This window comes from Heterocephalus glaber, unplaced genomic scaffold, assembly GCF_053883595.1.
Source record: "Heterocephalus glaber isolate CG9 unplaced genomic scaffold, H.glaber_assembly_v1.0 deba00001097, whole genome shotgun sequence".
Lineage (NCBI taxonomy): Eukaryota > Metazoa > Chordata > Mammalia > Rodentia > Bathyergidae > Heterocephalus > Heterocephalus glaber.
Genome location: NW_028258191.1, coordinates 4,409,133 through 5,562,565, shown reverse-complemented (window position 1 = coordinate 5,562,565; position 1,153,433 = coordinate 4,409,133). Strand labels below are relative to the sequence as shown.

Sequence of the window (1,153,433 nt, the reverse complement as noted above, 5' to 3'; positions counted from 1 at the left end):
CCCAACTTGCAACTCTACTACAAAGCTACTGTGATAAAAACAGCATGGTACTGGCAAAGAAACAGACTTGAGGACCAGTGGAACAGATTAGAAGATGCAGAAAGAACACCAGACACACTCAGCCATCTCATCTTCAACAAAGGAGCCAAACACCCTCACTGGAAGAAAGATAGCCTCTTTAATAAATGGTGCTGGAAAAATTGGGCTTCAACTTGCCAAAGATTAAAACTAGAACTGTATCTCTCACCATGCACTAAACTAAAATCAAAATGGATTAAAGATCTAAATATTAAAATAGAAACTCTGAACCAGTTGGAACTGAGGTTAAGTAGAACCCTTGAAGACATCAGTGTAGGAAAAGATTTTATGAACAAAACCTCAGTTGCCCATGAACTAGCACAAACAATCAACAAATGGGATCTCTTCTTGTTAAAAGGCTTCTGCACAGCAAGAGAAACCACCAGCAGTGTGAAGAGACAACCCACAATGTGGGAAAAAATCTTCACCTGCTCTTCCTCAGACAAAGGTCTACTATCTCGAATCTATAAAGAACTTAAAAAGATCAGACCTCCCAAATTTAAAGACCCAATTGAAAAATGGGCGTCTGAAATGAACAGACATTTCTCACACAAAGAAGTAGAAATAGCAAATAAATACATGAAAAAAATGTTCAACTGCACTGGTCATTCAAGAGATGCAGATGAAAGCAACACTGAGATTCCACCTCACTCCAGAAAGAATGGCTGCTATCATGAAATCAACCAGTAACAAATGCTGGTGGGGCTGTGGGGAAAGAGGAACCCTGCTCCACTGCTGCTGGGAGTGTAGACTGGTGCAAGCACTGTGCAAATCAGTATGGAGATACCTCAAAGAACTAGGACTGGAAGTCCCATTTGACCCTGCTATTCCACTGCTGGGGTCTTCCCCAAAGAATTAAAAGAATCATACCACAGTGATATATGTGCACCCGTGTTCATAGCAGCACAGTTTGTAATAGCTAAAACTTGGAAACAGCCCAAATGCCCGTCAACTGGAGACTGGATAAAGAAAATGTGGTTTTTTTATAAAATGGAGTATTACTCAGCCATAAAAAATGAGAAATTAGAGATTGATAGCTAAGTGGATGCACATTGAGGCAATACTCTTAAATGAAATAAATAGGACACACATGTGTAAATACCAAGTAGTTTCTCTGGTGTGAGAAACAAAGTGTAAATAAGGACTAAATGTATAATAGGTCATGTGAAATAGGAAGAAAAGGGGCAAATGGGAAGGAAGTGGGAGAGCTAGAGGAAAGGATAGAAGGGAATGGGATTAATATGAGAAAATGGAAAAATAGGAACAAAATCTTTGTAAATAGAGAGGACTGGAGGGGTTGAAGTGAGGGCTGGGCAAGGGTGAAAAATAACAACCAAGAGAGACTATGTAAAGGTGCAAATTTCCAATGATGAATGTCATTATATTGTCTACCTAAAATGTACCAATGATTAGAATGAATAATTGATAATGTAAAATAGGAAGAAAAGGTCCAAAGGGTTAGGGGTAGTGGGAGGGGCAGGGGTAAGGAAAGAAGGGAAAGGAAAAAATGCTGAGAAATGGAAAAAATGGAAATAAAGTCTTTGTAAATAGGGAAGGGTGGAGGGGGTGAAGGAAGGGCTAGGAATGGGGAAAAAATAAGAACCAAGATGCATTATATAAAGGTATAATTCCCAATGAGAAATGTAGTTGTGTTGTATACCTACAATGTACCAATAAAAGAATTTAATACAAAAGAAAAAAGAAAAAAATTACTGTCACAAAAATGAACAAGAGAAATGTGAAGGTCATACGGAAATATTCCACAAAAAATCATAAATGATATTTCACATATAAAATTTGAAAAGAATTTCTACAACCTCTTGAAAAATGAACACAAATCAGAAGAATACTGTAAGTTAACCCTTTAGACAGAATTAAATATGCTGAAATAGATACTTATAGTTTTGAGAAGCTGTCATTAATTAGAAATTAAAAATAAAATAGAAAAGAAATAGATGAAAAACCCAGAAATTTGAAAAAAATTTTAACTCAGGAAAGAAATAGAAAATAAAGACAAAAAAATCATCTAAAATAAGACTAAGTTACAATAATAACAAATAGGCAATGTAATAAATTATAAGAATAAACTCAAAGGGAAATGTAATAAACAGCATTAAAAATAACTAAAAACTTAAGTTATGGCAATGATATAAAGAAAAAACAGAGAGAAAATAGTGAAATAGGAGGCAGGAAAAAAAAACCAAGTTCATATTTTCATAGTCTATGAAGAGGAAAAACTTTTGCAAAAGGAACTGAGTTAATATTTAAAATAATCTAAAAAAGAATTGGAAATAGGAAAAGATCTATTCTTCTCATGGAATGGGCTCATGAAATACCTGGGACAACTGAATAATGAACTCTGGGACATATGATAGAAAGTCGATTGTATTTCAAGGATAAAGTTTGCCAGGCTTCCAGAAAACACTTTATAAAAGTAAAATAGATTGACAGAAGACTTTTCAAAACCAATAAAGAAAAGAAGGCAAAAATGGAGCAGCACTTAAAAAAAAAAGTAATGAAAATATGAACTGAGACTTTTATCCCCAGCCAAGGATATGAAGCTATACCCTTCAGAAAGCAAGGCTGCAAACATATGAGAACACAAGGATTTCTCCACATATCAGCTCTTCTAGAGAATTAATTGAATAATTACTGACAAAACTGCAGCAAAAGTAATATCATAAATATTTTAAAACATAGATATTCAATTAGATCTAAAACCCAGGTGAAGATGAGGATTAGAGACTTATGTACCAAATTGTGACAATATGTAACATCAATGATGAAACTAAAGAATAAAACTAAAAATAAAAGGAAAAGGAAGTGAGGAAGAAGAATGCAGAGTATACAGAAGCAATGTGAGTGTATTAAAGGTCACTGTATAAAAGCTGAAAGTCAGGGAGTAAAGAGCTAAATAAGAGAAGAAACAACTAAGGGCATTCAATGGTATAGAAACATAAAGGAAGGTATACAATAAAATAAAAATACAATCTTATTAAATATACATTTCCAGAAAAAGAAACAGCCAACATAATAAAAAACACATAAAGTAACAAAGGTTCATTGAATCACATACGGAAGCCACATCAATAAGTGTAAATGAATTTAACTTATCTGCTAAAAGGAAAAATTAGCTGGGTATGGTCGTACATCCCTGTAATTCTAGCATTCTGAAAGACTGGGGCAGGAGGATTGAAAGTTCAATCCCAGCCTGGGCAATTTAGTGTCTTAGCAAGACCTTGTCTCAAAATAGAAAAACCTAAATAAACAAATGAATAAAAAGTGCTGATAATGGGCTGCATGGGATATAGCTCAGTGCAAAGGCTCTGGATTTAATCCCCAATACTGAAAAAAATAAGATTTTCATCCCCCCCAAAAATATGTGCTACATAAATGAGAAAAGCCTAAAATGAAGCAATCCAGAAGAGCTGAAAATAAAATTGATCATACTGATGATCACCCCGGACATTGTGGAAGTCTTAAAATGAATATAGTTGTGATAAATGAATCTAACTGTTGGCTTCATTTTCTCTTTTTAGAATATCATTGAGAATTTTTTGGAATGCTACTTTGGTGGTCATGAATTTCTTGAGGTGCTCTTTATCATGGAAATATCTTATTTCTCCATCAGTTTTGAAAGATGGTTTTGCAGGACAAGTCATCCTGGGTTGGAAATTGTTTTCTTTTAGGACTTGAATCACTTCATTCCATGCTTTCATGACCTTTAAAGGTTTGTGTTAAAAAATCTGCTCTAATTCTAATGGGTTTACCTTTATAAATGATTCATTGTTGTTCTCTAACTGATTTTAAGGCTCTGTTCCTGTGTTAGACTTACAGGATTTTGAGTATATGTCATGGTGAGGTTCTTTACTGGTCATGGATATTTGGGGTTGTATATAACTCATTCATCTTTATGTTAAATTTTTTTGCCTTATTTAGAAAGTGTTGTGGTATTATTTCAGTGAACAAGCTTTTATGGTATTTGTGTGTCTTCTGATTTTTTTCACTAATTCCAATTAATCTTAGGTTAGTCTTCTTTGTACCATCTAGGAGCTGTTATATCCATTTTCATTTTCCTTTGTTGTTTTTAAGATATCTATTAATTGGTCATAGACAACAGCCTTGACTTCTAGGTCTGACACTGTCCTCACACCGATCACTTCTGCTGCCTATACTTTAAACAGAATTTTTAATCTCTGGAATCACTCTTTGGAGCCTTTGTATGGACTTTAGTGCTTTTCTAGCTGGTTATTCCTGTTTAACATCAATTTGTTTAGCTCTACTAGATTTTTATTAGTGTCTTCTGTAGATTTACTGATTGTTTTGTTTACTTGGGCCATTATCTGTTTATTTATGTTTTCTGTGAGCTTGCCAAATGCCTATTGATCTGTTTTGTTATCTCCTCTGATATCATTTTGATTAATTTGGATGTGTGGTTTTTGGTTTGCTCCCCCTCAATGCACCATGGATCAGCTTGGGGGAGTTAGGAGTTCTATTGCCCTCTTCTCAAGTTTCTGTGTGTGTGTGTGTGTGTGTGTGTGTATGGGTTGAGCTTTGTGGAATTATTATAGTAGAAAGCTTTGTTACTGGTATGGAGACCTTTTCAATTCATATTTACTTTTCAGCGGTGTCCTCTAGGAATAGATAACTTTTGGCCTTTGCCTCTGTCTCAGGATCCAACCACCTTCATTTACTTGTGATGGGTGATTGTAGCATATTTGGTCCATTACACAGTTCTCTAAGAATGAGCTGAAGCATTGTTAATGACCCCAAGAAAATCCAGATATTGCCATCCCAAGAAAACCAGTTAATAAAAAAACTTTGTCACCTTGGCTGTAATAATAAAATCAACATTTAGTATAGTATCAAAGACAAACTGAAGCTGGGCATGAGTGTAATCCCAGCACTCAGAAAGCTGAGACAGGAGGATTGCCGCAAGTTCAAGGCCAGCCTGAGCTACATAGAGAGTTCAAGACCAGCCTTAACTACATAGTGAGATCCTGTCTCAAAACAAACAAACAATCAAACAAAACAAAAAGACAAGCTGAACATTGACAAACCCTAGAACCAATAATATACCACCCTTAATCATAAAAAAGAAATCTGTAAGTATGGTATGAGCATTAAGACAAACCATGACAAACCCACTATTGACCTATAGTAAATATCTATTAAATGGAATAGTTTCATCTTTACTAACAATAGAACAGTATTTAACAGTAATAGCATAAAGTTAGCCAGGTATGTTGAAATTCATAAAGCTTAATAGTTATACTAGTAAAAGTAGAAAGGATGAGCAGTTGGAGAATGAAAAAAGTAAAATTTGAAATGTCAATCCATGCAATATAAGAAGGGAGAGAGGAAAGAGAGAAAAGGAGACCTGTCAAGGAGTAAAAGGAAATCAATAGTGTTAGAAAACAGTCACAGCAAAGAATGAACAAGAAAAAGAAGAAAAGAAGACAGCAAAATACGAGAAATAAAAGAAAGATAAGAAGGAACCAAAAAGAAATTTGAAAGGGTATAAGAGCAAAAGAGAGAAAAGAAACTAAAAGTAAAAAATCAAAACATAGAGACAAACAAAGAAAAAAAACCCAAAACCCCAAACCTGCAAAAAAAAACAAAAAAACAAAAAAAAACAAACAAACAAAAAAAAACAACCCAATGAAGTAAAGAGAAAAAATAATAAAAGAAAAAAAAAATAGAAAGAAAAAAAAACTTGAATCAAAGAAAAAATTCCTCTGGTTTTGAGGGAGAGGCTTTTTTCCAGGAATCCTAGAATCCATCCAGCCATGATCCTTTCCACCCAGCTTTAGGGCCTGGGAGTCTTTGAGGTGGTCTCCGTGCATCAGAAGAATCCCCTCTGTCCATTCAGCCCAGACTATGGTTACCATCCAAGCCAAAGTATGTGTTTTCTCACTTTGGTAGATGGGAAACCCATTTAGCCCTCTCATCTCTGCTGGATGTAAGCTTCAGGTTGGAAATTCAAATGTGCCGTTGAACTTAATGTCAACACACGCATGCTCTGATTGTTCCCATTGGAGGGCCCAGCTGTGTCCTTCCCAGCCTGAGCTTACACTTCTCAGGAAAATCTATGTTTGTGGCACACCCTCTCCATGGTGGTCTCCTGGGGTTGTCCCTCACCCAGTCACTTTGGGATGTTAGCCCTGGAGTCCCTAAAGTTCCTGACCAGGTCTGTACTTTCTCCTTGGATCTGTCAGCTTTCTAGGCTTACCTCCTCTCCTTGGTGTTATCCTCATCCAAGATCAGGTCAGTTTATTAGTCTGTGTCTCTGCTGCCCCATGCCAAGGCAAAGCAAAATGCAGAGATGTCTTGGAGTTGGTGAATGATCGTGCTCCATGGCTGGTGTAAGCTACTTGGTTGTGTTGAGCATGCTGTGTGGTTGGTGCAGGACTGCTTGCTTCAGTTTTGCCTATTTGTTTCTAATCTCTATAATTCTTTATTTAAATATACTCATAACTATTGCCTTTCTCTGAACTTCAATGGAAATAATTAAATGTTTCACCATATTTTGTGATACACCGTCTTTTTATTTTATTTAGAGCCACCAGACTGTAGGTCAATTTAAAAGCAGTTTAAAATTTAGAAGTATTAAAAAATGACACATTTATGCCTTAACCTTAATATTTTAACTCAAACGTAAGTGTAAATTTGCTCCACTGCATTATTGAGTCACAATTTTTATTTGAATATAGCTTTTGTGATTGAAGTACAAATCCTTTCTTTAGCATAAACCACATCTATAAAACTGCTTATAATTTACTTTTTATGTGGGCCTAGTTTGAAATTATCTGAAACTTTTATAGTTTTATAAGCTACATTTTAATGGCTTACTCTTATTGGGTAATTCTAAAGAATTTATCTTAGTTGTCTCAGAAATAATTCTTTGTGGCATTTACATGTTATTGATTATTTTAGCATATGATTAAATGATATTATCATAATATAGTCTGATTGACTGATATAAGTATTTTGGAAAGTGTAGGACTTTGTAAGGATACATTTAACAATGGAGAAAAAATAGATGAGCCTATTCTAGACCAGCCTACTGTCTGTAAGCTTTCTTAAATCCATGTTCAATATTTTCTTTTATAGAAAGAAAGTTAATCAGTATTGTCTCTGGAAGGTGATCAAGTAGTTTTCAATTAAATGTGCTTTTCCTACATACGTGTATTTATTACCTCATGGAAGGTCACAGCATTCTGATTGAGTTTACTTTTTTAAAAAATTAGATAATCAGTGTATTCCTTATTTTAATTTTTGCAGTGATCATCTATTTTTTCTCCTAATGTGAATTATATCAGTGAGTTTGTTAATGTGCCATCTTTGCACTCTCTCTCTCTCTCTCTCTCTATATATATATATATATAATATATATATATATTATATATATATTTTGAGACAGGGTCTTGCTATGTAGCTTGGGCTGGCCTTGAACTCACTATGTAGTCCAGACTGGCCTCAAACTCATGGCAATCCTCCTGCCTCAGCCTCCAAAGTGCTGTGATTACAGGCAGCACCATCATATCTGTCATTGATACCTTATTTGAATTTTACTATTATAATATATTTATTAACATTATTTCAATGCACATGAAATCTTCTTGCCATCATTTTGGTTAAAATTTTTGCATTGAAATGAATATATAAATTTAATCTTCTTGGAAGAGACCCAACAAGGTTGAATAGAGGAGAAACTCAGAGAAGATCAACTAAAAACACAGGCAATTGGGAGAAGAGGAGGGCCATACACTCTGATACAAAGAATAGACAAACCCTTAGGCAACTTTATCAAAACAAGGAAAGAAAAGACCCAAATCTATGTAATGAATTAATAAAAAGGGTGAAATCACAGCAGATCCTGCAGAAATCCAGAAGATCATCAGTACCTATGTGGAGATCCTGTACACTGATAAGATAGAAAATTCAAAAGAAATGGATAAATTTCATAGATATATATGAATTACCAAAGCTGAAGCAAAAATATATAAAAATTCTAAATAATCCAATATCAGTCAAATTGAAGAAATGATAAAAGAAATTGAAGAAATAATAAAAAAACTACCAACAAAAGAAAGCCCAAGACCTGACAGATTCACTGCTCAATTCTACAAAAACTTTCCAAAAAGTCTAATGCCACTACTCTTCAAACTCTTCAGTGAAATTGAATGAGAAGAAATACTCCCAAGTCATTCCTGAAAGTAATCATTATTCTAATACCAAAACTAGAGAAGGACTTGACCAAAAACAGAACTACATGTCCATTTCCTTAATGAACACAAATGCAAAAATCCTTAATGAGATATTGGCTAATAGAATGCAGCAAATCAACAAAAAGATTGTACACCATGACCAAGTAGGATTCATCCCAGAAATGCAGAGGTTGTTCAACATATAAAAACCAACAAATGTAATGCCCTACATTAATAAGAACCAAGGACAAAAACCACGTGATCATCAAAATAGATTCAGAAAAAGCATTTGACAAAGTACAACATACATTCATGGTAAAAAATAACTCTAAAGAAAATTGGAATATATGGTATTTATCTCAACTTGATCAAAAGTACCTATGACAAACCAACAGCCAGCACCATACTAAATGATCAAAAACTGAAAGCTTTCACTCTAGAATTAGGAACAAGGGAAGGATGTCCACCAGCCCACTCCTGTTCAATATAGTTTTGTAAACATTAGCTAGCAATTAGACAAGAGAAAAAATAAAAAAATATGGTTAGGAAAGGAAGAAGTTCAATTATCATTATTTGCTGATGATGTAATACTTTACAAAGAAGACTCCAAAAACTCCACCAAAAGATTCCTGGAATTAATAACCAAATTTGGTACCATAGCAAGATGCAATGTTAACACTCAAAAATCTATAGCAGTCCTGTACACAAATAACAAACTCACTTAGAGAGAAATTAGGAAAACAATACCTTTCACAATAGCATCAAGAAAAATGAAATACTTAGGACTCAATCTAACAAAGGAAGTGAAAGACATTTACATGGAAAACTACAGTACTCTGAGAAAGGAGATCAAAGAAGATGTCAGAAAATGGAAAGACATTCCTTGTTCTTGTATAGACAGAACCAACATAATGAAAATGGCCATACTTCCAAAATTGTTGTACAGATTTAGTGCAGTCCCAATCAAAATACCGATAGCATACCACACAACTAGAGAAGACAATTCTAAAATTCATTTGGAACCAGAAGAGGCCTAGAATAGCAAAAGCAATTCTGGGCAAAAAGGGCAAGGCAGGGGACAACACAATCCCTGTTTTAAAAATTATACTACAAAGCTACAGTAATAAAAGCAGCATGATATTGGCCAAAAAACAGAGTTGGGGATCAGTGAAACAGAACAGAAGATGCAGACACAATTCCAAGTACACTCAGCTACCTTATCTTTGACACAGGGATCAAATAACTTCACTGGAAGGAAGATGGCCTCTAAAACAATGTTGAGATTCCATTTCACTCCAGAAAGAATAACTCACCAAGAAATCAGCCAATAACAAATGCTGACAAGGCACTGGGGGAAAAGGAATCCTTCTCCATCATTGGTGGGAATGTAAATTGGTACAACTGCAATGGAAATCAGTATAGATATTCCTCAAAAAACTTAAACTAGAGATTCCATTGGACCCAGTTATTCCTCTTCTAGGTATCTTTGGGAAGAGTTAAAAGCATGATATCACAGTGATAAATGCATACCTATGTTTATAGTAGCACAATTTACAATAGCTAAATCTTGGAAACAGCCCATATGGCCATCAACAGATGAATAAAGAAAAATGTGGTATTCATCTACAATGGAATACTATACTACTTGCTATAAAGATTGATAAACTTCATACATTTTTGGTACATAGATGCATCTAGAGACCATAAACTTAATTAAAATAATTCAGACACATACATTTAAATATTGCATTGTTTCTCTTGTGTGAGAAACTTAAAGGGTAAATAAAGAGCATAATGAAGGATTGATATTGAGAATTAGGAAGAATTTGTTCACCTGGGAAGGGGAACAAGGGAGGGGAGAGTGGGAAAGGAAAGAAGAGAAATAGGTTTTAAAAAATGAGAATGGAAAGAAAAAATAGAAAAGCTTTTGTAAATAGGGAGTGGAAGAAGAATTGAAGGGATGGGAAAGGAATAGAAAAAATAAAAGAATTAAGATATATTATGTACAGTTACAAATTTTCCATGAAGAATGTTATCATTATGTATGGCAAACATGTACTAATAAAAAATAAATAAAAATAAAATTAATCTTCTGTGAGCTGACTTAATCATATTTTGGCAATCATAGTAATCTCATGAGTACTTATATAAATTTAAATGGCAATATACTTTGAATTTAGTTGTAAGTGGAACTTTCAAGTAGAAGTTTCTTTCAATGAGAAGTAGTAACAAGAAACATTTGTATTAATCACCACCACGACATATTTTCACTCAACCTTATTAAGTTTGCTCCAACCTCCAGTGGGAAGCTTCTGTCGTTTTTTTCTTGACTAAATAGAGAAAGAATAACAAAATATTATATTGTATATCATCTGTAGAGTAAACGATAAGGCCAGAAATAGCATTTTCTTCTCCAACACAGACACATGGGTAAGTGCACACACACAGACACAGACACACACACACACACACACACACACACACACACATTTTGTCTTATTCTAAAATAGAAATTTAGTACAAATTAGAATGATGACTGAGTCTTTGTTTTCACTGTTTTTAGGTGAAAGATTTGCATTGACAGTAATGGAACTTTAGTGAGTTTATATAAGAAAATGGATGTTGACCTGAGAATGACAAACTTTTAGTTTTCAAAATTGTTTAACTTGACATAATTAAAAATTATTCACATGAGGCAGGGGCAAAGTTAAATGTTGGAGGAAGGCAAATGACAAAGTTCCTGAGTGTTATGGTTTGTGTCTAGATGTCCCCCAAAGCCTCATGCAGTCATCTCTGGGGCTTTCCAGAGGTGGCAGGATCTAGAGTGTATAATACTGGGCTTAGGGGTGCATAATTACTACATTAGTCCACTGATTGTTTTGGCATAGTTCTGGGTAGGATTAAAGGTGCTCTATCCTGGGTGTGAGTGCTACTCACTCAGGACAGGTAGCCTGGATACAAGCATAATGGGACAGAAAGAATCTGTTGCTTGTGGCTTGCTTCTTGTTGCCTTTTGCCTTCTGCTTGCTATGAACTGTTTCTTTTCTGCCAAGCTACCCTGCTTTGGAATCAGCTGATTATGGACTGAACTCTCTAAAAACTGTGAGCCAAAAACCCTTTTCTCCTTTAACTTTTGGTGTTGGGTATTTTGTCTTAGCAATGAGAAATATAACTAAGACACTGAGCTTTAGACTGGATGCATCTTGATCATATTCTTCCTCTAAAATGAATTTTTCATTGACTTTGTATACCCATGGATTCAAACTGAACTTTCTTTATGGTGATGATTAATAAACTTTTGGAGAATTAGTATGCATTTAGAATCTTTATTCACTAAACATCCTACTTGGGCAGGGGGAGATTGGAGACAAAAAGAGGATCTGTGGGCATACTGAGGTTATTAGCTATTGTTTCAGAGGTGAAAAATGCTTTTAATGGAAAGTGGATATAAGTCTACTTATTTCATTTTGTTTTGAAAATTATATATTCTATTATTGGCAGATAATTTTCTGCTTCTGGCATAAGTGCATAATATCCAATTTTTGAGTTTGGTAAACATAGAATACAATGATATCTTTAACAAATGCCCACATTAATGCCTATGTTTGTTTTAGAGTCAAGCCTCGTTATTGCCATGCAGAGTTCACTTGACATTTTTGTTAGGAGACATTAGCAAACATTTCACATGTTATAAATTATTTATAATGCTGTAGTCAGCAGCATCTTGAACTACTTGCTGATCTACCTAGTAATTCCTTTTCTGATCATACTCTGTATAATCAAGAAGAAAAACATAATTGTGGCCTTTAACAAGCATATACAGAACTGAGTTCACAAAAGAGGAATGATTTCCTAATACATGTGATAGATGGTCATGGAATCCAGAGAGATAATGTAACTTAATGGAATGAACAATTCAAATGTAGAAGAAACACAGCAAAATTACACTGTTGTGAAACTAATAGGAATAAATCTTACCAAAGATTAGCCTTTAGTTGTTAACAAAGCCATGAAAAGAAAACATTTGGCACCTTGTGGTTTTAACAGAAGAAAATTGTTGAGCAAGACTGGAAATATTAAATATTTTTTATTATTAATTATTTAAACATTTAAAAGGACATTGAATAATAAAGTACTCTTTCATTATTAACTTCTTTCTCTTTGGTTTATAGACATTTTCAAATTTGCCACAACTTTCTTAAGGAAATTGTTAAGCATTTTCTTTAGCTGGGATAACTTGGCTTTAATTGATTCATTTTCTGGTTTTCCCAATTTATAATTAATAGCCTGAAAACAAAAACCCATTTGTACTGCCCATCCATGAGTAGCCATGGCTATATAATGCACAATAGTAGATAAATACATCTTTACATTTCCATCTAGCAGTCCAGTAATAATGACTCAAGTCTGTTGTCTGGCATAACTCCAAGGTACTTATAAAGAGACCAAGATCTCTGAAAATGATAGGTCCTTTCCAACACTGTGCTGAAAACCTTGTCAATTGTAAAATAATTGTTAGCCATTGTGGAGTTCTGAGGCCATAGGGATTTACATGACTATAGTAGATCATTTTTTTTAGAACTGTGTAGGACCTAGCCAACAATTCTTGGCTGCATTTTGAACAGCATTAAGTTTCTTGGCAATGCCAAGGATCAAGTCTAGGGAAACTGACTTTGTCACTGTAATTATTTCCAAGCTTATTTTGTTCCCAAACAAAGCAACTAGAGGACAGGTCCATTGCAAATTTTTTAAGAGTGCTTCACATGCAAAGCCCCTGAGTGTCTCTTGCAGACACATACATTTGGACCAACTTAGATATGGTTTTCTTGGTATTTGCTAATTATCAGCATTGCTACACTTTTGGTTGAAATCTGGAATTTTTAGATTTAACCGTCATAAGAGAACTATAGCCTCAAATTCACATTCCATTGTAAGAGAGATGTCAACATGAGAGGTTGTCCAAGGAATGGCTGGCAACATCAAGGGTAAGAACTGCTACACATCAGCTCCAAACAGGTGTACATGGTTGAACTTTTATGTGTGTACAGGGATGATGAGGGAGAATTTCAGGCTTCACTGATCTTAACATGGTGACAGAAAGAGTGAATACTCAATGCACTTTTACAATATGTTGAACAACTTAATGAGCTTTAGAATGAAAAAGAGCTTGTAAATCACTGCAGGTGCATTGTGTAAGTTCCTGTATCTTATCAGATAAAACTATCTTGACCTTGAAACAAGTGGTAGGGAACCATATCATCTAGTTTTTTCCAGGGTGAACTATAAATTAACCACATGTACAGAGCACACTGTTCTTCACTCCATGCCAGAAAGAGATTTGAAAAAGGATGCAGACATCTGAAAATACACATTAGGTGAAAACCTGTCCTCAAATGGTATTTCAAGAAATTTTCTAGTTTTACACAAGAATAGATATGATTCAGGCAACATTTATGATTCTATATTACAGTAGTTTTGTTTGTAAATTTTGTTTTTAAAGACCAAGGAAGTGCTTAATGGAAACCATTAGGACCTGAGCTGGAAACAGTTTTAAACTTCATTTGAGCAATCTCTCTCCTTTTACAGATTAAACTGAGGTGCAGAGAAATGATGAGTTCCTTAGGCCATGGAGCTGGACTCAGCTGTGGTTAGAGAACGGGTCTCCTACCTCTTGATGATGTTTCACTAGATTGAGAAAAAAAATCAACAGGGTTAGAAGCAGCGTGAAAACAAAGAACCATGCATGTTCTTGTCCTTAATGCATCTTTACAGGTTCTTTCTCTTTCTGAAGGTCACGGCAGATGTCATCACTGTAGTTATTCAGGATTAGTTCCCTGTTGAGCCTTGGTTTCAGTAATTTGAAAAACAATATTTTCAGTGAACTGTCTACTTTTTCACATTGACCGTTTTATTTCTTTTTAGTACTTATTACAGGAGGTCATCTTTTAAAACTTACTTTTATTTTTTAACTTTGGTAGAAACAACTTTCATGATGTAGCAGACTTGAATTCCAAGGCTTATTATTTTATTTCAAAGGGGTTTGTTTAGAATAGAATTCACACTGTCTTATGCATCAAAAATACTTGATCTATTTCTAAAAGTCTTTTTGTATCTTTCTTTTAAAGTTACTTACACACATGGCCATGGTAATTGTATCTGGGTACATGTAAATTTTGAAGTATGCAATCTTAGTCAAACCACATATTTCTGATAAGCCATCAAATTTGTACTCTTTAGCAATATTGTAGTAATTTTCTTACTGATATTCAAATGCTTTAGAAATGCACTGCCCAATATAGCAGTCACTCTCTGTATATGACTATTTAAATTAAAATTAATTAAATTTAAATCAAATACTTAATAGCTACATATAGATAGCGGCTACTGTGTTGGATCTCATAGATATAGGACATCTCTATTACCACAGGAAATTCTAAAAACTACTGTACTCTAGAAGAATATTGCCTCCATTGCAAAATCCTTGCTTTCAAAATGACTGCTGTGCCTGAAGACTTATGTACGAATTAGTAAATGTATCAAATGTATGATTTTCTTCTTAAGTATTTCTTAGTAACAAATAAAATCAACATTTTGTACCATTTTGTTGACCTCATTACTTTCTAGGCTATTCCATCTCCAAAACTTTGCTCTTTTTGATTCAATTTTTATCTTTTAAAATTGAGATTGTATTATTTGATAGGACTGGGGTTAGAAAAAAATGATAAGGCTCTGGAAAAGTGCTTAGTAAATATTTGCCATGTATTAGGTACTTAATAACATGGAGGTCACCAATTTATTGTCCCCTTCTCTCATATTATAAACATTTAGTAATTGTTAATCAAAATGTTTATATTACAAAACCTTTCCTAAGAAACTCAGAAATTAAACAAAATAAGCAATGAAGGATTCACAATAACAGATCCTGCTTCTAATTTACATTTTAATACACTGATCATCCTCATAGAATTTTAATAATACCTTGAAAGTTTCAATTTTTACATTTTTATATTATTTGGTTTGTGACCTTATTTACAGCTTATATTTGAGAAAAAAAGTATGCGTGTATGTGTGTGTATGTGTGTGTGTGTAACAGAATAAGGAGAAGTTTAATGAAGATTGAGATGTTTAAAATCCATACAACCAAAACAATTCCATAATAATTGTGTAGGACTCTCTTTTTTTGGATTAAATTAGTTTATTGGTACATTGTAGGTATACAACACAATTACATTTCTCACTGGGAATTGTACCTTTACATAAGGCATCTTGGTTCTTATTTTTTCCCCATTCCTAGCCCTCCCTTCAACCCCTCCAACCTTCCCTATTTACAAAGACTTTATTTCCATTTTTTCCATTTCTCAGCATTTTTCCTTTCCCTTCTTTCCTTACCCCTGCCCCTCCCACTACCCCTACCCCTTTGGACCTTTTCTTCCCATTTTACATTATTGATTATTCATTCTAATCATTGGTACATTTTAGGTATACAATATAATGACATTCATCATTGGAAATTTGCAACTTTACATAGTCTGTCTTGGTTCTTATTTTTCACCCTTGCCCAGCCCTCTCTTCAACCCCTCCAGTCCTCCCTATTTACAAAGATTTTGTTCCTAGTTTTCCATTTTCTCATATTAATCCTATTCCCTTTTATCCTTTCCCCTAGCCCTCCCACTTCCTTCCCCTTTACCCCTTTTCTTCCTATTTCACATTACCTATTATACATTTAGTCCTTGTTTACACTTTCAGTTTCTCACGCCAGAGAAACTATTTGCTATTTACTCATGTGTGTCCTATTTATGTCACTTAAGAGTATCGCCTCAATGTGCATCCACTTAGCTATAGATGTCTCTAATTTCTCATTTTTTAATGGCTGAGTAGTACTCCATTTTATTTAAAAAAACACATTTTCTTTATCCAGTCTCCAGTTGATGGGCATTTGGGCTGTTTCCAAGTTTTAGCTATCATAAACTGTGCTGCTATGAACATGGACCAACATATATCACTGTGGTATGATTCTTTTAATTCTTTGGGGAAGATCCCCAGCAGTGGAATAGCGGGGTCAAATGGGACTTCCAGTCCTAGTTCTTTGAGGTATCTCCATACTGATTTCCACAGTGCTTGCACCAGTCTACACTCCCACCAGCAGTGGAGCAGGGTTCCTCTTTCCCCACAGCCCCACCAGCATTTGTTATTGGTTGATTTCATGATAGCAGCCATTCTTTCTGGAGTGAAGGGGAATCTCAGTGTTGCTTTCATCTGCATCTCTTGAATGACCAGTGGTGTGGAACATTTTTTCATGTATTTATTTGCTATTTCTACTTCTTTGTGTGAGAACTGTCTGTTCATTTCAGATGCCCATTTTTGGATTGGGTCTTTAAATTTGGGAGGTCTGATCTTTTTAAGTTCTTTATAGATTCGAGATAGTAGACCTATGTCTGAGGAAGAGCAGGTGAAGATTTTTCCCACATTGTACGTTCTCTCTTCACACTGCTAGTGGTTTCTCTTGCTGTGCAGAAGCCTTTTAATAAGAAGAGATCCCATTTGTTGAATGTTTGTGCCAGTTCATGGGCAACTGAGATTTTGTTCATAAAATCTTTTCCTACACCGATGTCTTCAAGGGTTCTACCTAACCTCAGTTCCAACTGGTTCAGAGTTTCTATTTTAATATTTAGATCTTTAATCCATTTTGATTTTAGTTTAGTGCATGGTGAGAGATACAGGTCTAGTTTTAATCTTTGGCAAGTTGAAGCCCAATTTTTCCAGCACCATTTATTAAAGAGGCTATCTTTCCTCCACTGAGGGTGTTTGGCTCCTTGAAGATGAGATGGCTGAGTGTGTCTGGCATTGTTTCTGCATCTTCTAATCCGTTCAACTGGTCTTCAAGTCTGTTTCTTTGCCAGTACCGTGCTGTTTTTATCACAGTAGCTTTGTAGTATAATTTCAAGTTGGGAATTGTGATACCCCCTACCATGGCTCTGTTGCCTAGAATTGCTTTTGCTATTCTGGGTCTCTTCTGGTTCCAAATGAATTTTTGGATTGTTTTCTCAAGGTCTATGAAGTATGCTGCTGGGATCTCAATTGGAATTGCGTTAAATCTATATAGCAGTTTGGGAAGTATGGCCATTTTCACTCTATTAATCCTTCCTACCCAGGAGCAGGGGATGTCTGTCCATTTTCTGATAGCATCTTCAATCTCTCTTTTCAGAGTGCCATAGTTTTCAGAGAAGGGGTCTTTGATTTCTTTCATTAGGATGATTCCTAGGTATTTCAGATTTTTGGATGCTATTGTGAAAGGAATTATTTGCCCTATTTCTCTCGCAGTGAGTCTGTCATTCATGTAGAGGAAAGCTATTGATTTTTGTGTGTTGACCTTGTAACCAGCTACATGACTGAATTTAGTTTTTAAGTCTAGAAGACTTTTGGTGGAGTTCTTGGGGTCTTCTATATAGAGTATCATGTCATCTGCAAATACTGACAATTTGACTTCTTCATTACCTATCTTTATTCCTTTTATTTCTTTCTCTTGTCTAATTGCCCTGGCTAATATTTCCAGAACTATATTGAACAAGAGTGGTGATAGTGGACACCCTTGTCTTGTTCCTGATTTTAGTGTGAAGGATTTCAGTTTTTGACCATTTAGTATGATATTGGCTGTTGGTTTTTCATAGATGGCTTCTATCAGTTTGATGTAGAGACCATCTATTCCAACTTTTTGTAGGGTTTTTATCATAAATGTGTGTTGGATTTTGTCAAATGCTTTTTCTGTGTCTATGGAGATAATCATATGGTTTTTGTCCTTGGCTCTATTGATATAGTGTATTACATTGATTGATTTGCCTATGTTGAACCATCCCTGCATCCCTGGGATGAATCCCACTTGATCAGGGTGTATGATCTTCTTGATGATCTTCTGCATTCTGTTTGCCAGTATCTTATTAAGGATTTTTGCATCTATGTTCATTAGTGAGATTGGCCTATAGTTCTGTTTTTCAGTTGGATCTTTCTCTCCTTTGGGGATCAAGGTGATGCTTGGTTCCAGGAATGAATTTGGGAGTATTGCTTCCCTTTCAATTTCATTGAAGTGTTTAAACAGTAGTGGCAGCAGTTCCTCTCTAAATGTTTTGTAGAATTCAGCAGTGAAGCCATCAGGGCCCAGGATTTTCTTATTTGATAAGTTTTTAATTACATTTTCAATTTCATTGCTTGATATTGGGTTGTTCAGAATTTTTAGGTCTTCTTCTTTCAACTTTGGTAATTCATATGTATCTGGGAATCTGTCCATTTCTTCTGTGTTGTCCATCTTATTGGCATATAGCTTCCGGAAGTAGGTATTGATTATCCTTTGAATTTCTGCTGGGCCTGTTGTAATTTCACCCTTTTCCTTCCTAATTGCATGGATTTGGGCCTTTTCTTTCCTTTTTCTGACAAGGTTGGCTAAAGGTTTGTCAATTTTCTTGATTCTTTCCAAGAATCAACTCTTAGCTTCTTTGATTTTTTGCATCGTTCTCTTAGTCTCCATTGCATTGATTACTCCTCTGATCTTTACAATTTTCTCCCTTGTATGAGCTTTGGGGTTGTCCTGCTCTTCTTTTTCTAGAAGCTTGAGGTTCAGCATCAGGTTGTTTATTTGGGCTCGTTCTGCTTTCCTAATATGCATATTCACTGCTATGAATTTCCCTCCTAAGACTGCTTTAATTGTGTCCCATAGATTGCAATATGTTGTATTGTCATTGTCATTTAATTGAAGGAACTGTCTGATTTCTTCTTTAATTTCCTCTGTGACCCATTGGTTATTCAGAAGTGTGTTGGTCAATTTCCACTTGTTTATGAAATTTGTTGGGTTTCTTTTGCTATGGATCTCCAATTTCATCGCACTATGGTCTGATAATATACAGGTTATAATTTCAATTCCTTTGTACTTACTTAAACATGTCCTATGTGTGAGTATGTGGTCTATTTTGGAGAATGACCCATGTGCAGCTGAGAAGAATGTGTATTCTGATTTTGTGGTGTGGAAGACTCTGTAAACATCTGTTAAGTTCATTTGTTCAAGAGTTCAATTGAGTTCTAGTATTTCATTACTTATTTTTAGTCTAGTTGATTTATCTATTTGTGACACTGGGGTGTTGAGATTCCCCATTACAATTGTATTAGTGCATATATGACTTTTCATGTACATTAGTATTTGTTTTCTATAGTTGGGTGCACTAGTGTTTGGTGCATAGATATTTATGATTGTCATCTCTCCCTCTTGGATTCTTCCCTTTACAAGGATGTAGTGTCCTTCTTTGTCTCTCTTAATCAGTGTTGGTTTGAAATCTACTTGATCTGCCAAGAGGATAGCTACTCCTGCTTTTTGGGGGGTTCCTGTTGCATGGAGTATTGTTTTCCACCCTTTAACTTTCGGTGTATGAGTTTCCTTTTGAATTAAGTGTGTTTCTTGTATGCAGCATATTGTTGGATTTTGCTTCTTGACCCATTCTGCCAGTCTGTTTCTTTTGATTGGTAAATTGAGACTGTTAACGTTGATGGTTATAACTGAAACATATTGGCTTGTCATTGCCATGACTTTTTCTTTTTGTTGGGTTCTCCCCCTTTACATTTAATTTCTTATCATGCCAGATGGGTTCATTCTGCTTTGCTTCCTGGGGTTGTGATCCTCAATGTCTGTTCCTAGGATATTGTGTAAAATTCTTTGGAGGCTGGTTCAGTATTCACGAAGTTCCTAATATGTTCTTTGTCATGAAAGTATCTTATTTCTCCATCCATTTCGAAAGATAGTTTTTCAGGGTACATCAATCTGGGTTGGAGGCTGTTTTCTTTTAGGGCTTGGAATATGTCACTCCAAGCTCTTCTTGCCTTGATGGTTTGTGTTGAGAAGTCTGCTGTGATTCCGATGGGCTTTCCTTTGTATGTGATTTGTTTCTTTTCTCTGACTGCTTGGAGAACTTTGTTCTTCTGTTGAGTTTGTGGAATCTTAACAATTATACACCTATTTGTAGATTTCTTTTTTTGATCAAGGCTATTTGGAGTCCTATGTGCCTCACTTATCTATATGTCAAGTTCTTTTGCCCTGCTTGGGAAGTTTTCTACCATTATTTCTGTGAAGAGATGTTTTATGTCATCTCCACTCTCTCCTGTTTCTTCATTGAGCCCAATCAGTCTTATGTTATTCTTCTTTGCATCATCTAGCAGCTTCTGGATTGATTTCTCATGTTCCCTTATAATTTTGAAGCAATTTTTCTTTTCCTGGTCCCTAATTGCAATCTTATCTTCTATATCTGAAATTCTGTCCTCACATTGGCTCATTCTGCTGTGTAGACTTTCAATGGAGTTTTTCATATCCTGGAAATCTATTTGCATCTGTTTTATGGATTCCATTTGTTTCTTATGTTGGGATTCCATCATGTTCCTCAGTTCCTCTCTAGATTTATTAATCATGTCTTGCACTAGGGGCACAATTTCTTCTGTTATCTGAGAAATTATTTCTGATTTCATTTTTTCCAGATCCCCTTTTGTTTCCAGTTCAGTGGGTCCCGGTGGTTGAGTATCAGAGTGATCCATCTCATTTCCCTTTGGGGCTGCTGTAGGTGATCTGGAAGTCTGGTTTTGAGACTTATTTACATGTTTTCTCATTTCAACTGGGGCGGGGGGCTGTTAGCGCCTACATGGATTACCTCTGCTGAGCTGCATGAGGTGGGACAGGGGCCAGGAGCAGCGGTAGGGATGGTGACCCAAAACCCCCTTCCTCTGGGCCAGGAACAGTGGGATGGTGGCTCAGAAGCCCCTCTCTCTGGGCCAGGAGCAGTGAGACAGAAGGTGGCCCAAAAGCCCTTTCCTCTGGGCTGGGAGCAGCAGGAGGGATGGTGACTGGGAAGTCCCTTCCTCTGGATCAGTAGCAGTGGGACAACGGCTCAGAAACCCCTATCTCTGGGCTGGAAACAGCGGGACTCAGTACCTCTGTCTGGTGGTCTGGTGTCCTCTGCATCTTTGTAGTGTGGAACCAAGTGGCTCCCTTGTGCAGCGGGGTGATTTAGAGTCTTCCGCATGACTCAGGACCTCGGTAGGGCATGCACAGACCTTCCTTTGTGCAGCATGCTGATTTGGCATATTCAGTGGGACTGGGGACCTCGGTAGGGGGTGGGCAAACCTGCCTATCTGCAGCAGGCTGATTCGGCGTGTTCTGTGTGACCAGTAATTTTTTTCTAATAGTCTCATTATTAATACTCTGTTCTTTGTCCCAGTATTACTCATTTAATATACTTTATTAAATTTGTTTTGTTTTGAAGAAAAGGTTATATGTCCTCTTATTTTATGGTTCTTGTTTTCTGTCAGGTCATTAAATTCTCCTGCACTCTGATTCTAGTTCTCCCTAACTTCCTGATTATGAAAGAGCACTTGTCTCTCCTTTTGCCTTTTTTTCTTCTTTCAGAAATTATAAATTTGAATCATACCCATTTGAATCAAATCTGTACATTTCTCCTTTTGTGTTGGATCTGGTGCTTTCAATTATGAGAACTATGAATTCCTTCCCTATAGCTCTGCCATGCCCTTCCATCATATCTTTTCTATGTTGGATCCAGCTGACCATGAACTGAACCTACTAAAACTGTGAGCCAAAATAAACCTTTCCTCCCTTAAGCTGGAGGTGTGGAGTACTGCATCTCACCATCAAAAACGTAACTAATACAGCTACCCAGTCTATGGTTATATCACCTCTAACAAACTAACAAGTAATACAGCATGACATGGTATAACATAGGCTAAAAAATAGAATGCAGCTCATGTAGCAGGGGTAAATAATTTTTAGTGAAAACATTATTTTCAAGTGTGAGGTATGTATATGGAGACATGTATGTGTATTTCTTAATATAAGCCATAATTGGAAAAATACTAATCTAAATAATCCACTGTTTAATCCTTCTTTGTTACCAGTGCCTTAATCCAGGCCACTTTCATTTTTTACCAAGATTACCTCAAAAGTCCCTTACACTATCTCTGTGGTTATTTCATCATATAACATATGTATATTGATGAATTACCATGTGTCAGACATGTTCAAGGTATCTCCAGAACCTTGAACACAAAGACATGGCCCCTGCTTCCATCCACTCATAATCTATTGGCCCCACTGCAATTCTTAGGCTTGCCTATCTTTTCTCCACAACTCTGAAAGTAATCCTTCTATTAGGGTTTATAGCTAGATTCTCCCCCAAAGCTGCATACACTCACAGGCAGGGCTTTTCAGAGGTGGCTTGATTTAAGGTGTGTGATACTGGGATTAAGTATGTTTGGTACTGGATTAGTTCATTAAATCAGTTTATCATAATTCTGGGTGTAGATAATGGGAAAGCACACTCCTGGGTTTGGGTGATACAACTTTGTAGCCTAGATGGGGTAAAAGGGAAAGGGAGGCTTCCTGTTTCTGCTTGCTGTCTCCTGACTGCCCTTTCATAACCTGTTTCTCCTCTGTCATGCCCCTCTGCCATGATGGCCTACCTTGGAGCCAGTTAACTATGGACTGAAACCTCTACAAGCTATAATCTACACTAAGCATTCCTCCTTCAACTTGTGGGTGTTGAGTATTTTGTACCAGCAACAAGAAAAGTAACTAAGACCCCTTCCAAAACATGTATTTCATCATTTTACTTTGCTTAACCAATGCTCATCAATAGCTTACCAGTAAATTCAAAGAAAAATTAAAATTCTCTCAGATTATGAGAAGGCTTCCATGTTGTGGTACCTGCCTATATCTCTATGCTCATCTTTCATGGTTCTTACCTATACCCTACACCCTAGGTATATGAAAGGTTGTATACTACACCTCCCCTCATATGACATGGTCTCTCACACATCTATGCTTCTGTACAAGCTTCAGCTTCTATCCTCTTCCTTTGCTCCTTTCATTGGACAACATCTAATTATAGTTCAAAACTCAACTCAGTTGAAATTTAACCATTAACAATCCCTAATTCCTTCTTATATCCTCATGTTCTTCAAAAAGCCATTACCAAATCCTACTTCCCTAGTCTAAATTAGAAGCCTGACCGTATCACACTACTTAATTACCTATATCTTTTATTAGTTTTGTGAGATTACTGAAAATAATCACTAATTTACTTTTCTAGCTTTTCTAGAGACTGATACCTTTCCTGGAAAATACCTGAATGGATGAATACAGGATGGATGGATGGAGATTCATCCAATTATATGGGAATCCTTGCAGCCATTAAAATAATTCAGCAAAATTATTGAGAAATGAGCATGATCTATAATGAAAAAATGCCTATACTAGTAGCATACTGGAAAAGTTTAAATTGAAATAATTGATATACAAAACTATTGGACTATATTATGACTTACTCTGCATTTTGTGAAATATTTTACTGAAAATTTCCTATTAATGAAAATTAAAATTGACTTAAAAATTCTAGTGAGTTCTGGGAGTGAATCATTTGGTTTTTTAAAAATTCCCAAACAATGTAGATGTAGGATTTTCTTGAGGACTTTTTGCCCAGTTGTCTGAATAGCCTGTCATTTCTTAAGTATAACAATCAATGAAGAATATAAATAATGGAGAATAAATTAGAAAAAATAACTTTCAACTTGGCAAAATATCACATGTACATCATATGCTGTAATGTGCTATTAACAATAAAATATAATTCACCTTTGCAAGGTTTTGATTAGACACCCAAAGGTTTCTATTTATCTATATATTGTTATCTAAAGACTATAACCTGAAGATCATTAAAATAGAAGAGTTCTAGTGCTAGTGTCATATTTTGCTTAGGTGGCAGTTGCTTCTGATAAATCAATGCCTTCCAGGTACCACACTTTTATACCAGTGCTCATCTTACATTGTTCAGGCAGTGCTACAGAAAAAGAAAGAGATGAAGAAAAGATAGAAAAGGAAAAAAAGGATGAAGAAATATAAATTGTAAATATTCTACCTCAGCTGCTTCTCTCTGAAGCCTGGGAAAATCTGTAGTTTTGCAACATTTATTCTTTTGAGAAAACCAAAATGCTCTTAGCCCTATTTTTAGAATGGAACCTGTGATGATAATTGTATATATGTAGGTCACTTATGCACTTACTACATGCAACATGCCTTGTTACAGGATTTGTACATGTGGTAATACAATCCATACTGTCTTTTATTATTTTTCACAATTCATTAATTTTATGGGTAGTTGCTACATATCATATTTCACTGTCACCTTCTCTCAGAACTTCAGGAAATATCTTAAATGTGGATCTTGAGACAGAGTTATGAAAAGAAAACTTACTATGCCTTTTAACATAGTCCTGTAGGTCAGTCTTCCAGGACAGAAAAATGGAGTTGGAGGACCAAATGAAAAAAATCTGGCCCAGCTTTCAAGTAACAAAGCATACAATAATACATGTAAAGATATTAGTGCAAAGACTGCAAGAGACTCAGAATCTATGGAAGACCTGAGCATATGAAAAAGTCACCCTACTGAAAAATACCAACACTATTCAATTCATCCATGGCACTTTCACTTTTCTATTGTGCCTCTCAGACTTTTATAAGCCTCCAATGTACAGTGAACATTGAGCCCAAATTCCCTCTAAATCCAACCTCTTATCACTGATTGTACTAAAAATCACATCACTTTATAATCTCTTAGCATCCCACTTCCCACAGAGAGGCCTTGAAAGTAGCTATTGTATATTGAATCTCTTATATCAAATCATTCCCAAAACAAAATAAAAAATGCCAAAGGAATCCAGTCTGGTTCCTCTATGGGAAAAACTTACCATAAGACTTTCGTTGACCATATCATATTATTCTTTGCTTTATTTTCTCAGTTTTCTTCTCTTTTTTAATCAATGACTTTGCATGCCAATAATTCTTCCACAGTAATCTCATTATATCAATCTCATGATTACAGTGCTAATTCATATACAGTACCTAAGTCATCAAAACACCTGGCCATAGTGTTATTAGCCTCTGTTTTGCTAATGAGGAAATCAAGATTTAGAGAAGTAAATTCAGAGGTCAAAATGTGTAGATCTCTCACATTTTGGGGACTCCTGGTATACTTACCATTGTTACTCTTTAATTATTTTTGTTATGAAAAATTATTTTTTCATAAAGAATATATAAAGTAAGAAAAATCATGTGATAAAGGGACTTAAAAATGTATGTAACTAAGTGAAAAGGGCCAATCTGAAAAAGCTTCATATTGTATGATTACAAAAGGCAAAACACTATACAGACAGTAAATGATCAGTGGTTGTCAGTAACTCTTCAGAGAGAAAAGGATGAATAGGTGGAGCACAGAGGATTTTCAGGGCAAGATAACTATTCTATATGATATAACAAAGGTGGATACATGTCATTGTATTTGTCAAAACTTATAGAAAATTAACACCTAGAGTAAACCCTAATGAATGCTACAGACCTTAGATGATAATGATGTGTCTCAGTCCATCAATCATAACAAATGTGCCACTGCAATGTGGGAGGCTGATAACAGGAGAGAATATGCCTGGAGGAGGGCAGTATATGGGAACTCTCTGTACTTTCTGCTCAGTTTTGCTCTGAGGCTAAAACTGCCTTTTAAAAAATCTAAATTTAAAATAAAAGAGAAAGAACAAAAAGACTGATTGATTGACTGATTAATTGACATGTCTCACGTGGCTGAAACATACACATACATACAAATGGATAGTAGTTCGATATTTACATTTAGTACATTAATGCTTTTATCTAATAAAATAATGTAGTGTTGATGTGATTATATAATTTTAGGAATTATAAAAGTATTCATAGTATACTGTAGATAGTATAGTCTAATAATAAAACAAAAGTCTTAAAGTTACATGACAGTCTGTAGCAATAAGCATTTTTTTTTATGTCTATAGGTTGCTAGGGCAGCTCTGCTTTTCTCCCCAGGATATGGATGGTTCTAAGCTACAGTTGGATCCAGGTCTGTGTCATGTACTTCTGGCTGGGATGTGTGTTTCTCAAGACAGTAGTGAGTGCACAGGGACATCTGCAGACATGCAAAATACTCTTCAAGCTTTGGGTTAGTCCTAACAACTTGGTTACTTCTGTTCACTTTCCATGAACCAAATCTGTCCCTGGGTTAAATCCAAAGCCAAGCATCTTTAGTGGAAAGAACTGAAGTGTTATTGTGGCAGGCAGGGACGCAGGAAGGAGTGAAGTATTGAGTCCATGTATTCAATGTGTCATAAATGTGTGCTGGTACTTTCAATCCAGTGTTTCTGTGATAGTGTGTAAAACTAATTTGGAGTCAAAGGCAACAACAAAGTCTAAATTGGAAGCAGATAGTAGTTGCTGTTAGTGCCTGCCCACATCCACACTGTATTCCTTTTTTTTTTTTTTTTTTGGTATAGGGGATCAAACTCAGGACCTCCACTTGTGAGGCAGTCAGCAGAAGTACTGAGCTAAATCCCCGGCCCAACACTATATTCCCTTTTGATTAAAGACTGGGGGGGCTTCCTTAAGAAAGAAGAATGAACAGACTGGACCAGACATAATGAAATGCTAACACAACTAGACTTAGTTCTCAAGAGATAGGACACTGAAAGGTGTTTATAAAGCTTCCTAGAGTTCTTCTCTAGGATCAAGTCCCATTGCCCACACTGAAAACCTGTTCATCAAAGCACACTACTGGCTTTCCTTTCTTTACCATTTTATTTCCTTTATTTTTAAGATTACCACACAAATAAGCTCAAATCTCTAAAGGAGTTTCCTAATAATGAGATAAAGATCCAGGCTCAGAAGTTTTAGTAGTTCTGGGTTTCCTCACAGTCACTGACAATAGTCATGGAAAATCACACCAAGCAACCCCTTGAAACTAATCCCATTCCCTGGATCAACTCTAAATGTAACTCAAGAGCTGAGATGTGTACTATGAATTATTGATAGAATTTAATTAAGTTGCCCAACTCTTCTGTTCACCCACAAGAGTTCTGTTCCTGCTCAAACCGAGATATTGCCAGGCAAATCACTATGGCTGGTCAGCCCATTTAGATAATAACGAATGAGAGTCATCATGTGATGGATATGCTCATTTTCTCCATTTTCATACCTGGTTACTGGTATTTCATAGAATCACAGATTCTTCCTGACAAAACACATCAATACAATCTTACAAAAAATGAAATAAAATGCACTAGATAGGCTTGTGAAATACCAAACACTCTAACTTTTGTCTGAGTATCTTCAGTGATAGGGAGTTTAAAGCCCATTCCATTACTTTTTTGTAATTTGAATTGGAATCCATCTTTTTATAGCCTAAATGAATTGGTCCTACTTACCCAGCATGACATTGAATAAATACAATTTCTAGTTGATGTGCAAGGTAAGACTGAGTCCTTCAAATATTTAAAAACAATGGTCCTCTCTCCCTCAGTATTCTCGTTCCAGTGAAACTCCTCCAGCGCTCCATAGTATGGTTTCTAGGGATTTTTTGGTTTGTTTCTTTCTTTCTTTCTTTGTATTCTGAACATCTTCCTCTAGATTTATGTCCATTTATCAATACCACACTAAGACCGAATATAATACTATGGACATAGTCAGATCTGTATAGAATTGAAGGAGACTAATACTTTGCATGTTCTGGATATGTTGTTTATGTTGATGAAACTAAAAACTGCATTAGACTTCTTGGCAACCCTGTCTCATTATAAGTTCATGTTGAACTTGAAGTCAATTAAAACTTCTAGAATTGTTTTTCCCACATAAACTATCATTAATCTAGGCTTCATATACTTGTGGAGTTGATTTTTTAAAACTATAATTGCCACACTTAAATTTCATCTGATTGTTCTTGGCACTTCCTCCAACTTGCTGGAAACTTTTGAGTCTTTATTTTTATTTGTCAAAATGTTATCTACACATTATGTGCATCTGTGTGTACATTTAATAGTCAAGTGTGTACATGAAAAGTAACCCTTTCTTAAAATTCTTTGAAGACACTGGTAACCTGGCCAAGAGCATAGCCATGGAGCTGATTTCCATTAAGGGAAATTTAAGATAATATTGATCTGCTAATCAACACACTTTAGGTGATTATTTAACAGGCTACAAATTTACTTAATCGTGCTATTATTCAGCTCAGTATTCAGATCTTCTCCATTAAAGTATAGCAAAGGGTTATGAAATTTTTTACATTTACAATTGCGGTAAATCTCAGGCATCCCAGGAAACAAATATTCCACTCACACTAGCAATAACTAAAGTCAGGTTAATTTGTCATAATTGATTTGAGTACAAGCTGGTTCACTTAGTATTTCCAAATTACCAAGAGATATTAATCTTCAGGACTTGCCAAGAAAAAAAATTAGAATTCTCAGGTATTTCTGAAACCACAAGTTATTCTTAAACTACATTAGCATCCCTTATACCCTTTACTTGTTATTATGGTTCATTTTATGTGTCAAGTTGACTAGACCAAGAGATGTCTAGATGGCTGCTTGAACATTATTTCTGAGTGTGTCTCTAAGGGTGTTTCCAGAATGGACTAGCATTGAATTTGCAGACTGAGTAACGATCACCCTCAACCATGTGGGCAGATTTCACCCAGTCCTTTGGGGCCCTGACTGGACTAAGGAGAGGCAAAGTTTCTCTCTTGGTTTGAGCTGGGACATCCATCTTCTGCTATCCTGGACATCAGCTTTCTGGTTCTCCAGCCTTTGGACTTAAACTACATTACACACAACCAGCTTTCCTGATCCTGTAGCTTGCAGATGGCGGATTGTGTGATTCTCCACAACTCTGTGAGCCATTTTCAATTGTATACTACATTTTTACAATTTTGCATTTACCATTTTGGAGTGCCTTCCTGCCCTTTTTTAATATTTAGTAGTAGATGTTTGCAGTATATAGTTTTTACATTCCTTGTGTGTAGTTAATTCATTTTTTCATCTCCTTTCTTTCTCCTCCCTCCCACTCCCTCTATTTCTTAATCCTCTTCCCATTTGAAAAAGATCTATCTCCCTACTTTCTATTATGTATCTTTTATTTTCCTCTTTATAATTTGCATTTCTCATATAAAAGAAACCATGTGACAATTAAGCTGTGTGTCTATTTCACTTAACATTGTAATCTCAAGGTACATACATTATCCTACAAATGACTCAAGTTTATCTTTCTTTATGGCAGAGTAGTATTTCATTATGTGTAAATACCACTTTTTCTTTATGCATCCCTTTGTTGATGGACATATGTGCTTCTTCCAAGATTTAGGTATTATGAATTGTACTTCTATATCTGAACCACCACATTGCCTCACACTATCCCCCCTTCTCTCTCTCTCTCTCTCTCTCTCTCTCTCTCTCTCTCTCACACACACACACACACACACACACACATACACACACACACACACACAAAACCTTTTTCATCTTGAAGCTCAAGAGTGATGAATGTGAAACCAAGTGTCAATGGTTGTTCTAGAAATAATATATTCAAAGTGCCTGACTGAGTAATTAGCTTGTTGTAAAAACTCAATTATCACTATTATTGTTATGTTTCATTTTGGCTTTGGTTCATTTTGAATCCTTAGCCATCACATTACACTTTGATTTTCTCTAAACCTTTTGAAGTATATTTTTGAAAATTCTGGAATCAGTTTTGACCACATCCACCTTTCCCTCACCAATAAAGAACCTCATCACATAACAGTCACCTCCTAATAGTGTTCTTTTATCAAGCAGTTCTTTCTTTTTGGTTAAAACAAGACCAGACCAGCATTAAGTTTCTTTTAATGTTTTCTTTACAAACAAATTTCATTGTCACCTGAGAAAATCATGTACCGGTACCCCTGTTTGTAAACAGAGACTTCTAATAATGTCTAGACAGAAAAAACTTTTTAAATCTGGCACATCTTTGCATCTGTATCTTGCCACTTTACCACTTTTGTAATCTGAATCATGAAAATCTCATTGGTATTCTCCATCTGGCTAGGCATGCTGTAATCCATTCCACAATAATATCACATCTATTGTTCTCTCTATATATATCCTCCAGAAATCTCTCCACCATTCATCATGACTCTACCTATTAAAAATGGATTATCTTCCTATGCCTTTACAATCCATGTTTGAATAAGACATGTACTTCCATCTGTCATATTACATTCCTAGATTTCTACCCATCAAGTCTCAGTGATACATGGGAGTTTATGCTTATCACTCAAAATTAAATTTGCAAATTTATTTTGTTTGTCATTGGCCCCTGAAACCATAATTTTCAGCCTTGATTCTCTTCCTCATTCTGTCAGTGTTCTTTCACCTATAGACATGTGCTGTATTCCACAATAGTGAGAACATTCAGCTCTTCATTATTCCAGGAATTTATTTCTCCTCCCTACAAGTTTCAGTTTAATAAATCTGAATAGATCATTATCTCTCTGATAAGTACAGTCTTTCCAATTCTTACAGTATACACTTCATCTTTTCTTAATTATGATCCCCCCCCCAATCCATTTTTCAAGAAAGTAATGTTTGGTATAGAATGAAAATCAATCAAAGTCATGAAAGTCATAATATACACTGACCAAAATGCTTAAAATAGCACTCTGATTTTATGCAACTTCCCTTTTTCTATTTGTAGACTTTTAAGGAAAAGGATATAGAAACAGCATTTATCTTTGGCTATATAATTAACCTCACAGAAGTTAAAAGTTATTAGTAACGAGTAGGTGTTTTGTGCCAAGTTTTTTCAATCATATCTTAGACACTTCCTCAGAAATTACCTCCCACTTAAGTATGTTAAAGCTCCCTATCAAGAAAATATGTTCCCTACAGTGTGTCCCTCCCCCTGGACTTTAGGACAGTGCTTCTTGTCTTTGCTGGTATATAGTAGATATTGTTTCAGAGATACTCAGTCCCCCTCCAGAAACTCTGGTTTCATACTGACAATGCAACAAATGATTTGGCTTCAGAGGTTCACACTACTGGAAACAGCTCCACACCCCAACAAGTTCATGATAATTTTAAATCTCAAAGCCCCACAGAAATCTTTTTCTGTTTCTTTCTTGAACCACCTTTCCCATTTGCACAAAATGTCTTCATCTCTTTAAGTACAACTTAACGTATACATACAAACTCCAAATCTTTACTTTCAACTTTGAAGACCATCCACATCTAAATTGTTTCAGGAAGAAAAATCTAGGCCAATTGCTCAGAGTGATTATTTCCTGCAGCAGTTACCTATTGCTGCCTAATTAACCCCACAACATGGTGGCATGATGTGACCATTTACTATTTCTAATGATTCTTTGGGTTGATGGGGAAATTCTTCTGCTGGTCTTACCTGGCTCATTCCTGGGGTTGCAGTTTGATGAAACTTAAAATGACTGGAAGCAGAGAAGTATACAGCATGAAGCAGTGGAAGGAAACTATTAAGGGTACAGGCAGTCAGGTTCATCATCTGTAGAATTGTAGAACAATAATTAAAATTACTAAGAGCCTACTATGGATTGTCATCATGTAAACAACTTTAAACAGTGTCAGGGGCAGACTATTCCTCCCTGGAAAAAAAGAAAATATATTGGTCTGATTTCTAAACAACTGTTAGAGTTCTTCAGTTTTAATAACATATACATAAGACTTGGATTAGCATATTTTTATGGCTTTTCCTTTAATAAACATTGTATTCTACATGGAAATCAATTTGAAGAACTCATACTCATTCTCCACACCAACCCCCACAGTATCAATTACACATGTTTAAAAAATAATTTCATAACATTTGGGAATATTTCAAGCTTTTTTTCTGTGCAGCTCCTATCACTAACGCTGTGTTACTACATATTCTTGTGTTTAAGCACAGTTGAAATTAACAGTGACAGAATGACAAGACAAAAGGTCTCTGCTTCTTCATCTTTACAATCATTGTGTTAAGATCATTTAGAGTTTTTATTATATGAAATTTCTTTAAAGCTGAAGTAAAGTCAAAGCTGTGAGGTATAGTATTTTTGGTGGATATAATTTTTAGTTCATATATAAAATGTTTTGCTCAATTTGACTATCTTTAAAACTGATATTTATTCATTTTTAACTTACCAATTATTTTAAAACTAAACTGTGTATCAAGAAAACTTTATGATTCATTATTTAAAATAATTCTGCCATAAGGTAGGGAAGGAGTTAAAATGATTGAATAGTTTGACTGTTCAATACTCGTGTACACCACTAGTTAAAAAACCAGAGATGAACTCATTCATATGCCTGGAGTTAGTGCTGTTAGCAGTGGTGGCTGGGCTCCTCTCCCCAAAGCTGCTCATTCTCCAGGAGGTTAGGCCAGCAGCCTCACGAAACCACCTCAAGCTGAAAGGTCTTTAAGACTTACAGAAAAACTGGCACAGTTTCCTTTCCCTGGATTGTATTGGTTGAAACTACTCATAAGACTGGCAAAAATGCATGAAGAGGGGAAATAAACACCACATCCGGATAGGAGGTGCTGCAAGTTTTAATAATACTAGTATAAAAGCTTCCCTCAGGAGATCCTTTGTAGTGAAAGTTTAAAACTTTCTATGTAAATTACTGGCAAAAAACTAATTGATTTCCTCTTAATAGGAACTATTAGGTTCCCAACATGGTAGGAGCTTCTGGAGATGCTGCTGATATAAATCATAAGTCTGGAGATTTCTTCAAAACCTTTGGGTAATTATTGCTAATTACTTTTAGACATTAGCAACTAATACAAATTGAACCCTGCTGTGTACCACAAGGCTTCAGCACCATACACTCCAGTGCCCTTACAAACCAAATATTTCAAAATCTCTTGTTTGAATCTTTGACCTCTTCTATCATTCTTTCCAGATCTAAATACTAACCAATCTGGGTAGAGCAATTAGGATCTATTTGTAAGATTTCTCATGGGAAAGGATTATTTTTAGGGCAATTTAGTTTGCCAGTAACAGTAAGTGACAGAACAAGAACCTAATTAATAAGAATTTGATTTCATTGTGGACCAAATCCAATCAAAGCTAGAAGGGACACTTCCTCTGACTTCTCATAACCCTTTATTTTGATTCACTGTATAGTGTATCAAAATGGCACAATGGCATCTCTCTTCTGGTGTATTCACCTTGCCTTGCATCTTTCACAGAGTATCTTGGTCAGCTCCATAACACGAGTCCTAATGTCTATGATGAATAAATGAATGAATAAAAACTTTCCCTCTTCATAACTATTCATTCAAAGAATTTAAAAATAGGCATAACCCTTAACCAAGTACATCAAAGTGATAGATATCATGATGAAAGATCAGCTAACCAAGGGAAACAATAATTACATTCGTGGACTTTGATTCTATATTTCTAGGCTCAGGGCTAATTTTTTTATCTGCTTAAATTTAAGATTCTCTGCCAAAGAAAGCCATTATTCCAAGTTGAGGTGTAAAGGGAAAAACACAAAATGCACACATTCATTTCCTGAAAGTTCTAATGGCGGCACCAGCACATACACTACTTCCCCCACCACCACCTCAGGACGCAGCAATGCTCATCTTTGTTCTCTTAGCCTTGTCGCCTTTTCATTTCCTTCAGCTGTGTATGTCTTCAAGTCTTTTGTCTGCTGCCCAGAGAATGAGTATTATCTTAAAGAATAAATGACCGCTTAAGGAAATGAAACCATATAATGAATCTTTTTACAAATCTGACTAATGGTTATTTGCAAGAGAAGTGAAAATACAGTAACATTTCTGGATTTTAAGAACACAATAAGAAAAATATATGCACAAAGATCCAAATGAGTATCAATCTGACCATAGCATAGTAGTTACATAGCTGTGCAGTTTTATTTACAATTTGCTTTATTGGATTGTTATAACCATCACCTGTTAATATTACTTAAATCAGTGATTCTTGTGATATAGCTAACATCAGAATCAGTTCTTGTGAAGGCCATTGTACTAAATAAATATATTAAAGTGATTTGAAAATTCATATTGATACAAATTAAGTCCACTTTAATAAATAGAATTAAACTGTGCCATTTGATCACTGAAATACCATAAATTATCACATCTGAAGTGGTTTTGCCTTGAGAGTAGGAGCAGTAAAGGTGCTAGTATCTCTGAAGGGATACTACCAAGGCCAGGGATATCCACAAGCAAGTACTTTCAGAAAAGGTACTAGGTAAGGCCCAAGGACAAAAGATGAAGATGAATGAGAAGAAAATAAGAAGTTGCTAGTACAATACTTTTACTCACATTAATGAGAAATACTCCAAAGAGATACCCTTTTCTAAAACACCAGGTTGGGGGAGGGGGGTAGAATGGCTGAGACAACCTGGAAAGTATGGCCCTCCCAATCCGTGCTCCTCAAATCCACATCTTCAGCCATTTATCACTTGCAGCTTCCAAATCAGACACATACATGGTTTCTCTCCAGTACTGTTTTATTCCCGCCTACTATCACAATACAGACAGATCCTTAACCAATATTCTTTGAATGGATAAATGAATAAATATAGTATGTGGTAGAAATAAAGAAAAAGTTGTACACCTAGAAGAGGAGAGTAAATTGGTCTTGCTCTTGAGTGGAGAAGGTGATCTTTCTGCTGAGGACATTTCTCATGCACATAGAGTTAGAAGAGGTGAGCCATGGCAGAGCTGCCATGAGAACCATACAGGCTGTGCACTCTGAGGTTCCAGAGGCTCCACTCAAATATATTGCAATGTGGAACACAGAGGAAGGGGCTTCCCGGCCACCAACCACCCCACAACTCCCAGCCCAGAAGAAAGGGCTTTTGGACCACCCTCTGTCCCACCACTCCTGGCCCAGAGGAAGGGGCTTCCGGGCCACTCTCCCACTGCTCCTGGTCCAGAGGAAAGGGCTTTTGGGCTGCCTTCTGTGACACCGCACCCGGCCCAGAGGAAGGGGCTTCCAGGCCTCCATCCATCCTGCCAATCCTGGCCCAGAGGTAGGGGCTTTTGAGCCACTGTCCCACTGCTCCTGGTCCAGAGGAAGGGGCTTCTGGGCCACCATCCCTACCGCCACTCCTGGCCCCTGTCCCACCTCTCCCAGCTCAGAGGAGGTGAGCCACATGGGCACCAACAGCCCCCCCAGTCAAAATGAGAAAACACATAAATAGGTCTCAAAACTAGACTTCCAGATCACCTACAGCAACTCCAAAGGGAAATGAGATGGAACACTCTGATACTCAACCACCTGGACCCACTGAACTGGCAACAAAAGGGGATCTGGAAAAAATGAAATCAGAAATAATTTCTCAGATAACAGGAGAAATTGTGCTCCTAGTGCAAGACACGATTAATAAATCCAGAGAGGAGTGGAGGAACATGATGGAATCCCAACATAAGAAACAAATGGAATCCATAAAACAGATGCAAATAGATTTCCAGAACATGAAAAACTCCACTGCAAGTCGAAAATGCAAAATAGGAAGAAAAGGTCCAAAGGGGTAGGGGTAGTGGGAGGGGCAGGGGAAAGGAAAGAAGGGAAAGAAAAAATGATGAGAAATGGAAAAAATGGAAATAAAGTCTTTGTAAATAGGGAAGGGTGGAGGGGGTGAAGGGAGAGCTAGGAATGGGGAAAAAATAAGAACCAAGATGCATCATGTAAAGGTACAATTCCCAATGAGAAACGTAATTGCGTTGTACACCTAAAATGTACCAATAAAAGAATTTAAGGAAAAAAATATATTGCAATGTAAATAGTGCCCCTAAAACTGTACAGAGCCCAACTGCCTAACTAGACCAGGGGATTCTGTAAAGCAGCCACAGACAGAAAGCAGGATGTTGAAGGTAAGTCTAGGCTGCAGAGAAATTCTACAGTATGGGGACTGAAAGATAGGACTTTGCAGTAAGACAAATTCTAACTTGTTCTTACTTGTGTGTAACTGATTTCATATCTCTCCACCACAGTTTATTCACCTGTTATAAGAGATAAATAAGACTTTTCTTACTCTCAGCAAAATGCCCAGAATACACTTTTCTCAGCTGGCTGGACCTCTTCTCTCCATGACCTTGACCTGCTTCCCATTTCAAGCAAGGATGGGAATGTTAACACTGGTTTATCTTTTCTGGACCTGGAACTGGCCCCTGCCCACTTAATTCAGCCCTTCCCAGCCCTCTCCTGCTGTGACACACTTGATAATTTAGGCCTCTTGCTCTTGTATCACAAAGAAGCATCTAGATCACACGGTGCTAGTAAAAATTTAACAACCGGTTCTCTAGAGGGGGGAAAAGCCTTCATTTGTAGTATTTGCCAATTTCTGTGGTATAAGTACTCCAATCATGCTAATTTCAGGCTAGCAAGATGGAGTCACTGAATGGAGTTGAAAAGAGAACTACAATCAGCAGGTGAGTCAAACTGATAGCAGCTTAGAGCTACAAGGTAATTAGGGGCATCCACTCCTCCCGGCCTTTACTGCTCTCTGTTCCCTGTCTCTTCTTCGTTTTTGTGATCATCTCCAAAAATTTCTCTTCCTTTATCTGTCTCTCTGTTCTTGAGACTTGTCACTGTCGATCAAAAAATCAACCAACTTTGCTAACCCCAGATGGTGTTCCTAAGTCTTAAAATTCTGATCTCTAATCAAATAATATCCACCATCAAGGGACCACCAAAATGTTGTCACTGACTGAGTTAAAAGTTGACTCTAGGGCTTCATATGAAACTTGTTAGAAATTAAAACCAAAGAATCATTAAATGTGTACCTAGGATGAGCCAATAATTACCATATCAATGTTTTCTGTTTTCCCAAAGGGATTACAAAATTTTCCATTAGCTGCTACTACTGAGAAAGCAGGAATGACAGAGAAAGGTGACATGTGATGGACTTAGCTCTGCTCAGATTTTCCTTGTAAAGCTTCATATGAGCATTCATTCTCTTTACAGTATAGATAGAGTAGAAATGCCCCTTGTGGATAGGATTCTTTCTAGCGCAAATACTGGGCCATATCCAATTCCAAAAGTTTGTCTTTCCTACCAAATCTAACCTCCCCTGGGGTTTATTTCCCAGAATCTTCCCTCCACATTCACCTAGTCCCAGCAGCAGCCACTCTTGTTAAAAAAGAAGCTTATAATACATAAGCGTATCAAGTTAAGGGAGTCTTTGCCAAAGTGTGGGAGGCAGGGGCCTCTGAGAGCCACATCACATAAGGCGCATTGTGGGATAGGTTCCAATTCAAGGTCTCCTTTCAACTGTTTCAGAATTAATAGTCAGGTATATTCAGGAGAGAACAGAGTGCTCATACCTGCAGACCAGTAATAATGCTCTTTCAGAAAGATTGTTGAGGTGCATTTATAAGTTTTCTGCCTAGTTTCAGAAATAGAGAAACATGCTTATTATGGAGCTCATCTTATTCTTAGGTATGAATTGTATAATTCAACTCTCTGGAGTCTAATGCAGAACAATTGCTTCATATTAGTGCAGCTTCATTATATGCTCTATGCTTTAAATGTTCACCTCTCTGTTTGAGTGCTCTCATTTCCTAATAAGAACACTTTGAAATGGAGGCATCATTGTGCAAACAGCCTTGAATTTAAACTTTTGGGTGGATAGTAAATCAAGATGTGGAGTCATCTCTTTTTGAAAAGTCACTAAAATCTAAGGGAGGCCATATAAAATGCTCCATTTCAAAATACCTTTGTTTTGTGTTACATATACGTCCCATTTCCTTACTCTGCTTCCATTATTGAATTTTTCATATTTAATTGAATTTGTCCTATAGACTTGCTGTCTGATTTTAGAAATGGTAAATAAGATGATTACTTTAAAGGTGCTTCCTGCTTTAAAAATGTATGCAACAAAATATAATTTACAGAACAAGTAGAGAGTAATTTTTTGCATTAGAAAATGAAGCAATATATATCTGTATCAAAACAACACACAGTACCCTATAAATATGTACAATTTGTGTATCAGCTAAAATATATTTAAATAAAAAATGTAAAAACTAGTTATAAAATTTCTACAGCAAACTATAAGAGAATTTTTAAAAAGAACCATTACATTACAAATGGCTTCATGATTGTTTTTAAGAAGAACTGTATTTTGGTACTCCAGTTCACATATTATCAATTCACATCAATTAAAGAGAATAAAAGAATAAAGGGGAGGAAAACTGACATATTAAAGATAAAAGGAAATACTTTTGGTTGGAGATAATAAATTCCCCTACCAGTTGACTCCATAATCAATAATGACTTAACAGACAGATGGTCACTTCTCTCTTCCCCAGAGCTTTTATCCATACTCACTGACACCCTCCCTAAGCCTTGTTCCTGACCCAGCAATAAAGTTTATCGAGGTCAGCTCTCCAACCAGTGAGTACTGGGCATGATGTTCTCACCTTAGAACAACATGCAAATGCCTAGAGTAAGGCATTGGCCTCCTGGCTGGGATCTGTACATTCTGTTCAGACTCAATTTCACCAACTCTAGCTACCAGCGAACATCCAAACTAGAAAGCACTAATGGGGCCTTGCTATGGCTTCCCCGTGCACCTGATTTCTGGATTCTTGTCTCCACATACCACTCAGCACTCTGGATCTTTTCAAGAATGAGAGCAGTAATAAAGGTGAACACAAACGGAAGTACCAAAGTTGTCCCCATAGGTAGATGCCTACCTTTGCTTGTCTGTGTTGTTTCCTTGCATTACTCACTTAGCAATACAACAGGCACTGAATGTAGAAAACCACCTAACAGACCACTTCGTGCACCAACTTTCTAGCTTTCATCACTCAGTAACCATTTAAAAATCCAAGGAGTTCACACTCAAAAGCTCACACTGGCTTTTGAAGGGACAAATTTCAACATTTTTCAAAGGAAAAATTTTAAGTAGATCTCTTAACACTAACCATCAAGATATTAGCCATATTAACCATAACAAAACACTTAAGCCATAACAAGTACTCCTTTGTCTACAGGACACAAAGAGTAGCATGAACCTCAATATACAAATGACAGAGGAGTTCTCTTCATTTTATAGAAAAAAAGACCCAGTAACAGAAGACTTTGTATCTTTTGCCCCAGATTTCTACTGACTTTTCCTGCCTTTCAGATTTTGGCCTAGTTATTGGGTAAATCATACCCTAGCAATGCAGCAGATAAAATAAAATCTTAGAATCACTTTTTCATCTTAGTTCTGGGAGGGAAAGTGATATAATCAAGGAAAATATCCAAACAGTTCTCTTGTATGTAGTGAGGCATGGGATCTGGTAGAAAGAATACTGGTCTAAGTGTCAAAGGGGCTAGTCTCTACCACTAGACCTGTGATTCCTATAAACTACTTAAACTGCCCAAGGGTCCATGCTTCCTCTGTGCACTGGGGGTAATAAATGCTCCTACCTCAGGGAGTTGCCAGGAGAAATCAAGAAAATGAGAGGGGAAGAGTTTTCTTGATGCAGAGTCATAGTAAGAGGAGCCACCAATGTATAACCCCTGCTTAATTTTCTCCGTAGAACTTATTTGACCCCACTAGAAGCTTTCTATTCCAGATTAACCTTGTTAAGTGTTAAACTACTTACCAAACCATCACTGTAGCCCCCTGAATAGGTTGCCTAAAGCATGAGGAGGAAAAGCAGACCTATCAGCTAAGCTGTAATGTCTCCAAAGAAATGATGACACACTACGACATGAGGTAAGCCTACCGCCATCCTAAAAATGGATCAGAGATGAGATAATAAATGCAAAAGAGCTCTGAGAGTATAAAGTCCTAAACCACTGTGTGTTGTTACTGTTAATGAGGTGGGGTTGGTTCAGGCAATAGCATCTCATGGCAGGACCCAAGGTCGCACACTCAGACCTCAGACATTGCATAGACGCTGCTGCCCTCACCATCCTTGTCTCCAGGAGGACTTCGAATGTTATTCATCCTGCTGCATCATTCTTGTTTCAAGGCTTTTGTTGGTTTCTAAATGAGGTTTGAATGAGCTTTTCTTTCATATTAATTTGGAAACACTGGAAAACAATACGCTCAGACCCTGATGTGTATCTTTTGTCTGTGAGATGTCTTTAAATCTTTTGGTTTTATTGAAGTAAACATTTGAAGACTAACCTTTAAATAAGGGATCAATTTCCTTACTATTCCTTATTTGTTGTTTAGAACAACAAAAGTGGAAGATACCTAACTTGTTCATCACAGTTATCGACCATGGTGCTAAAGCAGCTACAGTCACCATGTATGGGTGCTGCTGTCTTCTGTACTTTTAATTGAGACAATTTTTAAATATGCCTCGACAGTGCCCCTCTAAGCAAAAGATATTACCTCCTTAACTTCACTTACTTTTTCCCAGCAGTCTTATCCAGAAATAACAGAATTTTGAATATTTTTCTCTAATCTTTTCTTCATTTCCCCCTCAACTGCCAAACCAATACCCCTGAACCAACCGTTTAACTATCTACTCCAGTCTAAAGACTTAAGATTATAAAAATTCAAAACAAACTGCTTTGAGTGAATGAAGCTGTGAGAAAAATCTTGATTATTCAGTCCTAAGTTTGTCTTCATTTATGCTAAAAGAACAAAAACAGCTTACATATTTGTTTACTTATGAATTGACAACCAGCAATTCTTACAGATCTCTATAGTCAGCTGGTTAGCACTGAACAAAAGGCCTATCTCTAAAGCATCCTAGAATTTGAAAGGACCTTATAAATCATATCATCCATTATCAACAGTTTACAGATATGAAGGTGAGATCCCTCACCTGAGGCCATAGCGCTGGTTTATGGTCTAGTCTTCTGAATTACCACACCTTTCACTCTGAAGGTGCTCTTTTACTGCCCCCTCCCATGAAAGCCATATTTCTAACTCTGGGACAGGACATCCTTGTTCTTCAGGGGTTCCAAAGTCAAGAAAACAAGTGCAAACCATCAGAATTTTAAAAATAACTTATCCTATCCATCTATCCTTATTATCGGCCTTCAGAACATGTTGTCATAAAAATTTTAAGGTTTGTTAGAGAGATGATAACACAAGGTCACATGAATTAAAATATATATTTAATTATGAAAATTATTCATAATTAATATTAGGCAAATAGCAGAATGAAGTAAAGTACCAAGGATTTGGGGAAGGGATCATTACTCCCCACTGTTCAGTCACAGCATGGTAAATAGACTATTCGGAAACGAAAACTCTCATAAATATATATACGCCATCCTGAGTACCCCTCCATTTCAATAACACTAATTGCCCTTTTTTCCTTGATGCTCCTAGCCATATTTCTTGGAAAACAACAGCTGTGTTTATTTAAATAGCAGCACACTGATGACTTGATGATAAGTAATCTGATGGAATTCCAAGTGTGACGGTCCCAGAGACAACTTCTCTTGGCATACCAGAAAAGTACCCTTTGCATAGTACAAAGCTTTGGAAAGGAATCCCCACTTTGTTAGCACGTGGGACTGGGTGTTCTTTATTTCAATTGGTTGCGACACTGAATTTCTTCCGGCAAGTATCATATTTTCTGGTTCTTGCAGAATAATCTTCCCATGCATCATTGTCAAAAAGTAAATCTGCAACACGAACATTTTCACTCCAATAGCTTCTAAGCAAAAGGATTAAACAGTGCCTTGAATTACAATGAAAACAGCCACAAGATTCAGTTTACAATCATAGCAATAAATTCCACTGGTTGAGATTTTCTCTGAATCAATGGGCAGTGGAGGGGATAATAATAGCTTAAGAAGCCATTTACTGGAAAAACAAACAATGTAAATGAACAAACAAAAAAATGAAATATCCATGGAAATGTAATTAATTGAAGAAGAACGTTAATTTACAAGAGTACCTAAGGTTAAACTTCTGTAAGAAGTTAGTCATCTTCTTTGATGATGATTCTTAAGATACATTCGTATTTACTGTAAGCCTTATAAGGGGACTTATGAAATAAGTTCAAAGAAATCTAGCCAACATTTTAAAGGAATAAAGCAGTTGGTCCCTTTAGTAAGAATAATCTTTATAACTTGGAAAATTTTAAATTTTATTCCTGAGATAGTATTTATGGATAACTACTTTTCTGAAGAAGGAATTTAATCAATTTTAAAAGAAAGTTATCCTGATGATTAGACTAAACATAATATTAACAAATACATCTATAACAAAATGTTTTAGGTGATCTTTTATGAGCTTAAATACATTTGCTCTTTAAATGAAGTTACCCCTTTTTTTTTTTTTAAGATGGAGAATATGAAAGACAGGAACATTACTACTGACTGAGGTCACACAGCTAATATAGGGCAAGAGTCAAAATCCCAACACAGGCTTCTGGCCTTACAGTCCCAGTTTTTCTCTCAAACCAAGTATAACAGGCAGGAAAAAATTACACATTAAAGGTTAAAAGCAAAATGTTGCAGACATTAATAATCCCACCAGATTTAAGAGGAGGTATATAATATCTACACACAAAAAGACAGCGTACTAAAAGAGTAGAGTCAGGATCCACTAATCCAAGAAATGTTGAACATACACCTATATGTGATACATAAGAGACTCAAAATCAATTGAGGAAGCTGATCTCTGGCAAGAAATTTGGATATTTTTCAAAAACACTATTCTATGTGTTTCCTGGAGAGAGTAACAGTAAATAGGTTTCTAAAAGAGTCTGTTTACCTTGAGTGGGACTTTCAGAAGAGCTGTCTGTCTGCCAAAATGAGTTCCTAAATGGATTTATGGAAATTATTCTTCTAGATATGATATTTGTTTTTTACTTGATCTGGCTTTTTAATACAGTAAAATGTTACAGGACAACAATGGCGTAGTGAATTCTAAAAAGAGGCCAAACAACCTCATGAGGGCAATTCTGTCTTTGGAATAAAACAGGATGCGAACTCAGTTCAGCAGACAATGAAGTCACACCCTGTTTCTTCACTTGTTCTAGAATATGCTCAACACCACTAAACAAACTCCAAAACTGTCTGTGCACCATTTTCTCTTTTTCTGCAGATATTGTACCTTTACTATAGATTTAAAGTGGAAATTTCTAAAAGAATGGCAATCTCAGACTAAACTGGATTTTAGCTGGCACACATGACAGAGCCTTTCCTAAATTTTTATGAAAATCCCTAAGAAAGCAGAAAGAAATATGAAAAAATGACATCCTCTCTCTCTCTCTCTGCCCCCCTTCTTCCTTCTACACACATAAACTACACAAATTAGGCTATGTCTTCATATATATGAAGACATAGCCTAATTTGTGTAGTGTGTGTTTTGTATTTGTGTGTGTTTCTATATGTTTTTGTATATTATATACATGTTCATGAGTATGTATGTATTCTTTTGTGTGTGTGCATATGTATGCATTAGATTAGTATTGTAAAAAATACCTGAAATAAATCAACTTATAAAGAGGAAAGTTGTATATAGACTCATAGTTTTAGAAGTTTGGTCCATAGCTGATTGTCTCCAGTGTATCATGACATGGAGCATGTGGTAGGAATTCCAGTCACCTAGGAATTGAAGAGAAGAGAAAGAAAACAGTGTTGCACACTATTTCAAATGCACACCTCCAATGACCTAAAACCTCCCACCAGGCCACTTCTTAAAAAGTATTCACCACCTTCCAACAGCACCAAGCTGAAGGCCAACCCTTTAACAAATAGACCTCTGGGGGACATTCCAGGTTCAAACTATAGCAGTAAGTATAAAATGAGAATGATGATAGATATAGGGAAGAAATAGAATTATGCAGATTTCCAACGGACAAAACGGAATATGCAATTGAAGCAGTAAGTGAAACTATAACTAAAGAAAACATTTTTGACTTGAAAAAATTTTAAAAAACACACAAATAGTTCACTATGATCTGAGAAATTTTAAGTAAAAGATATCCATATGTAGAGAAATTCTTAAGAAATTTTTTTTTTAAATGAAAAATAATTTCTCATAAACGTAGAAAAATATACTAAGGAACAAAATTAAAGTTAGCCTCAGACTTCTACTTTGTATATTAAAAATTGCTGAAGGCAATAGAACAAGGTTTATTGAATTTTGAAAGCAAATTCAATATTCAGAGTAATCTATTTAAAATGCATAATTTATCATATCCTTATATTAAAACTTCTTAAAGATTTTCCCTGCCCTTAGAACAAAATACCAAATTCTGTTCACAATTGAGTCTCTACACTTTCCTTCACAGAATTCATATGTCCCACTTGACTTCGCTGTTACTGTTTAGGTTTGTTAGTATTATTCTAGCCCCTAGAATTTGCCATATGCTCATACCTCAGTTGTCATTCACAGAGAATATTCTTCCTTTTGCTCTATACTGTGACATAAATTTCAGGTTTCAGTCTCATGAATTCTTTATAAGTAAAAGCTTTTTCTTTCTTGCTTGCTTTCTTTGAGACAGGGTCTCACTACGTAGTTCATCCTGGCTGTGAACTCACTACGTAGCCCACGCTGGCCTTGGACTCGTGGCAATCCTCCTGCTTCAGCCTCCCAAGTGCTGGGGTTACAGCTGTGAGCCATCACATGGGCTAATAAAAGCTTTTTCTGACCCTCAAACTATGTTATTATGGTATCCCTAGTGAAATATGTCACTGTTGTTATTTCTCCATTTTATTTTCAGTTCTCTGATCCACTTTCTTTCTTGTTTTGTTTTGTTTTGTCTTTTGATACATCTTGCTGTGTACTCCAGACTGGCCCTGAACTCTGTGTTGCGCACACTGATCTCAAAACTCCTAATGGTCCTGACTCATCCTCTTGAGTGCTGCAATTACAGGTGTGTACTACTGTGCCCAGATTTCCCGTATTGGTTTTTACCTATAAGCTTGTAAGTTCCAAGAGGCCATAAGCTGTATCTGTCATTTTCACTCTTGTAATTCTTATACCAGGCACGTAGATGTTCTATAAATAATTGTTATAAGAATTAATAAATTAATGAAACAAAAAATATTCTTAAATCTTCAAAACCTTGGAAAATATATCACTCATATGTCTGTCTTTAAGTGTATGTATGTATGTGTTTTCTACTTATTCAAAATCTTAATCATATTAAGAACTAAAGATTAGGAACATGACTGATGGTGAACACTAAAATCAGTAAAATACATGTTTATCCATAAAAGTATTAAAACATATCATCTATGTTAAATTGAAATGAAAATAAATTTAAGGTTAGCAAAAAATTACTAGTAACAGCTACAATTATGGGCTTATGGATGATTTTCTTATATTGTGTTTATCAAGTAATCTACAAAAGATGTATTTCTCTAATCAAAGAATTACATATTTTCCTATTGAAGAGGAGATAGTGAAAAGGTGAAAAAGAACATATAAAAATATTTGGTTCATTCCCTTGTCAATGATAAATTTAAGGATATCTTTATTTGACCCAACTTAGAAGTCTTCTAGGAAATATTTTTCCTCCTAAAGAAAAAGAGAAAGAAGAACAAAAAGAATTTCCCTTTCCTCTCTGTCATTTTTAGATGTGGTTTTAGTGACAAAATTCTCCTATAACAAAACATCTGAAAATGGCTCATTTACCATATCGGCAGAAAAAGAAATTCTATTTGACTTTCATCCCTAAGGTTTATTTACTTTTTTAAAAATGACTTGGAGATTTAAAATCTTATTCTCATTTTACTCTGCTCTTACCTTAATTTTTACAAGATATTCTTTTGTATGACTCCTGCTGCTTTTTCTATATAAAATGATTTAACTTCTTTCCCGCTAATTTTAGTTTTTCAACCCCAATTCAAATATCAGCCTCATTGAGGCCTTTTTCTTACTAACATTTTGGGAAATAAATCCTTCTAGTTTTCTTTTTTTGTCAGCCAAATAATTTCATTAAAAAATTAATTCAAAACATTAAGGAAGAGGTAATTTAATATGCTATACAGACACAAGATATGATTACAAGCATATCGGGTTTCTGAGAAGACGGAATATTTCTCTCACTAAGAACAACTAAAAATCCTGGAAATTATATATAAAATAGTATTAGAAGAGTCTGAAAGTAAAAAAAAAAAAAAAAAGAAGGCAAACTGAATTAGACCCTCAGGTGTAAAAGAAGAACAGGGTAGTGAGTTCCTTCTGAGTTTTCCTTATGCCTCATACATCCCAGAATTGGAACTGAAGAAACTGAGAAATAATAACACCTAAATTTTCCCAAATTTTTCAAGAAATACAAGCTTATAGATTTAAAGCTGAGCAAAGCCCAAAGAACTTCACACTGAGATACATCATAATCAAACTTATGAAAACAAAGATAAAGAAAAAAAATCTTAGAAGTAGTGAAATAGAACCAAAAGTTTTCCTATACAAAATTAACAATTTGAATGATTGTGAATTCTTTACCAAAAACCATGAAGACCAAAAGGAAGTAGCACACATTTTAAGTTCTGAAAGAAAAGAACTATCAACCAAGAATACCACATCCAGAGTAAATATCCTTCAGAAGAAAAGCATAACTAAAGACATTCTCAGGTGAAGTACAACTAAGAGAATTTTCTCCATCAGACTTAGCCTAAAATAATGGCTAAAGGAAATTTTCTTCCTTGAGTTTTCTAAGTCATGTTTGATGAAGTGAAATTACAACACTGCCTGATATGGTTCAATTATATGTCAAAAAAATATATAAAACAATTACTATATCAGAGATGGAGGTCATATTTCTATACTTAATTTGAACCAGTAATATGATGAAATCAGTATACAGTGATAAATTATATAATGTAAAAAAATACTTGCAGCAATCACACAAAATAATTTCTATACATGGGCTGGAACTGTTGCTCAGTGATATAGCATATGCCTAGAATGGGTAAGGAAGGACCTGGGCTCAGTCCTAGAATAAAAAACAAAAGAACTTGAGAGAAGATCTAATACCAGTACTCCTCAAACTCTTTAATGAAATAGAAAGGGAAGGATTCCTCCCAAAATCATTCCTGAAAGCCAGGATTACCCTAATTGGAAAACCAGAAAATTCCAATCAACAAAGAGAACTATAGACCCACCTATTTAATGAACATAGCCACAAAAATCTTCAACAAGATATTGGCAAACAAAATTCAATAAATCATCAAAAAGGTCATGACCAAGTAGTATTTATCCCAACAATGCAGGGGTGATTCAATGTATGCAAATAAATAAATGTCATACATCACTTAAACAAAAGCAAGGACAAAAATCACTTGAACACTTTGATTGATGAATGAAAGCCTTTGACAAAATCCAACATCCATCCATGATAAAAACCCTGAAGGAAATAGGGAAATAGGTATAGAAGGACCTTATCTTGGGCCAGGAATCTAACTCAGTGAGCCACACCTGCCTCACAAGTGCAAGGTCCTGAGTTTCATCCTGGGTACAAAAAAAACAAAAACAGACCTTATCGCAATCTGATAGAAGCCATTTGTGACAAACCAATGGCTAACCTCATATTAAGTGGTGGAAAAGTGAAAATGCTCTAAAATCAGGAACAACACAAAGATGTCCATTATCACTATTCCTGCTCAGTACAGTTCTTGAAACACTAACCAGAGCAATCAGGAAAATTTCAAATTTCATTTAAAAGAATAAAAGAGAAGGCCAGGGATTTTTAGCTCAGTGGTTCCACCTCTTGCCTTGCAAGTGGAAGGTCCAGAGTTTGATCCCTGGTACCAAAATAAAATAAATAAAAAGAATAAAAGAGATTTGTATAAGAAAAGAAAAAGTCAAATTTATCATTATTTGCAGATGATATGATCCTCTACATAGAAGACCCCAAAAAATTCACCAAAATACTCCTGATATTAATAACCAAATTTGGTAGTGTACCAGGACACAAATTAATCACGCAAAAATCTTTTGATCTATTAATATGTTTTTAAATCTACATATATGGTAATTAACTTTATAAAGTCATAAGATAAATAAATGAATCTGATGCCGCCAAAACAATAGAGGGGTGGAGGGGGAAGGGGGGGAGGAAAAGAGAAGTGAGATGTATCATGTAAGTGTACCAATTCCCTATAATGAAACATTCATTATGGAATGCAAACATGTACTAATGAAAGTGAAAAAAAATAAAGAATAAAATGCCAAAAAAGCATAACCTACATTGAAAAATTGATTCCATAAAATAAAATAATGAAACTTTCAAAAAATTAATAGCATTCCTCTACATCAATTAAGAGCTCACTGAGAAAGAAATTAAGAAAATAATACCATTCACAACAGCATCAAGAAGAATAAAGTACTCAATAATTAATCTAACCAAGGAAATAAAAGGACTCTACAATGAAAACTACAATGCTGTACAAAAGGAGATTGAAAGAGACACAAGAAAATGGAAAGATGTTCCTTGTTCCTGGATAAACAGAACAGTCAATATGTCCATACTTTCAAATCAAAATACCAATAGCATTCCTCACAGAACCAGAGAAAACAATCCAAAATTCATGTGGAACAAAAAGAAACCCAGAATAGCAAAAGCAGTCTTGGCCAAAAAGAGCAAATCAGGAAGCATCACAATCTCAGACTTAAAGTTATACTACATAGCTACATTTACAAATACCACATGGCACTGGTTAAAAAAAATAGACATGTGATTAAATATAACAGAATAGAGGACGCAGAAACAACTCTAGGCACATTTAGCTACCTGAGCTTTGACAAAGGCTCTAAAAGCACTTGCTGGGAGAAAGATAGCCTCTCTAACAAATGGTGCTGGGAAAACTGTTTATCTACATGCAGAAGATTGAATCTAGACCCATACTTCTAACCACATACCAGACTAAAATCAAAGTGGATCAAAGATCTAAATGTTAAAACAGAAACATAATGATCTGCAGGAAGCACTAAAACAGGAAATTTTTGAAGTTATAGGCATGAACGGGAACTTTCCGAATAGAATCCCAATTGCACAAGAAATAATATCAAGACAACAATTCCAACAAATGGAATCATATAAAATTAAAAACTTCTGCACAGCAAAGGAAACAGCAGGATGGAAAAAATCTACAGAACTGGAAAAAATTTTACCAGCTGTTCCTTGGAAAGAGGACTAATATTTAGAATATATAAAGAACTCAAACAATAGATCCCCCCAAATTAAGAACCCAATCACAAAATGGGCAACAGAAATGAATATACTTCTTAGAAGAAGTACAAATGGCCAATAAATACATGAAAATATATTCAACATCTCTGGCCGTTAGAGAAATGCAAATTAAAACAACACTGAAATTCTACCTTACTGCAGAAACAATGCCTATCATCAAGAAATCAAATAATAACCAATGCTGATGAGGTTGCAAGGGAAAAGGAACCTTCTACATTGTTGGTAGGAATGTAAACTAGTACAACCATTTTGGAAATCAATGTAGAGATTCCTCAGAAAACTAAACCTAGAAATTCCATTCAATTCACCTATTCCACATCCAGGTAACTCCTCAAAAGAGTTAAAGATACCATATTATATTGATACACGCATACTCATGTTTATGGCAGCTCAATTCAGAATATCTAAATCTTGGAAGTAGACTATATGACCATCAACAGATGAATGATAAATAAAATATGGTATTTATACATAATAGGATACTATTCTACCATAGAGAAGGATAAAAAGTCTTTTGGAGGAAAATAAATGCACTTTGAGACCATAATACTAAGTGAAATAAATAAGACATAAAAGCTTAAATATTCCATGGTTTCTCATATATCAGAAACCAAAACATAAATAAAGAGCAAAATAAAAAATAGATAAAAGGAAATATGGAAATAGTTTGCAAACAGGAAGGGTACCAAGAGATGTAGGTAGGGGAGAAGAAAGAGACATGAAAGGGATTTTTAAAAATTAAGATGTGTTATATACATGTATGTACCAACTCCCTACAAGGAATGTGATCATTATGTACTACTAACATGTACTAATAAAAAATAATAATTGGAAAAATTAAGTGAATTAAACAAATTTTCAAAGTATAAACATATATAAATTGATTCTATACACTAGCAGTGGACACAAAAAATTTCACACTGAAATTAAAAATACAATTCCAGTTACAATGACCTTTCCTAAAATGAACTATTTGAATATGATTACAATAGAATGTATATAAAACACCTGCATTTTAAGCACAGAGTGCCAATGAAAAAAACCACTGTTCTAAAAAGTGGATAAATAAATGTTTATGATTAGAAAGACTTGTAATAAAGATACCATAGTCATTTTCCACAAAGTTACAAATGTATAATGTAATTCTTATTAAAATCCTGGCAAGACTTTTTGTAGATGTAGACAAGATTATTTAGAGAAACATGGTGAGGCAAAGAAACTGGGATAGTGAAAACAATTTTTAAAGAGAATAATAGAATAAGGAATGAGTTTACCTGATTTTAAGACTTTCTATGTGACAACAGTACTCAAGACTATGTGGTGTCAGTGGAGCAATCAACACTGAGATCAAGAGAACTGTATAGAGAAACCAGAAAGTGATCAATGCAAGTATGTTAAATTCAGTTCTCACAGAGGAGCAAAAGCCATTCAATAGAGGAAGAATAATCTTCAAGAAAAGTTGCTGGAGCAATTGGATGTCCTTATGCAAGAAAGAAAGAAAAAAGAGAAAGAAAGAGTGAAGGAAAAAAGAAAGGAAGAAAAGAAGAAAAATGTAGGAAGGAAGCAATGGAAAAGAAAAAGGAAAATATAAACTTGACCTAAACCTCACACTTTAAGTGCAAACTATCCCAAAATGACTCACAAACCTAAACCTAAAATGTAAATTGTAAAATTATAAAATTTGGAAAAAGTTATAGGAGAAAATTCTCTGGGATCTAGGTCTAGATAAGAGTTCTTTTTTTTTTTTTTTTTTTTTTTTTGGTACCGGGGATTGAGCTCAGGTCCTTGCGCTTGTGCAGCAGGCAGCAAAACCACTGAGCTAAATCCTCGGCCCTAGATAAGAGTTCTTACACTTGATGCCAATATAAGCCCATAAAAGAAAAAAAATTAATAAATTAGACTTTATAACAATTAAAAATTTTGCTGTGGGAAAGACTCTATCTAAAAGAATCAAAAGGTAATCTATGCACTGGGAAAAATGTTTGCAAACTATATATCTGAGAAAATACTAGTACCTGCAATATATAAAGAATTCTCTAAATTCAGTAATAAAAATAGTAAAACAATCAGTAAAATTTAAAACTAGGCACAAATAAATGAACAAACACTTCATCAAAGAAGGTATATCAATAATAAATAAGCATATGAAATGATGTCCAACATAATTAGTCATTAAGGGGCATGCATATAAAACACTGAGATATTACTGCATGCCTATCAGAATGGCTAACATAAAAAAGATGATAATACTTGATGTTGCCAAGAGTGATTTAAAAAACTGATTGTTCATACATTGCTGGTGGCTACTTAAATGGTATAGTCCCTCTGGAAGAGTTTGGTAGTATTTCTAGAAAATGAAGCATGTAATTATCATACAACCCAATAATTTCAGTCCTGTGCATTTATCCTATAGAACTAAAACCTTTTGCTCAAACAAAACCTCTACACAATTATTTGTACCAGTTTTTTGTAATAGTAAAAGAACTGGAAACAGCATAGTTGTCCTTCCAATGAGGATATTTAAATAAACCCTGGTACATCCATATTGTGGACTGCCACTAAGCAATATAATGGAATAAATTACCGATAAAACCAATAATCTGTAGGAATTACAGGAAATTTTCCTGATGAAAAAACCAACCACCAAAATGTATAAATTATATGATACCATTTATAAAACGTTCTTGAAATGGCAATACTATACAAATAGCAGATTAGTTTTGGTTGGGGTCAAACAGGAAGTGGGGCAGAGAGCAGGTTGGTGGTGCAGTCATAAGGGTACATCTTGAGGGTAGTGGAAATATTCTATATCGTGTTTATATCAATCCCCAAAAAAGGTTTTGTATTGCACTTAATATTGTTTTGCATAATATTAATATTAGGAAGTATGGGTGATGAGTGCATAGGATTCAATGCATACAAATGGACAATTAACTCAAAATAAAAGTTTTATTAAAATACATAACATAAAATTTTCTACAATAAAATCTCACTAACAATATCTGACAGAAAACATTGAATAGGAAAATTACAAACCAATTTCATTCATTAATATAGATTTTTTTTTAAACCCTAGGTAAAAATACTATAAAATCTAACTCAAAAGAATATTAACATAATTTTCCCAGCATAAGACATTTAGTGACTATAAAGAGTTTGATATTAGGACATTTTTTTAAGTAAGAACATAACATTAATATGCTAAAAATATAATCATTCCAAAAGCTTCGAAGTAGGCATACAATGAATTTTAACACCCATTGTTTTTTTAAAGTATGGCAAGTGCTGTTATTATTTATCAAATATTTATATGTCCCTTAATCTTTCCCAATCCCATAAATCTAAGTATGCCATGACTAATTCTCACCAACTGAACATAGAAATAGGAAATTAGGAGCAGTTGTGCTTTCTCCACATTTAACCTCATTTACATAGCTGAAATTTAAAAAATAAAAAACACAAAGGCAAGAGAAAAAGAGAAAGAAAATTGAAAATTGAGAACTGGTGGAGTTAGAATCTGGAAGCAGCTTTGGATCCTTGGGAAACTGTTTGAAAAGAAACACACAGGGCTGGGGATTTAACTCAGTGGTTCTGCCACCTGCCTCACAAGCACAAGGTCCTGAGTTCAATCCCTGGTACCAAGGGAAAAAAAAAAAGAAAGAAAGAAAAGAAACACATAGGCATGTGATTGATCATACATTTTGACATGAACAAGGACTAAACCTTTGCTGTTAAGCCACTGAAATTTTAGGATGCATTTGTTATTGCAGCATAGCTTTGTGTTATCCTGACTAGAATACCCTGACAACTACAATAAAACAATCCTTAATTACTACTGGTAAAGAATATCAATCCTGAATGAAAGACAGAATCACATTTATGCTTTAAAAACTGAAATCTCACAAAACTACAGCTCTTGTGATCTTTGGACAAATGATACGCTGCATACTTAATCTCCCTCTAAGAATTCACAGGACACATATTAATTGCATATTAAAAGCTCGGAAAAGCCCTTTAGATAAGAAATCTTTGTACTTTTCTTGAACTCAACATTACATAAACATATTTCACAAGAGCAATCTTTTTAATTCACCAGTATATCAGCATTCCATAGAATAAGTGGAAGAAAATAAGGCACTGGATATATTTCCATGAGATAAAGAAAATAGACCAAAATATTACCTGTTTTTGCTGCAGGTTTGTAGACAAAGACTTCTACCACTCTTCTATTTTATGGTGCAAAATAAGCAATAGGTAAATGTATATGTTTAGGTAGAGAAATATTCAAGTAATGTGTATGCAATAAACATAAAAACATTAGTCTATTCATATAGTATTGAATATGTAGAAAACTCATTTATTGCTGAATTAAGAAAATTATATATAAAGCTACACATATACCATGGGCCCAGATAATATATATACATAAACACATACAAAGAAGCACACCAAAATAGTAACTGCAGTTATCTCTGGAATCTGGAATTATAGGCAATTTTTACTTTATCCTTTATGCTTTTCATTATTTTAATAAAGAATAATAAACATTATTTTTTTAAAAAGGGACATAGAAATAGAACTGTTTCTTCCTTATAAGATTTCTACTTTGTCCTTCAGCCAGCACATTATTATTAATAATGCTTATTGAGCAGGAATAATCTCTTTTCAGCATGAAACATCTCGTATTCATGCAAAAATAATCTTCATACTTATTATTGTTAATAAGAAAATGTGCCCAGGTTGAACAATTTTTGTATAATACTTAATATGAGTATGTTAAGGAGAACTTGGCTTTGTAAAATTGAGCCAGACATCAAAATGTTAACAATCACCAATAAGCTATGGAAAGGAAGAGAGAAGCTGGAAACTGGTAGCAAGAAAAGTGGCCTGAAGATGGAGAGTCCTTAAGTGTCACAAGAAGCAGAACTCACTGTGCTTCAGTAGATTCCCAACATCACACCACCATTGCCAAGCACATGCACATTTACACTTCCTAATGCAAGTGCCTCATAAAGGCCTTTTCTGTTTTCTGTTCTGTGAGTTCTTTGAGTCTGCAGCTGCTCATTTTCTTCTCTCGGGATCTTCTCCATCTAAAATCTCTTTTCTAAAATATATATGTAAGGATATTTTCATTGTATAATTTCCAAGACAAATGTATGGTCAATTGTAGATTTGATAGAAGTTAACTCATTATTTCTTCATCTTCACTGTAGATAACTTTAGGGCAAAGCAAAGACCATTGTGTGGACATATGGGACAGATGTTGCTTCCTTAAAAGTGTATCATCCACACTGTCCAGATTATTGGTTCTTTTCTTTTGTTTTATTTTCTTCAATTCTGCCTTAATTTTATTTGAACTTTGCAATACTGATATGTAACATTATAAGTTGTGTTGGGATATATACTGCATCCAAGACCCTGTATAATAAACTTGCATCTCCTCATAGAATCATACAGCTTAATACAATAACTTATGACATTCCCATATTTATTTTCATATATATTCAGTTTTCAAAAAGTTATAAAATGATAGTTTCAAGGTACAACACTGTAGTCCAATTTAGTGATCTTTTCAGGTTGGCTTCTAAAAGAAAAAAATAGATCCATTAGAGCACATGCTTACATTGGAAACACTTTTTGTTTTCTGTAACAAATACATTAAAAATAGTCATCAATTAATTGGATCATAGTAAAATATAGAGAAGGAAATACAGTCTTGCAGACAAATCTGGATTCCAGTGTCATCTCTATTGAGTATTTTTAATGACCATGTTACATCATATCCCTCTCTAAGGCTCTCTTTACTGTTCTCCAATGAAAGTATAAAACTGCCTTTCTCATGGGATACAATGATAAATAAATGACATTAACTAAATGTGCTATATAACTTCACCATTGTTACAGATTTTTCCAAATATTTTGATTTTACTTGGATCTATTATCACTGAAAATTCCATTTCCATTGTGCTTAACAGAGACTCATGCAAGTCTTACCAGCAAAGAATAAGAAAAACTGACACCCTACCGAGGTCCCCAGTCACGTGGAACACACACCAAATCAGCCCGCTGCAGACAGGCAGGTCTGTGCACGCCCTATCAAGGTCCTGAGTTGCACGGAAGACAGCGAATCACCTCGCTGCACACAGGCAGGTCTGCCCATGCCCTAACTAGGTCCTGAGTCACACAGAACACGCCGAATCATCCCACTGCAGACAGGCAGGGCTGTGCACGCCCTACCGAGATCCTGAGTCAAGCGGAAGATGCCGAATCACCCCGCTGCAGACAGGCAGCCACCTGATTCCACACTACAAAGACACAGAGGACCCCAGACGACCAGACCAAGGTACTGAGTCCCACTGTTTCCAGCCCAGAGGTAGGGGCTTCTGAGCCATCGTCCCACTGCTCCTGGTCCAGAGGAAGGGGCTTCCCGGTCACAATCCCTCCCGCTGCTCCCAGCCCAGAGGAAAGGGCTTTTGGGCCACTTTCTGTCCAGCTGCTCCTGGCACAGAGGAAGGGGTTTCCCGGCCACCATCCATCCAGCTGCTTCCCGCCCACAGGAAAGGGTTTTTGGGTCACCATCCCTACCGCTGCTCCCGGCCCCTGTCCCACATCACCCAGCTCACAGGAAGAAATTCGTGCAGGCGCTAACAGTCCCCCGCCCCAGTCAAAATGAGAAAACATGTAAATAAGTCTCAAAACCAGACTTCCAGATCACCTACCCAAAAGGGAAATGAGATGGAACACTCTGATACTCAACCACCTGGATCCACTGAACTGGCAACAAAAGGGGATCTGGAAAAAATGAAATCAGAAATAATTTCTCAGATAACAAGAGAAATTGTGCCCTTAGTGCAAGACATGATTAATAAATCTAGAGAGGAACTCAGGAACATGATGAAATCCCAACATAAGAAACAAATGGAATCCATAAAACAGATGCAAATAGATTTCCAGGACATGAAAAACTCCACTGAATGTCTACACAGCAGAATGAGCCAATGTGAGGACAGAATTTCAGATATAGAAGATAAGATTGCAATTAGTGACCAGGAAAAGAAAAATTGCTTCAAAATTATAAGGGAACATGAGAAATCAATCCAGAAGCTGCTAGATGATGAAAAAAAGAATGACATAAGACTGACTGGAGTCAATGAAGAAACAGGAGAGAGTGGAGATGACATAAAAAATCTCTTCACAGAAATAATGGCAGAAAACTTCCCAAGCAGGGCAAAAGAAATTGACATACAGAAAAGTGAGGCATATAGGACTCCAAATAGCCTTGATTAAAAAAACTACACATAGGCATATAATTGTTAAGATTCCAGAAACACAACAGAAGAACAAAGTTATACAAGCAGTCAGAGAAAAGAAACAAATCATATACAAAGGGAAGCCCATCAGAATCACAGCAGACTTCTCAACACAAACCATCAAGGCAAGAAGAGCTTGGAGTGACATATGCCAAGCCCTAAAAGAAAACAGCCTCCAACCCAGATTGATGTACCCTGAAAAACTATCTTTCAAAATGAACGGAGAAATAAGATACTTTCATGACAAAGAGCACCTTAGGAACTTCGTGAATACCAAACCAGCACTCCAAAGAATTTTACACAATAGCCTAGGAGCAGACATTGAGGATCACAACCCCAGGAAGCAAAGCACAATGAACCCATCTGGCATGACAAGAAATTAAATGTAAAGGGGGAGAACCCAACAAAAAGAAAAAGTCATGGCAATGACAAGTCAATATGTTTCAGTTATAACCATCAATGTTAATGGTCTCAATTCACCAATCAAAAGAAATAGACTGGCAGAATGGGTCAAGAAGCAAAATCCAACAATATGCTGCATACAAGAAACACACTTAATTCAAAAGGAAACTCATACACCGAAAGTTAAAGGGTGGAAAACAATACTCCATGCAACAGGAACCCGAAAAAAAGCAGGAGTAGCTATCCTCTTGGCAGATCAAGTAGATTTCAAACCAACACTGATTAAGAGAGATGAAGAAGGACACTACATCCTTGTAAAGGGAAGAATCCAAGAGGAAGAGATGACAATCATAAATATCTATGCACCAAACACTAGTGCACCCAACGATAAAAAACAAATACTAAAGCACATGAAAAGTCATATATACACTAATACAATTGTAGTGGGAGACCTCAACAGCCCACTGTCACAAATAGATAGATCAACTAGACTAAAAATAAGTAATGAAATACTAGAACTCAATCGAATTCTTGAACAAATGAACTTAACAGATGTTTACAGAGTCTTCCACACCACAAAATCAGAATACACATTCTTCTCAGCTGCACATGGGTCATTCTCCAAAATAGACCACATACTCACACATAGAACATGTTTAAGTAAGTGCAAAGGAATTGAAGTTATCCCCTGTATATTATCAGACCATAGTGCGATGAAATTGGAGATCCATAGCAAAAAAAACTCAAAAAATTTCATCAACACGTGGAAAGTGAACAACACACTTCTGAATAACCAATGGGTCACAGAGGAAATTAAAGAAGAAATCAGACAGTTCCTTCAATTAAATGACAAAGACAATACAACATATCAGAATCTATGGGACACAATGAAAGCAGTCTTAGGAGGGAAATTCATAGCAGTGAATACGCATATTAGGAAAACAGAACGAGCCCAATTAAACAACCTGATGCTGAACCTCAAGCTTCTAGAAAAAGAAGAGCAGGGCAACCCAAAAGCTCATACAATGGAAGAAATTATAAAGATCAAAGGAGAATTCAACGAAATGGAGACTAAGAGAATGATACAAAAAATCAATGAAGCCAAGAGTTGGTTCTTGGAAAGAATCAAGAAAATTGACAAACCTTTAGCCAACCTTGTCAGAAAAAGGAAAGAAAAGGCCCAAATCCATGCAATTAGGAAGGAAAAGGGTGAAATTACAACAGGCCCAGCAGAAATTCAAAGGATAATCAATACCTACTTCCGGAAGCTATATGCCAATAAGATGGACAACAAAGAAGAAATGGACAGATTCCTAGATACATATGAATTACCAAAGTTGAAAGAAGAAGACCTAAAAATTCTGAACAACCTAATATCAAGCAATGAAATTGAAAATGTAATTAAAAACTTATCAAATAAGAAAATCCTGGGCCCTGATGGCTTCACTGCTGAATTCTACAAAACATTTAGAGAGGAACTGCTGCCACTACTGTTTAAACACTTCAATGAAATTGAAAGGGAAGCAATACTCCCAAATTCATTCCTGGAACCAAGCATCACCTTGATCCCCAAAGGAGAGAAAGACCCAACTGAAAAACAGAGCTATAGGCCAATCTCACTAATGAACATAGATGCAAAAATCCTTAATAAGATACTGGCAAACAGAATGCAGAAGATCATCAAGAAGATCATACACCCTGATCAAGTGGGATTCATCCCAGGGATGCAGGGATGGTTCAACATAGGCAAATCAATCAATGTAATACACTATATCAATAGAGCCAAGGACAAAAACCATATGATTATCTCCATAGACACAGAAAAAGCATTTGACAAAATCCAACACACATTTATGATAAAAACCCTACAAAAAGTTGGAATAGATGGTCTCTACATCAAACTGATAGAAGCCATCTATGAAAAACCAACAGCCAATATCATACTAAATGGTCAAAAACTGAAATCCTTCACACTAAAATCAGGAACAAGACAAGGGTGTCCACTATCACCACTCTTGTTCAATATAGTTCTGGAAATATTAGCCAGGGCAATTAGACAAGAGAAAGAAATAAAAGGAATAAAGATAGGTAATGAAGAAGTCAAATTGTCAGTATTTGCAGATGACATGATACTCTATATAGAAGACCCCAAGAACTCCACCAAAAGTCTTCTAGACTTAAAAACTAAATTCAGTCATGTAGCTGGTTACAAGGTCAACACACAAAAATCAATAGCTTTCCTCTACATGAATGACAGACTCACTGCGAGAGAAATAGGGCAAATAATTCCTTTCACAATAGCATCCAAAAATCTGAAATACCTAGGAATCATCCTAATGAAAGAAATCAAAGACCCCTTCTCTGAAAACTATGGCACTCTGAAAAGAGAGATTGAAGATGCTATCAGAAAATGGACAGACATCCCCTGCTCCTGGGTAGGAAGGATTAATAGAGTGAAAATGGCCATACTTCCCAAACTGCTATATAGATTTAACGCAATTCCAATTGAGATCCCAGCAGCATACTTCATAGACCTTGAGAAAACAATCCAAAAATTCATTTGGAACCAGAAGAGACCCAGAATAGCAAAAGCAATTCTAGGCAACAGAGCCATGGTAGGGGGTATCACAATTCCCAACTTGAAATTATACTACAAAGCTACTGTGATAAAAACAGCACGGTACCGGCAAAGAAACAGACTTGAAGACCAGTGGAACAGATTAGAAGATGCAGAAACAACACCAGACACACTCAGCCACCTCATCTTCAAGGAGCCAAACACCCTCAGTGGAGGAAAGATAGCCTCTTTAATAAATGGTGCTGGAAAAATTGGGCTTCAACTTGCCAAAGATTAAAACTAGACTTATATCTCTCACCATGCACTAAACTAAAATCAAAATGGATTAAAGATCTAAATATTAAAATAGAAACTCTGAACCAGTTGGAACTGAGGTTAAGTAGAACCCTTGAAGACATCAGTGTAGGAAAAGATTTTATGAACAAAACTTCAGTTGCCTGTGAACTAGCACAAACAATCAACAAATGGGATCTCTTCTTATTAAAAAAGCTTCTGCACAGCAAGAGAAGCCACCAGCAGTGTGAAGAGACAACCCACAATGTGGGAAAAAATCTTCACCTGCTCTTCCTCAGACAAAGGTCTACTATCTCGAATCTATAAAGAACTTAAAAAGATCAGACCTCCCAAATTTAAAGACCCAATCCAAAAATGGGCATCTGAAATGAACAGACACTTCTCAGACAAAGAAGTAGAAATAGCAAATAAATACATGAAAAAATGTTCAACATCACTGGTCATTCAAGAGATGCAGATGAAAGCAACACTGAGATTCCACTTCACACCAGAAAGAATGGCTGCTATCATGAAATCAACCAATAACAAATGCTGGTGGGGCTGTGGGGAAAGAGGAACCCTGCTCCACTGCTGGTGGGAGTGTAGACTGGTGCAAGCACTGTGCAAATCAGTATGGAGGTACCTCAAAGAACTAGGACTGAAAGTACCATTTGACCCTGCTATTCCACTGCTGGGGTCTTCCCCAAAGAATTAAAAGAATCATACCACAGTGATATATGTGCACCCATGTTCATAGCAGCACAGTTTGTAATAGCTAAAACTTGGAAACAGCCCAAATGCCCATCAACTGGAGACTGGATAAAGAAAATGTGGTTTTTTTATAAAATGGAGTACTACTCAGCCATAAAAAATGAGAAATTAGAGACATTTATAGCTAAGTGGATGCACATTCTGGCGATACTCTTAAATGAAATAAATAGGACACACATGTGTAAATACCAAGTAGTTTCTCTGGTGTGAGAAACTGAAAGTGTAAATAAGGACTAAATGTATAATAGGTCATGTGAAATAGGAAGAAAAGGGGCAAATGGGAAGGAAGTGGGAGGGCTAGAGGAAAGAATAGAAGGGAATGGGATTAATATGAGAAAATGGAAAAATAGGAACAAAATCTTTGTAAATAGAGAGGACTGGAGGGGTTGAAGTGAGGGCTGGGCAAGGGTGAAAAATAAGAACCAAGAGAGACTATGTAAAGGTGCAAATTTCCAATGATGAATGTCATTATATTGTATACCTAAAATGTACCAATGATTAGAATGAATAATCAATAATGTAAAATAGGAAGAAAAGGTCCAAAGGGGTAGGGGTAGTGGGAGGGGCAGGGGTAAGGAAAGAAGGGAAAGGGAAAAATGCTGAGAAATGGAAAAAATGGAAATAAAGTCTTTGTAAATAGGGAAGGGTGGAGGGGGTGAAGGGGGGGCTAGGAATGGGGAAAAAATAAGAACTAAGGTGCATTATGTAAAGGTACAGTTCCCAATGAGAAATGTAATTGTTGTTGTATACCTACAATGTACCAATAAAAGAATTTAATACAAAGAAAAAAGAATAAGAAAAACTTACCTCCATGGATAAGTTGTAAAAACCTTACTCGGCTTTAAATTTTAAATTGCCGATTGACCTTTCTAAATCCTAGACTGGAGGCAACCACTTTCCATTTTCTAAAGGTCATACCTGACATTGCAGCATGAGGTTGGTTAAGTATTTTCTTAATCCATTTCCAATGACTACCATAACAGAGCTAGTTGGAAGCACATACGATAGGCTGGAGATACATATCTCCAACATGTGCATGCCCACATATGTGTGTGTGTGTGTGTGTGGGTGTGTGTGTGTGTGTGTTTTGTGTGTATGAATGGATAAGTAGATTAAACATCATAGGATTTTTTTTTATTATTAACTATTAAAATATATTTTTCACAAATACACCCATGGGTTGATTGCCTCATGGATTATTGACAACAAATATATTAACATAACCATATATTTGTGACTATAAATGTTTGTATGTATGTGTATATATATATGATATTAATTAAATGTGCTATATAAGTGTTCATCATTGTTAAAGTTTACCCCAATTATTTGGATTCTACTTTAATCTCTTATCACTAAAACTACCATTTCCTCTGTTATTCTCTGTTAAAGCCATAAGTTTTTGTTTTGTTTTGTTTTGTTTTGGTACCAGGGATCAAACTCGGGTCCTTGTGCTTGCAAGGCAGGCAGCAGAACCACTGAGTTAAATCCCCAGACCACCATAAGTTGATAGTTATCTGGGAAATGAAGTGCCATTTTCCTCTATCAGGCTTTTATATTGCTGGTCTTAATTAATCATTATTTTGGCAAAATGGCAGCCCCGACTTTGATTTTAAGAAAGGTTATTGGGCCTGGAGGGAAAGATTGATTTCAACATGCTCAGAACAAAATTGGTAGATTTCATAGTTGTTGTGGATAAGGGAACAGAGACAGTCGAGTACCTATCACAATATCAGCACAGTATTGAGAAGAATCTATTTTGACCTTTGTTCACATTCCATCTGCTCTACTGACTAGGGTGAGTTCACAGATTCAAGATGAGTCAGGCTTCATTTCCATCCTTGAATACATTTGCAGCTTGGAATACTTCACAGTAACACACACACACACACACACACACACACACACACACACACACAGCAGTTCAGAAACCCAGAGTGAGTGAAGGATTTGCTGAAGACATTGCCATGAGCCAGGTAACATGATGAAGTTGCTATAGTGGGAACCACTGCACTGAAGGGACCTGTGTCCTGAGGGAACTCCAGCACCAACCATGCTATCATAGAATTGGCCCCTGGCCAAATTATGACATGTTCACTACAGAGGTAAAATCAATTCAATTTCCAGAGAAGCAACTAAAGAGTAATAAGGCACAACTCTATCCTCTTAGTGGAAGTATATACAAAAAGAAAAGAGTAGGGTTATTGTCCTAAAAATGAAGTGGGACTCTGAAAAGGGCACATCTAGCAGGAACAGAACTACATCTCCAGGTGATACCACAATGTGATAGAAAAATATGATAAAAGCTTAAATTTTAAAAATCATTACAGAAGAAGCTATATTGTCATTAATCTACCTTAAAACACTGTCTTTCACTGTGAAATCCTTGTCCTATCATTCTGGCCGCTTTCTGAAGCTTTTCTGGAAGTTCTCTTCCATAGGTGTCTTCAGTAGGGTTGTTTGTGGCTGCCTCAATGTCTTGGATCAATTCAAAACATTTACCCTTCACCATCATTTTAACTTTGAGGAAGAGCCAGAAGTCAGGTGGACCATATCTGGTGAATAAGGTAGATGAGGATATACTGTAATTTTTTTTGTTTACAAGCCTGCCTTTCCTTTGGATGGCACTTGCCAGGAGCATTTACTCTATTTTCAATCATACCTTCTAAAGACATTCACAAAAGAGGATTCCCAGAACTGCTTCAGAAAGTGGCAAGAACAATGGAATAGGTGTGTTCAAAGCAATAAGGAGTATTTTTAGGGGGATTAGTGGCAATGTGCCTTTTACTGTAATAAATTTTTAAATTTAAATACCCACCATTTTATTAGCTTTTATATTTACATGTAATATTGTCTGTAGTATCAAACAGTAGAAACTCTCTGTTCTCTTCTACCGACCCTTAGCCCACAAACCATCTAAAGCTGAATGAGAGGGATACCTTCACATCGTGTCCAGGACTTAATGCAATGCCTGGCACATACAAAATGCATTGTGAATGAATGAACATATCAATACAATTTCTGCCTTCAAAAAAATAATCAACCTTAAAAAAAATAATAACCAGAGGGGAGCGTAAGATATGCACAGATAGCAATAATGCAACCCAAAAGGATTAAACAAATTACAGGCTAGCATGTAGGAGACAAAATTATTTCTAGGTGGGGTTAGGAAGAATCAGAGGTTTTCTCTCACATACAGGCTTTCGGACATACACCTGAATTAGGCTGAAACAGATAAATTAGATTTTTAACTAAAAGAAATGTGGAGATCAGCCCAGGCTCGACACAAGAATCTGAATGCTTTGAAGTGCTCAGTGTGTTCCATGAACATCAAGTGATCCTGGGTGGCTGCCATCCGGGAGCTGTGCACTAGAGGAAGAAAATGAGGCTGAGAAAAAAGCGTGAGCCAGATTTTGAGGGGTCTTGACTGCAGTGAAAAGCGATGCTGTTTAAGGCAATCAAGAAATATTTGTTACAAACCTACTCTGTTGTCAGTGCAGGGGCTCTGGAGGTAGCACCCCTTTCCCCTGTCCCCATGTTTAGGAAATAATAGCAAAGGACAGGACACACAAATGAGCACACAAATACATGCCACTATGTGTTAAGGGTGTCATGGCAGCCACCTAAGGAACAGCACGATGAAGGAGTGAGGAGCCTATGGTGCAGAGAGAGGGATGATTTTCAAAAAGATTTTGCACCAAGACTTCTTTGTTGAAATATACAATGATGCTTTCTAAATTTTAGACAGATTAAACAAGGTAGGGTATACAATTGATTTGAAGGGAGAAAGCCCCTAAAAAGAGGTCATCATTTTCTGGGTAAAGTAAAGAAAAAGGCTAATCAGATCACCTGAGGGCTGAGAGGACACCTCAGTCCTATCTATCCCCTGTTCTAGTATTTACTACATCCCCAGAAATTTCCTAACATTAAACCACTTTAACATGTGTAGAAGAAAAGGCAACAAAAACCTCTAACCTGAGAATATATTACATTTCTTAAGTTAAAACTTGTAAGAAATCAGAAAAAATTATAATAAAGTTCTCAAGATGAGTGGACAGGAAGAGCAGTATGAACTAGTTGTTCATGTGAAATGAAATGTAATATGGTATTATGCGGACTAGTCTTGACAAGAACAGAGTCACATAACAGTACAGGCTTTTGTAATATCCATTACTGGTAGTTGGACAATCTCGATAGTTTAACAGTAACAACCAAATAATAAAGAAATTGTACCATGCTCTGCTCCCATCCTTCACAAATCCTCTTCAATATTTCAAGATGTTAGTTCTGACAAGTTCAAATCATAATCATGGTAATTAGTATTCGACACTTACAGGCTCTTCACCAACAGTACATGTTGTTCATTTGTCAACATATAGTTGTGGTATAGAAAATATTTATCATATGTAAAAACCACATTTTGAGTCGTTTAGGGAAATTTTGATAAGCTAAACATACCGAAGGATGCTTTCACCACTGATTATTTTTTCCTCTGAGCTATTTCTATTTTGTTAAGATATAATTGTATAAGATAAATTAATTAAAAAATTATTATGTTTATTGGGTTGAGTCCATTCCTTAGAATTCTCTTCTGACTTACAGAAATGGAGTCACAAATTGACTTGCTGGCTTTTTAAAAATTAAAAGTGAGTTATTGTAATTCCTACACAAATTACTACATGAATATATTGTGTCAATTTTCTTCTCACAACAAATAGTACATGAAAAAATATATACTATATATAATTGTTCTATATTGTTCTCTCTCTCTCTCTCTCTCTCTCTCTCTCTTTCTGTATACACCATATAAGGCCTATAATGTAATCAAACCTTGGTAAAGTCCAATGATATTTTTACCCAAATACATATTTTCTCATGGAAATTCAAAGCTAGTCCATCTTTTGCCTTTCTTACTTACATTAAGTGCTCTGACTTAAGATAACATAATAAGATTTCTTCTCTAAACCAACATGAACATACTTAGACCACTGAGGTCAGGTTCAAGTGTCAATGTCATCTGTATTACTTATCTAATTGAGAATAAACACAAGTGTGAGATATAGTAACAAGGACATCCACAGCTATAAGTTTAAAAAAATCAGTAATTTGTCATCATGTATTTAATGTTAAAATACTTAAAATTCTCCCTGACCTATAAATGGATCTGTGGATATGACCATTTTATGGTTCATATATTAGCACCTGTGAACCTCATTCAGTTTACCTCTCAAAGTCATCAGGCCAAAAAATTAGCTAGTACATGCCCGTCTCTTTGGGATATGCAGCCTAACTCCTAGGCTTTGGCCATCCTGGGTAAACATTTCTGACCCTACAGCCAGGTGCTCTCAAAAGGAGGTCTGCAAACACGTGCTCTTAAGCCACTTGGTGGCTTCCCCTCAGCCTTAACTGAAAACCATGTGGTGTGTACAGTCACAATCCTAGAGTGTTGGGACTGCAGGAAGCAATCCAATAGAGAACTGATAGAAATAAACAGTAAAAGTAAGTAAACAAGATAAATGTACTGAAAATGAGGATGTCAGAGCATATTCTTGGAAGATAATTCTCCGCAAAGCAGATTCCCAGGGCTTTCTTGCCCCAGAATTACGATACATTATTACAGACTATAGGAATGAGTATAAACAGTACTGTGGTTTAAAAAAATTAACAGAAACAGTCCAAGCCTGTGAGAAAATTCAACTGAATTGAAATGCACAGAAGGATTAGGTCAGAGGAAGATAAATGTATCTTTAAGCAATGTATGCCTGAGAAATTATGCATAATCATTAGCCTTCCCACAGCCACATTATGACTAAACAATCTTAGCATGAAGAAAATTACTAACAGGTTCATATCCATATTGGAAATAAATTGAATAGTTTTCTATGTTTCTTTACTTTCTTACATTTTATAGTCCTCTGTAGTTAAAAGAAGAAGAACTTTTGCAAACATTATTTCCTTCAATCTTTACAATACCTTGGTGGGGTGGACAAAAGATTTTTTTTAAAAAACACACAGATTCAGGGAAGTCAAGCCAAGTTGTAGATTTGCTTAAAAGGCAGCATCCTTGAGTCCACTCACCAGCTCAGAGTCCCAGACTGCTGGCAGAAGGACTGAGCAGAACAAGATACATTGTCGGGACAGAAGGCACAGGTGTAGGTAATTGCCTTCAAAAAAACACTCAAGAAATTTCTAAATTGCTTATGATTTAAAAAGACCTGTGTCTATTCCTTCTCCTTTTAATTAACAAAAATAAAATATAGGCATGGAACAGTAAGTCCAGCCTGGTGTGAAAGTTTAAACAGGAAAATGCAAGGAAATAAAGTACAATTCACCTTTTAGCCAATATGTAGTATGCAAAACATACTTATGAAGTACATGTTGTGAGAAGGCAGCCATAGGTACCTGTGAAGTAAATCTGAGAAAGCCCTTTGGCTTACAACTGTTTTCGTCAGGCAAGTTTTCCAAGGCCTTGCTCCTCTTTAGGAATATTTGAGTATTAAAATTCTTATTTAGTTAATATTTTACAAGTTATTGACCTTCAGTAGAGATCTACAGAGAAGCATTATTCCATAGCAGAGAAACACAAATTTTAACAGTGCTTGTATTTTGCACTGGATATCTCTATCTGGGTGACCTTATGAGTATCTATATTCCAAAATTTTAAAAGTAATCTCACTATCTTCCTCCTCCGTCTGTGACCTACTGTATCCCCTCTCGCAATAAATGGCCTAACCATACGCAATCTTCCCAGTTACAAACCTTGTTCCCTCATCAGGTTCATCCCCTCTTCATCTACATGTTACTTAGTTCCATTGATTTTACCTCCATGATACCCCATAAATAATTGCCTCTTCCTCTAGGCCTCTAATCCATGAGAGATAATAAGGTGTGGATTTCTTGCAAGGATTCTCTCCCAGGACCCCAAACTACAGTCCCAGCTCCTGAGTGATGCATGCAACACTCTTGCTTTGTGAACTAGTCCCTGCCTAGTTTTCCAGATACCTGCAACCATCCCAGCCACAATGAACTTCTCATCGCTCCACCCCACCCCAAATTCCTTGCAGTCTTATTTGTCCATACTTTTGTACTTTTTTTTCATTCTGCACAGAATGCACTTTCCCTAGCTCTATTTCCTTCTGTTTGAAAAACCAGCTTAAATACCACATCCTTTGTCAACACCCCCCGATTCTCAAGACTTAGCTCTTCTTTTCTGAATACCACTGCCTTATTATTGTTACTATTACTGCTATTATTGGAAGATTTTCTAGTTTAAATTTTTTCCAAATTTTCCTCCTTTGCTGGTTTGAAACTTATGCATCCTGTTTCTATTGCTTTATTATTTTTTCAATTATGTATACTTAACAATAAAGTCCAAAATTAATCAATATCTCAATCAGTTCCCAGAAAAAATATAAGGATTTTAACCCCATCTAAATTCAATTAAGCAAAAACAGGGGGAGCTACCCACTCAGGATCTCTCCTGCTCCTCAGGAGCTTTCCTATCAATAAATATCTTCATACAAAAAATAAAAATGAAAAATTCAATTACTCATTCCTGACCCACACAGCATCACTGTCCAGTATTTTCAAAACTAAAAGCCCTTTTCACCAGCAAATCAGTTATCATCATTACCAATATTTTATAAGGACTTTTTGATACATATTATTATGCTTTTTTGTGATCTCACCCTTTCAACTTCCATCTATTTTTAGAGCACCTTTAAATTCCATTAGTTAAACTCCACTGATGGTAAACTTTGTCTTTGTTTTAATGTAAATATATGTTTACTTTCCTTCATTGTTGAAGACAATTTTAACATAGTTTTGCAAAGGACACAATTGTATTGGTTTATACCTAGATTCCTCCCCCGCCCCCAAAGCCTTATGCACTCATAAATGGAGCTTTTGGTAGGTGATTGAATCATGGGGATGTGATATTCATCAGGGGATTAGTCCACTGATGAGTTTATAAGTGAACGGGATGTTGGGAGGGAAGCCTGGTTGCAGGAGGTGGGTCCCTGGAGGTGTGGCCTGGAAAGTTGTAGAGTATCTCCCTCCCTCCTCCCTTGATCTCTTGGAGAAATTCTCCTCAGTCAAGCCCTGTGCGATGCCCCTCAGCCAACTTAGACTGAAACCTCTACGAAGAGCTATGGAATCAAAATAAACCTGTCCTCCTTTAATTTTCAGGTGTTAGATATTGTGTCTCAGCAATGAGAAAGTAACTAAGACAACTGGATATTATTTTTTCAGTCCTTAGTAGACATTATAGTTCATGGGGTTTTCATTTTTGAAAATTTAACATAAGCCTACTTGCTGTGCCTTGACAAATCTGTCCTTTCTTTCTGATTATCTTAAAACTTTGTATTTGGTGTTTTACAGTCTCTCCACAATGTGTCTAGGTGTAGATGTGTTTATTTCTGTCTTCTCCTTTGTTTTTCCATTGTTTCCTGTGTTTTGTGAGTTACATCTTTTACCAATTCTAGAAATCTTCAACTATCATTATTTCAACTGCCTCATTTCCTATATTCTCTCATCTTCCCTCTGGAAGTCTAATTGGAATTATATTGAACCCATTCATCTATCCTCTACATTCCATTTTTTTTTCTCGTAACTTATCTCTCACTTATCTGAGACCTAGTTGAATCATAGCAAGAAGGCCTATTGAAGTAGGCAGTCTACCACATTGCCATGGTGGAAGTCCCTTCATTTCACTTTGTATATATATTTATGAATATATATTTCACTGTCTTATCATTTTAAACATTCATCTACTGCATGATGTAGTATGGACAGAGACATATTTGTTCACCTCTATCCTAAGCACTTAGCCATACATAGCAAATAATAAACATTTTTAAATAAAATATGGCAATTAATTACGTATATATATATGAATGACCTAATACCACCTTGAACATTATTATTGCCAAAAGTCTGTAATAACCTAACCCTATGTTTTTTGAATGAGCAAATAAACAAGAAACTAAAATTAAGTGACTCCTTTTAGCAATAATTATTATATTAAACTATTCCATATAACTTTAAGGAGCATAGATTGAGCCAGTTTCTAAATTATTAGCCCATATAGACAAAAAATAAAAATAAAAAATGACTTCTCATAGTGATAATGATGATAAAATTCTTTAGTCCACTTCATTTGTCCACTAATGATCTCATGTCTATTGATGAAGAACACCTGACATAAAGACTGTACTGGAGAAGGGTTATGGCTGTCTCCAATCCAGACTAGAAGGTTGCCTTCCCAAAGCTCCACAAGAGGCAACACTGTTGCTCTTCCTACCAAGCTGTTCAGACCACACATGAGCAAGAAGCCATTACTCTATCACAAAAAGTATGATGACAGTGAAAGAGAATTTAAAATTGCTTTCATTACATAAAAAATCTTCTATAAAATAAAAAGTTAATGTGTAAAAAATAGGTAGCTTTTTTAGGGATAAAATGCTAGCTGGAAATATCAGTATAATAAAGAAGTAGCTGAAAGTGATTTTTTTTAAATGAGAGGGATAAGTAACCCAAAGTTGAAGGTGAGTTTGCTTGACTATTGTTGCTGTTTTAGCAAGTCAAACACCTTTAGATATTACCTGGTTTAAGTCATCAGTGTCACTCTTATGGAACATGGATATCAGTGAGAAAGTTCAGAAGAGAACTACAAGAATACTTAAGACAAAATTAAAGAAATTTAAGCCAATGAAGAGATAAAATAATAGGAAGAGAATGACTAGTAATTTCAGATACATTAAAAAGTTAATATATCCTCATAAAAACTAAAAGTAGATTGATCATATGATCCAGCTATACTATCCTGGGTATACATTGGGGAAAAAATGAAACCAGTGCACAAAAGAGGAATCTGCATACATTTCCATATTTGTTGTGGATCTATTCACAACAGCTAAGTTATGAAATCAGCCTAGGTGCCTGTCAACAGATGAGTGGATAAAGAAAACATGGCATATATACACAGCAAAGTATTATTCAGCCATAAAGAAGAATGAAATCCTGTCACAGGAAAATGGAAGGAACATCATGTTCAGTGAAATAAGTCTGACACATAAAGGTAAGAGACAAATATTGCAAGTTTCTCTCATGACAAAAGCGAGAGCAGGAGAGTTGGTGAGAGCTAGCCCACGTGCATGGGCTAGAGAGACATCACTGGGAATGAGGATGGGGGAGGCCAGGGAGAAGGGAGGATAAGATGGTGGAAGGGAATACTGGTAGGACCAATACATGATATATTCACGTATGGAAATGTTACCATGAAACTCATTAACTCGTACAATAAATATATGTTAATAAAAAAGAAAGAAAAAGAAGTTCATATAAAGTACATTCAAATTCACCATTTCAATAATGTCCCAAAACCAGAGAATATTGTCAAAAATAAAAGCGGAAGAGATCTGGACTTAGAAAAAAGAATCACTTGGCTTCTTGAGTGATGACACTGTAGATGCAAGGATGTGCAATCTTCTGGTAAGGGTTAAAAACTATTTTTTAAAAGCTTGGGCATTAAGCTTTCTGTAGGAAGAAGACATCAGATCTGTCTCATGAACACTTCCAATCCTGTGAGCTAGTGGCACTGTCATCTATTCCTCATGTATATTTACGTAAGATCCTGAAAAGCACAACACATTTTGTGCTTATTTAGTATTCTCATTTCTCCTCCAAAGCAAAATATCACAAAAGAGTTCAACTTTCCTCATAGAAGATAATGTTTGATATCTTTAGCTATTTTTGTGACTATCATCTAGACCCTCCTCAATTTCTCTACAACTTCTAATAAATATGGAGCACCAAAACAATGCACAGCTCTCCAATAAGGACTCAGGCAATGCCAAGTCAAAATAAGAAGATTACTCCATGGCTTCTGCATGTCATGCATCTATTAATACATCCTAGGATCATGTTCGCACTTTTAATAACAGCATCAGGCTGCTGACTCACACTCAGGCATGTTTCTACTTCCTTCATACCTACATAATTATTCCCTTTCTTGTGTCAACTTGGTTTGTTTTTAATCTTTACTCTCATCCTGTTTAACTTGGCCACTTCTCTAAATTTTCAAGGGTCCATTGAATTGTTGACCTGTCTTTCATATATCAATAATACTACCAGAATGAAGGCTTTCAAATAAAGCGCAGGGCCAGGGTTTTAGCTCAGTGGTTCCGGAGCTTGCTTTGCAAGCGCAAGGTCCCAAATTCAATCCCCAGTACCAAAAAAAAAAAAAAAATCAAATAAAGCACAAAAGGGGGTGAGGTAACTCAGTAATTATTTTCAGTTGTATGACAGGCTCTCAATTAGATATTGCGAGTAAAACAGGCATGGTTCCTGCTTTCTTATAGATTTTACTCTATCAGAGACATAGATAAGTAAACAGAAAACTACAACCCTATATAGTAATTGATGTGATTTTTTAAAAGGCAGAAAGCAAGAGAACAAAGGCAGACTTTGAGCACAGAGAGAATTATGGATCTAAATGCTATATCTCCACATTGCAGTACCACTTGACCTAAAAAGGAGAGGCTAAATATCTGAAAATTTTCACAAATGCATAGGTTACACCTTTAATCCTTACAACAGTCTTGCAGGGTGAGTATTATTATTTCAACTTTATAGATGGGGAAAGCATTTAACAGTGAAGGCAAACTTATTTGGGGTCAAACACCTCTGGCTAATAAGTAACAGAACTGGTTTCAAATCTAGGCCTATATGATTCTAAAGTCCATACATTCGATTATGCTGCTTTTCAAATATTTGCCATGTTTCTGGTTTACTAACAGAAATGCTAAATGTGAAGAAGTCTAAAATTTTAGAAGTCCGAATTTCTACTGCTTCTTCCTTATGTGGCATTTGGTCAAGACATGACATCAAGCTGATTTGAGATAAGCTCATCCCAAACTACTCTCATAACTTCCTGACACTGAACTCAGGAAGCTGACTCCCTGATGACTTGCTAGTTATGTGTCCAGCCTTCAAATATGTAACAATCCATCTGTAGTTTCAAGAGCTAATATTCTTCCATCATTAAGGGAGGGTTGGAGGGGTTGAAGGGAGGGCATGGGAATGGGGAAAAATAAGAACCAAGATGGATTATGTAAAGGTGCAAATTTCCAATGATGAATGCCATTATATTGTATACCTTAAATGAACCAATATAATTAATTTAAAAAGTGCTCCATATTTTTTCAAGCTAGGATACTTTTTTTATTAGTGTATGTTTACAATGCATAATAGTGATTTTCTTTTGGAGAATTGGATGTTAGGGCATTTTTGTCTTTTGCAGAATTGTTCTATAATTAATAGTGCAAAACACTCAACAATTTAAGAAGTAGCTTAAGAATCTATTTAGATGGTTCAGTGATAGTAGTTTCCTGTCAAAAGCAGGTAGCTAATATTTGATATGTATTCAAATAGGAAAAAAACCCAAGAAACTAATGTAGTACATGTAAATTAATAGATCATATCTGAAATTTAGTGTTCAATTTATCTTACTATCATTCATACAAAAAACACAATGTTCAGGGTAATTCCTGTAATAAACCATGCTGGAAAGGTCTCAAAGTGAGAGTGCATCGAAAGCAATGGCTTGACGGTTCAATACCTGACAAGACATTCATTTTCCACCTGCTGACTTCCCTGATTTCTCTTGGCTCCAGTACTGATCCAGTTACTCTTGGGACAACTATATCTGGTCTCCAGCATTGATAGATCATACTCCAATAGACTCTTAGAAAGACTTACTTCTATTCCTCCAAAATCTACCAACATGGAATTTAAATTCATGCCACCACATTAGAAAAATATTATTTACTAAAGCTTAATTTTATGCATATCCTATAATGAAGCAACAGAACTTCCTGCATATGTTCACCTAAAGAGATACAAGGGGATGTTTAGAGTAGTGTTACTGTGATGTCCAAGAGTAAAAGCTATCTAAATGTCCAGCTACAATAGAATCAATAAATTGGGCTATATTCATAAAGTGGAATATTTGACAGCAATAGGAATGAATGACTACAACTATATGCAACAATGGGAATGGGTCTCACAAATTAGAGATGAATAAAAGAAGTCAGACACAAGAGAATGTATATTATATTTATGTGAAGAACAACAGAGGCAATTTTAATTTTTTTTGTTGTTTTGTTTTGGCAATTTTAATTTTTTGTATTGGAAGTTTGAGTAATTGGCACCCTTAAAGATGGGTGGAAACAGGAAGGGAGTATGAAAAGGGCTTCTAAAATGCTGGTAACTGTCTGCTTCTTAATCAAGATGTTGATTAATTGAGTGTATGCATTTTGTAAAAATTAATTGACTTGCTTGTCTAAATGTGTATTACACATCAATAAGAGTTCCGAAAGCCCCAAAAGACTTGAAATTTTAAATAGCTAATTTTGGGAGAGATTAAAATGGACTATATAAAATGTCACATGTGGGCGAGAAAAAGTTTTGAGCAAGGATCTACATTCCAATCAATATGGACTTAAATGTCTGTTCCAAAATTCACACTGGTTTCAGAACTCACGTGATTTTCATGCCTCCCCACACACACTGTCACTAGCCTTTTTTCTGACTGTGCCTCTTCAAGGTGTTCCCACTGTTCATAAATAATGTTCCACTGCTGTTAAGAAGCTGTCCTTACTCTTGAAGGACATGCCCTGGCCTATGGCCCCCAAAGCAAGGCCCTCTCCAACCAGCTGACAGATAGTCTGCCCCTGGCTCTGCATGCCCTGTGCTGATCACGAAGTCACCTCTCTCTCTGGGTTACTCTGGGGAATTGTCCCCACAATGGCCTCTTTCTCTATGACATCTTTAGCTAGCCTCACTCACATCCTTCTGAGGCAGTTAAACATGGAGAAGCTGAACTGTGCCACATATTGCTTGTAATTCACCTAAATGTCCACTTGACCTAGATAGCAGATAATGCTTCGTTTTTGTTTTCATCATTCTTGTCTGTGAATTGACTCACATACCCGGACCCTAAATGGCCAAATTATGGCTAATTAATATCACCAGGCCTTCCACATATTCTGCTCCCCTTTGTTAAATTTTCACTTAGAAGCCCTTCAGCAGGGTACTTATCAAAAATGATATGCAGACAATTTTGAATATATAACTGCCTAGATTTGCACACAGCAAGGAAATGGTTGAGCCCAGGCCATCTAGTTGCAAAGCTGTTTTAAAAATAATTTAAATACATCTTAAAAGAATCTAATTTAATTCTCACAAGGAAAAGAAAGGAATGGTGTGACATTTAGCAAGCCCCTACTGTGTCCAGAACATTGGGCTAGATACATGGTGTGATCAAAAACTATGGTGAATGTCTAATTTTTAAACATTTATTACAGTAAAAGATATATTGACATTAGGCCCTCTCAAATACTTCCCTTCACTTCAAACATTTATCCCATCATGCATGCTACTTTCTGGAGCAGTTCCAGAAGTCCTCTTTTATGTCTTTAGTTGCCGTGTCCTGGCTACCTCAATGTTCTTAACCCATTCAAAATGTTAACATTTCTTGGTCACTTGGACTTTGAGGAAAAGCCGGAAGTCACATGGTGGCAGATTCAGTGATCAAGGTAGATGGGAACATATGTACTGTAATGTTTTTACAAGCCTACCTTTCTGTTGGATGTCACTTGGCAGCAGCATTCATGCATTTTTTACCACACCTTGTAAAGACACAAAAGAGAACTTCCCTAACTGCTTCAGAAAGTGGCAAGAAGGCTGAGATAAGTCTGTTTGAAACAAGGGGGTGTATTTTGAGGTGGATTGATGGCAATGTGTCTTTTTTTATAATATATTTTCAAAAAATTTGATAGTTTTTATTTTTCACTATATTTTTCAATCAGACTGCATACTTTACACAGATCTTGGCTTGTCTCTACACAACCTTCTAGTATAGACATTATAATCTCTCTTTTCCAAATGAGAAAATAGAGTTTCAGAGTTTAAATATATGGCACCAAATCACACAACATATAAGATGCAGAACAAGATCTTAAACCACACATCAACAAATGTTTTCTGTGTAGAGTCAATAAATATTTTAGGCTTTTTGAGTCACATAAGGTCTCTCTCATATTTTCCTTTGTTCTTTGTTCTATGGTTCATTGGTTTGGTTTTACACCCTTTAAAAATGTAAAAATTGTTCTTAACTCCTTGGCTGTATTTGACCCAAACATGGATGTTTGCAGACAATTTGAGGACCTCTGTCTTAAAAGGCTAAAGGGAAAAAAAGTAATAGAGCACAGCCTAAGGCTTCGATCTAAATTTAAATACTAACTCTATCACTTAATAGGTAGTATTTAGGAGGAGATTACAAAACGTCAAGCAGCATTCTAGGTGTTTCACAAGTGTTTCCTTACTCGTGTCTTACAAGGACCTCTCTGAGGTAGCTCTTAATATTTGCCCCTTCTATAGAAAAGGCAACTGAGATCCAAAGTATTTACATAACTGGTCTCATTTTATACACAGTAAGTTAAGTGGTGGAACCCAGGCCACCAGCTACAAAGTCCATGAATATAACAACTATTTAATATTATTTAAATCAATTGTAAGCTACCTAATCAGGATAAATAACTGGATTTCCCTTGTCCATAAAAGGAAATGTTGTAGCTATTTTTCAATAACCCTTTTATCCTTCAAGGAAAGGACCCAGAAACCAAGACTGTTGTAACCAGGACTGAAGGATATAGACTCTAGAAGATACCACTCATGTGAAATTGTATGGGTTTATAAACATGCAATGCAGAACGAAGATAGGAGGATCATTTGTGGGAAAGAATAAACTAGATTTGAGGCCAGTTGGTCAAGGTCAAGGGGGTTCAAGGTGTGAATTGCAACTCTGGGTATGAATAGGCCAAGAATTTGTAGGCACTGAAACAAGTAGGTAGCTGGTTTTGGTATCTTCAGCTAACACATCTACATGCTAGGAAATTTGAGATCCCCTAGGTCTGCCCTGAATGAGAAGCAGGCCTGACTGAGTGCTGAGCTGTGGAGTCTTTGCATGAATAAGGGTAGCCTTTGTTCATCTCAAAGGTGGAGAGCATTTAGGTCCATACACTGGAATTTAACATCTCTGAAGCAGAGACCCAGGAAGATCCTGAACGACATGAGCCTGATATAAAATTCTTAAAATCTGAAATAACAAATATTCTACCAAGGTTCTTAGAATTGACCTATTATGAACCTATTATGTACCAGGGTAATAAAAAAGGCTTCTGTAAAACTAAAAAGGGAAATGTAGCCTTGTGTGGTGATGAGCTGCTGTGGCCATAAGCCACCCTCATCTTTTCCCTAACTGTCCCACAACCTGGGGCCCTTTGAGCAAGCTGTCCCTTTTCCCCGAATTGCCCTCTGCCACCCACTTCTTTGTCATCAGGATAAACTTAAACCTTACACATTTGATTTTATTTTCCCCTGTCACACATGTGTTACAAATTTTAGTTGTTCTTTTAGATTGCTTATTTATTGTATGTTTTAATCACTAGACTGTAAGTTTCATGAAAGCAGAGACCATAGCTCCTTAGTTCACCACAATATCTCCACAGTGTTGAGCACAGTACCCCTCTCAAAAAGTTGGCTTTGATAATTATCTTTTATGAATAAATTTCTATTGGCAAGGCATTAAATCACCTGAATATTATTTTCCCCACCAGACTGGACAAAAAAAATCTCACTGAAGTCAAAAAATATATACTACCAATTAACTTCCAGTCTTATGCAACGATACCAGGAAAATCATAAGACACGGGATAAATAGAGTATCATCGTGTTATTTATACCTAAATATGCCCACAAGTTCTCTAGGACAGAAAAGGGACTGTATAAATAACAAAAATATTTTACTCGTAAACAAATAGCAAGAATACTTCTGCCTTTCACAGAGTAAACATTATGCTTCCTTCTTTTGCTTCCTGATGAAAAACTTTACCAAAGCAATCAGTCCTATTTTTCCCTTTCTATTTTTTGACTTGAGTCAGCTATAATTTGCCAAGTCAACTACCTGGCATCCACAGTCCACTGTGTCTATCACCACTCAAATAGCAAGGGTATCTCTGGCATTCTAAATGTACATAAAGTGATCAATATAGAAAAAGAACAAATTAATTGAAAGTTATGTAATCTTATACCCTCAAAAGAACTTGATTAAATCTCCATTCTTTGTAGCTATTTCCAACCTAGGACAGTCCAGTTGTTTACAGTCTTCTCTGAATTGACCTCTGTTGACCCAAGGAGAGTTATAATTGCTTATCAAATGTAATTTTATGAAGGAGATAAAGACATTGTGAATGCATGTAAGCTACTTCTGAAATACAGACAGCCTTTCAAAATGGAATTTTAGTTAGGTTGCTACTCTTTCTTTAGAGTCTAATTGATTTTCTTGACATCTCTTTAGCCTGGCAAACTGCCTGCCTAAGTACTTTATCTGACCTTCAGGCTGTTTGCCAGGTATTGATCCAGTACCTACAATGGCTATGTCGTACCAGCTCTCCCAACTTTGATAAGAGCTAATGTACTAGTGCCAGGCAGACTGGAAGTCAATGGTCTCAAAATTTCTCTCATCTTCTCCTGTCTTCTCTCTTCCTTCCTTCTTATGTAGTAATTTAAGGTTCTTTCAAAATCAGATCTTGGCAGATCAGATGGATATTTGAGTCTAATTTATTATCTAGGAAATTTTTATACACATCGTAGAAGAGCTCACCAGGCAACAATAAATGAAAATGTTTAGAAATATTTTATTTCTTGTTCAATCTACAGTAACATTATTCTTACTGGATGGCCTTTTTAAAAGAAAAGTAAAACTAAATATGATTTATGTGAAAGGTGGAGATAAGGATGCTTGTGAAGGATTTGGAAAAAATATACTATGTACAGTGAAGAGCAACCAGGATAACAAAAGGTCTTGAAATTATATCCTATCAAATCATAATCAAATCATATCATAAATGAAATAGTAAAAGGAAATGAGATTGCTGTTGTTGTTGACCTGAAGAAAAGCATACTTGGAGTGAGAAAGAGTAGACATTTTTTACAGTAGTATTTGTAAATTCAATATCACTTTGCATTACTTTGTAGATAAATTTCATTTTTTGATTGTTTGCCTTCATAATAAATGTTAGGAAAGCTTTTCCATTGGACTATGCCCCTGGACAGGCTAGGGAAAAGTATCTCCAAGTAAGATAACCTAATTATTCAACCAATGATGGTATCCTTGAATGTGAAAAAAAAAAAAGATTGGAATCATTGAAATAAGAACTTCAGGAAACAGAATCTTTTAAATATATATTTTGTATATTGAGGACAGTATGAAAGAGATAAGAGATTGACTAACTGGCTAAGACAGAGCTGCTACAGAAGGATCTAGGGCTTTATACTGCTTCTGCATGGAGCAAAATTGATGTTAACCGATGCTTAGTTTCCATGTTCTCAGTCCTTCTGTAGTTCACAAGACAGAGAGAAAACCATGAAAAAGTTATTTTTAAGTTTCCCACCTAAAGAATATCATTCAAACTCAATTTTTTTAGATGAAGAAGTAAAAACAAGTAAGATGTGTTGGGTAAAATATCAACTCCCCACAGTGAATGTAACTATTATGTACTCTAAGTATGTACTAATAAAAACTTTAAACATAAAATTTTTAAATACATTTAAATGCATTCATCCACCTATGCCACTTCAAGCAACTTATGTGTCAAGGAGCTGGGAGGAGCCTGACCTGATGGTTGGCCCTGGGTGAGAAAGGATCAGAGGGCCCCCCCGGAACTGGCAATGCTAGGAAAATGCAGAGGATTCGTAGAGCTGAGTGGAGGTGGAAGAGGTATGGAAGGTTTCACAGGACTAATGCACATAAATTCAAGGACACTGTGCTGGGAAACAAGCCACCTGGGTTATTTTAATTTCCACCTATACGAACCAAAAGCCAGTGAAACTTTAGGGTAACAACTCTTTTTATTAATTAGATTCACCCAATAAAATTATACAGCAAATAAGCCTGAAGCATAAACTTTTTGCTGCTCCTAAAATCATGAGAGCTTTTTGAATCTTAAATACTGAAGAGCTGGGGCTTCAACCCATAGGAGAAACAGAGGGAGCACTTGATATTTACATGAAAACAGGGGTGCCCAGTGAAAAGATGTAGAAATGCCTCTTGATAGTTCCACACTCAGTGCTGGCTTGGGTTCCTGATACTGACACTTTTAGACAAGAAAACTTCGGGCAAATCCATGGCTTCTGGAGAGGAAATGTTGAGTAAAAGAGTCCTGAGAGAAAGGAGATGATTGCACCAGATTGTTCTGAAAATTATTGCTCAAATCAGTCCCGCACTTGTGATTACAATGGTGTTTGTGTCCAGGAGCTGCAGGCAAAAGGAGGCAAGGAGAGGAAATCAACTGAAATGTGGCATAAAAAAAATTATTTTAGACAAATACACCTAGGGGAATAAAATTTACAATGTGGTAAAAGATCTGAAAATGCACCTTTGCCAAGAGGGCCAGGATTGGTGACCAGGAGGACAGGAATGTGCGAGTGGCAGGGCATCAAATTCTGTCACCATCACCATGAGCCATGTGGGTTCTCTGGACAAGGTAAAGGTTTTTCAGTAAGAGGGGGTGGGACCAGGTCCAAGGTTCATAGGGTTAGATCTCTGACAAAATAGACAAGAAAGTTGATGGATTTCCCCTTCAAATAAATAAATAAAAAGACTGGCAAGTCACAATAAATAAAAGGAAAGTGGTCCAAGGTCCTGAGTCCGATCCCCAGTACCAAAAAAAAAAGGAAAGTGGTGATCAAACATAAACATTAAATAGTAAAAATGAGGAAAGAATTCAAAATGTTGTGAATACAAAGCTACCTCTCCACGCAAATACAAAAAAATCACTTCACCTGTTTGGATCTTAGTTTCCTTAACTGCGAAAGGAGAATTAAGGATGATATGATTGTTTGGGTCTTTCTTTTTTTCTTTCATAGTGCCAAAGACATATGCCCCATAGTATATATTTTTAAGGTTTTAAGTTTTGGCTTCTCTAAAATCTGACTTCAAGCTCACACTGGGGAGTCCTTATTAGAGAAGGACTGTTTTGCTCAGCTGACCTCTTTCCTCACATCCCAAAAATGTCTTCTTTTTATACTGCATGCTCATGTACAGAAGATATGTCTTTTTGTAAACTGAAAGAATAAGAATAGGAGAGAGAGAAAATATTCTGGAGTTCAGTAGCCCCGGCTCTGCTTCTGGCATGCCCATCTAAGCTCTAAGTTGTTACTCTCATCCATGAAAAGATGGGCCAAATTGGGTTATCCTTAAGTTTCATTCCAGCCCTGCCTGGTATCTCTCTAGTTCTCTGGCCTTCAAATAATTTTTTATCTATGAGATGTCCTCTATCAGGGAGAGATCAACCACAGAGTAGGAAAAAGATCAACTCTCCCACTTTCCAACTCTCCTCCTAATCCATCCACATCAACTGCAACTAACCTATCGCAGCTAGAAGATAAAAAGTGCATGATACAAAAGAAAATATTAACAAGATACTAAAAGTTGACTGTCTCCAAAGAGGTGGCTCAGTCCATTATGGACCAGTACTGAGGGAAATCAAGAGGAAGAGGCACTCCACCTAGCAGCACTTGAAATTTGAAAGAAGCCAGAGAGAAGAGTTACAATTGACCACACACACACACACACACACACACACACACACACACGCACACACACACACACAGAGCCAGTACTCAAAGAAGCTGACCCACACATTTCTGCACTCTCTTTAGTAATCTCTGGGTAGTGCTGACCTGGAGCCCATTGGAGACACGCTGGCACCTCCTCTCAACATGTCTCTACCTCTCCATGTTCTCTGTGCCATCCCTGCAGCCTGTAAGCCAATCCACACCCTGCATTCCTGCCAGGTGTCCTGCCAGGCAAAGCTGGTTTATTTGAGGTCATGCTGGCAACTGAGCCCAAGAGCCTGCTGCCTGTGCTGTTAACCTTGCCAAGTTGAGTTGCAACTATTTTTTTTCTTCAATCATTCCTAGAAATATCAATTCTGGAAAACTGTTTTCCCACATAAGGTTTTGGCAGCCAATCCTCAGCAGCTACTTCATTCTTTGCTCTGCTGCCATCTGAGAAAGTATACCAGAGAAACAGTGCACCTGCAGGCAGAATGAATACACAGAAGATGGAGGATTGGATATACTCTTCATCCTGACAGGCTTATGGAGGGCAGGTCTGTATGGACTTGCAGAATTTCAGTGCTGCCAGAGCCCTGAGATTTCCCTAGTCCAAATTGGTCCCTTCACATGCAAGAAAACTGGCCCAAAGGAAGCCTCTTCTACAGGTTATTGTTAAAAATCTTTGCAAATATTTGAATGAATGAATAAACAAACTAATGAAAATGAGAGAGACAGAGATTGATTGATTCAGAAATGGAAGGAGGTCATTAAGTACATTTGTGGAGCACAAAGTAAGGCAAGTGATCTCTGTCACTAAGTACCTCAATTCATTCAGGCTGCCCTAAGAGAATATCACAGAGTGGATGACTTGTAAATAACAGAAATTTATTTAATTCTCACCATTCTAGAGGCTGGAGAAGTACAGGATCAAAGCACCAGCAGAGTCTGTGTCTGGGAAGGGCCTGGTTCCTGTTTCATGGATGGTCATCTCTGATTGTGCCCTCTCAAGTGAAGGGAACAAGAGAGCTCTCTGGGGCCTCTCTGACACGTCTTGAATCCCATTCATGAAGCCTCCCACTTCATGACCTAATCAAGTCCCAAAGACCCACTTTCTAATACCATCACACTGGGAGTTAGGGTTCAGTGTAAATGAATTTGAGAAAAGCACAAACAGTTCGGTCCATAACCCTAAATAGACATTCCTTCATCCTCTACTCCTCTCAGGTCAAAATGTACTCACTGGCCATCCTTCCTTATTTTTGGTCCAGACAACATATTCTGAAAATAAGCTGTTCACAACTCTTCTATATTATTGACAATGAATCATAAAGGGAGAGCTAGAGAGAATCTTAGGAAGCATATGGTCATATCTTCATATTTTAGACATGAGAGACTAAGACTTGACAAAAAGTGAAACAGCTTTCCCAGAATATTGAATCACCATGGGATGGTCACAAAAAGAAAAGGCAATACAGACAGACCCTGATCTGCTTGTCCTTGAGCATTCTTTGTCCTACTGAACTAAGTTCAAAACATGTGCACACGCACACACACACCAGTGCATCTGCACCTACTGCAGGTATAAAGAGTTGCTAAATATACTACCTCAACAGCTGGGATTTTACAAGTTGACTTTTTACAAGGTGTTTGTGGTTTCTTAAAATGTGTTAGGTTCTTTTTTTTTTCTTCTTCTGAGATTTTTTTTTGACATAGAATTTAATCATAAAAAAGCTGACATGGTCAAGACAGCTCCTGTAGGATTACTCTATAAAGGCAAATCCAAGTTGTGAGTGGTGAATTCAAGCATGAGCTAATGTGATACCAGATCATCTCACTTTGAGAAACTCAAATGAGGTGATCAGAAGCCAAATAAGACTCTCAGTAGTCCTGCTGAAGATGACCCAGTGAGTATCTGTCTCTACACCTAATGAGAGGGAGTTTCCTTTGAAGTTGCTGAGAATTAAGAACTGAAGCCAGCCCCAACTTCAGTGAACTTGGGGAGCCGGTGGGCAGTAAGCAGCACCACTCTTCCTGCCATTCATTGAGCCTTGGCCTGTGACAAATCACTGTTAGGGTTGTGTCTAGACGTCCCCCCAAAGCTTCATCCAGTCATAGGTGGGGCTTTTTCAGAGGTGGCTGACTCTAGAGTATGTGACTGATTCATGGTGCAATGCTAGGATTGAGGGTGCTAAGATTAAGGGTGGTGGCTACTAAATCAGTCCACTGATTTGTTTGGCACCACCCTGATCCCAGTAGCCTGGTTACAATATAAGGGACAGAAAGAGGCTTGTTTTGTCCCTTGCTTGCTTTTGCTGTCTTCTGCCGTCTTCTGCCTGCCATGAACTGTTTCACCTCTGTGATGCCCCTCTGCCATGCCAACCTGCCTTGGCACCAGCCAATGATGGACTGAAACCTCTACAAGCTATAAGCCAAAATAAATCTTCTCCCCTTTAACTTTGGGTGTTGGGTATTTCTCAGCAATTAGAAAAGTAACTAAGACAGTCACTGAATGGTAATTTAGCTCAGGAAGTCCATGATGCACACCCTCACCACACGGGAGAAATGAGCTCAGCCAGGAAACAGGCATTCACTGAGAAAACTAAGAAGGAGGTTGGAGGTGATCAGTGGGCCTCACCTAGGAGTGCATTGCCTACAAAGCCACTCTCACCTTTCACCTTCAGTACCCCATCAGCAGCACAAACATGCACCACATAGGAATGTGCTAGGCTATGAGTTGAGCACTATGCTAGAGACCTCCCTCAAGGAGTTGACAATCTCTCTGATAAGAGAGACATGGCATGTACACAAAAAGCTAAATAATTATAACCTGGCATAACCAAATCACCAAGGAAGCTGGTGAAGCAATAAATAATTATGGAGTAAAGTGAAGGGCAGTGTGGTAAATTACAATGAATTATGGCGCCCTTCCCTCCTTTGACAGGATATAAATCCTTTTCCACACTTGATTCTTATGTGTCATTATTTAGGGCAGTTTTACAGCTCATTTTCATCATAATAAGGAAGGAAGAAGAAAGCCAACACATCTAGCACACAGAGTATATATCTGAGTTCCAAAACATGGGTTGAGCCTCCACAATGTGGTAGGTTCCGGGATAAAAAGACCAATGAAACACAGCACACAGTGGCAGAGCCAAGGCCCTCCCTAAAAGGTAAAATTCCCAGTTGACAAACAAATATGTAGGGCCAGGGTAAGAACCTTGGATTGCTCCCAGGACCATCAGGCAAGCCTAAGAGGAGTCAGATAGAAGCCAATTAGCAGAACAATGAGAAAAAACATGGTTACCCCCAAGAAGTAGAAGATAGCCTTGTAATAAGGTATTATAGAAATAGGAACCAGAGATCTAGGCAGACTAGACAACTCAGAAAAGAAGTCAAAGGCAGCATAAAGGGAAGTGGCAATGGGATGCTACACAAGAAGTGTGATCTGACGAACTCGGAAGCATTAAACAAGAACAAGGAAGATGCAAATCAAATGATACCAGAAAGAAGGAGGAGGAGGAGAAGGAGAAGAAGGAGGAGGAGAAGGAGGAGGAGGAGGAGAAGGAAGAGGAGGAGGGGGAGGAGGAGGAGGAGGAGGAAAAGGAGGAGATTATACTTTCTCAGGCCAGACCCACTACACTGTCAAACAAAGCTCCTGAAAAGTTTCCTTTTATCTACATTTGTTGCCCCATATAGGTGGGCACATCCCCTATATCCCAACAGGAAAATTGGGTGCAAGAATTGGACACTAAGCCATGAATGTGTCTTGAGAGTAAATATCTAACAGCCTGGGCCCTTCTGGGATCTCAAGGTAGACCTGATAACAGAGATCACCCTCAATGATCCTGGTAATGAAGGTCAGTTGTATCAGATGAGAGCATGTATAACCAGTAATGTCATCTCAAGAAGAAATCTTCGAAAAGAAATATGAGCAAAACATAAATCTCACATTGACATAGGAATTTATTTACAAAAAAGAAAATATCTACTTTCATAGATCTTGAAGAATGGTTTAGCAGTAACAGAGCAATGAACTGTAGAGCTGAAATACTATGCCTCGGAATTGTGATAGCTTAGGCCCAAGGCCCTCAATTAGTTCACATATTAATCCTTGCTCAACATGGATAGGTGATTCATTTTTTGAAACATAACTAAATATACCTCTGGGTTAAGTTCTCAAATGGTTATATTTTAAGTAGAAGGGTGAAAAGCAACAGAAATAACAAAGGAGTACCTAGGTGTGGACTGTTTTCATGTTTCCTCTGATCCTTAAGCCAGAACATGTTTTATGGGAAAGTGTGCTTTCTGGCTGTGCCGTGACAGAAAGCTTCCATGGCCACTTGGCCCATAGTTTGCATTGCCAGGCCCTGGTGGCAGCAAAGATGGGGGCAGGATGCAGCCTCCACAGCCAAGCAGCCTGAGTTCAAAACCTGGCTCACAACTAAGCAGTTGTGAGTATTGTGTCAGTTAATAATTATTACGTTAAGAACTACCTTTGCCTGCATTTTATAGCTGAGGAAACGGAGACGTAGTGAGTTTGGTAAGTCAGTCAAGATCAGAGTAAGTACTAGGGTCTGGACTTGGCTTACTATCTGTCTTGTGTCTCAACCTTTATGCCATATTACTTCTCTCTTATATTTATACTTTGGCCAACTTAGCTTCTTTGGGACTTGCTTTCTTTATCAATAATGTGATAACTATACTCTCTATTTTGCAAAATTGATTGGAAAATAAAATTAGGTAAAACATATAAAATATTTTATACAGTTGCTGGGCAATAGCAGGTAATCATTAAATACTAAGTATTCCTTAGTATTTGATAGGTTGCTATTCTTATAATCTCTAAGAATTCACTGACAAGCTGATTACTTCTTAGGCCACACATTACCATCAATAGGAGTAAAGATATTGGTATTAATTTTTCATTAATAGGAAAGTCACAATTCCACAATTCCCATTTAACATTTTTTAACCTATGTATTGTGAAAACAAAGTCAAATGTTTAAAAGATAACTAATCAAGACTTGGTAACAACAAAGTTTACATGGATAGCCTATGAATCTTGGCCTCAACCTTGTAATCTACATATCCAAAAATAGTGGCTTATATTGACCCTGAAATGTCACCTCTGTCATCAGAAAATGGTCCCACTGACATATGTGAGTTGGCTGTGAGCAAGGTTGTGGTTGTCAACTCTACAGTAGTTACCAGCCCCCCGTACTCTACCCCTCTTCCTTCTCCCTTGCTCACAGGAACAAGATTTTATTCAGGTGGTCCTCTGAATACTGAGAGGTAGTACTCTCCATAGCCTTAGGGTAAGGCTAATCATGACTGACTGAGCTAATCATGGCATTCCCCATTCCCTTTCCCCTTCCCAGTGATTAGTTCAACAAGGGACTTGTGACAGGAAGTTTGATAGGGAGTTTATGGGAGACCCAAGGAAAAGTCTTTCACTGTCAAAAGCTGACATTCAAGGAGGAAGTTCCCTGCCTTTGCATGTTACACTTGGAACTATAGTGGCTATATTGAGATCATAATAAGAACTATTATAAGATGATAAATCAATATCTCAATAATCATAAATGAAAAATCAGTAGGAGCAAAATAATGATTAGTACAATAGTTCTTAATGAGCCACTGAAAGTAATAATTAACCTTGAATTATACTCTAACAAGAATCTTTCTAGTCTTGTTAGTTAACTTCTTAATTTATTCACTGTTTAACCCATTTGGAGTTGAGTGTTCTATTAGCTAAGTCTCCATGTATCTTAACTGATACTCAATTCCAGGAATTTAGGTCTTGCATAAGCCTAGAGAGTCTAAGATAAACAGTTCAACGTGCTTGATGCTGATTCCTAAGAAAGGCCCCTGAATCAACAAAGTACTGTATAAAGTGGGAGAAGTGAGGACCTCAGAGAAATCTTCCAATCCTGTTCACCTTCTAGATACAGACTTCCCCTTCCCATATTCATTCACCTCACGTTGACTAGCTAACAGCCTACATCAGTTTTCTCATTTAAATTACCTATAACTAGCCCCAGAATGTTGCAGTGGATCCTGAGGTACAGTTTCAATGTTAGAAAACTTGCTCCAGAATGGACACAGCTCCTAAAAAATGATGCATTTGCTAAAATATGTCATTGCTCTTGTTATCAGCAAACAAAAGGTGTCAAGTCCTATGGGCCTTCCACAAGCTCTCCACAGGACTGGCAAGACCTAGAAAGCAATTCAGCCATTCTGGAGTAGGTAGGTATAAATGAGCTCCCTGTGAGTCATTAGGTGTATCTGTTAGCCCATGTTGATCATGAGCACAAGAAACTGTTACCTGAGTGTGCCCAGCCATGGAGAGAAAAGTAAAGGAGCTTCTTAGAGCTGCCAAATGAAAATCAGGGAAGAGACCGATAGTAACAGGCTCTATTTATCAGAGGTGGTTGGATGGTTGTTGTGAGTAGCTATTCTCTTTCACTGCTGACAGTCAGCAGAATTATGCCTGGGAACAAAATTCCCCAAAGTATAGTTTGTGAGAATAAAAACATAGTACAGAAGGACATAATAAAGATCTTCCCTGGAGTCTTTTTGTGTTTCTTTCTCATCAAATTATAAAAATAAATAGATATCTTCATTTTACATATATATTTCACCTAAACATACATAAATATATTTATGCACATGTAAACATATGTAAACATACATTTTATATAGAGAGAGAGAGGTACATGCATACATACCCTAATAGAGATGAATAGGTGGAAAAGATAGATCATATCAACAATTATAGCAACTATACTTAAATATAGTTCTGCATAGAGACAGACAAGTTACTCTCCAGTCCTATTAATCTTGCCATCCTACATCCTAAGGATACACTGCACCCACACTTCATCAATGATTATTATCATCATGAATTATTCTTGCACTGGCTGGTCAATTCCTTTCCTCACAGACTTGACCAAAGAATGCTGCCTGCAATTTCAGCTTTACTTCTTCCTTACCACTGCTTCTCATATCCTCTTTGTCTCCCTGGGTCTCCAATTTCATTCTTTCCTGCTCTCTTCTTAATCCATCATTCTTTGTGAGACTCTGCTGCCTGAGCACTGCACAATAGGGCTTGTCTCACCCTATTTACCATGCCCGTTAAATCTATTAGTCTCAGTGCACCATGGGCTTTTAAAAGTGCTCTTTTCATGGGCCCCCTTCTTACCTGTTCTAATGACACTGTTCCCTCTCCCACTGCCCTTTGAGCACTCATGTCATTAAGCTCCAATTTCACTTTGCTTCTGATAATGACAAGATGGCTACCCTCTCTAATTTTACTCTGGAGCCTAACAGAGAGACCTTCACAGCAGTGACCACAAGAGATACCTATTGATTGCTCCCTTTGCCTCATCTTTCCTCAAGGTCTCAAAGCTACTGTTAAGTGTGATTCTTCTTTCCACTGTGAGTGGCTCATTCCTCCTAGCAAGAACCAGGTCTTTTGTGCACAACCTAAGGTAGCTTATGCAGGCTGTTTCAATTGATCATCTCCACATACACAGGAAGGTAATGAGTGAGTGACTTCCAGTCCCTTCCCTCTGCTCCTCTCCTCCTACTAAACATTCTGCTCAAATGTTTAACTCCCAATGGTTCCATCAAATATTTACTTACTGAGTGTATTTTTAGCTGCCAGGCTCTGAAGTAGGTGTTAAGGAGACAAGATAAATGAGATATAGTCCCTTCTACTAGGAAATTCCCACCTGGGTACAGGAGAGGGGAGACAGACCTGCCAACCAATAATCGTGATAGAAACCTAAGTGCCTTAAGGAAGCCAGAACTAGTATCAACTTCTCTTTTGTTCCTGCACTAAAAGTAAGGGGAGTCTGTGCAGATCAGAGTCAAAATACTCTGCACCAAAATAGGGATGGAAAACCTGGCTCAAATCTTCCTTCAGCAATAAATTTGGGAAACCTTCAACAGAGGCTCAGGACTCTCGGATCTGAAGGTTATTAACAGTAGCACCACCTCCTAGGCACTGTCCTGAGGATGAAATAGAACATTAGGGAGGTTTTTGGCCCAGCACTGGATATAAATGTTCATTGAATGAGAACATATTTTTTCACATTTCCCACAAACTCTGATTTTGAGGCCCAGTATCTGTCCATGAAATTTTCCCCTAGTAACATCTAACCAGTAATATTTTTCCCCCTAGGAGGATATGTTTGTTTGAATAAATCTTTGAGCCAGACCAGCTTCCACTCCACCTGGGTCAAGGCAGCTGAATTAATTCAGCAATAGCACCTACCCCTGGAGACATGGTGCTCATCAGATTTGAGGCCCAGGGAATTAGAGTATCTTCTGGGAATTTATTCATGTCATAAAGTGTAGCTGGATTTATTACCATTGACAGTCTCTCTCAAGGGGAGCTCAGAACTTAAACAGCAAGAGTTCCAGGTCAGGAGAGAGTCATATTAATAGACTTTCTATGGAGGCCTCACATCAACTGCCTGAATAGCAAAGGCCTTGAACTCATCTGCTGCTGCATTTTATTGTGACAGAAGACCCCCACCTTCACCCATGGGAAGAAGCTGTGACAAAAATTCCTGCACATATTACCATCCTAATGATTGCACACTACCAACTGCAGGGCAGTGAAAAGTGATTATTGAGCCAGGTACAGACCACCTCAGCACTTTTAATTGTAGATCCCATAAGAAAAATTTAGCTTCTTTTGTTTTGCCTGTATTCAAGATAATCTTATCAGGAATGTCAGAAAAGAATAACACTCTAGTCAAAAGAATATTCAGTGCCCCTTCAGGCACTTCTCAGAATTCAGGGTGTTGGCACATATTTAAAAACCAAATACAGAAAAAAGTGCATAATTTAGAGAGGTCAGGTGCTAAATTAGCAGAAGCTGCACGAAAGAATGAGTCAGGAAAAATGTTTCCCTGGAATCCAACCTAGCCTTTAGCCCCAACTTTTCCAACTCTTGTCAATGTGCTGGAGTCTGGTGTTGATGTTAAAATCATCTGACAACTTGTAACTAAGCTATAAGCAGTTAGATATAAGCTGCAGGAGTCTATTTTTACACACTAGCAGCAATTCCCTCAGGAACCCCTAGCCTTCCTTTCAGTCAACTTTTCTGTCATCCTCTAGAACCATTCCCTCCTATGGTTGTTCCATTCTCTTGCTGTATGCCTTAGAAAGTTCCCTTGCAATTCCTAATTACCTCAAGCAGCGGCCTAATGCAGCTTCCAGGCTCAACCCTCTGTGAAGTATCCATTTTAGCACTCAGCACTATCACTAACTGGTATGAGAAGAAGGATTGCTTCCTTGCCTGTCAGAAAACAAAAGACCTGGTATTCAGTGGCTTCTCTGGAAACGAGGATGCTCTGCCAGTGTTCACAGGATTTTCCCTAGGGGGCTTTAGCTGATGAGCCATCAGGCCCACCAAAGAGAAATAGCTTTATTCTGCACTCTGCTCTCCTGGGAAGGTGTTACATCATTTGCTCAAGTACCATCCTCAACAGATATATATATACGTGTGTGTGTGTGAGTGTGTGTGTGTGTATCTCCTAGAGAAAACATTTTATAATCCAAAAGCAGTTATGACAAACACCACTAACACAAACCTAACTCAACACATTAACATGACATTAACTCTACAGAACACAAGTTTCCAGCTCCAGGCCATGGGTTATTTCAGGAAATATTCCAGTTATAAAAAGCACTCAAAAAAAGTTTTGTGGATTAATTGATTCCTTGACTTGTCTAAAATTAATCTATTGAATAGTATGAAATCCACATTTTGACTGAAGTAGGATAAAGTTTCACAGCAATGTCATCTGCCACCAGAGTACTCATCCTGCTTTTTACAGAAAGGAAGGTACTGTCACTGAGGTTCCTTTGTTTCCCACAAAGAATGGACAGAGAGAGAGAGAGAGAGGAGAGATTGATTGAGATTTGCCTAAATTGTTTGTGGAATTAAATTTGCTTTGAAAGTGTGGTCAGTAATTAATTGTTAGTATTTTGTTTCACCCACATTCTTCAACCATTCTTTCTTTTCTCTTCAGTTAATGGTTTTAAGAAAACAATCCAGTTTAGTAAAAGGTGTTGAAAGAGTGTGTTCTTTAATGAGAACAAGTATACAAAATGGGTTTTTCCAAATTGGGAGCATAAGATATTCCTGGATGCTACCATTTCTTTCTTAACATAACTCGGACTATCCAATATTGAATGCCTCCAAAATAAAGTTCACTTTTAGGGTAACTTCCACTTTGTGAAAATTTTCAAGAACATGAAGAGTTCCAAAGTAGCTTACTCTCCCTTACCTGTCCAGATATCATAGAATAGCATAACTTGCTTTAGAAAGGTTGTCCAACTCTTGATTTCCTGATACTCATCTTTTGCTTGAATTTCTTTAAGATGACCTGAATACCAAGGTCCCTAGGAGTCTGTTATATTAATGAGGTAGAAAAAGGATTTGAACTTGTTGCTGCAAGATCTAAATTCAAGGCCTGATTACCTCTATTTTAGGCAGGAAAGATGCTTCAATCATCCTCATTACAAAATTAAAGACCATATTAACTCTTATTTTCCCTTCAGCCCTTATCTATGATTTCTCACTACACTACCACAAACGCTTTGGCTAGGTAGAAAAGAGGAAAGAAAGGAGGGGAGAGTCCCTGAAGTTCCATACATGCTAGGCAATTTTCAGGATGTCAATTTTTCCATTGATTTTTAATCTGATTTTCACCGAGGAGATGCCATGATCCACAGGAAAATAATATTCTAAACACTGTTACTATATAGGAGGAGGTTAGTTACTTGAACTGAGTTGCCCAGATGTATTATAAAAGACCCTCAATCATAAGGAAACTGACCCTTCTTTCTATGAAAAGATGAAATTACTCACAAATACCTCTCAACTGTACACTTTGGATGTTCTTCCCAGAATGTTGATGGACTTGTGATATGGTCTTCTCCTACCATGATCGGTGATTGTGCACTTGAGAATTACCTGTCCAACAGTAGAGCAGACTGCTAAAGATCAAACAAGACTAAATGCCTGGAGCTGCAATATCTTCAGCTGAAGTCTCACTAGCAATGAACCCTCCCAAAAGGAGGACCATGCAGATTCATGGGAGAAAGACAAAAAGACTGAGATTGCGGGACCGAGAAAGACGGGGTGAGGGAGAGCAGATCATGTTATTGCTTAAAGAGTAAAGCAATACTTTATTTTAGGGTTATCTATTACATTCTGGTTTTTATTTTAGACTTTTTATTTTTCTATCCCATTTTTTTCACTCAGAGAAAATAGTAAATGGAATCTTGGTTTTTTTCATTTTTGTTTCTTGAATATTCCTACTGAATGTTTCTTAATATTGAAATTTTTCTATTAGGCCCAGGATGAGAGTTTTTACGAACTTCCCTGACCTTTGTTATTGGGCAGACATGCAGTTTGTTTTATCAATGGAATGTGAGCAAAAAGAATGTGTATTGTTTTGAGGCGGTATACATAAAGAGACAGGCAACTCTGCAAACTTCTCTCTTGCTACAAAAGTGACTGGTAAATCTCCAGACACTGGAGGTTCCAATTGCCTGGATCTTCATGGGGAAACCTTAGTGCAGACCCCACCACCTCCACCACAGTGAATGAGAAATAAAACTTTGTTGTTTTGAGCCACTAAGACTTGGAGAGTTTCTTATTGCAGCATAACCTAGCCTAATCTGACTGAAACATGCTGTTATTATTGGTTGTCCTTAGTTTGTCAGATACTGTTGTTTAGAGTTAAATTTTATAAAACTTCTAGCATTTAAATAAATAAATGAGTTTTCAAGGATGATGCTCACAAGGAAATTTTATGACTGCCCACTGGGTACAGTTTACTAGTTGTAGTTTCACTAAACAGTTTTTATATATTTACAGTGCATCCGTTCTGAGAGAAGATGTTGATTAGAAAAAAATAGAGAAATATTTTTGCCCACATCATGCATATTTTTCAAGGATTACTATTAGTAAGTAGTTTTATGTGTATATAACAGCTGTATGCTTGTCAGAAGTAGACACAAGCAAAATAAAATATTTTCATGACTACTTTATTATCTCCAATACCCTTTAGCTAAGCTGTCCATGATTTTTTTTAAAATTTAATTTTATTGGTACATTTTAGGTATACAATATAATGACATTCATCATTGGAAATTTGTACCTTTACATAGTCTCTCTTGGTTTGTAATTTTTCCCCCTTCCCCTACCCTCCCTTCAACCCCTCCATCCCTCCCTATTTACAAAGACTTTGTTTCCATTATTTCCTTTTCTCATATTAATTCCATTCCTTTCTTTCATTTCCCCCTCCCCTCCCACTTCCCCTTCCCCTTTGCCCCTTTTCTTTCTATTTCACATTATCTATTATAGCTTTTAGACCTTATCTACATCTTCAGTTTCTCACATTTAGAGAAACTATTCGGTATTTACACATGTGTGTCCTATTTATTTCACTTAAGAGTATGGCTTCAATGTGCATCCATTTAGGTATAAATATCTCTAATTTCTCATTTTTTATGGTGAGTAGTACTCCATTTTATACAAAAACCACATTTTCTTTATCCAGTCTCCAGTTGATGGGCATTTGGGCTGTTTCCAAGTTTTAGCTATTAAAAACTATGCTGCTATGAACATGGGTGCACATATATCACTGTAGTATGCTACTTTTAATTCTTTGGGGAAGATACACAGCAGGGGAATAGCTTGGTCAAATCAGACTTCTAGACCTAGTTCTTTGAGGTATCTCCATACTGATTTCCATGGTGGTTGCCCCAGTCTACACTCCCACCAGCAGTGGACCAGTGTTCTTTTTAACCCACAGCCCTGCCAGCATTTGTTGTTGGTTGATTTCTTGGTAGCAGCCATTCTTTCTGGGGTGAGGTAGAATCTCAGTGTTGTTTTCATTTGCATCTCTTTAATGACCAATGATGTTGAACATTTTTTCATGTATTTATTTGTTATTTCTACTTCTTTGTCTGAGAAATGTCTGTTCATTTCAGATGCCCATTTTTGGATTAGGTCTTTAAATGTGAGGGGTCTGATTTTTTTAAGTTCTGCATAGATTCTAGATAGTAGACCTTTGTCTGAGGAATAGCAGGTGAAAATATTTTCCCACCTTGTGGATTGTCTCTTCACTCTGTTGGTGTTTTCTCTCACTGTGCAGAAGCTTTTCAACAAGAAGAGATCCCATTTGTTGATTGTTTGTGCTAGTTCACAGACAACTGAGGTTTTGTTCATAAAATCTTTTCCTACACCAATGTCTTCAAGAGTTCTACCTGAACTTTGTTCCAGCCGGTTCAGGATTTTTGATCTAATATTTAGACCTTCAATCCATTTCAATTTTAGTTTAGTGCATGTTGAGGGATATAGGTCTAGTTTTAATCTTTGGCAGTTTTTCCAGCACCATTTATTAAAGAGGCTATCTTTCCTCCAGTGAGAGTGTTTGGCTCCTTTGTTGAGGATGAGGTGGCTAAGTGTCTCTGGAGTTGTTTCTGCATCATCGAATCTGTTCCACCGGTCCTCCTGTCTGTTTCTTTGCCAGTATCATGCTGTTTTTATCACAGTAGTTTTGTAGCATAGTTTCAAGTTGGGGATTGTGATACCCCCTGCCATGTCTCTGTTGCTTAGAATTGCTATTGCTATTCTAGGTCTCATCTTGTTCCAAATGAATTCTGGGACTGTTTCCTCAAGGTCCATGAACTTTGCTGCTGGGATTTCAATGGAGATTGCATTGAATCTATATAGCAGTTTTGGAAGTATGGCCATTTTCACGATGTTGATTCTTCTTCTCCAGGAGTAAGGGATGTCTTTCCATTTTCTGATATCCTCTTCAATCTCTCTTTTCAGAGTGCTAGGTATTCAGAGAAGAGGTCTTTGATTTCTTTTGTTAGGTTGATTCCTAGGTATTTCAGATTTTTGGATGCTATTGTGAAAGGAATTGTTTGCCCTATTTCTCTCTCAGTGATTCTGTTGTTTGTGTAGAGGAAAGCTATTGATTTTTGTGTGTTGAGCTTGTATCCAGCTACTTGACTGAATTTGGTTATTAAGTTTAGAAGACTTTTGGTGGAGTTCTTGAGGTCTTCTATATAGAGTATCATGTCATCTGCAAATAATGACATTTTGACTCCTTCATTTCCTATCATTATTTCCTTTATTTCTTTCTCTTGTCTAATCGCCGTGGCTACTGTTTCCAAAACTATATTGAACAGGAGTGGTGATAGTGGACATCAGTGTCTTGTTCCTGATTTTAGTGTGAAGGATCTCAGTTTTTGACCATTTAGTATGATATTGGCTGTTGGTTTTTCATAGATGGCTTTTATCAGATTGAGGTAGAGACTGCCTATTCTAAATTTTGTAGGGTTTTTATCATAAATGCCTGTTGGATTTTGTCAAGTGCTTTTTCGGAATCTATTGAGATGATCATATGGTTTTTGTTCTTGGCTCTATTGATACAGTGCATTATATTGATTGCTTTGCGTATGTTGAACCATCCCTGCATCCCTGGGATGACTCCCACTTAGTCTGGCTGTATGATCTTCTTGGTGATCTTCTGCATTCTATTTGCCAGTATCTTATTAAGAATTTTTGCATCTATGTTCATTAGTGAAAATGGCCTATAGTTCTCTTTTTGGTTGGGTCTTTCTCTGCTTTGGGGATCAAGGTGATGCTTGCTTCTAGGAATGAATTCAGGAGTATTGCTTCCCTTTCAATTTCATTGAAGAGTTTAAATAGTAGTGGCAGTAATTCCTCTCTAAATGTCTTGTAGATTTCAGCAGTGAAGCCATCAGTTCCCAGGCTTTTCTTTGTTGGCAAGTTTTTAATTATGTTTTAAATTTCACTGATTGATATTGGGTTGTTTAGAATTTTTAGGTCTTCTTTATTCAACTTTGGTAATTCATATGTATCTAGGACTCTGTCCATTTCTTCTGTGTTTTCCATCTTATTGGTGTATAGGTCCTTGAAGTAGGCATTGATGATCCTCTGGATTTCTGCTGGGTCTGTTGTAATTTCACCTTTTCATTCCTGATTGCATGGATTTGGGCCTTTTCTTCCTTTTTCCTGATAAGTTTGGCTAAGGGTTTGTCAATTTTGTTGATTCCTTCGAAGAACCAACTCTTGGCTTCATTGATTTTTTGTATTGTTCTCTTAGTCTCCATTGCGTTGATTTCTCCTGTGATCTTTATAACTTCCTCCCTTGTATGAGCTTTGGGTTTGTCCTGCTCTTCTTTTTTCTAGAAACTTGAGGTTTAGCATCAGGTTGTTTAATTGGGCTCGCTCTGTTTTCTAATATGACTATTCACTGCAATGAATTTCCCTCATAAGACTGTTTTCATTGTGTCCCATAGACTCTGATATGTTGCATTGTCATTGTCATTTAATTGAAGGAACTGTCTGATTTCTTCTTTAATTTCCTCTGTGAATCATTGGTTATTCAGAAGTGTGTTGTTCATTTTCCAAGTGATTATGAAATTCTTGTGGTTTCTTTTGCTATTGATCTCCAATTTCATCATACTATGGCCTGGTAATATACAAGGGATAACTTCAATTCCTTTGCACTTACCGAAATATGTTCTATGAGCAAGTATTTTGTCTATTTTGGAGAACTACCCATGTGTAGCTGAAAAGAATGTGTATTCTGATTTCATGGGGTGAAACACTCTGTAAACATCTGTTAAGTTCATTTGTTCAAGAGTTTGAGTTCTAGTATTTTGTTGCTTGTTTTTTGTCTAGTTGATCTATCCATTTGTGACAGTGGAGTAATAAGGTCCCCCACTACTATTGTACTAGTCCTTATATGATTTTTCACGTCCGTTAGTATTTATTTTATAAAGTTGGGTGCACTAGTGTTTGATGAATGCATATTTATGATTGCTATCACTTCCTCTTGGATTGTTCCCTTTACAAGAATGTAGTGTCCTTTTGTCTCTCTTAATCAGAGTTGGTTTGAAATCATTTGTTCTGAAAAGAGGATAGCTACTCCTGCTTTTTTGGGGTTCCTGTCACATGGAGTATTGTTTTCCACCCTTTAACTTTCAGTCTACGAGTTTCTTTTTGAATTAAGTGTGTTTCTTGTATGCAGCACATTGTTGGATCTTGCTTCTTGACCCATTCTGCCAGTCTATGTTTTGATTGGTGAATTGAGACCATTAATATTGATGGTCATGACTGGTACATATTGACTTATCATTGTCATGACTTTTTCTTCTTGTTGGATTCTCCCCCTATGCATTTAATTTCTTGTCATGCCAGATGTATTCATTCTGCTGGGCTTCATGAATTTGTGGTTCTCATTCCTAGGATATTGTCTAAAATTTTTTGGAGTGCTGGTTTGGTATTCATGAAGTTCCTAAGGTGCTCTTTATCATGAAAATATCTTATTTCTCCATCTATTTTGAAAGATAGTTTTTCAGGGTTCACCAATCTGGGTTGGAGGCTGTTTTCCTTTAGGGCTTGGAATACATCACTCCAAGCTCTTCTTGCCTTGAGGGTTTGCACTGAGAAGTCTGCTGTGATTCTGATGGGCTTTCCTTTGTATGTGATTTGTTTCTGTTCTCTCACTGCTTGTAGAATTTTGTTCTTCTGTTGGGTTTCTGGAATCTTAACAATTATATTCCTATGTTTAGATTTTTTTTGATCAAGGCTAGCTGGAGTCCTATGTGCCTCATTTATCTGTATGTCAAGTTCTTTTCCTCTCCATGGGAAGTTTTCTGCCATCACTTCTGTGAATAGCTTTTTTGTGTCAGCTGCACTCTCTCCTGTTTCTTCATTCACTCCAATCAGTCTTATGTTATTCTTCTTTGCATTGTCTAGCAGCTGCTGGATTGATTTCTCATGGTCTCTTATAATTTTAAAGAAATTTTTCTTTTCCTGGTCACTAATTGCAGTCTTTTCTTCTGTATCGGAAACTCTGTCCTCACATTGGCTCATTCTGATGTGTAGACTTTCAATGGAGTTTTTCATCTCCTAGAAATCTATTTGCATCTGTTTTATGGATTCCATTTGTTTCTTATGTTGGGATTCCATCATGTTCCTCAGCTCCTCTATTTTTTTATCTGTGTCCTCTCTAGATTTATTAATCATGTCTTGCACTATGGGTACAATCTTTGCTGTTATCTGAGTAATTATTTCTGATTTCATTTTTCCCAGATCCTCTTTTGTTGCCAGTTCAGGGAGTCCAGGTGATTGAGTATCAATGTTCACTTCCCTTTGGATTTGCTGTAGGTGATATGGAAGTCTTGTTTTGAGGCTTGTTAACATGTTTCCTCATTTCAAAGAGGGGTTGGGGGTGGAGGAGGTTAGGGTGCTGCTGGCATCCACTCAGCTTACCTCCTGTGTGCTGGGAGCGGTGCTATGGCAGCCCAGAAGCCTCCTCTTCTATATTGGGAGTTGTGGTACCTGTCAATGATTTTTAATATCAAGTAAAATTTAGCCAGTTCAAAGCAACTTTATAAACCTAATAATTCTGTGAAGTTGAATCTATAGAAATAAATAGGTTGATCTGAAAATGTTTTTAGATATGCATTTTTAGCTGAAGAAATTAATTAAATATAGTTAAAAGTAAATGATATCTAGGCCTTCCTGAACAGTTTCATCTAGTTGTTGGCAACTTCAGTGCAATAACAAGTCTCTAATTCAACCTCCACTCCATCCCCTATGCTCTGGAAACATCCTGGCAGAGTTTTAATATTTGTTGATTCTTAATCTGGCAAAAATCCTCTCCTAAATTGAAGTTCTTCCAAACAGAAGAAAAGTCAAGAACAGAAATGTTTTCATTCTTCAATCCAGATGAGTGGACAGCAGAGAATTTGGATTAGAAATATCCTGTTAGATTACTTCCAAAATACTTCTGTGAAAAGCAGATGAGCTGGACAAGCATAGATCTAAGCAAATGAGAGAGCACTGTGTTAATTTCCCCACTGTCTTTCCCAGCCTAACCATATGAGTAAGCATATGAACACCATACTTTGAACAGGCTTAGAAGTTATGACAGCCTATTATTGTCACACATTAATTCTAGCATAAAATAAACATTAAATCCAATATAAAATAGTAAAATAAAATCCACTTTCATCATTTCTTAACAAATCATTTTTCTTTATTTGTGAGTCAAATGACTCTTCTTTTTCATCATTTCTTTTCCCACTGTTGCTTTTATGTCTATACATCATTTGTCAAATGAGTTGCTCCACTCCATCATAATCACAACAATGCAAAATATCTTTAGTAAACAGGCATACATGGTAATCTTAGTTACATGGAAAAACATAAAATCAACATATAATAAACTCATTTAGTTTCAAAAATGAAAAAAATAATAAGCATAAGCCTCAAACCCAGAAAAACAAAATGGCTTAGCCTTCAACTATGCCAAACTTGTTTACTATTTCTCAGTCTTCTCCTGTAGAGAATTACATTTTAAATGTTTTTGATTCCCATCTTCTGTATCAAGTGTTTTGAAATTATGCAAATGCCCACTTAAAAATAGTTCCTTATTAAAGTCAGTTTGCAAATTTATAAGACAAATGTACTAAAGATGTAGCTAATAAATTAGTAAGATTTTTGGGAGGTGGTATACTTCTTTTCAACCTTAAATAATGAGGCCTCAATGTATTTTAAGACTGAAATATATTCTTAAAGTTCTTTTATTCACTTTCTGATTAACTTAAACAGAATAAAATATTTCTAATTTTTAAACCTTATGATGAAGCAATTTCCTTTTTTTTTAAGTATTGGCAAATGAACCCAAGATAAGCTACACCCCAGACCTTGCGTGTTTTGTTTTTGTTTTGTTTTGTTTTTTGGTTTGCTTTTTGATATCAGTTTTTATTTTGTTTGCTTGGGTTGGGGGTGAGGCAAGATCTCCATAAATTACTAAATTGCTCAAGGTCGGCTTGAATTTTTTTTTTTTTTTTGAGAGAATGTCTCCTATTATAGTTCAGGCAGGTCTTGAACTCACTAAGTAGCCCTGGCTGGCCTCAAACTCAAAGCAATCCTCCTGCCTCACCTTCCTGAGTGCTAAGATTACAGGTGTGTGTTACCATGTCCAGTCTGGGCTTGAACTCTTGAATCCTCCTGTCTCAGCCTCCCAGAACATTGGTATTACAAGCATGCGCCACCATGCCTGATGAGGTTTCTTTTATTATGAATTTCATAAGGTGAATTAATATTTTCCCATTGTATAAATACATATAGTAATTGTATTGATCTTTTCTATTAAAATGCTAAGCTTTTCCAGCATTTTAAGACAAAATATTCTATATCAATATAGGTGGTAGGGATATAGCAAAGATTCAGGACAGCTGTTCTCAACAGAAATAGGGGTTAATGTGTAAAAATCAAGCAGAAGATTTTTTTCAAACTATATACTTTCATTCACACTTGAGATTTTGGAATATGTATGATCTGAAAAGATTTTTCTGGTGATTTTAAGATTCTTTGCTTTAAGAGATTGGATACATATTCGAATATAAGAGCAATCCTTGTTTTGTCAACATTTAGCTATTGAATTGTTTTCTTCTTTCATCTAAAAATCGTGTGGAGCCAAAAAAAACCTCTCAAATTAATTTAGAGAATTGATCCCCTGACTTTTTGTTTAAGGCCTTAACTGCATGGCTAGTTCTGCTTCTTAATCCGTACACACAAATATGCCTCTTTGTCTTTCACCAAATTGGAAACATTTGCTTAGAGAACTGAGTCTGGTGGGTTGCCTATCTCCACCAAACACTTCTGCCTGTGTTTAGCTGGCTATGCTGTAGCCTGCCAGGATTAAACAGAGGCCACATCAGTCTAAAACAGGGAAAAGGAAACAGCTCTACTAAAAAAAGAGAAAGCATCAGGCTTTGCAAACTAGGCTAAAGCCCCAAACCACACGATTATCTTAATGGATATGACTGTGAAGGACTAATTAGAAGAGAGGATGTCATTTTATTTTCTAACCAGCCTTCTCTGATCTGAAGCCATGACACCCCCTCACTTGTTACCTAGCAACCCTTCTTTGTATATGTAAGGTTACTCTATTCTTGCATTGTTATTCAATTTATTTGCCATTTTAAAGTGTCCTAATTTGCTTTAGGACTATCTCACCCCAGTGTGTTGGCCTTAGGCTCTAAAATACCAGGGGGCAGTCTATAAAGTGGGTCCGAAGGTTCATCCTTGCGTGGTCCACTGCCATCTGCAGATGGATGCTAAACAAAGGCAGTGGATTTCATCTTGGCCTGGGTGATTATATCAGAGCCTGCCCCCTCTTTACCCCCAGCCAACTACCATCCACCCAACCCAGAAATTTCTGTCATTGCTTTTATCTTGATTGAAAGAATATATTCAGGACTGGTTTCTTTTAACTCAGTGGAAAAATGACTATCAATTTAAACATTAACTGGTGTCCAATCTAATCATGAAGCTAAAAACAGAATTTGCTTCTGCACACAGCAGAGTTTCCTAGAAAATCACTACCCAACTAAACTTGGAGATTTCACCTAAACCCTAGCAATATGTAAATAGGTAATCAGCCACATTTGGAAATGTGTTTTTTAATCAGGTAGTTTAGATGCATAATCACCTCCAAATCAAACTGCCATTAGAGGCCATTAACTCTTGAAGGAAGGAAACTCAGTTGGCAGCCAGAATTCTATCAGAGATAAAGAGTTGCTGCCTCTGCCTTTAATTCTTGTAGAACCCTGGGCTTGCACTTATCTTCCAGCTGCCTCTGGGTTTTTTTTCTCCTTAAGAATAGAATTGTGATTCTTTCCTAGTGCTAGATAAGAATTAGGAGGCTTAAAAAAACAATGAAAAGACACCACTAGAGTTCTTATTCTTAGAAAAGGACTATTGCCTCTTCACTCTTCCTATTTTCCTCCCAGTCGATGGGAATTGTTCCCAGAGCCACAAGTCCAAATATCTCCAGAAGATCAAATCCTACTACATTCTGATATACAATATCTAACATACAATCTGGCACACATACTGACAATACAATTTGCTCAAAGCAATTGCACAACAGTGTTCATTCTAAAATAACTCCCACTGCAAAAACCCACATCCCCATTCATTGCACTACTCAAATAATTCCAAAATCTTTCCTGTCATTCTTTTGGGGGTTTATACACAGAAGGAATTTGGAAGCATTTGTTGTCTACCTCCTACTGTGCTGGTCGGGAGGATAATGGCAACAGGTGGACTTAAGTCCTAGGATATGAGACAGTGAGATGGATGGCCTGCCAAATTTAGATAACTCAATTAAAACAGCCCCATTCACCCATACCAAGAAAAAAAAAAGCTGGGAGTTAGGGGAGGGAAAGAGGGAGGGTGAGCACAGGTGACAGCAACTGTGGATTTTCTTCTTTGGGATCATTAGCTATGTTTATATTTCTATAGCATAACTGTGTTACAAGCTAGCATGGTTATTTTTCCCTTTGTCTCATCACTCAGTGCAAAAGGGCAAAGGTGAATGCCTATAAATTTACACAGCTGCTGGGTGGGAGAAGGCATTTGGCAAATAATTCAGTAACATGGGCCTTTATTTAACTGAAATAATTGTTCTTTCAGAAATAGTCTCCCCTTAAACCAAGAGAGCACCCAGTCTCCTGCTAAATCTTCCCAGGTTAAAGCAGAGCACAATTTCTAGTTCTTGTGCCAGCCGGAGGTATGCAAAGATTTTTTTTCTCAGCAGGAAGTCACTCATAGACATCACATGAATATTTAAACAATGGGAAGCCAGCAAAAAGATTCTTTCACGCTGCAGGATGATAGTGACTTCTGAAATTATCACAATTATCATTCCATTATTGCAAAACAAATGACCTGATTTATTATGCTGTGCCTCTGCTCATCTCTGGATCTCTTCCTGATATATTACACAACCGGTTACTTAGGCATTCTACACAAACAGCATTTTTATCGACTACTTCATTAATATTTTGATTATTATAAATCTCAGGTACTCAATCCATATCCTAGGCTACATAAACTCTTCCTCAGCCTCTCTGCCTGAAAAAGATGATCTGATAATTTTACAGTTGGATATGAGGTAGTCTACAGAATTCTGGGTAATGAATTCATTGTATAAGTCTCCCTCCAGGGCAGATGCTCCTTATTTATAGTTCACATCACAAGAAGTCCACAAGTCCTAAACTAGTAGGAGAAGGAGTTTACATTCAAGAAATCTAGGTAGGAATGTTACTCCTAACAACGATTCCACAGATATAGTTTTCCCTTTTAGAAGAAAAGATGAGAAAGAAAAGTCATAGAAGAATTATAACAGTCATGACATCAGTAGAGTAGCAGAGACAATATTAAAAGGCAGGTCTTTATTTTACTCTTACCCTTTTTAAAATCCTTCACGTGCCCCTTGTACTCATAGGTGAGTGAACAAATTTGTTTACCCTCTTTTCAAAATCCAGCAAAGATTCATCACATCCTACCAGTGACATAGCAGGGCAAGGCAGGAATTCTGGGACAGAAAGTCAACAACGTACTTAGCCAGAGTCCATCCTGATAACATGCATGTTGTAATGAGACAACTAATAAGCCATGAGTCAAATTCCCACTTCTGTCACTGGAACATTGTCCCAGTCTAAAGTTCCTGAAAAGGATCATGTCTGTCATACACTAATGACTTTAAATGGGCCCAAGTGTCAGGTTGTGGGTTGAAAACAGAAAGTATTTTTGATGTGCTGTGAAATGACTTAGCAAATGATTTCAAGTTTTACCTGTGCAGCAATGACTTTCATCGACCCTTTCCTTGTCTGGGCCTAATCTTTGCTCAGGGGGCAGTTTTACATGTGCTCTGGGAGTGAATTTAAAATCAGTTACTCCAGGTAAGCTGCTAAGAAAACCTTTAGATCAGTAGCAGTGAATCTATGGCATGCATGCTGCAGTGGGTGGGCAGAGCCCTCTATTATTGGCACACAAGCCAAATCACCCCAGCATTGCCCCAGTGCACACGTGCAAACTTGTCCCTTTCAATAAAAGGCTGTTTGTGGGCTAGGAATTTAGCTCAGTGGTTCTGCCGCCACCTGCTTTGCAAGTATAAGGTTCCAAGTTTGATCCCCAGTACCAAAAAGAAAAAGATTGCTTATATCACTGAAAGTTCTATTATTGTGTTTTTCTTTTGAGACAAAATATGTTTAGGTATGCATTGTTTTTTCTAAACTAAAATTTCATATTCAGGTTTAACTGTAGTTTGCCACTTTGCAATAAATAAGTGGGCTTGGGGTTGCAGTTTGGGCACTCAGTCTCTACAAGTTTCATCAACACTGCTTTAGATGAATTCTCTTGGCTATGCTCCCCATTACTTTCATTATATTTTTCTTACCTAACTACCCTGGGATTGGGAGGAGAGCTGAGAGAGGGAAGAAGGAAGGGAGGGAAGAAGTATGGATTTATCAGGACTCTAAGAGCAAATGACCTCATGGGACCTTGTAACATTTCTATTATAATAAATAGTTCTTAACCATTACACAAAAATGAACAAGATACAGTCCCTGTCCTCAAAGAGATATGAATATTGAAAAATGTAGAAATAAAAAAGCTTCAAGGTAATTCATTTGAAGAATGTCATTGTACACAGTTAACACAAATTTCTAAATTGTTTATTGGATCTTCATTAGAATTATATCCAGCAGACAAGAAGAAAGTCGTAAGTAAGAGGTCATTTCATCTCTGGCTTGGGAAGAAAAATCTGCCCATCACTCAAAAACCATTTAAAGATCAGAAACATAATAACTCTTAGTCCTCTTCCAATTTTCTTTTTTTTTCTTTTTTTTTTTCCAGTACCAGGGATCAAACTCAAGACCTTGCACTAAATCCCTGGCACTCTCTTCCAACTTTATCCCCAGAAATAAACATAAAATAATAGACTCGGTGGCTCTGGGTTCAACCCCCCAGTACTTATTTTAAGGAGGGAGGGAAGTGATGGGAGGGTGGAAAGGAGAGGAGAAGAAACTGGAGAAAGGGGGAAGTTCGCTATTTGGTGTTTTCTTATCTCAGTAGATCCTGAGGGTTGGAGTAGGATTTTAAGGCCAGAGTTGACCTGGGATTCTTAGCTTCAATCAGGTATCAGAATTTCTGTGAGACTTTCTAATATTTCTTAAGCACTCACTATTCTCTAAAATTCCAATTCATCAGGAATGGAGTTGACCCAGATCTCTCACTCGCTCTTTTTTTTTCTTTAGTGATCTCTCTGGATGAATTAGTGAAGAATTAGTGAAGAATTAGTGAAGTAGACACACAAGTTAACAAACAATAATTAATCCATATGGTAACAACTTAATACTTATGTCAATACAAATACTGGCATTTCATGTTTGGTTGAGAGATTATCAGGCTTTAGATTTTTGGGGCCTGGGATTTAGTTCAGTGGTTCTGAAGCTTGCCTAGCAAGTGCAAGGACCAGAGTTCGATTCCCGGCAACAAAAAAAAGAAAAAAAAAGATAAATTTTCAGACATGTTGCAAACATGTTTATAGATTAGGTTTATTGGCATTTTCAGGCTGGAGTTTATGAGGCTGGAGAATGTGGTCCACAGAAATGGTGAGTCATCTCTTTTGTCTCTAAGTTATTGTGGTTTGATTCAAAATGACAGAAATACTTCTTTAGCATCATTACTGACTTGCAAGTGGGCCAAAAAGGATTCAGGATGCACAGGGAAACATATTCACATCTTAATTGAAAAGAAATCTTTTTAGAGTCAAAGAAAAAAGAAAATACAACTAACACTCTGAGAAGTATAATGGGAAAATGTTAAATGCTGTCTGCCAAATCCCACCTTGCCATTATTCCAGTTGTGGTGCCAAAGGCCAATTACAACTTGTTTTGTCATAAGAGATGTATACAATTTAGACAATAGAAAATTATAATAAAATACTGAAAGTTCACACATTCAAAAAACAGAGAGCAATATTTTAATCCATTTGCAATAAAACAGAATACTTTCCTCAAAAAGTCTCTCTTCCTTCCTCACTCCCTCCCTTGCTTATTAAATTCCTTAAAGTTGACTGGCAGGGAAAATGAATATAAAAGTTTTCATCTTGGTTAGAAAAGATCCCAGAAAGATATTTTATCAAATAATATTTCTGTATTGAAAAAGATTCTGGTGTGGTTTTTGTCTAGTCATGATCTTATGTACTTTTCCCAATGTAAAAGGAGTAGATGCACTTCTCTTAAGTATTATTCCTTTTAATGTCAATTTGAATGGAAAGAATCATAGCTAATTTATGATGTTTGCATAATAAGAAGATGTAGAGGATGGAAAGAACAAGCAGTTTTTTCCCTCTAGATCAGGCCAGCCCAGGTCTTAGTTCTATGTAGCATTAATTGTTTCCATGACATGGTCTTCAAGCCTGTGGTCTTCCATAGTTAAGGAAGTAATTTTTCTACAATATGAGAAGCAAATGGATTTTCCATCTTTCCTAATTTCCAACCAGAAAGAAACCAGGCTGAGAGGGATAGGGTTAAGTTCTCATGACAAAAATATTATCTACATCTTTAAGGGAAGGCAAAACACAAATGCTCTAAACAATTTTCAGATATCTCCACAATGAAAATTGCCTAAACATTCTGCCTAGTTTCTATTACTCTATCATCCTTTTCAATAGGTACCCCCATTGCCCTCTCCAACCTTGACTATTTGTATGACTCAATAGAATATATACACTCTAGACACATCATCTATTTTACAGAGCAGTGCTTTGGGTAGACAATTTGTTCAAGAATTTCACCTTGCAGATAGGTTAACTGGAAGAGAATAGGAGAACAAAAGAATATAAAACTGTCAAATAGAATCATATTAAATTGATGAGTTCCCAGAACAAAAGCTGATTGTGCCCCTCACTATTTCCCAATCATATTAAAGAATATTTGAAGGAAAAATATATAAAATCAAAGGAATCAGATTCCTCAAGTACATGACCACAAAATAATAAGGAATTGCACAGTTATGTCATAAATAGGAAAGAGAAGGGACATGATTTGCAAAAAATAACACTGTCTGACATTACCAATGTGGGAATATATCAATTATCTAGTTAATTTGACAACAAAGTACAAAATATCTAAGAAAAAGTAATCTTCTCAGCTTTTAACAAGCATAGAGGAGTATTTTCTAAGGCTGAGCCTGGAGCAAGCATTTCACCAGTATTTCATTCAATCAATGCTCAAAGAAACTCTATGAGCCATTTACTATTATCATCTCCATGTTACAAATTATAAAAATGAGGTTAAGAAAAGTTAAGAAACATGAAAAAAAACACTATAATTTGTAAACAACACAGCAAGAGTGCAAATCAAGGCCTTCTGGTACTAGAGTCCATGATATTAACCACCATGATCTTTACTCTCTCATCTATTGCCAATAAAATGCATGGCAGAGAAAGTTTGTCTATGACCTCTTCCAACAGCTCATTTTATTCTCCCCTTAAACCAAGCTAGGACATTTTCTTACCTTTTCTTGCCCCTATCAAAGCTTATGCATCCAGTATTTCATTTTCTCAGGGTTTTTTATGTCTACTGGCTCATAGAATAAATGTGTTCACACCAAGCAATCAACAAGTGAAAATGGGTTAACATGTTATCTCCTAAAGATGAAAGATATCAGGGTTGAATCTACAGAGACAGAGTGAGGATGTGTGTCTCCAGAGGTCTCCAGAAAAAACACACCAGTGGATGCTGGACACTACAAGAGCTGGAGCCGGTCCCAGAACCCAGAAGAAAGCTCCCCCGCTGCCATCCCAAGCTCCTAGGGCAGAGAAGGTGAGTCGCACAGGCTCCAGAACACACACACACCGCTCCACCATGGAAATGTGAAGACACATAAACAAGCCTCAAAAACAGACTTCTGGATCACCTACAGCAACCCCAAAGAGAAACGAGATGGAACAATCTGATACTCAACCACCTGGACTCTCTGAACTGGCCACAAAAGAGGACCTGGGAAAAATGAAATCAGAAATAATTACTCAGATAACAGCAAAGATTTTGCTCATGGTGCAAGACATGATAAATAAATCTAGAGATGACACAGATAAAAAAAATAGAGGATCTGAGGAACATGATGGAATCCCAACATAAGAAACAAATGGAATCCATAAAACAGATGCAAACAGATTTCCAAGAGATTAAAAACTCCATTGAAAGTCTACACAGCAGAATGAACCAATGTGAGGATAGAATTTCAGATATAGAAGAAAAGATTGCAATTAGTGACCAGGAAAAGAAAAATTTCTTTAAAATTGTAAAGGAAGATGAGAAATCAATCCAGCAGCTGCTAGACGATGCAAAGAAGAATAACATAAGACTGATTGGAGTCAATGAAGAAACAGGAGAGAGTGCAGCTGACATAAAAAAAAACCGTTCACAGAAGTGATGGCAGAAAACTTCCCAAGCAGGGGAAAAGAACTGGACGTACAGATAAGTGAGGCATACAGGACTCCAGCTAGCCTTGATCAAAAAAAGTCTACACATAGGCATATAATAGTTAGGATTCCAGAAATCCAACAGAAGAACAAAATTCTACAAGCAGTGAGAGAAAAGAAACAAATCACATACAAAGGAAAGCCCATCAGAATCACAGCAGACTTCTCAACACAACCCCTCAAGGCAAGAAGAGCTTGGAGTGATGCATTTCAAGCCCTAAAGGAAAACAGCCTCCAACCCAGATTGATGTACCCTGCAAAACTATCTTTCAAAATTGATGGAGAGATAAGATACTTTCATGATAAAGAGCACCTCAGGAACTTCGTGAATACCAAACCAGCACTCCAAAAAATTTTAGACAATATCCTAGGAAAAGACAATGAGGATCACAACCCCAGGAAACCCAGCAGAATGAATCCATTGGGCGTGACAAATTAAATGCAAAGGGGGAGAATCCAACAAAAAGAAAAAGTCATGACAAGGCTTTTAAAGCTTTCAACTTCATCTCCCTAATGAGTGTATAATTCAGTCTTGTTATTGTATTGATCAGTATTTTTCTGATTCTAGAGTTGCACACCTTTCCTTGTGCTATACTGGCTATTTATCATCTTCTTATGTCTACTTTTTAATTGGGTTGTCTATTGATGAGCTCTAAGAATTCTTTATATATTCTGGTCATAGATTATATGCATTGTAAATATGGTCTGTTTAAGGATTACTTTTCATTTTAATGACGTCATTTAAAGTTCTAAATTTTGATAGAATCTCATTTATCAATTTTTTTCTTTTATACATCATGTCTTTTGTATCCTAGGTAGTTCTTGCCTACCCTGAATTCATACACATTTTCCCTTATAATTTCTTCTTAAAGTTTTATACTTTTAGGCTTTCATACTTAGGTTCATAGATCCCTTCAAGTTATTTTTCATGTATGGAAATAAAGGGTTGAGATTAATTTTTTATATACAAATACCAGGTGTTCTAGTGCCATTTGCTGAAAACACTATCTCTTCCTCGCCTCTTGAATTGAGTTTATATTCTATAAAATGCTGATGTTAAATAATCTTTCAAAACTCAGTGGACCATATATATGTGGTTCTATTTCTAGATTCTCTGTTTTATTCAAATGATCTATATATCTTTCCTTACACCAACACTGCCTTGATTAATGTGGCTTTAGAAGAAGTCTTAAAATTAGGTACTAAACATCTTCCAACACTGTTTTTGTTTTTTTAACTTTTCTAGGTCCTTTGCACTCCTACATAACTTTTAAATTTCAATATCCAATTCTTCATTTATAGCAAGTATACGCAGACCTGAATTTTTATATATACCTTGTGTTTTCTAATCCTGCTAAATTCAAATGCAAGTTCTAGGGGCTCCTAGAGATTTCTTAGTATTTTCTCTGTAGATGATCATTTCATCTACATGTAAAGATTTTACTTCTGCCTTGCCAATCCTATCCTTATTGTGTCATTTTATTGTCAGACTATTTTGGTGGGGCCTAGGTTTCAAAGTTCAATGGACAGATAAAGAGTAAGCATATCTGCCCTTGTTCCCCACCTGAAGGAGAAAGCATTGTATCTTCTCCATTCTTATAATGTGTTCTCACTGGAAGTATGGAGTACATGTCTTTAATCTGTTGAGAAGGTTCTGTTCTACTTCTAGTCTCCTGATAGCTTTTACCATGAACAGCTGTGGAATTTAGTCCAATACTTTTTCTCCAGCTAGTGACAGGATCATATGGCTTTTTTCCTTTCCTCTGTTAAAATGATGACTTTTGGGGGTGGATCTTTCAATGCTGAACCAACACTGCCATCCCTATAACAAAACCACTTTCTACATCCTGCCAGATCTGACTTCTAATAGTTTGTTTTGTTAAACAAATTTCTATCTATGTTCATAATTTTTTCTTCTATTATCTTTATCCAATTTTAGGATTAGAACAATATTGAGTTCCTAAAATGAGGAGAGAAGTGTTCCTTCTTATTTTCTGCTTTAATTGTTTGATATAATTTATCAGTTAAAATGTCTATGAGCCTGCTGTTGTCATATAGGTAGGTTTTCAAGCTAGGACTATACTTTCTTTAATAGGTGCTATTCAAATTTTATATTTCTTCCAGAGTTAGTTTCATTAATTTGTCTTCCAAGGTACTTCTTAGAAGTTGTCAAATTTATTTCAAAACAGATTTTTGAAATATGCTTTCTATATCCTTTTAAATTCTGTAAAATCTGTGGTAATGTCTCCTAGATCTTGATATTGTAATTTTAAAAATGTATAATTGATATTGTGTAACAGGAAGTAAAGTTCTAAAGGAGCAGGGGAAGTGGGAGGGGTAGGGGAAAGGATAAAAGGGAAAAGGAAAAATATGAGAAAAGGAAAAAAATGGAAACAAAATCTTTGCAAATAGGGAAGGGTGGAAGGGGTGAAGGGAGGGCAGGAGAAGGGGAAAAAAACAAGAACCAAGAGACTCATGTAATGGTATAAGATCCCAATGATGAATGTAATTGTATTTTATACCTAAAATGTACCAATGAACTTAATGGGGAAAAAAAAAGATGAAGGATAACTTCTCAAATATAGGCTGCTAACACTCAAATCAAAGCAGTATTGTGGCATTTCTGTCCACTGATGTCCACAGAGAGTAGTTTTGTTGCAGGATCCTTGTCCACCACATGTGTATTCCCAGTCCCCCGCAGAGTGCCTGGGTTAAAACTCAATGATAATGTTAGCTTACTGGATTGTGAAAACAAAACAGAATTCTTCTGCAACTATCCACATAAGCTAATTTCATCTACAAAAGTCTTGGTGGGCCACCATAGCTCTTAGCTCCTTTGGCCTCAAACTTTCAAAAAGATCTCTAAACTGAGGCATGTTAGCTAAGAATGTCCTTTTTCTTCTCATAAAAGTAGGACACACATGTTACGCAGTTCACTTGCTATATACACCAATATTCCAGCCATTCACATGGAACAGAGAATGGACCCTGGGCCATGTGTGCCATGAAAAGCCAAGTTTGGGTGAGGTGATGACCCAGAGGAAGCTCTTGATCCTGTATCATTTTTTAAGTGTATCAAGCTGTAGGCTTAGGGCAACATGGAACCCTAACTCCCCAAGACAATCCACAAATTAAGAGAAAAATCATTTTGAAGGAGCAGTAGCATCCAAAATGGGGAAATGACTTTGTAGCTTCACAGATTTGCCTAGAGATATCTCTATAGAAAAATCTTTAATAAGGTAGATTGTATTTCCCAAGAAAGCACAACATGAGCTCTCACTCCGTAAGTTCTTCTCACATTGTAACCTTGTCACTTCCTTCATCAAAAGATATTCCCTCAGCTTAAATCTAAGCAGGCCTAAAACCATACTGGAAGTGATGCTGTGTGAATTCCATCTAAGTGACATAACTTCTGCATGGTTCTCCTGACACACACACGTAGAACCCACCCCAGAACTCAGCTGTGAAGAAGGCACATGGAGATGCCACACGTAGGTGTTCGGGCCCTAGGCCCCAACTGAGATCCTAACTGACAAAGGGTATCCTATGTGCAATGTAAATGAAGAGGCCTTTAAGATGGCTCTAGCCCTAGACACATTCTGACTCTGATCATGAGATCCCCTGAGAGTACCATCTAGATGAGCCCAGTTAATGCTTAGAACCTGAAAGATGATAAAATCTGTGTTGTTTAGGGATGACTTGTTTTACAGCACTAGCAACTGAAACACCCAGCCTGGAAACAGGTTCAGGGGTCACTTCCTGCAAACATGAAGATCAAAGTCTGAAGGAAAGTTGGACTTCTCAGTAAGGAGAGATAGCTAAAGCACTCCAGAAACTGGGTGAGATATGCTGAGCTACACAGTCAGAACAATTCTCTTTCCCATTTTATAAGTTCAGAAGCTCTAAAATCTCCCCTGAGAGCATGCTGAGCCTGCCCAGAGAGAAGCCACCTCACAGATGATTAGAATGTAAGTGGATAACGAGCCATTTGAATTATCTGCTCTAGTTCAAACACATGCTGTTGCCAATATGCTGTGGCAGCCAGCTAACATCTGAGCATCTTTAATTTAAATTGCATATACTTAACTTGAAATGGCATCTATACTCTGAAACTAAGAATTTACTGTACCATCATCAGATCATGGGAGAAATCATCTTTTCAGGAATTTCCTAAATTTGCCTTTTTACTGCACTCTAATGTGATAACAGCTTAATGCCTGATGGCTCCCAAGTCAAATGTTTCAGAGTATGAGATATAACTCCTATTCCAATCAGTTTGTTAATACACATGTTGTTTCCTGTCTACATATGTGAATGGAATGATTCTCAGCAGCTTGGGTCTCACTCCATTATCAACAACAAAATTGTATCTGTAACCTTAAACAATAGACACATTCATAAAATCAATATTTGACTTATCAAACTCTATCAGACAAACCATCCAAGGCAAAAATTCCAAAGGAAGTTGAAAGAAAACAAGCATGATAGAAATTTGAGATTATACTTAAAATAATAATAATGCCATTTTAATACCGCATTTGTGGAGTTCAAGTTCTAGGCGCAGGATAAAAACAAACGAAAAGAAAATATACCAAAAATCTGTATTAGACCTATCCAGACTGCATTAAGTTTTTAAAAAAGGACGGGAGGTAGTCATGTAAAATGACTTTCAGCCCTCATTCTACTTGTCTCTTGCCATTTTTAACATTGATGACCATCTAATACTCCCCTGTTCCCGTCCCAAAACTATTTTTTTCTTTGATTTTTTATTGCTTATACCCCCCGCCCCCAGTCTTGCTTCCTGGGAGGCAATTTCTAGAGCCTAGACCAACCTAATTCATATCCTCATTAGCCTTCATTGGCTGCAAGTCTTCAGGAGCTAAATTATCTAGCCTCAGTGTCTTTGTGGCTTTAAATATCCTTTGTTGCTTTCTTTCTCCATTACTAGCTCCTAAAAGGGGGTATAGATAAGGGTCTGTTTACAACTCCTGTCCACTCCATCTGACCTATCTCATCTCTTCTGTAGCATCAGTTACCCCAACATGTCAATGATTATCCAACACCTGACCTTTCTCTAGATTCTTATTTCTATCAAATTATTACCCTGTTCTTGTAAAGGAACAAGGCCATGACTACCTTGTGTGTCTAGTTCTTAAGTGTAATTTATAGATATCAGACATCCTAGAAATGGTCCACAAATTGATCCACCTCAGGGTTGTCAATACAGAGATTCTGGCCCAGAAGGCACTATGCAAATCCATTGCAGGGGAATGTAATCTGAATGCTGGCTGGCTTAGTTACCCATCCTGTTCCAGTCTCCTCCATTCTCTACCCAGCTTTCTGGCCTGGAAGATCTGCCTGGACATCAACAAGCTCCCATGTCCTCTGACTTCTGGTTGGTTTGGCTGATGGAGGCCTTTGATGGTATCTTGGAGAGAAGGCAGGGGCTGGAATTTATCCCCTTGGCGCTTCCCTGCAATATTGCCTTACTCTACTAACTTCATCCCTCAACTAAATATCATAGCATCTCTCACAGCAACCCTCTCCTCATTTGTGGAGTTCCACTAACTCGCCTCTACCCCTGAACTTAGTTCCTCCATTAAACCCTATTCAAATAATTCCAGTTTCAGCATTCATCAGTTTTCTGCTAGAACTCTGACTGAAACATTTGCCTCTTTAATAGAGTTGCCTTTCCTTTCAAAAAATCTGTAAAATTGACTAAAAAATTTAGAAGCTTAATAAAGCTATGATGCAAAAAAGGAAAGAAAATTATCCATAATCCCATCGTACTACTAGAATGTTGATATATTGCTTTGCAGTATTTCTGATGCATAGTTAGCATAGTTGTAATTAAAGTATTTATAAAGTTTCATCTTACTTTTTATATAATATTATAAAATAAGCATTTTCCATTTTGCTAATCTTTATAAACATCATCTTTAGAAGCCGCATAATATTCTATTAAGGGTATGTGCTATTTGCTTGATTTTTCTCATCTTATCGAACATTTGGCCTGCCCTTTCCAAATGACCTTCTCTGGCATACATTCACACATACCATTACACACATGTTGATTTCCTTTCAATTTCTCTACTAATTTTGCGACAGGGAAATTTTTAAAATTTACATATGTCTTATAAAACAAAATCTTCATTCCTATGATATACCAGGAATAACAACTAGGATAAATCTAATCTTTCTCATCTTATAATCATTTTAGCTTCCTGACCATGTTTTCCCCTTAAGTAATATCAGTGATTCTCTCTGACGGCTGTATGTAAAATTGCTAATAGAAGCCTACAAAAAATTTCTTAGGAATGAGGATTGTCCACATAGCTTTTTTTTAGTGCCCATCGAACCTGGAGGTAGGAGGAAAATATTTGAGGTCAAAACGAGGGGGAAAAAAGAAAAAGAAAGAATGCTTAGCTAGTAAAATAGGCTTGAGCATTTAAATAACATGAGTAGATAGTAGTACTTCAAACTCATCACTGCCAAGTTCTGCAGATTCTCTGAATCATCTCCAGCAACTTGAGAATCATTCCATTCATACAGCCTTTTGTACATTGTCTCATTTTCTTCTCACAGAAACCCTTTGGGTAATTACAGTGAGATTTCCCACTGAACATATGAAAAACAAATAGATGGAGAATGTCTTAGTCAGTTTCTCAATGCTGGGATAAAATACCCAACACCCAAAGTTAAAGGAGGAAAGATTTATTTTAGCTCACAGTTTGTAGAGATTTCAGTCCATAATTGGCTGGTTCCAAGGCAGAGTGGCACGGCACAGGAGCATGGTACAGGAATAGCCTGCTCACCTCATGGCAGACAGGAGGCAGGGGCAGTCAAGACAAGAGCTTGGAAAGAAGATAAACTTTTATGGGTCACACTCATGTTAACTGCCTCTTATGACCAGAGACCACTTTCTAATAGCAAGTCAGTTATACCTCCTCATTAATCCAGTCACCTTCCAAATGCCACACTTGAACACATAAGGCTTTCGGGGGACATCTAGTTGCAAACCATAAGAGAAATAAGATGATCCTCCCTTCATCTGATTTCTTTAGATACAATTTGGTTGCTGTTATGGTTTAGATAATGTCCCCCTAAAGCTCATTTGTTGATGGCTTTGTCTCCAGTGCAGCAGTGCTCAGAGGCAGGGCTTTGGGAAGTGATTGGATCATGAGGGCTCTGACATCATTAATGGGTTAATCAATCAATGGGTTCATGATTGAATGGACTATCAGGAGGTGGTAGAAAGTGTAGGTTAGGAGAAGTAGTTGATTGGGGATGGGCTTTAGAAGAATATACCTTGTCCCTGCATTCCCACCGGCCCTTCTCTGTGTCTGCCTCCTTCTTTCCCTCCACGAGGTAAGAAGCTTTGCTCCACCGCACCCTTCTGCCATGATGTTCTGTTTGTACCACAGTCCAGAAACAATAGAGCCAAGTGACCTGGACTGAAACCTCTGAAATCATTAGACAAAATAATTCCTTCCTACTTTAAATTTTGTTCTCAGTGATAGAGAGCTGACTAACACAGTTGCTATAAATGGGACTTAGGCAAAGTAGATGAGCATGAGCACCCTAAAGTCATACCATCGACCTGGCACAGAGGAAGGTCTTCAGAAAGCCTGGGATCTGGGATCTGAAGTTCCTGGCTAAATATCCCTGCCCCCCCCACCATGTATATATGTATAGACAGTCTGAAACTATACTTTCTAGTTCTATAGGTTTCCAAGACATCAATAAAGAAAAAAGATGTATGGTATATAGTCTCCTCAGCATACACCCTCAGCTTCTGAAAACAGAGGCCCAAAATGATCTGTGAAGCAGAAGCCTCTACCAATTATGCCTATATAAGTGTATGAATAACAGATCAATACTCACAAAACACTGACAAAATGCGACACTAGACAAAGGTTACTTGGTGCCTCCGCTTGTCAAACTACAGTGTGAGAACTAGAAGGGACTTAAAATCAGACTAAATTCAAACTCTTTAATTTCAATTTCTGCCTTCTCTATCTTCTTTGTTCATATGTCTTCTTATTCCTATATACTAATGTAATAAAAAATATCCTGCCAATTAATGAAGAGGATGATACATTATCTCTCTGTCAGAAACTTAACCAACAGCCATTCTCCCTTCCTGCTGATGCAGCATCCCAGTTTGGAAGATAAATCATGATTATTCTGGACCATTTTTTCTTTCCTTTTCTCAACTTCCCAGCCTTCCTTGTGCTTGACTAATTCAGACCCAGTGAGAATTGGGGCAGCCTTCCCTTAAGAGGAAAGCTCTTTGGCTGTCTCTCTTTGGTTTCCTGGCTCTGACATGATATAAGAACACAATGCTTGAAGCCATGACTATTATTTTGCAACCACTAGATGACTGTTACAAAGATATAAGGCCAATTTTGCGAGGATGATCATCCATAAAGGTGGGGAAAGTCTTTAAAGTATCTCTGATCAGGCAAACCAAGCTTCAAGTGACCAAACTTACAAATCTTTATAAACAATAAATATTATTTGCTTGAAACCATAATTAGGGAGGTTTTGTTTTTTTTAATTTGTATAGCTGAGTTCCTTCTAATATACCCGTTCAGGTAACACATGCAATTTGAAGTGGGTTTCAATGCCTCAGTCTGAAACATTGTCAAAAGCATTATTTGGGGTTGGGGATTTAGCTCAGTGGTTCTGCTGCCTGCCTCACAAGTGCAAGGTCCCAAGTTCGAACCCCGTACCCCCCCAGAAAAAAACATTACTTGTGAGTCCCTGTAGCAGAAGTAATAATTTTTGAGTAAAGATTTTGCCTAAATGGCTATCAGAGTTCCTTTCTCTCAGCACTGCCAAGGGCTTGTTTGCTTATTTGCAGCACTAGATGCAGAAGCCAGGGCTTCTTAGTTTTCTCTCTCTCTCTCTCTCTCTGTCTCTCTCTCCAGCTCCTCAAAGTCTTTTAAGACACAGAAGAGGAGACATGTCCCAATTAAACAATATTATCATCACAATAATTGATATCAAAACAGCAAAAACATGAAGCCTTCCTCTTTACTTTAACTTCTAAGGGATACATCCATCGTTTCCCAAAATAGGTCTTGTGTAAATAAATGGTGAATGGAACACACCCCACTGCCCACATAACCACCACCACTACCATAACCTCAAAAGATAAATACTTCATTCCTCAAAGGCCAAAATACCTCATTCTTGTTTTAGCAATATACCTCAATATTCTTAGCAACTCACTTTACTCTTTGTCAAGTCTTTAAGTGGCACTAGCTGGAAATCTTCTAAGGTATCCATACTAGATGTTTCCATGTATGAGGCTCATATTACCAAAGGTCAAACTTGTAAAAACACAGGGTTTCAAAATATTAAAAGCATTCATTCAAAATTTCTTCTAGCAGGCATTCAAAACATCTGACAATCTGAGTGGGACCTAAACCTTGGTTTTAGGACTATATATCCTATGTTCATTTTCTTATAACTCACTTGCCTGATTTCAGGGTTCCCTTATACTTCTTGTAGAATGTGACTTACTTTCTACCACTAATTATAGTGATACATGTAAATTTCTTACATTCTCTTTAAAAGACAAGATTTTTTTGAGGGTAAATACTATATCTTTTTAATTGGCTTAAAACCATCAATACTCAGACAAAAAGCCTTTTACTTTTTATTTAAATTGACTAAGTATCATTTCCTGTCTTACATCCTCATTTACATCTACTATAGAGAATCTGGCAAGACACCTGTGTGTAGTTTACTCACCAGAAATGGAGATACAAATTTCTAAATATTCACCATTCCTAAATCTGATATTGAGGTCAAATATCTCTCTGATTTAAAAGTTTAAATACAACTGTTCAAGGGCTCAAGTTTTACAACGCCTTTCCATAAAAAGTAGTTGAAGGTTGGTTTCAGATTTAGATTCCTTTGCTAATCTGCAATTTTGGAGTTACAATGAGCTGTGTGACCTTTGCACACGAAACCAGCTGTCTCCCTGCCTTACGCTCATCCCCGATGCCATCACTGTCGCTTTCTTTGTTTTCTTTTCCAGCAGAATCAAACTTCTTACCCTCCACTACTTTCCCTACTTTCTTGCCACCTCTGCAACATGCCATTCCTCCAATATGAACTCCCTGGCTCCTGACAAAGAGATAGAAAACACTCTCCTTATTCTTGTAAAGCTCCAACTATGCTGGTATTCAGTTGCCCTTGTGGTATTCATCCCTTTTAAACCCCTGGCTTAATTAAGCCCTTACCATTCCTCAACTCCTCATGACACATGCCTGTTTCTTCTCAGTTGCTTAAGGAAAAATAACAAATGTCTGTGTATCACTGCTCTATTGCGTATTCCTTCAGAAAAAGGTGGCATCTACATCTTCTGATTTCTTTTTCACTCCCTATATGACTCATAGAGACTATTCATTCAGCAGGTACCCATTTCTAATCTTTTAAACATGAAAAAAAACAGTTCAACATGCACTGTGAACTGTAGGGAATATATTTGCTTCCTCAAACCCGCACTTGGACATTTGTATGATGCAATGATCACTTAGGGTGTTAATGTATGGCTGTTTGTGTATGGCCAAGGACAAAGTATAGAGAGAAAACTGGACCTATCTGCACCCTGCTGTGTGTTCACTGGCTGAACAAGTCTCTGCAGTCAGTAAACAGTTTCTTCTAGACATGCCACAATGAAGCTGAAGAAAGCGGTGACTTAAGTTATCACTCTTAAAAAGAACTAGCTGATATGGATAGTTTATTACATTTCCAGACAACCCCTGAGAGGATAAAGAGAAATATGAGATGGCCTCTGACCTTAAGTCATTACAAAATATTAAAAGAGGGAATGAATGTTTAAGGGGACAAAAGTAAGGTGCTGCGCCCACTTGTAACTTCCACCTCTCCTGCCAACCTGCAGTCTCTGTGTGCAGTCGGTCTGTTGTCCTAGGAAGGTCCCCTCCTTCTCTGAAACTCTGTGGGAATCCTGCAGTACCCAATTTACTCCCTAAACAGACCTTCTGAACCTCAGTCTGAAAATGAATTCAAATTGATGGTGGGCAGATCTAACACTAGTCTCAAACCATGGATTTAGTGTTGGGTTCAGAAATGTTTTTACCAACATAAGCATCAGACTTTCCGGTTCCCACAGTGTATCTCATACTCCAGGCCTAAGTTTTTTTAGAGGGAGGAAAATGACTCTCAGATGGAATAAATGGAAAAGCAAAAAAAAAAAAAAAGACAGACTTTGCATCCCTTGGAACCTCAATGGATAAAAATAGGACTTGTGCCTGATGATATTGCTCTTTATAGCTTTATTATTTTATGTTTTCTCCAAGACACATAGACAGCACTTGACTTTTATACAGAAAATTGCTAACATCAGTTATCGATAAGTTGAAAATTCCCTTGCTTATCTGCCCTAATCCTTTTTTATTTTGAACACCACAAACAAAATTAAATGAAGTTATATATAAACAACAAAGAGAAACTTTCTAGCTACAACAGATGGGCCAAATCCATCTCAGTAGATAATATCTCATAAATGATTCATGGTCATTGCTTTAACCTAGAGCCTTTTGTATTTTGCACATCTAAGTGAATAACCATTAGTAAGTTTTATTCATTGCACTGTGTAAATGATCTTGGGTTTGTCATAATCCAAGGAGTACACTGGTATTTGAGGGAAAGGCCTGTTGTAATTATTTTTATGATGAACCTTTTATCTGCCTAAGAGCTGTAGGTTAATAAACAGAACTAGATTCAACCCCAAATTCGGTCTGAGCTTTTCTTTTCATATTAAAAAATGGAACATAATATGTCCTATTTAATGCCTTAACAAATTAAAGAAATTTAGTTTTTTTACATAACCCTAATAAATAATTTATGTTTGACAGGAGGGTTAATTGTAATGAATGCTTAAAATTCAACCCTAAGGAGATACCTATGTTTTCAAATGCAGCCCTCTGTGGCCTTAGAAATGCATCTCAAATGAACAATCCCATTTATATGATGTATGATCAAAACAAAGACAAGACTTCCAATGCAGTCTTGCCTTTACTCAACAATTGAATAAGGAGAAAATGGTTCTGAGTAATTCCAGGTCCAGTTTCAGCTATCCAAGGCAGAGCAGTGTATAACCTTTTCTTAAGCGTACTCCCCCACAACTGCATTGTGAAGTAAGGTGTAAAATTCCAAGTATGTTATAGTAACAGAGTCACAAAGGATAAAGGAAAGGAAGAGATTATCTGTATGAGAAGATGTACATGTTGGAACTGCTGTACCAACCACTCACTCTTAGCAGAATGGAGAGGTCAGTTAAGAGGACTTTGACTTTCCTTCTCCCTGTTTCTCCAGTCCTCCCCCGTGCCTAAGTTATAAAACATTCCTACAGACTGCTGACAATGACACTCACGTCCACAGTCTTTCTCTCCTGCATCCCATTCCTCCCATGCAGCTAGGCCAGGGCCTACTAATCATTAGTCAGTTAACACTGCAGAGTTTCTGGCTGCTGATCTTCAGGCATCGGACTTCAGAGATAACCTTCTTGCTTCTTGGATTTCCCTTTACCCATGAAAATTAGGGACATAGGGGAAGACATTAAGATCTCTCCAGAGATTTCACATAAGAAATTATTAGTGCCATGGCAGCCTGGAGGACACAGTCTGACATCACATCATTTGTGTTTTAAATTAAAGCTATGTTGAACATGGACTATAGTACAGAATATAACCTGATCATTGTAGTTTCCTCTTAGACCCAGGAGTATAAAAAAAAATGTAGAAATGTTAAAAGGTACATAAAAAATTGCAAGGCTAAATGAGAAATTACTGAGAAAGGCAAAACAAAAGTTATCAGAAAACTGAAAAAAGAAAAGAATCTGTGAATTACCCTGGAACAAGTGAATAAAGGCTTAAAAATGCAACACCAAACAAGAAAACACAACATTTTAGAATGGGTTGACTTTTGCCCCACTTCTGAACCATATTGGTAAATAAAATAAAAGTGCCTAATTGGCACAAGCTGGGCTTTGGCAGTACATCGCCCTATGAGTCATTTTAGGGTGTTTTTAACAAGCAGGGTCATTAATCCGAGATAGCACAAAGCAAATAAATAATTTAGTCAGCAGCCTCCTGCACATGTTTTGGGGCTTCTTTGCATAACCTTTGAAAGATATGACCCCTTGGCATAACTGGTTACTAATGAGGGTGAAGTCAGGTGGGAACTTGCTTCCCATTCTGAAAAGGAAAGTAAAACTGTGGGTCCTAAGTCCAAGGTGAAGAGGAAGAAAGTTGCCCACACTGTATTTGCAGCCCTTCTCCCTCCTCAATCCCTCATTCCCAGGTCTAACTGCAGAAATGAAAGCCTTGTTATTGGACCAAAAGGAAAGGTTTCTTTCTGCTGCTGTCTTGGATCACTGGTGAGGAAGAAGTGTGAGTGAACCCAGGCAATCACAATGTAAAGTTTATTGATAAAGGGCAGAACTTAGTGAGATGTCTCAGGCTCTGTTTGAAAACTCAACTAAAAAATAACAATTGTGAATGAGTTCACTTTTATCAATTGGCACTGTGGCATGGCAGTTGCATAATACTCTGATGTTAGACGGGTCTACATGCAAATCTAAGTTACAGTCCTTCATTAGAAACCGTGGGCCTCAGTTTTTACATTTGTAAAATGGATAAAAATAGCAGCATCTACCTATAGGATGGAAGATTAGACAAGAAAATTATTCTCCAGTAATTTTGTATTCAGTAAATCTTGATTATTACTGTTAATAGTATGTCTATAATACTACTACAAGAGCAGCAGACCATCATCCAAAATATCTTGGCTGTCAGGCACATTTTTCTAGAAAGTGGCACAAATGAATAATATCTCTATTTCTAGAGTCACCTTGATCAAAGCAAAGTTAAGTAAAACAAAGGCCAGTAGGGGTAATAATCAAGCAGAAAGACAAAGGATTTGATCACAGAGTTGATCAGAAATCAGATTTCTGTCTAAATCATGTATCTTGTTTAAACCTGCTTGATAAACAGAACTGCCTGTTGAATGTCTTCAACATTTCATTCCAGCAAGTATATCTTATATTAAAAACTGTATAATTGCTACAGCTTTGAAAGACTTTTTTTTAGAGAAACTTGGAAAAGATTCATGGGCTCTCTCTATACTATAGCTTACAACTGCATATGGATTTACAATTAATTCAAAATTTAAAGAAAAACTTTAAAGAAAACTACACAGCTTCCAAATGCTTGATCCAGATGATGGGGTCATAAAATGCTTGATCAATAGGATTTTGGAGACAAATCATGTGACCCAGCCCTTTCATTCATGAATTAAAAGCTGAGAATAGGAAAGGCTCAGATATTTAGCTGGTTAGTAGTTTCTAAACAGAAGCACAAAACAATGTGGTTTTTCCACCACCCATCAGTGGGTATTCTGTACCCTGCTATTCGCTCAGCCCCTTGACAGAGACTAAGAGACTATATGTGTCATTATCCTTAGGTCACATTAGGCATGAAAGGTTAAAAAGTAGGTTAAGTTTATGATGTTGTTTTCTACCTTGTTCTAGCATGAAGTGTGTAACAGTGTGCTAGGGCTGCCACAGAAAGTATCACAAACTCAATGACTTAAAACAGCGGAAGTGTATTTTCTCATAGTTTAGGAAGCTAGAAGTTCAAAACCAAAGTGCTGGCAGGGCCATGTTGATTCAAAACATTGGGAAACGCTTCCTTGTATCTTCCCAGTTTCTGTTTGCCTTGAAAGGTGCATAATTTTAGTGCCCCCACCTTCTCCCAGCATTATGCCTGTGAGCTCCCTTTTATTCTTCATTAGGATTGAATCCAGAGCCTCACACACGCTAGACAAGTACTTTACCTCTGAGCTACACCCTCAGCCACCCATCAGTTTTCACACCACATTCCCTCTGTGTTTACCAACTTCCCTTTTTTCATAAGCACACCAGTCATAGTGGATTAGGATTTACTTTAATGAACTCATTTTAAGTTACTGCCTCTGAAATGACCTTTTTTTTTCAAAGAAGGTCACTTGTTTTCTTGGCGTTGTTGAGACAGGGTCTCACTATGGACTTCAGGCTGGCCTTGAACTCACTATGTATCCCAGGTTGGCTTCAAACTCATGGTGATTCTCCTACATCAGCCTCCCAAGTGCTGGGATTACAGGCATGTACCACTTTGCCTGGCAATAAGGTTGCATTTTGAGGTCCTGGGAATTAGGACTTCAACATATCTTTTTGTAGGACACAATTCAAGCCATAATGTGTCACATAAAAAGTTCACAATAACAATTGGTTAGCTAGTAAATAATAACTACAGAAAAGAAGCCATTAACATTCAAAAATAAATCACAGGTACCAAGTCACAGAAAAAATGGAATAGATTATTGGATAGAAGTGTCAATAACAGAGTAGCATGGAAGCAGCTTAATGCAAAAGAGAGGCAAAGTGGCTGAGTGACAGGCAGGGACAGTCCATGCATGACAGGCCGGACAAAAGCTTAAACAGCTCTCTATGCCTGGCAAGAGCAAATAGTTGTTCCAAAGTTGCACACTGAATTAGGGACTAAAGCTAAGGCAGAAATAGTGCTGTGTCCATATGTCTTCAGGGCATAGTTGGCCACAGGTAGTGAACAGTTGTTTGCCGAATGATTTTGTTAGAACAATGTCTTTTTCCCCATTTACAATAAAATAATAAAGGTAAATGTAACTAGCATTCTGTGGTGGCAAGCACTGCAATAAACACTTTGTTATCTCATTTAATCCTCATTGAAAATGAGGAAAGTCAGGTATACCTCAGTTACTCCACCCAACAGTTGGAGGAAGAGGCCAAGCTGGGATTTGAACCCAGAGTCATAGGACTCCGAAACGGAGGATCTTGTCTATTACTGTGGATGTTAAGTGGGTAAGCTTTCACATTAGCTTTTGTTTGTGTTCCAATTCTACAGTTAATGGTTAGTTTTTTGAGTAAATCATTATCCTTTCATCACAGGGGGTAAAACCTATAAAAATGCTGATTGAATGAGATTCAAGAGCAATGTGTTTGTCAATAGTCATTAATCAATCTATAATCAATGTGTAAACTCTTTGCGAAACAATGAAGTTGTTAGAAAATATGTAAATAAGACAATTTCAGCTAGGGCAGATATTAGCCAATAGTTAGGTCATACAAAAGCACAACATTAGTCCTCAAAAGACCAGCAAGCCACCCTTCATTTAATTATTTTTGTAACATGCTTATCGTATATGTAATGAACTTCCGTAGAAATCAGCCCCCTGGGATCCTTAGGTAATTGGGAATTGTTCCTTTCTGCCTGATTCACAAAACAATCAGTCTCACTAATAGTAAATGGAAAATCTAGTTGGGAGTGTGATTGTAAGACAGCAGGTTACAAATAAACAATTAATAAAATTGCTTTGGATTCAAATATGTAATTTGTTTTTGATGCCATGGTAGTTTTGGAAGGGCATAGAATGACCATCCAGGTCCTTCTGGGCTTTAGGAATGGGTGAACCAACCTTCACCTTTTTGCCTATATGTCCACAAGGTTATACACATTTGTGAGACACAATACCCAACAGACTCAATTTAAAGAAGAAAAGCTTGATTTTGGCTTACAGTTTGTAGAGTTTTCAAGCCATAATCAGCTGTCTCTAATACAGGGCGGCATGACAGAGGGGCATGCCAGAAGAGAAGCAGTTCACGACATGGCAGCAGTGGGAAGCAAGGACGGAGAGACAGAGAGAGACTCTTCCAGGGCCCCCAGTGACCCTCCTCCTCCACACAGGCGTCACCTCCCAACACCATATTTAGCTGTAAATTTATCAGTGGACTAATCTACTGATGATAATCACATCCCCATGATCCAATCTCCTCCTAAAAGCTCCACTCAAAGCACATGCGGCTTCGGGGTGGGGGCAACTTTATCAAATACTTAATAGGATCTATTTCCCAAGAAAGGTTGAAAACTAAATGCCTCTTAATGCAAATGAGTAAACTAAGGATCAGAAATGGAAGAGACAACTACACAACATCATACAGTCCTTTGCGGGAAATTTAGGAAAAGGACCCATCGTGGTCTCCCAGCCCAGAGCTCCAACTTCCATGTCAAAAGTTTAATAAATGATGGACCTGACAACATGAGTATGGCCCACAAACAACTTTAGCCACCAATGTCTAGAGGAAGCAAACATCTCTCCACCGGTGACTCCACATTATAATCTGATAATTCACAAGATGTAAAAGTGCCACCTTGGGCCATATATTTTAAGGTAAATGTTTATAGTCTAACAAGAATTTATTTATTTATACTTTATAAGAAACCCACCTTTCATACGCTCTGGTGGTATTATACTCACATGGACTGTAAAAGTGCCTTCCCTTTCCTCCTTCCTTCACTCCCTCGATGCCTCCTCCCCTGCTGCCATGATTGGCCACATCCGCCAGTAGAAATAAACTGATCCCCTTTCCTACTAAGAACCCTGCTGCTATTCTGAATGCAATTTTCCACACCTAGCAGAGGATGCATTCTGTAAAGCACCAATAAATGTCTTCCATTGAGACGGGGCAGAGCACACCAAGGCTAATCTAGAGGATGTTGGAGACCTGGTAAAATAATGAACTTTATTTTTTCAAATGCAAATAGAAAGCTCTCATATTAAGGTCTTGACTCTCACCTTCATTCTTATATTATCCCTCTATTAGAGCTACATTGTTTTTTCAGCCTGGTTTATGCAACTATGGGATTAAAAACCACCAAAAATGTGATCTGTTAAGAATATTCCTAACACATGACCAGGGATTTTAATTCTCACTAAACCACAGGTGCACAACTTTTCTGCGCAGCCTACAGACCTTGTTTTGGTTTTCTTTAATGCAATTTATGGCACCCTCAAGATAGCAAAGGAAACAGAGAGATCCTGTCCCACCTCTTTGGTACCACACCTACCCTTACACCTCTTGTGGGTTAGAGGGACTGAAACAACCACAATCAGACAACAGCAAGACCAGAGACCATCAATCTCCCATGCTCCATAGGCATTTGCTCCAACTTGCACATCCTCATACAATTTCATGGGTTTTATAAATCTGCAGAGATGCTTTCACTTGATTATGTTAGACTGTTTGAGAGAGAAATCTGCACTGGCATCCAGGGGTGCCAAATACCTATGCCTGTCGCTTAGATGCTGAAAATTGACATGAGGATGCTCCCTGTGTTTGTATTTTAAGTGATAAGGAAATATAAGTGCTGTTTGCTGCCATGACAGTGAGGGAGCTTTGATGACATAAATGTCTCCAGAAAGATGAGTGAATTGGCCCTTTCAGAGAGCAAAGCTGCCAAGGAACTGAGGAGTGGGGGTGGTGTCAGCTTTAGGGAAACACAGTCTGGCCTATAAATTAGGCAAATCACTTTCTCTTGTAACTGTACTTTAGAAATTGATTTTTATATTAAAATAGACAGATAGATAGGGTGTTCAATTAACATGCCTCACCTTTATCTCCTTTAGTTCAAATTAACCCCCTGTTTAAAATCACTGGGCACCATGGAAAATGAAGTTAACAAATTATTTGAGGGTACCTCACACCTGAATAGAATCAAATCATTGACCTTTTTCTACTGCAAGGATCAAAATACTTTTTAAAAGCATTTTCCTTTTTTTATCTTGGGGAGATGAATTAATTTGTTAAAAAAAAAATGCTCTTTTCAAAATAAGAGAAAAATCTTTACACTTTTGGCCATCAAAATCTCATTCCTATTCACAAGACCAAAATCAAACTCAGGATCTTCTGTCCTCAAATCAACTGCCATACCTTCTTGGACAACTTAATTGGCACCCGATTAAGAAATCATTCATTCATTCACAAATGTGAATTGTGCACTTACAAAATACTCTACACCAGTAGAAAATAGGCAGGCAACACCTTCCTCCCTAAGCTTACATAAGAAATAGACAATAAACAATGATATGGACTATATAGTCATTGATAGAAAGATATGGAAAGCAGGGTAGCATCATTAACAGTGACAGATGCTGTCAGTTAATATACAACGACAAAGGAACTCCTCTCTGAAGAAGCGACTTTGGAGTAAAGGCCTGTGTGAGTGAAATACCAAAGCCTCAGGAACTTCTTGGGGAAAGCATTTTAGCCAAGGGGAACAAACAAGGCCAAATGCTCTTGGATAAGAACTTTCAAGGAGGCCAGTGGGGCTGAGCCATAGGGAGCTTGTGTGGTAAGAGGGCAGAGAGGCGACCAGGAGCTCTGTGGAGCTCCTGTGGCCCAAGATAAGGATAGATTTAATTCTAAGTATCCTTGGAAGCTATTGGAGAATTTGGAGCAGAAGAATGACATGATCTACTGTATATTTTAAAAGAATTTTCCAACAAGTAGGAATTTAGATCTCTTTAAACTGTGCCTTACTTTTATCTTGTCATCATTCCTTCACAAATTCAGTTGATACTTCTTCATATGACATTCCCCTTTTTTAATTTTATTGGTACATTGTAGGTATACAACACAATTACATTTCTCATTGGGAATTGTACCTTTACATGATGCGTCTTGGTTCTTATCTTTTTCCCATTCTTAGCCCTCTCTTCACCCCCTCCATCCTTCCCTATTTACAAAGACTTTATTTCAATTTTTTCCATTTCTCAGCATTTTTCCTTTTCCTTCTTTCCTTTCCCCTCCCCCTCCAACTACCCCTACCCCTTTGGACCTTTTCTTCCTATTTTGCGTTATCGATTATTCATTCTAATCATTGGTACATTTTAGGTATACAATATAATGACATACATCATTGGAAATTTGCACCTTTACATAATCTCTCTTGGTTCTTATTCTTCACCCTTGCCCAGCCCTTGCTTCAACCCCTCCAGTCCTCCCTATTTAAAAAGATTTTGTTCCAATTTTTCCATTTTCTCATATTAATTCCATTCCCTTCTTTCCTTTCGCCTACCCCTCCAACCTCCTTCCCCTTTGCCCCTTTATGTCCTATTTCATATTACCTATTATACATTTTAGTCCCCATTTACACTTTCAGTTTCTCACACCAGAGAAACTACTCGGTATTTACACATGTGTGTCCTATTTATTTCACTTAAGAGTATCGCCTCAATTTGCATCCATTTAGCTATAAATGTCTCCAATTTCTCATTTTTTATGGCTGAGTAGTACTCCATTTTATAAAAAAAAAAAACCACATTTTCTTTCTCCAGCCTCCAGTTGATGGGCATTTGGGCTGTTTCCAAGTTTTAGCTATTACAAATTGTGCTGCTATGAACATCGGTGCACATATATCACTGTGGTATGATTCTTTTACTTCTTTGGGGAAGATCCCCAGCAGTGGAATAGCGGGGTCAAATGGGACTTCCAATCCTAGAACTTTGAGGTATCTCTGTACTGATTTCCACAGTGGTTGCACCAGTCTACACTCCCAGCAGCAGTGGAGAAGGGTTCCTCTTTTCCCACAGCCCCGCCAGCATTTGTTTTTGGTTGATTTCATGATAGCAGCCATTCTTTCTAGAGTGAAGTGGAATCTCAGCATTGTTTTCATTTGCATCTCTCGAATGACCAGTGATGTTGAACATTTTTTCATGTATTTATTTGCTATTTCTACTTCCTTGTTTGAGAAATGTCTGTTCATTTCAGATGCCCATTTTTGGATTGGGTCTTTAAATTTGGGAGGTCTGATCTTTTTAAGTTCTTTATAGATTTGAGATAGTAGACCTTTGTCTGAGGAAAAGCAGGTGAAGATTTTTTCCCACATAGTGAGTTGTCTCTTCACACTGCTGGTGGTTTCTCTTGCTGTGCAGAAGCTTTTCAATAAGAAGAGATCCCACTTGTTGATTGTTTGTGCTAGTTCACGGGCAACTGAGGTTTTCTTCATAAAATCTTTTCCTACATCAATGTCTTCAAGGGTTCTACCTAACCTCTGTTCCAACTGGTTCAGAGTTTCTATTTTAATATTTAGATCTTTAATCCATTTTGATTTTAGTTTAGTGCATGGTGAGAGATACATGTCTAGTTTTAATCTTTGGCAAGTTGAAACCCAATTTTTCCACCACTATTTATTAAAGAGGCTATCTTTCCTCCAGTGAGGGTGTTTGGCTCCTTTATCGAAGATGAGATGGCTGAGTGTGTCTGGCATTGTTTCTGCATCTTCTAATCTGTTCCCCTGGTCCTCAGGTCTGTTTCTTTGCCAGTATCATGCTGTTTTTATCACAGTAGTTTGTAGTATAGTTGCAGTTGGGGATTATGATACCCCCTGCCATGTCTCTGTTACCTAGAATTGCTTTTGCTATTCTGAGTCTCTTCTTGTTCCAAATGATTTTGGGATTGTTTACTCAAGGTCCGCGAAGTATGCTGCTGGAATCTCAATTGGAATTGCATTGAATCTATATAGCAGTTTTGGAAGTATGGCCATTTTCACTATATTAATCCTTCCTACCAAGGAGCAGGGGATGTCTGTCCATTTTCTGATATCATCTTCAATCTCTCTTTTCAGAGGGGTATACTTTTCAGAGAAGAGGTCTTTGATTTCTTTCGTTAGGTTGATTCCTAGGTATTTCAGTTTTTTGGATGCTATTATGAAAGGAATTGTTTGCCCAATTTCTCTCTCAGTGAGTCTGTTGTTTGTGTAGAGGAAAGCTATTGATTTTTGTGTGTTGACCTTGTAACCAGCTACTTGACTGAATTTGGTTATTAATTCTAGAAGACTTTTGGTGGAGTTCTTGGGGTCTTCTATATAGAGTATCATGTCATCTGCAAATAATGACAATTTGACTTCTTCATTTCCTATTTTTACTCCTTTTATTTCTTTCTCTTGTCTAATAGCCGTGGCTAGTGTTTCCAAAATTATATTGAACAAGAGTGGTGATAGAGGACATCCTTGTCTTGTTCCTGATTTTAGTGTGAAGGATTTCAGTTTTTGACCATTTAGTATGATATTGGCTGTTGGTTTTTCATAGATGGCTTCTATCAGTTTGAGGTAGAGACCATCTATTCCAATTTGTTGTAGGGTTTTTATCATAAATGCATGTTGGATTTTGTCAAATGTTTTTTTCTACGTTGATGGAGATAATGATATGGTATTTGTCCTTGGCTCTATTGATATAGTGTATTACATTGATTGATTTGCCTATGTTGAACCATCCCTGCATCCCTGGGATGAATCCCACTTGATCAGGGTGTATAATCTTCTTGACGATCTTCTGCATTCTATTTTCCAGTATCTTATTAAGGATTTTTGCATCTATGTTCATTAGTGAGATTGGCCTATAGTTCTCCTTTTCGCTTGGGTGTTTCTCTGCTTTGGGGATCAAGGTGATGCTTGCTTCCAGGAATGAATTTGGGAGTATTGCTTCCCTTTCAATTTTATTGAAGAGTTGAAACAGTAGTGGCAGTAATTCCTCTCTAAATGTCTTGTAGGTTTCAGCAGTGAAGCCATCACGGCCTGGGCTTTTCTTTTGATGGCAAGTTTTTAATTATGTTTTCAATTTCATTGGTTGATATTGGGTTATTTAGAATTTTTAGGTCTTCTTTATTCAACTTTGGTAATTCATATGTAGCTAGGAATCTGTCCATTTCTTCTGTGTTTTCCATCTTATTGGTGTATCGGTCCTTGAAGTAGGTATTTATGATCCTCTGGATTTCTGCTGGGTCTGTTGTAATTTCTTCTTTTTCATTCGTAATTGCATGGTTTTGGGCCCTTTCTTCCCTTTTCCTGGTAAGTTTGGCTAAGGGTTCGTCAATTTTGTGATTCTTTCGAAGAACCAACTCATGGCTTCATTGATTTTTTTGTATTGTTCCCTCAGTCTCCATTGCATTGATTTCTCCTCTGATCTGTATAATTTCCTCCCTTGTATGAGCTTTGGGGTTGTCCTGCTCTTCTTTTTCTAGAAGCTTGAGGTTCAGCATCAGGTTGTTTAATTGGGCTCATTCTGTTTTCCTAATATGCATGTTCACTGCTATGAATTTCCCTTGTAAGACTGCTTTCATTGTGTCCCATAGATTGCGATATGTTGTATTGTCATTGTCATTTAATTGAAGGAACTGTCTGATTTCTTCTTTAATTTCCTCTGTGACCCACTGGTTATTCAGAAGTGTGCTGTTCACTTTCCATGTGTTTATGAAATTTTTCGAGTTTCTTTTGCTATGGATCCCCAATTTCATTGCACTATGGTCTGATAATATACAGGGGATAACTTCAATTCCTTTGCACTTACTTAAACATGTTCTATGTGTGAGTATGTGGTCTATTTTGGAGAATGACCCATGTGCAGCTGAGAAGAATGTGTATTCTGATTTTGTGGGGTGGAAGACTCTGTAAACATCTGTTAAGTTCATTTGTTCAAGAGTTCAATTGAGTTCTAGTATTTCATTCCTTATTTTTAGTCTAGTTGATCTATTTGTGACAGTGGGGTGTTGAGGTCCCCCACTACAATTGTATTAGTGCATATATGACTTTTCATGTATGTTAGTATTTGTTTTATATAGTTGGGCACACTAGTGTTTGGTGCATAGATATTTATGATTGTCATCTCTTCCTCTTGGATTCTTCCCTTTACAAGGATGTAGTGTCCTTCTTCATCTCTCTTAATCAGTGTTGGTTTGAAATCTACTTGATCTGCCAAGAGGATAGCTACTCCTGCTTTTTGGGGGGTTCCTGTTGCATGGAGTATTGTTTTCCACCCTTTAACTTTCGGTGTATGAGTTTCCTTTTGAATGAAGTGTGTTTCTTGTATGCAGCATATTGTTGGATTTTGCTTCTTGACCCATTCTGCCAGTCTATTTCTTTTGATTGGTGAATTGAGACCATTAACATTGATGGTTATAACTGAAACATATTGACTTGTCATTGCCATGACTTTTTCTTTTTGTTGGGTTCTCCTCCTTTACATTTAATTTCTTGTCATGCCAGATGGGTTCATTGTGCTTTGCTTCCTGGGGTTGTGATCCTCAATGTCTGTTCCTAGGATATTGTGTAAAATTCTTTGGAGTGCTGGTTTGGTATTCACGAAGTTCCTAAGGTGCTCTTTGTCATGAAAGTATCTTATTTCTCCATCAATTTTGCAAGATAGTTTTGCAGGGCATGTCAGTCTGGGTTGGAGGTTGTTTTCCTTTAGGGCTTGGAATATGTCACTCCAAGCTCTTCTTGCCTTGATGGTTTGTGTTGAGAAGTCTGCTGTGATTCTGATGGGCTTTGCTTTGTATGTGATTTGTTTCTTTTCTCTAACTGCTTGTAGAACTTTGTTCTTCTGTTGAGTTTCTGGAATCTTAACAATTATAGGCCTATGTGTAGATTTTTTTGATCAAGGCTATTTGGAGTCCTATATGCCTCACTTTTCTGTACGTCAAGCTCTTTTCCCCTGCTTGGGAAGTTTTCTGCCATTACTTCTGCAAAGAGTTTTTTTATGTCATCTGAACTCTCTCCTGTTTCTTCATTGACTCCAATCAGTCTTATGTTATTCTTCTTTTCATTGTCTAGCAGCTGCTGGATTGATTTCTCATGTTCCCTTATAATTTTGAAGCAATTTTTCTTTTCCTGGTCATTAATTGTAATCTTATCTTCTATATCTGAAATTCTGTCCTCACATTGGCTCATTCTGATGTGTAGACTTTCAATGGAGTTTTTCATGTCCTGGAAATCTATTTGCATCTCTTTTATGGATTCCATTTGTTTCTTATGTTGGGATTCCATCATGTTCCTGAGCTCCTCTCTAGATTTATTAATCATGTCTTGCACTAGGAGCACAATTTCTCCTGTTATCTGAGAAATTATTTCTGATTTCATTTTTTCCAGATCCCCTTTTTTTGCCAGTTCAGTGGGTCCAGATGGTTGAGTATCAGAGTGTTCCATCTCATTTCCCTTTGGGGTTGCAGTAGGTGATCTGGAAGTCTGATTTTGAGAGTTATTTACATGTTTTCTCATGTCGACTGGGGGGGCAGGGGGGGTACTGTTGGCACCCGTGAGGCTCACCTCCTCTGATCTGGGAGAGGTGGGCCAGGGCCCAAGAGCGACAGTAGGGATGGTGGCCCAAAAGCCCCTTCCTCCGGGCTGGGAGCAGCGGGATGGTTGGTGGCCCCGAAGCCCCTTCCTCTGGACCAGGAGCAGTTGGATGGTGGCTCAGAAGCCCCTACCTCTGGGCAGGAATTCTTTAAATGCTGAGAACTTGATTAACTGCAGTACAATGGTCTGGAGGCCCAGTGTCCTCTGCATCTGTGGAACCAGGTGGATGTACAGAGAAGAGGCCAAAGGAGCGGGGCGGGGGGGGGCCAGTGAATTGCTGCCGGGATGCGGGCTGATTCGGTGTTTTCAGCCCAACTGGCGACCTTGGGACCATGTCCGCAGACCTGCCTGTCTGCAGTGGGCTGATTACATGTTTTCAGTATGACTGGCGACCTCGGGACCCATCAGCAGACCTGCCTGTCTGCAGCAGGCTGATTTGGTGTTTTCAGTGTGACTGGCGACCTTGGGACCGCATCTGCAGACCTACCTGACCTTCTCCTTTTAATCAGCTCCATCCTAGAACTCAGCTGCATTCCCTTATAATATGTAGATCATCACAATGGGTTTCCAGCTGGTATCCCTTTCCTGAATTCCCTGTGGTCCAGTCAATCTAGTAGAAATTTTCACTTTCCAAAGAGACAAACCTGTGTGTGCTATTTTTTGTTTGTTTGTTTTTTTTGCTTTAGGAAAGGATGCCAGTAGCTCCCTACTGGCCATAGGACACAGCTAAAATTTCTCATCCTCTAGCTAAGAACTTTATATTATGGCCCCAACATTATCAACCATTAAAATTAAAAAATATAAAAGCATCTGACCTCTGATTCTGCCCCTTAAATATGCCTAACTTATTCTTGATTCACAGCCATGACCAAATCTGTAAACTCCCAGGGCCCCTAACACTACTGTAGCCAACTCAACAGCTTGTACACATGACATAAAGTCAATCTTCAAGATGGTTAGAATCATAGACCTTTTAAATAAAAGAAAAGTTAGTGACTTTTCAGTCCCAGTCCTTCCTTTTACAGGCAAGAAAATCAAGATCCAGGAAAGGGTTTTGCTTGAGGCTGTGTAGCTACTTATTGGCAAAAAGAAAAGAATTCAAACATAAGTCTTCTGGCTCTTTCCAAGACATCACGCTGAGTGGATCACATAATCAATTCCAATAATTTACCTATTACCATATTCTACCTATTAGTTCTAAGGTTTCCATGCCCTCTAACACCTTTTCTTAAACTATAACACTGTTATAGAGTGATTGGGTGACATCTACCAATTATGCAAAGAGTAATTGGAATTCTCAGTTACCAACAAGAGAAAGCAGATGTGGATTAATTCAGTTAAAGGAAGCCAATTAGAAAGGTATGAAAGGGCTCATAGAATTTGTGGGGAGCTTGAGAATGGATGCAAGCCTGGCTATGGGAGGCAGGCTCCATAGTCATGATGTCAGTACAGAGGGAATTTGAGCAGCACAACATGAATGGCCCTGACTGCTCTTTTTATCCAATGCCAGATGTTCAGAATTCAGATAACCACCAACCCACACAGTGGCAGGTTGGTCAAGTTTAGATAGCAGGAGATGGAGAGAGGGAAAATCTGGACTCTTCAGCTTCCATAGTAATAAGTAAGTACTGCAAATAACATTTCCACTGAGACCAACTCTTGAAGGGAGCTTAGTTATCCCAAAATAAATTATGTAAGGGTGAATGATAAGCAGTCAAACAAACCTCAAATGAAAGCTATACCAATCATCTCTACTGAGATCAGAGCAAATTGTCAATTCTGATTCCATTTCTGCTTAGACTGAGAGAACTGAGTAGAAAGGGGGTGTGGGAGAAGAGGGTATGAGATAAACAGGGACTTTTTTTGTCTAGGGAGGAGATCCACCACTTATTTGCAGTGAGTCAGGATTATTTCATCCCTGATGAGATGCCAAAGTATGGATAAATTTACTGTCAATTATCCCTGGTTTTTAGAGGGAAACTTCCTCTAGTTCCTGACTATCACCACAGGAGGGTTAGAATTAGAATCCTCTAGAGGTATATTTGAACATGAATGCTTATGGCCCTATGCTGATTTCTTATGTCCTCAGTGCTCTAAGCTCAATTATCACTAATAGTGATAATAAAAGATTATTTTGTCCTACCATGTACCTGCATTTTAATAGGTACTTTACCTAAAATATCTGTTGTTCCTTTTAAAAATCTTATAAATTCAGTTACTTGTCCACTTTTTAGTCAGAGGCAGAAAAGCTGAGGCTGAGTTTGTGAGCCAGAATATGAACTGAGATTTGACTCCAGAGCTTCTGTGCCTTCCATTATACCATTGGAAAAACCAGGGGATCTGGAGCCAGAATACTAGAATGCAAATCTCAGTTCTAGCAGTTACAGGTTTGTAGCTTGAGGCAAACCATTTTAATTTCTCTGTGCCTTGGTGATTACATCTGGAGTCTGAGGATAACCAATAATTATTATTTCTCCTCTTTCATAAGGAGAAAAACCTGAGAAAGGGTCTTGAAAACTGTAACTATAAACCTGTAAAATGCTATTCAAATGAATAATAGTAATTACCATTATTATGATAAATAGGACAATTGAAGACACACAGAATACAGGCTCAGGTACAGAAAATGATCTGGGCATACATGGAACCCTGGTGAGGCAGGGAAAGGGATCACAGAGTGTAACTTTGCTCTGACCTGTAATGTAACTCTATCTTTGCATGAGAAGGAAGAGCAAGACATATCTTGAAAGACTATACCAATAGGATCTGACATGTAGGATATAATTTTGTAGCTGCCTTGCTGTTACAGGGATGAATGAGACAAAATCATTGAATTTAAAGTCAATCCTGTTACGCTTGATAGATTGGCTGCCTGACAACATTTTGGAACTGCCAGAGGAAGCAAAGTTACAGTTATATAACCTTAAAACTGTCAGAAAAGTGGAAAGTAAAATTAAGTTTGTTCCTTTCTACAACTACAGGTGGAGGTAAATTGCAGTGCTAGACAAAGTGGAAGGCTCTAATATTATAAAGGAGTGTCTTTATGAGCACTGAAAATTTGTATACAGAGAATGATTTTTCTTCTGATTGGTAGGATTATACAAAAGTGATGTATTGCAGATCAGATCCAAAAGAGAAAAGTGAAAATATAACAATATAATAACCACTCAACAGAAGTACAAATGCAAGAAAAGATGCATTTATTTCAATTTAAAGGCACTTCTGTTTAAAGCAAATGTGAAAATAGGAGCACTTGAACTGATGTTTACATAGAAATACTCCCAATTTACACAACTCCATTCTCTCTTTTTCATTGGACTATATGAGTCATGATTGTGATATGAGCATTTATTTATAAATATAGCTCAATGTGCAATTAAATATACCCTCCTAACACCAAAAACAATGCCTGCAGCCATTTACCCCCTTCTCTCCAATTTCAAAGAAGTATCCCTTCTCCTTTCAAAGACCGAGGCTTACCCATGGACCCTGAATCCTATGCCTTCCACTCCAATCCCCAAACCTTATCTATAACCCTGTCTCCAGCATCATTAATCTTTAATCTCTTCATCATCATTCACATAAGATCAAGTAGGTCCAGCCTGGGAGTCTGGAGAAAATCTGGACTCCATCATTTTTCATCTATTATTCTTTCCCTTGAGAACCTTGTATAGAAAACAATCTCAAAAGTTATATATTTGGACTCAGCTTCTTTGCCTCACATGCCCTCTGCAATCCATTCCAGTCAGGTATCTGCCCACACTGGAAACATCCTCTTGATAAAACTTATATACGTTATTGGATTGAATGAGACTTTTATTCCTTTTAATCATTTTCAACCTCTCAGTGTATTCAATACATGTGATTCTTTCTTCTTTTTCTTGGCTTCCTTAATAGTAACACCTTCTTCCTGGTTTTTCTATCCTCTCTCTATATCATTCTCTCTCTCTCTCTCTCTCTCTCTCTCTCTAACTTAATCTTTTTTCCCAGCTTCTCCTTTCCCTGATGTTAAATATTGTACACACTCTTTTCTTCACATATTAGATTCTTTCCATAGGCAATTTCATTTACACCTATTGTTTTAAATTCCAAGCATATGAAGTTTATATTTCTAGTCTATCCTCTTCTTCCTAGCTTCAAATCTGCATAATCAACTAAAATATCCAATGTTTCTCCTTGGTTGTCCCACAGATCTCTTGCAAAAGTCCAAACTCAACTCTGATCTCTCCTACTTCATACTGACTATTATTTGAATGTACTCCATTTTAGCACCTAACTTATACATACTGTATTGTCCAGGCCAATACCCTCAGAATTAAATTTAACTTGAGAGATCCCATATCTAGACTGTGGACTTTATCTCTAGACTCTTATCTCGCTTTTCTCAAAAGTACTAACTGCCAAGTTTAGATTATTAGCATCCTTCTCCTGGCAGCTACAATGACTTCCTAACAGATTTTCCACTTTCATTTCTAATCTTTTCTATAGATGAAGGTGCTTTCCAATAGACCTCTAAACATGCCATTCCCCTTTTTGAACACCTTCCATGGTTAGATTGCACTTAGGATAAAATCTTCACACACCAAGAGAGCCTATATGCCCTGGGATTACTATCTCTTTGTTCTCACCTTAAGCCATTTTCACCTTTTCTCATGGTGAGCTTGTACTGTTCGTCCAAGACTTTCCCATCTGTGTTCCAAATCCTAATGATTTTCACCCGGCTTATTCCCACTCATTCTTTAAGATGCAAATAAAATTCATAACCCTGGGGAAGACTTTTTTGAGCCTGCCCAGAATCTAAAATAGAAACTGAATTAAATTTTTCCACCATACCTCTCATATATTTTCTTCAAAGCATCAACATTGTTCGTCATGATGCAGAAGGGCAAATATGCACCTAAGTCTCTCTTCACTCACTTCTTTGTTCCATATGGCAGAAGTTGTGCTGTGGTCACCCATGATCTTTGCTGCCAGGACAGGACACCAAAGGAGGTGTTCAGTTAGGACCTGTTGAAGAATCAATAAGGTAAGGATGGTTTCCCCTAGATTGCTCTCCTAAAATATATTTAACATGGTAAGTGGAATGTCTGAATCCTAGCTGCTTTTTAAAGGACTTATAAATATGCTGAATTCCTAGAAGAAAAATTATTGATTCCAAAATAATAAAATAAATTACAGAATTGAAATCTAAATGCTCAATTACACTTCTATAAAATACAATCATTGGCTATAGTTTCATTCAACTCTTACATAATTATGTGTGAACTATATTTAATTTAGTAAATGAGTAAATTTTAAAGAATTGATATGACATGGGATAGAGTTTCCAAAATTAAGAGTGCTTTGGGCTTACATCATTCTTTAAATGCCCCCAGAATCTCTGTGCCACCAAATATCTGAATAAAGAAAATAAAAAGAAAACTTTGACATTTTATTGATATCATATCAAAATGTTTCAGATTCAATGTTTCCTTTTTCTTTTAAATGTTTGAGAGGATATTGACAACACCTGATCCTAAAGTAATATATAATTAGAAATAATGATATTATGAGCATACAATCAGATAAGGTCCTTCACAAATTTATTCCACATATAAGTTATCAAAATAAATCTTTAGATGCAATTAGGAAAAATTATTTGAACTGCAAATCAAGCTTTAGAAAAACTAACACAAACATCATTTTTTATTTTTAAATTAATATCATTGTTTTGTAGGAAAAAATGCATTTTAAATTCTAAAGTTCTTTTCTAGCCTTTTACTTTAAAAATGTAATTTTTTAAATTTACTTAGCATGGCTTGAATATTAAATATTGGACAGTTGGACCAAAAAGGGCAACTATTTTATCACTAGAATCATTACCTACAAGTTATGTTACATGGACCTTGAAAACAATGTGAATAATTACATTGGAATGCATTACAGGTTAGTAAAAATAATAAATTAGTTAAACCAAATATATTATTTCATTTAACCTCTCTAATATTATTATCTTACCATTTTACAGATGAGAAAACCAAGACCCAGAAGGTAAGTGGCAGGATCCATATTTGAATCCAAGAAGTCTGATGCCGGAAGGCATGCTCTTATTCACTCTATTACCTGCTCCCTCAAACAAAATAGGTGAGCAGTAGTAAAAGTGTAAAAACTGTAAAAACTTCCCTAATGTAGTATTTGATTGGGACATTATTCAAAAAATGTGAGCTGCTCTTTGAGTCTTCTTTATGAGAGTGAAATCTAGAGCTTAAGGGAGCCCTGCTTCATTACCAACAGCAACACATTTTCCTCCATATCTACAACAGCTGTAGCGTGGGCTGAGTGCTACCCTGCTCTTTGGTTGTCACAGTGCCTAGATTATGCCAGAAGTTATAACTTGAAAATCCCAAAGAAAACCAACCTGATAAAGCCCTGCTTTCAGTGAGCTTGGAAAACAACATCATGTGAGTAAGATTACCATGAGCAGGCTAGACTGAGAAATGACATCTTAGTCATATTGTTAAATGAATATCATTGATAAAATCATTTTATCAATATATTGACTTACCTACTAAAACTACAACCTTCTATGACATGATCCAAAATTATACTGAATTACTACTAACATCTTTTATAGAATTTTTTAAAAACATTAAAAATAGAATCATCCTCTTATACAATATTCAACAAATATTTTTGTTCCCTTGGAACATACTATGTATAAAGAGAAGGAAACACAGATTTCATATGCATTTTATAAAAACCTTCCATAAACTTTGGAAGCATTTGTCACTTAAAATGTGTATTTCTGATGTAATATAAGCCTTGGTTTCTTTATCTTTAAAATTATTTATATAGAACATAATACACCTATGTATTTGGGGGGTTTGGGGGGATTTTTTGGTACTGGGAATTGAACTCGGGACCTTGCACTTGTGAGGCAGGCACCACCACCACTAAGCTAAATCCCCGGCCCCACCTACATATTTTTAATTTGAATTATTTTCTGGAGGCATAGCAAAAAGGTGCCCAAATGTTAATTCTTTAGAATCAAGCCCACCTCTAATCTCTGTCTATAATTATTAAACATGCACAAAAAGTGGGTACAGTACTTAGGGTAACATCATTCAGTTTTCTGAACTCCAGAATAATTTTTTAAAGATGACTTTTGCAGCTGTTAATAATCATATATACTAAAGTGATAGTTCACGATTTACTTACCGTCATCATTACTCTGTATTCAGCTATTTTACTGCCCCCACAGGATTATACAAAATTTCTCTGGTTCGCATCTCTACCACTCACCACCACGCTGAGCTGAGCTGGTCAGCCAGCTGGGCAAAAATGCAGATGGAATCTCTGTTTCCATGCTAGGTGTTCTTTGAGGCCTATATCCTGCTTACGGATCACTCTTTAGTCATAAGCCCAGAAAACAGCACTTGCTGCACTCACTGGAACTCTATTCTTGATTGACCTGTATTCAGCCTGCCAAACCCTGCCAACTAGTGTTCCAATGGAGGAGCACCTAACTACTCTATTCTCTGGGTTCCTTAAGCTCTATTCTCATAACGAATTAAGGTATCAAAAACCAATGTCTCTGGACTATACTAACCTACTTCCCGAACTGCAATTTAATGTAATGAGAATTTGCCATTTCAATATATTGGCTAGATCTTTTGCAAAAACATAGCTGAATGTATTGTCCACTATGTCTCTCAGAGACAATTCAAAGAACCACTCCTGGACTTTAGCATTGAGAAATTTATTCTTTTTTAAAACAAGGGGAACTATCTAACTTTCATATTTTACTTTTGTCTTGACAGCTGAAAATCAAAAATCTAAATTTACTATTCATTCCCCATGACTTGTTTACTGAGAGCCTCTGGTGTAATTATTCTCCCTCTTCTTCTCCAAATCAATTTGTTCATCATTTTCCTTCCCATCACACTAGTAAGATACAGTGCAGGATTTCAGTAACACTGATTCACTACAACTATAGGGCATTGATCCAGAGTGGATGAAAAAGGCCAAAAAGGGGCCTTTGTGTTGAATGGGGATGTCACCTGGAGAGAACAGCTGATTCTATTCAGTAACTGGTTTGCTACAAAAACAAGGACTTTTCTCTTACATCCTTACCCTAGGGTTCATTTCCCCTCATTCCTTTGTCCCCTTTCTAATTTCATTTCAGTTAAGAATTATTGATCTAAAGTAGGAATTGGAAAATATTCTATAGGGCCAAATAGTAAATATTTTAGACTTTGTAATCATAAGATCTCTCTATGAGCTACTCAACTCTGACACTGCAGCAGGAAAGTAATTGTAGATAATATGTAAACAGATGATTGTAGCCACATTCCAATGAAACTTTATTTACAACACAGAATCATTGTCATGGGTTTCTAAAACTTTATTTACAAAAACATGCTCTGGTCTGGATTGGAACATGTATATAGTTTGCTGACACCTGATTTAAATGGTACCTAAAATTGTTTTTATATTCTGATTTGTTTATATTCAATGTAATAAGTCACTTTAATTTTTTTATTGGAGAGGGAGAATAAATTAAAGACAAGGAATGAAACAAAATCTAGGTACTCTATGCAATAAAAAGTCAAGATATAATTCTCTGAAGACATGGTACTGAAAATTCTAAGAGAAAAAGATGCCCTTTACAAGTAAGTGCAGCGCACATGCTAAAAGAGAGCTGCAAGCAGGAGCCTTTCCAAGCCCAGGAGCCATAAGACATCCTGGTGGAAATGATGCTGGCAAAGGTAAGGGAGTGAGCTTTCCATAGGGGTAGGTGGTCCAAACAGAATTGAAGCAATTTAAGGTGTTCGGAGAAATTCCTTGGTCTGGATGCAATTTAGAGTAGCTACAGAAGAACTAAGATATCATAATGACAAAGTTCAATAGGGATGGAATGTTAAGAAGTTTGAAATGTTTAGTATTCGATCAAGAAGCATGGAGGAAAGAATTGTTTCTTTTTTTTTATTAGTACATGATTGCAGCATATGTTTATATTCCTTGTGTGGAGTTGGTACATGTACATAACACATATTAATTCCTTTTATCATCCCTTTTCCTTCCCCTCTCCACCCTCTGTCTCCATCCCTTAATCTCCTTCCCTTTTGAGAAAGATCTATCTCCAATTATAGGGCGGGGGATTTAGCTCAGAGACATAGTGCTGCCTGGCAGGCAAGAGGTCCTGAGTTCAATCCTCGGTACCAAAAAAAATAAATCCAATTATATCTTTTTCTTTTTGCCCATGGTACTGAGGATTGAACCCAGGGGAGCCCTACCACCGAACTTCATCCCCAACCCTTCTTATTCCTTTTAGTGTTTTGAGACAGAGTCTCACTAAGTTGCCCAGGCTGTCCTCAAACTTGTAATCCTCTTATCTCAGCCTCACAAATAGCTGGGATTACAGGTTGTGCCACCATATTCAGCAAGAATTGTATCTTAGTCTTTATTGAGAATCAAAAAAGTTAATCTGTCAAAAGCTTATAGGAAAGAATGAAAAGTGACCACAAAATCTGTAGAAGAACAATGTCAAGATAGTAGAGGCAGAGAGAGAGAGAGAGAGAGAGAGAGATGTGTATATCTCTCCAGGGGGGACATATGCAAATCACCTATAGGGCTTTTTTCAATCTGTACACTCAGATCCCAACAAATTTATTTTTGGTACAAGGAAAAGAACTCGGGACCTTGCACTTGCCCAACAATTTTGGTATGGCTCCCATTGAGGAATGTTTCCCACATCCCATTCACTACAGGTAATTGAAAATCATTGTCTTTACAAGCCATTATTCTAGTGTGCTATGTGCCTCGAGGGTGGGTAATAAAAGTTGAGAAACCCTGATAAGGATATTGCAAAAACTCAGGCAAGAAGTAAAAAGGATGTAAAATAATGTGATAAGAATGGGAATAAAAATGAAGATTGAAAAATCTGCCCACACTTGCCTTGACTCGCACATGGAAAGTCTCCTTTGAATAATCCGCTAGTTGGTGCAGCAGAGGCATACATGAGGGGGGAGGGGAGGGGTAAGTCCAATAATCATACAAGTGAAGTGTAAGCCAAACATTGAGCATGTGAGTCTGGTGCTTGAGGGATTTGAAATTAGTAGAGATGTGGCCTTTGTCCAAAGGGAAGTGATCATCATGGCCCATGTCAGGTCACTGACAGAACCTGTTCAGACAAAGTAAGTAGTTCAGGATCACTCATATCTTGGAGGTACAAGAAGAAAGAGAGCCAAGAAAGAGCAGTAGTGAAAGAAGGGGAGAAAATGCACTGTCCCCAAGGCCAAGAGTCAGGTTAAAATGGATCCCCGACAGGGATAAATTGATCAAAATAACACAGGCTGAGAAAACAGCCTCTGGACTGATCAAAGATGTCACTGTTCACCTCTGGGAGAAGAGCAGACGGGTTATAGCAGAACACGGACTGCAAGAGATGAAGGCGTGAACTGGGTGAGGAATTGCAAGTAGCAACTGTAAATCCTCTTGAGAAATTTGGGAGTGGTTTGTTCCTGGGATACTATAAATAACAGGAATGCAGGAAGCAGGAAGTCAGAAGATGAAAGGGACATCTTAGTAACAGGAGAGGAGTTTGCAAGGGACAGTATTTGGGATTAACTAGTCCCAAGGTTACAATAAACCCGTGGTGTGATGTGTGGGCCTCGAGATCTCTGCCACCCCAAAGACAGAGGCTGCTGCCTTTTGGCAGAAGGACAGCTGGTCAGTGATCAACGTCACTATCATGGAAAGTAGTTGGAGACCCCACCAGTGCAAGTTACAGAAGTGCAACTGCATACACAGCATCTTAAACATATGAGGCTTAGCTTGTGTTGGAGCTGAGAATGTTAGAGACAACACCGGCTTTGACAAGCATATAAAAATGATGCAGTTGAGAAAGCATTGAGGTAATTGTAATAATGAGTACATATTATGGGTAAATGGTGGAGACCATGTTATTGGGGTGGCTCCAACTCTTCAGGGAACTCACGGAGTGGCATAGCCACCAGCCACCCACCAATTAACCACAAAACCATAGACCAGCTCATTTTAGGAGCCGTGTCAGATTTCTGGGTGTCCCATCTGCTCTTCCTGAATTTATTTGGGCCAATTCAGCTTCCTATTAATATCCTGTCCTACAAGCTCAATATTTCCACTTTAAAAAGCCTAAAACAACAATAAAAAAATTTTTACAAGATGTCGTCAACCATCACCCCTTGACTTCATCCTACTTACACAAGGTCCCTGGGCCTTTGTGACTTTCCAAGCTCAGACCCCAATCCACCACAGCCATCACCCATGACAGGTCACATGAAAACAGGGGGAAGGGCATTTCTAAATTGTATTTCTTCTCAGGTGTCATTTGTTCAAAAGGCCCCTGGCCCTTGAAGTACCTGAGAAAGGGAGTGTTTAAGACCAGGAATTCAGTCCTTCTCCTGATCAGCGAATAGTCATCACTCTTTCAGGGTGAGATAAAGCAACAGCCATTATTTCTTATGAGACATAAGCAATTATCTTGTGTTGTGATGAGGGAACAAGCCAAAAGTGCTTTTCCAGACTTTGCCAGTGTCTACAAAGCTGAGCTGCACAGAATTTAACAGCCCAGGCAATCCTGGATGAAAGCCTGGCTTTTCAGAGTTCACTTTTCCTCAGCTGAAAAGACTTCTCCTAATTATTTTCTGGACCTAGCCTCCTGGGCAAGGAGTTTGCTGAATCTTTGACTCTTCCTACCTTACCAGTCCAGGCTGGGGGTGGGGGGTGGAGTCGAGCCCCTGGCAGCTGCAGTAGAGTCAGCTGCATGATGAGACAGACCAGACTGGGTCATGTGCTGGGAAATGCCAATCAGGCATGGAACACACAGCCCTTCTACCCTAAGAGGGGAACTTTGATCACTCCTCTGTTTCAAAACACCCTCTGGTACTACTAACCCTGCTCTCATCTCACCCAAACCATCCATTTCCAGACCACTGGAGACTTTCAACTGGTGCTCCTGATAACAGAGCTACAATCTCTTAGCCTCTCCATCCATCTCAGTGAGACTGTCTTCCTTCTGAACAAAAATAATACCAACTTCAACAAATGATGACGGTGTCCTTACTGGATGCTAGCCACATTCCCTCCATGGTTCTATTGGGAGGGCCAGTAGCCTTGTACATGGCCTGTCATGAGGCTCTTTATATCATTTGGCAGGAGTGAATAAAGCAAGTAATATAGTGACCACACAGCACTTGAAGACCACCCAGCAAGTAGCTCAGGAATAAGGCTCATACACAGATAGCGTCTGATAGGATCCGGGTATCTTTTCCCATCCCATGAAGTCACTGGAGAGGCTGGAAGATGTTTCCAACTGTAGAATCATTAGCAAATGATCGCCACACAGCTCTGTCTACTGGCTTCTTCTGATTTTTCCTGAACTGATCTTGGTACCAAAATAAAGCAGAAACTAAGGCCCAATCTACCACTCCAGTATCTCTCAAATCCATCATTTTATGGAAAAACTTTAAGCTTCTGCAGAGTAAAAAATAGCATAATTTCAGAAAAAAGAAAACAACAGATTGTCATCCATATTTGCTGAAAATATTTTCCCCAAAGAGTTAATATTTATATTACTTAAAAACTCATATAAAATGATAAGAAAAATGTCTAACTACTGCCACTTATCAGCAATTCAACTTTTAGTGTGAAATTTAATTTCTTCAAGACTCAGTCTTCTCATTCTACAAAATGTGCGTAGGAATACCATGCTGTCTGAGGTTCTCCTTGAATTAAACAAGATAGTGCATTTAGGGTGCCAGGAGCAGGTCTGAGCATAGTAGGCTCTCTTCTTTACCCCTCCAGTACTCTAATTCCAACATGAGAAAACCAGGACAAATAATTTTATATTAGAGGCAATACAGTTAGGAAACAAACATAGGGAACTATCCGACCATAGTCACTATCGAAGAAATGCAGATTAAAAGAAATGTTGCACCTATTGCAGGGGACAAATGAAAAATAATGGGACGGGCTCGCCATTGTCCATGAGGTTGTCTGAGGAGCCTGCATCCATCCATTCACTACTCGTGGCAGTGCAAACTGGGGTAAAACTCGTGGAGAGCCATTTCATAATACCTTTAAAGATGAGAGATGTTCATATATTTTAACCAGGAATTCCTATCTGAGACATTTCGCCAGGAAACAGCCTGAAACATGAGCAAAATTACAAGCACAGAGATTTTCATTGCTACAAGATTCATTCTAGCGAAAAGATCTACAACTTAGTGTACAATATCAGATTAATGAGTAATTTAATTACATAAGGTAAAAAGCAGACAACACAAAATCATGTCTGTAGTATGGTTATTTCATTATGTGTGCATGTAAACAAGGAAGAGATAAAATTGTGAACAAATTTTAAAGCACCGTTAGAATCTGAGGTAACAATTGAATTAGGGTAATGTTTGGTTTGCTTTGATTGCTTGTATTGTCACTGGAATGTTGTTGGTACAATAAGTAGTTGCTCTTTGAAAAACTAACATGACTCCTGCTTCTACACCTTCACTTTACCTTAGGCATCTTTACCCCTGGCTAGACAGGTGCTGACTTCCTCATGGGTCTCTTCTGTGTTTCTCTTCCTACCAATCTGGGCAACAATAAAACCCTCACTTGTGGGGCTTACTCATTTGTCCGAGCATTGTGCCTTTTAATAAATTTTTAAGGCACTTTAAAAATAAAAGGAAGCAGATCAAGAGATGGATAGTGCTGGGAGGGAGGTAAGGGAGAGGGAATAAAAAAGGAATTAAGATATCTTATGTGCATGTACTAATTTCCCACAAAGAATGCAAACATTATATACTACAAACATGGACTAATACATAAACTTTTTAAAAAATACATTCTGAGTACTTTAAATACACTTGGCCTATGATCCTCACAATCCCTCATGAGGGAGGTAGAATAATGATTCCCACTGTTCCAATAACCCCCTACCTGAAGTTGAGATGTTCCCGAAGTGGAATCTGTATTTATCCAAGTTCAGTTGGAATATAGAAGTCAGCTTATTAAAAATTTGTACATTTTACTTAGAAGTGACTAGAAAAGCTGTATCTTCTCATTTCTAATGAGGCAAAATAGAAGCCCACAGTTAGAAGGCCCACTTCAGGGAGCTAAAGGCAGGTTAGGTTTGGTAGATTATTCTTATTCAGCAACCTTTTAAAAACTGCATAATCTAAAAATTTTTTTCCCACATTGTAGGTTGTCTACTGAGCTACTGAGGTTTTGTTCATGAAGTCTTTTCCTATGCCAATGTCTTCAAGAGTTCTACCTCACTTATCTTCCAGCAAGTTTAGTGTTTCTGTCTTAATATTTAGATCTTTAATCCACTTCGATCTTAGTTTAGTGCATGGTGATAGATATGGGTCTAGTTTTAATCTTTGGCAGGTTGAAATCCAGTTTTTCCAACACCATTTATTAAATAGGCTATCTTTCCTCCAATGATGGTGGTTGGCTCCTTTGTCAAAGATGAGATGGCTGAGTGTGTCTGGAGTTGTTTCTGCATCTTCTAATCTATTCCACTGATCCTTGGGTCTGTTTCTTTGCCAATACCATGCTGCTTTTATCACAGTAGCTTTGTAGTATAATTTCAAGTTGGGAATTGTGATACCCCCTACCATGGCTCTGTTGCCTAGAATTGCTTTTGCTATTCTAGACCTCTTCTGGTTCCAAATGAATTTTTGGATTGTTTTCTCTAGTTCTGTGAAATATATTGTTGGAATTTCAATTGGCATTGCATTAAATCTATATAGCAGTTTTGGAAGTATGGCCATTTTCACTATATTGGTTCTTCCTACCAAGGAACAAGGGATGTCTTTCCATTTTCTTATATCCTCTTCAATCTCTTTTTTCAGAGTGCTGTAGTGTTCTGTGTAGAGGTCTTTTGCTTCCTTTGTTAGATTGATTCCTAGATATTTCATTTTTTTGGATACTATTGTAAAAGGAATTATTTCCCTATTTTCTCTCTCAGTGAGTCTGTTATTTGTGTATAAGATGGCTATTGTTTTTTGAATGCTGACCTTGTATCCAGCTATGCTACCTCAGACAAAGAGCTACTATCTAGAATATATAAAGAATTGAAAAAAATCAGACCCCTCAAATTCAAAAACCCAATTCAAAAATGGGCATCTGAAATGAACAGACATTTCTCAGACAAAGAAGTAAAAGCAGCAAACAAATATGTGAAAAAATGTTCAATATCACTGGTCATTCGAGAGATGCAGATGAAAACATTGAGATTCCACCTCACCCCAGAAAGAATGGCTGCTATCAAGAAATCAACCAATAACAAATGCTGGTGGGGGTGTGGGGAGAAAGGAACCCTTCTCCATTGTTGGTGGGAGTGTAGACTAGTGCAACCACTGTGGAAGTCAGTATGGAGATACCTCAAAGAACTAGGACTAGAGGTCCCATTTGACCCAGCTATTCCCCTGCTGGGTATCTTCCCCAAAGAATTAAAAGAATCATACCACAGTGATATATGTGCACCCATGTTCATAGCGGCACAGTTTGTAATAGCTAAAGCTTGCAAGCAGCCCAAGTGCCCATCAACTGGAGACTGGATAAAGAAATTCTGGTTTTTTTATAAAATGGAGTACTACACAGCCATAAAGAATGAGAAACTAGAGACATTTATAGCTAAATGGATGCATATTGAGAACATACTCTTAAGTGAAATAAATAGGACCCACATGTGTAAATACCAAGTAGTTTCTCTAGTGTGAGAAACTGAAAGGGTAAATAAGGATTAAAATGACTAAAATGAATAATTGATAATGTGAAATAGGAAGAAAAGGTCCAAAGTGGTAGGGGAAGTGGGAGGGGAAGGAGAAGGGAAAGAAGGGAAAGGAAAAATTATGAGAAAAGGAAAAAATGGAAACAAAGTCTTTGTAAATAGGGAGGGGTGGAGGGGGTGAAGACAGCACAGGAAATGGAGAAAAAGTAAGAACCAAGATGCATCAAGCACAGGTACAAGCACCCAATGAACAATGTAAATGTATTGTATACCTAAAATGTACCAATAAAAGAATTTAAGTAAAAAAAACCCTCCATAATCTGCGAGGTCCAATCAAAAGGCAAACAGCAGATAATTTTGAATGCACTACTGAGTCTAGAGTGGGTAGCTAATAAATGTTTACCAGTAGAATTAATGAATCCAAAAATCTGCTCAAACCCAAGCATGCTGTTGAAGTCGGTTTTCAAAGGCCCAGTTTCACTTCCTCACCTTTCACTGCTCGTCTCTTCCCAGTAACCCTACGACACCAGCTCAACTGTTGCTGATTCCTGTTTTCCACATTCCCTCTCCTCCACCCATAAGAATCCACTCTAAGAACATATTAAACATCCAAGTACTCAGGTGTGACTTTTCTAAAGTCGTTACTCATTGACCTCTAAAGTCCCAAGTCAAAGAAGAAAATCTCTAACCCTAAAACATTAGATTTCCAGGCATCAGCCACTGCAGCAAGAAAGAACTATAGAGGCAACTCGATGAATTCTAACTTGCTGGTCGAAAGACATGCCATAGTTCATTAACCCAAGACACAAGGTAGCCCTGCCTATGCTAGGTATATATTAAATCACTTTCTTCAAACCATAAGTAAGTTCAGTCCAGCTATACTTTGTTATTTTCAATATAAATTGTATGTGTTCTTTTTTTAAAAATCCTTGTGTATAGTTTCATTCTTAAATTTAAAAAAATCAATACACTAGGAAGCTTTTCTAATTTTTTAAGGTACTGATAAATAAAACTAATAAATACTGCCCTGATTGTATATTATCTATGTAGAATGAGTACATCTATGCAAAATGAAATGATGCAATGTGAAAAGGGCATTAAGAAATAAGAAGGGACATTTGCCAAAGTCCTCAAGTTTACCAAATTGATCAAACTTGACATCTGTCTGCCTTAATAGGCCTCATCTAAGGAATCCACCTCTTCTCTTCTTATCCATTGTTGTTTCCCTTGAACCTTATTAACAGCTTTATTAGTGTCAGACCAGATAAGAGGGGTTGCCCTTTCCACCTGTCCAAGAGGTTTTCTGGTATGTAGATTCAGGTGATGAAAAAGACCATCCATGTTTAGAATTGGCTCTCTGAAGAAAAATTTCTTTGAAGCCATCCTTGAACTTTAATTGGAAATTACTCATTTTATCTGACCAGAAGGATAGCCAACTAATGGAGCAAAATATATTTTCTGTTGAAAGAGTTTTACCTGGCTGGAAGGGGTTCACATTTGTTGCAGAGGATGGACTCGTCAGAGACTCCAGTTGTGTTTCAATTATCTTGAGACAAGTGTCTGCTTAACAGAATAGGCAGTAATTGACCACCGTGTTACACCAGCAGAACAATCCATACCAATGGATTGAGCCAGCTCTGCTCCTGGAGCGTCCATGCACAGAGCAGACATCCTAATTATCTACAGCCAGACGAAGCCACATAGATGGAGCCCTTTTCCTCTGGCTTCTCAGCTGTGAGAGAAAAGAAGCACACAGTGTGATCACACACATATTAGATCTGCAGGGTCAACACTCAAAGAGTACAGAGCCCCACGTTCAGCAGGGCGTTAGTCCAGTGTCCAGTAACCCCAAAGTCCATCCATCTGTCCTGGGCTCCTCCCTTAGCTTCCTCAAAACCTTGACCTTGGGTGAATCTCAGAATAATGAATGAGAGTCAACTTAAACACTGAAATAGAAAATCCTCTCATTTTCTTTTCTATCAAATACATTACCAAATAATCTCTCTCTCTTTCTCTTAGAATTAGGGACTCTGAACTACACGGAGATAATATAGAAGTCAAATTTACAGACAATCATGTGTTGATCTTGAAAGATAAAAAGAGAATTTATCTGCTCACATAAATGCCAAGTATACTCAGGTATTTCCATCCAATGAAATGGAAGGAAGCTAAATCTCACGATATATAATGTTCTTGATAACCAGGACAATCTAACATATAACCTGTTTTTCTTTGCTGGGGCACAAAGACTGGCTGTGTTCCTGTGTAGGGCCATGTGGCTGCCTGGACCTGTTTTCTCCCCCGCCCTCACTTCTCCCCTCACCTCCCTTGGCCTGGATTCTAGGCCTGCTGAGTGCCCCAAATCAAATGTACAGAGACAGGTCCAGAGCATAAGGGCCAAGCATTCATTCTCAAGCACTAGTGCTCTTCATTGCCTGGCTACTGCCTGCTCATCCTCCAAAATGCCCTTCCTCCAGGAAGTCCTCCCTGAACTCCTGTTTGAATTGAGCTTATTCTGTGCATTCCCCTCAGGCTCTATGTATAGCCACCATACCATGGTTTCGGTAGTAAATGAGATTTTTTTCTCCACCCACTAGATTATGTCTGCAAAATATTTTTAAGTACTTTTTTGAAAGCACTATAAGCACTTTGTTCCATACCTGACTCATACTAAAGACTCAGAAATTGTTAAATAAATAAATGAATCTTAGTTCTATTGTCTAGATAGCCCCCTCCCTTGAAGTACATACAGTTCAACCCAGGGATGCCTTACCACAGAACTGCATCCTTTGCCCTTTTCTGGGGGGGTACCAGGGATCGAACTCCGGTCCTTGTGCTTGCCCAGCAGGCTGCAAAACCACTGAGCTAAATCCCAGGCCCTTCTTTGCCCATTTTATTTTTTACTTTGAGGCAGGGTAGCCTTAGCTGCCCAAGTGGCTTTAAACTTGTGATCCTCCTGCCCCAGTCTCCTGCATATCTGGCTTTACAGACACGTGCCGCCATGCCTGGCTCCCTTCCTGTTTCATCCAGTTATTAAAATGCTTATTTCACAGACAAGCAGGTACTGAACATACTGAAAAATAACCACCACAACAAAAACAACATTAGAACAATGTAAGTATGAATAAAATTTTTAAATTGGATTGTGGTGATGGTTGCCACAGCTCTGTAAATTTACCAAACATTGTTGGATAGTGCTGGTGATTTTTATAGTATGTAAATTATACCTCATTATAGCTGTTAAAAACATGAGTAGAAAATAAACTGTTTACATTATAAAATGATCCACAGTTAGAGCATTTCAAAACTGGAACATAGTTTAGAAAGTAGTATGATTAGTGAGAGAAGTAAAGGAAATTCTTCACTCAGTGTTTTCTTAGTGATTTTTTTTTTTTTTTGACCTGGACAAGGCAATGTCTAAGATCTATGCAGTAAATGCATTTAACGAGAGTGTGAAAGTTCATGTATAAAACTGGCCTCTTTCCAAATCGGTAGAAGAGACTAGTAATTTCAGAGCTTAATTCATGGTTTGAAAAAACAACAAATTTATTTCATTCATCCTACCTTTATTGACTTAGTGAGTTGAGTTCAAATTAAGTAATTTAACTCTAAAAATTATGTTGAAAATTAAAAACAATAAATTTTTGCAGTGAAACTTTATTGATTTAATTTTTCTAGTTTGTTATTTCTCATCAAATTAAGGTGTTATCTGTTTTTAATCTGCTTTACTGTACTATAATTTGCCTTAATTTTTCTTTGGGGTTTGCCAGGACTTAACTGCAGGTTGCAAAAAAACTGATTTCTTCATAGTCTCTAGGATCTACATCACATAAAAGTAGCCCTGTTTTTCCTTTTAAATTCTTAACTATTTTATATTGACAAGGGGTCCATTTTAAATAGATCCTTTTTCATAAATAATAATAAATGCTTTCATCTGCCAGTGAAAATTAGTTTATGATATCTCTAGCTTTTCTGATAGGATTTATTATAAAGAAGGGAAATCCCACCCCAATAACTTAAGACTTCTTTTCTTTGTAGCAATTGCCTGAGGTATAAAATCAACATGCAAGTAATTCTTTTCATTACCAGCCTATTAAAGCATAGAATGAAAGTTAAAGACAATGAATTCCTGTTGAAAACATCAAAGTTAAATATCCTGCTTGACAGACATTTAATAAAATCAGATATGAAGAACAGGAAGGCTAAGTTGTTATAAACATCAGTTGGCGTGCCTTACAGTTCTTGGTGGTCTAAGATCACCGCTTTATATTTCAAAGAATCTGAATAAAGGCAGCTTCACAGTGGCTCTCAAGTCTTCATGTTTGAAAGAATCCTTTTACAGACCTAAAGTGGACCAATTTGATATTTACTACAGTGCCGTCATGGTCGTGCAAGAAATCAGTGATTTACATTTGTAACCATATTTCCAATGAAAATATCTTTTTTTATGAGATGGGGGAATGTGAGGGGTACAGAGCTCATTCACAGCTGTCCTGGTTGAGCAGTTGCCTTTTATGTGGCCATTGCTGGATTCAGCACTGTACTGGTATATCCATACTTGTTTTGAGGGGTGTTTTTGTTGTTGCTTTTGTTGTTCTGATTAAAAACATGCATCACATTCTTTTTAAATTATGTGACACTTTGTTGTGATTGTTATTTCTAGCAATTTAATAGTCTGTGAACAGAAAACCTTTGAAATGACTGTCCTCTGTCCTTTGGCATAAACCAATTATCAGGATTTAAACTTATCTGACAAAAACTATAGTGACAGATTTGAGAACAAAGTGGTTATTTAAAAATATTTAACCTTTCCTATTTTGTATAACTAAATGTTTTCAAGTATGTTACGCAATCACAAAAATAGGATCAACTTTTCTTACTTCCTTAATAAAAAATGTCTTCCACATTTACCTTTCCCCAGTAGCTTAAAAGCAGTTAAATGACCTACCTTGGACTGTTACAACAGCCATTTAAATATGAAAATTTCAGAACCAAGATGGAGTCCTAAAGACAGAATTTGTTTCTTAAAGAAATACGTGCTATTTTTTTCAGGTTTTCTTTAAGGGAAAGGAATTCAAAGCAGAAATACTTTTCTCCAACTGAAAATCCTATCTGAGCAGTACCCACACCAGGTTGAAGATGTGATATCCCAGATCTCCCTGCAGAAATTTGAGTGTCCTATTAGCTGTGGACGGTTATTATTCATTAGACCCCTATAGAAGAATTGTTAAAGCTCTACTTAGTACCAATAGAACACAAAGAAAATACAGTATGTGCTCAGCAGTTACCCCACCAGGCAAAACAAAACTTTGACACAGTAACAAAGTAGCCAAATTCCTTCTCAACCACATATTGCCTCAAATTTGACATCACTTTCCCAAGCCCTGAAAGAGTTGAAACACTAAATGATATATCTGGCTAATAGGATATAAAGTAAAATAATGAAAAGCACTTTTCTTTGGTTATTCTCAAACAGGCCATAAATATTTACATCCCATTATAAAACACCTTAACAGCTCGGTGAGATTGAATGCAATAGCACTTAATGCAATATAACTGAAAACACTTTACAACTCCAATGGACTTTATAACTACATCTCATAGAATTTAACACGCAGGAAAGTCTGTGAGCTTACTGGTTAATGTTCTTTGTTTTCAAAGCATGCAAAAGAAAGATTAGATTCACTATATGGATAGAATATATCAAAATAACATCTACATTTTGTATATAGTTTTATCCATAAGGCGACACAAGGCCTCAAAGGCCCTAGGCTTGTTTCCTGAGTGTTACTGGACCAATTATTCACACACTTTACAAAAAGGAAAAGGTGTGTGCTTAAAGGAAAGTACCTTATGTTTCATGAACTTAAAGTTTCAATAGTAATCTTTGTTCACCAAGAATTTTCCTGTTATTTTCTTACTTGATCACCAAAGCATCTCTCTGAGATAAGTAAAAGAGGAAAGGAGAAAGGTATGTAGGAAGGATGAAATGGATGTTTACTGAGCATCCAGGATTTATCAAGCACCAGAGGAAAGCATCATCTCTTCGTTGGTTGCATGCTCACAGCCCTATGGTTACGTGTTTAAAACTCTAGTTTACAGACAATATTCAGAAAGATAATCATGGTGGCCATAGGAAATAACAGCAGAGCAGAGATTAAATCCTCAAGTTGATTTCAAAAAGAAAATGTCCTTTCTTCTGTTCAGGTAGTTAACAGTATTGACACTTGAACAATTCTGAGATTATGGTCTTCTAAAATGTTGCTGCTATAATGTCTTTTTAAATGAAATATCAAAGCTTTCTGAACCACCCTTTAATGTTTGTCCTTCAAAGTATCCTTTTATTGCAGGATAAAACATTGGGAAGTCCATGTTATTAGTCTCTCACACTTCTTTTTAATTTCATAGGTCCATGAGACACAGAACTCTGAACCAGTGTCTTCTGATTCTTTCCACACAGGGATCTATCTCCAGCTAGTCAAAAATGATCATAGACTAGAGTCCTTCACATCACAGACAAATGGGATGGTGAAGAAAGTCAAAATCTTCTTTGGTTCAGGAGTAACATATATGGCTCACAAGTCAGTGATTAAGGGGAAACTTTCAACCCATTTACTAATATCCCTGTTACCTACTATGTACATGTAACAGGAGGACTTGAGGGTACTAGGTGAAGGAGTTTTCCAAATGCTCTTATTCACTTTTCATCTGCTAGCCCAACAGGTCTCAAGCTGTGCTTTTTAGACTCCAACTGCTAGATGAGGTTCTGTTGAGGAGGCTTATAAACCAGTAAAGTCACAATGGTAGCAGGCAAATATAGGGCGCTCTTCAACTATATTAGCATTATTTTTAGCTTCTTCATATATGGAGGATTCATTTATGATTTCTTTTAAGAAAGATCTTGGAACATATTATATACATCCATATACATATACGATGGATAAGTAGATGATGGATATTGAAACTATTGTCCTTAACCTAATACTTTGATTCCAGAGACACCACATACCAAAAAATCTACAAATCTAGTAATAAATGCTGAGAAATAATTTATAATGTTTTACTATTTAAAATATGCTGACAACTGTAAAATAATGAATTGAGTTTTTAAAAAATATTTGTGATTGTTTAGTTAACCATTCTACTTTAGAGAAAATAAATGATGATATACATCTCAGCACTCAGAACCTCTGCACAGGTATTACTTAGGTCTTTGATAGCCAAAAAGAATAAAGGAATGAATTAATACTTTAAGTAATAAGGTTAGTTTGAAAGACCAAATCCAGAGCTGGATGGCTTGGCTTCCTGACATTTGGCTGAGTCAGGAATTGCGGACCTGTGCTGCATTCACCATTACTGATATAAGCACTGATGCTAGAAATCCTACCTTTGAAAAAATAAGCAAGTATCTCACTTACCACTTAGTAAAATGGAATTAAAAATTAAGTTAATGAATTCTTATTAATAATGTCAAGAGTAACTCTATCACATGAAACAAATTTAATATAGCACAAGCCATATGTGAAGAATACTGTTAAAATGCAGAGTACAAAGGACATAAAGCCCTTCACATTCTACCCTGTCCCAAAGGCTCACTTCTCTAGCTTGGCACCCAGGGCCTCCCTTACTCTTTTCCTTTTATGTGTAAGATGTCAAATCTGATTGTGTTGCCTGGATATGGCTCCGGGTTGGAAGCAGAAAATAAATACCAAATCATTGCGCAGATTTTCCCTAAGGACCAGTGAGAAGGTGAGGGTCTCTGCTGCATCAATCTCTTCTTAATATGTTTAAGCAGAAATGTCCATAGATTACTTTTTAAGATCACCAATTAGTGTCAAACTCTTGGCTACTTCCTACTCCTATCATATGGCCCAATTATATCATTTGCATTTTACACTTTAAAATGCAGTCAGCACTGAAGGAGACACGCCTGGGAGCCACGGGATGAGGGAAGTGCAAGTTCTTCGCAAAACTCGTGTAATGAAAGCACTTTCTCCTTGTTTCTGCCCTATGCCATGTACCTCTAGTACCTGTTCCTGAGGAGGGAATTCCATAAAATTGTCTCATTTGGCTATTTCTCTAGTTTGGCTAGATACATATTCTGTACTCCTGGTCTGTTTCTCATCTTATAAATTGCACAGCTCCACATATTTGATGAATGTCTGTGGCTTTCATCCCCATTGTGCTGGCTTCACTAAAAACTGATTCCACCAGGAGCTGAGCTCTGACCCAGGCAAAATCATAGTGGGTTCAGGTTAGTTATGGCTGATTTTCTTCTAAACCAGCTCACAGTACACCTTGCCAGCATGAGAATTTAGTTTTTCCCAGAGACCACCTGTCTGTTTCTCTCGTTTACATGACTGTGACCCAATTTCTTGTGAAATAATAACCCTGACCCTAGCACACAAGTCACAGCCACCTACTTCCTGCTCTGGGTTTATTACATAACTTTTGTCTGTTTACTTGTTTTTGGTTTTTGGTTTTTGGTTTTTTGAGACGAGGTCTTACTTTCTAGTTCAGGGTGGCCCTGAACTCAAAGCGATCCTCCTGCCTCAGCCTCCCGAGTTCTGGGATTGTTACGGGGTGAGCCACCATTGTAGGCTATTACATAGATTTCTATACCAAACATTTTAGAATGCAGTGAAATGTCCCTCCTATTGTTTTGCCTAGAATAGGCACTTGTCTCTACAGTTAGTTATTTTGTACTTAGCACAAAGAGGAAAACTGGAAAAGTCACATTATTTATACAACCAGGGACACGGTTATAGAGGGGGCAACTAATTGCACCTTCATTGGGCAAATATCAAAAATGAAGGTCAGGGAATGAAGCGAACTGCCCAAACTGCATAAGCACCCAGGAGAAGAGCTGGGACCCATAACCCAGATTCCCCAACAGGCAATGCAGTTTCTCAGCGCCGTCGTGTACAGCCTCGCATTCACTTTACAGGAACTCTTTGTTTTTTAAAAAAAAATAGTCTTTTTAAATTAAAACAATTCAACAGAGTCAGAGAATGAAAGCCACAAACAAGTTTTTCGGGGATAATTTAACTCTGTAAAGGTCAAATGCCTTTGCCTCATATACTCTGATAGCATAACTTGATCCTATGAACTGCCTTCGAGAAATCAAAGAATATTCTATGTGCAGTTTAGGAAAACATGAGATCTCATTGGACCCTCACTTCAGCTCCAGGGTCAGGCTTCCAGGCCAGTCAGCATAAACCCAGTTCTTGGGTTTATAAACCGAGTTCTTGGGGCAAAGTTTAACACTTGCCACTTCTCAGTTTAAAGGTGTTGCTCTCAACTCAGGAACAGAAATAAAAATATTTCTCTCAGTGTAAATGGCTTAGGTTTTTCTCCTTCCCATCCCAGAGGCACTAAGATGAAGGAAACATGAACAAGAATAATACACAATGGGTATCTAAGACATCTGGCATTTTAGCCCCAGGCACGAGTAAGGTCACTACTAGCAAGATGATGACTATAAGTGTCTAGCCTTGACCCAAAAGAACATGACTCTTTCAACATTTGAGCCTTTTCATTATTCTCTTTGGGATGATAAGGTACCTTTTACTTGGCCTGGAGGACTTTTTATTATTTTAAAGGAACTGTAGGCAACCTATGATCAATACTGTAAGAACAACAGCAGCTAAGAAACAATAATTAACAAGGGAAGAATAAGATTTTGGATTTTAACAACAAAAAAAGTCAAGAAAGTTTTACTTATCCTAAAAAAGTACACAATTCTCAGGATTTCATGTTATTAGCCATTTCCCCCTTCCTGATAGTTCCCTTAATCAGTGGTGATAAATCCCCTCTCAAATCATTACACTGCTGGCATGACTAATTTCATAACTACTTTCAAATAACTCCAATGGACCATTAAACTGCTATGACTATGGCCTAGTTCTTAACTGATTGACAGCCAAAGAAAGGTCATTGGTCACAAACATACACACTAAAAGTCTGAGAAAATTACGACACACAGTGCCTCTTTTAGGGGCTTAGATTTACAATTTCTTTTTTATAATTCAAAGGGCATGAATGCATATAGCTTTTCAGTTGTCTTGTGTTTCTTGCCTGAAAGGATCCTTTAAGTACTCTTAAAATGGTTAGATGAGCAGCAGAAACAATTCTGTCCTTTCAACCCTGATCACGATCCTTCTAAGATCTTGATGAACAAAAGGCATCGGATAGATTTTAACTCTTAATTGCCCTCTAACTTGTAAAGTTCTTTCAGAGTACAAACGCATTGCCTGTGCTCCTCTGCATGGTTTTGCTCATTTACAGGAAAACCATATTTTGCACCGCATCCTCACATATTGATATGTTGAGGAAATAAACAGCAAACATCACTTCCCATCCATCTGCTAAACTTGTTAGAAAGATGAACACCCAGTGTTCAGATGTTTTTCACTCAGGTTTGAAATTCCATGTTCAGTATAATTTGCTTTTGCTTTTCAAGACAAAATTTAATCCAGGAAGAGAAAACTGGGCTTCTTAGTTGAAAACGAATGAAACCAATGAAGTAGAAAGGCCAGCCATGTTAGATACTGTCAAGGTACATCTACTATGGATTTCTTTTGTAACTCTAGGAACATACGCAATTCTGACAGAAGACAATTTTCTTCAATTTCTTATAAGTAAATGTAACAGCGATTGCTCACTTAGTGATAATGTAAATCAAAGTCCCAGAAGAAATGCTTAATCTATCATTTCTAACAAACTGTTTTCAAAAGATCTTTACACTCATCCATCAGTAGCAGAATTACATGAGCTCTTCCTGGGTTACAAATATTTTAAAAGCTTGAAGCAATGTAATAAAAGTCTATTGAATAAGCAAAAACCTGGCAGTCACACTGCTCAGTGGAAATTGAGCCAAATGCTCTTGTGCAAAAAGCAATGAGAATGAAAGTGGCATGCATCCCTAGAACCATCTCCTTGGGTATTTTTACTTCCTCTTCTGCTTAAAGCTCCTGCTCTTGCGGTGAAGTTTGTCCTTCTCTCTTGCTTTTGATATTCTCTTATATCATAAAGGCAGAACTGGCAATTTTGCAAATTACACATCAGTGGCAGAAAAATCAGCACTGAACCTGCTTTACTAGGTAACAATTGAAGATTTCTAAAAGTTACAACAAACACCAACCCTTTGCAACATAGTATTTTTATAATGTCAGTGCTGGTTTTCTTTATATGATTATAATATGAATGTATCATATATTTTTATTTGTTTAGTATTCTTGTGTTGGTTATTGTTGCTTGCTTTTGCAGTGTTGAGGATCAAACCCACGGCCTTGTGAATCAAGCAAGGACAGTATGAAGGAGGTATATCCCCAGCCTAAGATGAATGTATTATAAATCTTTTAGTTTTCATGTTGACATGATCAACTTTAATAGAGCAGGTACAACTTCACCTGCTGTTTTAAAAATTCAATGTATCAAACTTCATCAAGGGACAATAATTCCTGGAAGTAGCAAATGACTCTACAGGCGTAATAGTGAAACTCTAATAAAGAAGAGAAGATACAAAAATACAGAAATCTGAAACGGAAAGGATTTCTAAAGATGTCTTAAACTGTCTGGGGGAGTCTTGTTTGTTGGAGATTCTAAATCAGTTGGTCTGGGGTGGGCCCACAATTGCGTACTTCTAACCACCTTTTGGGTGACGCTAATGTTGCTACTTACTGGACCAGGGTTCAAGTTGCAAGTGTAGCCCATCCCTCAGGAACTGATTCACAATGTGAAACCAACAGTAACTGGTTATGATATAAATTTTATAGAATAAATCTAGTCTGCATTAGTTCATTGAGGAAATATAAAATATAAGAAAAGCAGGTAAGTTCTACACACAAAAAATGTCAACTACTATAAATCAACAGATGTTTAATCATGGACCTAACATGTATAAAACAATATTGTAAGAACAGTAAAGGATAAAAGTATACATAAAAAAGTAGACCAATCCTCACATCACTCAGGCCTTGTCCACAGATCATTGAGTTTAGCCTTTCCTCCCGATATGGCACATTAGGGATAGCTTCTTTTACCTTGTTACAGGCTTTCATGCCCTCCTCCTTAGTCAGAGATCTTGTTACCAATTAGCCCTCACTTTCCTGCGTTGTTCATCTGTTCTTTCAGCCATCTTCTCTTCTGGCTGTTTATTCTCCCTAAAGTAATTTTATCTACCCTATACCAACACAACATCAATTATCAGTGGTTCCTGGTTATAGATCTAAAGCCAAGGTGTGATGGTCCAGTCCTAAAATCCCAGCACTGGGGACATTGAGGCAGGAGGATCTGCATGAGTTCCAGGCCAGTGTGGACTACAGAACAAGGCTGTTTCTCAATACCTCCCCCCGAAAATAATCTTCTCTTCTAAGATAATCTCCATAGTTCCACATGTCTCTTGGACATCTCCTGGCATGAAGATGTAAATGAATGATTATCATGGCCACCCAAAGCTCTTATCTTTCCCCATTTTTTCAGAATCTGGCCTTTCTGTATCTCACAACTGCAGTTCAGTCTCATAACTAGCTTCTTTATCCATATCTACACCAGAATTTGCTTCCTAGCAAATAAGTGTTAGTTCTTCTCTTATAAATTTCAACACTTTGAAAACAAAATGTACAAAGTTAACTCCATGCAGCAGATAAGAACCCTGGCAAGCTAGCTCCAGTTTGTCACTTAAATCTTTTCCCACCATCCAGACCATATCCACATACCGTATAATGAAGCCCAGTTCCACAGTTTGCCAGTCACCAAGAACATCAGGGCCTCTTCTGACTCTACGCCTCTAACTCCCCCTTCCTGGAATATCCTTCCTTCTCTGCCTGGAATCTTTAACCCACCCAGCCCCATCTCTGTGTAGCCTTTTCTGCTGAAATTAGGAGCTCCCTCCTCTGAGATTTCTATAGCACTCACTTCACACCCCTCTTAAGTCACGTGCCAAATTGGAGAGTGCTATTAAACAGCTGTATTCTCCACTAACATGAAATCTCCCTGAGATCAGACACAATGTCTTGTTCTTCTTTCTGTTAACAGTGCAAGGCACAGTATCTGGGCTAAAGCAGATATTCAGTAAATATTTAGTGAATGACTGAACATAAAAAGGGTTACAGTTGTGCAAAGGTTTGAGGGTTTACTGTGCATAAACAAGTGTTAAAATGCATGCACTATGACCTTCAGATCAGACATTCAAAGACAGCTTCATGCAGGAAAGGGAAGTGTGAGCTGGTCTTCAGAAAGGTCGGAGGTGATATTAACTGGAAGGGAGCCATACAGGCGGTACAGAGGTGTAATGCTATGCTGTATATAAGAAGGTAACCCTACTAACTAAGGTGGATATTATAGTTTTAAACAGAAACAAGTGACAAAGTTGATTAAGGGCATAGGAGTGGTGATGAGGATAAGTATCAACCCAGAGGAAACTGGCTTAGCTGCAGTAGGATACAGGCTTGTGGGCAACATGTCACACTCTCTTGTGCCTTGACACCTTAGTGCCTCGACAGCTACAAATCACATTTCTCATGAAGGATTGTTGCTAACTTCTTAGTATCTCTCTTGACCAATACATATTCATTCTTTCTAGTTATACCTTTATACATACTTGCAATCATAAACTCTCTTGGTAGTCAACTTCACAATAGTAAAACTTACCTGAAGCTACTCTCAGTTTTCCTTTCTCTATAGGAATTATGACCAGACAGGGTTCAAAGAGGTCCACAAAGCAGAGGTAGGGAACTTTGACTTACACCACCCATGGCAGTTTGCAATTTTGCTGTCTTCCATCATGGAAAAAGAATTTTCAGAAAACATCAGTAAGAGGCAAAGAGGAATTTATTAGGCAGAACTTTTAAAGTACACACTAAAACAAATGGACTCAAAAGAAAGATGCACTATGGTCTGGAGCTGGGGATATCTGAGTGTTTGGGGAAGGGGAAATCTGTGGAATCTGTGAATCTATAGAAAGTTTGAATTTGGTTTACAGGAGTAACACAGGTAGAAAGAAAATGGCTCATTTAACAGGTGAAAAGATGGTCCATTTTATAGGAGAGAGGCAGGGGCCCAATTTATTATATTTTCTAAGGTCAGATTTCTGCACTTTTCCTTATCAACTAGCTAATTTCTGGACTCAAAGTATCTTTAAGGGATTTGTGGTATGCTTGGCCTGGAAAAAAAGAAGCCTAAACAAGCCTAGAATACAGACATAGATAACCTTGAATAGCTTCAAATGTATCCTAAAGCTGCTGTCTTCTTAAAAGTGAAATTTTAAAATTATGATTTGTCACCTTCTTAATCTATCTTTATTTTTTCTGTCTGACCTCAGAATCACCTTGCACACATCTCCCCATCCAGCCACTTCTCCTGTGCTTTCTCTCCAATTTTTCCTTCTGCCTCCTGGATGGTGGAAGGCCATTGAGCTTTGAGCAGTATTGAAGGATGCTGACTGTCTCCAAGGCTGCCCATCTACTGCCCAGGATGACTGAGCTGATGCTGAGGACCTGCAAGGAGAACAGAGCTCTGTGTGAGTAGCATTGCTCCCCCTTCACCTTAGCGCCTCGACAGCTACAATGCACTGATCCTACCCTGGACCATTCCACTAGTTCAGAATATGGAAGGCAGCTTCCTAGTTGCTTCTGATACCTGAGAATAAGAGAGAGAGAACAAGCAATTCTTAGTTATTGCATTCCTGATCATACATGTCTTGGATTCCTTGCAGCAGAAAATAAGCCCCACAGAAATATGGCATGTGAAAAGACAATTTTAGTGCATAAATAGCATTACAAGTCTACTCTTTTTTTTTTTTTTTAACTTTTTGAGGCTGGAACATTGCCATTTCACCAAAACCAAAGCAATTTTCCTTCAAATGAAGTAGAAAAGTGAATTTACCTTTGGGGTAAACTGTTCTTTGATTTGGGATAATTCCTTCAAATGGGCCCCTTCAGTGACACAAATGTAAAGCAACTCCCCACCCATTATTGTTCTTGGAGACAATGAAGTAAACTGAGTGCAGGTGTTTTCAGTTGAGAAAATAAGTGTTCTGGGAGTAAAGGCCAACAGCAAAACACAGCTTCTCAGGGACCAGGACTTGAGACACCTGGAAAACAACAACTTAATGAAAAGAAAAAAAATAGAATTCCAGGGCCCCAGAACAAGCCAACAGGCAAGCTATAAACCACAGAGAAACTGGAGAAATTGAAGACAATATAGAGAAAAGAATTAAGCAGTCTGGAATGTTAACCCCAGCTTTGGGGTAGAAGGACTTCTTTCTGCAAACACAAAGTAAGCCCAGAGAGAGCCAGCAGCTTCAGGGAAAAACAATGGACTAGGAGGACCAGCTATAAGAAAAGTCTATGGTTATAATAAGCTGCAAATAGAGTGTGGGGTTTTACTCTGAAGTTGACTCCTTCTAGAAGGCAGGCTAGCATTGGAGAAGAAATAAACTGTAGTATCTGCCATACTCGGGAGTAATATAATCAGAAGCCATTTGGGGAAGGGGTTTATTGTTTAAGACTGAGCTAATCCAAGAATCAGAAGACACAGAACAACTGCACTTCAGGGTCTTGGGGGTCATCCTAATGCATGACTGGATGGGAAGTAGCAGAGAGCTCAGTTTGTGAAGGACACAGTGGTCCAACCCTGTACTGTGAGAAACTAGTCAGTTTTGAAGGTTGGGTTTGAAAGTGCTGCTATTAAGTCCAGCAGACTACTTGAGAACCCACCATTGCCTACATCCAGCATAGAGCTCAGTGATATGTTTGCACTTCCCATCTGCCAATGTGATCAGGGATAAACCCTGGCTTAGACAGTTGCCATATTTTGTGATATATGGATAGAGGGGCCTTTGGAGCAAGGGCAGCACCTCACAAGTCTGCAGACCTTAAAATCAGTCAAAGATAGCAGTGGCTTGAGGCATACAGAAGGGCAAAAAAAAAAAACAAAGAGCTGCAGGAATAAACACAGACAACACAATATTGACTGACCGCTCCCAGGAGGAAAGGTGAGGCAGGACTCAGAATTTATACAACAAGAAGTGGACATGAAAACAAAATTGACCCTTGTCAGTATTCCTGACCCCAAATCTGTTGAATTCCAACATGATATTTTTCTTGTTTGTCTTTTTCTGTTACTTTACCTAATTCTATTAACCCTGTTAAACTTTTTAATTAGATTTATTTTTATTTCATTCTTACTCATCTTTCTTTTCTCTTTCAAATTTTACTTCTTTCAATTTCCTCTTCCCTCACTCCCTCCATTTTTATTATTACAATTAATCTTTATCATTAGCTATTTAGTTGACTACGCTGTTATTGCTGAATTCTTTTCTATTGTTAATACTGATGTAGTTGTTGCTTATGGTAGATATTTACTGTATGTCAGTATCTGATTTGTCTTTGTATTTAAATTATAGCAGATCACTTTTCCTTTTTTTTTTTTTTTTTTTTTTTTTGGTTTTTTGAAACAGGGTCTTGCTATATAGTTCAGGCTCCCCTTGAACTCGTGGCAATCCTCCTTCCTTAGCTTCCTCTTGCTAGGATTATAGGCAGGTGCTACCATGCCTGGCTTTTCTATTGTTATGGATGGTATGGTTGTAGCTATTATTGGTTCTTATGGTGTGTCAATAACCAGTTTGTCTTTGACTGTATTATTATTGCTAATTTCTTTTCTATTGGTAATGGTGGCATAATTGTTGCTTTTAATTGGTTTATGCTCTGTCAATATCTGGTTTGTCGTTGTGTTGTCAATGTTACTGCAGTTTGTTTTCTCCTCTTTGTGTAGTGCTGGAGATTAAGGCCCTAGAAAAAATTTGGACACTAATAAGACCCTCAAATATAACACTGAATTGGTTGAAGAGGCATAAACACCAAAACATAACCAAACTTGAGGACACATAACAGGGAGACAGAATCTAACTAAGGATATCTCCACAGTAATGACACAGATTCTCTACCCTAACTGACCTTCAACTCACAGCACAAAAACAATAAAATAGCAGAAATCGAGGTAGTAAGATGTCCCCCAAAATCTCTAACTCCCCAAAAGCTGATCTCATGAGTATTGATGTAGAGGAAGCTATAGACAAAGAACTAAAAAGCTAAATGTTCAAAGTGGAGAAATAAAACAAGAAACATATAAGTAAATGCATAAGATATTCAATGAGCTCAAAGAGGATTTAATTAGTTAAAGGAATTTACCAATAAAATGTATAATGAGCTTAAAGAAGAAACAAACTGAGTAAAACAAGATAACATATGAAAGAATAACCAGGTCAGAAAATAATTAGAAAGTATGAAAAGAAAAGAAGCAGAGATAAATGAGTGAAAAATTCAGTGGAAAGAATGGATAACAGACTTGACAAATGTGAGGATAGAGCTTCTGAAATAAAAGACAAGGTGGATGAGGTACATCATAAAAACATTGATTCCTTAAAAACAACAAGACACCATGCAAGCTGGATCGAACAGTTACTGGATGACTCAAAAAACAACCAACCTCAGAATTATAGTAATAAAGGAAAAATTAGAAGATGACTCAAAAGGTATAAAAAAATTTTTCATTTAGATCATAGCAGAAATCTTTCCAAATTTAGGGAAATAATTCAATATTTAATACAAGAGGTATATAGAACCCCCAAAAGCCACACAGAAAAGGGCTTCCATAACACATTATAATTGAAATTCCAGAAATTCAATAAAAGTACAGAATGTTAAAAGTTGTTAGATAAAAACAGCAAATAGCCTACACAAGCAGGCCCACCAGAATAACTGCATATTTTTCAGTACAAACGTTAAAGACCAGGAAAATTTGGAGAACAGTTTTTCAAACCCAAAAAGACAACAATCATCAAACAACTCAGACTTCTATATCCTGCAAAATTAGCTTTCAAAATTGACAGGGAAGAATTTCCATGACAAAGAAATCCTAAAGAAATACATAACCATTAAACGAGCATTTCAAAGCATACTTAAAGGAATCCTAGACAGAGATGAGGGGCTACCAGCACCCAAGAGCCCAAAGGAAAATAAACATGGAAGAATAGTCAAATAAAAGGAAAAAATAAAGGAATCAGCCCTGGGAAAATAATGCATTGATAGGAGTCAATAAAGACCTTATAATAATAATTCTCAATGTCAATGGCCTCAATTCCCTAATCAAAAGACACAGACTGGAGATATAGATATATAGATATATAGATATATAGATATATATAGATATATAGATATATAGATATATATAATGAAACCATATATTGCCTACTGGAAATACATCTCATCCAAAGGAAATGCATACACTGAAAGTAAAAGAATGGAAAATGATATTCCATCCAACTTGAATCCAAAAACAAGTGAAGGTAACTATCTTACTTTTACATACAGCAAATTTCAAGCCAAAACTGATCAGAAAATACAAAGATGGCCACTACATAATTGTAAAGGAAATAATTCAATAGGAAGAAATAACAATTGTAAAAATCTATGCACCAAATATCATTCTACTTAACTTCGCAAAACAAAAATTACTAGATTTAAAAGGACAAATAGGGCCAGGGATTTAGCGCAGTGGTCCCATCGCCTGCCTCACAAGCACAAGGTCCCTTGTTCAATCCCCAGCATCAAAAAATAAATAAAAATAAAATAAAATGAAAAATAAAAGGACAAATAGACACTAATATAATAATAGTGAGGAACCTCAATGCCTGACTCTCACAATTAGGTCAACCAGACAAAAAGAAAAATCAATAAAGAAATATGAAAGTTAAACCACACCATTGAACTAATGGACTTAACAGATTCTACAGAGTGTTTCATCTAATAACAACAAAACATACATTTTTCGTAACAACACACAGAACTTTTTCCAAAACTGACCATATCTTTGGCCACAAAGCATAATTAAATAAATACAAAAGAATTGAAATAGTTCCCTCCATACTATTGGGTCATAGCAGAATGAACCCTGAAAAATCAATAGCAAAAGAAGCCACAGAAACTGTGCAAACATATGGAGATTAAAAAATATGATATTGAATGATCAATGGATCACAGAAGAAATCAGAAAATAAAAAGGAAATGACTTAGTTGCTTTTCTTGTTGCTGAGATAAATTATCCAACACCCAAAGTTAAAGGTGAAAGGGTTTATTTAGCTCACAGTTTGTAGAGATTTCAGTCCATAATTGGCTGGCTTCAAGGCAGAGCAGAACATGGAAGATGGGCATGCCAGAGGAGAAAACAGTTCATGGCTCCCACATAGTAGTAAAAGCAACAAGGGAGCAAGGGAGGGGACTTCAACAGAGTCTTTCTGCCCCTTTTATTTTATGCAGACTACTTGGGATTGGTAGCACTCATGCCCTTAATCCTAGTGCCCTTGAGCCTAGCATTGCCCCATGAATCAGTTCCAGGAAAAGTCCCACCTGTGGCTGTATGAGGCTTTGGGGGGACCTCTAAACACAAGCCATAACAGGAAATAAAGAAGAAATAAGAAGTAAAAAAAGTTCCTAGAATCAAATGACAACACAAGCATAATTAAAGCATTTCTAAAAGGGAAGTTTATAGCTACGCTGGCACACATCGAAAGAATAGATTGATCCCAAGTAGATAATGTAATAATGCATCTCAAGGTTCTAGAAAAATAAGAACAATCCAAATCTGAAACTAATAGAAGGTAAGAAATTACAAAGATCAGAACAGAAATAAATGAAATTGAGACCAAAAATACAAGGGATCAATGAATCAAAGAGTTAGTTCTTTAAAAGAATGGGAGGGTGATCTGGGTCTGGAGGGAAACAGGAGGGAGGGGGAAGAAGTAAAAATGATCAAGATGCAATATGTGCATTACCAATTGACCCACAATGAATGTATTTACTATGTATCCTAAACATATACTAATAAAAATTCAAGAGAAAAGTAAGCATTCTGCTTGGTAATAGACACCAAGAGAAACCCATGGGCATAGCTTTAGCCAGAGTATTCATACTTCTTTCTTTCAGAGAAATGTTTTTTTACTGTTCTATATGACACAGAACCTGCTGCTTGTTCTTATGGAGAGATATATACACATGTGTGTATGCGTAAGCGTGTGATGTGAGCGTGCATGTGTTTAGCAGTCAGAGGAGATGGGGCATGTTTATCATTTAAAGGAGAAAGCTATGACAAGGGAAGAAAGGTCAGCCATGTGGGCCTGACCTTGACTTTATGCTTGATGAGAAATCATAAAGAAGAATAGGACGGGGCCAGGGATTTAGCTCAGTGGTTCCGTTGCCTGCCTCGCAAGCACAAGGACCTGAGTTCGATCCCTGGTACAAAAAAAAAAAAAGAAGAAGAATAGGACTGGAAAATTGCAGGGAAATTTGAACTGCGTCTTTGAATTCCTCCATGTAGAATTGATGACTGAAAACTTCAAAAATAACTATTCATTTTCGGATAGCTTATAGTAATCTTTCTGTAGTCATTTGAGGATCCAACCAGACTCCTTTGAGGGCAGAGGCTTGGGTTTCTGTCCAAGAGAGCATATATTTTCTATGTCAATTGTGCTGGGAAGGTTCCATTAGAGACTAGAAATGAAGCTCCAAAGAAGAGCCTTAGTCTGAAAGGAAGGAGATTCAGTGTTCTCCTTGAGTTGCTGCAGATGTGAAATCTAAGGCTAGAGAGCTTGAATCATTCCACGATTGTGGGTAGGTGAGGTTACTGGGGCCAGCACAGCATTAGGAGGTGATTCTAAGGATAACCCTGGGGGCGGTGGAGGGTGGGCTTTGAGGGCAATGCCTGTAGTCACAACTCTAAGCCAGTTTATACAATGTGTTTTCCTTCCATTGTTCCATGGCTTTAGCAGATTCTTCTGAAATATTCCATCTTAGTCTCAGCTGTGCTTATTTGAGGGATGATCCTACAAAGTACCCAAAGACTCTTATATACATGCTGAGAGAATAATTTGAGTAGTCTAACTTTCTTCATGTGTCGGTGGGGGTAAAAATCAGTATAATTTTCATATTAATATGAATGTGACCTAGTTTCGGCCATATAGGCCAACAAAGACTGAGCATAAAAGACAATTAGAGGCTGTATTATTATAATGTCTAATTATAAGATCAACGTATGCTTGTTGCCAAGAAATTAGAAAATGAAAGTATCCAAAAAAATAGTTAAAAACAACATACAACTCCAAAACCAAGAGATAAACATGGTTACTGCTAGGAAATTTTGTAATTTGCCTTCTTATCATTTATCCCTGGGCTGTAAAGAAATCCAGAGGTATTTTCTAAACAGATTCTTGATCCCTCTCTTAGTCAAGTAGGAGACTTTTTAATTCAAGGATGCATTCAAGCAAAGCTGCCTACTTTTCAAAGGAGGACACCAGCCAACACCACCGTGGCTCTAACCTTAAAAAGAACACTCGCGGGCCAGGGGTTTAGCTCAGTGGTTTCGCCTCCTGCTGCTCAAGTGCAAGGACCCAAGTTCGATCCTCGGTACCAAAAAAAAAAAAGAACACTCGCCATCTAATCCTAGCATAGAAAAATTGCATTTCAAGTGCTTGTGAAAAAAGATATCACCTTGGAATCACTGCCTCTCGATATTTTTCAAAAATTCCATGTATTGAAAAATTATTAACCAAGGATGTTTGGAAACAAGCACAGCCAATGATGCCTCTTTGTGCTTCAAGGTCTACTCTGACATGCCCATAGAACCACACACATAAACTACATCCTATTTTATCATTTGACATGGTGACATTAACATTTTCTTAGGTTATTAAATAATTTTTAAATATCTATAATGGTTGCATGATATCCACTTTGAGAATAACTCATAATTTGTTGGGATATTTATTATTACTCCAATTTATTATTATTATTATTATTATTATTATTATTACTTCTAAAATAACAGCACCTTTGTACACAAATCTTACAGCAAGGCAACTAGAAAATAGAAAAACAAATGCCAGAGAGGGCTTGCTTTAGTGAAGAATCTCCATCACCTGATGGCTATATAAGAAGTAAAATTCTTACCAAAAGGTAAGAGAGCAAGAGAGAGAAATTAGATGAATTAGCGCTTTTTCAAACTGTGCATCTGATAAGAATTCAGGACTTAAGATTATGAGACATTCAAACAACTCAATAGCAAAAAATAAACAAATCACCCAATTAAAACATGAACAAAAAACCTGCAAAGACAGTTCTCAGAAGAAAACATACAAATGTCCAACAGGTACATGTAAACAATGCTCGGTATCACTAATCATTAGGGAAATGCAAGTTAAAACCACAATGTGGAACCACTTCAAAACCTATCAGAATGGATTTTTATTAAAACAAAAGATAAAATATAACAAGGGCTTCCAAGGATGCAAAGAAAAGAGAATTCCTGAACATTGTCGGTGGGAATGTAAATTGGTATTGTGGAAAATGATACGGAGGTTCCTAAAAAACGTTAAAAACCCTACTATCATGTGATTCAGTAATACCACTTCTGAATATAGATCCAAGGTAAATGAAATCAATATATTGACGGGACATCGGCTGCCCTGTGTTCACTGCATCATTCACAAGGGTCCATATATGGACTCAACTTAAGTAACCTTCAATAGACAAATGAATAAAGAAAATATGGTATATGCACACAGTGGAATACTATTTAGCCATTAAAAATGGGGAAATTCCAGGAGGGGCTGGTGGCCCACATCTGGAATCCAAGCACTCTGGGAGGCTGAGGCCGGAGGATCCCAAGGCAATTTAGTGACTTAGAAAGTCCCTGTCTCAAAATAAAAATGAGCTGGGGGTATAGCTCCATGAGAAGACCCTGGGTTCCATCCTCAGTAGCAAAGCGGGGCGGGGGGGGGCTATCATTTGCATAAATATGGATGAATCTGGAGGATGTGTGCTAAATGAAAGAAGCTGACCACAAGTAGATAAGAACTGTATGATCTCACTTACAGGTAGAATTTAGAAGAGTTTAACTCAGAAGTAGAGAGTAGAATGATGATTCCTAGAAGGAGTGAGGAGGCAGGAATCAGAAGCTGTTTGTTGATCAAAGGGTACAGAGTTTCAGATAGACAAGAGGAATGGACACAGATTTTGGAGAAACACATTCAGTCCATAGCACTGAAGTATTAAAAATTATTATTTAAAAAGTGAAAAACATATACATGCACCAACGGCTCACAATTAATGTAATCATGATGTTCTGCAAACATGTACTAGTAAAAGTTTTAAAATTATAAAAAAGAAAAAAGTGAAAGAAGTTATTAAATTGCCAAATTTGTAATCATAAAGAATTTCATATTATTTTTAAAAAATCATTTTCCTCACAGCCCTCAAATACTGTGAAATAGAGTCAGCCCCTATAAGACTTAATGTGTTTTTTTTTTTAGTTCTTTTATTGGTACATTTTAGGTATACAATCCGTTTACGTTTATCATTGGGTGTTTGTACCTGTACATGATGTATCTTGGTTCTTATTTTTTTCCCCGTTACCTGTGCGCCCTTAACCCCCTCCACCCCCTCCACCCTTCCCTATTTACACAGATTTCATTTCCATTTTTTTTTTTTCTTTTCTCATAGTTTTTCCTTTACCTCTTTTCTTTTCCCCTTCCCCTCCCTTCACTCTTTCATCTTTGGACCTTTTTTCCTATTTCAAATTATTAATTATTCATTTTAATCATTTTAACCCTTGTTTACACTATCAGTTTCTCACACTAGAGAAACTATTCGGTATTTACACATGTGTGTCCTATTTATTTCACTGAAGAGTATGACCTCGATATGCATCCACTGAGCTACAAATGACTCTAGTTTTTCATTCTTTATGGCTGAGTAGTACTCCATTTTATTAAAAAAACAGAATTTCTTTATCCAGTTTCCAGTTGATGGGCACTTGGGCTGCTTGCAAGCTTTAGCTATTACAAACTGTGCCGCTATGAACATGGGTGCACATATATCACTGTGGTATGATTCTTTTAATTCTTTGGGGAAGATACCCAGCAGGGGAATAGCTGGGTCAAATGGGACCTCTAGTCCTAGTTCTTTGAGGTATCTCCATACTGACTTCCACAGTGGTTGCACCAGTCTACACTCCCACCAACAATGGAGAAGGGTTCCTTTCTCCCCACACCCCTGCCAGCATTTGTTATTGGTTGATTTCTTGATAGCAGCCATTCTTTCTGGGGTGAGGTGGAATCTCAGGGTTGTTTTCATCTGTATCTCTCGAATGACAAGTGATGTTGAACATTTTTTCATATATTTGTTTGCTGCTTTTACTTCTTTGTCTGAGAAATGTCTGTTCATTTTAGATGCCCATTTTTGAATTGGGTCTTTGAATTTGGGGGGTCTGATTTTTTTCAATTCTTTATATATTCTAGATAGTAGTCCTTTGTCTGAGGTACAACTGCTAAAAAATTTTTCTCATATTGTTGGTTGTCTGTTAGCTCTGCTGGTGGTTTCTTTTGCATTGCAGAAGCTTTTTAATAAGATGAGATCCCAGTTGTTGATTCTTTCTGCTAGTTCCTGTGCTGCTGAGGTTTTGTTCATGAAGTCTTTTCCTATGCCAATGTCTTCAAGAGTTCTACCTCACTTATCTTCCAGCAAGTTTAGTGTTTCTGTCTTAATATTTATATCTTTAATCCACTTCAATCTTAGTTTAGTGCATGGTGATAGGTATGGGTCTAGTTTTAATCTTTGGCAGGTTGAAATCCAGTTTTTCCAACACCATTTATTAAATAGGCTATCTTTCCTCCAACGATGGTGGTTGGCTCCTTTGTCAAAGATGAGGTGGCTGAGCATGTCTGGAGTTGTTTCTGCATCTTCTAATCTATTCCACTGATCCTCAGGTCTGTTCCTTTGCCAGTACCATGCTGATTTTATCACAGTAGCTTTGTAGTATAGTTTCAAGTTGGGGATTGTGATACCCCCAGCCATAAGACTTAATGTTTTTAAGGGTATAAATAGTAAATATGTAAGAAAGATCACCTAGCTTTATTTTGCATTAATCAACTTAAATTTCAGTGCCTTCCTTCTGAATGATGAGCAAAGCAGCTCCAGCATTCTGAGGCCCCTGGTACTGGGCTGAAATCCAGGGTTCTTCAGAGAACCAGCTAATTCTTTCCACATCTCCACTCCAGGGTCCCCAAGGAACTTGGGTCTGGGAGCAGCACACCAGGCCAGCACCCAGGCCTATGACCTCTCTCTCTGGCAACCACTATTTCCTATGAGACTGTGCTTTCACTCAGAATTCAGCCAAGGATCAAGATCCACGGCCTCTTCTCCCAAAGCCTGGAGATGTTCTCCCATTAACCCCAGTGGTTATGTTATTTTGTGGGTCTAAGATTTCTCCAGGTTTCCTCAAAAGCAGTTTGATCCTCTCCAGTGGTGTCCATTGGACACTGATAAGTATAGGCATGATTTCAAAAGCTTCACCACACCTCTGAAAATTAGGTCTTAGGCCCAGGTTACAGATGAGGAAACCAGCACAGACAGGTCAGATACTTTGCCTAACATCACCCAGTTAACAATCCAGCACCACAGTAGTCATTGCCTATCATTCTCAATCTTATGTTTCTATACCTTATAATAACTCTTATCCTTCTTAAAAGGCTAAAAATTGAGATACCATTCAAAGGCACACAATTCAATATTTCTCTGGCTATCCAAAAACAAAAATAATAATATTTAGGCTCATGAGCACTTACAGTTTAAGTGAGATGTCATCACACGAGTAGAGTGTAAATTTAGCCAGACTTGTCAAGAGAATAGGAACTTATCAAAGGGATCAAAATGAACTACTTTTTAAAAAAAAGTTATTCACCACATATCTACCTAATGGTTTCTGTGTGCAATAGTTTGTGATCATTACTTTTAGTGATAAAAAAAGAATACCATTCCTATCTTCCCAGAGCTTACCAGTTTGTGGAGGACAGAAAAGTATACAAATAGATCAAGAAAGTGAGCAAAAACCAGGGAAGAACGAAGCTGAGGCTCAGCTTCCCAAACCAGACTGCAGAAGCATGGTTTTCAAGGCAAGGGCTGGGGGTGCTGCCTTTCTCCTCCTCCCAGGAGACAGTGTGCTGGAAGCTCAGATGCTGCAGAATGTAAACCAGGATTGCTCAGAGTTACTGACTTGCCTAAAGCCATAAAAATTTTTTTGAGTTATTTTTCACTTCTTTTTCTGCCAAGATCAAATATCAGCATTGTTATATTCAGAAACATGCCACTATTGACACACTAAAGGCAAGCTGGACCAACCTGGTAAGGCATAAAGCAGTTGTCAGAGGCAGGAAGTCTCCCAGACTCCAGCCCCAAGCTACAGCAGAGTAAATTTGAGACATTCGACAGATTTCTAATGTGCTGAGGTGCCTGAACTAGCCTTCATATTTACTAGTAAAGAGTCAAAGAATGTTGTTCTGACAGAGCCAAAAGGAGATTTCAGGCAGATTTTGGATACTCAGATGAGCTTTTCAAGCTACAAACAAAAATTTTCAAAACCACTGCTCAGAATTTTAAAACTACTGAAAGATTTCCTTTCTGTTGCAGCTTCCTTGAGCTCCTTTAGGGTACACCAAACAGTATGTGGGGCTTTGTATAACTATAACAAATCATCATGCTCCATGTGTGTCCCCTACCATTTGAGAAATTCTTTACCAAAGAGAAAAATGTCAAGAGACTTCTGTTGCTTGGTTTTAGGTTTTGACTGACTCCTACCCCATCAGGGGCCAGGCTCTCCCTTTTCTTTGTCTTTGACTTTTCAGGAGACCCAGAGACTGAAATCCAATACTTTTGTCTGCATCTGCTGGTAAAAGCCTTTCTTCCCTGGCCATGCCACAGCTCCCTCGAGGCTCATTAACCACATTTACATTTGGCTCTTAAAATCCTAAATAGTCCACTTCACGCCTAGCAATGGCGTACTGATGAAAGAAGCACTCGGCAATGTCCTGCAGGAGGAGAGTGAGGAATCCTTTGACTCCAGATATCTCTCACAAGGGGTCTGCACATGCCTGAGTTGGACTTCCACAGAATCACAGGAGCACTGGCCTATTGTCAGAAAGATACATTATGCAAATACCGCCAGAGTGTACCATCAAATTCACCCAGTCATGTACAGAAAGTGTGGCAGTGGTAACAGTCTGAAATTTAGTGTAAATGCACAGAGATGCTGAGAGAGATGGGAAAAAACAAGGTAAGTATGAGAAGGGAGAATCTGCATTGGATTTTAATATTAATTTCCCCCTCTGAGTTGTAAGGATAAAAACGTGGAAATAAGGTTAACGGGACTAATAAAAATGTAAGAATGGTGTTTGATCTGAATGGAAATAATTGAATTATACCTGGATCGTGGAAGGCTAACAAGGAGAACAAAAGGTTCAACTCCCCCATAATATTCCTGTAGAGAGAGACACATGGGAAAGAAACAAGAGACACAGAGGTCAGGATTTTGTCTTTGACAGGCTCCCTGCCCACCTACAACCCACACTTTCTGCCTCAAATAAAGTAATCCTCTATTTACCATGGTTCAATTTATGACTTTTCAAGTTTACAATGCTATAAAAGCAATACACATTCAGCAGAAACTGTACATCAAGTTTTGAATTTTGATCATTCTCCATGTGAATGGTACAATCCTGTGGTACTCTTTTATGATGCTGGACAGAGGCAGCAAGCCACAACTTCCCATAAGCAACACCAACCATGAAGGGAAGCACCTCACTGTCCTGTGTTCCTAAGCCATGATGGAGGTTAAGTGTTAGTTATCTTTCCATCACTATAACAGATACTGAGGTAATCGACTTATACAAAGAAAAGCTTTACTTTGGCTCAAGGTTTCAGGGATTTCAGTCCATGGCTGATTGGCCCATTGTTTTGGACCTCCAGCAAAGCAGTACATCACGGCAGAATTGGGTGGGACAGCAACACATTCACCTCGTGCCCCGGAAGTGCAAAGAGAAGAAGAGGAAGCGGCTGAGGTCTCATCGTCACCTTCAAGGACACCACCCCGCAGCGCTCTGAAGACCTCCTGGGAGGCCTCACTGGCACCGTCTCCCAGCAACCCCAAGCTGGGACCGAGCCCTTAACACCTGGGCCTTTGGATGATGTTCCAGGTCCACCCTAGAGCAGTACATTCCAACTTACAACATTTTCAGTTGATATGGGTTTTTGAAGACCTGACCCCGTCTTAGGTCAAAGAACATCTGTGTTATTTCTCTGGGAGGACTCAGAACACAGTAGACAGTGTCTTTTCACTTCTTCTAGCCACTTCCAACCAAATACATTCCATTTCGCAATGGTTTCCGCAAGGCTATTTTAAAAAAACACTTATCCATATAAGGGAGTGAAGGTGGGAAATAATTCTTGTATTTTTCATTTTATTCTTTTATTTATTTGAAAAAATTGAAGTGATAAATGCATAAAATTAAGTTCAAAGGGGGTAGAAAACTGTGCAAGCGGTTGGTATGCCTGTTCATTTTCTTCATTATATTTCTCTTAATTTAAAGAAAACTGCCAATAAAAATATTATCATGTACAGAGGGAATTGTCTCCCATATCACCTTTATGTCCCTCTGTTATATGTGCAAGCTGATTTAAATCTGTATAACCAAGGGAACTCGCCATTATAAAGTAGATTTGTTCCTGAAGACAAAAGTCTAAGTCAACCTTATGCCAACTAAACCTTCTAAATTCATCAAGAGCATTTGCTATTTACAGAACCATTTCACAAAATACTGCTATAAAAGTGAGTAATGTAGCGTTATGTATACGAAGCTGCATTTGACGACACTTCAGAATACAGGTCCTGGGTGCTGCACAGAGACTTGCTTGTGAGAGTGAGTTCTGGAGCCAGACCTCCCTCACCAGGTTGTGTGAGGGTCAAATCATATAATCTATTTAGAACACTCATGAGCTGGCATATAATAAAAATATCAAGGTTAGTTCTGATTGTCACAATTACGACTACTGTTCTGATCACATTATCATTACTTCACAGCATTTTTGAAGGCTTCTAGACTCTTCTTTCCTTCCACCTACATGGCAGGCTGTTGGAGGGCAAGACGGGTCCCAGTCTGGGCTCCTCACCAGCTCCAGTGCTAGAGGGATCGTGGCAGTAGCATGTGACACAACTACATCGAATATGACTGGTAAAAATCTCCATTACTCATAGCTGCTGCATAACTAACAACTCTGGTACCTAGCAGTGTGTCTGGGATGGAATAGAGCCCAATAAAATTCGGCAAATCAGTGAATAAATCCTCATAAATGTGTGGCACTGACTAAAAGATAATATTATATATATATATGTAACACATATATATGGTTTAACCTTTACATGTGTATCTTTAATATATGTGGTATATTTATATAATTAAATTCTAATTTTAATTTTTCTTAACAAGGCTTGTAGGAAATGTAGGGCCATCAAAGTTTCAACTAAGTGAGGAAAGGCAAAGGCATAATTAGCAAGCCACAAACAGATAATGTTTTCAGGAGGTTTCTGCCTGGTGAAAAGAAAACAATTTGTCAGTCCCCACTAAACACACCTCATCTATCACCAGTCCTGCCTCTGCCCAGAGCTCTGTGCCCCAGGTCCCTCCTCAATTCTCCATGCCGAGCCAATGCACTTTGAATGTTTGTCACCAGAAAGGGAAGCTGGGCGTTTGAACCTGGCCTCCTCCTGACAGCTGTGACTGCCAGAGCATAAATTTGGCGAGATGTGCCTCCAAATCTAGCAGCTTCCTCATAGATTGTACATGAGGCTGCCAAGGCCACACTTTCTACATTGCTTGAAATGGCCAAGGCTAAGCCAGGCCCTTGAAGTTACTTTCATGAATGATTGTTTCGTGTATGTTGCATGTGTTCATAATTTGGGAAGATTCTTAGTTACAACTTTTCTTGAAGTGTATTCTTCATGTAACTCATTCTCCACTGAAAGTGATGCTACGATTTAGAATCTGGGGCTGGAGAGTGTAGGAAGCAGAACTCTAAAAAGAGGAGCCAGGCTCGGTCAGCCTGATCCACTGAGCACAGGGAGCCAAATAGTGCATTTGACCCCTCTCCAAACTAGTCTCCACTTTACAGACACACTGAAGCTCCTCGATGAGTAACCACAAAGAACGATCAGGACTTGACCTTAGCTCACACCCTCTCTTACTCTCCTCACTGCAGTTTCCCCAGAGCACTATTCAGACAAGCCAGAAATAGAGGAGAGAGCCTATGAGGATAATAGACCCGACTTCACTCATATTCACTGGGGTTCTGCCAAAATGAAAATAACTTCTATCTGTGTTACTAACAGTAGTAAGGTTTTACTGAGCAGCTACTTCGGGTAACAAACACCCAGTGCTAAGTGAGATGGTATAAAATATAGCCCCTATCTTTGAAGGCTCTCAGATCCAACCTCTAAGTTACGATTCAAAAACAAGGAGGTAATCACATCTAATGTTATTACAATGCAATGTCAGCCTCTTCTCGAAGACTAACCTTTGTTAAAGGTAACATTATGTCAGGTGGCCATAATTATAGCCCCATTTTACCGATAAGGAAATTGAGGCTAAGGGAATTTAAGTAGTTCGCCCCATACTGGAGCCTACGCTTTACCTGTGTGTGTTTCCCAGAGCTGCTGTAACAAAGTGTCACAACTGAAATGGGCTAAAATAGCAGAAGTTTATCCCCTCATGATTCTGGAGGCTAACCATTTGAAACTGAGGTGCTGTATGCATCCTTCAAAGGACTCTGAGGGCGAGTGTGTTCTATGCCTTTCTCCTCCTTTTCCGTGACAGCGGGCACTTTCTTGGGTTGTGCGTAGGTTGCTTCAACTTCTAACTCTGTCTTCATGTGGCATTCTCCTACTGTGTCTGCATCCAAGCTTTCCTCTTATTAGGACACTAATCAGTTTGGATTGAGGCTCACAGTGATCACTTGGTCAAACCTGCCAAGAATTTATTTTCAAAAGCCCACGTTCACAGGCATCATATTGGAGATTAGAATGTCAACATACCGTATTTATTCAACTTGTAATGTAACTATTGCACTATATGGCCTCCCATAACCCCAGTTTTCAAAAAATATCCACCAGAAACTGTCCTACAAAGATATTTTGCATATTTGCATATTTTTGTTTCTGTTCTAACAAACATGGGATCACATCCCACCATTAATACTGTACAATTGCAGATTTTTTAAAAAAATCACTAGAGAGACTCTCTGACCCAGGCCACTGGGAACCAAATCCTAATTCTGACAGTGATTATTTGAAAACAAGAATTTATAGAATCCAAAGCTTCATTTTGAGGCTATCTGACCTGCTGAGGCAGATTTAGCATGAAACTACTGTGAGACATTCTGGAAGCAAGTCATACACAAAATTCTGGAATATCTCAACAGAAAATGTCTTGATGGGTCCATCCAGCACATTGTATGGGTGATTAGCATGACTTGGAGTCACTGAGTTGTCTAGAGTCACATGGCTCATTATGGTAGCAGCAGGAGAACACAGTCTCCTGACTCATAGCCCAAATCTTTTTCCAGGATTCATGAGTCTGCTGTGTGCTGGACCAGATGGGCCAAGGTGTTCCTGGTACTTTGCACTCTGTTGGACTCACCAAGGGTCACACACATGCTCCAAGACAAGTGCTCCCACCCCACATGCTTTCTGCACTATCTCCTTTGGTGAAGCTGAGCTCCATCAGTCTGGGTAGCTGGGATGTTCCATGTGCCGGTGTTTTATGCTGTCCGAAGAGCCTACTTTCACTTGAGAATCCTCAGCGTAAATGACACCTCAACAGCACTTCCTTTCTTCATTCCTTTCAGTTTGACAATTCGGTTATGAAAACATTTGCCAAAGATATGTGTAAAGTAAAAGATTCTAAAGAGCAAATGTGCATAGGTTCACCTCAGAGAGTGGGCCTGTTTGGCTGAACAGAAGATGTCTCTCATTAAGCATCCCAGGCCAGTTTCCCAGGGCAGAGCAGCAGACAGGAAACACCCTCTCCATGATTGTCCATACAAAGTAGGGCTCGGCTTATGGCAATTTCAGCATCCTGCGTCCCCAATAATTCTCTTACCCAAGTGGCTTTTCCACCAAGAATTCGGGCTGTTTAAATAAATCAATAATGAAAAGCTCTAGTGTGAATCACAAAGGAACTCTATTTAATAGTTTTTCAATAGATTAATTGACATGACAATGTCTATCTACACAGTTGGCTCTCTCATGAAACAGTAAAATCACAATCCCATCTCACCTTATTTTCCAAATTCTGTCATGCTAGGGCAGGTATATTTATGCTCAGGTGGTAAGTGGGGCATGAGATTCCAGAGGGTCAGGCAAAAAGGGCAGCACAAGTCTTGATCTTCTGACAGCCAGTTCATTAATGTTTTTCCACTTTGCCTCTTGAAGAGTAAGCAATTTATTCCTGGGTGGACAGGATGTACCAGAGCATATGGCGTTCTTCCTTCAAAAATTCCCTCCCGGCCTTCTCCCGCAGAGTGGCTCCTGTTCAACTCCTCAGGCAGGCTGGATGTTCCCAGGCTCTCAGACTACTTTTCTAGTGCTTGTGATCGAGGTGAGGTTAGGGGAGGAGACCTGAGAGGAGCCCAAGAACTGATTAGGTAGCAGCAGTTAGAGAAACTGGGAGTAAAAGGAAGAGGAAGAACTGTGTCCAAAGCCAGTTCCTAGGGTGAAAAACCAAACTTGCATCCATCCAAGGGGCTGGCAGGTGATTAAGACCCAAGTTAAAACCAGAGATTGAGGAATAGGTCGGTGGGAAACCCTAAAAACAGAAATGAGCAGCAAGTGGTAACTAGGGAGTGGCACATAAAGCCAGTACCTCACCTCACTGGTGAGAAGCTGCACCTCTGAGTAAAACAGGTTGGGGAGACATTGGTTTGGGTCAAGGCAAGAGATTACAAGTATAGTAAGTGAGGGAACATTTTCACCATTGCATCCTGCTTTCTCTGCCACTTCAGTGAGGGATCACCTTTGTTCACCTTTAGGTTCCTGGCTCCTAAAACAAACAGTGCCTACCACAGAGTTGTGCTCCATAAGTGGGTATTGTACACTGTCCAACTTCCCAAATTCAAGCACACTTTCTGACAAGATGACCTTGAGATGTATTTAGAAGCCTCCATTGGACCCTTTCACCTGAATTCAGGCCTTTGCAACACTGAGCAGCTCTACCTGTAGAAAAATCTCTTATGCATGTGCAGTCCTGAAACATGCACATTTGAGATAGCTCTGGCTCTGGAGCCACCCAGGAAGCATTCTTTTCCTACTCTTTTTTCTGCATGTCAGTGCCACCTCAAGAATGCCTTTGCAGACTACTCTGAGGCTGACACTTTTCCTTCATATTTACACTTTACCCAGATCCAGCTTCCTCTCATGTTCCATCTCAGGGCCTTCTTGCCAAATAAACTTTTTCCAGTATCAGCACAAATGTTGTTTTCTCCCAAAAGTCTTCCCTGACTTCTTCACTACCATGAGTTGCCCTAGTTTGTCTGATATCACCCTGTATTTCTGTTTTGTGGTATGTCTCACAATGTCAACTTAAGTAATCAATTGTGCAATCATTTATTTAATGTCTGTATCCTCTCTTAGAATTAAGCTTCATGTCTGTCTTACTCAACTTTGTATACTCATCTAATGCCTGGCCTAATTTATTAGGTACTTAAAGTTTTTTATTGAATTGAAGTTTCTCAAATTTTTGCCAAGAGATCAACATCCAACTCGTAGTTTTAGAGTTTATGACTTCCCATAAATGATATTGTCCCTGAGGCTGTGTATCTAATGCTCAGCTTTTAGCAGGAGAGGTCCAGCAAATGCCCATGCATTGCCCTACATGGACTGTTTCAGTTATGGATCACCATTGGCATTGTTCACCTGACCTAGTAACATGAGATGCCTTTACTCTCAAGCCTCCAAATCACTTGTGGTTTCTCTCCTTTTATGTTTAGTAATGTCTTCCACTGTGCATTCATGATTCAATTATGTGGATGTCCATAAATAGCGGAAGCTCTGGGGCATGCCCATCCTTTCTATTTCATTGGTCTGCTTCCTCTGAACAAGACAGACTTTTGCATGCTGTCCTAAATAGTAGCCCACAAAGTCACAATGTCTTCTGTCACTGGATTTAGATCCTGGTGTTAGAGCTCCAAGTTGCTTTCTTTATTTATTTTTTTTCATACCCGGGATCGAACTCAGATCGAACTCAGCGCTTTCAAGACAGGTGGCATAATCACTGAGCTAAATCCCCGGCCGCATAAGTTGCTTTATTTATTACTTATAATCTGAGATCATAAATACAATCCTCAAACATTCCCCCTGTTATTTTTCCTCAGTAAATTACTACACACCTTTCTCATCACCGTTCTTTCTGTACCGTATTGACTGTGTTCCATAACACCTAGTTTAGAAGTATTCTCCTCCCCCTCAAAGTTCTGTTTAAAATCTTCTTAATTACATTGGTGAGTCTGCTTGCTTTTTTACCTCATTCTTTATTTTTCCATGTATCTTGGCATTGTACTTCCATGAGCCATATTTGAGCAAACTCAATATTTGACTATATCTCAAGCCAGATAATCCCTTTTCAAATTTCCTTTTTTCTTTCAAAATTAAAACAATCACCTTAGAAGGAAAATTGAAAATGCCATCTATGTCCATGAGTTCCTGGAATTCCCAATACGGATTTTCATAGATAATGGAAAACCTTTTGGGTGGAAAAGTGAAGGAAGGGTGCTGGTGAAGCGCACCGGCAGACTGACAGTGGGTCAGTTGTATCTCTCAGGTTCTGCCTCACATCCTACACACCTATGAAGGAAGAATGGTAATGAGCAAAACACTAAGCACTTATTGAAGATCTTCCATGTCCCAAACAGAGTGGTAAATACATTCATTCATTCATTGGATCAGTGTGAGTCATGGAACAGTGCAGTTCTCTATTGACCATCCCAGACTCTCCATGCAGCATGTCCCATATCTCTTTTGGATCAGTAATGGAACTGATAAAACCTGCCACGTATGATTAAACCTCCCTATTAGTCACTGACTCACAGAGTGCTCCTTCTTATAAAGGACATTCAGCTTTCGCCCCAAGCAATAAGTAAGTCCTTTCTCAGAACTGCATGAATGTAAAGTTAAAGCTCCTTCCTCTTTCTTCTCCATGTCAGATTCTTCTAATCACCAATATCCTGGCTGCATTTTAATTTCCTCCGATATCCTTTACTGTTTTTCTTTACGTCCTCATTAGATAAAACTTCCTTCTTGCACAGAAAGGTTTATTTAGCTTGCAAGAAGCCATATTGCTGAGCAGCTTTCTTCTACCTTTTTATTTTACATCTAAGCAAGAGATCAACCTCCACTGATAGCACAAGAATGCCCATCCCATAAATCTGCAGTGATGCAAAGAGTTCATGTAACTTCTCACACTCACAGATGAGGATACTGTGTGTGCTGAGGATATTATTCTTTCAGTTTACTCCTTTGGGATAAGCTATATAGACATTAATACACAGCTAGAAGACTAGAAGGAAGGAAAGAAAGAAAGAAGAAAGGAAGGAAGACAGGGAGGAAGGGAGGAAGGGAGGGAGAAAAACATTCAAGACATTTTTAAAATCACATTTCTTCTATTTCTACAAGAGAAATGTCTCATCTTGGTTCTTTCACACAACATCTCTCCTCAGATATATGTAGTCTTTCTCAAATCACTCTTCAGCTACTATTTAATTGTTAATTATTACTTACCTTACGGTTTGCCCTAATTAGACACAACTGGAGCCCTGTTTATTTTCTCCTCCATTCCCATCCTCAGTGGTTACTAGGGGAAGGGAGAAGAGGACTTTATGCACTTTTGAGAAGGGAATGGTATCAGGTGGCATGGGGACCCTTGATTCTATATTACCATGATCAGTCTTCATTGCCTTTCCCATTGCAAAGCAGATCTATATTCAATAGTCAATTCATCCAGCAAACATGTGTTATGAGCCTACTCCATGCTAGACTATACCTAGGTCTTGGATACAAGAATTAATATCACAGGTGACTAGGTCACCAGAAAATGGTCCATGAGTTTAAAGAATTTAGCTAAATAATAATACTTTAAGTATGCCCTTTTTAAAACTTTCAAGGGCCTATTATAGAGCCTAAAATATTACAGCTTCTCAATGTGTACTTGTTGAATGAATGAATGAGTGAAGGAATGAATGAAAGAATTGCTACTGTAAATGTTGAGGAATGGCTTCCTTCAACTTCTAGGGAAACATTGTATACTTATTACAGGGATAATGTAACCCTAGGAGGGCTAAATTTTTACACTAATATATTTCTAGATGTGTACTGTGTTTACAGGGCTTCATCTCGGTCAGGAAAACATCTTTTCAAAACCCATGGACATTTTTCCAGTTTCATGCTATCACAGACATAGTCAGGCCCTGATCTGCAGTCTCCTAACATCTGCTGGCATCATTTCCTGCTCTTCCTGCTCAATAACCTTATTAATCTGCTCTGTTTCCCACCAGCACCATCACACCAACCCCATAATGTTCAGAGTAGAGTCAAAGACTGAACAGAACTTATGGGGCTACTGTGAGAGAGCTGCTAGATAATTCTTGAGCCTTATTTTTGCCTTCCCTTAAAACCATATCATACTTCTTTTTTTTATTCATTAAGTTTATTGTTACAATTTAGGTATATAATATGATGACGTTCATCATTGGGAATTTGTACCTGTACATGATATATCTTGGTTCTTATTTTTTCCCCATTCCCCTGCCCTCCCTTCAACCCCTCCACCCTTCCTTATTTACAAAGACTTTATTTCCATTTTTCCTTTTCTCATATTTTTTCCAAGGTGAAAGGGAAAGTGAAATGGGAGGGGTAGCGGAAAGGGAAGAAGGGAAAGGAAAAACTATCATACCATACTTCTTACTAATTAGTAGTCCTCAGAGGCAAAAAACAAAAAAAAAGCTCTCACTTTTCTCTGTGTCTTTGCACACGCTGGCCTTTTTTGTTGGATAACATGCATTGGTCCTTGAGGATTCAACTCAAGCATCCTCCTGCTCTAGTAGCTTTTCTAGAAAAATCCAGACTGATTTGGATGCCTCTTCTAAGATTCTGCAAGCATCCTGCACACAGTGTACTGAAATTGGAAGCCTTTAAAAATATATTTCTCATCAATTACACCAGCTGCTTGAGAGTAAGAACTCTGCTTTATTCTTCACTAAACCTCTGATGTCCATCCCAGCACCTGGAACACAGTAAGTGGTATGTGTGCATGCTGCCTAATGTACATGTATGTATGTTCACACACACATTTAAAATAGAAAATGACAATGGAAAATAAACATAAAAGAAAACAAAAGCACCTGGGCCTGGAATCTTTGCTTCCCAGAGGTAGCTGGCAGGCAGGCAGGAAATTGCCAATGTTGACTGAGTTCTTGCTCTAAAAAACTGGAGAGACGCCAAAGGAACAGAATATTCTAGCACTTAGAGAGACACTGCATCCCAAGAAAGAAAAAAAAAATCAGTCATTTTAAAAAGGCATAAACCTTTGGAGTCACAGAGATGGAGAAGTATAAATTAACAGCATGCAAATTGTGTTATTATGATGATACTGAGTTTTTAGGAGCTATTTGGAAATACAACCTTTTGGCATTGTTTCCATGCTTGATGAACAAGGACCTGTAAAGAATATAAGCCACCATTGAAGTCCACCTGAGCTAACAATAAAAAATAAGCAGGGTTTGTTTTCAGAGCCTCAACACCCTTTCAGCTACATCCTTTCCCCTCACCCAGCTGGCTGGTTTAGGTTAACAGGTCATATGGAACGTCGGCCGTGGTCACTCCAAGGTCAACTCTGCCCCAGATGGTAGTCCACTGATAGAGCTTTTTGTGTCACTATCTCCCAATTCTGCTGACTCTCTCTGCCCCTAAAATTATGTGCGTGTCCAGGCTCTTGGGACCTACTATCAAAGAAAAGAGGGACATTTGCTGAGTATCTTTCCACATGGCACATATATTTGATTTATTCTCCAAATGCTTCCTGGTATGAGAGAATATGGCCATTTTAGGATGAAATTTAGATGCTGAAAGATGAGTGAGTGGTAGATTCAGTATTCCAACTTCAGACAGCCTGACTCTAAGGATCGAGCTCATTTCACTACACTATGCTATGGGCACTATTTGTGCTATTTTGCTTCATGTGTCTCTCTACACCTTGTGGATGCAGATGTGATTTAGTGGTACAGTGCTTGCTTACCATATATGAGGCCCTCAGTCCTCAGCAATGAAAAAACAGAAGCAGAAACAAAAACCACTACCTTCACTGGAACCTGTAATTCCTTACCTCAAAAAAGTGTCCACCAACACCACAGCAGGTACCATAGCAAAGCTGGCAGATGGGAGAATTCGAGCCATAAGTTTCTTGCAGCTCTCCTTCCAATTACATTAGTTTGGGTAAAATGGAATCCTTCCAGAATTGTCCTAGCAAACATTGTACTGAGTTTTTTGGCAATTGCTTATCACGTGTGATCAAAAGCAAAATTATATGGAAATTTACTGTGAGGTAAAATGAAAACATCTCATCTATCCGCAAAACTGCCTGTATAGTTGTAATTTCATCAGGAAGGGCAAACTTATAGAAAGATAATGGCACTATTTGTTCTCAAAAGCAGGTTTATAAGTGTGACTACATGAGTTAAGGTTAGTTTAAACACTGTAATCTCTTTTCATGCATTTTTAAAATTTTAATTTGTGTTTAAAATATTTAGATGGCTTCTTTGTGCCCATGAATAAATAATCCTATATATCCTTTTTTTGCCCACTTAGCAGAGAAAAACTGATCTATATTTTAATTTTTTGCCATAGCATCACTAAAATCACAGCTTTCCTGGGATCTCAGAAGAGGAAATGTGAGCTCTGCCCTCTGTACCCACTCCTCCCTTGCCCCAACTCCAGACCACAGAAGAAATAAGGAAGATCTTTCTGGAAGGAGAAGGGAGCTTGGTGTAGTGGAGTCTCTGGAAGGATCCAGAAGGATAATGTCATAGGGAAGAACTGCTTCAGGTCTCATTTCTGCTGTAGTCAGTTGCCACAGGGCAACTATCACAGGGCACCCAAAGGGGCATTATTACATCAGCTCCTTCCCTGAGGACTAGGGTCTATACTGCCATAGAAATCCTTCCAAGCTATGTCTGTAGGAACTGTGGGGAGGGCAAATGGGCTCTTTATGACTGAGTATGCAGAATGAACACAGAAGAGGAGTGAAATAAAGAATGGGGTTAACTTGAGGCCTGGGACTGGCATAGGAGTATTGAGAAAAGGAGTCAGAGTTTAGTGTTCAAGACAGATTCACTTTTGCACATAATTTTGTTAGTTACCAACATCAGCTATCCCGAACCCAGCTCCTCCCACTCCACCCACCATCTAAAAGAGAATTTCAAGATTAACAGCAATGATAAAAATTATTTCATACGTATGTTAAAGGAACTTTCCTTTTCTTTGAGAAATACAATAGCACAATAATAATAGCATGATAAATATTATGACAGTTTGTGCATTCTAAACTGTATGTTCAGGGATCCCGAACTTACACAGACACGTGCTTGATTGTTGGCTCTATGATGCTCATAATTTTCATTTTATAGATAGATTCTCTAGTCTAGCACTCAGGAAGTGACTTTTGCGAGGCTGTATTGCCAGCACTAGGGGAATGCCTCTCTGATCAGGGATCCCTTTGCAAGAAGTTTGTAGTTTTATGACAAAGCTTAACATTCAGCTAATCAAATCTCCACTCCATACTTTTTATCAAAATGAAACTACAGTATTAAAATAGGTAGGTAAGTCTAATGATTCTAAAGAACACTTTATTTAAGAAAACAATACATAATTAGGGTAGGACAGAAAGACTTATTTTTAACCCTAAAATAGCTTATTACTTTCCTCACTAATATATCATTTTGTTAAAAAGAAAGGATTAGAAATTTATTTTGAGATATAAATTGGTTTCAGTAAAAGCCTGTGACCAAAAATAAAAAGTTGGAGAAAGTCCTGAGAGAATGTTTTCCACAGAAGTAGAAATTATAATTAAAATCAACAGTGTGCTTGACAACATTTATCTTAGCTTAATACTAGCTGGTATTTAAATAAAATAAATGTTACTGAAGCACACTGGTTTTGATAAAATATATTTTTGTCTGTTATTTCTTTTAATATTCACAAAAGTCTCATATGACAAAATAGACAAACATTATCTTCCTCAATTTTACAAATAAAGAATTATGATGCTGGAGGAAAAACTTTGGAATGTCTAATATTGTTGAAATGAAAATGCCTGCATGATATTACACAGGCAGTGATTACAGGAGCTGGAGCAAGATTTCAGATCTTCTAATCCTCATTCCTTGCTCCTTCTGCTAGACCAGTCCAGCTGCTCATACCTCTAGGGCTCACCACCTTCAGGGACCCGGGGAAAATGAGAGTGAAATGAGACTTAGCAGTGTTAGGGTAATTTTTGAAAATGTGTACAGTAAAATTGTGCTTGATATGAGGCAGGGAGGGAAAAAAATTAAAAATGGGTGAGAGAAGCATGATCCAAAAAGAGATCTCCACAGGCCACACTATGGACTAAGTTGGAAACAAAATTCCTTTTGAAAAGGCTCACCCATCATCCTCAGATAGGTCTGATTCTCCAGTTACTGATCTATAGTCATTATTTCACATATGTTTTATTCAAAAAATATGTAGTAAGTTTATTCTGTGGCAGGTAGGCATTAGTGCCAAGTTTTAGAATTACTCTGGGTTATCAATTAGCTAATGCTGCATAACAGGCCACTCCAAACCTCAGTGACTTAAAACCAGAAGCATTCATTATTGATCACAAGGCTATAGGTCAACTGGTTGATTCTATTGATCTGAGCCAGGCTCACTCATATGTGTCTGTTCCCTTTGTTTCGTACCTAAGTCATATCTGGGAGTTGGCCAACTATTGGCTAGAGCAACAAGGTGACCAGATCTCATCGTTTTTGCCCCATAGCAACCAGTTACAGGGGACCAAAAGATAAAGCAGAATTATGCAATGATTCTTATGGTCTAGTCTAGAAGTTGCAGATTCTTACTTCCACTGTATTCTATTGACAAAAACAAGGAAAAGTCCAAGTCAGAAGTCTAAGAGAAGACAGAATAGAATCCCCATCTTGAGGGTGAAGCTGAAAAGTCACATTGAGGGGCATGAGCACAGGAAACCACGAACAACTGGGGCCACTTTGGCAATCAATTTTATACAAATGATGAGTCAGACAAGCTCCGGCTCTACCATGTTAGAACTCTAGAATTTTGTTGATATAACTTCTACTCATGAATTCTGGTTCACAGATAAAAATCTAATTGCATAATCACATAATGAGCTCTTCAAATTCTTGAAGTCAACTTTCCTATTTCATGTTAGTTGTCTGCTTAAGATAATTGATTGTGTCAAGTTCCTTCCAAACTTCACGATGCGGTAGATAAGGTAGGACTCTGTTATAGTGAGAGTGTTTATATCATATGGCTTCTGAAAGAAGCAAAGAATGAGAAATTATGTCCACGATATGTTGTAACTTGTTTCAGTTTGGAACTACACTCTCAAAGTAACACAGAACTGCCTAGCAGAATAGCTCTGGTGAATACATGTATGTGCATGGTTATGCATTTTAAAATGGAAACTTAATGTCAAATATGAAATGAAATTGAACAAATCAAAAAGCAGGCCAGTGGAAATTACCTTTAAAAGTTAACATGGTGATGAACTAAAATCAAGAAAAAGAGAATTTTAGAGGTACAAAAGCAGGCAAACTGAATTGACCTAAGTTATCTACTGTCCATGGGATTTATGAAAAATAGCTAACAGGTAAGAGATTTCAGGCCATCCACATGGAAGGTGGAACATAAGAATTTCAGCTGAATAAATAATAGTAGTAAAGAAATAGATTCAGTGTAGAAGAAAAAGAGTCAAATTTCTGTAAAGATTGTACCACCTGCCAAAAGGAATTGTCAGACATAATGGGGTGTGTCTTTATCAAAGAAAATTAACACCATCCTACCTTTAGCTACCTTTAAGTAATAGAGGGATAATACATTGTATTTCCTTTGAGCGTGGCCAGAAAATAATCACAAAAATTTCTACTAGAAAGTTCTAAGAGCTCCTTAAAATAAAACAAACAAGAACAAATAAAAAGATGTGCTCACATCGCAAGTATAAATGATAATATGCTTGTTTCTCCAATATCAGTAGCATTATTTGGAGGAGAATCCATCTCCAAGGCCAGATTAACTATCAGATTACTAAGGAAAATATTTGAAGGATTTCAAAGTGTCTGCGCTGCAAAAAGAAGTAGCCCATTATGGGGCCCTGGTTCACAGTAAACTTATACTGATGTTTTTCACTAAAAACACCACCTCCCAGTTCGAATACCCGTTTTACTCATCAACCTTAGCCCTGAATTACTAGGACAACTATTTCCAAAATCTAAATTCAACTCTAAAAGACACAGACATGCGACCACTGCCACTCCATCTCTGAAATCAATTCCAAAAATATTTTTTCAGCATATTTTGAATAATAAAACAATATTAGAACAAGTGGGTGGCCTCCTCTAGTAACTGCTTTGAAGGAAGTTTTGGATATAGGCTGGGCCACTTGTGATCTAACAGGCACTAGAAGACAAGCCAGCCTGCATTCTGATTGAAAATCTTAGGGTCTGGGTCAGAAACCAGTGCCTTAGGCCAAATCCACTCCTCAGCCTGTTTCGATCAATTGAGTTTGGAACACAGCCTTGCCCATTTGTTTATGTATTGTCTATGGCTGCTTTTGCCTACAGTGGCAGAGATAAGAGGTTGAGACAGAAACCTTGCAACCTGCAAAGCCCCAAATATGCATTATCTGGCACTTTACCAATAAAGTTCACCCATTCCTAATTTAGGCTATTACCACCGTGTGTACTAGCTAAAATCAACTCCTTTAGTTTATAGTCGTGGCTCTGTATTATGTGTGGACTGATTAGGGTTCTTATTTGTATTGCTTCAGTGTGTTTACTTTAAAACCTATTTCACTGAAAAACAAGGCAGAGACAGAAAATTACACAAATAAATGTGTAGTGGAATGAATTCTTGTAAGACAAAAACTCTTATACCACCAGGAAGATCAAGAAATAAATGTTGCCAGCTACTCCAGGTGCCCTCCTTGTCTTCTTAATCTCAATTAGAAAATCCTCCCTCTCCAAAGGCATAATCAGAATGTTAACTTGCATGGCGATCCTTTCGATTTCTTTAGGGTTATCCCCCAAGGGCTCCTTCCTATACACTAATTTTATCTTACTCATTTCTTTTTAAATGCATGTCTTTTTAACCACTTTAATCTGCAGTCCTCCCCTCTCCTATTCTTACCACTTTCTTTTCCTTACCATTTGTCTATTAAAGGCTCGAGGTCACTTGAGTATGAGAATTGCCAACAATCTAGATCTTTCTCACTGGATACTCAAGGTGTGGTTTGACATGTTCCTCTGTCATATTTGCTGAAAATTGGAAGCTGATCAAACTTTGTTGGGCATGTTGCTTTTTATGTAATTTTCATATGGAAAGGCTTCAGAAAACAAATGGGAGTCACATGCCATTTTCATAAACATGAAAAAGTCATGACAACTAAATAAAATGGTAAGACTGCAGAGCCTTATGATTACACCCCTTTTTTGTTTGATCTCAACAAATATCTTTTAGGGTAGATGGGGATCTATTAGGGTCCTGTTATACAAAGGAGGAAAGGGAGGCTCAAGATGGTAAAGGTCCACCCAATATCCTTCCCCCCAACAGTGAGAGGGGCAGGAGCAGTAGCTGGATCTTCCGCAATAAAATAAACATACAAAGTGTTTCTAGAGTTAGTAAGCTGATCAGTTTGGGGAAATGGATGAAAGCTTTAAAAAATGAATATTATGAACAAAAAGAGTTCTGGTTACAATGTCATTTTTGGACAAGAAGTGTACAGACCAGGCAGAAAAAGGTAAAAATGGAGGTAGAGTTGGCAGGGCCTTGAATTCTAGACGGAAGGAACATATTTGTGAAAGTCCTGAGGTAAGTAAAGGATTCTCAAAGACCTGGAGCACTGTTGTACAGAGGCTGAGAGCTGACTCTGAGCTAGGCTGACTGGCTTGGAATCCAGCTTCTGCCTCTCGCCAGTCTATGCGGCCTTGGGCAACTTATTTAAGGAGCACCACAGTTTCGCCAGCTGTAAAACAGGAATGAGAAGCAATGACAACTTACCCACCCCTCTGCTACATCAAAATTCCTTTGAGTGGGTGTCTTATAAACAACTATTGATTTCTCACAGTGCTGGAGGCTGGCAGTCCAAGAGCAAGGCAGATTCAGCATCTGGTGAGGGCCTCAATTCTGGCTTTTTGTTGGAGCCTTCTTATTGCATGCTTACATGGTGAAAAGGGCTAGTGAACTCTCTGAGGACACAAGGATATACATGTCAGTCATAAGCGACCTAACTTCCCAAACGCCCCACTTCATAATACCATCACATTGGTGATTAGATTAGAACGTGCAGATTTTGGAGGAACACAACCAGATTGTTGTTTCAAGATTATGATGATGTTTAAAGAAGTTAGTTGATATAAAACAGAACAGAGAGAATATACATTCAGCAGAAAATAAGAATTTACTGAAAGGGAGGGATGAAGAGAGGGAGAGAACAAAAGAAAGTGAAAATGCTGAGCAAACAGAGAAGTTGGCGATTACAGTATCATTTTTGGACTTCAGCCTAGAAGTAGTGGCAGACCTTGAAGGTGCTGCATGAGAGAATGACAGGGGTAAAAGGGTCAGAAAAATAAAAGTCCAAGATAGCAACGATACTAATATTTTAACCTGCTACACGCTTCTGAGGAAAAGAACTACCAGCAGTTAAACAAATGACCAGGTTAAAAACAAAAGCACCCACATAAGAATCATTTCTTTCTCCACAGATAATGAATCATCAGCTATGAATTCAACAAATTTTAAAAGATGATTTAGAGGCTAGATAAGCCTGATAATTGAACTGTGATATATCTGTCCTTGCAAAATAGTTATTTGTACCTGTATCCCAATCCTAGATTGGGTCATAATCCTACCTCAGGTTAAGGACTAAGTCTTACTCGCTTTGCAGCCCCTGCCCTGCTCCTTGCTGAGTAGGCACTCAGGACATTCTTGTTGCAGTGGGTTGAACAATTCTGTGACATTTGACCTCAGAACTGTCTCCATTCATGCTGCTTCAAAGCTATTTTGGAGAACAACCCAAATAACACCCAGCTGGGAAAATCAGCTACTTTGCAGGGATACAATCAGGGTAGAGGCAGACCTTCGTTATTAACTCATGAATGATTGTTGCAAATTACATGAATTTCCAACAGGAGCTGCTGCTTGGGGAGGTTCTAAGGCTGTAATATGCTGTCAGACTGCCTCACTGCTACATTATTGTCTGCCTGGGAGCCCTGAAAGAGTCAGTCTTCCAGTTGGTTGGGCCCTTCCATTTAGCATAACTACAAAATGAATACTTTCTTGATGAGTCTGATACTTTTGGTAAATTTCCCAAAGAGTTAGTTTTAGTAGCTACATTTGATCACATCTATGTGAAGGCCATTAGGAAGAGACATACCCTTGATAATCTGTTCTCTGTTGACCTAATGAGCCATCAGATGTCATGAACATGACCACATTCATCTTTCCCAGGGTCATATTCCACTTCTACCATCACTACTTGCTATATGACTGTGGCTGTGGACATCACCTTTTTCCATTTTAAGTTTATCATCTCTAAAACCCTGCTTATAGCAAGTCCCACTGCATAGGACTGTGGAAGATAAAAGGGTATACTCAACCACTTTGCCCAATGCCAAACATACAGATAAGAGTTCAATCAGTGCAAAATTGCAATTCCCTTCCTAGAATCATTGAAGCAGTGAATTCCAGTCCCAGTTTTACACTGTCCCAAATTCTGAAAACAAACTGTTAATTCACTTTAATTTTAAAAGTGCTGCACAGCACTTTTAAGAGGAGTGGGAGGGTGTCATAGTGTTTGCAATCCTAAAAAAGGTTAGGAATCATAGCCTAGGAGTGGATTATTTAGGTCTGGTACTGGTGTCCCAGCAAGACACTCCAGAAATTGTTCTGCTTCTCTTGGATCACAGAAAACTTCAACAAAACACACAGAAAGAGGACTCTTCTGAGATACACAACAAGAATTTTATAGGAGATGGAATTCCAGAAAAGGACATGAAAGCTCTGGCCAAACTTTGCTCAAAAAACCCCAGGTTAAGGACAATTCCTCAAAATAATCACCAAGCCCCTGATGCCTGGTTCTGATGGTTACCTCAAGTATCTGTGTGATTTTAGGCAAATCACTCAACTTCTCCATATTCCACTAATATTCACCTCGTGTAAAAGAGGAAGTAAACATGAAAAGTTGAAAGTACTAAACATCTACTATCAATGTGTTTACAATGTTATTGTAATAGTACAGTGTCAGGACATGTGATTCCACAGATTTGCTTCCATTCAAATCTTTCCACTCATTTCCTGGACAATTTCTTTAACAATTGTTTGACTCTATTTCCTCTTTCTGTAAAATGAAGATTGAAAAAACTCTACCCTATATCTCATCTCCTTCAGCCATCTATATAATAAATTCACAATACAGTGTACATTCTCAACAAAAGTGAAGTTCTTTCTCTTCATTTTGCTGCTAGTGTTCCAGTAAGGAGTTTCGGCTAATAAGAGTGATCATTCACTCTCCAAAAATTCTGTTCCAGGGAGCCCACAGACACCGTCCACAAAGATCTGGGTCCAGCTTCATGGAAAGGAATTTCCCAGAATTTGGCTCTTCTTCTACAAGCTCCTTACTTGGTTATGCTTTCCAACCCAGACATATTTCACACAAAAGTCTCAAGGGAATTGAGTGTTATCTCTGGCCTGGTCTGAGACACAAAGCCATCGGCAGAACCTAACTTCTAAGTCTGCCTCTGCGTTGCGTCACACCTAACCACAAACCCATCCAAGCTTAGATTCTCTACACCACTTTCTTTTCTCCTCGGACTTAAACTCATGGGCCTTCAATGACCTTTGAAAGCTTACAAAAGACAATCCATTCTCTCTTGTGTCGCCTCTGGGCTGTTTCCCTAATGAGGGAACAGAAGTATGGAGAAGGCAGTTTAGGAATAAAGTCAAATCATCCAACATAAATCATTCCTGCATTGTTCTGGAATGTATGGCACATGTTTTCCTGGGAGCAAATTTATCTTCTTAATTGGGTTTTATTTAGGCAACTATTGAAATTAATTTCCATTCCCTGAGCACATTCCATTTGATAGCGACGGCAGGCAGCCTGGGATTAAATTTTTGCTATGAATAATCCACAGAAGAAATCATTCATGTGGCTAATCAATAAAAACATATCATGGAAATAGAAGATACTTAAGATACTTCAGATGAGATCCAGTGTGTTCGAAGTGGTATGGCTGTAGCCTCAAGCTCTATCTCAGAAATAATACTCAATGTCCACTGAACAATCAACAATCAACAAAAACTTGCCTTCTTGCCTGCACATTTGGTCTTAATTCTCATCCTGGCGCCATTCCCAAACTTTCCATCCCCATCGGGCTAAAGTTACTCTACTCTATCTAAGATGCAATCGTTACACTGCTCTTTGCCACCTTTGCTCAGGCCAAGGCTCAAAGGCCTCAATGCTTATTGTCACACTTCCCAGCCAGAGAATGTTTATTTCCTGTAGTCCTTAGATTGAGCTCTATTTGGTGGGTTGACTCTGCCTGTGACCAAGAAAGCAGCTGAATCACAGGGTGGTGAGTGTTCTCAATCAACACAAGGCAACCAGATGCTTAGAAAAAGGCATTTATGAAATATAGTCAATAAATATTCACATCCAATTGTGGTCTCTTTCTTTAGAGAGAATACAAAGAAATCAGCAACATATGATTAGCTCTCCATCCATGGAAGGAATTTCTCAGAATTTCCATTTGTGACCCACGGTAAGAGTGGCACACGAAGCCCGGCGCTGCAGGTACATGCCTGAGCTATGAAGAAGATGCTACTGGGTCTCCTTTGCCCATTGTCCCAGTTGTATTCTTAGACACTGAATTTAGCAAACCTCCTCAGCCCTGGCAGTTTACAAAGGGCCAAATCTGTAATTGGTCAGTCATTTGAAATTCATTGATCAGAGCATCAGGGATGCTGTCTGACGAGAGAAAAGAAACAACTCTGACTATAGCAGCATTAATCAACAGTTCTTATCATAAACACATAGTACGTATAAGTAGACAGAGGGCCAACATGGTAATAAATTTAACAGAATAATTATCACCAAGGAATTTGACTCAATGTGACTTAAGTGATTTTATTTGGGGAGGAAAATTTGGGGGAAAAACATTAGGACAGCAATACAGGCAATGGTTAAGACAGAGGCTGTGGGGTTAGACTTGAATTCAAGCAGCAGGTGTATTATTTATCAGCTGTGTGACTTTGAGCAAGTAATTTGACTGCGAAGCCTCAGTTTCCTCTTACGTGCTCAGTGGAGTGTGGCACATAGTAAAACCCTGTTAAAAGTAAGTAATAGTAAAGTTGCGAATACCCAAATGTTAGGGAACAGTTTTGGTCTCAGTTTAAATTTGTAGGGGTACCAATTATTTCCAAAGTTCAAAGCAAGATACCTAATATCCTGAGTAGGATTTACGAAGCAGATGTTCTAAAACTGTATTAAGACCTTGGTTTTTTCACCCACTGTGGCTATAAAAAATTAGATATGACTGGGAACATTGAAGATTGGAGAGAAGTTTAGTTTTTGCCTTTGTTTTTTGAAATGTCTACCCTTGTGTCAGCTTCAGCACTAACAAAAGAGACCGTAGGACATCACCTGGTGAGCTTATTTTATGTATCCTCCATGTTGAGCAACAGAGTAAATGAAAACTGGGCCATACCTGAGAGATGCAAGGGGCAGGAATCAGAGTGGGCAAAAGCGGCCCGTGGAAGAAGATAAGAGACTGCTGGAAAGGAGTTGCACCCACAGAGAATCCCACCTGCGGGCCACGTAAAAGAGATGGCAGCAGAGCAGGGAGGCCTTCTGGACCCTCGCTGAGAGAGACAATTGGTCAGAATTCTCAGATGCCACTCCCATATGCCCTGTGTCCTCCCTTCCTCCTGCATAATCACCCAATAGGGCAAGGCCTGTGCGTATGATAGAACAACATCCCCTCACTAGGCTGCTAATCAGATGACTTTGAGTTGATCAAAGAGGAGATTTCCTGAGTAGGATTCACATAATTCATTGAGCCTTTACAAGAAAGTAAAGTATGTGAGAGGCGGTGTCCTGCTGTCCTAGAAGATGAAGCTTCCTGGGTTCTGGAGCTGCAAGCAAACACATTTTACCAACCACATGTACCTGGAAGAAGACCCCAAACCACAGACGATGCCCCACTTCTGGCCAACACCTGGATGGGAGCCAAGTGAGACACTAAGTAGACAACTCAGTAATGTCTGACCTATACAAACCGAAATAATGCATATACATCATTTCAAGCTAGTAAGTCTGTAGCAATTTTTTTCACCATAATAGAAAACCAACATGAGGACACCCTGGAGCAGTGATGGTGTACCTTTTAGAGCTTTCAATGGTAACCAACAGCTCCCTGCAGCACACATGCCATAGGTTTGCCACCACTGCCCTAAACAAACAAGGAAACCTCGGCAGAAGCATACTGGAGATAATTAGCAGATGGCCAGTACGAAGGCAGGTGAAACAGATAGCCAGCCAAAGAGTATCACGTTGGTGACAGGCTCGGCAGGTGATAGATCCTCAGCAATGGGGTGTGAAGGAAGAACACCAAAAACTCAGAAGGACTCCATGTGAGAATCAGCTTCAATCTTCTGGCTGACCTTCAGTGTTCTAGAACCAGCTCACAATGCACCAGCCATGTGAGACTTTTCCATTCTCCTACCTTCCTTTCATACTCATCCCCAACTTGAACCCACTGATGTGGGCGTAAGGGTCAGAAACCATGGTCAGGAGGCTGGAAGGAGAATAACAGAAATGAAATACTGTGAAATGCAGAAGAGGCCTGTCAGTTCCTCCCCTCTACCAGCTTTCTACTTACACAATTTCCTAGTTTTGATCATTATGCTAAACTGCACCCCACAAAAAAAACCCAAATCTACATTTTTCCTTCTAGTTAAAGTGACTAGAGAATATTTTATTATCTGAAATAAGAAGCCACATTCCAGACTTAGCCAACATTTTATCCAAGAGTAAGAGGAAAACTGACTGGGTTTATTAAAAGCATTATTAAGAAAATAACCAAACTAGTCTGTTCTTTGAACATAAGAATTGCTAGGATGTTATTGATGATTAATGCACACAAAAGTCTTTGTTTCCTTGTTTCTAGGTAAAAATCATAATGTTCAGAGAATGAAGTGAGAAAACCATACCCATGTTAGCTGGAGAAAGCATTGAAATTGACATAGTATAACAACAGGTTAACACTGATCAGGCCATGAGCAAAAATTCTGCTTTTAAGATAGTTTTGAGTTCTGGTTCAATAAGGATCTCAGATTTTGGTTTCTTCTTGAGAGAAGAGGACACAGGCTGGGGTCTTCAATATAGCTTTCAGATTGAAATCTATAATGATGACAACAGCTCTCCTAGGAGCCCTGCTTCCTCAATGAAGTGGAAAGGACTTTTGCTCACTGAGAACCAAACATTCTCCCAAGATAACTCATTTATTCAATGCACATACATTTGAGAACTGTCCTAGGCAAGATACAGAGTTTGCCTAAAAGTCATTGTGTTCACTGCTGACAAATTGCTTTTCAGTGGAGTAATTTTAACATAAATTCCCTTCCTGAAGGGAAGCATTCATGGTATGCACATACAGGCACCAAAGACACTCCCCCTTTTCAGGGTGTCCATGTTTCTTTAAAGTAGGAGAAACTGACCAAACTGAATTTTTACTCATACTCTTATGAAGGAAATAGCAGGAAAAATGTTGGGCCATAGAGAGCCTCAAAGAGCAAGCCAAGAGAATGAAGATGAGACTAGCAGGATAAAAGGAAGGGCTGTAAGTGGGACCAAAAAGGAAGCAAAGAGAAAAATGGACCCTAGCATCCATGTGATTTCTGTAGTTTCCTTCTGGTGAGAGCCAGGCCTGGAGAATGAAGCCTGAAGGGAAGAGCCACATCACCACTGTTTGTCCTCAGCATGAAAGAAGTGGCCACTTACACAGGCTCCTTCTTTGAGCAGTTTTATTTGTTCTGAACATGTCGCAGCTGACCACCGCATAGTCTAACCATGAATCATCTGAAGTTTCACTCAAGGTCTCTGATTCCCACCTACATTCCCTGCCTGTGACATCCTTTCATCTACTTGTCAAAAATGTACACTACATTTAAGACCTAACTCAAAACCCACCATTCCATAAAGTCCATAACCACTTCTCTTGGATGCAGTTTTCTAGTATATTACATTTAGGAGGAAAGGAGAAGAGAATTGACAGGCTGAGATCATGTACTTTTTACAAAGGATTGGATTGGAAGGCCTCTGTTCTGTTTGAGTTGTCTCTCCCTGTGTAAGAAACCACCCCAAAAATACAGTGGCTTGAAACAGCCATTTTATTATGCTCCTGAATTCTAAGCATCAGGGATTTGGAAAGGGCACAGTAGAGACAATTCTCTGTTCAACCTGTGTGGGGCCTTGTCTGAGGGTATTTTCATGGCTGAGAGTGACTCAAATAACAAAAAGCTAGAATATCTTAGTTTGGAAGATCTACTTTGCAAATGCTTTCTTCACTTATGTGTCTGTTGCCAACTTGGAATAACAAAATAACAGCTCTTCCAGGAATCAACCAGAGTGCCCATATGTGGCCACTCTAGCATGGTGATTCAAAGGTAGTCAGACTTCTAGAATACAACTCTGTCTGGCCATTTATGACCCATTCTTGGGGACATTATAGCACTGATCTGTTATTCTCTCTTGATCCAAGAAAACACATTCTAGGGGTGGGCAAATAGACCCCCTATCTCTCAATGAAAGGATGACACTGATTTTACATTTGTGTACAAAGCGCACCACAGATGCAATCACATATTTAATTCTCACAGTAATATTTATAGAATATTAATATTTCTTCATAGATGAGGAAAACCAAGGTTCATAGAAGTGAAGCAAGCAAATTAAGTCTCAATAGAGAAAAAAGTTGAAGGTTGTCTCATTTCATCCCACCAATCTTTCCATGTAGACTTGCTGCTAACCTTAAGCCATCATCACATTGACACTTTCATAATCCAAAACTCTTTAGTATCATAGATTATACCTCTTGTTTGCTTGCTACATATACATACATACATACTTAAATTAATAGTAGGGCTTGTCATTAATGTGAGCCAAATGACTGCTATCCCCTTCTGCTAAAAACATTGTATCCTTCTCTTACTTCTCTCCTTACACTGAATACATAAACAAAATACATTGGCACAAAAGCTATTCTCTCTCCAGGAAAAAAGAGACAGAGTATAGCAGAAAGTCAAGCACAGAAAACTAGACGCTCCTCCTAACCTTGAAGGAAAAAAGAGAAAATGATCATTCATTTATTCAGCAAATGTCTAGAGTATCTATGATGTGTCTAACATTGTTTTAAACGATGGAGGTATGTCAAGTCCATGCCCTTATGGATTCACATTCTAGGGACTTAGATGGACTAATCAGTAGATAAAAATATAATATAATGTCAGATAATGATAAGTGCTATGAAGAAAAATAATACAAAGCAAAGGTGCAGAAAGCAGCTCAGTACTGCTTCAGACAGGATGTCAGAGAAGGTAATTGGAGACGTGATAGAGGAAATGAGCTTAGAAAGTCAGTTGAGGGTCTGATGTGTAGGCCACAGTAAAGAGCTTGAACTTCATCCTGAGTATGATGAGTAGGATATAAGAGTTTCAAAGCAACACGGGGAGAAGTGTGACAAGATTTGATTTACATTTTCTAAAGTTAGTTTGTGATACTCTGAACATAATTTACTATAAAGGAGCATGGCAGATTAAAGACAGTCACAGATTTTTTTTGACACTCTTCATTGAGAAGTAAGGTTTATTTTTATTCTCCTGGAATCTGAGAATGCTCTGTGATTGTTTTGACCAAAAGAATATGGTAAAAATGATGCTTTGCCAAGTTTTCCTGGCCTATGTCTTAGACATTGACAGTTTCCACCTCTAGGGTCTGGGCACATTCATCCATGTAACCTGGCCACCATGCTGTGAAGAAGCCCAGGTGACCTCAAGAAAAGGTTCCTATCAGAGGAACTGAGGCTCTCACATGTCAGTCCTGTCTAAGCTCGTAGCCAAGAGCAAACACTGACGTGCCAGTCACATGAGTGGACTGTGTTGGATGTGGACCCTCCACCCTTAGCTAAGCTGTCCTAAGTGAGGATGCAAGGAGCAAAGGAAAGCAATCCTCCTCAACTCTCCTGGTCCCTGACCCACAGAACTGTAACAATGAGCTTTTGTGTACTTTTCCACAAAACAATCAATAAGCAGAACAAGGAGATGAAAGAAGAGGAACAATGAGGAGGATATTGTAGTAATCTAGAGATGACAGATCATGGGTTTGGGGTGCTGTCAGTGGGAGCTGAAAATTATTAAGATTTAGGATGTATTTTTACATAGAAAGAAATGATGACTACATATGGTTGCCTAAAATCTTGCAGAGAAAGAATGGTAATCTAAAATTAATGGCAAAACATTACGTTATTAAAAGTTTTACTGAATGTCAGGCATTGTTTTAAGAGTCATATATGTCTTTAAGCCTCATAACAACCTACAAGGTAAGTCCTCTTGATACCCATGGGTTACATATGAGGAAACTGAGGCACAGAGAAGTTAACTATCCTAAGGTTTTAATTTGAGGAGGGTTTGTCCTGTACACTTGAATAGAAGCTGTCTATCTCCAGAATTTCATGTCCATGTGTGCTATGATCTTGGTTATTCCAGTAATTAGTTATATGACCTTTGGAAAGTTATTTGACCTTCCAGGGACTCAGTTTTGTAATCTATAAACTGAAGAGATCAAAGAAGATGATCTTTAAGATCTCTGCAAACTGGAACATCCTCTGATTCTAAACGCAAGAATCCTTAGAATTTGGTATGTTTAATTCTAGAATTCAGACTGGATAACTTCAAGGGTAACCATGAGAAATCAAAGACAGAAAGTTTATTACAGACCCACAAGATACTCCAGGCCTGTGTAATATAAGAAAGATAAGGTACTTTGTAACCGACCCTCCAAGAAAAGATCACATACCCAGAGTTAGCTGTGGATTGTCTCCTTCTCCTCTCCTCAAATTCTGTATCCCAGTGTGATCAGCAAAAGTGTCCAGAAGTTCAACCTCCAGATTCACATAATCCTGACTACAAAACTTCAAATTCCCACTGGAGTCCCATTACAGAGCAAGCTCATCACAAAAGATACAAAGCTTTTGTGAGTTCTAACCATAAGTCTATGGCGCTTCTCATATCACCCAAGCATGTTACCAAAAAATCAGAGTAATAGTATACTGAGGTTGGTTTCCAGTTCCAAGTGTCTCCTCATTTATCTCAGGTTATTTCAAACTCCCAAGATACCATGAAGACAACTATGATTGCAACTATGAAAGTATTTTGATCTTCTTAAAGGAAAAGGAATATATATGCTGAAAGAGACTGAAGAATCACTTTTTCACCAGCATAATAGAATTTTTCCTGAAAAACAAAACCAATGAGTTAACTTTTTAAGTGTTTATCACACATGAGCTCTGTTTTTTTGTTTTTTTGTTTTTTGTTTTTTGTTTTTGTTTTTGTTCTTTTGGTACCGAGGATCAAACTCAGGACCTTGCACTTGTGAGGCAGGCGGCGGCACCACTGAGCTAAATCCCCAGCCCCATGAGCTTTGTATTTTGCATGAATTCTTTCCTTTGACATTTATCATGATATCACCTTCCATTTTTCAGATGAGGACACTGATATCTAGAAGCAAGAAAGTGGAGAACTGAGATACAAGTTCAGGCAGTAAAACTCTACAATATGGGCTCTCAACCACTACGACTTGTCTCCTGATCTCTCATGTATATACTGCGTGATAACGTCACATGAGAGTGAAGCTCTCTCGAGACCAAAGACCACAACATAGACCCCTCATAGCTTGAAAGGCAATTTTTCTGAAGCTACAAGGTGGTAGGTGTCCTTTGGGGACTTGTCCCATTCCGTATGTAGCACGAACATTTTACATGGAAAGATCCGAAAAGCTCTTGTACAACTGTCTCATTCATATACCAAGAGGAAAGCTTGTTTCTATCATTGGAAAAATTGTAAGACTTTGATGGAGCCACAGTTAGTAGCATCATTGTACTTTTAAAAATACCAAGCTAGGGAGCTCACTTTTTCTACTTCCAGCTTACATGGCTTTGGTTGGCTAAGATTTGAACTGACCCATTCATCTTGCCATGGTCTCTGCCATTGTCTTGTTATGTAAACTGCATCAGATCTCCATAGGAATCTGGCTGCATTTCTCTCTGCCTTTCTTTTTCCATATGGCTAAGTGGCCAAGTAATCAAGCCAATATCGACTGCAGACCTGCTTCATTTATTTTCTTGCTGCTCTCCCTATGCAGTGGGTTTTACTGGATTAGGCAAGACATGATGATGAAATGATTCTCCCACTATTCTGTCCTTTGTTCACTGAACTGCAGCATTCCTCTTCTTCCAGACAAGCCTAGCAATAATGGGGCCACAATTCAGTAGGTAGAATAGTGATGTGTTTAAAGTCAATTAGCTCTGCGTGGCTTTGTTTCATGACTCCCAGCCTCTGTCCTCCTGGAAAAGTCATGTACCCTCAACTTGAGCAGGGATGTTCTCTTGCTTTCCTTTAGTGTCCTTGTTTCTCTTTCTCATGGCTCTTGGAGTAAGCTGCCCCAGGATATCCAGACCTACATTTGCTCTTCTCAAACATGATCACAAATGTCTTTAACTTTTGCTTGTGTCTTTTTATGTGCGGTTTGTTCAAAGGGATTCACATACAGAGGCTTGAGGCTTATGGAAGAACAGACATTGTGGGCTTTTGTCTGAGCTATCTATGCCAAGGCAGCTTTTACTAGAGAGTCATACATTAGTGAAAGGGACATTCATGTAGCCAATAATAAAGTAAAATTTGATTTTTCATTTGTCAGTTTTGTTTATGCATAAAACTTCCTAGCAAACTTCCTATAGTATAGGTGGTTGGTACAAAACAAAAGTTATGCCTCCCTAGGTCCTCAGAGTTTGCTACATCTTAATATCACCAATATGTCACACCGAATCCCTAGCACATTATTTCAACTTTTATCAGAGAGCTCTACATTTATCTATCAAACATCAGCCCAGTTTAATTAAAAAATAGTACTTTTTTCTCATCTGCTATTTTTATTTATGCGTACCTCATAAAACTTATTTAAAAAGAATGCTTGAACCAACACAGTATCCAGGCATTCTTATTTTCTGCTGTAATGCTATCAAATCTTCACCTGATTCCTGATAATTATCTTTTCCCTTTTAGAGACAGAAACCAGAAAGAACATTCTCCTACTGCTCTTGAGGAGGAGTGGCAAAGTGAAGATCACATTGACCACTTCCACTCAAGGGCCATCAACCAAACTGAGAAGGGGGCAAGTTACAGTTAATATTTTAAGAAAGCTATTCACTTTATACATTTGTCCTTATGAGCAACATGTAAATTGGGTTTTAATAGAACTGTTTCTATGGAGGAAAAACCCAGAAGCCTATGAGGTCCAAATGAACTGACACGTTTTCAACAACATCACCAGAGACACAAGTGCCATGAAGCCTCCTGTTGAATCACCCAGCCAGCCCCTCAGCCCAATTACAGAATCTTCAAGATCATATAATTTACCTCATAGAGAAATATTGCTCACAAACATAGCAGAATCTGGTCATTAGCCTCTCTTCCCACAGCTGAACATTTCTGAACACCGAAATATCTTTCACTCTCATCTATCTCTTGCCCGTATCATCATTCTGCCAAGTCAACTAATAAGTCTAAGAACTCTGAAAAATCTTTATCTTCTCGAGTGTTTTGCATTAATCACCATACCATTATGATAGGTCAAGACAGTCATCACCTTGAACCACCACCAGTCTCTCTAGAACATTAACCATCCCAACTTGAATATTAGACATGGTTTCCAAGCCTTGTGCCTGATCATGGAGCTCTGGATGTGCTCCAGATTGTCAAAGCTATTGTTTAAATGGTACCACAAGGGAACACTATTTCAGACATGCTATGGCCACCACTGAGTGAAATAAGTCCTTCTCCTTTTTTAATATAAGTGCTAATAACTCTTTAGGGAAAGCCATAATTGTGTTACATTTTTAGCAGCTGTTGCTCCATTTTCAGCACCAGTGACCTCCCTATGTGCAGGTAGTCAATGACTTGACTTTAACAGAGAAAAGGTAAGAAGATGACCAGAATTCTGACTCCTTCCTTCACTGAGCCTAAACTTCTCCCTGATTCCAATAGCCAGCTTTTCAGTTCACAGGTGTAATGGCATTAACCTTTTCTGAGGTCCACATTGTAGCTGGTATGGGTGGGAGTCCAGCTTAAGTATTGGTGCAAGACCACTAAAGATACAGCGAGGGACATCTAGAAGCAAAGCAAGTGAGACATAGTGGGAGCTTTCAATAGCATTTTGTTGGCCATCATCCAACAAAGTACTTAAAACCTTGCCCAAGTTTATATAGATATTTGGTAGTAGAGATGGATAAATGTGTCTAGGTAGTGCTCTCATTTACTACTTTATATTCTAACTGGATAGGTGAGTATTTCTGAAATTATAATCTATAGCCCATACATCAGAACCTTAAAACAAGGATTCTTAGATGACATACAAGCTTTATTGAATTAAATACTCTGATGGGACCCTGAAATAATCTTTTTCACAAACTCCCCAAGTGATCCTCAAGTACATTATTTTATGCCATAATACCATCAAATCTTCATCCAAATACTGATAATTATCTTCTCAGTTTAGAGGTATAAACCAGAAAGAATGATATTTTAAGGTACACTAGTTAGACCATTCTCCATCTTGGAAAATAAGAGGATAAAGACCAGAGACTGCTTTAGAAAAGTAATAAATTCTATTAGATAGATAAATGGAAAATGACTTCTCACCTAGTCTTTAAGATTTGTTAGAATGTCAAAAAGAGAAAAGGAAAAGAGGAAAAAAAAGACAAAAACCTCACAAAATATCAGACAGTGATTAAGTAACAGTAATCACTATGGAAAATTTTTGATAAATACTGATTGGTCCCATGGAACTAAAAATAAGATCAAAAGATTCAAATAATTGCTAATCACTGTTCTACTAGTAAACAAGACTATTGAATACGCTATAAAGCCCTCAGCCTCGGATTCCTCTATGATTTCATGACCTGAAATTATTAAATAGAGTTCAAGAAGCAAGATAGTGCTCCATAAGTAAATATAAATCAATCATAAATGACTTTGTATTCCTTGATTAAGAGTTTAGACTTCACTTCCTTTAAGATAAAAAGTTGTGACAGTTAATAGTTTGTTAACTCTTTTGTTGTTGTTGTTGTTGTTGTTAAGAGAATGGAGTTGGACTTCATTTCCCAGCCTCCCTTTAGATAGGTGTAGTCATGTGACTGATGATTAACCAATGGGCTATAGATAGAAGTTTTGCAAATCTACTTTCAAGCTTAGGCCATAAAAACTTCTCATATCATAGTCCAGTTTCTTTTTTTCCCCATGCAAACATCTAGAAGTTAAAAACCATAGAAATTTAAATTGATAGAGTCAAAAGAGAGAAGGAGCCCAGGTACCTGGGTCTTCATGTTGAAAGCTTCCATTACATGTCATATTACACTAACACATAAGCAATAAATACATTTGTATCCTTTTAGGAAATTAAAATCTGGGACTTATTTGTTAGAATTCTGCATTACCCTAGCTGAAATGGCAGTGATATTACACTACCTGGAAAAAATTGAATACAAAAGGTAAACGAAAATATGGGTCATATACAAGGAATCTTCCATGTGTTACATTTTAAAAGCACAGTGATCAAGGACATTAATGAACAGATAGCTTTGAATGACTTCTATGAGTCATTTGATTCCACAACCCATTTATGTTTTTGTTTTTATTTTTTTTCCGGTACTAAAGATTGAGCTCAGGACCTTGCACTTGCCAGCCACTGAGCTACATCCCCAGCCCTATAACCCATTTATGGATAGGTGAACATCCATCAACTATTCAAATTGAGGGATTGTTTTCATATATTTAATGAACACTACCAACTTATATTACCTGTCATAGTAATCCGGAATTGTCCACTAGCTCAAGATATTTTTCTTTATGTATAAATACCATTTTGCTGCATTTTAAAAAAATACTTAAATTTTTAGAAAAGAAGTTCACAAAGATATTCTCTGAACAGCTGGTATGACAATCTGCTAGTTTCCCCCTAAATCCACTCTTCTCCTCTTCCAAACTATCATTGCTTTTTTTAGGACACCTGCTCAACCAGTTAGAACTATGTATCCAATCTCTCTTGCAGGTAGGCATGACTAGGTGGTAAGTTCTGTCCCATGGAATCTGAATGGATGTGTAACCACCTCCAGCCAGATACAACATGTGCTAATGTAATTGACGGGGCAATATTTTTCAGACTTGTTGGCAGGTGCACTCAGTCAACGTTAAATTTCTTTCTACCCCATTTAATCTCAGTTGTAATTTCAAAACACTATGTTTACTATGACACTGTTTTCTGAGTGTGAGAAAATGGAAGTTAAGGGCAAGGAACTGAATTTTCTGGCTTATTGTTCCATAGTTCAACATCTACATTTGGTGCTTACTTTCCAGGCCCACACAACCCCTTGAAAGAAAAGAGAAACTGTTTAACATATGTTTTAAGCTACAATCATTTACCCTTCTCTGTGTTAAATTTAAAAATAATATCCATCTTCAAAGTTTTATGAAATAAATCAGCATAATTTTCTAATTAGAAAAATACAGATGAGTACAGAGAGGAGGATAAAAATTCCATCCATAGTAACTGTGTCATCCTAGTCTTTCTCATTAATATGTATCTTTTGATCTGGGATTTTTTTTTTACAAAAGTAAGTTCATCATTAGTACATGGAGTTAGGTAAACTTGCTTTTTCTTAACCCTCTTATATAAAGAAATTAAAGGAAATTATATACATATGTATATTTACACACACACACACACACATACATAGTAATACTTCATTTCACAAACTTGATTTTTTTCCACAATTCTGGTCACAAACCGAGTTGCACAAGAACTGAATCAATTCAATGGTTTAGGTTCAATGTTGACCTTATGAGAAAATTTGATTCAGTTCTCATCCAGTTCATCCTGTGACCAGAATTGTGAAGAGAACTGAGTTCATGAACTGAGGCAGCACTATACACACACACACACACACACACACACACACACACACATATGTGGGGGGTATATATATAATATAGAGAGAGCTTTATTTAGAAATAATTCATACAACATAAAACTTAACTTTTTAAAGTGCACAATGTGGTGGTTTTAATATATTCAGAGTCTACAGTCATTTGATCCAGTTTACTTCACCTCCAAAGATACTCAATAACCATTACTAGTCACTCCCCATTCCCTCCTCTGCCAGTCCCTGGCAACTACTAGGATACTTTCTGTATTTCTGCACTTGAAGATTCCATGTATTTCATAAGAATCAAATAATATAATAGGTGGCCTTCTGTATCTATCTTCCTTTAGTTAACCTAATGATTTCAAATATTATTCTGGTTGTAACATGTATCAGTACTTTATTCCTTTTAAGGTTACATAATAGTTTATTGCATGATTATGTTTTTATCTATTAATCAGTTAGGTTGGTAATTTGTTTTTTACTTATCAAATTTTTATTTACATGACAGTGGTCTAACTTAAAATCATGTTAATACCTGCAGAATACTCCATTGAATGAGATGTACAACATAACTTAATCCAACCTGCTAACTGCAAATTATCTAAAAATAAAGACCCCTATAGACAAACCTGAGCAATTCTGTCTCATTTTAAGATAGAATTGGTCAGCCAGAATGGGAGCAACCCTTTCCCAAACTACATTCTGTGGACGAGAGGGGAGTAAGTATAAAAATAAAGTAGGAAAGGATAAGAAAGTGAGAGGGAGAGGCCACTTTCTTAAACTGTCTACCACCAAGGAAAGTATGTTTGGGAATAGGCCACTGAGAATGTCTGTTATCATTCAACTAAAATGATATGTCTGACCAAGGGCAGATGTAGGTCGTAGGCTGCCAGGACATGGTTTTCATCTCTTTCAGACCTGAAGTGGCCTGCGGCAGTACTCTCCTAGCCCTAAAAGGCTGAATATAAATCATGCTTGTTGGCAATTTTTGCTGATGTGCTGCCTGACACATGGCTAAAAGCTTTCTCAGAGCTGAGAATAAATTCCAAGACAGCAATGACAGCTATAACAATAATGCCACATGTTAAAGCATTTAAAAGCCCTCAACAGGAGTAGTCATTCAACACAACATCCTTTTAGATAGATCCCGCACATTGCAAGACAATGGGGAGGGGGTGTGTGCTGAAGAAGACGAGGAGGATAAAAATCGTTCTGCAAAGCACTACAGGGTCGAAGTTCCTAAGCAGTATTTAGATGAAGTGGCCGCTTTCGCACTTTCAAATGTCCTAGCCCAAAGAGGTCAAGCTCTTCTTAGGCATTTCAGTGGCGAGCAGATGTCCACTATGGAACAAGAAAATGAGAAAAAGGAGGATACAGCATCTCTTAAAAGAACGTAATAAACACAAATTATGCTGACTGCCTCCAATAGATTGCACGGCTTTCACTTGCAATCTGGCTTATCCCACATGGTTCGTATCTAGAAGACCCAGGTTTACTTTGGAATGGAGTGATGAATGGGAACTGGGTAGGAAGACATTGGGTCCTGCGGGTCAGCTTCTGTGGGGTGCCCACTCAGGGACATTTGCTTCAAGAGCATTTTTTAGGCTAAAGGATTTTGCTTAAGAAGCAAAGCCACAAAAGGGAGAGGGTTTGCCAGACTCCTTGAAGGAATAAAATCTATCCCCTTTCAGCAGTTCGCCTAAGCAAAAATTGGCCAGAGAAAAAAATTTTAACCAATAAAACTGAATGTGTGTGCATATGTGCGTACGTGTGTGTTTTCAGAAGGATTTGTTTTTGCGAAGGGAACATGCCTGGAGATTTACAAGAAGACTTGGCAACATAGAGCAAACTGATGGACCTTCTTGAATCGAAGGGAAAAAAAATTCCTTGGTGGTTGCTGGCTCACAGATACTCTGTGAAATGTCCTGGGATAGGGACCATCTGGACAAAGATATTCCCACCCCACCAAACAAACTGAGAGTTAGAAAACAGGAAAAACACTCCCCCCCACACACAGAAAACCAAGCCAAGAAGCCAAATGATTGAAAGGCAGCAACTCCAGTGCCAGGAGGAAGAAGCTGCAGCAGCACCTCTGAACACAGAGCAGCTCAGACTGATGAGGGGCGCTCCTCCCAATGTCCCAGAGAAGGAAAGAACATGGGCCCTGCTGACTGCTGGACCACAGAAGACTGGCCAAAGGAGAAGAAGAGGGGAAAATGAGAAATTTCCACTTTCATAACCATTTTCCCTGCTTTCTCCAAGTGTTCAGAAGCTGTCCAAAATGAAGCCTATTTCCTGGTTGGCTTTGAGTGATAGAGTAGCCATTTTTTTCCTGGGATTCTTATTATTTAAGACCTTGCGCTGTTGAAAGGGATGGAAGTTTCATCTGCTAAATTAGATGAAGCTTCAAGTTATCAAACACATAAATAAATAAACAAGACAATCACACAGACAAGAATTTTCACTGACTTAAGAGACTATCTGCAAATATAACTAATTCTTATTTTAGTTTACTATTTGTTAATGTAGTGCTTAAAATCTCCTATTGGACTGGATTTTCTAAGTTTATACATTAATTTGAAACAACTTTCATCATAGTCACTAGTGGTCCACAGGAATATGTAAATATGTGTTATTTTCATGACCTTTGTTTTCCAAATCTGGAAAGACCAGACTTTTCATTCTTTACGTAGAAAAGGTACCAATGATTTTATAGGGAGTGGAGCCTAAAAACATTTTCCCAATAGGGTGTGAAGGCATACCTTCCTCTTCATCTCAGCATAAAACACCCCAATTCCCATTAATCACTTCAGTCTCTATTTCTTTCCACTGTGTCATTTTGAACTCTGTAATTAGAGTGTCTTCCACCAGTCTTCTCCATTTCAGAATCCCAGTGATTCCAGGTTTCTTGTTTCCAGAACAGCTATCCACAACCTGTGGTCCACATTTTGCTAGTCCAGGGAGATTAGGCAAGTGGTCCCAAGTGCCCTCCCTAGATATAGGTGAAGCCAAAGGAAAGGTGACTGCTTCCTGTCAAACAAAATAACTACACAAAGATACACTGGGAATCACTACTCCCAACCCCAGGATAGTCTCCAGCTATTATAAGAGCTTTAAAAAATAAAATCAATCCATGTGGCCAGGCCAGAAACATTGTGGTCCCAGTGGCTAAGCACCACTTTCTAGTCAGGAGCCTTCGCTTCATCATCAAACCTCCATTGCTTTGTGATTTTTTTTTCTAAAATGGTTGTATTTGTGCATGTGTGTGTGTGTGTGTGTGTGTGTGTGTCTGTGTGTATCATCATCATTTTCCTAGAAATAAGAGATTAAAAGGAATAGATATTAGAATAAGAAAAAGAAAAAGTAGTAAAGAGAGATACATGATAATCTATCCTACCTTTCTTTTTTCTTTCTCCCTTTCTTCCTTTCTCCCTCCCTCCCTCCATCCTGCCTTCCTTCCTTCCATTTCTTCCTTTGTCCTTTTGGTCAATGGGAATTTTTCCATAGAAGAACATGGAAATAAACCCCTATCATACAAAAAAGTAAAAGTGGAGCCCCTCAAAGATGGAGCAAAAGACCCTCATTCTTGCTCCATCTCCCTTCGCAGGTATGCCTTTTTCTGCTAGCTAGAGAAATCATATCATTATCTCCAGGGAATCCATAAAAGATCTGGTAACTAACTACCATTGGCAGGAGGAGCAAAGGGAGACAGGAGACTCTGATTCTTGTTTGGAGATGGATTCAGCCCCTGTTTTGCCACATTCAGGACCAGAAGAGCCAGACCAGTCAGGTGCTCAGAAACTACAGTATCTCAAAGGAGCAAGCCGGCCTGGTGGCAGGTGGAGGGGGTCCAGGGAGTTGGCTTAGTTCCCATGCTTCTACAAGAATAGCTTTTCTTACAACTGGCTTCTTTCTCAGGACTCCACCAAGGTTGGAGAATTTGTTAAATCATTGGTATAAGTGATCTCTAAAGTACGTTTCAATCACAGAGTTCTATACTAAGGTTTTAACACAGTTGTAGTCCATGCAACTTTTCTTTGGAGAAAATATTTTCTGAGGGGTCATCAAACATAGCTAATTTATTTATTTGTCAGCTATTTAATAAACATTATTAGTATTTTTCAGTATCCCATCCTTTGTTAGGCAAGTCACACAGTTAGAATGCCTGGCTACTCTTCTTCCAAAACAGATGTATTACAGTTACAGTTCAGGAAAAAAAGGATAAATTAATTCAGTTTTATTCTTTATAAGTGATTTTTTATAGCCATGTACATAACACATAATCACATCAACCAACTTAGCTTTATGAATTTGACATAATTCAAATGTTTTAGCATCACTGTTGTTCCATTTTAGAAACATATCCTCTCCATAGTTTCCTAAATTATAGCAACCATCAGGGTTTTTTCATGATTTAAATCTAAAATGTCCCCAGAACAGTCATGTTCAGGGGTGGGGCCTGGTGGGAGGGGGTGGATAGTTGTAGGCACCCCTAAGAGGTAGTAACCTTGTTCCCGGCTCCTCCCTTATCTCTACTCCATTGCTGCCATAGAGTGAACAGCACCAGGCCCTTCCACCATGCTGCTTTTTCCTTGGACACAACAGACCATGGACTGAAGCCTTTGAAAACTTAGACAAAATAAACCTCTCCTCCTTTTAAGCTGCAACTGTCAGGAAAGCTAACTAATACAAAAGTTTTTTTGAATAATAATTACATACTGAAGAAATGATGAAACTATGGTAAATACTATAATGAAAAAATTAATTCCACAATAAATCAACTTCACGTTTATCCTACAGTTTTCTGTGCTAAGTATTAAACCCAACACCTCATACTTGCTAGGCGAGCACTGCAGCACTGAGCCTAGATACCACCCAGGCTCTTACCCCTATTTTAATTTTTACTTATTCCCATACAGTATATAGCCATCATCATGGTGTCCATATTAATTTTCAATCTACCTTTCAACTCTTTTTCAAATACAATAGTTTATGTTTTAACTTACTCTTCCCAGTTATAATTGGTAAAGATAGACTAATACTCCATTGTGTTGGAGCATCACAGTTGTTTGCCATTCCATGACTGCTAGTACATCAGTGACTAGCCAGGTGGCAAGAAAAGCTCAGAGCTGTAATGCCACAGGATGTGGCTCTGTCCATGGGGATCGGTCTCTGCTGATCTTACCTTACCACTGGTACATTATAGGCCCTCACTTGACTTTCACAGAGTTGGAAAATATGTATGGTGAGGAGAATGCAAGATTTTTACCATGCAAGAACTACTCCTTCAGCTTATCCTGAACCCTAAAATTGAGAAAATTGGAAGTATTAACCTCCAGAATCCAATCATTTGATTATTATTTGCTGGGGTTTCCTAGCTCTCAGCCATTGTCACATCCAAGTCATTCTTGGTTATCACTAGTTCCACTTTCCAGGAATATCTAAAGCTAGAAATTTTTAAGGGCCTAAAAAATATATACTCAACTAAAATAATACACTTCTTCTGCTTGGCATTCTGTGAGCATTTGGATATTTTGAGCAAAGCTTTGGCCGTCAGTTGTACATTTCAGAATGTCCAGGCCTTCACTTTTTTCTTCAACCAGATTTAAGTATTTAGATGCAGTAGTTGGTTATTTTGATTATGTTCCACACGTGTTCAGAGGGTTTTGTCAACAGGAACCTATAAATTTTATTTCTTAGAAATACTCCTTTTTGCTGACCTCTTACTATTATTCTTTGTCATGCTCATTCTAAAATATGCTAAATAATTCCAACCTTCCAAAGCCATTTACACCTTTCCAATGCTTGTAGCAGGTACATGAACTGCATAAATACTAACAAGGAAATCAGTCCCTGAAAAGTGCTAAATAATCACATTGTTGGAACTATAACAGCAATACAAAGCACTTTCATTTTCACAAGTACATTTTGAATGCAATAAAATAAAGAGTGTCAGTTAAACAGAGACATTTGCACCATGGGAGGTTGTAGAACTATTCAAAGGTAGCATTGATGGTGGTTAATAATATGAAAGGAGCTGTTGGGAACAGATTATTATTATTATTATTTTAAGTGGAAATATACTTATAGTGTTTAAATGGGATAGTACTGCAATCTTATTACAATGTCATCAAGTTTTTGATTTTCTAAAAAATACAAATTTGCATATGCTTAGAATATATCATTCAATGAAAACTGAAATGCCTGCATTTCACCTTTTTCCCCTTAAATTGTCCATGTGTAATACATCAAGTTTAGTATGATGCATCTGGAATAAATGACTAACTTAAAGATGAAGCTTGATTCTCAGCAACCACAATCATACAAAGAATAATGACCACCTTCTTCAGCTGTCACCAGAGCTCATGTGTCATTAGGAAATGGATTCCTAGCCTTTGTCTCCACCTATGAAACCTATTATTGGGACCCTGAAGAAGGGAACTCTATTTCAATCTTAAACACCAACCACCAGGAAGCATTTTGTGCCAAAAATAAGTTCACTCTAGACTTTATCCCACACTCTTTCTGGAAAAAGTTCCAAAACTGCACTTTGACACTCACTAATTTTTCCCCCCCATTAAGTTTATTGGTACATTTTAGGTATAAAATACATTTACATACCTCATTGGGATCTTGTACCATTACATGAGTATCTTGGTTCTTATTTTTTCCCCTTCTCCTGCCCTCCCTTCACCCCCTCCACCCTTCCCTATTTGCAAAGATTTTGTTTCCACTTTTTTCCTTTTCTCATATTTTTCCTTTTCCCTTTTTTCCTTTCCCCTACCCCTCCACTTTCCCTGCTCCTTTAGACCTTTACTTCCTATTACACAATATCAATTATACATTTTTAAAATTAAAATATCAAGACCTAGGAGACATTACCACAGATTTTACAGAATTTAAAAGGATATAGAAAGCATATTTCAAAAATCTGTTTTGAAATAAATTTGACAACTTCTAAGAAGTACCTTGGAAGACAAATTAATGAAACTAACTCTGGAGGAAATATAAAAATTTGAATAGCACCTATTAAAGAAAGTATATTCCTATCTTGAAAACCTACCTATATGACAACAACAGGCTCATATACATTTTAACTGATAAATTATATCAAACATTTAAAGCAGAAAAAAAAAGGAACACTTCTCCCTCATTTTAGGAGATCAACATTGTGCTAATCCTAAAACTAGATAAAGATAATAGAAGAAAAAATTATGAACATAGATAGAAATTTGTTGAACAAAACAAACTATTAGAAGTCAGATCTGGCAGTATGTAGAAAGTGGTTTTATTATAGGGATGGCAGTGTTGGTTCAGTATTGAAAGATTCACCCCCAAAATTCATCATTTTAACTGAGGAAAGGAAAAAGCCATATGATCCTGTCACTAGCTGGAGAAAAAGTATTGGACTAAATTCCACAGCTGTTCATGGTAAAAGCTATCAGGAGACTAGAAGTAGAACAGAACTTTCTCAACAGATTAAAGACATGTACTCCATACTGCCAGCAAAAATGCCTTATATGAATGGAGAAGATACAATGCTTTCTCCTTAAGGTGGGGAACAAGGGCAGATATGCTTACTCTTTATCTGTCCATTAAACTTTGAAACCTAGGCCCAAATCAAAATAGTCTGGCAATAAAATGACACAATTAGGATAGGATTGGCAAGGTAGAAACAAAATCTTTTTATGTAGATGAAATGATCATCTACAGAGGAAATACTAAGAAATCTCTAGGAGCCCCTAGAACTTGTATTTGAATTTAGCAGGATTAGAAAACACAAGGTATATATAAAAATTCAGGTCTATGTATACTTGCTATAAATGAAGAATTGGATATTGAAATTTAAAAGTTATGTAGGAGAACAAAGGACCTAGAAAAAGAAAAAGAAAAAGAAAAAAACAACTGTGTTGGAAGACATTCACTACCTAATTTTAAGACGTCTTCTAAAGCTACAGTAATCAAGGCAGTGCTGGTGTATGGAATCGTATAGATCATTGGAATCAAACAGAGAATCTAGAAATAGAACCACACATATATGGTCCACTGAGTTTTGAAAGATTATTTAACTTTAACATTTTATAGAATATAAACTCAATTCAAGAGCCAAGGAAAAGATAGTGTTTTCAGCAAATGACACTAGAACACCTGGTGTCCGCATATAAAAAAATTGACATCAACTCTTTATTTCCATACATAACAATAACTTGAAAGGATCTATGAACCTAAATATGAAAGCCTAAAAGTATAAAACTTTAAGAAGAAATTATAAGGGAAAATGTTTATGAATTTAGGGTATGCAAGAACTTCCTAGGATACAAAAACATGATGTATAAAAGAAAAAAATTGATAAATGAGATTCCATTAAAATTTAGAACTTTAAATGACATCATTGAAATGAAAAGTAGTCTTTAAACAGACCATATTTATAATGCATATAACCTATGACCAGAATATATAAAGAACTCTTACAGCTCATTAATAGAAAACCCAATTAAAAAGTAGACACAAGAAGATGATAAATAGCCAGTACAGCACAAGGAAAGGTGTACAACACTAGAATCAGAAAAATACTAATCAGTACAATAACAAGACTGAATTATACACTAATTAGGGAGATGAAGTTAAAAGTTTTAAAAGCCTTGTCATAACTTTTTCTTTTTGTTGGATTCTTCCCCTTTGCATTTAATTTGTCAAGCCCAATGGATTCATTCTGCAGGGCTTCCTGGGGTTGTGATCCTCATTGTCTTTTCCTAGAATATTGCCTAAAATTTTTTGGAATGCTGGTTTGGTATTCATGAAGTTCCTAAGGTGCTCTTTCTCATGAAAGCATCTTATTTCTCCATCAATTTTGAAAGATAATTTTGCAGGGTACATCAATCTGGGTTGGAGGCTGTTTTCCTTTAGGGTTTGAAATACATCACTCCAAGCTCTTTTTGTCTTGAGGGTTTGCGTTGAGAAGTCTGCTGTGATTCTGATGGGCTTTCCTTTGTATATGATTTGTTTCTTTTCTCTCACTGCTTGTAGAATTTTTTTCTTCTGTTGGGTTTCTGAAATCCTAACTATCATATGCCTATGTGTAGATTTTTTTTTTGATCAAGGCTCTTTGGAGTCCTATATGCTTCACTTATCTGTATGTTAAGTTCTTTCCCCCTTTTGGGAAGTTTTCTCCCATCACTTCTGTGAACAGTTTTTTATGTCATCTGCACTCTCTCCTGTTTCTTCATTGACTCCAATCAGTCTTATGTTATTCTTCTTTTCATTGTCTAGCATCTGCTGGGTTGATTTCTTGTGGTCCCTTACAATTTTAAAGAAATTTTTCTTTCCCTGGTCACTAGTTGCAATCTTATCTTCCATATCTGAAATTCTGTCCTCATTGGTTCATTGTGCTGCATAGACTTTCAATGGAGTTTTTAATCTCCTGGAAATCTGTTTGCATCTGTTTTATGGATTCCATTTGTTTCCTATGTTGGGATTCCATCATGTTCCTCAGATCCACTATTTTTTTATCTGTGTCCTCTCTAGAGTTATTAGTCATGTCTTGCACTATGGATACAATCTTTGCTGTTATCTGAGAAATTATTTCTGATTTCATTTTTTCCAGATCCTCTTTTGTTGCCAGTTCAGGGAGTCCAGGTGGTTGAGTATCAGATTCTTCCATCTTGTTTCCCTTTGGGGTTGCTGTAGGTGATCTGGAAGTCTGGATTTGAGGCTTGTTTATGTGTCTTCTCATTTCCACGGTGGGGGGGGGGGTGCTTCTGGTGCCCACCCGGCTCACCTTCTCTGCCCTAGGAGCACGGAATGGTGGCAGGGGAGCCTCCTCCTGGGTGCTGGGACTAATTTTTTGAAGAATGTTTTACGTTCAATGATCGTAGTAATAGAGATACTTGTGGTTAAAGCAGCACTTAACTTTGGAAATTTTCTTTTCCCTTTTCCCTGTTCTCCAACCACATTTCCTATACAAAGAAAATTTAAAGATACACTGGATCTCTTTGTCAGTAGACCCATGGTGATTAAGCCTCAAATAGTACTAAGTATCATGTTAATATATTATACTTTCTAAAGTCATTGTATCCTAGAAAGTAGGAAATATCTCTACCATTGTCTCTGCATCTCCATGCAGCCTTTATAATTCTATTATCTGTTGATGGTGCTGCTATTTTTAGGGCTCAAAACTCTAAAATATTGAAAGGACCTCCCACACCCTTCAAAATAGCCATAGTTCTAGACCTCATGCCTATGAGTCTACCTACTTGGCAGGCAATGACAGGCTGGAATCTCAAACTTTCCTTCATTTTGTTTGAAGCATTTCCACCCCAATTTGTAAAAAATTTTAGTTCTGCTAAACAAACATCTTACCAGACCCCAGGAAAACAATGGAACAAATTGGCCTAAAACAGATGTCAAATCAAATTATACCTCTATCACTCCCTTATTAGCTGTTTGATATGTTAGTTAACTTCTCTAACCCTTAGTATCCATTCGTATAAAATAGGGTAATAATTGTGTGTATAAAATTTCTATATTGTAAAAATTTAATAAAATTCTCGTGAAGTAGCTAGCTCAGGCCATAACACAAAATGAGCCAAAATATGTTGGTTGTTTTTTCATTATCTTTATTTTTATTTTGTGCTTTCTCATTTACCTCAATAATGATAACTTTCCAAGGACTAAATGATTATATTCTCTATCCATGATCCATCGGTTGATTCCTTATGCTGGTCTACTGCCTTATGATTTAATCTGAAATGACTTCTTGTTTGAACTTTTCACCTAGGTTATAAATGCACTTACAGAAGGGATCATATCTTACACTTTTCTGTTGGAAAGCACTGAGGAGGAAATCACCTACTGAATATTCTAGGTTCAGAGTGCTCCACACACTGTTGATCAGTCAGCAAGATTTGCTGAGTACTTGATCTCTACATATAAAAATTATCAAAATGTTTACCTGAGTGTAACAATCTCTTCCCCATTCTGTCCTTATTTTACAAAAGGCTTATGTTTAAAATACTGGAAGCACTCTTGGTGCAGATTTATACTGCCAGTAAATCTTTCTGTTTGAGTAAGTATAAACATCACCTTCATGTGACCAGGAAGTTCAAACTCTGTTAGAAAATGTTCATGTACAATAAAGCAAAGTAATAAAGATATCATAATTTCAGTGCAAGTCTGCTGGGATCCTAAGAATCCCAAAATCATATAATGTTATAATTTCAAAATACTTTCAATGAGCATCTGTAGGAATTAAGTTATAATGCCTTTTTCTTAAAGATTTGTAATATGACATGAACTCCCCATCAAAGTGTACTTTGTGTTAGCATCTGATTTAAAATGTTACAAAAATGACATTATTGACCAACATCTGTTTTATCAGCTGATGATTCTGTTGTAGATTATGATGAGGAAGTTATTTCAGCAGAAGTCAAAAGACCCTAATACCACCAGTATCCTTAGATTTCTTTCCTGTTCCTCCTATATCTGGTTCATTTCTGGGAAGGCAGAGTTTAGTCAGAGGAGACCACAGCATGTCACCTTGGCCCATTCACAGACTCCAGGCAGGAGCCCACTTAACTGCTCCAAAGAAATCATTTCCTATTTTTCAATCAGTATAGTTATTAATTGCCAAATGCAATTTCTAGAAATTCACAAAGGAAAGATTTTCTAATCTCAGTTCTTATTTTAATAAATTATATCTTTTCTTGATCCAAGAGTAAGTCAAATTGACAGACTTACAGACAAGGTGATAACCTGCCTACCTTCAAGGTATGTAGATATTATTTCAGGGTAAGGATTACCAGTAAACTATAATACTGTTCTTTGCAAAGGTAACTGCAATACACCATATATGATTAATAGAAAATTATTTTTGGTCAATTTAGCTGTCTGAAACAATCCACTGAGACTAAATTTGTTATCAAGTCTTCTGTCCACATCTCAAACATAGTAGGTCTCCTATCATGTGCTGAAAAGTAAAATAAGGAAAATTTCTTCTGCATGCATAATACTTCACAACAAACACAAACCAAACATTAACAGACATTAACAAACACAAACCAAACCTCACTGACTTTCATGATGATGCTATTATGCACATAGTTATATATAGAGAGAGAGAGAGAGAGAGAGAGAGAGTTTGAGCAAGAGAGCAGAATCCATGAATTTCTTGGGAGACATGAGGCAAAGGTGTAAACTTGTTTTTCCCAAAATTATTTTTAAAAGAAAAAAATGTTAAGGTCATGTGAGTTCACTACAGTTACTATTCCTAGAGAAAATAGATTCCTTCAAATCTTCAAATAAAGAGATCAATTGTTCACAACAGCTGTAATTTATAAAAGTTGAATGTATTGTAAGTTTCCAGCACAATGTGTGACACTCAGTACACATGCAATGATAACTATCATCTTCCCAGGTCATTCAAAAAGTGAGAATAGGAACAACAAAAATTTCATATTTTCACATCTTGCTCCCACTTTCTGTTTAAGAGAGCAGGGACCAGGTGCTGGAGAACAGGGATTACCTCTTTTAACTACCACTGAATTTCCAAGTCCTAGACAAGTACCTGGCACATAACAAGCACTCAGTAGGTAATTGTTGGTCAAGTTTTCCTTTTCCTCTGCTAATCAATCCTATCTGTACTTGTCCTTGCAATCCTAACCCTCCAATCTCATTGCATCTTAAACTCGAGAGATAGGAGTAGAGCAAGGAACAGAGAAAGCAAAATAGGTATAGGCTGGGTACCTGGATGAAGGAGGCCTCAAGACTTGGGACCATGCACTCAGGCTTGGATTGCATGGTCTTTTTTTAGCTCTGGCTAAATTGTCTGTAGAAGCATTAAAGATTAATGCACTAATGCACTATTAGGACTTGACTGTTCATTATGGTAAATGATGCTTTGCTTGAAATTTGTAAATAAAAAATAATTTCTTCAAACTTCACAGAGGTTTCCATCCAAATCAATAAGACCCTTAGAATCATTCAGAGTGGCAAGAGATTCAGATAGGAAAAACATTTTAAAATGCAAATCAATATAGGAATCCCATAAAAAGACTGAAGAACACTATCTGTTAAAATGAACAACGAGGTTCTTTATTTTCTGAGACAAATTGAACAAGGCATGGTGTATTGAATCACTCCAAAGGATCATCAATCTCCAGATTAGAAAAATATCACCTTTTATGATGTCATGATATTGGCAGGTTTATAAATCAGGTTTTGCTCAATTATTTCATAACATACAAGATTTGATTCTCTAGCCTTTATATAGACAGGTAAGCTTCTCCACAATAAAAAAAGTATACACAAACAGTATTGTTTACATGTGTAAATACAGTCATACACATACACATATTACAAATATCTACATTTGATGAATATATAAAGAAACCAGAAAACATTTTAAAAAGAGCAGAGTTTTATTTAGACTCCATCCAGTTAAGGTTTACTCATTGGTTCTCATTTTATTCCACTGGCTAATGCATTATATTCCCCCAAAATAATGCAACACAAATATTCTGTTGGCCCTGTGGGAATGATGTTAAATATATAATAAAATGGAATTGGGACTCTATTAAAACATAGATACAAACACACAATCCTAACAACATATGGGTTAAAGATTATTTTACTCATTGCTTGAATCAACAATTTAAAGTATTTAACAAAGTTCAAGGAGAAATGTAGAATTTCTACTCAAAAGAAGTTTATATTTTAATAGATGCTGGTTGGTGTTTAAAAGTTAGTTGAGTAGAGCACAGGGGAGGTGAGCCACTCCGAGGGCACAAGAGGAAGATTCCGGGCTGCCAGACCACCCTCAACAGCACACAGGAGGTGAGGTGCCCCACCCCGGGCCCTGATCAAAATGAGAAGATGTGTAAACAAATCTCAAAACCAGACTTCCAGATCACCTACAGCAACCCTAAAGGAAAATGAGATGGAGCACTCTGATACTCAACCACCTGGACTCCCTGCACTGGCAACAAAAGAGAATCTGGAAAAAATGAAATCAAAAATTATTTCTCAGATAACAGCAGAAACGGTGCCCAAAGTGCAAGACATGATTAATAAATCTAGAGAGGAGCTCAGGAACATGATGGAATCCCAACACAGGAAACAAATGGAATCCATAAAACAGATGCAAACAGATTTCCAGGAGATTAAAAACTCCATTGAAAGTCTACATAGCAGAATGAGAAAATGTGAGGACAGCATTTCAGATATAGAAGATAAGATTGTAATTAGGGACCAGGAAAAGAAAAATTTCTTTAAAATTGTAAAGGACCACAAGAAATCAATCCAGCAGCTGCTAGGTGATGCAAAGAAGAATAACATAAGACTGATTGGGCTCAATGAAGAAACAGGAGAGAGTGCAGATGACATAAAAAAATCTCTTCACAGAAATAATGGTAGAAAACTTCCCAAGCAGGGGAAAAGAGCTTGACATACAGAAAAGTGAGGCATATAGGACTCCAAATAGCCTTGATCAAAAACAATCTACACGTAAGCATATAATTGTTAAGATTCCAGAACACAACAGAAGAACAAAGTTCTGCAAGCAGACAGAAAAAAGAAACAAATTACACACAAAGGAAAGCCCATCAGAATCACAGCAGACTTCTCAACACAAACCATCAAGGCAAGAAGAGCTTGGAGTTACATATTCCAAGCACTAAAAGAAAACAGCCTCCAACCCAGATTGATGGACCCTGCAAAACTATCTTTCAAAATGGATGGAGAAATAAGATACTTTCATGACAAAGAGCACCTTAGGAACTTCATGAATACCAAGCCAGCACTCCAAAGAATTTTACACAATATCCTAGGAACAGACATTGAGGATCACAACCCCAGGAAGCAAAGCACAATGAACCCATCTGGCATGACAAGAAATTAAATGTAAAGGGGGAGAACCCAACAAAAAGAAAAAGTCAGGACAATGATAAGTCAATACGTATGAGTTATAACCATCAATGTTAATGGTCTCAATTCACCAATCAAAAGAAATAGACTGGCAGAATGGGTCAAGAAGCAAAATCCAACAATATGCTGCATACAAGAAACACACTTAATTCAAAAGGAAACTCATAGACTGAAAGTTAAAGGGTGGAAAACAATACTCCATGCAACAGGAACCGGAAAAAAACCAGGAGTAGCTATCCTCTTTGCAGATCAAGTAGATTTCAAACCAACACTGATTAAGAGAAATGAAGAAGGGTACTACATCTGTGTAAAAGGAAGAATCCAAGAGGAAGAGATGACAATCATAAATATCTAGGCACCAAACACTAGTGCACCCAACTATAGAAAACAAATACTAATGCACATGAAAAGTCATATATGCACTAATACAGTTGTAGTGGGGGACCTCAACACCCCACTGTCACAAATAGATAGATCAAGTAGACTAAAAATAAGTAATGAAATACTAGAACTCAATCGAACTCTTGAACAAATGAACTTAACAGATGTTTACAGAGTCTTCCACCCCACAAAATCAGAATACACATTCTTGTCAGCTGCACATGGGTCATTCTCCAAAATAGAGCACATACTCACACACAGAACATGTTTAAGTAAGTGCAAAGGAATTGAAGTTATCCCCTGTATATTATCAGACCATAGTGCGATGAAATTGGAGATCCATAGAAAGAAAAACAAAAAATTTCATAAACATGTGGAAATTGAACAACACATTTCTGAATAAACAGTGGGTCACAGAGGAAATTAAAGAAGAAATCAGACAGTTCCTTCAATTAAATGACAATGAAAATACAATATATCAGTATCTATGGGACACAATTAAAGCAGTCTTATGAGGGAAATTCATAGCAGTGAATACACATTCTAGGAAAACAGAATGAGCCCAATTAAACAACCTGATGCTGAACCTCAAGCTTCTAGAAAAAGAAGAGCAGGACAACCCCAAAGCTCATACAAGGGAGGAAATTATACAGATCAGAGGAGAAATCAATGTAATGGAGAATAAGAGAACGATACAAAAAATCAATGAAGCCAAGAGTTGGTTCTTCAAAAGAATCAACAAAATTGACAAACCTTTAGCCAACAGTGTCAGAAAAAGGAAAGAAAAGGCCCAAATCCATGCAATTAGGAATGAAAAGGGTGACATTACAACAGACCCAGGAGAAATCCAGAGGATCATCAATACCTATTTTCAGAACCTATAAGCCAAAAAGATGGAAAACACAGAAGAAATAGACAGAGTCCTAGATACATATGAATTACCAAAGTTGAATGAAGAAGACCTAAAATGACTGAACAACCCAATATCAACCAATGAAATTGAAAATGTATTTAAAAACTTATCAACTAAGAAAAGCCCGGGCCCTGATGGCTTCACTGCTGAATTCTATAAGACATTTAGAGAGGAACTGCTGCCACTACTGTTTAAACTCTTCAATGAAATTGAAAGGGAAGCAATACTCCCAAATTCATTCCTGGAAGCAAGCATCACCTTGATCCCCAAAGCAGAGAAAGACCCAACTGAAAAAGAGAACTATAGGCCAATCTCACTAATGAACATAGATGCAAAAATCCTTAATAAGATACTGGCAAACAGAATGCAGAAGATCATCAAGAAGATCATACACCCTGATCAAGTGGGATTCATCCCAGGGATGCAGGGATGGTTCAATATACAAAAATCAATCAATGTAATACACTATATCAATAGAGCCAAGGACAAAAACCATATGATTATCTCCATAGACACAGAAAAAGCATTTGACAAAATCCAACATGCATTTATGATAAAAACCCTACAAAAAATTGGAATAGATGGTCTCTACCTCAAACTGATAGAAGCCATCTATGAAAAACCAACAGCCAATATCATACTAAATGGTCAAAAACTGAAATCCTTCACACTAAAATCAGGAACAAGACAAGGATGTCCACTATCACCACTCTTGTTCAATATAGTTCTGGAAACATTAGCCATGGCAATTAGACAAGAGAAAGAAATAAAAGGAATAAAGATAGGTAATGAAGAAGTCAAATTGTCATTATTTGCAGGTGACATGATACTCTATATAGAAGACCCCAAGAACTCCACCAAAAGTCTTCTAGACTTAATCACCAAATTCAGTCAAGTAGCTGGTTACAAGGTCAACACACAAAAATCAATAGCTTTCCTCTACACCAATGACAGACTCACTGAGAGAGAAATAGGGCAAATAATTCCTTTCACAATTGCATCCAAAAAACTGAAATACCTAGGAATCATCCTAACAAAAGAAATCAAAGACCTCTTCTCTGAAAACTATGGCACTCTGAAAAGAGAGATTGAAGATGATATCAGAAAATGGACAGACATCCCCTGCTTCTGGGTAGGAAGGATTAATAGAGTGAAAATGGCCATACTTCCAAAATTGCTATATAGATTTAATGCAATTCCAATTGAGATCCCAGCAGCATACTTCATAGACCTTGAGAAAACAATCCAAAAATTCATTAGGAACAAGAAGAGACTCAGAATAGCAAAAGCAATTCTAGGTAACAGAGACATGGCAGGGGGTATCACAATCCCCAACTTGAAACTCTACTACAAAGCTACTGTGATAAAAACAGCATGGTACTGGCAAAGAAACAGACCTGAGGACCAGTGGAATAGATTAGAAGATGCAGAAACAACACCAGACACACTCAGCCATCTCATCTTCGACAAAGGAGCCAAACACCCTCACTGGAGGAAAAATAGCCTCTTTAATAAATGGTACTGGGGAAATTGGGTTTCAACTTGCCAAAGATTAAAACTAGACCTGTATCTCCTACCATATACTAAACTAAAATCAAAATGGATTAAAGATCCAAATATTAAAATAGCAACTCTGAACCAGTTGGAACAGAGGTTAGGTAGAACCCTTGAAGACATCGGTGTAGGAAAAGATTTTATGAACAAAACCTCAGTTGCCCATGAACTAGCACAAACAATCAATAAGTGGGATCTCTTCTTATTAAAAGGCTTCTGCACAGCAAGAGAAACCACTAGCAGTGTGAAGAGACAACCCACAATGTGGGAAAAAATCTTCACCTGCTCTTCCTCAGACAAAGGTTTACTATCGCGAATCTATAAAGAACTTAAAAAGATCAGACCTGCCAAATTTAAAGACCCAATCCAAAAATGGGCATCTGAAATGAACAGATATTTCTCACACAAAGAAGTAGAAATAGCAAATAAATACATGAAAAAATGTTCAACAGCACTGGTCATTCGAGAGATGCAAATGAAAACAATGCTGAGATTCCACTTCACTCCAGAAAGAATGGCTGCTGTCATGAAATCAACCAATAACAAATGCTGGTGGGGCTGTGGGGAAAGAGGAACCCTGTTCCACTGCTGGTGGGAGTGTAGACTGGTGCAAGCACTGTGGAAATCAGTATGGAGATACCTCAAAGAACTAGGACTAGAAGTCCCATTTGACCCTGCTATTCCACTGCTGGGGATCTTCCCCAAAGAATTAAAAGAATCATACCACAGTGATCTATGTATGCCCATGTTCATAACAGTACAGTTTGTAATAGCTAAAACTTGGAAACATCCCAAATGCCCATCAACTGGAGACTGGATAAAGAAAATGTGGTTTTTTAATAAAATGGAGTACTACTCAGCCATAAAAAATGAGAAATTAGAGACATTTATAGCTAAGTGGATGCACATTGAGACAATACTCTTAAGTGAAATAAATAGGACACACATGTGTAAATACCAAATAGTTTCTCTGATGTGAGAAACTGAAAGTGTAAATAAGGACTAAATGTATAATAGGTAATGTGCCATAGGAAGAAAAGGGGCAAAGGGGAAGGAAGTGGGAGGGCTAGGGGAAAGCATAGAAGGGAATGGGATTAATATGAGAAAATGGAAAAATAGGAACAAAATCTTTGTAAATAGGGAGGACTGGAGGGGTTGAAGGGAGGGCTGGGCAAGGGTGAAAATTAAGAACCAAGAGAGACTATGTAAAGGTGCAAATTTCCAATGATGAATGTCATTATATTGTATACCTAAAATGTATCAATGATTAGAATGAATAATCGATAATGTAAAATAGGAAGAAAAGATCCAAAGGGGTAGGGGTAGTGGGAGGGGCAGGGGAAAGGAAAGAAGGGAAAGGAAAAAATGATGAGAAATGGAAAAAATGGAAATAAAGTCTTTGTAAATAGGGAAGGGTGGAGGGTGTGAAGGGGGGGCTAGGGATGGGGAAAAAATAAGAACCAAGATGCATTATGTAAAGGTACAATTCCCAATGAGAAATGTAATTGTGTTGTATACCTACAATGTACCAATAAAAGAATTTAATACAAAAAAAAAAAAAACTGTTCACAGAAGTGATGGGAGAAAACTTCCCATGCAGGGAAAAAGACCTTGACATAGAGATAAGTGAGGTATATAGGACTTCAACTACCCTTGATCAAAAAAAGTCTACACATAGGCATATAATTGTTAAGATTCCAGAAACACAACAGAAGAACAAAGTTCTCCAAGCAGTCAGAAAAAAGAAACAAATCACATACAAAAGAAAGCCCATCAGAATCACAGCAGACTTTTCAACACAAACCATCAAGGCAAGAAGAGCTTGGAGTGATGTATTTCAAGGCATAAAAGAAAACAGCCTCCAACCCAGATTGATGTACCCTGCAAAATTATCTTTCAAAATTAATGGAGAAATAAGATACTTTCATGACAAAGAGCACCTTAGGAACTTCATGAATACCAAAGCAGCACTCCAAAAAATTTTAGACAATGTTCTAGGAAAAGACAACGTGGATCACAACCCCAAGAAGCCCAGCAGAATGAATCCATAGGGCAAGACAAGAAATTAAAAGCAAACAGGGAGAATCCAACAAACAGAAAAAGTCATGACAATGTTAAGTCAATATGTATGAGTTATAATCATCTATGTTAATGGTCTCTATTCACCAATCAAAAGAAATAGACTGGCAGAATGGGTCAGAAGTAAGAATCAACAATATGCTGCATACAGGAAACACACTTAATTCAAAAAGAAACTTAAAAAAGTTTAGGGTAGAAAAGAATACTCCATGTGACAAAAACCCAAAAAGAGGCAGGAATAGCTATCCTCTTTTCAGATCAAGTGGATTTCAAATCAAAACTGATTAAGAGAAACAAAGAAGGACACTACATCGTCATAAAGGGAACAATTGAAGAGGAAGAGATAATAATCATAAATATATATGCACCAAACACTAGTGCACCCAACTATATAAAACAAATACTAATGGACATGAAAAATCAAATAAGCTCTAATACTAGAGTAATGGGGAAGGTCAATACCCCACTGTCACAAATAGATAGATCAACTAGACAAAAAATAAAAAACAAAATACTAGAACTCAATCAAATTCTTAAAAAAATGAACTTAACAGATGTTTAGGGTGTTCCACCCCACAAAATCAGAACACACATTCTTTTCAGCTGCACATGGGTCATTCTCTAAAATAGATCACATACTCGCTCATAGAACATGTTTAAGTAAATGAAGGAATTTAATTTATCCCCTTTATATTATCAGACCATAGCACAATGAAATTGGAGATCAATCGCAAAAGAAACTGCAAAAATTTCATAAACACATGAAAACTGAACAACACACTTCTGAAAAACTAATGGGTCACAGAGGAAGTTAAAGAAGAAATCAGACAGTTCCTACAATTAAATGACAATGCCAATACAACTTCTCAGGATCTATGGGACACAATGAAAGCAATCTTACAAGAGAAATTCATAGCAGTGAATACTCACATTAAGAAAACAGAGCAAGCTCAATTATACAACCTGATGCAGAACCTCAAACTTCTAGAAAAAGAAGAGCATGACAAACCGAAAGCTTACACAAGAGAGGAATTTATAAAGATCAGGGCAGAAATCAACGCAATGGAAACTAAGAGAATAATACAAAAATTCAATGAAGCCAAGAGTTGGTTCTTCAAAAGAATCAACAAAATTGACAAACTCTTAGCCAACCTTATCAGAAAAAGGAAAGAAATGGCCCAAATCCATGCAAATTAGAAATGAAAAGGATGAAATTACAATGGACCCAGCAGAAATCCAGAGGATCATCAATACCTACTTTGAGAACCTATACACCAATAAGATGGAAAACACAGAAGAAATGGACAGATTCCTACATACATATGAATTACCAAAGTTGAATGAAGACCTAAAAATTCCAAATAACCCAATATCAATCAATGAAATTGAAAAGGTAATTAAAAACTTACCAACTAAGAAAAGCCCAGGTCCTGATGGCTTCACTGCCAAATTCTACAAGACATTTAGAGAGGAACTACTATCACTATTGTTTAAATTCTTCAATGAAATGGAAATGGAAGCTGTGCTCCCAACTTCATTCCTGGAAACAAGCATCACCTTGATCCCAAAGCCAGAGAAAGATCCAACTGAAAAAAGAGAACTACAGGCCAATCTCATTAATGAACATAGATGTAAAAATCCCTAATAAGATACAGGCAAATAGAATGCAGATCATACACCCAGACCAAGTGGGATTCATTCCAGGGATGCAGGGAGGGGTCAACATATACAAATCAATCAATGTAATACACTATATCAATAGAGCCAAGGACAAAAACCACATGATCATCTCAATAGATGCAGAAAAAGCATTTGACAAAATCCAACATGCATTTATGATAAAAACCCTACAAAAAATTGGAATAGATGGCTCCACCTCAATCTGATAAAAGCCATCTAAGAAAAACCAACAGCCAATATCATACTAAATGGTCAAAAACTGAAATCTTTCACACTAAAATCAGGAACAAGACAAGGATGTCCACTATCACCACTCCTGTTCAATACAGTTTTGGAAACATTAGCCATGGCAACTAGACAAGAGAAAGAAATAAAAGGAATAAAGATAGGAAACAAAGAAGTTAAATTGTCATTATTAGCAGATGACATGATACTCTATATAGAAGATCCCAAGAACTCCACCAAAAGACTTCTAGTCTTAACAATCAAATTCAGTAAAGTAGCTGGTTACAAGGTCAGCACACAAAAGTCAATAGCTTTTCTGTACACAAAAAACAGACTCACTGAGAGAGGAATGAGGCAATCAATTCCTTTCACAACAGCATCCAAAAAATTGAAATATCTAGGAATCAACATAACAAAAGAAATCAAAGACCTCTATTCTGAAAAGTATAGCACTGTGAAAAAAGAGATTGAAGAGGATATCAGAAAATGGAAAGACATCCCTTGCTCCTGGGTAGGAAGAATCAACATAGTGAAAATGGCCATACTTCAAAAACTGCTATATAGATTCAATGCAATCCCAGTTGAAATTCCATCAGCATACTTCACAGACCTGGAGAAAACAATCCAAAAATTCTTTTGGAACAAGGAGACCTAGAATAGCAAAAGCAATTTTAGGCAACAGAGACATGGCAGGGGGTATCACAACCCCCAACTTGAAACTATGCTACAAAACTACTGTGATAAAAACAGCAGGATATTGGCAAAGAAACAGACCCGAGGACCAGTGGAACAGATTAAAAGCTGCAGAAACGCTCCAGCCACACTCAGCCACTTCATCTTTGACAAAGGAGCCAAATACCCTCAGTGTAGGAAAGATAGCCTCTTTAATAAATGGTGCTGGAAAAACTGCCAAAGATTAAAACTAGACCTATATCTCTCACCACGCACTGAACTAAAATCAAAATGCATTAAAGATCTAAATATTAAAACAGAAACGCTGAACTGGCTGGAACAGACATTAGGTAGAACTCTTGAAGACATTGGTGTAGGAAAAGATTGTATGAACAAAATCTCCGTTGCCCGTGAACTAGCACAAACAATCAACAAGTGGGATCTCTTCTTAATAAAAAGCTTCTGCACAGCAAGAGAAACCACCCACAGTGTGAAGAGATGACCTACAATGTGGGAAAAAATTTTCACCAGCTGTCCCTCAGACAAAGGCCTACTATCTAGACTATATATAAAGAACTTAACAAAATCAGACCATCCAAATTTAAAAACCCAGTCCAAATATGGGCATCTGAAATGAACAGACATCTCTCAGACAAAGAAGTAGAAATAGCAAACAAACACATGAAAAAATCTTCCACATCACTGGTCATTTGAGAGATGCAAATGAAAACAATGCTGAGATTCTACCTCACACCAGACAGAATGGCTGCTATCATGAAATCAACCAGTAACAAATGCTGGCGGGGCTGTGGGGAAAGAGGAACCCTACTCCACTGCTGGTGGGAGTGTAGACTGGTGCAACCACTGTGGAAATCAGTATGGAGATTCCTCAAAGAACTAGGACTGGAAGTCCCATTTGACCCAGCTATTCCCATGCTGGGTATCTTCCCAAAAGAATTAAAAGAATCATACTACAGTGATATATGTGTACCTATGTTCATAGCAGCACAATTTGTAATAGCTAAAACTTGGAAGCAGCCCAAATGCCCATCAACTGGAGACCCGATAAATAAAATGTGGTTTTTAATAAACTGGAATATTACTCAGCCATAAAGAATGAGAAATTAGAGACATTTATAGCTAAATGAATGCACATTGTGGTGATACTCTTAAGTGAAATAAATAGGACACAACTGCAATTGCAGAATAATTTCTCTAGTGTGAGAAACTGAAAGTGTAAATAAGGACTAAAAGGTATAATAGATAATGTGAAATAGGAAGAAAAGGGGCAAAGTGGAAGGGGAAGTGGGAGGACTAGGGGAAAGGATAGAAGGGAATGGGATTAATATGAGAAAATGAAAAAATGGAAACAAAGTCTGTGTAGATAGGGAGGAGTGGAGGGGTTGAAGGGAGGGCTAGGGAATAGGGAAAAATAAGAACCAAGATGGATTATGTAAAAGTGCAAATTTCCAATGATGAATGTCATTATATGGTATACCTTAAATGTACCAATAAAATTAATTTTTAAAAATTGTTTTCATATTCTGTAATTTTACTTCTAAGTATCCATTTCATGTAAATAATCTGAGAATTCAGATTAAGACTTTTAAGCCACAATACTCATGATAGTGTTATTAATAATATTATAAATACCTAAATATCAAAAAGCGGGCAATATACATATACAGTACACACAGCCTATGGAACATTAATCATTATGTTGATTTTTGAAAAAATTAGTACCATATCATTTGTTAAAGTACATAAAATCACTATATACCATATGATTCAATCATGTGTGTATATGTATTCACAAAATATATATCTTTTAAGTTTGTTCATATATATTTGCTCATGTAGATCTACGTAGATACAGACACAAACACAGGTACAGATGAAACCATACAGAGATAAGATGCAACCAATAAGAGACTAAAATTGACTAGAACTTCATCAAAGTGTGTTTTTATTCTATCCTTAATTCTGAACTATGTTTCCTTCAATTAACCTATATTGTTTTTTATAATCAGAAAAATAAAATAAGTTGTTTTTTTGTACTGTTGTACTTTTCTTTTCTTTTTTTTTTTTTTTACCAGGGATCGAACTTGGAACCTTGCACTTATGAGGCAGGCCCCAGAACCACTGAACTAAATCCCCAGCCTGCACTTTTCATTTTTGATAGAAAGACACAGCTTGGACTTTGGGATCATATAGCTTTGTACTGGAGTTTCATTTTGCCGCTTATACTATCTCTGTGCACTTGGGCAGATTATTTTCTCTGTAATGAATCTTCCTCATTTGTAAAACATTTATAATATTACCTCAAAGAGTTTTAAAGATTAAATAAGAAAATAAAACATTTAGCATGGAACCTAACAATGATCTAGAGATTCAATAAATGGTAGCCTTTGTAATACTATTTCCAGTAACTTTACCTGGCCCCAATTCCTGTACCTATACCCAACTTCCAAATATGCACATCTAGTCTTCAGTGACTAGGTTTATCATCATGTGAAATTAGCACCTTCTGCCAGGCAATCTACTACTTCCAGGGTTAAAAGGGACAAAACCCTGGGATTAGAAGAGAAAACTATTTAGAATGAAGCAATTCATAAAATTAAGTCCCCCAGCTTCTCTTCCACCTCATTCTAGCCTCACAATTACTCCCTTCCATATCTGAAGAGTTTAAAATCGCTGTTCCTTATAAACCTCTTTCATTAAATTGCACAGTGACCTATACTTCCACATTTTATAATATTAATTTTGTGTCCCATGATTTGGCCTCCATTCTAAAAACATTGTCTCTTTCATCTTTATTTTTTGGAGCTTTGTTTACTCTTCACACAATTCTGAGCATATGTTGTGGTAAACAATATGTTCAACACAGACTCAGTTGCATTTTCCCCAAAGTAGCATAACCAATCAATAAATCAAAAAAAAGGAATGTGCATATACAGACAATTCAACAGCTGTAAATTAATACTCAGTCAAGAAGACTGAAGGAATACATATCATTTAACTTGGGGAAGGGAAAGACTATGGCCTATTTGTCTAAGGGGTTTTATAGAGAGAGCTATAGTTTACCCTAGCACTATATGAAAGACAAAAAGAGACAGAATCCAGCACAGGGGAGGGGTAACTTAAAATTTAGTAAGATATAGTAAAAAGCTCCTGGGCCAGGGATTTAGCTCAGTGGTTCCGGAACCTGCCTCGCAAGCGCAAGGTCCCGAGTCCAATCCCCAGTATCAAAAAAAAAAAAATCTCCCACTGATAAAAGAACAAAACAAAATTTTTCACTTGATAAGTCTCTTTAAATATTGATGTGTATTTATTTGGGAAATTTGTGGATTATTCTTAATTTAAAGCGGAATGAGGAAATGGGGAGGAAATCTGAATATAGATTTCCATCTAAGTTGGTGGCTAAAGATAAGATCCATCTATATTCTCAGATTACAATTATTTAAATATTCTACTTTAATCCTCTTTTGTGATGACTACATACAAAACATAACCTATGTAGAGATGTTTTCAGATTTCTGAGATGCTTCTATTTGAGGCCATATATATGGAACAAGGAGAGAAAACAGTGCTATTCTATGCAGTCTCACTTGCAAATCACTTATTGAGTCATTCAAATAAATATTCATTGAGAACTGCCTCTGTGGCATGCTCTACACTAGAGTTAGGGAAACAGGAGTGAAAAAGACCTCAAGTCCTTGCTTTCCCAAATGCATATTTTAAACAGACACTTTTAAAACTAGAAGGACAATATGTCACAATGTAGATTACGCCAAATAAAGTGATCAGAAATTTTCAGTATGCTTCATCCCCTGAAAGTAAATGGATGGATGGATGGATGGATGGGCAGAGGGATGGATGGATGGATGCATGCATGAATGCATACAGTAAATCTTAATTAATTATTTATTCTCAAATTCACCTGCTCACTAAAGTTTATTTGTAAGCCCCAGATCAATACATGTGGTGCTTTCACAGTTACACAGGGCCATCTACAGAATGGAGAAGAATCTGCATAACCCAATAGTTTCTCAACTGAGTTCAAACCAGGTGACAACCTACCTTCTTGTTCTAATTTTCATACGATAAATACACGCTCTTTTTTTGCAGCCTATCTAGTGAGTCAGTTTCACATTTTGGTGATTTTGTTGCTGACCTCACTGTTTAAAGCGGCCCCGAGTGTAGCATTAACTTGTTGTCTGGTGTTCCTAATGCAAGAAGGCTCTGATGTGCCTTATGGAGAAAACACATGTTAGATAAGCTTTATTCAGGCATGCATTATAGTGTTACTTGTCACGAGTTTAGTGTTAACGAATCAAATATATATATATATATTATATATATATTATTTTAAAACAACTCACATGAAAGAAGGTTATGTGTTGCTCAATTGATGAAAATGTTATGACCAGTGTGTTTTGAATGAAACTCTTTGAGTTTCTCTGTTAACATAGCAAGTAATTAACTATTCTGCTCAACACCCATTAGAGACCCAAACAGAAGAACACCATCAGGGTCACTGATGTGACCTGTCGGTCCCACCCTTTGGGGTCAGATTATAAGCGCTATAACGTCTATGACACAAACACAGTGTGAAACTGGAAGAGGTTTCAGTACTTACAGATACTGGAGGGTACACAGAATGCCTGAAGACCTCACATACAAAGCTGATGGAACACAAACAAGGAGAGAGACACAATGAGCAGGGACTCACAGGCCAATTTATTGGGCCCAGGTTGTTATCCAAACAGGTCTCTCTGGGGAAATTGTAATTGGTGGGTTGCAAGGAGGAATGAGTTCTGAGTATCACACTATGACTGAGAAAAGTGGTCATTTAATTTTTCCAACGAATTCCTGAAAGGTCCACTTAAAGAAAATAGTGGGAAAATGGGGAGCCCTCTCTGTTATGTGGGAGATTCCATTAAGACCTTGTCTCTGGCCACCAACTTCAGCCATGTGGATGAGATATAGAATTGGAAACTGTCAAACTATACCCTGCTTCTGAATATAAGAAAGATAAACATATTTAAATATAAAGGCTGAAGAAACAGGAAATCATAAGCACTCAGTGGCTAGGGTCTCACAGGAATCTAATTCTGTACTATATTTCTCCTGAGAGAAATGTTTCAGTATTCATTATTCTGTGTTCATTGCAACTTTATAGAATATAATTACCATTGATAATAAGAATTAATGATAGATGGATTTTAGAGATGTGGGTGAAGCCATATTCAGCAGCGTAATGATATATGCTTTTTATTTCTAAGTGAACAGTCTTGCTTTTGCATATAGACATCATTTCATCTTGACTTGTGAAGTGATCAGCTTCAGGTAGGAGGCAGAGCTTTCTGAAGCAGCATTCCCCCAAAATAAGCTGGGCCTTAGAGATTTCCATATATGCCAGCTGTTGGCTTCTCCTGCCAGCCCCATTGGAAAGAAATATTTTCCCAGGCTTGTATTTTATTTCAACACTCAATTATTTTCTTTATTCTCTCCCGCATGCTAGTACATGTCCAATACAGTGTTGAATTTTTTTCTCTTTAGCTGTAAACACAGTACCAATCCAACTCCCACATAAACAGTATCTGCTGCAAAATCATGTAGCACCCACATATTTGTTTAATGAAACAAGGCCCAAATGGAAAAGTTACAATCTCATTTAAAGTTGAGATGCTTGAGGACAATTCTGATACTGTTTAGAGGTGGATAATTGTGGGAAGCAGAAGAAATGAAAGTTAAATATTGGCAGTTGCTGCAAGAAAACTAAAAGGCTATTTTCAGATCTGTGAGCAACACCAATAAATGGTGTGATGTAAAAAGACTAGAGACTTCATGAGTATTTGATACGTAGGTACATATTCTGCTCAAGTTCGAGGAAACTTCTGACTTTCACAAGTACAATTGCTTACGAAAAGGAATAGGAAGTATTTATTATTGCAAAACATTCAGCAATGGCTTTGCACTTTTAAAATTTAAGTAGAGTCCTACTATTTTCAAAGACTAAGGACAGCTAGGTACTTAAAGAACACTCTAAGAAATTCTTGATAGCTGGATAATGCCATGAGGTAAAAACAAGGGAAGAAATAGATACTTAGGAAGCCTTCAAGCATTCCCAGAAGGATGGGTACCACATTTCCCAAATATTAAAGAGGCACTAAGAAGCCAACATTTTGTACAAAAATGGATAAACTTCAGGGACTAATCACAGGCATCTCCTTTCTGCTTTGTTTTGTTTTTCAAGGCTAAAAACTAGAAATTTACATAACTGAGCCTCAATGTTTATGTAGCTTAAAGAATGACTTATTGCAACATTTTGACTGGTGTTTATAAGAAATCTTCCAAGTTTCTTATTTTTACTGAAGGATCCAAAGCATCCAAAATTTATTTGAAAAGATCTGATGACTTCTTAGAAGATCTGATGACCAGATTTGGCTTTAATTAAAATTACATATTTTTATTGTTCTTACTTTGTCATCTGGTGTGTGGATATTTGACTGACATTGGTGTTTGTCTCCCAGAAAAGACCCACTAAATACCCTCTCAGGCCATTCTGAGTTTCTAGAAAGAACGTCATAGAAAAGTTAGTTATGGGAAGACCAGAGATTAAGTAGTCCAGGGGCAAGGCCGTAAAGCACAAATGATAGAGGGGAAATAGTTCAACAGAGATCACAGGTACTAAGAAATCAGTTTCAGGCACATTGTCATGGATATTTATGTAAAGTTAGTTGAACTGCATACTCTGAAGGGAACATTTTTGTCTGTTCCTTCAAAGACCTGCCCTCCACTCCATTCCTTCCATTCTATTTCACAGCCCTATTACTCATGCATATATTTTCTCAAAATTATTATCATACTTGGAAGTTTCCTCATAGTATGCAATTGCTCAACACATGAGCTGCCATTGCTTTACATGACTGGGTCCTTGAACAAGTTACTCTGTATCCTGTTCATTCTCCTCTTCCATAAGTGATCTGACAAACATTTTGTTCTTATGATGATGGTGGTGATGGTGATTAGATGACTGTTATTTAACCCCTTTTATGGTTAAAGAATCTCTCACCTTATGAATCTTGGTGCAAAATACAACCCGCCTCCCATTGTGAAAACCGGGAATACAGGTCATTCATCTTCCCAAGCTCCCTTGAAAATAGGGCATGGTTATCTGGTCAAATCCTGGCCCACTGGATTCATCCACTTGGGATTTTGCCTGATAGAAGCAGAGACGGTGAAGCACCATTCTACTGGTGGGTGGCATTCTGGGGCAAGAATGTCTGCTTTCTCTAGCAGCAGAGACAGAAGGAGCAAAGGAGACAACAGAGTTTGCAGCATCTATGATGCAAGGTGAGACATTTAGAATTTAGTGATATCAATTCTGAGGCATAATTTTGGCCGTGGAGAAAAATATTGTCTTAAGAGAAATACATTAAGATTAAAAGGAAAGATGGAAAACACAAAAAAATAGACATTTTCCTAGATACGTATGAATAACCAAAGTTGAACAAAGAAGACCTAAAAATTCTAAACAACCCAATATCAATCAATGAAATTGAAAAGGTAATTAAAAATTTACCAACTAAGAAAGGCCTGGTTCCTGATGGCTTCACTGTCAAATTCTACAAGACATTTAGAGAGGAACTACTGCCACTAATGTTTAAACTCTTCAATGAAATGGAAAGGGAAGCAATACTCCTGAATTCATTCCTGGAGGGAAGCATTACCTTGATCCCAAAAGAAGAGAAAGACCCAACCAAAAAAGAGAGCTATAGGCCAATCTCACTAATGAACATAGATGCAAAAATCCTTAATAAGATACTGGCAAGTAGAATGCAGAAGATCATCAAGATTACACACCCTGACCAAGTGGGATTCATCCCAGGGATGCAGGGATGGTTCAACATACACAAATCAATCAATGTAATACACTATATCAACAGAGCCAAGGGAAAAAATACCCATATGATCATCTCAATAGATTCAGAAAAAGCATTTGACAAAATCCAACATGGATTTATGATTAAAAAAAAAACCTACAAAAAATTAGAGGGAATAATAAATAATAAAAACCCTACAAAAATAGATGGACTCTACCTCAATTTGATAAAAGCCATCTATGAAAAATCAACAGCAAATATCATACTAAATGGTCAAAAACTGAAATGCTTCACACTAAAATCAGGGACAAGATAAGGATGTCCACTGTCACCACTCTTGTTCAATACAGTTTTAGAAACATTAGCCATGGCAATTAGACAAGAAAAAGAAATAAAAGAAATAGAGATAGGAAATGAAGAAGTCAAATTGTCATTATTTACATATCATAGGATACTGTATATAGAAGACCCCAAGAACTCCACCAAAAGTCTTCTAAACTTAATAACCAAATTCACTCAAGTAGCTGGATACAAGATGAACACACAAAAATCAATAGCTTTCCTCTACACGAACAACAGACTCACTGAGAGAGAAATAGGACAAACAATTCTTTCACAATAGCATCCAAAAATCTGAAATACCTAGGAATCAACTTAACAAAAGAAATCAAAGACCTCTTCTCTGAAAACTGTAGCACTCTGAAAAGAGAGATTGAAGATGATATCAGAAAATGGAAAGACATCCCTTGCTCCTGGGTAGGAAGAATCAACATAGTGAAGATGGCCATACTTCCAAAACTGCTATATAGATTCAATGCAAGCCCATTTGAAATTCCAGCAGCAGGGCCAGAGATTTAGCTCAGTGGTTCCGGTGCCTTCCTTGAAAGTGCAAGGTCCTCAGTTCTACCCTTGGTACCGAAAAAAAAAAAGAAAAAGAAAGAAATTCTAGCAGCATACTTGATGGACCTTGAGAAAAAAATCTAAAAATTCATTTGGAACAAGAAGAGACCCAGAAGAGCAAAAGCAATTCTAAGCAACAGAGACATGGCAGAGGGCATCACAACCCCAAACTTGAAACTATGCTACAAAACTACTGTGATAAAAACAGCAGGATATTGGCAAAGAAACAGACCCGAGGACCAGTGGAACAGATTAAAAGCTGCACAAACAACTCCAGCCACACTCAGCCACTTCATCTTTGACAAAGGAGCCAAATACCCTCAGTGTAGGAAAGATAGCCTCTTTAATAAATGGTGCTGGAAAAACTGCCAAAGATTAAAACTAGACCTATATCTCTCACCACGCACTGAACTAAAATCAAAATGCATTAAAGATCTAAATATTAAAACAGAAACGCTGAACTGGCTGGAACAGACACTAGGTAGAACTCTTGAAGACATTGGTGTAGGAAAAGATTTTATGAACAAAATCTCTGTTGGCCGTGAACTAGCACAAACAATCAACAAGTGGGATCTCTTCTTAATAAAAAGCTTCTGCACAGCAAGAGAAACCACCAACAGTGTGAAGAGATGACCTACAATGTGGGAAAAAATTTTCACCAGCTGTCCCTCAGACAAAGGCCTACTATCTAGACTATATATAAAGAACTTAACAAAATCAGACCATCCAAATTTAAAAACCCAGTCCAAATATGGGCATCTGAAATGAACAGACATCTCTCAGACAAAGAAGTAGAAATAGCAAACAAACACATGAAAAAATCTTCCACATCACTGGTCATTTGAGAGATGCAAATGAAAACAATGCTGAGATTCTACCTCACACCAGAAAGAATGGCTGCTATCATGAAATCAACCAGTAACAAATGCTGGCGCGGCTGTGGGGAAAGAGGAACCCTGCTCCACTGCTGGTGGGAGTGTAGACTGGTGCAACCACTGTGGAAGTCAGTGTGAAGATACCTCAATGAACTAGAACTAGAGGTCCCATTTGACCCAGCTATTCCCATGCTGGGTATCTTCCCAAAAGAATTAAAAGAATCATACCACAGTGATATATGTGTACCTATGCTCATAGCAGCACAATTTGTAATAGCCAAAACTTGGAAGCAACCCAGTTGCTCATCAACTGGAGACTAGATTAAGAAAATGTGGGCTTTTTTTTAATAAAATGGAGTACTACTCAACCATAAAAAATGAGAAATTAGAGACATTTATAGCTAAATGGATGCACATTGAGGTGATACTCTTAAGTGAAATAAATAGGACACACAAGTAGTTTCTCTAGTGTGAGAAACTGAAAGTGTAAATACCTCTTTGGTGTCTTTTGAGAGCATTTATTACTTGGGAGGCAGGTGTGGCACCACTGAGCTAAATCCCAAACCCTTAGAGCATTTACTAATTGGACTTGTGAGTTGCTTGCCTGCCTGGGACAGATTTGCTTTCTCATTTTCTGATTCCTAACATTTAGCACAGTGCCAGTAAGTTGATGGATATTCAACAAATAATTAAGTGTAAGTGTGAGGGTCAAAACCTAGTTTGGACAGGAACCAACAACAGCAATGACCAAAAAACCTGCAATAATAAAGGCACAGTTTGAGAGTTCCAGCAAATATATTTGGATCTACTAGTCCTATATAGGAAAAGCACACAAATGTGATTGTTACACAAAGCTTAGTAGTGAGGGAAACATATAAATTTTAACACCTAACTAGAAGAATTGAGTGAACAGATCTTGACAGTCCAATAAACATTTTTTTCCAACACAGCCTTTTCGTATCCGTTCTGAATTGTTTACAAAGTCTTCAATTAGTAGAGGCTAAAATATTGATTCTTGGAATGACAGGGAACTAAAGAGTATTGCTTTGCTTAGTAAAGGACCTCAAATCAAGCTCTGAGAGAATAAAATCAAATATTTATTTGATGAGATCACATCAAATTCTTGATTTAAAAAAAAAGTCAGATCTATATTCCTGAGGCCAAAAAGAAAAATGTTAAGACCTAAAGAACATCAGGCAGCAAGAATAAGTGAAACCAGGGCCGGGGATGTAGCTCAGTGGTTCCACCGCCTGCCTCGCAAGCACAAGGACCTGAGTTTGATTCCCGGTACCAAAAAAAAAAAATTGAACCCTAAGATAGGCTGACTTGTTTTTACTTTTCTACTGTGGTGAGTAAGTATGAACATTATTTTGGAGGTGCTCTAAGCATATTTTGTATGCAAAATCCAAAAATAAATAAGAAGTCAGGGCAGTTGGGGAAATAAGAAAGGAAAAACCTATTACAGTGACACATGCACACCCATGTTTATAGCAGCACAATTCATAATAGCTAAATCTTGGAAGAAGCCTATGTGTTAATCAACAGATAAAGAAAATATGGTATTTATACCCAGTGGCATACTACTCTGCCATAAAGAAAGATAAATGAGTTGTTTTTGGAAAACGGATGCACCTTGAGACCATAATGTTAAGTGAAATAAATCAGACACACAGGCTTAAGTATCATATGGTTTCTCTTATATGAGAAACTCAAATTATAAATAAAGAGCACAATAAAAAATAACAGGTAGAAGGGGGACAGATCTTTCTCAAATCTGAAGGGGATCAAGAGGTGCAGGAAGGGGAAAAAGGGGACCAAAGAAAAGCAATGCAGATGTGTTGTGTACATGCACCAACACCACACAAGGCACGTAAACATCGTGCAACATGTACTAATAAAAACTGAAAGTTGCTGAAAGGGGTCAGAAAAGAAAGAAAGAACCCAGAAATACACGGGTGAATGAGTGCAATCAGCGTCCGATACAGGGACTCTGCTTCTCAGTCCTGACTGCAGTCATGCTCGGTCCTCTTCAGTCTTCCGGTCCTTTGGCTTCCTCGGCTCCCTGACCTTCTCATGCGTCCACTTCCTTTCTTATCTAGATCAGGTCTAGTCTGCCATTAAAAATTGCTCCTTCACACATACCTGTGCATTTCTCTTTGCTCTCTGCTCTGTAAGTGCTGCCTTGCAAAACCCTACCTCACTGTGGCATTTTGGTTGGACTCAGTGAACACACTATCCCTGCCACCTTCTCCGGGAGGCTGTTCCCTGACATTCCCTCCTCATCCTCACGCTGTGCCTTATTTCTACTCGTATCCACACAGGCTAAGATATCTTCTATCTTTGAAGAAGCTCTCTTTTGAGCCACAACTCCCCAGGACCAGCCCTCTTTCTCCTCTTCACACCCAATCTGTCCCTCCTGGCTACACATCCTATATCCGTTTCCTCACTGCCATTGTCTATTCAGTCTACTGAAACTCTAAGTTATGCTTCTAATTACTAAACTACTCTTACTAAAGTCACTGATGACCAAGCTCTTAAGTCTTCATTTTGCTACGTTATCAAGGACATTCAACAAAGCTGACCACTTTCTTCTTACTGAAACATCCTCTTCTGTCCCTTTTATAACACCGTGCTCCCCTGAATATTTTCTTCTCATATTCTTCTACTCATACCCTTTTAGGCTAACAGGACCTCTTCTATGTGATACTTAAATTTTAAAGTATCTCAGAGATCAGGCTTAGAGCTTCTTCCTTCCTTACTGGTCTGTGGGCAGGCATTTATTAAATAAATGGGAGTCAAGATTTTTGTAAAGCTGAATTTGGTTGTCTTCACTTGATTTACAGAGGGTAAGAAATTGCTGATTTCCAAAAGAGGCAACAAAATGATGTGCCTTCGAGTCACAGAAGGACAACATTCAGAGTAAGGGACATAGCCAGGATACCAGGCAATAAAACTGCAGCTCAGTCAGTCATTTAGATGACTGGTATAGAAAGAAGAAGAGGTCAGAATGTGAGATCAGACCTGAAAAAAGTTACAACACAGTTGAAACTATCCAATTTAATCTGGATAAGAAAGGAAGTGCAAGCATGATAGACGTAGGGAGCAGAGGGAAGTCAAAGCATCTGAAGACTGAAGAGGACTACGACTGCAGTCAGCACTTAGAAAGAAGGATTCCCGCATTGAATGGCGGCTTCACTCATTTCTTCCATGTATTTCTAGGCTATCCAACTCCAGATGCAGTTGAAACTATCCAATTTAATCTCTGCATCTTGTGCTTCTCTTCATATCATTCATAAACTTAAAGGTGCTATTAAACTGCCAGACTTGGGACTTCAAGTATGCACATACTTCCGCAAGCACTCACATATATGTGCTTTGGTACATTCTGCAAAGAGGAATGAAGCTTACTGCCTCATATTACCGAGCTGCACCCTGGTTTTTTCTATCCAGAGGTATAAACAAGAACATTTTGCATTTGATTTGATGATTCATCTTGTCACAGACATAAAATAACAAGGCTGAAAGAGATGCTACATGGATGGAAAAAAGAAAGTCCAGAGTTGTGAATAATATTCCTGCAGACTGTCAAGTAAAATAAAGTAATAAACAAAGCTCATACCATTCCTGGTCCAGATCTAGTGATTAAAGTGTTACGTTCCAGAAATCCTACAATAGTCATTGGAATTACATGCCAGAAAAGAACTCTCCTGGCTGCTCATTCCTGCCTCCAAAAGAATAAAGATCAGATCCAAAAAATCCTATAAAGTTTGCTTCACTTTTATGTTTCCTTTCCATAAACTTTCTCATTCTTAAGCAAAAAACTATGCTAAAGTTTCTTTCTTTTGCTTAGCGAAGTTTGGCTTTCTACACGCAAAATTAAATTAAATTAATCAATATTTTCAATGTGAGATTTAATAATGAGGGATTAGTGAGGAAAACAGTTTCACACTGTTGTTTGTAAACTTTTCTGTATCCTGTGTGATTCGAGGCTCTAATGTGCATTAAATCATTTCTGGATGTTAATCATAGTCATAAATTGGAGAAATGACTTCTGCAAAATTGCATCATGCTGCAAGCTCTGCTCTTCCTCCCTGGCTAAATTGCTTCTGGGCACTCACATAATAATAACAACTGCTTAAACAAATAAACTAACAAACCATAGGAATACATAGGCCAGCCTTGCTTTCAGGTATTTGACTTGGTGGAGAGATAGTACAGAATGTAAAAGAAAAACTTATGGATCATTGGGTCAAATGGTAATTTCCCCTGCCAGTGTGGCCCCTCATTGACAATGTGACCTTGGGTAAGTAACACAGCCCTTCTAGACTGGGGTGGTCCAGCCACCAGCTCTGCTTCTCCATGTTTCCCAACCATTTTGGCTGCGAGTCATCTCTCCAGCCTTGAGAGTTGCATATGGTGAGGATCTCACTGTGTAAACTGACAGCAGAACCAGTCCAAGTTCTCCCCCATAGAAAGGGACTAGAGGGATCCCCCTGTGTCAGAAAAACAGAAAGAATTTGTATTGCAAATAGCAGTTTTTCCATAGGGGAAAAATGGCTCCAAGGTCCCTTTTGTAAGCAATAGCCCCCCGCTTTTGTTCATGCATCTTTGCAATACAGCAAACTCTATGATGCCTTCTCATAATCATGTTCTTAAAGGTATGAAATAAAACACATACATATATCAAGTAAATATATTACATTGAAATGCTAATATCAAAATATTTTTTTAATTAGTGATAGAGTAATATACTTTTCCTTTATGAATACATTAAATAACAAGATCTAGTTGTGGGCTGATAATTATCATATTTTCTTAGCAGAATTAAACACCAATAATATCTCATGATAGAGGAAACAATCATGACACAAAAATATCTGTGATTTCTGTTAATGACTGGCTAAAGCAGGAATACTGCAAGTACTACTATAATTAGTTGCCTACATTCACAATGAAAGACAATGTTAAATTTCCTTAGCGATTAGTACAAATAAAAGTATAATGTTTTTTGATAAAATTCTACAGGATTCCTGAATTGCAGTCAATAAACACAAGTGAAGAAGATTTTCTATGATGTTATGATAACCATCTGTCCTGCCTGCCATGGACTCTTGAGTGTACTCAATTTCATATTTCTTAATGCCATTCCCTTTGAACTGAAGGTTATCTAGGAGCTAGTAGAAATTTCTCTGCCATCACTTTCACTACATCAATAGCTAATATATCCTCATTAGGTCAATTAGCTCAGGAGCACTATTTTCCAGAGTGAGATCATTGTGCCAGAAAATACTGATTATTTTCAAGTACTATAGCAGGTCTTAGGAGCAAGTCTGTCTGTCTCTAAGTCTGTCTATCCAAGCCAGGTTTCAATGGAGAATGTAGTAGTGAAACACTGGTTAAATGAATTCAGGAATCTTCATTTATCACAGGGAAGAAAATAAAAGAAAGATCCACTAAACAGCAAGTAGGCACCAGCTGTTGCCTGCCTCCATTTTACTGAGATAGACAAAATCACAAAACTGTCAGAAATTCAATTTAGTTCATAAAATTGGCTTCGCTTTCAACTGTGTTTACTAATGTTCCTATCCCATTTTCTTATGCTTTTCCCCTGAGCTTCAGTAGGTAGTAAATGCGCTGTTGAATAAACATAACTCTAGTTATATTCTGCTTACCACTGGGTATAAGTTTTTACCTCTGAACTGAATTTTAAGTCATGTGTAAGGGAGAAGTTACACCTTACTTGCCAAAGCACCAAACACAGTGCTGGGCACATTAGAAGAATTTTTATAAGTACTCGTTCATTGACCAGAAGCAAATAAGAAATGTATTTAAAAGAGGAAACTAAATATATTCACCTCTTTGCTGACCACTCTTAGTTTTCATAGGTGTTCTGTTTCTAAAAATAATGAAAAAATACATCAGAGAGAATTGGTACTTTGAGATTGTATGGACAATAGCTGCTACGAATGGATAAAGTTCCCTTTGGGGAGGTTACACAAGTAAGAATGTTGTTAGAGTGGATGTGATGTGATGTGATGTGATGTGATGTGATGTGATGGTCCTTGGCAACAGCAGCATCAGCAAAGCCTATGACCATTTGGCCATTCATTCATTCATTAAACAAACATGTGTTGAGGGCTGGCTAGGTGACAGAAAAGAAAAAATTTGGTGTAGACCTTCAGGAAACCAAAGCCTGGGAAAATGACAATATTCCAATTAGTTTCCTTTACCATTGCTCAATTTAGGCCTTGAATCAGTGCAGTTTTTCCCTATCACTGGCTCTCATTTCCAATCACATACTATTTGTACAACATAACTTCCTTTACCAAATCATATTGCTAACAGGTGAACCTCAATAAAATAATAATGGCTTTATTTAATAATAAATAAAGGGATAATAGCCCAAATGTCCAATAAGGAAATGGCTCAAGAAAAAATACTATTTCCATAAAATAATGTAAAACTAATAGAAACTAAGTTTATGAAGGGTTTTTAATTATATGAGGCATTATGTGCTAATTGATAGACACATAGACTGAAAATAAATAATAAATACAGTGTGATCTAAACCATAAAACACACACAAAGAAATAACAATGGATAGAAACGGACTAAAATCTTAACCAGGATTATGACTATGAATGACTACAGAAATTTTTGAAAATCTAGAATTAATAATGAAAAATTATAATAACAGTGATAACCTTTATACATTTCCTTTTATTACAAAAAGGAATTTCAGAACTATAAATCTGATCATATAAATCATAATCTTGGCTAATAATCCTTCAGTGCTTTGCTATGACTTAGTAAACTGATGCCAGTTCTCCTAAACTAGACTAGCCTTCAACCGTGCCTTTTCCTTTACGGTATTTCTGCAGATGGTACCTCACATTCTGGGATGTCACCCTAAGCTCTCCAACCTCCAAACCTTTACTCAGGCTGTTGTTCCTTCCCAGAGCTAGATTAAGGAAAGGTCCAGATGGCAACTCCCCCAGCAATGCTCAAAAATATAATGAAATGAAGCAAACTGTGTTTACTAGGACTCCATTCAGAAACAGCACTGTAGGTGTTAGGGAGGAATAATTTAATAAAGCCACTTAGAAGTGGGAAGCATCGGGAGGGGTAAGTGTGAATAACCACAGATGGCCAGTAGTGAGACAGCCTTCCAAGGAGAGTAGGTTCAGGTAACCACAGAGCTTGCATCCTGCTAAATAGGTTATACAAGCCAGAGAACCAAAGCTGAATGATTCACTCCAGGCAATAAAGAAGAGGATTTTGCGGGGTTTATTAGCCCCACTAAACAAACATTGAGCAAATATTTAAACCCATCCACCTCATCTGAAGGACCACCAAACTATATACCTAGTCAGGGTGCTCACTCCTTGGTCCTGCAAGAATGGCTTCATTTTTAGGGGTCTTGGGTGTCTCTTGCTTCACTGCTTTTGCCTTCCCTCTCACATACAACCACCTGAACTCTTTGCTATTTGTTGATATAGAACTTCTCATTTCATTCCCTCTGAAGACATATTTGAAGATGAGCGTTTTCTCCTTCATTTGATGAGAAATTCTTGTGGACAAGTTTTATTTTTAACTGCACCTAGTCTATTACTCGATATATAGTAAATAAGTATATATTAAGTAAATTATTGAGTTAATTAGGGAACAAGTAAAGCGTCGCAATGGTAAACCAAGAAGACAGAGAATGAGACCAAACAAAGATACAAATACTTTATCTAAGGCAATTTGTTTGGGCCAGTTTGACAAGAGGCAGGGTAAGAAAGGGGCACAGACTTGCTGATGATCCCACGTTGGCCTGGCTGTAACAGAGAGAAATAAAACCCCAAAGTATCCAAGCCCCTCCTCAGAGAATATTTCAATGTCACTGTCTGCCAGCTGGCTATAAGTAGTCCTGTATCTTTCATGAGAAAATGTCATTGAAATGTGAATAATTTGAAGCTCTATTGGAATCCCCTAAGTAATTTCACCTAGACAAGCCACTCTTCAGCCGGATGTCACACTGAGTTCTATGGGTGGAGGTGGAAGTTGAACGAAGGCTCAGAACAGAAGAAGACTGCCTCACACATTCTAATAACAATAACCACCCCTGAACTATTTAGCCATCGCCTGCTATATTTCACACTCCTCATATTTCCCAACTCATTTGCAAGGGTCAAGTCTGTGCTGTGACTCACCCTCTGCTGCTAGCTCAATCCATTCTTCCAGAATTAACCGCTAGACTCAGCAGAAAATCACAAGTTCCAGAGTAAGCTGTCCCTCACATGGCTAAATTAGACCATCTTCTTTTGCAGTCCTCCAGGGGATGCGTTTTCCCTGAGGAGCCATTCCCAACCCAGCACCTTCCCAGCTCTTTACACAACCTTTCCACAGTGATTTTGAGCTCCCTCCAGTCATCACTGCCAAGGCCCAAGGGTGTCACTTTCTATGGTTGTTGGGTAGGAATTTCATGCATATGGACTCTGGCCAGCCATGTACACTGGGTCTTTTTAAAACAGATCTTCTCTTTAGAAGATCTCTGGTCCTCCAGAGATCTGCAAATACCTGAGGAAAAGACTGAAGTGCTTATGTGCACTATCATTTATTTTTTTATCTTGTGAGGTTCCCACTAAAAATTCTAATTTGTAAGCTATTCAAAACAGACAAAAGTAAAGAATGAATTCAAATATGATGCTTGTTATACATTACATGCTGCCTTTTAACTACAATTTATACATCTTTATTCTGTGAGTGTAATTGATCATTCTAACTTTCACAACACTGATGAAAAATATCCAAATAGTTCCTCTAAACAGTGGGTGGATGGAGGTCAGTATTCAGCTCTGCTGAAGTGAAGATTCTGTTAGACAAAAATGTTCCTTCATTAGTAAATACCAGACATCAATCTATAATGAACTTGATTATGTGTAGAGCTCTGAAGAAATGCCTGGTGCTCAAAAAACAAAAGCTGCTCAAAGCACACTTATTCCTTTGAGTAAAGGCACTGAGTTTCCTGATAATCCCAGATGGGAAGCTTTAATGTCCCAATGCCCTGGACACTGCTAGTAAAAAGAAACATGCTGCCTCCTGAGTCATTTAATCTCTTCTGATAATTCCACTTTTTTACTTTTCTTTAATATGTAATATAAAATAGACATCCACATATCTACCATTTAGAACTACAACTTTGACATTTTGTCTTTTCAATTTTATGAAAGAAATTAAATATCACAGATAAGGTTGAAGTCCTTCCTCACTGGTTAGACCATCTCCTTCCCCAAAGAAACTTAGTATGATTACCTCAAAGCTATTTCTTAAACTCCTGTATATTTAGTTTGAATAATATGGATTTACTGATATTTGACAGTTTTTTGAACTAAAGAATGAGATTTCATTTAGTTCAACCTAGCAAATACATATTTCCTGAGCTGGCTTTCAAATTTTCTGTAAATAATATTATGCCATATACGTATTACTCTGCAATTTTCTGTTTTTATCCAATGTTATGTTTTTGTAGTCCGCACATATTTAAAGAGCTGGTGCACTTACTTTAATAGTTAGGGTATGTAAGATCTCATTATATGAAAGTGCCACATTGTATTTATTCATTATCTAGAGCTTAGTTTGATTTCCTATTCAAAAAAAAAAAGGCTAACAATGGATATCCTTGCTCATTCATCCTTGAGCACACAAATAGGAGACTCAAGAGTATGTAATAAGAAGTAGAATTGCTGGGCTGCAGAATGCACTTTCAATTAAACAAGAGGTTGCCAATTTGCCCTTACCAATGATCATACTCAAACTTCAACCAACAATAAATGAGAGTTCTTATTTTCAACCACTCTCATCAATCTTGACACTATCAGATTTTTAAAGTTTTGCAATTTGAAGGGAAAAAAATGATTTTTAACTGTATTTTAATGTCATTTCTCTGATTACTAGTGGAATGTAATAGCTGAAGTTTTCACACAATACTTCCTTATCATAAACCAAAATCTGCAGCTTCTGCCCATTTATTGCTTATGTCTGCAATCTTTTGTCCTCAAGTACCTTTAATAATCTTTAAAAATTATTGAGTCACTCAAAAATCTTATATGCTTGTAAGTTTTATCCATTAGTATTTACTATATTAGACATTTTAACTGAGAATTAATTAAATATTTATTAATCTAAAATAAACTGATCATGATACCAATAACAATAACTGATAATACTTTCCAAACAGAATATTTAATAAGAAGATTGGTTTTATTTTTCATCTTTGCAATTTGCTTTAATGTCTGACCTCTCAGAAGACAGCTGTGTTCTCATTCCTGTTTCTGCACTCAATCAGTTGTGATATGTTGGCTGAAGTATGTGAAGACAATCCAGCCTCATGCAGAGTATGTCCTTGGAAAAGGAAATAGAATTTTAATAGCTTTTGTAATTAACTGAGGACCTTCTTTGCTACTACCCAAAACTCAACAAGTGGTAGTATCTTAAAGCTTAGCTACAATATGGAATCTAAAATCACATCACTGAACATTTTGTCTTTTGCTGCATTAAAATCTATTGGGCTATCTCATACTTTCCACTGATTTTTGACCCATGAATGATTTTGGAATAAATTACATTGGCCATTTAGAAATATTAATTTACTAAGTTGTCAGGTCTTCTAAATGTTGACATAGTTCACATAATATCAAAATTTGTAATATCACCACCAGTCTCATAAAAATGTAATGTCTTCAGGGGGAAAAAAAAGTTTTCAGAGATTTGGAAGTTATCAAGCTCATGGTGACATATACAAATTGTCCAAAATTCTAATCTATCTCAAAGCCTGGTAAGAAATATTCACTTTTTTGTTTGAGTAACATGTTCATTTTATTGTTAATTTTTAAGAAAAATTTTACCAAATAACTAAGTCTGCATAACCATAGTTGGTCAGTCATTATTTCATTTACAATGATATTCTCTGAAGAAAAAGAAAAAAAAAGCAGCTACATCAACTTGCAATTCAAACAGTTGCGTATTTGATTTTCCTCCTTGCATGCATATGGGATATGCAGCAGAATTACTTTATGCATTTATCTCAACTTGTCACATGGAATACTGCAGAGAGTTTTGAAATTTTATAAAAATAATGATTTCTTCAGCCTCATGAGGAGACTTTTTTTGGTGGGTTTTTTTTTTTTTTGGTGTGTGTGGAAGTGAAGAATCTTATAATTATATTTAATGTCTTTATATTTGACTTTCTTATTCAAATAACTTTGTGATTTCTGTCTCCTGATTGGACATGACCAATATAGATTATACAAAACAAAACTTAATTCTCCCATTTCAAAAATATAATCATCAAAACTGATTATCAGAGACTTTCCATCTGCAGAAAGAGCCCTAAACAATGAGACTTGAAATAGGTAAGGTTAGGAGCAGAAAATAGAAGAGAAAGAGAAAGGAGAAGTCCATGGCATGGAACTCAAAATGATGAGAATCTGAAAGAGGACTTAGAATGGAAACAGTGTCAGGAAATTCAGACTATTTGAGTTCTGATCCACCAAGAAGGGAATTAGTTGAGAAATCTGCTAGGGTGATCTGTTCAGTGTTCACTCTGTATATTAGTTTCCTGTTGTTGCTATAACACAGTATCACAAACTTAGTGTCTTAAAACAAATTTATGATCTTACAGTTCTAGAGGTCAGATGTTCAAACTAGGTTTCACAGAATCAAAATCGAGCTGTTTAAGGGTGTAGGGGAAAATTCATTTCCTTGACTGGTCTAGCTTCAGAGCCCACCTATTTTTCTTTGCTTGTGGTCCCTTCTTCCATCTTCCAAGGTCCTCATGTCACATCCCTTTTATCTCTTTTTCTGCCATCTCTTCTGCTTTTAAGGACCCTTGTGATACACTGGACACACCCAGAGAAAGCAGGAAAAGCTCCCTAATGTAAGGTCAGCTGATTGACAACCTTAATTCCATCTGTTACCTTCATGCCTCTTTGTGATGAACATCACAGATCCATGGAGTAGAATCTTTGAAGGACTTTTATATTGCCTACAACACCTTGGTACTGGTTGCTTTTCAGTCCCATGTTATCAGGCATAGAGAAAGAAATGCTGAAGGGAGAAAATTAATGATACCAAAAAGGAAATTTTTTTTTATTACTTACAAGCTTTTAGGACATTTTGTGATGCTTTGCTTTCATTTGAACACAGGGTCTAAGTTGCTTAGGCTGGCCTCAAATTTACACTCCTCTTGCCTCAGCCCCTTAAGTAGCTGAGATTAGAGGCATGTGTCACCACATCCAACTTTATGACTTGTTTTTCAAGTATATTCATACATATGATGTCAGTTTTTATCTTCAAAATGGTTATAATCTAACAGAAAAATGAAACAAACCAAATGTTTCTCCATAGACAAGAACAGTTAATAAGCAGAGAATATTGTATTTTCCTTTGTTTGTCTGAACCCAAAGTACAGTGGTCACAGATAGAGAAAATGTTTGTTTAATGGAGAGGGGGTAGAAAAATGATATAATTTTATTTTATATATTTTATATACACACATTCTGGAAAGCAAAGAAGAAGATGAAAGTTAGTCATTTGCTTTATAAAGAAAAATAAATTTGCAAAGGTATATTGATATGCATTTTTATACAGGCATATAACAACTCAACTTGGTTTGGGAGCAGAATGTGTGGTGTGGTTCTACAAATGACTCTGGCCTGTGTGTGCTTTGATTTTGTAACTTGTAATCTTTTGTCAATGAGGTGCTTTCTGTAACTTGTTTTAATTTAGAACACTGGTAACTAGAACTTTGGACACATTTTTGTATGATACATATGATGTATATAGAATTAGTACTTTATTTTTATTTTTAAGAGGTAAAGCATTATGTTAGGCGTAAATGTAGGGTGGGTTTCCAAATTTGCATATTTTACATTAAAAATGAAGTCAATATTTGGAAAAAAAAGAATGATAGTTAAAATGAAAGCTGCGAAAATAGAAAAAGGTTTAACTCTAAGCCTGCAGTTTATTATTTTAAAGGTCTCTTTCAAATAGCCAAATGAAAGAGTCTTTCTAAGTTTCTCTTCTAATTTCTTTTCTTTTTTTTCCTGGTACCAGGGATCGAACTCAGGACCTTGCATTTGCGAGGCAGGCATGGTGCCACTGGGCCAAATCCCTAGCCCTCTCCTAATTTCAACACAGGAAAAAAATGCATCCTTTTCTCTGATCAATACATACATGTCCATGTTTGTAGCAACACAATTTATAATAGCTAGATCTTGGAAACAGTGTATATGCCCATCAACAGATGAATAGATAAAGAAAATGTGGTATTTATACACAATGGAGTACTACTCTGCCATAAAGAAAGATAAACTTGAGACATTTGTAGGCAAGCAGATGGAATTTGAGACAGAAAAGAGAGAGAGACAGAGAGAGACAGAATAGATAAATAGGAAGTAGGGAGAAGTTAACTCTCCAAATTATTCTGTTAAAGATATTTTAAGATAAATGCTAATTTGTTTCATTTATATTACTAGTTTCTTTTGTTCATGGAAAAGAAAGTTTTGTCATTTTATGTGTTAGTTTTCTTCTTCGTAAAAGAGAATCTTTTCTATGACTTGTACTCTGAGTAACATTTTGGCCATTCTTTTAAGATCAGGATACACCATGTATTAACCATTGTTATTCTCTGATTACTTTGCTACAAATTTTTGTTTTACTTTTTCATAAAAGTAAGAAAAGTGTTTTTATATTTTCTCTATTAATATCTACTTGTATCACATTAAAAGAAAAAATGCAAAATGTCAGCAAAGTAAGTTGCAAAGCAGTATTTTTAAACTTCTGGGATAAATTTTATAATTATACCCCTGAGGTTTCAGCAACGGAAACCCTATCAGACCTTGAAATACAGTAGCCAAATTCAGGGATTCCCATCCTTTCTCTTTCATACTCTCTTCTACCTGCCCCATTCCTACTCTTATTTCCACCACCAAAAGGGGACTGAGCTATTTTTTTATCAGCTTTTGATTTCTGTACTCAAAGAAAAGCCTGCCTTATAGAAGAAAAAGTTATTACAATATTATTATAGATTTGCCAAAAGCTGCAGTGTGTTTTTGATTGACGTGTCTGCCCTAGAACATGTTGTTGTCTAACACCGCCTACTATGCATGACTCCAGACACTCCCGATTAGGGATTTGGAAAGGCAAAAACAGAAGCAATAACTGACAATTCTTTATGTCTGAGTCCCTTGCTAGCTGTGTAAGGGGCTCTGAAGAATAGCAAGGCTGGTGGGGAACATGGTGGACAGGAGTCTTGAGAGACAATACCTCTAAGTGTCTCCTCCCTCTTTGGAGAGTGCTCACTGTCATGGTCCTCTGGGCTCACGCTCTGGGTTTACATCCTGCTGAAGTCATTTGGAGGATTTTAAAGGAAGCGAATGCTTTTTGAAAACTCTTGTTACAGGCAAAAATGAACCACTCTTGCTGAGCAGGGAGAGGATGGATGCCCTCACAGACTATCACCCACTTGGCTCTAAAACCACACAGCTGTCTACAGCTTGGCTGAGTGCAGTCATGGAGGTGTGCCCAGGACTAGGTGGGCCCTCAGAGGTCTGTGATGTGCATTGGCCATCCTGAATACCTCAGACGGAACTGCAAAGCTGAATGGGCAAGATTTTCTAGTTGTCCAGTGATTTTAGAAATCTTCATATCTCATCTTACTTAGTCCAAGGTGCATTTGGAAAATATATCTCTTTTGATATAATCTTACTAGCTTTCAGCAACCTCTTCCCCCAGGTACCCTGGGTGTAGGATGTCCCCGTAGCATCCCAACTCTGTATTCTTCCCACCAGACTTCCTTCTTCAAAATGTATCTGCCTGTGTCCTAAACCCTCAAGGCCCACTTCCCAGCTAAAACACTGTTTCAACAGATGGTTTCTGGAAAAGAAAACAGTAAAGATGAAATGAAAAAATTTCAAGTCAGATAAAATGTATTTAAGGATAGCAGGTTTGGTATCCCTTACATCAGGTAGTTTATTAGTAGGGCAAGCTTACATGATTTTTGTCTTCTGTGTCTTTAATTTATTAAAGAATTTATGAGTCACTAGTAGGAGCAAGGCATAGCTGAAGATAATAAGATCCAGAGAGACATTGCCTTTCAAGTCTTTACAATATGGTAGGTAAGAAATGAAAATAACTAAACAGCACAAGGCACAGATACAGTAAATGGAGTGCTAAACAATTTCTAAAAAGTAAACACTATTTCCTCCTAAGAAACAGGGTATCTGCATATATGGAGGGTCAATTTCTGAAACAAAGTGCATACAGCCGTGATTATATTCCTGAAACTCCAACTAGTTTTAACTATTCTGTCTGTTTGGCATTAATAGCAAATGGAAGAATAAAAGTAATCTGGTGAATGAAGAAAAGCAATTACACAGCTGATGAAAATATCTAGAATGATTTTTTTTTCCTTCCTGGCTGTCACTGATTTCAAAAACAAAAGAAAATCTGTGACCTGAGAAAGAAAGCATAGAATTGAGTGCTTATTTAATTTTGAAGGACATCAAGAATGTTGCTAAATGCACAGCAGTCCTTTATACTTTATCATGGCAGTCAGAATAGGGAAGGGCATTGAACATTGTTTCCCCAGTTCTGCTTATCTGCATGTTGCTAGGATAAAATTTAAAATATTCATCAAAAGTGTATTTGGAAGTATTTACTGGCAGAGGAATAGCATCCCAGGCTTTGGGATATTTCATTGTCACCATTTCAGAAATCTCACCTGCCTACCAGATTGTTTTGTTTAAAGTGAAAAGAAAAAAAAAATAGTATCTATTTTAAGCATCGTGATCCTTAATTTCTTAATCTTCTGTTCTTGAGTTCTATAATAAATCTATTCAAACCAGTACATATGCATTAAGAAGCACCCAAAAGTCACCTTTTCTTTTCTTCCCAAAACATGAAAGTCTTTTTATTCTGCACTAAATGCTCTTTTAAACAAGTTCTCCAAACCAACTTTCTAATGTGTACATGATAGAATAGTAATACCCAGTATGTCTGGATACAATGACTAGGAAAATATCTGCTACAGTCACTTCATCCATTGTCATCTTGTGAAAAAAGTGCTCAGGTATCTGAATATTTGTGTCCCTCCAGAATGCATAGGTTGAAATCCTAATCCCTAAGAAAATGAAATCAGCACAGGTATCTTTCAGAGGTGACTGGAGCCTTCAGGAATTGCAGAGTCCCCAGAGAGACTCCCTGCCTCTTCCACCACGTGAGGACACAGTGGGACACCATCAGAAAGCAGGCCTTCACCAGATATCAAAGTTGCTGGCACCTTGATTTTGGACTTCCCAGTCTCCAGAAATGTGAGAGAAATTCTATTGTTTATAAGCTACCAATTTATGGTATTTTGTTATAACAATTGGAATGGGCTGAGACATAGTCACTGAGCACAGATGGAGCCAGCTCTGGGAAAAGAGACTAGGAATAGGGTATTCAGGAGCTTCTCTCTCCCACCTAAACACAGTTTCCACCAGATCCTCCTGAGGTACTTAATAGTAGCTACTAAGGATTCACTTGGAAATGCCTTCAGACTGACAAAGATTTCAAGGTATTCAATATTCCGGGAAGACATTCCTAATCTGCATGCTCTTTCATATGCCCAAATCCAGGATATGTTAGCGATGGCCTCCTGTGGACTATGAGATGAGGGGTTTGCCCAGAGGCACTAATCAGGATAGGAAAGCTAAGCCTCTGGATCTCTAAACTTCACAAAACATCCTCCCGGTAAAATTATATAGATAATAAACATCTTCACAATAAGAACCATACTTTGAATAAATTTCTCTCGGAAATTCAGAGGTAGTCTTTCAAAAACCTGGCTTCCCTCTGTAACTGTGTTGCTTGTGTTGACACAATGCATTCTCCTTCAAGTGTTCTGAGGGTCAAATCCTGCATACCATCCAAAAAAGCCCCCAAATGCCATTGATATTAATAGGTAATATGCACATTTACACAACTGGTGGTCCAAAAGAGCAGCAATTACCTGCTGAGGGAAATGCTAAACACCTCTGCTCCTGTGACTCGCAGCTCTCCTCGTAATCTTGCCCATCAAATACCTCTCCTCCTTTCAGGCTCAGCTCAGGCACCACACCTATCAACTCTTTCCTAACAGGTTGCCTTTCTGACCACTGATGACCATTTGGAGAGGTCAGCTGGGATTTAGAGCACTTCAGATCACATTGCCCTCTTCCCACTCCAGGACAATTCTGGGACGCCTCATACCAACTTTCTCCAGCACTGCCTACATATGTAGTTACCTCCACATTCTCATAATGATTTCTCCAATACCTGCGTCTCACAGCTCCTCACTGACAAACTCCACCCATTTTTCTGGGCCACTTTCAGTGGCCTTGCAGCAGCACCTTCCAAGTTCCAAACCCACCATCCTAATGACATCTGACACCAACCCTGTGTGTCTCTCAATCCCGCGGCCCATCCGCTCCATTGTTCTCCAGATCCACCCTTAAGGTTGCACTGTCATTCTCAGCAGCACTCTGGAATTCCTCAAAATGTTTATCTTTTCTGAATACAACTACTGATCCTGAGTAAAGTGACCACATTTCTCCATTCCTGTCCTGATTGCTAGTGTTGGCAACAAAACCAGCAGCCAGAGGGCTACTTGGTTCCTATACAAATGCACACCTGAAAGCCACCACAGATTCACTGGTTCACTGCTCTCTGGTTGCCTTCCTGTCCAGGACTAGAAGAAATGACCTAGAAGTGTTGTGCTACCTTTGAGGAAGAACCTCAAGTTTTACGGTGCTTTTTTGCCTTATCTCACCCTAGTTGGGCTTTCCTGAGGTCTACAGCTCTCACTTCCCGTCCTCCAAGAACCTCAGCAGGAGCTCTTTCTGCAGAAGCTGAAGGAGAGAGCAAGCTCAGCAGCATGAACAGTATACCTAGCTCCAATAGACTCCCTAAGTTGAGGGGCAGAATTGCACATTGCAAAAGCTCCAGAGAAAGAATTCTGAGGTTCAAATCCTTGGTCCACTTCTTATCTGCCATATGACATTGGGCAATTCATTTAATTTCCTCAGACCTCAATTTTGTCATCTGGAAAATAAGGAGACTAATTCATTGTGTTGCTGTGAGGAGGGAAGAAAGTAAATCCCTGAAAGCTGTGACAGTGCTGTTGAAAGAGCTCGATACATGGTAGCCATTTCTAATTAATGCAGAGGACAGCTCATTTTATTGCATCACCTTCAGAAAGCTGTATCCCCATCAGTGAGGATCTGCTTTGGCACCAGGCATTCTCCCCACCAGGATTCTCACTTGCACATTTAAATACCTTCCCATACAAGATGGTGTTCTTCACGTTCCTTCCTCCCAAAGGCCAGACACTCTCTGAGGTTTTACTATTTTATCTTTTAGGTTCCATCAGCTAAGTCTTATGTCCACTGCTGAATGGAAGGCAAGAGTTTACTTTAGACTCAACCTCCATTTGCCCAAAAGGCCATGGCCATCATAGATACTCAATAAATACAGGTACCGGCAGTCCAAAGTCGGAGTCTGTCTTTCCTTCCAGATATCAGGATCCATCAGGGTTTATTCCCAGGCCACAATACACAAGTGTTTATCTATTTGTAATCAGAGGCCATCCAATATTCTCTCACTTGCCTTCCCTCAAACTCTGGGGAGATTAATCTAGGAGGTCTGTGTCAGTAACGCACCTAGGGCCTGCTCCCAGAGATGACGATTCAGCAGGCTTGGAATGCAGCTCCCGTGTGTCTTATCAGGCTTCCTGGTGAGACTGATGAAGGTGAAGACAGAGGGATGGATCTTATCCCTGACTGGTCTTTCCAGGACTTAGCACAGTATCTGATACACATTTGTTGGTCTGATCCTGAAGCAACCAGTACTATCTGAGGAAAAACTAACATGGGATTGACTCATAGAGTGGGGTCATTAGAGATGAGATCAGAGATTCCTGTGGTCCTGTGTTTTACCTGCACTGTCCTTTCCCCTGCTCAGAATCTTCCTTAGCTCCACTTCGCACTTTGTTTACAACTCTCACTGGTTCTGGGAGCATCCAGCTCCCTTATAGCCCCTGTGGTTACACATAAGCACATGGTTCTGTGTCCCACCATCCATACAAGCTTCAAAAATGCACCAAAAATAAGCTCAGGTGACTAGAGACTACAAGCAATCTAGAGGAAGGAGAAGAAACATGGCAAAATTCCAAAATGAAATTGTGTTCAGCCCTCCTGTTTCTCTTTGGCTTTACAGGAACTGGTGGCTTCAGGGAAACTGAGGTTCTGGCTGCCGGCATCTGTAATGTTGTCTGATGGGGAGTAAGATGCTAAGATGATTAGATGGGCAGGAAGCAAGTCCAATGCAAATGTTGTAGGATGAAAAAATGCTTTAGGAGTTTCAAAATCTTTTACATGTCTGATCCTCATTGCATCCTCATTTCTGCCTACCCATTATCCCCACCTCCATCGAGAAAGCAAAGTGCAAGCAAGAGTGCAGCTTCCCAGTAATGCAGGGCTTGGGGTAGCTTGGTATGAGGCTCATTAGGATTGAATGAAACAGAGCTTCAAGAAACAGGGTAGGCGGTTCCCAGTCAAAGCTCCAGCAGTGTTTAAGTTTCACTGTCTCCTTTAAAAATGAATTAGTAGAAAACAATCGACTAAGGGACCCTTGCATGTTTGACACCAAAATAAACTTAAGATGCAAATCCTTTTACCCACTCCATCCTCAAAGTATAACATCATCAGAAGCTCATCTCTCTGTACTTCAGAATTCCTGAATCCATTCCATGAAAATAATTTTGATAGCCCCCATTTTATACATATTGAGGCATAGAAAGCTAATAAATGAAAGTACCTAGAAATGATAAATTATTATAAATTTGTACAATCATCTCAAGAATGATGGTGTTCTGTCTTCTTCATTATTAATGAATGAGACAATCTTATTTAAAGTAGATGATGGTAAGTAGCAAGAAGATAAATCTATCACATTTGCATTCAAGACCTTCCTATGAAGAGAAATTTCATCTTTTAAATATCTCATGTTGTTTATTCAATTACTTCATTGTATAGTATTCTTTCCCACCTGAATTTATACGGGGAGAAGAACTCAGATTGTTTTTTCTTTGTACTTGAAATGAAAGGTCATTCCTGCATTTTGCACTAAATAATCACTTTAACACATTTTCATTTATCACTCTAGGATTATAGTATCTGAAAACGGGAAACTGCTTTTCTCCTACAAAGGTAAGGGTGTGCTCCTCATACAGCTCAACTCCAAAAGTGTGAGAGAGCCCAGAACTCACACAGATAACAGCACCTCTGCCGTGCCAGTTTGGGCCAGCTCTTGTATTCACTGCTGTAGTTCTCGAGAAAGAGCACAAGGGCACTAGGTGGAAATCCCGTCATCATCTCAACCCTAAAAACAGTCTGGTTGGAATGTGAGGAACACAACCAACACCACATGCTCATGAGCTGATCTGCACACATGTCATAGTTTGCTTGGCCTCTATGACAAAATAGCTTAGACCAAGCGGCTTATAAACAATAACGATCTACTGCTTACAGTGCTGGAGGCTGGGCAGCCCAAGATCAAAATGCCAGCAGATACGGTGTCTGTAGCGACTCATTCTCTGCCGCACAAAAGTGCCTAACTGCTGCATCCTCACAAGGGTAAGGGGCAGAAAAGCTCCCTCCGGCCTCCCTTATAAAATCACTAGCCATGAAGGCAGAGCCAGAGCAACATTCAGACCACATGTCACTCCTGAAGCAAGTTCTAAATGAGGTGAAAGCATACTGCCTTGCAGTTAAATTGTACTTTCCAGTTTCAGAAATGCTTTGACATTATCTCTTTTTATCTTCACATTAATCCAATCATTAGCCCATTTCATAGATTAAGACATTGAACAAATGCAAAAGGTCATTTTACTGCCTTCTCAAAAAAGCACAAAACAATTCCTAGTATGAAGTGGGAGACTTTTTTAACAGTCCCACTTCAAACAATATTTATAACAAAGCGGGCTACACAGAGTACTGGATGCTGACTAATCTGGACCCTAGTTCTGGTTCTGCCACTTAAAAGGTGTGTGATCTTGGGTAAGATACCGAACACCTCTGAAATGCCGAGTTTTCACCTATAAAAACATAGCTACCACTTCAGGTAATTATGATCATTAAATAACAATTCAAGTAACAAGCCTGCTTTGATTTGTTACTAGTGAGCACTTAGAAAGGGTTGCTTTACAACAAAACCCCAACTATTCTTCCTAATTATTATCCCTCATAAACATACTCAAATGAAACAACAGACCAAGAAGTCCATCCACGTCCCGAACAAAAAAAAAATGTCACTTTATAATCTGCAATGCTGTTCCTATAGCTCTGGCTGTTTTTGCTTTCTATTGCAAAGGACTCACAGAACCAGATCTTCCTTGGACAAGATACAGAGTTTAGAAAATGACCCTCTTCCTGTGGCAATTTTCTTTATCTCTTTGACCTACACGGAGAAGCTTTCTTATTCCTCTTTGCCATTGATCAATGGCATTTTTCACAGGTACTTTACAAGTCTTTAATATGTGATCTCCTGAGGACCCTGACAGAATCCTGATCCTTGATTTAGCCATCCTCACGTTTCAGCAGCCTAACCTGGGAAACACATCATTCTTTGCCAGAGGAGCGGCTTCCTGTGCTTGGGCAGTCCATCCAAGTTCCTTGTTCCAGGCTTTGTTCCTCCCTTAAGATCCCTGCCCAGACACCAGGCAAATGGGATTCCTTCAGGGAGGGCTTGCATGGAATCCAATTCAAAGACATATAATTGGCAGATATTTTTCATCTTTCAAAGGCCTTTTCAATAGTCATGATGCTACTCTCAGACTTGCTTTGATTCTCCCAAAGCATTGCCTCACCTCCAAGACTGTTGCTAGGATATAGGGGAGATCACAACTCCTGAATACATAGGCGGAAGGAAAAGATTTTCCTCCTCCTTATAAATGTCATTGCAATTCATGCTCTGCTTTCTTCAAGACCCAGCTGAGAACAAAAGAATGGGATTACCAGGATGAAACTATTCAAAATAAAAGTCAGAAGCCACAAGGACTACTGCCTGACCTTGAGGATGGAGGTAGAGAAGACACTTTGGGAAACAAAGCTTTACTTGTTTTGGTAGTCAGGTGACTGCTATGTGGATCAGTCCCAGAACCAGAAAGGGAGATTGCACATGTGTGCACACACATACATGCACACAAATGTGCATCACAGACAGGGGAGGATATTAAAAATCAGAGACTGAAATGTCCTCATTCTAGGACGCTCTAGAATGTATAAAGCATTGGACAGCATGACAACATATTAGCATGTAAATACAGTGTCTAGGAAGGATAGTATATTAAAGGGTTATCCATGTGATATTTTTTTAAATTTAATTTTATCGGTACATTTTAGGTATACAATATAATGACATTCATCATTGGAAATTTGCACCTTTGCATAACCTCTCTTGGTTCTTATTGTTCACCCTTCCCCTGCCCTTCCTTCAGTCCCTCCATCCCTCCCTATTTACAAAGTCTTTATAAATAGGGAATTTTTAAAATATATTCACAGAGTCCTTGATACTACTCCCTTCAAAAGGTGGGCCCCTTGTCTTACGTGTGGCCTGTATTCAGTGATTCTTTAGTGGCTAAAAGAATGTGGCAGAATAATAGCAACTTTGTCATGAGATTAGGACACAACCTGATGTGTGACTTCCCTTTTACATTCTCCTTCATGTCACCGATTCCGGGGAAGGCACGCCATAACATCATAAAAGCACCCCAGTGCAGAGCCTAACAAGGAGAGAAACTGAGACCCCCCCCTGATAATAAGAGCCTGTGAGGAACTGAGGCCTTCAGACATTTTATAACCTGATTCTTCAGCTTTGTGGAGCCAATATGTTCTTGACTACAATCTCATGAAAGATCCCCAATTAGAATCATGTAACTAAACTCCTTCCAAATTCCTGACCCAGTTAAACTATGAGGTGACAAATATTTGTTATTTTAAGCCACTCAGTATTTGGCTTATTTGTTTTGCAGTCATGGACGTCTAATGCATTCACTTTCCTCCAGTAATATATTGGTTTATATTAGCTCCCAAAGAAATGAGGTCTAGGACTAATTTAAAGAGAGGATAATAATTAGATATTTTTATTTCCTTTTATCACTAATTGGTGTTGACAGAGAAGACAAACCAGGGTAGGATACAGTAAGAATTCTTGTGACACCAAGCCTGCAAGACCTAACAGGACAGAGAGGGGACCTTGGAACTCCACTCTTTTCCCAGTGTTACCTAGCACTCACCCCTTGGTCATCTCAGATCTGGGCCAGCTTTCTGCTTTCAAAGATGAGAGTAGCCTGCATGCAATGAGGCAAGGTAAGCGCACAAAAAGATGTACATCAAAAATCAGAAGCAGCAGAAAAACCAATCACAGCCAAGAAAGGCATGAACATCCCCAGTTTGACTGCCCTAAGACTAAAGGTCTGGAAGTTCAAAGAAACTCAAAATTTCACGCATCTCAGTATGTGGCATATACCATAGGGGTTAAACAATTAGTCAATGTGAACATGACTAGATTCTTACAGCAGCAGTTCCTAAACCTGGTTATACTTTGACTCTGGGGTAGCTCTGGGAAAATGCAAATTACTTGGTCCCATCCCAGAACCTATGGAACTAGAATCTCTGGAAATAAGGCCCATTACTATAGTTGAGAAATCATAAATTTCGGAGAGTCAAAAAGTCAAAGTCAGAAGGTGTTGGATCAATGGTTTTCATCACATGCGCACCTTGCTGTCCCCAGGTACACTATCCACAAAGAAGGAATAAAAACAATTCCCTGCTTCCTAACCAAGACGAAGAAACAATGAGTTGGGGTCACAGTGCCTTAAGCTCATCAGAAGAAAAGTGTCACATTAACACAGGGTTTGGTATTACTGTTACTCTGCTCAAGAAAATATTTGATTGCAGCCTCTTTCAGCTGTTGCAAAGCCTACTTCTCTCTGGAGGGGAACACTGAAGCTGTCAGAAGCCATGTGCGGTGTACAATATGCAGAGTGGGGCTGCTTCCAAAGGCACTCACTCTGGAGATGGCCCTCAGGAAAACTGTGTTGGAGGTGCAGAGGCCAGTGGACATTTGATAGAGGGTAGGAGGCTCACATTCACGACTTGCTGCAGCTTGGCCTTCATATCTATCATCCTGGGAAATGGACTAATATTCTGATAGCGTGTGCTCATAACCCAGAAGTTCATCCACAAATTATAGCCCTGAGAAGCCACTAACAGCAGCTAGTAGATGCTTCCAAAACAATTCCCAGTGCAAAACTACTCATGGCAGAAGCACACAGGAAGGAAATACACTAATAAGTTGATAACGGTTATTGCTAGAGAGTAGAATTTCACATAATTCAACATTTTTCTTTTTATGGTTTTATGTTTCCATTTTTTTACACTGGTCGTGTAATATACATAATCAGGAAAGACTGTGTTAGGGTTTTCTTAAATACAAGTAGGAGGAAGAGAACAAGAGGTGATAGTATCAGACTCCAGATCTAGCTGGACCTAGGCAAGCCTGCAAGGTGTAGGTGACGACCACAAAGGAGGGAATGTTTGGGAGCTGAAGACACAGCAGCAGATGCAGCTTAAGGTAAAGAGAAAACAAAATAGCCAGGTCTCTCTCCCTCCACTTTCCTACCAGCACCTTTCTTTGACCAACCCTGACTGTGTAGAGCAGGGCCCCCAAAAGGCAAGAAATCAATCTGAGATCAAACAATTGAACAGCATGTTCCAGATTTAGTTTCCATTTTCTCTCTCAATGTTTGGCACACTCTCCTACCCACCAAAAAGAGAATGAACTTTCAAAGCACTGTGAAAACCACGTGGTTAGATGGCATTTCTAAATGCTAGGCTCATCCTCCATGGAAAGGCCCTAAGACATCAGAATCAGAGGTGGGAGAATGGAGTACAATTCCCAACATTAACTGCCCATTGGGAAAGATTTCTACACAGGTTTAGATCTTTGGGCCTATTTATAAAATCTACCAGCTAATGTCCTTTGTGAATAAGGTTTCATCACTTATTTGCAAGAGGGAGAAAGTGGTTACACGAGCCCAGGTTTTCTCTGTTAGCCATTACTTTCTCAGTCCTCTTTGTTCTCTGTGTAACCAGGCAGAAGTCTGCAACACCACAACTCCATTACAAAGAAAATGACAATAATCCACTGGAAAGAAGCAGACAGTCAAATGCTCACCAAACCAACTAAGAATGTACAGTGCTATTGTGGTTACGCTAGCTCTGAAAGGGAAGCGTTACCCATTTCTCCAGCATGTGGTTGTGTGCCAACATGGACCTTCAAAAACAACATCCGCCTCTATCATGTTCTATCAAATCATCTGTAAATAGCTACATCCCATTTTTAATTCTCTTTAACACAACTCCTATTCACTTATTAGAATGTTTAAAACTGTAGCTTTTGCTAAAAGCCAAATAAAATAAAAATTTTCATTAAAATATTTAAAACCCAGAATAGCAGTAGTCACATCAAAACTAAATGCTAGCAGCCTCCAACAGCAAATCTCAAGTGGCCCTTCTACCATGCCACCCTGTCAAAAGAGACAGCTTCCATACTTTGTCCTGAAAGCTATTAGAATTGACCCCTTGGAGGCCAGGGTCATAAGCAGAACTAGCCCAAATCTTGAACTGTCAAAAGAAACTGCCTGTAGTTAGTTATCATCTAACTACAGTTAGAAGATAGAATGAATGAATGACTTCATGGAGCTGAACCTGCTCTGAATGTACTTTGCAAACTATAATCCCCTACTTATGAAGGTCTGGATAGGGTTAGAAGCTGTTGCTATTCCCTTCTGTGATGGAGGGTCGGCTTAGGACCAACGCATGTGTGCATCATTGTCTAACACATTTTTAAAAAAGAATTCAGTCTTCATTGTGCACTAGAAATAATTACATTTCCCAAACCAAACCCAACCGCCCCCCCAAAATGTTTGGATGCATAGAAAAGAACCCTGGAAATGAGGGCCGCCCTGGAAGCATCATCCTTGAGTTCTGAAAACAGGATTAGAGAGCCAGTGGGGCCTAAGAACAGTTTTTGTTTTTTTTTTCCAGATTCTGCCTGTAAGATCCTGCCCAAATGGGTCCTTCTCCAGAAAATTCTACAATTTTCTAAAGTCCTTTAGCAGGGGCAGAGTTTCACAACTGGCAATAAAAAACTCAAGTTGCAAATACACTTGGGAAAAGTAATAACACTAACTTGATTTTGCACAAGGTCTAATAGCTGTTTTTTTGAGAGTGGTTTTGCTATGAAGGGTGAAGACTGAATGATTATAAGGAAGAGACATAACACAAGGGAAAGGAGTCATCCTGTGTAGAGAGTAATCATTGTAACAGCAAAGGGGGATGTCTGAAATAAGTCATTTCAGGTTAGCCCAGGGAAGACTCTCTCTGGCTCAAGTTCATATTCCTCTTTACACAACAAACACATCATAGCCCCTGTCCAGGGGCCCACTCTGACTTCTCTTAGACCAGCAGTCAGTGCCCTGGACAGGGGACAGAAGCAGATTCCAGAGTCTGCTTCCATGAGCTCACAGCAGCACCAGCACCAGGATGAGTGTTCTACAACCAAGGAGAAAGCATCGGCAGCATGAAATGCACAGGGCTGCAGAGGGAAGAGGTCACATTCTAAGGAAAGGGGCAAAGAAATCCTTGTTCCTTTAGAAAATATGTTGGCTTTTTTGAGACCAGTTTTCCTGCTTAGTTTTCAGTGGTGGTGAATGCAATGCACTTATTAGTCATTTTGTAATAGACTCTGTATTTGCTCATAATAATCAAGTGTTATTTAATCCTCTCAGTAACCCTGTAACTGCATTTTAAAGATAGGAGAATGAGGCTTAGCAAAGTTATATGACTTATCCACGGTTACTAAGCTACGCCAGGTATCAGAACTTGAGGCCAGTTCTACCTCCTTTTTTGAAATCACAGAGACCCTGAAAGTAAACATTATCAGGGTGTGACATATCTGTACTTCAACATACTTAACAATAGCTTGTTGGCATCACATGATCCCCACACGAGCACATTCATCCAGTGTTTTACATTGCTCTGCCCCTCCACCATTAACCTCTCTTCCTTCACTTTTTACCCCTTCTTGAAATTTCTATGTACTACTCTCTTCCCTCTACCCTCTTCTCTTTCCTCTTACCTCTTCCTGATGATGCTTCTTCCCTTTCTTTACATAACTGGGAGGTTTCAAAGCACAGACAATTAAGCTAATAGACAAAACAACTTCAAAAGCCTTTCTCAGCCAGATGTCTTCATCTGAACCCCAAAACAAAGAAGGATTATTCCCCCCAATTCTTCTGAGAATGGCCCATAGCTCAGATTATTCTAAATGCATAAGTGAAAAGTGAATTCATCACTCATTGGGTGCTTAACTCCACCAAAGAACGCTGACTGAGAATACACTTAGAACATTTGTAAGAAATTAGAAGAAATAATGGGTTTTGTCATTCACAAATAATATAAATGGCATCTGATAGGGAATAATGAAAAGTCAAACTTGCATGAAACAAGTAGGCAACTCCAGCTGAAAGTATGAGGAAGTGGAAACAATAGTTACATTTAGGAGTAAACTCAAATAGTAAGGGAATTCAGTCATTTTCATCAACCAAATTTTAACATTCACACACTACCTGTTAGTTATTTTTTCTATAAATATTTCATTTTTTTCCTACTTACATGTATTTTAAAAGAAACTTTTTATCATTACCCAAAATCAGACAAGCAGTATCATTTATAGCAAAAACTAGACAATAAAGATATACTAATCCCCAACTAAGCCTATCGCCTTTATATAATCAGAAAAAAATTGAAAAAAATTGGGGAAAAATAACTTAGTTGTAAAATGTAGAGTCCCGGACCATTTAAAATCATCTTGATCATGACCAAAGCTATTCCTCTCACTGTGAGAAATTCTGTACTTAAAAAAAAAAAAAAAAAAAGCAACAAATACTAGTAATTTTCATTGCATGCACTTGGAATGGCAAAGTGTCTTTGAATGAAGAGTTAATATTTAATTTTGGAAGACCCACTCCACTACAATATGGCAGATACTCAAAGTCAATCCATTCTGCCTCTTTAGGGATACATAAAGCCTTGCTACATGTAACACATTTCAAGACCCTAGAACCCAGAAAAAGAAAGTGGTTGCCTAGACAAATATCTAGATCCACAATAAACAGTCAACTCTCAACCAAATGGTAAGAAAGGAGTTCCTGAGCAAAGGTAAAAACAGCCCATAGTAACAGATTTGAAAGCTAAACTTACACAAGCAATCAGTCTTTGATGACATGATCAATTGCATGATTCTTATTATTAACCCAAATTCTAAAATCCCATCACAGGGTTCATTTCTTGCTCTGGTTTGAAGACTTTTATTGTAAGAGATCCTCCATGAAATGATATCCTAATTGCTATGAAAATAATCAAGGTACCACTTAACACTGTCACAAGATATTTATTTTTAGCCCCTTACCCTTACCACACTGCAGAAATCTTAGTCCCTTTTATTACTCAAAGTTAATGCATACTAGATTAAAGAGAAACAAGAAAATGTCAATAAATAAAGCAAGATAAAATTTGTTCTCCCTACTCTCAATTATTCCTATAATAACTTGAAACATGAACATGGAGATCGTTATAGTTCAGCAATTGTCATGGTGACAAAGTAATGCTAGACAGCTGCATGTGATTTTTTTTTACTGTTTTCATTTGTTAAAATACTTTAAACATTGTTTGGATCCTTACATCAGCTCGCCAGAAATGGATTTAGGTTCACTTTATGTTACGATGTCTCTAAGGCCAAAGTGCTTGAGAGTTTTTGAAGGCTCCACGTTAACAAGGCACACATGTGTAAAGAAAGCAAACTAGCTTTACAGTGTGGAGGTGGGTAGCCCTGTATCTTACTTTCCACAGTGGTTGAAAAATTCCCAACTTGATTAACTTTCAGAGCTTATAAAATGCTTTGAGCTCCTTCAAGAAAGAGGCTATATAAATACAAAGTATTATTATTAGGTGGCACTGGAATTTATTAACAGTTTAGTTATTTTGCCAGTTTCTTTGAATATAATTTTCTACTCTGGCTTGAACAAATCCATCTATAGGGCTAAAACAAAATTTGGTCCAATGATCCAAAAAGCCACCCTCTCTCAGACAATAAAGGAAAGAAGGGTACTCTCATTACTCAAAAGTTAACTGGCTTTGGGTGCTCCTGCAGCCTCATGCCACAACTCCCTGTTGTTAGTCATGCTAAGTCACTCTCAGGGTCAGCCAAAGCATTTTATTCCATTTCTCTCAGGTGGCACCTTTGGTGAATTGCCTTAATTACCTTTCATGATGTCTTCTGCAAAAATAAATGCATCCAAAATTGTCTTAACTTGTTTTTCACTCACTAACTCAGCCAAGCTTTGATGCTTCCCTCCTTTTAATATATATTTCTGGGCATACAGATTTTCATAAGTTTAGTATCAAAATACACAATTTATTTGCTGATGAAGTAAGAAATATTTATTGATATCCAATAATAATTTAACACACACACACAATTCTATGGACAAAGCAATGTAGTTTTGTATTCAAAAGGCAGGAATATGGAATAAACATAGCCAAAGGATTTAGGAACCAACTGAAAAAAATCAGACTTATGATCCCTGAAAGGTGATTAATAGCATGGAACTGATAATTGTTTCTCACTGAATGACTTAAAGCAGACATTATATGAATTGCAAGTAAATCACCCAGCAGTCAGAAGAACAAGTAAAATTGAGGCATACATCACCAAAACACAGTTGGGACTAAACTGGTGGTCCAGGTTCATTAAAATCACCTGGAGGACTTTAAAATAATACCGATGCCCGGGTCCCACTCCAGACCAATTAACTTAGAGCCTCAGGAAGCAGAGTCTATCACAGTATTTTAAAAGCTCCCTAGGTAATTCTAGTATATAACCAGAATTGAAAACCACTAAGCAAGTCTTAGAAGGATTCAGCTGGACAAAAAAGCAGTAGGGGCAATCACAAAGGAGAGGAAAGGACCCCACTAGAGAACAGTGAGCCAGCCCAGGGTAGGTGGGCAGGGAATCTGAGACAGAAGAAGGGCTGGGTCCATGTATGCAGGGCCTTGAAGGCCAGACCACAGCTTAACGGCATTTCTTTCTCAACACTAACTATTCTGGGCCTAGTTTCTCCTCCAGATGTTAAGACTTTCAATATTTAAAATTCTCTAACTGAAAATATTTTATAACAACCATTACAGTTCTAGGAGCTTTACTCTTCTAAGCTAAATCCTTCACAGTTCAATCATTTCTCAGTAGAAACTGAAGCTTTCTCAAAATCTGAAGCCCAGAAAAACTCAGTCCCTAGGACCTGGTCTCCTCAGGCTGGAGGAGCCCTCTCTCAGCAATGGAGCTGGACACTCACCATGAAGGAGCCCAGGGGCCCGGGACCTGTGCGTTCAGGTCCCACCACTGCATACACACAGAGCTTTTCATCAACAAAGCGTCTCAATTTGGGTGGATGCTGTTTTGTCTTGCTTTGTTTCGGTTTGTTTTGTCTTAATAAACCACATAGCTATTCTATGTATGCATTTTTTAACTGCAGGACTTCATATTCACCCCTGTTCTATTTCAGCATATTTGTTTTGGCCCGCTTTACCAGCCTCCTTTCTTGAAAGTTAATTATGTTTCATTAACATGATCTGAATGTGTCTATTTCCAAGTGCCAAAGTGAAGTGTTCATTAGCCCTTCAGTGTGATGCACAAATTACTGCACCAAACAGTACGAAACCAATTTGGACCCTTGGCGACAATTTAACTCAATTCCAAGATACTTCTATGCCACTTCCCTGGTATTCCTCCCACCTAAACAATTTATATGAAGGAAAGGCAGCAAGGTATTGATGAGCTAAACAAAGAAGAAAGGCGGCATGAGCCAAGCATGTCTTATCTGACCGGCCTTGAGCTTGGCTCACTTAAACATCACATACACACCCTATGGACTGGTAGAAGTCTATCGCCATGCGGGCCCTCAGCCCTCTGCTCTCTGTCTCCTCGTCAACATAAACTGATTTATTTCATTCCAAGATCACAAGCTTTAACCTAATTGTTCATTATAAGCATCTTCAAAATTGAATGTAGAAGAATGTCATTTCTATTTGGAAGCAGGGTAGAGGGAAGCACTGCCCCCCATTAACATTCTTTTTCAACCTTCGTCCTCACGTGGAATTAGCTCTGGCCAGGACCCCCCTTCCTCCTCTGTAAATCAGAAAATACATTGACCTACTTTCCTCAGCATAGCTAATAAAAAGTTGTGCGAAGCACCGCCCAGATATAACATGCCCTATAAATGCTTTATGTTCTGTAAGTGGCATGGGACAGCCATGCATTTCAGAAGCTTGGAAGCCATATGCCTCCAAGTTGGCATCTTAATTACAACTAGGAGAATTCCATGTGTGTGCAAGTAAGACATTCCATTTCTACTTGGCAGGTTCATTCTTTTAAATAAATTAGATAATCCAATTTGGGTTCTTTTGCTTTTGTTAACTTTCTACTGTTCCCTCCTGAACAGGGAAGATGAAAGAAAATGCAGAGAGTAGGAGCCTATGGAATGTGTCAGAGTTCAGGCTGCTCTGTGTGTGCACATATGTTTGCATGGGAGTATATATTCTCCTGCACACATCTGGATGGAGTGGTAGACTGAGACACACTGGCTCACTTCTTTGAGCAGTGACAGCTATTGCTAGGAAGGAGGAAGGGAGCTCTGGATACTCAAACAATGAAGACAATAGGCCATTTCATGTTCTTTTAGGAAGAGTAAAGATGGTGGAACTGAGTCACATGGTACCAAACGCTTCATGTTCAGATTCTGCTGTTTCTAAAAGTGTTTGGCATAGTTAATTTTCCCCTACTGCTGATATTAATAATGATAGCACTTAGCATTTCTAAAACACTTTTCATCTTCAAAGCACTATATGAACATTACCTAATTAACTAACATTAACTAATTATAATTAAACTTGCCCTGGGCTTATAAATGAGGAGAATTTGAAGAAGGGAGGGGAGAAGGAGGAGAGAAAAAGAGATTTCTAGACAGACAAGTTCTCCAAGTTTTTGCAGATTGAATTTTGATTCAAATTATCGTAGATTTTTAAAAAGTCCTTGAGATAACCTAATAGGCCTCCCCTGTTTCCCAATGGTTAAATATTGATGAGAAAGGATGGTAAATGGTCTCCAGAAAAGAAAAATTACCATTTTTATACCAACTTGTATTAATAGAAGAATTTAAATGCCACTTAAAAGTGTTTCTCTGAAGCAACATGCTCTAAAATATTGAGCCAAGGAAATCTCTTTTCCTAGAGCAACTTCCTCACTTCACACACGCAGACAGGCACAGACACACGCATTTGCATGCGGAGACACACACACACACACACACACAGATTCACTGCTCAGTGGCGTCAGAATTCCGACTTCTAAGCTCTAAGTGCAGTGAGCTCAGTATTCTAACTCATGAGCCTATTTCAGACATTTTAATGTATCTATTGAATTTCCTTTTTATTAACCTTAGCAAAAACTTTCAGTAATATTATATCCCAAGATCAAATAAAACATCCTGTTTCCATAATTCCTAGACAGAAAAGCTATATAATCAAATGAGTCTATTTAGACGCTTACGTTCTGTACATTACACTTATCTAAATTTATACTTGAAGTAGCGGGTGGAGGGATAGGGTTTAAGGCCTCTTAACAGTTCCCTCTCGTTTTCATTCTCGAAATGTCTAGATGAAATATGTAGCTACGCTCGACTGGAAGCCATTGTTAAGACTTTGTTCTAGTCAGAACTTGCTGAAACTCTGTCCTAAAGTAAACTTCTTTAGTCACCTGCAAGTTCAGTGTTGTAGCAAAGAAGAAAAGGTTCCCCTTTACTCCTCTTCAAAGGTCAGGATTTAGTAGGGTGACTGTGGAAAAAATGGCATCATTTATCTTGGTGTTTTGCTTTTGTTTTATTTCACACTGCTTGCACTGGCAAATTCATTGTATTCCCATCAATAAAGCAGAGCTTTGTAATGTTATAGAAAAATCATTGCAACGTGCCTTTATCCCTATGGGTTTCCTTGCTTAAAGGCCTCTACACTTGAAAGGAATGGAATCTTTACTTCTCAGTGAGTCTCAGTGAGTCTCAGGGAGCAACTGATACAGCTCAGCTAACAGTGGTTACACTCAGAAGCTGGTTATTGATCATCTAAGATGATGATGTTGTATCATTTATCTCTGTTGAATTTGATCTTTTTATTGTGCCTCTCCAACCTCCATGTAATGAGAGCCTGCAGGCCTTATATCTACTGAAGTCACCTCTATCTTCTAACTAGCCACAGGCATCCCCATGAAGACATACCTCATCTGTCTCCTCTGAAGCCTGAATAGCAGAGGTAATAGAAGCCTGAGCATGAATGAAATCTGCAAGCATGACCAAAGCATCCAGTTAGAGCCCAGAGGCTCTCATCTAATAGTAAATAGTTTTAGTTTTTCAAATATAGTCTTTAGCCTTAGGCTTTGCAAAAGCACAGAGCCATATTTGAATTATTTGCTTTCTTAGGAGGACTGGTTTTTGGTTTGGGGTGTGTGTGTGAGTGTGTATATATGTTGTGGTACTGAAGATTAAACCCAGGGAGGCCCTTACGCTTCTTAGGAAAGTACTCTACCACTAAACCACATCCCCAATCCTTTTATTGATTTATTTTGAGACAGGATCTCACTAAATTCCCCATGCTGGCCTGGAACTTGCCATCCTCCTACCTCAGCCTCTGGAGTTACAAGGATGCGCCATTGTGCCAAGCTATTTTGGTGTTTCCTTAGCGGTAGGAGTACTTCAATGCTTGGAAAGTGTCCAATATCAAATGCAAACTGTGCATTATGTAGAATTCAACATGTCATGCTCTGAAAGAGATGATCCTTGGGCACCTTCCCCATCACAGGCTTTCTTCAGAAATATGAGACAAATAAAAGAAGCCACAAAATAAATCAAAAGAGGGCATAATTTTGAAGAAAGATATTTAAAATCCTCTCTCTATAAGGCTAATGGGATGTGCCAGTTTTTATTTGATGGCCTAAGGCAAAGTCACCTACCAACATAGAACATTCACAGAATCATGTTTTTATCTTTTAGCTCCTGCCAGGGAAGTTAGATGATTCTTTATGGCATCTTATGAAAACCAGGTATACAATGTATACAAATTTGCAAAAGCTTGTTCTACTACCTTAATCTTTTAGAGAGATTTACTCCCAATAAAATAAAAATCTAATTTCTGAACCCTGCCTATCTGTTGAGTCCAAAATCTCTATTAACTCTTGATAATTTGCTCTACATAATTCCACTTTCAAATGGCATAAAGTCTGCCCAGGCAACAGGCAGCTTTATATCCTGAGACCTTGCTCATTCATTGTTCTAAATGTAGAAAAAGGAAATATTTTACAAGCCACGTTTACTGAGCTTGACAACATGTACAAACCACAAAGATTTTGTGTGAAGGTAATACAAACCCAATACAAATATTTAGAGGTCAAAACTTGTTGGGAGCAATTCTACCTCATTTGGGGGGAAAATCATTTGCTTAGGCCTAGTTCTCCTGCCTACATGCCAGGATTTCGAGACAAAACTCTTTATGGCCTCCCATCACAGCTAAGACCTTAATGGTCAGGTGATGCTGTGACGCTCAAGGGCAGGATTACACCAGTTGAAGACGTCCGGGGAGGAACAAAATCTTCATATATTCAGTTCCTCATTGTTCTTGGAGTTCCCTGGCCCCCAGTCATTTGTAACACTTTGTTCATCCCAATGTACTAACTCTCTGCAAGTCGTTTGTTACATTGGTTTCTCTGGATGCACTGAATAAAAGGTGCGGTAAACTAGGGGTGGGGGTGGGGCGTTTTTGTCTTTGCCACCCAGAGCATCACTGACCAGGCCCAAAGCTCAGCTTCTCCTCAAATTCTCATTTTTCCTACGTTTTGTGTATAATAAGTCAATTCGCCTTCTGCTGTCCTGGCTCACAGGAAACTCACTTACTGCAGAAGTTCTAGTAACGTCCCCTTTCCCTGTTCCCTACAAAAACTTGCTGTGCCTAGGTTCAATGTAAAGTCTATTACAAAATATTTCTACACTATTTAATTTGTGTGCTCAACACTGTGTAATTCCTGCTGAAAACTCATGAGACTATGATATGCAGAATAGCCACCTTCATTTCTTTGATATGTTCTGCTTGAGAGAGAATGAGGACTTTAATTAGAATTTGAGTTTTGAAAAACTTTTTCTGCATAAAGGTAAAATAACTTCAAAAGATGAAACCATCATCTTCAAGATCAAGCCTGTTTGTTTGGGGATTTTGAAAAAAAAAAAGAAAAAGAAGAGTTCCACATATGAGGATTTAGAATTAAGGACCAATTTAGAAACTGAATTTTTAGATATACAGAATATCTGAATCACATACCCATGGGAGGGTACCAAGATTACACCCTCCCCTTAAAAGAGATCTCTCGCTGGGAGCCTCTGGCAACCTGAAGCTTGCTTCAAAGCGGGGAACAGAAGCCGAGGGAAGGAGTTATGAACTAAATAAGGGAAACTGAGGACTTGTATTATGTTTAGTAAATGAACTAAAGCAATCTCCATAATGACTGTTACATGTTCTGTTTCATTTACGAACTCCAGAAAAATCTGTTAAAAATAAATTATGTATGTTTAAACTGGAAGTGTTTCTGCCATAATGGTATAAGGTACTCAGGATGAAATTGAAATGATCATTCTAGAACTACAAAAAATCTCAGGAGCACAAATTATACTTTTATAGTATGCCTTGAATTGGTGACTTTGCAAATAAAATTTAAGTGTGTGTGTGTGTGTGTGTGTGTGTGCGTGTGTGTGTATTCAGTGTCTGGCAAGTGCTAATACATGAAACAATGGTATTAAATGAACAGTTTGCTATGTTTGAAGAAATCTGTTTTTACACTGAGTGCTTCAATTGACAAAAATCTAAAACTTTTATCTTTTTAAAGAAATTATATTGGTACAATTTATAAGATGGTCTCAAAATGATCAATAATAGAAACAAGAATTTTCTGGTCTTAAAAAGAAACATTGAAAGTTAAAAACAGAGGAAATACTCTTGTGAGGTTAATTTTCTTTTTTTCTCATTAAGTTTATTGGTACATTTTAGGTATACAACATGATGACATTCATCATTGGGAATTTGTACCTTGACATAATATATCTTGGTTCTTATTTTTTTCCCCATTCCCCTGCCCTCCCATCAATTCCTCCACCCCTCCCTATTTACAAAAACTTTTTTTTCGTTTCTTCCTTTTCTCATGTTTTTTCCTTTCCCTTCTTTCCTTTCCCCTACCCCTCCCACTTCCCCTTCCCCTTTGCACCTTTTCTTCCTATTTCACTCTATCTATTATACATTTTAATCCTTATTTACACTTTCAGTTTCTCACCCAGAGAAACTATTCGGTATTTACACATGTGTGTCCTATTTATTTCACTTAAGAGTATCGCCTCAATGTGCATCCATTTAGCTATAAATGTCTCTAGTTTCTCATTCTTTATGGTGAGTAGTTCTCCATTTTATACAAAAACTACATTTTCTTTATCCAGCCTCTAGTTGATGGGCAATTGGGCTGTTTTCAAGTTTTAGCTATTACAAACTGTGCTGCTATGTACCTGGGTGCACATATATCACTGTGGCATGATTCTTTTAATTCTTTGGGGAAGATCCCCAGCAGTGGAATAGTGGGGTCAAATGGGACTTCCAGTCCTAGTTCTTTGAGGTATCTCCGTACTGATTTCCACAGTGCTTGCACCAGTCTACACTCCCACCAGCAGTGGAGCAGGTTCCTCCTTCCCCAAAGCCCCACCAGCATTTGTTATTGGTTGATTTCTTGACAGCAGCCACTCTTTCCGTAGTGAGGTGGAATCCCAGTGTTCACAAAGGACCCAAACACCCTCACTGGGGGAAAGATAGCCTCTTTAATAAATGGTGCTGGAAAAATCGGGTTTCAACTTGCCGAGGATTAAAATTAGACCTATATCTTCACCATGCACTAAACCAAAATAAAAATGGATCAGAGATCTAAATATTAAAACAGAAACACTAATTTTCTTTTTTATATGTACTTAGACTTCAAAAACAGAGAGACAAATACAAACCAGTTCAAGTTCCTTCGCTAAAAGATCAAGGAGCAGTAAAACTAGAGGTACTACCAACTAAACCAAAACCAACCTTATAGGAAGAAAATATTCTGCCCAGATGGATTCTGCTTGCTGCTTCCCTGTGTTATTTGCTTCATTCACGTGTGGTTTGCAAGGGTACAGCCCAGGGGCTAAGAAGCCTCCAAATGGGTTGCTAGTGTTTCGGCAACTCTCTCACCCGACAAACCTGCCACCCCACCGAAAGAGTTCACTGGATGCGGGTACTCATCGATTCTTCCCACAACCTAACTTTTTTTAATTTAAACAAACATTCTTGATTTACCAATTTTTAGAGTAATGACACAAATTTAGCTTTCTCCTTCCATGGAAGACTTGCTTTTATGTTAGTTCATTCTTTTCTTTTTTCAGAAGTGTATCTTATAGTGCCAGCTGCTTTTCTCTGAAGAAATGCTTAGGGGTTTTTGTATTTTTTTGTGTGTGTTTGTCAGCTATACTGGGCTATCCAGCACCATCATCAATTCGATCTTTTTAAAATATGAGTTTATTTGAAAGATGCTGGTCTGTTGTCAGCGTTGATATTTACTTATTCACTCAGCTCCCCAGCCAAGTACAGACATCATAACACAGACACTTTAGGGATCTACACCATTGGCCCATAGTTCTCTATTTTCACAGAGGAAAACAAGAGTTCAGAATCACCATTCCGATTTGGACCTTTCCCTGAAACATCTTAAGAAGACTGTGTTTACAGCTTTACTCAATGCTATTCTATTGTTGCCAGCGGCAGTAATAATGATGAGATGATGAAGTTGCTGGTTTAGAGTCCAACATTACCTAGCCCCAGCCTTCCTAGTACTAGTGAAGCATTGGCCAAAAAGCTGCCACCTGTTTACCTCAGCACCCTTGTGAATAAAATGAGAAGGTTTGGCTGGTTATGAAGACAGCAGGCGACATCAGAGTGATACACTGAAGCAAGACAAATTACTAAATAGATTCTTGATGTTGTTTAAAACTCCTTTGAGGATTATTCTTTTCAGAGGTCACTACTGTTCTAAGCTACTTAGATATTACAGTGGGTTCTGTGTTAAGTGGTGCGCTATGATTAGATGCTGAGTGGTTTGCTTCTTGAACCATATTATTCAATGTATGCTAGATTCTCAAACTCAAATTTTGTGGTACTGAGAAACTTCAACTTCTGGTTTTCATTCAATAAACATTTCTTTGGGCTTTTAGTGTTTGAATTAAATATAGATGGTTTAATAATTAACTATTAATTTTAATTTTGTTGTGGTTTGAAGAGAGTGGTGAGTTATCATTCAGGATAAACTTCTATCACTTCTAGCTTCTTACCCTGGCCTATTTTTTGAATAACATTTATCCTCATCTGGAATAATTGTATACATTTATTTATTATTTGGTAGTTATCTGTTTCTTATAGTATGAAAGTTTCTCCTAGTATGAAGCTTTCATGAGGATAGGGTATTTGTTTATTTTATTTACCCTTATATGTCCAGTGTGTAGGATACCACATTTGGGGACATTTAATAAATATTTTTAATTGAATGATGTCATTGGAAAATTTAGTCTTTTTTTTTTTTTTTGGTACCGGGGATAGAACTTGGGACCTTGTGCTTGCGAGGCAGGTGCCAGAACCACTGAGCTAAATCCCTGGCCCCTCATTTGAAAATTTAAAAGAGTCTGTTTTATGGGATATCATATGATAATTAAAACAATAACATTAAGTATTCCATAATGTATATGTGAGTGAGAGTGAGTGTGAGTGTCTGTGTGTGTGTGTGCATGTGTGTGTGTGCGCCTGTGTGCGTGTGCGCCAGGAAAAGGTAAAAGCTCAGGAAAAGGTGAAAAAGTTAAAAGGAGGCAAAGAAGAAGATTTGGAAAAGTCAAGCCCTCTAGATACTTGGTACTCAAATGGCGCTGTCTAGGAACCAGCAACACTGGCATCATAAAATGGTCACATCAACATTGTCCAGAATATATAATCTTGATCCTACCCCAAATCTACTGAATCAGTCTTTTAACAAATGCCAGTTGATTCAAATGCACATTAAATTTAAGTAGCACTACCTCAGGACCACTCAGGATCTCTGCAGGAAACCCACACTCGGTTAAGACACCAAAATCTCCTCCCAGGGACAGACTGTGTGGACAGTGACTCCTGATGATTCCTTTTAGACCCCTCAGCTCTGGAATGACCATCAGAAGACTGTCGTGTCTAGTTCCAGATAGACTTTACTTCCTGCTTAGTGATGCTTGAAAATCTTTTAATAAGGAAGAGAATGCTTTCTTCCCCAATCTGAAATGAAAAGAATAAAGTAAAATACTCCAAAAAGGTAAAATATAGACAGAAGTTTAATCATACTAAGGTGAAATCCAACAACAAAAATAAAAGACTGGGATCAGATTTTGGCAAGTTTTGCTCAAGAAGAAGGATTGAGAGAGGAAGAGGTTATTTGATGCTTGTAAATTACTCACAAGGAAAACAGTATGACGGAAAAAGGGGAGTGTAGGAACCAAAAAATAAAATTTAAAGTCCTTTCAATTTTTACAGGGCAAACTCTTATCTACTTTGAATTGGAAGAAAATAATATATTCTTGTTCACATAAATTTATGAAGATTTTTTAAAATTCTGACTTATTACCAAAGTGCTTTGTTCACACAGTTTTAATAACCCCTGCATTTTTCACTAATACAAAATAATTATAGCCCAGTGAAATATATCTTAGAATCAGAAATCCTACCTGTAAGCAGCACATGCAACCAAAGGAAGACATGGCCCTGGGAGGCCATGGTTTATGAGGAGTACCATAGTGAGTTTGCCATTTAGGGAAATCAGGACAAGGAAAATAGCATTTTTACTGGGAACTCAACCTGCTACCAGCTGATAGTAATCTTAAGAGGTACTTTTCTATAAATCAATGTGGTTTCAAAAGCAAATGCTTTGAAACTCTTTTTTTGCCAGATCAAATCATACTGTCTCTCAGTTGGTGGAAGGCCCAGATGTGAGTTTCATAATACACATCAATTGCTATCTAATCCATCACTTGCAATGACTGAATGTGCTCAATGCCATTCCCAGAACCAGTGTCATGGAAACAAATAACAGCATCTAGGTAGGAATGAAATGAAAAAATACTCCAGCCACAGTCTGCAAAGCATGAGTTGAGCACATGTAAACACTCGCACAGTTTGGCCTTTTAATCTCAACCCATATCATCTCTTGAGCTATTTAAAGCCCAAGTTGTAAGCAGCAAAAGATGTTGCTATGGAAAAATGTCAACTTCTCTGATATTTCCTAAGACACTTTCTCTGGTAATAGCCAAAATTTGCCAGCCAGTGGTATGTCCACTAACACATTCCTTAAGCTCAGTGATAGACACATGGGTCTCTTATAGAGGAGCACTGACTTATTTATGCCCCTCACATGTCATAGGATGTTTTCAACAAAAAAGTAACACTGAAATTCTATACAATGTGAATAACCTCACATAAATATGAAATAGTACATTGGCCATTTGAACAACCAAGCTATGATCAACACTTAATTTCTAGTCCATTGCCACTGGTGAGGTGTATCAACCATGGCTCCATTTCTTACTTGAACTGGCTGACTAAAATATGGTCAGTTATTGTACTGAAAGCTTATCATGATATCATCATCATTGCTAAAATTTGTTTAGTGTTTACTATTGCCAAGGACTGCTATATGTATGTTACATGCATGAATTCATTCCTTCTTTATAAAATTCATTATAGTGTATGTGAGGCCAGAGTGGCTAAGGAACGTATGCAAAGTCATAAATTAACAGGGTGACAAAATATAGGTCCCATCCTTCCTTGCTGCATTTGCTACAGCTCCATATTTTGACGCACAAGAACATATCACCATCAGTCTGCTGGACCTGCTAGAGTGTTATCAAAAAAGAGCCAAATGAAGAAAAAAGATGAAGGAAGCACCCTAGGGAGATGTCCTTGCACCACTTTACCAATTTTAAAACAGCCTCCAAAGTTGGTATTGTATCTACCCAGGTCTGTGGTTTTAGAGATACAATGTATAACCTGAAGCCTGGGTTATAGGCTGATTGGCTGGGGCAGCACAATCATAGGGAACTTATTCCAACAAGAGCATCATTCCATTTCAGGTGTTAACTCTTCTTCTTTGCACACTCCTGGCATCAGAATCTTAACTGTGTCACAGAGAAGTTATGGATTTCATGGAGACTACAGGTGATTAAATATAACAATGGATTCCTCTCTATGAAATAAAAACCATAAGCATTTTTCTATACATTTAACTATGCAAAAGTGATATATAAATATCAAACATTCACATGACTTTGAACTACCTACACAACATGGCCAAAAGTACACTACAAATATTTTTCTTTCTCTTCAACTCCACTCATTAAACAATTGGTGATGACTCTCAGCCAGGAAGGGCAGAGAAAAAATATCTAAAGTTCCCATCTATGTCACTCCTTACACCATCCATCAGGTTCATTCCACTCCAAACAATCCTTGGCATGCTTTGTAAACTTCCTCATTCTAGGCCCAGGAAGTCTGTAATCTTTGATTTTGTCCTTACATAGACCATGGGTTAAGTATGGAGTTTTTATCAGTAGTATTTCTAAGAATGGCTGCTTTCTCTAATACTTTTTTCAGTGCTTCACCCCAGAAAAGACTCCTCTTTCCATGTGCCTGTTCCTCCAGTGTTGTTCTTATGTTCACGTCCCGGCTTCCCATGACTCCCACATGTGGCCACCCTGAGACTACTGAAGAAATATTAATTTGAGTTTGTTTTGCTCCTTGTGTTGAGAAAAATGTTCTTCAGATTGGAATCTAAACAGAGAATGACTGGTCCTCCTCCAACTCTGTTCGTGAGAAAATGCTCCTCCTATCCATCTTTATATTTTATTTCTGAAACAAATAAACATTCTAATTGAGTCTTCAGCACATGATCTACCTCAGCTGAAAGGAAAGAAAATTAACTACCAGGTCCACTTATGGTGCCTGGCACAGGACAAAATAAAGCTCAACTTAAGAAATTATTTGTGAGTAACACAAATGGCTCCCAATGAAGGAACCTGGCTTTAGTTAGTGCTATCAGTAGCTTTTGCTGTATTCTCAGTCTACAAACAATATTTAACATGTTGGGGTAATAAATTTTTACATGCTATTATATAAACAGTCAAACACATTTAAAAGTTCCACATAATTGATATCTTTAACCAAAGAGGAAGGAAATTCAGATGCCAAAATTTGGCCTAAAAAATGTTGTCAATTCCCTGGAAAAATAAGAGAGATTAACTTTTTAATTTTAGAACTGCCAAAGAGAAGCTCATTCCTCAGCTCTTCTGTTTATTTTGCAACCTAATCAATATTTTGCATTAGAAATAGCCTTAAAATAACTTTGATTCATTTGGTGATACAGCTAAGTCACTGAAAGATCATACAAATAATAATGCAATAGAAAAATGAAAACATTTTCAAACCCAAATCAGTTAGGATTTATTTGCAAGTAAAAGAAGCTCAATTCAAAATTGGTGAAGTTAAAAATGAGAGAAATATTGATGGCTCACAGAGGAGTAAAGTTCAAATCAATCTGAACTAGGGTGCAAATGGTATCATCTGGACTCAGTTTCTCTCCCTGTTCTTGCTCTGTAAAGCTCTGCTCTGGCTTCACAATCAGGTAATCCTCATCCTTACAGGAACCTTGTACATCAGGCTTACCTCAGCCTAGAGAGAGCAATCAAAAAAGAGATCATTTCTTCCCCATAATTCTAACAAATGTCTATGAACTGAGTGTCATTGTCCTAGACTAGGTTTCATGCCCATCCCTGAACCAAAAAGAACATAATAACCAGAGCCAAGGGTGGAGAGAGATGCTGCACATAATCTCCATATAAGCCTCACGCCTGAAAGTGCTGGGAAGAGGCAGTTCCCCAAAGCAAAATCAAAGTGTCATTGCCAGAAAAACAGAAATGGATGACAAACCATTTTTTTAATGCCCAATACAGCTTTCAAATGAATTAACTTCCCAACCTAGGCTTGTTAAATAATGACAGTCACAATTCCAATTCATGACTAATCAGCAAATGCAAGCATTCATACATAAATAAATTAGATTAGTATCCCTTCTACATTAACAAGAAAATATGTAGGCCACTCAAATGGAAATTAAAATCTGAATCCATTCAGGAACATTTGGTAACTTGTTTCTGAAGTCATGAGATTCCAAGTACATGATAATATACTCTCATGTCAAAGGGGTTGTATTCCTTTTCACTTCAATTTGCATCTTGTCCTGACATTACACCATATGGCGTGGGCCAAGTGCTCTTGTATGCAAAATAGGTTCAGAGTAAATGAGCTAAAAATGTCTTACATACATAATGGCTCTTGTTTCTACTTAGCTGTGAATACTAGATTGCTGCAAACACCAAAATAATACTGCTGCTAATGAAGAGATTTGTTCATAACTTACTACACTGTCAACTCTGATGTTTAACCATCATGGTTATTATTTATTGATATGCTGTGTATATACAAAGCAATGGCTGAGGCCAAAAGGCAGTTTCTTAATAGAGCTCAATTCTATTAAATTGTGAAGAATCTCTTAAAAATAACTTTTCCAAAAAATTGTGGGCCTTTTGCTCCAAATCCCTGTTGTTTGAAATAGCTTAGTTGTAAACACAGAAGCCTGAATTCGAAGTTAGATTACTGAGGTTCTAGAGTAGAACAAATTTACAAATGGTAATTTCCAGTGCTATAAGGATTGAAACAAAGAAGTACTTTCATATAATCAGTAGGAATGTCTTTAATTCAGTCTTTTGGAGAGGAATCTGACATGATATACAGAATTAAAATTTTAAAAGCACATATCATTGGACTCAGCAAATTTACTTCTGGGAATGAATCCTGTACAAGTTAAAGCACCGGTACACAGGGAATAGATAAGATGGATGTTTATTACCGTTGTATTTGTAAACACATGAAATAACTTACATGTCTACAAAGGGTAAAAAGGTTGAATAGATGACAATGCACCCTTACAGTACAAGTTATCATGTGACTATTAAACAAATGAGCTATACTTACATAGCAATTTGAAGAAATGTACATAACATAATATTAAGTAAGAAATTTTAGTATTGAGAAAAAAGCTGTAGAGAAACCAGAAAGGTAGGCAGATAGTCAAACAGATAAATACATATTCATAATCTGATCACATCTTTGAAAGAATAAAACAGAGGGACATAAATTCTGGCTTTATAGTTTAAATGATATTTGAACTTCAATTTCTTCCTTTGCAAAATAAAAGTAATCCTTTTGTGAAAGTCAAATGAAAAGATGATGAAAACTATTTGTGAGCTGCACATAGCAATCAAATATCATACAATAATAATATTATTATTATATTGTGTTCTCATGCAAGTTTGAAGTTTAGGCTCCACAAAATCCTATAAGGATAACAATACACTGCTAAGTTTTATTTAGATGCATCTATGCCAATATCAGCCATCTCTTCTGGTCTCCAATTGTGTGTGACCAGATTGACAACACAGAAAACAAATGGTAATATACAGTTAATACATGGCACCCTACCCATACCGTGCCTGGAAAACAACTGCACATGTCCCCCAAATGAGCCATAAAATCCATTTCATACTTTCAGGCATAAAAGGAGCATATTAATTATAGTGGCTAGTTAAATAACAGACTGCAGAAGACAATCGCCTTGAAGAAGAAGGTTAAATATTGGAAGAGTTCACTTTTTGAAATCAATGTATTCTCTCTTCATACAAACTTTATAGAGAGTTTTAATGATATAAGAGATTCACATTTATATCCTGTCTCGGGGTCCAGGTGACCTGTGTTCTAATCCCAGACTCTACTTCTTCCTAAAATATGTAACTTGGAAAATTACTAAACTGCTTTATATATCGGTTATTTCATTTGCAAAATGGGGGTAATAATAATATCTACCACTTAAGATTATAATAATTAAATGAGCTGAAACATTTAAAGGTGCTGCCCCCAGCACTGTGGAGGAGGCTTCCAGGCCACCATAGCACTGACCCCAGTGCCAAGGAGCAGAGGTGCCCCCAGCTATGAAGAGGGGAGCCTCGTGGGCACCAGAAGCACGCATCCCTCCCCACCCCCACTCCCGTTGAAATGAGAAAACACATAAACAAGCCTCAAATCCAAATTTCCAGATCATCTAAAGCAACCCCAAAGGGAAATGAGATGGAAGAATCTGATACTCAACCACCTGGACTCCCTGAACTGGCAACAAAAGAGGACTTGGAAAAAATGAAATGAGAAATAATTCCTCAGGTAACAGCAGAGATTGTGTCCATAGAACACGACATGATTAATAAATCTAGAAAGGACACAGATACAAAAGTAGAGGAGCTGAGGAATATGATGGAATCCCAACGTAGGAAACAAATGGAATCCATAAAACAGATGCAAACAGATTTCCAGGAGATTAAAAACTCCATTGAAAGTTTATTCAGCAAAATTAGCCAATGTGAGGTCAGCATTTCAGATATAGAAGATAAGATTGCAGTTAGTGACCAGGAAAAGAAAAATTGCTTCAAAATTATAGGGGAACATCAGAAATCAATCCAGCAGCTGCTAGATGATGCAAAGAAGAATAACATAAGATTGATTGGGCTCAATGAAGAAACAGGAGAAAGTGCAGATGACATAAAAAATCTCTTCACAGAAATAATGGCAGAAAACTTCCCAAGCAGGGGAAAAGAACTTGACATACAGATAAGTGAGGCATATAGGACTCCAAATAGCCTTGATCACAAAAATCCTCACATAGACATATAATTGTTAAGATTCCAGAAACCCAGCAGAAGGACGAAATTCTACAAACAGTTAGAGAAAAGAAACAAATCACATACAAAAGAAAGCTCATCTGAATCACAGTGGACTTCTCAACACAAACCCTCAAGGCAAGAAGAGCATGGAGTGACATATTTCAAGCCCTAAAGGAAAACAGCCTCCAACCCAGAATGATGTACCCTGAAAAACTATCTTTCAAAATTGATGGAGAAATAAGATGCTTGCATGATAAAGAGCACCTTAGAAACTTCATAAATAACAAACCAGCACTCCAAAAAGCTTTAGACAATATCCTAGGAAAAGACAACGAGGATCACAACTCCAGGAAGCCCAGCAGAATGAATCCATAGGGCAAGATAAGAAATTAAACGCAGGGCCGGGGATTTAGCTCAGTGGTTTCGTTGCCTGCTGCGCAAGCACCAGGACCCGAGTTCAATCCCCGGTACAGAAAAAAAAAAAAAAAGAAATTAAATGCAAAGGGGGAGAATCCAACAAAAATAAAGTCATGACAATGATAAGTCAATATGTATCAGTTATAACTACTAATGTTAACAGTCTCAATTCACCAATCAAAAAGAAATAGACTGGCAGAATGGGTCAAGAAGCAAGATCCAACAGCATGCTACATAAAAGAAACACACTTAATTCAAAAAGAAACTCATAGACTGAAAGTTAAAGGGTGGAAAACAATACTCCATGTGACAGGAACTCGAAAAAAGGCAGGAGTAGCTATCCTCTTTGCAGAGCATGTGGATTTCAAACCAACACTGATTAAGAGAGACAAAGAAGGACACTACATACTTGTAAAGGGAACATTCCAAGAGAAGGAGATGACAATCATAAATACATACACACCAAACACTAGTGCACCCAACTATATAACACAAATACTAACAGAAATGAAAAATCAAGTAAGCGTAATACAATAGTAGTGGGGGACGTCAATAACCCACTGTCACAAATACATAAATCAACTAGAAAAAAATAAACAACAAAATACTAGAACTCAATCAAACTCTTGAACAAATGAACTTAACAGCTGTTTACAGATTATTCCACCCCACAGAATCAGAATACACATTATTTTCAGATGCACATGGGTCATTCTCCAAAATAGATCACATACTCACTCATAAAACATATTTAAGTAAGTACAAAGGAATTGAAGTTATCCCTTGTATATTATCAGACCATAGTGTGATGAAATTGGAGATCAATAGGAAAAGAAACCACAAGAATTTCATAAACACATGGAAACTGAACAACACACTTCTGAATAACCAATGGGTCACAGAGGAAATTAAAGAAGAAATCAGACAGTTCCTACAATTAAATGGCAATGCCAATACAACATATCAGAATCTATGGGACACAATGAAAGCAGTCTTAGGAGGGAAATTCATAGCAGTGAATACTCACATTAAGAAAACAGAGCAAGCTCAATTATACAACCTGATGCTGAACCTCAAGCTTCTAGAAAAAGAAGAGCATGGCGAACTCAAGGGAGGAAATTATAAAGATCAGGGCAGAAATCAATGCAATGGAGACTAAGAGAACAATACAAAAAATCAGTGAAGCCAGGAGTTGGTTCTTCGAAAGAATCGACAAAATTGACAAACCCTTAGCCAACCTTATCAGAAAAAGGGAAGAAAAAGCCCAAATCCATGCAATTAGAAATGAAAAGGATAAAATTATAACAGACCCAGCAGAAATTCAGAGAATCATCAATACCTACTTTGAGAACCTATACACCAATAAGATGGAAAACACAGAAGAAATAGAGATTCCTAGATACACATGAATTACCAAAGTTGGGTGAAGAAGACCTAAAAATTCTGCACAACCCAATATCAATCAATGAAATTGAAAAGGTATTTAAAAACTTACCAATAAAGAAAAGCTTGGGTCCTGATGGCTTCACTGCTGAATTCTACAAGACATTTAGAGAGGAACTACTGCCATTACTGTTTAAACTCTTCAGTAAAATGGAAAGGGAGCAAGCATCACCTTGATGCCCAAAGCAGAGAAAGACTCAACTGAAAAAGAAAACTGTAGGCCAATCTCACTAATGAACATGGATGCAAAAATCCTTAATAAGATACTGGCAAATAGCATGCAGAAGATCATCAAGAAGATCATACACCCTGACCAAGTGGGATTCATCCCAGGGATGCAGGGATGGTTCAACATATGCAAATCAATAAATGTAATACACTATATCAATAAACCCAAGGACAAAAACCACATCATCATCTCAATAGATGCAGAAAAAGCATTTGAGAAAATCCAACATGCATTTATAATAAAAAAAAAACCTACAAAAAATTGGAGGGAATAATAAATAATAAAAACCCTACAAAAATAGATTGACTCTACCTCAATTTGATAAAACCCATGTATGAAAAATCAACAGCCAATATCATACTAAATGGTCAAAAACTGAAATCCTTCACACTGAAATCAGAAGCAAGACAAGGATGTCCACTATCACCACTCCTTTTCAATATAGTTTTGGAAACATTAGCCACAGCAATTAGACAAGAGAAAGGAATAAAAGGAAAAAAGATAGGAAACGTAGAAATCAAATTGTCATTATTTGCATATCATATGATACTGTATATAAAAGGCCCTAAGAACGCCACCAAAAGTCTTCTAGACTTAGTAACCAAATTCAGTAAAGTAGCAGGATACAAGGTCAACACACAAAAAATCAATAGCTTTCCTCTACAGAAACAACAGACTCACTCACTGAGAGAGAAATAGGGCAAATAATTCCCTTACAATCTTTACAAATAAGGATCAAAATATATAATAGACAATGTGAAATAGGAAGAAAAGGTACAAGGGGGAAAGGGAAGTGGGAGGGGTAAGGAAAAGGAAAGAAGGGAATGGAATTAATATGAGAAAAAGAAAAAATGGAAACAAAGTCTTTGTAAATAGGGAGAGATGGAGGGGTTGAATTGAGGGCAGGGGAAGGGGGAAAATTAAGAACCAAGAGAGATTATGTAAAGGTGCAGATTTCCAATGATGAATGTCATTATATTGTATACCTAAAATGCACCAATAAAATTCATTTTAAAATAACATTTAAAGGACATAAAGCAAACATATTTCCTGCTAGATGCTAAATAAATGTTAGTCATTATTATCTTTCCGTTTAACTTTAGTTATGTGTGTTAGTCACTTTTCTCTCATTACAAAGACACAAGCCCTGGCACCCTTTAAGAAGTAAAGGTTTATTTTCAGCTCACAGTTCATAGGGGTTTCAGTTTGAAGTCTGCTGACTCTGAGACAGGATGGCAAGGCAGACAGGAGGAGGGTTGCCGTCCCCACTGAGCACAGTGGGAAGGAAGCAGAGAGTCAAGGGAGGACCAAGGAAGGGAAATATACCCTTCCAGGTCACATCTTCAGTGACCCAACTCTTCTGACAAGGTCCCACCTCCTAAGAGCACCTGAACCACAGTGCCCCATAATCCAATCATCTCCCAAACACATGAGGCCTTGGGAGCCATTTTAGACCTGAATCTTAACAATGTGCTTTTCCATATTGACGAGATAGTCTTCATACTCATTACTTTATTGACACTTAGTAGTGTAAAAGTAGCATGCTCTATCAAATGAGTGTGCTTTGATTTATCTAGACATCATTCTAAATAATGGAAGAATGCTTACTTATCTATCAAAACCTTTCTTGTTATTTCACAATTGTGAATATCTTAATATCTTTAGATAGTGATTATTTCTGTTTTATTGATTATTCTTATAAGAAAGATCTTAGAGTTTAGAGGAAGAAAAGATATAGTAATCTTTAATTATTTTGATACATCTTGAAAGTAAGACTTCCGATGATAACATATCATCACTTATATCTTTTCTGAGCATTCCTCAGAACTATACATAATGCCTTTCACCTAGCAACTCAACACCTGCTGATGTTTGTTCTCAAGGGTAATTTATGAAATTACAAAATTATTGGAGTTTAAACTCTGTACAATATAGTTCCCTAAGTATAATTACTTCACGTTAGAGCTTTGTTGCTGATAACACAAATCTGAACTCCAAAAACACAAGAAAAATTCACTCAATGACATTTTTAGCACATAAAATTTCCCCTATGAATCACATGCTCACAAACCATGCACCCCTAAACATTTAGATCCTCTGACTCATTCTGAAACATTCTGACAACTTCTCTATTGAAATTCAAAAAATTTCCCAATACTGTAAGATCCTTCTTTCCTTTAATTAATTAGTTCCCTTGCCCATTGGTGATAATTTCTGTGTTTACAGGTTCTACACAGCTGGAATCCCCCACATTGGACTGTTTTCCCACTTTCCAATGGGCTTCTCTCTAACCTAACACTGGACTTTCACTGTTCTTTTTTGCCACTGTACACCCCTGCACATACGTGATATTTTATCTCTCAAAATCCTGATGCTTCATAAAATCCTCTTTCCATCTCTGTTAAGGTTCCCCAGAGATTAGGGGGTGGTTTAATGTAAGAAATTTGCTGATGTGATTATGAAGCCTGAGAAGTCCCAAGATCTGAGTTGCCAGTCAACAAACCGGAGAACCAGGAGAGCGAGGTTGTAAGTTGCAGTCCAAATGTGGCAGCCTTGAAACCCAAGAAGAACCGATGTTACAGTTTAAGTCTGAAGCCAAGAAAATATTGGCAAGACTAGTGTTCTAGCTCAAGCAGTCGGGTTTCAGAAGGCATTTCCAATTACTTGAGGGAAGGTTAGCTTTTTTGTCCTATTTAGGCCTTCAACTGACTAGTTGAAAGCCACCCACATTAGGAAAAGCAATATCCTTTACTCAGCCTACCAACTCGAATGCTAATCTCATCCAGAAATATCTTCAGATGTACCCAGAAATATTGTTTGACCAGATACCTAGCAATCTGTGGCCCAGTCAAGTTGAAATGCACAACTAATCAGCATGCCATCAACAGACCTATCCCTTCTATGCCCTCTCTACATTTTCTTTAAGAAATAGCACCTTGTCAGTAATATCTGTGGATTGATCCAGGCTTCCAAAGCACAGGTAGATCTCCCATTATATTCTCTTCTACCAATACGCCTGACATGTTCCATCATGTATAGTGCCACTTCACCCAGACCATTCCTATTGTGTAAGAGAAAACATGAATCCATAACATTTGCTCTCTGTGGTCCTTTTCTTTACAGCCAACTACAACAGCAGCCTCACCCTCCAAAGCACCAAACTCATTCCTCAGCTATTTTTCTGTTCTGTTGCTATAAATCACACTGGGCTGCTGGTCTGGCAAGCTTTCAAGTTCCTTTGCCACCAATTATTGAATTAATTAATTTTCCGGCAAGCTTGTTCTTTGTTCTATATAGCACATAAGTGGCACTGAGGGATAGAAAGTTTATCCTAAGAAAGCAAGACAAGTGTTAATTTAAGTCGTCATGAGAAGCACTTAAAATACCCACATCCTCCAAGCAAACCTTTACTGACTATTATCTACCTTCCAGGCATGACCAAGTGGGTGACTTCAGAGAACTGAAAATTTTACCTTGGTGACCTTGTGTGAACCCCAACTAAACGTGAAATTAAACTCATCCTTTGAAACCTGGGTGGAAATGCTAGCAATGTGGCCTGGATGATGTTTCTAGCTGGGAAAGTGGCAAGTCATTTACCCTTTCTGCCCTTGTTTCCTCATATGTGAAATGAGGAGCACTGACTCACTTCAAAGTCTGCATGTGTTTAAATAACAACACACATCAAAAATGCAAGCTGCAAAATATCTTTGCTCATTCCCCTAAGTTCAGTGAATCTACCTTTACTATTTATTATTTCATTATGCCGTTGATATAACCCAAATGTTTTCTTAAACTGTGCCCCAGTCTGGTCTGCAAATATATTTTTGTTTGCACATAGAGACACTTAACAGACCTGTGTAGATTTTAGGTTTTTTGTTTTTTTGTTTGGTTTTTTTTGATACCAGGGATGGAACTCGGGACCTTGCACTTGCAAAGTAGGTGGCAGAACCACTGAGCTAAATCCCTGGCCCTAGGTTTTCTATTTTAATGTTTTCTTTTCATTGCTGCAATGGCTGAGGTCCCGTGTTTTCTTCATCAAATACTCACTGAGATCCCTATTTACTACAGATAATTTTAGACATCCATGCCAAAAGATTTCATCTCCCTCTAGAATATATCTAGCCAAAGAAGCCTACATCAACCTCAGTTTTACTTTCCTTACTCCAAAGCACCTTCTGTGATTAGACAAAAGATGATGGAAACTTCACCCTAGAACATCAAATCCTGCCAGGCACAATTCCATCTGCCTTATTAGAGATTGCCAAAAGCTCTTCTCATTCTCCAATAAAATTAGTCAATCAAATATTATTTCAAGAAAAAGTTACTGGGGACTAAGAAAAGGGATAGTTCCCACCTTCCTCTTGGAAGACCTCTTGGACTATGGAAGTTGTACCTAACCAAAACGGAGGAAAACTGATGCATAAAAGTGGGACCTTCCGAATCTGTTTACTTCCCTTCTTTACACACACACACACACACACACACACAGCCTAAGTGATAAAGAAGAATGCCTTTAATGACAGAAAATCAGATGTCTCAGACCCTAAAAGGAGTAGGAAGCTTCACAGCTAGCTGGAGCCTGAAACCAAAAGAGAAAGGATGGAAAGCATTTGTGTTATGTGTGTGTGTCAGTCAGTGCTTACTAAAGAAACAGATTTAATGAAAGATGGACAAATATATAAGGGTTTACAAGCTAGACTTAAAATGGCCGCCCAGACAGTCAGGTGTGGAAAGGTGCAAAGGGGCTGAGTGCTGGAGTTGCAAGGATCCAGGCAAAAGCCTGGAGCTCACTGCAGTTTCCCAAGCGGTTCCTTATCAGGAGGCCAAAGGGTCTTTGATGGAAGCCTGAAGTGTCTGCACTGGAAGGCTGAAGAATCTATGCTAGAAGTCAGGAGATGATATTCAAGGTGAAGGCGAAGATTGGAGCTCCTCCAAAGAAACAGAAGCAAGCTTTCCTTCTTCATCTCCCTTCGATTCCACTCTGGTGACTAGTCTATTGATTGGTGCCACTCACACCCAGGCTGGGTCTTCTGTCTTCAATAAATCCCTTCAGCCACACCCAGAACGATGCTGGTCCAATTTAGCTGGGCATCTCTTACTCAAATTGACACGATCAGTTAACTATCACAATCTGCCTCTTATCAACTTGAGAACCAGGTATATTTGCTTAAACCATACTTGGTCTCCAGATACAAAGAACTTCATAATTACAACTACGCTTTATAACTATCCTGCATACAATCGAAAATATACTAATTCCCTTCCCAGAATAGAAGGCAAGCTTGCTTTGGGTGATGCTTACTCTTAACATTTCATAGCTTGAACATTCTAACATTGATTTAACAGTACTCAAGAACCAATATTGAGTCGATAAATATTATATTACATAGAAAGCATATCGGGAGAGAACTATTATAATTACAATCCTCCATTCTGTAACTGAGCATGGAGTTGTATCTGGTATTTAGAATTCCCTTCTTCTAGTTTCTACCCTGTATTTCCTTGGCCTTCAGCAAGTCTTGGTTCTTTTCCTGGTGGGGTGATCCATACCTTCATTCCAGAAGGTTCTGGGCCATTTGTCATTCTGCTTGGATTGGGTGGTTGTAGCTTCCTATTGACCTTAACAGCCATGGTGATGCTAGGTGACCTAAGGGATCTCCTGCACTCCAAGTATATTCTTCCTTTCCTCCAACATGAAGAAATAGACCAATTTCTCCTGGATAATCTGGGTCAATCACCCCAGCCAAAACCATAATTTCCTTTTTAACTTGTTTACTCAGAGGCCTGAGCAGACCAAAATGATCAAGGGGAAGTCTTAGTTTCCAGTTCAATGGAATCGTTGTTGTGCTTCCTGGTACAAGCCTTCCCTCCTCTGGAACTCAGACTTCTAGCCCAGCAGAGCATAAGGTTGCAGGAACAGGAAGCAAAAATTTGCTATGGGTCACTAGGGGTAATGGTCAGTGGTAGCATTCCCACTTCCACTCCTTGATTCCTGGATCTATGAATACCAGTTACAAGAGACACAGCACCACATAGAGGATGCTGATTCACAACACATACAGCCTTCTGAAGAACTTTGCCCCAGCCCTTCAAGCTGTGGCCACTTAGATGGAGCTGTAACTTCATCTTCAAAAGACCATTCCACCTTCTAGCAATCTAGCAGCTTCTGGATGATGAAGAACATGGTAAAATCAGTAAACTCCCTGATCATGAGCCCATTGCCTAACTTCTTTGGCCATAAAATGTGTTCCTTGGTCAGAGACAATGCTGTGTGGAATTCCATGGTGGTAATGAAGGCATTCTTTAAGTCCATGGATAGTGGTTTTGGCAGAAGCATTATGGGTAGGGAAGGCACATCCATATCCAAACTAAGTCTCTATGCCAGTAACAACAAACCACTGTGCTTTCCATGGTGGAAGCAGTAATCAGCCTGTGACCTGGTTGAATGGTGGGGAATGGTGCCACACTACAGACGCAGTGTTGGTCTCTGCTGCTGGCATATTGGCATTCAACAGTGCCTGTAGCCACATTAGACTTGGTGAGTGGGAATTCATGTTGCTGAGTCCATGCATAACCTTCTTCCCTGCCACCATGGTTGCTCAGTTCATGAGCCCACTGGGCAATAATGGGATGGCTGAAGAAAGAGGTTGACAGCTATCTACAGAATAGGTCATCCTATCCACTTGATCATTAAATTCCTCTTCTACTCAGTCACTTTTTGGTGATGATTTACATGGGATAGAAATATTTTTTTACATCCCTTGCCCATATAGAGAGGTCTACCCATATACTTCATCCCCAAATATCTTTGTCACCAATTTTCCAGTCATGTTCCTTCTAAGCTCCTGACCATCTAATCATATCACTGGCTACAGCATAATTCAGTATACAGTTGCACATCTGGCCATTTCTCCCTCCAGGAAAAATGTACTACCAGGTGCACTGCTCAAAGTTCTCCCCACTGTGAAGATTTCTCTTCACTGCTGTCCTTCAGAGATGTCCTAGAAAGGGGGTGCAATGTGCAGCTGTCCACTTGCAGGTGGTGCCTGCATAATGTGTAGAACCATCCTTAAACCAAGTCCTCATCTTCTCTTCTTCTGACAGCTGATCATATGGTATACCCCATGAGGGCACAGGTGCCTGCTGCAAAACAGAAGGCAATAGAGCAGAAGCAGGAGCCACGGGCATCTGGACAACTTCATATAACTTACTTGAGCACTCTGGACCTGCTCTGGCTCAATCACGTGTATACAATTTCCATTTAATGGTGAACTGTTATTGTGCACTCCCAACCTTATGTTTCGGTGGGTCAGATAATACCCAGTATATGATGGCCAACATGGTAGCCTGGTATCCCTTGGTCAAGTGATCAGTTTCTGCAAGAGCTCAGCAACATGTCAAGAGCTGTTTTTCAAAGGGAAAATAGTTGTCTGCAGCTTATTGCCGAGCCTTGGTCCAAAATCCTAAAGGTCTCCGTTGCAATTCACCTGCTGGGGACCTACCTGAAACTCCAAACAGCATCCTTGCATCCCACTGATAGTTCAAATGCCATTGGAGCTGCTGGATTATAAGGCCCCAGTGGCAGAGCAGCCTACACTGCAGCCTGAACTGTTATAGAGTCTTTTCTTGTTCTGGGCCCCACTCAAAACTAGTAGTTTTCTGAGTTACTCAGTAAATGGGGTGGAGTAAAACACCTAAGTTTGATGTGTTGCCTCCAAAATCCACATAGGCCTACTAGGCACTGTGCCTTTTTTTGGTTGTAGCGGTAGCCAGATGCAATAATTTATCTTTTACCTTAAAAGGGATATCTCTACATGCTCAAAACCATTTGGCTCCTAGAAATTTCACTGAGGTAGAAGGACCTTGAATTTTAGTTGGATTTATTTCTCATCCTCTGGCTCACAAATGCTTCACTAACAAATCCAAGTGATTTCTCCCTCTTGCTCACTTGGTCCAATCAGCATAATATCATCAATGGAATGGACCAATGTGATACCTGGTGGGAAAGAAAGGCGATCAAGATCCCTACGAACTACTAAGTTGTGACATGGGGCTAGAGAGTTAATATAATCCTGAGGTGGACCAGTGAAGGTGTATTGCTGGCCTTGTCAGCTGAAAGCAAATAGTTTCTGATGGGCCTTATGGATAGATATGGAGAAGAAGGCATTTGTTAAATCAATAGCTGCATACCAAGTACCAGGATATATGTTAATCTGTTCAAGCAAGGACAGTACATTTGGTACAGTGGCTGAAATCAGAGTCACTACTTGATTTAGTTTATGGTAATCTACCATCATTCTCCAAAATTCATCCATCTTCTACACAGGTCAAATGGGAGAAGTAAATGAAGATGTGGTGGAGACCACTACCCCCGCATCCTTCAAATCCTTGATAGTAGCACTGATCTCTGCAATCCCTCCAGGAATGTGATATTGGTTTTGGTTTACTATTTTACCAGACATAGGTAATTCTAACGGCTTCCATGGTAAAAATCAAATAGTTAAGAAGGAAAGCTTTTACAAATTTCTCTCCTTGAATTGGCACTGGGTTAGCTCGTTAGTACATGCCAAATGATCAGGCCCATCTCATCCGTCATCTCATGTTAGTCCCACTTTTCAATGTTCTCCAAAGATTCTAAGGACCACCAAATATTCCCACAACCATTTCTGACCCTTGTTTAGGTCCCTATGATTCAGTCTTTTTTCATGTTTCTCCTAAATAGCCATGGCAAGATTAAGCTTGAACATTATAGTTCTAGATAAATCAATCTGTCAATGAGCCTTTACTTAAAGGAACTATGATGTGCTCATCACCAGGTTAGGTACCATGAAAATGCTTTTTGAAAATGAAGTTCTTACTTCTAGAAATAAAATTTGCTTTCTAATTAGAGCTCATATCCTCACAAACAAAATAGCAATGAACAAATACATTAACAAAATGACATACAGGCATATGGAAATCATTCAATTTTTTTTTAAGATGTTACTAAATAAGCAGAATCCAGAGGTCTTAAAGGGACTCCCTCTAACCACAGCCCCAGGAAATGAGGTCAGAGTGGATGAGAGAAAGTGATTTCTCTGGCTGCCTTCACATTTTACTTCCCTTTTGCTCCTTAACTGTCTGGAATCAGGCTTCTATCTGTCATATGCTTGCTATCGGTTAGATCATTGTTCTCAAATTTAGTGTGCATCAGAATCACCTGGAAGGCTTATTAGAAAGATTTCTAGGGCCAACCGCCCACCCTGTGTGTCCCATTCAGGGGGTCTGAACGAAGGTGGTGAACGAAGAATGTACATTTCCAACTGGTTCCCATGTGCTGCTGGGCATAGAATTTCCTTTGAGAACCACCACTCTGTATACTTTGAGCAAGTGTGACTTGAGCAAGATTGCCATGCTACCCTAAGCAAGGCTCTTCCCTGACAGTGAGAATATACACCCGCTCCCTGCATCTGACAGTTACTTTTAGAAGACCTAAAACTTGTAAATGAAGCCAAACCTGATGAAAGCCCTTTGTAAACTAGGCGAATGTAGCATGACTGATCTATCTCACTCTTATTGCCTCTCTTGTGGCATGGACCTGAAGGACCAAACTCCTGAAACTGTTTTCTAACCTACTGCTCTTCCGTGTTTTACCAACTCATTCTTCCCCTCTTCCACACCCTGCTCTTCTCTGTCCATACTTTCCCTTCCCAGATTAATCTAGTATTACTGGCTCTGAAATCAGGCCTGTGAAAATCCCTTCCAATGTTCAAGTACCACATCTCTAACTTACCCTGTTCCATTCACAATTTCTCTAATTTTGTTCAAACCAACATTATCCTCCTAGGCACAAAATTATATAATCATGTTCTACCCTCAACCTTTCCTAAAACTTCTTCCCGGACATCAACATGTCTCCTCTTTTGTCACCTGAAACCTGCCACAATGCCTCCCTTCCTCTTCAGTCCCAATGCTGCCACCCTTGTTAGTCTCTGTCTTATAGGCCTCCTCCCAGGCTTTTCTGGTTCCAGAGTTTCCCTGCTAAAGTCCTCCTATGTCCTATGTTTCCTCCTTTGAAGCTACTTAAAATGTTTCATCAAATCCATTCCTGCTCTAAATTCTGATTCTAATGTCCTAATTAATGAATTCCCAAAGCTGACTCAGATGTTAATGTCTCTGCAATCTGCCCTCACCTTTGAACAGAGTCTGGATGGACATCAATTGGATCAGTGGTGGGATGGACTTTCACACTGAGCAAACTTCCCTTCCATTTCTCTGGTTTTATCAAGTGTTTCCAATCTTGAGTTCTATTTTCCTAATAACATGGCTTCAACCAATCCATTTTACTAATTTTTTGCACTAAAACACCATCTAAACTACTACATACATACTTTTACTAAGAATATTTGTAGTCCTTTCTGTCCTGGCAAATCTTAATCACCTATCAAGGTCAAAGCCAATGCCTCCTTTTCTACTGGTGTTCATAATTCCATTGCAATTAACTGCTTTATACTTACAGACTTCCCCTTCTTCCTCCTCCTCTTTTTCTCTCTCTCTCTCTCTTTCTTCCTGCTTCCTCCTCCTTTGTCTTCTCTCATTTCCCCCCCTTCTTCATTATCTCTTCTGAATTATCATTATCACTATAAACATGCTTTAGAAACTCTTGTCCTTAGAAAGCAAAGTTTCCTTTGAACCACATGAGCCACCCTCTTCCTACCATCTGCCAACCAGTCCCTTTTTTGGGTTGCATTTACAACACCTTTACCCATAGTTTCTCTAGTTTTGCACTTCACATTTATTTCTTCTTTAATGCTTCAAAATTTACCTTCTAGCTCCACTGCTTTGCTCTTTCCAGCTCACTGATAATCTCGGTGCCAAGGCAATGAAACATCCATCTTCGAATCTCATCCACCTCTTGAGAGTAGGCAACAAGCTTACCCATTCCCTCTTCTTAACTTTCTTTCTTCTTTTGGCTTCTAGCACTCCACACTCTTACTTTTTCATTCTTTTTTATGAAGAAATAAAACATTTTCATAACCAAATAAGAGAGTAACAACAGTTATTATACTGTGTATTGTTATTTTCAAAGTAGTTACTCAGTACAACGTAAACCAAAAAGATTCTTACAAAAAAGAAACAAACAAATAGTACCACAAACTTTCTTATCTCCTTGGTCATTCATTCTTGGCCCTCTACCACAACTCCTCTTCTATTCAGCCTCTAAATTTTGAAGGGATCAAAGGCTTCATCCTAGACTCCATCTTTCTCTCCTCTGTGCACACCCTACAGATTATATCATCTACACCTATGCAAATACTAGCCATTTGCTGATTACTCCTTCCTTTACCTCTAGGTTTAACATCTACTTGGAGCTCCAGTCTCAATATCATTGACATCTAATATCAACATTAAATTTATCTAAACAGAATTCTTAATTTGCCTCCCTTCCTCTAATTCTATTTCTCTCAATAAATGACACTGTTCGTTTAGATCAGGCCAAAAATTAAGACACATTAAATCCATTAGCAAAATATATCTCAAGTATATCAATTCTCTCCATCTCTCCTGTTTCCATCCTAGACCAGGACATGAAAATCTCCTTCCTAGAAGGGAGCAGTAGTCCCCTGAGTGTCTTTCCTGACTTGGCCTTCACCTATGGCAAACACAGCAATTTTTAAATATATATAAATAATATCACATCTATCCCTTCCTGACATATTGTAATGACTTCCTATTTTAATAAAATAAAATTTAAATTTCTCATGAAGCCCACATAAGCCTCTTAGCTCTCTGATCTCAATCGGTACCTCATTCATCTACTAATATACACCCTCCTTGTGCCACACTGGCCTCCTTTTACCCCTCATACAAGCCAATCTCTTTCCCAACCTCTGGAATTTTGTTAGTCCCTCTTTCAGGAATGTTCTGTAGATTTTGACTTTGTTGATTCTTAACCTTCAAATTTAGCTATAAATTATGCCTTCTCACAGAGGCTTTTTTGTTCAAACACTACCTATTAAAAAGTACTCTGCATATCAATACCTGGATAAAAATTATTATAAAGTCTTAAAAATTATGTTTTTATTCATTTACTGGCTTCTTCTCTGTAGCTCTAAAAGAATAAGAGATTTATCAGCAATTTTCAATGATTTCTTCCTAATACCTAAGAACAGTTTTTATAATCTACAATAAGTATTCTTTAAGAACTATATAAATAGAAGACCCACTCATGAATCAGTATGGACAACAGAAATACACAACTTCAAAATCTCAGTGAGTGAAAACTATAACAAGGTGTATCTTTTACACACTAGTAGGGCTGTTCTCACTGTGGTCCTTTGGGACCTTCAGTGACCAACAGACTTCCTCTCAGTATGTGTGTCTATGCGGATCACCCCACCAGTGGGAAGACAAGTTGTGGTTAATTGTATGGGACTCATAAGATTTCCAGAAAGAATTGATCCAAATCGATGTTGCTTGCTTTTGGCAAAATAAGTTATAGGGCAAGGCCTAACTGTAAAGAGAGTCAGAGCATAAGATTTCCCATGTATCCGAAGTAAGAAAGATAGAAATATCTGAGTGGCAACACTTTGGACTTCCACACTCATCTTCCACTAAAAGATTCCTTCCACCAAGAAGGAAGAATATGCATACTTTTCACTTCCATGTTCACATTCTACTTTCTTCCACCAAACCAACATAATATAACCTCTCTTCTAAGACTTATTTCTGTAATTCTTATGTAATGTACCTGTTTAATCATCTGTCTCCTCATCTACATGTCAATAAGGACCACAGGGACCAGATCTATTTTCTTTTTCATTGTACTATGAAAACCTAGCTCAGTGCTTTTCACATAACAGATTCTGAACAAAAAGAATCTCTTATATGTGTTTTTATCTGCCCAATGAGATAAACTAATCCACCATATGCAGTACATAAAGACAAGAATTGATATCTCACATATCTTTCAATTGACTCATCATGGAGATATTAACATGTTGGCAAGAACACAATAAGTAATTGTTGAACTGAGCCAATTAGTTGTATTGGAGCCACTTACCCAGGTGCAATATGAAAATATCCCTGTTAAAAAAGTACTTTCAGAGCTGGCACGATCTTCTGGACACAAACTCGTATCATACACATGACACCATCCCTAGTTTTCTGTAAAAGTTCACTGGCAAATTTCTTTGGGGGGAAACCAACAGCTGATTGCATAGGTCTTCTTAGTTCTGTTGGTGGTCAATCTGTGTCTGGAAGTGAAATTGCCCTTTCCATAGGGTTTCATCATAGAACTAACCACAAGGTTTGAGTGTTGGCTTTTGATAGTGTCTAGGCTCAGCTGCACATTTTAATGTGAAAATAACATGTTCCACTTCCTCTTGTTCCCTTTCCTTAAATTGCAAATCCTAAAGTCTACTGAGATTAAAATCAGTTCCTTTCTGAGCAGGGTCATCACATGTGATGACGTCTGTCCCTAAGTCTTTTGCCATGTGGGAGAAAACTAGAATTTTGTTCCCATTTTTACACCCTTTTGTTATCAAGTGATTTCTGTGTCTTTTGATGGGCTCGAAGTGTACATATCTGAATATCTTCCCTGCTGAAGTACTGCTGGACTCATATCTTTCCTCATCAGACAAATGAAGTCTCACTTGACTGAGTACTTCCTTAATCTTCCAAATCACACATAGGAAGCCAGTGTAGCATAGTCAGAAGAATTAGAGAGGCCTTTCTTCATTCCATAGCATGTCTTGGTCAAGTTACTTAACCTGAATTTCAGTTCCCTCATTAAAACAAAATGAGGAGAATAATAATACCTACTTCCTAGGATTAAATAACAGCATAGGAAATGTTTATCTCTATTCTTGGAACACAGAAGATAGTCAATAAATGTTTGTCTTTTTTAATAGCTACTTTATTAAACAAGGTGCCAATTTAAAGCCCTTTCAAATAAAATCACACAGTCATTTTGAGCTGATGAATATAAGCATCCACAATAGGGCTCAGTATAGAGCAAGCTCTATGCATGAACACTGACCATTTACCACTGCACTGGGACATGCTACTGCTCTGCAATCTGACTTTAGCACTTTTCCCATGTTTTCATCTCCTACACAAAACCTTTCTAAAATGTATCAGGCTCAAGCTGAGGTGGGGTGTAGTTAGGTGGTAGAGCACTTCTTTAGCTTGCGCAGGCCTTGGGTTTGATCCCCAACACACACACACACACACACACATCCAAATAAACATACCATTCTGTCTTACATTGTGACCAGCAGTTTGCATTGGATGACTCTTTTCTTTGGAGGGCAAATCAGCAATGTCCATGTAAATTTTCAATGTACAGATCCTCCAAGGCAGCAATTCTATTTCTAGTGAATTATTCTATAATATGCTCCACATATACAATGTGATGTATGTTACAAAACATTCACTGTGACATTGCTTGAAATGGCAAAATATGGAAAAATACTTAATGTCCATTAGTATGAGAGTAAACAAATGATTGTACATCTATATAAAGGAATGCTGTAATGAGGTAATAAATGCAGACATGAAACAATCTCCAGGACATGTCATTAGGCAAAAAGAACAAGATAGAGCTCAATGTCTATAATATGCTTCCATTTGGAATAAAAAATAATATGCATGTATATGCTTGTGTAAACATAGGGCATTGCTAGAAGGACATGCAAGGGCCTGGTAATGACAGTCACTTCTGGGAAGGTGAATCAGAGGAAAGGGTGTAGGGATGGTTATTTTTCACATAATAACATCGATAATACTGCTTGAATTTTGTAGTTTCTTTTCAAAATAAATATTAGCTGAGGATGGTGGCACATACTTATAGTTCCAGTTACTCAAGAGGCTGAGACAGGAGGGTCACTTAAGCCCAGGAGTCAGAGACCAGCCTGGGTGAGTCCCCATTTCAAAAAAAGAAAAAAAATATATACATCTAAGTGTGTGTGTGTGTGCGCACTATATGTTTTATTAGTATGATATATACATCAGATATCATAGTACATATACCCATAGTATATATACTATGTACCCATAGTGTATATATACTATGATATAATACATATCACATAGTGTGTATATATATATACTATGTATATGTATATTGATAGTATATATATAATATATATATTATTCTTAATCCTGTCACAAATCGGTGATTAAATCCAGGAAAAGGGAAATGGAAGTCTATAATGTTTTAATTTTTTTTACTAAAAAAAGGTATTCAGGGTCTGGGGCTTTAGCTCACTGGTTCCACCTCTTGCCTCAAAAGCTCAAGGTCCTGAATTCGATCCCTGGTACCAAAGAAAAGGTATTCATATTATTTGTAATTATTTTTAAAAACACTATAAGATGAAAATAACTGGAAGGAAAAATTAAAAAGGACTGGAAAGGTAAAACATAGCTAGGTAAACCCATATCATTTTCACACCAAATCATCTGGCCGTCAATCGACAAGCATTTGCATTTATTGAGTATTTATAAGTCCTTGGTGTCTTATTAGATGGCTGCAGCAAGAGGGAACAAAGTGAAGAGACGGAGGACCTGGGTCTCCTCCTAAAGAGTTCAGTCTGGTTAGCTGGATGGAACTGGCAGGCCCAATGGTGACCAGCATCCAGCAGTAGAGAAGTGTCATGAAGCTGGCGAAAAGAGTCTTTATAATGGACAGCTGTGCAGGGCCTCGAGGACAAAGATAAGGATGACTTTGAGAACAAATTATGTCTCCTCCTTTCTCCATTTCCTTGTCTTTAAAATGGAATGATCTTTCTTGGCTCTTCTCTTGCAAGGATGCTATAAGGATTAATGAGGTAAAGTTTGTGCTTATGTAGCGTCTTTCTGCTGAGAACTCAGAGTGCTTTGCAAAGTATGCTTATTAATATTCATAAGGCGGTTCATATACTTTCCACCTTTCACTTTGGAAGTTGTACATCTATACCTAAACATTCCAATTCCTCTCTCACTCTTCTTTAACATCACTTTCTTTGTACATAAAACAGCACAGATTCAAGCTTTAAATTTGTTGGTTTTATATAGCTCATGGTTAATAACATCACACAGCTTGCCTGCAGGAGGACCCACCTGTACTTTCTAAAATTTCCACAGTACCCATTGTATCCATATGCACAGTACACCTGAGCAAACGGTAAGACATTAAAAATGCAGCTAGGGGGAAAGATCTATAATTGAGACTGTTCTCTTAGAAAGGTAAATCTAAAGAGCAGAGAAGGGCCCTCTTTGAGTTTGAAAGTGTAGAAATGCAGGCTGAGTCCCAACTCCCTCCGCTGTCCCCAGTGATCAAACTGTTCTGTAAAATGGATAATTTGAGGCTATAGTGGAAGGCACAGAATGTGAAAAGGCGGGGAATGTGTAGGTGCAGAGATGGGAGCAAGGAAAATGGAGCCAGGAGGTTACAAGGGGCCATATAGAGTGGGATATGATTCCTTCCTGCATTTCTCCTTACAGTTATGAAAACTTCCACTAAGCATATCAAATGTTAATAGTTCATGGATTTTTTTATGAAAATAGAGCTGATTTAGCACCCAAAGAAATGAGAGTGATGAAATAGACAAGCTGAGGAGCCCAGGAAATTACAGACAGGATGGGAGAACTCTGGACTTTCTTTCTTGGGACTGACTGGTATCCAAATTAATGAGACCAAATCTCTCTTTGGGAGAAAAGGACTATGCCAATATTAAAATATAGATATATGATGTCTATTGGTGCCTATTATCTATGCATGTTTGCAAACATTAAAATTGTTGAGAAGCAAAATTTTGTTTGGAAAAGATGTGCCAGGTCAGTTCCTGTTTTTGGACAATGAAAGGCAAAGAAATGAATGGACATGGTCGCAGTACATGGACACAGCCAAGGTTGGAACTCAGATCTACTACCTTCAAGTGAGGTGCCACGCACCTCCAACACATATTTCTTCAGATTTGTTTCTGTCCCGTTTGGATGTTTGAGAACAGCACGGCTGAAGCCTTCCATTTGAGAGGGAGTAGGAGGGCTGCCTACTCATATCACGCTACCTGTTTGGCCGTAGGCCAGTATCACAAAACAAAGCTTCTTGCAACGACTGAGAAGAGCCCATTTGCATAATTTAAAGCTATGCTGGAGTGTTGAGCTTCATGTCTGAGCAGCATAAGTCTTGAGCTTTAAATAGCCCAACCCTAACATATATTTAAGAGCAATGTTCTAAAGACTGTTACATAAAGTGGAACAGCTAGTGACACCACAGCTAAGTGCAAGGTCCCCTTTCTTGAAATTTGACAGAAATCAACCTCAGCAGCTGGGAGGAAAACGTTTCTGTGATACGTAACCCAAAAGAGGTCATCCCTGTTTATAATTTGAAGAGCCCCATAGGACCCTATCAGCCCCAAATATCCTCCTACCTGGGTCAGCTGCTGACTCACCAAGCCTCTGATACAGCCACATGACATCACTCCTCTGAATTAGACAATAAAAGAGGAGTCATAATTCCTGGAGGGACACTCAGGAATTTTTAAATGTGCTATAAGTACAGAGAGCCTATTTTGTAAACAAAAGTGGGGGACGATATTTTTCTCCTTTTGATTTCCTCCCACTTAGCAAATAGGCCCAAATATGTTTTCATCACTCTCTTTCATTTTCTAGTAGTTGCTTCATACATTTACAAAGCATGAAAGAGCAAACTGTGCACCAGAATCATTTATGAAACTTTTATAAAATATGCACATCTGTGGCCCACCCCAAACTCTGGAAAGGGGTGGAGGCTTGAATAGGTATGTTTGAAAATGCTCCCAAAGCCATTCTGTTGCAAGCTCTTGTTTAACAACCACTGGAGGTAGGATAGGATGTAAGTCAAGGTCAGGATTTGGAAACAGGTATCCTGAAGACCTGGTGACTGGAGAAATATGGCAGCTGAAGTTAGGTCCCAACAACACAATGTAAATTCCTCATATGAAAGAAGCATGATTGCTGAAAGGTAATAATTCACGTGGAAAGAAACAAAATTCTAGACCATGCTGAAAACCAAGATCCAAAAAGGAAGTGTCTGAATCAAATAAAAAAACTTAATCACTACATATTGCCTCATGTGTCTGCATTTGTTTCTGCATTCACCTTAACGTTAGTACTTGCTAAATGCCAGGTACAAAGTTAAGTGCTGAGGATAGAATATTGAACAAAACCGGATAAATCCCTGCCTTCGTGGAGCTTATATTTTTTTAGGAAAAGCAAAGCATTAAGGAAGTAGTTACAATTAGATGTGATAGGAATTAGATACTATAAGAATACATAATAAGGAAAGTAACTGTTACTGTTTAGATCTAAAATGTCCCCCAAAGCCTTGCCCACTCATAGGAGGGGCTTTTGGAAGTTGACTGGATTATGGGGTTTATAGCTGACTTGCTATTAGGAAGTGAGGACTGGTAGGAAGAGGTGGGTCACTGGGGGCATGGCCTGGAGGAGTGTAATTTTTCCCAGCTCCTCCTTTAATGTTCCGTCTGCTTCCTGCCACCTTTTTGTGAGCAACTCTGTTCTGCCATGCCTCTCTGTCATGCCATCCTGCTTTGGAGTCAGGGGACTATTGGACTGAAGCCTCTACAAACCGTAAGGCAAAAACAAACCTTTTATCTCTTAATTTGTGGGTGGTGAGTGTGTCTCAGAGACAAAGAAAGTAACTAAGACAGTAACCTAGAATCTGATGGAAGCCTCAGATCAGAAGACATGATATATAGATATCAAAGAGCATTCTCTTCCAGAGAGACTATACCTGTGCCATCCCAAGCAGATGAATACTCCAGCTGGATTTCACCAGGTCCTAAGAAGTTCCTCCCTCCATCTACCTCCAGGTCAGAAGATCTGAGAGTGAAGAGATTATGAAAAGGGCCTAGGAAGCCATATAATAGAAGATAAGGATACTGGCATTGCAATGTTGGGGAACATTGTGAATTCTGTGCCATGACCCGGCCACAGAAAACCCGGAAGCATCAGGCCCTCTTTGCAAAACCCTTTTGTGTAGGAGGTTCTCATAAATCCTATTTCAATAGTGGCTGGAATGTTTAAGCCCAGTAAAATAATTGTATTTGATTTGGTAAAGCACCAAGGCTATGGTTATTACCTACTTGTATTAGAATAAAATTAATAAGCAACTCTACTCATTTTAGGGTTTCCATAACAAAGTACAAAAAAAAAAAACTGGTGGCTTAAAATAATAGAAATTTATTTTCTCACAGTTCTAGAGGCCAAAGAATCAAAGCAAAGTTGGTTGCTCTAGAAACTCTGAAGAAGAATGTGGCCACATTCCTTACATAATTTCTGGCAGTTGCCACCATCTTGAGCCTTGCTTGGACTGTAGATGGAGTTGCAATCTCTGTCTTTGTCTTCACATGGCATTCTTCTCTGTGTCTCTGTGTCCTCCCTTCTTCTTATAAGGACATCATACACTTAGGGGTCACACTAAGCCAGCGTATCACTAATTAGATCTATGAAGACCCAGTTTCCAAATAAGGGCACTTTTGAGATTCCAGGTGGACATGAATTTGGGGAGAGATGCTATTTAACCCACTACAGCAGCATATCACAAATTTTGATGTTACTGAACAGATGGCTAAAACCAGCTACATATGTAAGGTGTAAAGTTTTTCTAAGTACGTGTTGTTCCTTCTCATACTAGATAACAAGTAGTGAATTTCAAAGGGCCTACAGTGTTTACCTCCGGGACAAGGAAAACACCCCACCCCCAATCACCAAACCTGCTGCCTTTTCCCCACCTAGTTCTCTCTTAAAAATTTGAAAAAAAGTGCTGGGGATTTAGCTCAGTGGTTCCACACTGCCGGCCTCGAAAGCACAAGGTCCTGAGTTCCAACCCTGGTACCAAAAAAAAAAAAAATTTCTTCTCCTACCTGGATCTCAATCACAAAGCAATAAAGCCAGATGTAGTTACAGCCTGATAATTTCAAAAGTAATCAAATGAAATAGATTTTCATAGCTTTCTACTTCTTATATTATTTCACAACATCTTCCTTTTTTAGAGCAAAAGAATTTGAAAACTTGTGGAGGGGTCACAGGACCTCTCTGGCAAGAGGGTAAAAAATAGTGAGAATTTGCCTTAGAAATTGTGACTTTCCTATGGGAATGTCCTCAGATACAGACAGCAGTATTATCTGAAGCAATTCTGGTTTAAGATATTTAAATAACCTAATGTATCGCAGTCTGTTTTAAATGTAATACATTAAAACACACCTCAACACAGACCATAAATGAAACAAAGATGTCTTAGAGGAATACTTTAGCTGCACTTCTTGCAGCTAAATGTAAACTCCCCTTTAGTCTAAAAGCATTAAAATCATAATAATGAAATTTGCCATTAAGAGTCAGAAAGCACTTTTCTCTTTAAAAAGACAGATGCATTAAAACTTAATTATTATCTCCCTACCTGATTATCAGACAAGAATAAAGCACATTTAGGGAGGAAAATACACATATGTTCACCCAGCACAGGAATATTTTTAAAGATTCTTCATAGAGATGTTCCCCAACACCCACCCCAAGTGGAAAAAAAAATACCCTAATTGACTGTGTGTGTGTGTGTGTGCACGCGCTGAAACAGAAAAGCCAATGCACCAACTGCACAAGCAAACTGATACAAATCAGGTGCTTAGGAAATGGATTTGGTTTCCTAACACTGAGCCTATTTCCACTGTCTCTGAAGAGTGTCTGTGCCTGTGACTTGGTGAGACATCCCATCAGATGGTTCCTTGATCCACATTTTCTTCTTCAAGATAGGTAAGGAGAAACTTCTTTCTGGAGTGTGAAAGCTCACAGTAGTAGGAGCACAGCATAGCTCATCTCTAATTTATGACTGACTAACTGAAACTCCTCACTGTCAGCAAACTCTGGCGTGTTTACTGGTTTGACAGCATACACACATATGGCAGAAGCCAGATGGACCTTCTCCCCCAGCTTCGAGCTAAGGGTGCTTCATTAGAAAAGAGATGCAGCCAGGCTTCAAGATCTTTGAACAAGGCTTTCCAGTACAACAGGAAGGAAGGGGAAAAGTCAGCAATCTGGAAAGAAAAGACCCTTTCCTAGGCAAGAGATTAGGTCAGAAGAGAATTTACATCTGCCCAGTTGAAGCCCATCAAGTTTTAAAGAAAAAATAGCCTGTCCTCAGGCAGCTACTTGCAAAGAAGTCAGGTGGTATGAAATTTGTGTTTCATGTACCATACAGGGGTAAAGAGGACAATAAATCTACTTCGCAAAACTCCGATTCATAGGTAACGATGTCAAAATTGGGGTAAACTCTCAGAAAACTGCAGTGTCTTTTGCACTTATGAAGAGTGTAGCAAAAAACCTTCTTTTTACAATGAAATATTGCTCTTAAGTCATAAAATAAAGTGCAACCCTGTGGACCCAAACATTTCATTCTAAAATTTCAAGAGGATTAAATTTTTTTTTTCTTCAGTTTATCAAACATTATTGTGTCTCGGCTTTGATTTCTGTTTTCATGGCATGTGCTATCCTCTACACCTTTCCTGACCTCTTCAGCTTAGGTCCTTTTTATTTTGTTCTCTGGCCTCTAGGTTTGGGGATAAGTCTCCAGAGCAATGGGCTTATATTCCCATCAGAATTCTTATTATCCACACTTGAACCATCTAGAGCAGAGATCTCTGCAAGGTAATTTGAGATCTGCCATCTCCCTATACCCCAAAACGAGAGTTCCTTGAGTGGTAAAGGGACACAAGAAGAATTATGGGAAATTAGCAAAAGAAAAGAAAACGTCCGGCTCTGAACTGTCAAACTGAACCTCTGATTTAGATAGACCCATTAATTCCACATGCCTCAGAGCCTAATTCCAAACTGAGAAAGGTCAGATCTTTTGACAGGAAGATGGTTTAGGGGGACAGATCTTTCTTTGGGACCAAGTATGTAATTTTATAGGAACCCTAGAAGCCTCTCCACTGCCTTCTATGATTAAACTCTGAATGAATCAAAGCAGTGAGGAGGAACCATTGGACTTGTTGAGAACAATGTCTATAAACCCTTCAATTAGTTCAAATTGACTTGAAATTCTTCTCCCTCTCAGGCAAAAAAAAAAGAAATACATTGCTACAGAATGGGCAATCGAAGCAGCTAACAATTTTCTCAACACTCTACAGTGCAATGAAAAAAATCTATTTCTCAAGAACAGCCTTGTAATTGAATGTTGGAACATATAGAGCCACTACTAGCCTGTGCCATTCTAGGAAGAGTAATTAGATCTAATGCTTTTCCTAGGCACTACAGGATTCCAGGTTTCATGTAAAGCATTAACCTTCTGTTTAAATGTTGTTTCATAGCACTCAAGAGAAGCCCCTAGAGTGAGGCTGTGGGTGGAGTCTTTTCCACCTTGCTAATGGGAAACTTTAATGTCAGTTGAAATACAGTGGTCATGGTTGGTGAAATTCCATGGACCCAAAGCTCCATCAGTAGCCAAATAGAAGCTGAATGGACTCCTGCCAGGGTGATACTACAAGACGCTCAGGCACTGTAATTCACATTGGTGCAGAACTCCATCCACCTCAGAGTTCCTTACCCATCTACCCTTTGCATCCCAATGAACTGTGAAATAGGCAGGAAAGTAGGTAAGGATCCCTTTTCATAGATCAAGAAACTGCATACCACAGAGCTGCATGATATGCACCCAGCTAGTTAGTTAGTGGTAGAGACAAAATAAATCCTAAGCTTTCTATACCCAAGAATCCTGACAGTATCCCCTTACATAGGGCTTCTTTTGATAAGTGAATGCAACTGCTATTTAAAGATTGAATATTTTGTTCATCAAAGTAACCAATGAATTGGAAAATATAGAGTATGTTTGATTACTGTTCAGAGCATCTAAATATATTAAGAAACTCAGAGAAAGGGGTGGAAGAAATAAAGCCAGTGTAGCCAAGTTTACGGCTCAGCAAACATCTCCTGAATCTCCCCACAGTTTACACCTCAGACAGCCCCAGTCCATGAGAATGGAAGTGAAAAGAAAATGCAAATTCAGCTGCATGTTACATCCACAGTAAATGCAAAGACAAATTAAGAATTAAAGACAAATGCAAATTACTCTGCTCATAAAAGAAACCTATACAAAAGACAGGGAATGAAAAGACTCTGACAGTTATGGATGAATCTCTGAAGAGACGCAGGGACTGTATTTCCAAATCCAAGCCTTTAAAAAACTGGTTAGAAGAATGAGAACAGCTGCTGCAAAGAAGGGAGGGAAACTGCTGTGAACAGTAAACCAAGCTACAGAGCAAAACTGAGAATGATGTCCTTATTATCAAGGTGAGAGTGAAAAGCAACAAAGGGAGGAAGCCAGAGGAATTCTCTCACCAGAAACTACAGCAGACTTTAAAAACCAAGCCCCTGGCAAGCCTTGGGCTGGGGGATGGAAGTGGGAGAACAAAAGAAAGAGGCAAAGTGGAGACAGAGGAGAGGGCTGGAAGAGACAGATAACCCACTAATGTCAGAGCAGGAAAGAGCTGTAGAGGTGAGGATCCATTAATGAACTTAGGTGACTGACAGATGAGGTAGGTGGTGGAGACCCTGATTTTCTAGGAGAGGTAAGCACCATGGGAAACCATCTAAAGACATTCAAGTTCACTCTTTTTACAAAAGATGATGGACAGTAGCAGCACAATTTGTAATAGCCAAAACTTGGAAACAGCCCAATTGCCCATCAACTGGAGACTGGATAAAGAAAATGTGTTGCTTTTTTTTATAAAATGTAGTACTACTCAGCCATAAAAAATGAGAAATTAGAGACATTTATAGCTAAATGGATGCACAATGAGGCCGTACTCTTTAAGTGAAATAAATAGGACACCCATGTGTAAATACCAAATAGTTTCTCTAGTGTGAGAAACTGAAAGTGTAAATAAGGACTAAAACGTATAATAGATAATGTGAAATAGGAAGAAAAGGGGCAAAGGGGAAGGGGAAGCGGGAGGGGTAGGGGAAAGGAAAGAAGGGAATGGAATTAATGTGAGAAAATGAAAAAATGGAAACAAAGTCTTTGTAAATAGAGAGGGATGGAGGGGTTGAAGGGAGGGGAGGGGAAGGGGGAAAAAATAAGAACCAAGAGAGATTATGTAAAGGTGCAAATTTCCAATGATAAATGTCATTATGTTGTACACCTAAAATGTACCAATAAAATTCATTTAAGAAAAAAAGTATAACCACCCCCTCCCCCCACCAAAAAAAAAGATTATGGACATTAACATGAAATCTGTCTACACAATTTTGGTTCCTATCATTTTATAATTGAGTTCTTTGGTGCATCTTCAAATCTGTGAAACAGGGTAGGTGTATCTTAAATGTTAGTTGAAGGGATCAGTTATTAAGTGAGTCCCTCATTTTAAGGATAATAAATAGACTCCAAAAGATTAAATGACTGTCCTGACTACATTCGATTAGATAAAATGAAGTTATCACTAGAGATTAGACCCCAATCCTCAGTTCAGGACTCCTTCATCTGTTCTGTAGTGTCTTTATGTGAAGAAAAGAAAAAGCATCTCCACCAAAATGGAAGAGAGATTCACAACGGTTTCTAATCACCTGTTGAGCCTCCACACCACAGAATGCCATCCTGTTCTAAATTGAAGCATTCAGTCTTTGGCTTCTGAACCAAAGACCTACAGGAACCAAGAAGGCAACAATAATGTGAGCAAATTGGCCTCAGCCAAACAAAGACAAACTAGAAAGTAAATATATATCCTAAAGAAGAGGCAACTCTACCCACTCCTAGACAGTTGAGAACAAAGGGGAATGTGCACCAATCCCTTCTAGATCCTACCCATTTTCCTAGAGAGTTCAAAAGCTTTTATTTTTATTTGAAATATCTTCATTTTAAAATGTGGCAACAAATTCATTTTTAAACACAGTGAGAGCCAAATGAATTACCACTTCTGGGTCAAAGGTGGCTGCTAGTTAACAACCTCTGGGCTTAGTCATGGCAGCCATTTTAAGACAAGATGGAGTGTATTCATTCTAAAGTACTTTGACACTTGAGCTATTTAACAGCTTGTGAACAAAAAACAATCTATTTTTATTAAATGGTCAAATAAATTAAATCTGTATTATAGTTGAAATAAGTGCCTTCAATGAGGCCAAGCTGGAGGTTCATGTTCTCTTTATCCCTGGGTGGCATTAATGTATGTTTGCTTTTCTTATCTACCTGCAGTTAGGACAGCTGTCAAAATGAGGCTCCCTGGCTTCCTCCTTTCTAACATTTATAAAATCCTTTACCAGCTTTCACATAACGACTCATTCAGTCATGCTCAGGCCTTAAGAAGTTACACAAACAAAACAGTAGGACCTTAATTTGAGTCCAGTCTTTGTAAAAGTGTGATTTCACATGGTAAGATTAGATTGGAAAATCAAAGTTGTTTCATTTGTTCTGACCTAGACAGAAAGAATTCCAAAGCTTTCACCCTACAGATAGAAACTTGTCTTCTAGGCTGTTTATTCACTTAATTTGGGGGGAAGAATTTTTTCATCTCCTGAAGCTATTAGAAAGCCAGTTTCATGAATTATCCAAGAAATAGAATTCAAGTTGTTTATGAAGCAATCAGCCCCTGAGAAATGATGTCCATACAATGAGCTTAGCCCTCAGAAAAAAGAGGCTGTAATTTAAAACCAGGAGGAATAAGGTTCAGTTAGGGTGCCTGCCCCTTCCTCCTCACAAAATCCCAGGCTGTGGAAAATAAAAGTAGTGACTGTTATATAAATAGTGTGTGGCATTTGCAAAGGTTAAGAAGAGACTCTTTACTCCTTTTCTTCTTTTCCCAAGTATTATATTTGAGCAGTGAACCCCAAGGTTTCAGTGTTCAGGTACAAGCCTGCAGGTCAGATTACTAGTGATACAGAGGTAGATAATGAATTTCCACCCTGCTTGTCCCTTGGCGGAAAGCAAGGCCTCACTGAGTAAGATTGTGCACAAACATCACCCAAGCGAGGGGTAATGTGGCATTCTGCCAAGGGTTCCCATGCTACTGAATTTGCACAAAGCACACTCATCTTTGCCTTCACTTTCTACAAGGAAAACAGGCACAATTTAGAGAGACTGCTTTACAAAGCAAGCTCCGTTCCATACACTCATAGCTAGGCTCTGAGGGGTTTTCTTCTTTAATTCTCCTTTTCAAGTGGCTAAACAAAGGAGTAGGATGTTCCCACTACCAAATCTGTGAAAAACCTTCAGTTAACTACTCCAGGATATCTGAGTAGTTAAGGTATTAGGTTTTCAATCCATAAATACAGAAACAAACTTGGGGCTGGAAGACCATACCAGTGGGCCATCTGAATCCTGCCCTCCACGCCAAGCAGAATTTAAACCTGAAAGAAAACTTTGAATTTTGCAGAGAATAGTTTTGAAGTTTCTTCTCAAGTGAACACACCAGTGGCTCCTCAAGCTCTGGGGGAGGAAATTGGCCCTGATGTCTGATTTACTTACATTTGTTCTCTCTGTATTTCCTTGTAAAGGGGAAAATCTCCTTCTCATTGGTAATCTGAACACCAAACCTTCTGAACTGCATCCATATTCATGCAGCAGTGTGGCTGTGGAGTTCCAGTAGAGTGTTTCACTAAAGTGTAACAAATGTCAGTCTATAAATTGGTCACATGTCTCTGGTGTGAAGTGGTTTTGTGGGTTGTCTGGGACTTGGCACCTGGCTCCTTGATGGCAGCAGAGCCTGTTTCCAAGCCAGGTTTCTTCTGTGACTCACATTTACACAACTCATTCATCCCTTACTTACTCGACCCACACACAACACACACCCAGCTCAGGGTGGTTGATAGATAGTAGATAGTGAATAGCTGCATATTGATGGTTAATGATTGTTGACAACTTGGCATCATGGGAATCTGGCTTGTTTGGCTCAATTTACCAGTTCCTTTATCCATTCCCTTCACTTCCACTGGCTCTGTAGGGTACCACTCACTGAACTTGCCTTTAGATCCCAACCAGCCAGGTACTTTAGCACCGAACAAAAACCAAAGCTGCCGCACTTGCCCTGGTGGCCCACTTCAGATTCCTGAATGTTCTGATTGACACTGACTGCTGTCCTGACTGCCTATCCAAAGTCTTCTTCCAATTGTACTCCAACCTGGATCTTCTACCTTGCTCCCTAACCCCTGTAAAACTATCAAGAGATGAGCCAAAGCTGGTTGCAGTACCAGGGAAGATGGTGAGCAGGGCCCCTCAGAGCCGGACTGCAAGCCTGTAGAAGCTGAATTATGTAGGCAAGGGAATCTGCACTTGTCCTGGTAGAGGAGGCAATATATCAATAAGTCTCTTCATTTGGGCAATTTAGATCTGATCACTTAGAACATAGGCACCCAGACATAAAAGTCTGTTGGAAATACAGAACCTAGGGCCCCACCTTAAATCTACAGCATGTATAAGTTTGAGAACTTCTAAACTAGAGCATTGCTTCTTGATTCTGACTGTGTATTAAGATACTCTAGGGATTTGAAAAAAAAAATTGATGTCCAAGTAACACCCTAAACCAAGGATAGTAGAATCTCTGGGTGTGGGAACTACAGGAGTATTTTACAAAGGTTTGGGAGGTGCCACTAATGTGCAACCAGGGTGTGAGAACTTACTTCCTTAGATAGAATTTAATTTGCTTTATAAACATGAACATCTGACCTTAATTTGGCTAAATAAACTGCTTTAGGTGACGTAGCCCATTAGCAGCAGATGAAAGACTATATTCATACAGGTCCTGTCGTCAAAGGAGCACAGGCTTTAGAGCCAGGTTCAAATCCTGGGTCTGCCACTTTCTAGAAACATGGCTTTGAGCAAACTTTTTAACCTCTCTGAGCTACAGTTCCTTATGTGTAAAATAGATGGATAATAAAAGTCTCACTGGGATATTGAAGGAATTAAAGAAGATAATGTCTGTAAAGCCTCTATTATTACCCATCCTTTTCTCTTTTACATTATACTCCACTGTACTTTCCAATACCAATATTTGCAGAAGTCCAAGTTGAAATTATTTATTTATTCCTTTAAGCAGCATTTATTGAGCACCTGTGAGGTAGCAAACACTGTGAATTCAGAAAAAGGAAAGAGTTCTTGCCTTTAGGAGATAGTTCTTGAAGTCTGATTCTTGCCTCTTTTTAAGGAGGAGAGCTGGGCTGTCTTAGTTACTTTTGTCACTCCTGAGACAAAATACCCGACCCTCGAAGTTAAAGGAGGAAAAGTTTATTTAGCTCACAGTTTGTAGAAGTTTCAGTCCATAATCAGCTGGTTTCAAGGCAGGATGGCATGGCAGACAGGCATCGCAGAGGAGAAACAGTTCATGGCAGGCAAAAGTTAGCAAAGCAACCAACAGAGGATCACAGCTCTTTCTATCCTTTATATCTTATCTAGACTACTTAAGGCAGGTAGCACTCACACCCTTAATCCTGACACCTTTGATCCTAACCTTGCACCCATGAATCAATCCCAGCATCACACACTCTAGATCCATCCACCTTTGAAAAAACCCCACCTATAACTGCATGGGGCTAGTTGCAAGCCATAGCATGAGCTTAAACAAATTACTACATACCTTGGAAGAAGCAAAGGTAGGGGTTCTTGAAGACACAAAGGTGTACACAGAATAAAGTTTCCATTTGAAATTGCAAGGAAATCTACTCAAAAGATGTGACATCTGCACAGGACAAAGGATTCCAAGAGGGCAAAGAAGGACAAGAGCACTCCAGAAGGAAGAAACAGCACGTTCAAGTGCAAGGAAGTGTAAAATGCCATAGTGGGTTAATAGAACTGCAGCAATTCAATGTTGCTGTAGCATGAAGTGAAAAGAGAAATCATCAGGGACTGAGGTGGCAAGATGCAGCAGCCAAGTTATGAAGGGCTTTCTCTGCCATGCCAAGCATGGATTTGATTCCGCAGATGACAGGAGATAGGGAAGGGCTCTAAGAACTAGATTGTTCATGAGGTGTCTTGTACAGGGAGAGGAACCTACAGGATTTGCTTTGATGTCTTCTAAGAGAGCAAGTCAGGGAATGGACTGAACACAGGACCTCAACTTTATCATTTGGCTGTCACTAAGCAGTCAGTCCTACAAATAGGTAATACTCTAAGACCAATGGACTCTTGGACAACATGATTGATGTTGCATAAGGAAAGCAAGAAGGAAAAACAGAAAATCCAAAGATCTGGTGAACATATAATCATTGTTTATAAATTCCTTTCCTACCATGATCCTGGAAACTACCTGAGGATGTTCTCTTCAAAATAATTAAACTTAGAAATAAAGAGTGGGACCCTCTGGGAGTATGAAATCTTTCCTGCTGTTTTCCCCAGTGTACCTGGCTGTTAGTTCTTTAAGCCCTCCTCCCTCTCTTTTCCCTAAATCTGGCACAAACTGCTCTACTCTTGGTTAAAGTCCTGGACCACTTGGATTTACTGTATGTATTTAAGCTTTTAATTCAATAACTTCACAATTACAAAACAGTAATTTCCATGCTAATGATGGAAAAGTATATGTGCTTTATATTTCATACAATGTACTCAAAGAAAAAATTAAAATCACCCACAATTCTATTCTTACAGATAACTATTAAAAGCATTTTAGTGTGTATCTTACATTTTTGCCCTAAATATACATATATATAAATTGTTTATAGAATTATACTATGTGTTTATTTATAACCCGATTTTTACATATATTTATTAGGTAGTTCTAATGAGTCCCTTTTTAAGAATGAATAAGAAAGTAATATAAAGGAAGCAGCAGCAGCCATGTGCTCAGAGAAACCTAGAAAGCCACTCTTCAGAGAGACACAAAAAGCAAAGGAACAGAGGGAGGCAGAGACAAGATGCCACAAGATTGAAGAAAGCTGGAGAAAGCAACTCCCACTCTGTTATTTTCTAGTTAAAGTTCCAGTACTGTGAGCCCAGCTGTCTTCCTTCCCGTGGGTTCCATGTTAATGCCTTGTATCTTCCTAATAAACTTCTCCAGTTTTTCTTAAGATTGTTTGAATGGATTCTGTTTTTTACAGACAAATAATTTCTAACCAACACAAAATCCTGAAATAGACTAAAGAAGATTGGGCATAAGAAGACAGATGGATAATGGCTTGCTTAAGTAAACAAGTGATTTTTGTCTTGAAGGTAAAACTTCCCCAAACAGTCAGTTCTGTTCTTGCTGAAGTTTCTATGCCATGCTATTTCCCACCCTCAGATGTTAGATAAGAAATTTTATTTAATACACCATGACAACCTGTCAAGAAGAATGACTACAGTGCATTGTGTTGTCCAAGCATCTTGATTTCTTTTTCCCTGGAGTTGGATAATTGCCTTGCTTGCTCCTGTCATCACTGGGGAACAGGAAAAATGATAAACTAAATCAGTGTCCAAACTAGGGGTTGTTCAGTGGTTCTTACTGTCACAAATTCATATTAGCAGGGCTGAAGAACTCGAGTTTCAAGTCAAGAGAGTGATCGCCTTTTGGCATTGAGACCCTAGGAGCGTTCAAGGTCCTTTCCTAATACTCATTCAATAGTACAGCCAAAGGCGTTGTGGACTTCAGAAGGAATTCTGGTGAATTTATTCTCTTAGGTCACCCTGGATCTAGGCTTCCAGGTACCGTGTGCTTGCTTTTTTTTTTACTCCATTGACTTTTGTTACAGATCAATCCTTTGATCGAATACAGCAGTATGATCTCATAGTCTTCCCTAATCATTCTTGAAATCACTCCTTTATCATGCCTCTTTTTTTATAGCACTTAGCATAAACTGACAGTACTGAATTTATTTCTTGTCAGTCTATCCAATCAGGAAATGTCAGTTTTTTGAAGACAATGACTCTAGTTTTTTTCTACCACTGAATGCCCACAGTATAACACAGAGCTAAGTACATATTACAGTCTTAAGAAGTATTTGTTGAATGAATGAATCATAGACACAACATTCTAAGTCTTGGCAGGGATTATGTTCCCAACATAATGGGAGGCCCAAAGTCATTTCCTCTCTTTCAATGACAGTGCTAATTCCTAAGTATATTTGGGCAAGAAAGTCAAAGGTAACTGATGACCACTCTTTTTATTTCTTTTTGGACAAGTCCATTGGAACACTAGATTTCCTTTCTTCATTGGCTCAGCCGCCTTACAAATTAAAAATGTAAGAAGGTAGTAATTGGGCTGCATTTCCATAAAGCCAGAACCCCCAGTCCTGTTACACTTCTCAGCGAAGTGCCTCTTATTACCTCGAGGGAATATCATTAGAACTTCGGGGAAAGAATCATTTTAATCCATTTGAAGTTCTAAATGAACATAGATCACATATGACTGAATCAAGGAAACAACTGTGCAAGTATTAAAATGGCAAAAATGCTAGGAAGCCCTTCTTTAATGGACTTCGGGATTGAGATCCACAATTCTGAGTTGCAGTTAGTGTGATATATGTCTCCTATACATTTCCAAAGTGACTCACCTTTGAATTTCCTCTAATTTACACACTTCACCTACTCTCCTTCAAAATTACCAGGTCAAGAAATATCTCTCATTTGCCTCCGTTAATATGCTGCTTCACCCATTAAGCTTCAAATATTAAATTTCAACTTATTGGCTTCAGTGACACTCAGTGATCCCAAGGGTAGGATTGGGTAAAATATGTGTTTTTTCAAGGTGTCTTCATGCCTGGACTGCAGTTTCTAAATTTCTAATCTCTGAATGATTGCTTCCTCTCTACATGTCTTGTGGAAGAGCTATTGATCTGTAATCTCCCTAGTACATTTCCCCCTCTCATAAAATCCCAGAGATGGTCTAATTAAAGATAGGTTCTGGCTACAAATTACAGAAAAAGAGGCACTTGGGCATTCAAGTAGAATTCAGACTTTTGGCATTTACACCCTAAGCAATTGGAAAGAGGGTCTGAAATGTTCCTTAATTAGTCAGCCAGGTTGTGCTCCATTCCAAAGGTAATAACAGTAAATAAATAATAAACAAAAACAACTAAATAAATGCAAATTAGGCTGTTGTACTAAGCAGACAAAGCTATTGATCACAAGGCATGTAACCTGTGAATTATGAAAGGCAGCATGAAGTTGTCAGAAATTCATGCTCTGATGTAAAGATGACGTGGATTTCCAGTGGCCTACATTTAAATCCAGGCTCCTCCTCTACCAGCTATTATATGATAATTTATAGCTATTATATGATAATTTTCTCCATAAGCCTCAATTTCCTTGTCTATGTTATAAAATAGTATTATTTACCTCACAGATCTGTTGCCATGTCTGTAAGGTACCACAATGTGGGCTCATCAGATGATAGTTACCAGCCGTGTTTCAGATATTCTACATGACAAGCAAGAGGCTATAGAAGCATTGATACTTTTATCATTCAGGGAAATAGGAAAAAATTGAAACACTGGAAATACCTTAAATTGGCCATAAGAATGGGCTACTGTTAATTTGGACCAGAGATCAAAGAAGAAGTACAGATTTGGCCCAGAGAAAGTAGGTAGATTACCTGAGGACATACTTGATAAAGAGTAGGAGCTTCTTCCTCTGGGCCTTTCAATAAATGAATTACCCAAAGCTCTCCAACACCAAGCCTTGAAAACTGAAGAGAATCCACTGGTGGTGATTATTCCAAGTCGCTGGTTACCTTAATCAAGCTACAGGCTGAGGAGATTAGGGTGCCTGAAGCTCAAAGAGTGGGAGAGCAGAAAGTGAAGAGAGGAAGTGGAGTGTACTCTTTCGAGTAGCTTAATTGTGAAAGGAAAGTAATTCTCACCTTCCTCATTTTGAAGACTAGAAATTTTAATGCCAGAAATAGTGCAAATTGGAGCACTGAGCTATATAGGAAGTTGCATTTATTAAGATATTTTCCCCTCCTCTCTCTTCACAGCAGTTCCTAAGCTGTTGTGCTTTGAACGCCGTGAGTCCTGCTTGAGTCTTTCTCTGTCTGTCTGGCAACTTCAGAACATCATTGCCAAACACTGGCTTCTGCCTTGAACCTTCTCACAGTATGGTGAGCTAGACACATGGAGTCAGGTATTCTGGCTCTGTCACTCATGGGCTGTATGACCTTGGACAAAGTGCTAAAAGAAAAAAATCTCTTAGGGCCTCAGTTTCCACAAGTGTAAAATGGAAGAGAAAATAAGGCCTTGAGGTGTTAGCAGGATTGAATGAGTTAATAGTTAGAAAGCATGTAGACTAATGTTCAGCACATTGTACATGCTAAATAAATGTTGACTATTACTGTTGCTGTTAGAAGACTTGTACTAGGGCCGGGGATTTAGCTCAGTGGTTCCACCACCTGCCTTGCAAGTGCACGGTCCTGAGTTTGATCCCCTTTACCCAAAAAAAAAAAAAAAAAAAAAAAGACTTGTACTAACCTTCATTCCTAGTTACAAGAGTTCCTAGTTTATCTGAGTCCACTATAATAATCCTGGAAGCAACTCTTCTCTCTGCCAATCTGAGCTAACCTCTCTCTTGAGTATTTTCAGTCCTAGTAAAGCCTGTCTGCAACCCAGATCCTTTGCCTCAGCAGCAACCTATAATAATAATAACTGTAACAACTGCCTTTTATCATGCTTAGCCACAGGCCAGGCATTGTACTAAGAGTTTTACATGCATATAATCCTCACAAGCCACAAACCCATGTGATAGTCGTTACCAATAAGGAACCCAGCCCACAACACAGTCAAGATTTGAATCTAGGTTTATCTAATTGCACAGCCATACTCCAAAGCTCTGGATTGTACTTCCTACAGAGGGTATTTGGATATCTTGTCCCTACTGCAGCCTAGATTCTCTCATCATTTCTACTTTAAATTAGATATTTAGGTGTTTATGTGGTAGATTGCAAAAAAAAAAAAAAGCTACAAATTCTCCCACATGCACTTGAAGTTCATCAAGAAACGAAATTGATTTTTTTCACCCCTTCAATCTGGGCTAGGCTTGTGAATTTCTCTAGCTAATAAATAGATGCAGATACAACTTTGTGCTGAAAGCCTTATACATTTCCACTTTGGGGATCGCTACCACTGTCACCACATGAGCAAGTCCTAGAGCATAAGCAGCTACATAGTGAAAAAACTAAACACTCCTGGCAAAAATCAGCCCAGCTGATGTGTTACCTAATTTCAGGTATATGAATGAGCTCCAGACAGGGGTATCCAAGTGTGGTTCAGCTCATCAGAGCAGTCCAGCTGAACCTAGCCCAAATTAGCAGTCTGCAGAAGCACCATTTAAATCAATAGTTATTGTTCTAAGTCACTGTCTTCATTCAGGCTGCTAGCTTTTTTTTAACCCACAGACTGCATGATTAAGACAACAAACACATCCTTCTTCCAGCTCTGGAGGCTGGAAGTCCAAAATCAAGATGCATGCAAATCCATGGTCTCATGAAGGGCTCATTTCTGATTTTCAGATAGCTGCCTCCTTGCTGTGTCTACGGAGCAAAGGGAAAGCTAGTTTCTTTTCCTTATATAGAGCCTTAACCCCATCATAAGGGCTCTGCCATCATCACTTTAAACTGAATTACCTCCCAAAGGCCCACCTCCAAATACTATCATAGGGTCTTAACATGAATTTGGGAAAGATGTAAACACTCAGTCTATAGTAGTCATTCAATTTTGGAGTGTTTTCTTATGCAGTAAAAAGCTCACTGGTAGAATTTTCAAGTATTTTTTACACTTTGACCTAATTCATTTCCTCATCTTCTGTTGAACTTCATACTTACCATCCAACTCCAGTTGCTAATCTTTCTGATCCCTTTGCACTGATTGATCAGGCCTTAGACAAGAGATTTAGCATTGAACAAGATCCCACTAGCACTTTAGTAAAAGACTTCTTTGAAAAGATCCAAACTTTCTCTACACAAATTTCATTCCATAAGTTGCATTATAGTAAAGTACCCATGTAATTGCTATACATGAAGTAAAATAATAGAATTCAATCACTAATAACAGAGATCCAATAAGATTTCAATGCCCATAGATTCTCTTCCAGTTTACAGGTTAAAAAAAAAAAGACATACTTCAATCACACTAAGGCTAACATTGGGGCTCCACAAAGTTATCAAGGACCCAGATTCCTTATATAATTCCATTCTGACACATCTGACTTTATTAGTCCAAAATTACAATTGATTTTTCCAGCCATTACATCTAGATTTCAAGCAACAAGAAGAAGGACCAGCTCTTCTCCCCACCTCTGCCTTCTACACATTGGTGACTCTGCTCAACTCAACACTACTCTTCATTCCTTTCTGGTAAACACTTCAGTTACAGAGCCACAGATCACTGCAGAAGAAGCTAGAAAATGTATCCCTATTTGTGTTGCTAAGGGGGAAGGGTGAATGAGTATTAGAAGGTACTTAGCAAGATCTGCAACAGATAGTATTTCATTTATTAGTAGGCATCAAGTGGTTGGCAATACAGATCAACTTGGATTCTACATCTAAAAAGTCTGAGATTTAATATGGAGGCATTGTAAACATTTAACGATATCTCGAGAGGCATTGAAAATAGTATTTACTAGATGACTCATTTCATGGAGAGTACTAATAAGGTGCTTTTGCCGTCATTACAGATCTGAAGTATTGGTTCCAATTCCTGAGTGTTTAACCACTCTTAAATAAAACAGTTACTACCAACAATTTATAGCACAACCTTTACCTCTGACTTCCAAACATGTATATTAATAGCTCCTCTGAGATGTTTTAAAGGCAGTACAAATCCAGTATATTCAAAACTAAAGTCATTTCCCCAAAAAGCCAGTCTCTGATTTGCCTCAAACCAATGGACAATACCACCATTTACCCAGATACTCAAACCAGAATGCTAGATGCCATCTGCAAGTTTGGATCTGAAATGTCCTCTGGAGCCCCATGTGCTAAGTAAGGGCTTTCTTGCCCTCCTGCAGTAATACTGGAAGTGGTGCAATCTTTAGGAGGTGGGGCCTAGTACAAGAAAGTTAGGTCATCAGAAGCATGCCCTTGAAAGGGCTGTGGTGGTCCTGGCCTCTTCTGACACTTCTTTTGCTTCCTGGCCACTGTGGGGTAAACAGACCTCTTCTGCCCACACTCTCTCCATGGCCTATGCCACCACAGGCCAAAGCAACAAAACCACATGATCATGTACTGAAAGGTCTGAAGCCAGGAGCCCAAATGAAATTTTCTTCCTTTTAAGTTGATTATCTCAGATATTCTGTCACAGTTATAGGAAGCTGACTGATAGGCTATCCTTGACATTGCCATTTACTTAATACTAATTCCCACTCAGTCACTACATCCTGCCATTTTTTACTCCTTCATACCTGTTAAATCTATCCTTCTCTCTCCATCTCCAAAGCTATCATCCTAAATCACCCTAGCTTCATCTTTTGCCCGGACAGCTGTAATAGCTTCACACTGAGTCTCTCTAAATTCATTCTTGCCACATTTCCAACCCATTGTCTACATGGCAGCCAAAATGTTTACCTAATAACATAAATGCTCTCCAGTCATACGCTTGAGTGGTTTTCCATTATCTTTATCACAACCAATCAGAATCTTTACATAGCCTAAAATTCTATGCTTCTGCAGCATATCCTGTTTTCTGATCCTACTCACTTGCTAGGATCCTGTCATACACCCTTTAGTTCATCAAGTATACAAGTGTTCCTTTTCTGCTTCACTGCCTTTTTATACACTCTTTCTCTGCACAGAATGCTGTCCTTCCTTTCCTCACTTGGCTAATGTCACCCATGCTCAGAAGTCAGTTTGAATATCACTTGTAATTGAGTATTTAATTGTGTCGATTGGTTTCTCTGCTAGAAGGGATGATTCAAGATCCTGCCTCCAGTTCACGAGGACAGCATCATCTCTGTCTTGTTTGGAGCTATGTCCTCAGTTCCAAGCATAGTGTCCAGAATAGTGCTCCCAATAAATATTAGTTAAAGGAATGAGTGAGTGGATAAACTGAAGAAGGACTAAAGTAATATCCTGCAAACAGAAGGTTTCCTATCCCCAGGAGACAGCAGTAGACTTGACACAGTAATGAGAGAACACTCAACCAAGGAGGATAGTATGAAGACAATACTCAGAAAATAAGTGAATATGGAATATTTTTACTCAGTATAAGGTAAGAGATAGACAAACAGTAATTATGACTAGCAAAAAACTAAAAAGGGTTTTCATATTCATCCCACATATGACCAGCTAGGTTCCAAGTCCTTAGGCAGAATGGATGGATATATAATGGTCTTAAGTACAACCATAAGGGTCATTGCTATAGTAACTTAGCCTCATTAAAATACAAAGTTAATAGGGAGAGAGAATTTGGATCACTGAATATCTCAATCATCCAAAACAGTACCTAGTAGAGAGTCAATGCTCAGAAAATGTTTGTTGAATGAATCTCAACATGCATGAATACAAATGAGACAGCTGTATTAACAGGCACAAATTCAAAATAGGCTTAAGAGGCAGAGGACCAAGAAAATACTGTGCAGTCTTTGGTTCTTCTGAGCCAAGCACAAAAAGTGCAGAGCCCCTCACTTTAACAACACTTTTGACACTTTTCTTTTGCCCCTAGAGCTTTGCCAGCTTGCTTTTCTTTAAATGTAGATTTTCAAAAACTAGTTATTTTCTACCATTTGAACTTCTCTACAATCCACTGAGGTAAGGTGTTTTAAGTCCCATTTGGTCTATGAAAAGAAAAAAATAGGATCAAAAATAAGGCACTGACCCATGATAGCACTGCTTACAAGATGGCATGGGGGTGGGGTATTGAAGAAAGAACAAACCTTTTACTCACGCTCGACACAGAACACTTCTGTGACCAGGTGTGTGTAAGGTTTACCCCCACATGCCCAGCACTTCTCCAGCAGACACCAACTGGGTATCCCATAATTAAATTCCATTTTGACGCTATTTACCTGTAGATAGCATCAGACTCCACAGGTTAAGCCCTCATTCCCACAAGACTACATCCCCACTCCAGGTGCTAATCATAAGGAGTCAATTGCCAGTTATACTTCTGCCTGACTGGATAGAAATCAGTATTCTCACTAACCCCTCCTTAGGTTTGATTAATTTGCTAGGACGGCCCATGGAATTCAAAGAGACACACATGTTGACTGCCTTATAATAAAGCATATTAGCATAAAGTACATTATAAATGGTGTAGATGAATAGACAGATGAAGAGATAGCTAGGGCAGAGCATGGGGGACGGATGTAAAGACCCTTCTGTCATTCAGGAAATCCCAAAGGTTTCAGGAGCTCCGTGATAAGAACTGGGGCAAAGACCAAATCGGTTCTATGTTGTATCCCAGGGGCCTGACCTGGCATTTTGTTTCCAGGTGCTGCTCTTCTTCTACTACACTCACGTCTGGATAACAGCCACAGAGATAGGAAGAGCATATTCAAAATCAACAATTAAATCTGGGGATAAAGGAAACTACAAAAAGTGTAAAGAGATCATCTTTACAAACCTGCACATAACCTTTGTCTTGTCATAGTTTCAAAAGCGCATTTGTATTTCTTTGATAGCTTTTCCACTGTGGTTGACAAAACAATGCACGTGAGTCTTACCTGAAGTTTACTAATGTGGAAAGGATAAGATGCTAAAATGTCCTTCATTGCTTACATGAAATACGGTCACTTTGGGAAAAATATTTGCTTGTCTACAACATACTTTAATGCATTTCAAAGGCTCAGTCTTCTAGAGTTCAGCTTCCAGCTACCCCAAGATAACCAGCAGAGGCACAATTTTCTGGCCCTTCTAACTGAATTATCCCAACTGTCATCCTAATCTCTTCTCTCTTTACTCATGTTAGCTGTAGAGTCTCTGCAGTGTTTGCCCAGTCAGGATCAAGAGTTAAGTATGGCAAGCTTTCCTTCTCTGAATGGATTTATGGTTAAGGAACTCCACCAATTCTGTACAATTCCAGTAGACTAGTGGTGGGAGGACTGGGCCGCAGTAATCAGATTGAAAGTAGATGCTCCCCTAGGATCACTCTTCTGAACTGGAGATTGTTAGAAATGAAGATTTTGAATCAGTTGTCATTGGAGTGGGATTTAAATCCTTCACGTATAGCAAGCTTCCAAGGGGTCGCAATGTTGCAAGTTCCACAGGCCACACTTGGATCTGCAGGACCCAAGACTTGATGAACACAGCTTCTTACCCAGTTAGGTGCTCTCATTGTACCTGTACTCCGCAGCATATCACAGTGGTCCTTACATCTTCATGGGTCTGTTTGAGTAATATGCTTTCCACAAAAATTTAAAATGCTGAAATTGTGTCCCTCAAGTTCTAGTCAGGTAAATACAGGCCACAGTGAGTAGTTTAGCAGAAGGAATTTAATGTAGGAAACTAGTTCCAAAGGGATTGGAGAGATTGAGAGCAGAACAACTGAGAGTTGGACAGAAGCCAAAAGCTGCTATTATCCCAAGTAAGAAAGGACAAAACCCAGAAAGGACTGTTACTTCTCCCAAGGTCTGAGTTGCCTGGTGGGACCTAGGGTCATGGCAGAAGCTTCCTGACAGGAGATGGGACCCAGGACAGATGTCACTTCTGAAAGTGTGTGGTGGGGGACGCAGTGAGAAATACTATTGCTTCTCTTCTTGCTCTGCTATTTCCTTCTAGTTCCTCCTATTGGCTGACTCTAATAAGCCACTTGGCAAGAAAACCTGGAAACTGTTTGCAGGAGAGATCAAGAAAAATCTGCTTGAAAACAGCTTAACAGAAAAGTCATATCTACTTTACTTACACTAAAGCACACGACAGTAAACATTCATATTTAGTAGGTAAACTTCATATTTGTCAAAAGATTGAATGACCAAAGAAATAAGATCCGAATATCCTTATACACATACAAACATGACATAGACACATACTTTACACTATTAAAACCATCATAACAGACATGGGTGGCCACTGGCCTGTTGAAATGACCAACTTATGCATCATCCAAAGTAGCTATTGTGCCCAGACTCCAGCCATTTGGAATGAATAGTTATCACTGAGCAGTGAATGTGGCGAGCAGCTTCTGTAGTTGAACAACTTTCTGGTAAGTTTAGTCCAACCTTAAGAGAGAAGAAGTAATACTCTCAGGACAGTTTGGTTTTGCTATAGTGCTATCTACAGTCAGTGCAAGCTTGATAGTGGAACAAGCAATATGCTATTCAGCTGAAACTTAATTTCCCCTTAAAATTTGTCTCTTGTCAATATAGCATTCAGCCAGTCATTCCCTTATAGGACATGCTGGACTATTATTGCCTGCTGCCTGGCCCTAAGAATCAACACAGATTGAATAAATCACTAATAATAATAGCCATCTTTTCCTGAGAATTTCTTATGTGCCCAGCACCTTGTAAAGAGCTTCCAATACTTTATCTCATTTAGCCCTTACTACAACTCAGCAAGGTTGGTACTATTATTATTTCTAGTCTATGGAGAAATCAAGCTGAACTCAGAGACTCTTTTACTGCTCAACATAATGCAGAAAATAAGTAACAGAGCTGGATTTAACCCAAGTAATGTGACTCCAAAGCCACATTACGTTTCTGAGTCACCAAGGATGCTTCCAGACATAATGGAAGGATTCCCTCCTGTGGGCTTTGGTATGTGATTTCACTCCTCAGAGCAGAGAACTATGTCTCTACATGACTGGACAAAGTGAACTAATTTTTCTCATGTTTGCCTGAGAATGCCTTTCTCAGCCTAGCTTGTTGTCTTAGGAAAGGACTTCAACTATTCAGTAACTCTTGATAATCTCAGCAAGTCTTCCAAGAGATCTGAAGCAGAAACAAAGAGTATTCTTGGATTTCTAGTGGCATTATGAAGTATAGCTACACAAGAGAGTAAAGCCAGACCCTTAGAACAGCCCTCCCTTACCCCTTCAGTGAGGGAAAGTGACTATGACACAATACCATTAACTCTGACCCACCTGAGCAAAGTCCATGAAGCTCAGCAATTTTCTCTGGCAGTCTACTTAGCATCTGTCAGAGCCAAGCTTTCATAGGAAGGACAGGAATCCTAGAAAAACTGTCAAATTGGATTTATATTCCTGAAGTTGTACCAGGCACTTCCCCTATGTCAGCTGCTCTTTGAGGGGTATTTGTGCCACCAGGTAGGGTATCATAAAGCCAGTCATAGTCCTTGCACGGGAGGTGCTTTTCTTTGGTGTAGAAAACCCACAGCACATTCCACTGTGCCTCTTCACCTGGCCCCAGAGGCTGCCTATGGGGCCTTTATAAAAGTGAAGGGGGAGGAATAGTTATTTTCTTCCCCCTCACAGAAAAGTTTTAGGAAGGTCACCAATATTAGCTCAAGAAAATTCCCATTTTTCATGACTGTAATTGTAATATTAAAATCTTTGAAAATTCGAATCTGTATCTGACAATGATTAGTTGTGCACTGAGCACTAGTAAAAATGTAGAAAAGACGTGGTCCTGTCCTCAAGGACAGCCTATCTAGGTGAGGTGTCAGTTATGTATTTCCACCATGATGCTACATAACAAATAACCGCATGCAACACAGCCACTTAGTGTTTACATATCTCTGGTGTTAGCTGTGTTCACGCACATGTCTTAGGCTTGACTGGCTATAGGCTGGTCCTCTAGGGACTTGGTTAGTTTGACCATTGTAACTTGGCTCCTTTCACCTGTCTTTTACTCTCCTTCTGGGACCAGCGGGTTAGCCTGGGCATATCTTTCTTACGACAACAGCCCAGTGCAAAAGCACAGACAAAATGTGCAATTGCTTTTTCAATAGGATCTGCTATCATTTGTGGAGGAGGAAATTTCTGGGGATTGAACCCATGGCTTTGGCGTCATCCATGATAAGTAAGAGGTCTACCACTGAGCTGTATCCCCAGCCCAGGGTCTGCTAACATCAGAACCAAGGCAAATCACATGCCCAAATCCAGATTCAAGGGTGGAGACTAGATGCTACTTAGGTATGTGAGAAAAGAAACTTCAATGCCCATGGCAAATGGCAAGGATAAACAGATAAGAACTAGGTTTAGGAATAGAATTAAGCTATATGATGTGGCTAAGAGAAAAATATACAGGAAAAAATATATATATATGACCAAGCTCCTTAAGCATGGCCTTCCTGATAGGGCAGTTTGGACTGCAACTTGGGCTTTCCATTTCCTTTCCCACCAACATCGTCCTCTTCATTTCACAAAGTGGTAGAGGTGTTCTCTCACTTCCTAGTCAGGCCCACTTCTCTCCACCTAGAAGACCCTCTAATCCTGTATCTAACCTGAAGTTTCCCCAGTAAATACCTCATTTCTGAGCCTTCAACTTGGCCTTCAGCTCCTCTGGTAAGTCTTCCTAAACCCTAGAGCCTAAGTTAGGGATCCGTCTGCATTCCCTCCGACAGTCTCTTCCCGCTGCTCCTGGCACTTGTACGTCCATGTTGTCATTTGCTGTTGGTCTGTGTCATAGTTCCTCCAGTTTGCATGGTCCAAGAGTCTAGGGAATGTGACCCCAGGCTCCAGCACAGCCTCTTGCTCAGAGCACTAAAATGTGTAAATGTTTCTAAGACGAAACTGCTATTGCCTTGGCACAGACCGAGTTGGGGGGAAGAGACAGGGAACAGGCAGCCAACAGTACATTTAAGAAGAGAAAGGGTGGTTTCCTCCTGAAGCACTTAAATAGGAATTGTGCAGATGGGAGGCCTTAGAAGCTAAAAAGAACCTGTTGATGATGGGGATGGAAATATATACCACAGAAAGTCCTGAGGAGGAGCACGTATGGGAGATTAATTTCTAGCAGATACTCAGAACAGTGCTGTCCAACAGAAGTATGATGTGAGCCATAGACATGGGTCCACTTAATGAAATTGTATATTTTCTGGAAGCCATATTATAAAACATAACAATATAAACAGGTAACTTTATCTTCATGACACATTTTATTTACCCCAATTTATTCAAAATAATATCATTTCAACATTTAATCAATATAAAAATTAGTAATAAGATATCTTACATTCTTTTTATGCCATGTCTTTGAATTCTAATATGTATATTATAGTTAAAACACATCTTAATTTGAACTACCCATATTTCTAGGGCTCAGTAGCCATAGTGGCTAGTGACTACCATATTGAACGTTTCATCTCTAGGAGCAAAGAAATCATCTGGGACTAATCCAGGATGGTAATAGTGATGAAAACGATGGCAGTATTGAGAATTGTGAGAAAGGCAAAAGCGTGACATTCCACTGGCAGAATTAGTGTGTCGGCTTGTCTGAGAAAGAGCCTCAGCACTGGAAATGTATATTTACACATTTGGCCTTCAGTCTGCATTGGAAAGGAGAATCAGTTCACATACAAGCTGTGATTTTGTTCATATTTCTGCTCGCAAAGATAACTATTTGTTAGTGAAATCTACCACCTTTATCCAAGCCATGAAAATAATGAAAATACTTTCTGAGACTGATTTCCTGGAGTGTAATGCAAGATTTATGAAATTTAAGCATATTTGGTAGAATCCAAATTCATTTTTATGTAATGGGTCACAGTCAATTCAAGTCAACAACCATTGAGTAAGTTCCTCATAATGGGAAATTTCAACTACTAAGCAATTATCCCTGGGAGAAGAGTAAACAAAAGCATAATTTATTAATCTGCTGGTTGGTCTCCTGGTTATATAATTATCTAAGTGCTGACAGATTTATACTATGGTATACATGTATGATACAAAATATGTGGGTATATTTATTAGATTTTATGTTCAAAGATAGAAAAAGATTACTTAGTATCTTTCCTACTCTAATTTGTTCATTTCTATAGAAGAAAATATTGTGAAAGAATAAGAGACTTGCCTAAATGTACTCAATGAAAAATCAGGGAGAAACCTGGTTTCTTCTTCTTCCTGGGCAAGTGTTTCTTTTATGATTTGTTTATTTAACATAATGCACTGAGTTTTGTAGACTTTGCTCACTTGATTCTACCCATTTGACATGGAAGAACACAGACATTCACACATTAATTTATTGTTAAAAACATTTCTATGATTATTTGTATAATAAATGAATAAAACATGTGCCATTATTAAATAATTTCCTATTTATGGGACTATTTCGAGTGTATATTTCCACAAAATGGATTTCAAACAAAGACCTCAAAGCTTTTACCACTAAATTTGATCTGTCCCCAAACTGTATCTTCATATTAACAGATAACTCTCTTACTCTTCTATGCATCTTTAGCATAACTTTTTAAATGATCTGGATTGACTGTCTAGACTGTTTCAAGTTCCCTGGATAATTTCCTAACTCCCTCTTTACTCTGACAGTGTACATGTGAACTTGACTTAAATTAGAGAGCATTTTATTCTTCCTAAATACTTCATATACACTACATACAGCACTTCACACTGGAGATTTTTGCTTTAAATGTATAGGGAAAAAATTTCCTGTTGAGAAATATTAAATACCACTTATCTGAGATTGTCAGGTTACATGATTGCACATTTTCAGCCTTTGCTTTCTGAAACTGAATCCACTGCTATTGAAATTTAAAGAAATGTATACATTTTTAATAAAATCAATATACATTTTCTATAACAAGCACACAATCCATTTTGAATTGTGCAGTATGTTTTTTTGAAACTAATAAAATCACTTCAGGTCAAGAAACAAGTATTGGAGACATGTGTGTGTGTATGATTTCATGAGGAGCATTTGATAAATTTGAAAAATTTGATAAAATTAGGAACACCTTGGAACAGTTTGCAGATATTCAGAACATTCTCTCTCATTTTTTTTGCTTTTTTTAACATGATAATATGAACAATTAAGAATTCATGAATTATTTTAAAGAGCATTAATTTTCCCTAAAACTCCGCACACATGAAGTGAGGACCTGAAAGTTGAAACCCTTGGATTTCAACGGGAAGTCTCCAAACTTAACTCTAAGGACTTTCTTTTCTCTTACAGTGTGTCAACCTCTGAAAAATTACTTACACTGGTTATATACAGAGAGATAAAGGCTCTTGGATGTACTCTAATCATACTCTTTCTATTGCAGATCCACTGTAGAAATTAAATCACATAACCAGCTGCTAGCACCCCTTGAGGTAAACTGCCATGAATTTGTTAATCAATCTCTTGAAACTCTATAGAATTTGATTTTATCACAAAACTAATATTTGTTAAGCTGTCCATAAACGCAATGGGTTAGTCCTTTAAGCTCTGAGGCACTGAACATGGCTTTAGCTTTCTTAGATTTAGTGATCAAGTCTGTATTCACCCTTCTCAGACCTTCGTGACTTCAGAGACTCCAATCACACCCCCAGCAGCCTTCATCTTTTATATTATTTCATCCAAACTAAAGACATCTGAGGATTTGAAACATTTGGAAGCATTCCCTTTCATTTCCAGCCAAGACAAAAATAGAGGGCTCCATTGTGCTCTCAAGGAAAAAAAAAAATCAATGTATTTGGTACTTGGGACTGTCTCAAAAAATGGGATCTTGTAAAATATATCTTTCTCTGCAGAAGGCATATCAATGAGAGCCACTCAGACCTATAAGAGACCCAAATACAAACATCTACAACCACTGTCACTGTGAAAAGATCACTCTGACTGGCAGAAAACTTTCAGAAGTGAGGATACTGACTCATTTCCTTCTTGGTAGGTGTTGAGGGAAATAGGTTGCCGGGGCAGGAAAGGTTCATTGTCTCAAAATATTTCTTCCACAAAATATTTGTTCTTTATCTTCTTCTTTCATAAAGATGTGGTTGACTTCTTTGATTAAACAGATTGTATGGATTTTTTTTTTCAAATAAGAATTCTTTTTACCATAGATTATAAAATTCAACTGCCTAAAAGTTGACTTATCAGTATTCTAGATCTCACCATAAATTGCTTTTAATCACCTTGCTTTCCTCACTGATACTGAGAAGATGATCACTGAAACAACCATGGATTTTGAAAGTGGGAGAATAAAAAATAGAAACACTGGGCCCTGACAAGAAGGTCAGCTTTGAACTGACACACCAGCAAGCAGCACTGGATCAGCGACGTGTAATCTAAGGTCCATAGTGCTTGGGTAGGGGTTAGAAAATGAGAGAACACAAGAAGTGACAGAGGGATGTAGAGAAAGGGGGGAGGGACCAACACACCCAGACAACTGTAGGTATTTTCATAGGAATATTGATGAAAATTTTACATTTACTAACTCATTTAATTCTCACAACTGTCTTGCACATAACATATTATTATGCCAATTTACAGACATTAAAACGAGGGTTCAGGGAGTCTAATGAAGTTTCCAAAGACCACATCTCATCTATAAATGTTGAATATTATGTACCAAACTCTCTATGTAGTTTTTTCCATATACTCCTCACAATAATGCAGTGAAGTAGATATTGCCTCTGTTTTCAAGTTCAGAAAACAAAGGCTTGAAAAGCATACGGGTTTTTTGGGGGCGGGGGGGGGCTGGTACTGGGGATCAAACTCAGGACCTTGCACTTGTGAGGCAGGCCGCGGAACCACTAAGCTAAATCCCAGCCCAGTATAAGGTATTTTTCCAGGAATCCAAAGGTAGTAGGAGACAAAGCTGGAGTTAAATCCTCACAGTCAAGGCTCCAAACCATTTGTCCCTCTAGCGCAAAGAAAGGCTGCTCTGCATCTGGGCACAGCATATGGGCCCTTGAACATTAGAGTACTGGTTTTTGTGGGGCCTTGAGTCAGTGATTTTTGTTAGGAGGCTGCGTGTAACCCCCTCTCTTTTGCTTTGCTGATTAAGATTACCCAGCAAGTTTTTGCTCTTTTATTAGTTATGCCTGTTGGCTAACAAAAGGCTTTGTCGGAAAAACGCAGGCTTTCCTAAAACTGCTTGAATGTCTCTTGATCAAGCACAGAGCCAATAGGAACAAAGTTGCATCTGTGAAATGAGAAACTGGAGCCCTCATCGCTATAAATGCCACAATCCTATCACAATCTTCTGTCAGTGTATTATTCCGCAAGTCTTCTCCCAAATATTAAAATTTAGTGTATCCTCATCAGGTCTTGGCAGGAAGTAGGAAGTTGGAGCAGAGGGTGTACTGTTTAACCTCCACTGTTAACTCGGCCACATCCAAGGCAGTGCGGCTTGTGACACCACATCTGTTGTGTTCTTGGTTTGAACGTTCCATAACATTAACATTGAGGCATCCTTTTTGTTTGCTTAATTTCATTTGCAAAGTAGATCCCACCTATTATTAAAAGTAAAGCATGTATTCATTCAACATCTATTGAGAGCTAAATATATGCCAAAGACTAAAGGAACAGATATGAATGCTGACATATGAGTGGTGCCAACGCTGAAGCTTACTTTTGACATCCTAGGCCAGCCTCATCTGACCTCTGTTATTTTCCCTATCCAAAGCTTTGAGGGACCTGCCCACACATAATTAGGACAAAAGGTCAGGACAAGCTCATTTTCTCCACCAGTAGATCTCACTCATTCCCACAAAACCTAAGTCAGAGTTGTGAGCTATGCTTGACCTTCAAAACAGTTCTCAGGTCATTGGGCAAAATGTGTATTTTGAAAATGTTTATACTAGCTAACTGAAGCCTTTGCCAGTGCAACAGTAAGTTAAGAGCTTTTCTTTCTTCACTCACTTAAACTGTGGCCTCATCCACACCTCCATAAATCCCCAGGAAAGAATTTACTTTCCCTATCTTTCACCTACTACTTTCCAGACAGTTATCTTTAAAGATGACTCTCTGACAACCATTGGCTAGAGAAATTCTGTGCCTTGAAATATCTTTCACAGCTTCCCAATTTTTATCAAGATTTTGCTTGCCCTAAAATGTCTGTGATTTTTTTAACCAGATATATGTGTTTTTTTATTGTCCTTCTGATTCTGATCATTTTACCTTTCTAAAAAATGTTTTTAATTCTATCCAGCCAGAAAGTAGAAGATTGAAGAAAATCATCTTTTTACATCACTTTAACTCCAAGATTTCTTTATCCCCTAAGAATGTTTAGTTGAAATACTGGGGCCAACAAAGATGAACAACTATAAAAGTGAAAAAATATTAGTTAACTTTAACACAAAAAGGGAAATCCTCAGTATTCTAATGAGTTAAAACTAAGGTTGCATGGAATCTCTTTCCATAGTAGACTTTGAGGGCAAATTCATTCTCCCTTTGAGGCTAGAAGATTGGACTTGAGCTCCTTCCTCTCCAAGGACAATTTTGTGCATACCTGAATTCAGCGTTTCTCAAAATGAGCTCAGAGACCAGCACTTCAGAATTACTTATGGTATTCTTAAATATTAACAGTCCTGAGCCCCATCTCAGAATGTAAATTTTCAACAAGCCTCACAGGTGTATTTTTGCATCCTAAGACTTAGAAAACAACCGCTGGAGATCATTTTCTTAAGTGAAATAAGTCAACACCAAAAAGTCAAATTCCACATGTTCTTCCTCATTTGTGGAAAAGAAAAAGTCAATCTCAATGAAGAATGAAAAGGACTAATGGTCACTAGAGACCAGGAAAGGGTTGGAGAAAAGGAGAATGGAAAGAAGTTCAATAAAAGTCACCAAAACACAAAAAAGAGGAATTCTGGTTTTTTATAGCGCAGTAGGCTAACCATTGATTAAAACAATTGCATATATTTTGAAATAACTAGAAAATAAGAGCACAAAAGTTCCAACACATAAAAAACAAATGTTTGAAGAGATAAAAAATGCTTATTGTACTTATTTGATTATTATGCATTGTATACATATATCAAATTGTCATAATGTACCACCTAATGCTGTGCAAATATTATGTTCCAATAAAAGAAAACATTTTTAAAGGCCCCCCCAAATAGCATCATGGAGTCTTGCTAACCAGTTGCAAATTTTGTTACCTAGGTAAAAATTTTAGCTCCTCAAAATTGGCCCATGTGTTAATAGCAAATTATAATACCAAAGACCTCTGAAAAAGGAAAGTGATTTAATAAAATATCTCTTGATTTTTTTTTTTTTTAACCATGGATCAAACTCAGGACCTTGTACTTGCAAGGCAGGTGTGGCACCACTGAGCTAAATCCCCAGCCCCTTTTGATCTTTCAGTTTGCTGAAGCAGACTAATTTGATACATGAAAACTCATTACAAACATTTAAACTCTAAGAAGCCTCAGTGTTATATCTAGATGTCCCTCCAAAGCCTCATGTAGGTAAGGCTTTTGGGAGTTGATTGGATTTGTTGACCTAGCTATTGGGAAGTGGGGTCTGGTCAGAGCAAGGGCTGCTGTGGGCACGGCCTGGAAGGGTCTACCTCCCTTCTCTGCTTCTCTTTGATTCCTGCTCCCATACCATAAGTAATTCTCCTCTGCCATGCCCCTTTGCCATGCCACACTGCCTTGTGGTCACCTAACTATGGACCGATATCTCTACAAACTGTGAGCCAAAGTAAAACTTTCCTCCTTTAAATTGTGGGTGTCTGCTGTTGTGTCTCAGTGGCAGAAAAGTTGACAAGAAAGGTTGATGTTCCAGGAGGGTAAGCAGAAGGCTTAGAGAGTGGATCTCTCAGTGCCATTGTTCTTTCTAGCTCAAAAGGTGAATTTCTATCCATACAGATCGTTTCTAAAATACGTGACTTTAACAACTGCTCTTCTTTTGTTCCTTTTGTATTGGTATGTTTGTGATACCTAATAAGACATTCATCGTGGATAACTGGTACATGTACGTATCAAATCTTGATCCTTTTTACTTCCCCTTCCCCTCCTCTCCCTCCCATCTCCCCTTGACCCCAGATCCCCACTTCTTAAATTATTTTAGTAACTGATTAAAATTTATTTTACACACAATAATATGCAAGTACAAACTAGGCCACTCAATAGTATAATTCACATTCAAAAATATTTACCCAAGGTATCCTTTAGTAGCCAGTTTGAGTGGTAGATACAACTATATGAGAGGATTGGAGGATATTCATACATATTTAATAGCTGGAGCAATCCTCAGAGACATTTTTAACAAAGCTACTAAATATTCTATAAACAGGGTCCTCAGCTACTCTGCTCTAATATTCATATATTCATTCATTTAACCAATATTTGTTTAGTGCCAACCATGTGCTAGGTAATATGTCATTCCAATGAAGTTATATCTTTTATGGAAATTGGGTTCTAAGGTGAACACTTGAGGTGGAAGTCATATAGAGTCAAAATTACCCTTGGGGAAAAGCCCACCAGGAAAGCTGATGACCCTATGTTTCCCTAGTTCTTTTTTCAGTTGAGCAACAGATAAAGTTGTTAGCTTGCTTTTAGTAACCATCTTGTGTGAACATTGTTTCATTAAGCATTTGAATCACCCACAGTGCAAAAAGATTCCAAATGTGACAAGTGTGAGAAGCAGAGAACTGAGACCAATCCAAGAGATCTTGGGTTCACATCGCCCATCTTTTGTCTTTTCATTGGGGTGGTTCAGCATCTACTCTGTTTGAATTATTTTTCTCTCTCTTCTTTTCCCTCAAGTAAATCAAGTTGAGTACAAGTCATTCATTTTGATTCTTTATTTTGTCTTTTTGTTTGTTTCTGTATTTGTTTTTGTTTAAGAGAAAGGGTCTTGTTCTGCTGCTCAGGCTAGCCCTGAATTCTTGGGCTCAAGTATTCTTCCTGCCTCATCCTCCCTAGTAGCTGGGACACCGTACACAGTGCTACCATTCTTGGCTGGAATAGAAGTCATTGTCATTTAAATCTAAGTATTTTGGCATCTCTTGCCATTTGTCACAATCAGTCTTTATTTTCCATTATCCTGCTTAATCTACATACGTTTTTCTTAAACTGATTCATTTTCACCCACTGAAGAGAAAAATGCAAGAGACTTAATGACAAGAAAGAGCCTCAGTTGTTAGTTATTGTTATCTTAAATTGTTAATTATTGGTATCTTACATGAGCCATTCACTGTGTGCCCAGTGTTTTTCCATCTCCTCCTGTCCTTGAGCCTAGGTCTTTCTTATGGCAATTCCTGACTTCTGTAACAAGTGGTGCGTTCTGTGGCTTGATGACTGCTAGCCCCTTCCACAGTGCTGTCTAGCTATCAGGCCAACAGTAGACCCCAGGTTCCTTTGACTGTCACAGTTTCTCTTCATGGCCCCATTCTCCATGTAAGCCCAAAATCCTGGACCAACTCCAAATCCCATATTTGGATCAGCAATAAAGTTTGGTTATACTTCTTTCTATAGCTTATCCTATCAAATTGCCTAAGCTCTTAGGAGGGAGGGAGAAATTATGTATAAATTGTTTCCAGAAACCATTGCATTCATGGTCCATTTCTCAACCTTATGGAACAAAGGATACTATGTGGAACAGAATTATAGGGATTCTTGTTCATTAAAAGTAGGATTGACAGCAACAGCTTATTTCACAGGAACGTCTAACTGGAGGTCATTAAACCCGGTGACTTCTTGATTGGCTCTGAATTGGGAACCAAAAGATGAAAGACTCCACATTTCCTATCTCTAATCTTATGAGCCACAGAACCTAAACCTAGGGCTTTAATGTCAAGCATCATACTATATGGAGCAGCATAATAAAGCCCCAACCAGATCAAGCTCACCCAAGCTATAGTGTAACAGCATCAGGATTTATAATTTCCAGGCTAGTGACCATAGGCCATGAGGAGCTAATATTTTTCTAGCTTTGGGAAATCTGAAAACATCATGCCACCAAGAAAAATAGTAACAGGACAGCTGGCAAGCACTGAAACTTGGGACTCAGTAGCATTTTATTTGCTTTTATTCCCAGTTCTCATTATGTTTCCTGCCCCCTTCCTTTTCAATAAACTTATCTTAATGAGAGAATTTGAGGGGAAAAAGTTACTAGAAACATGTAAAGAAATATTCTTTAATACATAAGTGGTAATTAAAATGTGAGCATGTCCTGAAGGCAGAAAATGGATACCTCTGTTAGGAATTTCAAAGCTAATAAATACAGCAATATAAACAGGCCATTAAATTACATTGTAACCAACAAATGGATAGATGAATTATTGAGCCATATATAAACTTTGGAACCTGATTATAAAAAGGTCAAAGAACAAGCATACAAACAAACAGAAAATGGTCCAAACTAATTGAACAATTAATAGAATCCAGGAAGGTAAAAGGTTTAAAAATGGAAGAGCTGAAGTAATGAAGCATAGATCCTCATGCGAATAACCCCAAGAAGAAGAAAATAAAGATGGAAAGGTTCAAAGGTTTCCATTAAGTGTACATCTTGTGGTTTAGATGTTAGCACTGATGCCGGTTTCCCTCTGAAGGCAGAATATGCAGATAAAAGCACAGCTGTAGAAACAAACCAAGATTGCATTTTGAATACATTGAACTGTCGAGATACCTTCCTTTAAAATCTACCATGAACCATGATGGTGTTTCAGGGCCCAGACCTATACTTCTTCCTTGAACAACTTCTAAGATAGACTGAACATACGAAATGACAGTTTTCAGATATTGGATCACAGTGACTGACCTGGGTGAGTTCCACTTAGACTCCCCCCTCTACTGCCCGGAGAGTTGCCCAGTCGTACCAAGGGGAGCGAACCCAAGCAGAGCATGTGTCTCCCTGAGTCGAGGTGATAGAGTTGAGTGTTCAGGGAAGGAGGGCCACAATGGCTGGAATTCAGAGCACACAGGCCCAGAGAGGAGAGAGCCACACAGACAGTATCTACAGATCTCAGAAGGCCCCTCTGTGACCTCCTCTACACGCTGAGCAGCACACGCATGTGAGAACTTCTCAACATTGAGTGAAAACTGCTGAAAAGGAACAATCCACTGAGCTCTCCCAGGTCTGGACATCATTCATCTTCCCCTTGCTATCGTGGGAAACCCCGTCATGCACAGGGCCATCAGTCAGTGTGCCCATCAGGCTGTGGCCTCCACAGTGGGGAAAGTGACTCCAAAACTAGAAGTTTTTCGAGTTCCACCTAACAGCTTTAAAACAAGCCTACAGGACCACACTGTTTCCATGTAACTTAAAAGTATCTGGAACAAATCTCAAGTCTATTTAAAAGAAAACAAAAATATCCAGCATGCAACAAGACAAAATTCACAGTAACTGGTATTCAGAAGGAAAAAAGTAAGCACCAAAGTACAAAGAAGTATACTGATGAGAAAAATAATTAATTGAAATTGGACAGATGATAGGGCAAATGGACATAGACATTTAAAACATTTACTCTAACTATAATATATGCTATATGTTTAAAAAGCTAGAGCCAGGTGTCTCAGCCTTGGTACGACTGATATTTTGGCCCAGATAATTTTTTTGTTGTGGAAACTGTCTCATGTACTATAAGATGCTTGGTAGCATCCCTGACCTCTAAGCCACTAGATGCCAGTAGCATCTTCCCCATGTTTGTTGTGACAACCAAAATACCTCCACATATTTCCCAGTGTCTCTTGCAGGGCAAAATCACCTCTGGGTGAGAACCACTTAGGTAGAGAAAAGCATAAGAAAATCAAAGAGAGAAACAATGATAGTACAAAAAGTCTACAACTAATTTAAATTCTGTTGATGAAAAATATAATGTCTGAGGTAAAAAACACAAGGAGTGAAATAAACAGCAGTTTAGACACTGCAAAAGACAAAAATAGTGAATATATAGCAACAGATATCTGCAAGGCAAAACAGAAAATCTATCATGTAGTATAGTTATTTATTACAGTAGACTCTCAGGGAATCTAGTTAGGGAATACTGTGACAGAACTGTCCTGACAACCGAAGGTAATGAAGGAGGATGACAGAGTGGGTATCACAGTGGTTAGTGATGGTGATAAAGTAATATAGCAACTATTACTACTAATAGATCAGTAAAAGAACTAGCTCATACTGAATTTTGCCAAGTATTTTATAGGCATTTTTTATACAATAGTCACAACAATCTCGACAGGCAGATGTTCCCTTTTATGGATAAGGAAGCTGAATTCAGACATTTTTAATGACAAAATAAAGATCACAAGATCACGTAACTACTGATGGTAAATGAACTCAAATCCATTCAACCCTACAGGCTGTGCTCTCAACCACTGTTGAAACAACTGGTTGAAAAGAAAACATTTGAGACATATTTTGAAGAAGAGTCAGAGGAATTTTATAACTGACTTGAATGTGGAAGAAAGAAAAATACAATTCAGCAAATAGTAAGTGCACTAAGAAATAGCAGAAGGATCAAAACTATAAATAAAACTATATACATATACATCCCATATAACTTTAGAGTTGGAAGGAGTATGAAAGATAATGTCTTCCAGATACACATACATGCATGCAACCACATGCACATACACACATACTTTTAAACAGTAAAATAAACCCAGGTATAAAACATTTGCTTTCCTTCCTTACATTGATTGAGTGCTTTCAATGACTTTATTGGTTCTCCCACTGCTGTTCAGAGATGATGTCAAGACTAAAGCTCTAATTGTCATGCCCTTTCTATTCCAACACTCTGCTTCTCCTGAATAAATACGTAAACGTTCATACCCCATGCCTAGCACATGGCGGATTCTTAATAAATATTCGATGTTTCCATTGGCAACCAATTAAGCCATTCAAAATGCCTTCTGCATATAGACACAGCATTACCGTGTAGGCCAAACCCACGTTGACATTGGCTCAGCCTTTTCTTCACGGAATAACCTTATTTACTATCAAATGATATGGCCAAGTCACAGTGACTGGGAGACAGAACAGATGTTTTTAGGATTATGTCCCCTCATATAGTCCGTTCTTGAATCCTTGTCATGCTAAAGTGCCTAACACCCAAGCAGAATGGGAATAGAATAAACATTTTTTCCCCGTAAACAACATTCCCCCTGTTTGCAACCATTCAGGGGCAGATGCAGGCAGCCAGTCTGAATGTTCAATCAAATGAGCAGACAGAAGCCAGGTGGGCCACTTTCCTGAGGCTCCGAAATGTCCAGACTCCACGTCAGCCCCGCAACAAAAGGCTGGCCTCCCTGCTTGATCCCCACATTGTGCTCACACAATCAGCATGCCCTGTTAGAGATGGCTGTCTCTGCACAAGACCGCTGTCCTGAGCAACATGTGAATCCGTTTGCCTTTAAAGAGCCTCTCCATCGCCTTTGGCACCAGCATTTCCTAATGTTTATGTTTCTGAAAGGAGAGCATTGCTGATAGAGCGCTCGGTCACACAGAGGTGCCTTTCTGCTCTAGCGGTTCACAAGATCTTCAGTTTTATTTAATGGCTTAACTGCTTCATAATTGCTCATATTCAGCTGCTCCTAAGCCTGAATGATCTCAGCTTTTAATATGCCTTGTCTAATTTCTAGCCACATCAATCTGTACGAGTAGCTCATCACTGCTCCGAAATGCTAATGCTTGTGACGTATTTCAGTCGCCTCTGTAAGACCTTGTTCTTGTGCTCATAAATCTTGTGAACATCCCAGAACCTTTATTTTCTTGCCCAATGATGCAAAGGTATATATGTATATATAGCCTAATTTTCACCAAGGACAGAATTCTTTACAAATATGAAATAAAAAATCAGTAACCTCTTTTTTCATGAATGCTACATAACCCAATATGCAATTGTCTACAGCATTGCATAACTTCTCTTCTTTTCATGTTTATCTATATATTTTTCTTACATCTTCTTGTTTATAAACATCTCGAGATAAGCCAAGGAGATACAGAATATCTGGAAAGTAGGAGAAATAGCTACAGATTGAGTGCTCCAAGACTACTTTGAGAGATGGTATCTGTGAGAGTTAACTATTTTGTCAACTGGAGTAAGAAATACCCAGCTGATTGGCTTAGCATAGTTCTAGGTGTGACTGAATGATGGCTTTATTGAAAAGGGAAGACCCTCCCTGGTTGTGAGTGGCACCAATCACAAGAGGTTAGTAGCCTAAATGGAATAAAATGGGAAAGGAGAAGCCTCACTTCTGTTTTTTCAGAGGCGCTCCAGTCTTCATCACTGCCTTGGATGTCCTCTCCTGGCTTTCAGCGCAGACTTTCAGCTTCCTGATACGGACTCTCACTGGACTCTACAGAGAGCTCCAGGTCTTTGACTTTTGACTGGATCCTTGCAGATGGTCCTTTTGCACTCTTCCATACCTTCCTGACTCTGCAGGTGGCCACTGTAAATTTATTGTATAAAAAGATATTAAATATATTAAATCTGTTTCTCTAGCACTGACTGATACCATATCTGAGCTAAGTCCCGAAAATCAGGTAAGATTAGCTTCAGTGAAAATTGGCTTCATACTCTCACATTCTGTACTTGATATCAGGTAGAGATCCAAAAGGTCCTCTAAATTTGATGAAGCTCTATTTCTATACTTCTATGAGAAGTGTACACTGCTCTATTAGTCTGATATATTAGTCTGTCCAACTACACTGAGAGCATCTCCAGGTTAGAAACCATTTTTCAAATGTCACCCCATAGCCTTGTTATTGTTTACCACGTAGCACCTCCACTAAAATATAAGCTCCAAGAATACAAGGCTCTATTAGCCTGGTTCATACTTGTGTAACCAGCCCTGGAATAAAGCCCATAGTACACATTCAGTGTACCAAAAAAAGGAATGTTATCAATCTGATAACAGTGTGGACTTAAATTGATTGCCAAAAAGAATGTATGGCCCTTGAACCTAACAGGGAGCCTAATTTATATAGTTAATTGTTTTCTGTTTGTTTGTTTGTTTGTGGTTTTTATATGTTTATTTGGGAAGTTTTTGGCATGATTGCCTGTGTTGCCCAGAATAGCTTTAAATTTACAGTTCTCCTGTAGACTCTCCAGTAGCTAGGACTACAGGCATATGCCATCACACCTATTTTTATTTTTATTTTATCTAATTGTTTATTTTCAATGCTGAAGATTGAGCCCGCAGCCTTGCACATGATAAGCAAGTGCTCTACTACTGAGCTGCACCTTCAGCAATATCTGTTTATAAAATCAATAAAATGTTCTCACTATAAATGACCATTACAGTGGTCCTATATTCTTTAAGCTACAAGTGTTTGACATGGAAGATCTGGCCAGCACATCGTATCTGCTCCTCTTCCAATGTCACACATCCCAGAGGGCCAGGACCACAGAAAACAATCTAGCCTTAGGAACCTTCTCTCCAGAGCTGATGCTTGTCCAGGATACTCTCAGAGCACTACCGTGGGGTGTACGATGGGTGATCACCTGGCTCCCATTTCCCAGCTCTCCTCTTCTTTGTACCCTATGCTAATCAGAGAATACGCAGCCTTTCTCCTTCTTTTCCAGAGCCCTGTCACCCTAGTGGCATACGTTAATATTCAGTTTCTTTCAAGTCCTACTTGTAAATGTCCATTTTCTTTCAACTCAGTGTCATTACCTTCAAGGGCATATGTGGGACTATTTCCATTGTGTCTAACCAAATCATCGCTACCAAGCACTACATGATCATTTACAGATCATGATCTTCCCCCAAAACTGAAAAATAAGGCACTTGACATAATTCTCAACTATCTTGACCAGGCTTTCCACAAATATTCCAATAAAAGATTTGTTCTCTTACTCCTCAAGTACTTATTACCTTTAATAATACCTGTTATGACTGAGGCCCTTAGCAAAAAGAATGTTGGCTTTAAATTGTATGTTGTTAGTTATAATTTGCCTACTGGGAAAAATGTTCCTTAAGTAATAAATACATTTATTAATAGAAAACTTGGTAAGAATTTTAAAGTCTCCATTCTCCCACTACCTTTCTTCTCTTTCTCTAATTTTTGCTACTTTCCAGGCACTGCAGGTGCTCCCAGGAATGATTTTAGCAGCTGGACAGGTTCTTCTTATAAGGCCAAGCCTAGGAAAAACACATGGGCCAATCATATTGTCTCCTAGTCTTGCTTTCTGCAACAATTTTCCTTCATTTACCTCTCTCCCTTTTCATGAATGTCGTCTGCCATCATGATCTGACATTCATAGGGGTACTGCCAGCTTCATATGTCACCCACTCAGGAGTATTTATGTTTCAATGAGTAAGAAGAGGAGAGGATAATGTTTCAAATGGTAAAAGGAATTTCTAATAGTGGAATTTCAGGTAACAGTAAAAAAATCTAAAACTGTCTTTTCCATCTACCAATAAAAACCAAATATGTGAAGAACTTAGAAGGCATATATTTTGTCATTAATTTACCCAGTAAGTCATCAAATACTTATTGAGAACTTACTGTATGGCGGTCACTAAACTGGGTGCTGACAATGTATTATTATGTGACAGATCTAGTCTCTGACCTCACAGAATTTATAACACATAATTCTCTTGATCATGATTCACAGAAACAAGAAACAAAAACATTAAACACCGATTTAACATTTTGGCCAACATACTTCAAGCACTATTTATTGGTGGTCTCAAAACTTCCAGAAGTTGTTATACTAGCTAAAAAGAACTACCTAGATCTGATTTCTGTTATCTCTCATTTCTCTTTAACTTTTATGGAAGAAAAGATTATCTGCCAAAAGATTTCCAAATCTTTTCTCTGAAAAGATTCAGGATCAGTTTCAAATTTAAAAAATGAGAAGACCCCTTGAACACTTTCTATATAAAAATGATCCTCAAGGTCCTCAATGATCTATAGAAAAATGATCCTCAAAGAGGAAAGTTTCTAGCAAGATACTTCCCTTTCCTGGGAAGTATCACAGAAAAAAGTAGTAAGCAAGCTGAGCCAGAGCTGGGGAGTTCAGGCAATAGGAACAGTCTGGAGACGTCAGTCAGCATCAGTAAGCACTAGGACAACTGCACCACATTTTCACATCCAACCTCTTCTGATTGTTGGTACCCAGGCCTTACCGCTAATATTGTTCATGAAGGCTCTTTCCATTTTTGCTCAAATCATTAATACTTTTTTCTATTTTGTTCAGCCTTATCAATTTAAAAAGGAACAGTATGTCTTCATCCCATCCTGCAAGACATTGGAACAAAACACAAACTTGTCATTGAAACCTAAACTTTGTCTCAAAAGATGATGTAATTTATTAAAGAAGCCAGTGACAAATGGGAGGCTTCTTCCTACCTGCCAGGTGAAATTTTCAGTGACTACACAGGACCATTGTGGATGGCAAGGATGCTTGAAAGCGCACTGAACAAAAGCTGTAGTCATAGTAAAGCAAAAGGATGTCATTTTAGAACAAACAACATTTGCCAATTTGGAGACGGCTGACTTAAATTAGTAGACTGAATAAAAACTTAATTATTTCTGGAAACAACTTTCAGAGCTGCTCTAGCAGACTTTGAAGACCAGGAATTAGAGATACTTTTAGAAACTGTTTGATCTATTTATAGGGAGAAAAAGTTATATAGAGGAAAGGAAGTTCTAGGCTGGTTCTATATGAGCTAAGGCAAAGTCTTCTCCAGCAACTTTTTGCATGTGGAGCCATGTTGGAATTACTTTAAAATGATTAAGATTAATATCTGGAATATCCAAACAATATTATAGGTTTTTAGAAGCCCATATATCAGTAATTATTAGGACAACTTGGGGATAAGTTTGAACAAATGTACAAATCTTAATGGTAACTAAAAAAAATGTTAGCAAACAAAAACAAATCCATAAACAATAATGATCAAGGTTTTAAATTACTTCTTTGGTTTAAGCCAGAAAACTCTCCACCTAAATTTGACCTACAACTTTGATCTTCAAATATTTATGTTAAATATCATTCATTTTCCCAACTTAAGCTTTTATAATTAAAGTACCTAACATTTCTTGCTGCTCTCCTTGCTTCTTTCCTGTAAGGAAACAGACAGACCACACTCAGGGTATCAAGGAAGTTTCCCATGCCCCACCCCCACATCTCCATGTCTCCTTTCCACATGGTCACCTTTTCCTGCCATGCAGTTCAGCACTTGGGACACAATATGTTTGCACTGTCTTGATCACACACATCCTCAGGAATTTCAGTGCAAGTGAGTAATACAACAAGTAACTCATTTTTTTTAAAGGGTAAAGATACTGATTCACAGTCTTTGCTCCTGAATTCTTCCCATTGCCAAGATTAATCCAAAACTTTCTACTCTGTTCCCTTTATAGGCTAACTTCTGCCCGTAATGGAAGGTGCTATTCAAGTCCTACCTCACCCATACATATTCCCTAATGCGTTCAGACAATTTAAACACTTTCTCCTCTGAATTTATGACTCCTATAGTAAGGACAACACTGTAGAAGTTTGAGCCATCTCAGCTAGGGTAAATGTTCCGCAACCACAGGCTGTGCTGGATTGAAAAATGCCTTCCCCAAAATTCATATCCATCTGGAACCTCAGCATGACCTTATTTGGAAGTAGGGTTTTGCAGTTATATTTAGTGAAGATGAGCTCATACTGGATTAGGGTGGGCCCTATTCCAGTGATTCTTCATAAGAAGACAGACCCAGATACACAGAGGGAAGACACCCATGCAAAGACAGAGACAGAGTTATGCTGCCATAAACCAAGGATCATTAAGATTGTCAGCAGCCACAGAAGCTAGAAAAGGCAAGAAAATATTCTTTCCAGGAACCTATGCAAGGAGCATGGCTCTGCCTACACCTTGATTTCTGACTTCTCACATTCAGGAGTGTGAGAGGATTCTGTTGCTTGAAGCCATCTAGTTTGTGGTGGTTTGTTACAGCAGCTCCAGGAACGTATTAATTACATAATCAATGTTTCACATAGATTAAGCAGCCTTAATCTGAAACTCTGAAATCCAAAATGCTCCAAAATCCAAAAAAAATTTTGCACCAACATGACATCACAAGTGGGAAATCCCTTATGTTATGTGCCTTGGTCAAAACTCGCACTAAAAATATTTTATAATAGTTTCTCTGGTGTGAAAGTGTAAATGAGGATCATAGATAGAATAAAGATATAATAGACAATGTGAAGTAGGAAGAAAAGGTCCAAAGGGGAAGTGGAAGGGGAAGTGGGACAGGTAGGGGAAAGGAAAGAAGGGAAAGGAAAAAACTGTAAACAAAGTCTTTGTAAATAGGGAAGGTGGAGGGGGTGAAGGGAGGGCAGGGGAATGGGGAAAAAATAAGAACCGAGATACATCCTGTAAAGGTATGAATTCCCAATAATGAATGTCATCGTATTATATACCTAAAATGTACCAATAAGCTTAATGAATAAGGGGGAAGGGATTTAGCTTAGTGGTTCTGCTGCCTACCTTGCAGGCGCAAGGTCCCAAGTTCGATCCCCGGTACCAAAAAAAACCAAAACAAACAAATAAACTTAATAAATAAAAAAACTACCTTCAGGTTTGTGACTAAAGTGTATATGAAACATAAATAAATTTTTGTATCAAATTTGGTTCCATTCTTAAAGATATCTCACCATATAAATCAAATATTCTAAAATTTTTTTTAAATCTGAAGTCTAAAATACTTCTGGTCCCACTCATTCTTCATAAAAGCTACTCAGCCTGTACTTGTATTCTTTCAGATTTCAAAGTTTTGAGCCCATGGCTAGTAATCAATAGTCAATACTCGCTTACTAACAGGAAGACATTTTTGCAATGATTATGCAAGCAGGGAAGCTGGCCTGTGCGGCCATAAACAAGAGTGGCTCTTTAAGTAGAGACAAGTGGCCATTTTCAAGAAATCTGTAAAGCCCAGAGCCCTACTGCGGTGTTTTCCAGCATCACACATAATTCAAGTTCCAGAGATAGACGAGGGCAGTTTTTATATATGTTTTTATTTGAGGTAGTAATTACTGTATCAGATATATTTTCTATTAAAAGCATCTTCTTTCATCTACGTGTTATTTATTTACTCCTCTCTTGAATGGGACCTATAGGATTATAAGCAGAGGTCACAATTCTTTTTAAGAATCTTTTTTGCTCTGAGCCTTCACTATGTTAACTGGATTGAGGAGCATATCCAAGCAATGACATTCTAAGTTATACATTTTGGAAAACTGACCTAATTAATTACTCTTGTCTCTTGTGATGAGATGCTCTGGACTGGAAATAATAGAAAAAGTGATTCAGAATGGCCTAAACAAAAGGAAAAAATATTTTCTCATATAAGAGGAAGTTCTTCATCTGGGATCTCAAAGATAGTCAACCCAGCCAATTAGTGACCTCATCGGGCACCATGGGCTTTGTCTTTCCTCTTTGCTTTTCTCAGCATATATTGTGCCTGTTATCATGACTGCAACAGCACCAGATATCACAATCATATACAACAATTTCTACTGGAAAAATATTCCCTTTCTCCCCTCTGTCTCTCACAGTCAGGGTGGCAAACTTTCCTAAAAGTTTCCTATTCAATTCCCCTTATATCTCATTGACCAAAACTGTGTCATACTTCCATGCTTAACCCAACCAATGGGAAAGAAAAATAAGCTACCCTGATTAGATCTCTCATGATCTGATTTATTCTCTAGGACTGGGAAGGTAGCCCCTCATAATAAGACTCATGCTCCATGACAGTGGGGAGGAAAAGCTCAATGAAACTGTTAGTACCCCCTCAAAAACCATCCACGAGTTCTTCTATATCAACAGAAGAACAGAATAGCAATTTGTTCAGCCCTCATGTGTTTAAATCTTGATTATCTAAGCCGTTCCTAGAAACCCAATCACTTCTTTTCAAACACAAGTTGAGCATCCCTAATCCAAAAATTCAAAATCAGAAATGCTTCCAGGATATGAAACTTTTTGAGCACTGACACAACTACAAATGGAAAATTCTACATTATATATAAAAATACTGCAAAATTCCGAAAAAAATCTGAAATCCAAAACTCTTCAGGTTCCAGGCATTTTGGATAAGGGATACCAACCTGTACTGGCCTTTTTAGATTCATATGCTGTATTACGGATGGCTATAGAACAGTCCTGATCAATGAGGTACAAGTGAAAGTCCTCTGGGGCTTTCTAATATAGTCCCTACATCAGTCTGTCAATAGATAGATAGATAGATAGATAGATAGATAGATAGATAGATAGATAATTGATTGATAAATGATAGAATTATCATAGGGCACTTGCTTTATGTATCTCCACTCTCACCCTTTCTGCCAAGGAATATGGCCATGTTGCTAGGAACTGTGCCAACTACTTCATGGCCCTGAGGTAGGCAGGCCAAGAGTCAAATACCAATATACTGTGAATGACTAGGCAGCAGATAGAACAAGCCTTGTTCATTAATGTCATCACTGAGCTATAGATTCCACCCTGGATGTTCACCCTCTGAGAATTCTTTACATAACACTTATTCACATAGGGCACATTTGCAGAACTCAGAAAACTCCCAACTTCCAGAGTCAAGATACTATTGTAACTAAATAACTCCCTACTCCCATCTGATGAAGAAAAAAAAGAAACGTCGGTTTGAGAAACAGTATGTCAAAGAAAGCCAGAAAAGCACTCACAAAGCCAGCTTTCCCCCCAGAACTTGGCCCATCCTGCAGAGTTTGGAGGTGCATCGAGGAGACACTTAGAGGTACTTATGGGGAGGGTTATGCACAGGGCTTATCTGCTGTGAGGCAGGCAGGTGGAGTCTCGGGAGGATGAGGGACTGGGAGGAGAGGTAAGTGTTTTCCTGCAGGGATTCCTGTGACACTGTTTGAACCTGATTTTGTCTACACAGAACTGAAGTAGAAGAAAGTGTCCCACTTAATCTCAGGGCACTGGTTCTGTATGCTCCGCCTATCCCACCCCCAGGATGGTCCAGTTAGTAAACCACTTTCCTGGGTATCTCCTTTCACTTCTTCTCAAACCCCTCCCAATCTCCTACTCATTTCTGACAACAGTTTTGTAAAATGCAGGAAAAGCAATGAACTTTCAAAGTATGTTTAGAAAAAGGAAACCAAAAATATTAGTAATAAAATGGATGAGCAAGAGCAAGTGCAGGCCTGGTGTTGTACCACCAGCAAAGAGGAACTGAACAAATGCATGGAATCAGCTTGCTCACTTTCCTAAAACTATTACCATACCTTCATTTTAACCATTGTACAAGAATACATCTCCCTTCATCATGCACTTTCATCATGGATTATGGAAGTTTAAAACACTATTTCATTTATTTGTGCATTATACTAGCCCAAGAAATACACAAATGATTTATGACTTCTGAAATTTCTTGGGATTTTTTTGCTTTTGATAATTGAATCCAGATTGGGGTTTTAAAATATTTTTTTCATACATGTATTTCTGAAGTTTTAAAATCCAAGTTCAGGTCAAATGAAGCAAGAAGAAGAGGAGAAATCAGTATTGCAGAATAAGAAGAAAAAGAAACCAGACAAGAATGCCCACTATCACCCCTCCTGTTCAGTATAGTTCTGGAAACATTAGCCACAGCAATTAGAAAAGAGAAAGAAATAAAAGGAATAAAGATAGGAAAGGAAGAAGTTAAACTGACATTATTTGCTGATGATATGATATTTTACATAGAAGAACCAAAAAACTGCCAAAAGGCTTCTAGACTTAATTGACAGATTCAGTAGAGAAGCTGGATACAAGGTCAACACTCAGAAAACAATACCCTTCTTATACACAAATAACAGACTCACTGAGAGAGAAATAAGGGAAACAATTCCTTTTACAATAGCATCCAAAAAAATGAAATATCTAGGAATTGATCTAACAAAGGAAGCAAAAGACCTCTACACTGAAAACTACAGCACTCTGAAAAAAGAGATTGAAGAGGATACAAGAAAATGGAAAGACATCCCTGTTCCTGAGTAGGAAGAACCAATATAGTGAAAATGGCCATACTTTCAAAACTGCTATATAGATTTAATGCAATGCCAATTGAAATTCCAACAATATATTTCACAGAACTAGAGAAAACAATCCAAAAATTCATTTGGAACCAGAAGAGACCTAGAATAGCAAAAGCAATTCTAGGTAACAGAGAAGTGGCAAGGGGTATCACAATCCCCAACTTGAAACTGTACTACAAAGCTACTGTGATAAAAACAGCACGGTACTGGCAAAGAAACAGACCTGAAGATCAGTGGAATAGATTAGAAGATGCAGAAACAACTCCACCTCATCTTTGACAAAGGAGCCAAACACCTCACCTTTGACAAAGGAGCCAACCACCCTCATTGGAGGAAAGATAGCCTATTTAATAAATGGTGTTGGAAAAACTGGATTTCAACCTGCCAAAGATTAAAACTAGACCCATACCTATCACCATGCACTAAACTAAGATTGAAGTGGGTTAAAGATCTAAATATTAAAACAGAAACACTAAACTTGCTGGAAGATAAGTGAGGTAGAACTCTTGAAGATACTGGCATAGGAAAAGACTTTATGAACAAAACCTCAGTAGCACAGGAACTAGCACAAAGAATCAACAACTGGGATCTCATCTTATTGAAAAGCTTCTGCACTGCAAGAGAAACCACCAGCAGAGCTAACAGACAACCTACAATCTGGGAAAAAAAATTTTAGCAGCTGTACCTCAGACAAAGGACTACTACCTAGAATATATAAAGAACTGAAAAGAATCAGACCCCCCCAAATTTATAGACTCAATTCAAAAATGGGCATCTGAAATGAACAGACATTTCTCAGACAAAGAAGGAAAAGCAGCAAATAAACATATAAAAAAATGTTCAATATCACTGATCATTCAAGAGATGCAGATGAAAACAACACTGAGATTCCATCTCACCTCAGAAAGAATGACTGCTATCAAGAAATCAACCAATAACAAACGCTGATGGGGGTGTGGGGAGAAAGGAACCCTTCTCCATTGTTAGTGGGAGTGTAGACTGGTGCAACCACTGTGGAAATCAACATGGAGATACCTCAAAGAACTAGGACTAGAGGTCCCATTTGACCCAGCTATTCCCCTACTGGGTATCTTCCCCAAAGAGTTAAAAGAATTATACTACAGCGATATATGTGCACCCATGTTTATAGCAGCACAATGTGTAATAGCTAAAGTTTGGAAACAGCCCAAGTGCCCATCAACTGGAAACTGGATAAAGAAGATGTGGTTTTTTAATAAAATGGAGTACTACTCAGCCATAAAAAATGAGAAACTAGAGACATTTATAGCTAAATAGATGCATATTGAGGCCATACTCTCAAGTGAAATAAATAGAACACATATGTGTAAACACCGAATAGTTTCTGTAGTGTGAGAAACTGAAAGTGTAAATAAGGATTAAAGTGATTAAAATGAATAATTGATAATTTGAAATAGGGAGAAAAGGTCAAAAAGGGTAGGGGAAGTGGGAGGGGAAGAGGAAAGGAAAGAAGGGAAAGGAAAAATTATGAGAAAAGGAAAAAAATGGAAACAAAATCTTTGTAAATAGGGAAGGGAGCACAAGGAATGGGGAAAAAATAAGAACTAAGATACATCATGTATGGGTACAAGCACCCAATGATAAATGTAAATGCATTTTATACCTAAAATGTACCAATAAAAGAATTTAAGCAAAAAAAAAAAAGAAGAAGAAAAAGAAATAAAATTTTTAACTAGAGGTCATCAGAGAGGTTTCCTCATTCTGCAACCTTCCCTACTAAGCCAAGGAACAGAGAAATTAGTTTTATGCCAACACAAAAATCTGTATTTCTGAAATTTCTCACCAGTGCTTTTCTCAAGGGACTCATCATTTTAATTTCAACATAAATTTGTCAGACTGGAAGGTGGGAGAATTTTAATCATAAATTATTCACATAGAAACACATTAAGACCTTGCCACAAAAAATATATATGACTTGAAACACATAAAAATATTGCTTTTCATATTTTCTAGTTCTTTGATTTGTATCTTCAAAGATTTGTCTGAGTCTACCAGTTAGGCTTATAATAGATGCATGGACTGAAAAAGCTTTGAGAAATCTTCTAAAACATGATCATGTCATTCCTCATTGGACTTTCCAACCAGAACTGACAATTATTTGACAAAATACCACCCATATTTACCAATTCTCTGATAGTTTGTTCATTTAATCAGAAAAGGTCTCATGGGTCCAGATCAATCCCCCACCCCATACTCAACACGGAGCCCAAAAGGTGGGAAGAGAGATCTCAAGGATACTCTGAGGCTTCAAATACTTCCTGTCACTCTGCTTTCCCCTGACCCTGGTTCTCACCTGTCTCCATCTTTCATCCCATAGTGACGCCATTGATTTCCATCTCTGTAGTGCCTATAGACATAAACTCCAGTTTGTTCCGAACATCAGACTGTCGTCTGGACATGCTTTCAGAGCTCCCTTGGTCCTACTTTTCAGTTATGAGCTAATCCCGCTTACTTAACCTCCCCTATATTCTAGTCCTGCTGGCCCAGGTCAAATCCTTTGAACCTAGAGGAGGACTGAACATTGGCAAAAAAGAGCTCTGTCAGCTTTGCTGACCGGCAAGCAAAGGGAAACAAATGGAGAATGTGCTTGATTTGGCTTTGATATACTGTGTGTTTGAAAACCCTAATTTGAAAAAATTTTATATCCTTGGAAATATCACTGCTACAGGAGTTAGAAGATCTCTAAAAAGCAGGATAATCCTCATCAAGGTAGCTCGGTTTTCTAAAGTGTATGATCAAAATATTTGGATCACTCCATCCCTAAATTCCCTTCCAGATCTAAGATTCCAAGGTTCGTTGAAGTGAGAGTTTCAGAAAGAACAGGAACATAAATTTTATAATAATAAATATTTCTTCAACAACACAGGAAGACTGAAGAGCCCAGGCGGTAGCTCCAAGCCAGTGAAAGCTAGGATAGCTAAATTCTCTTCTATTCTCCCATCTCTCCTAAAAACCTAAGATGTGGTTCTAGGTAAGCTGACTAGCAACCCAAAGGAAATCAAAACATATATTTATAAGATTCTAAAACTCATCCATTTCCTCTGATCAGTGAATGTTAAAGCATGATAAGCAAGGTGGATTTGTAGTATTAGAATCTAATTAAAGTTTCAGAGACTTTGTTACTGTTATGTTTTGGATCTACATCGTCCCACAAAAATTTCATGTATTTAAACATTGATTGGATCATGAGGGTGTTATATTCATCAGTGGATTCATCTATTGATGAGTTCAGTAGCTAAATGTGCTTCTAGGAGGTGGGGCCTGGTTAGAGGTGGGTCACTGGCGGTGTGACCTGGAAGCATGTGTTCATGTCCCCAGCTCCAGTCTTCTCTCTCTCTGCTTCCTGGCTGCCACACATTAAGTACATTTTCCTCCACCATGCCCCTCAGCCATTCTCTTTCTGCCTTGGAGTCTGCCAACCATGGGCTGAAACTTCTGAAACTGTTAGCCGAAATAAACCTCTCCTTTAAATCGTGGGTGTAGGGTATATTGTCCTAGTGATGAGACCTAAATAAAGACAGTCACTTTCTTGTCACTGGGACAAAGTACTCAACACCTACAACTTAAAGAAGACGTTTATTTGGCTTACAGTTTCCTATGGATTCAGTCCAGAGTCAGTTGGCTCCAAGGCAGAAACAACATGGTGGAAGGGCCTGGCAGAGAATCACTGCTCACCCCATGGAATCAGGAAGCAGAGTGAGAAGGGAGGAACTGGGGACAAGAATACGCTCTTCCAGATCGTTCTCCTGGCTACCTGTCTTTTCCAATCAGGCCCCATGTCTGAATATGTAGGATTTGGGGGGACCTTTTAAATCTAAACCGTAATGCTTTGGTTCCAAGATATGTGATGATTAATTTTATTTGTCATCTTGTTTGGGCTGAGGATTACCCAGATAGTTAGTAAAACATTATTTCTGTGCCTGTGAGGATGTGTCTGGGAAGATTAGCATTTGAATTGGTAGACTGAAGAAAGGAAATTATCCTCACCAGTGTAAGCAAGCATCATCCAATCTATTCAAAACACAGAACAAAAAGTGGAGGAGTGGTAAATCTATTGATATTTTGTTTTTGTTTTTTGAGACAGGGTCTCACTATGCAGTTCGAGCTGACCCTGAACTCACTATGTAGCCCAGGCTGGCCTCGATCATTTTGTTTTTGCCAGGATATCCATCTTCTCCTGACCTTGTACATCAGGCTCCTGCTTCCCAATCTTTCAGGCTCAGGCTGAATTAGACCACGAGATATTCTGTTTCTCCAGCCTGCAGATGGCATTTCGTGGTACATCTTTGTTGACTTTCATGATCACATGACCCAATTCCCGTAATACATATTATGGCAATAAACAACTCCCTAGGTTAGATTCAGATACAGTTCAAATACAGCAGACTCCGCCCAAAAAAATGTATACACTCATCAGACAAAGAAAAGCTTGTATAAATATTTTGATACTGAATTTATTGAGACATCATGAGATTAATACATGCTACCTTTGGGCTCTACAGTTACAAGAGGTATTCAAAGTGGTGGCTATTATTTTCCAGACATTTATTAGTACGGCGAACTGCTGCTTGGGTAACCTTGGTCCCTGAGATGGCTGCACGTGCATTTTCAATTTCTTCCCTAAGGGCCGGCAGTGTAGTGGGTTTTCTACGATGTATGACATCCTCTAGGGTCTGCCATATGAGGTGCCATATACCACCCATTGAGAAACGTCATACTATTTTCCTTTCCCTGAAGCGTGTATACATTTTTTGGTGGAAAACATATACAAATGTCTGGATTTATCCTGCCAAAGTAAGCAGAACATCAAGACTCAGCCTTGACAAATCTGCCCTTCAATGCCCTGGTGTACCAGTCTTTTTCTGTTGCTATAACAAAATGCCTAAGCATGTATACTTTGTAAATAAAAAGAGTTTATTATCTCCCTGTTTTGAAGTCTGAGATCTGTGGTCCCATTAGTTCCGTCATTGGTGAAGTCTTCGTGATAGAGGGCATCACAATGGCTAGTGCATTTCACCATTTTTAGTGAAACAACAGGCCAAAGAGATTCAGGGTCCAAATTTGCTCTTTTTATAACTGACTTTCACAGGAACTAACTGAATCCCATGAGAAGTACGTTAATTCCTTCCAAAGGGAGCATCCTCAGTGATCTTATCATATCACACTAGGTCTTACATCTTAAAGATTCCATTACCTCTCAACAGTGGCACACTGAGAACCAAGCTCCCAGCAAATGAGCCCCTGAGAGTACATTCAAACCATATAGCACCTGGCTTACCCATTCAATTTCTGCTGCTCTTCAGACACATTTCCCAGAACCTTATTCTTACCCAACTATCAACTAGTCTCCCTAGAGACAGACAATGGCTTTTGTCTGATAGTAGTTTATAGTATTTCTTTTTGCAGGTGTATTTGCATATATTTGAACACTTCAGACTATCAGCTTTAGGATTAAGAAACTAATTAAGAGGGGAAGGACAAAGGTGAAAAATAGGAAAGTTTTTGGTGGAAAATTTCCAACTGTCTGGCCCCTTTGCCAAAACCCAAGGGAGAGTTGCAAACAGATATCAAGGAATTTGCACCAAAACTTGTCAGCTGCTGAGCTTTTAGACTTCTTTCAGACATAAGTGACAAAAACATAATTCAAATCACCTTGAGCATATCTGAGACTTTGCTGGCTTATAATCTTCAAGAAAGGGAAGAGCAATAAAACATAGAACGGTCAGGGAAACTGCTGAACCTCTGAATTTACAAAGATGGAGAATTCAAGCACACACTGAGCTTTCACGCTCCTCTTCTTTTTTGTCTCTCTGCCTATGAGCTTCACTCCCTCTCTCTGTCGCTTGGCATTCTTCCAATGAAAGGATACACGCCCTTGGATAGTTGCTAAGTTAAATCTACAAGACATCTTGAAGACTCAATCCCAAGAAAGGGGTTGCCCTTATTCACTGTCTGGCTTTCAGTCTGCCCAAGAACCAAGCTTAAATCAGCCCCTTGGACACAGCAATTAGGGCCCAGAGAGGGCTGCCAGGATTGGCTGTTTCCAGGGACACCTGTCAGATAATGCCTGGGAGTGAATACATGATAAGGAACTCTAGAGTTCATCCCTGTGTGCACTATGAGGCGAATGGCTGAGGGGAGGGTGTTCTTAGTTAAGGGATTCGGGTGCCAGGTATCTTGCACATCTGGGCTCAGCAGTGCTATTTAAGCCTCAATGTCTCACAGTGGCAGAATATGTTCATTCCTTCTACATGGAATATCCTGTGGTTTAACTCATTGGGAATGCTAAAGAACCTAGACTTCTTGAATAGAATGGTTGTAATTTAGGGGCAGCAGCAAAATAATATTGAGGTAAAGGAATTAGTAGATACTACATATTATATCAATATCCTGGGATCCACACCTACCAGATATTCTCTGGGAACTCCCAGAGTTACTGAAAAGTGGAGGAAAAGAGATTTTTGCTGGAGACTGGAGTTTCTACAATAGTAGTTGGGTGCTGTGGCCAGTAAAATAAGAAGTGTTGCTGTTGGTGTGGAATCCAAGGAGAGCTAAGAGTTGAGGCTCTGGAGCTAGACTGCCCAGGTTCAAATTCTTGCTCCACTACTTCAGAGCTAAGAGGCTCTGAACAACTGGACAAGTGAGTAATGCCCCAGTATTCTGTAAAATGGGAATAACAGCAATACTTACCACATAGAACTGTTTTGAGTACTAAGTGAATTAATATATATGTAAGAACATTTAAAATTGTATTTCCCAGACAAGTATAAATGGAGGCCTCATGAAAATGAGCATGTACCTAGACCCAAAGAAAGTAATTCCTGGTGGTGAAATTTCACATATCAGTAAGATATTTCAGGGCAAAGGGTTATGCCTAATACCCCTCACTCTATCCACCATGTAGACATCTACCCTCTTCAGTTGTGTATTCACTGTGCCAGACGGGAAAGGGCTATTTCCAACATATATTCTATTCTTAATACATCACATAAGAGTCAGGTCACAAGTAGCTTTACGATAGTTTAAAATTCTATGGCCCTGACCTTAAATCAAATTCCTTAGAAACGAAGTATGTAAATAGGGAAGGGTTTAGGGGTGAAGGGCTCACAGGAAATGGGGGAAAAATGAGAACCAAGATACATCATGTACACAAGCACCCAAAGATAAATGTAAATGTATTGTATACCTAAAATGTACCAATGAAAGAATTTAAGAAAAAAAATCAAATTCCTTATTTATGCTCCACCATCACTGATTCTAGACTGTAAAACATGAAACTTTAGCATCACTATGACTAACAGGGGAAGGGTGAGAGAGGAGAGAGAACTCCTGAGAGAACTGAGGAATGTCTTAAAAGGTCCATGGGAAGAGACAGGAAACAAATGGGAAGGGAGCACATCTGTACAGACAGGTCCAGACTGTGTCAGAGATGAATGGTAACACCCAGCACAAGATCAAGGCAAACAAATCCATCCCCGGCCACCTACCATGGCTCCAAAACAGAAGGAAAATGTAAGACAACCAGGTTAACCCAGGGCATCCAGGACCAAAAGGTGGCAACCTGCATGCAGCTGACCTGCGCGTTTCTACCTGAAGCCAGAGAAATGGCAACTATGTGCAAAATGGAAAAGTAGACTCCTTTAAACTGTTGTTTGAAGATAACCATTGGTTGGGAAGGCTGTGAGGGTTTTTTTCCTTTTTCCTTTCTCTGTCTCTCTTTAAAGGAAGTTGCTAAACTTGTTACTGGAAAGAGTCTGATTCCTTAGATTGTTCCATATGCCCAAATCTGACAGTTACACTGGCACACTTTGATTCCCCATTTCAGAAACGCATGTGGAGACGCAACTGAGTGACTTCCATGTCACATCCTGTTCTCTCAACCCAGGTTTGACATTTGCAGAGGACTTTTCCAAAGGAATAAACTGAGCACAGATAGAACTCAGTCTTTTTGCTTTAAGCCATCTCTTGCTTTAACATATTCTTCATCAAAAATGCACTAGAAAACACTGTCTAGTGCGTAGAGAAGGTGTAATTTTTCAGTTTCTCACTGAGATGCAGGTTGACAAATAGGTTAATTTTAACTTCACAGATTGCAAGGTGTGTGAATAGAAAAGCTATATCAAGAACAAAATAGAGCTGAGAAGAAAGAGCTGCTCTGAACCACCAAACTGTTTCATCCTTAAGGTCATAAAGGGCTTTGGGACTGCTACATTAACTACTGAAGCAGCATGAGGTTGCAGAGCCTCAACAGGAAATGTCCCTTTAATTCTCATCAGAATAAAGAAGCATGTGAAACATGAAAGGAAGAAAGGGATACCCAAATTGTTCATGGATAAGAATTATAGTTAACCTTTACTGAGTACTTACCGCGTGCCAGGCCGTTCGTTGGCTGAGAGTGTAACATGAATTATTTTATGTAATCCTTACAAAAATACTAGTAAAGGGACAGTTCAGTCTGTTTTATGCACAGGGATCAGGAAAACTAAGCAATTGTCTGAAACCACATAGCTTGTGGGTGGTAGATTTGTACCTAGGTCTCTAACTTCAGAACCCATATTTCAGTTCTCTACTTTGGCCTGTGCCATAAACACAGTGACAAGACTATCAACCCTCAGTTGCCTAAGGCCCTTTACACAATTTTTGGACACTCCTACTTCTTACCACTTTCCTTACAGTACACATTTATTTCATTCTTCTTCAGAACAGTAAGCATGCAGGGGCCAAGGGCAAGTAAAAGAAGAGAAACAAAGCAGTGTATTTGACCTACACTGATACCAAACCCAAGAAGGAAGTAAAACTAAAGAGTAGAGTGAGATTTAAGGATTATCTGCATGTTTCAGTTATCAAAGTATCCACTGTTCTTCATAAACCTACATAATCAAGTTGGCTCCAAAGCAGTTTTGTTTGCTTTGCCCTTTTACCCACCTAATTAGCCTAGACAAAGACTTTGCTTCTGATTTTAGATGAACAAAGTCATTCTCCATGAAACATAACTGGTTCTACAAGTAATATAACCGCAAGGTCCCACCCTTAGATTAAACATAATTTAGAGCCAGTAATGAACAAGATCATTAAGTCATTTTAAGGCCTCTTACTTCTGCTGACTTTTAAGCCAAGTTGTGTTTATTCATTTTCTAATGCCAGAAAAGTCCAAAGATGGATATTATGCTCACCTTAATAATGAGTGAATCTTAAAGGGTTTAGCTTATGAGTGACTTGGATTAATAGTTAAGCAATTCCCTCAGTTTTTACTCTAGTCTTAGAGTTAGAAAATGCACAAAAATGCAGTCAAACAAATGTTCTCAATAATAATATATTGAGTTAAATAAAGCTTTATTAAGCATTTTGCTAAAATCTGATTAATATACTTGGGATGTTAATTACTGCCCTGGGGAATTAAAACAGAATGCTCTTTCTGTTTAATTGGAAGCAAAGCAGACAAAGTTAGGGCAGCATAGTACTGAAGTTTTGTAACCTTGTACATTAAATAGCTCTCCTTGGATGAAGTCACAGTTACCTGAGTACCTTGGAAAAGAGAGCTCTCTTTTAAATCTTTTTGACATTCATCCCTTGAATGAAGTATGTCTATTCCTGTAGGTCACAATAGTCGTTGATTGATAAATGGACATGGCAGAAATTGTTGATTAAAACCCATATTTTTCACTTCTTGGGATCCCAGGTAGACTATATTTCCCATCTTCCCCTGCAATTAGATTGGCCTTGGAGTCAGTGGAATGTGAGCCAAGGTGATGCGTGCTACTCCCACATCTGGTTCATAAGCCCCTTTCATATATGACCCTCTATCCTCTTTTCTCTGTCAGCCATATGTCTCTGGAAGCCACATGAAGATGGCAAAGCTTCCATCCCTCTGAATCCCTAAATGACTTCATGAGAGGGAATCGCTCTGCTGGCCTGTTCTCTTGTCCACTTTTTGTTTGTTTGTTTTAGTTTTTGTTTTTTGGTACTGGGGATCGAACTCAGGTCCTTGTGCTTTTGAGGCAGGCTCTGGAACCACTGAGCTAAATCCCTGGCAGTTCTCTTGTCCTTACCATCTGTCATGTTAGTAATAAATAAATTTCGGTTACATTTTTACCATAATATATTTTGAGGTCTATTCTCATGGTAGTTGTCCAATCCTAACAGATGTATTTTTCAGCCAAAAATGAGCCTTAAACGTATCAAATTCCCTTCACCTTGATTGAAAGGAACACCTATCTGTTTAGAATGGCTCACAAGTGAATCTCTGATAAGTCATATAGTAATTATTTGAATAAGATTACACAAATTATGCATCACTTCTTACCTCAGTTGCAGGCATACAATGAGATTTTAGTTTTTGGAACAATGTGAAGACCAACTAAAAAATAATGTGCATACCATATGACATACATGTTGTTTTCTTCGATATTCCATATAATACTCTCTGAAGTATTCTTTAAAAAGTAATTTCAAAACTTTTAAAAAATTTTAATCTGCATAAACAACATGTGTAATATATCTGTTGAGGCATGCAAATTATTTTTCACATAGGAGAACGCCAACAACCTCCTTCCATCCTCATTACTGAAGAGCCAGCATCTTAAGGAAGTTATTCAGTTCCTTGGTTTCTGATTTCATCTATTGCTGGACTAGGAAATCAGAATAGGGGCCATGCCAAAGAGCAATCCTAGAAAGTGAAGAGCAAGATTAGGAGGAAGACAGAAAAAAAAAGTGTGAAGGGGAGGAATGAAGGTCCAAGCTAAGAAGCAAAGAGAAGAAAGCACTATGGTCAACAAACCAGGAAGATGGAGTTGTGAGCAGGAAAACAGGAGGGTGCTGGGTAGTTCCTTATGCGGTGATTAAGTGACTGAAGGGGGGGTGAGTCAGTGCAAAATCCCCTCTTAGGCTGCTTTCAGTAGCTCAGTAATGTAATCAATGTATTAGATTCTATTGACTTATAAATTATGAGTTCAGAATATCTTTCCTTTTAAGGCTTAAATCACAATGGTGCTCCCCACCAATCAAGATCTCAGCCTCCATGCCCAGCCTCTGTAATATGTCCCCCTCCTGCAAAGGAGCAATCTAAAGAATTGTCCACTAGTCATGAGCTAGTCTCTTCCATGAATGATGGCAATGCTTCTGCGGCAAGAGCCTCTTGGTTGCTCTTCTTAGCACATCTGTGTGCTACATGTCGCCAACTGGCTCACAAGAGGGAAGCTAGGGAAGTAAAATGAAAAGGCCAAATGAATAAGCTGGTATGGACTTCCACCTGTCCTCTCATTCAAGTTCTGCTCATGTTAAACAATGGCCAAACTGAGTAACTCTCGGATGGTAAATTCTCTCCACGCTTCAGTTCTTCCTGTTTCCTCTAATCTTGATTTCTTTGCAAACATGTCTTGAAAGCAAAAGAAATCTGATCTCAAAATGGATTCCTGTTCTGGTTTTTGAGGTCTGCCAATAATTTGTACCATCTAAGGGCATCAGAAGCAACTATTTTGACCATAACCAGATGGCTACACCTTCCCAAATTATCTGTGTCTTCAGTTTAACATTTTTTTCACTTGTTTTATGGAACTTTTGTGAGTCTATTGGTATCTTTTATTTCAGCAACAAAAATTCCCCTAGGAACATCTTTTCAGCCTCCTCCTCAGCTTTTTCCTAATAGTTTAAGTTGTGAGGTTCAACTATGAATTGAGTAATTTTCTAAAGCTGTGAAGAAATATCAGTAACTTCCTAGTAGGGCCTGCTAATTTACAGATGAATTAGTCTGATTCCAGAGTCTCCATATCTCAACATATACCCCCTCCCCGCTACCAAAAAATGAAAAACAAAATCAATTTTTAACCATATACTACATGACATATAGATGTAAATACACACATATCTATAAAGTTGTATTGCGTAAATTTTATATATGGCTATAGATGTAGATAGATGTAGCTATGTAGATAGAGAGATAAGTAGATAGGTAGACAAGCACACAGATACAGCTGTAGAACATTAGGGATGTAAGGTTATACTAAAACCTGAATTTCATCCAAAAGTGGGAATTTGGGAAGAAGATAATCAAGTCTTTGGACTTATTGCAATAAAACAAGTAATAACTAGGCCTGTTAATAAGAATTAGTGTGATTAGGAGAGGATTCAAATGGAAGCAATGGAAAAGCATAATTATTAGTAGTACTGTTGGACAGAAACTCATGTGATTATTCTCTCTCTCACTCTCCCCCTCTCTCCCTCTCCTGTCTCCCGCTCATCTCCCTCACTCTTTCTTTCCCCGCATACACCCCAACCATGCTCCTTTTTAGAATGACAAGTTTGATGCTTATCTTTTCCTCTCAAAGTAAATGGTGTAGCTGTGGATTTATACAGAAAAGAAGAAAGAGAAACTCAATTCAATGTGTTAGGAACAGTTTGAAATTGAGACATAGGAACAGGACTTACAAGAGTTAAAGACGAAAAGAAGGTGTGCCTGAGGAGCACAAGTGGTTTCTCAGAAATAGTGTGGGAGAAACTTGAGTAGTTGTAGGGAGGGGACCATTGATGGAGAAATTCTGAAGCCAGGCTGGCAAGAGTGGCCCAGATCCAGATGTTAATACGAAATCACAGGAAGTTCTTGAGTAGGAAAGTGACATGACAAAAATGCTGTTTAACAAGATTAATTGGGCACAAAATTCAGAATGTTTAGTTAGAGTTGAGAGAGACTGGGGGCAAGGATCACATACAGCTGTGTCTTGAAACAAGTGAGAGAACAAAGGAAGAAAACCTCTCTGTGAAAACAAAAATGAACACATGCACCGCTGATGAGATAAGGAGGATAATGGAACTAGGAGTCAAAGATTCCCTCACATTTGCACTTTTTATCATATGAAGAAGGCCCTCTTAAACATTTAACACATGGAAATCATGTAGTTCTGTTTTTTGGTTTGGGGGGGTGGTACCGGGGATCGAACTCAGGTCCTTGCGCTTGCGCAGCAGGCGGTGGAAACACTGAGCTAAATCCCGGGCCCAATCATGTAGTTATTTAATAATAAAATGAGAGCTAATGACCCATTTTTCATTTCAGTTTATTTGAAGTGGTCACATGAGTTTCCATCAGGAAAACGGGGTGTAAGTTTGGTTTGGAAAGTATTGCGTCTCTGCTCCACCCCACTGTCACCCTCCTATGGCCACCTCACCATTGCTTCTGTAAAAACTCAGTCTCGAACATGACAATTCAGTCCTTGGATAGCCTGGCCACACTACATGTTTTGTGAGCCTGGAACTCAATACATCCTCTCACACGTTGTTATGTTTTATACCTAGGCATCCCCCAAATGCCTCATGTGCTCAGAAGCAGGGCTTTTGGAACCTGCTTAAACCATTGGGGCTGCATGGCTAACTTGCTACGGGGAGACAGGCCTGGTTGGAGTGGGTCACTGGGGGCATGACCGGGAAGGGATCCTCCCTTCACTGCCTGCCTCCCAGCTGCCATGACATCTTATGACCTGACATGCTTGCTTATCCCTCCTAGCCCTTTTCCATTCCCTGCCTTCCCTATAGAAAAGAAACCAACCAGACTCCTAGGGCCAGCATCTGCACATGCTGCCCATTTACTAGACTGAAGAGAGGAGGAGGTGACTGTTAACCCCTCTGGGGTTTGGAGAAGCCATTAGTCTCTGAAGAAAAAAATTTTAACTTTTAAAATTGCATTTTGCCCCACCAGTTAGATTACTATTATTCCATTTTACAGATGGAAAAACTGAGGGTTAGTGAAAAGAAGTAGCATGTTTGGGAAAAGGCAATCCGATCTGAGATGGAATCCAGGAGGTCTGATTTCTGAGCTTATTTTGTGAGCACTCAGACATCAGAGGATTTGGAATCAGAAATTGGCTGATGTTTCTCCATGTTTGTTCTTAATTTATTCTTCTTAATGAAGAACTATTTATTCTGTGTTCCAGGGATAGCAAGGACTCAGTAAATGTTCACTGAAATGAGGTTAATTAATTGATAGGTATCTAACGTGAAAATTAAGAAAAATGGATCAAGAGTAAAGGAATCATGAAAGAGAAATATTAACTAATTTTCACCACTACAAAGGAGAAAGAAGGATGGCAACAGTACTTCTACTTAGAGCTGAAGATAAAATTACGTCTAGTCTGATCTCTCCCAAGTCTCACTTCCTTTCAATCAGATTGAAATGAGGCCCTTTTTGCAACATTTTCTCAGAACATTTCCAAGTATTACTTCTCATTATTCTTATATTATTCCATTTCCATTTTAAGCATACAGTGTAAAGGCTTGAAAACAATGAAACATGCAAATAAGGAAGCTGAAAGTGTTCTTTGAAAAGTTAAGTGATGAAAAGTAATGGCACTCAAGTTCTTTAAATGCAATACATTATCTGTTAAATCGACTTTTCTGTGCCTTTTCTACCTTCCCCTGCTTTTGTTACGTTCTGCTTTCAAGTTAAAAAATCTGCACTAGCATTTTTGTAGGGAAAAGTAACTTTTAGAGTTTGAATTATTTATTTTTAATTTTATAAATATAATATCTTTCTTGAAGAAAAAAGTTTAACTTGGGTACATAATTCTATGACAATTCTCTATCACTGCTATTATATAAGTAATAAAGATTCATATACTACTGGATATTCTTAAGATGTTGGGGCTATCATGAGGGTCAAAGCCTTTCATTCTTTTGAGGCCAGACCTAGTAACCTCCACTCCACTAAGGATGATTTTAACTAATTCAATCAACTCATGGTCATTGAGGTTTCATAGTGAAGAATGACATTCGGTAATTTCTATTTAAATAATGTTACTTTGCAATCATCTTTAATAATCTGAAAGCTCTGAGAAGGAAATGTACCATTTCTACTTTATTCACCTATCTTTTTATTTTTTAGATTGCGACCTTTTTATTTTTATTAGTACATGTTTGCAGTATGTAATGATTAGATTTACTGTGGGGAGTTGGTACATGTATATAACACATCTTAATTCTTTTTTCTTCACCTTCCACTCCATTCCTTTCATCTCTTGTTCACCAACACTTTTGCAAAAGATATCTCTCCCTGTTTCCTATTATCTGTCTTTTATTTTTCTCTATAACTTACTTATTTTTTTGATTTCTCACATAAAATCTTGCGTGTCTGCTTTATTTCACTTAAAATTATAGTTTAAAGGTGCATTCATTTTCCTACAAATGGCTCAAGTTTATCATTCTTTATGTCAGAGTAGTACTTCATTTGTGAATAAATAGCACATTTTTTACTCTCACTTGATTTTGTTTCTGCCAGCATGAAATTTATTTATTTTTAAATATGTTATTAACCTAGTTGCAAGACAGATCATTCCAGTTCTATCTGTATGACCTAGAGTTCAGTATGCCTTTTTGCCCTCACATTTTTGTTTTCCTGGTTACTTTGTTCAGCTTTCTCACTGTTTTGGGAGTCTGCTTTTGAGCTCAAAGTCTCATCTTTCCTTTTTCTCTTGATGGCCTTTCATCTCTGGGTATCCTCAGTGCATCACATTCTCAGGGCCTTGTTTCATCCAAGTCCACCTTTCTGCCACATTTGGCTGCCATTTTGGTTCATCCTGTGGGGTAGCCATATGGTTCTGCCATGTTTGTCAGCCTTTTTTTCTTTTTTTGGTCTTGTGGATAAGTCAGATGGTTCCACCATATTTGTTCACCTTTTTTTTTTTCAACTGACCTTATGGACTCCAGGAAATCTCACCCTTATAAATAAGAGCTAACCCTCTACTTTTAGGAAACATATGGACCTCTTTCTGGCTTCTCTTCTGAATCAGGTTAGATCCCCTCCTTGTTTCTTCTAACAGAAATTCAAGTGATTTCAAAACATGTGCCTGAAGGCCTGAGTGAAACAAAGGAATCTGCCAGTAAAGATCAGCTCAGGCAGCTGAAAGTCAAAATAGAGCTATCTTTGTACTTAAAACTTTTTCTCACAAATGTTAAAAAGAAGTTTCTGTCTTAAAGTAACTACCCAACTTTTTATTATTGGGAGAAATATAAGGGATACTGTTACTCAAGTGGCCAAGGGAGCTCACAGAAAGCTCAACTCTGATCTCTTAAGAGTTCAGAGTTACTGCTTTTAAGGGAGTTTACTCCCTTACTCTAAGGGAGTTTACAGAGTTTACTACTTCTAAGGGAGTCCCAGGGGAGCTCCATCCTGATCTCTTGTGCACAAGTGGCTAGTGGAGCCACCAAAGAGATCTACCCTGATGTAAAGGAGCTCCTCAGGAGGGCTCCACTCTAAGGACCTCCCTAATAGACTCTACCTTTTTCCCTAAGGAGTCAGTGGGCCACACTGTGGAGAGTCCTAAGGCAAGAGAGCCCCAGGGAACTCTACTCTTCTAGGAAAGCACCACTGCCACCCCAGCTTCAAGCAGAGACATCTGCTTAGTAGTACTTAAGTCTCACAAGAGACACTTTGTGCACTCAATGAGTCTCCTCTTTCTGCATGGGATGCCATTTTAAGGACCTCAGACCTAGTTTTCTCTCTTCATAGGCTCCAAGACACACCATGAGAAAAACCCTGCAGATCCTAGTGACCTTACCATAGGCTGTATCATTAAAAAATGGGAATAATTTGATGCTGAATGTAGCTAGTTAGAGCCCCAGGGGATCCATCTTTGTCTTTAACAATTTATCTTCTATTGAAATACTGTTTGGGTCTAGTGTGAACTAGGAAATGGCAAGAGACAGGTAAAGAATGGCAGTCTAAATTATGATAGTTTTTTTCAGTTAGATGGGAAATGTTCACTAGAATGTTCACAGGGCTAAGAAGAAAGCTTCTCCTGTGAACCTCTGGAAGACCTTAAGCTCCTCCTCAAAAACCAAGACACTAGTTCTCCTCTGAGTGCAGATAAGTAGATTCACTATAAATAGGCATTGGTACTCTATATAATATCCCCCTTTGCCATACTTTCTCCTCCATAGAAAACACGGAACTCTGACCTGCTCCTTCTCATATTTGGGCTCTAAAATTACTCCCCTCACAAGTTCACCAAGCTTTCTCTCATTTAACCGGTAACTCAACAGTCCTTCACAGATAGACACTAACTCCTTTCTTATTCTCTTCTTGGTTTCTTTTCAACCCAGATGGTGAGCCATAACACCCCAAGGTAGTTGAAGAGCATATAACTCCCAGTATGTAGGGCCTACAGCCTCTCTCAGCCAGAAGTAGCTATATGAGGACAGATGCCTCCATACCTTCAGCACTTCCATAAAGAATTATTGGGATTTATATCTCTCAGGACGAAATGAGGCAGGAGAATAGGGTGTGGCAAACTCGCTGAGCAAGTAGATGTGATCTGTCAATCACAGAGATCCAGGAAATTGTCAGAAAAAAACAGCTCCCACTCCCACCGCTCCTGGCCCAGAGGAAGAGGCTTCTGAGCTGCCACCCCACTGCTCCTGGCTTAGAGGAAGGGGTTCTGGGCCACTGTCCTGTCCCACTGATCCCGGCCCAGAGAAAGGGGCTTCTGAGCTGCGGTCCCACTGTTAATGGCCCAGAGGTAGGAGCTTCTGAGCTACCATCCCACTGCTCCTGGCGTAGAGGAAGGGGCTTTGGGGCCACTGTCCTATACCACTGATCCCAGACCAGAGAAAGGGGCTTCTGGGCCGCCAACTGTCCCTCCATTCCCAGCCCAGAGGTAGGGGTTTCTGAGCCTCTGTCCCACCTCTCCTAGTTCAGAGGAGGTGAAGGCACCCCACTGACCCCAGGTCAAAATGAGAAGACATGTAAATAAGTCTCAAAACCAGACTTCCAGATCACCTACAGCAACCCCAAAGAGAAATGAGATGGAACACTCTGATACTCAAAAACCTGGACCCACTGAACTGGCAACAAAAGAGGATCTGGAAAAAATGAAATCAGAAATAATTTCTCAGATAACAGGAGAAATTGTGCCCTTAGTGCAAGACATGATTAATAAATCTAGAGAGGAGCTGAGGAACATGATGGAATCCCAACATAGGAAACAAATGGAATCCATAAAACAGATGCAAATAGATTTCCAGGAGATCAAAAACTCAACTAAAAGTCTACACAGCAGAATGAGCCAATGTGAGGACAGAATTTCAGATATAAAAGATAAGATTGCAATTAGTGACTAGGAAAAGAAAAATTGCTTCAAAATGGTAAGGGAACACAAAAATTAATCCAGCAGCTGATAGATGATGCAAAGAAGAATAGCATAAGCCTGATTGGAGTCAATGCAGAAAGAGGAGCGAGTGCAGATGACATAAAAAAAAAATGTTCACAGAAGTAATGGCAGAAAACTTCCCAAGTGGGGGAAAGAGCTTGACATACAGATAAGTGAGGCATATAGGACTCCAAATAGCCTTGATCAAAAAAAATCTACAAATAGGCACATAATTGTTAAGATTCCAGAAACACAACAGAAGAACAAAGTTCTACAAGCAGTTAGAGAAAAGAAACAAATCACATACAAAGGAAAGCCCATCAGAATCACAGCAGACTTTTCATCACAAACTGTCAAGCCAAGAAGAGCTTGGAGTGACATATTCCAAGCCCTAAAAGAAAACAGCCTCCAACCCAGATTGATGTACCCTGCAAAACTATCTTTCAAAATTCATGGAGAAATAAGATACTTTCAAGACAAAAAGCACCTTAGGAACTTCATAAATACCAAACCAGCACTCCAAAAAATTTTAGACAATATCCTAGGAACAGACAATGAAGATCACAACCCCAGGAGGCAAAGCAGAATGAACCCATCTGACATGACACGAAATTAAATGCAAAAGGGGAGAACCCAACAAAAAGAAAAAGTCATGGCAATGACAAGTCCATGAGTTTCAGTTATAACCATCAATGCTAACGGTCTCAAGTCACAAATCAAAAGAAATAGACTGGCAGAATGGGTCAAGAAGCAAAATCCAACAATATGCTGTACACAAGAAACACATTTAATTCAAAATGAAACACATAGACTGAAAGTTAAAGGGTAGAAAACAACACTCCATGCGATGGGAACCCAATAAAAAGCAGGAGTAGCTATCCTCTTTGCAAATCAAGTAACTTTCAAACCAACACTGATTTAAAAAGACAAGGAAGAACACTACAGTTTTGTAAAGGGAACAATCCATGAGGAAGAAATGACAATCATAAATATCTATGCACCAAATACTAGTGCATCCAACTATATAAAACAAACACTAATGGACATGAAAAGTCATATATGCACTAATACAATTATAATTATATTGAGGGACCTCAAAACCCCACTGTCACAAATAGACAGATCAACTAGACAAAAAATAAGTAATCAAATACTAGAACTCAATCGAACTCTTGAACAAATGAACTTAAGAGATGTTTATACAGTGTTCCAACCCACAAAATCAGAATACACACTCTTCTCAGCTGCACATGAATCATTTTCGAAAATAGACCACATACTCATGCATAGAACATGTTTAAGTAAGTGCAAAGGAATTAAAGTTATCCCCTGTATATCATCAAACCATAGTGCGATGAAATTGGAGATCCATAGCAATAGAAACTGCAAAAATTTCATAAACACGTGGAAATTGAACAACACACTTCTAAATAACCAATGACTCACAGAAGAAATTAAAGAAGGAATCAGTCAGTTCCTTCAATTAAATGCCAATGACAATACAACATATCGGAATCTATGGGACACAATGAAAGCAGTCTTACAAGGGAAATTCATAGCAGTGAATATGCATATTAGGGAAACAGAACGAGCCGGATGAAACAACCTGATGCTGAACCTCAAGCTTCTAGAAAAGGAAGAGCAGGACAAACCCAAAGCTCATACAAGGGAGGAAATTATAAAGATCAGAGGAGAAATCAATGCAATGGAAACTAAGAGAATGATACAAAAAAATCAATGAAGCCAAGAGTTGGTTCTTGGAAAGAATCAAGAAAATTGACAAACCTTTAGCCAACCTTGTCAGAAAAAGGAAAGAAGAGGCCCAAATCCATGCAATTAGGAATGAAAAGGGTGAAATTACAACAGACCCAGCAGAAATCCAGAGGATCATCAATACCTACTTCCAGAACCTATGTGCCAATAACATGGAAAACACAGAAGAAATGGACAGATTCCTAGATACATATGAACTAACCAATTTGAATGAAGAAGACCTAAAAATTCTAAACAACCCAATATCAACCAATGAAATTGAAAACATAATTAAAAACTTATCAACTAAGAAAAGCCCAGGCCCTGATGGTTTCACTGCTGAATTCTACAAGACATTTAGAGAGGAACTGCTGCCACTACTGTTTAAACTCTTCAATGAAATTGAAAGGGAAGCAATACTCCTGAATTCATTCCTGGAAGCAAGCATCACCTTGATCCCCAAAGCAGAGAAAGACCCAACTGAAAAAGAAAACTATAAGTCCATCTCACGAATGAACATAGATGCAAAAATCCTTAATAAGATACTGGAAAATAGAATGCAGAAGATCATCAAGAAGATCATACACCCTGATCAAGTGGGATTCATCCCAGGGATGCAGAGATGGTTCAACATAGGCAAATCAATCAATGTAATACACTGTGTCAATAGAGCCAAGAACAAAAAACATACAATTATTGCCATAGACACAGAAAAAGCATTTGACAAAATCCAGCATGCATTTATGATCAAAACCCTACAGAAAATTGGAATAGATGGTCTCTACCTCAAACTGATAGAAGCCATCTATGAAAAACCAACAGCCAATATCATACTAAATGGTCAAAAACTGAAATCCTTCATACTAAAATCAGGAACAAGACAAGGATGTCCACTATCACCACTCTTGTTCAATATAGTTCTGGAAACATTAGCCATGGCAATTAGACAAGAGAAAGAAATAAAAGGAATAAAGATGGGAAATGAAGAAGTCAAATTGTCATTATTTGCAGATGACATGATACTCTATATAGAAGACCCCAAGAACTCCACCAAAAGTCTTCTAGACTTAATAACCAAATTCAGTCAAGTAGCTGGTTACAAGGTCAACACACAAAAATCAATAGCTTTCCTCTACACAAGTGACAGACTCACTGAGAGAGAAATAGGGCAAATAATTCCTTTCACAATAGCATCCAAAAAACTGAAATACCTAGGAATCAACCTAATGAAAGAAATCAAAGACCTCTTCTCTGAAAACTATAGCACTCTGAACAAAGAGAGATTGAAGATGATATCAGAAAATGGACAGACATCCCCTGCTCCTGGGTAGGAAGGATTAATAGAGTGAAAATGGCCATACTCCCAAAACCGCTATACAGATTCAATGCAATTCCAATTGAGATCCCAGAAGCATACTTCATGGACCTTGAGAAAACAATCCAAAAATTCATTTGGAACAAGAAGAGACCCAGAATAAAAAAGCAATTCTAGGTAACAGAGACATGGCAGGGGGTGTCACAATCCCCAACCTGCAACTCTACTACAAAGCTACTGTGATAAAAACAGCATGGTACTGGCAAAGAAACAGACCTGAGAACCAGTGGAACAGATTAGAAGATGCAAAAACAACGCCAGACACACTCAGTCATCTCATCTTTGATAAAGGAGCCAAACACCCTCACTGGAGGAAAGATAACCTCTTCAATAAATGGTGCTGGATAAATTGGCTTTCAACTTGCCAAAGATTAAAACTAGACGTGTATCTTTCACCATGCACTAAACTAAAATCAAAATGGACTAAAGATCTAAATATTAAAAGAGAAATGCTGAACAGGCTGGAACAGAGGTTAGGTAGAATTCTTGAAGACATTGGTGTAGGAAAAGATTTTATGAACAAAACCTCAGTTGCCCGTGAACTAGCACAATCAACAAGTGGGATCTCTTCTTCTTGAAAAGCTTCTGCACAGCAAGAGAAACCACCAGCAGTGTGAAGAGACAACCCACAATGAGGGGAAAAATCTTCACCTGCTCTTCCTCAGGCAAAGGTCTACTATCTCGAATCTATAAAGAACTTAAAAAGATCAGACCTCCCAAATTGAAAAACACAATTCAAAAATGGGCATCTGAAATGAACAGACATTTCTCACACAAAGAAGTAGAAATAGCAAATAAATACATGAAAAAATGTTCAACATCACTGGTCATTCGAGAGATGCAAATGAAAACAATGCTGAGATTCCACCTCACTCCAGAAAGAATGGCTGCTATCATGAAATCAACCAATAACAAATGCTGGTGGGGCTGTGGGGAAAGAGGAATCCTGCTCCACTGCTGGTGGGAGTGTAGACTGGAGCAACCACTGTGGAAATCAGTATGGAGATACCTCAAAGAACTAGGACTGGAAGTCCCATTTGACCCCGCTATTCCACTGCTGGGGATCTTCCCCAAAGAATTAAAAGAATCATACCACAGTGATATACGTGCACCCATGTTCATAGTAGCACAATTTGTAATAGCTAAAACTTGGAAACAGCCCAAATGCCATCAACTGGAAATGGATAAAGAAAATGTGTTTTTTTTTATAAAATGGAGTACTACTCAGCCATAAAAAATGAGAAAGTAGACACATTTATAGCTCAATGGATGCACATTGAGGTGATACTTTTAAGTGAAATAAATAGGACACACATGTGGAAATATCAAATCGTTTCTCTAATGTGAAAAACTGGAAGTGTAAAAAAGGACTAAAACATACAATAAATAATGTGAAATAGGAAGAAAAGGGGAAAGGGGATGGGGAAGTGGGAGGGGTATGGGAAAGGAAAGAAGGGAATGGAATTAATATGAGAAAATGGAAACAAAATCTCTGTAAATAGTGAGGGATGAAGGGGTTGAAGGGAGGGCTGGGCAAGGGTGAAAAATAAGAACCATGAGAGATTATGTAAAGGTGCAAATTTCCAATGATGAATGTCATTATATTGTATACCTAAAATGGACCAATGATTGAATGAATAATCAACAATGCAAGAAAGGTCTAAAGGGGTAGGGTTAGTGAGAGGTGCAGGGGAAAGGAAAGGAGGGAAAGGAAAAATGATGAGAAATGGAAAAAATGGAAACAAAGTCTTTGTAAATAGGGGACGAAGGGAGGGCTAGGAATGGGGAAAAAATAAGAACCAAGATATATCATTTAAAGGTACAAGTTCCCAATGAGTAATGTAAATGTATTGTATACCTATAATTTACCAATAAAAGAATTTAAGTAAAAAAAAAACAGTTCCTAAACCCCCGCACCTGGGACTAATCAGAGAATGCTATCTTCAATTCTTCTCCTGAGAACTCAAGCAAGTTTTTGATAGAGCAACCTAGATCTGACATCAGCCTGAGGAGTAGGGGATACAAGAGGCAATGGCTATTTTCCCCATGGCTACTGTACTATCTGTCACAGTAGTCTGCTGTCACACTGCAGAGTGTACTTCTTTTCCTAATTTTACCTGGCCCATATTTGCTCTGTGCAACATGTTTCTTTTTCTACCTTTAGTAAATGTGAAACCTTGCTTTAAAAAATTCCTTGCCTATGCCTATGTCTTCAAGAGTTTTACCTATTTTAACTTCCAACAGATTAAATGTCTCTATTTTAACATTTAGATCTTTGATCCATTTTTATTTAGGTTAGTACATGGTGAGAGATATGTATTTAGCTTTAATTTTCTGCATGTAAATTGCCAGTTTTCACCGTATCATTAAAGAAGGTATCTTTCCTCCAGTGTATATTTTGATCCCTTTGTCAAAGGTCAGATAGCTGAATGCCCTTGGGGTTGTTTCTGCAACTCCTATTCTGTTCCATTGATCCACAAGTCATTTTTGTACCAGTACCAAGCTATTTTTAATCAAGTTGTAGCTTTGTACTACAACTTGAAGTTTGGGATTATAATGCCTTCTGCTTTGCTCTCATTGCCCAGGATTGCTTTTGCTATTCTGGGTAACTTCTGGTTCTATATACATTTTAGGATTGTTTCTCTAGTTCTGTAAGGAATGCTGTTAGTATTTTGACTGGGATTGCATTATATCTGTATATCAGTTTTAAAAGTATGGCAATTCTAACAATATTTATTCTGCCTATGCCAGACTAGGGATATCTTTCTGATGTCCTCTTTGACCTCTTTTCTCAGAGTACTATTGTTTTTGTTGTAGAGCTCTTTCACTTCCTTGGTTAGGTTAATTCCTGCTATTGTTTCCTTAATTTCTTTTTCTGTGAGTTTATTATTGGTGCATAGGAACTCTAGTGATTCTTGAGTGTTGACACTGTATCTTCCTATTCTACTGAATTTGGTTGTAAATTCCAGGAGTCTTTTGTTGGAATTTTTTTAGGTCTTATATTTAAAAGAATATGCCATCTGCAAATAATGATAATTTGACTTCTTCCTTTCCTATATGTATTTTTTTTTATTTCTTTCTCTTGTCTTATTGCTATGGCTAATGTTTCAAGGACTATGTTGAATAGAAGTGGTAACAGTAAACATCCTTGTCTTGTTCCTGATTTAGAGAAAAAAATGAAAAGGTGTGATGTTGGTAATAGGTTTTTCATAAATGGCTCTTAACAAATTAACCCTATGTTCTTCAGGGTTTTTATCATGAATTGATTTTGGATTTTGTCAAAGATTTTCTTCTGTGTCTATTGAGATGATCATATGATTTTTGTCCTTGCTTCTGCTTATGTGATGTTTTTATTAATTTGTGTATGTTGAATCATCCCTGCAGCCATGATATGAAGCCAAATTGGTCATTATATGATCTTTGTTAATTTTATGGATTCTGTTTGCCAGTGTCTTGTTGAGGACTTTTTGCACCTGTTTTCATTACAGATTGGTCTGTAATTCTATTTTTTACTTCAGTCTTTGTCTGGTTTTGGAATCAGGGTAATGCCACCTTCTAGGAATGACTTGAGAGTATACCTTCTCTTTTAATTTCATTAAAGAGTTTGAGGAGTATCAGCATTAGATCTTCTTGAAGTTCTTGCAGAATTCACTGGTGAATCCATTGATTTCTTGACTTTACTGAGTTGGTAGGTTGTTTTTATTACTGCTTCAATTTCATTGCCTGCTACTGGATTATTCACAGTTCTTATATCTTTTTTCAGTTTTGATAATTCATATGTATCTAGAAATCTATGTTTCTTCTGGATTCTCCAATCTATCAGAGTACAAATTTTCAAAGTAGTTACTAATAATCTTCTGGATTTCAGCAATGTCTGTTATAATTTCACAGTTTTCATTTCTAATTGCGTTGATTTGGGTCTTTTCCTTCTTTTTTTATAAGATTGATAAAGGTTTGTCCATTTCATTTATTCTTTCAAAGGAAAGAAAATGAGTCCAAAAAATCATAAAAATTGCTCTGCATTTTTGGATGAGTGGTTTCTTTTCAGGGTCTACAGACTTAGAATCTAGCAAATATGGGGGTGGGCTCACTGCTATAGACCTATTTTGTTTCCACACTCATGTTTTTGTGTTTGAATGCTGAATCCTGCCCAACCTTTCCCACTGAGTGTAGCTGTTCAATGGTGTCTGCCCTATGACAGAAGTCACTCTGGCAACTTCTACTTTCTGTGTCCCTTGGTGCACACTAAGTAACAGTTTTCTCTCCCTCACTTTACAGCTTATGGGCTCTTTGTTCCAGAGGCCTCTCTGTCCATATACTTCAGGGTGTGGTAACCATCCACACAGAGCCATATCCTTGCTCACACTGGTAGATGGGGCAAGCAAATATACCTACCACTGGATTCTGTGTGTATAGACAGCCAGGGTAGGGGAGAGGAGCAAGCAGTCTGCTGGACTTAGTGCCAGCACTTTCAGACTCTGGAAACCATACAACCAGCCTGGCCTCACCACAGAGGACAAGACCCCTATGTCCTTTTCACTTTAGCTTAAGCTTTTCAGGAGGTCTATGTCTAGCCTGCACTTTCTCTTCTGCCATCTGTTGTGGCCATCTCCCACCCAGTCACTGTGGAAGGGTGACACCAGAAATTCTGGAGTATAGCTGTTCTGTAGCTCAGTCTTAAACAATTAATCCCTTTCCAGAATGGCTGGTAATTAAACCCTCTCAACTATGGCAGAAATACTGGATTTCTTCTCCAATTTAGCCTGCCTTGTTGATGGAGTCACCTGCAGAGTAAAATGCCACATTTTTTGGTGTGATTTCTTTTTCTTTTTCTTTTTTTTTCAGTTTATAATAGCCATGGATTTTTCTTGAGTCTAGTGCTGCCAACCCAGTTGCTGTTTCTTCCTGGAGCTGCTGACCCTCTCCAGGCTTACCTTGTGTCAGTGGGAACTGATCCTCACCTGGAAGCTGGAGTAAGTTTTCCCAACTGCTGTGTTCTTTTCTCAGCATTGTGCACCATTTCTCTCACCTGGTTTTTAAAGTGCCTAGGATATTCCACCACACAGATCAGTTGAGAGTGACAACAGTGATGACAAAAGCTACAAAAACATTCTGCAGGGGTGTTGGGAAAACATTGATTGGTAAAACATTGGGTATCTATTTTTAAGTAAATTCCAAAGATCTATGCAACCACCACATATGTTATGTCTCCAATCTCCCAACAGCCCTGAGTTCCCTTTCTCTGCTGAGCACTAGTCAGACTCTTTCTAGACTCTGGTTTGGTCTTTGTTGCCCCTCAGTGGCATCAGCCTCAGGCAACATGTATCCCGTTTAGGAAAAATTTCAGTTAGAAAATTTGCAAATACAGATCTTGGGTGAACTCAAAGTAGATCAAGCTTTTCTTCCACTCTGTCTTTAATATTTTACCATCTCACTCTGGTTGTTCCTGCCTCAGGCCTTTCTCAATGCCCTACAGGGTTCCTCTCCTCCTACTTCTACCTTCACAAGTCATGTTGTCTCCCAGGTTTACACAGACTTTTCTTCTTACGAGTATTTATTTATATTTTAAATACTGCAAAAAAGTATACACACACACACACACACACACCCCTACCCTAATGGAAATAGCTTTCTTATTTTTAATTATAAAATTAATACATCTTATTTCATAAATATAGAAAATTATGAAGAATAAAACACCCCACCCATCATCCTACCACCCAAATACTGAATATATCCTCCCAGATTATACATATACCAACTCCACAGAAGGAATATAAACATTATGTACTGCAAACATGTAATAATGAAATATAAATAAATAAACAAATAAAAAGAAAACAGTTCACTGTGATTAGAGAACAGAAAAAAAAGTGAATGAGACTATACCTTCATACTAGATTACAACCAGTTTTCCACTGTACTATTAATAGGGACAGCTAAAGCTCCTTTTTAAAAAATACCTGAAAAAATGCTGGCAAAAGGTGAACCTAATATTTTGTCTTTTTCTACCAGAGGAAATTTGCATGCTATCTTTGTACCTCATCACCACCAGCAACCTTTGGTCAGAAAGATGTGGACAAAATTCTATTCTCTTAGCAAATTAATTCACTTTACAGATCGAATTCAGAACAATTCCCCAAACAAGGAAGCGCCAAGTCCCCCACACATTGGGCTCACCAAGGGCAGATACTAGGTCCTGTTCTTCCTCTTTGTGCTTTATCATTGCTCAGAACACAGTGAGTATGGACTCACTGAGTGACCCTGGCAAGCTGATCATTCATGTGTTTCATTTCTAAGAAACTGCTTGCTCTTATTTTTTTATTATTATTCCCTCCCTTTCATTTTTGTTTTTGCTGGTTTGTTTGTTTGTTTGTTTCTTGTCAGAACATGCTGGAACTCGTGGTTTGGTCCTCATACCTTATGTGTTTTTATACTTCTATTTCTTATTATTACAGCTTTACATTCCAAAAGAGTTCTTCTATGTTACTTTCCAACTCTTGCACTAAATTATATTTATGTATACAATAATATATCTGTTATTTAAAGGCTTTTTTATGACCATTCTCATACACAATACTTTCTTAACTTTCCCTGAGAGGTGTTTTTAGAAGTTTTATTTTGTTTCCTAAAAAATCTTAGTTTCCTTTGGGTTTAGGATTTTTCTTTCTTTTTTTTTCTTTCTTTCTTTTCTTTTTTTTTCCCTCATTAAGTTTATTGGTATATTTCAGGTATAAATACAGTTACATTCATCATTGGGATCTTGTACCATTACATGAGTATCTTGGTTCTTATTTTTTTCCCCATTCCCCTGCCCTCCCTTCACCCCCTCCACCCTTCCCTATTTGCAAAGATTTTGTTTCCACTTTTTTCCTTTTCTCATATTTTTTCTTTTCCCTTTTTTCCTTTCCCCTACCCCTCCCACTTCCCTTGCTCCTTTAGACCTTTCTTCCTATTACACAATATCAATTATACATTTTATAAATTACAATATCAAGATCTAGGAGAAATTACCACAGATTTTACAGAATTTAAAGGGATATAGAAAGCATATTACAAAAATCTTTTTTGGGGTGAAGGGAGGGATAGGAATGGGGAAAAAATAAGAACCAAGATGCATCATGTAAAGGTACAATTCCCAATGAGAAATGTAATTGTGTTGTATACCTACAATGTACCAATAAAAGAATTTAATAAATAAATAAATAAAAATAAAATAAATAAATAAATATTAAAAAACTTTTTTGAAATAAATTTGACAACTTCTAAGAAGTACCTTGGAAGACAAATTAATGAAACTAACTCTGGAGGAAATATAAAATTTGAATAGCACCTATTAAAGAAAGTATATTCCTAGCTTGAAAACCTACCTATATGACAACAGCAGGCTCATAAACATTTTAACTGATAAATTATATCAAACAATTAAAGCAGAAAAAAGAAGGAACACTTCTCCCCTTATTTTAGGAACTCAACATTGTGCTAATCCTAAAACTGGATAAAGATAATAGAAGAAAATGTATGAACATAGATAGAAATTTGTTTAACAAAACAAACTATTAGAAGTCAGATCTGGCAGGATGTAGAAAGTGGTTTTGTTATAGGGATGGCAGTGTTGGTTCACCATTGGAAGATCCACCCCCAAAAGTCATCATTTTAACAGAGGAAAGGAAAAAGCCACATGATTCTGCCACTAGTTGGAGAAAAGGTATTGGACTAAATTCCACAGCTGTTCATGGTAAAAGCTATCAGGAGACTAGAAGTAGAACAGAACCTTCTCAACAGATTAAAGACATGTACTCCATACTTCCAGTGAGAACCACTTACATGAACGGAGAAGATACAATGCTTTCTCCATAAGATGGGGAACAAGGGCAGATATGCTTACTCTTTATCTGTCCATTAAACTTTGAAACCTAGTCCCCACCAAAATAGTCTGGCAATAAAATGACACAACTAGGATAGGATTGGCAAGATAGAAGCAAAATCTTTATATGTAGATGAAATGATCATCTACAGAGAAAATACTAAGAAATCTCTAGGAGCCCCTAGAATTTGTACTTGAATTTAGCAGGATTGAAAACACAAGGTATATATAAAAATTCAGGTCTGTGTATACTTACTATAAATGAAGAATTGGATATTGAAATTTAAAAGTTATGTAGGAGTACAAAGGACCTAGATAAACAAAAAACAAACAAACAAAAAATAGTGTTGGAAGACGTTTAGTACCTAATTTTAAGACTTCTTCTAAAGCTACAGTAATCAAGGCAGTGTTGGTGTAAGGAAAGACATATAGATCATTGGAATAAAACAGAGAATCTAGAAATAGAACCACACATATACGGTCCACCGAGTTTTGAAAGATTATTTAACATTAGCATTTTATAGAATATAAACTCAATTCAAGAGCCAAGGAAGAAATCAGCAAATGGCACTAGGACACTTGATATCTGTATATAAAAAATTAACCTCAACCCTTTATTTCCATACATGAAAATAACTTGAAGGGATCTATGAACCTAAATAAGAAAGTCTAAAAGTATAAAACTTTAAGAAGCAATTATAAGGGAAAATGTTTATGAATTCAGGGTAGGCAAGCACTACCTAGGATACAAAAAACATGATGTATAAAAGAAAAAAATTGATAAATGAGATTCCATCAAAATTTAGAACTTTAAATGACATCATTAAAATGAAAAGTAGTCCTTAAACAGACCATATTTACAATGCATATAACCTATGACCAGAATATATAAAGAACTCTTACAGCTCATTAATAGACAACCCAATTAAAAAGTAGACATAAGAAGATGATAAATAGCCAGTATAGCACAAGGAAAGGTGTGCAACTCTAGAATCAGAAAAATACTAATCAGTACAATAACAAGATTGAATTATACACTCATTAGGGAGATGAAGTTAAAAGTTTTAAAAGGCTTGTCATGACTTTTTTTTGTTGTTGGATTCCCCTCCTTTGCGTTTAATTTGTCACGCCCAATGGATTCATTCTGTTGGGTTTCCTGGGGTTGTGATCCTCATTGTCTTTTCCTAGGGTATTGTCTAAAATTTTTTGGAGTACTGGTTTGGTATTCATGAAGTTCCTGAGGTGCTCTTTATCATGAAAGTATCTTATTTCTCCATCAATTTTGAAAGATAATTTTGCAGGATACATCAATCTGGGTTGGAGGCTGTTTTCCTTTAGGGCTTGAAATACATCACTCCAAGCTCTTCTTGCCTTGAGGATTTGCATTGAGAAGTCTGCTGTGATTCTGATGGGCTTTCCTCTGTATGTGATTTGTTTCTTTTCTCTCACTGCTTGTAGAATTTTGTTCTTCTGTTGGATTTCTGGAATCCTAACTATTATATGCCTATGTGTAAATGTTTTTTGATCAAGGCTATTTGGAATCCTATATGCCTCACTTATCTGTATGTCCAGTTCTTTTCCCCTCCTTGGAAAGTTTTCTGCCATCACTTCTGTGAACAGATTTTTATGTCATCTGCACTCTCTCCTCTTTCTTCATTGACTCCAATCAATCTTATGTTATTCTTCTTTGCATCGTCTAGCAGCTGCTGGATTGATTTCTCATGTTCCCTCACAATTTTAAAGCAATTTTTCTTTTCCTGGTCACTAATTGCAATCTTATCTTCTATATGTGAAATTCAATCCTCACATTGGTTCATTCTGCTGTACAGACTTTTGATGGAGTTTTTAATCTCTTGGAAATCTGTTTGTATCTGTTTTATGGATTCCATTTGTTTCCTATGTTGGGATTCCATCATGTTCTTCAGCTCCTCTATTTTTTCATCTGTGTCTTCTCTAGATTTATTAATCATATCTTGCACCATGAGCACAATCTTTGCTGTTATCTGAGTAATTATTTCTGATTTCATTTTTTCCAGATCCTCTTTTGTTGACTGTTCAGAGAGTCCAGATGGTTGAGTATCAGATTGTTCCATCTCGTTTCCCTTTGGGGTTGCTGTAGGTGATCCAAAAGTCTGTTTTTGAGGCTTGTTTATGTGTCTTCTCATTTCCACCAGGGCGGGGGGGGGGCCTCAGCTTCTCTGCCCTAGGAGTGTGGGATGGCTGTGGGGGAGCTTCCTTCTGGGTGCTGGGACCACCCCACTTTCTCTGCCCTAGGAGCCTCTTCTTTCTTTCTTTTCTGTTTATCTTGATCTTTCTCATTCATGGTGTTTGTTTGCTTCCTGCTTCCTGGCTATACCACTCAAGAAAAGGGGATTTAGAGACTGCTGAGGGTTCTGTTGCTGCTGCATAAGCCAATGTGTTTCATGGAAGAACTCTTTCATGACCAGGAAACTGAATAAGGAACTACATGTCCATGAGTGAAGCATAAACTGCAGGCTTATTATTTTTTATTAGTACATATTTGTAGTAAATAATGTTTACATTCCTTGTAGGGAATTGGTACATGTACATAATACATCTTAATTCTTTTTTTAAAATCCCCTTTTCCCTTCTCTGCTTCTCCCCTCCATCCATCTCCTGATCCTTTCTTTTTTTTTTTTTTTTTTTTTTTTTGTACATGTTAACTGCAGACTTCTTATGCAGTGAGGATTGGAAACCAACTCTAGGGCTGAAGACCCTGTCCATGGCTTGGCTCCGAAGCACAGAAGGGCTTCCCTCCTAGGCACCAGCACCCACACCAGAAGCCTCAATTCTCCTCTAAGGGTTAGTCCAATTATTTAAGACTTGAAGTTGCAGGATATTTTTCTGGAAATAAATGACTCTAGATTTCTAATAATAGGAACCAGTTCATACTAGTTTAGAAAAAAAAAGAAAAGGTATATGCTTTTAGTATATGTACCCCATCTCTTGTCAATTCTAAAATCCAAAATGCTCTAAAAACCAAGTGTTTTTTCCTAAGTTCGGGGTGACTCTTTAGGTGACAAACATAAACTGAATGACTGCAGCTATTTATTTATCTTCTTAGGGTAAATAGCATAGTATAAATCATGTAAATAATAGGTCTTTATTTATCTACTTAGTGTAAATAGTCAAAACTTTCACCATAGAAATGTGAAAGGGTTTGATGATAAGACGATGCTCTAGGCCTTTCTGGGATTTTATGATGATATATGAAATACAGATTCCTTCAAAATATCTTTCTTTCAAATAGCTTTCTCAAAATAAAAACTGCTAGGGCTGGGGATTTAGCTCAGTGGCACTGCACCTGCCTTGCAAGCACAAGGTCTTGAGTTCAATCCCTGGTACCAAAAAAACAAAACAAAACAAAAAACTGCTGATCAAAAGGTAAACTGAAGATAAAAATAAAACTGATTCCGATTTTTAAATATTTGTGTTTGTAGCTTCGTTGTTGAAGGTTTTTGTTAGTTGGTTTGGTTTTTTTTATTTATACCTATGAAGTTTAAAAAAAAACTCAAGCCTGAAATTTAGTCAAGATAATCCATTTGTATACAAAGAGGAAAGTGATTAATGATCCATAAATTTATTTGTTTTATCACTTGGAATTTATTACATTGAGTTTTCTTGCCCCCTTCCAGTTTTCTTTTATTCTAGAACCACTTTATCTCCCCTCCCCTGATACCCAACCAGGTGAAATCCAGGCCTCATACATGTTAGGTGAGTGCTCTGTAACTCACCTACATCCCAGTACTCCTGGGCCAGCTTTTGAAAGATCTGAATCTATTCCTCTTAACATATGTGTAATGGTGAGTTAAAGATGACTTAAAATTTATAGTGAAATACCATGGTGAAAAAATGTGAAAATGAAACTTTCATTTAGACCTAGTTCCTCACCCCAAAAATATTCATATTAGCCACACATAATTCACTGTTACCTCATTTGGGCAGAATCATTTTTCTAGTGGTATATGGAGTCATAAGGTGGAACTCCAATTAGCTTCCCTTTTCGTATAGTCCAATGATATTAATAATAAATCCAAGCAACATAGTTTGATTAAAAAACTAGAAACTATTATCAGACATAAATCACTTAATAAAAAAGTAATTTATAATGCACACCTTAATTAATAATTTACTTTCTAGGATAAAATTATCAAAAGTAATTATAATTAGAACATACTACTTTTTTAAGGAATCAAGATAATACTCATAAGCTAGGATGATGTTGAGTAACAAATTCAACTACTGTTATCACTTCTATCTGTCAAAAATTATGATTAATTTTTAATGGTTTTTTCAATAGAAGATTCTTTTGCTCATATTCCACTAATCTGGTAATTGTGACTTTGCAAATGGTAAAAACCTCTAAGTATAGTCTAGTATAATTCTATCTAAAAGAGATTTCTATTAATTTAAAAGGATTTAGGAAACGACAACCAAGAGGTTAAGGTTTGAATGTGTTTAAAATTATTTTAAATTAGGCCACATTGAGATCCTGACCTAGTCCCAATTTCTGATTAAAAAAGAGATTTCAGTGAAGGAGATTATACAAACAGCCTCCTCCCAAGCAATAACCTTATAAGAATAGGAACTTTATACACATTTTTCTTTATCATATCTTCAGCTTCTTACAGTGTCTCACAAAAATTTCACACTTAAAAATTACACTTTGAGGGGCCAGAGATTTAGCTCAGTGGTTCTGCTGCCTGCCTCGCAAGCGCAAGGTACTAAGTTTGATCCCAAGTACCAAAAAAATTGCACTTTGAGAAAGTGAAAGAATAAACAATTATAGGAAAAATATATGAATATAAACAGTTGGGGAGAGTGCTTACCATCTTAAGGAATAGATCAAATTCTTCTCTCATGAGGACAGGAGAAAAACTAAAAACTATTATCAGTTTCTAATTTGGGGGCAAGTGCTGCTGGCTAACAGTCTTAGGGATACACCACCCCCATCAAAGCTTGTGTTAACTAAAAAGACCCTCCTCACTCAAGATCACACTCTTCCCCTGGAGAGCCTACGTCCATGGATAGATCTACGTGGGTGTAAAGACCCAGCCTCCTCTGTTCCATGTCTGAAAAGGTTATCCATGCTTCCAGACTCCTTACAAAGTTGTATGAGAACTCAGCTGAGATTGCTTTATGGTTCAATTCATCCCTCTGCCTAATCCCACTTCCTTCTAATCCCTTCAAAAGCATCAATCACAAGAGTACTCCCTGATAAATCTTCTATTTGCTAATCCAAAGTTTGCTTCCCAGGGAACCCAAACTGTGACCATTTATACACTTAAGTTGAGAAAACTTAAGATTTAAAAAATGAAATATTTTTAAAGCACAATTACCTGAATCTCTTCTTCTATTACCGAATTTAACAACTGAATTCAGTGAGTTATAATGAAAATCTGGAGAAGAATGATCTCAGTTGAGACAGTCAAGAATCACCATGGGAAGATCATCAGGCAGTGCCACACTGACGGAAGCCAGTCTTTTGAAGCAAGTGTGGACCTAATTTGCTTGATATCTGGTAGCAGTGGTGCCCAAAGGAGTACAACATGGTCATTAACATCATAGAATTAGGCATCAAACAGACCTGGATTAGAATTCTTTCTTCACAACTTTCTGGTTGAATAAACTTGGACAAGTTCCTTAATTTCTCTAGCTATAATAATAAATATAATAGTTCACAAAGTTATCGAAATGCTTAACAAGATAGCTGGCACACAGTAAGCACTCACTAGATAATGCACATACTTAATTTTTTAAAATATGTATTACTAAGAAAGCAGAAAGAATATTCCTTTCCAGTTAATCCCCCAACCTGGAAACTGAATGACTGCTATTGTTGCCAAGGGGAAAATAGTCCTCTGCACTTTGGTTTGCAGTGCTCAGAAATGAGAACACTAAGTGTTCACAAGGAAGTAGAGGAAGAAGTACAAGGAACGCCTCAAACCTGTTTACTTCTGAAAAGAGGAGCAGTGGATGGAATATTTCCCATTTGACATACTGTCAAATACAGTGCATGATCTTTGAAATATGGAATGAACTTTTATACCCACAGGCATAAGATATGGACAAACTTATTTTCAGGGAAGATCTTGTGATTAAAATTAAGCTTTTAAAATTTTTAAATTTTAAAAATTAACTATGGAAGAATTGTAACCTCCACCAAGACAGGATAAGGAGATTAGAAAAGTTCTAGCTCCCAAAAGTAAATATAAAGTTGGACAAAACAGTCAAAAGCAACCATCTCAGTTCTGGAATTTGATCAAAGACATACAACAAACTAAGAAGCATTTATTCATGAAATTTACCTGTCTTTGGATAAATACACCCCATTTCTGGCATTTTGCCCAGGGTTGCAACCTTTTCTCCTTTAATTTTCAGCTAGAATGGAGCAAGGTGTGGAAATAATAAGCTTTGATGCTGCCACCAAGGACACACATGATTTGGAGCATTATTAGTTAAAAAGGAGATCATAATGCCAGTGGTCTACTGTGGACAAGTAATGGGCTAGCAGACTAGACAAAGTTTTAACAACAAATTGTGGAACATGATATGTTCTTAGGGGAACCTGACTCTTCAGACATCCTGGGTTACTCCAATGCTATGTCTCTGCATAGCCACCCATACATGCCTGATTGACAAAAGCTGAATCTAGGTGCAGAAAGAGAAGACACAAGGAGCTCAACCTAAAGTAAGAGCTGATGCAGACTTGAAAATGACCTGAAGTTTGAATATATTCCCTGGCTGGCTCACAGATCCATCAGAAGAGAATTAAAACTGTACTAGATTCAAGGTGTTTGAGTACAGTCTCTGACCAAAAATTGACTGTAAATGCTGTAGACACAGAGATGACTCCCTAAGAAGCCAGGCTTCAAAAAAAAATAAGAAAAACAAATTAAGCATATATTGCAGAGGTGACATACATCAAAGGTTTAGTCCAGGAAAGTTATTAAACAAGCAAACAAACAAGCAAAGAAAATTCTTCAGGGCCGGGGATTCAGCTCAGTGGTTCCAGCACCTGCCTCGAAAGCGCAAGGTCCCAAGTTTGATCCCCAGTACCAAAAAAAATAAAATTCTTCAGGGGATAAAGTCAGAATCCAGCACCACTATAAGAGATTATCTAAATGTCCAATATTCAAAGAGAACCTACTAAGACATACAAAGAAATTACCACCCATACTGAGGCAAGAAAAATAGTTAATAAAAGCTGTCTCTGAGGGAACAAAGATGTTGAATTTAGCAGACAAGGCTTGAAAGCACTTATTATAAATATGTTTAAAGAACTAAAGTTAACTATGTTTAAAGAGTTAAAGGAAAATATTAAAACACTTCAACAAATATAGAATCTCAAGAGATATTATAAAAAACGAAGGAAAAATTGTGGAGTTGAAAAGTATAATAATTGAAATAATAATTCATCAGAGGGTTTCAACAGAATATATGATACTTTTTTTTTTTTGAGTACCAGGGATTGAACTCCAGACCTTGCGCTTGTGAGGCAGGCTCCAGAGCCACTGAGCTAAATCCCCGGCCCCCAGAATATATGATATAGCATAACAATATGGAAAGATATAGAAAGATAAATTGATAGAACTTAATCCAATCTGAAGAACTGAGAAAAAAATGAACAGAGACTTCTTGGGCAGAATCAAGCATATAACATGTAAAGGTATTTCAGAAGGAGAGAGACAAGGGAATGGAATTAATAGGAGAAAAGGAAAAAATGGAAACAAAGTCTTTATAAATAGGGACGGGTGGGGCCAGGGATTTAGCTCAGTGGTTTTGCCATCTGCTATGCAAAGGCAAGGACCCAAGTTCAATCCCCAGTACCAAAAAAAATGTGTCATAAATACAGAGGGGTGGAGGGGTTGAAGGGAGGCCAGGGGAATGGGGAAAAAATAAGAACCAAGATAGATTATGTAAAGGTACAAATTTCCAATGATGAATGTCATTATATTGTATACCTAAAATGTACCAATAAAATTAAAAAAGATAAAATTAGAAGAAATGATGGTCAAAAACTTCCCAAATTTGATGAAAAACATTAATCAGTAGATTCAGGAAGCTCAATGAACCCCAACTAGAATAAATACAAAAAGATCTACACTTAGCAATATCAAACTGTTGGATGACAGGCACAAATAGAAAATTTTGAAAGCATCAAGAGAGAAATGAAACATCTTGTACAGGTGAACAAAAATGCAGTTAACAGCTAACTTCTTATCCAAAAGAATGAAGCACAAAAGAAAGTGGAAAACAAAATAGGAAAATCTACTGAACTGTACACTCACAGTAGGTGAATTTTATGGTAGGTAAATTTTATGTCAATAAATCTGACAAAAACAACCTAAAAGTGGGAGACCACAGCACAGGCATAGTTAAAACCATTCCTGAAATAATTCTGCCATTCCCATTTGCTCTTTCTTACCTTTTGACCTTTCCTTACTATCCTTTTTTCTTTATCCTGCATCACCATCTTTTCCTTTTCCCAGGCCATGACTTCATTAGCAACTACAACCCATGGAGATTACTCAGGCCCAGAAATAATCCTTAAAGTTAAAGAAGATTTAGCCCTTTTTTGAGTTGTAGATATTCCAAGATAGGACTTGTCTGTGTTCAGATCTTTCCCTTTTCTTTCTTACCAAAGAATTTATATTCTCATTGAGCAGTCTAAATTCATAAATCATTTCAAAAAAGAAGCAAGTTGTATACTCAAAACTACAATTTCAAGATGCCTAGTATTCAAAGAGGGACAGCTTAAGAAACCTGCAGGAGAGGTGTCATATGCATCACCTGGCTTTAGCTCTACAATTTAGTACAGTGCAATTTTTATGCAAACCTAGGTGTCTCAGCATAATGGTCCTTCATTTATTGTATGCTCAATATTTTCTATGGGAAAAATAACTTCATTTTTTTCTGTGCATGGATTTGAAAAAGGTTTCTAGGAGATTCTTTGAAAATCACCATACTCTAAAGGCACCCTCTTTCTGTAAGATTAGTCAGATTCAAAGGAAATTGGGCTGCCTTTCAGATTAAAACTGAACATGACAGATAGAGGCTAGCATTAGGTGGGAAAAGTTACACAGTGTTCTTGGAGCCTGGTGCTGATACTGTACCGGATAAGTTGGTACACTTAGTCGGTGCAGTATGCTACAAGGACATTCAAATTAAGCTCCTTTTTATAATGCTGAAAGGACATAATGTGATTCAGGCTTCACAAAATAAACTTCTACCAAAAATGAAATATCAATTATTAGAATTCTACCCAAGCCAGAATCTTGATGTGATGGGAAATCTAAGGCAGCAAGTCCTAATCGCAAAGCCTTATTCATTCTGGCTCTGGTGCTAAGATGTTGAAGCAACTAAAACATGGCTTTAACATTCACTGGGCCTCAGTTTTCTCATCTATACAGTGAAGGCACTGGTCTCTCTGACTTTGAATCCCCCTTTAAGTTCAAATATAAATGAAGCTTGTACAATAGCTCAAAGCTTCATTTCTATTTTGTTAATTGTTAACTGATAAGTCATATTTTAAATGTTTTCCCAGGACCAGTTGTTACCCTCCCTGAACAATCTGGCAGATGATGATCCTACATCAGATCACTGAGGTTCCAAAGACACCAGGGAACAACTTGTTATAAAAATTTACCAAATTATTTATACTGTTAAGGACCTTCCAGAACTAAATCATAACTGGATATGAAAGAGCTTGAGATTGCCTTCATCCAGACTTTTTTTTCTTTCTTCTACTGTGGAATCGCGTCTGGGATTTCATCACAAAATATTCCGCCCACTTTTCATGGAATTGTTAAAGGGTTTAGTCAGATATGAAGCAAGATCAATCCCCCAGCCTTTTCTACCCAAGTTATCCCTTGCCTGTGTGCCTCATAAAATGTACCCCTTATGTTCCAACATTCTTTTAGGAGGAATTTTCCTGCCTCGGTAAGAGACTTAGGGAAATGAATCTTGCAAAAGTTCAGAGTTTAAGGATCTACTCTACGGTGTACTATTTCCCTTTCAACAGATAGTCAGTGTTGAACACAGAATCCAGATAAGTGATGAGGAGAAAATGAGAAAGAAAATAAATTCACAAATGGAGAATTTGATCGATCTGCTCCTTACAGTAAGGAAATGTATGGTCCTCTATGCTCCCTGAGTTAAAGCTCCTATTTATACATTTTTGTACAGGACTTCACTGCTGAGAGTTTTATGTTTCAAGCTAGCTATTCTCCTGAATCAGTTGGGGAAATTGTCTAATTTGCATGAGCTCTAGTTTAGTCCTGGGAGCCTGTCCAGTAGAACAGGAACAAGGAGATTTGCATTTGGGCTCACTGATTTCTCACAATTTAATCAGCAGGTGAAAGAGAATCATCTAGCAAAATGTTCATTATCTTTAGATCATTCTTAGCTATCAAAAGCCAGCCTTTTCCATTTGACAAAAAACAACATTTGCCTCCCATTACAGCTCCTTAGAGTAGCCATATTACAACAACATAATAAAAAGCCAATGCTTTCTTTTACCAAGTAGATAGCACCTTTCTCTTAAGTATCTCTCTAATGTCATTACTAATATTTTCTATGCAAATTTAACTCTTAATAAATCAACAAAAATAAATCCCTACCTATAGTTATTTACCTTCCTGTAGATTCAAGTTCATTTCACTGCCCTGTATATGTGTTCGCTGTATTGATTCTCTCCAAGAATCAGGAATAAGGGGTCAACTGAAGATGCATGACAAGTGGACATGATTTAGAGATGCTGTGCTGAAAGAAACTTTTCATGCTCACACACCCCTCTTTGCCTGACCAAAAAAAGCTTCTATCAATTCTGTGGTGGGAAGGATAGACTAACATCTGTGATTTTTAATGAAAGATGATCCCAAGCCATAAGAAGCAGCTAGCCCTCACCACAGCAGCTGGTCTCCGTCTCCAAAGAGAGTTATAGGGGAATCATTGCATGCATAGCATTGCTTTGCAAGAATCTTATTAGACACACTATGGTAACCAAAAACGTGAATGAGCACATTACAACTTTACAAAGTGAGATTTACTATTCTATTTTCAGTTCCGCATACTTTCTAGATTTCATGAGTAGAAAGTCATTGTTTCTCTAACTTTCCCAGAAGCAAATTAGTTTACATTATTAATCTAGAAATAAAAGTATGGAAGGAAAAAAATGAAATGGAGGTATGGAAATCAAAGCCAAGGATATTTCCCCATCATTGCTCTAAAGAAAGGGCAGAGTAGGACAGGCACTACACGGGAAAAACCCATAACATATGTGACAGGGTAAGGTCAGGAAGGAATCAGAAGAAAACGAAAATCTCATGAAGCAGAAAGGGCAAAGCACCATGTCTAATTAATTTAATGAATTAAGAGTAACTAAACCTTTCCCACAATGTTCCTTGAAACAAAGCCCAAAGAGTCACACCATTTTAGAAGATCAAGAGAACAAAACTCCATCAAAAGCAAGGGCAGACAAACTAAGTAACCCACAGGGCCTAGGAAAAAAAATCCATCCAATGTGAGAATATAGGCCAATGTTGTCAGATTTTCTCATTTGTTGAGATATGTGAGAAATCTTTTATTTTCAGGGCTGAAGATGGAATCTGGACTCATGTACACATTAGGCAAGTGCTTTGCCACTGAGCTTTACTCCCAGCCTGAGATGCTAAACGCCTTACATAAAAGCTCATCCTTGTCACTTTTAAAAAGACATGCACCTTAAAAAAAACACCTGTACATATAGACTTAAGCCATGAGCCACCAATTTGCACTCTGTCATTTCACCAAATGAGGACACTGAAACCCAAAGAGTTTACATTCAAAGTTGAATAGCTCTCTGTGGGCAAATCCAGGTGTCCTGATACCAGCTTTCTGTTCTATCCATGCCCTTATTAACTTGTTTAACCTTATAATGTCATCAATGTCAAGACTATTTTGTAAAGGAAAAATAAAACTACAGATGATAAGACCCTTCTATTCTCTCACATTAGCTATCCAGAAAAGAATCAAAGCCATTACAGTAGTCACGTGTTATCCTGTGGAAGAAAGATGCTTACAATTGCAACCACAGATGTTTTGATAGATACACAGGAGACTTCTCAGATTAGAATCTGACTCAAGGAGTGCAAACCATCTTCTTCTAGGATTGTGACACTTTCTCCAAATGATAAATGTGTTGACATAAGGCAATAAACACAACTGACCAGTGTTTTCTGAAAAGATTTTACTTCTGGGGCCGGGGATTTAGCTCAGTGGTGCCGTTGCCTGCCTCACAAATACAAGGTCCTGAGTTTGATCCCTGGTACCAAAAAAACAAAAAAGATTTTACTCCTTAATGCCTTGAAATAACAAATACTATTTAAAAACATTTAAAAATAACTTATACCACAGTATTTACTTGTTCTTTTTGAGAACTGCATACAAAAATAGACACTCATAAAGATTTGCATAAAACTGTTCTATGTTTTTAAATTATTTTATTTAAATAGGATCAATTCTCTAAGGTTAGAGTATAAAATCCACAAGGCTTCCACAAAAATAGATAATACAAACTAAGGAAGATACTTCATTCTTCCAGAGGAAACTGTAATGTTCTATGGAAAAATCTTATTGGGTGCAGTGACTTACATCTTGCAAGACTGTGGAATGCATTATGTATGCATAATAGATTTGCAATAAAGTTGAGGACTGCTATTTAACAAGTGTGCCTTAAAGGACTTTTTAGTCATGGGCCCTAAGATAAGAATTTAAATTACTACAAATATAAGAAACATCACAAATTTTTGTCTTCAAATCACAAATTTATGTTTTCCAATATATTTCTTTAAAAATAAGAGGTAGTACATATAATCCATAGATATTTAATATATATTTATAATAAAGTTGATAATCAGAGCACAGCTCAGCACATTCATTGACTGAAATTTTTTCATCTATTTCATTTAGAACTGTTAAAACCAACAAGTGAAGATAGTTTAGAGAAATTACAGAAGAGTTTACTTAATTTCTGATCAAATGTTATAATTCAGTTGCTCTAGTCACTGCCATTGCACAAACAAATTGAGCACTATGAAATAAATTATACTTACCACAGACCCTACAACTAAATGTCCTCTTACGTGATCAAAAGGAATTGAATTAGGATAGTACATTGTAAATAGCTGGTCATATAATCAGACATTAAGCTAGAAGGTCATTTTGTTAGGACACAGGCGCTTTAAAAAAGATCCAGGAAGATGGGAAACTGAACCAATCACTAAATACTACCATGATCTCATGCTTCATTTTGGGAAACAGTGTAGGGGCAATAAAGAGAATTTTTGGACTATTTTAGATACAAGTATGCAAGGATGGTGAGCTTGCTGTCTGCAAAGAAGCTAACTGCTCCCTTATAAATGTCAGAACCAACTTCAGAAGGATCTGGGCCAATATAACGTCATCTCAAAAAATAACAGCTATTATTATAGATCATGTGGCAAATGGTATTTTGAATCACACCATCCAACCAACTTAAGTTTCCGAAAGGTAAATCATGTCGTTCCATAACAATTCAGTGGCATTTCTCTAAGCAGACTCTTAAGTTCCAACATTCAAATAGATAGCAAATATATTGCTGGGAACACTATTTTTTAAAATATATTTCTCATTGTGGGAAATAATTTTGCTCTTCCAAACATGCGACACTTCTTTAAGGAAGATGAAAATTTCAACCTTATATTATAGCATTTTTTCTCTTTTGTGTATATTCTTTAAAGTCAATGGCCAAGATTTATTCATTTAATTCCCTTACATTCATCCATTCAATAAATTATTCATTCAGCTAATTCAAATTTTAAAAAACAAGAAATATGCTATTTGCTTTCTCTCTTTCATACATTTCTAACAATTAATTTTTTTTCTTTAAGTACATGTTCTCAATTCCATGGTCTCTCCCTTGACTTTCCTAGATTTAGTGTTCCAATCAAGGAAAAACAAAATACTGACTTCAAATACTGTTTATAACAGAGACATGGCCCTTAAATCCCCTCTCTATGTGTAATTACATACAAGAGTTCCCATCTTCTCATGGAGAACTTACAAGGGTTGCGATACCAACCCCTTATGTCATGAAACTTAATCCCTCACCGTCTGGCCAAATTTAAATTGGAACCCTTCCACTGTGCTTTTGCAATTCAGCAAGATGCAAGCAGGAGTTCTGAGACCATTTATCTCATTTTTCTCAGTTAATGGGGGTCCCTTCTCCCTTTTACCCTGAGAAATATCTTTTGGCACAATCCCTACGCCACTGCATCTTTTGGATTTTCAGTTTGAGCTGACAGTGTCAGATTCCAGCTGTGTTAGGGCAAAGGCTGTGGCCAATCTCGGAGAACCACACCTCTGTTGACTGCCCACTGTATCTATCTCCATACCAATTTTCTAAGCAGCATATGACGATGGAGAGCAATCAGGGCCAGAAGGTAGAAGACCTGGATTTTGCTCCTAGCTGTTACTACTTTTGGTCAAACAAAGTAACCCTTCAAATTTATTTCCTCATAAGTAAAATTAAGAGTTTGATAAAAGTAACTCCCAAAGTCTCAATCTCTTAGAGCTACAGTTTTTAATCTATTAAATGAGGCCCTTATACAGACTTAATTAGACATAGAAGTTTAATTCTTTTGTCATTATTATAGGTCAAGTGCAACAGAACAGTTCCTGCCACTTTGCAGGCACAAATAAATATTTGGTGAGTGAATCAGGGGGCATTTTCAACAGGAACAACATGGATGTGATTTCTCCTTAGTGGTTGACCACACTGGTGCTAACCAAGGGGATGATCCAATATTCTGCCCATCTACTAAGTAGTACCAGTCGTAACAGCTGCCCCACATTTTACATCTTGCCAACTTATCTCTGGTGCACTTTAACACATGTTAGTGTGGGAGGGGTCTCATGTTCTTGCTCCAAATCTTCTAATTCCCTAAGCAATCATGGTAGAATTGTTAGATTGCCTGAATCTCCCCATTTTCATCATGGTATACGCACTTTTTCAAGGATGCTACCAAATACTAAGAACAACTAGTAACTGAAGAACAAAGACACTTATTTTCACAATGCTGCCTGGCAAGATTTACCGGGACTGAGTTATCTCTAGTCACCCTCTTGGCCTGAGGCATATATGATGAAAAATCCTGCATTATGCAAATTCTCTAACAGGAGAAAACATATCAAATAATCGTATCAAATTTTGGTTTGGAATATGTATCTTCTCCTTACTCTGTTCACACTTCTTATTGAAGGCATTATTTCCCAAAGCATTTTCCCCATAACCTACTCCTCAGGGACTAGGGTCTTATTTCTCTGAGAGGAAAAATAGATTTGGGGAAAATATTGAATACACAATTAATGGTATCAGGTTACAAGTTCTGAAAAGTCCTATAGAAAAGAGACCAACTTGTTTTTCTAGCATTGCTCCAATATTTTGAGTAGGAAATATTTTATTTTTCTAATAACACTTATAAATATCTCTGAAATGAAGAAATACTGAGAAATGCTCACATGTTAATTCTAGTTGGAATCAAAGAAAGATACGCAACAAAATTTATTAAGAGATAGCAACCTTCAAATTTACCTATGAATAAAATGCATACTGGGGAGGCCTCTGCTAGATGCTGGCATTAAACTACAAAAGGCAGGGCCCCACTGAAAGGTCTGGACTTCACCTTTTACAGCCAAGCTTAGGAGTCAGGGAGGGGAATGAATCTGATAGGTTAAATTGCCATAAAAAAGAAGGGGAGGGTGCTTCTGACCAATGAGGGAAAACTTCCAGGAAATATGCAGACAGGAGACCATCTTATTCCTGCCAGATAACTCCTGACAGATTCATTTTAAGTATCACAGAAAGTTTTGTTTTGTTTTGTTTTAAAGCATATATTCATATTGGAAAACAAATACACATCTTAAATTTATCTGATTTGGCACATCTGTGGAAGCCCACAGGAAAAGTTTGAGTCAAAACCCAACGCAATTGTTGGAGATTGCATGCAAGACTAGAAAGTACTTGTATTAGAGAGCAATGTCCAAAGGAGACTGATTCTTTTATAGGCATGCTGCTGCCCCTAAGCAATACACACAGAGAGATGTGATGGGAGATGTGATGTTCACAGGTTTCTCAGCTGCTTAATACGACAATATTTGGTTGCTGGTTTCTGATTTGACAAGAACACAACAGAGTGTTCAGTGTCAGGCATCTGGGCACCTGCATCTTACTAACAATTCTCCCACTGACCCTCAGAACCGTGCTCTGTTCTTATCCAGAAAAAGTTTAATTCTTCTGTCAGGAAAAGAAGAGAGGTCAGAAATAGGAAAAAACCAGTCAAGATTCTTGCTTCTGTGGTAGTCTTCAACTACCCTATGGGAATTCCCCATGCAACTTGGGAATTCATTGTAGATGAAGAATGATCAGAGCCAGAGATTGAACCTAATTTTCAGTCAGAGCACTTTACAAAACAGTCTTGATCATGGTAACAGTGAGCAGAGAGAAAACAAGAAGACTTTTACCAACTCAAGAATGGTTTTGCAGAATTTGGTTATTCCTTGTAGCAATTCATTGTAACTAAAACCACAAAGACCAATCTATCAATACCAGAACATGAAAACATCTTTATTTTACAGAGCTTTTTGTTGCAATGTCTACTATAGAGTTCTAACTGTCTCTTCCCATCAAATAGCCATTAATAATACCAACTAATATTTATTGAGCTCTCCTTACATGCCGAGCAACATACAAAGCACTATAACTACAGTAGCCCAGTTATTCACTGCAAACCAAAGAGGAGAGTGATGTTATCCTCCTTATATGGATGAAAAATCAGGCTTGGAAAAGTTAAGTAACTTGCCCAAAGTTATACTGCTAAGAAGTAAGTAAGGGAAGCAGGGCCAATCTAGATGCTACTTAACCATGACCCCTGTTCTTATTTACCAGCATCCTAGGCAGTGTCAGTCTGGTGGGATAGACAGTTTCATTACTAGTCATACTATTCCAGGATACGCTTCTGGGCACAGACCAGCCAGATTACTGCATCTTTCCCTCCACAGAAGGATGCCAGAGCTGGCAGGATCTTCTTACTTTCCAACTTTCCTAAGGCAGAATAACATTCACCCTGTGGGTTAAGCATCTTCAGAATTTATACATCTCCAGGTGATCCAACTTTTGTATTTTCTTGAATTTATAAGCAGGACACAGCATCACAAGCAGGGTGCATTTAAGAAACACTAGTTCATCTATGGTGGATGCAGGTGTCATTGACTGGATTGGCACCTAGCTCTGCATTGGGTATCATCCTTAGTTTCATGATAGTCAGCCATGCTGCTCCCTCCTACAGAGTTCCCTCTTATCTGAACAATGCCCTTCAGCTTTCACATTGCTTTATCTCACTAAAGAGGGAGCACACTGCCCATAGACAGAGACCATGGATCTCACCCCCTAGAATAGGAAAAATAATATGATCCTCTCCTCAGTTACCTTTGGCCAAATAATAGTGACAATTTGCAAGAACGGATTATGAGTTTAATTCCAAACAGGTAAACTATCATTTAACCAATTCTGCTTAGTACAGCAGTTTCCAGATCTCTAAGGATTGGCCATATTAACAGTGCTTTGCTGATCTGATTTACACACACACACACACACACACACACACACACACCTATTAAAAGAAAACCCTTTAGAACAGATGTGTTGACAAGTCCCTGTCCACAAAGCAGTTAAGCTATTTAACGAAAATGTTGGTTCAGTATTTGTTCTATCTGTTGTAACTGTATGTGTTTGGGGGAGCCTCAGTGGGGGTGTGCTGGAAATGGTAGGGCAGGGAGAACAGGGAAAGAACCATTAGCAAAGCTAGGCGAGAAAAGAAAACAGCAACAAGATACACTGAGAAAGAACCAGGGAGGGAAAGAAAAAAATAACAGGGTAGGATAGTCAAAACCAAAGCTTCAAAAGGTAGTTGCCAGAAAGCAAGAAAAAAATGACATCATGATATTTGCCTTTCTAGGAAATGTTAATCCCAATGGTTCTTCTCCCCATGTAGCATTCTTAAATTCACATCTTTTCTTTCCCCAGTGTATGTGCCCTTTCTTTTGGAAAGAATCCACTAGGTTCTCAAGGCTAAAATCAGTGAGTCTTTGTTTCCTCTCTTTTTTTCATCCCATCATGGAGTCAATTATCAAATTGTGACAATGCTTCCATTGTATTGTTGCTCAAACCTGTCCCCTTCCTTCCATTACTGTCGTCATCTCTCCTGTGGGCTTCTCCAATCATCCCTTACTGCCTTTAGTCACATCTTCTTCCAACTCACTCCACCCAGAAGACCAGAGGGTCTTATCTAAAACCCTAAACATCACTCAGGTGAATCCACACAGGCTGCTCCTACGTTTCTGCTCCCTCTTTCTCACCCACAATGCCAACATGACGCTTAAATCACTCAAATGGCCCTACGTGGCACTCCAAATAAACTTCGAACGTTGAGAATGATAGACAAGACCTTTTGTGATTAGACTCTGCCTACCTTTCAGTTTCATCTTTTCTCCAGTCTCTCTTACCAGTTTTCAGATTGACTCAATCATCCTTGCCAACTCCTCCTTCCATCAACCCTTCAGTTCTTCAGTTCTGATGATGAGTGAAATCCTGAACAAAGCACTTTTAGATAATTTTAATTCAATTAGTCCAGTTGAGTAATTCTCCAGATATACATAATCACCCCTCAGTATCTACAGGGGTGTGATCCAGCACCCCTCTACAATACCAAAATCTGTGAATACTTGTGACTTATATAAAAATGGCATAATATTTGCATATAACCTATGGACATCCTGCCATATACTTTAAGTGATCTCTAGATGACTTATAATAGCTAATACAATATAGTGCCATATAACTAGTTATGCGGTGTTTTTTATGGAATGATGACATGAAACAAAAAGTCTGGACATGTTCAGTATTGATACAATTTTTTAAGAATATTTTGATCCTTAGTTGGTTGAATCTATGGATGCAGAAGCCACAAATACGGAGGGCCAACTGTATCTGTGTACACAAAGGAGAGGGGAGAGAGAGAGAGAGAGACAGAGAGAGAGAGACAGAGAGACAGAGAGACAGAGAGACTGTAGGACCAGGAGAGGGACCAAGCCAACTCTACCAACTGCCCCTCCCCTGAGGTTGCACATTTCTCTGCTTTTTGTCTAAGAGCCCTTGTCATTGTCACACTTCTTTAATTGCCAGAAGCTTTAATGTCTTTGGAGAAAGAATATTGTCTGGATATCCTAAACATCAGCCTGATGTTCCTTCCACATAACTATTGCTTCTTCAATGGAAAGAATCCATGCCCACACCAAAAGTTTGAATGTTGAGAAACTATTATTGTCTGCAAGGAGTACACACTAATAGAAGAAGAAAGGTATGGAGTGAAATTCCTACATCCTGCAAGACTAGATTTTTACTTTAACATAATTTGAACTTAACAAAACCAACTGAATAACCCATTTGGGTGGTTAAAATGGAATTTTTACCTACAAATAGGAATAGCAACTTTAAGAAACCAAAGTATTGTGTAGTGTTTGATTTATCTCACTGATGGAATCCTATCTGCAGTTTAATCACAATGTTTATTGATGTTTCCATAACTGTTTCTGTACTAAAACACAGTTTATTTTCTGGATCACAGAGCTCTAATTTCAACCACCCCAGAGAATACTCATCATTTTCATCCAATTCTTGACTTCATAGGAGGTCTTTCTTTCTCCTCAATGGGACAAATGAACCATTTTCCATCATTTAAGCTCACAGTAGCTGCTGTAGGGAAAGTTCTTTGGGCCAGAGAGAACAATTCATTAGGCATGCAACAATACTACATTAAGTACCAGGAGGAGAAATTAAAGACCTGGATAGAGACCCTGCCGTTGAGGAACATCCATTTTTAGATTCAAAGAGTCAGCAGCTCTTGTATTCTCCTCAACCTATAAGCCTCTTTTCACTGTTTGCTATTTCTTTCCCTTTTCCCTGCTTTCCTGATCTTTCTCTATTGGCCCTAGGCCTGACTTTAGCAGTCTCAAGTAATTGAAATCTCCCAAGGGAATACCAAATATTTCTCTTCCTCCTTCCCTCAATACTGCCTCTCTCAATCTCACTCCAGGGAAGGAGTCCCAGCAACCCCTGCTCACTAGTGAGGAGGCCTTCTGCAAATTATTTAACTTCTCTGCACACCAGCTTCTACTGATGAAAGGCATATCTGTACACTCTTATGTAAGTTCGGTGTATCAGATGAGATAATATAAAATATGTTCTCATCATAAGTGATACACAAATCTCATCATCATGGTGACATTTATGATATTTTTTAAAATAAAAAGGTATGAAATAAGCCTGTGATAGCACCTGGACTGAAACAGCTCATTTGCTCTTGATTTATAAATCTGTCCAAATGTGCAGTCCCAAAGTCATCTCTATTTTTAAGAATATATGTGCTTGTTGGGGGTAGGGGGAGTCCTGGGAGATTAAAGATGAAAGGAAAAATAAACTCTGCGATGAAGGATAGAGATTTCCACACAATGCCTTTGGGAAGAATTTCTACTTTGGCCATAGTGACTACAGTAATAATTAATGATGTTAATAATAAATAGGTAGTATTTATTAAGCAATTTATTATATATTAGGCACTCTTTTAAATGCTTTGCGTGTATTAACACTCTATCTTCTCCAAAACTCTATGAGCTAGAAATTGTTATTAGTTTCATTCTACAGAGAAAGGAACTGAGACACACAACTTTACTTAGCTCAGCAATCTGAGTGCAGGGCCCAAGCTCGCTCTTAACCACCCGGCCACACTGCCGCTCACAAGAGTGCTGTACTTAGGTACATGGGTTACGGTGCCAACCAGCCTAGGAGCTAAAACCACTGTAGCACTTACAATTACTCTCAGATTAATGAGATAATAAATATCCAACACATGGTAAGCACACAGTAGATGCTAGCTAGCTACACAATGGCTCAGTTTGCTTTTCAAACAACGAACTAGCTCTGCTGATTGTCCCAAAGTAAAACTATTTCTGAAGGCAATATATTTAAAATAAGAGGCCAAGTGGTAGCCCCCACAGATAGAAGCATAATGAACCAGCTGAACTGGGATCATTAAATTTGTTAGGCACACACACACGCACACACACATACACATACACACACAAACACATACCACCGCCTCAGGCTTTACAGTGGAAAGGGGCAGCAAGAAACCAACAGCATTCATTTTACCATTTAGTCAGTGCAGAGATGGCCCTCTGTGAATAGAATTAGTTGAATTTTTTGTCCCCACATCAATCCACACAGGGTAAAGCAGACACAGCCTAAGGTCTGTCTCTCCTAACAGATAAGATGAACCAGGTAGCAAGGCAATTGTAGATCATTTTAAGATAGTCCAATTAAATAATTTAAGCTAAAAATCCCTGTTTAGCTTTAATGAAGATTTTTAAAAATGAAATAATTTGGGTAATTGTCCCAGATTTCCATTTTACTTTGTTTATATCTTCAAAGCTTGAGCTTGCAATTGAGAAATTCATTTAATAAAAAGGAACAGGCTCTAGGCCATCAGCTCAGGTAGAAGGGAGAATCTTCTGCAGCCTATACTTTACCTGATCAGGATCATCCTTAGCAAGTCTTCTTTCATGAGTCCTCTGCCAGAACATCTCCCCTTAGTTCCTCCTGTGATAAAAAAGATATGATCCATTATTTCATCATAGGGTGTGAGTTATTCAGTATCTTATGCCTCTCTGGGGGTAATTGTAATTTAGAAAACAGCCACTATGGAAGGGAAAAGTTTAACAGAAAGCAATGAATCATTATTGGTGGCATTTCAAATATCCACAGTAGGACTATATCTTTGAGCAGACAAATTTCCCAATTTCCTCTCAAATTCACAAGCATCTATTTATACACTATCAATAAAAAAAACCTCAAAAATTTTTGGCATTTTAAGACTCAGTAATGATACATTGCAATATTATAAAAGACCAGGACAATATAACCTACATTAATGGAAAATTAAAAATGATAGTTCTCTCTTCTGTATACCAAAAAAGATGTAAAATTACAAAAGACATTAGATATTTTTTCTTTAATATGACATACAAGCTAAAGAAGATATTATTTTCAAATGTAATGACATATGCAGTAGTACCACCTTTCAAGGGAGATACATTCCAAGATCCCTGGTGGACCCTTGAAATCCAGAGCAGTACCAAATCTTATGTACACCATGACATTTCCTGTGTGTATATTCTATGATTAAATTTAATTTATACATTAAAAATAAAACTAGATCAACAACAATAATGAAATAAACAATTATAACAATATACTATAATAAAAGTTTTATGCAAGACAGTCTCTTTCTGACTTCAAATATGGAATTTTCCTTTCTTTTTCTTTTATGGACTGAACCTAGGGACTTCACATTAAGTTCATCCCCCACTCATTTTTAAATTTTTTATTTTGAGATTCCCTAAATTGCCCAAGCTAGGTTCCAACTTGTAATCCTACTCCTCAACCCTCCCAGAGTGCTTGGATTACAGGCCTTTATCATCATGTCCAGCTGGAATTTTCCTTTTAGTATTTTTGGACCACAATTGACTACAAGTAACTGAAACTGTAGAAAATGAAACCATGGTTAAGGAGAGATTACTGTCTGCTTTAGAAACACTGCAGGTAAGTTTATCATATTGAGCACCAAATGTAACTTTTTTAGATATAAAGACAGAAGTACATATGAGCACATTTGTCACACAGCAAATGCACTGACTCATTAAATAATATATGTTTTCAGAGGAAGTTAAAAGATCAGAACACATGTGGTATAGTTGTGTGTTTGCACAAACATAACATATATGTTTGTGTCCCCAACAGAAAACACCTCCAACTAAACTTTAGAGATAAGACACAATTTTCTAAATTTTTACCAATTTTTCTTAACAGCTATAAAATATCATGATGATCTTTATAAAAACTGTTTCTATGTGTCCACACGTCTTTATATAGTAACATTTTAAAACTAGCATTTGGAGTAATTTTATTCTATAAGGATTTGAACACTCTCATTAGAACTTCTGCATTTAATTTCAAAATTACATTGTGCCTGTATTGTTTGGCATAGCACACTACATGGCATTTTAATTCACCCTCTGTATATAAGAACAAATTTTTTAAGTAGTAGTAAAATACACAGAAAATTTACCATCTTTTTCTCTTTAAGTGTAATATGCAATATTGTTAAGTAGATTCACGTTGTTGTGCAACTGATCTTTAGAACTTTCCACCTGTCAAAACTGAAACTCTGACCTCATGGGAACTTACAATAAATTGAGAGAAATATAATTGCCTGAATATGTAATAGAATTCAGGAAATGACAAGGGCTATAAAGAAAAATAGAGCAAAATAAGGAAACAGATGGAGATCCTATAGGTAGGTTAGTATCATAGTCCCTTTCTTTTGCTATAATCAAATACTGCAGAATGAGTAGCATATTAGTCACTTTCCCGTTTGCTAGCACAAAAACACCTGGCAATTCAGAGGAGGAGAGGTTTGTACAACTTGTGGTTGTAAAGAGTTCAGTCCATGGTCAGTTGACTCCAAGAAACAGCATGGAAAAGGGCATGCCAGAAGAAAACTACTAACCCATAGCAGCCAGAAAACAGACAGAGAAGGGAGGGGTTAGAGAAAAAATATACCCTTCCAGGTCATGACTCCACTGAGCCCTCATTCTCTGAGCAGGTCTCACCTACTAACAGCACACTTGGCTCTGAACTCATCAATGGTTTTATCCACTGATGAGTATGGCACTCTCATAATATAATCATTTTCCAAAAGCTCCACCTCTGAATATGTGAGACTTTGGAGAAATATTTTAAATTTAAAACATATAGCAAGTAGTGTAGAAAAATAAAGCTTCCAGGGCTGGGGATTTAGCTCAGTGGTTCTACCCCCTGCCTCGCAAGCACAAGGTCCCCAGTTCGATCCCTGGTAAATAGACCCCTCATCTTGTCACTTCTTTGTCTCTGGGACAATACTCAAAACCCACAACTTAAAAGAGGAGTTTGTTTTGGCTCCAGGATTTTAGGAAATTCACTCCATAGTTGGCTGGCTCCAAGGAGATGGCAGAGGGGTGTGGCAGAAGGCATTTTGGAAGAGCCTGGGTAGAGGGCAGCTGTTGACATCATAGCATCAGTAGAGAGAGAAGAGAGGAGCCAGGGAGGGAGATACCTATTCAAGGTCACACCCCTAGTGACTCAGCTCTTCCTACCAGAGCTCAACCCCAACAGCACATTTAACACTCATCAGTGGATTATTGTGCCCTCGTGGTCCAATCATCTCCATAAAGCCCCACCTTTGAACACATGAACCTTTTAAGGGACACTCTGGCTCTAAACCATAAGACCCCTTCTGATATTTCTTAATACCAAATGAAAACATTAAGTCACAGTGCCTCCCTCGCCAACAAACATACAAATTTGACTTATAATGAGAAAATTAAGAGTTAGTATTTTTTTTGCCTGGTAAGAACAAAGTCCATATAAATGTGTGGATTAAACAAATCAGTTTTGATATTAGTTCCTTCCTAAATGTTAAGTTTTTGAGTTGAACAAAAATTATAACAGCTGATTTTACTTTGCTGAATAATTCTCATCTCATTGGAAGCTGGTAAAAGTGTGTGGATGGATGCCCTACAGGATAAGAAATGTAAAATTCCTTCTGCCTCTAACTCTTTGACCAAGATAATTAGGAATCTCCTAATTTAGCCCTGAACACTCAGTGAAGAATAACATATTCCCACTTGAAAGAGAAATTTTAAGATGTAATAAATATTCTTTTTAATCAAATTAATCTTTGTTTGCATAAGCAGACCCAGCTCTGGGGCAGGCTCAAGAGTTGAATTTGCACATAAATCATGTAATAAATCTCTATCTGCAAATGTAAATTTGCCAGTTGCAGAAACTTAGCATGCATCACAGGAATAAAGATTCTTCTGTTTTCCTTCTCACCTTCTAATTGTAATATCAATACTTGCAAAGCCATCAAATTAATGGAAAAATAGATTTATCAAAAAAATTTCTTTTTATTGGTTGTATTGATCTGCTTGCTTGCTATAACAAAATATCACAGATTAGTTGGTTTAAACAGAGATGTGTTTTGTCACAGGTCTGGAAGCTAGAAATCCAAGACCAGGGTTCCAGCATGGTCAGGTTTGGATGAGGGCTCTCTTCTCTTCAGGTGGCCATCTTCTTACTCTGCCCTCATGTAGTGCACTAAAGGTGAGCAAGTTCTCTGTTATCTCCTCTTATGAAAAGCCATAACCCCAACATTAGAATTACCCTCATGACCTTATCTAATTCCATAGGGACCTTATCTCCAAACATCATCACATTAGAGATTAGAGCTTCACCATATGCATTTTGGGAAGACACAAATATTTAACCCGTAACAATAGTTCTTTCATGGATAATTTTATAATTAAAATAATTATAGAAATAGTGAGAAGTAAAGTACCCTGGATTCGAATTCTAAAGATTTAAATTATGTTACCACTCCCTATGTGTCCTTGAGTTAGACATCCAATCTTTCTCAATTTCTTCCACATGTTAAAATGAAACCAGTGGACTAGAGATTTATCACTAAAGGTAATATTCCACTTATTCAAAGAAAAAGGAAAGCTATAGAGCTTAATTTTTCTAACACCAGCTAAAATTAATTTCTATCCATCTATGAAAAGCTGATTGAAATATAACCTTCCTTTCTCTTTCAAAATTATCTTTCCCAACAAAAATCTAGTTTTGTTGCTAGAAATAATTTGCAGTAACTATGGGAGAAATAGTTTTAATGTTGCAAAACCATATATAATATATATCACATGACTAATAAAGAATTAGAAGACAGACATTGAGGAACAATACTCTTGAGAAAATTTTAAATGATTTCAGGGTCCCCAGTCGAGTGGAAGATGCCGAATCATCCTGCTGCAGACAGACAGGTCTGCCCACACCCTACCGAGGTCCCGAGTGGCATGGAACACAACAAATCAGCCCGCTGCAGACAGGAAGGTCTGCCCACACCCTACCAAGGTCCTGAGTCACACAAAACACGCCGAATCAGCATACTGCAGACAGGCAGGTCTGTGCACACCCTACCAAGGTCCCGAGTCATGCAGAATACGCCAAATCACCCTGCTGCAGACAGGCAGGTGTGCCCATGCCGTACCGAGGTCCCGAGTGGCACGGAACACAAAGAATCAGCCTGCTGGAAGCAGGCAGGTCTGCCCATGCCCTACCGAGGTCCAGAGTCATGCGGAATATGCCAAAAGACCCCCTGCAGACAGGCAGCCACCTGGTGCCACACTACAAAGATGCAGAGGACACCAGACCACCAGACCAAGGTACTGAGTCCCCCTGCTCACGGCCCAGAGGTAGGGGCTTTTGAGCCGCCGTCCCACTGCTTCTGGTCCACAGGAAGGGGCTTCCTGGTCAACATCCGTCCCGCTGCTCCCAGCACAGAAGAAAGGGCTTTTGGGCCACCTTCTGTCCCGTTGCTCCTGGCTCAGAGGAAGGGGCTTCTGGGCCACCATCCCTCCCACTGCTCCCGGCCCAGAGGTAGGGGCTTCTGAGTCACCATCCCACTGCTCCTGGTTCAGAGGAAGGGGCTTCCCAGCCACCATCCCTCCCGCTGCTCCCAGCCCACAGGAAAGGGTTTTTGGGTCACCATCCCTAATGCTGCTCCCGGCCCCTGTCCCACCTCTCCCAGCTCAGAGAAGGTAATCTGTGCAGGCACTAACAGCCCCTGCCGCAGTCAAAATGAGAAAACACCTAAATAAGTCTCAAAACCAGACTTCCAGATCACCTACAGCAACCCCAAAGGGAAATGAGATGGAGCACTCTGATACTCAACCACCTGGAACCACTGAACTGGCTACAAAAGGGAATCTGGAAAAAATGAAATCAGAAATAATTTCTCAGATAACAGGAGAAATGGTGCCCCTAGTGCAAGACATGATTAATAAATCTAGAGAGGACCTCAGGAACATGATGGAATCCCAACATAAGAAAAAAATGGAATCCATAAAACAGATGCAAATAGATTTCCAGGAGATGAAAAACTCCACTGAAAGTCTACAGAGCAGAATGAGCCAATGTGAGGACAGAATTTCAGATATAGAAGATAAGATTGCAATTAGTGACCAGGAAAAGAAAAATTCCTTCAAAATTATAAGGGAATATGAGAAATCAATCCAGCAGCTGCTAGATGATGCAAAGAAGAATAACATAAGACTGATTGGGCTCAATGAAGAAACAGGAGAGAGTGCAGATGACAAAAAAAATCTCTTCACAGAAATAATGGCAGAAAACTTCCCAAGCAGGGGAAAAGAGCTTGACATACAGATAAGTGAGGCATATAGGACTCCAAATAGCCTTGATCAAAAAAAATCTACACATAGACATATAATTGTTAAGATTCCAGAAACTCAACAGAAGAACAAAGTTCTACAAGCAGTTAGAGAAAAGAAACAAATCACATAGAAAGGAAAGCCCATCAGAATCACAGCAGACTTCTCAACACAAACCATCAAGGCAAGAAGAGCTTGGAGTAACATATGCCAAGCCCTAAAAGAAAACAGCCTCCAACCCAGATTGATGTACCCTGAAAAACTATCTTTCAAAATTTATGGAGAAATAAGATACTGTCGTGACAAAGAGCACCTTAGGAACTTCATGAATACCAAACCAGCACTCCAAAGAATTTTACACAATATCCTAGGAACAGACATTGAGGATCACAACCCCAGGAGGCAAAGCAGAATGAAGCCATCTGGCATGACAAGAAATTAAATGTAAAGGGGGAGAACCCAACAAAAAGAAAAAGTCATGGCAATGACAAATGAATACATTTCAGTTATAACCATCAGTGTTAATGGTCTCAATTCACCAATCAAAAGAAACAGACTGCAAAATGGGTCAAGAAGCAAAATCCAACAATATGCTGCATACAAGAAACACAGTTAATTCAAAAGGAAACTCATAGACTGAAAGTTAAAGGGTGGAAAACAATACTCCATGCAACAGGAACCCCAAAAAAAGCAGGAGTAGCTATCCTCTTTGCAGATCAAGTAGATTTCAAACCAATACTGATTAAGAGAGATGAAGAAGGACACTACATCCTTGTCAAGGAAACAATCCAAGAGGAAGAGATGACAATCATAAATATCTATGCACCAAACACTAGTGCGCCCAACTATAGAAAACAAATAGTAATGGACATGAAAAGTCATATATGCACTAATACAATTGTAGTGGGGGACCTCAACACCCCACTGTCACAAATAGATAGATCAACTAGACTAAAAATAAATAATGAAATACTAGAACTCAATCGAACTCTTGAACAAATGAACTTAACAGATGTTTACAAAGTCTTCCACCCTACAAAATCAGAATACACATTCTTCTTAGCTGCACATGGGTCATTCTCCAAAATAGAACACATACTCACACATAGAACATGTTTAAGTAAGTGCAAAGGAATTGAAGTTATGCCCTGTATATTATTGGACCATAGTGCGATGAAATTGGAGATCCATAGCAATAGAAACTCAAAAAATTTCATACACACATGGAAATTGAACAACACACTTCTGAATAACCAATGGGTCACAAAGGAAATTAAAGAAGAAATCAGAAAGGTCCCTCCATTAAATGACAATGACAATACAACATATCAGAATCTATGGGACACAATGAAAGCAGTCTTATGAGGGAAATTCATAGCAGTGAATATGCATATTAGGAAAACAGAACGAGCCCAATGAAACAACCTGATGCTGAACCTCAAGCTTCTAGAAAAAGAAGAGCAGGACAACCCCAAAGCTCATACAAGGGAGGAAATTATAAAGATCAGAGCAGAAATCAATGCAATGGAGGCTAACAGAACGATACCAAAAATCAATAAAGCCAAGAATTGGTTCTTGGAAAGAATCAAGAAAATTGACAAACCTTTAGCCAACCTTGTCAGAAAAAGGAAAGAAAAGGCCCAAATCCATGCAATTAAGAATGAAAAGGGTGAAATTACAAAAGACCCATCAGAAATCCAGAGGATCATCAATACCTACTTCCAGTACCTATACGCCAATAAGATGGACAACACAGAAGAAATGGACAGATTCCTAGATACATATGAACTAACCAATTCGAATGAAGAAGACCTAAAAATTCTGAACAATCCAATATCAACCAATGAAATTGAAAATGTAATTAAAAACTTATCAACTAAGAAAAGCCCGGGCCCTGATGGTTTCACTGCTGAATTCTACAAAACATTTAGAGAGGAACTGCTGCCACTACTGTTTAAACTCTTCAATGAAATTGAAAGGGAAGCAATACTCCTGAATTCATTTCTGGAAGCAAGCATCACCTTGATCCCCAAAGCAGAGAAAGACCCAACTGAAAAAGAGAACTATAGGCCAATCTCACTAATGAATGTAGATGCAAAAATCCTTAATAAGATAATGGCAAACAGAATGCAGAAGATCATCAAGAAGATCATACACCCTGATCAAGTGGGATTCATCCCAGGGATGCAGGGATGGTTCAATATATGAAAATCAATCAATGTAATACATTATATCAATAGAGCCAAGGACAAAAACCATGTGATTATCTCCATAGACAAAGAAAAAGGATTTGACAAAATCCAACACACATTTATGATAAAAACCCTACAAAAAATTGGAATAGATGGTCTCTACCTCAAACTGATAGAAGCCATCTATGAAAAACCAACAGCCAATATCATACTAAATGGTCAAAAACTGAAATCCTTCACACTAAAATCAGGAACAAGACAAGGATGTCCACTATCACCACTCTTGTTCAATATAGTTCTGGAAACATTAGCCACGGCAATTAGACAAGAGAAAGAAATAAAAGGAATAAAGATGGGAAATGAAGAAGTCAAATTGTCATTATTTGCAGATGACATGATACTCTATATAGAAGACCCCAAGAACTCCACCAAAAGTCTTCTAGACTTAATAACCAAATTCAGGCAAGTAGCTGGTTACAAGGTCAACACACAAAATTCAATAGCTTTCCTCTACACAAGTGACAGACTCACTGAGAGAGAAATAGGGCAAATAATTCCTTTCACAATAGCATCCAAAAAACTGAAATACCTAGGAATCAACCTAATGAAAGAAATCAAAGACCTCTTCTCTGAAAACTATAGCACTCTGAACAAAGAGAGATTGAAGATGATATCAGAAAATGGACAGACATCCCCTGCTCCTGGGTAGGAAGGATTAATAGAGTGAAAATGGCCATACTCCCAAAACCGCTATACAGATTCAATGCAATTCCAATTGAGATCCCAGAAGCATACTTCATGGACCTTGAGGAAACAATCCAAAAATTCATTTGGAACAAGAAGAGACCCAGAATAGCAAAAGCAATTCTAGGTAACAGAGACATGGCAGGGGGTGTCACAATCCCCAACCTGCAACTCTACTACAAAGCTACTGTGATAAAAACAGCATGGTACTGGCAAAGAAACAGACTTGAGGACCAGTGGAACAGATTAGAAGATGCAAAAACAACGCCAGACACACTCAGCCATCTCATCTTTGACAAAGGAGCCAAACACCCTCACTGGAGGAAAGATAGCCTCTTTAATAAATGGTGCTGGAAAAATTGGGCTTCAACTTGCCAAAGATTAAAACTAGATCTATATCTCTCACCATCCACTAAACTAAAATCAAAATGGAATAAAGATCTAAATATTAAAATAGAAACTCTGAACCAGTTGGAACAGAGGTTAGGTAGAACCCTTGAAGACATTGGTGTAGGAAAAGATTTTATGAACAAAACCTCAGCTGCCCATGAACTAGCACAAACAATCAACAAGTGGGATCTCTTCTTATTAAAAGGCTTCTGCACAGCAAGAGAAACCACCAGCAGTGTGAAGAGACAATTCACAATGTGGGAAAAAATCTTCACCTGCTCTTCCTCAGACAAAGGTCTACTATCTCGAATCTATAAAGAACTTAAAAAGATCAGACCTCCCAAATTTAAAGACCCAATCCAAAAATGGGCATCTGAAATGAACAGACATTTCTCACACAAAGAAGTAGAAATAGCAAATAAATACATGAAAAAATGTTCAGCATCACTGGTCATTCGAGAGATGCAAATGAAAACAATGCTGAGATTCCACTTCACTCCAGAAAGAATGGCTGCTATCATGAAATCAACCAATAACAAATGCTGGTAGGGCTGTAGGGAAAGAGGAACCCTGCTCCACTGCTGGTGGGAGTGTAGACTGGTGCAAGCACTGTGGAAATCAGTATGGAGATACCTCAAAGAACTAGGACTGGAAGTCCCATTTGACCCTGCTATTCCACTGCTGGGGATCTTCCCCAAAGAATCAAAAGAATCATGCCACAGTGATATATGTGCACCCATGTTCATAGCAGTACAGTTTGTAATAGCTAAAACTTGGAAACAGCCCAAATGCCCATCAGCTGGAGACTGGATAAAGAAAATGTGGGGTTTTTTAATAAAATGGAGTACCACTCAGCCATAAAAAGTGAGAAATTAGAGACATTTATAGCTAAGTGGATGTACATTGAGGCAATACTCTTAAGTGAAATAAACAGGACACACATGAATAAATGCCAAATAGTTTCTCTGGTGTGAGAAACTGAAAGTGTAAGTAAGGACTAAATGTATAATAGGTCATGTGAAATAGGAAGAAAAGGGGCAAAGGGGAAGGAAGTGGGAGGGCTAGGGGAAAGGATAGAAGGGAATGGGATTAATATGAGAAAATGGAAAACTAGGAACAAAATCTTTGTAAATAGGGAGGACTGGAGGGGTTGAAGGGAGGGCTGGGCAAGGGTGAAAAATAAGAACCAAGAGAGACTATGTAAAGGTGCAAATTTCCAATGATGAATGTCATTATATTGTATACCTAAAATGTACCAATGATTAGAATGAATAATCGATAATGCAAAATAGGAAGAAAAGGTCCAAAGGGGTAGGGGTAGTGGGAGCCACAGGGGAAAGGAAAGAAGGGAAAGGAAAAATGCTGAGAAATGGAAAAAATGGAAATAAAGTTTTTGTAAATAGGGAAGGGTGGCAGGCATGAAGGGAGGGCTAGGAATGGGGAAAAAATAAGAACCAAGATGCATTATGTAAAGGGACAATTCCCAATGAGAAATGTAATTGTGTTGTATACCTACAATGTACCAATAAAAGAATTTAATAATAAATAAATAAAAGATTTTCAAATTTCTTATTAATTTTCTCTCATCATCTCGCCTTCATCTCTGAATTTACTACTTTATATTATGATAATGTTATTATGACCAGACAATACAATTAGTAATCTTCCCACTTTCATAGTGATGCATAACTGCTTAAGTCTCATTTTGTGAGGATGTTATGTAGGTTACATGACTGTCACAGGACACTTTTAGATTCTGAGAAATTTTTTATACAGTGAATATTTAGGCATTTTGTTAGTCACAGAATTCAGACATTCCATAAACTCTAAGAATAGAAATAAATTCTAAGTTATTCAATAAGTATTTATTAAGAGTCTAGTAGTGCCATGTGACTCAAGCTATAATAACACTTAATTTTTTTAATTAGGAGAAACATAAAAGATTCTCCACAGTAACACCAGAAGCCGCAGAAATGATTTCTTCACAAGTGATTGTGCTCCAGGTAGAATCCAACCAGTAGCTGTTTCCTTATGTCAAAAAAACAAAAACAAAAACGTGGAAACACATAAAATTTTTTCTAACTCTCCATTTTAGAAAGATCAAAACCTCTCAGAGAAACCAAGTTGCACCAATGCTTGCAAAAAGCTATCCTACTTCAGGGACTGAGAATCCCTACAGCACAACGGAGCAAGGATTTTGTCAAATATGCAGGTGGCACAGAAATCCCCTTTTAATGCAACCACAGATTTGACACAAATTACATTTGATACAATTATATATAACGATACATTATAAAAATTCTACTTGAACATTGTGTAATTATAAACATAGCAACCAAGTATCCTCTTCCAATAGTTATTCTGACTCTGAGTCAATGCATATCCCTTCTAAGGCAGAAAGAAAGAAGACCCTGAAAAGGAGCCACCCCAGTGGATCAGCACTAAGTCAAAGATATTTCTCTGATCCACACTCACTTAAGGCTTCAACACTTCCCTCGTGTGAAGGGATGAATCTAACTGTCAGATACTTTCTATCTGCATTGATCTTTCTTGGTTGTGTATCTACATTTAACTTAATTTTCAGTATTATAGTACTCATTGCATTCTCACTTGCAACAATTCTTTCAGAGCTTGATGAAGACTGTTGTCTGGACTAAGTGAACTTCAAGATCCCAACTAACAATTGCAGTCAAGTTTGGACTACCCAAAGTGAATGGACTAGGTTAACATTATTCCTAGCAGAGGGAGTCTGGACAGATCTTATTCCTACCTGGATGTACATATATTATGTCAGCCTTTAAGTAGGCATTTAAGGGGAAACTACTAAAGCATACATGGCATTATTCCTGAATTCTAGAAACTTGTTATGCAATTGGAGAATCAATACAGATATACCTGATTAAAACAGTGCTTTAGTGTGATTAAACTAAACAATATTAGGTGATGATATGGGACACTTAGAAGCAAATATCTTCAGTATGAGGAAATATTCTTGTTGTAACATAAGGAGAGAACTAGTAGACTCTAAAGTAACTAGTTAAGTGACTGAAGGTTTAAGGTTAAGGCCAAGGAGGTTTACAAATTCAGTTTCATCAGCATCACCTCCAGCAGTTTGATCAACATGGGAAAAAGTAAAGCAGCAAGGAACAAAACAATAATTTATAACAACATCTAACCTTTATGGAATTCATATTACACACCAAGCACTCCCCCCAGTTTTTTGCAATAGCAGTCTGATGTCTTGTTCCATGAGCCCTGGTTCACTGCAAGGGAGTTTGGGTAGTCCTGTGAACTATTTAAATCCAGTTGTCCAAGAGATCAGGAAATTCATCATTCTTCAGGTGTTCAGATTGCCAGTGACATCATATATAGTCTTTCCCTCCTGTTGCTAAGTCATGGATAAACACTGAAAAATACTGTCATCAACTTTCCCTTTCTGAACCCTTGTAAGGACCATTAACCACTAACACACTTCCACTCCAAGAGTACAGTTTCTTTTATGGGGCTTGTTTCCCAGCATTTCTTTCCCTTCAGTAAACGCTTCTCCAAATCACAGTGTAGGATGGGTTATTTCGAGGAAAAGCTCCTGCAAATAAACTGATTCCACCCACTGTATATTCATTCTGGTGTCTTGTTCCTGCATTTTGAAGCACTTTTGGAACCTGAAGCTCACAATCTACAATTGCTTAAATATTCTCAATGTAAGATGGGATATGGATTGAGAAACAGAAAGATTTTGTTACCCTTGTCAATCTTGACTAGAAAAGGAAACTGATTTAGTTGCCATATTTCACTCACAAAGCACCTGGTGTGAGTAAGCTATATGCTTAAAAAGCTCCATGAGGATACAATGTGGGAAATGAACACTAGTTTGAGCCAAGCTATTATATATAAATTTTTCAACCATAGAAATTAACTTTTGTATCTCTGAATTGACTAGAGCAATGAACATTACACTTTAGATCGTAAATATAAATACCTATTGAAAAAATAAATTCTTTCTTAACAAGCCATACATTGGTGGAAAGGAGAGAAAATAAAAAGTCATCTATGGGGGCCAGGGATTTAGCTCAGTGGTTCCACCACTTGCCTCGCAAGCGCAAGGACCCGAGTTCGATCCCTGGAACCAAAAAAAAAAAAATTCAACTATGAAAAATTCACTTATTTTAACCATTTGAGTTAAAATATCTCAAAAAGAATAAAAATAAACATAAAATTTGAGTTGAATGTTGGATTTTTATAGAGATTTAATAATGTATTTTCATATAACCAATATGGTGAATAACTTTAATAATAAGACCTGGTTATTTACCTCAACAGTTTAGGCTGTTATCAGGTGTCTAGTCAGCTAAAAGAAAAATTGTAAGCATTCTTTCCTCTCACTGCACCTGCCTCACTTACAATCTTCTCCACTTTAATGAAGAGTGTGGTGTTGAATGATAACTCTCACAAGTGTATACAAAGTCCCTGGGACCTGTCAATATTGACTAATGGGGTGGAGGCTTTCCGGGTGTAATTAACCTAAGGTTCTTATGGTAAGACTGCTTAAATCACACAGGTGGGCTCTAAATTCAATTACAAATGAATAAAGAGACAGAAGAACAAGAGGCAATGTGACCATGAAGGCAAAGATGGAAAGATGTCACTGAGGAATACCAAAGAATGCCAACAGCCACCAGAAGCTGCAAGAGACAAAGAATGAATTCTGCCCTAGAACCTCCACAAGGAGCACAGTTAAGCCAACACTTTGACTTTGGACTTCTATAGTCTTAAGCCACCCAGTTTGGGATAATTTGTTACAGCATGATGAAAAAATATCTAATACAAATGGAAAATCCTTTCTTCCCTGGGATCATCCTTAACTAGCACATTCTTTTTCTCAAATATCTATCTAAAAACACTACTTTCAAAATATCTCCAGAATCTCACCACTTCTCGCCATTTCCAGTGCCCCCACTCATCCAAGCCACCATCTAGCAGGATCAGCTAGCTCCTTGAAGAGCCTCCCTGATTCCTCCCATGCCCCTGTAGTACATCCTCAATGCTCAAACTGACACTCCACACTCAACGCTCAAAATTAAGCAGATCATGTCAGAACACTCTAGCTTCCCTCTGCCCTACCCCTTCCATTTTACCAAGAAAAAAGTTAAAATCCCCTACACTGACCTAAAAGAAGCCAAAACACCTTTTGACCTCATCTCCTTCCCTTCTCCCATTTTTTTTGGCTCAGTTCCAGACTGCGGGTTCTGTGCCCCCTCTCGGTTCCTCCTTCTACACTCCAGGCATGGTCCCACCTCAAGGCTTTGCACTGGCCATTCCCTCTATTTGGAGAGTCATTTCTTCAAGACCTGTAATGTCCACTTGCTCACCTCCTTTAAGTCGTATTCACATGTCACCTTAGAGATGAGTAGAAACTTATCAAATGACTAATTAAAAGAATGGACTTCAAATATATAAATTTGATAACTATTGGGCATTTTTACTTTATAATTATTTGTTTTCCTTATTAACATTTTTAGTAATTATATGTCCTAGTCTAGTGTCCCATACATATTTTCTAAGCCTATGCAGAATTATTATTTTTATTTGTGACACATATACATGAAGTAGTCTTTGCTTTACAATAAGGGAGACAACCGTGTATCTCCTCATTTTTCCCAAAGTTACAAACTACTGTCAGAACCATAAATGGTGACAAGTTAATGAATAATGTAACAGGGCGGTTAGAATAACATAGAAAGTTAGCTTCAAAAATGAACAAATCTATCAAAGAAAAAGCTATTTCTCCATTATGGTCAGGATGGTAGCAGGTATATTATCACTATAGGAGGCAAATTTGACTGTCAAGTTGATGAAGAATAATTACAATTGTCAGGCAGAGAAATGATGAGATTGTGGGAAATTGAGCATTCCAAAATTCTCACAAAAGTGTTGACTTCATGTTATAGTCCCCAAACTCATTTTAATGCTATAAGATCCAACTCACTTTTCCAGAAGTTACTGTTGCCAGTTTTTATCCTGCCAACTTTGAGATGTTCCAATGTAATTTTTTATTTGTTTGTTTTATTTGTTTGAGAATTCATTATCACATTGTCAGATTTCTAGGTCATTGCCTGGAAAGGCTATGTTAATGCTATTTTAATGTAATAAACCTTTTCTTTGGAAAGACCTTTGTCCCAATCATCCAAAATAATTTCATAATCCCTCTTGGTTTGAGAGGCCCACATAATTCTTTCCTTGACTAAGATAATAAGTTTTGCTAGCCGAAAAACTTTCCCAAATCATGCTAAAATCAAAATTATCGTGTTCTACCAAATGCCAATTTCAAATGATCAAATAATTTTTTTTAAATGTCAAGCAGATCAAATACATCTACAAGTTAAACACTATGGATCCCTTCTTATTTTGATAGGTACCTGGTTTGTGATGTTTATAATAGGGTAGCATTGCCTTTGAAGTCAGTATTCATGAAGTCTCTAGAAGCACTGGGCTCAGATAAGTTCTTCAGGGTTATACAAGAGACAGAACTGCTATAATTTGTACAACAGCCCATGGCATTACTAGTTCACACTGTAATTTTGCCAGATCTTAGAGACTAAGCAGTTGTAGCCCCAGTCATTAGAGAGATGGTAAGCCTCTGGGGTAAGCCCAATTGCTTTAGAAACTATCATTAAAACTATTATTGGACTTCCATCTGATGCCGAAAACACATTCAACTCATTTTTGTCATTCTAACCCACAGCAAGACAATGCTTCTGCACTTCACAAGGGACACATGAATGCCTTGGCAACTTTAACCCAGGGAAATGCTGAAAAGGAAAAGCACTTGTCTCAGAAGACATTCAGACAATATCATACTACCCCTCCGATTGTAGACCACTTCTAATTCCAGCTTTCCTCTTATGCAGCCAGGACTCTGAAGGGAAGCCCAGATGTAATTTGTTCATGTTTGGCCATTTTTATCATTAAGACACTTCTTAAATACGCTTTGTCTTTCTTCATGCCAAATACCACTGCTGTAGTTCAGCCCCCCAGAGCACAGACCTGACTAACACAAGACTTTCTTGGCTGGGCTGTCTAACTCTGGTCTCATCAATCCCTCCCTCCAAATCCATACCCATACACATGTCCTCCACATTGCAGACAGAGTGATCCAACTGAAACACACATCTGGATAATTTCACTCTTAAGTTTTGGATGGTTCTGAATTCTTCATTCATTCAACAAATCTCCAGTGCTTCAGAACTGGGGATATAATAGTAAACAAAAATAGAAACATCTCTACTTTCTTGAGCCTATATTCCTGTGGAAAGGCAGGCAATAAGCAAATCACTTTACATATATACATACATGTGTGTGTGTGTTTATACACATATACTTACACAGTACTGATGAGATGGGGAACACAGTTTAGAAAAAGGAGATTTCTGTCTTAGCTCAAGGATGAGGGGACAACACTATCCAGGATAGGAAAAGAGGGTACAGGGATCAACTCATGCAAGGCCTTGCCTTTCAGGCCTTGGCAATTACTCTAGATGTGAAGGAGGCTGGAGCACTGGGTTACATCCTTATTTATTTTGCATTCTAGAGCAAATGCTGTGCTTCTGTGCAGAGGGTATACCAGAGGCACAGAAATGGGAACAAGGAGGGGTACCGTGGGGCTATTTGTGGAGCCACTGCTGTGACCCAGGTGGCAGTGGTGTCAGCTTGGACCAGACTGGGGATAGCGTCTGAGGACTGAGAGCGGCTAAGGGATGAAGGACTCATCGTTGCCTCCAGCGTTAAGCCCAAGTGCAGCATCCACGTCCTTCCCCACCTGACTCTTTCGTCTTTCTTCAGCCTCTTTCCCCTCCACTCCCTCACTGGAATCTTTCACTCCAACAATTCTCACTTTAGGGAGTTGTTCTGTCCACAGCCCCATGCTGCTTCAGGTATCTGTGACATTTCTCAGGCTGTTCTTTCTTTTTCATGAGTTTCTATTTTCACCCAGACAATTCTTTCTCAACTTTTAGTACCTAGCTCAGTGGTGATCTCTTTGGGAAGCCTTTCCTGGACCTCCGGTTTGACTGAATGCACTTCTCTCACGTTTTCTTACCAGCCAGGAGTCTTATCTGAGCACTCATCATGGTGCATGAAACTCCAGTTTTGGTCTGCCTCTTCCAGCCAGCGGTGGTCTACAAGTAGGAATATTCTGGTATTTGTCTTGGTGTTTCTAGTGCTTCACTCTGGGCTTGCAAACAGCAAAAGCTCAATAAATGCATTCTGACCTGCTCTGAACTTTCCAGGAACTCTCCACTTCATCAGGTCAGCCTGATCACAGACCAGAGAGAAGGACGCGATCAAGGAGAAATGAAGAGCAAAGAAGCTTTCCTGGGATCAATCACATTGCACAGGAAAGCATTCTGACTTCACAAATCACGTGCTCTTCTTACAGAATGCTTAGTGCTTGTGGTCAAAATCACTCAACCCCAAAACATCTCTGGATGTGATAAGGTCAGAAATCAAGGATTAGTGGCTCAGAGGGAGGAGAGAAAGAGAACATGTTTTCACTTGCCCACTCTCTTGTGCATAGGGGGGTTTAGACACCTAAAAAAATGAAACAAGGCACTATCAGCCTGTTACCTTTACCTGTTTCCCCAGTACCAGTCTTTGCTGCTTTTCTCAGTCATGTCTGGTAGACAACATCAAGAGAATCAGTCTACAAGCTGCAGGTACAGAGCAGTTTGCAGGGTATCTACAATCATGTTACATAAAGTGGGGGTTTATATAAAGTTGACAGAATGTGCTGATGTGAGCCATTTACAGTTCAATTGTAACAGAGCAGCCTGGCAAGCAGCTCGCTTTATCTGGGATATGATGTACTTTGGATTCTGCTATCAAGTCAGATTTAGAATAACAATCTGAAGGGAATGCAATACCCCCTTTTAAAAGCCTAACTTTTCTTCCTTGGATTCAGGAAAGTACAAAAAGCTAGAAGAGTCTTCATAATCCCAGAAAACTCTTCATTACTTTTTACAGAAATACAAATCATCTAAAATTATTTTGCAAAGGAAACATATTCAAAACCCAAAATTCAATTTCCTAGAGTGGACAACAAATTTTTTAAAGAAATATGTTTCCTTGAATTAAAAAAAAAACTTTGCCAAATGAATTAATCAAATCTTTAATATTTTTCAACATAGGTTTATAAGATACTATAAAACCCACAATGAAAATTCTATAAAGGGCCTACATTATGGATTATCAGTCTGTACATGTCACAAGGATATAATAAGACAGAACTATTCTCCCTCCTGAAACCTGGGACTATACTATCACCTGATTTTATTTTTAGATATATTCTCAAATACTTGTTTCAAAATATTTTTCCCATCTTGTTTTACATCCATCGGAGTTTTTAAAAAATAGTTCTACTATGCTTAATTTTTTAACTTTTATAGTTAAATACTTCAATATTTTTCTTTAAGAGTGTGGAAGAAATAAGAGGGTATATGTATAGAATAGGAAAATGCTTTCCCAACCACAAGAGTATTGTTTTCTTTTTTCTTATAATTCTATGGTTACATTTTTCATACTAAATATTTGACCCATGCAGAATTTATGTAAACATAGGGAATATAGTATTTAGCTCTTTTTTTTCCTGAATGACTAACCAGTTTTCTTTACTGTTCATTAAATAATCCATCTTTTTTATACTTTATTTTATTCCGTTATTGGCATGAGTCTCCTTCCCAACTCTGCTGTATCTCATCCTTTTGTCCATTCCTGTACTAGGAGAACCATATAGCCCATTTTTCTTTTTTCATAATTTTATTGATTATTACATTCATTGGCTATTTTCAGAATATTGTGAAGTATATTTATGAACTAAGATCATCTTTAGTATTATTTAGTCAAGTTACCTCCAAAAATTCCACTTGGGATTTGATTAGTATCATTCAGATGTCAATTGAGGTTTAAATCACTGCCATGTTTCTGGTCAAGAAAACACAGTTTTTTATTTCTTTTTTTATGTCCTTCAGTACATTTTTATCACTTTCTTTGTAGGTCATATACATTTCATTTTAAGTTTATCTCTAAGTGTTTTAAGTTGGGTAAAAATTATAATATGGCCATATCCTACTCATCAAGATTCAAAAAGATCTTAGCTTCCTACTTTCCATCAGTACATGTGTTAATGTGTCATTAACTTTTAGCTTTCTCAAAACAAATGTTTCCTCACTGAAGCTCTTTAGCCTTTGGAACTTTATCATTTGTAGCTGTCTGATATCTTTCAAATATCTTAACATTTTGATAGATGCTCATATTGGGAATTCAGCCTTAACAAAGTAAAATTAAGCAAAATAAAACCAAAACAAGAGGTATTATTCTTTCCAGGCACACTTGCAGCTACAGTGTAAACTTCAAACTTAGGTGGCACCAGCAGGGCATGGTTGTGCATGCCTGTGATCTCAGCACTCTGGAGGCTGAGGAAGAAGGATTGCCATGAGTTCGAGGCCACTCTAGGCTGCATAGTGAGTCCAAGACTAGGAGGAACTACATAATGAGACCCTGTCTCACAAAATTTTTTTAAAAATCTTAGGTTGCACCAAGCAGACCACCCATAGAAGACTCAGAAGTAAAACATGTTGAAAGTAGCAACAAAAATCAGTAGTCATGTGTAGGTAAATTGATCTGGAAAATATGATAATGGATGCTATGACCCATACAGCATAGGGTCCGAAGCCAGGGAGAGCTGTGGGAGATGAAGACAATTGGAAAATAGCAAGAAAGAAGGATACATACCAAAATTATGCTTTATAGCTGGGACCAGGTGGGACTATAGCCTGATGAGCTAATGGTCGCCTGGTGTCCAGCGTGCTCTTTATTTATAGTGTAAGACAAACAAGAGAGAAGGCAGGGCAACTCGTGCTACCTACATGGTCCAGGCTGAAGAAGTGTGATTGTCTCGTGATCAGAAAGGGAATAAGGAAGAAGGATACACAATGTAACTGTCTCCTGGGCCTGTGCCATCCGGGGTCTACAATCCAGGGATTAGGCGAAGGGTCATCTTCAGGCTCCGCCTGCAGCAAATGGAGATATCTAATTCTTCAGGAGGTGTCTGTAGCCAACTTCTGGCATGTGGGATTCAGCACAATTAGCGAAACGTGGCAACAGTCCTGCAGGGTGCTGTGGCCAAGCTCTGAGCTATATTGATGGAGAATGTGTTGCATTCCAACCTGGTCCAGTAGCGTTTGCAGAGATTCTGTAAGCTACTGGAGATATGTTTAATAAATTTTTGTTCCCTTTAAACCATCCAGAGAAGATTCTGTAGTTTGCAACTAAAAACTCTTAACCAACTCATAAGCAAAACTTGGGAACGTTTATAATAGTTACTTTAAAAAATCACTATAAGCAAAAGTGAATACATTTTGTCTATTCTGATTTTCTTAATCCTTAGGCATATATTTAATTATGGTTTTTACCATGCCTCCAGCTAGTAAACAAAGTTTCTGTTTGAATTCCTCAAGTGCTGGTAAACTTGGCTTCCTGGTGTGAAAAGCAAACATACTTTCATAACACAGAACTTTGATCCTTCAGTTGTTTAATTTACCATGTGTTCTGGAGAAAAAGTGTAAATTTGTCGGTTTGGGGTTTTTTTCAGCCTGATTAATCTTGGCCATAATTAAGTAGTATAGGTATGCTTGAAGACACAAATTTAATATTCATATGTAACTATTACTCCACAAATAAGACAATAAACACATATGTTATTTCTAAATTACACACTGTACTATTCGCTACCAATATCTCTACATGTTTTACTGGGTTTTCAAGCCATGTAAATATGCTAAAGAGACTGTCTTCACAGTCATATATGGTTGCTATTTATAGCTTAGATTAGTGGTTTCCCATTCCTGAACACCAACTAAAACTTAAAACAAACAGGAAAAAACAACTCTTTAAGATTGCTAGGTATACATGATTGAGTCACTTTGCTTTTGTATCATTTTCTCAACTGTATAGTGAAATACCTCTTCCTCTCTTCCTTAATCAATGTTCAAAAATATCTAGGACTTCCTTAACTGAGAGCAAGATCACCTTTATTCATTCCCAGAAGAACACTTCATACTGTGTTCAAGACATCTATTAGTCATTAGAAGAACAGATATTAATAGAGGATTAAGTCCCAAAAGCTCACATCAACTTCAGGTGCTACATTATTTCTCTAGCTTCAGAAACTATAGCCTTCATAAAGGAAGAACATTGTGTCTCCAGAATCTAGCATAGTCCCTGACACACACAGGGTGCACAAGCAATATTTATTAAATTATGTCTTGCTGTTGGATTATCACTGCTTAATATCCTAGACGTACATAAAATGTATTATAATTAAAATTCACATTTCTATTAACGTGAGGTATACTATGGTTCAAAAAGCAGACGCATTCTCAACCAGTACATATTTTTCCTTCTGAAATTTATTTCTAAAATTTTCTCTAAAACAAAAAGAATGAAAGATAATTCTATTCATTCCAAAAGTGGCTCAGGCAAATACTTTCTTGAAATGTTATGGCTCTGCTTATCCGAGCAACTATACACACCACAAATAACTTTTTCTAGTAAAGGAATCAACAGGGACCACCTAAGAGAGTTGAGCTAAGACATTTAGCCAATGCACCAAGGGATTATCTTCATTATTTTATATATTGGAATCAGTATTTATAGATTTAATATTACAATATACTTATGTATAAACATTTATTTCAAGTTGAAAAGTCTGACATTTTTTTCTGATCCAACTAACGTGCCATGTTGTCTAGACATAGTATTTTTCCTGTGAGGACATAGCTAAATGGGATATTAAATACTAGTTTCTTTGACAGTAAATAAACCACAATTTAGGTAGCTGCTACAGATTTTCTCTGTTGTGCAATGCTTCATTTTTTGCTTACTGATCTTTTTTCAGCAACAATTATAATAAAAATTAATAGCAAATAGGAAATCAAGAAAGATTTTACCCCTAAAACTTCAGAAGATAAGAAGAGCTAAAGCCTTGAAGGTAGTGGTCTTTATAAGCACTTTCTTGAAATTATTTATTCATTGCTTCAGACTAACCATGTTGCTTGGAATTATTGACTTGCATATAAATATAATGAAGAAACATTTTCTTTTCATATAAAAACAGATGGGCACTTGTTTTCTAATAAAGCAAAAATGATGACAGAATGAAAAGGGGAAAAAAGGGAAGCTTTCCAAAATCTACAAAACTATAATTTCTGCTGCTTCTTAAAGAATAAGGAAGGGTCTTTTCTTGCCCCTTCATATGCTGGGAATTGATCTCCTCAGTTTCAACCACATTTAACAAAAATCTTGTGGGTCAGTGTCTGCATAGCACATTGAAAAAAGAGGACAAAGTTCTAAATAAGCATTTTTTAAATGGTGAGTTTATTGTTAGAGGTCTTTCAAAGCCACTATGAAGAAAATCAAGAGGATAAAAGTTGGACAAAGAAAAATAAGTGATGGTTACTATTAGTAGGTAGCCACTTTTACCCATTGCTTTGTTATTTCAAATTTGTGCAAACTCTAGTCATCTCTAGTCATCTCTTTTCCTTATGTATCAAACTGAAGATTAAGGTCAACATTTTTTCATGGAAGAACATGAATCAAAAAAGGAAGAAAACAAAACAGAACGAGAATCAATTTCAATCACTAACTAGGAAAAACATCAGTCTGTTAACAATTATCTATTAAGTAGTCACTATGTGTGTGGAGTGCTGGAGTAGAGTCTGTATGGAGATGGGAAGTGAAAGACAATAACCATGCTTCTTGAATAACTCAAGATCAAGCAGGGACAGAACAAATGCAAAAATAATGGCATACAAAATTATAGAAAAATATGAATGAACAACCCGAACATTCCATGCAAGACCAAAATCAAAGATGTCTGATTTACTATCTTTACTTTCATGGTGCTGCTCTCCCCATGAATCTTCTGTGTCTTCACTCCTTTGCTTAAACATACAGGATAGGTGTGAGGACAAGAAAGCGAGGTCAAACCAATGATACTCCTTGTATCAGTCTTTCATCATGCATACATCCGAACTATTCCAATCCATTCTATGCATGGAATTCGAATGGTTTCAAGAAACTTTTGTAAACCAAATCTACATTCTAGAAAGCCATCAATTTAAATCTTTATTGGAAAGTGAAGGTTTCATATTGCCCTCTGATTTAATAAAATAATTCAAATTGATTAATATTTTTCATTGGATTCCTTAAGAAAAAAGAATTTGAAAAATAAAAGTTTCTCTAATTGTGAAACTGGGCCAAGTGAGCAGAAGATAGTGTGAAAAATGAAAGCTGGCTCTGCCTACCCCCCGGAGCATTGGAGAGAGAGCCTGGTGTGACTTCTCTTGCTTCTCTTCATAGGGAGCTGTCCAAACACAGGGCAACTTTTGAAAAACAGTAGAAGATGAAATCAGAACAGCAACCTGGGAAAGCTCACCAAGCATGCCAAACTACCCATGCTTTTAGCTTTTCCTTCCTTCTTTCCCTATTATTTTTTGGCAGTGAGAACCCTCAAAGTGGGATCACAGGCATTAAACTTTTTCAAGACAAGTGACTACCTCAAAAACAGTAAGTTCCTAGTGGGAGCAGAGTAAGAGGTATGTTGACCCTTTTACAGATAGATAGCAACTACTGTGGATGCCAGTGTTTTTGCTGGGTTTGGGGTTTTTATTTTAAGTACTCAGAGAAAAAAAACCATCCATCTGCCTTTAATCTGGAAATGACTCAGTGTTTTAGAAGCTTTTGTTTAAAGCTCACAGGATTGCTATACATTGACTTGTCTGCCTAAATGTGAAACTCAAGTGAGACACCCAAGTGAGAAAATTATGAGAATAACAGAATTATGTTTTTAATAACCATTTATTGTCATCCAGTGTATTTAACTTAATATCTCATGTCTTTTTTGACATCTAGTTAAAATGTTAGTCTCATCTCACTGAAATTGATGAAATCTAAAATGTATAATTAATGACCTCCTTTGCAGAAAAGTAGAAAATTAACTTTATTTCTTTTAGAAAGGTGTTATTCTCATGAATAACCAAATTTCTCTAAGTTGTTAGAAGTAGTTTAGCTTAATAGTCTTATTAAAAAAAAGATCACAGAATTCTTATTCTTCCTTTTGCAAAAGAAATAAACGCTGCATGTACTGTAACACGAATCTCAAAATTGGAGGCTTTATGCTGGCTATTTCCATTTTCAGCCCCCCGATTACTTGTCATCTCTCTTTTTTAAATTATTTTATATGATACCTACTTTTCTGTCTTCCCACACACATACAAGGCAATAAGCTTTCTGGAACGCAAGCCCATAGCTTTCATTTCCCAGTCCAACAACATGTACATAGTAGGTACTCACTGAATATGTGCTCGCAAATATTGTAAAGTTTAAATTAATAAATGTACAAGCAACTATCTCTATGTCTGTATACAAAGCTGGGGAATTGTTGATATTGCAGCCCTGATGACAGCAAGACTTCCAAGTAGACAGATGGTGTGTGAGCAATCCCTTTGCCACTTCTATCTTTCCTCAACCTGGCCTGGAGCTGCTGTTGGAGTGAATAATGCAACACTCTTCCTTACCCCTAAAGCTGCCCTGGATCCCAAATAGATGTCATATGTTCCAAGGTTGAGAGCTCATATAGGAAGAGATTTTCTGTGTCCAGTGTCTTATTCCAAAGATATTCGTGGCCCTGGAGAAACCCCTTTTAACTTTCCCAGGCCCCTCTGTTAGGGGAGTCTAATGATTCTTTGTATAGGAAAAATCAGGTTCCTTAGACAATATGAATATGTCTTAGGAAGGTGGTCCCATATTCTAGGTTTTATTGGTGAAGGTAAAATTTCCCAGCTGCTAAGAATTGGCCTAGGGAAAAATAGACAAAACAGTGGTGAGTGTCATGACTCTAAATCTTCTTGGGGTCATAATTTATGTGTCTGCCATCAGCAGATCTAGAACACCATCCAGTACGCATAGGTTAGAGTGTCTGGTTCCTCATTGCTCATTTCTACTACACTCTGGTTAATATGAGGGATCCTCAATAGGGAATGAGGAGACTGAAACAGGAACCCTTCGGATCCAACCTCCCCAACTCTAAGCATAGTAGCTTCTAGAAGAAAAATAAGCAGAGATAGCATGTAGATATGGCCAAAGGAGAATCAAAGTCCTATTCCTGCACTACATGGTCAAATACATCAATTCCCAAGAATCAGCACATAACAGAAATACTTCTTAGCACAAGATTTGCAATGGAAGACAGAGCCAGTGGGCTCAGGGACAGAATTGCAATAACCTGCCAAGGAAGGGAGATTTTGTTAGGGTTCCATGTACAAATCCACCAATGTACAGGGGCTTGTTGGTACCCTTAGTCAGTTTGTATTTCTTTTTTCTCAGTCCTAGAAGATTCTATAAGAGGACAGGGAGCTTATAGGACTCAGGTGCATGCCTTCAAGGAAGTTCTTAGTTTTTAGTGTTTGCTGTGGTTCAAGGAGTAACATCTCTGAGTGAGACCAATGCAGGGGAACCAGTATAACTCAAATGGCTGTACTACCATATTACATTCAGCAAGTAACACAAGTATTTGAGTACCAGACATAATCCTGAGAGAATGAGGAAGACAAGGTAACACAGCAGGCAGATCGTGCTAAAGAAAAACAATCAGGTGCTACACTCTCCTAATGGTGTGCTAAACTGCCTGTGAAGAACATGACTGTGTCACAGCTGGATTGGATGGCTAAAACTGGCCTTCAAGAAGGAGCTGTCCATGTAAAACTAGAATTCACCTAGATGTTTTGTGTGTGGGCGGGGGGGAACTGGGGACTATTGATGCCATTAAAAAAAAAAAAGACAAAACTATATACAAAGCTTCCCTCATTTTTATTAGTTTGAGTATGTTACTTGGCTATATGTTTATATATGGTGCATATATACATATATATATATGGCATATATTTATATATTTCTATATATAGAAAAGTACATATGTGTGTGTGTGTGTGTGTGTTTCTCATTAATGGGTCTCCTGGATCCTTTTTTATTTTTGCTCCTTACTATTTGTTTTGGTACTACCAAATAAAACATCTTTACACTGTCTCTAACTTATTAGCAGCCATTTAGCTCCAAAATCCCGGGGGTTCATCCTCTCCCAAATTAGTAGCGAGTCAATATTTGAGGAACAGTACCAGGCACAAAACCAAGATAGAAATCCAGCCACATAAAGACCGTAATTTGAAATATAAAAATTAACAAATTGTCCTCAGTAGTTATAAAATAGTTTGAAATTCATCTCTGAAATTTCCTCTTTGACTAGTCATCCAATTAAATTTTTAAAATCAAATTTCCCAGTATATCATTTGTTGAACAGCTATGGAATAATAAGAATAAAATAAATTAAATAATTTGGTATTTTTGACCCCATAAGCTACTATAGAGAAAAAAAGGCATTTTAAACAAAACTCACATTGGATCATGCCCCAGCATGGGAAGACAGATCAATGTGGCCACTCAGATTTGTCAAGGATCACTTTAATGTTTAGTAGAGAGAAATTTGAATATCCTTCTAATATTTAATTAGACTATCATCCTTGAGAGCTCGGGGCACTCGTGTTCATCTCAGTCTGATTTGATGAGCAATGTCCCTTTTTCATTCTACAGATTATTTTCCTGTAAATCTCTCTTGATAAGGTTGCATTTTCATTTAATATTCTCTTTATGCAAATGGATGTTATTTACATGTATAAAACTGGTTTAAAAATCAAAATGATACCCAATTGATATTTACAGGCAATTTCATCTGCTTATTTTTCAGTTTCATAGAATATAAATTTAGCTTTTTCTGACTTGGATTCCATTAGATTGGTACACTTAAGAGGTAAGCTGATTTTCTTTCATTAAAGCTTCATTTCTGTGGTTTAATCAGTGAACATATAATTGCTTAAAGTATTCATTTTTATAAGATTTTTCAATAAATTATCAGGGTTGTTTAAATCTTAAAACTGGTGCTATTTCTGTACTTGTGGTCATAGGTACACAGCACAATCTCTGCAGCTAGTCAGCTTGCTCTACTTTAATCTAATAAACCAGCTGGGAAAAAATGGTTCTGTTTTCTCTCTGCTGGATTTATTTTTTATTTTCTATGTGAATATGGTTCTTTAATGCTTTATCAACCAGTCCCAAAGGTCACAAACTTTTATTTTGAATTGTTCTTTGATTCATCAGGTAATAGTTAATACTGACTGACAGATTACTACATGCTAAGCATATAGTAATGGATTAACTCATTTACACCTCATAACAATCCTAAGAGACATCTACTATTATTATCCTTATAAAGATAAGTAAAATAATACATAAGGAGGTCAACCTTGAAAAATAATACCTGTATTCCAGGTATGCCAAATTTTAATTAAGTATACAGGATACATATATGTAAAGGATGTAGCTACACAAGGCCTTCCACGTTCTTATTGAATGCAGTGATATATGTGAAGTATGCAGCACAATGCCTAGCATACTCTTTGTGCTGTAAGTGTTTGACTAGAGTTAGCCCGGTTGCATTTTCTGTTTATGTGGATCTATTACAGCAAATGCTTCACCATGTTCCAATTATGTATTTAGCTAAATGGCCTTGAGTAAAGTGCTTAACAGCTAGCAAGCAGCTCACCAGGATTCTTACTCAGGCAATTCTTATCTATAATCCTAGCTTTCAATCAGTATAATATCCTACTAGATAAACAATATGGCATTGATAATTCCATCAAATCAATACATGTTTCACCTTATTACACCATAATGGCACACAGGGGATAGATACCTCTATTAACACACTCATTTGAGAATATTGTCCATGGTCAAATTTAGATGACAATATCATGGAGTAAATACAGGAGGAAAACATAAATATGGAGTAAGTGCACATAGTAAAGGGTATGGTCTGTAGTAGGCACTCTCATAAAATCTAGACTCAAGATCAAACAGAACAAGAGCCTGTGTCATCTAACTCCAGAGAAAGGAGAAAATGCAGAATCCAAGGTCCCAAATGATAAAGGAACCAAGTGCAAAGTCAACAAAGAAAATAGGATAATAGTTATAATTTACAAAAGTTTTTAAGGTAGAATCATTCTTCTTAAATGCTACCAGATTGCTCTTTCTGAAACACAGGTCTGATATTGTTCTACTTGTGAAAGCTTTTGATGGCTGCTTACCACCCACAAGGTTCAGTATGATGTGGCCCTGTTGTCTCTTACAGATCTTTCTCCTTTCCTCATCTTCCACAAACCACTTGATGTGGCAGAGAGAACTTGGGTTTTGAAGTCAGACCAACATAGATTAAAATACTTCGCTCCATGACTAAAAACTGAGTGAACTAGGGGAAATTACCTAACCTCTCCAACCCCTATATTTCTTTTCTGTAAACTGAGAATGCATACTATTACAATAATATCACTCAGACTAAATGAAGTTGTATGTAAATTATATAACCTAATACTCAGCATACCATAGATATGGCAGATTTCCAATTGACCTTCATCTATTTGTATGTGTTTTTAAATAATAAGATTCATAGTAAATTCCAAATACTGACAGACTCTAATTTTCTTAGGCCCCATTTCCCTCATCTTCAAAATGGACATAGAAATAAGTATTTACCTAGAAGAATTTTTATGAGGATTTTTAAAAAAGTAATGGTCCAGGAGTATAGTAATCTCTTAATTAATGCTAGCTGTGTTAGCACTGCTGCTACTGGCAGTCCATGAACTCCTTGAGGACATGATTATGCCTCATTCTTCTTAGCCCTGATGTCTTCTATGGCATCTCTTTATGTACCTGGAGTTCAATAATATTTGAAAATGTGAGGAAAGGAGTTTTATCCCCCATGTTCTTAAGGCAGGGCTTCTTGGGACCCTTCAACATCACCAAAACCTATAGCAGTTTCAAATCTTATATTCTCAGTCTACTCAAGATTCAGAAACAATTTCATTAGTAAAGGTAAGTAACTATAGTTGCTATAAAAGACAACCCTCAAATCTCAATAATTCAACAGAAAGAGTTTATTTCTTACTCATGTTGTATTCTCAATGGTTTTTGATGGGGATAAAATTACCAAAAACATCTAAGTTTTTGTAGAGTAGGATCAGTGTCATATTTATTTACATAAATGATTTTCTTAATCACTACTATTTCTTTGTCTATAGATATTAGCACAGTGTCTAGTCTATAAGAATTAAGAAAATATTTACTAATCAAACTACACAATAAACTATCACTTATTTTAGAAATACTGAAAATATTTTAGAAAAATCCTCTTAAAGTTGGACATAAAAGCTTTTAATCTGTAAGTCTTGTCTAAATTAGTCAAATTTGAAAGATTACATAAACCTTGAACACATTATAAAGATCTTTTTTGTACTAATTTCTAGCACTTCTACATTAAAAAAATATCCTCAACTAGCTTATTATGTGTATGACCAAGAGTGATGAGTATTTTTTATAGGCAAGGTCTGAATCTTCCTAAGTGAATATTCAATGCAGAGAATATGTTATGGTATAATAAATACTTTCAGAATTCTTTCTACTTACAGTCAGAGCTCAGTGCTCAGTATGTATTGACACATTTAATCCTCTTAACAAACTCTATGAGAAGTCTTATTAATATAAGTTGAGTATCTCTTATCTAAAGTGCTTGAGACTACAAATGTTTCACACTTTTGTGGGTTTTTTGTGGTTTTTTTGGTACCGGTGATCAAACTTGGGACCTTGTGCTTGCAAGGAAGGCGCCGGAACCACTGAGCTAAATCCCTGGCCCTGTGTTTTCATACTTTAGAATATTTGCATATGCTTAATGAAATATCTTGGGGATAAGACCCAAGTTTAAACATGGAATTGATTTAATGTTTCATATACACCTTATACACATAGCCTGAAGATAATTTTATTCCAAGTTTTAGCACACTTGCATTTTGACCAAGACTCATCACTTAACATCAAGTGTGACAGCATGATAGTGCTCAAAAAATTCAGATTTTTTTTTTTGTTTGGGGGGCATTGTTACGGGGATGGAACTTGGGACCTTGCTCTTGCAAGGCAGGTGGCAGAACCACTGAGCTAAATCCCCGGCCCAAAATTCAGATTTTTGAACTTTCAAATTTTGGATTTTCCAATCAGGGGTACTCAACCTGTATTCCTTCTCACAGGCAGGCGAGAGCACTGAGACACAAAGTAGCTTAACCTTACGCAAAGGACTTGTGGCTAGGGAGCATAGGTTCTGGAACGTAATTTCAGGCAGTTGGAATCAGAGCCTTCACTCTTCTCTACCTATATGTCTCTGTAATACAGCATAGATGAAAGAAAAAGAACATATTTGGGGGTTCCAACCATTATCTTGATCGTTACAAAGTGGAAAGATTGTTGAAAGCCACATGAGCAAATTGTCATTTGAAACAATAGTCACAATTGCCCTTAATCTCTTTAACTTTAAAAAAGCTAAAGCTTTAGTATAGGCTAAATTGACAGCACGTGTGTTACGAATTAGCTTGGGGGCTGCTTTTCTTGAGCCAAAAAGGCATTTGATTTAACGTAGCAAAATAATACAATCCGGTTGTAAAGGTAATGTTTGAGCTGAACTCAAGATTTGCTTTTTAAAAAAACAATCTATAATCTTCAGTTACCAATGGCTGATTTCCAGATTCTATTTTGAAAGTGATAATTAGGCCTGGAAATTTTTTGCTAACTTTGTTATGTAAATCACACCTTTGGGGGGAAATTGGATAAAATAACACAATGGCAATAGAAAGCCATTTTATCCTGAATGATCTTTTTTTCATCTACTCAATCAAATGAGATACATGCTAGACTTTTTGCCACCCTCAGTGATTCCTGGAGCATTTTATTATTCAGTTCCTGATTTTAAAAAAAAAGAATAATTTCTGTTTTTCTTCTTCCAACCTGAGACAAAATCCGGTTCCTCCTGTCCTGAGTCTCCATTCCTTGACTAGTTAGAGGCTGATTATAGAATCTAAATCTTCTGTTCATGTGTTTTAAATTCCTATTTACACACCTTTCTGAAGTTCTGAGAATAAATTATACAAGTTGTAAAGACTTTTCTTATTCAAGGAAATGCCCAAATAAAAACCTGTTGCAGTTTAGATCTAAAATGTCACATGTTTGGAGGTGGGGCCTCATTGGAAGAGGCACTTCACAGGGTGACTTGAAAGGGTGTGTTCCGGTCCCTGGCTCCTCCCTTCTCTCTCTACTTTCTAACACCATGTGAGTAACTTTCCTCCTCCAGACTCTTCCACCATGCATTTTCTGCCTTGGGGGCTGTTAACCGTGGATTGAATCCACTGAACCTGTGAGCCAAAATAAACCTCTCCTCCTTTAAATTGTGGATGTCAGGTACTTTATCCCAGTAGCAGGAAAACTAACAAATACAAATCCCTATAACTTGCATTGCACAACCAATGGGAGATTTCTTGTTGGAGGCAAACAAAAAAAAGAAAGAAAAAGAAAAGAAAGGAAAACTGTATCAGCTCTTTTTCTGCAGTGCTGCTTCATAGCAGAAAGAAAAATAAAAACGGTTCTACCAAATTGCACTGAGCACCCTATTCTGGCTCCTCAAAAAGCAGTGTCTGGTTTTGATGGGAAAGTCCAATGCCAATGACAGACTCAAGACATCTGCGGAACTAAATATATCTCGAAATACAGCACAGCTTGAAAAACAGACCAGATCTGGTTTCAAAACACTATGTTGTTAACCCTTTTCAAGATGTGGAATCCCTTGAAATGATAATCCTCATAGTTAAAGAGAAAAAATTATCATGAAAAATCATTTGAATCCAAACATTTGCATATATCTCAAAATATGACATTCCCCTGGTGGCTGCGTCCTACTATAAATGACTTATTGTATGGCATCCAATGGCTTACCAATTGTTGAGGCTAAGAATAAAAGCAAAATGAATATAATTCTCCTATTCATAAGTCAAGGTCAGAGTAGAGAGGCTGATTCATCATAGAGTTGTTAGGAAGTCACCATTCTTTCTACTCTCTGTTTGTTCATTTGTTATTATGAGCTATTCAATTGCTGTCCTTCTTTCTTCATTCAGGGCAAAAACATAAGGTCTAGGCCAGAGAGAGTCGCATCCTTAATGGCTCTTTTCTCTCTCACTACTCCACTTGACAGAATGGCCAGTTGGCTTATGTAGCCAGTTGGACACACATGCCTTTGTCATCCTGCCTCCTCATGTCTTTCTGCTTTAATCACTTGCCAGCAAGCTTTTGTTTCTTGTTGAGAGAGTAGTTTTCCTGAGTACATATGCTCTCTTTATGGCTGGATATGACATTTATCATAGTGCACTTTAAGCTGTATGTCTATTTTAACAATTTATCTACTTTAAGAAAATCACTCTCCCCTTGTTCACATGCTTTCCAATGATGAATATCCTACATGAATAAGGGAAATTTTTTTTCGAAATCCAGAGAGTCTAGTTGTGTGTCTAGTGTATTGTAAATAAGCTGACTCAAAGAAATCTTCCCTGATTTTACAATGACATTTTTCTTTTCCTTCCTTTGGCAGTATAATATATATATATGTGTGTGTATATATATATATATATACACACATATATATATATCAGTTTGCCCTCCATATCTGTGGGTTTCACATCCATAGAGACAAACATGGGTTGAAAATATTCTGGAAAAAAATTGCATTTGTACTGAATATATATAGACTTTTTCATCATTATTCCCTAAACAATATGGTGCAACAGTTATTTACATAGAATTTACATTGCATTAGATAATATAAGTGGCCTGTAAATTATTTCAAGGATACGGGACAATGTGCATAACACCACTTTATATGAGAGACTTGAGCATCATGGATGCTCAAGTTGTTATCTGCAAAATGTCCTAGAACAAATCCCCCTATGGATACAAGGGATGGCTTTACCTTATTCTATTCTTTTTTAGTCTCAATTTGCCTATCAGTTATTTGTTGCATGTCTGAAAGTTTGGAAAAATCCTACTCCTATAGATTCTGATTCAGTTGTCTCTGAAACATGCTCAGGAATATCAATTATTTTAAAAGTTCCCACAATTTTTAAAATTCTCATTCTTATGTAAAATCCATTAAGAGAGCCACAATATCTATGAGAATGTGGCCTAGAAATTTAATTTTTTAAGTTCTCTTGTGACTCTGAGGCAGACAATTCTTTAGCTAGTACTTGAGAATCTTTATTAGCAACTTATAGTAGTAATTGGGGTTGTTCAAGTGGAAGCAGCAAAGCAGAGAAGACAAAGATATCACTGGAGTATACAAAAAGGGACTAAAATGATTCTGGTCCAAGTGCTCATGCAGGGACCATAGTCTCTACTTTTCAACAGTGGTATTCAGATCATTCTGGATTTACCAAGCCAGAGGATGGAGAAAGACAGACTATGGAGAATTTCAAGACATTTTAGTGTTCAGGCCTAAAAGAGTTTCATATTACTTCTACTCACATTCTGCAGTTCAGAACTCTGTTATTTGGCTTCTCCTAACTACAAGAAACGATGGCAAATATAATTTTGATGTGTGCCCCGTTAGTAAAGAAAGGACACCAAAATGTTTCTGCCACAGTCTGCCCCTGGTCATCACACATCCATTCACCCCCTCCTCCTATACATAAAACAAAATCAATGTGACAGTATTTGGAAATTTACATCACAGAGGTGAAGCTAAAATGCAGTCATTAGGGTGAACCTTAATTCAATATGACCAATGTCCTTATGAAGGGAGGAAATTTGGGCAGAGATACACAGAGAGGATGATACCATAAAGACACTAGGCAGCAGGTGGCCATAGACAAGAAGAGAGAGATCTTAGATAGATTCTTCCCTCATGGTCCACAGAAGGAACCACCTTGTCAATGCTGTGATCTCTGACTTCCAGCCTCAGTCACATAGCCACATCAAGCTGCAGGACAGGTAAGGAAGTGGTGCTTGGTAGTTTCCAGGGATAAAAAGGAAATGAGTTTGGGGAGCCCATGAAGATGACAACAGCCTAGATTAATTTGGGCAGCCTGATTTTATGGCAAGAAAATCTCTGGCTCTACTCAGACCCAGCATCAATGTCATCTGAGCAAAGACTTGAGAAACAAATAGAGGAAAGACCTCATTTATATATCACTCTGCTGTCTAAAAACACTTTTCCCAGTTATAACTCAATTCTTCTGGTCTTAAAAAGACCCCATTCAGGGCTCGGGATTTAACTCAGTGGTTCTGCTGCCTGCCTCTCAAGCGCAAGGACCTGAGTTCGATCCCCGGTACAAAAAAAAAAAGAAGAAGACCCAATTCAAGTATCTGCTGCATAAATATTTATTGAATTCTATTATTAACTAAATGTTTGTGCTCCCCTAAAATTCGTAAGTTGAAACTTTAACCTTCAATGGGATGGGATTAGGAAGTAAGGTCTTTGGGAGGTTATCAGGTTTATGTGAATTCATGAGGATGGAGACCTAAGGATGGGATTAGTGCTATTATAAGAAGATGATGAGATACCAATTTCTCTTCTCTCCACTATGTGAGCATTCAGTGACAAGGCAACCATCTGTAAACCAGGAAGAGGGCCATTTCCAGAACCCTACCATGCTGAAAGATAGATCTTGGACTTATTGGTTGTTTAAGCACCCCCATCTCTGGAATTTTGTTCCAGCAGTCTGAGCTAACCACTACTCCATTATACATGCTAATCACAAAGGAGACTTTCCCTTAAGAATTACACAGTCGACCGAGGTCACGAGTTGCACTGAATGCGCCAGGTCAGCCCGCTGCAGGGAGACAGGTCTGCGGATGCCCTACCGAAGTCAGGGGTCACGAGGAACATGTCGAATCAGCCCGCTGCAGACAGGCAGGTCTGTGGATGCCCTACCGAGGTCCCGAGTCCCAGGGAAGGTGCTGAATCTGTCCGTGCCCTGGCAGCAATCCACTGGACACCCCCCCACACCCCGCTCCTCTGTACAGCCACCTGGTTCCACACTACAAAGATGCAGAGGACACCAGACCACCAGACCACGGTACTGGGTCCCGGCACTCCCGGCCCAGAGGTAGGGGCTTCTGAGCAGCCATCCAACTGCTCCTGGTCCAGAGCAAGGGGCTTCCCGGTCACCATCCCTCCCGCTGCTCCCAGCTCAGAGGAAAGGGATTTGGGGCAGCTTTCTGTCCCACCGCTTCCAGCCCAGATGAAGGGGCTTCTGGGCCACCATCCCTACAACCACTCCCAGCCCCTGTCCCACCTCTCCCAGCTCAGAGGAGGTAATCCGTGTAGGCGCTAACAGCCCCCCGCCCCAGTCGAAATGAGAAAACATGTAAATAAGTCCCAAAACCAGACTTCCAGATCACCTACAGCAACCCCAAAGGGAAATGAGCTGGAACACTCTGATACTCAACCACCTGGAACCACTGAACTGGCAACAAAAGGGGATCTGGGAAAAATGAAATCAGAAATAATTTCTCAGATAACAGGAGAGATTGTGCCCCTAGTACAAGACATGATTAATAAACCTAGAGGGGAACTGAGGTACATGATGGAATCCCAACATAGGAAATGAATGGAATCCATAAAACAGATGCAAATAGATTTCCAGGAGATGAAAAACTCCACTGAAAGTCTACACAGCAGAATGAGCCAATGTGAGGACAGAATTTCAGATATAGAAGATAAGATTGCAATTAGTGACCAGGAAAAGAAAAATTCCTTCAAAATTATAAGGGAACATGAGAAATCAATTCAGCAGCTGCTAGATGATGCAAAGAAGAACAACATAAGACTGATTGGAGTCAAAGAAGAAACAGGAGAGAGTGCAGATGACATTAAAAAAAACACTTCGCAGAAGTAATGGCAGAAAACTTCCCAAGCAGGGGAAAAGAACTTGACATACAGATAAGTGAGGCATATACGACTCCAAATAGCCTTGATTAAAAACAATCTACACACAGGCATATAATTCTTAAGATTCCAGAAACTCAACAGAAGAACAAAGTGCTACAAGCAGTTAGAGAAAAGAAACAAATCACATAGAAAGGAAAGCCCATCAGAATCACAGCAGACTTCTCAACACAAACCATCAAGGTAAGAAGAGCTTGGAGTGACATATTCCAAGCCCTAAAAGAAAACAGCCTCCAACCCAGATTGATGTACCCTGAAAAATTATCTTGCAAAACTGATGGAGAAATAAGATATTTTCATGACAAAGATCACCTTAGGAACTTCATGAATACCAAACCAGCACTCCAAAGAATTTTACACAATATCCTAGGAACAGATATTGAGGATCACAACCCCAGGAAGCAAAGCAGAATGAAGCCATCTGGCATGACAAGAAATTAAATGTAAAGGGGGAGAACCCAACAAAAAGAAAAAGTCATGACAATGACAAATCAATACATTTCAGTTATAACCATCAATGTTAATGGTCTCAATTCACCAATCAAAAGAAATAGACTGGCAGAATGGGTCAACAAACAAAATCCAACAATATGCTGCACACAAGAAACACACTTCCTTCAAACGAAACTCATAGACTGAAAGTTAAAGGGTGGAAAACAATACTCCATGCAACAGGAACCAAAAAAAAGGAGGAGTAGCTATTCTCTTTGCAGATCAAGTAGATTTCAAACCAACACTGATTAAGAGAGATGAAGAAGGGCACTACATCCTTGTTAAGGGAAGATTCCAAGAGGAAGAGATGACAATCATAAATATCTATGCACCAAACACTAGTGCGCCCAACTATAGAAAACAAATACTAATGGACATGAAAAGTCATATATGCACTAATACAATTGTAGTGGGGGACCTCAACACCCCACTGTCACAAATAGATAGAACAACTAGACTAAAAATAAGTAATGAAATACTAGAACTCAATCGAACTCCTGAACAAATGAACTTAACAGATGTTTACAGAGTCCTCTACCCTACAAAACCAGAATACACATTCTTCTCAGCTGCACATGGATCATTCTCCAAAATAGACCACATACTCACACACAGAACATGTTTAAGTAAGTACAAAGGAATTGAAGTTTTCCCCTGTATATTATCAGACCATATTGCAATGAAATTGGAGATCCATAGCAATAGAAACTCGAAAAATTTCATACACACATGGAAATTGAACAACACACTTCTGAATAACCAATGGGTCACAGAGGAAATTAAAGAAGAAATCAGACAATTCCTTCAATTAAATGATAATGACAATACAACATATCGGAATCCATGGGACACAATGATAGCAGTCTTAGCAGGGAAATTCATGGCAGTGAATACGCATATTAGGAAAACACAACGAGCCCAATGAAACAACCTGATGCTGAACCTCAATCTTATAGAAAAGGAAGAGCAGGACAACCCCAGAGTTCATACAAGGGAGGAAATTATAAAGATCAGAGAAGAAATCAATGCAATGGAGACTAAGAGAACAATACAAAAAATCAATGAAGCCAAGAGTTGGTTCTTTGAAAGAATCAACAAAATTGATAAACCCTTAGCCAACCTTATCAGAAAAAGGAAAGAAAAGGCCCAAATCCATGCAATTAAGAATGAAAAGGGTGAAATTACAACAGACCCAGCAGAAATCCAGAGGATCATCAATACCTACTTCCAGAACCTATACGCCAATAAGATGGACAACACAGAAGAAATGGACAGATTCCTAGATACATATGAATTACCAAAGTTGAACGAAGAAGACCTAAAAATTCTGAACAACCCAATATCAACCAATGAAATTGAAAATGTAATTAAAAACTTATCAACTAAGTAAAGCCTGGGCCCTGATGGCTTCACTGCTGAATTCTACAAGACATTTAGAGAGGAACTGCTGCCACTACTGTTTAAACTCTTCAGTGAAATTGAAAGGGAAGCAATACTCCCAAATTCATTCCTGGAAGCAAGCATCACCTTGATCCCCAAAGCAGAGAAAGACCCAACCGAAAAGGAGAACCATAGGCCAATCTCACTAATGAACATAGATGCAAAAATCCTTAATAAGATAATGGCAAACAGAATGCAGAAGATCATCAAGAAGATCATACACCCTGATCAAGTGGGATTCATCCCAGGGATGCAGGGATGGTTCAACATACACAAATCAATCAATGTAATATACTATATCAATAGAGCCAAGGACAAAAACCATGTGATTATCTCCATAGACAAAGAAAAAGGATTTGACAAAGTCCAACATGCATTTATGATAAAAACCCTACAAAAATTGGAATAGGCAGTCTCTACCTCAAACTGATAGAAGCCATCTATGAAAAACCAACAGCCAATATCATACTAAATGGTCAAAAACTGAAATCCTTCACACTCAAATCAGGAAAAAGACAAGGATGTCCACTATCACCACTCTTGTTCAATATAGTTCTGGAAACATTAGCCACGGCAATTAGACAAGAGAAAGAAATAGAAGGAATAAAGATAGGAAATGAAGAAGTCAAATTGTCATTATTTGCAGATGACATGATACTCTATATAGAAGACCCCAAGAACTCCACCAAAAGTCTTCTAGACTTAATAACCAAATTCAGTCAAGTAGCTATTTACAAGGTCAACACACAAAAATCAATAGCTTTCCTCTACACCAATGACAGACTCACTGAGAGAGAAATAGGGCAAATAATTCCTTTCACAATAGCATCCAAAAAACTGAAATATCTAGGTATCAACCTAACAAAAGAAATCAAAGAACTCTTCTCTGGAAACTATGGCACTGTGAAAAGAGAGATTGAAGATGATATCAGAAAATGGACAGACATCCCCTGCTCCTGGGTAGGAAGGATTAATATGGTGAAAATGGCCATACTTCCAAAACTGCTATATAGATTTAATGCAATTCCAATTGAGATCCCAGAAGCATACTTCATGGACCTTGAGAAAACAATCCATAAATTCATTTGGAACAAGAAGAAAGCCAGACTATCAAATGCAATTCTAGGTAACAGAGACATGGCAGGGGGTATCACAATCCCCAACTGCAACTATACTACAAAGCTACTGTGATAAAAACAGCATGGTACTGGCAAAGAAACAGACCTGAGGACCAGTGGAACAGATTAGAAGATGCAGAAACAACACCAGACACACTCAGCCATCTCATCTTTGACAAAGGAGCCAAACACCCTCACTGGAGGAAAGATAGCCTCTTTAATAAATGGTGCTGGAAAAATTGGCTTTCAACTTGCCAAAGATTAAAACTAGACCTATATCTCTCATCATGCACTAAACTAAAATCAAAATGGATTAAAGATCTAAATATTAAAATAGAAACTCTGAACCAGTTGGAACAGAGGTTAGGTAGAACCCTTGAAGACATCGGTGTAGGAAAAGATTTTATGAATAAAACCTCAGTTGCTCGTGAACTAGCACAAACAATCAACAAGTGAGATCTCTTCTTATTAAAAGGCTTCTGCACAGCAAGAAAAACCACCAGCAGTGTGAAAAGACAACCCACAATGTAAGAAAAAAATCTTCACCTGCTTTTCCTCAGACAAAGGTCTACTATCTCAAATCTATAAAGAACTTAAAAAGATCAGACCTCCTAAATTTAAAGACCCAATCCAAAAATGGGCATCTGAAATGAACAGACATTTCTCACACAAAGAAGTAGAAATAGCAAATAAATACATGAAAAAATGTTCAACATCACTGGTCATTCAAGAGATGCAAATGAAAACAATGCTGAGATTCCACCTCACTCCAGAAGGATTGGCTGCTATCATGAAATCAACCAATAACAAATGCTGGTGGGGCTGTGGGGAAAGAGGAACCCTGCTCCACTGCTGGTGGGAGTGTAGACTGTGCAAGCACTGTGGAAATCAGTATGGAGATACCTCAAAGAACTAGGACTGGAAGTCCCATTTGACCTAGCTCTTCTACTGCTGCGGATCTTCCCCAAAGAATTAAAAGAATCATACCACAGTGATTTATGTGCACCCATGTTCATAGCAGCACAGTTTGTGATAGCTAAAACTTGGAAGCAGCCCAAATGCCCATCAACTGGAGACTGGATAAAGAAAATGTGGATTTTTAATAAAATGGAGTACTACTCAGCCATAATAAATGAGAAATTAGAGACATTTATAGTTAAGTGGATGCACATTGAGGCGATACTCTTAAGTGAAATAAATAGGACACACATGTGTGAATACCGAATAGTTTCTCTGGTGTGAGAAACTGAAAGTGTAAATGGGGACTAAAATGTATAATAGGTAATGTGAAATAGGAAGAAAAGGGGCAAAGGGAAGGGAAGTGGGAGGGATAGGGGAATGGAAAGAGGGGAATGGGATTAATACGAGAAAATGGAAAAATAGGAACAAAATCTTTTAAATAGGGAGGAATGGAGGGGTTGAAGGGAGGGCTGGGCAAAGGTGAAAAATAAGAACCAGAGAGAGACTATGTAAAGGTGCAAATTTCCAATGATGAATGTCATTATATTGTATACCTAAAATGTACCAATGATTAGAATAAATAATCAATAATGCAAAATAGGAAGAAAAGGTCCAAAGGCTTAGGGGTATTGGGAGGGGCAGGGCAAAGGAAAGAAGAGAAAGGAAAAATGCTGAGAAATGGAAACAATGGAAATGAAATCTTTGTAAATAGGGAAGGGTGGAGGGGGTGAAGGGAGGGCTAGGAATGGGGAATAAATAAGAACCAAGATGCATTATGTAAAGGTACAGTTCCCAATGAGAAATGTAATAGTGTTGTACACCTACAATGTACCAATAAAAGAATTTAACAACAACAAAAAAAAGAATTACACAGTCACTTAGATGTATGAGTGAAGAAGCAGGTACATAGTTGTCTATTAGAGAATATTACTACCCTAATTTTATATATAAGTAAACAGAGTTAAAGACAGATTAACTTGTTTAAGTCATAGAGTTGGTAACTAGAATTCAAGATAGATAGTAAGCATCTGGCAGGCATGTAATAAATACTTGTCATGTCATTCCACCATTCACTTTAACATCTGGCATAGTAATGGGTAATCAAATATATTAAAACTATAAATGAAATGCATATTATGAGAAGCATTATTTTAAAATGTCTCATATATATATGTATATGACATATATATATGACATATATATATATATGTCACTTGTTCTCCAGCATACCCATAGTGAGCACATCTGAGCATTCAGATATTGCCACAAATTGGCACTTCCCACATGAATGACCCAATTTAAAAGATTTCTGTACCCACCTTTCATTCCACTAAACATGCTATGAGAAAAATAAACATTTTCTTCTCTGCTCATGCTTTTCTTGTTTGTGCACATGTCAGCTACTTTCCTCTTGCTTATCTAACTAGATCAGACTGATTCCTTATGTCTCTTATGTGTCCTGCTCTGTGGAGTTTCCCCTGAGTATTTCAGCCTACCTGTAGCCTCAATTTTCTGAACCCACTATTTACCATGTTTTTTGGAATAGAATGCTTATATTTGCCTTATATACCTTTTTATATGCTTAGAGTAAAACGTATTTTATACTTCTCAATTCCTGAGACTCAAAATACATTTTGTGGTTACATAAGTTTTTAGACTTTTACCCATTCATTTACTTCTTTTCAAAGTCATACATTGACAGATCTTTTCTTACTGTAATGTCTAGATATGGCCTTCCCTGGTCACACTATCTGTATGTGAAATAAGGTTGTAGTCTTTCAAATATTTTTTTCTGCATATTTTTAATGAACTCTATACTATCCTTCAGAATATGAAGGGTTACTTTAGTTTTCACAGGTCTACCTGAATAGTCCCTGTGGCTTGTAGACATCTTTATTTTTCTCATTTCATTCCCAGCAAAATGTACCTGATGTCTCTCCTATGGTATCCAATCCTAACCTGATGAACAAATGTACAGTAAGGTATAGATGCTGAACCCAGTGAAAGTTTTACACCACCCAGAGTTGTTTGTGCAGTGAGGTGACACTAGAAGTAGGAGGGCAGAATGTGAAGTAAATCTGATGTTCCCCAAATGTCAAAACCATGCAAACATAGGCAAAACTCTGTGGTCCAAAGGTATCCAGTAAAATTTCTTCAATGTAGGTGGAAAATCCTCTTTAAAATTGATTTGAAAAGTGAAGCATCAGAAAGTGAGTAGTGTGTGAAATATTTTAGTGTCACATCTGTGCCTGTATTATAGTTATTACACTTATCTACAGTTATAAAACAATTACATGGGAGTAGATGGCTACTTAAAATAAAAATGCATCCTTAAAAAAAGAACCATTTTCTAATATAAACATTTAATAAGAAATAACAAGTATACCATGTGCATTTTTAGCACTTAATTTTCTTCAGCACTGATATCAGAAACTCTTCCATCTTTGTCCATGAGCCTCAAGAACAAAAGAAGAACCTTCACTTACACTCAAATGTCCTATACCATTTAAGGCCTAGCAGCTAAGAAGTCTTATCCCACTCCATCATAAAATATTTTATTATACCATTTATGGGAAGCCCAATCATTCAAATAATTCATAGTGAGATGGAGCAAAGTACCTAGAGAACCATGGGTAATAATCATAAAACTAGCCATGGACATGAGAACAATGATATAAATGTCTTTCTAATTTCAATGACTCCTGATTCCTGAAAATCAGAATTATTGTTCATACCTCTCTTTTAACTACAAACCTAGATATAAATGCATTTAAGTAGAGGGGTCAGGTTGTGCATCATAAACACCAACTTTCATTACAAAGGAGGTCAATTCAAAGGAAGAAAAAGACAAAAAACTAGCAACATCCTCTGTCTTTCAGTATTTCTAGATAGATAGATAAATAGATAACAGATAACAGATAAGTGGGTGGGTGAGTGGTTGGCTGAGCTGGGTGGCTGACTGGATGACTAGATGAATAGATGAATGGATAGATAGATAGATAGATATACACATAGAAAGCTGAGAAAGTAGTTCAGTGGTAGAATACTTGCGTAGTATAGAGGAGATTCTGAGTTCAATCCCCAGTACCAAAAAAAGAATTGAGATATTTATTGGAAAATCAGACTTTATAAATTTTATTTAAATTTTAAGGTTTAAATAAAACAATTATCTTCATTATATAACATCAAGATACAAGTAAAGTTAGGCTTTCTCTCTTTCTCTGTGTCTCTTTGGAACATGCTTAGTCATTTATAGGTATTTACTGCATCGAAGAGTAAATCGTTAATTTAAAAAGGAAGCATACTGGGTTTCTTCCCCAAAGAATTAAATGAATCATACCACAGTGATATATCAGCACCGGTATTCATAGCAGCACAGTTTGTAATAGCTAAAACTTGGAAACAGCCCAAATGCCCATCAACTGGAGACTGGACAAGGAAAGTATGTTTTTTTATAAAATGGAGTACTACTCGACCATAAAAAATGAGAAATTAGAGACATTTATAGCTAAATAGATGCAAATTGAGGTGATACTCTTAAGTGAAATAAATAGAATACCATGTGTAAATACCAAATAGTTTCTCTAGTGTGAGAAACTGAAAGTCTAAATAAGGACTAAAAGGAATAATAGATAATGTGAAATAGGAAGAAAAGGGGCAAAGGGGAAAGGGAAGTGGGAGGGGTAGGGGAAAGAAAAGAAGGGAATGGAATTAATATGAGAAAATGAAAAAATGGAAACAAAGTTTTGGTAAATAGGGAGGGATGGAGGGGTTGAATGGAGGGCAGGGGAAGGGGGAAAAATAAGAACCAATAGAGATTATGTAAAGGTGCCAATTTCCAATGATAAATGTCATTATATTGTGTATCTAAAATGTACCAATAAAATAAAATTTTTAAAAAAGGAAGCATACTAATTATCTATAAAATTTCTTACCTGTATTTTTCCCTATCACACAAAAATGGAGAAAACTACTCTTGATTTTTTATTCTTTTGTTTACAATTTCAACAACTGTACCAAAAACTAAATTAAAATTAACATGTTTGTGAATCTTACAAACAAAATTATGTAGTTTGTAAGTCTACTTAATAGCCTTCCTGTCAGAAATTCTTCTGTTCAGCATATTTACCATATTATTTCAAAAGTCTCAAATCTTACTTTAAATGACAACAAATACTTTTTGAAAGAAAAAAAAACTGGCTTCAATAGCTCTTTTTCAATTCATTGTGACATAACTTCTCTGGACAGCCAATGACAATGCACACATATTCATCACTACTTTTGTCCTGCATCTCACTTCTCTAGCTTCATATATGCTAAAGAAGATGCAAGATGACAAACAAGCACAGCTTTATGTTTTTCAGGACAGGAAGAATGAAGTTCTGCAGCTACATCTCTGTACGGGTGATCAGTCAGCCTTTCCTTCCTTGCATTCTCTCTTCTCCCCTGGAATGTGCACCCACCAATGGAGGTAGTGGAAACAGAGGGAGCTACCACAGATCTAACAACCCCTACTCAGGCCTGAGTCAATGGACTCTGACTGTGGCCCCAAACATATATGTAATGGCAACAGAAAGTAGAAAACACACAGGAGAGAATTTCCTACCCCTGGCTACTTGAATATTACAGATGTCTTGTATCTACCTTTAAGAACATATACATTACTGCAGATCTCTGTTCAAATGAAAATACTGAGCCCCAATCAGTGGCTTTCCTAATGCATCAAGTAGAAAAACCTATATCCACAGGAGGAAATCAAATTCTTGATTATTTTTAAATGTCTTGCCTTATGTGCTTGGAACCGAAAAACCCTTCCAAACAATATCAAGTGGTAGAAAACAAAAAGAGCAAAGGGTGTTTTGATAACTAGGCTTTGTTGTGTTAAATAAGAGCAGCATGAAGTTTACATATGTATGTGGGCGTAATGATGTAACCCAAGCTCAGGAAACTCATACATTACCAAATTGACTTAGAGATATATGCATTCCAGAGCACTGAGATTAACAATACAGTTATATAAAACAACAAATACTGTTCACAAAGAAAAACATATTGCCACCTTTATAAAATTAAATGAAGACAAATACCAGCCATCTATATAAAGTATCTTGACCAATTCTCTGTTAATTTAAAACGGAATTGTTTTCTCCTTCTGAATTGTTTTCTCCTTTCTCCTTCAGATTCTCTCTGAATACTCCTAACTGGACTGAATCTTCTTTTCCTACTTTTATTTCTTTAATTTTCCCTAAAATTTTCTCTATTTTTGTTATGTAGTATAGTGTATAAACTACAATAAATTCTTTTTGAACAGCATTGAAAATATGCCCATTTACGTCTCTTTTCTAAGTTCCAAGCTGCATGTGGAACCTATTCTGCCTGCTGCCCTGGGAAAATCACCCAGGGCAACTTCACTCTCTTCACTCTCTTGGCTTCGTGGTAAAGAAGATGCGTAGAAAACCTGACTTGAATTACACATGGAACCAAGTACTGCAGGTTGGAGTTGCATTCTTTAGAATTATCCCAATTCTGCCCCTTCTTCCAGGAAATCCAACAAACTGAGTGACCCAACTTCACGCCCTGTCCTCTATACTGTCATACTCCTAAGTGACAGGATTATGGTTCCAACATTCTTTGCATATCTCACTCCATTACCAATGATCTCATGCAATGCTGTACATACAATAGCTAATATTTTTAAACATTTACTGTATGCCAGGTACTGTTCCTGTCACTTAATTAAGTCACTTCAACAACACTATGAAGTAGGTATTGACTCTACACCAATTTTACAAATAGTAGAATTAAGGCACAGGGATTCTGGTAACTTGCAAAGGAACAAATTCACATTTGTGAGCAGCAGTCAGAATTCAAAGCCAGAGAATGCACTCTCAAACAGTGAACAACTCTTCCTCCTGCTAAGCACATCACAGATGCTTCCACTAGTTTTTATTCATTTATTTGTTTAATCAATTTCTCATGAAAATAGGTGATTTCACCAAGAAAGATCAGGAAATGTGAGAAAGCAGTTGAAAGTTCAGTTATTGAAGTAAAAAGGCAAGCTTCCTTGACAACTTAGGAAGTTTGCCTTTTTTCATATATTCAGATAAAAGCAATGTCATCTCTTCAGCTAGACTCTGCTGTGGACATTGCCTTCTCCTAACTGGAAGCAGTAACTACCTACCTGGTCTCCGTGTCTCCAATTACTCCCACTCCAAAGCCATGTTCATGCTTTCCAAATCAATGATATTAAGGGTTCTACTGTAGATTAGATCAAAATAATTTAGTAAAATAATTTTTCTCCTTTGCCAAAGCTCACTGAGAGAGGGACTGTATTTTATGCATTTTTATATCTGCTAAGTAAATGTTGAAATTAGTTCAGCAACAACTTTTTCGGATTTGAACTACTCTTTGGGGCAAGAATAAAATAATCCTGATTGGCTGAATATTCTGAGAAGAGGGCAGAGGTAGATATATGGAAAATTATGCATATAAATAGCTAACTTTTCCCTTGATTCTGTATTATTAGAAACATATCCAGGGCCGGGAATTTAGCTCAGTGGTTCTGCTGCCTGCCTTGCAAGCGCAAGGTCCTGAGTTCGATTCCCAAAAAAAACGAAAACAAAAACAAAAAGAAACATATCCAGCTAAAATAATAGAAGATCTAACTCCCTGATTCAAACCAATGGAAGTCTCTGTTTTTACATAGCAAGATGGAGGGTAGCTGTTCTCAAGATTAGTTCAGCTGCTTACACATGTATTGAGAACCCAGGCTCTTTCTTTTCTTCCCCTTCACCAGATGCAGTACATTGGTGTTTCCTCCGCATAACTTCCATCTTACGTTTGAACAATGTCTCTATACATCCCACCTACACCAGGACAGGAAGAAGGGGTGGGTTAACGCCAACCATCCTTTTACCAGGAAAGGAATACTTTACCAAAAGCCCCTGTTCCTGCCCCAAGCAGGCTTTTACTTACGTATCAATGGTCAGAATTGTGTCACATGCTCATGTATCCAAAAAGAAAGCCTGAGGGCAAGAGAGCTAGCTTTTCCAGCCTCTTTAGTGAAAGGAAAGGGGGCCTTGGGGCAGCAAAGGCCATGGGGCAGCCAACCGATGGTGCTCATTACAAGTTCTTCCCTTCGAATTTTCTTTGCCGGTCTGAAACCATAATCTCCAGGAAATTCACCTATATGTGCACTTTCCATGTCTTTACCAATCACCAGTTCCAAGGAAAAAATCTGAAATTCATGGTAAGTTCTGAAGGTCAATGACATTTCTGGCATGTACATGTCAAAATGAAACCGAAGCCTGAAGGTAGACTTCATAAGTATTTCTCACCACATCCACTATAGGCATTTTGAGTAGCATAATTCTTTGTTCCTCTTGACTATTCATGAAAAGTATTTATCATCATCCCTGTTCCCTTCCCCAACTTCTTATGGTAATTTGAAATGTCTCCTCTCATTTCCAAATGCCCCTTAAGAAACTCCCAGAGCAGAAGGACTGAGGCTCAGGAATAAAACTTCAGGGTGAAATGTTAAAAACCAAAGCTAGAGACCGGGTAAGAAATTAAATTGGGGGCCTGGGATTTAGCTCAGTGGTTCCGCTGCCTGCCTTGTAAGCGCAAGGTCCCGAGTTTGATCCCCGGTACAAAAAAAAAAGAAAGAAATTAAGTTGAGGAACACTGGAAAGTTTGATGGATCAACAAGACTTTCTCTGAAACTTTAAAAAGTTAATGCCATCTGAAAAAGAGAAAGCCTACGTAACTCTTCTTCACTGTCTGTTGATAGCTCTTAAGAAAGAAGAGATTGTGTAGGGTCCTCGTCTGACCAACATCCGTGCATTCTTCAATCCTTCAAGGACCACAAACGGATCAGAATAGAGTCAGTAAAGTAGGTTTGCCACTCAGTGTAGAATGGTGAAAGCAGACTCAGAGAGAGAGGGAGAGACAGACAGAGTGAGAGAGAGAGGCTTGCATAGGCAAACTTTTTCTAAAACACGATTTTATTGTAACATCATCCCTGCAGTTCACCCACTTAGTGCTTTTACTTGGGCCTGGGTTCCAAAAGGTTGGACTATGTGATCTCCAAGGTGTTTTTAGCTCAGGGGCTCTCCAGCTTGCTGTGCTCTCTTGCACTTTCTATTTCTGAGAGGATGGTGGACGGGAAGGAAGGTTGCCCAGCCTGTAATCAAGGCAGTGAGTAGAGACACTTCACCTGTTTCACCACCCTTGTGTCTGTCGAGTGTATGAGGAATGTGGTGCCACTGAGCAATGACCCTAAAAGCTATAAATAGTCCTCCAAAGAGCTCAAAGCCAGCATTACCTTACAGAAGTATTTATTTCCATGTCTGCATTAAGTAGGTAGGAGTTAAGTATGCTTATCTTCACTTCACTGATAATGAAAAGGAAAGGTGTTGACTTTAGGTGGCTTAGTCAAAGTTCCACCATTTATCACTGGGTTAACTGAGCTGAGAGTTCCACTGAGTGCTGTTTTTATCTCTTAAAAGAATAAACTTTAATGGCAGTTTTCTACAAAAGTGAGGAGCAAAAATTACAATAAAATACAATTCCTTTGTACAATATGCTTGATGTGTTCTTTCAAACTTGATCTTTTGTTGCTAACAATGAAGATTTAGCACTTATGCAGTGCTTTTAATCCACAAAGCACTTTTCATATGTTAACTAATTAAACATCAGAAGCACCATGGGAATAAAAAAGAGAGTTATTATATTAGAATTATATGCTTTCTGTAACATGTATATTAAATACTTTATTTTGAGTTCCACAGAATATTAGCGACATGATGAAGAAAATCTCATTTTCACTAATTATCTTCTTTACATAATGCAATAGAAATTGTTATTAAAAGTATTGATTACATATTCTGAAATTTTCATTTCAATGGAATAATATAGGGCTTGAGCCTCAGTCTATTTGATGTGACCTGTTATGATCTGAAAGCATAATAAAGTAACGCCATTATCTGAATTTTTTTAATCAACCACTAAGAGAAGGGAAAAATAATTATAAAGAATAATAAAAATAATAACATTCATCAAGCTTCCCCTATGCCAGACACAATTCTAAATAGTTTCTATTTTTCACTCATTTAATCCTGGCAACGTCCCTGTAGGGTAGTACATGTCCTCCTTTTACATATGGGGAAACAAGGAAAGAGAAGTCAAGTGCCTTGAGCAGGGTTAGGTAGCCAGGAGGCAGCTCAGGACCCAAGTCTGTACTCTCATACCCTATAGTACACCACTGAATTTGCAGCTGAGAGTAAAATTTTTTAAAAGATTACAAGTTAAAGGTCCGGGCCTGGGATTTAGCTCAGCAGCGCCACACCTGCCTTTAAGTGCAAGGTCCTGAGTTCGATCCCCAATACCCCCCCTTAAAAAAAACTAAGTTAAAGGTCCATGAGCAGTTTTTAGAATACAGCATGTCCAGGCACCTTGTAAGTTTTAAACGTACCTAATTATAAATATTAAAAATGAGTTAAAGTTACGGTACCATTTCAGATTTGCAGAAAAAAAGATATATTTTATATTTTTCAAGATGATCTTTGTTTTTTTTTTTTTTTTGGTACCAGGGATCGAACTTGAGTCCTTCCACTTGCGAGGAAGGCGACGGAACCACTGAGCTAAATCCCTGGCCCTCAAGATGATCTTAATACTTGATAATTATTTTAAATGCACATATACTAAAAGTATTTTCTGACGCTAACCACAGTTAAATTTTTGAATTTTGAATTTGTCAGTTTATCTGTTAATAACCTAAAACAACTGTTAAAACTAACACTGAATGTAAAAAAACACCATATGTAAGATTTTATCTGTAGGTATGTAAACCTGAAGATATTTGTATGTGTATTGGTGTGTGTGTTAATATAAGCTAAGAACAAACTGAAAAAATTCTCACATTAGGAAGGAACTGAATCTAACTAACCTTGATCAACACATATTATTTTAAATATCACTGTAATTTCAGTGAATATTTAATAAGCATTCTACACACATATTGTACATTCAGTGAATATTTAATAAACATTCTGCACGCACACAGCACCTATTAAACTTCTTCTATGAATCTTTGGCAAATAAGAAGAAATAATTTTTTGCAATTTTATCTAGCATCCTTTCTATATTTGAGTGTATTACCACAAATATCTTTGTGGTAAGGAGATGCTCATTTACTATGATTTAATGTGCCAAGACACAAAATTTAACATCTAGGTTGAATCAAATTATAGTATCATCCTGTATAAGTTATTTCATTTTATTATGAATTAGATTTATACTTTAGTTCACATAGTGACCTTGAGTATCTTTCAGTAAAATAGAGAAAATACCTAAACGATGAGAGTAAACTTTATCACTGATGCTAATGTTATCACAGTGGCTCCATTGTATCTCAGTGTTTTAAAAGTCATTTTTGAAAAGGGTATCTGAAATGAACAGACATTTCTCTGACAAACAAGTAAAAGCAGCAAATAAATATATAAAAAAATGTTCAACATCACTGGTCATTTGAGAGATGCAGATGAAAACAGCACTGAGATTCCACCTCACTCCAGAAAGAATGGCTGCTATCAAGAAATCAACCAATAACAAACTTTGGTGGGGGTGTGGGGAGAAAGGAACCCTTCTCCACTGTTGGTGGGAGTACAGACTGGTGCAACCACTGTGGACATCAATATGGAGATACCTCAGAAAACTAGAATGAGAGGTACCATTTGACCCAGCTATCCCTCTGCTGGTTATCTTCCCCAAAGAATTAAAAGAATCATACCACAGCGATATATGTGCACCCATGTTTATAGCAGCACAATTTGTAATAGCTAAAACTTGGAAATAGCCCAAATGCCCATCAACTGGAGACTGGATAAAGAAGATGTGGTTTATCTATAAAATGGAGTACTACTCAGCCATAAAGAATGAGAAACTAGAAAAAAAAAAGAATGAGAAACTAGAAACATTTATAGCTAAATAGATGCATACTGAGGCCATACTCTTAAGTGAAATAAATAGGACACACATGTGTAAATATCAAATAGTTTCTCTGGTGTGAAAAACTAAAAGTGTAAATAAGGTTTATATAATTGATAATGTGAAATAGGACAAAAAGGTCTAAAGGAGTTGGGGAAGTGGGAACGGTAGGGGAAAGGAAAGAAAGGATAAGAAAAAAATATGAGAAAAGGAAAAAATGGAAACAAAGTCTTTGTAGATAGGAAAAGGTGGAGAGGGTGAATGGAGGGCAGGGAAATGGGGAAAAAATAAGAACTAAGACACATCATGTAAAGGTACAAGATCCCAATAATGAATGTAACTGTATTTTATATCTAAAATGTACCAATAAACTTAATGAAAAAAATAAATAATTTAAAATGGTGCTAAAAAAAATGTCGTTTTTGAGAAAGTTGCACAAATATCACCTCCTTGTTGAACCAACATAGAGTAAATTGTCAAGACTTTTTTATAATTCTCTTGTATTTCTTCTTTTGTTATAATGACCCTCCCCTACCCCAGCTCCCCTGAAAGAGGTACAGCTCTAAGAAGACATGCATGGTCAACAACATTAGGAAATAGCTCACATTTTTAAATAAACACTCTTGCTATTACATCACTTACTAGGAAGACATGCACATCATGCTGTTTTATTACTCCCATCACCACCCCCACCCCATCCCATTAACACTTTCATCACTTTTTCATATATACTTGGGGTGTAAGCATACTCTCATGAAAGTTAAAAACAATACAGTTAAGGAGAACGTTTACAAATCATCATGCCAATGATATTTTGGAATTCTTATTAATGTCAGCCTTATTAGTCCTTCACTTTGAATAACTCATTTCCTTTGCTTTGTCACAAGGATAATTAACCATTTTAAAGGTATATGTCAAGATAGGAACAATAAAATTTAGTAATGATTAGATGGCACATGGAAAATCATTAGACATTTTACACTTACCATTAAGAGTAGAAGTTTTTTCTTTCACTTTCCCTCATTTCTTAACTACAACTGCAGGAATAAAAAGCCTTTTACCTAACATATATGCTACGTAAGGCCAGTGGAGATAATGTTACTTACAGGCACTTACAAATTTTCAGCAAAACTCTCTAATTCAAGATAGGGAGCCTAACCATCAAACAAATCTTCCAATTCTGGAGTCAATCATCTTGATAAAAAGCACCACATTTGGTGATGTTAAAAAAAGTTACAATAAAAAGAGGGAGATATGACAAAACAGCAAGGCACTCTATATTCTAACTTGTATCACTAGGGAATTAATGTGCTATAATGTTTAATCACAATCTAGTTGTTAAGTGAAATGATTATGTGACGAATGTAACATAAAAGTCACAAGGACTGTCTAGATAGTGAGGCAGTGTTTCGTGCCTAAGGACAACATATTATTTTAATAGCTCCATGGTAAGAAAAAGTATGTTTAATAATGTTTATTTTTATTATGAAAGTAATAGTTTCTTATGTTTGTCTAAATAGTTTTTATGTTTTCTACATAGTTGTCCATAGAATTATATATGGATTATGTATGTGACAAGGTATATTATATATAGATTTCTTTTTTTCAGTCTTGCATACAACATTGCATTTTCTGAAGAGTTTTGAAAGTATAATTAGGAGGCCCCTGTTCTGCTACATACCCCCATCCAAAAAGAAGGAATCAAAGCAGTAAAAACTGAGCAGCTTGCTGAATATATCTCATTGTTAAAGCAGGACTTTCATTTACCCTTAACAATAAAACAAAGAAAACAATTCTTATCACCATTACTGATAACTTGAGATATAGGCATATAAACAAGGGTGTGGCATGTAGGTATAGTAGTCTTAGGTTGCAGGTGACAGTAATCCATACTCAAATTGCCTTAAACAATACAAGAAATGTATAGGCTTAAGGATTTGAATTACTTCAGGTTAGGCTAGATTTAACAGCTTCATTGCTTTTACCAGTGAGCCCGCTTATCTCTGTTTTCCACGTTTTTACCTCCCTTGGTGTTGATTTTATCCTCCAGTCCCACAATCTGCCCCTAGTGGCCCCATGCACAGCCTCTGCAAGCTTAACATCCCCACATCATCCCAGCCAGGAAAAGAACGATTCCATAAATTAAATACAAACTTGGGGTTCAAGATATCCTGGTCTAGGTTGGAGCACATGCTTCTGAGCCAATGATGAAGGCCACAGAAGTGAGGTGTTGAGAAACCAATTAAGACCTGGTCCAGACATGAGAATAGGGTCATTCCCACCTACCAAACAAATGGCTAAGAGGTGGAGGAAGATAGATTAGGAACTGAATATTTTAAAATAAAATAAAGCTAAATAATAGAATAGTAAGGTATGTAGTCTATCAGCCTATAATTTCTCTGCTATGGTTAGCTCAGATTAGACCTTTCTTGATATACTCTTCACACAATAAAATGGAGTGCGAAAAGGTTTGTGGATGATTTGTAGATGAATAAAAAGGTAGCTACAAGTATTTAAATACCTAAGCCTAAGGGAAAAAATATCTGAAATCTGATTCAATAGACCCCATAGGAACAGTTAAAAGTTTTTGTTATTTGCATTATTTCCTTTTCATAAGGATAAAGAGGCTGGTCTCTTAGATTTGTGCCCCATGATAAATTCTTTTTGCTTTTGGACTTCCTGTCTTCGCACAGAACCAGGCTGTAATGTAGCATGCTCCACTATGGCAAAGGTGTTAGAACTGCCATGGCCTCGTTCCTGATAATCTCATCACCCACAAGCCTAACAACTCAAGGGTTAATTTCTAGTGACTGCTCATTGTGTGCCATGTAGTGTGTTAAGAGCTTTACACATAGGCTGTCAATGAAGTTTCACAACTCCACTGGATGGTAACTATTATTATCTCATTCTGCTGTGGAGGATACGAAGTTGAGTTTCTTCTCTCCAAGATCACATCCCCTAAGTAGTGAATAATTCTTTCTCCACGTGTAAATGAGAAGCAATACAATGATTCTAGACCAGTGGTGGCAAACCTATGGCATGTGTACCACAGTGGGCTCTTCATAGCACTGAAAGCTCTACTCTAGACAGAGCCAGCAACAAGATTCTTAAATAAGGTAGTATTCTCTTAAAAGGAGAAGCTCACTTTTCTTTCTTTTTTATTCATTAAATTTATAGGTACATTTTAGGTATACAATATGATGACATTCATCATTGAGAATTTGTACCTTTAAATAATATACCTTGGCTCATATTTTTTTCCCAATTCCCCTGCCCTCTCTTCAACCCCTCCACTCCTCCCTACTTACAAAGATTTTGTTTCCATTTTTCCCTTTTCTCATATTTTTTCCTTTGCCTTCTTTCCTTTCCCCTACCCTTCCCACTTCCCCTTCCATTTCCCTTTGGGACTTTTTTTCCTATTTCACATTATTTATTATACATTTTGGTCCTCCTTTACACTTTCAGTTTCTCACACCAGAGAAACTATTCAGTATTTATACATGTGTGTCCTATTTATTTCACTTAAGAGTATAGCCTCAATATGCTGTTAATTCATACCCTCCTTGTCTTTGCTATGAATAGAAGGAATTGCCTCCAATGAAGTTTTCTTTTCTTTGTCTTTCAATACTATCCTTTTGCAAATAATTGAAACTTGGGTGCAAAGGACTTCTTGTTTTGTGTCAGTATGACATGCTATTCCTTACATTGCTCATAACTTGATTGACACTTTCTTAGAATATTTCTTAGAATATTTCTTGTTTTTCAAGTATGCTAGTGTTCATTAACTATTATATGTTGTGCTGCATTTTGTTCATTCTACTAGTGTAACTGTATAGTTTCCACTTACTAGATTAGAAATTTTGGAGTAGCAAGAATTGTTTCATTCTTGTGTTCATCAAGTTAAAAGGAGAAGAAAATCAGTAGACTGAAAATTTGGTTCTGATTTTACTGTTCTTTAGATCAACCAATATCTTCTAATCTGTTCCATTGGTCCTCTGGTCTGTTTCTTTGCAGTACCATGCTGTTTTTATCACAGTAGCTTTGTAGTATAGTTTCAACCTGGGGATTGTGATACCCCCTACCTTGTCTTTGTTGCCTAGAATTGCTTTTGCTATTCTAGGTCTCTTCTGGTTCCAAATGAATTTTTGGATTGTTTTCTCAAGTTTTGTGAAGTATGCTGTTGGAATTTCAACTGGGATTGCATTGAATCTATATAGCAGTTTTGGAAGTATGGCCATCTTCACTGTATTGGTTCTTCCTACCCAGGAGCAAGGAATGTCTTTCCATTTTCTGATATCCTCTTCAATCTCTTTTTTCAGAGTGGTATAGTTTTTAGAGTAGAGGTCTTTTATTTCTTTCATTTGATTGATTCCTAAGTATTTCGTTTTTTTGTATGCAATTGTGAAAGGAGTTGTTTCTTCAGTTCCCCTCTCAGTGAGTCTGTTGTTCATGTACAGGAAGACTGTTGATTTTTGTGTGTTGACTTTGTACCCAGATACTGCATGAAATGGGTTATTAAGTCTAGAAGACTTTTGGTGGAGTTTTGAGGGTCTTCTACATAGATAGGGTATCATGTCATCCACAAATAATGACAATTTAACTTCTTAATTTCCTATCTTTATTCCTTTTATTTCTTTCTCTTGTCTAATTGCTTTGGCTAATGTTTCCAGAACTATATTGAACAAGAGCACTAATAGTGGACATCCTTGTCTTGTTCCTGATTTAGCATGAAGGATTTCAGTTTTGGACTATTTAGTATGGTGTTGATTTTTCATAGATGGCTTTTATCAGATTGAGATAAAGACCATCTATTCCAATTTTCTGCAGGGCTTTTATCATGAATGGTGTTGGATTTTGTTGAATGCTTTTTCTGCACCTATTGTGATGATCATTTGGTTTTCGTTGTTGGCTCTGTTAATATAGTGTATTACATTTATTGATTTGCATATGTTGAACCATCCCTGCATCCCTGGGATGAATCCCACTTGATCAGGGTGTATGATTTTCTTGATGATCATCTGCATTCTGTTTCCCAGGATCTTATTAAAGGTTTTTGCATCTATGTTCATTAGGGAGATTGGCCTATAGTTCTCTTTTTCGCTTTGGTCTTTCTCTGCTTTTGGGATCAAGGTGATGCTTGCTTCCAGGAATGAATTTGGGAATATAGCTTCCCTTTCAATTTCATTGAAGAGTTTAAACAGTAGTGGCAATAGTTCTTCTCTAAATGTCTTGTAGAATTCAACAGTGAAGCCATCAGGGCCCGGGCTTTACTTAGTTGGTAAGTTTTTTATTACATTTTCAATTTCATTAATTGATATTGGGCTGTTTAGAATTTTTAGGTCTGCTTCATTCAACTTTGGTAATTCATATGCATCTAGAAATATGTCTATTTTTTCTGTGTTTTCCATCTTATTGGTGTATAGGTTCTCAAAGCAGGTACTGATGATCCTCTGTATTTCTGCTCTGTCTGTTGTAATTTCACCCTTTTCATTCCTATTTGGATAGATTTGGGCCTTTTCTTTCTTTTTTTGATAAGGTTGGCTAAAGGTTTGTCAATTTCTTATTCTTTCAAAGAGCCAACTCTTTGCTTCATTGATTTTTTTGTATTGCTCTCTTAGTCTCCACTGCATTTATTTCTCCTCTGATCTTTATAATTTCCTCCCTTGTATGAGCTTTGGGTTTGTCTTGTTCTTGTTTGTGTTGTTTGTCTTGTTCTTCTTTTTCTAGAAGCTTGAGGTTCAGCATTAGGTTGTTTATTTGAACTCAAGCTCACTTTTCTTGAGGATAGCTACCATATCTTATGCTCTTTGAATGTCCATTACAGCTATCCCAGACCTATAATCATAAGTGGTACCATGGACTATGTTAGCAGACTAGGTAATCTGGTCAAAGATAGTCTTAAACTGATGTTCAAATCTTTCTCTCTTTCTCTCTCTCTTTCTCTCTCTCTCTCATTTATAATGGATAGGTATGATCCAGTGAGTTTTTAATTTTCTTTTACATGCTAAGTCTATAGATAAAGATTCTATCTTTACCATTAAGTCCTTCTGTATCAGCTCTTGCTCCATAACAAGTATCTTAGTCACTTTTCTGTCATTGTACAAAATACCAGATACCCACAACTTAAAGGAGGATAGGTTTATTTTGCCTCATGTTTTATTGTTGTTGGTGGTGGTGGTGGTAGTAGTGGTGGTGGTGGTGCTTTCTGGGTTTTTTTGAAACAGGGTCTTGTCATGTAGTCTAGGCTGGCCTTGAAGTCACTATGTAGCCCAGGCAGCCTTGAACTCATGGTGATCCTCTTGCCTCAGTTTTCTGAGTGCTGGGATTACAGTATGTGCCACCATGCCCTGCTTGGCTCATGGTTTTAGAGGATGCAGTCCAGAATCAGCTAGATCCAAGGCAGGAAGGGCATGGCAGAGGGCAGCTGCTCACCCAATGGTGGCCAAAAAGCAGAGAGAAGGGAGGAGTTGGGGAGGAAGTGTACCCTTGCAGGTCATGTCTCCAGTGACCCACCTCCAACCAGGCCCCTCCTCCTAACAGAACATTGAGCTACTGAACTCAGTAGTGGATAAATCCACTGAAGATTACAGTGCCTCATGATCCAATCACCTTCCAAAAGCCCCACCTCTGAATACTTGTAGATTTGGGGAGACTTTCTAGATTCAACCATAACAAGCCACTCCAATACTCAAGTCAGAGAAAAATAAGATTTTTTTTTTTGTCATTTGTTTATAGATCAGCTGGAGTGTCCTTGTTTCAGACTGGACCAGGCCTGTTCTGTTTCACTACACAAGGGACTGTGGCTACTTGGAGTATTTTTTTAAAAACCTTGGTAGAGGTAAACAAGCAAGGGAGAAACTCCTACAATGAAAGCACATGCCAAACCTCTGCTTACAACATATTACCTAACATTCTATTGGCCCAAGTCAGTCACATCATTAAGATCAACATCAATGGAACAGAGAAATATATGTCTCCCATGGACAGTTTTAAAATAAAAGAGATGAAATATTGCCTCTAAATAGCTTACTGCATCTCCTCCACTAAGGGATGAAGAGAAGAGATGAAAATATATGAACCATACTCTCATATTTATTCATCAGTTTAGAAAATATTGTGGAATATATTTAATGTAGCAATCATTGTGCTATGTACTGAGACAGCAGCAGTGAACAATAGTCTAGTGCCAAGACAAATGTTATTTCTTTGTGAATCCTAATAGCATTCTCACTGATAGGTCTAGTCTTCCATATTTTGCAACTAAGAATGCAAAGGCATCAAGATATTCAATAACTTGGTCAAAGCCACACAGATAACAAGTAATAAAGGTAGAAGTGAAATGTGAAGACTACTAACTAGCCTGAGAATAGAGCCTAAGTTCTTTTAACTTTCATCAATTTTGTTATCCAATAATAGATGAGCTTCCATAAGGCTTCAGAAATGAATAATAATGAAAAATAGACCACAGTGGGTATTGGTAAGAGTTCAATCAGGCAAGCAGAACTGCTGTACTATGAGTAATAGAAAATAAGAAATTCATGATTATAGGGATTTGCCTTTATTTAGTCATGGGTATCTGTTCCTCCTAGGTCTGGTGCTGAGCCTGAGGGTCAGCACTCAGGGAAAAAAAATGGGCATGAAATTGGAAAGACCAAAGACAAAATGGAAAAACTGAAATATCACCTAGTCACTCATCACCTCCAGTCCTATTGGTTTGGGTGACTTATGGGATAAGCCAGAATCCTTTATCATAGAGCTGTATATTCCACTGGCCCAAGATTCCCAGAATCTGGAGGAGTCTAATAGGAGATGCAGATGCTGTAAGCCCAGCAGCTGCCCCTTACCAATAGCAAATCTGTGATAAGGTGCAAACTGAAACAGCCCCCTGCAGATGATAAACATGGCTGCCCTTCACTTTCAAATCCTGCACAAATAATTCTCATGGCCAACCCTAATATGGAACAGGATGGGCAGAGAATTGTGGGAAATTGATACAGTACAAAGGCATCATACTCTATTAGAACTTATACTGTGAATTAGCTTTAAAACATATTCAAAATAGGAAGGCATGAAATACAATGACTAACTAGAACTTTCAAGTACTATACAGTGGGAGATACTAACCTATTTCATTCCCAGAAATTTCTTCCCCTGGTTCTCTTCATTATCACATTTTGCTGTCATCGTTTTTAGGACACAGTGACATAGCATGAGTACTTTTCATTTATTTAATACTGACACTTTATACTGAAAAAGACTTAACACTTAGTTTTTCTCAATACAATGCCATTCTGATATATATTATTTTGGTTACAAATAATGGAAATCCAACTCAAGCTCCTTAAGCAGAAAAGAAAATTTATTGGCTCCTATGCCTAGAAATTTAATGATAAGTCTCACTTCAAGAATGGCTAGGTTCAGGGGTACAAATAGTATCATTAAGGTTGACTCAACATCTTTCAACTCTGCTAGTTTGCATCTCTATGTAAGATGCACATTTTCCTGGAGAAGCTCAGTGGGTCCCAGCACCCAGAAGGAAGCTCCCCTGCTGCCATCTGAGGCTCCTAGGGCAGAGAAGATGAGCCAGTCCCAGCACCTGGAAGGAAGCTCCTCCTCTGCCATCCCAAGCTACTAAGGAAGAGAAGGTGAGCTGGGTGGGTGCCAGAAGCACCCCCCCCACCGTGGAAATGAGAAAACACATAAACAAGCCTCAAAAACAGACTTCCAGATCACCTACAGCAACCCCAAAGAGAAACGAGATGGAACACTCTGATACTCAACCACCTGGACTCTCTGAACAGTCAACAAAAGAGGATCTGGGAAAAATGAAATCAGAAATAATTACTCAGATAATAGCAAAGATTTTGCTCATGGTGCAAGACATGATTAATAAATCTAGAGAGGACACAGATAAAAAAATAGAGGATGTGAGGAACATGATGGAATCCCAACATAGGAAACAAATGGAATCCGTAAAACAGATACAAACAGATTTCCAAGAGATTAAAAACTCCATCAAAAGTCTGTGCAGCAGAATGAACCAATGTGAGGACAGAATTTCAGATATAGAAGATAAGATTGCAATTAGTGAGGAGGAAAAGAAAAATTGCTTTAAAATTGTAAGGGAACGTGAGAAATCAATCCAGCAGCTGCTAGACGACGCAAAGAAGAATAACATAAGACTGTTTGGAGTCAATGAAGAAAGAGGAGAGAGTGCAGATGACATAAAAAACTGTTCACAGAAGTGATGGCAGAAAACTTCCCAAGGAGGGGAAAAGAGCTTGACATACTGATAAGTGAGGCATATAGGACTCCAGCTAGCCTTAATCAAAAAAAATCTACACATAGGTATGTAATAGCTAGGATTCCAGAAATCCAACAGAAGAACAAAATTCTATAAGCAGTGAGAGAAAAGAAACAAATCACATGCAAAGGAAAGCCCATCAGAATCACAGCAGACTTCTCAGTGCAAACCCTCAAGGCAAGAAGACCTTGGAGTGATGTATTTCAAGCCGTAAAGGAAAACAGCCTCCAACCCAGATTGATGGACCCTGCAAAACTATCTTTCAAAATTGATGGAGAAATAAGATACTTTCATGATAAAGAGCACCTCAGGAACTTCATGAATACCAAACCGGCACTCCAAAAAATTTTAGACAATACCCTAGGAAAAGACAATGAGGATCACAACCCCAGGAAACCCAACAGAATGAATCCATTGGGCGTGACAAATTAAACGCAAAGGGGGAGAATCCAACAAAAAGAAAAAGTCATGACAAGGCTTTTAAAACTTTTAACTTCATCTCCCTAATGAGTGTATAATTCAATCTTATTATTGTACTGATAAGTAATTTTCTGATTCTAGAGTTGCACACCATTCCTTGTGCTATACTGGCTATTTATCATCTTCTTACGTCTACATATTAATTGGGTTGTCTATTAATGAGCTCTAAGAATTCTTTATGTATTCTGGTAATAGGTTATATGCATTGTAAATATGGTCTGTTTAAGGACTACTTTTCATTTTAATAATGTCATTTAAAGTTCTAAATTTTGATGGAATCTCATTTATCAATTTTTTTCTTCTATACATCATGTTTTTTGTATCCTAGGTAGTGCTTGCCTACCCTGAATTCATAAACATTTTCCCTCATAATTGCTTCTTAAAGTTTTATACTTTTAGGCTTTCATATTTAGGTTCATAGATCCCTTCAAGTTATTTTCATGTATGGAAATAAAGGGTTGAGGTTAATTTTTTATATACAGATACCAGGTGTCCTAGTGCCATTTGCTGATTTCTTCCTTGGCTCTTGAATTGAGTTTATAGTCTATAAAATGCTAATGTTAAATAATCTTTCAAAACTCAGTGGACCATATATGTGTGGTTCTATTTCTAGATTCTCTGTTTTATTCAAATGATCTATATGTCTTTCCTTACACCAACACTGCCTTGATTACTGTAGCTTTAGAAGAAGTCTTAAAATTAGGTACTAAACATCTTCCAACACTGTTTTTGTTTTTGTTTTTGTTTTTAACTTTTCTAGGTCCTTTGTACTGCTACATAACTTTTAAATTTCAATATCCAATTCTTCATTTATAGTAAGTATACACAGACCTGAATTTTTATATATACCTTGTGTTTTCAATCCTGCTAAATTCAAGTACAAGTTCTAGGGGCTCCTAGAGATTTCTTAGTATTTTCTCTGTAGATGATCATTTCATCCACATATAAAGATTTTGCTTCTGCCATGCCAATCCTATCCTAGTTGTGTCATTTTTTTTGCCAGACTATTTTGGTGGGGACTAGGTTTCAAAGTTTAATGGACAGATAAAGAGTAAGCATATCTGCCCTTGTTCCCCACCTTAAGGAGAAAGCATTGTATCTTCTCCATTTATATAAGGCATTCTCACTGGAAGTATGGAGTACATGTCTTTAATCTGTTGAGAAGGTTCTGTTCTACTTCTAGTCTCCTGATAGCTTTTACCATGAACAGCTGTGGAATTTAGTCCAATACTTTTTCTCCAACTAGTGACAAGATCATATGGCTTTTTCCTTTCCTCTGTTTAAATGATGACTTTTGGGGGTGGATCTTCCAATGGTGAACCAACACTGCCATCCCTATAACAAAACCACTTTCTACATCCTGTCAGATATGACTTCCAATAGTTTGTTTTGTTAAACAAATTTCTATCTATGTTCATACTTTTTTCTTCTATTATCTTTATCCAGTTTTAGGATTAGCACAATGTTGAGTTCCTAAAATGAGGGGAGAAGTGTTCCTTCTTTTTTCTGCTTTAATTGTTTGATATAATTTATCAGTTAAAATGTTTATGAGCCTGCTGTTGTCATATAGGTAGGTTTTCAAGCTAGGAATATACTTTCTTTAATAGGCGCTATTCAAATTTTATATTTCCTCCAGAGTTAGTTTCATTAATTTGTCTTCCAAGGTACTTCTTAGAAGTTGTCAAATTTATTTCAAAAAAATTTTTGTATTATGCTTTCTATATCCTTTTAAATTCTGTAAAATCTGTGGTAATGTCTCCTAGATCTTAATATTGTAATTTTTAAAATGTATAACTGATATTGTGTGACAAGAAGAAAAGGTCTAAAAGAGCGGGGAATTGGGAGGGGTAGGGGAAGGGAAAAAAGGGAAAGGAAAAAATATGAGAAGAGAAAAAAAATGAAAACAAAGTCTTTGCAAATAGGGAAGGGTGGAGGGGGTGAAGGGAGGGCAAGGGAAGGGGAAAAAAAATAAAAACTAAGATACTCATGTAATGGTACAAGTACCCAAAGATGAATGTAACTGTATTTTATACCAAAAATGTACCAATAAACTTAATGGAAAAAAAGAAGATTCACATTTTCCTACCCCAAAAGGACTCTAACCACATATCAGAAAACATAAATGCCAATATCCCCAAATATGTACCTCTACCTTTTGAGATACAAAAAAATTGTATGTCCTTTTTCTCTTTTTACACACAGACACACACACACACACACACACACACACACACACACACACGGGAAGTCTCACTGAAAGACTTCAGGTCTTCCTATCTGGGTTATATGCCACATGGATTAAATACGATAAGCAGAAGGACAAGATGCCATGGTTGGACAGGTTGGATCTTCTCCCTACTCCTGCAGCCAAAGGCTGGCAGTTCACTGGGACTGATGTTTGAACAAAATCCCTGACACCAGAGAGGAGCAACTCCTCAAAGATTATGGACATGCTGATCAAATTAAGATGACTAGTGTCTCATTCAAATGTACTTTAACATTTTAAAAATATAAGTTCTCCTTTGAGAGACTGAGAGAGAGAGAGAGGAGTTAAAGCTTATGCTGTTACTCTTTTTCTCTTCCCTAGAAAGCATAGCAGTGACATAAAGAAACATCTTTATTACCTCTCTGATAACAGACAGAGGCTAGGGGGAAATATAGCACATACTGGCAATAGAACCAAATGCAATTTTCTATAGACAGCACTGGCCTGCTACTATCCCAATATAAAATACAGTCCAAAAATCGCCACCAGAGAAACTTTATAGGCAACTTTAGCTTTGAGGGAAATAAAAGAAATCTGATGTCTGACATATCCTATAATGGTTTAATTTTGCTTAGAATTTTCTGTTAACAAAGAATCATGTCAGCTGTGCCATCACTGGTCATTCACAGCTCACATTTCTACAGTCTCCCAAAACTATGTATGTACCTAAGAATGGAGGAGCTTCCCAGCGATGAAGAATTCCTTCTAGTTGGAATGGATTTTTACTTTCAGGTAAATTGGTAAAAGTTAATTTTTACAGCCTGGCCTAAAATTATTTTTCTTAATGGCCTTATTCCTAGACAGAATGTAAATCCATTATTAATAACACTGAAATTGCTTCACAACTTAAAGTACTAAAGAATTTATTCTTTCACACTGTTTGGGGGAGCTACGACATGTCATGAACTGAGCTAAGCACCAGGAATACCAAAAGGAGTAAGATGGATCCTTACCCTGGTTAATCTCACAATGTAGTGCAGAAACACTCAGGAAACATAGAAACACAGAAAGCCACTGCTATGATATCACAGAGAAGTAAACATCTCGTTTTTCCCGGGAGTATGGCCAAAGAAGGCCATTTAGATGAAGTTTAATAGGAGAATTTTCTAATTAGAGGCACAGACATGAGTATTCCAGGAAGAAAAGGAAGTATCCACTATTACAGCACTTTGTGGACTAATTCACTGGTCCACTGGCAGAACAGGACAGTGGGCAGGATTGCCCAAGAAGCTAAAAGGAGTGAGGGCAGATGGAACAAGATAAGAAGAGTATGTCACACCAAAGTGCTGGAAAAGATAATTCTGACAGCAGAGAAAAGGGTGACAAACAGAAAGAGACTGATAACACAGACCAGAGATACAGAAAGGCCAACAAGGGGCCGAAACTAAGATGGTGGGAGTCTACAAAGACTTCTGAAAGTTTGAATGGAAATGAACTAATGGAATCAAGGAGGGAGCTAAGGAAGAGGAAGGAATAATCGGTAATGCAAAATAGGAAGCAAAGGTCCAAAGGGGTAGGGGTAGTGGGAGGGGCAGGGGAAAGGAGAGAAGGGAAAGGAAAAATGCTGAGAAATGGAAAAAATGGAAATAAAGTCTTTGCACATAAGGAAGGGTGGAGGGGGTGAAGGGAGGGCTAGGAATGGGGAAAAAATAAGAACCCAGATGTATTATGTAAAGGTACAATTCCCAAAGAGAAATGTAATTGTGTTGTATACCTACAATGTACCAATAAAAGAATTTAATAAAAAATTAAAAAAATACCTCTAGTGTCCAGTTTAAGAGAGAGGTAAGATGGACTTAGCATTAAAGATAGTAGGGAAAATTAGAAAAAATAGATATGGGGGCAGCAGGCAGGGCATGATGTATTCCGAGAGAAAACAGAGCTGTGATCATCTATGCTTCTAGGTATTATAATTTTGTGTTCTAGTGCAAATAGCTATGTGAAATAATTGGTTTTACCCAAATGTCTTATTCTTTGATATATTTTGATTAATGTCACTTACATATTCATCATATCAATATGAAACAAGTCACCTATTTCTATATTCCCAATACTATATGAGGAATATATACTGTGTAATAGCAATTCAATTTTATATTTAGTATTCTACCTTCATAAGTAGTGTATTCATTACAGAGGTTCCCGGAGGAAAATACTGTCTGTAAGATACGAGGCTTTATAATATTTGGAGACAAAAATTTTTTTCTGGGGTAGGAGATTTAGCTCAGTGGTTCCAGTGCCTGCCTTGCAAATGCAAGGTCCTGAGTTCGATCCCCAGTACCAAAAAAAGAAAAATTTTTTTTCTGACTTCAACTAGTGATTTTTATTAAAGCTGAGACCTGATATAGTTCCTGTATCCTAATGTCCATTTTTCATGAGGAGATGTTTTCATCTGTAGAAGTATAACAAATGTTAAACCTTTCCAAATGATTACTTTTGATTTAATTTGTGAAGTTCAAAATCCTGTTGGGTAAGGATTAAACTGTTATTCATCAAAAACAATTAATGGATCCAAATTGTTGAACACATGTAGCATTTTTCAATGATGTTCTAACAAACTTGCTTACTGCTATAACTTTCACAGTAATCACAGATAAAGCATTAAAATGTATCTCAAGAGAGGTAACTGAAGTATTTTTCTCACTAGATATCAGGATGGCAGGAGCGGGGTGTGTATCTACTCTTATTTTACAGAGTCTTTTTCATTTACTTTTCTTAATGCATTCAAAAGTTGTTAAAGTTTCTTATATAAAAATGTGATTGATTGTTACAGTGACAGTAATTGCATTTTAGCAAAAGTAACCATTATAGTAATTTTCTTCAGGGAAGAGAAATCTAACTAACTAAAGTAGCTAGTTACTTCCTCACACATTAACTTTGAAAATTTTTAACATAAAAATACTTGATAAGGGAAGTATAGATTGAAGAGCATAAAGTGGCATGCAATATTTATAAAACTACTTATGTTAGGTGGCTCACAATTTTATGTGGCTGTTAATCATAAATTAAGTGAAACAAAATAAAAGGAAGAAACTAAAATTTCTGCACCAGTGGATCAATTAAACTAAGTCTTCAACTGAAGCCTTTTATGCGTGACTCACAGGTATATCTTTTCATTTCTAAACTAAAGAAGATAATGATTTTTTTTAAAAAGACATTCATATCATGTGTTTAAGAGATCAAATTGAATGAATACATAAAGACATTATGATTGTAAAGAAAATGTAAAAAAGCAACAATTACAAATGTGCATAGACAGGATAATGCTGCATATAATAACAACTTTTACATGTTAAATCACAAAAGCAACAGCATTAGCATTTAATTTTTATGTATTCCACAGCACACCTGAATACTAAATAGCAACTAAAATACAAAATGTTTGGTACTGCATGTATTGATGAAATTTCAATTCAATATTCTTCAGAAACCAGCAATTTAACATGAATTGAATGGCAGGAAAAAACAGTTCATAATTTTTACAATTTCTTTCTAAAATTTCTTTTTCCTTATAATTGAAAGCAATATCCTTATTATTGAAAGCAATAATTAAAATGTTCACCAAACATGGAGTTATTTTTTTTAATAATTATTGTTAATGATGTATGTACAAAAATTGCCATGAAGAATATAAAACAGAAGCCTCAAACTCAGTACACAAATATGCAAATAACAATTCAAAGCAACCTACATCAATTGAATCAACTCAAATTTTTCATTTTTAGTGGGGCACAGAGAACACTGGTACATTCTTTCTGCCACTCTTTAACCCTGTTTTTAAAATGGTCCCCAAAACATTAAAAGAAAGATTTATTTTGGAGGCTGCGACACAACCTTAACTTTATGATTTCCCCTGGCTGCCTCTATTCATCTCTCTCTCTCTTTGTTCCTTTGGTAGCCCTTGTATTTAAATTGGCCTCTCACTGCCATTTAATTTCTTTCTGGAATTATTCTTATAAAAGAGAATTTAATTTCCAAACCCATATTTTCTTGAATTAATACCTTCCTCTATTTTCCTACTACCTTTCAGAGACTACAGATCCTCACATTTGTTTGTAATATTCTTCCCATTCTTCCTATCCATTGCATTTATAATACAAATGAGTTCTCATTATATGTAGTGGAAACTGTGTCAATGTGTGTGTATGTGCACACATGAGAGCGTGTATGTGGATCTGTTTGCTTTTAAGTTGTATTACAAGCATTAGTATAAAGCTGGTCCATAGTAGCCTCTCAGCAAATTTCTACTTTCCTGAAGCCTAGTTGGCGTCTCTTTTATTAACAGAACACAAAGATAAAAGGTAAATATAAAATAATTATATTGGCGGACATCAATATAAGTTGTTTCAAAGAGAAGAACCTAATAAATATTGTCTAAGAAAATCACTGAGTTGTATTAGTAATGAGGCTTCTAGTTAGGAATATCAACAAGAAAAAGCCAACTCAAACCTACATAAACAATGAAGAGGATTTAGTGGATCTTACAATAGGATAGGAGGATGAGAGAGATTCAGGTGTAAATGATCAGAGTTCTAGATCCATTTGGCTGTGTTTCTCAGTTCTTTCATTTTTTGATTATTAGGTCTGCCCTTAAACTAGCTTCTTCTCATGTTGCAAAGTTTCAGCTAGCAACAATCAGGGCCATGTTATTTTACGTTCACATCTCTGAGGAGAGGCCATGTTCTCTTTTGGCCAAAAAATAGTCCGGAATTTAATTTCAATTGGCCTAATGTGGGACAATTTTGAGTCTTGCCACTCTTGGAGTGGCAAGAAGGAAAGGCATATTGACTTAGACCATCTATGGCACATGCCTAACATACATTAATACAATTCCATGGTGTTTAAAATATTAAAATTCTTCTAAACCAGAGGATAAATAGCCAAGGCTCCAACTTTCCCCAGTTCATCTCAAGAATTCTTCACTGTACCAACAACCCAGCCCAAATGCCCTTGACTTCCAAAAAGCAAAGATCCATTTGGACCCTGCCCCACAAATGCAGCAGACATCTCTTCTGTTTGGATGGATTGCATGCTGTTGTTAAACATTTGAATGCCATCTGAGTCTGCAGCTGAGGGCAGGATTAATTATATTATATTAGTTCCCTAGAACTGCCATATTAAGAACCGCAAGCCCTGCTGCTTTAAACAACAGACATTTATACTCCCATCATTTTGAAGGCTAGAAATCCAAAATCTAGGTGTTAGTTGAGGCATCCTCCCTCCAAAGGCTCTAGGAAAGAATATCTCCTTGCCTCTTTTTAGCTTTTGCTTGTTGACAGCAATCCTTGGTGAGCCTTAGCTTGTAACAGTGTAATTCCAACTTCTGCCTCTGTCTTCACATAGCTATCTTTCGTGTGTGTGTGTGTGTGTGTGTGTGTGTGTGTCTAAATTTCCCTCTTTTTATGACAGAAATTTCCCTCTTCTTACCATTACATTGTAGCACACTGGCCTCTATTAGAAGGGCCATAAATATATTGAGATACAAATTTGGCTATTGTCATAAAGGCTGAAAAAACAATGGCTCAAACAAATAGACATGAATTTCTTTCTTATGGAACATAAGCCATCAGGTGTCCTATGGGAGTCATTCCACAGTTTTGAGGCCCTAGGCACTTTCTATTTTGTTTCTACCATTCTCAAGACATGTTTTTCATTCTCTGGCCTAAAATGGCTTTTGCCATTCATATTTTCACCAGTGTGGCTTAATTCCACCTGCATCATATTAGCCAGAAAAGACATGGCCAAACAACAGCAAGAAGAGCTGAGAAATGTAGTTTTTATCTGGGTGATCATATGCCCAACTAATTGTACAGGATTCTGTTACTAAAGAAAGACAGGAAGAACCAATATGGAACATGGAGACAATTAACAGTCCTTGACAAAAGCAACATGAACTTAGGAGAAAGTAATAGATATTTGCAAATGGTCGCATATTCCTAACAGATTTTGAACTTTGATCTTAGATAATTTTCAAGGTAACACTTCACATCTTAAATATTTTAACTTTGTGATTTTTTTCTTTAGTCCCTACCTCATCTCACTAACTCTATATAGTTGGCCTAAATTTGCTTACTAGATATCTAGAATAAGAATGCTCTAGAGTCAGAAGGAGAATGGTTACTATTGATGTTAGCAGGAAACTAGCAGCATATACAGGGGAAAAAATACAATTTGGAGAGTGACCATTTTGCAAGAATGAGAAGTTTAACTCCCTACCTTTGGTAACTAGTTATCTAAAATTACAAGTAGGAAGAAAAGTCAAACTACAGTCTCAATACTGCTAAGACTTATAAATGATCTATACAGCAAAATGAGACTTTGTATAGCTTGGAAACATGGCACTCGGCTTGAAAGTAGATTCTTCTCAAACAAGAAAAGGCATTTCTTCAAAGAAAAGGCCTTTCAAGGTCTTTATAAATATTTAACAAATATTTGAGCAGAGCTTTGCAAACAAAATAAAACCAATACTTCCAAGAAAAAATGGGGGCGGTGTAAAAGATTTTTAGGTATGAATGGGAGTATACCATTCAATTTATGGTCATTCAAAGTTCTTACTGGTAATTAAATTGCTTGGATTCTCAAATTACATAAAACCTAATTATAAATTTTTTATGGAGATAAGAGGCTGAATAATCTTAGTGTGTCCCTGATTTCCACTCTCCATTCCTTCTAGCTGCTGTGCATCTCAAGAGGCTGACTACCAGACTTGGATGCCCTGTGTGGCTTCCTGCTGGATCTTACCAATGAGAAGCACCAACAGGATACTGGACAATGGTCTAACCCTGCTTATATCTTCGAAGATATTTTCTTCATCAAATTCTCCCCAATTGTCTCTGAACCATCTGTTTTCTATGGGATCCTGAGTAATAATATTAGGAAGAAATGACTGATTTCCCAGAAAACTAGACCTCGTTGTTCAGCGGCTTAATAGGCCATTCTCAATTTTGAAAGTCTCTGCTTTCTACCAGTCTGTGTTATCTTCCTCATAAACTTGAACTGATACTCATTTCTTTCATAAGCCATTTCTAAATCAGCTACATGGCTCTACTTTTGACCATTACTTCCTTACTCAATTCATTACCCCTCTTTTCTGATGTACTTGTAAGCCATTTCTAAATTTACTATTGCTTTCTAGAAGCATTTTAAACAGAGCTTTTAGCATCTCCAGCACAGACATTTTTTTGGTTTACTTTTTGTAAAATTTCCTGAATGTTTCTAGAGTTCTATGCTTCTTTACCAATAGAGATGCAATATTTTTTTCAAGGGAGCAAACATCTCACTTCTCACTTTCTTAGCATTTGAATTGGGAAGCATAGTAAATATAGATAAATTTCCTCAAAATGTATTCCCAAACTACACTTTTACTGTAAGCAACAGATTTATAAATTAGAGAGTTCCTCCTCATCTCCAGGTTTTCTTAATCTTAGTAAGCCCCAAGTCTTAGTCCCTTGCCTATCAATACTTTTCCCTTTCTAGTCTTCGTCTATGTTCATGGATATTCTAATGAAGGGCTGGGGATATCGCTCAGTGGCACTGCACCTGCCTGGTAAGTGCAAGGTCCTGAGTTCAATCCCAGGTACAGAAAAAAACGGTCTAATAAACATTTACTTCTGTGTCTAATAGGCAATTTAATTTCAAATTTAACATCTCTAAATCCAAACTTCTGATCTCTCTCTTCATTCTTACTCCAAATAGATGTTTCCAGTGTTCCTCTTTCAGTTACCAGTAGCTCTAGTTCCCTACAGCAAAAACTTTGGAATCATCCTTTAATGTCTCACTCTGTTCATTTACTTATTTTTGTTGTTTCTCATGCCCTACAACAATCCTTCAGCCCTACAGATTCCAACCACTTCTGCTACCTACCACTCTGCTTCAGCTACCACCATCACTCATGTGGATCACTGCAATAGTCTCCTTGCTTCTCTCCCCTTGCTTCTGTCCTGGTCCTTCTAGTAGTCTTTTCTCAACAGATCAGCCAGATTTCTTTCTTTTTAAACCATAGTCAGATCATATCATTCCTCTGATCAAACCCTTCAATTGGCTCTACTTTTCCTCATAGTAACACTGTGGTCCTTACATCGCCTACAAGATCCCGCATGATGTGGCGTCTGCTGAGCCTATGGCTGCACCTCTCACTTTGCTCCAGAAAACCCAGTCTCTTTCGCTTCAGAATAATGTACCTGCTGTTCCCTCTTTTCCCAGGAATTCAAATCATTCACTCCCTCACTTCCTTCAAGGCTTTACTCAGACATTGCCTGCTCCTGGCACAACTTGTGCCCACACAATGGTGATCATTATTTGACAGATATATCACATGTCTACTTTGTTTCTTGTTTGTCTTCCCTATAAGAATACAAATTTTTATATAAATTTAATATTTATTTTAAAATATTTTATTCACTAAATGTTCCCAGCTCTTAAACATGTTCCTGACATAAGAAAGGTGTGCAACATATATTTGAAGAAGGAGTGAAAGTAAATATTTTTTATTTTTTAAACATGAGTCCTTGTCAAAAATAAAAAGGTAGTTGAATACCTCAAATAAATTTAAAACAAACTCATATGTATGGAGGATAAACCAGGTGTGGGGCTCTGGTGGCACTTTACAAATATGATTTCAGGGAATTTCCATAGCAAGTATCATGCAGTTGGTCTTATTAAAACTGAGCTAAAGATGCAATGCCATATACCTGGTTTAAGAAGTGAAAAAGTCAGTACGTGGGGAATATTGGTTAAAACTCTGACATGTCTAACTCCAGAGTCTATTCTCTTCCAAATGTGACTAAAATATTCCTTTTTCAACTTAAATAAAAATCATTACCAAAGACAATAAAAATATGGAATCAGGGGCCAGGGATTTAGCTCAGTGGTCATGGCGCCTGCTGTGCAAATGCAAGGTCCTGAGTTCGATCCCTGGTACCGAAAAAAAAAATATGGAATCAAACCTTTGTTTAAAATAGTATAGCTAAATGCCTGAGTAGGATTCCAAGTATGTGAAATTATGAATCCCAGGTTTTAGAAGAAAGAACAGTGAGAAGGCCAAATAAAAGGCTGAGTACAGATTAGAATGGCATATCTACACTATCACGTAAACCAAGAAATTATGACTAGAGAAACTTATCCCAAAACTCCATTTTCTCTTCCCATCTGTAGTCACTGCAGAAGTGGTAGAGGCCAAAATGAAGTCAGTCCCTGTGTGGCTTCTGACTGGAGCAAGAAACAGAAAAGGCATTCCGATGTACCTTCCCACATCCACAGGGAGCTTACTTATTTCCCACTTTGCAAATAGCTGAGAGAGAAATGCAATTTCAGTCCATATCCATCCAAAAGGATGATAAAGCACAGGTTGTTCTGGGATACCACAAAGGCCACCAAGTTGGCAAAATAGACCAAGTTTACAAGAAGAAATACGGCATTGGCGGTGAACACGTACAGAAAAAGGCAAATGGCACAACTGTCCATGTGAGCATTCACCCTTGCACAGTGGTTAGCCCTAGGCTAAAACTGGACCTGGATCACAAAAGATCTTTGAATGTAAATTCAAATCCTACCAAGTATAAAGAAAAATGGAAATATAAGGAAGAAACAATTTGAGAGATACAGAAATAATCATATATTTCTTTTATTAAAAACTGTTAAAATTAAAAAACAAAACAAACAAAAAGAACTCCATCTCTTCCAGCTTATCCCTATTATCTACCTGCTGTTTCACACTCCCACAATCCCAAAGGTGGCAAGGTGTTGTATGATTTTGTTTATTGACTTTATATCAATTTGTATCACAAGACTGACATAATAAAATAAGGGCTCTCTTTATTAAAGAATTCTCATTCCTTTGTCCCGCTGGCCATATGAAGAAACCCAGGTTCAGCTCTAATTCAGTTCTTCTCCCAATCTTCTTTCCTTTGAAAGATGCACTATATCTGAAAACCACTGTTTTTTTAAAATAGTTCAAAAAAGAAGGAAAAGAAAGAGGGCAAAAGTCATAGCCAACCCCAGATACCAAGAAATGTTCTTGAGAAACACTTGCAAACAGGTACCTGAAACTTTTTAAACCACATCAATAAAAGAAGAGATTACATGAATGACTTTTGCATATTGAAACTTCAAGTATGTTTGCAAACAAGAAGCCCTATAAAATAAGACAACACCCTTTTTAACATCCTGTAAGGTCCATAAATAGAGATTCTAAAGGAAATTTTATATAAGTAACTTTAAATAAGTAACTCCCATTTTGAACCAACAGAAGCCTCCAATTGATGAAAGTATTCTAATTGCCAGTATCTCTCCAACAACACAGAGAATAGCAAGAGTCTCAAAATTTTAATTCTCCACGTTATTTGATCTGGTTTCACTGGTTTTATTTCAGAAATAATATAGCAGATAAAACTAAAATTTATATAAAACTTTGGGATTTAAAAAGCATTTTACATCTTGACTTTCTTAAGAGAATTTTGTACAAGAGAATAAAATTTTGAAATTCAACCATACTTGAAACAAGGCAATAAGTTGAATTTGCTAAAGCAAAGTCAGAATTTCGGTATCAACAGGTACAAATCTACATGTTAACAACTTTTGGTTTTTCTATTTTTATGTGCATTGACATAAATGCCCAATAAGCGTATTTACATTTTTTCTAACACTTGGAAACATGGCACAATTTGTGATTATCTCAAATAATAAGATTCTTCAACATACCAAATTTCATGTGATAATGCCTAACTAAGTACTAAGAGTTGAGTGACAGCTAAAGTTCTTCAGCACCTAGCACTGAAAAGTGCTAATATCTTAGGAAGCACTTAAAGAAGACAAGTTATTCCCCTCCAATTTAAGATACAGCACTATATATATATATAGTGCTCTATCTTAAATAAGTAACACACACACACACACACACACACACACACACACACAGTGGCAAATTCTGTGGCCAGAAGTCTATGTCTCTTAGCAAAAGACAATTGGACAATTTTGCTAAAAGATAGCAAGATATTACTCAGAAGTCAAACATTTGCTTTTCCATTTGCTAGAAAAAATTATATTCACTCATCAAATTCAACATGTGTATTTTTTAAAATTACATGCCCAGCACTAAACGGCTGAGTTCACCTACATATTTAAGCTAACATATCAAACAAAGAAAACAGGCTTGGCCACAAAGTCAATGAAAGTCAAATAAAAGGCCAAAATAAACAGATGAGACACCATGCCCTGAAGATCAACAAAGAGGATCACTGTTAGGTGAGGAGGATTTCGAAACTTCATCAAGGAGGATTTGCTGTGCCCATCACAAACACAAAGCAACTCACTTAAACTACTTAACATGCAATCCTACTGCAGGACTGATGGGAAATTGGTTGCATATAACTGGATTGTTTTCTTTACCACACTGCACTAAAGTTGAGATCCACTGAAACTTACATAGATAAACCAGAGATATGTTTTTTAATTTTTGGTAATAACAGTGGTAGTAGTACATAGGTAGCTTTGTATTAGTTATTTTTTAATAAACAAAGGGTTCTATATAAATATAAGATGTGATGACAAGTATGATGACGGATTAAAACAATAATACAGCATTTCTGTTTTAGTACGAACCTTACTATGTTTTGGACAAGTGTCTCCCAAAGTCTCGTGTGTAAAAAGCTTGGTCTTCAGCCCATGGCACTGTTGGGAGGTGGTGGAACTTTTAACAGGTGGGGCCTGGTGGGAAGTTAGTGGGGCCTGGTGAGACATGGCCTTCAAGGAGATAATGTCTCTCTCTCTCTCTCTCTCTCTCTCTCTCTCTCTCTGTCTCTGTCTCTGACTCTCTCCTCCTTGGTATGAGGTGAGCAGCTTGCTCCACCACACACTTCCTACCATGATGTATTGCCTCACCACGGGTCCAAACGCAATGAGCCAAGCAACCATGGAATAAAACTTCTGAAACTTTAAGCCAAAAATCAACATTTTTCCTTAAAAGTTGATTATATTAAGTATTTTGTCTTATTTAAGCATTTTGTTAGTTAGAAATCTAACTAACTTAATCCTCAATGAAGAATACTCCTCCTAAAATGATTCTGTACTTTTCAAACAGTAAGCATTGTCTGATCTAGGATACCAAAGAGTGCATAATAAAATGATAAAATACACAGGTATAAGCTGAATAAAAAATGTTAAAACACTACTGAAGGACACAGAGGAAATTGTGAACAAAGATTTACAGAGTTGGTAGAATCAACATTTAAAAGATGTCAATTCTTTCTGAGCTAATTTATCATTTTAACCTGAACCCAGTAAGAAAATATATTGACAGTGAGTTTTATGAAATGAGATAAACTGATCATAAATCTTATATGGAGAAATAATTAGCCAAAAATAGGAAAGTTTTTAAAAAAGAGCAACAAGTGGGAATTAACACTATCAAATATTATAACATATTATAAAAACTTGAATTCTTAAAAAGTGTGGTACTGTTTCATCCATAAACAAATTGATCAATTATAGAAAATACAGAAATAATTCCAAAAGCATACTGCCATTTAATATATGATAAAGATAGTATTTCACACAACAGAAAAGGACTTCAGTTAATGGTGACAAATTTAGAGGAAAGGGATATCTCTTTTATCTACTTAAACGGTTACTTTCTTCCATTATATATTCATAGTGTTTTTATTTGACTTTTATATTAATTACTTTTGTGCCCCCCTATTTTATTAGTGCATTAGTTCAATTTATTGAGGTTTTTCAGGTATATAATTACAATGCTTAGAAGTAGAACCCTAGTGAATGAAGAGGGGAGCATACACCAGTAAAACCAAGATAAATTATAAATAAATCAAAGATTTGCATATAAAATACTGAGGCCTTATAAATATTGAAAAAAAGCACAGAACTTTCATTTAAACATTAAAGTGGAAAAGGCCTTTGTATTTATGACTCAAAAAATCTAGTTTCCATAGAATATAGGAAAATAATAAATTTAACAATATATAAAAACTATAAACAAAATCAAAAGAAAAATGGGACATTCATAGACAAATATTAATCTCTGTAATGTACAAAAACCTACTGATAATCAAAAAAAGACCAAACATATAATAAAAAGATGGGCAAAAATATGTACATTCAAGTCATAGAAATAAAATACAAATGGCTTATAAGCATAAGTAGATGATAGAGTCCACTTAAAATAATGGGAATACATGGCAAAATCATACTGATACAGCATTTTTCAGATTGGTAATACAGTAATCTTGACAGTACTTTTTTATTATTTGTAGAAAAACAAGTCTTCTCACAATTAAGGAGAGTTGAAATTGGTATGAGTGATGAAGGAAAATTTTGCAACATTTGTCAAAGCACAACTGCATATACCTATTGACTCACAACTGTACTTCTAGGAATTTAATCTATAGATACATTTGTCCACATGTGAAATGACATTATATGTCATGCGATATTGTCCGAAATTTATAGACTGGACACAATCCAAGTGCCCATTCATAGGAGAATGGTTATACATTTCTTGTACATTTACAGTACTACATAGTGGTTTAAAAAAGAAAAAAAATGAAAAAGTTTGCTAGTGTAGATAAGACGGACTGCAAAATGCAAGAAAAAAAAGCAATGTATAATATATTGGATATTGTGTGATACTCTTTGTACAAAGGAAAATAAGATGATATTTCATTTTTCCAGAGTTTTGAATAAAGATACTCTATAAAAACATATAAGAAAATAATGACAGTGATTATAGTTAGGTTGAGAGCAAAAGTTTCACTGTGCTTGTTACATTTAAAAACATTTTTGAAGTATATGGGACATTTTGAGGCAGAAGACAGGGGACAATGTTCTTACTAGATGCAATGTTCCTTTACAACCCCAGTTACAAGTAGACCATTTGCTGTTAGGGAGTATGGCAAGTCAATTTAAAACTATCCCCTTTATTGACAGAGGTCTCCTTCTGCTAAAAAGTACATCATGTTAAATTATACTTTGTATTATGGCTTGTGTCTAGATGTGCCCCCAAAGCCTCATGCAGTCATAGATGGGGCTTTTTCAGAGGTGGGTGGATCTGAAGTGTGTGATTGATTCATAGTGCAATGCTAGAATTAAGGGTGCTGGGATTAAGAGTGTGTGATTACTAAATCAGTCCACTGATTGGTTTGGCACCCACCCTAAGCCTAGTAAACCTAGATAGACTATAAAAGGGGCAGAAAGAAGCTGCTAAGTTTCCCCTTGCTTGCTTGGTTTGCTATCTTCTGCCTGCCTCGAACTGTTTCTCCTCTGTGATGCCCCTCTGTCATGTCACCCTGTCTTGGAGCCAGCCAGTTATAGACTGAAACTTCTACAAACTGTGAGCCAAATAAATCTTTTCTCCTTTAACTTTGAGTGTTGGGTATTTTATGTCAGCAATGAGAAAAGTAACTAAGACACTTTGGAAAGAGATATTAGTAAAATGCATTTTTTATTTATTTTGTTGCTTGACCTAAAAGAAAGGGAACTATAAACAAATACATTATGTTCTGTTTTAACCCTTCTTAAAATAGAAAAACAATCACTCAGTATTGTCTGCATAATGTACTCTAATACTTTGAAAATATTATTTTAAATGTTTAATTTTCCTCTGCTTTTGTTGATTTTTGCCACTAATCTTGGAAATTCTTCCAAATTCTCTACAGAATTTTAAGGTTTTCTGATCGAAAAAGGCACATTGCTTCAGTCAAAGTCTACCAAATAAAAAGTATAGTGGAAGGATTATTTCTCAAAGGGAATTTATGGGAGTTTCTTTGTATTCAAGCCTCATCTTGTGTTTGTTACCTATAATTTCATACCCTTTTTTCAGACTGACATTCTACCAACATATCAAGGTCGATTCTCACTTTACTAAAATACTCTCAAATCTCTTAATTCAATTCCCTATAAGATTACCAATATGCTATGAATTAATCAGGACAGATATAAAGACATGAAGAAAATTATCTGTGTTTATAAGCTTTTGATCACTATAACAAGTAACAAAGGTGAAAGAGAAAAGTTTGACTCACAGTTTTGGCAATTCCAGCTCATGCTGTTTTCATTATTGTTTCTGGGCCTGTGGTGAGGCAACATGTCATGATGGGAACACAGGGCAGAGCAAAACCACTCAGTCCATGGCTAGGAAGACAACAGAGGAAGAGGAAGGAGCTGGAATTCCACTATCCTCCTCAAGGGAATACCCTTAAAGACCTGAAGACCTCCCTCTATGCCCTGTTTCTTAAAAGTCCCACAACTTCCCAACAGAGCTATAGCACTGTTCTCATTGAAGACTTGCACTAATTATCATTTGATTCATCTGCTTTAGAAGCACAGCTATGGCTAACTATGCTTTAGCTGCCACTTTGCCAAACTCTTCAAATACCTAGAAGAGGGGTGAACCAGACAGTTTTAGTCCTTTGAAAGCTTCTTCTCTCTTCTTGCAGCTGTTGCAGCTGCTAATACTTTATTTATCATAAATAGATATCCCCAGACCTTAACTTGACTAGATTGAAACCAATCCAATCTTCTGGCGGAGGTTTTACTGAAAAATACAATTTAGGGTAACTATGACAACAGTAGTGTGATGAAAGTAAATTAAACGCCAATAATCTAGAATTCCCTTTCACCCATTCCTTCAAAGAAGAATTTATAACACACTTTGCGTTACAACTTATGTTATGTACTAAAGATAATAAGAAAGAGTTACCCCTGGGATTAAAAGAACTATATTCTATTTACTTCATTTTTTAAAATCTCCCTCCACTTTTTCCTGTGGTGTTTTACTTTGGTTTCCAAACTAGATTTACAACAGAAACCAAATTGATCTTGGGGGATAATGATTCTTGAGAAAATAATATTAATGAAATATAGAAATCAAAAACTTTCTCTTTTAAAAATAAACATAAATAGACTAAAATAATTGTAGGTGATAGATGGTAGATACCTATGAGGTCAATATAATAATTTTTTCTACTTTTGTACACATTTAAATTTTTCTATAACAAAAAATAAAAATAAATCAGTACATTCTCAATCTCTTTTGCTGTGGTACATATTATTAGATATCCTCTAAATTATTCTTGGTATCATTCCCTAAAGTGGATCTAAATCCAAAGTCAAGGTTTAAGGTATAAGTGAAGTAAAATGTGTTATTATTTTATTGTATTAGATAATATAATGGGAAAAGTAGAGAAATAATAGCAAAATGGTAGTAACCCCTGAATGTTAGAATTGGTGAGGAGGTTTGCCCAGGCGGGATGCTGTTGTCTGCTTATACTCACAGGTAGGAAGGGGTGTGAAGTTAAGCAAGGTTGCTGTAATGAAATAAGTTTTGGTTTTTTTTTAAGTTTGGGTCCAGATAACAAAGAACATGAGAAAAGAAGGCAATGAACAAACTCAAGAAGGGCTGATCATTAAACACCAGGCTCAGAAGACCTCTGCATATTTTCACATCTCCAAAATACTGTAAAGGAAAGAAAGCTGATCATGGGATTTTGGTGGATTCAATCCCAGTGACCCTGGACAGCCTGAACACTTTGATGACTACAAGGACTGCAGATTTAACCTGAAGCTTATATGGGCAGAAAAAGACTACATCTTCAAAGACAAAGTTTTCTAAAAAAAAAAAAAAAAAATTATCTGCCCTTGGCTTAAGAACAAAAGTAGAGTGAACTAAAAAAAAAAGGTAGAGATTTGTTTAAGAGATGGTTTACTGCTTCCAGCTGCCCTGAGCATATATAACACCTCATCTAGTTGTAGTTTTTTTCATAAGATTTCCCAAGAGGATAGTAGTATTAACTGTGGGGTTGACCAGATTGTGTTTTAGTGAATATAATGGGAAAGATATGCTCTGGAGAGATAAAAGGGCTTCAGGCAATAGAAAGGTATCTAGAGAAGCCACCTATCCCTTGGTCTTTAAGTGGTCTATAAGGCATATTTTTGTTTAGGACAAAAGGCAGAGAAAACCTACCTTTAATTTGCTCTTGGCTTGAGATCTGAGAGTGGTGTTTCATCAACCATTTAGAACTTAATTACAAAAGCATAAATTTTTCAAGTCCCTTATTCTCTTTATAAATAGCACTTTCTCACTTGTGTGCTATTCTTCATTTGCCTGAAAAGCAAATTAAGGCTTTCTAGTAGCTATCCACAAATACATAACAGCTTTGTGGACCCTGCTTTATTTTTTATTCTCATCTGTGATTTCAAAATTTATGTTGGGGATATACTTATTGAACTAGGCAATGATGCAAAGTTAGCTGGCATGCCTGTTACACAGATTGAATTTGAAGTCATCATCACAAATATAATGACATTTAATGGGGATAAATGTGGACTAACTCATTTAAAGAAAAGAAATAAATGTGAGAAATTTATATAAACATGATGATGGAAGAATATTATCTAATAGTCATGATGTATCAGAAAAAAACAATAGAACAAGAACAAAATCTTTATACAGATCACTTTATACAGGTTGAACATCCCTTATCTGAAATGCTTTACACCACAAATGTTTTAGTTTAGATATTTCAGATTTTGGATTATCTGCATATACATCATGAGATCTCTTGAAGGGGGGGCTCATTCTAAGCATAACATTCTGATTTATTTTATGTATATCTTATTACATAATGTGAAGGCAATTTTATACAATACTTTTACTGTGTCTGGGTTTTTTTTTTTCTTTTTTGCAGTATTGAGAACTGAACCCAGGGCCTTTGCCCGGAGCAACATCCCCAGCCCCACTCCCTCTTTTTTTAATTTTTGAGAAAAGATCTTAGGAAGTCACTAAGCTGTGTAGGCTAAGCTCTAACTTTCAGTCTTCCTGGGTTCTAGGATTATGGGTGTGAGCCACCATGCCTGGATGTGTTGGTGTTTTGACTATAATTTGTAATGTAAGAATAGGTGTAGAATTTTTCTTTTTTCTTTTGTGGCATCATGCCAGCATTGAAAAAGCATTGAATTAGGGATAGTTTGGATTTTGGACTTTTGGATCGGGGGTGCTCAACCTGTACTCTTTTTCTTGGCAGAGTGGGGAGCGGTTGTAGCACAGATGATTGTCAAGAGACATAGATTGTCAAAAGAATAAGTTTTATCAGTCCTCAAATATTTAGAAAGGAATTGGAATTGTGATCAATCATTTTACTTTTGAATAGAAAGCAGGACAAGAGCAGGCTGAAGAAATATATGATATGTGATATTGTAATGATTGAACATTGAGACATCTCAATAAAAGATGTATTTAGGTTAGATGACAAATCTCTTGTATCTCACAGAAAGATTTAAAACAGGAAATTTAGCCAGGAATGCCAGTAATCCCAGCTACTGAATTCCAGAGACTGAAGCAGGAAGACAGAAAGTTCAAGGCCAACCTGGGCAACTTAGTGAGACTTTCTCTCAAAATAAAAAAGAGCTGTTGATGGGGCTCAGTGCTCCTTGGGTTCAATCCTCAATACTGAGGGGAGCAAAAAAAGTTTAAAATTATTTCAATTCCTTCCAAATTGTTTCTGTCCCTAGAGTCATAAGATTACCTATAGAATAAAGGATTAAGAGCCTTTAAGATTTACTTAACAGAAAATTCTAAAATCTTGGGCATCTATCTAATTTAATAAGCTGGTCACTTCCAGTATCCTAAAGAAACTGACATAGCAGTAAATATAGAAATATGGTCGGAAAGCATAATAATCTAGGAGTAGGAATCTAGGCTCCACAAATTCTTTGACTCTCTAAATGAATCTCCTTATTTAGAAAATATAACATTGAAATCCACAAATTCCATTGATGATAAGATACTATTAAACCAGTTCAAAAATTATAAAGCACTGTGGTCATATAATTTTTAAATTAATAGTGGTACTATTGGAGTCACACTGAAGATGCCGAATCATCCCCCTACAGACAGGCAGGTCTGCCCACGCCCTACCGAGGTCCCCAGTCAAGTGAAACACGCCAAATCAGCCTGCTGCAGACAGGCAGGTCTGTGCACGCCCTACCGAGGTCCGGAGTCGTGCGGAAGACGCCGAATCACCCCCTGCAGACCGGCAGCCACCTGGTTCCACACTACAAAGACGCAGAGGACACCAAACCACCAGACCATGGTATCGAGTCCTGCTGCTCCCGGCGCAGAGGTAGGGGCTTCTGAGTCACCATCCCACTGCTCCTGGTCCAGAGGAAGGGGCTTCCCGGCCACCATCCCTCCCGCTGCTCCCAGCCCACAGGAAAGGGCTTTTGGGCCACCATCCCTACCACTGCTCCTGGCCCCTGTCCCACCTCTCCCAGCTCCGAGGAGGTAATCCTTGCAGGCGTTAACAGCCCCTGCCCCAGTCAAAATGAGGAAACACATAAATAAGTCTCAAAACCAGACTTCCAGATCACCTACAGCAACCCCAAAGGGAAATGAGAAGGAACACTCTGATATTCAAACACCTGGAACCACTGAACTGGCTACAAAAGGGGATCTGGAAAAAATGAAATCAGAAATAATTTCTCAGATAACAGGAGAAATTGTGCCCCTAGTGCAAAACATGATTAATAAATCTAGAGAGGAGCTCAGGAACATGATGGAATCCCAACATAGAAAACAAATGGAATCCATAAAACACATGCAAATAGATTTCTAGGAGATGAAAAACACCACTGAAAGTCTACACAGCAGAATGAGCCAATGTGAGGACAGAATTTCAGATATAGAAGATAAGATTGCAATTAGTGACCAAGGAAAGAAAAATTGCTTCAAAATTATAAGGGAACATGAGAAATCAATCCAGCAGCTGCTAGATGATGCAAAGAAGAATAACATAAGTTTGATTGGGCTCAATGAAGAAACAGGAGAGAGTACAGATGACATAAAAAATCTCTTCACAGAAATAATGGCAGAAAACTTCCCAAGCAGGGGAAAAGAACTTGACATACAGATAAGTGAGGCATATAGGACTCCAAATAGCCTTGATCAAAAAAAATCTACACATAGACATATAATTGTTAAGATTCCAGAAACTCAACAGAAGAACAAAGTTCTCCAAGCAGTTAGAGAAAAGAAACAAATCACATACAAAGGAAAGCCCATCAGAATCACAGCAGACTTCTCAACACAAACCATCAAGGCAAGAAGACCTTGGAGTGACATATGCCAAGCCCTAAAAGAAAACAGCCTCCAACCCAGATTGAAGGACCCGGCAAAACTATCTTTCAAAATGGATGGAGAAATAAGATACTTTCATGACAAAGAGCACCTTAGGAACTTCATGAATACCAAACCAGCACTCCAAAGAATTTTACACAATATCCTAGAAACAGACATTGAGGATCACAACCCCAGGAGGCAAAGCAGAATGAACCCATCTGGCATGACAAGAAATTAAATGTAAAGGGGGAGAACCCACCAAAAAGAAAAAGTCACGGCAATGACAAGTCAATACAGTTCAGTTATAACCATCAATGTTAATGGTCTCAATTCACCAATCAAAAGAAATAGACTGGCAGAATGGGTCAAGAAGCAAAATCCAACAATATGCTGCATACGAGAAACACACTTAACTCAAAAGGAAACTCATAGACTGAAAGTTAAAGGGTGGAAAACAATACTCCATGTGACAGGAACCAAAAAAAAAAGCAGGAGTAGCTATCCTCTTTGCAGATCAAGTAGATTTCAAACCAACACTGATTAAGAGAGATGAAGAAGGACACTACATCCTTGTAAAGGGAACAATCCAAGAGGAAGAGATGACAATCATAAATATTTATGCACCAAACACTAGTGCACCCAACAATATAAAACAAATACTAATGGACATGAAAAGTCATATTTGCACTAATACAATTGTAGTGGGGGACCTCAACACCCGACTGTCACAAATAGATAGATCAACTAGACTAAAAATAAGTAATGAAATACTAGAACTCAATCAAACTCTTAAACAAATGAACTTAACAGATGTTTACAGAGTGTTGCACCCTACAAAACCAGAATACACATTCTTCTCAGCTGCACATGGGTCATTCTCCAAAATAGACCACATACTCACACATAGAACATGTTTAAAAGTGCAAAGGAATTGAAGTTATCCCCTGTATATTATCAGATCATAGTGCGATGAAATTGGAGATCCATAGCAAAAGAAACTCAAAAAATTTCATACACACGTGGAAATTGAACAACACACTTCTGAATAACCAATGGGTCACAGAGGAAATAAAAGGAGAAATCAGACAGTTCCTTCAATTAAATGACAGTGACAGTACAACATATCGGAATCTATGGAACACAATGAAAGCAGTCTTACAAGGGAAATTCATAGCAGTGAACATGCATATTAGGAAAACAGAAGGAGCCCAATTAAACAACCTGATGCTGAACCTCAATCTTATAGAAAAAGAGCAGCAGGACAACCCCAAAGCTCATACAAGGGAGGAAATTATAAAGATCAGAGGAGAAATCAATGCAATGGAGACTAAGAGAATGATACAAAAAATCAAAGAAGCCAAGAGTTGGTTCTTTGAAAGAATCAACAAAATTGATAAACCCTTAGCCAACCTTATCAGAAAAAGGAAAGAAAAGGCCCAAATCCATGCAATTAAGAATGAAAAGGGTGAAATTACAACAGACCCAGCAGAAATCCAGAGGATCATCAGTACCTACTTCCAGAATCTATACGCCAATAAGATGGACAACACAGAAGAAATGGACAGATTCCTAAACACATATGAATTACCAAAGTTGAACGAAGAAGACCTAAAAATTCTGAACAACCCAATATCAACCAATGAAATTGAAAATGTAATTAAAAACTTATCAACTAAGTAAATCCCGGGCCCTGATGGCTTCACTGCTGAATTCTACAAGACATTTAGAGAGGAACTACTGCCACTACTGTTTAAACTCTTCAATGAAATTGAAAGGGAAGCAATACTCCCAAATTCATTCCTGGAAGCAAGCATCACCTTGATCTCCAAAGCAGAGAAAGACCCAACTGAAAAAGAGAACTATAGGCCAATCTCATTAATGAACATAGATGCAAAAATCCTTAATAAGATAATGGCAAACAGAATGCAGAAGATCATCAAGAAGATCATACACCCTGATCAAGTGGGATTCATCCCAGGGATGCAGGGATGGTTCAATATATGAAAATCAATCAATGTAATACACTATATCAATAGAGCCAAGGACAAAAACCATATGATCATCTCAACAGATGCAGAAAAAGCATTTGAGAAAATCCAACATGCATTTATGATAAAAATCCTACAAAAATTTGGAATAGATGGTCTCTACCTCAATCTGATAAAAGCTATCTATGAAAAACCAACAGCCAATATCATACTAAATGGTCAAAAACTGAAATCCTTCACACTCAAATCAGGAACAAGACAAGGATGTCCGCTATCACCACTCTTGTTCAATATAGTTCTGGAAACATTAGCCACGGCAATTAGACAAGAGAAAGAAATAAAAGGAATAAAGATGGGAAATGAAGAAGTCAAATTGTCGTTATTTGCAGATGACATGATACTCTATATAGAAGACCCCAAGAACTCCACCAAAAGTCTTCTAGACTTAATAACCAAATTCAGTCAAGTAGCTAATTACAAGGTCAGCACACAAAAATCAATAGCTTTCCTCTACACAAGTGACAGACTCACTGAGAGAGAAATAGGGCAAATAATTCCTTTCACAATAGCACCCAAAAAATTGAAATACCTAGGAATCAACCTAACAAAAGAAATCAAAGACCTCTTCTCTGAAAACTATGGCACTCTGAAAAGAGAGATCGAAGATGAAATCAGAAAATGGACAGACATCCCCTGCTCCTGGGTAGGAAGGATTAATAGAGTGAAAATGGCCATACTTCCAAAACTGCTATATAGATTTAATGCAATCCCAATTGCGAGCCCAGGATCATACTTCATGGACCTTGAGAAAACAATCCAAAAATTCATTTGGAACAAGAAGAGACCCAGAATAGCAAAAGCAATTCTAGGTAACAGAGACATGGCAGGGGGTATCACAATCCCCAACCTGCAACTCTACTACAAAGCTACTGTGGTAAAAACAGCATGGTACTGGCAAAGAAACAGACCTGAGGACCAGTGGAACAGATTAGAAGATGCAGAAACAATGCCAGACACACTCAGCCACCTCATGTTTGATAAAGGGGCCAAACACCCTCACTGGAGGAAAGATAGCCTCTTTAATAAATGGTGCTGGAAAAATTGGGTTTCAACTTGGCAAAGACTAAAACTAGACCTATATCTCTCACCATTCATTAAACTAAAATCTGAATGAATTAAAGATCTAAATATTAAAACAGAAACACTAAGAAATCTATGTAAATAGGGAAGGGTGGAGGGAGTGAAGGGTGCACAGGTAATGGGGGAAAAATAAGAACTGAGATACATCATGTACAGGTACAAGCACCCAGTGATAAATGTAAGTGTATTGTATACCTATAATGTACCAATAAAAGAATTAAAAAAAAACAGAAACACTAAACTGGCTTGAAGAGAGTTTAGGAAGAACTCTTGAAGACATGGGTGTGGGAAAAGATTTTATGAACAAAACCTCAGTTGCCCGTGAACTAGCACAAACAATAAACAAGTAGGATCTCTTCTTACTAAAAAGCTTCTGCACAGCAAGGAAAACCACCAACAGTGTGAAGAGACAACCCACAATGTAGGAAAAAATTAGCACCAGCTGTTCCTCAAACAAAGGCCTACTATCTCGAATCTATAAAGAACTTTAAAAAAATCAGACCTCCCAAATTTATTTATTTATTTATTTATTTATTTATTTTTAATTTTTTTTGGTACCAGGGATCGAACTTGGGTCCTTGTGCTTGCACAGCAGGGGGCGAAACCACTGAGCTAAATCCCTGGTCCTTAGACCTCCCAAATTCAAAGACCAAATACAAAAATAGACATCTGAAATGAACAGACATTTCTCAGACAAAGAAGTAGAAATAGCAAATAAACATATGAAAAAATGTTCAACATCACTGGTCATTCAGGAGATGCAAATGAAAACGATTTTGAGATTCCACCTCACCCCAGAAAGAATGGCTGCTATCAAGAAATCAACCAATAACAAATGCTGGTGGGGCTGTGGGGAAAGAGGAACCCTGCTCCAGTGCTGGTGGGAGTGTAGACTGGTGCAACCACTGTGGAAATCAGTATGGAGATACCTCAAAGAACTAGGACTGGAAGTCCCATTTGACCCCGCTATTCCACTGCTGGGGATCTTCCCCAAAGAATTAAAAGAATCACACCACAGCGATATGTGTGCACCCATGTTCATAGCAGCACAGTTGGTAATAGCTAAAACTTGGAAGCAGCCCAAATGCCCATCAACTGGAGACTGGATAAAGAAAATGTGGCTTTTTTATAAAATGGAGCACTACTCAGCCATAGTAAATGAGAAACTAGAGACATTTATTGCTAAATGGATGCACATTGAAACCATACTCTTAAGTGAAATAAATAGGACACACATGTGTAAATATCAAATAGTTTCTCTGGTGTGAGAAACTGAAAGTGTAAATAAGGACTAAAAGGTATAATAGATAATGTGAAATAGGAAGAAAAGGGGCAAAGGGGAAGGAAGTGGGAGGGCTAGGGGAAAGGAAAGAAGGAAATGGAATTAATATGAGAAAATGGAAAAATGGAAACAAAGTCTTTATAAATAGGGAGGGATGGAGGGGTTGAATGGAGGGCAGAGGAAGGGGGAAAAATAAGAACCAAGAGAGCCTATGTAAAGGTGCAAATTTCCAATGATGAATGTCATTATATCACATACCTAAAATGTACCAATAAAATAAAAAATTTTTTAAAAGATATAGAACATTATGAACATGCTAAAATATTCTCTCATGCTCTGTCTCAGTTAATATTTCTTTTCTCCCCAAAAGATAAATTTCAATGCTAACTTTTATTTTAATTGTTTTGGAAGTTCACATATGTGAAATCATACATTATGTATTTTTTGGTCTCATTTTTTTTTTGCCTCAACATTATTTCTTTAAGATTCATCAATATTGCATAAATTAGTTGATTTTTTCAATTGCTATCAATTATTTCATTTCAAGAAAATACAAAAACAGCCAACTGTGATGGTATATACTTGTAATCCCAGCACTCAGCAGGCTAAGGCAGGGGGATTGCCATGGTTTCAATTAATAAGATGCTGTCTAAACTAAACAAAACAAAACAACAACAACAATCATTACAGCAACAACAAAACAAAGTAAGAAAATCAAGCAAGAAAGAAAATACTAAAACAGACCTTCTGGAATACAGTAAGGACTTCTGAAAATCTCCCCTTTTATAACACTAGTAAAAATGGTCAAAATTAATTTTTTCAGAAATCTTGGAACCAAAGAAGAACCATGGAAGCTATGTAAGGATCATTTACTGAAGAAAAACAACTGCAGTTTGCTTAAGAACCGTGAACTTTCTGGTGTTTTTACTGGCCCTATTCTCATAGTTCTCTCCCCAGATCTATGGAGGCCTTGAAAATCCACAGCTTTGCACCAGGCTATGTGGAACCATTTCAGCAGACATTGGTGAGGGCTTGAGGCTCCCACAAACTTCTAAGTGAATTGTCACTATTTGATCTGTCTGTCTGTTCCCTGGAAAAGCCTCATTTATAAAACTTGTCTTCATCTTACCTGTTTCTGAGGAGAGCTCTATCCCATCAACATTTGTCAAAAGCATTCATGGAAATTGTTTAGCATTTTAACTGACTAAGAATATTATAACTGTCTGAGTCAGAAATAGCGTTTGAGACAAATAAGAAAAGTTTCTTTAAAAAAAATCTTAAAAAGAAAATCTGGAAAATAAGAACTGCATAGTGGACGTGGAAAGCTCTGACATATTTCTGGGAAACTAGAAAGCTGTATGCATGCCCTAGAAAGTCCTGGGAAGGCCCTCTTCTCTGATCTGTAGAACATCACGAGGGCCTGTACAAGAGGAAATGCAGCCTAAGGCAGCCTCAAGCTCATAAAGCATTGAAGGTCTGCCTCAGCACAAATACACACTGGCCTCTGGGAAAAATCTTGGAGACTATTTGTTTCAAGATATTTAAGGAAACTTTCCTGCAATCTTTAGCTGACCACTAAGTTAACCAAACAGAGGCTTCATTGGTGACATGATAAAAAATACAAAGTTGACAGGATTAGTCCAGGGAAGTCAGCAAAAAGAGTGATAACAAACTGGAGACTGGATAAAGAAGATGTGTTTTTTTAATAAAATGGAGTACTACTCAGCCATAAAGAATGAGAAACTAGATACATTTAAAACTGAATGGATGCACATTGATGCCATACTCTTAAATAAAATAAATAGGACACACATATGTAAATACTGAATAGTTTCTCTCGTGTGAGAAACTGAAAGAGTAAATAAAGATCACAATGTATAATGGATAATGTAAAATAGGAAGAAAAGGTCTAAAGGGGTAGGGGAAGTGGGAGGGGTAGGTGAAAGGAAAGAAGGGAAAATAAAAAATATGAGAAAAGGAAAAAATGGAAATAAAGTCATTGTAAATAGGGAAGGGTGGAGGGTGTGAAGGGAGGGAAGGGGAATGGGGAAAAAATAAGAACCAAGATACATCATGTAAAGGTACAAGATCCCAATGATGAATATAACTGTATTGTACACCCAAAACATACCAATAAATTTAATGAGGAAAAAAAAGGGTTCCAACAAAAAACAGCAGCATTAAACCCTGAAGGGTGAATTCTTATTTAGGGATTTACCATGTGATATTACATAAAAAGCAGTTTGTAACAACAATGAAAACTTGCAAAGACATGAAAAAAAGATCCACAAATAGCATTTTAAAAAAGTACTTAACAGAAACTGCCACTGAGGAACCCCAGATGTTGAACTTGAGGCAAAGAACTTAAATGAGCTACTACCTCTTATGGACTGAATTAAGTCCCTCTAACCTCAAATTCATATATTGAAACTCTTCTTTTCCAATGTGATAATATTTGAAGGTAGGTCCTTTGAGTGGAATTAGTTTTAGATGAGCTCAGGAGAGATGGGCCCCTGAAATAGGATTAGAGTTATGAGAAGAGGAAAGAGATTAGAGCTGTCTGTCTTGCTCTCCACCAAGTAAAGATAAAGCAAAGTGGTGATTGCTGCAAGCCACAAAAAGGGCCCTTGCTGGCACTAAATATTCTGGCAACTTCATTTTAGACCTCTCAGCAAGTACAACTGTGAGAAATGAATGCTTTTTAAGCTACTCAGTATTTTATTTTGTTATAGCAGCCTAAAATTGAAAAGACAGTCTTTTTTAACTTTTTTATTATTATTGCCATGTAGTTTTACATCCATTTTAAAACTACATAATATGTCAACTACTATGGTTTTGATTTAGATTTTTTCATATATTTACCCTTCCTGTGCTTTTAATTTTTTTCTGCATGTATACTTTTAAATCTGAAAAAAACCCTTTAAATTCTAGTTTGGTATAAGTTTGTTGGCAATAAATTCTCTCTACTTTTGTTTGTCTGAAAATGTACTTAATTAACATTCCTTTTTGATAGATTTTTTAATGAGCATGTTCTTGTTTGGTAGTTGTGTTTTTTTAGAACTTTAAAATGTCATTCCATTGTCTTTTGGATTCTATAGTTTCCATTAAAAAGTCAGCATTATCCCTCACTTTTGCACCTTTTTTTTCTCTACTTTAAATATTTTTATCATTGTTTTATGGGTGTTTAAATACAATCATCTATGTATACTTGTGGGTTTTAGAGCTTCTTGAATTCATGATTTACTTTCTTTCACCAGTTTACTTACCAATAGTTTTCCAAATATTGTTTTTGTTCAATTCGTGCTCCCCTAATCTTTTAGAACTCCAATTACAGATACAGCAGAACTTTTAAACTCTGTTTCACATTTGTTTTCTATAACTTTTTAAAATTCTTATTCTGTCTTCCGTATTTTCTACCCTTTTAACTGCCTATGCTTAAACCTGAATACTTTCTGCTGATGTATTTTTTTGTGCTGTGCCGAATCTATTATAAATAAGCCTTTTAATTCATTTTAGTTCTAGTAATTTGAGGTTCTAGCATTTCTATTTGGTCCTGTTTTTTACATGCTTGGTAATTTTTAAATTGAATTCTGGACATTGCAAAAATTTGCAAAGACTCTACATGAAATTTTCTTTCTCCAGAGAGGATTTAACTTGCTCCAGCAGTTATATAATATATAGACTTCTCATAATATTGACTCAGTGCTGGATGTCAGATTATTTGTAGGCTCATCAACTTTTAGTTTGTCCTAAATTTTAAAGCCTAGCCTTTACTTCTTAAGAAGTAGATATCTTGGGTTCTCATCCAAAATCACGAAGTGTTTGCTTGGATTTTCCCTTCTTGGTGGCTCCCAAATTCTTGTTTCTGTTTCCCAAGTTCTTTAAAAATGCCAAAATCTTCACTCAGCTCTTTAGGTACCAAACTGTTTCTTTTCACTTAATTTCTCTGCATTTTACCCTCACAGTTAAGGAGCTAGCACATGCTTTGAGGGAAAATTGCACAGGATTTTTGGCACTCTTCTGTGCTTTTCTCAACTTCTGGACCTCAGTTCCCCAATTCCTAATCACTTTGGTGGCCTCATATCTCAATATCTGTCTCCTTAACCAGTAAAATACCCAAAGCTCAGATGGCTACTTTTTCCTTATCCTCTTACTACTCACGCCATGAATCTGCAAATACCAAAGTGAAAAGTATAGGTAAATATGAGCCTCAATTCATTAAACTTCTATTTTCTGTTGAATCGTTGTCTCTTCATTACTAGATTCTTTAGTTTCTCCTTGGTGGTTTCAAAGAGTTGTTGCATATGTATTTTTAAAATGTCATTCTTAACAAGACAGTTAACATAAGCTATTGCATCATAGCCAAAAATGAAAGTTCAATCATTTAGTTTTAATTTGTAAATTTCCTTAATCTCTATTGTCAATATAATCTTCCTTTTTGTTTTAAAAGTACAGAGTTAAAATTAGGTAAAAATTGTGTACCTTGGTAGACTTGAGATAAGAGGAAATTGCTATTTTTCTATAATTAATCTAGATTACAAAGGGTAAGTAGATTTCTGAATTATGTAGATATTTATCTCATATAGCAAATTCACCAATTTAAGTCTAATATCACTAGTAGAAAAAAAAATCAGAACATCCTTATGGGTTTACAACTAGAAAACAGTATCTTTTTGTGTATATTTTGCATTACTTTTTGAATTTGTAACATATTTTTTCTGGAACAATAAAGCAAGTTTGATGATTTTGTGTGTAATTTTTTTTTAACTAAGTGAAAAAAGTAGATCTCTTTACTATGTTGCTTAGGTCTTCAGGAAGGGATACGCTCCATTTAGAGCTCTGTTTCCTGCTTGAAGGGACAATTAATATGCTTACCACTTGAGAAACAGCATGGCTCATTGGACTAAGCTTTGAGTCAGTAGTTTGGAGTTATAATCCCACTTCTGCTACTGATTCTATTTGTGCCCCTGGGCAAGCCATTTAACCTTTGTATTTGTTCACCCGAAAAATGGGATAAAATTATTACTTATTTGTAAGAGTAGCTGGTAATAACTGATTTTCAGTATAAAGAAATGCACAAAATATATTTTTGACCAGTTAAAATTACTACAAATACTCCTACTATTCAGTTTCCCCTAAAGCCTTAGTATTGGTTTGATTAAAATTCTTCTGATCTAAGTTAAAATGAAGCACAATAAAGTGCAGTTAAGTGTTTTGTTTAATTTGCATGCTTAAACAGGTGGAGAAAAGCCATTGTAGTTAAACCTGAGAAAACGAAGGAGAGAGAGAGAGGGAGAGGCAGTGAGAGGGAGGGAGGGTGAGAGGGAGAGGGGGAAAGAGGGAGAGGGAGAGAGAGAGGGAGAGACAGAGACAGAGAGACAGAGACAGAGACAGAGAGTCAGAGACAGAGAGACAGAGGCAGAGAGTCAGAGACAAAGAGAAAAATCTCCCCACTCCCACACGCTTTAACTGTACATTCTCTTTCTAGGGAGTGGCCCCAGCAGCAGCTAGGCCAGCAGGCAAGGCAAACTCACCCTTCACCAGGCTGTCAAGCAGGGTGGCCCTGGGCAGCAGTGAGCTGCGGAGTGTGGGAGGTGGTGCTCATGCAGTTTCTACGTCTTCCTATGAAGGCTACTGGGAGTCATGACCTTCAACAAGCTGAGGCTCAGATGCTTCAGAGAACCAAAGCACGAGAGATATTTGTAGAGAATATGGTTGTTAGACATTTCCAAACAAGCCACAGGGATGCTGGTCTTCCATTTTGTAAACATGTACCTAGCAGTCACTGAAGAGGTTCCTTGTTCACTGTCCCTGTCAACTCTTTCCTGGACTCTACCTTAGCATGTGGCTCATCTACCAGGGCATGGTGTTCATCACCCATCTACATGGGTGTGCACATCTATGTGGGCATGCACACCCTCAGGGTCTTGGTGGGTGGCAGCAGTGGGAATCCCTGGACTTTGGTGAATATGGAGACCAGGGCACCCTTTACACCATGATCATGTTCATTGAAAAGTCGGTCATCTTCACCATCCTCTTCATAGGTAGCCCTTCTGAATCCCACTGAAAACCCAGCCTGAAACTGGCCATCATCATGCTAATTGGCCCTTCTTTGTTCATGCTTTGATGTTTTGGGTAGTGAAACATTTCCTCATGAGAAAGGGGAAGATGAAAGCTAAGCTACAAGAGGAGAGCCAACCAGGACTTGAGGAATGAGAAGGGTGGCATCCCATGAGGAGTCTGAGGTGGAAGAGACCTGCCGACTGACCCCTCTCAATCCACTTTGTTCTGCCTGTATGACACATTTCAGTGCTGGGGGTGACCTTGGAGCCCAGCCAGCTGGTGGCTCAGCAGATGGTCACCCCACAGTGTCAGCCCTTGTCTCCTCTGCCTCTCCTCTCCTACCTCTGAGGCTCTGCTGTCTCTCCCCACACTCCACCTGCTCCCAGATACTGTGATTTAAACACAGAGAAGAGGAGCTAGCACCAAAGGGGGCATGGGCAGCTGGAGCCCCTGCCCCCTCCGTTGCACTAGGAACACTGACCAAATCTTCAAGCCAAGAGCTTTGTCATTGTCCTGAACAGTGTTGTCAGGAACCCCAGGGCCCCTGTCCTGTGTCTAACTGGGGGACATGGTAGAAAAAAATGCAGGTATGCACAGGCTATAGGTAGGTCCTCTCACTGAGGCCACAGGCAGTATGGACATGACATGCTTGGGGCTGAAAGTCAAGTTGGAACTGGAATGCTTTCTTACTCAAAATAGCTTTTGTAACTTTTGACTTCTAAAGCCAGTGTTTATGAGCTGTGACAGTATTACTGTTTTTTCGAGTATGTGTTTATTTTCTATAGAATACTTATAGGACTAATGGACAAAATACAGATTTTTGAATCTTCAAAAAAAATTCTCTAATCACTCAACTGCAAAAATTCACTTTCTCAGCCAGGAATGGTGTGACATTCCCGTAAGCCCAGGACTGGGTAGGCTGAGGCAGGAGGATCACCACAAATACAAGGTCAGCCTCAGCTACATAGTGAGTTCAAGAATAGCCTGAACTACATAGTGAGACCTACTCTCAAAAAATCAACCAAAAGAAAAAAAATTTACACAAATAATATCAATAAACTTACATCTATTCTTTTCCTTTTCTCATTCAAAACTCCTTAGAAATAGTTTTAAATACTGTAATGATTTCTAAAATTTTAGGATAATCTTATCTCCATACAGGTAAAAAATGCTCTATGTTATAAAAGGAACAAATATTTAGATAATTCTTGTGGTTTTTTTTGGTACCGGGGATCGAACATGCGTGCTTGCACTTGCACAGCAGGCACCGAAACCACTGAGCTAAATCCCTGGCCCTAGATAATTCTTTTGTCTGGAACTTTATTTCACTTTGCACAATCTATGCTTCTAAAAATATGAAGATTGAAATTTTATCTACAGTAAAATTTACTTATACTTAAGAAAGGTGCCATTGAAATCCTTAAGATGAATTTTTAAATATTTAATAAATACCTCGATTTATTTAATAAGTTTGATATAAAATATAGGACAATAAACTGACTCTCTTTACCATATATCTCTATATAACTACTTATATTACATTTGAGACTCAGGATTTTCTTCCTTCTGTATAAAATGATAATAACATTATCCAAGTTCTCTATTGCATAAAGTAGTCATGAAAGTCAAGTAAGAATGTATATGAAAACACTTTGAAAAGTATTTATCTTGTTAGAAACAACACTGAGCAATGCTGTCATCTAACTACCTTCTGGTAACACCCTTACATTCTTGAAGTCTTAACAATTTACTCACCAACCCAATTTTTATCATCATTACAGGTGATTTCAACATCCTTGCAAATGATCCGTCCAACTCCCTGGATACTTTCATTTCATGATTCTTGAACCTCCTCATTACCAGCCACCATTCTTCCTCCTCACCACCCCCATTCCTCCTCTCTTCTCCTTCTCCTTCTTCTTCTTGTTCTCCATCAATTTATAAGTCAATTTATAAGACTTTTGTAGCCTGGTGTGGTGACATATGTCTGTGACCTTATCATTCTGGGAGGCTGAGGCAGGAAGATTCCAAGTTCAAGCCCAGCCTGGGCAATTATTAACTTAGCGAGAACCTGTCTTAAAATAAAAAATAAAAAGGGGCTGGGATATAGCTCAATGCAAAGGCCCTGAGTTCAATCCCCAATACCACAAAACAAAACTTCTGTAAGGTGAAAGTGCTAAACAATTGAATTACTAAGAACATGACCTAAAAATAACAAACCGTAAGCTCAATCTTTTTATTAGTACTTTCAATACACAAACTTATTCTGCCAAATTTCTACAAAACATTCTACACAGTTTTTGTCCACATCCATACTTACCTTGTTGAAGAGCAATAACAAACAGTTTTGAGACCAGGACTGACTGGTTTGAGAACAGTACTCTGTGTAGTAGTAGGTGATTATGCCAACATTCTTCCACTTGGGGTTGGTTTAAGGTAATATATCTCTAAGCCTAACTATTCTTTGTTAGCTAACTTTCTAGCTAACTTACTGAAAAGGCATTTAGCATCCTATTCTTAGGACATTAAATACTAGAGGCACCGCCCTCCCCAGTTACTGTGCAAACACCCTGCCTACCTCCTATTTCCATTTCTAGCTGCTGGAGGAAGAGTCAATAGGGTCATAATTCAGAACCACTGAGGGAAGGGGATTCTCCCAGACACTCTACAATTTCAGAGTAGGCCTTTTGTTATCAATGTGGGGAGGACTTAGTACTTGTTCACGAAAACAAAGCAGCTGTGGTCATGAATATAAATTGGAAGGTGGGGGGGAGTGTTTTCCCAATTAAGTCTGTTATGTTTGTTTCCCATGTTTACTGGGTTTTGAAGAGAAGGATAGTGGTGAGGAAAAGTCAAGTATTGCCTCTGGGACAATATAGAGAAACCAATTAGTTGTTGAGATTTACATTTCTGGCTCAGTTACCCTACTCCTTTTGTTGTAGTACCGGGGATTAAACCCAGGACCTTTGCACTGAGCTTCATCCTCAGCTCCCTTTCTGTAGAAAAAAAATTTTTTTTTTTTGAAACAGGGTCTCACTAAGTCACTAAATTGCCCAGGCTGGGCTTGAATTTGTAATTCTCCCACCTCACTCTCCCAGAGTTAGCTTACAAAACTGGTGGGCACATTATTTCCATGAAAGCTAGTTTCTCTTAATTCTTCTCACTTTCTTGCCATGAAATATTTTGCCTTATTGCTTTGCTTCCTGTCTATTCCTGCATTCTTACTCTCCTCAGTATGTGTTTTATTGACCTCTTCAGCACAGTGCAATGCTGTGACTGCACATAAGTAAAGGGTAGGACAGCAGAAAAGCTATGATGTGGGAAGAAAACTTCCTACATTGGACATGTAAGGAGAAAAGGATATTTGTAAAAGTTATATCGATCATTATTTGCCTTGCTTTGACTTACGAAGGTACCAAGTTTACTTCCCATGTACTATGCTTTGAAGCATTAGATATAAGAAATTTGTAAAAAAAAAAAGAAAGAGTAATTTGTACCAGCACATGGTGGCACATGCACTCTGGGAGGTTGAGCAGGAGGACTGCAAGTTAGAGCCTAATCTAGACAAATCAGTGACTTAGCAAGACTCTGACTCAAAGTAAAATAGAAAGAGGTCTAGCTCAGTGCAAAGGCCCTGGGTACAATCCCCAGTACTACCAAAAAAAAGTTACTTGTGCCACTTCAGGAACACCTATGTTAACTGAATACAGGTGTAAATTTTTATACCTGTTAGCAGCAGAAATGCTTCTACATCCTTCCCTAGAGGGGAACTTGACATTCTACATGTGTCAAAGGTTTTCAGTTATCTTCCTGAAGATAGAGATCTGACATAACTTGTTCATTCTGTGTGACAACTGGTGTGCCTAAAGGCAGGTAAGTGCCTTGGGCTGAATTTCTCCACAGTACAGCCTACCATACTGTCTCAAAGTCAAGTTCGATTCTATCCCAGTTCAACTCTCTCTAGCTGAGCTGAAGATTTAAACTTCCGTATCTTTTAAAGCCATATAGGTTTCTACCACAAAAAGGAATCATCCTTTGTTCTGGAAACAACCCATGTCACTCATTTATCTCAGGCTCCTCATCTAACCAATATATACTTCAAGCTCTAAATTGAACTGGTTCTCAAGGTTCTTCCAAGTGGGAATAAGTTGTGCTTCAACTAAACTTCTTGGCAGGACTCTATAGACTTCAACTTCTAGCATTGGAATGGCTACAAGGCTAGGTCTTGGTTTGAGGTGTGAATGAAGTTAGCTAAAGCTATTTATCTCACAATTTAAAATGTTCTGGCAGACTAAAATTCCTTTCATGTTTCCTTTTCCTTTCCTCTTTTCTTCATAAACTCAGAATGTATAGTTTGCACTGTTAGGAAGGTGCTGTATTTGTGTTAAGAAAAAGTGACTCTAAAGTCAGGTGCAGTGGTGTATCCCTGTAATCCCAGTTACTTGGGGGTGCTGAGGCAGGACTGTGTGACCCAAAACAGCTTGGGTAACATAGGGAGATCACATCTCAAAAAAATAGTGATTCTAGAAAACAGGGAGGAGAAAGGGCTAGTATGCTTAGCTGCAGCTACCTCTATCTTAAAGTTTAGGAACTCCAGTGGGAATTAGTTACAGTTTTTTAAGAGTTAAATTACTTTTGAATTAAAAGAAAATACAAGGGGTGGAGTGAACATAGATTTAGGAACAGAGAGCTACTGCTAACATGTTAAATAGGTTTTATTTTAACTTTTAGAAGATATTGTTTCTTAGTGAAGACTTCAACTTGTTGCTCCTCTTTAATATTACAGAAAAATTTGGGTGGGAAGAATATACTTTCAAGCTTCAGTTCTCTTTCTTGTTATTCCAGTTATTCCACTTACTCTGGTTTCACAATACAAGAAATACTGATGCAGTGATGCAGTGATAACACCATGGTGGAGCCTGATCCAGGGTACAACTACCATCCAATTCTTTTTCTTTTATTTTTGATACCGGGGGCAGATCACCGGCTTGCCATCCAATTCTTTTTTTTTTTTTTTTTTTTTTTTTGGTACCAGGGATCGCACTCGGGTCCTTGCGCTTGCGAGGCAAGTGGCGGAACCACTGAGATAAATCCGGCCGACATCCAATTCTTGAATGAACTGAAAGTGGTTCTAAATTAAAAAGCACTTTCAAGGGCCGAGGATTTAGCTCAGTGGTTCCGCCGCCTGCCTCGAAAGTGCAAGGACCCGAGTTCAAGCCACGGCACCAAAAAAAAAAAAAAAAAAAGCACTTCCATTCCAGAACTGCTAGTAACCAGCTCTTAACTCACAGAACGGAAGGTTTATACATATTCTATAAAGTCGAGAGAACTACATGAGATTACTTGCTTGGGACTTTGTTGCACAACATGGGTCAAGTTCTGAGCACGACAACTTGCGAACTGGAAATCTTGGAGAGTTTAAAGAACCACAATGATTATTAATAACCTTGACAAGCTGTAGAAATGGGCAGACACTCATTGGATGAACTTAATAAACAAAAATCAGAGTAATTTAGAGGAAGAGAAAAAGAAAACAGTATAAACACAAGTGGCTTTGTGTAACAATGTGAGAATCAGTAAATCCTAAGTGAAACATGAATGAGCCATATCGTGCAGTTGCCTTTTTTAAAAAAAATCCAAAAATGTATAAATTACACGTAAGGATATATTTAAGAAAAGAAAGCCATTCTCTAGTCATTTATTATTAAGCACTTATATGCCTGACACTTGTGGGCGTTGCGATACAGTAGGGGCAAATACAAGGTATCTACCTTTAACTAAAGTGTAAATGATAGATCTACTAACTTTATTAGTCTTTAGTCTGTTATGCAGCCAACTTTATGGCAAATACCCCGAGCTCCTTGAGGTATGGAGGATCCTATTTTTACATTTTGCATCCCCTTTTGTGCCTCGCACAGTACTTGTAAGCAATCAACATGGGTTAAGGAGTAAAAGCAGGGCCCAAAAGAGCTCAATTTTGAAAAAGTAAACACTTGTCTGAACATCAACTATGTCGACCGAAACCTGCATTTTTTTTTTTTTTTTTTTTTAACCGGGGATCAAACTTGGGACCTTGCGGTCGCAAGGCAGGCAGCGGAACCACTGAGCTAAATCCCCGGCCCCTGCATTTTCTTTTCTTCAAAGAGCAAAAATTCTAGCGAACCCGTTACGCGTACAGCAGTTCTCAATGCAATGCTTTGTGCCTAAAAGATGTGGAAATGGACTCAAATCGCACGTCGTGACAGTTGGCGTAGATATCCTGACCGGGCGGGCAGCCCTTCCTCTGGGAGTTTTTTCCTTTTTTAGCCGAAAGACGAAACGTTTATGCAGAAGCCACGGCGGTGGCCAAGACCCGGGGCGAAGACAGCAGCTCGCGAGTCCCAAGCTCGCTAGGGCAGCGCGGCGGGCGCGGCAGTCCGGCGCCCAACCCTGGGGGCCCGAGCCTCAGGGCGGACAAGAGTCCCCCAGAGGAAAGCTGGGGCGCCGCAGCCGTCCCTCGGAGGAGGCGTCGGCCACCGTCCCACGGCGGGCTCCAGTTTCTCCTGGGCGTCCCCAGACCATAGAGCAAGCGACCCAGGGAGGCCAGGGGGCGCGATCCGGACGCCCGGCACGCCAGGTCCCCGACCGCGCCCAGCCGCCCACCCAAAGCCCGGCCACAGCTCAGGGACTTTGAGGCGCCCGCGCCCCTTTGTCGTGGGATCTCTCGGCCAAGCAGGCCGGACGCCGAGGCCTCGAGGTAGTCTCCATCCGCCCCGCCCCTTCGCCTCCCGTCGGCCCCGCCCTCACTCTCCCCCTCCCCCTCCCCCGCTTCGCTTCCCCTACAATCTCCTCGCTCTTCGGGTCCGGCACGCGCGCTGCGCTCGGCCGCCGCCGCCGCCTGCCACCACCGCCGCCTGCCACCACCGCCGCCGCCGCCGCCGCCGAACGTTTCTCCGCTGTGTCGGGCTTCCAGCTTCTGGCCGGAACCGGAAGTCGGGGGGCGGGGCCCGGCGGAGGCCAGGAGACCGAAAACGCGGCCGAGCCTGGAGCCCGGAGCCGGAGCCAGAGCCTGGACCAGAACTTGGCCGCCGCCTGCACCGCCGTCGCCGCCGCCTTTTGCCGCCCCTTTCCCGCGCTGTGCCGCCTCGGCCGCCACCGCCGCGAGCTCGGCCGCTAGCGGACCGCGGACTTTGGGTGTCCGGGTTGAAGGTCGGTCCGGACGTCGGACCCAGCTCGGTTCCCGGGCTGTCCGGGGCCGCCGCTGCCTCCTCGTCGCCTCAGCCTGGCGTTTTGTTCCGAGAGATCCGAGAGGCGAGCGGAGCTGACAGTGATTTTGACAGTGATTTAAACCCGCTTTTGTTGTTGGCTTTTCGTTGTTTGGTTTTGTGTGTTGTGCGTGTGTGTGGCGATTTTTCCCCCGTGGTGCCTTTTTTTTCTTATTGTTGTGCTTTTTTTTTCCTTTTTTCAAACCTCGTGAACGGTCACCCCCCCTCGGGGCTTCCGAATATGTTTTATGACGGTTGATTTTACACCAGGAGGTTTGTCTCCGAGGAAGACCCAGGGAACTGGATATCTAGCGAGAACTTCCTACGGCTTCCCCGGCGCCTCGGGAAAATGGGAGCTGCTGCAAAGTTGGCGTTTGCTGTCTTTCTTATCTCTTGTTCTTCAGGTAGGTGCAGGGAGCGCGGCGGGCGCGGCGGGGCTGCTGCTGGTGGCCACGGCTGTCGCCACTGGCGGCCGCGGTTGTTGTTGGGTCTCGGTGAGCTCCAGTGCAGCCTGGGGAGGCTTTCCACACCCTGAGCCCCTCTGCTGCTACCTCCAGGTCTGATTGTGATCTGGAAACCTCCATGAATTTTTCTTGCTTTGAGTTGGGCTGGCGAACTGATAAGAGTGCTGCGTTGTTGTGGAAGTGAGAAAGTCATGGTCTGTGGCCATAACACTGGATGACAGCGCTGGTTGGGTTGCAGTTAAGCCACAAATACCACAAGTGACAATTTATGCAAAGGTTGAGACCCAAAAGGAATATTCTGAAATGTCATCTAGCGTAAGCTCCTCCAAAACAAGGGTGGCTTTTGTCGTCTTCTAGTTTACTCTGTAGACCTTCACCAGTGACTATCACGACATGGATCAAGTCGGTGGCTATTTAATTTTGACCGTGAGAAACTGCATCCTGTTAGCAATTAAATCTAACTCTCCTCTCACGTTTTCTTCAACTTCTTTGTCCAGAAGTGTTAAAAATAGTTGTTGTTGTTGGAGTATTAACTATAACCCAGTACAGAAGAGGTATGCTGCTGTGTGTTGTTAATTTGCTGGCTTCCAACCACCATTTGTGTGCTCTTTTCAGGCAAAGATTTTGCTTACCTACGGAATACTTATTTTAAACGCTTTGTATTGAAGCATTGTTTTTGGTTTAGTACAGCCTATGTGAAATTGGTCTTATTGTTAAATATGCCTTACTTACGGATATAGTAGCCCAAGACTGTAAGAATAGCCTGGCCATTTTATATTTTAAATTTTTTTTTTTTGTGAGGACATTCTGTGGTTGCAACCAGTGGTTGGAAAAACTGTCTAGTCTTTTGTATTTGAAATTCTATAAATGAACACAATATCTAGCTGAAAGGTGTGCAAATGTGTCTAACAGGAGAGTTAGTTTCATAGATGAAAGAGTTTAAAAGTCACGATGAATCTATGTGTCATAAATATTCAATATTCAGTTACTAGGCTATGAAATAGAATTATGGGGGGGGCGAATTGACAGGTTTCATGGCCATGTCTTTATCTCATTTGCCACAGGGAAATTAGAGGGTGGTAGTCTTTGTGTACCTTTTTGCCTGTGTGTGTGTGTGTGTAGGTGTGTGTGTAGGTGTGTTTGTTTGTGTCCCCCCCCCCCCAATCTTTTGTAATGTATAGAATTTTGCTGAATGGTACATTTCCTTGTGGTTAATAAATGGATAAAGTCTAGTCTTATGTCTGTAGTGGTATTGATCAGTTCCGGGTGGGCTCAATGTGTTGTGAAATGGCGATCATTGCCAGAGATTAACCAAAAGAATCATGTCTGTTCAAATGGAAGAAGGAACATGCTTAAGGCAGGCTGACAGTTCTTTTTGTGCATGGTTTGGGGAGGAAGCTAAACAATGGTGTATCTGAAATGAATGAAGGCCTTAATAACATTAAACGTCTTGCTTTTGTGAAATGACTTAACCATCTAGTTTTGCTCATTCCTCTAGTACTCTTTCTCTTCTGCCCCTGTATCTTCTGGCTGGTGAACTCCTCTGGTTCAAATCCCTTTTTCTGATCTCCTGCCCTTGAGGAGGAGGAGCATCATGGCCACTGACCAAGGGCTTGTGGACATTATTCCCTTCCAAGCCCACCTGAGTCACATTAATTGGTGAAGGAGGTTATTCTTGAGTAGTCTTAAGGTATTACTTCTGGAAAAGCAGACTGTCACTACAGATCTTTACAGCTTTTTCTGTTTGGTTTGGGAGTACAAAGAATTGAGCATTAGTTTCTTGTAGGATTATTTCCACTGGGCCAGGAGGTTAATAGTCAAAATTTTGAAGTAAAGCAATTTTGTTGCTATAGAGCATATATATATATAGATATTCCATTTACATTAAACTAATATTAAGTATTGTTGCATAGATTTTTAAAGATGAAATTCCTTACTGAACTAAAATATGATTGTATTGAAGATAATTGAAATAATCTTAAAAGCCTTAATCCTTATTTATACGTGAAGGTTGTTAGTACTTAAAATGTCTGATTTTTGAAAAGGCTTTGTTATGAGTAAAATGCCCTCTAAAAAAGGCTTATTGTGTTTCTCCTAATTGATTTTTCTATGTAATGTGTAATCTGGCAATGTGGAACCATGAGGTTGACTATTTTTATGAGAATTAAGAAATTTATCAGGTTGTCAGAGTTTTGTTTCTGGATATATGTTTATCTCAAATGGGAATCAGTAGTAAAGAATTTATTTTAGGTATTAAGGATGGATATTTACTGTGTTCTTTAGCATTTTGTAGACTTTGATTTTTTTCAGTTTCCATCCTGTTTTCTGGAAACATTGTGCAGACCATTCTTGTAAGATATGGCCAAGTATAACTTTCTCCTTTCTCAGTCTAGAGGAAACATTTTTAGTTTTGCCCTCATCCTGGAATGCCTTTAGATTCCCTTTGATTTTGAATTTTTTATTCCTTTTATCCTTCCTCAGATTCTGTTTCAAAACAAATCTACTTCTCAGTTTTTTTTAAAAGAATCATGCTTAATTTGTTTTTCATAGTTTGTTAAAATGTGAGATGAATTTGATTATTTACCCTAGTAGTACTTAGGTTTATCTACCTAGAATGATGCAGCTATTGTGGCATTTGAGTTGCATTGAAGTAAGTTGAGAATTCATTTGGATTCTATGGGAGCTAAAGCAGTGTGGTTAATATATTTGATGAAATCAGAAATGGAGATGTAGTAATTATGTTACATTTTCTTCAGTTTAGCTCTGCAGTACTTAATTGTGTTTGGTGCACATGTGGGTGCGGGTTTGTGTATGGTTGGAGGGAGAGTTGGCATTACAGAGTCTTCTGGGACTCGTCTGAACTTTGGCTAACAAGCATAGATATTAAGTGCTTTGTTTTCTAAAAGGCATCATCTCTTAAGTGTTGCCTATGATCAAGTCCAAATACAGTATAATATGTTGAAACTTGCAGACCAGAAAAACAAAAACAATATCCCCTGATTTCATTTTGAAATTTGTATTTATGCTCTAAGTCAGTAGCTCTCAAGCTGAGGTGTTTGGCCCCTCACCCTTGGCAACACTCGGAGACATTTTTGGTGGTCTCAGTGGAGTGGGGAGGTGGGAGTGGGAGGGGTTTGTGTGCTGCTGACACCTAGTGGGTGGAGGGCAGGTAGGAGCGCTGCTTGTCCCACAGTGTACAGAACAGCCTCCGCAACAAAGAATCATCCGGCTCAAAATGCCCAGAGTGTTGAGATTGAGGAATCATGTTTTAAACTCTTCAGGTTTTTTTTGTTCAATTTTAATTTTTATTTAAGACTTTTTTGTGGTACATAATGATCACATTCCTTGCGGGGAGTTCGTATATACACAACATATCTCAGTTCTTTTTTCATTCATCCGCCTTCCCCTAAACTTTTTTTTTTTTCTAAAAGCATTAGTATATTGGTAAAATGGCTGTGCTTTCTCATGCCCCAAAGTTAATATCTAAATCTTCTCAGTACATAGCATTGATCTTCAGGTGTCTTTGTATTGAAAGGTTTTCTGTTTTTTGTAATCTTTTAAAATTAGAATATGATTAAATTAGGGAAATAGACTATAATCATATATATTATTTCATCCTGTCCTTTAATAAGTTTATTTTGGTGACTGTTAGGAATAAACTCTCCAATTACCTGTTTTGATGGCATGTTCATGAAGACTACGTGTTCATGGATATGAATGGTTAGTAATGTATCGTTTAATTATATTTGCATTTGATCTAATATTTTCTCTGCTATAAGTATTTTTATTTCCTTTAAGGATCTTTCTTTTTATCCCTGTTGAAATCACTGGGCTGAATGGCTGTGAAGAGTGTGTGTGTATGTGGTTGTGTATGTTTAACCTGGTGCCTAAAAGTTTTTTGTATCATATGGGAAAAATATGTTCACTACTATGTAGTCACTGAATGGTTTCAAGGTATAAATTGATTTGAAAAATTTTTTCTTTTGTCTAGTTAACTTTAATCTCAAGAAACTTTTAAAGTGGTTTAATTGTTGAGAAGCATTAGCTGGGTTTTGATTACCATTAGACGCTTTTAGGATGCACTAAGTAGTCTGTGATCAAGGGAATTTTATGAATACTTATGCCCTTCTAAAGGTTACATTTTAATCATAATAAATACCTTATTTTGAACTCTGGATTTAAGAAAGTTAATTCAGCCAGCCAGTATAAGAATTACAATGAAACTCTTAAAATAAGTAGCACTATACCACAGAGGAAAATTCTGAAGTCACTCCCACAAAAATATGCAAATCAGCCTCATACTGTTTTTGTAACATACCTCCTCATAACCTCCTTCTGGTATTACTGACATTTTTACCTTTTGGGTCCACCAGACCTACTGTTTGTAAGAAGCGATGCATAATTAAACTGAATGAGATTTTAATAATCTCAAAATTGTTCCTTCAGATTTGAAGACTTAATTTAGTTGCATTTTTACTTTCATAAGTACTCTTATTTCTCATTTTTCTGTATATAAATCAGTAATTTAAATCTGTCTTTGCATGCTGCCTTGTTTCCACTTGTCATAGTGTCCGTAAGACCCTGGTTAGGTAGTTGGTGACATTTGATACTAGAGTCAGTGGTACTACATCTTTTACTTTTTATGTTGTAAACTCATCATTTTTTCATTTCCTTTCATTTTAGTTCTCATTTAACTTTTCTCCCTTCTTTGTCTTCTGCTTTTCTGCCCTCTCTCCCTTCTGTATGTACCTTTACAATAGGTTGCCTGCTTGTGGAACCTAGTTATGCTAAGCATCCTGGGTGCCATGGTTTGATGAAACGAATTGAATTTGGAATGCTTGATCACTGACCAGTCTTTTTCATTGTTTTTCATTCGATGGTTTCTGAACTACCATATATATATATTTGGGAATAGTGTTGTTCTCTTGAAATCAAATGGCCTGAACTTTAGATTGCTCTTATTTACTTTTATTTAGGTTTTCCTTAACTTTTTGCTGCTTTCAATCTCTTATTATTCATTCATCATCTCTGTAAGCCAATATTTGACCAGACCTGAGAGTGTATTTATCTCCACTGATGGGCTCACATTAGACATCTTCTGTGGTGGATTTAATTCTGTTAGGTTATAACAGTCATGTCTAGACAGAACATTGATTTCAAATTGACTATTGAACTTGAAAGTTCCAGGAATAGTGTATAGAAGTGGAATGTAAGAATAAGAAAACTGTTGTACTGTATATTGCAGTTGACTTTGTGTCATTCTCCAGCTAGGTTTCTGTTTGTCATTTTCATATACCCGATGGATCTATCTAGTGGTCAGATTTTGTTTAATAAGGGGACTTAATGGAAATGTGTTGTTATCTCTGAGATTGAATTTCATGAACTGCTAGAATGGTGGGCTTAAGGAAAAAATTGGGAGGTTCTTATGGACCACCATGTGGTCGTGGTGGTTAATAGACTTGGGTTCTGGTGCTAGTAGTGCCACCATCTAACTCATCTGTCATTTTCTTTTACCTGAATTATTGTAGCACCTTCCTAGCTAAGACTAGCTAGTTCCTTGTCACTACTTCTTAGCAATCCTTCCACTTACCTACCAGAATAACCTTATTAAAAAATAGATCTGAATATGTCATTCTTGATTAAACCCTTCACTGACTCTGATTCACCTTTAATGTAGAATCTAAAGTTGTAGAATGATATATAAGGTCCTTCATAATTTGGTTCCCATCTATGTTCTCTAACCTCTTGGTATGGTAGTTAAGAGACTAAGGTCTAGAGTTAGACTTCGTGGTTTAAATCTTGGCTTTCCAACTTAACTTTGGCCAAACTCACTTCATCTTCAAGTGCTTCAGTTTTCTCATGTACAAAATGAGGATATTAAGTTTATACCTCAGAGAGTGGTTTGAAGATTAAATGGCACATAAATGTGAGGTATTTTGCTGCTGTTCCTCTTCAGGATGAATTCTATATTCTAGTCATACAAATGCAAATTGCAGTTTCTTGAATTTGTCATCCATTATTGTGTATCAATATGGTGCCTTTATACATGTTGTTTCTTCCTCTTTTACTTACTTAACTCTTGCTTTTTAGACTAAGAAGTATGGTATCACCTCTTTAGAAATACTTTCTCTGCCACCCAACCTAGATTTAATTGCTTTCTGTTCATCTAATACCTTATAAATGACCTTAATTTCAGTAATTGCGAATGTTTACTATCCTATTTCTACTTTAGTGCAGATGTTTACTGGTTTCTGCTCTTAGAAAACATCTTCCCTTTATCCACAGCCTCATTGCTAGAACCTGGCTCACAGGAGTTGCTCAGCAAATGTTTATTAAATGAATGAAATGAAATTATTTCACTTTTCTGGGCTAGAGATTTCTTCTATGTTAAGTGATGAATTTTGATTTGTTGATCTCTGAATATGTTTCTATTCTAAAAGCTTTTTCATTCTACAATTTAGGATTAGAATTCAACAGTGACATTTTGATTAAAAATTATTTTGCTGGTAGTAATGTTGATATGCTTAGGTTCTCTTCATTTTTTAAAAATATGCCTTATCTCTCATTGTTAGACTATATAATTTGAATTGTATATTTTAGACGCGTTCTTACATATCTTTAGGTCCAGTGGCTTTCATACTTTCTGACCATGACCCATGATAAGAATTGCACATTTATTACAATATAGTTTTCAATGTAGGTATGTAACTCCTAAAATATACTTTTCTAGTTCAGCAATTCCTTATTCTCTCTACCCAGTATCTCTGAGTGGAGAAGAAATATGTGCAGTGAAAAACATGCACACTAAAAAAACTGTGCACTGAAAATATGGTCATTAATTAATCTATAATATGTACCTAGGTATGGGATATAGGAAAAAACTCGTCCCCGAAATAACTTGTACCTAGTCTGGCTGAATTCTTCTCTCTTATGGACTAGTTATATAAATTAAGCACAAAGAAGAAGCTGAAACAGAATTAGATTGTAATTTTGGAGAGCTTGGACTTTTTCATGTAAGCTTGGACTTACTGGAGAAGATAGATCCTAATATTAGGGGGAAAAGTTTTAGCAGGAGATTAAGAAGGATAATTCATCTTATGAAAGAAAAGGCACAAAATAGCATCAGGACTACAAAAGCTATTTGAGAGTAAACTTGACCATGGATAGAAGACAAGTTGGGATGGAGGAGTTTTGCCCTAATTTGTGGAAGAGATTTGTGAGGAGAGATACTTCTGAAGAGATAGGACAGTATCAGTAGAAAGGGTAAACCCAGATGAAAGTAATTAAAACTGAGAAGATGTAGGAGTGGATGATACAGGTAGAAAGCACCTTCACATCTAAGAGTACAGATAGATAAGGATTAAGATGATGAACATGAATGAACATACACACTAGGGTTGGAAAAATAAAAGTATATAAAAATGAGACCATGTGATATTCTCTTAGAGGGGAAGACACTGATGGATGTGTCTCCACTGTGAGGGCTACAATAGCGTTCTCAGCATTATGGCTCAATGTGTTGTTTATATTGAAATAATGGTCATTTGAAAAATTACCCACACTAGATTATATTCTCCTAAATCTATATGAAGCATTTTCCTTATAGTAAATTATATAGAAATAGATGTCCTATAGACATAGATTTAGATACTTTTCTGAACTTAGTATATACTAACCATGACTGAAGCCTAAACCTTTGAGTGATCATTCTTTTAGACTAGATAGAAGCAGTTTTTCTTTGATTGTAGTCACACTGGGTATGTCTTTATTCCCTAATGTTGCTGAAGCAAATAAATATAAAGCAAGAAGATAGTTACTAGATTAGAAAGACTAGCTGTGGGGAGGGTTGCCTTATAAAAAATTTTCAAAATTAATTAAACCTTACATATTATAATAAAAATAAGCACATTTATAAAGCTTAGAGGGTTTTTCTTACGTATGATTACAGTCTTGATATTTTATAGAAATGAGGCCATTATTAGGAAAAAATCTGTTGTTCATGTCTTTACAATGATATATGATAAATTGGGTTTGTTTCAAGGTATTAGTCTAAGACAGAAGGACATGAACAAATTACAAGAGCCTAGGAAGTTTCTGAAACTGATTAATTTTTTAGATTTGCAAACCAGTATGTATGAAATGAAATAATATTCCGCATAACACAGTAGCTGGTCTGGAGAATCTTTCCCCTACATATGTTAGTCATTAATCTATCTTTAAGTGTAATTTAGAAGGATGTGATATGTAAGACATTTAAAAGTATAGATTTAGTTCTTGGGAGATATTTTTATATATGCAGGTATGTTATTAATCAGTTAATATGAAATAATTAAATTATATAGCCAGAGGAAATATCAATATAGAGAGACAGATAAGTGGCAGGAAATAAATAGAGCATGCAAATTTCATGGTTCTTTACAGAGTGCTTTAAGGTCTCATTGTGCTAGCATGCTTTAAAAAGAAACATTGAAATGAATTTTCACCTCTCTTTATTGGAATGTAAAATTTTTTTTTTTTGGACAACTTCACATAAATTTTAGGTGTTTTAAAACTTTTTATGTAAGTTTTGAAAGATTTTCAAGTCTGTTTTTAGATGCTAACTATAAGCTTAGTCTGCCATTCAAATTCTTACGTTTCTACTGACTCTTCTCTGACCTTTGACAATCTCACTTTACTCATCTCTAAAGACAATAAAGTAGGTATTTGTTCATTTAACAAGTATTGGAATATACGCTGGACTGTGCTAAGTGCTTAGAATGTAGCAGTAATAAAGACATACATGATTTTTCCCTTATGGAGCCTATAGTCATAAAATAAGGAATCAAATGAGTCAAATAATTACAGATTGCCATATATGCTATCAAAGAAACTAGCAAGTTTCTGAGAAGATAACTGTTTGCTTCACAATCACATACAATCTCTAGTTAATTGCCTTATTTATCTACTTATTTATTGTCTTTTCAATTGCTAGAGTGCAAGCTCTATTGGAAGAGGGGATGTGGGTGTCTGACTTGTTTATTATTACAGTGTTCCCTGAACATAGTAGAAGCTCAGTAAAGATTTAATTGGCTGCCTGAAGACATTAACATAGATGGTACTGCACTGGAGAGTTACAGGCAAGATCATGCAGGGCTTTAATCTAATAGGGAAAGGAGTTAGAATAAAATGCAAGGAGGAACTAGATCTGGGTTATATGTTCAGATCACTTTGGCAAGTATCTGAAAAATATATGAGAAGTATGTAGGAGTAAAGAGGTGAGACCAGTTAGCCTGTTGTATCATTGTAAGGAAGAGACACACTCCAAGATTCTAGCTTTAAACATTCTCTGACTGTACTTTATACTTGCTAGTCTTCTGTGGCTATTTTTGAGTCTCATTTTTCCTACTTATTGTTACTTAAAAAAATAGGCTTCTTATGAGCATGAGAACTTTGAATACATGTCAAACAACAAAACGCAAAAAGAAATGATAAAACACAGGCTAGAGGTTATTGAGTTTTTATGACAAATTCCTATCTATATTTTGTGCCTCTGCTAGTTTACATTCTTATTTACTCAAACATTCCTATTTCTGAAAGTTTGGCTTTGCTCCTTTCAAATACCTATTTTTTCATAAGATCACCCACTACAACTTTATTGTTTGAAACATTTAATATGATAGATACAGTGTTAAAAGCTCAGAAGTAGAAATTCTTAGGAATTTTTCTTTTCAGGTTGCCAAGATCTTACAAGAAAGGCTAAAAGGATAAACAGTTAATACCTTGGGTTATTAGTTTTACTCAAGAGGTGCAACCTCTAACTGCAGATAGTCAGCTTGATATTTTTACCTGGAAAGACTGCAAGCCTACTCAAGCTGATCCTCACTTCCGAAGAATGGAGTAAAAGGTTAGGGTAAGAGAAAAGTGTAGTTAGACTTTTTCAATTTTAAGTCAGTGAAGCATAGTTTGATCTTTTATTTACAAGTCTTTTACTGCTGTAGCCCAGGAATATTTTCATGTCAAGAACTGTAGTTTCTAGTTAGTCTGACATTATATATTTAACAGCCCTAATTTAAAGTGTTTTTTAATAATCAGTAGCTAGTCTTATATCTGTGCTATGAAAGGAAATCAGCTCACTAAGCCAGAGAACAGAAGAATAGATTACATTAGTCATTTATAGAATTTTCTGCCAATGAAACATGTGATTTACCGATGAGGAGGAAGGATAGTTATTAGAGATAAAAACTAATATTGTTGGTACAAATATAGCTGTTTGTTAATAGAAATGGTTTTGTAAAACATAATAAAGCTATAAAACTGCCTTTATCTTCAAATTCAGTAATTAATTTTACAATTCTTTTGTTTGTTTTTTTTTTTGAGACAAATTCTCACTGTGTAGTCCAGGCTGGCCTTAAACTCACCGTGTAGCTTAGGCTGACCTGGAACTCATTGGTGATCCTCCTGCTCAGCCTCCCAAATGCTGGGATTACAGGCATGCACCATCAGGCCTGGCTAATTATATAATTCTTGGGCTAGTATTAGAGCAGTATTAGAGCAGATATTCTGCAGGGTGTTGGGTCTCTCTCTGCCATGGTGTGATACATTGTGTGAACTTAATATAACCTTATTTCTATAACCTTAATTTCTTCATCTATGAAGTGGGATTTGTGATGCTCATTTTACAATATTACAGCGAGGATCCATTGAGTATCCAAGGCTACACAAACAAGCCCAAACACACTCACATACACATATATACATAAAACCTTTTAGATTTTGAAAGGTTATGACAAGTATGTGTATCTGACAGTGATGTTTTTCAAGGGCTGGAGAGAGCAATAGGAAGGGTTCACTTAAACTATGATAACACTTCTAATTCAGAATTTGTAATTCTTAATTCATAGCCAGGGATTTAGCTCAGTGATTCCAGCGCCTGCCGAGCAGGCGCAAGGTCCTGAGTTCAATCCCCGGAACCAGGAAAAAAAAAAAATTCTTAATTCATAGATATTTGTCTTTAAACTGTCAATGAATAAAGGGTTAATTCCACAAGCAACTGAATATCCAATATTAGGAAGTTTTATTTGTTACAGTGACCTTAAAGGCATTACATGATATGGGCCCTGTCTAACCTCATCTTTTGCCATATTGGTCTTCTGGTAGTTCCTACAACAAACCATTTGATTTTTATTCCTTTTTTAACCCCACTTGCCTTCTGTTTAAATTTAGAGAGGAACCATATCTGACTTAGTTACTGTAGGGTTGCCAGTGTTTAGCACATAATAGGTGCTTTACAAATATTTGAGTGAGTGTTGGATGCTTTCAGGTGTTTAGGAGACGGGTTTGCAAATTTTTTGGTAAAGGGCCAGATAGTAAGACAGCTTTCTGTAGTTACTTAACTCTGCCAAACCATTGTTCAGAGGCTGTATAAAAATAAGCTATCGGGGCTGGGGATTTAGCTCAGTGGCTCCCCTGCCTGCCTCACAGGCTCAAGGACCCGAGTTCGATCCCTGGTACTAAAAAAAAAATATGCTAGATTTGATCTTTGGGCTGTAGATTGCCAGTCTCTTGGACACTGTATAGGTGGCACCTCATCCTTCAGTTTATAAGTTAGTAAGTTCCAAAAACTTTCTTTGGAACCTAGGAGACATGTCTTATAAAATCATTATAGTATGTGTTGGTTAACTTCCCAGACCAATCCACAAACCTTTTTTAGCTCCTGTATTGTATCTAAGCAATATGGTAAAACTTTACCCTCAAGAATAACACTGTCTCAGGCCCAGGGATTTAGCTCAGTGGTGCTGCACCTGCCTCGCAAGCGCAAGGTCCTAAGTTTGATCCCCGGTACTGGAAAAACAAAAATAAATAAATAAAAGAATAACACTGTCTCAAAGGGAAAATGAGTTTAGTATTCCCTCTTGGACCAGAAGAATCACAGACTTTCCTCATTATTATCATAATTTCCTTCTGCCTCCTGGGCTTTGCATCCTAGGAAGTTTTAGGGGCTCCTGTGGCCTGGTGATGGTAAGACTAAAAACAGCTTTATGCTTGTGATTAGGGAGGAGGAAGTGGGAGAAGAAAGTCTGGGAGAAAGAAGAAAGTCTGCGAGAGGGAAGAAGAAAATAAGGTACTTTTCTTTGAAATCAGTGTAGGAGGTCAAAATTAACAAAAAGAAAACAGAAAATATCAGAATGAATCACACGTAGAGTATTGTTGGTGAAGCTTCAGTTGTGTGTGATTATATGTGTATATGTACTGGGTTACAATGAAAAATGTGTATTTCTGACTGTAGTTTCTGGTCTGAACAGTTTAAAAGCCCATTTTCTAAGGGTTTGAGATACTGATCTTGAGGGTTTTTTTTTTTCCTCTCTCTCTCTTTATTGTATGTGAGAGCCCACTGTTTATTACAGTGTGTCTCTGGTACAGAGTTTCTTTATTGAGTAATTACCTTTTTTTTTTTACAGATGAGAAAACAGGGTCAGTCATACAGCTAATAAGCTTCACAACAGAGGCTCACCTTATTTTAGCATACGTGCTTCATCCATTGTACTATGGGTGAAAGAAGCCCTGTATGACCTGCTTTGTGTTTGGAGTACAAAAATCACCTTAATTGGTGACATTCCACCAGACTGAGACAATGCATAGGCTTCAATGATGGGCAGAATCACTGGAAAGGTGAAGAAAATGGTTAGTAGTAAAGAATGATACACTGTATAAGAGAACAGGGACTTTGCCTTTATGTTTTTTCTTCTTCCTTCTACTGTCTTTGCCCCTTCATGTCTTACCAGAAGTTGGAGTCTTAACTCATGCTAGAAATAGCAGGGACTTGAGGATGAGGTTTAGTGAGGAAGAGTAATATAATCGTCTCTTTAGCTGAAAGGGGAATGAGGACAGAAACCCAAGCAGCAGGGCCACCTGGCCACCCAGGTGGCAATTTACAGGTGGGTGTAGGTAAAACAGAGCCTGCTATTAAATTGTGTTACAAGCAGAAGTCTTGGCTCTGGAGGTTTGTAGCTTTGAAATGCTAATTGAAAATAGTTCCTTTTAAAGTTACATGAAAGGAAATCCTCTTTAGAGCAACACTTGGTTAGACCAGAGTCAGTTACTAATTTTAAGTACTTAAAAATCATAGTACTGTACATATCTTTGAGATTTCTAACTCTTTTATATGAATTAGCAAATACAGTGAACATTAATTTATACTGATTCTGATCTCTGACTTGATTTAGAATTATCTTGGGAATAAAAAGAATGATAGGCTATTCTTCCCTAGAGAAGTAACCAAACCATAGCAGATACTTGGTTACTCTAATTGGATGGAAATGTAACATACCCTTAAAAAATGTATTTTATCTTTCTCTGCTGGGTTGGAATTCTTCCTGTTGTAAGAATTACTAATGGGGATTACTAATTCATATAAAATGAGTTTCAACTAATAGTACTTGAAGACTTATGTAGGACTTACTATCTTTTAACCCCATCACGTACCCTACCTCAGTGATGGTGAACCTTTTAGGACTTTCAATAATACAAACAGCCTGCCTTGGCACCGGTGCCATAGGGTTGTCACCACTGCCCTACCTTATTGCTTAGCATTTTATAATTGTTTGTTAATATATTTGTCTAACAGCTGACTTAAATTCTTTCATATTTTTCAGTGTAAAGTTAGGGTTCAGGGTAGGGTAAGAGCATTGGAGCCAGATTGTCTAGTCCGGAGGAGGCTCTGGAAAAGGGGCATAATAATGGTACCTACTTTATACAGTTGTTATAAACTATAAATTGCTATAAATTGCTTTGAATTTCTCACATGTTCTGTTCAATAGATACTAATTTCTGATATTGCTTCTTGTTATTACCTGTCTGTATCTACCTATAAACTGTTTATTAAATATGAGCAAGTTAAAATGTTATGGTTTGAATATGGAATGTCCCTCAAAATTCTGATGTGTGTGGAAGCTGATTGGCTTATGAGGGTATGGTGGCTGACTTGCTCTTGGAGGGGCCTGGTTAGAGGTGGGTCACTGGGGTGTGGCCTGTAAGGGTATATCACCCTCCCAGTCTCCTCCCTCTCTCTCTGCTTTGTGGCTTCCTCCATGGAAGGCCCTCCAGCCATGCTGTTGCTGTGTCTGAGCCAGCCAACCGTGGACTGAAACTTCTGAAACCGTGAACCAAAATAAACTTCTTTTCCTTTAAGTTGCAGGTGTCAGGTACTGTGTATGAGGAATGAGAAAGTGACTAAGACAAATGTAGTGAATTTAAAACAGGATATTCCAGAATATTTAGTAAGAAACTATACTCTTGTAATTGGCTGTGCGGTTTTGTTTAGGATGCAAATAATATATTATTTATAATATTTATTTGACTCTGGTTTAATTCTAGAAAATCATTTGATTTTCAGTGAAGAATTTTCAATTATGCAATTTAGTAGTATTGTATAATGATTTAGGGGGATTTTTTTTCATAAAATCATAGAATGGACTAGTAGTGTATCATTAATAGTATACTCCCAAATAAGAGCACCTTGAAACTTTCCTTTCCAAATGAAATAAAGGGGAGTGGTTGTGTTAGAAGAAAAACTGAAATTTCCAAAGTGTATTGGTTTTTATTTTCTCAGTATACCCGCATTTCTCAGAATAAAACATTTCTGGGAAAATAGCTTCCATCTATTAATGCTTTGTAGTTTTCTAAGTGATTTCATGTATGTTCCTATTTAACTGATTTTAACTGAACCTTTTTGAAATTGGTTCTTTTTTTTTTTCCTTTAACTCAAACCCTGAGATAATATAATTGGCCTGAAGTCACTAATCAGTGGAGCTAGAACTCTTGACTTAAATTCAGGTTTCTTTTATAAAGAATGCTTACCATCTTATAGAGAGTCTCCTTCCATCTCTTCCACCTTTAGTGGAGGAAATTTTGACTGTACTTTATAGAGTGGGTTACTTTGCAGATAATCTTTGCATCACACTTTGATTAATCCATGTTTAGAGCTTGGGGAGCCAGAAATAGCAATAGAGCAATAGGAAACAACAAAGTGAACTTTAACTTTTGAGCAGATGTTGTTTTGTTGTTTCTTGGCTAGCTTGTTTGGTGATCATAAATCCATATGTGTTAATTGTTGCCTGAAGGAAATTTGTAGGTAAGTCCTGTCCTTAATTGCTGCAGAAATGCTTTTCTCAATCACTTTTGCTTTTTGATAAAGAATGTTTAAAATTGTTTTCCTGGCTGGGCATACTTAGGTCAGTCTCATTACAGGGATGCCAGGATTTTACACTTTTTATATTATTACATTTCTTTGGTCAGAATTGCAACTGGAAAGTTTGTCACAGCCCAACCATTATGTGTAACAATAATATTACTAATGAGTACCATTTGTTAAAATTCATAACAGTTGTTGCTTATAGCATGCTTTGGGCTAAATGCTTTTAAGTTTCATTGATAGTATACATGTCTCACCCTACAAGATAAATATTATCTCCATTTTATAGATGAGCTAACTGAGTCTCAGTGATTTGCCTAAGACTATATATAACTAAGAAAGTAGCAAAGCCAGGGTTTCAAACCTAGGTCTGTAGGACTTAAATCTCTTCTTTCTATGTAATCAAATATTTTAAAACATACATTAAAATATAAGTTAGTAATACTTGGGGAGTGACTTTTTTTGAACCTGCTCTGCCATGGTTCCCTCCTCTTCCCCTTACCCTAACAATAGCTGCTATTGCTGGCATACCTTGAAACCTGTGATGAAGTCTGAAACACTTAAGTTATCAAATTGAGGTGTCGATGGCTGATGCAGCAGAGCTTTTTCTGCCTCTGAAATAAAAGTAATGGTTTGTGCACAATTATTTAATGATTCAGAAGCAGAAGTTGTTCCTTTTGGTTATACAATAAGCCAGAATCAGAAGTAGACCAGAATTCATTTGCTCTGATCACCATTCAAGTAGTTAATCAAATGTTCAAAATGAATGCATCTTCTTAAAATACTATACCTTGATTCAGAGAAGTTGAATTAATTGAAATTTCCTCTTGTAAAAGAAAATGAATCCATGTTCCTTTTAACTCATATTTGGAAAATAATTTAATAATAGTGGTCCTTACTTACTCTCTTGGTGTGTGTTACCAGTGCTGGTTGTGTGAGGAATAAAATTAGTTAATTATGAATGGTTCTAGCATTAGCATTTTTGGTTCCTTTTCCTTCATTCATATTCAGGCAGATTGATAAGCAGGTGTAATACACAACTTAGCAAGACCTTAAAAAGAGCTGAAGATGTAGGGCTGGGGATTTAGCTCAGTGGTTCTGCCGCCTGCCTCACAGCACGAGGACCCGAGTTCGATCCCCGGTACCAAAAAAAAAGAGCTGAAGATGTAGATCATTGGTAGGGTACTTGTCTAGCATGTATGAAGCCTTGGGTTCAATCCTCAGTACTAGAAAAAACCAAAAAACAAAATCACATACTTTGTGTTTCAAAATCCAAGGACCTCGGGTTTCTGTAACTATAACCTTTTTTTGAGACAGGGTCTTGCTACATAGGCCAGGCTGGCTTTGAATCCCCTGTGTAGCTCAGGCTGATCCTCCTTCTTCAGCCTCCCAAGTGTTGGGATTACAGATGTGTGCCACCACACTTGTCTTATAACTAAAGCTTTTAAAGTATTGATTAGCTTACAGAAACTGAAATAGGTTGAAGAAAATAGGAGGAAAAGGAAATGGTTAATTTCTTTTTTTGTTTGGTAGGAAGTATGATCAAAAAATGGCAAATGAGTAGTGGAAATAAGTAATAAATCCACGGGGAATCCATTATAGGAAAACTTAATGTTATACCTGTAATCCACTTAGTTATAATTGTTACCTACCAATAATCAAAGAGACAACTGCGTGCTTCTCAGTTTGCCAGGTTTTGAGGTGCTTAACTAAAAGAGCCATCTTTGATTGTTTTAGAAACCAATCACTCTGAAATGAGAAACCTTACACTCTAAACAATATATATTCTGAAAGTGCAATTTGTACACATTTGGCACATTGATTACCAAAATTAATGATGTCTGTCACCAAATGACATTGTTATTTCTTTCTTTCGCCTTCTTCTCTTCCTCCTTCCCCTCCCCTCCCTCTTCCTCTCCCCCTTCTTCTCTTCTTCCCCTTTTCCTTTCTCTTTCTCCTCCTCTCCAGAGGTTTTGGTTACTTCTTGAGATTTTACTAGATGGGATATGCATTTCAGATTCTTCTTAACCTGGTCTTTTTGATTGTTTCTCTGCTTTGTTCCTTCCTGAATGTATTGTTGCTAAACTAAAAGTACCATAAAGACAGGGATTATGGCACTCATGTCTATCATTGCATTCCCAGTGTTCAGTGCTTGATAAATGTTTGTTGTATACATTAATGTGAGAGTCTCCCTTCTTCTTCTTACTGTCCAATTTCTTGAAATGGCTGTATAATTGTGCCTGACTCCACATCTATAGCTTTTTTTTCTCTTCAGCCTACTGTTAAGCTGGAAAAGGAGTAATTCTCTCAAAGGTTAATGATTTTCTAATTGCCTACTTTTAACAAGTTCTTGTTAACTGTATTTGATTATAACTTGACTTTCTGTAAATTTGGTGCTATTATCTGCCCTTCCTTCCTTCCTTCCTTCCTTCCTTTCGTGCTGGGGATCGAACTTGGGACTTGCGCTTGCGAGGCAAGCCACGGAACCACTGAGCTAAATCCCGGGCCTGTGCCTGTTCTTTCTTGAAATTTCTTTGTCATTTAACTCTCCCCATTCTTTTCTTAATATTTTTTCTGTTCATTCTTTTGTATTGCCATTTTTTGAGAGTTTCATCCTTAATCTTTACATATCCTTCCCTGCTGAATCTCACCTTTAGTCTTAACATAGTTGTCCAGAGTTATGTCTCTGATCTCCCTATTGAGCTCCAGACTTTTTAACCCTCTAGTAAACATTAAGTGTACGTTAGGTCTGGGACTGTGATGATGAATAAGACACAGATTTTAGAGCAGTGGTGGGAACCTGTGGTACACGTGCCACAGCAGGCTTTTTGTTATCATTGAAAGCTCCATCACTACCCTAGAGGATTCAGGGCTCATTGGAAAAGGATGATTAGTAAACCACCCATTATGCAGCATAGCATACCTATGTTAGAGTGCCTTGGGATTGCAGAAAAAGGTGGCCTAGTTCAGTCTGGAAGGATCAGGTTCTGTTTTTCTGCCATGGTGCTTGAAGTGATCATGAAGGATAACTAGGAATTCACCAGGTAAATAAGATGCAAGAAATATTTTTGTTGTCTCTGACAAGCCTGGTAATTGTGCTCCCTGGCAGCAAGACAGCTCAGTGTGGAAAAGTTCCCCGGGACCTAAGGACACATAGCCTCAGACAGGCAGTGAGAGTTGTGAGCCAATGCATGCCAGCAAAATGGTATCAAGCATTAAATCCTGGACGAGTGAAGTGACTGGAAACAGGAGAGTTAGTAACATTTTCATTACTACTTGTTCAAAAGAGCAGTGTAAGGTTATGATTTACACTAAGGCTCAGAAAGTGGTCTATGCTGCATTTTTGCCCTTTTTGTTTTACCTGTTGTATAATAAAGTAGCACTTCTCAGGCCTTTTTCTTTTTCCCTCCTGTAGTAATGGGCGACCCTTGTGAATTAACACCAATTGAATTGGGAAGCGACATTAATTCTTGAGTTTTGAGGAACGGTTCTATACCAGAGATAGCAAACCTTTTAAAAGACTGAGTACCCAAACTAAAACCCACTGATTTATTGCAGAGTGCCAAATTGCAATTAAAAACTTTAATACTAAGGTTTTAGTTTAGAAAAAAACAACTCATACATTAACATCTTTTGTCTTAAAAGAAAAACACAATAACAGAGCTTTCAGTGATACAAACAGCCTTTTATTGAAAGATAAAAGTTTGCATTTGGGGTGCTTTTGTGTGTTGTTCTCTGATGCTCTGCTGCTAAGGCAGTGCTGGGATGACTTGGATGCCAAAGGTTCACCATCACTGTTTGTACCTTCTGAAAGTATCAGGTGTGAATAACCCTGGTTTTTGTGCAGTATTTTGATAATTTTTATTTTTTGTTTGTTATTTCTATTTTACATTTTAATAATTTCAGTTTTTGTTTTGTTTTTACAACATTTTAATAATTTCTCTTTTTAAATTTTCTTTTCCTAAAGATTATAAAATATTGTTCTTTTTTAATATATGTGCTTTCTGTCATTGTCTTTCATATACTTACAGCCTTAATGCAACAGCCTGGTTTTTTTCTTAGAGGCACTTTTAATAAGATCTTTTGCCTTATTCTTTAATGTTAGAAAATATTTTAATATTCACCTACTTTTATGCCCCTTAGAGAACTTCTAAAGTTGTCCTTGTTCAGTTTGGTAACTTATTGCTCAGAATTGCTTGTAGCAATCTATATATCTGCAGGTTTTGCTGTACATATGCTTTATTTGTAAAAATGTTAAAATTCACTTTGTATCATTTGTGAGGGGCAGTGACTGTTCTTCCTTGCTTTTTGCATAATTTGCTTAAGTCATTATCCACTATGATTTTAAGACCCTCGCATTTTTATGTGGGTGTGTTTCAATGTAATATTTTGAAATTGTGGAGGGAAATTCAGGAATTGTATATATTTGGGGAATGCATTTGGAGAATTAGACAAGCTTAGGTTGGTTTAGATCTCTGCTCTACATTTGCCTTTTTGAGTTAGTCTTTGAGTACAAAGTATACCTTTGCCAGAATGCTGAATTTAACATGCCATTTTCCTTGTTAGCATGCTTGTGTCTTCAGAGACAGTGTCATATTTTGTACAATATTTTGGTCTGTGTAATGCCCTGTGGGCTATCCAGTATGAAGTTGGCACTAAATATTGGAGATTTGGGCTTTATCCCTTATATCTCCAGGCCCAATAACCGATAAGGTCACTCTGCCGTGGCTCTGGATACCACAGACATTGTCTGTGACAAAGACATGAGTCTTTTAGTTTTGAGAACTGTTTACGTTGACTTTTTCTAATTCACTGACTACATCATGAAGGAGACCCCCTTTTTCTTTATTCCCTTTTGATGAGTTTCCTTTTTCATTACTTCTCAGTATGTAATGCTTTCTGCATATGTGCCGTTTTTTACCTGAGTATCCTTCTTTGTATATTTCTTTTTATACCTTCTAAATATAGCTAGACTCTTTCTCATGTACTGCTTCTTCTATGAAGGCTTTTCTCATTAACCCTTTTTATCCCTTTAGGTCTTCAGATTCCTTATTTCCTTTTTCTGCTATTAAGCACACAAATTATTTTAAATATTTTCTAAATTTTGGATATATTTGGTATTTGGATTGGACTGCAGATTTCCGAAGGGCAGAAGACGACACTTCTTGCTCTTTTGGTGTGTTTTCATAATATTTTGTATATTCTGAGTATTAAAATATGATTACTCTCTGACATTCAAGTTTCTTTTCCAGTGACCAGGCCTCATCTTTGCTCATAGCCTTCCTGCTATGTTGGTGCTAAAACTGTTGACTTTTGTGATATTAAATAGTTGTTAAGAGACATATTTTTCTTTTTTTATTGTTGAGTATATGCCAGTGAGCTAATACACCAATACTACTTAAATTGTTTAATAAGCTTTATACCTCCTGCTAATCAGTTTCTTTCCATTTTAATACTTAAATTCTAAGGATTTGAAGGGACATCAAGATATAATTTAATTTGACGTGCATTTTAAGTCAGGGTCCCTCCCCCCCCTCCCCTTGCCCCCCCCCCCGCCGCTCCCGCCCCTTTCCTGGGGATCGAACTCAGGACCTTCCTTGCACTTACGAGGCAGGCAGTGGGCACCAGTGAGCTAAATCCTCAGGGTTTTCTTTAAATAAGAAAATTTACAAAATACCTAGCCTAGGTGTTTTTGCGTTTAAATGATGTATAAATTATGTATCTAGTTATAAATACATGTTTACAGTACATATATCTATATTTTGGGGAGAGAAAAAGAGAAAGCTGTGCATTCTGCTGTGGGTAAGCTCTAGCAAGTGAAGTGTAGAAGAGTTACTCTTAGGCCTCCCACTGTCTTTTCAGTTTTAGCAAACTTGAGCAGGTATATAATAGAAAACTCATTGTATAAATATTCTGAGGCCTCAGCCCCTCTTTAGCCCTCTGGGAAGATTTTAACACGTTCTGGCCAGCTTGAACCCCTGGTGGTACATGCATGACTGTCCCATCCACTGGCTTGTATCACATGGTAGGACTGTCCCATGCCGCTTGATGGAATAGTCGTGCATGTTACTGCTGATGGTTGAGAGCTACTGGCAGTGAGGCATATGAATTGATTAAAAACAAGCTTGTCTCTTGCTTTTTGAGGTCATCTAAAGAGCTGTTTTTAAATTATCTTCTTGGTTTCTTTCACTGTGTCTGCTTGTTAACTTTTCTGCACATTTTGTTCACATTTCTTTTTCCCACTTGTATTCCTTATGATGTAACTTTTTTCCCCCACTGGTCTTTGACACAAGTAGGAGCAAAATAGTTTGTTCAGCGGCCACTATATAAGGAAGTCTCATTTGTGAAGATTGCTTGTTCTGATACAAGTTATTTAACCCAACATAGCAACAAACCTGATCATTTACTTCCCATTTCTTTTTTTGAATTAACATTGAAAACATGGAATCCATGGCTGATATGTATGTTTTCTACTACAGTAAAATGGTTTTTTTGGTATTGGAGATCGAACTTGGGACCTTGCCCTTGCAAAGCAGGCACTGGAACCACTAATTTTAATGATTGATGGCTAACTTAAATATGCCCCACTAACTAGGTTTGCATCTGTCAAAAGGAAGTCATATTTTCAGATTATTTCTCAACGGACATTTTTCTTCTTTTTCAGTCTGACAGAAACAGACTGCCATGGTTTTTCTTCTGATGTTTTGGTTTATCGCTGCCACTTCTACAAATTCAGGATAGTTGTCACTGATGCATTTCTTGTCTCATACAATTAAGAAGTATTGGTTTGATTTCTTTCCTTGACAGAAATGCTACTAGATGACCATGGTCAGAGTCTGAATCATCCACCACTGTCCCCAGGTTATCTGGTTGAACAAGGTTTGTGGCAGATAACTGTTAAATGCATACTTTATGAAAATCAGGATGTCTCCCCACCTTAATATTTTCTAACTCCTAGCATCTTGCATCTTAAATGCAAGATATATATATATATATATTTATATTTACATATATATTTATATATATAAATATATATGTAATAGAAGTTCTAATATTTCTGTCGTTCCTAAATTTTTCTTTGTTAGAGATAACCATGCCCTTATCTTCTTAGAGATACTGTTTGAGAACACAGGAGGGAAGACAATAAGAAAAGTTCCAGAGAATAATTTCCTAGTAGAGATTTGTAGAGTAGGTAGAGTGGCTTATGTACCTTTGAATAATCCATTTATTTGATACCTAACTTGTAGTTCCCACTTTGGAAACATTCATTTATGGAATCATTTTCAGATGTGTTCCTTCAAATGCACACATATATTATTTGTGGTGCAACATTGTTTTGAATCTTTTTTAAAAATAAGATGAAGTAATACAGCTTTGAGGAGATGACTGGACAGATAGGGTAGATTGAGTGGGTATATTACACTCTGTCTGAATCTCATATGGTGTTTGTATTAGAATGAGAGTTTTGGGCCAATCAAGCTTAGAAGGATGGAGTTTGTCTAAAATAGTGCTGCACAAGAAGTATAATGCACCATAAATGTGAGCCACAGAATGAAATTTTAGATTTTCTAGGAGACACATTTCAAAAAGTGAAATTAATTTTAATGTATGTTGGCATGGTATATTCAAAATATCTCAACCTATAATCAGTATGAAAATTATTAATGAGAACCTTTTTGTCCTATGCCTTTGAAAGTCAGTGTATTTTTATACTTCAGGCACATTTCAATTCAATTGGACACATTTCTAAGGCTCAGTAACCACATTTGGCTAATGGCCTCTGTATTGGATAGCTAAAGTCTAGAGCAAGTGGAAAAACTGGTGATGTCAGAAAATTGGTGAAGATAATAGGGGAAGCAAGTATGAATCTCTAAAATAGACCCTGTGAATTCCATATGAAATGGTATTATGTAGAGTCAGCAACTGATGTGAAAACAGCAGGGATATAAAATTATACAGTTGAAGTTATACAACTGAAATTATACAGTGAAACAGCAGATGATGGTGAAAGTTAAGTGCACACACAGGTAATTCAAAAGATGTCATGAAAATAGGAAATGGCAGAATTTAACAATTACTAGTATTCCATAAGAAAACCAAATCAATTGATTATGATTTAAAAAAAAAACGTTTTTCCTAACCAAGGGCTTTTTAGCCCAGACTACCTCATTACATAGTGCCACGACCCGCAGCAACATAGTTTGCAGGATAGAGGTCGTTATTCATAATGACACCCAAGAGAAGCCATTGAGATCAGCAGATAAAATGGATTGCAGAGGGGTAATGTGGTAGCAGTAGGGCAAGGAGAATGATGTGTGCTAATATAGTAGGGAGGGAGAGGCTGAGGTGAATGATTGATTCTTATGAAGCAAAAACTGGACAAAGTTCTTGGTGACCTAAGAGCAAATGGAAGATCATGGAGAATACTATGTCACAATTTTATTGCTTAGGGCATTGAATAAGAGGACCTAGTGATAGGCCGTGGTATATAACTGTAGGTAAGAGCTCAGCTCTTAACTTTAGTTCTGGCCTGAGCACTTAACTTTGTATTCCTTAGCAAGTTGCCAGGCTTCAACTTCTGTATCCAGAAAATGAGCAGAAATAATAACCACTTCATAGAATCGTATGGACTCGTTGAGGTTATTTGTGTAGTGATCTTGACTAGTATGACATCATTTCTGTTTTTCTTAGTTTAAGATACTAGGAAAAAAGAGTGACTGTCTTGTTTTGAGTATCATGTTTTCTTGGAATACATGTTAACATCGCATCATCTAAACTGTTCAGCAGTTTTCAGAGTTCACCTTGGTGAAACCTTTTATTAATAGTTCATGAAAATTTATTAATACATAATTCATGTTAGTTGAACGCAGAACTTTCTAAATCTCATTTTGTGAATAGTTGATGGTGAAACTGAGAAAAGTCTAGGATTGAATCTCAGCTCTTCTGTGTAATACCTTAATTAGTTCATCTCCCTGGAACTCAGGTGGGCTTGTTTTCAAACTAATTTGAGGATATCCTAGCATTACAATCACTTTGGATAAAAATGCAGATTCTTAGGCTCCAGTTTAGTCCTACTGAATCAATCTCACATAGGGCCAAAGAACTTTTATTTTGCTCTCAATTGTAGCTGTTGTACTGGAAAAGATAATTCTAAGATCTTGTTTGGTGCAGCTGTGAATCTACTCATATTAAAAATCTAGAGTAGGAGTTGGGTAGGATAATGATATCTGTTACTGTTTATCCTTTAGGATTGTTGTAAAGATTAAATAAGATATTTTTAAGATTATAAAAATAGTGAAAAGAAATTTTGTCCTCCTGTAGATTGTAGTATCAAAATGGCAGTGACGCTTAATCTATAAAGACTTGAAAATATTTTTTTTGTTTGTTTTTTGGTACCGGGGATCGAACTCAGGACCTTGCACTTGCAAGGCAGGCGCTGGAACCACTGAGCTAAATCCCTGGCATTGAAAATATTTTTTAAAAAAAATTGCATCTGTCCTAAATATCTACAGACTTTTTCCCCCTTGTCATTGTAACTTAAATGATCTAGCATAACAACTATTTGCATAGCATTTGTATTTTGTAGGTATGACAAGTCTAGAGATGATTTGAAGTGTGCAGGATGATGCATCTTGGTTATATACAAATACCATACTATTTCATTTAAGCGGCTAGAGCATCTGTAGATTTTAGTATCCTCAGTGGGGTCCTGGAAGTGATCCCCCAGGTATATGGACTATATGTAATTTGAAAGAATAATATCTGTTCTAATTTTTAAGTTTAAAGACTTAGTATATCAATATTAAAATGATTTTTTTTCACAAACTCCGTGACTTATTTAAAGTAGCTTGTCCTGTTTAAGGGTTATCTATAATCTACCTTTAATAAAGGTTTTCTATCAATTAACCCCTTTTGCCTTAACAAATGAAAATACCAATCCAGAATGGAAAGCCACTTCATAAGTATATAGTACTTTCTAAGGATAAAATGTCTCCCATTTTCTCTATTCCCAGAAAGAGCATTTTATTACTGAGGATCTGCTTTATATTACAGTGTTTCATGCTTAAAAAATTCTTACTTAATTCTACACATAAATTTATAGAGTCTGTTTTTATGTATCTCTGGATATGAAAACAAGCTGGGAGTGGTGGCACACGCCTATAATCCCAGTAATTTGGGAGGCAGAAGCAGAAAGATTGAGAGATCCAAGGCAGCCTGGACAATAGAGAGTCTCTATCTCAAACAAAAAAACAAAACAAAACAGCACTTTTTAAAGATGCAGAGTCCCAGCTGAACAACACATCTTCAGAGAATTTGATTTAGTGGTTTAGAATGGGCCCAGAAATTACCATTTTGGTGACTTTGATAGAGGTTGTGCAGAGCCCACAATTTGAAAACCATTGCTCTGTATTTCTTGTTGCCTTCAGAGATACAGATTATAGGTATTGGTATTGGCCGTAACATAAATGAGGAATAGTAATTCTAGCCTAAAATGAACATTGAAATGTTGGACATCATAACTCCATGTGTGTTTGTGTGTGTTTTCCATGGGAACTCAAAATGATATTAACACATGTCAAATGGAGGGACAGACCCATCACCTGCAGGTCACAGCTGACAGAAAACATAGGACACGACTGACTCGCAAAGGAGTCTATTCTTCTCAGCCTCATCTTTTAGTTTAGCGATCTGGACATGTTCCGCCAGTAAAGAAAACTGATTCTGTAATGTCAGGGTTCAGTGGCAAAATAAATAGAGAAGCAGAAATAGAATAGACAGTATCTGGTACTTCTGGTTTTTTTTTTAAAAAAACCCTTTCTTTTTTATATGCTTATTATTTCCACATCTCCTATGATAGTAGTGCACACCTCTTAAAAAGATTAAATGATTTTTGACCCTGCCCTCATTCCCATGCCAGTCCTCACTGTGGGTCCTTTTTCCCATTTCTCATTTAAATTCCCAGCTGCTGTTACTTCTCTTCCTTTTAATTGGTCCCATTATTTTTCTCTTTTTTAGTATATGATATAATTACAAAAATGAGTGAAATAGCTTCTAAAGGAAAATTAAAACACTTAAAGCAGAAAAAAAATTTGGTTTGCTAAAACCAATTTTCTTTATTTATACCAGTGCTCTTGCCTTTTTGCTTAATTTACCCCTACACCTCTCCTTAGGTGGTAGGTACTATATAATTTGCTTATTTTTATTTAAAAATTGCTAATATTAAAGGCTGAAGTCTTAGACTCGTGATACCTTGGGATATAATTCTCATCAGCCTATAGCTGTCTTTCTCTTCATCAGACGTAAGGTTTTTCCTACTTGTAGATATGTAAGTTCCTGTTGGGTCCTAACTTTTATTACAGTTTTTCCTCCCCTCTTCATTTGACTCTGAAAAGCAAAACTGTTCTTCATTAGAAATTGGAGCAGCTGGGTGTGTAAGTGATAAATGGGGAGAGGGTGTGTAAATTCCACCAGGAACTGGTTTTCAGCTTTAGTAGAAGGTCAGGGATTAGAATTATTGATCCCTGAGTCACCCCCCAGCCAGCTACTTAACAGAATAGGTCTGATGGATGCAGTTGTTCCCCATGTCCCTTCAACTTCACCTTGTCTCTCTGTCCTTATCTCCTCAGTGCACAAGTACATTGAGTATGAAAAGGGAGCATTATTATTGTTATTAAAGTCCGTATCTGTGTCTGAATTCTTTAATTTTGTCCTATACAAATACATATATGTCTCAGGCTTCCATGCTGGGTGTAGACCAGACTGAAAAAAATTGCCCTTACTTAGTTTTCGATATTCCAAAAGTTTTTACTTGAAAGAAAGGGCCTTCACATTTGAGTTTCTTTCAGTCTTATTTTAGTACTGTCAGTGGGCCACTTAATATGAATTTTTTGCCTTATAAACAGCCCTAATTATTATATAAATAGTTCTGTGACTTTTTTTAAAGAGAATGATGAATATAAACATTTCTGTGTGGTAGGATATAAAAGAAGTAGTGGAATACTGGGGGTAAATAAAAAAAATCACAAAATTCTTTTCAAACATTAATTTTATTTACAATATAAGCAACATGTTTGCTTAGGTAGCACATGTACTAAAATTGGAATAATACAGAAAAGGTAAGGATGGCTCTTTGGCAAGGGGGACAGTAGGAACACATGCAGATTATCAGTTTATTAACTCTCTTCCACCATTGGATTTAAAAGTGATTAGTTCTTCAGTTCTACTTTTCCACTATTTTATGTCATATTCCTAAATATAAAACACTCCTTGAACTCTTAGTAAACAGTTTTTCTGACTTCATTGTTTTAAGAAGGTAGTTGGTGTATTAAGATTTAGTTTATCGTTTACCTAAACAGTAAAACTTACTGATTATTGTTGAAGAACATGTGACATGTCAAGTGAAAGTTATATTAATGAAGTTGATAAAAGTTGTAATAAAGTTATATTAATGTTATATTCGTGAAGTTAGTAAAAGTAATATATTTAAGGTTTCTGTAGGAGGCTAGTCTAGATTATGTTCTGCTATAACTTTGACCCTTGATTGTGTTCATTTATCATGCTGCTTTTTTATTATTTGAAAACTATTTTCTTTACTATGCAGAAAAATATGAATAATATACTAAAAGCTATCATCTACAGTATGTATGCTTTGTTATATTGTTATGTGCAGAATAATCCATTGAGATAAATATTTAAAAATATTTTTGTGGTAATTAACAAAATTGTCTTTTAGTTAAATTTTTAATAATATTAATATAGCAAGACTATTAAAGTGTTGGAGAAAAATTTTTTTTCTTTCAGTTCAGAAGGCAAAGAATAAAGCTAGGTTTGAAGGAAATGTTTTAAAATTGTAAACATGAAAGGTTTATAGTAAATATTTCACTTTGTAATATTAATAAAAATATGTTAGTGTTAATAATTTGATATTATTAATAATTTTATTATTGCTGTTTTTCTTTTATGATATCTAGACAAGACTACATCTCAAACAACTTTGATAAATGTTAAAAGGTGTTAGATGGACCTTTTGCAGATGAGAAGGGGATCTAGGAATTGAGGGAAAAGGAAGTGAGGAGAGATAAAGTGGAAATAAAGGAATAAAATGCAAATATGTGTGTGTGTGTGTGTGTGTGTATTCCCCATGATTAATGTATTCATTATGTATTGCAAACATGTACTAATAAAAAATTACAAAAATGGACAACTGTGACTTTTACAAATAAGATTTTTACTTTTTAAGCAAGAGGCCAAGAACTATGAACTAGATTCAGATATTTACTTGATTTAGAATGTTTTTCTGAAGTTTTTAGTTGAATTTCTCTGGGTTTTGGGAAAAGGGTGCATGTTCATGTTACTGTGACTTAGGGATTTTTAGAGAAAGATTACTAAGTTTAAAGGTATTCCCTTGTTCCTTATGAAGTAATTAGCAAATTAGGTAACTTTTTCTTTATTAGAAGGAAAGGTAATATAAATATACCATAGAAACTTAACTGATTTTGAGCTGGGAACTTTGCTCAGTGGCACTGCGCCTGCCTTGCAAGTGTAAGGTCCTAAGTTCAGTCTCTGGTGCCGAGAAAAAAGAAAAGAAGCTTAACTGATTTTAATTTAATTTAATTTAATTTTTTTTGGTACTGGGGATCAAACTCGGGACCTTGTCCTTGCGATGCAGGTGGTGGTTAATTTTAATTTTTAAATTTTCACTAGTACATGTTTGCAGTACATAATGGTTACATTCATGTTGGGGAGTTGGTTCATGCACATAATATTAATTTTTTTACTTCCCTCTACTCCTTAATTCTTTGAGTTTAGAGAGCAGTAGTTTTATGAGAGTGGAGACAATAGTAAATACATGCATTTTGAAAACTTACTAATACAGTCAGATAGTGTTCTCAGTAGTTTAAGAACTATTTGTAAATTAGAGGTGATTATTTGGCACCTTTTTAAAATTCTGCCAACTGATAACTTTTATTCAGCTTTGCTTAGATTAATTTTGTGTAGCTATAATACAATAGCCTGAGACTGGATAATTTATAAAGGACAGGAATTTATTCTTTCGTAATTCTGGAGGATGAGAATTCCAGTATCAGAGTGGCAGCATCCGGGCTTTCGTACCGTATCCTCCCGTGACCCAGAGAGAGAGGAAGAGCCCAGTCCAGAAAGCCCTTTAGGACAGCGTTACTCCATGGCCTCCCACCGGGCCCCTCTCCCCGCTCCTGGTACCTGGCATTGGCAGTTAAATTCCAACAGCAGTTTTGGAGGGGCCAAACATTCAAAGCACAGCCAGCGTTTCCAAGCATTTTCTCAGTGTTTTGCTCCTGTCCATTGTTTCGCCCATTAAAAGGAGATTGGGTTTAGAATAGCCAAATGTATCATGGCCTGAGAGAGTTTCGTGTTTAAAGAAAGAAGTTCACTTGTGTGAATTGAGGCTTCAGAAGAGACAAACTGTGAAAAGTCTTGCGAGATTTGTTAAAGGTTTTGATTTTAAAGCCAAGGGCAGGGGGAAGCCATTGAACGGCCCTCTGTTGGGAGAAGAGACTTCATTTTGTTTGCCTTAGTAAAGGATTTGTCTGACTTTGGATGAAGTGATCGGATTGGGATAAAGTGGAAGCTGGGAAATCAGTGAAGGAGGAGAGGAAGTAATTTTTCTAACTTTCTAATTTACAATTGCTTGTGACTTAAATCTCTGAGCTGATGCGGTTCTTTTTTAGGGGGTTGATTCTAAATTGTTGTTTGACAGGCTAGGTAACGTTGTTTTTATGACTAAAGAGTGCTAAACATGAAGGAGTGGCTTCTCTATTGCTAATGTGAATGTCTTTATAGAGGTATTGTTATTACCTACCAATGAAGAAGGAGTTCCTGTGGCTTGTGCTCTGTATTACTAAGCAGGGATGACTAGTAAGCATTCTTCATATATAAATTTAGGCTGTGTCTGTCAGTATTTATATTTCTTCTCTCTTTTGCTTTTCTAAGTGGTCTTTCAAATGTTTACTTTTTCTAGAGGCATTAATTTGAGTTTTTCTTTTAAGTAACATGTGGATAAGGAAGCCTACCTGAAATTCCCAGGTCTTTTATATATTCTGGTTATTATTTTTGCTCTTTTACTTTACAGGAGAAATTAGAGTAGGCTTCAATGGAGCTTCACAAATTTATGAATTTCTCTTTTATTTTTTGCCTTCCCTGTCTTGTTTTGAAAATTAGGTCTTCTTTTTTTCCCTGCCTACTTTTGTTATTGTCAGAAATTAACATTAGTAATCCTTATACACCTAGTGGTTGAATGTTCACTTCCAAATACTTGTACTATGTTTTGCACATCCACATATTTTGTTTAGTGCCACAACATACAGTTTATATTGTTAATTTAGTCTATACCTGTTGTATTTTTAATTTAGTAATATATTACTTGAGCTAGGAGGATAGAATCTTGTAATATTTTGTAACAGTAAGTGGTAAATATGGCATATAAGGTAAAACAAACAAACAAACAAACAAAAAAATCAGTTCTGGGAAGAATGCCAGAAAATGTTTTCCTTTAGAAGTGATTGTTTTGTGGTTGGAAGGTGCTTAGTTAAAGTCTAAAATTTTCATTTCTGTACAGAAATTTTATTTGGAATGTTATTCTCTTTTGTCCTATTTCTGATGTGTCTGTCAGAGGTCTTTGGGGGGACATTTTGGACTTTGGGGCAGATGTTGGACAGTATTGCTTTTTTGTGATGCTTAAAAACAGCACAGAGTAGCCAAATCGGAAGATGAGTAGGGCCTCTAGGGTATGTATTAATGTAGAAAACAAAGGCCTATTGTCTATTCTATTCATAACTGTATACAGATTACTAAAATGAGTTTTCAAGTGAGAAAGAAATTATACAGTAACATTTTTAGATATTTCTTTTTTTAATATAGGAGTTTTGCTCCTTGCAAGTTGGAGCAGCATGATTATATATTTTTAAAAAGCTGTTGATGATTTAAAAAAATAAGGCTAGTTAAGTGATTCTATATCCATTGTTATTTAATGTCATAGTGAGTTATTAGCTTGTATTCTTTTACTTTAATAGACTTGTATTGCTATTTTAAATACAGGTCTAAAGTACTTGCTACGTAAGCAAGTATCGTTAATTTTTTCAACTGCTATTTTAAATTGCTAGATATTGCTTTGATGAGAAAAACATTTATGGTGGATTTTTGTTTTTGTTTTTAAACTTTCTGACTCTTGACAATGCTGATTCCTCAAGGGTAATATTTCATATTGCCTTCATAACAAGCGTAAATGAACAATTTTTATTTTTATTTACAGCAGAGTTTGATGATTTACTAAAAAGAGGGTCCTCATATTCCCAAGGTAATACAGCACTACAAAACCAACCATAATGTAGGTAGCATCTCTTCAGTTTGAGACTTGAAATTTGTTTGTAGCAGGAACCATGGTGTTTGTGTTTCTTTCATCTGTCTTTTAGGAGCTCTCTTCTGATTCTGAGCACTTACCTTCATCTCTCATTTGTCTAAATTTATGCCTAGTTTTGGCTTTTAGACAGTTTTTAAAAAGCTTATGAACTCTGATGGGAACATTAACCTCTAGGTGCAGCTGCTGTGATTCCTCCCCCCGCCCCAAATGAACGTCTAATATCGGGGTTTTTTTGCAAAATCTTGGTAAAACTTGTTATCTGCTTGTACGTATTTTGATGTGACTCATTTGAATGAGTCTCAGAGCAAATTGTATGCAACCTTTTTAAAAAGTGATTTATTGGTGTATTTATTTAGGTATTTATTTAGGTACTGGAGACTGAACCCAGAGCTTTCACACTAAGCTACACTTCCCAGCCATTTTATTTTATATTTTATTTTTATTTTAATGACCCTAGCATTTATAGATATATCACATGTTTTGTGGCTATAGGCAAAAATAATTTTCTGTTGTGCTTTATCTTTGAAGATACCTAACTTATCCTGGGCAATATATATCCTTTATGATAGACTAAATATCAGGAAAGGGTTAGCAGCAGAGAAGCATAGATGTATGGAAGCCAGCTTCATGTTGTCACAAATTACAAACATTTAGAAACAGCCAGCCACCCAACCCAATAAACCAAATCATTTTTATCTCTTAGGCTCTATTTTTGTCACTTTCTATACTTTCTTATGTTCAGGGAAACCAAATAAGGGACTAAAGAAAGCAAAAACTTGATCTCTGTGCTTTAATTTGACAATCCTTTTGGTACCCATGGCCATTTAGTCAGCGTAGATTTTTTTCCCCATTAAGTTTATTGGTACATTTTAGGTATACGATACAGTTACATTCATCATTGGGAACTTGTACCTGTACATGATGCATCTTGGTTCTTATTTTTTCCCCATTCCCCTGCCCTCCCTTCACCCCCTCCAGCCCTCTTTATTTACAAAGACTTTGTTTCCATTTTTTCCTTTTCTCATCATTTTTCCTTTCCCTTCTTTCCTTTCCCCTGTCCCACTTCCCCTACCCCTTTAGACCTTTCCTTCCTATTTCATATTATCCATTATACATTTTGATCCTTATTTACACTTTCAGTTTGTCACACCAAGGAAACTATTTGGTATTTACACATGCATGTCCTATTTATTTCACCTAAGAGTTTGGCCTCAATGTGCATCCATTTAGTTTTAAATGTCTCTAGTTTCTCATTCTTTATGGCTGAGTAGTACTCCATTTTCTAAAAAAACCCCACATCTTTTTTATCCATTCTCCAGTGGATGGGCATTTGGAGCATAGATATTAATGGATATTATGGAGATAATAGATATTACCCCCCCCCCTTGTGCTGGGGTTTGAACCCATGGTCCTTGCACTAAGCTATATCTCACCCCTTTTTTATTTTTAGTTTTTAAAATTTTGAAACAGGATCTTGCTGAGTTGCCCAGAGTGGGTTCACACTTGGGATCCTCCTGCCTCAGCCTCCCAGGGTGAGCATTGGTTTTCATTTTTTAGTTAGAATGCTTAATGAGTTTCTTTCTATTCCAACTCAGTTACTTACTGTTTTTTTGATGAATCTTAAAATACCACTTGTCTACTTTTGATGTCTTCCAGGTCTGTCTTGTCTTTTACCATATCCAGTATGAAACTATATGGAATACTCTAGTCTAGTGAGGGCCATCTTGCCAAGCACTCTGCTCATTCAAAATCCTGTTTATTTGCTCTTCGTCTTCCTTGCCTGTGCTCACCAGTCCATTTGCTCTATAAAGCCTTCTTTTCCTAACTCATCTAGGCATTTAGGAATTTACTTTGAGCACAGTATTGAGTGCCTATACTGTGCCAGGTGCTAAGGGTGCAAACATGATAACTGGGCTTGTTTTACAAGCTCCTAATCTAATAGAAGTCCTACGTTATCACCTCAAATTCCTACTGCATTTATCTTACTTTTGTGTTTTAATTTATAGTAAAGCACATGAAACCAATGTTTTTCTAAAAATTATTCCTTAAGTCATTTTAATCTTTTCAAAGCTTTTCATATTTTAAATCTTAATTTTAGAGAAGTAGAGCTTACGTTTCATGTGCACCTTATATACAGAGGCTGAAGATAATTTTATACAATATTTTTAGTGCACCTGCATTTCCACTGTGCACTGTCACATGAGGTGTCAGGTGAGGAATTATCTACTTGTGGCATCATATGTTGGTGCTGAAATAGTTTTGGATGTTGGAGCATTTCAGGTTTTAGATTTTTGGATTAAGGATGCTCAATCTGTAGTTACTTTATGAAGATCTTAGTGTATACTTAAACCAGCTGTCCAGCCGGGTGGAATAGCACATACCTGTAATCCCAGCTACTTGGGAGGTGGAGGAAGGAGGATTGCAAATTCAAGGCCAACCTGGGCAGCTTTGTGAGACTGTCTCAAAAATAAAATAAAGTAGATTGGGGATGTATAGCTCAGTGGTAGAGCATTTGCCTAGCATGCATGAGGCCCTTGGATTTAATCCCTAGAACTACAAAAACAAAAACAAAAATCCCCACCAAAACCAAAAACAAAAAACCAAAACAACCCAACTGTCCTAGCAGATGATAGGTGACCAGGAGAAGTGACTGGTACTAAATCTGTCACTGCCATCCTGACTGTACTCAGGAGTGGATCCATTCTGGATAGCTTGGGCTCCTGTGCCTAGTCCTCCATACAGGTCCTTGGAAGATGGGTGCTTGCCTTGGGGAAGAGGGAGCCTTAGAACAGAAACACATGGAGAGGCCTCAGGTGCTTCTGAGAGCTTTGGAGAGAGAGGTGGGTGGGAGACTAGGCAGCCAATCTGCCAAGAGATTCTGACTTAAATCTCTTGATTTGCAAGAAACATTTTCAGTTGTATTATGGTATGTGGATTTTAAAATGTAACCAGGAGTGTAGCACATATCTATAATCCCAGCAGTCTGGGAGGCCAATGCAGGAGGATTGAAAATTCAAGCCCAGCCTGGGTAATTTAAGACCCTGTCTCAGAATAAAAAACAAGAAAGGGCTAAGGATATAACTCCATGTGAAGGTGAAGGTCCTGGGTTCAATTCCCAGTTAACTCCTTCCCCCCCCCAAAATTTTGTTTCTCAAAATAACTGAAATGGAAGTAAAGATTATTCCATTATAGAATACCTTTCGGTGGTTCAGTAATAAGACAACATTGGTTGAAGATATATGTAAAGTTTGAATAAAAATCATTTTATAAAATTTGCTTCGCTATTTTAAAACATAAGCTTTTAAGTTAACAAGTTAAGCATACCTTGGACTATATCATGTAAATATATAAAAGATTTGTCTTTTTCATGTTGGTCAGAATTCTTTAAATCTTCTCTTTGAGGAAAAAGAGAATTCTTTTTACCTAGAGGAATACTTGGGATTTGTTTATGGCAGTTTGAAAGTTTCTGGGTAATTGGATGACTGCCTAACATTGTGAAGGATTGTTAAATAATACAGCTTGAGGTAATAAAAATCTGTATATATTTACTTATTTTAGGGTTTCTTGATGTTTCAGTCCAAGAATTTTCCAATGATTTACCTCATCATTTATTTGTATAGTACTTTTGATAATTGCTTTTATTTTTAAAATTTGTACTACAAGATGTTTTGGTTAAAAAAAAATATTCATTTTGATGTCTTCGAATCTCTGGACTTGCTGTCTGTCTGGATAGTGGCAGGAGCAATGGCATGTGAAATGAAAATAAGAATTGTTTTTCAGGTTGATTTGATAGATTTGAAATTTCATTATGCTTTCCTGGAGGACTCAAGTGGGCTATGGGAAGCACGTGTTTAGGCTAGGCCTTTAGTCGCACACCTGTTGATACTGTAATCTTAGTGATTGGTTGATAGTTTCAGAGAGCAATATAATATTTCTCCAGAAATGAGTCTCAGATTTATAAGTTGCCAAAACAATTTTTTTCCTTTTTCTGTTTAACATTGTTTGTGTATGTAGGAACATTGTGATAGGATGAGTCTGGTTACAGGGCTGTGAAAGACATTATTCTCTTTTTATTTATTTATTTTCATTTCATTTTATTTTTATTACCACATATGTAGTAGTATTATATAGTAGATATAGTAGTACATTCCTCATGAGGAGTGGGTATCTATACATAACACATGTTAATTCTTTTTTTTTTTTTGGTACTGGGGATTGAACTCGGGTCCTTGCACTTGCACAGCAGGCAGCAAAACCACTGAGCTAAATCCCCGGCCCAATCCTTTTCTTTTTAATACCCTTCCTCTCTCCGTCATCTCTTGGTCCCCTTCCCATTTGCAAAAGATCTATCTCCCTACTTCCTATTATTTATCTTTTATTTTTTTCTTCTCACATAAGAAAAAAACGTGATATTTAAGCTTGTGGCTCTGATTTATTTCATTTAACATTTTTGTCTCTAGGTGCGTCCATTTTATTACAAATGACTGATTTAACCTTCATGGCAGAAGAGTACTCCATTGTGTATAAATACCACCTTTTAAAAATCCATTCTGTTGATGGACATAGAGACTGCATCTAGGTTTTAGTTATTGTGAATTGTGCTGTTCTTTTTTTTTTTTTTTTGGTACCTCTGGACCTTGCACTTGTGAGGCAGGTACCGGAACCACTGAGCTAAATCCCTGGCCCCGAATTGTGCTGTTCTAAACATGAGTATGCATGTATCACTGTAATATGATGTCTGTAAATCTTTCAGGTAGATACCTAGAAGGGGAATAGCTGGGTTGAATGGAAGTTCTAGTTTTAGTTTTTTGAGGAATCTCCATATTGGTTTCCATAATGGTTGTACTGGTTTACATTTCCTCCAAAAGTGTATGAGTGTTCACTTTTCCATGCAGCCTCATCAGTATTTGTAATTATTTGATTTCTTGATGACAACCATTCTTTCTGAAGATAGAATCTCAGTATAGTTTTAATTTACATTTCTCTAATTGCCAAAGATGCTAAACATTTTTTTCATGTGTTCATTGGCAATTTGTACTTAGAAGTACTACTTCTGGGAAGTATTCATTTCAGTTTCCCATTTTGTAATTGAGTCTTTTATTTTGGCGGTTCTAATTTTCTTTGAGTTTTTTGTGTATTCTAGATATTAGATCTATCTGAGGAATAGCTGGCAATTTTTTTTTTTTACAATTCTGTACGTCATCTGTTCACTCCATTAATTGTTCTCTTTGTTATGCAGATGCTTTTAAATTTGATATCCCATTTGTTGATTCTTGGTATTATTTCTTGTGCAGTTGGAATTATGTTCAAAGTCCTTGCCTACACCTATCTTCAAGAGTTTTACCTATTTTATCTTTCAGCAGATTGTTTCTTTTTTTAGCATTTAGATATTGGATCTAATTTTAGTTGAGTACATGGTGAGAGATACAGGTATAAGTTCAATCTTCTAAATGTGGATAGCCAGTTTTTTTAGCACCATTTGTTAAAGAGGCTGTCCTTCCTACAGGATGGTTTTGGCCCCTTTGTCAAAGATTAGGTAGCTGAATGTGCCTGGAGTTGTTTCTGCATCCCCTATTCTGTTTGATTGATCCATTTGTCTGTGTTCTTTTGTTTTGTATTGTTTTATTTATTTTTTGCCAATATCTTGCTTTCTTTTTTTTAATCTCTGTGGCTTTGTAGTATAACTTTAAATTCTGGATTGTTATGCCTTCTGCTTTGCTCTTGTTGGCTAGGATTGCTTTTGGCATTCCAGGTTTCTTCTGTTTCCATATGAATTGTAGTATTATTTTCTCTGTTCTGTGAGGAATGCTATTAATATTTTGATTGGGATTGCATTAAATCTTTATATCAGTTTTAGATATATGACTATTTTGACTGTATTGGTTATGTCTATCCAAGAACAGGGGATATCTTCCTATTTTCTGATGTGTCCTCTTCAGTCTCCTTTTTCAGAGAAATGTAGTTTTAGTTGTAGAAGTCTTTCACTCCTTTGGTTAGGTTAATTCCTAAGTATTTAATTTTTTTGTGAATGGTATTGTTTCCCTAATTTCTTTCTCAGTGAGTTTATTATTGGTGTACAGGAACACTTTGTTTGTTTGGGTAGCAGGGATCAAACTCAGGACCTCCTGCTTGTGAGGCAGGCAGCAGAACCACTGAGCTAAATCCCCAGCCCCAGGAACACTGTTGATTTTTATGTGTTGACTTTGTATCCTGCTACACTATTGAATTTGGTTATTAATTTTAGGAATCTTTTGTGGCATTTTTTAGGTCTGCTGTGTATAGAGGATTTTGTCATCTGAAAATTATGGTAATTTGACTTTTTCCTTTCTTGTACATAGCACTTTTATTTCTTTCTCTTGCCTGATTGCTCTAATGTTTTGGAAACTGTGTTGAGCAACAGCAGAAGTAGAGGACATCCATCCTTGTGTTGCTCCTGATTTTAGAGGGAAAGCTTTCCACTTCTCCCCATTTAATAAGATGTTGGCCACTGGTTTGTGATAAATGGCTTTTATCATATTGAGATAAGGTCTTTCTGTACTTATTTTCTTCAGAATTTTTATCATGAATGGATGTTTGATTTTGTCAAAGGGTTTTTCTGTGTCAGTTGGAGATGATCATATGATTTTTATCCTTGCTTCTGTTTATGTGGTGTATTACATTTCTTTATATATATATATATTGAACCATCCCTGCATCCCTTGGATGAATCCTACTTGCTCATGATATATGATCTTTTTGATAATTTGTTGCATTGTTTACTAGTACTGTATCTTTGTTGAAGATTTTTGCATCTATGTTCATTAAAGCCTGTAATTCTGTTTTTTAGTTTGGTGCTTTTCTGGTTCTGGAGTCTGTGTAATGCTAGCTTCCAGGAATGACTTTGGGAGTACTTAGTCCCTTTCAATTTCCTTAAAGAGTTTGAGCAGTGTTGATATTAGATCTTCCCTAAAGTTCTTGTGTAAATTGTCAGTAGAACAGTCAGAACCTGGACTTTTTTTTAGTACTGGGGATTGGACTCAGGACCTTGTGCTTGCGAGGCAGGCGGTGGAACCACTGAGCTAAATCCCTGGCCCTGGACTTTTATTAATAGGTAGTTTTTTTATTATTTCAGTTTCATTTCCTTTTATTGAATTGTTCAAGGTTTTTATATCTTCTTAGTTCAGTTTTGGTAATTCGTATATATATCTAGGAGTTTGTTCATTTTTTTCTGAATTTTCAAATTTATGTTTAGAACATGTATTCTGAAATTAGTTACTGATAGAGTAAGTCCCCAACTTAGTTCTGGGAGAACGTTCATAAGTTGGATTCATTCCTAAGTCTGATAAAGTTCATCTTATACACCTATGACACAGATACACAATGTGTATTGCTTTGCACTTCCTAGCAGTCCCCTTCACATCACTACTGCTTTTCCTCTTGGATTCAGACATCCTGGACTCTGATTGAGCACTGTGCTACTATACATTATCACACTGTACAGTAAGCACACAGCAGCACAACTGTGATAATGTCTGACAGACACGTGAGCTTCTTCCATGATTTGTTTGGATCTAGGAATATTCATAATGCGAGGTCTGTTTATGTCTGTGAAAGTTTACACTTCGAATGTTCATAAATTAGGGATTTGCTGTAATTTGGATTTTGACAGTGTCTGTTGTGATTTCACCTTTTTTTTTGAGACAGGTTCTTGCCCTGTAGCTCAGGCTGGCCTGAACTCACTGTGTAGTCCAGGCTGGTATCGAACTCACAGCAATTCTCCTGCCTCAGCCTCCCAGATGAACTTTTTCGTTTCCAATTGCATTGATTTGGGTCTTTTCTTTCTTTCTTTTGGTAAGATTACCTAGCGGTTTGCCTATTTTGTTCATTCTTTCAAAGAACCAGCTCGTTGCTTCATTGATTCTTTGTATGTTTTTTAGTCTCAGTTTCATTAATTTCTGCTCTGATCTTTATAATTTCCTTCCTTGTACTAACTTTGGATTGGGGTTGTTCTTGTTTTTCTAGGACCTTGAGGTGGTGTATCTTTCCACCTGTTACAATTCTTGGTGGATTTTTATTCAGTTATTGTACTGTGGTTTTGTATTTTATCATTGGCTAAGTGGTGATTGTATTTGGAAGGTGAGATAGTCTTAGAATTGAATCACCCCCTTTCTTTTTCCATTTGTATTTATTTGATTCAAACTCTATAATGTCAGTGTATTTTACTGAGAATGACATATTGTAACCAACTATAGCTATACTCCCCACAAAGATAAAAGTTTAAAGAAGGGAAACTATTGATGGTGTAATTAAAGAGTGTAACAGATGGGAGAAAATAATTCTTTAATTTCATATTAAGTTACATCCAAGATATTCTGTGATTAATTCATCAGATATTGAGTACCTTCTGAATTTCATGATCATGCTAGATTAGATATGAGTGATTCAATCATGAATAAAGCACATTATTTGCTATCAAAAACTTGAGTCTTGTGGAGGACATACCAGTCTGTCATCACCTTCTATCTTTCTAATGAAGAAATGTTAATTCAAGCCATTTTCACTTGTGTAGTTTCCACAGTCATTAAACTGGGCATCTATTACTTTTAAAAAAAAATTTAATTCACAAAAATTGTGTACACTTGTGTACAATATGTTTGAAATATGTGTATGGTGTGAAATGGCCAAATTATATTAATTTCCATATGCATGACCTCATAAAATTTATTTTTTTGTGGTGATAACACTTAAAATCTAATCCCCAGAGACATTCTGATGCAAAAGGAGGGGAGGAGTCCTGATTAAAGATTCTTTAGTATTTTGAGAAAACTTGAAAATCACGTGTGAGATTTAGCCTGAGAGGCTTCCTAAAGAGCTGGGTGTTCAGGAAAACCTAATAGTAGATAGTGAGGGAGGGCATTCAAGATGTATTTGCTCAAACTCTGTCCAGTTGCTCCAGCACCATTTCTTGAAAAACCTATTCTTTTTCCATTGAATTGCTTGCTTATTTGTTAGAAGATAATTGGATGTATTTTTGTGGATCTCTTTCTGTGTTCTTTATCTGTTCACTGATTTGTATATGTTTGCTTCCTTCAACACACTTGTCTTAATACACTACAATTATATTCTAAGCTTTATGTTGGGAAAGTTAGGAGTGACTTATCGCATTTTATTCTTTTTCCAAAAAAAGGTAGAATAAACTTGTTTATATCTGCAAAGAAATTTGCTGAGATTTTGATATGAATTGCATTAAAACTAAACATCATTTAGGGAGAATTGACATCTTTATTATGTTTAGTGTTCTAATACATGAACAGAGAGTTCTGTGTCTCCATTTATTTCATCAGCATTTTATAATTTTCCTTATATGGATCCTATACATGTTTGTTAGATAATATCTAAATTTGGGGAGGGCTTTTTTGTGTAATTGTAACTGATACTACATTTTTAACTTTAGTTCCACTTTGTTTATTGTCAGTATATAGAAATGCAGTTGATTTTTACCTGTTTCTTGTATCCTGTGACCTTACTGAACTCACTTGTTGGTTCTTACAGTGTCTCTCTCTCTCTCTCTCTCCTTCCTTCCTTGCTTCCTTTCCTCTCTTTCTCCCCACCCCGCCCTTTCTCTCTTTCTTTCACCAGGGATCAAACTCAGGACCTTGTGCTTGCAAGGCAGGCGCAGGGCCACTGAGCTAAATCCCCGGCCCTTGTTTTTCTTTTATATTTTAAACATTGCTTGGGATTTTTACATAGACAATAATGTTATCCTCTTAGAAAAATCCTCAAAATCTTTTTCAGTGAGTGTTCCAGACAGCTACTATTCATTGATAGAATTGAAACTCAGTGGTACATTAGGTTGGTACTACTGCTTCAGGCAACATTCGGTGTTTTTTGTCAGTTTTATTGAAGGGGTGTTCCTATAACTAAGTGGACTCTTCTTTTGGACATTGAAAATAATTGGGGTTTTTTTGGCATGAATTAAATGGATGATAATTCACAGAAACCCATTCCTAACAAAACAAACAAAAGGTGGTTAGCCATGCTGCTGGAATTAGGACGTTGTTTTAGACAGGGAATGACAGAGCACACAACTTAGGGGCCAAATGCAGCCTGTAGCTAGGAATGGTTTTACATTTTTGAATGATTGAAAAAAAAAAATCTAAAAAAGAATAATATTTTGTGAGATGTGAAAATTATATAAAGTTTAGTTTTTAGTGTACATAAAGTTTTATTGGAACATAACAGTGTTCATTCATTTACTGTCTGTGGGTGCTTTTGTGCTTCATGAACAGAGTTGAGTAGTTGCGACAGACCATTTGGCCTGCGAAGCCTAAATGCTTACTGTCTGGACCTTAGCAGGAAAAGTTTGTCATCCCTTTTTAAGATAACAGTGGAGGACGTAAATGACTGCTTCTGGAGTTTTTTGGTAAAGGAGGAAATGTAGTTTGCTCATATTTTGAACAAGTTTCTGAAAAGGAATAATTTAGAAATGGCTATTGTTTGTGTATAGTTAAGTAGTAGTAGCAGTCTTTCTTTCATAGATTACAGTTGACGTAGTTACCAGCATAGTTTACAATATGTTAGTTCATGCTATTTCTTCCCTTGTTGAGGGAAATCCATGGCACTATTACTGCCCACTAGCGACTTAGTAATTACACCTTTCTGATAGTATATAATAGAGGAGCTGTTCTCAAATGTTTTGGTCTCAGGACTTCTGTAGGCTCTTAAAAATTAAGAACCCCCAAAGAGCTTTTTTTTTCTTTTTTTAAATGTGGATTATATACAGTAATATCTTTCATATTAGAAATAAATATAAGAAATCTTAAAATATTAATTTGTTTAAAATAGAAATAATAAATCCATTCCATGTTAGCAAGAGATCTTTATGAAAAATATTTTCCAAATCAAAAAGAAAGTGAAATTTTTACATATTTCTTTCATGATTGTTTTAGTAGAAGACAACTGAATTCTTCTATTTCTCCATTCATTTTGTTGTGATATATTATTTTGATTGAAGTATATGAAGGAAATCTGGCCATATATGGATATATACTGTAGTTAGAAAAAAGGTAATAGTTTACTACGTAACTTTAGATGTTTATGGGTGTTTTTCTTTGATACCATAACAACTCAAAAGGTGCTACTTTCTTTTCTATTTTTAAGTCAGAATTATTAAAGTATAATGTATATAGAATAAAGTATATCTTTAGCAGTACACAATTCTGATTTTTAATTAGTATTTATGACCCATATATACTGGTCATGTAACACCATCATAATTGAGGTGTGGAACATTTTTGGCATCCCATGTCCTTTTTTTCTTAGGGTTTTTTTTCCCAACGGTTTCACTATGAGCCCTCCTGCCTTAGCCTCCCAGGTGCTGGTATTACAGGAATACGCCACCGTACCTGTAATATGTCCTTTTATAATCACTCCCAGCTCTAGCACCTTTGATCTGATTTCTGTCCCTATAATTTTGCCTTTTCCACAATATTGTGTAAGTGGAACCATATAGTAATAGCCTTTTGAGTCTCTCTCTCTTTTTTTTTTTACTTAGAGTAATATGTTTGAGATTCATCCATGTTCTACAGCTGTCATTAGTTCATTCCTTGAAATGTTTGATTATCTGTTAATCAGTGGTGGACATTGGGTTGTTTTTAGTTTTTGGAAATTATAAATAAAGCCATTCTAAACAATCACATAGAGATTTTTGTGTGGAGATATGTTTTCATTTCTTAAGTAAATACCCAAACGTGTGATTGCGGGGTGTATGTTTAACTATAAGAAGCTGTAAAATTGTTTCCCAGAGTGGCTGGACAATTTTGCATTTGCACACAAATGTCCCAGTTGCTCACATATTTAGCAACACTTGCCATTTTCAACTTTTTATTTTCTTTGGTTTTAGCTATTCTAATCGATATTTCACTGTAGTTTTAATTTGCTTCTCCCTAATGATTGATGATTTTTACTAACTGTTCATGTACAATTTTTCTGCTCGAATCTCTTGTTTGGCAAAGCATCTAATTGAATGTTTTGCCTATTTAAAAAATTTGACAGGCTGTTTTCTTATTATTGAGTTGTGAGAGATCTTTTTATATTCTGAATATCAGTCTTTTTTGTGTGTTTTTGAGACAAGATCTCTCAAGTCCTCAAACTCCTGTACTCAGATCCTCCTGCCTTAGCTTTCCCAGTAGTTGGGACTGCAAGTGTGCAGTATCATACTTGGCTTCAGCCCTTTTTTTAGAAATGTGTTTTGCAAGCATTTTCTTCTGTTCTGTGCTTCCCTCCCCACAGCTGTCAGAGTAGAAATCTTACTTTAATGAGGTTCAGTTTATCTGTTCGTTCTTTTGTAGTTCATGTGTTTTGTGTTCTAAGAAATCTTTCCTAATTCAAGGTCAGAATGATTTTTTCATGTTTTCTTTTGGAAGTTTTATTAGTTTTCGGTTGTATTTTTAGGTCTGTGGTATGTTTAGAGTTAATTTGTTGAAGTCCAGTTTTTGTTTGTGTCTTTTTGCATGTGAATATTAGTTGTTCAGCATCAGCTCCTGCCTTCCTTATTGAATTGCTTTGACATCTTTGCTGTACATCACTTGACCATATAATGTGTAGGTCTATTTCTGGATTTTCTATTTTGTCTCATTGATGTATGTGTCTGTCTTTTTACTAAGACCCTGCTATTTTTGTAGCTGAGGTTCTATGGTCAGCCTTAAAATCAAGAAGTATGTGTTCTTGTTTGTACCTCCTTTTTAGAATTATTTTGGGTATTCTGGTTAACTTTGCTTTTCCAAGTAAGACTAGAGATAATTTCTTATTATCTCTAGATAATTTAAGACAATTTCTTAAAACTTAGTTGCAATGTTGAATTTGATATCATTAATGAACTTTTTGTCCTTTTTATTAAAATTTATTGATCTGCCTTACACATTGAATAGATATTTTTACCCATTTGTAACATCACACATAATTGATTTAGAAAATACTAGTTCTGTGAATTCTATAGACCTCCCAAATACTGGCATATATATCAGCATTTAAAGGTTACTCTGAATATTGGGAAGATAGCATGCTAATGGTAGTAGATATGAGATTTTCTAAAATTATTATTTTTGCCTGAAAACTCAAATTTCATCATTGGCAATGTATATTGTCAGTTGCTTTTCTTGAGCTAACAGGTTCACTTCGTCTACTTTTGAGAACGTGCCTGCCAGATACCCAAGTCTGAATAGCCATGGTTTGTTTAGTCTACAATTCGGTCATACAAGAGCTTTTTCTTGAGGCAACTGTTAAAGTTCATCATGCAGCAGAATTGTTTGCCTAGTTCTTATTTTGTCATGCAGAATATTGAGAAAAGATCTTTTCAAGGGTTGAAATCTCATAAAAGTTAACAATTTCTGCAGCTTTCATCAAGGATGTTCTTAAATGAAATGAAACAGGCATTGTCTAGAAAAATCTTATGATCTATGTAGACACTTCAGGTTATTATGATTATTTTCCAGGGACTAACCTGGAAACAGAAACCCAAAGTTATAACACTGGGAAGACAATAAATTGTTTATATTTTAGTAACCTAAAGTTGGTATGTTAGAAGACAATCTTTTAAGAGCTAATCTAGTTACATTAAATCGTTGTTTTATTATCTTATAGGTGCTATACTTGGTAGATCAGAAACTCAGGAGTGTCTTTTTTTTAATGCTAATTGGGAAAGAGACAGAACCAATCAAACAGGTGTGGAACCTTGTTATGGTGACAAAGATAAACGGCGACATTGTTTTGCTACCTGGAAGAATATTTCTGGTTCCATTGAAATAGTGAAACAAGGCTGTTGGCTGGATGATGTCAACTGCTATGACAGGTAAGGACATATTTTATGGAGTTATTAACATTATAACGTTAGAATGCTATAATAATGCTATAATGACACAAGCTAATGTATTTCAAAATAATAAAAGTGGCATGTTTATGTTTTATCTTTGTTGTATTTTGAAGAATCTTCAAGTAGTGAGAACTCTTAAACATCATTTCTTTCCCCTGTTGTGAGAGTTATACTTGTATGTGAATTTTAAGGAAAGAGAATTTTTTAAAAATTACTTTGGTGCCAGGGATTTAGCTCAGTGGTTTCGCCGCCTGCCTTGCAGATGCATGGACCTGAGTTCGATCCCGGTACCAAAAAAAAAAAAAAAAAAAAAAGAATTCTGTGAAAAATTACTTTGGAAGAAAGTATGTCTGTTGAAAAATGTATCCTCAAGGAGAATACACCTTAATTGTAGTATTTAATTTCCTTTCAGTTTCCTTCTTTATGTACCTTGAAGAAATTGATCTCATTACGTTTCCCGCGTTTTTTTCCTTGCGAAGTAGGCCTTTGTTCTTTATCCCAAGAGACATTTTAACTTGACATTCAGAATACATCAGAACTAACATAGTCCTCACAGAAAGCTGTTTTATTTAAAAGATCTTTCTTAAATTGTTCTGCACTGGAAATAAAATACAGTAGTCGTGTTATTGACAGCCTGTGATCTGTCTGTAAGACGTCCCATAGATGTTGGGTTGATCATTTAATTTGCCTGGGCCATAGGATTTCCACTGCTCATGGGTGGTGAAGGCTGTCAGAGGTAGCAGAGTCCTAGATATTCAGACATTCAGGAGTCAAAAAGTGGGACTACATGAACTGAATACTAGAACTACTTCTTTAGGAGCCTCAAATGATTACCTGGAGTCTATGATTGGTTAGCTATATATGACTAATAACAACTTTCATTGAATAAGCTCTGAAAATTAATTTAGCTCCACTTTTAAGTGAGAAATTAAAACAGTCATTTAGATATGCATTTATATCTAGGGTATACGTTTAAGGCTGTGCATTTTCTAGGGATTATTTCTTTATACATACATGATGTAGAGCATTTCTGATTATTGGTGTCTCTACCAGCAGAAGTGGCCATCTAATGATAAGTGCTATTAGGAAAGGTAAATAGGGAGAAATGAGAGAAAAAAATTAGGTTTGGGGAAATCATCTTTGTTCAAAACTATCTTTTATTAATTATTTGAAATGAGAGATTCCTATTCTTTTTTTCCATGGTAAAAAGCTACCATGCTTCTTTCCTAAAAACTAGTATCTTACTATGCTACTCAGGCAGTGCTGTCATGAGTAGTGAGCCATTCACTGGAAGTCTGCAGAGTGCATTATTCAGTGCATATGCTTGCTCTTAGAGCGACAATTACCATACTAGCTTTATTTCTGGAGATTACATGCTAATATAAAAGTATGTGAGTTTTGTTCTTATGTTCCTGGTGTGATTGAAAAACAAATAGTTGGGATAGTAAGAAAAGTAAGAGAAAGGAAAAAATTCAAGAAATGTCAAAGTGTAAAGAAAAGACACTGATAAAATAACAATGAAATTGGATAGTGAAAAGTAATTTTCTTGAATTAGGCTAAATATTTAATCATGTCTCTCCTGTAATTTAGGGCAAGATTCTAAATATTACCTTAAAATTTTTTACATTTTTCATTGTAAGTTGTTAAAATGTAGCTTGCAGATTTGTCTTTTTACCTTCTGCTAAGTAGATATTAGTACAGATTATATTTTAAAATTAGATTTTGTTAAAACTGTCATCTCTGAAATTTCTTAAACTTTTTACTTCAGAGTGAAAACAATATTAGAACCACTGTCACAAAGGTTCAGTTTGTTTGTGAGATGTGTCTTTTAAGTTCACCTGATGTTTATCAATAATATTTAAAAGTTTGATTAAAAATAAGTATAGTTGTTTATTAGTGATTAAGGTTTGTTGTTCTAAGGGCTAAATTCAAGTCTTTTCAGTTTCATCGTCCTGTATCAAAGGTTGCTTCTATTTTTTTTCTTCCAAATTCAACCTACTTCTGATCAACTTGAGATACTAGATCCTTTATATTTGTTATTATATATTTATTCTCTACTTGTTGCTTTTCTCAACCTTATTCAAATCTACTACTATAAAAAATGACATTATTAATTTTCAGGGCTAGTTTGGGTCTCTGATGTTGAAGTGTGTGTGTGCGTATGTAAGTATTTATAAACATGTACACAGTTTTATATGTAATTTTTAATATTTATGAAATAAAGCTGAATTTCCTGTGATCAAAAGCACTCTTAGACTACAGTGCCTCATTGCCTTTATGTATTCCTCTCTAGGCCTTCCTAATAATTAAAAAAAGAGATGGTTGCTGTAGATTGCTTTTTAAAAACTACATTAAAGTAATAGTCTCAGTGAGTTGATGTGATTGTTATAAATTCAACATTTTTTTTTCTGATGAGATTTAGTAACAAGTCTGGGAACATTTTTGGCTTTTAAGAATTGATCATTAGATATTGAAAAATGTTGAAGTTGGATGTAAATGATCATTTTATCTCAGAAAAACACCTACTATATGGTCAGTATGATATTCATTTTAATTATCTCTCCTCTGTTTGCTTATAGGACTGATTGTATAGAAAAAAAAGACAGCCCTGAAGTATATTTTTGTTGCTGTGAAGGCAATATGTGTAATGAAAAATTTTCTTATTTTCCAGAGATGGAAGTCACACAGCGTAAGTTCACAGGGAAAATACATAGGCTTTCTTGGCTAGTAGATTGAAAAATACGGTATATTTGTGTTGAAAGAATAACCCTATTTCTCACATGTTTTTTCCAAAAATTTGACACTATGATAAATATTTATTATAGAATTGTGTAGACCATATCTGAGTTGTTTTTTCCTCCTTTTTTATAGCCACTTCAAATCCAGTTACACCTAAGGCACCATATTACAACATTCTGCTCTATTCCTTGGTGCCACTTATGTTGATTGCGGGGATTGTCATTTGTGCATTTTGGGTGTACAGGCATCACAAGATGGCCTACCCTCCTGTACTTGTTCCAACTCAAGTAAGTTATTGTTCTGTATTTTATACTATTTTAGATCTTACATTTTAAAGAAATATTACTGTCATTAAACTCAGAAGGTTAACAATTTTCCTTTGGAGTTAATTTTTGCATATTTATCATAGGAATGATAGCTAATTTTGCAAACTTATTAATTTGCTATGTCTTAATCTTTTCTCAGAGGTTGATGTACATTGAAATGAGGAATATTCTCATTCCTGTTTTTCTTTGGAGAGTTTTACTTTCGTTCTAATACTTTTAAGTATGGGATGAACCCTCTGCTTCCTGTGAAGTAATTAATGATAGAGAAGTGGTGAAATCCCTCTTTCTTTTTCATCCTGCCTTCCATTTTTAAATGTTATGCCTTTTTCAAGACTACTCTCCAAAACATCCTTTTAACCATGAGGATGCACTCAGAAAGGTAATGGAGAAAGCATGGAAAAGAGAGGTTTTATGGAAGCTTCAGGAACATATTACCATATGTTATCAGTAGTTCAAGTATATTTTCTTTTTTGTAGCATATGAGGTGTATATTGAAGACTAAAAACTTACTGCCCTACTTTACACCCCACCCTACATATGTCTGAAAATAGTTTTCAGTGTAATCAGATTAAATTCACTAAATTTTTTTCATTCTCTTATGTAGACACTTGGCGCTGGTCCAGTGCTTTACAAGGCCTTCTCATGGAGGTAGTTAATATTGTGCAGGCCCAGGAAAGCTGATGACTTTTGGCTATGCTTGCTTGAAACATCTCTAAATTCTAGTTTTTATGATGTTTCTTTTACCTCTTAAGATCAGATTATCTTAGCTTTCTGGAGCCGTTGGTTTATTTATTTTTTAATACCAGTAGGATTAATGGTTAAAACTTTATAAAAAAAACAGTAAAGTCCTATAATTTTATGAACAAAACAACTTCTTCCCTCTAAGCTTTGTTTATATAACACACTTCTTTCTCAATACTTTCAGCAATCTGTTAGCATTAGATCACTGATATCCATAATCTTTTGAAGATATGTATATGGAGAAATAAACCTAAAGGTAAAATAGCTTGTTCAGTTAATTAGATAAACACAACAGTTTATACTGGTTAAGTATTTTAACTTTCAACATTAGCAACTATACTCAAATTTGTTAAAAATCATTTCTGGAAGTTTTACAGTAAAAAGTTTTAGTACCTAACTTATGTGATTTACTCCAAATGACCATAAGATACACTTTACCTTCTGTCAGTGGAAACTTGAAACATTTGTTTTAGTACCTAAATTTAGAAGAGAGTATTCAGTACTGTAATAGTTTCCTGAATTTACCCTAGATTTGTCATATGATAGAAATAAGCTGGAACCTATATTTAAATAAATATGCTAAGGTTTTTATAGTAGGAATTTTAAAGCAGTAATGTAACCTTATATACATATATATATATCTCTATGTATAGATAATCTTCTAGATATATATAGAGATAATCTTATAGATACATATAGATAACATTGATTTGTATCCAATATTGATACAAAAGCATGGTTAAGAAATTTTTACAAGAGCTTGATAGCCTATATATTTCAGACTACTTCAGTTAGAAATACTAATTAATTCAAGGGTTTAAGACTTTTTTCAAAAGGAAAGATGCTGTTACTATTCATAACATGGGATCTTCCATGAATACCTGTCTCTATGGGTTTTCGGTATTTGTTGCTAGTGTTAATCTTATTGTACACAAATTATTTAGAAATGGCAATGTTGCCTGTCATAAATTTATATAAATTGTGTGAATTTTTGAAAAACAAGGAATAAATTTAAAGATTTTGGGATGGAGTAACCTGGCTGGTTAAGCTTTGTTATAAGAAATACAAGGTGGTTCTGACTTTATGCTCTCCTTCTGTCATAAAGTGTCTGGGAAAAGGGCATTGTCATTGGTGTGGAGTTTGACTTTTGTCACCTCTCACTGTTTCTGCAACAGAATGGTTTCATGCTTTTAGGTCTTATTTTTGGTAAGAGGTTTATACAAGCTCTAGTTCTACAAGACTACTTAATAGCTATACTGTTGCAAAGGGCTTAGTTTTATCTTTTATTTATAAAAATAATTATATCAAACATTTACTGAAGATTTAAGTGCTTATTCTGGTGTGATGCTATGGATAATTACCTAAATTATAGAAGAATCTATAGACTGCATATAAATATATAGAAAAAAATTTAGTGATTTGCAGATGGTGATAACTGGATTATCTTTGGGATTTAAAAATATAACTTCCTGGGCCATAACCCTTCAAAGGATGGAATGGAGCCTGTGACAGACAGCTTGTGTGTGAATGCATGTGTGTGCGTGTGCATGTGTGGGGGGTTATTTTTTGAGACAGGGTTTTGTTATGTAATCCAGGCTGGCCTTTAACTTGCTATATAGCTCAGGCTGGCTTTGAACTTGAGATACTCCTGTTCCTTTTTCTGGGTGCTAGGGTTACAGTCTGCATCACCCCACCTGGCTGATAACTGTGTTTTTAATAAGCTTCCCAGGGATTCTGGTGACCAGCCCGGTGTGGAAAGCACTCATTTAATTTTATTTCACAGAACTGTGTGTGTAGTATAATTTCAATTTTATAGATAAAGAAATTGAGACATAACAAAGCTCAGAAGTGTCAGCTGGAATCTGAATTTAGAGCTCTGTGACACTAAAGCTTTGCTTTCTGATGCTGATTCTGTTCTGCTTCTCTTTTCATAGAGTGGATGCTTCTGGTATTTCAGATAATTCAGTTAACAATTTTGTCATTTCAGAATCATTCTATAGGCTAATTTATTTTTTCACTTTTAGATATTGAATAGTTTGTATAACTTCTGAAATAAGCAGTAACATCATCTTACAGTAACATCATGTAGGGCAGAAGGAAAGTGAAAAAGTCACAGATACATAGAAAAGCATATTCATATGTTTTCTGTTACAATCTTTTAGCACACTTTAGATAAGATTTATAAATAATGTGTGATGGGGTTTGTAGACAAAATTCCTGTGCTTCTTATTTGATTCTGCTAATGCCTACTAGCTGTTAAAGACTTTTTTGAAGACTAAGAGTAATAGTAGATAGGATAGAGATACTGTCTTTAAAATTTTAAGGTTACCTCATATTCATGTCCCCATATTCCAAGTTGAATTTCAAGACCAGTTAGGTAAAGATCATATGATCTTGCCATGGATTTCTTGATCATTCTCTATCCAAATCTTTAAATGCTTTAGGACAGTGACAAAATTATCATTCATTTTCTTAGGAAATTTTGCCTCATATCCTTGGAGTGAGGCTAGTTTGTGAAAAACTGGTCTGTTGAAAGGCATTGGTCTTATCATGGTCAATAAGCTGGTTCTAATAATTAAATGTTGGACTTATTTATCTTTAAGACATCAAGTAGTTTAGGCTTTTTTTTCTGGTTTCATTAGTATTTTTATCTTGAAGTGAGGTAGGGATATAAATACTTTAAAATCTGGTTCTGTTAATTATGGCTCTTAGTAACCAACAAAAAAATTTATTCTAAAATAAATCTAGCACAGTTAAAGGCATAGAACAAGCAGTTTGCTGGTTTTTAAAAATTGAAGTCATTCATATTTCTTGACAACTCATTAATTGCTGTATTTCTATCACTGTTAACATGGTATCACTTTCTTTCCAGTCATCCTGATGAAAGCCGTGGAAACAATTTCTGTTCTTGGCCTTGTCACTTACCAAGTCCTATTCATTCAGGACATTATTAGATCTGAGTTTGAGATTTCTCAATTCTCATAGTTGGTTTTCTTGGTTCCATTTCTTTCCCTTCACCTGTTCTGTTGCTAGAATAACATTTTGCATGTTTGATCATGTTACTTCGGTGCTTTAAAATACTTGAGAGCTCTCACTGATCACAGCAGGAAATACAAAGTTTAGAGCATGACATGGGGGCTTCCATTCTCTGTCTGCCTATTAATTCTTCCTTCCCACTACATCTTACACCATCCATTGTATGTATCTAGAAGGTATTACTTGTGTACCATCCTTGACAGGATTGATAAAATAAGGCTCAAGTCATTTTCTGTCTTCTGTGATTCAGATGAACAACCTCGGTTCAGAAGGGCTCATAGTAATTGGTATTTATGTTTCATTTTCCCATTAGATTGTAAGCCCCTTGAAAACAAAATATGTATTGTGATTACTACTCTTTCACATAGTGCTTGTATGTAATAACCATTCTGTAAGTGCTTTTTATAAAAATATGGCATTAAATTTTTTCTGTAATCACAGACTGAAGCATCCTAGCAATTTGTTACCCAGGTCAGTTTTCCTTTACCTGTGCTGCAACTGTCTTTCCACATAGGAAGATGCAGTGAGTAAACTGAATGCAAACTGGTTTTTCTGGTGACAGTGAGTCATGAATATGAGGGACTCTAGCATTAAGAAGTCTTATTGTGGTTAGAGTGAATGTGGTTTCAGTAATAACTTTGGCAACCCTTTTATAATCGTTTGTATGCTTAACTTTTCTGCTTATATAGTTTATATTTGTGCTGATAAAAAATACAAATTGATAAGAAAATGGACTTTAGGAGCTAGAAATGGCCTACCTTTAACAAGATAGGAGTTTAATTACATAAATAGCACTTTGGTATTATAGCATCAATTCTTATTAAGATGACATCAGACTTTTTAGTTCTTACATCGTGACAGTTTGATAAGAACTGAGAGTTTTCAGATGTTTGGGATCCCCAAGAGTTGGACATGCAAGATAATTCTACTGACCTTATCAGTACGGTAATAATGGGCTCTCATTCCCTGCTATGTCACATCGCTATGACTGAGACACCAGGGCATCTGTGACAGTGCTGTGCGGGGTTTTCCTCTGTAATGTGAGTCTGTGCACACATTCATTTAAAATTAATGTGGCACTGGAAGGGTAAGATAATATTCAACTCAACTTAGAAAAATATACTGCTTCCTTATTTGGGGAGGATAGGGGATAATTAACTTTTATCGATGGTATTTAATGTGCTCATATCATATTTAAAAATATACATAGAAGCACATTTTGGAGTAGGTTAACTGCTAAATGATTGGCGTTTGCTCACACATATCTCTCTTGCTTTTTCCTTTTGGCTCCTCTTAAAACTTCCACTTAAATTAGTTACACATTTAAGCTTGTTGTATCAAGAAAATTAGAGAGACAGAGACAGATTTGCCCCTCCTTTCTTCCCTTTCTCTTACCACGTTCCTGAAGCAGTCTTAATAAGTTGGCACGTATCTTTGAACACCTTTGTCTAATCTCATTGGTTTGAGTATATACTTTTTTTCCCCCCATACCAGGGATCGAACTCAGGACCTTGCGCTTGTGAGGCAGGTGCGGCATCACTGAGCTAAATCCTTGGCCCTTGAGTATGTACTTTTTTAGATTATATTATTCCACAATTGGCTTCTTTTAAATTGAGAGCATTCAAAAGACAGTCTTTCAGCTTGATAAGTTTAAACTATTTCATTCAATTAAAATGATGTATTTTAGGGTAAAATTTAGGTCAGTGCTTTATAGTCAGAAAATAGCAAAATTTAGTTTTTTTGGTAAAAGTTATATACATTTAAGATGTACAGTGCGATATTTTATCAATTTAGAGTTTGTATATGTTCTAAGACATAGGACCTACATTTTACAGATTTTCAAACATTTTATCATGTTTAAAATATGATGTTATGCAATTATTGTACATTGGAGCATCTTTTTCTTTCTAATGTATGTACCCAAGAAGTCGTAAAGGGCTGCTATACATGGTCTTCCTTCTGTGTCCCTCTGTGGTATGTGATTGTTTTTTGTATTAATAAATTGAATCACAGCTTCCTTTAACATATACTTCTGATTATGGGAAGAAGTGTCATAAATTAACTGTAGGCTTGCAGCTTGACAAAAATTTACTGTTAGCATGCATGTATAATTTACTATATTTAAAAAAATGTTCACACTACTGTACTTAAAAAAGAAAGTTCAGGGGCCAGGGATTTAGCTCAGTGGTTCCACCGCCTGCCTCGCAAGTGCAAGGACCCGAGTTCGATCCCCGGTACCAGAAAAAAAAAAGAAAGTTCACACAGGGTCACTTTGAGATTGGGTGAGACTCTCATGTTCTGAAGCAAAAAGAGAGAAAAGGGGAAAAATAAGAAGTTTTATCAGTAGCTTAAAACAAAAGCTGCACACTAAAATTAACCGGAGCATCTGATTTGTAAAAGTGATTTTGATTTCCACTTATATTTTAAAATCTTGAGTTATTTTCTTCTGACTTGTGCCAGGCCTCATCTGCCACTTTATAAAGGGAACTGAGGCACTTAGACCAGAGTATAAGGGATAATTGAAAAACACGGTGAATGTTTAAATTTATTACAGTAAAAGACACATTGCCATTAATCCTGCTCGAAATATTCCTCCTCGCTTTGAACGCACCCGTCTTTCTTGGCACTTTCTGAAGTTCTGGAAGCCCTCTTTGGTGAGCGTCTTTACATGGCATAATGGAAGATACAGTGAATGCTGCTGTCAGTGCCGTCCAGTGGAAAGGCAGGCTTACGAAAACATGATGGTGTGTCCTCATTCACATTACTCCCTAAGTCTGGCACCGGGCAACCTCTGGCTTTCCCCAGAGTCAGAATGACCATGAGAGGTGAATGTCTTGAATTGAGGTAGCCATGACTCACAATTAAAGACATTCACGAAAGACTTCCAGAACTATTTCAGCAAGTAGCAAGAATGATGAGATAAGCATGTTCAGAGTAACAACTTCAAAATGAAACTTGAAAGGAATCATTACTGTTGATATGTAATTTAATATGTTGAGATGAGTGTAAGAAAAGACTTCATTTTTAATCCTGCATAAAGCACCATACAAAACACTTTACATAATGTTAATTCATCTTTCATTACCTCATGAAATACACTTGCATTTTATGAAGTCCATTTTATAGATAAGAAAATGGAGACACACATAGGTGTAAGGACTTACAGTCTTCAGTAGCAGAGCCTGAGCATTTAATTACAAGGATTATTGACCACTGAATGGCTTCTTTAAGTAATTCATAAAATGGGGTAAAGGGATCAGAGGACGTAATTTTCACTTAAAATAGTTTTTATTGGGAATATATATATATATATAGCTTGGTGGATAAACAGCCACTTTATCACGTCACAGTTTATTCATATAGAACCTGTTCCTTTTCCTTTTTTTCATAGTGGCCTGTAGATATGAATGTTCGATACAATTTCTTCTATAGCTAGCCATAAACCTGATGATTTAGAGCAGCAACCAAAAGGAGAATGAGCATGCCTACCTTTCTTTCAGACTTTTAACTTCACTTCTGGCTCCCCTGAGGTACTAACCACTTCTTGGGGAGCCTGTCCAGAATTGGCATTTCATCCACATTGGTCTTCCTTTGGTTTACTTTCAGGAGAAGTAAGATGAGAGAAACTGTAGGGTGCAGGATATATTACGAAGGAACCCTGGATATCTAATTAGAATTCTGGCTGTGTGTTTGATAGTTGTCAATAGTATTGAATCGATCAGTGTATGCCTTGGTTTCTCTAGCTCAGAAATATTTACAGTAGTATATACTGTGTCATTTCTAGATTTCATTTCTATTCTGCTTGTCAGTAGTAGTCTTTTTAAAAGTGAACAACTGTAAAATTTCTCAGAATGTAAGATAATCAGATGACTAGGAGGAGACAAATTCAAAATTTGTCAGTTTTCACATACTTTTGGGAGAGGACTCAGTCCTTCTTCATAGTCCTAAGAGATCTTCTTAAGTAAAGTGTCTAAAAAAATTTATCTATCTAGATATAAAGGTAAGGATATATCTTGGAATGGCTTAAATGGTGAATAAAATTTGTAGTACATATAATTTATACATATTTATGTATAGTATATGAAATCTATATTTCCAAAAAGTTTTTTTGGGGGAAATTTATTTACAAAGTAGTCTATTCAGAGCTACGATCCAGATCTGCCTGACTATTAAATAGCTCCATTTAGATGTCTCCAAATGCTTACTTACCACTCAAGGACAATAATTGTCTCTCCCAAATCTGGTTTTGATGAAACAACTGTCCATTTGGTTTAATGAGTCAGAGATCTAGGCTATGTCACATTTCTCCAAGCTCCCCTCTTCAGGGAAATGGCTTTTACGTGACCTGCCAGTGTTAGTTGGGTATCTCTTTATAGATAATCAAGGCACTAAATTCCTTTTTACTGTGCTTAGTTTATAATTATACATTCATTAGTGAAAATCATTGATTAGTCTTTCTGCCCCACATTATCGTAAGCTTCCTGAAAGCCTGGATAGTCAGTGCCTGACACAAATAAGGTACTCAATAAACATTTTTTGAATGAATGGATGGAGAAGTATTCTTCATTCTTTTCTGATCTTTGGCAATATTTTCTTTTCCACATGAGTGATAAAGAGCAAATCTCGAATCCAAAAACCTAATAACTAGACGTTAATGTTCTGCTTTGATTTTCGCTGTTACCTACAGATATAGTACCTAATATTCAGAGTTACATTTTTTTCAATCCAAGTTTTTTGTTTATTTTCTATCTGTATATTTCAGTGACTTTATTTTCATTTTTATTTTTATTTTTTTGATCCTTCTTATCACACAGTTTATGCGTTGAGGCCTGTTGGTGTCTCTTGTGTAGCTTGGGTCATTTTGCTTATTTTAAAGTTTATTTTTTGAGAACTATATTAAGCAAGGGTATACTTTTTTATCTGTGTATTTAAAAAATTCTATCTTAACCTTTTTTTGTTTTGTCACATTGACAAACATCTTGTTTTCACCCATTTAACTAGTATCATTTTACAGCTTATTATAATGTTCATTTATTGAGCAGAGATTTTGGTAAGATGTAAGGATAGCACCAACTTGTCTTAGTATAGTATCATCTTTATCTCTGAAAGCACTTGTATTTAAATGGGATCCAAGTGATCCTTGAGCCTTGCTTTAATCAGTTGGCAAGCATTTCTTTCAAAGGATGAATTTTACTCTGGAATACTGATAAGATATTTTGATAGCTAGTAAGATAAACTTAGCCTTTTGGATGAATTACATAGTCCTGAATCATTACCATAGGAAGAAAATCGAGAAGGAAGAAAATTTAGTTAAATAACTGGTATGGATAAATAAGTTGTCAATTCCTTTTCCTCAGTGCAGTAGTTCTCTGTAGAACTATTGTAGAAATGCTAGAAATTGTGGAAGGTAATGATTTGTTTGAAGAAATTGTCAGCATTCTTTAACCCTGACGACAGTATTTCTTTGAAATTCAGTTCTTACTCTGATTTTGGGATGACAGGAAAAAAGGAAGATCTTGTTTTCTATTAGTATCTGAATGTCCTCAGACTATGAGAAGTGTGTGTAGACACTCATCCCAGGGCCTCCACTGCTTATCCAGTTATTGTACATTTCTTAAATTTAGTTAGTATTGTGCCAAAATCATATTTTGAATTGCTGACATATCTTTGAGATGTGCATTAAATAATCAAAATCCTATTTTATTAAGATTTCATTTTTTCACCTTGATGTAGCTGGGCAAGTAGTTTAACAGTAGGTCTGATCTGTTAGTATGGTTTACTTAATTCTGTCTTATTTTCTTACCAGTATATTATTTATGTCACACACATTCACAAAACCTCCAGAACCATTTTTCTGTGATTCTACTGTGTTCTGTGAAAGGGGAGTAAGGCAGCTGACTCACCAGACATAGGAAATTCTAGAAGTGCTTAGACAACTGTCAAGAAAGTATGGTCTGTTAGATTTACTTAAGCTTTATGTAATTTCTTCTGGGCTGCTACCTACTTCTTGTTAAAGGCAACACTGCCCTCTGGTGTTCGGAAGCCAGTTCCACCTTGTAGCTTCCTCAGATACAACATTTATTTTACTTTTAGAGTTTATAGACTCTAGGACCTTCAAAAGATAAATATTTAAGACATAGTTTAGTTAACTTTCTGGCTTTTGAAGCCCATTGGATCAGGTAACTTGGTTATACTAGGGTCAAAATTCTGTTTATCTCTCATCTGATAGCTAATATCCAAAAGGGTTTTTTATGTGTATGTGTGTGTGTTTTTTAATTTTTATACTACTTTCCTCTATAAGGAAAGTGTTCTCAATTCTCATTTTTAAAATATAGTACATTGGATCACTGCCAGTCTTTTAAAAGTTAAATCATTATTCTCTTTCCTTCACTTTGTAACTATTGTGTCATTTTTCATTTCATTCTGAATATGAATCGTAATTTCTTTTGCCTGTGTTTTTTCTTCACAAGCACGCCTTTCATATAATGATAGAGGTAAGATGCATTGATGTTTGTTTTATGGTTGTGGAATTTTTTGTGGATGCATACTGAACATTTTGTCCTTAGATTTTTGTTGTTGTTACTTTACTGTGCATCCTATATAGTTTATATACATGTTATAAAGGCTCCCCCTCACTACTTTTAGTAAAAAAATATGATTGATTTGACAAAGTAACAGTTTTTGGTTTAAAGAAATTGTTAAAATTTATATAATTTTCTAAGGTAGAATGTAGAAATATCTATTTTAGCTGGTTAGAAAACACCTAATAACTCTGTTGGCATTACACACCTTATATTGGTTTATTTTTATAGTATATAGTAAGTTTAAATGTTAGCATATGCTCATTTAACAAGACTGACTTTTTGGTACAGCTCATTATCTTTTAATGGGAAATCTATATTTTCAGATAGTTTTATCTTTAGCACCTGTAGTAAATGAACTAGTTGTGAAGTATAACTTTTGAAGATCTTTTGCTATTTTGAGGTTTAAGAATATATAATAAGATTAGACTTCACCCTTAAAATGGAGGACTCAGAAATAGGTAAAAACAAAGATAACTTCAGAGCTCCCCACCTTTAATGACTTTTGCTAGGGGTATAGGGGGTGCTTTTTCCAATAATTGTAGCTATAACATGTCTTTTCAACATTCTGTCTTCTGATTCCGTAAGAAGAAATAGAACCAGAGCCAATTCTAATACCTATCTTTTTAGTTGTACAAAATAGCATGGTTATTGTAAGAGAAAAGGAGACTTATGAAAAGTTTTCAGGAATTCTGTTCCTTCCTCTGAGTAGTTTTTCTGTATAGCAGAGCAAAACCATATTTTGTGGAGGACATCAGAATGTTGCTACCATTATGAGGTTTACATTTGCAGTGGTCTCTCCATGGGTTCATACATTTTAAAGGTATAAATCTTTATTTCTAGAAGCAAATATTAAAGGTGTTTTCTGTGGGTAGATTACTGTGATGAAAATAAACTGAAAACCATTTCTAGTGTTTTTAGATTATAGAATAAGTAAAACCTAGATATTTGACACACTTTTAAAATTTCATCGTAGCGACTTTTCATTAAAGAAGCAGGCAAAATGTATGTTGTTGATTAGTGTTATAAATTTTATACAGTCACAGTCTTTGCTGCAAAATTACTTATTTTGAGCCTCATTCTTTATTAAAGAATATTTTAAATTTATGTTTAAAAACATATTTTTAAAAGTTTTGACACTATAAGAATGTGCTTTTATAGACCTTTGCTTAGCCTTTGAAAATTATTCAATGTTGTTTTTTTTCCTTTTAAAATAATTTTGACAATAGCATGTTTTCTGATTGTTAAGATGCAATGTTGAATAGAACTGTAGTATTAGGAGAGTGAGCTAAGATTTCTTCTGAAATAACAATAACTTAGAAATTTGCTGAGCAGAGAAAGTTGTGAGAACTTTCATGTTTATACATTTGGAAGACATCCATTTTTCTTAAATATAGACATTGAAAATTATTATACATTTCCTAGATTTAAAGTTAGTATTGTACTAAAATTGTATTTTGAATTGCTGTCATTTTTGAGATTTAGATTAAATCTTGTTTTATAGATTGAATCATATCTATGTGGTTGGCACCTTTTAGAACAGAATATGTATATAATCATATATATGTGATATACGTGAACAGAATGTATATAGTATCAGCAGATACATTATCAATTTATATAAAAGTTGTTAAAAATTTCAGTGTTTCCATTTAGAGTCATATTACTTCCCTACCTGATTATTTTCCCTCTTCAGCTTTTACCTGTTATGTGTATACGTTAGTTTTGACATTCCTACTCTAAAAGTACTACCTTTAGGGCTGGGGATATAGCTCAGTGGCGCCGTGCCTGCCTCACAAGTGCAAGGTCCTGAGTTTGATCCCCGGTCCCAGAAAACACACACACACACACACACACACACACACACACAGACACACACTCTCTCTCTCTCTCTCTCTCTCTACCTTTGTAGCTTAATTATTCCTTTATGCATTTATACAGTAATACTTGGACCTGATTTTGGGAAGACCTTTCTTCCCCAGTGTCCACATTCATAGAAGCAGCCTGCACCTGTCAGTAGTCTTTTATTACAGGTAGAGATGATCAGTTGAAGAATGAGGTATGGAGAGGACATTTCATAGGCACTCTCCAGAGATTCTTGCCCCCCACCCCTGTGCCCCTTATCATACTGGAAAAACCTGTCCTTGTGTTTTCTTTATTGGTTTTACATAATTTCAGCTTCTATATATATTATATTTTTAAAAAATCTATATTTTGGGGAAAAAACACGTGTCTTTCTTTTCAGATTTTTACTATGAAAAAGAAAACACCTAAAATGATGACCGGGACAGAACAGACTAGGCCAGAAATAGCATCATGTGGCTTTACAACTATTTTTTCTTTTTCTTTTTCTTTTTTTTTTTTTACCAGATCTAAATAACTGGAAAGATTTTCTCCAATGTTTTTCCTTCTCTAGAACATATCCCCAACAGTGAATTAAGCCACTATGAAACAACTAAATAAACCAATCTACATTCTTCCTTTAGTTTTTTTTTACTGTTTTTAGATGAATGTATATGAGAAAGCCAACATTAATATGGATTTTCTTGTCACAAAAAATAAAGGACCTCAAGCACCAAGAACAGTTTTATCAACAGAATCTATTTATCTTCATTTGAATGTCTTCTAGAATATGTAAAAAGTAATAAAATACATCTTCCATCCACGTTTATAATAAGAATTTCTATAACTGTATATATGCCTCTGATGTATTTCCCCCCCCCAAGATTTTCAACTACGTGTTTGACAAGTGAATAAATAAATCTGTTATCAGTTGAAATTTTTGGTTGATAACATAGTAAGAATTGTTTCACAGGCAGAAAACATGTAAAGCAGTATTAAAATCTAAGCAAACAAGTGTTCTGTATCTACTTTAATAAATGGTTATTATTATTCCCCCCCAAAAAACCCCCCCAAAAAACCCTGTCCTTTCTATAAGATTCATAGCTGACCTCCTTGACCTGTTACTCTGCTAAATGGAAGTATTGTAGGTTCACTAACCTTTCATGTTTTGAATGTGAGAAGTAAAAGCAACTTTTATAGACAATTTTAAATGAATACCTGAGTTTGGAATGAATCGTAGGTAGTCTTCTATTTTATATTGTTGTTTTAAAATAGGAATTCTCAAGCTATTTTATAAAGATTACTTTAGAAGAAGTTGCACGTTTTTCCTATAGAATACCTTGCAATTTTCTACTGTCTAGGGTCTTTCTAATGTTAGATGTAAACTTTTTAAATTCCTGTGTGACACCAGTGAGCTCTAAATGATTCCTAACCACTAGTAGTTCGCGAGGCATCAGAAGAATTAGAGGCATTAGAAGGGGATAAAAAGAAAGGGAAAAGAAAGGCAGAATGAGATACACTGATCTTTGGTGACATACTGTTTCCAAGTGTTTGAGGTGCCAGCCATTGCCATCATTCCTGTTCCTCTTGCTACAGAAATTTTACTTCCGCCTTATAATACCTATTATGCAGCCCTTGAAATACTTGTTTTGCTTTTCTCTGGGAGCTTTCCACAAGGCTTTCTGTACTTTGCTATAGGTGAAGATAATGAATTGGTAGAATGTTTTCAAAGAAGAATGTTTTCAAAGGGTTGTTACTATCCTACTTTATATAGGGAAGATCTCCTTACTGTACTCCTATTTATAACTGTAGTGGCTCTACTTACTCTGATAATATGTATTTCTCTTTCACTTATTATAGCTTATTAACCAATCTGATCACCACTTTTCTGCGTTTTTATTTGTATTTTCTTGGCCAGTAAGCCTTAAAATACAAATAATTTTTATTCTCAATTTTGGGAAATAATTATAAACAAAGAAATGAATTGTTAATATGTTAAAGAACGAGAAGATACAAAAACAGTGGCTACAGTATAGTTCTTTTATGTGCTTTATTATTTGGTAGACCTGCCTGCAATGTGTTTAAGAATACCTGTATTTCTGAAATGAATGAAGAAAATATTTGAAATTAAACAACTGTCAGAAAAAATAGTGGATTTTGAGATGTACTTTGCGACATAGCCACAATTTCCTCTTTCTAGTACTTTTCAAATCTTCATCTGTTAAGGAAGTATAAATTAGATGAAATCAATGAAATATTGTTAGGAGTGCTTAAAGTTCACAGAAAATCTTGAGGGGGAAATTAGAGAGACTGAATAAAAAAGATGTTCTTTTTTTCCCTCCTTCTGTACATAAATAACAATACTGCTGAACTTTAATCTGAAAACTCTTAAATCAGGTTGCCTGCCTTGTGATCACTGAAGATAATTAGTAATGCTTGAGAAACTCAGGTTTCGAAAGATTGAAGTTAATGTCATCCATATGTGTTTATTGTTTCTGTCAATTGATTCTTCAGCATACTCACTTTTTTTCTTATTTTCAGAAATGATGTGTTTCATGTTCTGCTTATTGACAGTATTATTATTATTATTTATCTATAGGACCCAGGGCCACCCCCACCTTCTCCATTACTAGGTTTGAAGCCACTGCAGTTATTAGAAGTGAAAGCAAGGGGAAGATTTGGTTGTGTCTGGAAAGCCCAGTTGCTCAATGAATATGTGGCTGTCAAAATATTTCCAATACAGGTATGTTTATTGCAGTTTCCTAATCTACATTTATATTCTGAGAGCTGTAACTTGCAAGGTCATGATAACTTAGAAATAGTCTGAAAACACAAGCCACATTTTCCAAAGTGATTTTTGGTGATTAAAAAAAAACTGGAGAACTGGATAAAACAACCCTGGAAAACTGGATTAGAAAACTGGCAAAGAAGATAGCCGTTTTATGTTTGCCTTCACACCTGAGAAAATTATTAGTATATCTATCATGTTTGGAGTGGTGGAATTTCCCTAAATGAACATATAGATGATGTTCTGTCAATAAAAATTCTACAGAATTGCTAAGTTGAAGATTCCAGTTAAAAAACAAAAACAGTGAGTGGTTAAATTTTAATATTCCTTTGATATTATCAGAGAGAGCAAGAAGAGCAAAAGAGTAGTGTGCTTTGTTTTAGAATTGATGTTTGGAGGTATATTATCAGATTGGTTTATTTTCATACTGTGTTTATGTAATTATTTGTTTATGTTTGATTAATTTTCAAAGGCAGTTGCTCAAGACTCCAAAGAATTGATTTACTGTTGAATTGTTTGCCTTTAAAAAGCTGCTGCACTTCTCATAAAACCCTGATCTAACCACCTCTTTGTTGTTCTTCTGTTTTATTTTGTTCCACTGATGATAAAGATTAGATTATAGTATCTTCCATTTCTCTTGCTTATTTACCCCTGTGGTTAATGATATCCTTGATAGTGAGGGCTTAGCTAGATTTTTTTTTTTTGGTACTGGGGATTGAACTTGGGTCCTTGCGGTGGAGCAGGCGGTGAAACCACTGAGCTAAATCCCCGGCCAGGCCTTGGCTAGATTTAGTGATACAGGATTTACTATTGCACCTAAACATCAAATCTTCCTTATTCCAAAGTTACATAAGCAACTTTTTGTCCTATTATTCTTAGATTTTTAGCCTTCTTACCTCTTCTAAAGCTTGTCTGATAGTGCCTGTGAAGAAATTTACTCTTTCTCGCAGCAATGCAGATTCTGTAAATTGTGGTTAAGTATGAAGAAAGAGGGTATATTCTGTTGGGCCAAGATTTGTAAATAACATCAGGAAAATTATTTCAGTTTGTTAGGAATCTTAAAAATTAGAGAAAAGCATTTGGATATCAACTTAAGAGTAATAAGAAAAGTAGCAAAGACTTTATTGAATGCTTTTATTGTGTTGGGTAAGAGTGTTTTACATATTACTTGTACATATATTACCCATGTATACATCAAATACAGCAACTCTATGCTAGAGATACTAAAATCCTCATTTTATTTAATTAGGAAGCTAATTAATGATTATATAACTTGCCAAAGGTTAGCAAAGGAGCCAGAATTAAACTTAGTTTGGATCCAGAGATTTCCTAACCATTATGTGGGATGCTGGCACTTTTATTGTACTTTCATCATGAAAAGAAGTTAATCTTTTATAAGTAGATATGTAGTAGACATGGATTGCTTGCAGGCTAGAATGAATATGTGGTGCTTTTAAAAGTGCTTAAAAACATGTTTTCAAAAAGTGTTTTGAAGACATTGTTTCCTGTTAAATAGTCATTCTACCCAATTATGAATAGTAATAAAAGTAATATCACATCATGGCAAAACTACAGTGTGATACTTGTTAGCAGAATTTGTTGCCATTGTAAGATACAGAAGTGGAATATTTTTTTTTTTTTTTGGTACCAGGGATTGAACTCGGGTCCTTACGCTTGCACAGCAGGCGGCGAAACCACTGAGTTAAATCCCTGGCCCCAGTGCAGTATTTTTGATGAATGCCTGTGTTCATAAATTAGAAATGCAGAAAAGTATGTTTTGAGAGAATGAGGTGGTAGGGCATTTAGTATGGAACTGTTACCTTCTGGAGCTTTCTCTTATTAAAACCAGGACAAAATAAAAGATCTTTTATATTTAGCTTTCTTTTTTTACTTCATAACTTGAGTAATCTGGACGTGGTGTTTTTCCCTATATTCCTGTATTCTTACTTTTCTTTCTTTTTAACTCTAGGACAAACAGTCATGGCAAAATGAATATGAAGTCTATAGCTTGCCTGGAATGAAGCATGAGAACATATTACAGTTTATTGGTGCAGAAAAACGAGGCACTAGTGTTGATGTGGATCTTTGGCTAATTACAGCATTTCATGAAAAGGTAAAACTACTTAACTCTTTCATTTAGTAAAATCAGAGTTGGCCTACCTCCCTAATATTGGCTGTGAGTCTCAAACTTATTTTTCAGGAGATAGTGTGTTATTATAGTTTATTATAATTTAACCTAAAATACAAATCACTTTTAACTCTGTTTCAAAAAGTAATTTGTTTTAGTAAAGAGTAAAGGCAGCAACTTTTTTCTGTAACTGTCTACTCCATACTGATCTTTTGCCTCTGGTTTCCTGTTCTGTAATTATCTCTGGCAAATACGTGGTATAAATGGTACTTAGTAAATTTTATTTGCTCTGTGCGACCTATTTTGATTTCATGAGCCATTTCTCCAGCCTGAATTTTGTGCCTTACAACTCTTTAATTAATCCAGCCTAATGACAAACCCAAAGTCAGGAAATGTATGTGATCTTTAATCTGTCACTACCTTGTAGGATACTTGCTAGTTTTTCCTCAGTTTTTCAACACACTTGCTATTTTTTGCTCAATTTTTCAACTCTCAGTTTTTTAAAATAACAGTGAAATAAGAAATTGTATTTTTGGTGTTCATTGTCATCATTGTTAAGTGGCTCTTTAATTTCTCTTAATTCTTTTTTTTTTTTGTTCTGGGGATCGAACTTGGGACCTTGCGCTTGTGAGGTAGGCAGCAGAACCACTGAGCTGAATGCCTAACCCAGTTTCTCTTAATTCTTAACCATAGGATGACAGTAATCTGTAAGAGTCAGGACTGTTTATATTAGCGGTTACTTATATCTTATGTTATTCTTTTTTTTTTTGTGGGTACCAGGGATCGAACTCAGGACCTTGTGCTTGTGAAGCAGTTGTGCTGCCACTGAGCTAAATCCCCGGCCCCTGTCTTGTGTTATTCTAGTTTTATCATGTAGGATCTTTATAGTCAGTGTATTTTCACTTTCAAAAAATGAGTATTTTCTAGAACTTTAGATTTTCAACTAGTCCTTTTTTTTTAAACTTTTATTGTTTCAATTGTGGGGAATTGAGTATAATAACAAATCTTTAAAGATCACTGTTTTTTCTCTGTGGTTAAATGTTTATTAATGTGAACTGGAAGGAAATTTCAACCATTCAAAGCAAGTTTGCTTTTTGGATATTATTATAAGAGAAATAATATGTTGCCTTTTATAACTTCTTATAGGTTAAAAAAAATTCCATGGTTTTTGTCAAGAGCTTAAGGTTTTTTTTTTAATCTTATTCTTTTCTTTAGGGTTCGCTGTCAGACTTTCTTAAGGCTAATGTCGTCTCTTGGAATGAACTGTGCCATATTGCAGAAACTATGGCTAGAGGATTGGCCTATTTACACGAGGATATACCTGGCCTAAAAGATGGCCACAAACCCGCAATATCTCACAGGTAGAGCAAAATTTATGGTGTATCCCCATATAATTCACAGTGTCTCTTATTTAAATTTAAATCTGCTTGGTAAAATTTATTTTCCCCTGAGCTGTTAAATCATCCTGTAGGAAGTAGATGATTTTCATTTGTTTCTTAAATTAGCTTTGAGATTGAAGTATTATGGAAAATGTATATGTACATCATTAGTAAAGTTTAATTATCTCCTTATGCTTTAATTTCTCATTTCTGAAAGTATTGAGAATGAAAGTATATTTTCTTTACCTGAAAATTTAAAAGAAATTTGTTTTAACTTAAAACATGATTTACATAAAAGTGATTATGAATAGGTACAAGGAGATATAGTTAAGGAGGAATGGTGAATATTTTCTTTGCTTATTTTTTTGAATGATCAAATATTCTTTCCTTGAGCTGAGCTGGGGGTGGTATCATTTAAACAGTTGCCTAATGAAGAAATAGTACCTAGATTTCAACAGTTGTCATATCCTCAAAAGGAGAAATATTCCTTAAACACGGATTTGGTTTGCTGTGTATTTAACTTCCTTGAACATGGAATTCAATTTGTCAATTTTGTATTCATTCTAAAAGTAGTTGTTTTACAAGTAGGCATTACTGATTCATTTAACAGATACTTAGTGGAGTGCTACCAGATAGTTTTAGGTTGTTGGGAGGCATTACTTTAAATTTACCTCAAATATATAGATGCGCACTTTGCAAGCCTTTTAGATTTCTACTTCAGAACAACCCCCCCCCCCCCCCCGCTTATTCTCACCTTCCTGCATGCAGTCTGTCTTTTAATAGGAAACTAATCCTTTGGACCACACCCCTACCCCCCTGCCTAAATAAATGGTTATTAGGAGTAGGAGCCCTGAAAATCTTTTGAGACTGAAAGTGATTTTTGGAGCATTTCTGTTTTCCTCTTCCTCCTTCATCACACTCCTGATCTATGTGACTGTACATATAAATTAACAATGGATTATGGCCTAGCTGTATTTAGTTGGTGTATAGTAATCTCTAGGATAAACTAATTCAGGCAGGTGTGTAGAGGATGGTATCTTACTGCCTTAAAACAGTATCCTTTTCAGAACACCAGGATATAGCCTGAGCAGTATATATGTAAGGTAAAAACTTTGTATGTATTATATATTGTTAGAGATAGTTCTCTGGGGTCAGGGATATAGCTCAGTGGTTCCACCACCTGCCTCGCAAGCACAAGGACTTGAGTTCAATCCCCGGTACCAAAAAAAGAAAAAAAAAAAAAAAAAGTTTAACTAGAGATAGTTCTCTGTAACCAGGTGGAAGAATGTAAGAACCTCTACAGTAAGGGACTGTTTTAATGTAGGTCTGTGCCAATAGACAAAAGACCCCAATTCAGCTATTTTTTAAAAAGATCTTCAGTTTTTAAAAATTTCAGTTATGGGAGTCTGAACTATAAAATCTGAAAAACTCTAATCTTAAAATACAGCAATTCTATGATTGCTATGTGGGAGTAACATAGATAACATGCATTGGGAGTGACAGAGATAATGTATTTTTGAAATGGCAGTTCTTCATAAAACTGCTTTATGGAGACAGTCTTATTGTCTGTGTTATAAATAGGAGTTTGTCACTAGTCTTGTTCTCTGCTTAAGCTTTTTTTCACTTTTCTTTCTCTACATTTCATATTTTAAAATAACTATTTTATAGCATATTCTCTTTTCCATTTCCAATAGAATTTTAAAAGATAACATTTAAATTTAATTTGAATACTTTATCTTTCTGTTTGCCAGGGACATCAAAAGTAAAAATGTGTTGTTGAAAAACAATCTGACAGCTTGTATTGCTGACTTTGGGTTGGCATTAAAGTTTGAGGCTGGCAAGTCTGCAGGTGATACCCACGGACAGGTAAGGATGATAATAACAAAAGTAAGCTCTCCTATTTTCTTAGACTGGCATATTAGGAATGAATTGGTCTGAAATTGTGGTGGTGATGATTATTAATTAGCATCTACTCAAGTGTCATGTTTTATATTTTCTGCAAAAGATACATTTTCATATGGTGGTAGAAGACTCAAGTTGTTTAAAATAACCACTTCATAAAACAACTCTTGGATATTATAGGATTCTTTTTTAAAAACATCACAGAAGATTTCATCTTTCAATAGCCTCATTCTTAGGAAGTTCTTAGTGTTAATTTAGTAGTTGTAACTTGTTAATTCTTTCCTCATCTCAGGAGTTGGAAGAATCATCAGTCACTATTTTGGCTACAGTGTATTAAAACACTTTTCCCATTTTTTAAAACAAGTAGTTTCTTGCTTCTGGGTCTTTACTGCTTTATTAACTATTTAATCAGCTTGGTGGGTTTTTGTCTGAATTGTCTTCAGAGTTCAGAACCCTAGAAAAGGCCTGAGTGAGGTATCCATCTCTACTTAAAGTACACACAGATTTTTATCAATGGAAACCTTTAGGGAAGCCCAGAAAGAAAAAGATTATTCTTTCATTTTATTCTCAGAAACTGTGAGGCTAGGAAAGGTGTTTTCATTCCTACAATATAACCTTTTGATCAGTAAAACCAATTTGACCCAAAAGGTAACATTCCTACAAAACAGTGATTTACTGGCTTTTATGTTATCCCTTCTTCCTCTTTAAAATCATGCAATTTGATCAGGTAATGCTGAGCTTGATTTTTTTTTTCCAGGATATTCTTTTGATCCCAAGAACACAGTTGTAAATGATCATGACAAAATGAATTTTGTCAATACTGTCTAAAAATTTAAGAATTTAGGGTAGTGGTCAGCAGTCATAGAGCTCTAGAAAAGTTAATACCAAATCTGTTTACAAATGGAGGCAGTTTGTTGGGAGCATTACCAAGATGGAGAGTGGGTAGAAACCTGATGCACAAACTTCTGCACTTCTTGTGTTTGGGAACAGTTACATCCCTTACCTTGTTAGCCTTTCTTTCTTTCTTTCTTTCTTTTTTTTTTTTTGAGAAAAAAATATCGGTGCTCATTCATGTCATCTTTTAACACCCTCACAATTATATGACTATTTAAAAATAACAGTGGCTCCTTGACTTTAGATTTAGTGGGCCAGAACATTTCAAAACTGTTTGGAGGTACTTGCATGTTATTGCTCATTTTATATATTGCAAAGGAAGAACCTTTGGAAAAAACAAAAACCTTTTTATTTATTATCATCATCAATTTATAAAAGAGGTCATTTCAGACTGAAAAAGTAGATAAGCCATATAAAAGAGGTATTTTGGATAGCATACATTTAAGAGAAAAGTAGTCTTTTAGATGACACAGTAAAATCAAAATTCAGAGTAAAACTATTTCTTTCTGTAAAGTGTTCTTATGTAAATTAAAAACAAACTTCAGAGTTATAGTAATCTGTACTTTTTTTAAAAAAAAAAACCATTATATTTTTTTTCTTTCTTTTGGGGGGGCATATAATTGCCTAACTTCAGGTCTAGAGCTTACAGTAACAAACAAGGATGGAGCTTTTTGGAAATAACTAGTATTAAAGCTGCTCCATAGGTCTGCTGAAATTCAAGTATATATTTGTGGTCTACCTAGATATCTCACAACAAATTTTAAGCATTCATACAAGAACGTTGTCAAGCACCAACCAAAGCTAGATGTACTAACTTAATTACCATCGTTAACAGTACTAAATTGTTGGGGACAGATATAAAGGAAGGACTCTAAGACAAGAATTCATGAGTAAATATATAGATTATCCTATAAAAATAGAACTTTTTGTTTATCCATCCTTTACTTGACTAATTCCTGTACAACATCTTATAATTAGTGAAGCCCTTAAAAAAAGTTTCTAAAGGATATATTTCAAACGCTGTGCAGAGTTACAATGGAAAAATATAGTTTTCTCTAGTCTATCTTCCCAGCAATCATTGTTCAGTCCCTTATGATTACTTCGGCGGGGGAGGGGGTTTCTAAGCCTCTGCTAGCATAATGTCAACATTTTTAAGTGTACCAGAAATAACGTTACTGTCTATACAGTCTGGTCATAATTCAGTCATCTTACCCAGATAATAGACCATATTTGGCTTTGATTCATTTTAGAAAATCCTAAAATGTTCATAAAGTTAATGAATGAGTACTTCTTGCTTTCACAATCTTTTTCAGGTTGGTACTCGGAGATATATGGCCCCAGAGGTATTAGAGGGTGCCATAAACTTCCAAAGGGATGCATTTTTGAGGATAGATATGTATGCCATGGGATTAGTCCTGTGGGAACTGGCTTCTCGCTGTACTGCTGCAGATGGTAAGGAAAGAGTCCTTTTTAAAAAGTATATATATGCCACATTTATTAAGAGATTAAGGTGGAGAATTCAGAAGAGGCAGGGGAGTAGAGCTGGTTGGGCAGGAGAGGAAAGGAATTGATATGTATTAATCCTTTACCATTGCTATATGTTTTGCTAGACACTTCACATACCTTTAGTTTATTCCTTTTTTTGGAGGTAGTTATTATCTCAGTTTTACAGATGAGGAAATTGAAACTCAGAAATTAAACAGCTTGCCTCAAGCTGGTTAATGGTGAAAATCTGTATTTCTAACTCTTGTCTAGGGGAGGGCTGCTTCATTGGTTTCATCATGTAGATCTTGCCCTCCAGGTTCTCAAGTGAGCTCTTTTGGTAAGAGATGTATGAGAAGTAGGAGGGACTTTGCCTTCTAAGACAGGATGTGTATGTTCATCATTTGGGTAATGCCCACATATACTTAACCAGATTAGTTTCTGACTTCCAAGACAGAACTTTGAATACGTATTTCAGTGTATCACAGTTTAAATTCTGCCTCCCCAAAGCTATGAAGGTCTGACCTCCACAGACATTATTGTGAGTACGAGTCACTTTCTCCAACACCTTACCTTGCTTCTAAAGGGTTCCCGTTTGTCCAAGTTACTGTCGTATAAATGTATGCCATTTACTTGATTATAAACCTGCATACTATATTCCTACTGTGACAAATCTGTAGTGTTATAGGTACATTGTCTTTAGTGTTCCTTCATATATTCTTTTTCTCCAAATGTGTGGCAGCACTTTTTTTGATAAGGCAAACTACCTGCTTATCTTTCAAACAAATGTAAATGAGCTTGATCTGTTTTTTAAATTCTAATTTGTAATTGCCCAAAAACTTCCTCTGATTGTCAAAGATCATAGAAGAAATTACACTGAATATTTAAAAGTATAGCCAACTTCACCTATGTTAAAGGGAACTTAGTAGAATATTCAGAAATGGGCAGCTATTCATTCTTCCAGGATTGGAGGTTTGGATTGAGAGTAGATTCAGAACCTAAGAAAGCTTGTAGCAACTTGGGAATAAGTCTGCAGAAAGATGAGTAAGCTGTTCAGTGTATTTTGACTCAAAAATGAAAGAGATATTACATTGATTATGTGCACTTATGGAAGCAGAAGCAGGTTAGATGGCAGATGATAAAGGAAGATACATTTCATAAGAACTTTAATATGAATTCTTCATAGAAAAACATTGGATTAGGTCTCACAGGGACACAAGACCCAGTTCTCAAGTAATAAAGAGTTAAGGCAATAAAGTATATTCTGGACAGGTAACTGCAGAATGAGGTGTGAATTATCTAGTCCAGTACCTGATATATAGACATTCACTACATGTTTTTGGGTAAGTGTGACACCTGAGACATTAAGAGTGTTATAGGAGTTTAGAGGAAAAAATGCTTTTGAGGCAGAGGGATTATCAGGGAAGTTTTTATGGAAAAAGATAGATGCTGACTTTTCTTTTTTTTTTTTTTTTTGGTACTGGAGATCAAACTCGGGTCCTTAGCTTGCAAGGCAGGCGGTGGAACCACTGAGCTAAATCCCCGGCCTGATGCTGACTTTTCTTAAATGCTTTGTATGTGCTATGAAACAGTCAGGTTTTTCTTTTAAGTCGGAAATTGGGGGCCAGAGGGACAATGTGAACATTGCTAATGTGAGTGCTTTTAAATTTGTTGGTGGCTAGTTACTGATAGATAAATCTGGTCATTTTCAAACTCTGATGTGCATACCGAACCCCTGGGAATTCTGTTAAAATCAAGATTCTGACTCAGTAGTCTGGGTTGAGACCTGAAAGTCTGCCCTTTTTTACAAACCAGTACAAGAGCATGCAAGAGCTGAATAGGCACCTTAAGAGTGTCAGTACTGTGAAGCCAAGACTGTCCAGCCACCAAGGTTCTTACATTTGCAAAGGGTTAATTATGTCTTCCTGGTTCATTATCCAGGAGAATTTGGTGCATTTCAAGGACTTGCATGAGTCTTAAGTCTATGTACACAACACATCAGCTCAATGAAACTGCTCACTAGTGATCCATATTTATTAAGGTGAAAGCATAGATTTGATGGATTCAAAACTTCCATCTCTACAAGGTAATAGCTGTATGCTCATGTACAAAATTCTGTAACTTTCTGAGCTTCATGCTGTCTTCCTTTTGTAAAGAGTAATACATGTAAAGTTGCCGGTCAGGATAAATGCTCCTCAAATACTAGGTATTATTACCTCCTAAATGCATTTTCCTACTTGAGTATGAGAAAAAAGGAATTATTTATGTTGTTGAGTAAATTTTACCTGTGAAGGACATTCTGACTTGTTGAAAACCTTGGTGGAGAGTGTTTGTGATTTTTAAAAATAAGCAAATGTACTTTTAGTAGTTTTTGTGGAAGAGGACAAGAGATATGACTTTGAGGCACATTAATTCCTTAAGTGGGACATGTAGGGGGTTTGAGTATACCACAGAATGAAGATGGTTGTAATAGGTTGAACCCAGTTTCTTCAGAGATAGAAACAGCACTCTTAGCATTCTAATCTGAATTGCCAGGTGGTATCCTTTAAAGAGGAATATTATATTCTTGATTTGCAAGCAGATTGTTCACTGTGTCTCAGATCCAAATGGATACAAGTGGTCCTCATACAGTAGACAAGAAAGCTCCTAAACAATCTTAACAATGTTATGTGCCAAACCACAAACCTTTTGATTTCTTGTATGGTCTGGTCACACTGTGGTATAAGTATAACTAAGCCTGTTTCTTCCCTGTCCTTATAGCACATAGAGTTAGAAAAAGGTGAAACAGTATATTTTAGGAAGTTTATTCCAGTTTAGAAGTCAGGAAGATTTTAATTAAAATGACTTTTTTCCTTTTTTATATTTCAGGACCTGTAGATGAGTACATGTTGCCATTTGAAGAGGAAATTGGCCAGCATCCATCTCTTGAAGACATGCAGGAAGTTGTTGTGCATAAAAAAAAGAGGCCTGTTTTAAGAGATTATTGGCAGAAACATGCTGTAAGTTACACAGTTAGCTTTTCATTTGAAATTCCAATAAAACATTTTTTAGAGGAGTGAGTCATTCTCTGCACACTTCTCTTCTGGGAAGGTAATCGTCACACAAGTTATTCTGTGAAAGTGCTAGAAGCAGGAGAATTAGGGCTTTGTATAAGCTCCAGGGAGAGTGTGAAGTCATGGAGCCTTACAAAGCTTTTATCTCCATGGTCCCATGCAGATGGATGTCTGGTTTGGAAAACTTTCTATGGAAAGAAATGCCCAGTGTTGAGCCAGGTAGCCTTGCGGATCACCGCCTTCCAACATGATGCCATTTTTAAACTAAGCACCAGGTTTTTTTTTCTCTCCAGGGGAATTTGCTTTAGCCTTTTGAGTTTAGTTTAGAAGACAATGAAGTTATGAATGCTTTAAAATTAGAACTTAGGTCGAGGATGGAATATTATCCTGATAGTTTTGGTCTAACTATAAATAGAAACATGGGTAAAATCAGGTGGTGAATCCCAAAGGGTGGCTCCTGTACTTAGTTGTGAGCTAGAAATGGCAATTTTAAGTAAAACTGAAAAACAGTGGTACACTTCCCATTAGTTTTGGTTTTGAGTATAGTTCAAGGTTTACATTGAAATGATTGTTTATGAACAATGGATAGGCATTAATGAAATTTAAAAATCCTGTTGCAACAGTCTCCAGTGCATAAGAAAATGATAAAATGATTACCTTTTGTGCTTTTCTTCATAGTCTTGCACTCAGAGTGAGTGTTGACAGATAATATGAAAGTTTGCTTATCTTGAAACTTCTTTGACCACAATAATTGCTGGGGTGTTTGACTATGTTTTTCTCCTCTTAGGGAATGGCAATGCTTTGTGAAACAATAGAAGAATGTTGGGATCATGATGCAGAAGCCAGGTTATCAGCTGGATGTGTAGGTGAAAGAATTACCCAGATGCAAAGACTAACAAATATCATTACCACAGAGGACATTGTAACAGTGGTCACAATGGTGACAAATGTTGACTTTCCTCCCAAAGAATCTAGTCTATGATGGTTGCATCATCTGTACACACTGAGAAACGGGACTCTGAACTGGAGCTGCTAAGCTAACAGAACTGCTTACAGTTTATTTTCGGTGTGAAATGAATAGGATGCCTCCTAGAAACGTAAGCAGCAGCCCCTTGTTGAAAAGTGTGGCGCTGGGAGACTCACTGCATTGTCTGCGGCACAGATGTGAAGGACATGAGACTAAGAGAAAAGTTGCAGACTTTATAAAGAAACTTTTGAAAAAAATGTACATGAAGAATGTGGCCCTCTCCAAATCAAGGATCTTTTGGACCTGGCTAATCAAGTGTTTGAAAGCTGACATCAGATTTCTTAATGTCTGTCAGAAGACACTAATTCCTTAAATGAACTACTGCTATTTTTTTTTTAAATCAAACTTTCATTTCAGATTTTAAAAGGGTAACTTGTTTTTATTGCATTTGCTGTTGTTTCTATAAGTGACTATTGTAATGCCAATATGACACAGCTTGTGAATGTTTAGTGTGCTGCTGTTCTGTGTACATAAAGTCATCAAAGTGGGGTACAGTAAAGAGGCTTCCAAGCATTACTTTAACCTCCCTCTCAACAAGGTATACCTCAGTTCCACGGTTGCTAAATTATGAAATTGAAAACACTAACAAATTTGAATAAATTGATCCATGTTTTGTAACAAGGTATTACAAATTCACTGTGTTATTTAAGAAAAAATGGTAAACTATGCTTAGTGCCAATAGTAAGTGGCTATTCGTAAAGCAGTGTTTTAGCTTTTCTTGTGCTGGCTTGTAATTTAAGGAGAAAAGTATTGTTTTTTTAAAATGGAAAAAAAAAAGTGTAGTTTCCTCCTTACCTACATGTTTTTAAAGCTTCATCTTATATCCAGGTCCCAAAATATTGCATACTTACTTAAGTTTTTTTTTTTTAGGTGTGCTGTGTTTGGGGAATATTTAAAAAATTAAAGCATGATTTTTGTTTTTTTTTAAGTGAGCCGTGACACTGGGAAGCTCTTCATTTTATCTTTTAAAATACTTTTTTCCTATTTATATACGTAAAATTTTAGTGTATTTTTTTTCACCAAACAGTGGGCAGGACATTATTTCAGGATCACCTCAGGAAGTGTCATTACCCAGAACTCCTCACTGTTTTGAGACTTGTAACTTTATCACTATACTTCTGCTTGGTGCCATCTTGTGAGGGTAATATTTGATGCCTGGGATTTGTAAAGAATTATCTTAGGATAGAGATTATTAACCTTTAAGCACAGATTCAGATGTTACTGCTTTAAAACAAATCAGGGATAACAAGTTAAAGTTATTATTTAAAATACGCAACGACGTTTAGAGGTAACCAATGTTGATACAGCTAACAGTCTTGTTCTTCCCCAAAATTGCTTTCACAAGTTTGATATTAAGTTAGGATAGTTCATGCCTTGTCCTTGCTAAGAAAATGAAATTGATGGTGGGTGGCAAAGTGCTTTTTAAAACAATATTGCATTTGAATATAATTAGATTCTTCCTCAAATTTATACAAGCCAAAGTACAATAAAACATTAATTTCCTGATTTCTAGATTACTCACTAACAAATAGCTAGTATTATGCTATGTACGTGTTTTTGTCAGGTCATTTTAAAATCCATGCATTAATTTTGTAATCAACTTTTTTACACATCACTATCAAGAGCACACTGTGAATGCGCTATATTCAAATGGCTATTTAACCACACAGTACACTACATTTTACATAGAATATGTACTTAATCTCTGGGAAGAATTTTTATTTATAAACAATACATAGGTCAAGATTCCAGACAGGGGAGGTAAATGAGAGTAAACAGCATTCTTGGCTGTGTGGCACATACCATACAGAAGTGTTTGTGCTCTTGGTCATGTATGTACCCAGGGTCTTAGAGTATTCCTAAGAATTTCCATTTCAATGTTTAGCACTTTTATTTCAAAAAGTACTCAATCTCTCTATTTCTTAACTTGGGGTTGCTATTTGGAAACCAATCCAGGGCAAAACAATGTGCATTCAGGAAAATAATCTCCTGAAGACAAATTTCTACCTGTGGTAAACACTTAACCCTCTTTAAAGTTAAAAAAACATTGAAACAAAAATAAATGAGGGATATTACAATGAATGTTTGGCTTATGAGAGCACTAAAGATAAATTTTCTAAGACCAGTTATTCACAGTATAAAATGTTTTTCTTCATGGTAGGAAACATTTTTAGAAATCCTGGGTATTGTACTTTAGCTAACCAATTTTAAAACTTGTGTCCTTTTGAGAACTTCATTAATAGAGAAATCTTTTATAAGCAGTAAAACAAGAATGTTCCAGTGACTGCCTGTTCTGATACCTAGTCTTGTTAAAACTTTCTTTTGCAGGGCATTTTAGTGTCTGGTTTACAGTCAGTGCAGAGTGGGCAAGTTAACTCAAAGTTTGAGGTAGGGATACTGGAGAAAAGATCAAAGAATGAGCAAATGGTAATTTCTTTGTTTTGGGGAAACAGGCCCCAGTAACTTTTCCTCATGTGTATGGTGCTTTTCACTTGTTCTTTCTTGTACTTTGCCTTTCTGATAACCCATCAGAACTGCTGCTCTAACTTATATTCTACCTTGCCCAGATCTCCTGTGTCAGAAATGCTTTATGATCAACTGCCATAGGACTGATGGATTAACTAGTATTTGGATTTATTCAAAGTCCATGCCCTGCACAGATCTTATATGTATTTGAGATGCTAGGAAGTTTTAGCATGTGATGTGTGATTCTTGTTTGAATGTTTATTACAGGTAGCTTGTGAATTCCAGAACAGAGACTGTGCCTCACAATTGTGGGTCCCATGAACTTGCACTATCTTTCATGGTGATATTTTGAAAATACAATCAGGAAAAACAACCCCGACTTCTTTGGGATTTAAAAATAGAATCATGTATCATGGAATTTTAAGTCTCTTCTGCCCCCATTCCTCACTCTTAAGAGTTACATTTATCTAAAATGCAGGTAGGTGGTTGGGAAAACCACTGGCCAGATGGTAGTTTAGTGGAATAAACTGATTACTATTTTTAAAAACAAAATGCTTCATCACAGATATTTTCCAGTTTCTCTTTTTTACTTTTTTGAAAGATTACTTTTTAGGAACATTTGGTATAATGTGCATAGAATTATTTACAATTTATGGGCAAAATGATACAAGTAGCATCTTGATTGAACATCATTTACCTCAGATACTCAACCAGCAGTACATTTTTTAAGCAGTCTCAACCCATATCCTATTTGTTACCTCTCAAGATACTGGTAAGCAATTATTTTAGCTTTACTCTGTATTTCCTGTCAGTGTTTTGGGCACAGATTATTGTACTACTGTCAAATCGTACTTGCTATTTTTTTTCTGCAAGTATTTAACAGAAAGCTAAAAAAAAAAATAATCCCCACAAGAACCCACCTTGGATGATTGTTAAATACTGTATAAATAAAATGTATGCTATCCCCATTCCATCCCCAAGTTAAATAAAAAATGAATATGGTATGACTTGCATATGCAGTTTTTCTTTAGGTATATGTTCTTAAAGAGGGGAATGATAGCTTTGTAATTCGTGAGGCTTCCATCTTGGGATTTCCAAGAACGGGGATAGTGGAGAAAGGGAGGTTTGTTCCTTATGACATTTCCTCCCTTTGTCATCTAAACAGAATGTTTTGTCACCCAGTTGTACATGTTAGGTCTGCCAATATAAGGAAGCAGCCAGAGGCTTGTTGGCATTGGGTCACATTTCATGCCAGTGGATTCTCAGGATTTTCAGGATTGGGACAAAGGTAAAGAACAGGGCAGCAATTATTTATGGTGGCTTGAAAGAAACTCCCCTTTTAAACCAAATGAAAAAGCAAACCTCGACGGAGTGTGTGTGGAATCTGTACTGAAAGACTGCTTTTCTACAGCACATTCTGCAAAATATTGGTTTTCTTATAAAGCCTTATGATACAGTAGGTTTGGACAATAGATTTTAATTTCTCAGGCATATGCATACATGTCAATTAGGTCATTTTTAAAAATCAATTTTATTGGTAGATTTTAGGTATACGATGACATTCATCTTTGGAAATTTGCACCTTTACATAATCTCTCTTGGTTCATATTTTTTCCCCATTCCCCTGCCCTCCCTTCATTCAACTCCTCCGTCCCTCCCTATTTACAAAGACTTTGTTTCCATTTTTTCATTTTCTCATATTAATTCCATTCCCTTCTTTCCTTTCCCCCTACCCCTCCCACTTCCCCATTGCCTCTTTTCTTCCTATTTCACATTATACCTTTTAGTCCTTTATTTACTTTCACACACTAGAGAAACTTCAGTATTTACATGTGTATCCTATTTATTTCACTTAAGAGTATGGCCTCAATGTGCATCCATTCAGCTATAAGTCTCTAATTTCTTATTTTTTATGGCTGAGTAGTTCTCCATTTTATTTAAAAAAACACATTTTCTTTACCCACTCTCCAGTTGCTGGGCAACTGGGCTGCTTTCAAGTTTTAGCTTTTACAAACTGTGCTGCTATGAACATGGGTGCACATATATCACTGTGGTATGATTCTTTTAATTCTTTGGGGAAGATCCCCAGCAGTAGAATAGCTGGGTCAAATGGGACTTCCAGTCCTAGTTCTTTGAGGTATCTCCGTACTGACTTCCACAGTGCTTGCACCAGTCTGCACTCCCACCAACAGTGGAGCAGGGTTCCTCTTTCCCCACAGCCCCGACAGCATTTGTTGTTGGTTGATTTCATGATAGCAGCCATTCTTTCTGGAGTGAGGTGGAATTTCAGCATTGTTTGCATTTGCATCTCCTGAATGACCACTGATGTTGAACATATTTTCATATTTATTTGCTATTTCTACTTGTCTGAGAAATGTCTGTTCATTTCAGAGGCCGATTTTTTGGATTGGGTCTTTAAATTTGGGAGGTCTGATTTTTTAAATTTCTTCATAGATTCTAGATAGGAGAACTTTGTCTGAGGAACAGCAGGTGAAAACTTTTTCCTATATTGTGGGTTGTCTCTTCACACTGTTGGTTTCTCTTGCTGCGCAGAAACTTTCTAATAAGAGATCAAACTTGTTGATTGTGCTAGTGCACAGACAACTGAGGTTTTGTTCATAAAATCTTTTCCTATACCAATGTCTTCAAGAATTCTACCTAACCTGTTCCAGCTGGTTCAGCATTTCTGTTTTAATACTTAGATCTTTAATCCATTTCTATTTTAGTTTAGTGTATGATGAGATATAGGTCGTTTTAATCTTTGGCAAGTTGAAACCCAGTTTTTCCAGCACCATTTATTAAAGAGACTATCTTTCCTCTAGGGAGGATTTTGGGCTCCTTTTTCGAAGATGAGTGGCTGAGTGTGTCTGGAATTGTTTCTGCATCTTCTAATCTGTTTTACTGGTCCTCAGGTCTGTTTCTTTGCCAGTATCATGCTGTTTTTATCAGAGTAGCTTTGTAGTATAGTTTCAAGTTGGGAGTTGTGATACCCCCTGCCATGTCTCTGTTGCCTACAATTGTTTTTGCTATTCTAGGTCTCTTCTTGTAACAAATGAATTTTTGGATTTTTTTCTCCATGTCTGTGAAGTATGGTACTGGGATTTCAATTGGGATTGCACTGAATCTATATAGCAGTTTTGCAAGCATGGCCATTTTCACTATGTTGATCTTTCCTACCCAGGAGCAGGGGATGTCTTTCCACTTTCTGATATTAACTTCAATCTCTTTTCAGAGTGCTATAGTTTTCAGAGAAGAGGTCTTTGATTTCTTTTGTTAGGTTGATTCCTAAGGTGTTTCAGGTTTTTGGGTGCTATTGTGAAAGGAACTGTTTGCTGTATTTTTCTCTCAGTGAGTCTGTTGTTCGTGTAGAAGAAAGCTATTGATTTTTGGGTGTTGACCTTGTAACCAGATACTTTACTGAATTTGGTTATTAAGTCTAGAAGACTTCTGGTGTTCTTGGGGTCTTCTATATAGAGTATCATGTCATCTGCAAATAATGACAATTTGATTTCTTCACTTCCTATCTTTATTCCTTTTATTTCTTTCTCTTGTCTAATTGCCGTGGCTGTTTCCAAGACTATATTGAACAGAAGTGGTGACAGTAGACATCCTTGTCTTGTTCCTGCTTTTAGTGTGAAGGATTTCAGTTTTTGACCATTTAGTATGACATTGGCTGCTGATTTTTCATAAATGGCTTTTATCAGATTGAGGTAGTGACTGTCTATTCCAATTTTTTGTAGGATTTTTATCATAAATATGTTGGATTTTGTCAAATGCTTTTTCTGCATCAATTGAGATGATCAAGTGGTTTTTTCCTTGGCTCTATTGATAGAGTGTATTACATTGATTGATTTGTGTATGTTGAACCATCCCTGCATCCCTGGGATAAATCCCACTTGGTCAGGGTATATGATCATTGTGATGATCTGCATTCTATTTGCCAGTATCTTACTAAGGATTTTTGCATCTATGTTCATTAGTGAGAATGGCCTATAGTTCTCCTTTTTGGTTGGATCTTTCTCTGCTTTGGGGATCAAGGTGATGCTTGTTTCCAGGAGTGAATTCGGGAGCTTTGCTTCCCTTTCAATTTCACTGAAGAGTTTAAACGGCAGTGGCAGCAGTTCCTCTCTAAATGTCTTGTAGAATTCAGCAATGAAGCCTTCAGGACCTGGGCTTTTCTTAGTTGGCTAAGTTTTTAATTATGCTTTCAATTTCATTGTTTAATACTGGATTGTTTAGAATTTTTAGTCTTCGTTCAACTTTGGTAATTCATACCTATCTAGGAATCTGTCCATTTCTTCTGTTGTCCATCTTACTGGCATACAGGTTCCTGAAGTAAGTATTGATGATTCTCTGGATTCCTGCTGGGTCTGTTGTAATTTCATCCTTTTCATTCCCAATTGCATGGACTTGGGCCTTTTCTTTCCTTTTTCTGATAAGGTTGGCTAAGGGTTTGTCAATTTTGTTTATTCTTTCAAAGAACCAACTCTTGGCTTCATTGATTTTTAGTATCGGTCTCTTAGTCTCCCTTGCATTGATTTCTGCTCTGGTCTGTATAATTTCCTCCCTTGTATGGGCTTTGGGTTTGTCCTGCTCTTTTTCTAGAAGCTTGAGGTTTGGCATCACGATGTTTAATTGGGCTCACTCTGTTTTCCTAATGAGTATTCACTGCTATGAATTTCCCTCGGAAGAGTGCTTCCATTATATCCCATAGATTCCAGTATGTTGTATTGGTATTATCATTTAATTGTAGTGTCCGATTTCTTAATTTCCTGTGCCCCACTGGTTATTGAGAAGTGTTGTTCAATTTCCATGTTTATGAAATTCTTGTGGTTTCTTTTGCTATTGATCTCCAATTTCATAACAGTATGATCTGATAATATACAGGGGATAATTTCAATTCCTTTGCACTTAAACATGTTCTGTGAGTATTTCATCGATTTTGGAGAACAACCTGTGTGCATCTCAAAAGAATGTTTATTCTGATTTTTGGGGGTGGAACAATCTGTAAATGTCTGTTAACTTCATTTAAGACTTTGATTGAGTTCTAGTATTTCGTTGCTTATTTTTTGTCTAGTTGATCTATTTGTGACAGTGGGGTACTGAGGTCCCCCACTACTATTGTATTAGTGCTTATATTTTTTATGTCTGTTAGTATGTTTTATATAGTTGGGCACACTAGTGTTTGTGCATATTTATGATTGTCATCTCTTCCTCTTGGATTGTTCCCTTTACAAGGATGCAGTGTCCTTCTTTGTCTCTCTTAATCAGTGTTGGTTTGAAATCCACTTGATCTGCAAAGAGGATAGCTACTCCTGCTTTTTGGGTTCCTGTCGCATGGTGTATTGTTTTCCACCCTTTAACTTTCAGTCTACGAGATTCTTTTTGAATTGTGTTTCTTATATGCAGCATATTGTTGGGTCTTGCTTCTTGACCCATTCTGCCAGTCTATTTCATTTGATTGGTGAATTGAGACCATTAACATTGATGGTTATAACTGATATGTATGGACTTATCATTGTCATAACCTTTTCTTTTTGTTGGATTCTACCCCTTTGCTTTAATTTCTTGTCATCCCTGATGGATTCATTTTGCTGGGCTTCCTGGGGTTGTGATCCTTGTTTTCTTTTTCTAGGATACTATCTAAAATATTTTGGAGTGCTGGTTTGGTATTCATGAAGTTCCTAAGGTGTTCTTTGTCATGAAAGTACCATATTTCTCCATCAATTTTGAAAGACGGTTTTGCAGGGTACAGCAATCTGAGTTGGAGGTTGTTTTCTTTTAGGGCTTGAAATATGTCACTCCAAGCTCTTCTTGTCTTGAGGGTTTACCTTGAGAAGTCTGCTGTGATTCTGATGGGCTTTCCTTTGTATGTGATTTTTCTTTTCTCTCACTGCTTGTAGAATTTTGTTCTGTTGGATTTCTGGAATCTTATCTATTATATGCTTATGTATAGATTTTTTTTTTATCAAGGCTAGTTGGAGTCCTATATGCCTCACTTATCTGTATGTCAAGTTCTTTTCTCCTGCTTGGGGTTTCTGCCAGCACTTCTATGAACAGTTTTATGTCATCTGCATTCTGTTTCTTCACTGACTCTGATCAGTCTGATGTCATTCTTTGCATTATCTAGCAGCTGCTGGATTGATTTCTTGTGGTCCCTTACTATTTTAAAGAAATTTTTATTTTCCTGGTCACTAATTGCATTCTTCTGTATCTGAAATTCTGTCCTCTCATTACTTTATTCTGCTGCATAAACTTTCAGTGGAGCTTTTAATCTCCTGGAAATCTGTTTGCATCTTTTGTATGGGTTCCATTTGTTTCCTACATTGAGATTCCATCATGTTCTTCAGCTCTATTTTTATTTAATCTGTGTCCTCTCTGGATTTATTAATCATGTCCTGCACTATGGGAATTAGGTCTTTTAAACAAGATTTTATTTTTGTGGGTCACTTGGACAGAACTCAAGTAAAAAGTATATTAAAACAGCACTCCTGACTTCATTTGCTTTTCAGTCTGATAACCCCGGGGAGTTTGGTTTTGCTCTATTTTCTTGTGTAGTAAATGAAGAAAGTATCTTTAAGACACGCATATAAATTTAATTATTTCTGAATGTTTACCAGGAGTTTTCAGGTTGGGTTTTTATTTTGCTAATATAGTTGAGCAATTTATGTGAAGTTAGTTCAAAAATTTTGTGAATACATTTTAACTTCTGTATATTAGGAACTATGGAAAAGTGAGTATCAACTTCCCTGCCCACAAAAATGCCTTTAGGATGTCGGCATATACTTCATTGTATGACTTTTGTTAATCTATCTTGTCCTAATTTATTACTTTCTGTTACAATTACTTTGCCTCTTGGTTTTTAAATCTGTACTCCTAGTTTGATAGATTTTCTCTGATAGTTCTTATGTGGTAAGGGAAGTATATTAGGGCTCTCAGCTTTTAAGCTTTCAAATGAGACACCTCTACTAAGTAACAGTGATCTGACGACTTATAATAAGGCTTAATTTTTTGTGGGGAAAGAAAGGATATGTGTGCAAAAAAATTGCTTGTTACTGTTGAAGTGCTATTTTCACACACAAAAATCATATACCACTGTATTTCTAAAACTATTTAAAAGCCAGATAAACCCTTTAGAGTATACTTTTAAAAACACGTGGTAAGGAACATGTTGCACTTTAATTCTTAATAGCATGGGCTTTGTGTCAGTCAACTTAGCTGAATTCCAGGGCCAGTCATTCTAAACCTGTGTGATTCTGAACACTGGCACTATTGTGTTGTGTTAGTTTTATAATTTGTACATAAGCCACAGAGGGCTTCTAACACTTAAATGGAATATATATTACAAAAAGAGGGACTCTGGCTTTTGTAAACTTCCTGTGATACAATATGCAGTCAAATACTCTAGAATTAAGTGCATAGTATTTACTGAGTGCATTTTAAATTTCATTTTAAACATATAGTTGTGTTAGTTGTTAGAACCATTAATTTTAAAGGTGATGCTTTGACTGACATTTCCATATTCCTCCTAGGGGCTTACTTTTTTTTTTTTTGGTACCGGCGATCTAACTCAGGTCCTTGCACTAGCGCAGCAGGCATCAAAACCACTGAGCTAAATCCCCGGCACAGGACTTACTTTTTGATACAAACATTCAGCAGACACTGCCAAACACTTCCTATTGTTTGTGGGAGTGGTTTTCCAGGAATTTCTGAAAGTATCCTGTAAGGCAAATTTTGATCTGTTTAGACTAGAGCAGGCTCAAGAATCCACATTTTAAAGAATCCCACAAGGAATTCATTCTGATACAGAATCATCACATTTTGAGAAGTACAGAAATATTCAACCCCTTTGCCTTTTTCTACCATGTGACCCATTTTGTGACTAAGCTGATCTGTCTTCTGAATTACAAGATATGGTCAGGGTCTGGGAAAATTTACATGTCCTCAGGAAAACAAAACTAAGGCACCCACAGTAAACCAAAAGATTACTTATTTATACTTCAATTCTTACCACTGTTTCTTCACTGCTTATATTAGGATTTTTAAAAAATAACTGGCTGCTTGGTTGAAATGAACTCTTCAAATGAACCACATAAATACCAATATTTTTAAAAATAGTTTAATCTCTAAAATAATCACATTTTCTAATTCTGAACTACTTACAGCACAATCTATGTCAATGACAGGAATTATAAGCCATGTAACTGCTTGTGATTCAAAGGTAAGATACAGCCAAGATACTACATGTGCAACACTTTCTCATAAATTAAGAAATGTTTATAAATATAAAATAATGCAATAACATATCTTCTTAAAGGAAAATAGCTTTTAGTTCTTTAGTGAATTATGTCAGAAATGCCAGATCTAAAATCATGCTATGTTCATAACCAGCTTAGTGAGGATGTTGCCCACTGTCTAACATCTGTAGGACAGTTGGGGTATTTCTGCAGAGAATTCATAATTTGAGTATTATCCAAAAGTAGTTTCATCAGCTGGTACTCTCTCTGCGAATTTACTGAAGTTCTTTCCACGGGCTTTATTAATTCTAACTGCTGTAGGTGTTCAAAAGCCTGAAAGATTAAAAAATAAATAGTTTAGAGTGAATTGAACAAATTAAAAGTTTTGGTCAGTTGTGGAAAAGACTGACAATAAAACAAAAGGAATCAAAATCAATAGTGTTAAAAAAAGTCAACCACATAAAAATATTATTTATCAAGTAAGAAAATATAAATTCATGATCTTTATTCCTATACTGTTGAATGTAAGAGAAATTTTAATACAGTATTCACAATATAGTTTTGTTTCTAACATAATATTATAGCTCCTTCTGTACTGTGGGGAGTAGAGGGGAGTCTGGAGAATGATTCCAGGACCCCACACCTACTCTAACACTGAGCTAACTCCCCAGCCCTTCCTTCTATAGTTAACAACAGGCTTCCAGTTTTCTTCTCTAAAAACCTAAGAATCTCGTAAGCCTTTCTCACTATCTTGGCTATTCAAATTTGTATGTATATTTGTTTTTACCTCTGTAAGATGGCTGAGTAAAAGTTTAACACAGCTGTAACAAAGTGGGAGGAAGGAAAGCCCCTGAGTACACCAGGCCTATTCAGCAGAGCTTGTAAGTAAATGATTCTACAGGGCGGTACAGGCTTCTACTTCAAAGAGATTGACTGAGACTGTCAACCTGTCAACAAGCTCCCTTCTATATTCATCTTCCTTAACTAAACAGAAGTCTTCCCTGGCTGCTTTCTCTTACCCCCGGAAGTCATATGTTATTATCTTTTCCAACTTTTGACTGCTTAAGTTATGCTATTAAAGGTATGAAAAAAAAACATTAAATTTTGTTTGTACTAACCACTAAATAGTGATACACTGAAACAGATTCCTGAGCAGTCTACTCTTAGTGCTCATTGTGAAAAACATCATAGAGATATATTATCTATGTACTGTAAAAATTCTTAAAAGAAAAAAAGAAAAAATTTTTAAAAATGAGAAAATATTGGAGGCTGCAGGTAAAATATTGGGAAATACTGGAGGCTGCAGGAAAATAATTGGGACTGGACAAAATTGAGATTTAAAGTATTTCCAGACTGTGAAATATTTCCTTATTTAAAAACAGAAAAAACTAGCTGCAAATTAGAAGAATTTAAATGCCTAGGTAATCTTTCCACTTTCAGGACTCCCATAAAACATGACTATCAGACAGATATGGAATTGGGAGGGGGTAGCCAATCTCCAGTAGGCCAAATACTTTTACTATTTCTTTGAATAAATGGCAATGCTTTGTACTCACTTTTAAAAATTGCTGCAAGAAATAAAATTGACTACTAGGGATACCAAAGGATTTAGGGGTCCACTGCTTAAATAAGTAACATATTCATTCCCTTAAACTACTTTAGGGGTTCCCTGTTTACACTGGGCAATCAAGCACTTGAAATGTGTGACTCAACTTTTAGTTTTATTTTAACATAAAAATATAACATTTGGTCCAGCTAAAAAATGGTATGTCAATTAAAAAATGTAAATCTTTTTCAGCTACAAATTTAAGGAATGAAAACAAGTATTTCCAATAAATACTTAATAAAGGGATGTGCTATATTTATTATAAATGCACACCAAATTTTAAAGATGTAACATAAGAGAACACAGAAAAGTATGTCATAATTTCTTTTTGAATATAAAACTATTTATTGACCACTGCTCACCATTATTTACAACAAAGTAAACAATATACAGTAGGATACCATTTTGACTACTACAAAGTTATTTTTCTGGCTTCTGCTGAAACAGTAACCCAGATACTGAAGATTGAGCCTACATATAAGGAACAAGTTGGGGTCAAGAAAAACATACAGGTCAATAATTTAGATTATAAGTTTGTTTACTCATTCATTCTAGCAGGTCCTAAATTGTGACCACCTCTAGCCACTCAGTAGGTTTCCATGAGCCAAGTCTTAGACATCCACGAATCCTGACTTTGTGTACAGATTTCAACTTGTTGTAAGGGAATGGGTCATGAGTAACCTTTAATGTTCCCTTAACAAGTCTTCCTTAGCTAATTCAAACAAACCAGGTTGACTAGTTACTTTATTTGGGTGAGGAAGTTGTTGGTAGTGATACAATTTTTCAGGAATTTTCCAAGCAAACTGCTATATTTTTGTAACTAAACACATACATAATGGACTCTGGTATGGCTGCTTTGAAAATACCCACTTTAAGCTGACCAATTAACCACAGAATCATCTATTTAACTTGAAAAAGTTAGGGCTTCAGGAAAACTTTCAATTTAACTGTGATTTATTTCTTAGGTTGCTCAGAATGATATCATCTCAAACATAAGCTTATCACCCAGTTTTTGTTTGGGTAAATGTTTAACAACCAAACAAAAACCATTTACATGAGTATTGTATTTATATACAAACAAACAAAAAACTCAGAATGGTCCTTAAACATGTGAACTAAAAATGAGTTCTGTTTTTGAGTTTATGGATAATTTTCCCAATATTTAGAAAAGCAAAGGAAATATATCGGGCCATTAAATGCTCTTTTCTGATAAAGGAACTACAGAAAGCCTTTTATTTGTTCAAAGTAACCAGTGCTATTGATGCAAAACAAAACCCAACAACTTCCCCAAATACTTTCAAAACCAACATATTAAACTTGATTTTCATTAGAATGCTGTTTTTTTCACACTAGTGAATCAAACACCAAGACCCATTTTATATATATATAAATATATATAAAAATGATGTAAGTTACTGAGCTTCATCTTCTGGACAAGAATGCCAAGTTAGTCTCTCTTCATAAAAAACAATTACAATCTGAGGATATTCCATATTTGCCTCTTTTGCCAGCACCAAGTCAGCCTCATATGAATCTTTCCATTTCATGAGAAACATCAATTCTCCACTACTGTCTGTGGCACCAATTATTTGTTTAGGATCAAGACCTCCAGCAAATCCTCTAGGTTTGTCAGCAGCATCTCTTTTTCTTCTTCGATTTGCTATCATCAGATTCACTGTCAGATAAAGATTTTCTTTTTGTACTGTCTTTTTCTTTACCAGCTTTTTGAGAATTAAGAAATGCTTCGATTAAATTCTGGACAATCTAAATTTTCTTCAGGTTCCCATGTATTGTCAGCATCTGTAAATCCCTTCCACTTCAGAAAATACTCCACCTTCCCATTCACTACACGATGGTCCAGTACTTTTTCTACCACAAATTCTTCAGGCTCTGCTTCCTCAACTTTTTTACTTGTTCCATTTTGTTTCTTTCCCATTTTTTGCAATGTAATATTGGAGGCCATTTTTTACTGCAGACTTGCAGAGCTATTAGGTCCGCAGCGCCGGATGGTCCCGGGGGGGGGGGGGTGCGGGGCGAGGACTGTGACCCCAGCCCTCTCGGCAGAGGTTTTTCAGTCTCCGCAGCTGCGGGCGCCAAAGCCAGACTCCTCCCCCTCCATCGCCTCTCATCCTGGGTGCCCTCCATAATTTCTGATTTATTGATTTTTAAAACATTTTTTGATAAACATTAAAGTTACTTCTTTTAAAATTCCACATAGCTGCTAGAGAATCTAAAACTACATAATGTAGTTGTTCACATTATCTTTCTGGTACTCTGAAAATCCTCAAGTTTCAAACTCATGACTTATCTACCTGCAAAATAAAACTTTTCTCTTTATGTCCTCACTAGCCAATGAGATTCTTCCTATTAATCTTTTCTTATATTATTAATTTTATTGGTACATTTTAGGTACCAATATAATTGCATTCATCATTGGGAATTTGCATCTTTACATACTTTCTCTTGGATCTTGTTTTTTGCCCCATTCCCCTGCCCTCTCTTTGACCACTCCTCTCCTATTTACAAAGACTTTGTTTCCATTTTTTCATATTCCATTCTCCTTCCACTTTTTCCCCCTACCCCTCCCACTTTCCCTTTCCCTTTGCTTATTACTACCTTTTATCTACATTTTTTCTCCATTTACTGCTGAGATTATAAACCAAATTTATGGGTTGGAAAGACGGTTATTGAAGGACCCTTGTTAGCAAGACAGACTCCCTATTGCTGCTTGACCCACCTGTCTGCCCTTTAGATGACCTCAGAAGGAGGAAACTTAGAAACCTCCTCCCCTTAAGAGAGTATCTTAGAAACAACAATTAATCAACTATTGTTTTACAAATGTTCTAACAGTAGGATGTTCCGCTTCTGTACATTTTGCTTGCTTTACTAGTTCTATCCCATAGGGGGGCCTAGAAACTGTTGGCCTCAAAGGTGTATAAAACATGTTTGTCAACCCCCAGTCGAGACTCAAGTCTGATGCTCGGCTTGGGTCCTGGCTGGTAATAAACTCCTGTGTGGATTTAATATCGTTCTCTGGTTGGTTCTTTTTGCTAGGTGCAACATACTTGGAGGCCCCAGTGAGATGGCCAGCTGCTCTGGAGCTTATTATCTTGGAGCCTTTGTTTCTTTTTAGGAGAGACCAGGATCGGACATCGGCGGTGTTTGGCCCCTCTGGACACCAGTCTGCAGAAGGAGAGGCCACCCTGACGGTATTCCAGGGCTCCAGGTAGGCCAGTCCCAGTCAGGCCCGATCGCTGATCAACCGACCCACAGGAGTTTATCGGGGAAGCCTCTAGAGGTAAGAATCGAATGATTCTTAGTGCACTGTGGGTAGGTAGGAGGAAGCCAGACGTGGCGCAGGTTCCTCCTACCTACAGCCTCTTCACGACCGGTGAACAGGCTCAACTGGGTTGGAGTCCTCAGAAGAGGGCCTCCCTGGGTGGGGTCTGAATTCATTCAGCCCTAGGGGTTTATGTGGCCAAAGTCTGTTTTTGTCTGTTTATTGTTGTCTGTCTGCTTGCTTTGTGTGCCTTTTGCATTTTCACAGGCTGAAATTATGGGTTTCTCACAGTCCACATAAGGAACTCCACTTGACTGTGTTTTGGATAACTTCAAAAAATTTATTCCACAGACAGAGAAGATAAATATGGCATGAAATTTTCCAAAGACAAATTGCAAACTCTGTGTCAATCAGAATGGCCAAGTTTCGGAGTCAGTTGGCTCCCGGTGGGAATTTATTCTGTGCACACTGCTCGCAAGGTTTGAAATGTGGTCACGGGAGTCGGGCCCCCACAGGTCCCGATCAACTTTTGGCACTTGATTGGGACAGGACTACAGTCTATCAGCCCCATCTTCCTCCTCCCTTTTTCCTTTAAAACACACAGAGCCCGGGGGAGGACTGATTTATGTCCCTTTTATAACTAGTGATCCTTACAATTGGAAACATCAAAATCCCTTCTCTGAAAAAAAACCTCAGGCATTAATCTCTTCTTGAGTCTGTTTTTCATACCCATCAGCCAACCTGGGATGATTGCCAGCAGCTTTTACAGATCCTGTTCACCACTGAGGAGCAGGACCACATTTATCAATAGGCAGTCAAAGAGGCCCTGGGGCCAAACCCCGGCATCACTCCCAGAACTCCGAGCCATTCAGCCAAGGCTGAAACAGTAGTTCAGTCACAACACCCCGAATGGGACCCCAATGATGATGATGGTAAGAGGAGGCTGGGGACCTACCACCAGCACTTATTAGGGGGACTCCAGACAGCGGCCAGAAAGCCCACTAATTTGAGTAAGGTAAGTGAGGTTTGCCAGGGAAAAATGGAGTCTCTGGATGCATTTTTGGAGAGACTCTTGGAAGCCTATAGAGTTTTCACTCCTATTGACCCAGAGGCACCCAAAAATGCAGCAGCTTTAAATCTGGCCTTTGTTTCCCAGTTGGCCCCAGGCATTAAAAAAAAAATTACAGAAATTAGAGGGATTTGAGGGAAAGAATAAGACTAAACTCCTGAGCATAGCCCAGAAAGTTTATGATAACCATGATGGCCCCCTGAGGAAGTCCTAGCCAAGAAACTGGGGGAAGTCACTATTGCTGCACTCCAGACACAAGAGACAGTCCCTCCAGACAGAAAAAGAGAAAGCCGCCTTTTTGGCTTTAAAGAAAGCCTTAGTGTCAGCACCAGCCCTCGCCCTACCTGATGTCACCAAGCCCTTTCGGTTCTTTGTGGCTGAACGAGGGGACATAGCCAAAGGAGTGCTAGCTCAGGCATTAGGGCCTTGGAACAGACCTGTGGCCTACTGTCTAAAAGACTTGCTCCTGCGGCAAGTGGATGGCCTACCTGTCTGAGGGCAGTTGCAGCCATTGCCCTCCTGGTCAAAGAGGCAGATAAGCTCAGCCTGGGACAGGACCTGGTCATCACCGCAACCCATGTGGAGGAAACATTGCTGAGAGGTGCCCCAGAACGAAGGCTCTCCAACGCCTGCCTGACTCAGTACCAGGCCCTGTTGCTGGATGCTCCATGCATCACATTCGCCCAAGAAACCACCCTCAATCTGGCCACCTTACTCCCGGACTCCGACTCATACGCATGCCCCTCCATGACTGTCTGGACACTCTGACAACTTCCACCACCAACCACCCAGACCTGACTGATGTTGCCCTGCAAAGCCCAGATGAGACCTTCTTCACTGATGGAAACAGCTTCATGGAAGACTGAGTCAGGTATGTGGGGGCTGCCGTAGTCTGTCCAGAAAAACAGGTACACTGGACACAGGCATTAAGCCAAAAGCCTTCAACACAGAGGGCTGAACTAACAGCCTTAACTTAAGCCCTGTTAGGTCAAGACAAGGCTGTAAACATCTACACTGACAGCCGGTGTGCATTCACCACTGCCCATGTACATGGTGACATCTACAGACAGAGAGAGCTATTGACATCAGAACAGAAAACTATATATAAAATTTTAGCCTTATTGGAGGCAATTTGGAAACCCAGGGCATTGGCCATTATTCATTACAAAAGCCACCAAAAAAGAGACAGCTTTAAAGCCCGTGGTAACCGAGAGGCCGATGATGCGGCCCAAAGGGTGGCCAAAGAACCAGTGGGGCCAATAGACATTCTGCCTGTCCGGCCCTTTGGCTACCTGCCAGAAAAGCCCACATATACCCCAGAAGAGAAAGAGGAAAATCAAAAGTGAGGGGTTACAAAACTGGACTCAGGCTGATGGAAAGGGACAAAGGAATGAATTTGTCTCCCTCAAGCCCTGGGGTGACAACTTGTTCATAAGTTACATCACTTAATTCACTTGGGAAAATCAAAGTTAAAAAGACTAATGAGCTCTAAGTTTTCAACCCCAGGACTGACCTCTATGGTCCAGGACATCAGTTCCAGGTGTCAGGTACGTACACAGTTAAACTCCAAGGCAAGACCAAGAAACAAAGGTAATCGACCACGGGGAGGAGAGCCAGAGGAACATTGGGAACTTGATTTCACTAAAATAAAATCCAGCAATAGGTTCAAATATTTACTGGTATTGGCTGACACCTACTCAGGTTGGGTAGAAACTTTCCCCACTCATAAAGAATCAGCCAACATAGTAACTAAGGTTTTGCTCCAGGAGATAGTTCCCCGATTTGGGATCCCTTGTTACCTCGGGTTTGACAATGGGCCTGCCTTCACGGCACAGATATCCAAATTGTTGACAAGGGCACTACATATTGATTGGAAGTTACACTGTGCCTATCGCTCACAAAGTTCAGGGCAAGTAAAAAGGACAGATAGGACCTTGAAAGAAACTTTGATTAAATATGTTCTAGAAACTGGCGGTAGGTGGCCCAATGTGCTTCCTCTAGCCTTGTTAAGTTAGATGTACCCCCATATGTGACAAGTTTACCCCTTTTAAAATCCTGTATGGGAGGCTGCCACCACTCCTACCTAAGTTAAACCTTGAACAGATAACAGAGAGTTCTTGTGTCCACTTCAGTCTCTTCAAGCCTTACAGATTCTTCACAGTGAGATCCAGGCTACAAAACAACAGGCTCGAGAAAAAAAACCTCTGTGACGTTCCAGCCCCATGGTTTCAAGCCAGGAGACCCGGTCCTGATATGCTTGGTTTGCTTGCACCGAGGACTTGACTAAATACATTCCCAAATCAGTCTTGGCTACCCAATCTGCCACTTTATTTTGTGTCACCGTGTATGTTGTTCCACAAGTCTTGTATTATAATAAAAAAGGGAGCCACAAACATCTGGAATTAACCACTGAACACTACAGGAGTAAATGGGCTGCCCCCGTTTTAGTGCCCATTCTGGTGGGATTAGGAATAGCCGGGTCAGTGGTTATTGGCACTTCCTCCCTGATCCTTCAGGACACAAATTTTAAAAACCTTAAGCCACCAAGTAGCCAGAGATTTGGGTCACCTGAAAGACTTGATCTCCAGATTAAAAAACCAGGTTGATTCCCTAGCTGAGATGGTCCTGCAAAATCAAAGGGGACTTGACCTCCTGGTCATAAAACAAGGAGGGTTATATGTAGCCCTAGGGGAAAAAAACCCCCCAAAAACAGAAAACCTGTTACGTCTATGTTAATCAGTCTGGTGTCATTAGAGATACCTTAGCTATGGTCAGGGAAAATTTAAAGACTAAATATGCTCAACAAAAGGATCAAAATTGGTTTCAAAATCTATTTGACTGGTCCCCATGGTTAACTACCCTACTTTCTGCTGTAGCAGGCCCCTTAGTTATCTTACTTTTGTTTTTGCTCATGGGACCTTACATTATAACTGCTCTGACTAAATATGTTAGACAGAGGGTTGATACAGTTAAACTGATGGTGTTGAGACAAAATTATGAGATTTTAAAAGATGTTTAAAAAAAATTCAAAGAGTAAATACAGGAATCAAAGATTTGATTAAGTTACAAGAACCAGTGGGGAATGAAGGACCCTTGTTAGCAAGACAGACTCCATATTGCTGCTTGACCCACCTTTAGATGAACTCAGAAGGAAGAAGCTTAGAAACCTCCTCCCCTTAAGAGAGTATCTTAGAAACAACAATTAATCAACCATTGTTTTACAAATGTTCTAACAGCAGGACATTCCGCTTCTGTACATTTTGCTTGCTTTACTAGTTCTATCCCATAGGGGGGCCTAGAAACTGTTGGCCTCAAAGGTGTATAAAACATGTTTGTCAACCCCCAGTCGAGACTCAAGTCTGATGCTCGGCTTGGGTCCTGGCTGGTAATAAACTCCTGTGTGGATTTAATATCGTTCTCTGGTTGGTTCTTTCTCGCTAGGTGCAACAGTTATTAGATATTATATACCATGTGTTCGATAGACCACAATGAATACAGTACTTTCACAGGGTGCAAATGCTAAGAGCAGACAGCAGAGGGCAGCATACCCCTAAAACCATAAAAGCAGCTTTCTCTATTAAACGTTTTATTTTTGGATAATTTTGGAAAAAATTCCTAACATAAATACTTAAAGTTTAAAAATAAATTGAAGTGAATCTTTAGTTTATATAATCAAGTTTGATTTAAAAAATGTACCCATCTGCAAAAAATAACGGTAAACCAAACCTTACCTTCATGACAACAGGTTTCTCAAAATTATATATAGAATGGGCCTTCCTTTGAACAAACTTCTGAAACTCTGGAGAGAAAGGAATGACATTAAGACCCTCAAATAAACAAAAGAGGAGAGTCAGAAGCTCCACCAAAGTCTTATCTCACCATTATAGACCATTTGAAAATTAAAGGGCTCCTCTTCATAGATGTCATTTAAATGTTTCATAGCTATTATAAGACAAATTTCCAAGACTGACAGTCCTATAGTAAAAGGAAACAAACTATGAGTTGTAGTTTAGTGATCATAAGATTGACTACTGTGAGATAATCATAAGAAATAACTGTCCCCAAGAAGCAGAGACAGAAAAGATTATCGTTTTGAAGGGTGGAGGAGGTCAAGATTCCTATAGATTCAAGTGTGTTGTAAACTATTATCTACAACAAAAAACCTCAACCTCTAAGTTTAGTTTTTAATATCTACACAGTAAGGACCTTTCTAAACTTACAGACGTTCTATAAGGATTATCAAGCACTCATTGCATGACCCACAGTAAACAATAACAGAAACTATGATTATGTTACTTCAAATCACACAGGTCCTTTGATTCAGAGAATCAAAAAACTCCAGAAAATTATATCTAAAATTTTGAGTGCAATTTTTTCCCTAGAGAGAAAAATGCTCATTAGATTATGAAAAGGGATAACGAACCCAAAGTAACTAATTGTCAGTGAATTCTCTTCTCACTTGGTGCAATGAGAACCTCAACAATTAAGTCTTACTTGGCTTTCCAATATGGCATTAGAGGCAGTGTCAAGTTTCCGTCACTTTCAATGAGAGCAAAAAAGTTGCATAAAGGACTGAGTTAAAGGCTATATGGATATAAAAGTATTCTGTATATAAAGTACTATGCTCAATTTTCATAATTCTGAAAACATCAAACTCAATTTTAAAAAAATGACTAATAAAGCAGATTCTCACCATGTACAACATTTGCTTTAGAATCCATGCTACATAGCTGGGCTGCCTCCATCAGATCTGCTGCAGTCAGAAATGGGTGTGATGCTGTTACTCGATTTAAAGCAACCATCTATAAAAATGTAGACCAGAAAAACATTTATTTACTTGGGCATTTTGGAGATAATTACTGAGCAAAGTTTCTGAATTTGTATAGTCTATTATTATGAAAGAAGAATGCTTGGGAAAGGTATTATAAAATTTAGCTCTTTTAAAATACAGTATTTCAATTTATATGTCACATAGTTTCATTAATGTAAATAAGAAAACGGTTTTGTTGTTTTCCCAGCTATTTCTGAGCTGCATTGCATTTATTTACTCTTCAAAAAAAGAATATTTCAAGAAGAGTAGGAGAAAAACTGACAATAATACTAATCAAAACTCCAGACACAAACCAAAAAGGCCAATCTATGTCTTATATTAACTTTTGTGGTTTTTGTTTTTGTTTGTTTTCTGGTACCAGGAATGGAACTCAGGACCTTGTGCTTGCCAGGTGGGCGCGGAGCCACTGAGCTAAATCCCCAGTGCTTTGTATTAACTTTTAACTCTTTTAAACCAGACAGCAGAAGTTAGGGTCAGACAGAACTTACTTAAGTAAAAGAAAGGCAAACAAAAATCAAATTTATACCTGTAGAAACAACTCTTCTTGAAAGCCAGGTCCATTTCTCATGGACTTTTCATTTAGTTTTCCCAAAACTAACAAAGTTCCTGCACTAAGGTTCCCACTCAAGTATACATTTTTTTCTTTGCTTACTATATTTTTCATTAAAAATTAAGTTGTTATTTAAGATTTAGTAAATAAAAATGTGCAACATCAGGCTAAATTTGAATTTCAAAAAACAATGACTGATTACTTAGTATAGGTAAGTACCATGCAATATTTAAGAATAGTTATGCTAGAAACTCTTGCCTCCATCTTATAATATTAGGGTACAAATGTCTTAGTTACTAGAAGACACTGGAAATCCTTGCAGTTCATTCTCCTACTGGGCAGGATCCAGACCACCAGTAGATCTTTCCTTGTTTCCTTTCATTATGAAGTATTTCTTCATATACAAAAAGGCAACAGAGAATCATGTATCTATGATCACTTTAAGAATTATAATTTTATAGAGTTAAAGCAAGTCTCCTCTCCTGAGTGGACTCTACCTTACACTACATAAAACAACCACACAAATCTTTCTTACTTCTACTTTCATTTCTACTACATATGCAGGCATTCCTAGAACACCACAAAGTAATATTCAAAGTTTTTTTGGTACTGGGGATCAAACTTAGGACCTTGCACTTGTGAGGCAGGCGGTGGAACCACTGAGCTAAATCCCTGGCCCTCAAGTTTTATATAAATACTGCATTGTACTTTTAAAGCTCACTTCGCACTGCATATTTGAGAACTTACCCATGTTAAGGTGACAATTCTAATTTATATATATTATACATGTATATTTACATACCTATATATAACTACTCTAAAAATTTAGGCCACAGATTCCTTCATATTAACCCTGTTGCTAAGAAAGTCAGTATATTTTTGATGGCCAGGAGGGGGATAAACTAATGAGAAGAAGTTCATAGGGAGAATGACAAATTTCTTCAGCAAATATGGTAATGGGGAAGGAGTACTGGCAGAACCACATAGTAAAGTAGGACAAAAGATCGTTCTGGCCAAAAAGCCTTTGGTTGAGCTCTGGCTTTGCCATCAACCAGCTATGAGCAAGTTTTTTCACCTCAAGGAAACTCTACTTATTTAAGGGGAAAGAGTAAAACACTTAAGGACAAAAACTAGTATTACTGCAATGTTTAGAATTAACAAGGTAGTATTACCTGGTAGATGTGTTAATCAGTAAATGGTGGTTGGTATTTTATTATTATTGTTGTTAATAAACTATTTTCTCTCTGAAAAGTATCTGCCATAATTTTCTAGAAATACTGAGCTAATGCTAAATAACTCTTCTGAAGGTTCTTTAGTTTTTAGAATAAAGTAACTCTTGATCACTATTTATATTATTAATGCTTAAAATGTAATTACTCATTAAAAGACCATAACCAAATGGGATTTATTCTATATATGTAAGGCTGATTTAACATTGAAAAGAAAAAACCCAATGTAATCCAATATATTAACGTCTAAAGAAAAATTATATGATCAACTGATTCAGCTTTTCACAAAATCCAAGACTCATTCCTAATATTCTCAGCAATAATCTAAACTTAATAATGAGCATGTTTTAAAAAAGGAACCTACTAGTTAATAATGTATGTAAAGTAAAAATTGAATGCATTCCTTTTAAGACTGGGAACAAAGAAGGAAGTGAAAGCACACCACTAATATAACAATGGTGGAAGTTTTAGCAACTGGAGTAATGCAGGAAAAAAAATTAAAAGGCACATGGATTGCAAAGCCAAAAAAACCCCACCTAATAATATGACTGCATTGAAAATCTGAAATCTATTAATAAAACTGGAGTAAACTCACCAATATAAAAATATCAGATTAACACAAAAATATCAATTACATTTGTACATACTAACAACATGATGAAAACAAAATTTAAAATTATCATTTGCAACAGTTCCAAAGAAAATGAAACAGTCAGGTACTATATACTTATAAAAATCTGATGAAAGTAATCAGATAAGAATTAAATATACTGAAATATGTACATATTCAGGGTTTTGAGCACTCAATGTAGTAAATATGTTAAATGTCCCCAAATTTATCTACACATTTAATTGCTATGAAAACTTAATCAATACTCTTATATACTATTGGTGGAAATGCAGCTATTATGAAAGATCATATAGAAGTGCCCCCAAATATTGAAGATACATGACCTAGTAATCCTACCACTGGATATATACTCATATGAAATGAAATCAGTGTGTTGAAGAGACATTTACACTCCTATGTTCATTGCAGTGATATTCTTAACAGCCAAGAAATGGAAACACGCATCAATCAACTGATGAACAAATACAAAATGCTCTTACACAACGGAATACTATTCAGCCATAAAAAGAATGAAACTGTTATTTGTGACAAGAGCGAAGGAATGGAGATCATTTTATTAAGCAAAATACAATAGGCACAGAAAGACAGTACTTCATAATCTCAATTACATGTAGAATGTAAAAAAATTTTACCCTATACAAGTTGAGAGGACAAGGTGGTAAGTTATCAGAGAATTGGATTGGAGGGGGTGGTAGTGTGAAAACGTTCATCAACAGGTACTAAAGTTACAGGAGCACTCAGCTTTAGTATGCTATTCCACTGTAGGGTGACTGTAGAAAACAGACCATACATTTCAAAAAGCTACAGTATTTTTGAAAGTTTCCATCAAAAAGAAGTAAACTAGGACATGGATATGTGTAATCTCATTTAAACATTATCCAATGTATACTCCTATCAATACATCACAAGATAGCCATTTCTATGTATAATTTTTATAATCAGTTAAAATAAATTTAATTAAAAAGTACAAACCGATAGCATGTGTAACGACCTCAGGTCTTTGCTGACATTAAAATGCTTCAGTAGAACGTCTCGTACGCTTTTATCTTCTGAGAGACTCTAAAGGACAAAAAAAATTGAAGGAATGCAGTTTAAAACCTAAATATAATCATGTACTCTAAGTGGTTAGTAGACTTGATTAACTCTATCTGATGTTTATTCATTATTAAACAGATATTGGTTGATCTAAAGAACAGTAAAATCATAGCCAAATTTTCAGTCTACTGATTTTTTTCTCCCCTGATGAACACAAGAATGAAACAATTCTTGCTACTCCAAAATTTCTAATCTAGTAAGGGGAAAATATACCGTTGCACTAGTAGAATGAACAAAATGTAGCACAACATGTAACAGTGAATGAATATTAGTGTACTTGAAAAACAAGAAATATTCTAAGAAAGTGTCAAAGAGGGAAAAGCCTCAAGTTATGAGCAACGTAGGGAATAGCATGTCATACTGACACAAAACAAGAAGTCCTTTGCACCCAAGTTTCATTTATTTGCAAAAGGATAGTATTCAAAGACAAAGAAAAGAAAACTTCAATGAAGGCAATTCCATCTATTCATAGCAAAGACAAGGAGGGTATGAATTAACAAAGTGGTACGAATAAAAGAGAATTAGGATATTCATAAAAGATAATCTGATAAAGAACCAACTGATAAGGAGAAGAGAAAGATTTGAAAAAAGAAGACAAAATCAAGGATGAACCATGGGGGAAAGGACTCCTTGTGAAGAGTGACACATGATCAGAAGTGTGCTTCGGAATACTAACATTTATCGATATTTAAACAGATGGACAAAGTAAAAAGTAATCTGGATAATACACACTGGAAAATAATTCAAGACAGTAGTGATCTAGAAAACAAGGGAAGAAAACTTGAAGAGGGAAATGTTGATCTAGAGTGTAAACCACTGTGCAAAATTAAACTGAGACATAATCCGAGAAAAGGCTAACAGTTTTAGAAATCTGGAGACCAAAAGGGCTCTTTGAGAAAGCAATTATCTAGGGCCGGGGATTTAGCTCAGTGACACCGTGCTTGCCTTGCACTTGCAAGGTCCTGAGTTCGATCCCTGGTACACCCCAAAAAAAGAAAGAAAAAAAAAAGCAATATCTAAATGAGCCAGAGACTCTAATGAATAAGGATTCAATGGAAGGTGAGGAACCCTTGGCACTAAAGAAAAAATTAGATGAGAGTAAATTCAGAGGGTGCAGAAACATAAAGGAGTAAGAAAATCTGGAATAATTTTTTAAATATCATCTGCATGAAATATTCTTTCTTCTTTATTAAAGAAAAATCTGGAACACTAAGCATTTCTATATTTGCTAGAGCTAAAACTACATGTCTTTATTTCTCCCACTGTTATGAGGATTCCTTTTTCAGGAAGACATTCTAGTCTATTGGAATTAAATTTCATATGTTCAATAAATATATCATACCAGTTAAAGTTTCCACTTCCAGGAATCCTAACTATTATATGCCTGTGGGTAGATTTTTTTGATCAAGGCTAGTTGGGGTCCTATATGCCTCACTTATCTGTATGTCAAGTTCTTTTCCCTTGCTTGGGAAGTTTTCTGCGACCACTTCTGTGACCAGTTTTTTTTTAATGTCAGCTGCACTCTCTCCTGTTTCTTCACTGACTCCAGTCAGTCTTATGTTATTCTTCTTTGCATTGTCTAGCAGCTGCTGGATTGATTTCTCGTGGTCCCTTACAATTTTAAAGCAATTTTTCTTTTCCTGGTCACTAATTGCAACCTTATCTTCTATATCTGAAATTTCTCACATTGGCTCATCCTGCTGGGTAGACTTTCAATGGAGTTTTAAAATCTCCTGGAAATCTGTTTGCACCTGCTTTATGGATTCCATTTGTTTCCTATGTTGGGATTCCATCATGTTCCTCAGCTCCTCTCTCGATTTATTAATCATGTCTTGCACTATGGCACAATCTCTGCTGTTAACGTGAGAAATTATTTCTGATTTCATTTTTTTCCAGATCCTCTTTTGTTGCCAGTTCAGGGAGTCCAGGTGGTTGAGTATCAGTGTTCCATCTGGTTTCCCTTTGGGGTTGCTGTAGGTGATCTGGGAATCTGGTTTTGAGGCTTGTTTACGGGTCTTCTCGTTTTGACGGGGTGGGGTGTGGAGGAGGTGGTGGTGCTGCCGGCTCACGCGGCTCACCTCCTCTGTGCTGGGAACGGTGGGACATAAGCCCGGAAGCCTCCTCCTCTGCACTGGGAGTGGCCCACTTCCTTTTATTATATTTAATATTCTCTTTTTACTTTAAAAGGTTTCTTATCATATATTTTTAAAATAAACAAGCCAAAATATCCACTGGAAGTATATTAGTTGAACATAGAAAGACAATATAAATAAATTTTAACCTTCTCCATAGTCCTTAGATTTTTCTTTTTTTCAGGCACCAGGGATCCAACTCGGGACCCTGTGCTTGCGAGGCAGGGGGCGGAGCCACTGAGATAAATCCCCAGCCCTAGTCTTCAGATTTTAATTAAGAAATTTAAGAAGTATTGCGGCTAATTATAATAGGCAAACTACAGTCTTGACTTCGATAATCTCTGACTCTTAGCAAGTCATTTATAAAGTTGATGTGGTAAAAGTGAAACATTTAGGAAAACTAAAGAAACTCATCTGGGACAAAAATAATGGATGAAAATTTTCTCCACAAAAATTCAATTATTTTTAAAAACCATATTTAGCTTTCTTTGGCATGATAACTTAAAGGGTTAACCTATGCACTGCCTTCCAAATATAACTTAATATTTTTAGTGGTCTGACTCAAATTCTTGCTTTTGAAAGCTATCACTTTCCCATTTGCATACTTTAATTTTAAAGAAAATCTACATCATCTATATGTAAATTACAAAACATGTAATTTCATACCTTTTAAACTTTAATTTGATCTTGATCCAAATGTTATAAACATCTGAAGATAAGGTTATTAATAACTAGTTCAATTAACTGTAGTACTTAGAGGCATTTCTTTTGAGAAGTAGATGTAATTCTTTTAAATGCTCCTTTTCAGGGACTTCCCTTATTTTGCCAGGCTGCAATGCAGTCTACCCCGTTTACTTGATTCATTTGATGTAGGGCCAAAATAAACTTTCAAATTAAGCAGGAAGTGAAGGTTCAACCCTATACTGAAGACATTTCTTGAAAGAGAGTCCACAGATGACCTGTTATTTCCAGCAATGTTTTCAGTTTAATCTTGCAGTTTCAAAAATCTGCTGAGTAGTCAGCACTGGCACAAAGGATAGCTCCCTTAATTCAGCCTTCCCCACATATCCACACCCAGCCAGAGACTCTGGCCATGGTGCTGACAGATTTTTCAAAGGAAACTTCTTAGCATATCAAAGGAAAGAGGTACAAAATGATTGGCATTAGAAGAGACAATACTATAACTATCTACTTTAATAGTGTTAGTTCTACTTTATGCATCTGAAAAAGATATTCATACTTATCATGTGCCTCTAAATTTGGGGAATATAAAGTCTGCAAAAAAGGACTAGAAAACTAGGGTTGAATCACCATGCGGGTTACCATTTTGTCATCCAAGTATTGCTTCACCAATAACTGGCATCATGCTCTTTATATTCAGTCCTCTCTTGGTACCTGCAGGGGATTGAGTAAAGATACTCCACAGACTGCCAAAATATGACAATGCTCATGCCCCTTAAATAAAATGGCATAGCATTTGCATATAATCTAGACACATTCCTTAAATCATCTCTAGATTACCTACAATACTTAATATAATGTAAATGCTATGAGTTATACTGCAGTGTATAGGGAATACTATGATATAAAAGTCTGCACATGGTCAGATGTAATTTTTTCAAAATTTTTTTTTGTCTGTGGTTGAATCCAAGGATGCAAAACCCATGCATGGATAAGGAGGTTCAACTATATTCACTTTGAGACACTCAGAATGTAACAGAGACACAAAGATAGATAATGGCAAAGAGCAGCCTCAGCTATGTAGTTAACTTGGGAAAAGATAGTGTGTAGGAATAGAAATATTAAATGGTCCTGGATAACAGACTATGAAAGATTGCATTTATTTTGGGCAATAAGAGAAATGCAGAAGGCATAGCAATGCCTGATTTGAAGCCATAATACAAAGCAATAGTGATAAAGACAACATGGTACTAGAACAAAAACAAATACATGGATCGATGGAATATAACTGAGGATACAGAAACCTCTCCAGATATATTTAACTATAAAATGGAACAAAAGCATATGTTGGAGGAAAGAAAGCCTATTCAACAAGTGGTGCTGGGAAAACTGGTTATCTGTTTGCAGCAGATTGAAAATTGCACCCTTCTCTTTCACCATATACTAAATTAAAATCAAAATAGATCAAAGACTTAAACATTAAAACAGAAACATTAAACCTACTAGAGGATAATATAGGTGAAACACTTGAAGATATAGGTGTGGGAAAAGATTTTCTAGAAACAACTTCAATGGCACAAGAAATAGCAACAAGAATAAACAAATGGGATTATATCAGACTAAAATGCTTCTGTATGACAAGAATGATGAAGAGACAATCTACAGAATGGGAAAAATTTTTTGCCAGCTACTCTTCAGAGGACTAATATCTAGAATATACAAAGAATTAAAAAAAATTAAACCACCTAAAATTAAAGACCCAGTTAAGAAATGGGCAACAGAAATGAACAGACACTCCACAGAGGAAGAAATACAAATGGTCAAAAAATATATGAAAAAATGTTCAACAACTCTGGCCATTAGAAAAATGCAAATTAAAACAACGCCAAGATTCCATCTTATTCTGGAAATAATGGCAATCTTTAAGAAATCAAACAAGAACAAATGTTGGTGTAGCTGTGGTGAAAAAGAAATCCTCTTGCATTATTGATGAGAATGCCAACTAGTACAGTCATTATGGAAATCAGTATGGAGATTTCTCAAAGAACTGAAATTAGAAACTCCATATGACTCAGCTATCCCCCTGGTGTCTTCCCCAAAGAGTTTAAGTCATCATAGTACAGTGATACATGCATAGGAATATTTGTAGCAGCACAATTCATAACAGCTAAATCCTAGAAGCAGCCTGTATACCCGTCAACAGATGACTAGATAAAGAAAATGTGGTATCTATATGTAAAGGAATATTATTCACCTATAAAAAATATCTAAATGGATACATCTGGAAAATATAACCTTAAGTGAAATAAACCAGACACACAATCTTAAGTGTCATATGGTATCTCTCATTTGAGGCAAACCAAAAATGAAATGATAAAGGAGGAATAGAAGGGGACCAGGGGATGGATCTCTTGCAATAGGGAAGTGGTTCAAGGAAACAAGGGCAAAGGGTGAGGAGGAGGGGAAGGGGAAATAAGAATAAAGATATGCCATGTACAGGAACCTATTAATGTAAATATTACATGCCATGACAATATCAACAGGAATGAAAAATGGGATAGGGCAACTGGAGGAAGGAAGGAGGGGAAAGGAAAGGGAAGGGGATTAAAACAAAAAAGAAACATGTTATAATATGCACATATAATCATTCCCCAAGATGACTGTAAACTATATGAACTGCAAATATGTACAAATAAAATTTTTAAAAAGACTGCATTTGAATAGCTTAAAAACAGAAAAATACATGGTTAGAATGAAATCCTACAATTAGAAACACTAACAAAGAAAACTTGCCTAAGCTAACTTGACTAAAAAATGTGAATTTCAAAAAAGATTAATTAGGATTGGAAGGGGGGATCCTTATCTAATTATATCAAGGCATTATATGTGAATTTTGAGAATAAAATCAGCCATTTTAACATACAATTCTGTAAGGTGGTATTAGGAAAAACAGTGGAAGATTATGAATCAGAAAGAATACAGTGAAGAAAGTAAAACAAAGAGTTAAGATGTAAGCTTTGAAGCCTTTAGATAACAATAAACTTAGTAGGGACCAGGGATTTAGCTCAGTGGTTCCACCACCTACCTCGTAAGTACAAGGTCCCGAGTTCAATCCCCGGTACCAAAAATAAATAAATAAATAAAATAGACTTAGTATGTTAAGGTTCAACACTCTATAAGAAAAAAAAAAAGAACAGATATAGATACATGGGAAATTTTGATTTTTTTTTACTATGTATTCTTCTACACCGATTAAATTTTTCAACAAGCTTTTATGATCAACAAAAATCAACTGTGTGTCAAAATAGTGCTTATGTGGGCATATTATATAATTAAAACAATAATTACTTTAAAAGCAAAATAAATGTAAAATTCTCACTGTTAATTTGGTATTGATATCTAAGACATTTAGTGAAAAGAATATAATCTATCATAATTGCTTTACCATAGAACAATTACTTCTTCAGAGCTAATGAATCCAGACTGTAAAATTCTTACATTTAACATTATAGTTTTCTCTAATCTTCCCAAACAAAAAACTGTATAATATTTTCCAATACCACAATATTTGTATTATTTTAAAGATTCTGTCATGAGGGAATTATTAAAAACATCAAAACTATTTTCCTTTTATGTTACTGAACACATACTCATATACATTCCCTCCCTTCCCCTTGCTAACTGAAATTTCTTGTCAGCATAAGATTAAACTTGTAATAGCACTGAGAAGATATAAAGCTGAAGTTGTTTATAAGAAAGTGAAACACAAACATCCGCACATGATAGGCATGAACCATTAATATAGTACTTTGTTAAACTTACAAAATTTAAATTATGTAAATTGACAAAATTAGCTAAACTATGAACCAGAGAAAAGAAAAATGTCACAAATGTTTTCAAAACTTCACAAAATGTTTACTTGAAACTACAGATGTTACTGCTACAGCTCAACTGTGAAATTCTTTCAAGAGAAAGGATTAAGGATATATAACATTTTAATTGCCTTTAGTAAGAAAAAGGGTATAAAATTTGTATTCTCCCAGTCACAAAATTTGTGATTGTAACTGCTTTAAACCATAGTGTTATGGCTTGTATCTAGATGTTCCCTTAAAGTCTCAGGCACTCATAGGCAGGGCTTTTTGGAGCTGGCAGGATCTAGTCCATGTGGTACTGGTATTATGGATGTGTAGTGCTAAGTTAGTTCACTGATTGGAATTACCATAGTTCTGGATGTAGCTGAATGGATTTAGTGAAGAAAGAAGCCTTACTGTGGGTGTCTGTGGTACCACTCAAAAAGCTTACAGCCTGGATGGGATAAAATGGGAAAAGATGCTTGCTGCTGCTGCTTTGCTGCTTTGCTGCTTGCCATGCCATAGACTCTTTCTCCTCTGCAATGCTCCTCTGCCATGCTCCCCTGCCTTGGACCCAGCTAACTATGGACTGAAATCTTTACAAACTGTGAGGTGAAATAAACCTTTCCTCCTTTAATTTGTGGGTATCAGGTGTTCTGTCACAGCAAAGAGAAAAGTAAGCAAAACACGTAGCAAGACACATTAATTACTTGAACATTATTGCCTTCAAGTTACCTGAACGTTCTCATTCCACTTCTCAGCAAAAAGTTTATCTGGAAATTCTACAGGTAGAGATAACTGTTCTTTAAATATTTTTACATACTGTGGAAAACCAAATGAATTCATTAAGTGTATCTGCCGGTGAGAAAATCGTGACTTCACTCTTTTTTCTAGGAGTTCCAAAATATCCTTAAAAACAAAGAGAAATCTCTATAAGATGTATACTTAAAAAACACAGGACTAATGTTAGAAGTACAAGTTAAACCATTATCCACAATTAGTAATGCTTATTCTATGGTACACAATTAAGCATTTAAAAAACACAGTGAAGTATTTGTCATAAAGAATGAAGTTGTTATTTGCAGCAAAATGGAGAGAATTAGAGGCCACTATATTAAGTGAAATATGTCAGACATGAAGTCAAGTACCATATGTTCTCTCATATGTGGAAAGTTAAAATCCTTGGTGTGACAGTAAAATAGTGATTACTAGAGATTGGGACGGTCCTATGATAGGGAGGAATGCAGAAAAAGGGTTGCTGGATTTGATCAGTGCATGCTGCATGCATGTATAGAAAAATTACATCAAACCCCATTAATACAATTAATACACATTAATAAAATCACAGAAAATAAAGAGAATGACAACATCCACAAAAAAGTATACAAGGATGTTCACAACAGCATTATTCACAAGAGCTTAAAAAATGTAAATAATCCAAATATGCATCAACTGAGGAATGCGTGAACAAACTGTGCGATGCAGTGGAATATTACCCAGGGATAAAAAGGGATTGTTATATATTACAATATAGATAAGACATTGAAAACACTAAGTGAAATAAGCTAGTCATAACAGACTTTATATCATGTGACTGAATTTCTATGAAATGTCCACAATTTATTATTATATTTATTTATTATTTATTATACAGAATGTAGACTTCTGGTATCCTAATGTTGGGGTAAAGATGGAGGTGGGGATATCAACTGGATCAACTGGATCTCCACAATCCAACTGATTGTAGAGATATATGCATAACTGTGAATAAATAACCCAGTGAACTGTATGGTTGAAATACATAAACTGTATGGTTTATAAATTATACCTCAATAATAATGCTAGTTTTAAAAAATCTACCCCAAATATGAATATTTATATTTGATGATTGTAAGGAATCACTGCTAATATTTAAGGAGGTAAAATAAGGAGATATATTTTTTAAATGAGCCTTTGTTATCTGAAAATAGACTTTGAAACACTGATGAAGAGTCATTAGGGCCTGCTTTTTCTCAAAATAATACAGGAAAGAAAAGAGGTGTAACAGGATAAATGAAACTAACTTACAATAACTGTTGAAGCTAGATAAATGAACAAGGAGATTTAAGTCTCATTATATTTTCTCTCACGTAAGTTGTCCTTTATATAAGGGAGCAGTAATACAATATTTTGTAGAAAAACAAAATTTTAAATCTCATTGGATGATATCCTCACAGAAGCTCAGTTAAAAAGCCAGAGGAAATAAGTTGAGTGATTAAAATAGGAAAATGGACAGTTTAGGAAGAAGTACAAGAAAGACTAATAGTTTGCAGTAGTGTAAGGAAGAAAAATAAATATTTATACAGTATAGTGCTAGCATGAAAATCAGAAGGCTATTATGTCTAGAGACAAGGGTACCGTACATCTATTTTCTACTGAGGAGGAATTCTACATTAGATGGTGGAAAAACCGTGAAACTAATACTGTATACAATAATTAAGAACCTGAACTTGGTAAAAGACAGAAAGAAATAAAGTAAAATATGCTCTAGTTGTGGATAGTCATGACAAGTTAGCAATGTGGGCAGAAGGAACAGGAAAAAGGAAGAAGAAATTATTTCCAAGGAGGAAGAGGCTGCTTGCTGGCAAAGTCCTTATTCCCCCTATCCCTTTGTTTCTCCCTATAAATATACAAACATAGGTACAATTATATTTGAAAGAACTACATAACTGGAGAATTCTACATACAGAATAAAAATGCCTCTTGTTACACTGCTAATGAGCTACTGACTTTTCAGTTGGGTCCTTCACTGGCTGAGAAACATTTGCCACTGCCACTTCTACCCAAAGAAATTTGTTGGCTGTTTTTAAGGAATAAAGAAGGTGGTTCCTTTAGCACTGTGATACCCTTATGTCTTTGGCAAGGAGAAATAAAGATATGGAGTACCAGCCAGATGTTCCAAGAAGGCACACACTCTAAGTACTAGAGCACATAAGGAAAGCAGGCAACAGCACTTGAAGGACTGTTGAAAGTTGACTTGGTAAAAAGTTTCACTTTTCTAAAAAGGAGAAAAAGCTATAGGAAAGGAACATATGTAAACGGGCCTCACACAAGCCTATTTAGGAATACAGAGGGAAAATGATGGAAGAAAACTGTGGAGACATGACAGTCACAATATCAGAGAGATGATTCTTAAATCAGTTTTATTTCAATTCAGTAAGAAAGTTCATACTATAAAAATGTGATAAGATAAACTATAACTGTTCAAAGGTACACAAGCTTCAACATGTTATGCAGCCTTGATCAAGTGAGGTGACAGTTGACACTGAGATTGTGGTGGAAATCACTATAAAATCCCCCAAGGAATAAAGAAGCCCCTCTACTATTACTGTTTGATAAAAACAATCTCTTCTATTTCTGGAGATATGTACTTAAAAAGTTGGGATAGTATTTCAAGTTGGTTTCAAACACTCTTAAAATACAAAAAACAAAAAAGCATAAAACAGAAGAAATTATCTTTTTATTTTAGTTTTCTCAACATATTAATTCATTGGCTTTTTGAGACAGGGTCTAGCCATGTAGTTCAGGCTGGCCATGAACTCACTATGTAGCCCTGGCTGGTCTTGAACTCATGACAATTCTCCTGCCTCAGCCTCCCGAGTGCTGGGATGACAGACATGCACCACCACACTTGGCAGGATAATCAATTTTTTAAAATATACTTACCAACCTACATGTAAGACCTATAACTGCTACTGGAGTCTGTGGAGACTGAGAAATGTCAAAAAGATTATAGAGCAGTGTCTGATTTTTATGATGAGCAAAAAGATCAAATTCATCTAATATGAAGATCACTGGGCAACTACTAGTCCGGTCACCTAAGATAGATTGAAAAATTTACATTAACAGGCAATTATACCAACTTTTCCTAAATCTCCAAACTATTTACTATCTTTCACCTTCTGAAACTCAATAAGCATATATAGATAAGCTACGTTATAAAACCATAAAAATTTACTGACTACAAAGCAACAGGCAAAATTATTTCAGTTGTACAAAAGTTATTCTATTTATGTATCTATAGCATTGATACATGGCAGGTAAATAAAAATTGAAAACCAAATGTTAATTGCAAAAATTACGGTTACAGTTTTCATTTTACTCTTCTATTTTCTTTATCCTATATTACTTTTAAAGTTAAAGAGGAGAATAAAATTAAAAGCACTGCTTTGGTACTGCTAAACACACTAATATTTACCTTTTTTCAAAGCTTCCAGAAGAAATGAAAAGTTTTCAGCAAAACTTCCCTAAATAACAGAAAGAAGGTAATATATCTGTTTAGTTAAAAAAAAAAAAAAAAGGTGTCTGATCCTTAGTGTTTGTACAAAAACTACTCTTTTTTTCTAGTAAATGAGTCACTGGCCAGACTCTCAGCTGAACATCTCTAGTAAAACTTAAATATAAAAGCACAGATGACACTGAAAATAGTGATACTATGTATGAAATTTTATACTTTCCAGACAAAATCTGTAAAACTGTTTAACTTTTAGAGAGGTAATATATTCCAAATATAGTTGGGAGACCTAGAAATGCATTCTACTTTTTATGTTTAAACATATCAGGCTCTGTAAGTCTTAATTAATTTATACTACCAAAGACTACTATGAATGTAAATGGAGAACCAAAAGGAAAAGGCAGGGAGAACTTGCTTGAAATACTTGATAGTATGATTCTGTTTGTTCCACAGCATACTGATTTTTTTATCACATGAAATTTGCCTGTTTACTTGGGAAAAAAAAATATATAATATATATATATATATAAATGAATGAATATGCTCTTAAGTTGGGGCCTGGATGGAGGCAGCAGGCCACTGGGAATATGTCTTTCAAGAGTATACCTTGCTCCCAGCCCCTTCCTCTCTTTCTCATCTTCCTTTCTTTGCTTCCTGGCTGCCACGAGGTGAGCAGCTTTCCCCTGCCATGCATTTCTACCATGATGTTTCTGCTTTGCAGCTAGGTGACCATGGATTAAAACCCCTGAAACCAGACCTAAACATACAGCTCTTTCTTTAAATTGGTGCATGTCACATATTTTATCCCAATAACAAAAAGATGACTAACATAGTTGATTAGGTATGTAAAGAACAGACTGTATGTGATGATAATAACAGAGATAACTAAGAGAGAACGCTAAACAACTGTGCTTTGTTGTACAACTGTGCCAAGAGTAGACCACTACATCCTAGAGTCAGAATATTAAAGAACTGGCATTCAGAGCCAATGTGAGGACAGAATTTCAGATATAGAAGGTAAGATTGCAATTAGTGACCAGGAAAAGAAAAATTGTTTCAAAATTATAAGAGAACATGAGAAATCAATCCAGCAGCTGCTAGATGATGCAAAGAAGAATAACATAAGACTGATTGGAGTCAATGAAGAAACAGGAGAGAGTGTAGATGACATAAAAAACCTCTTCACAGAAATAATGGCAGAAAACTTCCCAAGCAGGGGAAAAGAGCTTGACATACAGATAAGTGAGGCATATAGGACTCCAAATAGCCTTTATCAAAAAAATCTACACATAGGCATATAACTGTTAAGATTCCAGAAACACAACAGAAGAACAAAGTTCTCCAAGCAGTCAGAGAAAAGAAATAAATCACATAGAAAGGAAAGCCCATCAGAATCACAGCAGACTTCTCAGCACAAATCATCAAGGCAAGAAGAGCTTGGAGTGACATATTCCAAGCCCTAAAAGAAAACAGCCTCCAACCCAGATTGATGTACCCTGCAAAACTATCTTTCAAAATGGATGGAGAAATAAGATACTTTCATGACAAAGAGCACCTTAGGAACTTCGTGAATACCAAACCAGCACTCCAAAGACTTTTACACAATATCCTAGGAACAGACATTGAGGATCACAACCCCAGGAAGCAAAGCAGAATGAACCCATCTGGCATGGCAAGAAATTAAATGTAAAGGGGGAGAACACAATAAAAAGAAAAAGTCATGGCAATGACAAGTCAATACATTTCAGTTATAACCATCAACGTTAATGGTCTCAATTTACCAATCAAAAGAAATAGACTGGCAGAATGGGTCAAGAAGCAAAATCCAACAATATGCTGCATACAAGAAACACATTTAATTCAAAAGGAAACTCATAGACTGAAAGTTAAAGGGTGGAAAACAATACTCCATGTGACGGGAACCCCCCAAAAAGCAGGAGTAGCTATTCTCTTGGCAGATCAAGTAGATTTCAAACCAACACTGATTAAGAGAGATGAAGAAGGACACTACATCCTTGTAAAGGGAACAATCCAAGAGGAAGAGATGACAATCATAAATATATATGCACCAAACACTAGTGCACCCAACTATAAAAAACAAATACTAACGGACATGAAAAGTCATATATGCACTAATACAATTGTAGTGGGGGACCTCAACACCCCACTGTCACAAATAGATAGATCAACTAGACTAAAAATAAGTAATGAAATACTAGAACTCAATCGAATTCTTGAACAAATGAACTTAACAGATGTTTACAGAGTCTTCCACCCCACAAAATCAGAATACACATTCTTCTCAGCTGCACATGGGTCATTCTCCAAAATAGACCACATACTCACACACAGAACATGTTTAAGTAAGTGCAAAGGAATTGAAGTTATCCCCTGTACATTATCAGACCATAGTGCGATGAAATTGGAGATCCATAGCAAAAGAAACTCAAAAAATTTCATAAACATGTGGAAATTGAACAACACACTTCTGAATAAACACGGACTCACAGAGGAAATTAAAGAAGAAATCAGACAGTTCCTTCAATTAAATGACAATAACAATACAACACATCGGAATCTATGGGAAACAATGAAAGCTGTCTTACAAGGGAAATTCATAGCAGTGAATACGCATATTAGGAAAACAAAACAAGTCCAATGAAACAACCTGATGCTGAACCTCAATCTTCTAGAAAAAGAAGAGCAGGACAACCCCAGAGCTCATACAAGGGAGGAAATTATAAATATCAGAGAAGAAATCAATGCAATGGAGACTAAGAGAATGATAACAAAAAATCAATGAAGCCAAGAGTTGGTTCTTTGAAAGAATCAACAAAATTGACAAACCCTTAGCCAACCTTGTCAGAAAAAGGAAAGAAAAGGTCCAAATCCATGCAATTAGGAATGAAAAGGGTGAAATTACAACAGACCCAGCAGAAATCCAGAGGATCATCAATACCTACTTCCAGAACCTATACGCCAATAAGATGGACAACACAGAAGAAATGGACAGATTCCTAGATACATATGAATTATCAAAGTTGAACGAAGAAGACCTAAAAATTCTGAACAACCCAATATCAACCAATGAAATTGAAAATATAGTTAAAAACTTATCAACTAAGAAAAGCCCGGGCCCTGATGGTTTCACTGCTGAATACTACAAGACATTTAGAGAGGAACTGCTGCCACTACTGTTTAAACTCTTCAATGAAATTGAAAGGGAAGCAATACTCCCAAATTCATTCCTGGAAGCAAGCATCACCTTGATCCCCAAAGCAGAGAAAGACCCAACTGAAAAAGAGAACTACAGGCCAATCTCACTAATGAACATAGATGCAAGAATCCTTAATAAGATAATGGCAAATAGAATGCAGAAGATCATCATGAAGATCATACACCCTGATCAAGTGGAATTCATCCCAGGGATGCAGGGATGGTTCAACATACGAAAATCAATTAATGTAATACACTATATCAATAGAGCCAAGGACAAAAACCATATGATTATCTCCATAGATGGAGAAAAAGCATTTGACAAAATCCAACATGCATTTATGATCAAAACCCTACAAAAAATTGGAATAGATGGTCTCTACCTCAAACTGATAGAAGCCATCTATGAAAAACCAACAGCCAATATCATACTAAATGGTCAAAAACTGAAATCCTTCACACTCAAATCAGGAACAAGACAAGGATGTCCACTATCACCACTCTTGTTCAATATAGTTCTGGAAACATTAGCCATGGCAATTAGACAAGAGAAAGAAATAAAAGAAATAAAGATAGGAAATGAAGAAGTCAAATTGTCATTATTTGCAGATGACATGATACTCTATATAGAAGACCCCAAGAACTCCACCAAAAGTCTTCTACACTTAATAACCAAATTCAGTCAAGTAGCTGGTTACAAGGTCAACACACAAAAATCAATAGCTTTCCTCTACACGAATGACAGACTCACTGAGAGAGAAATAGGGCAAATAATTCCTTTCACAATAGCATCCAAAAAACTGAAATACCTAGGAATCATCCTAACGAAAGAAATCAAAGACCTCTTCTCTGAAAACTATGGCACTCTGAAAAGAGAGATTGAAGATGATATCAGAAAATGGACAGACATTCCCTGCTCCTGGGTAGGAAGGATTAATATGGTGAAAATGGCCATACTTCTAAAACTGCTATATAGATTTAATGCAATCCCAATTGCGAGCCCAGGATAATACTTCATGGACCTTGAGAAAACAATCCAAAAGTTCATTTGGAACAAGAAGAGATCCAGAATAGCAAAAGCAATTCTAGGTAACAGAGACATGGCAGGGGGTATCACAATCCCCAACCTGCAACTCTACTACAAAGCTACTGTGATAAAAACAGCATGATACTGGCAAAGAAACAGACTTGAGGACCAGTGGAACAGATTAGAAATGCAGAAACAACGCCAGACACACTCATCCATCTCATCTTCGACAAAGGAGCCAAACACCCTCACTGGAGGAAAGATAGCCTCTTTAATAAATGGTGCTGGAAAACTTGGGCTTCAACTTGCTGAAGATTAAAACTAGACCTATATCTCTCACTATGTACTAAACTAAAATCAAAATGGATTAAAGATCTAAATATTAAAATAGAAACTCTGAACCAGTTGGAACAGAGGTTAGGTAGAACCCTTGAAGACATCGGTGTAGGAAAAGATTTTATGAACAAAACCTCAGCTGCCCATGAACTAGCACAAACAATCAACAAGTGGGATCTCTTCTTATTGAAAAGCTTCTGCACAGCAAGAGAAACCACCAGCAGAGTGAAGAGACAACCCACAATGTGGGGAAAAAATCTTCACCTGCTCTTCCTCAGACAAAGGTCTACTATCTCAAATCTATAAAGAACTTAAAAAGATCAGACCTCCCAAATTTAAAGGCCCAATCAAAAAATGGGCATCTGAAATGAACAGATATTTCTCAAAGAAGTAGAAATAGCAAATAAATACATGAAAAAATGTTCAACATCACTAGTCATTTGAGAGATGCAAATGAAAACAACGCTGAGATTCCACTTCACTCCAGAAAGAATGGCTGCTATCATGAAATCAACCAATAACCAATGCTGGAGGGGGTTTTGGGGAAAGAGGAACCCTACTCCACTGGTGGTGGGAGTGTAGACTGGTCCAACCACTGTGGAAATCAGTATGGAGATACCTCAAAGAACTAGGACTGGAAGTCCCATTTGACCCCGCTATTCCACTGCTGGGGATCTTCCCCAAAGAATTAAAAGAATCATACCACAGTGATATATGTGCACCCATGTTCATAGCAGCAGTTTGTGTTAGCTAAAACTTGGAAACAGCCCAAATGCCCATCAACTGGAGACTGGATAAAGAAAATGTGGTTTTTTTATAAAATGGAGTACTCCTCAGCCATAAAAAATGAGAAATTAGAGACATTTATAGCTAAGTGGATGCACACTGAGGCAATACTCTTAAGTAAAATAAATAAGACACACATGTGTAAATACCGAATAGTTTCTCTGGTGTGAGAAACCGAAAGTGTAAATAAGGACTAAATGTATAATAGGTAATGTGAAATAGGAAGAAAACAGGCAAAGCGGAAGGAAGTGGGAGGGCTGGGGAAAGGATAGAAGGGAATGGGATTAATATGAGAAAATGGAAAACTAGGAACAAAATCTTTGTAAATAGGGAGGAATGAAGGGGTTGAAGGGAGGGCTTGGCAAGGGTGACAAATAAGAACCAAGAGAGAATATGTAAAGGTGCAAATTTCCAATGATGAATGTCATTATATTGTATACCTAAAATGTACCAATGATTAGAATGAATAATCGATAATGTAAAATAGGAAGAAAAGGTCCAAAGGGGTAGGGGTAGTGGGAGGGGCAGGGGAAAGGAAAGAAGGGAAAGGAAAAATGATGAGAAATGGAAAAAATGGAAATAAAGTCTTTGTAAATAGGGAAGGGTGGAGGGTGTGAAGGGAGGGCTAGGAATGGGGAAAAAATAAGAACCAAGATGCATTATGTAAAGGTACAATTCCCAATGAGAAATGTAATTGTGTCGTATACCTACAATGTACCAATAAAAGAATTTAATACAAAATAAAGAACTGGCATTCAGAACTTGCCTTCAAAGTCTTGCAAAATTCGCAAGGTTAGCAACTGGTTGGCTGAATATTTTTAAAATAATTAATAAAAGACAATTCTGAAATGCTTTGAGGCTTCTATAACTGTGGTTCTATCAACTGCAGCAGAGAGTGCATACTTAGGAGATTAGAGTGACAGCACAATGTAAATCACCTGTGACCAGAAAAATAAACTTGGAATGTATACCCCCTTCCAACTGCTTAAGCAGTATGACCAGCAGTTTTACAATGAAAATGAGGACACAAATTAATACTATTTTCTGAAACCTTACATAGTAGGGGCCAGTTTAAAAATTTAATGAAAGTTTCAAAAGACTTCAAATTCCATTAAGTTAATGATGTTCACTGTGCTGAGACTGAAAGCTATGTGATAGTGAGCTGTGGATAAATTTCTGAGAACATAATAGCAAGAGATCACTGATGTTGGTACTGCACATTATCATCCAGGAAAATATTTGTTTTATTCTAAATAAAAGATATTGTTCATTTTTTTCTGCAGAATGATTGTCTGAAGTATGGATAAACAAATAACACCCACTTAACACATTAAGAATCTGAAATTCAGAGACACTAGCCAAAGATCAACAGGGAGTCTAAGGTAGGAAGGCAAAGGCAACCCCACTAATATAACTTCAAATTCAGCATTTTTCTATTATGCCCATGCTACACAAGTCTCAGAATACTAGAAATAGACTATCATTTAACAGAGAACTGTTAATTTATTTTATAAAGGAATAAACTCTGAATACTTATACAAACCTGGATTTATTATTTTATAATTAGTATTAAGCTAATTAAGCGACTATAAAATCCAAATATTAAAAGTTTAATATCTAAATGTTATCTTAATACATTACGTTTTTATGACAAGATGCTTATTCTAATTTTGAATCTGTGACCCCTTCCTCTAAACTTCCAGAAATGAAAATATCTCTACTAAACAGACTTTACTTTGAAGCTTATTTACTAAAGTAACTGAAATGATACTTACAAAAACTTTATCTCCCACTACATTTTCCAGATGTAACTGCCTTGTGATTTCCTTCAGAGCAATTTTATCATTGATCTGCAGGAGTCCTGAAATACAGCCCATTTGAAAGTATTTAATTAAATATGCATTTGACACGGTTATTTTCCACTCAAATTTATTTTCTAATGCTTTTAAAATATAATTAAAAGGAAACAATCAAAATCATAGTTCACATCACTTCTTTTTAAAAAAACATCAATAAGGACATTCAATAGAGTCAAAACAACAGACTTCTTTGGAGACAGTACTACGTAGACAAAAGCAAACAGCAGAGTACTTAAATATTTCTCTTTTTCAATTTCTAAAAATATTATGTATGGTGTGCTAAATTACAGCCTGTTAAAACATAGATCTAGTTTTAATAATGTAATTATTTGTACAGATTTAAAATATTCAAATGAGTATTTTTACAATATAAAAACCATATGAGGTTTATAGCACTTCTGATGGCAAAATTATGACATACTTACCATTTAGATAAACTTGTAAAATATTTTCACTCACTTCTTCTATTTCCATGAGTTCTTTTAAAGCATGATTTATTAACTAAATAAATACAAAGTTTATAAAATATTTAAATACAGGGAAAGATGAAAAGTCCCTATTCTTTATAAAACTACGAGTTGTAAGATCAGAATATAAAACTTTCTCAATAAATTTTCAAATAGTTTACAGATAAAAAGTTTAACTAGAACATCTTATGTCTGTCTATTCTTAAAGGTACTAGAGCCACAAATAACACACACTTCTAATCATCTACCCAAATATATCACTCTCAACTATAGTTCCTTAAGAACTTCATGTCTTAGTACATTTTATCTAACATATACTGACAAATATCATTAAAATCAGTTAAAACTACTGAAAAATATAGATCAGTAGAGCGCTAAATGGTAGTCAAGTCTACCCCTCATTAGAGCAATTCCTAGGCAATACAGAATTACGTTGTATGGTATCATGAAAATGACAGAAACATCAAGAAGTTAAACTGAAAAAGGAGATATCCTACAAGTTGCTAAGTACACAAAGCCATTATTAAAGAAACTTAGAGGATGCAATAAAAAATGATTGCTACTAATTCACAATAATACTAAAATATATAGCTCTACTCAGAAAGTGTTATATCATCATAAGTTGTTTGATTATACTGCTTCACATTTTTATTATCTATGCCACAGTATTAACATTGTTTCTGATGCAGCATACTGTCACTCTATTACAATATATGCATCTATTATTACCATGGTATACATCTTGTTAAAATTTGAAAAAGAGCAGAAGAAAATTTAAAAACCTTTTGAAGGAGGAATGCTTAAGAATTATTCATTCTAATATCAGAATAAAAGTGCTCTCACAAAATAAATGGTCTAGAAAGAGCCTGAATATACAAATATATTAGTATAGATGATATCAAAATTTAGTGAGGACAAAAAGCATTATTTAACAAAGGCAATGAGATAACTGGTAAGCTCTTTTTAAGAGTAAAATACTATTTGCACTTTAATATGCTACTGCTATTTGTGACTACATCAATTTTGTGCAAAAGAAAGCAAAATTCAACCTCATTTTAAATTGTTAGGTTTGACAAAAGGATATGAAACATATCCACTATTCCTGTTATGTCTGTATGGTTTTTAAAGCACAAAAAATTCTACTTCAGATCACAATCTAAGTCCTCTTAAAATGGAAAAAATCTCAAGTTAACAACTGTCATACTAAGTGACCCTGAAACAATGTGGCAACATGGTATTTTCCTCGGATCAGGTTAGACCCCATTACAAGTGCACATCCCTACTGGATACAAACTTGATACTACAAAATATTCTTTTCAGCATGCTTTTCTTAGTACTCTATTGTGTTCTTCCCCTCCTCTCTTGCATTTTACTTATACAGTATTTTCCTTGACTCTGATTTTGTTTTAATCCATAAATTATTTTATATTTGGATGAGCTATTCCAAAACATTTTAAATCCTTTACAAAATGTAATACATGTATTAATAATACTTCATTTTACATATGCTATAGGATTCTTTCCACTAAACTTAAACTCCAACTTATTATTTGCCTGTATTTGCAGAATACTGTTATAATGTGTTTTGTGTATGGCCAGAAATGATAAACTAAATATATTAGGAAATATATCTTTAAATAATTATTTTAGTTCCAACATGCATATTGCTAAAATTTATTCTGTGGTTAGGTAATCAACTGCATATTTTAAGTCAATTTTTTCATGGATACGATGTATCTTTTCAAATACTTTACATTATACAGTAACAAAAAAATTAACGTTATTAATGTTATAATAACCAACATAACCAATTTGGTTAAGTACTTTCCATGTTCTAAAAATTAATTTTACCAATATACCAGGATAATTCTCTTGGACCTATCAACATCCAAGGACTTTTATGCTCATCACTGATTACTATTTTCAAATAGTATAATAAACACAAGATTCATCAATATAACACTAAAAGAAATATCTTATTTAACCATCTAGTAGGTTCATCTATAGTAAATTCTATGTATGTAGTGGGCAGGGAAAGGGGAAGTTACCAGAACTCCTGCAGTGAGTCCTAGTCTCCTGTGAGCCACAACAGCACAAGGAGAATTAATTAATAAAGAAAGGAAATGAGACTTAGAGAAGATGAGCTTTGGGCTTGATCAATGCTGCTCTGGGCAGCAAAGAGAAAAGACCCCTATAGCTTGCCACACCTTTATTTGGTACATCTGGAGTAACAGATGACTTAGAGGGCAGTGGAGATAATCCTAATCCTAGAATAATAAAGGACTTATACAGATGAAGATCCTGGTTCAAAGAATTTATGCTGATTAGGAATTTGTCCCACCCCACGATGTCTTCGGCTGATGTAATCCTGCCATGGAGCATCACAGCATCACAGGACCATTGAGATTATAGCTGTCACTGGAGGCAAAAATGGAGTTATGTCTCGAGATGCCATAGCCAACATGTAAGCAGGAAAACTAGGCTTAATCATAATTTAATTTGAAATGATTTTCCCAAAAAATTATGTAGAATTTCTCCCAACATATGTAGATGAATATTTTCTAGGGCTCAATCATCAATTAGAGCCACAGCTATTTTATTTGTTTTTTGGTACCGAGGATTGAATTCAGGACCCTGCGCTTGTGAGGCAGGCACGGTGCCACTGAGCTAAATCTCTGGCCCCACATCTATGTTTTTAAATGTTTGCAACATAAACCACACTATCTGCTATCCTTTTTGATGAACTGTTGTTCTTGCATATTTGTATTTAAGGTACTTTGGACAAACACAGCCTTTAAAATATACTGTAATCCTATTTTTAATCTGATTTTACATACAGTACTATTGAGATGTCTAAGAATAAGCTGTATCTAAAAATTTGTTCAACACTTTTCATATCACAGAATACTTCTCTATACACAAATTATAGAAGTGCCGGAAGTCAGTGCACCTCATTTCTTCAATCTCTCAATACTGGAGTACAGCAAGAACATGAATAAATTACAAAAACAGAATAACAGGTAGTGGACTCCTTCAGAGTTTAGTTAAGTCCTACTAGATAAATGACTTCATAGAATGAAAACATAGTTTCAGTTTTAATAACCATCAGATAAACTGTCACCATGACCAAGAACAATATGTCCATTTTATTAACTGATAAATACTATGCTTTTAGTATCTCCTTTCAACTTGAGGACACAGAATCCAACCAACATAGGAATGTACAAAAAGACACTATAACAAGAAAGGGAATAATACAAAGCTAATTAAAAAGATTAATTACTATTAAAAGTATGTATTTTATGAAAGAAATATTATGGGTTATTTAAGCCAGTTTAAAACTAAAACTAATGAATGCATGACAGAAAACTAAAATGCAGTATCAAATTAGGAGCAAACAATACAACTGACAGTAAAGTAAATCATACTCATTATGTGGTAGAATACTGAGGGATAGGAAGAAAAAAGATTTTAAAAAAGATAGACACAGAAACGAGTAAAAAGGTTCAATACTTGGATAATTTAATTCTAAAAAAGGACAAGAAGAGACCCAGAAAGAAGCTCCCTGCCTCCATCCCAGGCTCCTAGGGTAGTGAAGCTCAGCCAATCCCAGCACCTGGAAGGAAGCTCCCCCGCTGCCATCCCAGGCTCCTAGGGCCAAGAAGGTGAGCTGGTCACAGCACCCAGAAGGAAGCTCCCTACGTCCATCCCAGGCTCCTAGGGCAGTGAAGCTCAGCTGGTCCCAGCACCCGAAAGGAAGCTCCCCACCTCCATCCCAGGCTCCTAGGGCAGAGAAGCTCAGCAGGTTCCAGCACCCAGAAGGAAGCTCCCCACCTCCATCCCAGGCTCCTAGGGCAGTGAAGCTCAACCGGTCCCAGCACCTGGAAGGAAGCTCCCCTGTTGCCATTCCAAGCTCCTAGGGCACAGAAATTGAGCCGCATGGGCACCAGAAGACCCCCTCCCCCCGTGGAAATGAGAAGACACACAAACAAGCCTCAAAAACAGACTTCCAGATCACCTCCAGCAACCCCAAAGGGAAACGAGATGGAACACTCTGATACTCAACCACCTGGACTCTCTGAACTGGCAACAAAAGAGGATCTGGGAAAAATGAAATCAGAAATAATTACACAGATAACAGCAAAGATTTTGCTCATGGTGCAAGACATGATTAATAAATCGAGAGAGGACACAGATAAAAAAAGAGGATCTGAGGAACATGATGGAATCCCAACATAGGAAACAAATGCAAGCCATAAAACAGATACAAACAGATTTCCAAGAGATTAAAAACTCCATCGAAAGTCTGTGCAGCAGAATGAACCAATGTGAGGATTGAATTTCACATATAGAAGATAAGATTGCAATTAGTGAGGAAGAAAAGAAAAATTGCTTTAAAATTGTAAGGGAACATGAGAAATCAATCCAGCAGCTGCTAGACGATGCAAAGAAGAATAACATAAGACTGTTTGGAGTCAATGAAGAAAGAAGAGAGAGTGCAGATGACATTAAAAAAAACTGTTCACAGAAGTGATGTCAGAAAACTTTCCAAGGAGGGGAAAAGAACTTGACATACCGATAAATGAGGCATATAGGACTCCAAATAGCCTTGATCAAAAAAAACTACACATAAGCATATAATAGTTAGGATTCCAGAAATCCAACAGAAGAATAAAATTCTACAAGCAGTGAGAGAAAAAAACCAAATCACATACAAAGGAAAGCCCATCAGAATCACAGCAGACTTCTCAATCCAAAGCCTCAAGGCAAGAAGAGCTTGGACTGATGTATTTCAAGCCCTAAAGGAAAACAGCCTCCAACCCAGATTGATGGACCCTGCAAAACTATCTTTCAAAATTGATGGAGAAATAAGATGCTTTCATGATAAAGAGCAGCTCAGGAACCTCATGAATAGCAAACTGGCACTCCAAAGAGGTTTAGACAATACCCTAGGAAAAGACAATGAGGATCACAACCCCAGGAAACCCAGCAGAATGAATCCATTGGGCGTGACAAATTAAACGCAAAGGGGGAGAATCCAACAAAAAGAAAAAGTCATGACAAGGCTTTTAAAACTTTTGACTTCATCTCCCTAATGAGTGTATAATTCAATTTTATTATTGTACTGATTAGTATTTTTCTGATTCTAGAATTACACACCATTCCTTGTGCTATACTGGCTATTTATCATCTTCTTATGTCTACATTTTAATTGGGTTGTCTATTAATGAGCTCTAAGAATTCTTTATATATTCTGCTCATAGGTTATATGCATTGTAAATATGGTCTATTTAAGGACTACTTTTCATTTTAATGATGTCATTTAAAGTTCTAAATTTTGATGGAATCTCATCAATTTTTTTTCTTTTATACATCATGGTTTTTGTATCCTAGGTAGTTCTTGCCTACCCTGAATTCATAAATATTTTCCCTTATAATTTTTTCTTAAAGTTTTATACTTTTAGGCTTTCTTATTTAGGTTCATAGATCCCTTCAAGTTATTTTCATGTATGGAAAAAAAGGGTTGAGGTTAATTTTTTATATACGGATACCAGGTGTCCTAGTGCCGTTTGCTGAAGACACTATCTCTTCCTCGGCTCTTGAATCGAGTTTATATTCTATAAAATGCTAATGTTAAATAATCTTTCAAAACTCAGTGGACCACATACGTGTGGTTCTATTTCTAGATTCTCTGTTTTATTCAAATGATCTATATGTCTTTCCTTACACCAACATTGCCTTGATTACTGTAGCTTTAGAAGAAGTCTTAAAATTGGGTGCTAAACGTCTTCCAACACTGTTTTTGTTTTTGGCTTTTCTGGGTCCTTCGTACTCCTACATAACTTTTAAATTTCAATATCCAGTTCTTCATTTATAGCAAGTATACACAGACCTGAGTTTTTATATATACCTTGCGTTTTCTAATCCTGCTAAATTCAAGTACAAGTTCTAGGGGCTCCCAGAGATTTCTTAGTATTTTCTCTGTAGATGATCATTTCATCTACATACAAAGATTTTGCTTCTACCTTGCCAATCCTATCCTAGTTGTGTCATTTTATTGTCAGACTATTTTGGTTTAGACCTATGTTTCAAAGTCTAATGGACAGATGAAGAGTAAGCATATATGCCCTTGTTCCCCACTTTAGGGAGAAAGCATTGTATCGTCTCCATTCATACAAGGAGTTTTTGTTGGAAGTATGGAGTACATGTCTTTGATCTGTTGAGAAGGTTCTGTTCTACTTCTAGTCTCCTGATAGCTTTTACCATGAACAGCTGTGGAATTTAGTCCAATACTTTTTCTCCAACTAGTGACAGGATCATATGGCTTTCTCCTTTCCTCTGTTAAAATGATGACTTTTGGGGGGGTGGATCTTCCAATGCTGAACCAACACTGCCATCCCTATAACAAAACCACTTACTACATACTGCCAGATCTGACTTCTAAGAGTTTGTTTTGTTAAACAAATTTCTATCTATGTTCATACTTTTCTCTTCTATTATCTTTATCCAGTTTTGGGATTAGCACAATGTTGATTTCCTAAAATGAGGGGAGAAGTGTTCCTTTTTTCTGCTTTAATCGTTTGATATAATTTATCAGTTAAAATATTTATGAGCCTGCTGTCGTCATATAGGTAGGTTTTCAAGCTAGGAATATACTTTCTTTAATAGGTGCTATTCAAATTTTATATTTCTTCCAGAGTTAGTTTCATTAATTTGTCTTCCAAGGTACTTCTCAGAAGTTGTTAAATTTATTTCAAAAAATATTTTTGTAATATGCTTTCTATATCATTTTAAATTCTGTAAAATCTGTGGTAATGTCTCCTAGATCTTAATATTGTAATTTAAAAAATGTATAACTGATGTTGTGTAACAGGAAGAAAAGGTCTAAAAGAGCAGGGGAATTGGGAGGGGTAGGGGAAGGGAAAAAAGGGAAAGGAAAAAATATGAGAAGAGGAAAAAAAATGGAAACAAGGTCTCTGCAAATAGGGAAGGGTGGAGGGGGTGAAGGGAGGGCAAGGGAAGGGGAAAAAAAATAAGAACCAAGAGACTCATGTAATGGTACAAGATCCCAATGATGAATGTAACTGTATTGTATACCTAAAATGTACCAATAAAGTTAATGGGGAAAAAAACAAAACAAAACAAAAGAAAATGGAGAAGAAGAAAATATTAAAAAAATAAAAGGGTATTATTTATTAGTTAAGATAGACCTCAATTGCTATTAAGAGAGTACGTAAGGTATCATCTTATGATCAAATCATACGTGGCCTATGAATAAGGCAACAAAACAAGAAAAGGAAATGTTATCAAGGTAGGAAAGGAAGAATTAGAATAGTCCTTTGTTTAAAGGAAAATATAATTGTCCTAAAATCTCAAAGAATGGCCAAAAAACTCATGTATTGGGGACAAGCAATTACATACAGCAGAGTTGCAAGACAGAAGCTAATACCCAAAATCAATTGTTGGCCAATATACTAGCAACATTTCAAATGTCATTGGAGCATGAAATTTAAAACACAGCATGATTCATACTAGCACTAATAATATGTTGTTAAAAACCTAACAAAACATATATAAGATTTATATGGTGAATATTATAAAACTCTGATAAATATAAATATTCCATGTTCATGAATGTCAGTTCTTCTTCAGAGTCAACACAAAAATCTCAGCAATTCAGTAGAAAGACACTCAAGTATTTTGTGGATATTGATTCTAAAGTTAACATGGAAAGGTGAAATACCTCAAGAGTTACTACTCTAAAGTTACAATAACTAAGACAATGTGATATAGATAACAATCACCCAAATAGATCAAATAAATCAAGGGGGTAGAAAGAGAGCTCAGAAATAGTCACACACACACAAAGTCAAATGATTTTTGACAAACAAGCAAAAGCAATTCAAGGAAAAAAAGATTTTTCCTCCAACTGAACAATCAAATGGAAAAAAGGAAATAAGCCTTCTACAAAAATTAACTGAAACTAAATCTTACATTTAAATGTAAAATGCAATATTTAAAACTTCTAGAATATAAGAAAAAAAAAAAGCTAGCTGACCTGAGGTTTGGTGATGAAACTGTATACAGCACCAAAACCATGATCCATGAAAGAAAAATTAACAAATTGGATTTTTGTTAAAAGTGTCTCCTTCGAAGACACTTTTAATAAAATGAAAAAATAAGCTAGAGTGGAGAAAATATTTTAAAAACACAGCTGAAAATCATAAACGTAGAACTCTTAAAATATGTAAAAAAAAGAAAACCACCAAATTGAAAAATGGGCATAAGACATAAGACACTTTGGAAAAGGCAAAACCATGGAGACTACACAAGTATCAGTGGTTGCCAGGGATTCAGGATGAATGAATAAGTGAAGCACAGAGGATTTTTAGAGCAGCAAAATCATTTTGTATGACACTGTAATGGTGTATAAATAACATTATCAAACCCATAAAACTGTGTAACACAAAGCGTGAACCTTAAAGTATGGACTTCAGTTAACAATAATGTATTGATATTACTTCACTGTAAGAAAGTTAAAACACTAAGGCAAGATGTTAATAATAAACTATACCTGTTGGAGGGAGGATTATATGGGAACAATCTATACACCTGCTCAATTTTTCTATTATGAATAGATTTGTCTCAGCCAATTTAGTAACACAATGAGATTTACTCATTTGTATGTACTTGAATTTTTTTTTCCTGAATTTTCTGCATGTCTTTAGGGATAAACTTTAAAAGTAAAGTTTTGAATTCTGAATGAAGTAATGAAAATGAAGTTCATTACTTACAAACTCATTGAGATTCAACTTCTAATATTTTGCTTCAAGATGCACAGCTAACCATGGAATAATATCTCTGTATTGTACTGATCTCTCAGATCTCATTAACAGTATCACAATGGAGTTTTTTGATGAATTCTTCAACTAAAAATGTTCTTTAAACGCTTATATAATATTTCTCTCAAAGATAAAATAATGAAAAATGGGAAAAAGAGATAATCTTTAGAGAAGATATAAATTCATACTAAGAAAGTTCATATAGTATCAGTCTTTATGACCAATACTTAAGAGACCTGGAAATTTTCATATTTCTAAGATAAAAAAAATCTACTGTCCAGATAGGGAAAAAAAAGTCACATGTAAACATAAAACAAATTAACTACCTGTGACATTCACCAAATACTTTTGATTCACTTCCCTTCTAAATTCCTTAGTAGGAATGCACTTCCTTGCTCTTACTCTATCCAGGGAAACTATGAGATGTGCTCTGATCACTGCTAGGCGGAAAGTTTTAAGAGCATGCCTATGCCTCACCCTCTCCCTTCCTTCCATTGAGATACCTGCAGAAGAAGATGAGATAACCTCTAAAGTTTCTCAAGTGATTACAAAGGGCCACACCCCTTTGTTGCTCTATAATGAGCACAGAATTAAGAGCAACAATAAATTTTTGTTACACTAAGCTACTGAAATTTGATTTTTATGATCATGCAACCTAATCTATACAGACTAAAAATTTATAAAGGCAAAAAAGAAAAGCCTGTCCCTCACATTTCCCCACAAAACAAAAGTAAAATGAGACAGGGCTGACAGTACATGTCTATAATCCCACTATGCTGAGAGGTGGAGGCAGAAGGATCACACCTTGGCAATTTAGGGACTTACTGAGACCCTGTCTCAACAATAATCCCCTTAAAAAGGGGATGGGAATGTAGTTCAGTGTAAAGGTCTTGGGTCCAATTCCCAGTACCACAAAATGAATGAGTGAATGAATCAATGTGAATGTTATTCCAAGCAGGAAAAATGTGATCCAAGAATTCAGTTTTAAGCCATGCTGTAAGTTATGTAAAATAAGTAATAGCTCAAAAGGACATTAGTCACACAGCCCTCCTGTAAAAATTACCCAAATTGGCACTGAAGTCAAATGCTAAGGAAAACCAGAGTAAAAACTGAAGAATAAGAAATATTATTTACAGAAACTGAGCACGAGGACTGAAAAAAATTAGATGCAAGCTAAAAGTTATTGTAAATATATTATGAAAAGTCTTAAAATATTAAAACTAAACTCCCAATTTATATATTTTAAACTATAACAGAAATTGGTGATAAAAGTAAAACCCTAACTTCCTGATCTTATATAGTGTAGAGCCAACATATATATTCCTTTAAACATAAAAATGCGAAAAAAATCAGACACATAAGCTTAAATATCACATGGTCTCTTACAGGAAAAAAACAAATGATAAAAAAAAGAGCAAAATCAAAGATAGGTAATAGGAAGTAGTGACATCTTTCTCAAGGGCAAGGGGATCAGAGACGGAGGGCAGAGAAGGGAGGAGAGGGAAGGAGGCTGAAGAGCGAGCTGAGATGTCCTATGTCCACGGCACCAACTCGGCACAGGGACACGAACAGGCACTGCCAACATGCGCTCATAAAGAGAGGAGAGTGTGCCCAGCAGGACGGTAAGGCAGGGGACCACACATCTGAGGTCATTCCGGACTGCTCAGGAAGATCCTCTCTTAGAATAAAAAGTCAAGAAGGGTTAAGAATGTGGTTGGAAGGAAAAGCACCCAGAGGCTTGTTCGATCCCCAAACCCCACACACACTGACTCTTTCTCTCTCATATCCCCCATGCAGCCAACACACAGTGATTTTACCTGTGTCCACATTTTAATGTGTAGACTTAGAATAAAACATTCATAAAAATTAGCTTTGGCATAGAAGACATTAACAACGATTTATACAGCTTAACTACTTAGGGTTATATTATCAAAAGACAGCACCCATAATTCATCTCTACTGAATAATGAATAGGAAAGGAAAGAATGAAGGAAAGAAATGAGTAAAGGAAAAACGGAAGAACATCTTTTTGAGGTAACAAAGCAAATATGATAAAGAGGAAAAGTAGAAGAAAATTACTAAAGACATGAACAGACATGAAAAAACTGCTTAAGTTAAATAGTAAAAGAAAAAAAATAATAAAAAGGAAAATGTACAGGGGAAGGAATATGTGGTTTGCTAATTCCCTAATCTCTTAAAAAAGGGGAGAACCTTACCTTTGCATAGTTGAAGAATAAAATAACATTTGTAAAAAGGGCACAAGTAAATGCTCTATAAATGTTAATTTCTTTCTTCACTCTAGTACTTTTGAGAGTACGATGGAAAGAAAAAACATCAAGAAAAAAATCTGTCATGAAGAAAGATAAAAAAAAAAGGTATGCTCAACTCAAATATGCCACCCTAACTTTATGATACTATTGCATAACCTCTGTAATTAAAGAAAAAAATAAGGAAATGAAAACTAGTGTTCATGTTATCTGAAATTAATGGTTGTTACCATGGTCTTTCCTGATCCTCGGGGTCCAACAATGAGTACAGAGTTACTTTCTCCATGGATAGCAGTTCTTTTTAGCAGTTCAATTAAATGTCTAAAATGATATAAATAGGCCAACATTTCAAAATCAAAATCAGAATAATTTTCTAGGTAGTACTTTTTAAAAGCTGAATTTACACATACAACACAAATTTCTCTTCTTTCCCTCAACTCTTGACTTAGACCCTAAATAGTCTGATATAAAAGAATACAAGATAAAAGACAGTACGCCAATGATAAGTCTTTGTAAACCTGATGAGGAAACCTAGTAAATTTAGAATATATTGGGTTTTTTGATGGTAGGGGTCAAAAGACAGCAGTGGTAATTCTTTAGGACCCTTGTGTGTAGAGGTTCCTTTTTTTTTTTTGGTACCGGGGATCAAACTTAGGTCCTTGTACTTAGAGGTTCCTTTTTAATTAACACTCTGGTCTTTAACTCCAGAACTGGCTGCCAAGTATTAAGGACAAGAAAGTCAGAATTATCTCCATAATGCAAGATAACAGAAAAGAGGTAAAGGGCTTTATCATTATGAAAATATCTGTACCTGTTCATGCTTCCTGATATTCACCATTTCTACATACAAAGTAAACCTTTTAACTTCTATGAAAGTATGCTTTATCTTTAAGATCAAATTGTGTGTTATGGTTTAGATCTAAAATGTTCCCTCACATTCCCACATTCAGAGAAGGGGCCTGGCTGGAAGGTGCATACTGGGTTGGTTCTCTTCCCGGGCTCCTCCCTTCTCTCTCTGCTTCCTGGCTGCCACTGGATGAACCGGTTTCCTCAACCATGCCCTTCCACCATGCCTTTTCTGCCTTGAAGCATGCCATCTTTGGAATGAACCCATTGGAAGCTGTGAACCAAATAAACCTCTCTTCTTTTATGTTGTGGATGCTATGGTATATTGTCCCAGCAATGGGAAAGTGACTAAGCAATTGTGTATAATTTTTACAAAACCTAGAGGGCACCTAATAAATAGGTTCAAAACTGACAAGGGGCTAACTAGACTTACCTGTATTGTACTTGTACTCCAAATAAGTTACTATGTGGAGTCTGATGACAAAATCTTTCCCGTAAAATTCTTTGTACCTAATGAAAATAACATGAATAAATATAGCTAAAAATATTACATGTACAATCAAAACTGAATGAGAAAGTACACTTAGAGCAGTCAGATTTAGGTTTTAATTAATTCAATCCTCACTAAGTATTTGATCTAAAAAGTTTAGCCTCATTTTCATGAACTATAAAGTCAATGATCTCTTTATCTACCAAGTCCCAGAGGAATGCGAATTCAGTCATAAAAGTCCAAAAAAGGGAGAGAATTACTTATATTAAGCACAGGAACAACTTGGGGACTATTTCAATGTATGTGAATAAATGAATAAACAAATACTTCACTATGCATAATGTACTACTCGAGCAATAATGAAAGGAGGAAAGTTTACAATGCAATCTAATTTAATAATGATCATGTACCATTACTGGTGCATAAATGGTCAATCTCTAGAAACAATTAAACTGACTTAACTCAACTCAATCACTATCAATCTGTACCTGTCATGAAAGTCAGGATTCTGAGGAAAAGAGAAGTTAAAAGTTCAAGTAGTTTTGAGGATCTATTAGATTCACAGCATGCCAACACTAAAAGGTTATGATCAATGCCTAAAGAGATATAAATAACTTGTAAAGAAATGTCAAACTGAAGAAACAATAATAGAGCACTAGTTCAGTATATAAGCAAATGCTCAGTTATGTGAGAGAAACCACACTTACCTTGCGTATAAAGTAAGAAATGAGGCAAGAGGTGTAGCTTAGTGGTACATCACTTGCCTAGCGTGACTAAGGCCCTGAGTTCCCAAAGCGGCACAGAATGAAGGAAAGAAGGAAGAAAGAAAGGAAGGAACCACTGAAATGAATTAAGAAAAATTTTTTATAAATAGCTATATTTTGAGTTTGTCTTAGAAATGAGAGCCTTAGATTTAGTTGTAAAAAATATGTCAGACCTTCTAATTACAGTCTTTAAAAAACCGGACCACCAAATTCACTCCTTTTCTGGATTTGCTACTAATATAGAAGTCTTTCAGAGACAAAAAGCAGGCCTGTTTTGAAGATTAAAGCAGCTACCTGAAACACAATATGGGATTATATAGGTAGTAAGATAAGATAAGTATAATAAGATAAATGTAATCTTTTCCTTTAAAAGAAAAACAGCTCATTAAAATGTATTAGAGGCAACAAAGTGAGCTGAATGTAGGTTAATCAGGTGTATAGATATTATTTTACATTGAAGAACTACGCACTTTATATAAAGAGGTATATAAATTGTACCTCAGTTAAAATTTTGTTTGACATGGAGTCATTTTCCTTAAGAAAAACAATAAGGCCCTATAAAAAGGCTATCAGTAACATTGAGTTTTGATTTTAAAAAAATAAATGTAGAAGACAAGCCAGGTAATTGAAAATTCAGGGTAGAATTATAATCTTCTTAAGGTCCATTCCTTAGCAGATCATAAACTTAAGGGAGAGACATATAGATAGTACTTGAAATACAGAATGTACTTAATATTATATGCTAAATATATTCAACAAACTGGGAATATAGGGAACCTTCTCAATCTAATAAAAGGTACCTACACAAAACCCCTAGAGCCTACATCATATATAATGGTGAAACACTGAATGCTTTCTCCTTGAGATCGGAAACAAGAATGTTTACTCTCACCATTCTATTCAACACTCTCCTGAAGATTCACACCAGGTCAACTGGGCAAGAAAAGTAAGGTATCCAGGTTGAAAGAGAAGAAGTAAAACTACATCTATCTGCAGATCACATAATGGTGAACACAGAAAATCTTAAACTATGAGAGTATTGAAACTAAAAACTTAATGGTTGTAAGAAAAAATTTCAGCATATTAAAAACAATTGCAATTCTATATGCTGCCTGTATGCAACATCATTTAAAAGAATAAGATACTTTAGGAATAAGTACAACAAAAGAAACATAAAACTTGTATTCTATAGTTTGAAATCAGATCACTTTTAGGAAGACATGGATAACAGGATTCAACTATCCAAAGACAAAGGATCATATTAAGAAGTAGCATAAGACATTAATATAAAAAATTATCAACTGACAAAAGAGAGTTTGAGAACAGATCCGTTTTTCTACATTTAATTTTGAATGCCTGGAAAACTTTGCTTCTATGTCATTGTTCCTATTATCTTATATAGATACCTTCCTAATACAGATATCTCCCTAAAAAGGGAGTGTTCCTCAGTACTAAGAAAAACAGTCAAGTTAAAAAAGATGACTATTTCAACTCTCTCTGATCACCTTTACATGGTAACAAGCTTCAACATTAAAATAAATACATACTAACCTGTGAAAGGCATTCTCCATGTAGTAAGTTGTTCTTTGATTTACGATTGCTCATTTCCACAAATTCAAACCCTTAAAAGAATTTAGGGTGACATAATAAACACCATTGGTTTAAAAAGATGAACTGAGAATTTATATTTCTAGAATCAAAATAAATGTTTTCCAATGTGAAAAATTTTTAATTTTTCAAACTTAAAAAAATCCCAATTCCCTTTGTTCAATGACAGAGTATTGATATCTAAACCGCAGTTTACATAATTCTTAAAACTACTCTTGTTGTTCCCTTAAGTCTATTAATCATCTTCCTTTCCTTTTCCTTTACACAGAATGTTTCTCCTACCCATTCAACCAATACAATCATCCCTTACAGAAAACTTTTCCTTTCTTTATTCACTCAATAACCATACACAATCTACAGATGAGATTAAATGTCTCTTCTGTAAATACCAGTAAATGCAAATACTTTTTATACCCATAATCAAATTACGCAAAGGAAAAAACCTTTAACTGTAAGGGTCCCCTAATTGAGGACATTTTTATATTCGAATTTTTACATTATGCCCAAAACAAAACTGGCAATGAAGTGATGACTAGAATGAAAAAAATGCTAATAAAAAAAAAAACAACTGTTTTGGTTAAATGCGTTTGGCTAAAATATCATTTTTAAAACATGGAATTCTTATGGGAATACTTAACAGTAAAGTAATAACTTAAGAAATATTTATTAAGGCATCAGAACCTGTTAAAAATGCTCTGCTCAATTTAAACCTCAAAATAATCCTAATAAGAACTATAATACACCCTAAGATTAAAACTTACAGAAAAGTTAGGTAACTTGACCAAAAACAAACAGGATGTAAGTGAAAAAGTCAGGATATGAACCCAATCAAGCCATATACCTTTTTAAAAAAATGTATTTTGAGAAAAAAACTTTAAAAAAAAAGAAAAATGCAGCATGTTATTGGCAAAGAAACAGACCTGAGGATCAGTGGAATAGATTAGAAGATGCAAAAACGGGCCGGGGATTTAGCTCAGTGGTTCCGGCACCTGCCTCGCAAGCACAAGGTCCCGACTTCAATCCCCATACAAAAAAAAAAAAAAAAGATGCAAAAACAACTAGAGATATGCTCAGCCACCTCATCTTTGACAAAGGAGCCAAGCATCCTCATTGGAGGAAAGATAGCTTATTTAATAAATTGTTCTGGAAAAACTGGATTTCAACCTGCCAAAGATTAAAACTTGACCCATGCCTATAACCATCCACTAAATTAAGATAGAAGTGGATTAAAGATTTAAATATTAGGACAGAAACACTAAATTAGCTGGAAGATAAGTTGAAGATATTGGTATAGGAAAAGATTTTATGACCAAAACCTCAGTGGCACGGGAACTTGCACAAAAAATCAACAACTGGGATCTCATCTTATTAAAAAGCTTCTGCACTGCAAGAGAAACCACCAACAGAGCTAAGAGTCAACCTACAATCTGGGAAAAAAATTTTAGCAGCTGTACTTCAGACAAAGGACTACTATCTAGAATATGTAAAGAACTGAAAAAAATCAGAACCCCCAAATTCAAAGACCCAATTTAAAAATGGGCATCTGAAATGAAGAGACATTTCTCAGACAATGAAGGAAAAGCAGCAAATAAATATATGAAAAAATGTTCAACATCACTGGTTATTTGAGAGATGCAGATGAAAACAACACTGAGATTCCACCTCACCCCAGAAAGAATAGTTGTTATAAAGAAATCATCCAATAACAAATGCTGGCAGGGGTGTGGGGAAAGAGGAACCCTTCTCCTCTGCTGGTGGGAGTGTAGGCTGGTGCAACCACTGTGGAAATCAGTATGGAGATATCTCAAAGAACTAGGTTTAGAGGTCCCTTTCGACCCAGCTATCCCCCTGCTGGGTATCTTCTCCCCAAAATTAAAAGAATCTTACCACAGTGATATATGCGCACCCATGTTTATAGCGGCACAGTTCGTAATAGCGAAAGCTTGGAAACAGCCCAAGTGCCCATCAACTGGAGACTGGATAAAGAAGATGTGGTTTTTTAATAAAATGGAGTACTACTAAGCCATAAAGAACGAGAAACTAGAGACATTTATAGCTAAATGGATGCATATTGAGGTCATCCTCTTAAGTGAAATAAACAGGACACACATGTATAAATACTGAAGTTTCTCTAGTGTGAGAAACTGAAAGTGTAATTAAGGATACACACAGATGAAATGTCCTAATAACATATTTCTCGGATTGTGTTTCCATCACATGTCATATAACTGTATCAAAATTTAAATTAGGCAGAAGTTTTGCTTATGTGGAGTATGCTAACTAACTGGAGTTTTTTTTCCCAGACCACTATTTGTTCAAGGTTGGTTTTGGGGATCTTTCTGAAACAAATCACATCCTCTGGTGTCTTGTTGGTGCTTGAGATGTTTTATTAAGTTATATGGAAAAATGTTTAAGTGCTTTTCAGTTTTGTTTTGTTTGAGTTCTACTGTATTTGATTATTATTGTAGTTTTTTTTCTCTTACATTGTTTTTCTTTGAATGGTTTTAATTTCTGTATGTGTGTTTGATAATAAAGTTATTTTAAAAAAATGAACAATGAATTAACAGAAAATCTAACACCAGACCACCTATGGCTAAGAAAACTGAATCAGTAATAAAAAACTGTACATCAAAAAGTCTTATGACCTAATAGTTTCATAATTTTTTCTCAGGATTTAAAGAACTAATACCAAGGCTTTTCAAATGCTTTCCAAAGAAGTGAAAAAGAATGTTTGTATATAGTGAACGTTCAGTCAGTGGGACAAAAAACTTGACATACACAACTTGAAAGGCTTATGCGGCTCAAGATTTTAGAGATTTCTCTCCATAGCAGGTTAGCTCCAAAGCAGAAATACTGCGGTGAAAGGATGTGGTGGAGCAAAGCTGCTTACTTCCTAGAAGCAGAGAGAGCAAGGAAAGAACAGAGAAGGAATACACACGCTTTAAAGGAAAATCCCCACGGACACTTCAAGGAAGCCACACTTCCTAACAGCCCATTCAGCTAATGAACTCATCAATTAATGGACTGATGAGGTTAACACCCTCAAGATTCAATCAGTTCTCTAGGTCCTAACTCTGAACACTGCTGCATTGGTGATCAAGCCCTCAATGCAGGAGTCTCTGGGAAACACCTCATATTTAAACCATATCCAAGGGCTGGGGATTTAGCTCTGTAGTTCTGCTGCCTGCCTCGTAAATGGAAGGACCCAAGTTCGATCCCTGGTACCAAAAAAAAAGAAAAAAAAAAGTAATAAACCATATCCAAACTGATTTTTTTGGGGGGGTACCAGGACCTTGCGTTTGCGAGGCAGGCACCGGAACCAATGAGCTAAATCCCCGGCCCCCAAACTGATCTTTATCTTGATACGAAAGTCAGAAAAGGACACTACAAGAAAAGAAGAAATGACAGGTAAAAATTCTACATGCATATAGATACAAAAATTTTCGATCCAATATCAGAAAATTGAATCACTGAATTCAGTGATTCAAGATAATTCACTATGATCCACTGCCATTTGTCACAGAAATATAGATTACTCACATGTGTAAATCTGTAAGTGTAATACATCATTAAGAAAACAAAAAAGCCATTTGATCATCTTAATAGATGTAGAATGTGCTTTAATGAAAATTAAATATTCTGTCATGATAAAAATTCTCAATAAATTAGGTAATGAAGGAATGTACACCAACACAAGACAACATGTAACAAGGCCATAGCTAATAACCCACACAGTGGTTGAAAAGCTGAAAACTTCTAAGATTACAAATAAGAAAAGAATCCTCATTCTCACTACTTCTATTCAACAAAGTACTGGAAGTCCTAGCCTGAGGAATTAGAAAAGAAAGAAAAAAAAAAGTCATTCGTATCCCATAGGAGGAAGTTTAACTATTGCTGTTTGCACATGACATGATCTTATGCAGAGAAAACACTAAAGACTCAACCAAAATACTATTAGAATGAATAAATACAGTAAAGCTATGGGACACAAAATCAACAGCATTTCTACATATTATTAACAAATTATCTGAGAAATCAAGAAAAAAACTCATTTGCAATAGCACAAAAATAAATTATTTGAGTAAATTTAACCAATGAGATAATAAGATTTGTAAAATGAAAACTGTAAAACATGGATGACAGAAACCAAAGACACAAACAGAAAAGATATTTTATGTTCAGATAATGGAAGAAATCAGTATTTCTAAAATGTCCATATTGTGATCCACAAATTCAGTGCAAGGACTAAAATTCCAATGGCATTTTTCATAGAAATAGATTAACAATCTTAAAATAGATATGGCTCTACAAAGGCATCAAGTAGTAAAAATAACTGTGAGCAACGGGAACAAAAGAGAAGGCATCATCTCAAAATCTACTGTAAAGCTGCTATAATCAAACAGTATGGTTCTGTCACAAAATCAAATTTATACAATACAACAGAAATACATCACCATATAATACCATAGAGCCAGAAATAAAAATGCATTTATGGTCAACTAAATTCTACAAAGTTGCCAAGAGCACACAAGGAGGAAAGTACAGTCTTTTTTAAATGGTGTAGGGAAAAATGAATACTCACATGTAGAAAAATGAAGTTAGACTTTTACTTTATATTTTATATACATAACAACCCTCTGGGAGGCTGAGGCAAGAGGACTCCAAGTTCAAGTCCAGCTTCAACAAGACCCTGTCTCAAAATAAAATATTAAAAAAGAGAGAAAGGCTGGGGAGGTAACTCAGTGTGAAGGCCCTGAGCTCAATCCCTAGTATTATTAAGAAAGAAAAAAAAAAGAAGGAAATCCAAAGTATACTAAAGATTTAAACCTAAGACCCAAAACTATAAAATGATTAAAAGAAAACAAGACTCAGGACATTGGTCTTGGCAAAGTTTTGGATGTAACTGTTAAGACACAGGAACCAAAAGCAAAAAGAAATGGAATTTCATAGATCTAAAAATCTTCTGCAAACAAAGGAAACAACAGTGAGTATCTAAAAAATATATAAGAAGTTCAAGCAATTCAATAGCAAGAAAACAAAGAGCCCTATTAAAAAGTGGTCAAAGAATCTAAAAAGACATTCATCAAAGGATGATATACATTAGACCAAAAGTTAAATGAGAAAGTGTGCAATATCACTAATATCAGGACGGCAAATCAAAACTATAAATGAGGCATGCCATACCTGTTGGATGATTATTACCAAAAAAAGATGAAAGATGACAATGACAAGTATGTGGAGAAAAAAGTACTCTTATTCATTGTTGGTGAAAATGTAAATTACACCCAAGACAGATGGCAGAATCAAGTTCCTAATAAAGTTAAAAAAGGACTACCATCATCTAGCAATACCACTCTTCAGTATATATAACCAAAGGAACTGAAATTAGCATGTCAAAGACATAACCCCACTCCCACATTCATTACAGCATTATTCACCATAGCCAAGATACAGAATCAAGGTAAGTTATCTGTCCATCAATGGGATGAATGGAAAAAGATGTGGCATATACACACAGTTACATGCTCAAGCAAACAAACACTCAAAATGGACCACTTGTCATCTGCAACAAAATGAATGTACTCAGAGTATGCTGTTTTAAGGGAAATAAACCAAGCACAGAGGGGGAAACAACACACCATTTAACTTACATTTAGAACCTAAAATGGCAAAGTCACGGAAGCAGTAGAATGGTGGTTACCAGGGGACTAGAGGAAAAGAGGAAGTGGTGGTCAAGGGATACAAAACTGAGGAAATGTTGGTCAAAAGATAGAAAAGTTCAGTTAGACTTAAGAATAAATTTAGGGGACTTCCAGAAAGATAGTGGAATGATGAGGAGCAACAAGTAGGCTTCTTTGATATTTGGAATACAGATACCAGAAGATTGGAGACTTACGGAAGAGAGGAGGGTGGGAGGTAAATCCCCAGGACATAGAAATGATCTGAAGGAAAGGCTGCACCCTGCAGAGAAAGAGAGGAGACAGACTATAGCAAAGAAAGAGGAGGCAAAATGGACATCCCCCTGCACTCCCAGCTTGGGGTGTGAGAACCTACAAAAACACAGCAAGAGTGGGCCAGCCCAGAGGCCTCCAGGGAGAAGGGCAGCCCTGGGGATGGAGCAGTGGATGCTATCTATGTGCTGCAGTGGCTGGTGAGTGACTGGTTCCTGCAATAGCTGTTCCCTGGAGAGATGCCTTTTTGGGGAGAGGCCAGCTGAACTCAGGATTCAGAGCAGCCATAGGTTGACTTTATCTCAAAGCTGCCAGTTGTTGAAGTCTCATGGCAGCTGGATAGGAGATAACCAATGGGGTGTCCAGGGCAGATCTGCCAGTAGTCCATGAGGAATGACTAGAGTGTTGCTGCTGGCTGAGGACTCAGGCCTCACCCCCACAAGAGGAGGCCAGGATCAGCCAGAACTTCTGTGGCATTCAGAGTGCCTGGTACCCTACCTCAATCCCACTGCAGAATTACTGGGGTTGCCCAGCACAGATCTGGGCTCTGATTTGGACACTACCACAAAACTGTAGATACCAGGAGATAACCAGAGGCCTGAAGTCACAGACAAATTTCTTTTATTTTCTTTTTAAACTTGATTGCCGGTTTTTATTTTTCAGTGAATGTGAACATTGTTTTTAGTTTTGCTTTGTTCTTGTTTTGGTTTTTTCCTTTCTTTCTCTCCTGTATTTTTCACCAGCTTCCCAAAGTTTCAACCTTGTCTCTAATCTCTCTTCTTCTATTTTTCTATTTTATCCTCTTATCTCTTTAAAATTCTCTCCCTCTTGAGGGTAAACTCACTCTATTAAAAGGATTCTGTCTGTACATAATTTTCTGATTGGTTTTAGATTGCTATATAACTATAAAGCTTGTACCTAGGGTTAAAGGTTTCAAATTAACAACAGTTATCACAGTTTGTCATTTTCTGGACTGTGCTTGATACTACTGTTATTACAAGTCATACCATTTTAGCCAGGGTGACATAGTTGTGATCAGTAGTTCTTCCTTGTATACCAATACAGTGACTGACTGGGGGTTATAAACAATACTAGAGTCCAGTACCAAAAAACTGGTGCTAGGCCTAACACCTACCATGAACTTTAATCCCTAAGAAGTTGAGGAGGCAGGATCTTGGGACAGACTCAAAAGTCAAAAGCAAGCTACACATAGAAGACATTTTTGAAGAGTAATCATTTCCTAAAGATGTTTCAGTACTAGTAACAAAGCTATCTACCATAAGCAATTTTAAAATATCAACACAGAAAATAAATTTTTAATAAAATAGAACATGAGAAAACACAGAAGCAAGATTCAATCCCAGACTTCCAGCTCATCCAAGGCAAATCCAGGGGTCACTGAGGTGGAAGAAATCAAAAGCCACTCAGCTGGTCTTTTTGAAATGGTAGAAGCAAAAGTAGCCAAGCATATGAATGCGGCTTTAGGAAAAAAAATGCACAGTTTATTAAAGAAATGATGACCATAATGAAGAACACTGTGAGTGAATCTAGAGTAGATACGGATTAAAAAAAAAAAATAGAAGAGCTTAGGAAAATGATGGAAACTATAAGTGTCCTGCATAGCGAACAACTGGATTCCATAAAACAGATTCAAACAGATATACAGGAGATTAAAAATTCTATTGAAAGTATACACAGCAATCAATGTGAAGAAAGAATATCAAATCTAGAAGACAGGAACTAACAATTAATATGAAAGGCAAAAGCCAATACTTATCAGTTATAACCATCAATGTAAATGGTCTCAATTCACCAATTGAAAGAGACTGGCAGAATGGATCAAAAAACAAGATCCAACAATATGCTGCATACAATAAACACATTTAACTAAAACAAATTCATAGACCAAAAGTTAAAAGATGGAAAAAAAAATACTCCATGCAACAAGAACCCAGAAAAAAGCATGGGTAGCTATTCTATTTGCAGACAAATTGGGTTTCAAACCAAGACTGATCAGAAGACATAAAGAAGGTCACTATAATCTAAAAGGAAGAAATTACAGTCATAAATATACATGCATCAAATACTGATGCACCAATTATATAAAACAAACACCCATGAATATGAAAAACCACATAAGCACCAATACAATTGTAATAGGAGACCTCAATACACCCACTGTCATAAATAGATCAACTAAACAAAAAATTCAACAAAGAAACATCAGAACTGAACCAAACCTTTGGACAAATGGATTTAGTAGAAATCTACACTGTTCTACCCCACAACAAAATACATACTCTTCTCAGCAGAACATGTGACTTTCTCCAAAAACAGATCACATACTACCTCATAGAACATGCTTAAGTAAATGCAAAGGACTGAAATTACACAATGCATATTATTAGACCATAGTGCAATGAAACTGGAAGTCAATGGCAAAAGAAACCACAAAATCTATGTAAAAACATGGAAATTAAATAACACCCTCCTGAACAACCAATGGACCACAGATGAAATTAAAGAAGAAATTAGTTTCTACAATTAAACAACAATGCCAATATGACATACTGGAATTTATGGAGTACAATGAAAGCAGCCCTACAAGGGAAATTTATAGAAATGAATTCCACATCAGAAAAACAGAGTGAGCGCAAATAACCTAATGTTGAACCTCAAGCATCTAGAAAAAGAAGAGCAAGTCAAACCCAAAGCCCATATGAAGGAGGAAATTATAAAGACCAGAGCAGAAATTAATGCAATTGAGACTAAGGATCAATGAATTGAACAGCTGGTTCTCTGAAAGATTAAATAAAATTGGCAAACCCTTGACCAACCTGATCAAAAAGAGGGAGGACTCAAATCCATGCAATTAAGAATGAAAAGGGTAAAGTCACAATAGACCATGCAGAAATCCAGAAGGACATCAATACCTATTTTGAGAACCTGTACTCTAGTAAGATGGAAAACTCAGAAGAAACAGATTCCTAGATACATACAAAATCCCAAAGTTGAATCAAGAAGCTAAAAAAGTTCTAAACAACCCAGTATCAGTCGAGGAAATTGAAGTCATAATTAACCTTGGGGCATAACATTGGGTTACACAAACACAGAGCATACTTTCCTAATGAAAATTTGTACTTTGGCATTATAGTAGCCAGCTGTGCTTCTCAGTAGCTTGGGTAAAACAGGAAGCAAAACCAGTGTTTACCCACTTGGTATGACAAATGGCAAGATGTATGCACAAGTGCAAAAGTGTCAAACAGGGACTTTTACCCACAGGATGCAACGTGTAACATTTCTGTGTATGTTTCCTGAGCATCACAGGGGGGTTCCAATACTCCCACATCATTGATCTGCTATGTAAACATGTACTACACCATAACGGAATGTTGGTGTGGCTCACAGTAGCTGGGCCTGGGAAAGCAGGAACCCATCTGTGCATTCAACCATTTGGCAGATGAACAGCAGGGTGTGTACAGGAGCTCCACAGCCAACAGGTGAGTTTTAGCCATGAAATGCTCATAGCTAAATTTCTGTGCATTTAGGATTTTTTTTTAAAAAAGCTTTCTTTTGATTTTTCTGTTAGAAGTAGTCCAATTTAGTACAATGGAACATAAAAAACCAGATTTGCAAGTTTTGGAGGAGGTAGAAGGGGAATCATCAGATTACTCATGCATGGATGACGATGATGATGATGATTTTGATGTTGGCAATGTGAGCCAAAGTTCCTGTGACAGTGAAATAGAGCCATAATTGACCAATACACGGGAATGCAGTCCTCCTTGATTCAGATGATGAAGAAAACATCAATGTGAGTACATATTTGACTAATCAAAATGGTATGAAATGGTCATGCAACCAAACAGTACAATTCAATGTTAGAACTAGGTTTGAAAGTGTAATGAGGATCTTGGCAGGAGTGAAACCTCACTAGCTAAATTGAAAGTATTCATTATCAGACCCCGGAGGTGGGTTCTGATTTCCTGCTCAGTGCTACTAGGGAGGGTTAAAGGAAAAACTCAAAAACAGAATTAGAGAGACAGAGAAATGGGGAGCCAAGGTGACCAATGCTAGCGCAAGCAAGGCTAAACAAAGGCCCTGAACACCCAGAGCAGTCAATATTTATTGGTGACATAATAGTTAGATTGAGGTAAAGGAGCTATGTAAGAGGATGTGTAGTTGCTATGAACACATCACTGATGCAGGCAAGGCTTGTAAAGAAAAAGACAAAAGCATTCTTGAATTAGGACCAGAACAGACAAAATACAGGTTGTGGTTAATAATTAACCTTGTCTTTTTAGTAAAGAAGGGTTTAACTCTGGGAACAGAAACTGGGTAAGTCACTCTGACCTTGGCACGTAGGATTCGGGCAGACTTGCTTCTCAAAACAAAGCCAAATGTGGGGTTAACTCTTGACGGCCTGCACTGCTTACAGCCTCCTTTGGAACAATCCATAATCAATAGGGCAGTCCTCCATAATTCATAAAAATATATGCCTTGGTAGATGCAAAGACATATTATACTTTCAAATTAGAAATTTATCCTGGAGTCACTAGGTCTTTATTTGTATAGTAACAAACCAAATGATGTTATGAATAGACTTGTTGCTCCCATCTTCCAAACTAATCAGAATGTGACATTCGACAATTGGTTTACCAGTTTCCAATTGATGTTACTTTTGCAGACAGAGCACAAGATGACCAGTGTAGGAATAGTACACTAGAACAAAGCAGAAATTCCAAATGAAATGCTGCAATTTCAAAACAGAAAATTGTATAGTACAATCTTTGGATTTCATAAAGACATAACATTTGCCTCATATATGGTAAAGAAAAACAAACGGGTACTGCTGATGTCAAATTGCACCATGATGAAAACATTGATGGAGAAACCTCAACAAAATGAAAGCCTGAGAGAGAAACTTTTTACAACAAAACCAAAGGCACAGTAGATGTTGTTGAGTTATGGAGCAACTGTGATACTTCTTGAAACACAAAGCACTGGGTAATGGTTGTGGTTTTACTCAATCCTAAACATGTGTGGCATAGCTGGACAATTTACAAAGAAAATAACAAGTGCAAAAGATCATGGAGAAATTTTCTTAGAAGATTGGGACTGGAACTCATAAGAGATCATTTACAGTATAGGAAGAACAAAATGTTTCTGGCTAAGGAACTATGCCAAAAAAACTGAGCACATTAATGAGCTGACAGGTGAACAGGGAAGTGCAACATCACAAAGACCTACTATAACAACAGAAAAATGAAAACGATGTTAACTGTGACCTACAAAAAAGGGCAGGAAAACAAAAACATACATGCTAGCAGTGTGATACCTGTGAATGGAACATGCAGTTGTCATGTATGAAGAATGCCTTGGGTGTGACAGTTGAAGCAAAGATTATTTCTGTGGTAGACTTTTGATTTTACTTATACTGTAATTCACACAGGTTTTTATTTCTGATGTTATCTTTTAAATTTTTTTCTTAACATTTTTTTTTTTGGTACCGGGGATTGAACTTGGGTCCTTGCACTTGTGAGTCAGGCGGCAGAACCACTGAGCTAAATCCCTGGCCCTATCTTTTAAATTTTGTAAACTGTTGATGTGAAAATGGTGATGTCTATTCTAAGCACTCATTACATATTTGAAATTTTATTCATATCTTGTTTTCTTGCTAAGTGCATATAGTACAACATAGTGGGAAGCACCTGACAAAAGAGAAAGACAAGAGAGGCGACAAGAACAGTCTGCCACACAGGAAAGGAAAGCTAAGCACATGTGCTATCAGCGTAAGCAAGATGAGTGTATGGAAAATTCAGCTGTCATGTGTGAAGACTGGCATGGATGTGACAATTGAAGCAAAAATTATTTTTGTTGTAGAACTCTATTGGTATTTTCATTGTAGTTCATATAGGAATGTATTTCTGATATCTTTTAGGTTTTGTAAGCAAGTACACAGCTGTTGTGAAAGTGTTGATGTTTATTCTAAACACAAAAAACATATTAAGAATTTAATACTTTATTGATATTTTATGTTCCTGTTAACTATACATTGTATAAGAACCTTTCCACAAAACAGCAAGGCCAATGAGATATCAAGTATGTCCTACAAAGAAGACAGGAAAGGAAAACACATATGCTGTCAATGTAAGTTGATACGTGTGTATGGAACATGCTGCTGTTGTGTGAAAACTGCCTTAGGTGTGATAACTGAAGTGAAAATTATTTTTCTTGTAGAGTTCTATTGGTATTTTCAATGTTGTTCATATAGGAATTTATTTCTGTGTTCTAGACTTTGTAAAGCAAAAAAGTCGATATTGAAAATGTTAATGACTTTATAACACTCAATAAATATTAAAAATTCAATACTTTAAAAAAATTTTCCTGAAGGGAAAGGAAAAATTATGAGAAATGGAAAAAGAGGAAACAAAGTCTTTATAAATAGGGAAGGGTGAAAGGGGTGAAGGGAGGGCAGAGAATGGGGAAAAAATAAGAACCAAGATACATCATGTAAAGGTACAAGTTCCCAATGATAAATGTAAATGTATTGTACACCTAAAATGTACCAATAAAAGAATTTAAGGAAAAAAATTTTTTTTCCGGTAAAGTACTCATTGTTTAAAATAAAACTCATAAAATTAAAATTCATAATTCATCAATAGACATATTCTAAAGAATAAATGTGGGTATTAAACTCACCACAATGAGTTTTTAAGCTTAATGGCCCAAGTTAAAAAAACTACCAACAAAGAAAAGCCCAGGTCCTGAGAGATTCACTGCTAAAACTTTTTAATGAAATTGAAAAGGAAGCAATACTCCCAAACTTATTTTTGGAAGCAAGCATTACACTGACACCAAAACCAGATAAAGATCCAACCAAAAAAGAGAACTACAGGCTACTCTCCTTAATGAATATAGATCCAAAGATCCTCAATGAAATCCTGGCAAACAGAATACAGAAAGTCATCAAGAGTTATACAGCATGATCTGGTAGGATTCATCACAGGGATGCAGGGATGGTTCAGAATATGCAAATCAATAAATTTAATACACCACATGAATAGAAAAGACAAAAATCACCTGATCATCTCAACAGATGCAGAAATGGCATTTGACAAAGTCCAACACCCATTCATGATAAAAAAAACCCTAGAGAAAACAGAAATAGAAGGTCTTTATCTCAATCTGATAAAAGCCATCTATGAAAAGCCAGCAGCTAACATCATACTGAATGGTCAGAAACTGAAAACTTTACTTTAAAATAAGGAACAAGATGAAGGTGCCTACTATCACCACCTGTCTTCAATACAGTTCTGGAAACATTAGCCAGAGCAATTAGACAAGAGTAAGAAATAAAAGTAATATGAATAGGAAAGGAAAAAGTTAAATTATTCTTATTTGCTGAAGACATGATGCTCTAGATAGAAGACCCCTGAAAACTTCACCAAAAGATTCCTAGAATTAGTAACTAATTTTGGCAGCATTTCAGGATACAAAGACAACACTCAAAAATCAATAGCATTCCTAAACGTGAATAACAAACTCACGGAGAGCAAAATTAGCATCAAGGAAAATGAAATACTTAGAAATCAATCTAACAAAGGAAGTGAAAGACTGGTACACTAAAACTACAGCGTACTCTGAAAAAGGAGACTGAAGAAGTTATCAGAAAATAGAAAGATATCCCCTGTACATGGATAGACAGAACCAATAGGGTGAAAATGGCCATACTTCCAAAACTGTTACTTAGATTTAATGTAATCCCAATCAAAATACCAACAGTATGCCTCACAGAACTAGAGAAACCAATCCTAAAATTCATTTGGAACCAGAAGAGACCAACAAGAATAGCTACCATGATAAAAACAGCATGGCACTGGCAAGAAAAAAAAAACACATAAAAAGAAAAGAAAAGGGACTGGAGGATCAATGGAATAAAATAGAAGATACAGAAAAAACTCTGCCACTTTATTTTTGACAAAGGGGGCAAACACTCTCATTGGAAGAAAGATAGCCTCTTTAGAACTGGTGCTGGGAAAACTGGCTTTCCACATGTCAAAGATTAAACCTGGACCCATATCTCTCACCATACACTCAACTAAAATTAAAATGGATCAAAGATCTAAATATTAAAACAAAAACAATATGCTGGAAAACAAAATAGGTAAAACTCTTGAAGACATAAATGTACACAAAGACTTTATGAACAAAACCCTGAGCACACAGGAAGTATTACAAAGAATCAACAACTGGGATCTTGTAATATTAAAAAGCTTTTACACAGCAAAAGAAACCACCAACAGAGTGAAGAGAAAACTCACAGAATGGGAAAAAATTTTCACCAGCTATTCCTCAGACAAAAGACTAATATCTAGAATATATAGAGCGCAAAAGAATCCGACTTCCCCAACATTTAAAGACCCAATCCAAAAAATGGGCAACTGAAAGGAATAGACACTTTTGAGACAAGAGGTACAAACAGCAAGTGGAAAAAAAATTAAGACTTGTTGTTCTTTAGATATTCTGATTTCATTATTAGGAAACAGACCCAGGACCTAGATTATTATTATTATTTTTTTTTGGTACCAGGGATCCAACTTAAGACCTTGAGCTTTCAAGGCAGATGTGGCACAACTGAGCTAAATCCCCGGCCCTAGGACCTAGGTATGTTTAAGGATGATTATCTTTTTTCTCACTTGAGAAACAATCTCACATCAACTATTTGGCTCTTTCTACATATTAATAATGAGACACTAACATCCAAAAAATTATGTCTACAGATGTCTATAAGAAATATTGAGATACGTATTTGCTAATCTACTAAACATACAAAATGACTTTGAAGATTTCACACACACACAAACATACCTCAGCAATCATGTAATATTTTAAATTATATGGATCCAACAATGATGTAACTGATAATTGCAGGGAATCTCAAACTATAATGCACTTAATGGTTGAATGTTTTAAAATGTAGAATCCCAAGAGTCATGCTCAGATTCAGATTCAGAAGTAGGCTGAAGTCATAGATTGCCTTGTTTTTATACGCATCCTAGGCAACTATAAGGCAGGGTACCATTCCTTACAGTTAAGGAAACTGAGGAACATAGAGATTCAGTAACATGACTTGTGTTCCATAGTTAATTACTGTCAGAACTGCATTTCAAGTCAAGCAGTCAACAATTAGGTATGGTATTTCTTTAAGACTCCATACAGTAAAATAAATTTCCAACTGCTCTGGAAGCCTCATTAAAATACTTTTGTCTCAATTTCTGTTTTATACCCCTCATCTTCTTACAACATCTTTCAAATTTTCCATCTGCAAAGGGAATACCAACTTCTCTTCTTCCTCACAAAAAAACTGACTTGTAGGTTCCATTTAGCATTACCTATATTCTAGTCTCTGTAAAATTTAAATAATAATCCTGTAATACTAATGGTTTATTTAAAAACCTTAAGTCTTGCTTCTGAATATAATGTTTTATATGCCTAATCACATTATGATCTATTAAGTATGGTTTAATAGTAAGATATACATTTGTGGTTTTAGCACACTTTAAATTATCTTACAAAAATTATGCCTTCTTAAAATATATTATTGTACACTCAGTTTCAAAATGTGGTAAAATGTAAAGGAAGAAATAATATTTTTGAATTTCCCTGAGTTATCAGACTTCATTTAAACTAACTTTCACAGATGATTGTTTTCACAGCTTAGTAAGTATGCAACTTTTAGAGCCCTCAAAATTCCATTTATTCTGATCTGATAAGTGACTTAAAAAATTGTAATTCACATATTTCATATATGGTTGAATGGAAACAGATCATAGCAATAAATAATAAAAACTAAAATCTCATAGTCTTTTATTTCAACAAAAATCAAAGAATTAAAAATATTTTAGCTTATGTTTGCTTTTTAAAAAGAGCCTGAATTTCTTCAGCATAACAAGGGCTCTTATCATGCAATCCATGAAGATTGTTTTCTTAACGTTTTATAACAGAATAATTTTAACTTGAGTATAGTTCAAACCATTGGCTGGTACCAGTTAAGACCATTAGTACGTTTATTTCAAATCACTCTTTCAATGGACTCTGAATTAATTTTATAGGAAAAATACAACTATTATATTTTTGTGCCAAAGAGCAGAAGAGTCCCTCATTAAGTACGCTCAAGTCACTTTGAAAACAAAGACTTAAAGATTATTCTAAATCCTGTCTACCAAATAAGCCTTGCTGTTAGTCCTCTTCAACTTGTCTAGATGGTCTGGCTGCAGTAAAATGCTATATTTAAAGTACAAAGAAATTAAAGCTCTGTGAGAGTTGGTAACATCAGGGTGTTCAAAGTAATAGTACATAAAATATTTTCATTAGAGAAAACATATATGCAATATATTTTTTCTTTTCACACCAGAATTTTCTAAAATGGTTATCAAATCAGGACAGAGTAGCCCCTCAGCTGGAATAAACAATTTGCTTTTGATAGTCCACCTTTATTCTATCCATTATATAGGGAATACTATTGATTTTTGTGTATAATCATATGAAACAAATCTGAGGTTTTTCAGAGAGAAAGTACAATGCTTTGTCAAACATAGCAGCAAGAACATGCATATTAACATTCTAGCAAGCCCAGGTGTAGTGGTGCATGCCTGTAATCCCAGCACTCAGGAGCCAGAGGCAGGGGGGCTGCTGCATGTTTGAGGCCAGCCTGGGCTACACAATGAGTTGAAGACCAGCCTATACTACAAAGAGAGAGACCAGTGAATGGGCTAGTAGCTCATTTGTTTCTTTAATTCTATATAGCCTTTCTCTCACCTCAAAAATAAGGTGCTTGAAAATCTTTACGGATGAAGAACTAAATGTTGAGAAAATGGACATATTGCTAAGAAAAAAAAAAAAAGGATTGAGATACCGAGATCACATGAACATTAAAGTCTATGTTAATGGTTTAAAATCACTAAAACAAAAATTTCAAAAAAGGAAAGCTAACTAAAGATACGATCAGTGACGATTTATACATCTTTAGTAATCATTTCCACTTATTCTTCCACTATTAATCTCACTAGAATTTTTTAAGAACTTCCTCTGGGCCAGTGTCATAGAAATATTTATAAAGCTATTTAACTTCAAGAAATAATGTTCTATCTACCTATATCTATCTATCTATTTATCTATCTATCATTTAATCAATCAATCATCTACTTGGGGCCTCACTGTCTGCTTCCATCCAAATACTGAAATAGTGGTACCCTTAGAAATATATAACCAGGAGGATTATGTTATGCTATCTTCTCAGTTTCGGTTTCTTGTCCCTCTAAGTCCTGATTCAATGGTCTCTCATATGTTTTTAGTAGCATATCCTACTTCAATTGTTCTAATGAAGTGCAGTCTGAAATCCCAGATTTACTTTCCCATAGAAGCAGCCTGTTTCAGGGAGGCAAACACCTTCACTGGAAGAAAGATAGCATCTTTAGAAAGTGTTGGAAAACTGGTTTTCCACATGCTAAAGATTAAAAGTAGAACCATATCTTTTTTTTTTTTTTTTTTGTACCGGGGATCGAATTCAGGTCCTTGCTCTTTCCAGGCAGGCGGCATAACCACTGAGCTAAATTCCTGGCCCTAGACCCATATCTTTCACCATGTACTAAACTACAATCAAAATGGCTCAAAGATCTGAATATTAAATCAGATACACTAAATTTGCCAGAAGATCAGATAGTTAGAACTCTTGAAGTCATTTGTGTAGGCAAAGACTTTATGAACAAAACTCTGACCCTACAGGAAATATCACAAAGAATCAACAACTGGGACCTCATCTTATTAAAAAGCTTTTGCACAGCAAGAGAAACCACCAACACAGTGAAGAGATCACCCACAGTGTGGGAAAAAATTTTTGCCAGCTATTTCTCAGTGGACTAATATATAAAATATATAATGAACTCAAAAGTATGGACCCCCCAAATTAAAAGACCCAGTCCAAAAATGGGCATCTGAAATGAATAGACACTTATCATATGAAGAATATATGAAAAATAAATAAATATATATGAAATATATGAATATATGAAAATAAATGTTCAACATCACTGGTTACTCGAGAAATGTAAATTAAAACACACTGAGGTTCTATCTCACTCCAGAAAGAATGGCTATCATCAAGAAATCAACCAATAAGAAATGCAGGTGAGGCAAGGCTGTGGGGAAAAAGGAACCTTTCTTCACTACTGGTAGGCGTGTAACTTGGTACACCCAATATGGAAATCAGTATGGAGATTCCTCAATAAACTACAACTAGAGGTTCCATTTGACTCAGCTATTCCTCTTCTTAGTATCTTCCTGAAAGAGTCAAAAGCATCATACCATAGTGATGTACGCACACACTGTTTACAGTGGCACAATTTATAATAGCTAAATCTTGGAAACAGCCTAGATGCCCCTCAACAGATGAATGGCTAAAGAAAATGTGGTTTTTACACACAACAGCGAACTACTCTGCCAGAAAAAAGGATAAACTTGAGATATTTTTAGGTAAATGGATGCATCTTAAGACCATACTTTTAAGTGAAATAAATAGGACACATATGTTTAATTATCATTGTTTCTCTTGTGTGAGGAACCAAAAGTATAAAATAAGGATCAAAATTGATGATATTGGGAAATATGAACAAAATGTTTAAATGGGAAGGGGAACAAGAGGAGGTGAAGGGGAAAGGGAATGAAGAGAAAAGGGGAAAAAAGAGTAAAAGAAAAAATGTAAAAAAGGAGGGGAAGAAGGGTTGAAGGGGGGCATTGGGGGAAAAGGAAGAATTGATATATTATGCAGAGATACAAATTTTCTATCATAAATGTGATCATTATGTATATAAAAATACATCATAATTAATTTCAAAAAGACAAAGAAACTTAGGATATTTTTGCAGAATATGGTGTTTATACCAATGTATTGTATGACTGATATTCACTAAGGGTAGATTTCAAATTTTTTACCAGAAAATAAAAATCAATATATGAGGAAATGCATATGTTAATTAGCTTGATTTAGTTACTATTCAATATTTATATATATCAATACATGTTGTGTATCATAAATGATTTTCACTTATTAAAATATATAATACATAAAAAGCAGTGTATATGACTGAGCAAGGATTTGAATCCAACCAAGTTATACTATTAACTGTTACTTAACTGTGTTAAAAAGGAAGTACAAATACATTTCAATAACTTGAAGATCAGCCATTGTGATAATATCATATTTTATATTCATATATTAATTTCATCTAGTCTCAAATACAAGGCCAACCCTGGAAATAGTGTTTTTTTCTTTGCAAATGCTAACAAGTCTGCAGCTGTTCCAGACTTTGACAGATAAATAGTAAACAATTTCCTCCTTATTGCATAAGCCAGACAGACATGGCCTTAATCAGCAAAAAGGCCTCTGGTTCCTAGCATCAAAGTTGGGAATTAAAGAAAAGTGAATTCCACTGATGTCTTTTTTTTTTTTTTTTTCTTCTGGTACTGAGGATTGAACTCAGGTCCTTGTGCTTGCGCAGCAGGTGGTGAAACCACTGAGCTAAATCCCTGGCCCTCCACTGATGTCTTGTCCTTTAAGAACCTTCTTTCTCAGGAGAAAAACAGTCTTCTTTGCTGCACTAGGAAGCCTTTTAGAATGGTCTTATAGATGCAGAAGGCACTTCATTTGAGAATCTTTAATTTTTAAAAATATTTCATTCCAAAAATTTTTTGACCCTTAAACACAAGGGAGGGAAAAAAGACCTTTTAAGCAATATGAAATGATTAAATCCCATGAGCCTCAAAGAATTCTGGAGTATAAAAAGATTTTTACAGAAATAGAATGAGCTATTTTATAATTTAAAATACATGTAGTATATTATTAATCACAATGTCTGACAGCAATAGAATTTTTAAATGACTAAAATATAGTGAATTTGTTTAAAAAATGTATTTTTTAAAAAGAGAAGCCACAAAACTAAGAAAAAAATAAAGTGCATGATAATTTTTTCATTTTTCTAATCAAGTTGTAAACTGTATAACACCATGTGTGGTGATTTGAGAGAAGACAAATTCAACTGTCTTTAGAAAAAGAGAGAGCATTGATTCCTTCTATCTTATTAGCCTAGATTGTCGCCTTGCTTACAACAAATTAAGGAAAAAATAATGTATTTCCCTTCCGAGAATTAGGCTACCATATTTTATATTTTATTGATATTGCCTTCAATTAAGACCTGGTGAATTAAGAGCATTATTTCAAATGATGATTAAAATTATTTGCCAAAATCTACATACATAAGTACTCAGATACTTGGGGGGCTGTAGCAAGAGGATCTCAAGTTAGAAATACCAAGTTAAGCATGGGCAACTTAAGACCCTGTCACAAAATTTAAAAAAATAAAAAGAGCTGGGATGAAGCTTGGTTGGTTGAGAGCTTGCCTAGCATGTGCAAAGCTTTGTCTTCTATGCCCAGTATCTCAGAAAGAAAAATATATGCAGGTAATTCAATTATTCTCCATATCAAACCTTTAAACAATTTATTTCACAGTAATTCTTTGACATGACTAAAGACAACCTGAAGGAAGGTCCTCGAATGATAAGGCTTTTATGATAAGGTTTTTTCAATTTAAAATATAAAGGTTTTTTTTGGTACCGGGGATTGACTCGGGACCTTGCGTTTGCGAGGCAGGTGGCGGAACCACTGACCTAAATCCCTGGCCCTAAAATATAAAGTTTTAAATATTGGTAATACAAAGGAATTATAGAGGGATTCATCAATATAGAATACATGGGCCTAAAGGGACCAATGCCAAAAAGCCATTCAAACTTTAGAAATATTTCTGATTGATGGTTCCCACCCCCAGAGTTTCTGATTCAACAGAGCTGGGGTAGAGTTTGAGAATTTGCATTTCTAACAGTCTCCCAGACGATGCTCCTGCTGCCTGCCAGCAGAGAACTACATTTGTCAGCTATGGAGAAAACTAACATGGTTACTACCCATTCAACATCAAAGCAGAAGAAATAACTTGATACAACAGAAGATGAAGAAATTCATGGGTGCAAAGATTATCTTCTCAAACTAAGCTAGGCTGAAGGTGAAAAGTATCTGAAGATCACTAGGAACTGTGATAGAATAATTTGGAATAGAAAAGGCATAAAAAACTCAAAGGATTTTCATCATAGTAAATAAACTTTGAAACCCTAGACTTCATATGAGAATGAAAAAGAGTGCTCGCTTTGGCAACATATATACTAAAATTAGAATGAAAAAGAGATCATACATTTACAGATCTGGCCTGGCATGGTGGCACCTGCCTATAATTCCAGCATTCCAGACTGAGGCAGGAGGATCATTCTGAGTCCAGGACAATCTGGGCTACATAGTAAGTTCAAGGCCAGCCTGAACTGCATAGCAAAACCCTAGTTTCCAAAAACAAAAAACAAAAAAAGTGGGGGTAGGGATAGAGGGCACAGATCATAATCTACAATGGAAAACAGAAAGCTGGAAGAATTTCCTTCTTATTACTGAATGTCATGAAATGTTTCTGTTCTATCATCTGATAATCTAGACACTTCTAAAGATATTCTCAAAATGTATACAGTCCCATGATCTACTTAGGAGATTCTTTTGGTTACCTATCTGTTCATATAAACTTTTGAAATAGAAGAGTAAAAGTCTAGAATGACTTGCTTGGATAATTTGTATTTACATGTCATCTAGGGTATCCTTTTTTGCCAAGAGTTTTTTATTTAATGTGGATTTTTTAACAATATAGAAAATGTTTTTATAATACTGATTGATCAGTATTTCTTGAGAGAAACTGAAATTCCTACACTAGAAAGAAAAATAAAGGTAAAATTAGTACCTATAGGTAGAAATAGAATCTCTCAAAAGTTATTAGTTTATTAATCTAAGTCGAACACCTCCTAATAAAAGACAATGTTATTTCAAAGAAGAGGACAAAGATATGCTCTGATATAGGCACCCAAGTAATGGAGCTTCTTGCAGATTAGTTTCATAGAACAAATTATAAGATGAATGTATATAAGACAAGCTAAATCAATTATTATGATGCAAAGTAGGTCATCAGTGCTGAAGAGGAACCAGAATGCAAAAAGATACGAGCAACATGGAGGAATGTTCATTAGAAATATCAATTCAGGACAACGTAACTAACTGAACCTACTGGAGAGAAACTCTCCTTCCTTTTCTCTCACTTTTAGCATTATGAATAATTAATTACTCTGACAGTCAGTTGGAGATTAATGTCACATAGCATACTTGTAGAAATCCTGGTAAATGCCAGTGGGATTCTTCTAAAAGCTACATAATTTAAGTTTCCTTAGTTTTCCAGTTTCTCTGGACACTAATCTCTTGTGTGGAGAATGTCACATGAAACTTAGAGCTGCAGTGAGAAAAAAAGAGACATTTAATGGTGAGAACCACCCAAGGGAAACACAGTACTTTGCCAAAAGCTAGGTGCTTCAAACGATGCCTAGAATGAGACAAACACTGAAAATTCAGGTAGACCAGTACAGGTATTCTGTCTGTTAAAAGAAGTAAAGTAGGGAAAGAAAAAGAATTGAGGTATAGGGGGTATAATCTCAGCACCCTGGGAGGCTGAGACAGAAGGATCTCAAGTTTGGGCCCCACGTGGACAACTTAGCTAATGACACTCTGATCTTCAAATTAAAAAGAAAAAAGAACTAGGGATATGTCTCTGTGCAAAGGCCCTAGGTTCAATTTCCAGTACTACCAAAAAACAAAACAAAAACAAGAAAGAAATCAGACCCAAAACCTCACAACTTTTTTGTTCTTTATTGTTTCAATACTTTGGTCTTGATTAATACTTATTTAACAAAGTAATTTATTTACTTGCCTTTATTATATATCAGTAAAGTTGGCTCTGAGCTGTATAATCTTTTTTTCTGTATATTACCACAAGACCAAAGGGTCCAGATTATAAACTGGCAATAAGCAGTTAATTTTCAAAAACTTTAAAGTTCAAGACTTAAAAATTCTTAATCAAGTAACTATAAAGAATAATGGCATTCTGCCCATGTGTAAATATCCATATATCTAAAACTATTCCAGCTGGCATACTGCATCTTATAATAACCAAGGAAAGCACATCGTTCACTAAATATTCATATATACATACACAAACTGCTTTTAAGTACTGTATAGTGTTTCACCTATTCTTAAATATTCATATATAAGGCACTAAGCTTCCTATTTTACCCAAATAAACAATTTGTTTTGGAATTTGTCAATATAGAAAAAGTCAAAGTTACAGAGAAGACTAGCGGGTACCCTCAAGATTTTCTTCTCATCTCCCTAATCACTCCATAATATTTCTAGGGACCATAGAATACAACAGAAATACATTTTAGTGTAGTTTGGTTGTAGTCAACTCATTAACAGTGAGACTCTACTATTTATAATTCCTTATATCACAAAGCACCTACCCATGTACCACTAATGTAATACTCAATGAAATAATTCACCTTCATAAAAGTGAACAAATTCACAAATTATTACTTTTTATTAAATACGAAGGGAAATCAGTTACATTTATGAATTTGGGATACAATGGTAGCAGGAGATTATGATTAGGAACATACACGAATAATTTAGTATTAGCTTTATAACATTTTCCCAAATTTTCATCATAATCATCTGAGAGAATTCTTTTGAATTATAATTTCTAGGTCTCAGTCACATATCTGGGACTATACCTAATGCTCTCCAAATGATTGCTGTACCACCAGGTTCAAAAACTACTTTTCTCTTTTTTTTTGGTACCGGGGATCGAACTCAGGACCTTGTACTTGCAAGGCAGGGACAGTGCCACTGAGCTACATCCTCAACCATAAGAACCACTTTTCTATTCTATTGGCTCAACAAAATAAGGGGCAGTGTAGTCGTAAACTTTCTATTCACGCAGGTCCTTCTCAGTTCTGACACATATGTAATAGTAGAATCATGTACATGCTAAAAACAATTCTCATTACTCCAATTCCAGAGCACTGCTAATATTATAAATTAGAAAGCTACCAATTGTTTCAAATTTGGTGAATTATAAAAATATTGTCACCTAAAGCTGCCTACTCTCTAAATGGCCTATCTGCATTTCCCATGACACTAAGATCTCTGCAACCTATATCTTTGTAAATGATGGATGCTAAAAGGTAAAATCCTAAAATATTTTCGTTGACCAGTACTTACATTTGGAATTTTATACTTTAAAAAACATGTTAATCAAAGTAAGATGAGTAACTGAGCAAGTTCAATACTCAATCAAGTGTCTAGTCACACTTTCCACTTTTTAACTGAATTCCTTACTTATGATAACTCCTAATTCCTATGTTTTCCAAGGGCTAGATATATATTTGAAGACTTTTGAAGCACATCCTTTACCATGCCTGAGATTTCATGATTACTTTTCTTTACCCAGTTGGAGGTATTGGGGATTAAACCCATGGTTTCCTATATGCTCATCCTTTACCACTAAGCTAAGTCACTAAGATACCAGTCTTCCCATATGTATTTATTATAGCTCTTCTTTCTCATGCTGCCTTCCTCAGCTCCACATCCCCAATCAGAGCCTCTATCTACCTGACTCTATACAGTGCATTTTTTACTAATCTGGTTTTGCTAATAAAAACAATGACTATTTAGGTAATTCTTCTAATTCTAGAGACTTAGTACGAGAATAAATGACACTAATTCTCACAAATATTCAACAGTCAGGACCAGGTATTTAGCTCAGTGGTTCCGGTGCCTGCTGTGCAAGCACAACGTCCCGAGTTCAATCCCCGGTCTCAAAATAAATAAATAAATAAAAATTTAACAGTCAGATATCACAGGCTTTCCAACTGTGGAGAAAGCACATAAGAGTCCCCACACTTCAGCATGTCTAGCCATCTTAAGCTCCCCACTGGAGGGAGGCTAATTCTATTTACAGATTTTCAGATTGACAGAATCCAACCAGCAAGGGAAAGTGTCCTTGATGAAGGCCTGGAGAGAGGCCCTCAAGACAGATTTTATTTGAAAGTTTAGTTAATTTATCCAAATATCTCTCTGCTTGATGACTAGCAACAACACACAATACCTATATTATGACATGATTATATTTAACTTCAAATATATTGCTTTAAGAGAATTTAGAATAATGAATCTTTTAAGGCTAAGAACAAGAGTTATTTTGGAATACTAAAACTCTAAGAATAAGTTGCTCAATAAATTTTTGAATTGACAATATATTTCAAAGTCAAAACAGCTTTATTTCATCTAAATGATACTGATATCCTAAGTCATAAATCCTGTTTTGTCATGCACTCAACTTATCATTGTCAGGTGTGTAAAACATGATACCTATTTTCTGTTAATAATATTGTACAGTGATAATATTTCATGATTAAGTTCTTTTGTTCCAAGAAATTAGCAGTATGACCAAACTACATAGATTTGGTATATTTGTGTGTGGGTGTGTGTATGTGTGTGGGTGACATACAAACATATAAAATGAGTTCATGGCTTTTTCAGGTATTGCTTAAAGAAACATTTTTCACTAAATCAAAACACAAATTTTTATAGGAAAAGGCATTTCAAGTGATGTGGAAAACAGGTACATTCTGAAAAAGGAGTAAATGTTTATATAAGTGCCTTCCTGTATTGTAATTAAGATAACCAAGTAGCTACAAGTCAATGATAGACCTTCTTAATCAACTTAACCTATTGTATTTACTTATAACAAGGCCAACAAGCATTACGAAGATGAAGAAATATATAACTTGGTATCTATCCTCAAGAAGCTTATGATCTTGTTGGAATAACACATCCTTATTAAATAAGGCAGTATCAGTTCAAAATATGGGAAAACTTACAAGCTCAGTAAAGACAGAAACATTAAAGAACAGATATTCTACCCTTTACAGTAAAAGCTGTGCATAGGCATTTCAAATGACTTGCCCAAGATCACACAGCTTATTTCAGTAGCAGGACCTTTTAGATCTTGAAACTCCCATTAAGTGATCAGTTGCTTTCAACATAGATGGGGGGGATACATAAAACCAACACATATCAGAGAAGTCATCAAAATCATCACTGGGGAGCCGGGGATTTAGCTCAGTGGTTCTGTCACTTGCCTTGCAAGCGCAAGGACCCGAGTCCGATCCCTGGTACCAAAAAAAACAACAACAAAAACAAAAAATCATCACTGGGCTTTTCTTTAGGACATAATACCACATGGATGCATTCTGAAAGAAAATGGTTAATATTCCAAATGTTCAGGACTGAGAATTCATTTCTCTTTGAATGTCTATCTGTACTACTTGTGTTTTTTGTACATTTTTAAGGTCATAAATTTATTTTTTCTCATTAAAAACATACATATTTAGAATAGAAATTTTGAAATTCCAAAAAGGAGTCATGTGGACAAAAGTTATGGACAAAATCAAATCAGAAAGCCTTACTCTTCTCAATATCTAATAACACACACACACAAAAAGTATAAAGTGAAGGTGTAGTTGATTGATAGAACATGTGCTTATTAGCATGCACTAAACTCTGGGCTTTGAGTCTCAACAGCACATAAACAAAAAAGTCCTGGCAGGCATAAGCTAATGACAAAAACAAATAAAGGCCTAGAAAATTCTACAAAAACACATTTCCCAGCTTTATCCTCACTTTCAAAAGCTGTACAGGCAAACAAAATCCGCAAATTTCTCACCGATATGCCAAATGTGGAAAAACATCAACTGACAGAAATTCTAATTCAATTATTAAAATTCTAAGAGTAAAGAATGTGTCAGGCCACCAAGCAGAAAAACTTACAGGTAAAAGAATAATTGTTGAAGTATAATGAAAAGATATTTACAAAGTTTTAAAAGAGATTTTAACTCATTTAGCGAAGATGTCATACACATATAAAGGTAAAAGGTACACCCTTATCAAGCATGAATATACTTAGTAGATAAAGCAAATAAAAGCCTTATTGGCACTGTGGCTATAACTCAGTGGTACTGAATGTGCCTACTATGCTTATGGCCCTGGATTCAATCCCCAGCACCACCAGAAAGCAAGCAAAGAAAGAAGAAGGAGGCCTTGTGTGTGTGTGTGTTTGGGGGGATGGTGTGGGCTGGGGAATCTAGAGAACTCAATACTGAAATCCAGTATGATTTGAAACAATTATACATGCAAATACACACACACAGACCTATCCTGTGGTGATCTTTTAATACACTAAAAGAAATAAAAGTAAACAAAAAAAATATAAAAAAAATTATAGTTGCAAATAGGTGGCAAATATATTTTGACAATATGTTAATAATTTATACAACAAAGATGAAAAATGCAGAAGATGCCTAAGTGTGCTAATTTTCAGAGTAGGGAGACACCTGGAATTGAAACATGCACCACAAAAAAGAGAAATTTTTAAAAAAACATAGATTAGAATCTTTGAGAATATTTTCTTTTGGATTTAATAAATATCCAAAATTTAGCAAACTCCTATAATCTGTTTTGTTAAATTCAGGAAAACTGAATACAAGCAAAACTTCTATTGGTCATGCCCTACTCTCCCCTCCCCTTCACCAAAAGGATCCTCTAATACTGCTTTAAAATATTTGTCATTTAAAAGAACATGAACAACTTTCCACATTTTTGTATATAAAACATAGACAACTACACAGAAAGTATATTTACACATATATCTTACTATTTTTCCTGTAAGTATCTTAAGGTAAAAACCAAAAACAGAATTACAGAATCACTGGCTCAAACTGTTTGAGAAAAGCATCTGAGCTAAATAACAAAACACTCTACATAAATAGGAAAAAATTTTTAAAGTACAATAAAACAATCTTCCTTTTGATTCAAGTATTACAAAAAAAGGACAACTTTTTTTTCTTTGGTTACTGCAAACTGAGTAGCGTAGGTATCTTATACAGGTACTGTTTCAAGTGGAATGACAATGAAAGAAAAAAGCAAATAGAGATGAAGTCTACACTACAAAGAATAGTAGGAGGTATAAAACTGAATGTTAAAATCCTTACATGAGAAAAGTGTGTATATACCCTATTCATTTAGTTTTAAAGTTATCTAATTGATTTAATAAAGTTCTTATTCAGTAGATCAATACCTAAGGTATTCTGTGCAAAGAAAAAAAGTAGGGTAAGTGGTACTATCACATATTTATTTGCTTTCAGCTCATTAATACACAACGTAGGTAAATGGGCCAACTTGTGAATAATTACTGAATCCAGTTGATTTGCTCAATTTGATACGTGTATCACTCTGAAAGTGAAATACAGAAGTCCAGCTGTTCCAACTGCACATCTTTCTGGGAATGAAAAGTGGCTTCTAGTCAACAGTATGTTGCTTAGCAAATAAAAATGACTTCATTTAGAATTTCAAGATCAAAGTAGGAAATAAACTGCTTTTTGAAAGAAATGTGTTACACACAAAGCACATTTTAAAAATGTTTAACTGATCTTGTGACCGAAACTATTACAAAAAATTGCACATTTATACATTAAGAACTTTTAAATAGGACTTTCTATTCTATTAGCAGATAGACATACAAAAACTATGAGTAAGTTTTATATCCATTTGTTCAAAATATAAAAGCACACCACTTATCAATCATTTTGCAGGCAAAACTTACAAAGGGGAAGATTAAATTTACTAGAATAATTCTTACAAAGATATTTGTGAAACTGGTGGATGGGAATGAAAAAATGATAATTTAAAAACACATAAATGATCATATGTTACTTTAACAGCCTTTTTCTGAGGTAAACACCTAAGGAGTTGGGGACATTCTTTCTTGAAAAGAATTCTTCATAAAATAAAAAGAGGTGTTAACACTGGTTTATAACTGGTCAAATTCTTAATTGTTTGCATTAAGGAACTTCTGAAGACTACACTGAAAGGAACAGTTAGAAATGCAGTAAGATATTAAGAACAAAGAAAGCAGGTAATATCTGATAGCTGAGTACCTTGCTGTCCAAGAGAAACCAGTCACAAAATTAATTCAAAATTTTCTGCTTCCCACACTAAATAACAAACAAAAAACAAGGTGAAACGAATTACAATTTTAATATGTAATAATATTGAAAAGCTGAGGTGTTTTTAAATTTGGTACTCATACTAAGTCTTTGAAAGCTGGTTTTTATTTTAAATTTACAGAAAATCACAATTCATATGCTAAATTATCATAAAACATCTGTTGCTCTGTATCTTTTATAAAATTTACAGTACAAAAGCAGATTAATGTTCAAGCGTTCCGAGCATAAAGGTTGTATAACAACTCAAACAAGTGTCAGTTTTCATATTTAAATTCATACTACATGAAAATTCAGTTTCTCAGTCAGACTAGCCACATTTCAAGAGTTCAAAAGCCACATCCAGCTAATGGCTACTTTAATGGATAACAAAAGTAGAGAACTATCTATCTTCCTGTAGTTAAAATTACATATGAAATTCAAGTTTCAACAATTTAGCATATAAGCCACAAATAATCTACAGTAAGTTATATTCTAAAATGACAGTAATGCTCTAAGCACAGAGAAGAAACATGCCATACTGTTACAAATCTTTAAAACATAACCAAACAGAAAAACTGTATGAAAGACTTAGATGATTAAAAAGATAAATCCAGAAAGAAGAAATCTACACAGCCAATAATTTATTTTTAAAAAGTGGTCAACATCCGTGGAGAATGTAAATTAAAACTACATTTATTGGGTTGGCAAAATTGAGACATAATTGTTGGTAAAACTTACAAAATAAAGAGATGTATCATAAACTGCTGTGGGAGTATAAATTGGTATATCCAACATGGAAAAGTGTGGCATAATGTAGTAAAGTTGAATATATACATAGTCTAAAATGTAGCGATGTGTGTAAGAATCCATGTATATGAACATTCATAGTGGCATTATCTGTAATTGCTAAAAACTGAACATACAAAATGTCCATTAATATTAGACTTGTTAAATTGTGGATTATTTCAAAAAAGACACAATACTATAGACAGTATACAAAAATATACGAAGCACAGCTAAATATACAATCTAGGTAAAACCTCTGCAACAGGAGAATTTAGAAAAGATATGAAATAATATATAATCCAGTTATGTATAGAAAAAAAAAAGCAAAATTAATCCATATTACTTAGGGATGCTGATAGGTGGTTTATAAATGCTAGAAAAAAAAAGCAGTAAATAATTACCGTAAAAACCCAGTAAGTGATAAAATTCGGGAGGAAAGTGGAATGTCAGGAATGGGTGAGAAAAAGTTAGTTCTCAGGACCTACCAATGTTCTACTTCCTGACTTGGGTAGTGGTTACACAGTTCACTTCACAGTCGTTCATTACGTCTATGTTTTATGCACTTGTCTATGTATTCTCTATCTTAAGGAAAAGATTTAACAATTGTATCTGAGACACATTAATTGCCTTGCTATATTTTTTTTGAATGACAAGACGGAAGACATTTGGTTTTCAAATGAAAAAATTTAAGGCACAGAATAGTTTTGATTCCATCTGACAAGATTACTATACACACTGAAAGTAGTACTACACAATGATACATAAATAGGGTCCACTGCCAAAACTTGTAGAAAATAAAATGTAGAAAAATAGTAACTTTCACATCCCAAAGAACCCGCATTATACAATTAAATACATAATATGTAAGAGAAATTATAGATTTCTTAAACAGACACGTTACCCTTCCAATTATCTTTACAAAAGATAACTGAAAGATCAGAATGTTTTCAATTAAGATCGTATGAAATTAATGTGAAAAAGAATATGCTAATTCTTCAAAGTACCTAGACAAAGGAAACCCGAAAGACTGAAATTTAAGATTGTACTACACGAAGGTGAAAAACGTGCTATTTCAACATAAAAGTCCAAACACCTATCGTAAAAATTTATCATCTACGCTACATGAAGGGAAAACTTTAACGACGGCCCTTCTCTCTTTTTCAATCCTAAAATTCAGAATCAAGAACTACATACACAATCCCACACAAGGCTCTGAGAACAGGCACTGACTTGACTTGCAGCAACGCGAGACCTGGAGGGAAATTCGACTGAAGTCTTCCCTGCCTGTTCCTTCCCCCCAAACACTCCAGAATTCAGACAGGTTTACAAGGTAACTAATGATAGGCACTACACCCAATATAAGCGATGCTACCACGGAGGTGGCTGAAATCCCCACACCAGACTTCTCTATTCTCTGCTAGGTCTCCTGCTGTGAACTCTGGAATGTCATTTGACTCACCTGCCCAGGCTGCCCAGCTCTCACAGCACTCTTATCTTCACCCACAAATCTCACCTACAATCCCCATGCAGAAGTAGTCTTCTCAGTACTCACTACACTAGCCAGCGATTCGTCGACAGGCTCACGGGGAGGCCAAGGGACAGAACGAGCCCGCCAGGTTTTGGCCTGCCCGGCCTAGACAAGCCTGCCTCCTCACCACACTCCCAGTCTCCACAGCTTTCAATCCTCCACTTTCGACTCGCCATCCGCCCTGGGCGCAAAGACCTTCATTGTGAAGCCAGCCTAACTCATATTACCTCTCGCAAAAAGTCTGCCTTTAGGAAGGCAACGCCGGGATTCTATAACAGCGGGAACCTATTCACCAGCTCAGCCCGCCACGTTCACCGTTCAGCTTCACCTGCTGCTGCCAGCGGTACACGACCACTCCCAGAATACCCCGCGCACAGACCGCCTCTCCTCTCAAACCCCTCCTGCCCAAACACGTGACCTCCTTCCACGCCCACTTCCGCTCCTCCACTTTCCCTTAGGAGGGAGAGGGAGTTGGGGGAGTTAAAGAGTAGCTACTTCCTCCTCCTCCCTGACCCCGCCCCTCTACCCCCTGCTACAATGCCTTCCGGGTCGCGAGTGCCTCGGAGCCTTCTGGGAAAACATCTCATTTCCTCCCCTCCCCCTCCTCCTGACTTCAACCAACCAGCCTCCCGTCAGAGAGGAGCATGCGCAGTGAGTTTCTCCCATCTCTTCTACCCGAACCCCCCCTCCCCCCCCAAGCAGAGAGACCCCAGCAGCAGCAGCAGCTGATGATGAAGAGAGAGGCTGTGGCAAAGGGGGGGCACCTTTTATTTCTATTTTTAAAGGGACAGGACACTAATTTTACCCCACTTCAACCTTGAATTGAGGGGGGTGGGGGGGAAGGTGGCTGAGTTCCTTCCCCCACCCTCCAGCCCTGAGCCCTGAGAGAGAGATTGAGCCTGAGAGAGAAGGAGAAGGAGTTTCTTCTTCTTCGAAAAACCCCATCTAAGACTCATACCCCCTCACCCTTCCACTCGCCTCCCTCCTGAGCCCCCTCCACCCTCCTTCTCTTTGGCCGTGAGAGGAGGAGAGAAAGAGACCAAAAGCCTCTTAGCAACACAGACCTTTTGCTGCTGCTGCTGCTGCTGCTGCTGCTGCTGCTGCTGCTGCTGCTGTTGCTGCTGTTGCTGTTGCTGCTGCTGCTGCTGCTGCTGCTGCTGCTGCTGCTGCTGCTGCTGCTGCTGCTTGGCCCTGGCTGGAGACATCTCATTACACCCAGGAGCAGCCACTTCCCCAGCTCTCCTCCTCCTCCTCCTCCTCCTCCTCCTTCTCCTCCTCCTCCTCCTCCTCCTCCTCCTCCTCCTCCTCCTCCTCCTCCTCCTCCTCCTCCTCCTCCTCCTCCTCCTCCTCCACTCCCCCCCCCTTTATTACCCTTTGTGTCATCCTCCACAGCTCCAGGGAAGGCATTCAAAAGTGGGGGGCAGGAAAGGTAAGTGTGTCTGTGGGGGCTTCCTCTGGCACTGACTTTCACTCCGGGGCAACAGTGGCACCAAACCACATACGCAGTGGAGCTCCGGTGTGAGGAGGGGGTGGTGCGGGGGGGGGTGAATGAAGGAGGGGTTGGAGTGGGGAGGGATGTGTAAGGTGGGATGCCCATCCTGTCAGGGGAGGAAGGGCACTTTTATTTTTATTTGCTGTTGTCAAAAGTGGTTTCTCTCCTCCAGCTAACATCTGATTGTGCCTTGGTCCAGTGGGGGAGAATACAAAAACAACCCCCTCCTTCCTCCAATGAGGCGCTAGGGAAAGAGAAAGAGGCACACTTTGTAGATGTCACTTAAAAAAAATTATTTGGAGAGCTTTTTTCTTTTTCCTCAGGAAAAGCTCTATTGCATTTGTTTCTCAGTGGGAAAATGTCGGGATCCGGATTGTATTGGAACTGCTTATCCATTTGTAAACCTAAGTGTTTTCCTCTTTTTGGTCCTGTATGTGATTTGGATATTGACTTGAGCGTTGGAAGACTTGATTGTTTTTTGCGTTACCGATCTAATTTCTCCATTTTTCGTTTTGTCTGACTTACATAGAGAATTTCAAATTTTTAGTTGATAGAGGCCTTTGGTTGGGATTTGACTTATATTATTGCTTTTTTATGCTAAATATTTGTTTTATATATGAGTATATAAAGTCCAAAGCACAAAATGCTTAAAGTTTAAATGCCACTGATATTAGCTTTTCTACAAATGCTCTTAGTATTTATTTTCCATAAGATGAAAATATTAGCTATTTCATAATTAACTGTGTATTTTTCTAATCTTTGTAACTTGTGTGAACAGGCAATCCCCATTGAAAACTTTATGTTGTTCTGGCTGCAAGGAAGGCCTACCTTCTCCATCAATAGTTTGGTGGATTGGTACCACTTTCAGTTTTAACTGAATTATTCATTTACTGTTGTAAATGGAGATGAGTTTTACATCTCCTGGGGTACTGAATCAAATTGCTTACTATATGGGAAAGGAGACAGTTTTTTAAAATATATTTTTATGAGTCAAAGAAATCATGAACTTATAATTTGTAATATATTACTTGTAGTTACATATAAATTGGAGGGTAAATCCAGATTTAAGCTTATAGAAAAACGATTTGGGTAAAAATCACTATTCTCCATTTTTACATGGTATGTTCTTAGTGAATAGCTTTCATTCAGTGCTGTATTTTTCACAAATGCTAGTAAGTATGTTTCTGATGTAGGTCTTCTAGGGCTTACATTGGAAAGTGGTATTTTGTATATATTTCTTTATCCTTTCCTTAGAGATATATACACACATATTGCCTCTGTCTGTCTCTCTCTGTCTCTCTCTCACACACACAGACACATTATTTTTTTTTCTTGTAGCTGCATTGGTATCTCTGATCCCATAATTTATGTCAGCAAAAAATATTCCTCTGTAAAACAGCAATCTTGTGATCAGACTGGCAATATGAAAACAGCAATTTGACCAACTAGAAAGGATTGAAAAAATTTAAATCTAGAAGGTTATTCGACATAAATGTCATAAAATACATGAATATGTTTAATTTTTTATTTTCTTAATGATAAAGGAAAACCATAATATACATATTTAAGTGTCTGAGATGCTTCGTATAGGCAGAAACTTGTTCTGTAAAATTTTAATTACCTACTCTGTGCGAAAGTAGCCATTTACACATGGAAGAAAAGCCGTGCAGCAGTAAACAATATGGTTTTATTTCTCTTATTCTTGTTATAAAATTGAGTAGTTTCTTACCTTTCTCTGAAGTGTAATTGGTGCACTTAAGCAGAAATCTGTGCCAACTTCAGGTTTCTATCCCAATATTAATACTACTATTCCACCTTCATTTAAGATTATTTGTCCTCACCTTAAAAACCTCAGCAAACTTAACATAAGAGATACAAAGTAGAACTTAGTGAAAAAAATCAATCTTGAAGTAAGCAAATTGTGTAGATAATTGAGGTAGTAGTTGCCCATGGGGCAGATGAGTCAAATTTAGTTTTGAGTTTGTATTTGTTTCCCTTTGAAAATGTTTCTTATCCTACCAACCCTAGGGTAACCCTTTCATGGTCGGATGATTTCAGACTTAAGTTGGATAATGATTTATGCTTACAAAGCCTTTTATTTTATTTGTGTTATGCTTTTAATTTTTAAGTAGTAAGAACTACTGAGGTTTAAGATGGTAATTTACAAGTAGATGTTGTCTTGGCCATCACTTTATTCCTCTCTTCATTTTCCATATTTCTGGAGTTCAGAGACTTGAAGGAACTTGTGAAAAGTTCCAGGGTCTGTGAGTAGGTGGCTGAGAAGTTACAGAACTCAGGTCTCTTAACACCTACTATACTAACTACCTCAGTGTCCTTTATCAGAAAAGAAACTGTCATACATAATTCTGTGCATAGCACTTAAGGGTTTTATATATGGAGGCACATTTTTAAAGGAATATTAAGGTAAATAATGTTAGAGCTATAATTTATCCATTCACAATTCAGTCATTTGTTATTGATCTTTAAAAGAAGCATTCACTTTACTCATTGCGGATTACTGTTTTGACAGTTATTTCTACTTCTTTAATGCTTATTCACCCCCCAAACTTCCAGTTAATTTGGAAATATACTTACTGTTCTTGTACTAAGGACCCATACTATTAAAAAAAGAAATAGAATTCATGTTATATTACAAATGTTTACCTATGAGTCTTGCCTTAGTGAACTACTTAAGGACACAAATATTTTGGCTTTCTTGAAACTTGTGTCCCTCACTTTCAACCCAATATGTGGTGTACAGTAGGCTCCACTGATTGTTTATCATAATCCATTTGAATTTTGGAGTCAGACATATTTGAATTTCTTTACTCTCAAATATGAAATTCTTTTCCTCTCCTCCTTTTTACCTTCTTCCCTGCTGTAATTTTCAGTCATGAAAGTTTTTCAGAATTTTTTCCTTATTTCTACTGTGGCTTTCATTTTTTCTTATTAACAGCCAGATTAATTACTGTTAACAATGTGGTACTCTTAATAAGAAGTAAAACCCTTTTCCTTTCTAATCCTTATATAGGATGGAATTTGACAAAAGTGATTTATTTTGAATAGACTGATTTTTTTCACATTAAGTATTTATAAATGTTCAGAAGGCACTTAAATTTCATTTCATTGAGTGAATGGTACAATAGGGTGTTGGGATGATTAGCCCGCCTTTACCAACTCTGTAAAGCAACTGTTACTTAGGTGACATGTTTCCCTGACTTTGTTTTTTTGGTCCTTACCCAGACAATTACCAACTTTCCAGTTTTCTGTGGATATGAAGATTTACTCCTAGTCATCAGTGGGACCCCATGAAGTCAGCCAGAAAGCCTATGTCCAACTTATGTACCTTTGCAAATGTGTCTGTATTTGGAATGTATATGAATAATAGATTATGCTTAGCTTTCATTAAACATATATGGAGCGTCTACTGTCTGTCAGGCACTGTATTAGGATGAAAAACAAGGATGGTCCCCGTAACTTATTGTGAAGTGATTTTTAAATTGTATCCACAGTATATTGGTCATATCTATATTTTGGTTTACCTAAATACACTTTTTATTGACTAAATAGGTGGGGAAAGTGTATGTTTGAGAAGGATATTGCTGTATTTTATTAAAATAGAAAAATATAAAGAAAAAAATTTCATTTAATACTGTATTCTGGGCATTTCTATTCTTTATATAGTTCACTAATTTTAGACTATGAAAATAGTTGTGGCTACCATTGCTGGAATTTTACTGTGCTAACCATAATTCTTTTGAAGATGATCCACACACTGCATTAAATTTTTTTCAAAAAAAAACCCCTCCAAACTTTATTTTTTTATGAAAGTAACTTTGTTCTGTCTATATTTCATGTAATAGGTTATGTTTTATGGTTTATTAAAAACATTGTACATTTCCATTTTGAGGTTTTAGGTATTTTCTACCATATTTTAAGCAAATCTAACACCATAATTTAATTCTTGTCCAATAATTAGCATGTACTTTTTAGTAGTTTTTAGTTTTTAGTATGTAGGAGGTACACTTCCAAATTCTCGTAAGAAACTTTGCCATTTTGTTTCTAAAACTATTATAGAATTTAATCCTCATTCTGTTATGTTGCTTCTATAATATTAGTAAAGTGAGTTAGAATTTTCTTAGTCCATGGGTATTTCAAACACAAAGAATCCTGTCTCAGTTTCTGTCATAGCTTTCATATGTAATGGAAAAGTAGATTAGAAATACTGCTATGTTCACTTTTCCCTCAATATGTACAAGGTGTGATAAAATTCAGTGAATGGTTAAATTTTTAAAAATTTATTACAATAAAAGACACATTGCTATTAATCCTCCTCACAATACTCCCCTTCACTCTGAACACACTTACCCATCATTTTGCCACTTTCTGAAGCAGTTCTGGAAATCCTCTTTCCTGAGTGTCTTTAGTTGTGCTATCTTGGCTGCCTCCATGTTCTCAGTTAATTCAAATCATGTACCTTTCATGGTCATTCATGAAAAAGGACTTCCAGAACTTCTTGAGAAAGTAGTAAGAATGATGGGATATGTGAAAGGAAATATTTTGAGGAGGGTTAATGTCTTTTACTATAATGAGTTTTGAAAATTTAAATATTCAGTGTATATTTCAGTCATATAAGCATGTTTTAGAGTAATGTTGATACAGCAGCTTGGAAAGGTAGACTTCTGAATGGTAAATTCAGATCTCTTTCACATTCATTCTTAATTTCCATTTTAGTAGTAATTATAGTTATCACTTATTTTAAGTGTTTGGCACTGTGATAAATATATACGTTTCAGCCAGTCATTCCTTCCAGTGCTCTTTGTGAACTTTGCATTGTTGTCCTTATGTGACAAATGAGAAAATCAGTTACCAACCAAAGAACACTTCATCACTATCCAACAGAGTACTCTATCACGTATCTATGACACTTTCTAGTTTAGAACACAATCACAGTAAAAATTTTTGTCATTTGTACTCTGGAAAGCATTAGTAAAATCATGACCCTCATAGCCATTGACAGAGTAATAGAAATTTCTAAAGACGTTTGAGGACAGAAAACTAAACAAAAAACTCAGTTCTTTATAAGGAACAGAGATACAGACCAATGTGCAACTTAAGATGGACATAAATGCAGTTTTTTTCTTTGTATTGCAAATTTGGGCCTTCTTTCTATTGAACTTCCTTTAATGTGTATTGAACTACATTTAGTAGCATTTTCTCACATGAAGTTTAGAGGTTCCAACAGTATGTGACACTATGAAAATGTACTAAAAAAATTTTATTTAAATGTGTTGATAGTAGAATACATCTAAACAAATGGGAATTTATATTATCTATTGCTTTGGTGCATATATATATATATATATATATATATACACACACAAACACACACACACACATATATATATAAATATATATATGTACCCATTATCTTCTGAACTCATAACATTTTCCTAATTATATTTCACATATAAGATTAAGTCAATGAATTTTTCAGTATTAAAGTCAGAAGTATTTTTAGTATAAGAATGGACAACTTTGAATTCTCTAAGTACCTAAATTATTTAATAGTTGTTTTTTAGAACGGAACTGAATTAAAATATTTTCAGTGTAAGCTAACCAGCATTATTTTTCACATTTTCCTTTTAAGAAAAGAAGAGCAATTTATATTTTTTCTTTTCTTAATTATCTTTCATGTCCATCCTAAGTAAATGCACATTTTTATACTGTTTGCTTATCTTGGCTCTATCATCTTATAAGCATTATGCCAGTGCAGTTTGAACTAGAGTTTGGAAACATTTAAAAAACATTTAAAAATGCTAAAGGAAGCAGGAACCAGGACATGGTGATGACCACCTGTAAACCCAGTACTCTGGGAAGCTGAGGCAGGAGAATTGCAAGTTCTAGCCCAGCCTGAGCGACTTAGTGACTTAGATAGACTCGGTATCAAAATAAAAGTAAGGGCTAAGGATGTAGTGCAAAGACCCTAGGTTCAATCCCCAGAACACCGCCCCCCCAAAAAAGCTAAAGGAATGTTCTGTATCATATGTTGTTACAATTCAGAAAGAGAAGTTTTTTTACAAATGGTTCCTGGCTTATAAGAGCAATAAATTATCAGTAGACTAGAATAAATCTGTAGTCCTAAAATTTATTTAATTTTCTTAAGTAACTTGAAAATAATTCAGTTAAAAGTAAAGATTCTAACTCTAAAGTGTTTTCTGTTTAAGATATTTCTATATCATGTGATGTCTAAGAAGTTGTAATAACTTAGTATAACTCTTCAAAGAAAAAAGGTAAAATACAGGTTTATACATATTAAGGTATATATTCTAGCTGGACATAATGGGAAATTGTCAATTTGATACTGAACCTAATGTAAAGCTTATATACTTCATTCAGAGTTGGCTGTGACAATTTTGAATTATTTCAGTTGACCTATATAATCTTTTCTTAGAGAATTTGTAATTAAATTCTGTATCAAGTATATTATTAGAATATATTGTTTTAAAGGATGAAAATGAGTTATGTAAATCAATTTCAACTTGAAATGGTAAAATAATTTTCTACATAGATACTGTACCAAGTTCTTTGCCAAGCAATCAGGATTCCAGCAATGAGACAAAATTCTTGTTTCATGCTTGTATTAAAACTTACATTCTAAATGGATGCAATGGCCTATGCTTGTAATCCCATCTACTTATCTCAGGAGACTAAAACAAGAAGGATCACAAGTTTAAGGGCAGCCTGTGCAACTTAGTGAGCCTCTATTTTAAAATAAGAGATAAAAATGGCTGAGTATATAGCTAAGTAGCTGAGTACCCTTGGGTTTAATGCCCAGTGCTGAAAAAAAAGATTCCATTTTTATGCTTTTTTTTTTAACTGAATGTATCTCTGTTTAAACTTTCTTAAGAATGATTGAGTGCTAAATTATATTTAGGTTTATCCTTGCAGTCACAGCTATTGTTCTTTATAAACACGAGTCCAGAAATGTCTACTAATTTGTTGGCCATTAATTAATCCATACATACTTAGGTTGTAGAAATCACAAATGTTGGGAGATGGAGGTATTTCACATTCTACAAATTAAAATGCTGATTTTTAAATAACTTGCTTTCTTGGAATATAGTGATCTCAACAACAGCTACTATGTGAAAAAAGTTCTTTTGTTTATTTGAGAAATGTGAAGCTTTTCATTAATAGGTTATTAAATGACATTAAAACATTTAGAAAATCAAATCCATGATTTTCTAATGATAGGAATTTTGAAGCTATTATTTTAGTATTTTTCCAAGATAATTTTTCTTCCACATTTATCACACTGGAGTTTATGCTGAAGGTTTTTTGGCCATTTTAGAGACTGTAATCTAGTTAAAAGGTTTGTTTATGCTTTGCATCTCTGTCCTGCTGATGGTATTAGAATGCAGGCAAGAGCCAGACATCTAACAGTTTATAACATTAAACTTCAATTAACGCTACTAGATGTCTGAAAGCTCATACCAGCTAGAAATATCACTCACAACAATGTTAGTGATTTTGTGTAGCCATGGGCTTTCCTAACTCTTACTGCTACTTAAGAAAAATTTTGTGAGGTGTTAACGTTGAATTATTTCATATTATAAAATGAAGCTTATTTTTTCCTAGAAGTAATATATTTTTAATTTTTATGTTTTATATTTACATGTTTGCAGTACATAACATTTACAGGAGAATGGTACATGTGCTTAATACATCTCAATTCTTTTCCATCATCTTCATCTCCCATCCCTTTTTCCTCCATCTTTGGTACCATATTAATAATTATTTTTGATAATGATATCTAGTTTAGTTGTTTTTAAAAGTAATACATTCATAGTAGATGTTACTTTTTTGCTCAGTTGATTTGAGTTCCTTTTGGAGACTATAACAATATGTTGCCTATTAGAAAATAAAACAAGTGGTCACATTATTCCTGTGTTCTTGTGTGTATGAAACAGCCTAGGCCTACAATACAAATTTTAATTAAATTTTAGGTTGTTTTCCTGAGCTACTACTATTGCTGTTAATGGTTTCTGTGTGTTACATATGTTGGTAACCTGTTTCAGAAGTTTTTATTTTTTTCTTTTTAACTTAAGAATTCTTTAAGAAAATTTCTTCAGCTGCCTCTCTGTTTTTGTACAGTTTCCCTAGCCCATTTGGAAAATGGCTTCAGTTGTATGATTAGTTTTTCTTATGGTAGGGAAATTTGTTTTATACATCTTTGTTTTCAAAAAACTGAATTTTAGTTTTTGTAATTTTAGACCTTGATTAACAAGATATTATGCATTTTTTATGTGTAAACACTTTTTATTGGTTTAAATTTATGGTAGGTTTAAATATCATTTAGGCAGGATGAAAAATATTAAATTGAATGAATTGATGGCAAAATCCCTCACAAAATATGGAAATGGAAAGATAGGCATGACTCGTTTACTTAGGCACTGAAAGAAACAATCTACTTACCTTGAAATAGCAAGATAGAAATTTAGAAAACGAGTGAATTCTGAAAGTAAGAACTAAAAATAACTATGCAGAATTTAGAATTACAGGTGAAATACTTGGACAGATTTCTAAAATAAGCTAAACTGAAAAGGAAGTCTCAAAATAATATGCATGGTATGATCCTATTTATGTAAAAATACATGTATAGAATATTGGTAATGTTTAAGAATGTGTCACACAGGTATATAATACACATTTTATAACATATAGACTATATACATAAAGCACACATCATATAAATACATTAAGCAGCTGTCTGAAAGATATAAACCAAATTACATCTTTTGTGTATAGAACATGTATATGTGGGATGCTGGAAGGTTGAAGAACTCAATGTTATTTCAGCATTACATGGTTTTATTTTTAACAAGCTTATATTCATTTAGTAATTTTGTAGTGGAGAAATACGCTTATGTGTTAAAGAAATGATAAAAAAAATGACCCAGGAAAATTGCAATGTTGGCCAAATAGTCACATGAGTATATCTCTTCCATACCTTGTAGAAAATTTAGTGTTTTCTAACAAGCATCATAGGTTGGTACGGGAAAAAAGCTTGTCCAACTGATCTAGTTTTATCTAAGAGGTTGAAAATAAGGGATATAATCTATACTGATTTTTAAATATTAAGATCCACCTTAGTGAAAAATCGATTTCTCACTATCCTGGGAAAGTATAAACTGGGCTGCTGCTGATGGCAAAGGATACCAGTTATAAAGTTGTAGACAGTTTTAGTCAGAGGCCAGATAGAATACATAGGCCTAAGATATATATTCTTTTATTATTCAATCAATGATCCATATTATTACATGTTCACTCATAATACAGTTGACATAGTCATTGAACAATTCTGTAATGTTTTCTGTATTCAGCTACTGACTGGTTTGAGTGCAGGGAAAAAGTGAAATACAGGATTTGAAGACTGAACACTTAGAGTTCAAAAGTGATCAGACATATATTTGAAATAATTTGGGAAACTTTATAAAATAAAACTGAGCTGAATATGTAAATATGCTTAGTAAAAGAGCTGTTAGGATTTTGTAGAGATAATGTTGTTTTGGGGGGAAGACATGAGTTAATCAGGTTTAAGTAGGGAAGTACTAGGTTGTTACAGAAGAGGATGATTCAGGTAGAAACAAAACTTCCAATGGGGTGAAGAGATTGGTAAGCTTATTTTTATTTGAATACCAAGTTTAAAATTCAAGATTACCTGGTAAATTAGGGAAAAGTTTAAAAATAATGACTCTTCAAATTTATGTTTTTGAATGCTTATTTTCCAGAATGTAGATCAGAAAAAGAAAAAAATGGGGGGGAGTACCTTGCACAAAAATTAGGGAACTGAATAGCTCTTTGCAATTATGATTAGAAAATCTATTGGAGTCTGAAGTATGTATATTCAGATATGAGTTGGAAATGAAACACTAGTTGAAAAGAGCAAAATATGCAAGAATACTGAGGGTTTTTTCCTGTCATAATTAAAATTCATACCCATGTTTGTCCATGAGACAGTTTGTAAACACTACATAATTAAAAAATATATATATAAATATACACACACACACAGAAATACTACAAGTAACGAAAGAATATAGCTTGTTTTCTCCATTTACTTTACAAATCTTGTTTGTATTTCTAGGTAGCCCTATCATGTAAATTACCACCGCAACTACTCTTACCACCAGGAATTTTTTCTTCTGAAAATAGGCAAATTTAATCATGCTCTATCAAATTTGGCTCTGTATCTTGTTTTTAGCTAAAAAGATAGTGATTTTGCTTTTAAAATTATGCAGTTGTCATTGACTCAGTATTTGTTATCTCTTCTTAAAATGATTTGCTAGTATCTTCAACAAATACATGGTGATACCTATTATGTGCTCACTGGGATCATAAACATATATCTTGGTGTTCTAGAACTTATATGTTAGAGACAGAGAACAATATTAATCTAGCAATCACACAAATAAATACAAAATTTGAACTTTTCAATTGCTATAGGGAGGCACCTGACACTTAGCTTTAAGAAAAAGAATTTGACCAATCAGTGGGATCTAAAAAGGGACACTTTTTTGAGGAAGTGTTCATTTAGCGGAGACCTCCATGAATAAGTGAACTTGATAAAGATGTAGAAAGAGTGTCTTGAGAAGGAGCATTGTGTATAAAGATCCTGGGAAGAGGGGGAGAGTAGTGCCCAAAATTTTAAAAAAAGATCAGCTTGGAAGAAGCTTAGAGAAAGAAAGGTTGCATGATGAAGTGATGCTGGAGAGTTAGATAGGAGCCTTATGATTAATATTTAAACTTAGACTAAAAGTCTTTATGCTCAGTGGAAAAACTTACTAATTATAGCAGGATTGTGTTGTATGAGATAATTGTTATTCCAGTCTAAAATTCATAATGCAGTTAGATGTGGTGGGCCAAGTGTGTAATCCCAGCACTCTGAGAGGATGAGGTAGAGCTTAAGTTCAAATCCATCCTAGGCAACTTAGTGACTTGGCAAGACCTTGTCTCAAAATTAAAAAAAAATAAAAAGGGGCCTAGGGATGTAGCTCAGTATAAAGTCCCATGGCTCAATCCCCAGTACCACAACAATAAACCAAGAAACAAATAAATAAAACTCATGCTGCTTTTTCACATAGAATCATGGTTACAGCGTCAGGTCTCAAAAATTCCTTATAACACTGATAACATTAGAAACTAGTGAATATAGCATAGTGTCCTAAATAGAACCAGGCAGAAGATAAAAAACAGGATTAAAAACAATGTCTGTAAGGGTGGAGGGGGGTGAAGGGCACATAGGTAATGGGGAAAAAGTAAGAACCAAGATACATCATGTACAGGTACAAACACCCAATGATAAATGTAAATGAATTATATACCTAAAATGTACCAATAAAGGAACTTAAGAAAAAAATAATGTCTGTATTCAAAAGAGAATGTCCTAATTGTGATTGGCTAAGCTGTGAATAATGAAGAAAAAGAAAAAGCCTACTTCAAATATACTACTAGGCTGGTATAAGAGAGATCTTAACAGATGATGCCAAGGGACACAATCCGTTGCACAACTTGAGAAGACCCGTCGCTGGCACCTAAATATAAGACAATGTAATATCGGGAGCAAATTACGGGAAAGAAATAGTAGAAGACATAACATTCAAAAATCTACTGTATGTTTATTTCAGCTATCAGAAGGATTTTATACATTATTTTATGTATTGGTAAGAAAAGTAGAGTTACAAATTAAGAGCAATATAGAGTTAACTTTATTTTGGTTAGGATAAGTCATGTAGTCAGAAGTGATTATAAATTACTAAACTACATTAACCATTTCAGGCCAGGGTATGACCTTTGCATTTATTGGTGTATCTCACTTGGGGTAGTACTTTTAAAGATGAAGTTCAATGTAGTTTTAATCTTATTTTCCATTAACATAACATATGTTATCTTTATTTTCTATTCTTAAATTTTAAGCCTCTTTGACTACTAGTCTGTGTTAAGCATTTAACAGTTTCATTAGGTTAAGAAATGTGAGGAATATTATGAGCATTATAAAAATAATGGATTAAGTTACTTTTGTTAATTACAAAATATCACGAAGACATATTAAATTGTAAGAGGGAAATTACACACAAGCATTCATTTGATAGAATGAATCACATTACTGTTTGTTGATGAATTTGCATCAGTTTGAAGACTGAATATCCTTCTCAGGGAATCTTGATCCTAACATTGTGACATTATGAGATATGGTAGCTCTTGCTTCTTAAAACAGTTTAACATCTAAAACTGGAACTACAAAATTTGAGTTTGGTACTTATTTGTTTAGTGCTTACTTATTTACTTATAGAGTATTCTAAATAAGAGAATATTACTATCATTGATTCTTTTTTTATGCAGTTATGTAGCAGGCCACTCAGAATTCATAGTTTATTAGAATGTTTAAAAAGGAAGTTTACTGAATTTAGTAACACTGAGGTGATGGTGTAACTCTTAAATAGAAACTAAGATTCACTTGGGTATTTTTCAGGAATTAATGTATTCCTTCTATTTTAGAGTTTCCTCCTGTCTTTCTAGCAGAATATTAATTTCAAGGGCCCTCTAGCTTTGTGATATGTATGATAGGTATGATTGCAAAATTTCTTTCATCAAATAAGATTTACTATTATGTCTATAATTAAAGAGTGGTGGGTAGGATTTTTTTATTGTAGTATCTTTCCAGGGATATCAGTACTAACTCTTCTGAATTTCCAATAATAATCACTAACATTTATTGAATACTTTGTGCTACTCACTGTTTTTAGAGAGTACACATTTTATAGAGTATTATATTTAAATTTTTAAAAATCAGAAAAGAACAGTATGAGGAACATTTCAGAAAGTATTTCTTTTCTTTTCTTTTCTTTTTTGGTATCGGGGATCAAACTCAGGACTTTGAGCTTGCAAGGCAGACAGCGGCACCACTGAGTTAAATCCCGGGCCTCAGAAAGTATTTCTTCACATTATTTCCCTGCTTTAAAACAGCCAAAAACTACTCTTAAAAATGTAAGAGTGAGATAAATATTACTTTCTCTCATTGTATCCGGATAGATTTGGGAAAGAAAGGTCATGAAATTTATTCTTGAAATTAAATGCCAAATTTAGCAGTACGTTTCTATACTCTTCTAACCATAGTACTCACTGATGATCAGCAATGACCATAACACTGTTTTATCACTAGAAAAAAACCCTGAGAGCTTTCAGAGACATTCTTTGGTTTAAACACTAGATCCACTTACTGAGTATGATATTACACTACCTTATATGAGCTACTGAGTTTCTGAACTTCAGTTTCATTATCAGTAAAATTAGTGATGCATATCACAGATTTGTTTTGAGTGTTAAATGTTAGAGTACATACGAATTTCTAGCATGTTGTGGACATTCACTAAAATCTGGTTTCCTTTACTTTTCCCTCACTGCTTCTAAAATTAATAACAACTATGTTTAAGAATCTTTAAAGTTAGATTATACATTGTGAAATTTTTGGGTTTTCCTCTAAAAAAATAAAGTTATGGCCAGGTGCAGTTGCCTGTAATCGCAGCACTTGGGAGGTGAGTCAGGAGAACTGCCTTGAGTTCAAGGCCAGCCTGAACTACATAGCTAGTTCCTGTGTCAAAAAAAACAAAAACAAAAACTTATATCAGTTATTTTTAAAGCTATTTAAAATTTTTCTGAACTCCTACGGCCAGGGTCCTGATCTAGTTAATCTCTGTCATCTTCATTTTGCTAATAAAATGGACATTTATAAATGCTGTAGGACTCAGATTGCCGAGAAATCAGAGTGGTCACACCTAATGTAAATATTATATACTTAGCTTATATTGTTTTTGGTGATTATTAAGTAAGCAAATATGTAAATCTGATTTCTTTCTAACTTTTATATTCAATATGCAATATTGCAAAAAGTCAAAACCATGGACTTTACATCCAAACTGAGTTCAAATCCCTCCTCCAACCCTTACTAGCTATGTAATATTCTATACCTGAATCTTATTAGTGAAATGGACTTAATAATTGTGCATGCTTCAAGGTTACTTAATGAGTTTGGATACATATAATAGCTTTATACTGTTATACTAAATGATTTTTATGACTTTTATGCTAGATGACATGCAAGTGTTAACTGTTGTAGTGGTTCTATGTGTTGCCTGTATATTAGTCGTGATATAGAAAAAAATAGTAATTAGTATGTCCTGGCAAGTCTCTAACTTTGTAATTTTTCATTTGGCAGAATAAAACAAATGTAGTTTATTTCCTCAAAAGATGTCAAAGTTTTATGAAAAAGTAAAAAAAAAAGGAAGGGGGGATGTAGCTCAGTGGCGCCGTGCCTTCCTGGCAAGCTCAAGGTCCTGAGTTTGATCCCCGATACCAAAAAAAAAAAAACCCCACCAAAATGTCAAAATTTTATACAGCATTTTATAGTTGCCAAATTCTTTACATTATTTTTTAATGTTTATGGTACATAGTAGGACATAGTAGGGAAAATATCAACATTGTTTCTCATAAAGAAATTGAGACATGCAGAAATGTTTAGGAACTTTTAGCCTTTTTTTTGGTACTGGGGATCGAACTCGGGTCCTTGCATTTGCAAGGAAGGCAGCGAAACCACTGAGCTAAATCCCCGGCCCACGTTTAGGAACTTCTGAAGTATGACGATAGTGAAGTCCGGAAAAAAATTAAAATTATAATTGAAAATATTTCATATGCCAGAGTGTTTATCCAAGCTATCTGTACTTTTTATTAAGAATTCAGACAAGTGCATTAGTTGGCAAAATAAAAGTTAAAGTCATATTATTCTGTTCTTCATAACATTTCATTGGCTTGTGTGGATGTGTCCTTAATGTTTATTCACTGAAAGATTGCATGAAAACATGTTTTAAATAGGATTAGACCAATTAAAGTCAAATGTTGGCTTGTCTTACCTAGGTTAGCTTAAGGATATTGAATATCTTTTTGTTGTTGTTTTGCTATCAATTGGCTTTTTCTCCCTGTTTGATGAAATGGGTCAAACACTCCTCTATTTGTAATGTTATCAGTTCTCTCTCATGCACACGTGCTTGCTTGCACACTCTCTCTCTCTCTGTAGCTATCCTAAACAAGGACTGACCTAAAGCTCAGTGTAGACTGCTTTCTTAGCATGTGTGAGGCCCTGGGTTCAATCCCCAGCACTGCAAAATAAAACAAAAATAATAAGAAACAAAACAAAATTTAGTATTTTGATAATTCCCATTGCTTATGGAGATTTTCACATAAAGACCACAGATACACAACATCCCTGCTACTAATGTTTAGATTTTAAAAGTTTCTTTTTGGTTTCTTCTTTTATTCGTCCTGCTAATTAGGTACATGAACTTGGAAATTTATTTCAACCAATACTCCAATTCAAAAACATGTTACTTTGTAAACTTTGATATAATTAAATAACATTAAATTTCTGCTAGAAAAATAAATTATGCTTAAGTGTGCTTTTTTAAAAGTTATAACTTACAAAAAGGATTATTATCTTTAAATGAGAGAGTTATGGACATTTTACAATATTTAAAGCTAACAGCTGCTAAGAGGCATCAAATTCCCACTCGGGAATGGTAAAATTTTCATAAGCAGGAATTGTCTCAAGGAAAAAAAACATACATTGTTTTGCATGTAATCATATTATATATACAGTTAGAAAAGAGTCCTAGGACTTGCAATGCAATCTCAGATTTTTTTATAGTGATATAAGTAAGTATAAATGTTCATTTATTTGTTACTCATTCTACAAATATTAAGTACTTTTCTATAAGCCAGGTATTCAGCAATAAATAAGACAAGCAGGGACTATGAGGTTTGTATTCTATCCAGTGAAGTCCAATATTAAAGAAATATTTGTGTGAATGATACATGCTACAAATAGTAATTCTTTTGGATAAAGAGTAGAAACATAATTTGAGTTTTACAGCAGAAGTGATAATAATGAAGACATGATTTTTTTCATTCTTGCGATTTTATTTATAAAGACAGAGACCCAGAAAAAGTTGATTTATCCAGGGTTTTGTAGCAAGTGGCATATCTGGGCACTAGGTCACCAGCCTCCTAGTCTACTTGTATCTGCAATGTGAAGTCAGCAATCTGAAAGACAAAAAAAAAAATCAAACAAGAAGCCTAGAAAGTTGGCTTAACCACTTTGGGCTTTAATGTAGTTAACATATTTTGAGGACTGTTACCTGTTCAAGGTTTTTTATGCTTGTTTTAATTTTTAAAAAATTTCTTTTGGTTTATCTTTAGCATTTAGTGTTTCTGGATTTTGCTAAGTTCCACACTTGCACAAAAGTTTTAAAAGAAAACACTGTGAGTGTGGATGCCAGGTATGTTGGTGCCATAGTCCTCAGTCTCTGCTCTACAATAACTTTTCACGGTTATGGTTTTTTTTTTCTTTATTAAAGAAAATTGTTTCCTTTAGTTATCTTTAATTTACTAAGCTATAGTCTGCTTGTTGCTAGAAAAAAGAAAAACAGAGGATATTGAAAAATTAAAGACGCATTTTTTTCTTGGATAGTTTTTATCTAACATTGGTTTAAAATTCTTTTACTATGGACCTATCCTAATATGTCTTATAATACAGCAGTTCACAATAAATTAGAAAGGGTATTCCAATCACATTTAAGATTTTAATTAATGGATGAAGATTTGTAAAAAAGATGGTTTTTATCCTAGTTTCCATTATAAGTTTTAAATTTGACTTTTGGTGTTATTGTTTAAACAGCAATGTAAAGGATGATTTTTATTTTTTCAAAAAGTATATTGAATAGAAAAACTAGATACACATCCCAGTTACTGACATGGGGACAGCAGAGCACAATTATAGGATCACACTTTGAGAAGTAAGTAAACTGCTTGAAAGTTGAGTCTGCAAAGCTAGACATAGTAACAACAGGAAACATCCCACCTACAATGCATATGGCAAAAGAGAAAGATAATGAGCAGACTACTGACAAAAATAATGGCTGGCAGTTATATCAAGTATTCATTCTGCTTTACAACCTTAGATCTGTAGTCTCAAAAATAAAGATAATCTTTGTTTCAGATATGAACATGTTTTAATTCATAAAAAAAAGTAGTCCTTAAGTATCCCACTTCATATTTTTATATTATTTGTAGTTAGGTTTTTGTGTGTCCTGTATGTTTTAAGCTTTAGTATTTTTCTAGTAGGCATAGTTTGTCTCTTAGTAACACATACTACTTTTATTTTAATGTTGGGCCATATCTTGAGAAATTTGTGACACAAAAAATTGAACATACAACATCTCAAAGGAAATGGTGAAAAAGTTTTGCTGAAGAATTTCTTTAAATAAAAAACTCTTCTGATACACTTTTTGAAGACTCAATATTAAAACATCAGAAGTCACTGCAGCTGGATAGTAATTAGAAATAAGGGAAGTGACTTCTGAAATTTTAATTATAAACCAATGAAAAATTATTCTGCACATTGACACTATTTGCATCTAATTCTTTTATTTATTTTGCCTTGTGTTTTAATTTTATTATTTTTGAGATTAGTTTGTAGAGTCTATATGGAGTAAGGAATTACATTTAATAAAGAGTGTCATGTTATAAAGAGTTAAAATGCCATTGATTAGTGAGTGTAGTTAAGCATATACTGTATACTGGCCTATCAGTAATATTTTAAAATATCTTTGATTAAATTTGACAAAAATTGACTTTGGACACATGTTCTTTCTCAATAAAAAATAATGCAGTGATCTTTAATATTGGACTATTGTCTAGTTTGATGTTTAATATTCAAAGCATCCTCTGGTAAGGATTATCTTCTTTAATTCTTTAAAATTATAAGTGAGGCTATATCTATTAAATCTGAGCATGTATAATATATGGACAGACTGGAGCATCCAGCATTATATCTGATCCTATATTTCTGTGATTTAATTAAGTAAAAGTTATTTAGATGCATATTTAATTTGATATGTATCTAATGAATATTCATAATCATTGAAATTCATGATAATTAGGCAAATATTATAAATAGTTGTTATAAATGACAATGATAGCTTATTAAAATATAAGCGGTTTTTCCTTTATCTAAAGTCAGCATCAATTTTGACTGTACACACAATTTTATTGTTATCATATATGCATTAATTGCTTACCCCAATCTTAACATGTTAGAGCAATACTTTTTTATTTATTTACGTATTTTGCTTTTCCATACTTCTTCTTTCTCCTAAGTCTATGTTAGTGGTTTTGACTCTGGATGGATGTTGAAGTCATCTATAACTGGCTCCTAACCTACCTGCCTACCTACCTTTCAATCTCTCTCTCTCTCTCTCTCTCTCTCATTTCTATTTTTTCCATGGTACTAAGGACTGAACCCAAGGCCTTTACACTGATCTATAGCCTTTTTCTTTCTTTCTTTTCCCCCCTCTCTGCCTCCCTGCCTTTTTCTTTCTATTCTCTTTCTTGCTCTCTTTCTTTTGAGGTAGGATCTCACCTCTCTAAGTTACCCAGGCTGTGCTGGAACTTGCAACTGTCCTGCCTTAGCCTCCTACAGTGCTAGGAATACAAGACATGTACCAACATGCCAAGCTGGCTCCTAACTTTTAAATCAAAATCATCAAGGGCAGGGACCCTGCTATTTTTATTATTAAAAGCCCTTTAGGTGATGGTTAAGTGCAGCCTTGTTGAGAATTATTCTGTGGCTAAGATTGTGTTAACATTTACAACATTGTCCTGCAATATCCTTAAACACTGGTTGATTGTGTGATGTAGGGCTAAGAGTGCCACAGAATCTGGACTATGTATATGTTGTTTAGAGAGTGACACTAGTATATGATGAAGAATTCCTGTGAGGATGAATTCTAGATCCTCACTGCTAGTTTCTGAGACTAGAGTGAGAAAAATGACTGCCCATCCTGTCTCAGCCAAGGAAAAAATTAGGAGAGGGATCTTCTGACTGATTTGGTGAAACTGAAGTGAGTTTAGATGCCTCAGGAAAGTAATTTTTAAACAGATTGTATGGCCATTCGTGTCCTAAACCCCCTCAAAATGGACTTCAGGTCTTCATGGATGGCCTTTCTTAGGGGGAAAGATGGGATCCAGGTATTAAGAGATCTTTCTGATTAGCTTCTCCCCTTTGTACCTGCATACATATTACACACTTAAACAACACACACTGTGACCCATTTACTGTAAAGTAAAGTTACACATTTTTTGATGCAGAAATTGATTACTGGTACCTTGTCTCTACTGCCTTTCTTCTGTTTCCATATACCTTTTTGCCCTCCAAAAAGCAAACAAAAAATCTTTAATACCTGTTTACTTGTACTTGAAAGTCCTTACAGAGGACAGTCTTTCTCCTTAAATAGAGATTTAAAAAAAAATCCTTAACATGTAAATATATACATTAAAAGTTTTTCATAGCATAGTCTTAACAAATCAAATATCTCTATATCAGTGGTAGTGAACCTATGGCACTATGCCACAGTGTGCTGTTTGTATCATTGAAAGCTCTAACAGTGATGACGAACCTTTTAGAGCTTTCAATGATAATAAACAGCTTGCTGTGGCACACATGCATCACCGATGTATATTTTAATCTGAGGGAAAATGACAAGGGTAGTAAAGTGCTATCTTTTGCTTCCTAGTTTACTCTTTACCTTTATTTGTTAAGAGAAACAAAAGATGCACAAAAGTACTTTTAGCCTATTTCACCTCTGGGTAAGCAGTTTAGTTGCAAATAAATGATAAGCATAGGATACTTTTGCTTGATAAAGATAGATTCCTTTATAAGAATGTATGGGGATATAAGTAGTAAACACGATTATAATTAGAATTGTTATGTGGCTGTTACCATGGTTAAGAAAAGCCATACTTTTTCTTCCTTTCTTTTCTACATAATAGCCATTAGAATAACTAATCATGGTAGTGAACAAGGCCCTGTTATACTGAGAGTTCAGGGATTGTTATTTGCTGTTCTTTTTTGGCAGTTTTTCTACCATTTACTTTTAGTACCTGTATAACATTTTAAAGTTGTGTCCTCCTTTATGTGACTGATGAGAAGCTATGAGGAAGAAAAGAGGTTTACAACTTACAGATAAAACATTTCTCACATCAATGAGTAAGCTATAGGGAACTTCAAGCAAAAGGCCAAAGAGCCTTTACTTTTTTTTTTTTTTTAAATATCCTTGGATGCATAAAGATGTGTAAACAAGCATTTTAAAACAAGAACAATTTTTAAAATTTCCATTACCAAGGTCCATTACATTATTTTAAAAAACAGCAATATAGTTCTGTATTCTACAATAAATGAATAAAATAAAATTTATTTTTATGTTTAAGAAGATGAAGAAGAGGCATAAATAATCCACAAGTAAGACAAATTGTAGATCTCAAAATTTCTTAGAGAACTGATGTTATAAAGCTTCCTTATTAACATTTAGTAATTGTATAAAGACTTCAAGGTGGGCCTGGGTTTTACCTCAGTGGTTCCGCTGCCTGCCTCGCAGCCGCAAGGTCCCGAGTTTGATCCCTGGTGCCAAAAAAAAAAAGACTTCAAGGTAACTACTTCTATAGCTGAAATTGGAAAAAGAACAGACTAGTGCTGAAAAAAACCTTACAAATCCTGAATTAGGATTATTTTTACCTGAATTTTAAGACTTCCTAAGGCAGTGTGTCATTTACCCTGTTTTAAGTCTTGGCTCCCTTTGAAAATCTTGGGGAATCATTGAACTCTTACGATGTCTGTAGGCAAATTTCTATATAGGTCTGTTTATATATTTCAGGGGTTTGTGAACATTATGAAAACTAATGAACTCAGACCACCTGCATTATAATCACCTGAGTTAAGATACAAACTAGTGGACTATACCCACGTCTGTTTTATTAGAATTTTTAATAACTCTGGATGAGGAATCTTTGTTTGTTTGTTTTTTATTTTTGGTACCACCTCTGGGCTACATCCCAAGAACTCCCACTTTTAAAATTTTATTTTGTGGGAGAGTCTGCCCAGAGGGTACTTGAACTTTATGATCCTCTTGCTTCAGCATCCCTGAGTGCTGGGCTTATGGATGTGTACCACCATTCCCAGGTAGTAATTTGCATCATAACAAGCTTTCACTTCTGATATTCTGTTCACTACTAAAGTTTGAGAATTGCTGCTCTAGAGTTTTATGGTTGTCATTTTGCCTTTAGCCTAGGATCAAAGTTTTTAAATTCCCAGTTCAGTGATATTTGATTTACCATATTTCACTTACCAGTTTCTTACCTATATACAAATTATCAACAGTATTCATTAATGTTAATGAGCATAGGATCTTAAAGAAACACAATTATTTTTGCAGGGTTGATCATCATTTTAGTTAAAAAATAAGTTACGAAAATATATTTCTTGGGTCTCACAGTACATATATATAATGTATGCAAGTTAAGTAAATTTCACTTATTTCTATTATTTGCTCTCAAAATGCATCTTCAGTTATTCATGTGTTTAATGGATATCAGACTGGGATTTCCAATGTTACTTAAAAGTCTGCTAAATCAAATGTTGAGATCAGATCTAGTGTAAATCTTGAAGAAGCATGACTTAAAAGAATTGTTTTTAAATATATGCAGCTAACCTCATATATATAGAGAGATGAAATGTTTCTATGAAGAATCATTGCTATATTTGAATGAAATAAGGCTTAGTTACAGATTAAGTATCGGTATGTAAATTAGTGCTGCTTAGAAAGATTAAAAACTGCTTGAAAATAGTATGTGAAATTTGACTGAAAATTGTCTTCTGAATCTTGGTATCATCTTTATTTTTCCTGGTTTACGTCACAAATACCTTTAGGGTTGAACTTCAGACAAATGGAGACATTCCATTATCTCATTTCAATTTATTGGATCTGGATTAATGAGCTCGTATGCCTATGGAGCTGCATTATTTAGTACTAATCATAAACACTCTTGCACCATGGGACTAAGAGACAGCTGTAAGTTCAGCATTATGACTTTTTTAAACATAGAAAAAAATTTCCTAGTCAAGGGTTATACCATATATTTTAGTCAACTTTCTCATCAAACATGTTGTGAGAGTTAAGATCGACAGGTAAAGTGACTTGGTTGGATTAATGAAAGATATTTATTACTAAGGGGAAATGAATTGTTTTAAGATAATCAGTAGGTAAGTCAAAAATACCATTTCTGGGGCCAGGGATTTAGCTCAGTGGTTTTGCTGCCTGTTGTGCAAGCGCAAGGACCTGAGTTTGATCCCAGTACCAAAAAAAGAAATACCATTTCTGTGTGGGAAAAGTTCTTATTTTTGTTGCTCATTAGTATAATAAAAACATCTGTTAATGTTTGTCTGTGTATTTTTTCCTTAAAAGCAAATTAAAATTAGTTTAGTAGGGCTGGGGATTAAGCTCACAAGTGCAAGGTCCCGGTTTCGATCCCTGGTACCAAAAAAAAAAAATTAGTTTAGTAAAGGTTATCATGTAAGATGTATTATTATTAAGATCTTTATTTTTGGAAAATATGCTATAATATTTTTTTCATGTCTTGTATGATATTCAAATTTATATAAAATAATACTTTATTCTCATTTCTGACTGAAAATTCATTTGTTTTCATACCAGATGATACTACTTTTATGGTACTTTTTTTTAGTGAGTTGTTGGATATACTCTTGGTTGCCTTTGATTTTCTCTTCATATGTTCCTCAAGGATATATGCTCACAAATGTATTATGTTATCTCTGTAAGAATTGCTTGATATTTTCATATTAATATCGGTTATAACAACAACTAATCTTTTTATTAATACTCTAACTGGAACATAGTACTGTAAATATATATATATATTTACAAATGTATTATATCACTTAATCTACAAAGTCATTTTCAAATTCAGTAACATTTTTTATCATTTTACAGGTGAGAAAACAGTTAAATTCAAGTAAGATTATATAACTAGTAAATTTTAAACTCTTCTGTAAAATTAATTTCATTACTTTCTAACCAGTATACCAACTTTGAAAATGTCTTTGACATATGTCAGCTTGTTCATATTAAAATGCATATTAGAAGGACATGATGCCTGATGCCTACCAGCACTCTGGTAAGCAGAGGCAGGGGAATCACAAGTTCAAGCCCAGCTTAGACAACATAGCAAGACCCTGTCTCAAAATTTTAAAAACATGGCTAGGGATATAGCTCAGTGTGAAGACCCTGGGTTGTGTCCCTAAAACTAAAAAAAAAAAAAAAAAGTAAAATATATATGAATGAATGAGACTAGGGATATAGCACAGTGGTAGAGCACTTGCCTAGTTTTCGTAGCATGTTCAAGGCCTAGAGTTTACCAGTATTTGCAAATAAATTAATTAAAGTATCTATAGCTTTGTATCTCCTTTCTCCATGAAGATGAAGATTAGAAAGATACTGATTTGGCTGCTTATTGTATGCCAGACATAGTTACAGACACTTGTATCTATAGCATTTAATCTTCATATGTACCATAGGCCTTGCTGTCCTTTTCTACCGATTTAATTAAAGATCCAGTTTAATAACTTGTTCAAGGTTATACAGAATATAGTAGAACCGATGTCTGACACTACTGTACATGTGACTGGTAAATAGAAAACTAAACTTCAATTAGGTCCCTTTCTCAAGTAGACCAGAAACCTTCTTGGTTCTAGGTAAAGAGCAGATAGACCAGGTATGTCCACCCTGTGACCTGTAGACATCTGTGGCTCTGGACAACTAGTAATGCAGGCCCAAATCATAAACTTTTAGCATTATTGGGTTTTTTTTGTGTTTGTGATATTTTCATGACTCAGTTTCATGGTGTTTCTGTATGGACCATATAGATAGATGACAGTGGAACTCTCTGTAAAGGAGGGTACAATGCAATGTTAACTGCACCTTCTGCACTCACAACAGTGTTTGTGGAGCCGCCCCCCGCCCCCCCAGTGTTTAATGTTGTTAAACAAAAAACCAGGTGTGATGGCTCACACAGATAGTCCAGTCTCCTTGGAGGATGAAGTAAGACAGTGTCAAATTTGAAGTTATAGCAAGACTCTGTCTCAACTACAAAAGACATAAATAAATGAATAAATGAATGAATAAATGAATGAATGAATATTTGTTACTTTTATACATTAATGATATATTTTATATGCAGCCAAGACAGTTTCTTTTCACTCCGTGCAGCCTAGGGAATCCAAATGTATAGCTATGTGATAGAGTTAGGGAAAAATAATCCTGTAGCTACTAGTAAATATAAGTAGGAATTGTCATGTCCATTTTCCATTACCCTTATCCTTTTAAGTATTTTAGGATTTGTTGTATATAGCAATCTAGAAAATTTCAAGACTTCTGTCCTTAAGCCTAGAATAGATAATAGAATTCTGTCTTAAATTATGTATACAGTTAAATAGTACACACAAATCAAATCAGCTTACCTAGAGTTTTTTTGTTTGTTTGTTTGTTTTTGTTTTTGGTACCAGGGATCAAACTCAGGACCTTGTGCTTGTGAGGCAGGTGGCGGGACCACTGAGCTACATCCCTGACCCTAGGGTTTGTTTTTAATGAAGAGTTTTTATGTGTTAGTGATGTTGAGAAAGAAAGAAATACAAGATCTTGAAAGATTTTTATTATTGGTTGGAACACATGAAAATAATTCACCATGTGATAAAGCCCTAAATTGAATGGTTAATAATAAGTCTTTAGGGGTCCTTCGAACTCCACATTCATATGGTTAAATTCATTCACGTTTCTCACAAACCTCTTTGTTTATCTTACTTTATTGGATGGTATCATCCCTATTCACCCCAATTCCCAAGTTAAAAAATATCCGTACACCCCCTTTGTTTATCTCCATATCCCTCCCATCCCTGAATGCTACAAAACCGCTATATCCTTTTAAGTTTGTTCAGTTCTTTATTCTTATTTTGTGTATTTCTGATGCTTTAGTTCGTTCCTTAACTAGAGAATGGTAGTAAGTAGTCTACTTGGCTAATTAATCTGCTTCTGGGTTTTTCTCTATTCTATCTTCTTGAATAACTTGCTCCCAAACATAAATCTAGTTATGTTGCTAGCCGATTAACAAAGCTTTAGGAGCATGGCTTCATCTTGGTTTATATAAAATCCTAATTTCAGCCCGTCATACAAGCCCTTCATCTTTACCATCTAATTAGACCTCCAACCTCATCTACCATTATTCTTACCCTTATTATCTTTTGTTGCATCTCATATAACTGCTTCTTCTTCAAAATTATGTTGTGTCCTCCTGCAGGTCTCCTTGCCTCTACACATGTGCTGTCTTCTGTATAATACTTCTTATCTCACCCACCCACCTCAACATAGTTCTAATGAAAGTTCCAATGAGATGTCACTCATCAATTCAGTCTGTTCCTCCTTAATTAATTTGTCCTTTCTTAGTTAATGGAACACAATTTTCATTATATATAAGATGGTTATCTCTTTATTTTTGATGCCTACCTACTCTCAAGATTATGAAGACCTTGCTTGTTTTTGTTTGTACCTTTTAGTCTCTCCTAAGCCATCACACATTCATGTCCTAGGTCTATTCCAGTCATACAGACCGTGGGTTCTGGAAAGTCTCAGACATTACTGGGTTGAAATAAGGGCTCTGCAACCAAAAGGAATGGAATGTGTTTTGTGCAGAGAAAGTTTTAAAAAGGAAGGATGATTGGCAGTGGGAGTCTAGATGTTTATTGTATACTGCTTGGCCAGGTTAGACAACACCTCAAACCTAGGGGAGAGAGAGAGAGAGAGAGAGAGAGAGAGAGAGAGGGAGAGAGAGAGAGCTTTGTGCTACATAAGCATTCGGGGTACAAAGATGCAAAGATGGAAAAAAGGGGACTCTGGCTTTGAAAAAATTTAGAGTGAACAGGGAAGACATACATAAATATAATGTGATGTAGAGATGTGTAATTGAAGTAATCGTGAAGAATAGTAACCTCTACTGAGAATTTTTCTTTGGCAGATTGGCCTTAAGTTGAAAGTAATGCCTCAGCAAAATTTCAAAGTATGAGCTGGAAAACTGGATAAGATGGTAAAGTCTTCCTCGAATAAGAGAAGAGTATGTGCAAAGATATGAGATTTTTAAAAAATCAATGCTAGTGAAACCATTGTTTACAAGGTGTCTTGCATAGGGTTATTTTAGAAAGCGTCACAAAGAAACCCCCATGAAAATACCACAGATAACTTTCAAGTTGAATTTTTAAATGTGCTCTTTGGATACAATCTCAACCAATTTATTCATCATTCCTTTCCTTTAAAATATAAGTAAGAGCATAAACTTTGGAGATCAGTGTTTAAGTTCAAATTCTGAAATATTCGTGTCTGTAAGGCATCATTTTACCATACTAACTATACTTGCCTCTCAGGGTTTTTAGGAATAGTCAGAGAAAAATTGTAAGTAAAGCCTGATACATAAGAAAGTTTCAGTAGGGCTCAAGAAATGTTAACATCTATTGTGGCTTCTGTTAGGCTTTTATTTCCCTTCTTTGGCTTATTTAAGAAATTGTAGGGCCAGGGATTTAGCTCAGTGGTTCTGGCGCCTGCCTTGTAAGCACAAGATCCCGACTTCGATCCCCAGTACCAAAAAAAAAAAAAAAAATTTAAAGAAATTGTAAAGTTCTTACTGTTTATTAGGGGCTGGAATTACAAAGATGAGTAAGATAGAACCTCTACATTTGAAGAATTGATAATTTAGTAAGGGTATGTACATACCTGTGTTGAAAATCAGCAGTTTTAATGCAGCATAGTTACTGCTTTAGTGAAGAGTTTTATGGAAAAATAAGGATTGAGAGAAAGGGTCCAATTAAGAAACTCTTTCTCAAGCTCTGACTTGAACAAGCAAGAGCAGTTTACTGGTTTAGAATCAAAGGATAAAGAGGGACAATACTTTCCAGGGAACTAGAAAAGCACAGGCAAAAGCAGAGTCAAGGTAACATGACTTGTTCAAAAATATAAAAATGACCAGAAAGGGCTGGGGATTTAGCCCAGTGGTTCCGTCGCCTGCCTCACAAGCGCAAGGATCGGAGTTCGATCCCTGGTACCAAAAAAAAAAAAAAAATGACCAGAAAATCTCTAAAAAAGAAGATGGGAGTGGAAAGCAGCCAGTGTACTGAATCTATTCACGAGACACTCTCTGAGGTTGAAAAGTCCCTCATAGAGTCTGCAGTTACAGTTTCACTCCCTTAAGAGAAGAAGACTCAACAAATCTCCCAGGGTGAGTATAAGAGAAACCCCACTGTGAAAAATTACCCTGTCTCAACCTGAGATGCTGAAATACTCAGCTCATATGGCATAGTCTTCTTTGTCTAAGAAGACACTAAAGTTGCTAAATGAGGCAGGGGGAGTTTAATGAAATAGGATTTCACCAGTAATACTCTTGTCTGACTGGTAGTGCCAATAGCAGGGGAGAAATTAACCACATTGTGGGATATGATAAGGAAAAAGAAGCTTTTTCCCCCCCGTGATTACTATTATAAATTTGTGGCAAAATGTGATAGATTAACTAGAATGGGTTGATTGTAGACAGTGGCGTCAACTCACGTATTCTTTGATTCTTAGCAGCCCATTGATTTGTGCATAGAAATTTGGCAGCCCTGTAGCTCTTTACAGCTGGAAATCATGTCCCATGTGGACTTCGTGGGATATCCCCAGAAGTTATCCATTTTTCACCTCCCCTTTGACCCAAGAGAGGAACTGAGAAGAAATCATAGAAATCTGTGGGTAGGACATAGCCATAGAATTTGTCCTGTGGTTTTCTATTCCGGCTGTATTTATTTCTAATATAGGGATGACTGTGATCACAGTGTTTTAATTTTTATTTTATCCCTTCATCTGTCTAGCCAGAGTGGGGAATAAACCTTGGATCTTTGCACGGAGCAACATCTCCCAATTATTTTTCTTGAGAAGGAGTCTTGCAAAGTTGCTAAGTTTCCTAAGCTAGGCTCAGCCTTAACAAGCCTTCTGCTTCAGGCTCCCAGAACGCTGGAAATACAAGATGTGCACCACTACAGCTGGCTGACAATATCTTTACAATGACAAAGCAAAATGAAAAAAAAAAAGAAAAGAATGAACATTTTTAGGATTTACTCTATTCCTACCACTGTAGAATTGGATTTCTGTTGCTTTTCCTGTGGAGAGGCCAGAGAATACTTTTTTTTATGAGATAAAATTTAATAACATGAGCTTAAGAGTATAGAATTCATTGTTTTTTAGTATATTTAGTGTTGTGGAACTACCATGACTATCTTATTATAGACTATTTCTATAACCTTAAAAAGAAAGCCTATCCTTGTTAGCAGTAAGTTCTAAACTCTACAATTCGTTGTTTTTTAGTTCAGTATGTTCACAATATTGTGGAACTACAATCACTGTCTTATCTATTTCTATTACCTTAAAAAGAAAGCCTACACCTGTTAGCAGTAACTTCTAAGCCTTGAGAACTTCTAATCCACTTTCTAACTCTGTATTTCCTTATTCTAGACATTTCACATAAATGGAATCATACAAAATGTGGCCTTTTGTGTCTTCTTTCACACAGCATATTTCATACATGTGTTAGTGTGTATCAGTATTTAAATTATTTTTGTGGCTGAATTTTTGTTTATCCGTCAGTTTTCTATGGATATTTTGGTTGCTTTCACTTTTTCTTTATTATGGATAATCAAGTTTTTTTGGTAAACATTTATTTTCATTACTGATGAATATACAGTATACCTAAGAGTAGAATTGCTGGATCATATGGAAACTCTCTTCAATAACATTTGAAGAACTCAGACTTTTTCAAAGTGGCCACACTATTTACTATTTCTACCAGCATTAAAAAATTTCACTTTTCCCCATGTCCTTACCAACACTTATTATTATATATCTTTTTTATGATAGCAACCCTAGTAAGTGGGAAGTTGTATCTCATTTGGGTTTTAATTATTTTTCTTGATAGATATTGATGTTATAAATATTTTCATGTTATTAGCCATTTGCATGTGTTTTTTTGCCAAATGTCCATTCAACTCCTTCATTTTTGATCAATCATTTATCTTATTGTTGAATTGTAAGTTATTTATATATTTTGGATATTAGACCCTTTTTGGATATATGCTTGAAATATTTTCTCCTGCTCAGCATGTTGTCCTGTTACTTTCTTTTCTTTTGTACATTGAAGCACAAAAATTTTTGTCCAATCTGTTTTTTCTTTTGTTACTTTAGCTTTGGATGTCAATTGAAGAGATCACTGCCTAATTCAAGGCCATGAAGATTTGCATCTCTGCATCTAGGAGTTACATTTTAGCTCTGACATTTAATTTTGATGCATTTTAACTTTTTTGTATAGTGTAAGATTGAGTCCAAATTCATTCCTTTGCTCATCCAATTTCTTCAGTACCATTTGAAGAAACTACTTTCTACTCCCACTGAATTATGTGTCACTCTTATCAAAACTTGATTACAGATGTATATTTTTGAAATTCAATTCTATTCTATTGATTTATAAGTCTCTCCTTGTGTCAACATCACACTGCCCATTACTGAAAACTGAACCAGTTTTGAGGTCAGGAAGTATAAATCTTCTAACTTTGTTTTTTATTTTTTAAAATTTCTTTTGTTTGTTGTTTTCTAAGATTATTTTGACTATTCAGAGTCCCTTATATTTCTACATGAATTTTAAAATCAGTTTGCCAAGTTTGAAGATGGGAAGGCAACAAAAACTAGGCTATTGAAATTTTGAAAGGGATTGCATTGAACCTGTAGATCATTTTGGGGTTATTGTCATCTTCACAATAGTAACTCTTCCAATCCATGAATAAGAGATGTCTTTCTATGTATGTACATATTCTTTAATTTCTTTAAACTTTCATAGTTTTAGTACCAAGTCATAAAATTCTTGGTTAAATTTATCCCTGAGTATTTTATTTCTTCTGATGATAATATATGTAGAATTGTTTTCTTTCACTTTTGGTTTGTTCATTGCTAGTATTTAGAAATACAGTACGGGCCATTTATTTAGTTCAGTGGTTTCTGTCGCCTGCCTTGCAAGTGTAAGGTCCCGAGTTCGATCCCCAGTACCAAAAAAAAAAAAAGAAAGAAAGAAATACGATATAACTTGGTCTTGTATTCTGCATGTTTGTTGAAATTGGAAAAGCTCTAAAATTGGTAGGGGAGGTTAGTGGGGATTGAAACAGGGCCTTTACTAAATCCCCACCTTAAGTTTTTTTTTTTTAAAGACAGGGTCTACCTAAGTGGTTCAAATTTGCGGTCCTTCTGCCTCAGCCTCCCGCAGTGCTAGAATTACAGACATGGGCCACTAGGCCCAGCTAACTCTTTTTTTTTGGTACTGGGGATCGAACTCAGGACCCTACTCCCAACTAATTCTTTTTAAGCTCTAAAAAATTTTAGTGGAATCTCAAGGGTTTTTTTTAATAGAAAAGATCATGTCATATACAAATAGAGATAATGTGACTTCCTTTCTAAACTGGATGCCTTTTTTTCTTACCCACTTGCCCTGGCTAAAACAAATAGTTTAGAAAGGGTATAAAAAATTTACTGTCTTACATTAAGCATGATTTTAGTGTGGGTTTTTCATAGATGTTTAGATGTTCAGGCAGTTTCTTTCTCAGTTGAGAGTTAGTTTGTTGTGAATGTGTGCTGCATTTTGTTGCTTTTTCTGCATTTTTGCTGAGATGATTATATATTGTTTTTCATTTTCCATTGTTTTATTAATTTGATGTATTGGATTGATTTCCATACATTGATCCAACCTTAAATTCATAAGATAAATCCCACTTGTCTATCATGGATAATCCTTTTAAATGCATCTCGATTCACTTTTCTAGTGATTTTTTTTTTTTTTTGAGAATTGTTCAATTTACATTCTTAAGAGATACTGTTCTTTGGTTCTCTTTTTACTACTCTGGCCTTTGTATCAAGTTATACTAGTCTTTTATAATGAATTGGAGAGTGATCCTTTTTCTTTAAGTTTTGGAAAAGCTTGAGGATTGGCATTAATTTTTACTTGAATGTTTGGTAGAACTCAATGATGAAGCCATATGTTACTGCATTTATAGAAATTGTTTTGTTATTCATTCACTTGTTAGAAGTACATTCATTCACATTTTACTTTTCAGTGAGTTTTTCTAGTTTATGTGGTTTTAGGAATTTTTTATTTAATGTACATTATCTAATTGTTTTTATACAGTTGTTTATAATCTTTTAATTCATTCTTTCTATAAGGTATTGATGTGCCTGCTTTCATTCTTGATATTAGTAATAAACCTTCTGTTTTTATTGGACAGTCTAACCAAAGGTTTGTCAATTTTCCAGATTGTATCAAAAAGCAAACTTTTGATTTTGTTGATTATTCTCTTTTGTTCTATTCTTAAGTTTCTTTTCTCTGTTCTAATATTTGTTAGTTTCTTCTTGTTTTGGGATTAGTTCACATCTTTTTCTTAAGGTGGGGGGAGATTACATAATTGTTTTTTTATTTTTTAATCATATGGGCATTTGCAGCTGTATGGATTTCCCTCTTAGCACTGGTTTTGCTGCATACCCAAAATTTTCATGTTGTGTTTTCATTTTTGTTCATCTCAAAAGTGACACTGGTTTTCCTTGTGATTTCCACTTTCACTCATTGATTATTTAGAAGTGCATTTAATTTCTACATGTTTTCGAATTTTCCAAATTTTCGTCGGCTGGTAAATTCTAAGTTTGTTTTATTGTGGTCAGAGAATCTACTTTGATTTCATTCTTTTAAGGAAATTTATAGGAATTTTGATTGAAGTTGATCTCATTATAATAATTAATCCTTATGTTCAAGATCATAGGATATTTCCCATATTTATTCCTCCTGTTTTCTTTTTTGGTGGTGCTGAGGATCAAACCCAGGGTACTCCACCATTGTTTATTCTTAATATCTCTCAAAGTTTTGGAATTTTTCCTTTATATTTCTTTAGTCTTAGTACTTTGAAATACATTTTCTACCTCTAGTTTGTGTGCAGTTATCTTTTTTGTATTTGTCTTTTGTATATTTGTTTAGAAAGTTTATACTCAGCGTTCTTTCTTGTTCTAGCAAGTTTTTGTATTCTCTTGGAGATATAGTTTTCAATAAATGAAATTGTTTTTTTCTTTTTCAAACCTTGTACTTTTTTCTTTTCTTCTACTTTCCATGCCTGGTAGAATCTGATGATGGTCATCCTCATAATGTTGAGAACGTAAGAAGAATGCTTTCTGTGTGCTATCTTAAAGTAACTTTTTCTTGTGAATGCTTTTTAATAGATACTTAAAGTTTTCTTCTGTTTCTACTAGAAGAGTTTATATCATTCATGGAAAAATACTGAGGTATATTAAGTGTATTTTTTGAAATGACTAAAATTTTTCTTTTTATTTGTTAATGCAATGAGTTATAGTTATGTGACTTTCTAAACTGAATAAAACTAAGTCATGTATTTTTTCATACATTGCTAAATTAAGTTTGAAAGTGTTTAGTTTACATGTTGTGTCTCTTTATACAGAAAGTGAAATTGGCCTTTAATTTTCATTTTTTGTAAAATAATTTGACGAGTTTATGCTTTTTTTTCCATTCTCTGAAAGTGTTTATGTAAAATTAGAACTATGTTTATACATACATAATGAAAATCACCTATAACTCACGAGGGCTTTGTGAAGCGTTGTTAACTTTTTATTTCATTACTTTAGTTATTGAAGGAATGTTTAGGGTCTCAATCTATTCTTTCAATAACAAATGTTATGTTTGTCTAGGAATTCACTTTTATATTCACATTTATTGCTATGAAATATTTCCTAATATTTATCTGTTTAGTATGTACATTGTTACACTTCATTTTTCGTGTCTAGAATTTTTATGTATGCTTCTTTTGTTCTTGATTAACTGTGTGCTTCTATGTTTTATTATTTTCTTTTGATTTTTAGTTTGCTTTTTTTATATTCTGACTTCTTCTGCTTATGTAGATCCTTTCTCATTAATTTTCACCCTTTTATCTTAAAATTTAAGCACTGAAGGGCATCAATATCCTCTACGTTTTGAGTTTGCTATGTTCCATAATTTATGATATATGGCAACTGTTATTTCTTTCTTATAAATATATTCTAATTTCTATTATGATTTCTTCATGGATTCCTGAGTTCTTTAGAATTTTTTGTTTTTTGCTTCAAGTCTGAAGATACCTTTTGTTGTTACTGATTTTCATGTACATTTAATGCAGTGAAGTCATAGAATATGGGCTGTTTGAAGACCTTGTTACTAAATTGGTAGGGGTATTCTAATTCTTTGAATATCATACTGTAAAATTTGAATTAATTTTCCACCTTTAAAATCAGTTTGCTAACACATACACGTGACAAACTATATAATTTCTGAGGAAGAACTACACGGCAAACCTTACATTATGAGCTATCATATACATATGCTTAGGGATTTATATTTTATTGAAATGCATTTGCAGTACTGTCATTAATTGTCTTCTCTTGAATTTTAAGTCCTAGAAAATATCAGTTGCATAAAGCAAATATACGCAAAATTATATTCATAGGTAAATAATATTAAAGTCAGATACTAATAACTTACTGAGTTATTGTTTCATGCGGCATTCTAATTTGTTAGATTTTGTATTCTGGGCACTATAATATGCACTAGTATAAATCTTGCTTAGGTTTGATAACTTTCACCTTCCTATATGCTCTGCCTCAGAGTGGGCTAGCATTTTTTTATTTTGACTTTTTTTCCTCCCTCTTCCTTACAATATGCTTATATTTATGTATCAATATAAGCATACAATATCTTCCCTGATATTATTTCTTGAATACTTATAGAAACCCTACAATTTAGGTAGTATCCGTAGTTTCAGACTGTGAAATCAGGACAATATTAAATTGTTCAATATCTCTTAGTTTAGTAAATGGAGATAGTCAGAATTCAAGCATATTGTACTCCAACACTGCCAACTTGTTTGTGTTAAGTATTTTTTTTGCAGCTTTTTTGTAGTATATGTGATATCATTAAGAAGCAAATTTAGACTATGGATTACTTAACAAGTTACAATATGTAAATATTTATTTAGCTTTTCCAGATTGCTTTTATTGCATTGCAAGCACTATAAAAAAATAAAAAGTTTTCTGGGGCTCTGTTATGCTTACTACTTAATATTTCCATTATCATTTCTCTTTAGTTTTGTTGCTTCCTTAAAAATAATCGAGCAAAGCATTATCATGAAGTTTGATTCCATCTCCCCACATATTTTTCCATTTATCTCTTAAGTATTATAAAGGTCAGAAGTAGTATGTGAAATTTTCCTCAAATAAATTTCATTATTTATTTCTGACTTAAAGGATTTGTTCACAGAATGTCTAAACAAGAAGTATGTTTGAATTATTAGTTTATACATTTCCAGGATGCATTTTGTTGCATGTATTAAACATAGTGTTCCAGAAGAACATAGTGGACTTATATGTGCTTATTCATAACTTCTTTTAGCTATTTCAGTGTATAAATTAAATCATTGAAGTACAGTGGAAGAATTTGATGACATGTATTGGGTGGATGCATGTATGGATGGATGAATAAGTAAATGAGTGAGTAAACAAATGGAAAACTTATATATAGTTGTTTACAACATGTAGTTTTCTATGTGAGAATCTTTAGATTTTATTTTCTTTTTTTTGGTTCCGGGGATCGAACTTGGGACCTTGCACTTGCGAGACAGGCACTAGAACCGCTGAGCCAAATCCCCAGCCCTTAGATGTTTTTAATATTAGAGAAACAACAGAGGGAAGACTTGTAGATAAAGAACCTTGGCAAGAGTTTCTTATATATCATTCATTATGGTAGTGTTTGTGTGTATAAAAAGTTATGATTTTGTTCCTGTAGTTTGCATACGTTCATACTAGTATCATTTAGAAATACTTGAGTTGGGAGTGGGTTTTTAAATACAAAAATATTTTCTCATGCATGAAAGCTGGTTCTGACAACTGAAGAAAAGTATAGTTGACTTCTTGATTTCCATATGTACAATAAATATACACATTTAACAATGAAGTGTCCAGTAAACAATTTTCTTCCCTTTTAATCCTTTATTCAATTTGTATGCACTGAGGCAATTTAACCTTAATGCATTAGGCAAGTTGAAATTTAATTAATATAATTAATGTTAAGTGAGTTATGTAAATATACTTGTGTGATTAAAATGTTATGTAATAGTCTGAATTTGAATACATTTAAAATTAATTTTCAATTAAGAAATACCAAAGAAAATTCTTCAAATTCCTTAAAGGATTTTTCTGAAACAGTTGAAGGAGAATCTTGGTTCTTGGTGTCTTGTGAGATGCTTCAGGGTCTTGGAAGGTCACAGAAGCGTGGAGCTGTACTTTGAAAATGTTACACCGTAAAGACACACTTTTTAAATCTTTTAATTATGCAGTTGGTAGAAAACCAAATTTGGTCATCCATCTTGTGGATTCTTACCACACTAAGAAGGGTTAATTTTATTAGTGTGCATTTATATTATATACACTTGTAATCTGATTATTATAGAGCCTAATTGAGTTATGGACTCCTGAACTATTCCAAAATACATTGAAAAATTTTAATGTAAAAGATGCTTTCTTTTTATTATTGTTCTTCATAATGCCCATAATTTTGTTATGGGGTTAAACAGAAAGCTTTACCAAGGAAATGGAAAAACATTACTTCTAAGTTTCCATTTCTTGTAACTGATAGGGTGTGTTGATTTTGTTTTATGAATATATTTTTGTCATTACTCCTTAAATGCCTTACCTTAGTAAAATTCTACATATCATTTTTACCCATTCTTTACAGTTAGAGATGGTTGTGCTATTACCTTATACCTTGCCATTTTACCCCTGTTCATTAGATAATGAGAAAAGCTTTATATATGGTATGTCTCCATAAAGATTATTAAAAAGTCAAATGAGACTGATGCTGATACTGTTTATCTTTCTGTTTTATAACATTTTCTTCTCCATTGCAAAGTGACCCAAGTATTGAAATCATTTATGTGTTATCATGCTATTGAGATGTTTAAAAATCAAACATAAATTTTTTCTAATATTTTGTTTTCTGAGCTTATTTATATTTCAAAAGAATTTTTATTTAGGATGGTATCCTTTAAAAAAGTGCTCTTCCCCTTTATCATAACCCTGCTTGACTGTTAGAGATGTGGGCCCCACTGAGGTATAATTTGTACTTACTTTAATTATACGTAATTGATATTTGTATTCAAATGATCAGTTGTATTGATAAGTGCCCATTTATTTTTTATTTTTGTGTTTTTCTTTTTAAATCTACTTTATGCTCACTGTGGCAACCCTAGGTGGTACATAGAATTAGAAAATGACACTATTAAGTCTTCAGTCTTTTTCATCCCTTCGTAATTGACATCATATATGCATTTGTTTTTTCTTACTCAATTAAAAGGGGAAATGTATGCTATTTTAAATGTATTTTCATGTTATTGTAAATTGTCAGATAATGCTTTATATGTGTATATCATAACTTAGTTACTTTATAAATGTTGGACCATAGATTGTTTCTAATATTTATTATTATAACACAGCAATGTCAAGTTTATTTTTTGTATTATCATCCTTTGTTGACATCTCTACTTCTAAAGATATGAATTCTTGGAAGGAAACTTCTGAATCAAAGTTCTTGAAAATTTCCGTAGCTATTGATTTATACCGTCGGATGTGAGGGCGATCTGGCTGCGACATCCGTCACCCCATTGATTGCCAGGGTTGACTTATATCATCAATTTTCTTAGAAAAGTGGAACTGATTTACACATTTCAGCTGGCTATATAGCAGAGGTCTAGACTGTACATTTAAATCTTTGGATTTTCTCCTCTTTAAATATCTTTAAAAATTACTTCTTTATTTTGGGGGGGAATTTTAAGTATTTCCCATCTTTTTTTTTCAGCCAGGTGTGCTTTTTTGTTTCAATAAAATATGTACTCATATACTTTATTCTTTACATTTATTGAGGGCTTAATTTTTTAGTTGTAAATATGTTTGCATGTATTATACAATATCCATATTAACATTTTGTCATGTCATCTAAAACTTTTCCATTTTGTTTGTATATTAAATTGAAATCAAAAGTATCATACAGGGCCGGGGATTTAGCACAGTGGTTCTGGCACCTGCCTTGCAAATACAAAGTCCCGAGTTTGATCCCTGGTACCAAAAAAATAAAAGTATCATACAGTTATTCAAGTAATTCTGTTCGCTGGCATAAACTTAGTTAACATATATATATATATATAATATATACTATTATATAATAGTATATATATATAAAATAGTATATATATATTATATATAATAATTTATCATTTTAGTTTTTTTCCTGGTCAGAGGAAATTTGTAAGAAACTAAAATTGTAGTAATCCTTAGTCTTACTTTGTGAAAAGTAAAAAACCTCATGGTTCTTGTTTCCAAATAGTTACAGTCTTAATTCAGAATTTGTATGCTTTCTAATCTTTAAAGGTTAGACTAATAATAGAAAGGCTGATTCACTTAACATGCTTTCAAAATGTATAATTTTATATATTGTACTTGATCATTTAAACATGATAGTATTGGGCTCAGTGTAAGGTAAAAACATTTGCTGAAGTTGCATTTTAACTTCTAACAATGTTTGGCATTGCAGATATATGATTATATTTACCAGTGATTAAATAACGAGTTTGAACTTTAGGAATTTTTAATAACAAATAGTATTCCTAAGTTTTGTCAATTGTTTTTATGATTGTTTGGATGTTATTTTTCTTCCACTGACATACTCTCAGAAGGATTTCTCCAATTTTCCTACTGAGTTTGTAACTTGAAAAGGAAAGAAAACATTCATTTTCTGAGTATTCACTCTAAACCATTTACTATGTTAGATAATAAAATGTCTATGAGCTTTAAATGTGTCTACATCAAAGAAGTATTTAAGAACGAGCCAATAATTGTTAGTGACAAAAATATCTAAATTATAAAATATCTGTTACATATTTTATATTTTTTACAGATTATCATTAGGCACAGAGCAAGATAAAAATCAACATTTTAATAAACATTTCATTTCATTTGCCAAGACATAAAGTTTTAAGTTCTTATACATCTAAGACTCAAGATAAATCTCTATTTTATATTCATCCTAAAAGAATTGTTTCTTAAGTAAATGGAGGCTAAGATTTTTGTCCGCTTGTCTACAAAATAAAAACAGTGAATTTAGAGTCTATTTTTAATCAGTTGTCACCTGGAATTAAATCAAATAGGAATAGTGCTATTCAGGGTTACAAGAAAATCTTGTTCAATTTTCCCTTATCTTTCGTTACTCCCTACATCTAATTCTTTTTTTCCCCAAAATAAAATATTAGTCTTTACTTTGTAAAATCTATTTTGTTTGTGTAAGTACATGTTTTCGGCATGTAACAATTACATTCATCATGGGGAGTTGGCACATGTATGTAACACATCTTACTTGTTTTTTTCTAATTAAAAATACTTTTATTTTATTGGTACATTTTAGGTATACAATGTAATGACATAATATATCTTGGTTCTTATTTTTCCCCCTTCCCCTGCCCTCCCTTAAACCCCTCCACTCCTTCCTATTTACAAACATTTTGTTTCCATTTTTTCATTTTCTCATATTAATTCCATTCCCTTCTTTCCTTTTCCCTACCCCTCCCACTTCCCCTTGTCCTTTGCCTCTTTTCTTCCTATTTCACATTGTCTATTATACCTTTTGATCATCTAACTTTTTTCTCCACTCCAGTACCTCACACTGACTTTCAAAAATCTCATGATAACTAAATTCTCTCCTCTGTGCTATTAGAAAGTATGCTACCCTGTATGGGCAAAGATTCATCCAAAACCTGCCCCTTTGGCATGAGAATTTAACATTCTGTTAACTCTGTAGCTGTTTCCTTGATAATCTGGTAAGGGTAGTATGTTAGCTGTTTCTAGTCAAGATTGCATATTGTAGAAGTGACCCCTAATTGGTAAACTTCATCTGGAAGTTTAAAGGCCTATAACAACCTCTAAGAAAGCCTTGTTTTGAGCCTTCTTTGTATGTGGTGAAACAGAAAGGATATGTCCCTTAGAGAGATTCTGGAAGCTGTCTATGCCTATGGAGTTGTTACACAAGAGATACTGGCTTTAGTGTGGTATGAATCTCCTAAGTTGGCTCCCTCACCTACTGATGTGAACCTCATCTTGCAGATAAGTCATGATCTGGGAGGCCAGAAAAGAAAGCTCCTCAGTGTCTGTATGAACCAATACATGGACTGCTGTAAGGGCTTTTGGAAAAGAGAAATATCCCGACAGTGCCCTGCTGACAAGCTTCGTTTCTTGTCCTGTAAGATTCCTGGGTAGATTGGTTCCCAGGATGGTCTATAGTTGTCCTGTGAATTTGTGTATCCTGTTGAACCTAAAAGAACCCCTTAATAGGCTTCAGATATTTGGCTATCCTTTGCTTCCTGTATCTTATTAGGGGAATATATTGAAAGAACACAGGCAGAGACCTTGGTTATGTTATTTTTCAATGAATCTCTCTTTTTAATCATAGCATACATGTTTTCTGAGCTTACATGCTCTTTCTACACTGTTATGCAAGAAATATAGTATTTTTTTCTTAAATTATTTTATGGGTACATTTTAGGTATACAACACATTTACATTTCTGATTGGGAACTTGTACATTTACAGATGCATCTTGGTTCTTATTTTTTCCCCATTCCTAGCCCTCCCTTCACGCCCTCCACCCTTCCCTATTTACAAAGATTTTATTTCCATCTCTCATTTTTCCTTTCCTTTCTTTCCTTTCCCCTGCCCCTCCCACTACCCCTACCCCTTTGGACCTTTTCTTCCTATTTTGCATTATCGATTATTCATTCTAATCATTGATACATTCTAGGTATACAATATAATGACATTCATCATTGGAAATTTGCACCTTTAAATAATCTCTCTTGGTTCTTATTTTTCACCCTTGCCCAGCCCTCCCTTCAACTCCTCCATTCCTCCCTATTTACAAAGATTTTGTTCCTATTTTTCCATTTTCTCATATTAATTCCATTCCCTTCCCTCCTTTCACCTAGCCCTCCCACTTCCTTCCCCTTTGCCCCTTTTCTTCCTATTTCACATTACCTATTATACATTTTAGTCCTTATTTAGACTTTCAGTTTCTCACAGCAGAGAAACTCTTCGGTATTTACATGTGTGTCCTATTTATTTCACTTAAGAGTATGGCCTCAATGTGCATCCACTTAGCTATAAATGTCTCTAATTTCTCATTTTTTATGGCTGAGTAGTACTCCATTTTATTAAAAACCCACATTTTCTTTATCCAGTCTCCAGTTGATGGGCATTTGGGCTGTTTCCAAGTTTTAGCTATCACAGACTGTGCTGCTATGAACATGGGTGCACATATATCACTGTGGTATGATTCTTTTAATTCTTTGGGGAAGATCCCCAGCAGTGGAATAGCAGGGTCAAATGGGACTTCCAGTCCTAGTTCTTTGAGGTATCTCCATACTGATTTCCACAGTGCTTGCACCAGTCTACACTCCCACCAGCAGTGGAGCAGGGTTCCTCTTTCCCCACAGCCCTGCCAGCATTTGTTATTGGTTGATTTCATGATAGCAGCCATTCTTTCTGGACTGAAGTGGAATCTTAGCCTTGTTTTCATTTGCATCTCTCAAATGACCAGTGATGTGGAACATTTTTTCATATATTTATTTCCTATTTCTACTTCTTCATCTGAGAAAAGTCTGTTCATTTCAGATGCCCATTTTCGGATTGGGTCTTTAAATTTGGGAGGTCTGATCTTTTTAAGTTCTTTATGGATTTGAGATAGTAGACCTTTGTCTGAGGAAGAGCAGGTGAAGATTTATTCCCACATTGTGGGTTGTCTTTTCACACTGCTGGTGGTTTCTCTTGCTGTGCAGAAGCTTTTTAATAAGAAGAGATCCCACTCATTGATTGTGCTAGTTCACAGGCAACTGAGGTTTTGTTCATAAAATCTTTTCCTACACCAGTGTCTTCAAGAGTTCTACCTAACCTCTGTTCCAACTGGTTCAGAATTTCCATTTTAATATTTAGATCTTTAATCCATTTTGATTTTAGATTAGTGCATGACGAGAGATATAGGTCTAGTTTTAATCTTTAGCAAGTTGAAAGCCAGTTTATCCAGCACCATTTATTAAAGAGGCTATCTTTCCTCCATTGAGGGTGTTTGACTCCTTTATTGAAGATGAGATGAATGAGTGTGTCTGGTGTTGTTTCTGCATCTTCTAATCTGTTCCACTGGTCCTCAGGTCTGTTTCTTTGCCAGTTCCATGCTGTTTTTATCACCGTAGCTTTGTAGTATAGTTGCAAGTTGGGCATTGTGATACCCCTGACATGCCTCTGTTACCTAGAATTGCTTTTGGTATTCTGGGTCTTTTCTTGCTCCAAATGAATTTTTAGATTGTTTTCTCAAGTTTCATGAAGTGTGCTTCTGGGATCTCAAGAAATATAGTATTTCCAGCAAGTATTTTTCATTACAGAAGTATTATGTGATATTTCAATATTTGTTTATTCATTACATATTTACCGTGATCATTGATTGGTTCCTCTTTCGTTGTTTTAGAGACCATCTTATTAACTAAAGAGATAACTTAATAATTGCTAACTACTTGGCACTTTATCCATATATTATTTAACTTTTTACTGTATTGCTCTCTGAATCATGTTGCTAAATTTTTCATCTAATTTTACAATACAGTTGTCTTAAGATTTGATCTTTAAATTCATTTATAAGGAAGCTTTTTAGTCCCTAGTTATAAGGTTTTTCATTTGTTTGTTTTTCAATTTTATCGTGTTTTTCAGACAGTCTCACTATGTATTTCAGACTGGCTTTGAACTCACTCTGTAGCCCAGACTGGCTTTGACCTAGATATAAATTTAAGTGATAATCAGTGGATAGGAGAAAATGGCATAGAATTTTAAAGAATTGAAAAACCACGTAGAATAAAATCAAACTTTTAAACTAATGCAAGGTTTGACTCATTTACATTTCTTGTATTACTGAAACAAAGTATTTTCTCTTTTGAAAAATTGTAATGTATGGATAAATGAGAGAAAACATTCAAAATTTGTACTTCATTTTTTAGAGATAGTCACTGTTAGCATACCTATTGCATTCCAGATGTTTTGTTATTTTGTGTGTATATAAATAGAAAAGGGGATAGGAAGAAGTGAGAAATACAGGATTGATGTATGTATTTCCACTGTTTTTTTAAAAAATGATGAAATGTGCATACTGTTATGAACTTTTTTCTTGATATATCATGAATATATTTTCTTGTCAATACTTTATTGATCTAATTTTATTTTATTTTATTTTTGTTGTTGTTGTTGTTTTAAGACAGGGCATAGTTCAGACTGACCTTGAACTCACAATGTTACTTCTGCTTAACAACTTTACCCCTCAAAGTAGAATAGACAGAGGTCTTCAGGCGTATCGCATACATTTTCCTTTTGATTTTATACGTATTTTTAGTATTCAGTATTTAATGAACATACTATTGATTGGTGGTATATTTACTACATGTAGGACAAGAACTAATTCCCACTATTTTTTCTTTAAAAAAAAATAACCACAGTTGTTAAAACTTAAACCATTAAGAGAACTCCTGTAAAAATAAATTTTAAAATCCTCACACAAAAATTACCTTTTTGTTTTCGTGATAGAGCCAAGTTTCCTTGATGCAGAAATTGGTAGGATACTTAGTATAAATGCGTGAACGCTGTCTCTCTAGTTCACATTTCATTGTCTTGTCTAAAACTGTAGGTTGGTAATGTTTTGTTCATTGCTTCATTACACTTTGTGACTTTCTTCTGATAACACCTTGAACATTTTAGATTGTTACATATAATGGGTATATGTTAAAATATTGAGAAGCTTTTTTGCTCAAAGTTAAAATTACTAATTTGCCTAAAGGATGTGATATTTTCTTATTTCTGATAAACTCCAACTGTCTTAGTTCTATACATATGTTCATATTCTCTCCATTATCTTTATATGAATACATTTGGATTTATGAATATGTGCAGTAAATGTGTAATAATAGCAGGAAGCCACAATTCCTTAGTCAGGTATTATGCTGTCGCTTTATGTTCTCATTTAATTTTTCTCATAATTCAGTAAAATAAGTACTGTTTTTATCCCCTCCCCTTTTTGTGATGAGAAAACTGACTTGCAAGGGGAAATAATGTCCAAGATTACAATAGTATTAAATAGACCTTGGACTCAAATGTGGTAATCATATAGATTTTTAAAATTTTTTTGGTGAGTTCTAATACTAAATTTGAAAAATCACGTGAAGAAAATTAAAACATAGGTGGAGAGTACATGAAAAAATGTCTTACATAGGAATTTTCATCTTTTGGATGAAATCACAGCTAACTATATCTGTATTCCAATTTTTAGTTTTATATACCAATATATATTCACCTACAAAACTTAGTGTGCTAATTTAAAGATGTTATATATCATATGATGCCTGCTCATACTACCCAATATACTAATAGCAAGCCCTTCTCATAACAGATACAGTTTCTTGAAGACTTCTGAAATTCAGGTAGCAGAACATCTTGTGTTTAATGGAATTGCATAAATATATATAGTTATCTGACACCTGATATCGAAGTGCAGTTTTGTTGAAAATAAAGTTACTAATTTATCGTATTTCATACAATGTCATCCTTTAGTATAACAAATTTTTAGGATCAATAGATTTGTATTTTATCAAGAGTGAAGTTATTTTAAAATATAAAGGCCATTAGGCAGATGTTAGTGTTTACAGGTAAAACTTCTATTTTAGAAATCATAAGCATTATCTTTAAAAATCTAAAAAAAATCTAAACCTTATCTAAAAATAATGTATTACACAGCATAAAGAAAATTAAATCCTTTTATTGTGATTTATTTAGGATAGAAATTCTTTTGAGGATATATACTAATCAAAGGATTGTTTGAGTATTGAATAATTTTCAATTTAATATAAAATACTATTTTCATTCTTTAGAGGCATGTGAATTAATTGTTATATGAAATCTAAATAAAGTGGGAGAGGATTGCTCCCAATAATATGATCGCTATTTTTCATGACAGGCTCTTATATTTTGAATGACTTATTTAACTTATTCCAAAATTTCATGTCTCATGGAAGCTAGATCATTTGGATTGGACTAAAGGTATTTTCCTTAAATAGGAAATGTCTATGGATATTTCCTGTAAGTTTTTCAGTAGCATATTGATTTCATTGAGAAATAAAAATATCTGGTTATATTTTTTAAATGTTCTGGAGTGTACCTGTGAAGCTATAAAGTTCACCTTTATAGCAAAAAATGATGTAGGAAATGAAATGATAGACAACTGGAATAAATACCCTGTTTAACCTTTGCCAATCCCATAGCCTTAGGTGCCAAACACAGAGTTGGCTAAGAATCTTCATGTAACAATATTTGTCTCTTTGTACCTGATTTAATCTAAATAGCCTGCACTTCCTAGAAGTGTTAGGTTTTCACTGTAATGATTTTCCATTACAGTTTTCCAAGAATATAGACCAGATCAACACCCCTATTGTAGTGATGGAATACGTGTAGAAGAGAGAAATCTACCCTTGTCTTAATTTAGATTTACCATTTTATTGGCGTGTAGGCAAGTCACAGGCCTGTTAAATATTTTCTCTTGGTGTACAAATAAAACTCTTGGATTTAAGTAGTGAATATGTAACCAAAAAAGTGGTGATTTTTAAAGTTAGTATTAAAATTCAACTTTATAATTGTTTTTCAAAAATTAAAACTGTATGTACCATTCTTCTTCTCTCTTACATTTGAGACCATTGGCTCAGAGGAAACAATGTATAATAGTAAGGACTTATTTAAATATATATGTTACATTCTTATAATAGCATAATGTATAGCTATTAAAATGGCTTCTACAGATGCAGAAGTAAAAATAGTTAATATTTATTAAACATACTTAATGTGCTCGGTACCATTGTAAGGTGACAGCATGGGCTATTTCATGATATCCTTACAACAACTCCTTGATATAAAAATTAATCCTAGCCTAATATTAAAGCTGATATGCGTGAGACACAGAAAGTTAATGTGCCCAAGTTCACCCAGGTATTAGGACGAAAAGGTAGGTGACAGACCCAGGCACAGTCTGCTTCTAAAGGTAGTAGCATTCACTGATATGCTATGTAAGTCCATATTGCTGGTATGAAAATGTGTATTATTTATAAAACGAGGTAAAGTAGCATATCACATCATGATTCTATTTGTTTTAAATTGTGCCTCCTCGTTATTTTTGCCTCATAGGATATTAGATAATCTGTTCTGTTCTTTCTGTGTTTCCTTACAGTTTTTATGATTACTAATCAGACAAATTAAATAAAGCTTTTGTATTTTGCGAACATAAATAAATCACTGCCCAAACTATCCTCTTTTTCACTCTGTTTTTCCCCTTTTCCATCAATCTTTCTGCTCTAATGTCTACAAAACAGTAACACTCCTTAGTCTGCTGACCTTTAGCAGCATTCTCACTGTTAGAAAAACCTTTTACATTCGTAATTTGTATGTATTTTATTTTTAATTCCTTTGGATGCTTCCTCTTTTCCTTCGTAAATACCTGCAGTATTTAGCTTGGTGTGTTCATTGGACTTACAGTAAATATTGATGAGGAGGAATAAAAAAACTAAGCATTCTGACTAAACAATTTTATAGGTAATATTATTTTCTTTTAGAAAGAACAGTGAGTATAACTGGAAAATAATAAACCTCAAAGGAATAGAATTTTTGCATGAAAATACGAAAGTGAGAATTTGGAAATAACTGAATAGCTAGAGGAAAGCTGGCCTCCTCCTTCCAGATTCTATTGTACAATTATATAAGGTCTTGGGAGAATAATGTCTTCTTCTAGAGAGGGCCACCAGAAAAGATGTCCTTTGGGTTTCTACTAAAAGAGAAATGTCTCCAGAGGGAGCATTTTGTGAAGACAGTAAGGCATATGGGATTATCTATTGTTATTTAACGGTTATAAGAACATTTAGAGATGTAGTACAAAAGCTTTGTAGTAGAGATTATTGGAAAGATGACACAAGGAAGAAGCAGCTCATAGTAGGGGTAAAACAACTCAGGGAAACTATAGATGACTATAGAAGTAGAGTTTGGATGTCAGGGAATGACCAGATGAGGGGCTATGATGCATACTGTACTGGAATAAACTGGAAATTAAATATTTACTCAGGTTTGCATCTCCTCCCCGCCTTTTCTTTCTTTTTCTCCTCCTTCCCCTCATTCTCCTCCTTCTCCTTCCTCTTCATCTTCTCCCTCTCCCCACCCCCTTCTTTTCTCTTTTCATAATCAGGAAGCAAGGTTACAATTTGACTTGTTTATGAAACTAGAGTGGAGGTCTGGAACCCTGCCTCCCATGCTTCCTTTACTTGACTCTATCACATTACCTTTCTTACCTAAAGTACTTGATTAGCCTAAGAAAAGTGGAAATAACTTTCTTGAAAATGTTCAGCATCAAGCAATTGGGACGTTTTCATGTATACACAAACATACACTCACCCCCCCCACCCACACACATACACACGTATATGTAAATACATAAAAGATGGCTCAATTAAAAAAAAACTGCCATGCCATTGCCACGCTTTAAAAAGTTGAAAATAACAATTTTCAGATTATAAGATTTTAGTGGCTTTTTAAAAAAGTTTGTTTATATCAGGCTCTAAATAAATCCACACAATGTAATTGAAATCTTAGCCAATTTTTTATACAATGCTCACATAACTGTATTAAGGATCAAGATAACTAGTTTGTAAGAAATGAGGAGCTACTAGTAATTAGCTGCTTATGCAGTTATAAACAACATCTGCTATAGCTTGACTCTACAGTATTCCCCAAAGGCCCATGTGTTAAAGGCTTAGTCCCCAATCTGGCACTGTTAAAGGGTGGTAGAACTTTTAAGAGGTGGGGACTAATAGGAGATTTTAGGTCACTGGGGGCATGCCCTCAGAGGGATTGTAGGACTCTGACCTCTCCTGTCTCTCTTTTGAGTCCGGAACATGAGGTAAATGATTTTGCCATGCACTGGCACCATAATATGCTACTTTCCCCCAGGTCTAAAATGAAGAGGCCCAACCAATTAAGGGCTGAAACTTTCAGAACTCTAAGCCAAAATACACTTTTCCTATTTATAAGCTAATTTTCTCAGGTATTTTATTATAGTAGCAAAGCGAACACAACATCTATATAGGTGTTTTCTTATTATGCCGTACAAGTATGGTCTTAGAAAGTCAACACTATCCTTATCATCCTATTTTGGTTAAGAAAACATGTCATAAAAAATTACATTGGGTTACCCTTGATCAGCAATAAGAACCAGTTAGAAAATTCAGGACACTTCTTTTCTTAGCAGAATTATAAGGTATTTTTCTTTTTGGTGCCATAGCTAGGTATGAATCTTAAACTAGGCTGCATGTAGCTTGACGATGCAATAATAAGCCGTGTTATATCAGTCAGAGTAAGCTTATGTTATGAAGTAGTGAGAAACAACCACAAAACCTCAGTGGCTTAAAACAAGGTCTGTTTCTTGTTCTCCCTGTATGTCCATCATGGTCAGCAGGATAGCTGCTCATAATAGTCTCTTAGGGACCTTAAGGAGCAGCCACCATTTCAATCATTGCTGCTCAGTGTGCTCGAAAGAAAGGAAAAAACCCAAAAAACAGCCCTGGAACATCTCACATCTACAGCTAAGTGTTCCAGCCAAGAAGTCCCACATCCAATAACAAGATAAGAAGTAGGTTGGAAGTTTAGTTTTCTGAGTATTTAGGAGAAAAGACCAGCTAATAATTCTGTTACTGATTATAATAGATCTTATACAAGTTCATACATTTTAGTACAGGCAAAAAACAATTCCATAGTAAGGATCAGCAAACTATCATGCAATAGACTAAATCTGGTCTCCCCAGTATTTTTGCATATCCTCATTTACATTTTTAAAAGACTGAGGAAAACAAATATGCAACTGAAATTCAACTAGTCTACACAATGTAAAAACATACTAAGCTTTTATGGAAAAAAATTTGCCAAAATCTGTTAGTATCTGCAATTAAAGCTCCTCAGGGTATTTTCTAGCTTAGCCCTCACTGCCAGATAAAAGCCACAAATTTTTTTGGTATTTTAGTAGTGTGTATCTTGATGTATCTTGGTTGTATGCCTCTTGTTTAATGGGATGCTAATTTCTAGGAAGTATAAGTCTTTGCCCATGTTGTTAGCATGATAATATTATTGACATAGACATCCTAGACATGGGTGCTTATTTGATATGATGCATAGTTAGGCACCCATGAGATGGTGAGACTCTTAAGATGTCTACATGCATATGTTAAGTATAAAGTGATTATTTGTGTTGGTACAGGAATTAACACAACTCTAAAGATATGTTTCCTCAGAGAAATAAGTCCAAAAATCTGTGGTTTTGAGAAATCAATATCAGTGAGTAGAAGTACATAAAAAATAGATTTTTATTTTACATACTATTGACTGGACTATTTGAGGAGTATAGTTTGCTTTTTTTGTTTTGTTTTGTTTTGTACTGGCAATCAAACTCAGGACCTTGCGCTTGTCAGGCAGGTACAGCGCCACTGAGCTAAATCCCCATCCAAGGATTATAATTTTAAACTTAGTAAAAGGCTGTGGTTCAAAAACAGTGCAGAGTCTTGGCATATATGAGGCACTTGCTGAGATACAAGGAAAAGTTAAGAATCACTTGTAATGCTCAAGTATAAAATAAAGGGAGGTTTTCTAATTCAGATTGAGAGAAGAGGATTATATAAAATAAATCTGGCTTGATCTAAAGCAATTTTAGAGGAAAAGCCTGCAAAATAGGTAACTTTTATAACATGTGGGAAAAGTAAGAAACAGGAGAGAAAAAATGTCTCAGGCAAATACTTAATACAGTTTTGTATTGACTGTTAGCACTTTATTCTGTTATAAACTTATTTTGGGGTGTTCCTGTTAGATTATAAAACTGCCAGATTCTACACCAGTTTCAGGATCTACCTCATGTGTTCTAGCTTATGGAATGTAAATTATCAATATGAAAAACACTGTGAAATGTCTGTGGAATTCTAATCTTGGTTAAAGTCATCTTCTGTTGAGTTGCTTGTAGGAACTAGATTTTTATGGATTTGGGGAAATCCTCTTATATCTATTACTTCATAGCTTGAACCCTTCCTTAACTGTTAGGGTTAACTGCTGACCTTTGCTACATGCATTAGACTAACTTCCTTAACACAAAACAAATGTAACTTTGTTAGTGACTTCTAAAGTTTTTTCTAGTATTTTAACTGATTATAGCTGCATGACAGTCTACAGTAATTCTAACTAGATTTGAACTTACATACTGGATGTCCTTCTTAACCAGTGAATGCTTGTTTATTTGTATATCAAGTTGACATAGTATTTTACCAGCTTTCTGTTTCTAGAGTTGCAGACTGTTCTAAATACAACATATATGCCAGTGTTTACCATGGATTATATATAATCCAGTTCTCACGGCTGTTGATTGCTACTGTATGAAATTTGTTTGGTTTTTTTGTGTGTTTTTGAAACAGGATCTTACTACTAGTTCAGGCTAGCCTTGAACTCACTATGTAGCCCAGGCTGGCCTCCAGCTTGTGGAGAGCCTCCTGCCTCAGCCTCAGGAGTGCTGGGATTACAGGAATGTGCCACCATGCCCAGCTCTATAGGTAATATTAAGATTTAAAAAATGCTTCCCTTGTGTCGTCATTTTATTATTAATTTTCATACAGCGAATGTCCCTACTGGATAGCCAGTACAAATGTACCATTATATAACAAGGTCATATACTGATACAGATAGGTAGATAGATAGATAGATAGATACATACATACATACATACATACATAGAAGTCCTAAATTTAAAGACTATTTAGGCTTAAAATAGACTTTTTACTCCCAATTCTAAATTTCTAGATAGTGTTGGGGAAGATAAATTTATATTCTGCTGTTTTGCTAATTTGTGAATTTCCTAAATTTAAAAGCAAACTAAATTATGAGTGAAGAATCCTTAAAATAAAATTTAATTATAAAATATTGAAAATTGTTACACATGTGGCAACTGTGTAACTATACAACTATTTAAACACTTAAAATATTAGAAGAAAATGCATGGGAATAGTGAGTGGTCGTGTTAGGGTGCTAACATCAGGGCCATTTTTTTTTTCTAGATTCAAATTTTTCTGTAATGTGGTTGTCACCTTTCTAATAGAATGAATAAATATGCTTTTACAAAATGCAATATAGAGAGCTAAGATTAAAGATAGGGAAGCATTGACTATTTCTAATTTTGGAAAATGTTTCAAAGGCAGTTATTTAATATGAGAAGAATTTGCTTACCCAAAAGACCATACTTCATTTAGTATGCATTCAAGATAAGAGGCAGCTCAAACCACAGTGTCAGGATATAGGCAATTTACAAAATTAATATAAAAAAGTTTTACTGCAAAAGGGGTTCAATAAATGTTAAGTTCTTTATTCTACTCCAAAACTCCTCCACCCTTCGAGCACATACCTTGAATCAAACATCTATTAGGGTTGAATTCTTGTCTGTCTTTTTAAATTATTGTATCTCTAGCATTTAGAATAGTTCCTAAAACAAAGTAGCAGTTTAATAAGTATTTGTTGAATCAGTGAATAAATAACAGATGAGTGAGATACGTAATTAACTCCTAATGGTCTATTACAGATATAGCCAGTGTAAATTGCTTATGTTCCTTCACCATCTCTTCTGGTTTAGTATGTAAAGTTATAGGGGAATATGAACTTTGTCATAAGCCTTAAAGATGTATTGAATTGTCGGATAGAGTATGTAGCAGCTTTGGAACCAACCACAATCTTGATGAAGAATTACTATCCCTATTACTCATAGCAAAACACCCCAGCTTTAATGAGTAATGATAGTATAGTAGGTAGAACACGGGTGATGGGTGCTTCCCATAATTCCTGGTCTGTTTTCTACTAATGAACCTTGTTTTGCAGCACAGCCCAAGGTGACACCCACTCAGAAGGCTTCCTGATAGTTTTGTGTATGCTTAAATGACCTGATTGCACTTCTGTGGGCCTCCCTCCATGATTATAGCTTTAACCCTTCTGTTTGTTTACATAGCACATGCTGGGCTGTAGCTCATACTTTTGTGGGGAAATTCCATGGGTCTTGGAACACAAATATACAAAATAACAGTAACTTTCCATCTTGAAAGTGCATTAATCTAATATGTAAATAATCTTATGCTCAGCCAATGTACTCATTCTGTTTTTTTACTCGTTTTACTGGGATTCTGTATAAATCTGAATCTGAATAAATTCTAGGACTCTGAATTGTTATGCTTTCATTTATTCTGCAGCTTCATTTATTTTGCTTGCTGTGCCTTTCTGTATTTTTCTCTTTGAGGAACTGTTTCACACTTTAGTATATGCAAAACTGGAGACATTTCTTAAAAATTTTTTAGAATGTGAGAAGGTAGGATTTCTATTTTCTAGCCCTAGACCTCTTTAGGTTGAAAATGCTCTCTGCAGAACTTCTAATGCGTATAGAAAAAGATCTCTCAATCTTAGCCCTATTTTTTTTTTTAATTTTCTATTTTTGTCATTCGCTCAGTGTCTTTTTTGGTGTATTCCTTTTTCTAGAGCATATTTTCATCACCCTGTCAAGCTTCCATTCTTCATTTCTTTTGTTTCTGACAAGTTCTCTGAATTCCCCAGGTCCTTGCTATTTGCCCAGGAATACCTGCATCTCATTCTGAATGTTTCTTTATTTCAGATGGTCATATTTCCCATTATTTATTTTTTACTCTGTATTTTCTCCAGTTCACACTGTTCATTTACTTATCTGTTCAGTCATTCAACTAGTATTATTTATTGAGTTACTATTATGCACCTGGGCTGTGCTGTTAGGATATGTGCTAAAAGAAACAATGTGATCCTAGTCCTTACAGTTTACTCTCTAGTTGAAGCTAAAAGCTATTATCCTTATATATCTACAATTTAGTTATACTTGTTACTTGGTGTGCATATGGTTTCAGGGAGTTATGCTTTTATCACAGAACTCTCATATATTTTTCAACCCCCAAACAAGTAAAATGATCTTGCCTTTTGCTAGTGGCTTTGGCATAATTTCAAGACCATTTGGTGTGTTTTCAGTAAAAAGAGTAAGATATCCTCTATACACATTTATTAATAATTATAGCCAGTGTTTATTAGGTCATATGCTTCTTGCCTTTTACATTTTTTATCATTCTCATAATAAACTTTGAAGTGGCCAGAGCATAAAGAAGTTGTCATTTGCCCCAAGTTACTCGTATACTAATTGATGTTTAAATCCAAGTCCTTTCAGTCTCAGAACCTGAGCTCTGTTGTGTGTACTGGTTTACAACACTAGTAAAATTAATCAAAAGTTGAATGTCTAAAATCTGTGTTACCTATTTGGCCTTACTAATCATCCAGCATTTTCTGCTCTATAAAAGATTAAGGAATTTCAGTTTCTAAAATCAAGGAATACGTATATCCACATTTGCAAAGGTACTTTTTAGTTGCTTATGAAAGTGATTTTTGAAATGCTGGGAAGTGTTTATCAAATAGAAAATATTCTTGTGACAGAATTGATTGTATGTTAGTATTATTTATGACCTTAATGGTTGCTGCTTGATTGGGGGTTAGTAAACATAACTTTGTTAAGAAAAGATATTTTTTAAAAGTGAGATGGAAAGACATACACGTGGTTCCCCCCAAAGTACCTTATAGGGTACGTTGGTTCCTGGAGGGTCAACAAATGTACCAGAAATGAGGAGTATCAAACAAATTGTTTTGGCTAGAAAGGGTAGCTAGACACTAGGTAATTAACACCAACAAGTTCTAGCTTGCCCTTGGAATACCAAGTAAATGACAAACACAGGGACATTTTTGCATCAAAATGTGTTGAGTATCACATATGATGAGTTCCAAAGCAGTTGAATACAAAGTTATAATTGTGTGTGTGTATATATATATATATATATATATAAACTTTGTCATATTTTTTGACTATATTTAACCCAAAATAACAAATACTGCATCTCAGTCAAGGTCCCATATTTCACCCTGCCTTTCTGCATGTAGTTCCCTTTTGATCCATTGTTTACATAGTTTATTTTAAAAAGTTTTGTATCTTTCCTATTTTCAGTATTAGGAGACTTTTCCCCTTTACATAAAGATTACATTTAAAGGCTAAAAACCTGGCATAGAAATTCTTTATAAAATATCTCTTGCTTGGCTGGTTTGCCATTTAAGACTCAGTTTCATATTACAGAACACAGATTTATGTAGTGTTTTTTTTTTTTTTTTGGTACCAGGGATCGAACTCGGGACCTTGTGTGTGCAAGGCACGTGGAGGAACCACTGAGCTAAATCCCCGGCCCGATTTATGTAGTTCTTTTTTTTTTTTTTTTTTAATGTTCTTTTATTTTTTATTTTTTGGTACCGGGTATCGAACTCAGGACCTTGGGCTTGCAAGGCAGACGCGGTGCGACTGAGCTAAATCCCTGGCCCGATTTATGTAGTTCTTAAAAGCACTGAACTCGAAGTCAAATACCAAGATCTTGAGTCAGTATTTATATTGGGCAGATCACTGAACCTTTTCCATGCGTCTCTTCTCATGTTTGTTTGTTTGGGTTTTTTTTTTCAGTACCAGGAATCGAACTCAGGACCTTGCACTTGCAAGGAAGGCCCAATGCCACTGAGCTAAATCCCCTGCCCTTGCGTCTCTTCTCATGTAAAGATGCCATCTACGCCTTGTGACATGTCAAACTGGAATATTCATCTTTACACTGAGGTTACAAAATTCTGCCCAAGTAGAATTTAAAATATTCTAGAAACAAGGATATATTAAAGGAATTGTATTATGGTAGTCATCAAAGAAATAAAACAATTATGGCAGATATGTTTATCATAATTTATTGCCTCTTAAAAAACAGTTTTCAAAATAGTTTAGTACAATGTTTATTGATTTCTAAGTCGTTATTTCAAAATAGATTTTTCAGCACTGTTACATTGATCTTGAGCCCATTAAGATCTTTGTCTCACAAACAAAGTAGTATCTTAAATATATTCTGCTTTTTTTAGGGCTAAGTAATCTTCAATATGTGAATATCATATACTTCTAAGAGTTATTCAAACTTAGTTGTTTTTGCTTCTCTCTTTTTTTTTAACTTCTCTTGACTCTAAAAAATACATTACCATGGAATCTTTGAGGAAAAAACCATTTTGTAAATATAGAGTATCTTGTTACTACTTGTAAAATATTTTTGCCCTTGTCTTTTAGTGGTGGATGATTTTTTTTTCTGAAGAGTGTCCCATATTTTTAAGCAATCTATTCCCCCAATGTATCTTTGGGTAATAATATTTTCTTATTAACATTTTTTTTCTTAATTCTTAAACAGTAGAAAATGGAATCTACTTTGAAGTCAGAGAGTTCTGTGAAAGCTGAAGTGACTTGATTCCAACAAATAAGTGAGAACCTGGTACCAAAGAAGTCAGTGGGAAAGAAGGAGAAGTAAATTGATCCAGAGATAGCATTCCTTCTGCCACATAAATACGGGTTTTCTCAAACAATATGATATGTCACGACCACTGAAATGAGGGTGATGTTGAGCAACACTGCCTAGCTGCAGGGCATTTTGACTGAGTATTAGGAAACAAGGAATGGCAGGTTTTGTTGGTAACCAGTTTAAAGCAGGGATCCCTACATCACTCTGATTGTTATTGCTGATAATTATTAGTAAATGTGGTAGAAAAACTAATCTTGGTCTCATATTTTCAGTCATGCTTTTCAAACACTGGGTCTAAGACAAACTTATTTTTTCTCGTTCCCAACAGTACCAGGAATCCGTGGGCACCAAAGTTACTAATTTCTAGGACTTTAAAAGAGTTTTAATCTCTAAATAGTTAGGAAGCCCCCCCAATTTCTTTTTTAAAAGTAACCATGAATCATCCATGTGAGAATATTGAAAGAATATGATAACATTTACAAATATTGAAATATACATCCATTTTTCTTAATGTAAAATTCTAAATTGTGAAAGGTGCGGGGGCAGGGGACAAGTCCAAATTTTTATTAAGAAAAATTAAGTAAATATATATTCAGTCCACATAGCAAAACCTAGTTTTGAAGTAAATTCCTTTGGTGAAAAATCCAGAGCTAAACTTCTGTTAGGCTGACTGTAAGCTTGTTTTTTGTTTTGTTTTTGGTTTTTTTGGTACCAGGGATCAAACTCAGGACCTTGCACTTGCGAGGAAGGCAGCAGAACCACTGAGCTAAATCCCAGACCCTTGTTATTTTGTAATATATGAATATTATTATATTGCTTTGCAGAAATATTAATGTTTAGTTTTCCTGTGCTACCCTAGTCACACTATGAATGTTGTATCACATACAGTATATGAGCTATATTACTTTTTGTTGTTGTTGTTAAATTCTTTTATTGGTACATTGTAGGTATACAACACAATTACATTTCTCATTGGGAATTGTACCTTTACATAATGCATCTTGGTTCTTATTTTTTCCCCATTCCTAGGCCTCCCATCACCCCCTCCACCCTTCCCTATTTACAAAGACTTTATTTCCATTTTTTTCATTTCTCAGCATTTTTCCTTTCCCTTCTTTCCTTTCCCCTGCCCCTCCCACTACCGCTACCCCTTTGGACCTTTTCTTCCTATTTTGCATTATCGATTATTCATTCTTATCATTGGTACATTTTAGGTATACAATATAATGACATTCATCATTGGAAATTTGCACCTTTACATAGTCTCTCTTGGTTCTTATTTTTCACCCTTGCCCAGCCCTCCCTTCAACCCCTCCATCCCTCCCTATTTACAAAGATTTTGTTCCTATTTTTCCATTTTCTCATATTAATCCCATTCCCTTCTATCCTTTCTCCTAGCCCTCCCACTTCCTTCCCCTTTGCCCCTTTTCTTCCTATTTCACATTACCTATTACACATTTTAGTCCTTATTTACACTTTCAGTTTATCACAGCAGAGAAACTATTTGGTATTTATACATGTGTGTCCTATTTATTTCACTTAAGAGTATCGCCTCAATGTGCATCCACTTAGCTATAAATGTCTCTAATTTCTCATTTTTTATGGCTGAGTAGTACTCCATTTTATAAAAAACCCACATTTTCTTTATCCAGTCTCCAGTTGATGGGCATTTGGGCTGTTTCCAAGTTGTAGCTATCACAAACTGTGCTGCTATGAACATGGGCACACATATATCACTGTGATATGATTCTTTTAGTTCTTTGGGGGAAGATCCCCAGCAGTGGAATAGCGGGGTCAAATGAGACTTCCAGTCCTAATGCTTTGAGGTATCTCCATACTGATTTCCACAGTGGTTGCACCAGTCTACACTCCCACCAGCAGTGGAGCAGGGTTCCTCTTTCCCCACAGCCCCGCCAGCATTTGTTATTGGTTGATTTCATGATAGCAGCCATTCTTTCTGGAGTGAGGTGGAATCTCAGCATTGTTTTCATTTGCATCTCTCGAATGACCAGTGATGTTGAACAGTTTTTCATGTATTTATTTGCTATTTCTACTTATTTGTCTGAGAAATGTCTGTTTATTTCAGATGCCCATTTTTGGATTGGGTCTTTAAATTTGGGAGGTCTGATCTTTTTAAGTTCTTTATAGATTTGAGATAGTAGACCTATGTCTGAGGAAAAGCAGGTGAAGTTTTTTCCCACATTGTGAGTTGTCTCTTCACACTGCTGGTGGTTTCTCTTGCTGTGCAGAAGCCTTTTAATAAGAAGAGATCCCACTTGTTGATTGTTTGTGCTAGTTGACAGGCAACTGAGGTTTTGTTCATAAAATCTTTTCCTACACCAATGTCTTCAAGAGTTCTACCCAACTGTTCCAACTGGTTCAGAGTTTCTATTTTAATATTTAGATCTTTAAGCCATTTTGATTTTAGTTTAGTGCATGGTGAGAGATACAGGTCTAGTTTTAATCTTTGGCAAGTTGAAGCCCAGTTTTTCCAGCACCATTTATTAAAGAGGCTATCTTTCCTCCAGTGAGGGTGTTTGGCTCCTTCATCGAAGATGAGATGGCTGAGTGTGTCTGGAGTTGTTTCTGCATCTTCTAATCTGTTCCACTGGTCCTCAAGTCTGTTTCTTTGCCAGTACCATGCTGTTTTTATCACAGTAGCTTTGTAGTAGAGTTGCAGGTTGGGGATTGTGATACCCTCTGCCATGTCTCTGTTACCTAGAATTGCTTTTGCTATTCTGGGTCTCTTCTTGTTCCAAATGAATTTTTGGATTGTTTTCTCAAGGTCCATGAAGTATGCTGCTGGGATCTCAATTGGAATTGCATTGAATCTATATAGCAGTTTTGGAAGTATGGCCATTTTCACTCTATTAATCCTTCCTACCCAGGAGCAGGGGATGTCTGTCCATTTTCTGATATCATCTTCAGTCTCTCTTTTCAGAGTGCCATAGTTTTAGAGAAGAGGTCTTTGATTCCTTTTGTTAGGTTGATTCCTAGGTATTTCAGTTTTTTGGATGCTATTGTGAAAGGAATTATTTGCCCTATTTCTCTCTCAGTGAGTCTGTCATTTGTGTAGAGGAAAGCTATTGATTTTTGTGTGTTGACCTTGTAACCAGCTACTTGATTGATTTTGGTTATTATTAAGTCCAGAAGACCTTTGGTGGAGTTCTTGGGGTCTTCTATATACAGTATCATGTCATCTGCAAATAATGACAGTTTGACTTCTTCATTACCTATCTTTATTCCTTTTATTTCTTTCTGTTGTCTAATTGCTGTGGCTAATGTTTCCAAAACTATATTGAAGAAGAGTGGTGATAGTGGACATCCTTGTCTTCTTCCTGATTTTAGTGTGAAGGATTTCAGTTTTTGACCATTTAGTATGATATTGGCTGTTGGTTTTTCATAGATGGCTTTTATTTTAGAGACCATCTATTCCAATTTTTTGTAGGGTTTTTATCATAAATGCATGTTTGACTTTGTCAAATGATTTTTCTGTGTCTATGGAGATAATCATATGGTTTTCATCCTTGGCTCTATGGATACAGTGTATTACACTGATTGATTTGCATATGTTGAACCATCCCTGCATCCATGGGATGAATCGCACTTGATCAGGGTGCATGATCCTCTTGATGATCTTCTACAATCTATTTGCCAGTATCTTATTAAGGATTTTTGCATCTATGTTTATTAGTGAGATTGGACTATAGTTCCCCTTTTCGATTGGGTCTTTCTCTACTTTGGGGATCAAGGTGCTGCTTGCTTCCAGAAATGATTTTGGGAGTATTGCTTCCCTTTCAATTTCATTGAAGAGTTTAAACAGTAGGGGCAGCAGTTCCTCTCTAAATATCTTGTAAAATTCAGCAGTGAAGCCATCAGGGCCCGGGCTTTTCTTAGTTGATAAGTTTTTAATTACGTTTTCAATTTCATTGGTTGATATTGGGTTGTTCAGAATTTTGAGGTCTTCTTCGTTCAACTTTGGTAATTCATATGTATCTAGGAATCTGTCCATTTCTTCTGTGTTGTCCATCTTATTGGTGTATAGGTTCTGGAAGTAGGTATTGATGATCCTCTGGATTTCTGCTGGATCTGTTGTAATTTCACCCTTTTCATTCTTAATTGCATGAATTTGGGCCTTTTCTTTCCTTTTTCTGATAAGGTTGGCTAAGGGTTTGTCAATTTTGTTGATTCTTTCGAAGAACCAACTCTTGGCTTCATTGATTTTTTTGTATCATTCTCTTAGACTACATTGCATTGATTTCTCCTCTGATCTTTATAATTTCCTCCCTTGTATGAGCTTTGGGGTTGTCCTGCTCTTCTTTTTCTAGAAGCTTGAGGTACAGCATCAGGTTGTTTAATTGGGCTCGTTCTGTTTTCCTAATATGCATATTCATTACTATGAATTTCCCTCATAAGACTGCTTTCATTGTGTCCCATAGATTCTGATATGTTGTACTGTCACTGTCATTTAATTGAAGGAGCTGTCTTATTTCTTCTTTAATTTCCTCTGTGACCTATTGGTTATTCAGAAGTGTGTTGTTCAATTTCCACGAGTTTTTGAAATTTTTTGAGTTTCTTTTGCTATGGATCTCCAATTTCATTGCAGTATGGTCTGATAATATACAGGGGATAACTTCAATTCCTTTGCACTTACTTAAACATGTTCTATGTGTGAGTATGTGGTCTATTTTGGAGAATGACCCATGTGCAGCTGAGAAGAATGTGTATTCTGATTTTGTGGGTGGAACACTGTGTACTCATCTGTTAAGTTCATTTGTTCAAGAGTTCCATTGAGTTCTAGTATTTCATTATTTATTTTTTGTCTAGTTGATCTATCTATTTGTGACAGTGGGGTGTTGAGGTCCCCCACTACAATTGTATTAGTGCATGTATGACTTTTCATGTGCATTAGTATTTGTTTTATATAATTGGGTGCACTAGTGTTTGGTGCATAGATATTTATGATTGTCATCTCTTCCTCTTGGATTGTTCCCTTTACAAGGCTGTAGTGTCCTTCTTCATCTCTCTTAATCAGTGTTGGTTTGAAATCTACTTGATCTGCAAAGAGGATAGTTACTCTTGCTTTTTTTCGGGTTGCTCTCGCTTGGAGTATTGTTTTCCACCCTTTAACTTTCAGTCTGTGAGTTTCCTTTTGAATTAAGTGTGTTTCTTGTATGCAGCATATTGTTGGATTTTGCTTCTTGACCCATTCTGCCAGTCTGTTTCTTTTGATTGGTGAATTGAGACCATTAACATTGATGGTTATAACTGAAACATTTTGACTTGTCATTGCCATGACTTTTTCTTTTTGGTGGGTTCTCCCCCTTTACATTTAATTTCTTGTCATGCCAGATGGGTTCATTCTGCTTTGCCTCCTGGGGTTGTGTCCTCAGTGTCTGTTCCTAGGATATTGTGTAAAAGTCTTTGGAGTGCTTGTTTTGTATCCATAAAGTTCCTAAGGTGCTCTTTGTCATGAAAGTATCTTATTTCTCCATCCATTTTGAAAGATAGTTTTGCAGGGTACATCAATCTGGGTTGGAGGCTGTTTTCTTTTAGGGCTTGAAATATGTCACTCCATGCTCTTCTTGCCTTGATGATTTGTGCTGAGAAGTCTGCTGTGATTCTGATGGGCTTTCCTTTGTATGTGATTTGTTTCTTTTCTCTCACTGCTTGTAGAACTTTGTTCTTCTGTTGAGTTTCTGGAATCTTAACAATTATGCCTATGTGTAGATTTTTTTTGATCAAGGCTATTTGGAGCCCTATATGCCTCACTTATCTGTATGTCAAGTTCTTTCCCCTCCTTGGGAAGTTTTTTGCCATTACTTCTGTGAAGAGTTTTTTTTATGTCATCTCCACTCTCTCCTGTTTCTTCATTGACTTCAATCTGTCTTATGTTATTCTTCTTTGCATCATCTAGCAGCTGCTGGATTGATTTCTCATGTTCCCTTATAATTTTGAAGCAATTTTTCTTTTCCTGGTCATTAATTGCAATCTTATCTTCTATACCTGAAGTTCTGTCCTCACACTGGCTCATTCTGCTGTGTAGACTTTCAGTGGAGTTTTTCATCTCCTGGAAATCTATTTGCATGTGTTTTATGGATTCCATTTGTTTCCTATGTTGGGATTCCATCATGTTCCTCAGCTCCTCTCTAGATTTATTAATCATGTCTTTCTCTAGGAGCACAATCTCTCCTGTTATCTGAGAAATTATTTCTGATTTCATTTTTTCCAGATCCCCTTTTGTTGCCAGTTCAGTGGTTCCAGGTATTTGAGTATCAGAGTGTTCCATCTCATTTCCCTTTGGGGTTGCTGTAGGTGATCTGGAAGTCTTGTTTTGAGACTTATTTATGTGTTTTCTCATTTCAACTGGGTACCGGGGAGGCTGCTGTTGGCGCCCACGAGGATTACCTCCTCCGAGCTGGGAGAGGTGGGACAGGGTCAGGAGCAGTGTTAGGGATGGTGGCCTAGAAACTCCTTCCTCTGGGCCAGGAGCGGCAGAACAGAAGGCAGCCCAAAACCCCTTTACTCTGGGCTGGGGGCAGTGGGAGGGATGGTGGCCAGGTAGCCCCTTCCTCTGGACCAGGAGCAGTGGGATGGTGGCTCAGAAGCCCCTTCCTCCGGGCCCAGAGTGGCAGGATGCAGCACCATGGTCTGGCAGTCTGGTGTCCTCTGCGTCTTTGTAGTGTGGAACCAGGTAGCTGTACAGAGGAGTGGAGTCGGGGGGTGTCCAGTGGATTGCTGCTGGGGCGTGGGCCGATTCAGTGTGTTCCACGAGACTAGCAACCTCGGTAGGGCGTCCGCAGACCTGTCTGTCTGCAGCGGGCTGATTCAGCATGTTCCGCGTGACTCTATATTATTTTTCTAAAGTACATACATAGAGCTTCTGAAAACTCCATTGCCCCCAGGGGTTTCTAGTGAGAGAAATTGTAGACCAATAATAATATACTAATGTGACTGGAGTGACATAGTCACTGTTAGTCATGATAGGGCCCATCACCCTGGAGAGACTAACATGGGCAAGTCTCTAATTTGTATATTAGTTTTGTCATTCTGAGTTTATTTTTTCATAGAAATACTATTGTACATGGTAGCATTATGTATGCTTAATACATCCATGGTATGTATAAGGAATAACATTAACAAATCTATGAAACTTATAGCAGTTGGTCTGTTTTGTTTGTGGTACTGGGAAACCAATTCAGGGATGTTTTACAACTTAGCTACCTCCCAGTTCTTTTAGTTTTTATTTTGAGAGATGGTTTTGTTAAGTTGCCCAGGTTGGCCTTGAACTCATAATCCACTGGTTTTAGCCTCCTTCTAGCTTGGATTACAGGCATCTGCCACTATTACCTGGCATGGCAGTGTTTTAATGAAAAACTTTTGTTAATTTTATTTGGTTCTGGGGATTGAACCTTGTACCTCTTCCATGTTAGGCAAACACTGTATAACTGAGCTCAGTCACAAACCTCTGGAAAACATTTTTAAAGTAGACCCATCTTTACTTTACCCAACCCATTCCTTCTATATTAGCCTAACCCTACTGCAGCCTTCACAAGATTTCCAATACTCTTTTTCCCAGTCTAATGAGAGTAGGAATTCCAGTAGGCCCATGATACAGCTAAACTCTCAGGATTTGGGGTAAAAATTGGGTTTGGCATCTTCAAAGTTCACTACTATTTTAATTGCTTTCTTTAGATCTGAGTAACTGCCTGACCTAAATCGTTTCCCACTTTCACTACCTGTACTTACGGCATATATTAGGAAATAAATGAGACTACATTCCTATTTCTTATTATCTTACCTTTAACTCTGAATCACTCATTTAATCTGTCACTATGTCTCTTCCTTTCACAAAGAAGGGTAATGACTTTTACTGCTAATAACAAGGAAAAACAAGAATCAAAAATACATGATAGGTGATTAACGCTATAAGAATTTGAGGCAGAAAAGAAAAAATATTGGAATACTACTGCCAAGAAGTTAGAAAAACTAGCTTCATCTCTATCATGACCTTTATTTTCTTGCAGATTATGAGTTTATGTGACAGTTTTCTACAGAATATTCCCAGTGTACCTTTTTTCTATAAATGATCTCTCAGTAGTCTCTATCTTGTGCATATACTCATAATATATACATTGATAGAATCCTTTTAAACATCCTAGAGATTTTCCATGCAAACAATTGTCTTTGCTTAGAAATAATCACATAAGAAGTCTATGTATTTGTTTCACTGGTGTTGTAACACTTTGTGGGGAGAACTCTTTAGTTCTTTGCTGCTTTGCTTTCTTAAAAACCTAGAATGTTTCAATATTTCTTGGTGGTTGAGGTGATCAATAAGTCTGGAGCAGAAGAGACAAATCTGGAATGACATTATTAGCAATAGTATTATTTATTAACCATTCACAAAATAACAAATAATTTCCAGATAGCTTATATTCATTATCTTAATCTTCACAAAATTTTACTATGTCCGTTCTTCTGTTCAAGAGACTGAGGTCCAGAGAGCTGAAATGATATACCATCAGTCACATGATTAAAAGGCACAGAGACTTGCAAGCGTCTGACTTCTTTTTAACCTACTCTGAAGTTTTTAGAATGTGCTTGTTGCTACTGACATTGTTTGACCAGTTGGAAGTATATTTTTTCATTTGTATGGAGAGACTTTTTTTAGATAGAATACCAACAGATTAATTATAATGTTCCTTATTTGTACTATGCTGGCAGTGTATCTTCAAGTAAGCATTATTGAAGCACTTCTATTGCATAAATCTTTCCATACTGTATATCCTGGCCCCCCCAAAATGATTGTTTTGGCCACCCTCATTAATAATCCAAACTGATGCATCCATTTTTGACATACCAAGCTTCTTCCTGCTTTAGGATATTTAAACAAATTATTGCCTTTACCTAGAATATTCTTCCATTCAGTCTTTCTGTAGCTTTTTCTTGGTAGGCAGGTCTTAGCTTAACGGTCAGTTCCTCGGAAACTTCTTCATAGACTACTGTACTTCAGAGAAATAATTTCAATAGGTATCCTTAAAGTAGTATCTAACTACATTTAATAATATGACTACATAGAGTAGTTTAAAAAAATTCTAGTGTTACAACTTCACTGATATTTGAAATGTTAATGTTTTTCCTATCAGATGTGGTACTGAAGAGCTTTATCTTTTCTAATCTGGATGAGAGTAGTGTGAAAATAACATTAATTTTCTATTAGTCTAATTAGTGCAAAAAAAAAAAACTTCTTGTAGTGCTCAACATAAGTCAGGTACAAATAAGTATTAGAACTAGTAGGTATAGAATCTGCTACTCACACAGTAAGATGAGTGATTTGACTAAGGTCCTCTATGTACTGTGACTGTGTTAATCCTGATATGTCAACTTCATTGCATCAAGAAATGCCCAGCAGATTAGTCATGCACCCTACCAGGTTTAGTGGAGACCTTGAGGACTATATATGGTCCCTCTCTCATTTGTCTCTGGCACTATTCCCCCGTTCTGCTTCCCAGTTGCCATAAACTAAGCAGCTTTGCTCTACCATTGAGCCTACTGACCATGTATTAAATCTCCTGAAACCATTAACTAAATCAAATTTTCTTCCTTTAAGTTGTGTGTGTCAGGTATTGTGTTTTAGTGATGGAAAAGGTGATTAATACAGGTGCTGTTCTCAGAAAAGGAATTCTGATTCCCATATTTCTGATTCTAAAGCCATTGCTTTTCCAGTACTCAGTGCTTAAAAATGCACTGAGTTTAAATGCAGTGTTTAAAAATAATAAATGAATAAATAAAATTGTGGTGATTGTTCTTTGCACTCTAAATATGCTTAAAAAATTGACATTATTCCTAGCATATGCATAATCACTTCAAAATGTTGGATTCCAACTAAGAAGTTTAGATTCAGCAGCCCCTTCTTTGTCATAGAAATATTTGTCTTCAAATTCCTGAAAGAACATGGTGAATATTAAGGTAACATTTTAAGAAACATTCAAAAGTGAACAGTTTTTCCCTTATTAAAAAATACTTCCAGCTAGTCATGGTGGTGAAGACCTGTAATTCTAGCTAATTGATAGGCTAAGGCGGGAGGATTGCAAATTCAGTGCCCTGTAGATAACGTACTGAAATCCTGTACAAAAATAAAAAGGGGATGTAGCTCAGAATTCCCTCAGTTCAATCCCAGGTGTATCAGAAAAAGCAAAATACCAAAAAAATTACTACTTTGTAACATTAGATCTTGAAAGATGTACAAACTACTATAATTGCTCAATAAATTATTTATATTTGATCACTTAATATTGTATATTATTTGTTTTATACACAATCGTTTTTAAAATAAAAAACACACTTGATTCACTTAGTATGGAAGTGGTACAGAACTATAGGGTCTGTTTTGAAGAATTCATTTTCAGATACTTAAAACTTGTTCCTCTCCTCAAAGGTAGGAACACTTAATGTTTAGATTCAACATTTATGAAGAGTTTTTGAGTGTGCACTATATTATAAATATAAATTACTTTTTGTAAGTGATATGTATCTCTATGTATGATACCCATTGTTTAGTTCCATTGCTATGAGGTAGACTTTTTTTTTTTAAGGATCTTCTTGCTAAGTGCCACAGACTTGGAAAAAAATGCTATGAATGAACAAGCAATTTCATATGTTTAATGTTTAAAATGTTAAACATTAATTGGGACCTCTGAGCTATAAAGCCACCTTAAACAATTTTATACGTGGAAAGAGGGAATTTGAGGTTCCTTTTTCTTTTTAAAAGATGATTATAGAAAAACTAATTGAAATACTGATGAGTTAAAAGAACAATAACATCAAGTTTTAATTACCCACAGAGAAGTCAGTTAACCTTGTATAATCAGTTTAATACTTAAAGTTTTTCCATTTTCTTTCTTTCAATGTACTTTTGAATATTTTAAAGCAAATTAAATGAGGGCAAAGAAGCAAGAGAAAACAACCAGAGGCAGGGCTTAAACATTTAGTCTGGTAATTTATTAGGAATTCTGGAAAAAAGTTGGAGGACAAGTTGCAAAAATGACAAAGCTGAAGAGTCATACAAGATTGATATTTTTGACTGTAGATCTGAGGGGGTCAGGGTATTTCTACTGACATCTAGTAGGTAGAGATCAAGAATATTGCTGAACAGCCTTATAGTGTACAGGACAATCCTCAAGGACAATCCTCAACCAAAGTAATTAGGCAAAAATGTTAGTTACGTGAGGTTGAAACAACTTGGTTTAGAAAGTGATGTGCATCTCTTATTTTTAAAATAATAGAAATACAGAGAAATATGCTTACAGCCACATAACTACTGTTCAGCTTGAATCTAGATCTCCTGACACCATGCCATTGTACTTTCTTTGGTTCTTGTTCTTCGAATCAGAATCTCAGCTGTCTTCCAGGTATTGGGCAGGGAGAAGAGGAGGGAAAGAAGAGGAGAGGGAAGGAGGGAATATATCAACAGCAATGCCTGTCTCCATTTTAGTTCTTTTTTTTGTACCGGGGATCAAACTCGGGACCTTATGTTTGCAAGGCAGGTGCTGGAACCACTGAGCTAAATCCCTGGCCCAGTTCTTTTTAATTTTAATATAATTGGGTTTATATTCTGTTTGCTCAAATTTCTTGTTAATACAATAACTACCTTCCTTTAAAATAAGCCATATGCATTACTAATATTTATTCTGTGTGAGACATATAATGAAGCATATCATAATAATGTAAGAATATTAAGACAGAATTAAAGCTTTGAAGGAAACAACAGTATTATAAGAAAATGAAAAGCCTTTAAAATATGGGAGAGATTACTTAAATATAAATTAATAAGGATAGAAATGATATTGCATCTAAAATTGCTGGCAGGAAGCTACCTAAATCTCCAATATTTGGTACATGACAGTAATTATGTATAAGGGAATATTACATAGTTACTATAAATGATTTTTGGTGAATGCATAATAATCAAGGTATATACTTGTGTGAAAAAATATACAAATAAGATACAAAATTTATAGCTACTTTTAACAAAAAGGAAAAGTCATGGAAAAATGCTAGCAGGTAAAGTATACAATATGCAGTATTAATTCATAATGGCAGTTCAACTTATTAATGTGGATTAAATTGATCCATAATTCATATAGCACCTGTTTTCTCATTGCCTTGTATGTTTCAAGCATGTTGCTAGATTCGAGAAATAAGCCAGTGAACCACAGAGGCCTTAAAGTTTTCTGTAGGGTACTTATAGTTTTATCAGAACAGATAGATGAGTACCAACAAATTGTACTAAATGATGAAGTCATGTGTAAGTGGCTACCCAAAGCTCTGTATTGTTATTAAAAGTAGGCTAGACTAAGCTATGACAAAATTTGAGTAACACGAGGAGAGCAGTGTCATGAAGTTTGCGTTTTAGAAAGACCATTCTGGTTGCAGTGAATATTATGGAGTGGAAGAGAGAGGCCACCTAAAAAGCTCTAACATCAGTCAATTTAGTCAGTAACCATGGTCTGTTTGAAGAGTGGGAAGAGATATTTAATGATATTTAAAAGGTATGATTGTTGTAATTTAGTAAGTAGTCCTTTGGGTGATTAATAATAAGGGGAATGGATTATATGGCTAAAGAAGAGAGATTGGTTTGGTTTAGGATATGGTGAGTTAGACACAAGGTATCAAAATTTACACAAACAAGAGCTGAATACATAGGTCTGGAGATGAGAGATCTGAGCTCAATATATAGATTTACTTTTTATAAGCATATAGATCATAAATGAAGCAACTAGATAGAATAGGTGGTTAGTGAATACTGCGAGAAGTGAGTCTGTGGCACAGCCCTGTGAACAAGATTTAAGGTAGAGGTTCTTTGTGTTTGTTTCAGTTTGGTTTGGTTTGGTTTGGTTTGGGACAGATCTAGAGCTCAGGCTGGTCTTGAACTTGCTATGTGACTCAGGCTGTCTTCAAATTCAGATCTTCCTGCATTAGCTTCCTGAATGCCAGGATTACAGGTGTGTACCACCATGCCCAGCTAAGGCATAAGTTCTTAACTTTCACAGAATATCTGAATCATCAGATGAGACTTTTAAAAAATATGGTACCTTGGCTCCACAATCCAGGCATTGTGATTAATTGGTCTCAGATGTTTCCTAAGATATCTTATGTTTCAGAAGCTCTAGTAGTATTAGATAGATCTTTTGTAAATGGGAAGGAGATCTAGACATTGAGGGAGTGGGGAGGAAGGAGATGGAAATGCGAATAAAAAGAATTATACTATACACACACACACACACACACACACACACACACACACACATACATGTGCCTACTCCCCACAATGAATGTAATCATTGTGTGCTAAAAACATGCACAGTACTAATAAAAAATAAAATAAAGTTCCCATAGTAATTTTAATGTATAGCCCAGGTTGAGAAACATTGATGGAAAGTTAAGCAGGCAAAAAGGAAAATACAAGGGAGTCTTTCAGTAAAAATAGGTGTTAAAGTTAGAACCACAATTTACTATATTTCTGGTTGTTTTGCTTTAATTTACCCTCATTGTTTTGTGTATAGAATTGTTTTTTTATGTGTGTTCATATGTGTCTGTCTGTACCCATACATGTGCACACACACAAATATGTGGAATTTCTGTGTGTACATATGCTTGCATACACATTTAACCACAGATATGAAATTAAGATATTTCTTATCTTAAACCATTGCCTGACTTATCTGATTTTAAAATGATCCAGGAAGGCCTAAAATAATATTGGAAGAAAACTTTTAAAAAGTCATGTATCTATTCTTCATATCAAATTCTCTGTTCTAATCTATATCCTATCTTCCTCTTACCTCAAAAAACACTGCAGGAACAAGGTTGAATTGGGCTAAAGGTTAAACAGATACTGTTTTCATCCACTTTTGCCAAATCTCAGAGTCACTGACCTGAAAGATCTCCTGGTACTTTGATCAAAACCTAGAAGAGAAGATGGTAGTATCCCCTATTTTTGTCAAGTGTTTTATATATATTTTTTACCTCATCCAATCCTCACAGAAATTCAGAGGAGTATGTGTTATTTTGTTTCACAAAAGATAAAGCTACAACTGGAAGAAATAAAATAGCTTATTTATTAAATAGCTGTGACATGATGACAGAATTCTAAGACAGATCTGCCTAAGTCTAAGCACTGTGTTCATTCAGTGGTATTGATATGTAGAGGTTTTCTACGGTAGTTCTCAGTTAGTTTGATTTAACATTTATGAGTGCTCAGAATCATATTTGTTCTACTCAACTAGATGTAAACATAAATGTATGATTGTTGAACAGGGCATTTATAGGACTAGTAGAATACTCAAGAAAACAGAAAATTGGCATTACGAGGAGCGTATTGAGTGTTTTGTATGTTTTTCAGGTTTTTGTTATGTCCAAAAAAGTTTTCAAAAGAAACTATGAGAATCATAATTTTCAAACTCTCCAAAAAAAGACAAATGGAAAACTTTAATCAGAACTTGACAAATTGCCTATGAGGAAATATAACTAATTCTGTAAAAAATCAGACTGTTGCCTTAAAATAAGTCCCTTAAATATCCATGAAGAAAATAAATTATACATTATCCCCTTGTGTTATGTTTTTCTTCACTTGACAACAGCTAAATACAACTCTGGCTGTGTTGCTAAATGCTGCTTGATCTTTCTGTTATTTTGCTTTCCATCAGTGACTTTTTTCCTTTTCAAGGTAAAATACATCTCTAATGGCAGGGTTCCATTTCTTAAAGAGATCAAAATTAGTATAACAAAATAGCTCAGCTTTGAAAATATCTTCATATTTAATGTAAGGGCTGGGAATTTAGCTCAGTGGTGCAGCTGCCTGCCTTGGAAGCACAAGGTCCAAAGTTCAATCCCTGGTACAAAAAAAACAAAAACAAAAATAAAAAAACTTTAATGTAGTGGCTCATTGGTAAATATTTCTGGAGCCAAAGAAAAGTTAAGAAAGAAGTGGTGGTGCAAGTAATACTTCCAGAAGCCAATAACTATTACAGGAAAAGCCACGAGTTGGCTTTAGAAAAGGGAATCTTCAGGAAGCCACACAACCTGTTGATGTTCTTACTGCATGCTAAGGTGGCCTGATTTCAGAATTTAGTGAAGTGCTCTTTCTTTGTTCTGTTCACAAATATCTCAACTATCCCATCCTCAGGCTGTTTTTCTTATAATTTCTAGCCATGCTAATATATAGGAAACTCAAATAAGATGGGTTATTATTTTATTATATTGTATTTTACTCAAACATGAATTACTGAACTTTGATTTCAACATAGAGATATCTTTGCTATTGTTAGGAGATAACTGGAAAACATACTACTTATTAAGACTCATGTTACTTCATTAAGACTCACTTTTAGCATTCATTATTCAGTAGTAAATATAAAATTCAATAAAGCATGTGTATGCCTGATGAGGTTTTGAAAGTATGAGATTTTGCAGCAGTAACCATAAGTCCACTACTCCTGCAATGCTCTTCCTACTCCTCCCTTTCCTCTACTCCTAATTTCTTTTTTAGTATACAGCTTAGAAATCACTTCAGATGTTTTCTGATGTCTTTGTTTTAGATTAGGTTTATCTCCAGTGAAAATCTGTTGTATACTTTTAATATGGTGTTCTCTCTTTCTCTCTCTCCCTCCCTCTCCCCCTCTCCTTCCCCTCCTTCCTTACTCCTACCCTCTCCTCTCCCTCTCTCTCCTCCCCCTTTGTTGAATGAATGCACACTGGGAAAAATGAGTATGGTTAGATTTACACATATTTTATGGAACATACATTCATAGATGATTAATTTTCAGGAGGAAATAAACTTGAATTCATTACTCCTGAAACATTGAACCAAGTGATTATTCTTTATCCTATCTTAAATATTATTTTTGTTTCTTTGGGTCTTTAACCTGTTACAACAACGATTATTATTAAAGTTAAGTTTTATAACTTTGTCAGTAATGTCTTAATATGAGATATTAACTCTTTAAAAAGATGCATTTAAAAAATTATTCTGCATTCTTGATTTGCAATTGTAGCATTGTTATATGGCCAATTTTCTTCCCAAAGAATTTGGCCTTAGTTATTTCAGTGGATGCCAGTTGCTAAATAATAAGATTTGGCATGTGGTGAAAACTTGACCGTTTGGTAGATTTTTGGAAGGTGGCTATATTTAGAGTTACGGACTTTTTGATTTAAATATAAAATCTATGTATATCATTTTTATAACAAAAGTTTACAAATTTCCTTCATGTGTAGTTCTTAAATAGCCCTCAAAGTATTGTGAGATAGCATAATGCTTATGAAGTAATATAATGAGATATAATAGCTCATTGTATAAGTAAAAAAACTAAGAAGCATTGTTGTTCAGTAAAACTCTTAAGCCATATGTGGTGGCACATACCTATCATCCCAGCACTCAGGAGTCTTGAGGTAGGAGGGTCCCTGTGAGGTCGAGGCCAGCATGGGCTTCATACTGAGTTCATGGCCAGCCTGGAGTGCATGACAAGAAAACAACAACAAAAATGACCTTCAGTTTTACAATTCTGTCTGGAGTTTGATTTGTGTGTGAAGATCTTTTTGGTGTTAAATTAATTTTAATAGTATTAAGCAGAGCTTTCTATTTCATCTTGACAATTTCACTAAGTTATGTTTCCTAAGAATTTGTCCATTGTGTCTATATTTTAAAATATATTGGCATGAAGTTGTTGTTTAATATTCTTTCATTAGTTTAATGTCTATAACATCAGTACTTATATATTTTGGAATATTAGTGATTTCTACATGCTTGTTTGCTTGCTCCCTTTCTTCTTTTCTTCTGTCTCCCTCCCTTCCTTCAGCCTTTGTTCCTCCCTAAAACTGCCCTTTTTCCTTTAGTGAAATTTCTGTAAATATTTGTCAATTTTTTAGGTATTTCCCAGTATACTTTTACTGTTGTCACTTCTATTTTACTTTTGTTTATAAGATCATTTATTTCTTAATTTTTCCTTTCCTTGACTTTTTCATATTTATATTATTCGTCTTATCAAACTTATTTTATTGGATTCTCAGATGTCTGATTTTCATTTTTTTCATAATAGTCATTTAAGGTTATCAGATTTTCATGAAGTGTGGCTTTTGCAATATTCCCAAAATCATATTGAGATTATTATTGTTATGTAGTTTAGTATGTTTAGTTGTTTCCACCCTGAGTAATTTAGAGGCATTCACATTTCCAAAACAATGAGATTATTTCTGGTTATCATTTTGTATTTAAAGTTAATTTATATGGCTTTTATATTAATTATTTGAAAATTGTTAAATTTTACCTTTTAACCTATGATCAGATTTTGGATAAAAATCTTCCACTTGTGGGTATTTATTTAGTTCTTCTAATTAACTTTTGCTTTATGTTTTGAAACTATGTTATTAGTTGGATACACATTGGAAATTTACATCTTTTTGGTAAATGAAATCTTTTATCAGTTTTTAATGGTTGCCTTTATTTCTAGTAAAGCCATTTTAAAAAAAATACAATCTGACAATTTTAGTTTATGTGTAGCACTTAACTTTGTTGTTCTTCACTAATTCTTTTTCTTTATTGCATTTCTTTTATATATTCATATTTTTTAGTTTCTTCCTTTTATTAGTTTGAAATGTATGCATTCTTTTTAGTTGTTCACCTTAAGAATGTTATTTTCTGCACTTTTCAGCTTATGTGCAGATTTACTGTCAACCCCCCCAAAAAGACTTTAGAACAGAACATTTTATCTGACCACCCTTTCCTAATTTTTATATTTTTCATGATTTGAATTCTATCATATTTAATTACATAAATAATCATAACTGTTTTGTAATGTCACATATTTTCCCACATTTTATGACTTTTTTGTTCATCTTTCCTCTAACATTTTAGATCTTGTTACTTTTTTTTTTGCATGAAAGTGTATTCAATGAGGCTATTAGATTGATAAAGCCTATCAGTGCTTATCACTAAACATTCTTATTTCACTGTCATCCTTAGAATTTATTTTGAGGGGGTCTAGAATTCTAGGGTGCCAGTGAACTTCTTTTGTGTATTGAGTTGTTAATTTCACTGTCTTCTGACTTCAACTTCTTTCAAGAATTCTATTAGTCTTTTAGTCCTTTGAAGGTAATCTGTCAGTCCTTTGAATATTTACTTTTGAGTCCTTTTTTTGTCTCTGATCCTTCTGCATTTCACTATGATATGTAGATTCTTTTTAGTATTGTTATTATTCTTGTTGGGATTCATGAAATGCTCTCACATTCTCTCTCTCTCTCTCTCTCTCTCTCTCTCTCTCTCTCTCTCTCTCTTCTTTGTCTCTCTGGGAGATGGAATGCAGGGCCTTTACTGAGCTACATCTGGGCCTTTTAAAATTTTTAATCTTGAAACAGGATCTGGCTCACCCCCTAATTGGCCAGGCTGGGCTCAAACTTGCAAGTTTCGCGCCTTAGCCTCCCAGAGTACTGGACCAGCTCTACCAGGCTGATTCATTGGAATTCTAGAATTCTTGAATGTTTGAATTGTGGTTTTTCATCACATATGGAAAATTTGCAACCTTCCTCCCTTCCAATATACCATCCACTTCCTTCTTTCTTTGCTAGGATTCTAATTTAGGTATATGATAGATATCTTCACATTGTTTTCCATGCTTCCTTACCTCTCATTGCTGTATTTGGCATAGTTTATCCACTTCTCCATTCCAGTACTTTAATTCTCTTTATAGCTTCATTGAAGCTACCATTCATTGATTTTTTTATTTGCTTTAATGATCATACTTTGCATTTTTAGAAATTTTGTTCTCATGTTCTTTGTTGTCTTTTATTTCTTGAAACATATGAAGTGTATTTATATTATGTGTATACTATGTACCAGTACTAATTCTAATACTTGCCAGCTTCTTAGAATTCTGCCATATGTATATTTCATATATAGTATCCTATTTTTTAATGAATTTATGTGATTTTTGTTCTATTTTGAACTGATCATTTTATTAAAATGTTATGTGTGAAAATATTTTGGTTCCTGTGATGAAAGTGGATTTTTCAAGAAAAGACTTGTTTCTATCAGGTGACTGAGAACAGTATTAGTATGATTCTATTAATATCGGACCACTTTGAATTCTTGGCATAATTTGTGTCCTTAATAAGCTATAGGGATTCAGACTTCAGTAAGAGCTACCTTACGGTTTTAAATTTTCAGAGAGAATTTTTTTTTTATCCAGCCACCGCCAAAATTTTGGACAGGCAATTTTCCTTGCATTTCCTATAGGGCAAAGAGCCTGAGGCAGGGGTAGAGGAGTGGCATAGTGTTTAAAAGTGTGGTCTCTAGATACACTCTCAGAATCTGCATTTTGGTTCTAATAATACTCTTGAACAAATTACTTAACCTTTTTGCACTTAAATGACTAGATATGAGGATTGTAATGGTACTATTAAAATAGTTTTTGTCAGAAATAGTCTGAACCACCTAGAATACAGTAGGCTCTGTAAATGTTTGCTATTATTATGATCAGCATTGTTATATCTAGTTTACTCTTACACTAAGTGAATCACATTTTTGGTACCATTATTATGGAGAGTTGGCTTTTAGATGTCCTTCCTTTAAGGTAGCAAAATTAATACCCAAGTTCATCTTATTTAGCAAATGTTCTCAAGGTAAAAAATAATAATACTAGCATCTTGACTTAGCATTCTGAATGCCAGTCTTCATTTAAATCTTGTGATCAGCATTCCTTACGTTTTTTTTTCTCATTACTAAGCTTTTATTTTCTTATTAAATTCTTTTATTGGTACATTGTAGGTATACAACACAATTACATTTCTCATTGGGAATTGTACCTTGACATAATGCATCTTGGTTCTTATTTTTTCCCCATTCCTAGCCCTCCCTTCACGCCCTCCACCCTTTCCTATTTACAAAGACTTTATTTCCATTTTTTCCATTTCTCAGCATTTTTCCTTTCCCTTCTTTCCTTTCCCCTGCCCCTCCCACTACCCCTACCCCTTTGGGACGTTTTCTTCCTATTTTGCATTATCGATTATTCATTCTAATCATTGATACATTTTAGGTACACAGTATAATGACATTCATCGTTGGAAATTTGCACCTTTACATAGTCTCTCTTGGTTCTTATTTTTCACCCTTGCCCAGCCCTCCCTTCAAGCCCTCCATTCCTCCCTATTTACAAAGAGTTTGTTCCTATTTTTCCATTTTCTCATATTAATCTCATTCCCTTCTATCCTTTCCCCTAGCCCTCCCACTTCCTTCCCCTTTGCCCCTTTTCCTCCTATTTCACATGACCTATTATACATTAGTCCTTATTTACACTTTCAGTTTCTCACAGCTGAGAAACTATTTGGTATTTACACATGTGTGTCCTATTTATTTCACTTAAGAGTTTCGCCTCAATGTGCATCCACTTAGCTATAAATGTCTCTAATTTCTCATTTTTTATGGCTGAGGAGTACTCCATTTTATAAAAAAACCACATTTTCTTTATCCAGTCTCCAGTTGATGGGCATTTGGGCTGTTTCCAAGCTTTAGCTATTACAAACTGTGCCGCTATGAACATGGGTGCACATATATCACTGTGGTATGATTCTTTTAATTCTTTGGGGAAGATCCCCAGCAGTGGAATAGCGGGGTCAAATGGGACTTCCAGTCCTAGTTCTTTGAGGTATCTCCATACTGATTTCCACAGTGCTTGCACCAGTCTACACTCCCACCAGCAGTGGAGCAGGTTCCTCTTTCCCCACAGCCCCGCCAGCATTTGTTATTGGTTGATTTCATGATAGCAGCCATTCTTTCTGGAATGAAGTGGAATCTCAGTGTTGTTTTCATTTGCATCTCTCTGCATAAGAACCGTAGCAATTAATATTCTTGCCAATAAATACATCTGAATTCTGAGTGCTTAAAACTATTGATTTTCAAATTCTATTTTATCCTTTTCTACTCTGAAAAGAAAAATTTATTATATCAGCATTACCAGTAAGTTTGAATATACTTTGCTCGTGACACATTTCTTCTTTAGGAAGTGTCTGCTTATGTGCTTTGTTGAGCTACTGCTTCAAGCATATGTTCTGAATCAATTTGGAATTTTGGTCTTGGTTTTGGAATTTACAAGCTATATAACGGACTTCTATTTCTTGTAACATAAGTACCACTCAAAAATAACTGAGATATTGGACACGGTATTCTTAAAACACACACACACACACACACACACACACACACACACACACAAAATTTTTTTTGAAAATGATCTTGCTATGCAGTTCAGGTTGGTCTTGAACTCACTATGTAGCCCAGGCTGGCCTTGAATTCACAGTGAACCTCCTGCCTCAGCCTCCCAAGTGCTGGGTTTACAGGTGTGTGTGACCATACCGTGCTTTAAAAACAAAACAAAACAAAACAAAAACCTCTTAAATGTACCTATGAAGTAATAAAAAAGTAAGGAATGACCAGTGATGTTGAACATTTTTTCATGTATTTATTTGCTATTTCTACTTCTTTGTGTGAGAAATGTCTGTTCCTTTCAGATGCCCATTTTCAGATTGAGTCTTTAAATTTGGGAGGTCTGATCTTTTTAAGTTCTTTAAGGATTCGAGATAGTAGGCCTTTGTCTGAGGAAGAGCAGGTGAAGATTTTTTCCCACGTTGTGGGTTGTCTCTTCACACTGTTGGTGGTTTCTCTTGCTGTGCAGAAGCCTTTTAATAAGAAGAGATCCCACTTGTTGATTGTTTGTGCTAGTTCATGGGCAACTGAGGTTTTGTTCATAAAATCTTTTCCTACTAAAATATTTATATTTGTGAGATACAGATTTCACTACCAAGAATTTATAAAAGTAATTAAAGATATGTGCAGAGATTTAACCATAATAGTGGCCATTGCATCCCTTTATAGAAAATTAGAGTGTTAGAAATATGTAATCACCTCACATTAAGAAAATAGCTTCAGGCAAATGTGAACTATCCATCTAATAAAATGCTAAATAGAAATTTAAATGATATCTTTGAAGTATATTTATGACAAGAATCTTAATGATAATTTGGGGAGGGGGAAATGACTACCAACTAAAATATACAAATAAAAAATTTTTAAAACCAATTGTGTAACATTCTCAAATGATTAAAAGTATCAAAACTCATGAAAGTGTTTATATTAGAAATGTGTAGATTTGTGTATATTAACTATACGTCAAGCTATGTGTTTTTTTATAAAGATTAAAAGTAATATCTCTTGGCAAAGAAATTTTATATAATTCTAAAACAGTTTCTTTTCAGTGATATTTATTTTTACAATGATCTAAATATTGTTAAAATTAGCATGCCAGAAAATTCTCAAATAAGACGTGTAATAATTTACAGTGCCAGTTCTCTAACATAATTATTTTCATTTTTGCAGATTGGGGTTTTGTTGTTTTGTTTTTTTATTTTTTGAGACAAGATCTCGCTACATAGTTCAGGCTGGTCTTGAACTCGCAGTGATCCTCGTGCCTCAGCCTGCAAGTGCTGGGATTATAGGCATGCACCACCATGCCCGACGTAGATTGTTTTTCTAATTCTAATGCATAGTCATATAATCTTCCTTTTTCTTTGCATTTTGAAAGTATTTTCCCATGTTTATACTTGGCTTTGTAATTACCAATTTGATGACATTATATTCAATTTTCTTAATCCATATTTTCAGCAGTTACTTGTATATACAAATTGGATACTATATCAATTAAAATGACAAAAATGATATCTCTGAAGGTAATTATAATTGTAATTTATCAAGTACCTTCATGTTGCTTTACAAAAGTGATCACATTTAATTCTTAGAACAACTGCATGACTTAAAATTGTTCTGTGAACATTAGTAGAAAATGTTAACAAGAATGGAAATTATGCATTAATTCTATTTCCTGGTTTTCATATTTACTTCACAATTTTAGAGGACATTGTTTTTAGATTCCAGAACTGATGTTATGAAAACAAACCAACACCTTTCAGATTCTTATCTTTTGCATAAGAGTTCCCTGTCCAATCTCTAGAAAATTTTAGAAGCTCCTCTTTTTTTTTTAGTATGGTATGCTTTCTTAATGATACACCTTACTCCTCTGTTTTCATACTTTGGCCTGGGTGTTACACATATTTGGAAATTGTTCATGTTATTTCTTTGTACATTCTTGTCTCCTAATTTTGTTGTTGGCGATGCTGTTACACATTTATTTTATGCTTATTTGGATTTTGATACTGTTAGACTGGTCCTCTGTAAGTGTCACCTTTCCCATCACTGGGAGAAAATACCTCACACTTGAAACTTAAAGGAGGAGAGGGTTATTTTGGCTCACAGTTTCAGTGGTTTTGGTCCATAGTCTGCTAGCTCCAGCTTTCAAAGCAAAAGTGGCATGGTTAAAGGGCCTGGCAGAGAAAAGCTGCTCAACTTGCTACCCCAGCACCTGGCTCTTCTGACCAGGTCCCATTTCCAAACAGCATAATCAGCTAATCATACATGGACCAATCTACTGATAAAAACAGGAAACATGATCCAGTCAGCTTCCAAAAGCCCCATCTCTGAACACAAGATTTCTGTAGGACATTGCAGATTTAAACCGTAACATCTTCTAATTGCCTTATCTTTTCACCTGATTGTTCATTTCTCTGTCATTTTGTAACACCTCGTGAGAGATTTCTTCAACTTTATCTTTTAATCTTCATTTTCTAAATTTATGCTATTTTATCATTTTTGATAAGTTTTATTGTTCTCTGCCAGTTTGTTTTCTTCCAGAGTGATGGTATCATAAACCACTGCTTAATCTCATTTGTTATAGAAGACAATTTACCCTCCTGTCAACTCTTCTTGACATCTCTGAATTCAAGTCCACTTTGATTCAGCATTGTGGAACTAAAACTTCAGGTTGGTTCCAGAGAGTAAATCAGACAGGGCCCTATGACTGGCTATCAAATTCTTCTGTTTAAAGGGCTCCCTATAGCACCATACCCAGAAGTTCAGTTCTTCACGATCTTCTGAGATTCTGCAGTAGACCTGCTTTGATTCTTGTTTGTCTTTCATGTCACACCCCATCCTTCCTCTTCTCTTCCCTTCTTCCCTCCCTCTCCCTTTCTCTTTCTCCCTTCTTTTTCTCATTCTTCCCCTCTCTTTCCCCTTTCCTTTCTCCCACAAACCCTCAACCTTCTTTCATTCAAGTGCCTCACTGCTCAGATTATCTTTAATCAAACCAATTCCCAAAGGTTATTGACTTCTTTATGTTTTATCTACTTTTCTTCCCCTTATGCTGTTATAATTTTAAAATATATTTACTACCACTTAAATAGTGTGTCAGGAAGGAATGGATATGAACAGGTTTAATATATTATGTTTAACTGAAAAAATCATTTTATCTTACTATGGCCCCAGATTCAAGAATATGACATTTTTAAGTCATGATTTATATCTCCCCACTAAGTTTGATGGTTGTCATCATAAAGATTTGATGCCTTTCTAAATATATTACACTCTAAATGAGGCAGGTTTATTTTGGTTTGAAATAAATTACTTTCCTCCTTTGTGTTTTCTAGCTAGCTATTACTTGGTGGTATTAATTTAGAATATTTAACATATGTGAAAATTTTATTTAATATATTCTATCATTTCTGAGCAGATTGTTCTATATTTCATACTATATGATCATTTTATCATAATAATATTTGCCCTTCTGTCTAGTACTACTTCATTTTATGTTTTTTGAATTTTTAAAAATCTCATGATCATTGTTAATTATAGTGCTAAAATTACTTTCATTATTTTATTTGAGTTTGGATGGAATGATTCTAGTAGGGTTTTACTTTTGGAAATGTGAATGACTTCTGTTTTGAAATAAGTCATTACTTTTGTATGTCAAAACAAATAATAAGAGAAGTAGATAATATCACAATGAATTAAAAAGAATAATCCATATATTCACGCTGATATTTAGAAGAAATTAGAGAGGAAGGAAAGATCTTCTTTTCAAAATGCCAACTAATAAATGTAGAAAGAACAGTGGAAATAGTAAACCACCTTTGTTTTCAACAATTGAAGAAATTGTCCCAGGCAACAGTTACCAATTGATGCTAAAATTCTTAAAAGACTTTTGAAAACAGCCCTTTACATGGTCTCAAAGTATCATATCACAGTTTGCTTAGTAAATAGAAAGGAAAAATACCTTTAAATAAAACCCAGTAGAAAGGAAAATCTGACTTCATATTCATTATAATGTGATATACCTTAGAAGGAGAAGACACTGCTAATAATGTTTAACCTAAATCTAATTGTGAAGAATTAACCAGATACATTCAAATTGAGGAACACACTGGAAAACTGGCCTGGATTCTTCCACAGTGTCAGTGATGTGAAAACAGAGCAAGAGTGTAGATTGGTTCAAGTAGACAGAGAATAAAAAATGAATGGCTCTTAAATTGAAAAACAAAGAAAAACTCAGCCAATACCACCAGAATTTATTCTAGAAATCTTTAGAGACAAATGGCAAAGATTATAAATTATATTACATAATAATGTTATGATATAATAAATGTCATGAATATAATTATATTTTTCCTATTATGTAGGAAAATTTGTTTGTCATTGTTTTTAGGATGTACATATAAAGTATATGTCTTCTCTTGCAACTAGCTCTGAAATAGTAGACAAAAGCAATTACATATATAAATATGATATAATATGGGCACATAGAAACATAAAAAGAAGAGAAGGCTAATGTGGCAAGAGGCCAGAAATTATTTGAGTAGGTGAAAGACTCGTGGGTATTTTATAGGGGTCCTCTCCTTGGAACTTTCCTTAGAAATTTCTTTGAAATTTTTCAAAGCAGTTGAAAAAGTGAAATGAATATTTTTAACTCTGTTGTTAATATAAAATTTAAATTTATCTATCCTTTACCTAAAATTGTAACTCCTTAGTAGTAATTTCTCCATTTTAATTCAGTTTTTTCAGTGTAAATGAGAAGCATGTATATGTTTGTGTGTGCATGTTTGTATACAAATACTTGCATTTGTGTGAACGTTTAAGGGCTCTGATTAAATCCTGTTCCCTAAGAACTCTTCCTGGCATATGTATTTATTAGTGGTTCTGCTCTGTCATAAATATCCTGAACTAAGATGTTCTTTACCTTTTGTTTTCTTTTGTTGTTCTGTTTTGTTTTTTGAGACAGAATCTCGCTTCTTTGTAGTTCACGCTGGCCTCAAATTCACTATGTAGCCCAGGCTGGCATCAAACTCCTGACTCAGCCTCTCGATTTCTAGAATTACAGATGTGCACCACCATGCCTGGCTATTCTTTATTTTAAAAAAAACTATTCCATTTATTAGTTTTTCTTGAAACATTTTCCTAAAGTGGCCTAGCAAAACGTTGTACCAGATACTTTTTACTTAGTGCAAAGTGTCTGTATGAATTTTTTTTCATTAAGTTTATCAGTACATTTTAGGTGTACAATACAGTTACATTCATGATACATCATGTAAAGGTACAAGTCTGCATGAATTTTTAACACAATACAAAATAAAATAAGAATGAAAAATTCTCACACGACCCTCTTTGCAAGTTGTGGTTTCCAGTACTTAATCAAAATATTCTTGAGTGGTATTTCTTCTCTTAACAAATTTAGAATTTTTGAATGTCATTTATTATCTACTTTGACACCCAGTTACACCTAAGTTTTATATAAATCTAATTCTTTTTTTATATTAAATTCTTTTATTGGAACATTTTAGGTACACAACACAATTACATTTCTCATTGGGAATTGTACCTTTACATAATACATCTTGGTTCTTATTTTTTCCCCATTCCTAGCCCTCCCTTCATGCCTGCCACCCTTCCCTATTTACAAAGACTTTATTTCCATTTTTTCCATTTCTCATCATTTTTCCTTTCCCTTCTTTCCTTTCCCCTGCCCCTCCCACTTCTTTTCCCTTTGCCCCTTTTCTTCCTATTTCACATTACCTATTATACATTTAGTCCTTATTTACACTTTCAGTTTCTCACAGCAGAGAAACTATTTGGCATTTATTCATGTGTGTCCTATTTATTTCACTTAAGAGTATCGCCTCAATGTGCATCCACTTAGCTATAAATGTCTCTAATTTCTCATTTTTTACAGCTGAGTAATACTCCATTTTATAAAAAAACCACATTTTCTTTATCCAGTCTCCAGTTGATGGGCATTTAGGCTGTTTCCAAGTTTTAGCTATCACAAACTCTGCTGCTATGAACATGGGTGCACACATATATCACTGTGGTATGATTCTTTTAATTCTTTGGGGAAGACTCCAGCAGTGGAATAGCAGCGTCAAATGGGACTTCCAGTCCTAGTTCTTTGAGGTATCTCCATACTGATTTCCACAGTGGTTGCACCAGTCTACACTCCCACCAGCAGTGGAGCAGGGTTCCTCTTTCCCCACAGCCCTGCCAGCATTTGTTATTGGTTGATTTCATGATAGCAGCCATTCTTTCTGGAATGAGGTGGAATCTGAGCGTTGTTTTCATTTGCATAAATCTAATTCTTATAATACTCTCTTCATGGCTTGTCAGTCTCCTTTGGCATACTATAATGCTGAACTTGGAAAAAAATATTTTTTCAATTTGGACTCAGACATCCGAAGGAGGCACAGCTTTGAGCTGTAAAACACAGGCATCCCTTTGGGCATCTATACATCTGGGTCTGTTGGAGCCTCTAAAAATTTCATTAGACGAGATGACAGTCACCATATTACTTCTACTTTAGTACACAGTAAGTTAGCCTTTTCTCCCGTTACTATGTGCCTTCTATTGTTGTTTGCTCCCAAACTATAATTAACATCTTACTTCCGGAATCACACAGACTCTCTAACTTTTGAGGTAGAAGTGGGGTTGAGAAATAGGTGGTATGATCTGCAGCTTTTAATCTTGACAATCATTCAGTGATCTAGTGCCTCATACTTCCCTTTTGCTTATACAATAGCACATACATTATATTTCATCTGCTGAGAATATTATCTTGTGAAAAACTCTTATTTATGCTACCTATTCTCAGATGTACACTATTGATATTTTACCATTTGCTATTAACAGCTTCGAACCTAAAAAGTTGTTTATCCCCATTTTTATTGGAGGCAAGGAGAGAGGAGCTTAAAATGACATGTATGCAGGAAAATTTCATTTCATTTTCTATCCAGAGGAATGTAAGTAGCTTCCATATACCTTGTTCTAATATTAATGGCCATTTCAGCATGGAAGTGGCTACAAGGAAAAGTTAATCAATAGGATAAGATGGTGAAACTAAACATGCAAGTGATGTGCCTGTCACCGTGCTTTTGTACTGTTTTTCTTGTCTGAATAATCTGGTTAACTATGCATTCCCATACCATATGATAACCATGACGCAGCGCACACATTTGATTCTTTTCTATTTAAACTAATTTTGTTATTGCAAAGTTATTATTTCTTTGAGAAAATATCAAAGGAAAAAAACCCCAGAAAAATAAAGATCACATGTAATGACATTAGCCAGAGGTAATTGTTTTGGACCTTATCCTCCAGATCTTTTTCCAGATCTTTATTTTTTAAATGAGTTCTTATTATGAATGTCATTTTTTTACCTGATAGTTTTCATTATCCACACATTGTGAACATCCTAACAGGTTCTTTAATTTTATTCTGTACTATTATTTTGTATGGCTGTATAATAATGTATGGTTGTTCCATGATTTGTTTAGCTTCCTGTTGTTGATTCAGTTTTTTAATTTTATTAGTGCTCTGATGACCTTGATAAAATGAATGTTTGTTCATTGTTTCTTTTGAGTAAAAAATGCAGTTGCTCTGTAAATATTTATGTTTTTAATTTCAATACTCAGTGCTAGATTACTTTCTCTTAAATGCTCTCTGCTAAAATAGTTTAATTTTGAGAAAAATCAGTGAGGATCATGACTAGTTTAAATACCTGTCTGAACATTCCAGATATACTTTAAGTAAGCTGAAAAATTGTTGGTTAAACGTTGGAAGTGAGAATAAGTTAGTTACTGTCCGCTATCATTTGGAATACCATAGTAGAAATTACCAGTATAAATTAAAGTAGCCATGTAACAACACAGCGCATTTTATCAGACCATTTACAAGTTGAGTATCCCTTAACTGAAATGCTTAAGACCAGAAAGAATTCAGATTTTATCTTTTGGAATACTTCCATAGACTTTATCAATTGAGCATCCATAATCTGAAGATCCAAAATCCAAAACTTTTTGAACATTATATCAACATCACATCATCATCATATTTTGGAGCATTTTGTATTTCAGGTTTTCATATCAGGAACTCATAATCTATATAAGAAATGGCTTAATGACTGTAGTTTCTTTTTTTCATAAAAATGAAGATGCTTTTGTTTCTGATTCTAAATAATAAAATTAATGCAAATATGTTGTAATATGTCTTAATAGTATACAGATATAAAGCAGCAGAAAGTAAAACTTCCTGCCTATAATGCTCTTCCTCAGAGACATTAGATAAGTTGATATGTATGTGTATGTGTATCTGTATAAAGCATGCACATGTACATACATATAAAGTTATTTATATTTAATTTCTTAAGTTTATATAAGTGAGCTCATTCTAGTCCTGTTCTGCAAGTTATTTTTCAAAACATCTAACTATACACTGGTAATATCTTCTCATAATACCACCTAATACATTCATCTTATTATTTTTGATTCCTGTGTTTTAAGTTTTTCTATATTTAAAGTAAACTTAAATGTAAGTTTACTTAAATACAGTAAGTCTAGTATTTAAATAAAACTCTTGTTAAATTTTACATATTTGTTTATCACATGTATCAGTCTTTTATGTTTTCTGGTCTTTGTCTCATGTCAGAATCTCCACATCAGTATTGTAAAATGTCTTACTAAATTTATTTTAGAGATTTTATCATTTTTATTTTCTAAATTTAAATAGTTTATCTGTAGTTTTTGAAAATGTGGCCAGAAATTCTAGGCTCATTTTTACGTTATTGCAAAGGTACTACTAGTATTCAATGGCCAGGAGCGAGGGATGTTTGCCAAATTCATCCCTCAACAAAGGTTTCCTGAGTCCTGCTTTCACTGAAATGTCCTGCAGGTCCTCAGCTTCTTAGTATTGTTTTCTGCCAACAACAAATACGTGAAAAGTAATTAGGAATTACAAAGAAAAATAACAATGAAATTCATCTGTTCCTTCTCAGATGAACTGATTTTAAAAATAATAATACCTAAGTGTGCGGATAAATTCCAAGTTTCATGTACGAGAGTAGTTTTGTAGATTATCACAGTTTTTCTTGCTGAGTATTGTTGATTGCACATTTCCTTAGTAGTACATTCCTGTTTTATTGATGTAGTGCTTCTCAAATATAATTGAAACAAAAGCAGAAAATTCTACTTTTGTGGAATTTGTTTCAATAGAAACATTAAAGAGCTAAATTTTCTAACACCAGTGAGACGTTCTCGACGTCTTCAAGAGAAAACTTCTAAATCGCCAGATCTGTTAAAAGACCATTATCCTTGTGTGTCTTCACTGGAACAGCTATCAGGGTTAGGAGGTGAATCTGATGCTTTTGTATGCCGCCCTAATGTAGCACTGTGCCCTGTATTCTCTGAGGCTGATAGTGCAGAGGAGAAATGAAATTCCAGAAGGGAGGGAGGGATTTTATTATTCCTGGGGTGTTTTGCTGTGTGGCTTCATACTTCCCTTGAACCTGGAGGTGGCCAGGTACCTAAGTATTCATGGAAGTAAGATCCTATATTGACATTCATATCATAGGAGTTGTTCATCTGTGTGTGAAAAGCTAATCCTATCAAGTCAATGTCAACAGACTAAGTTTTTCTTTAAGATAAGTAAATTTTATCAGTTTGTCTACCATGCTCCTTAAATATAAATAGGTTTGTTATAGTGTTACTTTGTTCACTTTATTAAATGTAAGTACAGTAATGATGCATCATCAGAAAATGAGGTGTTCTAGATCAAATTTACATTACATGAGCATCTTTCAAAAAATTATGATACATTTCCCTGCCTTTAAACAAAATACCGACAGTTCTTTTTTTTAACCTTGATTTGATTAGTGTGAAAATCAAAATTTAGAGCCGAGAGCTAGGCATAGTGGAACATGCCTGTAATCCTAGCACTCAGAAGCCTGAGGCAGGAAAATTGTGAGTTCAAGGCCAGCCCGAGCTACTTAATGAGACCCTGTATCAAAAATAAAACAAAAAACCAAAAAATTTGGACAGGGAATAAAGCTCAGTGATGAGAGTGCTTGCTTAGCATGCCTGAAGTCCTGTGTTCAATACCTAGCATCAAACAAAAACAAGTAAAAAATTGTAATGTGTAGAGCTCCTCCCTTAAGTATTAGAATATACAGGGTTTAGCTTAGTTTTCCACCAAACTCATGTCATTCAGACTGCTGTGCTCTGTTGCATCCCTTGACCAGCCTATGACTCTCTGTCTCTTCCTCTGTGACAGTCTGTATCTATTGTTTTTGCCTGTCTCTTGATTATAACTCAGTTTGCAAGGAAAGATAGCTAATTGGATATAACTGGATACCCCATGTCTAACTAACGTATTTCTTGAAGTGTAAGGAAGAAAAAAAGGTGCCAAATTTAGTGGATATTAAAAACTTCACATCTAAAAAAAAGTAGAAAATTCTAATCATTTGTCTGTGTTTGCATTCTCTCAGTTTATTGGCTGTAATTTGTACTGACATTGTACTTACATTGGTCTTTCTTTTCAACTGCTGGTTCTATTTTCATACCTATTCATCCGTGTTCATGTAAGTTTTTATTAATGCTATTGCTGGCTCTCTTGGACTTCTGCATTACACCTACAGATAGTTCTGTATCAGAGGTTCTCTGGCAGAAATGGTCTGGGAAGCAGTGAGTTATAACTACTGAACGTGACAAGCTGGTTGAATAACATTTCAATTCTTTTCTATACATTGCAATTGTCAGATATCATCTCCTATTATACTTTTTATTTTTATTTATTTATTTTTGGTACCAAGGATCGAACTCAGGTCCTTGCACTTGTGAAGCAGGTGCCAAAACCACTGAGCTAAATCCCCGGCCCTATTTTACTTTTTATACAGTATAGGTAAGATGGTAGAGTTTGAGCTTATAGCCTTTTGGGGGAAAGTTTAAACAGTATCTCAAAGGTCAACAAAGATATAGTTTGCACATATTTTCCATATATCCCTCCCACCCCTCATTAAATGCCCACAAGAGAATCTGAAAGTTATATCTAGAATGTGAAAGCATCTTTGGAGATTTTGCTGAAATGGTAGATAGATATGGATTCTGTAGAATTTCAGTAACAAAAGCAGAAATAAGTTGCTTATAGCTGTTTCTGCTTCCTTTGTCAATTAAAAAATAGGTTTTTCTACAAAGGGGTTTTATATATATATATATATATATATAGTTTGTTTTATATATATATCAAGTTTGTAGATTTTGGAAATTGTTTTATCTCAAATAGAACCTACACTATTTAGTATAATAGACAAATTATGTTAACTTAGTCATTTCCCATGTATTATTTCCTTCGGCTACACCTTGCATAGATGTTGGGTAGAAAACATTTGTGTGTAATTGCCAGTTCAGGATATATCCATATATTTTTCCTCTTTTTTTGGGGGGGGGTACTGGGGATTGAACTCGGGACTTTGGACTTGCGAGGCAGGCGGTGGCACCACTGAGCTAAATCCCCAGCCCTTATATCCATATTTTTTAAAGCCAGATGACCAGAGGGAAAAGTTAACATCCTTTTAAAGTAATTAGCGAGACTTACCAAAGCACACATCTGGGTAAAGAAGTAATTTGCTTCTGTACATAAAAGAACACCTGTATGTAAATCAGGTACTGCCACTTCATCATCATCATCGTCATCATGTTTATTGAGTGGTTAACTGTAGTGGCAGTGATAGTTTCCATACGTTAAAAGATTATCTCATTTCATTTTCATAAGAATCTAATAAGATAGGTATTATTATCCTCATTTTGCAGATGTGGAAACTAAGGCAAAGAAAATTTTGATTGTTCATTGTTCCATAGTTAAACTGATGGAATTAAAATTCATGCTTATACTGAACCCTCAATAAAAAAGAGGTTTTGATCTCTTACCACTTGAAAAAAAATGTACTACATCCTGAGACACATTCATAAAGCATCTTGTTCTGCATATTGCTACAGTAGGCATTACCAGTCCTCTACTCTAATCTTCAGTGAATGCCCTCTTCTTATATGCAAAGCTCATCATGGTGCCAAGCTCATAGTTGACAAGGAGGAAATATTCACAATGAATGAACCTCTGTTATAATGTTCTCATGGAGTAAAATGATCAGTGTGACAGTGTCATTCTACCAAATAAGTCGGTTTTAAAATATGCCTCCTAACATACAAAACTGAATTAACTTGTCATATTAACTTAGTGCCATAAGTCAATTATATTTTTGAAAATAAATGTTAACTATTTTAGCTTTAAATAAATATAAAATTATTTCTGGGAAAAGTTTAATACTAGAACTGCTCTTGCTTGGTGTTCATCAAAGTACAGAACTGTACATGAAAAATTTAAATGCTTATTCACTTTCACAAGTGGGATGTTTCTTCAGGTGACCTAAAGGTAGATCCATTCCCAAATAATTTTTATAAGCTAAAAAGACAATGTTTATTTTTAACAACCATATTCACCTGTAACACATACTATGTAATTCACCTGTTGCATCCACTGCAATTTAATAAATTTTAATACATTCAAAGTTAAACAACAGTCAACATAATCATTTTATAATTATGGCATCCCTCACAAAAACTACTCATTAGTGAACATTCCCCCATTCTCCCCTGATCCTACCTCCTAATGCTAAGGGATCACTAATCTACTCTTTTCCTATAAATTTTCCTCTCCCACACATTTTGTAAAAATTTAATTATTTATGTCTTTTGTGACTGACACCTTTGACTTAGCACAGTATATTCAAGGTTCGTCTATGTTATACTATATATCCCAGCATCATTGCTTTTCATTGACAAATAATATTCCATTGTCTGGATATACCACATTTAGTTCATCTGTCAGATGATAAACATTTAGATGATTTCCACTTTTTGTTGTTATGAGTAATGCTTCTATGAATGTTATATACATGGGTTTTGGGGGGTAAACATTTGTTTTCACTTCTCTTTGGTCTCTATTTAGTAAGAGAAAATCTTATTATTTAATATTTTGGAGAACTTACATTTCAAAAGGAGCTGTGCATCATTTTACATTCCAGCAGCCACAGGACTCCAGTTTTTCCATGTCATCACCTATGTTTGTTTTGATTTCTTTTTTTGTTGTAATCATTCTGCTGAATATCGTATGATTTTGATTTACATTTACCTAATGGCTAATGATGTTGAGCATCTCTTCCTGTGCTTATTGGATACTTTTATAACTTCTTTAGGACAATGTCTACTTAAAATTTTTGTTCATTTTTCAGTTGAGTTGTCTTTATTACTGAATTTGAAGAACTTTTACATAATCATAATACAAGTACCTTGTCAATATATGACTTACTATTTTTTCACATTATGTGAGTTGTCTTTTCATTTTCTTGGTAGCATCCTTTATAATACAATACGTCCTAATTTTGATGAAATCCAACTTTTACTCTTTTTTTTTTATTGTGTTTTTCTGTCATGCCTAAAGAAGGCTTTACCTAATCCAAGGTTACAGTGATTTACTCATATATTTTCTTTCAAACTGTGTAGTTTTGACTCCTGCTTTAGGCCTGTTATCCATTTTGAGTTAATTTTTTTATATAAACACTAAGAATGTATTTCTTGCTGTTCTATTCTGTAGACCCATGTCTTATGCCTTATGCTACTTTCACCTGGTTTTGATTACTGTTGTCTCTGCAGGTAAGTTTTGAATTGTGAAGTGTGAGTTTTTAAACTTTGTTCCTTTTGTCTTGTTTTGGTTATTTCTGCATTTCTGTATGAAATCCTCTTCTTAATTTCTATAAAATTACTAGCTGGGGTATTGATGGACATTTCATTGAATCTGTAGATCAATTTCAGGAATATTAACTTTTTTAAAAAATTAAATCTTCTAATTCAGAGGTATAATATGTTTCTCCATTTTTTTAGAATCCCCTCCCCTTGTACTGGGGATTGAACCTAGGGCTTTTATACTGAGCTACATCCCCAGCTCATTTTTTTACATTGAGTGACATCCCCAACTCATTTTGAGATATGGTCTAAGTTGCCCAGGCTGGCTGCAAATTGTGATTCTCCTGCCTTAGCTGCCTGGAGTACTGGACCTACAAGGGTGTGCCACTATGCCAGGCTTTAGGCATTTTTCTTTAATGTCTTTCTGAAATGCTTTGTAGTTTTCAGAGCATAAGTCTTATACTTTATTGCTGTTTCGTAAGTACATAGATATTTTCTTTTTCATGATATTATTGTAAATGGAATTGTTTCCTGTATTCTTTTAGTGGATTACTTAGGATTTTCTTCCTCTAGGTCATACCCTCTGCAAATAAAGATTGATGTAATCCTTTTTAAATCTGATTACTCACTGTGTAACCCAGACTGGTTTTGTATTCCTTGCAATCCTCCTGCCTCAGCCTCCCAAGTGCTGGGATTATAGGTGTGTGCCACCATGCCCTGCTCTCTCCTTCTTGCCCACTTACCCATTACAGTGTGGAATAAAAGCAGTGAAAGTCTTGATCTTAGACAGGAAATTTGCAGTTTCTTGACAAATATAACTTATCTGTGGCTTTTTCATGCATATCTTTTGTCGTAATGAGGAAGTTCCCTACTTTGTTGTTTGTGCCATTTAACTTACATAGTTGTTACTGGCTTTTATGCTTAATATCTTGTTTATTAGAATCTATATCATGTGGATACTGCAGTAACTAAAATATGCTTCAGTTATATTAACAGTATAGTCTGGGGCAAAAGTGAATTTGAGTTTAGTTTCTATCTCACAGGACTTTATAAAAATTCAACTATTACAAGTAAAACATTAAGAATAGTACCTTAACCTTGTAATCACTAGTACTAATGTAGTTTAGTTGTTACTAAGAAGAATATGCATCATTTATGGTTGAATTACTCCCAGTATATTTTTGCACATGTATAGCTCAGATAGAAAGGCGCTTATTTAAGAAAATAACATGTTTTTTCAAAGCCTTCCCTCTCCCTCTCCCTCTCCCTCTCTCCCTCCCGGAGCTGTCTCTCCCACTGTCCCTTTCTTCCTCTTTCAGAGCTCTCCCTCTCCCTCTTCCTCTTGCTTTCCCCTTCCCTCTGACTCTTTCCAGTAATAATGTTTCTCATAGTATATTATTCAAGCACATTGTCTCTGGCTATACATCTAGCACTTCCAAAATCAAAATCAGAAACCCTTGGAAAATTTTGAAGTTAGTTTGGTTTATGTTTATGTTTTTCCAATCCTAGAGATGACTTCAGTTCTTCAAACTGTTTCTTTTAAAATGCCATGTGCCATGTCTATAAAAAGCTTAAGAGACATCTTCCTGGTTTTGATATATAGTTAGCTAAACTAGTTCCATGGAGAACCTGAATGAAGAGCTATGAAAAGCAACACATCTTGCTATGAGGGGCTAGATTCATTAAAGATACTCTAAAATTTAAAGAACTGTGTTTCTAGGCTTTTTATAACACAGTAAAAAAGGAAATCATTTTGGGTTCTGAGATTTCCTTTGGCTATAAATTGAAAGAGAAAGGAGATAGATTATTTTTTAAATATCTTATTGTTATATGAGTAAGAGATGTAGATATGAAAAGATATTTAAAAATCAAATTATTTGACTTATTTGTAGTCATCTCCAGAACAGCACAATTTTCAGTATGTTAGTTTCCTAACATTATGGAAAACCATTGCATATGAGTTACTGTCATCTAATAAAACTTTGATACCATAAAAGTCATTCTTTTTAAACTCTAGATTTAACTGACACCCTCATTTATGATAGAAAATAATTATTATGCAAGCAGCCTTTTGAGCACAACTCCATTCAGAAGTGAAAATACAAAGACCCAGAGCACTGAAGATTGTTATTGCAAAGCTCTTTTGTTAAACCAATTCCTTTGTCTTTAGACTCTCACTAAATTTACTGACTTTTAATATAGTTTTCTAATCATTTAGATCACAAAAGTTTAAAAGCAATATGTATTTTTAGAAATTTGTGAAAGTATTTTGCTAAAAATGAGACAGCCTACATTAAAATAGAAATCTAAAAAGAAGCCACTGATATGATATTATAATAGTATATCATAATTGGTGGAGTGGAATTATCAAGTATAAAGGTAGAGATGTATATGATACAGTTTTATAATGGTTTTCTTTGAAAGGGGTATAGTGTTTACATTTGAAGAAGTTCACTTCCTTTGAAAATTATGTCAGACGCTTCGTTTCCTAAAAATTGCATAAATGACATACTCAAATTTTTAGCTATTTCCTTGGGATGACTTGATGAAAGTAATAAGTACTTGTACCTATCTATTAGGTTGACTTTCTTTTGCCTGTATTCAATAAAGTATGCTATGTTAGTTTCAAAATGAAAATAAAGTCAATAATTGTATTGCATATAGTGAATATGAAAGTGGACTGTAAACTCATGCTATTTATACGTTATTCTTTGCAGTTTTCATTTCCTTCAAAGCTATGTTTTACTTTACATTTTCACTGTTGCTTCTTTTTTTAAGAGACATAGGATAGATAAATGTGATTGGCCAAATATGAGTTCAAATGACTTTTTCAAAGGTAAAGATGACTAAGGATAACCACATTGCAGTAAAGGAGTGAGGACTGGAGGCTTGGGTAGATATAGTGCAAACTGAGAATATACAATTTTGGTCTTACCAAATTATACTCTTTCCCTATTACCTCCAATCTTGATGTAAAATTTTTTCTGCCATTTATCATATATGCAGATACTTATTAAATATTTGTAAAATTCTTAAAAACAGGAGTTTTGAGCTTTATTGTTGTAGTAAGAAGCATCAGATTTTTATGTTCTGAGGGTTAGCTGTACAGACATAAGTTCCAAGAAAATGACAATGATATGAATTGACATGGGTAGATTAGAAACAGAGAATCAGAAAACTATTACAATCCAAGTGAGATGTATGGACGTTATGGGACTCTGAAAGAGTAGTAGATGTTTAAAACGATATGGGTATAATTTCTACATTGGTGTCTGGTTACTGAGTAGACTGGGAGGTTTGTACAAAGAATAGTCATCAGAAGATGATTTTGAGGTTTCTAACATGAAAATATATAATTTCATTAACCCAAGATGTACAACAAATGTGAAATAGAATTGAAGATTTTTAAAAAAAGCATTGCTGTGCTGTGTTGACTACATGATATCCACTTAGAAATGTCCACCAGAGAACTGGAAACAAGCCTGTACTATTCACACGTGAGAGCGTAGGCCTGAGGAACAGTTTCTACGTAGATATAAGTTGACCTTATTAAATAGAAGTCTCCGAGGAAGGTATCTATTTGGGAAGAAATCCGAACACTAAAGCTTAAGGAAATATATATGAAGTTGGGCAGTAGAAGAGGATCCAGTGAAGATTATGTAGAATACTTAGGACAGCAGCAATTCAAAGGGGGAAATGACCTAGTAAGGCAAGGGACAGAGTACCTTAATGGTGTAATTAACATAAATATCCACAGGGATTCTTTAAAGAAAGTTTAATACGTTTATGCTGTAAAGAAATTACTGTGTTTAAATGTCTCTTAGTTTCTCATTCTTTATGGCTGAGTAGTACTCCATTTTATAAAAAAAACCACGTGCTTTCTTTATCCAGTCTCTAGTTGATGGGAAATTGGGCTGTTTCCAAGTTTTAGCTTTTATGAACTGTGGCGCTATAAACATGGCTGCACGTATATCACTGTTGTATGAATCTTTTAATTCTTTTGTGAAGATCCCCAGCAGTGGAACAGCGGGGTCAAATGGGACTTCCAGTCCTAGTTCTTTGAGGTATCTCCATACTGATTTCCACAGTGCTTGCACCAGTCTACACTCCCACCAGCAGTGGAGCAGGGTTCCTCTGCCCACAGCCCTGCCAGCATTTGTTATTGGTTGATTTCATGATAGCAGCCATTCTTTCTGGAGTGAGGTGGAATCTCAGCATTGTTTTTATTTGCATCTCTTGAATGACCAGTGATGTTGAACATTTCTTCGTATGTTTATTTGCTGTTTCTACTTCTTTGTCTGAGAAATGTCTGTTCATTTCAGATGCCCATTTTTGAATTGAGTCTTTAAATTTGGGAGGTCTGACTTTTTATGTTCTTTATAGAGTCTAGATAGTAGATCTTTGTCTGAGGAACAGCTGGTGAAAATTTTTTCCCACATTGTAGGTTGTCTCTTCACACTGCTGGTGGTTTCTCTTGCTGTGCAGAAGCTTTTTAATGAGATCCCAGTTGTTGATTGTTTGCGTTATTTCATGTGCAACTGAGGTTTTGCTCATGAATCTTTTCCTATGCCAGTGTCTTCAAGAGTTCTAAGTTTAAAAATTAGAAAGTAAAAATTAAATGCCTCTCTTCCCACTTTTAAGTTTCTTTTTCATCTTTCCAATTTTCCTACCATGTACAAGCATTATTATATTCTATTTCAAAATGCAAAATTTTTCACATTTTAATATTTCTGAAATTAAGAGGTATCTTATACTCGATGTGTGCATTAAATTTAAAGTTTTTATCAGAAAGATTTAAGCAAATGGAAGATGTATTTACATCTAATTTTACTACAGCAAATCAAGTAAATAGAGTACAGTTGGTCCTCTGTATCTGTGAGTTCCATATCCAGAGTCAACCAACTGCCAAGCAAAATGAAATATACAGACTGTTTTTTGTTACTATTTCCTAAACAATAAAGTATAACAACGTTTTACAAAGCATTTAAATTGTAGTAGGCTTTTAAGCAATCTAGAAATCATTTAAAATATGTGACAGGATATGCACAGAGTATGTTCATTTTTTTTTTTTTTTGGTACCGGGGATCGAACTCAGGTCCTTGCACTTGCACAGCAGGCGGCGAAACCACTGAGCTAAATCCGCGGCCCTATGTTCAAATTTTATATAAGGACTTTGAGCATCTGCGGATTTTGGTATCTGCAGAGGTCTTGAAATGAATCCCCTAAGGATAATGATTTTTAACATATCAATGAAAATATAGTAATTAATTACTTCTCTTTGTGATATATTATTCCATATGAGTTGTCCATAATTTTCAAATTGTTATAGTCCCTTATTTGGGGAGAGAAATTTTATTGTTTAGGATGGTTTTTGGTTCATGTTTTTTGTTTTTATTTTTAGCATTTTACTATTACCAAAATAGTTTAAACATTCCTTTTCTGCCTCAAATATGTTAGTGTCATTTTATATATGCTTAAAAGCTAATGTTGCTAAATATACATACATCATGAAAATGAAATAGTACTTAAAGTCAAGTTTTTGTCTTTTCTAATTCTTTTCCATATCATAACTTTTCTTAAAGGAAAATGATAATGACAAGCATATAATATACTATATAAATTCTTACTCAGTCTTTTCTGCTGGAAATACCTTAGCCTGTCTCTCTCTCTCTCTCTCTCTCTCTCTCTCTCTCTCTGTGTGTCTTTCTCTCTCTCTAAAAATACAAAAGACAGAGAGAATCAGAAAACTATTTTAATCCAAATGAGATGTATGGAAGTTATGGGACTTTGAAAGAGAGGTAAATGTTAAAAACAGTATGGATACAAATTCTACGTTTTTGTCCGGTTACTGAGTAGACTGGGAGTTTTGTACAAAAAATAGTCATCAGAAGATGATTCTGAGGTTTCTAACATGAAAATATATGATTTCATTTACCCAAGATGTAGAACAAATGTGAAAAGCACTGGGGATTGAACCCAGGCCCAAGGCCTTCCAGTCCTTGTTAAATTTTGAAATAGGGTTTGAATTGCCCAGGCTGGCTTCAGATTTACTATTCCTCCTCCTACCCCCCGAGTGCTGGGATCACAGGCTTGCAGGGCCGTACTGGAACGTCCTAGGCATTCTCTTACTTTCCCATTCACACTTCAGTCCTTGACTTTGACTGCGAAGACTGAAAGACTGTCTTTCACTTCAACGATATTTCCTGTATAGCCTTATAGTTCCTCATCATTATTTAACTTCTTTTAATACTTAGTACTTTGTACTGAAGATGTCTTACTTATTATTGCCTCACCCATTAGGATCTTTCTTTTTTTGGTACTGGGGATTGAACTCGGGACCTTGCACTTGCAAGGCCAGCGCTGGAACCACTAAAGCTAAATCCCCAGCCCACATTAGGATTTCTTGAGGACTAGGACGGTGTGGCTAACAGTTTATGACTGCTACTTAATAACTCAGTAAGTACTGAAATAATGATAATGGTATAAAATATTTTGTTTCCACTTTTTTTTTTTTGGTATCGGGAATTGAACTCCAGTCCTTACACTTGCGATGCTGGCGGCAGACCACTGAACTAAATCCCCGGCCCTCCATTTTTTTTTTTTAAGATGAGCTATGCCAAGTTCTCTCCTATACTGAAAAGCAAAGTAAAAACATTTATAGAGCCAAATTACTTGTTTCAGGGGTATTTAGAAATATATTAGAAATAGAACTGTATACTTTCTTCTATAAAAAGCCATTTAATAGGAACCAATAACTAAAGTAAAGATATGTTTAAAACATCTATTAAGTACCCAACCAGGATACTGAGATTTGTAGATCAAGAAGTGGATAATTTTATAAAGGAAAATTTGTTGAAGTTTTGGGGTGGAGAAATTTTAGGTGGTGGTTGTTGTTGTTTTTGGTACTGGGGATTGAACTCAGGACCTTGCACTTTTGAGGCAGGTTGTGGAACCACTGAGCTATGTCCCCGGCCCAAAATTTTAGTTATTAATGGCTAAGTATCACTGTACATGATAGCCTGAATGTTGATACTAGCTTTCACTATATATAGTGAGTGCCTCCTGCCAGCTGCTTCCCTCTCCTATTCTCCATACACATGAAAAGGAAAAAACAATGGAATCCATTGTATGCAGATTTCTCAGAATAAGATAAATAAATTATGGTACTAAGCAGAAGCCCCAAACTTGGATTATTTTTGTAAGACAAAGACAGTAATGCTATCTTTTTCCCCCTGTTCTTTTTACTTAAATAGCAGTTAGCAATCTCCTTCTCTGTATGACTTGAATATATAATAGTTAGGTAGTACTCACATGGATAGCAGAGACCTTGCTTAAGAAAACATGTCAGGGGCCGGGGATTTGGCTCAGTGGTTTCGCCGCCTGCTGCGCAAGCGCAAGGACCCGGGTTCGATCCCCGGTACCAAAAAAAGAAAACATGTCAGAATGTACTCAGAGTATGATTACAATGTAAAGATTACCTTGAAATTAATCTTTAAGATTAAAAAATTTTATGCAAACTTTAGTACTTGTTTATTAGTACCAAATTACTGTAACAGCCTAGTTGAGAAACTCCACTTTTAAAAGAAGCCGTACATGTTTCTTTACATACATTCAGTACATTTAAAGTGTAAATACATAGAGTGTGTATTATTGATTACAATAACTCTGTAAGTTTAGTAAAATGGGTAGAACAATGACAAACTAAAGAGTCCAAAGTCACTTACTAATTGGGAATAGAGCAGAAACTAAATCCTACGTTTCTGGCTTTATGTGCCTATCCATTTTCTTTCAGAGCACATTTCCTCTTTTTCAACTAAAAAGACACTTAACACAAAAAAATAATGTGTGAGCCAAGCCTGGTGGCCAACGCCTGTAATCTCAGCACTGGGGAGGCTGAGGCAGGAGGATCCCTGTGAGTTCGAGGCCAGCCTTGGCTACATAGTGAATTCAGTGCCAGCCTGAACCACCCAGTATCAAAAGGTAATAGTAATAATAATAATAAGAAGAAGAAGAAGAAGAAGAAGAAGAAGAAGAAGAAGAGGAGGAGGAAGGTGTGAATTTTCACATATACACATATGAGTGTATGTGTGGCACTGAGCCACTGTTTGAATATCTCAAAACTATCAGCAAATATCTACATCTGTCCTAGAAAAACCATAATTAAAATGAATAGATCTCAAAAAAATAAATAAAATAAAATTAATGGATTTCATATGCCAAAAAAAAGTTTGCTCTAATCTTTATATACCATTGTAATTCTTTTTTCTTTGCTTTTCCCCTCAGTACAGTGAGCCACATCCCTGGCTCCCCTCCCCATTTTAAATTTTCATTTTGACACAAAGTCTGACTAAGTTGCTCAGGCTGGGCTCAAATCTTCAATCTTTTGCCTCAGCCTCCTAAAACGCTGGGATTACAGCCTTGTGCTATTTCTCTAAAATCATTCTGCTTGAATGTTACTGTTAGCACTACTATAAGTTTTTTGTTTTGTTTTGTTTTTTTACAAGCTTTTGAATTCTAAGAGTTGAACTTTTATATCTATTTGTTTTAGTGTTGGGATTTCAGATGCTTTTTGGCATTTTTATAATCATGTTCAAAATGTTTTAATCCTTCCAGCCTCAGTTTTAAAGAACTAAACCCTCCAAGAGAACAGACAAATGTTAGGAGTTCTAGAAAGAAAATGGAACACCATGGTGGCTGATAGAAATGTAAGGAACTCCTTAACCGAAAGTATGACTCAGATCAGTTTTATGCCTTAACAAGATGTGCTTGGTGAAAATATGCTTGTGATAGATATATTGCACAAAAGAAGGCTGCCATTGTTTTGTACGTGTTACTGAGCAATAAAAAAAGAGAACATTTTGTTGGTAATGAATTTTAAGTTACTGGACATGGTGCTTCACACCTGTAATCCTAGCAATCTGGAGGCTGAAGCAGGAGGATCACTGAGTTTGAGGACAGCCTTGAGTACATAAGGAGTTCAAGACCAGCCTAAAATGTGTAGTGAGAACCTGTCTCCAAAAAAAAAAAAAAAAAAAAGATGAAATTTGGGGAAACAATACATTAGTTTTATGTCTGCTTTCCTTTTTTGTGGCTGTAAATGATATCAGACATTAAAATTTATCCCACTAATAGACAATGTAGAACTTGGTGCTCATTTTTATTACTATGTAAAAATGGCTTTCAAATTTTTCAACTTTACTTTCATTTATAGAATACTTAAGTATATTTTATAAAAGCATTCTGAAATTTAAACTGCCTCCTGAATAATACCTCCAAAATTTTTGCATTAATAAAATTCTTCTGTTTAAATTTGTGATTCATATACAGTTTTCAAATTTAAGTAATTTCAGGACATTGCAGACATTGTACTGGCTTTGCAGATGTAATTCCTCAAAATAATTCTGTTATAGAACCATGGATTTAGAAGCAGTCTCTGAACATTTAGGAGAACAATAGCTTCAAGTTAAGCATTTTTTCATACTAAGGAGGCAATAGCCATCATTATTGCCTATTTTTTTTTGGTGCTGGGGATCGAACTTGGGACCTTCCACTTGCAAGGCAGGCAGCGGAACCACTAAGCTAAATCCCCAGCCCCACCAATAGCCATCATTATTATTAAGAAAAATATTAATATAAATTTTAATTTAATTGGTAGAAAGAACTTCATCTTGTTTCTTTTGATAGCATTCAACTTTTCCTACAAAGTATTTAATAATCAGTGTAGTTCTGATAGTTGACATAGTATAGCATTGACCCTATATACCTCAAATGCCCGTAGAGATCATTCTTTTATGTCATTCTGGTATCATAAGTGACTAACTGGGCCACTGAAATCATGCAAAATTATTTTTGACTTCTTATTTACTATGACACGGATATTTGTTTGTTACTATGTAAATATCTAAAGCATATAGAAAATTCTCACCAAAATTGAAACTTTAATCTGAGATGATTTAATAAAGTATGAGTTATGTTATGTAAACAAAATTTAGTCTGGGGACCAAAGGAAACTGTTTCACTATACCAAAAAGATTCTTAGAGTCTTGATCAGGGGAGAAATGAGTGTATATTAAGACACGTTAGAAAAAGAAAAGACTCATGTTAAATGTGAGTCTGCAATCAAAAGCTCCAAGTATGGATCTGCTGAATTAGGGAATTTGATTTGCTATCTATCTCTTTCTCATGTAGCATGCTCCAGAGTGAGCAGCAGAGGAATTTATGCACTTAATGATGGTTAATGATTCTCATGGGTAAGGCTGGGGAGACCAGCTAATATGTAATATATTTAAGAAAGTTCACCAAATGTGATTAGAATCAAAATAGTTTGGGTACCTAATAAATGAAGCTTCATTTACCAGAAAACTGCATTCATCCACAACATTTCATTTCCTGCTAATAGGTGAACGGGATTCTTATCATAAAATGTAACATAGAAGTTATTAAAGAAGACTGTTTTGTTACTTTTTTACAGAGGATTATAGGTCAAGTTATATCATCAACTAATTGCAGATCACATCCATGTTATAAAATTGACTTTAATAAAGGCTTATTAGTTTAAGAGACTACTAGTTTTAGTGCCTTTACAAACAGAAGTTTTTGAGGTCAGAGAATATCTCTCAGTCATCTTCATATTATGAACATCTAGATACTTGTGTGACATATAGAATGAATGTTCTGTAAATCTTTTGTTTTGTGTGCATGCATGTGTTTATGTTTCACTTCTGGGGATTGAACCCATGCGTGATAGGCAAGAGGTCTACCACTGAGCTACACCTCCAGTACTGTTCTATGAATTTTTATTTAATGAATGAAGAAACAGTGTTTCATCTTCACATTCTGTTTACAGATCTTCTGCTTATAAGCCACCGTATGTAACTTACCCTCTTACAACATCACAATGTTATTCTTTTTCTCTGGAAAGAGATGCCATCTCATTGATACTCGAGAATAAGACTTAAGTGAAGACTTTGAACTTATCCTCTCTGGTAGCTACTCACACATTTGAAAGGATACCATGTATGTTATTGAATAGTATATTTTAATAGTGACCACAGGGTTAGTATTTTAGAGAATTGGCATCATCTTCATAGTTGTTGTGACAGAAAATCTATTTCTAACCCAAATTTGGCACAATCCCTGAAACCCAGAATAACCACACAGTATTTGTTTAGGGAGTAGACGAAAGATAGAAAGGTTAAAAGAGAGACTTACTCACCTCTTTCCCCACCCTACAATTGTTGGTTGGTTTGTCACAGTGTTTCAGTATGTAGCTCAGGCTAGCATTTAACTGAAGATTCTCCAGTCTCATCTTCTCCAGGACTAGGGTTAGAGGCTTGCAGGTTTTTTGTGTTTTTGTTTTTGTTTTGCTTTGTTTTGGGTTTTTGTAATGAAGTGAGCAGCATACTGACAATAGTAGACATGCTCACAATAGCCAACTGATAAGAGGAAGAAGGAAACTTATCAGTAAAGTTTGAAGAAGGACTGGGGGTTAGCTCAGTGGTAGAGCACTTGCCTAGTATGCAGAAGGCCCAAGGTTAGATCCTCAGCACCACCAGGAAAAAAAAATTTGGAAATTTACAAATATGATCTTTTGAGTCCTGTTACAGTAAAGGCAAGCAGCAGCCACTCACTGATAGAGGTCAGCCCTATAATTACTTAATATTGACTGAATTTATTAACCAGAAGAGATTCGAATTTTCATAATAACTAATTTTTTTTTTTTTTTGACATCAGGGATTGAACTCGGGACCTTGCGCTTGCGAGGCAGGCGGCAGAACCACTGAGCTAAATCCCCAGCCCTTGTAACAACTAATATTATTGAAAGAAAGTTACATTATCTTCATTCGGTAAGGAAAAATAAGAAAATTACCATGCACATTTAGAAAATTCTTTTAGATAGTAGTGGATACACTATACATTTTAATTATCTGGAAAAAAACTCCTTTACTTAAAGCTTCTAATTCCTTGATGCTTACAGATGATTGAAATTTCTTTTCAGCATCATGGGTTCTTCATCTCTTGATGTTTATTTGGCTGTGTGTGTGTTTCTTTTTAGATGCTATGTATTAACTAATGTCTACTTTTGCACATAGCTTGACATTAAATGCTTTTATTAAATGACTTTCCATTATTTTAAAGAACTTGGAGGTCAGTTTGTTTTCTTACTAACAGAATGGGAATGATTACACTTGCAGAGATGTATTGGTTTGAGTAAATGAAATATCTGTTGAGCACAATGCTTGCTACTCCAAAAGAGCTTGGTAAATAGATCAAAAATATTATTAAAGAATTCAAAGAAAGAATTTTGTGTATCTATGGTAGGTTTTATTTTGTCTTCTTCATGTTTTTATTTTTCTAGAAACTTAAAGTCTATGGTTGAAGAACTGGAATAGAGATCAAATATACACAGATGATATATAAATTATTTTTTCAGGTTTTTAACAGGAATTAATGTTCAGTGAACTTTATCCATATGCCTTTTATTTTTTGAAGTTTTTGAGACAGGGTCTTGCTCTATAGCTCAGGCTGGTCTGGAACTTGTGGTGATCTTCTTGTCTCAGCCTTCTGAGTGCTAGGGTTACACACCTGCACTGTCATGCCTGGCTCCATATGGAAATTCTGATATGTAAAACTGAACTCCTTTTTTAAATATTGAAAAAGCATAAAAATCAAATTATATTGCTAAAAAGGAATACTCATACATCTTTTCTCATCTTGCATAACACAAAAATAGCTGACTGCTTTGCTCATAAAAATCATATTTGGAGGATGACTAAGCATAAGACAGTTCTCAAATCTTTGAGAAAGTTACACAGGAGTGAAAGTGACATTTCAGCTGTAATCAGCCTCCTAATCTAACTAATCATACATTATTTTTCAAGATGCTCTGAGTTTTACTAAACTATAAAAATTTATTATGATTTTCTTTAAACCAGAACCTCATAAGGTTGTCTATGATCACCATGTAGTTTTGTCTTTATAGGTACAGCATTTGTACATTTACATAAAATTTAGGAAACTGAAACTTTATCTGAAGAATAACTTAGTAATTTATATAATTATATAATTTATATGTTGTTTATTCATATACTATCCTTGCTCCCTAAAAATAATTGGTTGGTGGTCTGTTTAATAACAACATAGTTCTTTTTAGAAAGTGAGAATATTTGATATCAGTATATCATAGTGTTACTTTTCTTTAAAAAGTCACAATTTGTGTCTCAAAACAATTAATTTAGAAGTATTATGAAGTCACTTATGGGGAAATAAAAAGTTTATTTCTGCCATTTCTTAGGCTCAAAAGTAATTTTATTCATTTCTCAATCTGTTAAAAGTGAGATAGATATATCTATATATAGATAGATAGATAGATAAATATATCTATCTATATATAAAATTTTGTAGGACATGTTTTGACTAACTTTCTCTTGGGGTTACTAAATACCATTTAGGTTATTTCAAAGAACTTGGTATTACATCTTACCTTGCAGCTTTAGGATTTACAAATTGTGCCATGCCAAGTAAATTATTCTCAGAAGAATAATGAGATGTGATTTTCATGTGGATAAACTTACTGGCTTAACATTTCTCCCTTCACTTTATTTTTTTTCTGTGCTTTTCTGCAGAAAACATATGTTTAAATAAAATCATAACTATTTTCAGAAAAAACAAGCATATGATTTAATGTATTTTTAAAAGAAAAATTACCATTAAAAACATATTACATTAGAAAGTTTTATTTGCAAAGAAGGGTAATGAGGGCAGGTATCTCATCTGTTCCTGTGAACTTTTTAAACATTTCCGAAAGATAATATTCTTAAAGAATATTAGAAGTGCCGGGGATTTAGCTCAGTGGTTCTGCTGCCAGCCTCGCAAGCTCAAGGACCCGAGTTCGATCCCTGGTACCAAAAAACAAAACAAAACAAAACAAAAAACCCCGAATATTAGAAGTATGATTTTTTTCTGTTAATGGGCCAGTATCTACCAGTCTTTCAAATAAATTTGATTTTACTTTTTAGCAATGATGCAAAGTTTTAATTTATCTTAACTTTAGATAGATCTGTAGATCAATCATAGATATTCAGGTAGGTGGAAAGATAAAGAAATACACAAATATATACATATATATTTATAAAAATTTGAAATTTCTCTTAAAATAAGGAAGATTCAGTTTTTTCTTTACATAGGTTATGCTTTTTAACCCAATCCTTAACTACCAGTATTTATGGATTATATTTTTGTATACATTTTGATAATGCAGAACTCTCGTGCTTTTTATTCTGGTATTCATTACCCAACACACACTTCTCCAAAATTATACATAAAAACCAGAAACCACATAAGACTTCTAGCAATTTACTCTATTTCCTTCTCCTAAATAAAAGCTTTAGAATATTATTTCCCCATTCCATTCTCCCTCCTACCTGAGACCTGGAGGATGCCTTTACTTTCTCCACCCTCTTTTAACTCCACAGTTTTGCTGAGGCATTCAATACTTTTAGTTCTAGGTTTATTAGCCTTTTCCCTTATCATATATCTCTTTCTATTTTAAGAATCCTTACTTAGCCATAATATTACAAATACCCAGACAGTCAGTCATTATTCCTTTGCTTTTAGTTTTAACACATGAATTTCCAGCCTTTTGACTCCAATCCACTGGAAGCTCCCTAGGTTTTAGGGCTCTGTTTGTTTTCTTATTATTATTGATTCCCTTGAATGTGTCACTATTTTTATAATCATCATCATATTTTCATTTGCCTAATTTGAGTAATGAAAGGAGGCTTAGGATTCTTTGTTCTATGACCTAAATATTCCAGTGGGCAAGTTTCTTCACAATTTCTTGGGGCAAGAAAATGATTATTTGGGTTAAAGTTCTGAGGGATTGAAAGCACCTCTGACTGACTTTGTCCTCCACAAACACCAGCCAAACCTCCTAGAATCACACACATGGGATGGGACTTCCTTTCACCAAAGGTAAAGAACTCTCAGGACATTAGGTTTTAGTAATACTGTCAAGACCCTCAACCACTGCTCCTCCACTGCCTGATCCTTCTCAAATCCAACTTATTCCATAGCCTTGTGCATTTTTGGAGCTATCTGATCACCAGCCCATGTTCATCTTAAGGAGGAGTATCACAATTAGGAAATGAAGTCATTAGAAACAGCCTCAAGTGTCCATTTTCCCAGCAAGTTAAATGGAATAAAATTGATTAATTTTCAGAGCTTTTTTCAGAGAACTTACAGAATCATGTTTTTACATGTATTTTGTAATATCCTCTTTTATAAATAAAGAACTGAGACGAAGAACTGCATTTTGTATTTCTGTATATTCATATTTAATTTATAATCTGAGAGTCAAGAGGAGATATAGTCCTAGGTAAGTTATAAATTGTAAGAAGGGAAGTAGAAATTTTGGCTAAAAAAAGAAAATTTTCAGGATATTTGCTATTAGGAAGTTTGAAAATAGACAAATTAAGCAGGGTCTGATGAGACAGTTGTCCCCCTCTGGATGCATTTATTGTGGCCATCATTAATGATTTGGAATCTCTGGAAAAAATCTTTGGTCTTGTAGCTGTTTTATTTAATATCTCACTTACTAAAACAAATGCTGTATTCAACAAATAACTTGATTAAAACATGAGGGTTCATCAGTAGCCAAAGCAGTAGCTAGCTCTACTTAGATATCTTACTTAGAAAATTCAAAATATAAGCAGCCTCTCCAGTTCATTGAACCCAAACCTTCTTATTGAGTCTATGTATACACAATGATTAGAGCCTTGAAACTGTTCTTAATTTCCTTTAATCTCTTTGCTCATGCTCCCTAAGTCCTTTTTTCATCTAACAAGACTGTTTCTCCTTTCTTACTTAATATACAGCCTTTGTTATATACATTTTCAATTGCAAAATACGTTCTTCCAACTAATTTTGAACCCATCATTATCAAACATTATTTCTCAATTTTAATCTGTGCTCCCTACAAGTTGGGCCACTCTGTTGTTCTCAACATTGCCCTAATACTCCTTCCTTTTTTCCTTTTAGAGTTTTATTTCCTCCTCATGTAGCATCCTCCTTTTTCATCTTTGCCAGTTAAAATTGTACCCATCCTTCAAGGTCCATTCTAAAACTCCACCTCATAGGACATGATTGATGACATGTATCTGTGCAACCCTGTGCCATGATTTCTGCCCTTCCTTGGCTTGGCAGCCTTCAACATACCCTTTTTGCTTTAAGCAGCTTTAAGGTTAAGCTTCTATTCAATGTTAATGACTGAATGGTTGTGGTAAAACCTAAGCTCTGGAGTTGTAAAACTAAGTCCATAGCCCACATTATCAATTAGTAAATATTATTCTTCCTGTAAAAGTATTTTCCTTAAGGTAATTAAACTACCAGTGCAAGAGAGGCCCTTAGAATGGGGATTTAGCTCAGTGGTTCTGCCATCTGCCTTGCAAGCGCAAGGCCCCAAGTTTGATCCCCGGTACCAAAAAGAAAAAAAAGAGAGGCCCTTAGAGATTATCTACTGTAACATGTTTATTGAATATCAGAGAAAACTGAGACCCAAAGAAGTTAAAGAATTTGCCCAGGTTCAAGAACTGAATGTGGACTAGAACCCAGATTATTTTATTCCCATTTCAGTGCTCTTTTCAACAGCACTATATTAGACTTGGGACTTAAATATTACCCTGTAGGCATTGTATCTATCTGCATATAATAAAAATGGATTTTTTTCTTTGAATTTTAGAAAACAAATGCATTTTTTTACAAAACTAAATTGAAAGCACCAAATGCTGCTAATAATTTTAGTACTAATTTAAAAATGTAACGATACAGGTTGATTTAAACAAAAGCAAATAAAAGAATGTTGTGTTGTACATTAAATTTAAATATTTGACCACTTTCACTTTGTAAGTTTTATTTGTATTTTGACATTCCACATGGAGGTAATTAGTTATAATTTTCCTCTATAATCTTCAGAGGGAATTAATTAAATTCTGTTTTAAATCCTACAAAACAAGACAATCTGGAATGATAGTTAAAAATACTTTCTAGTTATGTATTTACCTGAATCATTGCCATCCAAAACTTGAATTTTAAGATACTATGTCATGCAAATTACATTTTTTCTAATGCATTTTGATATAAGTAGAAAGTATAAAATATACCTAACATACTATGAAAATTATATGAAATAATTTGTATTTTATTTTGGGTGCAATTTTTCTTACAAAGAGGACATTTTTAAGTGATAATTACCTAGATTTCTGGGGTACAGTGTGATGTTTTGATCTAGGTACACATCATAGAAAGTTTCAATCAAGGTAGTGAACCTCACCCACTTATGTTTTGTGGTGAAAACATTAAAAGTTACTTGAGTAATTTTGAGATAAATTATGCATTAATATTTAACTGTGATTCCATGATTTGTGATTACTAAAACTTAGTCCTCCAGTTTAGCTGAAACTTTGTACCCTTTGATCACTATCTTCTTTTTCCTTGTCTTTCTTGCTCCTTTCTCTCACTCACCTATCTTGTGGTGATCATCTTTCTACTGTTTCTTGAAGATCAACTTTTTAAAATTCTACATATTAGCAAGATCACACAGTATTTGTTTTTCCATACCTGGCTTATGTCACTTAACATAATGTCCTCCAGTTCCATTCATATTGTCATAAACAATAGAAGTTTCTCCTTTTTAAAGGCTGAAATTATATATATATATATATATATCTGTATCTAGATATAAATAGAGAGGAGAGAGAGGCAAAAAATATATACACACTTCAGGAAAAAAAACTTGTATAAATATTTTGATACTAAATTCATCAAGACATCATGATATTAATACAAGTCACCATTGTGACTTCATCTCTACAGCTACAAGAGGTGTCAAAGTGATGGCCATCATTAGCTTCCAGACATTTATTAGTACGGCGAACTGCTGCTTGGATAATCTTGGTCATTGAGATTGCTGCACATGCATTTTCAATTTCGTCTTCAAGGACTGGCTGTGTAGTGGGTTTTCTGTGATACATTACATCTTCTAGGGTCCCCCATACAAGGGTAACATCATATGTTGAAAAAACATCATACTATTTTTCTATTCCTGAAGTGTGTATACATTTTTAGCAGCATACATATATATGTGAATATATATAATATATATATGAAAGAAAAAGAAAATATCCTATTTTATTTATCAATCCATTTGTTGATGGACTCCTAGATTGCTTCCATATTTTGGCTATTGTTAATAATGTTGATGAGAAAATGAGAATGTAAATAGCTCTCTGATATAACTATTTTACTTCTCTGGGCTATGTACCCATTAGTAGAATTCCTAGATCTTATAGTAACTTTAATTATAGTTTTTTTAAAGGAATTTCCATATCATTTTCCAAAATGGATGTACTACTGTAACTTTAGCATTTCCATCAGCAGTGCATAAGTGTTCTCTGTTTTCAATTACCTTACCACCACTTATTATTGTTTGTAATAGTCAATTTGGGCCATTTTTTCACCTTTTTTTTGACAATCACAGTGAGTTTTCCTTCACATTAACTATATGTTTTTAAAAGTTGTAATGCGGCCATAGGTTATGTTAACCGTAACTATAGGTTATGTTTTCTGGACAACCATATACAGATACAATATGAGATATTCCTTAGTCCTTTAACTCAGGTAACTTCGTTGAGTGCAGTATTATTATGCACATCTGGAGTCTCATCTTTTATGGCAGATTTCAAGATACCTTCCAGTGCCCAGGCATTGTGCTTCTTGAAGTCCTCTTCACACATGACCTTGTGAATGTGATGGTGTATTTTCAGCTCACCACCTTGTTGATAGCAAAATGGCCCTTTCTTACCAGTCTTCTTTGTGGGATCCATTCAGCCAAATACAAGTTGGAAAGGAGGAGCATAAAGGATTGTGTAACAGGGAAAGCAGCCAATAATAGCCATTTATATGGCATGAGATGATACCTCATTGTGCTTCTATGTTGCATTTCTCTCATGGTTAGAAAGGTTGAACAGTTTTTCATGTATGGATCGACCATATCTCTTCTAATACACTTCTGTTCAGATCCTTTGACCATTTTTTAATGTGTTTTGTTGTTGAGTTGAGTTCCTCATACAATTAAGATATTAGCTCCTAATCACCTGTTTAGATGGGTTTTATCCCAGTCTATAGGTTATTTTATCACTTGTTTTCTTTGCTGTGCATCTTCTTACTTTGATGCAATCCCATTTGTCTGTTTTTTGTTACCTGTGCTTTGGAATTCTCGCCAAGAAATCATTACCCACAACAGTGCCATGGATTTTTCTCCACTGGCTGTCTTCTAGTTGTTTTACAGTTTCTGATCTTATATTTAAGTCTTTTCTCATTTTGAGTTAATTTTTATTCGTTGTGTGAGATAAAAGTTAAATCTCATTCCTCCATGTGTGGATATCCAACACCATTTATTGAGTAAACTATCAGTTCACTATATTTCAATTAATTTCTGGACATTTTATCCTATTCTGTTCGTCTCTGTGTCTGTTTTCATGCCAGTGTAGTATTTATTATAGTAACTTTATATTTTAAAATCAGAGAGGTGGCTACAACTTTATTTATTTATTGCTCAAGATTGCTTTGGTTATTTGGGGTCTTCTTGGTGCCATATAGTTTTTAGGATTGCTTTTTCTATTTCCTTAAAAATGACATCAATCTTTTAATAGAGGTTGCACTGAATCTATAGTAGAGCACATTGGGCAGTGTGGGTATTGTAAAAGTATTTATTCTTTTAATCTGTTTATTTATATCTTCTTTAATTTTTTATCAGTGTTCTGTGGTTTTCAGTGTACAAATTTTTAACTTTCTTAGTTAAATTTACTTCTATGTATTTTATTTTGCCCTCTGTAAATGAGATTTTTTTCTTAATTTCTTTTTCACATTCTTCATTGTTGATATACAGGTGTGCTGCTGATTTTTGTATGTTTGTTTTGTAATTTGCAACTCTATACTATGTCTTTATTAGTTCTAACAATTTTTTGGATGAAATCTTTAGGGTTTTGTCAATATAAGATGATATGGTCTACAAACGGGCAATTTGACCTTCCCTATTTAGATGTCTTTCTAACAGTTTTTAATGTGAGTAGATGTAGATTGTGGTCAAATGCTTTTTCTTCATTTATTGAGTTGGTCATGGAGCTTTTGTCCTTTTTGTAAATGTAGTATATAGCATTTATTGATTTGCTAATGTTTAGCCATCCTTGCATATCTGGGGGTAAATTTCATGTATTGATAGTGAATGATTATTTTAATAAGCTGTTGGGTTTATTTTCTACCATTTTGCTAAACATTTGTGTTTATCTTGGGTATTGACCTCTAGTTTTTTTTCTTATAGTGTCCTTATCTGACTTTGGTATTGGGATAATGCTGGCCTCATATGATAAGTTTAGAAGTATTTCTGTCTCAATTTTTGGAAGATTCTGAGGATTGTTCATATTAGGTGAATGTGTGTATGAATATCCTTGAGATTTCTGTAGATTTTGAACCTGCTCAGAGTCATTTCAACCTGTGTAGTAAAACAGGATAAGAAAATAGCACTTTAGTTTTGAGTCCTCTTGACTGAACACCTTCTTCAGATTCTGACAATTTGAAGTCCTCCTACAAATAGGCCATCTTAAATGGTTGACCTGATTAACTCAATCACATCCACCAGTTAATAAGCCCTACACACTTATATCCCTTTGATAGTGTTCAACATGAAACATGAGCGTGTTCAACATGAAAAATATTAACCACCACCAACAAAAAATTATAGGGAGATCTCAAGGAAAATATAGCCAAAAAATTTAAGAAACAAAAGGAAAAGTGATATACACAATTAGGGAAACACAAACTATAATTAATCTCCTCAAAGGTTATTAAAAATACTAGGACTACAAAACAAGAACAAGATAGTGTTTAAATTTTTTAAATATTAAGAAGAGAATTTTTGGGCTGGGGATTTAGCTTAGTGGCTCTGCCACCTGCCTTGCAAGCACAAGGCCTGAGTTCGATCCCCGATACCAAAAAAAAAAACACAATTTTTTAAAATTGTAAGACCTTTGAAATCGAAAACATTACACAAATACAAATCAAGCTAGGAACTTCAACAGTCTGAAAGAAAAAGTTGTAGAGAGCTCCAAGAAAATAAAACAAGCAATAGAGACAGAAAATAAAAATGCAGAAAAAGTATGGAACTCTTTTGTTTCACCTGTAGGTTCACTATATTGCAAATAGGAGTCCCTTGAAAGGAAGAACAACAATCAAAACAAGAAACAAAAAAGCGTGGATTAGAAATTATCAGAGAAAGAATATTTTGTACTTCTTCAGAAATGAAAGACTAATCTCACTGATACAGGTATCCAAGTACAATAAATGAAAAAAAAAAACAAATGGTTCACACAAAAATAAATCATCACAAAATTTCAGCATACTAGGAGCAGAGAGGAGATTTTAAGTGCTTACTGAGGGCAAGCAATGGGGACACTTCAGTTTCAAATGAGTAAAATGGCGTTAGGCTTCTCCATATTTTCCAGTTGTGGATAAATTTCTTTAAAATTGTAAGAAATACTCAGCAATGTGGCAGGATACAATGTTAACACAGAAAAATAACTAGTGTTCTTGTATACCAGTAATGAGCCCACAGAAAAAGAAATTAGGAGAACAATACCAGTACAATGGTCTCTTAGGACTTAGGAGTTAACCTAACCAAGGAGTTTAAAGACTTCTGTAATGAAAGCCATGGTATCCTGAAGAAGGAGATCGAAGAGAACAACCCCTATTTCCGAATAGACAGAAAAAATATTGTGAAAATTGCCATACCGCCAAAACTGATACACAGATTTAATGCAATCCCTATCAAAATACCGTATCTGTGAGTTTCCTTGTACATTTGAGAAAAATTGTTTTCTACTCTTGTTAGATGGAGTATTCTATAGATGTCTATTAAGTCTACTTTGTTTGTAATGCTCTTCATGTCTTCTATTTCCCTCTTAATTCTACTGCTTAGTTATTGTATTCATTATTAAGAGTAAATGGTTAAGTGATGTCTCCTACTAATATTGTTAAATTGTCTATTTCTTCCATCAGTTCTGTGAGTTGTGAATTTTTGCTCCACTTGTTTTGTGTCTTTGTTGTTAGATTCAGGTATTTCTAATAGTTAATTCAGTCTGTTATGTCTTTTTTTATTAAAAATGTCTGTTTCAAGTACCAGTTTATATTCACCTCTATTTAAATTACTGCTTCCATATTTTTCATCCTTATACTTTCAACCTATTTTTCTCTTTGAATCTAAGATATATTTCTTTTTTTTTTCTTTTTTACTTAAATTCTTTCATTGGTACATTTTAGGTATACAACACATTTACTTTTCTCATTGGGAACTTGTACCTTTACATGATGCATCTCGTTCTTATTTTTTTCCCCATTCCTAGCCCTCCCTTCAACCCCTCCACCCTTCCCTATTTACAAAGACTATGTTTCCATTTTTTCCATTTCTCAGCATTTTTCCTTTCCCTTCTTTCCTTTCCCCTGTCCCTCCCACTACCTCTACCCCTAATGACATTCATCATTGGAAATTTGCACCTTTACATAATCTCTCTTGGTTCTTATTTTTCACCCTTGCCCAGCCCTCCCTTCAACCCCTCCATCCCTCCCTATTTACAAAGACTTTGTTTCCATTTTTCCATTTTCTCATATTAATTCCATTCCCTTCTTTCCTTTCCCCTTACCCATCCCACTTCCCCTTCCCCTTTGCCCCTTTTCTTCCTATTTCACATTATAAGATATATTTCTTATAGATAGTATATAGTTGGATCATATTTTTTAGCCATTCTGCCAATCTCTATCTTTTGATTGGAGTGTTGACTCTGTTTACATTTAAAATAATTACTCGTATTTTATCTCCCATTCAGCTGTTTACTGTGTATCTGTCTTTCCTCCTAACAGCTATTCCTTCATCCCTCCCCTTCTTTTATGTTTGACAAATAGTATTAACATACCATTTCAATTCATTTCTTTTTTTGCTTTTTTTCTTTATTTTTTTCCAATTCAATTCATTTCTATATGTTTCTTCATTACTATATGTTTTAGTTATTTTCTTAATTGTTGTCCTTGTGATTAATATCTTAATATAAAATATCTTAATGTAATATTTTAATATCTTAATGTAAAATAATTTAAATTAAAGCCAATATAATTTCAATTCAAAAAAACTTTGCAGTTCGATCTTATGTAGTTCCATTCACTCTCCCTCAAGTTTGTACTATCGGGCCGGGGATTTAGCTCAGTGGTTTCGCTGCCTGCTGCGCAAGTGCAAAGACCCAAGTTCGATCCCTAGTACCATTTGTACTATTATTGTCCTACAAATTATACTGTCATACATTATATGCTTATCAACACTTTTAAATTATGTGTTTGTTTTTACATAAAAAAGGAGAGTTGCAAGGAAAAATACTTACTGGTGCTTTTATTTCTTTATGTAGATTAAAATTATTGTCTAGTATCCTTCAGTTCAGCCTGAAGGATTCCCTTCTTTATTTCTTCGGCAAAAAAAGCTGGTAACATAGTCTTTTAGTTTTTGTTTTCGTGAAAAGATCTTGCTTTCCCTTTCACTTTTGCTAAATAGTTCTGCTGGAGGTAAAATTCTTGGTTGACAACCTTTTTCTTTCACTTTTTAAATATGTCATACCAGTGTTTTTGGCCTCCATAGTTTCTGTTGGGGCATTAATTCCAAATTTCACTATAGCTATCTTTGTAAATGATGAGTCTGATTTTTTTTCTTGCTACTTCCAATATTACCTTTCTCCTTCCTTTTGATATTTTGATTGTAGTTGTCGTCTAATGTGTATCTTTTTGAGCTTTATACAAAACTTGAGCTTGTTGAATCTTCATATGGTTCTTTTTAAATTTATTTTTATAAAAGTATTTTAGCAATTATTTTTTATAAATATTATGTCTTCCTCTTCTCCTTCTAGAATTTCCATTATGTATGTGTAGGGATGCCAGGTAGCATTCTATAGGTATTGCGAACTCTGTTAATTTTTTAAAATTCTTTTTGGCCTTTAATTCTTATACAGGGTGATCTCAGTTGATCTATCTTTAGTTCATTATTCTCAAGTTTATTCATTCTTTCTTGTGCCTGCATAAATATGCTTGTCAGACTTCCTAGTGAATTTTTTCATTTGATATTACACTATACTTTTTTTGAGCTCCATAATTTCTACCTCATTCTGAAGAAGTAATTACTTTTTCTTGTTACTCTTTATTTGGTGAGACATCATCTGCATGTTTTCCTTTCACTTTTAGACGTTTCTGTTTGTTCTTTGAACATAACTGTTACAGGTGATTTAAGATCTTTGTCTTAGGTCCGACATTTGGGTTTCTACAGGAAGAGTTTCTATTGACTACTTTTCACTTGTACCGTATAGACATTATTTTCCTCTTTGTATATCTCATAATTTGTTGTTCAAACTGAACATTTTAAATGAAATGTTGTTTGGCCATTAAAGTGTCTACTTTTGTACTTTTGTGGTCAGCTAATGATTGATTGGAGATTACACCAATACATTGCCCAGCCTTTACCAAAGGACTGTGTGTTTGTAACTGAATGGCTTCTGTTCTTCTGCAGACAATTTATATCTCTGCTTTAGCCTTGGCCTTCACTTTCTGCTTACACAGAGCCTCAAGCTTAGTCAGAATTGAGAGCTTAGTCTTCTCAGGTCTTTCTTGGTCATTCATAAAGCATTATGCATGTATATGTTTCTCTAGATTACAAGGAAGGGATATGTTAAAGCTTTTCATAGGCCCCCTATGGACATTTCATTCCCCAATTTTTCATTTTAATATTTTCGGTCTTTTTGTTACCTCCAGTTGTTAAAGCCACCACTAATACTTACATTATTGAATACTTGCTGCTGATGTTTGCAGAATGGTAGATCTGAGTGGGCTGAAATGAAAACTGGCCTTGAAAATGGAGATTGGTGAGCTGTCATACAGATCAAACAGTGATAATTCTTGAGGATGGATGTTTGAAAACTCTTAAAACTGTTTTCAGATGTAGAACTAACCTCTCAATGACTCCTAAGCAACTAGTCTGCACAGCTACCATAGTAGTGAAGTGTTTGATTTTCAAAACTGCTCCACAAGGGATAAGATCAGCACTAACTTGAATACCACAAAGTTTGCTTTTCCTACTGAGATTCACACACCTCTCCTTCCCTCTGACTCACTTTCTCTCTCTCCCCCCCCTTTCTCCCTCCATTGTACTGCCCCTCTCCCTCTTTCTTTGCCTCTCCCTTATTCCTCCACTTTCTCTCTTTTTCTTTCTTTTTTGCTGTTGTTTTTGGATGGGGGAACTTTTCTTAAATAAACACTCCTCAGATTCTTGCAAGCCTTTAATTTCCAGAGTTCTGCAAAAAAGTGCTTTTGATAGTTTTTTCCATTGTTATTATTGCTTTTATATAGATGCAGATTTTTGGAAGCCTTTATTCTACCATCCCAAAATTGAGCTATTTTTTAAAAAAGTAATGCGAATAATACAAATAGAACAGAAGAGTAATATGAATAAAGTTTCTACTCTAAACAACTAGTACCCTGATCCCAACCAGAATATTAACTAGTGTTAACAACTATGGTACATCTTTCTTAAATATGTGGCTAGATAAGCATGTATGAAAATAGAGATGATATATTTTCTTTTGTACAGTAAGTTCCCAACTTATGAATGAGTTTCGTTCCAGAACCTTTTTAAGTCAGATTCATTTGTAAGTCTAACAAAGTGAGTCCTATATACCTTTGACACAAATATACAATGTAAAGCATAAAAACAAACACAAAAGTACTGTACACTATCACACTGTAGACTAACCATACAGCGGCACAACTGTGACAGTGTCTGGCAGAAAAATGAGCTACTTCCATGATTTGTTCCCACATCTATGAGTGTTCTAATGCAAGGTATGTTCCTATCTATAAAGTTTGCACCTGGAATGTTCTTAAGTCAGGGACTTACTGTATAGAAGAAAACTAGATATTCATTACTATTTTGTTTATGTTTGACTTAGCACTTTATCTTAGAGATTGACCCAAATTGAAAAAAAGAACAATCCCATTTTTGTTTGACTGGTTGTTTATATTTTTTAAATTAACCATTAATAATCCTATTAAACTATGATTCTTTACATTTATATTACATTTTCACTGTTGTGCAACTATATAATTGGTGTTTTTTTACTTGTGGTAGCCTGTTATTCTCTAGATAGATAGTCTATAACTCATACATATTCCAGTCACAAACCTTTGGATTTTTCTGCTTTTTTATTATTTCAAACAGTAATGACAGAAGAAATACAAATGGCTGATAAATACATGAAGAAGCACTCAGCATCTCTGGCCATTAGAGAAATGCAAATTAAAACAACACTAAGAATCCATGTTACCCCAGAAAGAATGGCCATAATCAAGCATTCAAATAGGAACCCTTCTACAATGTTGGTACGTGTATAAACTAGTACAACCACTATGGGAATTGGTATAACGATTCCTCAAAAAAGTAAAACTAGAAATTCCAGGGGCCAGGGATTTAGCTCAGTGGTTTCGCCATCTGCTGCCCAAGTGCAAGGACCCGAGTTCGATCCCCGGTACCAAAAAAAAACCCCCCAAAACCCAAAAAAACCCTAGAAATTCCATTTACCCAGCTATTCCACTTGTAGCTATCTTCCTTAAGGAATTAAAGACATCATATTGCATTAATATCCAGGTTTATAACAGCACAACTCATAGTAACTAAAACTTGGAAGCAGTCTGTATGTCCATCAGCAGATGAATGGATAAAGAAAATTAGTATTTACACACAATGAAGTATGAGTCAACATAAAGATAAATTCGAATCATTTATAAGAATATAGATGCACTTTGAGACTGTAATGTTAAGTGAAATAAATGAGACACGTAAGCTAAAATGTCCCATGGTTTCTTTTATAAAAGAAACACAAATTATAAAGAACAAAATAAATGATAAATAATACGAAGTAGGAAGATTTTTCTCAAGTGAGAAGGGGATCAAGAGATGGAGGGACTGGGAGATAGGGGAAGCGAAGGGACTGAAAAAGGAATTAAGGAGTGTTAGGTACATGTACCAATGGCACAAAGTAATGTGAGCATTATAAATACGTAAATAATATAAACATACTAATGCAAAGAAAACCAATGGAAAGAATATCATTGCTTCTCTGGCCATACACACTGATACACCTATAGGATAAATTCCTACCTTAGAAACATAAAGTATATTTGTTTTTAAATTTTCATGGATGTTGCTAAATCATCTGTGCAATAAGATTTCATTAGTTTATAACAACTTTCATTAAAGGAAAATGCTTTTTCCTTTCGCCTTTGCCAGTTTGTATTTTCAAGTGTATTTGCCTATTTAAAAGTTAGAAAATATCTCTTTAATGGTTTAATATTCTCTTTAAGTTATAAGTAAAACTGAATAATACCTTTCATATATTTATCGACTTTCCTCCACCACCACATACAAGAATACCTCTTCATCTCTTTCAGTCATTGAAAATTAACTTTTAAGGGCTGGGGATTTAGCTCAGTGGTTCCGGAGCCTGCCTTGTAAACGCAAGGTCCCGAGTTCAATCCCCAGTACCAAAAAAAAAAAAAAAAAACAAAGAAAGAAAATTAATTTTTAAAATTTAGAATAGCTTTTTCTAAGTTAGAGTAACTAGTCTTTTTTATCTGTTTTCTATATTACAAGTGTCTTTTTCTCTAGTTCCCTTTATCCTGTGATTTTGTATTGCTTAAGAAGGATTTTACTTATTTCATAAAAATGTATTTATGATTTCCTCCAGTTACTTAGTGTTCCATTTACTTATTTATTTGGCTGGTTGGTTCATTGTTTATGAGTTCCTCCCACTTGTCTCTACAATTCTTCTCTGATTTAAAATGCCACTTTTACCATATACTAAATTCCTTATGTATAGACTTGTGATTCTTTCCTATTAATGTCTTTGCCAATCTGTTCCATCTCTAGTGCCAAAATTTTGATTATCTTTTCATTTGACCTTTAGAATCACTTTATCTACTTCTACTTTCCTCTTAAGGAAAAGGACTTGTGTTGTTACTATTCTTGAGGTTACATCAGTAGTTCTCAAATTTTTAATCAGGATCAGGTAGAAAGCTAGGTAAAATATAGTTGGTTGAGCCTTGGCTTCAGAGTTTCTGATTTCAGTGAGTTTGAGTTGGGGCCTTAAGAGTTAACCTTTTTTTTACAAATTCCAGTAATATTATGCTGTCTGACACATCATATTTTTAGATCCCAAAATATTATATATATGTAAGGATTACCTGAAATTTAGTATGAGTATATATACATACATACACACACATTATTTGATATAAATGTCACCCTTCCGTATTTAATATAAATCTGGCAACAATTTCATTTATCTTGTTTTCTTAATTTTACTTATTTTCTAAGCTTATTCCTTTTTTTTTTTTTGGTACTGGGAATCAAACTCAGGACCTTGCACTTGAGAGGCAGGCAGTGGAACCACTGAGCTAAATCCCTGGCCCTCTAAGTTTATTCTTATGTAGTTTATTTTTGTTGCTATTAGTGATGTTAGTTTATAAATTTATTTAATATCAAGGACTGCTTTATTTGGCAATTAATAGATTATTGATTTAAATACTTTCAGTTAATAATTTTTTTGTTTGATCTCTTACATTGGTGGTGGGATAATATTGTTACCATCCAGCAGATTGGTGGAAATGTGGGGGATAAATTGGAAAATGTTGAGGAAGCTGAAGCCAGATGTGGTGATGCACGCCTGTAATCCTAGCACACTGGGAGACTGAATCAAGGAAGATCTCAAGTTTGAGCCCAGTCTGGACAATTTTGCTATTTAGAGAGACCCTGTCTCAAAATTTAAAAAGTGGAGGGGGGGGTCAGGGATTTACCTCAGTGGTTCTGCCTCCTGCCTCGCAAGTGCAAGGATCAGAGTTCGATTCTCGGTACGAAAAAAAGGAAGGGTTTGGGGGGATGTAACTCAATGCAAAGGCCTTTCAATCCCATGTACCATAAGAAAACAATTTTTTTAAATAGGGGAAGTAGGAACTGAGCTATGTTAAGCAAGTAATACCAAAGCATTCCCTTTGTATGGGTTGAAAATATTTCCCTGCAGGGCAACGTGGGCAGTCCCAGCTACTTGGGAGACTGAAGCAAGACAATCACAAGTTTCAGAGTTTGAGCCCAGCCTAGGCAATTTAATGAGACCCCATCTCAAAATAAAACATTTGCCTAGCATGCGTGAAGCCTTGAGTTCAAGTCCTGCTAGGACCATGAAGAAAAGTTTCCCTCATGTATTTCTACTGCTGGACAATTGAGTTAGAATAATTGTTCTTCACGTAAGCTGTCTGAAAAGTATAGGTCTCATTACTTAAGATTCAGATGCTTTTCATTCAAACAGCATGAGTTTTCATTGTATATATAAATAAAGAGAGCAAAGGTCATCCCTAGCTAGGGTAAATGTCTTCTGGTACATGATATGAAGTTTCAGGAAAGTATGATAACTAACAAAAATGTACTTTTACTGAAAGTATGGTCCTGAAAGTACTACAGTAGAATACTGATAGTGTTGCATAGGTGAAAGATAGTTAAAGATTTTTAGACTTACAAGACACATTTTTAAAATTCAGACTAATTTCTTACATGCTAGTTAATCCAAATTAGTGTTTCCCACTGAAGCTAGTATCTCTTCTTCTATCACTAAAAGAGGAATAATGAAAAAGAAGTGGAAAACACATGTCTTCATCCCCTTTTTTTAATAGTAGAATCACATTGTGCTACAGGTGGGACTTTCTTTGTTACTGTAATAAGCACAATGATTTCTCCCCAAAGATGACCATGTTCTAATCTTAAAACTTGCAAATATATTACGTGACGTGGCAAAGGGGAATTAAGGTTGCAGATGAGATTGAAGTTTCTAATTACCTAATTTTAAGATAGGGAGGTTAACCTGGATTTTCTGTGTGAGCCCAGTGTTATCACAGTGGTCCTTAAAAATCAAAGACAAGATGTCAGAGGAAGTCAGAACTGTTTTTATGTGAGAATTCCACCTGTCCTGTAGACCTTGGAAAATGAAGAAAGATAACCAGGAGCCGAGGTTATCCTACAGAAGCTGAAAGAGACAAAGAAACAAATTCTCCCTCAGTCTCCAGAAAGGAAAATAGATCTGCCAACACCTTGATTTTAGCCCAGTCAATCCCCTGTTAGACTTGTAACCCACGTAATAATCAGACAAAAGTTGTACGGTTTTAAGCCATTAAATTTGTGGTGAAATTAGTATAATTAGTAAACCATTAGTACAGAGCACTCAAAATATCTAAGGTTTACTGTGTTAGCAAATATTTAACAGGTAGGTAAAATTACATTTAATATGCTATACTGTATATTTTCCCTTTTTCCTTCAAATAGAATTTTCCAAAATTCTAAAAAGTTAGCCTTTTATTCAATTAAAATGATATTTTCTGGAAGTTAACATCGTAGAGTTCATTTAGGGAAATACCATTTCAATCTGCAGTTGCTTTTCTAGAAATTGGGACCTCATTGGAAAATCAGCATGGAAAGCTACTTAGTTTGAATTAAGGATGAAAGCTTTGAAGATAGGGGACAGGGTCCTCAAACTTCACTATGACTGGGTGTCTGCCACTGGAAAAGTTATTTAGTCTCTCTGTACCTCTTTTCTTATTAGTAGAACTCAAATCAAAAGGTTGTGGTGAAGATTACCTGAGATGATTTATTGAATACCTATGAGATTCTAGGCCTGAACATAAAAAAACTTAAAAAGAAATAAAATCAGGGCCAGGGATTTAGCTCAGTGGTTTCGCTGCCTGCTGCACAAGCACAAGGACCCGAGTTCGATCCCCGGTACCAAAAAAAAAAAAAAGAAAGAAAGAAAATCAAAACCCCATCTCTCAGGGAATTTATATAAAGGAAGAATGCCAAGGAATGCTGAAATGAGAATCAAGGTTGCAGTTTTTAAGTAGGGATGTTTGTGGAAGTCATCACTAAAAAGGCACCATGTAACATCAGAGGAGGTCATGGATTGGCTTATGTGGATATCTGAGAGAAGATTGTTCTAGCATGAGGAAGAAGCAACTACATAGTGTGAAGCAGGAGTGTGACTTGCATTTTTGGCAAACAGTTTGATAGCGATTTACTTCAGGGAAGGGAAGAAGAGAAGTCCCTGGCTTGAGTGAAGGGAAGAACAGAAGTGAGCTCAAGAGATAAAAGGAAACATGTGTGTGTTGCTTCTGTCTACCTATTTTCATACACGTTAGGAACTCTGTACCATGTAACCTCTATCAATCTCCTTTCTTCTCTAACAATTAGTAAGTCCCCCTATCCAGCTCCCATATTACTATCCTGTCTATCCTGTTCATTCTCAACCTTTTGCTTTCATTCAAGCCTTTATCACTGGCCACCTAACTGGTCTGCTGCCAACATTGCACTCCATATTTAGCCCTCATTCCAGTGATTTTTATTGAACACCTTCTATGTTCCAGGTCCTGTCCTAGATATCATGGACAATATGGTCATCAAAATAGAAATGATTGTAGCCCTTACAAAATTCATTCTTTCTGGGAAGAAAATCATAGAGAAAAAATGATATGACAACATAACATGTAGTTAAAGAACAAGCAATCTTAGTAACACATGAAGGGCAAGTAGCTCTGGTTTATGGCTGTTAGTACAAGTTTTGAAGAGGAAATTTTACTCCTATTTATATCTAAGAGATTAAGTGAAAGTCCTTCAAAAACAAAGAGCATCCAAGCAAAGGAGCCACTTATACAAGAGGCAAAACAAACAAACAAACAAACAAACCCCACAGGACAGAAAGCAATATAGTATTACCACAGAGAGGACAGAAGAAAGTCTCTCAATATCAGGATGTAGAAGTAGGAATAAGCCAGATCATGAGTGGTATTGTTAGGCCCTATTAAAGTGTTTGGTAAGTTGTTTATCACCAAAAGGATTGCTTTAAAACATGAATATAGTCATTTAACTCCCAGAATTAAAACCCACCAATGATTCCCCCAAGAACTTTAGGTTAAATTCAAACTCTGAAATAGCCCACGAGGTGCTTTAATCTGGATTTTACCTTTTCCGCATCAGCTATGTCCCACTATCACAGTTATGCATTAAGAGTATAGCATTGCTTGTTAATAGGCCTCAGAAAAGAGATTTCAAACCTCCAGGCCAGAGAAAATTCCCAGAATGGTCTTTGGTTCTTGCCTACCTCATGTTTTGTCTTTCAAGATTAATCTCAAATGTTGTTTCTATAAGAATCTTTGAAAATTCAAATAGAGCTAATTTTTCTCTTCTGCTTTCCATTCTAGTTATCTAGAAGTTTGTTTACAAGTTAAACTTTTCCAATAACTATAAGCTCTTCCAGGGTCTATTAGGTTTTTGTTCTTGTCTGTAGTCAGAATATGTAGTCTCCAGCATAGTGCCTGTCACTTAGTTGCACATAGTAAATAGTGAATTTAATTAATACAAAGGAAGGCTTGGCTAATTTTGTCCAAAAACCAATGAGAATTATTTGTAAGACAGAAATAACATTTATTTATCACGCACTTAGATAACAAGATTTAGCAAACTTGTTATTTATTTAGCCAACTCTATTAAAATGTACAGCTTTTTTTGAGTGCTCTGTCTCCAGACCTAGCACAGTTACTGGTATAGAGGAAGATGCTCCTCCAGTATTTATCCCTGTGATACTTGGTACATTATTGCTTTTATGATTTTTAGAAGTTCTTTACTTTCAGCCACTCTAGGTGGTAAGGTTACCACTAAATACACAAGAAATTTTATAAGTTAGTAATACTTGAATCAAAAATTTGTTCATTTTTCTTTTATTATAATAATACTTTAAGATATCTATTTCTGGATTAGTATTTTGTAAAACCCTAGTGTCTTATCATGGACAATAAAATGGTTTCACTAAAATGGATAGTTAACTCCCTACAAGAACAAAACTAAGCTTCCTGGCTCTGCTAGAGACTTAAACAGTGTCTGTCCTCCAGCACAAGCTATGAACTTACATAAAAGCTTTCAAAGCCCTTATCAAAAAAACCATGGCAGATGTTTTATAGAGTCATTTGTCAAAAGTATCTCATCATATGGTCAATTCCAAAAAGAAGAAACATAGGTCACAAGTAAATACTTTAAAAATTTAAAACCTTAAGAGTAAGCACTGAAATTGAAGAAAAATATGATTTTTTAAAAAGCCTTCTCACTGTGTGAGAAGTCCAGTGAACTGAAATCTGAGTCCTATGAAATGAACTCAGATGCCACTAATAAAAGTGTAAATTAGTCCTTTTTTGGGGGGAAGAAATGCAACTATGTACTAAAACTTGAAAATTATTAATTTTATATTATGTGACTTTTACCACAGTAAATTATTTATAAAATGTTTAACTGCTGATAAAATAAATATACAAATATTAATTAATAAAGATGTTCCGTTAAGTATTTATAATAGCAAATATTTAAAAACATCATAAATGTTTACTAGAAAGTGATTATTTGTGATCCAGTTATATTCTACAATACTATGCAGCCACTGAAAATATTTTAAGGAATACTTAATGATACAGAGAGGTGCTCAAGAGAAAATGTCATATGTAAAATGTTGAATACAAAATTATACACTTGGACTTTTTAAAAACAAGCATATGTACTGGGGATTTAGCTCAGTGGCACCATGCCTGCCTTGCAAGCACAAGGTCCTGAGTTCGATCCCCAGTACTGGAAAAAAAACCCCACAAAACAAACATATGTAAAAAAAAGACTGAAAGAAAACTTAAGTATCCCTTGTGCTCCTTTAAGTACATGCTGACCTTGTCCCGGTGGCTTAAGTGGCAGGTGCTCCATCAGTCTCATTCTTTTGTTGTTGTTGTTGTTGATATTGAGGATCGAATTCAGGTCCTTGCACTTTTGAGGTAGCTGGGGAGCTACTGAGCTAAATCCCTGGCCCTCATCAGTCTCATTCTTGTCTCTGGTAAGACCAGCAGCTATCAGGGTTCTAATTTTGTCTGTGGACTGTTTATTATACTCAGAGCTTTTCCCCTCATAGTACAAAGAGCCAGAACAGAAGAAATATTCTTAGCATATCAAATCTGGAAGTTTTTCTTGTCAGTTTATACTGTCATTTAGCAGTAAAGGAGTTAAATAGGATTTGAGGAGCTAGCTTGGAACATCATATTTGTTTAATATTTACTGTATGACCTAGATAGTTTCACATCCATTATCTCCTGCAATCTTCACAGAAACATTATAAAGTAAAAGCTATATTCATGCCCACTTTACCAATACCAAAACAGGGCTAATGACTTGCCTCTGGCTTATACAGGTAGTTAATAGAGTCTCAAATACTAATATTCTGGTTCCAAATCCATGTATTTTCTTTTATACCATGTAACTTTTATCCCTCATTACCACAATGGAGATCACCAGCACAAAGTCTCAAATAGTCCTAATTTGTAAATGATTTGTATTGTTTTTCTAGGAAAAGAAATATATAGATATAGATATGCTTCTACTCATGGGCATGCCATTAAAATTCAGCCCGAGTAATGTTTCCCAGATCTGAACTGGCAAATATGTAATACCTGTAAGACCACTCCCATGACAATTACTGTATTTACATAAGCTTTCCATGTGCTAGGCACCACAGTAAATTAATACTAAACCTTTTAATCCTTTCATCAACTTCAGTAAATATCAGTCTTTGTTTTCATGCAGGGAAGCTAAAGTACAAGGTAACACAGGTAATTAGTACCAAAGTCAAGATTTGAATCCACGCAGTTTGAGCTTGCCCGGGCCTTGGTGCTCCAGGCAGCTACTGCACAGCAAAGGAAATTGGCATTCAGGAGGAAGTTTGCTTGCTTTTTAGAATTTGTCTGTGTCATGAAAGTGTATGATGCATATTGGCTCTTGACACGGCTGCACATGAAAAAAACTGGGGTGTGTGGTTTCTATAGAACCTTACCCGACTGTGGAAATCTGCGTTAAGATGCTCTACACATGATTTTAGTGTACTACATAGAATAATTATATAAATATGCAAATATAAACCGATATTACAGTAAATGTAATGATTATACACTGTAGATAGAGTATAACTACAGCCCAAAGCCAGGTGAGGGAGCGTCTCAGAAGTGATTTTCAGGGGTCATTTGATATGGCCGGAAGCTGTTGAAATTAGGATCAAAATAACGAGATGTATTAAGAGATGCCTTTGAGAAGGATAAATAGAAGGGAGTTGTGAGGTTTTTTACTGAAAATTGTACTTAGGGGTGGACTTGCATCTGAGCTCCTTAGAGTTGGACTTTGAAACTTAGTTTACCAAAACTTAATTTGCTTAATTTCAGTTCTTCAAGAATTACAACGCAGTTATTAATCTCCTTTTCTCTTAGCTTGCATGGCATTTTATTTGAACCTCTATTTTAATGATGATTTGTATGTATTTGATATCTGTTTGTTCTTAATAAGACACTCAAGAGCATAAAACTTGTCTTGTATATGATAGGGGTTCAAAATGTTATTAATTCAATATAACATTAAATTACTTATGTTCTTTAATGTTAGTTTAATACAGAAGCTGCAGTATATTTAAAATGCTAACAATATGGAAGTCTAACAAACAAATCCATATACATACATAAGCATATATAGATACTGTAGAGTTAATAAATTGTAACTTTGAGATCCAGATTATATTAAGAACACTAGAAAGGTTTTTGATAGGTGAGCATTTATTTCTTCACAGATACATTTTATTGTGAATATTAAAATTTCATTGTTTGAAGTAGTGACACATGTTTATTTCTTATAGCCTGTTTGGAGACATAATACTATATAACATCTCTATCTTTGAAGGAACAAAAAGAAAAAAGACAGTTAAGTAGGGGGCATAGAGAAAAATTTAAAGTGTATGCCATGTCTAATTTCACCCTCTCATAGGATCTTACAGAGGCTGGCCTACAAATAACAGGCTCTCAGTAAACTATAAAGCTTCAGCCTCCATCAGAAAAACAAAGTGTGTAAGAAGAGGTCCCAAGGGGCTGGGGATTTAACTCAGTGGTTCAGCCGCCTGCCTCACAAGCACAAGGTCCAGAGTTTGATCCCCACTACCAAAAAAAAAAAAGAGGTCCCATTTGACCCAGCTATTCCCCTTCTGGGTATCTTCCCCAAAGAATTAAAAGAATCATACCACAATGATATATGTGCACCCATGTTCATACCAGCACAATTTGTAATAGGTAAAACTTGGAAACAGCCCAAATGCCCATCAACTGGAGACTGGATAAAGAAAATGTGGTTTTTTTAATAAAATGGAGTACTACTCAGCCATAAAGAATGAGAAACTAGAGACATTTATAGCTAAATGGATGCACATTGAGGCCATACTCAAGTGAAATAAATAGGACACACATGTGTAAATACTGAATAGTGTTTCTGGTGTGAGAAACTGAAAGTGTAAATAAGGATCAAAATGTATAATAGATAATGTGAAATAGGAAGAAAAGGTCCAAAGGGGAATGGGAAGTGGGAGAGAGAGGGGAAAGGAATAAATATGAGAAAATGAAAAAATGGAAACAAAAGTCTTTGTAAATAGGGAGGAGTGGAGGGGTTGAACAGAGGGCAGGGGAAAGGAGAAAAAAATAAGAACCAAAATATATTATGTAAAGGTACAAATTCGCAATAATGAATGTCAGCATATTGTATACCTAAAATGTACCAATAAAATTAATGAATATTTTAAAATAAATAAAAATAAATCTATTGACACTGACAAAGAACATGCCATGCAGGTGGCATGGTGTACATTTAAACTTAACCTTTGTACCTTTTCCCCTTCAGTTATTTTAGAAGCACATGAAATCAATCCTTCCTTTCTTCCTTCCTTCCTCCCTCCCTCCCTCTTTCTCCCTCTCTCCCTCCTTCCCTTCCTTTCTTCCTTCTTTCCTTTTTTCTTTCTCTCTTCCTTCCCCCAAGTATCTCTGTGTAGCCTAGGCTGGTCTCAAACCCTTGGGCTCATACAACTATGCCTACTGGCTAAGCAAATGAATTTAAGTATTGACAAACACATTGGATACTTTGTCCTTTAGCCTAGTTGAGGGCTGTGTCAGCTTTCTTCACAATAGTGAGGAATTTATATCACAATATTGAAATAGGATAAAAGCTAAGTTTGTAATAAATCTTATACTGTGTACTATTTTTGCATTATGTTTAAAGACTTTGCTTTTTCCCAGGAAGAAATTGTGGGATTGTAATTCTAGCTGATAAATGTCTAACTGAGCTGGGCATGGTGGCACATTCTTGTAATCCCAGCTACTCAGGAAGCTGAAGTAAGAGGATTGAAAGTTTGAGGCCACCCTGGACAACTTATCAAGACTTGCCTAAAAATAAAGTAAAAAGGCCTGAGGGTGTAGCTCAGTGGTAGAGCACTTATCTTGTATGGGCGAAGCCATAGACTTGATTCTCAGTACCACAAAACATAAATATTTGATTGAAAAGATATATTTGAAATGGTTTTTACAGGTGTTATTTTAGGAAGGGCTAAATTTGACTTTTTTATGATTTGCTTCCATTTTCCATGCATAATATGATCATAATACAGTATTATAATTTATTGAAGTGAGTTCACTTTGAATTAAAATATCTTTGGGACATGAATTTGCCAGGAATTGGAAACATCTGTGTATATGCCCTTTTTCATTACAGTGGATTCTCTGTATTACTCCATTAAATAGGAAATAACTGAAACTCTCAAGCTCCCTAAGCTACATGTAAATTTTTATTATTTTGTGTTATACTGTTTTGGAATTGAGAATGTTATTTCTCCTTATAAAAATCAAGTAGTAAATGGAACTAAGCTCCTAAGAAAATATTCCTAAATCACATTCTAGTCAGCATTCTAGTCATCGTTCTAGTCAGCAAGGGAAGCACTGAAAAATTTTCACAAATTACAACGTCCCTGGACCTTTCAAGCAGTTTATGTTCTGGTAATATTTTTTTGGGGGGGTGGGGTACTGGGGATCGAACTCAGGACCTTGCACTTGCAAGGCAGGTGGCAGAACCACTGGACTAAATCCCCGGCCCTGTTAATATTTGAATAAACCTCTGTTTTAGTAATACTATGTTTATTAAGGTATATATTAATATTAGGTATATATTAATGTTAGTGCAAAATTGTCACAATAGTATGTTAAGCATTTGTTTCCTACAACTTTAAATCTTTGTTGTTCATGATTTTCTTTTGCCTCAGTTTCCTCTTACTTCCATTTTAATATGTGATATTGGTATTTTATAGCTTACCTTGATCACTTTGAAATAAAACTGGGACAAACAAATATTTTTAATGTGTAATAAATTCTAGTTTTGTTACAACTGTTGTTTTTAATTTTTTATTTCTTTCTCAGCAAAGAGCAATGTGGAAAGATTTAAAAGATCTGTAGATTTGAAGTTCAGTTATTTGATTTTCCACTATGACCAGAGCCTTTGCCTCTCTTAGTCTGTTTTCTGTTCTGCTAAACAAGAATCAAGACATCTGTCATACCCTAAGATTTTAATGATGATTAAATAACATTACTTTGGGGAAGTGTATGGCATTTAACAAAATCTTAGTGTTAACTTGAATTTAGATGTAATTTTCACTGTTGAGAAAAATATTTTTATTTATATACAAGTTTTTACAAAACTTGTAATTTTGGTGACTAAATTGTCATAGTTTGTCCCATTTATTAGGAATGTGAGTTAATACACTCTGAATTCTGAGCATCTGATTGGTGAAGGTCTGATTAATGCTGTGGGGGCACTGTGTCTGTGGAGCTCTCTGGAGAAGAAAGATTATTTCCTGGGCCCCCATGTTGCCTCTGTCAAAAGATAGCATGCACACCAAGAGAAACTGTTTACCAGCTTCTAAGGAGAAGAATAAAACACATTTTCTTAGGGAAGCTGTCTGTAAATAGGATTTTCTTGTCATGTTTTACCCCAAAATGTATCTCACTCTTAATATAAATAATGATGCATTTATGAGAAATAGGTACACTCTTTATATCTCTCATTGCTAATAGGCCTGAGCTGACTCCGCACTAGTTTATGCAGACCTTCCATAGCCGTATGGCTAGAGTTAAATTCATTCTGCACCAGCAATTTAATGAATGGAACTTCCTTCAACCCATTTCCCAACCAAACCACCAGCTATATCCAGATGACTTAATAATGAATTTGGATTTTATTCTTCCCTAAAAACCTCTTATGGATTACTTAAAGGTGGGGGTTTTTTCATATTTGTATGCATTTTTAGAGAGGAATGAAAATCAAAACTGTAGACACAGGCAAAAAAGGAAAAACTTTGGGTTAGAGTGTTGAAGTAATTTTTTAAAAGGTGCATCAAGTCAACTTCCCTCCTTTTCCTAAATTGGCTTAATTTTCAAAGGTATGCCTTTTAGAATACAGCTTTATCTTTGAGACTGGTGACTTGCTGTAAATTTAAATAAAAATACAGTGATTCAGATATGTTCCATGTTAATGGAATTGTTAAGACTACCTACAGTCAAGGCTTAAATCGTAATATATAACCATATCCAAACATGTTTTCTCACATATTCTTTTAATAACAAAATGAATTAAAAATAGAGGTACGGGTTTCAGATATGTTAGCATTGGGAGGTATGCAGTGCCAATAACACTTCCTGAAGGTATTATTTATATTGAAGGCATTATAGTGTGGAATTCGAGTCAGAAGTTTTGGGAATTTAATAAAACACCTATGTTAATAATATTATAAAAGTCTCTGTAGAAACAACATTTGAGAGGAAATGAGGAGATCGTGGTCTTAGCCTATCTTCTGTCACTGACCATGACCTTAAACAAATCAGCCTTTATTCTCTGTGTTCTCTTCACTTTGAAAAGGAAGACAAGGTCTCAAGCATTGCTAGGGTTCCTTCCAGCTGTAAAATTCTATTCTTATTAAAATTTGAGGTAATAAGATATTAGCCATACTCCACATAAATATTTTTATTAATAACATAATTTTATGTTGCAAACTATTTTTTGGAGTATACAAAAATACAGTTTTATTCCTTTTTCGTAAGTGCTTGCTGCTTAATGCACCATATTTCTCTTCCAGGCTTATTTATTTTAAGGAAGAAAGTACTTTTCTTAATTACTCATCCTTCTCATTTCCTGCTACCTCTTTCCTGCTTCCCCTCTATGTCTCCCTACAAATGCACTTCCTAATCCCAACCCCAAATCCCAGCCCTACACTTTAGAAGTAACTCTGAATAAATTTATTAAAAAAAAAAAGTAACTCTGGCATAATACCAGAGGTATCCTGACAAATTCTGAGGCACTATTCTCTGCAATAGCAATAGACTTGATACTTAGCAGCTAAATTGTGAAAATATAACTCAGAGGAAGTAAATTCAAGTGTAATTGACTTCAATAGTATGATTTATAGCATAATACAGATTAAGGTGGAAATATTACTTCATATCACACACATCCCTACTTTCTACCTTTTCTTCCCCGTGTCTTCTGCCAAAAGTTAATCATAACCACAAATTAGTTTCATAGCTACACATATTCATCTTGATAACAGATAAATAGCTTCCATATACTTAGTATTTTTATTGATATTTTTAGTTTTCAAAATATTACTCCTTTTTATTAAATCCACATCACTGGGTAATATGTGACCAGAGACACTGCTGTCTGGCCCACACTGCTAACAGCTTACCCATCCAGTTTGTTACAGCCATCATCAATTCAGGTATACATTCTGATGCAGAGTTGCACATTGAGCAAAGAAATAGTAATTTGGCATCTTATTGATCAAAAAAAGCTCTGATGTTATTGTGATGTCAGAACCTGGAGCTGAGCCCCTCTTTGTCAGGACCTTTTCTTGACCCCAAGGAAAATAAATGGTATAGAATAATCCCCAAAACTGGAGGCTCTAAGGCTAATGTTACAAGAGTACCAAGAGGGACCAAGAAAGGCTTTAAATAGCTAAGGAAAAATTCAGAACTGAGCGAAATTTTATATAGCTTAAGAAAGTGTCAACTCAAGGTATCTGTGGATTCTCCAAATGATTTTCAGCCATACTTAAAAAAAAAAAAAAAAAAAGGTGTATCTGCCTTCAAGCTGTAGTAGAAATGTAGCCATTTGCTAGGACAATTGCTAGGCTGGTTGTTTTGGATGATTCTTCCTATCCTAGAACTTAGTGGCTGTATGTTCATGCTAGTATTTGGGGCATTTCACAAATCTGTAAGGATTAAGTCTTGGAAGAGAGCATAGGTTGATAGTGAGTGAACTTATCTGTGTTTCCTAGTGTTCTAGTATCAGACTTCTATTTTATCAACATTTTGAATTGAGAAGTTAAAAGCTGCTGTACTACAAGTAATACTTAGCTTTTTTTTTTTTTTTTTTTGGTACCTGGGAACGAACCCGGGTCCTTGTGCTTGCACAGCAGGCAGCGAAACCACTGAGCTAAATCCCAGGCCCACTTAGCTATTTTTAGCATACCTTCAGCTTCTAAGGCTATGTTTACTTTCTCAGAATTAGCACTATGATGATTGTGGATGCCTAATGATTTTACTAATACAATAAAGGATATGAATGCTCTGCTCTTAGGCTTTTGGAACCCTTGTCATTTTGTGTACATCAGTCTTCCAAAGGCCAGCCTCTGCATCTATGCTATATGATTGATTGCCTTTGAGCTGCGGGAAGCCACTGAAAACTTTTAAGCAGTAATTGGCAAGTTTCAGCATATAAATACCAGCTCCCCCCACCCCTACCCTTACACATGCACACATTCTTGCCCCTGGTTCACGCAGTTCTAAGGCTTATGTCTCACACCACTTGCCAAGTTTTTCCCTATGGGATTAAGCTTCAGTTGGTCACTGTGATACAGTGCTTAATACTATGCCCTGTATTGGCTGCCTGTATTTCTCTTAGCATCTTCCCTGTTCCCCACATGAATGGTCTACCCACTCCTTGCTTCAGGGCCTGCTTCTGGGGGAGCCTCCATTAAGACAACTGATACACCTTGTTTTATACTGTTCAGTTGTTTAAAAAAGTTGACATCTATAAGGATGATCTCTTTCAATTTTTTTGAAATCTAAAATATGATATAGACCCTTTTCTATATTTTGTGACCTAAACTGTTAAAATTATTAGTCATCAAATACCAATAAATATTAGCAAAGGTATGAGAGGGAAAAAGTCACCCTTTTGAAAAATTTTAAATATAATTTTAAAGTACTGCAGTCAATATAAATGATAAAGTATTAACAGTGAAAGCAAGAAAAATGCATTTTAGTGCCTCCCTTCTTCCTCTTCTATGTGTACAAATATATATAATAAAACGCTTACTGTTACCTATGCTCTAAACTAAAACAGACCTTGATACCCTTAAAGTGCTCAAATATATTTGTTTAAGGGCAGTTAAAATTCTAAAGAATTGAAAATAATAAAAATAGTAAAGAAATAAGATCTTAAGACACTAAAATCTAATATTCAGAGAACTTAATGTACCAAATAAACTAATAAAATGCTTAACAGCTACCTTGATACTAAAAGAAGATGTATTTTTAACATGCCAAAAACTGAATTTAAAAAAGCAACCTTTCAAACACTGAAATGGTCATAGAGCACTCAAAATCTTAGGGTCAAAAAACAAAAACACATAAGTCTAGTGGTAAGGAGGTAGGAATCAGGAGATGGCTGAGAGCTTTGCCTGCCTTGAATCACAACCCATTTGTGATTAAAGGTCCACAAGAGTAGTTATTTTTTCATGAACAAGTTACTGTTTCTAGTAAAGTGAAATAAAAGTAAATGTTATTCCTACTATATGCTGATAAACACTTTATGTAATTTTGTATAATCCACAAATATTCCTATTAGATAGCTAGTAATAATTCCCATTTCAAGGGAGGAAGTTGAAATTTCAAAAAGGTCTGGTGGTAGACCCAGATGGTGGAGTTAATATAATATACCCTGTCTGACCCCAAGCTCAAATCTTCTGCTACTAGGCATGTTTTACTGATAAGAGACAGGTTTGAAAACTGTACATAACTGGGATGGCACAAGCATTAACCAAAGTGAGTATCAGAATTGTGGAAGATCTTTGCTATATCACATGTTAACCTCCCTAGAAAATGTGAAGGAGTCTTGGTGAGGGAGGATTCTCTACAAGAGACCTATTAAGAGCTTAAAGGAGCAACCATTTTTCAGGCAGAATGATAATTACTAATGTTATGAGTATATGAATAACTATATATTAATTATAAAACCTTTTTAGCATTAGGCACAACTAAAAATTTCATCCTTGTGATTTCTGCTAAACTATTATAGAAGTATGTGGTTCTGTGTCAATTACATCCATTGATTAATCACCAGTTAACAGGATTTTTTCACTCACTGTTCCAAAACTAGGAATTTGCATTAATTTAAAAGAATAAGCTGATATTACTCTAATAGGACATCAGTTATTTGCTTGTTTGCCAAATTTGAATTTGCTCTTATTTGCAACTTTCCCCTTTTTACATACATATTCTCGATCTACATCCAGAAGGAACCAAAAACAATGATTTTTACCTCATAATCTATGTATATTAAATTTGCTAGAAAGTCTAATCTCATGATAATTTGAAAACAAGTGAAATTGCTCATAGAATTTATTCATTTTCTTTTATATGGTAGAAAAATCATTTGAATTACAGATTTTGTGCAGTGAATATAGTGTTTCTTCATTTATATTGCAGTATATCATACACTTAAATGAACTGAATATATTAGTTCTAATACTTTTTAGTTTCAACCATATAGAGGTACCAGTATTGACCTTTTTTGTAATAAAAAGGACAGTCTCACCTGGCTCAACACAGTATATGGGCATGTACTGTCAAAATGTTCATTGCTTTGGGGTAATTTGTCTTTATTATTTTCTCCATGTATGAACTGAATATTTCATTTTATTTTTGCTTTACTTGCTAATGATTAGGTGTTCTCTGTTGCAACTCACCAATAATTATATTTAAACATTTTACATTAAATTTTTACTGAAAATTAACCCACCATACTGTTTCATTTCTACATATTGTCAAGTTAAAATTCTATGACATATACATATATATTTATTAAAAAATTATAGATATAAATGTTTTATTAAAGTATCTATATCAGTAGCACTATCTACCGCTGTATCCCTCATGCTAAGAAATCACTGGAAAATCATAGCTTTATAGATAGCAACAACACAAACATTTAATATTTGGCATTTGAAACTATTTGTGAGAGATGTTATTAAGACTTAGTGGACTCAAATGGCTGATAATGTTTTGATTTAAACAGTCACATAATTTTCTGCATTGTCATTTCAGTTTTTTATAAGCACAAATTATAAGTGTCTAGAAATACTTTATTTGTATAGCTTTTGTCACATGTGAAATCTAAAATTATATTCCTTTGTTACATCTCAAAAATATTGATTTTGATAAACAAAAGTGATTCAGAAGCTGTTTACGGCTACACCTGCTTTTATGTTCAGATTTCATTTTTTGATTTCTCAATTATCTATCAACAAGTCAAAAATGACTCCATCTTTGTTTACTCTTTTAGGTAATTTGTGTGATCCAGACATCTTTTTTTGTTTACAAAGATTTTATTCTTGCATCAATGTGCTATTTTCCCTATATAAACTCTTCATTATTTGGCAAGTTGGCATAGTATTGAGCTGTTCTTGGTAGAATCGGGAAATATTGCTCTCTTTTGGTAAAGCATAGCTGTTTTCAGAAATGATCAAATCAAGCATTACTGCTGGCTCATAGAATTTCTCACATTACAGTATTTCTTCTTCTCTTATAAATGTCTGCACCAAAATTATGCACCAAGTCAGAGGCCGGTGGTTTCCCTAAGCACTGGCTGCTTTGATGTTCTAGTCACTTTAACCTGCCTCCTTTTCCAGCATCACTAAAAATGATCTGATGCTCTATTCTCATGTGTATTTGCATTTTCTCTATTTTACTTTTTCAGTATACTCATATGTTATAAGTTATCCATCTGAGTTCTAAAACTTCATACTGCTATTATTTTGTGCCTATTAGAAATTATGATATATATCTTTAAAAAAAGAAATTGTGGTATATTTTCTTTGTATTATATAGTAAATTTCTCCCTCCCTTACTTGCTCACTGTCTGTCTCTCTGTCTGTCAATATAACTTTCTCTTATAATTTCTCAATATTTCTCCAAATCAGCTACTTATTTTGTCAGTTAGGCTGTCTTAAAGCTCCTGTCTTAAGGATTTTTCTTAATAAAATGTTTCATTTTGGACATTTGCTTTTGTGTTTTGATAATTTCAAGATTTGCTTGGGCTGAAACATGTATTATATAAAAAGATTATGCATTACATTATTAATGTCATAAATACTGGAAAGAAGTGATTAACATAGAAAAAATTTAAAGTCTTATAGCATATAGTTGATTAAAATTATATTTATTTTAAAATCTCTGATAAGTTAATTCAAATATATGTTCCCTAGTTAGTTTTTTCTAAAATTAGGCTTAATTGACTAGTACTAATTAATGAATTAACCTTGCATTTCTTAATTCTTTTAACATCATGATTTTTGTTGTTATATAGGGAACATTTTCTAAAAACTCTTTTTCTGAGTTCTGATTCAGCATGTGCCACTATAATTTCTACAATACCCTTGTAATGTATTCATTTCCATTCATTGGAATCACTTTGACATACCACCATTTAAATAAAGCATTGTGGTTTATATTTGTATCTAAATTTTTCTTTAGCCATTGAAACATATTTATGATAACTTAAAAAAATTTCTCTTTAGATTAGGTTTAGATTTAGGTTTTGATTTGGGGTAATAGTTTTTTTATGTCCAGTGCCCAAAATATGGCACTATCAAAATACTTGAAATACAGTGAACTTTTTTTTATTTTTTTTTTTGCAGTACTGGGAATCGAACTCAGGATTTTGTGTTTGCCAGGCAGACACAATGCCACTGAGCTAAATCCCTGGCCCCTACTTTTTTTAGGACCTTCTAAATTTTGCTCATAAAAACAATCTCCCTTCTCCTATATCTCCGTCTCTAATTCTTTCTCACTCAAGGTCTCAAGGTCATAGACCTATGTTCTGTTTTATCTCCACCAGAATATCTTCTTTTATTGAGTTAAATCCCAATTCTTTTACAATTTTTAATTTGGTACTTTTTATTTGACTTGTTTTAGTTTTATTGTGTTGACTCAGCAAGTTAATATTTCCTTGCTTTTACTTGAGTCAATTGTAGGCACATGGATGCACCTTGAAACCATAATGTTAAGTGGAATAAATCAGACATACAAGCTTTTGTATTGCATGTTGTCCCTTATATGAGAAATTCAAAATATAAATAAAGAGTAAAATATAAGATAGACAGTGGGATTTAGTGAGACAGATCTTTAGCATATGGGTAGAGAACCAAGAGGTGGAGGGAAGAGGGTAGGGAGGGAAAGGAGAGTTGTAAAAAGAAATTTTGATATGTTGTGTACATGTACTAAGTCCCTATAAGGAATGTGATCATTAAGTACTGCAAACATATACAAAAAGTATATACTGAAAGAGTCCAAGAGATGGATGGAGCAGAAGGGGAAGGGGATAAGGAAAAAATTAAGGTATGTCAGGCCGGGGATTTAGCTCAGTGGCACTGCGCCTGCCTCGCAAGCGCAAGGTCCTGAGTTCAATCCTCGTCCCATTACCAAAAAAAAAAAAAAAAAAAAGATATGTCATGTGCATGTACCAACTACCCATGATGAGTGGAATCATTATGTGTGCCACAAACGTATGCCAACAAAAAATTTTCAAAACTTGAAATAGGATAAAATAAATATTTTTTACTTTTAACTTTGCATTTAAATGATAGGTAATAGATTGCTGACTGGTACACTGAATGTCTATACTTTGTTGTATTGCTTTAGAATTTTTAAATATTCATGATATCCTATTAAAAGCTTATTATTTCTTTTTTGACTCTCATATAACTTTGGTGTTTAATGAGTGAATGCTTTTGTCAAAACATTCTTCTCTTCATGGCTCATATAATTTCTATTGATTACTAATCATACATTCATGAGATAATGGAATTGGAAAGAACCTTCAAGGTTACCATGATTCATGGAATTTTTCTCTGATGCTCCTTCCCCTCTCCAATAATCATATCTATAATTTTAGCATAATCCTGAATGGTAAAGTCAGCAGTAGTTATCACTGTTATTTTCTTATAATCCCTTTTCCTTTCTCCATAGAAATTTTCAGCACTGGAAAAATACTTAATTTCTAGTATTCTGAAAATGTAAACAAGTCCCATTTGTAATCACAATGAGGAAAAGCAGGATATGATGTTTGATTAAAGAAAATGGAAGTGATGGCTATGATAGTCATTTTTTAAATAATCCATGAGTAAGAGACAGGCTACTTTTTTTGGAAGCAAAACATTAGTGTATTTGAGATATACACAGTGATCGCTTTCATCACAGGAATTTGTACCTGTGCATATCGTGCTGCTTCTTTTTCCCCCATTCCACTTCCCTCCCTTCAAGGCCTCTTCCTCTCCTAATTTGCAGAGCTTTGTTTCCATTATTTCCTTCTAGTCTCTTTTTTTTCTTGTCCCTTCTTTCCTTTCCCCCTCCTCCTTCCCTTGTTCCCTTTCTCATTAGAACATTTTCTTCCCGTTTTCCAATATCTATTACACAGTTCGGTCTTTATTTGCACTTTGGGTTTGTCACACCAGAGAAACAATGTAGCATTTAAACATGTGTGTCCAATTCATCTCGCTTAAAATTAGGTCTCAAGGTGGATCCCTTTACCTAGAAATGCCTCAGGCTTGTTCTTCTTTATCTCTGAATAGTACTCTATGGTATTAAAAAATTAGATCTCCCTTGCCCATTCATTGGTTGATGGGCATTTTTGCTTCTTCAAGACTTAGATATTACAAAGTAATAGCTGTAAATAAACGGGTGTGTGTATATCACTGTGGTATGATACTTTTGATTCCTTTGGGAAGGTATCAAGAAGCAGAATAGCTGGGCCAAATGGAACCTTTAGTTTAAGTTTTTTTGAAGAGTTCCTACAGGATTTTTACAATTGTTGCACCACCCCACACTGCCACCAACAGTGGAGAGGGTTCCTTTTTCTCCATAGCTGATCCAGCATTTGTTATTGGTGGATTTCTTGAAAATAGCCATTCTTTCTGGAGTGTCATGGAATCTCAGCATTGTTTTAATTTGCATCTCTCAAATGACCAGTGATGCTGAACATTTTTTCATCTATTTATTTGCCATTTCTACTTCATCTGAGAAATGCCTGATCATTTCAGATGCCCATTTTTGGATTGGGAATTTTAATTTGGGGGGGGTTAGTACTTTATATATTCTAGATATCAGTCTTTTGTCTGAGGAACAGCTGGCAAAAGTTTTTCTCACACTGTAGGTTTTGTCTTCGCTCTCTTGGCAGTTTCTTTTGTTATGCACAAGCTTTTTAATAAGGTGAGATGAGATCTCAGTTGTTGAATCTTTGTAGTATTCCCTATATGATCAGGGTTTTGTTCATAAAGTCTTTACCTACGACTGTGTCTTCAAGAGTTTTACCTATTCTGTGTTCCAGAAGATTAAGTGTTTCTGTTTTTTATTTAAATCTGATCCATTTCAATTTTAGTTCAGTGCATGGTGGAAGATACAGGTCTAGGGTCAGTCTTTGGCAACCAATTTTCCCAGCGACGTTTATTAAAGAGTGTGTCTTGCTTCCAGTGATGGTGTTTGGTTCCTTTGTCAAAGATAAGGTAGCTGAGGGCCGGGAATTTAGCTCAGTGGTTTCGCTGCCTGCTGCTCAAGCGCAATGACCCAAGTTCGGATCCCCGGTACCAAAAAAAAAAAAAGATAAGGTAGCTGAATGTGCTTATGGATTAGAAGCCTCTAAGGTGCCTTTCAGTTCTAACATGCTATGCCTGTAAATCACTGACAGTCATTCCTTTTTTTATATTTATTCATTTAGCGATTTTGAGAAATTTTTATGTGCTCATGGTGGATATGAAAAACAGAATACACTTAAGTTTGATAACTCTGCACTGTCAAGCTGTATTAAATCAAGCTAGTTAACATATGCATTTCCTCACATACTGATCTTTTTTCTGGTAAAAACATTTGAAATCTACCCTTACTAAATATCAATTATACAAGACATTGTTATAAACACCATATTCTGCAATAAATATCCTAAATATCTTTTTTAATTAATTTTATTGGTGTACTTTTGATATACATAATGATCACATTTATCTTAGGAAATTTGTTTCTCTACATCATATATCTTGATGCTTCCTTTTCCCCCATTGCACTCCCCTCCCTTCAACCCTTCTTCCCCTCCTTATTTTTAAAAACTTTGATTACATTTTTTCCTTTTATTCTTTTATTTCCCTTTTCTGTTCATCCCCTTTCCTCTTCCCCTTCCCTTGTTCCCCTTTCCATTTAAACAGTTTCTTCATATTTCCCAATATCATCAATTTTGGTCATCAATTTTACACTTTTGGTTTCTCACACACGAGAAACAATGTGCTATTTTAAACATATGTGTCCTATTTCACTTAAAACTGTGATCTTAAGGTGCATCCATTTACCTAAAAATGTCTCAAATTTATCCTTCTTTATGGGAGAGTAGTACTCTATTGTATATAAAACTACATTTTCTTTATCCTTTCATCTGTTGATAGGCATCTAGGCTGTTTCCAAGATTTAGCTTTTATAAATTGTGCTAATATATCACTGTGCTATGATGTTTTTGACTCAGGAAGATACCAAGAAGAGGAATAGCAGGGTCAAATGGAACCTCTAGTTTTAGTTTCTTGAGGAATCTCCATACTTTCCACAGTGGTTGTACCAAGTTACACTCCCATCAACAGTGACAAAGGGTTCCTTTTTCCCCACAGCTTTGCCTTACCAGAATTTGTTATTGGTTGATTTCTTCATGATAGCCATCCTTCCTGGAATGAGATGGAACCTCAATGTTGTTTTAATTGGTATTTCTTGAATAACCAGTGATGTTGAACATTTTTTTCATATATTTATGTGCCATTTCTACTTCTTCATCTATTCATTTCAGGTGCCCATTTTTGGACTGGGTCTTCTAACTTGGGGGTCTGATATTTTTTCTTTATATATTATAGATATTAGTCCTTTGAGAAACAGCTGGCAAAAATTTTTTTTCCCACACTGTGGGTGGTCTCTTCACTGTTTTGGTGTTTCTTTTGCTGTGCAGAAGGTTTTTAATAAGATCCCAGTTGTTGATTCTTTGTGATATTTCTTGTGGGATCGGAGTTTTCTTCATAGAGTCTTTGCCTACACAAATGACTTCAAGAGTTCTACCTATTTTGTCTTCTGGCAGATTTGTGTTTCTGATTTAATATTCAGATCTTTGATCCATTTTGATTTTAGTTTAGTACATGATGAAAGATATGGATCTCATTTTAATCTTTAACATGTGGAAAGCTAATTTTCTAGCACCTTATTAAAGATGATATCTTTCTTCTGGCAGAGTTGTTTGCCTCGTTGAGACAGGCTGCTTCTATGGGAAACTAAATCTGGGATGTCAAATTGCACTTCATTGGTACCAGTGAGGTAGGATATGCGAAACTTAGAACATTGAAGAAAACAGCATAACATAATCCTGGTTATATACTTCTAAGGGTACCAGTATTTGGATTGAAGCAGACAGTGAGCCCCCAGATAGGTGATTGATAGATGGATGGATGGATGGATAGATGGATGGATACAAGGATGGATGGATGGCAGAAAGGATAGAACATTATTTCCTGAAATAAAATAGCTTTATAAGTATTTCTATGACACTGGCACCGAGGAACTTCTTAAAAGATTCTAGTGAGCATGAAAGAATAAGTAGAAATGATTACTAAAGATGTATAAATTGTCACTGATCCTATATTTACTTAGCGCTTTTTTGAAATTTTTGTTTAAGTGATTATAAACTTATTAACATTGACTTTAATGTTCATGTGATCTCAGTATCCCAATCCTTTTCTTTCCTTAGCAATTACGTCCATTTTCTCAATGTTTAGTTCTCAATTCGTAATGATTTTCAAGCACCTTATTTTTGAGATCAGGAAAAGGCTATGTAGAATTAAAGGAACAAATGAGCTACTAGCCCATTCACTGGTCTTTCTTTGTAGCCCAGGCTGGCCTTGAACATGGGGCAATCCTGCCTCTACCTCTTGAGTGCTAGGATTAGTGGCATGGGTTTATGCCTGGGCTTGGTAGAATGTTAATATGCATGTTCTTGCTTCTATATTTGACAAAGCATTTTACTTTCTCTCTGAAAAACCTCAGAGTTGTGTTTCATATGATTATACACAAAAATCAATAGTATTCCCTAGATTATGGATAGAATAAAGGTGGACTATAGGAGCAAATTGTTTATTCCAGCTGAAGAGCTACTATGTCCAGATTTGATAACCATTTTAGAAAATTCTGGTGCGAAGAGAAAAAATATATTGCATATTTGTTTTCTCTAATGAAAATATTTTATTTACTGTTACTTTGAACACCCTGATGTTACCAACTCTCACAGAGCTTTAATTTCTTTGTACTTTAAATATAGCATCTTACTGCAGCCAGACCATCTAGACAAGTTGAAGAGGACTAACAGCAAGGCTTATTTGGTAGACAGGATTTAGAATAATCTTTAAGTCTTTGTTTTTAAAGTGATTTGAGCATACTCAGTGAGGGACTCTTCTGCTCCTTGGCACAAAAATATAATAGTTGTATTTTTGCCATTAAAAGTAACTTAAGAGTCCATTGAAAGAGTGATTTGAAATAAACGTACTAATGGTCTTAACTGGTAGTAAGCAATGATTTGAATTATGCTCAAGTTAAACTTATTCTGTTATAAAAAGTTAAGAAAACACCTTCATGGATTCCATAATTAGAGTTCTTGTTATGCTGAAGAAATTCAGGCTCTTTTTAAAAAGCAAACATAAGCTAAAGTATTTTTAATTCTTTGATTTTTGTTGAAATAAAAGACTATGAGATTTTAGTTTTTATTATTTATTGCTATGATCTGTTTCCATTCAACCATATATGAAATATGTGAATTACAATTTTTTAAGTCACTTATCAGATCAGAATAAATGGAATTTTGAGGGCTCTAAAAGTTGCGTACATACTAAGCTGTGAAAACAATCACCTATGAAAGTTTGTTTAAATGCAGTCTGGTAACTCAGGGAAATTAGAAAACATGATTTCTTCCTTTACATTTTACCACATTTTAAAATTGAGAGTACAGTAATGTATTTTAGGAAGGCATAATTTTTGTAAGATAATTGAAAATATGCTAAAACCACAAATGTATATCTATTAAACCAAACAATGGATCATATGATTAGGCATATAGAACATTATATTCAGAAGCAAGACTAAGGTTTTAAAATAAACCATTTCTATTACAGAATTATTATTTAAATTGCACAGAGACTAGAATATGGGTATTGCTAAATGGAACCTACAAGTCAGTTTTTTTGTGAGGAAGAAGAGAAGTTGGTATTTCCTTTGCAGATGGGAAACCTGAAAAATGGTGTAAGAGGATGGGGGGTATAAAACAGAAATTGAGGCAAAAACATTTTAGTGAGGCTTCCAGAGCAGTTGGAAAATAATTTTACTGTGTGGGGCCTTCATGAAATACCATACCTAATTGTTGACTGCTTGACTTGAAATGCAGTTCTTACAGTAATTAACTATGGAACGGAACACAAATCATGTTAATCTCTCTGATCCTCAGCTTTCTTAAAATGTAAGTGGTAACACTTTTTAGGATCTTTAGGAAGATTAAATTAGCAATACTATTTAGAATTTAGAACTCAATACTTGTTAGCTAGTATTTCTGAATTGAAAAGCAAGTAGATTTACCAGTTATGACAAGCATTGGTAATACTTGAAAATGTTATTCAGAAACTGTATTTTTAATCATTAAAGAGTAATATGATCTCTTGAATTATTTTGATATATAGCATTGTGTGTGATTTTTCAGTCATTGGTTCATATTAAAATAGGCATGGAGGGGTTGGGGATTTAGCTCAGTGGTTTCGCCGCCTGCTGTGCAAGCGCAAGGACACAAGTTCGATCCCTGGTACCAAAAAAAAAAAAATCACTTATTAAAAAATAATAATAATAAAAAATAAAATAAAATAAAATAGGCATGGAAAAAACATTAATCATAAACAATAGATTGACTTTTACCGAAAATCTGAGCTCATTTGCAGTGCATTTGTGTATAAAGAAAACTTTATTAGTAGCACTTCCAAACTAAGCAAGGATGATAAAACCTAAAGAATAGTTATCTTTTAGATCTAGTAGTTACTGAGGTCTCTATCACTGTTATGTATATAGCAAAATCATTGATACTACCTGTGTTTGTTACAGTTTTCTTTTTCAGAAGGAATCTTCACAGTTATGTGTATATGAATACATTATTTTTGTTGCAAACTATTTCTGAATCTGTTTATAAGAATTTTCAAGAGTAAAATGTTAACAGCCTATCTGTCCTGAAGGGAAATAATTCAAGACTTTTTTAAAATTAAATTTTGATTTTGTATTTAAGCAGAGAAAATATTGCTATCAAAGAGTAACAACCACACTGAGTTAACTTTAAAAATTTTAAATTCTAACACATTGGTTATATATGAGGTTTTAATTAAAGTTTTTATTATAGAATATAAACTAATTTTTCTTTTTGTAACAAATATTTTATTGTTTGCCTGCCTACACAGTTTTCTTAGGAGAATACCAAAGTGTATGCAGTATATAATCCATAAACATTATCTTAGTTTATCTACACTGTTGTTGAATTCCTGTTGTGTTCAAAATTTAATCCTAAACCAGCAGGTTTGGGGATTATCCTTTCAGATTAAAAATATAGTTTTAGAAAAAACTCAAAAATTATTTTTTGTAAATGCTATGATGACAGTCTAGTAATAGGCAGTGTTCATAAAAGCTCAGAGCACTTCTTTAACAGGAATGGTAGAGCTGCTTTATAGTTGCCTAGGACGACTATAAAAACTAGCCAATCTGTGACTTTAACCTAGTTCTTCTGAATCAGAATCTGAGCATGGCTCTTGGGATTCTACATTTTAAAACATTCAGTCATTAAATGCATTATAGTTTGAGATTCCCTGCAACTACCCATTTCATCATGGTTGGATCCATATAATCTAAAATATATGTTTACTGAAGTATGTTTGTGTATATGTTTATATGTGTCATGAAATCTTTGAAGTTATTTTATATGTTTATTAGTCAGATTAGCAAATACATATTTCAGTATTTCTTTTTTTTTAGTAAACTTTTTTTCATTACCAGGAAACAAACTCAGGACCTTGTGCTTGCCAGGCAGGTGCGGCACCACTGAGTTAAATCCCTGGCCCCTAGTATTTCTTATAGACATCTGTAGACACTGTCTTTTGGAAGTTAATGTCTTATTATTAATATGTAGAAAGAGCCAAATAGTTGATGATAAATTGTTTCTCAAGTGGAAGAAAAGATACTGATCCTTAAAAATACCTAGGTCCTGGGTCTATTTCATGATAATAAAATCAGAATTATCTAAAGAACAACTAAGTCGTAATTTTTTAGAAAGTATCTAAAGTGTTTTTAAAGTACAGGTTGAACTAGGAAACAGGAATTGACACAAATGACCAAAGGAAAAATGATATTGTTCCTTTGAACAATGGAACAATGACATTGGAAGAGTGACATTGGCTAATCCAAAATAGCGTTTATGTTTGCCTTGAGAATCCATAATATTCAAAACCATATACTAAAATCATGGCACTCTAGCATCCAAATCCTGTTTCCCAAACTGCATTATCAGGGAATCAGAAGGCATTTTCTCATTTTCTTTTAAAAGGGCTACTCTAATAACTTTTCCTAAGTTGATGTAAAGTACTGATTCAGACTTTTTAAGTGATATGGGGGATAGAATTTCTACTTTTTTTAATGACAGTATAACATTGAACTTGTTGATTTCTGTGATTTTTTGGCTCTTTTGTCAATTCAAATGTAATCAAGAATATAATATGATAATACTGAACAAGAGAAATATTTTCTAGGATAAGGCTGTGTTCACATAGGACATCAGAATCAATGTTTTCAAAATTATTTATTAGAATTTTTCATAGAAAGTCAAATAACAGCACAATAAAAAATGCTCATCTTTATGAGGTAGATTTGAAACCTCAGTTCGGTAGAACTTTCTGATTCTGCCAAATGGACAATCTCAAAATTACCGCTTTTTATTTATACAAAGTGTGTTCTATAACAGTGGTGCCATAGCAGGCTTTTTTTAATTACTGAAAACTCTAAAAGATTCATTATCACTGTTCTATAATGTACACTTTCATAAGTCATAAGTTCAAGATTTTCTATTATAGTTAAATCAAAAAGTATGTATAAGCTTCAAATTCATATTTTCTGTGTTTCTCTTTTAGATGAACATTGGAAACGACAATTTCTACATGTGTGAAGGATATATTGAAGGCTTGTGGTTTACAGACAAGATCTTTAGAAATTAGACACTCAAGGTAAATTAAACTATAGCCTCATAAATAATTTTATTTCAATGATTAGGTTTGCCTTATTATAAATACACTTGCTATATTTGCTTACTTTTCAACACAGTTCCTAAGTGACCTCTTGAGCACATTCCTTGATAGTCAGACACAAACTTTTATACCTTAATACCATCTTGACAAGAGAATATTGTTCTTTTGTAACAGTTGATTAAAAAATGATACATTATTATAGAAGGGACTAAGCAATTAAGAAGAATGAGGAAGTAACGCCATTAAACTTCTAAGCACGACTTACTATAATATTACTTGAAAACATAATTCATATCATTTACTACACTGTTTCTTTTTTGCATGTTAAGACTTTACTCCACAAAACCTAGCATAGTTTTATATGCCTGTAGGATTATTACCTTTAAATACCAGACCTCATTATTTCATGACTTTTCAAGGGTTTCCCCTGACCTCACCTGTCCTTTCCCTTGTTCGTCCCTCCCTTGATTGCTTACATTCTTCTGTGAATATAAATTTCTAATTATATTTTGATAAATTACAAGTGAAGTTTGAGGATAAAAGGATGTTTGAAATAATACAGTTTGTCAAGTGGGGACAATGAAAGTCTACAGAGAATGTGGTCTGCTTGCCAGAGGATTCTTGCCAAGTAGGAATGGAGACCATAAAATCAAATCTTAGTTTTTTCCTAAAAGAAATCAAAACTTTTTACTTGGAAAGGATGAATTTTTCAATAGCAGCGTAAAATTTTGCCTGGGAAAAAAAATCTACTTTTGCTGCTGTGTGAACAAAGTAAAATAGTTTACAGCCTCTCGTAGAGTACTTTTATTTCCTTTGTTCTCATTTTCTTTATTCATTTAAATTAGAAGTATGTAGAATTTATTTTTCTCCTTTATGGTTAACAGCTTAGTGATTTCCTTAGGATTTTGTGATGAATATTACTGTTAGAAAGGATTTCTCTTAAAAGATAAATGATATTTAGTTCTAATTCATTTTCGTAGTTATATATGAAAAGTTGGTTGCTTGAAATAGGTATTTGTTTTCTGAAATATAAAGATTAGATAATTATTTTTATAGTTCCTTCATCACCACAGTCTAAATCATATCCTTCTGATAAAAAAAGTTTTTGTAACTGACCTTTTGCACAGAGAGATAATATAGTTCTCCGTTCATAGCACACTGTCATCATTCCTCCATGAAAAGCACTTATTTTAGTTGTTGATATATTTTCTACTCCCATTCTCCTCATTTTGACCCATAGGAAACCGCTCTTATATGATATTCTATAATAATATCTATTGATTATTCTTTTTTGTATTTTCACATAAGTATTATGCATATATGTATTTATTTTTTTATATGTCACCTAAATAAAAAGAAAGCCGAGTGTGATAGCACGTATCTGTAATCCTAGCACTTGGGAAGCTGAGGCAAGAGGGTAGTCGGGAGTTCAAGGACAGTTTAGACTACAGAGTGAATTCAAGGTTAGCCTGAACTATATAACGAGACCCTGTCTCAAAATCACAAAAAAAGGGGGAGAGGGATCATTTTATGAACTCTCATGTGCCTGTCTCTCATTTTCAACACTTACCATCTCATGGTTGAGTTTGTTTTAGCTATCTTTTATCTCACCTCTCCCCCATTAATAGACCTGAAATTTTTTTTTTCTATTGGCAATCACCCACTTTTTAAAAATTAATTTTATCACTACTCTTTTGATATGCATACTAATCACACTGAGCATAGGGAATTTGTACCTGTACATATCTTTTTTTTTTTATGAAATTCTTTGATTGGTCCATTGTAGGTATACAACACAATTACATTTCTCTTTGGGAATTGTACCTTGACATAATGCATCTTGGTTCTTATTTTTTCCCCATTCCTAGCCCTCCCTTCACCCCCTCCACCCTTCCCTATTTACAAAGACTTTATTTCCATTTTTTCCATTTCTCATCATTTTTCCCTTCCCTTTTTTCTTTTCCCCTGCCCCTCCCACTACCCCTACCCCACCTGTACATATCTTGAGTCTTCTTTTTCCTCATTCCCCTCCCCTCTTCAACCTTTCATGCCTTCTTTATTTACAAAATGTTTGTATTTTTTCCACCTATTCTGTTTTTTCCTTTTCAACTCTTTCCCTCCCACCTGCCCTTCCCTTGCTCCCCTTCCCATTTGAACATTTTCTTCCTACTTCCTAATATCTGTCATTTACTTTGGTCCTTCTTTATGCTTTCTCACTCCAGAGAAACAATGCAGTATTTAAACATGTTTGTCAGATTTACTTCACTTAAAAGTATGATCTCATGATGCATGCATTTACCAAAAAATATCAGAAGTTTATCCTTCTTGATGGCAGCATAGTGTGTGACATTGTATATGAAACCCACATTTTCTTTATCCATTCATCCCTGGATGGGCATCTAGGTTGGTTCCAAGATTTAGCTCTATTACACATTGTGCTGCTGTAACATGGGTGTGCATATATTGCTGTGGTATGATATTTTTACCTCTTTCAGGAAGATAACAAGAAGAATAGCTGGGTAAAAGGAAACTTCTAGTTTTACTTTTTTGAAGAATCTCCATAGTGATTTCTGTAGTGCTTGTACCAACTTACACTCCCAATGACAGTGGAGAAGTAGCTTTTTTCCCCACAGCCCTACCAACATTTGTTATTGGTGGCTTTCTTCATGATAGCCATTTTTTCTGGAGTGAGATGGAATCTCTGCGGTGTTTTAATTTGCATTTTTTGAATGACCAATGATGTTGAACATTTTTTCATATATTTATTTGCTGTTTCTGCTTCCTCATCTGAGAAGTGTCATTCATTTCAGATGCCCATTTTTGGACTAGGTCTTTAATTTGGGAGATCTGATATTTTTGAGTTCTTCATATATTTTAGATATTAGTCCTTTGTCTGAAAAATAGCTGTTAAAAAATGTTTTCCCAGTTTGTGGGTTGTCTCTTCACTCTGTTGATGGTTTCCTTTGCTTGGGCAGGGGATTTAGCTCAGTGGTTCTGCCACCTGCCCCATGATCGATCCCCGGTACCAAAAAAGAAAAACAAAAGACCTTTGCTGTGCATTAAATCTGTATGAAACCTTTTTAATAAGATGAGACTCCAGTTGATTCTTTGTACAACAAAGGGTTTTATACAGGGTTTTAATCATAAAGTCTTTGCCTACACCTATGACTTCAGTAGTTTCACCTGTCCTGTCTTCCAGTAGATTTAGTGTTTCTGTTTTAATATTTAGATATTTGATCCATTTTATTTCTTTTGAGTGCATGGTGCAAGATATGGGTCTATATTTAAGCGTCAACGCATGGAAAGCTAGTTTTCCGTGCACCATTTATTAAAAAGGCTATCTTTCTTCCAGTGAAGGTGATTGGCCTCAAAGGTAAGGTGGCTGAATTTGTTTGGAATTGTTTCTTTATCTACTAATCTGGTCCACTGATCTTCAAGTCTATTTTTCAGCCAGTTCCATGCTATTTTATCACCATTTCTTTGTAGTATACCTTCAAGTTGGGAATTTGATGCCTCCTGCCCTGCCTTTGTTGCCCAGGATTGCTTTTGCTATTCTAGGTCTCTTCTGGATCCAATTAAATTTTAAGAATGTTTTCTCTAGTTCTGTGAGATATACTATGAGTACTTTGATCAAGATTGCATTAAATTTGTATGAAAGTTTTGGAAGTATGACCATTTTGTCTACCTATACAAGAACAAGAGCCAGGCATTGTGATGCATGCCTATAATCCTAGCACTTGGGAGGCAGAGGCTAGAGGATCACTGTGAATTCAAGGATAGCATGAGCTACATAGTGAGTTCAAGGCCAGCCTGAACAACATAGCAAGACCCTGTCTCAAAACAAACAAAGTACAAGGGATATCTTTCCATTTTCTTTCTCCCCCTCCCCCTGCCCCAGTACCGAGGATTGAACTCAGGCCCTTATGCTTCGAAGGCAGGCACAGTGCCACTGAGCTAAATCCCTGGTCCTCCATTTTCTGATATCCTCTTTGATCTCTTTTTTCAGAGTACTGTAGTTTCAAATAAAAGGTGTGTTTTACTTACTTTGTTAGAGTGATTCCTAAGTATTTCTCTTTTTTTTTGATGCTGTTTTGAAAGGTATTATTTCCCTAATTGCTCTCTCAGTGAGTTTGTTATTTGTTCACAAAAATGCCATTGATTTTTCAGTGAATTTGTATCCTGCTGCGCTACTGAATTTAGTTATTAAATCTTGGAGTCTTTCGGTGGAGTTTTTAGGGTCTTCCATGTAAAGTATAATGCCATCTGCAAACAATGATAATTTAACTTCTTCCTTTCCTGTCCTTATTCCTTTTATTTCTTTCTCTTGTCTAATTCCTCTAGCTAATATTTCCAGAACTAGATTGAATAGGAGTGGTGATAGTGGATATCCTTGTCTTGTTCCTGATTTGAGAATGAAAGCTTTCAGTTTTTGACCATTTAGTATGATGTTGAGTGTTGACTTGTCATAGATGGATTTTATCAGATTGAGATAAAGACATTCTGTTCTAATTTTCTGTAGGTTTTTTTTTTTATCATGAATGAGTGTTGGCATTTGTCAAATGCTTTTTCTGCATCTATTGATATGCTCATGCAGTGTATTACATTTATTGATTTGAATATGCTGAACCATCCCTGCATCTCTGGGATGAATCCTACTTGGTCGTGGTGTATAATCTTCTTGATGATTTGCTGCCTTCTGCTTACCAGTATGTTATTAAGGATTTTGCATCAATGTTCATTAAGGAGATTGGTCTGTAGTTTTTTGGGTTTTTTTCTGTTGAATCTTTCTCAGCTTTTGGTATCAGGTGATGCTTGCTTCCAGGAATGAATTTGGGAGTATTGCTTCCCTTTCAATTTCATTAAAGAGTTTCAGGAATAGTGGCATTATATCTTCTCTTAATTTCTTGTAGAATTTAGCAATGAATTCATCAGGACCTAAGATTTTCTTCGTTGGTAATTAAATTACTTCTTCACTTTCATTGACTTATATTTGATTATTTGGAATTTTTATATCTTCAGGATGTATTGTAGTAATTTGTATGTATCTAGGAATCTGTCTGTTTCTTCTGTGTTTTCCATCTTATTAAGAGTACAGGTTCTTCAATTGGTACTGCTGATCTTCTGGATTTCTTCAGGGTCCATTGTGATTTCACCTTTTTCATTTATAACTGCATGGATTTCAGTCTTTTCTTTCCTTTTTTTTGATATAGTTGGCTAAGGGCTTGTCTATTTTATTTAATCTTTCAGAGAATCGACTCTTTGATTCATTGATTCTTTGTATTGTTTTCTTATTTTCACTTTAATTAATTTCTGCTCTGATCTTTATAATTTCCTCCCTTATATGCACTTTTGGTTGAACTTTGTTTTCTTTTCCTAGAACCTTAAGGTTCAATATTAGGTTATTTATTTGAGCTTGCTCTGTTTTTCTGATGTGATAATGCACTGCTATAAATTTCCCCTATAGGACTGCTTTCATTACATCCCATAAGTTCTGCTATGTTGTAGTGGCATTATCATTTAATTTTAAAAGCTGTCTAACTTATTTAAATCTGTGACCCATTGGTTGTTCAGGGCAGTGTTAATTCCCATGTGTTTTTGTAGTTTTCATGGTTTCCTTTGCCATAGATTTCCAATTTTATTGCGTTAGGACCTGATAATATGCACGGGATAATTTCAATTCCTTTATATTTACTTAAGCATGTTCTATGAGATATTATGTAGTCTATTCTGAAGAAAGTACCATGTGCAGGTGAGAAGAATGTGTATTATGTTGTAGATATCTACTAAGTCTATTTGTTCAAAGTTTTGGTTCAGCACTGATATTTGTTGATTTTTTTTTTGTCTAGTTGATTTATTTGTGACAGTGGGGTATTGAGGTCCCCTGTTAGAATTATATTAGTGCTTATTTGATTTTTCATGTCCATTAATGTTTCTTTAATATAGTTGGGTACACTAGTATTTGGAGCAAATATGTTAATGATTGTTATCTCTTTATTCCTCTTGGATTATTCCCTTAACAAGTATATAATGACTTTCTTTTTCTCTTCTGATTAGTCTTGACTTGAAATCCACTTTGTCTACAAATAGCATAGCTACCCCTGCTTTTTTCCAGGTTCCTATCCCATGGAGTATTGTTTTCCATCCTTTGACTTTCACTCTATGAATTTCTTTTTGAGCTAAATGTGTGATTTTTTTGTGTTTTTTTTTTAAATGTGTTTCTTATATGCAGCATATTACTGGATCTTGTTTCTTGATCCATTCTACCAATCTGTTTCTTTTGATTGGTGAATTGAGGCCATTTACATGGAAGGTTATAACTGATGTTTGACTTATATTTGTCATATTATTTTGCTGTTGCTGAGTTCCTTTCTTTCCTCTCTGTTTAATTGCTTATCTTTCCTGGTGGATGCATTCTATTGGGTTTCATGGAATTGTTGTATCCATTGTATTTTTCTAGAATATTCTTCAGAACTTTTTGTAGTGCTGGTTTAATGGTCATGAATTTCTTCAGTTGTTTTTTTTTTATTCATTAAGTTTATTGGTACATTTTAGGTGTACGATATGGTGACATTCATCATTGGGAATTTGTACCTTTACAAGATATATCTTGGTTCTTATTTTTTTCCCCATTCCTCTCCCTTTCCTTCAACCTCTCCACCCCTCTCTATTTACAAAGACTTTGTTCCCAGTTTTTCCTTTTCTCATATTTATTCCTTTCCCTTCTTTCCTTTCTCCCACCCTCACCCCTACTTCCCCTTCTCCTTTGGACCTTTTCTTCCAATTTCACATTATCTAATATACAATTTGATCCTTATTTACACTTTCAGTTCTTTATTATAGAAGTATTTTATTTCTCCATTGATTTGGAAAGATAATTTTGGGGGTACATCAATCTTGGTTGGAGATTGTTTTCCTTTAGGGCTTGAAATACTTCACTCTAAGCGCTCCCTGACATAAGCGTTTGTGTTGAGAAGTCTAATGTGATTCTGATGGGCTTTCCTTTACGGGTGATTTATTTCTTTTCTGTTGCAGCTTTTAATATTCTGTTCTTATGTTAGATTCCTGGAAACTTGCCTATTATATGCTTTGGTGTAATTTTTTTCTGATCAAGGCTAATTAGATTTCCAGTATCTGTATATCAAATTTTCCATGCTTGAGAAGTTTTCTGCCATTACTTCTTTTAAGAGTTGTTTTATCTCCTTTGTGCTATCATCTGATTTTTATCAATTCTAGTCAATCTTTTGTCATTTTTCTTTGCATCATCTAGCAGCTGTTGGATTGATTTTTCATGGTACCTTGTTATTTTTAAGAAATCTTTCATTTGATGATCACTAACCACAAAGCCATCTTCTAGATCTGATAGTCTATCTTCACATTCATTTATTTTGCTGTGTATAGTTTCAGTAGAATTTTTAATCTCCAGGATACCTGCTTATAGAATCCAGTTCTTTCCTATGTTGGGCATTCTTGGTTTCCATCACTTTCTTAAGCTCCTCTATTTTTTAAATCTGTATCTACTCTAGATTCACTAACCATGTCCTCATTATGGCCATTTCTTTAGTTATCTGTATAATTATTTCTGATTTTTTTCTAGAGCCTCATTGATCTGCTTTCTTACTTCTGCTGCTACCATTTCAGAAAGTTCAGCTAAATAACTTCTAATTTCTTCCACTTCAGTGCCCCGTGAATTTGCCTTGGGTGAGCTGGGGATCTAGGGTTGCATCTTGCTTCTGTGTCTTCTCATTTTCTATATTTTAAAATTTGTTTTCTGTGTTGATTCTTGTAAATTCCTCATGGTATATAGCTTTATTACTAGTATTGAAACCTCCTTAGAAAATGAATACTTTTCAGAGATGTGTTCTAAGTGAAGCTGGCTTTTGACTTTTGAGTCTGTTCCAAGATCCTGCCTCTTCTATTTATTAGGAATGAGAAGTTGCTGTCTATTTGGCCTAGCAATAAGTTTGGTGGGACTATTGTTTATGACCCCCAGACCATCTCGGTATTCCCATACGAGGAAGAACAACTTGATTAAACCATGTCACCTTGGCTGCAGTAGTACAATCAGCAATAATAGTACCATCAAGCATAGTCCAGAAAATGATAAGCTGTGGTAACTGTTAATTTGCCATCTTTTACCATAGGTATAAAATTTATAGTTATATAATAAATCTAAAACAAATTAGAAAATTACATACAATAAATATTCACTCAATAGAGCAATTTTACCTTCAAGAGAGAACATTTAAAAGGCATAAGAGGAAAAACCCCATAAAAATAAAGAAGAGAAAAAGATTAGAAGCAAGGCTGAAGGACAAAGGAAGATCACTCAAGCTTTGGGAAACTGGTGAAGAAGACAGAAAGGAAAGAAAGAAGGAAAACACAAAAACAAGAACTAAACACACCAAAAAAGACTTAAAAGGAATCTTCACATTTACAAAAAACAAAATCAAGAAAAGGACAAAAACAAAGAGAAAAAAGAGATTTCTCTCTGATTTCAAGCCTTTGGTTATCTTCTGAGATCTGCAGTTTTGTGGTAGTATCCAATTCAGGGTGTCTCCACTGTTTCTGATAAACAAAGTGGGTAGACAGAGCCCAAATCCATCCTGGATTATCCCAGCAAGCCTGCAATAAGATTAGGGCACTGTGCTGGGTAATCCCAGCAAGCCTGTAGTAGGAATAGGGCAAACTGCAAATTTTGGTGCTTTTACCTCCACAGAAGTTTAGGCTGGTTCTGGCTTCTGGTTGTGGAGTTGCAGCCTGATTTGTTTAGCTTACAACACCCTGGGTGTCTTTTGTCACTCTGACCTTGCCTTCCTGTCCCTGGATTCTCTTGGCATTTTGCCTAACCCAGTCACTGGGAACCCTGAGAGGAATCCAAACCATGGCTGCTCCAAATCCTAGGTTGGGTTGGCCCCTCCCTAAAATGGCATCTGGCCAAGGAACCTTTCCACGGGGCATTTGGACTGGAGTCACTCACCAACTATTGCAGTTCACAGCATCTTACGCTTTGTTCTACTGCATTTCTCCATGGAGGCCTCTGCAGTCACCTGCCTTCACTGTGCCTCTATAGATTCAAGCCTCCTCTCTCACACCAAGAACCTGGAGTCAGGGTGAAGCTGCAATTTGCCACCTTCTTTTTCTGCATTGAGGTCTGTCCCTTCAGTTTCCTTGTGGGTTCCAATTGTCCCTTCAGATCCTTTTGGGTTCCAAGTATCACCTGCTTGCTTCTTTTCTTCCCCAAGTTATATTCCAGTACTTTTATTCCAAATCTCAGAGAAGCTGATTTGCTGCTGTTTTCTGCTCCATCATCTTCCTGGAAAGCCCCTAAAATCTAAATATACAAAAATGATATTGTGGTATTGTGTTGTGTCATGCTTTTCATCCTTTTTCCTACTATTTTGTGTTTTAGCGTTTTTTTGTTTTGTTTTGTTTTGGTTTTTGGAGTCACAGTCTCACTATGTAATTCAGGCTGGTCTTGAACTCACTTTGTAGCTCAGGCTGGCTTTGAACTCAGGGTGAGGATCCTGCTTCACCCTCCCAAGTGCTGGGATTACAGGCATGCGCCACCATGTTTAACATTTATATTTTAACATTTATTTATGTTGGTATGTTTACATTCCTTCTAATTGCTGTATAGTATCCCATGGTTGATAGCCACCATTTTTTAACTATCCATTTTTCCGCAGTGAATACAATCCAAATTGCTTTTGATTTTCACCACAAATAGCACTGTGATGAACACACTCATACTTATCCTATCATGGGACTTTACAACGCTTTTTTTGGGACATATACCCAAATAGAATTGCTGGTTAACTGGATTAAGTTTATAGTTAATTTAACCAAGTCCTGTCTGATGTCCCTTCAGAAACTTCAGTCCGTAGTCCCAGTAACCTCTTCATCCATGCTAACCCTTCTCATTATCTAACTTTCTCATGTTTTCAGTCTAATATGTATAATCACATAGCTCATTTTGAAAATTTGGATTTTTTAATCACAAATGAGTCTGAGTATCTCTTCATTTAGTTGTTGGCCTTTTTGCTTCCCTCTTCTGAAATTGCTTGTTTATATTCTTTGTGTGTGTGTGTGTGTGTGTGTGTGTGTGTGTTACTGGGGATCAAACTCAGGACCTCGTGCTTTCGAGGCAGGCAACAGCACCACTGAGCTAAATCCCCAGCCTGCATGTTTATATTCTTTAGTCAGTTTTTTTCATTTGAGTTCCTGACAATTGATTGATGTGTTATATATTTTTTTTGAATATGCTAGATGTTAATTTCTTGTCTTTTAAATTTGAAACAAATATATTTTTATTCCTGCACCTTTTTAATATTATGTGTGGTGCTTTTTAAATAGACATCCAGCTTTCAAATACACAATTAAAAATACTTTTATATCTATTTCTGTCATACAAAAATGCTATGATCTTTTTGAAGTTGATCTGAATTTTAACATTGTTATACTCTCTCTTTTTTTTTTTTTGGTACCAGGAATCAAATACTATACTCTCTTATTCCTAATATTTTTTCTAGAAGATGAATATGTCATCATTTGCAAGTAATGACATTTTTCTTTTTTTTACTCTTCCCATCCTTGTACGTAAACTTCTTTCTTCTTTCTTAAACCTTTGGCTCATTTCTTTGGAGCTGTGTTAAAGAAGAGTAGTGAAAGTGGAAATGGGGCATCCTCTTCTTATGCCCTGTCTTAAAGTAGATGCATCTCAAGATTCCCAGTTAAATATAATACTTACTAAAGGTTTAGATGCATAATGTTTACCAAATTAAGAAAGGTTTCTCTGTTTCTAGTTTGCTATGTTATCTTATCATAAATACCTGTTGAACCTTAATTTTTTATTATGGACATATTATTATAGTCATATTTATCCAGTGGTTTATTAATGTTGTGAATTATTTGAGTAGAATTTCTAATGTTAAATTATTCATGCATTCCTAGTTTACATAATGATATATTACTTAGTTATGATGTATTATTTTTAATGCATGACTGTGTTGGGTTAAATATTTTTTGGAGGATTTAGAAATCCACATTTTTAATGAAATGCATTATAATGTTTTTTCATTTTCTTTGCCTGGTTTTACAATTCAGATTGCACTAGCCTTAAAAAATTAGACAGCACTAATTATTTTCTGTTTTCTGGAATAAATTTATGGGATAGGAATTTATTCTTTACTTAATGGGTGATAAAACTCATGTAGAACTAGGTGCCTCTTAGGATTTTGATGAGTCAAGGTCTTTGACTATATGTATCTTTAATGCTTATTAGCCTATTCAGTTTTTTCTTTTCCCTTTTCTTCCACTCACTTTTCTTGAAGTATTGACAGCAGCATGTATTGCCATCAACACTCTACCCACCTGAAGATATATATAGCCCAGACCCAGTTTCCTTTGCGTCAAGAAAAACCTAGGCAATTTCGATGCTTATGGCCAACTAAGACATGTAATGGTCACTCCACCACATTTTGGACTGACCAGTGATTCAGTGTCCTAACCCTGTCCTGGGAGCTCTGATCTGCCCAGTCTTTTGTTTGTTTGTTTGGTTTTGGTTTTGGTTTTTGAGACACAGTTTTGCTGTGTTGTAGTTTAGGCTGGCTTTGAACTCACTATGTACCCCAGGAGAACTCCTAGTGATCCTCCTTCCTCAGCCTCCCAAGTGCTTTTCACAGGTTTGCACCACCATGCCCAGCTCTGAGCTGCCTATTCTTGCTTCAGTTAAACTCCCACATTCACATACCATTATAAATCCTGCATCACCAAAGTATTAACTAGAAACAGATTAATAATGCCCTAAATTAACTTCCTTAGATCTCTTAGAACTATTGCTGCACTTCTGGCTACGTGTAAGTATTTTGATAAAATGAAAAAGTAAGGCATCAAATGCAGGAAAGTAAATGTTGGGAAAATATTAGCAATTATCCTTTCTAATATCCTTTACAGTATATACCAAATATAGTTAGCACTAAAGGGATTTTACTTTTATCTCCAGAGTTTGAACATTATAGTAACTGTTTACAGTATTTTCAGAAGAAAATTAAAGGTATTTCCATTGACAGAAAGAAAAAGAGTATCGATTATAGGTGAAGTTCATAGACACACTAACAAAAAAATGAAATAGTGAATAATCATTTATAATTTTTGTACATTTAAATGTGTTTCTATCATCTTAAATACTATAGTGTTCCTCATATTTTATTTCTTTTAAATATTTGAGTACTAAACAAAGTTGTTTTATACATCTCTCAAGATTCTTGTGTATTCTAAATTCCATTTATCTCCTTCACCTTCTCCTACCCCATCATGTTCCTGTAATCTACTTTATCACATGTCCTATTTTCCTTTTCTGTTAGTTATTGTAAAAGACAACAATTTTTCCAAAGATGCTATATCAGCATTACTTCATGTATAAGGAATACCTTCTGTATTCCTTTCTGAATATTTCATCAAAAACTGTTTTGTGAGGCCATTATGCTTGAAAATATACATTATCATAATCTCACTTTGAGGGAATGCATAGCTATATGTAGAATTTCTAGATTTTAAGATTTTTTTTCCTTTAATACTGAAACTCCACGGTCTTTTTTTAACCTCTTTCTCCCCATTATAAGACATTTTGACTTTCTGCAGTAACACTAATCTGATAATACTGATAATAGAACTGTATCAGGATTTTCTAGATGAAGTGTGTGTGTGTGTGTGTGTGTGTGTCCATGCCCAGAGATTGTAGAGACTGACTTTTCAAATTGTAATTGTGTGGCTAGAAAGTATATTTGTAGGGTAGTCACTGCATCTGTGCACAAGGACTGGGTGCTACTATCTTTTGAATTTTTTTTTTCTTAAATTCTTTTATTGGTTCATTGTAGGTATACAACACAATTACATTTCTCATTGGGAATTGTACCTTTACATAATGCATCTTGGTTCTTTGTTTTCCCCCCATTCCTAGCCCTCCCTTCACCCCCTCCACCCTTCCCTATTTACAAAGACTTTATTTCCATTTTTTCCATTTCTCAGCATTTTTCCTTTCCCTTCTTTCCTTTCCCCTGCCCCTACCACTACCCCTACCCCTTTGGACCTTTTCTTCTTATTTTGCATTTTCGATTATTCATTCTAATCATTCATACATTTTAGGTATAAAATATAGTGACATTCATCATTGGAAATTTACACCTTTACATAGTCTCTCTTGGTTCTTATTTTTCACCCTTGCCCAGCCCTCCCTTCAACCCTCCATTCCTCCCTATTTACAAAGATTTTGGTCCTATTTTTCCATTTTCTCATTCAGCCATAAAAAATGAGAAATCAGAGACATTTATAGCTAAGTGGATGCACATTGAGGCGATACTCTTAAGTGAAATAAATAGGACACACATGTATAAATACCAAATAGTTTCTCTGGTGTGAGAAACTGAAAGTGTAAATAAGGACTAAAATGAATAGTACGTAATGGGTGCTACTATCTTGAAAAAGAATTTCTTGGTAACGGGGATCAAACTTGGGTCCTTGCGCTTGCAAGGCAGGCGGCGGAACCACTGAGCTAAATCCCCGGCCGAAAAAGAATTTCTTTAAGGAAATCTCATCCTACTTCTTAAAGCCTTTCAGCTAATTGGATGAGGCTCCTGCAGATTATGAAACATACTCTCTTTTACTTAAGTCAAGTCAACTGATCATATTGTAACCTGATCAGTTTAAAAACATTATATAAGAAATAAATAAAAATAAAGAAAAGAAGAAAAAACAAATATCAAAGGCTTGCCACAGCAGCACCCAGAATAGTGTTTAACTGAATAATTGGGAACTTAACAAAGTCAAACAATGGGCCGTGCTTTGGTAACATATTTTATATTAATATAGTTCAGTATAATTTCATGCCTTTGTGTCTTAAAAAAAAACCAGTAAAACAAATCAAATAGAACTGAGGTAACTCAGTGGTAGAACACTTGCCTAGAGTGTGCAAGGGCTTCAGAACATTCCCCAAAACCAGCAAAAGAAATAAAAAATAAAAATTACATTTTAAATTGCCTCCCTTCTCTAACTTATTTTGTTTTCCATAGCACTTACATTTTCTAGTGCATTATATAATCTACATACCTACCATCTGCCTATACTAGAAGCTAAGTAGGAAACACTGAGGCAGGGTGTTTTGTAATTGAATACAGATACCTTCTCAAAAAGTTGTGGATATAAATCTCACTATTTATGGAATGAAACATTTAAAGCAAATATAAGTCAAACTAAAATGGTTTTCAAACAGAAATGTGATCTCATTTCACTACAGAAGATATGAGTTTATACATGTACTGATTAGTTCTAAAAATACTTGGCAAATCATTGGAGAAAACTTTAAAAGCAAGAACTTCTAAAGAAGCTTTTTTCATTTAAATAATTTGCCACTGTATGCTGTCTTTTTACCTAAGGAGGCATTTTTTAAAGCTGTTCTAAGCCTTTTTAAAACCTCAGCATTGAAAACATCCTTCATTTTTTGTTTTGTTTTGTTTTCACTTTTGGTACCGGGGATCGAAATTGGGACCTTGCACTTGCGAAGCAGGCAGCAGAACCACTGAGCTAAATCCCTGGCCCAAAAACATCATTGTTTTATTTGCTCATTCATTTAAAAATATATCTGTACTAGTTATTGGCCAGAAATTGTTCTAGGTGCTGTCACAAACAATAAGGCTCTCATATAGTTTACCACCTTACTGCAAAGACAAAACAGTGAACAATCAGGTAATTACATAATGTAATTTTGAAAATGGCATGTTCTGAAAAAAAAGAAAGTATAGCATACTGTGTTACCTTTCTTGTCACTGACACATGGTACTCAACAGCCATAACTTAAAGGATGAGGGGTTTCATTTGGCTACTGGTTTCAGGGAATACATTTCCTAGTCATTGAGCATAGAGGCTGAATTCATAGCAGCCCAGGAAGCAGAGCAGGGGAACAGTGCCAGAGAAGAAAAGGTAAAGGACCACATGTAGTCACCAGGTCACACTTAAATGACCTTACCCAGACACACTTAGAAATGTGATTTACTAATTCCCTCGACTACTCACAAGCCAGTCTAGTTGACAATTATGCGTACCTGTCATATATGGTGAGTTAGCAACTGAAAGAGATGAGAGAGAGTTCTGTTTTAGATCAGAAGCTTAGGCAAGACTTTTCTGAGGAAATTACATTTAAGCAGAAATCTCTTGATTCATGAAAGTGATGAGCTATATGTCTAGGAGAACACTGGCTCTGGAAGCAAAATGAAAAGGCTGTGGGTCAGCAAAACATGATATTTTAGACACAGCTCCAAGTCAGTGTGACGGTAGGAAGAAAGAGAGAAACAAGCAGTTGGAAGCAAGGCTGCAGACAAACAAGGGAAACATATACAGGTCATATAGATCATGTTAGGAAATTTTAATTATGAAGAACAGTCATTGCTGAATTTTATACATGGGGTTGACCTGATCTGCAAATGTTAAAACATCTTTGGAACGCATGTTTGATTTTTTAAAGATGTTTATAATGAATAACAATCTGTTTAAAAGTTAATTCTTTAAAATCCATAAAATGATTAATAATTTTTTACTGTAGTAATTTGTAGGTAATTAGAAAAATCCAAAAGATAAATTAAAAGACATTTGAAAACCCTAAAAATTAATATTTGGTAGATATGACAAGATGCTGATTTTATTAGTATGTAAAACATAGTAACAATTCAATGTGGAAAAGACTATCCGTTTGTATAAAAGAACTGAACATGCAGTTTATTAAATAAGAAATTCAAATGACTAAGAAACATGAAAATATTCAGCATTCAAACCCTCCTTTGCACTGTGGAAATCTTTCTTGCCCCCTGAATTGAACCCATGGTCTCACACAGGCACAGCATGTACTGTATTGATGAAGTACACTTCTCACCCTGGTGACATTTTTCTAGTGATTGTTGTCTATATTTTACTATCCTTTTCATTCTCTTATCTTAGAGTATCTGGGTTTTCAAGCTTGTGCAAGTTCCTTTCTTTTAATTACTCATGACTAAGTGTTATGGTTTTACCAGGTCACTTACTGATTTTAAGGTGTGTGTTAGGAAGAAGGGTCAAGGTAAAGGAGAGTCCACAGACTCGTTCTAGTTTTGCTAGTTTTCACAAGGATATAATCTCTGCTCTCACAGATACAAAATGCTTTCTATAAAATAGCATGTCTGAGCTGGACATGGTACACACTCCTGTAGATCCAGCACTCAGGGAGGCTGAGGGAGAAGGATCACAAGCTCAAACCTTGCCTAGGCAGTGTAGCCTGGGTTTAATAACAGCAGTGGGAAAAGAAAAAAAGTCATTCTGTAAATTCTTTGTATAGCCCTAACTTTTCTGCTTTTCTAAACCTGATTACTCAACGCACATTTGTTTCCATATCTGTAATTGCAAGCAAACTTTGTAGCAGCTGAGGGTGCCTTCAGGATATATACATTGTTGCCATCATTCTCTGGGATCAGCCTTGCAAGATCCCTTACCACAGACATGTTTCTCAAAGACTGCCTCTCTTCACTTACTCTTATATGGATCCTGTAAACCTATAGCTAAGATCTACTTTGACCTATTTTAGAATGGTATAATTAAATCTGAATCTTAGTTTTTTGGAATATATGGTGTATGTTTTTGTCCATGAAGGAAGGAAAGAAGAGAGTTGGGAGGAGAAGAGAGAAAATAAAGGAATTAATCAAGTATTAGCAAAAGCACAATCCAAAAGGCAAAACTGTTTAAAAGATATTCTAAAACAGTAAGAAAAGATATATTATGACTTGACCAAACTTAGAAAAGAAGTATCTCTTTCAGAGATGAAACTGCAAGGAACATAAAACAGACTACCACGAAGGAATTAAAGGACTAAAATGACAAGAAAGAATAAAACAAGACAAAAAATATTGACTTTCAATATTAGAAATGAATGATTGAAAAAAGAAGAAGTGAATGATTAAGGAATAATATAGAATTTAGATCATGTGCCACAATGACATTAGGATGTGCAAGTGTAAATTGCTGGAAGGAACTTGGATATAAGATACCAGGAGTTTTGAATTATAGAGAAATGTTTGTGTATATATGAAATAGAGACACTAAATAAAACCAGAATAATAGAAGAGAATGAATATTTATAGATATAATTAAAAGAAACTTTTATAAAGTAGGAGACAATTTAAATCTACATATCAAAAGAGCATACTAGGGTCCAGGGAAAATTGACCTAGAATTGTCAGTAGGAGACCTGGCCTCATAAAATTACTGGACTTTATTTTTTTTAATTAAATAAATTTTTATTTAAGGAATTTCACATATAATTTTTTCAGTACTCATCAAGGTCACTTTCATGAGGTTCTTTGTCTTCAATATAGCCCTTTTCAAAGAACCGGTGCTTAATCCAGTCATGGATTAATTGCCATGCCCCAATTCTTTTATCTCCACTGCAATTATGGACAATGACTACATCAAAACTCCTGTTATCTTGTATCCAAATTCCTTCCAGCAATTTACACTGTAGGAGCCTAGAATTTGAATTGTACATACTATTGGCATTGTGGCACATGATCTAGGTTCTGTATTATTCCTTAAACATTCATTTGTAATATTGAAAGTAAACATTTTTCATTATTCTTGAGCAAAATGTTACAGGTCTCTTCACCACTGTAATACATTTACTGTGATAGAAGCATGACCTGTGTCTCAATTTTAGCTACATTGACCAATTTTGGACACCAATCAACAGTGCCATTCTAATCTAAAATGAGGGTTTGAAATTACTGAACTTTAAACAAGAAGGAAGAATAGTCAAGTCACTGATTAGGGGAGGGGATCCAGCTTCTCTAATTTATTAACAGTAACGTTTAGTGCCCGTTGGCAGTAGACTAACTACAGGATCTGGTAGAAAGGAAAATAATTCATATTTTAAATTTAAACTGTCTTCAAATATAGAGACTGCAGATGTTATAGCCTCAAAGAATATTGTTCAAGTGTGCTCTTCTTTAAAAATTTCCTACTAAATACGGCCAATCAGATGAAAATAAGTAGAAAATTACCATACAAAAACTGGTATTTAACTGTACAGTAAAAACTAAAATATGGAAATTAGAGCTAAAGAGCAAAATATTAGCACAAAAGTTCCTAAAGTTAGAAAGCCTACACTACCTCTATGTTTTCTCCCTTTTATTCCTTCTTTTTATAGTTTTTTTTTTGTACGGGGGATTGAACTCAGGACTTTGAGTTTGTGAAGCAGGCGGCGGAACCACTGAGCTAAATCCCCGGCCCCTTCTTTTTATAATTTTAACTTTTACTTTTTCATTTTTCATAACTGGAACTCAAATGAAGTCAATTAAAACTGATAATAAAGTGTAATCACATTTAACAATGCAAAGAAAAGGAGTAATAAATAAATTGGAATATGATGAAAAGAGGACAGAATAAAAATATGCTGTTGTAATTGCTAATAAAAGTGAATTATTAGATATTGAATACAGAAATAAAGGTTAAAGATATAAATTACCTGAGTTAATTTATAAATACAAAGTTGCATAAAGTTATAAACATAACTACTAAAACAAAGATACAGAGAAACCACACCTGATGAAAACCAAGTTAACAGAACTAGTGATAAAATATTTTTTACAATATAAAGATGACAGAATGAAGTTCTATTAGTCAGATGATCCATGTCACAAATATCACTGAATTTTGTAATAAAGGGAACTGTTCGAGAGAAAAATTATTTAAATGATTTAAATGATATTTTTTTAAAAATAGACTTCTGATTATCAGAACAAAATTTGTTTCTGTGGCATATGCAACTAAACAAGACAATTAAATAAATGTTTTAGAAAGGCAAGCAAAATGTTTATATCAGACCATCAAAATTCATTGGACATAAACATTAATGAAATGTCACTTTGTAATGGAAACAGTTACCTCCAAATGTAGGATTTGCCAGTTATGAATATCTCTAAGTTCAAATTAGGACATGGTTGTAAAGCAAATACAACACAGGTGCAACTGAAAATTCAAACATGACTTCACTTGGAAATTTTATTCTCCTCTCAGTTCACAGTAGATCAGTCATGAACAGGGGTAGGGAGAGGTAAGATAGAAACAAGGAAACACTGAAAACATTTACACAAAGGTTAGGAACATTGCAAAAATAACCATTGTCACAACTGTCATATAACATTCATTGTACTGAAGTATACCAGCAAGAAAAGTTTGTAAGTTTAAAATAAGAAAGAAGTTAAACCCCTAGGTATAAACAACATGATTCTGTACCTGAACTCACCACCAAAAATATGAGCAACTGAGTACAACTTTAAAAAAAAAAATCACTAAAATGTGTGGGACAAGATTAATATATTCCTATAGATAATTTTTATGTATACCAAAATAATTTTGACCTTAGGCTTTAGTGCTCTAACCCATATTGTTTACTGTATTAGTTTCCTGAGGCATGCAGATGATTATCAAAAGGGTAAGGACCATTGTGGCTTGATAAGAATAAGAAAGCTAATGGTAACAGAGGGGGTCAGAAAAATTATGTCCATCAGAGGGTTCTGTTTGTTTCCTTCTTGGCTTGTTTGTTTTAGCAAAAGAATGACAAGATCTGACTTAAATTTTAAAAGACTTAAACAGTATAACAGACTGGTGGGGAGCAAGGGTAAATACTATGAGATAATTTGGAGATAATGTTTCCATAGACCAGAGAAAATGGCAGAAGCAATGAGAAGTAGTTGTACTTTGAATGTAATTTGAAGTTAAGCCAACTAGATGCTTAAGAGACTGAACAAGGAGTATAAGGGAACATACTCAAGGAGAAGGAGGAGTGAAAACTTTATCTGGGAAAATGAGAAATTCAATCCACATGGGAAGTGTACTGTGAATGCCTGGGAGCATGAAGTGTCTACTTGAGTTCTTCATGAATTTAAAAGTGAGACCAATCACTGTGGTTATGGGGCTTTTTCCTACATTATTTAGGCCTTACAAATCTGAAGAGAGAGATCTGTTAGATACTACTGGAAAGGTATCTTTATAAAATAAAAGAGCTAGCCGGGGATTTAGCTTAGTGGTTTCGCCGACTGCTGTGCAAGCGCAAGAACCCGAGTTCGATCCCTGGTATAAAAAATAAAATAAAATAAAAGAGCTAAAGACATTATAGAGAGATAATGTTCCCATTTGAATAATTTTTAGGAAGGGGATGCATCTATGCTGATATGCTAAGTTTTATATAAAACTTAGGTGTGTTTTTTCAAAGCTATAGCAGAACTTGGCTTTTATACTTCCATTCTAGGTAGTAAATGTACAAGCATCCTGTGATTCTGGACAGACCATCCTTGTTTTTATTATATTGGCTGCTGACAAATATAAGATAGATAGATCTCAATTATAAATTGAGATGACAGGTATGTAATGATGACTTTTAACATTGTAGTTCATTGCTGTGTACTTATTTAATTTTTTAAAATTAAACCTAGATTGTATGCAGTTTATGAAATTAAGCACACTACTAATTTTTAAATGTGTCCTAATATATAACATTACTTATACGAATTACATGTATTTCTAAGCACTTATGTACCTAAAAAGCTTTAAAATTTTAGTATATGACAACTTTATCAAACTATGAAACACTCATGCAATATCAGAAGAGTCAGATGGATAATCAGGCAAATTGAACATCTAGTAAACAAAGCTAGTAAAAGAAGATAACAGAAAAGAAAAAAATGTTGGAAATTAAAATTTAAAAATGTCAAAGGACCAATCAAACATATATAAAAGATGTAAACATTGAATGAGCCATAATCAATACTAAAGTATACATCTGAATGAGATGCATCTGAATGCAATAGAGACTAAAAAAGCAAGAAAAGAAAATATAAGGAATCCATAAATTGAAGAGCTGGTTCTTTGAAAGAATAAATACAGAAACCCTTACCCAAATCTTACCAAAAAAAGGAAAGAAAAGATATAAATTAAAACAATTAGAAATTTAAAAAGTGAAATAACAACAGGCACTGGCAAAATCCAGAAAAATTACTAGCAACAACTTCACAAACAAATATGGCACACAATTGGAGAACTTAGAATGGGGAGATTCTTTGATACATATGCCAAAACCAAACAAAGAAAACGTAAAAATCTTGAATAATTCAATAACAGGCAATGAAATTGAAGCAGTAATTTAAAAAACTATCAGCTAAGTGAAACACAGAACCTGATGGATTCACAGCCAAATTCTACAAGAACTTCGGTACTCCTGAAACATTTTAATGACAGTGAGAGAAAAGTATAGTCAAACTTGGATTGCCAGTTAACCTGGTCTACTAGTGTTTCTAACAAGTTTTAACTTGATAAATGAGTGATGTCTTGCAACACAAAAAGTACATCGTGCCAAATGTCATGTAATCACAATTGATTCTCTCACTCACTGCTTTGATATATAAGTACTTTGGATTATCAGTGAAATGAATAATTCTTGCAAACTAAGGTTTACTGTACTTCCAAAATCATTCTCACAAGGTACCATTATCCTGATTCCAAAACCACTCAAATGTCCAAGAGTATAAGAAAACTATAGGCCAATTTTTCTGTGAACATAGATGCAAAAATCTTTAAGAAGATACTGGCAAACCAAATGTGACAAACCATCAAAAAGATCGTATACCATGACCAAGCCGTTTCATCCCAAGGATGCAAGAATTGATTCAACACGTGCAAATCAATAAACGTATATCATCACATTAACAAAAGCAAGGACAAAAATCACATAATTATCTCAATAGATGAAGAAAAAGCCTTTGACAATATCTAACATATATTCATGATTTTAAAAAATTTGAAGAAAATAGGTATAGAAGGATCTTTATCATAACATCATAAAAGCCAGCAACGGCCAACTTACTGCCAACATCATATTAAATGCGGAATAGCTGAAAGGCTTCCCTTTAAAATCAGGAACAAGACAAGGCTATCCATTTTCACCACTCCTGTTCAACATAGTCCTTGAAACATTAGCCAGTGACATCAGCTAAGAGAAGCAAATAAAAGGGATATATATATATATATATATAAAGGGAAAAAGTTAAAATATTATTTGCAGATGACATGATCCTTACAGCATCCAAAAATCTCCACCAAAAGACTCCTAGAATTGAGAACCAAATTCAGCAGTGTTCTAGGATACAAAATAAACACACAAAAATCAATAGCCTTCCTATACACTAATAATGAATCCATTGAAAAACCAATTGAAACCAGTATCATTCACAATACCATAAAGAAAAATAAATGCGTAGGTATTAACCTGAGCAAATGAAATATCTCTATAATGAAAATTACACCAGGACTGGGGATTTAGCTCAGTGGTTCCGCCGCCTGCCTTGCAAGCACAAGGTCCCAGGTTCAATTCCCAGCCCCCTCCCCAAAAGAAAAGAAAAGAAAAGAAAATTACACCAGACTGAAAAAGGAAATCAAGGAGAACATCAGAAAATGAAGAAAATACACCCTGTTGCAAAACAGCCAGAAACAACATAATCAAAACAGCTGTATTTCTAGAACTGATAAACAGATTTAATGTAATCCCAATCAAAATGCCAATTTCATTTCTCACAGAGTTAGAGACAACAATCCTAAGTTTTCTATGGAATCAGAAGAGAACCAGACTGGCAAAAGCAATCCTGGGCAATAAAAGCAAAGCAGGTGGCATCACAATCCCAGAATTGAAGTTATACTATAAAGCTGCAATGATTATAACAACATGGTATTGGCACAAGAACAAGCACGTGAATCAGTGAACAAAACCACCAGAAACCTTGGGCACATACAGCTACTTGATCCTTGACAAAGGAGCCAAAAACACACTGTAGGATAGCCTCTTTTAAAAATGATGCTGGGAAAATTGGATATCCATATGCAGAAGATTGAGTCTAGACCTGTATATCTCACCATATACTAAACTAAAGTCAAAATGGATCAAAGGTGTAACTATTAAAACAGAAACACTTAATATACTGGAAGATAAAATAGCTACAATTCTAGAAGACATAGGCATAGGCAAGTACTTTCTGAACAGAACCCCAATGGCCCAAGAAATAATACCAAGAATCAACAAATGGGATCCTATCAAATTGAAAAGCTCTGTACAGCAAAGGAAACAAACAACAGAATGAAGAGATTCTATAGAATGGGAAATGTTTTTCCCAGCTATCCCATGGACAGAAGAATAACATCAACAATATATATAGCTGGGGGAAAAAAAAGAATATATATATATAGCTGGGCATGGTGGCACATACCTGTAATCCCAGCACTTGGAAGGCTGAGACAAGAGGATTGCTGTAAGTTCAAGGCCACCCTGAATTACAAAACAAGACTGTCTCAAATAAAACAAAAACCAATATATATAAATGGGCAACTGAAATGAATAGATACTTCTCAGATGAAGTACAAATGGCCACTAAATACATTAAAAATGCTTGGGCTGGGTATTTAGCTTAGGGCATAGTGCCTGCCTGGCAAGCCAGAGGTCCTGATTTTGAGCCCTGGTACCAAAAAAAATAAAAAATAAATAAATGCTCATCATCACTGGCCATCCCAGGAATGCAAACTAAAACTACACTTAAGAAGTGAAATAAATAGGACACACATGTGTAAATACTAAGTAGTTTCTCTGGTGTGAGAAATTTAAAGTGTAAATAAGGATCAAAATGAATAATTGATAATGTGAAAAAGGAAGAAAAGGTCTAAAAGGGTTGGGAAAGTGGGAGGGGTAGGGGAAAGGAAAAAGTATGAAAAGAGGAAAGAATGGAAACAAAGTTTTTGTAAATCCAGAGGTGTGGAGGGGTTGAAGGGAGGGCAAGGGAATGGAGAAAAAATAAGAACCAAGAGAGATTATGTAAAGGTACAAGATCCCAATGATGAATGTAACTGTACTGTATACCTAAAATGTACCAATAAATTTAATGAGGGAAAAAAACTACATTTAAGATACCATCCTACTCCAGAAGGAATGGCTCTCTCACCAAAAAGTCTAATAATAACATGCTGATGGGGACATGGGGAAAAAGCAACTCCACTACTTTGTTGGTGGTATGTAAACAAATACAACCACTATGGAAATTAGTGAGGCAATTCCTCACAAAACTAAAAGTATTTGACCCAGCTATCCTTCTTCTAGGTATTTTTCCAAGAGAGTTAAAGTCATCACATTACAGGGATACATGCATACCCAATTTATAATAGCTAAATCTTGGAAATAGCATATATGCCCATCAACAGATGAATGGATAAGGAAAACATGCTATTTATACACAGTAGATTACTACACTGCTATAAAGATAAACTTAAGGCATTTGTAGGTAAATGGATGCAACTAGAGAACATAATGTTAATAGAAATATGTCAGATTAACAAACTCATATCATATGCTTACTCTTATAGGAGAAACACTGTATATACAAATAAAAGTCAAAATAGAAGAGAGATAAGTAGGAATTAGGGAGAGGTTTAGATACTTCCCCAAATTACATATTCCATTGTTTTAAAAACAGCTGGGTGTGGTGACACACACCTTAATCCTAGCACTTGAGATCCTGAGGATCTCCATGAGTTCAAGGCCAGCCGGAACTACACAGCTAGACTCTGTCTCAAAAAAAAGTAAACAAACAAATATGTATATATATTTGCTAATTTGTTTTATTTATACTAAAATTTATCTTAGCTTCTTGAAAAGAAAGTTTGGGTTATTATCTATGTTTCTTTTTTGTAAGAATCTTTTTGGTTTATGTCTTGCACTGAGTACTACTTTTTGAGGGTTTTTTGGGGGGGGGCCGCGGGTTGAGACAGGATCTTACTATGTAGTTCAAGCTGGCTTTGAACTTACTATGTAGCCTAGGCTGGCCTCCAATTTAAAGATGTTCTCCTGCCTCATCCTCTGGAGTCCAGAGATTATAGGTGTACACCATCACATGCAGCTCTTAGTAACTACTTTGAGCATAATGATTTACAGTGTAATAACTATTGTTACTCTTATTATTTGGTTATGAAAATGTTTCATTTTTTCATCAAATAAAAAATGAATTTAAAGCAATCTATCAGCTAAATATTCACTACATAAGTATTAATTATAAGTTGCTGCCTATATACCATTGGCTGGTGTTAGTATATAGTAAATTCAGTGGACTATCTTTCTAAAATCTGAAAAACTCCAAATTACTAGGTTTGGTCACTGGCGTTTCTAAGACAGGTGTGTAACATTTGTAGAAAGAGACAAGAAATTGTTGATGACGTTTATCTGTGGAGAGAAAAGATGGCACTTTTGTTTTTGCTTTATATCCTTATGTGCTTTTTGAATTTTACTACTAACACAAAGTACTTTAATCAAATAATAAGAGTTTAAAAATAAATAAGAAACCATTCATTTCTGTGATAGAGGAAAACTAGTTTGCTTTTTGCTCTCTTAAGTGTTGTAAAGTAGTGTGCTTAACCACAGTCCCAAGAAGGTTCAGATTACTGTGAACCAAAATGCATAGGATGGCATTTTATGAAAATGTGGGGGCTTACTCCAAGTCTTAAACTATGAAGAGCATTGAGAAAGTGGAAAAAGCAAGGGAAGCCTGTGCAAAATGGAAGGATGATTCGGTGAGACTGTGTGTGAGGTATACTTCAGTTGTTCTCGCTGATTGTTCAAATCTGCTTATTTTCACGTTATAGTAGCCAAATATATTTTAGTTCCTGCATATAGTAATTTGAAAATATTCTACAATTGAGAATTATTTTTAAAAGAGCTTTCTTACTCTATACCACATTGATTTTATGTAGTTTGTGTACATGCAATATAGAAGAGACCGTGTACTTTGTTTTTGTGCACCTATATACTTACTTTAATGGGCTTACAGTTACATGAAAAGCCCCCCCCCCCCAGTAATGAGGATTGAGCCCAGGGCCTTTGCACTGACTCACATCCTCAGCCTTTTTTTTTTTTTAATTTTGAGACAGGATCTCACTAACCTGCCCTGACTGTATTTGAATTTATCTTCCTGCCTTAGCCTCCCAAAGTGCTGGGATTACAGGCAAATGATAAGATACCTCATTTGTTTTAAGTAAAATATGTGACTGGAAACAATTCTATTATCTTGCTACATAATTCTGTTTGACATATTTAGCTATCTGCTATTCTTTTTTCTTTATTCCAAAATTACATATAAACATTATTTGACTATGTCAATTGCTTTCAAATTCCTTGACTGTTGGGCCAGGGATTTAGCTCAGTGGTTCCACTGCTTGCCTTTAAGCACAAGGACCCGAGTTCGATCCCCGGTACCAAAAAAATCAAAAACCAATTCCTTGACTGTTTACTTATATGGATGATGTATTCCTTAACTTTTCTCTTTTCATTACTTATTTTGCTTAGAAAATTTAAAACTAAACTTTTAATGACAAAGAAAATATTTCCACGAATTAAAACTTAATATTGTCGGGGCCGGAGATTTAGCTCAGTGACACTGCACCAGCCTCCCAAGTGCAAGGTCATGAGTTTGATTCCCAGTGCCAAAAAACAAACAAACAAAAATTAATATTGTAACAAGTACTTGTGTTTTATAAATTATACTAAAGGACATTTATTTGAAGCAAATTAAATTTTAATCAAGGGTCTCCAGTTCTGAATGGGATTTATTAGTCATCTTTATATTTTATACAGAATTTTTTCAAATTCCAAAGTGTGTTTACCCTTTGCTGTTACTTTTCAGTAACATTGCATAATATATTGTAACTTTTTCATTTGATTCTACTAAGTATATGGAGTTTTTAAATTACATATTCCAGATCATTATATCAACTCAAAAATGTCCGTCTCGTTGAATTTGATACATATAGCCATTGTTATACAAATGTACACACAAACACAGGTTTCTGTTTGGGATTTTTTGTTTGTTTCACATATTAATGCTATGGTCTAAATGTTCGTTTCCCCCAAAAATTCTTATGTTGAAATCTAATCCCAAATACAATAGTATTGAGAAATTGACTTTTATAAAGTAATTAAATGATGAGGGCAGAGACCTTTATGATGGCCTAAATACCCTCATATAGAGCCCAAGGGTACTTGGCCCTTTCTCAGGCAGCACAAGTAGGAAACATCATTTCTGAGGAGCAGATTCTCATCGAGCATTGAATCTACTGGTGCCTTGATTCTGGACACTCCATACTGTCAGCAACGAATTTCTACTGCATAAAAATTACGTAGTTTGAAGTGTTTTATTATAGCAGCCTGAACAAACTAAGACTCTGTAACACAAACATAAAATTAAAACTATTGCCTATTGAAGGAGGGCATTAGTTTTTCATGGCTTTCCACTTTCAACTGAAATTTTGATGTGGACTTTCAGGACCCTAACAAACACTATTTGTTCACAGTATATTGTGTAATAGATCTTAATTTCTAAAACTCAGACCTATTGAATTATTTTACATAGACTCTGAGATAGAAACAATAAAACAGGAGATTTCAGGCTACCTGATCAAAATAAAGCTGGGTGTGGTGGCACATTACTGTAATCTCAGCACTCTGGGAGGCCAAGGCAAGAGAATTGAAATTTTGAGCCCAGCCTGAACAACTTCACAATTTAGCAAGACCCTGTCTTAAAATAAAAACATTAAAAAAGTTCTGTAGATGTAGCTTAGTATGAAGGCTCTGGTTTTAGTCCTCAGGACACACGCACACACACACACACACACACACACAAACAAAGCTATTGTAATCAAAACAGCAGGATATCTCGGTGCAGGTGATTAAACAGAAGCATAGACCAGTAAAACAATAGAGAGCCTAGAAAAAAGCCCTCAAATCTGTAGAAATTAACAAAGTTGAGACTAAAAAAAATGAAAAGAATCGAACAGGTAGTTCTTTGAAAGAATAAACAAAATATGTAAATTCTCAGCAAAATTTACCAAAAGAAGGAGAGAAAAGATCCTCATTAATGCAGTTAGAAATGAAAAAGACAAAATCACAACAGAAAATGCCAAAATCCAGAAGATTTTTGTAACTACTATGAAAATTTGTGCTCCAAAAAATTGGAAAATCTTGAAGAAGTGGAAAAATTCCTAGACACATACAAATTTCGAAAATTGAGTCCAGAAGACATAAAAATTCTGAACAAGCCAATAAGAAGTAGCGGAATTGAGGCAGTAATAAAAAATTGTACCCAATAGGAAAAACTCAGGATCACTACTAGGAGAAGCCAGCATCACCAAAGCAGACAACGACCCAACTTAAAAAGAAAACTACAGGTCAGTCTCTTTAATGAACATAAATGCAGAAATCCTCAATAAGACATTAACAAATAGAGTGCAACAAATCATCAACAGGATCATATATCATGATCAAGTAGGTTTTACAGATCAATAAATGTAATGTACCAAATAAACAGAAGCAAGGACAAAACTTACAAGATCATATTAATAGATACAGACGAAGCTTTTCAAAAACTCCAGCACCCATTCATGGTAAAAATCCTGATGAAAATGACCATATCTCAATCTGATAAAAGCCATTTATAATAAACCAATGATCAACATTATTTTTAATGGGAAGAAGCCAAAAATCGAAGAAATAAGACAAGGATGTCCACTATCACCACTCTTGTTCAATAAAGTACTTGAAACATCAGCCAGAGCAATTAGGCAGGTGAAAGAGATAAAATGGATAATTACAGGAAGAAATCAAATTATCATTATTTGCAGATGACATGATCCTTTACATAAAACACCCTAAAATTTTCACCAAAAGAATGATAAAATCAATAACTAAATTCAACAATGTGGCAGGATACAAAATCAACACGCAAAAAAACAGTAGTGTTCCTATACCCCAATAATTAACTCATGGAGAAAGGAATTAGGAAAACAATACCATTCTTGGTAGCATCAACAAAAATTAAGTACTTAGGAATCAGTCTAAATAAGGAAGTGAAAGACTCTGCAACTATAGAACTCTGCAAAAGGTAAACCCTGTTCCTGGATGCCAAGAACCAATATTGTCAAAATGTCCAAAAGTGATATACAAATGTAATGCAATTTCAGTCAAAATGCCAATAACATTCCTCACAGAACAAGAGAAAAATCCTAAAGTTCACATGAATAAGAAGAGACTCAGAGGAGCAAAAGCAATCCTGTGAATTTATATTTAAAGAGGAATTCAGTGACAACTTCAAGATATAATCCATATGACAGGAAATTTACAACTTTAACTTATATGATCAGTACAGTTTAGTATCACAGTGATGTTTATTGTTCAACACTATCCAATTCTATAATACATGTTATCCCAAGAAGAAACCTATACCCTTCCCTACTCCTTTCCCCTCTACTCTCACCCTTAGCAACATTTAGTCTACGTTTTAACACCATGGATTTCATATATAAAGTGTGATCAAAAAACACACTGTTCAGATTTTTAGAATGTGTTACACTAAAAAACACATTACCATTAATCCTACTCTTTGAGCACACTAATACTATCATCCTTACCATTTCCTGAAACAATGCTGAAGTCCTCTTTCTTGAATATATTTAGCTGTGCTGCCCTAGCTACCTCAATGTTCAGTCTACTTATGATATTTATCTTTCATAGTCATTTTTGACTTTGGGGAAAACTCAGAAGTCATACAGTGCCATATTTGTTGAATAAGATGAAGACACTGTAATATTTTTACCAGCCTGCCTTTCCATTTGATGACACAGCAGCAGCACTCACGGTGGGTTTTTCTTTTTATCACACCCAGTGAAAACACTCACCAAAGAGGACTTCTCCAACTGCTTCCAAAAGTGACAAGAATAATGAGATAAATATGTTCAAAGGTAGGGAGAGCAAAGTATGTAATACATTATTTTTATTTTATATTGGTACATGTTTGCACTATAATGGTTGCTGTGTTGCTCCTGTTGCCCAGGATTGGTTTTACCATTCTGGGTTTCTTTGGTTCCATGTGAATTTGAGGATTATTTCTTCTAGCTCTGTGAAGAATGCTGTTGGTATTTTCATTGGAATTACACTGTCTATATATCAAGTTTTGAAAGAATGGCCATTTTGACAACATCGGTTTTGGCTGTGCAGGAATAGGGAGTCTGTTTTCTGGTGTTCTCTCCAATATCATTTTTTCACAGTACTGTAGTGTTCATTATAAAGGTCTTCCATTTGGCCAGATTTATTCTTAAGTGTTTAATTTTTTTCCAAGCTATTGTGCAGGATATTGTTTTTCTAATTTTGTTCTCAGTGGGTTCCTTGTTGGTGTACAGTAACACAATTTGTTTGTTTATTTTGTATTCTGCTACTTTGGTGAATTTATTAGTTCTAGAAGTGTTTTGATGGAGATTTTTGGGCCTTCTATATGGATGATTATGTTGTCAGGGTATATGGATAGTTTGACTTCCTTTCCTCTATGTATTCCTTTCATTTCTTTCTCTCAACTGATTGCTGTGGTTGAAATTTCAAGTACAATATTGAACAGAGAGGTGACAGTGAACACTCATATCTTGTTCCTAATTTTAGAGGAAAAGGTTCAGTTTCAGTTTTTCCACCTTTAATGTGATGTTGACAGTGGGATTGTCATAAATTGCTTTTATCACTTTGAGGTAAGGCCATTCTATACCTATTTCCTTGGAGTTTTTATCATGAATGGATGTTAGACTTTGTCACAGACTTTTTTGTATCTATTGAGGTGATCGTGTGATTTTTTTCCTTGCTTATGTTTATGTGATACATTACATCTATCACTTCACAAATGTTAAAGCACGCTTGCATCCCTGGGATGAAGTCAACTTGGTCATGATGTATGATCTTTTAATTATTTGTTGCATTCTATTTGACAATATTTTTTTTAAGAACTTTTGCATCTGTGTTCTTCAACGAGATTGGCCTAAACTGGTATTTTTTTTTTTTTTTTAAGTCCATGTCTGGGTTTGCTACCAGGGTAATCGTAGTTTCCAGAAATGAGTTTGGCAATGTTGCGGAATACCAGAACCAGGAAACAGACAGCACCCAGAGGTTTGGAGGCAGTAAACAGCTTTATTTACACTGCCTGACCTGAGTGGGATCTTTCACCAAAGAGATCAGGCCCACAATATCAGCAGGCTGGCAGTTTTATAGGGTTGCAAGCATGAAGTACAGAAGCAGAAGCAGAGTATTTGCCAGTCTTTGGTTGGTTAGTTAATTTGACATTTTTTACATCTATAAGACTTAATTTTATTGGCGTTTCCCTGGGAGTATAGCAAGCAGAGTTTGTACAAAGCAGAGCAGTGGAAGGGGGCCAGAGCAAAGAGTTCTAGCAGGACTTTCTGAGTTCCTTATGCTCCTTTGGTGACAAATTACAGAAGTTGTCATGGCTACTCAGGTACGTTTTACAAAGAGCATAGTTACCTAGTTAACCTGTAGTTGCTTAATGACACAGTTAACTCACAGTTGTCCAATTTAGTTATTTTTTATTAGAAATACATCTGTCTGCCTAGAAATTCCCTTTCGGCCAGTACTGTTTCCCTTTCAGTTTTATTGAAGAGTATTGGTGTAAGATCTTCCTTGAAGTTTTGCTTGAGTTCTCAGTGAATATATCGGGTCCTGCCTCTATTTTGTTACCAGCTAATAGTCTTTTCAAATTTTTTTATCTTCTTTGTTCAATTTTGGTAATTCATATATGTCTAGGAAGTTTTCCATTTTGTTTACATTCTCCAATTTATTGGACTATAAGTTTTCAAAGTAGTTTTTTATAATTTGTATTTCAGTGATGTCAATTGTGACTTTGACTTTTTCATTTCTAATTGCATATCCTTTCAGACCCAACTCTTTGATTCACTGATACTTTATATTTTTAAAATTAATTTTATTGAGCTCACCTCATGGCTTTGCCCCATAAAACACCTTTGGGAAGTGGGGTGAGTGGGCAACCTATTTTCAGGACCTCCTTTTGTCCTTCTTAGAAACTGTCTTTCTCTGAATATTCTTCCTACTTTAAAAAATAATAATTTTATTGGTGCCATTTAGATATACATAATGATCACATTCATCATAGGGAACTTATACCTGTACATGGTCTGTCTTGATTCCTCTTTTTCCTCATTCCTCTCCCTCCCTTCAACCCCTTCTTCCCCTCCTTATTTACAAAAGCTTTTGTTTCCATTTTTTTTCCCTTCTTTTCTCATTTTTTTTTCTTTTCCCTTCCTGCCTTTCCCCATCTCCCAGCCCTAGTACCCTTTTCTTTCGAACAGTGTCTTCCTATTTCACAATATCTATTATACATTTTGGGCCTTATTTACACTTTCATTTTCTCACACCAGAGAGACAATGGGATATTTACATGTGTGTCCGATTAATTTCACTTAAGAGTATACTCTCAAGGAATATCCATTTAGCTATAAATGTCTCAAGTTTATCCCTCTTTATGTCTGAGTAGTACTCCATTGTATAAAAAAAAACCCACATCTTTTTTATGCACTCATCAGTCGATAGGCATTTAGGCTGTTTTTAAGATTTAGCTATTACAAACTGTGCCATTATACACATAGATGTGCATGTATCACTGTGATATGATGCTTTTAATTTTGGGGGGAAAATATGCAGAAGGGGAAAATATGCTGGGCCAAATGGGACCTCTAATCCTAGTTTTCTGAGGAATCACCATACTGATTTCCCCAGTAGTTGGACTAGTCTACACTCCCACCATCTACTTTATATTTTTTATACTGTTTTTTAGTTTTCATTTTTTTCTGCTCTGATCTTTATACTTTCTTTCTTTCTATTAATTTCAGATTTGGATTGTTTGTTTTTCTAGGAACTTGAGATGTATCATTAGGTTATTTATTTAGAATTGCTCCAGTCTTTTAATGTATGTATTCACAGCCATAAACTTCCCTCTTAAAAGTGCTTTCATTGTGTCCAAATTTTTTGAAATGTTTTTCTTCCATGGTCATTTGATTCTAGGAACTTTATTTACTCCTTGATTTCTTCTGTGATCCATCGATTATTCAGTAATGTTTAAGCTCAGTGTGTTTGTGTAATTTCTTTGATTTCTTTGCTGTTGATTTCTAACATCATTACACTATGATCTCATAGTGTGCAGGGGATTATTTCAATTCTTTTCTATGTCTTGATGCATACCTTATCTCAGATATGGCATATTTTGGAAAAATTAGTATGCTGTTGAAAAAAATGTGTGTTCTGTTGTTGTTGGATGAAATCTTTGTAGATAGGTTAAGTTCATTTGTTCACCTGTGATATTTGTTTGTTAATTTTTTGACTGGTTGACCTGTCTGAGAGTTGAGTGTTAATGTCCCTGCTGTGATTGTATTGATGTCTGTCGTTTTCTGTCTAGTAGTTTTTATATGAAGGTGGCTGTAACACCATTCAATGCATAGGTATTTATAATGTTATTTCTTCCTGTTGAATTATTACTTTACCAGTGGCCATCTTTGTCTCTTCAGACCAGTTTTGGCTTGAAGTCAGAAGATAGTCATTCTTGCTTGATTTCAGGCTCCAACTGCATGGGGTCTTCTATTTTTATCCTTTCACCCTTAATCTATGAGCTTCTGTAGTGGAAATTTTTCAGTTCATTATTTTTTTCTCAATAAACATTCACTAGTCCCTTTTTTCTCTATATATCTCTAAATAAAAGCCATCTTCACTGACAGTGATTTTAATTCTCAATTCCTTCATCTGATTGATCACAATACCCACAAGATTCTACTTTGTAAATTCCTCTTGTTCGTCTCTCCTTTCTGTTCTAGCTAGGAGAAACTGAGAAATAGTGTTCTAGATTATAATACAGAAGCTTATTTATGCCTGTCAGCAACTTATTTTACATCTATCAGAGAGTCATAGGCAATACATAAGCACATAATTGTGGCTGTGTTCCAACTTTATTTATAGATACTGAAATTTGCATTGTATATAATTTTTAAGTGTCACAAAATATTTTTCTTCCTTGGTATTTTTTGAGCCATTTAATGTTGTGAAAATCATCCTTGGCTCACATATTATGCAAAAAACAGGTGGCAGACTGAATTTGTTTCTGTGGGCTGAAGTTTGCCAACTCCTGTTCTAGGTGGTTAAATCTACTGGTTGAGAAAAATATGCTTTAGCAGTGTATTCTTGAATTCCTCCTGAACCATGTCTGTCACACCATCCCAAGGTTTTTTCGTGATCTCAGCTTATAACTAATAACATGTTTAATTTGTTACAAATACCTTCTGTGACCCAGGAATGTACCTCCTCTCCTACTTCACAAATAGTTCACAGAAGTAAATAAAAAAGACATTTCAAAAAAAAAAGATATTTCAACACGGCCTGTTGTTGAAACTACTTGTCATTGTTTTGATGATATAATGTAATATAATAGGAGTAAAATTAGGAGATAAAGAACACCCGGTGTAGCCTGGTTCTGCCACTAGTCAAAATTGTCCTTTCTCAAACCTCTGATGCTCCCATTTCCTCACCTGCTCACTGTGAAGGAATATTAAGAGGTTATATGATTATAATAGTAGATGTAAAATTATTGGTAAGGTTACAATTGACCTTTACCTTTATTGGCATTGTGAGGATGTAAAATTATTGGTAAGATTACAATTGACTTTTACCTTTACTGTCATTGTGGTGGTGGTGGCACTTTATTTTTTAATTGAAAATATGTAGTTTATTGTGATCACCCACAAAATTGTATCTTCTATTTAACAATATCTTCTTTAACACTTTTAGTGTTTGTTGTGTACATAAGTTTCTATGATTCTTACAGATGGGTTTAATTTTGCTAGTTGGTTGCACTTTATCATTGCTTTCACATTTTGTGTCTGACCAGGCTCCATATATACATTCATATATTGTTTTTGAAGTCTACACACAGGTTAAGGCCATGCATTTGTTGACATATCACCTTTGAAGTCTACATATAGGCTAAGATTGCACATAAATTTTCCCCAAGCATTTTGCCTTCATTATTCTCATATTTTATGTAACTGTTTCACTGTAATAGAAGTACCTGGTTTATTACGAGTAATACTTTGAAATTGTCTTATTATATTATACATATTCTTTCTTATCACTACTCAATGAAGCACAGCATTTCTCTCTATTGTCCTTGCTATATCCTAGCTTCCAAAACAGTTGGATTTTGTTTAACTCTCATAAATAGTTTCTGAGCAAATCAATGATAGAAATAATTCCATATATTCACTTGACTTGCATATTGAAAGGAATATAGAAAGACCATTATAAATAAAATGTTTTAAATACATAAAATAAAACAGGATTTCAAATGAAATCTACTTTATTTAATTTTACTAAAATAGTAGTTCTCTTCTCAGAACCTTGAAAGTCTATGGACTGTATTTTTTAAAAAATAGAAAAAAAATTAACTAGTATCAAGAGAATGTATCATAAATAACTCTAAGGTGCAAAAATTACTTTTGTAGTATATAAAATAAAATAAACGCAACCCTTATTTGATCTCTATGAAATCTTTTCTCTGCACTTTTAAATTATAACAGAAATACCAGGTTTATAAGCCTATTTTGATAAACTTTCTTTGGTTGCACCAAGAAGAATGAGTTTTTATAAGCTTATACAAAAAGAGCACTTTCTGGGAAACTACTGGAGTATCTTATGGATACATGACAAGTGGGGAAGAATCGACCTTCTCCAGAATGGACCCATTGATGGAGGCTCCCAGATATTGGGTCTAAATTTGAAAACACTAGAAGAGAAACCTGACATCTTGGATCATATATTCATGCCTGAATTGATAAACTCGGGCTAGGAGTGGAACCATAACAGAGCAGTCAGTATTGAAGGCCACTGTTACTCAGTTGAGCTGGGCAGCATCCCCAAGATATATTTTATTATGTAGACCTATAAATCTAACTCCAGAAAACACTGTGCTTTTTTAATACTTATTAATTTCTCAAGATAAAAATTTTATTCCAAACTGCAAGGCAACTTTGTCCATTGAAAACTACATGAGCTTTACTTACAAAATTTAATATCAACCAAAGGCATACTAATAAACTGTTTAGTATCATATAATATACCAAGTGCAGTGTACTGTCAGTGTTCAGTAATAGAAGAGTTGAACATATGGGCTTTCAAGCCAGACTTACATGGACTTCATTTGCAGTTCTGTGTTGGCTACCTAATCTCTGCCATTCATTTCCATTGTCTGTAAAAATGAAGGGAGTTACTACAAAACAAACAACTAAAAAATCTCACTAGCATACAACAATAAATCTTTGTTCTTGCTCGGGTATTTTCCTATAAGCTGGGATAGGTCTAATCTGGGGTGGATACAGCTGAACTTGGTTTCAGGATGATAGGTCTAGGTTTATACTAATACCTATCATCTTCCTTGGACCAAAAAATACCTGAGACATTTTTTTCTCGGAACAAAAAAGCAAAATTGCCAGGGAACAAGCTCAACTATACAACTATATCTCAGGGTTTTTTCCCCCATGCTATCTGCTATTATTCTGTTGGCCAAAGGAAGTCAGATGGCCAACACAAAGTTAAAGCCTGGAGAGGGGTACACTTTCTAATGAGGCATTGGGGAAAAGAAGAGTAACCAAACCTACCACAGACACAGCAGGTAATACTAGTACCAAATAGAAGTGCCATTAATATATGTAAATGCCTAAATAGTTTCTGGCACACTGCAAATGCTCAATAAATGTTATTTTAGGCATACTTTTATGTAAAACCCACAAAAATTCAGTATTGTTTAGCTGTAACATAAACATTTAGCAAATATGTCATTCCATTGGAATCAAACATGCATAGGTTTTATTAAAAAGTCTCTATTGTTTTAATTATAGATGCAATGAACAAGATTATATCACCTTTCAGACTGATTAGCCAACCTCTGAGTAGGCAGATTGGTCATTGCCCACAGTCATCTAACTGTTAGAACTGCTACAGATCATCAAAGAATTCTACTCTCTCATTTTATAGGTAATGAATTAAGCCAAAATGGTGAGATGTCTAAGTTAAAAAGAGAATTTGAATGGAGGATGGATAGATGCATGATAGAGAAGTAATGGAATAGAGGCAATGCAAAGACACAAACCTAGTTCTCTAGAATTATACTTAAGAACTCTTCCCACTCTATCACACAGCCCCAGTATTGTTTTCTATAGTTTTATTTAAATACTCTTTATCATTTTTTCCTGTCCTTCTGCCTTCCAGTGAACTATAAAAAAGAATTGTAAGAAGCTTTTAAGACGTTTTTCAACAGTTTTTCTCCAATTATTTAAGAACAAAAAGATATCTATATAATAGGATTTGTTAAAAATGTAAAAACTGATCCCTACAAAAGTCTTCATTCATCCATTTAAACTAATATTATTGTTAAGATTGGCCTAGAGAACAAAAGAAAGATTTCTGTTCTTTTAAGTATACATTCTATGGAGTAGATAGGCAATCATCAAATTATTATATATTGTGTTCCATAATCCCTTATTTACATTTCCAAAATAAAAAACTCTGAAAACCGAAATTTTGCTGCTTATATCGTGGTAAAACCTAGACCTAATCTTTGGGTTACTTACAGTCCATAAGGCTGCTTACAATCATTTTTAAAATCCTACTTAGAATGAAAATATATGTTAGCTACAGGGATAGTAATATATTTGGTTTTAATATAGCGTCCCTGGGCCAGGGATTTAGCTCAGTGGTTCCACTGCCTACCTTGCAAGTGCAAGGACCCAAGTTCAATCTCTGGTACAAAAAAAAAAAAAAAAAGAAATATATATATATATATATATATATATCATCCCAGGCTTCTTGGATAGGGATGGGGAAGATGTTAAATAATTACAGTATGTGAACTGTATAACCTTCAAAAGAAAAACAAAAAATCCTAAAACATTCTGGCCCTGAAAGAGACTGTGGAACTACATAATCTGTAGGAATTACAAATACTATGAATGGTAATGAAGCACCTATTAATATAGAGATGAGGGCCAGTGGGGAGGAGAATAAATGTTGGAGGAGGAAGTTATTTAGGAAGAATGGTGAGAGAAGTCTCCGGGAGCTTTTAGCCACTCAAGGAAAAGGAGTGTTAGTGACTGGGAACAGATGTGGCTAACTGGGGACGTGTTCCTGTCTGAGGGAAGACTAAGCTCAAACATCTAAACCAAGAGGATGTTTACCATGTTTGAGGAAGAACATAATGGCTGTTAAGGCTGTGAAATCCCAAGCAAAAGGAGGAGTGCTCGGATAGGCTGCCAGCAAGGAATTGGGATCTCAGACAGTTCAAGCAAAGATAAATCTTTTGATTGTGTCATAAATGTTTGAAGGATTTTAAGCCCAGTTTCCTTGTATAGAGCATCACTTTGTTGCTCTGTGAATACTAAAGTATCACTCTTCTGCTATGTGGATAATAGATCATTGCTAGAAATGATAATAGATCACTAGAAAGAATTAGAAAAAAATAAGTGATTGTTAGTCTGTATGAAATTCAGAAATTTAATGGTGACCAGTCATAAAAATATTTTTTAATAAAACAACATCTTAATTATCCATTAAGCAAGTGTTTTGCTGAATACTAGCATTCTAAGTATTGTGTTACTGTGTTTTTTTTTCTTTTTCTAAAACTCTCTAGGCTTAGGGCTCAGAAATTAGCTTCATTATTTTAATGCTCTTCCCAGTCTTTCCACTCTCTTCTCAAAGATGCTTCTCTTCTATCTGTTGAGAGACAGGTAGAGGAAAGATCCCAAAACTTGGAATAATAACTGGTTTCTCAGGCTGAGTCTGCCATGAACTCACTATAATATTGGGTGAGTTGCTTAATCTCTGGATTTCAGTTTCCTATAGTGCAAAATATAGAAATTGAATTGGGTGATTCGTACAGCTGGGGTTTTTTTTTTTTAAACCTGTTATCATAAATTTAGTAAGCCGTCACATCTAGACTTGTGTGACTCTAAATGAGACTTCATAAAAATCTCAAATTTTTCTTAAATAGGAATCTAAAATAACACAGAATAACTGGCTATCAGTTCAAAACTGGTAAATTTATCCGTTTCCTTTTTAACAGGACCAGGTAAATAAATACCAGAAACCAAGAATACTTTTCTTCATCAGTCCGCACAACCCTCACCCTTCTGTAATTCCATCAAACACAGAGAAATGACCACCTTGGCAAATGGCCACAGAGGATGTCAACCATTTTTTGGAGGCAAGTAATGAAATATCTTTGCCAAGCTTTCTCTTATTGGTATGTAGAAACAAGTAGAATGATCTTGGGTTTTAATGTGTAAAATCTTTTTAACAGAGATTTACATAGGCATAACTATTTCTATCTTTCTTTTCTTTTTAGCACTGTTGCATGTCAGAAATTACATTAAGATACTTTGCCCTTGCCTGGAATTATTATACGGAATAAGGCAACATTAAATCCTTAATACAAAATTAGGATTTAAGTAACAGAAACTAAACACCTGTAGTTGAAAATGTATCTATCTATATATATATCATATATATGGTCTATTATAAACGATATGATCATATCACTGCAAAATAGTAAATAGATCTGGAGAATAAATTATTTTCCATTTATTTAGTATTATCTGCGCTGTTTTTTGTTATTTCATTAATTCCAGCATTTTTTCCGGATTTTTTCAATGAAACCTTTTAATACAGGAGTGTCATAAAATACAAGGTTGTTTTGTTTTGTTTTTGGTACTGGAGACCTTGCACTTAGGAAGCAGGCAGCAGAAACACTGAGCTAATTCCCTGGCCTCTACATTGTTAAGGATAAGAAAGGGTGCCTTCCCAAGATTTTGGAACACTTTTTCATTGAATTTTTACTTAGTTTCATGGCAGCTACTATTGCTTCTGGAAGAGTAGTTGGGCAAGGATTATGGACCACAGTTACATCTTCAAAATTTAAATGAATTAACATTACCCTTTAAACTGAAAGTTTGCTTAGAAAGAAATTGGCCATATTTAAAAAGAATAAGAAGAAATCTGTCATCTTTGCCACATTCATGAAATAGACATAAGTACAGCAAAACAAAGTAAAATATAAGCTCTGAAAAATATAAGTAGAGCAAACTAAAATTGAATTTTTAAAAGGATTTTATACATGCACAGAAATGGTAGATGTGCTCAGAATTTTTTACTTAGTATTAATTCAACTCAAGCCTAAGATCACTCAGTAATCATGACTGCTTTTTAAATTGTACCTAGAGGAATGCTTTCTGTAAGTAAAGGAGACTATAAATGTTTAAAAAGCCCAGTGTGTAGCTTCAGAGTTATTTTTCAGTATCTAGAATCAAAATTAATTCTTGCTTTCCTGTTGGAGAAAATTTTGTCTAATTACATTTAATTTATTCTGCAACATTTTGGACAGCAAGTTATGATCCTCAAAGAAAAAGCAGCTATGTTGCCCTTAGCTCACAGTTACACCAGACGTATTATGCAGTCACTGGGCTTTATTATCCACTGGCTGGCTGCCTTTCAGCAGACACACCTAACCTTTCTGAACTGCTGATAATCTATGTCCTCTATTTGTAAAGATCTTCAAGGAAGTAGACTCCACTGCATCCCTCAGCAATCCAATGTAATGTAACAGGTCTCTCAGGAGCAGGAAATTGTTTACCTTTTATGTGATTTTTATTAAGTAACTTTCTAAAACTTCTTTCCTCAGAATTACACTTTTAAACATTATTTAAATATTTTCTTAGTTTGATAATAACCATTTAACTGTTCTGTTTTGTAGTACAGGGGATTGAACCCAATGCCTTTTCACAAGCTACAGTCCCAGCTCCCCCTCATCCTCACCCCCGGCCTTTTTTTTTTTTTTTTTTTTGAGACAGTCTTACTAAATTGCCTAGGCTGGGCTGGATCTTGCAATCCTACTGCCTCAGCTTCCCAGATGGCTGGGATTACACGCATGCAGCACTACACACAACTTTAACAATTTTTAAAACTACTAAAATTTGACCACTTTCCAATTACTAGAACTAGTTAGCATATATTATGCTTCTCCAAATTATCAAATTTCTTCAACATAGTATCAAATTTACTTTCCTAACATTTCCTTGCTGACTTCTTCACATAGCATATCTTATTTTTTTTAAAACCACAGCACATCTGTGTCAGATAACTTTAATTTCTACTTCTTTCACATTAAGATCCTAATCTTGTGCTCTTTTATTAATTTAATTCTATTTATGACTAGTCATTAATAAGCCACAATATTTATATTTCTAATACAAGGTCCTGTTTCATTTATTTCCTTTAGTTCAGGGTTATTTGCAAGTGATAGTAATAAAACTTTTGAGGAGTAAGAAAGGCAATTAGAACTGAGCAGGTATGATTTATAAGCCAGGTATCCAGAACAGAAATTCATAGAACAGATTAAGACCAACTGATTAACTACAACTGTGTCATTCACTAGCTGTGTGACCTTGGGCAAATTGATTCTTTGATTTCCAGTTTGTATATCTTTAAAATTTGACTACTAATAATATTGTAATTTTGAGGATTAAACTGATATAAGTAAAGTACTTTGACTTTTAGGTATTATTACTGTGCTTTTGCCAAATGATTAAAAACAAGTTTCTTCATAGTAAGTTCACATCATCTAAAGAATGATGAATTTGTTGATAATCTGGCATGAATATTCATGCCAGATTTGTTTTACCTCATATGTCTGACTATTCCACTGGTAGTAAATTTTGTTCAAATTGATTGGTCCCAACAACTTTGAAGTTCATGTTTAAAAATGGAGAAATGCAATTCATCCAGAAATCACCATTAAAAACCAGTAGATTCTAAGTCTTATAAAAACTAAGGACATTCTAAATTTTATAAGAAATTTTAGGGCTTACATATTCACTAAAATTTTAACTTTTATTAACCAATATTGGAGAAACGTTCCATTAATAAGACAGAGTGATTTGAAGAAATCGTCTTCAAGTAACATCTTCTAAGTATACATTAATAAGATCTGTATTTAGTTTGATGAACTGATTAGATATTTTCACTAAAATTTAAAGGAAACAGGCAGTTTTGTTCTCTGTATTAGTTTCCTAGCTTGCTGTAACAAGTTATCATAAACATGGTGACTTAAAAGAATGGAAATGAATCTCTCACAGTCTTGAAAGTTAGAAGTCTAAATTGTCAGCAAGACCATATTCTCTGACATCTGGAGGGGAGAACTGTTCACGTCTTTCACTTAGCTCCTGGTGTTGTCAATCACTTCAGGCTCTGTCCTCATTGCATGTCATTCTCGCTGAGTGTCTGTGGCTCTTCTCCTCTTAGGAAGACACATCCACATTGGATTAGGGCCCACCCTAATCTCAGTTTGTTTCTATGCTTCCAAAGCAGGTCACTTTCATAGCTACTGGGGATTAAGGCTTCAACATGGCTTTTGGGAGAACAGAACTCAAACCATAACAGCATTTTATTTTTTTTTAAGTGAAAACAAGGAAGAAACATGAATTTCTAAAACAGAATTTTCTTGTTTTCATCGTGAAGTTTCATGAGGAAACTGCTTTAAGACAAGACATGCTCTATGAGTAAATACTTAACTTTTAAAATTTTTAATAGTACATATTTGTCATATATAATGATCACATTCATCATATGGGATTTGTATCTGTGCATAATATGTCTTAATTCTTTTTTTCCCATTCCCTTCCTTTCAACCCTTCATTTTCCCTGTTTACAAAAACTTTGTTTCCATTTTTTCCCTTCCCTTTTGGTTTTTTAAAAATCTCTTTTGTCTTCCTTTCTTTTCCCCTCCCTGTCCCTTATTCCTTCTCATTTAAACATGTCCTTACTGTTTTCCAATATCTATCCTTTGCTTTGCTCCTTATTTACCCTTTGGGTTTCTCATACAAGAAAAACAATGCAGTTTTTAAACTTGTGTGTCTGATTTATTTCACTTAACATAATGGTTGCGAGGAGGTATATCCATTTATCCAAAAATGACTCATGTTTATCCTTCTTTGTGGCAGAGTAGTACTTCATTATATATAAATACCACATTTTATTTATCCTTTCATCTCTTGATGGACATATGGGCTGTTTCCAAAATTTAGCTATCACAAATGATGCTGTTATAAACATGGGTAAGACTGTGGTATGATGCTTTTAACTCTTTCAGGAAGGTTCCTAGAAGGGGCACAGCTATGTCAAATGGAACTTCTAGTTTTAGTTTTTTGTGGAATCTCCATACTGATTTCTATTCTTTTTTCAGTACTGGGGATCGAACTCAGGACCTTGTGCTTTTGAGGCAGGCATCGGCACCACTCAGCTAAATCCCCATCCCTATACTGATTTCTACAGTGGTTCTACCAATTTACACTCCCACTAACAACAGAGAAAGGTTCCTTTTTCCCACAGCCTTGCCAGTATTTGTTATCAGTTAATTTCTTCATTCTTTCTGGAGATGGAATCTCAGCCTTGTTTTAATTTGCATCTCTTGAATGAACAGTGAGGTTGAACATTTTTTCATGTATTTATTTGCTGTTTTTTGGTTTGTTGGTTTTTTTTTTGGTGCTGGGGATCGAACTTGGGTCCTTGTGCTTACGCACCAAGCAGCGAAACCACTCAGCTAAATCCCCAGCCTTTATTTGCTGTTTGTATTTATCTGAGAAGTGTCTGTTCATTTCAGATGCCCATTTTTGGATAGGGTCTTTGTTAGGGTTGGGGTCTAGATGTCCCCCCAAAGTCTCATGTGACCATAGGCTTGATCTATCATCTGTGAAGCAGGAATCCATTCTTGATGCAACACTAGGCCCAAGGGCACTAGGATTAAGGGTGTGAGTGCTACCGCCCTAAGTAGTCTAAATAAGATTAAGGGGGCAGGGAGACTCTCTCAAGGTTCTCTTGTGACCTTTGCTGCCTTGTGTGCACATGTTGTTTCTCCTCTGCAATGCTTGTTTGCCATCCCAGCCTCAGAGCCAGCTGATTATGGACTGAAACCTCTACAGACTGTAAGCTAAATAAACCTCTTCCCCTTTAACTTTGGATGTCAGGTATTTTGTCTCAACAACGAGAAAAGCAGCTAACACAGTCTTTAAATTTGGGTATAAATATTTTAAAGTTCTTTATATATTTTAGATGTTAGTCCTTTGTCTGAGGAGTAACTAGTAAAAATTTTTCCCATTCTGTGGGTTGTCTCTTCATTCTGTTGGTTTCTTTTACTGTGTAAAAGCATTTTAATTTGACATAACCCTAGTTGTTGATTCTTTGTAGTATTTTCTATGCAATCGGGTTTTATTCATAAAGTCTTTGCCTACACCTATGTCTTCAAGAGTTTTACCTATTCTATATTTCTTCAGATTGTTTTTTTTTATTTAGATCTTTGATCCATTTCTATTTAGTTTAGTGTGTGGTGAGAGATATGGGTCTAGGGTCAATCTTTGGCAACCAGTTTTCCCAGCAACATTTATTAAAGAGGCTGTCTTTCTTCCAGTGAAGGTATTTGGTTCCTTTGATAAGGTAGCTGAGTGTGCTTATGGACTAGAAACCTACCTTTCAATTCGAATATGCTATGCCTTATCATTGACCGTCATTGCTTTTTTATGTATTTATTCATTTAGATATTTTGAAACTTTTATGTGCTCATGTATGGATATGAAAAACAGAATATAGTAAGTTTGATAACCTGTACAACATTATATCATGGAGGCAGTTATATAATCCTGTGTTTGTATACATCTGTTGGGTATTTCCATTACCGTTTAAAATTGAAATGTATGTTATAGGAATTCCAGTAGATTTAACTCTTTGGAAGGGAATTTGTCGAGTGATCACTGGACAAAGTGTCTTCTTCATCCTAGGGGTCAGAGAAGAAACCCTATGCAGTTATACATGGTACCTTGTTTCATGAATGCTTTTGGTTGCAAACAATTTGGTTTGGAACCAAAGCATTTGGAAAAATTTTGTTTTTGTTTGCAAACTCTGCATCAGGTGACAAACATGACAATGGCCATCTATCCCACAAAAACACAAATGTGGACATCTTTTCCAAAATAGAACAAATTAAGTTCATGAACTGAGGTATCACTGTGCAACATACTGTATAATTACTATTAAAGTGTAAGACTGAAATCCTAATTACGATAGTTCTTCCTTGCCTGATGGCTTCTTTACTGAACACAATTGCTCTTTTTAACATTCTTTTTAAAATTATGTATATTTATTAGTGCATTTGCGTTATGTAACAATTGCATTTATTATGGGGAGTTTGTACATGTACATAACACGTCTTAATTCTTTTTTGTCCCTTTTCCTTCCCATACCTCCCTGCATTGGTTTTGATGCCACCTTAGAGGAGAGAGTCCAGTTTTCTGGAAGAAAAACTGCTGTGGGTAGAAAAGCAGTATCTTTGTAAGAGGTCAGTGTCATAAGCCTTGGAGGACAGGAGTCCATGGATTCCAGAGTCCCCAAGGAAGCGAAGAGAAAGGAATTTTATTTATTTATTTATTTTTAGAGGGAAAGGGGTTTATTTGGCTTACAGTTCACAGAAGTTTCAGTCCATAGTCAGCTGTCTCCAAGACAGAGATGACAGACATCGCAGAAGAGAAACAACATGGTGAGCACAAGGTAGCAAGAGCAACAAGAGCAAGGAATCCTTTTTTTTTTTTAAGAGCAATTCTTAAACTCATTCTGACTTCAAAGAATCAAAATGAAAATAGCAATACATATGTCCTTTTTCCCCTGTATGTTTTCAAAGCAATTTAAGAACAGTAGAATAAGTTCCTAAGTAAAATTGAGCTACCTTTATTTGCTTTATTTCCCATATTAGTTTTACTACTTTTTGTTTTATTGGATTTTTAGTAAATCAGTGCATTTTTTAAAATGTCTTAACTCTCAATAGAATTCAACTGTAATACTGTGAGAGAAATGAGAAGAAACCACAGAAATGAACAGGCATTGGTCCAAACAGCATATTACTGGTGTGTCCCTTCAGTGTTATGTTTGGGTTAGGTTTTACTTTTGAATTATAAAAGCAGTGCGTACTCTTGATTTTTGAAAGAAACAACATGGAAAAAGGCAGTATAAAAAGCAAAATTTGTCTGATCATTGTTTCCAGTTCCCATAGAGGGCCTTGATTAACTTTCACCTTTCATCAGAAGTCTATCCACGGCCAGGGATTTAGCTCAGTGGTTCTGCCGCTTGCCTTGCAAGTGCAAGGTCCTGAGTTCAATCCTCAGTATCAAAAACAAACAAACAATAAATAAACAAACATGGCTATTCCAATATATATATATTTTTTTGGTACTGGGGATCGAACTCGGGTCCTTGCACTTGCACAGCAGGCAGCAAAACCACTGAGCTAAATCCCCAGCCCTATTCCAATATTTAAAAAAAAAGAAGTCTATCCACATACAAGTGCAAGTGTATGACACACAAATACACACTTGCGTATACTTTTTTATATGAAGGCAGCTGACCCATTGCTTTTTGCTAGTGGCCTTTCTACCATTTGTCTTTAATTATTGATTTCTAAGAGCTCATTATATAATAATGAAAAATGCCTTTTTTTGTGTGTTTCTAATATTTTTCTATGGTTTAATTTGCCTATGAGCTTCATTTATGTTCATTTTTCCCATACTGATATTTTACATTTTGGTTTAGTAAAATTATCAGTGTTTTTATATGATTTATGGAGCTTATATCCAAGATATAAAATATATTACACCATTTTTTCTCCAACCTGATGGCTTCATTTTTTTATGTTTAAAACTTTAAATTATTTGGAATCCTGGAAGTATTCTGGCAGCTCTTACTGAATAATCTGTCCTTTCTTCACTAGTTAAAGATACAATCTTTATCACATATTAAAATGCTATGTAGGGCTGGGGATTTAGCTTAGTGACACCGTGCCTTCCCCTCAAGCGCAAGGTCTTGAGTTCGATTGTCGTACCAAAAAAAAAAAATGCTGTGTATGCTGATGTGTATTTCACAGTTTCTCCAATATATATTTTCTGCTTGTCTATTTATTCTCTAGAACTAAATGCTCTAATTTCTACATCTTTAAAATGTTTAAAATCTAAAAGGGCTGGTCAACCCTTTGCTCTTCTAATTCTTCCATTTCTCAAAACATTTCTAAATTGTAACTTTCTTTTTAGCAGATTGTAACTTACTTTTTAGCAGATGGACTTTGGTACTTCAGTGTAGTCAACCCCAGTCTCAGGCCTCTGTTCCAGGTGCCAACTGTAGGTGACTCCTCTGGGTCCCAAGCCCCATACTGGGGGCCACCAGTAGCTTGCTCTCCTGCCTGGCCTTGCTCCAGGATCTAGACACCCTACTTTGCTCCTCCCTGACTGGGCGGCAGTGAGGATGAATGACAAAGAGACTCTGAGTCAGCTTAACAGGTGGGCAGCCAGGAGGCTCTTACCTCCAGCAGGCAGAGGAGCACCAACCCTTTGGCTCACCGTGCTTTTATTCAGCCAAACACGGCACAGGCACAAGCAATGGAGGTAACACAAGATCCACCTGGTTTCCATAACCATTTGTACATTCCTTAGGAAACAGGTTAACTTCAGCTCTCTTAACTTTTCCCTAATGTGCAATCACCCCTGAGAGCAGCCTTTCTCCTTTGTGCTCACAGAGGAGGCCAGTTAGGCCTTAGTTCTCCTCTGGTCCTCCTCACTTTAGTATCATTTTTCATGTTCAGCATCTCAAAAAAAGCCTGTTTGTACTGTGATTGGAATCTTATAGAAATAATAGATGAACTTAAGCAGAACTATCATTCATAGAATATTGATTTATATCTATCCTAAAAACAATGTACATGTCTTATGTATCTGGTTTTGTTCATTCATAGTTAATCTTTGTATTTTTCATATTAAGTTGATTTGTTTCTAGTTTTTATTTTGTAATTAGACAGCTTATATGTAGGAGATCCATCAGTTTCTATATACCAATTTTATAGCTAGCCACCTTTCTAAATAATTCTCATTTTTTTCTTCCTTCTTCATTTCCTCCTCTGTTAGTCTTTCCACTGATTTTCATGGCTTTATTAAGTATACATTCTTATCATTATGGAAATAAGGATAAAATTGCTTCTTCCTTCTAATGTCTACATCATCTACTTTCTCTTATGTAATTAGCTAATATATACAGGACAATATTAAATAATCATTTTTACCTTTTGAGCCACAAATGTTTTCCCCATCATAGAATTCATAACATTGCAATTCTCAAAGCTCTCAGTAAGGGAAATAAAATGGATATTTGCAAATGATAAAGTTCTAAAAAAGAAAAAAAAAGGGAAATAAAACTGTATGCACAATTGAATTCCTAAATGTATATGAAGTATATGAACCTATGACAAAGTTGTGTCTTTTTTCTGACTACTTTTTGATTCCTTTTTATTGGTTTAAGTATTTCTTACTTGATGTTGACTAAACTTCTTGGATCCAAAGTTGAAATTTTTTATCCTAAAATGAGGAATTTTGCTATATTTCTCCCTTCCTGTTTTCTCTCCCTCTCCTCCTTCTAGAACTTCACATATGTATATGGTAGACCATTAATGTTGACCCATGATTTTGTGGGTCACTGAGGCCCTTTTCCTTTTCCTTAACATTTTCCCATTATTTAGAAATTTCTATCTAATCTGTCTGCCATCCTCGATATGCTGTTAAGCCTGTCCAGTGAAATTTTCATTTTGATAGTATACTTTTCATTTCTATAATTTCCCTTTGTTTTGTTTGAAAAGATTTATTTTGATAAAATATACATAACAACTATGATAAACTATACATAGCATAAAATATACTATATATCTTAGTACATAAATTATACCATATTACATAGTACATTTTTAAGTGTACTTGATTTTTTATTTCTATTTCTGCTGAAATTCTTTATTTATGCATTTATTGTGATATTTTGCTGTATGGTCCTGTTTATAGCGGCTTTAAAGTATTTATATAGGTCATCTCAGAGACTTCTATTGGCCATTTTTTAAACTTTTTGTAATCTTCGAGTCATGTTTACCTGTTTCTTCATACTTCTAGGAAGTTTATTATGTACTGGATAATAAATAATATACTAGATATAGATAATATACTTTGGAGACTTCCACTGTTGAGTATTGACTTTTTTTTCTAGTAGTGAAACCACTGGCAGTTTTCCTTTACCTAATGAAGACTTAGTTTTATGTTTTGTTAAAACAGATCTGTTTTGATTTTACCTTTAATCCTAGGCTGCATTCCCTTATTACAGGGATATAATCTTTATTCCTAAAATGTGGTCCTTCAAGGATTTCTGTTGAAAGCCTGAAGTTTGACCAGGCTGCTTTTATTTGATGGGATTCAAACTCTAATCTCTCTTCTCTTGTAAAGGGCAGCAGTAGAAATCCCTATTTTAGCTTTGCACCTGTTATTTTGAACAAAAATCCCTTAGTCTTCACCCATGCATATATACAGTGCAGGGTCCAGCCTGTGTGAGAGTTTATACGCAAATTTCATAACTCTCCCTCTGCTTTTTTTCCATTGTGGCATCTCCTGTCTACCTTCAGTTTTCAGCTGTTCTGTCAGTCCTGAATTCTGGTGTCTGACACCTCAGTCCAGCAAGACTGTAGCTTTCAACCTCAGTTTTAGCTACTCTTACAATTTTTTATCCCAAGAAAAAAGTATATAAATGTAGATTTTGGCCAGTGATATTCTCTTCCCATTTCTGCCTATTTTTGGTCACTGTGGTGTATCTTCAGATAGTTCTTTTTGCATATATGTTTTAGTATTTTTCCAAAGCTTTTAATTGATATCAGTGGGGGAGTTAATTTGATCCACCTTACTCTGTGATCACCAGAATTTGAATTTCTGTGCCTGCTTACTTTCATATTTACCTGTTTGCTTCATTCATTATTTCACATTCATATGTATTATTTCATTTTTGATCAGTGTAGTCACTTAGACATAGGTGTGATTCCTGACTTTATTGTTTATTACTGTGTTACTGTGTTTATTACTGTGTTACCTCAAAGATTATCAGTGTCACCATATATAAAATAGAAATGAACACATGCACCTCGAAGAGTTGCTCTTGCAAGTTAAATGTGAAAATATATGTAAAGCATGTGTCCAGAACTTAGTTAACACTTACAAATGCTACTACCTTTTATTACTGTCGTCAATGAAGTTGGAAGATAATGTGTTACTGTATAGGATGATTTATCCAAGATCTAATTCTAGGTATCCTTGGTACAGATTAATTAATTCTGTGAGATAGGTTTATGCTTCCCAGAGTATCCAATTTCAATATTATCTCATATAAGGAGAAACTACTTAATTGTAATTCAGAAAAAGAACAGCAAAACAAAGATTCACCCCAGTGAGGCTGTATTAGTCAGCTTTCTTATTGCCATGGCACAACACTGTACTCAATACCCGCAACTTAAAGGAGAGGTTTAATTTGGTTCAGAGGATCCAGTACATGATCCACAGGCTCCAAGGCAGAAATATCATGGTGAAAGGGCATGGTGGAGGAAGGCTGCTCATCTTGTGGCAGCCAAGAAGCAGAGAGTTAGGGAGAAGCCAGAGATAAGAACACACCCTTCCAGGTCATGTGCATGGTGACCTACCTGCAGCTAAGCTCTACATTCTTTTTTTTTTTTTTTGGTGCTAGGGATTGAACTCAGGACCTTGCATTCTCGAGGCAGGCAGCAGCACCACTGAGCCAAATTCCTGGCCCAGCCCCACCTTCTGATAGCACATTAAGTTACTACTCATCAGTGACTTCAACCACTGATGAGGATAGCACCCTCCTGATTCAGTCTTTTTTCAGAAGCCCCACCTCTGTATACATGAGACTTTGGGTTGGGGGGAGCATTTTAGATCTAAACCATAACAGAAGGTTACAAGGCCAGTGTTTGGAGCAACGTTCTTTTCTTTCTGGGCTGCACTTAAAAGCCAGCCAGAAGACATACTCTTGTAAATTTTTAGTTTGTTTGTATCAAAGAAGGAGTCTAAGAAATTTATGGTTTTAAAGCCAGATGGAATGTTCTGTGAGAATGCTCAGGCTCAGTAAAATAAAAGGCATTTTTGTATAGGGTTGATAGAAGGTTATAAAAAAACACTCACTATGTAATGAGCTATTTTATTATCAGTTTCCTTGTGACTCAGAAATGAGTGAGTTGTGATTTGGGCTACCGTGTAATTTCCAAAATTAGTTATTGAAAGGGCTTTTTTTAGGAATAGTTGACATCAGTGTCTGACCTATCTACTAAAATTATGTTAGCAATGTATGTATCTGTGTTTTGTGTCATATTTAAACAATACATAGGATATTGTGTGTAGTATCAAAATCATTTTGCTATAGTGGAAGCAATTTAATGCTGAAGATAGAAGGGAAAATTGGTTGAGGTTGCATTAACTCTCTCTCTCTCTGGTAAGCATTATTATAGTTGTTATTCACATTTGCACCTGTTCAAATAGAAACTCATCAATCATGTAAACTTAGGACCAGATTCTGATATCTCATGCATACCATAAATTGCCGGATCTCTTTTCCATCCAAAAGAAAAGAAAAACTCAGTAACATCTGAGATTAAATTCTGTCCTGTCCTTTCAGATAGATTTTATTTTTATCTAACTGAGCAGCAAAATAGAAAGTCAGATGAGGAAATAAAATAATTCCTATCAGGACTTGATTTCTTTTTATGTAAAATTTTAACAGAATCAATAGTTCATGTATTTCTGTAATCAGATTTCTGAATTCCTATCTCTTCATCTGCTATAATAGTTTAATTTAGGTTAGAAATCATGATTACAAGCTGGGCATGATGGTGCATGCATGCCTGTAGTTCCAGCACTCTACAAAAAAGGGATTATTTATACTTTTTATTGTTTTTTTATTTATACTTTTTAAAATGGAATCTTTTATCCTTTTGCAGTCATGTAACCTAACATGAATTGTAGGAGACCATATCACCTAAGGTTATAATATATGAAAAGCAAGCAAAGCCTGTTTATATAGAACATGAAATTTATAGGTTTTATTTTTATTTTCATAAAAATTTAACAATTTTATTTAAACTTACCAATAAAATAAAATTTTTAAATCAGAAAGCTCACTTTTGGGGCATTTATGTGAATTCTTAAATTCTAATTGTTAGAAGGCTTGACAATAAATTTTTTATTTAAATGTTCCTTCAGCTTAGGAAAATTAGTTTAATTTATGCATACTATTATTTTTTAGCAATGTTTATTAAGAACTTGTTAATAGCAAAGCACTAGGTGAAGCATTTTTAGGGGATCCAAAGAGGTGAATCTTGTACTACCCGCCTCAAAGAAATGTGTAGTTTAATAGAGCAAAAGCACATGTATCACACATGGGTATGTACAAGATAGGGAAACTTTCAGAGTATAGTTTTCAATACATTCCAGAGAAGAATATTTTTACATGGCACTTTTTAATTATATTTCAAAATTACAAGTGATCTTTAAGAGAGCCTACCATAGTCCCTGGAACATAAATAAATTTGGAAGGACTAGGTGAATATTCTTTCATGCCTGGGATTGAAAGCTAGGCTAGATGTAGTGTGATTCTTTTTAATATTAACTGTCTTTGTGGATAAATCTGCTATTTTAGAATTACACTGAATTTTATCTAGGCTCTATCATTTTTATAATCTTACGTTTCTGAACTCCCATTTCTTCATCTGCTATAATAATTTATGTTAGAAAACATGATTACAAGCTGCATGCATGCCTATAGTCCCAGCACTCAGGAGTGTTCACCAGTTCCAGGACAGACTGGACTACATAGTGAGTTCAAGGCCCGTACAGCAAGACCCTGACTCGGAAAACAAGAATAATAATAAGGTTACAATTCCTATTTCTGTTGTTTTACTAAGGAAGAATAGGTGAAATGAAAATACCTCCTTATGAAACACTAATAGTTAAACCTTAACATTGACTTTGCATATGTATAAACAGAATTTTTATACTTGACCGGAAATGCATAGTACCTCATTCAATCTACATTATTTGATTTTTTAAAAATAAAGAAAAATGTGTTGAATTATAAAGATTTTATTTTTAACTGTGTATTTGAGTATTTTGTCTTTGAAAACTGAAAACTCAGCTAAGTACTTAGAAATTATTATTTACTCTTTTACTCATTTGTTTATCCAGTTATCAGATATTTACTGAGTATCTGCTATTTGCCAGCCATTGTGGTAGGCATTGGAGATATAGTGGTGAAAGACAAAAATCTTTGCTTTAAGAAGTTTACGTTTATACACAACAGTGTACTGTTCTGCTGTAAAAATAAATTTGAGTCATTTGTAGGAAACTGAATACCATAAAGTTGAGTGAAATAAATCAGACACACAAGCTTAAATATCTCATGGCTTGTCTTATATGAGAAACTCAAATTATAAAGTACAAAATAAAAGATAGATAATAGGAAGTAGAAAGATAAGTCTTTCTAAATGGGAAAGGGATCAAGAGATGGAGAGGGGAGGGAAAGGGGATGAGAAGGAATTAAGATGCATTATGTACATGTACCAACTCCACACAAGGAATATAAACATTATGTCCTACAAAAATGTACTAATAAAAAAATTGAGTTGTAGTTCATTTATAATAGTCCTGGATTTACATTCCAGCCCTTTATAGGTATTCACAGGTGGTTGACGTGACACGTGTGCTTCAAATTCAGGTAGTCGATGTCATCTGAATGTAAATTTCTTTGTATGATGCCATGGATCATAACCAGGCTAAACACTGGGCTTGGAAAGTTAGTTCACATTTCTTCAATTTATGTGTAATTGTTCTCCTTTGTCATCTTTTATATCCACTAGTGTTTGTTTTATGAACTTGGGGGACTGGTGTTTGATGCATATATATTTATACTTCTTTTCTTTTCCTTTTGAATTGTTCCTTTAATATGTAGTGACTTTCTTTGCTTCTTCTGATCAGTTCCTTTAATATGTAGTGACTTTCTTTGCTTCTTCTGATCAGTTTTGGCTTGAAGTTCACTTTCTCTGAATGTAGGACAGCTACTCCTGCTTGTTTGGGGGCTCTTGTTGCATGTAATAAGACTTTTAAGACTTTTAATTTAAGACTTGTATTGAGAAGTCTGCTGTAATTCTAATGGGCTTACCTTTATAAGTGATTTGTTGCTATTCTCTAACATTCTATCTTTGTTTGGGACCTCTATAATTTTGACTATGATATGTCATGAAGTCCTCTTCTGACCATGGCCATTTGAGGTTCTATATACCTTGCTTATCGTATGCTAAATTCTTTATCTATGTTTCAAAAGTTTTCTATTATGTTTACAAATAGGTTTTTTATACCATTTGTGCTTTCTTCTAATTTTCAATAATTCTAATTAATCTTAAATTAGTCTTCTTTCCATTATCTAACAGCTGTTGGATCCATTTTCCATGTTCTCTTATTGTTTTTAAGGTATCTCTATATCTATGATCATCTGCATCACGCCTGTCTTTGTGTTCTGACATCAGACCTCACATTATTGCTTCTGCTACCCATAACTTCAATAGTATTTTATATCTCCTGGATTTCTGTTTTGTAACTTTTCATGAGCTCTAACTATACTAACTTGGTTGTTCTTGTTTTGTTTGGGCTAGCTCCTTTTTATTAGTGTCTTCTTCTGTAAGCTCAGTAATTTTTTTATTATTATTAAGTCCATTATCTGTTTAGCTATATTGTCTTGAGCTCACCAAGCTCCTTATGGATCTGCTTTTTCCCCCCTCTTTTATCAATATGTGTAACTTAACTGTTTTTCTTTTAATTTCCACCCTATTGATGCTCCAGTGATCACCTTTGAAAGATTTGGGAGGTTTTGTAGGCATTTTGTTGCCTTGTTTCTCATCTTTCTGTCTTTCTTTCTCTTTCTTTCTTTCTTACTTTCTCTTAGTGATATTTGTGGGTTGATTACAGGGGAGAGACTTTTTAACTGGTATGGATATTTCTTTAGTTAGTGACTGCTATTCAATTGTGCACTCTGAGCTTGGCTACTTTTAGGACTTTTCCTCTGTCCCGTATCTGTCCACTTTCATTAATTTGGGATAGGTGGGTACAGTGTAATTGGCCCCAGCACCTAATCTTTGGAAATGAACCACAGTATTGGGTTTTGTTTGTTTGTTTGTTTGGGACCAGGAATCGAACTCGGGACCTTGTGCTTGCAAGGCAGGTGGCAAACCACTGAGCTAAATTGTTTCAGTACCAGGGATCGAACTCAGGACCTTGAGCTTGCAAAGCAGGCACAATGCCACTGAGCTAAATCCCCGGCCCCAAACCACAGTATTGTTGATAACACAAAGACAAATCAGATATTGGCATATGGTAAAACCCAATTAAAAAGTAACAACGTACCACCTTTGCAATAGCAACAAAATCAGCAACAAAAATAATCAAACTCAATGTTACATACCATAAAACTAGAGAAAGCTACCACTCCACCACTTTTATGAACAGAAAAGATCTATAATTATAATAGAGAGCCAAAAAGAAGCCAGTACTGATATACAGTACAACTCTACTAAATGCAACAACTCTACCAGCATTAATCATAGAAAAGATTTCAATAATAGCATAGTCAACTAAATATCTAAAGGTTAATAAAGCTTAATAGTAATACTAATAAAGATTGAGGGAGGATGCAAAAATAAAAGTAAAATTTGAAAAATAAAAGGAAGATGAGAGAAAAGTGACATAAACAATCCTATTCAGTAGTACAAGAAAGTTAATAGAATTAGATAATAGTAACAGAAGCTAACAAACAAGAAAAAAGCAGCAAAGTAAAAAAAAAAAAAAAGAAACAGAGAAAGAAAAGAAGAAAAACCAAACATATCAATTTAAAAAACAGTGAATAAAAGAAAAATTGGTCTAAAAATTTCCCTTGTGTTTTTGAATAAGTGGTTTCCTTCCAGGGTGTGGAGTATTGGAATCTACTAGATATGGGGAAGGATCATGAGGCACTACTAAGTCTTATTTTGTTTCCACACTCATGTTTTTGTGTGTGAATGCTGAATCCTGTCCCACTTTTCTTACTGGGTTTGTTCAGTCAGTGTGCTTGCCCTAAGACTGTAATCACTCCAGTCTCTCCCAGTTTCCATTTGTCTCTGTGTGGGACAGCAGGAGTTCCTAACCCAAGAGCTCAGACTGGATCAAACTCTGCAAGAATGCCTGCCACCTGTCAGAAAGAAGTCCTGGATGGAGTCTGAGTTAGCTTCAGTATTGCAGTGGAAGGATTAGAGGAATTATTAGTGTGTGAGTACTCAGACGCTCTAGCAAAGAAGCTAACTGGGAGTCACATATGCAGCATCCCCTTGGAATATTTAACCTGCATTCCCATTATATATCTTATAGTTTAAAGTTTTTGTATGTTTCTTTTTTTTCTTTTCTGCACTGGGGATCGAACTCAGGACCTTGTGTTTGCGAGGCAGGTGTGTATGTTTCTTTAATGATATACTACTGTGGGATTATGTCATATTCTTTTACAGTTTCTTGTGTTTATTAGTTTTTTTACTTTATGTATTTTTACTTTCACTGGGTCTGATCTAATAGGTGCTTAGATTCTCTCCCACATCTCAGCTCCCTATCTAATTTCTTCACTTCAAACCCCTGAAGCAATATTATTAACATATTTCTTTATTTTTTCCAAACACATAAACCCCTCTTCCCAAGCTCTTAATTTTCAATACTTAGCTCCCTCACAATCACTCCTATATTCCTTGTATTAGCCCTCGATCCTCCCCATTCTAAGCCATTGGCTCTTCCGTATATTACCTAGCATATCATCCTCCATATCAGCAGGTTCTGAAAACCACATAGCTTTCCTCAATCACCAAGTAAAGTTCCTTTCTCCCATATCTTGCCCTTGTCCCCACAAATATGCTCCAAGAACTCTCAGTTCTAACTTTTCAAATCAACTGAAAGTACTCCAATAAAATCAGATACCACATCAAACTTTTCTGCTCATCTGTCACAGTCTTCCCTATTAAAATCCTCCCCATTAGTGTTTAACACTCCCCATCCAAGCACCTCAATTCTCCTCCCTCCACTTCAGCTACCCCGTTGCAGAAAAACCATAAATAATAAGCAGTTATTGGATGCATAAAGGATAGACAAAGGGGGGGAGGATTAACTACAAGGACTTTCATATAGAAGTGTTGTGATTGAATCTGTATAACCAGAAGTAATTCTTTCAGCAAAACATAGGGACAGGAGAGAAAAGGGGGCTATATAAAAATCATAGATAGATAGATAGATGGATAGATACAGGCAGACCTACAGAAAGACAGACATAGGAGCATGGGGAAACAAGGCAACAGAAGATGCCCTAGTTCTTCCAATTCTTCTAAGGCAGAGTAAGGGCTCACAAAGGAAGAAAAAAAACAAACCAGGGAACAGAACTCTATTAAACGTTTTTAGAAGGGATGAAGAAGCTAAAAAAGTTTAAAGAAGGAATGAACCAAAAGTTCACAGCAATTTTACTCAATAGGCCAAGGTGAATTTTAAGAAAATAGTTAAAAAGATGTTAGAACTAATGAAAACGGCTCAAATCTTGAATGACAGATTCAAGAAGGACTAAGGAATCCTTGAAAAAAATGTCACACAGAAATACCTTAAATTAAAAACCTGTATCAAATTCATAAATTATATGAAGACAGTGTCTGAAATTGAGGACACTATTGAATTATGACGAAGTGCTCAAAGAAGCCACAAATAAAATAAGAGTATGTGAGAAAATTATCCAGCAGCTACTAGATGACAAGAAGACCAATCTAAGTCTTTTGGAGTAAGAGAAAAACTAGAAGATAACAACAGATGGATTTACTAACATGTTTACATAAATCATAGAAATAAATTTCCCTAAAATAGTGGTACCTAGGTTCATGAACTTAATTTGTTCCTCAGTTCTGGAAAAGATGGCCACATTCAGGTTCATGTAGAAAAATTGGCCGTGGTCATGTCTGTCACCCAATGCAGAGTTTGAAAACAAGCAAAATTTTACCAAACATTTCTCTGTTTGTGAAATTGTTCATAAACAGAAGTGTTCATGAAGTGAGGTACCACTGTATGAGAAAAGAATTGAAAATACAAGATATACTTATAGAACACCAAACAATTATGATGAAAAAAGAAACTCACCAAGGAATGTCTTTATTAAATTACCTGATATCCAGCAAAAACCAAAAAACAGAATTTTAAAAGCAATCAGACAAAAACAAAAAAAATCACATATAAAGATAAACTAGTTAGTCACATTGAACTTCTCAACACAAACCCTAAAGCCCAGAAGACCTTGGAGTGAAGTATTTCAAGCCCTTAGAGAAAATAAATTCCAACCCAGATTAACTCATCCAGCAAAGCCGCCTTCAAAATAGATGGAGAAATAAAGTATTTCCATGGAAAAGACCAGCTCAAAAGATGTATGAGTATTAAACCAGCTCTCAAGAAAATACTTAATATTCTCTACTGAAATAATAGGGCTGACACAGTTAAAACACAAAGGAAGCTAGTGAGGACAATGGATAAAGAGCCATAAAAAAAATCAAGAAAAGAAAAACACAAGATTCACTGACAAAGAAGAAAATGATAGTAGATAATCAGTACATCTCAGTAACATCTCTCAACATTAATGGTCTCAACTCTCAAATCAAAACACACAGATTGACAGACTGGATCAAAAAACAGAATCTAACAGTCTGTTGCATTCAAGAAACTCATCTACTCCAAAAAGATATTCATAGACTAAAAATTTAAAGATGGAAAACAATATTTCATGGACTCCCAAAACAATCAGAGGTAGCAACTCTTAATATCAGACACGATAAACTTCAAACCAAAACTGTGTATTTTTTTTCCTTAAATTCTTTCATTGGTACATTTTAGGTATACAGTATGTTTACATTTATCTTTGGGTGCTTGTACCTGTACATGATGTATCTTGGTTTTCATTTCCCCCCATTACCTGTGCACCCTTCACCCCCTCCACCCTTCCCTATTTACATACACTTCATTTCCTTTTTTTTTTTTTCTCATAATTTTTCCTTCCCCTTCTTTCCTTTCCCCTTCCCCTCCCACCACCCCTACCCCTTTGGACCTTTTCCTATTTCAAAGTATCAATTATTCATTATTAATCCTTTTAATCCTTATTTACACTTTCAGTTTCTCACACTAGAGAAACTATTCGGTATTTACACATGTGTGTCCTATTTATTTCACTTAAGAGTATGGCCTCAGTATGCATCCATTTAGCTATAAATGACTCTAGTTTCTCATTCTTTATGGCTGAGTAGTACTCCATTTTAGAAAAAAACCACATCGTCTTTATCCAGTTTCCAGTTGATGGGCACTTGGCCTGTTTCCAAGCTTTAGCTATTACAGATCTTGCTGCTATGAACACGGGTGCACATATATCACTGTGGTATGATTATTTTAATTCTTTGGGGAAGATACCCAGCAGGGGAATAGCTGGATCAAATGGGACATCGAGCCCTACTTCTTTGAGGTATCTCCACACTGATTTCCATAGTGGTCGCACCAGTCTGGACTCCCACCAACAATGGAGAAGGGTTCCTTTCTCCCCACAGCCCCACCAGCATTTGTTATTGGCTGATTTCTTGATAGCAGCCACTCTTTCCGGGGTGAGTTGGAATCTCAGTGTTGTTTTCATCTGCATCTCTCGAATTACCAGTGATGTTGAACATTTTTTCATATATTTATTTGCTGCTTTTACTTCTTTGTCTGAGAAATGTCTGTTCATTTCAGATGCCCATTTTTGAATTGGGTCTTTGAATTTGGGGGGTCTGATTTTTTTCAGTTCTTTATATATTTTAGATAGTAGCCCTTTGTCTGAGTTACAGCTGCTAAAAAATTTTTCCCACCTTGTAGGTTGTCTGTTAGCTCTGTTGGTGGTTTCTCTTGCAGTGCAGAAGCTTTTTAATAAGATGAGATCCCAGTTGTTGATTCTTTCTGCTAGTTCCCATGCTATTGAAGTTTTGTTCATAAAGTCTTTTCCTATGCCAATATCTTCAAGAGTTCTACCTAACTTATCTCCCAGCAAGTTTAGTGTTTCTGTCTTAATATTTAGATCTTTAATCCACTTCGATCTTAGTTTAGTGCATGGTGATAGATATGGGTCTAGTTTTAATCTCTGGCAGGTTGAAATCCAGTTTTTCCAACACCATTTATTAAATAGGCTATCTTTCCTCCAATGAGGGTGGTTGGCTCCTTTGTCAAAGATGAGGTGGCTGAGTACAAACCAAAACTATTTAGAAGAGACAAAGAAGGTCACTATGTACTAGTCTGGGGAACAATCCAACAAGAAGAGATAACATTGCAAAGTATATATGCACTAAATACTGCAGCACCTATCTTCATAAAACAAAACTCCTGAAATTAAAAGATCAAATAAACACTAACACAATCATAGCAGGAAACTTTAACACCCTGCTTTTGCAAAGAGATAGATCAACTAAACAAAAAATCAATAAAGAAATATCAGAGCTGAACCACAAACTTGAACATATAGATTTAATAGATATTTATGGAGTATTCTGCCCCTCTACAACAGACTATACATTCTTTTCAGCAGTACATGATAGTTTTTCCAAAATAAATTGCATACTAGTTCCCAAACCCTGCTTACATACAAAAGAATTGAAATTACATGAGGAAAACAGACCGAGCCTTAATAAATAACCATATGAGAAATCTTAAGATACTTGAGAAACAACAGTCCAGCCTCTAACCAAAATTAAGGAGGGAAATTATAAAGATGAGAATGGAAATTAATAAAATTGAGTCTTAAAATATGGTCAAAAAAATCAGTGAATCAGGGGCTGGGGATTTAGCTCAGTGGTTCTGCCACCTGCCTCACAAGTGCAAGGTCCCGAGTTTGATCCTCAGTACCAAAAAAAAAAAAAAAAAAAAAAAATCAATGAAACAAAGCGTCAGTTCTTTGAAAGAATAAAAGAATAGATAAACCATTAGCCAGACTTACCCAGAGAAAGAAAGAAAAGACTCACATCAAGACAGAAGTGAAAAGGGTGCAGCACACCACAGACACTGTTGAAATTCAGAAGATGGTAACTGCTTTGAAAAATTACATTCCAGCATATTAGCAAATTTGAAATTTGCTTGAAATGGATAGATTCCTAAACACATAGAAATTAACAAAACTAACTGAAGAAGATACAAATATACTTAACCCAATAGCAAGCAATGAAATTAACACAGTAATAAAGAATCTACCAAGTTAAAAAAATCTCAGGACTTGATGCTGAATTCTACAAAACCTTTAAGGATGTTGTATCACCAATTCTGCTCAAGCTCTTCAAAGAAATTCAAAGGGATGGAGTGCTCCCAAATTCATTTATGGAAGCCAGTATCACCCTGATCCCCAAACCGGATAAAGACCCAAGTAAAAAAGAAAACTATAAACCTATCTCCTTAATGAACATAGATGCAAAAATCTTCAATGATATACTGTGGTACCTTGCTTCATGAACTTAATTTGTTCTACAATTATGGAAAAGATGGCCACATTTGTGTTTCTGTAGGAATGATGTGGCCATGGTCATATTCACCACCCAATGTAGAGTTTGGAAACAAAAATAAAATTTTTCCAAATGCTTCTGTTTTTGAACCAAATTGTTCACAAACAAAAACATTTGCAAACTGAGGTACTACTGTATTAGCAAATAGAATGCAACACATCATCAAAAAGATAATATATCATGATCAAGTAGGTTTCATCCCAAAAATGTATGGATGGTTCAACATGCACGTCAATAAATATAATACATCACATAAACAGAAACAAGGTCAAAAATCATAAGGTTATATCAATAGGTGCAGAAAAGCCTTTTGAAAAAATTCAACACTTCTTCATGACAAAAACTCTAAAGAATGCAGGTACAGAAGGACAATACCTGAATATGATAAAAACTATTTATGACAAGCCAACAGCCAGCATCATACTAAATGGGGGAAAACTAAAAGCATATCAGTAAAATCAGGAATAAGACAAGGATGTCCACTATCACCACTCCTATTCAACATAGTACTTGAAATATTAGAGCAATTAAGTAAAAGAAAGAAATAAAATGGATACATACAGAAAAGGAAAGACTCAAATTATCATTTTCTTTCTTTTGTTATATTCCTCTTTTTTTCCTTTTTTTTATTAGGTTTTTTGGTACATTTTAGGTATATAATATGATGACATTCATCATTGGGAATTTGTACCTTTACATGATATATCTTGGTTCTTATTTTTCCCCATTCCCCTGCCCTCCCTTCACCCCTTCCACCCCTTCCTATTTACAAAGACTTTGTTTCCATTTTTTCCTTTCCCTTCTTTCCTTTCCCCTACTCCTCCCACTTCTTCCCCTTTAGACCTTTTCTTCCTGTTTCACATTATCTAGTATACATTCAAATTATCATTATTTGCAGATGATATGATACTCTGAATAAAACACCCAAAGAACTCCACCAAAAAAAATCTTAGAATTAATAATCAATTTCAGTAGTGTAGCAGTATGCAAGATCAGTGCAAAAGAATTATTAGCATTTGTGTACACCAATAATGGACTCAATGAGGAGATTATGAAAATAATACCATTCATAGTACCTTAAAGAAAAATGAAATACTTAGGAATTAACCTAACCAAGGAAATAAGTGAAAGGCCTCTATGAAGAAAACTACAGTATTCTGAAAAATGAGATTGAAGAGGACATCCAACAATGGAAAGATATCCCCTGCTCCTGAATAGACCAAACCAATATTGTCAAATGGCCATACTCCCAAAACTGTTACATGGATTCAGTGCAGTCCCAGTCAATATAACAACTGCATACTTTACAGAACTAGAGAAAACAATCCTTAAATTCATATGGAACCAGAAGAGACCCAGAATAGCAAAAGCAATTTTGGGCAATAAGAGCAAAGCAGGAGGCACAGCAACACTTGACTTCAAGCTATACCACAAAGCTATAGTTATAAAAATGGCATGGTACTAGAAAACAGATATGTAGATCAATAGAACAGGATACAAAAACTTCCCCTGACACATTCAGTTGTTTGATTTTTTTACAAAGCAGCAAAAAGCATATGTTGGAGGAAAGATAGCCTATTCAACAATTGATGCTGGGAAAACTGGTTATCTGTTTGCAAAAGATTGAAACTGGACCCTTTATCCCTCACCATATATAAATTAAAATCACTGGACATGGTGGTGCACACCTGTAATCCCAACATTCTGGAGGCTGAGCCAGGAGGATTGCCTCAAGTTCAAGACCAGCCCAGGATAGATAGTAAGTTCAAAGCCAGCCTGAACTACATAGCGAGACCCTGTGTCAAGAAATCAAATAAATGATAGATAGATAGATAGATAGATAGATAGATAGACAGATAAAAAGAATGAATCCAAGATCTAAACATTAAAATAGAAACACTAGGGCTGGGGATTTGGCTCAGTGGCGCCCGTGCCTGCCTTGCAAGCACAAGGTCCTGAGTTCCATCCCTGGTATATAAAAAAAATTAGAAATACTAAACCTACTAGAAAATAAAATAGGATAAACACTTGTAGACATAGGTGTAGGAAAGGATTGTCTAAACAGAACCTGAATTTACAAGAAATAAGAGCAAGAATCAACAAATAGGATTATATCAGACTAAAAAGCTTCTGTACATCAGAAGAATCAATCAGTAGAGTGAAGAGACAATCTACAGAATGGGGAAAATTTTTAACAGCAACTCCTCAGATGGAGTACTAATATCTAGACTATAAAAAGAACTCAAAAAAAAATGAAATCACCTAAAATTAAAGACTCAGTCAAGAAATGTGGAAGAGAAATGAACAGACACTCCATAGAGAAAGAAATACAAATGGTCAACAAATGTATGAAAAAATGTTCAACATCTCTCACCGTTAAACAAATGCAAATTAAAACAACCCTAAGATTCCATCTTACTCTAGAAAGAATGGGAATCATTAAAAAATTAAACAATAGGAGTCTCACGGAACACGCCAAATCAGCCCGCTGCAGACAGGCAGGTCTGCGCACGTCCTACCGAGGTCACGAGTCACGTGGAACATGCCGAATCAGCCTGCACCCTGGCAACAATCCACTGGACACGCCCCCCCACACACAGCTCCTCTGTATAGCCACCTGGTTCCACAATACAAACACGCAGAGGACACCGGACCACCAGACCACTGTACTGAGTCCTACTGCTCCCGGCCCAGAGGTAGGGGCTTCTGAGCCTCTGTCCCACTGTTCCTGGTCCAGACGAAGGGGCTTCCCGGCCACCATCCGTCCCACTGCTCCCAGCCCAGAGGAAAGGGCTTTTGGGCCACCATCCATACCACTGCTCCTGGCCCCTGTCCCAACTCTCCCAGCTCAGAGGAGGTAATCCGTGCAGGCACCAACAGCCACCTCCCTCCAGTCGAAATGAGAAAACACATAAATGAGTCTCAAAACCAGACTTCCAGATCACCTACAGCAACCCCAAAGGGAAATGGGATGGAACACTCTGATACTCAACCACCTGGACCCACTGAACTGGCAACAAAAGGGGATCTGGAAAAAACGAAATCAGGAATAATTTCTCAGATAACAGGAGAAATTGTGCTCCTAGTGCAAGACATGACTAATAACTCTAGAGAGGAGCTGAGGAACATGATGAAATCCCAACATAGGAAACAAATAGAATCCATAAAACAGATGCAAATAGATTTCCAGGAGATAACAAACTCCACTGAAAGTCTACACAGCAGAATGAGCCAATGTGAGGACAGAATTTCAGATATAGAAGATAAGATTGCAATTAGTGACCAGGAAAAGAAAAATTGCTTCAAAATTATAAGGGAACATGAGAAATCAATCCAGCAGCTGCTAGATGATGCAAAGAACAATAACATAAGACTGATCGGAGTCAGTGAAGAAACAGGAGAGAGTGGAGATGATATAAAAAATCTCTTCACAGAAATAATGGCAGAAAACTTCCCAAGCAGGGGAAAAGAGCTTGACATGCAGATAAGTGAGGAATATAGGACTCCAAATAGCCTTGATCAAAAAAAATCTACACATAGGCATATAATTGTTATGATTCCAGAAACTCACCAGAAGAACAAAGTTCTCCAAGCAGTTAGAGAAAAGAAACAAATCACATACAAAGGAAAGCCCATCAGAATCACAGCAGACTTCTCAACATAAACCATCAAGGCAAGAAGAGCTTGGAGTGACATATTCCAAGCCCTAAAAGAAAACAGCCTCCACCCCAGATTGATGTACCCTACAAAATTATCTTTCAAAATGGATGGAGAAATAAGATACTTTCATGACAAAGAGCACCTTAGGAACTTCGTGAATACCAAACCAGCACTCCAAAGACTTTTACACAATATCCTAGGAACAGACATTGAGGATCACAACCCCAGGAAGCAAAACAGAATGAACCCATCTGGCATGACAAGAAATTAAATGTAAAGGGGGAGAACCCAACAAAAAGAAAAAGTCATGGCAATGACAAGTCAATACATTTCAATTATAACCATCAATGTTAATGGTCTCAATTCACTAATCAAAAGAAATAGACAGGCAGAATGGGTTGAGAAGCAAAATCCAACAATATGCTGCATACAAGAAACACAGTTAATTCAAAAGGAAGCTCATAGACTGAAAGTTAAAGGGTGGAAAACAATACTCCATGCAACAGGAACCCAAAAAAAGGCAGGAGTAGCTTTCCTCTTGGCAGATCAAGTAGATTTCAAACCAACACTGATTAAGAGAGATGAAGAAGGACACTACATCCTTGTAAAGGGAACAATCTGAGAGGAAGAGATGGCAATCATAAATATCTATGCACCAAACACGAGTGCACCCAACTATGTAAAACAAATACTAATGGACATGAAAAGTCATATGTGCACTAATACACTTGTAGTGGGGGACCTCAACACCCCACTGTGACAAATAGATAGATCAACTAGACAAAAAACAAGCAATGACATACTACAACTCAATTGAACTCTTGAACAAATGAACTTAACAGATGTTTACAGAGTGTTCCACCCCACAAAATCAAAATACACATTCTTCTCAGCTGCACATGGGTCATTCTCCAAAACAGACCACATACTTGCACATAGAACTTAAGTAAGTGCAAAGGAATTGAAGTTATCCCCTGTATATTATCAGACCATAGTGGGATGGAATTGGAGATCCATAGCAAAAGAAACTCAAAAAATTTCATAAGCACATGGAAATTGAACAACACACTTCTAAATAACCAATGGGTAACAGAGGAAATTAAGAAATCAGACAGTTCCTTCAATTAAATGACAGTGATAGTACAACATATTGGAATCTATGGGACACAATGAAAGCAGTCTTATGAGGGAAATTCGTAGCAGTGAATACGCATATTAGGAAAACAGAAGGAGCCCAATTAAACAACCTGATGCGGCTCCTCAAGCTTCTAGGAAAAGAAGAGCAGGACAACCCCAGAGCTGATACAAGGAAGGAAAGTCTAAAAATCAGAGTAATCAATGCAATGGAGACTAAGAGAATGATACAAAAGATCAATGAAGCCAAGTGTTGGTTCTTTGAAAGAATCAACAAAATTGATAAACTTTTAGTCAACCTTGTCAGAAAAAGGAAAGAAAAGGCCCAAATCCATGCAATTAGGAATGAAAAGGGTGAAATGACAACAGACCCAGCAGAAATCCAGAGGATCATCAATACCCACTTCCAGAACCTATACGCCAATAAGATGGACAACGCAGAAGAAATGGACAGATTCCTAGATACATATGAATTACCAAAGTTGAACAAAGAAGACCTAAAAATTCTGAACAACCCAATATCAACCAATGAAACAAAGAACAAGACAAGGATGTCCACTCTCACCACTCTTGTGCAATATAGTTCTGGAAACATTAGCCACAGCAATTAGACAACAGAAAGAAATAAAAGGAATAAAAATAGGAAACAAAGAAGTCAAACTGTCATTATTTGCACATGACATGATACTCTATATAGAAGACCCCAAGAACTCCACCAAAAGTCTTCTAGACTTAATAACCAAAATTCAGTCAAGTAGCTAGTTGCAAGGTCAACACACAAATATCAGTAGCTTTCCTCTACACAAACAACAAACTCACCGAGAGAGAAATAGGGCAAATAATTCCTTTCACAATAGCATCCAAAAAACTGAAATACCTAGGTATCAATCTAATGAAAGAAATCAAAGACTTCTTTTCTGAAAACTATGGCACTCTGAAAAGAGAGATTGAAGATGATAACAGAAAATGGACAGACATCCCCTGCTCCTGGGGAGGAAGGATCAATATAGTGAAAATGGCCATACTTCCAAAACTGCTATATAGATTCAATGCATTTCCAATTGAGATCCCAGCAGCATACTTCATGGACCTTGAGAAAATAATCCAAAAATTCATTTGAACAAGAAGAAAGCCAGACTATCAAATGCAATTCTAGGTAACAGAGACATGGCAGGGGGTATCACAATCCCCAACCTGCAACTGTACTACAAATCTACTGTGATAAAAACAGCATGGTACTGGCAAAGAAACAGACTTGAGGACCAGTGGAACAGATTAGAAGATGCAGAAACAACTGCAGACACCCTCAGCCACCTCATCTTTGACAAAGGAGCCAAACACCCTCGCTGGAGGAAAGATAGCCTCTTTAATAAATGGTGCTGGAAAACTTGGGCTTCAACTTGCTGAAGATTAAAACTAGACCTATGTCTCTCACCATGCACTAAACTAAAATCAAAATGGATTAAAGATCTCAATATTAAAATAGAAACTCTGAACCAGTTGGAACAGAGTTTAGGTAGAACCCTTGAAGACATCGGTGTAGGAAAAGGTTTTATGAACAAAACCTCAGTTGCCCGTGAACTAGCACAAGCAATCAACAAGTGGGATCTCTTCTTATTAAAAGGCTTCTGCACAGCAAGAGAAACCACCAACAGTGTGAAGAGACAACCCAAAATGTGGGAAAAATTCTTCACCTGCTCTTCCTCAGACAAAGGTCTACTATCTCGAATCCTTAAAGAACTTAAAAAGATCAGACCTCCCAAATTTAAAGACTCAATCTGAAAATGGACATCTGAAATGAACAGACATTTCTCACACAAAGAAGTAGAAATAGCAAATAAATACATGAAAAAAGGTTCCACATCATTGGTCATTCGAGAGATACAAATGAAAACAGCTCTGAGATTCCACTTCACTCCAGAAAGAATGGCTGCTATCATGAAATCAACCAATAACAAATGATGGCAGGGCTGTAGGGAAAGAGCAACCCTGCTCCACTGCTGGTGGGAGTGTAGACTGGTGCAACTACTGTAGAAATCAGTATGGAGATACCTCAAAGAACTAGGACTGAAGTCCCATTTGACCCCGCTATTCCATTGCTGGGGATCTTCCCCAAAGAATTAAAAGAATCATACCACAGTGATATATGTGCACCCATGTTCATAGCAGCACAGTTCAGTTTTTAAAATGAAAGTATAAATAAGGACTAAATGTATAATAGGTTATGTGAAATAGGAAGAAAAGGGGCAAAGGGGAAGGAAGTGGGAGGGCTAGGGGAAAGGATAGAAGGGAATGGGATTAATATGAGAAAATGGAAAAATAGGAACAAAATCTTTGTAAATAGGGAGGAATGGAGGGGTTGAAGGGAGGGCTGGGCAAGGGTGAAAAATAAGAACCAAGAGAGATTATGTAAAGGTGCAAATTTCCAATGATGAATGTCATTATATTGTATACCTAAAATGTATCAATGATTAGAATGAATAATCAATAATGCAAAATAGGAAGAAAAGGTCCAAAGGGGTAGGGGTAGTGGGAGGGGCAGGGGAAAGAAAAAATGCTAAGAAATGGAAAAAATGGAAATAAAGTCTTTGTATATAGGGAAAGGTGGAGGGGTGAAGGGAGGGCTAGGAATGGGGAAAAAATAAGAACCAAGATGCATTATGTAAAGGTACAATTCCCAATGAGAAATGTAATTGTGTTGTGTACCTAAAATGTTCCAATAAAAGAATTTAATTAAAAAAATCAAACATTAGCAAATGCTGGCATGGTTGTGGTAAAAAAATCAAAACAAAACCAAACCTCCTTCATTGTTGGTAGGAATGTTAATTACTCCAACCATTATAGAAATCAGTATAGAGATTTCTCAAGGAACTAAAATTAGAAATTCCATATGGTCCAAGTATCCTACAGCTAGGTATCTTCCCCAAAGAACTTAAGACCTGCATGCCAATGTCTATAGCAGCACAATTCATAATAGCTAAATCGTGGAAGCAGCCTATCCATCGACAGATGATTGGATAAAGAAATGATGGTGTCTGTATACAGTGGAATAGTACTCAGCTATAAAGTGACAAATGTGAAATATTTGTAGGAAAATGGATATACCTAGAAAATATAATGTTGAGTGAAATACACCAGACACACAAGCTTAAAATACCTTATGACAGTGATGGTGAACCTTTTAAAGCTTTCACTGATAACAGCCTACTGCATCATGCATGCCATAGGTTTGCCACCACTACCATATGTTGTCTGTCATTTGAGTGAGGCCTAGTTCAAACAAAGAGAATAGAAAATAAAAAAAGATGGAATGGAGGGGACAAGAGGAGGGATCTCATGCAATAAGGAGAGGAGCAAGGAAACAAGGGCAAAGGGTGAGGAGGAGGGGAAGGGGAAATAAGAATAAAGATATGCCATGTACAGGAACCCAAGAACCTGAATTAATGTAAACATTGTATTCCATGACATGAGCTAAGATTAATAATATCAACAAGCATAAACATTGGGATATAGAAACTGGAGGAGGAGGGGGGAGGGAAAGAAAGGGGATTTTACAAAAAAGAAACAAGCTATAATATGTGTATGTAACCATGCATTAAGGGGACTGTAAACTGCATGTGCTGAAAATATGTACTATTAAAATAAAAATTTAAAAATTTAATTTGAAAAAAATATTTCATTTCTATCTTAATTTTGTGATTTTTCCCAGTATGTATTTAAGGTTTTCATTTCCTTGTATCTGTAAAGTATCTAAAGTTCTTTCTACAATTGTTTTCTCATTTTATACTGCTGTGGCTAGAACACATATTTAATGGTGATCTGTATAAATCTCCTTAAATTAGTTACGATTTTTTTATGGCCTAATATATGATATATCCTAGAAAATGATCCTTATGAAGTAGAGAAAAATGTGTATTTTTGTAGCACTTGAATACAGTGTTCCAAGGTAGAACTATTTTGGGGAGAGCTCAAGAAAATTAACTATGTGGAACTTTCTATCAAGTTAAGTTCTTATCAGCACAGGAACATGGATAAATATACTTGACCTTTTTGCTCAACTGTAAAGTATAGATGATAAACCTCAATTTAAATTCTTTTACTAGTACATTTTAGGTATACAACACATTTACATTTCTCACTGGGAACTTGTACCTTTATGTGATTCATCTTGGTTCTTATTTTTTCCCCATTCCTAGCCCTCCCTTCACCTACTCCACCCTTCCCTATTTACAAAGACTTTGTTTCCATTTTTTCCATTTCTCATAATTTTCCTTTCCCTTCTTTCCTTTCCCCTGCCCCTCCCACATCCCCTACCCCTTTGGACCTTTTCTTCCTATTTCACATTATTGATTATTCATTCTAATCATTGGTACATTTTAGGTACACAATATAATAACATTCATCATTGGATTTTTGCAGCTTTACATAATCTCTCTTGGTTCTTATTTTTCCCCCTTCCCCTGCCCTCCCTTCAACCCCTCCATCCCTCCCTATTTACAAAGTCTTTTGTTTCCTTTTTTTCATTTTCTCATATTAATTCCATTCCCTTCTCTCCTTTCCCCTACCCCTCCCACTTCCCCATCCCCTTTGTGCTTTTCTTATTTCACATTGTCTATTATACCGTTTAGTCCTTATTTACACTTTCAGTTTCTCACACTAGAGAAACTATTCAGTATTTACACATGTATGCCCTATTTATTTCACTTTAGCGTATTGCCTCAATGTGCATCCATTTAGCTATAAATGTCTCTAATTTCTCATTTTTTATGGCTGAGTAGTACTCCATTTTATAAAAAAACCACATTTTCTTTATCCAGTCTCCAGTTGATGGGCATCTGGGCTGTTTTCAAGTTTTAGCTATTACAAATTGTGCTGCTATGAACATGAGTGCACATATAGCACTGTGGTATGATTCTTTTAATTCTTTGGGGAAGATCCCCAGCAGGGGAATAGCTGGCTCAAATGGGACTTCCAGTCCTAGTTCTTTGAGGTATCTCCATACTGATTTCCACAGTGCTTGCACCAGTCTACACTCCCACCAGCAGTGGACCATGGTTCCTCTTTCCCCACAGCCCTCCGGGCATTTGTTATTGGTTGATTTCATGGTAGCAGCCATTCTTTCTGGAGTGAAGTGGAATCTCAGCTTTGTTTTCCTTTGCATCTCTCGAATGACCAGTGATGTTGAACATTTTTTCATGCTTATTTGCTATTTCTACTTCGACTGAGAAATGTCTGTTCATTTCAGATGCCCATTTTCAGATTGAGTCTTTAAATTTGGGAGGCCTGATCGTTTTAACTTCTTTATAGATTTGAGATAGTAGACCTTAGCTAAGGAACAGCCAGGTGAAGATTTTTTTCCCACATTGTGGGTTGTCTCTTCACACTGCTGGTGGTTTCTCTTGCTGTGCAGAAGCCTTTTAATAAGAAGAGATCCCAGTTGTTGACTGTTTGTGCTAGTTCACGGGCAAGTAAGGTTTTGTTCATAAAATCTTTTCCTACACCAGTGTCTTCAAGAGTGTTACCCAACCTCTGTTCCAGCAGGTTAAGCGTTTCTATTTTAATATTTAGATGTTTAATCCATTTTGATTTTAGTTTAGTGCATGGTGAGAGATATAGGTCTAGTTTTAATCTTTGGCAAGTTGAAAGCCAATTTTTCCAGTACCATTTATTAAAGAGGCTATCTTTCCTCCAGCGAGGGTGTTTGGCTCCTTTGTCAAAGATGAGGTGGCTGAGTGTGTCTGGAGTTGTTTCTGCATCTTCTACTCTGTTCCTCTGCTCCTCATGTCTGTTTCTTAGCCAGTACCATGCTGTTTTTAATCACAGTAGCTTTGTAGTATAGTTGCAAGTTGGGCATTGTGATACCCCCTGCCATGTCTCTGTTATTTAGAATTACTTCTGCTATTCTGAGTCTCTTGTTCCAAATGAATTTTTGAATTGTTTTCTCAAGGTCCATGAAGTATGCTGCTGGGATTTGAATTGGAATTGCATTGAATGTATATAGCAGTTTTGGAAGTATGGCCATTTTCACTATATTGATCCTTCCTACCCAGGAACAGGGGATGTCTGTCCATTTTCTGATATCATCTTCAATCTCTCTTTTCAGAGTGCAATAGTTTTCAGAGAAGAGGTCTTTGATTTCTTTCATTAGGTTAATTCCTAGGTATTTCAGTTTTTTGGATGCTATTGTGAAAGGAATTATTGGCCCTGTTTCTCTCTCGGTGAGTTTGTTGTTCGTGTAGAGGAAAGCTATTGATTTTTGTGTGTTGACCTTGCATCCAGCTGCTTTACTTAATTTGGTTATTAAGTCTAGAAGACTTTTGGTGGAGTTCTTGGGGTCTTCTATATACAGTATCATATCATCTGCGAATAACGACAGTGTGACTTCTTCATTTCCTATCTTTATTCCTTTTATTTCTTTCTCTTGTCTAATTGCCTTGGCTAATGTTTCCAAAACTATATTGAACAAGAGTGGTGATAGTGGACATCCTTGGCTTGTTCCTGATTTTAATGTGAAGGATTTCAGTTTTTGACCATTTAATATAATACTGGCTGTTGGTTTTTCATAAATGGCTTTTATCAATTTGAGGTAGAGACTATCTGTTCCAATTTTTTCTAGGGTTTTTATCATAAATGCATGTTGGATTTTGTCAAATGCTTTTTCTGCATCTATTGAGATGATCATATGGTTTTTGTCCTTGGCTCTATTGATATAGTGTATTACATTGATTGATTTTCATATGTTGAACCATCCCTGCATCCCTGGGATAAATCCCACTTGGTCAGAGTATATGATCTTCTTGATGATCTTCTGCATTCTATTTTCCAGTATCTTATTAAGGATTTTTGCATCTATGTTCATTAGTGAGATTGACCTATAGTTCTCTTTTTCACTTGGGTCTTTCTCTTCTTTGGGGATCAAGGTGATGCTTGATTCCAGGAATGAATTCAGGAGTATTGTTTCCCTTTCAATTTCAATGAAGAGTTTAAACAGTAGTGGCAGTAGTTCCTCTCTAAATGTCTTGTAGAATTCAGCAGTGAAGCCATTAGGACCTGGCCTTTTTTTAGTTGGTAAGTTTTTAATTACGTTTTCAATTTCATTAGTTGATATTGGGTTGTTTAGAATTTTTATATCTTCGTTTAACTTTGGTGATTCATACGTATGTAGGAATCTGTCCTTTTCTTCTGTGTTTTCCATCTTATTGGCATATAGGTTCTTGAAGTAGGTATTGATGATCCTCTAGATTTCTGCTTGTAATTTCATCCTTTTCATTCCTAATTGCATGGATTTGGGCCTTTTCTTTCCTTTTTCTGATAAAGTTGGCTAAGGATTTCCATTTTGTTGATTCTTTCAAAGAACCAACTCTATGCTTCGTTGATTTTTTTTTGTATCATTCTCTTAGTCTCCATTGCATTGATTTCTCCTCTGATCTTTATAATTTCCTCCCTTGTATGAGCTTTGGGTTTGTCCTGCTCTTCTTTTTCTAGAAGCTTGAGGTGCCGCATCAGGTTGTTTAATTGGGCTCTCTCTGTTTTCCTAATGTGAGTTTTCACAGCTATGAATTTCCCTCATAAGACTGCTTTCATTGTGTCTCATAGATTCTGATATGTTTCATTGGCATTGTCATCTAGTTGAAGGAACTGTCTGATTTCTTCTTTAATTTCCTCTGTGACCCATTGGTTATTCAGAAGTATGTTCTTCAATATCCATGTGTTTATGAAATTTTTGCAGTTTCTTTTGCTGTTGATCTCCAGTTTCATCGCACTATGGACTGATAATATACAGGGGATAACGTCAATTCCTTTGCACTTACTTAAATATGTTGTATGAGCGAGTATGTGGTCTGTTTTGGAGAACGACCTGTGTGCTGCTGAAAAGAATGTGTATTCTGATTTTGTGGGGTGAAATACTCTGTAAATATCTGTTAAGTTCATTTGTTCAAGAGTTTGACTGAGTTGTAGTATTTCATTGTTTGTTTTTTGTCTAGTTGATCTATCTATTTGTGACAGTGGGGTATTGAGGTCCCCCACTACTATTGTATTAGTGCATATATGACTTTTCATGTCTGTTCGTATTTGTTTTGTATAGTTGGGCACACTAGTGTTTTGTGCATAGATATTTATGATTGTCATGTCTTCCTCTTGGATTCTTCCCTTTACAAGGATGTAGTGTCCTTCTGCGTCTCTCTTAGTCAGTGTTGGTTTTAAATCTACTTGATCTGCAAAGAGGATAGCTACTCCTGCTTTTTGGGGGCTTCCCATCGCATAGAGTATTGTTTTCCCCCCTTTAACTTTCAGTCTATGAGGTTCATTTTGAATTAAGTGTGTTTCTTATATGCAGCATATTGTTGGATTTTGCTTCTTGACCCATTCTGCCTGTCTATTTCTTTTCATTGGTAAATTGAAACCATTAATATTGATGCTTATAAGTGAAACGTATTGAGTTATTATTGTCATGACTTTTTCTTTTTGTTGGGTTCTCCCCCTTTACATTTAATTTCTTGTCATGCCAGATGGGTTCATTCTGCCTGGCTTTCTGGGGTTGTAATCCTCATTGTCTGTTCCTAGGATATTGTCTAAAATTTTTTGGAGTGCTTTTTTGTTATTCATGAAGTTCCTAAGGTACTTTTTGTCATGAAAGTATCTTATTACTCCATCAATTTTGAAAGAGCGTTTTGCAGGATACATTAATCTGGGTTGGAGGCTGTTTTCCTTTAGGGCTTGAAATACATCACTCCAACCTCCTCTTGCCTTGACAATTTGTGTTGAGCAATCTGCTGTGATTCTGATGGGCTTTCCTTTGTATGTGATTTGTTTCTTTTCACTAACTGCTTGTAGAATTTTGTTCTTCTGTTGGATTTCTGGAATCTTAACAATTATATGCCTATGCATAGCTTTTTTTTGATCAAGGCTAGTTGGAATCCTATATGCCTTACTTATCTGTATGTCAAGTTCTTTCCCCCTGCTTGGGGAGTTTTCTGCCATTACTTCTGTGAATAGTTTTTTTTATGTCATTTGCACTCTCTCCTCTTTCTTCATTGAGTCCCATCAGTCTTTTTTTGGTGGTGGTGGGGGATCGAACTCTGGTTCTTGTGCTTGTGGGGCAGGTGGTGGCAACACTAAGCTAAATTCCTGGCCCTCAATCAGTGTTATGTTATTCTTCTTTACATCCTCTAGCCACTACTGGATTGATTTCTCATGGTCCCTTACAATTTTGAAGCAATTTTTCTTTTCCTGGTCACTAATTGCAATCTTGTCTTCTGTATCTGAAATTCTGTCTGCACATTGGCTCATTCTACTGTGTAGACTTTCAGTGGAGTTTTTTTATCTCTTGGAAATCTATTTGCATGTGTTTTATGGATTCCATTTGTTTCCTATGTTGGGATTCCATCATGTTCCTCAGCTCCTCTCTAGATTTATTGATCATGTCTTGCACTATGAGCACAATCTCTGCTGTTATCTGAGAAATTATTTCTGATTTCATTTTTTCCAGATCTTTTTTTGTTGCCAGTTTAATGTGTCCAGGTGATTGAGTATCAGAGTGTTCCATCTCATTTCCCTTTGGGGTTGCTGTAGGTGATCTGGAAGTCTGGTTTTGAAACTTATTTACATGTCTTCTCTTTTTATCCTGGTGGGTTGGGGGTGTTATTGGCACCCGCAGTTCACCTCCTCTGAGCTGGGAGCAGTGGAACAGCCACTCAAACCCCCTTCTTCTGCCCCAGGAACAGCAGGATGGACCATTGTCCAGAAGCCCCTACCTCTGGGCCAGGAGAGGCAGGACAGTGGCTCAGAAGCCCCTTCCTCTGGGCCAGGAGTGGCATGACCAAACCTCAATTGATATATGATTCAGATTTCAACATTAGTACGAAACTTCACAAAATATAAGATTTGCTCTTTTTAAATGTTTTATTGGCAGAAAAATATAATGATGAATTGCAGCAATTTCTTTTAATTGAACAATTTTTAAAGTTCTCTATTAGAATAGAATGTTAAGTGGTAAATTTATTCAAATCATACATTTTACATAATTTCTATTACATTTTAAAGACCTTTTCATCTTGATTCTTGAGTTGTCAGCAGCACAGTGAGGAGAGGACATTGAACGTGAAGCAAACATGGAGGTCAGGAATCAACAAGGCTTTTTCTTTGAGTAAGCAAATGAGAAGTTGATAGTTGAGATGAAGGAAAAAGACTGCAGGAAAGACTTAGGTGGAAAATTGATTATTTATTCATTCTCTTTACCCTAAAGACATCCAAAGGAAAATGTCCAAAAGGCTATTGCATTTGTGAATTGTTTTCAGGAAAAATAGCTGTGCCAAGAAAGTGAGAAAAGGAGTAAGAACATAAATACAGGACTTCGAAGCATTTTTTAAGAGATAGGTGAGGTTTTAGATGAAAATATATCACAGTACAAATCTATACAGTTATGGTATGTGCATGAGAGTGGCAGAGAGGGAGAGAAAGAAACGAGACATCTTGCATGGCAAGGGATAAGGGGGCTTAAGAAATTATGAGTACTTAAAAGTTCATGAATCTTTCGGTATTGACCTGCTCTGTTTCCAGGCTGATTGTGTGTGTGTGTGTGTGTGTGTGCGCGCGCGTGTGTGTATGTGTTTGTGTGTGTGTTCTTTTATGCATTAGGACAGGAGAGAAATTGCAAGTTGTGAAATCTAGGTTGATTTATATTAGGTTAGAGGCAAAAAATAATCAATGCAGAAAGACTAGAGGAGGGAATGTATTAGAGGAAACAGTCATACTGGGTGGAATTTGAAAACAGGTTCTAAGGAAGATTTGGGGCTGTAAGATGAGATACTAGGACAGCTGCCCTGCTCCATGATTTAGGGAGAAAATAAAAGAAATTTTATGATCTTTTAATACACATTAACAATGAGTCCTTCATTAGTGCTTCTTTGTGAGTTCAGAAATGATTTCAGGGTTTTTTTCACTTTTTGGATATATGCCACTGTTTTGTTTAATTTTATCTGAACATAACATTATGAGTCTAGCCAAAAGGCAGCTTTACTTTGTATGTATTATTTCTAATTTCTCTAGTACTCCAGTAACCTATATATTTTACTGAACAAATAAAACATTTGGATTTATTCAGAGGCATTTCCTACCCCAGTGGATATGAAGACCAGTATTGGCAAATAGTACATCCGGTAGTGGAGGTATGCCTGAATTCAAAGTGCAGATTTTACAGAAGTTAAAGCTGACAGAGATTAGGTCTGTTGTTCAGGGTTATCTTATTATAACAGATAGTACTCGAATCTGAATAGTCTAAATTCAAATCTCATTCTTGTTTTAGTAAGTTTTAGAACTACCTAGAAAAAAATGACAATTTCTCAAATGCAGGAGTGTGATTGGTGGTAATTGCTAGGCATTGTATCAATCAGGATTCTTGGTTTTAAACAATATAATCTAGTTCTGTCTATAGTAGGAAAGAAATATTTTAGAAATAACATAGAGCTCACAGAACCATAGAGAAACTGGAGAACAGGCTTAAAAAACAGGTAAAAAATTTAAAATTTAATTTAAAAAAGGTAAAGGCCCTGCCCATATCATATCACAGGAAAAATCTGCTTTGAGAACTACTATTTATATAGTTTCCACTGGACATTGTTTATTATGCTACTAGGTTCTAAACCTTGGACACTTGGTTCAGTTTGATGTCTCAATTTGACTACATCTTTCATAAGTAATCTGTAATGATTTTCTTTGTCTTTGCTTCACTCTCACAGAATTCACAGTACTAAGAAGAAGGATTAGTTTGCATGAATGTATGACTCATAAGTACCAAGGAGTTAGGAAAGAGACTTCCCCAGACTCCAATTTGTTTTGAGATTTTCCAGAATAAGAAATGTGCTTACATAGCCAGGTGTGGTGGCGCATGCTTATAATCCCAGCAGTCAGGAGGCTGAGGCAGGAGGATCCCCTTGAGTTTCAAGGAGAAAGGGAAAGTATTCTTTTGATTTTAGTATCCAAATCAAACAAAGAAAATACAAGAAAGAAAAATCACAGACTAGTCTCACATGAAAACTCTGATGCAGAAATCCTAGTACAAAATAGGTAAATTAAGATGTGTGGGTTTACCCATATCTGTATCTTGATATCTCCTGACCGTGTAGGAATTCAAAAATGGTTCAATGTTTCTTTTTTTGTTCAATCTATCAATGTAATCTACATTGAACAAATGAAAGGAGAAAACCATATGGTCATCTCAATAGATGCATTGAAAACATTCAATAAAACTCCAAATAATTGAGAGACATAAATACTCCAAGCAAATTAGGGAATTTTCTTAATACAATAAAAGGTATCAAAAAATAAAATACCTGTTATGAAGACTAAACATACCATTTTAAACTGTGAAAAAAAAAGTTGCCTGTAACCATTCCAACTTTTCAACTTTATACTACAAATTCTACAAAATGATGTAAGGAAAGGTAAAAGAAGAGAAATATATATAATGCCTATGAAGACATAGAACTGTCATTATTTGCAGATATTACTGTTGTCTTTACATTTAATAAGAGGTGAAGCAAGTTTGCTGTATTAAAAATCAACTTGCAAAATCAGCCACTCACCTGTCTTCCAATAATCAATTTTTTTAAATAAAAAGGATACCATTAATTACAACAAATTAAATATTTCTAAGAATAAACATAAAATAAATTTCATGAATAATTTATCTAAAAAAACAGAAAACTTTGCTGCAGGACATTTAAAAAACATTAACAAATAGATATATGTTGTTAAAACATAGTAAAATGCAAATTCTCTTTATATTAATCTATAAATATAATCAGTTTTTCGGGGATATTTTTGTTTTGTTATATTTTGTTGATAAAAATAAAGATGAACTGATTCTTATTCAATGACTGTCAAACTCTAGAGACTGTTGAGATAGAACAAAGAATGAAAAAAAATTCATCAGGAATCATTCAAGATCTAACATTTCTTTGAATGCTATTGCAGAACAATAAAGATGCAAGGAAGTCCAAGGTTATGGTTGATTTGAGAAGTGATAAATGGTATGAAGAGAAAAACTACAAGCTTTGACATCTCTCCATTTAAAATTTTGTCATAAATAATTAAAACACTGATACTGAAATCATAACAGACAAAGAAAGAAAAGAATAGAAAAAGACAGAAGTAGACCCAGGTATAGGTAAATTAACAATATGATACAGGTAGCCTTTCATATTTAAATAGATAGAAGTAGATTATTCAATAGAGTTGTGAAAATTAGAATCAAATTAGTATATTAATCTCACAGTGTAGTGTCAGCCAAAAGAAACATCCACTATATTTATAATTTTCTTTTTATTTTTCATTGTGAAATATTTCAAATACACTGAAATCATGCCATATTTAATTCTTTCTCTTCCATTTCTTAAAAAGAAATGTTTTACTAAGAAAACTAAAGTTGACCTCTATCCCTTCCCCTACCCTCCTTCTCCAGAAGTAATTATTATCCTGAAATTAGTTTGCTCATATATATTTTTACTAAATATGTATGCTATTGATAAATAATACGTAATATTCATTGACTTTTTAAAATCTTGTATTTAAGTCTTATTTTTTATTTCCTCTTTAATACAGGTATTATTTAGAGAAATGCTTAAATTCTAAGAGAATATGATTTTAGCTATTCCTTTGCTGTGGGTTTAGTTTTATCTCTTAGTTCAAATAATACAGTCTGTGTAATTTCTTTGAGGAACTTACTGAAGTTTTTTTTTTGACCTGTTGTATAATCACTTTCATTGGCATCTAAAAATAATATGTTATATCTTATGATGAAGCTGAGTGTTCATGTCATAGATTTTTAACTGCTTGATTATTGATTTATGAGAGCTGTGTTTTAGTTTTCAGCCATGGCTTAAGATACAACTATTTCTTCTTTGTTATTAAACAGCATTTGTGTGTATGTGTGCATATAATGTTAACTGTGTATGTATGTGAATATATAGATTTGCATGTATGTGTGTAGAGAATATTTATTAGATGTCTAAAGCTCAAACATCATTATATATTCTTTTTAAATTTTTACTTTATTTAAATATTCCTGTTTTATTTAGTAAATTTTGTTTATTTCTGATATTTAATTTCTTTTGTTAGCATTTTTTCATGGGTTTATCTTTTTCTTTCTTTGATCTTCAGCAGTTCTTCATTATATTAAGTGTACCTTTTTATATTCATTAAGTTTATTGGTAAATTTTTGGTATCACATTCACCTTGGGGATTTGTACCTGTACATGACATATCTTGTTCTTATTTTGACAGCCCAGCAGAGTAAGGGCCCCGTGACTGAATCAAGTGTGCCTTTTTAAACTAGCATGGTGGATTGTTTTTAAGCCAGATAGTTTTTGTCCTTTAATGAAGGAATAAAATTCATTAATATGTCTTTTGACTACTGATATATTTACACTGTTTCCTGTGCCCTGATTATTGAATTTTCTGCTTATTACTTTCTTGCATTATTTGTTCGTCTCTTTACTGTTTTGATGAACTGATCTTTACCTTGGTTCCTCTTCTGGTGATTTGGAAATTTTTGTTTCCCAAAGTGATTCTCTCCCCACCACCCCAGGCACACAGAAGCTTCTATTTTCTAATAACTGGAGGTAATTAATGCTTTCCTTTTTTTGGTACCGGGGATCTAACTCGGGTCCTTGCACTTGCGCAGCAGGCGGTGAAACCACTGAGCTAAATCCCCAGCCCAGTAATTAATACTTTGATCCTCCAATTTAGTAAACTGAAAACTTCAAGGTGTTTGAATTTTCTCTCACATTTCTCTATACCTGCTACCATTATAGATCATTAATAAATTTTCTTTTGTTAATGTACATCACTACTTAGATTAACCATGAATTTCACAGGGAATTTTGCTCAATATTCTTTCTTGCATCACTCATCTTTCCTTTTTTTAACTACCTCTTTCTGCTATATTTTAATCTGACACTGAGACATGTGAGTATATAATCAACTCCTCTGAATGACAACTGCTATTTCTTAGATCTCCTAGTCTTCTGCTTTCTCGGTTTCTTCTATTCTTGCAGTAGATGATCAAGCTGAAATAATCTTATGTTTACAGGAAAGAATACATAAGAGGCAAACTTTTTAAATCCTTGTATGTCAGAAAGTATCTTTATTTTGCTTTCATATTTGAGAACTGGTTTTGCTGGATATCTGAATTCAGAATCATTTTCCTTACAATTTTTAAGACATTGTTCTTTTCTTAGTGTTACATGACGTTTTTTCTTTCTGAAAGTCTGTAAGAATTCCTTATCTGGTGGTCCAGGATTTTATAGAGATATATCTAGTTGTGGTTTTTTGTTTCCCTGTTTTTGTTTCCTACCCTCTTGTTCTTGGCGTACAGGGACAATCAATCATATAATTTTTATCTCAAAAAATCACCTTCTATGATTTCTGTGATTATATTTGCCTCTTCATTTCCTGACTTTTTCTCATTCTGGGGCTCTTATTAGTTGTATCTTAATCTAAGATTTTTATCACCTTTATTTTCCAAATGACCTATTGCATTGGGTAATCACATATTTAATTTCCAAGAGCTCTTTCTTACTTTATATTTATTTCTTCTTGAAGATACCCTATTTCATGTACTATGTGTTAGACGTTTTTCAAAGTTAGTTTTATAGTTTGTAAATATTCTCTTTTCTGAATATTGGATTTTGTTCCCATTTATTCTTTCTTTCTCTCTTTATTGTGACAGATGCAACTCAATTATCTGAGGAGCACTGGCTCCTGTCTGCTTTTAAATAGAATATTAGAAAAGCTTTGGGCTCTGCGTGTGTCACCAGGCTAGTATATTTTCTGGCTTGCCCTAAATGAAGTACACGTGAAGATAGCCATTATGTTTTACAAGCTCTAAATACCAAAATGCTTATATCTCTGTTGGGAAACATTGCCTGTCATTCCAGACACTCTGGTTCCGACCAGTGTGTTCAGTTTCTTTAGAGAAGAAATATCCAGTTTTTTGCTTGAGGTGGAGATGGAAGTTGACTGCTGACATTCTGCAATGATAAATTTTTGGGAAATCTACAACTTTGTCTTCTAATTTTCATTTACCTCCTGCTTTCAGTCCCATAGATCTCTACTAAATTCATGTGTTTTTTTTATTTCTCTGATTTCCCTACCTTTTTAAGGTTCCTTCATCATACTGCCCCCTTCTCACTTGCCATCCCCTTCATATGACTGCTTTATTTCTCACTGCTACTTCTAATTTCCTTCTTTCTGAAATTGTTTAACTCCCTTTTGCATTGATAGGTGACCTGATACCTCTTTTCCTTATTGTTTGTTTTTCCTTTAAAAATTGATTTCTTTATTGTTGTTTTAATGAGATCTCAAAAGAGAGGAGATAGGAATGAACTGAACCTATCATCTTATAACAGAAACCCACCTTAAGAGTTTTGCTTGTCTTTTTAAAATATAGAATCTGTAATTCATAGTTTGATTTCTTTTTTGGAGAATGATTTGTAGTCTCTAACTAGCTATATTTATTCTCTTTGTCTTTAGTTGGTAGTTTCTAGTTTTATTGCCCTGTGATTTGTGGCTAGTCTATTTCAGAGGTCAGTGAAGTTTTCTTCGTAGTATGGAATATATTCAATTTTGGTAAACATTCCATGGACTTTTTAGACAGTTATGTTCTCTGTTATATACAAAGTTATGTGCATTTATTATATTGGTTAATTAATTTACTTTAGAGTGCTTGATTTATAAATGACTATTTAAGAGAAATTATTTCCCAAAAAAAATGCTTCCATCTTTTCATACTCTCCTTAAATTTCCAAGAGCTTTTGTTTCATATCTTGATGCTATGTTAGTTGAAGTCTAAAATTTCCATAAACTATATATTCACTGTAGAGCTATGCTTTTTAATCAATTTAAAATTCATTTTCTTGAATATAATACCTTGCTTATATTTCTGTAAGTATGCTATCAATACTGCCAGTCTTGCTATATTTTATTACTGCATTGACAAAAATTTTGCATATTTATGGTGTACAATGCAATGTTTTGAAATATTTATACATTGTGAAATGGCTAAGTCAACCTAATTAACATATGTATTACTTTACATATCATGTTTTTGTTGTGAGAATACTTAAATTTTTTTTTTTTTTTTTTGATACTGGTGATCCAACTCAGGACCTTGCGCTTGCAAGGCAGGTGGCAGCGCCACTGAGCTAAATACTCAGCCCTAAAATCAACTTCTAACAATTTTTAAATATCTTTCTCTTCCTGTATTTTGCTATACCTATTAAATTTTGCTTGATTTAAAATCCTGATAGATTGTTAGTTTTTAAATGATGTTTTTTTGTTTTATTCAAGGTTCTCCAGAAAGACCAAACTGATGAGATATATGGAGAGGGCCGGGGATTTAGCTCAGTGGTTTAGCCACCTGCTGGGCAAGCGCAAGGACCCGAGTTCAATCCCCAGTACCAAAAAAAAAAAGTATATGGAGAGATTTTCAGAATTCCTATCAGTATAGTTTTTAACCTCAGAATTTAGAAATTAGAAACTGAATCTTTATCAAACCCATCATCTTTGGCATATATAAGATTCATTATACTGTTTTGTTTAATGCACAGATACAGCACATCAGAACAAGAACATGAACTCAATTCATATTCTGGTGCATGACTTCTAGACTCAAATAGGTTAAAATCATGGTATTGACACTTCCTGTACGACTCTACCTTTCAAAGCCTTTATTTCCTTATTTGTATGTGTGGTGCTGTATCTATGTTATAAACATCTTTAAAGGATTACATGAGGTAATATATAAAACATTAGCCTAGTACATGATCCATCATGAGCTTTTAGTGACTGTTAGCCATTATTTGAACAATAGAGTTATAAGGTAAATGTTTAAATTATAAATTGAACTGTATTTTAGATAAATACCCTACTATATGTGATATATTAGTTTGTACTTTGAAATATTGGGGTTGTTAACCACACAAACATTCATGCACACACAGTACATTCTATACTTTATGTGTGATATTGGACCTTCTAATGTAATTTTGACTACTGAATATTATTTCACTTACAGACTGACTTTTAAGATTTAACTCTCTCCTCAGATAAAAGGATCTTTAGTCATTTCTATTTTAGTCACCAGTATATTTATGTCAGACATTGATAGTTATATAAAGCTGCCCAGAAATTTTAAAAAACTCACTTACTTTCCAGAAGGGAATGGAATTAATATGAGAAATTGGAAAGATAGGAACAAAATCTTTGTAAATAGGGAGGACTGGAGGGGTTGAAGGGAGGGCTGGGCAAGGGTGAAAATAAGAACCAAGAGAGACTATGTAAAGGTGCAAATTTCCAATGATGAATGTCATTATATTGTATACCTAAAATGTACCAATGATTAGAATGAATAATTGATAGTGTAAAATAGGAAGAAAAGGTCCAAAGGGGTAGGGGTAGTGGGAGGGGCAGGGGAAAGGAAAGAAGGGAAAGGAAAAATGCTGAGAAATGGAAAAAATGGAAATAAAGTCTTTGTAAATAGGGAAGGGTGGAGGGGGTGAAGGGAGGGCTAGGAAAGGGGAAAAAATAAGAACCAAGATGCATTATGTAAAGGTACAAATTCCCAATGAGAAATGTAAATGTGTTGTATACCTACAATGGACCAATAAAAGAGTTTAAGAAAAAAAAAAAAAAAGAAGACAAACTCAACTAAGAAAAAAAAAAACTCACTTGCAACAGAATGAGAACATCTGCATTCCAATCTGACTTCTGCCAATCTCTGGAAATGGGATCTCATTCAGTTATCTCACCTCTCTGAATGTCAGTTTCTTCATTTATAAACCAAAAGATAATATCCGCATAGTAGAGTGCTTATAAAGAGTAAAGAAACAAGTCAGAGAATGCAATCTATAAACTGTGACTCACTAGCTGTGTAAGAATGATTGCCTGTCCTCCTTACAGCAGGAGCACAGAGCTTATACGGAAAGCAGGTAACCATGAGGGAACTTCATTGGATCCATGCTACACTTTTTCTACTAAAGAAAAGTCTCAGTGAGCATTCCATGAAAAATGATTCTTAGGGAATGAGAGAAAAGTAGATACACATTATCAAACATTTACTTACATTTACCAATTCAGCATTAGAGTATAGTACTGTATTATCCTTTGCTCTCTCAGCCACAGGAGACAATTACAATATTTACTTTTTAGAAATTTTGAAGCAGAAAAAAAGGAAACTTAATTTTAGTTCTGAAGTAAGTTGAGTAGGCATTTTCCTTCACTATTCAATAAAATGATTATATACCTCTAGTGGATTAGGCTGACCAACTCTAAGAGCTAAGTTGTTTATCCTTAGTTGAGGGTTCTATTTTAAGTTACAAGACATATGTTAATGTGTAAACCTGCAAATGGTCATGACTTTGATACACATGTTAGGTTCACTTGCTTTTAATTTGTTTAATTTTTTTATTTTTTTGCTTAAATTCCTTTATTGGTACTTTTTTTTTGCTTAAATTCTTTTATTGGTACATTTTAGGTTTACAATACATTTACATTTAGCATTGGGTGCTTGTACCTGTACCTGATGTATCTTGGTTCTTATTTTTTCCCATTACCTGTGCACCCTTCACCCCTCCACCCTTGCCTATTTACATACTTCGTTTCCTTTTTTTTTTTCTTTTCTCATAATTTTTCCTTTCCATTCTTTCCTTTCCCCATCTCTTCCCACCACCCCTACCCCTTTGGACCTTTTCCTATTTCAAAGTATCAGTTATTAGTTATTAATCCTTTTAGTCCTTATTTACACTCTCAGTTTCTCACACTAGAGAAGCTATTCGGTATTTACACATGTGTGTCCTATTTACTTCACTTAAGAGTATGGCCTCAATATGCATCCATTTAGCTATAAATGACTCTTGTTTCTCATTCTTTATGGCTGAGTAGTACTCCATTTTATTAAAAAAACACATCTTCTTTATCCAGTTTCCAGTTGATGGGCACTTGGCCTGTTTCCAAGCTTTAGCTATTACAAACTATGCTGCTATAAACATGGGTGCACATATATCACTGTGGTATGATTCTTTTAATTCTTTTGGGAAGATACCCAGCAGGGGAATAGCTGGGTCAAATGGGACCTCTAGCCCTAGTTCCTTGAGGTATCTCCACACTGTTTCCATAGTGGTAGCACCAGTCTGGACTCCCACCAACAATGGAGAAGGGTTCCTTTTTCTCCACACCCCTGCCAGCATTTGTTACTGGTTGATTTCTTGATAGCAGCCACTCTTTCTGGGGTGAGTTGGAATCTCAGTGTTGTTTTCATCTGCATCTCTCGAATTACCAGTGATGTTGAACATTTTTTCATATATTTATTTGCTGCTTCTACTTCTTTGTCTGAGAAATGTCTGTTCATTTCAGATGCCCATTTTTGAATTGGGTCTTTGAATTTGGGGGGGTCTGATTTTTTTCTGTTCTGTATATATTCTAGATAGTAGCCCTTTGTCTGAGGTACAGCTGCTAAAAAATTTTTCCCACATTGTAGGTCATCTGTTAGCTCTGTTGGTGGTTTCTCTTGCAGTGCAGAAGCTTTTTAATATGATGAAATCCCAGTTGTTGGTTCTTTCTGCTGGTTCCCGTGCTACTGAGGATTTGTTCATAAAATCTTTTCCTATGCCAGTATCTTCAAGAGTTCTACCTAACTTATCTTCCAGCAAGTTTAGTGTTTCTGTCTTAATATTTAGATCTTTAATCCACTTCAATCTTAGTTTAGTGCATGGTGATAGGTATGGGTCTAGTTTTAATCTCTGGCAGGTTGAAATCCAGTTTTTCCAACACCATTTATTAAATAGGCTATCTTTCCTCCAGTGAGGGTGGTTGGCTCCTTTGTCAAAGATGAGGTGGCTGAGTATGTCTGAAGTTGTTTCTGCATCTTCTAATCTGTTCCACTGATCCTCGGGTCTGTTTCTTTGCCAGTACCATGCTGTTTTTATCACAGTAGCTTTGTAGTATAGCTTCAAGTTGGGGATTGTGATACCCCCAGCCATGTCTCTTTTGGCCAGAATTGTTTTTGCTGTTCTAGATCTCTTCTGTTTCCAAATGAATTTTTGAATTGTTTTCTCTAGTTCTGTGAAATATATTGTTGGAATTTCAATCAGCATTTCATTAAATCTATATAGTAGTCTTGTAAGTATGGCCATTTTCACTATATTGATTCTTCCTACCCATGAACAAGGGATGTCTTTCCATTTTCTTCTATCCTCCTCAATCTCCTTTTTCAGGGTGCTGTAGTTTTCAGTGTAGAGGTCTTTTGCTTCCTTTGTTAGATTGATTCCTAGATATTTCATTTTTTTTGGATGCTATTGTAAAAGGAATTGTTTCCCTAATTTCTCTCTCAGTGAGTTTGCTACTTGTGTATAAGAAGGCTATTGTTTTTTGAGTGTTGACCTTGTATCCAGCTACTCTACTGAATCTGTCAATTAAGTCTAGAAGTCTTTTGGTAGAATTTTTTGGGTCTTCTATGTAAAGTATCATATCATCAGCAAATAATGAGAGTTTAACTTCTTCCTTTCCTATCTTTATTCCTTTTATTTCTTTCTCTTTTCTAATTGCTGTGGCTAATGTTTCCAGAACTATATTGAACAGGAGTAGTGATAGTGGGCATCCTTGTCTTGTTCCTGATTTTAGTGTGAAAGTTTTCAGTTTTTGACCATTTAGCATGATGTTGGCTGTTGGTTTCTCATAGATAGCCTTAATCAGGTTAAGTATAAAGACCTTCTATTCCAGTTTTCTGTAGCGTTTTTATCATGAATGGGTGTTGTATTTTGTCAAATGCCTTTTCTGCATCTATTGAGATGATCATATGGTTTTTGTCCTTGACTCTGTTAATATAGTGTATTACATTTATTGATTTACAAATGTTGAACCATCCTTGCATCCCTGGGATAAATCCGACTTGGTCAGGGTGTTATTTTTTTAACCATATAGTAAAACTGACTGTTTCTTTCTTTGGACACATCATTATATAGATTATAATATGTACATAGGTTGTCTCCTTCAAGACAGTTTTTTGTTCCTCCTTCATATTCTAGTATAGCAGAAACTTTTCTAAGTGGAACATGCTTTGTTCTTCTAGAACAAGTCAAAGGTTATCGTAAAATTGCTGCTACTGATAACCAAGTAAAAGGTTAGCACAAACTTAGAACCCTACTCAGGTGCCTTTTAACCCCTTTCTTTCTTACTCTTTCACATTTGGTTAAGAAGTCAAAATCGTAGTAAAGAGTAAACACTCAGTATCTTGCTTTCCCCCCGTTTCTGTCTACCCCAGTCACCACCACCCCCATTTCAGATCACTGCTATTACTAATTTCTTTTGTATCCTTTAAACACAAAAACAACATAACAATATATGTATTCCTCTGCCTTCTTACACAAATCATAGCGCATTATACATGTAATGTTTTGCACTTGGCTCTTTTTTAACCAATTTATATTGGACTTTTGAGTGGACTTTTGTTGTTGCTGTTGTTTTAAATATCAATATATAGAGAGCATTTTCATTCTTTTTAGAGCTGCATGATATTCCATTGGACGTATATGGCATAGTTCATTTGTGCAGCCTCCTGTAGAAGAACATTTAAGGTGTTTTCAGTCTTTTGCTGATTTAAACACTGGTGCAACTTTCAATATTTTTGTTTTGTACATGCATGTGCAGCATAGATTTCCAAAGACGGATTACTGAGTAAATGCATTTTTTGAAGCTTCCCTAGTATTACAATAGACAGTAAGGACATCAGGGGTAGAATTTGTAGGGGCATTGTGCCATCAGACCCATAATTGATCTGAACTTCATCGGTCTCTTGGTGTGTGACTTTAGATAACTCAGTTCCTCTCTCACAGAGCCCCAGTGTCCTCTGTAAAAAGTGAAGACAGCCCTGTCTCAGTGGGGTGATTATAAAATTACAAGATAATGAGTGGAAATTGTGCACACTACCTACCTTTAAACTACTGGGATTATTAACCTGAAACTGGCTACAATTCTGATATACACATTAGGCTCACGTTTTATTTTTTTGTTCCATATAATAAAACTGATGTTTTCTTTCTTCAGATGCATCATTCTGTAAATTATAATATGTGCATAGATTTGTGTAACTATCACCAAAATCAGTATATAAAATAGTAAATTAATTTTGAATTTTGATAGATATTGGTTAACTACCCTCCTTAAATATTGTAAACCTACACTGCATTTACGCCAACAAAGTATGAGTAAATTTTTCTTCATAGCCATGGCAAAAGATCGGAGTTGATGATTTATTTGCTGTGCTTTGTTTTTACAGCATTCTGAGTACAGAAACATAAGCAGTGGACTAAGGCTACAGCAGCTGTCTGGTCCTCCTTCCCTTGATTAAAGTTGCTTAAGCCTAAAATCTGAAGCTTAAAAAGAAAAATAAATACTAAACAGAGGCCTCATATTTTAATCACATTCTAAAGCAGCTACTTTCCCCATCTGCTTCTACAACAAATAAATGGCTTACTTTATAGCACTCTGTCATTCTGAATATGAAGAGATAACTGAAGGAAAGCATTAGAGTTGTATATCTTTGAGTGAGTAATGTTCTTTATTAAAAGATCCCGTATTCTAGCACAAGTGTGACTTGTTTCTATTCTGCTGTCTACCTAATGTCAAAACATATGGAATAAAATCTGAGTAAGAAGATCTTACAATTTTGAATTTCCATATGTAAATTTACTAAAAGAAAGAATGGTGTTAATGGGATGGACATGAGAGAAATTGGACTAAATAGTTTGAAAACATTTTGTGTCTTTAATATAAATGTAAATCAACTATATCTAAATAACCAAAACAGCAGATTTGCAAAACAGTGGCCTGTGGGCCAGATTCAGCTGGTAGACTGATATAATTGCCTCGCATAATCTTCTGAAATTGGGAAATACTATGTGAAAATCTGTATCTCTAACTTCTCTTGCATAAGATTGTCTGGTCACAGTTCCCCATGTCTTTACATCACAGAGGTTGACTGGAGCATGCACTCTGAATTTTAGTTCAGACTGGCCTTGAACTCAGTATTGTAGCTCAGGCTAGCCTCGAACTTATGGTGATCCTCTTGCCCCCGCCTCCTTCATGCTAGGATTACAGGGATGCCCCACCACATCCAGCTCATAATTTTATACATTTTTTCCTATTCTTCATAATATGTCATAATTTAAAGTTTTAATAAATTTTGACATCAGCAAACACTGGTTTTTATTACCAGTCTTTTCATGTACACACATTATATTAAGTGACAATTTTTGTTTAAAAATTTTATAGTTACGATTAAAGTATTCTTTTTACAAACATGAAATATGCCACTTGATTTTGTAATTGGACATCTTAACATAAAACTTTTTTCCTTTTTTATAAATGAACATATTTTACCATCTTGACAAATCAATGATTTTTTTATCACTTTCTGAATGATTCTTGCTTTTTTCTACCAACATGTTGATCATTTCTTATACTTGTCATTTCAATTTTAATATATATCTCTAAAAACTTTTGGTCAGTGAGAAATGTTGCAGCAAGGTTAATCAGAGTTATGATCATATTTCTTCTGTATTTTAATTCCTGAGCTGATGAACTCACTGTATGACATTGATTTCAATCTTCCAGACTATGCAGATTCTGTTTATTTAGGTGAGCTTTGGTCATTTGCTCACTTGCTGACCCTACTCCCCACATTCTCTGCATTGTAATCTATCATGGTATAAACAGAGATTGAAGATGATGGGCTTTTCTTTCCTGGTTAACACTACCAGAACTGTAGTTGCTTTGCTTGTGAGCACATTTAATAAAGAATTGCATTTGTGTTTAAAAAAATAAGTCACTAAATCTGGATGTGCCCATTTCTAAGAATCAAAATTTGTTCATGACTGGTTTTTTATTTTGTTTTTATCTAAGAATAATTGATACCAGAGCAAGGAATCTACTAAGTGAAATAGGAACCAAAGATTTATGATAAATAGTGGGGACATGGAAATGGGGAGGGAAGATTTAGCGGAACTTTATTATGAAAATTATTGAGCCATTTCCTATTTAATTGTAGCTTATAATTTTAGATGTAGGAATAATGAAAATCAATAAAGAATGAATGACATTTTTATTTTCTCCTTTGTAATTTTTAACAAAGTTAATAATAATAATACAATGTGACATCCTTGCCATAATGTTTAAGTTTTAGCATGACTTTTAAGAGGTTCTTTTTTTTTTTGACAAAAGTAGTCAGAGAGTTTGTCAGTTTTTATAAGGATCTCTCCAAATCCTTTGATATTCACATTATCCTCCATTGAACATCTGTTGAATTATCTTTTCTAGTTTTCTGTAGTTTATCTTTTAACTGATCTTACTGACTTTCTGCATGATTTAAGTAGTATTCAAATATCACTTTCCGTCTTCATCTTTCCTGATACTGACGTTGAGTCAACTTATATTATTGTTCATATTATTATTTTCCATAATTGCATCCCCCCAAAACAGATATATTTAAACTGTTTGATGCTTAGGAGAAAACTCACCAGCAAAACTTTGATTATGAGGATAAGAATAGGGTCTTTAGTACTGAGCAGGGAAGGCTATTTAAGTAGGAACCAATTAGTGAGTAATATATATGTAATAATTGATATTTTATACTGTGAGAGCTTTTGATTAAATAATGCATATTCAGATAATAAAACTCTCCCTGTCTTGTTTTTAGTGTTCTGAATATAGGAACTGTGACTTTTAGGGTGTTAGGTTTGGAGCCTTTTCAAGTTTGTTATAAAGCCTTTCTTATTTTACTTATATTCAGTAACCATGACATTTTTTAAATTGCTAAACAAGTATGTGTGTATATATGTATGTATAAACTTCATACATTTAAGAAAAGTGGTTTCTCCAAAGTAGTAAGATAGAAATTCATAGCATTCACCGAAGTGAGCCTCCAGTGTTGATAGTGACATTTATTTAGTATGTATAATATTATTTTATCCAAGAAAGATACTTTTCTATGTGGTAGATAGGACACAAAAGAATCTAGTGCTACCTGAATCCCCACTATGTCATAATAGGTATATCAAGCACAAGCACATACCAGAGAAAAGAAAGCCCTGATAATAGGTTTGATGAACCATGCACATGATTAACCAATCAACCCAAGAATGAATTTCGTATAATTTTTATAGCATAATTTATTAGGAGTGAATATTGAGATGCAAATAATAAAAAGAAAAATTAGTAATTAGAAATGGGGGTTACTAAATAATGGTATCTAACAGTCAAATGATGATAAACACTAAGGAACAAAATTTTCATGATGTTATTCAGAGACCTCTCTAGGGTTTCTATATATTTAGTAGGGTCTTTAGTTAGGAAATAAATTTCATCCTAGTCTGAAGTTGTTTTGCTCCTCTGAACTTCTGGAAGCTTTATTTTGTATATTATGTCTTGACAAATTCTTTTGTACTGACCATAAATAACTCTTCTGCTAGTTTCTGAAACTGTTTTATTTACATCTTGTGTTGTCTTCTGGGCATGGAGGCACACGCCTATAGTCAGGAGACAGAGGCAGGGGTATTGCCACAAGTTCTAGGCCAACATAAGCTACATAGTGAGTTCAAGGCCAGCCTGAACTATGTAGCAATACCTTGTATCAAAAAACAAAACAAAACAGAATCTCATATTGTTACTGAATGACTTTTGTTCTTATTTCTTCCAACCAAAGTGTAAACTCATTATAATCTGTCATACTTTTCTAACATTTGCTACAGTGCCTTGTTAATAGGAGATATATACAAAATTGTTTATTTAATTCAAACTGATACAAACATGTGCTTTTTGAAAAATTAATTTAACTACTATTAATGCATAGTACATTTATCTCATGAAACTAAGCAAAGCCTTAATAATAAAGGTTAGCCATTTCCCCTATTACTAAACATGCAGTGTGTTCTTCCAATATAGGTTAGAATTTCAGATTCATATTTTAAAGACTTTATAAGACTATAATACTCATGTGTGTAAAACATACTTACTTGCAAAAATGTGCAAAAACATATTTTTCTACACTGCTGGTGGGTATAAGTTGATATAATTCTTAGAAAGAATATTAAAAATATAAAGATTTTGTCCTCTGATACCTAAAATGTACCAATAAAATTAATTTTAAAAAAAAGATTTTGTCCTCTGACTCAATTTCTAAAAATCTGTGCTGAGGAAATACAGAAAAACCACCATCCAAAGGCAACTATGCAACATTATAATTAAATTTAGGAAAAATTTAATAGTGAATGATAAGCAAATTACTGTGCAATAACATAATATTTACAAAGAATTTGTTTAAATATGGATTTTCTTGTTAAAATGTGTATGATGTAGTATTATCACTGCTTTGCAAAGAACATTTTGTGCAAAAATTCTGAAAAAAGATACACAAAAAATACCAAGTTTAGCAGTTATTTGATTTGGGTTGGTAGGCATGTATGTGGGTCACTTTCCCGTCGCTGGGACAAAATACTCATTAGCCACAAAAAAGGAGGAGATGTTTGTTTTGGCTCATGCTTTATAGAAGATTCAGTGCACAATAATTCAGATTCAAAGCAAAAAGGACATTGTGGAAGGGCCTGGACAGAGGACAGCTGCTCATCCCTTGGCAGCCAGGAGGCATAGGGAGAAAGAAGGCACAGCCTTGGAGGGAGGTACACCTTTCCGTATCTCACCCAGTGGCTCACCTGTTCCAACCGGTCCTTGCCTCCTAACAGCACAGTGAGCATTGGGCCCCCATGATGCAGTCATCTTCCAGAAGCCTCAGCTCTGAACACAGGAAGCTTTGAGGGGACTTTCTAGATCTATACCAAAATAGCATGTTATCAGTAGTCTTACACTCATTTATTTTATAAAAATCACATATTATTTTTTAATGAAATACCAAGAAGTAATGAATAGTGAAATCATTCTGTTGGGAAAGACATACCTCTTAAAAATAAGATAACAGGGGCTGGGGATTTAGATCAGTGGTGCCGCCGCCTGCCTCACAAGTACAAGGTCCTGAATTCGATCTCCAGTACCAAAGAAAAAAAAGAGAGAGAGAGAGAGAGAGAGAGAGAGAGAGAGAAATACCTACCTTCTGACAGGTTTTGGCAAATTCAGAATAAGAAAAAAGAACCAGAGCTAGTTTAAAATAATAGGAACCTGGCCAAATTTACAGTCACACTGCCGTGACTCTCTTTCCAGATGAAGCAGACCTCAACAGATATCATTAGTCTTCTTTTCATCCATTAACAGAACTTCTCTTCACTTATCAAAAGTAAGCCATTCAAATGCCCATCCATTTTCAGTGTGGCAAACCCAGACTCCTGCCCTGTCCTTTATTTGCTTTTCATTTCAGTCTTTTGTGACCAGCCAGAATGGTCCCTCATCCCTTTGACCTAATCTATGCTGACTCTTTACCTGTGTTTTTAAAAGTACCAAAATAAAGCTTTATTTCACTTGAGATGATCTGTCATATGTTGTTTAATGTCACTAAAGTGGGTGGCTCAACCCCCTCTGGCACAAAACTTCATTTTCTGAAACCCTAATTGTATCAGAATCCTAGTTCAGGCATTGTTGAACCAGGACTTAGCATACCTTATACATACTGGATACTTGAGCCATAACTTTTTTTAAATGTATGCACCTACTTTGTTGATATATAATCTAGTTCACCCTTTTTAAGTCTATGACTACAAGATGCAGTGGCATATACCTATAATCTCAAGTACTTCATAGGCTGAGTTAGACAGATTGAAAGTTGCAGTCCACCCTGAACAAAGTAAGATTTAAAAACATGCTAAGGATGTAGCTCACTGCTGAAGTGCTTGCCTAGCATGTGTGAGGCCCTGGATTCAATCCTTGGAACTGCAGTAAATGGTACGATTCAGTGGATTTTATTATATTTACACAGTTAGACAATCGCTACCATAATGTATTTTGAAACATTCCCATCACCCCCAAAAATAATCTGGACCCAGTGGCAATAATGGTTAATTTCCTTCTAAATTGTACCCTACTCTCTTGCTCCATCTGTACAACCACTAATTTTTTATTTCTTTTTTTTGTACCGGGGATCGAACTCAGGACCCTGCGCTTGCAAGGCATGCGCCCTTATTTCTATAGATTTGCCCATTATGGATATTTCTTATAAATGCAGTCATACAACTTGTAGTCTTTTATGAGTTGTTTCTTTCACATAGCACAACGTTTTTTAATATTCATCAATATTTTAGCATTCATTTTTATTACCAAATAAATTCTATTTATGGATAATACCACATCTGATTTTTTAATTATTCTGTATAATTACGGTGTGAATATTTGTGTACACATTTTTGTGTGAACATATATTTCATTACACTTCGGTATGTAACTAGGCATGGAATTACCAAGTGTTTTGATTGGACGTTAAATGTCCAGCAAAGGCCCATGTGCTAAAAGTTTGCCTGCTAGCCTGTGGCACTACTGGGACATGGTGTCCCCCTTTGAAGATTAGGCCTGTTGGAAGGAAGTTAGGTCATTAGGGTCTTTTCCTTGAAGGAGTATTGAGACCCTCATTTCCTTTTACTCTTCTTTACTTCCTGGCTCCCAGGGGCCATCTCCACCTTCTGCATCCACCATGAAGTACTGTGCCATCACAGGCCCAAGCTGATAGGGCCAAGCAACCAGAGACTACAATCTCTGAAACAGTGAGACAAATCTTAGATCCTTTAAGTTGATTATCTCAGGTATTTTGTCACAGCAACACAAAGCTGACTAACACATTGACTCGTATAGTAACTCTTTATTTAACATTTGAGGAACTCTCAGACTATTTACAAAAGAGACTGTACCATTTTACAGTCCTCCTAGGAATGTATGAATGTTTTATTTTCTGTACATTTTTGTCAGTATTTTTTTATTATCTGTCTTATTTTAACCATCCTAGTAAGTGCAGAATAGAACCTCATTGTGGTGTTGATATGTATTTCTCTAATATCAAATGATGCTGAGAATCTTTTTATGTGTTTATCAATCATTTGTTATATCCTCTTTGAGAAATAGCCATTTAGATACTTTGCCCATTTTTAATTGAATTATTTGTCTTCCTCTTACTGAGTTTCATGAGCTCTTTATATTATAAGTATAAGCTCATTTCATGTATTTGATTTGCAAATACATTCTCCCATTCTGTGGGGTTCATGTTCTTAATGGTATTCTTTGAAGTACAAAAGTTTTAATTTTGGTAATGTACATTTATCTGCTTTTTTCTTTTATCACTTGTGATTTTAGTGTTATGACTAAGAAGACTTTGTATATCCAAAGATCATGAAGATTTGCTCCTATATTTTCTTCTGAGATTTTTATACTGTAAATTGTACATTTAGGACCAGGGATTTAGCTCAGTGGCACCATGCCTGCCTTGCAAGCACAAGGTCCTGAGTTCAATCCCCAGTGCCAAAAAATAAATTGTACATTTAATTGTATCATCCTTTTGAGGCATGGTGAGAGAAACAGACCCAACTTCTGTTTAATGTGGTTATACAGTTGTCATAGCACTTAAAGAGATTGTTCTTTCTTCATTGAATTGTCTTGGCACCCTTGTTGAAAATTAATTGACCATGAATGTGAATGTTTCTGAATTTTCAATTCCATTACATTGATCTACATGTTAATTTTTCTCACCTTGATTATTATACCTTTAAGTTTGAAGTAAGAAAATGTGATTTTTCCACTATTCCAATATTCTTATTTTTTAAACACTTTTTTTTCTTGCTCTTCTGAGTCAGTTCGTTTAATTTCCATGTGACTTTTGTGATCAGTTACCCAATTTCTGCAAAGTAGTTTGCAAGGATTTTGACAGAGATTGCATTAAATCTGTAGGTCATTTGGGACATATTACAATCTTAACTATATTAACCATGACCATGAAATGTCTTTAAACTTATTTAAGCCTTCAATTTCTTTTAATTTTATTTCATAATTTTTATAGTATAACCTATTTAATTTATTACTGAATATTTTATTCTTTTGATACTGTTTTAAATGGGATTGTTTATTTCCTGTCAGAGATTCATTGTGAGCTTAGAAAATATGCCTAATTTTCATATCTTGATCCTATTTCTTGTATCCTGCAATCCTGCTGATAATTTCTTAATACAATTCCTTTGGATTTTCTATATACAAAAACATGTCATCTGAGATAGAATAGTTTTATTTCTTCCTTCCCAGTCTGGATGCCTTTTACTTCATATTTTTTTCTTATTTCTCTGGCTAGAGCCACCAGGACAATGTCAAATAGAAGTGGCAGAGTGTAAATCTTTTGTCTTGTTCCTGGTCTTGGGGCCAAGCACTTATATGTTTACCGTAAAGTATGAGGTGAGCTAAGGATTTTTCATAGATGCCTTTAAAGATTATGAAAGTACCCTTTTATTTCTATTTTATTATTTTTAACATGAAGTACTACATTTCATCAAATGCTTACTCTGTGCTCCTTTATGTTGCTATTGTCAAATATATTCCTATATGTTATAGGTCCAACAACATTTTATTCTGCAACTTTATTTTCTACAGTTCCTTTTTAAATCAGGTAAGAGAAGAAATATGCATTCATACTGTCTGTTATAACTACCTTTACTGGTGTTCTTCATGTTCTGTTTCAAGTCAAATCACCCACTGAAATCCTGAAGAACTTTCTTTAGTATTCTTGTAATGTAGATTGTTAACAACAAACTCATAGTTTTTTATCTGGGAACATTGTGTGTCTGTGTGTGTGTATGTCTGTGTGTGGGTTGAAACAGGGTCTCACTGTGTAATTCAGGCTGGCTTTGAACGCACTGTGTAGCCCACACTGGCCTTAAACTTGCAGGAATCCTCTTCTCTGACCTTCCTGAGTGCTGGTATTACAGGCTTGTACCACTAGGCCCAGCTATCTGGGAAGAGATTTATTTCATCTGAATTTATGTAAGATAATTTTTTTTTGTTTTTTTAAAGCCATTTGTTAATTTTTTTAAAATACATATGTAAGATAATTTTGCTGGACATAAAAGTGTGGGTTGACAATTTTTTGGTGTTTTTTTCTTTTTCTGTCCATAGTGTGTATCATTCCACTACATTCTAGTCGTCATAGATTCTGATGAAATGTCAGGTGCTGGTGTTACTGGTGTTGTTTTGTGTGTGATGAATCCTTGTTTTCTTACTATATTCCAGATTTCCTGTCTTGAATATTTTTACTATGATGTGTCTGTGCATGGATCTCCTTGTGTGTGTATCTTTAAATATCTTAGAATATTTTGTTGAAAACTAGGCCTTTTAAATGGCATTTTGTAGCAGTTTTGGATACTGGTTCTTTCCCATGAGATTTGTTTAGTATCTTGATTTTAATCAACTGCTTGACCAACTAGATGACACATTTGATGGTTACTTTCTCCTTCTCACTTGTCCCTGTTATACCTAATTCCTCCATTGGCCATATCCATGTGTTAAGTTCCACTAAGTGCTGGTAGAAAGCTCTGTTGTTTTCAGGAATGCTCCCTGGAACTATTTCTCAAGTTTGTTCTAATTAAATTCTAGCCCCATTGCAGGATTAGTTTTTTAGTCCATGCTGTTAACTTTGTTCTCACTTCCGGAGACCTCTTCTTATCTCTCTTTCCTTGGTTATTGCTGGTAAATTACTGCCGCCCCCTCCCGCCACACACACCTTGTTTCTCTCCTGAAGATGCTGGCCTCCCCTTACTTGCTTACCAGCGAATTCTTCATTGTTTCAAGTGCACCTTGGGGCTGTGCTTTCTCACACTGTTTCCTAAATAATGCCAGTTTTGTTGAGAGAACTTTGGAGCTTTATCATCTCTAATTTTAATTTGCCTTTTCCAGCAGAAACTAATGTCTTAAGTGTGAGCTTTGGCAAGAATGATTTTGGCCCCAGTGTTTTCTCAGCTACATCACCCGGAGTAAACCTACTCTCCAGGACAGGGCTCCTTACAGGAAGGGAATCCCTAGCTTCTCCGAGGAACTTGCTTAGAATTTAACCTCTGCAACAGGTAGCTGAGATCTTGAGAAATGTTAATGGTTGGCCATTAATTGAGATTTAGTTTAGCCCTTGGCTAGGAGGATGGAAAAGAAGAAGCCATTACATTCTTGGCCACACCTGTGTGAAGTGGAGTCTCTGTCTTACTGAGCTGGCAAGTGCTGGTTGAAGGAGGAATAGGTTAATGTACCTGAAGCACCACAAACCCTCATTGTTCTCTCCAAAAGCTAGTCAGTGTTTTGCATGAATGTCTCTTCACTTGCTCTGTAACTAAGATAAATTCTAGAATTTTTAAGTGATTTTGTTTTTATAGTTTTTTCCAGTTGTAATTATTTTACTGAGGAGCTTCTCACTCACTCCTTATCTGCTCCAGAAGTAAATCTGAGCTATTAACTTTTGGACAACATCCTACGTACCTCTCTGATTTTCTCAGAAGGACTTTTATTATTAAGTGATTTATAACTTATCAATATATTAGCTACAGCTCTAGAAATCAATCATACCATTAACCACTTTGTATAATACATGTCAGTGAATTCCAGCATTCTCAAATATCAATAATATATGTGTAGATTTAGACCCAACATTTATAAATAGATGCAACCTAAGTTTACCTGTCTGTATGCCTAATATTTTGTATGTCATACTCATGTAAAGGGAAAAAACAATTCTGAGTCACAACCATTCTCGGCTGCTCCTATGCTACTGTCTCCAAACCCAACGTGATAATAAAAAGATGCAGAAAATATGCCCTTTCTCTGAGAGATGCTCCCTTAGTTAACCCAAGATAAGCCAGGCCAAGCCAGCCCCTTTTTCCTTCTCTATCAGCCATTTTCTTCCCAGATCTTTGCTGGCAAAACGTGAGCTTTGCCTTGTCCTCTTTTTGAAGAACTCTATGTAAACTATGTTAGAACTATAAGAGTTCTACTTTGCTATTGCAACCCCTCCCCTCCCAGTCTCCATTGACTGTTCATTCTTATTTATCCAAGAAAAATGGAGGAACAGACATTCTGGAACTACTGCTTGATTGAGACTTTAGGCACCATTATACAAAATATGTAAAAGACTCGGTTTTGTTCCATTACCTTGGTGATATTTTTTCTGTTTTATTTAATAATGGATATCCACCCGTTTCCTATTGTAGTCACTGAAGAGTTATATTGTATTTTACCCACATGTAGGGTTAATAGGCTTCTATGTTATATCATTTTCATTTCCAAAAATGCCTAGCAGCCTGTAGAATAAACTTCAGACTCTTTAGAAAGTCATTGGTAACCTTTCATAAATGCACTTTTCTTTCTTGTCTCATCTCTCATCTTCTCCATGCCCCACCTGAACCAACAATTAACTACTTTCTCCAAACAGCATTTATGCCACATGTCTATGCTTTTTCTTTGACAAATTCTTAACGTAGTATATCCAGAATAGCCTAATAATAACATAACATGGCATAGACCCAAGTCTACCCTTAGTGAATCAGTACTTTTTAAAAAAAATTTTATTGGTACATTTTAGGTATACAATATATTGACATTCATCATTGGAAATTTGTACCTTTACATAATCTATCTTGGTTCTTATGAATCAGTACTTTTTATTTGAGGATTTTTATTTTGGTTTTTGGGTGTTCCATTTTGTTTTGTTTTGGTTTGGTTTTGCGGTACTGGGGATTGAACCCAGGGCTTTGCTCACGGTAGGCAACACTCTACTACTAAGTTACATGGCCAGACCTTTTTACATTTTATTTTAAGACAAACTGTCTTTAAATTGCCCAGGCTGGACTCAAATCTGTGATCTTCCTGCCTCAGGCTTCAAGTAGGTGGGATTACAAGTATGCATCACCACACCAGGTTGAAGATTTTTTTGTTTTTGTTTTAAACCTCCTTGGTTGATTCTAAGGCTACCTCAGTACTATTGACACCGTCTTTTATCTTTCTGTAATGTTCTACCCCTTGCACTCACTTCACCTGACAAAATCTTTTCAGAAGTTAATCTTTTTTAACCAAAGAAAAAGAAGAAACTAGGCTCAAATAAAATAACCTTTTCTGAAAATTTTTTTCTCAATTCTTTTTTCATAATCTTATGGAAGTTTGTTGTTATTCTTGAATAATTAGTATCAGAACCTTCTTTCTGTGCCTAAGGAGTACCCTGCCTCCTGAATCAGAGATAATTCCCACCCTAATGGCTCCAAATACTGACTACTGACTTTCTCAGCTTCCCTTACACATTAAGCATGAGCATACAAACAAAACTGTGCCAATCAGTCACACCATCCACAAACATCGAATCAAAAATTAGAAATATGAAAACACAGGGACTGCAGACTCCATTTCTACAAGTCTTCATTTCTGAAGTAACAGCAACAGCTACTTCTGGTTTCCCAGTTTGTAAAAAAAAAAAAAAGCTATCGGGCAGCATCCTTCTTGTAACTTCCTTACGGTAGCACGTCTGTGGCAGCCTCTTTTTCTGGATTGGGTAGCCTACGACACAGGTCCCAGGGTCTTCTGGAGTCTTCAGTAAGGTGTTTCCTATTCTTAAATAAGTTTATTTTCAGCCAGAATTGCAGTGTATTGGAGCCTGTCACTCATAACTAAGATACAAGAACAGCTGGTGTAACTGTCACCTTGGCGTGCCCCCCCAATACTTTATTCAGAAGCCAATAGAGCAATAAATTCTAATGTTTGATCTTAATTGCCAGGAAAATATGGATTAACCAAGTCAGGAGGGAAGGAAAGAGCATTCTGCACAGTAGGCCTAACAGGGGCATGAGTAGTTGAAAGAAACATAGTACACGGGACTGAAGAAACAATATTGTATGTCTAGAGTAAGAGTGAACTAACTGGTAAAATATGTCAACGGAGGGCCAGGGATTTAGCTCAGTGGTTCCACTGCCTGCCTCACAAGTGCAAGGTCCTGAGTTCAACCCCGGGTACTATATATATATATATATATATATATATATATATATATAGTAATATATATAATATATTAATATATTGTATATAACATATATAATGTATATATTACTATATATATGTCAATGGATAGGAATTAAGTAAGTGGATCATGCTAGTTCTACATCACCATATGAAGACATTTTTATGTGCAAGTTCAAGAATAATATAAAGCTGCTGAGCCTTTATAGCTCGCAGATACTATGCTTGGATTCATATTTTGAAAAAAAATTAGTGTAGCATGAAGAATAGACTTGGGAAAATTAGTGATTTTACTTGAATTTGAGATTTGCTCATAGTGATAAAAGACTCTGTATTATTCCAAGCTGATCACTGCTTCCTGGCCAAATCCTTTTAAAAAATCATAAATTTTTCCTTTTAGAACAATCCAGAATGAAGACTTTACCTTCCCACTGGACGGCCTTTTAACCTTTGAGACACAGAACAAGGCAGAACAATACTTTCACAGTGTTTCTTACTATTATTAACAGCTGTTGCTAATAGAGACTTAAATTTTTATTATGTCCATTTGATTTTATATAGATATATAACAGCTTGAATTATCTTGCTGTAAAGATATTTAAACATTTTTGTTTTAAATGGTAGATTATTTTCATTTTATTCTTTTTTAAGAAGAAAGGAATATTAAAATATATGTATGATGTATCCTATATACTATATGTTATGTCATTTTTGAGGGCCTATTACAAATAAAATTCTGAAGATATTATTTTTATTTTAAGTTGTGTCAGAGAGGAAAATAATGACTGCAGACAGCCAGACTGCAAGTGGCTAGCCAAATAACTAGATCTGCTACTGATTTTACTAAGCACAACCTTCTAAATTTTATCAAATCCCACAAATTATTTCAAAAGGCATTGAGTAGTAAATCAAACAATTTCATCTTTTAATCATTAATATAGTAAAAGGCCTTTATTTTTAAAGAATAAGGTTACCCTGCCAGAAAGTTTTTCCATGCACACCTTTATTTATTTATTTATCTATTTATTTATTTATTTATTTTTGCTTAAATTCTTTTATTGGTACATTTTAGGTATACAATACGTTTACATTTATCATTGGGTGCTTGTACCTGTACATGATGTATCTTGGTTCCTATTTTTTCCTCATTACCTGTGCGCCCTTCACCCCTCCACCCTTCCCTATTTACATAGACTTCGTTTCCTTTATTTTTCTTTTCTCATAATTTTTCCTTTCCATTCTTTCCTTTCCCCATCTCTTCCCACCACCCCTACCCCTTTGGACGTTTTCCTATTTCAGAGTATCAATTATTAGTTATTAATCCTTTTAGTTCTTATTTACACTCTCAGTTTCTCACATTAGAGAAACTATTCGGTATTTACACATGTGTGTCCTATTTACTTCAATTAAGAGTATGGCTTCAATACACATCCATTTAGCTATAAGTGACTCTAGTTTCTCATTCTTTATGGCTGAGTAGTACTCCATTTTATAAAAAACCCACATCTTCTTTATCCAGTTTCCAGTTGATGGGCACTTGGCCTGTTTCCAAGCTTCAGCTATTACAAACTGTGCTGCTATGAACATGGGTGCACATATATCTCTGTGGTATAATTCTTTTAATTCTTTTGAGAAGGTACCCAGCAGGGGAATAGCTAGGTCAAATGGGACCTCTAGCCCTAGTTCTTTGAGGTATCTCCACACTGATTTCCATAGTGGTAGCACCAGTCTGGACTCCCACCAACAATGGAGAAGGGTTCCTTTCTCTCCACACCCCTGCCAGCATTCGTTACTGGTTGATTTCTTGATAGCAGCCACTCTTTCTGGGGTGAGTTGGAATCTCAGTGTTGTTTTCATCTGCATCTCTCGAATTACCAGTGATGTTGAACATTTTTTCATATGTTTATTTGCTGCTTTTACTTCTTTGTCTGAGAAATGTCTGTTCATTTCAGATGCCCATTTTTGAATTGGGTCATTGAATTTGGGGGGGTCTGATTTTTTTCTGTTCTGTATATATTCTAGATAGTAGCCCTTTGTCTGAGTTACAGCTGCTAAAAATTTTTTCCCACATTGTAGGTCATCTGTTAGCTCTGTTGGTGGTTTCTCTTGCAGTGCAGAAGCTTTTTAATATGATGAAATCCCAGTTGTTGGTTCTTTCTGCTAGTTCCCATGCTACTGAGGTTTTGTTCATAAAGTCTTTTCCTATGCCAGTATCTTCAAGAGTTCTACCTAACTTATCTTCCAGCAAGTTTAGTGTTTCTGTCTTAATATTTAGATCTTTAATCCATTTTGATCTTAGTTTAGTGCATGGTGATAGGTATGGGCCTAGTTTTAATCTCTGGCAGGTTGAAATCCAGTTTTTCCAACACCATTTATTAAATAGGCTATCTTTCCTCCAGTGAGGGTGGTTGGCTCCTTTGTCAAAGATGAGGTGGCTGAGTATGTCTGAAGTTGTTTCTGCATCTTCTAATCTGTTCCACTGATCCTCGGGTCTGTTTCTTTGCCAGTACCATGCTGTTTTTATCACAGTAGCTTTGTAGTATAGCTTCAAGTTGGGGATTGTGATACCCCCAGCCATGTCTCTTTTGGCCAGAATTGTTTTTGCTGTTCTAGATCTCTTCTGTTTCCAAATGAATTTTTGAATTGTTTTCTCTAGTTCTGTGAAATATATTGTTGGAATTTCAATCAGCATTTCATTAAATCTATATAGCAGTCTTGTAAGTATGGCCATTTTCACTATATTGATTCTTCCTACCCATGAACAAGGGATGTCTTTCCATTTTCTTATATCCTCCTCAATCTCCTTTTTCAGGGTGCTGTAGTTTTCAGTGTAGAGGTCTTTTGCTTCCTTTGTTAGATTGATTCCTAGATATTTCATTTTTTTTGGATGCTATTGTAAAAGGAATTGTTTCCCTAATTTCTCTCTCAGTGAGTTTGCTATTTGTGTATAAGAAGGCTATTGTTTTTTGAGTGTTGACCTTGTATCCAGCTACTCTACTGAATCTGTCAATTAAGTCTAGAAGTCTTTTGGTAGAATTTTTTGGGTCTTCTATGTAAAGTATCATATCATCAGCAAATAATGAGAGTTTAGCTTCTTCCTTTCCTATCTTTATTCCTTTTATTTCTTTCTCTTTTCTAATTGCTGTGGGTAATGTTTCCAGAACTATATTGAACAGGAGTGGTGATAGTGGGCATCCTTGTCTTGTTCCTGATTTTAGTGTGAAAGTTTTCAGTTTTTGACCATTTAGCATGATGTTGGCTGTTGGTTTCTCATAGATAGCCTTAATCAGGTTAAGTATAAAGACCTTCTATTCCAGTTTTCTGTAGCGTTTTTATCATGAATGGGTGTTGTATTTTGTCGAATGCCTTTTCTGCATCTATTGAGATGATCATATGGTTTTTGTCCTTGACTCTGTTAATATAGTGCATTACATTTATTGATTTACAAATGTTGAACCATCCTTGCATCCCCAGGATAAATCCGACTTGGTCAGGGTGTATGATCTTCTTGATGACCCTCTGTATTCTGTTTGCCAGTATCTTGTTGAGGATTTTTGCATCTGTGTTCATTAGGTAGATTGTCCTGTAGTTCTCTTTTTGGGTTGGGTCTTTCCCTGGTTTTGGAATCAAAGTCACACTTGCTTCTAGGAATGAGTTTGAAAACCTTGCTTCCCTTTCAATTTCCTTGATGAGTTTAAAGAGTAATGGCATTAGTTCTTCTTTAAATGTCTTGTAGAATTCAGCAATGAAGCCATCAGGACCTGGGCTTTTCTTTGTTGGTAAATTTTGTATTACATTTTCAATTTCATTCATTGTAGTTGGGGTGTTTAGAATTTCTATATCTTCTTCATTTAACTTTAGCAATTCCTATGTATCTAGGAATCTGTCCATTTCTTCTGTGTTTTCCATTTTATTAGAGTACAGGTTCTCGAAGTAGGTATTGATGATACTCTGGATTTCTGCTGGTTCTGTTGTGACTTCCCCTTTTTTGTTCTTAATTGCATGGATTTGAGTCTTTTCTTTCCTTTTTTTGATAAGGTTGGCTAAAGGTTTATCAATTTTCTTTGTTCTTTCAAAAAACCAACTCTTTGATTAATTTTTTGTATCATTCTCTTAGTCTCCATTTCATTGTTCTACTCAGATCTTTATAATTTCTTTTCTTGTATGAGTTTTGGGTTTGTCCTGCTCTTCTGTTTCTAGAAGCTTGAGGTTCAGCATCAGGTTGTTTAATTGGGCTCGCTCTGTTTTCCTAATGTGTGAGTATTCACTGCTATGAATTTCCCTCATAAGACTGCTTTCATTGTGTCCCATAGATTCTGATATGTTGTATTGTCATTGTCATTTAATTGAAGGAATTGTCTGATTTCTTCTTTAATTTCCTCTGTGACTCATTCGTTGTTCAGGTAGGTGTTATTCAATTTCCAGGTGTTTGTGAGAGTTTTGCAGTTTCTCATGTTATTGATCTCCAATTTTATTGCACTATGGTCTGATAATATACAGGGGGTAATTTCAATTCTTTTACATTGACTTAGACATGTGCTATGAGCTAGCATGTGGTCTATTTTGGAGAAGGACCTATGACCATGCACACTTTAAAAAAAATAAATGGTCTAAACAAGTATAACACTTGATGTCTACTACACGCATAGATGGTAAGAAGTCTGTGTGGCCCATCAGACCAGTCTACTCACCTGAACAGTACAGCAGGGATCAACAGGACGACTGAGAGGTTAAAGGCAAGAACAAGCAGGGCTTTCCTATGTTCCAGAGTGTTATTTCATGTGAATGATTGTATTTCCTTTTGTTGACCTTATCTACTACATTATTTCTGTGTTATTATTATCGAAGAAAAAAGTACAAAATTTTATTAAGAAAAATGAATGTATGCATTATTTGTCTAAAGTACATTTAAGGAAATATTGGCTCAATACATATGAAATTGTCATTGTCATTTTTGTGAGTCAAAAATAACTGAATATCGACAATTTCATGTGGCTCAACCTAATAAAATCTACCATTGTTATATACTATAATATACATAATACATCTTGATCATTTGGATTTACTCATTCTGGTTAGAGTTGGATAAATTTTTCTCCCTTATTTTTTAATTATCAATAATTATTTGTAACAAAAATATTTACTTTTATCAAATAAATTTAATTTTATTTGGTGCCGAGAACATTTAATGCAGTCATTTTAAAAAGAAATTGTCAAACTCCAAAGAAATGTTTTTAAAGTAATGAAAGAGCAACAGAATGGCAATGATCTCAAAGCCTAAGGTTGATAAACTAATTTAACCTATAATATTTTTAATGCTCTGACCAATCTCTCAGCCAACTTTTTTTTTTTTTTTTGTATTTGGGGATTTTCCACAGTTATACATTCATGCTGTAGATTTCCCTGATACCTGGGAGCTTGAAGTCCCAGGAAAGATGAAGGCCATGTAGATAATAATAATAGCAATGGCAGCTAACACTTAAATAGTATGCAGCGTTCCACGTGCTTTACATATATTAACTAATTTAATCTGTTATGTTTATTTCTTGGAAGTTCATACAAAATTGTCCAGAGTTAGCTTACCGAGCTTTTAGAAAATGGAAGTTTTAGTTTTCAGTGATATCAAGTCAGGAGGTTGGGAGTAAAATTAGAAATGTTAGTTTGTAGAGTTGTAGTCAAATATTGGAGGAGAGTACACTAAGGATCCAATCCAGGTCCCATCCAGCTTACAGATATGAAACAAAACCTCAAAGACAGTGAACAGATCTAGAATCTAATAGTAAGTAGATCATCCTGTTCTGCTGAAATAAAATTTCTTTCCAGAATCACCTCTCTTTTTGATTTTTGTTTACACAGTAAGTCTGGTCTTACTAGGTTTGGCTTACGCATTTCTATAGGTATAGAAAGAATGGTAATAGACCACATAGGTATTTTTTTAATTTGCTATGCTAGAACTTTTCATAAGGAATCTCAGATTAAACTTTTAAAGCCTCTGGAGACTAGGTAGACTACTTCTGAGCCAAGTGAAGAATTTGCCATAAGATTTTGCCAGATGTACAGGTGACCACTTGTAATACCTACAGATTTGAATGAATTCCTCTCTTCTCAAGAGTCCCAAGGTGTGCTGCATTTCCTGGGTTTGCCAGAAATGGACATCTTTACTCAATTGTAAGACTAGGAAAACTGTAAGCCAGGTACAAAGCTGGTATCCCATGAAGACTTTGTAAACATTGGATTCATATCTGGTCATATCTGATTCCATGCATATAATTCTCACATGTGCTATTCCATTCAAAGCCTTGGTGGTATGATCAGTAGTTCCACTTCTGTCTTACTATAAGAAAAACAGATTCATAGTGAACTTATACAAACAACTGTATTGCCATGAAAATAACACTACCCAGTAAGAGTATCCATACTTTGGAGGTAATAGGCAAAGACAAAAATGTTTCATCTTGCTTACAAAAGTATAATCTACCAACTTGTATAAGGTATAGTTAGCTTACAAAAAATTAGGGAAAAGTTTCCTTAAATCTGGAAAACAACACAATAATTAACCAGCAGTATTTTGAACAAAAATTGCATGCACATCAATTCACTCTGTCCTACATATATAAATCTTGTTCTGCTTGATTTTATATTGGCAGTTTAGTGGATTGGCTTCTGAACATCTAATACAAGTTTATTTGACAAGACATTTGGTTGTTTCTGTGACATAAAACAAATATAATAACTGGACAATTCCTTATCAACACATTTCTAAGAATTTTATACAATTTCTGTAATACTTTACCTTAGTAACATATGCCCATTCAAATATAAATAAAGCTAAATCATCAATTTTTCATTTAATAGTTTCCATGTAATTTAACATATCAAATAATTACTGTAACATCTAATTAGTAACATCTAATTAATGCAAAAAAACTTATAGGATTTGATTTGGAGAAGTCTGTCAAAATGTCAAAAGGTTAAACACTTGAGTATATGTATATAGGGCCACAGGTCACTATGAAATAATACTTAACCATTTAATCAAAGTGACAAAAATTTAAAAGATATGAAAGTTTGCACAGCTATGTATTTTAAAAGAAAATTCATAGTTCTTTACATAGTGAGAAGACTTAAGTTTTCTTAAGCATAAACAGTCCCCAACTTATAATGGTCCAATTTAGAATTTTTTAACCTTACAATAGTGTGAAAGTATATTTTCAATAGTGTTCAAAAATTTATTTTTAACTAAAGAACATCCAAATAAGAAAGGAGGTAAAATTATCCCTGTTTGCAAACAGCATGATTTTATATACAGAAAAACCTAAAGTTATAACTGATGACTAATTCACTAAGGAGTAGGATACAGAATCGACATGCAAAAATTAGCAGTTTCTTTAATATACCAGTATTGAACTCTGAAAAGGAAATCTAGAAAGCAATCTCATTCCCAGTAGCCACAAAACTCAAATATCTAGGAATAAATTTAACCAAGGAAGTGAATGATCCATACAGTGAAAATTACAGAACACTGATGAAAGAAATTGAAGAAGACACTAACAGATGGAAAAAAATCCTATGTTCATGAATTGAAAAAAGTACTATTGTTAAAATGTCCATACTACCCAAAACAATCTATAGATTAAATGCAGGTGTTTTTTTTTTTTCTTTTGGTATGGGGGATCGAACTCGGGTCCTTGCGCTTGCAAGGCAGGTGGCGGAACCACTGAGCTAAATCCTCGGCCCCTAAATGCAGTTTCTATCAAAATACCAATGACATTCTTCACAGATGTAGACTATTTGTATGAAACTGCTAAAATTTGTATGAAACTACAAAAGACCCTTAATAGTTCAAGTAATCCTAAGCAAACATAATGGTGGTGGTATTATAATACCTGACTTCAAAATGTACTGCAAAGCTATAATAATCAAAACATGATATTAACATAAAAACAGTCATATACATCAATAAAATGGAATAGAAAATCCAGATACAAATCCACGTATTTACAGACAAAGGGCAATTTTGAAGAAAGGAAGTGTTTTCAACAAATGATGCTGAGAAGACTATATCCATATGTAGAAGAAACTAGATCTCTCTCTCTGACCATATGCAAAAACCAACTCAAAATGGACCAAAGACTTACATGTAAGACCTGAAACTACACGTAAGACATGAAACTGCCAGAGCAAAACAGGGGAAATGCATCATGACACTGAACTAGACAGGGATTTTATTTTTGTGAGGCAGGCATGGTGCTACTGAGCTAAATCCCAGGCGGGGGTTTTATTTTTAGGAGAACTCAAAAGCACAAACTAAACAAAGGGCAGAAATTAACAAATAGGATTATATAAAGCTAAGTAGTTGTACAGCAAAAGAAACAATCAAAAGAGAGAAAAGAGCTTATAGGAAAGAATATTTTGAACTATTCATTTGAAAAAGAATTATTATCCAGAATATAAAGAACTCAAACACAACAGCAAATAATAATTTTTAAATGGGCTAATAAAACAAATAGACTTTTCTCAAAAGAAGATGTGGCCAACATCACTAATATAAAAAAAAAAATGCTCATTACTTGTGTTAATTACTTTTCTCTCGTTGCTGAGACAAAATACCTGACACCCAAAGTTAGAGGGGAAGGGGTTTATTCGGCTTACAGTTTGTAGGGGTTTCAGTTGCAGAGGTTTTAGTAGACTGCTCTAAGATAGGGATGGCAAACAGGCATTGCACAGGAAAAACAACATGGCACATACAAAGTAGCAAAAACAACAAGGGCTTTAACAGACTATGGGGATGAGGGCGGTGCTAAATCAATCACTCCTGTATAATGGTTTAGTAATCACACACCCTTAATCCCAGCATCATACGCTCAGATTCAGCCTATGACCACATGAGGCTTTAGAGGGATATCTAGACACAAACTATAACATTAGTAATCATCAGGGAATGCAAATCAAAAACAGTCAGGTATCACCTCATTCTAATGAAAATAGCCACCACTATCAAAAAGACAAAAGATAACCAGCACTGGCAAAGATATAGAGAAAAAAAGAACCCTTACACTACTGATCAAAATGTGAATTAATGTAACCATTATGGAAAACTGTACAGTCTCCTCAGAAAACTAGAAATAGAACTGCAGTATGATACAGCAATCCCCCTAGTGGCTGTATATCTAAAGGAAATGAAATCAGTATGTCAGTGAAACATCTACGACACACGTATTCATTGCAACACTATTCACAATAGCCAAAATGTGGGATCAACCTAGGTGTTCACTGACAGATGGATTAAAAAATGTGGCTCGTATTTTCCAGCCATAAAAAACAAGTTCTGTTATTTGTGGCTATATGGCCAAATTTGGAGGACATTCAGTTAAGTAAGGTTAGGCACAAAAAACAATTACTGCATGTGCTCACTTATATGTGGAACTTGATCTCAAAGAAATAGAGAATAGAATCATTGTTTACTAGAACCTGGGAAAGATATAGTGGATGAGAAGAGATAGAGTATGGTTAATGGGAAAGAGGTGAGGTTGGATAGAAGGAAAAACTCCAAATGTTCTTTAGTACAGTAGGATAATTGTGGTTGATAGCAAATAATTGAGTATTTCTAAATATGTAGTGGAGAAGATTTTGAATGTTTCCAACACAAAGAAATGGTAAATGTCTAAGATTATAAATATGCCAATTTTACTGATCTGATCATTATACGTCGTGTATATATATGTGTGTGTGTGTGTGTGTGTGTGTGTGTATTGAAATATCACATTGTACTCCATAAATGACATGCAATAATTATGTGGTAATTAAAATTAAAATGTATTTTAAATATTTATTAAATGAATAAATTAATGTATTTTTAAAAGCCTTAGATCTTTTAATATTGAAAAGATTTGTTTTTTAAATACACATGTTCCCTGGCTTATGATTATCCAACTTGCTGTATTTTGACTCTGTGATAATGTGCATACCCATACAATCATTGTGTTTTTTACATGGGTATAATATTCTATGAATTACACGATATATTTAACACTTTGTTATAAAATAGGATTTGTGTTAGTCAGCTTTTTCCAGTTGTAGACTAATGTAAGTATTCTGAGCACATTTGAGGTAAACGAGGCTAAACTATGAAATTTGGTTGGTCTGGTGTATTGAATGCATTTTTTTTTACTGAATACTACTTCAACTTACAACAGGTTTATCAGAACATAACCCCAATATCGATCAGCATGTATAATTAAAGATATGATAAAACCTTGAAAACTTTTTTGCTTTTAGTAGAAAAAAAAAATCAATTCTAGCTGTGTATCAGCATGTTATTGAGCCTTTTAAAAAGAACAGCTTTTAAGGGCCAGGGATTTAGCTCAGTGGTTCCACCTCCTGCCTCACAAGGGAAAGGTCCCGAGTTCAGTCTCTGGTACCAAAAAAGACAAAAACACCTTTTAAACAAATCCATCCAATTTCAGCAATTTGACTACACATAAAATTTCTTTCATGTAAACTTTTTAAGTCTTTTTTATATCCATTCAGCTTTTCCTCCACTCTTCCTCTTTTTCAGTCTGGAACAACCAGCCATGTTACTTTAGTATAAAATTACTCCCTTTTTCCCTCGATAAAAGCACATTCTTTATACCTTTTATACTTTTCCTTCTTAAAAATGCATCTTACTTTCCTGGCCTACTATGCATTCAAATTTGTTTCCCTTTACTTTATTATTTGTTACAGTTTTTATTGTACATGCAATGGTTATGGTTGTTAACTATCAGCAACCTTTCTTTTATAAAGATAACTAAGTCTAAAATTGTGAATTGTCTGTCACATTGGCATTCTGTGTATCTAGACTAGCAATTTTATTAACATTTTCTCACACTTCATACAGGCATGTGCTTTCTTGTACTGCTTTTTTATGTGGCAGAAAGAACATTTCTTTACAAACTCAAATATCTTTAGCTTTTCTACACCATAGGAAAACAAGATAACTAAACTACATAAACTTAATATTATATTTAGTAATAGTTGTAATAGTTATCTTACTTAGAAATTTAATAGATACTCGATAGATCCCTATTATTTAGCTTAATGTTTCAAAATAGCAAAGAAAGTTAGAAACTTTTTATACAGACATAAAACATGATTATTGTTGAAAAGTCTAGTCATAAATTTTCATCTGGTCAGTTTGTTGGTTTTTTTTTTTTTTGGTACCGGGGATCGAACTCCGGTCCTGTGCCTGCAAGGCAGGCAACAGAACCACTGAGCTAAATCTCTGGCCCTGTTCTGTTTGTTTTTAACAACTATGTTTGAACTGCTGAGGAAAATTTCACTACACGTTAAACAAAGCTTGCTGTCAACTCGTGTGTGTGTGTGTGCATGTGTGTGTGTTTGGGTATGTGTGTGTGTGCGTGTTTGGGGTGTGTGTGTATGTGTGTTCATGTGTGCATGTTTGGGTGTGTGTGTGTGCCTGTGTGCGTGTTTGGGTGTGTGTGTGTGCGTGTTTGGGTGTGTGTGTGTGCATGTGTGTGTTTGGGTGTGTGTGTGTGTGTGTGGTTCTACATTATCCTTAGCAAAATTATGCCAACAAGAAAAAAAAAAAAAAGAAATGAGCAGAGGTAACAGAGAAGATAGTCATCAGAACTTTGAGGAGAGAAGTTTCAGTAGCCTAAAAAGTTCCCTTAGAAGCAGGATCATTTGACCTCACAAAAAGCCAGGGGGAATAAAATCGGAATTACAATGTCATAAATGTGGGGGGACTATTATAGAAGTCACACCATTGGAGGGAGGTTTTACATTGTAGGAGGGAGATGGGCTCAATTCTGACTCCAACAAAGATGAGGGATTTATAACCAGAGCCAGAGATGGGTTGAGAATGTCAGCATATGTACAGTCACTACCGTTTCCCTAAGAGTAAGGGAGATTCTGTCTAAACCAACTTGGTAGGATTACTGAAGAAGGCAAACAGGAGGATGATAGCACTCTGAGGAATTTGATCAGATATCTCGCATATAGGATGTTATGATTTAAACAAATTCTCCCTCTCCCAAAAGTCTTATGGATTCAGCTGAAGATGATTGGATTATGATAATTCTAATCTTATCAGAACATTAATCCATTGGTGCAATCATGATTTGATGGCATTATCAGAAGGTGATGTAACCTTGTAAGGTGGTGGGGCCTAGCTGAAGGAAGAGGATCATGTAGGTGAAACTCTGAAGATTGTATCTTATCCCCCAGCTCCTTCCTTTCTGGCTCACTTTCCCTCTCTGCTTCTTGGCTGCCATGAGGTAAGCAGCTTTCCTCTGCTATACCCTTCACCACGATATTCTGATTCATCACAGACCCAAAGCAATGAAACCAGGCTGCCATGAACTGAAACCTTGAGCCAAAGTAAATCTTTTCACCTCTGAATTGTTTATGTAAGATATTTTGTCCCCGTGATGGAAAGATAACAGGATTTTCACTAAACTGATCCATCAGGATAATTGCTAAAACTGGGCCAAAGAGGCAAAGTAATTAGTCTAAAGACAGAGCCCAAGATTAGAACCTAGACAGAAAAAAGATTCAGAGGAGCCTAACTGAAATTTGGTCAAATGGACTATTTCAATAATAATTTACCTAATTTACAGATAATTACAGGTACCTAATTTTACAGGTAATTTTTGTCTAATCTCCATTTTCTAGACCAACCTGCATCCTGCTGTTAGATTAATATAAGTAAATCATCACTTTAATCCTCTTACTACCTTGCTCATGTTCCCTTCATTGGTGTACATAATCCACTGTCAGCAAAGGTTGTAAAACAAGCAGCCAGTAAGAGCTTATAGTATAGTTGATGAAAAGTTCATTCATAACTTCTCACTGCAAGCACAAAATTTCTTTGAACTTTTGTGTGACACTTTAAAAATTTACAAAAGATTTACTTCCCACTCCAAAATATATCTGTTTAATATAAAAGTAATGTTTTAAGGTAGGTATCACTTAAATTACTTAAATTGAATTCTTCAAATTTTTAAATAAAATTGATCGTTCAGGGAGATACTTCATTTGATCAAGTTTTCTGTTGCTGACTGAGATACACATAGACTGTTTGTAGAGCCCAGACATGCAGAACAGAATTTATGTAACTTTGCTTCGTATTTAAGACCCACAATTATCTAGCTCCAATCCAACCTTCCCATTTTATGATTTGCTGTCTCCCTGCATTAATCTTCTAATAAATAATTTACTGTCCAGTTATTTACCACATTCTCAGTATGTACAGCACCTTCTGAAGATGTCTTGTACTGTACACCACACGTCTTTGCTTTTGTCCTTTCTCCTTACCTTTCTCCACGTTAAAATGCAAATCCTTCCAGACTGACTTTTCCTGACAATGTATAGGCTATATTTTTATATTTGCAAGACTAAATCTTGCACACAGAAATTTTAAAGAAGAGTTTAACATCCAGAGCAGTATATAGAGTAGATTTGGTTATATAATGTGAAAATAGTTTTGTGTTGAAAATTTCTGAGTATTCTAATGCTATCTTATATTTTCTGTTTGCTACCAAATTAATGAACATTTGGGAATTTTTCAAAGCAATAATATTACCTTGCAATTCTTGAAATAGACCCATACAGTGACTCAAGTTGAAGTATAATCATATTTTACATGGGCTGGGGATTTAGCTCAGTGGTTTTGCCACCTGCTGTGAAAGAGCAAGGACGTGAGTTCGATCCCTGGTACCAAAAAAAAAAAGGAAAATATACCATACTTTACATTTTAATTATAGGAATGCTATAATAAATTTTCCAAAGTGAGATTTCATTTTGTTTAGTTTTGTTTTGCTGTACTGGGGATTAAACTCAAGGCCTCACATGTGCTAAACAAGTGAACTTCCACCAAGCTACATCACTAGCCCCAAACTGAGATGTTAATGGGAATTTTATAACAGAAGAGCACTATGGTCAGCATAATTTATGGAAATATACTGGACTGAACTGAGTTTTGCAAAAATGCATTGCATTTTTCTAAGAGTGTATTGTTCCACACAAAATCATTTGGTAAATGCTGGTCTACATTATTCCAAATAATCATAGGTATTTAAATTGTGTTTAATCATGTACATAAGTTTCCTAGGGCTATTTTTGTGGGACCTATATTGGTCCCTCAGTTGCATGATCCTAGGAAAGTAGACTCACTCAAACCTCTACTAAATTGTCTACGTGTTTCTCCCACTACTCTTCACTGTACTTGTAATACATCTATCAATCAGTCACAAAAACCTGGAATATGACTATTTTAAGGCATCTGTAGCACTTTTTTTTTTTACTTTCATGCTTTTTTTAACCTTTTTTGTTTCATCTTTTTCTTCTTTTCTGAAGCTTCCTACAACCTCCCATAGGAATTAGACTATTCCTTGTTTGTTTTTTGTGAGCTATGAAAATATGGACTAAAGTTGCTTGAATGTAAATTAGCTAATGCAAGCTTTTAGCTTCATTTATTATGTTCAAGTCTAAAGTAGAATGATGTTAGCAGTCAGTGCATATAACTTACTCCTCCACTTAAGTTCCTTGAAGACCTAACCTGTATATCATTCACTTTTCTGTATCCTGTTGTGCCTAGCGCTACTTTAGGGTCTTAATGTATGCTCAAATGTTTGGAAATCTAAATTATTTTCTCAAAGTTGTTCATTTTTTTGAAATTTGACCTCACAGTTTACAATTTTATAGTTGTGACTCTTGGTTTTTTTCCTCATTTAAGAATTAATTGTAGGGAAGGAGACAGCATACAAAACTTACATAACTGGATTATTATGATGCTTTTGAGGAGTACTTTGTTACCTGCAACTTATTTCATGGGTACTGCCTTTTCACAAAATATTTATGGAAGTCCTCTTGTTTCACACTATTGAATAATACACATAAATTGCATAAGAATTCTGAAAGCAACTAACTGTCATCTAAAGTTAATTTTGTGAGTCAAAGCTATATATATACCTTTTTCTGTCAGAAAAAACAAAAGCTACTAGTAAGATCAATTACAAAAAAAGAAATTCAAAAAATATTTTGAATAATTCCTGCATTTTTGAGCTTGGTTTATGGTCTTCAAAGACAACCATTTTGAAAGAAACTGATTAAAAGTATATTTATTAAAATATCACTCTTAGTTTGGCATGGTGATGCATGTTTGTAGTCCTAGTACTTGGGAGGCTGAGGCAAGAAGATCACCTTGAGTTTGAGGCCAGCCTGGACTACATAGTGAGTTCAGGGCCAGGCTGAACTATATAGCAAGACCCTGTCTCAAAAAGCAAAAAATAAAAAAATGAAATCACTCTCTTCATAGTCTCAGTTTACAACTCTGGAAAATTTTATTATTTTCCTTGACTTATAATCAGTCTAATGGTATTGTGAATTGGCATTAAACTTTTTTTTTTTTTGTACTGGGGATCGAACTCTGGACCTTGTTCTTGTGAAGCAGGTGCTGGAACCACTGAGCTAAATCCTCGGCCCATGGCGTTAAACTTTTACCAATGACCCTGATGCTATAACTTATTTTTAATTAGAGAATATCATCTTTGTTCCATTATTTCTTTTGTTAAAATGCCATGATAAGTGAGCATAGTGGCACATGCTTATAAAGCCCAGCACTAAGGAGGCTGAGGCAGGAGGATTGCCACAAATTCGAGGTTGGCCTGAGCTACATACTAAGTTCAAGGTCAGCCTCAACTACATAACAAGATCCTGTCTCAAAAAAAAAAAAAAAAGCCTAAACTAAAATGGAAAGAAAATTAAATGCCATGATAGCTAAATTTCTCATCATGACAAAATGTGCACATTCATGTTGTGATGATTTTCACATAGCTGTGTCCATTGCTGTTGTCAGGTAGTGACGATAGAGGGTAAAATCGAAAATCAACCTCATTACCTCATTATCTGATCCCTTAACTACAGGAGCCTAATTTGGAAACAGGATATAACAGATGGAGCAAATGCTGTAAAACAACATTTATTTCAGCTACACTTATTCAGCTTCAGAGAAATGAAATAGGAGTTATGTTGAGCGAAGTTTACCACTCCTTTAGCCAGAAAGAAAAGAATTAACATCAAATTAATCCTATGGACATAAAGAGAGGGATCTACTTAAGAAGACAAAGTCTGTAAGCTTATTTAGAATATTCATTAAAGTCCCATTTTTATTCTGACTGCAAAGTATTTTATTTTGTAAGTTTATAGCATCAGGTTTTATATGGACAGGTTAAGTTTTTGCCATTTCCCTTTAAATAGTGTTTTACTGATAAATAAACAAGTGTACCGCTCCAGACTTTACTAATTAAGCCTGATAAAATTCACTTGAAAGTAATTAGTATACAATACATATATTCAAAAGGTTACAAGCAGATTTATGGAGCATAAATATCAAAGGGTAAAAAACAGAGATTTGGGGGAACTAGTCCAACACTTTATATTTAATGGATCAAGAAGCCAAATGAGCTATTATCAGATACATAACCTAAAATGACTTGCACACTTGCATAATCTTACATTTTTACACAAAATATATTTTTACAAATAAAATTGTTTTAGTTACTTTTTTCATTGCTGAGACAAAACAGCCAGCCCCCAAAGTTAAAGGAGGAAAGGTTTATTTTAGCTTACAGTTTGTAGAAGTTTTAGTTGATAGTTAGCTGGCTCCAAGGTAGGGTGGCATGGCAGAGGAGCATTGCAGAGGAGAAACAGTTCATGGGAAAGCAGGGCAGGCAGAAAGCAGCAAAGTAGGAAAGCAACAAGCCACCACAGCAGCCCTCTTTCTGTCCCTTACATTCTCTCCAGTCTACATGCCCTCAGAGCGGGTAGCATTCACACCCAGGGTGACCTTCCCATTATCCACACCCAGAACTATCCCAAACCAATCAGTGGACTAATTTAGTAATCACACACCCTTAATCCTAGCATCATACACTTAACCCCAGCATCACACATTCTAGATCCAATCACCTCTGAAAAGCCCCACCTGTGACTGCATGAGGCTTTGGGGAGGGAAGCATCTAGACACAAGCCAAAACAAATATGTAATACCCCCAGACTTTTAAAGAGGGTACTTTGATTTGTATAGAAATTAGTTATAACTATTAAAAGATAGTTTTCTTTGTGAAGAAGTTGCTTGTGCTATTAAAAACTATAATGACAGTAAACATTTGCATACTGCTTTAACACGTTCCCACTGGCTTGAACCACTAGATTGTACATGCACGACTGTACCTTCAAGCAGCTTGTACACTGGTGATACAAATGATATAGTCATCCATGGAACAGTCATGCATGTACCAGCAGTGGTTCAAAACACTCAGCAGTGAGGCATTTAAATAACAGCCCCTTCATGAGCCTCTTAAGTTTACCAGATGTTTTTATATTTAGGATGTCAGTTGATACTAAAAACATTTGAGATAATACCTGTAAGTTAGGTTAAGAGTTAAGACTCCTCTGGTTGTAAGGACGAACTCTTTTCTAACTCAACCACTGCATGTGCCTTTCCAGCTACGTGCTCCTCACTGATTTAGGTCAAAGAGGACCTGTTGGTTCATAGGATGGAATGGTATTCAGATAGACTAATTTGAGGCTCTTTTGTTCTGGATTGGCTCCATTTCAGCTCCATGCTTGGTAGCCCCCACAGTTTTGCAGGTACTGACCCTGATTTGTTTAAGTACCTATCCCTGGACCTATTACTATGATCAGAGAGAGAGGCAGGAGCTGTCCAAAGACAACTCTGTATATTGTTCCCAAAAGTAGCATGTAGGAAAAAAACAAATATCCATTTCAGCGAGTATTATCAGCTCCACTTTCCAGAGGACAAAATGGATACTCAGAGGCTAAGTGACCTACCCAAATCTAGGTCTTTTAATTACAAATCCTGTTCTAGATTGTGTTAAAGGAAAATATAAGCAGCATTGGTTAAAAAAAGAGAGAGAGAAGTAGTTCCTGGTATGACATTTATTTCTAACCTACATTTTGAAGTAGAATCAGACATAAATGTTTTGAGTCTGACCTCTGTGGGATCGTTGAACAAGACATTTGTGGAAAATGATGTTTTGTAGGGGTCGAAAGATGTGTAGTAAACTTACTCTGCAAATTCAAAGTAAGTGATCCTGGAAATCAATAGTTAGGAATTTTGGAATACTAAGTTAAAATAGTCAGCATATACTATATTAAATACTTACTATGTCTCAGGCATTTTGCTCAGCATCCAGCATGTATCATTTAACACTCACAAGGTCCTTATAAAATGAGTACTTTAAGGAAACTTAAGCAAAAACATGTGTAATATCTTGTTCCACTGGGCAGAGGAAGAAAAGTGAAGGCAAAAAAGGGATAGAAGGGGAGGGTGGATGTAATCAAATCACAATATATGCATGTATGGAAATAAAATCCATTAATTTGTACAATTAATATGCATTATTATAGTCAAAAAATCTTGTCCCAAATTATACAGTGATAGCTGAGATTTGAATCTTACAATGCCTGTTTTTCAAATGCACCACACTTAGGGATTTATAAATGTCTACTACATTATGTTACTGACATGTGATTGATATTATGATGGCGTGTAAATGATCATTTCCAGTGGCAGTATTGGTTTACATTTTCACCAGCAATGTAGAGAGGTTTTTTTCCTACAACCTTGCCAGCATTTGTTTTTGAGTCCATGATCATAGCCGTTTTTACTGGAGTAAGATGAAATGTCAGTGTTGTTTTAATTTGCATTTCTCTAATGACAAAGATGCTGAACATTTTTTTCATGTACTTACTGACCATTTGTACTTCTTTTGAGAAGTGTCTATTTCAATTGCACATTTTTTAATGTGGTCTTTTGAGTGGGCCTAATTTTTTTAATTCTTCGTATGTACTAGATATTAGTCCTCTGTACAAGAAGTAGCTACCAAAAATATTTTCCGATTCTGTGGGTTATCTCTTCACTCTGATGGTTGTTCTCTTTGTTGTGCAAAAGTTTTTTAATTTGACATAATCCCATTTGTTAATTCTTCGTATTGTTTTTTGTGCAGTTGGGGTTCTGTTCAGAAGTCTTTGCCTAAGCCTATGTATATGGCTATGCTTTTCCTACTTTTATCTTCCAGCAGGTTGTTTCTGTTCTAGTATTTAGATCTTTAATTCATTTTTATTTTTTTGTACATGCTAAAAGATATGGGTCTAGGTTCAATCTTCTACATGTGGATAGCCAGTATTCCCAGCACCATTTGGTAAAGAAGCTATCTTTCTTTCCTCTTATATGTTTTTGGCCACTTTGTCAAAGATGAGATAGTTGAATGTGTGTTCAGTTGTTTTTGTATACTCTATTCTGTTCCATTGATCCAGTATTATATATTATATTTTGTGCCAGTATTATATGTTCTAGATATTAATCATCTATCCAAGAAATAATTTTTTGAATTCTTCATATGTACTAGATATTAGTCCTCTGTCCAAGATGTAGCTACCAAAAATATTTTCCCATTCTGTATGTTGTCTCTTCACACTGTTGGTTGTTTCCTCTGCTGTGCAGAACCTTTTTAATTTGTTATGATCCTGTTTGTTGATTCTTGATGTTATTTCTTGTGCAATTGGTGTTCTGTTCAGAAAGTCCTTGCCTACACCAATGTTTTCAAGAGTTTTACCTGTTTTTATCCCCTAACAGATGCAGTGCTCCTATTTAATATCTAGATCTTTGATTCAATTTGATTTGCTTTTAGAACAAAGTGGAAGATGTTAATCTACATTCATCCTTCACATGGATAACCATTTGTTCCAACATCATTTGTAAAAAAAGGGTATCTTTATGTTTTGGGCCCTTTATAAAAAAATCAAGTGGCCGAATGTGATTGAGGGTGTTTCTACATTCTTTGTCCTGTTACTCAACGTATCTATTTTTGTGCCATTTCCAGGCTGTTTTTATCACTATAGCTTTGTATTGTTTTGTGTTTTGGGGGTTTTTTGGGGTTTTTTTTTTTATACTGGGGATCGAACTCGGGACCTTGCACTTGCAAAGCAGGTGGTATAACCACTGAGCTAAACCCTCAGCCCAACTATAGCTTTGTAGGGTAACTTGAAATCCAGAATTCTAATGCCTTCTGCTTTGCTGTTTTTGCTCAAGGTTGGCTATTCTGAGTCTCTTCAGGTTCCATATAATTTTTAGGATTGTTGTTCTAGTTCTGTGAAGAATTTTCTCTAAAACTTTTATGCATCCCTCCATTGTCTTTTAACTTCCAATGTTGAAAAATTGAAAAATACTCTTAATTTTTGTTTTATCTATTTTTTTCTTTCTGGAAGCTTTTAGTATTTCCTGCCTCAGAGTTTTGATATTTTATTAGGATATGCTTTGTTACAGATCTCTTTTCATTCATCTATTTAAGTATCAGGGAGTCTCTTCTCTCTCTCCCTCTCTCTCTCTCTCTGCTCTTTCTTTTCTTTCTTTCTCTCCCTCTCCCCCCCCCTTTCTTTCTTTCCTCCCTTCCTTTCCCTTCCCTTCCCTTTCTTTCTTTCTTTTCTTCTGATAATACTGGGGATTTTATCCAGGGCCTTCACACTGAGCTACATCTCCAGCCTATTTTATTCTTTGAGAGAGGGTCTCCCTAACATGCTAGGTTGCCCAAGTTGGGCTTGGTCTTGCAATTCTCCCACCTCAGCTTCCCAGAGTTCTAGAATTATAGGTGTGTGCCACCATACTCAGCTTCAGTGAGCCATTTTAGTCTAGAAATTTATGTTTTTTAGTTCAAAAAATTTTTCATCAATTATTTTTCCTGTTTTCTCTGTTCTCTCTTTGTTATTTGTATGTTGGGCCTACTATGCCAATCTTTTTATTATTCTTTCTTCTCTGTGTTCATGCTCTCAATCTGTAACTTGTGACTTGCACTTCTTTTTGTAAATGAATCTGTTCTTGTTTTGTGGTTGCAGTTATTTATCACCTTGGAGATCTTTATATATATATTGATATAAATATATATATATGGCATGATTACCTTCCTTGTAATAAATAGCTTTAGATTTGGATTGTTCTTGTTTTTCTAGGACCTTGAGATGAATCACTAGATTATTTACTTGAGCTTGCTCTGTTTTTCTGATGTGGGCATTCAGTGTTATAAACTTCCCTCCTAGAACTGCTTTCATTGTATCCCATAAGTTACAGTATGTTGTACTGGAATTATCATTTGATTATAGGAACTGTCTAATTTCTTCTTTATCCATCTGTGACCCGTTGATTATTGTTTAATTTCCAGGTGTTTGCATAGTTCATGTAGTTTCTTTTGCCATTAATTTCTAGTATTATTGCACTATAATCTCATACACAGGATAATTTCAGTTCTTTTCAGTTCACTTAAGCATGCTTAAGTATGTGTTCTATTTTGGAGAAAATCCCTTTGCTGCTGAGAAAAATGTGTATACTGTTCTTGTTGGGTGAAACATTCTGTAGATATCTATTAGGTCCCTTTGTTCAAAGGTTTGATGCAACTCTGACTTTTTTTGTTGTTTTTTTTCTTTTTGTCTAGTTGATCTGTCCACTTGTAACAGTGGGTTTTGAGGTCCCCCATTACAACTGGTGTTTATCTGATTGTTCATGTCCATTATTATTTGTTTTCTGATGTTAGTTGTGCCAGTATTTGAAGCATATATATTTATAATTTTTATCTCTTCCTTTGAATCACTTCCTTAAACAATATGTAGTGACCTTCTTTGTCTCTTCTGATCAGTCTTGGCTTGAAATCCACATTGTCTGAAATTAAGATTGCGACTCCTGCTTTTTTCCAGGTTTTCATTGCATGAAATACTCTTTTGCATCCTTTGATATTTAGTCATCTGTTTCTTTTTTTTCCCCCATTAAGTTTATTGGTACATTTTAGGTATACAATACAGTTACATTCATCATTGGGATCTTGTACCATTACATGAGTATCTTGGTTCATCTGTTTCTTAAGATGCTAATTTTCATGGAAAATTCTTATTTCTCCATCAACTGTAAAAGATAGTTTTGCAGGATATAGCAATCTGAGTTGGAAAGTTATTTTGTTCTAGGGCTTGAAACACTTGGAGTTGTCCTGTCTTTTATAGTTTGTATAGCCAAGTGTAGTGGTACATGCCTGTAATCTCACCACTCAGTAGGCTGAGGAAGGAGGCTCCTTGGAAGTTCAAGGCCAGCCTGAACTACATAGCTAGACTCTGTCTCAAAAAAAGCCAAAAAAAAATTTATAATTATAATTTTTTAAAAAGCTTTATTGAGGAATCTGCTGTAGTTCTAATGGGCTTATCTTTATAAGTGATTTCTTGCTTTTCTCTACCAGCTTTTAAGATTCTGTCCTTGTGTTGAACCTCTGGAATTTTGACTATCATGTCTTATAGGGAAGTCATGGCTATTTTGGGTTCTATGTGTCTCACTTTTTTGTATGTTAAATTCTTTTCCCATATTTAGAATATTTTCTGTCATTTCTGTAAACAGGGTTTTTTTTATGCCATTTGTGCTATCTTCTGATTTTTCACCAATTCCAGTTAATCATTGATTAAACTTTGCCTCATTTAGCAGCTGTTGGATCCATTTTTCATATTTTCCTATTGTTTTTAAGGTACCTCTGAGTATAAAATCACCTGTATCATCCCTGTCTTCTAGATCTGACACTCTGTCTTCACACTGGTCACTTCTGCTCCCCATGCTTTCAGTAGAATTTTTAACCTCCTGAATTTCTGTTTAGCTCCTTTTCGTGAACTCTAATTCTTTGCTAAACCAGTAATTTATGTTTTGAATCATTAGGTTTAGTTCAACTAGCTTATTATTAGTGTCTTCAGTAAACTCACTGATTGTTTTGTTTATTAAGTCCATTATACATAAATCGTCTTTGAGCTTGCAGAGTAGCGTATCCATCTCTTTTGGGGGGGGGATTATGTTCTCTTTTTATCATTTTTTATGGTTCAGCTGCTTGGCTTTCAATTTCTTTCCCATCAGTGCTTCGTGGATCATCTTTGAGCAAGTTTGGAGTTTTCAAAGGCATTTTGTGGCCTTTTTTTCTCATGTTTATATTGAATTTTTTTTGTACTGAGGGATGTAGTTTGATTATAATGGAAAGGCTTTGTTACTAATTTGGAGATCTCTTTAGTTAGCATCTGCTTTGCAGTGATACACTCGGCACATGGCTACCTATAGGCCTTTGCTTCTGTCTCAAGTTCTGACCACCTGCATTAATTTGGGGAGAGGAGGACGAATATAATTGACATAGAACCCAGTTCACCACAAGTGAACCACAGCATTGTTAGTGACATGAAGACAAACTAGGTATTGGCATTAAGTAAAACCCAGTTAATAGCAGCAATTATGCCACCCTTGCAGTAGCAACAAAATCATCAGCAATAATAGATAGAGTTAAAGAAAAACAAGATATTGACATCCAATAAGAAGCTATTAAAGCTAATATTGTACCAGTCTTAATAATAGAAAAGAGAACTGTAATTATAATATATACAGAGAAGTAGGTTCATCTAGGAGGGTTCCTTCCAGTGTACTGAATCCCTATACTACAGCACAGGCTCTGTTTAAATAAAGCTTTCTTTGGTGTCCTGTTTAAAAAAATAATAATAGGCAGTTATGGTGGCATTCATCTATAATTCCATCATTTGGGAGCCTGAAGCATGAGGATTGCTGAAAACTCAAGGCCAGTATGGACTACATAGTGAATTGAAGGCCAACCTGAACTACATGACAAGACCCACTCTCAATAGATGAAAGAGAAATATATATATATATATATGTTAATTGACACAAAGAAACCAAATATTGATGTATAGTACATACCTATGCAATATATCAACTATATCACCTTTAACAATAGAAAAGAATTCAATAATAACAGAATCACCTGAGTGTCTAAAGATTAATAAATCTTTTTTTTTTAAGATTAATAAATCTTAATACTTGTAGAGATGGAGGGGTTGGGGAATAGGAAAATGGCACTGGTTCAAGGCCAGTCTGAACTATATAACAAGACCCTGTCTCACAAAACCAAAAGAAAGAAAAAGATGTTAAAAGGACAAAAAAGTTACACCACAAGATGAAGAATACTGTATGGCAGATAGTAAATATATAAAAATTATATTGCCACTTTAAATTATTAAATCTGTTAACAAACATGAAAATGAAGAGTAAAATACTACTATAGTAGTCAGTGATAATATTCTGAAGGAGGAAGATATTCTTGTTCTGTTGTTTTTGAGTTTTTATATTGTTGGTGTTTTTTGTTTTTGTTTTTATTTTTTTGAAACGGTCTCGCCATTAGTCTAGGCTGGCATTGAACTTACTATGTAGGCCAGGCTGGCCTGGAACTCACAATGATCATTCTGCCTCAGCTTTGCAAGTGCTGGCTTTATAGACAAGCATCATCATGTCCAGCTTCTCTGGTTCTATGGCAAAGACATAGAAATTTTTTTTAAAAACCAACTAACATTATCAAATAATATCAAATTTGAAAGTTAGTCTTTAAATAAATGTGGTGCCCATGTTATTTCTGTTACAGAGAGAAGAGGTATTCCCTTATTGAGACTTGTAAAGTCATAGAGTGTCTGGAGATTTACTGCCTCCATTACGCTGCTGGATCTCACGACACTTGTTATGTTTTCATTATTTTCTCTGCAGAAGGTAGGAACTGGGTTTTCTCTCCACAGATTTTTCATATGATTATAGTTTTCTTGCCTGTGGACTTAATCAAATCTGGAAGGTATCCGATATCAATAATTTAAAGTACCACATGTTTTCAAGTATTTAAGGTACCTAAACATGTCATATAGAAAAACAAATTTCTACTCTAAAATTTATACATTTTCACTGGAAAGAAAGAAAGAAAAAAATACAGTAACCCTATCACCTTGAAATACTGCTTTTCATACTTTCTGGTATTCTTTCATTAATTTATTAGTAGGTATATTGATTATAATACATGCCTCTATATGATTATATTACTTATGGATAGAAACAATAGCATATAAATGCTTTTTGGCTGCTCTGCTTCCTTAACTTGGCAATATATTGTGGCATTTTTCATATCAGTAAATATCATCCAAATCACTATTTTTAATGGTTATATAATATTCTACCTTGATTATAGCATATATTATGTAACTGCTTTCCTATTGAATATATTAGATGTTTATAAGTTTTCCCTATGATAAACATGACTTCATAGAGCATCCTCATACATACATCTTTGTTCTGAGAATTTTTAAAAACACTTTCCAAAAGTAAACATTGTAAAACCTTAATTCTTAAGTATGCTTCCTGATGAAAAGGGTATGGCATATAACAAGGAAATACTATTATTCATCATCTTTGAGATGTATATTATAAGGGTATAATAGTGTGACCGGGTTCTGGCGTACTGGGGACTCCTTCAAGAGGTGATTTCTAGGTTCTTTCTGTCCTGAACAAAGAATTGGTCAAGGCAAACACAAAAGGTAGTGAGTTTTACATTTATTAAAGGTAGGAAAAGAAACATGCTATATAGAGCTAGTGTGGGGCAATTAAAAGTAGGAAAAGAAATGCACTCTCTAGGGTGAAAGCAAACCACTGTGAGCTACTGACTGGAAAACCACTGGCAGCCATCTTTTATATCTCCCACTCCTCAGACTGATGTCAGATTGAGGTCACCCTATCAAAGACCCGCTTGAGTTCTCAAGAGAAGAATTAGAGATAACACTTTCTGATTGGTCCCAGGTGCAGGGCTTGGCTGCCTGTTTCCTGGATCTCTTTGATTGACAGGTCATACCCACTTCCCCAGCCAGCTGGCCACACCCTAATTTCCTACCTCTGTAGTATACCAAGATCTTAGAAATCAAACTTACTGGACCAAAAGAATCCTTTCTTATAAATAACATCTGTCTTTGGGATCCTGTTTGGAAGGAACGAGAAGATGGGAAACTACTTTCCATCAATTTTGCCATGAACCTAAAACTGCTCTGAAAAATGAACATGATTTTAAAAGAAAACAAGCAAAGGAGAAAAATTTTAAAGGAGAAACATTTTAAATACCAATGCATAAATTTATATTTAACACTAAATTTAGATCATATACATACATGCACACACAAATATCTGTTGACATCCTATTGCACACTTTTGAAAATGCTACCTTACGATACAGTCTTCTTAAAAGTACAGTTTTTTACTTACGATTTTCCTTGTCTCCTTTCTACATATTTTTATTTATTCTATCCTACCTTATTCCCACACACCAGACATTTATCCCTTATTCTTAAGGGATGTGGAAAGGCTGAGGGTCCATCTTCTTATGACTGCTTTAGACTGAGGAGGGGCATTGATTCTGCCTAGCCTGTGATCAAAAGTCTCACCCTGACTAATCTAAAGGAAACAAAGGAAGATGGGCTTTGTTGTTTCATATTTTGTTTGAATGTTTTGTTTTTATTTTGTGTGCTTTATCTTTCCACATAAGGTTAGTAATGAACCCCCATGTACCTGAGTTTGGCATTAATAATTAAGAACTCATAACTAATTTTGTTTAATTTATACTTCCTATATTATTTTGAAGGAAATCTTAGACATTATATCATTTCATCTGTTAAGATGTCAATGCATACACTGAATCTAGATATAATTGTATCTCACCCATGTTTTACTTCTGCCAGTTTGCCTGGCTGAAATCACTTAAACTGTAACATGTTTATAATATATCAAACATCAGCATTAGCTAAGATTAATGATACTATTTTTAAATTACCCTTACATGAATTTAATTATAAGTTGTGAGTGAAAATGTGTTACTTATCTCTTATATTAAAAGCAAAATGTTTCACCTGCACAAAAAGCCTGTTTCCTTTTTTACTAAACTTGCCTTATTAGAAACTATAACTCTTTTTTTATAGTGTTATGTGAATTTTATTTTTTTAAGGTACTATTCTACATTGTGAGTGAGGTAACTGTACTATACTAAGATGGACTTTCCCAGGTCTTTTGAGTAAAACTCTACATGTACTTTCTCCAGATTCTTATATGTGATAATCAATAAAAAATTGTATTTTACTGTCAACTGAGCAAGCAGTTATTAGAAGATTTGCCTTTAGCTTATCCCCGTTTTTCAGAGACTTGCATGCCTAGATTCATTTTGGCACTTATCAAAATTATTTTGGCTTTTCAAATGATAACTGGATCACGAAAACTATATTACAAACTTCTAAATGTATTGAACTCTCCTCCATTATCACTGTGTTTCATATGCTCTTTAAGATTTTTATATATCTAGTTGCATGTACAGTATAGTCCCTAGGCATTATTGTTATTAGAATATCTTTTTTATAACTGAGTAATGAAAGCCAACATTCAAAACAGATTGACCATTGCTGTAGGTCTTATGGTTTGCTACAGTTGGTATCTAAAGGTACACATGATTTAAACAAAATATGAAGTCATGAAAGCAGAGGAAAGGATGTTCAAAAATGAATTTGCAAGTTTAATTCTAAATAGCAATTGCATTTTTAGCTTGAGGCCCTTCTAGCAGATCCTGAGTAATGATTAGGTGAGATTATAGGCCCCAGGCAAAGCCTGGGGACATTAGTGTTTCTAGCCAGTCATTTACCTTCAAAAAATGGCCCTGGATTGTGAGCTGTTGTTTGAAATACCAGAAGGAATCAAACTTGAATCTTTCACTTTATCCCAAGGGTCATCTTGGCAGTCAAGCTGTAATGGTAAATTAAATGCTTCCAAAACAAAAGGCCTTCATAGATTTTTTCATTTCCTGTTACTTTATTTTATTTTTACTGTTTTGGCATATATATATATTTTTTCATGTATTTACAGAAAGAATTATATATAAAAAATTGTAACTCCAGGAAAGTAATCACTATTGAAAATTGTTTTCAACTATATTAAACTTCTATTCGAGGAAGGTAAGAGTTTTTAAAACAATAAATTTCATCTCTCATTTTTATTGGATTTTCATGGGAAATATATAGTTGAGAAACTTACTATGTGTACTACCCTTGCTAAAAATATTCTTCTAGGCTGATCTGATAAAATTATGAATTGATTAGCATGCATATTTTGAAAGCCCTGAACTCTTGAGTTTCGGTTTCATTATGTATTTTCAGTTATTGAAACCTCGTTTTCAGTTTGTTTTTATAGCTGTTTTCTTTCTTTAATGAACACTTTGTGCCTTAAAGTTGTGGGAATTATGCACCCTTTTGAAAACAGGGAAATAGTTAAATGCCAAGTGGTAAAAGGGAGGAAATTCACAAACTAAAATACTTCCTTAACTCATCCAGTTTATAGAATAATGATGTTAGTAAGAAAATGTAGTATAGTAGTAATCATCTAATAATATAAAGAAGAATAACTAAGCTTTAAATAGAATTTACAATATGCCAAAACTATTCTGATCCTATTCTAACTCATAACTATTATCATCTGAATTTTATAAATGAAGAAGCTAAGGCAATAAGAGATAAATAGATTAAATAGCATGTAGTAAATCTAGGATCAGAAAACTGACCTGAGAATGTAAAAAGAATTTAAGCAGGACATGGTGATTTACACCTCTTATCTCAGCACTCTGGAGGCAGAGACAGGAAGAATTGCTTTGAGTATGAGGCCAGCCAGAGCTACATAGTGAGACCCTGTCTCCAAAAAAAACAAAAAAAACAACAACAAAAACCCCTAGAATTTATATTAAACTCTTTTATTGGTACATTGTAGGTGTACAACACAATTACATTTCTTACTGGGAATTGTACCTTTACATAATGCATCTTGGTTCTTATTTTTTCCCCATTCCTAGCCCTCCATTCACCCCCTCCACCCTTCCCTATTTACAAAGACTTTGTTTCCATTTTTTCCATTCCTCATCGTTTTTCCTTTCCCTTCTTTCCTTTCCCCTGCCCCTCCCACTACCCCTACCCCTTTGGACCTTTTCTTCCTATTTTACATTATCGATTATTCATTCTAATCATTGGTACATTTTAGGTATACAGTATAATGACAATCATCATTGGAAATTTACACCTTTACATAGTCTCTCTTGGTTCTTGTTTTTCACCCTTGCCCAGCCCTCCCTTCAACCCCTCCATTCCTCCCTATTTACAAAGATTTTGTTCCTATTTTTCCATTTTCTCATATTAATCCCATTCCCTTCTATCCTTTCCTCTAGCCCTCCCACTTCCTTCCCCTTTACCCCTTTTCTTCCTATTTCACATTACCTATTTTACATTTAGTCCTTATTTACACTTTCAGTTTCTCACACCAGAGAAACTATTTGGAATTTATTCATGTGTGTCCTATTTATTTCACTTAAGAGTATTGCCTCAGTGTGCATCCACTTAGCTATAAATGTCTCTAATTTCTCATTTTTTATGGCTGAATAGTACTCCATTTTATTAAAAAACCCCACATTTTCTTTAACCAGTCTCCAGTTGATGGGCATTTGGGCTGTTTCCAAGTTGTAGCTATCACAAACTGTGCTGCTATGAACATGGGTACACATATATCACTGTGGTATGATTCTTTTAATTCTTGGGGGAAGATCCCCAGCAGTGAAATAGCAGGGTCAAATGGGACTTCCAGACATAGTACTTTGAGGTTATCTCCATACTGATTTCCACAGTGGTAGCATCAGTCTACACTCCCACCAGCAGTGGAGCAGGGTTCCTCTTTCCCCACAGCCCTGCCAGAATTTGTTATTGGTTGATTTCATGATATCAGCCATTCTTTCTGGAGTGAAGTGGAATCTCATCATTGTTTTCATTTACATCTCTCGAATGACCAGTGATGTTGAACACTTTTTAAAGTATTTATTTGCTATTTCTACTTTTTTGTCTGAGAAATGTCTGTTCATTTCAGATGCCCATTTTTGGATTGGGTCTTTAAATTTGGGAGGTCTGATCTTTTTAAGTTCTTTATAGATTCGAGATAGTAGATCTTTGTCTGAGGAAGAGTAGGTGAAGAGTTTTTCCCACATTGTGGGTTGTCTCTTCACTCTGCTGGTGGTTTCTCTTGCTGTGCAGAAGCCTTTTAATAAGAAGAGATCCCATTTGTTGATTATTTGTGCTAGTTGATGGGCAACTGAGGTTTTGTTCATAAAATCTTTTCCTACACCGATGTCTTCAAGGGTTCTACCTAACCTCTGTTCCAACTGGTTCAGCGTTTCTATTTTAATATTTAGATCTTTAATCCATTTCGATTTTAGTTTAGTGGATGGTGAGAGATACAGGTCTAGTTTTAATCTTTGGCAAGTTGAAGCCCAATTTTTCCAGCACCATTTATTAAAGAGGCTATCTTTCCTCCAGTGAGGGTGTTTGACTCCTTTATTGAAGATGAGATGGCTGAGTGTGTCTGGAGTTGTTTCTGCATCTTCTAATCTGTTCCACTGGTCCTCAAGTCTGTTTCTTTGCCAGTACCATGCTGTTTTTATCACAGTAGCTTTGTAGTAGAGTTGCAGGTTGGGGATTGTGATACCCCCTGCCATGTCTCTGTTACCTAGAATTGCTTTTGCTATTCTGAGTCTCTTCTTGTTCCAAATGAATTTTTGGATTGTTTTCTCAAGGTCTATGAAGTATGCTGCGGGGATCTCAATTGGAATTGCATTAAATCTATATAGCAGTTTTGGAAGTATGGCCATTTTCACTCTATTAATCCTTCCTCCCCAGGAGCAGGGGATGTCTGTCCATTTTCTGATATCATCTTCAATCTCTCTTTTCAGAGTGCCATAGTTTTCAGAGAAGAGGTCTTTGATTTCTTTCATTAGATTGATTCCTAGGGATTTCAGTTTTTTGGATGCTATTGTGAAAGGAATTATTTGCCCTATTTCTCTCTCAGTGAGTCTGTCATTGGTGTAGAGGAAACCTATTGATTTTTGTGTGTTGACCTTGGAACCAGCTACTTGACTGAATTTGGTTATTAAGTCTAGAAGACTTTTGGTGGAGTTCTTGGGATCTTCTATATAGAGTATCATGTCATCTGCAAATAATGACAATTTGACTTCTTTATTACCTATCTTTACTCCTTTTATTTCTTTCTCTTGTCTAATTGCCTTGGCTAATGTTTCCAAAACTATATTGAACAAGAGTGGTGATAGTGGACATCCTTGGCTTGTTCCTGATTTTAGTATGAAGGATTTCAGTTTTTGACCATTTAGTATGATATTGGCTGTTGGTTTTTCATAGATGGCTTCTATCAGTTTGAGGTAGAGACCATCTATTCCAATTTTTTGTAGGGTTTTTATCATAAATGCATGTTGGATTTTGTCAAATACTTTTTCTGAGTCTATGGAGATAATCATATGGTTTTTGTCCTTGGCTCTATTGATATAGTGTATTACATTGATTGATTTTTGTATATTGAACCATCCCTGCATCCCTGGGATGAATCCCACTTGATCAGGGTGTATGATCTTCTTGATGATCTTCTGCATTCTGTTTGCCATTATATTATTAAAGATTTTTGCATCTACATTCATTAGTGAGATTGGCCTATAGTTCTCTTTTTCAGTTGGGTCTTTCTCTGCTTTTGGGATCAAGGTGATGCTTGCTTCCAGGAATGAATTTGGAAGTATTGCTTCCCTTTCAATTTCATTGAAGAGTTTAAACAGTAATGGCAGCAGTTCCTCTCTAAATGTCTGGTAGAATTCAGCAGTGAAGCCATCAGGGCCTGGGCTTTTCTTAGTTGATAAGTTTTTAATTACAATTTCAATTTCATTGGTTGATATTGGGTTGTTCAGAATTTTTAGGTCTTCTTTGTTCAACTTTGGTAATTCATATGTATCTAGGAATCTGTCCATTTCTTCTGTGTGGTCCATCTTATTGGCATATAGGCTCTGGAAGTAGGTATTGATGATCCTCTGGATTTCTGCTGGGTCTGTTGTAATTTCACCCTTTTCATTCCTAATTGCATGGATTTGGGCCTTTTTTTCCCTTTTTCTGACAAGGTTGACTAAAGGTTTGTCAATTTTGTTGATTCTTTCAAAGAACCAACTCTTGGCTTCATTGATTTTTTGTTATCGTTCTCTTAGTCTCTATTGCGTTGATTTCTCCTCTGATCTTTATAATTTCCTCCCTTGTATGAGCCCTGGGGTTTTCCTGCTCTTCTTTTACTAGAAGTTTGAGGTTCAGCATCAGGTTGTTTAGCTGGGCTCATTTTGTTTTCCTAAAATGCGTATTCACTGCTATGAATTTCCCTCATAAGACTGCTTTCATTGTGTCCCATAGATTCTGATATGTTGTATTGTCATTGTCATTTAATTGAAGAAACTGTCTGATTTCTTAATTTCCTCTGTGACCCATTGGTTATTCAGAAGTGTGTTATTCAATTTCCACGTGTGTATGAAATTTTTTGAGTTTCTTTTGCTATGGATCTCCAATTTCATCGCACTATGGTCTGATAATATACAGGGGATAACTTCAATTCCTTTGCACTTACTTAAACATGTTCTATGTGTGAGTATGTGGTCTATTTTGGAGAATGACCCATGTGCAGCTGAGAAGAATGTGTATTCTGATTTTGTGGGGTGGAAGACTCTGTAAACATCTGTTAAGTTCATTTGTTCAAGAGTTTGATTGAGTTCTAGTATTTCATTACTTATTTTTTTCTAGTTGATCTATCTATTTGTGACAGTGGGGTGTTGAGGTCCCCCACTACAATTGTATTAGTGCATATATGACTTTTCATGTCCATTAGTATTTGTTTTATATAGTTGGGCACACTAGTGTTTGGTGCATAGATATTTATGATTGTCATCTCTTCCTCTGGGATTGTTCCCTTTACAAGGATGTAGTGTCCTTCTTCATCTCTCTTAATCAGTGTTGGTTTGAAATCTACTTGATCTGAAAGAGGATAGCTACTCTTGCTTTTTCTCGGGTTCCTGTCACATGGAGTATTGTTTTCCACCCTTTAACTTTCAGTCTATGAGTTTCCTTTTGAATTAAGTGTGTTTCTTGTATGCAGTATATTGTTGGATTTTGCTTCTTGACCCATTCTGCCAGTCTCTTTCTTTTGATTGGTGAATTGAGACCATTAACATTGATGGTTATAACTGAAACATATTGACTTGTCATTGCCATGACTTTTTCTTTTTCTTGGGTTCTCCCCCTTTACATTTAATTTCTTGTCATGCCAGATGGGTTCATTCTGCTTTGCTTCCTGGGGTTGTGATCCTCAATGTCTGTTCCTAGGATATTGTGTAAAAGTCTTTGGAGTGCTGGTTTGGTATTCATGAAGTTCCTAAGGTGCTCTTTGTCATGAAAGTATCTTATTTCTCCATCCATTTTGAAAGATAGTTTTGCAGGGTACATCAATCTGGGTTGGAGGCTGTTTTCTTTTAGGGCTTGGAATATGTCACTCCAAGCTCTTCTTGCCTTGATGGTTTATGTTGAGAAGTCTGCTATGATTCTGATCGGTTTTCCTTTGTATGTGATGTGTTTCTTTTCTCTGACTGCTTGGAGAACTTTGTTCTTCTGTTGTATTTCTGGAATCTTAACAGTTATATGCCTATGTATAGATTTTTTTTGATCAAGGCTATTTGGAGTCCTATATGCCTCACTTATCTGTATGTCAAGCTCTTTTCCCCTGCTTGGGAAGTTTTCTGCCATTATTTCTGTGAAGAGATTTTTTATGTCATCTCCACTCTCTCCTGTTTCTTCATTGAGCCCAATCAGTCTTATGTTATTCTTTTTTGCATCATCTAGCAGCTGCTGGATTGATTTCTCATGTTCCCTTATAATTTTGAAGCAATTTTTCTTTTCCTGGTCACTAATTGCAACCTTGTCTTCTGTATCTGAAATTGTGTCCTCACATTGGCTCATTCTTCTGTGTAGACTTTCAATGGAGTTTTTCATGTCCTGGAAATCCATTTGCACCTGTTTTATGGATTCCATTTGTTTCTTATGTTTGGATTCCATCATGTTCCTGAGCTCCTCTCTAGATTTATTAATCATGTCTTGCACTAGGGGCACAATTTCTCCTGTTATCTGAGAAATTATTTCTGATTTCATTTTTTCCAGATCCCCTTTTGTTGCCAGTTCAGTGGGTCCAGGTGGTTGAGTATCAGAGTGTTCCAACTCATTTTCCTTTGGGGTTGCTGTAGGTGATCTAGAAGTCTGGTTTTGAGACTTATTTACATGTTTTCTCATTTCAATTGGGTGGGGGGCTGTTAGTGCCTGCACGGATTACCTCCTCTGAGCTGGGAAAGGTGGGACAGGGGCCAGGAGCAGAGGTAGGGATGGTGACCCAAAAGCCCTTTCCTCTGGGCTGGGAGCCGCGGGAGGGATGATGGCCAGGAAGCCCCTTCCTCTGGACCAGGAGCAGTGGGATGGTGGCTCAGAAGCCCCTACCTCTGGCCCGGGATCGGTGGGAGGGATGGTGGCCCGGAAGGCCCTTCCCTTGGGCCAGGAGCAGCAGGACAGAAGGTGGCCCAAAAGCCCTTTCCTCTGGGCTGGGAGCAGCGGGAGGGATGGTGACCGGGAAGCCCCTTCCTCTGGACCAGGAGCAGTGGGGCGGCAGCTCAGAAGCCCCTGTCTCTGGGCCGGGACCAGCAGGACTCAGTACCTTGGTCTGGTGGTCTCATGTCCTCTGCGTCTTTGTAATGTGGAACCAGGTGGCTGCCTGTCTGCAGCAGAGTGTTTCGGCATGTTCTGTGTGACTCAGGACCTCGGTAGGGCGTGGGCAGACCTCCCTGTCTGCAGCGGGGTGATTCGACGTCTTCCACAAGACTCAGGACCTCGGTAGGGAGTGCACAGACCTGCCTGTCTTCCCTAGAATTTAAAATACTTCTTTCCCAAAGCATTTCTTAAGCCATTAACATCAATTCACCTATTTTCCTTGATGAAACATAAATCTTATTTTAAATTTTTTTATTATAAATTAAATAACTAAAAATAAAGCAAGAGTACAGAGCATTGATTTTTTAAACTACCCTCTCTTTCCTTTTTCCTAGTTGAATCTCACTAGTTTGAAATAATATTAGTTCATTTTATCATAGAAATGTTTATTGGAGGCCTGCTATGTGTCAGATGTTTTTCTTGGGGCTGTTGGCACAAAGAAAACATCCCCTTCAGGTGGCACAAATAGAAGTAATTGCATTTGTTTAGATTTAAATTCTTACTAAGATTATTTACCACTCTTGTTAACTGTTGCTTAGTATGTTTAGATTTGCAAGGCTACTGTCAAATACATCTTTTTATTTTTTAATTTTGTGTGTGTGTGTGTGTGTGTGTGTTTCCAGAGTATCATGCATACTGCTGAGTGAGCTATACCCCTGGATCTCAAAAAGTCTTAATTTTTCTAAGGCAACAAGCCTATAATGCATGAAGCAGGTGTTTATTCTGTAACCTCAGAGAATGCCCATTGTGGGAAGAAAATCAGGCAGAGCATTATGAGCCTTTATTCAAAAATGCTGGACATGAAAAGACTCCAAAGATATAGTATAATTTGGAGGAAGATGAAATATATAAGGGCTTTAATAGAAAGGGTCAACCAAAGTTCAGTTTTAAGAAGAGTTGGTCAGGGATGATTCTTGCAAGAGGGAGGAATTGTTTCTGTGGATTTGGAACCATGTGGATTTTTATCAAGAAAAGGAGAGGGACCTGTAGGAGCTAAAGTGATGTACAAGAAGGGAATGGGAGGAACAACCATATATACAAGGACATAGGAGAATCATAGTGGAAAATTCTCAATCCTTCAGTGTCTCCATTATTCCATACAAGCCATTGTAGTTCATGTTTAAGGTATAGTAGTACATAAGGTAAATACAGCTGCTGCTTTTTATTAAACACAAACTTACACAATTTTACTTATTTTGTGGTCCTAGTACAAGGTGGTAGGAGAACAAATATTAGGGGTATTCATTGAGTCTGGGAGAATTAGGTAAGACATTCCTCAAGAAAGCATTTTAGCTGAAAATTGAGGGGTGAGTAGTATTTTATAAGATAAAGAACCTTTGGGACTGTGATAAGCAAGTGCTGCATTATGACTTTCATTGGCTCCAAACACTTGCTTTCATGGGCCCTTTCCAACATAAAAATTTACTACTGTGCTATAAAAATGAATGTTAATGTTACATATTAAAACATTTTCTTTAACATATGTTGGGGTTTTTTTTTCTTATTTTCAAGAAATGAAAGCATTTTCATAGCTCCTAAACATTTTGTGAGCCCTCAGCATCATACCAGATGTGCCTCATTGAGAGGGGGACAACTGGACCAAGAACATTTCAGATAGAAAGGACACCGTACAGAGAAGGTTCCAAGGGTTGCCTTGCTTGGAAAATTCAAAGGAGGCCAGCGGGGAGTGCAGGGGAGAGTGACTGAGGTGTGGCGAGGGAGGTAGGCAGTGCCTCTGTATTTTGCCTGTGGTAACTGTGGATAATAAAGTCATATCATTTTTGTCCCGTTAACTACATGTATCGCTTTGTGATTGTCTCCTTTGTCAGATGAGGCTATTAGCACACCCACATTCTCCTTAACTCGTCTTAGTTTTTATTTTTGTATTTCAAGTATGGATGCCATTTACATCAATTTTTATCATGTAAAGAGGCATCTACATCATTTTTGGGAAAGAGCATTTGCATTTATCATTCCCTCCATCATAAATTCACCAGATGGCCATGTCACTTGATCCTTCCCTTTTTCAAATTCTTGACCCAAGAGGCAACTGATAAACAGGGCTTCCCTGGCCATCTTATTCTAAAAAGGAACTTCTGTACCCAGTATTCTTGCTCTACTTCGCTTGTGTTTTTATTCATACCTATTACATATAATTTATTTTAACTTAATTTTTTAAGCTATCGTCACATTCCCTCTACTGTTCTGTAGGCTTCAAGAAAACTGAAATAATTAGAATAGTCTAATTTTATTTTTTGTTGTTTATTGTTTCCCCATCATTACCACATTCTCAATAGCTAAAAGGGTGCCATATACCCAGCTGACACAGTATTATTTTAATTAATGATTCATTATAGTGACAAGTATTCTTTTTTTGGTTATATTTCCTTGCTCATGCAGCTTTTCAGTTCTCTCCATTGTATCAAACATTTTGGTAGAATCTCTTTTTCCCAGAAACTGCTCTAGTCCAAGTTCTTTCCAACTCTCCATTATATGAAAATCACTTTTTTCTTTTCCCTACAAACTGCTCTTCCTTTGAGTGCACAGCTGTCGTCCTGGGGCATCTCTTTCCTGCTCTTCTAACTGAATCTATCGCAGCCTACATTTTTTTTCTTTTATATTTTACATCTTTCTTTAATGAGGCATATATCTGATCAACTTCCTAAGGAAGAGTATATGGAAAATCAAGTTTAATCATCATGTGGGTTCACCTTTAAAGAACATTCTGAGGAGAAGCAATTGCTGCCCATTTAACTGCCTGCCATCTTAATTAACTCTTGTCTAGGACTCTAGTTTACAAATCACCCTTTTCTAAAATTCAAAGGCAGCTTTAGGATCCTAGAGCTTGGGAACTATTTCAGACAGTGGAGAGTCCCCTTAATGCTTTACCCTAAAGCTATTCTTTGATTTCTTCCATGAGGAATGCTTTGATTTTTTTTCTTCACAGAATGGATAATGATGCTTTTCCCTTAATGAACATGCAGTTATTCTATCCATTTTGAGTCCTTCTCTCTCACTGTTACTGCTGACCTCTTACCAGACATCTCTGAGACCCTGAACCTCTCTGGTTCTACAGATTGATCAGGCCTGGTTAATGTAGGCCAAGGCTTCCAGGGCCCACTTGAGCAGTTCACCTCTTACTGTTTTCCTGCTTACCTTAATTTGTTCAGATCTCTCATCTGTTGACGGCCTATCTGCCATCTGTTGTGGTATTTATTTTTCATTTCTGTATTGTCATTTTAGCGGGCCCTAAAAATTAAAAATGTTCTACATACTGTCTTTAACAGAAGTCATTGAAAGTTTGTAAGTAGAAAAATGATCAGATCAAATGGCATTTTGCAAAGATCACTATAGGTTCATTTTGAAATATGGCAACATAAGCTAACATACTATATTTTCTTGCATGTAATTATGTGATGCTTATAACAAAAAATATAAGTGATAAAACTAATACAACAATGATATAAACAGTATATTCTTAGATATAAAGAAGTAAATTCATATTTACAGTATAGTAATGCAGTCATCTAGGAACAAGTTAAATACTGTTTCCTATTAACAGCAAAATGTAAGTCAGGAGGCTGAGACAGAAGGATTGCTGCAAGTTCAAGGTCAGCCTGAATTACATATACATACCAAGACACTGTTTCAAAAAACCAGACAAACAGAAAGCAAATATAGTTATCCCCAGACCAAAACTGAACTGAATTTCTTCAACAATAATCTAATCTGCATCTACTCTAGCAGGGCTTTCCATCCATCATTTGATCCCAACGCCTCTCTCATTCTTGAATGTAACTGCTATTTTGCATAGACTAGTAAAATAAAAAGGTTAATGCAGACTTGGACTTTCAGAAGTTTATAGTCTTTTATTTGTACTTAGTTAATAGCATTGAGAAAATATTATCACATAGTATAGTAGTGATAATCAAAGTTAAATAAAATACTATATGATGTTCATCTTTTTTTTACATGATTCTTTGTATTATCTCATTTTAAAAAAACAAAACAAGCAAACAAACAAAAACCTTCTCTGGAATACCTGCAAAAGTAGATAAGCAAAATCTCCCTACCTAGGTACATATATGAGAGTTTTGGTGTTTTAAAAGAGGACTGCTACCAACTAATGGGGTATTACATGTAAAAAGGTATTTTTTTCTGATTACTTACATCTTAATCAGCTCCTTTTATATGAAATTAAAAGCTTCATTGCCATTGAAAATATAAATTTATTATAGCTAACTTTAGATCTTTTTTATTATATGCATAAATGTTTTATGAAAAGTTCTGTCTCCCCAAATCCTAGTCATTTAAGTGATTTTCTGGTGTTCTTCATACTAATTGTGCTAGCATATGTGTGATGTTCTTTAATATTTTCAAATAGATTAAGAAAACTATGCTTTTCATTTCTATCTCCCTTAAAAGAATTATACATGTATAAAAATTATGTGTTGACATTGTTGCTAGTGATTACTTGAGACTCTTGATTTTCTTAGAAACATATTTACTGTTCTTATCCTTTATATACATACTTACAGAAAAGGCAAAGAGAAATTTTAAACCCATAACCAAATTCATTTGTTATATCTCAAGCAAAATAATAAAATTATAGTTAAAAACATTTCAGTCTCCAAATCTCTGTAACTATATGATCACAACTAAAATTGTAAGCACAGTGTGCATTTTTCATAATTAAAATATATTATAAATCCTGTTTCTTTCATGTGATTATAATTAAAATTTTAGAAATCATTATTATCATATCCATTTGCCCTTATTGTAAATGGAAACTGTAATTTCTGATTACTGCAATTATAGAATTTTTCCCAAAATTGATACGCCTTTCGATTAACAACCCATTTATTTTCATTATATGTCCCTGCCTGTGCCTGACTGCTCAGTGTGTGCACATGCGTGCACACACACACACACGCACATCGAAGCGAGCATTGAAAACAAAAGACATTTTATTACGTAAATAACACCCCTCAAAGGCTTTAGTTTACATACTAGATGAGAAGTTCATTTTTAGAGCACTTTTGTTTTATTAGGAGTTATATTAAAAGTCATATTATACTGAGATTTTTTTCATAATTTGAATGTTGTGATTTCTTGGTGGCTCTACAGAAATCTTCCTGCCTTTTTTTTTTCTTATTCACAGTATTCAAAGTAGTCCATGTGACCTAGATATTGAAAATCAAGGTAGAATGTGCTGCATTGCTGATATTTACTGTGAAAGCTCAGGAACATTAAGGTTCCACATGCTAGAATTACAAGGTGCACAAAGTTCAATATTGCTGGTATTTAAAAAGGTCTCTGAGAGCCTATACAATCATTTTTCATGCTGGCATTAAAATATTGTTCGCAGTCTTTTATCAAGTTTTAGATTATAATCAAAATGCAATATTCAGTGTTCACATTTTAATTTGAGATCAAGCTAGATTTCACTCATTATAGGTTTTCCCTCCCAGTACTTACCATGTATTTACAATTACAGTCATTAGTGAATTTAGAAATCTAACCCCAATGAGACACAATTAATTATTCTTACTTGTTAATTTGGAGAGAACTCTGTTAAATTATTAAAAATAAAATACCTGGAGTCTGCATTATAAAATTATGTTCATCAAGATACGTGAATTCCATCGTATTTCAGAATCCATCTGTTCAAAGAAAATCAGCCTTTACATTCAGGAAGCCATTTCTCCCAGTGTGTAAAGCTGTTTCTTCGCTTAATATTACTGCATAAAAACAAAACCCTGAAAGGAAAGCACGGAATAGGTTGAGGCATCTGCACAAGTAAACTATATTCAGCTAGTGGATTATACTGAGAATCCAATTTGGTTCTTCTTTATATATAGTAGAAAATTATAAAATAGAAGAAATGACAGGTTACATCCTTTTCTCAGCTGAGAAAATTTAAGCACACACATGCTAAAGATCATCTTTGTAGTTAGTTTTATCTCTCTCATTTATAGAAAGATCAGCTTCCCAAACTAATTCATAGATTTCTTTGTATAGCCAAAGAGAACCACAGAGTACCAGGACAGATGACCAGAATCAGTACTGAGAAGGTTACAAGATAAAAATTCATGCCTGGAATCAACTCTGAGCACAAGGAGAGACAGAAATAAGTAAGCAGTGCAACCGTGTGAGGCAGAAGCTCAGCAGAAGCATAAGGAAGCAACAGATAAATAATTTTTCAAATGCAGGGGAGTGGCCCAGAACCAGAACTCAAAGCAGAACATGGGGCAGGGCATGTTAACACCTTTTTAAGGTGTGAGCATAGGAGACTTACTGGGGCAGGGTACTTCCTATAATTGAACAGTAAATCTAGCTCTGATTTGTCTCTAGCTTCTGATCAAATTTATTCTTCATTTCTTCTACATCATTGTTTCTCAAATTGGTGTTTCATAGAATAGTCTTCTAAAAGATGTGTCATGAGGGCCGGGGATTTAGCTAGATCCGCAATACCAAAAAAAGAAGAAGAAGAAGAAGAAGAAGGAAAAAAAAGTGTGTCAAGAGGGTAGGGAGAAAAAATATCAGTTGCTAAGTAAATTTGAGGAATTAGAATTTGCACTCACTCACCCACAGTCACAGACATGCTTCTTCATGTTTCTCTCTTCAGAACTCACAGTGTTCTTAATGTAAAATCTTCTCAGTAGGCCCCACCCCCAAAGAAACCTATAAACCTAGCATTTCCCTTGTTGGATCATCACTGTCTTACAATACATGAAATCCCATGTTTTTGAACAACGTGGCCAGTTTTAGAAATTGTTACAATAGTGTTTCAATATCAAGAGCTGTTGCAAAGCCATTTTTAAGAGGTAGTAAGACAGTTAAACTTGTCAACTTGAGTGGTTTGAGAGACAACGTGGAGATTAGTAAAGTTCACTTCTGAGTGTGTCATAGGTTTCTTTTTTTTTTTTTTGCTACCTGGGATCGAACTTGGAACCTTGCACTTGCGAAGCAGGCAGCTAGCTGAACCACTGAGCTAAATCCCCGGCCCAAAAAGTAAGAACTGTTTTTGTTTTTGTTTTTGTTTTTGTTTGGTACCAGGGATCAAACTCGGGACCATGAACTTTCAAGGTAGGCAGTAGAACCACTAAGCTAAATCCCCGACCCTGTCGTAGGTTTCTGACCTTGGGAACTGTATCTAGTCCTTGGCCCCTTTATTTCTGGCTCCTTCCATGCTCTCTGCTTTCCTGATGCCATGAACTGAGCAGCTTTCTTCCATCATGCCCTTCCATCATACTCTTTCTGCTTTGGAGCAAGCTAACAATGGACGGAAACCTCTGAAACCATGAGCCAGTATAAACCTTTTCTCCTTTAAGCTGTATATACCAGGCATTTTTTTCCCCACCAAGAGAGGTTACTAATTAAAATAGAGTATATGTTCAGTGAATGACTGAACTTATCCAATATGTAGCTGTTGCAACTTTGTGCAGGATCCAGACGATGATGCAAGAAGGGCTGTATCATCTAATAAGACATTGGGAGCTAACTGTGCCTTTTTTTTTTTTTTTTTTTTTGGTACTGGGTATCGAACTCAGGTCCTTGCGCTTGCGCAGAAGGCGGCGAAACCACTGAGCTAAATCCCCGGCCCCAACTGTGCTTATTTTTAGTGTATGTGCTGCCGAAGTGAGCACAACTGTGCTTATTTTTGAAGGCATGTACCTGATTCCATAACTTAGACAGGAATCACTAGATGTTAATAAAAGTATCATGCATGTTTCACAATATATTCTACTCTTACTAATTCTTGGTAAACAGGATTCCCGCTGAAAAAGTCCTAATGTGGTCTTACATTAATGTGGAAGCAATGTGTTGTATGAAGACACATACAACTATTAGTGGCCAGAACACTGCATTTTCTGTTCTGGATCTGCTGTCAGCTATCTCTAAAATATTATATAGATAGTTCTCTTTTAAAAAATGAGAGAAATATTTTTTTCACAACTAGATATTACTAATAAACTTTTAAAATTTTGTAAGTTCTGTGTTCAAATTTAGGAAAATCTGAGTTGAAGTTGAGCATGTTTCTTTATTCAGTGTTAATTTGCATTATGAATTTCCAGAAGATGAATATAATTTTAAAGGTTTCTGAGTTACCCTATATCTGTACCACATATATTAAATAATCCTCAGAGCATAGTTTGGGAAATATAGGACTGAATATATTTCAGATTTCCTTCTTATTCTGAAAAGATATAGTTCACTGATTTTAAATTATCTATATATAGCTTTTCAAGAGAGACACAAAAAAGAGAGGGAGGGAGGTTGGGAGGGAGGGAGGGAAGGAGAGAGAGAGGAGAGAGAACCAAAGAACTCCAATAAAATGCTTGTAGAAAAAAAAGTCTTAGGTTTCAGCTTTATTTCATAACAACTACACATTTAATCTGAATTAATTAAAAATAAGACATTTATGATTTCAGAATATTTAAATATTTTAAAACTATTATATAGTGTTAATTTTTATGATTTCTAAGTAAAATACACTAAATTCATGTGTTACATTATTCTGAGCTTTAGAAAACTGAATACTGTCCTACAACTCTAAGAAAATAATTACTAAGAAGAAACAATTTGTCCAAAATAAGAAATGTTTTTTTTGGTCACTTACTTTAAAATCAACAGTGTAATTATTCTTCAGAATATTCATTTTAGTAACTTTCTGCTATTAAAAAAAATAAATAATGGAGGCCAGACATGGTGATGCATGCCTGTAATCCCAGAACTCAGGAGGCTGAACCAGGAGGATCGCTGTGAGTTTGAGACCAGCCTGGGCTACTTAGTGAGTTTGAGGGCAACCTGAACTGTATAGTGAGACCTTGTCTCAAGAGAAAGAAGTTTTATTTCTTTTCAGGTCAAGTAGAATTTAGATTATTTTTTGTTTTCAATGAAAATTTACTGGCAAAAATATTTACTGAAAATTTACTGGCAAAAATGGCAGGAGTCATTTCAAAGATAACCCCTTCTGGTGAAATCTGGAACAATATGAGCATCAAAACAAAGTAGTGATAATAATGAATTATAATACCCTGAATAAAATAATTCATTACTTCATACAATATACATGAACAGGTAAAGAGAACAAAAAAAATCTTTACCTTAGAATTACAACTACTACAAGGGATAATGGAGTTAGAAAACCATAAATAGATACTCATATCAGTGAGTAAAATTTTATATTAAGTAGTTTCAAAATAGTTTTCCACAAATTACTCAGTTGTTATTTAAAAAAAACCTAGTATTTTGACAATGGAGAAACCAAAGATTATCACATTAGCAAATTGATCAACGTTAAATAAAATTGGTAAAAGTTGATAAAGTTAAATAACGTTGGATTAAATTGACATTTCATGTGCCTCCTGATATCATGCACTGAAAAAGACATAGCATTGCCTCTAAAGTATTCCCCTCAAACTGTATCTCTAAATTCATTTATGAGGAAGCATCAGACAAACTTGAAAAGTATCACAGTCAGCAAAACAATTTTGCATTCTTCAAAAATGTTAACATCAGTGTAGACAAAGGAAGACTGAATAAAGATTCCAATTTAAAGGCAACTTAAGAGACTTGACAACTAGATGTAATGTGTGATAATAAATTGGATTCTGGTCCAGGGATTTAAAGAGCAATCCATAAAATGCTACGAATGGCATTATGGTCACAATAGTAAAAATTTTATTTTGGTAATGTAAAAAAACCCCATGTTCTAAGGAAATACACACTGAAATGTAGTATTTATTTAGAGGTAAATTGGCACATTGCTCCAATTTACTCTCAGAGATTTCAGAGAGAGATAGATGAGCAAAAGCAAGTGGGGCAAAATGTAAACACTGAGGAATCTGCATAAAGGGTTAATGAGGTTTTCATCCTATTCTGGAAACTTTCCTATAAGTTTAATTTTATACCAAGATAGAAAACTGTTACACTTTTTTTTGAACTTAAATATGTGCACGGAGAATCAGCCCATTTCAGTATAATGGGCCAAATTGTTTCAGGTACTGTATATAATAAAAGAACAAGTATATTAGAAGGCCAAAATTTAAAATTTATCCCTTTTTGTTCCTGTTAGTAAACTTATGAAGCAACATTATAATAGTGTCTAGTATTCTCCTTCCCCTAAGAATTATTTTACAGTGTATTTGTGAGCCATGTTAAATTTACCATATGAATTCAGTATATTAATATTTTAAGAGAATGCACTTAGAGAATGTACTTTAGACAACTATCCAAAAACCACATAAAACTACCTCTCTTGGCTTCTCAAGCTCCACCCCACCTACCACACAATTACTCATTCTTAGTCCCCAACTTTACTTAATTGACTTAAGCGTAAGAGAATATTTTTCCTCTCCTCCTAAACATTGTCACCACTTTATAAAGGTGATAAATCTATGACCTAATAAATGTATTAAATTGAAAAACGTGGAGTTTTTTGTTTTGTTTTATTTTGTTGTACCGGGAATTGAACTCGGGGCCTTGTGCTTCCCAGGCAGGCACTGTACCACTGAGCTACATCCCTGGCCCAAAATCATGGTTTTTAAAGGAACTTATTAGTACAAGAAATTGCCTGGTTCTGGTACTTGTTTTGTGTCATAAATTACCATAATATGTATTTATTTTTAAAATGAGTTATTTTAAAAGTTCTATTTTAAATGTTCTAGTATATCACAGTTTTATATTAATTATATAATATATATTTACACCATGTTTTACTTCTCTTACCTTTCTCACAGGAAAAATTCTGTCTTGTTTGTCCTTATAAGCTCTCTAGTCTTTATTCCCTGATGTGGTATCATACTTTTCTCTTGCTTGCTTTGACAATGAGAATTGGTAAGCCAAAGTAAAATCCAGAGGGCTAAATTGTACTATAATTTAATTCTTCAGGATATTTACCATTTAATAGAGAATAAGGAGAAAAAGACATCACTATAATTCAGATATGTCATAATTTTTAAATATAAATCTAAACCAAAAGCAAAAGCATAGGTAAAAGGAATAAACTAAGAACCAAGTATTGGGAATATATTGGTGTATCTAAAGCAGGCTTTCAAAAGTATTTGAAGCTTCTGTGTAAGTGATCTATCATTACCCTTTTTTTTCCTTTTGTACTAATGATTGAACCCAGGGCCTTGTGCATGGTAGACAAGCATTCTGTCACTTAGCTACATACCCATCCTTTTTATGTTTTGAGATAGGGTTTGCCCAAGCTGGCCTGGAACTCATAATCCTCCCTGCCTCCCTCAGCCTCCCACATTGCTGAGGTTACAGGCATATGTCACCACAGCCAGCATACTGTTTTTAATGTTATGGATTCTAAGAGAGATAAAAGATTGTTTTAGAAACAATGGAAAATTTAATATTTTTCCCATGGAAAATGTAATTGTTTTTTAAGGAAAAGTAAGTATATAAGCATTTCAGAAAACGAATTGTTTTTGTTTTCTGCTGTATCTTAGCTCTGTAAAATTCCACCAAGAATGTTATAGTCTATGTTCAAAATGTATTGAGTAAAACCTGCTAATGATGTCCTTGCCCTTTTAATGACTATTTATATAATTTCTATGAGAAAGTGGACATATGTCATCACAAAAAACTATTTTACAGAATTAAATCTTGGAGCTTTTATTTACAATAGAAAGGATTCCACATCAGTATTGACCTACTTTTGTTTTCCTCACTAATATTTTTTTAGCAAGACAATAGCTGTATCACACCAGAATATGAAGCCTGAATTTTACTGTGACATATTTAAAAAAGATAAATTCATTCTTTCTGTGTTTCAGTAATCTTAGTATGAGATTACACCATATCAACAACCAGCAGATGGAGAAAAAGAACACTTTAGGAAGTTAGGCTATTATGTGCTAGATTAATTCCAGAAATTCAAGATTTTCAAGAGTTTGCTAATGCTTCCCTAAACTGTGTGATCTTTACATTAAGAAATTATAACTTAGAGTGGGAAAGAGGGGCACAGAATTTCAAGTTGAGGTCTGCTTATTACATCAGATGGCTTTATTATCTTCTCAAATTTAATATGAGAGCCATTTTTGGTTCTCTGAACTCCTACCTTGTAGGGATTTTTTTAAATAGCTTTATTGGGAATAGTAAAGTGACTTTTTTCTCTTTAGTAGTATGAGTCAGATCTAGTAACTAGCCTATAATGCATCAACATATCCCTGGGTATTGGTTCATTGAAATTCCCATTGAAAAGCTGCTTTGACAGGTACATTCATTCCACTTAATTCCCATACATATGTGCCAGGTGCAGTAGTTGATCAAAAGTTACAGACACAGAAGATACAGTCCTCATTCTCAAGTTGTTTAAGACAAGCAAGCTAAACCATGACAATGCAGTGTAATATGATAAGGTAAGCATAATTTATTGAATATCTATGGTATGCTAAATCTTAAATAATATACTCATTGAATACTTAAAATAATATTTTTTCTTGAGAAAATGTTTGCTTTATTTCTTTCAATTGTTGGGCTCTTTATGGTGAACTGGTACACACCAATTTAAGCCACACAATTCACACATGTTGTTTGACTTTTCGAGGAACTCAGGAGAAAATATGGATTTTTAATGAAAATCCATCTTCTTCTACTAAAAACACAATTCCAGTTAATGGTCTACTAATTAATGATTGTTGGATCATTAGCTTCATTCTCATATGTAAAGGAAAATAAATCAAAATGATGAGCTCTTGCCAGTATGAAAAGGTCTATGATTCATTGTTTCCAAAGGGTAATAGTGGTAAATTTGGGGAAAAAAAGTCTTGAACAGAATGAAAATTTCTAGTATAAAATAAAAACGAAAGATCTGAAAGTATACAATTATTATGAAAGATAAGAAATTGAGAAAGATTGGCTTAAAAAACTTGAGTTTAGGAAAGGTGAGTGAGTTCAAGACATTTGAAGAATTTGATAAGTTTTTTTTATTAAATTCTTTTATTGGTACATTGCAGGTATACAACACAATTACATTTCTTATTGGGAATTGTACCTTTACATAATGCATCTTGGTTCTTATTTTTTCCCCATTCCTAGCCCTCCCTTCATGCCCTCCACCCTTCCCTATTTACAAACACTTTATTTCCATTTTTTCCATTTCTCAGCATTTTTCCTTTCCCTTCTTTCCTTTCCCCTGCCCCTCCCACTACCCCTACCCCTTTGGACTTTTTCTTCCTATTTTACATTATCAAGTATTCATTCTAATCATTGGTACATTTTAGGTATACAATATAATGACATTCATCATTGGAAATTTGCACCTATACATAATCTCTCTTGGTTCTTATTTTTCACCCTTGCCCAGCCCTCCCTTCAACCCCTCCATTCCTCCCTATTTACAAAGATTTTGTTCCTATTTTTCCATTTTCTCATATTAATCCCATTCCCTTCTATCCTTTCCTCTAGCCCTCCCACTTCCTTCCCCTTTGCCCCTTTTCTTCCTATTTCACATTACCTATTATACATTAGTCCTTATTTACACTTTCAGTTTCTCACAGCAGGGAAACTATTCTGTATTTATATATGTGTGTCCTATTTACTTCACTTAAGAGTATCACCTCAGTGTGCATCCATTTAGCTATAAATGTCTCTAATTTCTCATTTTTTATGGCTGAGTAGTACTCCATTTTATTAAAAAATCACATTTTCTTTATCCAGTCTCCAGTTGATGGCCATTTGGGCTGTTTCCAAGTTTTAGCTATCACAAACTGTGCTGCTGTGAACATGGGTGCACATATATCACTGTGGTATGATTCTTTTAATTCTTTGGGGAAGATCCCCAGCAGTGGAATAGCAGGGTCAAATGGGACTTCCAGTCCTAGTTCTTTGAGGTATCTCCATACTGGTTTCCACAGTGCTTGCACCGGTCTACACTCCTACCAGCAGTGGAGCAGGGTTCCTCTTTCCCCACAGCCCTGCCAACATTTGTTATTGGTTGATTTCATGATAGCAGCCATTCTTTCTGGAGTGAAGTGGAATCTCAGCGTTGTTTTCATTTGCATCTCTCGAATGACCAGTGAAGTTCAACATTTTTTCATGTATTTATTTTCTATTTCTACTTCTTTGTCTGAGAAATGTCTGTTCATTTCAGATGCCCATTTTTGGATTGGGTCTTTAAATTTGGGAGGTCTGATCTTTTTAAGTTCTTTATAGATTCGAGATAGTAGACCTTTGTCTGAGGAAGAGCAGGTGAAGATTTTATCCCACATTGTGGGTTGTCTCTTCACATTGTTGGTGGTTTCTCTTGCTGTGCAGAAGCCTTTTAATAAGAAGAGATCCCATTTGTTGATTGTTTGTGCTAGTTCACGGGCAACTGAGGTTTTGTTCATAAAATCTTTTCCTACACCGCTGTCTTCAAGGGTTCTACCTAACCTCTGTTCCAACTGGTTCAGAGTTTCTATTTTAATATTTAGATCTTTAAGCCATTTTGATTTTAGTTTAGTGCACGGTGAGAGATATAGGTCTAGTTTTAATCTTTGGCAAGTTGAAAGCCACTTTTTCCAGCACCATTTATTAAAGAGGCTATCTTTCCTCCAGTGAGGGTGTTTGGCTCCTTTATCGAAGATGAGATGGCTGAATGTGTCTGGCGTTGTTTCTGCACCTTCTAATCTGTTCCACTGGTCCTCAGGTCTGTTTCTTTGCCAGCACCATGCTGTTTTTATCACAGTAGCTTTGTAGTAGAGTTGCAGGTTGGGGATTGTGATACCCCCTGCCATGTCTCTGTTACCTAGAATTGCTTTTGCTATTCTGAGTCTCTTCTTGTTCCAAATGAATTTTTGGATTGTCTTCTCAAGGTCCATGAAGTACGCTGCTGGGATCTCAATTGGAATTGCATTGAATCTATATAGCAGTTTTGGAAGTATGGCCATTTTCACTATATTAATCCTTCCTACCCAGGAGCAGGGGATGTCTGTCCATTTTCTGATATCATCTTCAATCTCTCTTTTCAGAGTGCCATAGTTTTCAGAGAAGAAGATTGGATTAAAAAACTTGAGTTTAGGAAAGGTGAGTTCAAGACATTTGAAGAATTTGATAGTTAAGTTTTAAAAAGACAGTCACTTGAAGTTGGAACGTTGGGCAGTCATTATTACTTTCTGCAAGTATTCTTCTGAGTTTTTTTTTTTAAGCAACTCTGCTAGTGGGGAACTAAGGGAAAAGTAATTTTATTTTTAAACAATTGTAAATAGCCTTCTGTACTGTAAGAAAGCCTTGCATCTTTTCTTTGAGTTACATGCTGGAATAAACACATAGTTTAGCTATATGTAGTCCTAGTCTTTACCTAATTTTTAAAAGAATTATGTGTTGATATGGCTACAAAATTGAATTTTAACTTTGGTAAGAAGAGACTTTAGTGAAAAATGAAAAGTCAGATGAAGGAAAAGAGACAGAGGGGAGGGGAAGGGAATAAAAAAAGAAATAAGATTTGTTATATATATGACCAGGTCTCCACAAGGAATGTAATCGTGTATTACAAACATACCAATAAAATACATTTTTAAAATGAAATCATTTAAAATACCACAAGAAAGCGAGGCCTTTTAAAAAATAGGCTTCAATATTCAAAGTTTTCAGAGAAGAGAGAGAATATCTTTGGTAAGATGTTATTTATTTTTATTTTATTTTCACTCATGATTTTGGTAGATTCCAGCCATTTCAGGGTATAATAGTGCTTATTTGGTGATAACATCGCATCACAGTTAGAAGTAAATATTTAGTCACCACATAATAACCTTACACAGTAATAATCTTTGTTCATTTTGATGTGTTATGGGAATAAACCAGAAATGTTCTGTATTTACTGTTGAAAAGATGAGCTTTATAAATATCACATCTACTGTCATTTATCATACATTATAAATACTATATTTCCAATAATAGACCATAAAACTTTCTAGATCATACTACGTTAGAATATGTAGAATTTCTAAAAATTCTACACTAATAAGATAGATGTGTCATAAATATGGATGATGGTTTAAATTAAAAAATGGACAATTTTCTGTCTACGTATGTTGTGGTTTATATCTAAAGTGTCTCCAAAAAGTCTCTTGTAGCCAGGCAGGGTGATGCACACCTGTAATTCCAACACTTGGGAGGCTGAGGCAGGAAGATTGCCACAAGTTCAAGGCCAGCCTGGGCTACATAGGGAAACCCTGTCTCACAGAACAAATGAAAAATCTCTTGTGTCAGAAGTGGGGCTTTTGGAAAGTGATTGGATTGTAGGGGCGCTGTTTTCATCAGAGAATCAATCCATTAATGAGTTCATGTACTGTTAAAAGGTGGGGCCTGGTTGGAGATACACCACTGAGGGTGAAGGCTGGAAGGGTGTATTCTTGTCCCCAGCTCTTCTCCTTCCCCTTTTTTCCTCCTTTCTGGTTTCTATAAGGTGTGAAGCCCTCCGTCATGCCCTGCTTCAATGCCATTTCAGCCTTTGATCCAGAATACAATGAATTAAACTCATTAAAATCATGAACCAAAATAAACCTTTCTCTCCTCCTTTAAGTTGTGGTGTTGTGTATTACATCTCAGCAATGGAAAAGTGACTAATACAGAAAACTGGTACCAGCAGTGGAGTTGCAGTGACTATACCTGACCATGTAGTTCAGAAGCCTTTGGAATTGGTTTGCAGAAGGATTTTGAAAAGGTTTGTGGATGCAGCCTACAGAAGCCCTAGCATGCTTTAGGCAGAGCTTAATGGGCAGTTGTAATCAGGGTTCAGAAGACTGGAGTGCTGATAAGAATGTGAGAATAAATAATTTCTCATAAGTTTCAGTTGAGAACAAAGGCTCATGGAAACTGGACTGGAACTCATGCGTGTTACATTCTGACAGTGAACCTGTCTATATTTTAGGCATGTCCTAAAACTTTATATGAGGATGAATTTAAAGGTGGTAGACTGTCTTAGTTACTTTTGTCTTTCCTGGGACAAAATACCCAATACTCACAACTTAAAGAAGGAGAGGTTTATTTTGGCTCACAGTTTGTAGAGGTTTTAGTCTATAGCAGCTGGCTCCAAGGCAGAATGGCATGGTAAGAGAGCCTTGACAGAGGAAAGTGGTGCACCTCAGGGCACCCAAGAGGCAGAGAGGTCAAAGAAGGAGCCAGGAAGAGAGATATGCCCTTCCCAGTCACACCCACCCACAGTGACCAGCTTCTTCTGACTATACTTGCCTCACAGCAAGTCAGCTATACTGTTCCCATAATCCAGTCACCTTTCAAAACCCACACCTTTGAGCTTGTGAAATTTTGGGGGAAGCGTCCCATTATGAACCACCACAACACAAGTTAATTAATGCAACACAGTAAGTTTCAAGACAATTCAACATTCATGATGTAATGAGGTTATTGTTATCTGCTTTTAGCCACACCTATAGTTAAAATCAGGAGCAAAAAGCAGAGTCAAAAGATGTGAAAATTTTGCTTCTCTGTCTGAAAGGATGCCCTTGTAAAGTTGAGGCCAAGAACAACATGGTTGCTGAAAAATTAGCATTAAAAAGAAACCAAGTACTTTACATCAGGATAATAGGAAGGATGCCTTGAGGGCATCTCAATAACTCCATGCATTTTTGGCTCAGCGGTGTAAAAGAGTAAACTACTTTGAAAAACTTTCCTTTCAGAAGAGAGCCCAAGGATACCTTGCTTTTTCAAGACTACCCAGGGAAGTACTTCCCCAACCATCCAGGCATTAAGAGACCACTCCAGCCATGCATCAAAGGGGCCAGACTACTGCTCAAACTGTTGGCAAACCTTAGCATCATCCATATGATGCTGGTTTTTCAGGCATATGGAATGCAAGAGTACACTTGCAGCTTACAACTTTTATGGTTCAACAAGGCTGGAAAGCCATGGTACCAGCTATAGAGGGACAGCAAGAGTCTAAATTTCTTAGCTCAAATAGTCCTTCAAAACCACAGAGGTTTGGATCTTATGACCAAAACTGAAGGATCTTACACACTGAAAAATGAATCTTGTCTTTGGATAAATAATTCACATAGGTGGAGGAAGACATTAAAACTGTAAAATATATATATCACACTTATACGTAACCACCATGAGCAGGCAGCCCCAGGACCTAGCTGGTTACAATTCCTATTCCAGTCCCTTAAGAACTATGGCTGGACTTGGCTCCTTCCTTTAATCATCCCAATCTGTCTTTTCATTCTGGTTTTTATGTTTTGAGCATGTATTCTTAATCTCTTATTAAATTTGTCTCTTCTTGCCTAGAGCTCTGTCACACTGTAAATGCTAATGTAGTAGCTCCAATGATAAATGTGTTAGATTCATTTTACCAGGGACCACTAGACCAACCATCTGAAAAGAGTCCAAACTGCTGAACCCGAACATGACTTCTATCAAGGACCCCTTAGATTAGCTCTTTGGAGAAAAATCCCTGACTACTGGGATCTACACTGACTCCTTATCACTTCTCGGCCTTTTGGCTAAGATCAAGTGTACACTGACTCCTTTTAGCAAGAAGTAGCTAGATTTAGGATTCACCCCCTTCTCCCCTAATAGGAGTTAGAGATACTTCTTCAGAGGAGGAAATTGTAAAAGACAGTTTAGTTAGTGTATAAATAGGTAGCTAGCTTGGGAAGGGCCTATGATAAAATTGAGTGATCAGCCCCATTGATGAGAATTACAGTAAGAATAGGTAATAAGCTAGGACTCTGGACCAAGAGTGAACTTCTTACTAAGTAAGCTCCTGAGATTTGAGGAATTTATAATGGAGAATATCTAGTTTTTCTTTAATACCCCAGTTTCCATTAAACCCTACATGCCGATTGACTAAGTTAGAAAGCCTGAGTTCCAATTGGTCATTTGAAATCCACAGAAATGCCTGTGATAGGTGGCCACTGAACAATTGAGGAACTCCTGTGCTCCACTTATCATAAAAAGTTCTGGATTGAGGGACCCACATGGTGGCCTCCTAGGACCCCACCCCCCAGAAATCCAGGAGCTAATTTTCTTCTCCTAACCTCTGGAAGTAAGGGAGGGAGGGAGAGAGGGAGGGAGGGAGGGAGAGAGGGAGGGAGGGAGGGAGAGAGGGAGGGAGGGAGGGATGAAAGCAGGCAAGCCAGAAAAAAGAAAAAAAAAGGAGAGTGAAAGAAAACAGTTACAAGATCATGGGGACTTCTACCTAGATTTCAGAAGACCTGGGAGGCTAGTCAAAAATGTTTGACAGGGTCACACTCCCTGCCAGAAGCCCCTGGGAGGGTCATGCTTGACATTGTGATAATGAAGCAGAAGCAGTGGAATCCCTAGGAAACTGGAGCTGCCAGAATTGTGGAACATCTGCTGAGGAAAACCATAGTGAGAAGAGCCAGCCTATCAGAGGCCATGTGGCCTGCAACCAGCAAGGCCATAGGGGCAGGATTACCCAAGCCCTTCGGAGTTCATATCTCACCACAGCCTGCCCTGGGTACTGGACATGGAAGTACAGAATTTAGTATTTACATTGGTGGGTTTTGGTCTTGCTTTCGTCCAATTCCTTTCTAGCCCCTACTCCTCCTTTTTGGATAGGAATGTTTACTCTATGTTATTGTATGTTGGAAGTATTAAACTTTCTTTTTGATCCTTATAAGGGCTCATAGCTAAGAGTTTGCCTTGAGTTTCCGAGTAAACTTTGGATTTAGACTTTTCAACTATGCTGGAACTGTCAAGACCTTGGCAACTTTTAGAAATGGACTAAATGCATTTTGCATAATGAGATGGACATAATCATTATGAAAACCAAAGGCAGAATAATAAGTTTTGGATCTAAAGTGTCCCCCAGAAGTCTTGTGTGTAATAGGTGGGGCTTTCAGAAGGTGTCTGGATAATGGGAATGCAATACTCATCAGGGGATTAATTCATTCATGAGTCCATAGCTGAATGTGCTATTAAAAGATGATACTGGTTGGGGATAGTTCCCTAGAGTTGTGACCTGGAAGGTACATTGTCTCTTATTCCTCCTTATTTCCTCTCTCTCCACTTCCTAACTGCCATGAGGTGAACAGCTTTCCTTTGCCATGCTGTCTTCCATGCCATTTCTGCCTTGGACCCAGCCAACAGTAGACTGAACACATTACCCCTTCAGCCAAATAACCCTCTCCTCCTTTAAGTTGTGCATATCATGTATTATGTCCCAGCTACAGAAAGGTAACTACTACAATATACAAATCACCTTTTTTTGAGACTACATTTATTAGAAGAATGTCATTGAAAACACAAACCAAATAAACTATGCTCTCATCATCAAGTAACTATAATTTTTAATGTTTACTAATTAGAATTATTCATAATACTTAATTGACTCTGTAACCCTTCCTGTAAACACTGATTTTGTTCAGTGCATTCCTTTTATCTGATGAATCTAATCTAATTTCATTATCGACATCCTGAAATATGTGATTGGGTTGGAATGATGTACTTGGATGTCAATTTGCCAAACTCTTAGCTTGGAACACTGTATATAGATCCATTTATATGTTTGACTGCATATATTTATGTATATATAGATATACACATGAACATAGATAAGCCAATGTATTTTTTTTTACTATAGAGACAGGGTAGAATAATTCTGAATGTATGTCAATGTTTAATAATTCTCAGTCATTTAATCTGTTAGAATTAAAAGACCCTTTTACAATTCTAAACAGTATGAAACTGAGACTAAGTTCTGTTTTTCTGTTTATGAGTCTCTATGGTATCTGTTTTTGTTTTCTAGACTTTGATGTTTTAGAGTGTTTTGCTTGTTTCTTTGTATGTTTTGGGGTTCCCCCCCCATTAGTAACTTCCATAAATGATAGTTAACAAGTGCTGATTGAGCACTAAGTACAGCATAAAGTCTGAAGTAATGATTAAAGAGAAGAAAATTAAGGCCCTCCTCCTTGTAGGTCTACCATTTAATTGTTTTCCCACAGAAGGAGAGCCTGAAGGTTATTCATCTCCTCCCTTACCAGAAGTTAAGGGAGGATAAAGTACCTCCTCTCAGGACTCTGGAAGACTGAGGAAGATGATCTCTCAGGCAGATGTACAAATTAGTACAACAGATACAAAACGATGATAGTACAAATTATACTATCCCCTTCAGCCAGCACATGCCAGTAGTCTCAGCTGGTCCAGAGGCTGAGGCAAGATCACTTGAGCTTATAAATTCAAGACTAGCCTGGGCAACGTTGCAAGCCCCTATCTCTAAACAAATGAACATGCTGTCCTTTTGGATTGTCATGTTTAGGGTTCTTTCTGTGTACATACATATGACAAAACTTTTATTTTAGAATATTTTGTTTGTACTCTCATGTGTGCTTTTTCCTCAACATCAGAAGTCAGTAAGTTTATAGTCAATAACTTGTCCAATGTAGTACTATTTTTAATTCCTTTGACTTCCTAACTCACGTTATTTAAGGCCTGCTGTATATAAATGTTATGTAAAGTCTTCTTTCTGAATGCTACAACTTTGAATTTCTCTTATTGTAAAATCCTTTTCAGAATATGGTACTTGTTATTACTGTAAGCACATACATCACAGCCCTACTGCTAATTCTTCAGTAATTTTACACAGAAGAGTTTAGAAAAGAAATTTTTACATTTTACATTATTCTCTCAGTCAGTATTCCTTATCATAATCTTCTCTGGGCAGTTGAACAGTAAAAGGTACATGTTGAAAAATATTAATGAAATGGCTAGTATATATCAGCAGGATCATTGTTGGCTCTGAAGTTGCCCCATCAGTAACATTGTACAAGCATATTCCAGGAGCTGCTCTATCAAAAACATTTTCCATTGGAACCCAGCACTACACTCCATTACTCTGAATTCCCCTATCATCCCTAAAGAATCTGATGTCTCTTCTAACAATGCAAGTCCACCAAAAAGAGTTACATCCTCTGAATGTTTACATCCAAATATCACACTCCAGGTTTTGACTACTGGGGCCTGGTGTACTTACACAGCTGAACAATGCCCTGGGAATACTGATATACTGATTTCTGCCTTCGGGGGCTTAGAGTCATGTAGAAAATCATAGTCTTTCTCTGGGAAATTTATCCCTAATTTTGCCTTCAGTAATCATTCAAATTATTTTCTCAGTGTATCACTTGCACCAAATCCTAGCTCTTTTAAGTGACGTCATTCAGCCTTGATCTGAAAGAAACAACCTGGGTAATAAAACATTGTTTCTCAAAAGCTGCACTATTGACATTTTGTAAACTAATAATTCTTTTTTTCTGTGTTATTTATAATCCTGGGCATTGCAGGATGGTTAGCAACTTTACAGACCTCTACCTGCTTGATACCAGTAGTGTACTTTCAGGCACATGCATAATGATAATCAAAGTTGTCTTCAATAGACGGGTTCTAAGGGGGGATTTTAGAGTGATGGTCCTATTCTTTTTCTTGGTCTGATGCTGATTACATGTATGTGTATAGATTTTATAAAAATTCTTTAAACTCTTCAGGTTTGATTTATGCATTTTAACTGTTAATGTCATTTTTAAATCAAATAGATTTATCATGAAAAATTGTATTCAAAAACTGACAAATATTCAATAGGGTACAAAATCAATGACAGTTGAAAACCACTAAAATAATGTCCTTGCTTAGTTGACAATTAAATAAATAAATAGGTTACTACTTTCTCTGTGTTCCCTACAGTCTGACCATTACAACAATTATGTCTTTCCTTACTGCTTCCCCTAAATTCCTTTAATCAAAACATAAGAAATTACATAAATCTAAACATGAGGCTGAAAAATTATCTCTTTTCTAAGACCCCAGAGATTCACTCTGCTTCTGTCAGTGCTTCTCTATTGTTCTCCTTTGCCACTTATGTGCAGTAAAAATAGTTCACATCTTTTTCTTTCTTCAAGGTTATACTTGACAGTAGGAATTTATAGGAAGGAAGAGAGAAGGAAAATCATATTGACTTTGAACAATGTACTTCAAAAATTTGGTGAAATGAATAAGTACATATATTTTTATGGTTATTATGGGAGCAAATAAAACACATTTTGGTCATTGCCATTTTGTCATTACATTAATTTCACTGGAAATTAAGTGAGATTTTCTCCATATATAGAAATAAGATACTATTCGTGTCTAGATGTAGGATTGAACCTGGATACCTTTAAATGACCTTCCTGTATTTCCATCTGTAATTCAGAATATATGCAGAGTAGATAAGCCATGTGAATTGCATTTTTCTTTTAATGTATTTGGCAATATTCATTAATTTATACTTATTTTCACTTTTTAAAAAGTAATATTTTATGTGAGTAAAATAATCTTGTGTTAATCCTTAACTATTCTAAGCAAAGTTAAAATAGTAAAAAAAAAAAAAAGTTTCATATTTGGTTTAATGATAATTTTCAAAGTTGACCTGAATCATATTTCTACTTTTTCACATTAATCTCAAAAATTGCTAACCTCTTTTAAGAGTTTAGAAACATCTTTCCAAAGTTGAAATGTAACATCTCATTTTCTTATTTTTGGCATTTCTTTTACTGCCTAATAAGTTATAGTTTCAGAAGTATAAGAAATGATTAAACTTTATCCTCTTGCTTTCAAGTAGATAAATAATTCAGCTTTTTGTCAAGATAGTTTCAGTTTTTATGTTGTATCATTAATACTTCATCAGTTGTATGCAAGAGAACTTTTTAAAACTAGATATACTCAGAGTTTTTCTATTATTAAAGAAAAAGAGAAGAAATGTATATCTTAGTGTGTTTTTAAAATAAGTCATTAATCTTAATCAATACATTTTTAAAAATCATTTGTTTTGGCTTAGTTTGTCTTAATGTCTCCCAAGTGCCCATTATTCTAAGTAAAATTTACTTAGAAGCTGGTATTATTTTCAAAAAAAGTTTCTAGTATAGTTTAGGTGTATTTTAACAACATATGTAGGAAAAAAATTTATAACTATGTGATTAAGTAATCCTAATCATAGTTATTGGTTTTCCATTGACTCATTAGTTTTTTACTTGTATTAGTACATGTTTGTAGTACATAATGATTACATTTATTGTGGAAAGTTGATACATAGACATAACACATCTTAATTCTTTTTACCTCCCCTTCCCTTCTCCTCCCCACTTCCTTCCGTCTCTTGGTCCTCTTCCCATTTGCAAAAGATCTATCTTTGTTTCCTAGTTATCTCTCTTTTATTTTACTGTTTAATTGATTTGTACTTTGAGTTTCTTATATAAGAGAAACTATGTAATATTTAAGCTTCTGTGTCTGTTTTACCTCACTTAACATTATGATAGCAACGTACATCCATTTTCCTATAAATGACTCACTTATCCTTCTTTATAACATAGAAGTACTCCATTTTACATAAATACCACATTTTCTTTACCATTTATATATTTGTGGACATATAGGAAGATTTAGCTATTATGAGTTCTGCTGTTATAAAGATGAGTATGCATTTATCACTATAATATGATGACTTTAACTCTTTTAGAAACATACTTAGAAGGGTATGAGTGATACCTGATTAAAAAGGAATTTCTACCTTTAGTTTTTTTTAGGAATCTCCATACTGATTTCCAGAGTGGTTATGCTAGTATACATTCCCACCAACAATGGAGAAGGGTTCCTTCCCCTGCACATAGTCTCATCAGCATTTGTTATTATTTGATTTCTTGATGATATACATTCTTTCTGGAGTAGGAAGGAATCTCAGTGTTTTAAAATTTTTCTAATTTTATTTTATTGGTACATTTTAGGTATACAATATAATGACATTCATCATTGGAAATTTGCACCTTTACATAGTCTCTCTTAGTTCTTATTTTTTGCCCTTTCCCTGTCTTCCCTTCAACCCCTCCATCCCTCCCTATTTACAAAGACTTTGTTTCCATTTTTTCATTTTCTCATATTAATTCCATTCCCTTTTCTTTCCCCTACCCTTCCCACTTCCCCTTCCCCTTTGCCCCTTTTCTTTCTATTTCTTATTTCTTTTTTGTATATCCTTTTATTGGTACATTTTAGGTGTACAATATAATGACAATCATCATTGGAGATATGCACCTTTACATACTCTCTTGGTTCTTATTTTTTTCCCCCTTCCCCTGCCCTCCCTTCAACCCCTCCATCCCTCCCTATTTACAAAGACTTTGTTTCCTTTTTTTCATTTTCTCATATTAATTCCATTCCCTTCTTTCCTTTCCCCTACCCCTCCCACCTCCCCTTCCCTTTTGCCCCTTTTCTTCCTATTTCACATTATCTTCCTATTTCACATTACCTTTTAGTCCTTATTTACACTTTCAGTTTCTCACCCTAGAGAAACTATTCGGTATTTACACATGTATGCCCTATTTATTTCACTTAAGACTATTGCTTCAATGTGCATCCATTTAGCTATAAATGCCTCTAATTTCTCATTTTTTATGGCTGAGTAGTACTCCATTTTATAAAAAAACCACCTTTTCTTTATCCAGTCTCCAGTTGATGGGCAATTGGGCTGCTTCCAAGTTTTAGCTATTACAAACTGTGCTGCTGTGAACATGGGTGCACATATATCACTGTGACATGATTCCTTTAATTCTTTGGGGAAGATACCCAGCAGGGGACTAGCTGGGTCAAATAGGACTTCCAGACATAGTTCTTTGAGGTATCTCCATACTGATTTCCACAGTGCTTGCACCAGTCTACACTCTCACCAGCTGTGGAGTAGAGCTCCTCTTTCCCCACAGCCCTGCCAGCATTTGTTATTGGTTGATTTCATGACAGCAGCCATTCTTTCTGGAGTGAGGTGGAATCTCAGTGTTCTTTTCATTTGTATCACTCAAATGACCAGTGATGTTGAACATTATTTCATGTATTTATTTGCTATTTCTACTTCTTTGTCTCAGAAATGTCTGTTCATTTCAGATGCCCATTTTTGGATTGGGTCTTTAAATTTGGGAGGTCTGATTTTTTTAAGCTCTTTATAGATTCTAGATAGGCGAACTTTGAGGAACAGCAGGTGAAAATTTTTTTTGTGGGTTGTCTTTTCACACTGCTGGTGGTTTCTCTTGCTGTGCAGAAGCTTTTTAATAAGAAGAGATCCCACTTGTTGATTGTTTGTGCTAGTTCATGGACAACTGAGGTTTTGTTCATAAAATCTTTTCCTACACCAATGTCTTCAAGAGTTTTACCTAACCTCTATTCCAGCAGATTCAGCGTTTCTGTTTTAATATTTAGATCTTTAATCAATTTTCATTTTAGTTTATAGCATGGTGAAAAATATAGGTCTAGTTTTAATCTTTGGCAAGTTGAAACCCAATTTTTCTGGCACCATTTATTAAAGAGGCTATCTTTCCTCCAGCGAGGGTGTTTGGCTCCTTTGTCAAAGATGAGGTGGCTGAGTGTGTCTGGAGTTGTTTCTGCATCTTCTAATCTGTTCCACTGATCTTCAGGTCTGTTTCTTTGCCGGTACTGTGCTGTTTTTATCACAGTAGCTTTGTAGTATAGTTTCAAGTTGGGGGTTGTGATACCCCCTGCCACGTCTTTGTTGCCTAGAATTGCTCTTGCTATTCGAGGTCTCTTCTTGTTCCAAATGGATTTTTGGATTGTTTTCTCAAGGTCTGTGAAGTATGCTTCTGGGATTTCAATTGGAATTGCATTGAATCTATATAGCAGTTTTGGAAGTACGGCCATTTTCACTACGTTGATCCTTCCTACCCAGGAGCAGGGGATGTCTTTCCATTTTCTGATATTGTCTTTAATCGCTCTTTTCAGAGTGCTGTAGTTTTCAGAGAAGAGGTCTTTGATTTCTTTTGTTAGGCTGATTCCTAGGTATTTCAGTTTTTTGGATGCTATTGTGAAAGGAATTGTTTGCCCTATTTCTGTCTCAGTGAGTCTGTTGGTCATGTAGAAGAAAGCCGTTGATTTTTGTGTGTTGACCTTGTATCCAGCTACTCTACTGAATTTGGTTATTAAGTCTAGAAGACTTTTAGTGGCGTTCTTGTTGTCTTCTACATAGAGTATCATATCATCTGCAAATAATGAAAATTTGACTTCTTTATTTCCCATCTTTATTCCTTTTATTTCTTTGTCTTGTCTAATTGCCGTGGCTAATGTTTCCAAAACTGTATTGAATAGGAGTGATGATAGTGGACATCCTTGTCTTGTTCCTGATTTTAGTGTGAAGGATTTCAGTTTTTGACCATTTAGTATGATACTGGCTGTTGGTTTTTCATAGATGACTTTTATCAGATTTAAGTAGAGACCATCTATTCCAGTGTTTTGTAGGGTTTTTCTCATGAATGTGGGTTGGATTTTGTCAAATGCTTTTTCTGCATCTATTGAAATGATCATATGGTTTTTGTCCTTGGCTCTATTGATATAGTGTATTACATTGACTGATTTGCATATGTTGAAACATCCCTGCACCCCTGGGATGTATCTCACTTGGTCAGGGTGTATGATCTTCTTGATGATCTTCTGCATTCTATTTGCCAGTATCTTATTAAGGATTTTTGCATCTGTGTTCATTAGTGAGATTGGCCTATAGTTCTCCTTTTTGGTTGTTTCCTTCTCTACTATGGAGATCAAAGTCATGCTTGCTTCCAGGAATGAGTTCAGAAGTATTGCTTACTTTTCAATTTCATTGAAGGGTTTAAACAGTAGTGGCAGTAGTTCCTCTCTAAATGTCTTATAGAATTCAGCAGTGAAGCCATCAGGACCCGGGATTTTCATAGTTGGTAAGTTTTTAATGAAGTTTTCAATTTCATTGATTGATATTGGGTTGTTTAGAATTTTTAGGTCTTCTTCGTTCAACTTTGGTAATTCATACATATCTAGAAATCTGTCCATTTCTTCTGTGTTTTCCATCTTATTGGTGTATAGGTTCTGGAAGTAGGTATTGATGATCATCTGAATTTCTGCTGGGTCCATTGTAAATTCACCCTTTTCATTCCTAACTGCGTGGATTTGGGCCTTTTCTTTTCTTTTTCTGATGAGGTTGGCTAAGGGCTTGTCAATTTTCTTTATTCTTTCGAAGAACCAACTGTTGGCCTCATTGGTTGTTTTTTTTTGTATCATTCTCTTAGTCTCCATTGCATTGATTTCTCCTCTGATCTTTATAATTTCCTCCCTTGTATGAGCTTTGGGTTTGTCTTGCTCTTCTTTTTCTAGAAACTTGAGGTTCAGCATCAGGTTGTTTAATTGGACTCGCTCTGTTTTCCTAATATGCATATTCACTGCTATGAATTTCTCTCATAAGACTGCTTTCATTGTGTCCCATAGATTCCGATATGTTTTATTATCATTGTCATTTAATTGAAGGAACTGTCTGATTTCTTCTTTAATTTCCTCTGTGACCCATTGGTTGTTCAGAAGTGTGTTCTTCAATTCCCATGTGTTTATGAATTTTTGCAGTTTCTTTTGCTACTGATCTCCAATTTCATTGTACTATGGTTTGATAATATACAGGGGATAACTTCAATTCCTTTGCACTTACTTAGACATGTTCTGTGAGTGAGTATGAGGTCTATTTTGGAGAGCGACCTATGTGCAGCTGAAAAGAATGTGTATTCTGATTTTATGGGGTGGAACACTCTGTAAACATTTGTTAAGTTCATTTGTTCAAGAGTTCGATTGAGTTCTAGTATTTCATTACTTATTTTTTGTCTAGTTGATCTCTCCATTTGTGACAGTGGAGTATTGAGGTCCCACTACTATTGCATTAGTGCATTTATGACTTTTCATGTCTGTTAGTATTTGTTTTATGTAGTTGGGTGCACTAGTGTTTGGTGCATATATATTTATGATTGTCATCTCTTCCTCTTGGATTGTTCGCTTTACAAGAATGTAGTGTCCTTCTTTGTCTCTCTTAATCAGTGTTGGTTTGAAATCCACTTGATTTGCAAAGAGGATAGCTACTCCTCCTTTTTTTGGGTTCCCGTTTCATGGAGTATTGTTTTCAACCCTTTAACTTTCAGTCTATGAGCTTCTTTTTGAATTAAGTATATTTCTTTTTTTTTCTTTTTTTTGAAATTTAAAGAAAAAATTTATTGAAGATCTGAAAAACAATTCCTAAAAGATTGACTTTTCCAGAAAACTGAAGCTACACAATGCATTGCGTCTATCATGTTAAAATGTGCATTAGACACAAATACAAAAACCGTGAAACAATTCACCATTCTTCAACAATTTGAGCAAAGAGAAAATGCCTAAGGAACAACATGAATGACTTGCAAAGGATGGGCTCTTGAAGCACCATTTAAAAAAAGAAAAGCACAAATGGATAAGCATGTTCAGTTATATACACTGAATTGGACCTTTGGCACTAGGAATCAGAGCATTTTGTCATATAGCATTAACATGTATTATAAAAGTGCATAGTGTCAAAGGAATAGAACCACCAGCATTCAAAAGCAGCTTTGTCAACTAGGCAATAAAACACTACACCGTGTCTCTTTGTTGTCCATCATTGAATATACTGGTAGCAACTTTGAAATGAAAAGGAAAAAGAAAAAAGGAGCTGCAACCCCTTTTATTTTCTCTGTTTAAAATCAAAACAAACATCAACTCTGTTGTACACTAACATCTTCAAAGTACATCATTTGTACAAAAGAAGGACTAGGAACAAAACATATTGACGGAGATCCAAACACGGGTGAGAGCACCTCACACTGCTTTCCGATGGTACTCAGGAGGGGCCACTTCATAATCACTGGCACTAAACAAAGTTGCTGAATTCTTTGCCAGATACTTGTGGAAATCATGAAGATAATTAGTAATAAAGCAAGGCTCTTCTCATCCAGAGGTGTGTAGGCCAACGTAGCTCCAATTCATACAAATAATCTCAGTAGATGTGGTGCTCCGTACACCTGCGACTTGGGTGCATCGGGGTGATCGGCAAGGATCTCAGCGTACTGAGGTCTCTCAAATTTGTAGAGGAGCTGAGTGCCCAGCATCACATTGAAGTATTCTTTTATCCCTGCTAAAACCTCATTAACAGTATACTTCTTATTATCCATATGTCCTCTAGATTTCTTATAATTTGCATAGTCCTCTAGAATGGAATCCACATTCTTCTTGGCAGGAAGGTAAAAGAACTGTTTCTGTCTGGTAATTAAGTCCCAGTCATCAACAAGCCACAGTTGTAGCTCTTCAGGGATCTTTACTTTAACTTCAACTCTGTTCATAAGTGTTTCTTCATTTTCAACAGTAGGATCTACCTGGGCCCTCTTCTTCCAAGGAGGCTGAGATGTCTCACTGGTACTGCCACCATCTCCATTACCTGGGGTTTTTTGTTTGTTCTTTTTTGTTTTCACTTCAACATTTTTCTGTTGCAGACCAGATGTCTTCTTTCCTGGAGCAGCCCCTCTCATCTTTCCCTCTGCATATTGCTCCTGATTGGCTTTTTGAAGTTCTCGCTGTTTCTGTAGATTGATGTCCACATATTTGAGTACTCTGCTTTCTGGAACCCATTCGTCCCAATTTTTATTCCAACCACTGTAATGTATAAAGTATTTTACTTGTTTGTCCTTTATGGCAACCTTTACACACTTTGCTTCATAAAGAAGAGGCCCATGAAAGCACAGTACCCATTTACCCTCCTGGAACTTGGGCTTCGGGTCCTGCTTGGGCACCATTTATAAGTGATTCACGGCCTCCTTCTCCCACCACCCCTGACTACCGCCCCCTACTCTCTACCCAACCCGAGCTCATGTCAGACGCGCCATCTGGCACAGCCGCTCTACATCCTGGGCCCGATTTGCCAGTGCCCGAAAACCTCACAGCGCCGCAACCGTGCAACCGCCACCAGCCAACGGCTGCCCGCCGCGCACGCCTAAGTATATTTCTTGTATGCAGCATATTGTTGGATCTTGCTTCTTGACCCATTCTGCCAGTCTATTTCTTTTGATTGGTGAATTGAGACCAAGAACATTGATGATTATAACTGAAACATATTGACTTATCATTGTCATGACTTTTTGTTTTTGTTAGATTCTGCCCCTTTGCATTTAATTTCTTGTCACACCCGACGGATTCATTCTGCTGTGCTTCCTGGGGTTGGGATCCTTGTTGCCTTTTCCTAGGATATTGTCTAAAATTGGAGTGTTGGTTTGGTATTCTATTTGAAGTTCCTAAGGTGCTCTTTGTCATGAAAGTATCTTATTTCTCCATCAATTTTGAAAGATAATTTTGCAGGGTACATCAATCTGGGTTGGAGGCTGTTTTTCTTTAGGGCTTAGAATACATCACTCCAAGCTCTTCTTGCCTTGAGGATTTGCATTGAGAATTCTGCTGTGATTCTGATGAGCTTTCCTTTGTATGTGATTTATTTATTTTCTCTGACTGCTTGTAGAACTTTGTCCTTCTGTTGGGTTTCTGGAATCTTAACGATTATAGGCCTATGTGTAGATTGATTTTTTTTTTTTTTGATCAAGTCTATTTGGAGGCTCACTTACCTGTATGTCAAGTTCTTTTCCCTTCCTTGGGAAGTTTTCTGCCATCACTTCTGTGAACAGTTTTTTTATGTCATCTGCCCTCTCTCCTGTTTCTTCATTGACTCCGACTAGTCTTAGTTATTCCTCTTTGCATTGTCTGGTCTCTGCATTGTCTGCATTCTCTGCATTGTCTGCTGGATTGATTTCTCATGGTCCCTTACTATTTTTCAGAAATTTTTCTTTTTCTGGTCACTAATTGCAATCTTATCTTCTATATCTGTCCTCACATTGGCTCATTCTGGTGTGTAGAATTTCAATGAGTTTTTAATCTCCTGGACATTTGTTTGTTTGTATTTGTTTCCAATGTTGGGATTCCATCATGTTCCTCATTTCCTCTCAAGATTTATTAATCATGTCTTGCACTATGGGCACAATCTCTGCTGTTATCTGAGAAATTATTTCTGATTTCATTTTTTTCCAGATCCTCTTTTGTTGCCAGTTCAGCAAGTCCAGGTGGTTGAGTATCAGAGTGTTCCATCTTGTTTCCCTTTGGGGTTGCTTTAGGTGATCTGGAATTCTGGTTTTGAGACTTGTTTACATGTCTTCTCATTTTGATGGGGGTGGGGGAGGGTGGGTGGAGGGTGTGTGTGTATGTGTGTGTAGTGCTAGTGCCCATGGTGCTCACCTGCTCTGCGCTGGGACCAGTGCTATGGGCCACCCGGAAGTCTCCTGTGCTTGGAGAGTGGTGCTATGGCAGCCTGGAAGCCTCATCCTCTGCACGGGGAGTGGTGGTGCAGGAGCCCAGAAGCTTCCTCCTCTGGGCCTCGGTGTTTTAATTTTTATTTCTCTAATGGCCAGGGATGTTGAACATTTTTTTCATCTATTTATTGGCCATTTGTTCTTTTTCTTAAAACTGTCTATTCATTTTAATAGCACACTTTTTGATTGAGCCTTTAATTTGGGGAGTCTAATTTTTTTTGAGATCTTTATATATTCTAGATAATAAATAATTAATTCTGTCCAAGAATTAATATATTGCTGGCAAAATACTTTCCCATTCTGTAGGTTGTCTTTTCACTCTGTTGGTTGTTTCCTTTGGTATAGGGAAGGTTTTTACTTGATATAATCTCATTTGTTGATTCTTGATGTTATTTCTTTTACAGCTGGGGTTCTGTTCAGTAAGTCCTTGTCTAAACCTATATCTTCAAGAATTTTATCACCCAGAAAATTGTTTCTGTTTTAATATTTAGATCTTTTCTCTTTTCATTTTAGTACATGGTGAGAAATATGATTCTAACTTCAGTCTTCTGCATGTGGATAGCCAATTTTCCATTTGCTGAAGAAGCTTTCTTTCCTCTCAGATATGTTTTTGACCCCTTTGTCAAAGAACAGATGTATGAATGTACCTGGAATTGTTTTTGTATGCTGTATTCAGCTCCTTTGATCCACATGTATGCTTTTGTACCAGTACTGTGCTGGTTTTTATCACTGTAATTTTGATAAAATAACTTGAAACCTGGGATTGTAATGCTTCCTAGTCTTCTCACCCATGAGTGTGTTTGCTATTCTGGGTCTCTTTAAATTCCGTATGAGTTTTAGGATTGGTTTTTCTAGTTCTGTGAGGAATACTCTTGGTATTTTGATTGGAATTGCAGTAAATCTATATATGAGTTTTGGAAGTATTGTCATTTTGGCAATATTAGTTCTGCCTAGCTAGGAACATGGGTTATCTTTCCATTTTCTGATGTCTTCTTTAATCTCCTTTTTCAGAATACTATTGAGTTTTTTGTTGTTGTTGTTATACTGGTCTTTCATTTCCTTTGTTAGGTTAATTCCTGACTGTTTACTTTTTCTTGAAGCTATTAAGAATTATATTGATTTCCTAATTTGTTTCTCAGTGAGCTTATTATTGGTATACAGGAATACTATTGATTTTCTGTGGTGATTTTGTATCTGGCTACATTGCTGAAATTAGTTAGTAATTCTAGAAATCTTTTGATGGAATTTTTTGGGTCTTCTATGTAAACAGTCAACTCCTCTGCAGATAATGATAACTTGAATTCTTCCTTTCCTATACATATCCTTTTATTCTTTTCTCTTGTTTGACTCCTGGCTAAAGTTTTGAGTACTGTATTGAACAGGACTGGTGCTAGTGGACATTCTTGTCTTGCTTCTAATTTTGGAAGGAAAGCTTTCAGCTTATCCCCATTTGACATATATGAGCAAGAGGTTTATCATATGTGGCTTTTATCATATTGAGATCTTATTTTCTTCAGGGTTTTTTTTTTTGTCATAAATGGATGTTTGACTTTGTCAAAGTCTGTTCTGGGTTTAGATGATTGTATGATTTTTGTTCTTGCTTCTTTTCATGTGATTTACTACCTTTATTGATTTGCATATGTTGAATCATCTTTGAATCCCTGGAATGAAGCCTAGTTGCTCATAATGCATGATCTTCTTGATGTTTGTTGCATTCTGTTTGCCAAAATCTCTTTGAGGAATTTTTTTTTTTTTTTTGTACCAGGGATCGAATTCAGGACCTTGTGCTAGGTGAAGCAGGTGGCAAAACCACTGAGCTAAATCCCAGCCCCACTTTGAGGATTTTTGCATCTGTGTTCATTAAAGAGATTGGCATGCAGTTTACATTTTTCTTTTTTTAAAAATTTTTTTGGAGGGTACCAGGGATCAAACTCAGGACCTTGCATTTGCGAGGCAGGCAATGGCACCACTGAGCTAAATCCCTAGCCCTTCAGTTTTCTTTTTTAATAAAAGGCAAACAATTTACCACTTGAATTTTGAAATATAGAATCAGAGTATTACAATTTGCTTTTTTGGCGGGGCGGGGGAGTCTCCCTTTGTAGTTCAGGCTGGCCCTGAACTCACTGTGTAGCCCAGGCTGGCTTCGAACTTCTGATGATCCTCCTGCCTTAGCCTCCCAAGTGCTGGGACTACAAGCATGCACCACCATGCCCTGCTTACAGTTTGGTATTTTATGTGGATCCTTGTCTTGTTTTGGAGTCAGGATAATGCTAGCTTCCATGAATGACTTGGGAGTACTCCTCTCCTTTCAATTTCATTAAATAGTTTGAGAATCAGCTTCAAACTATCCATATTAGATCTTCCCTGAAGTTCAATGGTGAGTCCATCAGGTCCTCGGCTTTTCTTAGTTGGTAGGTTTTTTATTACTGCTTCAATTTCATTGCTTGTAATTGGATTACTTGGGCTTTTTATATCTTCTTGGTTCAGTAGTTGTCATTCATATATATCCAGAAATCTATCCATTTCTTCTGGATTCTCCAGTTTATTGGAGTACAGGTTTTTGATGTAGTTACTAATAATCTTCTGAATTTCAAGAATCCACTGTGATTTCACATTTTTCATTTCTCATTGCATTAATATGGGTTTTTTATTTTACTTCTTTTTTTGGTAAGACTGGCTAAAATTTTGTCTATTTTGTTTATTTTTTTGAAGTAGAAGTTCTTCAATTCATTGATTCTTTGTATTTTTTGTCTCAATTTTGTTAATCTCTGCTCTAAACTTTATAATATCTTTCCTTGTACTGGCTTTAGATTGGGATTGTTTTTGTTTTTCTAGGACCTTAAGATTGATAATTAGGTTACTTATTTGGGCTTGCTTTGGTTTTTTGATGTGGTTATTCACAGTTGTAAACTTTCCTCTAGGAATGCTTTCACTGTGTCTTTTATGTTCTGGTATGTTGTACTAGCATTATTTGATTCCAGGAACTAATTTCTTCCTTGATTTCTTTTGTGATTGACTAATTGATTATTCAAGAGTGTACTATTGAATTTCTGTGCATTTGCATAATTTCTGTGATTTCTTTTGTCATTGATTTCTAGTTTCATTGTATAATGCTCTGATAATATGCACATGACAATTATTTTGTGTTTACATAAGCATGCTTTATGGGTTGGTATATAGTTGGTTTTTAAAGAATGTTCCATGTGCTGCTGAAAAGAATATATATGCTCTTCTTGGGTAGAGAGTTCATTTGTTCCAAGGTGTTGTTCACTCTGATTTTTTTTTTTTTCTGTTTTGTTTTGTATGGTCTAATCTATTTGTGATAGTGGAATGTTGAGGACCCACTATAATTGTGTTGATCTTTATCTGATCTTTTATGTCCACTAGTGTTTGTTTTATGAACTTGAGTACATCAGTGTTTGGCACATATGTATTCATAGTTGTTATCTCTTTGTGTTAAATTTTTCCCTTAGTGCATATCTAATGGCCTTCTTTGCCTTTTTTGATCAGTTTTGCTTGAAGTCCACTTTGTCTGAAAATAGGATGGCTACTCCTGCTTGTTTTTAGGCTCTTGTTGCATGGAATATTGTTTTCTGTCCTTTCATTTTTAGTCTATGAATTTCTTTTTAGATTACATGTGTTTCTTATGTACACCATACCACTAGGTTTTGTTTTTTCATCCAATTTGCCAATATATATCTTTTAGTTGGGGAGTTGAAATCATTCACTTTGAGAGTTATTACTGAAAGTTACTGACTTCTTATTGTATTATTTTTTTGTTGCTGCTTCCTATTTTTTTTCCATCTGCTTAACTATTCACCCTGCCTGATATGTTCATTGTGTTAGATTGTTTGGCATTGTTGCCTACATTATACCTTTCTAGGATATCCTTGAAAATTTTTTGGAGCACTGGTTTGGTAGTTTCTTAAGGGGCTCATTTACATGGATAGTCTTTATTTCTTCACCAGTTTTGAAAGACAGTTTTGCGGGATATATCAGTCTGGGTTGGAAGCTGTTTTATTCTTGGGCCTGAAACACTTCATGATGTCCTGGCCTTTAAGGCTTGTATTGAGATATCTGCTGTAATTCTAATGGGTTTATCTTGATAAGTGATTTCTTGCTTTTCTCTAACAGCTTTTAAGTTTCTGTCCTTGTGTTGCACTTCTTTTATTTTGATTATTAAACATCATGGAGAAGTTATTTTCTGGTCATGGCCATTTGGGCTCTGTATCCCTTGTTTTCCTGAATGTTAAATTTTATTCTCATACATGGGAAGTTTTCTCCTATTACTTCTTTCTTTTTTTTTCTGCTATTATTTCTGTGAATAAGTTTGTCATGCCATTCTGCTGTCATTTGATTTTTCACTAATTCTAATTAATCTTCAGTTAGTCTTCTTTGTATCATCTAGCAGCTATTTAATCTATTTTTCTTGTTTTTAAAGTATCTCTGAGTATGTGGTCACCTCCATCAGCCCTATCTTCTAGTTTTGACACTTTGTTTTTACATTGGTCACTTCTGTCCATGCTTTCAATAGGATTTTGTTTTTTTAATCTCCTCTATTTTTTTTTTTTTTTTGGTACTGGGGATCCAACTTGGTCCTTGCATTTGTGCAGCAGGCAGCAAAACCACTGAGCTAAATCCCTGGCCCTATCTCCTCTGTTTTTATTTGGTACTTTTCATTGACTTTAGGTCTTTGTTAAACTGGTCCTTTATGTTTTGTACCATTTTGTTTAGCTCAGCTAGCTTTTTATTAGTGTCTTCTGTAAGCTCACTGATTGTTTTGTAGTTATATCATCTTGGAGCATGCAGAGCACCTTACTGATATGTTTTTGGGGGGGGGTTGTTTTCTTTTTTGTCTCTTCTTTTACCGTTTTTTGTAATTCAACTGTTTGATTTTTAATTTTCTCCCTATGTATGGCCTATGGATTAGCTTTGGGAGAGTTCGGAGTTTCTAGAGGCATTGTTTTTCTTGTCTTCTCATGTTGGCTTTCTTTGTGTGTCTTGGCCTTGAAGGTCAATTATTGTGCAAAAACTCTGTTGCTAATATGGAGATCTCTTTAGTTAGTATCTGCTTTCCAGTGATGCACTTTAGGCATAGATACCTATAGGCCTTTGCCTTGGTCCCAGGATCCAGTCATCTCCATTAATTTCATAGGGTAGGGTATAGTATAACTGACCAAGCACCCAGTTCTCAGCAAATGAACTACAGTGTTATCAATGACATAAAGACAAACCAGATAATGGTGCACAGTAAAAATAAATTAATAGCAACATCTCTGCCACCTTGGCAATAACAACAAAATCATCAACAATAAGAGTCAAAGACAAACTGGATATTGACACATGATAACCAATAAAAGCTACCACTATACCACCCTAAAGGAGATCTATAATTAAAATATAGATAAAAAAACATAGCAGATTTTGACACACAGTACATACCTACTAAATGGAATCACTATACCACCATTAACAATAGAAAAGAAGCCAGGCATGGTGGTGCACACCTGTAATCCCAGCGCTTGGGATGCTAAAGCAGGAGGATTGCCATGAGTTCCAGGCCAGCCTGGGCTACATAGTGAGTTCAAGGCCAGCCTGAGCTAATAGGAAGACCCTGTCTCAAAGAAACAAAACAAAACAAAAAAACAACATAGAAGAATTCAATAGTAATAGCATAGTTAACTTAATATCTAAAATTAAGAAAGCCTAGTATTAATACTAGTAGCAATGAAGTAGGTGGGAATGGGACAATGAAAGTTGTAAAATTTGAAAAATTAAAAAGTAAGATGAAAAGAACCAGAAAAGGTGAGAAAAGATGCTATTATGGGCCAGGAATTTGACTCAGTGGCACCACCCATGCCTGACAAGTTCAAGATCCTAAGTTCAAGTCCCAGTACCAAAAAAAAAAATCCTACTAAGGCATAAAGAAATTAATAGCATTATATAAAAAGTAACAGGAAAAAAAACAAAAAGAAAAATCAGAGTGCCAAATAACAGAGAAACCAGAACCCCCTACAAAAAATGAATGGAAAACAAAAGAAATAAATGACTCCAAAATAAAGTTCCTCTGTTTTTCAATGGGTGTTTCTTTTTCAAGGTCTGCAGTATTGCAATCCACCAAATAGAGGGATTCTTAGCTAAGACTTATTTTTTTCCCACACTCACATGTGTCGTGTAAGAATGCCAAATCCTGCCGCACCTTTCCTGCTGGGGATGATTGGTCAGTAGTGTCCACCCTAGTGCTACGCTCAGTCCGGTCACTCCCACTTTCCAGGTCCCTCTGTGTGACCCAACTCACAGCTCTGTCCACTTAGCCTTAGACCCCGTGGGTTTGTGAGGCACAATCACGGCTCCAGAGGCCCCTCTGTTCGTACATCCTGGTTTGTGGCAACCATCCAAACCAAGGCATATCCCTGATCATTGTGCCAGATAGGGAAAGCAAGCAGACCACTGAATTTGATGCCAGCACTTTCTGACACAGCCCTCCATCCCCAGAAGCAGCACCCAGCCGGTCTAGTTTCTCACCTTAGAAGGTGAGACCACCGTCATGACCTTCCTAGACTGAGCTTAAACTTCTCATGGGGGTCTGTATCTCACCCACACCCTCTCCTCAACTGTCCCTTGTGCCCATCTCCCACTCAGTCATTCTGGTAGGCTGGCACCTGAAATCCTGAGGTAGAGTTGTTCTGTGGTTGCTCAATCTTTAATAATTAATCCCTTCCCAAAATGGCTCCTGATTAAACACTGCCCTGGATTTCTTCTCCACCTCTGACTTGCCATTCAGATGTAGTCACTTTCAGAGTAAAACCCCATGCTGTTTTTGCATTTTACAATATCTGTGGGCTTTTCTTGGGGCTAGTGGGCCAGCCTGTTCTGTTGTTTCTCCCTAGGGTTTCTGGCTTTCTCTGAACTTACCTTGTGTCAGCAGAGATAGAGCCCCCTCCCAGGGGAGGGGGAGGGGGTGCTTCATTCTTTTTTTGCATTGTGTTCTGTTTCTCCAGCTTTGCTGGTTTCTTGTTTTTCTGTCCACTTCTGTCCAGTTCCCAGAGATCTACTTTTGTCTCCATCAAGTTGTTTTCCAGGTGTCTCAATTCCAGGTCAAAGGGAAGCTGTATATGTCGACAGATTTCTATTCTGCCATTTTTAATCCCTGCATTGACCCATTTAGAAAGTAACAAAACTTTTGTGGCTTGAACCTTCCTGTTTATAATATTGGTGCAATTTAAACATGTACATGTTATTAGCACCAAATGAGAGGAATTTGGAGAGATTGAGTTATCATATGAAGATGTACTATTACACAACAACCAAATCCTGCATAAAAGCTAATGTATCATTTCAGTGCTATGTACGTTCTTTAGATAGAAGTAAAATTTCAGAAGGAAGGGGGAAAAAAGACTTGGAGTGAAAATAAAGCACAAGTAGTAAACATGTAACAAGTGGGGTTGTCTTAATGACAAATGAAAATAATTCAGAAATAAATAAATAAATGTGGGCTAATATCAAGGTAGAACAGCTATCAGCATATACTCACTTTTGTTTTCTTTCTTTCTCATTTTGTTTAGAGTATGTCAATAAACACATACAGAAATAAACTATATATGAGTGATAGTACAAATGACAAATTAAAGATTTATACCCCCCCCAAAGATTACAGATATTGAACTTGGCTCATGTGAAGTATATAAGAGCAAATAGGAAATGTTTAATGAAATAACTAAGCATATTTGAATTTACAGAAGTAGAAAATATTATTGTTGAAATGAAAAAGAAATCCTTGATGAATATATTATGTAGTCAGGAGCACAGAAATTATTCTGGTTGTTTTAATCAAAAATTTTAATACAAGGAATTGATTACAAGGGTTACTAAAGAAGCAGAAATTTTAAAATACTGAAGAACTCTCAAAACAAATAAAAAAGGAAAAAGATGATATCCAGATCTGAAAAGCCAGTAACATTCCTTAATTGGAGCCCACAAACCCATATCCTGAGATGCCATTTCTGTCAGTTTTAGATCAACCAGAACTAGAATTACAGAAAAGTTACTACCTCTTCAAAAGCTGATGGAGTCCAGAATCACCTTATCCCTTCTGTCAAACAGCAACACTTTATTTGTGGTCCTTTACCACTTCCTCTTCTTGGCAAAATTGATCAGGAAACTTGTCCGGAGAGCCAGGCATTTGCAGCTCCCCAGCTCCCTACAATATATAATAGAGAATGGAAAAGTAAAAATGGGTCTTTAAACTTAAACAGACAAATGTTTGGCAGAATGGGTTAAAAGGCAGTTAATACACAGGTGAAGACATAATCAATGGATCAAGAGATGTTTTAAAATAAAACAATACACCATGGAAAAATAAATGCGTGAATGAAAAGTAATTTTAAACTAAATGTGAAATTCTGAAACTAAACCAATACTTCCAAAGACAAAATAGAGAAAATGGTGGACAGGCACTATTTAAAGAGCTAATGGCTGATAATTTTCCAGAAGTGGTAAACAGGTGTAGTATAGTGGAAGCAAAGTATATAAAAAAGAAAAACAAAAGAAATCTATACATTAAAGTGGTGGAGCTAAACTGCAGGCCGTCAGAGGCAAGGAAAGGTACTAAAAATCAACTTGAGGAGAAAAAACACCGATCTCCTGAAAAGAAACTGTGAGGTGGACAGCCAACTTCTCAACAGCCACAACAGAAGCTAGAAAAATAATCAAACATTTTCTTGTTTGAAATGTTTTTCTTTGTAATTAACATATGATTGTGCATATTTATGAACCACAGTGTAATATTTCAATACATGTATGCAATATGTACTTAAATCAGGATAATTAATATTTCCATGTCCTTACATTTCTTTATGTTTAGTGCCTTCAAGCTCTACTTTTCTAGTTTGTCATAAAATGTATAATAGGTTATTATAAACTACAGTCACCTCACTGTGCTGTACAGTGCTAGAAATTTTTCCTACGCCTAAATGTGTTTTGGGATCCATTATCTGAACTCTCTTTCCCTCTAACCAGGATCCTGCCCTTCCTAGCCACTAGTAATTACTAATCTACTGTTCTCTTTTGAAAAGAACTTCCACGTGTAAGACAGAATATATGGTTTTTGTTTTTCTGTGTTTGGCTTATTTCACATAATAAAACATCTTCCAATTCAATCTCTTTTGCCACAAATGACAGAATTCTATTCTTTTGTGTATACACACTGTATTTTCTTCATACATCACTGAACATCTGGGTTGATTCCATATCCTGGCTTTTGTGAATAGTGCTGGAATAAACGTAGGAGTACAGATATATTTTTGACATGCTTTTTTGATTTCCTTCTGATGTATGCCAGAAATAGGATAAGTAGATAATGTATTTCCATATTGATTTCCATAATGGCTGTACTAATTTACAATCCCACCAACACTATATGAGAATTCCGTTTTTGGTACATTCTTTCAGCATTTGTCATTTTTATTTTTTGTTTTGTTTTGGGTTTTTTGTGTGGTTTTTTTGGTACTGGGGATTGAACTCAGGTCCTTACGCTTGTGAGGCAGACAATGGAACCACTGAGCTAAATCCCCAGCCCTGTTATTTTTATTTCTTGATGATAGCCATCTTGACTGAGGTAAAATCATCTCATTGTGGTTTTGATTTGCATTTCTAGTAATGCTGAAGCATTATTTTTTATATACTTATTGGCCATTTATATTTTTTGTGAAATGTCTAGTAGGATCATCTGCCCATTTTTAATTGCATTATTTGAGATTTTTGTCCTTTTGTTATTTAGTTCCTTATATTATCTGGATATTAATCCTTCATCACCTGAATAGTTTGCAGATATTTTCCCCCATTCCATAGCTATCTCTTCACTGTTGATCATTTCTTTTGCTGTATAGAAACATTTTGAGTTTCAAGTAAACTCATCTGTCTATTTTTGCTGTTGTTGCCATGCTTTTTAGGTCTTATCCAAAAAAAATCACAGTATGTACCAGTGTCTTGAAGTACAGATATTCCTTGTCTAACAACCTACAGTACCTGTTTAACAACTGTTTAGACTTAGGACTGAAGTGTGCTGTTCAGGCTTAAACCCACTATTTATTTAGATTTATGACCCGCTGCTCAGACTTAACGACCTGTCCCCTTTTTTGTACAGTTCTGTACATCTTGTTTACTGAGCCTCAATGTCTTTTTTTGTACAATACACCTTGTTTATGCATTACTATAATTTTTGCTGACTGTACAGTATAGTACTATAGTTTTATGTTCTCTTATACTTAGAATGTAGGAGTTATGCAAATAAAAGCAAAGTCATCAAGTTGGAGTTTCCTTTGACTGTTTCTTTGTTCTGAATATTGTAATGTATGTACTCTATACAATTCCTCATTTAGTAACCAATTCAATGAACACAGGACCATAGTCAATCATTAAATGAGGGATGTCTATATGTCCTGTTTTCTTCTAGTGGTTTCATAGTTTAGGGCCTTACATTTAGATTTGATCCATTTTGAGTTTATCGTTTATATAGTAAATGATAAGACTCACATTTCATTTTTCTCCATATAGATAACCAGTTTTCTAGCACCACTTACTGAAGCTATCCTTTCTCTGTTATGTATTGTTAATACCTTTGGTCAGTTTGCTGTACATTTGTGGACATATTTCTGGGTTTTATATTTTGTTCCGTTGGTCTGAGTGTTGATTTTGATGCCAGTATCACGCTTTCTTAGCTACTGAAGCCCTGCAGTATATCTCTTTTTTTTTGCATTGTGCATCTTTATTTCAGTTAAGAAAATCATCATTCCAGATAAAAATAATTCTCTCCTTACAACATCTGCACACATTTCTAACACTCACTCAGTAAATTATCATTGCAGTTCTTCCCCCCCCCATTAAGTTTATTGGTACATTTTAGGTATAAAATACAGTTACATTCATCATTGGGATCTTGTACCATTACATGAGTATCTTGGTTCTTATTTTTTTCCCCTTCCCTTGCCCTCCCTTACCCCCTCCACCCTTCCCTATTTGCAAAGGCTTTGCTTCCATTTTTTTCCTTTTCTCATATTTTTTCTTTTCCCCTTTTTTCCTTTCCTCTACCTCTCCCACTTCCCCTGCTCCTTTAGACCTTTTCTTCCTGTTACACAATATCAATTATACATTTTTAAAATTACAATATCAAGATCTACCACAGATTTTACAGAATTTAAAAGGATATAGAAAGCATATTACAGAAATCTTTTTTGAAATAAATTTGACAACTTCTAAGAAGTACCTTGGAAGACAAATTAATGAAACTAACTCTGGAGGAAATATAGAATTTGAATAGCACCTATTAAAGAAAGTATATTCCTAGCTTGAAAACCTACCTATATGACAACAGCAGGCTCATAAACATTTTAACTGATAAATTATATCAAACAATTAAAGCACAAAAAAAGGAACACTTCTCCCCTCATTTTAGGAAATCAACATTGTGCTAATCCTAAAACTGGATAAAAATAATAGAAGAAAAAAGTATGAACATAGATAGAAATTTGTTTAACAAAACAAACTCTTAGAAGTCAGATCTGGCAGTATGTAGTAAGTGGTTTTGTTGTAGGGATGGCAGTGTTGGTTCAGCATTGGTAGATCCACCCCCCAAAAGTCATCATTTTAACAGAGGAAAGGAGAAAGCCACATGATCCTGTCACTAGTTGGAGAAAAAGTATTGGAGTAAATTCTACAGCTGTTCATGGTAAAAGCTATCAGGAGACTAGAAGTAGAACAGAACCTTCTCAACAGATTAAAGACATGTACTCCATACTTCCAGCGAGAACCCCTTATATGAATGGAGAAGATATAATGCTTTCTCCTTAAGGTGGGGAACAAGGGCAGATATGCTTACTCTTTATCTGTCCATTAAACTTTGAAACCTAGGCCCCAACAAAATAGTCTGGCAATAAAATGACACAATTAGGAAAGGATTGGAAAGGTAGAAACAAAATCTTTACATGTAGATGAAATGATCATCTACAGAGAAAATACTAAGAAATCTCTAGGAGCCCCTAGAACTTGTATTAGAATTTATCAGGATTAGAAAACACAAGGTATATATAAAAATTCAGGTCTGTGTATACTTGCTATAAATGAAGAACTGGATGTGGAAATTTAAAAGTTATGTAAGAGTACAAAGGACCTAGAAAAGTTAAAGAAAACAAAAAAACACAAACAGTGTTGGAGGACGTTTAGTACCTAATTTTAAGACTTCTTCTAAAGCTACAATAATCAAGGCAGTGTTGGTGTAAGGAAAGACATATAGATCATTTGAATAAAACAGAGAATCTAGAAATAGAACCACACATATATGGTCCACTGAGTTTTGAAAGATTATTTAACATTAGCATTTTATAGAATATAAACTCAATTCAAGAGCCAAGGAAGAAACAGTGTTTTCAGCAAACGACACTAGAACACCTGGTATCTGTATATAAAAAATTAACCTCAACCCTTTATCTCCATACATGAAAATAACTTGAAGGGATCTATGAACCTAAATATGAAAGCCTGAAAGTATAAAACTTTAGGAAAAAATTATAAAGGAAAATGTTTATGAATTCAGGGTAGGCAAGAACTACCTAGGATACAAAAGACATGAGGTATAAAAGAAAAAAATGGATAAATGAGATTCCATCAAAATTTAGAACTTTAAATGACATCATTAAAATGAAAAGTAGTCCTTAAACAGACCATATTTACAATGCATATAACCTATGAGCAGAATATATAAAGAATTCTTAGAGCTCATTAATAGACAACCCAATTAAAAAAGTAGACATAAGAAAATGATAAATAGCCAGTATAGCACAAGGAAAGGTGTGCAACTCTAGAATCAGAAAAATACTAATCAGTACAATAACAAGACTGAATTATACACTCATTAGGGAGATGAAGTTAAAAGTTTTAAAAGCCTTGTCATGACTTTTTCTTTTTGTTGGATTCTCCCCCTTTGTGTTTAATTTGTCACACCCAATGGATTCATTCTGCTGGGTTTCCTGGGGTTGTGATCCTCATTGTCTTTTCCTAGGGTATCGTCTAAAATATTTTGGAGTGCCGGTTTGATATTCATGAAGTTCCTGAGGTGCTCTTTATCATGAAAGTATCTTATTTCTCCATCAATTTTGAAAGATAGTTTTGCAGGGTACATCAATCTGGGTTGGAGGCTGTTTTCCTTTAGGGCTTGAAATATATCACTCCAAGCTCTTCTTGCCTTGAGTGTTTGCATTGAGAAGTCTGCTGTGATTCTGATGGGCTTTCCTTTGTATGTGATTTGTTTCTTTTCTCTCACTGCTTGTAAAATTTTGTTCTTCTGTTGGATTTCTGGAATCCTAACTATTATATGCCTATGCGTAGCTTTTTTTTGATCAGGGCTAGCTGGAGTCCTATATGCCTCACTTATCTGTATGTCAAGCTCTTTTCCCCTCCTTGGGAAGTTTTCTGCCATCACTTCTGTGAAGAGTTTTTTTATGTCATCTGCACTCTCCAATTTCTTCATTGACTCCAATCAGTCTTATGTTATTCTTCTTTGCATCGTCTAGCAGCTGCTGGATTGATTTCTCGTGTTCCTTTACAATTTTAAAGCAATTTTTCTTTTCTTGGTCACTAATTGCAATCTTTTCTTCTTTATCTGAAATTCGGTCCTCACATTGGTTCATTCTGCTGTGCAGACTTTTGATGGAGTTTTTAATCTCCTGGAAATCTGTTTGCATCTGTTTTATGGATTCCATTTGTTTCCTATGTTGGGATTCCATCATGTTCCTCAGATCCTCTGGTTTTTTATCTGTGTCCTCTCTCGTTTTATTAATCATGTCTTGCACCATGAGCACAATCTTTGCTGTTATCTGAGTAATTATTTCTGAGTTTATTTTTCCCAGATCCTCTTTTGTGTCCAGTTCAGAGAGTCCAGGTGGTTGAGTATCAGATTGTTCCATCTCATTTCCCTTTGGGGTTGCTGTAGGTGATCTGGAAGTCTGTTTTTGAGGCTTGTTTACATGTCTTCTCATTTCCATGGTGGGGGGAGGGGGGGTGCTTCTGGTGCCCACGTGGCTCACCTTCCCTGTCCTAGGAGCTTGGGATGGCAGCGAGGGAGCTTCTTTCCGGGCGCTTTGACCGGCTCAGCTTCTCTGCCCTAGGAGCTTGGGATGGCGGTGGGGGAGCTTCCTTCCGGGTGCTGGACCACCTCAGCTTCTCTGCCCTAGGAGCTTGGGATGGTGGCGGGGGAGCTTCCTTCCAGTTGCTGGACTGGCTCAGCTTCTCTGCTCCCCTGCAGTGTATCTTAATGATCAGATGTTATTATGCCTTTAGGTATATTCTTTTTGTTCAAGATTGCTTTGGCTATTGAGAGTCTTTTCTGCTTCCATGTAAATTGTAGTGTTCTTTAAAATTTTTGTGAACAATATAATTGGTATTTTGATAGGGATCTGTAAATCAATGTAAGTAATATAGACATTTTAATAATACTCATTCTTCAATTCATATACATGGGAGGTCTTTCATTTTATGTGTTTCATCCATTTCTTTTATCAGTGTTTTCTAATTTCATCATAGAGGTCTTCCACTTCCTTTGTTAAATTTATTTCTTAGATTGTTTTTTTTTGTCAGCTACTGTGAATGCATTACTTTAATGATTTCTTTCTCAGTGTTTGTTATTGATATATAACAATGCTACCTATATTTAAATGTACATTTTTGTACCCTGAAACTTTATTGAGTTTATCAGTTCTAATGGTCTTTTGCTAGTTTTAAGGTTTTTTTCTATGTGTAGAGTCATATTTTCTGCAAACAGGAATAATTTGATTTTCTCCCTTCCCATTCTATGCATCTTATTTTTTTGTCTTTCCTAATTTTTCTGGCTAGGACTTCTAGTACTATGTTGAATAAGAGTAATGAAAGACTTATTCCATATCTTAGAGGAAATGATTTCACCTTTTCACTGTTCAGTATGATGTTCAGTATGGGTTGCCATAGGCAAGCTTTATTATATTAAGGTGTGTTCCTTCTGTTCTGGATTTGTTCAGAGTTGTTTGTCATCATGAATTGATGTTGAATTTTATTAATTTTTTCTACATCTATTTAGTCCTTCATTCTGCTAATATAATGTATTATGTTCAATGATTTGTATATGTTATACCATCCTTGCACCCTTGAGATAATTCCACTTGTTTGTGGTGAACAGTCCTTTTGATATGGTATTGGGTGCAGTTTGCTAGTATCTTATTGAGAATGTTTGCATATATGTTCATCAGGGATATTAGTATATAGTTTTCTTTTTTGTTGTGTCTTCCTCTGGTTTTGTTATGAGGGTGTTGCTGGCTTCATAAAATGAGTTTGCAAGAGTTCCCTGCTTTTCAATTTCTAGAATACTTTTAAGAATTGGTGGTAGTTCTACTTTGAAAATTTGGTAGAATCCAACAGAGAAGTCATCCAGTTTTGGGCTCTTGTTTTTTGGAAGATTTTTTATTATTGAATCAATCTCATTATTCATTATTGGCCTGGTCAGGTTTTCTATATCTTCATGGTTCAGTTTCAAGAGGTGATACGTGTCCCAAAAGTTATCCATTTCTTCTGGGTTTTACAACTTGTTGGTATATTGTTGTTTATACTAGTTCCTAATGATTCTTTGTGTTTCTTTGGCATCCATTTTAATGTTTCCTGTATCATTTGTGGTTTTTTGTTTACTTGAGTATTCTTTCTTCTCTTATTTGTTCTTGGTTAGTCTAGCTAAAGGTTTGTCACTTTTCTTTATCTTACAAAAAACCCTCTTCATTTCATTGATCATTTTTTTGGTCTCTATTTCTGTTATGATCTTTATTATTTTTTTTCCTTCTGAAAAATTCATTTTTGATTTTCCTTTTCTAGTTCCTTGAAATCCATTGTCAATTTCTTTATTTAAAATCTAATTTTTAAGTAGTTTCTTATCATATAAACTTCACTCTTTGTGCACCTTTTGCTGTATCCCATAAGTTTTGTTATGTTGTTTTTTCATTTTAATTTGTTCTCAAGAAATTTTTAAATTTCTCATTTGATTTCTTTGATGACCAGTAGCATGTTATTTGGTTTCTAGGTATTTGCACAAGTTTCAAAGTTTCTTTTGTTTTTTACTTCTAGTTTTGTTCCATTTGGTCAGAGAAGGTGCATGCTATGATTTTGATTTTTTGAATTGAGGTTTCTTTTAGCCTATCTTATGCTCCATCCTGGGGGCTTTTCCATCTACTAATTAGAAGAATGTATATACTCCTCCAACTGATAGATGAAATGTCCTATAAATGTCTATTAGGTCCATTTGGTCTACTGTATAGTTTAGCTCCATTATTTCTATGTGGGTTTGTTTGTTTGCTTGTTTGTAGAGTGTGTGGTCTAGATGATCTGTCCATTGATGAAAATCAGATGTTGAGTCCTCAAATCTTATTTTGTTGATGCCTCTTTCTTTAGATCTAATGTTTGCTTTATAAAGTTCAGTGCTCTGGCATTAGGTGCATATACATTTACAATTGTTACATCTTGTTGATTTGATCCTTTGGTTTATAACAAAGACTATTACATTTAATATAAGTATAGCTACTCCTGTCTATTTTTTGTAAGAACATCTTTTTCCCTGCTTTAACTTCTTTTCCTGTATGCCTTTACTAGTGAAATGCATTTCCTGAAGGCAACATACCCCATGCATCTTTGTTTTTTAACCTTCTTAGCAAATATATATGTGTGTGTGTGTGTGTGTGTGTGTGTGTATTTTTTTTTTTTTTGAGACAGGGTCTCAATATGTATCTCAGACTGGCCTTGAACTCACAGATCCCCCTGCCTCAGCCTCTGGAGTGCTAGGATTACAGGTGTGCTCCACCACGCCTGGCCACAAGTCTATATCTTTTGATTGGGGAATTTAATTTAGTTATATTAAAGGTTATTATTGATTTGTAAGGACATATTCCTGTCATTTTATTTCCTTTCTTCTATTTTTTTAATATCCTTTGTTCTTTTCTTTGTTGTTCATCTTTATTTTTTGGTTGTTGTCTGTATTGGTGAGTTTTAATGCTTTTCAATTTCTCTCCTGTATATCTGCCCTTCTAGTGGGTTTTATATTTTTGTATGTCTTCATGATGGTATTTACCTTTTATTCCTAGATATATGATTCCCTTAAGTATTTTTTGCAAGGCCAATATGGTGGTGATGAATTCTTCAGTTTTTACTTGTCTTAGAAAGTCTTCATTTCTCCTTCATTTCTGAAGGATAACTTTTCTGGGTATAATGCTCTTCAATGGATTTTTTTCCTTTTAGAACTTTGAATATGGCATCCCTTCCAGTGTGTAATATTTCTACTGAGAAATCTGTTATTAATCTAATGGGGTTATTCTTAAATTCTAATACTTTCCCTTTTTTTCTGTTTTTGGAATTCTCTTTTTATTCCAGACTTTTGACGGTTTGGCTATGATATGCTGCAGCTAGGACTTTTTTGGTCAAATCTATGTGGGTTCCTTTAGACCTCTAGGACTTAGATGTTCATATCTTTCCTAAGATTGGGGAATTTTTCAGCTATTGTTTCATCAAATAGGACTTCTATGTCTTTTCCCTTTTGTCTCCTGGAACCATCACAGTTCAAAAATTTATTCATTTTATTCATTTAACGGTGTCTCCAAAGTATCAGAGACTTTATTCACTTTCTTTTCTTTTTTTTTTTTTTTGCTTTCTTATTTTTTGTTCTAACTGGGTTATTTCAAAGATTTGTCTTCAAGTTTAGAAATTGTTCTGTTTGACCTAGTTTTAAACTAGTTTGTTGTTAAGACTCTCAACTGTGTGCTTTAGTTGAGTTATTCAGTTACAAGATTTGTTTGGCTTTTTTTCTTTTTCTTTTCTTTTTTCATAAATTTTATTTTATCCCATTCCCCCCCTTCAAGGCCCCCCCATGTACAAAAGCTTTGTTTCCATTTTTTCCTTCTATTTTCACTTTGGCATTTTTTCATGATCTCTATCTTTACCAAATTTCTCACTCATATCATGAATTGTTTCCCTAATTTCATTGAATTGTCTGTATAGTCTCATATCTTATTGAGTTTCTTTTAAAATCATTCTTTTGAGTTCTTTTTCAGGCATTTCACCAATATCCATTTATTTCAGGTATGTTACTAAAGCATTATAATGTTCCTTTGGAGGTATCACTTTAGCTTGCTGGTTCTGATTTTCTGTGTCCCTCTGTTGATATATGCCAGTGGTGGTGAACCTATGGCACCTATCCCACAGCAGGCTGTTCATATCATTGAAAGCTGTAAAAGGTTCACCATCACTGATATATGCCCATAGCAGATCACTTGTCTCTACCAGTTTCATATGGAATGAAAGGGGGATCATCATAAAAGAATATCTTCCTGAAGATATGTTGCACAGTGTCAGTTTGGTAGGCCATGTTGGCTTGTTTCCAGTTGGGTACCCTAGTGCAGTCTTCAGATCATTTCTTCATTTGAAATTGATGGCTGTGAGTGCGGTGCTTGTCAGCATGCACTTGGAAAGTCCATCTAGCTCCACAGGCCATGGGACTATGCAGACATTCCACCAGCCCAGGCAGGCAGTTGTATACACAGCAGGTAGGGGTAGGATGCTCAGTATATGATCAGTTCAGTAGGTTCAGCCAGGTAGGGTGCAGTGTGCATACATGGCAGCAGGGGTGCACTTTTCAGTCTCTATGGACTGCACAGTGATGGGGTCACTTCAGCATTCCTGGGTAGGTATAGGATGGTGCATTTTTTAGCAGTAACAGGGTATTAGTCAGTCTCTAGGGGCCACATAATAGCAAGGCTACTCCAGTGCTCCTTAAGCAGGTGAGGTACAGCCTGCATGGTAGCAGACGAAGGACATCTGTGCAGTATAGAGCACACCTGTCAGATCACAGGTAAGATCATTCTAGCATACTTGAGCATAATATAGCACAGCTCTGTCATCTATGTCTGCCAACCGCAGGCTTTGTAGAGATGAAGCTGCTTCAGTGTGCCAGGAATGTGAGTCTCACAGGGCATTCAGTGTAAGGCATAGTTGGGTTTGATCTCAAAATAGAGCCCTGCAGTAGTATCTGGGTTGAGAGAGGATACTATGTGAACTGTGCCTGCTCAAGGGGAAGTACAGTGGTGCACCCTACCCAAATGGGCTTGAGAGCTTCAAGAGCTGCTGAATTCAGCAGTGCCCAGGGTACCAGTGTGAGCTGTTAGGGGTCTCCCCTTCACCTGTTTTCATTTTGTGAGAGGACCTTCTTGGATTCAAACTGATCTGAGCAGGGGTAGTCAATGCAGCCATTTTATTCCTATCTTTAACAAATTGTGTGGTGTGTGGATCTTCCAGAATTTCTCCATTGTTTCTACACTGTATCCCAGGGTTCTTTCCTGAATATTATTATAACAGAATAGCAGCTGTTTGTTTTTCAGGTTTTTGTTATTGTATTGGGAGGGGATATGTGTGGTATTGGAGATTAAACCCAGTATCTTTGCACTAAGCTACCTGAACCCTATCCCTAATCCTAACCCTAATCCCCAGCACATTTTTTACTTTTTATTATGAGACAGGGTCTTAGTAAGTCACTGAGTTGCCCAGAGTGGGCTTATATTTGTGATCCTGCTGTCCGAGATTACAGGCATATGTCACCAGACCTGGCTTGTTTTTCATTTTTGATCTGTCTTTGTGGGAGAGAGAAGCACATTTGGTGCCTCTACTCAGCAGTCTTTCCAGAAGCCTCTCTCCTTCATCTTCCAGAACAGTATTTTCAAGTGCTGAGAGGAAATAGTTGTCAACATGAAACTAGCCACCTAGTAAGACTTTCTTTCACGACAAGGTCGGGGGGCGGGGCGGGGGGGAAGCAAACCAAAATCAGAGTTTGCCACTGACAAACAGAAATTAATGGAACTTCTAAAAGGAAACAATTGTGAAAAAATTAAGTAAAATGACAGAAAAAGGGAAACAATGTCAAAAGCAAAGTCTGAGATACTAGAAGGAATGATGAGTGAAAAAATTGCAAATGTGGCTGGGCATGGCAGTGCATGCCTGTAATCCCAGTACTTAGGGAGGCTAAGGCAGAAAGGTTGCAAATTCAATGAGACCGTATCTTAAAAAAAAAAAAAAAAAGCAAAGCTCAGTGGTAGAACACCCATGAGTTCAGTTGCCCAGTATTACAGTCAATCAATCAATCAATTGACAAATATGAGTAAATTCTATAAAGCCTGTATAAAATTCTATTACTATTGCCACTAATAGGTATTATTATATGTATTTTCAAAGGTTTACAAAAAAGGACAAAATAAAATATTACTGTATGAAAAGCATGGTATTGTTAAAGGATTATCAATACACATAGTAAAATTGCCAGTTTAACCCACTAAAAGATTACAGAAAGAATGTATGGTACCCAAACCAATTTAGGGAGAAAATGGGGTAAGTTTTAAACAAATAAAAACTATACCTGTCAATTTTAAGACAATAAAGAAGGGTTTTTCTTTTGTTTTGTGTTGTGGTGTAATGTTTATGATGCTGGGGATTGAACCCAGGGCCTGGAGATGCTAGGAAAGTATTTTACCACTGAGCTACACCCCTAGCCTGGGAGTGTTTTTAAGAGTGGAAATGAGATAAGTAAGAAGCAAAAGGTAAACTATTTGAAACAAGTCCAAATACATTAGTAGGTACAATCAGTAACACTTCGAAAACATGAAAAAGTTAAAAATAAAAAGTAAAAAGTTATGCCAGCCAAAGACCAATCAAACAAAACTTGGGCCATCAGTGTTATTGTGACAAGCATGATTAGAATAGGGAAGTCATTGGGTCATAATGAAAAGTTCAATTTACCAGGAAGATACGATTGAGCCTCAAACCCTTCCAATAGTCTCAAAATATATAAAATTAAAGAAATCAACAAATTTGGTATCATAATAAAATTTAATATACATTTGTCTATGCAGAACCTAGCAATGACTATGCATTCTCAAGTGATTAACCGTTTAGAAAAATTGGGCCCATCTTACACAAAGTTTCAGTAAATTTCAAAGAACTATTGTCATGTAGACCATATTCTCTGACAAATAAATAAAAATCAATAACAAAAAGATAATTTTTTTTCTAGGAGAGAAACCAGACTATTCAAATTCTTCTCTTTTTTTTTACTGATTTATTTATTTTCCTTTTTTTAATCATACATGCACATAACATACTTTGAGCCTTTTCACTTCCCCTCCCATCACAGCCCTCACCCTTCCCTTTCACATTTCAGAGAGAATTTAATATGTATGTTTTCCTCATATCCATCCCCCTGTTTTAAAAAAGGTTGTACATGTGAGGAAAAAATTAAAAGACATTTGAATAACTCATGAACCGGAAAAGAAGTATTTCTAGCTTTACAAAACTAAACATAAGAAATTTCTCAGATATGTAGTTCATACTAGAAAAGGAAAGAGGGTGAAAAATTAAAGACTTAGGCTTTCGATTTAATATTAGAAAATGAATAACGGCTCTAATTTTGAAAAAGAAAGAAATAATAAAGACAGAAATTAATGAAGTGAAAGCATACATTCAGTAGATGGGATGGTCAATAAGACTGGAAATTGGCTGATTGAAAGACCTGTAAAATAGAGAAACCTCTGGAAGTTAAAGAGAAAAGAGCAGAAGTAAGTAATATTATGTGTTTATAACAAGAGGAGGGAGAGGCTGGGTGTGGAGTTCGGGGGTAGAATGCTTGGTCAGAGTGTGTGAGGCACTGAGTTCCATCACCAGCACCACAAAAGAAAGGAGTAAGGGTGACGTGTGCTTATGGACAAGTAGAGATTTTAAAAATATAAAGATACTATAAACAATTTTATACTAGTGAATTATAAAACCTTAGATGAAAGGTGCCAACTTGTAAGAATTACACCCTACGAGTAGTGACTCAAGGAAATACAGAAAGGTAAAATAATCCTGTAACCATTAAGGAATCAAATATTTAGTTAAAATCTTTCCATTAAAAAAACAAACACAAAAACTATGCCCATATGGTTATAACTGACCTCTCACCTTTCAAGAAAGGTTATTTCAAACTTACACATTCTTCTAGTGAACAGAGAAGTGAGTAATGTCAAACTGAGTAATGTATTTCTATATCATACCCTTAATATCTGAACCAAAACAGCAAGAGAAAATAAAAGTACAATTCAACCTCATGACATTAATACAAAATCCTAAACAAAACATTAGGAAACTGAATGCAAAATGTATTTTCAGGAAAAAAGATAATACATCAGAACTAACGAGGGCATGCAAAGAATGCAAGTATGATTTACTGAAGAAATTGTGTTATTTGATATCTTAACAGTGTAAAGGAGGGGTAAAAAAGTTATCTCAACAAGGCCTTTAAAAATTCAGTTGATTCATTCATGGGAAGAAAAAAAAGAAATATCTTTGTAAAATTTGAATAGATGGGAAGTTCTTACTTTGATACGAGTGTCAATTAAGACTGCACCAAATATCCTTATTCCTAATAAAGTACTAGAATATTTTCTTTAGAACTAGAATATTTTCTTTAGAACTGAAACAATACAATTTACCATTTTCATGGTGATTACAATCCCCACACATGAACAAGAGGAAAACATACAAGGCTTTAACACTGGAAAGGAAGGAATAAAGCTGTCTTCATTTGTGTATGACATGATTATTAACACAGAAAACTCAAAATAATTTATGGGCAAATTATTAGAAATAATAGGAAAAAATTAGCAAGGTGATTTACTATAAAACCAATATAGGGCCAGGGATTTAGCTCAGTGGGACTGCGCCTGCCTCACAAGCTTAAGGTTGTGAGTTCAATCCCCAAAGATTCTATTTGCTGGAGCAACAAAGATTCGGAATACATAGATATAAAAATTACAGAAATGTGCCGTGTAAAATACCTATGAACTCTATTTAGGAACATTCGAATTTAAATGGAGATTGCACTGATGTATTAGATTTTATATAGTCAGTATTGTCAACATGTCAGTTTTTCCCCAAACTCATTCAGCAAACTCATTCAGCAAAAATTCCTAACAGAATTTTTGAGAAAACTGCCTTGACTCCAAACTTTATATGGAAAAGTGAGAGCCTAGAATAGCTAAGAGACTCCTGAAGGAGAATTAGGTGGGTATATTTACTACTAGATAACAAGTTTTGCTATAAGACAAGTATTGGCAGTGTGTTATTGGCAGAATAGGCAACTTGACCAAAGGAATAAAATATATTGTTTTAAGATATTTAAATATGTAATAATAAGACCTTTCTTCCTACAGCAAAGAAATAGAGAACTTAAAATTTAGATCTTCTGCAAAAGGGAAGGCAATCAAGATGGAGGGAAGGGAGAAGTATGGGAAGAGAAGAGGGTGAAAAAGGAATTAAGATGAGTTATGTACATGTACCAGCTCCCCACAAAGAATGTAATCATTATGTACTGCAAACATGTACTAATAGAAAAATAAAAATTGAAAAAAATTTAGGATAATGACCAGGCGTGGTGGTGCATTCCTGGGAAGTTGAGGCAGGAGGATTGCAAATGAAAGCCTACCGAGGCAACTTAGCAACTTAGAGAAAACCTGTCTCAAAATTTAAAAATTACCAGAAAAGAAGGATGGGGGAACCTGAGGATGTAGCTTACTGCAAAGGCTCTGAGTTCAATCCCAGCAATGAAAAAGTAAATTAGGATAATGATTCCCACTGGTAGGGATTTTAAACTTATGCTTCATAATTCATATGTCTGTTATATGCATACTGTGCATAATATAATTGTACAGTTAGTCTTCTGCATGTACAGGTTTGCACCTATGATTCAACCAACCATAGATCAAAAATAAAATATGTATCTGGATTTAATGTGAACAGACTTTTTTGTCATTATTCCCCCCGCAGTCTAGCATAGCAATTATTTATATAGCACTACACTGTATTCGATGGTATTATAAGTCATCTGGAGATAATTTAAAGTATACAGGAAGATGTGAAGAGGTTTCATGCAAATACTGCACAATCTTGCATAAGAGACTTTCCTCAAGTCTGGAGATTTGGTATCTACCAGAGCTTCATTCTCCCACAGATATCAAGGGATGACTGTATTAGTTTTCTAGAGCTTTCATATCAAATTACCACAGACCAGGTAGTTTAAACAAGAAATATTTATGTTCTCACAATTCTGGAGGAAGGAAGTCCAAGATCACGGTGCTGGAAGGTTTGATTGTCCTCCTTTCTTCTTGGCTTTCACATGGCCTTTTGCCTGTGTGTGCCGATGTTGTCACTTCTCATTCATGTAAGGACCCCAGTGTTATTGGACTCAATCCCCTCTCACCCCTCCTTTCACCTTAATTAACTCCTAATGGCCCTATCTCAAAATACAGTCATTTTGGGGTTAGGGCATCAATATATGATTTTAATTCAGTCCATAAGAATACTTGTTAGTTAAAAACTAAACTGCACAAGACACACCAATCCTGTTTTTTGTATTCAAAATTCTTAATAATTTCTTTTGGAGTTTCTTTTTATATGTCTTCATAAAAAGCAATTAAAAGGACCTATATAGAATAGGAATGGGCATATTCACTTTCTCCTCTACATAAACCTAAAATGTCTACATTTTCAAGCCAAGAAATTGTAACTACCAGGACTCGTTAATAAATCTAGCAATAGAAGAGACAAGAAGAAAATGTTCTGACCCAAGGCTTATGAGTATTGTTGACTATTTTTCAGATGTTTTAGAAAACAATGATAAGGAATAGTACTTACTATAAAAAACACATCTAAAAGTGTTTTTATCACATGACTTTACATTTTAGCACAGAAACAAAAAATTACAGGTTTAATATGTAGCCCAGCTCTTTTTTTAAAAAATCTTTGCTTGCTTTGATCAAACAGAATGAATCAGTAGCTTAGTATTTCTCTGTATTAAAGGTTTTAGAAAATACCAACATAGTTTAATATAATTTTTATTTTTAAATCTCTTTTTCCTTCCTGAATGCAATGTTTAACTTTGGAATACTTTTCTTTTGATATTATATATTTTCCAAGTAATGGACTTTGGGAGTTGCTTAAAACAAGGAACAAGTATCAGCAGACAGCATTTCCATCAATTATCCTTATCTTCTCTGATTTTAGGAAATATGTTTATAAGAAATAATGGAAACTACCAGATTTTTTACAATGCATATATTCCTTCAATTACTCTCTCTTGTCAAAGCTTAATAGCCTGAAAGCTGTATATTAATAAAACGTGATATTTATTCTGAAAAGGAACAAGTTACTATTCTTCTTAGGCTGTATTTTTTCCCTAAGAGATATAGATATGCATGCATTCTATAAAAGGATATTTCTATTAACTGTTATATGTATCTACTTTTTTCCCTCTTCTCTCTGACTTGTGTTGAATTATTGAAGAACAAAAGAAACAATATTTTTTGTTGCATCTTACCTCCATCTAATATAGTACAATATATCAGGTAAACTTTTTAAACTTTTTCTCCCAAGTAGAAATTACTTGATAGGATTTTTTCCTGAGTGTAAGAATGGTGGAATTTATTGCATACATTTATTTTTCTAAAAATTTAGACCAAATTCATATCATAAGAGGTTTTTTGAAAGACATGATATCATATTGCTGAGGTTAGTGCTACCTAAAAACAATGTAAATAATACAGAATAACAGTATAACTCCCAATTTCAAATCTTTATTATGAGGTTTGAATTACTTTTTTATTAACATAACCCAATGGGGAACTGCCAAATACTCATCTCTCTTCTTTTATTATAAACCAATCTTTTCAATATGCTGTGTCTAGACATCTACGTCTATCAAAAATACCTAGAGGTAGCGGGACATGGTGGTGCACATCTGTAATTGCAGCACTAAGGAGGCTGAGGCAGGAGGATCACAATGAGTTCAAGGCCAGCCCAGGCTACATGGTGAGTTCAAGGCCAGACTGAACTACAAAAGGAGACCCTGTCTCAAAAAACAAAACAAAATACCTAGAGGTACTTGTTAAAAATACAGGTACCTAAGGGCTCTGCTTCACAAAGATACAGTAAGAGAACCACTAATGTACACCATAGCTTACATGTTGGACAAGCTTTGTTCCTGCATTTTTTGGTGGGTTTCATACTCCAAATTATTTCTTAAGGGTATTATATCTGTCTCCAATTCTTTTGTGCCTTCATTTAAATCAAATAGCTACTTCAAACAAGGAGAACCAGCCTCAGGTCTGGCTCTGATAAATGCCCCCCCCCATACTACTTTATCAGCAGAATTCCTCTCCATTGTATTAGTCTATTTTCTGATGTCAATAACTTTACTATAGACTGGGTAAGTTTTAACATAAAGGAACTTATATTGGCTCACAGTTTGGAGGTCTAAAGTGAGGGCCATATCTGCAATGGCTGTCCACTGGTAGAGTCTCAAGGCAGCACAGGACATCACATGGCAAGAGAGAGGGAACACACGTGTGTGTTGTCTCATATAATCTCTCTCCTTTTTTCTTTCTTGTGTGTGTGTGTGTGTGTGTGTGTTAGTGGGGTTTGAACCCCAGGCCTTTTGCACTGACCTACATCCTCAGCCCATTTTTTACTTTTATGTTAAGAAAGTATCTCACTAACTTGGTAGGTTGCCCAGGCTGGGCTCAAACTTGTACTCCCCTTGCCTTAGCCTCCCAGAGTGCTAGCATTACAGGCATGCACCACCACACTTGGCCCTCTCCCGTGTCTTATAGAGCCACCACTGTTTGATCACGGGGTTCAACCTGCTGACATTATCTGATCCTAGTCACTTCCCAAAGACCCTACCTCCACATACCATAATCAGATTAAGTGTCTACCTGTTTAATGCCCCACAGTGAGGATCAAATTTTAACACATCAACCTTGGAGGAGGTGCTCCAACCCTGTCTAAACCATAGCACTGTCCTTTCTACCCTACAGCTTCTCTGTGTTTGTTTCTGTCAGGCCTAGAGCATAGATAGCATCTGGAAAAGCTGGTCCAATCTTTCTTACTTTGATGATTTATTATCTCTTGAATCATTTAATTATTTTTTTCAATGCAAATTTGTAGAATATTCATTACAATGAAAGGTTCACTTTATTTTGTATTCAATGTAATTGCTATTTGGAGAGGTTTTGTTTGTTTGTTTTTAGTCACTTTACTTAAATATAGCCTGTAATTCTCTGCTAGGAGTTTCACTGTATTTCTTTTCTGCATTTCTGGGACTTATTTCCAGAAGTATTATAGGCCATAAGACTTTTGATGTGTTATATAAAGACCAAGGAAACTAAAGTAAAAGGCTTTCTAAGAAATTATTCAGCTTACTCCTGTGGGAGTTTCTGGAGAAAAGAAAATAAGAAACTACCAGCATGTCTTAGAGAACTGAGAAGTTTGGCAATCCTGTGGGAAAGTATTCCTGTGTAATCTTTCAAATTTATGTCCACTTAATATGCTTTTCATAGGTTTTAAAAATCTCTTCAACTCTTATGATACTAATGTGAAGAAATATATCATCCCAGAGTCAAAAATCTGAAACAAAGGAAACTAAGCAATATGTAGCCCAAATTTCTCTGTTCCCCTAAGTAGTTAAAATAATACAGTAAAGTGACATAGTCTGAGTGCCATGTCCCTTTTTCAGTCATCTTTGGCCTTATGCCATTTTCATATATTGGCAGGGTGTTGATGTTGAAACCACATTGAAAAACAGATTGTGCACCTCCCCAAATTTAAAACAAACTACCATTTAATTGGCTCCTACTTGGTATCAAAAACAACAACAAAATACTAATCTCATTGGTTAAATCAGTGCTTCTAAGTTATCCTAATTCAAGTTAGCCAGACTTACTAGATTTGAAGGGCCAGCAGCAGATTCCCCTTGTCCATGACCCCGGTCTCTTTTCCTTTTGATCCTAGTTTGGAAAGTCTGATCTTAGCCTCAAGTTCACAACTTGGAAAGAGAAATCCAGCCTTTTCTTGCTTGATAGAGTGGATGTTCTCAATGTTCATTTTCAATCTTAACATACCTAAGGTATATTTATTATTAACACAGAACAATGGTAGGCTATGAGAAGTTTGCAAATGGAGGGGAAAGAAGGTTGTTGAGAATCCTAGAAGATATATTGTAATTTAGAATTGGAAGCCAAAGGTCATGCTTATTAAGGTAGATATTTAGGCAATGTTAAGTTACTGTTGCCCGGTATGTTATTTATACTTTTCACTGCTCTATGTTACAAATCTGCTGATTTAAGACTTACCAGAAGCAAATGTATTTTTGCCTCAATAAACATGGAGTTTTCTGACATACTAAATTCACAGTATGGCTGATTGGTTTTTGTGATATTGTTTTTATCTTATACAGAATCAAAATACTAGCTCATAAATAACTTGGATAGATTTTGCTCCTTTTGTATCTTCTGGAAGAACTTCTATGAAGTGATAATTAACTATACATTGAACATTTGGTAGAGCCTCTGGAAAGCCACCTACCTGAACCTGTGGTTTCTTGTGAAGGATAATCTTTAACTGTCACTTCAATACCTTTATTACTCATTTAAGTTCTTTATTTCTTCTTGTAACAATACTGTATTTTCTAGGAATTCATCCATTTCACCTCTGTTTTCAAATATTTTTGTGTGTAGTTGTTCATAATAACCATTCTTATGTTTCCTATTCTCAGTAGTATCTATAGTTATTTCCTCTTTTTTGTTCTGTAATTTATTTGATCAGCATATGATTTTTCAGTCTGAGCAGAAGTCTGCTTATTTTATTAATGTTTTCAAACAGTCACTTTTTCTTTGGTCTTCTTTTCTTGTTTATTTCTTTGGCTGTTATAAGTGTTGGTCCCTCTGTCGTTCTGTCCTCACAATATTTTTTCCTTCTTCTTTTGGCTTGTTCTGTATTTCTTTTACAACTTCTTTAAACTGAATGCTTAATTCGTTTAATTTTAATCTTTTTTCTTTGATAACTATATTTGAACTTTCTTCTGACTCCCACATCAATGCCAGTTCTTTCTTAGCTAAGATCACTGAAGATTAGGTTTTCTAGGCTTCTTTGGAACCAGCTGTTTCTAGTTTCACTTTTCCTGTCTCCTCCATAACCGAAAAGCTATCTGATACCAAGGCAATTCTTTTTGTCTCTCCTAAGGGAAACATGATCTCTCATGTAGCTTCTATCTCTTTCCACACATCTTCTACCCTCTTCTGCTTTACTTTACAGATGCTTCCTTTGGCCACTCATTGCTTTTATCTAATTTCAGGTTGAACATGGCTCCTGACTGCTATATCACCCTTTCTTTTTATACCACTACCTTTTCATCTGAGTTTCCATCTCTAATCAGCCAATTATTTCTGTATCTCTTAGTTCATACTCCTAATAAGGAGAATCCAGTTGGCTCAACTCATCTTTTCAAAATAGGTAACATATTTTCATTGTAGGTAGCAGGTCATTAACCAACCTGTATGCCTACCATTAGTCAATCATCCATATTCAGGACCGAGGTCATGGTATTTTCCCTTAGATACATATTGGCAGAACAAACCGCAGCCTTTGCAAGTAGCCTTCTCATTCCCATGTGTTCAGTGCCATTCTAGTAGTTCCTTTATCCTGTACATTCATTTTGTGCTTTATCATTTTAGAGAAAAAAACCTCTTTTGACCCTGCTTTTTTCTCACTGCTGTCATTTCAGTCTCCTCCTCACCTCATCTGTTGCTCTCAAAGGCATGATATTTGTTGCATTCACATCTTCATCTCTCATTAACTTTTCATCCCAATAAAATTGGGCTCCCTTTTCCATTGTGTTCCTGAGACTGTTCTCACCAAGGGTACCGAGGATCTTCTAATTGTCATATAAAGTGGTCTTTTTTCTGTCCTTATTTCACTGTTCTTTCTTCAACGTCTCATATTCTTGGAAACTCTGTTCTCACATTCTACCACACAAGTGTCTACACTTCCATAGTACTATTTATAACCTTCTGGCTATTCTTGCTTTTTTGCCCTATTTATTATTATATTTACTATTAAATTATATTATATTTATTATTATTATTTGTATGCCCACCACTTAAATGTTGAAATTCCTCAGATTCCATACTTACCTGCTCCCGTTTTTACCCTTTACTTTCTATTTTTATGGTTACAACTATCACATGTATGCTGTTGAATGCAAACTAACCATTCATAGGCTTAACTTTCCCCATTGAACTTCAGATCCATATAATCATGGTCTTTGGACATCTCAACCATCATCATGCCCTAAACTGAATGTATCATCCCCACTCCCACATTTCTTCCATTCATATTTTTGATTCATTTGTTGGTATAGCCATTCACCAGTCAGGCAAGTTAGAATGGAAATCTTCCTAGTCCAAGGTCCGACTAATTACTAAGATGTGCTGATTTTAGATTCCAAGTACAGGTATATCTTTATTCCCACTCTCAAAATCCTTGTTCAGGCCTTCAGTATGTGTCTCTGTAACACATATCCCATACTATGCTCAGAAGAGACACAGAACTCATGAACATTCGTGCTGCCATTACCTCTTCCCATTCTCATATTTCAAAAGATTATTGACTTTTTGTCTTATTTGATTTATAAATATAGAGTGTTCTTATCTAGTGGACCTTCAAATGGAATCCTAATATATAAAATGAATTAAAGTGGAGCTGGTTCAGTTAAAGCAGGATTAGCACCTGATACAATGAGAAAATTACTTCTCAGCATCTAGTACCAGTTTTTTAAAAGTGTTTGTCTTCTCTCATTTTTTTTCTTCAGCTCTAACTCCACTGCCATTCTGGCCTTGTGCTGAATTATCATGTATGAAATAGTCTCACTTGATCCTAGCCCATAATACAATAATAAATAAGCATCTGTATTTTACTGAGTTTGTCCTACCCATATTCCCCACATCATCAGAAACTGTGTATAAAGAGATTCTACCTCCCACCCCATCTGGGCAGGATGACTTCTGAAGAAAGGTTATTGTTTAAAGGCACTTGTAATTTCCATCTATCATGGAAATTTATTTATTCTAATTTTTATCCTTGAATTAAAGAAATCTGCTGAATAAAATATGGAAAACATCCAGTTTGTCAGAATAATTCCCCATACTAATAAAGTATAAATATTACCCTCTGATAAGTATGGACCCTTTAGCCCTTTTACCATCTGTATTCTATGAATACAACTACTGAACTCACAGTTAGACAAAAATATATTTTATATCATATTGTATAAATTATATCTCCTACATCTTCTATTTATTTTTATTTTAAGGCAGTTTTAAAAATTCTGTTCTGCAACCATTCTTGTAACCCAAAGTATCTGTATAGTTGATAATGTCCTCATCCTATTTAATGGAAAATAATGTTTATTTGGATAGACTTGCAGAGAAAGCCATTTAATCTGCCAATAGATAAGTCTGATAGCAGATTGGCCTTGTGCATTGAGTCATAAACCTATGAATGGTCATTCAGGGAAAAACTGCATTTGATTTTATGTAGTCCACAGGATATTTTATATAACTTTGGCAAATACCTTCTTGAAATTAAATTTATTATATTTGCAGCATTTTCAGAACTACAAAACAAGTAGTACTTTCAAAAAAGGATTGCAGTTAGTCTGACCTGACTTGCTCTGGTGAAGCCGAAGTAGGTAATAGTTATCACTATACTCCTTTTTAAATACATGTAAAACTTTCCGCACTTAGAAGTCTTGCGAAGTTTAGCCACATGGTTTAAAACCTGGGTGGTTTATAATTTTAGGTCTCCTGTTCTTTTCCGTTAAGGAGAAAAAAAATAGAAATAATTTCATTCTATAATCTTCTAGCATTGCTTTTATCTCTGTAGTTCTTCAGAGATTACTATAGTTAATCTAAACACTTCATCTCTAGATATTTTCTCACTCAATTCTTTCAGTAAATCATGTGGGTCAAGATGCTTACCACAGTTTAAAACAAGTAAAAGATTTGCTACTATTTATTCACCTTTCTGACTTTTTTAAAAGAAACTCATGTTAGAAATAAGTTTATACTTACAGAACAGTTGCAGAACTACTACAGCATTTCCATTATACCCTTTACCTGCCTCCCCTAAAGTTAACATATTGCATAACTATAACTCAATTATAAAAACTAAGGATTTAACATTGGTACATTATTACTCACTACACTATAGTTTTTCTTCTGTTTTTTGATTTTTTGGTTTTTGGAGGTTTTTGTTTTGTTTTGTTTTTTGAGACACAGTCTTGCTGTGTGGGTAGTCCAGGCTGGTCCTGAGCTCAATATATAATCCAGACTGGCTTCAAACACCTGACAATCTCCCTGCCTCAGCCTCCCGAGTGCTGAGATTTTAGCTGTGCACCACCACACTGGCTTAGACTTTCTTCTCATTTCACCAGTTTTTCCATTAATGTGCTTCTTTTCCAAGACATAATCCAAAATCTCAGGTTATATTTAGCTTCTGTTTCCTTAGTTTCCTCCAGTCTCTTAGAATTCCTTAGTCTCCCCCTCTTTCATGACCTTGACATGTTTAATATTATTCAGGTAGAATGTCTCTCAGTTTATGTTCATCTGATGTTTTCTCCTGATTAGGGTGACGCCATGCATTTTAGGGACAGATATTTGAATGTGCTGTGCTCTTTATCAATTTATGATAGCAGGTGGTACATGATATATCCTATTACTGATAATATTAACCTTAATTACTTAGTCTAGAGAATGTCAGATTTTATGCATCAGTGTTCTCTTTTCCTTTTGTAATTAATAAATACTTGCAAGGAGATACTTTGAGGCTATGCAGATATTATGTTCTTAAACTTTCACTGATTATTCTTAGCACTCATTGATGGCTCATGCCTGCTACCAATTACTATGACAATTACTCCAATTATAATGATTTTCTATGTCCCTATTCCTTCTACATTTTCTTAATTGGAATTTTTCTGTAAAGGGGGGTTGTTTCCTCTTTCTTTTATTCATTTATTTTCTTATTTATTTTTAAGTGCTTTAGTGAGATACAAGTGACATACAATAAAGAGCACATATTTAAAGAGTATATTCTGACATTTTAACGTACAACCACCACCACAATCAAGATGATGAACATACATAAATCTACCAAATGTTCCTTATATCCTTTATAATCCCTACCTTTCAAGTCTCCTATCTCTCTTCCTGTCCCCAAGTACTGTTCTCTTTTTGTCAGTACAAATTAGTTTGCATTTTATTTAAATGGAGTAATACAGTATAAACATTTTTTCATTTGGCTTCTTTCATGTGAGATAATTATTCTGAGATGTATTGTTGCTGGTTCAAGAATCAGTAGTTCTTGTTTTCTGAGTTATATTCTATTATATAAATATAGCACAATTAGTTTATCTCTTGATATATTTATAGACCAATATTGGTGTATTTTCCATTTTGGCTATTATGGATGACTGTTCTAGGTTTTTTTTATTAATGTCAACAAAATGTATCTTTGTTTATAATTTTGTTTTTGGTATATCATGTCATTATATTTGATATGTCATTTTTATGCATGGCATATATTTAGAACTTGATTTTTAATATCTGACAATCTGTACCTTTTCTTTCTAGTATATATACCATTTACATTTAATATGGTCATTGGTATAGTTAATCTTAAGTTTGTCATTTTGCTTTGTCTTATTTCTCATTGTATATTTGTCCCATTTGTTCTTTGCTCTCTTTTCTCTACCTTCCTTAGCTTTTCACCATCTGCTTTAAAGTGTTAAAACATCATTTCACTTTTAGTAGTAGAACTTTGTTATGGTAATTCTATTTCTTTCCATTTAGCTTTTGTGGTGTAGTTGTTTTTGTTTAAATAGTTGATGTCCTTTAAAATTATTTTAAATGTAAGAAAAAGATCTTATATATTCACCCTTTTAGAACCATTTCTACTGCTCTTCATTCCTTTGCCTTAGATTCAGACTTCAGTATGGTACCATTTGCCTATGGCTAAAGGATTTTCTTTACCATTACTTCAGCTGAGATCTGCCAGTGAATAAATCTCTGAGCTTTTTTTACAACTGAGAGTCTATGTATCATCTTCCTTTTTGAAAGACATTATTACTACCTATAGAATTTTAGAAAGACAAGATTTTATTGGAGGGGGGCATATGTGTGGTTTTCTTTTGTTACTGCTGTTTTGAGAGAACCTCACCATGTTGCTGGCTTTGAACTCACCGGTCTCCTGTCAGCCTCCTGCGTATCTGGGAATACAGATGTATACCACAACCCTGTTGTTCCATTTTTCTATACTTTAAAGATGAGTACCCTGTCTCCTCATATACATTGTGTTTATTGAGAAATCTGCTATTCTCCTGAGTATTTTCCCTTTTTATATTGCATGCCCTTCCCCCAATCTCTGGCTGCTTTTTAAGATTTTTTCCTCATTAGTTTTGAGCAACATGATTCTAATGTGTCTTATAATTTTAGTTTTGGTATATTGTAGTTTGGGAAGCTTTGTAGGGTTGTTTCTCCTGTATTTTATGCTTGGGATTCATTGTGCTTCCTGGGATTGGATTTACAATTTCTTTCAAATCCTGAAATTTTCCAGCCATTAATTCTTTAAAAAATACTTTTTGCTCCCTGCTGTCTTCTCACTTTTGGGGATTCCAGTTCCACTTGAATTGTCCCATTGAAGCTCTGATCACTTTTATGTCTAGTCTTTTTTTTCAATTTGTTTTTTCCTGAGTATTGTTTCACCTATTGCATTGAGCTTTATTTTCATATCTTCAAGCTCATGCATCTTTTCTTCAATATCTAATCTGCTTTTAATCCCTTCTAATATATTGCTCATCTCAGCCATTACAGTTTTTATCCCTAGAAGTTCACTTTGGATCTTTGTAAAATTATCTTGCATGTCTATTTTTTAATTTATAGAATACAGCTGTAGTTATAGAATACAGTCTATTAATGTTCTTGTCTGATAATTCTAAAATATGTTTCAGTTCTGGCTCAGTTTCATTTAATTCTTTTAACCAAAATTTGTATTGAGTTAGGTAGAGATTTGTATGGAGTTGTAAGAAATAACACAGAGAAATCTTCTGTGCCCTTTATCAAGCCTCCCTCACTGGTAACGTCTTATAAAACTGTAGTAGATCATAATCAGAATATATTGATATATTGATCAGATTTTATTCAGATTTCTTCAACTTTATTTGTACTCAGTTTTGTATGTATGTGCATATTTAAATAGAGTTCAGTCCCGTGTGTATGTTCATGTATCCACTTCCACAGTTAAGGCACAAAGTAGTTCCATTGTCCAATTAATCCCTCATATTGTCCTTTTATAAATTCCCCCCACTCCATTCTTCATCCCTAACTCCTGCACCAACTGCATTTCTTAAAAACTGTCATTGCAGAAACATTATATAAATGAAATCTAGAGCATGCTCAACATAGTATCTTAAAGGTTCATCTAAGATTCATTGATCCCCCCCTCATGATATGTTATATTTTCTTCCTTTTTTGCATGTCTGATCATTTTTGTTGGATGCTGGCCATGGTAGGTTTTTCTTGTTCCATTACTGGTGTTTGTGCCTTTAAATGTTCAGCTTTGGTCTGGTATGCATTTAAGTCACTTGGAAAAAAATTATTTGATCTTTTCAGATCTCGCTCTTAAGGCATGTGGGTGATATCAGAACAGTGTTTAAGTCTACTCATTCCCCACTTCTGAGTGAAGCACCTCTGAGTATTCTACCCTGTCTCCACTAGTTAAGAAGTATTTTATTTCCCAGCCAGGTATGATTATATTCCTTTATCCTCCTAGGTTACTCTTTTCTCAGCCTCTGTTTCCTTACACACATGGAATTACTAATATTCTGCTGCATAACAAAAGGAAGCCTCCACAGATTTCTGTATTTTCTCTCTGTGTGGCTCTCTCTTTTCCAGCACTCTGTCCTATGAAATCACATTGCTTTGGTCCCCATTAGACCCATTTTCTGTTTGTTTGTTTGTTTATTTGTTTGTTGTTTTATTTTTGTTTTTTGAGACAGGGCCTCCCTTTGTAGTGCAGGCTGGCCTTGAACTCACTATGTGGCCCAGGCTGACCTCAAACTCGCAGTGATCCTTCTGCCTCAGCCTCCTGAGTGCTAGGATTACAAGCATGCATCACCATGCCAGGTTTAAACCCATTTTCTCAATTTATAGAACATCTGCTGAGCTCCAACTAGATTTACCCGGTCTGGGAAGTGGGATTACAGGCATGTACCACCATACTTCGCTCCTTTTACTTCTAAAACTTTTCTTTTTATACTACCTAAGCTACTTAGAAAACTCCCTCTACCTCCAATTGAAACTTACAGATATCTAACTCTTTGTTTTCTTCATCTTTCGCTTAAGCTTGTTGTATGTTCAGAGTGTCTTTTTTTTTATATAACTTCCTTCAAAACCTTTCTCTTCCATACAACAGATGCTGGCCATGTACTTTTACTGGGTTGGAAAACTCAAAATACGCTTTTCAAAAGTCTACAGTAACTGGATGATCACTCACACTGAGTACTTTCTAGGCTCTTAGAATCCCCAGGAAAACATGATCCATGATTCCAATTATGCCTCCTTATTGGTCAAAATTATATTTTAAAAAGCAGTTTTAAGAGTGGGTTGTGAAAAAGGAATCCAAAATCAAACTGTCTTGCAGACTTCTAATAGATTGCTTCTCTCAATCCATTTTCAACACAGCAATGAGATACCTTCCTAAACTGAAAATTAGATTTTGCCATTCCTCTGCTTGTACTTTTGTGATGGCTTCTCATTGCAATTGAAATAAAATCAAAACATGATTATGGCCAACAAGGCCCTACATGGTTCTCTCCTTACTATTTCTCCGGACTCATCTCATGTCACTCCGCCTTCTGTCATCACACTCTGGTTATAGTCCATTACAATGAATCTCTTCCTTTACTTTCTAGAACATATCCAGATTTTATCTAGCTCTGAAGTATTTCATATGCTGTTTTCATTGCTTGGAACACTTTTTCCTAAGTCCTTCTCATGGCTAGCTTTTATTCTCACCATCTTGTTTAAATGTTGCCTCCTCAGGGAAGACTTCTCATCCACATAAAGAAGGTCTTTCCTTGCCCTCACCTTTATTCTCTTTTAGGCCCTTGTTAATTTCCTTCACCACACTTAACATGATCTGCAGTTATTTTGTTTTTGTAATTGTTGAGTCTTGATCTGTATCCACCACTATAGGGTAAGCTTCATAAGAACAAGATCCAAATCTGTGGTGTTCTTTACAGTATCCCTGGTGCCTAGCATTATGACTGAAGATTAATTTTCATGAGTATATTTTTTCTCCCCAACATTTTAACTCTTTCAGATCAGATTATTTTTCTTGTCTTTTATATACCCACAGTTTATTTCCTTCCTCCACTTATATCTATACTGTACATTCCTTGACTTCATATCAACATTTATTACAATTGAGATTCTGCTTTCCATATCTTCAGTAACACAGTTGCCATATCTCAAATTTCATTGCCTCTCTATCAAAACCAAAACCCTGGTCTCATTTTTGTTTTTTCCTTACATATTTTTAGAACTTCCTTTTTTAAAAAATAATTTCAAATTTACGCAGATATTACAATAGTACAAAGAACTCTCCACACAAACTCAGCAATTTTTAATGTTTTGCAACATTCACTTTATCATTCTTTATCTGCCTCCCCCTGTGTATTTAATACATTTTAGAGCAATTTGATATTAAATTGCAAACATCATATGATGTGGTTTGTTTTCCTTTTTCAGTGCTTATCCTAAATGTCTCATTTTTCTCACTGCTGGGACAAAATACCGTACACCCACAAGTTATAGGAGGAAAGGTTTATTTCAGCTCAAAGTTTATAGAGCTTTTAATCCATTGTCTCTGGCTGGCTCCAGGGCAAGGCAGCATGGCATAGGGACATGGTAGAGGAGAAGCAGTACACAGCAAAGCAGGCAGGAGGCAGCAAGCAACACACAAGAGCCTGCCTTTCCCTTTTTTCCCATGCAGGCTCCAAGCCTTTCGGGTGGTACCGCCCCTCAAGGGGCTTCTCCCTTCAGTAAATCCATTCAGTCACTCCCAGAACTATACTAATTCTAATCATTAAACTAATTTAGTATCCCATACCCTTAATCCCAGTATCATACACCCTAAATTCGGCCAGCTCCAAAAGCCCCACCTATAAGCACATGAGGCTTTGGGAGGACATCTAGATACAAGCCAGTTTGGAAAAGCCCCACCTATAAGCACATAAGGCTTTGGGGGCCATCTAGGTAAACCAGAGTATCAAAATTATCCATACTACTCTCCGGTCAGATAAGTTATGTTATGCTAGATAAAGTCACACTTTAGATTCTGCAATAAATTCATAATCATTGACCTCAGATTGACTTGCAATACTACCTGTATATTAATGAATGTTTCTTAAATTTGCAAATGTATGAGCATTGGTAGATTTTGTTTTCTTATGGTGTTCTCTTTTCATGAAAATTTGAGGAGATGATACATTCTGTATGATTTCTCTTGTTGGAATCATTAAGATTTCCTTTACAACCAATTATTTTATTAATAATTTATATAGTGTTTACTATGGGCTCAGAAGCAAGCACTTTACAAGTACTTTATTTATTCAGTTTTTTCAAGAGTATTGTATGGCAGGTACTAATATTGTGTCTTCAATTTGCAAATAAGGAAACAGGATCAGAAAAGTAAAATGCCTTACGTCAGACATCAAGTAACAGAGCTAGGATTTTAATTGCATCAATATATATTTAGAATTCATACTCTTGGCCCAGGGATTTAGCTCAGTGGTGCCACACCTGCCACACAAGTGCAAGGTACTGAGTTTGATCCCTGGTACTAGAAAAAAAAGAATTCACACTCTTAACCAACGTACTATGCTAATTTTCCCAGTACGTGTTGATTCTTTTAAATGTGTATCTATAATTCTTATAGATTTATATAGTTTCATGTGCATTTCTGATAGATTAAGCATGTTAGTTACATAGTTCAGATCTTGTATATCTTCATTAATTCTTACAGATTTCAATAGTTCCATGTATATTTCAGTAGATTGAGCATGTTAGTTGCATAGGTCGAATCTTACATATCTTTATTAATTTCTTACCTGGTTGGTTTATTAGTTTCCAAGAAATATTAGTTAACATTTATCAAATAGAGAAATATTCACTTGTGGATTATCAGTTTTTATTGTAATTCTGTCATTTTTATGGCAATTATTTTTAGGATATTGTGAGTTATATCTATTTTAAGAGTTTTCCTTTTTAATCAGTAGGCTTTCCATTTAATAATTACAGTAAGTCCCCAACTTATGAATATTCAAGTTATGAACTGTCACAGATATAAACGGACCTCGAATTACAAACATTCATAAATGTAAACAAATCACAGAAGTAGCTCACCTGTCTGCCAGACATTGTCACGTTGTGCTGCTGTGTGCTTCCTCCACAGTTCTATAGTGTACAGTAGCACAGTGCTCAATCAGAGCCCAGAATGTCTGGAAGCAAGAGGAAAAGCAGTGTCGTGATACGGAGGGGACTACTAGGTAGCACAAGCAGTATACTTTGTATATTTGTGTCAAAGGCATGTAAGACTCACTTCGTCAGACTTACTAATGAATCCAACTTAGAAATGTTCTCCTGGAATGGAACTCATTTGTAAGTTGTGGACTTACTGTACTTGGTAACTTTTTTTACTAACATATTTTTAAAATAATAAGAGAGTCTAATGAAAAGAAGCCATGCATCCCAAATGATTTCATCATTTCATCATGAAATGCAGTCTCTCAGCCACAATTAATGTTAAGCCTTTTATCCAAGACAATCTGGAACTATAATTGGCCCATTGGCTAAAATAATTTATCAGATCAGAAAATCATTTAAAAATACTTGTAACTAGCATTTTGTTTTAACTTATAAAATGTATATTGTCTTTTTAAACCAAAGCCTTTCCCTATTTATTACTTTACTGATTAAAGTCCAAAAGTTGATATAAATTCTGTTTACACCAGTAATGTAGCATCAAATAATGTCTGTCGTTGGAGAGCAACAAATTCAGAGACCCTTACAAAGTAATCTAACTGTAGACTATTCGAGATTTAGGGGGTCTCCCCCAAGATTTACCTCTCCTTCAACTTAATTCAACATTAATTTTTTAAGAGATTGATGTTAAAACTTAGTTTTCAACTTAGTTTTCATAGGCACATTCACTTTTTGATAGTTACATTTCATTAATTTACAAAATATTTTATTATATTCCTAAATAGACCAACAAATATTGGTTCAGTATTTAGGAATCATATAGCTATTAAGAGCAGAAATAAACATTCTGTCTCTTTTCAAAAGGAAGTTTTGGTTCATTCAATGATTAGTTTAAGTGGAGATTAGTTAAGAGAGTTTACCCTGTAGTTCAAATCAAAATATTCTCTTAAATAATCACTGGAGTTATTCTACATCTGACAAATGTCTATGAGAAAATAACTACATAGGAATGAAAAAAAAACTTATAAATTAAGATACACTGCACCAACCATGTTATGTTAAAGGTTTCATGAATCTATGTACTAAAGTTCATTTTAGCTTATGTACATAGAGATTTAACCTGTACTAGGAAGATTTGTATGTTTTAAATAGCTATATTTCTTGTTACTCATGTTCTGTAATTCTATCTTATCAGGTTCTTTCCTGTCCTGTGAGTGTTGAATCTCAATAAATGTGTACAAGATTGAATTGAAAAATCTTTTTTGCTTTCCAAGGTTATGTTGGTATGGAATTAGAAGGACCAGAAAGAACATCCAGTTGCTGGAGGTTCTTCAAGGTTTTCCAAATGCTAAACATGACATTCAAATCTTTAAACATTTTAGCTATGTTAAGACTATAATAAAAATAACATGCACCTTCAACTATATGATATCAAATTGTAACACATTAGAGGCCATAAAACAAAAATAGACTATGCTGCTTATTTATATTTTTGTGGATTGATGGCTAAAGTTTCCCTGCTAATGTTTGTATAAATACTTAAACTTCTTATAAATATTTTTTTTTATTTTTAAACTTCTAGTTAGCCTTTTTAAAGCTTGGACCCAATACAATATATCCAAATCAAATTAAGCAAACAAAACTATTTGTAGCATATGTATGCCACATTGAATACATTCAAATAAGATATATAGGCATCTTCCTGGCATGTTTCCTTATCACACTTCAACCATTTTGCAGTGGCAAGTTAACAGAAAAACATTATATTAAAGAAAGCTCTCCTGCTTAATTTAAGGCTTGAAAATTTCAAGGCTTAAATTTAAGGCTTGAAAGTTTTCTTGAATATCTCTTGATTTTATACTTTTTATTAATCAATATCTATTATTATTGGTAGATTTCAATAATACAATAAGCTTTGGGTAGTTCTTGTCCATTTTGTATTCATGAGCAGAAACAACTAATAATTAAATATTGTCATTCAGTTTTTGGAAAAAAATCCATTTTCCTTACTCCTCCTTCAAGCATCTGGACCATTTTAATTGCAGAAATCTTAATTTTGCCAAATTAGCTATTTTAAACAGTTGTTGCCATTTATGATCACTTATCTTTGTTAATTTGAATTGTGTCAATACTATAAAACCAAAAAATAGAAAAATTTTTTAATGAAGATGATTTCAAATTTCAGTTGTCACCAACATCCCATGCTTTCATACTTTTTATTAATCATACTCCATTCTTATTGATAGTCTTTAATAAATGTAATTTTGTCTTATGAAATAAAATTTTTGCTAACAAGTATTTTTTATTTTATGTAATAGAGTTCCATTTGTATTTCATTTGACAGTAGAATACTGATATGATAATTGAATAATGCTGATCTGGTCCAATCTATTACTTTTACACATTAAAGCTCATTTTAAGGGTCTTGCTCAAAGGTATATAGCTTAAAAAATGCAGATAACAAACTCTGTTACCCTGAGTTCACTGTTCTATTCTTTCATCTAAATCCCTATATTTAGTTTGTGCCATCCCTTTTAACATTTAATTGACATGGTTCATGTATAGGCATTTATTTAGTCAACAAGTCATTATCTGTTTGCCAGGAACTCTTCTAGGTACAGAGGGCATCCCCTGAATGTAGAAATTGTGCTGAAAATAAAATAAGAAAAGTAGATTTTGTTCGATGTCCAGTTTGGGTTGGACACACACCTGCAGCTAGACATCTTGTATGTGCTTGTGTACTACTCAATAGTTTTGACATTATCATTCATAAGAATTTTTCCATATATAGTTATATTTTAAGGGAGTAAAAATAAATTGTTTATTATTTTAAAAGGTAAGAAAAATTAATTCAACTTAACACACATTATTTTAATACCATACACTTGATCGTGTGTTTGCAACCACAATGACAAAGATACATGAAACAAGAAATATATGTACATTAAAACAGAGTGTCAGGTATTGTTATACACATGTAAGCAGTACTGTAGGAGAGGAATGAGCAGATAACTCTGAATAGAACAGAAAGTTGCTTTCAGAAAATCTTTCTATGTCCAAGAACAATGCATATAGAGGCATAGAATTGTGAACAGTGCATTTCCAAGAAAGCTTAATGCAGCTTTATACTATGTAGTCTTGGGAGGACTTGGCCTTTTTAGGCATCATTAGTTAATTGAAGAAGAAAAGTAATGAAATGTAAGACCTTCTTACTTTATGCCCTAGAAATTCCTCATGCTTCTGCCTTATTTCCACTCTTCAGTGCCAAGTTCTTTCACAGTAGGAACTGTATTTTGTATTCCCCTATCTTCCAGGGACTAGCTGAGTGCTGAGCTTGCAAGGGTTCAGTATATGCTGACTGATCAGTTGTGCTCATCATCCACTCAGCAGATACTCTTTTTGGGGGGGGGTAGGAAAATTTATTGAGAGAAAGATAGCTTCTGTCCAAGAGAGACAGAAGGGGGACCAGAAAGCGGGTTGCCCACTCACCCAACTTCTCAAAGGTGTTCTATGGGACAAAGCCATGACGTGAGGCAGGTTCAAGGTGGGACAAAACTGTAGTCAACTAGTAAGATTACAAGTACTGTCACTTAAGTAATATTGATCCAATGAGAAATCACAAGGTGGACAAAACTATGAACAACCAGTAAGATTATGACAAGTGTAGTTGCTTAGGTAATATTGATTAGATGGGGATCCAATGGGGAAACAAGCCACTTAGCAAGCATATAAGGAATGAGCAAGGGTTTTCAGTGGAAAGGGGTAGGTCAGGGATCTTTCTTGGAAGATCTTTGTCCCTCACCTAGGTGATTAGGTGATTGATACCTATTTAGAATGTCAATCACTGCTATTCATCCTACTTCCTACACGGGTGTGGTAGTTTCTTTCCTTTTATAGTTCTGGCCTTCAGTGAGTGTGTCTTGATTGTCCTCCACGTTGGCTTCTCTTGGGCTGGCCCTGTCTAACTGCCTACAAGATATCTAATTAATTTACCTAACTGCAATATTCACTCCTCTAAGAAGTACCCCTAACTGCTGTGAAGGGGCAAAGGGCAAAGACTGTTCTGGCTACTTCTGGCTGAAGAGGGTCATAGTTGTGATCAGCAGTCAGAGTTACTCTACAGAGGCTCTATCTGAAGGCCCTCTATAGGCACCAGGCATTGTCATCTTGGGTAGGCTTATAGCTTGGAGTCTGGAGGAGAAAAACCAAAAGAAACAGTTAAGAATACATGGCCCAAGTTATAAGGTCAGCAGGATTGCGATGAATATAGCCAACAAGTGTTTCCACTGGGAGAAACTAGTAAGAGCCTCCTACAAAGAAGATAAGGAGAAGGTCCAGGGGACTTCAGAATCCAACGTAGAAGTCGTATTGTGTAGTTAGCAGTTATGAGCTGTTTACAAGATCAATCTGGTGAATCCTGGTAAAAGAAGTCTAGCACGTTTGTCACTGGTTCCATTTGTATGATTGCTTGGAGTTTGGAAGCCTCTAGGCAAGAATAAACAAAACTTTTAAGAAATTAGAGCATGTATAATCTAAGCATGAGCACACTAGAATGAAAGTGGAAAAAGTTGGGGAGGTTGGGGAGAAAGTCACACTTAGAAATTGAAATAGTGATTGTAACCTGCTGGCTCTTAGATTAATTTGTCAAAAAGTTACGATCTATGGGCCAGCAATTTAGCTCAGTAGTTCCATCCAGCACCTGCCTCACAAGCACAAGGTCCCCGGTTCAATCCCCAGTACCAAAAAAAAAAAAAAAAAAGTTACAATCTGTGAAGCAAAAAGACCAAAATTAGAACCTGTGGAACAAAAGCAAACTCTCACCTCACAGTAATCTCGGTGGAAGACCTCCAAAATGATACAGGGGAAATAGATGTAACTCCCAAACCTACTAGATGTCCAAAATGCAAGTTCATGTTCTCTAAAATCAAAGAATGAATTCTAGGAACAATGGAGGTTAAGAGTAGGAAAATTTATTGACAGAAAGATAGCTTCTATCTAAAAGAGACAGAAGGGGGACCGGAAAGTGCGTTGCCCCTCAGCAGATATTCTTGACTTGAGCATGTATAAGGTTCTATATGTTGTCCCATGGAAGGTAAAGATGATATGATATGAAGACATTCTTTAAGGAACAAAAAGTAGCAAGGGCATTTGTTTGTTATGACGACCGCTACATCCTGTGTGCTCACAGAGCTTACATTCTTGTCTGAGGAGAAGGACAATAATAGGATAAGCAATAGAATATATAGAATGCTGGATAGTTATAAATGCTTAGAAGAAAAAAATAGGTACAGGGGATATAAATTATTAGAGCTGGAAAGAAAATTATGTACCTAATTTCCCTTACCTTAATGTCCTTAGCTCTAGAAAAAATACCTGCTTTATAGAGTTATAGTAAAGATTAAATGAGTTAATATGTGTATGGATAAAATGCTGACAAGTTCCTAGAATATAGTAACAAAGGTTAATATTATTTATACATTTGGCTAAAATTAGTTTAACACTACAGTCATCTTTTTATCACTTAGACTCCTTTTATTGAAAAGTATTCCATCCATTAGTTTGAAACTACTTTAAATCTTCCTTACCCATGCCTTGCTCTGATTGGCTATTGTTTTCAATACTCTCACAACTAATACCCTTTTCTTACTGAAATAAATCATCATTTTTGATAGTACTTTTTCTTGATAACAACATTTGTTTCTCTAAGATTTGATGTCATCATTTTCTATTTCAGGCATCAGAAAGGCATCCACACATCTGGCAGAAAATATTCATTAATGCTTCATTACTTATGAAACCTCAAGGTTAAAAGGTCTGACAAAATGAGACCTTTATGTTAGCTTACCAGCTAAAAAATGAGTATGATAAATCTTATTAACAGACAAAAATATAAAATCTTCAATATTAATCCTTTGGAATAGAGATCATTGGCATGGATTAAAGTTTGAGGTCTCCCACTAGCCCTTTTTTGCCTATCTGATGTCTCTGTGTCCTTAAATGTATACTGTCCCCTGATAACACCCCTACTCTTGAAAACCAGATTAACTCTTTATACTCATTTAACATTCTGTATTTACCTCTACCATATCTGGCATCCTCCAGTACTACCTGACTGTCGAATTTCCCAACCACCAGCACCACCACCCCAGGCAGTAGGCTCTTTCAAATGAAAACTGTGTTCTCTTTCTGTTTGAGTTTCCAGTGCCCATCACAGTGCTTCACACATAATTGGTGCTCCATAAATACTAAAAGCATTAATATAAAACCTGGAGTACCTGTAGTATGTCAGGGTTATCAACCTTGTTCTGCACCCCTTAGACTGCTCCTTTGTCTATCCAGGCTGCTTTCTGAGTAACAGCACCATTAAAACACACTGCCACTTTATGTGCTACATAGTCTCTTGTCCTGCTCTGACCCAAAATCGTTTCTAGTTTTTTAATAATAATGTCAGAGGAAGGTGGCACTAAAAAGAGACAAAACAGAAAACTAGTAGACTAACCATTAGGGAAGACCTCAAAGATGGGAGAGTATCAGGTGGAATAACTATGGTCCAGGATGTGGTCGTTAGGTCTTCCAAGTAAAAAAACTTGATTTTTCCATTATTCTTGAGAGTAAAGGAATCTTAACACAGTCCATCAATATTTACAATAACCAAATTTCCATACCAGGTGATTTATTTGTTTATATGTCACCTGATATAGAAATTAAATTCCTATTAAATTTATCAGATAGTCAAAACATTGTCCAGTGGCTATGAAAACAGAACAAAATAAGTTAAATGGCAATCAGGATTCTATTATATATAACACAGCACACTCTAGCAAGAACTTCCTGTTTCCCTGGAGGCTAGAAGTAAATAAAGTAAGGGGTTATAAAGTCTCGAGTATACCATTGAAAGACTTTATAAAATTTTTCATATTTGTTTAAACAATTTTTTAAATCCAGGGGGTCAAATCAGTGGCATTTTATGTATTTTAATAACAAGTAAGTTGTACAATTTGATCCTATAATTCTTTGACCCCCAAGATGAGTTCCTGAGATAATGGTAATGTGATATTGTTGAAAGTGGTCCCAAGAGAGAAAGGTAGGTGATGACAATTGAAGTTGAATGAGAGTTCTCTGTACTGTTTACATCCTCTAACTCAAGAACCATCACAGTCTCAGGGCCAGTTTTATTAAGAGAGTTATCTAAGTGCTTCATTTTTAGCTCACTTACTGGTGTCCCTATGTATACTGACAATAATGCATGATAATCTACTAGAATTCGTACTCCTACTGAAAATTCATACTCCACCATTCTGAATAAACTATGATGTATAGGGTAAATGATCAATAAAAATGAGCTGTACATCTTATCAAGGGCTACATTGAGTCCTTCAGTCCTAACCTCAAAATCCTTTCTATTTCAGAAGTTGGAAACCCAAATGCCTACAGAGGCCAGACTGGTGGGAATGAAGCAGGAAGCTACTGCAGTGAACTGGAGATCCAAGTCCTTTCTAAAGGAGCAGCCACTGCTCCGTTCCAGATAATTGTTGCAAGGCAGGAATGTTGACCTAGTGTTACCACATTGTCCAGTTTCCCAGGTAAAGCAGGAATGCAAATTTTCATGTGAAATTTTTTTATTTCAATATTGTCAATTACTTCTCTTACTATTTTCAAATTATATCAATGCCATATACTTCTGTGAGTGAGATTTGGCCCAAAATCCTCCTGGTCTTGTGTTTTACTCATTTATTTGTTACTTTATTTTCTACAGGTTTTACTTTTCTTTAATATGTTTTTTTCTTTAATATGTTTTCTTTAATGTTTGCTTTTCTTTAATATGTTCTTCTGAAATACTCTCTCACTTTGTGTTATTGAAATTCCATTCCTCTCCAACCTAAACAAATTGTCTGTAAACTTTCTTTAGCTGCTGTACTTTTTCTCTGCCACTCTGAGCATTCCAATGAGCAGTTGGTCACATAAATGCAATCTCCTTGAGACACTACATATGATACCACCAGACATCTATTGGTATTACTGCTTACTCATTTTGTTCCTGATATGTAAGCTACATGAACATAATAAAAGATCATGTATTTCATGGATCTTGTTTTCTCTTTGGGTTGCTTTTTCTAAAATCTACACAGAAGGCCAGAGATTTAGCTCAGTGGTGCCGTTGCCTGCCTCGCAAGAGCAAGGTCCCGAGTTCGAACCCCAGTACCAAAAATAAATAAATAAAATCTACACAGAAACACTCCTCCTTCTCTTGTTCTAATAGACAGATGGGATTGCATCAAACTAGAAAGCTTCTACACAGTAAAGGAAACAATCAATGGAAAGAAGAGATAACTTACAAAATGAGAAAAATAATTGCAAACTATACCTCTAACAATGGTTTAATGTCCACAGTAAATAAGAACTCAAGTAATTCAATAGCAAAAAACAAAACAAATAACCCATTTTAAAAATAGGCAAAAGACATTTCTCAAAAGAAAACATATGAGTGGCCTAGAAGTATATGAAAAAATGCTCAACATCCTAATAGTAGGGGAAATGCAAATCAAAGCTACAATGAGATATTACCTCACCCCACTTAAAAGAATGGCTATTATCCAAAAAACAAAAGAAACAAGTCCTGATTCAGATGTGGAGAATAGAGAGCACCCTTCCACTCTTGGTGGGAATTATTGGGAATTGGTGAGACATCTGCTTTTCCATATTTATTCTAGCACTAGTCTCAGTAGCTAAGATAGGGAATCAAGCTAAGTCTCTATGAATGGATGAATGTATAAAGAAAATGTGGTATATTCAGCCATTAAAAAGAATGATATTCTGGTATTTGCAGCAACATAGATGAAACCTGGAGGACATTATGTTAAATGAAATATTGGGCAGAAAGATAAATACTGTATGATCTCACTCACATGTGGAATCTAAAAAACTTGAATGACTTCACAGATGTAAGAAGTATAATGGTGGTTGCTAAACACTAGAGTGGCTAAAAAAAAAAAAAGGTTACTCCAAAGGATATGTAATTATAGTTAGCTAGAAGGGATACATTTCAAGAGATCTGTTGTACAGTAAGGTAACTATAGTTGATGATGTATTTTTAAAGAGTATCATTCTACAACATAAACATACTTCAAAATATGTCACATCAAATAAAAACATAATGTTTATCTGCCCATTTAAAATAATATTTTTTAAACAGTCTCCTGATTTTCAAGGTTGCTGGGGGCATATTCTATATGGTACTGATTACTCCTACTGGGGACTGGCATATACTGTCAAATTAGTTGAAGAGTGCTAAACATTTTTATAGTAAAATAGTATAAATATTGTTTGGGAATATTTCAAATAGAATAATTCACAATTATTTTATTCTCAGTACAGTTTTGGGAAAAAAACAATATTGATATCTATCAATTTTCAATAAGGATTTGACATGCTCGTATTAAGCTGCAGTTTAAATAGTCAAAATATCAGTAATGCAAGAATAAAATATGAAAATTGCCTCTTAAATTTGCTTAGTTCACTGTTTTAAAAGTTTATGTAAAAAAAGTTTATGTAAATCCAGGCAAGTATTTTTAATTAAATTCCCCATGAGAATCTTCATACTATTGAGAAGCAAAACACACCGCCTGCCTTGAAAGCACAAGGACCTAAGTTCGATCCCTGGTACCAAAACAAAAGCAAGAGAAGCAGAACAACAACAAAAAAAAAACCAAAACTATGCTGAGGGCTAATATGCACTCATATATATCATAAATAATTTTTTCTTCAGAATTATAGTGTCAATTATTTTATAGATTCTTGAGGAAACCTATTATTCAAAATAATTCTCCAAATACTTTTTAAGAGTCTGTATCTGTGAGCTTGTGGTTGTTCACTTTTGGCCCTTCAACAGCAGATAAATCATTTCCACTTCTGTCTTTTTTGTCAGTCATGTAGGATGGCAGCAAAGAGAAAGCTCAGTTAAGTACAAGTAATTTTTGTAAAAGGAAAGAATTTCCTAATTTAGGAAGTTTCAAGATGAACCCAGTTTAGACTTGGAAAGTCAAATAAAAATTGAGGGCATGAAGGAGGGCCTAAGAAAGTGGCATTTCAACTGATATAAATAAGAACTCGTTTAATGCAAAACAACCAAGTAGAGATGGAAAATGGTATTCCAGGCAGAAAAGGAGTGAAACCCAGAGGCCTTGTGGAACCAATCAGAGGGATAGCTTTAATTTTTCTTTCTAGTATTTGAATCATCCAGTTAATACACTGTACTTGTGACCCTCCATATCTTTTTCTCCACTTGGATAAAATAAAAAGAGAAATAATAGCATAATACTAAAAACAAAGTTAATGGCTATTTCCGATAAAAAGTTTCCATAATGCATTTAAGGACAGGGAAACATTAATAAATTCTTCTATATATAAAATACTTTTAAGTTTTTGGAAATAATATTTTTCCTGGTTATAGAACTGATGCATGTATATCATAGAAAACCTTGAAAATGCAGAAAGACAAGAAAGGGAATATATTCCTACTCCCCCAAAACATATAGTAATACCTGGGAAGATAGTGCTGTTCATTCCCTATAGTGACATAAATAGTAGCATTTTTATAAATTAAGATTAATAGTATGTATGCAACTTTATACTATGTTTTGTCCACCTAACATTATCAGGGTCCTTTTTCAGTGTCATTGAATTTTCTATAGCATGATTTATTGGCTTTTTCATAAAGGATGATTCTGAAAGGTATGTTTAAGAAGAGGTAGCTTGCCAATGATAATAAGAAATTATAATGGAAATAATAATAGCCAAAGCAAAATTGGGATTTATCCATTGCAAAATGTTTTTTAAATGGAAGAAGATATAATTTCAAAATTAGTATGCTCACAAACAAAAATGCATAGCTTGAATAAATAGGTGAAGGATAAAACAGATGGGGAAAGATCTGATGGGACACTGCATAGGTGTGATGGAGGAGCTGTTTGGATAATTGATATATAAATGAAAGAAAATTAGGAAAGATAAATGCCATTTAGAGTTACTCTAACAAACATTATTTAATAATAAAAAGGTCATGATGATATTTATTATTCAATCAAATGATAAGTTCTAACCTTTCACACTTTGCTAATGCTAATATTTTTAATCTAATCATACTTATTATGTATATGTACTGTTTTGGAATTTAAGTACAGAGTCAGGTTTTATGTGAAACTTATTCTTAATTGGAGAAAATGAGGCATACATTGCACAATAGAAGTGGAGTAGACTTTTTATTTTTTAATATTCCATGAGCTAAGCTTATAATCATAGTATAAAAAGCATGTTTAGACTTACATATTCAGTAATATCCATGTTTTACTTAATTTACACAGTCTCATTTTACTTTATTTTTTGTAAATTAATTTTATTGCTACATTTTAGGCATACAATATAATGCCATTCATCGTTGGAAATTTGCACCTTTATATAATCTCTCGGTTCTTATTTTTCCCCCTTCCTCTGCCCTCCCTTCAACCCCTCCATCCTTCCCTATTTACAAAGACTTTTTTTCCATTTTTTAATTTTCTCATATTAATTCCATTCCCTTCTTTCCTTTCCCCTACCATTCTCCTTCCCCTTTGACCCTTTTCTTCCTATTTCACATGATCTATTATATCTTTTAGTCCTTATTTACACTTTCAGTTTCTCACACTAGAGAAACTATTCAGTATTAACACGTGTGTCCTATTTATTTCACTTAAGAGTATCGCCTCAATGTGCATCTGTTCAGCTATAAATGTCTCTAATTTCTCATTTTTGTTGTTCTTTTAATTTCTCATTTTTTATGGCTGAGTAGTACTCCATTTTATTTTCTTTTTAAACCACATTTTCTTGATCCAGTCTCCAGTTGATGGGCATTTGGGCTGTATCCAAGTTTTAGCTATTACAAACTGTGCTGCTATGAACATGGACACACATATATTACTGTTGTATGATTCTTTTAATTCTTTGGGGAAGATACCCAGCAGGGGACTAGCTGGGTCAAATAGGACTTCCAGACCTAGTTCTCTGAGGTATCTCCATACTGATTTCCACAGTGGTTGCACCAGTCTACAGTCCCACCAGCAGTGCAGCAGTGTTCCTGTTTCCTCACAGCCCCGCCAGCATTTGTTATTAGTTGATTTCATGTTAGCAGCCATTCTTTCTGGGGTGAGGGGGAATCTCAGCATTGTTTTCATTTGCATCTCTCGAATGACCAGTCATGTGGAACATTTTTTTGTATGTTTATTTCCTATTTCTACTTCTTTGTGTGAGAAATGTCTGTTCATTTCAGATGCCCATTTTTGGATTGGGTCTTAAAATTTGGGAGGTCTGATTTTTTTAAGTTCTTTATACATTTGAGATAGTAGACCTTTGTCTGAGGGACAGCTGGTGAAAATTTTTTCCCACATTGTGGGTTGTCTCTTCACACTGCAGGTGGTTTCTCTTACTGTGCAGAACGTTTTCAGTAAGAAGAGATCCCACTTGTTGATTGTTTGTGCTAGTTCATGGACAACTGAGGTTTTGTTCATCAAATCTTTTCCTACACCAATGTCTTCAAGAGTTCTACATAACCTCTGTTCCAGCCAGTTCAGCGTTTCTGTTTTAATATTTAGATCTTTAATCCATTTTGATTTTAATTTAGTGCGTGGTGGGAAATATAGGTCTAGTTTTAGCCTTTGGCAAGTTGAAACCCTATTTCTCCAGCACCATTTATTAAAGAGGCTATCTTTCCTCCAGTGAGGGTGTTTGGCTCCTTTTTCGAAGATGAGGTGGCTGAGTGTGTCTGGAGTTGTTTCTGCATCTTCTAATCTGTTCCACTGGTCCTCAGGTCTGGTTCTTTGCCAGCACCATGCTGTTTTTATCACAATAGCTTTGTAGTATAGTTTCAAGTTGGGGGTTGTAATACCCCCTGCCATGTCTCTGTTGCCTAGAATTGCTTTTGCTATTCTAGATCTCTTCTTGTTCCAAATGAGTTTTGGGATTGCTTTCTCAAGGTCCATGAAGTATGCTGCTGGGATTTCAATTGGGATTGCATTGAATCTATATAGCAGTTTTGGAAGTATGGCCATTTTCATTATGCTGATCCTTCCTACCCAGGAGCAGAGGATGTCTTTCCATTTTCTCATATCCTCTTCAATCTCTTTTCAGAGTGCTACAGTTTTCAGAGACGAGGTCTTTGATTTCTTTTGTTAGGTTGATTCCTAGGTATTTCAGTTTTTTGGATGCTATTGTGAAAGGAATTGTTTGCCCTATTTCTCTCTCAGAGAGTCTGTAATTCGTGTAGAGGAAAGCTATTGATTTTTGTGTGTTGACCTTGTATCCAGCTACTCTACTGAATTTGGTTTTCAAGTCTAGAAGACTTTTGGTGGAGTTCTTGGGGTCTTCTATATAGAGTATCATGTCATCTGCAAATAATGAAAATTTGACTTCATTTCCCATCTTTATTCCTTTTATTTCTTTCTCTTGTCTAATTGCCATGGCTAATGTTTCCAAGACTATATTGAACAAGAGTGGTGATAGTGGACATCCTTGTCTTGTTCCTGATTTAGTGTGAAGGATTTCAGTTTTTGACCATTTAGTATGATATTGGCTGTTGGTTTTTCATAGATGGCTTTTATCAAATTGAGGTAGCAAGCATCTATTCGAGTTTTTTATGGGGTTATCATAAATGAGTGTCGGATTTTGTCAAATGCTTTTTCTGCACATTTTGAGATGATCATATGGTTTTTGTCCTTGGCTCTATTGATATAGTGTATTACATTGATTGATTTGCATATGTTGAACCATCCCTGCATCCCTGGGATGAATCCCACTTGGTCAGGGTGTATGATCTTCTTGATGATCTTCTGCATTCTATTTGCCAGTATCTTATTAAGGTTTTTTGCATCTATGTTCATTAGGGAGATTGGCCTATAGTTCTATTTTTTTTATGGTTGGTTCTTTCTCTGCTTTGGGGATCAAGGTGATGCTTGCTTCCAGGAATGAATTTGGGAGTATTGCTTCCCTTTCAATTCTGTTAAAGAGTTTAAACAGTAGTGGCAGCAGTTCCTTTCTAAATGTCTTGTAGAATTCAGCAGTGAAGCAGGACCCAGGATTTTCTTAGTTGGTAAATTTTTTTTTTACAGTGGTATGATTCTTTTTTAATTGGTAAGTTTTTAATTATGATTTCAGTTTCATTGATTGATACTGGATCATTTAGAATTTTTAGGTCTTCTTCATTCAACTTTGGTGATTCATACAAATCTAGGAATCTGTCCATTTCTTCTGTGTTTTCCATCTTATTGGCATGTAGGTTCTCGAAGTAGGTATTGATGATCCTCTGCATTTCTGCTAGATCTGTTGTAATTTCATCCTTTTCCTTCCTAATTCCATGGATTTGGGCCTTTTCTTTCCTTTTTCTCATGAGGTTGACTAAGGGTTTGTCAATTTTGTTGATTCTTTCAAAGAACCAACTCTTGGCTTCATTGATTTTTTGTATTGTTCTCTTAGCCTCCATTGCATTGATTGCTACTCTGATCTTTATAATTTCTTCCCTTGTATGAGCTTTGGGGTTGTCCTGCTCTTCTTTTTCTAGAAGCTTGAGGTTCAGCATCAGGTTGTTTAATTGGGCTCGCTCTGTTTTCCTAATATGAGTATTCACTGCTATGAATTTCCCTCGTAAGACTGCTTTCATTGTGTCCCATAGATTCTGATATGTTGTACTGGCATTGGCATTTAATTGAAGGAACTGTCTGTGTTCTTCTTTAATTTCCTCTGTGACCCATTGGTTGTTATTCAGAAGTATGTTGTTCAGTTTCCTTGTATTTATGAAATTTTTGCACTTTCTTTTGCTATTGATCTCCAATTTCATCATACTATGGTCGGATAATATACAGGGGATAATTTCAATTCCTTTGCACTTACTTAAACATGTTCTATGAGCAAGTATGCGGTCTATTGGATAACGACCCATGTGCAGCTGAAAAGAACGTGTATTCTGATTTTGTGGGGTGGAACACTCTGTAAACATCTGTTAAGTTCATTTGTTCAAGAGCTCGATTGAGTTCTCATATTTCATTACTTATTTTTTGATCTATCTATTTGTGACAGTGGGGTATTGAGGTCCTCCACTACTATTGTATTAGTGCTTATTTGATTTTTCATGTCTGTTAGAATTTGTTTTATATAGTTGTGTGCACTAGTGTTTGGTGCATATATGTTTATGATTGTCATCTCTTCCTCTTGGATTGTTCCCTTTACAAGGATATAGTGTCCTCTTTGTCTCGCTTAGTCAATGTTGGTTTGAAATCTACTCGATCTGCAAAGAGGATAGTTATTCCTGCTTTTTTCGGGTTCCTGTCACATGGAGTATTGTTTTCTACCCTTTAATTTTCAGTGTATGAGTTCCTTTTTAATTAAGTGTGTTTCTCATATGCAGCATATTGTTGCATCTTGCTTTTTGACCCATTCTGCCAGTCTATTTTTTTTGATTGGTGAATTGAGACCATTAATATTGATGGTTATAACTGATACGTATTGACTTATCATTGCCATGACTTTTTATTTTTGTTGGATTCTCCCCCTTTACATTTAACTTCTTGTCATCCCTGATGGATTCATTCTACTGGGCTTCTTGGGGTTGTGATCTTCATTGTCTTTTCCTAGGATATTGTCTAAAATTTTTTGGAGTGCTTGTTTGGTATTCATGAAGTTCCTAAGGTGCACTTTGTCATGAAAGTATCTTATTTCTCCATCAATATTGAAAGATAGTTTTGCAGGGTACCTCAATCTGGGTTCTAGGCTGTTTTCCTTTAGGGCTTGGAATACATCATTCCAAACTCTTCTTACCTTGAGGGTTTGCATTGAGAAATCTGCCATGATTCTGCGCATCCTTTGTATGTGATTTGTTTCTTTTCTCTAACTGCTTGTAGAATTTTGTTCTTCTGTTGTTGGGTTTCTGGAATCTTAACTATTATATGCCTATGTGTAGTTTTTTTTATCAAGGCTAGTTGGAGTCCTGTGTACCTCACTTATCTGTATGTCAGGTTCTTTTCCCCTGCTTGGGAAGTTTTCTGCCATCACTTCTGTGAACAGTTTTTTTATGCCATCTGCACTATCTCCTGTTTCTTCAGTGACTTAGACCAGTCTTATGTTATTTTTTGCATCATCTGGCAGCTGCTGGATTGATTTCTTGTGGTCCTTTACTATTTTAAAGAAAGTTTTCTTTTCCTGGTCACTATTTGCAATCTTATCTCCTATATCTGAAATTCTGACTGCACATTGGCTCTTTCTGCTGCGTAGACTTTCAATGGAGTTTTTAATCTCCTGGAAATCTGCTTGCATCTGTTTTATGGATTCCATTTGTTTCCTATGTTGGGATTCCATCATGTTCTTCAGCTCCTCTTTTTTTATCTGTGTCCTCTCTAGATTTGTCAATCATGTCTTGCACTATGGGAACAATCTCTGCTGTTATCTAAGAAATTATTTCTGATTTGACTTTTCCCAGATCCTCTTTTCTTGCCAGTTCAGGGAGTCCAGGTGGTTGAGTATCAGATTGTTCCATTTCATTTCCCTTTGGGGTTGCTTTAGGTGATCTGAAAGTCTGATTTTGAGACTTGTTTATGTGTCTTCACATTTCAATTCACTGGGGCAGAGGGGAGGGATGTGTGCTGCTGGCACCCACATGGCTTACCTCCTCAGCACTGGTGGTGGTGGTATGGCAGCCTGGAAAGTTCACCTCCTCTGCACTGGTGGCAACTCTGCTCCTCGGGGATGGTGGCAGTTGTACTGCGGCCCAGCAGGTTCACCTCCTCTGCACTGGGGGGAGCTCTGCTCCTCGGTGCTTGGCACAGTGATACAGCGACCTGGAAGTTTCACCTCGTCTGTGCTGGGGGCAGGTCTGCTTCTCTGCGCTGTGGGCTGTGGTATGGCCTACACATTCTCATTTTAATGAATAATTATTTAGATGTTAATTCTGCCCCACTATGTATTCAAGTATCCTCGCTGAACACAAGAGCAATGTGTTATGTCATTATAAACATTTTAATAGAATTTACTTCTCAAAAGCCAATAATATCACCACTCAAAAGCCAAGTCATTACTTTTACAATTAATGAAGTTTTTTTTGACATTATTCAAAGAATTGCTGAAATTTAATATTATACAGAAAGATTCATGAAGAATAGCTATTTACTTATTTTCATGATGTCATATTCTGTAACATTTCATTTTTATAGTGTTTTGGGTATAACTTTTAAAGTACATGCTTTAACTGCATAAAGCTTGTCAGTAAATCAAATTGAAAAGAAGCCCTAGCCTTGTATTAGTTAGCATCCTGTTGAATTATAAGTTTAATTTATTAAAGTGCATTTATTTATTTTAGGGGTTCCTTTATTAATTCAGTTAAGTATGTATGTGAACCACTTATAAAAACTCTGATAGTTTATAAATAGAATTTAATATTAGCCTATTCATTTACTTAGAAACCCTGTGATAACTTTTTATACACAGAAATTGAGAGATCATTAGGGACAAATCTAGAGCAAAAGGTCCTTTGTATATTTATCAATATTCATTGGCTTCTTTTAAAAACTTTTCATTTTATAACACATATGTTGCTAAAATTTTGTAAACCTACATGATAAAAATCAGAATATAAGTTCAATCCCTGGTACCAAAAAAAAAGAAAAAAAAAAAAAAGAAAAAGAAAATCAGAATATAAAAACATGTTGACTAATTAGATATACACAATCTTCAAGAATTAGTTAAAGCACCATGGACTACATCAGGAACTGGGTAGGAATATAGGAAGGACCTAGACCGACAAGGTCTCTGCTCTGAGAATGTTTGCATTCCTATCGGGAAATATAGTCAATAATTAAATAAGCAATAATAATAATTGTAAAATTAGAAATGTTTATGTATTAACAAACTGTGAGAGACCTTACATTACAGTCTACAGTGTAGTTTTCTTGAGGAGGTCATATCTAATTTGAATTCAGAATGGTCAGAAGATGCCAGTGGGGGCAAGGGGAATCACATCACTAAAATCCAATTGACAAAAAGCCAATATTCAGAGACTAATTTGCATATTGAAAGTAAGCAAGAAAACAAAACCATTGCTGGAATTCTGACAGATATCTCAACACATGCACACACAAATGACATACTTTTCTATTTTCACTATTATTACTGTTTTGAAATAAATATAAATAAAAATAAATGTAAATATAAATAAAGCCCTATGTATAATATATCCAAGTATTAGTGAGATGGAAGTGGCTTTCATATCACAATATCTTTTCTGTTATAACCTGTCTACATTGTGCCAAAGCCACACAAAGAAGATGAGTGCCTTAGAGTTGAAAATCTAAAGACTCTACAGCACAACATTAGTACACTTGATGTGCCAATAGTTGAATAGTTATATAATCATGTAATAGAATACCATTCAGATATTAAAGACGAATAGGTTGGACCTATATATCTGCAGCACAGAGCTATATATCAATTGAAACAGCTTTGAAAATAATGTTAAATTTTTAAAAGCAAGTTGCAGAATTATATGTATATTGTATGACAGTATTTATGTAAAACTTTCAGATGTACAGCAATACAAATGTGACCTACATGTACACATATAGAAAATAAACATATAAAACATGGCAGGAGGATACAAACAAGAATCATGATGGTAATTGCTTTTGGAGAAGAGGAGAGAGGAATGGATCTGAAAAGGGAAATGAGGTGGGATTTGGAGATAGTATTTAATTTCAAGTGTAATTTTTTTTCTGAGTCTTTTATTTAAAGAAAAAACCAAAAGTGACAAAATAATTTAGAGTAGTGATACATACTTACTATATTAAACTCATTTTATGTGTTCTTAAAACTTCTAAAAAATGATTGAAAGACTGTCAATATTTGCAGTAGTTATTCTGCAGTGAAATTACAATCCAATTTTTATTTCCATTTTCAAACTGCCACATTAAGTAGCTTATTAGTAACAGACATTACATTGAGTTTTGGATAAAGTGGAAACTTGCACTTAGTATAAGATGTCTTATGCTATTCAGGCTGCCATTATAAAATACTCTCATAGTTCTGGAGGCTGTTAAATCCAAACTTATGGAACCAGCAAATGTATTATATAGTAAGAGTTAATTTTCTAGTTCACAAATGATTTATCTCTTCACTATAACATAACGTAGAAGAGAGGTCTCTTAGTGTCCTCACCCCCCTTTCTTCAGTACTGAAGGTTGAACCCAGGGCTTTTGCACTGAGCTATGTCCCCAGCTCTTTTTAAAGTTTTTTTCTTATTTTGAGACAAGTCTCACTAAGTAAATCCCTTTTTTAAGGCACCAGTTCAGTCATGAGGGCTCCATCCCTGTAGTTACCTTTTACAGGCCTTCTAATACCATCATCCCAGCATTTAATTTGTACTCCTAGTACCTTAGCACAGTGCCTAGTTTATAGTTACTGCTCTGTAAATGTTAAATGAAATGTGGGAAACACACGTGTGAACAGTACAAATCATGGTCAAAGGTGCAATGAATGGAAGACAGAAACAATGTTAAATCTGTAAGTGGGCCATTTCTGTGACACATATACCACAGAGAGGTTGACCCAAAGATACAGATTACCAGCATGAGAACCATTGGGAGAGTTACTACTTAGTACTTTCTTTATACCCTGAATTTACCCCACTAAATTTTTGCTACTTTTCCTGTTGCCTGTCAGTGTTTTCTACACCCAAGAGCACAGTTCCTGGTTTTCATCTAAATGAGTATATCCTTTATTAAAATACCCTTAAACTGTCTTGCAGCCAAAGCTACAAATCAGGCATATGCCTCAATACATGCTGCCCTTTACTATAAGATAATCTCCTGTTTTCCTAGTAAAAATCCAAAAAAGGTTTCAGGCCACTTAAATATATAGACTTTTAGGAATGTAGATTAAGACGTGTGTGCATGTTTGTACTGATTTATTTATTTATACAGGTGTATTTAGAACACATTATGTAAGAAATACATTAATTTTTCATTTAAATTATATGAAACCAATTTTACGATTATCATATGAATCTTAAGTCATTTAATACAGTTTTCCATTTAACAGCATATCATGTTTACTTCTATTTTAGTTGTTAGAGTTATAGCAATTTTTTAATCTTTGGATGATGCCTACTAGAAATTTTTATCACAAACCACAAGGGCTTCGCTCCTATACCAAGAGGGTAATTTTTGACTCATTCTTCAGTGTAGTTTTTTGAGTCCAATAGTGTGATTACATAACAGATATTAAATTGATCATTGAAAAGCTTGTTTACAACAATAAATGCTAGGAAGAACTGTGACATCATACTTTCCACAATATTATGTAGCATTTTTAAACTTTTTCCTGTCTTTTTTTAACAGCTCCATTAAGATGACTTTTATAAGTATCCCACACTGATACTATCGTGTCAACCTAGTGTGTCTTTTCCACCTTGTGAATTGGTAAAGGAATTAAGAAAATAACCCACCATATAGGGGATTTTGTAAAATCTTGACTCTGAAGTAACTTTCACTCTTATATCCAGTAACACTGGGAGAAAACCTTCTTATATTTGGGGATGTACTGTAAATTTATTTCCTGCAACTTTTTCTTTAAAAAGATAACAAGGAGAAACCCTACCTTCTTTAGGCTAATATAATGGTTAGGAAAGAAAACCGAACCATCGGTGTATGTAGTATTAAGGCATAATTAAAAAGTGATTGGATTAACACAGTTTTCTGGTTCACAGGTCATAAGAAATAATGAATATATTTTTATTTCAAGTTAAGAGTGTGTGTCTATGTTTGTGTACATAGTGCCATAATTATTGGTCTTTCTCTAGCAATTAAAAAATTTTCATGTGGTGAAGAGCATGAAAATTGGTTTGAGTAGAGTAAGTAAATGAGAACAAGTTCAGTTCTACATGTGATTTTCATGGTAGAGGACATCAGCATAATCAGGTACACTTAGGTTTTTCTATTTTAAAGTCATGCAGCTTCTTAGTTTGCAACATTAAATATACTATTTACATATTTACATATGTTTCAGGCTATTATTGGAATTTTGAAGTCATGAAAACATCAAATGAACCAACCTGCAACACCTTGGATTCAGATTGGAAGATAAAGAGAAAGTTTAAAGAATGTGGCCTATAAAGGCGGGTAGTACCTGGAAATATTAACTTACATACTGTAAAAATGAGACTGGTTTCTAATCAGTGGAGGCTATTTTAGTCCAACATCAAGGTTCAAGACAAAATGTCCAACTAAAAACTTTACACTCCTCCCTCCTCTATTTGAGGCAGGTCGTAGCATTGGTGAATGATGATTTTATTTAGTTGGAATCACTCATTTTTACACATGTAGACCATCCCCAGAAATTAAATATTGGTTATTTAATGTAAATTATAATGGGAAACTGATATTTTCACCATGGCAGATTTCAAGGACTTGGTTTCAAACTGAGCCATAGCTTCCCAATGCATTCTGTACAGTCTAGGAAAAACTGGGCTGCACTGGCCCACTTTTGAAGGCCATCATGCTGTGTAATATGAGGATATCATCTTATTGCTGATATCTTTGGCGAGTCCCAAGCAGACACAGAAAATGAATGGAGGCAAGGAGTGTGACGGAGGGGGCAAGGAAGGAGGTCTTCCAGCTATACAAGTTCCTGTGGGTTGGCAGCGCCGCGCGGATCAAAATGGAGTTCTTTATGTCAGGTGAGCTCTTATTTAATACCTGTGTTATGCCAAAGTTACAGTTCCAGGATTAAGGAAAGTAGAGACCATTCCTCTTTGAGAGAACAAAATATTGTGACTGACAGCACCTCACATGTACTTGAATAAGTGACCTCTGTGCTAGAAACACTGTGAATTGCCTTAGAGTATCAGAGAAAATTCCTGTGCATTACTTGTGTTTACATAAGATGTCATTCTACTTCTCTGTAACAAAGAACAATATGAAGATCAAAACATATAAGCATTATTACCATATTCAGAAGAATGTAAAATTCTGGATATAGACCCATTACCTCTTGACAATAGTACTGTGTCCTGCAGAGACTTCAGCTACCTTTTGTAATTCTAAGATTATGTTTTCATCTATCGGCAGTTTTAGTCATTAGACTTTTTAATGCTCAATATTACCTAAAAACAATTTCCTTATTTTTCTGCAGTTTTTAATCCGCTTCCTTGCACACTGTGTTAATTGGAGTGAAGGGATAAGAAAGCAGGGAATGTAGAGCTCATCTCATAATGGATAGGACAGACACAGACACCTGTGATAACTTTCTCAGAGTGTTTCTATTACCAATAAACTGCCAGAAATACTTTATTATAAATAAAATACTGCGAGATATTGGTGATGTATGTTTATATTTATGATTGTTCTAGTTTGAAAAAAGAGAAAACATAGTCAGCTGGAAGCAAAGGACTCTAAAATCTTGATACTTTTTTTTACTTCATCTCCATCCTTAGAAAAGCCAAATCACTTTTTCATGTGACTGTGAACAAACCAAGTCTGGGAATCAAAAATCAACTTAAAGTCTAAGATTCTGTTAGTGATATTGTTCATAATTTCCCAAGTCTGACAGACTTTACTATCTGATAATCCTGATAGTATGGGTTCTCGAAATCCAAATCTGTACATAGAGAATCATTATGGAAACTAACTTTCCCAGATAAGATAAAACGCTCTCAATTAAATCAAGTCAGCATGGGTTTGGTTTGTTTGTATATCACTAATTAAATTACTACTTGAACATATGTAGGAAACTAACCCATTTTCTATACCTCTCTCTATACTTCTCTCTCTACACTCCTCACTGTTTGCTTGTAATTTTTAGGTTAGTCTCCAGCTGCTCCTTACTCATGGTGCTACTGAAACTATACATTAAATTTTCTACCTGTTTCCAATCTTCTAAGCTTTATCTATGCTTATAAGACTTGTAACTGTATTTTATAATAATTAGTACTCCCAGATGCTAATTAACGGGCTATAGCTGAAGGAAAGAATCCAACTGATTAAGACCAAATGTTTGTAAAGTGTATGGGGTACTCTAATAGAATTTAGGAATTTTTGTCTTCAGGTTTAATTTTAAATTGAAATTTTGTTAGATTTAATGTATATATTTTCTTTTAAGTAAAATATTCAGCAGTCTCTTCTTACCAAATTCATTCTTCTTGTGAAAATCCAGTAAGGTGCTTTTTGGTAATTACCAAAAAAATATTTAAATTACTTGACCTCCAAAATATCTTATTATCCTTCCCTACTGAGGTAGAACTCCCATCTGTAACATGGAAATTACTATTCTTTGCATATCATCTATAAAAAGAAATAGCCCAAATAAATAATTTAACCTAGTTAAGGTTTTCTTCAAAATTTTTCTTTATGCCTGAGTTTCTTATATAAATATCCATAAAACAAAATATGAATTTCATTTTAAAGCTGGTTCATTTGTAGGTACTTACGTTTTTGTAGAGACAGAGTTGTTTATGTCTGGTAGTGTAATGCTTTTGTGTATGAAATGGAGAGTATAATTGTTTCTGGATAATTATAATCAGAATGCTTCTATGAAGATTTTTCTAAATAGTTATAAAAGACATTCTCAAATGAAAAGTATATAAAGTTTCAAAGCATACTATACACATTTAAATTGTAAAATCGATTTGTTAATTATAAAAGCCTCAAAAAAGAAATTACTTGTTTTAAATTCCATTATAAATAAAAATCAAAGACTCAACCTAACATCTGATATAATAATACCTAATATGTAGACATGAAATTGATTAATATTCTCATATTTTACTGATTTTTGTTACAAGAAGAGTTGTAAGGCACCTGCCTAGTTATCAGCAAAGAGAACTGCAAGATACCTTTTGGTCAATACCCTATTTCCTCAAAATTTCCCATCTTTTGTCAGTTCTGCTTGATTCTTCTCTCCATCTCTATATGGTTTGACTTTTTAGTATAATTTTAGTTGGATCATGCTGATCTATCTTCAAAGAAACACACCAGTGTGGAGGAGAAAGAAACCTGTTTTTTACATAGGGACAACTTTGTTTTAGACTCCGAGATAGACAGGAATGAACTTGTTAGATCCAAATTTCTGATTAGAGTCATAATATGTTCCTCAATTTCAGCTTTTCCTCAAAGAGCTTTAAAAGTAAATCTTGTGGTTTAAAATAATAATGATTACTTTCAGTATTTTTTTTGTTCCTTGTTCCTTTCTTGCCTGTTTCTGTCCTTAAGAATAGTATTTTTCCCATCTTTAGTCCATACTTGGTTTTCAAAATACTTTTGTTTAATTTTCTATGAAGATCTGTATTTTTCTGAGAAATATTTTGGTTCAAAGGAAAGAATGAGATAGTGATAAAGGCTATAATTTAGTAGCTAACATAATATTGACAAAAAATGCTTTTCACTAGTGGGAAAATATCCTCTAGAGGATAGTAAGACTATAAATTATGCCTTTTTTCATATTTATATGCAGTCAAAATTATTTCCTGATTTTTTTAAACTATTTTTACAGTCCCAGTGGGTCTTTGTTATCTTGCTTGGAGCAGGTTAAAACATACCTGCTTACTGATGGAACATGCAAGTGCGGCTTGGAATGTCCTCTTATTCTTCCCAAGGTAACCATTTCACAATGGAATAACAGCAATTTTTATTTCTTATTTTAAGGAATTTATATATTTGCTTTTCTCATTTGGCATTTCATCTAATATTAGTTCTCCAGTCATATATTCATTTTAATTCTTTAATTAGACATCTTTTACATACCTTTTGGAATGCTTAAAGATTATGGAATAATTCAAGTCATTTCAAAGATGACAAACCTATATTCGTATTAAATACTTCATTAAAACTACCACTACGCCTTTGATTGGAGCTATGCCTATCTTAGTACTTTGTACTACAATATTTTATTTCAATACTGTAACTCTTCAAATCAGCAGTATTACTGTTCACGTGAGTGCTGATAAACCTGTCAGGGATACACTATTCCTAAAATCACAAAGCTGAACCCTCACAGACAAACTATGAAACTGTTTTATTACTTTATAAGGTAACAATTAAAATCATGTATAATGGTAAAATATAATTTGCTATAGAAATAGATCATTCTTCGAATATGTGTTATAGCGCTGGTTTTAAAACTAAAGATTAATAAACAACATTATCCTTTGTATGTCACTATATCCTTAAAGATTTACATAATAAATGATGTCTTTTAAAAGGGGTAATAGATTTTTTAATTAGTGAAAAGATAATATTAATATAGAAATAAAAGGGAACCAAAGACAAAGCACGTAGAAACGTCGTAGCTTTTCTTTTGTTTCTATAATTGTACTTCATTTTTTTTTATACTGTGATAACATGAGAAAGTCTTGATAATTGGAAATTTTATCAGATATATCTCTCTCCATATATGTATCTTGGCTATCTTAGAATTAGTATAATTTTCATTATTTATTTTGCCAATAAAAACCATGAGTTCAGCCATGTTTATTAAGTTGTATAAAGTTGCTTTTCTTAAATTTAAAAATTGAGAAAATTATATTCAAATTTATTATGGTTTAATATATGTACAACTTTTTTTCTTTCTGAACAAGATCTTTTTAGTAAACGTTGTCACAGACATATTCTAAACTAAGACTGTGTTTTTTCCAGGTATTTAATTTTGATCCTGGAGCTGCTGTGAAACAGAGAACTGCAGAAGATGTTAAGGCAGATGAAGATGTCACAAAACTATGCATACATAAAAGAAAAATCATTGCAGTGGCCACACTTCATAAAAGCATGGAAGCCCCACACCCTTCTCTGGTGCTCACCAGTCCTGGAGGAGGAACAAGTATGTAATGTGGCTAAGGGGTTAGGAATTCTCCTCCCTCACTCTAAGAGGAGTTGTTGGAATTTACTTACCCAATTATTTTCCCACTACACTTTTCAAATGTGCAGAATACTTTTAAGATTTTATATATTCTATCATTTCATTATAAATGGCAAATTAGTTCTGAAAAATTCCCATGAGGTTATTTCCCAGAATTTCATACCTAGATCATCTAGTTATACAATCAGAATAAACAAAAATTAGCACCTGCAGATGCTATGCAGATATATAGAACAGGGTTAACAAAAGAAAAAGTTCTATTGGCTTCCTAGGGCTATATTGAAATGTGTATCAGTCCCTAAATGTAATTTGGCATTGTTATTCTTTCATTCATGTAATGACTATTTATTGAACACCTACTAGAAATCTTCTTGCCAAGATCTTTATATGTTGACACATGCGCACACACACACACACACACACATTCTTTTTAATAAAATTTCAAAGGAAAAGTACAGAGATAGTTCACTAAGTACACATATACTCTTCATTTTAATTCACCAGGTAACATTTTGCTAAAGAAAGTTGCTAATATTGTCACAATTCACTCCTAAATATTTCAGCGCACAAGGACATTCTCCTACATAATCTAATGACCACATTAGGAAATTTAACACTGATATAATACTGTTATCTAATATATAGCCTATCTTCCAATTGTCCAAATGTCTCTTTTTGCGTCTTTAAAAATTCAGACTTTTTTAAATCCAAGATACAATCAAAGATTGTGCACTGCAGTTAGCTGTTTCATTTGATTTACATCAATTCCCCAGTTTTTTGTTTTTGTTTTTTTTTTAGTCTTGCATGAGCTGTATTTAGCTTTTTGAAGAGTTCAGGCCACTTTTGCAGGATGTTCCTTATTTTGGATTTGCCTAATTGGTTCCACACAATTATGTTAGGATAAATACGTTTTGGTAGAAATTCTTCATAAGTGGTTTAATATCCTCATTAGAATTTTTCTCATTGTTAAAGTACCTTTTATGATTAATATGTACATTGGAATTATACTTTGACACTGAGAAGCTAACTTCTTTTTGTAAAGGGCTGGAATATGAACACTCTTCAAAATCTTATAATCTCTTTATTCTTGAACAACAATTCAGAATAAAATGTGGCTGAGCACCAAAGTGTTTGTTGATAAGGAACAGTTTATACTATCCACGTTTGCGGAGTTCTGAAAATTGGAAATGAGCAGAACTTGTAGTGATAAAGAGACTTTATGGCAGAACTCAAATTTGGACCAGCCTTGGAAAAAAATGGATCTTAGACATATGAGAAAAATAGGAAAAGTATTTTTCAGAATGAGTGTGGTATAATTAAGGAATGATGTGGAAACTAAAATGACATGAATGGGAGATTGAATAGGTGTAAGTAAATTATAGCCAGACTATCAAGAGCCTTTGGATGCAAAGAACAGATTCTATATGATACAGGTAATTAAAAATTCACATTTAGAACTCATGCAAAGAGCATAAGTAGAGACAAATTTGGCAGTTGTTAGCATGGAGCTACTTTCCAATAAATGAACTTCTAGTAAGGTACAGTTTTTAAAAGTAAGATTGTTACAGGGCTAGGGATTTAGCTCAGAGGCACTGCATCTGCCTTGCAAGCGCAAGGTCCTGAGTTTGATCCCCAGTACCAAAAAGGAAAAAAAAAAGATTGTTACAGCAGCCAAGCATGTTGGCACATGCCTGTGATCCCAGCACTCAGGAGGCTGAGACAGGAGGATTGCCATGAATTTGAGGCCAGCTTGGGCTACATAGTGAAACCCTATCTCAAAAAAAAAAAAATAGGTACAGCAATTTGGGGGGGGGGTACCAGGGATCGAACTCGGGACCTTGTGCTTGCAAGGCAGGCGGTGGAACCACTGAGCTAAATCCCCAGCTAGATACAGCAATTTAAAGATATATTTAATAATAATAAACTATTTGTACTTTACGCTATCCTGCCACCATAGTGAAGCTATGTTTTCATTTTTGTATATTACATGTGTGTTCATACTTACTCTTATTTGCTGCTGATCTCACATCACATTTTATCAAAATTTTGCTTGTTTCCACAGAGTCTGCTTTGTTGCCTTTCTAACCACCCTCACAGGATTTTCACCTAGGTCCTTTGTCATTAGTTATTGAAATTATTTTATCTTGTACTTTTCTTTTAAAGCAAGATCTTACTAAGTTGCCTAGGCTGGACTCCAACTTGCAGTTCTCCTGCTGCAGCCTCCCAACATCCAGGGTTTACAAGTGTGCACCACCATGCCTGAGTCAGTGTTTGACTATTACAGGCAGTAATAGGTACAGCTCCATCCTTCTTTTAAGTGGTGCACTTTATTGTCAATTGCTACTCTTTTTCTATCTTCAGACATAGCATTTGTTCCCTAACTTTAAAATATGTTTTACTGAAGTTATGGTTTAAATAATTAAAAATTCAAAAGACTCACATAGTTTTCACCTCTTTTTACATAAGTATATAAACATTTATTTTGTTTTGATTTATTTTTTTAAATGTTTCCTTGATTATACACAAAAGTACCTGATGGATGCCTAGCCTTTGCCCTTGCCAGTTCTTATATGCTTTGGTTCTTTTCACATAACATCACCATGACTTTTGTTTGTCGAGTACTGTATTCCTGTTATTTTAAGTGTGACTGTCTTTTCCCAGGTACAGAAGCCATCCTTTCTAAATCAGCTATTATCTAAATTGTTAATTGAATATAAAAATGTCACTGTGTTTTTAATCACTGAACTAAAGATAATTATATGAACACATTAGTATCTAAGAAAAGGTGCAAGCAGGTGGCTTTTTTCATTAAACAGTCAATCCCATAATAATGCTAGGGATGTTACTACACATAATGTTCTCAACTATATGCCAAGCACAATGTCCCAATATTTAATATTTAATACATTACTTCCCAAAATTTAATACATTACTTTCTGAGCTGCAAACTTTAAAAATCTCTATAACAAGATAATAAGCTTCAGTTGAATTTATCTACTGCTTTCTGTTGTTGGTTTTCAGCATTTCGTATGTTATATCCCAAAATAACTCTATCAAAGAACTTCTACCATGCTAGAATCAGAAAGCCCACATTTCCCAAGGAAAACATGTTCACTGTTTTCCCCTACTACTCAAGTTCACTCTACCTAGACTTCTATGTACACCAGGTTGTAAAAGACACTTAGAAGTTATTTTATTTGACCTGCATACTATCAGCAACTGAAAGTATATCTTAAATGTATAATTATTCTTCTAAGTAAGTATACCTCTGATTGCAAATTAAGAATGCTTACTAATAGCTTTAGGTCTCAAAATAGACATGGCAGACATATAGTATGAATAATACCACTTTCATATCCTGTGCCTTAATAGACCCATTGTCATTTTCTCATGGAGCACAGCTAGAGCTTAGCATCCCTTTCAACACAGAACATAGCACTCTAAGAGCCCACCACAAATTGATGGGAATTGGCATATGAAACAAATTTTATATGCCATCTCTGGTTTAGAAGGCACAACTTCATGAAATAGTTAAGGATCCTTTGGGGCTAAAAAACTTAATCCTAGAATTCTGACATGACAGGGTGAAAGAAAATTCTGTGTGATGAGCCAGCTTGCTTTTGTTGCCTGTATTCTGTCTGATCTCCAAAAGAACTGAAGGGTCTCCAAAAAGTCAGAGAGGGAGAAATGCACTTGGGTAAAAAGAGAATACTCAGTTGGAAACCAGTGCTGAAGGGTTAGCACGCTAAATTTTACATGAGAGTTCTAGCCTGATAAAAGAACTGAAATCTTTTACCTAGTTGGTTGACTAAAAGCTGTTTCTAAAATAATGACTAATTAACAGCAAAAAAATTAGTGTTACAGTGTTACAAACATGATGTGAAACTAAGCATGATTGTAGTATTATTGCATTTATATTTTTCATCACTCTCATTAAAAGATTTGCAATCCCACTCACTTAATTCATAAAAATTCAGTTTTAATCTCACAGTGCAAATGTTGGGATAAGATATATTGCTATATCTGTCTTTAGAAGGTTTCAATAAAATAACAGAAACATTTATAGGCTAACAAAATTTCTGGGGCAAATGGAAACTCATTTAAATCACAGAAGAAAATATTATGCCACACAGATCACAATTTTCCTTTGTAAATATATGTTCTCAGAAATCTCAAGTCCAATAAGATACTAATTTTGCCATTTTACGTGGGCTGTCAATCTTGATTTTTGCATGTTCTGAATATTATTATATATGCTGCCGAAGCAAGCACTGCATGTTCTAAATATTGCTAGAATGACCAGTGTCAGTATGCAAGGAGTAGTTAGGTACCCATGCTCTTTCAATAAATAGAAAGTGAACAAGCATAATGAGAAGTTATTGAGAACCTTTGGACCACTAAGAGAGAATAATAGGCATGTTTTAGATCAAAGTTTAATATAGCTTGTAGAACTTTTTTAATTGCATAGAATTACAACTTTTATTTGCAAATTTGTATTCCAGATGCTTTTCTTTCTTCTCCCTACCTGATTTCTTCCTCTTCTTCCCTCCCTGCCAAAACAAAAGAATAGAGACGATTAATAGAATTCTCTTTCTCTTCCACTCAGATGCAACTCCAGTAGTACCTTCACGGGCAGCAACTCCAAGATCAGTAAGAAATAAGTCTCATGAAGGAATTACAAATTCTGTAATGCCTGAATGTAAGAATCCTTTCAAGTTAATGATTGGATCATCCAATGCCATGGGAAGACTGTATGTACAAGAACTTCCTGCAAGCCAGCAACAAGAACTCCACCCTGTCTATCCTCGGCAGAGATTGGGCAGCAGTGAACATGGACAGAAATCTCCATTCCGAGGCAGCCATGGAGGCCTGCCCAGCCCAGCATCATCAGGTTCCCAGATTTATGGAGATGGCTCAATCTCTCCGAGGACTGACCCACTTGGAAGCCCAGATATTTTCACAAGAAATAATCCTGGTTTTCATGGAGCTCCCAGTTCTAGTCCTATTCACCTGAATAGGACTCCTCTTTCTCCACCTTCAGTAATGCTACATGGTTCTCCTGTACAGTCATCCTGTGCAATGGCTGGAAGGACTAATATACCTCTTTCCCCAACCTTGACTACAAAGAGTCCAGTAATGAAAACACCAATGTGTAATTTTTCAACTAATATGGAAATGCCACGAGCAATGTTCCACCACAAACCACCCCAAGGCCCACCTCCCCCTCCTCCACCTTCTTGTGCTCTTCAGAAAAAGCCATTAACATCTGAGAAAGATCCACTTGGCATTCTTGACCCGATTCCTAGTAAACCAGTGAATCAGAACCCTGTTATCATTCATCCAACCAGTTTCCATTCAAACGTCCACTCTCAGGTACCTGTGATGAATGTAAGCATGCCTCCTGCTGTTGTTCCTTTGCCAAGTAATCTCCCTTTGCCAACTGTAAAACCTGGTCACATGAATCATGGGAGTCATGTACAAAGAGTTCAGCATTCAGCTTCAACCTCCCTCTCCCCTTCTCCAGTGACATCCCCAGTGCACATGATGGGGACTGGAATTGGAAGGATTGAGGCATCGCCCCAAAGATCACGCTCATCTTCCACATCATCAGATCATGGAAATTTCATGATGCCACCTGTAGGACCCCAGGCCACCTGTAGTGGTATTAAGGTTCCACCCAGGTCACCACGGTCAACAATAGGGTCCCCAAGGCCATCAATGCCATCAAGCCCTTCTACCAAGTCCGATGGACATCATCAGTACAAGGAAATCCCTAACCCATTAATTGCTGGAATGAGTAATGTACTAAATACTCCAAGCAGTGCAGCTTTTCCTAGTGCATCTGCCGGAAGTGCTTCTGTAAAGAGTCAGCCTGGTTTGCTGGGAATGCCTTTAAATCAGATCTTGAACCAGCACAATGCTGCCTCCTTTCCAGCAAGTAGTTTACTCTCAGCAGCAGCCAAAGCACAGCTAGCAAATCAAAACAAACTTGCTGGTAACAACAGTAGCAGCAGTAGCAGTTCTGGAGCTGTTGCTGGCAGTGGTAACACTGAAGGACATAGCACTTTAAACACCATGTTCCCTCCTACTGCCAACGTGCTTCTTCCAACAGGTGAAGGGCAAAGTGGTCGAGCAGCACTAAGAGATAAGTTGATGTCTCAGCAAAAAGACTCGTTACGAAAAAGAAAACAGCCACCTACCACAGTGTTGAGTTTGCTCAGACAGTCTCAAATGGATAGTTCTGCGGTTCCTAAACCTGGACCTGACTTGCTAAGGAAGCAGAGTCAGGGTTCATTTCCCATCAGTTCAATGTCTCAGTTACTACAGTCTATGAGTGGTCAAAGCTCTCACTTGAGTAGCAATAGTACCCCAGGTTGTGGGGGCTCAAATACTGCTTTGCCTTGCTCTGCTAACCAGCTGCATTTTACAGATCCCAACATAAACTCCAGTGTTCTGCAGAATTCACTGACACAGAACATACCTTTAAGAGGGGAAGCCGTGCACTGCCACAATGCAAACACTAACTTTGTTCACAGTAACAGCCCAGTCCCTAACCACCATCTTGCAGGTTTAATAAATCAGATTCAGGCTAGCGGGAACTGTGGGATGCTCAGTCAGTCGGGCGTGGCTTTAGGAAATTCATTACATCCCAATCCACCTCAGTCAAGAATTTCAACGTCCTCCACTCCAGTGATACCAAACAGCATTGTTAGCAGCTATAATCAAACAAGTTCTGAAGCAGGTATGGTTTTATTAGAAAAAAGTACCCAAAGGTACTAAATTTTTCTACGTTTTTTAAAAATTTGTACCAAAATATTTATTATGATAAGAAATGACCCTTTCCCCATTCTCTTCATTTCTTTAGTATTTATAATTTTATCTACAGAAAGCTAAAAATTTGTCTTTTGGAAAGAATAACAGCTAAGGGGAGTCCATGTGTTTCCGTTATTTGTTGTCAATCTGTGTCGTTTTGAATATTGTTCAACTTTCATTTGGTTTAATAACCATTGGACTATGAACTGCAAAAGAAGCCATAGAAGGCAGGGTTTCCTGGTTATGAGACATGTCCTTGACCTATGCCAATACAAAAGCCGTTTCCTTAGCTTTGTTTGTATTCAGGTAAATGAAACTCACCTTGAAAAATCCAACAAGGCAAAGACAAATGAGATATTATTTTTCTTGCTGCTGAACAGAAATAGGTTAATGGATAAGAAAAGGTAACTAGAAGTTGTATGAAATAGGAAGCTGTCTTCTAATGTGTTTTCTTATCCTAGTTTGCTATCATTTATTATTCTTTGAGGAAATTCAAGAATGGACATCGGCTACTTCCTTTTTTAAAAAAAAAAAGTAGTAATTTAAGTTTTCTAATAAAAAAGGCTTGAAAACCTGATTTCCAGAATTTTTTATCTTGAAAATGTTTTAAATTTTCCTGTAGAACTAAACCATTATTTTTACCCTTGACATTAAAGTTTGAACCCAAATTTAATGTAAATTGTATGCACTATTAGTGAAGGAGACAATTTTATTTAAAAGTAGACACATTAGAAAAAGAACTGTGTGCAATAGTCCTCCCAAATTGTTACAAAAACTGTACCGAAGCACTAAAGAAGTAAATTCATTGAGCGGTCAGAATATTTGACTGTGGAAACATTAGAAAAAATGTTCTCAATGTACCCCCAAACCCAACACTAATGATATCAGATTTGTGAGAAGCGACAGGGAAGAAATAAGAGACAACCGCAGAGACATTATTCATATTTGAAAAGAGTGGGCTTAAGAAACAGATTGCTACTGGAAATGGGAAAACTTCTGGGCCCTTAACTAATAAGCGGTCATATAGATAATGCATGGACTACATTACACCACCATGCTGGAGAAGCATGATCTATGTGTCTGTGCTGTAGTAAGACCAAGTATTTTTCTTCCTGTTTTGCCATCTTACATCTGCCGTCCTTCACAACCTGTTATGTGTTATGTCTTGATGTCAGTATTTAATGAAAAACTGTCCAGTGACCCTTTATGTTAAAAAAAAGACAAGGTTTAAAAGATATGTGAAATGATTAGTTTAAAGGACCTCATGAAATTTTCTTTTTCATGTGTTTAACAGGATAGTTACTCCATAAAGAACTTTCATCTTTTCTCTGAACGATATTCCTTTTTAGTTTATTTCACACAAATAAAATTTAATCTTATATATTTACAGGATTGAAGTTACATAAAGTCCATTAACTGTTTCAAGATATACCATATTTATTGAGCACATTTTCCGTCATTTTGAGGGAGACATTTTAGTCTCATTATATTATATAGTTTTGATATTCCTTACCTCAGTTTACTTAATTTCAGGTCTAAAATCATATGTGCAAAGTGTATGTATTTTATTAAGAATGTATTTCAACTCATCTGTAGTGGAAAAGACCAACATTTATTTATATTCTTGTCTCTTCTGAGTGTCAAGTTTAAACTTACTTTATATCATCTTGGTCACTTATTTTCTTGTTCCATGTTATTTTATAAAACATCTGACCTGGAATGCTAGTGTTCGAGGTGTCAAAGCACACATTAAAAATTTGTTAATGGAATATATTAGCATATAAATAGCTAAAAGGAACAAGAATAAATGTCTACTAATGATATAGATGTGACCAATCATGTAAGCTAATAGGAATCATATGCCTTATAAAAATCTAGGTCAGTAAGAATTTTAAAATTTTTTTTTTTGGTACTGGGGATCAAACTTGTGTCCTTGCGCTTGTGCAGCAGGCAGCAAAACCACTGAGCTAAATCTCCGGCCCTTTTAAAAATATTAAACCTAGTAAAATGTAATACTAATTAATGTACATAGGTTTGATGTATAAAAATGGATTGATTTACTAATTAACAAAACTCTGTTGAGCTAAATATTAAGGTCTTTAATGCCATGTTTCTCTTTCCTGTGTAGTATATTGCATATGAATGTACTGTCATAATTGCCTCACCTAAATGTCTCTTTCACTGACATGTATTCATTCATCAAATAATCATCGAGGGCTGAGGCTGGGTATTCACAATGAGACAACAGATGACAGTCACAGTTATCTCTCATGAGAGTTTTGCTAGTATTCTTAACATATGAGTAAGCCATTAGAAAAAAACTACATTTTATTCTTAAAATGTTGCTTATTGTTATCATGTGTACCTATCATGAGTACCTATCATGTGCCAAGGGGTTTACCTATACTATTTATAATCTGTGCAGTTTTCCAGAGTATAAGGTATTATACTTTATAGACAAAGAATCTGACCCTCAGAGAACTTATCTGTCCAGGATCATATGTAGCTGAATCAGAATTTGAACACAGTTCAGCTGATTCTAAAATCCATTTTCTTTCCAGCTGTTTCAGTTCTTCATCTGAAACATTTAGTATTAAAAAATATTGTTTTCCATTTCAAAATCTTTTAAAATGTTTAATAGATAATGAATTAAAACACATTAATGCATGTTAGAAGACACATTTGTAAATCCTTGATATACTTTAAGACAAAAGCAGTTATTTTTGCCTTCTCTTTGGATTCTGATTGCATAGCATACAGTGATTAGAATGTTTTCTGTCAATGCAGATGAAATGTTTAAAACACCAAAAAACTGCCACTTATTTGTGAGTCACATGTACTGAACTTTCTGTTAATGAATTATCACCTCACTCAGAAAAGAGAAGGTTTCCTAGTGGGTCGTGTGTCAGTAGACCTTTGAACGAAGTGACTGCAGATGCCACTCATGATATTCCAAGCATGCCAACATGGTAAAGGTGAAAGACCCACAGGTAACATGCTCCAACTCCACTCTATGGTAACAGAGCCTAGATACAACTCAGGTGACCTCCTGCTCACTCCAGTGCCTTTCTGCACTCCTAAAAGCAGTCCGAAAATATTACATTATGATACTAAGATAAGAAATGACTTCCTCTGAAAATGCTTGATATAACAGGTAATTTACTCTAAAAACTTCTTTTAAAGAGAGTTCTTCTATCCTAAAAACCTCAAATATTGCTTTTTAGGCCTAGAGTGTATTCTGTATGAGTTCACATTGAAAATGTACTACAACTCAGGTACACAAACTGGAGGCAAATACTGTGCCAAAGTCAAATAATAAAAGATACAAAATATTTGGAAAATCTAAAACTTAAGACTATGTGGGGCTTTATTCATTTTATTTGGAGTTTTCAAATTTCGTTTTCACTAATGCTTCTGAATACTCTGTATTGTAACATGTACAGATTTCTACTAGCTTTCTTAATATCAGATTACAAATGAAACTTAATACTTCCATGTAACAGATTTAGGTCCTGACAGTAGGATGTTTTGTGACATCCCTCAAATTGTAAAACAATACTTTGTAGATTTGGCAACCAAACCCAAAGTTCCTAATTGTCAGTCTAGACACTCAAACCACTGGACATAGATATCTCCTGAAATTAGTAGTATGCATTTAAAACACTCAGTTTTTAAAGAGGGACAAAATTCACCACATATGTGGTTCCAGCACATGTCCTGTGATGTTCTAGTTCAGGGAGGGATCCAAAACAGGTGCCCTTGACTGGGAAACGTCAAAAGGCCAGTGCTTCCTGGGGCCTCCCACTACTGCACGCCTGCTTACAACACAGCAGAAACACCTATCCCGTTACCCAGGCCTCTGTAGAGACTCTGCCCTCTCAGCATCCATGCAACTGTCCCTCGCCTGACCCTGAGATTTTCCACAATTTTCAAAGAAGAAAAAAGATTTAGGTTATTCTGCTAACAGGCTTAATAACAACCTTCCCTTCTTCCAAAATGATAGTCATTAAATATAACCTTTTCACTTTAAAGTGTGTTTTATATTCTATTTTTTCTAATAAAAAACATTCACTCAACTGTTCTGAGCACATGAAAATAGAACCCTATGAGGGGACAGAGTTTGAGTTTGTGACAAAAGAAAATTCAACTTTATTTGCCTTAATTCTTAAATATATACCTTAATAATATAAATAAAACTGAATAAATATATGTTCATGATTATTTATATATAAGTATATTTTTAAACTATGCAAAAGAAAGTGTTTTCTTTCAGCACAAAATGCATTCATTGAAACTCAGGACAGCTTTTGAAATGGTAGGTATAAGACAGTTAAACAGTGAACCCGTGAAAGTATGCTTTGGGTAAAAGACTACCAAGTAATGAGTTCGGAGGGGTTTTTTGTATAGATTTTTTGTTTGGTTTGGTTTTTGGTTGTATATATCTTATGTGTTCTCAAAACATGCCAGTAAAGAAAAAAAAGGGGGGAGCAGTCATCATCCCCTACATTTCCTAGATGAGGCTACGAGTGCAGAAAGATTAAGGGATGAAAATGCTCAAGGGCAATTGTACTATGGGTGTGGAAGTTTGTGACTGAATTAATAATAGTTACTGTTGAAAGCATTTTCACTCAAATTTTTAAATGCCTAGATTTTATTCCTCCTGTGATCCACAAGGCTTATAAATTTAAAATTGCCCTCTGCTCTTGTTAACAAACAAAATTATATTAAATTCTGGTTTGTATGATTTTTTAAAATCTATGTCTATTCTTTTAAATTTTTGCAAAATGAGCCATTTTTCTTTGCTGCAAGATATTTGTACTACACATAATGTTTTGCATTTTAAGGTTTCCTAACATGAGGGGTTTACATATTCCAGGTTTATTGTTTCCTTGTATACAAAAGAAGAGTTAAAATATGTTTGACTTTAGACATTGAGTCTGTGTAATCAGAAGTGATAACAGAACTTAGAGTGGATATGTTTGCTGATTCAATGATCTATTTTGTACCTTTGAAGAAATAAATTGTCCCAGTGTGCAAATTGGGAGATTTTATTCTATTGCAACACTAAGCTCACTTGTAAAGCCACTAGAAGTCTTTCCATTCTCTAGGAGATGCCTAAGCTATTTACTGAAATCAGGTAGTCAGAAAACACTTAAGCAGTTTCAAAACATACCCAGATTCTAGAAAGTAATGTCAACTCTACAAAAGTTCAACCCATAAAAACTAATGCTACCAAATAGTCCTGTGATGTCATCAAAATGGATTTATTTCCACTTGCATGCAATACTAAATGAGTCAAATCTTAATTTGAATTATTATAAATAATTACATTGTAGGAACTTAACAATAACACCAGCCAAACGAAAGAATGAAGTTATTTTCAAACTATTATACTTCTTGCAAATTAAAAGTAACAACCCACCTTTTTATGGAACTAGACAACAGAAGTCTGAAGCAGTTGCTAAGGTACTCCAGGTGTTGGAACTAGTTCATAGAAGCTCGGAGTATCTGTTCAAGACCCATGGGCACAAGCGTAAGAGAGGGTAGTCATCCCAGACATCCTAGAGGAGGGCTCAGACATTTTACAACTCCCCAGGGATACTTTTCACACTGTAGTCTAAAATACGCTCCCTGGAATACAACTCCACAGAATTGATCAATTCAGAGACATGATCCTAAGTGGTTTTTCAACTTTTTTTTTACTTCCCACGGTAAGAAATTATAATCCACTAGAGATATTTTTAATGTATAACAAGTTTTATGAAAAATATTATATAAGATGTACTTCGATATTTTCAATCCCATTCTATCTTATATCTTAGTCTTTTTTTTTTCTTTTTTAGAGTCATAACACTGTCACGAAGATTTTAGCACCCACTAAGAGATCATGGCCCACCACTTATCTGAAACAGAATTTCCACAAAATAATACCGTAGATATAAAATGTTCCCTATATTTTCTATATCATTTCTCAAAAAATAATGGTTGTGGCATACTGAAATGATTTTGCAGCCCACAGATATGTTTCAATACTGTTTTAGAATGTTGATAGGGTAATTAAGCATTTAACAAGTAGGATTGCTAGGCACTGTTTTAGACTACAGAAAAATAGAATTGAATGCTACAAAGTTGACCATTTAAAAAAAAAAACAGCACTTTCTCTGCTTATTAAACAAAAGAAAACTTTCAATGAAATGTTGATGAACAGTTTTAGTGATTGCACATGCATACTTAGAAAACCTTTCTCAATTCTTGTTTCTTCATAGTATTAGGAAAATTAATAAAAAGAGGCAATTTTTAAAAGCTTTGTTACTTGAGTGATCTGAAAAGTTCAGGAATTTTTAAATTAATTACAGCCTTTTTCAGAGTAATTCTATGTCTTAAGAAACAGAATGTGGGGACCAGGGATTTAGCTCAGTGGCTCCGCGCCTGCCTCGCAAGCGCAAGGTCCTGAGTTTGATCCCCGCTACAGGAAAGAAAAAAGAAAGAAAAAAAACAATGATTGCGCGCGCGCGCACACACACACAAATGCCTTCCTGATTTCATTACCACCATAAGCCTGACCTCCTTGACACAGTCATAACTATGCAGATGTCTTATTCTAAGATTTCAGCTACATCCTTTCCATTTCCCTTTCTCCTTCCCAGCAATGTGGCCTTGTTTTGAGCCGAGAGCATTTCCTAAGATACTGCCATTGCTCCCTTCCCCATCTCCTCTACCTTCTCTAAGCTATTTGGGTTTTTTTGTTTTGGGGTTTTTTTTGTTTTTGTTTTGGTACCGGGGATTGAACTTGGGTCCTTGCGCTTCCGCAGCAGGCAGCGAAACCACTGAGCTAAATTCCTGGCCCTGAGCTATTTGGTTTTGAGTCTCTTCCATTCCTTGTAGAGAACGAAATAGTCTCCAGTCCCTAGGTCTTTCTATTACTTATAAAACAATGCTAGGACTTTATATCAGAATCCAAAACAGAATGATAGGGATTGATATACTTTTGTTAATATACATTACCGTGCATTATTACTAAAGCTTGAGAATGAAGTCTTATTGGAAGATCTAGACTTCTCATAAAATCATCCTTCAGTTTATTATAATTAAAAATCAGTCCTTTAAATACAGAAGAGAAAATTTCACTTTCAATGGAATTAAAAAGTAAATTAGACTTAGACTCATTAGGCCATCATATTTTCTCTTATCTCTAGAAGTATTTTATTAAGGATTACTATTGACCCTGTTTACAATGGAAGTATACTTCCAAAGCAAATGACAAAATTGAGTAGTGAAAAATAACTTACATGACTCATTTCTTGGATTCATAAATTCTATGGATAAAAATCAGTATTCACACTTAGCAGTTTAGAAATAGTTTCTTAGCATAGTGTATAGTCAAAATTAGAGATATAGAACAAACCAGTATAGAAACATTTTTAAATATTTAATCTGCTTGGTATGAGCTTTGTGCACTTTTTTTTGTACATATTTAAGAGTCAAGCATATAAGAGTTTGGCACAATATGAACAATTGCTTTCTCAAAAAATGTTTGTGAACAGAAGGAAAAGAAATCTAAAGAGGCAGACATTACCTCATTTTTCAAATCATTTCTAAAATTGAAGCAAGTAAATATTCTCAAGAATTAAATTAATAATGTTACAAAAATATGTGTTCTTAAATCCTTAAAATTTTTAAGGATTTAAAAATATTTAAGGATGGCTGTTTCTGTGTACACATACATATATAGAAGTATAAATGGTGTGTACAGAGTACTATATATCTGGAAATCTACCCTATGAGGCAAGCTACCACTGTTTCCTCATGAAACTAGACCGTGTTGATCACTGGGTGTCTGGGAATATGATCCAGCACCTGCCAAGTTAATTTGAGTAGATTTTAGTGTTCCCTCCTACTTTTCTTGTTGCTTTTTTGAGACAGGGTCTTGATGTGTAGTTCAGGCTGTCCTTGAACTTGCCCCCAGCAATTCTCCTGCCCCAGCCTCCCAAGTGCTGGTATTCCTTCTACTTTTAAAGCAACACAGACAATGAGAAAAAAAATGCCATTTCATGGTGGCTGGTATAAAATAACCATTTTTTCCAAAGGATTTTGACCTAGTAACTTGTTCCAGAATTCCAGCTGCCTTTTGCTTATTTAAATGCTAAATGTTTAATGAATAATTTATTTTTTAAAAACTCTTAACAACTGTCCCTTTCATTAAACATAAAGTATCTTAGCTACAAAACAAAAAAAAACAAGAAAGAAAAATAACAAACCATCTTCACGTGCTTCAACAAATCAGAAGGATTTTATACAGAACTATGAATTTCCCCAGATAGTGCCCAATCAAGATTAAGTGGTCCAGAAATAAACTATCTCCAAATTTCCCTCCAGGTATAAAAATTCAGGTTCCTTTTTGAATGACCCCCAAGCATTAATGAATGACTTCAAGAACTAACAGTACTTTGGGGTGGGTCTGTCCCTCTATAAGATGTTTCTAACTTCTTGGAGTACCTGGGAGACTTCTAAGATAACTTATCTTCTATCATCTCCCTTCCAGTGTCCTTATCTCCTGGCAATGGACCAATACACTAGAAAGTCAGTTTTCATTTTCTGTACATACATGCCCACACACAGTATCAAACTAATTTCCAGAAGTTGAGCTCAAGTTTTATGGTCATATTAGATTCATTCAACCAACAAATACTTTTTGAATGCCATGCCTGTGTCAGAGGCTGTGTTAGGTCTTTAAATACAAGGAAAATAAAAAAAGAATCTTGCCTTTAATGGCTTAGAAAGATGACTTCAGCTTTCTTCACTATTTGTATAAGACAGCAGGTTTAACCATGGGCAGAGGGAGCTGGGGTATGGGAAAGCTACACATATATTCAGTCATGTGACTTTGTTTTGGAGAAACACAGGACTCTATTACCTTCTATCGTCCACATTATCTCCTTGTATTTTTTAGAAAATCATTATGCTTCTACTTAGAAGCCCTCTTTATCCTTTCATCTCTCAAATCCAAGATCAAATGTTACTACATATGTGGTTTTCTCTGACATCTTCAGTTTTATAATTGTCCCCTTGTTACATACACCTGTTGTAGCTCTTAGCATATTGCATAATAGTTATACTAGTTAATGCAAGAAAAGAGCTTTAAATTTTCCTAGTTTAAAACTCACTAAATGTATATTTTACATAGGATAGGGGCCAGGGATTTAGCTCAGTGGTTTCACCGCCTGCTGCACAAATACAAGGGCCCGAGTTCCATCCCTGGTACCAAAAAAGAAATGTATATTTTACATAGGATAAAGATAAACTGGAAGATCTGTCTTCATCTCTGTGCCCAAACTGGAAGTTCCTGCGGGAAAGGGCAGGGTATTTTTTAAAATTTATATCACTATTTCTATCCTATTGTCCAGCTGAAGATAGCTGTTTGTTGATTAGTTGAAAATTAAGGAAAATGAAAAATACATCTTGATCCACATATCACCTTTAAAAAGCTTATGATATTCACTGCTTTCCTGTTCATAAGGCAAAAATACACCCAGGGTAACTATACATTTTTATTGTAATTCCTCAAGAATATTTAGATGGAGAACTGTAAAAATAATGTTATCGCTAAATGACTACTTACTTGAATCACAAATATGAGTGCAGAGAATGTTGCAAGTTAAAGACCATAAACACTATTAACCTTTAAGGAAAAATCTTTATCTACAGTGTTGCCATGTATATGCCAGAGTATTTTGAAAATGTGGTTTGCTTGTGGTTAGAAGAACAATAATCTCTACATTTAAATATGGCATTTTTATTAAGCAGGTAGGAAAAAAGGCCACTGATAGTGATTACTAGTAAATAAGACTTTAACTACCTCTTTTAAAAAAACGGTTTCCAAATGCAAATAATGCACAGTACCTATGTATGGAAATGGCAAGATTAAAGAAGCAATGAAATATTTAAGGTGTTGATTGTTTTGTAAAAAATCTGGATTAATATTTAAAGAATTGCGTGCAATATGCCTACTTCAGCATTTGATATGTCTTCTTACCATAATCTTTGTGAGCATAGTCATTATTCCATGATATGTCATAAATATTTATATATTTTCAAACAGGTTTTTAAAATCTTATTCTTTAAATAAAACACTAAGAGCTTTACAAACAAAAAGGCACCAAAAATAAGAACCAAGATATATTATGTAAAGGTACAAATTCCCAATAATGAATGTCAGCATATTGTATACCTAAAATGTACCAATAAAATTAATGAATTTTTTTAAAAGGCACCATAACAAATGGGGAAAAAATTACAAATCCTTGCCATGGAGATATTCTGTATGGTATGTTGAAAATGCTGAATTACACTTAACTTCTGTTATCACTTACTAATGTCAGTTATAACAATAATTGCTAACTCCTTTTATTTGTGTAGGCTTTTACACCTTACAAACCTTTTACTTTTTCTCACAACAATCATGCCAAGGATGACATTTTTTCTGAGGAAATAATTCAATGGTAGCAATAACATAAATATATTCATCCCTGTACTCTAATATGATGAAAAGTCAAAATATACATGTCAGATTTTATCAGAATGGTTCAATAAATGTGGTAAGTCTGTATAGTACACTGTTAAAATACATCTACAAAGTTTATGTATCGAGGAAATATTTTGTTATTCTATTAGGTAAAAACAAGAATATAAAATTAATTGTACTACTATTACAACTATGAAAACATTTCTGCATATTTGAATAAGGCTTCAACGCTAACACAGTCAAATGTAAAAGCATTAAAATGTTTTAGTTTTAGATTTGTAGTGACACAACCATTGTTTATTATAATATATAAATTATTACTTTGAAATAAAATTAAAAGCATATACCTATAGTGGCAAAATGCATGTGTTACCTAAAAGAATGCATCTCTTTAGGGGAAGCTCTTTAACAAAGAAAAAGTGATTGTAGGTTCCTTTTCAGTAGAATGTGCTTTTCATCTTCCCTACCCCACTCACCCCTTGAGCTCTGGATCATCGGGATGATTGATTCCACAGAATAACTGCTGCCCAGGCTACACCTCAAGAGATGAATTTTCAACTGGTCTGGGTTATGGTTCATGTATTGGTCTGTTCTGATGCTTAGTTTTGTTTTGTTCTTTTAATTTCTCTAGATAATCTTATTGTGTAGCTTTGGTTGAGAACCACTAATACAATAATAGCAACTGAGATTTTATATCTCAAAATATTAAATATTTTGAATTTTCATCTTTAGTGTAAGACTATCAAGAATAAGAATGCCATTCAAATGAAGCCTGACCTAATTTAAGATATCATAAGTAAAACATCTTTGTACTATCACAATGACAAAAATAATTATTTTTACTCATTGTTTAAAAATCATGATAAAATAGAGTGTTGATGAGAGATGAGCCCTGTCATCCACTGCTTATAAGAATGTAAACCATATAACAATCAATTTCACAAGAGGGTAATTTAACAATATGTAATTAAAGCTTTTAAAATATGTAAACATTTTTATCCCTAGAATTCCATGTCCAAGAATTTATCCTTACAAAATAATTGGGCAAAATGACAAAAATAATGTCAATAAGAATGGTTATCATATTGTGGCCTATAATAGTAAAAAATTGGAAAACATTCATGACTAGGTTGATTATATTATGTGTATCAATACATGGCACTAGTGAAATGATTCTGTAGCTATATATGAGTTAACATGGAAAGACATTCACAATACATTTACTAATGAAAAAACTTACAAAATAAATGAAAGTTCTATCTTTTCCTATGATTCTACTTTTATTTTAAAATATATGTATATGTACTTATATATCTACACATATATTTGCAAATGTATACATGTACATACATGTGGGAAAGCCCAGAAAGCTACACACCAAAATATCAATAGTTATCTCCATAGGTACTTTTTGTTTTCTGCTTTATATATTCATGTACATTCTAGGTTTCTGGGATTCTGTTTTGTTACCATTAAAAGCAGGTACTTGTTTTATAAATAAAGACCAAAAACTTTTTGAAAATAAGAAACATAAAATGAAGATTTGTTACTTTTATCTACCCAACTGAATGAACAACAACAGATTCTGCCATCATCACTGGTCCAGCTGTCCAGCCACTCAGTTTCTACTTGTCTCTTTGCCTGTTTGATACTCAGCAACAGCTGTTTCTTAGTATGTCAAACTTCTTCAATATATTTATTTTCAAATTAAATAAAGTTCCATTAACAGATGTCAAATCATCTCTGATACAGTTAATGCAGTTACAGTCAATGAAGTTGCCATGTAATAAATGCTGTACATTGAAATGTATCATAATGCATTTTAGGAACAGTCTTGCTTAATATCCATAATAACTGGGTTTCTTTTTCCCCCTGTTTTAGGAAGTACAGGTCCATCTTCCTCCGTAGCCATAGCTGGCTCCAATCATCCTGCCATCACAAAGACAACATCTGTTCTTCAGGATGGAGTCATAGTCACCACCGCAACTGGAAACCCCCTGCAGAATCAACTGCCCATTGGGAGTGATTTTCCTTTTGTTGGCCAGGAGCACGCACTTCATTTTCCATCCAACAGCACTTCAAACAACCATCTTCCACACCCCTTGAACCCCAGCCTCCTCAGTTCTCTACCTATCTCTTTGCCAGTGAATCAACAGCATCTCCTAAACCAGAATCTATTAAATATCCTCCAGCCTTCAGCAGGAGAAGGCAAGTCTGAGATCAACCTCCACCCTTTAGGTTTTCTCAACCCAAACGTAAACACTGCTTTAGCTTTTCTCTCCGGTGACATGGATGGACAGGTATTACAGCCTGTTCACTTTCAGCTCTTAGCAGCCCTGCTTCAGAACCAAGCCCAAGCAGCTGCCATGCTTTCCCTGCCATCTCTCAATCTGACTATCTCAGATCTTTTGCAACAACAAAATACTCCTTTACCCTCATTAACACAGACGACAGCCCCACCAGACCATTTGCCAAGCAATTGGTCAGACAACAGCCAAGCTGAGACCCTTTTAACTAGCCCCTTGGGGAACCCTTTACCAAGTTTTGCAGGCAGTGACACTACTTTTAACCCCCTATTCCTCCCAGCTGTCACTGGGGCCTCAGGATTAATGGCCTTGAATCCCCAGCTGTTGGGAGGTGTCCTGAACTCAGCATTGGTCAACACTACTAATCATCCAGAGGTTTCCATAGCAACCTCCTCCCAGGCAACCACTACCACAACCACTACATCATCAGCAGTGGCAGCACTGACTGTCTCAACACTTGGTGGGACAGCAGTGGTGTCCATGGCAGAAACATTGCTGAATAGATCTAATAATGCTGGGGGTGCACCTGGTCCAGCTAAACTCAACAGTAACTCTGTGGTGCCACAGCTCCTTAACCCTCTACTGGGGACAGGTCTGCTTGGTAAGTTAAAGTTTTTCACAAAATTTTTTAATAAGAACGTTTTTCTAATTCTATTTTCTCCTTTTGAAAAACTCCATTTTATCACATTATTTTTTTAAAACGTTTTTGTTATGTCACAGCTTGCTTAAGGAACTAAATATAACAACACCCACACACAACCATAGTTGTACAAACATGAATGACTTTTTTTCTTTCCTTTATTCTAGCAATACTAAATACCATTTTAATCTGCTTTCTTTTCTAATTCTGATGCCACCTAAACCTTACCTTATCATTCTCTTAAGCCAAGTAGAGTCTTATGTTCAAATAGTAAAGCACAGGTACATCTTAAAAAGAACTTATTTCAATTTTAATTGGTGTGGCATCACAGGGTTCGTATGAGCAGCTGCACTGTGGATGGAAACAGTTTGAGGAAGTATTTTCCAGGCAAACCCTAAATAAACATAACTAAATGCTTTGCCAGCAAAATAAAAAGCCCTAAAAACACTCAAAACTAAAGTTATCCAACCTCAAGGAAACAGTCCCTGTAGCTGCTTCTAGATTTCCTCAGACCAAATTATTATTTTAGATCTTTGTGTCTTAAAAACAAAGTCCTTCATGTCCATTATCCTATCACAAACAAGTTAGAAAATAGTGTCAAGTGAATTTGACTGATGGATGCAGGTAACTAACAGAAACTATAGGGATGGTGCCCATAAAGCCTAGAAATATAGACAAATACCCGTGATACAGACAAAGATCCATGGGCATCTTCAGTATGCAAAATCATTTTTTAAATTGTTTATTTCCACATTTTATGGACACTTTTATAAGATAGCAAAACTAATTTTGTCAGGCCTTGAAATCATTGTTAAATAACCTAAAAAGCATTACAGATTTATAAATTTCAAGTTATAGGACAATTTCTGTGACATTGTTCTCAGAATAATTTCAGTAATTCCAAAATAATTTTGAGTTTTAAATATAAATTTAGGTCTTAATGCTTAATTAAGATGTATACAATCCAGTTAATGCTAATAATTAATGTTATATTATTTACTTTTATGATGAATTTTTTTGTATTGTTAGCCTTCTTTATAATTTCAATTTTAGATGACCTTTAATAAAACATAAAATGTATATTTCTAAACTAAATCTCTTATTTTATTTGGAGGTATTTACTGATGATTGTGGCTTAAGAATGAAATTTTATAAATAAGACCTAATCACACCCACTCATTTTAATCATCTGGTCAATTATTTATGATTGCTAAAATATTTTAGGGCAAATTTTAACCCTTAATTGTAGGTGTTCTAATAAAAATAGAGGCAAGGAATCATATAATACTGAAGCTTAATATATAACAGTTGGTTAATGGATAGGGCAAGGACTAAGTAGTCTCTACAAGTTTAAAAAAAAATTTTAACCTAGTTATGGAAGATAAAACTAAATAATAAACTACTCATTCCTTACCACTTAGTAAGATTTTGATTCCTTACCACTTAGTTAGACTTTGAGAAGAAAAAAGAGAAATTACCCATGTAAGTTTAGGTTTTAGTTTTTGTTTCAAAAATTCTCAGGTATAAAGATAGGCATAGGATCTCTGAAGAATTTCATTGACTTATATTTTATGTTTTTCAAACTGTAGGTGATATGTCATCAATAAACAATACTTTGAATAACCATCAACTGGCTCATCTGCAGTCGCTGTTAAACAACAATCAGATGTTTCCTCCAAATCAACAACAGCAGCAACTTCTCCAGGGATACCAGAATCTCCAGGCCTTCCAAGGACAGCCCTCAGTCCCCTGTCCCACTAACAGTAACCCCATGGCTTGTCTGTTTCAGAACTTTCAGGTACTCTTCCTTTCTTATGCCACTTTAGTAGAAAACAATGTCTGGGGCGGGGGATTTAGCTCAGTGGTTTCGCTGCCTGCCTTGTAAGTGCAAGATCCTGAGTTTGATCCCCAGGACCCCCCCCAAAAAAGTAAGACAAAGCTTGAAGAGAATCTATTGTACTTAGCTATTAGGACATAACCAGTGACTTGGTAGAATGTAGTTTGGATCGAGTGGTGATGGCAGGAGCCATATTGCAATATGTGAATGAGACATTAGGAATTAAAGCCTGTGGATTATTCTTTTTAAAACTCACTTTAAAGAACATAAGAAAAACAGAGCAGTGCTCTAAGGGGAACATGAGCTTAAACACAAACTTTTAAAAGATGGAATCCATTGCCAGGCATGGTAGCACACAAGTGTAATCCTAGCACCCGGGAAGCTGAGGCAAAAGGATCCCAATGAGTTTGAGGCCAGCCTGCACTACATAGGGAGTTCAAAGTCAGCTTGAACTGTATAGCAAGACCCTGTCTCCAAAAACGAACAAACGAAAACATACGGAAGCTATGCACATAATTATTCTGTAAAGGAAAGAGACAAAAATTGAAAGTGATTGAACATAAAGAACAAAAGAAATAGTAGATGAGGCAAGATCCCTGAACGAGGACTTAGAATCCAGAGTCTAAATGCAGAGCCTACTTAGCCAGAGAGCAAAAAAGGCCCCTCTTACCCTATGAAGCAAGGCAAGATTTAGGACAGATACAGTGGCAGAGAAATATGTACTGTCAGGAGCAGAGAATATTAGAGTGTACAAAATTATAAGAATTCCTACCTGTGAATTAAGGTCATCTACTAAGAGCAGTGTGAGTAATAGTACAACAACTAGCTTAAAGAAAGCAGAGGGAGATTTGAATAGCTGTGGAGAACGAGAGTGATACCTAACTGGAAGATCACAGGATTGAAGGGCAAGCAACAAGCCCCCAGTGGAAGTTGGAAACCATATATTCCCGTTCACGAGATACTCAGCACCCTCACTGTTGATACAGATAAGACAGGCAAATGAAATAACCCAAGATTTGGATTTTTATCTGGTAAGTATAGACAAAGGGATAACAGTAAGAGGGAGGCTGATACGTTGTGGAATCCCAGGTTCCCTTTTAATAGGGGAGGATGTAAAGAAAAAAGGGAGTAATTCTTGGGGTATAAATCCAAAGTATCAAGGGTCTGAAGCAATAATTTTTAGGTGAGTGTTAGTAAAACTAGAATAACCTCAGAGACTTTTTCAAACTGTATTCATCCTTCCTGTACTTATGGAAATTCTGATATGTTCCCTTATAGACATTGCTCCCTTCACCACCTCCCGATTAGAAATCAGTTCTGTAGTGAGCCATTGTCTTTGATAGTGTGGGGATGTCCATACTTGCTGTGGCCTAGTAAAGCTGAGGAGTAGGTGTTACCACCACATTTAAGTCTTCAAAACTATAGTGTCATACAGGAGTCTATTTTATTTTCTCTTATATTTCAGTTAGTTAAGTCATAACCTAAAAACATCTTGTGTTTGACTATCTCAAGTTTAATTTTTCTAGAAAATGTTTAGCAATTTTTAAATTAAAAAAAAAAAAAGAAAATCTGTTGAGTGAGTTCAACCAAAGAAACATTACCCAAACATAATTAAGAGTTTTTTCATAAGAAATGGAGTTTTGTTTTTTTCATTTTTGAGTCTTGTTCTTTATATTTCCTTTCTTATTAGATCTGTCCTTTGGTAAATCTTAAAATTATGGTATTTCTCTTTGAGGCCTTAAAAATTTCTCTCCCCACCCCCTTTTACTTTTTTGTATTCCTTAAGGTGAGAATGCAAGAAGATGCAGCTCTCCTAAACAAAAGAATAAGCACTCAGCCAGGGCTCACAGCAGTTCCTGAGAATCCAAACACTACACTTCCACCTTTCCAAGATACATCGTGTGAGTTGCAACAAAGGATCGACCCGTCTCTTGGTCAGCAGGTGAAGGATGGTCTTGTTATGGGTAGCCAAGGTGATGCTTCCATAGATGCCATTTACAAAGCAGTTGTCGATGCAGCCAGCAAAGGAATGCAGGTTGTCATTACCACTGCTGTCAACAGTACAACTCAGATCAGCCCTATTCCAGCTCTGAGTGCCATGAGTGCCTTCACTGCCTCGATTGGCGACCCATTAAATCTCTCCAGTGCTGTCAGTGCGGTCATTCATGGACGGAACATGGCAGGTGTTGATCATGATGGCAGGGTGAGGAATGCAAGAGGGACCCGGCTGTCCAAGAATCTAGACCATGGGAAAAATTCAAATGAAGGAGATGGGTTTGAGTATTTCAAGTCAGCAAGTTGCCACACATCCAAAAAACAGTGGGATGGGGAGCAAAGCCCCAGAGGGGAGCGAAACAGGTGGAAGTACGAGGAATTTTTAGATCATCCAGGCCATATCCACAGTAGTCCTTGTCACGAAAGGCCCAACAATGTCTCTACACTGCCATTTCTGCCTGGGGAACAGCACCCAATACTGTTACCACCAAGAAACTGTCAAGGGGATAAAATTCTGGAAGAGAGTTTCAAATATAATAACTACAAAAGAACTATGATAAGTTTTAAGGAGAGACTAGAGAGCACTGTGGAAAGATGTGCACACATCAATGGGAACAGACCTCGACAGAGCCGGGGATTTGGAGAGCTGCTAAGCACTGCAAAGCAAGACCTAGTCCTAGAGGAGCAGTCACCAAGTTCCTCAAATAGTTTGGAAAGTTCTCTGGTCAAAGACTACATCCATTACAATGGAGACTTTAATGCCAAAAGCATTAATGGGTGTGTGCCCAGCCCTTCAGATGCTAAAAGCATTAGTAGTGAAGATGACCTAAGGAATCCAGACTCCCCTTCTTCAAATGAGTTGATACATTATGGACCAAGGACGTTCAATGTTGGCGACTTGGTCTGGGGCCAAATCAAAGGACTGACTTCCTGGCCTGGAAAATTAGTAAGAGAAGACGACGTTCACAATTCATGTCAACAAAGCCCCGAGGAAGGGAAGGTATACCAATCTTTATCCATTGTCAAATACTAACCTTTGTTCAGATATCAATTATTGTTTTTTGTTATCATCACTTTGGATTCTTTGGATGTGAATTTAAGATTCTTCCTGACTCATTGAGGTCTCACAAGCTTCTGGAGCATAAAATGAAGAGGGGATGGTTATAGTCACCAAAAGGTCATATCAACAAGGGGTGAGTTACGAAGCATTTATAGATCTCACTAGGCTCAGATGACTAACCAAACAACCAGATTTCCAGAATTTTGTCACCTCTGCCTTCCTTCCTTGCATTTACCTAGTTTTTTCATTCTATAAACAGAGGAGGAAGGTAAGTGTTAATGACTGCGGGGAGGAAAAATATGATAGCTGGTGGAGGTACAAGAGTGGCAGAGGTAGGGCCCCTCCCAGGTGACAAGAAGTGCCAGAGGACAGTGTCTCCTCCATGTGCTTACACGTAACACAGAGCTGGGGAGGGGGTAAAAATCTGGGTGGAGTTGTAGCCATTTTGGGAAGCATCAGGTAATGTCTAAATTCAGAATGGTGTCTCCTTTCAGGAAAACTTCTGTGCCTTTATAACATGTGGAAATGTTTAACCAATGGTCTGGTTCTACTTAACACAATCTGATCATTATAAATTAAATGAAAACTTCTCCATGAAACCACCATTCAATTTAGAAGAAATTAGCAGGAGTTTTCTGATCTTCCTTTCCCCCCTTTCAAATGGTAAAATTGGCTCACTAGTCAAGGCATTTGCAGAATGTTTTAAATAGAAAAATTTATATCTGACCAGGAGATAATTATGCCCATTCCCCCTCATATGTTGAAGAAACATAATTTTTCATCTTCTTAAGTAAAATTATTCTTACAGGTATATATTATTCTCTTGAAGACTATATTGTATAAAGAACTATTTCAACTTTGCTCAAATTTTTACTGCCACTTAGATTTAATGCCAGGAAATGAAAGCATTTTAATGAAAGCATTTTTTTTTAATGAAAGCATTTTTGCCAACACAATAAAAGGATTGTCTTTCTCCAAAGGAACAGGAGGTCCTTAAACCTTTGCTTATAATGTCTAATATATACTTGTCAGGATACAGTCTGGGTATAATGTTTCTACGTTTGATAAGAAAATGAATTCCATATTCCTGTTCTCAACGTATTTTATTCTCTGTACTCTTCTGAGACCAGACAAACATTTTCTAGCTTGGTAAACCTAAATATTTTTGACAGTTTATTCACAAAATAATTAGAAACAGCAAAAGTGGGCTTTTATGACATAAATAGAACTGCTACATATAAAAAATGTACACACCAAACTGTCTTACAAATTCTGTGCCAATGAATCAAGTCTTTTTTTATGTGTCATTTTATAAAAAGCTTAACTAAAGATTATGGCCGCCTTCCCTAGAAACATATTTTCTGTCCTAAATGCCTTATCTAAATGTCTTTTTCTACCCTCGGGAGGATAAGGGCATGTACTTTTAACACATTTCACATTAAAGAGTGGTCTGAATCTTCTGATAATCTGTGCTGGCATGTTCCTGAGTTTGAGTTTTTCACTGATGTTAAACTTTCTTTAAAAAAAAAAAAAAGTATTTAAGAGTACAAGAAAGACTTATTTTGCTTCTTTTAAATAACAAATTTAAATCAAACTAGTTTTGATTCACAATAAAATAATAATAAATGTTTTAAAATCCAGATTCTTCTTCCTTATTTTAGTCAATAGATAAATTCCTGAAAGGGAACATGAAATTGCTTCAGAAAATTCAAATCTTCTTTCTATTGCCTGATGTTTTAATTTTGCATGCTCAAGTTAAAACTTTCATATCAATATACACTGAAAGTATTTTTAGTAATTCAGAAAGCATAATTTAAGGCACACGTTTTGAGGTGAAAACTAAAAACATGTAATAAAATATTAATGACAATGTATGAAATATTTATCTACCATTAAAAAGCAAGGTATAACAGCCTTAAAAGCTCTAGGGCACTTACTGTTTTTACAAACCTCGGGTCCTTCAGGACTCACCTCACTTTTACACATAAATCCAAAGTACTACTTCATAAAAGCCTTTTTCTCCTATAGTTCACAAAACAACAAAGGGAGGACTTCCTTATTTAATGATTCCAGCGAGCCCAGCAATACTCTCATTTCATAACACCAGAAAAGGTAAAATTTCAAACAGGTTTGTCTGACTTAAAACCAAGTAGACTTTGCGTGACACATTAGTGACTGTGGCTCATCAAGAAAAGATTAAATTATGTTCAGTATCTGTGTAAGAAAAAGTAAAATCTATTTCAGAAAGCTCTCTAATAAAACATTTAAAAAATTTGTCCTCTTATTCAAATGAACCAATTTTGATGAAAATTTTATTTATCTAGAACCTCTTAGTGCTCTATGATGTTGAATAAATAAAACCTTATGCATTAATAACCAGTTTCTGCTTTTACAAAGGTAAGAAATGCCTTAAGTTCCCTTCTCTATACTAAAGTGTCTGATACCTTAATAAACTCTAGAGAGAAAGACAGAGATTAGCTTCATAAACAATCTGTTTGTTGTAGTAAAAGCTATTAATTCTGCCTTGCTAAAGTGGAATGTGAGATCATTTCCCCTAGTGTTTAACTTTGTAGTGTCTCAAAAGAAAACCTTTGCCAAACAATTTTCTTACACATTTTAAACCTTCTTAGCATCTTAGCTTTCATACTGTTTCTGTGTCTACTAAAGTAATCCAAGATTTCAATCAGATCCCACCAGATAAAATCTATGTTAACTCAAGTTTTAAAATAGTTTTATTATCTCCCACCTATCTGACAACATATCATTTGTTATTTTTAGTTCATAGTCTTTGTTCTTAGCCAGTCACTCCACATTCTTTCTGGAAGTAGGCAAAATAAAAAATATAAATAATTAATTAACAGGATTGCAGATTACTGTTTCAAAGCAAGCTGGGCACCATTCATGTTTTCATGTTGCATGAGTAATCTCTGATCCAAAAGAAGCCAGTGCTGTGACTGGAACTCTGATCCTACAAACAGCTGTCCTTACATTAATGGTCCTTACATTAATATTTTAGCAGGCTCTGTTGGTCATTATGGTAAATGACTTGGTCAGTTTATGATCTTAGAAGAGCATTTTAAATCCTTAGTGGGGTAGAATATGTAACAAAATGATTGACAACACATTAGAAATATTCTGCAGTTTCTGAGGTGATCTCCTAAGAGGTATGATTTCTAAGCATCAAATACTAGAGACTCAGAGAGAAAACAAAGCATGGCAGAAAGATGCCTGTCTTTGAGCATTCTGATGTGAGCTTAATCCAAGCACTACCAGTTATGTAAGTGCCCTTGTTTAGGTATATTAATCTCCCAGGAGCTACAGTCTCCTCATCTCTCTGGGAATATTAATTCCTACTCAGAATGATGTTTTAAGAATTAAATGAAATACCATAGATAGATTATCCAAGCTATCCTTATTCTGTATGGCTGAACAGGATGACACCATTATAGAACTGAGGTAACTGAATTTTGTTACTGTATTATTCATCTATGCACTATCCATGTGTGGAGGATTTCCTAATCAGGTTGAGGATGTGTCTTAGTTACTTTTCTTGTTGCTGAAACAAAATACCCAACACTCAAAGGTAAAGAACAAAGGTTTATTTCAACTTAGAGTTTGTAGAGGTTTCAGTCCATAGTCAACTGGCTACAAGGCAGGGTGGCATGGCAGAGAGGCATCAAGGAGGACAAACAGTTTATAGCAGGCAGAAGCCAGCAAAGCAGCAAAGTAGCAAAGCAGCAGACATCAACAGCCTGCCTCTCTCTTTTATCTTTTCCAAGCTACCCACCTTTTGGATGATGCCACCCACACCCAGGGTGGGCCACCCTTAAACCCAACATCACATCCTTAATCCCAGCATCACACACCCTAAATTTTGCCATCTCCAAAAAGCCCCACCTATGACCGCATGAGGCTTTGGGGAAATATCTAGATATAAGTCATAACAAGATGAAAGAATCATAAGGAATATATTTGATGAATGAAATAGTTCACATCACGTACAAATTGCTGTATCTAAACTGTTCATTTCAAGCAAAAGTTCCACATTGAAACATTTTAAAGCAGTTTGTTGAGTGAACTTTAAAGTCCCTCTTTTCTGATACTTTCTAAAAAAAAATCAACTAAAACTTTCTACCTCTACATTCTTACCTCCCCAACCCAACACATCAATATTAATTAGTAGAGATTTTTTAATGATTTGTGAAAAATTTGGGGGACTCATGGATATATTACTGTTCTAATATTGAACGTATGAAACAGCACTGGAAGGGGACTGTGTGCCTTTTACTGTTCAGGAAGTGGCATCTCCTAATTATTTTTTCCCTTGGTAATCAGTTTGTAATGATGTGTATACTGGAAGATGGTTATACTTTATACTCACTCTAATTATTCTTGTGCAAGTTTCTCTCCAAACCATGAACCTTTATTGTTTGTGGTTTAATGGCCAAAAATAAGACCTCAGTGTTGTGTCCCAATACATAGTCCTAGCCAGGTAGATTCTCTTCCAGATCTTGGCATAGTAATAGGGAATTGGTAGAAAGGAAAATGGCTACTTTCAGTTTTACATATATCTGCCATAAACTGCAAACATTGTAAGCCTATGCAACTATGAGGGGAAATGATTATTTTTATGTATTCATCTCAGTGATTATTTTAAAATAAGGAAAATACTTTCTAAAGTACTTTCCATAATTATCTGCTACTTTTGATCTTGTGTAAATTAGCCTTAAAAAGTTGTCTCGCACAAAATAATAGTAAACTATGAAATTCTTATTTTGTTTCTGTATAAATAATTTTCACTTTTTGAACATCAGCCCATTGGTATTAATATTTCATTACTCTTACTTTGGGGGGCGGTACTGGGAATTGAACTCAGGGCCTCATGCTTACCAGGCAAGTGCTGCACCATTGAGCTACATCCCCCGCCCCTCACTGCTCTTTCATTTAATATGTATTACGGACTGAGCTGAATTTAAGAAAGGATTTATTACCAAAGCAGCACCAAGATGTTTCTTTTCAATGAAACATTTGTTGTTGAACCTGTAGAGAGATACCTCCTAATTACCAAGGAAACGTCTACAGAAAACCAGTGAGGAGAGAGTGCCCTTCCTTAGAATCACACTTTGACTTTGTTCTACGTGGTTGTATTTGGCAGATAGTGAGAAAATTGCTCTTTGAATAGTGGTTTAAAAAGCTGACAAAATTTATCATTAAAACTCATAACCAAATTTATTTGGAGGCAGAAACCTTGTTGTGTATCACTTCAGTATCACGAGCACACACGTTTTGATAGTGTGGTACGTAACAGATGTGGCTTCCTTTGCATTCTTGGGTGTATAACCTTAAGAAGGTGAGCCTGGGGACCTACTTTGGGAGCTGTGCCTCCTGTGATGTTTAAACATCTTACTTTGAAGAATATTATTTCTATGCTTGATTATCAGTGTTAGCTAATTTTTGCTCTTTGATAATTTTCTGTTGAAAATACTATTTATGTATTCACTTTATTTCCTTAACTGTTGTTGGAAATGAATCCTTTTCTCTGTACTCAATCAATATCTTCAATACTTAGGCTGCATTTTGGCTGGTGGTAGGAGAGGAAAACAATGTTCTATCAGCACAAGGATCTCCGTGAAAAGGAAAATAGGTTTTGGAAAGTAATAAGAAAAATAAAATCTAAGCCAACTAAGTCAGTTTCTGATCCAAATTTGAGGGATAGTAAGAAATAAGAATGAAATAAGACAAAAAATGTGAATATCAAGACTAAACTTAGTGAAAGCTTGGGTAAGACTCTAAACTTTATTGTAGTCAATTGTGGAATATCAGAAACTTTTTGTTCCTGAGCAAGATTCAGCAGTAGTAGGAGGTATGTCTCCCTTCATACAAGTGACAGATCCAGCACAGAGTGCACAAGCTTGTCAATACAAGAATCCCAAGTCTAAGGCAAATACATGCTTCTGTGACATGAACTTTTTAAACAGTGTATTCTTAAAAATTCAAATTTACCCAAACGTTTCATTCTGTTTATGTACTATAAACTGATATGGAATTTATTATCACTTTTAGAATAGACTAACTGTCCTGTAATACAGTTCTATAGCCTTTAAAAACACTGCTATCCAAAGTGAGGAGGAAAGGAAACACAAAAATAATGCTTCAGATAGTGCCACTGACTAAAACTGTGATAATGTCGATGTGGTTAGTTCATATGAAAAAATAATAGGATTCAATAAAGGATTTCTCAAAGTGAGTTCTATTGGTGTTCTATTGCTAGAAAATTGGGTTTATCCTTTCTGTCACAAATGATTTGACTTTTTATCTGAAATTATTTATCATTAATTTCCATTCTTTCAAAAACATTGAAATACTGCATTTAAGTTAAGTAGGATTTTTTCACTTTTAAGATGTTATTTTTTGAAATAGTTCTATTATTTTAAGTATTTATTTAATAAATATTTGTTAGTAATAATCCTAATAAGTGCTTCATATTTGCTTTTTGCTTTAGATCTGTATTTTCCAGACTTCAAAATTGTGTATTACTAATACTATTGTTCCTTAAATTTTTTTCAGCTCATTTACTAATTTATTCATCCAACAAAAATGTATTGGGCATGTATGTACTAGGTACTATTCAGGCCATCTTTACTCTTATCCTATGTGAGAAATCATAGACATAATGTCATTTCTAATATACATCTACACGAATATATAACTATTTAAAATGCTTAAAGGTTTGTTCATGTTCCACCTAAAATAATTTCACTTACCACTAGTGACATTTTGAGAAAGAATACTTTGGTATTTTTAAAGCACCTCATATTCATGGTCTTTTTTAGATGTGCATACCTATCCCCATTTTACCTGTGAGAGAACTGAAGCTCAGAGAAGTGGCACACCTCAGGACACAAATCACAGGCAGTTAAGGCAGGCCCTAACCCTGGGCTTCTAACACTAAGCTTAGTTCTCTTTTCATCATACCATTCCCCCAACAACAGAACATTGTCAAAATGGAATGGGAAGTGAAGAATTGAAAGGGAAGCTTGAGGTCAGCTGTCTTAGCTCTGTTATAAAGTCTGTGATATGGCATGTGCTCTATCCTTTGACCTTTGTTTGACAGCTTTCCCCAGAACTAAGTAGTGGCAAATAATTGACAAAGAGAGGTGTTATCAGGATGAAGCCACCAGGGAATTTTGACATCACCTCTAGTTAACTGGTTCTATTCAAAAGTGATCTAGGTTTATTGATCCAGATTCTTGTAATATGTACAATACCTCATTTTAGAGGATTGGTATGGATTTCTGAAAGATTCGCATCTCCTTTTGCCATAGCTTTTGTTACTTCTGAGATACACTACATGCTGCTCTCCTGACCCCAAATAAAGTTAAATCGTTCAATGTTTAATATGTGCCTTGTGAACAAAATAAATAACCAGAAACTCAGCCTTGTTCAGAAAAGCTCTTTAGTCTATGGCCATACCACCCTGAACACGCCCGATCTCATCAGAAAAGCTCTTTATCCTCTACCATATAATAGTACCTGGATTTATGAGTATGTTTCTAACCCCACTGAATGCACTCTGAGACTGTGTGTTGAAGAATTATTGTATCTAAAGAATTTGGATGAGTGAAAGAAAAATTTTAAATGTCAAAAATAGTCAACATATGTGTATTTATATATAAAGTAATATGTGAACTATAAATACACATACATTTCAGGTATATTTGATGATGATTATTAAATAACATATGTAAAGAGTTATGCCATGATGGCCATTACCACTAAGTAGTATCATTATTGGGATAATAATTATTGAGACTGTGTAGGCAGATTATGACTAAAGATAAATTATGAAGTCCTCTATTTCTCACTAACATAGGAATTAAATTATTTATAGAACCTCTGGCTTAGAAATGTACAAGAATCCAATAATTATAGGTAAAAGTATTTAATATCTTAAATTACTTTCTCCTTCAGTATAAATTTAAAAAAATATATTTGTATATGTTTATCCTTTTTAATGTTACATTTGTGTACTTGATTTTCAGTATTTTTATGATTCATAAATTAACTAAGTAACTTCTAAGGGAATGTTCATTAAATAATTAAGCATGATTTCCATTTGATGATATACTGAATTTATTTTGTTCTTCTCTGATACCAGTTTTTTAGCATATCATTAAAAGAGTTTCTTGAATATTGTTCTAATATATGAATATTTCCCCAGAAACAACACACAATCTTCAAATATATTACACAATATAGGAAAGTACTAAAATTCTGAAAAAGATTAAACATTTTCCTCTGGATATAATATTCTCATAGCAGAAATCCACAGTGGTATGTATCTTGTTTATATTTAGTTTTAGAAAGCATTATCATTTCTTTGTCTTTCAAGGTCACTGAGTCCTTTATAAATAATATAGTTCATTATGACAGTACCTTTGAGCCTCAGAGGCAGATTTAAATGAAGAACCATGCTAGAGAATTAGTTCAGGAAAAAAAAATCACTGGAAAATTATCTAAGCACAAAAAATTTTGAAGATAAATTTGGGCAAGTTATTAAATTTCTGTTAAACTTCTGTTAACTTGTAATTTGATTTTAAATAGTTTAATTTTTGAGTGTGCATTTGTGTGTATATATTTTGTGAATGTGTGTAATTTTATATATAACTTTATATATGTATAAATTTTTGTATAAAACATATATAATGTTATATATGTTGTATATTTATATAAAATGTTATACATAATTTATATATATATAAATGACTGTATAATTCAAACATATTGCAGTTGTTATGGTGGAAAGAAGTTAAGTATTTTGGAACTAGAGCTGAGTTTTAATTCTGGCCATGTTAACTAAAACTCTGGAGTCTCATCTGCAGAGGAAAAATACTAGTTGGTAGTACTAGCATATTAAATGATAAAACAGTGCCTTTTACATAAAAATGCACAAGAAATGTTTTTACTGTCCCTTATTCCTTATTTAATTAAAAATAAAACTGGAAGACTTAAAAGATAGTTTGACCTAACAGTTTTTTAACATTAAGACCAAGAGGGTAAGTTTTCATTTGTTGAGTCTTGCTTTGTTTCAGTGTGAACCTGCATTCTGTGGCCTGACCAATACCTTTTAAAATCTCTCACTACACCAGTTTAGATCTAATTGAACTTTATGTTACAGGACAGCTCTCTCTCTGCAGGCAAGAAGATGATTTAAATATAAGTGGAATTAGTTATTGATTACATAAGTATAATATGCACAACATCTTTCCTATTCCCTACATGTGAGGGAACACAAGATGGAACTTCATTTCTAACATGAAATGTGAAAATATATCTTAGACTTTTTTGTTTTTTATAACAACATATGGATGTATTCTGCTTACTTAAGCTCTTTTAGTCATCCAATCAGAGGATACTTTTCTTTATGTAAGGTATTATACAGAACAAAGTTGTCTCTTGTTCTGGCACACAATGGATCAGATATCCCCAATGAACTTGTGTATATGAGACATTTGAATTCTTTAAGACAAAGTACAATGAAAAGAAAAATAAAGTTCCATTATTTGATTTTTTACCTGACTGAACAATTAGAAATGCATGTATTCATACATAATGGAAACACTTTGTTAATCTTACTAGATTTGAAAGGGTCATAGAGAAATTACTTATAAATGAAATTAATGGGTCAGACAAGAAGATTTAAAGACAAAGGTTAATAAGTTCCTTGCGAATTAGTATTTATTTTCTTCCTCAGGTATTTTTATGAGCTCTGAATTTTTACATAAAAGTGGCTTAGGAGCAAGGAGGAGAAACTGGAGTAACAGATGGCTTGGATATTTGCCTTAAAGCTGTGTTTACACAGCAAGCAACACTGTTTTTACTTAGATCAATTTTTTTACAGGTCAATAAAAATAGAAAAGTTTTCTAACAGTCCTTTTATTCACAACTGACATACAAGTTTTCCTATTTAGCATTTTTCTCGAGAGAGTGTGTGACTTCAAGAACCATGATAGAGATCACTGGGTAGGTGGAAGTGGGGAATAAAGGCTGCACTGTGTACTCGCACCACGATCACCACCACCATTCTTGGTGGCCGAACTGTTAAGGTAGCACTTTACCCAAATCGGTAGTGATAAAGCAGGGCAGGAGAAGGGACGTGGTCATAAGGTATTATTGATAACAGCTTTCTCCCACACCAGCACGAACCACCCTTGGCCTGCAGCCCCATTTGCTTTGTGGCCTCTGCAGAGCATACCACATCCTAAATAATAATAGTTGCTCTATGCTAGGCTGTATTCAGCATGATGTCACATTTTAATGCTCACAGCAACTCTAGCAAGAAGGTAGGTGTTACTGTCCTCATTTTAAACGGGAGGAAACTGAGTCTCAAAAAAGTTAAATGTTTTCTCATGCTAAGAAGTAAAGAGGTAAGATCCAAACTCCAATCTCTTGGCCACAAAGCCCACTCTCTTCCCTAATTTCATCTCCTGTCTTTCCTTAAAGGAATTCTGATGTGTGGTTGCTAAGCATCAGGCAGTAGAGAAAGCAAACCAGGGTTTCTGATTTATATAATTTTGTGAAATGAAAGTCATTTTAATACTAAGTTTTGTTCCCCAGATATTATTTTCAAATGTTGACAGTTTCAAAGCCAGTCTTTCATTTCTGCTGATCTTGCAGCTTGGAGCCACTGAATCAACCTCTGAGCAAGGACAGAAAATTTGTCAGGGCAGTGAAAGTTAAAGCTCCCTCCCCTGGTGCACCTGCTTGTACAGCAGGAAAGTAAAAAACCGTGTTTAACAATTACAGGTCTGGGTAATGTGGTTTGGTCTTCATACCTTCACTCAGGTGGAGCCCGAGAAGTTGAAGACACTAACAGAAGGTTTGGAAGCCTACAGCCGAGCCCGGAAAAGAAACAGAAAGTAAGCATTTTTGTTTTCTATTTTGTTTCTCAAGAATATAATTTACTAGTTTTCCTTCAAAGAAACAATCAAATCACACTGATTTGGTCTATGTTGTGACCTGCCTCTGTACAGTCAGAATTATCACCAAAGAGGACCACTATAGAGAAGCCAAACTAGCTATTAAAAAAATATTTTAACAATTTATGTTTACTCTGTGTGTAGGGTTTGCTTCTTCGTCAGTGGGAAATAGGATTATTAGTTATTTCAATATCAATTAAATGTACTCTATGAGTTTAGTGAGTCTATCCATTTGTAATTCAAATATGTTGGGATGGGACAAATAATACCTAATTGTACACGTGTAAATGTGGCAGATTAACCATTTAGTCAAACTAATATGCTCACTAATGAATATTGGTCACAGCAGGGGTGTAGACTTTAAAATAGATTTTCTTTGGAATTATAAGAAGTTGAACTTTAGGCCATTATCAAGATTTTCTGGGTATTTATTTTCTTAGTACAGATAAGTAGATAATATTAGAAACCATCTTTGCCATTATACAATGTAGTTTTATGTATCATGGCTATTCATATTAATGTAGAGAACTACAAATGTGCTTTATATACATACATTATTTGTAAATATATTGTTGATATACCTGTTCAGTTGCTATGATTTATGGATTATCAAATTACCAAGAATTACATATTAATTTTTGTTTATAAAATAATCCTTATGTTTATCCCCCAAATACTGACACCTAAGCTCAGTCTTTTTGTATCTTATTATCTCTTTTAAAATATCACTTTAACATACGTTTGCACATAAAGATTTATAAAATGGAGATCAGAATAATTAATATATTTTACATAAAAGGCTTAAATAATGATGACAATAATATGTATTACTGGGCACCCTTTTTCCCTTTGTGATATTTTCAACAATTCTTTCGTGGTAAAATTTTAAGTCAACAGATCTTAGGCAGAATGTTCATCTCCATAGATTGCCTCACAAGAAGATGACAGCCATAGGCAAATCCTATACCTATGTGCAGACTCTGTGGAAGGCTACATGTTGGCACTAGTAGTGAGGGCTGAGTGAATTACCAGTTACTTCCCTGCATATCTCATGAGAAACACTGAGATACAGGTCCCCTCCACACTGACTGAAGTGGCACTTCCTCTGCAGAGGTTAGAGTAGGACAAGGCCAGTAAAAGTAATACCAGGTCCAGATGAAAGAAGGGAAATTGCAGAATACCTACATCACAAATGTGCAGTCGACCAGTTGCTGTAGGATATCCAACAGTGTCTATTTCTTTGGTGTAAAAATTTTCCAAAATATTTCCACCACTGAAACATGCCAGTTACTTGGATTACATGCAAAACAGAGTTGATAACATAGAAATGAAAAAACTTCTCCAAATATTTAGATACATTGCCTCAAAATGAATTGAATTATTTTCCCATGCATTTTCTACTTAGCAATGAGTAACAAACCACAATTTTGAAGTTGTTTTTTCAAAGCCAGTTTACTGTTTGTGATGAGTTAATATGGGCACTATCAAAAATTTTCATGATAGCCATAAACTCAGAGTATAGATTGGAAAGGTAAAAGAAAAAAATGTGAAGCAAATGTTAACAAAAAAAGCTTTATTTATCACACCATTGTCTGAACAGACTGACTTGCCTTGTAGATGGCCTGTAGAATGCTATACATTTTGCACATGTAATTTCAAGTCCATTATTTTATTCTACCAATCACAAAATTGGCCATAATTACTGAGCCGATTTACAAATGAGGACACTAAAACCCAAATAGCTCATATAATTAGTTCAAATTACATAAGTGATAAATGATATAAAATAAACAAATCATTTATTCCCAATTTAAAGAGAATTATTTAGAAAGAAAATCTGTGCCAGGCACAGTGCTACAGTCCCTGGAGCTTATCCCTTAGTAAAAGAGATAGATTTCAGAAACAAATAATTAAAATATAAGCATAGCAATGTATTTGGGGACCATGTAAAAATGGCATTAAACCCAAGTTTTTAAAAAAGACGATATCTGAGTCAAGACTCCTTACATGCTATACAGGCATTAGCCAGACCAAGATAGGGTGGGGCGGAATAGTGTTCAGATGAGACCAGCAGTTGGATTTGGGGTAAAGAATCAGAGCTAGGAAGTTATAAGAGTGTGGCCAGAAGAATAAGCGAAAGTAAATCATGAAGGACTTAGACAGGGCCAATGGGATCTTTATCTTATTATATATAAGTGCCTGAAGGGGCAGGTGGTTGGACTTTTACTTTCAACAGATATGATAGGAGGATGAATGTTAAGACAACTGAAAAGAAGAAAAGTAGTCATGAAAAATTGGGAGGTAAAATTGACAGAACATGGTGATTGATCAGAATGTGAAGGACAGTGGACAATCAAGGACAACTCTCGGGGAATCAGCCCGCTGCAGACAGGCAGGTCTGTGCACGCCCTACCGAGATCCTGAGTCACACAGAAGACACCAAATCACCCCACTGCAGACAGGCAGCCACCTGATTCCACATTACAAAGGCACAGAGGACACCAGACCACCAGACCAAGGTACTGAGTCCCACTGTTCCTGGCCCAGAGGGAGGGGCTTCTGAGCCGTCATCCCACTGTTCCTGGTCCAGAGGAAGGGGCTTCCTAGTCACCATCCCTCCCACTGCTCCCAGCCCAGAGGAAAGGGCTTTTGGGCCACCCTCTGTCCTGCTGCTCCTGGCCCAGAGGAAGGGGCTTCCAGGCCACCAATCCTCGCACCACTCCCGGCCCAGAGGGAGGGGCTTCTGAGCCACCATCCCACTGCTCCTGGTCCAGAGGAAGGGGTTTCCCGGCCACCATCACTCTGGCTGCTCCCAGCCCACAGGAAAGGGCTTTTGGGTCACCATCCCTACCTCTGCTCCTGGCCCCTGTCCCACCTTTCCCAGCTCAGAGGAGGTAATCCGTGCAGGTGCTGACAGCCCCCTGCCCCAGTCGAAATGAGAAAACACCTAAATAAGTCTCAAAACCAGACTTCCAGATCACCTACAGCAACCCCAAAGGGAAATGAGATGGAACACTCTGATACTCAACCACCTGGACCCACTCAACTGGCAACAAAAGGGGATCTGGAAAAAATGAAATCAGAAATAATTTCTCAGATAACAGGAGAAATTGTGCTCCTAGTACAAGACATGATTAATAAATCTAGAGAGGAGCTGAGTAACATGATGGAATCCCAACATAAGAAACAAATGGAATCCATAAAACAGATGCAAATAGATTTCCAGGACATGAAAAACTCCATTGAAAGTCTACACAGCAGAATGAGCCAATGTGAGGACAGAATTTCAGATAGAGAAGATAAGATTGCAATTAATGACCAGGAAAAGAAAAATTGCTTCAAAATTATAAGGGAACATGAGAAACCAATCCAGCAGCTGCAAGATGATGCAAAAAAGAATAACATAAGACTGATTGGGCTCAATGAAGAAACAGGAGAGAGTGCAGATGACATAAAAAATCTCTTCATAGAAATAATGGCAGAAAACTTCACAAGCAGGGGAAAAGAGCTTGACATACAGATAAGTGAGGCATATAGGACTCCAAATAGCCTTGATCAAAAAAAATCTACACATAGGCATATAATTATTAAGATTCCAGAAACACAACAAAAGAACAAAGTTCTCCAAGCAGTCAGAGAAAAGAAACACATCACATACAAAGGAAAGCCCATCAGAGTCACAGCAGACTTCTCAACACAAACCATCAAGGCAAGAAGAGCTTGGAGTGACATATTCCAAGCCCTAAAAGAAAACAACCTCCAACCCAGATTGATGTACCCTGCAAAACTATCTTTCAAAATGGATGGAGAAATAAGATATTTTCATGACAAAGAGCACCTTAGGAACTTCATGAATACCAAACCAGCACTCCAAAGAATTTTACACAATAGCCTGGGAACAGACATTGAGGATCACAACCCCAGGAAGTAAAGCAGAATGAACCCATCTGGCATGACAAGAAATTAAAAGCAAAGGGGGAAAATCCAACAAAAAGAAAAAGTCATGACAATGATAACTCAATACGTATCAGTTATAACCATCAATGTTAATGGTCTCAATGCACCAATCAAAAGAAATAGACTGGCAGAATGGGTCAAGAAGCAAAATCCAACAATATGCTGCATACAAGAAACACACTTAATTCAAAAGGAAACTCATAGACTGAAAGTTAAAGGGTGGAAAACAATACTCCATGTGACGGGAACCCCCCAAAAAGCAGGAGTAGCTATTCTCTTGCCAGATCAAGTAGATTTCAAACCAACACTGATTAAGAGAGACAAAGAAGGACTCTACATCCTTGTAAAGGGAACAATCCAAGAGGAAGAGATGACAATCATAAATATCTATGCACCAAACACTAGTGCGCCCAACTATATAAAACAAATACTAACGTACATGAAAAGTCATATATGCACTAATACAATTGTAGTGGGGGACCTCAACACCCCACTGTCACAAATAGATAGATCAACTAGACAAAAAATGAGTAATGAAATACGAGAACTCAATCAAACTCGTGAACAAATGAACTTAACAGATGTTTACAGAGTCTTCCACCCCACAAAATCAGAATACACATTCTTCTCAGCTGCACATGGGTCATTCTCCAAAATAAACCACATACTCACACATAGAACATGTTTAAATAAGTGCAAAGGAATTGAAGTTATCCCCTGTTTATTATCAGACCATAGTGAGATGAAATTGGAGATCCATAGCAAAAGAAACTCAAAAAATTTCATAAAAATGTGGAAATTGAACAACACACTTCTGAATAACCAATGGGTCACAGAGGAAATTAAAGAAGAAATCAGACAATTCCTTCAATTAAATGACAATGACAATATAACATATCGGAATCTATGGGACACAATGAAAGCACTCTTTCAAGGGAAATTCATAGCAGTGAATACGCATATTAGGAAAACAGTACGAGCCCAATTAAACAACCTGATGCTTAACCTCCAGCTTCTAGAAGAAGAAGAACAGGACAACCCCAGAGCTCATACAAGGGAGGAAATTATAAAGATCAGAGGAGAAATCAATGCAATGAAGACTAAGAGAATGATACAAAAAATCAGTGAAGCCAAGAGTTGGTTCTTCAAAAGAATCAACAAAATGACAAACCTTTAGTCAACCTTATCAGAAAAAGGAAAGAAAAGGCTCAAATCCATGCAATTAGGAATGAAAAGGGTGAAATTACAACAGACCCAGCAGAAATCCAGGGGATCATCAATACCTATTTCCAGAACCTATATGCCAATAAGATGGACAACACAGAAGAAATGGACAGATTCCTAGATACATATAAATTACCAAAGTTGAACAAAGAAGACCTAAAAGCTCTGAACAACCCAATATCAACAAATGAAATTGAAAATGTAATTGAAAACTTATCAACTAAGAAAAGCCCGGGCCCTGATGGCTTCACTGCTGAATTCTACAAGACATTTAGAGAAGAACTGCTGCCACTACTGTTTAAACTCTTCAATGAAATTGAAAGGGAAGCAATACTCCCAAATTCATTCCTGGAAGCAAGCATCACCTTGATCCCCAAAGCAGAGAAAGACCCAACTGAAAAAGAGAACTATAGGCCAATCTCACTAATGAACATAGACCCAAAAATCCCTAATAAGATACTGGCAAACAGAATGCAGAAGATCATCAAGAAGATCATACACCCTGATCAAGTGGGATTCATCCTAGGGATGCAGGGATGGTTCAATATACAAAAATCAATCAATGTAATACACTATATCAATAGAGCCAAGGAAAACAACCATATGATTATCACCATAGACGCAGAAAAAGCATTTGACAAAATCCAACATGCATTTATGATAAAAACCCTACAAAAATTGGAATAGATGGTCTCTACCTCAAACTGATAGAAGCCATCTATGAAAAACCAACAGCCAATATCATACTAAATGGTCAAAAACTGAAATCCTTCACACTAAAATCAGGAACAAGACAAGGATGTCCACTATCACCCCTCTTGTTCAATATAGTTCTGGAAACATTAGCCACGGCAATTAGACAAGAGAAAGAAATAAAAGGAATAAAGATAGGTAATGAAGAAGTCAAATTTTCATTATTTGCAGATGACATGATACTCTATATAGAAGACCCCAAGAACTCCACCAAAAGTCTTCTAGACTTAATAACCAAATTCAGTCAAGTAGCTGGTTCCAAGGTCAACACACAAAAATCAATAGCTTTCCTCTACACAAGTGACAGACTCACTGAGAGAGAAATAGGGCAAATAATTCCTTTCACAATAGCAACCAAAAAACTGAAATACCTAGGAATCATCCTAATGAAAGAAATCAAAGACGTCTTCTCTGAAAACTATGGCACTCTGAAAAGAGAGATTGAAGATGATATCAGAAAATGGACAGACATTCCCTGCTCCTGGGTAGGAAGGATTAATAGAGTGAAAATGGCCATACTTCCCAAACTGCTATATAGATTTAATGCAATTCCAATTGAGATCCCAGCAGCATACTTCATAGACCTTGAGAAAACAATCCAAAAATTCATTTGGAACAAGAAGAGACTCAGAATAGCAAAAGCAATTCTAGGTAACAGAGACATGGCAGGGGGTATCACAATCCCCAACCTGCAACTCTACTACAAAGCTACTGTGATAAAAACAGCATGGTACTGGCAAAGAAACAGACTTGAGGACCAGTGGAACAGATTAGAAGGTGCAGAAACAATGCCAGACACACTCAGCCATCTCATCTTTGACAAAGGAGCCAAACACCCTCACTGGAGGAAAGATAGCCTCTTTAATAAATGGTGCTGGAAAAATTGGGCTTCAACTTGCCAAAGATTAAAACTAGACCTGTATCTCTCACCGTGCACTAAACTAAAATCAAAATGGATTAAAGATCTAAATATTAAAATAGAAACTCTGAACCAGTTGGAACAGAGGTTAGGTAGAACCCTTGAAGACATCGGTGTAGGAAAAGATTTTATGAACAAAACCTCAGTTGCCCGTGAACTAGCACAAACAATCAACAAATGGGATCTCTTCTTATTAAAAGGCTTCTGCACAGCAAGAGAAACCACCAGCAGAGTGAAGAGACAACCCACAATGTGGGAAAAAATCTTCACCTGCTCTTCCTCAGATGAAGGTCTACTATCTCGAATCTGTAAAGAACTTAAAAAGATCAGACCTCCCAAATTTAAAGACCCAATCCAAAAATGGGCATCTGAAATGAACAGACATTTCTCACACAAAGAAGTAGAAATAGCAAATAAATACATGAAAAAATGTTCAACATCACTGATCATTCGAGAGATGCAAATGAAAACAATGCTGAGATTCCACTTCACTCCAGAAAAAATGGCTGCTATCATGAAATCAACCAATAACAAATGCTGGCGGGGCTGTGGGGAAAGAGGAACCCTGCTCCACTGCTGGTGGGAGTGTAGACTGGTGCAAGCACTGTGGAAATCAGTATGGAGATACCTCAAAGAACTAGGACTGGAAGTCCCATTTGACCCTGCTATTCCACTGCTGGGGATCTTCCCCGAAGAATTAAAAGAATCATACCACAGTGATATATGTGCGCCCATGTTCATAGCAGCGCAGTTTGTAATAACTAAAATTTGGAGACAGCCCAAATGCCCATCAACTGGAGACTGGATAAAGAACATGTGGTTTTTTAATAAAATGGAGTACTCCTCAGGCATAAAAAATGAGAAATTAGACACATTTATAGCTAAGTGGATGCACATTGAAGTAATACTCTTAAGTGAAATAAATAGGACACACATGTGTGAATACTGAATAGTTTCTCTGGTGTGAGAAACTGAAAGTGTAAATAAGGACTAAAATGTATAATAGGTAAAGTGAAATAGGAAGAAAAGGGGCAAAGGGGAAGGAAGTGGGAGGGCTAGGAGAAAGGATAGAAGGGAATGGGATTAATATGAGAAAAATGGAAAAATAGGAACAAAATCTTTGTAAATAGGGAGGACTGGAGGGGTTGCAGGGAGGGCTGGGCAAGGGTGAAAAATAAGAACCAAGAGAGACTATGTAAAGGTGCAAATTTCCAATGATGAATGTCATTATATTGTATACCTAAAATGTACCAATGATGAGAATGAATAATCAATAATGTAAAATAGGAAGAAAAGGTCCAAAGGGGTAGGGGTAGTGGGAGGCACAGGGGAAAGGAAAGAAGGGAAAGGAAAAAATGATGAGAAATGGAAAAAATGGAAATAAAGTCTGTAAATAGGGAAGGGTGGAGGGGGTGAAGGGAGGGCTAGGAATGGGGAAAAAATAAGAACCAAGATGCATTATGTAAAGGTACAATTCCCAATGAGAAATGTAATTGTGTTGTATACCTACAGTGAACCAATAAAAGAATTTAATACAAAAAAAAAAAAGGACAACTCTCGGGTTTTAGCTTGGGTGGCTGGTAAGTGATAGAAAAACTGTCTTATGTGGAGAATACAGCGGAAAGCTGTTGGGTGCATTTGGAGTGCCTGGGAATAGTTGGACACACAAGTCTGAACCTGAGAGAAGGGTATTTGACAATGTGAAAATGTTGCAGTCGCACCGAGATGCTTAGACCGGCTTGAAGAATGGCAGCCTAAAAATTGAATGTCAGGAAAACTGAACATTGAATAGAGCTATGAAGACGGGAAGCATGATCAGAAAGGATGTAGAGGACCAGAGGAAGGCAATAGGGTTTAGAAGACAAAGATTGAAAATTTCCTGGATGATAAAATGATCAAAGACAAGGTATTTTCTTGTTCAGTAAGACAAGAACTGAAAAACCAACAGTGGATGGGACAATTAGAGGCGTAGGTGACCTTAGGGAAAAGTTTCCGGCCTGTGGTGGATGTGCAAAGTGGCCATGGATTGAGTAGGGAACGAGTGTAGGGAAAGCAGGTATAGGATATTTTTTCTCCTTTTTACCATGTGAAAAGCTCTTAAAAAAAGCAACAAGAGAATTTTTAAGATGGCAAAGATTTGTAGACAGAGCAAGAGGAAAAGAAGAAAAGGCTGAAAAAGGCAAGTAGTTGCATGTGGAACAAAGAAATATTAAGATGTTGGTGTTTGGTTTGAGATCAAGTCCTACCTACTTCTCTACTTCTGGCACATACTGGTTATGCGTCCCCTGGTTATGTTGTTTAATTTCTCTGAGCCTAAACCCTTCATTTCTAAGATAGCCATATTGATTCATACTTTAGGTTTCTTATAGATAATATAGAGAAAGTATTAATGGGCAGAGGATACTTAGTAAATAGCTGTTTTACTTATACAGATATGGGTAAAAGAAACAAAATTTCATTATTTATGCTGGTTGAAACATTCTACCATATTAGATGTTTAGAACTTTGTGTAGTCATTTTAATCCTTAACATTTTAAATCAAATTGTACAATAAATAAATATCTTTAAACTGGTGTGCTAATTACATTCTAATCATATAAGAATTAGCAATGTTTATTTAACCCATTACTCAGAGTAATTTTGTACTTAAATGCAGAAATCACTTTATTAAAGAAAAGATTCTACAGTTTTTAGATATACTATGATTTTCATTTAAGGGGAAATCAAATTTATCTGTATAGACACACTTTTTCGTAATCTTTTTTTTTTTTTTTTTTTTTGTACCGGGGATCGAACTCGGGTCCTTGTGCTTGGCAGCAGGCGGCGAAACCACTGGGCTAAATCCCCGGCCTGGTAACCTGATTTTTTATAAGCCTGGAAATTGTTAAGTGGTAAAATGTCATGATTTCAATATAAAACCAAAAATGATACTTACGTTACTAAATTTTCTGAAGTCTGCCTACTTTCTCTATGGACTAGATTTTTAGTATCTAGGGTTTTCTCCTTTCAGGTCCCCCTCTAGCTGGTTCTCTTCACCTGAAGCGAGTTGCAGTCATTCTAAACTGACAATGGAGAGTGACATGCAGCTTCTCAACTCCCCCTTATTTCTGGTATCATTCACAGATCTGTACCTGGCTTTAAAAAAAATGAGTGAAGATAAGAATAATGTGTGACAATACAGGCAATGAAGATGAAAAGTGGCAATTATCTCCATTAATAATTAGAAATGTGATTATATGAACATCTTATTGCTTAATCAAGTAGGTTTTAAAGTGTCCATTAGTAAAAATGTTTATTATTAAATGTCAGTGGGTAATACAAAAGAGTAGAAAAAAACTCTACGGGAAGGCCCTTTAGAACGGAAGACTAAATTTTAACTAATTGCCCATTTCATGAACTCATGGAGCTTTTTCTTCCTTTTCTAAGTTCATTCTTCCCTGACCTGGCTAGTTGGTGTGAAAATGGTCTGCAGATTTGCCATCTGGGAAAGTCTGTCTTTGCCTCTTGACTCTTGTGATATATACAAACAATTTGGATGCTCCACATCCAGATATTTATTCTCTCTTCCAAAAGTAGTAATTTCTCCCTCTATTAACTTTTAAGTTTATTAAAGTCAAGATATTATACTAATTTCACCTAAATTAATATAAGGTTTTATAGACATTTTAAATATCTTATTGAAGAACAAAAAGACAAAATTCCTAAAATTCTAACTTTTCATTCAAGTTAATGTTTTTGAATCATTTTCACACCCTTAATGGTAATGTTATTGCATTTTTATAGTTGGGTAAAATTATTTATGACTATAAATAATTTTGAAAGTTATTTGTAATTAAATTTATATATTCATAGATTAATTTTACCCACTCTACCTAAAAATGCATATATGTTTTCCAAAACATAGGACCATCTATGCTAGCTTTGGACAGATATTTTTATTTAGCAAATATATGCAGCCTTTCTGGTGTGCCTAAAGATGTGATACTCAGAGGTGAAAATCAGAGTTCTCTAAAGTGCAGAGAGAAATGATGCATATGAATTCTTCCATCATGTCTTATTGAGCATAAAACCTAGTGAGGGCTGTGGTGAACCAAAAGGCTACATCTAAAGGCATTCCCTGGAAGTTCAAAATGTTTTTAAACACTATGTTCACCAAACTAAATGGAACTGTGAACCGAATTTTCTCACAACTGCAAATTTGCAGTCTTCATGTAGATGCTGACATAGAACTTAATTCTTAGTCATGGTAACAGCCTATGATAACAGGTTTACTCCTAGCCTTTCTAGTAAGTGTCATGACAGATAAATGAAATGAATCACCTTAGTATTTGGGATAAACGGGCAGTTGTTTATATGCATAAAGGAGAAAAAACAAGTTAACAGGGTGGGCAAAGGATACATAACCACAAAGATCTATTCTTTGGATTTCCCTGGTTTTAGTAAATTTAGAAATTTACTATAACATTTTCATAGGTCTAAGTTTCAAACGTGGTACATATATAGTGTGTTATTCAAGCCAAACACACGCAGTGGAATGATGAATGCAGAGAAAAGGTTGAAGGAGTGGTTAGCACCCTAAGACCAGCCTTCTTTATCTGTTCAGAGATATAGCATTTTATTTGGTGGGGAAATGTGGGGGTCAGCTGGGAGCCTCAAGTGTAGCAAGTTAATTAGCTGTTTCCCGCCTGGATAGTGCGCCAGAATTTCAGCCTTGACTTGCTCAAGTCTAGAAACCAGGATACTTCAGAGAGGGCAGAGGGCGCTCCCTAGTGGCCAGAGCCTGCAATTCGCTTCCCCCACACCCCCCGCCCTTTCGAGATAGATCCTGGGAGTCTGAGACAGCCAGACAAGAAGCTAGGAAAGACAGGCTGGATTCAGGAGAATGAGCTTCATTGGTGGGAGAAGAGACCCCTGGCCCAGATTTCTTCCAAAGTCACCAGATTGTGGAAAAAGCATGTGGAAGGAAAAGTATTTTCCCCCACTTCATATGTTCAAATTTTTAATAGTTTTGTGATTTTAATCATTAATATTCAGTGATGAAAACCCTAGAGTGATGTTTTGTCATCTGAATTTTTCAAATGTGAATATAAATTGACTTTCTTTGGTGGAATTGGTACTTTTGTTTTCTGATTAGGAAATTAAATTGAGATTTTATTTCTTTAATTTATTAATCTGGTGTGTTGTTTTCATTAATTTCAGAAGTGGAAAGCTAAATAACCATTTAGAAGCTGCTATTCATGAGGCCATGAGCGAACTGGACAAAATGTCTGGGAGTGTAAGTTAATTTATTTTTCCATTATACTGTGTATCTTTGAAAATAAATTGCATTATACTTTTTGGCAAAATCTCTTGAATATTTTCAAGCAACTCACGTAGTAGTACTAAATTACTGAGTTAGGAAAAAGACTCTTATCCAGAAAGATTCGAAGTCATTAAAGAAAAAATATTGTAGCAGTATTAATTATGTCTTTTTTCTTAGGATAAATACCTTGGGTTTTTTTGTTTGTTTTGGTACCAGGGATTGAACTCCAGACCTTGTGCTTGTGAGATAGAAGGCAGCACCACTGAGCTAAATACCTGGCCCAAATACCTTGTTTTTTATATAACATTCTTTTAAAATACAAGCCACAATATACTGAAGTTCAAACTACTGCTTTGTTCATCTGATTCTACGAGTAGCAGTAGCCATTGCTATTTCCTAAATACTCAGTAATACAAATCTCACTCTGTCCATTGGAAAAAAGGTGATTCAAGATCAAGATCAAGAGTATACAGACCTTGTTTCATTTCTACTCTTCCTAAAAATAAAATATTTAGCATAAAATTTTGCAGTTAAATTAATTTCTTTTACTTGACACCTTCAGTGAATAAAGTAATCTACAATCCAACAATCCATCCAATGGCTACTGAATAATAGGTAGAAGTTAGAAATTCTCAAAATGTTGGAATTAATATGGAATTTAGAGGTTTTGTAATCAGCACATTATTTGGCAGATCAGTATATTGAGGCCCTGAGACATTAAATTTCCTAAAAGAATTACAGGAAGGCCTAGAACAAGGATTAAAATCTCTCATGTCTTCTGGGGCCACACAAATAATTTCAGAAACAAAGTGGATCAGGTCTGACAGCAACAGGAATTCAAGAGGATTGAGAAAAGCCAACGAAGATGCACTTGGTGATGGGCCACTTCCTAGCTCCCAGTTTTAGAAATTCAACACAGCAAAGACATTGCTCCTTGAGTCTGCTGCTGGTTGAAGAAATGGTTGCTCCACAGTCATTCAGATGTCCACATTCTTTCTATGTCCACCATTCCTCATGGCCCCAGAGTGCTCTGTATGCCCTTTGCATCTAGCTCAGCAAGTAAAAGAAAAGCTTGTTTGTAGAGGACTTTCAGCATAGTCTCTATGTGCCAGGCCTGGAAATTCACCATTTCTTTTGATTCTCCATTGACCTGGTCAATTATACGGCCTTCTACATTTAAGTGGAGTAGGAAACGTAGTATACGATGTATCCCCAGGAAAGAGGAAAATGGATTTGGCCATCATCTCACTGTTCTCTGCCTTGGGTCATTCGGCCTTCGTAACCAACAGGCAGTCAAAAGTAATAAAGATCATGTGCTCTCTCCTGGAGACCCTCTCTCTCCTGGACATACTCTCTCCTGGAGACACATGCGCTCTTCAGAGGAAGGTCCTCTTTCCATGCATCAGGAGATCTTAGCCATGTGGAAAACTGTGTTGGTGTTGCAAGATCTCCCCATTTCTCCCAAGAAGTCAGAAGTCTAGAAGTAAAGTTTCTCACTATTGCAACTATTTTAAAAATATTAAAATGCCATATGGCTAGATAACATAATTTTTTAGGCTACATTTTTTTTTTTTTTTGGTACCGGGGATCGAACTTGGGTCCTTGCACTTGCGCAGCAGGCGGTGAAACCACTGAGCTAAATCCCTGGCCCTTAGGCTACATTTTGTCCACAGATTACTACAGTAGTTTGCAGTCTAGGTAAAGACTCCTTTCCTCAATTATTAAAAGCCTTCAGTTTTAGCTTTCAGTTCTAGTATTTTTGTTTTTAAATATATATGGAGAGAACTGGGAGGAAGAGGCTGTTTGAGAAACTCATGAACATTACTTAGACATTTTAAGTATTATTTTTAAAAAGCCTCCTGAATTTGACTGAAGAGTATTGATCTAAGCTGTGTGTGTGTGTATGTGTGTGTATGTGTGTGTGTGTGTGTGTGTTGCTAAAGGTTCAACCCAGAGCCTCATACATCCTTAGGAACCACTATCCTACCAAGGCACACCGCAGGCCCTCAACATTGTTTTAAAAATGTATAGTTGAACCAACTTGTAGTGAATCTCGAGAGCTAACTATGTAAATTTCTTCCTAGCTCTAAATTCTGTGATATCACAGTGGTAGGTTGAAATTGGTCACGGTGGAAGTAATTACACCACAGAAATGGGAAATGCTACAAGGAGCTTGTGTCCAAATACTGGTTGTTAAGCATTTGCTATACCATGCCTTGGGGCTATCCTGCCATTCCTGGGACTTGACCTAACTCCCTCCTATCAGTAGCCATGTTACAGTCACCTGCCTCCTGTCCCTCAAAGTCATATCTGCTATCTAATGCTCTGATACTACTTAACCCCTGCTCAATCTAATGCATGGCCTTAAATGCTGCTAGGCCCTGCATTATTATATAAAGATGTATTAATTGCTCTTCCAGACTACACAAGCTGAGACCTGCCAACAGACGGTAGTGGTATCCCATTTTTCATCCTTATTCTTTTCATAAACAAAGATCATTGGGCTGAGCTATGTGTGCATGTTCCTATGATCTTTGACACTTCTTGATAGTTGTAAAATAAACAGGGTGATAAAGTAGAAAAGAAAATATGTCTGGTATGTATTAACCCATTTTCCAGGCTCCAGTGAGATTGGTCATCTAGGATATCTAGCAAGAAAGGCTTTGTTTTAGTCTTAAATGTACAGTGGAGGCAGCAAATATGCATTACATTCCCCAAAATTGATTTCCTCTAGTTCAGTGGTGGTGAGCCTATGGCATGCATGCTGCAGCAGGCCTCAAAGGTTCACCTTCACTAGTTCATCCTTGTACTCCACTGTTTACTGAAATCCCCAGAGTGTTTCTGTGCTTATCAGTTTCTAGTATTCTTCATCTTTTGCACTGACTCTGACCACACTGAGGTCTTGGTAAAAAATTTAAATGCCTCAGGATATCGTGATTGAAAGTAAAACCCTGGTTCTGTATCAAAAATCATATGATATTTGTGATTGCAACCTCTGTTGTTATTGGTTTCTTCTACCTTTTTATTTCCAGGTTCACCAAATCCCACAGGGAGACAGACAAATGAGACCACCCAAGCCCAAGAGGAGGAAGATCTCCAGATAACAGAGACTACTCTACTAATGTGCAGAGTTTGTCAAAGGGATGTGCGCAGATGTGTCTGTATATAGGTATTGATATGGCCACTGTTATATCAATATTTCAACTATGGCAGAGAGCTACCACCACAACAGGGTGCTAAAAGAAACAGTGAGACACAAGTTTTTTGATGAGGAAGGATAATGAATGCTGGAAAAAACAATCATAATCCCTGTATGATGAGAGTGATCAATGGTCAAGTGATTACTGAGCAACTCTTTTTCTATGACACTAAAATTGTGATTAAAGAAGTAGTCCAGATGTTTCTGAAGAGTTTTCAATGTTGTATATAGAAAATACAGAATTTCATGGTGATATCGAAAATGTAAATATTGTACAATATTGTCCTGTACAAGCGTACCTAATGCACACTTTATCTTTTATTGTACAAAGAAATAGTGTACAAAATTCTTTGGTTTCTATGGAGTACACCTACCAGAGACTACCAGTGTAAAGTGATAAATAAAAATACAACCTAAATGCTTTTCTATGATAATGCAAAAGATGCTGTTTTTGTATTTAACAGCAGAAAAAAGGCATGATGATGTAATACCTGAATTATGACATAACACTACACACCACTGAGTGTCCATGTATAATATCTATTTGGAATGAACCTTGCCTGGAAGCACTGGATTCAATTTTGGGTAAATAGGAAATTGCAACCTTGCAGATTTCTAAAGGGATGAGGGCTCACAGGTCTAAATTAAGAACTCAGAAACTGCAACCATTTGTTGCATATTTTTTTTACCTAAGTTTTAAAATAGAATAAGTTTTATAAAAAAAAACTTAGATGGAATATTTTACTCAGCCAATTCTGTAGTTAGTGTTTGATAGCCACCACTTAAACTAGGTATCTTACCACCACTGATGCTCAGAACTAAGGGTTTTTTTGCAAAGGCATCTGACAAGATAAAATTCCTATTTCCACACATGGAAGCAGAAGCCCCACTTTGAAATTGTTATCAAAGGTAAGGGTGACTGTAGTTCAGTTTCCTGAACTACAAATCATCAAAGCAAATTTCATATCCATTCATCAGTATTACTTAACCCAGAAGTTAAGGTGGCTTACCAAATTATTAGTGATGCTAATTTTTTATCAGTATTATATAACATATCAGATTTATTTTATTTAAAGAATTATTTATACCATTAACAGATTCTTATATATATATTAATGTGGCTGAAATATGCAGGTTAAATCTATTAACCAAATTATTTATATTATATTAAGTAAGAAAAAATGTGAAACAAATGTAGAGCGAAAATACTACCAGTATACAACCCTAAAACTGTGAGCCATTGGAAAGTACAAGGTAATCAACGAGAACCGTAGCACAACATCATTTTCCATCTTCTTTCCACAATTTTTCCTGGTGGTAGCATAACGCTGCCCCAAGGCCGGTGGGGGAAGTTCCAGGCCACCAGCCTAACTTCAGTGTTTGATCATCACAAACAGATATCTGTTGTCCCTTTTTCTGGGAACCACCAGCCTCCACCCCACAAACGAGAGTGGAGCTCACTCAGCAGCCTAAAGCTCTCCACCTAACCTGCTCTGGAGGTCACTTCTTCCCCACCCCTCTTCCCTCCTCCTTCCCCTGTCCCAGCTCCTTAGTCCCATCATGTAGCAGAGTTCCAGTCACTCAGGAAAAAGGAGGCCAAGGTCATTCCTCAAGTTAGTTTCTTGGGGCCACAGCACAGAGCATGCCGCCTGGGCTCACTTCTGATAGCCACAGTTCTTAGTTCTTCTCACTGGTCCTCTGTGTCCCTCTGTCCCTTCTGTGCCCCCTTTACCCATACCCTCAAGCCTGAGGGAGCGAACTGGGCGCACTTGGGTTCATGGTCTAGAGTAGGAACTCTTCCTTCAGGGGTAGGTTCGATCTGTCTTTCAGAATTCCCGGGCCTACCTGCTGGCCCCTTAGGTAGTCACAAGAGGGAAATGTTTAGTTGACGTATTTTTGTTGTAAGTTCATATATTTGATACATTTAAGCCATCAATGTTCATTTTTTTGCATCAACCTGCTCTTCTACTGTTCTGTCTGTACCATGTGTCTCTTCACAGACAGATGCGTGTACGTGTTTGTGTGTTGGATGTGTCTGTACGTGTGTTCAGTGTTGACAGACAAAGATGTTTTCAGCCTTTGCCTTTCTGTCTTCAGAATGAGTTTGTGGCAACCAAACCTTCTTTTCGTTATTTTAAGTGAACTCAGTTTGTGCTTCCCCACCATTGTAGACTTTACATCAGTAGACCGTGTAAAGTATGTATCTGCCCAGGACTTCACTGGTTTTGTATGGTTTTGCTGTGAGAGCACAGTGTAGCTGTCTCAGTCCACATGAGGTTTTTCTCCTCTTTCTTACAGTTAAATGGTTTCATGTAAGCAGTTAATGTAAATATCGTTAGCATTTTAGGTCATGGAGTGCTTTAACATTTTTTTAGATGTTGCACCTTCTTTACAATTAAAAATTGATCACTCATATTTCAATTCTACCCATAAAGCCATTTCTTTCTCTTTGTATTGAAGCCAATTCATTTTTTTAAAAAGTGGAGGCTAGCCCTTCTATGTTAGTACATTTTTTATTCCCTAAAATAAACTTTTTAAAAAACAAATCCAAGAATGGGAACAGAATGACATTTTTTGGTCCTTTAAAGAACATAATAGTTCCTGCTGGAAAAAGGAAATATAATTTAATTTTATGTCCCTAACAGCCCTAGGAAGCACATGGAGAAGAAGCTACATATCTCAGTAGTTTTTAAAGAGTATTTCCAATGAGTGAATATTAACTGAGCAGCTTTTCTGTGCCTTGTCTTGTTTGTAGCATTAAAAGCAGTCCAAGGTTTTTATTTATTTAAAGGAATATTTTTGGTTTGTACTTTTCAGTCATATTATGAATGAAAATGCTTTAAGAACATTCGTCCCTCATGATATCATGGGCTACGTGTAGTTTTTTTATTTAGACCCTTACTTTGAATTTTTGCTGTCTGTTTTTTAAGTAAATATTGCTTTCTTACTTAAGTATGATGCTGCAGAATTGTGGGAGGACCAGAGGGCTGTTATTTTTCATTCTGTAAGTTTTATGAAGATTCTCATATCACATGAGTTGATTCCTTTTTTATTTCAGACCATTATATCAACTTTGATACCAATTTTCCGTGTTCCCTTGTAAGTCCCAAACAATTTTGTACTAGGACTTTAAAATCTAAGATTCTTGAGACGGCTTTGTTCTTTCTGAAAAGAAAGTGAAAATTCCAGACCTTACTGAAAATTCAAAATCTTGTTTACTTTACCTAGTTATGCCCAAATGATATGATGCAAGACACAAGATTTTTCAGCAGTGTGTAAGAAATAAGTTGTGTGTTACTTGATTCATTTGGGGATATGAACAAAAGATGTCAACCAACCATAACTATTATACTGAATTAGTTTATTCTTTCTTTCATTCACTTTCTCATACTTGCATTAGCCAAAGAGATAAGAACATTAGTAATTCCTATGTGTAAACAACACAGAAGTGAATATTAAATCAGTGAGCCAAAAAGCAATAAACAACTGAAGCATGGTATATCCTGCTAACAGTGGGGAGTCTGATATAGAAAATATATATATAAAGCATTATCTTCAAAAATGAAAGATTAATTTGTATCTACTGTAAATATGTATTATCAACCTTATCTGCTTTATACACACTGTGTGTGTACTTCAGTGACCTTTTATAAACCAGAAAAATGGTTGATTTAATAATTTGTTATGTAAATACAAAGTTGTCTATAAATTGGAAAATTTGATGCCATATGGCTTCATTAATATACAACTGTGTTTTGTAACATCATGCCTTTATGGGTTAAGTATAAATACACTGGAATGTCTGTGTAGAAAAGATGCAGTCTACATTTCACCTGCATTTCAAATGGATATTTCGTCCCCAGGGTTATATTATTAGGAAAAGAAAATGGCCTGAACATTCTCAATGTGAAAAACAAATATGGTTTCCATTTCAGTGAAACTTTTCACACCCAAGAATCTGTTCAATTCCATGTTAAATGCCTTGCATTATGAGATTTCCATAGGAGTTTCATTGATCTACGACAAGAATCTACCTATGAAAACTACACAAGTTGAATTCTTCTACTTGAGACATAGAGTACACATCTTTCTTTCCTGTATCAGGCAGAGGAAAAGCCCCAGCCATCTTACTGTGTTTCAATTTATTATTTTCTGCTTTGTTCCCATACACTTTGGAAAGCACAGACAAATAGGGCCTTGGTTCTATGAGCTCAGGTATGTACAGAATGTCACCTCAATGGAGGGCTTCCCTCAGTTGACGCTATCGACATCTGGGCCAGGTCATTTTTTGGCTTGTGGGGCACCCTATGCATCCTAGAACATTTAGCAGCATCTCTGGTCTCAAACCACTAGTGGCCTGTGGAACCCCCTCCCAAATGGTAGCAATCAAAAATGAGTCCAGCCATTACCAAATGTCTCCTGGGGTGGGAAAGTAAAGAGGTTCAAAATAAAATTTGAAAACCACTGCCATAATGGAACCAGTTTGAGAGGCTATATCTGTGTAAAGTATGGGCAGATTGGCATCAGGAAACTGATTCCTAGAACTAGCCAAAATTTATGCCAAAGGAGAGCTTCTGAGCCTACAGTTAAGGAGATAAGCACATGACCATCAGCTTTACCTAAACTCAATGTTTTAGATCACAAGACCCAAGACAGTTATGTTTTAAGAACACCCTGGCTGAGAAGAGTTACCTAAATACTGTGGCTCAGAGTTTGCAAGAAAATGGATAGCTCACTCTGAGCAATCCAAGGAGCTTCAGCAGTGGAAGCCTTCCAGATGGCAGTGGAGCTGCCTCCCCTGGGTCAAGAAGAGGAATGCCTCTGGGGATGACTGGTTCAGGTACCAGTAGCTCTGAGTTGCTTGTAAGCAGTTTGAACAAGCAATCCAGAAGATTTTGGAGGTATTGTTGATACATTTACTCATTCAATAAATATTTACTGAGTGCCATTGTGTGCCATACCCTATGTGCCTCAGCGGGGATGTAGCGGGGAATAAGACAGGCCTATCTTCTGCCCTCATAAAGCCAACAGAGGAGATGCCAAATAAATGTAAATATGATAAATGATGCTGAGGGAGAAGAGGGGAGCACATCACAGGGCTGTGACCTCATTTCATGGGGTTTTGAAGGAGGTAGGGGAAAGATGAATAGAAATCTGGCAAAGAACTGTGTGGCATGGGAAGGGCGAAACAGTGGGCTAGAGGCAGAGAGAGCAGCACTTGCCAAGACTTGGATGTTAGAGGAAGTAGGAAAGAACAATGGCTGAAGAGGCATGGGGCCTGGACGACCCAAATTTCTTTCTTTTTCTAGTGCTGGGGATTGAACCCAGGGCCTTGTGCATGCTGGGTAAGTGCTCTAGGACTGAGCTACATCCTCAAGCCTCCTTAGAAAGACTTGTTGTCACTTTTGCATGTATCATGCAGCAATGGGGAGTTACTGAAGTCTTACAAGGGGTGATATAAGATAAGTGTTTTAGAAAGACTATTCTAGCTGCACTGGTAAGCAGGTAATTGGAGGGGTAAGAACTGAAGGTCCCCGGTTTGTAACCGGGTGGAAACATCTTCGTTTGAGGGCTGGGGATTTAGCTTAGTGGTTCTGCCGCCTGCCTCGCAAGCACAAGGTCCTAAGTTCAATCCCTGGTACCAAAAATAAGAAGGAAAAAAACCCGAAAAAAAACAAGACTGAAGAGCATGTATCTCATTTGAAGTGCAGCATTTAAAAAACCATGCACTTCTTCAAAAAGTAAAAACAAATTCCAGGCCCATCATAATTCTTCATATTACATCTGTTGAGCAAGTTCCATCCCAGTTTTAAGGTATATATACAAAGATATATGTGCACATTCACTTCAAAATAGATTGAGCATTCGTAATCTGAAAACCTGATATCCAAAATGCTCCAAAATCCAAAACTTCTTTTTTAGTTCAAAACTGTTTTGAGTTCCAGCATGACATTGCAAGTGGAAAATTCCACACCAGATTTCATGTGGTGAGTCACAGTAAAGTGCAGGTGCACTGAAAATATAAAAAATTACCTTTGGGCTCTGTGTATAAAGTATATATGAAGCAATTGAATTTCGTGTTTAGACTTAGGTCCCATTCCCAAGATATTATGTATATGTAAGTATTCCAAAAGAGAAAAAAAATCCAAAATTCAAAACACTTCTAAGGATTTCAGATAAGGGTTACTCAACTTGTAGTCATGAAGAAATGCTAGTCAGCAGTTACACTTACTGCCTATAAAATTATTCCCTATTTACTCTACACAAATAGGAAAGCAATAGTGTTTCTACTTTGACCACCAAAGGTTGGGAAGATTTAAAATCCTGGAGCATTTTGCTAAAATGACCTGAAGGAAGGTCTGCTAATCAGAATGTACAGGTAAGTGCAGGTCAGGGATGGGCCTTTGGAGTGACCGCCTCATCCTACACAACTCCCCTGGGAACCAGAAGCTGCAGTGGAAGGCACAAGAGGCAGGAGGTGACAGGTGAGCACTAAGGATTACGGAGCACAGGAAATCAGAACCAGAGGGGTCAGGGCCCAGAAGTCAGAGAGGCCACAATGGGCTTTCGTCAGCCATTCCAGCCCATGATTAAGTACTTGCTCTTAAACATCCCCAACCACAATTATTCACCTTCTGTACTCAAGGAACAGTGTCTTTGGGGGCTTTTCAAAGCGAATTATTGGTTTAAAAAGCCAAACAGGGACAGTGCAATAAGGGGCATTCAATCCTATGATCCAGAGGCTACCAAATTGCTCTTTCCTCTACAGTGGATTCTATACACCAGAAATGGAGTCTAAGCCAGAGGCAGCCCATTAGAATAGCTACAAATGGGGCCCAGAGAGTCCTGATCTAGAAATAATTAAATCTAGATGGTGCCACTAGCTTGTTATTTGATTTAGAGCAAGTAACCTAACCTGTCTGAACTTAGCTTCCTCATCTGCAAAAAGAATAAGAACAGTGCTTCCCTCAGGGGTTGATTAAGGTCTGAATGAGACAACACACGTGAAGCTCTCGGTGCCTGGCACATAGTAGGCACTCAGAGAATGTTCCTTACAAAATTGCAATACGAAAGATTTTTGATTCACAAAGGAACCCTCTGCCAGTGAAAGGTGTCATCAAATATAGGAGGAGTGAAGCTGCACCTAGTGGTGCACGCCTATAATCCCAGCACCTGCGAGGCTGAGGCAGGAGTTGAAGGCCATTCTGAACTACATAGTGAGACCCTGTCTCAAAAACAAACAACATCACCAACAAAATAGATCTACATCTAGAGTGGCTGTGTCTTCCTGGGAGACTCACAAGGTAGGACAGGGTTTGTCCATCCAGGGCGGCCGAGAAAAGGGAATGGATTCACAGCATCTTCTGATGTCCTCTTCTAACCCCAGGTTCTGGATTCACAACCCAATGTGTTTCCTGGATGAATGCTACAGTCTGTTATACCATGTGCAGAAACAAACCAGCAAAATTATTTCCTAATGAAAAATTTCCGAGTCCAAAAATTTTTTCCAAGAAGTTCAGTGAGTCACCTCTGGTAACCCAGACAGACTCAGAATCAGGTGAATTTGAGAACTTGTAACCTTCAGCCTCAGGATCAAGTTGGAACTATCTCTGCAAATAAATAGCTTGAGACTTAAAAAGTGTAAACAACCTGAAATCAGTCAAATCAGGGAATGTAGACTTTAGCCCTCATGTTTCTTAAAGAATCAGTCTTCGTGGGGTGGTCACTTAAGAGGACTTTGTTCACATTTAACCCTGCATTTCCCATCTCTAATTTTAACATAGATACTGTCAAGTAAAATCTTGAACCAAGCAAGAATCAGGAAGTTCTCAGGAGATTTGAGAGTATGAAGGGCTGGAGTGCCTGCACATGTGTTGGGCGAGGCGGGGGTGGGGGTGGTGTCGCAGGCGCCCTAGGCTTAGTTGTGTCCAAACACTAGCATGAAAATGAAAACAGATCATTTTTGAGGAATGCAATTAAGAGAAAGAAGGACTAATATTCTAAAGTGGTAATATTTTTAGGTGCCATTAGGGATTATTTCTTAATTAGAAGTATATGACCAAATACTGTACCTAGACGTTTGCGGACTGGGAAGATTTACGTGCCTTGCTGAAAGGAGGCAGAATGTATTCAGCACAGATGAAGGAATAGGTTTAGTTGAGTGCTTAGCTTCCAAAGCAGGACCTCTGTCCAGCCAGCTTCCAGGGCGGCTATGGAACACTGCATATGGAGAACAGCCAGGAGGACCAGGCACCTGAGGCTTCGGTCCCCAGATTGTGACTGAGTTCCTCCAAAACGTAGCTTTCCCTGCCAGAATAATCTTAAATAGCTTTTGTGGTCAGGAAGTATCCTTAGGAAATCTCCTGTGACCTTTTTCAGGCTCTGTTAACCTTTTCCAATCAAATAGGGATTATTTAGAGTCAATAGGATTCTTCAAATTTCAGAATAAACATGGAGGTTAGGAGTTTATGATTTCAGACTGATTCACACTGTTCTGGTTTATTTGGGGGGAAAAATGGAAGCATAGTTTCCCAGGAGCTGGAAAGGGGGAAGCTAGAATTGGGATGAAGAAAGGCACTAGGCCGTCTCTAGAAAAGCTATCTATGTGGGCAGGAGTCAGCAGAAGCAAGGAGAGGCTCTTTCCTCCCCTTTCTCTTGGCTTCTTGGCTCTTTCCAAATGCCTAAGGGCACCCTGAAGGGATTAAGGCATTCGGGGAGGTGGAGAAAGGATCTGCATTGTGCCTTCAGGGCGATTGGGCCCAGAGAGATTATACCCAGACATTGCAATCATGAGGAGCCCAGAGCTTTCTAAGCCGAAAACAGAAATATAAAAAGATGTGTGGATCTAGTCTCACAGCATGGCTTTCCTTTTTCATAAACTGTACTTTTCATCATTTTGACCAGGAATTTCTATTAGTAAAATAAAAGTGAGGACATATTATACCCACATAGATATGTATGTATACTGTTACATGTATTTCTGAATTAACATGTGGAATGTTAGAAATACACAAACACGGAAATTAGGGAACAACTGAGACAAGCTGGTGTAAGTCTGTTTCCCTCCTTCACCCCAGTGGACTGTCTTGCATCGTGTCCCAAGTATATTCATTCAATTTGGGACTTGCTTAGGTTAAGCAACAAGTAACTGGAAGTTCCTAACAGGTTGCTCCTACTAGTATTGGCAGTGATGAACCAAACTATCAGAGAACTCCTAGAAGAACGCAACTTTTCTTAATCAATTTTGTATGCTCACTTTTAAGTAAATGGTGGTGGAAAGACAAAAGGAAGAAAATAATTCCTAAAAATATGGTAACTAACATGGAATCTGTGCTCTCTGTGAGGTTTGAGGATAACCTTGATCTTTCTATAAACTCAGAGTTTCTGTTGAAGTGTATCTCTGAGATCTGAGATGGGGTCACTCACTGCCAGGCTCTGGCATCTGTTTAGTAAAACCACCCACTCAGTACGTAAGGGAAGGTCTACGGCCCAGCACTTTCTGTGCCATAGTTGGTAAGAGTTAGAGGACACACCAAAGCTATGGTAGAACTTCCAGTTCAAGACATGGACCAAACACCCTAACTGTGCACATGCCTTTGTACTCCATGCACTCCCAGCCTCAGGGTAGTTCTGGGGCTTGCTTGACAGATAACCACAGAGTGTGGTTCTAAGCAATTCATTCGTAAGATTATAGCACTGTGCAAAAAAAGCTGAACTGTGTTCTAGTTCTAATTTTGCTGTTAGTTGTGTGACCTTGGGCAAGTACCTTATTTTTTCTGAGCCTGGGTTTTTTTCATCTGGCCCTGGAACAGTACCCACCCCACAGGGGTGTCATGAAATCCACACAAGCATTTATATGAAGGTGTTTTGCAAAACACTGTACAAATGAAGTCAGAGGGTACCCAGACCCACATATTCAGGGGCTTTCAAGGAACAAAGATGAATATTTCCTAGAGATCATACCATTAAACACCCTGAAGAATTTTCTTTGAGTCCAGCTCAGAGGGAAACTGATACATAATAGATTTTTAATCTGAACCTAGAGCTCTTTATAAGCCTAAAGAATAAACCAGGTGGGCAATGAAAAGTTCCATGAAGCAACTGAGTAAATTCCTGGGCTACCTTGTAATGCCAAGTTTCCCACGGGGCATTCTTTGCATTCATTCATTCAACAAATATCCATAGATTATTTTATCTCTGAGATAAATGCAAAAGTCTCTTCAAGGGGTTATTTTTTAGTGAATGAGAAAGACATGTAAATAATCATTGCAATACACCGACAAGAGCCATAAGCCAAATATGCATTATAGAGCTTTGGAAATTGGGAGACTTAAATGTTGGGGAATGGAATTAAGTGATTTACAGAAGACTAGGAATTCACTCATTGCCTGCAGAGGTAAATGACATTAAAATGGGAACAAAATGCAAAGGCCAGGTGTGGGGAGGAGTGGAGATCAGCATGCCTTTTTGAGAACTATAAAGGATTCTGTAAGTCTTGAGTGTAATGTAAGGAAATAAAGAGAAAGATAATAAGCCCAGACAGTAAGCAGAAGTCAGATCACGGGGGAAGTGGGGTGCTGGCAGGTCTTCCAGGGAAGTAGAACATGGAAAGCCATTTGAAACATTTTAAACCAGATAATTGGCAGCAACTCATCTGCACACATATACTCCGTAAGTGTGTATTGGGTACTTAGCACATGGGAGCACTAAACCAGGGGCCCAATGGTGAATATGAATGCCATATTACTACCTCACAGGAAACAAAATCTAGCTTCAAAGACTGATGCCAAATAAGTAACTAAAGTATAATGTGTGTTAGAACACCCATGAGATTCTATGGCACCCTAAAATTTTATTTTTAGAAAAGTCACCTTGACCATAATTTCATGGTGAGTAATATTTCTTGCGGTCCTGGAATAATGTCAACAGAGCAAATTTGTTCCACTGACCCCAAGGTAAAAATCCAGCTCCCTTTTGAGAGACTCAGTCAAAATATCATTTACCCCCAAAATTAGGGCATAGAAAATGGTCATAATAAAGCCAGCAATTTAGTAGGGTTACGTTTAGAACCCAGAGACATAAGATTGAAGCCAGGAGGTATGTGGCTGCAGTTCCAGTTTATTCCTGATTGTCCGTGTGACTTCAGGCAAGTCACACCACTCACTGGCCTAATGATTGTAAGGAGACATGAGGGTTCTTATTGGGCTAACATGCTGTGATTTTGTTGAAGAGGACTACTCATTAACAAGTTACAGTCAGCTTTTGTTTACTAAGAAGACTGCTGCTGGGGCTTTCCGTATTTATCTTTGTAAGATCCACTCACTCACAAAAATAGAAAGACATCTCCTGAAGCATTTTCACCAGGTAACTTCAATCCCCTCCTCCAACCACTGAAGTTACCGTTGTCCTTTCTGTTGAACTGAATTACATAGATGGAGTGATAAGAACAATCCAGCTTATAGCACATTTTGCCATACCTCGCCGTAGATATTATCTCCCTCAGGATGGATTTGCCATTTTCTTTTCTCACTTCAAAAGAATAAATGAAGCAAAAATCCTGAAGCAAAAAGATAATGCTGCATAGGATGAGCTTTGACTGGATCACTTCTGTCCATCACAAAGTGTATAATTTTCTTGGCCAAGATTTACAAATCCCCATGAGATCAAATAAATTACCTGAAGGCCTGATAATTGTGGGGAAGATGGCAGAGAAGATGGGGTGTCACCCCACTGCCATATTCCCAGGTGACAGAAAGGTGATACACCCATCAACGTGCCTCATACTGAGACCACAAGGTGAGGACATGCAGCTCATAAATGTTCTGAAACTGTAATGGTTACCCATCTTTGCGATCAGAAATAAGAATAAAAGACATAAGCAGAAACCCCTGTGGAGAGTCACCACTGTTATGTTCCCCAGCTCTGTCAGGTGGCTTGTCATGTGGGGTCTCCAGTGCATTGGACAGTGTTAAGAAGTCACAATGAAGGCTTCCCCCGTCACATGCCCATGGTTGGTTGATGAAGGCTGATACTTGCCACTCTTGGCCGCAACAGTTCCACATGGCTCTCTGTGATCTGGGCTTCCTCACAGTGTGCAGCTCCAAGAGGAAATGTTCCAAGAGAAGAGCCAGGTGGAAGCTGGATGCCTCTTATATTCTACCCTCAGAAGTCACAGCACCAAATGGAGCAAGGGCTGTAGAACTCTTTTCATGGGAAGAGTTAGTTACATTCTGAATAGAGTCATACATTAAAATGGGTTCCTCACTGTATAGCAATATGAATCCCATGACACTTTCCTATGTAACACTCCCTCTCTTTGTCAATGGTCACTCAGTTCTGTTTATTCTCTTGGTAGAACACTGTCTCTGTCTAGGAGCTTATAATCTAACATAGATGATAAGAACTGGAGCAGTGGAAAAGCTAAAGAATATGGCAGGAGGAATATAAAAATGAATAGCAGCATGGAAAACAAGTGGGGAAATTTTATAAGAGAGGGCTCAATGATTCAGAGAATCCAAGGAGAAAAAGGATTAAGTAGTTGGCTGCAAATTTTGTTTCCAGGAGATAAATAGGAACTTCAAGAAAATACTTACAGGGGAGTGGTTAGAAAGGAAATCAAATACAAGGGGTTATGGAGGTAGAGAAGAAACAAAGCCACTAAAAGACATTACTCTTTCAACATGTGAAACAGTGACAGAAACCATCATGATTGGAAAGTCAAAGGATTGGAGTTGTTATGAAGGAAGACACAATAGGTATGGTTTTGGTCCTTCCTAGGCTCCCTTGTGCTCCTACCCAAGTGGCTATTGAGTGGAGAGGGAATTGGTTATCTCTGTTCTCCCAGTCTCAGGTGATTGGACTTGGTGCAAGGAGTGCTTGATTTGAGGAAGTCCCACTAACTTTTCTTGACTGACTGAGCCCCAAAAAGACGAATAGGGAACAATCCGATCCCTTCTTATAGGAACTCCAAACCAAGAGGCACAAGTAAAAGATGCCTTTCAGGAATGGATCCTTGAGCTGAAAACTAAGTTGATGAGTATAAAATGGGTCATGTGCACGCCTGAGCCATGAGGACCACAGGAGGTGGCTAGAAAAGAGAATGACAGATATAAAGGCAAAAGTGGACAAAATCTTGTCCACTTCACCCTAATAACCATGAATAAGAGATAAAACTAACCTATAGTGTGTAATATATTCCAAATGCTGTGTGAAATCTGTACATTATAAATAACTCATTTATTTCTCATAACAATCCTATGGTACAGGTACTATGATTATTCTCATTTTACAAAAACCAAGGCCAAGTGGTACTTAAGATGACTCATGGTAAAGCCATGATATAAACTAAATAGCACTTTGTCACTGGGACCAACTACCTGACATACACAATTTAAAGGAGGAAAGATTTATTTTTGCTCTTAGTTTCAGAGAGTACAGTCCATGGTTGGCTGGCTCCACAGCAGAAACAGAACAGAACAGCATGGCAGAGAAAAGCTACTCACCTCATGGTTGCCATGAAGCGAAGAGCAGGGATGATCCAGAGAGGGGCTGGGGACCATATATAGCTCCCAAGATCATTTCCCCCAGGTCCATTCCCTTCAACTAGGCCCTCCCTACTAAGTTTCTATTATCTTTCAATAATGCTATCAAATTATAATCTCTTCAATGGATGAATACACTGCTGAGGTTAGAGCCCTAATGATCCAGTCACCTTCCAAAGCCCCACCTTCAAACACATTAGACTTTGGGAGGACATTTAGATCTAAACCGTAACAGCTGGCTCCTGAGTCCTTGCTTTTAGCCATCAGGCAACACTGCTTCTCAAAAGGAAAATAAAAGAAAGATACTTCCTGAGACCAACTGGAATCCAGCTCTTCCTAAACTCAGCACTTTTATTAACTTTCCTTAGATAATGAGAGCTTATCTAAGCTAATTATGTATGCTAAATGGGTTTTAGTTCCTAGCAACCAAAGAAACTCTGACGAAATCAGATGAGAAGCTTTCCTGGTAGGAAAGAGTACAAAGGTTATCAAAAGGACTCTTGATGGCACAGATTTACCCACTAGGGAGGGCAAAGGGATGGAAGGGGTCTCCTCCCATATTGGAACCACCTGGCTTACATTTACCATTAGGCGTTCACAATGTCATATGGTAAAGCAACTAACAAACCAAACTACTGAGGAGTTACACACACTCAAGTGGCTGTAGCTTTCCATTTGGCTCAGCTACTAATGGCATTGATGACATTAGGCCTGTCATGCATTCTCCTTTCTGAGCCTTCGTTTCTCTGTCAATAAAATGGAAAATGGAGACATCTGGGTTTACCAGGACTCCAGTGGCTAACCCCCAGTGGTAGCTAGCCTGGGGTCTTGAGTCAGTTTTCCAGAGATGGTCTTGCAGATGAAGACCTGAGTACAGAAATTTCTTCAGGGAATGTTTGCAGGTTCAGCCCGTGTGAGAAGTAAGGGAGCAGGAATGAGCAGAGAGAGAGAAAGTGCAGCAGAGGCTTCCACCAATTTAACAGGAACTTGACCTGGGATGACTCCTTAGATTGTCCCACATAGCAGCACGAGGGCTGTGCCTTTGTACCCCACCTCCTATGGAGAAGCCACTGGGTCTTGGATGCCCTGTGGGTAAAGCAGCTCCCTGCAGTCCGGAGCAGTGCCTAGAGAAGAGCCCTGCAGTAAGAGCTTTGGGAGGCTACACCCACAGAGATGGTAGAGTGCCCTTTCCTCAAAGGGGGATGGGGGAGCATGTGAAGGCATCCACTAGACATGAGAACTGGACCACGCTGGAGAAGTCGGGGTGGGGTGGGAGGAGCCAGGGGGAGATGGCAGATTTTGTGCTGATATGATCCTGCTCTGTCCCCACCTGAAATTGGCAGGAAATTCAGTGCCCTATGAAAATGCTGCATGTGGCTGGATCAGAGTGTAAAGATGGACTTCCACAGCTAATCTGAGGCTAGGAAGCCTGAGGGCTGTAGCAAGGAGTTAGAGAAATGGTAGAGGTAATGAAGCAAGGGAATTGTCCAAACAGAATTAGAGTTTGCCATAGAATTAGAGTTTGGGTCAAGTTTAATGTAAATCTCCACAAGGCAGGGAGTTTCCCAAGAGCCATATTAGATCAAAGCACTTTCCCTGGCCTTTGCTGGATTTTGAGGATTTCACACCTCAAGGTGCAAATCAGAGAGAAAGTGCTCTCTGCAGCCCATTTGTTCCCAGCCAAGGCCTGGGGCTACTGAGTCACTGAGAACTGTACGAGGTCCAAGCCAAGGAACCCAGAAAGAGATACGTGAGAGATGGCCTCTGCACACAGTCCCCCTACTTCAGGGAGTGAGGGAGTGCTATGGGCTGAAAGGTGCCCTCCTGGAACTCATACACAGAAGCCCTAACCCTAGTGGGACTGTAGTAGGAAATAGGGCTATTGATGAGGAGATGAAGACTAAATGAAACAGTCAGGGTGGGTCCTAATCCAACAGGATTGGTGTTTTTATAAGAAGAGGAAAAGACACCAGGAATGCACACACACAGAAGACAGGCCATGTAAGGCCACGGTGAGCAGTGTCAGTCTGCAAGCCAAGGAAAAAGGCCTCAGGAGAAACAATCCTGCCCACAATTTGGGCTTCTAGCCTCTGGAATTTTGAGAAATAAATACCTATTGGTTAAGCCACCAGCCCAGGGTAGTTTGTTATGGCAGTCTACGCAACTGAGACGGCAAGACGGGCAACTAGCAACCTGAGAACATGGGTGTCAGAGGCAAAACCAAGCCAAGTGTCCTCAAGTCTTTATCTCTTCTCCCTCCTGCCTCCCCCAGTCTGAGCCAGCAGAGACTGGTCAGGGGCTGGGGGGATGGCTGCCAGAGGTTTGTTTCCAAGGATACATGTAAAGCCTGAACATGTAAACATAAATCACCAGAAATCGGGACCTGCCTGTTGCTGCACAATAGAAAGTGGCAGCTCCCAGTTCCATGTTCCCTGGTTTCATCTGCTTGAGGAAGTAAAGCAACTCCACACACTTGTCTCCTCCTTTCCTGCTTGCTTGGTGGCCAGTGCCAATGTCACTGACCTGAGAGTTCAGCTTTCAGAAGAAAGTTATTTTTTTGTCATTCTTTTAGTTCTAATTCAGAACTCACATAAAAAGTATAATTCAGTTTGAGAAAAAGTACAAATCAAAACAAAGCCAGAAACACAGAAGAGTTGACTTTCTGGGCCTCTGTATCAGAAAAATGAGGCTGTTGCACCAGATTTGTGGTTCTCTTACTTTCTTTGCTTCCTTCTTCCTCCCTTCCCTCCCTCCCTCCTTTCTTTCCTTCTTTCCTTTCCTTCCTTCTTTCTTTTCCTCCCTCCCTTCTTTCCTTCCTTCTTTCCCTGTTTTTCTTTACTAAAACAAAACTTTCTTCAAGAGAAATCTTACCAGGAAACAGAAACAAAGAAGATGTGCATAAGGACTGATTGTTCAGATCAGATGGAGGGTTGAGTTCCCCACCCTGCCCTCCAAGGAGGGGTTTTGCAAACTGAGGACCATTTTACTGGTTTGACTCCCATCCATCCTCCATGACTGGGAGAAATAAATGTGTGCTATTCCACACCCCTCACACTGATCTGGAGCATTTTGTTATGGCAGCCTGAGCTAAGACAGAGGGCCTTTATAGGCTCTGCACAACCTTCCATTCCCACCTACCCCTCCTGCCTGGCCCCCTTTGACAACCATGCATCCACCAACTGGGACTGCACGCACCTTAAATGCACCACATCCTCCCTCAAATCACATTCTCACAATTTCTTCTGCATGGAAATGTCCTCCACCTCACCATCACTACCAACTGGATGACTTCAATACACATATTGGTGGCTGATTCAGGAAGACTGCCTATAGATTGGGTGTGGGGTTCAGAGAGTTGTCTACAACTATTGTCTTAACTATCTCATCACTTGAATATTTTCTCTTTTAGGGATTAATGATTCTCTGTTTCCTAAGTTTCAAGTGATCCTCCTTTATATTTTTATTTATTCTTGAGTGCCTTCCATGGTGTGTGTCCACCCTCTTCAAACACACCTTCAAATTTGCCTACTCACTTCAACCAAATAAAAAATTAACTCAAAAGAGACCAAAGACTAAGTGTAAGCAGTAACATTTTAACATAAGAGAAATATAGTTATATATCTTTATGACCTTGGACTTGACAGTTGTTTGGTTTTGTTTCTTAGATATCACATCAAAAGTAGGAGCAACCAAACAAGAAATAATCTGGACATCAACAAATTAAAGTTTTGTGCTTTATCAAGAAAGCAAGACAGGGCTTGGATTTAGCTCAGTGGCACTGCACCTGCCTTGCAAGTGCAAGGTCCTGAGTTTGATCCCTGGTACCAAAAAAAAAAAAAAAGAATGCAAGACAACAGAATGGAAAAACTTTTACAAATTATATATCTAGTAAAAGAGTTGCATCTGGAATATGTAAAGCACAATTACAACTAAGTAATAGATAAGTAATGCACTAACACTAGGCATCTGAATAGATGTAAAAGATGTACAAATGGCCGATAATCACAGGAAAAGATGATCAATGTCATTAGCCATCAGGGAAAAGCAAATGTAAACTAATGAGAAACTACATCACACCTATTAGAATGACTGTAATAGTAAAAAATTGAAACACACAGACAAGTGTTGATGAGGGTATAGAGAAACTGAACTCATTGTAAATGGAGTAGCTGCTTTGGAAAACAGTCTGGTAGATACTCAAATGGTTAAAAACAGTTTTTGTATGACTCAGAATTTCCAATTCTAGATAAGTACTCAAGGGGTTCAAAAATGTGTCTACAAAAAGACACATGAATGTTTACAGCTGTGTTATTCCTAACAGCCAGAAGTAGAAACCACTTGATCAGTGGATAAACAAAATGTATTATATCCATACAATGGAATATTATTCAGCAATAAAAATGAAGTAGTGATACATGCAACAACATGGATATAACACTGAAAACTTTGTGATGAGTGAAAACCAAAGGACTACATATGATTCTACTCATATGAAAGGCAAACCTGTAGAAAGTGATTTTCCAGGGTTAGGGAGGGGTAAAAAGAAACATCAGAGGTGATAGCTAATAGGTACAGGGTTTCTTTTTAGGATAATGAAAGTGTTCTAAAGTTGATAGTGATACTAAACACATAACCCTGTGAAGATGCTGAAAGCCAATGGATTATACACTTTAAATGGGTGAATTATATAGTATGTGAATTATATTTCAATGAAGCTCTTTTAAAAATAAAATCCTATCTTATGACCCTTAACAGCAGATGCTGAGTCTTGCTGTAGTCTAGGAAAAAGGTAACAGATTTACAGTAAACTCTTAGTGACTCACCATCACACCCTGCTATGCCTTCCTTTCAAGTTTTATTTGCATTTATTAGAACATGTTTTTACAAAAAGGAATAAATTTACAATATAAAACATGGTTAAGAGATCTTTTTGATAGCTTGACTTCTTTTTAGAATTTTTGAAAAGTATAATTCTACTTTTATATGTTATCTGCTCAATGATTCTTCCTGCCAGATTATAGATAATTTTTAGCAGAACAAAAACCAAGTATGTCATGTTCTTCACTGTATCTATAGTACACTGGATATTGCCTGTCTCAAAATAATCCCTTCACCAATATTTGTTAAATAGTGTATTATGATTAGTAAGTAAGTTAATGAGAAGTAGTCATTTCTGGTGTCCCTAAAATATCTCCCAAAGACAGCTCTCATTGTACCCGGAAGTGAGTCTGGTCCTAGGGAAAAGCTGAGGAGACAGGCAGTGTCTATGCTGTGGGAAACGCAGTGCCCGAGCTCTCTGAATGTGGCACCTTGGGGCATTGCTGCCTCTTTCGTTGTAAGCATCCCTGGCAGAGCCTGCTGAGGAAGGGAAGGGAAAGGGCCTCTCGCTAGTCCTTCTGTTTTACCTCAAATACTAATCTCTAGCTAAATTACCCACCAAGTTCACCAGACAAATGACTTTCAGTCATTCCCCAAACTGACTCACCTCCTGAATGACAAAGATTTGCTGTGATCAAAGATTGTTGACCCTGGGGATACAGAAGAGCTCAGCTGAGCACCAAGAATGTGACTTCACAGTGCTTTAAAGAAGCACTGATTGTCCTGCTTCTTTTTTCTTTTCTTTAATGGACTGTGACACATGATGTTTACACTCGTTTTGGGGGGCTGATACTTATGTATACCACATCTTGATCATTTTTGATCCCTTTATTCCCTCTCCCCACCCTCCCTAGTCCTGCTTCTTAAGTAGATGTTAATCAAAGGAGTACACCTGGGCAATAATTTCAAATGACGGAACACTTGTAAAATATTAAATATGCTAATTTTGAGAAGGTATACCAGTTCTTTCTTTCTTTTTCCAAACTACTAAAGAATCATAAGAAATGGTCACTAGCTAGCTGTGTGATCTTGAGCGAGTCCCTGTGCCTCAGTTTCTCAATTTTGATATAAGGAAGTCAGATTCCGTAATCTCTGAATCCCTTCCCTCACTGAGGTTTGTTTTCCACAGCATTCATGAGTCCCCCTGCTGGAAGTTCTTTGTCCCAGGCACTGTGAGGAGAGGGAGCAGGATCAAGAGGCCCAATTCCTGTTGATAAGAAAACACACTCACACATCTATACCAGCCAAGAAGTATGGATGCATGTATGACGAAATAATGTGGAAGGTGCAGAGGCCAGGAAGAGGAGACTTGCAGAGTGACAGCTGAGATAAAGGAAGTGCTGAGCCAAGTTTCAAGGGAAGGTTGAGTGTGTCGGCCACAAAGAAGGCACCGCTGCAGAGAGGATGTGTGGGTGCATACATCAGGACTAGCTTAGCCGTGCTGTTTCCTGCCACCCTCTTGAGCTAGCACCTCTAATACGGCATCCTGGCCTGAAATCCTCCATCCAGGTTTGCTGATCCCATTCCTTGAACAGATGCCTCTCGGGAAAGTGCATCGAGCAGGGCTTTGTTGCCTGTCTAAATACCCAAGGCCAAATACAGTCAGATCCTTGGGTTCCACATCCATGGAACGGATACACACAGACCTTTCTTGTTGTCATTACCCACTACACAACACAGTATAACAACTATTTGAATGGCCTTTACATTGTATTAGGTTTTATAAGCAATCTAGAGTTGATGTAAAGCATACAGGAGGATGTGCAAGGAGATGTGTAGGTCGCAAATTCTAGGCCATTTTATACAAAGGACTTGAGCATCTGAATGAGGGATGACCAAACACATCCTTGAAAAACACTCACAGCGGAAACGTCTCCGTGGCTCCCTTCTGGCATGTGGGCTGGCGCTGACTACAGACCTCAGGGCCTCATTGTCTTCCCTGCAGTTCTCCTTTCCATAGGTCTAGCTTTGTCTTCCTCTTAGTGCTTTCAGAGGGGGGCATAACTTCTCCCCTAGCTCCCACGCTGACTTTGGAAAACTCTTTATTGGAAGGGGAAATGAAAACAAAAATCCTAAAGAGGCTAAGTTGATGGGATTTGTATTTATTTTGAGCCTATACCTGGCCAACAGAAGGAAGCTTTAAAGGAGCAGAATGGAAGGGGTCAGGGTCCCCTGTGCCATATTGCCTTGAACCCCTCTCCTGAGAGTCTACAGGGTCAGGAGGGATGATGTGGAGCATGCATTGAGAAGGTCATGCTGGTCACACTACTCCAGCCCACAACTTCCCCATGGTGTGGGGGTGGAGGGCAGCTCTCTGCTATCTTTGTGAACCTCTCCAGCACCAGAGCTAGCAGAAAGTTGGCCACCACCAGTTAAGATAGGTAAGCAAGTCACCCTGCTCGTAGACACTTCTCAGCCCCACCCTACCAGCTCCCCATACAAGGTGATTCTTACCTGCCTTTCTGAAATCTCTGCCAATAATAGTGTTTTACTTAAGCCAGGGTATCTATTAAAATGTAAATGAGGCGTAAATCTCAGACTACAAACCCAAGAGTAGTAGAAAGGAAGCATTCTTTTATTTTCTTAACGCAGAAATTCAAACTTTCTTAATTTTGAATCCATTTTAGCCCCCAAATCCTGCAGGAATGGTGGAAAATTCAGGCCCATCTTTCTTGTCTCCCTGGCTTGATGCATGGGCCCTTGTGTGGTCCATGTGTGGTCCCTTGTCCACAGGGGTCTCCTGGAGGTCAGCACAGGCCCAGGGTAGGGATGGAAGGCTCTGTGAGGTTGTGCTCACCCTAGGGGTGTTGCAGGAGAAGGCAGAGGTCAAGACTAATAGACTCCTCTCCTCTCCTCTCCTTTCTTGAAGGTCAAAAGAAGGACTTCGGTTTTCCCTGTGGACCTTTTTCCTGTGGACAATGGGGGCTGCTGGAAGCTCCTGGACTGCCTGGCTCTGCTCCTCCTGTGTCTGTGTGGGTGTGTCTGGACATGCAGATATGAGGGTTCTGTGGGTCTCGCTATGCATCCATGTGTGTGTGCATGTCTGAATCTATGTGTCTGCACGCGCTTGTGTATCTGTCAGTCTGCATGTGTGTATGTGTCTGAGTGCAGCTGTGCATGTTCAGACCTTCTCCTGTCCGTGCCCTCTCCCTACAGCCCTGCTGGATTCATCTACACCCTAGGAACACTCCCACAGGAAATGTGATGCTCCAGGCTCTTGTAGATATGGAGCTAAAAATGCAGCTGTGAATACACCCACTTTAAGATTAAACTCATCCCTCTCTTGTGTGCACCCTTGCCAGTGCACTACCTCCTTTGGTGACCTCTGGATGTCACAAACAAGCCTGGTTCACTACTAGCCTAGGTGCAGTCGAAAAAGGGCAAGCTTCCCAGTTCACCCCAGCCTGGAGATGACAGGGTAAGAGCAGGAATGAGTTGAGCCAACAGCTGCTAGGAGGGGCTCTGAGCACCATGCAGAACATGAGCCCGACCTCAAATGCCCTGGGCCAGGAGCAAACTGGCCACTGGCTCCTTCTGTGAAGACTGCTGTCCCCTGACCTCCAGTGGGGATACCCTAAGTCAGAAACCAGTAGAGGAGGGAAGAATGAAGACCCCACCCAGATTGTGAGGTCAAAGACCTTGGTATCCGTCAGCACTTTAGGCCCTAAAAGGAACTGAAGACAAGCACTAACCTAAGCAGCCCCCTCCCAGTCCCACTCTCCAAGCTGGCCTTGTTGCCAGCCTGACAGGGCTCCCTGGAGCTCGGTAGGGACTTGGCCTCCAGAGCAACTCCCACATTCACTTGACCAATATTTATTTAGTGCCAGCTGTGCACCTGGCTCTTAAGTGATCTCAGCATTCATAATGACAGCGATGGTGTAAAAGTCACAATGGCCAGGAGTCGAGCTAAGTGTGTCACACGCATCATCTCATTTGAATCCACACTGCCCAAGGCAGCAGAAACAGCGATTACACCAAAGGGATTTGCGGCTTCTCAAAGCCCAGGATGGTGAGTGAGTGGCAGAACTGGCATCGAGCCATGGCCACAGGTGCAGGGCCTCTGCCTGAGCCCTGCATCACAGGAGGGAACATGGCTTCCCAAAGCTCAGGGCCAGCAACTTGCCAAAGATTCACCAAAGCTCCAGAGCTACCCGATGCCAAAGCCCACTCATCTTGTGTTGTACCCCAAGCATGCCCTGCTACGGAGAGGGCCCCACTTGGAGCCTGCAGCTCGTGCTGGTCTCGGGAGGGTGGAGCCCTATGCCTGGGGCAGAGGAGCTGGGGCAGGGGTTGGAGGGTAGGAGAGGCCTGGGCCTAGCTCTCTACACAGCAGCAGTAGCTGGGACACTCCAGCTGAGCAGGAGGTGCAGGCCAGAGCCCAGCCCTGAGACAGCCTGCTTGGCCACTGCTTTGGGCAAGCTGGAGGCAACCTGCTCAGTCACCTGCAAGGGGCCTTTCTGGCCACCTCCTGGTGACCTCCATCGCAGAGGTGGTGTCTGGGATGATGATGAAGAGGCCTCAGCACAGGCTTGCTCTGGGAGTTGAGAGGAAATTTTCCTTTCAAGAGCCTGAGTCTGAGATTTCATCTGCAGATCAGAAGTGGTCCCTCGAGATTTCTGAATTTGAAAGTGAACTATAAAATAGCAACCTCCCTGCTCCTAAAAACTGTTCAATCTCTTTTTCCAGATGCAGGCACAGAACCCAAGGACCTGATCTAATATGATCTCAAGGTCTGAGGGTGTAGCTTGGTGGTGAAGCACTTGCCTAGCATGTACAAGGCCCTGGGTTCCATCCCCAGCACAACAAAAAATTAATTAATCTATAAAATAAAATAAAGTGACCTTGAAAGCCCAATGGAAGCTGAGGAAAGACAGCAAGTCCTGGTGGACTTAGATTAGAGCAAAGGGAGCCATCTACAGTTGCAAACAGACCAGAATCTCCACAGGTTCTACCTGGACCAGCATCCCAAGTATAGACGATCCCACCGTGAACTCCTGATTACAGCCAGTCAGCCCTCTTTCTCCTTACCCTGACAGCTTAAATTCCTTAACAGGGCTAAGGAGGAGACAGATTTGAACTTCCTTTCTGTCTCCTTGTTGGTTGAACCTCAATAAAGTCCTTTCTTTTTGCAAGAACCCAGTGTCAAACATTCATTTTTATGTGAGTGGGGCCGTGGACCTTCGGTTAACTATCAGCCAGGTAGGACGAGTCAGCCAGAGAGGCGCTCAGAGGCTCCTGGCACCTTCCCCACCTTCCTTTACCCAGCTCACACAACAACTGACAGAGGAGAAAGGAGAGACGGGGAGAGGACAGGGAGGGGGAAGAAAACGGGTTCCCACGTGGGAATGTGAAGCCCAAACCCAGGGCCTGCTGTTGGAACCCGGCCTGAGCAGCGGGCTTTGGGTCTGAGAGTGTTGACCTCCAAGAAAAACTCTTGAGCAGCCACCCACATTATCTGAATGTTATTTGGTATCATGGAAATACATGTACCACATTATACACTATAACAGGTGGATACTATGTAGTGCACACTAAGATGGTAACAGTTAAAAGACATTCAAGAAGAGTTCTAATGTTTTCTTCCTGCGTTTACTGGGGTGACTTACACGCCACTGGCTTAAGCCTTTGTTAATCCTCAGGGGTCTGCAGGTACCACTTCCCTCCATTCAGGGACAGGGTAATGTGCAAGAGGCTCTGGAAACCACAATGCACAGGATATGTGTTCACAGGGCATCAATGTACTAGGACCTTAGCATATTTTAAGGCAGGCATAGACACAGCCATGCTATGGAATAGGATGGACAGTCCACATGAATGATTAAGGTTAAACAGGATGCTTTGGAGAAAGCTCTATTCCTATGGCCCTGGGCCCTGGGACAAATCCTGGCCAGATCGCCAAGATAGTGGCTTCTGCTTACATAGGGTACTCAGTGAAAATGTCTCCAAACTAATGTTGTAAGAAAAGACAATTAGGCCTAAGCATGACAGTCAGTGTTAAGGAACTTCTCAGTATCGTTCTTAAATAAGAACATCTGTACTTTATTCTGAGAGTTTCTTCACTCCCTCATTCTTTCAGCAGCAGATATTTACTGAGTGCCGACTCCTGTCCACGCACCATGGAAGTCATTGTATTAATTATTTAGGAAGAGACTCATCTTAAGAGAATCAGACCCAGAGAGAATGAAGGGCAACTATGTTTGGAAAACCAGAGCAGTTGTTCCTCTGAGTCCCCTCTACTTATGTGAGTCTCTGCTTCTCTGACTGTAATGATAGTTAAAATGAGGATGCAAAGGGAGAAAGACTTTGAAATTAAATTACATATGTAAAAATTAATTTATGTACATAATTCGTGCCTTCAGGAAGTACTGATTGAGCCCTAATGAATGCCAGAACTTACACTGTGCACATTGAGGAGGATCAGTCTTGACAAGAACCTGCCCACAGAGGAAAGACCAATAAGAAGATGGGAGATCTAGAAATTCAGTTGTCTAGGGAAACACTGGCATGGGTCAAACAGTGGTGCTACCAGACTTCCAAGGGAGGAATGATGACCTGCCTACCACTGACCCTGTAATTATTCCTTATTCTCCTAATTTAAAGATTTCACAATGTTTAGAAATAAATGCTATTACTATAACAATGGCCATGCCATGGAGGCCATGTTCATGCAAGCAGAAGATGGCATGGCAACTGTCATCATTGTTAATGTCTGATCAGCTCAGGTTTAGGACCATGATGAACCCAGTCACCCAGTGCAGGACAAGACTCTGATCATTTCTAGAAAACATGAGCCAAGTCCAGCATGCCGTGCGTCAGAGTGCTGTGCTGAGGGATGGAAATACATTTGGCGAGCCAGAGCCCACTGGATTAAAGCACAGATGCAGGGGAATGGGGCAGTGCTATCTGATAAGTCAGTTGGGTGAGTCATGCACGCAGGACCACTCCTCCCTCAGTTTCTCTCCACAGAATGTCCCCAGCATCGGGTAAACTTTACATGTCCTTGGCACTAAAAGGTGGGGGGGGGGGGCTGTTCAAAGTCATTGAGAAGGACTCCACGCCCACGCCTACTAGTGACAGCCTGTCTGTCATCTCTGAATCCAGAAGGCAAATAATCAGCAGTTTCCATTCAATAAAAGGTCTAGGAAACAGAGCAAGGCATCTTTGTGGTTAGTCCAAAGGGAAGGTATTAGTCTGCTAGAGCTGCCATAAAAAAATACACAGCTTGGGTAGCTTCAACAACAGAAATTTATTTCCTCACTGTCCTGGAGGCTGCAAGTCTGAGATGGGGGTGTTAGAAGGGCGGATTTCTTTTGAGGCCTTTAGGCTTGTGGATGTCTGTCTTGTCCCTGTCTCTGGCAGATCTGTGCCCTAATCACTTCTTAGAAGGATATCAATCACACTAGATCAAGGCCAACGTACCTCACTCACCTGTAATTACCTCTTTAAAGATCCTGTCTCCAATATAGTCACATTCTTATGCCATGCATCATTGGGAATTTGCACCTTTACATAATCTCCCTTGGTTCTTATTTTTCCCCCTTCCCCTGTCCTCCCTTCAACCCCTCCATCCCTCCCTATTTACAAAGACTTTGTTTCCATTTTTTCCATTTCTCAGCATTTTTCCTTTCCCTTCTTTCCTTTCCCCTGTCCCTCCCACTGCCCCTAACCCTTTGGACCTTTTCTGCCTATTTCTCATTATCAACTATTCATTGTAATCACTGGTACATTTTAGGTATACAATATAATGACATTCATCACTGGAAATTTGCACCTTTACATAGTCTCTCTTCATTCTTATTTTTCCCCCTTCCCCTGCCCTCCCTTCAACCCCTCCATCCCTCCCTATTTACAAAGACTTTGTTTCCATTTTTCCATTTTCTCATATTAATCCCAGTCCCTTCTTTCCTTTCCCCTACCCCTCCCACTTCCCCTTCCCCTTTGCCCCTTTTCTTCCTATTTCACATTATCTATTATACCTTTTAGTCCTTATTTACACTTACAGTTTCTCACACTAGAGAAACTATGTGGTATTTACATATATGTGTCCTATTTATTTCACTTAAGAACACTGCCTCAATGTGGATCCATTTAGCTATGCATGTCTCTAATTTCTTATTTTTTATGGCTGAGTAGTACTCTATTTCATGAAAAAAAAAAAAAAAACACCACATTTTCTTTATCCAGTCTCCAGTTGATGGGCAATTGGGTTGCTTCCAAGTTTTGGCTATTACAAACTGTGCTGGTATGAACATGGGTGCACATATATCACTGTGGTATGATTCTTTTAATTCTTTGGGGAAGATCCCCAGCAGTGGAACAGCTGGCTCAAATGGGACTTCCAGTCCTAGTTCTTTGAGGTATCTCCATACTGATTTCCACAGTGGTTGCACCAGTCGACACTCCCACCAGCAGTGGAGCAGGGTTCCTCTTTCCCAGCAGCCCCACCAGCATTTGTTATTGGTTGATTTCATGATAGCAGCCATTCTTTCTGGAGTGAGGTGGAATCTCAGCGTTATTTTCATCTGCATCTCTCGAATGACCGGTGATGTGGAACATTTTTGCATATGTTTATTTGCTATTTCTACTTCTTTGTCTGAGAAAAGTCTGTTCATTTCAGATGCCCATTTTTGGATTGGGTCTTTAAATTTGGGAGGTCTGATGTTTTTAAGTTTAGACCTTTGTCTGAGCAACAGCAGGGGAAAATTTTTTCTCATATTGTAGGTTGTCTCTTCACATTGTTGGTGGTTTCTCTTGCTGTGCAGAAGCTTTTTTCTAAGAAGAGATCCCACTTGTTGATTGTTTGTGCTAGTTCATGGACAACTGAGGTTTTGTTCATCAAATATTTTCCTACACCAATGTCTTCAAGAGTTCTACGTAACCTCTGTTCCAGCCGGTTCAGCGTTTTTGTTTTAATATTTAGATCTTTAATCCATTTTGATTTTAGTTTAGTGCATGGTGGAAGATATAGGTCTAGTTTTAGTCTTTGGCAAGTTGAAACCCTATTTCTCCAGCACCATTTATTAAAGAGGCTATCTTTCATCCAGTGAAAGTATTTGGCTCCTTTTTCGAAGATGAGGTGGCTGAGTGTGTCTGGAGTTGTTTCTGCATCTTCTAATCTGTTCCACTGGTCCTCAGGTCTGGTTCTTTGCCAGCACCATACTGTTTTTATCACAGTAGCTTTGTAGAATAGTTTCAAGTTGGGGGTTGTAATACCCCCTGCCATGTCTCTGTTACCTAGAATTGCTTTTGCTATTCTGGGTCTCTTCTTGTTCCAAATGAATTTTTGGATTATTTTCTCAAGGTCCATGAAGAATGCTGCTGGGATCTCAATTGGGATTGCATTAAATCTATATAGCAGTTTTGGAAGTATGGCCATTTTCACTATGTTGATCCTTCCTACTCAGGAGCAGGGGATGTCTTTCCATTTTCCGATATCGTCTTCAATCTCTCTTTTCAGAGTGCTACAGTTTTCAGAGACGAGGTCTTTGATTTCTTTTGTTAGGTTGATTCCTAAGTATTTCAGTTTTTTGGATGCTATTGTGAAAGGAATTGGTTGCCCTATTTCTCTCTCAGTGAGTCTGTTGTTTGTGTGGAGGAAAGCTATTGATTTTTGTGTGTTGACCTTGTATCCAGCTACTTTACTGAACTTGGTTATTAAGTCTAGAAGACATTTGGTGGAGTTCTTGGGGTCTTCTACATAGAGTATATGTCATCTGCAAATAATGACAACTTGACTTCTTCATTTCCTAACTTTATTCCTTTTATATCTTTCTCTTGTCTAATTGCCATAGCTAATGTTTCCAAAACTATATTGAATAGGAGTGGACATCCTTGTCTTGTTGTTTTTTTTTTTTTCCTTGTCTTGTTCTTGATTTTAGTGTAAAGGATTTCAGTTTTTGACCATTTAGTATGATATTTGCTGTCGGTTTTTCATAGATGGCTTTTATCAGATTTAAGTAGAGACCGTCTATTCCAATGTTTTGTAGGGTTTTTATCCTAAATGTGTGTTGGATTTTTGTCAAATGTTTTTTCTGCATCTATTGAGATGATCATATGGTTTTTTTCCTTGGCTCTATTGATATAGTGTATTACATTGATTGATTTGCATATGTTGAACCAGCCCTGCATCCCTGGGATGAATCCCACTTGGTCAGAGTGTATGATCATCTTGATGATCTTCTGCATTTTATTTGTCAGTATCTTATTAATGATTTTTGCATCTATGTTCATTAGGGAGATTGGCCTATAGTGCTATTTTTTTTTATGGTTGGTTCTTTCTCTGCTTTGGGGATCAAGGTGATGCTTGCTTCCAGGAATTAATTTGGGAGTATTGCTTCCCTCTCAAATTCACTGAAGAGTTTAAACAGTAGTGGCAGTAGTTCCTCTATAGATGTCTTATAGAATTCAGCGGTGAAGCCATCCTGATGGCTTTTCTTAGTTGGTAAGTTTTTAATTAAGTTTTCAATTTCATTGATTGATATGGGGTTGTTTAGAATTTTTAGGTCTTCTTCGTTCAACTTTGGTAATTCATATGTATCTAGGAATCTGTCCATTTCTTCTTTGTTTTCCTTCTTATCGCACTATAGGTTCTCAAAGTAGGTATTGATGATCCTCTAGATTTCTGCTGGGTCCGTTGTAATTTCATCCTTTTCATTCCCAATTGGATGGATTTGAGCTTTTTCTTTCCTTTTTCTGATAAGGTTGGCTAAGGGTTTGTCAATTTTGTTTATTCTTTCAAAGAACTAACTCTGGGCTTCATTGATTTTTTTTTTTGTATCATTCTCTTAGTCTCCATTGCATTGATTTCTCCTCTGATCTTTATAATTTCCTCCCTTGTATGAGCTTTGAGTTTATCCTGCTCTTCTTCTTCTAGAAGCTTGAGGTTTAGCATCAGGTTGTTTAATTGGGCTTGCTCTGTTTTCCTAATGTGAGTATTCACTGCTATGTATTTCCCTCATAAGACTGGTTTCATTGTATCCTATAGCTTCTGATATGTTGTATTGTCATTGTCATTTAAAAGAAGGAACTGTCTGATTTGGTCTTTAATTTCCTCTGTGACCCATTGGTTATTCAGAAGTGTGTTGTTCAATTTCCATGTGCTTATGAAATTTTTGCAATTTCTTTTGCTATTGATCTCAAATTCATCACAACATGGTCTGATAATATACAGGGGATAACTTCAGTTCCTTTGCACTTACTAAAATATTTTCTATGAGCAAGCATGTGGTCTATTTTGCAGAACGACCTGTGTGCACCTGAAAAGAATGTGCATTCTGATTTTGTGGGGTGGTACACTCTGTAAACATCTGTTAAGTTCATTTGTTCAAGAGTTTGATTGAGTTCTAGTATTTTGTTGCTTGTCTTTTGTCTAGTTGATCTATCTATTTGTGACAGTGCGGTAATGAGGTCCCCCACTACAATTGTATTAGTGCTTATATGATTTTTCATGTCCATTAGTATTTGTTTTATATAGTTGTGTCCACTAGTGTTTGGTGCATATATATTTATGATTGTCATCTCTTCCTCTTGGATTGTTCCCTTTACAAGGATGTAGTGTCCTTCTTTGTCTCTCTTAATCAGTGCTGGTTTGAAATCCACTTGATCTGCAAAGAGGATAGCTACTCCTGCTCTCTTCAGATTCCTGTCACATGGAGTATTGTTTTCTACCATTTAACTTTCAGTGTATGAGTTTCTTTTTTAATTAAGTGTGTTTCTTATATGGAGCATATTGTTGCATCTTGCTTCCTGACCCATTCTGCCAGTTTATTTCTATTGACTGGTGAATTGAGACCATTAACATTGATGGTTATAACTGTTACATATTGACTTATCATTGTCATGACTTTTTATTTCTGTTGGATTCTCCCCCTTTGCAATTCACTTCTTGTCATCCCTGATGGATTCATTCTACTGGGCTTCCTGGGGTTGTGATCCTCATTATCTTTTCCTAGGATATTGTCTAAAATTTTTTGGAGTGCTGGTTTGAAGTTTGAAATTCCTAAGGTGCACTTTGTCATGAAAGTATCTTATTTCTCCGTCAATTTTGAAAGACAATTTTGCAGAGTACATCAATCTGGATTGGAGGCTGTTTTCCTTTAGGACTTGGAATATATCACTCCAAGCTCTTCTTGCCTTGAGGGTTTGCATTGAGAAGTCTGCTGTGATTCTGCTGATACTTTGTATGTGATTTGTTTCTTTTCTCTAACTCCTTGTAGAATTTTGTTCTTCTGTTGGGTTTCTGGAATCTTAACTATTATATGCCTATGTGTAGTTTTTTTTTTTTGGTCAAGGCTAGTTGGAGTCCTATATGCCTCACTTATCTGTATGTCAAGTTCTTTCCCCCTGCTTGGGAAGTTTTCTGCCATCACTTCTGTGAACAGTTTTTTTATGCCATCTGCACTATCTCCTGTTTCTTCATTGAGTCCAATCAGTCTTATGTTATTGTTCTTTGCATTTTCTAGCAGCTGCTGGATTGATTTCTTGTGGTCCCTTACTATTTTAAAGAAAGTTTTCTTTTCCTGGTCACTAATTGCAATCTTATCTTCTATATCTGAAATTCTGACCTCACATTGGTTCATTCTGTTGCATAGACTTTCAGTGGAGTTTTTAATCTCCTGGAAATCTGTTCGCATCTGTTTTATGGATTCCATTTGTTTCCTATGTTGGGATTCCATCATGTTCCTCAGCTCCTCTATTTTTTTATCTGTGTCTTCTCTAGATTTATTAATCATGTCTTGCACTATGGGCACAATCTCTGCTGTTATGTGAGAAATTATTTCTGATGTCATTTTTTCCGGATCCTCTTTTGTTGCCTGTTCAGGGAGTCCAGGTGATTGAGTATCAGAGTGTTCCATCTCATCTCCCTTTGGGGTTGCTGTAGGTGATCTTGAAGTCTGGTTTTGAGGCTTGTTTACATGTCTTCTCATTTCAACGGGGTGGGGTGGGGGTGCTGCTGGCTCCCGCATGGCTCACCTTCTCTGCTCTGGGAGGGTGGCCTAGAAGCCTCCTCCTCTCCACAATTTAACTACCTTTTTTTGGTACCAGGGATCAAACTCAGGACCTTGTGTTTGCAAGGTAGGCAGCGGAACCACTGAGCTAAATCCCAGGCCCCACAATTTAACTCTTAACAGAGGTATTTCCTTACTTTGGTAAAATGAAGCAATAGGTCAAAAGAGAAATAACTAGCTCACTTTGTGGAAAGGTATAAAAGCCTCATGGGACCTGGTGTGGATGACAAGGAGATGACCCAACTCAGCCACCTAGAACCAGGACCTAGAAGCGACCATCTCCACGCAAAGCCCTTCTTTACAGCAGGATGGTGAGGACCCTAGGAACAGCTTGGCTCAATCATAGATGAAAGAAAAGTTCCTCCTGGATCCCAATCACAATTTGATCCAGTGCCCCTTTGGGTGGAGCCATAGACATGCAGTCTATAGGCCCTGCAGAGTCTGACTTCGACGTAGAATTGGGTTGGGGTAGGACTTCATGCTTCTTCCCCTTTCCCCAAGAATATGCCCTGAAATTTACATTTTCTCCCTGGTTGAACACAAATATTCTTGGCCAAGATTTTATCCTATTGGATACCATTATGGTCAATGTTTTTTTTTCTTTTTGGGGTGTGTGTGTGTGTGTGTGTGTGTGTGTGTGTGTTGTACTGGGGATCGAACTCAGTTCCTTTGCACTGAGGTGCATCCCCAGCCCTGCCTCCTTTTTAAAATTTTAAAACAGCATCTTGCTCAATTGCTAGTTTGCCCAGGCTGGGCTTGAACTTGTGATCCTCTTGCCTCAACCTCTCACAGTGCTGGGATTATAGGCTCTGTTCAGTTTTGATCTCTCTATCACTTCAGTGGCCCAAGTCAGCATATTGAGGGAGAGGAAGCTCTTGCTAGTTGGGCACTGACAACAGGAGGCATTTGTAATGTAGCTGACAGCTCCATGCATCTCCAATCTGGTTTATGCAAAAACAGTCATTTTGCAGCCCACAAGGAAAGCTTGGAGGAGGGATCTGCTTTGATCTATTATCAAAGAAAATTTTTCATTTACGTGGGAATGACTAATGTTAAAAATATTGCTTTTGAGGAGAACCATGGGCCCATCTATGCCCTAAATTTAGATATTTACAATAATACTGTGGCATCTTAGATCAAGCAGCATTAAACAAACAAACAAACAAATGTGAATCTCCTTGTTTAATTATTCAAGTAAAGATCAAATGAATGGAGGACAAAGCAGCCGCATGCCTATACATATTTCTTGCTACCACTCTACCCTTCATGTTTCAAGCTGGTCAGGGCTTCCAGGAAGTAGGAAAATGCTTCCCCTGGCACAAGACTCTGCAAGACTGGAGCCTGGCACCTTTGTTTCAGAAAGAAGTTTCTTCTACATTCTGATCCAGCCTAAGGGAATAGGATTTGAGCTAGGATCTGAATTACTGAACAGCTCTGTTACCAGCTTCACGCAGACCACCTCTTGTCCTCTGCGTCTGGTCTTCTTCATTAGTAAAATGGGAATGTTATTTGCCCTTCCTCCTTTATGAGGTCTTCATGAGAATCAAGTGGAGTTGTATAGACAAAGGTACTTGTGATATATCTTGCAGGGGACATTTCTTGGTTTTGTCACCCAGCATTTTTTACCTTTCCTTCCATGAACAGACAGAATAAGGCTATTTGACAACTTAAATTCCCTCTGGATGACCAACTCAAATCCCACTCTCAGTCCCTGGCCTGCAGATGGACCTGACCCCTTCCAAGGCCTGGGAGCTGAGAGTGAGGCCCAAAGTCTCCAGCCTCCCAGCCCCACTAGGGTAGATTTGCCCTCAGAAGCCTTTCCAACCTCTCCCCAGAGTGCCATCCTGTATTTCATTGCTTATAAGAGCCATACAACCAGAAACTACCCTTTTCTGACTTCTACAGGCAATGATCTAAATGTAAACTATTACCCAAAATGTTCCATTCAAATAAGATTTGGAAGGCAAATGTGTAACAGAGATGGTTTTACTGTGACTTAGCATTTTCTGTTCTACACATGCTTGTGAAGACTTCCACAGCAGCATCCCAACAGCAGCTCAATCATATCTTGGATTGGAGAGGCCATTTGGTGGTAACAACAGTGGGTCATGAGCTTCCTGACCTCCGGATTTCTGAATCACAAATACAGCAAGTAATCTCAAGCTCAATTGTTTCCATGGTGGTCTCCAATCCCCCACCTTGCTGAGTGCTCCAAGAGTCAAAATTCCCTGATGCAAGTCAGTTCTGCTGTGTTCTAAGAATCACTTCTGAAGATTCAAACTTTCAGACCATCCAAACATTCTGCAAGGATCCAATACTGGTGTTAAAGTCCTCCCTGATCTGCATGATCCAGCATAACTTCTGTGTTCTACAAATCAAACCTGCCTGGCACAGAGGAGATGGGCACTTGAATCCAACCTGGACCAAGGAGAGTCATATCACAAAATTTAATCCCAGCAACTGAGAAATGGAGAATAACTTTCTGATGGACTTGGAGGTTATGAGGCCAGAGCTACTGGTGTCCATTTCAATTTTCCAAGAGAGCTTCTCTGAGAAAAACAAAAACAAAAACAGAGAACAACAACAAAAACATGAGAAGGGCCAAACAAAGAGATGAGAGAAGCTCCATCTTGACACCATTTGAGTAGCTGAATCAAGCAACATCTGTACCAAACCTATTCCTGCACTGTCAAGTTATATGAGCCAACAGCTTCTCTCTTCTGTGTAAGGCAGTTGAAATTGGGCTATTCCATCATTTGACCAAAGATAACTTTTGAGGAGAGAAACCACATGGCAGCAGTGGTCAGATGGTTATAAATCCCATATGCTCAGTCAGAGGTTGAGAGTCTCCTGGGAGCACTTTATAAGATGCATGTGAATAGGTCTGACCCTGGGCCTTCCAGCTCCCATGGCCCCTTTCGAGCAACTAGAGAGCTCTGTCAGGCGGTGTGGCTCCCACATGCTCCTTGTACTGGCTGCCAGAGATTAACTCAGGAAGGGGAAGCAAGCAATGGGCATTCCATGAAAACACTTGAATGTGCTGAATCACACATTCAGCTTGAATCCTAGTTTCAAGCACTCATATTATTTTTTACTTAATTTTGAGTTTCCTCTTTTGGGGTAAAAAAAGAAAGACGGAAAAAAACCCTTGCATTCATTTACTCCATGTTGTTACCACCAGATGAGAATACTATCAAGTGAAATATTTCAGCCCAGCTTGTGGAAGCCAAAGCAGCTTGACCATTTAAAAAAAAAAAACTGGAATAAATAAGTGAATACATAATCAATCCCTTGAGTGCCAGCTCTCTGTTCTGTGTGTTATGGGAACTGTGCTTTTTCATCTTTGTTCCATCCCCCTAAAAAGAAAAACAATGTAGGGAAAATGTTGACAGACTGTTCTCTGTGATGTTAACCAAAAGAAAAAGCAAAATGGCTAATACTTATTCGAGAAGGGATATCTACCAAAGATTTTAGTGGGTACAGATTTAGAACAGAATTAACTGCTTAACAACAAAGCCACTCAAAAAAGAGAAGGCGTACGTTTTGCTGCTTGGGGTCTGCAATATATAAAAGACAACCCTATGGAGTGAACAACCCCAGAAATAAATATTGATCAAGCATTTTGGAAGCACTTCACTAGGTTTGAGGTGGCCAAAGATGAACCAGATATGCTCCATTGATTCAAGAAATGTACAGTCCACAAGGAAGCAGGCTTGGTGAAAGAGCATACTTATTTGACTGAGGATTTTATCTCTAGAATCAAACAAAAAATGTTCAAAGGCAAAGCTGAAGAATAAGTTGGGCGATTACAACAGCTCTCTGGTATGACCCATAGAGTGGCTCTGAAGTCAGCTCCCAAAAATGATTTCTGAAAATATTGATAGCACATTATGCATAACCTCCTGAGATACCACTTTGAAGGGGCAAATTCATTTAATAGGCTCTGTAAGTTCCAGTTTGCTTGTTTTGTTTCCAGAACCATCCATGAGCAAAACTATCACACTGTTAAATGCTTGATTGCTGGAATTTTCCTCTAAAATGAATTTCCCTAAACCTTCCTGGGATGTGGGCATTCATTAGGCCACATAGAGATGAACATTAAATTATACTGGCTCACTGCTTCTGCCTTGGTATCGCCATCGAGGCCCCCCAGGGATTCCTGTAGACTTTCCTGTGGAAAAGAACAGTCCCTTCCCTCAGGAACCCCTTACTACTACTGATTGTTGCCCACAAAGCCACTTGGGGCCATTTTGGTCAGGATCTCTGGGAACACTTTTGACTTCCCCTGGGGACCTTCTTACCCTGTAAACATATGACAAAGACCTTCACCCCAACTTTCTTGCATTTCATCCTCTGGATTTGGGTCTCCAAAGTCCCTATTGCAAGGAGCTTGCTGACTTCTGTCTGCAGTTTCTTTTAAATCCCACCCTTATCCACAGGTAGAGGAATGGAAACACTATGTCCAGCTCCATCCTTCTTCCCACCAGGCTCTGAACTGAAGTTCTCACAGCCTCCTTTCTTTATGCAAACAGACCCCTGAGTGCCAGGCTGCCAGCACATGGCCCCATTAGATGAAGAATCCATCAGACACCGCAAGGACCTCAGCTATGTATTAAGATCAGACCACGGCTGAAGAAGTCAGAGTGCCCTGTCACTTCTCTTGGTTTCTGACATAGTCGACTTCAGGCCAGCACTCACATATAATTAACAGAATGGGATCTGGGCAAGAGGGTCCAGGGCAGGAACAGCATCTACAAGTGACTGCAATGGAGAAGAACCTCACAGACTCTAGGGGTCAGCAGCTCAGCCAGGCCAGGGGAAATAAAGATAGCAGATATTTCTCACCAGGGTTTCCTTTACTGAGCCTAATTGTAAGGCACGTTCTCATTCTGCCTTATAAAGCCTGTCATGTATTAATTCTTTTACAGTAAATATGTTTCCACACTAAAAATTTTCCTACCTCAAAGGATATGTAACCAAGGCTTCAGTTGTGGGGGGGGGGGGGACTGAGCTCTCCCGCTGCTCCCTTGTCACCCAGCCCCCTTTCTCCTAGCAACTTTCTCAAACTGTGCACTTTATTTGAATATTTGAGGGAAAAAATATATTTATATTAAAACAAGCATAAATAGATCATGGAGTTAGAGGCAAACTTCACATGAATTTTTAAGCTAGAACAAGGGACTTAAGAGAAATTTAGTATCTGCTGCTCTGGGGCATGCATTTGCTCATGTTAGGGATACTTCAGCAGAAAAGTTTGAGAAGTTTCTGATATGAGCCACAGGGAGCCACCAAGAGCTTCCCCACCAAGGACTGACAGTATGAGGACCTATTCACTTTGCAGGCAGCGTGGTGGAGGATAAGGAACAAAGGTAGTTCTTGAGCTCACCCCCTGTGTAACCACTGTACACATTGCCTCTTGATCCCAGGCATGCTGTGTGCTGAGGAGTTCACATGGGTCCTCTGTAGGCCCATGCTACCACATGGGACAGCCCCAGAGAGGAGAAGAGCTCTGAGGAGAAGAGGGTCCCACAGCCTCCACTCAAACTTGTTCTGCTGATCCTGCTGTCTTTGGCACCTTCAGACAAGCTGGCCACTACTTCCCACCTTCTGGCCTTCCCTATCTCCAGACGGCAAGCCCCAGAGCCCTGAGGCCAGGCCCACCTGGTGGAGGCCATGATCCCTTGGGCTGGTTACCTGCCACTATGCTCTCTCGGCCCTAGCTGTCCCCGCTCCTGCCGGGCACCAGTTAGTGAGCTCTTCTCTTACAGGACACTCTATCTCTAACTCCAGGGTAAAGCAACTCCATGGTTGTTCCAGAGACACATGGAAATGAGTTTCAAGTGGCTGTTGCTGACTTTGAAGACAAGAGTTATTCTCATGTAACCAGCAGCAATGAGGGTTGGGTAGCCCTGAGAAGGAAGGCCTGCCACCTGAATGCAGGGAAAAGGTATACCCCAACTCAGCGGCCACATCACCCCCTAAATCACCTGTCCTTCCCAAGGGAAGGGAACAGAGCCTCCACCAGGGCCCTTCATGTGGTCCCTGACTCCTGGGCATCAGATGGTGTCTTCTCCCACCAGACCTCTTCCTGCAGCCAAGGAGGAAGTGCTGATTTGGAAACTTTAAAGGCTCCCACTTATGGTCAGAGAAGTAGGAGGAAGACAAGGACACCCTCTCCTCTGGAGTGGGTATGAGTGAATAGGAAGAGACTCTAGCCTTTCTTCCTCCCAGCCTTTGCTTTCTGTTTCAAGACTGTAGTCTTTACCTTTGATTCACAAAAACATTTTAGAACAAACACTAAGAAACAAGTCTGCTTGTGAGGAAATGTTCTGAATTCTAATAAACCATTTTCTTTCTGGAAGGCAACAGCACTGCTTCCAGGTTCCAAATTGGTCCTTGCTTTTGTCCACGTCCCCCCGCCCCCAGGGGAGTTGGAATGAAGAGAAAGGTGGTGATCAAAGCTCCAAACTTAGGAATGAGTGGAACACTGAAAACTGTGGACAAGCGCTAGATAATTTTTAAAAAGTAATTTCTTTTGTCTGAGGAATCAAGGTTTGAGATACAGTATACCCCCATAGAGCCAAGGATTAGAGTTTGTGCCTCGGTCGTTAATGGATTTTTCCTTAGAACCTAACTAATAACTGTCTGTGGAAACCCCTGCAAGTTCACCGAAACTGCAAATACCCTCTGCAGTTGTTCTTTTGGTGAGAGGTTTGCCAATAGCCAATCTAAGAGCATTATTCAGTTCTCCTTGCTGCTGATTGGCTGCTGCCCTGTAACCCATCTCCAGGAGATGCACCAGCATCCCCACATGCTAACAGGCTGCTGAACTCTAGTAGCTATCTCGAGTGTTCCCAGTTTTGTTCTTCTTAAAGCCCTAGGGTCCCTAAGATGCCACCAAAATGCCCTGTACCTTCTAAGGCTTTGTTAATACAGTATTTTAAAAAAAATTAACTGTGAGACATAGCACACTTATGGTTTAAGCTATTAAAATAGGTATTTATAGACATTTTTCTGACCATATCTAAAATTCAGTTTTTCATGATTCGCATGCTCTAGGAACATAAACCCCATGAATTTCAGGGGTCCACTGTATAGTGAAGGCAGAGCTACTCTGGTTCTTGATCATCTTGTAGTTTCCAGTTCTCTGCTGCCTGAGGGCCTCACAAGCTTGATTCTCAGTGAGCTGTCTCCGGGAGAAACAGAGCCCACCAGGCAGTTGCTGCCTGGCCCTCAGATGTGGGGGTCTCACTAGGCCACACTGCTAGCAAAACCAAGGGATCTGATTATTCCAGACTGGAACAATGAGGATGAGTGAGTTCTGGAGGGGACTCAAAGTTACATGTTTGGAGGCAACAGTGTCCTATCTCCAGCTCTGGGCCAATAAAGTTCTACCATTCATGGAGCCCCTACTATTACAGGGTATGACTAAGACTTCTGGAAACACACAGACAACTGTAAGGCAGAAGGAAGTGTCAAGGAATTGGGCAGCTTGAGAGAGCTACTGGAGTTCAGAGAAAGAAGATGCCAGTACGGTGAGCAGAGAGGATAGAAGATGGGCAGATGTCAAGCATCCCAGAACTAGCCCTTGGAGGAAGCAGAGATGTGGGGGGCACATTTCATGGGGAATAATGTAAGCAAAATTGTGAGCAAAATCTTGAACATCAGACTACATTTAGAGGACGGTAACAAGCAGACAGTGCACTAACCAACTGATACTTCCAGGACAAAAAATACCAAGGAGGATCTTGGATACTTGGACACTTGGATCTTCCCACCTGAGAACAAATGTGTCCTGATGCCAAGAAAGATGCAGAAGGTTCTGAGTAAAAAAGGAAAACACTTTTTTTTTCTATTTGGATAAATAACATCCTGATAGTTTGGTAATAGGTACTTCAAATAGAATATAGCATTAGTCAGGAATGGAGTTGTTGGCAGTGTTGGTCTGGAAATATGACCCTCCTGAGGAGTTGATGTCATCTGCAGGCTGGCAGAAGGGCCTCTCTCTTGCTCTTTGGATGACTTCTCCTTGTTTCTTTCCTGGCATTGCAGGACATCAGGCTATTTAGGTGGCTGGCCAAGAAAGACTCCATGGAGAGTTTGCTTCAGCACACCTTCCTAGATGGCCTTCCAGAAATGGACAGTAAGGTTTTAATATTTGACCCCTTTTTGAGAGAGAGGGAGAGAGGGAGGGAGGGAGAGAGAGAGAGAGAGGCAGAGACAGAGAGACACACAGAGAGAGACAGACAGAAAAACAGAGAGAGACAGAGATACAGAGAGAGATTTGCCATGTAGCTCAGGCTGCCCTTGGAACCTGTTACATAGCACAGGCTGATCTCAAACTTGAGATTCTCCTGCCTCAGCCTCTCAAGTGTTGGGATTACAGGTGTGCTCCGCCATGTCTGGTAGAGTGAAGTTCTAATGAAAAGAATACAAGGGGGGAAGAGAATCAGCAGCATGTGAGTTATCCCATGACAGTGACAATATGAAGTCAATTTCTAAGAAACGATGAGCATTACCTACTAAAGATGACACACTGGGATAGATGGTACAAGTATTAAAGACTACAAAATCAGCCATGTTTGTGGTAAAGACTTACTTTTTCTTGTAATGACAATCATTGGCAAATTATATTTTCTTAGAATGACAATTATGGGCAAATAATAGCATGCTATAGAAGTTATTAATTGATGTTTTAGATATTATCCCAAGGCAGAAAATCAGAGAGAATACATTCATTACAGGCTTACATCTCTTCTACTGAAGATCATCAAGATCTTATCAAAGGTAGTGTCTTTATTTTCCTAGATTTAACTCATCCATCTCTTTTTTCAACTCACCTTACGTAGCGGCTGTAAATCTCTAGTCTTGCCTGCCTTTCTCAAGGGCAGGCACCATTTAGACATTCATTTCAGCATTGGCTGTTTGATTTCTCCCTCTTTTGCCACTTCCTGGTGGTCTCCAGGACTCGTGTTGAAGGAAGTGGACCAAATGTGAGCATACCATTTTGTTTGTATCCTTTATGACTCTGCAAGTAGGCAGAGGTTATTTTTTTTTTCTGGAGACAAGATCCCCTTATGTAGTTCAGTCTGGACTTGAACTAACAGCCAGCCCAGAGGTGGGGTTTTAAACTAGGAGTGAGGTGAAACTGAGGGGCCATTGTGCTAAGTCCTGTCTGCAAGATGTGTATAGACTGCTTATCACAGTATCTGGCACAGAGCAGCAACCAGGCCATACCTGCTACTTTCCTGTCCGGATCAACAAAGAGTAAAAGAGTGAACAACTACATAGAGGGAGGTCATATGCAGAAACAAAGTTCATAGCTCTACTACGAATTGCAAGACCAAGAAAGAAGAACTAGAGAAGCTTGCTGAATGGCTATGGAAATATTTCCAGGGCTTCTGCCCGTCGGTACATGGATGATCTCGAGGTCATCCATGTCACAGAGGACAGGGTGTGCTCCCCCCTCAGAGCTCAGTCCCTCCAGCCTCTCTGGGGACTGTCCATTTACTAAGAATGTCTCTGAGGTCAAAATGAATGGAACTTTTTACAATATACATCTTAGATGCAGGTCATCTAAACACATATCACTCAACCAAAGGAGCATTAAAGTATCTTTACTTAAAAGAGAAAAGTGGACAATGTGTTGGACATTTCAACAATAGCATATCTCTCTAAAGTGACACATAAATACTACCAGTGAGTTGTTTCCAGTGGCTAATTTCAAGGATTTTCAAAGACTTCTATTTTATTTTATTTTTCTTCTGTACCGGGGATCGAACTCAGGACCTTGCACTTGCGAGGCGGGCACAGTGCCACTGAGCTAAATCCCTGGCCCCTCCAGGATTTTGAAGAGTAGTTTTGACCCCCTGCTGGTTTCATTGTCTGAACAACCCCAGGTCAGACATCACATCCCTGTGTGTGAAGATCCTCTACTGGCCATCCGTTCCTTAGACGACTGTCCGCTGAGTCTGCCACATCCTCCAACACGATCCCATGTTGTAGAGAGCAGGGGCTCTATACTCAACCCAAAGTAATTGGGTCAGGGGAAGAAGGGGTAAGGGGAGCAGATGAGGGTTGGAGCAGAGTGCACCGGTAAGAAGGAATTAGGCCTTTCTTAGCTAATTATTCCCAAGTCCTGCAAGAAGACAGCTCTGTGTTGGCCCCTTTCTGCTCAGACTAGGTTGAAATATTCCAGACAAGTGAGACTCAGAGGGCAAGCCAGACGGACATGGCACTGACCCTGGCTAGGCTCTCAGCCTCAGCCCCGGCACCAGGGAATGATCCTTCTTTCTCCTTGGGCGAGTTTCAGATGAAGCTGCAGCAACGAGGTACCAAGGCCAGCTTGTCTTCCTGCAGCAGCTGTGCTCAGACTGGGGTCGAGGGGACCTGAGGGTGTTCAGACACTTCGAGGGAATCCAACTCCAGAGTCTTAACTTCCAAAGTACTGATTTCTACAATTGCCTCATAAAATCTCATGCCCCTCTCAACCCTTGTAATCTCATTGTGACTTGATCTGGGATGTAAAAACCTCCCCAAGCCAAAAGAGAGGAGAAGGACATGTTGGTTTCTGGGAGCCTCTTGAATATTCATCAAGGCACACCCCCCCCCTCAACTTCCTGTCTCTCCCTGGCTCATGCACACTTCTGTCAAGGGTGAAACATGGCCCACACTGAGAGGCTCCAAATTTAGAACAACTAAAGCAGTGTACGTTGGTGACGATGGACTTTTTTACATGATTTCTTTCAGGATCAGTCTGCATTATTCAGTAATTAAAACTTATTTTATCAAACCAACTCATGAAATATTTATTACAATTATAGCTAGTCCTTGTCTTATTTCATCTTATGAAATGTTTAATCTTTTATAACTCATAACAAAAATAAACTTTTAATGTAAGGATGAAGCATCTAGACGTCAACTTTAATTCGTGCGAGGGACATACAGTTGTTTAAAATTGTTCTAAGAAATTTTTGAGCAAAAGTGTTTGTGAACTTGGCCTAAGGGATCTCATATTCCCCACTGTCAGATCCCATTCACATGAGCCCCTCTGCCTTTCTAGAGCAGTGCTGCCCAGTAAGTAGCCCCTAGTCACAGATGGCTGTTCAAATTTTAATTGATTTAATTTAACTCCTTAATCATACTGGCCACATTCCAAGTGCTAAATAGCCACATAGAGCTTGTGGTTATTATATCTGACAATGCAAATACAGAACATTTCATTATCACAGAGCGTTCTATTAGACAACACTGGTCTACAGTACCTTAGAACTGACAAAGCCTTGGCGGATAGATTGAGAAAGCAGTGATATGGTGTAAAAAAAAAAAACTTAATCATTCAATCTTTTAAAAAGATCATTCAAGGGCCGGGGATTTAGCTTAGTGGTTCTGCCGCCTGCCTCACAAGCGCAAGGACCCGAGTTCAATCCCCGGTACCAAAAAATAAAAATTTAAAAAAATTAAAAAAAAAAAAGATCATTCAAACATATGATGCAAAATTCATAAAATGCAAAATGGTTTATAGGGCAAAGTAAGTCTCTTTCTGGCTCTGTCTCCAGTGTCCTACTTTTGCCCCCTACCAGTTTCTTGGAATTCTTTCCAAAGATATTCTACTCAAATGCAATTGTAAGTATGTGCATGTCTATGGCAGTTTTCAAATATGGCCACCAATCTTCTTTGACATACATCCCATGCAGAAGGGAGGCTTACATCGCTTCCTCTTGAATATGGGTGGAATTTTGACTGTTTCCATTGCAAAATGGTGGAACTGCTCTGTGATTCCCAGGCAAAGTCTTAAAAAGCCACGAGGCTTCTATTTGTTTGCTGGAACATTCAGTCTTGGAGTCCTGAGCTGCCATATGAGAAGTGTGACTACCCTATAACTACCAAGCCACGGAGGCCATACATCAGCAGGTGGTCAGGTGACCCTCCCAGCTGAGCCATTCTTTGCCCATAGCAGCAAAGGCACCAGACTTGAGAATAAGAACCCATCTTGATTTGTTGCCTGTGACTCATGAGAAGGGTCTTATAATTTGATTGGAAAGTTTAGAAAAACTTAGTAATAGATACTTAGAAAACTAAGCAATGAGAAAATGAGGTAAATAGTGACCCAAAGATAACCAAAGTTGATATATAAAGGAATAACAGCCTGGCCAGGTATGGTGACACACGCCCATAATCCCAACACTTGGGAGGCTGAGGCAGGAGGATTGCCTAGGATACATAGTGTGTTCAAAGTCAGCAAGACCCTATCTGAAAAGAAGAGAGAGAGAGAGAGAGAGAGAGAGAGAGAGAGAGAGAGATAATAATAGCCTGTATGGTTCAACGGTGAGCACAAGACTGGTGATAAACTACACTGGCAGAATGTAGATGTTAGAAGCAAGGAAAATATGCACAAGGAAGTTGATGATAGGCAATAGAACATTTCTAAAATTGAAGAAGCTAAAAATAGTTGCATTGTTTACCAATCTAGGTATGAATTACAGAAAGGACAGATGAGTGATACAGAAGCTGTGAATGCTGAGGGGAGTGACCAATAATACAGAGGGAGCTGCTGATGGGGGAGAAGTGAATGAATGTGGAAGGCCACTCAGAGCACCCATGGCATGATGAGCCTTTCATAGATGAGCTTTTTGGCCCACTCTGAAACCACTGAATCAGGAACTCTGGGGTAGGACCGAGCAATCTTGGTTCCCTTTACCAAGCCTTCCTCGAGTGATTCTGATGCCCACTGGATTTGAGAAATTTTGGTAGACATGATCTGACCCTTTTCTATCTCTCTGACATCAAAGTTTCCTGATTTACTAAGCACTAGCCACACCAGCCTTGTTTCTCCCTGCTGCCAAGTTTGTACTCTCTTTAAGTCCTTTTGTCTAATTGGGCCACCTGCCTGGAAGTTCCCGCCTGCTCCTCTTCTCTCACCATGCAGGTCTCTACTCAGACAGATGCTGCCTGACCATCCTATCTCACCCCCAACTCCTACTTTGTAAACTACTATCCTCTTATTTCCTCAGGCATTTAGTGCTTCTTGAAATCTTTTAAAGTGTTTGTCTGAATGCCCCACTCAAATGTAAACCACATGAGAATGGGAAATTTATCTGCTATTTTACCATTATGTTCCCATACCTAGAACAGAGCCTGGTGCATAGTGGGGTGCTGAATAATTATTTGTTAATAAATGATTTTACCCATCATAAAGCATAATGGGATAAATTCTGCTATTTCTTAGACTTTGGTGTGCATATGAATCATTTAGGTCTGTGGCAATGCAGAATTTGCTTCTTGGGTCTGGGGTGAGACTTCAGACTACATTTCTGACAAGTTCTCCTTTGGAATTAAGTGTGTTTCTTATACACAGCATATTGCTGAATCTTGTTTCTTGACCCATTCTGCCAGTCTATTCCTTTTGTTTGGTGAATTGAGACCATTAACATTGATGGTTATAATTGATATGTATTGACTTATCATTGTCATGACTTTTTGTTAGAGTCTCCTCCTTTGCATTGAATTTCTTGTCTTGCCTGATGGATTCATTCTGCTGGGCTTCCTGGGGTTGTAATCCTCATTGTCTTTTCCTAGGAATCGTCTTGCTGGTTTGGTATTCATGAAGTTCCTAAGGTGCTCTTTGTCATGAAAGTATCTTATTTCCCCATCAATTTTGAAAGATAATTTTGCAGGGTACATCAATCTGGGTTGTAGGCTGTTTTCCTTTAGGGCTTGAAATACAACACTCCAAGCTCTTCTTGCCTTGAGGGTTTGTGTTGAGAAGTCTGCTGTGATTCTGATGGGCTTTCCTTTGTATGTGATTTGTTTCTTTTCTCTAACTGCTTGTAGAACTTTGTCCTTCTGTTGGGTTTCTGGAATCTTAATTATTATATGCTTATGTGTAGTTTTTTTTTTTTATCAAGGCTAGTTGGAGTGCTATATATCTCACTTATCTGTATGTCAAGTTCTTTTCCCCTGCTTGGGAAGTTTTCTGCCATCACTTCTGTGAACAGTTTTTTTTATGTCATCTGCACTCTTTCCTGTTTCTTCATTGACTCTGATCAGTCTTATGTTATTCTTCTTTGCATCATCTAGCAACTGTTGGATTGATTTCTCATGGTCCCTTACTATTTCAAGGAAATTTATCTTTTCCTGGTCATTAATTGTAATCTTATCTTCTATATGTGAAATTCTATCTTCACATTGGTTCATTCTGCTGTGCAGACTTTCGATGGAGTTTTTAATCTCCTAGAAATCTGTTTGCATCTGTTTTATGGATTCTATTTTTTCCTGTGTTGGGATTCCATCATGTTCCTCAGCTCCTCTATTTTTTTATCTGTGTCCTCTCTAGATTTATTAATCATGTCTTGCACTATGGGCACAATCTCTGCTGTTATCTGAGAAATTATTTCTGATTTCACTTTTCCCAGATCATCTTTTGTTGCCAGTTCAGGGTGTCCAGGTGGTTGAGTATCAGAATGTTCCATCTCGTTTCCCTTTGGGCTTGCTGTAGGTGATCTGGAAGTCTTGTTTTGAGGATTGTTTACATGTTTTTTCATTTTGATGGGGGAGGAGGGTGCTTCTGGCGCCCATGTGGCTCACCTCCTCTGCACTGGGAGTGGTGCTACTGTGGCCTAGAAGCCTCCTCCTCTGCACTCTCTGACAAGTTCTCAATGATCAGGTGCTACTGCACCATAGAACTCACTATGAGTGGCAAAGTTTTATAGTGAATCCTTGGGTCTGTCTCTTGTGATCACAAATGGCAGTCTTTTGGTGGCTTTCAGACAACATTCTGAATATTCAGTTACATCTGTGATGATTACATTTGAAATACTTTCTGGTCAGGAACAATGGAAGCTTTCTTGAAGAAAAATTTAGACTGTTTCAAAACACTGCAGAATAATAATAATAGGCATTCAAGAAAACTGCTACTTTGAAAGGGGCCAAGTTTTGCTGAGAACAATTCAGCAGAAACCAACTTCCATGTTTCCAGTTTAATAAAGAAAGGAGAACCTAGATCATTGTATTGTGTGGTGAATCTGCTAACTATAAAGTAAGGAACAGTGTCAATCTGCTCCAATCCAAATTGTTTCCTAGGAATGCCAATGAGAAACAGCAAAGTGCTCAGTATGCAGTTTGCTGCTTCTCCTCTGCTAGAATCTGAATACTTCCCTGAAGTCCATGCGTTGGAAACATCCCCAAAGTCATGTATTAATGGTGTTTGGAAGTGGGCTTGTCATGGGGGTGTGCCCTCCACTGTGATGGATGACATTGGTGACTTTACAAGAAGAGAGAGAAAGACCTGAGCTAGCACACTTGATCTGTCTCGTGCGATGCCCCTGTCACATTATGGTGTAGCAAACTGGCCCTCACTAGATGCCTGTGCCATCAGCCTCCAAAACCATGAGCCGAACTATTTATTACAAATTGCCTAATTTCAGGTATTTTATTATAGCTACAGAAAGTGGATGAAGATACCCTCTTTCCTACTCACATACCATAGATTGGCCATTAGCTAGAGAGATAGCAATACTAGAACTGTATTAGAAACACAGTAGTACCTTGGTTCACAGACTTACAGTAATTCGTTCCACAATTCCAGAAAGGATGGATATGTTCGTGTCCATGTGTGAAAGATGGCCTTGGTCATGTTCATCACCCAATGAAGAGTTTGCAAAGAGAAACAAAATTTTGCCAAATGCTTCTGTTTGTGAACCAAATTGTTCCCTAACAAAAGCATTCGTGAACCGAGGGACTGTTTTTTTTTTTTTTAATTTTTTGAGGGTTTGTTTTGTTTTTTACAATCTATAAGCTATTCAAGGAAAAGGCCTTACTTGATACTTTGGTGCCAAGGCCCCACCAGGTAACAGCTTTAATAGTTGTTTGCTGACTTAAATATCCCAGTTGTGTTACACAGAATTACTTTCATTTTATCTATTGTTTTTTACCTTATTGTTATTATTCATACCCTCCCCATCCAACATGGTAGTTGACTATAAATCTCTAGGTATTTTGCTCAGCTATTATTTTCCAACCATCCATATATATATAATGAATTTTTTTAATCAGGATTTTTCCAATGTTGTAAGCTTTTTTAAAGTCCTAGAATATTTAAAACTGTTTGTCGATGTTCACTTTAAGGCAACATAACAAATCTAATTCTTTTTTTTTTTGCAAATCTAATTCTTTACCATCTAGTAGGCTTCCACCACTGATGACCCCAACACAAAACAAAATAAGTGGTGTAGAAATGCATTATTACATTACAGGACAGGAAGGAGAACAGGTCTACCTTCAGGGCCTATAAAACTAAAGACTCAACAGCTGGCTCAAATTGATGACAATACAGCTACTGCTATTGAAGACATATTGCTCTGATGTGCTGGTGTCCAGAGGAGGAGGTGAGCAGGATCATCTCTGCCCAGGGCTCTGTCACATGAAGTTGTTCCAGCACCTCCCTGTTGCCCACTGATGTGCTCACAGTTAGTAATGTCCATTCTTGGAGCAATAATTGGCAAGAGGAACAGGATTGCTATGACTAGTTGGACACATCAGAATTGTCACCTA

The 1,153,433-nt window shown here is 36.3% G+C and overlaps 3 protein-coding genes, 2 non-coding genes and 2 pseudogenes across 51 annotated transcripts; 3 read left to right on the top strand and 4 right to left on the bottom strand.

Moving 5' to 3' along the window:
* Nucleotides 1-506,621: 506,621 nt before the first annotated feature.
* Nucleotides 506,622-586,140, top strand: Acvr2a (activin A receptor type 2A). Of its 3 annotated transcripts, none has more exons than XM_087210035.1 (12): nt 506,649-507,278; nt 552,524-552,731; nt 555,332-555,441; nt 555,624-555,778; nt 566,065-566,088; nt 570,617-570,760; nt 572,775-572,918; nt 574,149-574,294; nt 576,064-576,178; nt 578,422-578,560; nt 581,459-581,589; nt 582,431-586,140. In XM_087210035.1, exons 1-12 carry the CDS (start codon nt 507,224-507,226, stop codon nt 582,623-582,625), a joined length of 1,566 nt encoding a protein of 521 aa, XP_087066161.1. In that variant the 5' UTR covers nt 506,649-507,223; the 3' UTR covers nt 582,626-586,140. The 3 variants fall into 3 exon arrangements, with proteins under 3 accessions (XP_004870040.1, XP_087066161.1, XP_021104071.1); XM_021248412.2 differs by lacking the exon at nt 506,649-507,278 and adding an exon at nt 510,474-519,998; XM_004869983.4 differs by lacking the exon at nt 566,065-566,088 and having other exon boundaries at nt 506,622-507,278.
* Nucleotides 534,579-534,682, top strand: LOC147828430 (U6 spliceosomal RNA). Its single transcript, XR_015450844.1, has one exon. It is a non-coding gene; the product is annotated as a U6 spliceosomal RNA (small nuclear RNA).
* A 508-nt stretch (nt 586,141-586,648) lies between the features above and the next one.
* Orc4 (origin recognition complex subunit 4) lies at nt 586,649-673,713 on the bottom strand. Of its 12 annotated transcripts, none has more exons than XM_087210038.1 (14): nt 672,673-672,968; nt 641,054-641,124; nt 638,682-638,758; nt 637,633-637,723; nt 626,251-626,326; nt 625,742-625,827; nt 618,566-618,614; nt 618,034-618,185; nt 615,064-615,237; nt 607,542-607,628; nt 604,022-604,130; nt 603,208-603,303; nt 603,060-603,127; nt 586,649-592,856 (listed from the first exon to the last, which is right to left on the bottom strand). In XM_087210038.1, exons 2-14 carry the CDS (start codon nt 641,105-641,107, stop codon nt 592,749-592,751), a joined length of 1,227 nt encoding a protein of 408 aa, XP_087066164.1. In that variant the 5' UTR covers nt 641,108-641,124; nt 672,673-672,968; the 3' UTR covers nt 586,649-592,748. The 12 variants fall into 12 exon arrangements, with proteins under 12 accessions (XP_087066164.1, XP_087066165.1, XP_087066162.1 ...); XM_087210036.1 differs by lacking the exons at nt 586,649-592,856; nt 672,673-672,968 and adding exons at nt 593,240-593,706; nt 673,510-673,703; XM_004869984.4 differs by lacking the exon at nt 586,649-592,856 and adding an exon at nt 593,240-593,706.
* On the bottom strand, nt 594,150-603,053 carry LOC147828429 (chromobox protein homolog 3 pseudogene; annotated as a pseudogene). The gene has a single exon (XR_015450823.1). The product of XR_015450823.1 is annotated as a chromobox protein homolog 3 pseudogene (transcript).
* Mbd5 (methyl-CpG binding domain protein 5) lies at nt 672,956-1,110,404 on the top strand. 33 transcript variants are annotated; one of them, XM_087210021.1, is made up of 20 exons: nt 769,184-772,376; nt 775,405-775,517; nt 819,315-819,407; nt 839,749-839,860; nt 849,239-849,314; nt 858,521-858,665; nt 963,361-963,397; nt 968,655-968,760; nt 971,353-971,407; nt 1,035,449-1,035,622; nt 1,049,109-1,049,778; nt 1,052,589-1,052,691; nt 1,053,731-1,053,911; nt 1,058,557-1,060,692; nt 1,073,167-1,074,192; nt 1,075,821-1,076,029; nt 1,077,855-1,079,063; nt 1,089,930-1,090,042; nt 1,102,155-1,102,230; nt 1,105,290-1,110,404. In XM_087210021.1, exons 11-20 carry the CDS (start codon nt 1,049,666-1,049,668, stop codon nt 1,105,359-1,105,361), a joined length of 5,238 nt encoding a protein of 1,745 aa, XP_087066147.1. In that variant the 5' UTR covers nt 769,184-772,376; nt 775,405-775,517; nt 819,315-819,407; nt 839,749-839,860; nt 849,239-849,314; nt 858,521-858,665; nt 963,361-963,397; nt 968,655-968,760; nt 971,353-971,407; nt 1,035,449-1,035,622; nt 1,049,109-1,049,665; the 3' UTR covers nt 1,105,362-1,110,404. The 33 variants fall into 33 exon arrangements, 31 of the variants coding, with proteins under 31 accessions (XP_087066135.1, XP_087066144.1, XP_087066149.1 ...); XM_087210008.1 differs by lacking the exons at nt 963,361-963,397; nt 968,655-968,760; nt 971,353-971,407 and adding exons at nt 856,302-856,437; nt 858,186-858,263; nt 946,309-946,430 and having other exon boundaries at nt 858,521-858,661; XM_087210009.1 differs by lacking the exons at nt 769,184-772,376; nt 963,361-963,397; nt 968,655-968,760; nt 971,353-971,407 and adding exons at nt 672,956-673,096; nt 673,838-673,874; nt 946,309-946,430 and having other exon boundaries at nt 858,521-858,661.
* LOC147828428 (small nucleolar RNA SNORA1) lies at nt 837,085-837,214 on the bottom strand. Its single transcript, XR_015450845.1, has one exon. It is a non-coding gene; the product is annotated as a small nucleolar RNA SNORA1 (small nucleolar RNA).
* Nucleotides 985,983-986,988, bottom strand: LOC147828427 (mortality factor 4-like protein 1 pseudogene; annotated as a pseudogene).
* Nucleotides 1,110,405-1,153,433: the final 43,029 nt, after the last annotated feature.

What these genes read in the sequence shown, in the direction of transcription:
- Mbd5 (XM_087210018.1), top strand. Translation starts at nt 1,049,666, where the DNA reads ATGAATGGAGGCAAGGAGTGTGACGGAGGGGGCAAGGAAGGAGGTCTT. An exon ending in ACTGGGGACAGGTCTGCTTG is followed by an intron (nt 1,074,193 to 1,075,820) that starts GTAAGTTAAAGT and finishes TTCAAACTGTAG; the next exon opens with GTGATATGTCATCAATAAAC. An exon ending in AAAGCCCCGAGGAAGGGAAG is followed by an intron (nt 1,079,064 to 1,089,929) that starts GTATACCAATCT and finishes TAACAATTACAG; the next exon opens with GTCTGGGTAATGTGGTTTGG.
- Acvr2a (XM_087210035.1), top strand. Translation starts at nt 507,224, where the DNA reads ATGGGAGCTGCTGCAAAGTTGGCGTTTGCTGTCTTTCTTATCTCTTGT. An exon ending in AGAGATGGAAGTCACACAGC is followed by an intron (nt 555,442 to 555,623) that starts GTAAGTTCACAG and finishes CCTTTTTTATAG; the next exon opens with CCACTTCAAATCCAGTTACA. An exon ending in TCGCTGTACTGCTGCAGATG is followed by an intron (nt 578,561 to 581,458) that starts GTAAGGAAAGAG and finishes TTTATATTTCAG; the next exon opens with GACCTGTAGATGAGTACATG.
- Orc4 (XM_087210036.1), bottom strand. Translation starts at nt 641,107, where the DNA reads ATGAGCAATCGTAAATCAAAGAACAACTTACTACATGGAGAATGCCTT. An exon ending in TAGGTCTTACATGTAGGTTG is followed by an intron (nt 615,238 to 618,033) that starts GTAAGTATATTT and finishes TTTGTTTTTAAG; the next exon opens with GATATTTTGGAACTCCTAGA. An exon ending in GGTCGTTACACATGCTATCG is followed by an intron (nt 604,131 to 607,541) that starts GTTTGTACTTTT and finishes ACATTTTTATAG; the next exon opens with ATGGTTGCTTTAAATCGAGT.